The 1,153,433-nt window shown below is 45.1% G+C and overlaps 1 pseudogene; it reads left to right on the top strand.

The window, feature by feature from the left end:
* Positions 1-966,207: 966,207 nt before the first annotated feature.
* On the top strand, positions 966,208-977,597 carry LOC147679005 (zinc finger and BTB domain-containing protein 5-like; annotated as a pseudogene).
* The last annotated feature ends 175,836 nt before the right edge of the window (positions 977,598-1,153,433 follow it).

The following is a 1,153,433-nucleotide window of genomic DNA, read 5'->3' on the forward strand; positions in this document are numbered from 1 at the left end:
ATACATTAGGGGGTGTGGCCAAGATGGCTGGTAGCTAAGACGTGTTTTGTCTTTGCTCCTCCACCCGCCGACTTTCAGCACCGGCACACAGCCTTTATCAGCACAAGGAACAACTGTTGTGCTCCCTAATGCACCCAGGAAAACCAAACGACCTACCGGGTGATTCCCTCGTTCCAGCAGTAGCTTTTGCTACTGCCGGCCCGGCCATTCCCTAGGCCTCAGGAGTGGTGTTGACGGCAGCAGGCGTGCTGCGAGAGGTGAGACCGCGGCCCTGAGCACTCAGCCCTGCCCGAGACACCCGCGGAGGCCGTGATACTTCCTCTGCCCCAGTTAGCGGATCCGGTGGGCAGCTGAGGGCGCCCTTCGGTGAGCGTTAGTGACTTCTGCGCTCCCTTCGGGAGCTGTGACACCGCTGGTGAGTGAGACAGCGCCTCGAGAGCCCTTCGGAGCTCCGATGCTACGGGATGAATTATCGGAGCCTGGATGGTGAGCCCTGCGATCTCCCCGCACCTTGCCGAGCCTCCACTTTACGAACACAAAGAGCCGAATAACACGGGGAGCCCTCCTGATCCCTGACTCTCCATCTGACACCCAGGCCCCGGCAGGTCTGGGTGCCGGCCGACCCTCAACTCAACGCTTCGAGGGCAAGCGGATTGATCAAGCACTGGGCGCCATCTTGGAAGACTTCTCACCCCACCTGCTCTACAGTGACGCAAGTCCTTCCCCATGCAGAGGTGGAACCTGTGCACCGTGGTGCACCTGATTGGGAGGCATTTTGGCCTCCGGCCCTGAAGCCCATTTCAGCGGCCTACCCAGGTAAACTGTGCTGCTTCCTTGCGGGTCCCGGATCGGACTGGGCCTAGGGGCTGACAGCCACTCCACTCTGTGATCTTGGCCGCCCTTGTGGGACGCAGTTCAGGTTGGCCCCTGCTGCCATTACTGAGGGTGTCTCTTCCATAGTGGGCTCTCCAGGAGGTACGAGCCAGCCCGATTGGGGCACTGCAGTTTCGGAGTACATTCTTGGAGATCGCTGATAGCCTCATATAGTTTGGACACTGCCTGCCTCCCCATATGTCCTAGGCCCCGTATTCACATTTTTTTCTCCTTTTTTATTGGATTTTGTACAGAAAAAGGACAATACAACACATAAGACAACACCCCCCCCCTCTCTGATCGGGCAGATAAAATGTAAAACAAAAAGAATTTCAAAAGCTTATATGTTATAATAATACATAAAAGTAAATATTTGAATTAACACATGATTCTTCAAGATACAAATAAACAATGAGTTAGATAGGTACATATAGCAGCTAGACGATTGTAGCCATGTTATTGTTATATAAGTGACTAGTGCCCAGATGCATCAAGCATTTTTGGAGTCGCAAACGGTGCGATTCCTTAAAATCGGCCGTTTGCGACTCTAAAAATGCTTTTTGATATGCATCATTAGTTTTTGTACAAAATCGCTAATTTTGCGAATTTCTTAAATGCGATTGCATTTAAGGAATCACAATTGTGCGATTCCTTAAATGGAATGCATCATTGCTAAAAAATTAGCGAATTTTAAAATTGCAAGTGCAAATTACCACGAGTTTGAACCTCGTGGTAATTTGCAAAATTGTTTAAAAAAGCACAAAAATGCATTTTTTAAACTGTTAAGTTACAGACACACATGTCCTTAGGACATGTGTGTATGTAACTTACATGTAAACGTGCATTTCATGGGTGCAGGGGGGGTCCTTTGGACCCCCCTCTCCACCCTTGAAATGCTTTGTTGAATTCCGATTTTCAAATTGCGAATTCGCAATTCCCATTCATTCCTATGGGCATTTCAGCCCATAGGAATGAATGGGAATTGCGAATTCGCTATTTGAAACTCGCAATTTTATTGCGATTCGGTAAAAATTGCGATTTTTACCGGATCTCAATAAAATTGCGAAATAAATTATGCATTGCCATTTGCGATTCCTTATTTGCGATTCCTTATTTTTCGCAAATAAGGAATCGCAAATGACAACGTTGATGCATCTACCCATAGGATTCAGACCATTCTATTAAGGGAGACCAAATTTTTAAGCCTTTTATTCTATGTTTCCTACCTTTAGTTTTATATATTGCCATTTCTAAATTAAAAATTGCTAACAGTCTTGAAAACCACTGTTGATATGAGGGGGCAATAGGATCTAGCCAAGCCAATGCTATACAAATTCTTAATACGGCCATCGAAATAAAAATCAATTGATGACCAATATTCTGATTAGTACCGTTTGTTATGCCCAGTACAACGGTTTGATCAGATAGATTAACCACAGTTTTAAGGATCAAACAGAGGAAATGTTAAATTTTTGATTTAAGAGAAGTTAAAGAGGGACAAGATGAAAAAATGTGTAAGTTACATCGAAAGCAGCATGTTCCTCTCCCATTACCCCATTTAGTGATTCTATCTGGAGTATAGTACATAAAAAAACATATTTTATAAAATTGTGTTTGTAGTTTGGTTGACATGAGTGTAGTTTGTGATAGCCCATGTACATACTCAAATTCTTCTGTAGAGATTATAAATTTATTTTGCCATTTCTGAATAATCTTCTGCCTGTCATCCGATAAATGTGTCAGTAATAACTGGTAAAACCACCCGATCCATATTTTTTCCTGATAGTGGCTGAGAGTTTCAGCTAAGGTGCTTTTAATCATAGTGTCTTCTCTCCTCACACGTCGTGATAGAAAATCTCTTATTTGGAGATATTTAAAGAAATCTCTCCATTCCAAATGATACTAGGCCCCGTATTCTCACTGAGACAGCACCTTCGCCTCTCTCCCACTTCTGTCCCTGCACGCTGAGCTTCCACCTGGCCACAACTAGGCAGGGATTTGGATGGCCCTCAGGAACCCTTCCTGGCTGCCCCGGGACATCCCTAGCACCAGCTGGCGACGACCCTTGATGGCTTTCCAGGCCCCAGCACTGAGGGGACAAGTCTGATCTACCGGCCCGCTGGTCACGACACTGAATGGACCCTGTTCCATTTCTCCGGTGGCCAACACAGCTGGAGTAGGGGGGACTCTGACCATGACATCGGCCAGGGGAAGGAAGGACAAGTCTGCTACCAGAGAAAAGAACTCGCTGAAGGTTCTGTTCGCCAAAGCACAAAGTGGGGGATCTGGCGACCCAGATCGATTGAACCAAACATTACAGATGGCGGCCTTGACGGAGGCTCCTGTGATGCAGACCTTAAAGATGTCCGCTAGGATGTGGATGACATAGGGGAAAGAATGGTGACTCTAGAAGACAAAAGTGACTCTCGGGACACTGAGCTGGTGGCTTTACAGCAGGAGGTACTTCGCATTCACGAACAACAGGTGGGTGTGCAGTCTCATTTGAAGGATCTAGAGAACCGCTCCCAGCGCCATAACATCAGGATATGAGGGGTAGGCACCAATGAGGAAGCCGGGGACATTTTTGCTTACGTACGAGAACTATTCAACCACATTCTGGGTAACCCCCTGGAAACTCCGTTGAAGTTGGATCGTACACACAGGGTGGGCCCACCCAGGGTGGGCCCACCCAGAGCAGCGACAGCACCACCGCTGACATACTGGTTTGCGTCCAGGACTTCCATATTAAAGAAGAGATCTTGTGCAAAATTCGCTCCCTACAACAAATCTCCTTTTGCAACCAGATGCCCACCCTTTATCAGGATCTTGCAGCAATCACTCTCCAGAAACGCAGAACCTTTTGGGCAATCACAGAAGTCCTCTGTCAGTGCAACATCCCCTACTCCTGGGGGCATCCGTTTCGCCTCGTGTTCCAGCAGGATGGCAAACTATTCCAACTACGCTTGCTGTCTGAAGCTAGCAAGCTGCTTGGGATCACTCTCCCAGGAAAGCACAGACGATGGGGTTCGCTCTGAACAAGGGTCCAACGACGGCTGGCCACATTGGAGACAGCACAGGCGGCGGCGTTGTGCCCGCCGACCGGATCCTGCAGTGATCAAGATGGAACAACAAGCTGCTCTAGAGGCCTTGCGGGGGGCCCTGCCCAAGGCATCTACTGACTGACCAATCCTGATTATTTTGATGTATCCTTTCTTAGATATGCTTGGGGTGGAGGGGGGAGGTAGAAAAGCTGACAAAGGCCATGTGATTGCCCAATAGACTTCCTCTCTGTTCATCCCTGGATGACGGACACTGAACTATTTTATGGGGTTCTTTTTTCTTTATTTTTTCCTTTTCACATTTGGGGTTTCCTTTTATTCAATGCATTTTTCACCCTCTTTCCAGCTTGGGGTTTATTCTGGTCCACAGGGCGCTCCTGCCTTTTAGACCCCAAGGCCGCTGCTGTGTACAGCTTTTCCTCAGCTAGTCTGGGGTCCTGGCCATGCAAGGACTCCCACGAGGCCCCCAAACCCTTCTAAGGTCTGAATGCCGCCTTCCTCCATTAGGATTCTCACTCTCAATGTGAGGGGCCTAAATATTCCGATCAAGCGGAGGCCACTCCTGTCTTATCTTGAAAGCAAGGGGTGGATATTTGTCTCCTCCAGGAAACAAGTCTCCCCTCTAAGGACTGTCACAGACTCCGGTCTCGCTCCTTCCCAAACCAATTTCACTCCTTCAGACCCGAAAGAAAGCTGGGTTGGCCATATTAGTCTCGAAGAGGTTTTAGGGGAAGGTGGCACAAAAAGGGCCTGAAATAAAGGGTAGGCTCCTCACATACCAAGTCACTGCAGAGGGACGCACATTCACAGTGGGATCTGATTACGCACCCAAAGGCGGCCAGGAACGCTTCCTGGGTGAGGCATTGATAGAAGCGATGGCCACTCAAGACCGCCATATATTGATTGGGGGTGATCTCAATTCAGTATAACAACATGGACCGCGCTGCGCAATGCACTAGCCAGGTCGGTGCCCTTTCCCCGACCGGGCATGTTAATTACATGGGCATGTTAATTACATGACCAAGGACTTACAGACCTGTCGTGACACTTCCACCCCGGCTTAGGAGACTTCTCATTTTACTCCAATGCACATAAAACCTACGCCAGATTAGACTATTTTTTGGGCACAAAACCTATCCTAGACATCACGCTCTCAGCTGACATACTGGTGGCGACCCTTTCTGATTATTCCCCTGTGGTAATCACCTTAGTCTTCCCGCAGGTGCAGCCCCCGACTGGACACTGGCGATTCAGAGATACTCATTTACACCGACCAGACACGGTCACACGATTACAGTGAACACTAGACGATTATTTGCGACACAACAATAACTCAGACACAGTTCTCTCCACTAGGTGGGAAGCCCTCAAGGTGGTAATTAGGGGTAATAACTATATACACGCCTGACAGTATAGAGAGCAAGTGGAAGAGGGAGGAATTGACCCTTAAAGTGCAAGAACTGGAGCAGATGCATCAACGCACCGGGGCCAGGCGGGCTTGGAGACAACTAACAGTGGCCAGGGCGCAACTGGCTGCTCTGGATCGAGATAGGGCAGAATACGCTGCAATGCGCGTGCTACATTCCTTCTATGTGGGAGGAGATACGTGTGGGCGGCTACTTGCGGAAAAACAGTGGGAAGTCCATCAAAGAGAAGGGGTCCGGAAGATTAGGGGTTGCTCAGGAACACTTCACACAGATGATACGGCCATAGCTAAGATATTCCGCAAGTTTTACACACAGCTTCATGATGAACAACCCTTAGAGGCAGCAGACACTGATTCGTAACTAGCTCAGGTTCACATTCCCAGCTTAACGCCTGATCAGGCGGCCCACATATAGAGAGAGGTCAGAGTGGAAGAGGTCATAGCTGCTATAGCCCGCTTGAATTTGGATAAATTGCATGGCCTTGACGGTTACAAAGCAGCCTTTTACAAGCAATTCTGTGCTACACTGGCCCCCTTACTCACCCGACTCTTTAACTCATTTGCCGAGCCGAGCCTCTGCATCCATGCTAGAGTTGGCAGTTGCCATTATCCCGCAAGGGAGCCGGGTCCTGGGTGCTGGGCCCTTCCTCTTGCCCTTGTCGCCTCCCTTAGCCATGGTCTTGGGCACAAGAAGAAGGAAAGAAGAATAGGTGTGAAAAAAAATAACAGAGAGAGCGAAAGAAATAAAGTAGGTGAGAAAGTAACAAAAAGTAAAAAAAAACACAAAATATAGGTGTAGGAAATTGAAGAGAGAGATAATAAGCAGAAAAAAAACCAAAAAGTTCAGAAAAACATAGGATTACAAAGATGTAAGATGGATAGAAAGGTAGCATGCCCAAAACCATAGCAGTGAATGAAAAACAAAATGGCGGCGCCAATAGAGGACCGCGTGGGTAAGTTCGCGCGATATTTCCCCTGCGAGCACGCAAAAACGCCCACGAACACGTAATCGCGCGCCGCATACGACGCAAGCCTACAACTAGCGCCCGGAAACGGAAACACGTCACGCAAACAAGATGGCCGCGCCCATACACGACCGCATGGGCAACCTCGGGGTCGGTGCGCTGCAAGAGGTACGCGAATAAGCAAAAAAACACGCGAACGCGTAAAAAAAGAAATCAGCAAATTCGCACAAATTTGCGGATTGCAAGTTCGATTTCGCACGAATTCGCTCCCCGCGAACCTCGCAAAATGGCAGAAAAACAAATTTTGGAAAACTGAAAGCACTTAGCAGGTGCAAAAGTTCAAGCTAATTTGTAACCATTCCCTGTAGTGCTTCCTGAGGGGCCCCTCCAGAGCTCAGTTGCCTACTTGCAACTATTCTCTGACCCTGCTCTGACCCTCAAAGCAGGGTCAGAGAATAGTTACAAGTATGGCACAATGCTCCTGTAAAAAAAATAACTGCAACAGGAAGGTCTTACAGCTAAGGAAGCAGGTGCCAGACTTGAAGCACAAATTTAGTGACACGTTAACCAGCCCCAAATTAATTCATCTCAGTTGAGGCTGGGCAGGTGTGCTTTCCCCCAATAATCTACAGTGGTGAACAAGAGGGTGGTAGTGGTGAACCAGAGAGGGACAGTGGTGAACCAGAGGGTGGCAGTGGTGAACCAGAGGGTGACAGTGGTGAACCAGAGGGGGACAGTGATGATCCAGAGGGTGGCACTGGTGAACCAGAGGGTGATGTGATGAACCAGAGGGTGGCAGTGATGAACCAGAGGGTGGCAGTGATGAACCAGAGGGTGACAGTGGTGAACCAGAGGGGGGCAGTGATGATCCAGAGGGTGGCACTGGTGAACCAGAGGGTGCTGTGATGAACCAGAGGGTGGCAGTGATGAACCAGAGGGTGGCAGTGGCAAACCAGAGGGTGGCAGTGATGAAACAGAGGGTGGCAGTGGCGAACCAGAGGGTGCTGTGTGTGAGAAGTTGGCCTGGTATATGATGATCACTATTCTAGTGAGCACCTTGCACCAGTCCAAATGACCCTTATGGTGATTGGTTGTAAGTCAACCTTATAGACCAGCTATACTAGTGGTAGCATGGACAAAAGCAGTCTTAGGCTAAACTCAAGAGGGCATGTGAAGCCAGCTGTTTTACCATATGCAATCCTTTAAATACCAAATGAAAGGACACCACACAAATTATATGTTATAAAATATATGTATTTATTTCTAGAATAATCCCCTTGACTCTTTATGAGCACAGGAGCACAAGCGTTAAACAAAGAACACAGTATAACATACAATAAGATGCACAATTATGGATAGGCCGTGGTGGCCACTCAAACCATATATTAAGAAAGTGGTATAAGCACCACATCACGAACAATGAACACGCCTAGGGCCTAGGGAATCGCTGTGCCTACACTGGACTGAAAAAGGTTAGGACATAGGAGGCCCACAGGATGCGGGTGCAGTGTCTATAGGCAACCGCGTTTACCATACAAGTCAATGGTGCGTAAAAATCAGAAAGTTATAGGTTTAGGAGTCTTCCTGCTGGACTAGAACTTAGCCACTAAAAAGTAGGACACTAGAGGTGTAAACCACTATAGGAGCACCGGTGTAATCTCGTTACCTCACCCACAGGAAGCGGGTGCATAGGTGCCAAAGTACGTCGGGTTTCTTCGTGGAGTTCTATGGAGCCTGGAGGTAAAGATGTTGCAGGAGGCCAGGAGAGAAGAGTCCGGTTGGATCCAAGGGTGGATCGAAGATGTAGAGTACCTGAAAGCAGAGGGGACAGAGTCTAGGTCACTAGCCAGTGACCAGGATGGAACCAGGATGGAAGGAACCAGGCAGTGTCGGGTTGCGATCAGGTGCTGTCGAGTAGTTTGTCTCCGCTGCCACGTGGACCAGGAAGAATCGAAGATCAATCAATCAATCAATCAATCAATGACATTTGTAGAGCGCACTACATACCCGTGGGGTCTCAAGGCGCTGGGGGTGGGGGGGTGCCGCTACTGCTCGACCAGCTGGTGGACACGAGCTGTCCCACAAAGAGTCTTGCTGTCGGCGGTGTAGGTTCTTGAATTGGAGTCACTAAACCTTGGCAAATGCAACCCAAGCAGGACTCGATGATGTCTTCTGGATCGGACCGGGAAAATCAGATCCATGGCTCCTTTTCAGGGGAGCTAGGGCCAGTCTGGAGCAACCAGACCAGCAGTGTAGTTTTGATGGATCATTGTCACAGAGGCCACTAGCCAACGGGCAAGCGACCGGACAACGGGGCAAGCAGGAAAAGTGCAAAAAGGCCCCACGCAGCACTCGGTGAATGTGGAGGGGTGATCTTTGGAGCACAGGCTGCTCGGGGCTGGGGCTTCTCAAACCCCAAAGCACAGCATCGAGGGTGCCTCGGGAGCTGCACAGGAAGCACTTCGTCGACTCTTCAAGATGGCCGGTCCCACGTCTCTCGTCGCCTCCACGGGTCTCAGCTTTGCCAGGACTGTGGATCGGGCTGGGTCTTGTTGATCTCTGTCGTTCGAGCTCCGGCGGGAGCAACGTCAAAGAAAGTCTTGATGCGCTGATGGTGCCTGCTTGCACAGGGTGGCCACTCCTTGACCACAAAGGAGATTCTTCAGTCTTCCACATTGAGTGGGATGTCGAAGGGTCCAGAGTTTCATTTAAAAGTTTCAGTCAGGATGATCTGGTTTGCATTGGCACAGCTCCTACCTTTATTCCAAATCTAGGGGCTGAAGCTCCTGCTAGGTCCCTCCTATGGGTGGGACCCAGGAAGGGGGTGGTACGCCCCTTTCCGTTTGTCCAGTTTCGTGCCAGAGCTGGGGCTGGAGAGCCCCAGCACCGGTTTGAACTGGACTTTGCATGGGACACCTTGTGTGCCCCAGGCAGTGTCTAGTTTCATGCAGCCCTCCCTTCCCCAACCCACAGCCTTGAACCAGAGGGTGGCATGATGAACCAGAGGGGGGCAGTGATGAACCAGAGGGTGGCACTGTGAAGCAGAGGGTGGCAGTGATGATCAAGAGGGTGGCAGTGGCAAACCAGAGGGTGGCAGTGATGAACCAGAGGATGGCAGTGGCAAACCAGAGGGTGGCAGTGATGAACCAGAGGGTGGCAGGGATGAACCACAGGATGGCAGTGATCAACCAGAGGGTGGCAGTGATGATCCAGATGGTGGCAGTGGTGAACCAGAGGGTGGCAGTAATGAACCAGAGGGTGGCAGTGGCAAACCAGAGGGTGGCAGTGATGAACCAGAGGGTGGCAGGGATAAACCAGGGGATGGCAGTGATCAACCAGAGGGTGGCAGTGATGAACCAGAGGGTGCTGTGATAAACCAGAGGGGGACAGTGATGATCCAGAGGGTGGCATTGGTGCACCAGAGGGTGGCAGTGATGAACCAGAGGGTGGCCGCTATAAACCACAGGGTCGCAAACAGGCTGGACAGGTAGAAACAACATGGTCGCGACCGTTGCGACCACACAAGTAAGTTCGCGTTCCCGAACTTGTACAAAACCCTTGCGAACTGGCAAAAACAGCAAATTCGCGGATCGTGATTACGCAAATTTCGCCCATGCCTAATATGGACACTCTTTGCTACTTGTGGCTGGAAGTTACTGACTATTCTATGTACTTGTATACAATGTGGTCCTATGTTTTGCTATGTGCATCACTGCTTGTACACCTGCCAAAGGAAATACTGCAAATATAAAAGCACAACAAATGTTAAATAATGAAATTACTGAGATGATGAACATCAATGTACAGGATGCTTATCTAGATTACCCCAGATAAATGAATGTCTTCAGCTAATGCTGAAAGGGTCGCCTTTTGTAATTTAGCAGCGATTAGGTTAAGCATTAGCAGAAGACATCTTGTATTTAGAGACTATCTTGTCCGTTGTATGGAATCCATTTTGTATTTCTGGCAGCCATTTTTTTTGCCATGTGATCGCCATGTCCTACCTTCCTGTCAATTGGTCTTGAAATCTGCCTAGAGACGAGATATATTTAGCCTCTTCTGCTTCGCACATGCTCAGTTGAGCTTACAGCTGTCCCCAACTTGCAACTGTCAGGATGTGTCCACCAGAATTAACTAACTGTCAACCCTCCCACTTGTTGCCAGCACATTCTCTGTATGACCTTATATGTTTTTGAAATAGGCATGGGTGAATTTTGCGAATCTCGCGTTCGCGAATTTTGCGGATTTGCGAACTCGCAATCCGCAAAATCCGCGAATTCTCGCGAATTTGCGGAATTTTTTTTTTTTGTGTTCGCGCGGGTTTCTGCCAGGTCGCGAGGGTTTTTGTACAATTTCGCAAACGCGAACTTACCTGTCGGGTCGCAAGTTTTGCGAACTTGTTGTTTCTACGTGTCCAGCCTGTTTGGGACACTCTTCTTCATCACTGCCACCCTCTGTCACCACATGCCACCCTCTGGCTCACCCATGCCACCCTCTGTTTCATCACAGCACCCTCTGGTTGTCCAGTGTACATTATTGCGGCAAAGCAAAGCACACCTTTCCTGCCTCAAGTGACCTGAATTAATTTGGGGCTGATTAATGTGTCACAGAATATTTTTTTTCCTGGCACCTGCTTCCTTAGTGCTTCCTGATTAGTGATCTTTTGCACTTGCTAAGTGCTTTCATTGTTGCAAAATTAGTTACATTACCTGCCCTGCCTCAACTGACAATAATGAATTAGGGGCTGATTAATGTGTCACTGGATTTGAACTTCCAGCCTGGCTCCTGCTTGTCTCCCTTAGCTGTAATTCAGGACCTTTGTGGCATATGTGTAACTATTCTGAGGGTCAGAGCAGGGTCACATAATAGTTGCAAGTAGGCAACTGAACTCTGGAGGGGCCCCTCAGGAAGCACTACAGGAAATGGCTACTAATGATGAGCTTGAACTTTTGAACCTGGTAAGTAGTTTCAGTTTTGCTAAGATCGTATTTCTGCAATTTAGCGCTTATTCGCGGGGCGCGAAGTTGAACTGGGAAGCCGCGAACTCACGCGACCAGTGCGAGCAAGCCATAAAATCCGCTGCTCGCGGATTTGCGGATTTTGCGGGAAATTTGCGAATCTCGCGGATTGCGAATTTACCGAAAATCCGCAAAATCCGCTAGCGGAACGGATTTTCCACCCATACTTAATTTGAAACCAGCATTCTGTACTTGTACCACCTTCATTTGAGCCCCTGTGTGGGTATAAAAGGACCAAGCACCTTCCAGTCAGTGTGCTACTTCATGCATTACCGAAGGGTGCTGTGTGAAGGTAGTTCCACCTCATGAGGTTTAATAAACTCTGTCTTTTCTATTCCAGTTTCTGTGCCAACTTCTTCCTATTGGTCTGAGGACTCTGTGCAGAGAAGGGTGAATCCCTTGCACTGGTAGGCTTTGCTGAGGCTCACCACCACAACGGGCCTGAGGTGACTTGTGCAAACACACCCTGTGGTGTGTTTTAAGTTGGGGAATTAATTCCCCTTCAATCCTCAGGTCCCCTGGGGGCCAACTAGCCCACCAGGTGCTTCCAGTAAGTGACACTGCGCTAAGTGGCAGAGAGGTGATGCAGGATGTGCCCCTTTTTACACCTCTCTGCAACTGCGCTTACTGGAGGTATCTAGTGGGCTAGTTTGACCCTATGGACCCTCAGGATTCAAGGGGGCTTAATCTCCCAACTTAAAACGGCCACAGAGCGTGTTTACACAGTGAGAAGGGAGGGGACGGGGCCTGAGGTGACGTATGCAAACACGCTCTTTTGCACGTTTTAAGTTGGGGAAACAATTCCCCTTCAATCCTGAGGGCCCATAGGGGCTAACAAGCCCACCAGGTGCTAACTAGCCCACCAGGTGCTTCCAGTAAGTGCCACTGCGCTGCTTTGCAGAGAGGTGGTCCAGGCCGTGCTCGTTTTTACACCTCTCCGCAACGCAGCTCTGTGGCACTTACTGGATGTACCTAGTGGGCTAGTTGGACCATAGGGACCCTCAGGATTCAAGGGGACTTAATCTCCCAATTTAAAAAGGCCACAGGGCGCGTTTACACAGTGGTGAAGGGAGGGCAAGGGGCCTGAGGTGACGTGTGCAAACACACACTGTGTCGCGTTTTAAGTTGGGGAAATAATTCCCCTTCAATCCTGAGAGCCCCATGGGGACAACTAGCCCACCAGGTGCTTCCAGTATGCGCCACTGTGCTGCGTTGCAGAGAGGTGCTCTAGGCCGTGCTCCTTTTGACACCTCTCTGCAACGCAGCTCTGTGGTGCTTACTGGAGGTACCTAGTGGACTAGTTGGACCCTAGGGACTCTCAGAATTCAATGGGACTTAATCTCCCAACTTAAATCGGCCACAGAGCATCGTTACCCAGCGGTGAAGGGAGGGGACAGGCCCTGAGGTGACGTGTGCCAACACGCCCTGTGGCACGTTTTAAGTGGGGGAAATAATTCCCCTTCAATCTTGAGGGCCCCTGGGGGTCAAATAGCCCACCGGGTGCTTCCATTAATCGCCACTACACTGCGTTTCAGAGAGGTGGTCTAGGCTGTGCCCCTTTTTACACCTCTCTGCAACGCAGCTCTGTGGCGCTTACTGGAGGTACCTAGTGGGCTAGTTGGACCCTAGGAACCCTCAGGATTCAACGGGACTTAACCTCCCAACTTAAAACGGCCACAGACCGTGTTTACACAATAATGAAGGGAGGGGACGGGGCCTGAGGTGACATGTGCCAAAACGCCCTGTGGCGCGTTTTAAGTTGGGGAAATAATTCCCCTTCAATGCTGAGGGTCCCTGGGGGCCAACTAGCCCACTAGGTGCTTCTAGTAAGCGACTATCCCTGCGTTGCAGGGAGGTGGTCTAGGCCGTGCCCCTTTTTACACCTCTCTGCAATGCAGCTCTGTGGAGCTTACTGAAAGTACCTAGTGGACTAGAGGGACCCTATGGACCCTCAGAATTGAAGGGTACTTAATCTCCCAAATTAAGACGACCACAGGGCGTGTTTACACAGTGGTGAAGGGAGGGGACGAGGCCTGAGCTGACGTGTGTAAACACGCCCTGTGATGCGTTTTAAGTTGGGAAATGAAGTCCTCTTTAATCTTGAGAGTCCCTGGGTCCAATTAGTCCACCATGTACCTCCAGTAAGCACCACAGAGCTGCGTTGCAGAGAGGTGGTCCGAGGCCATGCCCCATTTTACACCTCTCTGCAATGCAACTCTGTGGCACTTACTGGACATACCTGGTGGGTTAATTGGCCCCCAGGGACCCTCAGGATTTAAGGGGACTTTATCCCCCAACTTACAACGGCCACAGGTTGTTTTTGCACACGTCATCTCAGGCCTCCCCTCCCTTCACCAGTGTGCAAAGGCCCCCCGTGGCACATTTTAATAGGTCGTTTTAATCCCCCTGCCCTATTATATACTAGGGGCTTACAGAGGAGGTCATGCTAATCACAGGGGGAACCCAACGCATAGAGTTCCCTTATGTACGTAATTGCTTTCCCTGTACTCTAAGTGTCTTTTAACATAGCACTGGCTCTAGGGCTGGTTAGTCAGACTCAGTTACCAGCAGTAGCCATTTGAAAAAGTTGAGGGTACAGGATGATTTTGCAACAAGGCTACTTTCTGCTCCTCTGTTTGTTCTTTCTGCACGTTTTCCTTCTTCCTGAACTTTTCTTCGTCTTTGAGGACTTCTGTTGCTTCATTCTGCATTTCTTTTTTTTCAGTGTGTTTTTTTTTCTTTCTTCCTCTGTAGGCATAGTTAGAATCTATCATTTAAAAAACATTTGAAATTCACTTAAAAAACCATAGTTTTTAGTCACGTTAAAGTTAGAAATTATCATTTAAAATACCTTTGAAATTCACTGAAAAAACCATAGGTTTCAGGCACGTTATAGTTAGGAATTTGCATTTAAAAAACCTTAGAAATTCACAGAAAAAAACATAGGTTTCAGGGACGTTATAGTTAGCTGGGCATTTCACTCATACAAAACGATTGAAATTCCCCCATTATAGTTAGTTCACCTAACTAAAACTCGCGCGCCCGCAATGCACCACTGATGACGTCACATATTACATTACTCATGACATGGTCAGTGACATCACTCATGACATCATCCTTATGATAGAGTGGCAGACCTCCTCTTACCCTAATATAACCTTAGATACACGAATACAAAAATAGAAACTAAAATGTTCAAATCAGTGGAGATACCAATACCAGTTACAACAACCTATTCAGTAATTCAAAGATCTACACACACATCCACTCATTCACCAACAGTCCTATAAAGTCACTCATACATGTACTCACTCATCGTATGTACTCATACACCTATACATCCTGTTACACACCACCACTCATCCATAGAGTTACCCACACACATAGTCACACATGCAAACAAAGTATAAAACATCCATATACTTACTTATACAGTTATATACACACTACCACACTTACTTCTACAGAAACGCACACATTCTTACTCTCTTAAACAATTACTTATAGAAACACATACTTATTTTTACAGAAACTCTTCCAATCTCTCAATCTCACATATACTCACTTATATACACCAATACACACATATACGAGTTTAAAACATATGTAGTTACTCATAAAGACAGAATTGAAACAGTCATTCACTCACTAACACACCCATACACACACTCATCCACCGATACAGTCCTGCGCACATGCTGTCTTCAACACATACAAACAGTGAGTCACTCATTCATGCATCTATGCACTAAGTAATACCCCCACCGAATCATACAGACACTCATAATGATACTAAAAAAAAAACTAATAACCCATATAGACACTCATGTAGCTACTCACTAACCCATGCAGCCACTTATACACAAAGTGAGAGACGGATACAGATATTTACATATTTAAACATTACTCACTAACCCATGTATACTATTCACTAAGATACATTTAATCAGTCAGTTACACAATCAATTTTTTTTTTAATCATCCATTTAGACACATATACCCATTTATTCTTCCATCGACCTTGAGATATAAATATATAAAACATATTTAATTTTCAGAAAAACACACATTCACTGGATGATGTCATCAATGATATCATCAGTTATGTAATTTGAGATGTCATCAGTGATGTCATGAGTGATGTCACTGACCATGCATGATTGATGTAATATGTGACGTCATCAGCAGGTCGAAATCCACTGCATGTGCTCTCCTTTGGGGATAGGCTCTTCACACCCTGGGAGGATGGACTCAGACTGTAACCTAACCCTGAAGACAGTGCATATAACTTTGACCTGTGTCCTGGCTTCCTCTGGTAGACAACATTAAGAGGATCTAATCTAATTAACATAACCGCCTATCTGAAGATCATAAAGTAGCCAATTATCCCAATTCTAAGCTTTATGAGTCTAGTCAGTATGTATGTATGTATGTATGTATAGGCATTTATATAGCGCACTACTTACCCGTAGGGTCCCAAGGCGCTTCGACCGCTGCGAAACCCTTCCTGGCTTCCCTGAGAGATGGTCCCTAATGGGTATCTCCAGGGTGAGACCAGGCATCCCCGGCGGTCTGGTGGGGCCGTTAGTGAAGATGAGGCAAGCTAATGCCCAGAGTTGCCGAGTGTGATCGCTGATCAGAGTGGGCACCGAGGCGAGAGAATTATCGAGTCCGCTGACCCTGGTCCAGAAACCTGCCGCGCCGGGAATCGAACCCTGGTCCCGGGCCGTCCTCTGCTCTCGGGTCTGCCGCCTCTAACCAGTGAGTCACACTACTTCACTGGTATGTATGTTCTGCGGAAATAATCAAACAAAGAGCATTGCTACAGAAAATCTAAGGGGCATACTATCAAGAACGGCTTTAAAATTATCGCCGGAAAACTGCTGCTAAATCGGCGATAATGGGCTTGATAATATGCCCTGGAGAAGCCCAGGTTCACACCAGAACATGGGCTTCTATTGGAATTCTCCAGGGCATATTATCAAGCCCATTATCGCTTCTTTAGCGGCAGTTTTCTGCCGCTAAAGCGGCGATAATTTATAAAGCCGTTCTTGAAATATGCCCCTAGGATTCCTCAGCACAACCTATAAGAATAGCTCTCATATTACCGTGAAGCATGTCCATTGTACTCATCAATATCAAACATTTTACCTGGTACAGGTAGATTGTGGACCATGTTACGAATTGCCCAGTTAGTTGCAATACACGCCATAACTCCTGTTACCACCACACATATCACAATTATGAATTTTGTGAGAATATTGGCAGGTTAAACCTGCCAATGTTTATTGGGGACATTGCCCGGTATTTATTGGAACATGGAAATGATGGTGTAGTAAGCACCAAAATCCGCATTTTATTCGTAATTCGGTGGTATTTATCTGAGAACTACAAGAAGTCGGATTTTATCAAGTGCTATAAATATGGCACCAGTTTTACCAGGCCACGCATGATGAAGGCCTTTGACATTGGACAGGAGTGTGGGAATATGTGTGCATTACGAAGGAGGAGTAACAACAGAGGCCTTGAGCAACTCCCAAGATATCCTAATTTTCCCATAATTGAACTCTATGGCCCTCATTATGAATTCTGATATGTGAGAGTTCTCCTATAACACCACATATCAGAGCCACCACTATAGGTGCCTGTGGTGGACCCTATGGTTGCTGCCCCGCGACGGTGCAAGTAAGAGCGGGGGTTGCTTGCGTTCCCTGTATTTGGCGCCCAATGACTGCTGCAGCTAAGTAAGGGGATGGAGGCCGCCACCCCCAAAACTCGTGCCGCCCGGGGCGGACCGCCCATCCTGCCGTCCCCATCTTGCTACACCACTTAAACCTGATGCTTGTTGTCAGGGAAAAATCTCTGGTTACCACTGGAACATGTCACTTGTGGTGCAGGAAGCACCAAAATCGCATGCTGTTCTCCAAAAACTCGAGATAGGCAATATTGATCCGCTGGATAAATATCGAACACCTGGAGGCAGCTTTACAAGCCCCTTGCGCCACTATTCCGTCACTTTTAACATGGGAAAAGTGATGCAAAAGTGGCGCAAGGGCCTTGTAAATCTGCCTCCTGGTATTTTGGTTTTTATCATGTGCAATACTTATTGCACTCAAGAATGGCCAACCACAATGAATGTCAAAGAGTCTACGTTTTCGGTACAATCCACAGCACTGGGATAATATATTTTATTTAAAATCAACATAAAATGCGAAAATGCAGGGATCTGCCCCCTTACCTCCAATGTCCGCTGTACACTTCGCTCCCATTTAAATCAGAGCCAAGCCAGGAGTGAATTGTCATAAAAATTTCGATTTTATTTTGCAGCCCTGATAATGAGTGCGAAAGGCTGGAAATTAGCGGGGCAATGCATTCTAATGAAGTCCTGGCTCTTGAAGCTAATTTGTAGTCGGCTGAAGAAGGAAGGGCTTCCGTTTCAGGTGGAGACTTACTCCAGGCCTGCTAAATACCTCGACCCCCTCCTCGACACAGCGAGCTCACCTGCCTCCGTTTATTAATGTCAAGGAGGCAGCCAGACTGCTTTATTAGCTGCCCCGGATTATTAATGCAATTCTGTCAGCCTGTTTATCCCTCCACTGCTGGCCCTTGTCAGACCTGCCTGATAAACATTTCATTCTAAGCTGTCCCTTTCCATATTTGGGCTGCCATCTCACCAGGCGGCCTGTTCCAACAAGCAGGTGCCTTTCGATGGCACCTGCGGCTGGCAGTGGCTGGCCCTTGAGTGGACGGTGCGCCTTGATTCGGTAAAGAAGCTTGTAGGCGCTAACAAAATAACCTTCATCACTGGTTGGGGGGAATAGGGTGGAGTATTGAGTCTTGTAACCCAATGACAGGAAGCACGGACAGGTGGTTGAGCACAGATTGATTTGGTTTTCCAGTATATAAAGTGAGTAAGCCCACAAAGCAGCCAATACACAGAAGGGCATATTTACAAGCCACTATCGCCACCACAACGTCACTTACAGGGACGTTGTGATGGCGATAGGGGACTCGCCTTATTTACAAGGCAGCGTTAAGCCACTTAAAAGGACGTAACGCTACCTTGTAAACAAGGCCCCCTTTCACTCTGTATTTAGCGTGGCAGGGGAAGGCATTGGGTGTTGTGGTGGGCGTTCCACTGTAACACCCATTGATTTTGATGCTGCCCCATATTTACAAGAGTGGCGTAAATAGGAGTCAGCGCCAAAATTAAGATGAGGGAAAACCTGGTCTTAAAAAGGCAGAATGAGGAGAAATGCTTTATTTTTCCTTGTTTTTGCTGTTTCCATGTGTGCTGCCTTGGACACCACACATAGAAACAGCAAAACGCCATTGATTGTTTATGTGCAGGAAGGTCCCCCTTTCTGCACATAAACAATAATTTTGGAAATAAAATGCTGTTTTGCAACTTCTATGTGTGCTGCATTAAGCAGCTCACATAAAAGTTACAAAACGGCATTTAAAGATCTTCCCCCAAAACAGACATCCTGGTGCAAGGGTGCCTGCGTTGGCGCTACGCAACTGAACTCAGGGTTAGTGCTAGGGGAAACGCAGGGGTGTGCTGCATTCTTGTGAATATGGCACATCCCTGCATTTTCAGAATGGAGAAGCTTGGCAATAGCAATGTTTGCTTAACACGACACTTCTATATTCTGCTGAAAATATGCCCTGAAGTTCCAAGGTAAACTGCCACCAGGGAGTCCTTCGAAGCCAGAATCACTCACTGGGCAACAGTAGAACCCTAAAGCAATCAGAAACAACGACATCAAAAAATGTCATGAAACACCACGTATTTAAGGAAAAACCAGCCCACAAATACAGCATTCCACTTTCCACAGAACGAAAGAAAAGAAAAGAAATTAATGCAATAAATGATTCTCATATAAATATCTAGATAGATAGATAGAAAGATAGATAGATAGATAGATAGATAGATAGATAGATAGATAGATAGATAGATAGATAGATAGATAGATAGATAGATAGATAGATAGATAGATAGATAGATTCACAGAACTAACTTAAGACAAAATCCTAAACTTACTACTTTTGGTATTCACAGAAGTTAGGATTTTGTCTTAAGATAAACTTGAACGACTTAAGACAGACTTAAGTTAGGATTCTGTCTTAAGTCTGTCTTAAGACAAACTTCTAACTTCTGTGAATACCAATAGTAGTAAGTTTAGGATTTTGTCCTAAGTTAATTCCGTGAATCGGGCCCGTGGATACATATTTATACATATATATATACACACACACACACACACACCACACACGCACACATATATGTGTATATATAACAAGCACAACTGAGTATAATGCTGATAAGACACTAGTACAATAAATAATCCTTATACTTGATGGGCATGAAGTTCTCTCCTTGAAAACAACATCATGGGATGGTCCTGTATCTTTCAACCCCAAAATACCGTTATGAGATTGGGAAACAGAAGTTGTAACATCTCCTTTCCAAACATCACCAACATCATCTCTGGTCTTACAATCATTCCTTCGACTTTCTACAAGTTCCTTTTGCTGAAGTTGCAATTTGTCAACGGCTCCTTTGTTCCACCACCCCCGATGTTTCAATAACAAGGCTGGGCGAGACACTCTTACAACCTGAACAGACGGGCGAACAAAAAACGAGAATCGTCTATTTTTTGTATGGTTTTTCAATCACAAACCTCTCTCCGGTTTCATTTTTTTAATCTTTCCCACAGTTAACTCATCAATCTTTAACTTATACCTGCTGTTGACATGCTCTCTCACGCTCTCATCAGCACTGGAGTGTTTCTTCATTACATTTTCAATGTGTGGCTCATCTCCATCATTGTCACACCATACCGGTGTGAGACACGTTTTTGCTTCTTGTAGTAGCAAAAACAGTGATAAACCAGTTACAGAATGTGCTGTGTTCAAGGTACTCTACATTTTCTCTCTTGAACATTTCCGAACATCCATTTTAGACACTAATGCTTTTGACTCACTTCTGACAGGCATCTGTGACAAGCAGTCAGCACGAAGATGTGTTCCTACTGGGGACGTGCTTAATATTAAAATTGCATTCCTGTATTTTTTATAACAAATGTACCAGACATGAACAAACCGTGTACCATTCCCAGACATGAGATACACAAGAGGTTTGTAGTCCATGATGGGTTCATAATGATTTCTCCACAACTATGTTTTGAACTTCTCAACAGTCCAAGTGGGAAAAAATGCCTCCCTCTCAAGAGAGGAGTGGCCTAACGGCTAGAGTGGTAGACCTCGAATCTGGTGAACCGGGTTCGAGTCTCGGCAATGTCGCTGAATATCCTGTGATTGTGGCCAAATCACATACATGTAGATGCATCAAGCATTTTTGCGAGTGCAAACGGTGCAAATCGCTAAATTTGGCCGTTTGCGCCCGCAAAAATGACATTTGAGATGCATCAAGGGTTCATGCACTCGCATTTTAAGAATTCGCAAATAATTGCAAGTTCTCAAATTGCGATTGCATTTAAGGAATCGTAATTTGCGATTCCATAAATGCAATGCATGAACCATTCAAAGATTGCGAAATCCTAGTCTGGGGTCGCTATTTACCGCAAATCCTAACTACGTGGTAAAAAGCAAAAACGTAGAAATATGCACTTTAGTGCATTAAGTTGTATATTACACACACACATGTCCTTGGGACATGTGTGTGCGCAACACCAGTGAACATTACCATTTCAGGGGTGCAACAGGATGTCCTTTGGACACCCTGGCACCCTAGAAATTGCGGCACATTTGCGATTCGCTAATTGCTAATCGCAAATAAGGTGTGATTAGCAATTAGCGAATCACAAATAATGAATCAGTAGGAATCGCAAATAACATTGCGATTCCTACATGCATCCCGTTTTGCGAGTCTTTAATAGCGATTCCTTAAAATTCGCTATTAAGGACTCGCAAAACATAACATTGATGCATCTGGGGGTTAATCTCCCTGTGCCTAAGAAAAATAAATTTGTCCTCAATGTTATGCAACTGGTGCTATGTAAAGCGTTCTGATACCCAATACCTTTGGGTCAAGTTTGCTCTTCACAAAACTCCCTAAAAATAATAAAAAAAATGCACTAATATGTTTCTGAGAATCTTTAAGGCTGTGTGAAATAAAGGTGATAGGGACTGCTTTACTCGAGTGCAACTCTGTGTCAAAAAAGCACCCAGTCCTGTTGGTCTCGCATGTTATGTTATGTTATGTTATCCTTTCTTGTATAGCGCACGGCTGCCCCAGCAAAGGGGCGTCCCGGCGCTGGATCAGAAGAGAGAAAGCAAACATAGCTAATAGCTGAACTTTTATCAGCACCACAGAAAGGTTGTAAGGAAGGTGAAACCTAATCATGTCCTTTGTCTTCATCCTGTTCTTTTGCCCACATAAATGCCTCACATTTCCATACAAGACGCCTTAAAGGTTCAACATTTATGCATAGCCATGCCAAAACTGGCATAATGTTCAGTCAGGCCTAAAAACAATGTTAATGAATCTTTATCAAGAGGAGATGGTGCATTGACACTGTCATTAATAAGATCATCTTTAGGACTGATACCCTCAACGGAAATTATGTGACCAAGATATTCAAGTTCTTTATTTAACAAGTAACTCTTCGCTTAGTCATGCTTCTTTTACAATGAATACTAAGAACCTGTCCCAGAATAAGATTATGTGATTGAATATCCTTAGCAAAGATCAAGATATCATATCATCTTGAAATGCTTGAATGCCTTTGATGTCTTTAAACAAAGAATCCATTTGCTTTTTAAAAAGGCTGGAAGGTGACATCAACCCAAATGGTAAACTCAGGTATTTAAAGGCGCCAATGGGTGTTAAAGCCCGTGAACGTTTGGACAATGAAACTTGGTGGTAGGCTGACTTGAGATCAATGGTGGACAAGCAAGTAGAGCCACCAACTGCCATTAACCTATGTTGAATCCTAGCTAGAGGATGACAATCTACCACAATTGTTCCTGTTCAAACAACATTGTCAGCACACAAACACAACTTTCCAGACTTCTTCTTAGCAAACACGATAGCTTCCACCCATTCAGAGTAGTCTGTAGATTTAAAGATACCATCTTTGCACATGTCATCCAACAATTGCTTCAAGTAATCTCTAACACTGAGTGGTACAGGCCTGATTTTATGTTTAACAGGAATGGCACCAGATTGTAAACTGAAGTCTTGTTCGACAGCTTTGACACACCCAACATTACAGTTGAAATCTTTCAAATATTTGTCCAAAATGGATTAATTTTCTTCCCAGTGCTATCACATTCCATTCCAATAGTAGAAATAAGCATGTCACCCAAAATAATAGGATTAGCACAGCTAGGTTTAAAAAATTATACCCAATCTACTCAGATCATGGCAATCTACTATATAAAGTCCTCTGAAAACTACATACATTATAGTGAGATTTATGCGGCCCTTGAAGTTTAAACTGTCCTGAAAGTATACCAACATTTCAAAATCTTGGCCACCGAAGGCCTTTGGATAATGATTAGATCTCATCAACTCCTTCTTAAATTTCTCCTTATGAAAGGTAATATCGAAAAGAAACGTCATGAAAGACCCAGAGTTCTCCATAATTTTCAATCCAATTGCGCCAAAAAGAACCATACCTAATGGTGGTCTAAAGAAAATAGATTCATTGACACACTTTAGTTATCAACTGTAAGAAACAAGGGCCACATGTATCAAAATTAGGAATAGCGATTACCTGATTGCGATTTTCTGCGAACCACAATTAGGTAGTCACTATTCCAAATGTATGAAACTCCATGAGTTTCATTTAGTGATTTTATAGGGGTCACAAATCGACCTACCTCATGAATATTGATGAGGGTCACAATTTTCTACCCATTAGGAATGGCTAAAATCATGGGGACAGTGTCCTGCTGGGGTCAGCGGACCACTATGTCAGTGATTGCTTTTAAATAAAGCAATAATTTTTTAAAAGGTGCAGCCCGTTTTCCTTGAAGGAAATAAATGGAAAGCTTTCTATGAAACTACTGCCTGCCCTTAAAAAAAGTTTCTGCCACCATTCACAGAGGGGTAAGTGTCCCCTGGTGACCCTTTCCCATTTGTGAATGGGTTGCCATCATATTGAGTCTGAAGGTAAACTGCAAATGTTTTGCGACCAGTATTTGGTAGCAAAACATTCATACATACCACTGCGATTCGGAATTTGGAAGGGACGCCCTAAGCACGCACCTTCCAAATACCAAATCATATCGGTTACCGAATCGCAAAATCGAGGTTGGTACATAGAAAAAGCCTTTTTTGCATTCACAAATGGGCCGATTATGCAAATCAGCCTGTTTGCAGATAATTCGCTTGATACATGTGGCCCCTAGTTGTTAACAAAATGATCTTCCAAATCCTTCACTGTATTAACACTTAAAATAGAAGTGCTCCTGCTATACCAAAAACTTTGAAAATGTCAATTTTGGGGCATTTGTTGCATATCTTCTCAATAGCAAAACTGTATAGGATTATGTTCAAGATGAGATTTTGACCCGCATCTGAAACACACAGACTTTTTTTGTTACATAGACATTTTTTCCCATGTCAAACACTGTATCTTTGGCTTCATCAGAAATGACACAAAGTGCCTCACTACTTAGTGAACCACCAACGATGGTTTCTCATAATGTCTAACACATCTGTCAATGTAGGATTCCTGCAAGCCAATAATTGTTCTTTAATTTATTTTTTACAAAAACAGTTGAAAACGAACTTGTCGCTCAGATATGTGTCAATGTTTTCACCTTTTGATGCTAAAATGCATAAATTGTAAGTATACTCCTCTATCCTCTCATCTGCAAATTGTTTCCTTTGATTAAAAACTAAGCCACTCGAACATAATGCTTGGTTGCTCAGTAAATCTTTACTCTAAGCATTTAATATCCTCTGTTATGCATCCCTTGGAATAAACTGATCAGCTGGTGGTGGAACTTTGGGCAAATTGTCAAAACTTTCTTGACCAGCCACACTTAACATGCTAAATAAAAGAGTTTTTTTTATTTCAGGAGGCAAATCTTTTCAATCGATAGGGGCAATATAGTTCTCAAAAGCTCTAAACCACGGTTGCCATTTTGCGTTAGTCTATTGGCATGAAGGGAAGACGAGACGCTCTGTAGCTTTAGATACAGTGCCTTTTATTAGATGCAACCATACAAGGCAGCAATGCATCAACTGCTAACCTCCAACCCCACCTCCGTAACTGGTGTGTCCCACGTCAAAGCCTTCCAGAATTCTAATGACCTCACTCACGTCATGGATACTGGAAGGTTGCGAAATTAAAATATTGACAGGATATAATACATCTCCCTCCTCATCAAAGTATTACTAACCAAATAAACAGTGAAAGAAGTAAACTAAATAAAACTAAAAAAAAAGTATAACAAAACAACACATACATTAAATAAAGCTAATGAGGCAAAATTAATAAATCAGTTTAATCCTGCTGTCAGATATAAGCAGCTAAATTGCACTGTTAAATTATTCAAGTGAAGACAAAAATCCGTAAACCTAATAGACATACCCTTTACACGTTGATGAGTCATCTTTCTAAATAATGTCCCAGAAGCCTTCTTGTGGTTGGATGACTTTTCTACACATTCTACAACTGATGTTAGAGAGCCCTGAACACTCCTCTCCTGATCATCCGCAGACTGGGCACAGACACCTGTCACATGATCTTTTATATACACATTCTCAGCACTTTAGCAATAAGTTCACAATTCCACCATTGACCATTCTTCAACTTCAGTGCACAACCATCACCGATCACTTGGACACTGTATGTATGGGGCCATATTTTGAATGTCCTTTCCTTAACAAAGCACCAGGAAATTTGACGTGCACCAAATCTCCAGTAGATCTAACACAACTCTTAACCCCTTTCATTACATCATATCTTTGTTTGCTTCTCTTTTGACTCAAAATATTCTCTCTGGCACCAGCTATCACCGCCTTATTATGTCCACTCTTCGACATGACTTTCAAATCTCTCCTGATCCACCACAACAATCTGGGACACACATATCACATCCAATTCTGCCCCTGAGAGCCATACAAGGTGTCAATCAAAAGAATGCCAAGAAACACCACATACTTAAAGAAAAAAGAACCCACAAATCCAACAATGAGGTAAGTACCATGATCACTGGTGGTACCACATAACAATACCAAGCAACAGATTGAAAAACTGAACTAGCCTTAAAAATGTTGTAAACCTGCCCCACGCTGCAGGTATCACAATTGGTTTGAGGCAATGGGACATGGTTGTGTCATGCCCAGTACTTAGTTTGTAACCAAACAAGTGTCAAGTCCCAAAGTTGTGTTCAGAAGTCTGTGGCTGTCACTATCGAAGATCAGTTGTAGGAAGGGGGAGGCTCTAGTTGGCGCAGTGTAACACTAGCGACAAGCAGGGACTCTCTCTTCCTCGTCAGGGCTGAGGGTTACCTTCCAGACAACCTCTGCTTACCCTCTAGGTAGTGTGGCTTAAGCAGTCGTAGGCTAATCTTTGGGGCACATAGGGTTAAACACTTGCAATATTACACCCTCACAACCAACCCACCACACAATGAGACCAAACTGTATTCTGTAAAAATATATATCTTTATATAGGTTTCAAGCAGGCTTATGAATACAGTTATCAATCTTTCAAATAGCGGTTCCAAGTTACTTAGTTCAAATTGCCACAGTTCTTCCTAGCAATAAGAGTTCTTTAGGGCCTTCTGGCCAGTTCAACAAAGTTTTTGTGGAGCAGGCGGCTTCCAGGGGGAGCTGTCCCACGTCGCGTTGCCTTCCCGGGGTCGCTGTTCGTTGCGGCTCTCAGCCGAGCAGGTCACGGGTTATCCGGGGCAGCGGTGCTCTGTGGCGGCAGGGTCCTTTCCTCGTCGTCCGCTCCGACCCTGGAGGCGGCGGCTGTTGTGGTGGCGGCCAGTGGCAGTACGGTCCCCAAGTGCAGGACGTACCCAGCCAAGGGCCGGTTGCAGCTGTGCGCTCACAGCTGAGCTGTCGGGCAGGATACCGACCAGATGGGAGTTCTCACAGGGCGGCTGTCCGTCTTTGCAGGTGGGCTGACGGCTCGAAGCACAGTCAGCTCGGGAGCTTGGACCGGACGGGTCCTCCTTTGCTTTGCTCTCGGTTCCCGGTGCAGATGCGGTCACGGTGTTCAGGCCAGCGGCGGCTGGACCTCACTTTGCTCTCGCTGTTTTCTTGGGTCCCGGTCACGGTGTTCGGGAGGATATCAATGCCTTGGATTACGGGAAGCGCGGCAGGCTTGCCCAGCGCTCCCAGACCCCTCTGCCAGTACTGCAGCGATAAGCAGCACACACAGTCGCTTTCTTCAGGGTGTAGCGCCCACTGGTCCTGGGGCGCTGGTCAGGGGGCAAGTTCAGCAGCAGCCCTTGGAGATCGTTTCAGCAGAGTTTGGCACAAAGTCTTGTCAAGTAAAAGTCTTCTCGCAGTCTTTCCTTTTTCCTCTCCTTCGGCAGCAAGGCACCAGACACAGGCAAGAGACAGCACTCTTCCTTGTCCTTCACGGTCCTTCTCGTCGGGCAGAGTTCCTTCTGTAGCCCAAACCGGATCTAATTTTCAAGGAGCAGGGCTCCTTATTTTATACGGTATTTCTTTTGTTCTCCCAGGCCAGGGGGGCCTTTGAATAGCCACTTTCAGTCCTTGAGTACCCTGGTGGGTGTACTCCGGCTTCTGCTTTCAGTGTGAGGGGCAGGCGCATCAGACGCCCCACAGGAGGTGGAGCCAGCATTGTGCGGACAGGGGCCGCCAGAGTACCTTGTTGATGGGGCTTCGCCCTTCCTGGGCCAGGTGTCGGCTGAGTCATCAGTCGCTCCCCAGGAGGGTGGAGCCAGCATTGTGGTGGCAGAGCACAGCAAGATCCAGAGTCAAGAGCCACTCCTACCTCCCACTAAGGTGTAATCTGCGCACTCACCACCTGTCATCCCCCAGCCCTGTCACTCACACATCCCAGACAGTCAGATACACATACCAGCAGAGGCGGGCTGAAATGGTTAGGCAAGCAAACGCTAACTTTCTAAAAGTAGCGTTTGCAAACACAGGATACTAAAATAAACTTGACTACAAGAAATATTTTATCATCCTGAGTTCAGGCATACTAGACATGACTCGCTACCATGCTCCTTGAGCCTGCTGGGATTATAGGGTGTAATAATTCCAGCAGCTCAGTCTGGCCTAATGGAAGCAGGTAGCCTTCAGTAGTGAAATACGAGTTTGGTTGTAAGTCACTACTAGGACATGCCACACACATCGGGGCCTGTCCTACCTTACACCTACAACGCACCCTGCCCGCAGGCCTACCATAGGGGTGACTAATATGTAGTCAAGGGAAGGTTCAGGGGCTGGCAAGTGGGTGCACTTGCCCAGCTAGCGTGACAGTACGAGACCGCACGCAGGTTCTGCGGTCGCAGTCCCCAGACACATCTTTACGGCTGCTTCGGTGGGTGGCGCAACCAGCGCTGCAGGCCCACCAGCAGTATTGGCATCTACAAGCCCCGGCACTCCTAGTGCACTTTACTAGGGACTAACAGTAAATCCAATGAACCAATCATGGATACCAATCGCATGTACAATTTACAGTAGGGAGCACTTGCACTGCGGCACGGGTCAGCCGTGGCGCAGTGCCCTGAGTATCGGAAAACCAGCAAAACATCGGAGGCACATCAGCAAAAAGTGGAAGGGAAACTCACGCCAAGGTGCCAGGTCTAACATCAGTGTGTTGAATATTAAGGCTGCATAGTCTTAATTCTACCTCATCCCTCTTACAATCAACCAACAGATACTCACTGACTCTTTATGTCATTCTTGTGGGTTTTTTCATTGTTGCATTCTTTCTTTGCCACTGTTTACCCTTTTTTTCTCTCTTCTTCTTTCCTTCTTACCACCTTTTTTTTTTATCTTTCTCTCTCTTGCTCTGGATCAAAGTTTTATTAGAAAAAATAGGTGTCCCTAAAAATAGGTCCTGGTGGTCCCCACAAGCAATCACTGGCTGAAATTAACCCTTTCTATATCCGTTTCCGGATAAACTGGCCAACTACAGGCCAATCTCACTTCTTCCCGCTTTTTCCAAATGCTTGGAAAGACATGTGCACTCAGCCCTGACTCTTTTCTCAGAGGAGAATGCCCTTCTTCACCCCACCCAGTCAGGTTTCCTAGCGGGTTTCTCTACGGAAACTGCCCTATTGGGTATTTCTGAAACCATTAGGAAACTCCTCGATGATGGACAGACGGTTGCGCTTATTTTACTTGATTTAAGCGCAGCCTTTGACACTGTGTCGCATAAAAGGCTACTCACCCTATTGGAAAAAAGCGGAATATGTGGAAATGCACTGCAATGGATTAGATCCTTTCTGAGCCAACGGACTTTTCAAATAGCTTCGGCTGCTGCATGCTCAGGAAATTTCAATTCCCCTCATGGAGTACCTCAGGGCTCCATCCTTAGCCCGCTCTTCTTCAATCTATATCTTAGACCCCTAGCGGATCTTGTGGAAAAAGCGGGTCTTACCTTCATGTCGGATGCAGACGATTCTCAGATTGTTTTTTCATTGTCTGAACCCCAAACATCATCTTCATCTCTCCTTAAAGATGGCCTGCTGTCCATTTTCAACTGGATGTCAACTAACCAGTTGAAATTAAATGGAGACAAGATGGAGATTCTCCTTCTGGGCAAGCAGCCAGAGCTCTGGAGTTCATTACATTGGCCTGCCCAGATGGGTAATCTCCCTATACCAGTGCCTCATGCTAGAAATTTGGGAGTAATCCTGGACAATTCATTGTCCATGAAACAACAGGTTAACAAAGTAGTGAGCCTCTGCTTTACTACCATGAGGTGGCTCAAGAAGATCCTTTGGATGCTGCCTAGTTCCATGCAGAAAATGGTGGTCAATGCCTAAATTACATCCCGGCTTGACTACGAGACCATCCTGTATCTAGGTGCTAATAAGGCAGTTACAAAGAGACTGCAGCTTGTACAAAATGCGGCTGCTCGACTCCTTTGTAGCATACCTAAAAACAGCAGCGTGTCCCCCTACCTGCGCGAGCTGCATTGGTTGAGGGTTGAGAATCGTATTAGGTTTAAGGCCTTAAACTACATGTTTAAAAACAAAGCAGGTATCGCTCCCAAATACCTGCAGGCACTAGCTTCTCCCTACATTCCTAAAAGGAACCTACGATCTAAATCAGCGGAAATATTCTGTGTACCCAGATTTAAGCTGGCCAGGATGGGAGGAAGATCTTTTGCCCACCTGGGTCCTGTCATCTGGAACACACTCCCAATCCACATACGAAAGGAGCAAAGTCTTCTCAGGTTCTGAAAGGAGATAAAGACCTGGTTGTTCGACCAGTAACCCTGAACGACCTCTGCTGTATACTCCATCTACTGTGCTGTGTTCTTAGGCACCGGGAAACCCTTTTTGGGTAGCTGTTTGCGCCATATAAGTTTATAAAATAAATACAAATAAAAATAATTCCATGCTCATGGCGGCTCCACGCCGTCATGAGCCACGGCCGCCGTGTGCTCATGACGGTGTGGAGCCGTCATGCAACTGCTGCTCGCCCACGCTCTGCCTACTGGGCACTTATTCCCCGCCTGTGCGGGTGAATTAGTGAGTGGGTGGGGTCATGACGGGTCCACGCCGTCATGAGCACACGCCACCCATGAGTCATGACGGCGTGGAGCCATCATGAGTAAGGAAGCGCCACGCCCACTCCCTAGCCCGGCCCGCACCGTGGCTGAATTCGCGCACCGCCGAAAGTGTTAAGCACTGGTCATGACAGCCTGCTCTTGTTATCTTGGGAAAAGGCAGCACAACCCACCACTAAGTAGTCACTGTCTGTCCAAGGACTGGGAATGGGTCTCATCTCTGCCTGTAGGTCCTCCAAAGCAAACTGTCCCCCAGGCCCTATCAGTTACATTCATTTGGGTTCTTCTCAAAGCAAGTCATTTTTACCTTCTTTAATGCTCAGCACTTGTATGCACTAGTTGACATGCACTTTCAAGCAAACAGCACACAGTAGAACACCGACTTTGCAGTTCTGAATACAGGTGTGGTGAAACAGAGGATGAACACTAAGCAGGCCATTCTTTCAGGGAAAACCAGGTCAACCAAAGCCAAAATTATCTATTTATTTTTAAATCCCAGCTAAACTACACCAGTGTTTTTCCACAGACGGACTCTTTGTTGGGCAAGCATTAAAAGGACAGTTTGTGGACAAACTGTCCTGGCTGTTTAGTCCAGTTTTGCCCATTGCAGGATGAAGCCCAGCATAAAGCAGGAGGATGAAGAAACTAGAAACTAGTGCTAGAAAGAGGTCGTTGCTTGGTAGGCAATGGATGCGCATTATACATATGACCAAAACATTGCCAATGATTTTTACAACAAAAGGGACAAATGATGGTTTGGGGCTATGTGGGAGTCTATTCTAGGCAAGATCCCAAATATCAGTCATAGAAATTCACCAAAACAAAAGAGAAATCCACTCCGGAAAACACACAGGAGACAGGATTCAAAGTACAAACCATGAAGGTGTATTACATTAAGAGTCAGTACAGAAGAAATAAAGCATTGATTTGTCAATTAATTAAAAATATGAAAAATGATAATAAATGTAAAATACCATGGGCAGCGGATTCTAAACCCTAATTTAATCAATAGCGAGAACAGAATATGGTTTAACACAAGGCAATTAAGGATCAAGGAGCATTTGTCAGAAAGACTGATCAGTGAGTCAGCAGAGAAGGAACAAGAAAATATTGTAAGTGCTGATTAATAAATAGACCAACATAAGCTCTGCTCTTTGTGAATTTGGAATGAAAACTTGACTCGAGCCCTTAATGGTGAGAGTTTATAATTTTCAGATTAAGAAACTGTACAGTCACTGTGGTGTGACACTGAAAGTTACATATCACACCCAATAGGTAAATAGAAAATACATCACATGGTAGTATTGACATTTGTCGTAAAGTTAATAAATATGCTGTACTATGTGTTACACGGAAAACAATACTGCATTCAAAATATAAATGGTGTGCTACAAAGCAAGAAAGACACTAGAACTAACTGAATGTCTCACAATTAACCCCTTGTAATTCCACCGCAGCGCTAGGGGATAGGGGGGGCCGCGCGGCGCCGACATGCTCATGACGGAACCACTCCGTCACGAGCCTCGGGCGCGCTGTGCTTGTGACGAAGTGGTTCCGTCACGGCCCCGCCCGCTCAATAGAACGCTCAGCGCAGGCGCAAAATGGCTGCCACGCAGGCGTGGCGGCCGGCCTGTGACGGAACCACTCTGTCATTAGCACAGGCCGTCTGTGGCTGGTGACGGAGTGGTTCCGTCACCAGCATGCAAAGGGTTAAACTAACAATGAAGGTCACAACTGAGCTCTGCGGTGCAAAAGGCAAGGAAGGGGGAGAAAGTTCGTGTGAAGGACTGAAACCACAGCTACTGAAAATGTGCTTTCCTGAAAAGACAAGTAGGTCAAAGCACACCACAGTCATGGTAACTTCCCTTCTTTTTCCAGTCCTGCAGTCTGCAGCATGTTACTTGCCATATAGTTTACGGGTCAATTCAGAGTTTGGTCGATGGCGTTTTACTTTCTCGCCCTGACGGAGTCCCTGTCTGTCAAATTCTGAGATGTCTGTCAGCCCAGTGGATGTCTCTAGCAGTGACAGGAACGCCGTCACAGGAGTGGCGGCTCCTCCGCTATAGCGCAGGAGCGTCGCCCCACTACTTTCTTGCAGTGTGAGAAGCAACAAGCATTAAAAATGCAATAGGTCTTGCCTTTCATTAAGTTAGAGTCATTTGTTTTGCTGTACAATACCATTAGCAAAGCCAATGGCTTTAACGTAATCAAAGGCGAGACCTATTGCATTTTCAATGCCTGTTTTTTTGTTGCAAAAATCGGAAGACAAATACTGTTTTGTGCAACAATTCATGTGTTCTCCACAGGAAACACACACAGTACATGCACTGGGGGCTAAAAAAGGGCCCGGTTATGGGGTAGTGACTGGGTTTTATCAAGGAGCGGGTACAGAGCTTCTCTCCTCCAGGGCACGTGGTAAACAGGCTTCTGCCCCATCCTGAAGCTAGACTCAAGCGTCACCAGTTGTCAGTCTGCTCATAGCCTGGTGTGCAGAGGCAGGAACCCCCCTCGACTATCAGTGGAGATGCATTAATGATGTGTGAAGCCACAGACAGGCACAGCGAGCTGTTCAGCTGAGGTACATCAGCAAAACATGGAGCACCTTCAGGTGTCTCAGAAACTGTCAAGTGCACTGGTGGAACATGACAGGACATGCCCGGAAGTCGAGCAGGGACTTGTCTGCACCGGTCCTGGCCCTGCAAGAACATTCCCCCCTTCCCTCTCCATCGCGAGGGAGACTTCAACCAGAGGACACAGGCCAGGGCTGTCGGACCAGAGGGGGTGGGGGTGGCTGGAGCAGGGTGAGGAGTGTCAGCGCTCCAGCACAAATAGCATTTTCCCTATGAAGGACTCCACATACAGTGATGCACAAGCGAGTGCTGCAGGCCTTTTTTTTGTACTTTGGTGCCACCACTAGAGGGTGTCTTATCTTGCCAGAAGGATACCCGGCCTAGAATGAGAAAAGACATCATGGAACAGAAGAGGAATGCCCCGCCCGCTTATCTCAACACCTGCCAACCTGTCTCAGACCAGGGAGGACCTTCTCTAGGGACCACGTCATGAACCATGTGACTTCCTTTCGAACTTGCTTTGCACACCTCCGTTTCCGTTTGCCCAGTTGCAACCCTGTTTTAGTGATGTATATAATTAATCATCAGTTTGCACCCAGGCCCGCTGTAGTGATTCGTGCGCATGCGCATATTAACATTTTCAGCAGTTATCATGCATTTTGTGAGGTTGTTTTCAATTCAAAATACTGAAAAAAATGCCTTACTGCGTTTTTTTCGCATATTACCAGTTAGGAAAAATTTCAGGATGTATGCACTTTCAAATGGAAGATGTAATATGAACATCTGAGTTAATCACCACAGGAGGCCGATGACGGGCACATAAATCAAACAACACTTGGCTGCACCTGTGGAAATGGAGGAACGGAAACTGTGGGCTCATTCACAGAAGTAACTTAAGACAAAATCCTAAACTTACTACCATTTTGGTATTCACAGAAGGCACTTACTCATTTCGGCATTCACAGAAGTTAGGACTTTTCTCAGTTTAGGAGTAGTAAAGTTAGGACTCCTAAACTGAGAAAAATCCTAACTTTAAGACTTTCGGTATTCACAGAAGGAATTTAGGAGTCCTAAAGTTAGGAGTCCTAACTTCTGTGAATACCGAAATGAGTAAGTGACTTCTGTGAATATCAAAATGGAAGTAAGTTTAGGATTTTGTCTTAAGTTAGTTCTGTGAATCGGGCCCCAAGTTCTGCAGAGGAACACACAGTTCATGATATAGCTCTATATGTATCACCTGTGCACCTCTTTCTCCTTTGAGATGTAGCTAATCTCGGTGCAAGGATTGAAGAGAGACACTTAGCACCAGTACAGTCCTTGCTAACATGGATTATCGACCTCTTGCTACCATTAAAGAATGAAGTGTAGCAGAAATGGCTGTCTCCTGGAATTAGCACAGTGACAAGTCACTTGTGTCAACGTGTATATGTGTAAGGAGTTTATATTTGTCATGTTATGTTTAAAGTTTCTAAAGCGCTCAAATACTCATGGTTGTCTTGGCGCTGGTTGATTATTTTTTCATTTAGACGATGATAGCCACAACAAAGGTCGTTGAATACAGACATCTGTTGTTGCATTAGCCATGTGTATAAATAAGTGTGTGCGTAAGTTTGTTGTCACCTGGTGGAAGATCTTCAAACAAAGCTAAGTCATATGGGAGAATACCTCTGGTAGGCGAAGACCAGAGGGCCGCGGATGTTGTGAACCTACATTTACTAGAAAGAACTAGGTTAGTTAATTAAGCTTCTTCCTACATTGGACAACCCTGAGCTAGAACCAACATTGAAGATGTGTGTGAGGAAGGGAACCTTTTGAATATGGGATGCATGACTTTTGGGAGGATGTATGCACATATGTAAGAGATTTGGTGTGTGTACTTCTACGTACAGTGCTGATTCATATTCAGAAAATGGTTTGGTTCCCAGCCAGCAGAGTGAAGGTTGCTCCCAGTGACTACAAACTCCAAACGGTGGAGAGAAGAGGCGCATATATAAAAAGTTGATGGAAAATCAGAGACGCCGACCATGGATCCTTAAACGCCCAACTTTGGACCGAACTATCTACTAGAGATATCTCACCCGCAAGAAATTACCTAAAAGAATCACTGGTGACGTTGGGATTATCTAACCTCTGGGAGTCATCAACAGACCCCAAAACCTTCAATAAAGTGGTAACGAAAGTAACAAAGATGATTTCATCTTTAGAGGACAAAGACACCCTGGCTAAGAGGGCCCATGGAGGGGCAGTGTTGAAAGATTACAACACTCTGAAGCCACAAGAATATTTAAAAATGGGCCTCACACAGACAACAAAAAACACGTTTTTAAACCTGTGCCTTGGCAACATACCTATACTACCCCATTTGGCACCCTGTAAAAGGGAAAGCTCAGTAAACTGCTGCAGACTCTGTTCATCTGGAAAAGAGGACCTTATATACATCATCTGAATCTGTACAAACCTCATGGACATAAGGCGATCCCTACTTCGTGCCCTATGGAACCAGAAGGGCATAACAAGTTGCAGGCAGGCTGTGATGTTGTGTTTTAAACCTGAAGAGACTCCGTTAAGCTGTAGACTAACAAAATTCTTCGACATAGTGGCTAAGAGACTTATGGAACAGTCACATGGCTCATCTAAAGCACCATCCAAGCCAAAGCTGTGCTGAGTCCTTCGGAGTACTTTGTTTCCTTAATCTTTATGGCCCCTACCAAAATATATCGTGACTTTTAATCTTAACAAGCGAGCCTAACACTCTTCACATTTTTTAATTGTAACTATGGTTTTCTTTTATATATTTGTAAGTTTTTATATTGTGAATTTTTATTAACTGTACAATAAACAAACCTCAAACCTCAGTGACTACAGTTGTCAGTGGAAAAGTCTGAACTGTGATGGAGTGTGCACTCTGCGGTTTGGGTTTAGATAGAACAGCATTGTGGGAATGGAATTTTTTTTTAACTGGTTCTGCACTCTGCCCCAGAGGTGATCCTGGGTAAGTATCTCTGTCGTGAGAACTAATCGCTCAACTGTATAATTTACAATAAGTAATCTACTGTTATATACACCATGTCTGCCTGTATGCATTTTTTAAGTTCTAGTCTAGAATCACAAGCTTTATGCAAACAAAATGTTAGGTCCAGATCGACCTGATGGCTAAATTGGTGAGGAATGCAGAGCATGGCAAGGACAATCTATCAGGAAACTGAAGAAGGCATAAAGAGAGAGCCTGGGACCACTGCCAAACTACAGAAAAGACTCCAGCGCATCCAGAACGCATCAGCACGACTCATCCTGGACATCCCCCGACACAGCCACATCTCCACCACCTGTGAGACCTGCAATGGCTTCCAGTCAGCATGAGGATCACGTTCAGACTCCTCACCCACGCACACAAGGCTCTCCACGACTTAGGCCCCGAATACCTCAACAACCACCTCTCGTATTACACGCCAACCTGCCAGCTCCGCTCCGTCAGCCTCGCCCTCGCCACCGTCCCACGGACCCGCAGAGCCACCACCGGAGGAAGATCCTTCTCCTCCCTGGCGGCAAAGACTTTTAACACCCTGCCTACCCACCTGCGACTCACCCAGGACCATCTCTCCTTCAGGAAGCACCTCAAGACCTGGCTTTTCGAGCAGTAGCGGCACCCCCCCTTCCCAGCGCCTTGAGACCCTGGCGGGTGAGTAGTGAGCTCTATAAATGTTCTTGATTGATTGATTGATTGATTGATTGATCCTTGTGGACTATGCAGATAAATTTGATGATGTATGTCACTTACAGCAAGGTAGTCCAACCAGATTGACTGACGGCATCTCAGCAGCCCACACTACATGACTGGTCCTTTTTGCAGTGCAGTAGATGTGCTTCTATTGTGGGACATCTGGAATGTAAGTTGGCCAAAATAAAGAGCTTTGCCATTATACGGGTGTGAAGAATTTGCAGCCTGGATTAGGGTAAAACCAGTCTTAAGCAGAAGAAACGAGTTGCAAGGTACTTTTTTGATCTAGAAACAAAACATAGGAAATCATCAAACATTATTCCTAATATCCAAACCTTGCTCATGTGAGAGAGATACAGACCCAAAATTGAGAACCATCTAGCATTGGAAAATGTAGAAAAATCTACCCCTAAAACCAGCATGTCCTTTGTATTGGAGTTTGACTCTAGGGTGTTGACTGATGTCCATGCTGCTACGGCAACCACACCGTTCTGGAAGTGGGTCTGATGTCCACTAACGTACAGTCAAATTGGATTATGAGTAGCATGGTGTCTGCGTAAGCCTCAAATGTTTACCTAAAATATTGGGCCCGATTCACAGAACTAACTTAAGACAAAATACTAAACTTACTACTTTTGGTATTCACAGAAGTTAGGATTTTGTCTTAAGTTTGTCTTAAGTTTGTCTTAAGACAAAATCCTAACTTCTGTGAATACCAAAAGTAGTAAGTTTAGGATTTTGTCTTAAGTTAGTTCTGTGAATCGGGCCCTCCGTGTCTAGGCAGCCAATGGTGCGATGTACACACTGAAGAGTGGGGAACTAAGAGTAGACCCCGGGGAGCTACACTAGGAGCTTGATAGGACGAGAGTAAGGAGGCAAAGTTACTGCTTCGATTCTATCAGTAAAAAAGAAGATGAGCCGCTCAACCGTCTGAAGCAGCACCTTGTGGAGCCTCTTGATTGGTCATGGCCAGTCAACGGTGTAGGGCGCCAACTTACATAATTGAATCTGCCCCCATCTAAGGTTACCCAGGACAATCAGAAGTATTAATAAAAATATCAAGGTCAAGGCGAAGTAAACAAACACACCACTTTATGCATTTCTACTGTGCAGGGGTCATAGACTTGAAAATGCATTGATTAGATGCATGGTAAGGGAGGCCAAAGTAAGCCCGAACACTCAGTCAGTGGATTTCTGCACCAACATAACTGTAGTGTCAGTCTTGCAAACCGATGTATCAATTCTCACATTGCATTTTTAGACTCCTCTGAAATGTAGATTATTGAGAGCGAACTCCAGCCAAAAATCAAGATTAGATGATATCTTCAGAATACAAGTCAGAATACAAGTCCTGGATATGTGGAGTAAACAGATCGCGTATGTGCCCTCAATAAAAGGATGAATTTGCTCGAGCAGCTAGTTTTCCACTAATGAGGAGTAGTCATGGTAGAAATACACTATTCAGAAGTCTGGTTGGATTAAATCATGAGTGACTGACTTTATGTATTGCACCTTAGCCGCCTCTGGTGCAGATCTCTGGGCCAGCTCTCTTACCATTTGTCCTACGATGGATCTTTTCTTCTCCGCCTGAGAGATTAAGGGAGTTAACATGAAATCCGTCAATTTCAATTAATGGTGTAACCCATTCGGCGACACAATAAGGACCAGGAATGAGTGAGTATAGTTAAGAAGGTTTCTTACAAGTTAGCAGTCAAGTTAACCCGTTGACCGCGGTGCGAATTCCGCCGCGGTGCGGGTGAATTAATCAGTGGGTGGGGTTTGAACGGCCCCGGGCTGTCCTCTGCACACGCCCACTGTGTCGTCGGATGACTGGGGGCTGTCCGACACATGGAACGGGTTAAGATAAACACATTTCTGCACCATGCTATAAAGGTACGGAATAACAACTGGAAAACCCAACCTCCTAGAGAAGATTAGGTGTACCAGTATAAGGAAAACAAGAAGTTCAGTCACAGCAGTACAAAAGCTCAGCAACAGGATTTGATGCTCAGGGAAGAAGAGTAATGCGTCGCTCTTCAATACATGAGAAAAATCAAAAATCCTCTAAGTTATAGTCCAAACTAAGAGGATTGTTCAATAGTTTAAAGAGTTCGCAAAAGTCAGGGAAATGCAGGAAAATAGGAAAATGCGGGAAAGTACAGGAAGGTGTCAGCATTACAGCAGCTCAGTCAAGAGTCTTCTTGGGACAGGGGAATGAGCGTTAGTCTAAGCCACACTCAGCAGAGAATTAAAGGGACAGCTTAGAGGTCCAAACCTCTCAAAGTTAAAAGAAAAGTTGCCGAAACCTCAAACAGTGTGAACTTCAGTTATTTGCACCTGAATCTCCAGAGCAACACCCCTCTGTTCGCATGATCAAGGGCTTCTTTTCCTTTCCATTTTGACATTGTTATCTGATACATAAGCAAAATATCTAAGGCTGAATATACGAATGACATTGTCCATGCCACGCTGCAGCAGTGCTGAATAGAACCTTTCAGATAACACTCCGGCTCTCCATGTTCCTTATCAAGGTCTTCTTCTCAGGCTGTCTCTCTCTCTCTCTCTCTCTCTCTCTCTCTCTCTCTCTCTCTCTCTCTCTCTCTCTGTATCACTGGTACATGTTGTATTTATTCTCAAATTAACAAACCATGTGAACATACCCGCAAAGAAAAGACTCACAAGCAGATAATGGAACTCCCTTTTAGAAAGAGATTGAAAAATTGAGGCCTGGATTACAGCGTTGGGACACTTTGCCTTGAAATAGCCATTAACTTTCTAAGTTTTAATATTATTATTATTTAAATGTAAAATAGTATTTTACGTGAAAGAAGTACAGCCTTAGTCAGGACAACCTAATATATTAAATTAATGGTGCACATTTAATATGCGTGCTTACTTTCAAACATAAATGAATAAAACTGTCAGTAGATTAGATATATATTTCACGTGGCATCCAGTTAGAATCTTGAATATATGTGTTTAGGTATGACTAAGAACTTTATTTAAATGCAAATATGAAACATTAGTGCACACATTACATGAATCATTCTCGTTTCTACAGTAAATAAAATTTCACAGTATGAGGTTGGTTTCTATTAAATCACCTAAAAAAGTAAACGTCATCCAATGAATTAAGGTACACCGTGTATTTATTGACCAAACAGCTGGTTCATGTTTTCATGTAATAGGCCTACTCCGCCGAGTTTTCCCCCTGCTTCCTTATTCTACTCGCAAAACTCTAGTCCAGGTATTGGTACTAAGCCGCCTGGACTATTGTAATGGCCTGTTGATCTCGGCTAATGATGCCTCGCTCAGCAGACTGCAGGTAGTTGAGAACATGGCAGCACGGTTGGTTCTTAATGTGCCACCCGGACCCCCTCCCACCCTCTCCTTGTAAAGATGCCCTAATAATTTCAAGTGCAGCACTTTACCTCAATATCGCTAGGGTTCACAGAAAACATGTGCTAAGAGCATGGTTATTTATGTTACGCATTTGTGACATGTAAGGGTGAAGCCAAAATTACGCTGCTACACCTCAAAAATGTTACCCGTGAAATGAGGTGACTAACACTGTGCAGCTAAGAGCAGTTCATACAGCAATTCTTGGCCATGCGTGCCGAGAACTGTATGACTACGTCACTTTCCAGGATTCACCGTTGTGCTGCGTAGAGGTTGGGTCAACCTGGGTTGCAAATAGTGACATCAGTATTGAAGATGGTAGGCCAGAACTTCAAGCAAGAGTCTCCTGTCTTGGGAGAATGCAAACCCAGAGTGGAAAGCCGCATTGGAAGGAAGGACTCTACCAAGTACTTTGTGGGTGTAAGTAATGGTGGGCGGAAAGAGTGAGGGATGTCGCAGGGCAGGTCACAGGTGGACCGGTGACACCAGTGATGTGAGGGAACATCATCTGGGCAGACAATGTCAAGATTAGTAGAGTCCAAGTGCCTCATAAATAGGCCTCAGGCATGCATCAATAATGCCACTGCCAATAGCTGCTCTACTGTTAACAGACAGAAACAACCTAACTTTTGCTTTCACTACATAACATATGCAAACACAATGATAGGCCCACTTTGGTGTGGATAGTCACATGCTGAAGTTGATTTTTAGTGTTGTCGCTGATCTGCAATCACAATGGACTTTGTCCGTCACTTCGCGTGCTGCGGACTGCTGCATGCCAGTCCTAGGCGAACCTTTTTAGTAGTTTGTTTAGTGAGTTACATAAGAACTTTCCAAGTCGACGGTCCGCAAATCAAGCAATACTAATAAAGTAGTAGACCACATGAGATCGGTCAATATATCCCGTGGAATAGTTGTCTATTTGCTATTTTGCCAAAATATTTTGTTATTGTTCTTTTGAAATGTTTGATTTGGTTGACAAATATCATCCATGTTTTCTGGTTTTCTTTCTTTCATGTTGTACATCAGCTACCCCCAGGGGCAACAGGGCATTGGAGGAGGCCGCTGCTGCTGCTGAACAGGATCGGTCAGGCGAGGGCTCCTTTGCTGGCCCCGGTAAGTTTTAATTTTAATATAGAGTACCTATTTTTTCCTAGCGTTCCTCATTCGATTTTTTCTAAATCGTCTTTGATCTTCTTGTAGACTGTATCTAAATTCTAATCCTGCCTCGACTATGACTCCCCATGGTATTACTAGATTATTCTTATTAGTCTGTCTGTGTAGCTAAGTAAGATTGCACATTTGGCAATTCCATTGGACTCCCATTCTAGTCAGCAATAGCTCTATGCACTGAGTGCAGTCCTCTGGGATTGTCCATAATGTCTTTTCAAGTCTTCTAAATGTTTATGCTTTGACAATTGCCAACAATAAAAAGGTGAATGACCACCAAGAAAGAATAAGATACTACTTTACTTTTGGTTTGGATAGGAGGACAATCCATTCCACTACAGTTGCAGGGACAAATCTGCACAAACAGAACTATGGACACTAAATAGTGCATTGTTTATCAATTATAATAGGCGCAGGTAGACTTTCCACATACCTCAGTGATATCAGACTTTGAAGAACCCCCAATCTCCTTACTGACTAGACAGTGTGGCAGAGTCATTTAGCTCCCGAATTCATCAATGATTGTTCCCCAATGATGATTATCCAACGCAGGACAAGAGTACGGAGTCAGAGCCCAGAAGTGTCAGAGGCACGGACTCATGCTTGCAAATTGCAAAACCTTTTGCTCATTCACTCATGACCAAAACAACAGAGTATATTTAAGTTTTAAAGCTTTATTAAAAGTAAAAATATTTATTAAAATCAAGCTTATCATAAAACAGAAACGGTTGATTAAAAATGGAAAAGTGCTAATAGTGATTTATTTCACACATTTATTGTGGGCGAGCCGAGCCCTCATCTGGTTTGAACTTTAATTTTTCTTTTTGGTGCTGAATCGTTGGTCCCTCTGTCCTAGTGGTGATGATGATGATTTTTTCTTAGAAGTGAAGCTTCTGTCTGTTATGAGAAAAATGGTGCGTGTTAAAAAGCAAGCATTCATCAGTTGTGCCAAAAAGTGCAGCAAGACAAGACCCTTCACTGGAAAATTTTACTTTAGAGTAGACAGTCACAAATTATTAGATTGGTTTCTGTATTCACATTTCTTCATTCCTAGACAAAATTCTAGTGAGTGGTGTATGTCTATGAAATCTAACAATCTTAAATGTACTTTGTAGGTGGAACATCTGGTGCTGGGCCCAGCACGGAGGTGGAGGAGGAATGCTCTGGGGAGGAGGCGGTGCAAGTGCCGGACCAAACTGCTGTGCGGGTTGCCACGGTAGTGGCGGGCAGTGGTAAGCTCTTATATTCCTTACTTATTAAGATTGCAGACTGCATAGTGTGCTCCCCATGAGAAAACGTAAGGTTTGTCCAGATGAGAGACATTAAGAAGAATGATTGACATTTAGGGGCCTATTATGATGGCGGACGGACCAGAGTCCGTCCGCCACCATAGAGTAGGAGGGACCGTCCGCAGGGGCAGCGGCGGTCCCTCCGTGGTAATATGGATGTGACCGCCACCCTGGCGGTCACATCCTGTATTTTTTTCATTGCGGCGGGTGCTGCTTGAAGCAGCACCCGCCGCAATGATAAAAATGTAAGTTGTGCATTTGCATGCACAAAGCGACAGGCACCGCGCGGTGACTGCCGCTTTGTGCAGGCAAATGCAGGGGGGTACCATAGGTACCCCCCCCATGTGCACCCCCCACCCCCCTTCACCTCTGGGGGCCCGCAATGGGCCCCCAAACAAAAATCTGTATGCCTTTGCACGTCAGAAATTCCGCCGGGTAAAGGCATGTTCCTCCAGACATCCTAATATGGCTGGCGGTGTCTGTTAGACAACGCCAGCCATGTTAGTGCTTTTCCGCCGCGGACGGGAGGCGACCACGGCGGAAAAGCTGCGGACTGAAAAACGATCCCCCAGCCATCCTAATCCGGGGGGGGTCTTTTTCAGTCCGCTGCGGATTTCCCGCATCCTCTGGGACGGCGGTGGATTCCGCCGGCCCGGAGGATGCGGGAAATCCGCAATCCTAATCTGCCCCATAGTTTGAATTGATGGATGCCTGGATCATGGTACTATCTGACTCTTAGATAGCATATGTGTATCTAGAGAGAGTAGACGGTCACTGGATGAACTAAGTGTTACTTTGAAGAGCATGTAACACCGCACCTGCACGTCCGTCCCAGTGTAGGAAAGGCAAGGAAAAGAAGTTGTAATTTTGTCCGAATACTACCATGAATAGTAGCAGTAGTTTGTATTGCAAGCACAGCATATATCCGGCTATTACGATGGCCACTCACTACCTCTGTTAATAAGTTTAGTAGAACTCGGTCATTCATGTGTGGATGTATCACTGTTCACTCAATACTCGGTCATTCATGTGTGGATGTATCACTGTTCACTCAATAAAAAGCAAAGCACCTAAAGTCATCCCATATGTAAGTAAATACATACCATTTGCAGTGATAGATAATCAGATTATTTATCTTCTTCATTCTCCTTTTCTAGTATTCATTGGCACTGTAGGGTGAAAGTTAAATTAATTAAGCAGTAGCCCTTGTAACAGAGTATTCTCAGTGCCACCCGTAATAGAAAAGTAAGAGCATCACCACCTGCATGTACTGGACTGGTACAGTAACGCAAGTCTGTCTCACTCATCATGGCGGGCGTCTGTTTTCCTCGGGTGCAAATTGACTGCGCTGGCATTATGCCGGCTTGTAGAAGTTAACAAACCAATTTTCCTAAACAAGAAAGAAGAAGAAGAATAAGACTGGTGTACTGTCATAGTCGACTCTAATGGAGTGAGTCCATAGTGCTCGTAGAATTGATTCCTTAAACTCCCACTAATGTTAGAGCAAGGGTGAAGAAGTGGGAGGTTAGATAGATACTGGCCACATTAGTTATGTACTGCACTTGCAAGTTGCTAATTCTACTGTGACACAACTTTCTGCTGAATCATTTTTTGTAAATCTTAAAGAGCATTGGTTACAGACTATGTCTTTCTTTATTCATATAGATGCTCCTTCCAAACCAACCCGGAAGGAGCTAGCTAGACGGGCCCGGCAACGGAGGCTGGAGGCCACTGTCGCTGAATATCGGCGGCTGGTGGCCCAGGAGGAGGGGGACACGCACTCTACCACAACATCTACAGGGACAGCTGCATCCTCCTCCGCACTCCCTGGGTCACCCAGACGGTGCAGGTCTCCAGCGGTACGGAGACGTGGTACCACAGCCACCCGCCACCGCCGAGCAAAGAAATCAGCTGCCCCCCACAGCAGTTGCAAGAAACGTATGCACCACCTTTCCCTGAGGGTTTCCTACCTCGAGCAGAAGCTGCTCAACACCAAAACCCTGCTCGAGACCCTCCGCAAGGAGCATTCCGACCTGGCCCGGAAATTCAACAGCAGCAGCCAGCAGTAGGAGGAGACTGTCCCTTGCCCCTTTTTTAAAGACTTCTGGGGGGTGGGAATTGGGAGTTGGATTTTTTCACTTTTTTGGACTTTTCACGGACATTCGTTGGGGTTAGGGAGTGGGAGTGGGTTGGGTCTTGTGGGAGATTATTTTTGTCAGGGATATAAATATACTTTAAACTTTATCTTAGAATACGTTTTTTTTACTGCTTTTGAGGCTTGTGGGTGGGGGTTTAACAGTAACTTTGTTTTTGTGACACTTAAGTGGCATCTTGATTCAAGTTGTGTAATTAATTGCCCAAATGTTTTCAAAACTAAGTGCCTCTCACAGAGTAAGTGAATTCAATAGTCCTAGGACTTTACTAGTACTAGCGTCAGTCTCTCGACTCTCCTAATACTCCATTATACTTCCTCCCCCCAAACGCTTATCTTACCTGTAATTTGTGTTTGGAAATAGGGCTAGGCACAGGACTGGCTGCAATTATTGATGGAAAAACAGGAAGTGATATTAGAACACCACTGACAAATAAATATAAGGTATGTACGCTGTGTAGTGCAAAAAGTCACACTTTGAGTTTCCTAATAGACAGTACAATATTTTTGAAAGTGCGTACTCTGTCTGAGTCTCCTTTTGAAGGATAAATAAGTATGGGCAAAATAATTTAGCGGATCTTTCCCCTCAAGCTAGGTGTACTGTAAACTGTGTTTTAGAACAAAATTAGACCTTCCCAGCAGTGCTCCCACCCAGACCCTTACTAAAGCCAGTCGCAAAAATGTAGAAGACCCCCAATCAGATCTCAAAAAACGAGGCCTAGTAGAAAACTGGTGACAAAACGTACTTTGAAAGCAAAAGTAGGCCCAAATCCCCCCTTACCCACCGTGGATTGTATTCAAACCACTTGCAAGCAAGCAAAAGTATCCATACCCAGCATCGCTCCAAGACTCGCAAACCCCCCCACAAACAGCCCCCCACCCAAACACATGCAATACAAATACTGCTAACCCTAACGAGCCCTAAGTTAAGAATAGTGGCAAACGCTTTCTTTAACTATGCCAAATCACCCCTTTCCCCCATGGATTTTCTTCAAATGACTTGCAACCACATTACACATTCCCACGAGTGCTCTAAGACCCCAGAACTCAGTTGCAAAAATCTAGAACACCCCGAAACACATGCAATCCTGTTGCTAGGGCTAACCCTAACGAACCCTAAGTTACAAAAAGTGCCAAAAGGCTTTTCCGCATGGATTTTCTCCAAACCAGTTTTATCCGGTATTAGACCTTCCCAGCAATGCCCCAAGACCCGCCAACCCACCCGCAAAAAAGCACTACACCCCCAAACAGCCAAAATACTTACAATATTTATCGGCCTTCGGTCCAAACGCGCTGTGCAGCTATATCATAACTCCCGTTTTCCATCACGGATTTCCTGAAAAGCAAGTGCAATCAAAACTAGACTGTCCCAGCAGTGCTCCCAGACTGCGAAACCCACCCACAAACACCCGGAACCCCCCCAAAGAGCACTCCAAAGACAAGCAAGTCAGCAAAAACGCAAAAATAATTTCGCCTCCGATTTGGTCCAAACCACCTTTATCCGGTATTAGAGCTTCCCAGCAATGGCCCCAGAGCCGTCAACCCAGGCGAAAACAAGTAGAAGACCCCCAAACAGCCAAAAAGCAAAAATACAAAAATGGGGAATCATTTTCATGGCAATTTCCAAAATCACTCCCTCGCGCTCTGCAGCTAGGCCCTAACTCCCATCTGCCACCATGGATTTGCTTCAAACCTCTTGCAATCAAGAGTATCAATAGCCAGCAGTGCTCCCAGACCCCGAAACCCACCCACAAACACCAGGAAGCCCCCCAAACAGGCCCCCGAAAACGCTACATTGAGCGAAATGTCAGAAATAGCAAAAACTTTTTCCTCATGGATTTTGTCCAAACCACTTCTATCCGGTATTAGACCTTCCCAGCAATGCCCTAAGACCCGCCAACCCACCCGCAAAAAAGCACAACACCCCCAAACAGCCAAAAAGGAAAATCTCATACTTACAATATTTATCGGCCTTCGGTCCAAACGCACTGTGCAGCTAGGTCATAACTCCCGTTTTCCACCACGGATTTCCTGAAAAGCAAATGCAATCAAAATTAGACTGTCCCAGCAGTGCTCCCAGACCCCGAAACTCACCCACAAACACCCGGAACCCCCCAAAGAGCACCTCAAAGACAAGCAAGTCAGCAAAAACGCAAAAATAATTTCGCCTCCGATTTGGTCCAAACCACTTTTATCCGGTATTAGAGCTTCCCAGCAATGGCCCCAGAGCCGTCAACCCAGGCGAAAACAAGTAGAAGAACCCCAAACAGCCAAAAAGCAAAAGTACAAAAATGGGGACTCAGTCATTTTCATGGCAATTTCCAAAATCACTCCGCGCGCTCTGCAGCTAGGCCCTAACTCCCCTCTGCCACCATGGATTTGCTTCAAACCTCTTGCAATCAAAAGTATCGATAGCCAGTGGTGCTCCCAGAGCCCGAAACCCACCCACAAACACAAGGAAGCCCCCCAAACAGGCCCCCGAAAACGCTACATTGAGCGAAATGTCAGAAATAGCAAAAACTTTTTCCTCATGGATTTTGTTCAAACCACTTCTATCCAGTATTAGACCTTCCCAGCAATGCCCCAAGACCCGCCAACTCACCCGCAAAGAAGTAGAACACCCCCACAAGTGCAGACTCTTTCTTCATTGGGCGTAATCCAGCCCTCTGCTTTGAGGGAAAGAGGAGTCTGGAGGAGGAGGATAGAGGAGCATGTTCTTGTGAACTCGTGAACCCAAGGAATGCAGACTGCGGCACCTTCAAATCAATAAGCAAATAAGTGAAGACAGTTCTGCTGATGGGCTTGTTTTTGTGATTAGGTGATTAAAGTTTTAATTATATTAACTGTGCAAAACAAAGAAAGACAGACACACAGGAATAAAAGTGAATAAGGACAAGAAAGAAAGTTATTGAATCATTGGCTCATTTTCAGGGCTCGTTGTCAGGGAATAAGAGTTCGTCCTCAAACTCTGCGAATTCAGGCAGGAGTAGGTCAGTGTCACCTAACAGAGAAGAAATTCCCTCATCTAGGTTGCTGTCCTCCTCGTCTTCTTCCGGCGTGTATTCTCGTACTTTGTAATCTGGTGGTATCAGGTGCTGATTCATCTTGATCATTGTTAACCTCTCCACATTTTTGGGCGAGAGGCGGGTCCGTTTGCAAGTTGCAATGCCACCAGCAGCACTTAAAACACAATCAGAAGACACGCTTGCGAGTGGGCAAGACAAGTAGTTTATAGCCAGGTTGGAGATCTGTGCCCACTATTCTTTTTTCCCATGCCAATACGCCAATGGGTCAGCATTAACATAGACCTCTGTTGAGTCATTCAGATAGTCCTGCACCATCGACTCAAGGTTCTCAAAGGTTCCTCCACTTTGCTTACTTTTTGCTGGGACCTTTTGAGAACCAAACCCAAGCCGCGTTAGCCAATCCTCTTCTTCACCCAATGTTACTGTTGTGTCTGGTGCAGATGATCCGGTTGCCGGTGTCTTTATCGGCTGAGAGGCCACTTGTGCCACAGCCACAGGTGCAGAAGTGGATTCTTTTGACTGGGGATGGCCTGCTGATGCTGATGTACTGCCTTTTCCTTCAATTTGCTGCCGTTCTCTTTCAAACCTGACAAGGCTAGCCAACGTTTGTACTTTGTAACATCTTCATCACCAAAAGGAAAGAATGCTCTGCCTGCCAGCGCCTTTTTGTAGCGTGGATCCAAAATAGTAGCACAAATGTAATGCTGTTCTGAGTGGATCATTTTAAGACGTTCATCGCCAAGTAGGCGCTCTAATAATTTCTCCGCCAAAACAAAAGCATCTTGCTTTTCTTTATCTTTCTGAAACATAGAACACACCGCCTTCAGTTGGTGCTCCAGCATGCGCAACAATGGGATAGCTTTTCCCAAATTACAGTCCTCCCTGCTGACTGCACGCGTGAAGACCTCAAAAGGACGAAGCATGTCTGTCAGGCTTTTAACTAGCTTCCATTGCGCCGCATCTAGCCTCAGGTCCTTCTGAGCTGTACTCAGTGTTAAGAAAAACTGATCGAGTACCGTAAACTGCTCATAAAGACGCTCAAGCATGTAGAAGGTTGAGTTCCAACGTGTTGGCACCTCCTGGATGAGTGCTTTCACTGGCATTCGACGTTCATGTAGCAGGCCCCTCAGATGCTTCTGGGCCTTAAAAGAATGGCTGAAATGGTTGCACATTCTTCGGCAGGTAGCCACTAACTCACAGGCTGGACTGTATTCTGCACTCAAGAATTTTTTAACAACCAGGTTTATACAGTGCGCCAAACACGGCACTCTGAATTAGTTACCCAGCTCCATGGCCTTAACTACATTGGCACCATTATCTGTGGAAACATAACCAATCTGGCACTTTTTTGGGGACAGCCAGTGAAAGACCTTTGTGTTAAACTCATTCAAAATGTTTTCTGCTGTATGACGTTTCTCCAAGCCAGACATGGCTAGTGTTGCATGTTTCCGAGCAGCTTTAAAAACTTGGTCCGGGTCAACACCTGCGTTTAGCTTTGCTTTAACCCCTGAAAAGAGGCCCAGTGTGCAGTGATGCACATGTAATCAGCGCCTGCGCCACTGGTCCACATGTCTGTTGTCAGATGTATAGTGTGAACAGCACTCTTCTGCAAAGCTGCCACAATCACCTCCAGCACATCTTCATGTAGTGCTGGAACCGCAACTCTGACAAAATAGAACCGGCTAGGAACCTTTCATTTAGGGCTGAGCGCTGCCACTAATTCTAGAAAACCAACCCCTTCTACAAAAGAAAAAGGGAGAAGGTCCAGAGCTAGCATTTTAGCAAGCTTAGTGTTATACAGACGCGTGAGTGGGTGGTTGCGTTCATATGGCGCGTCTGAAAACAACATGGTTCTAATGTTGGCCTGGACCATGATTTTACGGGATGATGATGATGACTTCTTCGACCCAGTTACGCTCGCTGATGAACTTTTTCGCATTGGTGTCTCACTCTCTCCCACACTCTTAGTGTGGCTCACAGGGGGTGTGCTGACAGGGGTACTGGGTGTAAGTGAAGTGTTTGACACTTCTTCCTCCTCGTCATCATCAGATGAAACATCAACGTTTTCTTGACTTCCAATTCGAGCTTCCTTGATCTCCTTTAGGTGCGCATGCCATTGGACAGTGTGCTGTCTCTCAAGATGACCTCTCTGGCCTCCGGTACCATAGTTGGTACCAAACTTACCACGACTAACTGCAAACTTACAAATGCTACAAATGGCTATGTTTTCCTTTTTTGGGCCAACACTAAAGAAGTCCCAAACTGCGGACTTGAAATGTCTGTGGCGGCCGGAGGAGGCGATACTGGTGGTGGTCATGCTGCAAATGCCAGATGAAGTGGAGGATGTGTATTGCCGATCTTTACTACGTTGTGCACTTTCACCACCACTAATTGAGGTCGAGGTGGATGGAGGTCCCTTCTGGCGAGGAAGAAATATGGAAGCGGTAGGTGGTGGTGTACTAGTTAACTCCAATGATTGTGCTATTGCCATTGCCTCCTCGTCGACAACATCATCACGCTCACCAGCTTTTCGGGCTAGGGTCAAAATGTCTGTTTGCTGCCTGCCTGCTGAGCCTGGAGTGACGTGTATGATGACTGCGTCGTCGTCGTGAGAGTCTTCATCAGCAGGAGTATACGCCACTTCTTGTTGAGCGTCATCATCACACCCCATAAGTACGAGACTTTTGGGGACCTTCCTTTTACGCTTAGCTACCTGTGTCAGATCATGGTGTGCCTCACTCTCAGACGGCAGTGGTGGTGGTTCGCAATTTTGATCCGTATCATCAGAAGGAGGTGGGCTTGAAGAAGATATAGACACCACCCTTGATCTTTTCCTTGCTAGGGATGTGAAGACAATGAATGATCATCAGGAGGAGTGGCTTCCTCAAATGATACCTCGGCTTGATTGTCGATTTCCTGATGCGCCCCTACTTCGGGAGGAACAACTATTGTGGGCACTTGTGACCCTCCATGCACCTCTGCTTGCGCATCTCCTTGCGCTGCCTCTCCTTCCACATGTTTCTAGAAAAAGGGGGTGGTCCAAAGGAGAATCCAAGGCTATATCAGTTTTCACGTGGTTTTTGTAGGAGAAACACACTCAAAAAAACTCTCGACCTCTTGAGTTTTGAACAATAAAGTCTTTAAGGGGATAGTGAGTGTGTTAGCAACAGTTCTTTATATCTTTAGGCTGAATCCTTGTTCATATAAAGTTCATTGTTGTGTAGAAAAAGGCTCTTTATTGATTTTAATAAAAAACATGAACAGCCGACACGTGTTTCGCCCCCTGTGGCGATTCGCGCCAGGGCTTTTTCAAGGCTATTTACATTTCAATTTGCTCATTGCAGTTCTTCATCATTCTTAGTATTGATTTCCAACAAAAGTCCGGTTTTTCAAAATATCGATTAAAAGTCAAAAACGAAACCCAACGATGAACTAAACTCCACTACCCTGTGCAGGGGTGGGTGATTCCTTAATGAAAACCCCAAAAGAGGCTCCACTCCAAATTGAACTCTTTAACTGTTAGCGCACAAATATTGTCGATCCTCTCCCTTCAAAACAACGCTCTCCTATTGCCAGGCTTCACGACGGATGCCAGTTGTAGTGCCGATGAGTTCAGCAATAGCGACCTCTCAGCTTCTACAGTAAAACAGTAAAACAAGTCTATCCTATCGCAGAACCCCGTAAACTCCTGTGGGTGCCAAGTGATTCCTTAATGGAAACCCCAAAAGAGGCTCCACTCCAAATTGAACTCTTTAACTGTTAGCACACAAATATTGTCGATCCTCTCCCTTCAAAACAACGCTCTCCTCATCTTGGCACCCACAGGAGTTTACGGGGTTCTGCGATGGGACAGACTTGTTTTACATTTTTACTGTAGAAGCTGAGAGGACGCTATTGCTGAACTCATCGGTACTACAACTGGCATCCGTCGTGAAGCCTGGCAATAGGAGAGCGTTGTTTTGAAGGGAGAGGATCGACAATATTTGTGCGCTAACAGTTAAAGAGTTCAATTTGGAGTGGAGCCTCTTTTGGGGTTTCCATTAAGGAATCACCCACCCCTGCACAGGGTAGTGGAGTTTAGTTCATCGTTGGGTTTCGTTTTTGACTTTTAATCGATATTTTGAAAAAACGGACTTTTGTTGGAAATCAATACTAATAATGATGAAGAACTGCAATGAGCAAATTGAAATGTAAATAGCCTTGAAAAAGCCCTGGCACGAATCGCCACAGGGGGCGAAACACGTGTCGGCTGTTCATGTTTTTTACTAAAATCAATAAAGAGCCATTTTCTACACAACAATGAACTTCTGACTCAATTTATATGAACAAGGATTCAGCCTAAAGATATAAAGAACTGTTGCTAACACACTCACTATCCCCTTAAAGTCTCCTTCCACATGTACTTGGGCTTGTACTTGCACATGTGGTTGTTGTTGCGGCTGTGGTTGTTCAACACTCGTCAGATGAGTTACAACAACCTATGTTGATTGAGGGACATTGCTGCTACTTTCTTGCGATGAGCCAACATCACTGGTCGATGGTGATAGAACAACTAGACTAAATGCCTCTGCAGCACTCAAGGGCTTGGAGTTAAGTTGGCGTGGTGGTGGTGGCACTGAGCCCAATGGTGCGGGGATGCTGCTCCCAGCTTGGTCCCCAGCAGATCCCGCTGCTGCTGCAGGCGTACTTTTTTTTTACTCCCAAAAAATGTGGCGGGCGGCACACCAGTCTCCTTGGTAACTTGCTTCTTCTGCTCCTTACTGGCAACTTTCTTGCTAGAGGAGCTACGGGGAACTTTTTTTGGGGCCATCTTCTTCAGAGGTCAGAACAGCAGGCCGCAGTTGCACGAGTTGCAGAGTTGTCTGTGGCCAGATGTGACGTCGCGTGACGTTATGCTGCACACACACACCGCTGCAGTACTTCTTCCTGGCACTGGTGGTTCTCTTGAGTCTTGAGCACCTGAAAGCAATGGAAGACAGAGGAACATCAGTTCAGTTATACACCCCAAAAACTCGAAAACCACATAAAAATCAGTACAATCCCATGCCATCCAAGCCCTCAATGATGTTTAAATTCAAGACACCCCACAGAAAGACTAGGCCCATGCACCACTCACTACCCCTGGGCCTAATGTATGAAAGCTAGGCAAAATGGGTGCAGGCCTGAGAACACTGCCTGCATTCAAAATGGCCCCTTGCCTCCCAGCACATGCCCAGGGCCTGCCTGTACCAGCACTCAAAATGGCCCCCACCCACATGGCCTGTCCCCATGAACACCCCAAAAAATCGAAAAACACAGAAAAATCAGCACAATCCCATGCCATCCATGCCCTCCATGATGTTTAAATTCAAGACACCCCACAGAAAGACAAGGCCCATGCAACACTCACTACCCCTGGTCAAAAGGCCCCAACAACAGCCCAAAAAATCGAAAAAAACTGAAAAATCAGCACAATCCCATGCCATCCATGCCCTCCATGATGTTTAAGTTCAAGACACCCCACAGAAAGACTAGGCCCATGCACCATTCACTACCCCTGGTCAAAAGGCCCCAACAACAGCCCAAAAAATCGAAAAACACAGAAAAATCAGCACAATCCCATGCCATCCATGCCCTCCATGATGTTTAAATTCAAGACACCCCACAGAAAGCCTAGGCCCATGCACCACTCACTACCCCTGGTCAAAAGGCCCCAACAACAGCCCAAAATATCAGAAAACACAGAAAAATCAGCACAATCCCATGCCATCCATGCCCTCCATGATGTTTGAATTCAAGACACCCCACAGAAGGACTAGGCCCATGCACTACTCACTATCCCTGGTCAAAAGGCCCCAACAACAGCCCAAAATATCAAAAACACAGAAAAATCAGCACAATCCCATGCCATCCATGCCCTCCATGATGTTTAAATTCAAGACAACCCACAGAAAGTCCAGGCCCATGCACCACTCACTACCCCTGGGCCTAATGTATGAAAGCTAAGCAAAATGGGTGCAGGCCTGAGAACACTGCCTGCATTCAAAATGACCCCTTCCATCCCAGCACATGCACAGGGCCTGCCTGTACCAGCACTCAAAATGGCCCCCACCCACATGGCCTGTCCCCATGAACAGCCCAAAAAATCGAAAAACACAGAAAAATCAGCACAATCCCATGCCATCCATGCCCTCCATGATGTTTAAATTCAAGACACCCTGCAGAAAGAATAGGTCCATGCACCACTCACTACCCCTGGTCAAAAGGCCCCAACAACAGCCCAAAAATCGAAAAACACAGAAAAATCAGCACAATCCCATGCCATCTATGCCCTCCATGATGTTTAAATTCAAGACACCCCACAGAAAGACTAGGCCCATGCACCACTCACTACCACTGGTCAAAAGGCCCCAACAACAGCCCAAAAATCGAAAATTCCAAAATTGTAGTTGCAGCAACTGTAATGCCCCAAACAAACTTACTTGTGAAATTTCTAATCCAAAAGTGATCCAAAGAAAGTCAAAAAGGCCTCAAATCCAAATATCCAGCAGCATCCACAAAAAGTAATCCTTCCAGGTCAAGATCCGAATGAAAGTGACCAGCACATGAAGAAAGCACTGGGAGGAGCCTGCTGGACAGGAACAGGAAGTTGGAGACTGTGGGGCACTCCCCCCCCCCCCAAAATAGACTCCTTGCAAAAAAAAGTGCAGGCAAATGTCAACCTGAGGAGTTATTCTGATAAAAAATCATCATTTTCAGAAGGTTTATGCTGCTTGCTGGTGGATTTCTTGTGCAGAATTGCAAATTCTGTATTTCCCGAGTGCGAGATTGTTGCTGCCCGCCGCATCTACGTGTTCGCAATTGCAAACTCTTGCGATGCGTGCTGTGCAAGGTGGCAAGCCGCGATTATGTAATCACGGTTGCCAAACTCCCGCGTAACCCGCAGCAAGATCCAAAATGGCGCAGCACTCGCAAAATATCGAGAAAAACAACTCGGCAAACGCTGAATGACGGTTAGTGAACGCTGCGCGCCACAATATTGTATCACCAAGCAAAAAAATCCGCTGTATGCGAATTTGCAGTTTTTCAGTAAATTCGCGAGAGTTCGCGGATTGCGAATTTACCAAAAATACTCAAAATCCGCGAGCGGAACGGATTTTACGCCCATGCTTAGAGCTGTCCATCATAGTGGCTAAAGGGCGGGAAGACGGTGCACACCGCTAGTGTGTGTGGGGGGGGGCAATGGGGTGGGGGGCTTCTATGCGAGTTCACATGCCTCGTGTGTATAAAAGGACAGGCACCGTTCAGAGCAGCAGATGGGGAGAAAGAAGCTCGTGGTCACAGGAACTGCCCAGCCTGGACAAAACGCAAATTAATGGGGGGCTGATTAACTTTGCCATCGCGCCGAAGGGTGCCGGGGTCCCTCCAGTGAGCTGTCCATCATAGTGGCTAAAGGGCGGGAAGACGGTGCACACCACTAGTGTGTGTGGGGGGGCAAACGGGGGGGCTTCTATGCAAGTTCACATGCCTCTTCTGTGTATAAAAGGACAGGCACCGATCAGAGCAGCAGATGAGGAAAAAGAAGCTTGTGGTCACAGGAACTGCACGGGGATAGAGCTTGTGAAAGTCAAGGATGCAAAGGCCTCCATTAAGCATCATTGCTAATTTTCGCAGCAGGTGCCCAAGTTGAAGTTAATTTCTTTGTAACCATTTTGTAAATGGTTGCAAAGAAATTAGCTTCAACCTGGGCACCTGCTGTAACCCTGTAAGTGCTTCCTGAGCAAAATTCATCCCGCTCGCGGATTTACGGATTTTGCTGCGATTTCGCGCAATTCGCGGATCGCGATATCGCAGAAAATCTGCATATTCCGCGAGCGGAACAAATTTTATGCCCATACTTAATTTTAGGAACACAGGGCCCGATTCACAAAAGTAATCTGAGACAAAATCCTAACTTTATGACTTTTGGTATTCACAAAAGGCATTTAGGAGTACTAAAGTTAGGAGTTTGTCTCATTTAAACTTAAGGTATGATCTTAAGTTAAACTTAAGACAACCTTAAGTTTAAATGAGACAAAATCCTTGCCGTTAAATTAGGATTTTGTCTCAGTTAAGTTCACATGCATAGATAGCCAGAAGCCAGTGGCAAGGTGCAGGCCCCTACGATTGCACTGCATGACGTTGAAGTGTGCATACAAACAGACTAAATATGTAAACAGGCTGAAAACCAAGGAGGCGTAGCACCACCAGCCTAAAAGTACAAGCAGCAATGGACAGTAACCTCGATCTGTCGTTGCTCTCTCTCTCTCTCTCTCTCTCTCACTCTTTCTCTCTCGCTCTCGGCTCTCCTCATTCCCAGCCGCGGCCGGTAGGGGGAGTAGCTGCCGGGCTGTGATATGGGGAGGGGGAGGGGCAGGGTGGGGGGTAGTAATGTATGGATTATGGAGCTTTACAGGTAAGTAAACATATAAATAAGTAAAACAAATGTTGTTGTGTGCACTGCATCAACAAATGCGATGCAGTGTGCGCAATGAAATTCCTTTTATTTATTTATATGTTTACTTACCTGTAAAGTTCTATAATCCATACATTACTACCCTGCCACTCCCCCTCCCCACGTCACCACCCGGCAGGTACTCCCACTACCCCCGCGGCTGCTCATTCCACCTCTCGCTCTCGTCATGGTGTACAGACCTCGCTGCCCAAAACAAATTTCTTAGCCAAACTATGTAAGCCTGGCCATGTACTGTGCCTTCTTCTCTTCACATACTTTTCCTTTTGCTTCTGCTCTGAAATTCCAGATTTTTTATCTTGATTGATACCACAGGTATCTCACCGTTGGTGTGGAAAGGTGACTATTTCTTTCAATTTCTATTAGTGTTTTCTTAACACCAACTAGGTTAACTATTCCTTCAGTTATAGTTTGCCTTCAGAACTAGGTCTGGGCGATATTTTTGTAAGGAGGGAGCAATCTGGCATAATTTCTGCCCTTTCACGTTAATATTGTTGAATGGAATTTCTGACATTACACCATAACACTATACCGTGTAATAAAATCCTATGACAGGACCAAAGGAGAAACACGAATTAAAAAAATGCGAACAACTGTTTTCCGATGTACTTTTTTTCTACTATATATATTTTAGCACACACTGTGTCCTTGTGCATAAAATTGACGTGAAAACGCATTTTATTTTCAAATATTTAGAGCTAAATGCTAAACTTTCATTTCGGGTAATTTTGCGAAATTTTTCCAAAATGTAGGGTAATTAGGCAAGAGGAAATTACACAAATTTTACAAAGCAAATCTTGACAAGGCAGCTATGTCCGCTGGCCTAGAGTAAGTCATAAGGCAAGCTCCAAGACTCATGCCTCTGGCCTACTTGCAGATTTCCTCAATGATCAGATTACATTCACCATCAATCACTTGGGGGCAGATGTATCAAGATTCCATTTTGCGAATCCTAAATAGCGATTTTTTGCGAATCGCTATTTAGAATTCGCAAAATGGAATGTATGTAAAAATTCGCAATTTTTTAGCAATTCCTTAATATTCTTTATTTGCGAATTTGCATTTTGCGAATTCGCAAATAATGAATAATTTCCCATGCATTCCTATGGGCCAGGAGGCCCATAGGTATGGTTGTGAAGTAATTCTCAAATTGTGAATTCGCAATTTGCTAATCGCAATTTGAGAATTATTTCAAGGGCGCAGGGGTGTCTCAAAGACAACCTGCTGCACCCCTGAAATGTACATGCGTGTGCATATGGCGCACATACATGCCCTATGGGCATGTGTGTGCGTCACATGCCACCTTAACAAATGACAAATTGTGCTTTTTTAAAAGAATTCGCAAATTACCATCAACAACAAGTTGGTGGTAATTTGCGATTTCTTAACCAAAATTCGCAAATTGAAATTGCTACATACATAGCATTTAAGGAATCGCAAAAATTGCGATTCCTTAAATGCTATGGCAAAATAAGGAATCGCATTTTTTTGCGATTCCTTAAATTGCAATTTTTTAATACATTCCAAAACATGCAAAAAGGCCGTTTGCGATTCGCAAAGGCCGAAATTTTGCGAATTTCGGCCTTTGCGACTCGCAAAAGGCTTGATACATCTGCCCCTTGGTTTCTTCCTATGGAATCAGGTAATATCAGGAGCGACTGGAAAAATGACCTCTCCCTGTCTCTGCATTGGAAGAGTCCTTATCAATGGGTTTGAGCTTTGATGGCGGCTCCTTCTGGGGTGAATCCCATGGAGCTTACAAACTCCAGCTTTGCAGGTGCAAAAAATATCTCAGTGTGGGACACAGCTGCCTTCTTTATCCCTATCATCAGGGCTGCTTCTGATTGTAAAAGTGAGCTGTCATAGGCCACATGTGAGCTGAGACCTGCAAAAGTGAACATTTTACAAAATCAAGCCAGCACAATGGCTGTGAGGCAACATCACCTGAACTCAAGCAGCAGAAACTCACTAAAATCTCGAAACTAGCAAAGTATTCCCCATTGTCACAGATGGTGTGTGTGCTCTCATTTGAAGATTTGGGGGCATATTACCGAGGTGTGCGTTGCAAAACGCACAACGCACATCCCTGTATCGCTGGATTTCATCGCCTAATTAGCGTGCAATTATCAATGCGCATCAGGCAGGCGATTAGAAATCCGGCGATAGGCACATTAGCGCATGAAAACAAATGTTGTTTTCATGCGCTAATGTGGGCCTTGATAATATGGGGGGTGGATTTAGTTTTATGATCCACACCCCCATGTTAACAATGCCTAACGCCTGGTCGGAGCAGGCATTGGGAGACCTGCAATAAATGAGTATATCACAGGTTTTTTTCTCCCAACGCCTGCCTTGGTAATAGGGTGTTCCCACCTCCAACCACATTTTACATGTGGTTGGACGTGGGAACGCCCACTTTGCATGTCATTAGCGATGTTTATCGCCGACATGCAAAGTGGGCTCGGCCCAGGCTTTAAAGTGCCCTTGGTAATAGGGCTCTAGCTGTATCGCCGCTTTCTCGGCACAATTCGCCGAGAAAGCGGCGATACTAGCCCTTGGTAATATGCCCCTCAGTTCTCCAGATAATTCCGCACCGTTTCTCTATTTAAGGCTTGTTCCCACTGTTAGTCATGTCATCACAAATACACTTAACCCTCCAGTCATGGCTACAAAAGACGTGTCTTTCTTGTTGTGCACACATTTTAACTCCACATCCCTGCTGAGCCGAATTTGAGGTGGCTTCAGGACGGCTCATCTGAAGGAGATGCAGCTGGCTGCTGAACTTGAGGCCTTGTGTTGGTCCTACCTAGACTCTACGGGCCTCATTTATGAAAAGAGACGCATCGCTGCGTGAAAACAGCGATGCGTCACTTTTCATTGCGCCCTACTTGTGACACCAATGATGTGTCATATTTACAGTATGACGAGTCATTGTGCAAGCAGTTACAGATACGTCAGTATTTCTGACATATCTATATGGCTCAAAAGTGACGCATTGCTAGGGTGTGTCACAAAAGTGGCGCAACTCTAGCAATGTGTCCTTTCACATAGGTCAAGCCCCATGTGAAAGGGCCTGCGTCAGACTTACGCCTGCTGTGAGGCAGGCGTAAGAAATTGATGCATTTACGTCCTAGAAGTGGTGCAGTGAAATCTTATAGATCTTATAGATTTCACTGTGTCACTTCTATGACCTTTTCTTACGTCAGAACGCCCGCCCTGCATACATTATACCTGGCGCAGGCATAATGTAGCGCAGGGGTTTACAAAGTGACACATCTACCTAGATGCGTCACTTTGTAAATATGGCGCCACAAGGCACATTTTTTACGCCACTGGTGCGGCGTAAAAGTGACGCACAGCCTCATAAATGAGGCCCTAGTATTGCAACTATTCCAGCTCTTTGCATCTGTCCTCTGTGGGTGATGTGCTCAACCAACACATCCTGAAGTACAGGCTAGCAGCTATGGGTCTCTCAAGGAAAAGTTTTAAACTGGAGAGGCTCTGTTCAGAGTAATTGGTCCCATGTTTCATCCGAACGGCTCTTGAAGTCTTGACTCTTTCCCGCCCATTGGGGGCTCTGCCCTGATTCTCATAGCGTTCAATGTCTACACGCAGCTGCTAACAAACCTTATCTGGCCCTACAGTTTCAGAGTAGTTAACAATGCATGCCATATGCCAAGCAGTGTCCATCGTGTTCCAGGTGTGAGCCACCCCCTTCACAGTGACCCTGAATGCCTCTTTGCACCTCCAGCCAGGGATGGGTTGAAAAAAGAGCACATGGTGGCTTCACCAGGACCAAGCTTTTGTCAGTCACCAATGAAAAGGTTGATAGTCATTGTTTTTGCCTCCAGTCACTCAGGGTCATATGTATCAACATACCCTTTTGCGATTCCTTAATAGCGATTTTTAAGGAATCGCTATTTAGAAATCGCAAAATGGCATGTATGAAGAAATTCGCTATTTTTAGGCGATTCGTTAAAATTCCTTAATTGCGATTAGCAAATTGCTAACCGTAATTAAGGAATAATTCCCCATTCATTTCTATAGGCCAGGAGGCCCATAGGAATGAATGGGAAATTATTCTCAATTTGCGAGTTGCAATCTGCTAATCGCAAATTGAGAATAATTTCAAGGGTGCAGGGGTGTCTCAAGAACACCCTGCTGCACCCCTGAAAATGACATGTGTGTGCATATGGCGCACATACCTGCCCTAAGGGCATGTATGAGCGTCACATGACACCATTGGATTTCAAAAAAATGCTTTTTTAAAAGAATTCGCAACTTACCACCAACTAGAAGTTGGTGGTAATTTGCGATTCCTTAAGGGCATTTTGGATTTTTTTTTTCCTTGATACATTGCATTTAAGGAATCGCTAAATTTGCGATTCCTTAAATGCAATCGCAAAATAAGGAATGGCAAACTTTGCGATTCCTTATTTTGCACCGAAATTGTTTTTACATACCATTTTGCGAAAATGGGTTCGCAAATGCCGAAATTCTGCAAATTTCGGGGTTTGCGAACCCACTTGACCTTGATACATATGGCCCTTAGTCCTTCTCCAAACTCAGTCACGGAACTGGTGAACACACGCTTAGTTCTGGATAACGATCTCTCAGTCCCTAATCCGATCCATGCACTTCCTCCCGCCTCCAGCATCTTTATCTGCTGAAAAAACTCCCAATACTTCTGCGTGAATTACAAGAGCGGTCTTTGTATTCTCATGACCGGATTATGGCACTGCATTTTGCCTGGGACTCCCACCACGCTCTCCTGGGAAACTCCAGTGTATACAGAACCTTGCAGTGAGATTCAGCGGCAGCTTTTGGGGATTTGATCAGGTCACCTAGGCCTAGTAAAGGCCAGAGTGCCTTCCCTTTCCACAGCACTCTGGGCCCGATTCAAAGAACTAACTTAAGACAAAATCCTAAACTTACTACTTTTTGTATTCACAGAAATTAGTATTTTGTCTTAAGTTTGTCTTAAAACAGACTTAAGTTAGGATTTTGCCTTAAGTCTGTCTTAAGTCAAACTTAAGACAAAATCCTAACTTCTGTGAATACCAAAAGTAGTACGTTTAGGATTTTGTCTTAAGTTAGTTCTGTGAATCGGGCCCTCTATGTTTAAATCTTTTCTAATTGTGTTTCATGCATTTTACCCTGTGTTCAATGCACAACAATGAAACTCTATCTGTCCATGTGTAACCTTTCCTCAAAGTCACCTGCCCTAATGACGCGATTACCCAGTATTAGTGAACTTTTATTGGTAGCCACACACTCTATCGCTTGCTTTTTACTTCCACTCACCTTCCTTCAGGAAAGTCTCTTACCATTCTTTTCCTTTGCTGAATTCTCCTAATATAACATAACATAACTAAAATAGCATAACATAACATGTTTATTTGTAAAGCCTATATTCACCCAAAAGAGAATGTTAGCACGGAATAACATATGTTTATTGTTGCCAGTGCTTAATTTGAGGCAGTCCTGGGCACCATCACTTATTTGTCAGCACCGGAGCTCTGACAAGCTGCCACAAGGTGGCGCTGTCTTGTTAATTTAGAGATGACCACATCAACAGTTAATTATTAATTCAGTATACCTTAAAAATTACCAATACCTGCCACGCAAGCCATTCTTAAAGCTTTGGTGGCTTGAAATAGTCTAAACTGTAACACTTGTAACAGTGTGTTGGTTAGTAGTTGTGTTGTTACTATCATTTGAAACATAGCATGGGCAATGTGTGGTGCAAGCTGCAATGCCCTCCTGACAAGATCCTTGGCAATACTTTTTTTTACAAATTAAGCACCGATTGTTACCCATCTTAATGGTACGCATTTTATCCACCTCAGAAGGATTAAAGGCTGAATGGACCCACCTGGATTTGAACTTGTGAACATGAGGTCAAACATAGACCCCTACAGTGATGCGTTAGTCGAATAAGCCAACAGACACAGCATTATTGCACCTCTAGTCTATTTCTTCAAGTTACATTGACATGGAGACAGCCGGCATAAGTGTGCCCTACACAGGGCTTTAAGTGGGCCGGGTCTCACCAGTGCTGAGCACCAACAGTTTTTTAAAGGGGGCCTTGAAACGGGTCTCTATCGGGCTCTGTTTTGTGCCCTGGCAGAGGCAGTCTGTTTTTTCCGTACCGCAGTGACAGCAGGCACATCCGTGTGCGTGTGCTCACACTGCTCACTTCTCACTAGTGGAGAAGTTACAGCATGACATCATGCCAGTTGACAGTGGTAGGGGAATGGAAATCCTTTAAAGAGAATGATTTTCTCTCTGAAACTCGGGAGCAGCAACATAGCCGTGGTGTCACCAGGGTTTTGAATGAAAGGTTTTTCAATATTATATTTAACAGGCCATAGTTGCTGCTTTTTTATCTTATGTAATTCACAACCATTGACAAAGCCAATAGTCCTGACTAGTTGTATTTATGATGTTACTTGTTGTATCATATATCTGGATGCAATGACAGAAACAGCAAAATACATGTTGGGCGGCGCACTATGCCCCTCCTCCTTCCTTCTACCCTTTGTTCTTGGGGAGGGGGAGGGCCTCGGGCGCTTTGCGCCAGGAGGCACTTCCTGGTGGCGCTAACCTGCGCCAACCGGTTTCGTTCCTTGTGGGCCCGGGTGGCCGTTAAGGCGCCGGCCCTTGAGACTCCCTTCGCGGGCGGCCTCTGCTATAACGGCCGCACTGCGCCCATTCCGGAACCGTACCATACCTGTGTACATGTATTACTATGCACAGCCAACAGACATTGTTTTTGTGGTGCTTGTTGGCCGCAGTTTTATTACTCATGACCTACGTCATATTTGTACAACTCCCCTAGATACCTTCTCAGGCCGGGGTCATAAATCATTATCATACATTATCACAATTGGTTATCGCTCAGTGCAATTCGGACATCATAAATCGTAGGTCATAAATCATTGGGTATCATAAACCCTTCTGTCACAAATCGTTCATCATCTTGTGGTCATAAATCGCTCTGCCTGATAGGCATAAATCAGCCGCCATAAATCATGGTCACAAATCATCGGGCTGTCATAAATCATTTGGTCACAAAGCTGACATCATTTTGTTATCACAAATCATTCTGCATGGGCATTATAAATCAACAGCAATAAAACATCGGCTGACCATAAATCACTGGTTTGTCTTTTGCGCATTTGCATATCCTTGGGTCGTAAATCACCCTGACAGCTTGTAGATTGTTCTTTGTTATTTTCCACGCCCCTTTGCGTGTGGGAGGTAGCCTTTTCCCGGAGCCAAGCCCAACTCGCTACCTTGCTAGTCTCTCCTGCGCCTTGCCGTCTGGCGGGGGCTGGGCTGCAAGTCCCGTCTCGGTTTGCTACCCCGATTTTTCATCAGGAGTACTCACCCAGTCGTGAGGCATCGGAGAGTGAGTGGCCCTCCTTCTACACACCGCCCTGTCGGTGTGTTTCCATACCCAAACCAATACACCTTTTGTTACCGCCCCTTTTGGTTGGATTTGTGCTCTCTTAGGGGTCTCATCGCATGCAGGTAGCCTCTTCCTGGAGTTAGGCCTCAGCTCGCTACCATGTTGGACTCTTTTGTGCCCAGCCGTCCGGCGGGGGCTGGGCTGCGAGTGCTGTCTCCATTTCCTACCCCCTCTTGCTAGATCGCTTCACTCAGCCGTGAGGCGTCCAAAAGTGAGTGGCCTTCCTTCCACACACTGCTCGGTGTGTCTCCATTGCCAATCGTTGTACCCTTAGTTCTTTTCGTCCCTGTCAGCACTGCAACGCTGCTGTTATAGGTGTGGGTGGGTGGGACTCAAAAATCGTTGGTGCCGCTCCCCCAGTTCCCTGATGACAAAGGTGAGCTGCCCAGGGGGAGCGTCGCCTTATATCCTCCTCCCCCTTCCTGCTTCCCTTTTTTCTTGGGGAGGGGGAGGGCCTCCGGTGCTTTGCGCCGCGCTGCAAATCCTGGTGGAGTTAACCTGTGTCAACCGGTTTTGTTCCTTGTGGGCTCGGGCGGCCGTTAAGGCGCCGGCCCTTGAGACCCCCTTCAGGGGCAGCCTCTGCTAAAACAGCAAAATACTATGCTAAGCACAGATTTTTAGGTTATGTGATTTTAAGCCACGCCCTGATTACAATGGCCACGCCCCTTTAGGAGACCCCCCAGTTTTTTCATTCCACTTAAAACCCTGGCCCTACAGATTTTGCTCTAACACTCAGACAATCAGTTCAAGTGTGTTGCTACAGGTGAACTAGGTTCAGTATGAAGTTTATACTCTGCGGTGATGCTGAAGTTGGCCCTGCAATAGGCGCTATGTTGGGAAATTCTGCAAAACTCTACCTTGCCAATATCTGTAAACTGCAGGATAAATTTGCTATCAGTTTGTTTATCAGCCTTAGCTGTTTCTAGTGCAATAAGTAAGGGTTGTCTTGACGTCACCTCCTCAGTGAAGGGTCACTGCCCACTTCAGAGCTCCTTGCTGTGTCACTGGGGATCCCCTTTGCCAAACTTGCATTCACAGATGTGACGGATGAACTTTGGTCAAAACGGAATGCAGACGAGGGAGTTATATTGTTATAGCCTCCCTTGCCTTCTTTTTGTGTTTTCAGTAACCAACTGCCAAAGTGGGTGTTTGTTTTTGCAAACAAAAAAAACATGGTCTCCAAATGCAAGGGGCTTTCTTCCCCGCACCTGTGAACCAATGGTTATTTCTCCTGCCGGGTTACACGCACCTTGCCTCTCACTGTCAACCCTGCAGGCTCCCCTGCAAGAAAGACGCCTCCTGATGCTCTGGTAGTGACAGCCTTCTAAAGAGCAGGCCGCCACCTGTGATTGGGTGCTGGTGGAGTGGATGAAAGCTCCTGTGATTGGTGCTGATGGAGTGGATGAAAGCTTCTGTGATTGGTGCTGATTGAGTGGATGAAAGCTCCTGTGATTGGGTGCTGGTGGAGTGGATGAAAGCTCCTGTGATTGGGTGCTGGTGGAGTGGATGAAAGATTCTGTGATTGGGTGCTGGTGGAGTGGATGAAAGTTCCACTGGTCCACAATCAGCAGTTCCTCTTCTTCCAAGGGCTGATTACAGTGCCTCTGTAAGTCTAAAAGGGTCGCTATTCTCTGAGTGAAACAGCAGGTAAGAAATGATGAGTGTCCAGAGAAATCTGAATATTGAAACTCCATTCTTGGGGGACACTATGGGTCCCACTTGTAATGTTTGTTAACTCGGTCCTCAGATGTAATGGCCGCCCCAGTATCGGTTACTCTGGGAGGTTGGTTTACTAGGTGCTACACCAGAGTACTCATAATGAGAATCTATTACACAAACTCAGATGCATGTTTTTTTTTAAAAGTAACAGGGAGACAGAGGTAAATTGCCCAGAATCACAGGTTGTTGAGCAGAAGCTGGGATTTGAACCTAGTTCCCAGTTCCAAAATCGGTGGAAGCACCTCCTCTGAGCTATTGGCCAGACCTCGGTTTGTTGATCACAGATTTGTGGTGTAAGAGGGTGGGACTTGTTCAGTGGGCCACAACCACAACCACAAGAACAGACACAGACCACACAATAGGTGTGTCTGAGCATGATGGATCTGGCCGGATAACATGGAGGCGATAATGAGGAATAATGCACAGGACCACACACAAGATTCCACAGTCCCTTTGCTGCCCTCCCAGGTCAGAGAAGCTGACTCTGATATTAGCCAGTCAGCAACGAGCCAAAGTGACCCTGGTCTTTCTAATATATTGTCACTCATGCCCCCACCCACTAATGACTGTTTCCTAAGGCACAAGATTTCTATTACTCAGAGACACCAGTAGGTTTCACAACTTTTTTCATCCTTTTTAGGTCAGGCGTAACAGCGCTTACACTTTCACTTAGCGACCTCTTGTAGATGGTTTGTGGACTTAAATTCCGCCCACTGCTTGCCACTGCTTTTTATATGTGTGTGCCACTGTCCTGGTAGAAATCCTTGCTTGCTGCTTGGCAATCGTTCCTCTTTTACCTCCTTTTTATGTCTGCTTTCCAGCCAGGCAGCACTGTCCGAGTACTGTCTCATTATGCTTTCAGTGTTTAGGTATTCCTCTGAGGACTACTTTGTTTTTTCTCGGACCAAGGGCCCGATGTAGGTGGCAAATACCGGTCGGAAACGGTCGAATTCGGCCGTTTCCGACCGGTATTTGGCATCTTGAGATGTAGGGGGCCAGATTTTACAGATTCTGTAAATTTACCGAATTGGTAAATTTACAGAATCTGTAAAATACCGAATCTGTATTTTTACCGATACGGTAATTCCCAGATGTAGGTGGGACTTTTCTGAGTCCCAAAGGTCCTACAAATTCGGTATTTTACCACCCAATCCAATTGGGTGTTAAAATTGCTATATGCAAATCAGTCTGTCCCTGGCCCAGTGCATCATGGGAACAGGGCAGACTAAACTACCAAGCCAATTCTTCACCAGAAAGGAGACAAGCTACCGGGGACCGGTTTCTGGCATTTCAGCCTTCTTCGGCCCGGCTTGCTTGAATCTTGATGGTGCAGTGAGAAAGGGACTCATGTCTGAGTATACCCTGCCACACCTATAGTGGCCAAAAACGATTCAGAAAAGGGGGTGGGGATGAGTCCCTAGCTCATTGCACCATCAGGATTCAAGCAAGCCGGGCCGAAGATGGATGAAATGCCAGAAACAGGTCCCCGGTAGCTTGTTTCCTTCCCAGTATAAGAATTGGCTTGGTAGTTTGGTTTGCCCTGTTCCCATGATGCACTGGGCCAGGGTCAGACTAATTTGCATATAGCCAAGTTCTGAGCTGGGATGGTGCAGTAAGCTGAAAAACGGTGATGGATCAAGCCCTGATCTTTGGACTGGGTAAGAGTGGTCTGCTTAATTCAGACACTCTGTTCATCACCACCCCCTTTTCTGAATCATTTTTGTCCACCATAAGCGTGGAAGGGTATACTCAAATGTGAGTCCCTAGCTCATTGCACCATCAGGATTCAAGCAAGCCGGGCCGAAGACGGCTGAAATGCCAGAAACCGGTCCCCGGTAGCTTGTTTCCTTCCCGGTATAAGAATTGGCTTGGTAGTTTGGTCTGCCCTGTTCCCATGATGCACTGGGCCAGGGTCAGACTAATTTGCATATAGCCAAGTTCTGAGCTGGGATGGTGCAGTGAGCTGAAAAACAGTGATGGATCAAGCCCTGATCTTTGGACTGGGTAAGAGTGGTCTGCTTAATTCAGACACTCTGTTCATCACCACCCCCTTTTCTGAATCATTTTTGTCCACCATAAGCGTGGAAGGGTATACTCAGATGTGAGTCCCTAGCTCATTGCACCATCAGGATTCAAGCAAGCCGGGCCGAAGACGGCTGAAATGCCAGAAACCGGTCCCCGGTAGCTTGTTTCCTTCCCAGTATAAGAATTGGCTTGGTAGTTTGGTCTGCCCTGTTCCCATGATGCACTGGGCCAGGGTCAGACTAATTTGCATATAGCCAAGTTCTGAGCTGGGATGGTGCAGTGAGCTGAAAAACGGTGATGGATCAAGCCCTGATCTTTGGACTGGGTAAGAGTGGTCTGCTTAATTCAGACACTCTGTTCATCACCACCCCCTTTTCTGAATCATTTTTGTCCACCATAAGCGTGGAAGGGTATACTCAGATGTGAGTCCCTAGCTCATTGCACCATCAGGATTCAAGCAAGCCGGGCCGAAGACGGCTGAAATGCCAGAAACCGGTCCCCGGTAGCTTGTTTCCTTCCCAGTGTAAGAATTGGCTTGGTAGTTTGGTCTGCCCTGTTCCCATGATGCACTGGGCCAGGGTCAGACTAATTTGCATATAGCCAAGTTCTGAGCTGGGATGGTGCAGTGAGCTGAAAAACAGTGATGGATCAAGCCCTGATCTTTGGACTGGGTAAGAGTGGTCTGCTTAATTCAGACACTCTGTTCATCACCACCCCCTTTTCTGAATCATTTTTGTCCACCATAAGCGTGGAAGGGTATACTCAGATGTGAGTCCCTAGCTCATTGCACCATCAGGATTCAAGCAAGCCGGGCCGAAGACGGCTGAAATGCCAGAAACCGGTCCCCGGTAGCTTGTTTCCTTCCCAGTATAAGAATTGGCTTGGTAGTTTGGTCTGCCCTGTTCCCATGATGCACTGGGCCAGGGTCAGACTAATTTGCATATAGCCAAGTTCTGAGCTGGGATGGTGCAGTGAGCTGAAAAACGGTGATGGATCAAGCCCTGATCTTTGGACTGGGTAAGAGTGGTCTGCTTAATTCAGACACTCTGTTCATCACCACCCCCTTTTCTGAATCAGATTCTCTAGCAGGCAGTGTTTCACTTCTCTTCTCTACTGGTTTCTCTAGTAGTATCTCCGTTCCTCTTCTCTACTGGTTTCTCTAGCAGGCAGTGTTTCCCCTCCTCTTCTCTGCTTGTTTCTCTAGTGGACAGTGTTTCCCTCCTCTTCTCTGTTGGTTTCTATGGCTGGCAGCGTGTCCCTTCCTCTTCTCTGTTGGTTTCTCTAGCGGACAGAGTTTCACTTCTCTTCTCTACTGGTTTCTCTAGTAGTATTTCCCTTCCTCTTCTCTGTTGGTTTCTCTGGTGGCCAGTGTGTCCCTTACTCTTCTCTGTTGGTTTCTCTAGCGGGCAGAGTTTCCATTCCTCTTCTCTGTTGGTTTCTCTGGCGGGCAGTGTGTCCCTTCCTCTTCTCTGTTGGTTTCTCTAACGGGCAGAGTTTCCATTCCTCTTCTCTGTTGATTTCTCTAGCGGGTAATGTTTCCCTTCCCCTTCTCTACTGGCTTCTCTAGTAAGCAGTGCTTCACTTTGTCTTCTCTACTGGTTTCTCTAGCAAGCAGTGTTTCCTTTCCTCTTACCTGCTTGTTTCTCTCGCGAGCAGTGTTACCCTTCCTCATCTCTACTGGTTTCTCTAGTGGTCAGTGTTTCACTTCCACTTCTCTACTGGTTTCTCTAGTGGGCAGTGTTTTCCTCCTCTTCTCTGTTGGTTTCTCTAGCGGGAAGAGTTTCCCTCCTCTTCTCTGTTGGTTTCTCTAGCGGGCAGTGTTTCCCTTCCTCTTCTCTGTTGGTTTCTCTAGCGGGCAGAGTTTCCATTCCTCTTCTCTATTGGTTTCTCTAGCAGGTAGTGCTTCCTTTCCTTTTCTCTGCTGGTTTCTCTAGCAGCGCTTCCCTTCCTCGTCTCTACTGGTCTCTCTAGCAGGCAGTGTTTCCCTTCTCTTCTCTAGTAGTATTTCCCTTCCTCTTCTCTACTGGTTTCTCTAGCAGGCAGTGTTTCCCCTCCTCTTCTCTGCTTGTTTCTCTAGTGGACAGTGTTTCACTTCTCTTCTCTACTGGTTTCTCTAGTAGTATTTCCCTTCCTCTTCTCTACTGGTTTCTCTAGTGGGCAGTGTTTCTCCTCCTCTTCTCTGCTTGTTTCTCTAGTGGACAGTGTTTCCCTTCCTCTTCTCTGTTGGTTTCTCTAGCGGGAAGAGTTTCCCTCCTCTTCTCTGTTGGTTTCTCTGGCGGGCAGTGTGTCCCTTCCTCTTCTCTGTTGGTTTCTCTAGCGGGCAGAGTTTCCATTCCTCTTCTCTGTTGGTTTCTCTAGCTGGCAGTGTTTCCCTTACTTTTCTCTACTGGTTTCTCTAGCAGCGCTTCCCTTCCTCGTCTCTACTGGTCTCTCTAGCAGGCAGTGTTTCCCTTCTCTTCTCTAGTAGTATTTCCCTTCCTCTTCCCTACTGGTTTCTCTAGCAGGCAGTGTTTCCCCTCCTCTTCTCTGCTTGTTTCTCTAGTGGACAGTGTTTCACTTCTCTTCTCTACTGGTTTCTCTAGTAGTATTTCCCTTCCTCTTCTCTACTGGTTTCTCTAGTGGGCAGTGTTTCCCTTCCTCTTCTCTGTTGGTTTCTCTAGCGGGAAGAGTTTCCCTCCTCTTCTCTGTTGGTTTCTCTGGCGGGCAGTGTGTCCCTTCCTCTTCTCTGTTGGTTTCTCTAGCGGGCAGAGTTTCCATTCCTCTTCTCTGTTAGTTTCTCTAGCGGGCAGTGTTTCCCTTACTTTTCTCTACTGGTTTCTCTAGCAGCGCTTCCCTTCCTCGTCTCTACTGGTCTCTCTAGCAGGCAGTGTTTCCCTTCTCTTCTCTAGTGGTATTTCCCTTCCTCTTCTCTACTGGTTTCTCTAGCAGGCAGTGTTTCCCCTCCTCTTCTCTGCTTGTTTCTCTAGTGGACAGTGTTTCACTTCTCTTCTCCACTGGTTTCTCTAGTAGTATTTCCCTTCTTCTTCTCTACTGGTTTCTCTAGTGGGCAGTGTTTCCCTTCCTCTTCTCTGTTGGTTTCTCTAGCGGGAAGAGTTTCCCTCCTCTTCTCTGTTGGTTTCTCCAGCGGGCAGTGTGTCCCTTCCTCTTCTCTGTTGGTTTCTCTTGCGGGTAGAGTTTCCATTCCTCTTCTCTGTTGGTTTCTCTAGCGGGTAATGTTTCCCTTCCCCTTCTCTACTGGCTTCTCTAGTAAGCAGTGCTTCACTTTGTCTTCACTACTGGTTTCTCTCGCGGGCAGTGTTTCATTTCCTCTTCTCTACTGGTTTCTCTAGCAGGCAGTGTGTCCCTTCCTCTTTGCTGCTGGTTTATCCAGCAGGCAATGTTACCCTTCCTCATCTCTACTGGTTTCTCTAGTGGCCAGTGTTTCACTTCCTCTTCTCTACTGGTTTCTGCAGCCGAGAGTGTTTCCCTTCCTCTTCTCTGCTGGTTTCTCCAGAAGGCAGTGTTTCCCTTGCCCTTCACTACTGGTGTCACTATTAGGCAGTGTTTGTCATCCTCATCACTACTCGTTTCTCCAGCAGGCAGTGTGTGCTTTCCTCTTTGCTGCTGGTTTCTCCAGCAGGCAGTGTTTCCCTTCCTCTTCTCTGCTGGTTTCTCCAGCAGGCAGTGTTTCCCTTCCTCTTCTCTACTAGTTTATCTAGCGGGCAATGTTTGCCTTAATCTTCTCTGCTGGTATCTCTAGTGGACAGTGTTTGCCTTCTGTCTTCTCTACTGGTTTCTCTAGTAGGCAGTGTTTCCTTTCCTCTTCACTGCTGGTTTCTCTAGCGGAATGTGTTTCCCTTCTCTACTAGTTTCTCCAATAGGCAGTGTTTCCTTTCCTCTTCTCTATTGGTTTCTCTAACAGGTAGTGTTTCCCTTCCTCTTCACTGCTGGTTTCTCTAGCAGGCAGTGTGTCCCTTCCTCTTTGCTGCTGGTTTCTCTAGCAGGCAGTCTGTCCCTTCCTCTTTGCTGCTGGTTTCTCTAACAGGCAATGTTTCCCCTCCTCTTCTCTTTTGGTTTCTCTAGCGGGCAGTGTTTCTCTTCCTCTTCTCTGTTGGTTTCCCTAACAGCCATTGTTTGCTTTCCTCTTCACTGCTGGCTTCTCTAGTGGGCAATGTTTGCCTTACTATTATCTGCTGGTTTCTATAGCAGGCAGTGTTTCCCTTCGTCTTCTCTGCTGGTTTCTCCAGTAGGCAGTGTTTCCCTTCCTCTTCTCTGCTGGTTTCTCCAGTAGGCAGTGTTTCCCCTCCTCTTCTCTTTTGGTTTCTCTAGCGGGCAGTGTTTCTCTTCCTCTTCTCTGTTGGTTTCCCTAACAGCCATTGTTTGCTTTCCTCTTCACTGCTGGCTTCTCTAGTGGGCAATGTTTGCCTTACTATTATCTGCTGGTTTCTATAGCAGGCAGTGTTTCCCTTCCTCTTCTCTGCTGGTTTCTCCAGTAGGCAGTGTTTCCCTTCCTCCAGTAGGTAGTGTTTCCCTTCCTCTTCTCTGCTGGTTTCTCTAGCGGGCAGTGTTTCATTTCCTCTTCTCTACTGGATTCTCTAGCGGGCAGTGTTTCATTTCCTCTTCACTACTAGTTTCTCTAGTATGTAGTATGTCCCTTCCTTTGGCACATCCTAAATGTGTGTCATATGTATTGGCAGTTTTCTGGCTGCTGTTTGCAGGCAGTAAACACTCTCTCTATGGTCCATATACACAGGCCTGTTCTTGTCACTCCTTGATGGGCCTTCGTAAGAACAACTAACCTGCAACGTCCATCAGACCCCGGAAAATCCTAATGGCATTCTGTGCACCTTTGTAGTGGGTCCACAACATGTCTGCCACAGTAGTAATTCCTTGCTCTTTTTCTATTCGCTTATTTAATTGTTTCTTTTGATACCTATTACATTATCCTGTTCTGCCAGGGCTTTCTCTCTTCCCTTTGCCTGGCTATTTACTCTGAACGTTAGGACTTTCTTTCCACCTGAGCCACTGAGACTGGTATTCGACATGTTGGTTGTTTACCTATGAAAGTGTGATTTGTATATTATTTTCTTTTTGGGCCCAGAAAAGGGGAGGGCGAAACTATTTTGCAGTAACAAATATGGGGCCTGATTACGAGAGGCCCGAGTCATCTCTTCTGATAAAAATCCGACAACTAGGTGTTCATTTGATTTGAGAATTATTGCATATTACAAGTTTTTGGGGAATATCATGTAGATATTGGTGCTTAGTGCAGAAAATCTACATGTTATGGTAAACACAGTACATTTTACCTCTTTTATATTCCATCGGGTTTGACATGCCAAAATGTAAGGAAGGGTGAGCTCTTTATCACACCCAGTAATTACCCGGTGCAATAAACAACACACGACTCACAATTCAGGCCCTTTTGCAAAAGGGGATATTTGCACAGGGGTCATAATCCCACGAATCACTCATAATCACGACCATTGCCAGCTTTGTTCCATATCCAGATATTAATTGCAGTGAATGACTGTGTGTAAGTATTGCATCATTAACCGTGTTATCCTCAACCCATCAAGAGCTCTTCTGAAGCATCCTCCTCAGCTCTCCACATTCATGGACCTGGGTGTTTGTCCTGTGATCAGAAATGTGTCCTGGAGCCACCACTCTGTGCCATGATGTAAAGTTAACAGGATATCTCAAGGAAAGCAAACCTCTTTCACAGAGGTACTGGTGGCCTCACTGCAACAAGAGGTGGGGTCAGCATCTCAATACATGTGACATTTGCACCCAAACGAGGCACAACTAATGAAGTCAGACAGTCTTCTTTACCACCTCCTGCTCCTCCTGGCCATTGACACACTGACATGTGAGAATGTGTAGGTGAACTTTCGATTGTCAGTCTTCTGATACAGCTTTGGTAGCCATTCATAGATATATTTAGTAAAGCGCTGCATTTCTTTTATTGGCAGAGGTTACCCTTTGCCTCTCACTTGGTTCCCCCGTTCGTGCACAGTATCTTCCTTCCAAGATTTTTGTAACACGTTAGCAGTTCTGCAAAACAAGTACACAGTGTTTTTAGTATTAAATCTTTTTTATTGAGCAAGAAACATAAGCATTGCACCTCGTACATACATCTGCGCCAGCCCGCGCACAAGGTGGTCACAGACAGCGCCAGTGTGTCATCATGACCATCAAGAGTATTGACCATTACAGTTAACACAGCAAGCCGCCTACAACCCAATCGGGCCGGCCGCGTTACAAGAGGTGCTACGATGGTGCAAGCAGGGCTGATATTGAAGCGAGAATGAATCAAGAAAAAAAAAAGAAAAGGAGAAAAAGAAAGGGGCAAAACAACCCCTGCCCTCCCACCGACCTCCCAAAACCACCCCTCTCCTTCAACGTGCAGCGAGAATAGAAAACCATAGTCCATTACTTCCTTACTGCGCACCATCTAGTGTAGTGCTTGCCAGGCTCATGTGTTTGCGTGGTCGAGATCTAGGCTCCGGGAGTGGGGTGTCTGCAAGGAGCAGCAGTCGCAGGTAGTGGGGACAGCTCAGCTCCCGGAAGTCTCCGGTCAACAGGGTCAGAAAAGGCCATCAGAAAGCTGCAAAATCTGCCCCCCTCACTGCCTTGGCCAGCGACAGCTTTTCCATTCCCAGGATCGCCCAGAGCCGATGCAGCCAACCCATCTGGTGCGGGGGCTGGACGGCCCTCCAATGAGCCACAATGTTTTGAACCGCTGCCCCCAGCTCTAGCGCAGTAAGCCTCCCCCTCTTGGATTTCAAGGGGTACATCAGGTCATTGGGCAGACCCAGCAATATATAAGTCGGGAATCTGGGCAGTTGCGTGTCTAGATGAGAATCAATCAGATCAAGGATTGGGGTCCATTAGGGCTGGAGTCTGTCGCAGCTCCAGAGCAAGTGCTCCAAAGTTCCGAGTTCCCCACATCCCCTCCAGCAACGGTCGCTAACTCGAGGGTCCCATCGATGTAACCTCTCCGGCGTGTGGTACCAATAGGTGGCAACTTTGGTCATTGTTTCGGTGAGGCCTGTGTGGTGCGCCGAGTGTCTAGCTCTATAATACACTCCCTCCCATTCTTTCCCCGAAAGTTGCCGCCCTAGGTCTTTCTCCCATCTAACCCTCCCTGCGTTATAGGTATGTATGTTGGTGAGCAGTAAGTGCTGGTAGAGGTCTGATATTAGCTTCTTGTCAGATGTGCGAGTTAGCAACCACTTCTCGTATGGGATGAGATGTCGTCGTGCTCCGGGTTGGATCGAAGGATGCAGCACCCAGTGGCGGATCTGCAGGTAAGGTAGGCGGTCCGTCTCGGGATAACCGTAATTCTCTTTCACTTTTGGGAAAGGGAGGATGCCCTTGAGGTCAAACATGTGTCCCACATCCCTGCAGGGGGTCGCCCTCCAGGCCCCGTGGGCTTGGGGTCTAGTCCCGGTGTGAAGTTCGGATTATCGAAGATTGGGGTCATCGGCGAGGGGAAGGAGGTGAGCCCTCGGGCTACGGCCACCCTGTCCCACACCCCGAGGACTGTGCTAGTGACCATTGAGGCATATAGGTTGGGGGGTCTATGCTCACGTGGCAAAAACGGGACACCAAGCAGTGTGCGACCCGCCACCGCCTGATCTTGAAAGAGCCAGTGTTTACCTGATTCTAGCTGGTGCCACTCCACTAATGTACGCAGTTGCGTCGCTTGGAAGTATAGCGTGAGGTCTGGCAGGCCTACCCCGCCATGCTCGGGTGGTGGCGTGGCAATAGTGTGTTTAAACCGCGGTCGTCGGCCGTTCCAGACAAAGCGTGCTAGTTCCGATTGTGTCTTCTGAAGCCACCCAGCTGGCGGACGCACGGGGAGGGTCTGGAAAATATAAAGAATCTGGGGCAGCAGGGTCATCTTGACGGCCGCAATCCGGCCCAGCCAGGATAGAGTGAGATGTTTCCATCTCCCGAGGTGGGCACGAAGTTTCTTGCTGAGGCCAGCGTAGTTGGCTTCCGTAGTGGCCGGTACTGTTGGCGCCAGACGAACTCCCAGGTAGGGGATGGTGGACTCAGACCATTGTATGTCAAATTCTGCCTTGGCTTCCTCTAGGACCTCTGATGGCAGTGATATATTCAGGGCCTCCGATTTCGCCACAATGATCTTGAAACCCGACGCCAGCGCAATGGTGTGGAGCTCTACAAATAAGACCCTTAGGGACTGCATCGGATTGGTTAGCGATAATAAGATGTCGTCGGCGTAAAGACTGATTTTTAGTGTGTCTCCGCCAAAGGGGATGCCAGAAATGAGGTCGTGTTGCCTCACTCGCTGCACTAGTGGCTCCATATAGAGCGCGAACAGGAGGAGAGAGAGAGGGCAATCCTGTCTGGTCCCTCTGCCAATTTCAAACCGCGGGGAGGTGTGGCCGTTGACTCAAACTGCCGCATTAGGTCGGCAGTAACAGTTAAATATGCGACTGCGGAGGACCTCTCCCATTCCAAAGCGTTGTAGCACCAGGTCGAGATAGGGCCAATGCACCTGAGGTTCCGTGACGATCGTAAGTGGTGTTTTCGACTCGCACGAATATGGTTGAGTCTGGTATCTATGAACCGCAAATGACGAGTTTAGTGGGTGTGCGCAGTTTTGCTGTGCTAACCTGAACCGTACGTTTGTTTCGTGGGTTTCTATCTGTACCCACGGGTTCCATCTTAGATACGGCATCCATTTTGTCTCTTGCCCTCAAGTAGCCAGCGAACGGACACTGTCCGCTTCGCGACCCTGGGATTCCCAAGACTTTTGCGGAAGACACGTTTCCTTTGAAAGTGTCTTTATGATGAGGGGGATGATACTGTAAGGCAGATGTCCGCGCTCGAGGCTCATCTTGCCGTGCCGGTCTATTGTCTTAGCCGTGCATCTCATTAGGCACGTCCCTTTGATGCCTGCAGCTCGTGTTTCCCGATGCCACCCCTTTTACACCCTTTCCGATCTCCCCACTGTTTCTGCCTTCCTCTGCACCTGTCCCTGTTCCTTCTTCGATCTGTTTATTGCCGATTGGAATGTACTAACGGTGGGAAGATGGGTTTTTACAGTTGGGAACCACCGAATGTTTCTGTACTTATGTTCCGGACCTTGAATACATCAAAGCGACCCCTCTCGGGGATAATTATGGGAACCAAGTTGTAAACCTTTGTGTACCATGTTAACCTATGAGAGAAAACTGTATAAAAAGGAGCGATCCACAGTAGCAAATTGAATCAGATCCCGCGAACATACCGGCTGTGTACTTCACGTGACTTCTGTGTTCCCTGCAGTAAATAAACCTTGAATCTTTGACGCCGAAGGAAGTGTCCCGTGTCTCTGTCATTTGTACGCCGGAACAGGTTACCCACGAATGTTTCAGGTGTTGTCCCCTGGCACCGCTGGGTCTTAAATAACCCAGTCCTTCAGTTGGCGCCCAATGTGGGGCTGCATCAGTGGTACCGGTCCAAGCCCGACGATCGTGAGGAACTTCGTGTGAAATCTCCGAGGGAAGGTGCACCCCGCTTCATCGATCCTGTTGTCGAAATAAGTGGCCCGACGACTTTTCCCGCGAAGATTCCCGCCTCCTGACGGCTGCCCTGACTGTAGACCTGTTTTGGCGCCTGGCGTAGACCTTGGTACAGCGAGACGATTGACGGGCCTTCCTGGTGACGCCATCGATCTTTGAGTTAAGTATTTGTGGGTCGCTCCCAGAGTCCTTGGTTGTGGTTGCTTAGTTGTTGCATGGTTCCATTGCATTTGTGGTTCTTCGTACTTGGTTCTTTGTTGTGATATTTGACGACTGCAGCCGCCAAAAACCGAGGGTTTTTGCTCTTTGCTGGGACTTGGTAAATCCCGTAACCCTTGAAGTTTGTGAAACTCGGCTAGTGTGCAAGATGCCTGGTTGTAGTACTTTGTTCAGTTGTTTCAGATGTTGTGGTACGGATTCCCGGCTGGAGGACTCGTGTCCGATACCTCCGGTTGGAACTCCCACTTATGAGCTGTACAGCAAGCATGGTTTAGGTCCGATTACCTTTAATGAATATTGGATTCGCTACACCAAAAAAGATGGTGTCCTTAGTTGGCCACCTCATGGTATTTTTGAGACCCCGATTTTAGATAACCTTGAGGCTAAATTGTTTAAGAAGAAGTCAAGGCCGGCCATGTTTGATGCCTTTCGGTTATGGCGCAAAGAAGCCAGACAGAATGAGATCAGACAGACAAAACGTAATCAGAGAGATGGTGTTGCTACCATTGTAAAGAAAGCAGAGCAGTTTCAGCGTGATAAGGAGGAAAAGGAAAAGGAAGTTTTTGACAGGCTTCAGCGTATGTCTATAGATTAATGTTATCCCGTTTTGCCAACGGAGTCGGATAAAAAGGAGGAATTAGTTGAGGATCCTTTAATGTCCTATCTTATGAAGTCACCACCTCAGTACGCACAGGATACCGCAGCTCCTGCGATTCCTCCTGTACCTGCTCCTGTACCTGCTCCTCAACCTGTTCTTCCGACTGTTCCTGCTCCCTTGCCTATTGCTGTCCCTACTGCTCCTCCGCTTGTACTTCCACATACTCCTGCTCCCGCTACTGCTCCTGTTCTACTTACTCCTACTGCTTCTTCTGTTCCTACTCCTTCTCTTGTTACTACTCTATCGTATACTTCTCCAACTACTTGACGTCGTACCCCTTCAATGGCTGCGAATTTTGCTAATTCTCTTGGACCTATTCTTGAGTCCGCTGATTCGGACGGTCCACAAAGACGTAGTCAGCTCCCTGGTAATAGGGAACGTGCCGCGTTGTACAACATGGCGATGTCATGGATGTTGCATCCCTATAGAAATCGTCCACGTTCGGTGTTGAATACGTTTAGTCAATTCAATATACCGACACAGAGGTATGTTTTTGAAGAAATGTGCAAGACTTTGCGCGATCAAATATCGGCAGATGCATCGGACGATGTATTAACTGCTTTGACTAACTTACAGCTTCAGTTTTCGAGCGGAATGGTGGTGGGTACTAATGTTCGACGTGCGGTCGAGCAATTATTAGCTCTTCGCCCCTCTATGATACCTCAAGCATTGTTCGTTGAGGATGTTGAAAGACAGTTAGATGCGTCTGGTCAGTATCCCATGCGCGAGGTTCCTCCAGTATGGATGCCAGCTAATCCTCAGGCTCAACCTCCGGTATTGGCACATTTCCAGAGAGTATGGATACATCTCCCATGGAAACGATCGGAAGTGTTACAGGTGAAGCAATCTTTGCCTGACCCTCGCAAAAATCCTGCAGGGTACTATAAGGAATTGTCGCAGCTCGTAGACGCTACGATAATGAATCTTGCCGATATCGATATGCTGTTTGGCAATGTCGTACCGCAACCGGTATGGGCCAAGATTTGTCAGGAAGATCATGCAAACGAATTAGGTGGTGATTGGGCTGCTCTCACTGCGGCAGATACACGACAAATTGGTGGGGCTAAGCCTGAACAGCTTATTACTGCTCTCCCTCAGAGAATATTACCCTCATGAAAACGCTTATGCCAGCTATGAGGGTGAACTGGGACAAGTTGTCAGCTTGCAGACAGAAGAAAGACGAGAGTGTCTCTGATTTCTTTACGAGATTTGAGGAGGCATTCATCGACCATAGTGGTCAGGATATGGGCACTGAGGGTGGTCAGCGGTTGTTTGTGGATAAATTTGTCTCAAACTTATTGCCCGACTTGAGCAACAAATTAAAAAATTCTGAGAGTGCGTGGGCTGTCTCTACATCTGCTCAAATATTGGCTACGGCACAATATTATGAGAATAGGGAGAAAGAAGAGAATGACCGCGCTGATAAAAAGACAAAAGAACTCAAAACTAAAGTGTTGTTGCAGCAGGCGTATCCTCCGCGTTCGAATCAGAATGATTCGCAACAACGTAATCGAATGCAGTCGCAATCTAATAGGTCGCAATCGCGGAATGACTCCTCTTCGCAGAGATCTTCGTTACGGTACAATCAGTGTGCCTATTGTAGACAGGAGGGTCATTTAAAATTCAACTGTCCGGTCCTGAATGAGCGTAACAGTGGTAACGTGTCTAGAGGAGGTCGTGGTGGTGCTCCGCAGACATCACGTGGTAGGGGTCGCGGTGCTCAAAATGATCGTTCAGACAATTCGTCAAATTCCAATAATTGTTTTGATCAACGTGGATCATCGCAAGGACGATCTGCGCAGTACAATGTAGATGACTATTACGTCGATCAGGGAACTGACGACGGTAATTACTAGGACAGCCATCGACGAAGAGAGGGAGTAGTATCAGTTCTGGTTGATCAGAGAGGGCCTTACGTCGCAGTTGCCACATCGGGCGTCGTTGAGCCTTTTCTGTTGGACACTGGTGCAGCGAAAAGTTCCATCATGCATTCGAAACTCCCTGGCGCACCTTTGTCTGGCTTAACAAATGTTTCCGTTGGATTCTCTGGCGCCCCTGTTAGCAATCCGGTTTCGTGCCCTTTGCCACTTACAATTGGGCCTTGTGAGCTGAAAGCTCCGTTGATTTTGACCACTGGTTGTGGTGAAAATCTTCTGGGCCTGGATTTGCTAAAACGTTTGTATGCGACTTTGTATTGTTCTCCTGCGGGAGTGAAGCTTACTTTAGGTGAGAGAGTTATCTCTCCAATGTACTTGTCTCTCGATAAGCTTCCACCGGAATTGAGTTCTCTTCCTGCATCTTTGTGGGCAACAGGTCCAAATGACGTGGGCCTGCTTGACATCTCCCCTTATGTTGTTCACGTGAAATCTAATGTGCGACTGCCACGCATTCCCCAGTATCGAATCTCTCTTGACGGTGAACGGGCGCTGTTGGCGATCATCTATGATTTGATCGAGAAAGATGTTATTGAGGAGACCCGGGGAAACGTGTGCAACAGCCCTGTATTGCCTATTTTGAAACGTACCAATCCTTCCAAACCACCTGTTTATCGTTTTGTTATTGATTTACGGGAAGTAAATAAAATTGTGATTCCTCAGTTCCCTGTTGTGCCTGACATCACGGCGTTACTGACTCTGATTCCAGCTTCGGCATCATGGTTTTCAGTGATCGATCTGAAGAATGCGTTCTTCAGTATTCCGATTGCTGAGGAAAGCAGAGACCTTTTCGGTTTCTCTCTTGGTGGTCGTAGCTTCCGGTTTAAACGTGCTCCTCAGGGCTACTGTGAGAGTCCATCGATATACAGTCAAGCCTTGAAGGGCCAACTAGATGCATTTGTGTTGCCGGCTGGTGCGGCCTTAATCCAATAGGTTGACGACTTATTGGTGGCTGCAGATACTCAGGACATTTGTAAAATTGCTACGGTGTCGTTGTTGCAACATCTCTGTGACTTACATCACAAGGTGTCACCTTCTAAACTTCAATATTGTTGTCAAGAAGTAACCTATCTAGGTCACTTATTGTCAAAGGAGGGGAGAAGGTTGACCCCAGAGAGAATTGCAGCCATTGCGCGAATATCTGTGCCAACAACCCAAAGAGATGTGCGTGCCCTTCTAGGTATCACGTCATACTGCAGACAGTGGATTCCAAATTTTTCATTGTTAGCGAAACCATTGGTGGCTCTTACGTGCTAGGATGTTTCAACTCCTTTACCATGGACGCAAGAATGTCAGAAAAGTTTTTCTGAACTGCGTGATGCATTGTGTTCGGCTCCTGTGTTAGGTACTCCTGACTACAGCAAGCCGTTTACACTATACGTTCACGAGAGGGAAGGTTGTGCGTTGAGTGTCTTAACGCAACCCTTCGGTGATAAGCAACGTCCGTGTGCATATTTTTCCTCGACCTTGGACCCGGTAGCTAGAGCATTACCGAGTTGTTTGAGAGCAACAGCGGCAGCTGCGGTGTCCATCCGACAATCAGCAGGACTGGTCATGGATAATATGCTTACGGTGATGGTGCCACATGCAGTTGACACTCTTTTGAATCGTACGAAAACTCAGCACTTGACGAGTGCGAGGTTGTCTGGGTACGAGTTGACGCTGTTGGCAAGTCATATTCAGATAAAACGTTGTAATGTTCTAAACCCGGCGACCTTATTGCCAATTAGTACAGAGTCAGATGAAGTAGCAGCGCATGACTGTTACTTAAGGACTGAGGAGGAAACAAAAGGTCGAGTGGACCTTAAAAACACTCCTTTGGAAGATCCCGATGGAACTTTGTATGTGGATGGTTCATGTTTTAAATTGCCAAATGGTGATGTGACTACTGCGTATGCTGTGGTAACGTTGAATACTGTTGTGGAAGCTGCGAGATTGAATCAGAACTCTGCCCAGGCTGCAGAGCTGATCGCTTTAACTAGAGCGTGTGTGTTGGCGAAAGGGAAACGAGTGAATGTGTTTACCGACAGCCAATACGCTTTTGGCGTCGCTCATAGCTTTGGACGATTGTGGAGAGAGAGAGGTTTTATGACGTCGCATGGTACAAAGATTCAGCATGGACAGCTTGTGAATGATCTTTTGGATGCACTTACGTTGCCTAAGCAGGTAGCGATTGTTAAATGTAGTGCGCATCGTAAGGTGACGGATGATGTTGGCCGTGGTAATGCGTTTGTGGATGAGACTGCTAAGGAGACTGCCCGGAACCTTAGCACTAGAATGTATGTGACGAGTTCGGTTAGGTGGCCTACAGAGACTAGTATGTGTGAGGATACTATCGAGAGTGTGAGAATGATTCAGAATGAGGCCACTGATACTGAAAAGACGAAGTGGAAGGAGAGTACGGGAAAGTTGGATGCGAATGGTTGTTGGGTCGATTTGTCGGAGCACAAGAGGTGGATGTTGCCAGATGCGTATGTGCTGGCTGTTGTGACAATGGCACACGGGTTAGCACATATTAGTGCGAAAGGTATTTGTAAGCTGTTGTCTCCTGTGTGGAAGAATGATGGTATTACGAAATGTGCTGAGAGATTGGTGAAGAATTGCATGATATGTATGCTGTACAATCCTGGTAAGGGGACCCCCACACCTCCTGGCCATTTTGCTCCTCCTTCATATCCCTTTGAAGTAATCCAGCTAGACTTCATCCATATGGAGCGATGCAATAATCTGAAATACGTTTTAGTTGTGGTTTGCGCATTCTCCCGATGGATTGAAGCCTATCCTCTTAAAGACAATACAGCCCTGTCTACTGCGAAAATCCTGCTGAAGGAATACTTTCCTCGGTATGGAATGCCCCGAATTGTATGGTCTGATAACGGAAGTGAGTTTGTAGGGAGTGTGATGAAGAGTGTGTGTAAGGGCCTTGGAATTAATCAAAAATTCCATAGCGCCAATCATCCCCAGTCAGCAGGTTTGGTTGAGGGGTATAATGGCACCCTTAAACTCAAACTGGCTAAGATTCAGGCTACGACTGGTCTCTCGTGGCCTGACGCTTTGCCCCTTGCCTTGTTGTCAACAAGGGCGACAGTACACTCCCGAGTAGGGCTCAGTCCCTATGAAATAGTGTTCGGCCGTCCTGCGAATGTTTGGGGGGTCCCTAGACCAAGTGTGTTTTCTGATCTTGAGTACCCAATGTTGATCGATTATCTTCATGATCTGACTGCTAAACTGAGGTTAATTCACCAACAGGTTTACGAAGCACTGCCGACGCAGACGGAGGGTCCAGGCCACCAGCTCCAACCAGGAGATTGGGTGGTTACTCGCAATTTTGCTCGCAAGAAGAATTTGGAACCCCGCTTTACTGGACCTTTCCAGGTCCTCCTTGCCACGAGAACTGCCGTTCGTTTGGAAGGGCGCAAAAATTGGGTGCACGCCACTCATACTAAGAAGGTTCCTATACCTTTACCGGCAGACTCGTGGGTGAGGAAGGGCATTGCTTCATCTGAAACCGAAGGATTACAGACCTTTGTACCCTTTAGCGACGCACAGCCTGTCGGAGAATCCTCAGTGCAGCAGAAAGACATTGTTGAACATTGGCCATCACAAGACTCAAGATCTGAACAATCGACTGATCAGCAGAACTCTGTACCCTCATTGGATTCTTTGTTTGATGAACAGACACGTCCTGGGAAAACTCGATACTTTTTGCGATCCAGCACCAGAGACTAATAAAGATTTCGTTTTGTCCCTTGACACCTACATTATCCCATTTGCCACGATCAGTCTAAAGCACCCGTATAACTGTGATTATTTTTGTAAATATTGAGTTTCGTTGCATCTATGTGCTTTTACTCCCACAGCTAAGAGACTTTGTATATATTTGTAAATAAGATACCTTGCATCCAGGTGTACCGTAGGGCCGCGCGTGTACTTCCTTCTGGTTAGTAGGTCTTGGCGCTAGGTCAAAGACCGTCAGTTCCTGGGAACTCCTAGGGATTGACTACTGCTACACAGAACGAAGTGCGTCAAGAAACGTTGCGGACGGTCTTAGGGGATGGCGTTTTCGAAGCTGATGGACTTGGAAGAAGCTCAGGCGCAAAGATTCAAACTACAGCAGATCATTCGTACCAAATGTTTTATGTTTCAAGTGTTCCTACTGTTTCTGACTGTTTCTTCTCTATTGGCGGGTGGGGTGTATTACATGATGTCGTACTTCTTACCTTCTGCCATACCTACTCCTACTTCTGAACCTAAAACTACCTCCACTGCATCCCCTCATTCTTTCCATATCTTACCCGAACACGAACAGGCTAGACGTGCGGAATTCAGAAATAATTCCTTTATTCAGCTCCTTCACCAGCATCAGTTAGTGGTTAATACTACAAATTGTTGGGTGTGTGGGTTAATGCCACATACCACGGATAAGGGAATTCCATATCTGGTTCTTCCTTATAGTTCCCAGGGTTCAGCTCGAGCATTCCAAACAATATTTCGAAGCGCACTAGATTCCTACCCCAATCGAGAGCCACGTTCTCCCTACTCTGGTCCTGGCTCGTATCAGAAGCCTTTGTCTATAGCGATAGAGGACTTAGATAGAGATATCTATGAACCGTCGCTCATTCCAGAAGAAGAGGTACAAGCCTATAGGGTCCTGAGTAAGGTCGAGTATAGTGCGCTTACTGGTGAAAAGCAGCTCAGGAGCTCGCCTCCGATATGGGTCGTACCCCACCTTGGTAATTTCTGTCTATTGGGTCGTGGCCGAAGATCAAAAGCTCGTCTTGGAGAGAGTGCTTGCTCCGAGACTTATATCTGCCGATGGTCTCGTCCCCTGTGTTTCTGGCTGCCAAGGGTACATACTTTGTTTGCCACGATCGTGCGTATACATGGTTGCCCTCCGACTTTGTGGGCTCATGTTTCATCGCAAATCTGTTGCCTCCGACGTTCACTGTAGATGCAGACTATCACAAGACGAGAGTTGTGAGAGGCGTGATTAGTGAAGAGGACACTGCCGGTCAAGAGGCAGGAGACTTTTTCAAGGGTTTCCTCTCGTTTTGGGGACCTATGGTCAATAGTAGGAACCTGAGACAATTGACTCGAGTGGTGGAATCGACAGCTAATATCACTGCCAGTGCCCTTGGTAATATCACCACAGAACTTCAGGCGGATGGGCTTATGATGTTACAAAACCGTATGGTTTTAGATGTGGTCTTAGCAGATCGAGGTGGAGTATGTAAGGTGATCCATTCGAGCTGCTGTATTTTCATTCCAGATAACGCTCCAACTGTCTATCAAGCCATCTCAAAGTTGCATAAGATCTCTGAGTCCATACACGTGGACGTAGGGGATTGGACGCTGCTTGGGTGGTTTTGGGGCCTGATGTCGACTTGGGGTTGGAAGATTCTGATGATCATCGGAGTTGTTGTAGCGTTTCTGTTCACGTGTTGCCTTTGTGTGCAGTGTGGTCCTGCCTTATGTGGCCTTTGTGCTACGACGTGTATAAGACAGCCGCCTGTTACCAAAGGAGCTCAGTTGGACAGAGTTATGTTGCAGCAACATCTAGACGGTCTGATGAATATCGAGTATGATTCTGACTAGTGCTTGCCTACATGAGGGCAAAAGGAGCGTCTGAGGTTCCGTGACGATCGTAAGTGGTGTTTTCGACTCGCACAAATATGGTCGAGTCTGGTATCTATGAACTGCAAATGACGAGTTTAGTGGGTGTGCGCAGTTTTGCTGTGCTAACCTGAACCGTACGTTTGTTTCGTGGGTTTCTATCTGTACCCACGGGTTCCATCTTAGATACGGCATCCATTTTGTCTCTTGCCCTCAAGTAGCCAGCGAACGGACACTGTCCGCTTCGCGACCCTGGGATTCCCAAGACTTTTGCGGAAGACACGTTTCCTTTGAAAGTGTCTTTATGATGAGGGGGATGATACTGTAAGGCAGATGTCCCCGCTCGAGGCTCATCTTGCCGTGCCGGTCTATTGTCTTAGCCGTGCATCTCATTAGGCACGTCCCTTTGATGCCTGCAGCTCGTGTTTCCCGATGCCACCCCTTTTACACCCTTTCCGATCTCCCCACTGTTTCTGCCTTCCTCTGCACCTGTCCCTGTTCCTTCTTCGATCTGTTTATTGCCGATTGGAATGTACTAACGGTGGGAAGATGGGTTTTTACAGTTGGGAACCACCGAATGTTTCTGTACTTATGTTCCGGACCTTGAATACATCAAAGCGACCCCTCTCGGGGATAATTATGGGAACCAAGTTGTAAACCTTTGTGTACCATGTTAACCTATGGGAGAAAACTGTATAAAAAGGAGCGATCCACAGTAGCAAATTGAATCAGATCCCGCGAACATACCGGCTGTGTACTTCACGTGACTTCTGTGTTCCCTGCAGTAAATAAACCTTGAATCTTTGACGCCGAAGGAAGTGTCCTGTGTCTCTGTCATTTGTACGCCGGAACAGGTTACCCACGAAGGTTTCAGGTGTTGTCCCCTGGCACCGCTGGGTCTTAAATAACCCAGTCCTTCACACCCGGTCGAATGCTTTTTCAGCATCGATGGTAAGGAGCATACAGCCCGGTCTCGTGCGTGACCCGGCCTCGATAAGGTGGAGGACTCGCCTGGTATTGTCGCTAGTCTGCCGTTGTGGGATGAAGCCCGCTTGATCAGGCTCCACCAGTTGCTGCATATACGGTGCTAGACGGCTTGCTAGGATGCTGGTGTAAAGCTTCAGGTCAATGTTCAACAGGGAGATCGGTCGATATGAGCCGCATTTGGCAGGGTCTCGCCCGGGTTTGGGGATTACTGAGATGGCCGCCTCCAGAAGATCAGGGGGAATGGCACCGGGCTGATCAAATGTGTTGAAAAGGTCACAAAGCAGGGGGGCCACTTGGGAAGAGAAGGTCTTGTAAAAGGCCGCGGTGTAGCCATCCGGGCCTGGGGACTTTCCCAATTTAAGACGGGAAATCGCTGAGACGACCTCCTCCAGGCCAATGGGCCGGTCGAGAAACGCCGCCTGCGCCTCGTTTAAGGATGGGAGTGCGGCGCCTTGCAGGCAGTCTATGCCGGTCTGCGGCTCAAGATGGTCCGCGTCGTAAAGGGCTGCGTAATAATTGCCGAAGGTCGCAGCGATAGCTGCGTCTTCAGTGATGGGGGCGCCTTGTGTAGGCTGAAGGGATCGTATATGGTGCCTCTGTTGTTGTTCTCGCAGCCTGCTCGCCAGCAGCTTCCCGCAACGGTCCCCCTGGTATAGTAGGCATGTTTGAGGCGCATGGCGGCATATTCCGCCACGTCCTGATCCAGAGCCGCCAGCATCTTCCTTTCAATGCAGAGTTGACGCCACGCCCGTGCTGCCCCGGTGCGCTGGTGCATCTGTTCCAGTTCCGCCACGCGTTGGGTGAGTTTGGCTCTCTTCTGCGCCCGTTCCTTATTATTAGCAGCAGCTAACGAGATGAATTCGCCGCGGATGACCGCCTTAAGGGCCGCCCATTGCATGGCCTTAGACGTGTCCTCGTTAGCATTATGTGTCAAAAACTGAGCGATCGCCGTAACGATCTGCTCCCGAGTGGGTTGGACCTGTAGGAGGCCATCCTGCAACCTCCAGTGTCTCTGGGGGCCCGGTGTGGCTGCAACACGGAAAGACGCTACTACGGGCGAGTGATCCGATAAAGAGGCTGGAAGTATCTCCACCTTCTGTGCGTGTAAGGTCAGTTGGGAGGAACACAAAAATTAATCAAGCTGCGCGTACGTTTTGTGGGCCGCCGAGTAGTATGTGTATGCCGTTGTGTGCGGGTGAGCGTGTCTCCACAGATCTACGAGGCCTAGCTCTGAGATGTGAGTGTGCCCTGATGCTGATAGTGCCCCCACCTGGCCGGACCTCTGGTTAGAGCGATCTGCTGTGTTGTGAAACACCAAGTTGAGGTCCCCCCCAAGTAGTAGGTGCGGTTGTGTGTTGGCCGTGGCTGCCTCTAAGGCTGTGTGCAAGAATTTCTCCTGACCCTCATTGGGAGCGTAAACAGTGCCTATCAACAGCGTTTGACCCACTATCTGAAATTGATGGGCGAGCAGTCTCCCTTGAACCTCAGCTTCCTTCTGTAAGACCCTCCCCCTAAAGGATTTGGCAACCAGGATTGCCACCCCTGCTACCTTTTTATGGGCGGACGAGAAAAACTGCCAGGGGAAGGCTCTAGACTTCAATCTATGGTGATCCTTGGGTACTAAATGAGTTTCCTGTAAGAGGCAGATGTCTGCTTTCGAGCGTTCTAGCAAGGACAACACCGCTGCGCGCTTGACCGGATTGTTAAGACCCCTCACGTTAAGCGTGAGCACTGTTAAGGGATGTGTCATTGCGCGCAGGTCATGGGGTTGGCTAGGCGCAGCATCTGGTCTGCAATGGTCTGTGGCAGGGTCCTCCCCTGTGTAATGTGGGGCAGCCTATGGAGCCTGCTCGCAGAGTCAAAAATCCCCGGACAAGGAGAGCCCTCCCCTCCCACACCCTTCCCAACACCCCTGGTGTCTGAACTCCCTCAACTCCCTCCCAACCTCCCCCCTCCCAAACCCTTACCCCAACTGTGAAAGAGTCAGAAGTGAACATTGTCCCAGGTCCAGTCGGTAGTCCCGCTGGTCCTGTGGTAAAGGTGAACGATGATGGGTAGGCAATGGCAACGGCAACCCGTCGGCTCCCCGCCCCTGCCCCACCCCGAATGGCGGCCATGCTCGTCGAGACCCAAACCACTATCTCTCAAGGTGTGCTGGCTGTGTCTTTTGACACCACTTGGACACCAGCCGCGTGTTCCAGGGCTACCGTTTCAGGGTCGGGTTTGTTGATCTTCTTCCTTGAGCGCCTGTGTCTCACTTTCTGCCAACCATCTCTGCCGCCGGAGAGGAGCGTCGACTGTGATGGGGGCGCACCAGAGTCCTCTCCTGAATCTACCTCCTCGTGCAGGATGCCTAGTAGGTCACAAGTGTCGTTCAGTGATCTGAGTTGTTGCAGGGACCCGTTCCATTTAAAAATGATGCGGAATGGGTGTCCCCAAGAATATGGGATCCCCTTCTCTCGCAAGAAAGTCGTGACCGTTTTGAAAGCCCGCCTCTTTTGCAGTGTGATTGCGGACAGGTCTTGGAAAAGTTCCACGATTTGGCCATGGTGAATGATGGGTTGTTTTTGTCGGGCCGCCTTTAGGATGCGTTCCTTGAGGGGGAAGTCAGGGAGGTAGGCGAGGATATCAGGTGGGTGGCTGGTTGCCCGCCGTAAAAGGCCTACTCTGTGCGCCCTGTCGATCCTGATCTCAAAGTCGTCCTACTCCCCCAGAATGTCCCTGAACCGGCCCTGCAGATAGGCCGTGATGTCTCCCCCTTTGGACTTCGAGGGCACATTCCGGACGCGAATGTTATTGCGTCTTGAGCGGTTTTCCAGGTCTTCAGTGTGGGTCTGCAGATACAGCTGTTGCTCCTGAAGTCTAATTATTTCTTGTTGCAGGATATGCACTTCCTCGCCTCTGGCGGTGTCCGCTGTCTCCACCTCCGCTACTCTTTCACCCAGTTCATCCATGTCCCTTCTCAATTCCTTATATCCCTTTGCCATCTCCTGCTTCAGAGTCTGGATATCTTCTTTGAGGGAAGCGAAAAGTGTCTCCATAGAGGACTTTGTGGCTGGAGCTTCACCATCCGTTTGATCACTATCCTTGGGGCGAGCTATCTGGGTCGGCTTGTCTGGACTCTTTTCCCCTTTGGTCGTGCCTTTCACCAGCATGTCGGTGATTGTGCGTCCAGCGCGGCGATTTGATGAGGACATGGTCCAGGTCGCTCTCTGAGTGAGGATTTCCTGTTATCTGGGCCGGTGGTCTCGTTGGAGGCGGCCGACAGCTGCGGCGTGCAGGCCTCCTCCCGGGCCCCCGGCGTCCAGGCCCGCCGCTCCAAGCACCGGGAGGTCGGTCTCCTCTGTCCGCCCTCTGTGCCGCCCGGGTGGGCTGGATATGAAGCCTTGGAGGCGGCTCAGTGAACTCTATGCTTCGGGGTGTACGGTGGTTGTTGCCGGCAGGACAGGTCCAGGCCGGTGGGCTGTTCCTCCAGGTGGGTTGGCGTCAGGCGGTCTGCGGGAGCCCAGGCCACGTGGGCGACCTCCGAGGGCGTGTGTGTGTGGCACCACCACCAATCCCGCCCGTGCCCGGGAGCCCAATGCACAGAAATAGGCAATGTTGGCCACCGGGGGCTCGAGTGTGCCCCTCGAGTCCCCGCCCGTCACTCCAAGGAGTGCTCCTGACCTCTAGCCCTCAGCTGACAGCGGCGCGGCGGGGATCTCCGTAGGCCGTTCAGACACCTCTCCCGGTGGGGCCCGCTTCGTCACTACCAGCGGCGCCGTTGAAGCCGCTCGGCTCCTTGGCCCGTCTCAGGCCGAGTTTGGTCCGCTGCTCATACCTCCGGGTCCCGCAGGCTGTGCCGGCTCCCACACTGCCCCGAACCTGGCTGCTGGGGTCCGCGGGGCCCGCGCTGTGGTGGGCCTCGGGGTCGGCCCTCAAGTCTCACGGCTCTGCGGGTGCCCCCTGTCTCTTTGGCCGGGACGCTGCTGTGGGAGGCGGAGGCCCGCCTCACGCCCCTCAGGTTTCCGCCTGCGGCACCGGCCGCTGCACTGCTCCGGCTTTCAGGGCCCGCGTTGGTTGTGGTGCGGTAGGCCCGGGAGCCGGGGCCTCGAGTTTCGCTGCCCCGCAGGCACCTCCTGCCGTCTCGGTTGGGCCGCCGCGGCGCGAGATGGGCATCCAGTTCTCGGCTGAGGGCTCTTGGCCGCGGGTCACAGGCAGTCAGACCCTCGGCACCCACCGGTGCAGCGCCGCCCGGTCCTCGCTCCGTGCTGCACGCCCTGGCTCATTAAGGCAGCGCTGGTGAGCTCACTGTGGCGCCCGCCATTTCCCACCGTTACGGGCTCGACTCTTCTCCGTTTCCGCTCCTGTCCAGGGCAGTCAGTCCCCAAAGTCGCGCCGGTGATGCGTGCAGTAACCACCAGCAGGCGAGGGTCAGCGCCGTGGTTTGGGGCCGGGATTTGCCGTGTAAATGTGCTTTAGGCGGGGACCGGGGCAGGGAGCCACAGAGACCTACGTCCTACCAGGTCGCCATCTTGGCCACGCCACACAGTGTTTTTAGATGAAACCTTTTGCAAACTGTGCTTCTGTTGATCTGGTCAATGGCGCTGAGGTCTCAACTTGGTGTGATGTTCCCATTAAGAGGAGTTAGCAGTTAAAATATTGATCTGGAGATTCAGAACTCTTTGTGAACATTCAATGATGGTTTATCAGCTCAGAATCAATGAAAGACAAGCTGGTGATTATTTTGTAGGAAGCGGCACACTATTTGCTCAGCTTCACAAAATGCCTTAGGGCTTTCTTAAGGGGTGGTAAAACCATATTGACTACTGTAACAAGGGGAGGTTTGTGTCCATTCAAATGTATTATCATAGTAGTCTAAGATCGCCTCTTATGGCAGTATATTCCGCGTCACCAGTGTGTGGTCCTTGGGCCTCATAAGTTTTGCAGTTTGTGAGCCTGAGCGAATCACATGACTTACTATTGGCAAAGAAATCCTCATCTTGTCTTGGATCAATTCTCTTTGGATAATCCGTGAACATTTAAGAGGAGTGCTGATACCCAAATTTTTAACATTGACAGTCTTCTTATTAAAAAAATATATATATCTGCATATCCTCCAAGGAAAGAGCTGAGGCCTCACTGGGGACTATTCAGAAGCACATTTATTGAAAAGACGGCACAATGCATTTCGGCCTGTCCGGCCTTCTTCAGATGCCTAGTTATCCGGAAGCCTTGGAGCACCTTGACTTTAACCATCCAGCAGCTTCCCCATTGGCGGGGACCCGCTCCGCCCCTTAGTTCCGATCTTGCTCACCAACTTGCAGTTTGTATAAACTACAGTTCCCAGAATGCAACATTCGCCCAGGTAGGTGCTGCGGGGGAAAACTTCTGCCCAAATGGGGTTGCAGGGTGCAGGATGGATGAAGGTCCCCCTATGTTGGCCAATATCCAGTGAATTATTTTTTTCTAGTGCTTCCTCGGGTCCCCAAACACCGCTTCAGCCCGCACTGCAGGCAACACTTATGGGGAGGCAGGAGTGACAATGCATCACCACTGTTGTATGTCCTGTATAGGGAGGTGGGCTGCAGACCTTCCAATACCTCAGAACCCACACAATGCTGTGGATGCAGCCACCAGCTTCTCCGCGGCCAATTTGCAAAGCGAGGCCTCAGTATCACGTCACCGGTTGACGTGAAAAATATCACCAACCCTCCTCAAAATTGCAGCTGACACACTGCTTTTCCTGTTGATATTTGTAAATGCCTTGATCAGTAGGATCATGAAAATATGTATGTCAAGTTCTGTGTTGGAGAAAGGATTCAAGAAAACAAAACTTGCTCGGAAGCAATCTCTCAGTAACAGTACTAATTGGTAAAATAGTATAGAAAACAAAATTAACCTACACACCACATTTATATATGAGGAGAAGAGCTTTACGCATGCTTTTAATAAAGAATAAATTGCAGCGCGATCAAAACTCGCTTTAAACCGAAAAACGCTTTTGCGCATGTGCGAACCAGAACTACGTAGATAACCACGTGACTAATCTGTTTGAAAGGGAAAACTCTCACGCATACGCATAAGTTACTAACATTTGGTCGTGAGGCACCACATGCCTGGCATATGCTGCTAATGCTTTTGCTTTACGAAAAATAAATTAACTTGGGATAGAGTAGAAGTGAAAAGAAAATATGTATGTTAAGTCCTGTTACTGAACGTATCGAATTCATGAGTCACGCAACAGACACATGACCCCTGCAATTTTCCCCAGGTAAATTTTGGCAGGTCAAACTGCCAATATTTACCAGAGGAAAAGCATCTGGGAAATACAAAGACATGAAGAGTTTAGTGTGAAAAGCATCGAAATCCCTATTTTACTGCCAAAATTTGGAGTAGACAGTAATTATGGTAGACAATAAATTCTGAACACCTCCAATAGGATTGTGTTGGGATGCCGATGCTTAGTTTTCTGTTTTACAAGCACGTATTTCAAATAAGTTTGCACTTTTTGTAATACTTTCGTTCCAACACAGGTGTCATCTGTGAAGGAGTTTCATGTTTACACTCATGATGCACTGCTCTGTTTGGGATGCCCCAACCAATCGAGTAAGAATTCTATCCAAGATGGCTGCCTTTGGTGATGCCATTGGGATCCAGATAAACAACAGAAAGCTCTGTCTGATTTAATTTTAAAACAGATTTTGACCCTCTATTTACCAAACAACCTGATTTATTTCGGAGTCGTCCCCCCGGGATTATTCTTTGTAGATACTGGCATTTTGGAATCTCATTAAGCTGAAAATACAATATTTGCCATTGATCGAATTGTTAACTAACCAATCACTCGCTCAGCCTAGTCCAAGCCTGGAACACATTTAGTAAGAAAAAGCAAATACGTTAGAAGTCACAGAACAAACCAATGTAGCTTCGCCTTTTACAAAGTTATTGACCATATATTGCTAGCGCAAAGCTACCAGAATTCTACCTTTCTTACTTATGATCGCCAAGATGAAAACGATGCTTCTGCTCTTGAAGGCGAGATGGTCTGCACATCAAGGTATAACATAGCACTATACTATAAATGTGGTTTAAAAGCAGCATTGGTGATATAAAAGTTGTAGTCGAATAGGTGTAAATGATGCATAAATGTATACATTTATCTGGGAAACATCCTTTACAACGGAACCGTTACAACGCAGGATTTACAACATTTTCGCTGGAGGGCGCTCTATGATAGGGAATAGTTTAATTTACTATCCAACACCTTCCCTACTATCCACGGGGACTGGAGTTGGAATAGTAAATTAAACTATTCACTATCCAGCGCCCCCCAATGCAAGTCGTTGTAACGACTTGCATTGTTAAACCTGCGTCGTAGAGGTACGCGTTGTAACGGTATGCGTTGTACCGTCATACATCCCATTTATCTCATGTAAGTCCTCTTTTTACCATAATCTCAGTTGAGTTTTTATTCGTTTTTAATAAATGCTGCAGCATTAGACAACGGCTGCCCGTCCATGGCCAACACCCGATATAAGACTGTGGTTCTGGTCTTTTAACCAATGCTTTGCTTGGCTCTGAAAGTGCAGCAAGATTTTATACCCTGCGGGTAGAGCCCTCCATTCTACAAAGTGTAATCTGTTGGGTGGCGCTATATGTGAATTTACTCTCTTTCAGTGGCCACTCCATTAGTGGCAAAGAGATTGGCCAGTTTGGAAACTTCAGCTTTCGGACAGTCATCTCTGTATTGTTTGTTGTTTTACCTGAAAACCAGGTTCTGATCGAAGGTTTGGGCGAGTGGCTGGTAAGTGGTGTCCACTGGGCACCCAACTCTATTTCTGATTGCTGTGTTGAGGTCACGCTACTTAAAAATATGTGAGTAGGCAGTGGAGGTTGGTACTTATGGCAGGGAGGGGGCGGGCAGACCACACATATAGACACACACACACCCATGCATTCATATACACGTGTGCACACACACCAATTCACAGCACTCACTAAAAATTCATACATTTATACACACACACATGCACCAAACATTTAAAAACATAAAACTTACTTGGCATGCAGCTCCCTTGAGGAAAGTCTCAGAGGTCCCAGGAGGGTTGGGACTGCTGCCTTGTCTCTAAGGCCAGTCAATGAGAGAGGGCAGCAGTCCCTCACTCGTCTAGTGTGGGATGGGGTCAGTGAGACTGCTGACTCAGCCCTGGGCTCTTCAGAGATTAAAACTGAAGCGCCGAGGTCCGAGGCAATCAGTTTTCCAAGGATGAGGAGGTCACACCCACAGGGCTGTGAAATCCTCAGCCTGGCAAAATTCAGTTCAGTCAGCCAGGGGCCTGTGCATTTAGCGCAGGTCTAACTCCTGCCTTGCTTGCGGCACTGGAAGAGTGTCTGTCAGACTGATTTTTGCTGCTCAGCTTGACAGACTCTTCTTCTCAGGAAAAAGGAGAGTGGCGGGGCCCGTTCACCCGTACGGGCTGCTGCTGTGAGTAGGTGTCTTAAACACTAAAAAGAACAAGAACTATAGGTTTCCTTGTCTTGCCTTGTCCTCTTTTGTAAATGTAAATTGATACTTGTATAGCGCACTACTCACCCGCAAGGGTCTCAAGGCGCTTGTACGAATACCGCTGTGGAACCCGTCCTGGCTTTCCCTGTGAGGCGTCCACTCCTGGGCACCCCCAAGGTGAAGGCCAGGCATCCTTAGCATTGTGGGGGCCGTTGTGGAGATTAGGCAAGCTATTGCCCAGAGTTGCAGAGTGGGACTCCATGATTGGAATAGGCACCGAGGCGAGAATTATCAGGTTCGTGGACTTTTGAGCCCAAGACCTGCCGAGGCAGGGAATTGAACCCTGATCCTGGGCTAGACCTCTGCATCAGGGCCTGCCGCTCTAACCATTGAGCCACACTTCTCCTTTTGAATAAATACTGTAAGTCGACGTAAAAGGGCAACCTGATGGGGTCAGAGCATCTCGTTTCAGACCCTGTTAACAGCTACTCAGGGCTCGAGTCGGGGGTACGAGCGGGTGGACGGCGTCCCCCCACTCTTTTCACAGCGTGGACGCCACCCCCCCTGCCAAGAAGCCTGGGCCCACAGAAATCAGCTGAAAATGTCCCGGTGTCATCTTCAGACACCGGAAAACGTTCAGCATGTGATGTCATGAAGTCATTTGAGTATGGTCAGTCCCCCCACTTCTTTTAATAGGAATTGTGCCCTGCACCTACTCCAACCTCTTCTCATTGGTCACCTCCATCCCGCGAGAGGAGAAATTTGGAAGAAAATGGACTTGTTAAAGCGCGTGTCTCTGGAGATGGCCTCCTTTGAGATCTGCGCTGGCTCTTAAGCCCTGGTGGAGGCAGTAATCCCGAATAGTAATCAGAAAGCAGAGAAGGCCATGAAATTAGTTTTTTGCTAAGCTCCTCTTTCCCACACCCCTTTCTTTCCCATCTCTTGGAGAAAACTGTGCAGAAAAAAAAATAATAATACACAGGAACACGCTGTTCCAATTTCACCCAGGAAAGCGGGCCTATTCATTCCCACCGGTCAGAGGGATTTTTATTTTTCTCTTTTGTGTTTCCAACTCCTCTAAATCCACGATAAACTAACCACTTGTCAGAGAGAGGCGGCGTTCCTGCCTGGCTGCAGCTCAGAGGTGGGCTTTGTTGTTGGGCATAAATCAGCACAGAGTTTGCGTAATGGCGGCCTCATTCCGTCTCCATTCCTAGAGTGAAATATGACGACGCTGCTTGAGCGGAGCTGCGCGTCCGCAGACTCCCCAGCTATTGGCCGAGCTCCATGTCACAGGCCACGAGCCATCTGGCGAAGCACCAGAGAGATGACGTTATCTCTGTCTTCAGTGTTTTAAATCCTGTCCGGTACTCAGTATTAGCACTTCTTTAATTGGAAGTGGAGAGCACCAGCACATGTGTGTGTCAGTGTCTCATACTATAACCCTCATAAGGTGGGACAGTCTCATGTAGCACATGTGTGTCGGGATCTCATGCTAACACCAGTTTGTGTGTGCTGGTGTCTCCCCATAGCCTCTGTGTGTGTGTTGGTGTCTCACACTATCACCCACGTTAGGTGGGGACTGAAGTCTCAACCTATCACTTGTATGTCTCAGTGCCTCACACTATAATCAGAATCTGATGGGACAAGTAGTCTCACCTATCACCTATTTTACTGGCACAGTGTACCAAGTCAAGTCAAGTCAAGTTAAAAATTTGTATAGCGTACTACTCACCCAGAGGGTCTCAAGGAGCTTGAGGGAGGAGGGTACTTTATTTATCAAATACCCAAGTTTTGAGTTGTTTTCTGAAGGATAGGTGGTTCTGTGTAAGGCGGAGGTGGGTGGGGAGAGAATTCCACGTTTTGGCCACTAAGTAGGAGAAAGATCTTCCTCCCATGGTGGATCTTTGGATGCGTGGAATTGTGACAAGGGCTTGATTGGACGATCGTAGTTGGCGGGTGGGGGTGTAGAAGGTCAGGCGCGTGTTGAGGTATTTGGGTCCTAGGTCGTAGAGGGCTTTGTGTCAGGGGCGGTGGGTTACATTTGAAAGTGGTGGGCGCAAAGTGATTTGCATACTGCACCGTAGCCAGCGAGCGTAGCGAGCGAGCCCAAACCCCAAAAGGGGGATTTGGGGGGATAACCCCCCCCCCCCAAGAAAATTTTGAAAAAAAGGAAGAAAAGTCGTGCATTTTCAAGCAAATTTGAGAAAGCAGAAAGGTTAATAAAGCAATTGTGAAAATGCAGTTATTACATTAATAGATGGCATAACATAGGTAGCTGCTTATTCAGTATAACCACAGAGCTTCTTACATTCCGTCCTATTATGCTCAGGTGCTGAATTCAGACTATGAGACTTTCATGGAAATCTCAGCTCTAAGAGTAGAAGAAGTTGCACAGCAGTTGGGAAACAGCCTTCACAAAGCATTGGGACCAACGCCTTACCTTTACCACGTTTACAGTATATAATGGAAATAATAAAGAATTAACATATTTGTGTTTGTTAGTCTCATGAAATGAGAAATGTTGCCCTGTCCAATGTATCAATACCAAAAACATGCACTTACCACCAACCTCATTTTCAGGCTACCAGACCTCTGTGTGATTTTGATAGCATTTAGAAGCTTAGCCCGGGATCTTAAATCTGGAAAAATATCCACTTTCTGCCAGTACTTTTGCCCAAGCCCAAGGTAGCCCTCTGTATTTGTCTACACCTTCTAAAATCAAATGCAAGGAGAATGTTCCTGTTTTTGTTCTCCTAACTGTTCTCAAAGCGGAACAGGTGATCTGAAATGCAAAATTTAGTGAGAGCCCTAGTTGACAATTTACCAAAAGGTATGTAGTGCTTCTGTTACGGCATTGGAGACCTTGGACATCTATTTATAAACTGGGCCTAGGTGGGTGGCAGGGAAAAACACAGAAAATGCTAACAGGTAAAGAAAAATACTAGCCAAAACTAAAACACACACAAACATCACTTCGCATCACAAACCGTCTCACTTTACTGCAAAATCCACCCCAGACCTTATTCCTCACTTAGTCGCATTGTGACTGTTAGGCAATCCTTGATACCCCCATGGTATCCCTGGGCCTTTTGAGGTGCATCCAGTATCCCAAGAAATTTCTCTAGATATCCACACAAGATTAATTACAACACCGACCATTGACAGTACATTTCAACACCACAGCATATTTACTGAACGGAAATAATGTGTTTTTTGTGCAAGAATCATGTATTTTTTCAAGTCAATTATCAGCCCTTTGCCCTGCCCTGGTATTTAAGGTGGTACTTTTTCGGAGACAGGTGACTGTTCAGGGGCCAAATGTGGTGAGGCGTAAACTGATTTGCATACTGCTCCATAGCAAGCGAGCGAGCCCAAAACCCATAAGGGGGTTTTGAAAAAAGAGAAGAAAAATCATGCATTTTCAAGCAAATTTGAAAAATTACAAACTGCAAGTAACAAAAGGATCTCTCTGACAAAAGCTGTGACTCACTGACCTATTTACATCATATGCATGATGTGATCTGCATCAGGTACTTGTTCTTTGCAGCAGGCACATTAACCTTCTGCGCTGCCGCCTGCTGCCCTGTTCACTACTGGGACAACAAACATAGGCTAGCTCTGCCAGACTGCCAACGTACCTCCATATATAGGCCAACAACTGATTTTTCTATTTTTTGTTTTATATAGCGAACTAGACCCGAGACATCGGGTATCAGAGCGCTTTACATGAGCACCAGTTTTGTTACATTACCATTATTGCCTAAATAAACCTCACTTTACATGAACGTGTCTGTCTTATAAAGAGTCTTGGATAAATAGGGTGAATGAGCACAACACATAAGCGGCAACTTGCTTATTCATCTCAACCCCTTGGAACCCTACATGCCTTGCCCTTTCTTCCACCCTGCCGTCCATGCTGCAGCAACAAATGTCATTGAACCACTGCCACATTGTCAACTTTGAATTACAAAATATGTTAGACTTTTTGATGTAACATTCTCAACAAGCAAGGCATTGTAAGCAGCTTGAAACAAGCATTTACAATGCAATGGTTTCGCATTTGGAAAAGTTAGAGCTATTGGCATTGTAAATGACAACATTTGTATTTATGTGTTGGTTTTGAAAACAGATAAATAAATGGCATTGTCATTTACATTGTCATTAGCTTAATCTCTGCAGTCACTCTGCAGTCCCTAGCACTCCATAGCACTCCCTAGTCACTCTGCACTCCCTAGCACTCCGTAGCCCTCCCTAGTCACTCTGCACTCCCTAGCACTCTGCACTCCCTAGCACTACCTAGTCACTCTGCACTCCCTAGTCACTCTGCACTCCCTAGTCACTCTGCACTCCCTCACACTCCCTAGCACTCTGCACTCCCTTGCACTCTGCACTCCCTTGCACTCCCTAGCAGTCCCTAGTCACTCTGCACTCCCTAGCACTCCCTTGTCACTCTGCACTCCCTAGCACTCCCTAGTCACTCTGCACTCCCTAGTACTCCCTAGTCACTCTGCACTCCCTAACACTCCCTAGCATTCTGCAGTCAGTATGGGCTCCCTAGCACTCCCTAGCAGTCACTCTGCAGTCCCTAGCACTCTGCAGTCACTCTCCACTCCCTAGTTACTCTGCACTCCCTAGACACTATGCACTCCCTAGTCACTATGCACTCCCTAGTCACTCCCTAGTCACTCCCTAGTCACTCTGCACTCCCTAGCCACTCTGCACTCCCTAGTCACTCTGCACTCGCTAGTTACTCTGCACTCCCTAGCACTCCCTAGCCCTCTACAGTCACTCTGCACTCCCTAGCACTCTGCAGTCACTCTGCAGTCACTCCGCACTATTTCTCACGACAGAGTATTCCCGAGACCGCTTTGGTAAATTCAACCAAGAACATAACCTAACACTAGTTGACTTAGGTTTTCAATTCTGTATGCGTTTCTACACAAACACTAAATTACTGAATCCAATAGTATTTTCTTCGCATGAAAAGTGCAATTCCATAGTAGTAATTTGTCCCCAAATCTCACAATTTTTGGGAGCAGCTTTATAACATAAGGAAATCTAAAATAATTCCCAAAACATTGTCCAATACTGTGCACATCACGCTACAAGTGACACAAGAGCAGTGCAACATGGTTTATGCTGTGCAAACCAAGTTTACAATAAGTAAGAAAGGTTTGCTTGTCATGTATGGATTAATCACAATACAAATTGATATTACCAACCACTGCTTACGAGTATTTTTGTGGGACTTCTTTTTTTTTTACTTGCCTCTACATACCCTACGTCATTCTGCTATATGTGATAACACGGTTTTAAACCCTTTTCCTCCACTGTCAATTCCACTCAACCTTTACATTTTAGATTATAGCCACTGACTATCACATTCTAGCTCCCTGTTCTAACTTTGCGACATAACCCTGACCCAAATGTGTACATTTATACAACTAACGCATAACAACGTACATATTATTTAACACCCATTTTAATTACTGAGAATAAATGTCACCTTCTACAATCTTTTAAGTTTTCTTCTATTCTTTAGTATGAGGTCCACTTTATAGGAAAACCGAAATAAACAAGATTTTTATTAGTGGACAGATAACGCAGTACCCAATGTCTGTAGGGCACAGTGTGTGTAAAACAGAGATGTAGCATCTAGAGAAAACTATGCTAATCAATATTCATACTGTCGGCTAACTACACAGAGATGCACTGGGTCGCAAATAGGGTGTAGTGGAAGAAAACAATACACAGTGGATAAACAATGTGAGCCAGCCATGCCACAATAATGGAAATTAACCCGTCAGTGCCGTTTTAAAAGAGGGCATTTGACCTTTACATTTGAACCACACTTAAAATCACCCAATTACACCATATGTTTAACAATGACTCAGATAAGAAACGCTTTAATGCAAGACACTGGTTTCTTAAATCACAGATAACGCTCACTTTACAAGCTCAAAAAGCAATGGGTATGCTGCTTTATTAATCTAAAATACTTGTGATTTTTCTCTGAAATGTGTATGCATCTCTCAATGCTTAATGTTATTTACAATTGTTTAGGATATTGGTGAGCAGATGAATTGCGTTGGTTCGGCCTTCACGTTGTCTTTGCTGGAGCCGGATACATGCTTCACACACAAACATTCCCTGTATTTCACAAAACACAAACGTTATGTTACAATCCTAAACCAGTACTCATTTCCAGTTAAAAGAAATTGAAAAGTAAAAAGACTATCAATGGGCGAAAATATGACACCAGTGTTTCTAAAACTAAAACTAAAACGCCCCCTCCCTTTTCCGATGTTTTCCTCCCCTGCCTTCACACATATTTCGAATGGCTTATCAGGCCTTACAAATTTAGCGACGCTTTTGTTTTCCAGAAAATGCCTCTTACCCCAGGTGGTGACAGCTAGACAAACGACTTTACTCTGCCTGTTGTTGCTTTGCAGAAGCAGTGCTGCACATTGTGGCTGAAGTAGCAGGGGCCAGTGATCTTTAAGCTAAGCACAACTGTGGTTGAAAGATAAGATGATTGTTGCCCTCTGACCCCCCCCTGTTTGACCCTCAAGCCCCAGCCGTAAATATAATGTATATGTTATAGACGTTAAAGGGTTAATAGGAGGGAGGGTGGGGTCGAATGACTGTGGCGAGTGGACTAAGGGTAGTGAAGATTATTGATCAGTAACTGAGCATTACACAACTCGGCCAAATATCCCTGAAATTATTTAGGAAGGGGAAATGCATTTTGGTTTGATTAAACCAGGCAATATACTAATAAAGTCCTCGGACCCGGTTTCAATTTCATGGTTTTAAATTAGGTTTTTGCATGACACTCTCCCATAAAAACACACTACAGCAGTCGCCGAAACAATCGATATAACACATCTATTATAATCTATTATAATGACGCCAGTATCCATTACTGCACCGTATCTTTACCTGATCTGTGTTCATTTCGTCATTAGGTGAGCTGTGGATTTCGACAATAAAGTTTACTTTGCACATTCTTTCTCTTATCGCTGGGATTCAATTGTTTGCCTTGGAAGCCGTGATTTGGAGGACTGCTTGGTCTACGCTCCAAGGTTAATCAGGCTTGCGAGGAGTCGAGGACGCACCTGAAATTCCTTTGCACGAGGTGAAGACAAGCTGCAGCATATTCCTGAGTACACAAGTTAAGTGCTTGGGAACTAACTCCCTGGGCACCCGCTCCCTCGCCTGGGCTTCAGTCTCTCCCCTCTCTGAATGCTGGGGGCCGGTGGTGTGATGCTGGAAGTCCCCTCCCTTGGATACCCAACTCCGCTGCTCGCTTACCGGTAAAAAGTTACAGCTGTTGTCACCCATTTGCCTAGCAACCCCTTGAAGCACAGAATGCCAGTGCTGGTCCCGCAAGCGGAAACAGGGTATCCACCTTTCCGGGACGGTCAGCAAGAATTCTTGGGCATGATTTATCTCCCCGCACGTAAACAAATATTTTTGAAGAGGCCGACGCGATTATCTTCCTTCCATGATAGGATCAGGATATCCCACCCCCACCACCACGCGCGGCATCCAATGATGGATGCTGCGCGATGGACCAGCCAATCCTGGCGCTGCATGCAGCGCCAGGATTGGCTAGCGGGTCACATTTGCTGCTCGCCCTGTTGCCCTTTGCAAACCCGGCTGTGGCAGCAAACGAGCACCCCTGGGTCCCGCTGGGGAACTTACAGTGCGCATGCTTGAGAAAATTGCCAACTTTCCCAAGCATGTGCACTGTAAGTTCCCCAGCGGGACTGTCACTGGTCACTACGGTCTGCTGCAGCCTGAGTGTGGACTGTCACTCAAGCTGCAGCAGGCCACCCCTCCTGCGCAATTCCCGCCGGCGGCTTTTATAATTAGAAGATATACGGGGGCCGCGATTCGGGTCCATGGTGGCTGGTGGGGCTACGCCCCTACGCCCCAATGGACGCACCGCGGCTGCTTTGTGTGCGTGGGTGAGGAGACGGAACGTTATTCTCTTGTTGATGGGGAGCCAGTGGAGGTCTCTTAGGTGACCGGATATGTGATTGTGGCGGGGGATGTCAAGGATGAGTCTGGTGGAGGCGTTCTCAATACGTTGGAGTTTATTCTGTAGTTTGGCTGTAGTTCCGGCGTAGAGGGTGTTTCTGTAGTCCAGTCGGCTTGTGACAAGTGCATGGGTGACCGTCTTTCTTGTTTCCGTGGGGATCCAACGGAAGATCTTTTTAAGCATACGTAGGATGTTAAAGCATGATGATTCGGCGTTGACTTGTTTGGTCATTGAGAGAGAGGAGTCCAGGATGAAGCCCAGGTTGCGTGCGTGGTCCGTGGGTTTGGGCGCGCTGCCCAGGGCCGGTGGTCACCATGAGTCGTCCCAGGAAGAGGGGGATGATCCTAGGATGAGGACTTCCGTCTTGTCTGAATTTAGTTTTAAACGGCTGTTCTTCATCCACTCGGCTACGTCTTTCATCCCTTCGTGTAGGTTGGTTTTGGCGGTGTTTAGGTCTTTGGTGAGGGAGAGGATCAGCTGTGTGTCATCAGCGTAGGAGATGATGTTGAGGTTGTGTTGGCGCGCGATGGATGCAAGGGGGCTCATGTAGACATTGAAGAGGGTGGGGCTGAGCGATGATCCTTGTGGTACGCCGCAAATGACTTCAGTGACCTCTGATCTGAAAGGGGGGAGGCGGACTCTCTGAGTTCTCCCAGTGAGGAACAAGATGATCCAGTCCAATGCTTTTCCTTGTATCCCGGCGTTGCTGAAGCGTTTTATGAGGGTGCTGTGACAGACCGTGTCGAACGCTGCGGAGAGGTCCAGTATGATGAGGGTAGCTGTTTCTCCGTTGTCAAGTAGTGTTCGAATGTCGTCTGTGGCTGCGATGAGGGCGGTCTCTGTGCTATGTTTGGTTCGGAAGCCGGACTGTGATTGGTCGAGGGAGCCATTCGACTCGAGGAAAGCGGCGAGCTGATTGTTGACGGTCTTCTCTGTGACCTTGGCAGGGAAAGGGAGGAGCGAGATGGGGCGGTAGTTCTTAAGTTCAGTCGGGTCTGCGGTGGGTTTCTTCAGTAGAGCACTGAGTTCGGCATGTTTCCAGCTTTCTGGGAAGATAGCGGTGTTGAGGGAGCAGTTGATGATGTCCCGGAGATGAGGTGCGATGATGGAGTCGGCCTTGTTGAAGATGTGGTGGGGGCATGGGTCGGTTGGTGATCCGGAGTGGATGGAGTTCATCAAGCGGATGGTGTCTTCTGTGCTGATTGGGTCCCAGGCGTCAAGGGTGGTGGTGGGGGGCTTCAGTTCGGTGGAGGTGAGGGGGGTGGACTGGTAGCCAAAGCTGTTATGTATGTCTGCGATTTTGCTGTGGAAGAATGAGGCTAGAGAGTCGCAGAGGTCTTGAGAGGGAGTGATGTCATTGGTGCCGGCGCTGGGATTGGTAAACTCTTTGACGATGTTGAAGAGTTCCTTGCAGTTGTGGGCATTGTTGTCGAGTCGATCCTTGAATGCCGATTTCTTGGTGGATCGGATCAGCTGATAGTGTTTGCGGGTGGCGTTCTTGAGGGCGGTCATGTTGTCTGTGGTTGGGTTTTTTCGCCAGGCTTTCTCGAAGGTGTGGCAGATCTTTTTGGATTTCTTAAGTTCGTCATTGAACCAAGGGGCTTTTTTGATACCTGGCTTGTTTTGATAGTTTTTCAAGTGTGCTAATTCGTTAGCGCTGTGTGTGATCCATTGTGTGAGGTTGATGGCTGCTTTATTTGGGTCCAGTGATTTGGCGGGAGGGTTTTGGTGAAGCGATGTGGTGAGCTGGTCGGTGGTAATTTTGTTCCAGTTTCTACGGGGGATTTGTTGTGGGTGGTGGTGGGTCGTGGTCTTACTGTAGTTGAAGTGGACGCAGCAGTGGTCCGTCCAATGGAGTTCCGTGGTGTGATTGAAGAAGATGTGCTTGCTGGAGGAGAAGATTGGGTCGAGCGTGTGACCGGCGAAGTTGGTGGGGGTGGTGGGGTTTCACCATTGTGCTACCAAAACCTTACTGAACCCCCTTGAATCACTGCACTGATCCCAGCATGCCTAAATTACCTTGCTCCAAAAAATCCATGCACAGACACGAATGGCCAGATTGATGATGAGGTGACGTAGCGCAACACAGCAAGACAACTTGCTGAACTGTGCTGCATCACATGGAGAGGGCAGGAATCCACCATATCTAGTAAGATATGGCACATTCCAGCTCTCCCTCTGCGCTGGCGCACACAGTGCAGTTTAGCTCCAATGCAGGCACCATTGCACCACGGTGCAAGGGTGCCTGTATTACAGCCAGGATTGCCTTTGTACAGGAAATGAGATCCTCCTGCACTTAAACACTCCTCAGAGGAGTTTTCCTCTTTCTAAGTGTCCTGCAGAATGCAGCACACTGAGTATGGGGAAAATATGAGAAGAAATAAAGTTATTGCTCCTCCTTGCGCCTCCACTTGTAAGGGGTACTTTTTTGACCCAATTCCAGGTTTTCTCCTGTTTTTAAATCTGAGAATGTACCAAAAACCATGGCTGGATGCATGGTAGAACCCATGCTCCACCCATGGAACGCCTTCCCAGGGCAGGGTCATACAAGGCAGTGAGTTGTGCTGCATTGCGTTACTTCGGGTTTACTATGCCCCGCAGAGCCAGGCAAGGTGGCTCTGTGTAGAACAGTACATCTCACTTAAGTCTTGCATTGCTTACTTCTGCCCCTGGATTTCCTTAATTTGCCCAAGATACCCTCCCCTATGACCAGACTCTTTGGGTTGCCCTCAGGGTCCTTGAAGGCCTCCGGATCCCTATGCTGCCTGAGACTCTTTGCCTTGCACCTAGACTCCTTCCGCTGTCCCCAGTGCTTTACGTGCAAAGAAAACAAGGAGGGGCTAAAAGGGGTGTGGCCAAACAAGAGTAACTCGGAATTCATCCCAAAGGCGTAACCTATGCAATGAAGGAAATGGCTTAAAAGATATGAGCTAAGGGCCCGATTCACAGAACTAACTTAAGACAAAATCCTAAACTTACTACTTTTGGTATTCACAGAAGTTAGGATTTTGTCTTAAGTTTGTCTTAAGACAGGCTTAAGGCAGACTTAAGACAAAATCCTAACTTAAGTCTGTCTTAAGTCTGTCTTAAGACAAACTTAAGACAAAATCCAAACTTCTGTGAATACCAAAGGTAGAAAGTTTAGGATTTTGTCTTAAGTTAGTTCTGTGAATCGGGCCCTAAAATATTTGCTTTGCACAGCGTCCCCCGACCGGTACTTGAGAGCCTCTCTGGGCTCTCTGTGAGTGTTCTGTTATTCCATAAAGGCATTTAACAAAACAGCAGATATTTGAGAGAGGATGTGGCGTAACAACCAGAGCTGCTGACTTTGGAGCTGGGGAACCAGGTTTGAGTTTGACGTCGGCTCAAAATCCTATGATTCTTGAGAAATCACTGACTCTCCCTGTGCCTCCCAAAAATGAAAGTGTTCTTGTGTATCATAACTTGTGCTCATGTAAGGCGCTCCAATACATTTAGGTTGAGTTTGCGTTATTTAAAACTGCAAAATAAACCTGCGTAAAACAAGTCAAAATATTGGCTTTGTCATTGATTATTGTCAGTATCAGAAGAATAGGTAACAACAATTATTTTGTTGTAAAGAATTAGAATGGAAAATGTTTGATTTTTGAGTATATGACTGTCAATTAAAGATTACTAGGGTCTGTGGAAAGAGAGGTGGTCTTGGAAGTGCCTCAGTTACTCCTGTTCACCCGTCTCACCACTTTCCTCTGCGGTTACTTAGTCACTTATGTTGTTATACTCCCCACATCATTCTGAAATCCTAAATATATCACATATCTCCTTTCCATTTTCACAGTCTTTTCCCTTTATTCTTCTGCATGTCCTTCCTCTGTGGCCAATCTGCAGAGAGGCCAACAATTGGATGAGCATTGAGCCAGAACACCTTTATGACTTACTGCCAGACATTTGAGAAACGTGTACTGCCTTTAGCCTCAACTCCAGACTCTCAGCCATGCCTCGTCATGCACACACACGCAACCTGAGCTCACCCAGACACCTAGAGGCGACTCGGTTCACAGCATGCACTGCATAAGAGTCACATCTTATATGACAAAAAACACACAACGTTGTAGAATTCAAATACTCTCAGTGAATGCAAGAGGAAGTGAAATGTGAAATGTAAACAGGGTCTGCATCTCTGACAAGGAACACTCTAAGTGTTTTCACAGTGATTGTTGCATAACCAATCAGTGGTTCTGTAAAGCTAAGGACATGTACATAGGACCCATTAGGGGCCAATTTCAAAGTCAGTTTTTAGTTACTGCTGGACCTCAGATCTGGAAGGACCCGCTACACTTAAAGCCCTGGGTGCCCCCAGACTCTGCCCTGCACCAAGGATCCTCTCACTGCCCCAGATTCCTTCTCTGCCCCACCATTAATGACTTGAGCTGTCCTAGATTCCTTACACTGCGTCAGACTCCTTGAACTGTCCTCACATTACTTGAACTGCCCCAGACTTCTTGCACAATCCCAGGGTCTTCGAGCTGCTACCAGGGTCCTTGCATTGGCCACTGGTCCCTGTGCTTCCCAGTATTCGTGCCCTGCCCCAGACTCATTAAGGTACTTTCGGATCCTTGCACGTGCGCAGACTCCTTGCACAGTGCCTAGAATCCTGAATTCAATCAATCAATCAATCAATCATAACACTTGTATAGCGCGCTTCTCACCCTAAGGGTCTCAAGGCGCTTGGGGGAGGGGGCCTGTTATTGCTCGAACAGCCAGGTCTTGAGTTGTCTCCTGAAGGCGAGGTGGTCCCGGGTCAGCCGAAGGTGGATGGGGAGGGAGTTCCATGTCTTGGCCGCCAGGTAGGAGAAGGATCTGCCTCCGGCGGTGGCTCTTCGGATGCGGGGTAGGGCGGCGAGGGCGAGGCTAGCAGACCGTAGCTGGTGGGTGGGCGTGTAGAAGGTCAGGCGGTCGTTGAGGTACTTGGGGCCCAGGTCATGGAGAGACTTGTGTGCGTGGGTGAGGAGCCTGAACGTGATCCTCTTGTTGACGGGGAGCCAGTGCAGGTCCCTCAGGTGGCCGGAGATGTGGCTGCGTCGGGGGATGTCCAGGATGAGACGGGCGGAGGCGTTCTGGATGCGTTGGAGTCTTTTCTGTAGCTTGGCTGTGGTTCCGGCGTAGAACTGAGGCCACACTCCCTGCGCTGCCTGCAGACTCCTTGAACAGTCCGAGACTCCTTGCACTGCCCCAGACTCCTTGTGCTGCCCCAGACTCCTTGTGCTGCCCCAGACTCCTTGCACTGCCCCAGACTCCTTGTGCAGCCCAGACTCCTTGCACTGCCTATTATCCTTGTACTGCCCCAGACTCCTTGCACTGCCCCTAGACTCCTTGCACTGCCCCAGACTCCTTGTGCTGCCCCAGACTCCTTGCACTGCCCCAGACTCCTTGTGCTGCCCCATGCTACTTGTGCTGCCCCAGACTCCTTGCACTGCCCCAGACTCCTTGCGCTGCCCCAAACTCCTTGCACTACCCCAGACTCCTTGCACTGCCCCAGACTCCTTGTGCCGCTCCCAGACTCCTTGTGCAGCCCAGACTCCTTGTGCTGCCCCGGAACTCTTGCATGCTCCCACCCACCCCTTTACTTCCCTCTGAACTCTTGAGCTGTCTGTAGACTCCTTCTGCAGGCTTAGAATCTTTCAGCTGCCCAGGGGCCTTGCACTGAATACATCTACTGTCGCCTCTCATTTCCTATCAAGACTCTTGCACATGTGATTAGGAGGACTCGTTTCACTGGAGCTTCTGCAACTGGGAGTTGCAGGTACAACACCTTGAAATACTCCGGTGGGCACGAGGACCTCAGCAGAGTGCAGCCCACCTTGCACAGATCAGGGGACCACGATCACTGAAACAGGAATGGTATCCTGGTCATTACCTTCTCAGGGGTGGGGGGCAAGGTGAGCTACTCCATGCACAGTGACAGATGGCATCAGCTCACTGGAGATGTGAGTACAGAAGCACTGCTGTCAGGATGACATGTGCACCTTCTTCAGATATGACCGACTGTCTTAGCATCCTCTACAGTCCTTAATGCATGTTAGGGTGGTCTGTGTTTGAGCTGTGGCTGCTGTTTAAAGTGTGTTCACTTAGCATAAGTGTGCTAGGCGTAAACATTTGCTCCCAAAATAAATATCAGTTTCTTGCATTATTTTCTGCAAAATGAGAGAAAGCTTTCTGTGTTAAAATAAAATTGCCTAATAGCTTTTTGTTCCATGTTGCTTCAAGCAAAGTGAAACTTTTAATGTTCTTGCTGAATGCTAAGAGGGGGGAGGGGCCATTGCTGTGGAGAAGGACTTCTCCTACCATTCGAAAGGTTTCAGCTCCATGGTAACGAGGTATAAAAGTACCCAAAGCTAATGATTTTGTGATGATGTTTCAAATGAAAGCGCTGTTTTCAGAATGAAATCTACAAACAATACATCCTAATGTAGAGAGGGAGAGAGAGCGGCGTCTAGGAGAAATGCAAGAATGCTCTTCTGCAGGACTTCAGGCTTCAGACCGTGCTGGAGCACTGAGGCAGCCACACCTCAGGTAGTTGACAATGGCGTCCTCCTTAATGAGGGAAATGACCCCTACCTACTGATCCTGCTTGACCTCTCCAAAGCCTTCTTCACAGGCGAACATCCATCTCTGATCAATATCCTGAAAAAACACATGGGAATTTCAGGCACTGTCTTGAGATGGCTCACGTGCTAGGTGCTTAATTTTATCTGGTGGTTACCAGTGCTCGGCACCCGCACCAATTGTCAACACCAGCACTTATAACAGTCTGCCACACAGTGGCACTGTTTTTCTAATTTAGAGATCAGCACAACAAGCTCCACTCTATGCGGTCTTTCAAAATACAAGCTAGCACCACTCAGGGCATCGCTTAACGCTGCAGCCAGGATGGTCTCCGGAATAAAAAGAAATAACCACATCACCCCAGCCCTGAAGGCTCTGAACTGGCTACTCTACGAGTTGAGAATACAACAAAAGATTGCCTGCATGACACATAAGGCCCTACATAGCAACACCCCGAGCTATTTAGCACAAAAGCTAGAGCGGTCGGGAGGTTGCAGACATACGCGAAGCTCGAGCTCATGTTGTAAATAAGATGGTAATTGATGACAGGATACTTCTAGTTGATTACATGTAGATTTATTGTAGGACACAGCTGAGTACATAAACCTCGCCAGCTGACCAGACCATCAACTGACTTAGGTACAACACTCTGGTCAAGGTTAGAACACTCACGGGTATTCAGGAAGGCTGAGAAGGTAAAAACAGTAAGGAAGGGCTAATGACTACTGTCAGCCATATTACAAGAAGAATCAATGTACAACAGCTCACTACTACTAAAACCTTAATCCTTGCACAAAAAGAGAACTGGGTGCAGAGATTTCTCAGGTATCGCACCGAAGATTTGGAACAACCTTCCCCCAGACGTACGCAAATCTCCTCCTTTACCGCCTTCAAAAAAGAAGCGAAAATGTTTCTTATGAACAAATTACCATCCTAAATCTTTAACTCTATGATGCCTATTTGCCACCGATTATATCCAAACACCAATGTCTGAAGTACTGGGTTTTTAGAACCCAGCGGAGCCAGGGAACACACCCAAAGACTTCGAGTCCTTCCTGTTTCAGACTACAGAAACACAGTGTCTTCTAGGTGAAGTCAAAGATCGAATTTATTGGCTGCAGCCAGTAACAGGTATCCTAGAAGTACAACACAGTGTATATTCTCAGGAGACTGCTCAATCTTACAAAGCCAGCCTTCTTCTTTTATACAGAATATTATGCTTCAGGCAAACATTCCTTATTTTACAGTTGACCATTCACATATTTTCACTACAAAAGAAAGCAGAGTCATGATGACAAGCCCATATTTCAGTTTGTCCAGCCCATAATCAATTATCCGGCAAGGCCCAGTATTTTCATCTGATATCAACGGACCTCCAATAAAAACGGGCACCTCCTCCTCGTAAAGAAAGTCATAAAGAAAGAAACAGGGACAGGTGTGCATAAGACTAGACATGGTTTGTGTGCGATGAAAGGGTTTATGATATGTTGCGCCTCGATACTAATCTCATTCGGCCACTGGGAAAGGAACTGGCCGAACAGGTTTGGCTTCAGGCGGTGGAGTCAGCTTGCCCAGGTCACAGAGTAGTCAGCAAAGGTATACGTGTCCTTCAGACTCGTTTTTAGCCTTAGTCATTTGCTTATGTGAGGGCAATTACAAAATGGCTGCTGTTCACAAAATGGAACCCGAGGGTTCAGGACAGAAATCCTTGAATACAGAGTGTTCCCATTGATCGATTCATGCCAAAACACTCAAACACACTACACTCGTCATTTGCGGTCTGCTGATACCAAAATCGTCATGATGCGATGATGTTTATAACATGGGTCCAGAATTCTCAGTACCACAGACCATCCTTTTGCCCTTACATAGGCAATAACCTATACTCATGCTAATCTGAGTCCAGGTCTATATTCATAAAGTCATTGAGATGTTGCTGTAGCATCAACCTATTACTTAGCTTGTTTCTTGATACAGGTTTTCTTACACATGATGTAGCACAGAGGCCACATATTGCAGGAGCACACTGTACACACAGACAGAACAGGAAAAGAATGGCTAAAATCATCCCAATGACTATCAAAATCTTCCATTCCCAGACGGATATCAGTTCCCAGAACCACCCCATCAATGACCAATCTCCTTTATCCACGTGAATAGATTCAGAGATCTTATGCAGTTTGGAAATGGCCTGGTAAACTGTCGGAGTGTTATCGGGGATGAAAACACAACAACTTGATTGGATCACTTTACATACCCCACCTCGGTCTGCAAGTATGACGTCTAATGCGACCCTATTCTGAAGAGTCATAAGGCGATCCGACTGGAAATCAGTAGTCAAATTACTAAGGGCACCGGCAGTTTCAACTACAGTGGATTCAACCACCCTTGTCAATTGCCTTATGTTCCTGCTGTTCACCATAGGCCCCCAAAATGGCAGAAAACCCTTTACGAAATCTCCAAATTCTTGTCCTGCAGTGTCTTCTTTACTGATGACACCTCTAACTATCCTTGTCTTATGGTAATCTACTGCGTCCGTGTAGGTGGGAGGCAACAGGAACGAAACAAAACATGTGCCTGAGAAGTCAGGGGGCAACCATGCATAGGCTCTATCATGGCAGATGAAATAGGTACCCTTAGCTGCTAGAAACGAAGGAGAATCCGAGATGCAAAAACATATGTTTTAGTGCAGATACTTCTCCCTAACTAAGCTCTGGGATTCTTGCCATTACCTTGCAGACATAGGTGACCCTGATGGGGTACAATCTAAATCGGGGAGGATCTCTTTGCTCGCTGGTTCTCACTCAGAGTAATTCCACATCCTGTTACATTCCATCCATCATAAGCTTGTAACTCATCTCTAGGAATCATTCTATACGAGTCAATGTTTCTGCTCATATTTTTGATTCCCACTACCAATGCCTTGTTGCTCGAGTTACTTCTCGTGGAACGTGGGGGATATGGTTCGATGGCATATATGAACATCGTCTGAAACGCCCACAAAGAACCATTGTAACTAAATGGTAAGACCAAATATGGGATACCCTTATCTGTTGTATGTGGCATTTGTATTTGTATTTGTATTTGTGTTTGTTTTTGTATCGCGCATAGCTCACCCATTAGGTCTCATAGCGCTGACAGATGGATAAAAACAGAATCAGTATGTATGGGAGGTGGATGACTAAGGTTTGAAGAGCAGAGTTTTTAGGTTCTTACGGAAAATAATCAGATTGGGTTCTGCTCTCAGATCTAGGGGGAGTGAGTTCCAGAAAGAAGGACCAATTTTTGAGAAGCATCTGTCCCCGTTCCTCACTGTGCGGACTCTAGGCGTCTTTAGCAGTAGTTGGTTGGAGGAGCGAAGATTTCTCGTTGGGCTGTATCGGTGCAGTTTGTCTCTGATATATGCCGGTCCACACACCCAACAATTAGTTGTGTTCACTACTAATTGGTGTTGGTGTAACAGCTGAACAAAGGAGTTATTAATGAACTCTAATCTTCTAGTGGATTCATGTTCAGGGAGAGGGTGAAAAGAATGCGAGGAAACAGTAGAAGGAGGTGTGGGCTGTGTAGTGGGTGCAAAGGTCACTTGAAAAGAGAATAAAACATATCCTATTAGAAACGTCATTATACTGAGCAACATGAAAATACATAATATCAAAAATCCTTTCTTTGTCATCAATATACACATTCTGACTTTAAAGTTCATCTGTTTAGGAGGTCTCTCCATCTCGAAAAACTCCATCCTCTCTAATTTGCTGCCCGCGGCGGTAGGGTGTTCTATGCTAAGGAATGCTTCTGTCAGTCCAGGGCAACTCCCTTAGACCGACCAGAACTGTCGACCTAACGTCTTCAGCTGCAGTCCAAAGACTTAGGCAACCGCGACCCTAGCAGCAGAACCCGGATGGCGGTTCGAAAAACAAAAATAAGAAAGTTTCTCAGATGAGAGAGCTGCTCTTTCAAAAATAGCAAAGAAAAATAATTTTTATTTGTCCATAGTTCTCGGCCTCAAATTATAACGGCGTTTTCCAGGTACTGTCTGGTTCTGGAACAAGAGTTCAGGCTCTGTAGTGTTCAATCGAATTGACGGTGGCACAGCTGCTTGCAAAATATTGTCACTTTCTCGTTCAGAAATTGTTCCTTTTACACGTACATCGCTAAAAGGCAGAAAACGAGGCACAGTCTCAGTCTCAGAGTCAGCGATCCCCTCCTGGACCCGCCGGTCATACGGTAGAGGTAAAGGGATCCTCTTGATGTGTACGCCGTGGATCCAGTTCTTCTTCCCTTCCACTCGAACAGCTGATCTTGTTGAGAGAAGGACTAGGTGGGGACCGGTCCAACGGGGCTGATCATTCTTTGTCCGCTGGAAGTTCTTGACCAGCACCTACGATCCAGGATCAATAGGATGTTCTGGAGCTTCAGAGACCTGAGGCAGAGTATTGTGAACCTGTTGATGTAAATACGCAATTTAGCCGTCAATTCATACAAATAATCAAGCAGTACAGGATGTTCGATCTCACTGAGTTTTGTCGGCCTTGGCACTCCCCATATTTTGGCCGGACGGCCAAACACAATTTCATAAGGACTAAGTCCCACTCGCGAATGGATAGTCATCTTTGTCGATAGGAGTGCCAAAGGCAGAGCGTCAGGCCATTTAGGACCAGAGCTCGCTTGTATCTTGGCCAATTTCAGTTTTAGCGTGCCATTATAGCACTCTACTAGTCCAGCTGATTGGGGGTGATTTGCAGCGTGAAACTTTTGCTGAATACCTAGACACTCACACACTCTCTTCATGACTCGACCCACAAATTCACTCCCATTATCACTCCAGACCATTCTCGGCATTCCAAACCTAGGGAAGAATTCTTTGACAAGGGCTTTAGCTATGGATAAGGCAGTATTGTCTTTCAGGGGATATGCTTCCATCCATCTCGAAAAGGCACAAACCACAACGAGTACGTATTTCAAATTGTTGCACCTTTCCATGTGGATGAAATATAGCTGCAAAACCTCGAACGGATACGTAGGAGGAGCAAAAGGACCATCTGGAGTATTGGGTTCCCCTACCGGGATTGTATTTCAGACACACCATGCAATTCTTGACCACATTCTCTGCATACTTAGGAATTCCAGCATTTTGCCATACTGGAGCCAGCAACTTACAAATCCCTTTCACGCTGATATGTGCCATCCCATGAGCCATTGTCACAACTGGAAGCACATTAGGCAACAACCATCTCTGATGCTCAGACAAAACAGTTCAACAACCATTCGAATCCAATCTACCTCTACTTTCTCTCCATTCATTCAACTCTCAGTAGCTTCAGCTTGAATAGATTTGACACTCTCAATCGTATCTTCACACATTCCAACGTCACCAACCCATCTTGCAGGCCCTGCAACATACATTCGGCTCATCACATTTCTCGCAGTTTCTTTCGCAACTTCATCCGCAAACGCATTTCCGCGACCAACATTATCAGTAACCTTTTTATGGGCACTGCATTTCACAATTGGTACTTGCAACGGCAAAGTAAGAGATTCAAGAAGTTCATTCACCAACTGTCCATGCTGGATCTTTGTCCCATGCGAAGTCAGGAACCCACGTTCACGCCACAAACGTCCAAAGCTATGAGCCACGCCAAATGCGTATTGGCTGTCAGTTTACACATTCACTCGTTTTCCTTTCGCCAAAGCACACGCTCTCGTTAATGCAATCAACTGTGCTGCTTGTGCTGAATTATGTGGAATACGTGCAGTTTCAACAATCGTATGCAAAGTCGTAACAGCATATGCTGCAGTCGTATCACCATTCGGCAACTTAAAACATGAACCATCAACCCAAAAAGTACCATCAAACTCAGGAAGAGGAGTGTCCCTAAGGTCTATTCTCCCTTTTGTCTCTTCTTCAGTTCTCAGAAAACAGTCATGCTGTTCTTCACTATCTGTCTCAGCTGTAATTGGCAACAACGTGGCTGGATTCAACGTGTTGCATCGTTTAATATGCACATGACTCGCTAACAACGTCAACTCATAACCCGACAACTGAGCACTAGTTAAATGCTGTGTCTTCGTATGGTTCAACAAGGTATCCACTGCATGTGGAACCATTACCACCAACGTGTTGTCCATAACCAAACGAGCAGACTGTCGAATCGAAACAGCCGCTGCCGCCGTAGCTCTCAAGCAACTCGGCAACGCTCTAGCTGCAGGATCTAAAGTCGATGAGATGTAAGCACACGGACGTTGCTTATCGCCAAACTGCTGAGTCAAGACTGACAATGCACATCCCTCTCTCTCGTGGACATACAATGTGAAAGGCTTACTGTAGTCGGGGGTACCCAACACAGGAGCCGAACATAATGCATTACGCAATTCGGAAAAACTTTTCTGACAATCTTCAGACCACGGAATGGGATTCGGTGTATCTTTACAGGTCAATGCTACTAAAGGCTTGGCTAACAAAGAAAAATTAGGAATCCACTGTCTACAGTACGATGTAATACCCAAAAACGCACGTACTTCTCTCTGTGTCGTAGGCACACTCATTTTCGCAATAGCTTGAATTCTTTCTGGGGTCAGTTTCCTTCCCTCCTTCGATAAGAGGTGACCTAAGTAGGTTACTTCTTGTCGACAATATTGTAACTTGGAGAGAGAAACTTTGTGATGAAAATCAGACAGGTGGCGTAACTACGACAAAGTGTCTTCCCTACAAATCTCCTCAGTATCAGCGGCAACTAACAAATCATCAACGTATTGAATAAGGGCTGCACCATCAGGTAAAACCAACAGATCAAGTTGTGTCTTTAAAGCTTGACTATAGATCGATGGACTCTCGCAATAACCTTGAGGAGCGCGTTTAAAGCGGAAACTTCGTCCTCCTAAAGAGAATCCAAAAATGTCCCTACTTTCCATGTCAATCGGGATGCTGAAGAAAGCATTCTTCAAGTCAATCACCGAAAACCATGTGGCAGTAGTCGGAATCAGAGTCAACAAAGCTGTAATATCAGGCACAACCGGAAACTGTGGAACAACAATCTTGTTCACTTCGCGAAGATCGATGACAAATCTATATACAGGAGACTGTGAAGAATCAGTTCTCTTCAAAACAGGCAAAACAGGACTATTGCACACGTTACCTCTCGTTTCCTCAATCACACCCTTTCCGATCAGATCATAAATGATCGCTAAAAGTGCTCTCTCACCATCACTCAAGATACGATATTGTGGAATGCGTGGTAATTTAGCATTCGCCTTCAGTGTCACAACGTATGGGGGAATCTCCAATAGGCCTACATCATTCGGATCAGTAGCCCACAATGAATCTGGTAAAGAAGACAATTCCGGTGGAAGTCTGTCTTTCGACAGGTACATTGGAGAGATCACTCTCTCACCTAAAGTAAGATGTACTCCTGACGGAGAACAATACAGTGTCGCATACAATCTCTTCAATAAGTCCAATCCCAACAAATTCTCATTATAACCTGTAGTCAAAATGAGGGGTGCTTCCAACTTACGAAATCCAACAGAAAGAGACAACGGAGCAGAGATCGGATTTGTAACGGGGGCGCCAGAAAAACCTACGGAAACATTATCTAAGCCAGACAAAGGTGCGCCAGGGAGTTTAGAATGCATAATAGAACTCTTTGTAGCACCAGTATCTAACAGAAAAGGTTCTGACACACCTGATGCAATCACTTCAACATAAGGTCCACTCTGATCTACTGGAACTGAAACAACTCCCTCTCTTTGTCCATGGCTGTCCGAACAATCATTACCATTCACTTCGTCACCTTCAACATAGTAATCATCTACATAGTACTGTGCTGTCCTAACAGACGAACTTTGCTGCTGATCAAAACTATTCATCGAATTCTGTGGAGGCAAAGGACGTACGTTTTGTCTGCGACCTCTACCTCTAGGCACTTGTTGAGCACCTCTACCACGTACACCAGAAGCACCATTTGTGCGCTGCAACAAAACTGGGCAACTATTCTTGTAGTGGCCCTCTGCTTTACAATACGCACACTGATTAGGCCCATACGGAAAACGCTGTTGAGAAGACTCCTTCCTTTGCGAGTTTCCCGAATATTGCTGAGGTTGTTGATAATCGCGCTGACTATTAGTACGGGGTGGATAAGCTTGTTGTAGAAGAACTTTAGTCTTCAATTCCTTAGTCTTCTTATCCTCTTTCTCTAACTCATCTTTGCGCCTATTTTCATAGTACTGAGCCGTAGCTAAAACCTGCACTGACGTAGAGACTGGCCAAGCACTCTCGGAATCCTTCAACTTAGTGCACAACTCAGGAAGTAAATTATGTACAAACTTGTCAACGAACAATCTCTGGCCACCCTCGTTAGCCATATCCTGACCACTATGATCTACAAAAGTCTCTTCAAACCGCGTAAAGAAATCAGACACCGTCTCATCTTTCTTCTGCTTACATGCTGACAATTTATCCCAATTAACACGCACTTCGGGCCTCAAAGTCTTCATAAAAGTAATTATTCTACCAGGAAGTTCAGCAACCACATCTTCAGGCTTAGCACCTCCAACTTGTCTGTCATTCGCAGCAACAATATTAAACCAGGTATCACCCAATTCATGATCATGATCCGTATGTCGAATCACATTCCAGATACGCTGTGGAACAACGTTGCCAAACAACATGTCTATGTCCGCTAAATTCATGACGCACGAACCCACAGTTTGAGTGAGCTCTTTCTAATATCCCGCAGGATTTTTGCGCGGATCAGGTAAAGACTGCTTAAGAGCTAAGACTTCAGCACGCTTCCAAGGAACATGTACGCACACTCACTGAAAGTGCGCAACAACAGGTGGAACAGCATTTGCATCAGCAGGTCTCCAAACTGGAGGAACCTCTCGCATCGGATATTGACACGCTTTTCTCCTAACTGACAAATCAGGCTCAAACAACCGCTCGGAAGGAGCATTATTACGAAATGACAACAACGTCGACACCGCTCTCTCGATGTCGAGGAGACTCACAATCATCCCTTTCGCAAACTCGGAACGCACTCGATACAATTCTTCAGGAGCTTTACCCACTTCGTCAATCCGTTGTTCATGAAGGAACACACATATCATTTCAAAAACGTATCGTTGCTTTGGTGCTTTCCATTGCCGGAAAACATCCATAATACCCTCAAGATCATACTGGGAGGTATACGTAACCCATCTACGTGCCATATGATCCAAAACTACACGCTCATCTGTATCAGGCAATTGACTACCCGATTGTCTACTCTCACTCACAGGAGACATACCCAACTGTCCCAACAAAGGAGTAAAGAAATCAGAAACCGCAGCAGTCATTCGCTGTCGAGTAGAAGGAGAAGACGGAACAACAGTAGAAGAATCCAAAGCCGGAACAGAAGAAGCATTAAGGACAGGTGTAGGAGTAGCAGGAAAGAAGGAGGCAAAGTTGGCGGCCCCTGAGGAGGCTGCGCCAAAGGAACAGTAGCCAACAGAAAAGGAGCTGGCTGTGGAGGAATCGCAGGTGGCACAAGAACTGGATGTTGCACAGCCACAACTGGTGGCGGTGGTGCCGTAACACTCTGTGCATAAGGTGGCGGTGAACTCAGTAGATGCGACATTAAAGGATCTTTCGAAAGATCTGTCTTGTCTTTCTGCTCTTTAAGCGGCAACACTGGATAGCATCTATCTACCGCTAACTTCTTCGCTCTAAGCGTCTGTTCGCTTTCTTGCTCTTCCTCATTATCCCTAAACGCAACAGCAGCTATTACCATTGACCTTCCTTGTTCTCTTTTATTTTTCTTCGCTAATTTCATTTCTCTCTGTTTGGCTTCTTTGCGCCATATGCAAAAAGAGTCAAACATTGCCGGCCGGGCTTTCTTCTTAAAAAGTTTAACCTCCAGATTATCCAAAATCTCCGTGTCAAAACTACCATATTGGGGCCATTTTAAAACACCATCTTTCCTGGTGTATCGGATCCATACGTCATTATATGCGATGGGGCCTACGCCATGCTTCACATAGAGTTCATAGGTTGGAGTTCCAATCGGAGGAACCGGACACGAGTCCTCCAATCGGGAATCCCTATTACAACCAAGACAAAACAAATTTCCAAGTCTGCTAAGACCAGGCATATTCGCTCTCTAGTCTAGCTTCAAACTTCAAAGGATTATCGAATACGATAGTCTCGTGAATACACGAGTCCCTCGGCTTTGGTACTTGCAAGTTCCAAATAAAAGCGATCCCAAGGGGATACCAAAAACTAAGAACCAAACTAAGGACTGGGAGACGCTCCACTTATACTTAACTGAGGTATCGATGATCGATGACGTCAGCAGAAGACTCGTCTATCGTTTCGCACTACCAATCATCAAGGGTCCAAAACAGGGTAATAGTCAGGGCAGCAGTCCTTCGCAGCCGTCGGGAAGCGGGGAACCTCGCAGCAAAGACTTTCGGACCACGTCGACATACAGGGGTCGATGAAGTGGCGGCCTTCCTCCAGAATTTTCACACAAAGCTCCTCACGAACCTCTGGCTTGGACCGGTACCGCTGAAATCGCCCCACGTGGGCGCCAACTGAAGTACTGGGTTTTTAGAACCCAGCGGTGCCAGGGAACACACCCAAAGACTTCAAGTCCTTCCTGTTTCAGACTACAGAAACACAGAGTCTTCTAGGTGAAGTCAAAGATCGAATTTATTGGCTGCAGCCAGTAACAGGTATCCTAGAAGTACAACACAGTGTATATTCTCAGGAGACTGCTCAATCTTACAAAGCCAGCCTTCTTCTTTTATACAGAATATTATGCTTCAGGCAAACAGTCCTTATTTTACAGCTGACCATTCACATATTTTCACTACAAAAGAAAAGCAGAGTCATGATGACAAGCCCATATTTCAGTTTGTCCAGCCCATAATCAATTATCCGGCAAGGCCCAGTATTTTCATCTGATATCAACGGACCTCCAATAAAAACGGGCACCTCCTCCTCATAAAGCAAGTCATAAAGAAAGAAACAGGGACAGGTGTGCATAAGACTAGACATGGTTTGTGTGCGATGAAAGGGTTTATGATATGTTGTGCCTTGATACTAATCTCATTCGGCCACTGGGAAAGAAACTGGCCGAACAGGTTTGGCTTCAGGCAGTGAAGTCAGCTTGCCCAGGTCACAGAGGAGTCAGCAAAGGTATACGTGTCCTTCAGACTCGTTTTTAGCCTTAGTCATTTGCTTATGTGAGGGCAATTACAAAATGGCTGCCGTTCACAAAATGGAACCCAAAGGTTCAGAACGGAAATCCTTGAATACAGAGTGTTCCCATTGATCGATTCATGCGAAAACACTCAAACTCTACACTCGTCATTTGCGGTCCGCTGATACCAAAATCGTCATGATGCGATGACGTTTATAACACGGGTCCAGAATTCTCAGTACCACATGTCTACCTCTTTTGTATTATATGTGATTTCCGATTGTATGTATAATATGTGATAACTATGTACTGTAAAGTGCTCTAATACCCCCGTGGGTCATGTTTGCTCTATATAAAACGTATAAAACTTTATAAATAAATAAACAGTTGTTTATTAATTCAATAGACTTTGAAAATGACTAAGGCCTGCTACCCAAGTCATTCTTAATGGATTGGGGCCCTAGTAAAGTTTAAAATACCAGACTTATTGCTGTATGATGGTTAGTAGCTGTGGTGTTACTGACACTGGCAATGCTGAAAGGGGCAATGGGTAGTGCAAGCTGCAGTGGTTACCAGACGACGGCAGTGACAAAATCAGCACTGCACATCCTACCCCACTAATCGCTGCCATCTTGTGCAAATACGTTTCACAAGCCTCCTTCAGAGTACCCCAGGGCTCCATCATTTATCCTATGCTCTTTGACCTCAAAATTGAGTCTTTCGGATCTATTGTTGTAGATATGCAACAAGGTCTATCAATTCGTAGATGACACCCAAGCGTAACTAAAAATATTGTTGCGCCCTCAAATCCAGCCACAATCTCATCCAATCTTAGATCTCAACTAACTTCCTGATGCTAAATCTCAGAAAGACCTCCTGTTTGCCAACAGTACCATACAACCCGAGATTCGAGCTGACTCCCCATCTCAAACCTACTAGGCTTCACTACCCCCCACCCGCAGTTGGCAGACCATGCACAATATCTGGACTTCCCCCTCAACACAGACCCCTCAATCAAGTAACACATTGCATCAAAGACCAAGATAGTTCAGTTCCAACTCTCCCTCTTGAAGAAAGTGAAGCGTTTTCTCACAGAAGACTTCGGAAAAACTGTACAAACCTCTCCCATCTGGATGGAGGCAATACCATACTCGGTGGTCTCACCGATACCACTCTGGAACCCCAGAAAGATATCCTAAATGCAAAACCATGGCTCATCAACAGCTGAATACATTTGAACACATTACGACCTTGTTAAAGACCTGCACTGGCTCCTCTCTACAGTTATATTAAAAAACAAGTCCCCAGCTTACCTGACAAACAAAGCAGACATATGTAGGAGATAACATCAGAGCAGAATCCTGAATACCACCTGATTGGAGACAGAATACTGCAAAGAAGAAAAAATCAGAAGGTAAACCTTCTCTGTTCATGTACCCATGAACTAGAACAGCATCCCTGTCCCTGTCTATGTTATGTTCTGTTATGTTATGTTATTAATGATTTTGTATAGCGCTCAGCTACTCCGAGGAGTGTCCCGGCGCTTTAAAAAACCTGATGCGATTGTTGGGAGCAGTGGAGGGACAGGAAACTATTGAACAAAGAGCCAGGACTTTAATTCTTTCCTAAAAGTCAACAAATTCGTGTTTTTCCTCAAAGGAGCTAGCAAGGAGTTCCATAGCTTGGGTGCCAGATAACGGAAGGAGCGACCCCCGATCCGGGCTCGACGTATGGATGGAACAAATGCCAAGGCCAGAGAGGCTGACCTCAGCGTTCTGGGCGGCATGTAGAAGGCCAGTCGATTTCTAATATATTTTGCTCCAGAGTCATGAAGTGCTTTAAAAGCTAGTGTAAGTGCCTTGAAGGCCACCCGTTTCTTAATTGGGAGCCAATGCAATTTTTCCAATAGCTCTTTTGCGCTGGTTCTACGATGAAGGCCATAAATGGCTCTAGCAGCCGAATTCTGCACTACCTGTAAGCGTGATAACAGGTATTCAGATTCAGGCATGCCCAGGTAGAGGACGTTGGAATAATCCAAGCGGGCGCCTATCAAGGCCTGTACAGTGACTTTTTGATGAGCAAGAGAGAGCATAGGAAGGAATTTCCTAAGCATTTTCAAAATGCCGAAACTCTTTCCAATAAGACCTAGGATCTGAGGTTTCAGAGTAAGACCCTCATCAATCTTCACTCCCAGATTCTTTGCCCTGGAGAAAGCAGCCGACGGAGGAAACATGGCCGGAGGCCACCAAGACTGCCATCTGAGATCGGTGGGACAGCCAAAAAACAGCAGCTCCGATTTATCGGAGTTGCATTTGAGGCTATGATGTTCAAACCATTCAAACACTGCCCCCAGGCAGCCTCTGATATACACACCGTCAAAGTCCAAGCCCTTCTTGCAGGTGAAGAGAAGCTGGGTGTCATCAGCGTAAGAAACGATTTGGGCACCGAAGGACTCTGCCAAGGCACACCTGAGGCACACCAACCTCCAATGGCGGCACTTCAGCAGAGAACGGGGGGGCCCAGACCATTTAGCGGCGGCCCGTTAAGAAGGACTTAAACCAGCTGAACACCGCTCCCCGTAGCCCGATCTCCCAGAGTCTTAAAAGAAGACCGCCATGGGGAACGGTGTCGAAGGCCGCCGACAAGTCCATCACCACCCCCTTTTCTGAATCGTTTTTGGCCACTATAGGTGTGGCAGGGTATACTCAGACATGAGTCCCTTTCTCACTGCACCATCAGGATTCAAGCAAGCCGGGCCGAAGACGGCTGAAATGCCAGAAACCAGTTCCCGGTAGCTTGTCTCCTTTCTGGTGAAGAATTGGCTTGGTAGTTTAGTCTGCCCTGTTCCCATGATGCACTGGGCCAGGGACAAACTGATTTGCATATAGCCAGGTTCTGAGCTGGGATGGTGCAGTGAGATAAATAACAGTGATGGATCAAGCCCTGATCTTTGGACTGGGTAAGAGTGGTCTGCTTAACCCCTTGGCTGCGGAAGTAATTCCGCCTCAGCGCTAGGGTGGAGGGGGGCTGCGAGGCGCCGCCATGCTCGTGATGGAACCACTCCGCACGAGCCTTGGGCGCGCTGTGCTTGTGACGAAGTGGTTCCGTCACGGCCCCGCCCGCTCAATAGAACGCTCAGCAAAGCCACAAAATCGCTGCCGCGCAGGCATGGCGGCCGGGCCGTGCCGGAACCACTCTGTCATTAGAATAGCCGGTCCGTGGCTGGTGACGGAGTGGTTCCGTCACCAGCATGCAAAGGGTTAATTCAGACACTCTGTTCATCACCACCCCCTTTCCTGAATCGTTTTTGGCCACTATAGGTGTGGCAGGGTATACTCAGACATGAGTCCCTTTCTCACTGCACCATCAGGATTCAAGCAAGCCGGGCCGAAGACGGCTGAAATGCCAGAAACCGGTCCCCGGTAGCTTGTCTCCTTTCTGGTGAAGAATTGGCTTGGTAGTTTAGTCTGCCCTGTTCCCATGATGCACTGGGCAAGGGACAGACTGATTTGCATATAGCCAGGTTCTGAGCTGGGATGGTGCAGTGAGATAAATAACAGTGATGAATCAAGCCCTGATCTTTGGACTGGGTAAGAGTGGTCTGCTTAATTCAGACACTCTGTTCATCACCACCCCCTTTTCTGAATCGTTTATGGCCATTATAGGTGTGGCAGGGTATACTCAGACATGAGTCCCTTTCTCACTGCACCATCAGGATTCAAGCAAGCCGGGCCGAAGACGGCTGAAATGCCAGAAACCGGTCCCCGGTAGCTTGTCTCCTTTCTGGTGAAGAATTGGCTTGGTAGTTTAGTCCTCCCTGTTCCCATGATGCACTGGGCCAGGGACAGACTGATTTGCATATAGCCAGGTTCTGAGCTGGGATGGTGCAGTGAGATAAATAACAGTGATGGATCAAGCCCTGATCTTTGGACTGGGTAAGAGTGGTCTGCTTAATTCAGAGGCTCTGTTCATCACCACCCCCTTTTCTGAAGTCCAGCATCACCAGCATGGCTTTTCCACCTTCGTCTAACACCTCACGGATGGCATCAGTGACTTCAAGGAGTGCGGTCTCCGTACTCATGTTGGCACGGAAACCCGACTGGGAGTCATGAAGGATGTTGTTACATTCCAAGAAGTTGGAGAGAGAGATGTGGACATGCTTCTCCACCACTTTTGCCAGTGACGGGAGGAGGGAGATGGGCCTGTAGTTGGCATAGGCCAAAGGATCAAGATTAGGCTTCTTTAACAACGGCAGAATCAGGGCGTGCTTCCAGGCCTGAGGGACCTCACCCATGCTCAAGGAGAGATTGAGCACCGGATTGATGAACAAATTGATCTATGTCTATGTAATGATTCTGTTGAGTGCATATTTCACCCATAGGTCTCATAGCGCTTTGCCGAGACTCAGAACAGACAAAGGAGGACCAGAGGAAAAGAGGTGGGTTAAAAAAGCCACGTCTTGACGGACTTACGGAGCTTCTGGTGTTCAGTCTCCAGCCGAAGGTGAAGTGGCAGGGAGTTCCAAAGAGTGGGAGCCAGTTTTGAAAATGATCTGCCACCGTTTCTGACTGTGCGAACCTTGGGAATTATTAAAAGATGTTTATTAGCGGAACGAAGAGTTCTAGCTGATTGATATATTTTCAATTTGTTTACAATATACTGAGGGCCCTGTCCGTTGACAGTTTTATGGACAAGACAACAGATTTTAAAATCAATCCACTTCTTAATAGGTAGCCAGGGGAGGACTTTTATTGATATTGATATTGAAATGTATTTGTAGAGCGCTCGTTCGCCCGGGGGCTTCATGGCGCTATAGACAGGGACACAACGCATCAGTCAGAGAAAGCAAAAAGGAGCTCATCGGAACGCTTGGGAGAAAAGCCATGTTTTGAGGGAGTGTCTGAAACTGAGAATGTTTTCACACGTTTTAAGGTGAAAAGGGAGGGAGTTCCAGAAGGCCGCCGCAAGATGGTCAAAGCAACAACCTCCAAGACGCTTCCTTTTGTAAGTAGGAACAGTCAGAAGATGTTTATGCATAGAGCGAAGATTCCTGGAGGGGTCATATTTTTTGAACAGATCTCTGATGAATATGGGGCCGGATTGGTGTAAGGACTTAAATAAAATACAACCAGTCTTGAAAGCCACCCGTTGCTCAACAGGCAGCCAGTGTAGTTGTTTTAGGCCCAGTCTGACAGACTGCCTCCTAGGTAGATTCAGAATGAGTCTGGCTGCCTGATTCTGAATCAGCTGGAGGCGTTTTAACTCGCCGACCTGGAGCCCAAGGTAAAGACTATTAGAGAAATCCAGTCTAGACAGAACCAGGGAGATGACAATCTGTGTGAGCGCTTCCAGAGAGAAGAAACGAGCAATTTTCTTAATTTTCTTCAGCTGAAAAAGGCTGGAAGACACCACTGCACTGACCTGCCTTTTCAGAGAGAGATCTTCGCTAAGAAAAATTCCTAGGCTCTTAACTGAGGGCGATTTAGAGGGTGGGGCTCCCATGCTGGCAGGCCAAAAGCCAGGGTTCCAACTGAGTGCACTCTGCCCAGGCAAGACCAACTCAGTCTTGCCTGGGTTGAGCTTCAGGTGACTGCAGCTCATCCAACTCAGGATGTGAGACATGGTGTTTTGAAACACTACCACTGAGTCCTCGGTGTTTAGGGGAAAGATGAGCTGCAGATCATCTGCGTAGTTGAAAATGGTGACTCTAGTGTCCCTAAGGGAATACAACAGGGGGCGTAAATATAAATTAAAAAGTAGCGGTGACAAGGACGAACCCTGAGGAACTCCGCAAGTAGTAGGGATAGTGGGGGCCGTGAAGGGGCCCAACCTCACGGATTGGGTACGGCCAGTAATGAAAGAGCGAATCCAGCTCAGCGCAGAGCCCCTGAGACCGGCCTGTTCGACACGGTTGACCAAGATGGTATAGTCAACCGTGTCGAATGCCGCAGATAGATCTAATAGTACCAGAGCCTGGTGGATCCCCTCATCGGCATTCCGCCTCAAGGTGTTCTGAACTGAGACGATGACAGCTTCAGTAGAATGAAGAGGGCGGAAGCCAGCCTGGTTGGGCGCAAGGTACTGTGATTCTTCCAAAAATTTGGACATGCTATCACAAACATGGGCCTCCAATATTTTGGCACAGTACGGCAGCAAGGAAATGGGCCTGTAATTGAGAGGATCCGATGGATTAGCCCCAGCCTTTTCCAGCAAAGGGATGAGAAGAGCTTTTTTAAAACTGGCAGGGACCAAACCCTGTGAGAGGGATCCATTCATCATGGAAAGCATGCTCTCAGGGATGGCGGCTCCCACTTCCCGCAAGATGTAGGGAGGGCATATGTCATCAGGGGAACCAGATTTAACTTTGAGGAGGAGTTTAGATAAAAAGGCAGCATCAATGGAGGGGAAAGATTCCAGAGTGGAAGGATTGTAAAAAATATCAGCCGGGGAAAAAGGGGATGAGGTGGTGACAATGCTTTGCTTTATGGTACAAATCTTATTGAAAAAGAAGGTATTTAGTGTGTTGCAGAGATCCTGAGTGGGAGCCGCAGCTAGGGAAGTTCTATTACTGCCACTAAGACTCTCCACAATGTTGAATAAATCTCTAGATTTATTGCGAGATTGAAGAATTTGCTCAGAGAAATAGTCGGTTTTGTGCTTCTGAATGAGTTTCTGGTACTCCTTTCGTGCCTTGCAATAATCAGCCTTGTCAGAATCTGAGTACGCCGACCGCCACTTACGCTCCTTCTGACGAACTAGTAGCTTTAAGGCTTTAAGATGAGATGTAAACCATCTGTGAGCGTCATGGGTGCGGGAGCGGGGAAAGTTGGAGCAGGGAGCGTGAACATTAGCAGCCTGAAGTAGCCAACTGGAAAAGGCTTCTTCATACCCCTCAATATCCTGATCAAATAAGGGGAGGGATAGAGTTAAGGTGTCAATGAAGGCAGGGAGGTCAGCGTGCTTCCAGAGTCTGACTTTCCCTCCTTGCTGAGGCGGCTGTTTCCTGTTCTCAATGATGGTAATGGAGAAATCAATCAGAAAATGGTCTGACCAGATACACGGGGTGATGGAGTTGATGGTAAGAGGGATATCCTGCGACCAAATCTGGTCGAGACTGTGTCCCTTTTTGTGGGTGGGGAGGTGTATCTGCTGGATGAGATTCATGTCCAAAAGAGTTTCCTTCAGTGCGGCTGCCTGCCCAACCAGCTCAGCAGAGTCCAGCCAGAGGTTGAAGTCACCCAGCAACACAATTTTCTTATGACTAATTATCAGAGGGACCAAAGATTCTGCCAAGGATGCCGCGAATGTAGGCATACTTTGGGGAGGGCGATAAATGAGGACCATAAGTAAGGATCCGCTATTAGTGTCCATCCTAAAAATCATATTGTCCGAACCTATAAGGTCGAAGGATGGAAGAGGGGAGAAGATGTGGTTTTTTAATATGATTGCAGCAACTCCTCCACCCCTTTTGTTGGCAGCTCTGTCCTCAGCTCTGTTTAGGCTATGAGCAGGGCGGGGAGGACAAGAGGGAAGGTTTAAAACCAGTCTAGCTGCGGTGTTCTGGAGAACCTGGAGCTTAGAAAGGTGTTCTTCATTAATGGATGCGAGTAGGGCATTGCCATAGTCTAATCGACTAATGATTAAACCCTGAATCAGTGGCATACGGGATGGTGATGGGACCCATTTAACAAATTTGTGGAGGGCACGCATTAGCCCATAGCAAGTGCGCCCAACTTGATTGACATGCTCCCGCATGGAGAGTTTATTGCCAATCATTACTCCAAGGTTGCGCGCTGTTTCCTTCGGAGAGGGGCAGGTACCCAAGGTAGTGGCCTGTCAACATCAGATCAACACCTAATCTCCTGTAATTCAGTATAAAAGCTGGAACACTTGTCTTCAAAGAGCACTGTCTTGGACTCGACTGTCTCCTCTTGACCTTTCCACAATAATGATATCTTCCTGGGGCCATGCCTCCTGTTCGGCACTCCAAAGATGTAACTCTAGGTTTGCCCTCTACGAATATCAACAAATACATGATTGTCTATCAGGTTATTTAGAATGAAACCCTTTGGTCTCCATCCTTTTCGGCAACTAAGGTGATGGGAAATGTCTGGGGCCCATATTTTATATTCAAAATTACTACTAAAAGGTGGGTTGTGGTGGAGGTTCATCATGACAAGAAATATATCAATACAGTTCACAATAATATTGCAAGACAGAAAGCCTGCTAGGTGAGTGACAGATTGGCACATTAGGGGAATAGAGGACTATGATGGACTGGCTGTCATATAACAGAAGTGTGATTTATGATGCAAAAGCTGGCATATAATGGGATCGCGGGCACATGATACTAACTGTGGCTCATGATGGGAAGCCTGGTACCTGAGAGAAAGATCTGAAAGGAAGGCTGGCACATGAAAGGAAGGCTGCCACATGATGGGAAGCCTGGTGGTACATTACCAAAAGCCGTGAAAGGAAGGCTGGCACATTATTAGGAGGCTGGCACACGATGGGAAGCCTGGCACATGACAGAAAGCCCTGAAAGGAAGAGTGGCACATGATGGGAAGCCCTGAAATGAAGACTGGCACATGAATGGGAGGCTGGCACATGACAGACAGCCCTGAAAGGAAGAGTGGCACATGAATAGGAAGCTGGCACATGATGGGAAGCCCTGAAAGGAAGGCTGACACATGATGGGAAGTGTGGCACATGCCAGAAAGCCCTGAAAGGAAGGTTGGCACATGAATGGGATGCTGGCACATGGATGGGAGGCTGGCACATGATGGGGCGCCTAGCATACGACAGAAATCCCTGAAATGAAGAGTGGCACATGATTGGGAGGCTGGCACATGATGGGAAGCCTGGCACATGACAGAAAGCCCTGAAAAGAATAGCGGCACATGAATGGGAAGCTGGCACATGAGAGGAAGCCCTGAAAGGAAGGCTGTCACATGAATGGGAGGCTGGTACATGATGGGAAGCCTGGCACATGACAGGAAGCCCTGAAAGGAAGGCTGTCACATAAATGGGAGGCTGGCACATGATGGGAAGCCTGACACATGACAGAAAGCCCTGAAAGGAAGGCTGGCATATGAATGGGAGGTGGCACATGATGGGAAGCCTGGCACATGACAGAAAGCCCTGAAAGGAAGAGTGGCACATGAATGGGAAGCTGGCACATGATGGGAAGCCCTGAAATGAAGGCTGGCACATGAATGGGAGGCTGGCACATGACAAAAAGCCCTGAAAGGAAGAGTAGTACATGAATGGGAAGCTGGCACATGATGGGAAGCCCTGAAAGGAAGGCTGACACATGATGGGAAGTGTGGCACTTGGCAGAAAGCCCTAAAAGGAAGGCTGTCAAATGAATGGGAGGCTGGCACATGATGGGAAGCCTGACTATGACAGAAAGCCCTGAAAGGAAGGCTGGCACATGATTGGGAGGCTGGCACATGATGGGAAGCCTGGCACATGACAGGAAGCCCTGAAAGGAAGAGTGGCACATGAATGGGAAGCTGGCACATGATGGGAAGCCCTGAAATGAAGGCTGGCACATGAATGGGAGGCTGGCACATGACAGAAAGCCCTCAAAAGGCTGATGGGAAGCCCTGAAAGGAAGGCTGACACATGAATGGGGTCTGGCACATGAATGGGAGGCTGGCACATGATGGGACGCCTCGCATATCACAGAAAGCCCTGAAAAGAATAGTAGAACAAGGAACAATATCCCAACAGGTAGTATTCAATAGGAGTCCGTACCTCTCTGGTACTAACTTTCTGATCTCATTCAATAGATCTTATCTGTGTATCACTCTTTAGGATACATAAGTTTCACGTTTCAAGTTTAACATTTGTATAGCGCACTACTCACCCAGGGGTCTCAAGGTGCTTGAGGGAGGAGGGGTAGTTTACTTATCGAATATCCAAGTTTTTAGTTGCTTTCTGAAGGAGAGGTGGTTCTGTGTAAGGCGGAGGTGGGGGGGGAGAGAGTTCCAGGTTTTGGCCGCTAAGTAGGAGAAGGATCTTCCCCCCATGGTGGATCTATGGATCCGCGGAATTGCGGCGAGGGCTTGATTGGACGATCGTAGTTGGCGGGTGGGGGTGTAAAAGGACAGGCGCGTGTTGAGGCATTCGGGTCCTAGGTCGTAGAGGGCTTTGTGTGCATGGGTGAGGAGACGGAACGTTATTCTCTTGTTGACGGGGAGCCAATGGAGGTCTTTCAGGTGACTGGAAATGTGAGCTTGGCGGGGGAGGTCTAGTATGAGTCTAGCTGAGGCGTTTTGGATGCGTTGGAGTTTTTTCTGTAGTTTGGCTGTGGTTCCGGCGTAGAGGGTGTTTCCGTAATCCAGTCTGCTTGTGACCAGTGCGCGGGTGACCGTTTTTCTTGTTTCGTTTTTCTTGTTTGTGTCTAAGGAGACCTTAACTTACTCAGAAGAATATATTCAGTCCTGTTTGGTTGGTCCCTCACTTCTCTCCCGACCACCCTCCTTACCCACTACCTCTAGCACCCCTAACACCTCCCGTGCCCTACTAGACAAACTAGAAAAACTTAAGAAGAAACAGATTTGAACAGAGCTCCATGCACGCATGTTGACGGACTATCTGAGATCAGGAGTGATCCCGGAAGGCCTACAAATCCGCAACACCCCAGCCATTTTCACGGCGGATCCTAAGTTTATAACCAGCTTCAGACATTTAGCAACTACCTGTTCCCGTCACTGGATGGTTCTTGGCATAGATACCGCCATAGAACGCAGCCGACTGGAATTAGAGGAGATCACAGAACTTGAAAAACTCATATTGGAGGACCCCTCTGTCACGGACGCCAAGAACCTCCTTGACAAAATCAATACGACTAATTCCACCTTCAATACGTTTGAACTCAACAAAAAAAACAACAAAATACAGAAAGACATCAAGTATTGCAAAGTCGAACAGACCTATCCCTACTTGAGTGACGAATTTTTCAACACCCCATACATCCCACCAAAAACACGGAATTGGGGACGCTTTCACAACAACCAGAGGGTAACTTTCTCGGATTCGTCCAATACCTCGGCAGAAGACTCAGACTCTGGCAATGCTCCGAGCACTTCGGGAACGGGCAACCGACCACAACCTCTACTTCCCCCCGGTTTTTAGGACGCGGCCAACCACCACTTCCAAATCGCCCAGTCAGGAACCGCCAATTTTAACCGCAACTTGCAGGCGAACGACAAACACGCAACCGGTATTACCAATGGGGACCACCACAGTGAACATACCTGACCCTAGAACAATGCCAGACCTCTCAATACCAATTTTCAATCTGTCTGACCATGTGTTAAGCCGTGATGAAACTACCCTGTTCGCACGAGGACTCACTTTTGTACCGACTGAGCGCACAAACTATCTTGAACTCCAGACAGACCTTTTGAAAATTTTCAGACGCATAAGATTAAAACAATTTTTCTCTGACAAACCCGACTCTCCCAGCACGCTGACATCACCATTCCATCCACCCTCAACCTTCAATCCTCCCTCGCTTGCTATGCCTCCCGAAATTTTAACATTCAAACGTCTGGTGATGAAAGATGTCTTGAATCTCAAGTCCCAATCTCACTACATTCCATACAATCTTCCCCTTTGTGAGAAACAAGCACTGCTTACACTGAAAAACATCCCCAGGATCATCATTAAACCAGCAGACAAAGGGGGAGGAATTGTAGTCATGGACATCAACAAATATGACCAAGAGATACAACGTCAATTGGCTGACCGTCGCTATTACCGACCCCTCACCAAGGATCCCTTGGATGACATAAGATCCCAAATACAAAGTTTCACCAGTCATGCAAGGGAACTAAACATTATCACCAAGAAAGAGTGCGACTTTTTGATCAACCCCAGCCCCCGCACCCCAGTCATATATGTCCTGCCTAAAATCCATAAGGACAGTACCAATCCCCCAGGACGCCCCATTGTCTCTGGTTGTGGGTCCATCCTTGAACCCCTGGGGAAATACATCAATGCTTGTGAGAAGTTGGCCTGGTATATAATGCTCACCAATTCTTAGTGATCACTTTGTACCATGCCAAGCAACCCTTATGATGATGGTTGTAATTCAACCTTGTAGACCAGTTATCCTAGTGGTAACGTGGACAAAGCAGTCTTAGGCTAAACTCTGAAAGGCATGTGAAGCCAGCTGTTATACCATACACAACCCCCTTGAATACCAAATGAAAGGGACACCACACAGATATATATTGAAAATATATATTGATTTATTAACTATAAAATCCCCTGGACTCTTTATGAGCACAGAAGCACAAGCGTTAAATCACAAGACAGTTTAAAATACACAAAAGTTGCACAATATGGATGAGCCCTAGGGGCCACCTAAACCATATACTAAGAAAGTGGTATAAGAGATACCAGGAGGAAAGTGAAGAGGCCTAGGGCCTTGGGAATCGCTGGAGCTATTCGAGACTGGCAATGACTAAGTCGGGAAAGGCCCACGGGACTCGGGTGCAGTGTTCAAAGTGCACGCACTTCTCAATACAAAGTCTATGGTGCGTAAAAAGCACAAAGTTAGAAAGTTAGGAACCTTCCGAGTGACCTACGGAGCTGAAACTTAAAACACAGGCCCTTGGGATGTGTACCAGTGCAGGAGCACCGGCGGAGCTGAGTTACCTCACCCACAGGAAGCGGGTGCACAGGGTCGAAGCTGTGTCGGGTTTCGTCACGCTGGTCGATGGTGCTTGGAGCTGAAGATGCTGCAGGCGGCTCGATGAGAAGAGTTCCGGTGGATCCAAGGGTGGATCTGAAGATGTGAAGACCTGAAAGCAGAGGGGACAGTGTTCAAAGTCACTAGCCAGTGACTACCGTGGAACCAGATTGGAACCAGGCGATGTCGGGTGCAAACAGGCGTTGTCTGGTAGCTTCTTTCTGCAGCCACGTGGATACCCGGGGTCGAGGACGTCCAGGAGTCGGTCACGAGCTGTCCCACGTAGACTTCTCGCTGTTGGCGGTGTCGGCGACCTGATCGGAGCAAACAGGCCTTGGCAAATGCAAGCCACGCAGAAGTTGAAAGATGCTGTTCACTCGGACCAGCAAGGTCAGAGCGGGTGCTCCTTTTCACAGGAGCTTGGGTAGGTCTGGAGCAACCAGACCTGCTGTGTAAATCTTCGGGTTCGTTGCCAAGATGGCCGCTGGCCGCGTGGCTAGTGGCCGGGATGGCGCATCGAGTGGCACAATGCAAAAGGGCCCCACGCAGATCGTGGAGATGCTGGAGGGCTGATCTTCGGTGCAAGGGCTGCTCGGTGGTGGGGGTTCTCAATCCCCAAAGCACAACGTCGAGGATGCCTCAGAAGCTGCGCAGTCAGCTTTTCGAGTGTCTTTCAAGAGGTCCGGTCCCACGTCACTCGGTGCCTCCACGGGTCCCTTCTTCGCAGGGACTGTGGATCAGGCTCTGAGAAGTCTGGGAGTCTGGTTCTTGTTGGGCTCTGGGCTCGGTCTCCGGCGGGAGGCGGCGGCAAAGCAGACGTCGAGTTGCTGGTTGGTACCTGTGTTCACAGGGTGGCCACTCCTAGGCCACAAGGGAGATTCTCTTCAGTCTTCTGTGCAGCAGAATGTCGAAGTCCAGTATTCTTCTTGTTTAAATTTGATTTCGGGATGATCTGCTGTGCAATGGCACTGCTCCCCCTCTTATTCCCAAACTGGGGGTGGATCACCTACTAGGTCCCTCCTCTGGGAGGAACCAGGAAGGGGGGCGGTTACACCCCCTTTCCTTTGTCCAGCTCCACGCCAGGACTGGGGCTGGAAGGCCCCAGAACCGGTTTGGACTGGCCTATGCACGGGGACACCTTGTGTGCCCCGGGCATGTCTGATTCTATTCAGCCCTGTCCTACCCAATACACAAAATCCTGTCTGGGGTGGTGCTCGCACCTCCCAAGGCAGGAAACCCTTTGTCCAGGCCACCATCTGCCGAGTTTCGGTCAGCAGCAGGAGGCCAGACTTGTGTCTGTGGTGGCAGCGTCCATTTTGTGAAGCTGAGGCTCTGTTTAACTTTAACCGGGGTTAAGGCTACACACATGTCGTGTCCCTCTAGAAGGGTGGAATGCTATCCCCGTCGCCAGAATTGGCGAGGGGATAGTATTCCAATTCGTATGACACCTTACTCGACATGTTTTGATAAAGCCAAACCAAAGATAGCATTTAACCGCGAGGATTATAATGCACTTAAGAGTATATGGTATGGCAATATCCCGGAACAGCTTAGGGAGTTGTTCCCGACAGCTGCAGACAGGCTCAGCTCATGCTAGAGCACCATCTCACATATTTCCAAGCACTCTGCCTCCAGGATTGATGAGGCCTTCCATAGGAGTGGCTGATAGGAACATATGTGTCCAGTTTAGGGTTAGGCACAGACATACTGTACCTAAGTAAGAGGTGACTACACCAACTTACCCCAGCTGAGTGATCAGCCAGTTGTGTCAAATATGGAGGCCAGGCCAGGGGTGGCACAATACATGCTGCAGCCCCTGGCAGGCCTTGGCTACACCTATGCCCTGGGTACCTATGGTACACTGTTACAGGGGCCTATAAGGTGAACCAATTCCAATTGTGTTATGCACCTAAGGTACATGGAGTCCATTTTAAGGAGAGAGCAATCAGCCTGGGGCCCTGAATAGCAGGATCCCAGGCCAACTAAGTCAAAAACCAGCTAAACACCAGGCAAAAAGTTTGGGGGCAACCATAGTCAGATATCCACCTTCCTACATAACCCCCCCCCCCCCCAAACGAAAGGAGATAAGGCTATCCTTGACCAGGTAAGCCTATATTGCCTAAGTGGCCATATAAGGAAGTGCCAGCTCTGGCTTGGTAACCCCCTGTCTCATGGTCCACTAAGAAATCCCTCACCCTAAGGGTATCTGAGGGTCTCCACCATAGGGAATCTCTACCTGTGGTGTGTCTTTGCAAAGTCAAAGGCTGGTGTTGAGATGGAGTACTGAAGTGAGTTTCCTCTGTAGGGCTCAGCTTCCTCCAATCACTCTCCACCATGTGTGCCTTTCTTTCTTTGACTGAGTTGCACTGTGCTCTCAGGGTCAACCTCTGGCTACCTAAAGCTGGAGGCTGAGTCCCTCTGTTTGGCTTACTGGAGGGACAGTTCAGGTTTGGGCCCTTAGGGTCCCAGGTTTGGCTGTGCCCAACAATATCCATCTGGGGGAGGTCCCTAACTACTTTTAAGGGGGATCCCTCAGGAGTTTTTAAAGTTTGCACCTCACTAGGGCTACTAGTTTTGGTGCCCCTAATCTGTTGATGGGGGTGCTTTATTTGACAGGGGGCCCTTTGGGTCTCACTGTCCTTCTTGTCCTCTGCAGCCCTGGGCTGAGTAAGGCAAGGTAGAGAGGGGCAGGTTACCTGCTCCAGACTGGGTCCCACCTGAGAAGGGTCCACTGCCATCAGAGGCTCTGTTAGGCCAGGCCTAACAACCTCTGGGACAGTTCCTTCATCAGGGGTAAGATCAGTTCCCTGAGGAGGCTGATCCTTTCCTAAAGTCTGGTGGGAGGGAGATTTCTCTTCCTCCTCAATGCTCTCTGTTTGGGTGGAGTGATCCATCATTTCAGGCTTCACTACCCATGTATCAGTTTGAGTTTGGGCTGTGGCCATCACAGCCCCACCAACCTTTTCAGGAGGAGACTCAGTTTGGGTATGGGCTGTTACTAGTACAGCCCTGCTACTCTTTCCAGGAGGGAAGTTATCTAAAGATGGGGCTGAGGTTTGCTCAGCCCTCCCAACCTTTTCAGGAAGGACATCTTGAATTGGGGCTGTAGCCATTACAGCCCCACTAACCTTTCCATGGAGATTTACCATTCTAGAATGGGTTTGCTGTTCAACCTCAGCCCAGGCTGAGATTTCCAAATCATTACCCAGTAGGCAATCTACAGGCAAGTTTGCTGACACTGCCACTCTCTTTGGGCCAGTGACACCTCCCCAGCTAAGATTGACTACTGCCATGGGATGATTGGATTCTATGCCATCAATGTTTGTCACCTGATATTTGGGATCAGGTAAAAGTTGCCTTGAGGGGACTAGACATTCAGCCACCATGGTGATGCTAGCCCCTGTGTCTCTGATGGCCTCAACTTTCAAGCCATTGATGAGGGGCTCCTGTCTATACTTGCTCAAAGTGTTTGGGCAAGCTGTGAAATTGGCAAACCCCATGCCAGTCTCATAGACAAGAGTATCTGAGTTAGGGGACCTGGATAGGCCAGAGTCCACCTGTCCTCCAAAAGTAAACCCACCCAAATTCTTGGGGGTGCTCCCACCACCTGGGGGACCACTGCTAACAGTGACAGGAGGTGTTGGAGCCTTACCTGGAGGTATATTCTCCTTATTGCCATTCTTGGGACAACAGCTATCTGTTTTGTAATGCCCCACCTGTTTAAAGGTATGACAATAAGGCTTTTTCTGGGATGTAGAAGTGTCTTGGGACCCACCCCCATTCTTGGAGTTTTGGGGCCCTGGGGAAGTCTTTTCCTTACTTTTATCCCCACCCTTCTCTTGAGGCTTGGTAGTCTCTTTCTTTTGGTCACCACCCTGGTTCTTAGGCCTGATCCTGGTTCTGACACATTTGTCTGCCCTCCTACCCAATTCTTGTGGGGAGGTCAGATCAGAGTCAACCAGGTGCTGATGTAGAAGCTGATTTTGACAATTACTTAAGATTTGCTCTCTCATAATTAAATTATACAATCCTGTATAGTCAGTAACCTTACTTCCCAGCAACCAGCCCTCCAGAGCCTTAGTGGCACACTCAACAAATTCAGACCAGTCCTGAGTCTGTGTCTTCTGGGTGTCTCTGAACATTAACCTGTACTGTTCAGTGGTTAAGCCTAACCCATCAATCAGAGCACTCTTCAGGACCAGGTAGTTTCTAGAATCCCCATCACTAACTGTGAGGAGTCTGTCTCGGCCTCTACCTTCAAAGGAGAGCCACAAGATTGCTGCCCACTGCTCCTGAGGGATCTGCTGTACTCTGCAGGCTCTCTCCATTGCAGTAATCCATTTATGGATATCATCCCCAGCTTTGTAGGGGGGCACAATCTTACTCAGGTTTCTATTATCAAAAGACCTGTCTTTATCCTTGTGGATATTGCTGCCACCAGTGGGTTCTATTACCCCACTCTCTCTAGGCTGTCTTGCTCTAGCAAGTTTCTCCTTAGCCAGGGCAACCTCTAACTCTTGCCTCTGGATCCTAAGCTCAGCCTCTCTCATCTTGGCCTCATGTTCCCTTCTCTGAGGGCTAGTCATCTCCTTTCTGGAGTGACCATGAGAGCCTCTAGAGACATGGGAGGTATTGGATTCACCTGAGTGATGCCTCCTCCTCCTATGGCCCTGGTTAAGTCCACCTGGGGTTCTGAATGGGTTGTTACCTGATTCATTCCCAAGTTGACTTAAGTTAGCCTGGTTCAGTCTACTGACCAGTACCTGACTATCTCTGTCATCATCTGACTCACTGCTTTCCACCTCCTCCTCCTCTTCTTCTTCCTCTACATCTACCTGAGGAGCTCCAGTGGTGGAGGCTTCCTCATCTACCAGGATGATAGGGGCAGGTGTGTCTACAGTGTCATCCTCTGAAGGATGGCCTCCTTCAGCATCCCCTGTGGGGTTTGCTTTAGAGGTCTTTAGAGCCTCAGACTGATCCAAGAGCTCTCTTAGGTGGTCTGTAGTAGGGGAAGGCCCTGTCTTCAGACCCCTTAAGACACAAAGCTGTCTTAATTCCTTAAAGGGAAAAATAGCAAACTGGGATGGTGCCCTTGGAGGGTCACTCTCAACAGGAGTAAGTCCACTGGACCCCTCTGTTCCAGACATTGCTCTAGTGTGGGTGGATGTGTTGCAATCTACCTACACTGGTGTTTACCTACTAAACCTATCTAGTAGTTGTAGCTAGGGTGTGCTACTCCCTTTGCTCTACAACAACTAAGTTCAGTAGAACTTAAGTATACTAGTCTTGTTTTATATGTACCTAGCAGGTACCTGTATGATCTTTCAAATGATAATCTCAAAGATTGTAATGGTAAAACAACAGCAAGCTCAGATCCCAATCCGCTGCTCACCAATGTGAGAAGTTGGCCTGGTATATAATGCTCACCAATTCTTAGTGATCACTTTGTACCATGCCAAGCAACCCTTATGATGATGGTTGTAATTCAACCTTGTAGACCAGTTATCCTAGTGGTAACGTGGACAAAGCAGTCTTAGGCTAAACTCTGAAAGGCATGTGAAGCCAGCTGTTATACCATACACAACCCCCTTGAATACCAAATGAAAGGGACACCACACAGATATATATTGAAAATATATATTGATTTATTAACTATAAAATCCCCTGGACTCTTTATGAGCACAGAAGCACAAGCGTTAAATCACAAGACAGTTTAAAATACACAAAAGTTGCACAATATGGATGAGCCCTAGGGGCCACCTAAACCATATACTAAGAAAGTGGTATAAGAGATACCAGGAGGAAAGTGAAGAGGCCTAGGGCCTTGGGAATCGCTGGAGCTATTCGAGACTGGCAATGACTAAGTCGGGAAAGGCCCACGGGACTCGGGTGCAGTGTTCAAAGTGCACGCACTTCTCAATACAAAGTCTAGGGTGCGTAAAAAGCACAAAGTTAGAAAGTTAGGAACCTTCCGAGTGACCTACGGAGCTGAAACTTAAAACACAGGCCCTTGGGATGTGTACCAGTGCAGGAGCACCGGCGGAGCTGAGTTACCTCACCCACAGGAAGCGGGTGCACAGGGTCGAAGCTGTGTCGGGTTTCGTCACGCTGGTCGATGGTGCTTGGAGCTGAAGATGCTGCAGGCGGCTCGATGAGAAGAGTTCCGGTGGATCCAAGGGTGGATCTGAAGATGTGAAGACCTGAAAGCAGAGGGGACAGTGTTCAAAGTCACTAGCCAGTGACTACCGTGGAACCAGATTGGAACCAGGCGATGTCGGGTGCAAACAGGCGTTGTCGGGTAGCTTCTTTCTGCAGCCACGTGGATACCCGGGGTCGAGGACGTCCAGGAGTCGGTCACGAGCTGTCCCACGTAGACTTCTCGCTGTTGGCAGTGTCGGCGACCTGATCGGAGCAAACAGGCCTTGGCAAATGCAAGCCACGCAGAAGTTGAAAGATGCTGTTCACTCGGACCAGCAAGGTCAGAGCGGGTGCTCCTTTTCACAGGAGCTTGGGTAGGTCTGGAGCAACCAGACCTGCTGTGTAAATCTTCGGGTTCGTCGCCAAGATGGCCGCTGGCCGCGTGGCTAGTGGCCGGGATGGCGCGTCGAGTGGCACAATGCAAAAGGGCCCCACGCAGATCGTGGAGATGCTGGAGGGCTGATCTTCGGTGCAAGGGCTGCTCGGTGGTGGGGGTTCTCAATCCCCAAAGCACAATGTCGAGGATGCCTCAGAAGCTGCGCAGTCAGCTTTTCGAGTGTCTTTCAAGAGGTCCGGTCCCACGTCACTCGGTGCCTCCACGGGTCCCTTCTTCACAGGGACTGTGGATCGGGCTCTGAGAGGTCTGGGAGTCTGGTTCTTGTCGGGCTCTGGGCTCGGTCTCCGGCGGGAGGCGGCGGCAAAGCAGACGTCGAGTTGCTGGTTGGTACCTGTGTTCACAGGGTGGCCACTCCTAGGCCACAAGGGAGATTCTCTTCAGTCTTCTGTGCAGCAGAATGTCGAAGTCCAGTCTTCTTCTTGTTTAAAGTTGATTTCGGGATGATCTGCTGTGCAATGGCACTGCTCCCCCTCTTATTCCCAAACTGGGGGTGGATCACCTACTAGGTCCCTCCTCTGGGAGGAACCAGGAAGGGGGGCGGTTACACCCCCTTTCCTTTGTCCAGCTCCGCGCCAGGACTGGGGCTGGAAGGCCCCAGAACCGGTTTGGACTGGCCTATGCACGGGGACACCTTGTGTGCCCCGGGCATGTCTGATTCTATTCAGCCCTGTCCTACCCAATACACAAAATCCTGTCTGGGGTGGTGCTCGCACCTCCCAAGGCAGGAAACCCTTTTTCCAGGCCACCATCTGCCGAGTTTCGGTCAGCAGCAGGAGGCCAGACTTGTGTCTGTGGTGGCAGCGTCCATTTTGTGAAGCTGAGGCTCTGTTTAACTTTAACCGGGGTTAAGGCTACACACATGTCGTGTCCCTCTAGAAGGGTGGAATGCTATCCCCGTCGCCAGAATTGGCGAGGGGATAGTATTCCAATTCGTATGACACCTTACTCGACATGTTTTGATAAAGCCAAACCAAAGATAGCATTTAACCGCGAGGATTATAATGCACTTAAGAGTATATGGTATGGCAATATCCCGGAACAGCTTAGAGAGTTGTTCCCGACAGCTGCAGACAGGCTCAGCTCATGCTAGAGCACCATCTCACATATTTCCAAGCACTCTGCCTCCAGGATTGATGAGGCCTTCCATAGGAGTGGCTGATAGGAACATATGTGTCCAGTTTAGGGTTAGGCACAGACATACTGTACCTAAGTAAGAGGTGACTACACCAACTTACCCCAGCTGAGTGATCAGCCAGTTGTGTCAAATATGGAGGCCAGGCCAGGGGTGGCACAATACATGCTGCAGCCCCTGGCAGGCCTTGGCTACACCTATGCCCTGGGTACCTATGGTACACTGTTACAGGGGCCTATAAGGTGAACCAATTCCAATTGTGTTATGCACCTAAGGTACATGGAGTCCATTTTAAGGAGAGAGCAATCAGCCTGGGGCCCTGAATAGCAGGATCCCAGGCCAACTAAGTCAAAAACCAGCTAAACACCAGGCAAAAAGTTTGGGGGCAACCATAGTCAGATATCCACCTTCCTACAATGCTATCATTAAGGAATTTGTTCCCTTGACTGATACTTATATTCGTGACACAATGGATATGATTAATACAATTGAAGACAAACCATTTGATATCACTTCTCAATTATTGGTCAGTATGGATATCGAATCCCTCTACACCAACATTCCCCATGATGAAGGATTGTTGGTTATCAAGGCTCTACTTCAAGCAAGACCACAACCCACACGGATACCAACATAATTTATCATGGACTTGTTACGAATAGCCTTACAAAATAACTACCTCCTCTATCATGACTGCTACTACCTCCAAATCAAGGGAGTATCGATGGGCGCTCGCTTCGCTCCGAACTTTGCAATACTATTAGTGCACAATCTGGAGAAAACATTGATTCTCAACCCTACAAATCCCCACTTCTTACATATAAACATCTGGCGTCAATATATTGATGATATCCTACTTGTTTGGAATGGCATCTCAACAACACTAGAACCTTTCATTACTTGGCTCAATCAAGCGCAAGAACATTTGAGATTTACCAGTGAGAGTACTACCAACGACCTCCCTTTTCTGGTTGTCACCATCCATGCAGATGATTGCAAGTTGGGAACCATCCTTATCGCAAACCTACGGAGAAAAACACCCTTCTGCGCTATTCCAGTCATCATCCACGGGGACTACGAGATGGACTTCCATACAGTGAATTCTTATGTATCAGACATAACTGTAAGTGGCGTAAGGACTATTTCCGAGAAGCTGAAGTCCTTACCAACAAATTAGTCCATCGAGGCTACCCCCGTCGAGTTGTCACAAAAGCAAGGAAAAGAGCGTGGTACTGCCACCGGGAAGACCTCCTTACACCTCAACCGAAGAAACCCTTGACAAGGATCCCATTTGTCTCTAAATTCAGTCCTGACAGCAACCAAATCAACAAAATTATCAAGAAAAATTGGACTATACTCCGACCACATGAGCAATTTCAACTTGATCCACTCTTCTCCTATCAACGCGGAAGAAACATTGCCAGCCACCTTGTACATGCCATCACCTGGCCCCAACCGCCCACTGCCAAACATACCATAACTGCAGCTTGGGGCCTTGATCCAGTAATCGGACACTACAGATGCCAAAACTGCAGTATGTGCGAACTAACATACAACGCCAAAGTGTTCACTGACAACGGCCGGACATACAAATTGACAAACCACACCAACTGCAGATCACAGAACGTAATCTATGCCATCAAATGCTCCTGTGACCTAACATACATAGGTCAAACAACTCAAATGATTAAACAGCGCATCATACAGCACAAGAGCCGAATCAATTGCAAAGTGCTGACAGCACCACTGGTCAGTCACTTCCTCGAAAAACAACACTTGGACTGTGATCTCAGATGGCAAATAATTGAGAAGTCAGGACTTCCTATTTGTGGTGGCGACATCAAGGCACTCCTTAACCGAGCTGAGTGCAAATGGATGACACTGTGTAACTTGGTCCACCATGGACTTAACACTATTGATGAATGGAACAGTACTGTCACCACCTAATATTCCAACTCTCTTGTAGCTCCTTCATTAAATGACTCTTCCACTGCCTTCATCGTGGGAGCTTCCTCCTGCCATGCCTTGCTCCCTCTGACCAATATCTTGGATTCCTACTGGGGTACCTGTCACCTGTACATCCTAACTTCCCAGTTCCCTGATTATCCTTAATGCATTAGAAATCTCTAGTTTTCTTGCATACATACAATCGAAATGTATTGTCTTTAAGTACGCTGTTGTTCCCGCAGCCATATACTGCCTGACAAACTGTCGTCATTTGTAACAAAATAATGTTGATGACACTACTGACAGATGCGTCTCCATTCTGTGCCAATATACAGTAATCTGCCTCCTTCATGTTTCACCGATTTAGGGTTCTCTCTGTATTCACCGGCATCACAAGGCCAGCCAAGTTTTCATTCTGCTCCCCACACCACTAGGTACGGTTTCCCCGCCCCCGTCTTCCCCTCACGCCCTCTGCCTCTCCCTCCCTTCTTTCCCCCGCCCTTTCCCGCCCCTTCCCCCCTGACATCACTGCCCGCGGCTACCTATCCCCTTCTGGGCTCTAACGCGGAAGTCTTCAACGTCCCGCCTCGCTGGCGCTAGCACCAACAGGATTCAATCCCACTAGGACCTCTATTCATGCAGGTAATCGCCCGGGCCCTTGTTCACCATAGGCGACTATACGGTTTTCGCCCCGGGCTGCCCACGGATCCTCGCTACCCTCCGCTTTTTTCCTTCAGGTCTCTTTCACACGGACGATCATCCCGATCGCCGAGACAACCTTGACGCCGGACCCCGGCATTCTTGTCTGCCATTCACCCATAAGTAAGTGCCTTCTTCGCGATCCCTCGCCATCTTCCTCGGACATATGATGGGACACCTAGCATAAGACAGAAATCCCTGAAAGGAAGAGTGGCACATGAATGGGAAGCTGGCACATGATGGGACACCCTGAAAGGAAGGCTGGCACATGAATGAGAAGCTGGTACATGACAGAAAGCTCTGAAAGGAAGAGTGGCACATACATGGGAAGTTAGCACATGATGGGAAGCCCTGAAAGGAAGGCTGGCACAATAATGGGAGGGTGGCACATGAAGGGAAGCCTGGCACATGACAGAAAGCCCTGAATGTGAATGGAAGGCTGGCACATGAATGAGAGGCTGGCATATGATCGGAAGCCTCGCACATGACAGGAAGCCCTGAAAGGAAGGCTAGCACATGAATGGGAGGCTGGCACATAATGGGATGGCAATCATGGTACATGATTGCAAATCTACGATATGAAAGGAGGTCTGCCACATAATTCAGAGCTTGAAAGTGAAAGGAACAAAGGAACATGGGGAAGAGAGTCATCTGATTGAAAGGCAAGTACATGAACAGGTGAGTGCCTGATGATACAAAGGCTGGCATAAGATGGGGTCTCTGGGTCGTGATATTAAGATTGAAAGTTGCTAGGAGAAATGGTATATGCTGGCAAGGCTGACAATGGGGTGGAAAGCCTTGCAAATGAAAGGAAGGACAGCGTATGGCAGCAAGGCTGTTTTGTAATGTGAAGGCTGGCATATGATGGATGGTGGCAAATGAGAGGAAGGTCCACAAATGATAGGAGGTGGACACATGATGGGAAGGCTGGAATGTAACGTGAAGATCCGCACGTGATAGGAGATGGACGCATGATGGAAAGGCTGGAACGTAACGTGAAGATCCGCACGTGATAGGAGATGGACGCATGATGGAAAGGCTGGAACGTAACGTGAAGATCCGCACGTGATAGGAGATGGACGCATGATGGAAAGGCTGGAACGTAACGTGAAGATCCGCACGTGATAGGAGATGGACGCATGATGGAAAGGCTGGAACGTAACGTGAAGATCCGCACGTGATAGGAGATGGACGCATGATGGAAAGGCTGGAAGGTAACGTGAAGGTCTGTTCATGATACTAGGTGGACTCAAGTAAGTGCCCTCTACTCAACGCAAGCGCTATTGGCTCTAAAACCCCTAAGAAAGCCCTGCCATCACACTTTCTGCCCTGAGGCACTCTTAGGTGCACTTAGTTGCAGATGCAATTTTAGTCGCCCTAGAACAACAAATGCCTTGAAGGTGCAGCCGGGCACTGGGGTGTCCAAGTCCCCCCCCTCAGGTTATTGAATGGGGCTTTCTTATTAATGCGAGATCTTTAATCAAAAATGCCATTGCCTTCAAAGACTTTGTCTCATCAAGGAAAACCTCCTGGGTATTTATTACCGAAACCTGGGCGTCGGAATCCTCAGGTCCGGATTTCGTAGATGCAATCCCTAAGGGCTATGTTCTGACTAGGATGGACAGATTTGGGCGAAGAGGAGGAGGGCTAGGAATACTACACAAAAGCTCCTCCATCTGTCAAACCGAATGCCTCTCTACTCCCTCAGACTCATTTCAGGCCATGTACTTTTCCATTAACTCTACTCCCTCAGTCTCTTTCTCCGGCCTCCTAGTCTACAGGCCTCCAGGTCCCAGATCTGCCTTTTGTCAAGACTTGATGAAGGTATTAGAATCTTTTATTGATAGATCCAACATCACCCTTTTAGGTGATTTTAATTTCCATCTGGAAAATATGAGTTTCAGAGACACCCTTTCCATGGTGGAAACCCTGGACTCCTGCGGCCTGACTCAACTTGTGGATAACCCCACTCATTTAGCGGGCCACACGCTTGATGAAGTTTTCTCCAATGATCCCAGACTGAAGGCAGGCACCCCAATCCCACTTGCCTGGTCATATCATTTGGCCGTTCCTCTGGAGTTTAAAGTCCATCATACTGTCTCTTCCCTCTAGGACCCTAGGAAATGGGAACCTAGAAGGAATTTTAAGGAGATTAATAATGAGACACTCGCTCCATTTATGAATAGACCTAGGCCTTCACAAAGAGGAATACTAACACTGCTGCTCTGGAATTCTCAAACACTATTTCGGGGGCCATGGACATCTTGGCCCCTGCCAAACAGCACTACTCTGCCAGAAAGAGCCCTTCAGCACCCTGGTTTTCAGATAGGCTCAGGTTGCTGAGGCAGGGATGCAGAAAACAGGAGAGGCTCTGGCTGGGTCATCTTGATCCCATGGAGAAGGAAAAATACAAACGTCTCCTAAAAGAATACAAGCTAGCAATAATTGAGGAAAAGAGGGCTCATTTTTTTAATCTGACTGTCTCCCTGAACTCTCCCAGAGACCTGTTTAAGATTATAGACTCCCTCTCCGCCCCTCAGGCTGTGGACCCCATAGTGGAAACCCAGGAGCTCTGCGATAGAATCTCGATTTTCTTCCATTCCAAAATTGCAGATATCTATAACTCCCTTGAATCCCTCAACCTAGAGCTGGGTTCCCCTTCCTCCCCTGCCCTTCCCACAGCTGGGTGTCGGGCGAATGGACCCTGCGCTAGCTTCCTTAATTTCCCTCTCCTTACCCTGGAGGGGATCAATCAGCTCCTTGACAACACCAAATCTGGCTCCCCTCTGGACCCTTGTCCGCTTAAGGTCTTGAAGGCCTGTATTGAAGTGGCTATTCCTCCCCTTCTAGAGGTGATGAATTTAGCAACCACGGAGGGAATCTTCTCTCTTTCATGGAAGATGGCGGCCGTTAAACCTTTCCTGAAGAAGGCCACTTTGGACCCTGGGGTTTTGAAAAACGTTCGACCTATTTCTCTACTACCTGCCCTTGTGCTTGGCGCCTATCCAAAGTGGGGGACCCCAGAAAATACCCCACCTTGTACCTGTGATAGTTTTTCTACACAGGACACGCTTCACTTAGTGATGTTTTGTGAACACTATCTGGTGGCCCGCAAAAAAATGTTATATCCAATTCTGAAGGATCTTAATTTTGTCCAGGTGAGGCCTGCCCTCTTACATCTGCAAATGCTTAACTCTGTGCAGGTCACATACAGTGTAGCCAGTTTTTTGGTAGCGGCAGCGCGAATAAATAAAATAAGACTCACCCAGACAAATAATCAATTAGGTTGATATTTTGCCAACTATGTTTTAGGACACAATCTATCAAGAACAGTGGGAAATAGGGATGGTCTCTCTGAATCATGACTGCTTAGTATCTACTCTTTGTATCAAAGATTTTAACTGTTTTATCCATAAACGAACTGTAATCATGTGTATATCTGTATATTTGTAAATTTTAACTTGTATAATGTATGTATGTATAATAATGAATTGTGAATTGCTTTTATGGTTTTTATTAACCGAAATAAAGATATTTGATTGACTGACTGACCTGCCCCTGAAAAAATACTGGAATCACATATTAACTGCCACCTAAGCTCCTTCTTGATGATTCCAGCTTGCTAGAAGCTTCACAACATGGCTTTCAAAGAGCCCATGGAGTTCTGGACTTTTTGGTTCCGTCCAGAGGTGTCAGGGTACAACACCCAAAGACCCCGGAGTTCCACCTGTCTTGGTGCACAAATGAACAGAAACACGGGCTTCTCGATGGTGGCGTCAAAGACCCAAGGTTTATTACTGCAGGGACACAGAAGTCACAGAATCTACACACGGGCAGAGACTAGGAGCCTGTTCGATTTGTACAAAGTGGGTTGCTCCTTATATATGATATTTTAAGCTGGGGGCGAATTCTTTACATGTAATACATTCCCAAAACCTTTGTGTCTAAAACAATAAATATTTGGCGTTACACAGGAACCGTCGATAATATCTGAGGCCAAACATTGCGAAGAGAGGGATTCCCACTAGTCTGTCACAATTCCCTGTCAATATTGCTTTCAGGACCCGGACCGCCTCATCGTAAAGTTCGTTACCTCCCCCTAATAAAGTTTCAGAAAGAAAGAAACAGAGCCAGGTGTGGAAGATAGAAAAGTGGGATAAGGGATGTTTGTGGGTTGTAAATGGGCAAGGCTACCGGCTTCGGCCGCCTAATCATGATCAGGTACAATGGACGCGAAGACCAGTTTGGCAGGACTGGCCTTGGGCAGAGGAGGTAGCCTTTGTCGAGTCATGCAGCTACAGCGTGATCTGGTTTAAGGTGCACGTGTCATGAAAGAGGTGAATCTCCGGCTAAGGTTACGTGTCCTTAATCGAAATGAAGTGATCAGAGGCTATTGCATATGTGAGGGCAAGAATCACAAAATGGCGGCCATGATCTAAGATGGATGCCATGGGTAGATCAGAAATGTGTTTATAAAAGGAGTGCTCTTGCTCGTAGCGTAGCGAAAACACCAGGATATACTAAATGGATCATTTGCGGTTCACTGATACCAATATTATGTATTTCCGACAAACTTGAAAACACGGGTTCAAGTCGTCACGGAACCGTCACGGAACCTCAGACCCTCCTTTTGCCCTTACATAGGCAATTACTCAGTCTATGTCAGAATCTAGTTCTATGCTCATCAGGTCAGTGACATGCTGTTGTATCATCATCCTTTCTCGTGTCTTTTCTCCAAACGCAGGTGGTTTTCTGAGACAAGTTGCAGCACAAAGACTACACAGAGCAGGACCACACTGGATAATCAGACAACATGAGAATAGGAATACTAAGATGACACCAATGACCGTTAGAATCTTCCATCCCCACGCTGATATCAGAGTCCAAAACCACTCCATGAAGGACCAGTTTCCCTTGTCTACATGTATGGAGTCTGAAATTTTGTGCAACTTAGAGATCGCCTCATAGACTGTTGGAGCATTATTAGGAATAAAGACACAGCAGCTCGATTGGATCATTCTGCATACCCCACCTCGATCTGCAAGTATAACATCTAGAACCATACGGTTCTGCAACGTCATGAGCCTATCCGCCTGAAGCTCAGCTGTCAGATTGCTAAGGGCACCAGCAGTTTCGGTAATAGTAGATTCAACTACCCGTGTTAGCTGACGTATGTTTCTACTATTGGCCATAGGACCCCAGAACGGAAGGAAGCCTTTGAAGAAGTCTCCAGCTTCCTGACCAGCGGTATCTTCCTTGCTGAAGACACCTCTTGCTACTCTTGTTCTGTGGTAATCAGGTGAAGCAGTGTATGTCGGAGGTAACAATCGAGCAATATAACATGATCCTGAGAAGTCGGCAGGCAACCATGTATAAGCTCTGTCTCGACAAATGAAGTAGGTACCCCTAGCAGTAAGAAAGGCAGGGGAAGAGTTAGCCGGAAACACATAAGTCTCTACGCACTCACTCCTCCCTAGCTGAGCTCTCGGATTTCTCCCATTACCTTGCAAACAGACCTGACCTCGGTGAGGTACGACCCAGATTGGAGTTGAGCTTTTACGCTTGCTTTCTCCTAAACTAAGGCGATACTCTGAAGTATTCCAACTTAAATATACTCGCAATTCGTCTCTAGGGTAAGATGGAGTATTATTGACGTCCTTGACCATGTCAATAATTCCCTGGACTAAGGCTTTGTTAGCAGAGTTATATTTAGTGGAACGAGGTGGACGTGGAGGATAGGTTTCAAGGGCATAAGCAAAGATGGTTTGGAAGGCCTGAAATGATCCATTATAGCTGTAAGGCAAAACCAGATATGGAATACCTTTATCCATGGTGTGAGGTATCAAGCCACACACCCAGCAGTCTGTAGTGTTAACTACCAGTTGGTGTTGGTGCAAGAGCTGTACAAAAGTGTTGTTGATGAACTCTGAGCGTCTGGCTTGCTCATGTTCAGGAAAAGAGTGAAAGGAGTGTATAGAAGAAACAGTAGAAATAGCAGGATCAAGGGGAGGTACTGTAGAAACTGGCACAAAAATCAAATTTATGCTAAAGACGATTCCACCCACCAATGTTGCTAAAACAATCAAAAATGTAATGGCACATTGCATCAGAAAACATTTGCTGTGAAGAATTCTATTAAGTCTGTTTCTGCGAACGTAAATCACATTTTTTCGTTGCAGCGCAGGAAGCTCCATCTTCTACAATCCGCTCGCGACCACTGATGATGTGTACGTAGATGAAAATGCCTCTATCAGCCCTGGGAGTTCCCAGAACCAACAGAAAGATCGACCTTGTGTCAGACCCCTGCAAATTCAAACTAGGCACACAGCCACGACCCTACGGCTACCCAGACGGCAAGGCAATTTTTTTTAAAAAAAATAAAACAAATAGCAAACTTCCTGGCTGAAGGCAAAAGTTCAATATATCAAAAATCACAATATGCAGTTGCCTGCTTTATTTGTCCTTTTTATGGCTTCTAAGGTTGTATCTCTGCTTCGCTGGTACTGTCTGATCGGAAAATAGTGTATCACTAGCAGCTGTTGCAGAGTTTAAGTTCGCAGATAACAAATTTTCTTCTGATGCTGGAGACAAATGTTCAATGTTCAAAGGAGTCTTTTCAGGAGGAGAGTCAGGTTTCAAAGTGTCAGTAATCAATTCGGCATCGCTGAAAGAGATGAACTTCGGTGTGATTTCAGATTCGGAGGCACCAATTCCCTTTTTCACCCAGTCGTCGTAAGGGAGCGGCAACGGAACACGCTTTACGTGAGAAGCGTGAATCCAGTGTTTTCGGCCAGCGACACGTACGGCTGTCCTCGTTGCCAGCAGGACCTGGAAGGGGCCGATGTAGCGAGGCTGAAGATTCTTTGTCCTCGCGAAGTTTCTGACCACCACGTGGTCGCCGGGTTTCAGTTGATGCCCTGGACTCTCCGGAGGTTTTGGCAAAGCATCGAAGACCTGTTGATGAATAAGACTCAATTTAGCAGTCAAGTCGTAAAGGTAGTCTATCAACATAGGATATTCAATGGAGCAAAATTGTTTAGGCCTTGGCACACCCCAGATATTTGCCGGGCGGCCAAACACAATCTCGTATGGACTAAGCCCTATTCTAGAATGTATTGTTGCTCTCGTTGATAACAAGGCCAAAGGAAGTGCGTCTGGCCAGGCTAAACCTGTGGATGCTTGTATTTTGGCTATTTTAAGCTTGAGGGTGCCATTATAACCCTCGACTAAACCAGCAGACTGGGGATGGTTTGCACTGTGAAATTTCTGTTTCAATCCTAGGCCGGCACACACACTCTGCATAACTTTCCCTATAAACTCACTTCCGTTATCTGACCATACAATCCGTGGCATTCCATACCTAGGAAAAAATTCCTTGAGAAGAATTTTGGCAGTAGATAGGGCAGTGTTGTCCTTTAGTGGGTATGCTTCTATCCACCTGGAAAAAGCACAAACTACCACCAGGACGTACTTTAGATTGTTGCAGCGTTCCATGTGAATGAAGTCTAACTGAATCACTTCAAAGGGGCAGGAAGGAGGAGCGAAATGACCAGCTGGAGTTGGAGTTCCCTTGCCAGGATTATGCATCAAGCACACCATACAATTTTTCACCACTCTCTCTGCACACTTACTGATTCCCTCATTTTTCCAGACCGGAGCCAACATCTTACATATCCCTTTAGAACTTATATGCGCTACTCCATGCGCCATCGTCACTACCGCAAGCACATACGCATCGGGCAACATCCAACGCTGCTGTTCTGTCAAATCAATCCAACATCCATTCGAGTCCAACTTGCCCGTACTTTCTTTCCATACACGTTTCTCTTCCTCAGTCGCTTCTTTCTGAATCTCTTTCACACTTTCCATAGTATCCTCACACATTCCAGACTCAGCAATCCACCTTGCAGACGTAGCAACATACATTCTGCTCATCGTATCTCTAGCTGTCTGTTTAGCTATTTCGTCAGCAAAAGCATTCCCACGACCAACATCATCCGTGATTGCTTTATGAGCACTGCACTTCACAATCGCAACTTCAGTCGGCAAGGTTAGAGATTCCAACAAGTCGTTAACCAGCTGACCATGTTGGATCTTAGTCCCATGGGACGTAATGAAACCTCTTTCTCTCCACAACCGGCCAAAACTATGGGCCACGCCAAATGCGTACTGACTATCTGTAAACACATTCACTCTCTTTCCCTCAGCTAAAACACACGCTCTCGTTAGAGCTATTAATTCTGCAGCTTGGGCAGAATTCTGACTTACTCTTGCAGTCTCCACAATCGTTTTCAAAGTCGTTACTGCGTAGGCAGCAGTCACATCACCATTCTCCAATTTAAAACATGACCCGTCCACGTACAGCGTACAATCCGGATCTGATAGCGGAGTATCCTTCAAATCGATACGTCCTTTTGTCTCTTCCTCCGTTTTGAAATAGCAGTCATGTGGCTCGGAATCACTCGACTCTTGATCAGTCGGCAACAATGTTGCTGGATTCAATACATTGCATCTTTTGATCTGAATATGACTTGCTAGTAATGTCAGCTCGTAACCAGATAATCTCGCACTAGTCAGGTGTTGAGTCTTTGTTCGGTTCATGAGTGTATCCACTGCATGAGGAACCATGACCACTAACATATTGTTCATCACCAAACCAGCAGATTGCCGAATGGAAGCTGCAGCTGCCGCTGTAGCTCTCAAACAACTAGGCAACGCTCTAGCTACCGGATCTAATGTTGATGAAAAATACGCACAAGGGCGTTGTTTATCACCAAACTTCTGTGTCAGAACACTCAACGCACAACCTTCTCTTTCGTGAACGTAGAGCGTGAATGGCTTACTGTAATCAGGTGTACCCAATACAGGAGCTGAACACAATGCTTTTCGTAATTCAGTAAAACTCTCTTGACATTCATCAGACCATGGCACCGGACTCGGAACATTTTTCCCAGTCAAAGCTACCAATGGTTTTGCTAAAAGAGAAAAATTTGGAATCCACTGCCTACAGTAAGAGGTAATACCTAGGAAGGCACGTACTTCTCTCTGTGTGCGTGGAACACTCATCTGCATAATGGCTTTTATTCTTTCTGGGGTCAACTTCCTTCCCTCCTTTGATAAGAGGTGACCTAGGTAGGTCACTTCTTGGCAGCAGTATTGCATTTTGGAAGGAGACACCTTATGATTCAAATTAGACAAATGATGCAATAGGGAAATTGTGGCTGCTTTGCAAGTTTCCTTGTCATCGGCAGCCACTAGAAGATCGTCTACGTACTGCACAAGGGCAGAACCTGGAGGAAGGACAAAAGAATCTAACTGACTTTTTAATGCTTGACTATAAATGGATGGACTTTCACAATAGCCTTGTGGAGCGCGTTTAAATCTGAAACTGCGACCTCCTAGACAGAAGCCGAAAATATCCCTACTTTCTTCGGCTATCGGAATGCTGAAAAAGGCATTCTTTAGGTCAATGACTGAGAACCATGTAGCTGTGGCGGGAATCAATGTTAACAAGGCAGTAATGTCTGGCACTACAGGAAACTGCGGGACTACGATTTTATTAACTTCTCTAAGGTCTATGACAAACCTATATACTGGAGGTTTTGTAGGATCAGTTTGTTTCAGAATCGGTAAGACAGGACTGTTACAGACATTTCCTCTAGTTTCCTCAACCACACCCTTCTTAATCAAGTCTTGCACAATCAATAAAAGTGCACGCTCACCTTCACTCGAGATTTTATATTGGGGAATTCTTGGAAATTTCACATTTGCTTTCAAAGTTACCACATACGGTGGAATTTCTAGGAGACCTACATCGTTAGGACCAGTCGCCCAAAGAGAATCAGGGAGTGAACGTAGCTCCGGCGGGAGTGCATCCATTGACAAGTACATCGGAGAGATGATATTTTTACCCAACGTAAGCTGTACTCCTTCCGGAGAACAGTACAATGTCGCATATAGTCGTTTTAACAAATCTAAACCAAGCAGATTTTCATTACAACCTGTCGTCAAAATCAGGGGTGCTTTCAATTGGCACGGTCCAACAGAAATAGACAAAGGACCAGATATCGGGTTGTAAACGGGGGCGCCTGAAAAACCTACGGAAACATTTGTTGAGCCAGACAAAGGTGCGCCAGGGAGTTTCGCATGAATGATAGAACTTTTTGCGGCACCAGTATCCAACAGAAACGGTTCGACTACACCTGATGTTGCTACTGCGACATAAGGCCCACTCTGATCCACTGGAACTGATACTACTCCCTCTCTCTGTCCATGGCTGTCCTAGTACCCATTTTGCTGAAAACCCTCATCTACTTCATTATAGTCTTCAACAAGATACTGTTGAGATCTATTTTGCTGAGCAGATTGTCCATTTCGCTGATCAAAGTGATTGGAGGGACGATCATTCGTTTGTGGAGGCATAGCACCTCGTCCTCGTCCTCTAGAATTCTGCACAAAACCACCACGACCTCTTTGAGCTACTGCTGCATTATTTTGCGCTAAGATCGGACATTCATTTTTATAGTGACCCTCTTTCTTGCAGTACGCACACTGATTCCACTGATATTGAGGTCTTGATGAACCATAATCTGTCCTTTGGTATGAACCTTGCTGCGTATTAGTCTGATTCGCACGAGGCGGATACGCCTGCTGCAAAAGAAATTTAGTTTTTAGATCTTTCGTTTTCTTCTCTGATTTCTCCTTTTCCTCTTTATCTCTATTTTCGTAGTACTGTGCAGTCGCAAGTATTTGCGCTGTCGTAGATACAGCCCACGCACTTTCTGAATCCTTTAGTTTATTGCATAATTCAGGTAACAGATTATGCACAAATTTATCGACAAACAATCTTTGTCCTCCTTCTGTACTCATGTCCTGACCACTATGATCCACAAAAGTCTCTTCGAACCTTGTGAAGAAGTCCGAGACACTTTCGTCTTTCTTCTGTCTACATGCTGACAACTTGTCCCAATTTACACGTAATGCTGGCATCAGAGTCTTCATTAGATCTATTATTCTACCTGGCAGATTAGCAATCAAAGGTTCGGGTTTTGCACCACCTATTTGTTGACCATCTGCTGCAGTGATAGCTGCCCAATCACCACCTAAAGCAGCCTGATGATCCTCTCTACGAATTTTAGCCCACACTGGTTGCGGAACTACGTTACCAAACAACATATCGATGTCAGCTAAGTTCATTATACAAGCCTCAACTGTCTGTGTTAATTCCTTGTAATATCCAGCTGGATTCTTACGTGGATCTGGCAAGGCCTGTTTCACCGCTAATACTTCAGCTCGCTTCCATGGAATGTGTATCCACACTCGTTGGAACTGCGCTGGAGCGGCCGCAATACCAGCAACCGCGTCAGCTTGAATAGCTTCGCGCCAAATCGGAGGAACTTCCCTCATCGGATATTGGCGACTTAGCTTCACTTTACCTTTTTCTAAATCTCTCGGTGAACGAAGAGATGGATCATTCCTGAAACTTAAAATGAGTTCCATCGCTTCCTTTATATTCTCACCCACTATCATTCCAGCAGCAAACTCCTTTTGAACCCTAATTAAATCTTCCAAATCTGATTCGACATCGTCTTCTTCTATCTCTTCACGTAACAACGAGCACATCTCATCAAAGACGTATCGTTGTGTTGGTTCCCCCCACTGCATAAATGTGTCTAACACATCTCTCGTACTATATCTTCTACTCTTCGAAATCCATCTGAGAGCCGTGGAATCTAAAACTCCCCGTTCCTCAGTACTTGGAAGCTGACTCCGTCTCTGAACAGAGTCAGTAGTAGGAGTCTTAATCAAAGTTTTATATATAGGAGACAGCATATTAGTAACAGAATCAGTGATTCTTCGACGAACAGAAAGTGGAGTTAGCACACTCGCAGACATAGAGAATGCAGTAGAGGTAGGAATAGATGACGAAACAGTAGGAGTATCGAGGAAAATAGTTTCTGGGGCAGTAGGTACAGGAGCTGGCAGTGTAGGAAGTGTAAGAAGAGGAGGAGCTGTAGGAACATTCACATTCATCACAGGAGGTACAGGAACTTGACTCTGAGGGATAGGAGCAGGAACACCAGGTTGTCCAGCAACCGGCAATTGAACATTCGGGACAGGCGGAGCCGTAGCACCTTGTGCATACGGTGGAGGTGACCTTAACAGATAAGATAGCAGAGGATCGTTTTCGGAATCCTCCAGTATCTTAGCCATTTTCGATGGCAAGGCAGGATAGCACTTGTCAATCGCTAAGTTATGCTCTCTAATGGCTACATCTATGGCCTTTTCACACTCGTTAGCCTGCAACTGTTTAGCCGCTTGCTCTAGAGTTAACTCTTCTTGTTCTTTCTGCTCTTTCTTCAACCTTTTCATTTCTCTCTGTTTGGATTCTTTTCGCCAGTAACGGAAAGAATCAAACATTGCCGGCCGGGCTTTCTTCCTGAACAATTTCGCTTCTAGGTTGTCGAGAATCTCTGGTTCAAAACTACCATGCAGTGGCCAACTAAGGACACCATCCTTCTTACAATAACGGACCCATATCTCATTATAAGATATAGGACCCACGCCATACTTGCAATATAAATCATATAGGGGAGTCCCAATCGGAGGAACCAGACAAGAGTCCTCCAATCGTGAGTCACTGTTGCAACTAAAACAAGACAGCATTTTCCGACTTACCATTTTCAGTCAGGGACACAAAACAAACAAACACGGAACAAATATGTGCACTCGAACCAAGAACTTAGGCCTACCAAAACGAACTGATGTATCGATACCCAAACTAAACCAAATAGATTATCGTAACTAGAACAACCAGTGATAATCTGACAAAACCAAACCAAACCAAGAACCGATCAAGGATTTTTAACAATCCTCACAAAGTAACCAGCTAGCTATCACTAAATACTTAACTGAGTCACTGAAGACGTCACCAAGGAGAAACCCGTCACGTTTCGCCGTACTAAGGACTGCACCACTTCGGGTCCAAGACAGGGCGACGGTCAAGGCAACGGCCCACTGCAGCCGTCCTGAACGGGAAACCCTCGTGGAAGAGAACTTCGGGCCACTTTTGCGATATGCCGGGATCGATGAAGTGGGGCGCCTCCCTCAGGAATCTTCACACGAAGCTTCTTGAACTCTTCAGGCTTTTGGACCGGTACCGAATGACGTCGCCCCACGTTGGGCGCCAATTGGAGTTCTGGACTTTTTGGTTCCGTCCAGAGGTGTCAGGGTACAACACCCAAAGACCCCGGAGTTCCACCTGTCTTGGTGCACAAATGAACAGAAACACGGGCTTCTCGATGGTGGCGTCAAAGACCCAAGGTTTATTACTGCAGGGACACAGAAGTCACAGAATCTACACACGGGCAGAGACTAGGAGCCTGTTCGATTTGTACAAAGTGGGTTGCTCCTTATATATGATATTTTAAGCTGGGGGCGAATTCTTTACATGTAATACATTCCCAAAACCTTTGTGTCTAAAACAATAAATATTTGGCGTTACACAGGAACCGTCGATAATATCTGAGGCCAAACATTGCGAAGAGAGGGATTCCCACTAGTCTGTCACAATTCCCTGTCAATATTGCTTTCAGGACCCGGACCGCCTCATCGTAAAGTTCGTTACCTCCCCCTAATAAAGTTTCAGAAAGAAAGAAACAGAGCCAGGTGTGGAAGATAGAAAAGTGGGATAAGGGATGTTTGTGGGTTGTAAATGGGCAAGGCTACCGGCTTCGGCCGCCTAATCATGATCAGGTACAATGGACGCGAAGACCAGTTTGGCAGGACTGGCCTTGGGCAGAGGAGGTAGCCTTTGTCGAGTCATGCAGCTACAGCGTGATCTGGTTTAAGGTGCACGTGTCATGAAAGAGGTGAATCTCCGGCTAAGGTTACGTGTCCTTAATCGAAATGAAGTGATCAGAGGCTATTGCATATGTGAGGGCAAGAATCACAAAATGGCGGCCATGATCTAAGATGGATGCCATGGGTAGATCAGAAATGTGTTTATAAAAGGAGTGCTCTTGCTCGTAGCGTAGCGAAAACACCAGGATATACTAAATGGATCATTTGCGGTTCACTGATACCAATATTATGTATTTCCGACAAACTTGAAAACACGGGTTCAAGTCGTCACGGAACCGTCACGGAACCTCACCCACAGTACCGAATATGCCCTTACCATGGTCATTAACAACATCCGCTCGAAGGTCGATAAGGGCCATACCACCCTTCTGGTCCTGTTCGACCTCACAGCGGCCTTCGACACCCTGTCTCCCTCTGTCCTGGTTTCTCGGCTCAGGGAGATAGGAGTCGGAGGCACAGCTCTGAGCCTCTTGGCCTCTTTCCTTAACCAAAGAGAACAAAGGGTGAAGTTGGGTGACTTTCTCTCTCTCTCTAAACCTGTGCAGTGTTGGGTCCCCCAGGGATCCTCCTTAAGTCCCACACTCTTTGACATCTATGTGTCCCCACTTGCCATGGTAGTGAGATCTTTTGGGCTTGAGGTGTTGTCATATGCCGACAACACCCAAATTATGGTCTCCCTCACACAGTCTGTTAGTGATTCTGCCCTGAACTTCAGGAACTGTATGGAGGCAGTATCCCAATGGATGATCCAGAACTTCCTAAAGATGAACGGAGAGAAGACAGAGGTCCTGATCTTTGGGGGCAATCAGGACGTCTGGTGGAACGACTGGTGGCCTGCCTCCCTTGGGGACTGTCCCCTTCCCTCTCAATCCGCCAAGAATCTGGGGGTACTGATAGATACCTCACTCTCTTTTGACCGTCAGGTCAGCAGGTCTGTTTCTACCTGCTGTGGTATCATCAGGATCCTTAGAAAGATCGCTCACTACCTATCCCCTGATGCCCGGAAGCAAGCCACCGTGGCACTTGTTTCCTTGAGACTGGATTACTGCAATGCGCTCTATGTGGGTATGGATATCCAGCGCTTGCAGATAGTGCAAAATGCAGCGGCCAAGAGGGTCCTCAATCTTCCTAGGCTTTCCTCAGCATCTTTGGCCAGAAAAAACCTACATTAGCTACCTATCCAGTCTAAGATTTCTTTCAAGATCCTTTGCCTCGCTCATGGGGCTATGTATGGTTCTGGCCCGGAGGGAATCAGGTCCCTCCTCCACTCTTACTCCCCCAGCAGAGCTCTCCACTCATCTAATAAAAATCTTCTTTCAGTTCAAAGATTTGTAAAAGCAAGGTGGGGAGGTAGAGCGTTTTCTACCTTGGTGCCTAGGCTCTGGAATTCCTTCCCCCCAGAATTGGCAGGACAACCCTCCCTTGTGCTTTTCCGTAAAGCATTAAAAACGTTTTTTTTTGTAGAGGCTTACCCGTAACTGTGCACTAGTAGAATTTTAGACTGTATGACCTGATTGGCGCCTTGATGCCCTTGGACTAAGTTGCGCGGTACAAGTCTCCCTTCATTCATTCATTTATTCACTCATGATGGGAAGGCTGGAACGTAACATGAAGGTCCACAAATAATAGGAGGTGGACACATTATGGGAAGGCTGGAATGTAATAGGAAGGCGGGTAAATGATAGTAAGATTGGAATGTAATGTGAAGGCCCGCACATGATAGGAGGTGGACACATGATAGGAAGGCTGGAATGTAATGTGAAGGTCCGCACATGATAGGAGGTGGACACATGATGGGAAGGCTGGAATGTAATGTGAAGGTCTGCACATGATAGGAGGCGGACACATGATCCGAAGGCTTGAACGTAATGTGAAGGTCCGCACATGATAGGAGGTGGACACATGATGGGAAGGCTGGAATGTAATGTGAAGGTCTGCACATGATTGGAGGTGCACACATGATGGGAAGGCTGGAATGTAATAAGAAGGCGGGTAAATGATAGTAAGGTTGGAATGTAATGTGAAGTTCTGCACATGATAGGAGGTGGACACATGATGGGAAGGCTGGAACGTAATGTGAAGGTCCGCACATGATAGGAGGTGGACACATGATGGGAAGGCTGGAATGTAATGTGAAGGTCCGCACATGATAGTAAGTCGACCCATGATGAGAAAGCTGGAATGTAATGGGAAGGTCCGCACATGATAGTAAGTCGACCCATGATGAGAAGGCTGGAATGTAATGTGAAGGTCGGCACATGATAGGAGGTGGACACCAGATGGGAAGGCTGGAATGTAATAAGAAGGCGGGTAAATGATAGTAAGGTTGGAATGTAATGTGAAGTTCTGCACATGATAGGAGGTGGACACATGATGGGAAGGCTGGAACGTAATGTGAAGGTCCGCACATGATAGGAGGTGGACACATGATGGGAAGGCTGGAATGTAATGTGAAGGTCCGCACATGATAGGAGGTGGACACATGATGGGAAGGCTGGAATGTAATGTGAAGGTCCGCACATGATAGGAGGTGGACACATGATGGGAAGGCTGGAACGTAATGTGAAGGTCCGCACATGATAGGAGGTGGACACATGATGGGAAGGCTGGAATGTAATGTGAAGGTCCGCACATGATAGGAGATGGACACATGATGGGAAGGCTGGAATGTAATGTGAAGGTCCGCACATGATAGGAGGTGGACACATGATGGGAAGGCTGGAAAGTAATAAGAAGGCGGATAAAGGATAGGAAGGTTGAAATCTAATGTGAAGACTGACAAATGATAGGAAGGTTGGAATGTAATGTTATATGATAGGCGGTGGACATTTGATTGTGGCTGGAATATAATATGACGACTGAAAAATTATCGAAAGGTTGGAAGGTAATGCAAAGGTTAGCATATGACAGGCGATGAGCTTTTGATGGGAAGGCTGGAATGTAATGTGTCAAGGCTGGCATTTCATAGGAGGTGGACAAATGATAATAAGGTTGGAATGTACTGTGAAGAGCGACATATGATAGGACGGTCGGAATGTAATGTGATGCATGAGATATGAAAGGAGGCAGGCAAATGCAGGGAACGTTGAAATATAATGTGAAGGCAGGCATATGATAGGGATGTTTGAATGGGATATGAAGGTAGATAATTTATTGGAAGGTTGGAATATAATTTGAAAGACGGCAAAGGATATAATAAGTTTAGAGTATACTGTGAAGGCTGACATATAATATGAAGGTTGGAATGTAATGTGAAGGATGGCATGCAAGTGGAAGGTTGGAATGTAATGTGAAGGATAGCATGCAAGTGGAAGGTTGGAATGTAATGTGAAGGATGGCATGCAAGTGGAAGGTTGGAATGTGATGTGAAGGATGGCATACAAGTGGAAGGTTGGAATGTAATGTGAAGGATGTGATTTAATAGGAAGATAGGAATGTAATCAGAAGTCCTAGCATATGATAGGAAGCTCGGAATGTAATGTAAAGGATGACATATGAAAGAAAGATTGTAATGTAATGTGAATGCTGGCATATGATAGGTCTGGAACTTTTGATCGTATGGCTGGAATGTAACGGCTGACAAATGAAAGGAAGTTTGGAATGAACTGTGAAGGGCGACATGTGATAGGGAGGTCGGAGTGTAATGTGAAGCGTGAGATATGAAAGAAGGCAGGCACACACCGGGAGTTTAAAATATCCTGTGAAGGCTGGCAGTCATAGAATAGGAAGCATGGAAGGTAATACGAACAATGGCATATAATATAACAGGAAGGTTGGAAGGCAATGTGAAGAATGGCATATAATTAGAAGATTGGAATATAATGTGAAAGATGGTATATAAAAGCAAGGTTGGAAAGTAATGTGAAGGGTGGCATAAATTACGAAGGTTGGAATGTAATGTGAAGGAAGGGTGGCATGAAATGTGAAGAATGGCATATATAGGTTGAAATGTAATGTGAAAGATGCCATGCAATAGCAAGGTTGGAATGTATATATTGTGAAGGATTACATATATTCGGAAGCTTTGAATGTATCGTGAAGGCTTGAATGTGATAAGATGGTTTAAATGTAATGCGAAGGCTGGCATGTGATAAGAGGGCTGGAATGTATTCTGCAGGATGGCATGTGATAAGTGGGCAGATATTGGAGAGGAAGCCATAGGATAGCAAGGATGGAATGTAACGTGAAGGCGACTGGCATGTGATAAGAGGGCTGGAATGGAAAGTGAAGGCTGGCACGTGGTAAGTGGGCAGATGCTGGAGAGGTTGTCATAGGATGTCCAGGATGGAGTGTAAAGTGAAGGCTGGCATGTGATAAGAGGGCCGGAATGTAAAGTGAAGGCTGGAATGTGATAAGAGGGCTGGAGTGTAAAGTGAAGGCTGGCATGTGATATGAGGGCTGGAGTGTAAAGTGAAGGTTGGCATGTGATAAGAGGGCTGGAATGGGAAGTGAAGGCTGGCATGTGATAAGCTGGCTGGAATGTGAAGTGAAGGCTGGCATGTGATACGAGGGCTGGAGTGTAAAGTGAAGGCTGGCATGTGATAAGAGGGCTGGAATGTGAAGTTAAGGCTGGCATGTGATAAGAGGGCTGGAATGTGAAGTGAAGGCTGGCATGTGATAAGAGGGCTGGAGTGTAGAGTGAAGGCTGGCATGTGATACGAGGGCTGGAGTGTAAAGTGAAGGCTGGCATGTGATATGAGGGCTGGAGTGTAAAGTGAAGGCTGGCATGTGATAAGAGGGCTGGAATGTGAAGTGAAGGCTGGCATGTGATAAGAGGGCTGGAATGTGAAGTGAAGGCTGGCATGTGATAAGATGGCTGGAATGTGAAGTGAAGGCTGGAATGTGATAAGAGGGCAGGAGTGTAAAGTGAAGGCTGGCATGTGATAAGAGGGCTGGAATGTGAAGTGAAGGCTGGCATGTGATAAGAGGGCTGGAATGGAAAGTGAAGACTGGCATGTGGGAGTGGGCAGATGTTGGAAAGGCTGTCATAGGATGTCAAGGATGGAATGTAAAGTGAAGGCTGGCATGTGATAAGAGGGCTGGAGTGTAAAGTGAAGGCTGGCATGTGATAAGAGGGTTGGAGTGTAAAGTGAAGGCGGGCATGTGATAAGAGGGCTGGAGTGTAAAGTGAAGGCTGGCATGTGATAAGAGGTCTGGAATGTGAAGTGAAGGCTGGCATGTGGAAAGAGGGCTAGAGTGTAAAGCGAAGGCTGGCATGTGATGAGAGGGCTGAAATGTGAAGTGAAGGCTGGCACGTGGTAGGTGGGCAGATGTTGGAGAGGCCGCTATAGATTAGCAAGGATGGAATGTAAAGTGAAGGCTGGCATGTGATAAGAGGGCTGGAATGTGAAGTGAAGGCTGGCATGTGATAAGAGGAATGGAATGCACAGTGAAGGCTGGCATGTGATAAGAGGGCTGGAATGTAACGTGAAGGTTGGCTTGTGATAAGAGGAATGTAATGTAATGTAAAGGCTGGCATGCGATAAGAGGGCTGGAATGTGAAGTGAAGGCTGGCATGTGATAAGAGGAATGGAATGCAATGTGAAGGCTGGCATGCGATAAGAGGGCTGGAATGTGAAGTGAAGGCTGGCATGTGATAAGAGGAATGGAATGCAATGTGAAGGCTAACATGTGATATGAGGGCTGGAATGGAATGTGAAGGCTGGCATGTGATAGGTGGGCAGATGTTGGAGAGGCTGTCATAGGATATCGAGGATGGAATGTAAAGTGAAGGCTGGCATGTGATAAGAGGGCTGGAATGTGAAATGAGGGCTGGCAAGTGAAAAGAGGGCTGGAGTGTGAAGTCAAGACTAGCAAGTGAAGTGAAGGCTGGCATGTGGTAGGTGGACAGATGTTGGAGAGGCTTTGATCGGACATTGAGGATGGAATGTAATCTGCAGGCTGGCATGCGGTAAGAGGGCATATGTTGGCGAGGCTGGGCTGTAACGGAGACGCTAAAGCGGTGCAGCTACAGAGGAAAGCTCTGATGAGGGAGACGGCGGAGGCAGCGAAGGGTAAAGACAGCGAAGAGACGTGAGAGACGAGATGAGAGCGCGTCTGGGGAGAGTCTGGAAGGAACCACAGGGAGCAAAGAGGAGAACATGAACTGACAGCCGCGCCGCAGCGCCCTGCGTGGCATGCAGATGAGCCCGGGAGGAGGGAGTGGGGGTGGGGGGGGGGCAGCCAGGTGGAAAGAGTCAGGGGTTACTGAGGCGGAGTGGGGTGGGGGAGGGGCGGTACCTGTCAAGGCAGCATACGCTGCAGCTGAGGGTGGAAAAGTGCAGAAGAGGCGCTGCAGAGGGCGGCTGGCACTGCCCGCAGAGGTGCCCAGGAGCCCCATATCTCCACGTCACCGACGCCATGCTTAAAGAAGAATTGTCCAAACTGTTTCCTTTTACTAAATGCAGATATTCAAGGCTGTTGGTAAGCTCAAATGTTAATAACGCTGCCTTTGATGATCAGTAAATCAGATGCCCCTGTGCCAGTAGGTACCAGGCTGGATTGGCACCTCACTTCATGACATTCCATACACTTTTTCCGATCCTGGGCTTTGGTGTGACAGTCGAATGCTGCATTCTGGGTATTGTAGTCTTCGTTCATTTCTGTTGAACTTAACAGACTTTATACCTGATAGCAATGATGTGTGAGCTGAACGGTCAAGATGTATCCACTGTTACATGGAGTCAGGTGGGCACTCCACGCAGGTTCTTTGTGGGAATGTCAATGTAAGAGTTGAAATGGAGTATCTGATGTAGTCAAATCCAACTGACTACAACACAAAACTGCTTGGATTCCAGCAGTCTTGGGTTTTCCAGAGTCAGTCCTCGAGGGCCGGATCCATGCCAGATTTTTAAGATAACTACATTTATCCAAATGAGGATATGCTAAAAATCCTGCAGGACCGTCTTTGGAGAACCCTGTAAATGGTAGAGGTTCTTTGCTGTGGAGACTGTTCCTGGTGAGAAGGCTGTACTCCTGTAGTCACTCAGCCCTGTAAACAGAAACACCGTATAGTACTCTTTTGTAATTTCACTCGTATGGCGCTTACAACACCTGCCGAGGCGTTGAGGAGCTTTATGGCAGGTAACACTCTACTGTGTGCCCCAAAGTTAGTGGTTAACATAAAAGCGCAGCTTTTTTTTGTTTGTGGTGCTTTTGCTTTTTTGCACTATTTTTTTAGTGTGAAATGATTCCTTGTGTCAAAAAGGGACACAATTACGCATTTCATGCTAAAATACAGCTTGAAATGATGGATTTGCATGTTACGTAATGATGCATAATGATGCACAATTTTGCCAAAATGTTATGCAATTAGGTAAAAATAAATGAATTTCACAAAACCCTCGTGGTCAACAGGTATTGTTGTATATCTTTTTGGGTATTGTCTTAGCTTTCTGCTCTGAGGAAACTGACACATTTTCTTCAGTTTATAGTGGTGGATTAGGTTAATTGGAGTTAGATGTGATTATTAGAGAGCCCTCGTGTAAGTGGAAAAATGGGATAAGTAAATAGGGTGGAGGAAGATTGATGTTAGACTGCAATGAGAAGTTGCAAAGAAGGAACATTTGAGGTTTATGAGAGTGGGATTAGTAGATGGGCTAGAAAAGTTAGATATTGCAGGCTATCCAGAAGGAGAGTTTGTGATTTGTAAGAAAGGATATGGTTAATTTACTGAAGTACAGCAGAGACTAAGATGGCAGGCTTGAGAAAGGGCTTGATACTTTCAGATGCACTAAGGCAGCCAGAGGATGGACTGTGAGAAGAGTATCATTCAAATAGGAAGTTAGGCGATGGAATAACCACATCTATGAATTATGGTCAATTTTCATGCTGAGGTTTTTAAATATTGAAAAAGAATACAAACTGTGGAAGAAGAAAGAGTAGGAGTAAAGGTTTAAGATTGATTAGCTATGACCGGGTGGAATATGTTGTTGCGTCTTTGGTTGTTCAGTTTGTCTGTTGATGCTCTTGATGCAGTCTCTTTGTCTTTTACATAGATATTGAACATTATTTAAATTGGAAGACTGTTCCTACTTTTTAATATGAGGCTCTGAGTTATGTGGTGTGTCTGGATAGCAGGTCCTTCAAGTTTGTCTGGTAAGATTTTGAGGAATGTACAATCCCTGGGATTTGAAATGATCATTCCATTCTGTGTTTGTTTGAGACAAATGCATGGTTGGTGTGTTTCTCCCTGATATTGGAGGTTGTTGATTAAGGGATTCTGGTGATTTAGAGCTTCCTTGATCTTAAAAAGTCCTAGAGGGCATCTGTAGCCAGGAATTGAGCTCCTGTGGATTCTTTGTTTCACATTGGTACTATCCAGGTTGTAGCCATCCTTCCAAACTCGAAGTGATTTTCAGTGGCTCTCATCTTTGAAGACTTAGGGGTAGATGTATCAAAATACCTATTTGCGATTCTCAAATAGCTATTTTTTGAGAATCGCTATTTGAGAATTGCAAAATGGTATTTATGTAAAAATGTGCTATTTTTTAGCGATTTCTTAAAATTCCTTAATTGAGATTAGCAAATTGCTAATCGCAATTAAGGAATAATTTCCCATTCATTTCTATGGGCCAGGAGGCCCATAGGAAGGAATGGGAAGTTATTCTCGATTTGCAGTTTACTAATCGCAAATTGAGAATAATTTCAAGGGTGTCTTAAGAACACCCTGCTGCACCCCTGAAATTTACATGTGTGCGCAAGTTGGTGGTAATTTGCTATTTATTAAGGGCAAATCGCTAAATTGAAATGCTTGATGCATAGCATTTAAGGAATCGCAATTTGCGATTCCTTAAATTGTTGTGCAAAATTAAGGAATCGCAAATTTTGCGATTCCTTAATTTTGCTATGCACTTTGCTTCATACATTCCAAATAGCAAATTTTTAGTCGCAAACGCTGCTTTTTTGCAAATCGTATCGTTTGCGACTAAAAAGGACCGTGATACATCTGTCCCCAGGAGTTCCATAGTTTCGCAACTTGAACGGAGAAAGTCGAACCATAAGCTGTTTCCCTCCTGTCAGCAGGAATCATTGAGCCTAGTGACAGTCTGGAATACAAGATCCGGTGGGGGGGAAATATTTGGTGATTTGTTTTTAATACATCAAGGGCCAGATGTAGGTAGGCCGTTACCGATCGGTAACGGCCGAAAATACCGATTTTGGGCCCTTACCGATCGGTATACAGCCATCGAGATGTAGGGAACAAAAAAAAGTCAAAATCGGAGTGAAAACCGAATCGGAATGAGTACCGAATGGAAAAGAATCCGATACGTACATACCGAAAATCGGATATGTAACGAATCGGTAACACACCGAATCGGATGCAAACACCGATTCGGTCAATGTACCGAATCGGTAGACACACCGAATCGGAAAATAACCGAATCGGTCCATGTACCGAATCGGTAGTGACACCGAATCGGAAATTATCCGAATCGGTCCATGTACCGATTCGGTACTGACACCGAATCGGAAATTATCCGATTCGGTCCATGTACCGAATCGGTAGACACACCGAATCGGAATAAAGCCGATTCGGTCCATGTACCGAATCGGTAGATACCCCGAATCGGACATGAGCCGAATCGGAGAACCTACCGATTCGTATGAATCACCGATCGGGAAATTCCCCGATTCCGACAGATGGGGAGATGTAGGGAGGCACAGAAACACCGAAATCGGCTCAAATTCGGTAGAATTCACTCGGTATTTACCATGGATTACAATCAGGTGGTAACCAACTCCAACCCATAAAAACAGCCCCAAAATGCATTGCAACTTGCAGGATGGCAGCTTTTTATGTCATTGCGAGGCGGCTACGGCTACAGCAGGAAGGACAGAGGGAATGGCAAAGAAATGAACAGGTCTACAGACAGAGGATAACGCTGTTCATGCTCACAGAGGCAGAGATCCTACAGAGATACAGGCTGGACTCTGACACCATACTTGAGCTCATCAGGGACCTCAAACCATTGTTGGACCACCACACCCCAAGGGCACACGCCATCCCAGCACACGTCCAGGTGCTATGCAGCCTACACCTGCTTGCGTCTGGCAGCTATCAAAGTGGAGTTGCAGCGGCAGGAGGGGTGACCCAGAGCAGCCTGTCAAGGTTCTTCCACACATTCCTTGACGCCATGATACACAGGATGGACCAATACATCTCTTTCCCTGCAACCCACGCAGAACTGCTACAAACTAAAGCTGACTTCTACCTGATGGCACAATTTCCCCAAATCATTGGCTGCATAGATGGCACGCACATTCCGATTTGCCCACCAGCGGACACAGAATACATATACCGCAATCGGAAGTCTACACACACCATCAACGTGCAGGTGATCTGCAATGCGAAGTGCACCATCACAGACCTGGTAGCAAAATTTCCAGGGAGTACCCACGACTCCTATATTTTCCAACAGAGCGGCATCTATGCACGGCTGATGGCTGGCGAATTTGGTGAAGGATACCTCCTAGGTGAGACACATCATCAGACCCCCATAACACAAAGTAGCTAGGTGGAATACATGTATGCATGTGTGTAATGTTACCCCTTTCTCTTCCAGGCGACAGTGCATATGCCCTCCGCTCATTCATACTCACCCCCTACCTCAACCCCTCCACACCCAGCCAAAGGAGGTATAACCGGGCCCACATACGCACAAGGAATGTCGTCGAACGGACCTTTGGCATCTGGAAAAGTAGATTCAGATGCCTGCACAAGAGTGGAGGTGCAAGGCAGTATACCCCCATCACCTGCTGCAAGATCATAGCTGTATGTGCAATGTTACACAACCTTGCGGTGAAGAAGGGCACTGAGGTGGAGTTGTCTGACTACGAGGACCATGACGACGACGAAGCTGTGCCACTGACACAGCCAGCTGGGGTGTGTACGCCAAGTGATGGCAGATACAGACGTGAGGAGATTACAGAAAACTATTTCTGAGTGAGTACAGATGCACAGACAGGTAAATGGTTGTGGTGAAAAAGCAATTTTTAATACTGTTGCAACACAGTTACTGCACTGATGTGCAACAAAAAAAAGGTGTAATAGCAAATAAAACAAAAGTCTAAGGTCCAGGTTTCCTCACCCGCCCTTGCAAGGCTATTTCTTTGAGCGCTTGGCAGCCCCACTGGGGTGTCCCTCACCCCCTTCAGAATGACCAGCGGCATCTGCGGAGCGCCTTGTGCTCCTGCGTGGCTCTGACGCAGCGCTGGCCGGGCTGCTGCGGCTGCTGCTGTCCCCAGCATCCCCCAGGTCCAGGGCAGGATTTGCGGCAGTGTTAGAGATAATCATGGCCTCCATTGCTGTCGTGATGCGGGCCATTCCCCTTGTTATCTCTGCGGTATTTTGGGTGAGACTAGACTCCATGTTGGCACCGCGCTGACAGAGTTGTGCCGTTGCAGCAGCAAGGCGGCTTATGGAGCGGTTCTGCACCCGGGCATCCCGCCTGCGCACCAGCTCATGCTCCTCCAGTCTGCCACATAACTGGGTAATGGCAGTGGTTAGCCTGCCTAAACCTGCTGCTACCTCCTTGTTGGAATCCACAAAGGCCTGAAAACCTTTCACCATTTCCCCCATCTGCAGGTTGTGCTGCAGGAGCTGGCGTTGGCAGGCCATGATGGACTTCGCCTGCTGCCTTTGGATCTTCACCATATTACCTTCGAGGCCCAGGAAGACACTGCCCTCCAGTGCTGGTGCTGCAGTGGTGGGAATCGATTTACAAAAGGGGGTGGTGATGAACAGAGTGTCTGAATTGAGCAGACCACTCTTACCCAGTCCAAAGATCAGGGCTTGATCCATCACCGTTATTTATCTCACTACCCCATCCCAGCTCAGAACCTGGCTATATGCAAATCAGTCTGTCCCTGGCCCAGTGCATCATGGGAACAGGGCAGACTAAACTGCCAAGCCAATTCTTTACCAGAAAGGAGACAAGCTACCAGGGACCGGTTTCTGGCATTTCAGCCTCTTCGGCCCGGCTTGCTTGAATCCTGATGGAGCAGTGAGAAAGGGACTCATGTCTGAGTATACCCTGCCACACCTATAGTGGCCAAAATCGATTTACAAAAGGGGGTGGTGATGAACAGAGTGTCTGAATTGAGCAGACCACTCTTACCCAGTCCAAAGATCAGGGCTTGATCCATCACCGTTATTTATCTCACTGCCCCATCCCAGCTCAGAACCTGGCTATATGCAAATCAGTCTGTCCCTGGCCCAGTGCATCATGGGAACAGGGCAGACTAAACTGCCAAGCCAATTCTTTACCAGAAAGGAGACAAGCTACCAGGGACCGGTTTCTGGCATTTCAGCCTCTTCGGCCCGGCTTGCTTGAATCCTGATGGAGCAGTGAGAAAGGGACTCATGTCTGAGTATACCCTGCCACACCTATAGTGGCCAAAATCGATTTACAAAAGGGGGTGGTGATGAACAGAGTGTCTGAATTGAGCAGACCACTCTTACCCAGTCCAAAGATCAGGGCTTGATCCATCACCGTTATTTATCTCACTGCCCCATCCCAGCTCAGAACCTGGCTATATGCAAATCAGTCTGTCCCTGGCCCAGTGCATCATGGGAACAGGGCAGACTAAACTGCCAAGCCAATTCTTTACCAGAAAGGAGACAAGCTACCAGGGACCGGTTTCTGGCATTTCAGCCTCTTCGGCCCGGCTTGCTTGAATCCTGATGGAGCAGTGAGAAAGGGACTCATGTCTGAGTATACCCTGCCACACCTATAGTGGCCAAAATCGATTTACAAAAGGGGGTGGTGATGAACAGAGTGTCTGAATTGAGCAGACCACTCTTACCCAGTCCAAAGATCAGGGCTTGATCCATCACCGTTATTTATCTCACTGCCCCATCCCAGCTCAGAACCTGGCTATATGCAAATCAGTCTGTCCCTGGCCCAGTGCATCATGGGAACAGGGCAGACTAAACTGCCAAGCCAATTCTTTACCAGAAAGGAGACAAGCTACCAGGGACCGGTTTCTGGCATTTCAGCCTCTTCGGCCCGGCTTGCTTGAATCCTGATGGAGCAGTGAGAAAGGGACTCATGTCTGAGTATACCCTGCCACACCTATAGTGGCCAAAATCGATTTACAAAAGGGGGTGGTGATGAACAGAGTGTCTGAATTGAGCAGACCACTCTTACCCAGTCCAAAGATCAGGGCTTGATCCATCACCGTTATTTATCTCACTGCCCCATCCCAGCTCAGAACCTGGCTATATGCAAATCAGTCTGTCCCTGGCCCAGTGCATCATGGGAACAGGGCAGACTAAACTGCCAAGCCAATTCTTTACCAGAAAGGAGACAAGCTACCAGGGACCGGTTTCTGGCATTTCAGCCTCTTCGGCCCGGCTTGCTTGAATCCTGATGGAGCAGTGAGAAAGGGACTCATGTCTGAGTATACCCTGCCACACCTATAGTGGCCAAAATCGATTTACAAAAGGGGGTGGTGATGAACAGAGTGTCTGAATTGAGCAGACCACTCTTACCCAGTCCAAAGATCAGGGCTTGATCCATCACCGTTATTTATCTCACTGCCCCATCCCAGCTCAGAACCTGGCTATATGCAAATCAGTCTGTCCCTGGCCCAGTGCATCATGGGAACAGGGCAGACTAAACTGCCAAGCCAATTCTTTACCAGAAAGGAGACAAGCTACCAGGGACCGGTTTCTGGCATTTCAGCCTCTTCGGCCCGGCTTGCTTGAATCCTGATGGAGCAGTGAGAAAGGGACTCATGTCTGAGTATACCCTGCCACACCTATAGTGGCCAAAATCGATTTACAAAAGGGGGTGGTGATGAACAGAGTGTCTGAATTGAGCAGACCACTCTTACCCAGTCCAAAGATCAGGGCTTGATCCATCACCGTTATTTATCTCACTGCCCCATCCCAGCTCAGAACCTGGCTATATGCAAATCAGTCTGTCCCTGGCCCAGTGCATCATGGGAACAGGGCAGACTAAACTGCCAAGCCAATTCTTTACCAGAAAGGAGACAAGCTACCAGGGACCGGTTTCTGGCATTTCAGCCTCTTCGGCCCGGCTTGCTTGAATCCTGATGGAGCAGTGAGAAAGGGACTCATGTCTGAGTATACCCTGCCACACCTATAGTGGCCAAAATCGATTTACAAAAGGGGGTGGTGATGAACAGAGTGTCTGAATTGAGCAGACCACTCTTACCCAGTCCAAAGATCAGGGCTTGATCCATCACCGTTATTTATCTCACTGCCCCATCCCAGCTCAGAACCTGGCTATATGCAAATCAGTCTGTCCCTGGCCCAGTGCATCATGGGAACAGGGCAGACTAAACTGCCAAGCCAATTCTTTACCAGAAAGGAGACAAGCTACCAGGGACCGGTTTCTGGCATTTCAGCCTCTTCGGCCCGGCTTGCTTGAATCCTGATGGAGCAGTGAGAAAGGGACTCATGTCTGAGTATACCCTGCCACACCTATAGTGGTGGGAATGGCACGGCGCCGGGTACTGCTGCTGCCGGCCTGCTGAGTGGGCTGGGGTGCCACTGGTGGGGGTGTGGTGCTGGCCGGGGCCTGAGCCCCTGCTCCCAGGACAGGGTGTACTGGAGCCACAGCCATGATCGTGGCAGGAGCCTGTGTGGGTGGAAGGAGGTCCCTTGTCGGGGAGTTCTCTGGGGAGAACAGCAAGGGGGGTGTGCTCGGCATTTGTGGGGAGTGAAGTGAATCGAAGTCAATTGCCAGGTCTCCCTCAATACCCAGCCCTATGGTGTTTTCCTCCTCCTCGGCTGCCTGACTCGTGCTCGGCCCTGCGAGTGCAGTGGTAGATGGTGCTGCTGCCTCTGTTGTCAGTGGTTGTCCGCCTGATGGTGCCCCTAGGTACAAAGAAGCATTTGTAAATTGAGTGCCGATGTATTACAGTCAGTACAATTAAAGCATTCCACATGTCCTTGCATCTCCTTAGAATGTGTTCCACTGTTTCCTGTCTTGTGATTCTGCACTGCCATATTTGGCTAACTTCTGCTGACTACATGTACCATGATGCTTGTCTCTTGTATGTTGGTTACAGTACTGTGCTGGGGTTTGGCTGTGCATTGTGTCTAATGGGGAGGTGTCTGGTAGGGTGTGTCATGATGCGCATGCTTCTTACCTGTAGCTGTAGCTCTGGCTGAGCTGTCCAGGGTCCCAATTCCGGTCACGCTCTCCCTCCCAATGGTGCTGGAGACCAGTTCCTCCAGCTCGGTGAGGGGTGGCGCCGGGTTCCTGCCTCCACCTGTGACTCCAGCCTGCCTGTGGATCTCATCCATCTTCCATTTGGTCAGGCTGCGGATACCATAGAAGCGCTTCTTCAGCTAGTCAAGGGACCTGGGGGTAACACCCACAGCATTGACCTTCTGGGCGATTTCGCTCCAGAGCCTCCTCTTGGTGCTGTCTGGCACATTGAGGGACAGCTTCCCGAATAGCTGCCGGTGCACCCTCACCACCTCCTCAACCAACACCTGCAGCTCGATGGTGCTGAACTTTGGCTTCCTCTTTTGGCTGGACTTCTGTCTCTCACTAGGGTTTGTAAAGGAGGAGGGACTTCATAGCCCCTAAACCAAATGCACAGCTTTGTGCCGCTATTTAGCGTGCACATTTAATTCAACTTCTTTGAAAGAATACGAGTAGTGCAAAAAGTCCATCACAAGCAGTCTTTTATTATTCAAGTTAAAAACCCAATGCATTTTAGGCCACTTCGAGCCCTTCTTCGGGGGTCAATTGGCGGCCTTTGATGGTGAGCCGGCCGGGGGTCCCGCCGCGGACCCGCACGGCGCAGGAAAGCATGGAAGCAGCATCTGAACTGGTTAGGGAAGCTACCTCCTCCACTGGTGCCTGTTGAAGCAACGGATTGCAAGGACACAGAGGTTGCAGTCCAGTGACCCCCGAAGAAGGGCTCGAAGTGGCCTAAAATGCATTGGGTTTTTAACTTGAATAATAAAAGACTGCTTGTGATGGACTTTTTGCACTACTCGTATTCTTTCAAAGAGGCCTGGATTGGCACTGTCTGAATGCAAGAAAGCTGAAAATTGGCACCACATCCCGATTGTTGGACCTTTTGATAAATTGGATTGAAATAATATTTGGAAAACACGAGTTAAAATACGGTTGATGAAAGTTGGATAACTAAAAAACAAAGGATAAAAGAAGTTGAATTAAATGTGCACGCTAAATAGCGGCACAAAGCTGTGCATTTGGTTTAGGGGCTATGAAGTCCCTCCTCCTTTACAAGTTTCTTAACTAGTGGCAGTAGGGCATGCCTAACAGCCAATCTGCACGCAACTGCGCCGAAGGAATGACAAAAATGAAAAATAAAACAACATGGTTTAAAACAGGTGTGCATCCCTCCATATCTGAAAATGTTCTCACTAGGGTTTGCCATCTTGATCAGAACAGTTCACTACCTCCTACTCCCACTGCTGCTAACTGTGAGTGTTCAGCTCAGGCTGGCTCTCCAGAAAGTTCTTAATTAGCTGCACCTGCCAGGGTTGCCACTCCCTGTTTGGGTGGGGGAGGGGGAGCCACCTCATTGGCTGAATCGGCTTTTACCGAATCGGATATAACCGATTCGGTAAAAACCGAATCGGTAAAATCCGAATCGGTAAAATCCGATTCGGATTTTACCGATTCGGTTTGTTCAATGCATTCCTATGGGCTTTTTGGCCATGGGTGTGTTTTCATACCTCCGAATCGGTAATTGCCGATTCGGATTTTACCGACTCGGCAATTTCCGATTCGGTGGTAGCCGATTCGGCTATTTCCGAATCGGTGGTAGCCGATTCGGTACTTTCCGATTCGGTCCGTGCCGATTCGGTACGTAGCGATTCACATTACCGATGCCGACCGATTCGCTATTTTTTCGCGGTTTGTTTGCTACATCTCGTTTTCCGATTTCAGAATACCGATTCGGCCCGCCTCGGTATTTTGAAATCGGAAAATCACTTTTACCTACATCGGGCCCCAAGTTCCTTTGCCATCAATAGTTTACCGAGTGATCCATAGTATTCTGAAAAAAGCTCTTACTTGCTACTGGGAGCCAATGTAGAGTCTCCTGGGCCGAAGCGAAGGCAACTTGTATTTAGAAGTTGTCTTGCTGCTGAGTTTTCAATTCGTTGTAGCCTTCTGCTAGTTGAGAGTGGAGCGCTGTAGTACAATCTATTAGCCTAGTGAAGAGAATGAGTGGGGCTTTTTTTTGTACGTTTTGAGAAAATCCAAGATATGGAAAGGTGGGTCTAAAAGTTTAATTGAGCAGAAAGTTGTGTATTCATGGAAACTGTAGAGTTCTCACATCTGTAGCTATTTTGGCAGGTGCCCTAGTTCATCTGTACAGAAAGATATAGTAGTACAATTTTTCCATTCTCCCCAGGTTGGTATTTACATGTTTCAAGCATTCAACTTGAGGTGATTCCGCGTCAACAATTGATCTCAGCTATGAGGCAGGTGTTGAGTTTTGATGCTCCTTTGTTCCGGGAGTTTTACAGTTTGAGAATTATTTGTACGCTGTCTGCATTTTTGTAGCAGATGAATTCAAAACTGTTGATAAGCTTTAGTGGTGGTTTCATCTATATGTTCAAAAGTGGAGGTAATACTATAGATCGTTGTGGAACTCGCAAAAAGAGAGGCAGGCCATACAAACTTTGGCGGAAAATAAAAACTTAACCATAAAACAGGCAGACAAGGGCGGAGCCCTTATAATCATGGACACTGACTTCTATGAAAAAAACGTGAACGAACACGTCAATGACGCCAATACTTACACGAAATTGAGAGCAGACCCCACGAATGAATACAAGAAAGTATTGATGACAATCATTGAGAAAGCAATTGATCAAGGAACCATTGGCAATAAAGAAAAACAATATTTAATTAAACAAAATCCAGCAATACCCTACATTTACATGATTCCTAAGATACATAAGCACCCGACAGTACCACCTTTCCGGCCCATTGTCTCCACCATCAATTCCATTCATGAACCTGTAGGCAAATTCATTGACAGACACTTACAACCACTAGTGCAACAGATTCCAACGTATCTCAAAGATACCACTCATTTTTTGAATACCCTGGAAGCACACAAGACTTCATTCACTACGGAGATGATTCTTACCAGTATTGATGTCAAATCATTATATACTTCGATACCCCATGAGCTAGGATTAACAGCACTAGAGAACATTTTACTCAACAGTGAACTAGATGAAGATTTGAAACTGCTAATTATGGAACTGATGCATTTTACATTATTTCACAGTTATTTTGAATGGAAGAATTAATTTTTTGCACAGAGCAACGGCACCTCAATGGGAAATTGTGCCGCTCCGGCATATGCCAACATCTTCATGTATCATTTTGAATCAGAGCACATTTTAACTAAACAGATTTGGAAAGAAAACCTCATACTGTACAAAAGGTACATAGACGATATTTTCCTACTATGGAGAGGATCAACAAATCAACTGTTGTCAGCCATCGAACAACTAAACAATGTGAATGACCGAATACAATTCACTCACAATATCAACAACAAACAGTTGTCATTTTTAGATGTACTCATCATCAAGGAACAAGACAAATTACTGACTACAGTATTCCAGAAATCAACGGATAAAAACAATTTATTGCACTACCAAAGTTTCCACCAGGCGTCTTTAAAAAAGCATCTTCCGTTTTCCCAACGACTGCGTGTAAAACGAATTGCCTCCTCTCAGGAACTGTATGAAGATCAAAAAGACCAAATGATTAAGAAATTCAAGGATCGAGGATATCCGGAAGCCACACTGGAACTAGCAGTGGATAGGATAAAACAAATGAATAGACAACAACTGTTGACACCATCCAGTCCAAAGGAAGAGCAGAGATCAGTGTTTATCTCTAAATACTCCACAAGAAGCTACAATGTCAAAAAAACAATCCTGAAACATTGGCCGTTACTGGCCCTAGAGGAAGATTTCAAGGGAATTTTCTCTGCAAACCCCAGATTTGCATACGAAAGAACAAAAAAAATTTAAAGGAACTTTTGAAACCCAAGCGCACAGAGTCCACAAAATCGTACAAAGGAACACTGCCTTGTCACAATTGCGGTAGCTGCAATTCGATAATAAAAGGGAATGAAATAAACCACCCATCGAGTGGTAGCAAAATTAAATTAAAAGTCAACGGCACTTGTGATAGTACCAACCTAATTTACATGCTTAAGTGCCCATGTGGACTTCCATACGTGGGCAAAACTTCGAGGAAAATTAAGACCAGGTTAACGGAACACCGAAGTAACATTAGACTTAAATCCACCAAATCTACTGTGGCCACACATTTCAATGACCATCAACATAACCCAAGTCAATTGAAGTTTTGTATTGTAGAGATGGTACCGCAACTTCCAGGAAGAGATAATGACCAACATTTACTAAGGCGCGAACTTTACTGGATTAATAGATTATCTTCGACAGCGCCGAGAGGACTCAATGAACGTTTAGAATACAGCTGTTACCTTTAGCTCAATACAATTAACACAGTGTATAGAGAATAACTATTATCAGTTTTAAAATGTTTTAGGTATAACACAGGATAATAATGTGGAGATTTACATGAAATGAACAATGTAAAAAATTGTTTTTGCTTTATATTACTGATTTTGTCAAACATATTAGATTGAAGTTTATTTTCTAAAAAATGTAGATAAATGTGTAATTAAGCGAATGCTTTTACATGCCACCACATCCTCATCTCGTTTACCAAGTTCCGTATACACTAGCTATACGTACTGATCATCTATCGCCTTGATATCACATCCACGACAACGGAACACATAGGTATCAACTCTTTTTTACTTTATTATCACCGTGAATAGTTTTCAATACATGAGGTTTTTCGACTTTTCGGTTGTTTACACACGTGTTGCCGCCGTAGCCTATCACACTCGTCCTAACATCTAAGGACACGTTCTGCGTGAGCTGAACCAATCAGCACAGAGCATATAGATTCAGAGTCTTCGAACTTTTGTTCGACAATCGAACGCTACCTACCGGCCGAATTCTCTCATCTCTACGACGGGCACAAACCACCCGGTAAGCTTTCAAGTCACAGCATATACCGTGAATGACTTTTTCAGTTTTATGCGGAGAACGGCATTTTGATCGTATTATCACTTTTTTCAGATTCACGCTATCTACTAAGAACGACGGGACATTCTTTGTCCCTATACAGGTCAGATTTAAACGCAGATTTTATGCACTTTTTGAGCACGCGTTCGTTTTAAAATTCCGCTCACCACACATCTTTCCACCTTTACTTTTGTGGCATGCAAATTACATCACTACTCCAGCATTTTTAATACACTTACCGCGTCTACACCAGTGCAATCACAGAAAATTAGTGATATTAACAAACACTGAGAATTCTCTTCCCTTGCATGCGTACTAAGGTAAAATGTAAAGGACATGTTGATGAACTTGCTTTGTGATACTGTATTCATATCATTTTGTACATAGGGCCCCCGAAGAAGGGCTATGCCCGAAATGCATTGGGCCAACGAGTTGAAATGCTAACACATGAGATGAATCATGTCAAGATAAAATGAACAACGTGTTAAAAGAAAATTAAAAGACATTATGAACCTATTATCAAACTTGTGAACATTGTTTTGAAAAAGTTGCTTTAGAGTGCTCTGGGGAGACACTTTTTTTGAGGAAAGAGTGCATCATTCTCAGTATTCTCCAACCCTTGTACAGAGGGTTCCACCCCACGGGCACCACCCACTTGCTAAGAACTTTGAAGAAAAACGGAGTGCGTATCCCAACCCCCGAGTTTGGATTTGACGTAGTAAGTTTTCCAACAGTCGAGCTAGCAGGGACAACTCCATTGGATACCTGACGGTCCACCTGACTTGCACTTCAGTAGGAGAACTCGGTAGTCCATCATGTTTGTGACAGAGTTTCCTGTCTGCCAAATTCTAAATCCTTCCCTATGTCTCTTATCTAATGTTTATCTTCCAGAAGTGGGACTCTGCCTAATATCGAAGCAAGTCTCCTTCTCGCTCATAATATTTCAAATCCCATTATTTGACATACTCTTACTTAAATGTCTGCGATATGTCATCACCTCTACCAATATTTTGACTATGTGGGACCATAATAGGTTCACCTTTGAACATTTTCATGCTGGGGTATAGGATCGGCCTCAGATGCAGGACACCTGCCATACTCCATATTTTCTTGTAATCCTACCACTTTTAGGTGTTTTGGGGTGTGATAGTCCCAATGAAGATACCCTTTGTGGGTTCATTTGTTGGCAGAAGAGTTACAACTGCAGCTTTAGAGGCCACAAATTCTAATCTTGGTAACATTGGTTACTGGGTTATGTGCCTGCTGCAAAAATGTGTAGGTAATCAGGAAGGGTAAAGAGACTAAGTTGCTTTTTGGGGTTCTTGGTGGGAGAAGGACTTCAAAGACCATCATCCCCAGGGCCTCAGGAGGCGGCCTCAGGGCACTGTGTTCACCTGTGCTTATTTAACTCAATAAAGCGCATCACTGATCCATGCAGCGTGGGAGACCAAGCTGCCATTTGCTGTTGTTGGTGGGAGATGGACTTCAAAGACCATTATCCTCAGGGACCCAAGAGGTGCTCCCTGGATACTGTGCCCAACTGTGCTTACTATACAGCACATTACTGCTCCATGCAGCCCTGGACGCGGGTGGGATCTGCCCAGGCGAAGCCTGGGCCAAGGGCAGGCACATCTGCACTCATCAGAGCCTGGAGAAAGCTGGGCTGGGACCCCCTCTTGGCCCTGCCATATAGGGCTCCTAAACCCGGGTTAGCCTTGAAGCAAGCATTGGAAAAAGGAAAGTAGGATCTGCTAAAGGTGTGCTTTCAAAACCTCTGCAAACAACTCTGTCCATCACATTATACTTTTGACAATTGATGAAAATAACACTAGGGCTGTTCCCCCAAAAATCACCAGGGCTATTTGCGTTTTTAATGGTATACAGCACGCAGAGCAAAAACCTTTTATCAGTTCTAGCCCACAGTTTAAAATAGTTGATTTGTGCCCTGGCCCTGTAAATATCCCTACCTTCCAAAAGAAAGCGAAAGGAGACTCATAGAGAGGGGTTCATTTTCGGCAGCAAACGGAGCACACCAGCTAAGGGAGGCTTACCTGCTGGACGCCACCTCGCTCCTGGGGCCCTGACGCTGTGGTCTTGCCGCTCTACTCCATCGCGGCGGCTGGAGACTACAGCTCCCAGAGGGCTGAGCGACCACCTCCGGCCACTTCCTGCCGCAGCGCGCCCGGAGGCGCTATTAAACCAGGGCTCTCCCTCGGTGGAACGGGGGTTCATTTTCGGCAGCAAATGGAGCACACCAGCTAAGGGAGACTTACCTGCTGTACGCCACCTCGCTCCTGGGGCCCTGACGCTGTGGTCTCGCCGCTCTACTCCATCGCGGCGGCTGGAGACTACAGCTCCCAGAGGGCTGAGCGACCACTTCCGGCCACTTCCTGCCGCAGCGCGCCCGGAGGCGCTATTAAACCAGGGCTCTCCCTCGGTGGAACGGGGGTTCATTTTCGGCAGCAAACGGAGCACACCAGCTAAGGGAGGCTTACCTGCTGGATGCCACCTTGCTCCTGGGGCCCTGACGCTGTGGTCTCGCCGCTCTACTCCATTGTGGCGGCTGGAGACTACAGCTCCCAGAGGGCTGAGCGACCACCTCCGGCCACTTCCTGCCGCAGCGCGCCCGGAGGCGCTATTAAACCAGGGCTCTCCCTCTGTGGAACGGGGGTTCATTTTCGGCAGCAAACGGAGCACACCAGCTAAGGGAGGCTTACCTGATGGACGCCACCTCGCTCCTGGGGCCCTGACGCTGTGGTCTCGCCGCTCTACTCCATCGCGGCGGCTGGAGACTACAGCTCCCAGAGGGCTGAGCGACCACCTCCGGCCACTTCCTGCCGCAGCGTGCCCGGAGGCGCTATTAAACCAGGGCTCTCCCTCGGTGGAACTGGGGTTCATTTTCGGCAGCAAACGGAGCACACCAGCTAAGGGAGGCTTACCTGATGGACGCCACCTTGCTCCTGGGGCCCTGACGCTGTGGTCTCGCCGCTCTACTCCATCGCGGCGGCTGGAGACTACAGCTCCCAGAGGGCTGAGCGACCACTTCCTGCCGCAGCACGCCCAGAGGCGCTATTAAACCAGGGCACTCCCTCCGCATCGCGGATGCGCGCGGGCGGTGCCGGGCGGAGCCCGGGCAGAGGGCGGGCCGTCTGTGGCCGTCCGGGGACGACGAGGGACGGGACGGGCCACCCCCCTTGGCCCCTGCGACCTTCCACCGAATCACCCAGGTACTGCATCTTGTGTATATGGAACTCACGAAATGTATTGAAGCCCTCCACAAAAGTACCTAGACAAACTCCCCGGCCGCACATAAGAGGATTATTAGAAAACCACGCGGGGCAGAATTAGAATTAGAGTGCTTTAGTGGGAGACTATAAGGGGAAAAAATTTCTAATCATCCCAACACACGCTCGGCTGGGAATAAATCCAACAAAAGAGTGACCCCCAAACAAACACGAGTGGAAACAAAGGAGGGTGCCCTCCCGAAGGGGAATAAACCAACAGCAATTGACTTAATGTTAAAGAAAGTCACGGGGGAAATAGAACGCATGGAACGGAGTTTATCCTCCTCACCCAACCTTAATGTCATCACCCAAACACCCACCAGAGATTTATCAATAGTTGATAGCCCAAATATCCAGGGCAATATAACTCAGCCAAACAATGATATAGAGGATGTCCCCTGCGCACAAACCCCGGGCCAAGAAAACTCTGAGCTCAACGAAACGACCCACCAGAAAAAAAGGAAGCGACAGGGGAGGATTAAGGGGCCCCTGAGACAGAGGAAAGCGTTAGTAAGAGGAAATCCTCCAACACGCACACAAGAGTATATAACAGTAAAAAATAACTCCCAAGCAGAAACCATTCCACCAGGGTGGATCGAGACATTAGTTGCAGATCTTAAAAAACAGCTAGAATCCTTCATTGCGGCACAATTAAAGCCTATTATAAGCAAGGTGGACAAAATCATGTGCGAGCTCTCTAAACAATCTAAGGCTCTAGAGCACACACTGGCAAAAACTGCTACTGACCCAACTCAGACAACTGAGGCAGCCACTAATGATAATGCAAACACAAAGAGAGTGCAAAATAACAACTGTGTCAGTCACACTCAACACGCAATTGTCCAGATACACGAGGCCCCAAAAACTGCCCAAAATCAAAAAGGGGGCACTAATGACAATTCTAGAGGGGGACACAATCAAAGTGCGAACAACATAAATATGGAAAAAAAACCTTTACAACCATTAATGCAATGGAGACAGGAAGACCGCCCTCAGAGGGAAGGGAATTACGACCACTGTTATACAGATTCCGACCCCTTTCATACTACCAACAATCACGTCACACATATAGATCTTCCCCCTGAGGCAAGCCCATTTGTAATAGTTTTTGCAGGGGTACCAGAAATCATGCCCAACGAGAGAGAATCACACTATAAATTACTCACCAAAATCTCCAACTGGTTGAACATCCACAGACCCTTAAATAACGGGGAAAGAGGAGAGATAGTACACGTAAAAAGGGTACACTGGATTGGGGGGAGAAATAATGACATAAGAGGGGACTGTATAGTTGCAAATTTCAGGGACACCAGTCTGGTTGATTACATCCTGAAGAATTCTAACAGGAATCAAACCAGCACTATTTGTGCACTCCCAATTGGGTAGTTTTACCCAAGGAGTCAGAATATTAACCGTGCGGGTGATGAGGGAGGGTGGACTCTTGGAAGACCACAACGTATACATAGACCAAGACCAGGAAGCCACCCCGAACAGTCCTTTCCCCCCCGAGATTACGCACAATGGAGAAATAGATTTGCTCCAATTCAATCACTTGAGGACATTGATTGACTCATCCCTACAGAAAATAACCCTGCAGCAAGTTTAACGACTAGTGGATGCTTGGGACCAGAAATAGGGGGTGAACGCGGGAGTGAGGAGAACACACAAACCGGGAGGCTAGACCCACATTTTAAACAGGGGGAAAACAAAGAAAATAACAAAGATACATCTATAATGGGGGAGGTTAGAACAAATGAAACTCACATAGCAAGAGGTAAAGAGAAGAGGGAGGGTCTGACGATCCTATCCTGGAATATTGCAGGGCTGAAAGCCAAATTAAAAAGTAAGGAGTGGTTAGAATTCATAAGGCGCTTTCATGTTATAGCACTCCAAGAAACATGGGCACGGGATTCAGACCCTTGTCAATTGGAGGGCTATAAGTGTTTCTTTAGACCTGCCCAAGGGACAAATTCTGGAAGAGCAAAAGGAGGCCTAGCAATATACGTTGATTTAAACCTGAACGGCACCTGGTCATCCCCAGACTGGATGTCAGACAACATACAAGTAGTCACACTACAACACCAGGGGGAGAGTCTACTGTTCCTAAATTTCTATAATTCGGGGCCGGTGGAGGGGAACTTTCCAATATTAGCAGAGTTGGAGAGCAGACTAAATGAGGAACTGGATCAAAGGACGAAGGGGCCAGAACCAACGGTCCTGTTGATGGGGGATTTTAATTGTCATCTATGCCCCAAGCTACTTCCTCTATCTGACGACTGGTCAGCATGCCCACTAGAAAAGGGTCTCCATTTCACACACAATAAAGAGGGCACAACTCTGATGAAGCTATTAGATAACTTTGCGCTCACTCACGTCATGGATCTAGCTGCACTTAAAGCAGGGGAATCCCCAACACCCACATTCAAGGGAAAAGGCGAGGGGTCCATAATAGATTATATAACGATCTCTGCATGTGCTAGAGAACAGATCCTAAATACCAGAATAGAGTGGAGTCCCTTTAGTGATCACAACCCCATTTTAATAGAAATCAAATGTAAAGATGTAATTAGAAAAGACCCAGGGGTGATCCATGAAACCGATATCCAACCAACAGACCAAGGGAGACGCATAAGGTGGTAACTGATTAATCCTCAAGAGTTTTACGTCAAATTAGTGGGCAAAGGGAAAGCCCATATAGAGACCTGCTTAGATCCAACAATAGAGGGTAGAGGAGTGGTAGAGGCTTTTGAATCTTTAACCAAAATTCTGGAAGGACTATTGAAAACTAAGAAGCCCGTAAAACAGTTATCCTCGCCAAGATGGTTTGACTCAAACTGTTCTAGAGCGCTAGGAGACCCAAAGCAGAGTTTAAAAAAGACTCCAAGGGACAAGATTGAAATTACCCGCTGCAGACAGAATTACAAAACCCAGGTAAAGATAAGGAAGTTGGCCCTTCAAAAAGAAGTCTGGGCTGACTTAAGGGAAGCTGGAGAAAACAAGGACTATGCACAGTTCTGGAAAATCATAAATAGACCATGCTTCCATGATTCAAGCTCCCCAGTCATCAGCTCTTATATTCTACCAGAACAATGGATTGCTCACTTCAAATCCTTATATAACCAACAGGAGGTAGACATTGGTGATCGAATATGGAGAGGGCCAAGGGCAGAACAACTGGAATTATCTCTGGAAGAAGTCCTTAAAGCAATTCTAGGGCTGACAAGAAACAAAGCCCCAGGCCCGGATGGTACCCCCCCTGATTTGTTCCTCAGTAACACTGAGTTATGGGCCCCAGTGGTAATGAGAGTACTGAATGCAGCAATCAAATTGGGCCTGCCGAGATCATGGTCCACTGCAGTGATTGTCCCGATATATAAGAAAGGCTGTAGGGACAGCCCGCAGTGCTACAGACCAATTTCGCTGATTGATGTTTCTGCCAAAGTACTCGGGAGGGCGCTCCTCAACCGCTTAATAGATTGGACTGACACCCACAACATCCTGGTGGATACCCAGTACGGGTTCAGAACAGGCAGGTCAACTAGTGACCAATGCCTCAACCTATACCTCCTCACGGCCAAGTACACCAAGACGGCTGATGGGACCATATACATGGGGTTCATGGACTTAGCAGCTGCTTTCGATAACGTCAATAGAGCCAAACTTTGGTCACTCATGTCTAACCTGGGAATTGACTCTGATCTTATTACCATACTGAGGGAGCTGCACTGGAACACCACTGCCAAGGTCCGCTATAGTGCGGGGGGTGAGTACCGATCCCTTCCCGTGCTCTGGCGGGGTGAGGCAGGGGTGTATCCTGGCGCCGTTCCTGTTCTCCCTTTACATAAATGGCCTGGAGAGCGCCCTGATAGCACTGGGAACTGACTGTCCTAAGGTGGGCTCGCGTCATCTGCCGGTACTTTTGTACGCTGATGACGCGGTCCTCCTAGCACGAACGGCAGTTGGTCTGCAGCTCTTAATTAAGGGTTTCTCTGACTTCATGAGGAATTTGGACCTTTCCGTCAACATGACAAAATCTTTCATCATGGTAGTGGGGAAGAAACCACAGAAGAAATTTGTCTTCAAACTTGGGGATCATGTATTGGACACTGTCAAATCATTTCCGTACCTGAGCCTTTTATTTGATGAAAAGTTCAAGTTCGCCCCTCTGATAGAGGAGAGGGCTAGGAGACTAGTCTCAGCTAATGGAGCTATACTAAACTTTGCCCGTCGAATGGGACGTTGGTCCCCAGAGCAGGTGATGACATTGTATAGGTCGGTCTGCATCTCAAAGACCATCTATGGAGCTGAAGTATGGGGCTTCAGGGATGCACAACCAATACAAAGTGAGGAAGACAAATTCCTAAAAAAACTGCTAAAGCTTCCGTTGAGCATCCCAGATGCAATAACACACGAAGAGTTGGGTAACCCATACATAGCCGACCTGATCAGACTGAGACCCATACTGGCCTGGCTTAAAATTTGGTCAAACCCCAATGCGGAATTGTCCAGACAGATCATCCAGGATTGCCTGCTGAAAGAGAGATGGCCCCAAATACCCTGGCTGAAATACGTCAAAGACACATTGAGGGATATTGACGAGCAAAAGCTATTTCTGGACCCCTCTTTGGTGGACATATATTCCAGACACCCTGTACAAAAGCAACTCCTGGAAAAATATGATGGTAGGAGGAGGGAGCTTGACTCTGCTAAACCCTCGGCAGTTGCTCATTCGCTTGTTTGCAATGAAGTGGGCATGGAACCGTATCTCTTTTTAATGTACAGTCAACACGAGAGGTTTTTAATGACTCGTTTTAGGCTCAATTTGTTGCACCACATTCTAGCTTATCCGTCTGGGTTCACTCAAACAATTGAGCAGAAGGGTGCCTGCGGCTGCGACAATGGGTCCCCGCAGGACACCCTTCATTTTGTATTACTGTGTTCTTTTTATAAAACCCCACGTCAAAGATTCTTAGTGGATGTTTTAAAGGACTCAAATATTATCCATGCGAAATCTGCTTTACTGTTTTTGCAAAGAGCCACTGAAATGCGTACTTTGTTTGCTACCATAAGCTTCCTTAAAATTGCTTTTAAACTAAGAAACACAAGGGGCTGATAAAGTTAGTGGGATTGGGAGGAAACTAAAAAGTCATATGGGGCCTTGTGTCATATTTGCACTCTATTTTGACTATCTACAAAAACCCCTTTTTAACTTGTCGCTCTTTTTTAAAAATGTCATGTTGTTCAGTATGGTTTTATGCGATCATGTATTACTATGTATTTTTATGATGGTTTTTTTACCTTCGAAATAAATAAAAGAACTGAACTGAACTGACTCATAGAGAGGTAATATCTGTAAAAGGGGGCCGCGCTGAACAGCATCCTCCATCAGACGAAGCCATCCATCAGCCCATGACATATTGGGGAGTGATGAACACAGTGATTTGGTCTCTGCTACGTTTAACAAGCTTTGTACCACATTTTCTCAAAAATCATGACACTATGGGCCCCATTAGGATGACGGGCGGACATTGTCCGCCCGCCACCCTATCGTAGAACGGGACCGCCCGCCATAAGGGCGGGGGTCCTGCGGGGGGAATTAGGATGTGCCCGCCACAGTGGCGGGCACATCCTGTAGTGTTTGCATTGTGGCGGGCGGTGCACTCTGCACCGCCCGCCACAATGTAAAAAATGCTCTTTTGCATTTGCATATGCAAAGCGGCAGGCCTGCCGCTTTGCATATGCAAATGTGGGGGGGGGTACCATAGGTACCCCCCAAGTGCCCCCAGACAGTAGCGGCAACCTGGGGGCCCTGCAGGGGGCCCCCGCAGCAATCACCGCATGCCTTTCCGTGGCGGCATTGCCGCCAAGGAAAGGCCTCTGCTTTTTGCAATTGTAATATGGCTGGCGGTGTCCATTGGACACCGCCACCATATTAATCTATTACCACCGCGGTCGCAAGCCGACCGCGGCAGTAAAGTGGCGGACGGTCTTTCCGTCCGCCGCTGTCCCCTCCGCCATCCTAATCAGGCGGAGGGGAACACGAGAGTGGTTGTCGGGCAGATTGCCTCCGCCTGGGTGGCGGTGGCCACCGCCACCCTGGCGGAGGCAATCCGCCCGATATCGTAATGGGGCCCTAAATTGCTGGAATTTTGTAATGCGACATGTGACCGTTCGAAACTAATAGAGGAAAAGCCCTCCCCTACAAAGGACCAGCCTCAGGTGAACCAGGTGGGTTAATACGACAAGAGCTCCACAAATTGGTTTGATAGAAATCCCCTATTTCTATCTATTTCTACCCAACGAAGAGCAATTTATATCAGCCTCGACAAACAAACAGACATGATGATATTGTCGGACCATCTACATCATGGGTACAAACTTTCTCTCGGGGGCCAAATTGACAGTGTGGTTTGTGTCCGAGGGCCGCACCGGTGGGGGCGGGATCAGTGGGGGAGGTCACGAGGCTAGAGCAACAAAAAAAAACTGGTACCATGAGGTTGATCACTAGTCCCTGCAGCGGACGCCTTCGTCCACTGAGCCAACAGACCCGGCATACACACACATCTATCTCTCTCTCTCTTGTTCTTTCTCTGTCTCTCTCTCTCTCTTTCTCTCTCTCTCTCTAACTCTCTCTCTCTCTCTGTCTCCTTCCCTTTCTCTCTCCTTCTCCCTCCCTCTCTCTACCTCTCTCTCCCTCTGTCTCTCTCTCTCCCTCTGTCTCACTCACTCTGACTATCTGCACCTCTCTCTGTCTCTTTCTCTCTCTCTGTTTCCCTCTCTCTCTCTCTGTTTCCCTCTCCCTCTCTCTGTTTCCCTCTCCCACACTCTGTTTCCCTCTCCCTCACTCTATTTCCCTCTCCCTCTCTCTCCCTCCTTCCCTCTGTCTCCCTTTCTCTCCTTCCCCCTCTCTCACTCTAAGGTCTCCCCCACTCTGAGGTCTCCCTCACTCGCTCTGTTTCCCTCCCTCGCTCTGTCTCGCTGCCTTGCTCTCCCTCCTTCCCTCTGTCTCCCTCCCTTGCTCTCCCTCTGTCTGCCTCTGTCTCCCACCCTCGCTCTCCCTCTATCTCCCTCTGGCTCCCTCTGGCTCCCTCTGTCTGCCTATGTCTCCCTCCCTCACTCTCCCTCGCTCTGCCTCACCCTCCCTCGCTCTCCCTTCTCTCCCTCACTCTGCCTCTGTCTCCCTTGCTCTCGTTCTGTCTGCCTCGCTCTCCCTCTGTCTGCCTCTGTCTCCCTCCCTCGCTCTCCCTCTGTCTGCCTCTGTCTCCCTCCCTCGCTCTCCCTCGCTCTGCCTCTGTCTGCCTCTGTCTCCCTCGCTCTCCCCCGCTCTGCCTCTGTCTGCCTCTGTCTCCCTCGCTCTTCCTCGTTCTCCCTCTGTCTGCCTCGCTTTCCCTCTGTCTGCCTCTGTTTCCTCCCTCGGCCTCTGTCTCCCTCCCTCGCTCTCCCTCTGTCTGCCTCTGTCTCCCTACCGACTCTCTCTCTGTTTGCCTCTCCCTCGCTCTCCCTCTGTTTGCCTCTGTCTCCCCCCTCACTCTCCCTCTGCCTGCCTCTGTCTCCCTCCCTCGCTCTCCCTCTGTCTGCCTCGGTCTCCCTCGCTCGCTCTCCCTCGGTCTCCCTCTGTCTCCCTACCTTTCCCTCCCTCTACCTCCCTCCCTCTGTCACCCTCTTCATCTCACCCTGACTGTGTGGCAGCCCGGGCTGAGACAGCTTCCGGGCACACACACACACAGCCGCACCCGAGCACTTCACAGGTCTTTAAAAGACCATTTGCATGTTAATGAGGCTTTGTTCACCTCTTAGGCCCCTGCAGCCCCACTCTGACTATGGCAGGAATCACCCGGCCCCCACAGAAAAGCAGAGTCTCTGAGTCGCGCTGCCGCAGGGGTGTTTGCTGATACTCTTTAAAAAAAATAAAAAAAACACGGGTATGATGTTTGCACGGTTCGCGGGCCACCAGGGAAGGCTTGCCGGCCGCTGGCGGCCCGCGGGCCGTACTATGAGTACACGTGACCCCCAGACAGATTGCGTAGTGGTGAATATCAAGGAATGTGTGATGTTACAACGCATACTTTTACAACATATACCTTTACAACGCATTTATTACAACGCAACATCCATTACAATGCATTCCATTACAACGCATGCCATTACAACGAATATTTAAAAACTACCTCTACAACGCATTCCATTACAACGCATACTACCTTTACAACGCATACCATTACACCGCATACCATTACATTGCATGTATGGTAAGTATTTGATAGTGTAGGGGTAAAAATTACTATTCTAACTCCAGGGGTGCAACAGTAGGGTAAGTGTTGGATAGTGTAGGGGTAAAAATTACTATTCTAACTCCAGGGGGTGCAACAGTAGGGTAAGTGTTGGATAGTGTAAGGGTACTATGCGTTTTAAGGGTATGCGTTGTAACGGTATGCGTTGTAATGACTGCGATGTAATGACATGAGCTGTAATTGTATGCGTTGTAGTGTCCTGCGTGGTAATGGTTGCGTTGTAATGGCATGCGTTGTAAGGGATGTTGCGTTGTAATGACTGCGCTGTAATGGGAGTGCGTTGTAAAAGTTGCATTGTAAAGGTTGTTTCCCATATCAAGGTACCAAAGCTTGTGGTGATACTTTTGAATTCCCTCACTCACGCACATACTTGTAACATGGGTATCCAGACCCTTCCCTTGGGGTTCTTTTACAATGCACCGAGAACAGCTCCCAGGCCCTTGGTACAAAATTGGGTTAGACTTGCGGGATATTCAAGGTCAACTAACATTGATACACGCAATCATTTTGCACCGCTCACAGATTTAGAGGATCTAGACAGACATGATCTGATGACAGGAAGTTCCAGATTAGGGCAGGGTTGCCCAGGGGTCATCATTAAAAAGCCATATAAATGAGAAGGGTAAACCAACGTTTGCTAATCGTAGAGGTTTGGACAATAAAATAGCTTTTAGTAAGCCCATCACATGCTTTCCTCTATTAGTATGCTTTTCTGGAACACGGCAGGAGTGCGGGGCAACCTTAACAACCCAGACTGGTTGGCTCTAATTAGGACATACGGTGTAGTTCTCAGGGCATATTATCTCCTTTTCATCTTGATGGTTTCCACACGTACTTCTCCCCTGAGGTCCCCAGTAGGTCGACCAAAAAGGGGGTTAGCAGTCTTGGTCTCAGAAAAATTCCCCCCAATTAAGATAAGGGAATTATATAATTTAGCAACCTGTTGTTAGAAAACTACTATTACAATATTTTCGACAACAGGCTCACTGAGGAGGTGGGGTGAGATCTAGACAGACTTCTCTCCAAGATGCTTTATGAAGCAAACCATCAGATTGAGGATATCTGGACAGGTGATTTCATCCTAAAGCTTTGTAATCTCAGTAATTATTTGGTCTGTGGCTTAACTGCCCCAAATGGTGATATGACTACTCATTTCCTGCATACCCCCTATGGAGAGGCCATAAATAAGATTATTACTAAACATCATTTGCTCTTTGCCGCCGATCTTTTTCTTAACTCATCCTCACTCCCACCTACCTTTCATGGAAAAGGCAGGACTCGCTCATTTGACTTTGTTTTAGTCACAAGTGATCTCACACCTTTTTATTTGAGACTAGCTTACCCGTCGCGCGTTGCTGCGATCTCAGAAGAAAGGAAATTTAAGGAAACTTGTTATGATAACATTCAATTTACATTGTGTCATTTTTATTGATACTTATTCTTTTTAATATGAAAAACATTTTAAAGTGTTGTTTTAATTCTGTTTATTTATTCGAGTGCTTGTGGATACACGGTATTTTTTGTTTTTCCGTCTGGTGCGTACACAAATAAAGCAGAAGGTTTTCCGACGTGTGAGCTGGCCACATACAGTTGTCCATGTAAGAAGCACGGATTCTCCAAATGTAGTCCACACACTTGCAGCAATTGTCCTTGTGGTTTGTTGATGGTCATTGTAAAAGCGAGTCGCACCGTAAACTGTAAACGTTCAGTATTGGAAAGATTATGAGGGCCCTGGGGGCCGATATTAAACACATTTTTATTTTTTATTTTTTTTTATCTGCCAGAAACCTTCGCGGGAGTGTACTCAACAACTTCCCAAAGTTTCATGGCGATCGGATGAATGGTGTAGTAATGCATAAAGGACAAACAGACATACTTTCGTTTTTATGTATATAGATTTCTCAATCGTGAATAATTGTGTGAGCGATCATAGGCCATTGATTTTAAAATTAAGAACAGACGAGGTGAACAGACGTTCTTGCTCATTTCTGGCTGCAGATTAAAATGGGACAAAGTAAATGTCAAACAGTTTCCGCAGGACCTACTACAGGGAGAGCAGTCTGCTATAATCTCTGCCTGTCCTCAGATGCTGAGCTAAAGGTGATTATGGTGGGGTTTGTGGCACTTTGTTTAAGGGTCTCCAGTTTAGTAATTGCTAAAAAATCTAGTTGAAATAAGCAGGCACGGGCTGGTTTAGCAAGGCAAATAGTGTTGCTTAGGGTAAATTGAAAAGAGCAATAAAAGCTTCGCCGCAGGTCAAGGCCCAAATTACGCCAGCCAGGAAATTATGTAAGGATATATGGTATATCAGCTGCTAGAAGAGCCGACATGCCAAAAAAAGCATGGGATGAACTAGAAGTAGCAATTCAAACTACAGACTATGTAGGTGAACCAAGGTGAACCAATGTCCATAGGTTCACCTATGGACATTGTCATGCTGGGGTATATGATAATAATAATAATAATCTGAGCTTATACAGCGCCTGGTTACACTAGCCAGTGTGTCCCCGCGCTAGTCATTGGCCTCAAACCAACCAAACAGTTAAAGCCTCCCCAACCCGCCCCAAGTGGACCTAACCCCTAGGGAATACATAGGTTTTTAGGGCCAGATGTAGGTAAAATAGATTTATCGATTTTTAATTACCGAATTTTACCGATTCGGTAATTAAAAATCAGTAAATCTAAGGGGTGGATATGTAGGTATTCCAGATGTGCTGGAATACTGATTCGGAAGAATTCGGTATTTACCGATTCGGTAAATACCTAATCGGTAATGCCCATTCATTTCTATGGGCTTCAAAGTCCATAGGAATGAATGGGCATTACCGATTCGGTATTTACAGAATCGGTAAATATCGATTTTCACAAGGGTGCAGGGGGTGTCACTTTGACACCCTCTTGCACCCCCAAAACAGGCTTGGGTGCCATGTGGCAGGCATACATGCCCTAAGGGCAGGTCTGCCTGTCACATGGCATAGGTGTGCATGCACATATGTGCATGCACACCGGAATCGGTATTTTACCATCAAATTGGATTTGATGGTAAAATACCGATTCGGTAAGGCCTTGTAGTGTAGTTCCTATTTTCCCTATAGGCCCTGTGCATTGGAATAACATAAACAGTAGTATAGACGTAGAAGTGCGGTCTTCCAGGTCTCCACTGACTATGCTAAACTTAATTGGGTTTGTACCAACTAGCTCAGAGGTCACTGGAAACTTTCTTGACTGAATAGGGAGTGATCAGCTCCCCTGGCTCAGACAAGAAGGGATTCAGTTTTCCAACAACCGCATAAACATGACAACTTTGCTCCTTAGAATAAGAGTCAATCTCTAGAGTCGTGTGAAACAATAGACAGTTATTTTACTCAGTCAGTTGTGCAGATTACTTTCACCAAGAGGCAGAGAATAGAGAGACGGGCATTTTCAATAAAAAGGTATTATTTATTGAACAGTCTTTCTTCTCATGCAAGAGAAATGAATTGCCACAATTGCAAGACTAGGTATTATAAAAAGTGCGTACAGTAAAATGAGGATTGCGAAATAGTACTGTAAAAGCATTGATATGGTTTCTTAGCCATACAATGGTTAAAATGAATAAAATATATACATTCATATATACATTTGACAAACGTACTCAACTGGTGCTTCTAACTACGCCTACCCCAGTGTACCTGACCTAAGCCTAATACTTGGGAGGGAGTAAGTAAGTAGCTTTAGTTAAGTTGGTTTTGCCAAGGTTTGCTTCAAGAATTCTCTCTAAGGGTTTAGTCAACACCATACCTCTGAAATAGAATGTTGGAAGTCTTGTATCTCCTTCCAGTACTCGATATCCCAGTCACTCGCAAGAGTAGGCTGGAAACGCCGGAGCTGGATTTTCTCGGCAAGAGAAAAGACAGCGTCTCTCTCAGCGCGTCAAGGAGGAGGAGGGGCAGCGTCCGTGGGCTACTTGCATCTGCTGGGCTCTGCAAGGGACAGCTGTTCTGCTCCTGTATTCACCACACCATCGCTATCATCGATGTCGTCGAGGCAGCGTTTGCTTAAGGCAACGTTGGTAATTTTTATACCTGAAAGGTGCCTTGTTTGACGTAAGTTTTTGGACATAAGACGTCAATAAAGATGTCACTAGGAAGTGATCGTCTCTCAGTGCTCATTAGAGTTCTATTACTAATCAAAACATAGCAAGTGGGGCTTTCCCAGGTTGCTGAATTTTATCTTGTTGAAGAACTCGGAGTGTAATCTAGGAATCTAAGATAGTGGCTTCTGTTGTGTCATCTGCTCTAATGAGCTGCAGAGGAAGAGATTCTGAAATGTGGCTCTGATCGTGTTAGGCCAGAGACGAGTTTCTGAAATAACGCTCTTGATCGTTTATGCCATTATAGGGGTATGAATGGATTATAGCCGCATAGGGGCATAAGGTCACAGTATTGATCGGGGTCCTAGATTAGAACACGACACCCACTCCACGAATTTATGTCCATCAAATTACTAAAAATAAAGCAATAAGATGCATGTGTAACATTGCCCACCCCAAAATACATATCTGCATTTGAAATGGCGTATTTGAAATACATGGAAATATTGGTACTGTACGCCTTTAAGCATAGAAATCATTCAAAATTATAGCATATGTAATCAGTGAACGATTTTGCGAAAAAAAATTACACATGAAATATCTCTTTATAAAGAAAAGAAGGGCGAGATAATTTCATCACATAGAAATGCAATTGCTGTAACATGTGCTAGCTAGAGGCTGAGGTAAAGTTATTATGTCTCTAGAAGTACCTAAAAATAGAAGTTCTGTTCTTTATGAATAGGTCTACTTTAAGCAAAGAATTTCGTGCCAGAAAAAAGTGAATATTTTCAAAAAGTGTTCAATTAAAAAAAAAAAAATTCTTGGCGAACGGGGGAATAGAGTTCCAATGTTTTTCAGTAGTTTTTGTTGATCAAAACTGAAGGCCGAATTCAGAGTTCATGGGAACGCTGTGTGTCGGAATGCTTTTCAAAAATTATTGTTTCTGTTCAGGGGAGAACATCATATCAGACAGGCTCTCAAAGAATTGGTCTACAAAATCAGGTGACAGTTCGACCAAGTTCGATAGTGCTGTAACTTGGCAGGTGTGAGAATGATTGCTATCATCAAAGTCTGGATCAGCAATGCTCACAGAAGGTCGTACCTGGGTGATGTTGCTTTTATTTCTCGCTCCACTGTCACCACCTAGTCGTAGCACAGGAGTCTCAACGAATGCCGTCATCAGGATTGGTAGCCGCTGGGGACAACACAATGCGTGAGCCGTTATAGGACTTAGCAAAGTATTGATATCCATTGGTACTGCTGATCGGAGTGCAAGACAGAAGTCCAACACGCATTCATCTCCGCATAGCATACATCGAAGCACAGGTAAGATGCAGGTCTGCCATATAGGTCTGAATGAAAGAAACCAGGTCATGTTCAGATCTCTCAGCCTGGCCAATCCAAGGACTCTAGTTATTCGGTCCCGGTAGCGTATTGCTAGGATCGTTTCTTCCGTCCTTGCTGGAGTCATGTCTGTGTTTTGGCTTGCCATATCGGAGCAGGAGGGTCAAAAATAAAATGCCTGCTACAAGTCCCAAAATCAGGGGTATGCCGCCAAGGACTGAATGGACAAAATTGGGAATAATTCCCAGAATTGCTTTGAATGGTGTTAACAGTCCCGTAAAAATGGTCTTAAATACGCCTGGGATGCCTGTGGCACTGGACATATTTAGAATTTCGCTAAGCATTTCTGTGAAATGCACGGGGCAATTTGTTGATAAAAGGTCATGAATCTCTGATGTTGTCCTTGCAACTTGGAGATCATACGTCTCTTTTGATGACGTGATGGGCACTGTTGTCTGCAAAAGCACAGACTTCATTCTGCTTAAAGTATCATTTCTTATAGAAGAGACATTCAAACAAGGCCATATGGGAGTCTCTGAGTCTTCAGGGCCGTTTGGAAACAATGCTTGCATACAGCATTTGACCATGGAAGTTACTTGGACGAGATATGCTTTCCCTGGCAAAAGGCCACAACAGCTGTGATCCATTATTAGAATGTAACTCCCGTTCGAGAGTTGCTTAAAGAAAGGCTCTATCTGCGTTGCAGGTGTGACATGTTGGTGGCATGAAAGGTTGTTTGAATTTCCTTCACAGGCTTCGTGTAAATTAATACCTTGGCACAAAAGTATACCGCTTAGTGAATGTTTGCAGTTCTCACCACTAAGAAATACATTTTTGTTGCTGTCACTATAGCATGTGTGTGTATATGGTAATTTCCATGCTGACTTAATATACCCTTTACCCAAACGTTCATACTGGCCAGTCGGTATGTATTCAAGGCAATTTTTAAATTGGAAAGTTGTTATCGGAATTGTGATAATCCCGTGTATTATCCATTCAATGACAGGACTTTCTGACATTGTCAAAGGTAATCTCTCAAGTTTTTCGATGCCCAGGATTGTATAGTCTGCTCCTTTCTGTGCCAAGCTGATTTGTTTATCAGTAAGGTTAAAGATGGAAAACAATGATTATGCAGCGTCCAGCCTAACTGTACAATAGAACGCAATTGCGACTGGCCATACTGTAACATTAGCAAGTCTTTGTCTATTATATCTATGGCAGATGATACAATACTGTCCAGTGAATATATTCTGGAGGACAGAGTCATTAACCCATTGTCCACAACAGAAAGTGATTTTTCCAAATTAATACGATCAATTTCTCGTATTTTTTCAGCTGTTTCAATTTGAGTGACTTTCCAAGCCTCGTTGTAAGCCGCATATATACTGGTCGCTATGAAACGCTTTTGACGCTGTTTGCGAGGTCCCAGAATGAAATCGCGCAAATCAGCACCATCTTTAAGTAAAGATAAGTGTTGCTTAATTTCTGCTAGTGTGGATGATTCTAGCCATTCAAGGCAAAGCTTCCCTACACTGTATGTTGTTACTATCCCTGGATGTTGTCTCTGGGAATATCTAGGGTCTGGTCTAGTCATTGTTAACCCCTGTGTTTTATTCAGGAATCTATCTTGACAGTTATTCGTGTCAATAGGCCAGATTAACCACTTTTTCCAATCAGGATGTGTTCTGTTTAGATGTAAAATTTTAGATATGTCTATTTCAATATCTATTGTTGCATTATCAGGTATTGGCTTTGGAATAGATGGTTTGTTAAGGTCTTTAATCTTAGCTAGGCCAAGACAGGTTGTTTGGTGAATTGTGTCATTTAAGAACATTATTTGTTCTGGGATCATGCAGGCTCGAAATAATGCTTCTAGGCCTTGTACCTGCCAATCTTTTGTACCCCAGATGGTTTTTGTTTCAATGTTATTTCTCCAAAAAATCAAAACCAAATATCATCATTTTTTCATAAAATGCTTCTGAATATATCAATTTAGTATTAGTCAGCATTGTTTTCAACCCTGTTTTATCTAACAGTTTGTAATAAAACGTTTCTGCATCACTGGTGTTAAACCCTGAGAAGTACTGAAATTTCTCATACAATGTTTTAGAACTGCTTTTAGGTGGAGTAGCACAATGTCCCATTGGTTATATTTAAAAACATTTCTAGGTTGTGCAGATTTATGTAAGTAATGATCTCCGTAATGTGAGAAGCAGTACATCTGTTCATAACTAGACGAACCTTGTAAATAATCATGTTCTGTAAATCTTGCTGACAACACTAAATCAGACATCATATTATTAATACTTTCAAAATCCCAATCATCAGAAAATGTACTTGGTTTTACAAAGTCACTTAAGGAAACCTTGAACTGGTGAGGATATTTCAGGATTTCAACCGGACCATATATTTCATAGTCAGTTTTGTCCCATACTAACCCGCCGGATATTGGAATGGCTGTGACATTTACTGTTGACAGTTCTCTTTTCTTCACGTGGGATGATCTGTGTGGTTTGAGGACTAGGTTGATGTTCTGACTTGCTGTGTCCATTGAACTGTATTTTCCCTCAATTAATTTTCCCAAACAAAGTACCATGATGAGCCAAAGCAGGAGAACAAATACACCTAGACCAAACCAGAACTCTAACCATGGTAAATAAGGTAAATTTCCTTGAGTTGATGAAAGAGTTCTGTTGCTTTTTCTTTAAAAGTCTTTGTTTCTGGCATCACTTCGGCGTCATTTTGATCTTCAGAAAAGTTATCGAAATTGATGAAGTAGCCAGAGGCAGTTCTGTCAATTGTTGGGATTGTTCTCTCAATTTGTCTTTCGGTAGCACATTCTGATGCCACGTCATTGTAGACTGGTGTTTCATGACGAACTGTTTCAATCTGTGTTTCAAGAGGCACGAGTTCCATGGCATTATTGCGTAGTCCCTCTCTGTGCACTGCAGGTTTATCAAATGTGATTAGTCTTTCAGTTTGAACCTCTTGAATTGTTGCAAGTTTGGGTATTCTGTTGTTTCTCGGGAGTCCACTGGGCCTACTGTTGATTATAGGCCACATGATTGTGGTTTTACCAGGTCGATTGATACAACTCTGTTCTCCTTTTTACCTTCAAGGGGCGGTAGTACTACTGATCTTGTTCTGTTGATTGCCAAGACAGGTACTGCTTTTCTGTAAGAAGGCCCAAATTCCTTCTTCACCGCTATTTTTTCTCTGACTAGATCCCCAATCTTTGGAATCCAGACAGGCCTTGCTGGGGCTGGTGGTGCCTCTTCAGTGGTAGCTGGCTGTTGCTTTAACTTTATGTTGCTGAAGGATTTTCTTGTTTCATTCAAGTCCTGTAAAACAGCCAAACGGTCTTTGATGTCAAAGTCTTTATTCTTATCTTCTACCACTGATACCTGACTATCTAAGTCCTGAATGTACATTCTAGTTCCGAACAATAGTTCGTATGGGCTGAAACCTTTTAGAGAATTTCTTGGCAAATTGTTAAGCCTGAGCTGGACACTTATTAAATGTTTGACCCACCCATCACCCGAATCTAATACCTTCGCTGTTATAGATTGCTTTATGTTCGTTTTTTTTTTTCCACTACACTGTTCCCTTCGGGGTGTGATGGACAAGAGTATCGCACGCCAACATCCATGCTGGCCATGGCCTCCTTATAAGCTCGAGAGCTGAAAGCAGGACCCTGGTCAGAATGGAACATGGCAATTGCGTATGTGCCGATAAAGACTCGTAGATCTTTTATAACAGTTTTGGCGTCAGCCGAGCGCTGGGGCCACATTTTTTTAAGTGAATTTTAGACTTAAATGATTAATAGGACGCGGGTTTGAATATAGGCAGCATTACGCTTCCTACATACCAGGCCATGGCATTACTGCGCTTGACTCACTGCTGCGATCTCTGTCGCAGTCCGGACAGTTCTTTACATATTTATAGTGGTGCAGGCTCATCCCTGGCCACCAGTACTCTGATTGTAATTCAGTCAGAGATTCCTTCATCTGTTTGTGCCTTGGACCTTCACCCATGGGTGTGTCTGCTATTAATAACTTTCTCCGGTTCGTGTTTTGAATTACCCTATCCCCCACTCCAGGGATTCGAGCAAAAGGAACAGAGTTTGCATCAATTACATATGCATAATTGAGTGGATAGTTCACGGGTAGTGCTGCACAGTCGCCTTTTACGGATGTTTTTACTGCCAGCATGGTTTCCCCATCTATATATTTTTCTGAACGCTTTTTTGTGGCTACGGAAGCCGGTTTAGTTGCTTCTGCTATGGCTGTATTAGCCAATGAATTCCCTGCAACGTGAACGCCATCACATTGATGACTCAGAGTGTGTATCACGGGAGTCTTTTGTAGTTCTTTTTGTAAAAGAACTACCTGTTTCCAAAGCATTTTATGCTTGATTGTGGCACCTGTGTCATCTTTGTAATCATTTTTAACCCAGCTCTGTAACTTATTATTGTAAGAGTTGACGCAAAAATACCAATCGCACACGATTAGTGTCGGGAATTCACGTTCTGCATTTTCAAGCATCATCTTTAAAGATCTTATTTCAGCCCGCTGAGCCGAACAGTTTCTTACTGATTCAGTTTTTGTTATTTTCGGTCTGAATTTACCGCACAGCCAGCGACCATTAACAATCGTGCAGGCTGCATCATAGGATTTGTTCTCTACGTTGAAATGCTGTACAAATCTATCTGTATAGATTTATACAGGAGTATTGTTGGAGAGGCAGAATTTCGATTGGCAGAGGATATTCCTGTTCATATGTCAAATCATTCAGTTTTTTCAGTTGCGGGGCGAAATAGTATTTCACATCTTCCGCGCCTAGAGAATTTACATACTGTATCCATTTTGGATCCAGTGACACTGTAGGCAGGTTTACTGGGCTGAATAGCGCCTCGAAGGCGGATTCCGCTCTGAGGACATTGATCCTTTTGCCATGTGCTAGTTCTCGTTCATTCGCTAATGCAGTTTCTACTGCTTTCACAGTATTTTCTGTTAGACTGAATGTTTTTTCTGCTTGTGTGTACCAATGAGATTTGTAAGCTATTGGTACCGTTTCTCCCTCATTAGAGGTTAGGTACGTGAATCCGCATCTTCCTGGGATGACTTTGATTACAAGATTGCGTGTATTGTCACATGTGTCTAATTTTGTTTTTGCTAACATGTCTGTTTGCAGTGATATCAAAATGTCTGTGTGTTTTTGAGTCCAGGTGATTGGTTTAAAATCAGGTTTAATTAGTTCGTAGAGAGGTTTAACCCTCTCCGCATAATTTAGAATGTAAGTTCTTCTGAAATTCAGAAAGCCTAGAATCGATTGTAAGTTCTTCAGCGTTTTTGGTGCTTGGAGTACAGCGCATTTCTCTAAGAAGTTGTCCGCTAGGCTTTTTCCTTCACTTGATAATTCGTATCCTAAAAATAATACTGTCAGATGGGCAATTCGGGGCTTTTTGAATTTGTAACCCTCTGCTGCGAACCCAAGTATTATGGTGTTCACTCTTTTCAAGTGAGTCTCCAAGTCGTCGTCTGTGAGATAGATATCATCTACATAAGATAATGCCTCATCATCATATATTTGTAGTAACTCTGTTACTCTGGCTGAAAATAGTCCTGGGCTGTTCTTGAATCCCTGGGGGAGCCTACAGAAATTTTTCTGTGACCCCATTACTGAGAAAGCGGTCAAGTATCTGCTTTCTGGTGCAATATTTTGACAAAAGAAACCATTTGATATGTCTAATGAATGTTTTATATTTTTTCCTAACTATGTTATTCATTAGTGCAGCACTATGCGAATTCTGAACTTCAAATGTTTTGCAACATGAGTTAAGGTGTCTGTAATCCAAAACTAGACGATATGAATCGTCTGGCTTGGAGACAGGAAACAAAGGATTATTCATTTGAGAGGTGCATGTTTCAATCACCCCCTGGTATTCAAGTTGATCTAAAATCTCCCTGCCTTGTTTTTTAGCTTCTTGCTTAATTGGATACTGCCTTTGTGCAGTCGGTTGACTTTTTAACTGGATTTTGTGAGGAGGAGAGTCCTCATCCCATCCTACATGATTTTTATATAGTGCTGGTGCCTGGGTTACTGCCCATTTCCTTGCATATATATATTTAGTGTGAATCGGAATGTGATTCGAGAAGGCAGGCATAATTATTTCTTCGCCACGAGGGCACTCCCTGACAAACTCTGGGGGCCAGTCTTTTTCAGCTAACAGAATGTCATAGCCTTTTGAGAGTTTATCCCAAAATAGACCCCTTATTTTTCTAGTCTTATCACCCTCTATACGCAGTGTTATTTCGTGTATCTTATGGGGCTCGCTTACTCTGGTGTCTGCAGTTTCTACTTGAATGTATTCATTCGTGTCCACTGTCTCCAGATGACTCATCAGGATCTTGCGAGCTATGGTGATTTCTGCTGCACTGTCTAACATTGTCTGTGCCCACTCCCCGTTTTTCAACTGTGTCCTCAGTATTCTCGGCATGTTCGATTACTCTAATACTGGCTACCTTCTTTCTTGGAAATTTAGATTTTTTACTCTGAGCAGGTTCCTTGTCTTTGGACTTGGTGTGCTCTCCTGGGTCTGACCGTCCTCTTCTTTCCGATTTCTGCAAAAAAGATCGAGAGGGACGTATATCAATACTTTGATATCTATCAGGCTTCTTCAAATTATCCCTATTTCTAAGGTTATATCTTTTCTCAGAGGGCTCCCTCTGGGGAGACTGGTGTTCTCGAGTCGGAGTTCTTTCCCTCCGTCGAGGAGACCTTCCTCTGGACTGGAAAACTTTTTCTTTGGGAGTGGATTGTTTATTTCCATCCCAGCTCTTTTTAGGAGTGTTTGAATTATTTTTAATAAATAATTTTTCAGGATTTTCGAGCAGTTGGGGCTTTCCTGGTTTTCCACCCAAGCTGTCTCTACCTAGTTCTTCATAACATTTTTCTATAATTCTGGCAAGCTCAATTGGTTGATCTGTTATATCTGTTTCTTTCAATTTCTGGCGGAATGCACAGATGCTGCTTCTCCTTTTATATTGGCTAGTAATATAGCCGAGACCTGCTTGAAGTCTTTCAGTAATTTCATACCAAGAGTTAAAGCAGGTTCTGGACCGTATTCATTCTGAATCTGTTTTAGCACTTCTGGTATTACCGCCATTGACGGAACACCATGTGTTTTTGTGTAAATGGACGAAAAGACTGTACCCCAAGTGTCACAGTCCTCCACGTGTGGTGCGACCCCCATCGGAAGGCAGATGGTCAGAATTCTGTGTTTCTCAATAGGGGTAGTATTCGGAAATACTGCCTCTATTTGAGTAATTTTCTGCGCTAACCAGAAAGGAATTTGTTCCCGTTTTATGGGTGTTTTACCAAGACATGATTGTATGTTCTGTGGTGTAATTTTATTTGTGTTCCCCTGATGAGGGGTCAGCTGTGGTACATTAACAGCTGTTTGGACTGTTGCAGTCCGCATTACATATTGGACTAATTGCCTATGTATTTTGAATAATGTTTTTAGCTGTGCTAACAGCTCTTCTCTAGACATTTTTATAATGTCCGGATGTGGTGTGTAGCTGGCTAGAACCGGTCACGTTGCTCCTGGTCTACCTAGTGGACCGAGCCTGGTAATATGATCATTATGTTTTAGGGCACCTTTAAACCAGAGCAGGTGCTCTTAGTATTTTAATGGGATTTCAATCTCCTCGAAAGGAGCGTACTCTTCCGGTGGGTCCCCTATTTTGTAATAGTGGAACTCGTTTGATGCAGCGTTTGCGGCTGGAAATTTTATCCAAGAATAGAATACCTCTGTCTGCCGATATTCGTGTGCCTCTATCACGAAGACGACTGTGCCACCCTGTGTGGTCAGTCCATTTTCTATACGTTTTGACGTTATAGTTTTTCTTATGTTGACCGGGATGATTATTGCACCCGGTTCAGTAGTCCCTGTACCATCGGGACCCTGCTGAGTCGCATTTACTGCGGCATCAACGGTTCCGTTTTCAGTGTCTGACATTTTTGTTGTCAGAAAGGTTTTGCAGAGCAGGTCTCCAAGGAGAAAAAGATTAGGTGCACAATATTTTGGAACACTGTATCCTTCAACGTTGAATAAACAAGAGCTTTACATAGGAATCTCTTCCTACTAAGTTCGGGCGGATTTTAACCTTTCACCCACTCCAGACGTCTATTGGAGTATTTACGGTAGAAAGGGGTCTGTGTGAAAAATGCACGACTGAGTTACTCTAACGTCTTGCGTTAGTTTTATCGCCTTACCAAACGTTGGGCGCCATGTAGTGTAGTTCCTATTTTCCCTATAGGGCCTGCGCATTGGAATAACATAAACAGCAGTATAGACGTAGAAGTGCGGTCTTCCAGGTCTCTACTGACTATGCTAAACTTAATTGGGTTTGTACCAACTAGCTCAGAGGTCACTGGAAACTTTCTTGACTGAATAGGGAGTGATCAGCTCCCCTGGCTCAGACAAGAAGGGATTCAGTTTTCCAACAACCGCATAAACATGACAACTTTGCTCCTTAGAATAAGAGTCAATCTCTAGAGTCGTGTGAAACAATAGACAGTTATTTTACTCAGTCAGTTGTGCAGATTACTTTCACCAAGAGGCAGAGAATAGAGAGACGGGCGTTTTCAATAAAAAGGTATTATTTATTGAACAGTCTTTCTTCTCATGCAAGAGAAATGAATTGCCACAATTGCAAGACTAGTTATTATAAAAAGTGCGTACAGTAAAATGAGGATTGCATAATAGTACTGTAAAAGCATTGATATGGTTTCTTAGCCATACAATGGTTAAAATGAATAAAATATATACATTCATATATACATTTGACAAACGTACTCAACTGGTGCTTCTAACTACGCCTACCCCAGTGTACCTGACCTAAGCCTAATACTTGGGAGGGAGTAAGTAAGTAGCTTTAGTTAAGTTGCTTTTTCCAAGGTTTGCTTCAAGAATTCTCTCTAAGGGTTTAGTCAACACCATACCTCTGAAATAGAATGTTGGAGGTCTTGTATCTCCTTCCAGGACTCGATATCCCAGTCACTCGCAAGAGTAGGCTGGAAACGCCGGAGCTGGATTTTCTCGGCAAGAGAAAAGACAGCGTCTCTCTCAGCGCGTCAAGGAGGAGGAGGGGCAGCGTCCGTGGGCTACTTGCATCTACTGGGCTCTGCAAGGGACAGCTGTTCTGCTCCTGTATTCACCACACCATCGCTATCATCGATGTCGTTGAGGCAGCGTTTGCTTAAGGCAACGTTGGTAATATTTATACCTGAAAGGTGCCTTGTTTGACGTAAGTTTTTGGACATAAGACGTCAATAAAGATGTCACTAGGAAGTGATCGTCTCTCAGTGCTCATTAGAGTTCTATTACTAATCAAAACATAGCATGCGGGGCTTTCCCAGGCTGCTGAGTTTTATCTTGTTGAAGAACTCGGAGTGTAATCTAGGAATCTAAGATAGTGGCTTCTGCTGTGTCATCTGCTCTAATGAGCTGCAGAGGAAGAGATTCTGAAATGTGGCTCTGATCGTGTTAGGCCAGAGATGAGTTTCTGAAATAACGCTCTTGATCGTTTATGCCATTATAGGGGTATGAATGGATTATAGCCGTATAGGGGCATATGGTCACAGTATTGATCGGGGTCCTAGATTAGAACACGACAGCCTCTGGGACTCTGAAGAGTACCACCTACATCTGGGTGCCTCAGAATCTGTAAAATCACCGAATTTTTATTTTACCGAATCGGTAATTTTACTGATTTGGTAAAATAATGCCCCTACATACCTCTCACCCATTTACCGATCGATAACGGCCAAAATCGGCTGTTACCGCTCAGTAAATGGCCTCAAACGGCCACCTACATCTGGCCCTTAGTTCTTTACGGAAAACCACCTATGAGGCATGATCGGCCTCAGATGCAGGACATCTGTCAAACCCAATATTTTCTTGCAATCCTACCTCCTTTAGGTGATTTGGGGTGTGATAGGCCCAATGAAGATACCCTTACATTTGTTGTCGGAAGAGTTACAAGGGCACTTTTGCAGGCCACAAGTTATAATCCTTATTAAATTGCTTAGTGGGTTATGTGCCTGCCTCAAAGATTTGTAGGCAATCAGAAAGGGCAAAGTTTAAATCCCTGGCTCTTTGCGGGATTAACTGAAACTTTAATTATTAAAATAAATACTATTGCTCAGAAAAAAATCTCTTTAATTAAACAACACAATATAAGATTGTATTACGTGCCACATAGATGGCCATTAATGTTATAATTGCATTTATATAGCGCTTACTACCCCTGACGAGGTGTCGAAACGCTTTTCGGTGAGAAGCACGGTACTCCAGAACTCATAAAGGATTAGTGGTGAACAGGTATAGTGGAAAATGAAATTAATTTGAGTGGTGCATATGTTAGTCAGTTATTTGGATTCAGGACAGTGGAGGGGTAGAAAAGGGCTGAAGCCCTCACGCTTTTCTCTTGCTCTTACATTATCTGCAGTCCCCTGGGATACAATAGCTCCTGTTTCATGTGCCCCTAGTGAAGCATGTGCCTGGCAGGTCAGGACATCACGTTTAAACCAATGAGGCTGCGATGCTCCCCACTGGTTGTATGTCACTACAACGCGGGCTATTACCACTCGTGCCATTACAACGCTGTTTTTACAACGCAAGTAGATACAACGACTTGCGCTGTAAAGGCTGGATAGTGGAATAGTTTAATTTTCTATTACAACTCCAGCCCACGTTACAGTAGGGAAGGTGTTGGTATCGAAAATTAAACTATTCCCTATCCAACAGCGCCCTCCAGCGCAAGTCGTTGTAACGACTTGCATTGTAAAAGCAGCGTAGTAATGGTAGTGCGTTGTAATACCCGCGTTGTAAAGGCTGCTCACCCTCCGCACTGCATCGGTCACTCTTTCACCCCTGATGTGACAGAGAGTGGATCTTCAGCCAGCTATCGCAGAGGCCGCACTTGGACCATCACATATATGTCACCCTAGTAATGCTTCAGGGGCCCCTGCTCTGAGATACAGAGAGCCCGGAGTGCCAGGAAGCACTTTCATTTGTCAGGAACCTAAACACCTGGGCTGGGTCTCTACACAGAGAAGCTTCCATGTGCTCCTGTCAACAGCAACAACGAGCAATTGTGCTGTTCCGCAAAGCGATCATGACTGGCACCTTTGCATATGTGGCTGACAAGTTCAGCAGCTCTGTTTGCTCTCGGCACAGCCACAGACAGGACTGCATCATTCTGGAGACTGCGGCCTAGATTCACAAACAAAAACTTTGCTTTGGGATTGTGGTACTTTTTGAAAACAGACCCAGCGCAAAGTGTACAAGTTAGCAATACAATGCAGTCCGTAATATGTGTTGTATTGTAACGCAAAATAACACAACATAGCACAATGCTCTGTCTTGCAATAATTTGTTTCAAGGAGTGTTGGATAGGTGGTGCATGGGCGTTCCCTTGCAACTAGTTGGGTCTTGATGCAAATGTCTTTCTACAAAGACTTGTAGACATGGATTTGTGCCGCAGTCCTGCTCCTCCCTAAGGCAGGTGTAAGGAGGAAAAATGTTTTAATTTCTGCTTGTTTTTTCCTCTTTGCACGTGCTTCACAAACACAAAGAGGAAAGTGCCTTAAAGCATAGTTTTTTTAATAGTAAGAGACCCCTTCCTGCACAAAAACGATGCTGACTGCAAGACACAGACATCTTTGCACTATGGCACAAGAGTGCCTGTGTTGATGCAAAGTATGTCAGCGCACTGAGAGAGTAGAAATGCACTTCTTAGTAGATGTGGGGCAGTTGTGCTCTCTCCAGTTCAAGCAGTGTACCACAGCAACTTTACTTGTTTCCCTTATTTGCGCAAACTCTTTGTAAATGGGCCCTAACTGTAAAATAGACAAAAATGGCAGTAGTCATTTTCCATCCATGCACCCAAGATCTGTAACAACATCCCTGTGACCATACATTAGTACCACCCCAGCGCTGCTCAAATTTAGGAAAGAGTTGAATATGCCCCTCCTCCAAGATCACTACGTCACAGTACACCAACAGTCAACAAACTAGCTGCCTCCCCTATCACTTGTTCACTATCAAACTAAAATCGGCTCGCAAAGGGGCAGATTCTGAGAATCTAGCCCTTTGCGAGCGCAATTTTTGCATTTGTGATTCATCATCCCAAATGCAAAAATCGCAATTCTAGAAATCGCTAAATTGCGACTAATTGCATTTAAGAAATCTCAATTTGAGATTCCTTAAACGCAATTCATGAACCATTTTAAAATTGCAAATTCCTAATCTGGGGCCCCTATTTACCGCGAAGTCCAACTACGTGGTAAATAGCAAAAACTTTGAAAAATGCACTAAAGTGCATTTTTCAAATTTTCAAGGGCATGTGTGTGCGCAACATATGTGCACACATCAATTTCAGGGGTGCACCAGGGTGTCCTTTGGACACCCTTCACCCTTGAAATCGCAATCTCAATTTGTGAATCGCTAATTGCGATTAGCAAATTGAGATGGTCTTCCCATTCCCAGGCACATAGGAATGAATGGGGAGATATTCCTTAATTGCGACTCGCAATTTGCGAGTCGCAATTAAGGAATTATTAGAAATCGCTATTTTATAAGTGATTTCTTTATGAATAGCATTTTGCTATTCCTTAATAGCGAATCGGTATTTATCGCTATTAAGGAAGCGCAAAATGTGTTCTTGATGAATCTGGGGGTAAATTCTTACCTTTGACATTGTACAGTCTAGGTTTGGCTATAAATTGCACATGCATGAATACATATATAATCTGTATATACATGGAGTATAGAGGCAGTTCTGAGAGTGTGCTTGCGCTGGTTTCTCTCCTGAGGCAAACATTAAGAATATGTTTTGTCAATGCTGTTCCTCATTAGGGCCCATGCCAGTGCATCTTTTCCCAAAGAATTGCTTCCACTGCCGGATAAGCGGTCACAATCTAAGGGGCCGATTCACAGAACTAACTTAAGACAAAATCCTAAACTTACTACTTTTGGTATTCACAGAAGTTAGGATTTTGTCTTAAGGCAGACAAGACAGATTTAAGACAAAATCCTAACTTAAGTCTGTCTTAAGTCTGTCTTAAGTCAGTCTTAAGTCTGTCTTAAGACAAACTTCAGACAAAATCCTAACTTCTGAGAACACCAAAAGTAGTAAGTTTAGGTTTTTGTCTTAAGTTAGTTCTGTGAATCGGGCCCTACATGTATCGGCTTGTATTTGCATTTGTATTTGTAATTGCATTTATATTACACTTACTACCCCTGAGGAGGTGTGAAGCACTTTTTTCGGCGAGTAGCACTCTACTCTGGAACCCAAAAAGGATTAATGGTGAATTATTATAGTGAAGTATGAAATTATTTTGAGCGTTGGACATGTTAGTCTGTTATTTGGATTGAAAACGATAGTGGAAGGAATGGAAGAGGGAAGGGTTTGCATTAATATAGTGCTTGCTACCCCTGATGAGTTGCTGAAACACTTTTCGGCGAGTAGCATGCTACTCTGGAACCCCAAAAGGATTAGTGGTCAATTAGTATAAGGAAATATGAACTTAATTTGAGCAGTGGACATGTTAGTCTGTTATTTGGATATAAAAGGATAGTGAGGTATAGCAGATGGAAGGTTTGCATGTATATAGTGCTTGCTACCCCTAATGAGGCATTGAAGCACTTTTTGGTGGGTAGCATGCTATTCCGGACCCCAAAAAGGATTTGCGATGAATTAGTATAATGAAATATGAAATTAATTTGACCGGTGGACATGTTAGTCTGTTATTTGGATTGAAAAGGATAGTGGAGGGATGGAAGAGGGAAGGGTCTGCATTAATATAGTGCTTGCTACCCCTGATGAGTTGCTGAAACACTTTTGGGCAAGTAGCATGCTACTCTGGCACCCCAAAAGGATTAGTGGTCAATTAGTATAAGGAAATATGAACTTAATTTGAGCAGTGGACATGTTAGTGTGTTATTTGGATTGAAAAGGATAGTGGAGGGATGGAAGAGGGAAGGGTTTGCATTTATGTAGAGTTTGCTGCCCCTGATGAGTTGTTGAAGCGATTGTAGGTGAGTAGCACGCTATTGTGGAACCCAAAAAGGATTAGTGGTGAATGAGTATAGGGAAGTAAATGTATTTGAGTGGTGTAGAGTCCCTCATTGTCATCTCATTTGAATTGGGCAAGGATCAAACAATCTACTGCAGCCCGGAGCCCCCACCTTCAAAAGCCAAAGAGATGTAGCTGGCTGCACTCCAAGAGGAAGGCATTCATTTATTTAGTTTTTTCCTATACCTCTGACATTACCTAAATACATTTAGAATGAGTTACAACAAAGGCATGATGGAGGGCAGTCTTGCATTACAGGAGGTTACAGCATGAATACATAACACATTTACATTACAAACCCTGCAATGAGGTAAACCTTTGTTAAACAGGGACATTTGTTTCAGCCTACATTCAGAATCTGAGTAAAAAAATCACTTTGCTTTCAGAATAGGATTATGGTGCCTCATGTTCAATATTATTTTGTGATAGCAAATCCTGTGATTCACAAAATCTCAGGTTTTGCAACAGCAAGATACCTTTTTACTTTTTTCAAAAGCAATTGTACAAGTAAGAAAAGTCCATCTGACTTGCCACATTATGTACACTGTGGAGAGCCCTGTGTCAAATGTGCAGCATGTAAAGTGGTACAAGCATGATGCAGGCCTCTCGTGAGGATTTATGAAGTCACGCAAAGTTGAATCACTGCGTCGCCTCACTCTACACCCGGGAGGTATTTCATGAGTATTAATGGTGGGTTTTCCAATGCAACACCCATGGAATTTAATGCCCTCAAAAGCATGTAAATCTGGGAAACTGCCAAATGTGTATGCCACCTGTGGTGTGGCATAAAGAGGGGAAATAACTTAATTTATCCTCTTTTTTTCTCTCTCCATGTGGGCTGCATTGTGTGAAAATGCCTCTCCAGATTTGCTTTGGGCAGGAAGGTGCCCTCTTTCTGCACACAAAGAGTCCGGCTTGCAATGGTGACACCCTTTTGTGGAAAAAGGTAGGACCGATGACCTTTTTCAGAGTTGCCCGGCGTTAACCGCCTCTATACCCACTCAAGTTACCAAACAAAGAGGCAGGCGCTGGAGACTGGAAGGCAGGAAACAGAAGTTTTATTCCGACGGAGCAGAACACATCAAATCAGACAACAGGGTATCTTCTCGAGGTGCTCTAACCGCATCTCTGAGGCCTGGCCTCTTATACGCAAGTTTATTGCTTTATTGTGTGAAACACATCTCTGTCAATACTTTGATGTACGGAAAGACATCCTCGGAATCCCCGCTTCAGGCCCGTTCCCACACACATTTACAGTTGGAGTCCCCACCCCGGTCACAACAGGTGATGATTATCTCGCAGCTGGACATTCCGCCGATTTACGGAATGTATGAGATTGATCGGATCTCATAGGGTGGGGGATTTGATCAACTCGTGGATCCTTTGATGGGGGAAGCTTCCTACTGTACAGGGGGGCAATAAACAGTATCCGCAGGGCCAGGTGGTGGCCTGGGAACGAGTAAGACAAACGGGCACACAGGAAAGGGGGTTTTATCAAAGGACCCGGGACCATGAAAGGAATGAAGGGAGGTGTCGCGCTGGGAACAGGATGGGGTTCCGAGGCAGAGCTGCGCTGAAGAGGGGTTTATGACCCAAGGCATGTGAGAGCAGGGGCTGTCAGCGTGCGGGGGGGGGTGCTTGCGAGGTCAGGAGAGGGAGAGAGAGAAGCGCTGGCTATCAGCGATGGGCAGAGAGGCCATGGTACTCAAAATGGCTGCCGCTTACGCACACGGATGGGCTCGGAAAGGGGGCAAGATGGCGCCGATAATGTTGACGCTGCAGCCTAAGTTTTAACAGTCCTCCCTTTTCAACATATCTAGCCAGCTTGTCTACTCAATGTCGATCTTCATTAAATTCCTAACCTCGGCATCATATAATGCTCCCATGCGTTCTTTTCCAAAGTCCACAGTCTTAGGGCAAATACAACTCATACATAATGAACACAGAGGCGGCAGGCATTGAATTCCTAAGCATAATCCACATATTACAACTACAGGAATCAGGATAATGGTAAACAGTCTCCAGCCCCAGTTCTTAACAGTACTCCAGAACGATCCACCAAGCGACCATTCTTCCTGCTCCTGGTGGACTTCTGAAGACAGTCTGTGGAGGTGTTCGATGGCCTTGTACACTGAGGGTGAGTTGTCCAGTATATATGTACAGCAGCTGGACCCAATAATGCGGCATGCTCCCCCACGGTCCGCAAGAACCACATCTAGAACAAGGCGGTTCTGGAGAGCCACCAGGCGGACCGCTTGAAGCTCGGCTGTGTTGTTAGCAAGGATACCAGCTGTGATGTTCATTGTTGTCTCGACTGCCTGAGTCAGATGTCGGATGGCACGGCTGTTTGCCATCGGGCCCCAGAGTGGAACAAGTCCCTTCATAGCATCTAGGAACTGTGCTCCTGTTGAGTCGGCTTGTTCAATGTCCTTGGCTCGCTTTTGTCTATGGTGATTTGCTGGGGCCACATAGGTCGGAGGAAGGATGAAGGAGATGAAACAAGTGCCCCCCCAGCCTTTGGGGAGCCAGGTGTAAGCCTTTGTGCCGCAAACGAAGTACATATTTGGAGAGGATACAAAGGAAGGTGGATCGGTAGAGTCCAAAGTTCTGGTGAAACGGCAAGCACTGCGGCCTACCAGCTGTGTCCCAAGCCCTTCTATGCACATGTGGCCTGTGACGTTGATGACAGATAGAGCCACAGTCAGAGTGGCAGCCGTTCGTTTCCGTAGGTAGGAGAAGGTGGGTCTGGTTGGATTGTTGAACACCTGCATTTCAATTCGTTCTTTAGCAGGGATGTCCATGTGGATAGAATCGTTGGAGGTCTGCGGGCAGAAGTGTGTCCTTGTTTTGTTTCGCCAGACCTCATGAAAGAAATGTGTCATGGTTTTGCTGGAGGTGGCATTGTCCTTATAGCTCTCTTGCAGGAGAATCAGCCAAGCAAGGCAGGAGCCGTGAATTGAAAAGGGTGAAGGGATAAAAGGTATCGAATGTCCAGTGGCGTGGTGTAGCAACCCACAGATCCAGCAGTTGGTGGCATTGGTGGCGAGATTGTGCTGGTGCAGTAGCTGTACAAAGGAGTTGTTCCAGAACTCCTTTCGCCTTTCTCTGAGTTGAGGAGAGAGCGAGATCAAATAATGTTCCTTCATGGTAGTAGGCTGCGCAGTGGTTGGCAATATCTGATGAGCAGGTGTGCTTTCCTCCAAGATCCAGAAGGAAGTCATGAGGAGGAGGCAAAAGAGGAAGACAATGAAGAAGGCGATTGTCTTTGATTTGTGCATATTGTCAGTCTTTGGGTTTCTGTAGTGGGTATTTCCAGTTGCTTCCATCATCTTCTTATTTGGCGCTTCCATCATATTCTTATCTGGCGCTTCCATCATCTTCAAGGTGCTCGGTAGCGGGCAGAACCACAGACTTCGTTTAGCTTCTCTCCGGGTAACCCTTGGTGGTGTTTAGGTCACCGTTCTGAGATTTAACTTAGTCCGTGGTCTACTTAGCCGAAGCTCCCTCCTTTCGACGCAGGAAATACCCTTCTCTGGATGGCACAGTGGGATCAGAGAATTTTGCAAGTTCAAGTGCCTCGGTATCGGGATAGCAGTTCAGTGATGGTCGATCCTTGTTCAGGAGCTCTTCCTGGTTGTCGATGTTTTCTGTTGTGGCCAGGGTCGAGGAGACCTTCTTGCAGTGGTGCGCGTGCGTGCAGCCAGTGCCGTTTCCCCTCCACTCGAAGAGCCATCCGGGTGGTGATCAGTACTTGCCAGGGGCCCGTCCACCGGGGTTCCAAACTCTTCGCCCGTTGAAAATTCCGAACTAACACATAGTCCCCCGGTTGGATGTCGTGGCCCGGACCCCTGGAAGCATCGGGGATGGCCTGCTGCACCTGCTGATGAATGACAGACAGAGTTTCAGTCAACTTATACAAATAATCAGACATTAGGACGTCCGGGACGTCGTGAATGGAAGTCGGTTTTGGTGCAGACCAGACGCTCATGGGTCGGCCGAAAACAACCTCATAAGGTGTCAAGTGGTGTTTGGTGGGGGTGGAACGCATCGATAGCAATGCCAGTGGGAGAGCGTCTGGCCATTTCAGTCCCGTGGTAGCCACTATTTTGGCCAGTTGAGCTTTAGTGTAGCATTGTGTCGCTCGACAAGTCCAGCAGACTGGGGGTGGAAGACTGTGTGGAACTTTTGCTTGATACCCAGCCCTTTTAAGATGAGCTGGATGACTTCAGCTACGAAGTGGGGGCCATTGTCACTCCATAAAATTCGACAAAGGCCGTAGCGAGGGAAGAATTCTTTTAGCAGTACTTTTGCAGTGGCCATAGCAGTGTTATCACGGGTTGGGTATGCTTCCACCCATTTGCTAAATGCACACACCACTACAAGCACATATTTCAGGCCTTGGCATCTGTCTAGTTGGATATAGTCCATCTGTAGGACTTCAAACGGGTGATTGGGAACCCCAAACCCTCCCCGGGGGACCACAATTCCTTTCCCAGGGTTATGTTGCAGGCATATCAGGCATTGTTGGACCAGACGTTTGGCGGAGTCTGTGATTTTATCATTGTGCCAAACTCTGGAGACAAGTTCAATCATGGGGGCCGATCCTATGTGAGCAGGGGAGTGTGCCATAGTCAGTATGGGAATCAGGTATGAGTCAGGTAGCAACCATTTGTTTGTGTCTTTTGTCCGCCAGCAGCCTTCGTCGTCTTTCAATCCCACCCGTGCCCATTCAGTCAATTCGTGTTGTGTGCTAGCCATTTGAATGTCTCTAATAGTGTCCCTAGCGCCGGTCCTTTTCTCTGCTTGTGACCTGGTCACGTACATGCATGTTGTTGTCCTATTTTCAGCTGTCGTTCGAGCAGTGAGGTCGGCTAGTGCATTTCCCTGTCCAATAATGTCTGTTACTTTCTTGTGTGCCTGGCATTTGATGACCGCAAGTCTTTTGGGAAGAAGGACAGCTTCGATCAAGGCGGAGACTAGATCTCCATGTAGGATGGGAGTGCCATGTGAGGTCAAGAATCCCCTTTCCTTCCAAAGGAGCCCAAAATGGTGAACCACCCCGAAGGCATACTGGCTGTCGGTGTAAATGTTCGCTGTGGTTCCTGCTGCTAGGATGCAGGCTCATGTCAGGGCAATCAGTTCCGCTGCAGATCGTTGTGTAATGCGGGCTGTCTCTACTACAGTTCGGGCTGTGGTGACTGCATAGGCAGCTGAAGTGGTGCCATCGGGGAGTTTGATGCAAGAGCCGTCCACCCACAGCTCTCCGTCGGGGTCAGGAAAAGCTGTGTCTCTGAGGTCAACTCTACTTCTAGTCTGTTCGTCCGTGAGGGTTACACAGTCGTGTACAGGGGGCATATCGGGATCATTCTCTGGTAGGGGTAACAGAGTTGCTGGGTTCAGTGTGGTGCATCTTTTCAGGGTGATGTGGGGTGCGAGCAGAGTTAGTTCGTATCCAGTCAGTCGTGCACTCGTCAGGTGTTGCGTCTTGGTTTGGTTCAGGAGGGTGTCAACTGCATGGGGTACTAATACCGTGAGGGAATTCGAGAGCACGATCCCCTCACTCTGTCGGATAGAGATCGCAGCGGCAGCTACAGCTCGAAGGCAGGCAGGTAAGGCTCTGGCTACGGGGTCAAGAGTGGCAGAGAAGTAAGCGCACGGTCGTTGCTTTGGGCCAATGGACTGGGTCAGAACAGATAAAGCGCACCCCTCCCTTTCGTGAGTGTAGAGGGAGAAGGGCTTTGTGTAATCGGGGGTACCTAGGATAGGGGCCGAACAAAGGGCATCTCGTAGTTCCGTGAAGGAGGATTGGCATTCAGTGGTCCAAGGGAGGGGGAAAGGGACATCTTTAGCTAGCAGAGAAAGCAGCAGTTTCACAATGAGGCTGAAGTTTGGTAACCACTGTCGGCAGAAGGAGGTGAGGCCTAGTAGGGAGCGGACCTGTTTCTGAGTCTTAGGGACAGGGGTGTCATCAATGGTTTGGATCCGGTCGGGAGTAAGTTTCCTTCCGTCTTTGGACAGGAGGTGGCCTAAGTAAGTGACCTGGGGTTGGCAGAATTGCAACTTCTTTTTGGAGACCTTGTGGCCATTTTCCGCAAGGAAGTGCAGGAGTTGAATGGTGGCTGTGACTGCTAGTGGAGTGGTGTCGGCCACCAAAAGGATGTCATCGACGTATTGTACTAACACCACTCCATCGGGTAACTGGACCTGATCCAGCTGTCTTTTGAGGGCCTGACTGTAGATGCTGGGGCTTTCTGTGTAGCCTTGGGGTTCTCGGCAGAACCTATATGAGCGGGCTTTTAGGGTAAAGCCGAAGAGATGTCGGCTGTCTGGGTGGATGGGGATAGAGAAAAATGCGTTTTTGAGGTCGATGACAGTGAAGGTGGTGGCAGTAGAAGGAATCAAAGTCAGGATAGTGGTGATGTCTGAGACCACGGGGTACTGGGGTACAACCACCTTGTTGATCTCTCGAAGGTCAATGATGAAGCGGTATGCTTTCTCATCTCCCTCTCCTTGTTTCTTGATGATGGGTAAGATAGGGCTGTTACAAACGTTGCTAACCACTTCCTCTACCACTCCTGCATCTATCAGTGACTGAATAATCTTTACCAATGCCTTCTCGCCCTCGGGCGATATCCGATATTGTGGAAGTTTTGGGAGTATTGCGTCCGGCCGGACAGTAATGTGCACTGGGTCAATCATCATGCGCCCTACGTCCGAATCTGTCTTGGCCCACAGATACGGAGGCAGAGTGTCAAGCAGGGACGTGTCAGCGTCATTGATAGAAAACATGCGTCGGGAAGAGCAATGTCTAAGCAGAATGGGGTTGTCGTACAGGAAGACTCGAACTCCGTCTTGGGAACATCTAATGGTCGCTCGGAAGTGCTTCAGTAAGTCAAGTCCCATAATGGCGTCAGGAGTATTGGAGGAAAGCAAAAACGTCGTGTCAGTGGTATTGTTCTCTAAGTCGAAGAGGATCGGAGTGGACAAAGGGTTAGTGGAGGGCGTTCCATCGAAACCTATCGATGTCACAAGTGAGCCAGACAAGGGTGCCCTTGGAATCAGTCGTTTAGATAACGCACTACGTGTTGCGCCAGTGTCTACCAGAAATGGAGACTTTGTACCCAGGACCTTAGCAGTGACATAAGGACCTTGCTGGTCAACATAGAGCTCGACTGGATCCCTCCCTTGCACTGGCAGTCCTATGCGAAGTCGCGGGCATCGTCGCAGTCAAATTGCTGGTACTGGTTCTGTCTGGGTCGGTCAAATGTATTTGGTCTGTTTGATCTATCGTTAGTCATGTCATTTGTGGGCCCCCGTTGCTGTCCTCTATTTCTTGGTCCACCCGCTACGTCCTTGGGGTCCCTATTTCTGTTCATTTCCAAAAGAACCAGGCACTGGGATTTCCAATGGCCGAATCCTTTACAGAAGGCGCACTGGTCCTCTCTAATGTCTGTACGTCCAATGTGAGGTGTCGAGGTGCGGTCTTTAGGAGGTGCGTTCTTAGGGACATTCGTCTGATAGTTTCCTTTGTATTGCTCTCGTCCTATAGTCACCCCTTGCAATTGTGCGATCATCACCCTCTCTTTTAAGTCCCTTTTCTTTTTCTCTGTTGCTCTATCGTTTTCATTTTTCTGGTGCTCGTAATATTGGGCCATCTGAAGGATAGCCGCAGGTTTGGAGCCCGCCCAACTACTCTCGCTGGCCTGTAGTTTCTGGGAGACCTCCGGTGACAAACCCTTAACATAATTCTGGACAAACAGATGGTGTCCGGTTGCAGTGGTCATGTCCTGGCCGCTGTAATCGGAGAACACCGTTTCAAATCGGGAGAAGTAGTCTGATACGTCCTCCTGGGGTTTCTGACGGCAAGCCGTTACTATCGACCAGTCCACTTTCTTTTCTGGAATCGGGGTTTTCAATTTCTGTACGATTTTATCTGGGAGGTCTAAAATGGATTTCAAAGGTTTCTGTCCAGGTTCTCGTTGCCTATCTATGCCATCGAGCTGTGACCAGGTATGTCCGAACAGCTCAAGGTGGTCGACTTTCCGGATTTGCTTCCACACATCAGCTGGTAGACACAACCCGAAAAACAAGTCGATGTCAGCCAGGGTTATAATCGTCGAACCTAGGGCTGTACCTAATTCAGTATAGAAGGCAGTGGGGTTTTTACGTAAATCGGGCAGAGATTTCCGGAACGTCAGAATATCTTGCCGATCCCATGGCTGGTAGACCCAGTTGTACACTACCCTCCCTCTTGCATCTTTGTGGTTGACGTCATCGTGAGTTCCTAGACCTCGTGGAGGAACCCAGTAAGGGGCAGCCTCTCTTATTGGCATCATGGCGCTAGCTCGCTCAGTTTGTGATTCGGTTGCTACAGGTGTCGTGGGTTTAGCTTCCGATTCCTGTTCAGTGAGGTGGCGGAAGACCTCAAGCGTGCGCGTAAGGAGGTCCGTCACATCACACTCGCCCTCATCCCCGATATCGACCTTCCTGTACAGAGTCGTTAGGCTCTCGGGACATTTGTCTCGATATCGGTCCTCGTGCGCATTCAAGACATGGTAACACAGTTGTACGGCAAAATGTCGTCTGTGGCTCCCTGTATACGTGTTGAACCTGTCCGTGACGTGTTCTTCCCTTTCCTTTCTTTCTACCAATGTCCTCACTACCTTGTCAATCCTTGCTCGCTCATCCTTGCTTAATCTGTTCGTTCTTGTGGAATCTGCCTTCCGAGTCTCTGGGTCATCTAACACTGTCGCTTGTGCTGTACCTAATACAAGGGGCTCGGCCGGCACAGAGGCCACGGGGGCCGAAGCTCTGGTACTACTCTCGTCTGTGCTTGGGGGTGGTGGGTGCTGTGCTAAAGGTTGGGAAGGGGCATATGGAGGGGGCATGTAGATGATCGGAGGACCTAACAAAAAGATCATCGTTGGCCCGCTGTTTCAAGGGCAATTCAGGATAGAGCGTAGAGGGCGTTCTAACCGGACACTGGCTTGATGTTTCTACCTCTGGTTTCTGTTTGGCTTCCTCTCTTTCCTTAATCTCTTCTTCTAGTTTCTTAGCAGCTAGGTGGGCTGCCTTTCGCAGCTCTTTTCCCAACCTAATCTCATTTCTCTTTTTACGCTGTTCGGTTTCTTTGCGCCACATGCCGAGACTATCAAGCATAGTGGGCGTTGTCTTGTGTTTCCCAAGGGCTGTTTCTAGCGCGCTTATTTTATCCTCGTCGAAGGATCCTATCAGTGGCCACTGACTTTCTCGATCCTTTTTCGTATATTTATGCCACAGCTTGCTATACGCTATAGCGATCAATCCATGCTTCATGAACATGTCCTTATTAGGGGTGCCTTCCAGTGGAGCCGGATGGTTCATCTCTAATAAGCGGTCCGGGCTAAACAGGCTACCAATCAGTGGGGAGAAGACAGGCATGACGGATTACAACGGGGACAAAAGTCTGCACTACCTATCTTATCACTGCGTGCAAAGACTAGACAGAATATTTCTATTCTTCGTTGTTTGCAGGCGGTGAATACCTAAAAAGAACCAATATCGAACAGTCAATGTTCGGTCAATCAAACAATCAATGGGGAGAATAAGTAGGCACGACGGGTTACAACGGGGACAAAAGTCTGCGTTACCTACCCTTTCACTACCTGCAAAGAGAGAACCTGTTCTTCCCTGTTTGCAGACAGAGAATCTCCAGAGAACAATCCGCGAACAACAGTTCGGGCCAAACAATCAATCAGTGGGGGAGGAATATAGGCACGACGGATTACAACGGGGACAAAGGTCTGCGTTACCTATCCTTCACTGCTTGCAAAGAGAGAGCCTGTTGTTTCTACGTTTGCAGACAGTGAATCTCCAAACAAATCAACAAAAGAGTAATACTAGTATTTTCCAAACAATCAAACAATCATTTCGCAATTCGTCGTGTTTACACGACCTTACCCGGACCGCATGGACAGTTTCTTGTCTTCCGAATCCAGCGCCCGATCGTCCTCTATTCTTCGTGATCCTCGCGGCACTCCTGATGGTACCCAGTCAGGACCGTAGATCACTCGAGAGAGGTCTGTTCGGAACCAGTGAAGTTCGGATGATCGGCTGTCAGACGAGGGTCTATCGGACAGGAGCTCTCCCGATCGTTGCAGTCGTTCACTCTGTCGTCGGGACCTCTCCCACTGGATCCACGAGTCGCTGATGGGCCCTACGTTGGGCGCCAATTGTGGAAAAAGGTAGGGCCGATGACCTTTTTCAGAGTAGCCCGGCGTTAACCGCCTCTATACCCACTCAAGTTACCAAACAAAGAGGCAGGCGCTGGAGACTGGAAGGCAGGAAACAGAAGTTTTATTCCGACGGAGCAGAACACATCAAATCAGACAACAGGGTATCTTCTCGAGGTGCTCTAACCGCATCTCTGAGGCCTGGCCTCTTATACGCAAGTTTATTGCTTTATTGTGTGAAACACATCTCTGTCAATACTTTGATGTACGGAAAGACTTCCTCGGAATCCCCGCTTCAGGCCCGTTCCCACACACATTTACAGTTGGAGTCCCCACCCCGGTCACAACAGGTGATGATTATCTCGCAGCTGGACATTCCGCCGATTTACGGAATGTATGAGATTGATCGGATCTCATAGGGTGGGGGCTTTGATCAACTCTTGGATCCTTTGATGGGGGAAGCTTCCTACTGTACAGGGGGGAAATAAACAGTATCCGCAGGGCCAGGTGGCGGCCTGGGAACTAGTAAGACAAACGGGCACACAGGAAAGGGGGTTTTATCAAAGGACCCGGGACCATGAAAGGAATGAAGGGAGGTGTCGCGCTGGGAACAGGATGGGGCTCCGAGGCAGAGCTGCGCTGAAGAGGGGTTTATGACCCAAGGCATGTGAGAGCGGGGGCTGTCAGCGTGCGGGGGGGGGTGCTTGCGAGGTCAGGAGAGGGAGAGAGAGACGCACTGGCTATCAGCGATGGGCAGAGAGGCCATGGCACTCAAAATGGCTGCCGCTTACGCGCACGAATGGGCTCGAAAAGGGGGCAAGATGGCGCCGATAATGTTGACGCTGCAGCCTAAGTTTTAACACTTTCACCATGGTGCTAGGGTGCCTACGTTGTTGCTAGGCTGCCGCAACGGCGCCAGTGGAGGCAGAAAGGACAGGATTGCTTAAATGCAGTGCATTCTGGCCCTTTCACTTTGGTCTAGGGCAGGAAAGTTAGCTGCCATGCTGCACTGCCTCACACCAAAACGACATCAATGAGAACCTGTTTCTATTTGCACCATGGAGCACCTTTAACTAGGTGCACAGGGCGCAAGCGGGGACAGTTACAGATAATCCACTACTCCCTGGGCAGCAAGAAAGTCCACGCTGTCCTGTGGATGCTAAATACTGGAAAGCTAAGCTGCTGTTTAAAGAAGTCACTCCATTTTCAAAGCGCATATGGCCTGCTCCTGCTTTTGAAAAGCGGATGACCGCTGGGTACATGGGTCTGCCTTCCCCTGCTTGCAGGGCACTGCATTGGAGGGCACAATGACTGTGCGCCACTTCTTTGTGACACACAGTCAGTGCACATTCTAGCAGGCTCTTTAACTTTCTACACGCATCCATAATATGGTGGGATGCAGAAGCAAAGTGTTTCTTCCATTACAAACTATGACACACTGCCTTCGGATCTCACAGCGCTATTTGTGCACTGTCATGATCTCTATTACAGAAGGGGATGCGCAAGTGCCTGCAGCCTCCAGTGTAACTCCAAGGTGCCCCAGGAATGCAGAAGTGGAGCAGACACACATTGCACTCCCAGAGCGTTATACAGCCCTAGGAACACTAAAGTGGTTAATCCCTTGCTAACACCGATTCTCTCTAAAGAGGGTTGGGCCCATGGTGGGTTTACCCTCATTACGTGCATCTCCCTAAATCCTCTTCTTTGTGTCACAATGAAGACTTGCTTTCTGTTTTTCTATTCGCTGACACATTTTGTTTGTCCCTCCATGAGGATAAGCAAACAGCGTGGCCTGCTGCCCTCTTGCCTCCTTGTCTGATCTCCCCAGTGATGGGCTTAAGTCTGAGCTCAGGTCTGGGTCAATGTCTTCTTCTCCACCTTAGACCTTCCTCTAATGCCTATTGATTTCAGGCTCATGACACAAATCCTCAGCGCGGCCTCCGTAGAGAGAGGATCTCTGGCTGTCCCTTCCATGAGAGGTGAGGCTACATCCCCTGGAGCTTCTTTTCTCTTCTGGCTTTGACCACCTTATCTGGAAATCAGGAGCTCAGTCAGCAAAGGATGATGGTCTTATGGATAAGGAACTCCAGAGCGGCTCCTTCTACAGATCACCGACTGATCTGAGGAACGACGGATGCACCGACACTTGTCACACCTGATGTGGAGGGATTACACAACCTTAGAAACCTTAGAAATGAGCCTGCAGTGTACCTGACTGTGTGGTTTCTGCTACTCCTCCCTCTACCACATCTTCATCGACTCAGCACACAAGACAATAGAGTAATTATTAGCACATATAATACAACCTTTACCTCATTGACTTTAACCTGCAGGACATTACCACACATGTCTTTGACAAGCAACTAAGTACCATGCAGGCATTTTTTGGTAACTTACCATGAGGTTCTTTTTCATTCAAATAAGATTTGTTTATGATATAATTATAATGTTATTTGGAAAAAAAGAGGATTTAAGGGTTATGGAATGGGTTAGGCTTAAGGGTGGTAAGGGTTGTATATGAGTTTTAAGGCATTTTTAAGTTTCAGGGATGGGTAAGGTTGCTGGGTAATAAGGTCTTTTCATGGTTAAGAGGTGGGTAAGGGTGCAGGGTAGTAAGGTTTTTTTGGGGGTTCATGGTTGAGTAAGAATTAACTCTTTTATAAGAGAGGCCTGTCCTATCTTTTTATGCTCCGAGTCTCTGCACTCATAAATTACTATTAGTAAAATTAAACTCATAGTTGGTGAACACATAAAAGTGTAACTTTACCTTTTTGAATCAGGCCCCATGATAATTTATGTCCTCAATTTGTGCCCTTTTTTTGACCGATACCCTTTGTTGTATCGCTTATCACTTCTGTTGTGCAGAAAGGTCACAACATTTAGGGGCGATTTGGATCACTGAGGCTTCTCTCAATAGTGCCACTCATTAACGTATCAGCAATCACTCATACGATCACTGTAGGAAAGTGCATCTATTTGTGCTGGCATCTCCAGTTTTTAGGTTTCGCCTAGCGATGCAGCGCATGCGCTGCCCGACTTAATGAGATCTATTGTTATCGGTTTCTTGGGAGAAGGGGGACAGGAAATGTGCACGTGTGCAGAGGTCAGGAGTTGTGCACGCGTACGCTCATCTCCTGTCCACGCTTGTGGCTTTTGAGCAGAACGCGCGCATGGTGCGCTTTCACTTTCACAGAAACAGCTTGTACTGGAGTTGTGCACACATGCGCACATCTCCTGCCCCACGTTTTCACTGTCACGGCAAAAACTTTTTTTTTACCTCCGGTCGCTGCTTGTTTTGTTTCCCTTTGCTTGCCTATCAGCATGGTACCCACTTCAGGACGCTGCGCTAAATGTTTGGACAGCATTTGTATTTTCCTGCTGATATTTAAACAACCTTTGTCTTTTTATTTTATCTTCACAGCGTCTGTGGACACCATCTCTGGCAGTACAATAGAGTTACATAAATGAACTGCATGCTTAAAATGTTTTGTTTTTTTTTAATTTGTTTTTATTGCAGAATTAGAAACCATTGCATATAATTGCTCAACCAGTACACTCATGGTGTCCCCCCGCATCAATCGTAAGAGCGTTGATCATACACAGCCATTCAGCCCGCATCCCGGAGGCCAGGCGGCACAGCGTCCCAGTTAGTTGCAAGACATCATGGTGAGCGTCCCTGAGGGACAATGGCCGAAATCTCTTTACGTATCTGCATTTTACCCCCCCAACCCCTAACCTGTCCCCAACATCAGCTATCCTAGTCTAGCATTCCAGTGCTATAGAGCCGCTGCAGTCCCTTTCCCCGCTCCTTACGAGGGCCTCATCATGTCCGTCCCACGCGCCCCTGCCGCCTCCCGCCATCCACCCACTCTCCACAGACCCAGTAAGCAGCCCCAATCCAGGATCGCTGCCGTATCCAATCTGCCTCCCGGCTCCTAGCCCACCCCTCAACAGCCCCTAAACAGCCCTTAGTCCCACCCCCCAGCAACCGCTAATGGTGTGTGCCATGTTCCTGACTCTTGCATGGGTCCCGCTACAGATCCGCTGATACCTCCGTACTCGTAAGCCTCGCGGTGTCCTCGAGTCCCATCCATTCAGTCCTCATCCACGACCAATGAATCACGCAGAGCCTGCACTATCAATTCCCATGCACGCGCTGATTCTAAGTTCTTTTCATTATCAAGCTTGACAGCCTGCCTCATTCGGAGCACACTCTCGCACTCGGACCACCTCAGCAAGTCATTCGTCCACCTCCTCACAGACGGTCCCTCCCTAGACTTCCAGTGCCAGGTAATCTCTCTCTGCGCCAGTATCAGCCCTAGGTCAATAAACTTACTTGTCACCCTAGTATGTTTGGTGTGTGGGAACCAGAGCAACAAGCACGCCACCATATCGAACTCCACCTCCCTGTCGGTCACTGCATTGAGAAGTTCCCCTACCTCCGCCCAGTAAGCCTCTAGCTTCGGACAGCCCCAGAACAGGTGATCCATGTCCGCCTCCGACGCCAAGCACCTCGGACACCGCGCTTCCTGCACCTGAAAGTACCGTTTGATCTTCTCCGGAGTCAAGTAGGCCCTATGTAGTACAAAGAAATGCACCTGCTGGAAGCGCGCGTTCCTCGTGCCCTTCCACGTACGCTTAAGAATATGGCTCCACACCGTGTCCGGAATGGGCCTACCTATGCTCGCCTCCCATTTCGCTTTCAGCCCCAGGAGCGGTTCCAGCCCCTCATGCAGCATCCTATTATGGAGGCAGGTCACCGCCTTAAAGGTGCCAGCGGCCATCACTACGTACTGGCATGCCATAGTCGTGTCCGGCTCAATGAGCCCCCCTCTCCAGTGCTTCTGAATGGCCGCCACCACGGCCGCATGCAAGAGGAAGCTCCCCTCCGGCAACCCAAACTGTTCCTGTAGTACCCCGAAGGGCACCAAGGTCCCATCAATATACAGGTCCCCTACCACTTGCAGTCCCGACTCCTCCCATTCCGACAGTGGGGACCAATCGCCCCCATGCGGCAGTGCCGTCAACATGCCTATCGGTATCTCCGGTGCATACGGTCGGGTCGCCTTCGCCCTCCTCAGACTCCTCTACCAGCATAACCTGAGTGTCCGCTCCTCCATAGTGAGGCCTCGCAACTCCAGTTTCTGCTGCATAACGATATAGGACAGGACGTGGCGCTGTATCCCCAACTCTCGGTAGCACTCCGGCCCTCTGAACACCCTAGCCACATGCTGTGTAAGAACCTGAAGCTGCGCCGCCAAGTAATACAACTCAAAGTCAGGGACGGCCATCCCCCCCTCCATCTTGGGGCGAAGCAACGTGTGCAGTGCCACTCTACGGCGGCCATGCCCCCAAAGGAAGTCAATAACCATCGTCCGCAAGTCCCTAAAGATCCTCTGAGGAATCCAAATGGGCAGCGTTCGAAAATAATACAGGAGTCGTGGAAGCGCTACCATTTTCAACAGAGCAATCCTACCTAACACGGTCAGGGGAAGGGATGCCCAAAAGGACATACAACCTCTCAGCGCCCGTACGCACCGTCCAATATTGCCCTCCAATAGGTCCGCGGCCTCGTGGTAGATACGGACTCCCAAATAAGTAAAGCAAGATGGCTCTCAGACCACCCCCAAGTCACGTGCGGGGCAGGGCGCGTCCGCTCGAAGCGGAAAGACACAGGTCTTCGCCCAGTTAACCCTGAGGCCCGACAACCGGCCAAACTCAGACAGCATTTCCATCGCCCCTTCCAGAGCCCGTTCCGTGTCCTCCATATATAGCAGCAGGTCATCCGCGTACAGTGAGATGTGGTGCATCTGCCCACCGCTTGCAATCCCTGCATACCCGTCTCCCGACCTGGCACGCACCGCCAAGGGTTCCATCGCCAGTGCGAACAAAAGAGGGGAAAGGGAGCACCCCTGTCGCATTCCCCTACCAACTGGATAAGCCGCGGACACCAAATTGCCCAGGCGTACTCGCGCCGTTGCCGAGGAATACAGCACCTTCGTCCACCTGCGGAACCCTTCGCCAATACCAAACCTCACTAGCACTTCATCCAGATAAACCCATTCCAAACTATCAAAAGCCTTCTCAATGTCTACAGACAACACCGCCTGGGCACCGTCCGTATCCACTGTACCATCCAGTATCCCAACCAGGCGACGAATATTTAACGCCGTGCTCCTCGTGGGGATAAACCCCGCCTGGTCCCTGTGCACCAGGCCAGTCATGTGTGGGGCCAACCTGGTGGCCAAGATCCGGCTCAATATCTTGTAGTCCACCGTCAGCATGGACAATGGCCTGTAGGACCTCACATCAGTCGCTTCCCTGCCGGGTTTAAGCAACGGCACTATCAGTGCTTTCCTCATTGATCCGGGCAGACCCCCTAACCTGTAAGCCTCCGTGTACACCTCCAGTAGTCTGGGCGCCAAGCTATCAACGTACTTCTGGTAGAACTCTATCGGTAGGCCATCCACACCGGGCGTTTTATTCCGCGCCATGTGTTTAATGGCCGTCCTGATCTCGGCCAGCGTGATAGGCCCACCTAAGTCTTTTGCATCGTCATCGTCAAGGACCGGAAGCTGCCCTAACTCCAGATACGCCGCGATTTCGTGGGCCTCTACTCCCAACTGACTCTCATACAGCTCCGCATAATAGGCCCGAAAGCACTCCAGCACCGCCGATTGGGAATACACCGTTTCCCCCAGTACATTTTTGATGCTTAGGACCGGGCAGCCTCTAAGTTCAGGATTAGCAAGCCTGGCCAGGAGCGTACCCACCTTATCCCTTTCGGCATGCGCTCTAATGGCGTATTGTCTGTAGTCATAGCTCTGTAACCGTTTCGTTTCGGTGGCCACCACCTCCTTTGCCTCCAGCAACCGGGCCTGCAATTCCGGTCGGTCCGGCCTACGCCGCTCCAGTTCCCTCAGTTTCTCCTCCGCACTGGCAAGCGCATTCAGCACCGACAATCGGGCATTCGAAAACCTACCCAAGCATACACCTCTCACCACCACTTTCATCGCATCCCATTCAGTGGACCTGCTTGTAGCAGTACCCTCATTCTCCCTAAAATACTGATCGATGCCCTGTTGGACTGCATCGCTGAACACCGAGTCCTCCAGCGTGTCGGGCCGGAGCCGCCATGTTGGAATCGCGGAACGCTCCCGCTGCCATTGGACATGCACCAGCAGAGGATTGTGATCCGAGATGGTTCTGGCCAGATACTCCGTATGAGAGACCAATGGGGCCAGGGACCCGCTACACAGTACCGAATCAATTCTCACATGTATAGCATGGAGTGCCGAGAAAAAGGAGTAGTCCCTAACATCCCTGTGTTGTTCCCGCCATATATCCAACAGCCCCACCTATCTTGCCAATCCTTCCTATGAATGGCCAGCTTACGTACCGGGGAGTCAACAAGGGGAGGGTGAGATCTATCTAAGGCCACATCCGTGATCGAATTAAAGTCCCCCCCCAGTATCACAGGACCCGCTAGGAAGGAGGCCAAGGACCCGGATAAACCATCGAAAAAGCGGGCCTGATCAACATTTGGAGCATATACACAGCTAAGAACCACATCCCGACCATATAACCTCCCCTCCACTGCCACATATCTGCCCTCGGGATCCACCAGTTGATTCAGCACCTGAAACGGTATCCCTGCTCTCACCCATATCAGCACCCCTCTAGCAAACGCTGAGTAAGTGGTGCCAAAAACCTGACCCCGCCATCTCTTCTGTAGTGCGGTGCATTCCTGTTTCGTTAAATGAGTCTCCTGCAACATGGCGACCTGAACCCCCCTCCTCACCAAATACGCATGCACTTTGTGGCGTTTGACCATAGTTTGCAGCCCTCGGACATTCCACGTCAGGCATTTCAAGTTAGGTAACGTCCCCATACCAGCATAGAGCGATCCAGTTCAAATGCAGCCAGTCAATACCCATACCATAGCAGTTGCCCCCCCCGAAACAAACTATTGAAAAGAAAACTCCCCGAACCCCACTCCCCAGGACAGAGCCCACAAACCCGGTGTCAGCCCTGATCCAAACCTTAAACCAGACACACATCCGACTAACCTGTGGTCGCCACCACAGAAGGCCTTAAGGGCCCTGGGGGGGTGAGTTATGCCGACCCTGGCAAGCGGAGCCCGCGCCCCGCGCTCTCCATCCCGCCATGCCAATGCGGCACCCAGCCCGGCGACCCACCCAGCTCCAACAGGATACCACCCTACCAAAAACCGTGTCCAAGTCCCAATGAAGAATCAGCCATGAAAAATCTCATCAGACGTCTGGGGGGTGACCACCGGCCCCTTCGAGCTCTCCGCCTCCGAAAGTTCCTCTCCGGTCCTGCCGCCGTCGTCGCCAGAGTCCGTCGCTGCCAGTTCACTCTCCGGCTGCGATCTCGTAATGGCCACCGTCGCTGCAAGCGCCTCTCTCTTGTCCGCAGCCATTTGGGCCTCCCGTTTCTCTCGCTGACGCCTAGTGCGGGAGCGGATCCTTTGGGATTGCCGGACCTGGGGTGGTTTAGGCCGATCTCGACGACTTTTGTGATTCCTGTCCGTGCCAGCTCGGTACGATTCCAACCACAGCCATGCTTCATCCGGGGTCTGAAAAAAGTGCGTGGCCCCATCCAGGATTATCCGCAGCTTGGCCGGGAAGAGCAAGGAGTACTGGATGCCCTCCTCCCTCAGTTCCTTTTTCACTGCCAGAAATGATGCCCTATTCTTCTGGACCGCCTGAGTGTAGTCCGGGAAGATCGTGACCCTGTTGTTTTCCACCTCATATGGGCCCGAAGCCCTGGCTCTCTGGATTAAGAGGTCCCGGTCCTTATAATGAAGGAGCCTCACCACCATCGGTCGGGGGGGGCGGCCTAGTGCTGGCGGGCGAGCCGGCACCCTGTGAGCTCGTTCCAATGTAAAGAAGGAAGTAAGCCCCTCCGGTGCCACCACAGTCCGGAACCAATCCTCCATGTAGGCCACCGCATCCTCCCCCTCAATTCGTTCCGGCAGGCCTACGACCCGCACGTTGTTCCTTCTGTTGCGGCTTTTGGCATCCTTTGCTTGTCGTTCCAACATGTCCAGCCGGGTCAGGATGTCCGTTATCTTGTGTTCCGCTGTCACCACCGCCGGTTTCAGGTCCAATAAGAGCTGTTCATGGTCCTTTACCTTATCCGCCAACTTGGCATGATCCGTTCGCAGGAGCCCCAGCCCCGTAGCGACCTGCGCAATGTCCTGCTGCAATGCCTCCTTGGTCGAGGTGATAGCATCCAGTATGGCATCCAAGCGCCGATGTAGCCTCTGCTCCTGGTCCATCATCGGCGGGGGGGCCTCGCCAACCTGGGATAGTGCGGCCAGGTCCTCCTGGCCCTGCTCCATGGTGGTCGCTCCCCCTGCAGCCGCAATCTTAGGTTGCTCCGTCGTCTCTACACGGGCAGAGGGCCTCGCCAAGTCCCAACAACCACTGTCCAATGGGACGTGCGTCCTGGCAATAACCGCGACAGAGTGCCACCACAATGCCCGCAACTCCAAGGATCAAAAGGACCAGCGCCGTCCACCTCACTGCCACCAGATCCGGGGGGAGGGGAGGGGGAGAAGGAGCAGAGACGCACAGTCGTCCCCAATGCCCGATCAAATGCTGGGCACCAAACTCCCCGCCTTCAGGACCGCACCTACAGCTCCCACAACTCCGATCTCGTAGAAGCGGGCCATCCCGCCAGTCGATGCCTATTTCGCTCAGTTTCGGTGTCCGAGGCCATCGACCCGCGCCGCCGCCATTTTCTTCACACTCCAGGCAACACCTCGGCCGTCGTCTTACGAGGTCTCCATGGGGCCAGCAAACCCCAAAGTGCTTTCCGCCGCTCCCCAGTGGCTCCCCAACTCTTCGTATGCCAGTCACACCGACCAGGGGTCGCTCCGGGTGCTGATTTCAGGAGAATTAGCGGGACCCTGCGCGGAGCTGCAAGCTCACGCCGCCATCCCGATCGGCGTCCAAGCCACGCCCCCTGCATGCTTAAAATGTTAATGTTAATTCAGCTACAGCGGTATAAAGGTCTGTTAATTACAGTAAGTAAGTAAGTAAGTAAGTAAGTAAGTAATGGTAAGATATGTGTGTGCTAGAAGTTTTAAGTAACCGCTTTTACTGTAATAAGAACGTCCAGTATCCAAGATGGCTGACAGAGGTGTGCTCATGGAGGCAGATAAGGACTGGCACGGCATGAACATGCAATTAGGCTTGTCCTACATTTAGATTTATAGTTTTTGATGCTGTTCCCAGCTAGGGCATCTGAGCGGCATCACCAGCAGGCTCTTCCCTGCAGCTGGTGTTGCAGTAAGTGGTGCAGCTATCAGCGCGAGTGCCAATGTAAGGTAAGAGATGTGCATACACAGAGCTGCACAAGTGCGTTTCTGCATTCTTCATCCACTGCAAGTTGCTTACCTGAAGTTTGCATTCAGTCTGGTCTGTGCTGCAACCATGTATAGTTGGCCAGTACCGCACAAACCTACTGTGCACGGATTGGAATTGTCTTGTGCATTTCCGCCTGTCATTAAAATGTACCTGCTTTACAGTGCGCCTGTCTATTATTTATCACGAATACACAATTTTGCTCTGACTGCGGTTTCTTGTCAAGCTCCGGAGTAAAAATCCTGTCGTGGATCACGCCTAGTGTGGTATCACTGACTGTTTTTTTAGCGGATAGAGACACTGGCGATGGACGCAGCTCTAGGGCATCTAGTGTGGATATAACGTTTTTGATGGAATGTGTTAGGTGTACTTTGTGTGCTGCGTACTTAAAAATGTAGCAGCAGATATTATCGTAGCCATGACAGAATGTCAAAGTGCGCAGAGAGGGAGTAATTACAGTGACAAGCTTCACTGTAAGATTCAGGCTCTGAGCTCCAGGACTTCTCGATCTCCCCGGGTTGCTTTGTCCATTATTTAGGAACATCAGTAATAGCATAGTGTTTCTCAGTTGCTTGTGATGGGTTATTTGAGTTCTGGACTGTATGCACAAAGGCGATAAAAATGTAATTTCTGAATTTGTTTAAATAAGTCACGGAAAAGTGGAGGTACAGTCTCATGATCTGTGTAATGTTTGTTACTTTCATTTTTTGCATTTAATATGTTTTCTGTTGTTTAATTTTTATGCTGCAACGTATTTGTGATAATATATTTTGATGATACATGTAATTATATGTTTTGATGAAACAGGGTGGTTGTGTTTATGAATTTTGTGACACACTTTATAGTGCTCATTAGTAATATGTGTGTTTAGAGACAATCGGTTTCGGTATTCTTTAGGGCAATAAATTATGGTGGCCCAGCCTACTGATTTAAGGGGCCCATCCCCTCTGGTGTGTTCAGTATTCAGGATATGGGCATAAAGCTGTGCAAAAAATGTGAATTTATTTTCTATTTCTTTACTTTTTAAGCAATCACGGCACCCATGCACACAGGTGCCGCCATTGTAACAAAAGTAAATAAATGAAAAGACAGCATGCAGCCGCCATTTTTTTTTTATTTCTTCACTTTTGACGCAATTGCGGCACCTGGTCTTTATCTTAAGATGTTTGAAGCTAAAGCTTGAGTGCCACGATTGATTCAATAGCTCTTGCATTACTAAAAGTTTGAGCTATTGCGCAACATTATTATTAGCAATGCCAATAGCTCAAACTTTCACTAATGCGAGACCTATTGCTTGATTTTTGGAAACAACACTGGGACACTACTGTTCAGTGCCCAGTGTATGTGGTCTGACCCCTAAAAAAACTAGCAAATTGGTTTGCACCTACTTGGCATATTTAACTTACCTCTAAGTTCCAGGTTTATGGTACAAAGTGTACCCAGAGCCTGAAATTTAAATACCACTAGTGGACTGCAGCACATATTGTGCCACCACTAAAGTGACAATGCGAAACACGACTGCAGCAGTAACCTGACTGTGCAGCTTTAAACTGCAACGAATAATACCTTTTGACAGGCCTAGACCCTCCTGTAAAATAATAATAAGCCACCCTTATGTGTGTCTTAAATACCGACAAAGAAGGCTGCATAATACTTCAAAGTAGGACATGTAAAAGTATATTGTTAACCGAGTCCTTATATTGACAATACCTTTAAGCTATTTTCACCATTGTGGGGTTAGCTGCTCCATAGGAAAGCATCGGAATACTTTATTAAAGTTATTGAGGTTATCTCCACCTAGGAACTAGGAACTTCATAATGAGGACCTACTGTTTTCTGTAATGTGCAGCTCACACAGATTTATCAGTGTTAAATAAGGATATCTGAGTCCCAAGTTGTTGCATGTCTTGATTTTCATATTGTTGTGGCAGCACAAAAAAAAATGCAGGTAGTGTAGGTTTTAATAGTCCCTTTTGAAGGATGTAAAATACTGCCATAATCAACTTTTAGTAGAAAATGGTCATGGAGACCTTTTCCTGTGGATAGTTCACCCATCGTTATTTATTTATTTATTTATTGAACAGTTTTCTATAGCGCAAACATGACCCATGGGTATCAGAGCGCTTAACAACATATGGAATAGGTTAAAAACAAACACACATATAATATACAATATGACATATAATATACAATATGACTGAAAGGAAATTAGTTAGGAATAATTCCATACCGGATGATTTAGGAAGATAATGTAAAATAAAGATAAATAAGGACCGGCATCTGTTTAAACACGAGTATATAATGCACGGAGGTAGGTTGGGGACTAATTATATTATATCAATGTACGCGATCTTTCCGTATATTAGTATTTTTAGTGATTTTTCTTTAGGTCTCTATCTTCTCCAGTCCCATGGTTGGCATCGTACTGAACGCCAGTGTTATCTTATTGTTGGTGATTTTCTATATTTTTCCCGAGTTGGTATCTAAAAGTCAGCTCAATGTCAGGTTTTAGCTGGTGGATTATCATGCCTGTGGCAGGAACTTACTCATAAGAAAGATCTTAGTTTCCCTCTTAAATGTTGCAGTGTTTGTAATTTTTCTGATGCTCGGCGGAAGAGAGTCCCAGATTCTGGGGGCCGCTCCTGAAAACGCTCTCTCATAGGTTTTTTTCTTTCTGAAGATAGGTGGTCTCAGCAACAGATCTTTGGCGCTCCGGGCAGGTCTGTTTCCTCCTGAAATTTCTATTTTCTGGGCGAGGTAGCTTGGTGTGTTGTGGTGCAAACTTCGGGCCTCCATGAATTGTAAAATTGTCAATTTTGATCAAGTTCACAGACGAAATTGTAATTCCACTTACCCATACTCCGGATAAATTCACATTGTACTTTAAGGAAACGAACCTCAATTGTTTTAGAATATGTTAAGCCAGATTAGTGAACCATAAGGGGCATAAGAACTGCACGCGACTCGTTTTTAGGTAAGGGCGTACAAAGTTACAAACTCTTCACAAGATTGCGTATTAAAAAAATAAATTAAAAAAAACTTCCACAACTTTATATAAAGGGATCTGCCAAACAACAAGAAAATGTTGTATGCTGCAGCCGAGCATCTGTAAGTAAGGTGTAGTTGCTCGAATTACATGCCCTGCCCATTCTCCACTGCACGAAGGATGTGACTTCTGGTATTGTGGCTTTTGGTAAGTTTAGTCTTCATTACACCAGTGAAGTGTAAGCAACAATTTAACTTTCGCTGCAAGTTACACGAAAAGTAGTAAGTGGAATGCAGCCATCAATAAGCACTGTTCAAGGCAGCATTGTGAAATACATATGGCAGGCCATTCACTTGATACTTGCCATCCAATGCCTCTCTAAATAAATAAAAGAACAGACTTTGAAATAGACCAGGCCAGACATTTACTTAAAAGCTGTGTGTGGGCCATGCAGACCTAAATAATTTCTGCCCTGTGTCCAACCTCCCATTCCTAGCAAAAGTTATAAAAAGTAGTATTGCAAAGTAAGTGAATCAATTTAATAAATCAATTTAATGAAGAAAACAACCTGTTTCTGACTTTCAATCGGACTTAAGGTTCTGATGCAGCAAAGAGCGCTGTGTTACAACCTGTGGACAATGTGCTCTGCAGCATAGACAATGACAAATGCTGTCTGCTTGTTCCCACTATCCTCTCCGAAGCATCTGACAGGGTCCATCTTCCCTCTCAGCTGAAAATCCCGGATGAGTGAATGGGGATCAGTGCTAACGGTCAACAATTGACATTTTGTTCCTGGCATATAAAGTTCTTCAACTTTCTCTCAAAGCTCAATTTACTCATACAGGGGCTGATTCACAGAACTAAATCCTAACTTAAGTCTGTCTTAAGTCTGTCTTAAGTCTTAAGACAAACTTAAGACAAAATCCTAACTTCTGTGAATACCAAAAGTAGTAAGTTTAGGATTTTGTCTTAAGTTAGTTCTGTTAATAGGGCCCAATGTAACTGAGGCACTATCTATTGTATTTTTCAGCCAGCACTCTATCTGTCCCCCATGCAAGACTCTGGGCCTCAAGCATGGCTGTCTAGCTCCATATGTTAACTTTTAACACTATGGGCCATACGTAAAGTGGAACGTCACCTTTTATGATGCTCCAGTGGTGCAATGCCCTGCACCATATTTACACTTTGCATGGCTCAACACCACTTTGTGCATATGGTACCCTTTCAAATAGGTGTCTGCGTGAAAGAGGCATGCAATGGGTGTTCCTGTGTGGCATTCCAGCGCAACACCCATTGCTTTTTTATGCTGCCCCAGATTTACAAGGATGTGTTAATCTGAGGCAGCACTAAAATCTGACGCCATACAAATGCAGGCATTGGTGCAACAAGGAGAGATAATGGAAAGGGGCGACCACTCGGTCCCCCCGCACGTATGGCAGAGTACCACGATCCCCCCGGGAAGCCATCTTGGGCGGGAAGCGAGTCTCGGCTGGTATGCCCGAAGCGGCGTAGCCGGGGCGCGCTTTTTCCCGCCCTAGAGTGGGCTGGCCTAGACACTGACGCGGCTGGCCACGCCCTCCGGGCAGGCAGGGGCGGGTTTACTCCCGCCCTGAAGACGGATAAAAGGGGACGCAAGACCAGAAGGCATCCTCTTGTTCCTGTGCTCTGAAGCTGCACCTCCTCGCTGCACGTGAGCTCGAGACGGAACGAAGAGCCAATTTTGAGCGTTGTAATCTTTCTTTTGTCTTACAGATACTCTGTCGGAGAAATGCCCAAGAAAGGCGGAAAGAGAATGACGACTGAACAGATGCTTCGGGTCCTCATGAAGGAGATGACCGAGCTGAAGAAGCGGGTGGCGGAGAGAGAGGGGGAAGGGGGGCCGGAACGTCCTTCGGCTGGAACAGCCCCAGGAGGGAGAGCCAAGAGGCCAAGGAGGGGACCAGCTGGGGGAGACGTCCCGGTTCCCTGTACCCCGCTCGAAGCGCCAACCCCAGTACCCGTGGAGGGGAATCCGATTCCCGTGGTGGTCACCCCGGTGTCCAATGAAGATATGCCGCCCGAGCTGGCAGCACAACTTGCAGCGTGGTTGGGCGAAAGTAGTGAGGGCGCCACGGCTGTCGACGCGCAGGCGCTGATGAAGCAACTGCGCGAGAAACGGGATGCAGCCAAGGTGTCCGCGCCGGCTGCAGTAGTTGACAAGCCACAAGGGACGATTACGACCGCAGAGGCAGCGTCCGGTGCAGGTATGCGGCCATTGCCGATTGCGAGGGACGAGTCAGCACCCTCTCGTAGAGAAAGGTTGGGTCAACATGTGCCTTTGGCAATTAAAGAGAAGATTTGGGCGGGGGAATATGTGAACATCTTCTCGTTGCTTGTTGATCATTATGAGGTGGAGCATGTTAAGGGCCAGAAAGACCTCATGCATCCGAGTGTTTGGCGCGCAAAAATGGCCGCCTTTAAAGTGCATGAGAATATTGGCAATTGGGGCAAAGCATGGGGGATTTTTACGTCAATCTTGGGGGAACGTAGGCCCGAGTTGCTTTCCGAGTTGCCGACCTATCAGTCGCGAATCATGGGGTACTCGACGTCACACCAGGGTAACCATTGGTTCTGCTACGATAATCTTTTTAGAAAGGCTAAAGAGCATAATAAAAGCTTAACCTGGGATTGTTATGATTCTTTGACATGGGATAAAATGAAGGAGACAGGAATGTTGAAGATACCATTGGTAGGGAGTAATGTTGGCGAATCCTCCCGCCAATATGCGGGGACGCCCTTTCGATCAGGTACGGGTACCGACGATTACTCGAGACCTGCCGGCAATACAGGGAAAAGGGGGTTCTGCTGGAATTTCAACAGTGGTAAATGTACTAGGCCCCAGGGATCGTGTAAATTTAAACACGAATGTAGTGGGTGCGGGTCGTCCCATCCTGAGTCCACGTGCAGAGCCAAAACGGGTGATAACGGGGGTAGAGGAGGCGCCAAACAGGTCTAACATAGTCCGAGGGGCGCCTTTACCTACCCCGATTGATACCTTGGCGATGATTCCCTGGCTCAGTGAATACCCGGATCGTACTTCTGCTGGGGTGCTGCGGAACGGGTTTTCGTATGGTTTCCGCATCCCGGTAGGGGACTTTCAGGGTGTGGAGAAGTGTAAAAATCAACTTTCGGTCCTGCAGCATGCGACCGTGGTACAGGATAAGATCCGGAAAGAGGTTACTCGAGGTCGGGTTGCCGCAGGTAAGACGGTGGGTCCTGCGACTTGCCTCGAGTTTCTGGGGATCGAGTTAGACTCCAATGAGGGTTGTTTTCGTTTACCAGCTGACAAAGTGTGGAAGTTCAGGGCAGCCCTGCAAATGTGTATAAATCAATCTAAAGTTACGCTGCATCAATTACAGCAGTTGGTGGGACAGTTGAATTTTGCCCTGAGGGTTATATCGATGGCCCGCCCTTTTTCCCGTTCAATTGCCCAAGCTATGGTCGGCCTAAAGGAGGGTCATCATCGCACGAGACTATCGGCTGAGGTCCGCCAGGACATGCGCATTTGGTTAGCATTTCTGGCGGATTTTAATGGTCGAGTCATCTGGAACAAACCGGCCGTGTCCTCTGAAGAACTGGGGCTATGGACAGATTCGGCAGGTAGCATAGGTTTTGGTGCCATCTTCGGCACAAAATGGTCGGCACAAAGGTGGCCGGCATGGTGGCATGACAATGGACTGACAAGTAATATTGCTTTCCTGGAACTTTTCCCCATTTTGGTGGCCCTGAGAACCTGGCCCGAAGGGTTCAAAGATCACTCTGTGGTATTTTGGTCTGACAATATGACCGTGGTCGAGTGCATCAATAGCCAGGCAGCACGATGTAAACTGATTTTAAGACTGCTCAAAGAAATTGTTTTACTGTGTATGCAACTGAATGTGCTATTCAGAGCAAAACATGTCCCGGGGGTAATGAATCAGGCGGCTGATGCACTGTCTCGTTTTCATATGCAGGCTTTCTCGGGTTTCCTTCCCACAGCGGACCCAGAGCCGGCACCCTTTCCCGAAGCTCTCTGGTCTCTCGGTGCCCCGAACTTCGTCACCTCGTGGGAGAGAGCCTAGCACCAAGGACGAGGAAGGCATATGAAGGGGCGTTTCGGTCCTATTTAGCCTTTTTGGGGACTGATAGAGAGGGGCTTTGGGGCCACGAGGAATGGGTAGTGAATTTTCTGATGTCCTTACGTAGGGCTGGGAAATCGGTGGCTACGACCCAGAGGCATCGTGCTGCCATTTCCTTTGTTGCCAGGGCTCATAGTATCCAGGACCCGACAGCGTCTTTCGTTGTACAGAAAGCGCTGCGTGGGTGGCAACGCCTTGAGGGTCGCAGAGTAGACGAGAGGCGCCCGATAGGTTTGGATAGGTTGGCCCAGTTGTTGGCCACACTCCCTGCCACATGTTCATCTCAGTTTGAGACGGTGTTGTTCCGAGCCGCTTTTACGCTGGCATTTCACGGAGCGATGCGGGTGAGCGAACTGGTGGCAAGGAACAAACAGGATGTGACAGGGGGTTTGTGCCAGGAACACGTTCAGATCAGAGGAGAGACAATGACTGTCTCCTTTGTCAGGTCCAAGACCGATCAAGGTGGGATGGGTGACTGCATAATCATACGCAGGATTCCCGGGTCCTCCATGTGTCCGGTACAGTGTTTAGAAGACTACCTAGCACGAAGGGTGGCATCATGGGGGGGGACCTTGTTGAGACACGCGGACGCCACCCCACTGACGAAATTTCAGTTTCAGCGGGTGCTTGCGATGTCAATTGCCGCTGCGGGCTTGAACCCGGGCGAGTTTGGGACCCATTCCTTTCGGATAGGGGCTGCTACGGAAGCTACAGCCAGGGGTCTTAATGTTGAACAAGTGAAACGAGTGGGGCGTTGGTCCTCCAAGTGTTATAAGAGGTATGTGCGGTTGCACATGTTGTGAAGCTGTAACGATGTACTCACGCTTCTTGTTTTTGTTTGGTTTTCAGTTGCGCAAGCCTACGAGGCGGGGCGGACTATGCAGTCGACCCAACACCGGGCCAGCGGTCAGACATCACCGGCTGTGAAAAAGGAGGTGTGGGTCGTGGGCCACTCATACGTGAGGTGTGCCGCGGACGTATTCAAAGCAGGTGACATGATTCACGTAGCTGGGGAATACGGGTACAGTGTGTCCTTCTACGGAAGAGGCGGTCTCTGTATTGACCAGTTTCAAGCATTTTTCGAGGGTTTGTTAGGGCGGACGAGGTCACCGCCGTCTATAGTCATAGTACATCTAGGGGGCAATGATTTGGTCACCACCGGTAGACGACTTCTCCTGGAGGCAATGCTTTCCACTGTAAGTTGGTTGGCGAGGAGAGTTCCGGGGTGCACAATTGCGTGGTCCCATATGATCCCACAAAAGGTGTGGCGAGGGGCTATTTCTGTTCCTGCTTTGAATCACTCTGTGAGAAAGCTTAATAACAAAGTGAGTAGGTTGTTCCGTTCCAGGACATTGCATTCTATTTCGCATGGCTGTATTAATGATGACAGTATGTATTTGGGGGATGGTGTGCATTTGTCTCGGGTGGGGAATGAGTTACTCATAGGAGACTTCTTAGCATGGTTAAAAACGTTAAAACATGACCTTTAGGTAGGAGCTTTGTGGGGGGTCCGGATAGCCGGTCAACTATCCGGCCTGTGGCGGTAAGGTCATGATCGGTGAGCACTAATTGGAAGATCCCTATGAGTGGGCGTCACCCAACACGGATGGGAGCGCTCGGGAGAGGTGGCCATTGGCCCCTCAACGGGGAGGCGGTCCCTTCTAAGGATGGGTCGCCGAAAGAAAAGGAAAGGCGGTCAAGGCCCCTTCCTGTGTAGGAGGGGTTACAGCCCCCTCCTGGGGAATTTCCCGGGGCCAGTGACGTCTGCGACGGCAGATGTGGTAAGTTGTGCGGGGTTTGGGGGGGGGTCTACGCTACCTTCTAGATACCTCACACGAGTCCTCGAACGACCTTTAAGTGGCGTCGAGTTTTATTGGTGCCCCCGTCAAGTCAAGGGAAATTGGTAGTTGCACTTGAGGTACGCCTCAGTGCTGTCGCCCCTCACAAGTGGGGGGGGTATTTCTGGTTAGGGATCTTGACACCGGTTACGACCTTGCCGTTGGCCCTTAAACGTTAGGATGTACAATTTCATAATTTCAAGTAAATGTTTGTAGGATGTTAGTTCGGCTAGGAGAACCTCTGTATTAGAGAATCTGTTAAGGTTAGCCAAACATCGCAATGTGGTAATGAAATTGTACATTAATATGAAACTGTTGATTTAATGTTTTAATTTTGTTTTAATAAATACGGCCGGGATTTCGTTTACAGGTTGTGGTATTATCATGTTGATTTTGAGTGTGTAATAAAGAATGATCTATTTCATTTATGTTTTGTGATTAAAGAAATTCGGCTTTAGTGTTCTTCCAAAAACTTCAAGAACTGTTTCCTGTTTCCCTCCTTTGGGGATTGTGTTGAGAGGGGGTGGCGGGTATCTCAGCCATATTGTATTTCCCCTCGTTTTTGCTTTTCTATGTGTACTGCTTCTGCAGCACACTTAGAAGTAGCAAATCACCATTATTGATTGTTTATGTGCAGTAAGGGCAACTTCCTGCACATAAACATTCATCCCTGCAATGCAGGCACCCTTGCACTATGGCACAATGGTGTCTGTGTTGGTGCTAGGCAGCTATTTTGAGCGCCAGTGCTAGGGAGAACAAAGGAGTGCGTCATAATCTTGTAAATACGGTGCATCCCTGCATTTTGGAAATGATGCAGTGGGGTGCTGCAAAATTACCCAACGCATTGCACCATTTCTGTATATTTTGTGTATTGCCTTGTGTTAACCTTTGAACTGCATATTACATATTTCCGTAAGTATTTTGTTTGACTTTCTATATCTATGCAGCCGAATCTGATGCTCTAATGGTTCTGGTTCCGGCTGTGCAATAAGCCAATAAATACATAAAATAAATGCAGTTTACCTTGTATATAAGTGACACACAGGAAGCAGTAAGTGGGGAAGAACTAACAATGCTGATTGACTCATCCTGTATATCTGAAGCAGTGAGGAGAATGCAATCCTCTATAAACTATGTATATTTCCTTGTGTCTAAGGGAAATCGCAGGCAGAAAGAGAAATAGAAGGACAAATGTAAAGACGCTCATTTATTACATCATAAGCAGCAAGTGCAATAAGATAGAAACAATATATGAAATCAAAAATTCATATCTGGCTAACAGTGAATAACAGGGATGTTTTCTTTAACTGAGAGTTTCTGAGTGAAATCAAATAGTCCATGATAACAAAGCTGTAGTTGTCTATGATGTCACTCAGAACCTCACGGTGAAAGACCTCTATTTTTTGTTTTACATTATCACAATTTTAAATTATGTATACATACCCTGCTTTTACATCTATAATGTGTTTAACCCCTTCGCTGCTAGGCCTTTTCCCCTTTACTAATCCTTTTTTTGGCTATTTGGGGTAATTTGCGCTTAGGCTCCAGTAACGTTTAGACCACATTAGGTATCCACGCTGAATTTGCATCCTTTTCTTCTAACATTATGGGGATTCTAAAGGTACCCAGGTATTGTGGATTCCCCTGGAGGGGAACCAGAAATTAGCCAAAATACAGCTAATTATTATTATTTTTTTTTTAAATGGGAAAAAAGTGCTGCAAATAAAAGCACCTGCTTTTTTCCCCTGCAAATGGTATCAACAAAAAGTTTATGGGGCTAGAATTACCATTTTCCCAACTTTTAGGGACAAGCAGATTTTTGTCAGAGAACCAACATTTTGTAACCCAGTTTTGGCATTTTACTGGGACATAGCCTATTTTTGCAATTTTTTGTGCTTTCAACCTTCTTCCAGTTAATGGTAGAAATGGATATGAAAGCAATAATGGATCCTGGAAAACTATATATTTTAAAAAAGTAGACAACATTTTGAATTCAGCAAGGGGTCATTTTTGTAGATCCTTCAAGGTTTCTTTATAGAAACTAACAATTGAATATAGGAAAAATTGAAAATTCGTTGAAAAAACCAGCCATTTGTGCCAACATTTTCACCTATAACTTCTTTTAATTATGACAGCTGTTTAAAAGCAATATACTGGTATATCCGCTGGACCTTTCTGGTTGTGGAGATATATAGTACTTGTAGGTTCACCAAGAACCCGACGAACCCAGAGTCAATAGCTGAGCAGCATCTTTCAATGGTTTTTTATTATGTAACAGGCATTTAGCAATTATTTTGGGAAAATATATACATGGAAAAATCGGTATGAAAGACACTTATGTATTTTTCAAATTGGAACAAAATATAGAGTTTAGAAACAGTAGATATTTGCACATTTCCAAAATTATGAGCACCCATACTAGCATGAGAATTATAGGACATTTTTCAAAGTGACTTCTTTTTTACACATTGTCTTTCATTTGGGAGGCAGAAATGCATCAAAGGTCAATAAATAACAGTTGCTCTACAATTTTGTGTTACCCAAGTCTTCCGATAAAAATGGTACTGCACTTGTGTGGGAAAGCCTAGTGCCCAACGACATGAAACAGCTCAAAACCCAACATGGACACACTTTATTTTTACAGTGAAAACTGACCCTTTTTTTGCAAAGTGCCTAGCTGTAGATTTTGAACCCTAGTTCTGCCAGCGCCTAGGGAAACCTAGCATTTTTTAAAACTAGACACCCAGGGAAATACAAGAGGGTGTGACTTGTTTGGCTCTCACCAGGTTCTGATACCCAGAATCCCTTGCAAACCTCAACATTTTTCAAAGAAAACACATTTTCCTCACATTTCTGTGGTGGAAGTTCTGGAATATGTGTGGATCCACGAAAGTCCACACACCCTGAATTCCCCAAAGACTTCCGAGAAAAATGGTACATCACTTGTGTGGCTAGACCTAGAGCCCACAACAGGAAATGGCCCAAATCGCAAGGTGGACACACCACATTTTCACAGTGAAAACGGACCCTTTTTCTGCAAAGTGCCTAGCTGTCGATTTTAAACCCTACCTCTGCTGGCACACAGGGAAACCTTGCAAACCTATGCATTTTTTTAAACTAGACACCCAGGGGAATTAAGGATGGGTGACTTGTTTGGCTCTCACCAGGTTCTGTTACCCAGAATCCCTTGCAAACCTCAAAATTTGTTAGAAAACCCCAATTTTTCTCACATTTCTGTGGTGCAAAGTTCTGGAATCAGCTTGGATCCACAAGATTTCACCCACCCTGCATTCCCCAACATCTTCAGAGAAAAATGGTACCTCACTTGTCTGGGTAGGACTAGTGCCCGCAACAGGAAATGGCCCAAACCGCGACGTGGACGCACCACATTTTCACAGTGGAAACTGACCCTTTTTTTGCAAAGTGTCTATCTGTAGATTTTGAACCCTAACTCTGCCTGCATCTAGGGAAACCTAGCAAACCTATACACTTTTGAGAACTAGACACCCAGGGAAATCCAGGATGGGGTGACTTGTCTGGCTCTCACCAGGTTCTGTTGCCCATAATCCCTTGCAAAACTCAAAATGTGTAATAAACAACAAATTTTCCTCACATTTCTGTGGTGGAAAGTTCTGGAATCTACATAAATCCACACATTTCCCCTGGTCTCTCGATAAAAATGGTACTTCAATCATGTGGGTGCCCCAAGTACCCACGATGGGCAAGGGCCCAAAATGTATTGAGGAGACATCAAAATGATCTATTAATAAATACCATGGTTTTGCAAGGGGAATCAACTGTGTTTTTGGTCCCATGCTCGGCGGCCCATCTGGGAAATCTACCAAAACCACACATTTCTGAAAAGTAGACACCCGGGGAAGTCCATCAAGGTATGGCTTGTATGTGTCTTCCAACATTTTCCAACCCAGAATCCCTTGCAAACCTAAAATGTAGCTAAAAAGATCACTTTTTTCCTCAGATTTCTGTGTGGGAAAGTTCTGGAACCTCTGTGGATCCTCAAATTTCCTATCACCTAGCATTCCCCCATGTCTCCCAATAAAAATGGTACCTCACTTGCGTAGGTATGTCAAGTACCCGCAACAGGCAAGGGCCCAAAACCTATTGAGGCGACATCAAAATTACGGGGAACATCACTTACAACGCATTTTTTACAACGCACTACCATTACATCGCAACCATTACAACGCATACTATTACAACGCATTGTGCTGGGGGGCGCTCTAGGATAGGGAATATATTTAATTTACTATCCAACACCTTCCCTGCTATCCACGGGGACTGGAGTTGGAATAGTAAATTAAATAATTCACTATCCAGCGCCTAAAAGCATTATGCGTTGTAATGGACTGCGTGGTAAAAACCACGTTGTAAAGGCATGCGATGTAAAAGCATGCGTTGTAGTGACACCAATCCCAAAATTACCTATCACAAAACTACCTGGTTTTGCAAGGGGGTCCCATGAGTTTAAGGTCCCGGGCTCGGCCGCCATCTATGGAAACCCACCAAATACATACATTTCTGAAAACTAGACACCTGAGGGAGTCTAGCAAGGTATGGCTTGCGTGGGTCCCCCACTTTTTTCCTACCAAGAATCCCCTGCAAACCTCCAATTTATCTGAAAAAGTCACTTTTTCTCAAATATCCGTTTGGGAAAGTTGTGGAATCTACGTAGATCCACAAATTTCCTATCACCCAGTGTTCCCCAAGGTCTACTGATGAAAATTATACCTCACTCGCATGGGTGGGTCAAGTACCCACAACAGGCAAGGGCCCAAAACGTATTGAGGAGATATCAAAATTACTTATCACAAAACAACCTGGTTTTGCAAGGGGGTCACCTGGGTTTTTGGCCCCGGGCTCGGCGGCCATCTAGGGACACTACCAAACCCACACATTTCTGAAAATAAGACACCCGGGAAAGTCCAGCGAGGTATGGCTTGCATGGATCCCACAATGTTATGTTGCTGAAACGTGTAGTTTCTAAAATTCACATTAAATTAAATTCAAAATATGGTGTGAACATTCAGATTATGCAACATGTAAATTGCTGTACCAAACTTTCTAGTCTAGAGACATTTTCTGCATCACCAATTTCCTGCACGCCTCGAAACCCTACTACACAAACTGTGTACACAGGAAAAGTCTTACAAGATACCTAAATTTAAGTAATTTCACATCATTTCAGAGGAATTTCACATTATTTTGCAAAAAAAATAAAAGGTTGCACAGATCTTTTTTTGTTAGGTGATGGCAGTGCATAACAAAATCTCGATACAGTTATTAATGCTAATGACTGCTCAGCATCTGTTTGCAGTGTGCCCCCAATTTTTGCCCCATTTGAGACTCCTAGATGTTGGTTTTCTGACCCTGAGAGTGCCTTGGGCGCCTCTGGGCAGACCCAGCACTATGCTAAACACACAGTGAAAAGACTTACATGAGGTTACACTATGTATTAGGGTACACTTATAATTGGCATGACCTACCCTATAAGTCCCTAGTATTTAATAGGGCTGGGGGATAAAAAGACTTCCTTTAAATCCCTAGTGTATAATAGGGCATGGCAGTTTAGAAGCCAGCAGCCCTTTCTGCACTTGAAGGTGTGCACTGCTGAGAGCTTGAGGACATTTGAACAGCACCCCTGTATTTCAGCACTGCGTGTAAATGTAAATGGTGCTGAAACTCGACGTTGGTGGTAATGGCACTTAAAAAGTGATAGACTACAATATTATGGCATATTAGGTACCTCCAGGGTCTCCCATAGGTGTCCCAGGGTTGAGGGTCAGGTACATATAAGGAGGACCCTTGTAAAAGAGGTGTTTATGCCGTGGGAATAGAGAAATTGTCCATTTGACTTACTCCATTGTATTAAAGTGCTTCCCCCATCGACTTTTGTTCTAGGAGCACTGTGGAGTTAGGATCTACAGTATTTTTGCAAATTCTGGGCCCCTAAAGTCTCCAATAGTTGTCTCGGGGGTGGTGGATCATGTAGCTAAAAGCAGGGTCCTTATAAAAGATGTTTTATAGACCCTTATGTTGGCAGAAATTTTACATTTAATTTTCCTCATTGTAGATCTCCGGCCTCATAGGTTAACATGGCAATAGTTTATTAACTAGTGCTAGGGATTAACTAAAAATATCATTCAGGGATTTAGGATAATAGTATTGATAAATCACACAATATGCTATTGTTAAATTTATTCTAAAACATATAGAAAATAAGTTCTAAGACTTTTTTGTCGATTAGCCAAAATTCAGCCTTCATTTGGTCCCCCTGATTGGTCAGTGTTAAGAGGACTATCCAGGCTGCTTTGATGAAGTGATAAGTGGCTTAACCCAGGTCCGTAGCCAATTATATATCTATGGAAGTATAGATTTACTATTCCTACATACCTTAAAGATGTAGATATTGCGTAGGTGCATATATGTGGAGTAATGTAGAGAAAAACAATACTTACCTGTCAATATTTCGGATTGAATATCCTGTCCTCACTATTCAGTGCCATTGATATTGTGGTTTCGATATTCAGGTGCACACTGTGTGAGTCTATGTTTAGGAATTTGTAGATTTTTTAAGACGTATATTAAAGCACACGCAATTGACCTTCTACAATCCAATTTTAAACCCTATCTATTACATGGGCTTTACAGTAGAAGAATCTAAAGTTGTAAAGTAGGCTGACTCTCAACGTTTGTATTTTCTCAGCTGTTCAAGTGCTGTGCAATGCACAGCCTATTAAGTTCTTTTTTTTAAAAAAAAAGCTGTTTTCAGCTCAGAGCCTTCCCTCCCACATCTATTACAAATAATACAAATGTGCATGGCAATATTTATCACTTGTGAATCACCAAAATGTGTTTTGATCCTATTAAAATATTTGAGGCAGATTTACGAGGCAGTGCCTCAGCGAGGCACCGCAAGCCCTTTGGCTGCTACACGCTGCAGCACTTTTAAAGCACAGGAATGCAACATATTTACAATAATATGTTGCATTCCTCTGCTCTCCCCTGCGCTGGTGCACAACCAGCTGCCATGCGCCGGCAGAGGCACCCTTGCACCCTTGCCCTTAATGCAAGGATGCCTGCGTCATGGGGAGATTGTTTTTGTGCAGGAAGGAGCACCTTCCTTCATAAAAACATTCAATAAAGGCATTTTCTTCTTCCAACCCGTGCTTTAGAATGCAGCACGCATTGAAAGAGGAAAAAACAAGGAGGAATGAAAACATTTCTCATCAGAACACCGACCCTATACCTCTACTCGGGAGGCGCAGCATTCAGACGCATTTCCAGATTCAGACGCATTTCCAGATTTACAAGTCCTTGTAAATCTGTAACACCTACAGCAACACCCATGGAACGCCCATTTCACGCAAGGTGCTGTGTGTAAAGGGGCCATATTTACAAGGACAGGAAAAGCCACACGGGGTGTCTTTTCCTGTCCTTGTAAATATGAAGCAGTAAAATACATCACCAGTGTGTCACAAAAAGTGAAGTACTGGTGGCGCAGGGGGCTTGTAAATCTGCCCCAATGTTTCCATCACAGAATTATAAAGCAAAAGTGCTTCATGTGTGCTTTCATAACAGCTGGTATATGCTGAAATATTTGTACAGTTCATTCATGGATATTTAATTTGTTTTGTAATTAGAAACAAATTCATATCCTGCAATATTTATTTTCTCGCACTCTGTACACAAGGCCAGTGCTGTGTTCTCCGCATAACTATACATTTACCATATTTGCTGCATAATGCATCAACTGCTGCATAATTTGTAGATTTTAGCAAAGAACACATTTAGTTTCTAGCTCAAGCAGATCAAAAGTCACAAAAAATGCTGCAACATATGCTACTTGTGCAATAAAAGGTCCTTCGCTAAGGTTGGATGGTCACCTTTCATTTGCTTGCAGCCGTATTTGGATGTGGAACTGGTACTAAGTAGTGAAACCTTTGTCCAGATAGTGATAAGGTGTAAACATGACAATGTAAGAAAGAGAGGAATTAAAACAAAAATGCCTCATTAAGCTGCATAATTTGTGCTTTCTTGCCCCATAATTGAGTAAACATTGCTGCAAAATGTAGGCCTCCCCTGCTGCCTAATCCCAGTGGTCCCGTCTGTACCACAGAAAGATTGTCACATAGTTCACTTTTCAAAATCCTCTCACTTTGCAGTCAAAGGAAGAAAGGTAAACAACATCTCCATAAGCAGCAATTTGTCAGAACATTAAGTCTGGGCAGTGAACTCAGCTCTGCTTGCGGAGTTTGCAGAGTTTTCCACACTCTGCGTTACGCGGAGCGAGTTTTTTTCCTCCCTCGCCTTCATCAACGTCAAGTTGGCGAGCGCAAGCGAGGAAAATCCACCTCTCTGCAAGATTTTTCCTTGTTCTTGATCATCAACATCAAGTTTTTGAGCGCAAAAGTGGAAAATCAACCTCCCAGTGAGATTTCTCAATGCAGGTGGTCAGATTTCTCATTGCGAGTGGCCACGTATGCTCGCGACCGCTCGCGTTGGGAAACTCTCCGTTCGCGTTGAGAAAGCTGCTGCTCGAGTAAAAATCTACTCGAGCAGCAGAAAGGAAGCAGCGCCCGCTTGTGCTTTGCATTGTGTCGTTCGTGAGGATTGCACACTCTCAACAAGTTCCCTGGCACCGAAAATCACTGCGAACGACATTTATCTAATGCTCTCCGCCGCTTGCGGAGCTCTGCGTAACGCAGAAGAGTTTTTTTTTTCACTTCGCTTAGCAGAACTCCGCGAACTCCGCCAGGTTTACATTCCCTTGCCTTGGAGCACACAGAAATGTAACAAGAAAAAACATACATTAAAATCATTTTTATTGCTCATTCACCTTCGGAACTCCTGCCCCTCTACGCTGTGTTAAATGTCTCGGTTGTTTGGGAGTGGGGGGAGCAAAGATTATTATGGGCTGGCCTGGCTCTCAAATGCACCCCCGTGTCTACGGACCTGAGCTCAATACTTTCTCTGTAGCTAAGTTGGCGCTACATAAAGCACGTTGGGAAAAGTCACACTGAGAAGAAAGTGTGAAGTTAACATTTCACTATTTGTTTGAATAAGTTCGGACTTCCAAGAACAAACTTCTGAATACTCTCTGTAGGGAGATTGGGTGTACTAGGAAAACGATGTTTACATTTCCCGATGAACCTAATATTTGAGAAAAAAAAGGCACAAGAAAGAAACTAATTTATGTGTAATTAATTTTTCCAGCCTCCTCTTGTAATTACATAGCAGACTCCATTCATGTTGGCAGAAATTATAACTTTGTTCCGCTAAGCGTCAATCAAAGACACACTCGATAAACCACAAAAATATGTCATGGGAAACGCATTAAGGGGGAGAAAAAAAATAGTGTCTATAGATGAAAGGCGAGAATGTTTCAGAAAGGTAGCAAAGAGAGGCAGGTCTTTGACGTACTGAAAAATCCAATTTATTTCACGTGTACCGAAAATGGAAAACTAAAAGAGCCCGCGGCGAGGCTCATGGAGCGTAAAATGTGTGAGCTCCATTTTCTCGGCGGTTGGCACTCTCTTAAAAAAGATTTCCTAAATGTGAGTGGACGTGAAATCTACCAAGGGTGGGTTATAAAAGCAGAGCAGGAATGTAGCAGGTATTTTTGTCACTGCAGAGGAAAGAGTATTTTGTCAGCTGCGGAGCTCCCGCCTACGGAGAAAAGGCTATTTTGGGGTACATTTTTCTACCAGGGCTATGTTTCTGAGAATCGAATTTGCAATGTCCCTGAGGCAGTGAGAGCTTTCTCCCTGGGTGGGGCCAGGCGAGGTGTTGGGGGAGGGGGTAGGCGTAGATTATATACCATGCCACAATGACACCCCCTCCGGTGCCCACCCACAATGGCTCCATCGTGTCGGGCGTCGGTCACACCAACCGCAGTGTTTGCCATCAGAACGTAGTCACTCGCTCCCTTCTAAGGGGTCGATTAGGATGGCGGTGAATCCGCATCCTCCGGGCCGGCGGAAGCCACCGCCGGCCCGGAGGATTCGGATTCACTGCTGCAGACCTCCAAAACACCACCAGCCACATTAGGATGGCGGCGGGATCAGCGGCATATGGCAAGTCCACCCGCCGCTGATCCGCGGGTTATTGTCCGCAATTTGGTGGCGGAGTCTGCAAGACACGGCCAGCCAAATTGCGAAGGGTGAGGAAACATTCTTTTCCGCAGCAGATTTACCGCCGTGGAAAAGCATGTGGACCAATGCTTCTGGGGGCCCGTTGCGGGCCCCCAGGGTGTTGTGGGGTGGGGTGTGCACATGGGGGGTACCTATGATACCCCCCTGCATATGTATGCACAAAGCGGCAGGCACCGCGTGGTGCCTGCCGCTTTGTGCATGCATATGCAAAGCATGCAATTTTAACCTTGCGGCGGGCGCTGCTTCAAGCAGCATCCGCCGCAAGGTTACAGATACGGGATGTGACTGCCAGGGTGGCGGTCACATCCTAATTTGCACAGAGGGACCTCCGCTGCCCCTGCGGACGGTCCCTCCACCTCGGGGGTGGCTGACGGACGCCATCCTAATGAGTCCCTATATGAGGACGTGAAACTACATGTGTGGCAAGGTCAGGGTCTGACAAATTTGGGTGGGAATCGCACCCCCCACTCTATAAATGACCCTTCACTCATTGGGGTGCAGGTGCACATAGAGTAGACGGTCCTTGGAGAGAGGCAGGTGATCAGAGCTGAGTTGGCATGTTGGGCACTCGGGCATTACACAGCTGTCTAAGAGGGCTTCATGGGGATCATGTGTCAAACAGGTGAATTGCGTCTTTATACCCTGAAGGATGCCTGGCCCAGCCTGTCATGTGGCGGTTTAATCACAGCAAGGGGCAGCTAGTCTTTGTACCTCCCTAAGGAACCAGGGCAAGTCGAGACAGCTTCCCTTCCACCCACTTCCTGCACAATGTTGACTTCTCACAGATAATGGAGCAGAGGTGAGAGATAGAATGATACAATGTCACTCCACGCCATGGTATCTCTCACCCTCTGTTTCAATGGATCTATAGCTTTGTGTGCAAAGGTTGGCAAATCGATAGGTTTGGGACCCTGTGGCTGCCTTTCCAGTAAAAGAATTGCACAAAAACACAGTAAGCCCAAAACCCACTGCCCAAATTGAAACACGATTGCTGCACATGCCAACAGTTATTTAAGGAAGACACATGAATCTTCAAATTCCTCTGGGTTCAGGGTATTTCGTTGCAGCCATTTGTACCCAAAGGCCTGAGCTAAAAAGAGGGCTGCTGCGTCCCTTCTGGGCTGGATGGGGTATACATGGACACCATAGGTAGTGTATGAGGGTCTCTGCGTCCCTCTTGGGCTGGATATGGTATACATGGGCACCATAGGTAGCGCATGAGGGCTTCTGTGTCCCTCTTGGGCTGGATGGGGTATACATGGGCACCCTAAGCCTTGCATGAGCGCTTCTGCATCCCTTTTGGGCTGGAAGGGGTATAAATGGCACCAAAGGCCACGCATAAGGGCTGCTGTGTCCCTCTTGGGCTAGATGGGGAATAAATGGCACCAAAGGCCACGCATAAGAGCTTCTATATCCCTCTTGGGCTGGATGGGGTATACATGGCTCCCTAGCCCACACACACGAAGGCTGCTGCATCCATCTGGTATATATGGACACCCTAGGCCGCGCATGAGGGCTTCTGTGTCCCTCTTGGGCTGGATGGGGTATACATGGGCACCAAAGGCCGTACAAGAGGGCTCCAGGTCCCGCTTGGGCTGGATGGGGTATAAATGGCACCAAAGGCCGCGCATGAGGGCTGCTGCGTCGCTCTTGGGCTGGATGGGGTATGAATGGCACCAAAGGCCGCGCATGAGGGCTGCTGCGTCCAACTTTGGCTGGATGGGGTATAAATGGCACTAAAGGCCGCCGCGCATGAGGACTGCTGCGTCCCTCTTGGGCTGGATGAGGTATAAATGGCACCAAAGGCCACGCATGAGGGCTGCTGTGTCCCTCTTGGGCTGGATGGGGTATAAATGGCACCAAAGGCTGCGCATGAGGGCTTCTGTGTCCCTCTTGGGCTGGATGGGGTATAAATGGCACCAAAGGCCGCGCATGAGGGCTGCTGCGTTCCTCTTGCCTGGATGGGGTATAAATGGCACTAAAGGCCGCCGCGCATGAGGGCTGCTGCATCCCTCTTGGGCTGGATGAGGTATAAATGGCACCAAAGGCCACGCATGAGGGCTTCTGTGTCCCACTTGGGCTGGATGGGGTATAAATGGCACCAAAGGCTGCGCATGAGGGCTGCTGTGTCCCTCTTGGGCTGAATGGGGTATAAATGGCACCAAAGGCCGCGCATGAGGGCTGCTGTGTCCCTCTTGGGCTGAATGGGATATAAATGGCACCAAAGGCCGCCCATGAGGGCTGCTGCGTCCCTCTTGGGCTGGATGGGGTATACATGGGCACCCTATGCTGCACATAAGGGCTTCTATATCCCTCTTGGGCTGGATGGGGTATACATGGACACCCTATGTTGCGCATAAGGGCTTCTATATCCCTCTTGGGCTGGATAGGGTATACATGGCTCCCTAGACCACACATACGAAGGCTGCTGCAACCATCTTGGGCTGGACGGGGTATATATGGACACCCTCGGCCGCGCATGAGGGCTTCTATATCCCTCTTGGGCTCGATGGGGTATACATGGACACTCCATGCTGCGCATAAGGGCTTCTATATCCCTCTTGGGCTGGATGGGGTATAGATGGCTCCCTAGCCCACACAAACGAAGGCTGCTGCATCCATCTTGGGCTGGACGGGGTATATATGGGCACCAAAGGCCGTACAAGAGGGCTCCAGGTCCCTCTTGGGCTGGGTGGGGTATACATGGGCACCAAAGGCCGTACAAGAGGGCTCCAGGTCCCTCTTGGGCTGGATGTGGTATAAATGGCACCAAAGGCCGCGCATGAGGGCTGCTGCATCCCTCTTGGGCTGGATGGGGTATAAATAGCACCAAAGGCCGCGCATGAGGGCTTCTGCGTCCCACTTCGGCTGGATGGGGTATACATGGGCACCAAAATCCGTACAAGAGGGCTCCAGGTCCCTCTTGGGCTGGATGTGGTATAAATGGCACCAAAGGCCGCGCATGAGGGCTGCTGTGTCCCTCTTGGGCTGGATGGGGTATAAATGGCACCAAAGGCCGCGCATGAGGGCTGCTGTATCCCTCTTGGGCTGGATGGGGTATAAATGGCACCAAAGGCTGCACATGAGGGCTTTTTCTTCCCTTCTTGGGCTGGATGGGGTATACATGGCTCCCTAGACCACGCACACGAGGGCTGCTGCATCCATCTTGGGCTGGACGGGGTATACATGGGCCCTTTATGCCGCACAAGAGAGCGTCTGCGTCCCTCTTAGCTGGATGGGGTGTAAATGGCACCAAAGGCTGCGCATGAGGGCTGCTGCGTCCCCCTTGGGCTGGATGGGTATATATGGCACCAAACGCCGCGCATGAGGGCTGCTGCATTCCTCTTGGTCTGGATGGGGTATAAATGGCACCAAAGGCCACGCATGACGGCTGCTGCGTCCCTCTTGGGCTGGATGAGGTATAAATGGCACCAAAGGCCGCACATGAGGGCTGCTGTGTCCCTCTTGGGATGGAAGGGGTATAAATGGCACCAAAGGCCGCGCATGAGGGCTGCTGTGTCCCTCTTGGGCTGGATGGGCTATACATGGGCACCCTATGCTGCGCATAAGGGCTTCTATATCCCTCGGGCTGGATAGGGTATACATGGACACCCTATGCTGTGCATAAGGGCTTCTATATCCCTCTTGGGCTGGGTGGGGTATACATGGCTCCCTAGACCACACACACTAGGGCTGCTGCATCCATCTTAGGCTGGACGGGGTATACATGGGCCCTTTATGCCGCACAAGAGAGCGTCTGGGTCCCTCTTAGCTGGATGGGGTATACGTGGGCCCCCTAGGACGCACATGAGGGCTTCTGCATCCCTCTTGAGCTGGATGGGGTATACATGGGCCCCTAGGCTGCCCATGAGGGCTTCTAGTTACTCTTTGCTGGATGGAGTAAACATGGGCACTCTATGTCACACATGAGGGCTTCTGCGTCCCTCTGGGGCTGGATGGGGTATACGTGGGTACTCTAGGCCACACATGAAGGCTTCTCCATCCCTCTCGGGCTGGATGGGGTATACATGGGTACTCTGGGCCACACATGAGGGCTTCTGCATCCCTCTCGGCTGGATGGGATATACGTGGGTACTCTAGGCCACACATGAGAGCTTCTGCATCCCTCTCGGGCTGGATGGGGTATACGTGGCTACTCTGGGCCACACATGAGGGCTTCTGCATCCCTCTCGGGCTGTATGGGGTATATGTGGGTACTCTAGGCCACACATGAAGGCTTCTGCATCCCTCTCGGGCTGGATGGGGTATAAATGGCACCAAAGGCTGCGCATGAGGGCTGCTGCGTCCCCCTTGGGCTGGATGGGGTATATATGGCACCAAAAGCTGCACATGAGGTCTGCTGTGCCCCTCTTGGGCTGGATGAGTTATAAATGGCACCAAAGGCCACGCATGAGGGCTGCTGCGTCCCTCTTGGGCTGGATGAGGTATAAATGGCACCAAAGGCCGCGCATGAGGGCTGCTGTGTCCCTCTTGGGCTGGATGGGGTATAAATGGCACCAAAGGCCGCGCATGAGGGCTGCTGTGTCCCTCTTGGGCTGGAAGGGGTATAAATGGCACCAAAGGCCGCCCATGAGGGCTGCTGTGTCCCTCTTGGGCTGGATGGGGTATACATGGGCACCCTACCTATGCTGCGCATAAGGGCTTCTATATCCCTCGGGCTGGATAGGGTATACATGGACACCCTATGCTGTGCATAAGGGCTTCTATATCCCTCTTGGGCTGGGTGGGGTATACATGGCTCCCTAGACCACACACACGAGGGCTGCTGCATCCATCTTGGGCTGGACGGGGTATACATGGGCCCTTTATGCCGCACAAGAGAGCGTCTGCGTCACTCTTAGCTGGATGGGGTATACGTGGGCCCCCTAGGACGCACATGAGGGCTTCTGCATCCCTCTTGAGCTGAATGGGGTATACATGGGCCCCTAGGCTGCCCATGAGGGCTTCTGTGTTACTCTTTGCTGTATGGAGTATACTTGGGCACTCTATGTCACACATGAGGGCTTCTGCATCCCTCTCGGGCTGGATGGGGTATACGTGGGTACTCTGGGCCACACATGAGGGCTTCTGCATCCCTCTCGGGCTGGATGGGGTATACATGGGCCCCCTAGGCTGTGCAAGAATTCTTCTGCGTCCTGGGCTGGATGGGGGACACTGGGTACCTAGGCCACGCGTGATGCTGACTCACTAATGTGGAAAGTATCTCAGTGGCTTCCAAGCCTTTGTGACATCTGGTAACGTCTTGAAAAGTATGGTCACCTGAGCCGCAAATATTTTGCTGCTCTGCACAAATCACTTTCCGGTGTTCACTTGACAGTTCAGCTTCATCATCTTCTCTTTTTTAGTGGGTCAGAACAGCGAAAAATTGTCGGGAATTCAAGGCTCATTACTGGTCTTTGAGGTTAACAGGCACCAGCAAAGGCCTTTCCCCAGGCAAATATCTTCTTTACAGTGATATGCAGATGAGGCCTGGCCGAAATGTAAATTATGAAGGTGAAATTCACAAAATTAACACAAATGTTGCACTATGAAATTTTGCATAATGTGTCCTGAATAAGACTTGTTTGCGCAGAATGTCTGCTGAAACCAGTCTGCTGATGGTATCACATGTTTCCTTTTTAAGTGAGCACCATTTTTCTGCAAAAATGTCATGAGAGACATCAGCAAATCACATTTCTTAATAAAAGCTGAGTTTCACATAATTTCCACAAAATGTAATTATGAAAATTATGCAATTTTGCATTGTCTTTCTTGAAGAGTTTCCTTGAAGACCATTTGAAATACAAAGCCCTTGGCTGAGAGAGGGCTCGTGTTCACCACTCTTGGTTGGGGACAGTGGTGGAAATCCAAAGCCAACCAAAGTGCAAGTGTTCTTTGAAATCTGAAATATTTTTCCAGTCATGAAGTCCACCATGCTTCTCTGTCTTGCTGCTTCCTGGAGTTTTCCAAGCAGGCTATATTGGTCAGTCTGGCTAGAACCAGTCTGGGGGTCTTGGAGATTTGAGCCCAATTGTTGTACAATGCCTGGCAAGCAACAACGTGCACAACACAATTAAGGGGTAGAGGTGCATTTCAGTGGAAATTAGAACATTTCTAAGGAGGAGCATGGGAATTCACCCTCAGCCTGCCGGACAGTTATAGTAATGCCAAGGGTGCCCTAAAACAAAGGGAAAGGAGGATGTTGTTGACGCCTTGGTGCATGTACGTAAACATGTGCATTAATAATAGTGATAGCACAGGGTTTCTTGAACCTTTATCACTTAGTAAAATCATCATAGATGTTCTCCCATTTGTCGTATAGACCATTTATTGTCAACTTGAAGTCTAAGAAAGGAATTAAAATCAGCAACAAATGTAATTAAAGTGAAACCAATGTGGCTGCACAACAACGACAAAGAGGATGGTGTGCAAACCTTAAGGGTTTGATTGATAACTTAGTTCGGATTACAAGTTAAGTCAATCAGCAAAACAAAAAACAAATCCGCCTACCACTGTAATGGCAAAAGGGACCGGCCGCCATATGTGCGGCGGTCCTGTGATGCATATGTATGTGTCTTGTAATGTATGTGTCTTGTAAAGCGCACTGCTGCCCTGAGGCGTCGTGGCGCTGTAGACCGCGGCGCTGGGGAACCCGTCCTGGCTATCCCTGTGAGATGGTCCCTACTGGGTATCTCCAAGGTGAAACCAGGCATCCCCGGCGAATGTGGGGGGCCGTTGTAGAGATGAGGCAAGCTAATGCCCAGAGTTGCCGAGTGTGATCCCTGGTTAGAGTAGGCACCGAGGCAAGAATTATCGAGTCCACTGACCCTGGTCCACGACCCTGCCGCGTCGGGAATTGAACCCTGGTCCCGGGCCGTTCTCTGCTTCCGGGTCTGCCGCCTCTAACCAGTGAGCCACACCACTCCACTCCACTCCATATTAGGATGCACGCGCCACACTGGCGGGCGCATCCAGCATTTTTTACATTGCAGCGGGCGGTGCTTTCAGCAGCACCCGCCGCAATGTAAAACAGGCATGTTGTGCATTTGCATGCACAACGTGGCAAGCACCCCACGGTGCCTGCCATGTTGTGCATGCAAATGTAGGGGGGTACCTATGTATCCCCCATGTGCACCCCCTCCCCCCAACACCCTGGGGCCCTCAACAGGCCCCCACATTCAGGAGCCACATGCCTTTTCATGGCAGCAACGTCGCTATGGAAAGGCACTTTCTTGCCTGTATTGTAATATGGATGGCGGTATCTTGTAGACACTGCCACCATATTCAGCCCCTTTTCCACCAAAACGACGGGCGGAAAACCGGCAGACAGTCTTTTCTTCCGTCGGGCTTACCCCGCCATCGTAATATGGCAGGGGTATTGGGAGGCGGGCGTTGGGTAATGGTGGCCAGATCGCCACCGCCATATGGGCTGTGGCGGTCCTCCCGCTATTGTAATAGACCTCTTAGTAAGAGCATAGATATTTAAATGACAATGCAGTCTGAATTTGTCTATTAAAAGGAAAAAGATACAAAATAGAATTACCTACAGCAAGCAAAATATCACCCAAGCAGGTTCCATAAAATAACTTCTCTATTCTAAATAAAGTATTGAAAGTAGCAATGGGGAAATTCTATGAGGAAGGTGCCAGTATCAGGTGAACCACGTTTAGGGTTCAAGGGAAAAGGTGTGAGTGCTTAAGCTTGAAGCTCATTACTCTAGTCAATGGAAATCAATAGAGTCAAGATTTTTCTTTCAGCAGTTCTAAAGAGCACACAACTAACGCATGAAAGAAGATTCTAGAAGGCTTCTCCGTGTCAGTTTCTACCAAATGAACCAATCCGAAGATAGTATTCTCCGGGAGCATGTAGACTCCCTAGTTTCCCTGCTCTCACTAAAGGAGCAATTGATCCAGCACTCCTACCAAAATTCTGCATAAATGATGTCACCATCTGCCACCATACTTACCATTCAATACCAGGCCCATAAAATAACAGAGCAGCTGAATCATGAGGCGAATGAATCTAATATGTTGTTTAAACTAACTACAACAAACAAGACCAGCTTGTCATTTAGTAAGTTTATTCAAACATATTCATGAAAACTTAGGCTTTGGAACTTTAATAAACAAGTATTAGAAAATGTCATTAAAGAAAGATTTATTCAGCATTTATAAAGAGAGCTTGTTTCAAGAAATATTAATCATTAACAGAAATAAGTGAGAAAGAGCATTTGTGAACCCTAACTAATTCCCTGTCTCTACCCTCATCGCCTGAAAACAAAGTCTTTTAAAAGTCTCCTTTCCTTACGTGCATTCATCGGTCAGCAGAACACGACCCTCTGGAATCAAGAAGCGTAGGCAAAAATCTGCTCCTTGAGCCAATTCTTATACCCTAAAACTAAGACTAAACTAACTATTTTCACATTCCAACAGCTGAATTCTTGCTCCCCATTGGCTGAACCACCTCATGCCACAGTAAATTGTGACATCTTCCACCTCAGGTCCGGGCTTTTTCACGAACCCATTTTTCATGCACAGAGTCCTGGCGGCACTTCCTTAGGCTGCTACATTTTGTAGCAAAGATGTTCATCTAGTGCACAAAAATGCCACGACTCACATCCTGGCCTTGAGCCTGTCCGTTCTGAGCTTCTCGTGGCACAATTACAAACCTCTCCACAGAGTCGCCTTTTGCAGTTCTTTTCAAAAACTTTTCACAATAAAAGTTTATAGGCTTCTCATCTTTTTCAAAATAAGTTTTTCTGTGTGGCTTTTCATCAGCAGGCCTCTTTTCAGAAAGCGTCAATTTTCTGCGCCACTTTAGCTTGCGTCACTGCGCCACTTTAGCTTGCGTCACTTTTTCAGAATGCATTATTTTTCTGCAGCCAACTCTATGCTTCTTTTGTAAAACTATTATTTAAACAAACACAAAACATCAATTAATGAAATAATTGACATTTGTTCTGTTACCCACCTCCTTTGCTAAATGTTAACCCATTAATTATGTTACTTAGCAAAAGCACATTTAAGCAGCATATATTACCTTTGATGTACCAATCCGATCTGGAACTGCATTTGTCACAGAAAAGACAAGACAGAAGCACATTTAAAAGCACATGCTATTATTTTTTAACAGCAGCAGTTAGTATATGACAAAGACAATATACAACAATTATTGTATTATTTCTTTTGCATTTTGCACAAATAAGCATAATGTTAGTTCCATATGTTCATGTTGCACAGTTTATTCTAGGTTGATTTAATAACATGCAGCAAACATATTAGTTTTATTAAAACATTATGGAAGACTGACTTCACAAGCCTGAACAAAATATAGTTCATTAACCCGCTCCATCAACTCCCTCATCTGGTGATTTAAAAATCACCAAACACCACCCAAAAATTTCACAAATTTTACCTATTGAACACGTTTCAGGTTTACTCAGGATTAGTATTTAAACTCTAATTTCATCTATATTCCTGCAACTCTCCTATTGAGTCCTACAAAATTCTTCTAATTCTATTTCCTTTTCCCTTTCTTTATTCAGCTAAGTTGGATCCTTTCCACCTTTGAATCCCCAACCCCCAATGAATTTACAGGTAACAACATTTTGAATTGCACCAACAAAACAAATATCAATCTGTGTATTATAAAACAAAACAAAAACAAAAATTAAATTTTTGAAAAATAAAATATATTACATTTTTGAAAAATTAATATATAGTATATACCCCCTCTTTTTTTTTTTAATTCTAAAACATGTTTTCTTCCACCTTACGTCTTACATAAAAGTGTTTCCAGCTAACACAATTTCTTCAACCTTGTGTCACCTAACACAATTTCTTCAGCCTTATGCCAAAAATAAACCTCAACCTAAAGAAAATTTAAACCTAGTCATTGTCACTATTTTTCCTCCAAATCTTCCTGACTGCTACTACTGACCTCAACTACTGGTGGGATAATTATGTAGGCCCAATATCTCACTAATCTGTTCTTTAGATTTTTTTTTACCAACTTGCACTTCAAGTCTTCTTTTGGCCAGACATCACCTTTTCTCAAGAGTTTCTTCTTAGGCTCGATTTCATTACATTCAGCTTTCCAAGCCCTTTTTCTGAATTTTCTTATTTCAGATTCTTCATCACTGTCATCTGAGTCAGTTTTAGAGATTTCAATACTGTATCTAGGAACTTCTTTACTCGGCAGCTTCACTCCGTTAGGAACAACATCTCTGTAGCTGGTACTTGGCAATTCGTCCTCTTCTTCTGGAATTACTTCTAACTTCCCAGTTCCATATTTCCCGTTCCTGCTTTCAGAGCTTCCAATCTGCTTTTCAATACCTTCCTGGTCTTGATTTTCTTCAGTCTCGGACTCTTTTTCTGCTTCTTTTTCTAGCAGATCTTCATCATTTTTTGAATCTAGAATCACAATCTCTAGATCTTTTTCATTCAATGTTTCATTCACATTGACATCATCATCCAGATGTCGACCCCCTTTGTCGATCTTCGAGATCTGGATTTTCTTCAGAACTTTCTTCTTCAGAATCTGAATCATCTGTGGTATCTTCTTCATTTGGATTTTCTGGCTGTGGTACACGCAAAGTATGTTTGATATGTATCCACCTTTTCATACCTTTGCACTTTACAGTATTTGTTGTGACTAGTATCACCTGTCTTGCTTTTTGCCTCCTTGGTACTAAACAGTTCTTCCTCCGATGAACCTTTTTTCTGACCCAGTCTCCTGGCAATAGATCATGAGCCTGCTCCTTTTCTTTTGAAATCACATCTGTTCCCACAGTAATTGTGTCATTTTTTCTTGTTGGAAAAGCTTCTACCCATTTTGAAAATAAACAAATGAAGACTAGGACATATCTCAGTTTGTTATGTTGGGGCATTTCAAAGAAATCTATTTGAATACTTATAAATGAACCACCCTCCCGGCCTATGGTTCCCAAACTCTCAATTGTCTTTTGACTTTGATTGTCCTTCTGGTATGTCAGACATCTTTGACAAAGTGACTCCGAAACTAATCTGAACTTTGGATTATACCATGTTTCCCTGAACAGTTGAATTTTTGTGTCTCTTTCTAAATAACGTGGACCATGATACATCCATGCCATGTCAGCAATCATGCAATTGGGCATAACAAGTCTGCCATCTTTGTAAACCCAAATTTCATCTTCCTCTCGCTTTCTGCAACCTTCTTTGAACCATGTGTTTTACTCCTCATCATTTGCCTCATCTTGTAATTGTTTTAATTTTAGCCATGTCTGAATTGCAAAGATTAATATGAGAATGCTTGAAACATGTTCATCAAATTTTTCCCGATTGATTACAACCCTCTCCTGAGCACAGAACTTAGCAATGGTACCTGCGTTCTCATTGCCTTTTGATACATAATTATTTTTCTCTCCATTTACAACATATTTTATCACTGCTATTTGGTCAAGAAGCTTATATTCTTTGTCGAAGTCTGGCATGCCCAGAACAGGAGCTTCACACAAACTCTTTTTAAATTGCTCAAAGGCTTCAAGTTTAATTTCTGTCAGGACAATTGGGTCTTTTCCATCTGCTTTTGTCAATCTTTGCAATGGCTTCGCAATTACCGAGAAACCACTAATCCATTGGCGACAGTAACCAACCATGCCTAGGAGCATTCTTACCTGTTTTTGTGTCTTTGGCAGTTCCATTGCCTGAATCATTTTATTTCTCTCAATAGTTACCTGTCTGGTTCCTTTTGCAATTCTATGTCCAAGGTATTTCTCTGCTGGGATATCTATCTCGTTAACCTTTCTCAGGTCCTTTACTATTCTGTACATTTCATCTGGCTTTCTAATACCCATAATTGGTGAATTACAAGGACTGCTCTCAATCTCTTTTAGGACACCCTGTTTAATGAATTTTTCAATAACAGGAATAACTCTTTCAATTGTTTCTGGTTTCATTTTGTACTGTAGAACATTAGGAAATTCTATTCCCTGCTTGATTGCAATTTTAACTGGATCTGGTCTGTTTTCCTGGTCTCCACTGAATCCTGTATCTGTATTGTATTTCTGCTCATTAACATAATTTGGAAATGGCGGCGGAGGTATCTCATTCTGCTGAATCACCACCTGTCGCTGTATTTGTAGCTGTTGATTCAGCTCATTTATCTCATTTTGCATCTGTGGACACCATGATTCATTCTCAATGATATTTCTGGGCTATTTTTACACTTCCTTACAAGAGCTACATTTGCTTTTTCCTTCTCCTTTTTCTTCGTCCATTTTGTTTTCCATTTATTCAGATTACCCCATTTTCTCAAAGTCCAAATTACATCTTTTATATGGGCAATTCTACCAATATTGTTCAAGCTTTCAATCTCCTTTTCAGAGAAATCCATTCTGTAATTTTTCTGAAACAGCTTTTGTTTTCTCAAATCAATTTCTAAATCAAAAGCCATTTCTTCAACAGCATCATGCAGTAATTTGTACTCATCAGGCTGTGTCAGGTCAATCAGGTCAACATCAGTGTCCTCACTTGCTGAAGCTAGAGTCATCACTCTCTCTTGTTGAGTTGGAATCATTACTAGCTGACTTTCAGATACATTAGAATAAAGTTTTTCAGCAAACTTTTGAATTTCAGAATTCAATGGTGTAGGAAGGTGGCTACCTGACTATGGTTACCCCAGATTTTTTGCCTTGTGTTTAGCTGGTTTTCGACTTAGTTGGCCTGGTTCCCTGCTAATCAGGGCCCCAGGCTATCTGCTCTCTCTGTAAAATGGATTCCATGTACCCTAGGTGCATAACTAGATTGGCTTGGGTCACCTTATCAGCCCCTGTACAGGGCACTATAGGTGCCCAGGGCATAGGTGCATCCAAGGCCTACCAGGGGCTGCAGCATATCTTTTGCCACCCCTGGCTGGCTATCTAAAATTGACACAACTGGCTGATCACTCAGCTGGGGCAAGGTGGTGTAATCACCCCTTGCTTAGATATAGTATGCCTATATCTAAACCTATCTGGACACATATATACCTATCAGTCACTCCTATGGCAGGCCTTAACAATCCTGGAGGCAGAGTGCTTTGTTTTATGTGAGATGGTGCTCTAGCCTGAGCTGAGCCTGTCTGCAGCTGTCGGGACCAATTCCCTAAGCTGTTCCGGGATAATGCCATACCATATACTCTTAAGTGCCTTATAATCCTCGCGGTTATATAGTAACTTTGGTTTGGCTTTATCAAAACATGTTGTGTAAGGTGTCATACGATTTGGAATACTACTCCCTCGCCAGTCCTGGCGACGGGGGTAGCATTCCACCCCTCTAGAGGGAGACGACATGTTACTTTACTAAACGCGGTTGATTTTAAAAGAGCCTCAGATCCACAAAATGGATGCTTCTGCCACAGACACGAGTCTGACCTCCTGCAGCTGACCGAAACTCAGCCAAGGAGGCCTGGACAAAGGGTTTCCTGTCACAGGGAGGTGTCAAACCACCCCAGACAGGAGATAGTGGATTGTAGCAGGGAGGTTTGAAAGAAACCAGACACTGTCTGGGGAGCACAAGGCTGCCCCTTGCATAATCCGGCCAAAACGGTTCTGGGGCACACCAGCCCCTGTCCCAGCGCAGCCTGGATCAAAGGAAAGGGGTGTATCCACCCCCTTCCTGGGTCCCACCCATAGGAGGGGACCTAGCAGGTAATCCAGCCCCCTAGATTGGTATAAGAATGGGAGCAGTGCCAACGCACTCAGATTATCCTGATGAAACATTTGAAACAAAACTCTGGACCCTTCGACATCCTACTCAACGTAGAAGACTGAAGAATCTCTCTTGTGGTCAAGGAGTGACCACCCTGTGCAAACAGGCACCATCCAGCACCTCGACGTCTGCTTTGTTGCAGTTCCCGCTAGAACTCGAGCGACAGAGATCGACGAGATTAAGCTTGCCTGCCTTCTTACAGCCCGATCCACAGTCCCTGCAGAGCTGAGACCCGTGGATGTGACCGGAAGCGTGGGGCACGCCATCTTGAAAAGACCACAAGATGCTGATCGTGCAGCCCACGAGTGACCCTCGAAGCTGTACACCGTTGTTTGAGAAGCCCCAACCCTGAGCTACTCTTGCATCGAAGCTCACCCCTCTACACTCGACAAGTGCTGCGTGGGGCCCTTCTGCTTGCTTTGGCTCGACGCGTTGGCCCGGTCACTTGCCAGCTGGCTTGTGGCCCCTGTGCCGACGAAATCCTAAAACTGACTTGCGATTCTGGTTGCTCCAGACTTGCACCAGCTCCTCTGAAAAGGAGCACCCGCTCTGACCCTCCTGGTTCGAGTGAGAAGCAATCTTCCGGTCCTGCATGGATTGCTCTTGCCAAGTGTTGTTTGCTCCAATCTTGAAGTCTACTGCGCCGACGGTGAGAGCCTGCGTAGGAAAGATCGTGACCCACTCCTGGACGTCGCAGATGCCCCAGAGCCCACGTGACAGCGGAGAGAAGCTCCTCGACGACCACCTGATTGCGCCCGACATTGCCTGGTTCCGTCCTGGTTCCACCCTGGTCACTGCTGAGTGACCCAGACTCTGTCCCCTCTGCTTCCAGGTACTTTTCTACTCTGATCCACCCTTGGATCACACCGGACACTTCTCCTTCACATCGCCTGCAGCATCTTCAGCTCCAAGCACCAAGAGCCTGCGTGTCAAACCCCGAGGCCACTTCGACCCTATGCACCCGCTTCCTGTGGGTGAGGTAACACTGCAACGCCGGTGTTCCCACACTGGTACACACCTCTAGGGTCTGTGTCTAAAGTTTAGTTCCTCTAGGTTCAGCGGAAGTGTCCTTAAACTCTATTTGTGTAACTTTTACGCACCATTGACATTGCATTGGTGCAAGCCGCACTTTAAGTGCTGCACCCGAATCCCGCGGGTTTTTCCCGACTTCAGCATTGCTTGTCCCGACTGCTCCCAGCGATTCCCTAGGCCCTAGGCTTAACCACTGTTCGATTGGTATCTCTTATACCACTTTTTTATATATGGTTTGAGTGGCCACCAGGCCTCATCCATAACTGTGCAACTTTGTATGTTATACTGTGTTTTTGATTTAACACTTGTGCCCCTTTGCTCATAAAGAGTACTGGGGATTAATTTAGAAATAAATACATATATTTTTATAATATATACTTGTGTGGTGTCCTTTCATTTGATAGTACAGGACTGTAATTGGTAAAACAGCTCGCTTAACACGACCTCTTGAGTTAAGCCTTTAAGGCTGCTTAGTCTATGCTACCCTTAAGATAGCTTGTCTAATAAGGTTGACTTACAACCAGACACCATAATGGATTGTTTGGACTGATACAAGGTGGTTCCAGAATTGGAAACATCATATATCAGGCCAACTTCTCACAAATAGGACCGTTAAAGCTGTGGGACTAATTTCATCTTTTCTAAGCACTGGGAGAACAGGTCCAATTATCACAGGAACTGTAACAACTTCCATGTTTCTGGTCAACTGCTCAATTAAATCATTTATTGAATTTACATAACCAGGAATATTAATTCCAGAAGTATTAGGCATCTCATCATACTTTTCTGTTGTGACACCTTGAGAAGGGGTCTGGGCTGGGACTCTATTAATCTGAACTGGGACTCTTGGCGTTACATTAATCTGTTCTGAGGCTCTTTTTGAATTTCTGTCCTGATCTGTATTTACAACATCATTTCTACACTGATCAATAAACTCCATTCAGACAGGTTTATTATTTAGATTTGCCAATTTTGGAATCGAATTTTCATTAAAAACTATTTCTTTTGGGGGAGGTGCCGTTCTTTCAAAATATATGTCTTTTAAAACTGCATCTTTATTTTCAGTACCTTCATTATGCTTATTAGTTACTTCATTTTTCGCTTGTTTATTCATTAATTTGCTCTCGCATATAGCAACAATCTTTTCAACATTTTTCAATACATTTTTCATTTCCTGATACCAGAAAAACATTTCCTCTTTCTTTAGATAATAATTATCCATTTTTTAAAAATAATCACCTTATTAAAATTGACCACTACTAAAAATTGTTTACTTTATTGACCACTAGCTAACTAACACACAAAAATCACTAATTAATTCACAAAGCCCTTCTCTTTTTCCTGTGTTCTCATATTAATTTGGGCAGCAGAAAAATGAACTAACTGAAAACACCAAATGGAAACTAATAAATCAAAACAGGGTCAGAACCACCTGAAAACAAAACAAGGACTGTTTTTTGTTTGTTTTTTTTAAATTAAATTATACTTCTGCGCCCGATCACCTTGAACATAACGCGACCTCCCTAATACACTCTGTCTATTTTAGTAATGGATTGCTGCTACGCTGTTGTCAATAAGTGATATGCAGCTTAAGATATTCATCCAGCGACAACACCTAACCACACACCAAAAGACACACAACAGGGTGCGGGCGTTTCATTGTCCTATTTGTGGGAGGGATTCCTTTGGCGATCTGAGCTACTCAAACATCAGAGCATTCATATGCAACAGCCTGCAACTACTGTCCCATTGCTTTATGGAGGAGGGGATGCACCTAAATGAAGGACAAGAGTGCTATTGAAACGACAAAGAAAAATGTTTAATCACTCCTCAGGAAATGGGGAAATGCTTTGAGGACTCGGGGACACCAGGCCCCTCTCAAAACAATTCAAACACAGTGCTCCCTTCACCACGAGGGGAGACAGGAACCAGAAAGACCACAGAATTCAGAAGACGCTCCAGAAATCACAGCACGCAACGCTCGCCAACGGCTATCACTAGCATCAGCTGTGACACATAGCGCGGCTGTAGCGAGGAAGGTAACCGGGAACAAATGTAAACAAACTCGGCAGGCATTAGCAACGCGCATCAGCCAATCACTGCGCGATATATGCCTCGGCCAATCACAGTACGGCTTTCACGGCGCTCAGCCAATCACAACGCGGCTGTTGCTGTGACGTATACTGCTGCTGCTGCAGTCTCTCTCCCCTCCCGCTCCAAGCAACCCCTCCTTTACAAAATGTGCTCTCAATACAACACGCAACACTCGCCACACGCATCAGCATTGACACGCTTCTTCTTTTAAAACAATAGCACGGCGAGTAAGGGAACCAAAGCGGGGACACGACCTCTTGTGTACACAACTTGGCTGGCAGTGGCAACGCGCATGAGCCAATCACTGCGCGACCACCTCTTAAAATACCTAAACGCTTTCAGCGAATCATAGCGCTGCTTTGCTATGACGCTACGGACGCCACAGCCAATCAGAGCGTGGCGGCTCTGACGTACACAGCCGCTGCAGCTTCAAGCTCTCCCCTCACACTCTCGCTCACAAAATAGCCCCTCCTTTACAATTTTCGATCGGGAACACTTCAAAATGCTTATAAAATAGCGCAGAATACTTTTAAATACATTAAAATAGCGCAGACTTTACTCGAAGGCTCCAAAGTGCTTTAAAATTAATTTTTGAACAATTTAGTGACTACACAAAACAAATCATTTGCCTGCTTCCCTAAAAAGGACAGTAGCTTTTCAGACACACAGATTTTTACTCATTCATTTGAAATAGACGACACTACTTCTCCAGAATATTTTCTACTACATTTACACATACATTCATACAAAAGAAATCCCTATTCATGCATACTTGTTTCTTCCTCAGGACCTTAACCTTAGAAGTAAACCTCTTTCGCCAGTAAGAAAACTACGCTTATCTTTCTTCCTTAGGACTCTAACCTTAGAAGAGAAAACAACGCTTACCCTTCACACAAGCTCAGATATGCCTTTTACTCGTTTCACAGAGAGTTTTAAAACAGGCGCCTAGTCCCTATACTCAATGTTCAAATTTCTTAGGCAACCCTCACTATCATACATACAATTTACTCAACACACCTAGAACCCTAAACTTGTGTTGTACGTCCACAACACAGTGATATGCGTCGATATCACCTGTTGAAGCAGAACAAATGAACTGTGTAACCTGATAACAGCGTCCTGATAACAGCGTCACACTACTCTTGCCATGGCAAACCAGGAATTTTTCTCACTGCTGGAAAAACCCTTACAACTACATATAACAGTATGACAAAATCAAAAACTCAACATATGTTAAACATTAATCCTATGACTTATACTGACATGTATGTAACATGCATATGTCATGTATGTCAAAAACAACATATAACCGTACTCATGCTACCAAAAACTTGATCCAGCGCTCCTACCAAAATTCAGCATAAATGATGTCACCATCTACCACCATACTTACCATTCAATACCAGGCCCTACTTCTGCAGAATATTTTCTACTACATTTACACATACATTCATACAAAAGAAATCCCTATTCATGCATACTTGTTTCTTCCTCAGGACTTTAACCTTAGAAGTAAACCTCTTTCGCCAGTAAGAAAACTACGCTTATCTTTCTTCCTTAGGACTCTAACCTTAGAAGAGAAATCAACACTTACCCTTCACACAAGCTCAGATATGCCTTTTACTCGTTTCACAGAGAGTTTTAAAACAGGCGCCTAGTCCCTATACTCAATGTTCAAATTTCTTAGACAATCCTCACTATCATACATACAATTTACTCAACACACCTAGAACCCTAAACTTGTGTTGTACGTCCACAACACAGTGATATGCGCCGATATCACCTGTTGAAGCAGAACAAATGAACTGTGTAACCTGATAACAGCGTCCTGATAACAGCGTCACACTACTCTTGCCATGGCAAACCTGGAATTTTTATCACTGCTGGAAAAACCCTTACAACTACATATAACAGTATGACAAAATCAAAAACTCAACATATGTTAAACATTAATCCTATGACTTATACTGACATGTATGTAACATGCATATGTCATGTATGTCAAAAACAACATATAACCGTACTCATGCTACCAAAAACTTGATCCAGCGCTCCTACTAAAATTCTGCATAAATGATGTCACCATCTACCACCATACTTACCATTCAATACCAGGCCCATAAAATAACAAAGCAGCTGAATCATGAGGCGAATGAATCTAATATGTTGTTTAAACTATCTACAATAAACAAGACCAGCTTGTCATTTAGTAAGTTTATTCAAACATATTCATGAAAACTTAGGCTTTGGATCTTTATTAAACAAGTATTAGAAAATGTCATTAAAGAAAGATTTATTCAGCATTTATAAAGAGAGCTTGTTTCAAGAAATATTAATCATTAACAGAAATAAGTGGGAAAGAGCATTTCCAAACCCTAACTAATTCCCTGTCTCTACCCTCATTGCCTGAAAACAAAGTTTTTTAAAAGTCTCCTTTCCTTACGTGCATTCATCGGTCAGCAGAACGCTACCCTCTGGAATCAAGAAGCGTAGGCAAAAATCTGCTCCTTGAGCCAATTCTTATACCCTAAAACTAAGACTAAACTAACTATTTTCACATTCCAACAGCTGAATTCTGGCTCCCCATTGGCTGAACCACCCTCATGCCACAGTAAATTGTGACATCTTCCACCTCAGGTCCGGGCTTTTTCACTAACCCATTGTTCATGCAGAGAGTCCTGGCGGCACTTCCTTAGGCTGCTACATTTTGTAGCAAAGATGTTCATGTAGTGCACAAAAATGCCACGACTCACATCCTGGCCTTGAGCCTGTCCGTTCTGAGCTTCTCGTGGCACAATTACAAACCTCTCCACAGAGTCGCCTTTTGCAGTTCTTTTCAAAAACCTTTCACAATAAAAGTTTATAGGCTTCTCATCTTTTTCAAAATAAGTTTTTCTCGTGTGGCTTTTCATCAGCAGGCCTCTTTTCAGAAAGCGTCAATTTTCTGCACCACTTTAGCTTGCGTCACTGCGCCACTTTAGCTTGCGTCACTTTTTCAGAATGCATTATTTTTCTGCAGCCAACTCTATGCTTCTTTTGTAAAACTATTATTTAAACAAACACAAAACATCAATTAATGAAAGAATTGACATTTGTTCTGTTACCCACCCCCTTTGCTAAATGTTAACCCATTAATTATGTTACCTAGCAAAAGCACATTTAAGCAGCATATATTACCTTTGATGTACCAATCCGATCTGGAACTGCATTTGTCACAGAAAAGACAAGACAGAAGCACATTTAAAAGCACATGCTATTATTTTTTAACAGCAGCAGTTAGTATATGACAAAGACAATAGACAACAATTATTGTATTATTTCTTTTGCATTTTGCACAAATAAGCATAATGTTAATTCCATATGTTCATGTTGCACAGTTTATTCTAGGTTGATTTAATAACAAGCAGCAAACATATAAGTTTTATTAAAACATTATGGAAGACTGACTTCATAAGCCTGAACAAAATATTGTTCATTAACCCGCTCCATCACAGTCATCGGGGACACCTTGGATGTGATATCAGTCTGGTCTGCCTAGTACTGGAGGATGTCTCCCACTGTCCCAGTCTCCATATCCGAGGCCAACAGCTAATTAAAGTTCAGTTGCCTACCAGTCTAACACAATAAACACAAAGCCTATTCTAACTTAACAAGCACAATTATAAGACACCTGCAAAGAAGAGGAAACACAACAGACTGGCACACATTTATGAAAATGCAACTTGTGCAACTCAGGTCTAGTTACGTGTTAGGCCAGTGTTAGATTCAGAATAGTTTCTCAACGAATAGAGTTAGCATAAGTTAATATATCAAAAATGTTTTAAAGGAAGGTATTTATTTTCTATTTATAGTCAATATGTTTATTATTATTCACCCAAATATTTGGGTGACTCTCATCAAAAAGGACATATATAGTCACTTATAACAACCGATTAATAAAATACACACATATTTTTATGATTAAACACACATTGAGTATGCACGTTGAACATAAAGATGAAGGGCATACATTACGTTCCACCAATGGTGTGCAGAATAATTATTTTATACCTGAATTCACACATATGTACTGACACAAAATTGTTACAATTGAAACAAATTTACTATGATCTGTCAAGGTATGTTTTCTTGGTTTGGGCTAAGTAGGCATCAGTTAGGCCTCAACACCAACTTGTTTAAAGTGGATGCTAAATAATGGATCAGGCTTATTCTGTTTTTATTTCTGACTAACAGCACATGCAGAAAGACGTAGATTTTGTTTATTTCCGAATGACATTTTTCTCAAAGAGCCTGCTGGAATCCTTTTGCAACATTTTTCAACAATCTTCCACTTGCATGCAGTACTGCATTCATTCACAATGGTCCATTGCTGTTTATCTAACATGTTTGATCTAACATTTCCAATCAGAAGGGAGAGAATCAATATTTTGTGGTGGGCTACAGCTTAGGTGGTAGGGCTATGTGAGGCATTTTAATAATAAATTATGACTCGATGGGATGTTGTTCACAACATGCTGACTTTGCAGTTTCGATCATTGTGTATGCAACAAAACGGTATATAAAGTAAACGCCTGTATTTTGAGGTGAGCCAGAAGACCTTTCCTATGCTACTAATGATGCTGCTCACTTTCTTACAGATTTTGCTGCACATTTCAAACTTACTAAATTTCTGACTTTGCTCATTATTCTTTATTTCTAAATACAGAGTGTCTTCATGGCATCAGATTCCTATATATTTAAAAACGTTTTTTTCTGCTTTTGCAATTTTCTGAAGCCTGTATTCAATTTTAAGTTTTTAATACATCCTAATGATTTTCCTTAAATTCCACTATAAAGCTCACTTTTGAGTCTGCCCTTTTCTTATTGATTGTATTTTGAAATTCTGTTTTGAATCTTGTTTCAGGTTAACACTGATCGACCCAACATTAGGGCACACCACTGAGGTGCTGATTTTAGGGGTGGAGAACATGTCCACAGTGTCATGTCCAACATGGGTGAGCCAAGACTAACGAAAAGTGTCATCTTCTGGCGCTTCCACACAGTATTCCAAATGGACACCGAACACCTGTGTGTGGGTACACCATCACACACAGAAAAAAACATGCTGATGGGGCTGGGTGAAATCACATTTTTTCTTGTGAAATTTCATGAAATTTCTTGAAGATTTTGCAAAATCAAATTTTCATGGTGAAATATGATTTCCCTGTATCTTGTGTCATTCACCTCAGATAAAATAATATTGTGAGATACCAGCATCTCATTCACTACACGACTTTGAGTAATTGTTTTACTCCATCACATATCTAGTGTTAAAATATCTTGCCAGATACCAGTGGAATACTGGTTCTCAAATAAATTGGCTTACTCAGAGACATTCTCTATTCGAAATGTGTTTGTGACGTAGTACCCTGTCCACCAAACTCTGAAGATGCCCCTAGGGGGAAGTGAGAGAAGATAGTAAGAGTGAAAGACAGCAATAGAATGTGAGAGAGGGAAAAGAGAAATGTCCGAGACACAGCACAGACACATTTACTGGGTGACTGATAGGGATGTGCAGGAGAGAAAAAGATATCCACTTAAAAGATGCATCCATGCAAGGGCAATATAATGTTCATTATTACTGCTCAGCTCACTGGAGCTCATTGCCCTGAATCACCTGTAAAGGATTGTAAAGGATTGTCCATTCACACTCACAATGCTAAAGAGTGTTAGGACTACTCCATATAGGGCAGTGGGATTGTCCAATTCGATAGATTGATACTTTGAATCAATCCTACACTAAACTCTCCTAATTTTCTTTTATCTTCACTCTGGGATTATCTTCTCACTCACCCACCAGGTTTTGAGCACCCTCTCTCTTTTGCACGTTCCCCCTTGGGAGCAACCTTATCTAACTTTTTTTCAAACATTGATGAATTGTAATAAAATTACCTTGTTTCATAACAAATACAGTTGCTTCACATCCTTTTTCCTTATGTGAAAGTATTGTTCTTTCCAAGAGCATGGAATTTATTTAAGCTCGTAATACAAAAGAAACTTTAATTAATTTTACTTTATTGATTGATTGATTGATTGAACCGTTCCCCCTAATACAGCCAACGCTGTCCGAAATCTAGGGATAAAATTCGATCCATCCCTGAGCTTTCAACAACAAGCAGTAGCCGTGGCAGGGACCTGCTTCGGCATAATAAAAGGGCTCAGGAAATTTTTTGATATAATCCCTTTCGCCGCAAGGAAGACAGTGGCAGGAGCCCTTATTACATCTCGCATAGATTACTGCAACTGGACATACGCAGGAACTAACAGGACAGTTTGGCATAAATTACAAATGGTGCAGCATGCAGCGGCCAGACTAGTGCTGGGATGGAAAAGAAGAACCTCAGCCACAACTGCCATGAACATCCTGCACTGGTTGCCTATACATAAAAGGGTGCTCTTTAAAATCCTGCTAATCACCTTCAGGGCAGTGAACAAAACAGGACCCAAATACATCGAAAGCATGTTCCAACGCTACGCTCCCTCCAGGTGTCTGAGGTCTCAAGGTGACAACCTTCTGACTATTCCCAAGTTTAGACTTAAAACCAGAGGAGGTAAAGCCCTGGCTGTCTTGGGGTCCAGAGCATGGAACTCATTACCATCACCTCTCCGACAAATCTCTACAGAAACAACTTTTAGAAAAACCCTTAAGACCTGGATTTACACCTTGCCCGATACAAAATGCAAAAATATGATCTAGCATTTTAATTAAGGGTCTCCCACCACAAGAACAATAAGCCACCATGTTCTCTCACACTCTGAAGCGCTCAGATGCTCCCTGGAGTGTAACCCGCGCTATACAAATACCAATTACATTACATTACATTACATTGTTTTGAAGACCATTGTTATTATATATCGAACTGTACCCAGGTCCACAAACTCATATTGGGTTAACCCCTTACCTGTAATGACTACTCTGAGCAGGTTTACCTGCAAGGGTTTTTTACGTTAAATGTTGCAAATTGTATGTTTGTTGTATGTTCTGAACTTGAAATTCACAAACACATTATTAATTTTTTGTGGGTTGCCTTTTCATGTCTGAAAAAGAAACTTTATCGTATAGCGAAGATTACATTGACCAATTACTACAAGCCCAGGGTGGTGGTAATCTACTAGGTATCAGCACAACCAACATTGACCTAACACTAAATGAGAAAGTGTCAAGGCTAGAACGGCTGGAAAAAAAGCTGATACGGACAAGGTTGCATGGCCACGTGTTGGCAAAATACCTCCAGGCTAATGTTATTCCAGTAGGGTTACAAGTAAGGAATGAGCCCACCATCTTCCTAGAGAACCCTAAATTCAAGAAGAATTTTAGTTTTGTCTCCAATAACTGTTCCAGGCACTGGATGGTGCTTGGAATTGAGACCGCTGTGGAGGAAGTACAGCACTTAATGAAGGAGATTGCGGATCTTAGAAAGGAGATCATTGATGACAAAGCACTAACTAACTTGAAGGAGGCACTAGAGAGACTCACAAAAACCATCCAGGAGTTTGACGTATACACTCAGTCATTTAAACTAGACAATCTGGCAAAGGACATTAGCCTATACGACAAAAAAGTGACATACCCATATCTCCAAGAAGGGTATCAATCAATCAATCAGGAGTTTGTTAAAGTGCGACTACTCACCCGTAAGGGTCTCAAGGCGCTAGGGGTGGGAGGGGTGCGGGGGTGCAGGTTCCATTCCATCAAGGAGGGGGTCTGTCGAAGAGCCAGGTTTTGAGGTTTCTTGCGAAGATGGGGAGCGATGTTGTCTGTCTGAGGTGGAGCAGAAGGGCGTTCCATGCTTTGGCCGCGAGAAAGGAGAAGGAGCGGCCTCCCGATCTGGTCTTTCTGGTGCGGGGGACCACGGCATAGGAAAGCTGGGCTGATCGTAGGGTCCTTTGGGGTGCGTGGAATTTGAGTCGGCTGTTCAGGTATGCTGGTCCGGTGCCGTGGAGGGCCTTGTGTGCGTGGGTGAGCATCTTAAAGGTGATTCTCGCCTCAACGGGGAGCCAGTGGAGTGTGCGCAGGTGCTGGGAGATGTGGCAGTGTTTTGGCAGGTTGAGGACCAGTCTTGCGGCGGCGTTCTGGATGTTCTGTAGCTTGCGGATGTGGTTTTTGTTTATTCCGGCGTAGAGTGCGTTGCCGTAGTCGAGTCTGCTGGTGACCAGGGCGTGAGTGACTGTCTTTCGGTGTTCGAGGGGGATCCATTTGAAGGTCTTACGAAGGAGGCGGAGGGTGTGGAAGCAGGAAGATGAGACAGAGTTGATCTGGCGGTCCATTTTGAGCTCGGAGTCCAGGATGATTCCCAGGTTGCGTGCGTGGTCTGTGGGGGTTGGCGGGTTTCCGAGGGCGGTGGGCCACCAGGTGTCGCTCCAGGCGTCGGGGTTTGGGCCCATGATGAGTACTTCTGTTTTGTTGGTGTTTAGTTGAAGGCAGCTGTTTTTCATCCATTTGGCGACGGCTTCCATGCCTTCTCGAAAGTTGCGTCTGGCGGTGTTGGGCTCGTTGGATAGGGAGAGGATGAGCTGGGTGTCGTCTGCATATGACACAATGTTGAGTCCGTAGGTTCTGACGATGGGGGCAAGTGGAGCCATGTAGACGTTGAAGAGCGTCGGGCTGAGGGAGGAGCCCTGGGGGACTCCGCAGGTGATCGGTGTGGGGTCCGAGAGGAAAGGGGGGAGTCTGACCCGCTGCGTCCTGCCGGAGAGGAAGGAGCAGATCCAGTTGAGGGCCTTGTCCTGGATTCCTGCATCGTAGAGTCTGCGTATTAGGGTGCGGTGGGAGACTGTGTCGAACGCCGCTGATAGGTCGAGGAGGATGAGGGCTACTGTTTCTCCTTTGTCCAGTAAGGTACGGATGTCGTCTGTTGCGGCGAGGAGGGCGGTTTCCGTACTGTGGTTTTTTCTGAAGCCGGATTGGGAGGAGTCGAGGATGTTGTGTTCTTCAATGAATGTGGCGAGTTGGCTGTTGATGGCTTTCTCGATGACTTTCGCTGGGAAGGGGAGCAGGGAGATGGGTCTGTAGTTTTTGAGGTCTGTGGGGTCCGCTGAGGGTTTCTTTAGGAGGGGGTTGACCTCGGCGTGTTTCCAGTCGTCGGGGAACGAGGCGGTCGCCAGGGAGCGGTTGATGGTTTGGCGGAGCATGGGAGCGATGGTGTTGGCGGCTCTGTTGAAGATGTGGTGGGGGCAGGGGTCCGTGGGGGCCCCTGAGTGGATTGACTTCATTGTCTTCAGTGTGTCTTCGGTGGTGAGGGCTGTCCAGTCATCAATCGCTGGTTTCTGGGTGTCGGGGTGGTTGGTGAGGGTTCAGTGTGTTGGTTGTCTTCGTCAAAGTTGTCGTAGATGCTCTTGATTTTGTGGTGGAAAAAGATGCTGAGTTTGTCGCAGAGGTCTTGTGAGGGAGGGATGTCGGTAGACTCGCTGGTGGGTTGGGCGAACTCCTTGATGATGCTGAAGAGTTCCTTGCTGTTGTGTGCGTGGGTGGAGATTCTGTCTTCAATCGCTTTTTTCCTCGTTTCTCTGATGAGTTGATGGTGGGAGTTGGTGGCGGCTCTGAAGTTGTTGTGGGCTTCTGTGGATTTGGTGTTTCTCCAGGCCTTTTCAAGGCGGCGGCATGTGCACCTGGACTCTCGAAGTTCGGTGGTAAACCATCTGGCTTTCTTGGCACGGGTATTGTTTTTCTTGAAGGGGGCTATGGTGTTGGTGCTGTCCGAGATCCATCTATGCAGGGTTCGGGCTGCGGTGTTGGGGTCGTCGTTTTCGGCGATGGTTGGGGTGGAGTTGTTGAGTGAGGAGGTGAGCTGGTCATCGGTGATTTTGGTCCAGTTTCTTTGTGGAAGCAGGTGCTGGTGTCTGTGGATGGTGGGTGTTCTGAAGGTGAAGTGGACGCAACGATGGTCGGTCCATGGGAGTTTGGTGGTGTGGCTGAAGGTGATGGAGTTTCCTGTAGTGAAGAGGGGGTCGAGGGTGTGTCCTGCTGAGTGCGTGGGCTCGGTCATGATCTGGCGGAGTCCAATGTTGTGGAGGTTGTCCAGGAGGGATGTGGTGTTGGGGTCCAGTTGATTGTCGAGGTGGAAGTTGAGGTCTCCCAGCAGGGTGTAGTTGGTGGATGCGATGGCCTGCGGGGAGATAATGTCTGTGATGGAGTTGGCGAAGGGTCCGCAGGGTCCAGGGGGTCGGTAGATGAGGGTTCCTCGGAGGGCGGCGGTGGGGCTGGCCAGTATCTTGAAGTGAAGGTGTTCCATCAGTTCTGTGGACTCGTCAGGGAGTGTGCTCAGGCGGAGGCTGGATTTGTGGACGATGGCGATTCCTCCTCCTGGGTGGATGGGGCGGTCCTTCCTGGAGATCTTGTATCCTTGGGGGATGGCGATGGCGATGTCCGGTCCCGAGGTGGTGTTGGTCCAGGTTTCGGTGAAGAATGCTACGTCTGGGGTGGTGCTGTCGAGGAGGTCCCAGATTTCTGTTGCGTGTTTGTGGAGGGATCGGACGTTGAGGAGGATGCATTGCAGGGTCTTCGGTTCGGTTGTGTTCTTGTGGGCGGGTTGTGCTGGATCCGTGTTCTTGGCGGTGCTGCAGGTGTGCCGGCAGCGGTGACAGCTGAAGGGTCCATGGGTGTCGGCTGGTGATGCTAGCTTACAGTTGTTGTTGCAGCCTGGGTTGAGTGCGTGGAGTGCTGCTGGGTCGTAGCGTTGGCGGGGCGGAGGTCCAGGGTTCCTGGTGCTGGTTGCAGACGGGTCGCAGACGGGCGCAGACGTGCTTGCCTTTGACGCGCCTTCGGTGCACCAGCGCCGGCATTAAGTAGGGGTCGGGGAGGGCTGGACAGCTGGGAGGCGGGGAGGGGAGCTGGATTGGGCCGGTCGTGCTGGGGGGGGAGGGGCCGCGGGGGCAGCAGCGGCGGGGAAAGGTAAAGGGAGGAAAGAAGGGATGAAGAAAAAAGGAAAAATAAGCAGAAATAAGGCACAAAAGAGCAGAGATGCAGAAAAGAGCAGAAAGGTGAAAGATAGAAAGGGTAAAAAAAACGAGTGAAAACGAGTGAAGGAGCAGAGGGAGAGAAAGGGAAAATGGGCAGAAATAAGGCACAAAAGAGCAGAGGTGCAGAAAGGTGAAAGATAGAAAGGGGAAAAAACGAGTGAAAACGAGTGAAGGAGCAGAGGGAGAGAAAGGGAGAATGGGCAGAAATAAGGCGCAAAAGAGCAGAGGTGCAGAAAGGTGAAAGATAGAAAGGGGAGAAAAACGAGTGAAGGAGCAGAAAGAAATAAAGGAGACAGAGGTCCACTGGACCACCAGGGATGAGGCGCAGGGAAACCTGCGGGTGGAGGAGGGCCTCGATCACCAACACTGAAGAGTGCAGGGGCAGGGGCACCTCACTTAATGGTGGAGCTGCGAGGGTGGGAGAGCAATTTCACTGACAATGAGTCAGTGGTCTTGGACTACAGTGGACTACACAAAGGAAACACTGGGAACCTTCTCTAGTAGAGGGAGGAGGGGTTCCAGGAAATACAGCACCTTCTTGAACTCTTCAGTGAGCAGTGGGTCTGAAAGGGACACAGATAGAGCAGGACCTAGCAACACCATGTCAAACGCAGGGAACACTTACCCGAACAGACTCCTTTTTTAACAGACGAACCATGGTGGGAACACCGTGGGCGAGGGCGCCCCTGGGGCTGATCCAGGGGAATGAGAGAATCTACTTGGAGCAGGGGGTCGGCAGGGAGGGGAAGACAGAGGAAATCCATCCACTTCCAACAGGACAGCCACGGGGACATACAGATCCGCCGCCAACATTACAGGTGGTAACACAGGCATCAGACAATCCAGTGGTAAATCTATCAAGCTACACTCTGACCGCGGGCTAACAAAAAATCCTAGAAAAAGGTCTTTCACCTACCCCGAACAGACTCCTTTTTTAACAGACGAACCATGGTGGGAACACCGTGGGCGAGGGCGCCCCTGGGGCAGATCCAGGGGAATGAGAGAATCTACTTGGAGCAGGGGGTCGGCAGGGAGGGGGAGACAGATGAAATCCATCCACTTCCAACAGTACAGCCACGGGGACATACAGACCTGCCGCCAACATTACAGGTGATAACACAGGCAGCAGACAATCCGGTGGTAAATCTATCAAGCTACACTCTGACCCCGGGCAAACAAAACATCCTAGAAAAAGGTCTTTCCTTCGTCCCCACAGCCATGCCCAATCATTTCAATCTCAAAGTAGAACTTCACCAGTTCTTCAGGAAAGTCAGGCTTAAACACTATTTCCAACACATCCCGGCACAGCGTATTTTTCCTGCTAGTGGCCTAAGACCACCGTCGAAATTCAACCCTCCCACACATATGATGACACATAAAATCCTGGCCTATGAGCAGGTGGTCATGCAGGGTATCAACCAGATCCTGGGCAAACATAAATATATACACTATAACACTTCTAAATCTGAGAAATTGGCACTGGATACCCTTAAAAACAACAGGGCGATATGCATCAAACCCGCCGATAAGGGTGGAGCTGTAGTCATACAGAACACGGAAGACTATGAGAAAGAGATTCTTTTACAGCTGGGCACTGAGGGTAACTAACTGAAGCTGAAGGGGGACCCCACAGGAGAGATCAGTGAGATAATCAAGGGAATCACACTTAGAGGACTAGAGAGTGGTTTTCTAAACAAACAGGAACATGATTACCTCAATATCTGTCACCCTAGAACACCTACGATATATAATTTACCAAAAATCCATAAGCGGATGCAGGACCCACCCGGAAGGCCCATCATTTCTGGGTGTGGATCTTTGATCGAACCACTCTGCAAATACATAGATGTTTTCCTCAGGCCCATTCCAGAGAGGACGGTTACGTATCTGAGGGACACTATGCAAACAATTCAGTTGGTTATATACTAACATCCCTCAGGACCATGTGCTCGCCTGTATATATACGGTGTTGAACAAAAGTCCAAGACCACATCTGGTGCCCACTGAATTTCTAATAGAACTCCTTGAGGTTGCCATGACCAGGAACTTTTTCTGTTTCCAGGGCACATACTCCTTGCAAACCAAAGGCGTGGCTATGGGGGCTAGTGTTGCACCTAATCTAGCCATTATATTCATGGATGAGTTTGAACAAACACATGTACTAAATGAGGACCACCCCTACAGGGGCAACATTGATCTTTGGCATCATTACATCGACAATGTCCTGATCATTTGGAAGGGCAATGAGGAACAGTTACAAGCCTTCCATGGTTGGCCTAATACTCGGTTTGTGGATATTCAGTTCACGTTGGAATTTAATACCTCATCCATAAATTTCCTGGACATAACCATAAAGAATGAACTAAATAGACGATATACCAGTCTCTACAGAAAGGCTAGTGATCGCAATACATTACTCAGCTACACTAGCCACCACCCCTGCAATTTCAGAAACAACCTATCTTTTGGGCAGTTCCTGAGATTGCGGGGGAATTGCTCAAAGAAGGAAGATTTCTTCCAGGATTCATCAGATTTATTGACTCGTTTGAAAGACAGGGGATATCCCATCAGGCTTCTCAAAAGGGCACGTAAACGTGCGTGGTTTAACCACAGAGAATGCCTCCTCATGCCACGACAAAAACAATCAGACGAGAAGGAACGCCTTGTTTGCGTTACCACTTTCTCCACCAAGAGTAACACCATCAAAAAAGCAATTAACCGACACTTGCACATGGTCCAAGATGAAACAGGGGGTCTACCTCCGCCCCTACATGCATTCAAGAAAGCTAAAAATGTCAGGGAACATATGGTGAAGTCTCTACTACCTCAAACTGAATCATCACAAGTGGCCACCTTGTGGGGGAAACCACCAGTGAAGGGACACCACAAGTTTGGGCAATGCAAGGCTTAACCTATGACAAAGGAATGCAAACACAACAATCGCACCCACCCACTACACAAACACAGTAATTGCAACATATCAGGAGTAATCTACGCCATCACATTTCCCTGCAACTTCATGTATGTTGGAGAAACGGTCCAGAAAGTTAAGAGTAGAATTCTGCAACACTGTAGTCGTATTCAGTGAAAGGTCCAAGGAGCTCCCCTCGTCGACCACTTTACTGCATTCAAACATACCCCAGAAAGCTTGAAGTGGTGGGTGATTGAGAGGGTCAAACCCAATCCAAGAGGTGGAGACTTTGCTAACATCCTGAATGTCAAAGAGAGCAGGTGGATACACATTTTGGACACTGTTGCGAGGGGACTTAATGAATCTGAGGAGATAGGTAGACAGGTAGCGGTACTTATCAATGGTTAGAAACTTATGTCCAATCCCCACTCGCGCAAGAGGGGTTGTTCCGTTAACACCTCAATAGTACATCAAACACAGAGGGGACCCCCGACCACATTGGTGTCAACTTAATTCTGATCATATTCTCTCTGTGACTTATATAGGAGCACACTACTGCTCAGTATAATCCGTGTGTACTATAGGCGGAATAAAAGTTATGCCTTCTTTCACTAAACTGTATATATCAGATTGCTCGATGTTTTTAAGTAACAACACATGCACTCACTGTAAATAAGTCACATGGTTTTTATTCATTGATTACAATGCTATGTTGCGGATATCATTACTGTCATGTTAAATGTTGTTTACAATCCAAATATATGTCATCACAACAATGGTTTACGGTTATGAAAACACTACAATGTTTAATATGTTATTTATTTGCTAAGTATATCCCGTCTACTATTGTTGGCTCCAATGATAAGACACCAGTGTAACCCCGAAAACCTTTGATGCACTGCTACAAAAGAGTGGCAGCGCTGAGTCTGTCTTCCATGTCCACGCTCTACGCGCGGCGCGGAAACATCACGCTGGGGCGTATAACAAGAGCAGCGCCAGTTGGACGCTGTATCTGTTTACCGCGAGGACGCTCCGCTACCACGCCTACGGACCACAGGTAAATCAATGCCCTTTAGCTGGATGGGTAGGTTTTGGTAATCATTTAAGCCCCATTAGGGGCGTTAGGGATAGCTTATGCCCAGATGCCTAAAATACCTTTTGGTTAAATTTAGTCTTACGAATTCACATGGTTTGGACTCCCTACGAAGTATTCTCGAATGCACGGATCTACTATCACCATCGTTTTTACAACCATGTAATCCGTCCTAGTCATTATGAGCACCCCCAGCACAGTCCCTTTGTAACATGGGCCAATTATGCCCGCATAGTTCACACCGCCCGGCCACGACTAATCCAATTAATATGGTCATTAATAATCCTTAGTGCACTCATAGCATTGACCAGATTTGGGCACCCCCGAGTAGCGCTTATTAGGCCCGGCGCTAAGCCCTTTTTCATTACCGTGGTTAACAATCAGGGCATTTTGAAACATTAGATTGCGGCCCCTAGACTAGGGCAGTTATCACTGGCCCGACATAATAATTAATAGGAGCCTTCTCCCCTTCAACAGAACTTGTGTAATTTGGTTGCTTCCGGACTGTCCGTGATGTGGCTTCCGATGTATATAACCTCAGGGCAGTGAAATGACCGTTCCTGCTCAACGTATTGAATTATCACTCCCACCAGCTATTATGTGCGGGTAAGCCTCAAATTAATGGACAGCTAATTTGTATCGGATGTGTCAGCTTGCATAGTGTACTGATAGCCACCCCTTTTTTTCCATCAGATGAGGTTTCAAACCATGTGTTGGTTGCCTCCTAGTTCCCCAAATCCCTGTCCTGTAGAAGACTCGCTGGCCAAGGCTCAACCTCCCTATGTGCCACAAACCGAGTCAAAACGTCAACGAATATATACACATACACCTGGACCCGTCCAACCTCTATTACGTGCCTCACATAATAACAATCTGTGATTGTAAGGAATTGATGTAAATAGACCATGTAAAATACTGTTGGGCCAGGATACTAAGATTGATACTTTGAATCAATCCTACACTGAACTCTCCTAATTTTCTTTTATCTTCACTCTGGGATTATCTTCTCACTCACCCACCAAGTTTTGAGCACCCTCTCTCTTTTGCACGTTCCCCCTTGGGAGCAACCTTATCTAACTTTTTTTGGAAAAATGTATGAATTGGAATAAAATTACCTTGTTTCATAACAAATACAGTTGCTGCACATCCTTTTTCCTTATGTGAAAGTATTGTTCTCTCCAAGAGCATGGAATTTATTTAAGCTCGTAATACAAAAGAAAGTGTAAATACTTTTACTTTAATGATTGATTGGTTTGAGGACCATTGTTATTCTATATTGAAATGTACCCAGGTCCAGAAACTCGTATTGGGTTAACCCCTTACCTGTAATGGCAACATCTGACTACGGCGTCCGGATTGCCGTCAGCTTGACGGAGTACTTGGTGTTGTGACAGGATGACAGTAATACCACTAAGATCTAAATCAGGCCCTTAGTCTTTTTCTTGGAGCTTTTCTCTCATCGGCGAGCTCGTCAGTGGCTCCTCGGACTTCTCAGATCCAAAGTTCAAATCCAAGATGGCTGCTGCTGTATTTCGATGCCTTGGGTAGCCTCTGAAAGTTTTTGTCCTTCATGTGGAGGGCGAGGAGCTCCACAGATTTCAGCAGGATAAACTAGCATAGTCAAGCTGATTCACAAGTCGAAGATGGTGGCATGACTCTCGATGTCGAGCAGGTCTACTCCTGTAACTTTTCTGCTAAACTTTTTTAAAGTTTTCAAACAATGAGATCTTGTTAGTTCTGAGTTCCTTTGGGGAAAATACATGTCCACTAGCTCAGACCAAGGGTTCAGAGATTCTGGATTGTCTCTTGGGGGCTAGGACTTGATCTCCCACAATGCATCTGCACATCCCAGGAAACATTCAGTTGCAACTGGTCAGCTAGTGTGATCCTCTTTTTGGATTGGCAGGTGACTTTCTCCAGCTCTGTTGTTCCTGTTGCTGATCGGAGAGTCCACACTTTTTCCTTTGAGTCAGGCACAGTCCTTTCTTTGTGGAGACTTGTTAGTGCAACAAGTGCCGTCCTTGTGAGTGCAAGCCTCTATGAAGCAGCCAAAGTGTCCATCAGGGCAGTCCTTTGTCTTCTGATGTTCAAGGCTGAGAAGCTCCAGCATCTCTCCCATATTTATCCTTCATTCTGGGCTGGCAGGAGGGGGGACACCCCAACCAAGAGGGCTAAAGCTACCACTAACTGCGTTGGCCACTTACTGTGAGGTGTGCTATATTTTTGGCCCACAATGCATTCTTGTTAGACCTGTCATCCTTGGCATGGATTCCCCTGACTTTTTTGCCTCTACCTCCTGTATTTTAGGACACTGTGCTGGATTTTGTTTTGCTGGTTTAGATGTTTTGGGCACTTTGCCACTGCTGATCAGTGTTAAAGTGCAAGTGCTCCTTGGTTAAATTATTACTGTGATTGGTTATCCATGATTGGCATATTTGTTTTACCTGTCAAGTCCCTAGTAAAGGGCACTAAGTGTGTTAGGGCTGGTGGTTCAAATACTACTAGTGGGCCTGCAGCACTGATTGTGCCACCCAACTGAGTATCCCTAGAATGGTGTCTCAGGCCTGGCACCGCAGTCAGTGCCTGTCGGTGAACTGCCATGTTGTCCTGGCCAGTGTACACACCGACCAGGCCTGACCCTTCCCTTTTCTTACACATTGAACACCCCTATGGTAGGCCCAAGGTACCCCTCTGGGCAGGGCGCAGTGTATGTGAAAGGTAGGATATGTACTAGTGTGGGTGACATGTCCTCATAGTGAAATACTGCCACATTCGTTTTTCACTATTGAAAGGCTATCTTGCCCGTAGGCTAACATGGGGAATGCTGTGTATCATATTTACCTTCCCATAGCGGCAAAATAGACACTTGGAGTCTAGTATCCCTGAACTCAGAATTTGATAACACATCTTTTAGGAAAGATGTTTTTTTAATTCTGTGTTTGAAAATAGCACTTTTAGAAGTGGCTATTTTCCTGTTCAACCTTTCTGTGTACCTTTGCCTGTTTGTGTATTGACTGTTCGGTTTGTGAGTGACAGGGGCTGGGGGTGGCTGCAGGAGGCTGGGGGAGTCAGCACTAGGCTGAATAGATCTAACTACACTTAGAGTGGTGAGAAGAGTTGCACCTGGGCCTGAATAGGACTGTGTCTGCATTCCACAATGCTGGCTCCACCTCCTGAGGTGTGTCTGATGGCCCTGGCCTCCCCTCACAAAGGAAGAAGACATGCCCTGGCAGAGGGCACCCAGAACTGGTTGGAACTGGATCCTGGACCCCTCATACACGGAGAAAGAACAAAGACCTTTGGGGTATACAAGAAAGACCTGAAACCCATGTAATTTAGACTACTTCTGCAATCAAGAGGAATCTCTGCCCAAGAAGATCAGCTGAAGAGACTGAGGTAGACTGCCCTTGCTGTGTGTTCCCGGGCTGACCTGCAGGTTGCAGTATCCACTGAAGGAGAGAAAAAGGGGACTTTGCTGTGTGCTGTGGTTCCCCTCAGCTGCTTGAGGAAAAGACTTTGCTGTGTGCTGTGTCTTACAAGAGTATCCAAGGGCCTGATAAGAGCTGGCCTCCGTTTGGGAACGCATGGATACCAAGGTTCCCAAAGAAACATTCTACAAGTAGCTGTGTGCTTGTCTCTGCGCACAGCCTGGACTCTCTGTGAAGATTGCCTTTGCCTGCCTGTGTGATCCTGGGGCTCAGTGTGCGATCGGCACACAGTAGGGCTGGTTGCGGTTTGCCGTGCCTGAATCTGGCTAACCTGGCGCTCGAGAGTGCATGTCTGTGCACTACCCGAGGCCATCAGCAAAGGGGGCCGGAATCACAGCCACTGGCCCAGGACACCCATTGGAAAAAGTGCTGGGCCTAGAAAGATCACCGCCACACCTTGAGCTGAGCGGCCGGGTTCGGCAAGAACCGCAAGAACGCTTCACCGCTGCTGGCCTAGGTTCCAGCTTCCAGGGATTCCTGCAGCATCATTGGCCTGCAGCGCTGGGATTGGTTCCAGCCTACAGGAATCCCTGCTGTGTCATTGTTGGGCCGCACTGGGATTGGTCCCAGCCACGAGGGCTTCCCCACGCTCATCCAGGAAGCGGAGCTGTGCCTGGGGCCAGGGACCGTCCCGAAGGAGAAAACGCCCGGGACCGAGACCGATGGAAAGCCTCGCCTGCCCCGAATATCCAAAGGTAACCGGCGCTGGGGGAACAGTGTGTGCTGACGAACTGTTGCTAGCCCCATCTCTTCGTAGGGGGTAACTTTCAGCACAAGCACGTCACGCGCTACGGAGGGAAAATTGATAGATCATATCCTTGGTGATAACTAGCACTCGCTGAGGGGAAAGTAGCCAGCCGTGGGGACACTCTTAAACCCTTCGCTGCGGCGGCTATTCCGCTCCAGCGCTAAGGGGGCAGGGGGGCCGCACGGCGGGCGCATGCTGGTGACGGAACCGCTCCGTCACCAGCCGCGGTTGAGCTGTGCTCATGACAGAGCGGTTCCGTCATGGCCCCACACCGCTCAATAGAACGTGCCGCGCAGGCGCGAAATCAGCGCCGCGCAGGCGCGGCGGCCGGGCCATGACGGAACCACTCCATCATCAGCACAGCGTCACCGCGGTTCCGATGGAGCGGTTCCGTCATCCGCAGGGAACGAGTTAAGAATAGCGCATCGCCTAACAGAACGGGGGCATTGCTGATCAGGAGACACCTTTTCAAGTGTGAGCTGTGGGAGCCCAAAAATGAAAAAGGTGAACTGGGTTAGAAGGATGTAATGCAAGTCCAAAGTTAAAAAGGGACAAAAGGGACAATACTGAAGTGAGCTTTTGCTAGAACCATAACCAAAAACCATTTTTAAGGACTGAGAAACTTTTTATTCATATGCATGTGTACCTGTGCTAAAGTTTCTGATCTTGCCTAAATTAGATACAGATCTTTATATTTTTATTAATACCTGTGCGGTGTCAATTTGTGGTGTTTCGCCGTGTTATTGTGGGTGTTGGTGCAAATACTCTACACATTGCCTTGGGGATAAGCCTGTCTGCTCGTGCCAAGCTACCAAGGGGGTGAGCAGGGGTTATCAACAGTGTGTGTTTCCCCTTTACCCTGACTAGAGTGGTGGTTTCTGCCTGGCTTTGGCGCAAGCCTCACCCAACCAGAAATCCTATTTTTAACAACTCTTTTTCCAAAAATCAAAATGTGTATGTATAACCCAACCCAGAGGTGTGGCTAACATATAACTACACTCTTCTTCCAGCTCCTCTCCTAATTTAATTGGGGGGGGGGCATCTGGCTGGGGGTAAAGGAACTGAGGGCTGGCTTGGGTCCTATGACATCTCTTGCCATTGAAGTCCAATTTATCTCCCCAGCTCCCTAACTCCCCCTAAATGTCCCCAGGAAGCAATTCTTCTTCCACCAAATTGCTTTATTGTTGCATCCCCAGGCCTCTTCATAGCTACTTAGGTAGCAGCTTGGCTCAGGCTGTTAAAGGCTGACCAATCAGAAGAGGCTGCTACAGGGCTGCTTAAGATAACTTCAAGATAGTAATGTCTAAAACAGCTTTCCTGTGATAATTATAATAAATCCAGCCTAGGCAAGTGGTTGGGTTTACTGTAACCATTATTTTGATACTTTTAATGCTCTCTCTAGCTAGCCCCAACCACAATTCAGACTTTATTATGTTTAATAAAGCCTTCCCATGTTAGCATATGGGGCTAGCAGAACTACATTAGGGAAAAGCAACTTTGGCTGTCTTCTTTACCAAGGCATTAAAACATTTTATATATTCTTCCTGCTTTTTATGATAATGCACCCTAGCCTTGGGGAAGCTAGGGCAGACCTTAGGGGTGGCTTATAAGTTATATAAAGTTCGTTTTAGTTTTTGGGAGTACTTTTAATTCCAAGGTCGAATGTGGACATAGCTTTATTTTAAAATCAACCTGCAAGGCAGGCCTGGTTTCAAAATGACACCAAACATTGCACCTGTGCAGACTTAAGTGCATTAAATCCACTGGGGTCTCTATTTCTATATGCCCTACCATATTCTAGGGACTTACAGATAAGTTGTCTTGATGAAATAGGATTATACCAATTACCATATAACTTTAGAGGACAGAGCACTGGCCCTGGGCACTTTCAGAGTCAGGAACTACCAGCCATAGTCACAAAATGGGGGTGATCAGGGCAAAAAGGATGATTTTCCTACACAGATCGAAGGATGAAAAGATCAGTGAAGAAAGAGAGATAGGTAAGGTTTTTGAGTGAAGTAAAGAAGTGATTAAGGTAGAGGTGAAGAGAAGTAAATGCAGAAAGAGGGGAGAGGAGCAAGGTACACAGGTAGGATTTCATAAGATGGCCGCCAGGTGAGGAACTCCGGTCGGGAGCTCCCTGGCCAGGGATTTCCTTTTAGGCCCTGGTCCCCTGGAATCTATCCCCCTTGGACCTTTTTTGGCTCACCTGAGGTTCTTATGGACTGTGGACATTCGGCTCTCCAGCTCCTGCGACTCAGTTTGAGATCTTCTGATGAACCTTGAGTAGTGAGCTGACCGCGGAGCCTCAATCAACCAGGCCGATGCCCGGTGGGGCTGTTTAGGCAGCTATCGAGGAGATTGGCCCCGGCTCTCCCCATCAGTCGTCACCTACACAGCCGGACATTGGTCATGGTTTGTCCTCGTCTCTCCTCTGTGTTTTCCTCTCCTCCCCGCCTTCTGATGAGTTGCCAAGAATCTGCTGGCGGCAGAGCCATTTCAGCGGCCGATGACCGATTGGGTATGCCTGGAGAGGGGATCGGCTGGGGATCTCCCCTCCGGCCCATCCCCTACCCTCTGGGTTTTGCTGTGGTTGCCTGTCCTCTTGCACCACCTCCCTAGAGATGACGGAGATGCATGATTCTTGCTTCTCCCGACGGGAGTTCAGCGGCTGTGAGTACTGCAGCACTTATTACGAGTGCCCCGAGCTTGTTTTGCTTCTTGAGTGTTGGGGAGGCGTACCCTCCTGGTCCCCGCTGCTGCCTCCACCTCTCCGGGGCTGTTGCCTGGTGCCTGAATCTGACTTTCCCCTGTCTTTACGGCATTCTGAATGGCGATGCTGCTGCCCCTGGAGCCCCGGGTGTGTGTACATCGATGACCCGCTTTGTGATCAGCGGTGTCCTGCCCTCCTCCCTCCGTGGTCATGTGGCTGCCTCCCCCATCCGACCCTGTGTGAAGCCTTCGAATCTGCTGCCTTGTAGTTTTCGTGTTGAATTTTTGTGTGTTTTCCGCCATTTTGGGTTGATGCTGTAGGTTCCCATGGCCGGGGTCCTCCATCTTGGCGGTTTTGACCGATCCTCATTGTTGCTGGACTGCTTCTTGTTCGCCTGTCTGTTCTTTTCCTCAAGTCGTTGCCCCCTCTTTTGGTTTGCTACTCCCCTCTCATCTTGTACTATCCCCGATTCACAGGATGTTTATGATTGTTGGTTCCCAGCCGGTTTGTATGTCTTTTACTGTGACTGTTTTGTAAGTACTTTTCCTCTTACCGGTCTGCCTGACCCAATTATGCATTCCTTACCCCTTTTTACCATTCCCCCTTACCTTCCATGCCCCATTTGACGTGTGACTTGGCTATGCTATACGCTAATAACCCATGTTATTGTGTATTCACTGTTTTTCTCCTATGTTATACTTGGCTCCTGTAACTGATGTAAATTTGTAACTTGTAACTCGCTCATCCTCATGTAAAATGCTCTGATACCTCCGGGTCTAGCCAGCGCTATATCAAATTCTGCAAATAACTAAAGGTCCGGTAAAGGAACCATAACGGTAGAAAGAAAGGTGCGTTAGAGAGAGGTGGGGCAGAAAAAGTTAGAGATAGACAGAGAGGTGTGGTGATTAGAGATATACATAGAGAGAGAGAGTGAGAGGAAAGGTATTGATAGAGTGGTGATATAGAGAAAGGTGCAAAATGAGAAGGTAGGCATAGAAAGAGAGGTGAACAGAAAAGAGTAGTGAGTAGTGAGGCGTATAAAGGTGGAGCCAAATCAGAGATGACTAGAATGAAAAATACGTTGTAGAGGGAAAAAAGTGAAATGTACAGGCAATACTTGGGAGTACCATCTGAGACATAGTGGTCCGGGTAGAATGAATTATAGACTTGCACATCAAGGTCATTCTTATTTCATTTTGCAAAAACAAATTCCTAATTTGAAAATGTGTTTTTGAAAAATAAAACTATTTTCAAGTGGGGCCAATACAACCTGGCACCTGCTCTGCAAAGTGCTCTGCCTTCAGAACAACTGAAGCACTCGTTTTGTTCTGAAGGCAGTGAGATCCCCAGGATGCTGGCGGTCTGCCCACCAGAGTCTAAATGACCCTGATATTTTCTGCTGAATGCCACATTGTGTATGATTTGTACAAACTATTCCACTCTGAGAGGTAGAAAGGCTTGTGTTGATAAAAGAAAAAGGTTTCCAGTGCCTATCCACAAAACATTATTTATTGTTGATGAATAACACTGCAGATGAGAGCTACTTCATGTGCACAGTTTACTTTCTTTGGGAAATAGCTCTTTTCTATGGCAGTGGGAGCTCTTTTGTATCAATGTTTGCTTAACCATCAAAATCGATGATGATTCAAAATATTCTGCAACATATTTGTCTTTATTAACATAAGCTGCTCAATAATGTGTCCTTCTGTGGCACATCATTTAATCATCCTAGATCATAATATGGTCATCGATACTGCATAATTCTAGGCTCCGGTCCATAAGGAACTGAGCCATGGTGTGATTGATTAATGATTGATAGGCTTTATTTCGATATAAAAATATCATAAAAGCTTGTACAGCAAGTATAACACACAACATTTGTAACAATCACTACCTATTTACTAAAAAAAAAGAATGGAAAGGAAATGTTTAAACAGTTAAAACAGAATTAAATTGACAAGGAAAGCCTTCTTGCACGAATCAACCATGACCACTTTAAAATTTTTGACACAGCACGGACAATCAAGGTGGATGTGTCGGACATTAAAATACGCAACGCCACAATATGTTGGTGGGTACCTAGAAGTCTACATAAGGGTTTTAGCCAGCGGCTCCTGGGAGCACAGTAATCCGGACATTCGAAGAGAATGTGGGCTACCGACTCAACTCGGGTGGGACAACGCGCGCAAAAAGGGCAAAGCTGAAAGGAGGATTTCCAACGAGCAACTAGTACGCCTACTGGAAGGGTCCCCACTCTAAACTTAAAATACAAGGCGCGGTCGAAAGGGATGGAAATCATGTCTAAGTAGGGTTCAGAGGCCACCACATCTTTGATCCTCACAAAGGCTACAGTGGAATTACAATGACATGAATCTGAATGTAGTTTAGAGGAGACCCAGTTCCAATACAGTTTCTTAATCATGGCTTTGGGTGGGGCGGTTCTCAATGCCCATGCATCACCTAGCCCTAACTCCACTAATTGCCATTTGACATCCCTCAACCATTTGATCCTAGACCAGCCTTCCATGGCCATAACCTCTGATAGTGCTTGATTAATGAAAGACTACACCACTGCTTGAATCTTGAGAGCAGTGGTAGCTACAACTATAAGAATATGGTGGGGGCTACGGCACCTAACTTACCATATACTGCTCCAAGGGTGCACACCTCTCTCCCCGATCAGCATCCACGAGCAGGAAAGGGAAGGACTTCCTTCCTGCTCATTTGACACCAATGCAACCAATCCTTGAACTGCTCTCATACTGAGAGCAGCTCTAGGATTGGTGGGAGCAGACTAAACCAGCACTAATTTTTGGCTTTGGGCCTCTGCCAGCAATCCCCGGTTGTTTCATAGCCAGGGAATTGCTGCGTTTACAGTGCTCATATCAGGATTTAAAAATAAAAGGGAGAGTTGACGAAACTAGGAGGCCTGAATTAAATACCACTAAAAATATCAAATTCCTCTCTTCACAGCAACACGTGAGAAGAAAGACAAAGAAACAAGGACTGTCTGGATCTCCACATGATTATTAGAGGGGAATGATTTTAGGGCCTCATATGATGGCGGTCCATCGCAGCAGGATCCCACCCACCATATTTTGCTAAGAGATTTTGCCAAAAAAGGGCAGCAGCACAAGCCGTAGGGAGAGGCATTTCTCAAACATCAAGTGGTGCCTGGCACGGATATATGATGTTAGCACGCATACTTTTAGCACGCATACCATTACCACTCATTTTTTTACAACGCAGGACCTTTTACAACGAATACCTTTACAACGCATTACACTACAACGCAGATACTATTACAACGCATACCATTACAACGTAAGTATAGGTAAGTTTATCATTTTTTAAAAACATTTATTAGGGGTATTGGGTTTGGGTTTTGGGGTACAGGGGTATTTTTAGGTTTCAGGGTTGGGTTTGGGTTTTGGGGTACAGGAGTATTTTTAGGTTTCAGGGTTGGGTTTGGGTTTTGGGGTACAGGGGTATTTTTAGGTTTCAGGGTTGGGTTTGGGTTTTGGGGTACAGGGGTATTTTTAGGTTTCAGGGCTGGGTTTGGGTTTTGGGGTACAGGGGTATTTTTAGGTTTCAGGGTTAAGTTTGGGTTTTGGGGTACAGGGGTATTTTTAGGTTTCAGGGTTGGGTTTGGGTTTTGGGGTACAGGGGTATTTTTAGGTTTCAGGGTTGGGTTTGGGTTTTGGGGTACAGGGGTATTTTTAGGCCACAACTGGATCAGTAGACCCGGTCAGAGAAGGCGGTCCGCCCGCGAGATTCAAGGGTCCGACCACCTGAATCGTAAAGCGGCGGTTGGCCCGAAGGGCGCTCTATCAGTGGGACTGCAACCTACGACCTGTCAGTGGCGGTCACACCCGCATCATAATGTGATTGATTGGTGTGCATGTTCATATTTTAGTTGACAAGTTCAGCTTGCTTGAGCACTTTTTAAATATTTGGGAAAAATCACTGGCATATTCTGTCAGAAGTCTTCCTAACAGTTTTTAGGCTGAATGAATTATACAGAAAACTTTCCTTTTTGTGATGGTTTGAACTGTAAAAAACAGGTTCGCTGCATCATACCTGCACCTAAATGAACCACTGAGTAATGTACAACAACAGACACACTCTCTGTGAGGACGCAGAGAAAATGTGAAGCTTAATGCTACTTTCTGCTCCAAGCTCAGCATAACAAAACTTTCAACACAGCGGTGCAAGAATGGCACAATGACAAATGTATGCAGCACTTTTGTAAGACTAATTGCAACGTTTTCCCTTAATATCATTAGAACATCACTGCTCCAAAAGCAAAAATGGGAAATTGTAATTGATCAAAATTATACAGTAGAAAGGGTAGCTGCAAATATGGCTAAAACAAGTTAAACGTGAAAAGCAAATGTCCGCTCGAGGTAATAAAACATTTATCAGATGGTAACACAAATGGATTTTATAAAATGTAGGAATTTGTGTATCTAATGAAAAAGCTTTAAGAGGAAGAGAAAGTAATCAGATTTATTTTAATAAAATTATGTTTATTCTGTCTCTGCCCTGTCCAGGGACAACCCAAGAGCAAGTGTAAAACCTGCATTTCCACTCCACTTTTAGGTTTAGATTAATTACTCCACTCTTTAACACTTACACTATCTCTCACACTGCTTGTGAATCATCTTTCTCACCTCCCTTAAATCTTCTTCAGCATGCAACAACACTCATATAGCACGTATCTCACTGATCTAGGTAAAGGTTTCACTCTGCCCTCTGAGACCAGGATTGCTTTGTATAAATATCCCAAATCAAATATAATCAACATTTTCTATTTCAAACCCTTCCAGACTGTGTTACACAATTAACTGCAGCTAAGACCCTTTAACTGCTGTTAGATACACAGTGAGAAGAATCCGAAAAGGGAATCACAGGCTTTGAACTATTTGAAGAGTGAGGGATTTTTAAAATGATTGCAAGAGCAGACAGAGTTTCTCATATTGAACCATTTGATACCATTGAGCATATGGTACAGGGGAGACTGTTGTGACATGTATGGAGTTCAGCTTAGAACAATAATCCAAAACTATCTAACATGGGGGCATATTACCAAGGGGGGCGATAGGCAATTATCGCCGGTTTAGCAGCCGTTTTCAGTCACTAAGCGGCGATAATTCTATCGCTATATTAGCAAGCTGTCGCTAACTGATGTTACCGACAGCTTTTAGGCCATAGCGAGCGGTTTGGGGCCCGCTTTGCATGGCAGCGATATTTATCGCTAATGACATGCAAAGTGGGCGTACCCAACCTGTTAGCGACTGAAAGCAGTCGCTAACGTCGCTATCGCCTATTAGCAAGGCGGGCGTAGCGATGGAAATATTCCTGCTATCGCCAAAAACTAACGCTTGCTCAGACAAGTTCTTAACTTATCCAATGGGAGGTGGATAACATGGCTAAGAGCATTTAGTCGCTAATGCGTGAATATCACTGTATACCCAGCGATATTTACGCTATCTCTGGAAAAATGATCGCTTTGGAGGTAAACGTTGCTAATAGCACGTTATCTCAGCAATAATTTCCGGCGATGCTTAGCGATAAAAAAATCGTTGCTAAGCCTACCTAGTTAGCGATAAATATTGCAACTCGTTGGAAATATGGCCCAAGGTTTTCAATGACACCAAAAATAATGCAGTGTGTGAAAGTGCCAGAGAGTTATTAGGCATCACTGATTTTTATTTAGTCTTTCCTTGGATATTCTTTAGAGGATGACATGTTGATTATTTTGTTCATGCTGATTTCTAATTGATTAACTAATTACTTTTTTCTTTGTGTAATAATTATAGTTTTATATAAACCCATGAGGGTTTAACCTGGAACTTATTGCCTCAAGCAAGTTTGTTTATTAGCCTTCCACTCACTAAGTCTTATAAAGACTCAAAAAGTCCTGATTCTGCATATCAACCCTCTTAATTAGTTAATTTGAGTGTCAACCAATTTTTAGTGGAGACTGTGGGCAGACAGTCTAATTAATTATGCTGAATAACACAAATTTAAATAATTAATGAAAATGTTTGGTTGGTGGTCAATTGGAGAATTTTGAGATTTATTGGCTGATAAGGGGGCTTGGCAGGATTTTTTCACTGTGTGAGATTTGATGTGATAAGTTATATTGATTTAGTGATTGCATTTGTGCCATGTTATGTGAGTGCAAGCAATGTTGTGATATGTTGTAATGTGATGTTCATTGTTGTAATGAGTTGCGAGTTCATATTTTGTTGAATAGATATCATGATTTTGTTTAGTTTATGTAAAGGGGACGGCGGGAAAGTCAATTTAGGGATAATGTTGTCTGCTGAATAAAGTGTGGCACTAAATTAAAAATAAGTTGAAGTTTCTAAGATCCTTATTAATCTAGCTGTGAATGAGTACTAGTTAGTAGAAATGGCATTTTATTCTGTGCATGAGGATAGGATACACAGATTACAGGTTGGGTTTGAATAGTAAAGAGAGGCAAAATATCCCTTTCAGTGTTGAGTTTCATTCCCTTGCCATGCTCTGGTAGGCAGACCCATGTTTATTTGCTTGGATTTGTTGACTTTGTGTTTAGGGTTTTTGTATTGTAACTATATTGTGATTCATTATGTGTATTGTGAAAGTTTGGTTGAAACAACAATGGTTGCGCTTATGGCAAAATCTAAGAAATCATTCTATGGTGGGGAAGTTACCCTTCCAGTTGGAAGTGCAGCTTATGAATGCTGCCGAATCATGGCTTACATACATCTCTGTGGCAAAAGAATGCATCAGACTACTAAAGGTGATAAAAAGTTGCAATTTCCTGAGAATGGTACATTTGATTTGAAGAAACGTGCTTGTTTGATGCATGTCATGTTTGATAAGAGACCTGCAAAGTTTAAGACTCTGAATAAATGAGATTGTGTGGCAAATAAGACAGACAAGATTGAGTTTACAGAAAAAGGAGTGGCATGAGAATGTGTTAGAAACTGCTGCTGTGCTTCCTGTGATTGCTACTGACAAAATCATTATAAAAGAGAGTAAGACAGAAAACAAGAATGAGTGGAGAGATGACAAAACAGGTGATAACAAAATTGATTTTTGAGGAAGAGAATTATTCTATGGATAATTTGATCTCCATGACAAGACCATCTCCCTCTACAAAGGTTCAGGCAGTGAGCTGAGTGAAAGGCATTCTAACTCCATCGTAGAAGCTGCACAGTCACGAGATCACAAGTTTTTGAAATGAAAACATCAAAACTTAAAGAGGATTTAGACCACATTGTATATATGGACATTTATAAGGATGCAATTCTAAAATTTAACAAGGAAGAATTTGTGTTTTGGAATTTAGAAGCAGAAAAGCATGCTACTTGTGCATATGAAAAAATAGAGAGGTTGGATGAAGAATTTGATGTAAATTTAAAGAAGAAACACATTTGTGAAACATACAGATAAGAATGACAGATTGTGAATTGGAAAAAAGAAAACACTGTGAACAAATTTCAGAGAATTAATTGACTTGATCAGACACTGTATGAATGTGAAAAAAGTACAAAGAGGATTGGGCTTAGTCTTTAGAAATGCCACAAAAGAGAATATCAAAAAGAGTCATGAATGTGAGTGATTCTGAATGTGAAGCAACATCTGAAAAACAGTTTACCTGGTGAGAAGTGCCTGGAGGAGCATATGCGCATGTTTCATTGACTCGACAATGGACCTTTACAAGAATTTTCTGAAGCTTAGAGAGGACCCAGAAAAGGGATATACTGAGGTAGAGAACTGTCATTATTTCAAAGATATTTTGGGAGGATCTGGATGAATTGTTTTCAAATATTGTGCCTAAACATGTGTGGCTTGAGTGCAAGATAATAGTACAATGGCCCAATAAAGAACCACAGAAAGAGGGTGCTAGATTTAAGTCTTCGTCAATTGTCATAAAAAAATATATGCACAGAATATAGTTAATTTGAAAGGAAAGGTCCCACAGAAACAAGTTAATTCATCAAAAAATATAACATTTACGCAAAATGCAGATGAGTCAATTCATGCGTATTATGAGATTAATGCAGATTTTCAGACAGCATAGGGTAGGTGATGATCTTTCAAATGAATGTGTGTCAGGATTTGTTTCTGCTTATGTGTAGGAGTGACATCCAGAGACATTTTGCCATTAAACATCTGATGCTGCTAAGCCCTAACCCCTTCACTATTTTTGCACATTTTGTTTACCAATTGCAGTTTGAAAAATTAGTTTCTCTTATTTACTCAAAATGTCCTTGAAGTGTTTTTAAAAATACATTATTTTTTAATGCTTTTTTAAACAGTTTGTTCACATTAAAGACATTTTTTCAGATAGAATTGCTAGGTTTTTCTTTCAACATCTCAGCCTACAAATCGGTCACTGGTATTGTGTGTTATCGCCCCCAATGTTCCAATATCAATTTTGTTCAAACTTTTCTCAAGCTCATCTCTCCTCTATTGTACGGGCAGGTGAAATATTCCATTTGGCCTACGGGATTGGTGGATTTTGGTGACAAATTCCACTAATTGCCACATAGAGGAATTTTTTCTTGTGCATGGCTCCGGAAAGGTAAGTTGGAAAGAGAGATTTGGTGTCCCGACAAGCGATTTCCAGTTTCTACGAAGATATCTGATGAGATCAGAAAGGTGCAGCTCTAGTAGAAAATCTACTTGAGCAGCAGATTCAAGTTGAGTAACTGTCCCCTCCTGGGCACCGTGTGGGGTCATGCGTGCTGATTTTTCAGAAAGGATTGTGCTACATGGCGTGAGCAGCGCAACATGCCTATTTCTACCCATTGTCCGGACTCCACATAATTTTGCAAAGTTTTTATGTAACTTCGTAGGATTCCGCTGAGTCAAACTCTGTGACTCCCACCTACCCCTACTCTACTACTATCACACACAACTTTATTCATACTTGGGAGCTTCAATATTTGGGTTGATGCCTCCACCAAGTCACATGCAGTTGATCTAATCAGTTCCATTTCTGCAATAGGCCTTGAACAACTGATCACTGATTCCACTCAGCAAGATGGTCACACAGATAGGCAATTTTAGCCCATTGATACGAAGTGACCACTTTCTCATTCTATTTTAAATACAGAGGGAAACTGATACTCTGTGAAAACTTAATGCCAAATCCAAGAGTCCCGGCATGTTCCGTCCCTCCCCTAAACATTCCCGCAAGTTGCTTTGTGATGCTCTTGGCATGCTTCCTCTCTCCCTCATCAGTAACTCATTGGAGAAAATGTACTTTCCCCACCAGATATGGACATAGCATGCTCTTGACTCAGTTGGCTCTGAAAAAGATCTCACAATTCAGTTTGACATTCAGCCACTTGGTACAATATAACTTTTAAAGTTGCTCAAGTAGAATGCAAAAAACTACAAAAACATTGGCTACCTAAGTGCTCCATTGAATCTAGACATAAATTAAATGGTGCATTGGGAACATACAAAAATTGTTTGTCTCTGCTAAATCTGAGTCCTGTGCAAGAGAACTTTTCGAGGCCTCCAATGTTTCAAAAAAGATCTTCTTGATTGCCCAAATGCTAGCTATCCTGGTATGTACATCTCAAACATTCACAGATCCCCAGACACTCCGTGATGGTTTTGCTGACTTCTTTGGAGACAGAATAAGGCTGCCATTGAGAGTGTGGGGTCAAATCCCATAGTTTCTCCAGTAGGCAGCACAACAGGTATTCTGCTTTCGGATTCCAGGTCGGACATGGATAATAAAGTTGATGCTCCCATACTAGAAGTCTTTAAGGACTTGGACATTGATACATTCCAGGGTTTGGAATGCAGTCTCTTAGGGGCTAGGCGGCCCTCTACCAACAAACGGCAACCTCTCCCCACCATAGGTGATGTTCCGCTGTCATGGAAGAAGGCTGTGGTAGTTCCATTGTTAAAAAAGCCCACACCAAATCTAGCTATCCTGTCTAACTTTAGGCCCATTAAAATATTGGGGAAATACATTAACAAAAATATCTCCATATTTGTGGATTTTCATCATCTGCTAGACATTGCCAAGCCAGGATTTTAGTCCACCCACTCCACTGAAACTGCCCTTGTATAAATCCTGGACAACCTATGAATAGCTGTAGACAAAGCTACTTTGTGACCCTGTTTTATTAGATCTATCTGCTGCCTTCTACATGATTAATCATACTATCCTAATCTTCAGGTTACTTGATATCTGGATTAGTGGAACAGCCTTGAGACGTTGTCAAACCTATCTGCAAAACAGAACCTAAGCTGTTCACCATTCCCCTTTTAGGTCTGAGTGTAAATGGGCTGACCAAGCAGTCTCCCAAGGAGACTCGAGTCCGAACCTGTTCAACATCTATCTTAGACCCTTAGCACAACTACGTATTGGTAAATAAACTTCATCTACCCTATTTGAAGCATCCCATCAATGCATTTTGGACATGGACATGTCGTGGATAGGTCAAAATTCCCTCAAATTTAACACAGATAGGAAGATGGCCACAGGCTAAAGTGGCTCTGGTGACAATAGCACATAATCCACAAACATCTGTACAAAAATCCCATACTCGCTGACATAATCGGTCCTGTGAGCCAAACTTCACCCAGCTGTGGCGTGGCCTGAAACGACAAGGATTCCGCTAAGAAGGGCCAAAACCCACAGAGAGGCCTGTGGAGGGAGTGGCATGGCCGAGGCCGGAGTGAGATGCTATATGGCACTGAGAGCACTCAGTAAGTACCGGATGGCATGGAAACTGATCATTATCTGGTGGGAAAGGTAGGGATGGGGCAGCTCCTGGAGCACAATGCAGCTGAAGCCATGCATAAGAAGAAGCCTGGCCATGGCAGCCATTGTAGTAGAGACATGCTGCAGTGCAGCCCATAGCCTTGGCCAGGGGCTCAGAGAAAACAGATATAAAAGCTGGGTGCCCACAGTGAGAAGGAGGCAGCGTAGCCAAGGCCGCCAGAGACCGTAGACGCCACTTTGGAGTCGGAATAGAATAGTTTATTGTGCATGGTTATTTAAAACCTTTACAATATAAATCAGGATTCAGTAAAACATAAATCAAATTTTAGCATGTTAAAACAGCGATTCCGTCCTTAAGACAAGACACAAGATTCCGTAGTGAGATAACTGCAGCAAAATTTAAAAGAAACTTAGCATCATGTTAGACAGCCTATTTATCCAGAGAACAGAAGAATAATAAAATAATTAAAAAAAAAAAAAAAAAGTTATGGAATGGATTGTCCATCCTTGCCTGCCAACGGAAGACAACGAGACAAAAGTAAAAGAACATGCCACGGAGGAGGCGAGGATACATAAATTGTGATAACAGTTCGGAGGAGCCCTATTACCAGTCAGTACTGCACAGACTTAGGAAGGGCAACGATGTCACTCTGGAGGACAGGCTTCTGGGGTGACATTTAGCTCCTTATTATGGCCCTTTACAGAACTACTTGAGTTGTTTGTTCTTTCAAAGAAAAAATTTTGAAGCGGGCCTCAGCTATTTCGAGAAATTTTACCATTCGACAGCTCAGTTGAATGTCATCTCCTTTGAAGCAGGCTAGCGCCGCTTGCCTGCAGGTCCGTATGTTACGAATGTTAAAAAGTGGTCGCAGGAGGAGGCGTCGATCTTTGGTGAGCTTAGTGCAGGTAGAGATCAGATGAACTATGTTTTCTTTACCAATCCCACAGAGTCGGCATGTTAAAGGTAGATTTGGCCGTAACCATGGAGGAAGGTGAGCCGCAGACGGCAGTAGACCTAGGCGATATTTCAAGAATTTCTCTTTTGTTTTTTTGGTGAATCCTATCTGCAGATAGGTTTGAGGCAAGAGCATATTGTATGATTGAACTGTAAGCCATCCATGAGCCCGCTCTGTTAGGGCAGCTTTGTCCTGCAGCAATGATTCCTTCCGTACTATTTTATTGACCACCTTTTTGAAGAGAGCTGTGGAGCTTGAAAGTTCCCAAAGTTGCTGTAAGCCAAGGTCCTCAATAGCTGCTTCTAGGTACCTCCTTGCCGGGCATGTTTCTTTATTTTGAATCTCCTTCCACAGGAGAGCGTTTAGGGTCTTCGGGTCTCCCCTGCTTATTTTGTGCCAGGTTTTTATGTAGGCTCCCTTGCGCGCCAGCTCTTCTTTTTGTAATCCGAACTCTAATCTCATTTGGGCAGGCGATGCATACCTCGGAAGGCTGTAGATCATGCGCAATGCTTTTGCTACTGTTCTATCTAGTGTGGGAGCGTCCCTTCCCCTCATGGCTTCGCTGCCATAAGTGATTGCTGGAAGTAATTTTGCCTGGATTACTTTTATGAGAGGAAGCAAGCTTGGCCCAGAAACTGTGTTTTTTAGTTTTCTAAGCCCCGCTGCAATGATTAGTCCTCTCCTTTTAATGGCTTCACATTGCGGCTTGAAGTTGCCCTTGTGGTCTATGATGACCCCCAAATATCGATATTCGCTGACCTTTTCTAGCTTTCTGGATGACAGGAGCCAGTTTCGTGTTACTTTCTTTTTAGAAAGATTAATACACATGATTTTGGATTTTTCTCGATTGATGGTAAGCCTGTTGGTAATGGAATATCTTGAGGTGATGTCCAATAGCCGCTGAAGGCCAACCGGAGTCCGGCTGATGAGTAACAGGTCGTCTGCGTAGAATAAGTTTGAAATCTGTGAGCCCCCTAACTTTGGAGCGTGCGAGTTGCATTCGTTTAGTAGTGTAGATAATTCTCCCATAAAAAGATTAAAAAGTATTGGGGCGAGTACACAGCCCTGTTTTACTCCTGTATATGTTGGAATCTTTTTTGTTAGAAAGTCACCGGTGCCGAGCCTAACTTGCACCCATGTCTCGCTGTGTAGGAGAATTAATTGGTTTAAAAGCACCGGGGGAATGTTCAGCTTGTCTAGTTTTTCCCACAAAAGATTTCTGTCCACATGGTCAAAAGCCGAGCTATAGTCAATATAGCACAAGTAGAGTGGGTGGTTCGCTTCTTGGGCCGCATCGATTAATAAAGAAAGAGCTAATATGTTAGAAGTAGTTCCCATACCTTTGCAGAAACCTGTTTGGTTGTACGGGATTGCTGAAACTTCAGTTGCCCAGGATGACAGTTCCTCTAGAAGCAGACCTGCGAAATATTTGGCTTCATTATCGAGCAGAGCCACTAGCCGATAATTTTTTGGGTCGTTTTTGTCACCCTTTTTAAAGATGGGGGAAATAATGGCTCCCCTCCATGATGGCGGGATTGAAGATGTCTGCAGAATCTTGACAAACATTGGTCTGAGGGCAGCTGCCCAGTAGTCGGGGTCTTGCTTAAATAATATGGGGGGATCCCGTTTGGTCCCGGGGCCCCCTCACGCCTTCCCTTTGATATTCGGTAACAGATCGAGGCGCTCTTAATTTCAAATGTCTGGTCTTGCTGCCAGGGATCATTATAGACACGGCTGAGTGTTAAACGTTCCTTGGTGTCTTTTGTGGATTTGGACATTCCTTGGATGTTAGTGTCGGTGCCCTTGAAGTGAGCGCTAAGAAATGTTATCCAATCGTCTTCACGGACGAAGGAATTAATGCCTTGATTCCCCCCCATAGGCAAATTGTTGATTTTTCTCCAGAATTGAGCGCTGTTGTTTGATTTGGCTTCATATAGGAGTTTTGCCCACAGATGCTCTTCAGATTCTCGCTTAAGCCGCCAAATCAGCCTCCGGCGATCACGCTTTAACAGCCTCAGTTCGTCCTTGACAGCAGGGTCTGTCCTTACCCTTCGTAACTTTTGGCCGATAAGAGTTTTTAGATGTTTTAGGTGGACATTATTTGTAAAAGCGTGATTCGGATGCCACGTCGGATTAACCGGCTTTCCCCCTCCATAACGCTGGTTTTTCCTCAGTGATTTTCCCATGTTTTTACGTAGTGTTTCTGTAAATTTCTCCCAGCTGGCAATTAGATCTGTTGTTTCATTTTGGGCTTCGCCAAGTGCTTGCTTTGCATAGAGCAGGAGGCCCGTAGGGTCATCTGTTCTGCATTTTAATCGCCTATCGTTTGCTGTATAAACTAGTTCGTGCCCAATGGCGCATGCTGGGGTTGAAGTTGCAGAAGCCTCTAAAGTCACTTCTTGTGGTAAGTGATCACTGTAGTCAAGTGAACCGATATGGAAGTCAGTTGTCACTTGAAAGAAACTACCAGAGAGGAAGGTGAAGTCAATTGTTGAGCTGGTTGTTGTACTATGGAATGTTGCTGCTTGGGGACGGTCCCCTGGGATTCTCCCATTAAGCGCTCGTAGACCAAGCTCTTCAAGAGTTGCTAAAAGTTGCTGTGCTGCTTTAGTCCTGCTACCCCCTGATGAGTTGTCTTGAGAGTAAAGTTCCAATGCAAATGGATCCTCAATGGTGCTGACTTCAGTGGCTGATTTATTAAGCATGTTCTGATTGAAATCGCCGGTAACCATCAGATTATTGGTATCCTCTGCAGTTATTAGCTTTATAAGCTCTTCTTTCAGTTGCAGGGCTCCTTGCTTCTTACCTCGGGGATGTAGGTAAAGGTTGATTAAAATTAAGTCCTCCTTCTTTCTCTGATCTCGGATGGAGATTCGTGAAACTTGCATTGCGTTGGGGGAGTCTAGATTGTATGGTAGCTGGACTACTGTACGCGTTCTTTTTAACGAACAATAAGTGACGAGGCCCCCTTTTTTGTGACCAAATCTTGCAGACTGGGTTGGAGGAATGAAGTGCAGGGTAAATCCTGGAAGTGGTGGGGGAGAGTCTGACCAAGTTTCTTGCAAGGCTATGATGTCGAAGCTTTGCAAGTAGAGATTTAAATCTGAGTCCATAAGCTTATCCCCAATACCGTTGATGTTCCAGGAACAGACTTTGAAGTTTTTAAGAGAATTCCCAATTTCAGACTTGTTATGTCAATGATTTTCCGGCTTATTATTTATGGTCCTGGATAGCCATGACCAGTCTGAGTTAGATCGCACATTCCCGGCATGTTGCCTTCTTGCGCCTGGTCCTTTTGGTTCTGAACTGGACGGGGAGTTGCTGCGAGCCCCACGCAGTACAGAGAGTGAATGGTGGTCCTGGTTTCCCTGGTTTTGTGCGTTCCGGTGTACAAAGTCACTTGCCAAGGGATCTGGGTATCTCGGTTTCACATATGGGCAAAGTATTATGCCCCAGCTGTTAAGTTTCACTTGTTCGTTGAGCACGCGCTCAGCCACCTCGGTTGAGGCCCATACTGTTTTAGTGACCTCCACCCCCGGATGTTCCGGTGAGACTGTGAATTCAACTGAGTCGAGATCCTTGGTGGATATGTTTGTTAGGGTATCAATGGAGTTTAGCAGACGTAAAATGTTACCCCTGTTTAAGATGTCAAAAGCGCCCCTTGACGTGTATTCCGGGATTAATAAAATTGTGGGGTTATCTAAGTGCTCCTTTATCCGTTTGGGGCTGCTCAGCTGACTTGTGGGGGTAATTTCAACCCTATTGGATTTCTCTGCTGGCATTCCATGATCAGGGGCCTTTGTTTCTTCTGCTTCATTTATGACCTGTTTTGAAGAACTTCCGGTTGGTATTGCCTCAGGGGAATGGTCTGATTGTTTCCCTTTGTCCATTTTGGGAGCTGTATTTTTGGTTCTTATAGCGCTCGTGCTAATGGTAATTATTTCTCCACAATCGATCAGGCCCTCGCTCGTGTTAGGTTTTATAATATTTGCGCTGCCCCTCGGGGCGGGGCCGTCAGATTTTGGTAGGGTCGTCATGTTAGGAATATTTATTTTTCGATTCTTTTTCCTTTGGCTCGTGTGCCACTGGTCCTGAGTAGGAGAGGAGCGTGAGTCTAATTCCGTGTCAGTCTCAGGCCTCGTTAAGGTCCACTTGTCAGGCATTGGGTCCGAGGGCAGAATGCTGAGTTTGCTATTTTTAGCTTTCCCTTCAGCCAAAATTCCTAGCTTTGATTTACGGCCCTTCCTCCTTTGCTTTCTGCCTCGTTTTGGGGAGCGTCCGTGGTCCCTTGGAACATCATTTTGGATTAGTTCCCGAGTCGGGAATGAGTCATTGTTCGCTGCTACCAGGGTTTCTCCGTCCCTGGATTGTCCTTGCGCTCTCGGTGGTGTTGCATTTTCCTCTTCCCTTGCCAGTTTGTCTTTTTGTATTAAGGGGGGCGAGTCCTCAGTGGGTGTTACCATTTCTCTGTTGTTTGTTTGCCGAGCTCTATTGGTACTCTCCAAATGAGCCGTTGGTAAACTATTTTTGACGGTCTCTCTGATACCTGTAAGGAGGTTGTCCATTGCTTCAGGTAGTGTAGCCAGCTTGACCACAATTGCGATGCCAGGACAGTTTGTTTGTATAAGTGCTGTCTCCTCTTGTGCTCTTTTGACCAGACTGTTCAGTTCAGCTAACTTATTGTCGATGTTAGAGACAAAAACTGATAGTGAGTGTAGAACTGTTAACTGAAGGTCCATTTTGTCCGATTGGTATTGGATGGCATTAACAGACAGTTGCATTGTGTGCAAGAGAGATTCCCATACGTCTACTTTGGTTTGCGGAGATGTGATCGTAGGGCCAAACTGTGGGGCTTTGCATCTTGGGCTTATTACAGCTTCTTTTGAGGCCACGTGAGGCTGAGAGGTGTAGCGGGCAACCAGTTCTTCCCACTCTTCTTGTGTGGGATACGAAGCCACTGGGTCCAAAGGTTTTGATGGAGTGGGGACTGTGGTTGCCTGCACCTGGAGGTGACCTCGAGGAGGGGTTAGAGGTTGCTCAACCTGTGCCGAATGGTGAACTTGTGCCTGAAACACGAGCGGCTCCAGTGCCGTGGAGAGGTCCCCCGACCAAGGCTGTTCCGATGGTATGTCAACATATTCCACGGTTACCCCTGTGCACCTCGTAAGTTCTGATTGCTCTTGCCCGAGGTCTTGTGGAGAGGGTATGTTTTTTTCTACCGTAAGATCCTGTATTGGTCCTGGGGGGCTTTGCCCTGCCTTTGTTGTGGGACTTAGGATCCTCATCTTCAAGTTGCTTGGTATGCTAGGAACTGGTGCCGGGGAAGGCGGGACTTCTGGTATGCCAGGGATGCTGGGCTCCTTAAGAGCCATTTGGATCCCTGGATTTTTCTCAGAGACTCTGGCGGTCTTGGACCAGACTTCTGGGGAGCATTTTTCTCCCGATGGTTTGGTGAGGACCTTCTGGGTTGATTTTATTATGGACCCCATACTAAGGGCACTCTGAATAGATTCCTGGTGTTTGCTCGTGAGTGCATTTGATTTTAATTCATGCACTTGGGCCTGAATTGAGTCTGAGTCTGGATCGAGGCCCCTCTTTCTGATGGTCATCGAAGAGATTCCCCCTCTGTGGGATTCGCTGTTGTTTTCACTGTGATTTTCGGTCTGTGAAGTGTCAGGGCAGTCCATCTCGACGCGGTCTTCTTCTCTGACATCTTCTTCTTCTCGTCCTCCTTCTCCGTCTTCGTCAACCAACTCCTCCGGAGGGGGCTTTCTTTTCAGCCCTCTCGTTGGCTCTTTCTTTTGCTCTATCTGAAACTCTTGTTCTGGTGCGTAGGAAACCGGTAGTATCGGTGTTGGCAGGTTGTTGGGCTGCCGAGTATTCAGGCAAAGAACCGAGCCTGCGTCCTTGATGAATGAGAATTTTGTATAGATTTTTGGTTGGTAGCTTAACCCTTTAAGGTTATGTGATAGCTCAAGGCTTGGAAGGTGTGGGAGGAAAGGGGTTAGGGGGATCAGCCGCTCATCCCCCCCTCCCTCGCCCCCAGCCGCGGCCCCCCTTCTTTAGATCATCTTCTTTGCCGACACTCGTAGAGTCTGTGTTGGAATTCTTGTTACCCTTATTTGCTCTCTTCGATCTTTTAGTAGGGTTCAGGGGTACATGTGAGTCCCTGGATCTTCCGGATCTCATTGTGATCTTCTTGTCTTCCTGCTTTTATTCCAGCCCTTTGTTCTCAACTACTTGTGTCTTTGACCTCTTCTTCGCGTGGTATTGCTTTTGCCTTAGCCCTTGCTGCGCTTACTCCCCCTTGAGCCCTTTAGAACCCAACACCCGTGGTTGAGTAATCTGATCTAATAGGGTCTGGGATAGGGTAGAATTGACTGCTGAGGCCTAGGGGTGGGGAGCCAGAAGACGGTGACCACGGGTTGGGAGGGGCTAGGTCCCAACCAGGTGCTGTGGCGTCTGAGGCGACTGTGGATGAGATGCTACTTCCTTCCTTCTGACAACTTGGCTTAAAATACTGGGGTGTCCTCCTGGATGTACCACTCGTGAGTTCTCTTCCTCTTGCTCTTGCTGGTTCTGTAACCCCGCCTCTGCCTTGGGGGTTTACTAGTAACTCTTTCCTTCCTTCCAACCGCCCAAGCAGCCGGTTCCAAGCCCGATTCCAGGCCCAGCCGCGGCAGCTGGGTAGTAGTGGGGTAGCTGCAACCTCTGTCACTCTCGCTTGCAGGAGGGGGGATGGAAGGGGGGGGAAAGGAGAGGGCAGGAAGGAGGGGGCAGGACAGCGGGGGGAAGCAGACAGCTCTCCCCCACTCACCCCCACTCACCCCCTCGTGGCCGAAGGGCGAGAAGAGTGCTTGGGATCCTGCTATTCGCTTGCTGATCAGTCTGCGCTAGCCCACTGCCACAGCTCACCTGCTCTCTATCCGGTCTTGGTCTGCCGGCCGCAGCGGAGGTTTAAAAAGTGGAGTTGCAAGGTTCCTTTTTCCTGCTGTAGCTGGCTGCTCCAGCTGTGGTTGCGCAGTGGCCCCCCTGGCTCCTGGCAGTCAGCTGGTCCGGGGGAGCAAGAGGGGGCAGCTGCGGACTGGGAACGCGGGGCTGGGTCACCTCCCCTGCAGCACCTATGCAGCGTGATGTGAAAGGCTCGTCAGCAGCTCCGGCCACGTAAAGTAAAGTTTTTTGTTTTGAGGTTTATTCCACTGGCATCAAGGAGAAATATGTTTGCTCCGGTTGCATTTGAGCAAAGGTTTGTGGCGTGTCAGACTGCTTAGCGGCCGAAAAGCGAAATCTTTGGTGGCTACAGCGGAGAGCAGAGTTTTTTTTTTTTTTTTTTGCTGTTCTCGCCCAGGCAGTTTGGCAGCCTCTGCACTGACCACCAAAAAATGCCCAGCGGCTCCGGCCCCAGCCTCGCCAAAACGTTGACCTCGCTGCTTCGCAGCCCCCAGCTGCCGAAAAATGCTTACAGACGCTGTCTCTGATCGCCAGGCTCTGGGTCAGTTCTTCTTCCCCCGTCCGAAGCACTTCTCACTTGCTCGCTCGCTCCGTCCGAGCTAGTGGCTGGGTACTGGCTGCTCTGCTGCCCGGCTAGGGGGTGGGGTGCTGTGGGGGTGCAGTAGACTGCAGACTGCTACGGGCTGCTACAAGCCGCTGTACTCCGCAGCCACTCTCTGCCCTCCCGCCTCTCCTCTCTCACACGGCGGTGTCAGCCTCAGCCTCAGGACAACTGCAAAAACACGGACCGGATCAATCCTCGACACCGCACCACGAAATGGTAGACGCCACTTGGCATCAGATGTGCTGAGAGCATGATGTGAGTGCTGGAGAGCATAGGAACCATAGGAATCTGGTGGGTGAAGCAGTCGACAGTCCCACTGCACGGCCAAAGCTGAGCATGCATGAAAGAACGGACAGCAGCAACCACTGAGCTGAGCCGTGATGGGAGCACTCAGCCAAGGCGCAGTGGCAAACAGGCATGGAAGCAGAGCCACACAAGGGGAAGAGGTGACTTCCCACAGGTTAAAATGCATGAGATGGCCAATCAATCAATCAATCAATCAATCAATCAATCAATCAATCAATCCATCAATCAGAATACTTGTATAGTGCGCTACTTACCCGTGAGGGTTTCAAGGCGCTGTGGGGGGTGGGAGGGGAGAGCTGCTACTGTTTGAAGAGCCAGGTCTTGAGGAGTCTTCTGAAGGCGAGTAGGTCTTGGGTCTGTCGTGTGCGGGTAGAGAGGTTGTTCCAGGTCTTTGCGGCGAGATAGGAGAAGGATCTGCCGCCACAGGTAGTACGTTGGATGCGGGGGACAGCGGCGAGGGCGAGGCTGGCGGAGCAGAGCTGGCGGGTGGAGGTGTGGAAGCTGAGTCTGCTGTTCAGGTAGGCTGGTCCGGCATTGTGGAGTGCTTTGTGTGCGTGTGTGAGGAGCTTGAAGGTGATCCTCTTGTCGATGGGGAGCCAGTGTAGGTTTCTCAGGTGGGGGGTGATGTGGTTGCTGCAAAGAAGTTGATGATCAGTCGGGCAGAGGACACGGGTAAGTGGCCTCCCAGCACTGGGCTGGGGACTGCAGGAGTGAAAGCCTCTGGTGATCAAGAAGGGGCTAAGAAGCTGAAACTCCATCGACACCATTGACTATACCTGGAGGGGAACCATAGAGTGTACATCAATCTCCTCCCATCACTGTGGTGGGTATGGATGTTGTCCAATGGTATCTGTGAAACCCACAGGGAGAGCAAAGTTTCTCTTCACTGACTCCTCTCTGGTAGGCGGAGGTGAGTAGCACCCCAGGGTTACCTACCATAGGTGAACAAAGGCTGATCGTCAGCGGCACCACCAAAAGTCTGGCCCCCTATCCACCTCTGGTAGGCAGACATGACTTTTGGTAGAGGAGGCAAACCGAACCACACATGCCAGGGGGAAGGAAGTGCACAACTTTGGTGGTAGAGATCATACTGAGGACGTGGCAGTGGTATGGGAGGGCAGCACACAGCAGATGGAGCATGCATAGGGCACACACATGGTCAGATATGGATGAGTAGCGGTCCTGTAATCAACACTAGCTAGCTTGGGAGGCTGCAAGAGTCATGCATGCCCAGGCTTGCAGAAGACTGCGGTAAAGGGAAACATCCAGTACAACACAGTCATTACAACGACCTACCTTTACAAGTCAACTGTTACAACGCAACTGCTTTTACATTGCATGCCATTACAATGCATGCCACTAACACACATGTCACTACAACGCTTGCCATTACAACGCACACCAGTACAACGCATGCCTTTACAACACAATATAAGTTAAGAAATGGAATTTTTTTTAGTATTAGGGTGGGTATGAGTTTTGGGGTACATGGGAATAGTCATTTTTACCCCTACACTATCCAACACTTTCCCTACTGTTGCATTCTCTGGAGTGGGAATAGTAATTTTTACCCCTACACTATCCAACACTTAGTCATTTTTTAATCTACACTATCCAACACTTACCCTACTGTTGCACTCACTGGAGTGGGAATAGTAATTTTTACCCCTATACTATCCAACATTTACCCTACTGTTGCCCTAAAAGTATTATGCTTTGTAATGATATGCGTTGTAACAGTATGCGTTGTAATGGAAAGCAGGAGGGGGAAGTGTATGGAAAAAGAACCCTCGGAAGCATCTGATGAGTCAGGGTTAAGGGGCAGTGCATAACTGTGCCTGCAGCATAACAAACAAAGTTTCTGACTTTGGCCTTTGGGAAGCGGGTTCTAGTCTCGGCGTGGACTGTATTTGAAACATGTGTATGGTAAAAAATAAATGTAAACTTTTAATAAATATTATTAAACAGTGTTTGAATATGTCAATTACACAATGTAAACAAAAGAAAACAAGCGGGGGAAGTGCACCATGCTCTCCGATTGCATCTGCTGAGATGCAAATGGTGTATGTGCCAAGCAGGAGGTGGAAGTGCATGGACCAGGTGCCCTCAGAAGCATCTGATGAGTCAGGGTTAGGGGTAGTGGTAGCTGTGCGTGCCACACCAGCTATGAAGAAACAGTGATTAATGTAAGAGTGCTTTGAAACTGTAAATAAAACGTACAGAGTAATGTTACATGTAACTGAGGCAGTCCTTATGGGAGGTTACAACAGTAGAAAAGGATGGACTAAAGAGGGAGTACTAAGGAAATTAACTAAAGAAAAAACAAACTATCCAAAAGGCAGTCAAAGGAGCCAATGAAAAACATGGGTGGAACATGGGCTGAGCTTAATGCCCATATCCTGAATACAGCATGTCTTGAAGAGACAGCACAAGCACTGCCTAGACGAGACCTTAAAAGGCAGCAATGCCCTATGTGGTACAAACTCAAAAGACAACATTGTGAATGCAATAAATGCAAACCCATCTTCTAGCAAAACAAACATCCCACCCCCTTTTTGCCCACAGAGGAGTCCCACTTGAGCCCACAATTGTAGGAAGAAACAGCGAGGCATCCAGGCTCCAGACGCAGGTCCTGCAAGGTATCCAGGCTCTCGTCCAGGTCATCCTGGATGTTGGGTGCCTTGAGGGGGCTGTTGATGTGTGCTGCACTTGGCCCTGGCTGCTTCATTCTGCATTTAATTGTTTTTCTTGCCTATTTCCTTATTGGAGGTCGACTGATAGGCTATTTGTTCCATTAGAGGCAGAAAAACTCACGTTTGGCAGACTAATGTGCGTTTTTTTGCCACTAATAGGCCTTTCATTAGTTTTTGCCCACTAACTCCGGAATTCCTATCGCCATCACGCTAATGTTAGCAGCGGTTTTCACTGCTGATCCCTGAAGCTATTGCGATGTAGCAACGTCTTGTACATACGTCGCTAACAAGGCGATAGTTTTCAGAGCTAAACAGCGGTAGGAAAACTGCTGCTAACTAGCATTAGCAGTAATTTTCGCCAGTCCCTGTACATATGCCCCCAAATGTTGGTGCAGGCTAAATATTGATCGCTGCGCTGTAAAGTATATAATGACAAGTAGTTGTATACACGAGGCATGGAGTGTCCTAATGGGAGATGCTAAGAGCGTCATCTCGTGTTCACTCATTATCCGGTTCGCAAGACTGATGGACCTGAATTGCAAAGGTTATCTTGCATAGTGCAATGAGAAAGGGACACAAATAGTGTGGAAATGATGAAAACAGCCATTATCATGAAGGCTTTAGAACGCGAAGCCTTTATTTTGCACGCATGGCATCATTATAATAAATAGCGTTGTAGATGTGCACACATGTCATTATAACAAAAAAAACAATGTAGATGTGCATCCATAGCATTATAAGAAAAAATAACATCGTAGATGTGCACACTTGGCGTTATAATGGAAATTAACAGGGAAATGTGGAAACCTTGCACTATTTAATAAAACCTGACATAAATTGATTACGCCGTAAAAAATGTTTATTTGTTTGGTAATTTAATAAATAGAAGATAGTTACATTCTAAGGTTAAAATTAACACATTCTAATTGACAAAACTCCTGGCAAAATTAAATATAAACAAGTTAATTAAAAAAAAAATTGGGGCTATGGAATGTCAACAAATATTAGGGGTTTTCGGTAGGAAAAAGCATTAATACTCAGGTAGTAAGTGTAATACCTGAGTACTAATGTACCCTCAGCATTGCTTTTTGGGAGAAAGAAACAAGCAATTGAACAAGTGCAATTCAAAAAGGCCTCTTGTAAGATCCACGTATACTCCTTAGGTTCCGGATGATGCACAAAGGGGTCCACCTCCCGACGTCCCCAACTCTGGATAATGTAACACAGAGTAATAAGGCAATCAGGTGAGGGAAAGGGATTAAGGAAGGAACAGAGGGGATGAGGATACCTGTAACAAAAGAATACAAGGTTAATACAAATCCTAGATCTCTCTGCTACTCTCATATGACCTCACTACGGCTCTCTATTACCTGTGGACTTGATAGGGAAGGTGTCTGTATTCCTGTATTTCAACATAGAGCCAATTGGAGAGATACTTCTCTCCAATACTCTTGCTGTATACCTATAACAAGAAAGCATCTCCAACACTCATACTCATACATACCCAAGGAAAGTATTTTCATGCTCCGAAGAAACATAAATAAAGTAGGATGCTCCCCCAATACTGTTCTTTGATATCAGAAAAAGGAAAACGATCAAAAACAAGTATTCCACTAGTATCCTTTCCCCTATGTGAGGTATGATGGTAGCAGACACAAGAACAAGGTTCCAATTGCGTATTCCCAGAGTCGGGTATATGTCCTCCCTCTGTACAATATTCGCCGAGTACTGTGAAGAAACCTCACTGAGGCTGAGAGCGGAAAAGCTGTCCTGCACCCTAATAATATCCAGAAACAATGCTGCTTAATAAAACAACCAAATAAAGAGTAGATCTGCGCTTACGTCAGCTCGTCTCCAGCAGGAGAAGAGTAGAAGTCAAGAAATCCCTGGATGCACAGCGCTTAACATCAGTGCGAGGTGGAAGAACAATCCAGCAAGGGAAACCCACAGAGCTTAACTCAGCGCAAAGTCGAAGAATAATCCAGCTTGTGTCGCTAACATCAGCGCGGTCCCTGGAAACACAGGCTCTGCAAGCAGCGCCTCGAGAACCCCGGAGTCAGGCAAGAATCCATTAAGGCACGGAACGAAGAACAAGGAAGCCGTGAATCCTCATGACAGATTAACCAGACAGAATTACGCACACCCACTGCTCGCGCACGCCGGTAATGATGAGAAGGCCCCGCCCACTGCACCGGCAGGAAACATGGGAATTTTAGTCTTCTTCTTAATGTAGGCACATTGGCTCAGCGCCTGACAGTACGCCCTCCTCCCAAGCGCCTCCCAGAACCAGGCTTGTCCGGATAGGGAGCATGGAACAAGCGCACTGCCCTGGGAGCATGGACATTGGAGGAAGGTTCCCATGAGTCGTCCTCTGCCGCATAGCCCTTCCATGCGATGAGATGCCACAGACAGCCACGACGGAACTTTGAGTCCAACACCTTCCGCTTCTTGTATTCCAGCTGACCAGCCAGAACCACCGGCGGAACAGCCACCCTCCTGGCCCCCATTGCAGGCTTCAACAAACTGCAGTGAAACACGGGATGCATGAGTAAAGAAGCAGGCAGCTTCAGTTTTTATTCCACAGGGCCGACTGGACAGACCACAACATAGGGACCAATGTACCTAGGATGGAAGATGCTGTGAAACCGGAACCGAATGTTCTTAATGGACAACCGCACATGATCACCAGGACAATAAGTGGGACCATCCTGGCAGCGACAATCCGCCCAAGTCTTTTAGCCAGATCCAGATTCTTTCACACCTTTGCTTGCATTACTTGAAGAACCTCCATCTAAGATGCCATGGTAGGTTGATTCACAACATCACGGGGAATGGACAACGGAAGGACTTTAGAATGGAATCCATGATTGGTCTTGAAAGGAGATTCCTTTATGGAGCTCTGCCAAGCGTTGTTATACGACAACTCTGTTAACCACAGCATGGACAACCAAGAGTCGCTTGCCTACTTCGAATAACAATGTAGATAGGTCTTAAGGGTTTGATTCAGCATTTCTGTTTGGCCATCCGTCTGAGGATGAAAGCTAGTCGACATGGCCACCTCAATCTGAAGAGCCTTACACCACATCTTCCAAAACCTGGCAATGAATTGCGGCCTTTGGTCTGACACAATCACTATCGGGAGTCCATGCAATCTGACTACATGGGATAGCAACAACCAAGCTATGTGGCCTGCTGTGGGTAGGTTTTTTCACAGGATGAAATGACCCATTTTAGTAAGACTGTCCACTACCACCATGATGGCATCACAACCCTGATATAAAGGTAAACCCAGAATGAAATCCATACTTATGGTGTGGCAAGGTTCAGAGGGTGTAGGCATGGTAACCAGCTTGCCCTTTGCTTTAGAATGCTCCCCTTTTGCACTAGCACACGTGTCACATTGTTTTACCCATTGATTGACATCTGGACCCATGCGTTCCCACCAAAACTGTCTTTGCAGTAGTTGTAGAGTCTTAGTACATCCTGAATGACCGGCTATCACAGAGTTGTGACACCAATTGAAAGCTTTTAGTCGGAGAACCAAGCAAGAGTAAGTATAGCCTGTTCTTGAAGAAAGGTAATCCATGCTTGAGCGTGCTCTGCGGATCCTGATTTGCCCATTTTTTCCACCACTCAGAGGTTTTGTGTGTCTATACTTCCTCCAAGAAGTTTTCCAATGTGATAGAACACAACAACTTTTCTTTAGAAATGATGGCTTCCGGAATGCTTTTTCTGGACTCAAGAACATCCTCTTATCTAGACAACGAATCTGCCTTTCTATTTTCAGAACGTGGCTGAAAGGTAACCACAAAGTCAAATTCTGCAAAAAACAGCATCCACCGCATTTGTCTTTGGGTGAGATGTCGGGCCGTTTTCATGTATTGTAAGTTTCTGTGGTCTGTGTATACCGTGACTGGATGTTTAGCACCCCGCAGGTAGTGCCTCCATTACTGGAAGGCTTTCATAATTGCCAGCAACTCCTTTTCTGCTACTGTGTAGTTGAGTTTGGCGGGATTCAATTTTCTAGACAAGAAGGCTATAGGAAGTTGCTGCCCCGTATGCCGTTTGCGTTGAGACAAAACAGCCCCCACTGCGATGTCTGATGCATGTTCCTCCACGATAAACGGCACATCTACTTGTGGATGTTGCAATATGGGTGCCGTTGGTAAATGCTCTCTTCCGATATTCAAATGCCTCCATGGCCTCTGTGGTCCAATAAAAAGAATTTCCTTTCCTTAACAGGTGTGTAAGGGGCGATACCCGCTGAGAAAAGTGAGAGATGAATCTCAGATAATAATTGGAGAAACCCAAAAAACACTGTACATCCCTCACATTCTGTGGAACAGGCTATTCTTGTACTGCCAATACCTTTCTTTCGGCCATGCATAATCCGGATGGACTCAACACCACCCCCAGAAATTCAACCTCTTGTACGTGAAACTCACATTTATTCAACTTGCAGAACAAACCATGTTCCAATAGTCTTTGCAATATCTGGGACACATGGCTAACGTGTATTTATCTGATCGTTGGAATAAATCATGATGTTGTCTATGTCGACAACCACAAACTTGTCCACATAGTCTTTTGACGCATCATTCTAGAAAAATTGGAATGCCGCTGGGGCATTACAAAGTTCGAACTGCATCACCAGGTACTCAAACAAACCATAGCGTGTCTTAAAAGCCATCTTCTACTCATCCCCCTCTCTAATCCGCACCAGATGATAGGCCCCTCTCTATCAAGTCTGTTGTAAATCACTGCCTCCCTCACCTGGTCCAGTAAGACAGATATGAGTGGAAGAGGGTATCGATTCCGGACAGGGTTTTTATTCAATTCCCTAAAGTCTACGAATGTCCTCAATTCCCCGTTGGCTTTCTTTATGAAAAATAAAGGTGAAGCAGCAGGTGAACAAGAGGGTTGGATAAATCCTACATCTACATAATGATCTAAATATGCACATAGATGTTGGGTTTCAGGATCTGACAACCCATAAACCCTACACGATAGTATTATTGTTCCAGGTATCACATCTATTTGACAATCATAGTCATAGTGTGGGGGTGGATCTCTGCTTTGAGTTCACTATAAGCTTCTCTGTACTTAACATACTCTATAGGTAGGACTGTCTCACTTTTCTGCGGCTGTCGCTATATGATACAACTGGGTCAGAGCCAATAAATGAGTACTGTGAGTGTGGATACATGACAATCCACATTGTTCTGATTCAAACTCCACAGTTTTATTTGTCCAATAAATCGTGGGATTATGACTCCACAACTAAGGCATACCCAATATTACCTCATACTGAGGTGCCTCGATTATGTTTAAAGATATCTTCTCAACATGATCCATGTCATTCCCCTTTCTGACTAATTCCAATTCCTCTGCTACTTCAGTGATGGGACCTGACTTTAAAGGCTTCCCATCTACTGCCAATACTCTTTAGGGTGTTCCTCTAGGAATGCACAAAAGTTCCAGACGCTGAACTAAACCACTGTCAATAAAGTTCCCTGTGGCTCCTGAATTCACCATTACTCCAATCTGATGAGTTCTTGACCTATCCTTAATAAACATGGTCAGTACTATGTGTGATTCAGAAGTAACCAACTCGGTCCCTGCCAAAGACGGCAACTGCAACCCCTGTGACTGTGTTTGTTCAACTCTACCTTCAATCTCGGTCTTGTTAGGGAGAACAAATGGAACCGTAGTAACAGCCACCTTTTTATTGGAATAATACATGCCTGATTTCTTGGGTTTGGTGGGACAGTCTCTCATAAAATTAACCTTCTTTCCACAATACATACATAGTCCCAACATCCTGCGATTCTGCCTTTCTGTTCTAGATAACGGAGCTCTAACAGCTCCTACTTCCATAGGTACAGAGTGTTGCTCAGAGGGAGACACGGTGGTTCTAGTCCCTCTCTCTGTTTTATCAGAATGGTTATACGTCCTCTCTACCCTCCTTTCTGCTAGTCTATGAACCAAACACAACGTAAGGTTCATTAAATCCGTATACGTGTTAGGCTGAGGCTCAATCTGGGCAATAACATATTTCATGGCGTCCCTCAAACCTTGGTAATAGAGAGACATTCTCTTTTCTTCTGGCCATGCTGTTTCTGCGATCAGGCGATTAAACGTAGATAAGTCACTAAATCCTGCTTCCCTTGTCTAAGTTACAACAACTCCCTATCTGCAAAGAAAGTTGTAGCTCGCCTATCAAATACTGTTATGTTTATATCTAGGACCCTAATTCGATATTCCTGATTCATGCCCTTATGAGGTTATAATCAATAATATCCTGATAAAGGCATAAGAATCAGATCAATATTCAGTAATAGCCCATGCAGTCCAAAGCACAGCACGGCTACTCCCATCGACTCCTAGAAAGCACAACGCGTTCTTTAAACAAACCAAGCCTCCAGCAGCCCGGGAAATCCCCCCTGCTTTTGTTTTGATTTGAGCAAGAACTCCTGGAGTCCAGAAAGAACTGTTATTTCTTAGTTGCGTCTTATGTCCAACCTTACGTCAAACCCGGCACCTTTCAGGTATAAATATACTAACGGTTGCCTCAAGCAAACACACGGTGGTTTGGAGCAGAGCGGCCATCTACTTGCCCGAGAGGCCGGCTGATGCGAGAGCCCATGGAAGCTGCCCCTCCCGTTTGACGCACTGAGAGAGACGCTGTATTTTTCTCCAGCTGAGAAAATCCAGCTCCGATGTTTCCAGCCTACTCTTGCGGGTGACTGGGATATCGAGTCCTGAGGAAAGAGATACCAGACCTCCCACATTCTATTACCAAGGTACGGAGCTGACTAAACACTTAAGAGAATTCTTGATGCAGATTCTTGGCAAAACTATCTTAACCAACTTAACTTAAACTGCTACTTACTTACTCCTTCCCAAGTATTAGGCTTAGGTCAGGTACACTGGGGTAGTCGTAGTAAGAAGCACCAGTTGAGTACGTTAGTCAATGTTTTTATGTATGTATATATTCTATCCATTTTAAAGTACCATATGGCTAAGAAACCATATCAGTGCTTTTACAGTATTATTTCGTAATATTACTTTTACTGTACGCACTTTACTTTATGATAAGTATTGCAATTGTGGCAATTAATTTCTCTTGCATGAGAAAGAAGACTGCTCAATAAATAACACCTTTTATTGAAAATGCCCGACTCTCTATTTCTCTGCACTCTGGTGAAACTAAGTATGCACGATTGACTGAGTGAAATAGCTGCCTATTGTTTTCACACGACTCTAGAGATACACTCTTATTCTGAGGGAGCAAAGTTGTCATGTTTATGCGGTTGTCAGAAACTGAATCCCTTCTTGTCTGAGTCAGGGAAGTTCACCCCTCCCTATTCATTCAAGAAAGTTTCTAGTGACCTCTGAGCTAGCTGGCGCAAACCTGAATTAAGTTTAACATAGTCAGAAGAGACCTAGATGACCTCAGTCCTACGTCTACACTGCTGTTTATGTTATTCCAATGCGCAGAGCCTATTGGGAAAATAGGAACTACACTACATGGCACCCAAAGTTTGATAAGGCGATAATCTAACGCAGGACACTAGAGTAACTCCGTCATGCTTTTTCACACAGACCCCTTTCTCCTGTAAAAACTCCAATAGACGTCTGGAGTGGGTGAAAGGTTAATATCCGCCGGAACTTAGTAGGATGAGAATCCTATATATTAGTTTTTGGTTTAGTTAACGTTGAAGGATACAGTGTTCCAAAAATATTGTGCACCTAATCTTTGTTTCCTTGGAAACTCGATCTGCAACAAAAATCTTTCAGTCAATAAAAATGTCCGAAAGTGAAGACGAAAAGGAAAGAGCTAGATTAGCAGCTCAACTAATAGAGGAAGACACAAGTCTCTGAGAAAATGACCCGAATGCTATACTCATTCCAGTCAACGTAAGAAGAGCTATAACTCTTAAACTTATAGAAAATGGACTGACATCACAAGGTGGTACAGTCATATTCGTGGTAGAGGCACATGAATTCCGGCAGACAGAGGTATTCTATACCTGGATACATTTTCCAGCAGCACACGCTGTGACAAAAGACTTCCACTATTACAAAATAGAGGAACCTCCGGGAGAATACACTCCTTTCGAGGAGATCGAAATCCCACTAAATTACCAAGAGCACCTGCTCTGGTTTAAAGGCGCCCTAAAACATAATGATCACATCACCAGGCTCGGTCCACTAGGTAGACCAGGAGCAACGTGGCCGGTTCTAGCCAGCTACACACCACACCCAGACATTGAAAAAATGTCGGACTGGGAACTTTTAGCTCAGCTAAAACTCTTAATTAAAATACATAGACAATTGGTCCAGTATGTCATGCGGAATTCAACAGTCCAACCCACAATTCAAATTCCACAGCTGACCCCTCATCAGGGGAACATAAACAAAATTACACCACAGAACATACAATCATGTCTTGGTAAAGTACCCACAAAACGGGAACAAATTGCATTCTGGTTAGCACAAAAAATTACTAAAATAGAGGCAGTATTTCCAGATACTACTCCTACTGAGAAACATAGAATTCTGACTATCTGCCTCCCAATGGGGATCGTACCACATGTGGAAGACTCTGACACTTGGGGCACAGTCTTTGCTTCTATCTACAGAAAAACACATGGTGTTCCGTCTATGGCGGTTATACCAGATGTCCTAAGACAGATTCAAAATGAATACGGTCCAGAACTTGCTTTAACTCTGGGTATGAAATTACTGAAGGACTATATTATTAGCCAACATAAAAGGAGAAGCAGCATGTGTGGCAATCCGCCAGAAATTGAAGGAGACAGATATAACAGACCAACCATTTGAGCTTGCTAAAATCATATAAAAATCCTATGAAGAATTAGGAAGAGATAGTTTGGGTGGTAAACCGGTAAAACCCCAACTAATTGAAAATCCTGAAAAAACCTATATTAAAAATAATCTAAACACTCCAAAAAAGAGCTGGGATGGTAATAAACAATCCAGTCCCAGAGAAAAACCTTTCCAGTCCAGAGGAAGGTCTCCTCAGCGGAGAGAAATATCTCCTACCCGAGGAAGCAAGTCTCCCCAAAGGGATGTAAAGCAGGAAGGCAATCGACGAATGAAATAACCTTAAGTATTGCCCGGCGATGTCGCCTCTAATCCCACAAAATATGAATCAATGAAGAGGCAGGCGCTGGAGACCGGAAGGCAGGAAACAAAGGTTTATTCTCTCCGGAGGAGAACACATCAGACCAACAGGGAATCTTCTCGAGGTGCTCTAACTGCATCTCTGAGGCCTGGCCTCTTATACACGCATTTATGACAGGAAGACATTCTTTATTGCAATAAAGGCACTTTGAAGTATGAAAGACATCCCCGGAATCTTCCGCTTCAGGCTCGGTCCCACACACCCTTGCAGTGAGAATCCCCTCCCCAATCACAATACAGGATCGTTATCAGATGGTAGGAACAGCAGGACATTCCGCCGATTCCTGGAATGCGTGTGGTGTGACGGACCTCATGGGGTGGGGGCCTTGATCTACTGTAACTCCTTTGAAGAGGGGTGATTCTTTACAGTTGGGGCCATAAACTGCATCCGCAGGGCTAGGTGATAGCCTGGGACCGGCCTGAACAATCGGACACGGAGGAAGAGGAGTGTCAGAGGGTGCGGTAGTGAATAGGATGGAAGGGAGGTGTCGGGCAGGCACGGGGTGTGATTCTCAGGGAAGAGCAGCGCAGATGGAGGGGGTTTATGGCCCATGCATGAGAGAGAGAGCGGGGGGGACCAGTGCGTGGGGGAGATGCTTGCGAGGGTGGGGAGCCGCGCTGGGGATCGGCGGCGTGTAGAGAGTGGGTCTGATCATGGCATTTAAAATGGCTGCCGTGCACGACAAAAGTGTGGCACTGGGAAAAAGGCAAGGTGGCGGAGACAATGTTTATCAATACGAATTAATTTTCCACAGTCCGCCCTTTTAACATTTCTCGCCAACTTGTTAATTCGGGTCGATCCCCATAATGCCACATATTTCTGCATCGTACAAAGCTTTCATGTGTTCGGTCTGTAAGTCCAATGTCTTTGGGCAAACGCAATTTGAGAATAATGAACACAGAGGAGGTAAACATTGGATACCCAAACAACACCCGCATAGCACCACAATCGGAATTAGAATGAATGTAAACAACCTCCACCCCCAGGCTTTCAGTGAGTCCCAGAACCAGCTCCCAAGCGACCATCCTTCTTGTTCTTGGTGTACTTCAGAGGACAGTCTATGGAGGTGTCGGATGGCCTTGTAAACAGAAGGTGAATTGTCTGGCACGTAGGTGCAACAGCTGGACCCAATGATGCGACATGCTCCTCCTCGGTCTGCAAGAACCACGTCTAGAACGAGGCGGTTCTGAAGAGCCACCAGGCGGACTGCCTGAAGCTCTGCGGTGTTATTGGTCAAGATGCCGGCTGTGATGTTCATAGTGGTTTCAACTGCCTGGGTCAAAAGTCGGATGGCACGACTGTTCGCCATCGGACCCCAGAATGGCACAAGTCCCTTCGCGGCATCCAAGAACTGTGCTCCGGTAGAGTTGGCCTGGTCGATGTCCCTTGCACGCTTTTGCCGGTGGTGGCTTGCCGGGGCCACATACGTAGGTGGAAGAATGAAGGTAATGTAGCATGTGCCCCCCCAACCTCTGGGGAGCCAGGTGTATGCTTTGGTGCCGCAAACAAAGTACATATTTGGAGAAGTAACAAAGGAGGGAGGGTCGGATGAATCCAGTGTTCTGATGATGGCGCAGGCGCTGTGGCTCACCAGTTGCGTTCCCAGGCCTGCGATGCATACAAGGCCCGAGACATTGACGACAGACAGGGCCACAGTCAGGGTGGCGGCTGTTCGTTTCCGGAGGTAGGAGAAAGTGGGTCTGGCTGGGTTATGGAACACCTGCATTTCCACTCGCTCTTTGGCAGGGATGTCCATGTGAATAGAGGCACCAGAGGTCAGGGGGCAAAAAGGAGTAGCGGTTCGCCCAGTCTTGTTCAGCCATACCCCGTGGTAGAAATGTGAGACAGTTCTTTCTGAAGTGGCATTGTCTTTAAAGCTTTCTTGCAGAAGGATCAGCCAGGCAAGACAGGAACCGTGGATGGAGAAAGGCGAAGGAATGAATGGGATGGAGCGTCCGGTTGCATGAGGCAGCAGCCCGCAGATCCAGCAGTTAGTGGCATTAGCAACAAGGTTGTGTTGGTGCAGGAGATGTACAAAGGAGTTATTCCAGAACTCCCTGCGCCTTTCTCGGAGCTGTGGTGAAAGTGTGCTTTCTTCGACGATCCAGAAGGTTGTCATGAGGAGGAGGCAAAAGAGAAGGGTAATGAAAATGGCTATAGTCTTTGAGCTGTGCAGCTTGTCAGTCTTTGGGTTTCGGTAGGTCATCTTCGGATATCCGGTTGCTTCCATCATTGGGGAATCGGGCGCTTCCATCATCTTCAGAGTGCTTGGTAGCGGGCAGAACAACCGACTTCCTCTGACTTCTCTTTCGGGCAACCTTGAGTGTGTTAGGCTACCGTTCTGAGATTTCACCTAGTCAGTGGTCTGCTTTGCTGAAGCTCCTCCCTTTTTACGTAGGTTGTACCCTTCTCTGGACGGCATGGGGGATCGGGAAACTTTGCCAGTTCGAGTGCTTCTGTGTCGGTGTAACAGCTCAATGATGGTTTGTCTTTCGTCAGGAGCTCTTCTTGAGTCGCGATGTCTTCTTCCGTCATCAGGGTTGATGGGACGCGTTTACAATGGTGCGCATGCACCCAGTGACGCTTGCCTTCCACTCGAAGGGCCGTCCGTTTAGTGATTAGGACTTGCCAGGGGCCCGTGCACCGAGGTTCCAAGCTTCTGGCACGCTGGAAGTTGCAGATCAAGACGTGATCCCCTGGGAGAATGTCGTGTCCTGGGCCCCTGGAAGCGTCTGGGATGGCTTGCAGCACCTGCTGATGAATGACAGTTAAGGTTTTAGTGAGGGTGTACAGATAGTCAGACATTAGGACGTCTGGGACGTCATGGATCGAAGCTGGCCTAGGCGCGGCCCAATGGTTCATTGGTCGCCCGAATACTACTTCGTAGGGGGTCAAGTGGTGCTTAGTGGGGGTGGAAGGCATTGATAGCAATGCTAATGGGAGGGCATCAGGCCACTTCAGTCCGGTGGAGGCAACAATCTTAGAGATTTTTAGCTTGAGTGTGGAGTTGTGTCGCTCGACCAGGCCTGCAGATTGGGGGTGGAAGACTGCGTGAAATTTATGTTTTACACCCAACCCTTTTAGGATAAGTTGGATAACTTCAGCTATGAAGTGGGGGCCGTTGTCACTCCATAGAATCCGACAAAGGCCATATCGGGGGAAAAACTCTTTTAACAGGATTTTGGCAGTGGTCATGGCCGTGTTGTCGCGTGTGGGATAGGCCTCCACCCATTTGCTGAAGGCGCACACGACAACAAGGACGTACTTCAAACCCAGGCAACGTTCTAGCTGAATGTAGTCCATCTGTAGGACTTCAAAGGGATGGTCGGGGACCCCGAACCCACCCCGAGGGACAACAGTTCCTTTCCCTGGGTTGTGTTGCAAGCAGATTAAGCATTGCTGAACTAGGAGTCTAGCAGAGTTGGGAATCTTGTCGTTGTGCCAGACCCGGGTGATGAGTTCAATCATGGGGGCAGGTCCTATGTGTGCTGGGGAGTGTGCCATAGTCAGTATGGGGATCAAATAGGAATTGGGTAGCAGCCATTTGTTCGTGTCCTTTGTCAGCCAGCAGCCTTCATCATCTTTCAGTCCCACCCGTGCCCATTCAGTCAGTTCTTGGGGGGAGCAGGCCATCTGTATGTCCCTAATGTGTTCTCTAGCGTCCTTCCATTTCTCCGTCTGTGGCCTAGTCACGTACATGCGTGTGGTCGTCCTATTCTCGGCTGTGGTCCGAGCTGTGATGTCAGCTAGTGCGCTCCCTTGTCCAATGAGATCTGTTACTTTCTTGTGCGCCTGGCATTTGATCACGGCTAACCGCCTGGGGAGGAGGACTGCTTAGGTTAGGGCAGAGACTAGATCTCCATGAAGGATGGGTGTGCCATGTGAAGTCAGGAATCCCCTTTCTTTCCATAAGAGTCCAAAATGATGAACCACCCCGAAGGCATACTGGCTGTCAGTGTAAATGTTTGTAACTGTGCCTGCTGCTAGGATGCATGCTCGTGTGAGGGCAATCAGCTCTGCTGCTTGTGCAGACCGTTGAGTGATGCGGGCCGTCTCAACTACCGTCCGGGCTGTGGTGACTGCATAGGCAGCCGAGTTCGTGCCGTCAGGGAGCTTAATGCACGAGCCGTCTACCCATAGCTCGCCATCAGGGTCTGGGATAGCAGTGTCACGGAGGTCAGCTCTACTTCTAGTTTGCTCGTCCGTGAGGGTCACACAGTCATGCATAGGGGACACATTGGGGTCGTCATCAGGGAGAGGCAACAGAGTGGCAGGGTTCAAAGTGGTACATCGTTTCAGCGTGATGTGGGGTGCAAGCAGAGTCAATTCGTAACCAGTCAGTCATGCGCTAGTCAGGTGCTGAGTCTTGGTCTGGTTCAGGAGGATGTCGACAGCATGGGGAACCAGCACAGTGAGGAAATTCGAAAGTACGATCCCCTCACTTTGTCGGATAGAGATGGCAGCGGCAGCTACCGCTCGAAGGCAGGCGGGCAGAGCTCTGGCTACGGGGTCAAGAGTGGCAGAGAAATAGGCACAAGGATGATGTTTGGGACCCATGGGTTGCATTAGGACAGACAAAGCGCACCCCTCCCTTTCGTGGGTGAAGAGGGAGAAGGGCTTGGTGTAGTCGGGGGTTCCTAGGACAGGGGCTGAGCAAAGGGCATCTTGTAGTTCATGAAAGGAGGACTGGCATTCAGGGGTCCAAGGGAGTGGGAAGGGAACATCTTTCGCTAACAGAGAGAGTAGAGGTTTGATTATGAGACTAAAGTTTGACAACCACTGCCGACAGAAGGACGTGAGGCCTACTAAGGAGCGAACTTGTTTCTGAGTTTTGGGGACAGGGGTCTCTAGGATGGTCCGGATCCGATCGGGTGTGAGTTTCCTCTCGTCTTTGGATAGAAGGTGGCCTAAGTATGTCACCTGGGGTTGGCAGAACTGCAACTTCTTCTTGGAGACCTTGTGACCGTTCTCCGCGAGGAAGTGCAGGAGTTGGATGGTGACTGTGATGGCAAGTGGAGTAGTGTCGGCAGCCAGGAGAATGTCGTCGACATACTGGATTATTACCACTCCGTCCGGGAGCTGGACTGCGTCCAGCTGTCTCTTGAGAGCCTGGCTGTAGATGCTGGGGCTCTCAGTGTAGCCCTGGGGTGCTCTACAGAATCTATATGAACGGGCATTTAGGGTGAAGCCGAAGAGGTATCGGCTGTCTGGGTGGATGGGGATGGAAAAGAAAGCATTTTTGAGATCTATGACAGGGAAGACAGTGGCAGTGGAGGGAATCAAGGTCAAGATAGTGGTGATGTCGGAGACTACTGGGTACTGAGGTACGACTACTTTGTTCACCTCTCGGAGGTCAATGATGAAGCGATAAGCCTTCTCATCTCCCTCGCCTTGTTTCTTAACAATGGGTAGGATAGGGCTGTTACAGACGTTACTGACTACTTCCTCTACCACTCCTGCATCGACTAAGGACTGAATGATTTCTACCAATGCCTTCTCACCCTCGGGCAATATCCGATACTGTGGGAGCTTTGGGAGCATAGCGTCTGACCGTACAGTGATGTGCACAGGGTCTATCATCATGCGTCCTACGTCTGAGTCGGTCTTGGCCCAAAGGTACGAGGGTAAAGTGTCTAGTAGGGACAGGTCAGCGTCAGTGATGGAAAACATGCGTCAGGTGGGACAAGGCCTGAACAGATTCTGGTTATCGTATAGTATGACTCGTACTCCGTCTGGGGAACATCGAATGGTGGCTCGAAAGTGCTTCAGGAGGTCAAGACCCATAATGGCGTCGGGGGTGTTGGAGGATAGCAGGAAGGTCGTGTCTGTGACGTTGTTCTCTAAGTCAAAGGGAATCGGTGCAGATAAGGGATTAGTAGAGGGCGATCCATCAAAGCCTATTGATGTCACGTGTGAGCCAGACAAGGGTGCCCTTGGAATCAGTCGTTTGGATAACGCACTACGTGTTGCCCCAGTGTCCACCAAAAATGGGGACTTTGTACCCAGGACCTTAGCAGTGACATAAGGACCTTGCTGGTCAACACAAAGCTCGACTGGATCCTTCCCTTGTCCCTGGCTGTCCTATGCGAAGTCGTGGGCGTTTTCGCAATCGGACTGCTGATACTGGTTCTGTCGTGGGGGATCAAATGTGTTAGGTCGGCTTGATCTGTCATAGTTAGCGTCATTGGTGTGTCCCCGTCCCTGGTCCCTGTTCTTTTGTCCCTGTGTCCCATCCCTAGCCTCTCGGTTCTTGTTCGTTTCATGAAGGACCGGGCACTGCGACTTCCAGTGACCGTATCCCTTACAAAACGCGCATTGGTTTTCATCTAAGTCCCTTCGGCCTGCATATGGAATGGACGTTCGTTCCCTGGAGGGTGTATTCTTAGGGGCTGTCGACTGGTAGTTTCCTTTGGAGGGTTCCCTACCTATCGTCACCCCCTGCAGTTGAGCTATCATGACCCTCTCTTTCAACTCCTTCTTTTTACGTTCGGATGCCCTGTCGTTCTCATTCTTCTGATTCTCATAGTATTGGGCCATCTGGAGGATAGCCGCGGGTTTAGAGGCTGCCCAGCTGCTTTCGCTCGCCTGCAGCTTCTGAGAACCTCCTGCACCAGACCCTTCACAAAGTTCTGGACGAACAAGTGGTGTCCGGTTGCAGTGGTCATATCTTGGCCGCTGTAGTCGGAGAACACCGTTTCGAACCTAGAAAAGTATTCCGAAGCGTCTTCTTGTGGTTTCTGTCTACAGGCCGTCACTATTGACCAGTCTATTTTCTTCTCGGGAATCAGGGTCTTGAGTTTCCGGACGATCTTGTCCAGGAGTTCAAGAATAGCCGTTACGGGTTTCTGTCCGGCTCCTCGTTGCTTGTCGATCTCATCGAGTTGTCTCCAGGTATATCCGAACAGCTCAAGGTGGTCGACCTTGCGGATCTGCTTCAACACATCCGCTGGCAGACATAGCCCGAAGAACAAATCGATGTCCGCTAGGGTCATGATAGTGGAACCTAAGGCTGTACCTAGTTCAGTGTAGAAGGCAGTGGGGTTTTTCCGTAAATCAGGCAGAGATTTTCGGAACGTCAGAATATCCTGCCGATCCCGTGGTTGGTAGACCCAGTTGTACACTACCCTCCCTCTTGCATCCTGGTGGTTAACATCATCGTGTGTTCCCTGACCTCGTGGGGGAACCCAGTAGGGGGCAGCCTCTCTTATTGGCATCATGGTGCTAGGTTGTTCTATTCATGGTTCGGTCGCTACAGGTGTCGTAGGTTTAGCTTCCAACTCTGATTCAGTGAGGTGGCGGAAAACCTCAAGCGTACGCGCAAGGAGTTCCGTCACGTCACACTCGCCCTCATCCTCGATATCGACCTTTCTATACAGAGTCGTTAGGCTCTCGGGACCTTTGTCTGGATATCGGTCCTCATAAGCATTTAGGACATGATAACACCTTCGTACGACAAAGTGTTGTCTGCGGCTTCCTGCATATGAGTTGGGCATATCCATGATGTGTTCCTCACTCTCCTTTCGTTCTATTAGTGTCCTGACTACTTTGTCAATCCCTGCTCGCTTATCTCTGCTCAACCTGTTCGTTCTCGTGAGATCTGTCTTTCGGGCCTCATGGTCATCTAACATTGCTGCTTTTTTTGTATCTGGTACAAGGGGTTCGGCCGGTGCAGAGGCCATGGGGGCCGAGGCCCTGGTGCTACTCTCGCCTGTGTTGGGGGCAGCGAGTGTTGCGCTAAAGGTTGGGAAGGGGCATATGGAGGGGGCATGTAGATGATAGAAGGACCTAATAAGAGATCATCGTTGGCTCGCTGTTTCGAGGGTAATTCAGGGTAGAGCGCAGAGGGTGTTCTAACAGGACACTGACTCGATGTTTCGGTTTCTCGTTTCCGCTTAGCTTCCTCTCTCTCCTTTATTTCTTCCTCTAGTTTCTTTGCGCCTAGGTGGGCTGCTTTACGTAGCTCCTTGTCTATCCTAGCTTCCTCTTTCTTTTTTCGCTGTACTGCTTCTTTGCGCCACAGGCCAACGCTGTCTAGCATGGTCGGTGTCGTTCTACGAGTTTTTAGAACTTCATCTAGTGCATCTAGTTTGCTTTCTTCAAAGGATCCTATCAGTGGCCACTGACTCTGGGGTTCCTTCTTCGTATACCTGTGCCATAATTTTCTATATGCTATAGCGACTAATCCATGCTTTGTGAACATGTCCTTGTTAGGGGTGCCTTCCAGTGGGACTGGATGATCCACCTCTAATAAGCGGTCCGGGCTGAACCAGCTACCACTCAGTGGGGAGAAGATAGGCATGACAGATTACAAAGGGGGACAAAGGTCCGCACTACCTATCCTTCACTACCTGCAAAGACTAGACAGAATATTGCTATTCTACGTTGTTTGCAAACAGTGAATGCTTCAAGAGAACTAGATCCAAATAAAAATCAGTGGAGAGAAGATAGGCACGGCAGATTACAAAGGGGGACAAAGGTCCGCGTTACCTATCCTTCACTATCTGCAAAGGGAGAGAGACTATTTCTATCCCTCACCGTTTGCAGACAGGAAATGCCTCAAAAAGGAACTATTCTGACAATCAAGGAAAAGGGAGCTACCCTGACAATCAATCAATCAAACAAACAGTGGGGAGAAAAGATAGGCACGACAGATTACAAAGGGGGACAAAAGTCTGCGTTACCCACCCTTCACTGTCCACAAAGGAAGATAGAGTATTTGTACTCTTCCTCGTTTGTAAGCAGCGAATGTCTCAAAGAACCATCATCGTTTCGCAATTTGTCGTTTTTACACGACCTTACCCGGACCGCATGGGCTGTTTCTCGTCTTCCGCGTCCAGCGCCCGATCGTCCTCCAATCTCCGATATTGCAGCGGCACTCCTGATGGTTCCCAGTCAGGACCGTAGATCACTCGAGAGAGGTGAGTTCGGAATCAGTGAAGTTCGGATGATCGGCTGTCAGACGAGGGTCTATCGGACAGGAGCTCTCCCGATCGTTGCAGTCGTTCACTCTGTCGTCAGGAAGCAGGAAGGCAATCGACGAACGAAATAACCTTAAGTATTGCCCGGCGATGTCGCCTCTAATCCCACAAAATATGAATCAATGAAGAGGCAGGCGCTGGAGACCGGAAGGCAGGAAACAAAGGTTTATTCTCTCCGGAGGAGAACACATCAGATCAGACCAACAGGGAATCTTCTCGAGGTGCTCTAACTGCATCTCTGAGGCCTGGCCTCTTATACACGCATTTATGACAGGAAGACATTCTTTATTGCAATAAAGGCACTTTGAAGTACGACAGACATTCCCGGAATCTTCCGCTTCAGGTTCGGTCCCACACACCCTTGCAGTGAGAATCCCCTCCCCAATCACAATACAGGATTGTTATCAGATGGTAGGAACAGCAGGACATTCTGCCGATTCCCGGAATGCGTGTGGTGTGACGGACCTCATGGGGTGGGGGCCTTGATCTACTGTAACTCCTTTGAAGAGGGGTGATTCTTTACAGTTGGGGCCATAAACTGCATCCGCAGGGCTAGGTGATAGCCTGGGACCGGCCTGAACAATTGGACACGGAGGAAGAGGAGTGTCAGAGGGTGCGGTAGTGAATAGGATGAAAGGGAGGTGTCGGGCAGGCACGGGGTGTGATTCTCAGGGAAGAGCAGCGCAGATGGAGGGGGTTTATGGCCCATGCATGAGAGAGAGAGCGGGGGGGACCAGCGCGTGGGGGAGATGCTTGCGAGGGTGGGGAGCCGCGCTGGGGATCGGCGGCGTGTAGAGAGTGGGTCTGATCATGGCATTTAAAATGGCTGCCGTGCACGACAAAAGTGTGGCACTGGGAAAAAGGCAAGGTGGCGCAGACAATGTTTATCAATACGAATTAATTTTCCACAGGGAGCCCTCTGAGAAAAGATATAACCTCAGAAATAGGGATAATTTTAAAAAACCTGATAGATATCAAGATGTTGATACACATCCCTCTCGATCTTTTCAGACTTCCTCACAGAAATTGGAAAGAAGATGATGGTCAGAACACAGAGAAGAGCACGTCAAGTCCAAAGACAAAGAACCTGCTCATCAAAGTAAGAAATCACAATTTCCCTGAAAGAAGGTAGCAAGTATTAAAATTAAACATGCCGAGAATTCTGAGGACACAACTGAAAAACGGAGAGTGGGCCCAGACAATGCTAGACAGCGCAGCCGAAGTGAGCATAGCTCGCAAGATCCTGATGAATCTTCTGGGGACAGTGGACACAAATGAATACATTCAGGTGGAAACTGCAGACACACGAGTTAGTGTGCCCCATAAACTGTATGAAATAACATTACGTATAGAGGGAGATAAAACTAGGAAAATAAAAGGTCTCTTTTGGGAAAAACTTTCTAAAGGCTATGCCATCCTGTTAGCTGAAAAAGACTGGCCACCAGAGTTTGTCATGGAGTGCACTCATGGCGAAGAAATGATTATGCCTGCCTTCTCAAAATCATATTCTGATTCATAAAAAATACACATTGGCAAGAAAATGGGCAGTGGCCCAAGCTCCTGCTTTATACAAAAATCGTGTAGGATAGGATGAGGACTCTCCTCACCACAAAAACCAGTTAAAAAATCATCCCACTGCACAAAGGCAGTACCCAGTCAAACAAGAAGCTAAAAAGCAAGTCAGGGAGATCTTAGATCTACTTGAATATCAAGGGGTGATTGAAACATGCACCTCTCAAATGAACAATCCTTTGTTTCCTGTCTCCAAGCCAGGCAATTCATATGGTCTAGTTTTGGACTACAGACATCTTAACTCCTGTTGTAAAACATTTGCAGTACAAAACTCACATAGTGCAGCACTATTGAATAACATTGTGCGCAAAAATTATAAAACAACATTAGACATCTCTAATGGATTCTTCTGTCAAAACATTGCACCTGAAAGGAGGTATTTGACCGCTTTCTCAATAATGGGATCGCAAAAACAATTTTGCCGACTCCCACAGGGATTCAAGAATAGCCCAGGATTATTCTCAGCAAGGGTAACAGAGTTACTACAAATATATGACGATGAGGCATTATCATATGTCGATGACATCTATCTTACAGATGATGACCTGGAGACTCACTTAAAAAGAGTGAACACCATAATTCTTGGGTTCGCATCAGAGGGTTACAAATTCAACTTTAAAAAGTCAAGAATTGCCCATCAAACAGTCCTATTTTTAGGATATGAATAATCAAGTGAAGGCAAAAGCCTGGCAGACAATTTCTTAGAGAAATGTGCTGTACTCCAAGCACCTAAAACAAAGAAGAATTTACAATCAATACTAGGTTTCCTGAATTTCGGAAGAACATACATTCTAAATTATGCAGAGAGGGTTAAACCTCTCTATGAATTAATAAGACCTGATTTTGAACCAATCAATTGGACTTAAAACACAGAGAGATTTTGAGATCATTGCAAACAGACATGTTAACTAAAACAGAATTACAAACTCGCGAAAGCATACGCAATCTTGTAATCCGAGTCATCCCAGGAAGATGCGGATTCACATACCTGACCTTTAATGAGGGAGAAACAGTACCTATAGCTTACAAATCACATTTGTACACTCAAGCTGAAATGAAATTCAGCTCTACAGAAAAGATTCTGACAGCGGTTCAAACTGCTGTAGCAAAAGAAAGAGCCCTAGCTGAAGGCAAGAGAATATCTGTTTTTACAGCGGAATCAGCCCTTGAAGCATTAACAAGTCCACGCAATCTGAATACAGTGGCATTAGATCCAAAATGGATACAATGGGAAAATTATTTTGCTACAGAAGACGTGAAATACTATTTTGACCCGAAACTGAAAAAATGAGATGATCTAGAGTATGAAAAAGAATTTCCTCTGCCAATCGAAATTCTGCCTCTGGAACAATATACCTGCGTAATCTATATGGACAGATTCGCACAACACTATGATGTAGATAAAAAACCCTACAATGCAGCATGCACAATTGTTAAAGGTCACTGGCGCTCTGGTAAATTCAAACCGATGATTACCAAAACTGAATCACTCAGAAACTGTTCAGCTCAGCGAGCTGAAATAATATCTTTAAAGATGGCGCTTGAAAATGCCGATCACAAATTCCCCTCACTAATAGTGTGTGATTTGTATTTTTGCGTCAAGTCATACAACAGTGACATGCAGACATGGAGTGAAAACGGTTACAAAGATGACACAGGTGCCACAATAAAGCATAAATTGCTTTGGGAACAAGTAGTTCTTTTGCAGAAAGATCTACAAAAGATTCACGTGATACACGCACTGAGTCATTAACGTGATGGCGTTCACGTTGCAGTGAATTCATTGGCTAACACAGCCACAGCGGCAGCGGTTCAACTGGCTTCCGTAGCTACAAAAAAGCGTTCAGAAAAACACATAGATGGAGAAACCATGCTGGCGGTAAAAGCGTCATTAAAAGGCGATTTTGCAGCATTACCTCTCAACTATCCACTAAGTAATACATACATAATTGATGCAAACTTCGTTCCGTTTGCCCGAATCCCTGGAGTGGGGGGATAGAGTAATTCCAAACATGAACCGGAGAGTCTTCTTACTTGAAGACGCACACATGGGATTGGGTCTGAGGCACCAAGAGATATTGAAATCTCTGATAGAATTACAATCACAATACTGGTGGCCGGGAATAAGCGTAGACATTTACAGTTTTGCAAAAAATTGTGAGGACTGCAACAGAGATCGAAGTTGTGAACCGGACCAGGCAACAGCCCAGATACCACTATTAGAGAGCATCAGGCTATCTATAGCGCAGAAATCCAGCCGGAAAAATGCGTCCCAGTAATTATTAAGACTTGATTCACTTAAAAATGTAGACACCAGCGCTCGGCTGACGCCTGAACTGTTATTAAAGATTTGCGAGTCTTTATCGGCACATACGCAATTGGCATGCTACATTCTGATCAGTAGCATTCCACAGCGGTTTAATTTTACAACCGGCACGGAACTCCAATAACGGTAAGGAGCTCACCGTAGAGATGCAGAAGTCATTTTCCCTAATTCTTCAATAAATGCCAGATGGCAAGCGCTAACATACGCTTTCCACTTCAATTGTTTTTGCAGATTTAAAAAACGACATTACACCTAAAGAACCAGACCCTCGGTATACTCTTCCCTGACAACTAACGTTTACAGTTCCAGTAGGCACATACACAGACACCGATGAATCATAACATGACGCGTGTGTATGCCTAAATGCAGTGCACTTATTGTCCGTTTTTCCAACTTGTTTCAGCACACCCCCCCAAACCACTTGCATTTTGGAATACGTTTGAATGTTGGAGCCATGACCCAACGTTAGAGGTAGGCTGTTGGTGGTTAGGTTGCGAACTAGGTGTTGATCTCTTGGAATAGTATAGTCATGATTGTTTTCCTTTTCCTTGTAGTTATTGTTTGGTCCTGAGGAGAACCCTACCAGTCACAGGGCTCGAAATGCGTCGACTGACCAGGTCCCGGGTCATTTCCCTGATTTGTCTGAAAATTCTTGGGGAACACATAGAAAGACTTTTTTGCTTTCATTATAATTATTACAATCAAGTGTCAAATAGGTCAAAGAACGGACTATTCATTTGTTGAACAAAAAAGTTTATTTTGACACTGGGACCAGTTTGTATGTGTTGCATGTGTTGGATGAATGGACGGCCAAGAATGTGTTGTATGTAAGTTGAGAATTCATTGTACATACCCTATTGTGTGTTTATTTGTATTCCTTGTTTGTATATAACATGTACATAGAATGTTTTGTATTCCCATGCACTAAAACAAAATGATGCAGAACTAAAAAGGTAACAAGAGAAAAAATAAAAAGTTGCAATTCATAAAGCAAGTGTTCATGCCATTGTCTTGTACACTACATATTCCAATAGTTTGTGAAAATAAGTTTCTCAGCACTGGCAAGTGTGTTGTTCGTTATACATTCTGATCAGGGTCCTGCGTTTAGCTCTCGAGCTTACAAAGAGGCCATGAACAGCATGGGCATTGCATTGCGGTATTCTTCTCCATTCCATCCTGAGGGAAATGCGGTAGTGGAAAGAAAAAACTGGGACATAAAGCAATCTATAACGGCGAGGGTATTAGGTTCAGGTGTTGGGTGGGTCAAACATTTAACAAGTGTCTAACGTAGTCTTAATAATCTGCCAAGAAATTCTCTAAAAGGTCTCACTCCATACGAACTATTGTTCGGAACTAGAATGCTCATTCAGGACCTTGATAGTCACACTTCAGTGGTAGAAGAAAATCCTTTGATATCAAAGACTGTTTGGCTGTTTTACAGGATTTAAATGAAATAAGAAAAAACCTGAGTAACATAGAGTTGAAACAACAGCCGACAGCCACTGAAGAAAAACCACCTGTCCCAGCAAGACCTGTTTGGATTCCAAAGATTGGGGATCTGGTCAGAGAGAAGATCGCGGTAAAGAAGGAATTTGGGCCTTCTTACAGAAAAGCAGTACCTGTCTTAGTTGTCAACGGAACAAGATCAGTTGTACTACCGCCCCTTGCTGGTAAAAGGGAGAACAGAGTTGTATCCATCGACCTGGTAAAACCGCAATCATGTGGCCAATAATAAGTAGTAGGCCCAGTGGACTCCCAAGAAATAGCAGAGTACCAAAATTTGCTCAATCCAAGAGGCTCATACTGAGAGACTAATCACATTTGAGAAACCAGCAGTGAATAACAAAGGACTATGCAATAATGCCATGGAACTAGTGCCTCTTGAAACCCAAATTGCAACAGTTCGTCAAGAAACACCAGTCTACAATGATGTAGCCTCTGAATACGCTGATGAAACAAATAAAAATGCAAAAGCAAGTAAAAATCCGGAAATAATTCCAAAAATTGACAGAACTGCATCTGGCTACTTCATCAACTTCGACGACTTTTCTGAAGATCCAAGCGAACATGAAGAAACGCCTGCAACAAAAACTTTCAAAGACAAAGTAATTGAACTTTCACACCAACTAAAAGAAACATATCTGATTTCACCATGGATTTTGTTAGGGGTACTTACTCTCCTGCTTTGGCTCATCTTGGTTCTATGTTTGGTAAAATTCATAGATGGAAAGTATAGTACAATGGACACCGCAAGTCAGAACATCAACTTGGTCCTAAAGCCTCACAAATCCTCCCACATCGTGAAAAGAGAACTGTCATCAGTAAACATCTCTGCAAATCCAATACCCGGTGGGGTAGCATGGGACAGAACTGATTATGACATTTTTGGCCCGGTAGAACTCTTGAAATATCCACACCAGTTGAAGGTTTCATTAAGTGACTTTGTGACACCAAGTACCTTCTCTGATGATTGGGACTTTGAAAACATTAATAATATGATGTCAGATTTAGTAATGTCAGCCAAATTTACAGAACATGATTACTTACAGGGTTCATCGAATTATGAAGAGTTATACTGGTATAATCATTATGGTGATCACTATTTGCATAAAACTGCTCAGCCTAGAAATGTTTTATCTTATAACCAATGGGAACACTGTCCAACTCCACCAAAAGGCAGTTCGAAAAGATTTTATGAGAAATGACAGTACTTCTCAGGGTTTAACAACAGTGATCCAGAAGCATTCTATTTTAAAATGTTAAGCAGGACAGGAATGAAAACAATGTTGACAAATACTAAATTGATTTATTCTGAAAAATATTATGACAAAATGTCTACATTTGGTTTCGAATTTTGGAAAAACACCATTGAAACAAAAACGATCTGGGGTTCCAAAGATTTGCAAGTACAAGGCCTAGAAGCATTATTTAGGGCCTGCATGATCCCAGAACAAATGATATTCTTAAATGACACAATTCAACAAACTACTTGTCTTGGCCTAGCTAAGATAAAAGACTTAAATACACCGTCTATTCCGAAACCCATGACTGATAGTGACAGCACTGCAGATGTGGAGATAGACGTATCCCATATTTTACACCAAAACAGAACTCATCCTGATTGGAAAAAGTGGTTGATCTGGCCAACAGACACAAATAACTGTCAAGATAGATTCCTGAACAAAACACAGGGGTTCAAAAAGACCAGACCAGACCCAAGATACTCCCAAAGACAACATCCACGGATAGTTACAACATACAGTGTAGGGAAGCTATGCCTAGAGTGGCTAGAGAAATCCACACTGGCTGAAATTAAGCAACATTTGACTTTACTTAAAGACGTTGCAGACTTGCATGATTTCATATTGGGACCACGCAAACAGCGTCAAAACGTTCCATAGCGGCCGGTATATATGCTGCATACAACGAAGCTTGGAAAGTAATGCAAATTGAAACTGCAGACAAAATACGAGAAATTGATTGTATACATTTGGAAAAATCACTTTCTGTTGTGGACAATGGGTTAACGACTCTGTCTTCCAGAATATATTCATTGGACAGTATTGTATCATCTGCCTTTGATATAATAGAGCAAGACTTGCTAATGTTACAACATGGCCAGTCTCAATTACATTCTATTGTACAGCTTGGTTGGACGTTGCAAAATCTGCATTCAGGGTATGTACCATGGCGTTTAATCAACACAACGTCATTATTCGGTATCTTTAACCTTGCTGATAAACAAATCAGTTTGACACAAAAAGGAGCAGATTATACGATTCTGAGCATTGAAAAACTTGAGAGATTACCATTGACAATGTCAGAGAGACCTGTCATTGAATGGATAATACACTGAACAATTACAATTCCAATAACAACTTTCCAGTTTAAATATTACCAAGAATATATACCAGCAGGCCAGTATGAAAGGTTGGGTAAAGGATACATCAAATCAACCTGGAATTTACCTTACACACACAGATGTTATAGTGAAGGAAAAAAGGAGGTATTCCTTAGTGGTAACAATTGTAAAAAATCACTAAGCGGTACACTGCTGTGTCAAGGTATTAATTTGCATGGTGCGTGCGAAGGGTCTTTAAATAACATTTCATGTCACCTGCATGGCACGACTGCAAAACAGATAGAGCCATTTTTCAGAGCACTTTCTAACGGCAGTTACATTTTAATAAGTGACCACAGCTGTTGTGGCATGCTGCCAGGAAAAGCCTATCTGACAACTGTAACTTCCAGGGCCGTTTGCTGTATGCAAGTATTGTATCCACACAGCAATCCAGATATGGGGGCTGCGTTATGGCCTTCCTTGAATATCTCTTCTATTCGAATTGATACTTTAAGCAGAATGAAGTCTATTCTTTTACAGACAACTGTGCCTTTAACGTCATCCAAAGAAACGTATGTTTTGCAAATGGCAAGGACATCGGCAGCGATACATTCCCTTTTATCAACAAATTGCCCCGTGCATTTCGTAGAAATTTTGAGTCAAATTTTAAACATGTCTGATACCAGTGGCATCGCACATGTATTTAAGACAATTTTTTGGGGACTGTTAGCACCCTTTGAAACAGTTCTAGGCACCTTCCCAAATTTTGTCCATTCTGTTTTTGGCAGCCTACCCTTGATCTTGGGACTCGTGGCAGGAATTTAATTTTTTCTCCTTCTGCACCGATATGGCAAGCCAATCCACAGACAAGACTCCAGCAACGATGGAAGAAACGATCCTAGCAATACGATACCGAGACCGTATCACTAAGGTCCTCGGATTGGCCCGGCTACGAGATCTGAGTGCAACCTGGTTTCTTTCATTCAGACCGATCTGGCAGGATTGCATCTTACCTGTGCTTCGATGTCTGCTATGCGGAGAAGAATGCGTGTTGGATGTCTGTCTTACACTATCATCAGCAAGACCAATGGATATCGATACTTTGCTAGGTCCTGTAACGACTCATGCATCGTGTTGTCCTCAGCGGCTACCCATTCTGATGACGGCATTCGTTGAGACTTCACCACTACAAGTAAGTGGCAGTGAGGTACGAGAAGAAAGCAGCACCAAACAGGTACAACCTTCTGTGAGCATTGCTGATCCTAACATCGATAATAGCCATCACGCAGAAAACTGCGCAGTTGCGGTATTTTCGAACTTGGTCGAACTTTCACCTGATGTGGTAGACCAATTCTTTGCGAGTCTGTCTGAAATGATGTTCTCCCCTGAGCAACGAGAATGAAAAACTTTTTTAATAAGCACACAGCGTTCCTTAAACTCTGAATTCAGCCTTCATTTTTTGATAAACAAAGCAACCGAAATTATTTGGAACTATTTTTTCCCCTGAAAGCGAAATTATTTTGTCCATTTTCCAAAATAGTTATATTTCCTTTTTGGCACATGGTACTCTGCTTAAAGTAGAACTATTCTTAGAGAACAGAGCTTCTATTTTTAAGATACTAGAGACAATATTTTACCTCAGCCTCTAGCACATATATTTTGTATAAATATGTGATGGAATGGTCTCGACCTTCTTTTCTGTATTCAGAGCCATTTCATGTGTAATTTTCGCAATTCATTCAGCTGATACATATATGCATTTAACTGAATGATGACACTGCTTGAAAACCGCACAGTACCGACACTAATTTTCGTGTATTTACCATATACCATTTCAACTACGAAATATTGTATTTTGGGGTGGGTTGGAAAAGACACATGCATCGTTATATGTTTACTATTGCTTAGTTTTTTAGTAATGATGGACATTATTCTGTGGAGTGGGTGTTATGTTTATATCTAGGACCCTAATTTGATATTCTCGATTCATGCCCTTATGAGGTTATAATCAATAATATGCTGATAAAGGCATAAGAATCAGATCAATATTCAGTAATAGCCCATGCAGTCCAAAGCAAAGCGCGGCTACTCCCATCGACTCCTAGAAAGCACAACACGTTCTTTAAACAAACCAAGCCTCCAGCAGCCCAGGAAATCCCCCCTGCTTTTGTTTTGATTTGAGCAAGAACTCCTGGAGTCCAGAAAGAACTGTTAGTTCTTAGTGACATCTTATGTCCAACCTTACGTCAAACCCGGAATCTTTCAGGTATAAATATACTAATGGTTGCCTTAAGCAAACACACGGTGGTTTGGAGCAGATTGGCCATCTACTTGCCCGAGAGCCCAGCTGATGCGAGAGCCCACGGAAGCCGCCCCTCCCGTTTGACGCACTGAGAGAGACACTGTCTTTTTCTCCAGCCGAGAAAATCCAGCTCCGGTGTTTCCAGCCTACTCTTGCGGGTGGCTGGAATATCGAGTCCTGAGGAAAGAGACACCAGACCTCCCACATTCTATTACCAAGGTACGGAGCTGACTAAACCCTTAAGAGAATTCTTGATGCAGATTCTTGGCAAAACTATCTTAACCAACTTAACTTAAACTGCTACTTACTTACTCCTTCCCAAGTATTAGGCTTAGGTCAGGTACACCGGGGTAGGCGTAGTTAGAAGCACCAGTTGAGTATGTAGGTCAATGTTTTTATGTATGTATATATTTTATCCATTTTAAAGTACCATATGGCTAAGAAACCATGTCAATGCTTTTACAGTATTATTTCGTAATACTACTTTTACTGTATGCACTTTACTTTATGATAAGTATTGCAATTGTGGCAATTCATTTCTCTTGCATGAGAAAGAAGACTCCTCAATAAATAACACCTTTTATTGAAAACGCCCGTCTCTCTATTTCTCTGCACTCTGATGAAACTAAGTATGCACGATTGACTGAGTGAAATAGCTGCCTATTGTTTTCACATGACTCTAGAGATACACTCTTATTCTGAGGGAGCAAAGTTGTCATGTTTATGTGGTTGTCAGAAACTGAATCCCTTCTTGTCTGAGTCAGGGAAGTTCACCCCTCCCTATTCATTCAAGAAAGTTTCTAGTGACCTCTGAGCTAGCTGGCGCAAACCTGAATTAAGTTTAACATAGTCAGTAGAGACCTAGATGACCTCAGTCCTATGTCTACACTGCTGTTTATGTTATTCCAATGCACAGAGCCTATTGGGAAAATAGGAACTACACTACAATACTCTTTCAAATTCTCTGCAAAAAGAAGCCCAGTCCGAAAGAAGAGAACCATCATATTTGACCAAAGGTACAGCCCAATTAGCCGCATCTCCTGTCATATATGAGATGGCAAAGGCAACCCTAGAATGATTGGTGGGGAGTGACGCTGGTTTACACAAAAAGCGTAACATAATTGCATTAAAAACGTTTGTATCTTTAGGGGGTCTCCTGAAAACCTCTCAGGACTAGCCAGTGGAATAGGAGGAGGCACTTTCACTTGTATTTGGGATGTTAACTGTTATCCATAGAACGGATTCCTAGCTTGTCGATCCACCCTTTCTCTAAGGGCAGCAGTTTCTACTTTAGATGCAGCCAATTCCTGTTGCACTAACACTAGCGCTTGTAAAACATCATGTAAGGACGCCTTGTTTTTGACTCGCCCGAATCGGAAGGAGTGATATGTCGTGGGCGCGTAATTCTGTAAGATCCACGTATACTCCTTAGGTTCTGGATGATGCACAAAGTGGTCCACCCCCGACATCCCCAACTTTGGATAATGTAACACAGAGTAATGAGGCTATCAGGTGAGGGAAAGGGATTAGGGAAGGAACAGTGGGAATGAGGATACCTGTAACAAAAGAATACAGGGTTAATACAAATCCTAGATCTCTCTGCTACGCTCATGTGATCTCACTACGACTGTCTATTACCTGTGGACTTGATAGGGAAGATGTCTATATTCCTGGATATCAACATAGAGCCAAGAGAGATACTTCTCTGCAATACTATTGCTGTATACCTACAACAGGAAGGCATGAAATGGATTAAACCCCAATCATACCTGTTGACAATTAAAACTCCAACACTCATACTCATACATACCCAAGGAAAGTATATTCATGCTCAGAAGAAACAAAAATAAAGTAGTCCAAGGATGCTCCCCCAATACTGTTCTTTGATATCATGAAAAAGGAAAACGATCAAAAACAAGTAATCCGGAAGACCTGGTAAAAACTAAACTACAACCTAAGGGACTCTCTCATTTATTCTCAGTGGAACGAGCCCACAGGGTGCCTGGAGGCAGGCCTAAGCCGGGGGCACCCCCAAGACCAGTACTCGCCAGGCTTTTTAACATCAGAGACAGAGACGCAATTTTGCAATCTGCAAGGGTCTCTCCTCCCATCCGAATATTGAATTCCACTGTCAACATCTTCCCTGATTACCCTGCAGCTGTATCCAGACGCAGGCGAAGTTTCTTTGAAATAAAAAAATTGCTTCGAGAGCAGGAGCTGCCTTACTCTATGCTCTTCCCTTCAAAACTCAGAGTGGTAGCTGGTGGCCGGACATGGTTCTTTGAAACGCCGGAGGCGGCGCATGACTGGCTGGAGGGATGGCGTCTGGTGAGCCATACCGGGGGAATGGATCTCGCCACCGCAGGGATGGTGAGGATGATCCAGGGAAGCAGAGTTCCAGAAGCCAGGGGTCAGATCAGGTGATACCGCTGGAGGAGGAATAGGCCAAACAGTGGTACCGGCGTTCCCCGACGCACTGAGCGGCTACATGGACTATTGTGATTGAGCCGTCTTGAGGTTTTGGACTGAGGCAAGCCTTGGAGATTAAGAAGGGCTGGTGCCTTGCTGAACTCGTTACCCCCGACAAGCAAGTATCGTAGTTATGGGTGGTAAGAAGCAATCTGCTAAGTTGGGGTGGCGGGCAGTTGTAGGCTTGCTAGGCAGGGAAGCAGGGAGGGCGGGTGGGTGCCTGGGTAGGGGAGTAACTGTTTTGTTTAATTTTTTTGAATTGGTTGAGAGTAATGTTGTTGGGGCATCAAACTGTTTCAATAGTGGATCCTTGCGGGACAAGTGTAACTTTGAATGTTTGACACCTTTTATTATCTTTGATGGCCGCCACGAGAGCTTAAGCATCCCCAGACAGCCTTAACTCTACTGACCTGGAATGTCCGAGGGTTGGGAGACAAAGTGAAGTGAGGCTTGGTGCTGCAATATTTAAAGCGTTGTGGCCCTGCGGTGGTTCTACTGCAAGCAACACATCTAGTGGGCTCCGCTGTCAAAGCTATGGATAGATGGGGGTATAAAATGGTGGCACATTTGGAATTTTCCTCAGGTTCTAGAGGCACGGGGATACTTATTAGAAAGAATTTCCCACTGGTGATACAACAGAAACGAGTTGATGACCACAGACCAAGGCCGTTTTGCGGCATTGACATGTCAATGGGAAGGGCGGTTGTTTAATTTTGTCTCTGTTTACATCCCACCTGCCCTTCACACACAGGCCCATTGCGCTCTCACAGCGTTCTTGCTGACACTACCTACTGCGACACTGTTGATAGAGGGTGATTTCAATGATATACTTGATGGCACAGTAGACAGATATCCTATTATATTGGAGGTACAGAGTGGGTGACATCTCCTTGGTCTTATAGACGCCCTAGGACTCACGGATAGCTGGAGATACAAACACCCCGACGAAAGACAATACACTTTCTACTCCGGGGTCCATAATTGTCTCACACGTATTGATTATTTTCTGGTATCCGCAGACAGCTTGCAGGGAATAGAGGAGGTGATTATTCATCCTAGGGGCATATCAGACCACTCCCCACTACTGCTAAAATATACACATCACCAGTCTCATAGAAGACGTATTTTCCCGGTTCATGCCGGTTTTCTACAGGTGACACCTCTTATGAAAAGCCTCACAACACTACCAGACAATTTTTCCAAGAAAATGCTGGCTCGGTGGACACCCCCAGTAAGCTCTGGGAGGCCTATAAAGTAGTCCTGCGTGGGCAAGCAATGGCTTCAATTACAGGTCACAAGCGAGCGCAGCGAGCTGATTTGGATAGACTTGAAGTAGATCTAGCAACTGAAATAACAGAACAGGCGGCACACCCGTCACCGAGGGCCGTCCGCGAGGTTCAACCTAAACAAACTGCGTTTGTAGCGTACCAGAGGGAAATGGCGAAAGGCAAACTCCAAACAACTCGGCATTGAGTATACGAGATGGGAGACAAAGTGGGCAAGATGCTAGCCTCGCTAGATAAAAAAGAAAGAGCGAGCAGAGTCATTGCAAAACTGGTGTCTCCCACAGGCTCCATGATCTCTGATCCTAATAGTATAGTTGACATCCTGGCCGATCATTATTTAAAAATATATGCTCCCCGGGCGTCATATATGGCTGAGGAAGCGTACAACTATATTAAGGATCTGGCGATCCCTCAACTTTCCCCTGAAGCAGCACTCCTGCTAAAGGCAGACATCACCACTGAGGAAATACAGACGGCAACCTTTTCACTTGCATCTGGTAAAACAATGGGACCCAATGAACTCCCAGTGCAACTGTATAAAAAAACAGTGTAAACAACGGCTCCCTTCTTATTGAATATGTTTTGCGATAGACTTAAAGCAGGGGAGTTACCGAGGGATCAGCGGCTTTCCACCATTGTCGCACTTCATATGCCTGGCAGGCCAGAGACGGACTGCGCTTCCTACCGCCCAATCTCCCTAATAAACGCGGAACCCAGGATCCTAGCCAAACTGCTGGTGTTGCGGTTGACTCCCCACCTCTCCACCTTGGTGAATCTGGACCAGTCTGGATTCATGCCACATCGTAGCACGGCACTCAACTTGCATCTGCTCTACGCGGTCCTGGCGCACACAGCATATATCCAGGAGCCAGCAGTCGTCCTCTCTCTGGATGCTACTATGGCGTTCGATACAGTGGAAAGGCCTTATTTGCTCGCAGTGCTCCAGCACATGGGATTCGGTCCTAAATTCTGCACCTGGATCCGTATGCTTTACAATAAACCCTAGGCGCACGTGGCTGCCAATGGGCATATCTCACGAGACTTCCCACTTGGCCGAGGAACGAGGCAGGGATGTCCGTTGTGCCCGTTACTTTTGCGCTGATTTTGGAACCGATAGCGGTCTGGATTAGATGGGAGCCCTCTACAAAAGGACTCCGCTGGACCGACGTGTGGGAGGACCGCATATCCCTATATGCGGATGATATCCTGTTATACCTCACTTCCCCAAAAAATCTATTTTGGAATTGCTGAACGTATGTGAGAAGTTCGGTAGAGTATCGAGTTATAGGATTAATTGGTCCAAGTCCATCCTCTATGTCCTGGCTGGCCCCCAACCTGTCCTGCCCGTGAGTTGCCCCCTGTGAACTACTGCAAATGCGTTCAAATACCTGGGTATACAAATTACGCCGGACCCAGATGAATTTCATGCTCTAAATCTAAGGCCCCACCTGGAGCGGTTTAAACGGTACCTAAGGTATGGTAAACTCTCCCTCTTACGCTTTTGGACAAAGCGGCACTATATAAAATAATGGCACTTCTGCGCTTCCTGTATGTACTTGAAAATACGCTGTTTCTGGTCCCGGCCTCATACTTCAAAGCTATAGCCGCGGCAGTTTCCAATCTATTGTGGGGTGGGACACCAGCGCGCATCGCACAAGATAAGTTAATGAGAAGCTGGTATGATGGGGGTATAGCGCTTCCAAATATTGAGCTATATTATTGGGCAGCCCATCTTAAGCAGATAAATTATTGGCTGCACACCCGCAGACCGAGCTGGCATACCTTGCTGACAGACAGTGCTTGGACTGTAAAGGTGTGATGAGAAATCTATATAGCCGTCGCATTCCAGTAGACCAAATTGGCCCTACGCAACACTCTGTTCAGCTTTGGTACAAAGCGAAAAGGCGTCCTAGATGCTCTGGGAGTATCACGCAAATGACACCGCTGTGGGACTCATACAGGTTGGGAACAATAATTGGTCCTCGAGCAGCAAAATACAGTGAAATAGAAAAGTATATATTTTCAGAATCTCAGTCCAAAGAAGTCCTCCAGATAAAGCCTTTACACAAAATGTTCTTTATTTTCTTTGTGCAGATCAATCATATCACAAATTCTACAGGATGATCCATTCGGCTTGATATCATCCAGTGTAGCCAAACAGCCAACACGTGTTTCGTCCTGGGCGAAGGGCACCCAATGACTTCCTCAGGGCTACAATCACAAAAATGGAGATACATATGTTGTTTTTACTGTCTTATTAACATCCACTAAGGAATGTTTAAAGCGAGAATAAAAGTATAGGCAAGTGGAGGAATAAGATCTATTTATCCCTAAAGGACACCCAATTGTGCACATTCAGAGTCAAATTAGAAAGGATGTGGAAAAATAAGTATTAATCATAACAAATTGAAAAGATACAGAAAACCTAAAGACATACCCAATAGATAAGATGTGCAGGAATCAGAAAACATAAGGGATTTTAAGGAATGAGTAGTCAAGTGAATTAATAGAAGATACTACAAGACAACCTAAGAGGCGAATTCCTAAACCATAGGAAGACCCATAACTAGATTGCCAAGAACAAAAGTCTGTCACAGTGATACATATGAGACTCACCAGAAATATTATAAGCAGCTCATCATCATATCATTTTCGAATCAGAGAAAGTTCTCATGGATTAGAATTCTGTGAAAAGGAAAAATACGCTAAAGAACAGATAGGATTAGAAATAAGATGAATTCTATAAAGGCACATGACAGGCAACAAAAAGGGCAAAACCTCATCAGTAATAGACAAAGAGTTCATTTCTCCTAATCATGCTCAGTGGTTGTTAAGATCTCAGCATATTCTATCTCAAATTGAGATGCTCCAATTGAGTAGTTTACCAAGATAAAATTAATTACAGTGAAAACTGGATCATGGTCAAAAAAGAAGAAGAATACCTAGTTTAGAGGATATATTCCGTCGTCTTAATATGATTTCCGATATGCGTCTAATTGAGCTTGTGCAAATTTCTGTATTAATATAACACATGAAAAAGACAAGTCATGAGAACAGGGGTCCATAAATATGTTCGAAAGGTGATATCAGGCCACTAGGCAGCATATTTAAAATACAAGGTTCTTTACCTTAAAAGGGACCTATAATATAAGTCCACAGTCGTTTCTCAAAATTGAAAATATTCATTCAATCTAAAACAAAAGAAAGTCATTAATTAAAAGGCCATAGTAACATGAAAAGATTTAAACACCGTCATAGGTCTATATACCTGACAGCCTTTATACTACTGTCAGCAAACCAATTGCTAATGATATGCTTAAGAAAGTATTATGTACCAAAGTATTACCTTTAACGGGCTGGTAAATCAGGTCCAGCAATTGAGTAGTATGGCTACTCACAGATCTAAATGAAGATAGTAATATGAATTAGAAAGTGGGGCCAATAATCAGCAAAAAAATCAGATAAAATTGCACTCACTGCCCAGGATATATATCTAAGGCTAGGCCAGATCGAACAGCCTCCAGTACCGTTCTCAATCACTAGAAGGTATCTCCGATACTTTAATGAAAAACCCCTATTAGCATTTGAAAGCACTGAGCACTACCGAGTCCCCCTACAAGCATTAACATTAAGTGCGGGTAATACCTATGAATGCTGATTCCATTCATAGCCTCCCAGCTTAAGAATGCAGCACTCATAAGGCTGTGGCAGTATGCATACGGAGTCAAGGGTTATAGAGCATTTTATGGTAAATTACAAATTAGTCTTACCTTGCAAGTAAAGGGACCACCAAGAGAGCGGGCCAGACCCAAATAGCATCCTTAGGTAAACCACAAAGAGTGCCGATCCTTACCATATCATGGAGAGAACTTCCGCCATACTTCAAAAGACGCCGTCAATCAGTAAGTCGTCCCTGTAATAGCGCCGGCATTTAATGGGCGATAATCCACCCTAACCAAACCGTGTCATGACAATAAAAAGAGGACTTCCGAATATGTATAAACAACGGAAGTCGGCGACATATTGGGATGGGTAACACTAAATATCGGTAAATACTTAAAAAGTTCGCATATGAATAAAAAAAGCAAAAACCAGTAATATTTATGGCTTACGGATGCAATAAAATCATCCTTAGTGTAGAAATCATTATATTTAAAATAAGGGCCAGTCTATTGTAAGACGGCTCAATCCTCCTCTCTAACGTTATGAAAGGGGAAGAAATACTGTCGGTACTGCTTATTAAAACGCACAATTTCCAATCGTTCTTTTATAGGTCGAAATGATAATTATTGCGAATATTCCAGGCTCTCAAAGTAAATACCAGAGACAAGAAAATAACTAATTAAGAATATTATAAAGTTAGAAAAGTATTTATATAATATCAGTACTTCTTGTTTAGATGCACAATTTCCAGACATAGTTATATGAATCGGAATGATCATTAATGTCAATATTCCAGGCTCCCAGCATCAATACCAAAAGACAAGAAATAACTGGTTAGAACTTGTGTCAAAGGCCTACCAGTCTAGCTACTCGTAAAGATTGATACATACCATCAAAAGGACACGTTAAAAAATAGATTGTCTTCAATAAATCAATAACCAAGAATCCAATACTATCTCGACATGCGAAGCAAACGTTACTTCAGAGTGAGTCAGGATGTGAAAGGATTGTTAGTCAAGTAAAGGAAATAACGAAAAGGAAAATTGAAATAAGCAGGGAAGCAAGTAGTAAAAATGATTAAGCTCTACATCAATAAACTGGTTAGCATAGATGTCGGATTGGTCATATTTCCAGAAGAACAACACACTAATGCTTATATCGATAAATATACAGAACACACTTTCTACAACATTTGATATGGTCTGTATCATCAGCCATTATCAGGGATACATAATTACTTTGTTAGACAGTCAGTAACATAGCGATCAACAATGCCATTTAGTAAAGCACAAGACATCCAACATATCTGACATTGATTCACAGCAGAGCCTATACAGATGAGCGTAATAGTTTATACATCAAGAAGGAAATGGAATTCATGATCTTCATTAATCCCACACTCAACTGCACGTAACCTCAAAATCCAACGTGCCTCACACTTTCTTAGTTTTAATAACCTGTCTCCGCCACGGGCATCATTATGTACAACCTCAATACCGTAGAACTAGAAACCAAGTGATTTCTTCTGATCTGGGCATGTCTTTTCATGACATCCAATAGGATATCTGAAATCCAAATTTTTAATAGCAGGGAAGTGTTCAGACATTCTGTCTTTTAAAGGGTGAATAGTGCTCCCCACATACATTTTCTTGCACTTACACTCAAGTATGTAGACCACATACTTGGTCAGGCAATCAATATGCTCAGCTATTTTATATTTACGTGAGTCATTGTATTCGAAATCTTTAACTCCCTTCTTTGCAAACCTACACATGCTGCAACTGCTGCAAGGATATGATCCAACATTTAGTTGTCTCAACCACATTGTTTTATCCTTTGGTTAAGTAGCATAACTGGGGCTAATAATACTCTGAATAGTCTTACCCCTTCTGTATGTAATACCAGGGGATGCAGGGATATACTTAGTTAAAGCCTTGTCTGCCGTCAGCAAATGCCAATTTCTTTTCAGAATCATAAATATTTTGTGTGACCATAGGTGGTAATTGTTCACCAAACGTACTTTATTTTTGTCATTTTTAGTTTGTTTATTGGAGATCTTCAAAGTCTCACTATGGTTAATTTTTAAAGTTCGGTTTTTAGCTTTGTTAATGGTTTCGAAGGAGTATCCTCGGTTCTTAAATCTCTTTTCGATATCTCCCAAGTTTTGTACAACGTCTTCATCTCTACTGCAATTTCTGCGTGCCCTAAGCATCTCCCCGTATGGAATGGCATTAATCTGGCTGGCAGGGTGGGCACTATTCGCATGCAGTATCGAATTGCAGGAGGAGGTCTTTCTATACATTTTGGTCTGAATTTTCCCATTGTTGTGGAAAATTTCAAGATCCAGAAAGACGATGTTTGTTCGGGTCTGATGTCATAGTAAATGTCATATTGAGTGTATTGCTGTTCATGTAGTTAAAAAAGTCTACAAGGTCTTCTTCTGTGCCGGTCCAGATGATCAGGCAGTCATCTATATAGCGATAATAGTACAGGATATATTCCTGCCACTTTGCACCCGAAGGGCCCGAGATATGCCCCGCCTCCAGCCATCCCATGAAGAGACAGGCGAAGGACGGCGCAAATCTAGAACCCATCGCCGTACCACAGATCTGTAAGTACCACTCGTTGTTAAATAAAAAGGCATTATTCTTCAGAATAAGCCATGCCATATCAATTAGCATTTCAGAGTGTTCTAGTAATTCTATTGGGCGGCGATACAGGAAGTCTTTAAATGCCTGTATACCATACTCATGCAAGATGTTAGTATACAATAAGCATACACCCATTGTCACAAAGATCATACCTTGGTTCCAATTGAGATCATTCAGTATATTCAAAATATGTTTGCTATCCCGTATATATGACGGGAGATTAGTCACATAATCCTGTAAGAAGGTATCTACAAACTCTGAAATTCTTTCGGTAGGCCACCGATCCCAGATATTATTGGTCTCCCCGGGGGGTCTTTTGTGTCTTTATGTACCTTAGGGAGCGTGTACAGACAGGGAGAGCGTGGTTTGTCCGTTTTGAGAAACAGAAATTCTTCTTTGGATATCAAACCCGAATCAAGCCACCGTTGTAAGTCCTTGTTGATAGTTTTTACGAAAGCTATCATAGGGTTATTGTCAAGCTTTCTGTACCAACTCTGGTTATTCAGTTGTGACATAATTTCAAGGTCATACTTGACTCTGTCCATTACAACCATATTTCCCCCCTTATCCGCTTCCCTTACTATAATGTCAGGGTCATTGGATAGATTTTTGAGGGCCTGCCGTTCATTAAATGTCAAATTACGAGATTTAGGTGTATAGCCATCTCTAATCATTAGTTTATCCCAGCTATCTAACTCCATGTTCACTTTTTGGTGAAAAAGATCAATGCTATTACCACCGGTAAGTTGTGGAGTCCAGCGGAACTTGTTTTTCAGACCACTGTTAACACTTTGATTGGTACATTGTTCCAAATCAGAAGCAACTTGAGACACAGTAACAGGTGCATCAACACTTTCATCCCAAGATAACAAAGTAGTGACATTATATACATCTTGAATAGACATATCCCCATAAAACACTCCATTTGAGTTAGATACAAGAGGTTTCGGATTGTTTTCAAAAAACTTCTTTAATTTTAGATGGCGTACAAACTTGAATATAACTTGAATATATCAATCTTTACATCAGAAATTTCATACATCCATGTAGGGAAAAATGTCAAACCTTTTTGAAGTGCTGTTATAGTGTGGTTAGAAAGTGGTTTACTAGACAGATTTAACACCTGTACTCCCTAAGCATCATCTAGAGTCAAGGTCTGTTCTTGTTCCAAGATCGTGTCTGTACTCTCTCCCTTCCTTTTGCTTTTCCTGCCTCCCCTTTGTCCTCTCCTTGTTTTCCCCTTGGGTCCTGTTTTGGTCTCATCTCTTTCCCTTTGTTGCCCATTCTGATGCGCTGCACTTCTTTTAAAAAAGAATTGTCGGGTAAATTTGCTAAAGGGCCACTGTTAAGCCCTTCATCCCGCTACTAGATAAGTTGCTGACAGATCCCACACTAGCACAGCTAGCCGAAGACGACTTCTTGTCAGATCTGGGTTGGTCTTTCCTAATGATTTCATCAAACTTTTAAGCAAAGGTAAATCATTAAGAAGTGTTTTATGGGGATATGGGGATATGACTATTCAAGATGTATATAATGTCACTACTTTGTTATCTTGGGATCAAAGGGTTGATGCACCTGTTACTGTGTCTCAAGTTGCTTCTGATTTGTACCAATCAAAGTGTTAACAGTGGTCTGAAAAACAAGTCCAGCTGGACTCCACAACTTACTGGTGGTAATAGCATTGATCTTTTTCACCAAAAAGTGAACATGGAGTTAGATAGCTGGGATAAACTAATGATTAGAGATGGCTATACACATAGTAAGGGAAGCGGATAAGGGGGGCACTATGGTCGTAATGGACAGAGTCAAGTATGACCTTGAAATTATGTCACAACTGAATAACCAGAGTTGGTACAGAAAGCTTGACAATAACCCTATGATAGCTTTCGTAAAAACTATCAGCAAGGACTTACAACAGTGGCTTGATTCGGGTTTGATATCCAAAGAAGAATTTCTGTTTCTCAAAACGGACAAACCACGTTCTCCCTGTCTGTACACGCTCCCTAAGGTACATAAACACACAAAAGACCCCCCGGGGAGACCAATAATATCTGGGATCGGGGGCCTACTGAAAGAATTTCAGAGTTTGTAGATACCTTCTTACAGGATTATGTGACTAATCTCCCGTCATATATACGGGATAGCAAACATATTTTGAATATACTGAATGATCCCAATTGGGACCAAGGCATGATCTTTGTGAAAATGGATGTATGCTCATTGTATACTAACATCTTGCATGAGCATGGTATACAGGCACTTAAACACTTTCTGTATCGCCGCCCGATAGAATTACTAGAACACTCTGAAATGCTTATTGATATGGCATGGCTTATTCTGAAGAAGAATGCCTTTTTATTTAACGAGTGATATTTACAGATCTGTGGTACGGCGATGGGTTCTAGATTTGCGCCGTCCTTTGTACACAACTTGGGAGATATTGAAAAGAGATTTAAGAACCGAGGATACTCTGTCGAAACCATTAACAAAGCTAAAAACCGAACCTTAAAAATTGACTGTAGTGAGACTTTGAAGATCTCCAATAAACAAACTAAAAATGACAAAAATAAAGTACGTTTGGTGACCAATTACCACCCATGGTCACACAAAATATTTATGATTCTGAAAAGAAATTGGCATTTGCTGACGGCAGACAAGGCTTTAACTAAGTATATCCCTGCGTCCCCTGGTATTACATGCAGAAGGGGTAAGACTATTAAGCATGAGCACAAAATCCATTCCGCTCGCGGATTTTGCGAATTTTTGGTAAATTTGCGATCCGCGAACTCCCGCAAATTTACAGAAAATCCGCAAATTCGCGAGCGGCGGATCCGGGGGGAAAAAGTTCAAGCCTTCAAGCTTGAAGTTGTTGCAACTATTTTAGGATGGCGCCGGCAAGCTGCCAGCGCCATCCTAAAATAGTTACAAAGTTATCTTCAACAGGAAGCACTAATAGATAAAATAAAGCAGGTGCTCGAGCACCTGCTTTATTTTATCTATTAGTGCTTCCTGATGAAGATAATTTAATAACTATTTTAGGATGGCGCTGGCAGCTTGCCGGCACCATTCTAAAATAAAACAGGAGTGGGGCAGAGGGCAGAAGGTCACAGAGTGGGGCACAGAGGGCATAAGGGCACAGCAACGAGTGGGGCAGAGGGCAGAAGGGCACAAAAAATGAGTGGGGCAAGGGGCACAAGGTCACAACAACGAGTGGGGCAGAGGGTAGAAGGGCACAAAAAATGAGTGGGGTAGAGGGCAGAAGGGCACAAAAACGAGAGGGTGGCAGTGATGAACCAGAGGGCGCATTGCGGGCTTGCACAAAAAAACCCAGCGAACACGCAAAGTGCCCCGCGAACACGCCAAGCTCCCTGCAAACTCGCAAAAATTGAAAAATCCGCAAATTCGCACGAATTCGCGAATTTTGCGAATCGCGAATTCGCAAATCCACAAATTCACGAATCGCGAATTCGCTACATTCGCCCATGCTTAAAGACTATTCAGAGTATTATTAGCCCCAGTTATCCTACACAACCAAAGTATAAAACAATGTGGTTGAGACAACTAAATGTTGGATCACATGCTTGCAGCATGTGTATGTTTGCAAAGAAGGGAGTTAAAGATTTTGAATACAATGACTCACGTAAATATAAAATAGCTGAGCATATTGATTGCCTGACCAAGTATGTGGTCTACATACTTGAGTGTAAGTGCAAGAAAATTTATGTGGGGAGCACTATTCGCCCTTTAAAAGACAGAATGTCTGAACACTTCCGTGCTATTAAAAATTTGGATTGCAGATATCCTATTGGATGTCATGTAAAGACATGCCCAGATCAGAAGAAATCACTTGGTTTCCAGTTCTATGGTATTGAGGTTGTACATAATGATGCCCGTGGCGGAGACAGGTTATTAAAACTAAGAAAGTGTGAGGCACGTTGGATTTTGAGGTTACGTGTAGTTGAGTTTCGGGATTAATGAAGATCATAAATTACATTTCCTTCTTGATGTATAAAATATCACTCTCATCTGTATAGTCTCTGCTGTGAATCAAAGTCAGATATGTTGGATGTCTTGTGCTTTACTAAATGGCATTGTTGATGGTTATGTTACTGACTGTCTAACAAAGTAATTATGTATCCCTGATAATGGCGGATGATACAGACTATATGTAATGTAATGTAAAGTTGATACTTGTAAAGCGCACTGTTACCCCATCTCGGGGTGTCCTGGTGCTGAAGACCGCTGGGGAACCCGTCCTGGCTTTCCCTGTGAGATGGTCCCTTCTGGGTATCTCCAAGGTGAAACCAGGCATCCCCAGCGTCTGTGGGGGTCCGTTGTAGAGATGAGGCAAGCTTTATGCCCAGAGTTGCCGAGTGTGATCCCTGGTTAGAGTAGGCACCGAGGCGAGAATTATCGAGTCTGTTGACCATGGTACACGACCCTGCCACGTTGGGAATTGAACCCTGGTCCCGGGCCGTTCTCTGCTTACGGGTCTGCCGCCTCTAACCAGCGAGTCACACTTTGTAGAAAGTGTATTCTGTATAGTTATCGATATAAGCATTGGTGTGTTGTTCTTCTGGAAGTATGACCAATCCGACATCTATGCTAACCAGTTTATTGATGTAGAGCTTAATAATTGTGACTACTTGCTTCCCTGCTATTTTCAATTTTCCTCTTCTGTATTTCCTTTACTTGACTAATAATCCTTTCACATCCTGACTCACTCTGAAGTAACGTTTGCTTCGCATGTCGAGATAGTATTGGATTCTTGGTTATTGATTTATTGAAGACAATCTATTTTTCATTGTCCTTTTGGATGGTATATATCAATCTTTACGAGTAGCTAGGCTGGTAGGCCTTTGACACAAGTTCCAACCAGTTATTTCTTGTCTTTTGGTATTGATGCCGGGAGCCTGGAATATTGCCATTAATGATCATTCCGATTCATATAACTATGTCTGGAAATTCTGCGTCTAAACAAGAAGTACTGATATTATATATATACTCTTCTAACTTCATAATATTCTTAATTAGTTATTTTCTTGTCTCTGGTATTTACTTTGAGAGCCTGGAATATTCGCCTTAATGATCATTTCGACCTATAAAATAACGATTGGAAATTGTGCGTTTTAATAAGCAGTACCGACAGTATTTCTTCCCCTTTCATGACGTTAGAGAGGAGGATTGAGCCGTCTTACAATAGACTGGCCCTTATTTTAAATATAATGATTTCTACACTCAGGGTGATTTTATTGCATCCGTAAACCATAAATATTACTGGTTTTTGCTTTTCTTATTCATATGCGAACTTTTTAAGTATTTACTGATATTTAGTGTTACCCATCCCAATATGTCGCCGACTTCCGTTGTTTATACAATTTCGGAAGTCCTCTTTTTATTGTCATGACACGGTTTGGTGAGGGTGGAGCATCGCCCTTTTAATGACTGCGCTATTTCAGGGACGACTTACTGATTGATGGCGTCTTTGGAAGTATGTCGGGAGTACTCTCCGTGATATGGTAAGGATTGGCGCTCTTTGTGGTTTACCTGAGGATGCTATATGGGTCTGGCCCGTTCTCTTGGTGGTCCCTTTACTTGCATCGTAAGACTAATTTGTAATTTACCATAAAAATGCTCTATAACCCTTTACTCCGTATGCATACTGCCGCAGCCTTATGAGTGCTGCATTCTTAAACTGGGAGGCTATGAATGGAATCAGCATTCATAGGTATTACCGGCACTTAATGTTAATGCTTGTAGGGGGACTCGGTAGTGCTAAGTGCTTTCAAATGCCAATAGGGGTTTTTCATTAAAGTATCCGAGATATCTTCTAGTGATTGGGAACGGTACTGGAGGCTGTTCGATCTGGCCTAGCCTTAGCTATATATCCTGGGCAGTGAGTGCAATTTTATCTGCTTTTTTTGCTGATTATTGGCCTCACTTTCTAATTCATATTACTATTTTCATTTAGATCTGTGAGTAGCGATACTACTCAATTGCTGGACCTGATTTACCAGCCTGTTAAAGGTAATACTTTGGTACATAATACTTTCTTAAGCATATCATTAGCAATTGGTTTGCTGACAGTAGCATAAAGACTGTCAGGTATATACACCTATGACAGTGTTTAAATCTTTCCATGTTACTATGGCCTTTTAATTAATGACCTTCTTTTATTTTAGACTGAATGAATATTTTCAATTTTGAGAAACTACTGTGGACTTATATTATGGGTCCCTTTTAAGGTAAAGAACCTTGTATTTTAAATATGCTGCCTAATGGCCTGATATCACTTTTCGAACATATTTATGGACCCCTGTGCTCATGACTTGTCTTTTTCATGTGTTATATTATTACAGAAATTTGCACAAGCTCAATTAGACGCATATCTGAAATCATATTAAGCGGATGGAATATATCCTCTAAGCTAGGAATTCTTCTTCTTTATTGACTATGAACCAGTTTTCACTGTAATTAATTTTATCTTGGTAAACTACTCAATTGGAGCATCTCAATTTGAGATAGAATATGCTGAGATCTTAACAACCACTAAACATGATTAGGAGAAATGAACTCTTTGTCTATTACTGATGAGGTTTTGCCCTTTTTGTTGCCTGTCATGTGCCTTGATAGATTTCATCTTATTTCTAATCCTATCTGTTCTTTCGCGTATATTTTTCTTTCCCCAGAATTCTAATCCATGAGAACTTTCTCTGATTCGAAAATTATATGATGATGACCTGCTTATAATATTTCTGGTGAGTCTCCTATGTATCACCATGACAGACCATTGTTCTTGGCAATCTGGTTATGGGTCTTCCTACGGTTTAGGAATTCGCCTCTTAGGTTGTCTTGTAGTATCTTCTATTAATTCACTTGACTACTCTTTCCTTAAAAATCACCTATGTTTTCTGATTCCTGCACATCTTATCTATTGGGTATGTCTTTAGGTTTTCTGTATCTTTTCAATTTGTTATGATTAATACTTATTTTTCCACATCCTTTCTAATTTGACTCTGAATGTGCACACTTGGGTGTCCTTTAGAGATAAATAGATCTTATTCCTCCACTTGCCTATACTTTTATTCTTGCTTTAAACATTTCTTAGTGGATGTTAATAAGACAGTAAAAACAACATATATATCTCCATTTTTGTGATTGTAGCTCTGAGGAAGTCATTGGGTGCCCTTCGCCCAGGACGAAACACGTGTTGGCTGTTTGACTACACTGGATGATATCAAGCCGAATGGATCATCCTGTAAAATTTGTGATATGATTGATCTGCACAAAGAAAATAAAGAACATTTTGTGTAAAGGCTTTATCTGGAGGACTTCTTTGGACTGAGATTCTGAAAATATATACTTTTCTATTGCACTGTATCTTGCTGCTCGGGGACCAATTATTGTTTATAATTCACTGTTTCCTGTGCTGCACATGAGATTGTTATGGGCACATTGGTGGCCGTTGCCTGTGAGTTCCCTGGAGCAACTGTCATTAGTAATACCTTTCTCTTTACTCACTTATTAGTTTTGCGCAAGACATTACCCAGCCACGCCTCTCTAGCTCATGTCATACAGGTTGGGCTTTCTTCGTAACAGTAAAGGGTTCCAGGTCTGGGACAATATAGGCATCCCTGTGGTAGGTGATATCTGGAAAAAGGGAAAGGTGGTAGATTTCTCCCACCTGCAAACACAATAAGAAATGGCACAGACAGAGAAGTTCAGATACTTTCAAATAAGACATGCACTTCGGTCGGCCATACCCGCAGGTACCGAATTGCAGGAATCTTCCCCTCTAGAAGACAGACTTCTGACAGAATATATGCCAGATAAAGCCACTTCTTTGACCTACCGGAAATTGATCAACAACCTTCCTGACATGACGTCCAAACTGAAACAGAATTGGTCCGGAGACGTGGGCTCCTTAGATGAGTCCGAGTGGCAGGAGGCCCTCTCCTCCCCCCGAGAAACAGCAATACCCTCCAGGTTAAAACTGGTCCAACTTAAAATACTACATCGTACATATTACACTAGAACAACGTTGTACAGGATGGGGAAGGCGTCACATAAATATTGTCTACGAAACTGTGGGGAGGACGGGACATTCTTTCATACTATTTGGGACTGTAGACACATGGCTTCGTAATGGACAGCGGTAATGCGTACAATTTCCCAAACCATAGATGTTTCCCAGGTGCTGGAGCCCCGACGCTGTTTCCTGAACGTATGGGAGCCCAATGATGGAAATCACCGGCAGCAAGTATGGTTAATGAATTGAATTGAATTGAAAGTTCACTTGTATAGCGCTATCTACCCGGAGGCCTCGTAGCGCTTATGACAGAAGACTAAATTAGCGTGGGCTCGGGTAGATCAGCAGGAGTTGGTGAACAAGTGAGTTTTCAGGGATTTCCTGAAGGAAAGATGATTAGTGGTCCCTCTCAAAGTTAGAGGAAGGGTGTTCCAGAGCTTAGCCGCGGTGTGTGAAAAGGAGCGGCCACCCCAGCGGGCTCTCCTAACTCTGGTAGAGGAGGCCAACTGGAGGGTCCCAGATCGAAGGGAACGTGACGGAACATAAGGAGTGACAAAAGGCTGTAGGATTGCAGGGCCCAGATGATGAAAGGCTTTGTGAAGAGTGCACATAGCCTTGAATTGCACTCTGGCCGCTATGGGAAGCCAGTGAAGTTCCCTTAGGGCATTCCTTGCTGACTGCCAGCGGGGAAGGTTGTAGAGCAGGCGAGCTGCACTGTTTTGGGTGACTTGGAGCTTCTGGATAACAAAGGAAGGGGCTCCCATATAGAGGACATTCCCATAGTCCAGGCGAGATAGTCTGAGAGCCTGGACTAGGATCCTCCTTGCCTGAAATGGAAGTAAGGGGAGCACCTTCCGCAGCATCCTCATCAGTCCAAAACAGGTGGCTGCAGTCTTTGTGGCTTGAGCTGAGAAATTCAGGGCAGTGTCAAGCCAGACTCCCAAGCTTTTTATTTGGTCCTTGGGAGCTGGGGGCGGGCCCAGACATGGTGGCCAGATGGAAGCAAAGACAGAGGGGGAGGGGTTACCCAATAAGATAACATCTGTCTTCTCCCCGTTGAGTTTTAAACAGGAAGATTGCATCCATCTGGCAACAGCCTCCAGACAGGGGCCTAGGGTGTTGGACGACACCTCCGTGTGGTCTAAAGAGACCACCAGTTGGGTGTCGTCCGCGTAGGTGATAATACGCACACCGAAGGGTTGGACAATCCTGTCGAGGGGTTCCATGTAGGTATTAAATAGGGTGGGGCTCAGGGATGAGCCCTGAGGAACCCCACACCTAAGGGGATGTTTAGGTGACACTGCCTCGCCCTCGAAGACCTGGAAGAAGCGGTCAGTCAGGAATGATGTTAGCCAGTCCAGAGCCGGGCCAGACACGCCCATGTCCGCCAGACGTTGTAATAGCGTGACATGGTTAACCGTGTCGAACGCGGCGCTGAGGTCTAATAAGATGATGGCAACTTTGCCACCCTGGTCTAACACTGATCTTGCTTCCTCTGTTACTGCCAGGAGGGCGGTTTCTGTCCCGTGTAGGGGACGAAACCCTGTCTGGGAGGCACGTAGAAGGCTGTTTGACTCCAGATAGTTCATCAGGATGTTATTTACATGCCTCTCCAGCAGTTTGCTCAGCCAAGGAAGCAAGGAAATAGGACGGTAATTCGCCAAATTGGATTGGTCGAGATTGGGCTTCTTCAACAGGGCCCTCACCATCGCGCACTTCCAGGAGGGAGGTACGGATTTAGAGGAGATGGAGGTGTTGAGAAGGTCCAATATGACCGGGCGAACTATGTCCATGGCCTTGATAAGGGTCTGAGGGGGTGCTGAATCGTTAGGGGAGCCTGAAGTGACTTTAGAGATAAGCTTATCCAAAGCCGACGAGTCTAAAGGTGGAATTGTGTCAAGCCTACACAGGACTGCGATATCAGAAGTAGAGGGAAGGGGGGGGGATCCAGGTCATTATTAGCATCCCCAAAAGAGGAGTATATGTTCTGTATTTTCCCAGAAAAGAACTCAGCCAGCTCGTTGCAGCGGTTTTGGGCGCCATCAGCAGAGGGGCATTCCGCAGGGGGTGAAATGAGTGACTTGACAATTTTAAAAATCTCCCTTGGGGCGTTAGCGGCTGTATTGATTTTGCTGCCGTAGAAGGCAGCTTGTGCCGTCTTTATCTCTTGTTTATAGAGCCTAATAGCGGCTCTATAATCGTCCTTCTTAGACTTGGAGTAATCCTGTCTCCAAGCTCTTTCATATTTACGACAGGCTAATTTCATGGTCTTAAGAGCGGGAGTGAACCATGGGGCGGCTCTGGGTCTTTTTATGAGGTTGGTGGCCTGTACAGGGAGGACTGTGTCAAGTGTGGTAGAAATCCACTCATCAAAATTGTTAGCTGCTGTAGTGGAATTCGACACTTTCCCGGGTAAATTTTTAATCAGGGCGGCTTCCCAGGCGGGGAGAGGAAGTGAGGACCATTTCCTGCCTCGATGTTTAACGGGGCCGCAGGTGGAGGGGAAAAGATTAGTGCGCCAAATGAAGGGAATTAAGAAATGATCCGTCCAGGATAATGGGACTGGGGATTCGACTAAGAGATCGCTAATATTGCTGTAAATGTGGTCCAGCAAGTGACCTCTATTGTGGGTTGGAAGAAATCCCTTTTGATGTAATTCTAGCGCGGAAAGATTGGAACAGAGGGTATTGGCTGCAGTATCGTGAGGGTCGTCTAAGTGCAAGTTAAAATCACCCAACAAGGTGAAGTTGGGTGAGGACAGGATGAGGCCTGCAGTAAGGTCCGTCATTTTAATTATAAAATTATTGAGAGCACCAGGAGGACGGTAGGCTAGAATGCCAGAAAAAGTAGTGGTGGGGGTAAGATCAAGTGAGAAATGAAAACTTTCGCAGGATGGCACAGTTATAGGGGTAATTCGGCATTTGTAACTGTCGCGATAGACAATAGCCACTCCTCCGCCTCTACCAATCAAGCGATCTAGTCTCTTTAGCGTAAAACCTTGAGGGATGGCCCAGACGATAGCTGGATCGTTGTCCATGTGGAGCCACGTTTCCGTTAGGAAAAGTGCATGAGGGTTAAGGTCTTCGATCAAAGAATATAGCTCAGTGTGGTGTTTAGAGACGGACCTACAATTCAGGAGGAACATTTTCCAGTCCTGAGTAGATGATGGTGGACGAATAGAGGGGATGGAGGGACGCCAGTTGCATTGTTTGCAAACGTAGTCAATCTGATAAGGAAGGTAGGTATGGGCACACGTAGGGTTATGAGAAGGACAAAGGGCATGAAGCGATAATGCATCGTAAGATAGCAAGGGGCCTACCATAATGAGAGAAGCTGGGCGCCAGGTAGCGGGAAGCGTCTGGACGCGGACTGGCGCAGACTGGCTTCTCTCTGGCACCTCTCCGGCGCGTCTACGGCGCTACCGCTGCGCGTCACCGCTGCGCGGACAACTGCGTATTAAAAAGGGATAGGCGGAGTGGGAGACTAGCGCGCCAACCCACCGAAAATGGCCGTCTCAGAAGGAGCAACCAGGAAGTGGTGCCGCTTGCCTCCCTCCACAACAAACAGCACTGGTTGCTGCGGTGGACCGGGGAGTAAGCGCGCCCAAATCAGGTAAATTAATACAGTGCAAACAATTTTAAAATAGGCTAAAAGCAAAGCACAAATAGGAATACAAGAGCGCTTGTAGCAGTCCTACTTGCTACCAAGCGCCAGCGCTACGATATTCTTAGGTCAATTAATGTTGGGTATGATGGTGGCAAAAAGTAATATCGCCATGTTATGGGGCTCGGAAGTGATGCCTACACTCCGAAAATGGTGCAGGGATATGGACAAAGCGATGGTGGCGGAGAAAGCAGTATTTGTCCACCGTGGGTGCCCCGGGAAGTGGGAGAAAATCTGGGGGGCCTGGAATAGGTTTCAGGGCTATATTTGTGAGCTACCAAGCATTGAAGAAGATGAGATTACCTCAGAGTGATGTAGATTGGGAATTCAGAGGTGATAATGTGTTGCTGTGTCAATATGATTGTTTTCCTATGTAACTCAAATACTGGACAAGGTTGCTTTGTGATTGCAATATCCACGCTACATATTGATTCAATTGTGTGTATCATTGCCCTGATTGTTCTCTTAATAAAAATATTTTAAAAAACAAACAAAAAAAATCCAAGTAATCCACTAATAGCCTTTCCCCTATGTGAGGGATGATGGTAGCAGACACAAGAACAAGGTTCCAAATGCGTATCCCCAGAGTCGGGTATATGTCCTCCATCTGTACAATACTTGCCGAGTACTGTGAAGAAACCTCACTGAGGCTGAGAGCGGAAAAGCTGTCCTGCACCCTAAGAATATCCAGAAATAATGCTGCTAAATAAAACAACCAAATAAAGAGTAGATCTGCGCTTATGTCAGCGGGTATCCAGCAGGAGAAGAGTAGAAGTCAAGAAATCTCTGGAAGCACAGTGCTTAACATCAGCGCGAGGTCAGAGAACAATCCAGCAAGGGAAACCCACAGAGCTTACCTCAGCGCAAAGTCGAAGAATAATCCAGCTCGTGTCTCTAACATCAGCGCAGTCCCTGGAAACACAGGCTCTGCGATGAGTGCCTAGAGAACCCCGGAGTCAGGCATGATCCCATTAAGGCACGGAACGAAGAACCAGGAAGCTGTGATGCCTCACAACAGATTAACCAGACTGAATTAAGTGCACCCATTGTTCGCGCACGCCGGTAATGATGAGAAGGCCCCGCCCACTGCACCGGCAGGAAACATGGGAATTGTAGTCTACTTCTTAATGTAGGCGCATTGGCACAGCGCCTGACACCTCTCACTATTAGGTACAGGGCAGCAGGAAAAACAATGATGCCAAGCAGAAATAGGAATTTTTGGGTGGTGAAGTGTATTAATGCACATTTACTGTTAATTGTATTTGACAAAAGAACAGGTATGTAAACGAGTTTGAAAGAAAGTCACTTACGTCTCTCGAGGGTGTAGGGGAGTGAGCTGTAATTTGTGACGTCAGAAATAATAGGACGATTAATTGAAAACATTGGAGACATTGAAAACTTCACATCATTTTCCGGCAATGTGAGTACCATGATCCAAACATAAACACACGTTTCACAAATCCTTTAGAGAATACAACCACTCACTAAGACTTCTTTTCCCACAAATTACAGCTCACTCCCCTACACCCTCGAGAGACCGACCACCAAACAGAGAAGCACAGGTATGATCTGTGGGTGTGAGACTGAGTGTTAAGTTGAGAGTTGCTGGATAGTATGACTGATAGACTGTCATTCATTTATTTTTCAGATTAAACCCACACGGTCCTGATGAGAATCCCACCACTTTCTGGGATTCGAAACGCGTCGACCTCTTAGTCCTCTCTTTGAGGAATTTAGACCAATCATTATATCATTGTACCTAAAATTCAACTTGGAGATGGTCTATTATGTTTGAAAATACATCAAAATATAATCTTCTTATTTAGTAGAGGTATCTGCACCTGTTTTCAAGAAAACCTGTATCAATATAGGTCAGTTACTCCTGGCTTAAGTTTATCCAATATTTACATTTTTCACTTTTTATCAAAACTGTCTAGTCTTGTCGTGTATATGTTCCCAAGTGCACTTAGTGTTGTCTATTCAATGTTATATGTATTCACTAAATGTTTGGAGTATAAAATGCAAATGTCATTTTCATCTTGTTGAATTATGTGACCCAGCCAGAGTTATTTTGTATATCACTGTTATAAATTTCCTTCAGTTCCTTCCCCCAAAAAACAATCTCAGTTAAAATTGTTCAAACTGGAAATAAAAAATACTTAAAAGAATAAAATTAAAATAAAATAAATTTTTGGTATAAAGTACACTGAAAGAGTGGTCTTTGGAATTGAGGATTTTTCACTCAATTCTTGTCATTGTTCATTCAATGCGCAGTACTGGCACCTTGTTTGTTGATTTGGTTCTACTGAGGCACAAGATGCCAGACAACACTTCCTGGTTTGGAGTGTTGACAGCCAATTAGGATGCAGCTCGTGATTGGGAGGGTTTGCGGATCGTGCGCGCCTCTAGATATATAAAAAATGTTTTTTTGATTTTCTCAGCAACTACTGGAAAGGGGCGACCACTAGGTCCCCCCGAACGTATGGTTGGGTGCCCCGATCCTCCCGGGAAACCATTTTGGGCGGGGGGCGTGTCTCGGCTGGTATGCCCGAAGCGGCGTAGCCGGGGCGCGCCTTTTCCCGCCCAAGAGGGGTTGTCCTAGACACCTACACCGATGGCCACGCCCAGTAGGTGTACCGGGGGGGGGGTACACGCCCTCCCGAAGAAGAATAAATAGAGCGGGAATCCGAAGAAGTGTCCTCTTGTTCCTGTGCTCTGAAGGCTGCACCCACTCGTTGCTCGTGAGTCCTCGACGGAACAAGGAGCAATTTTGAGAACTTGTAATTCTTGTGTTTCTCTTTCAGTGACTTTAAGGCGGAATCCAGGACCGTTTGATCGACTCGGAGCGGATAATTGAAACCATGTCTGGGAAAAAGGCAGGAAAGGGTTCCGAGACAGATAAGGTGCTACGCATGTTGGTGAACCGAATAGCGGGCATGGAACGAAAAGTCGGACAAGTCCCAGCACTCGGTCGAGATTTGGCGGACGTCAAAAAGCAACTGGCTGCAATGAACAAACCTGGTAACCCGAAAAAGGTAATAGGCCCGGCCTTGCCGGGAATCGTCCCCGAGGGTAGAGGGAAACGGGTCAAGAGGAGGGCAGTTGCAGGGGAGGTTACGGTTCCTGAGGTGCCCCCGGTCACCCCTGTCACACCGGCTAATGACCCGGTACCAAGCCCAGACGCGGGGCAACCGATCCCGGTTGTGATTACGCCCGCTAACGATGAGGATATGCCTCCTGAATTGGCCACCCAGTTGGCAGCGTGGCTCAATAAAAAGGCAGGGGGTGCCACGGCGCCCGGAGACACGGCCGTAGAGGCCAAGTTACTAATCGAGCAGTTGCGGCAGTCGCGAGATGCCGCGAAGGCGAATCTTCCTGTTGTTTCCCCACAGGTGACACCGGAAGGACCGGCAGCTGGTCTCGAGAAAGCGGCGGGAACAACGACTGAACCGGGTAAGCTCGCTTTGCCAATGGCGGGGGGGGGCTCATTACCCTCAAGGCGGGAGAAAGTGGCACAACATATCCCTATGGCCACAAAAGAATTGATATGGGCAGACAAGTATGTCAATATGTTTTCGTTATTAACTGACCATCGCGAGATGGAATATGCTAAAACACAGAAAGATTTGTGGCACCTGAGCGTCTGGCGCGCCAAGATGGCGGAGTTCAGAGTGGAGAAGACGATAACGAATTGGGCGAAGGCCTTTGCAATATTTACTGCAGTTATGGGTGAACGTAAGCCCTAGGTATTGACTGAACTGTCTTGTTATCAAACTCGTATAATGGATTTTTATGCAATGTATGAAGGGGAGGAATGGAACGGTTACGACATGAAATTCCGTAAAGCAAAAGAGTATGATGCCTCTCTGACATGGGACTGCCTCGACTCAGTTTCTTGGCATAAGCAGCTCCTGCCTGGGGCGGCAGGGACATCCTCGCCAGGCGGGAGTGGGTCGGGGGTTTCCCGCCAAAGGCCCGCGGTGCCCTTTCGAGCAGGCGCCGGTGGCAATCACCAGCCGAAAAACGGCGGGAATGGTGGAAAGCGGGGGGTCTGTTGGGGCTTCAATCGAGGCAACTGTAACAGACCACAAGGGACATGTAGGTTCAAGCATGTGTGTGCAGGCTATGGGAATTCCTCACACCCGGAGAGTTCATGTAGATCGAAAAATAACGGGGCGGGAGGAAAGGGAGGGTCCAAGCAGGAGTGAGGCTGATTGTTGTGACCATTTGCCTACACCCGTTGATCTCATGGCTATGACTCCTTGGTTAAACAAATACCCTAATCATGTCTCCGCTGGGGTGTTGAGGAAGGGATTCTTATACGGCTTCCACATCCCGGCGGGGGATTTTCGAGGGGAACTCTTTTGTAAAAACCAGTTATCAGCGCAACATAATCCAAGTGTGGTAGAGAGAAAAATTGCAAAAGAAGTGAGTTTAGGGTGGGTGGCGGGGCCTTTTCAGCGCCCGCCAGTAGCGGATTTCACCTGTTCCCCATTAGGGGTGGTCCAGAAGAAGGACCCGGGGGAGTTTAGGCTGATCCATAACCTGTCTGCTCCAAGGGGTTTTTCGGTAAACGATGCTATTGACCCAGAAGTTTGTTCGGTGCGGTACGCATCATTCGATGATGCCGTCGCCATGTTAAATCGCCTGGGCCCCGGTGCGCTGATGGCAAAATCAGATATCGAATCAGCGTTCCGGTTGCTCCCGGTACACCCACAGGTTCAGCGTTTACTAGGTTTTGCATTCCAAGGGAGTTATTACATGGATAAATGCATGCCGATGGGTTGCTCCATTTCTTGTGCTTATTTTGAAAAATTCAGCTGTTTTTTAGAGTGGGCATTCACCGAGGCCACAGGGCATAGGCATGTTATGCATTATCTAGATGACTTTCTGTTCTTGGGAGCAGCCGGCGACACGGAATGTGCGCAGGCGCTACAGGACTTTTGCATCCTCATAAGGGAGTTTGGAGTCCCATTGGCACCAGGTAAGACGGTTGGACCATCTACTTCACTGGAGTTTCTGGGAATTGAGCTCGATTCTGTGGAGGGATGTTTCCGTTTGCCGGTGGGAAAGGTAGCTAAGTTTAGGGCTTCTCTGGAGCTTTGCCTTAGTAAGGAGAAAGTGACCCTGCACCAGTTACAGCAAACAGTGGGTCAGCTTAACTTTGCCTTGAGAGTTATACCAATGGCCCGCCCCTTTTCACGCTCCATTGCACAAGCTATGGTTGGTCCCAAAGAAGGACACCACCGCACAAGACTGTCTGCAGAGGTTCGCCAGGATATGCACATTTATTTGGCATTTCTGGCGGACTTCAACGGTCGAGTTGTGTGGAACAAGCCGCCAGTGTCTTCGGACGAGCTAGGTTTGTGGACTGACTCGGTGGGGAGCGTGGGATTTGGCGCCATCTTTGGTAACCGATGGTCGGCGCAAACATGGCCAGCGTGGTGGCACTCCAGCGGTCTCACAAGTAACATTGGGTTCCTGGAGCTATTCCCTATTTTTGTTGCTCTGTTGACATGGCCAGACGATTTCAGAGACCGCTCTGTGGTATTTTGGTCTGATAATATGACCTGTTGTCGAATGCATTAACAAACAGGCAGCACGCTGCAAATGGATCTTAAGATTGTTGAAAGAAATGGTACTGCTTTGCATGAGACTGAATGTACAGTTCAGGGCCAAACATGTGCCAGGCGTACTGAATCATGCAGCTGATGCACTCTCTCCTTCACATATGCAGGCGTTCAGGGGTTATCTACCTACAGCGGACCTAGTGGCGGCACCATTCCCCAAAGCGCTTTGGCTAATCGGTGCCCCGGATTACAAGACCTCGTGGCAGCAAGCTTAGCCCCCAGGACGAGGAAAGCATACGAAGGAGCGTTTCGTTCCTATTGCATATTTTTGGGTCCGACAGGGAGTCAGAACTGGGGTCAGGAGGAGTCCTTCCTGGGGTTCTTGGTAGCTCTACACTGAGAGGGCCGATCAGCGGCAACGGCCAATAGGCACAGGGCGGCCATTTCATTTATGGCGCAGGTGCATGGCATAGAGGACCCAACAAGTTCCTTTTTGGTGAAAAAAGCCCTTCGCGGCTGGCAGCGCCTTGAGGGTCACAAGCAAGATGCGAGGCGCCCGATTGGATTAGAAAGGTTGTCCCTACTCTTGGCGAAACTAGTCGAGACATGCTCCTCCCAATTGGAGGCGGTTTTGTTCCGGGCAGCTTTCGCATTAGCGTTCCATGGGGCGATGCGGGTGAGCGAACTGGTCGCGAGGAATAAAAAAGATGTTGAGGGAGGCCTGTGCAGGAATCACGTCCTAATTAGGGGTGATTCGATGGTAGTCACGATAGCCAGGTCCAAGACCGACCAGGGGGCTACGGGAAACAGTGTTATTGTGCAGCGCATGCGAGGGTCCCCCACGTGCCCGATAATGTGTATAGAGGAATACTTGGCACTGAGGGCTGCTACGTGGGGGGGGAGTTTTGCTGAGGCACAGGGATGGCACCCCACTGACGAGGTTTCAGTTTCAGAGGGTGCTGGCACTGACAATCGCTGCCGCAGGCATGGACCTGAGCGATTTTGGGACCCACTCCTTTAGGATAGGGGCGGCTACTGAGGCGACAGCCAGGGGTCAGAGTGCGGATGAAGTGAAACAGTTGGGACGATGGTCCTCGAATTGCTTCAAAAGGTATGTGTGATTGCACATGATGTAAGTCAATTGACATGCACTCACACTTCTTGTCTTTTGTTTGAATTACAGTTTCGCGAGCATGTCATGCCGGCGGAATTTGCAGTCGACCCAGTACCAGGAGACCAGCGGTCATGGATCACCGTCTGAGGAGAGAATGGTGTGGGTCGTGGGCCACTCATACGTGAGGCGCGCCGGGGACGTATTCAAAGCAGGTGACGCGACTCGCGCAGCTGGGGAATACGGGTACAGAGTGGCCTTCCATGGGAAGGGCGGGCTCTGTATTGACCAATTCGAGTCTTTTGTTGAGGGTCTCTTAGGGCGGCAAAAGTCACCGCCATCCGTAGTCATAGTACACCTAGGGGGCAATGACCTGGTGACACTGGGTAGACGAGTATTGTTTGAGCAAGTTTTGTCTGCTGTTAGCTGGTTGGCAAAAAGAATCCCGGGGTGCACGATTGCCTGGTCCCACATGATTCCCAGAAAAGTATGGCGGGGGGGCCTTTCGGTGTCAGCACTGAACCATTCGGTGAAGAAGGTTAACAATAAAATTGGTAGATTGTTTCGCTCTGCGCAGTTGCATAGTATTCCTCATGGGTGTATTCGGGGTGATCACATGTATCTGAATGATGGGGTTCACCTGTCCCGGGAGGGGAATGTTTTACTCATAGGAGACTTCATAGTATGGCTAAGGGGTTTGAGGAAGCATGACCTTTAGGAGGAGTTTGGGGGGGCCGGATAGCCGGTCAATTATCCGGCCTGTGGCGGTAAGGTCATGATCGGTGAGCAGTAATTTCAAGGTCCCTAGAGGGGGGCGCCACCCACTATGGATGGGATCGCCCGGGGGGAGGCGGCCATTGGCCCCTCCCACGGGGAGGCAGCACCCACTAAGGATGGGTCGCCTAAGGGGAGACGGCTATATGCCCCTCCTACTAATTTCGAATGTTGCGGTTTTCCTACGGTAACTAGGTCCTAACTATAACTACCTACTGGTGACCGCCAGTAGGTAATGTAACACTATTATGTAAAAATGTTTGGAATTTAAAAAAAATTACTACTATAAAATATTACTACTGTAAAAACAGATATATATCCCAGTCTACAATTCTGTCACAATAGCCCTGGGTTCCAACAAACATAATTCACAGTTTTTTTTGGCTCAAGCAATAAAAAGAGATGACACGTGAAGATTTATTCCATTAGTTAATGAGGGAAAATACAATTCGCAATGTGTTTCGGCACACAAGATACATCTATCTATCTATCTATCTATCTATCTATCTATCTATCTATCTATCTATCTATCTATCTATCTATCTATCTATCTATCTATCTATCTATCTATCTATTCAATCTATCCATCTGCATATCTATGTATATATATATATATATATGTATATATATATATATATATATATATATATATATATATATATATATATATATATATATATATATATATATATATATACACCAACCTCCGTTCTCCTATCGCAATCGCCTTTACTCTCGATCGCACTGGAAACAGACACGGACCAAAGGTGAGATGCTGGTTTTCAGAGTTTATTGAGCTATCGCCATAACATTTCGGCACAAAGCCTTGATCACATATATATATATATATATATATATATATATATATATATATATATATATATATATATATATATATATATATATATATATATATATATATATATATATATATATATATATATATATATATATATATATATATATATACATAGATATATAGATAGATATATATATATATTCACTGAAAAAACCATAGGTTATAGACCATATATAGTTAGGGATTAGCATTTAAAAAACCTTATTTTATTTGCACAAAACCATTGAAATTCCATATATAGTTAGTTGCACTCACTATATATCGCGGACCTGCAATCCACTGCTAATGATGTCACATATTACATCATTCATGACATGGTCAGTGACATCACTGATGACATCACTGATGACATCTCAAATGACATCACTGATGACATCACTGATGACATCTCAAATGACATCACTGATGACATCACTGACATCTCATTTGACATTACTGATTACATCACTGATGATATCATTTATGTGATAATACATCTTCAGACTCTAATATAACCTTAGAAACACTCAGTGTAAACAGGCACTCACAGACTGTCACACATCCATGGAGTTACTCACACACCTAGTCAGTCATGCAAAAAATCAATCACATCTCCATTTCCTCAACTATACAGTTATACACACCTTACTTATTCAAACATACAGTAACACATATTTACTCTCTTATACAATCATTGATACAAGTTCACAATGATTCATACAGCCACTCACACATTCACTGGCTCTTATGTTCAGTTATTTATATATGTCAACTCTCACATGGAGTGTGTTTTACATATGTACTTACTTTGACATGTAGCACTGAGATATCCATTCACTCACCAATATACTCATGCACACAGTCAACTGTCCATACAGCTGTTTCTACATGCACTTTTGAACCCATACACCTAGGGAATCAACTGCTCACACATCTATGCACAGAGTTATACACCTCCCAGCCACCCACACACATACTCAGTCTGCCATACAAATACTTGGGCAACCATTCAATAACCCATATAGTTACTGATATAGCTACTGATTTAAACATGCAGCAGTTTACAGAACAACATAAATAATGATTGCCAAATTAAGACACTTTAATCACTAACCCATACACTCAGTGAGACACATTTAATCATTCTCTCATACAGTCAGTCATGCACCTACTAAATCCTTCATCCAGACACTTATACATCCACTCATTCTTCAATATGTAAGACATATTTTAACTTTACAGAAACATACAGTCACTGGGTGTTGTCATCAGTAATGTCATCAGTGATGTCATCAGTGATGTCATTTGAGATGTCATCAGTGATGTCATCAGTGATGTCACTGACCATGTCATGAATGATGTAATATGTGACATCATTAGAAGTGGATTGCGGGTCCGCGATATATAGTTAGTGCAACTAACTATATATGGAATTTCAATGGTTTTGTGCAAATAAAATAAGGTTTTTTAAATGCTAATCCCTAACTATATATGGTCTATAACCTATGGTTTTTTCAGTGAATTTTCAAGGTTTTGTAAATGCAAATTCCTAACTATATATGGTCTATAACCTATGGTTTTTTCTGTGAATTTCATTGGTTTTTTAAAAGCTAATATCTATAGCTGTAAAATATATTCTTTATTAAGTGACGTATCACGTAGCCCGTGAGACGCCTCATGATGCATCGCATAACCGTGACGTATCGTCTCTGCAGCGCAAACCAAACCCAAAACGTAAGCGCGCCAGAACACGCTTAAAGATATATATATATTTTTTTAACCTTAATTAGACAAAATCCACACGTGCACATATCACAAACGTTCAAAAAACACAATATGTCGGACTCCCGTTACGCTGCCGGTTAGCTGCCCGGTTAACGTAACAGGAAGCACCTTTACCGCGAAAAATCGCAATTTTTTTTTTCTTTTACCCCGCAGGGAACTTTAATAGCTCCCTCATCAATCCTAGGGGTTCAGGAGGGGTCTGCCTTACCCCTTTCATTCATTTACACCTTTTTTTTTTCCACCTCTTGTCTCTCGATCCTACCGAGAGACAAGATGGCGGCCGCTCCGGACTGTTTACAATGTTGACAGCCAATCAGATACTCCTCAGACTCCCGTTACACTGCCGGTTAGCTTCCCGGTTAGCTGCCCGGTTAGCTGCCCGGTTCGCGTACCAAGACGCGTCTCTACGGCGAAAAAATCGGATTTATTTTTTTTTTGGCCCCGCGTGGCTTTATAATATCCCCCTCATCAATCCTATGGGGTCAGAAGGGGTCTACCTTGCCCTCTTTCCTTCATTTCCCCCTTTGTTTTGGTCTCCTCTTGTCTCTCGATCCTACCGAGAGACAAGATGGCGGCCGCTCCGGACTGTTTACAATGTTGAAAGCCAATCAGCTACTCCTCAGACTCCCGTTACACTGCCGGTTAGCTTCCCGGTTAGCTGCCCGGTTAGCTGCCCGGTTCGCGTACCAAGACGCGTCTCTACGGCGAAAAAATCTGATTTTTTTTTTTGGGGCCCCGCGTGGCTCTATAATATCCCCCTCATCAATCCTAGGGGGTCAGAAGGGGTCTACCTTGCCCCCTTTCCTTCATTTCCCCCTTTGTTTTGGCCTCCTCTTGTCTCTCGATCCTACCGAGAGACAAGATGGCGGCCGCTCCGGACTGTTTAGAATGTTGACAGACACCGGAGAGCCAATCAGCTTCGCTTCGCAAAGTTCCGATACGCGAAAAGTTCGCTAAAGGGAGCGCTACCCGGAGCGCTGTTACAGATATATATCTTGTTTTAAACGTTAATTTCTCAAAATCCACTGAAGCACATATATTGAGACCTAGCAAAGGCACATCGGGCTAACAGTCCCTACAATTTTGCCAAGTTTTGTGGAAATCCATTCAGCCGTTCGGGCTAAAAGTGAGGCCAACCGCCCTATGGAAATTAACATGGGAAAAACGCGTTTTGGGACCCCCTTTTTTCTCGGCCCCCCCTTGACGAACCCCCCCCCAAATTTCCAGGAGCTGCTCAGAAACAAAATGTGCCATTTTCCTGAAAATGTCAGCCAATTCCGTCCACAAACGCCAAAGTTATTAGGCATAGAATTTTCAAAAGTTCCATAGAGAAAAAATCCTAACTATATATACCTACTGGCTATCGCCAGTAGGTAATATATATATATATATATATATATATATATATATATATATATATATATATATATATATATATATATATATATATATATATATCTCTCCACGGAATCCTCTCGTTTTGATCAAGGATGACAAGCCACACCATCAGGTACTTCAAAAGGTTGTTTATTTGGGCATAAACAAACGACGCGTTTCGAGCTCACGGGCTCTTGGTCATATAGATATATATATATAGATATATAGATATATATCCAAGAAGGTGCAATCTTCAACACATCCGCTCGCGCGAGTGAAGGAAAAGATCACGCAACTCCAATCTGTAGAATTGGCATAAGTTCTTTAATCCAACAGAGCCACTAGATCCGACGCGTTTCGGGCAGCCGCCCTTGCTCACAGATCGTCAGACAATGATTTCTCCACAGATTAAGTACACATTTGTTTCGATTTTTTTCACCATTTTTTTCTCTCAAAAACCCACACGTGATTAATGGACATAGAGAACACACTACAGGGTAATGGCATAGCGGTCTGCTGTTTCTTATAGTCAAACTGTCTTCCTCCATTAAAAATAATATACAAATGGTTATAATTGCAATAGTGCAATTAACACAGTATTAATTCATGAATTACAGTGATTTAAAATTTAAGATAAAACAATGTAAAATTCACATGAGTGCACATGTCAGGATATAATAGACAAATAAATACACGATGGACTGCGTGCCTGTTAAAGATAGGATATCGTCCTCATTCCTGCATAAATGCAATGGTCAACTACAATAAAACAAATTAATTACAGATTAAAAAACCTCATTATGGTTTCTTGTATAAAAATCTGATAAATAGAATACATATAGAAATTGATGACGGTATTGGAATGTGCAAAAATATGCTGTGCAAATGATTCGCTATAAACTGCATATTTTTAAATGTGCAAATACACATAATATGTAAACCAATAGTCATGGTGCAAATTAGACACAATACCAAACATTAGAAATAAATTCATAAAGACTCTACAAGATGATATAAAATGCATGAATGCATGATATATTGTTCGACCAATGATAGATGATATACGCTCATATGTTATAGGCAAGCGCAGTCAATACAAAAAAGTCGCAATAAACCAATATTGGAGACATATATATATATACATATATACGTATCAATATATATAATCTATCTATATATATGTGTATATATATATAATGTATATATGTATGTGTATATATATATACACACACATATATTTATGTATATATATATATATATATATATATATATATATATACATATATATATATATATACATATATGCATATATATGTCACCCCCCTCTGCACAAGGAAACACCACTTGGAGATACACCTACAAGAGGGGAGAGATGGAGGCAGTGTTTCGCTGCCTGATTGAGGGGGAGCAAGGAAAGACTTTTAATTTCTGCGCTGGCTGTTGTGTGGAAAAGTGGGACGCCGTCCACCACAGTGTGGAACCATCACTGGATGTTTAAGGAGCACCCCTCACTGTATGGGTCCCTGCGGTGGACCACAAGACCCATAATGCAGCATTGGGAGCAGGCGTGACTTTCAGAACTTTCCACCTGTGAGGCAGGTACAGGGTGTGGCCACAGAATGGGAGTGGTGTCAGCTTCAATATATCACCGAAGCAATGGCCCCTGTGCTTTTTAACGGACTGAAACAGGCACTGAAGATTCCTATGTGAAGGATGAAACGCGTCTGCCTAGCGTTTCAGAAGTCAACTTGTCTGTCAGCGCTTTTACACCACTAAAAGCTACTTTGTTCCCCCGGAGTTGTTCACACTTTCTTCGGTATGCTGGTTGGAGAGAGACTGGTATGGATACATAGCGTCGACTAGCAGGTGTTGGCGCACTGTGAACCCCTCTCGGTCTGGTGTGACACGGGCTTACCTGCTACTTCTTTTGGTGAATGCATGAAACTGCTACCGTGTCACCCCCCCTCTGCACAAGGAAACACCACTTGGAGATACACCTACAAGAGGGGAGAGATGGAGGCAGTGTTTCGCTGCCTGATTGAGGGGGAGCAAGGAAAGACTTTTAATTTCTGCACTGGCTGTTGTGTGGGAAAGTGGGACGCTGTCCACCACAGTGTGGAACCATCACTGGATGTTTAAGGAGCACCCCTCACTGTATGGGTCCCTGCGGTGGACCACAAGACCCATAATGCAGCATTGGGAGCAGGCGTGACTTTCAGAACTTTCCACCTGTGAGGCAGGTACAGGGTGTGGCCACAGAATGGGAGTGGTGTCAGCTTTAATAAATCACCGAAGCAATGGCCCCTGTGCTTTTTAACGGACTGAAACGGGCACTGAAGATTCCTATGTGAAGGATGAAACGCGTCTGCCTAGCGTTTCAGACGTCAACTTGTCTGTCAGCGCTTTTACACTATTAAAAGCTACTTTGTTCCCCCGGAGTTGGTCACACTTTCTTCGGTATGCTGGTTGGAGAGAGACTGGTATGGATACATAGCGCCGACTAGCAGGTGTTGGCGCACTGTGAACCCCTCTCGGTCTGGTGTGACACGGGCTTACCTGCTACTTCTTTTGGTGAATGCATGAAACTGCTACCGTGTCACCCCCCCTCTGCACAAGGAAACACCACTTGGAGATACACCTACAAGAGGGGAGGGATGGAGGCAGTGTTTCGCTGCCTGATTGAGGGGGAGCAAGGAAAGACTTTTAATTGGCTCCCGGTTAGGGAAAGAGTTGCTTTTAAGGCCCTCTGCCTGTCCCACAAGGTCCTGCACAACGCCGGCCCCCCAATTCTGAAAAACTGGATCACACCGTACAGACCGACGAGAGCGCTTCGGTCAGAACATGGAAACCTTATCATGGTCCCCAGGGTGAAAAAGGCCCGCACAGGTGGCCGCCGCTTCTCAGTCAACACGGCAAAAAAATGGAACGCTCTCCCCCCGAATCTCAGAGCTGAACCAAACCTCCTACGATTCAGGAAGTCCCTCAAAACCCTACTTTTCCCCTGATTCATCAACAGCTTCTTTTTGCTCCCTCCCTTAGGAATCCGAGGTTTTAGCGCTGGGATACTCGCGGGTGACTACGCGCTCTATAAAAACCTAAAATAAATAAATAAATAAAAATAATTTCTGCACTGGCTGTTGTGTGGGAAAGTGGGACGCCGTCCACCACAGTGTGGAACCATCACTGGATGTTTAAGGAGCACCCCTCACTGTATGGGTCCCTGCGGTGGACCACAAGACCCATAATGCAGCATTGGGAGCAGGCGTGACTTTCAGAACTTTCAACCTGTGAGGCAGGTACAGGGTGTGGCCACAGAATGGGAGTGGTGTCAGCTTCAATAAATCACCGAAGCAATGGCCCCTGTGCTTTTTAACGGACTGAAACGGGCACTGAAGATTCCTATGTGAAGGATGAAACGCGTCTGCCTAGAGTTTCAGAAGTCAACTTGTCTGTCAGCGCTTTTACACCATTAAAAGCTACTTTGTTCCCCCGGAGCTGTTCACACTTTCTTCGGTATGCTGGTTGGAGAGAGACTGGTATGGATACATAGCGCTGACTAGCAGGTGTTGGCGCACTGTGAACCCCTCTCGGTCTGGTGTGACACGGGCTTACCTGCTACTTCTTTTGGTGCATGCATGAAACTGCTACCGTGTCACCCCCCCTCTGCACAAGGAAACACCACTTGGAGATACACCTACAAGAGGGGAGAGATGGAGGCAGTGTTTCGCTGCCTGATTGAGGGGGAGCAAGGAAAGACTTTTAATTTCTGCACTGGCTGTTGTGTGGGAAAGTGGGACGCCGTCCACCACAGTGTGGAACCATCACTGGATGTTTAAGGAGCACCCCTCACTGTATGGGTCCCTGCGGTGGACCACAAGACCTATAATGCAGCATTGGGAGCAGGCGTGACTTTCAGAACTTTCCACCTGTGAGGCAGGTACAGGGTGTGGCCACAGAATGGGAGTGGTGTCAGCTTCAATAAATCACCAAAGCAATGGCCCCTGTGCTTTTTCACGGACTGAAACGGGCACTGAAGATTCCTATGTGAAGGATGAAACGCGTCTGCCTAGCGTTTCAGAAGTCAACTTGTCTGTCAGCACTTTTACACCATTAAAAGCTACTTTGTTCCCCCGGAGTTGTTCACACTTTCTTCGGTATGCTGGTTGGAGAGAGACTGGTATGGATATATATATATATATCCAGCTCGAGTCCCTGCATTGAGGAAGGCGGAGCGCCGAAACGCGTCTGTTGCAAACTTAAAATAAACTAACTGAAAACGACCCCCGGAGTGCGTGGTTTCTTTCCTCTGCGAAAGTCTGGTGGAAACCGTGAGCTGAATATATATATATATATATATATATATATATATATATATATATATATATATATATATATATTACCTACTGGCGGTCGCCAGTAGGTATATATAGTTAGGATTTTTTCTCTATGGGATTTTTGAAAATTCTATGTCTAATAACTTTGGCGTTTGTGGACGGAATTGGCTGAAATTTTCAGGAAAATGGAACATTTTGTTTCTGAGCAGCCCCTGACAATTTGGGGGGGTTTCATAAAGGGGGGGCCGAGAAAAAAGGGGGGTCCCAAAACGCATTTTTCCCATGTTAATTTCCATAGGGCGGTTGGCCTCACTTTTAGCTCGAACGGCTGAATGGATTTGCACGAAACTTGGCAAAATTGTAGGGACTGTTAGCCTGATGTGCCTTTGCTAGGTCTCAATATATGTGCTCCAGTGGATTTTGAGTAATTTAGGTTCAAAAAAATATATATATCTGGGCGGAGCCTAACCACACATCTGATCTGATTGGCTGTCAGCACTTCATCCAAGAAGTGTTGGCAGCCATCTTGGGACCAATATACATGATAGCACCTCATTAAAAAGCATTGTAGTTAATAGAGGGTTTTAGGACTTTAGTTACATTATAAATCATTTGTTGATGGTACCATACTCGTTTTAGGAATTGTGGTGGGTTCTAAGGTGATTTTACCATGTGAAAAAACCTTCTGCTGTGATATCATGAATATTGTTTGAAAGAAAACTAATATCTCATGATTTTCCCACAGTGGTTTGGAAGGGGATCTATAAGCTAAACTGAAAGCATATTTTCTGTAAATTCACATTATCTTTCTCAGTCATGTGAAAACGAAGTCTGACATTCTCAGTAAAACATGTACATCCAACAAGGACAGAGACTGTCAGTTGATTCCTTTGTGTTCTACTGCAGCCTCCTAGAGTGTTCTAAAGAACAACTAGAGCGCTAACAGTCCTACTTATTACAAAGGTATGGCACACCTGAAGCCATCTTGATTGGAATAAAGTGGTAACTCTTAAAACATTTAATTTAAAAAGAAACAACATGAGGGGGTATATTTTGCCATAGAAAGTATGATTAGTGCTGCAGAATGAAAAATTAGGGCACATTTTGAGTGACTTCTCAAATCCTTTTCTATTTCATTAAAACATTCTGACATGCAGTCTCCCAAAATGGCCACCAGAGACAAAAGAGCCCAAATGTAGCCCAAATATCACCCAGATGTAGCCCAAGTATAGCCCAATGACAGAATGTCCCAGAGTGTTCTAAAGAACAACTAGAGCGCTAACAGTCCTACTTATTACAAAGGTATGGCACACCTGAAGCCATCTTGATTGGAATAAAGTGGTAACTCTTAAAACATTTAATTTAAAAAGAAACAACATGAGGGGGTATATTTTGCCATAGAAAGTATGATTAGTGCTGCAGAATGAAAAATTAGGGCACATTTTGAGTGACTTCTCAAATCCTTTTCTATTTCATTAAAACATTCTGACATGCAGTCTCCCAAAATGGCCACCAGAGACAAAAGAGCCCAAATGTAGCCCAAATATCACCCAGATGTAGCCCAAGTATAGCCCAATGACAGAATGTCCCAGAGTGTTCTAAAGAACAACTAGAGCGCTAACAGTCCTACTTATTACAAAGGTATAGCACACCTGGAGCCATCGTGATGGGAATAAAGTGGTAACTCTTAAGACATTTAATTTAAAAAGGAACAAAATGAGGGGGTATATTATGCAATAGAAGGTATTATTAGTGCTGCAGAAAGAAAAATTAGGGCACATTTTGAGTGACTTTTCAAATCCTCTTCTATTTCATTAAAAAATTCTGACATGCAGTCTCCCAAAATGGCCACCAGAGACAAAAGAGCCCAAATGTAGCCCAAATATCACCCAGATGTAGCCCAAGTATAGCCCAATGACAGAATGTCCCAGAGTGTTCTAAAGAACAACTAGAGCGCTAACAGTCCTACTTATTACAAAGGTATGGCACACCTGAAGCCATCTTGATTGGAATAAAGTGGTAACTCTTAAAACATTTAATTTAAAAAGGAACAAAATGAGGGGGTATATTTTGCCATATGAATTATGATTAGTGCTGCAGAAAGAAAAATTAGGGCACATTTTGAGTGACTTCTCAAACCCTCTTCAATTTCATTAAAAAATTCTGACATAGTCTCGCAAGATGGCCACCAGAGACAAAAGAGCCTAAATGTAGCCCAAATATCACCCAGATGTACCCCAAGTATAGCCCAATGACAGAATGTCCCAGAGTGTTCTAAAGAACAACTAGAGCGCTAACAGTCTTACTTATGACAAAAGTATGGCACACCAGAAGCCATCTTGATTGGAATGAAGTGGTAAGTCTGAAGACACTCAATTTAAAAAGGAACAACATGAGGGGGTTAATTTTGCCATAGAAAGTATGATTAGTGCTTCAGAAAGAAAAATTAGGGATCATTTTGAGTGACTTCTCAAATCCTCTTCTATTTCATTAAAAAAATTCTGACATGCAGACTGAAACATGCACTTTGAATACCAGCAGCAGACGTCCCTGGTGAGCAGTAGCTTTACTACAGTGATCTAATGTGCAACTAGAGTGCTAACATTCAGAATTTATGGCAAATGTGTGACACATCTGAATGCCTTCTTGATGGAACCAAAGTAAACAAGCATTGAAAATGCAATAGATCTCGCCCTCGTTTAAGTTAAAGCCATTCTGTTTGTAATGAGGTGGCTTTTTAGCTTTGCTTTTATTAGTGTTTTTTCAACTTTCATGTAAATAACGCACCGTTTTCACCAAATCGACTTTGCCCAATCACACCCTTCCCTTCGGCCAACAAATCCCAAAAATTCGGCACACCTGCCGATCCACTCTCCCTACAGCTCACCCAAGCCCCGTCCCTCTAGCGCAACTGGAACACCCCAAATTCACCTTCTCTATGCGCACCAAAAACTCCCATTGAATAACATGACAATTCGCTACTCCGCACAAAAATTGCTCTTTAAAGCACTTCCACTGCTCCAATCCGCTTCAAACTTGGCTGGAAACTAGTTCCAGCGATTCCCTAACATCTCACCAAAAATCAGCCCAATCCATCCACTGGAACGGGGACGAATTTCAACCCGAATACGCGCCCCCCGCAAACACAAAAAAAGCCATAAAACGGCCAAATCTCGACCAAAAACCGCCAAAATCCCTCAAAACCTTGCCAACACCAATACGCACGAAACTGAACCGGCCCCTCAGCCCTAGGCTCCGGGAACCCTACTTAATTGACCCAAAAGCCCTAAAAAAGCAACATAATACACACGAAAACGCCCTAACAACCCTAAAATGCATATAAGTATATGTATGCATGCATTTATGTTTGTATTTATATAGATATACAGATGAAATATGTTTATATATCTATGTATATATATATATTCACTGAAAAAACCATAGGCTATAGACCATATATAGTTAGGAATTAGCATTTACAAAACCTTGAAAATTCACTGAAAAAACCATAGGTTATAGACCATATATAGTTAGGAATTAGCATTTACAAAACCTTGAAAATTCACTGAAAAAACCATAGGTTATAGACCATATATAGTTAGGAATTCGCATTTACAAAACCTTATTTTACTCACACAAAACCATTGAAATTCCATATATAGTTAGTTGCACTAACTATATATCGCGCACCCGCAATCCACTGCTGATGATGTCACATATTACATCATTCATGACATGGTCAGTGACATCACTGATGACATCACTGATGACATCTCAAATGACATCACTGATGACATCACTGATGACAACATCCAGTGACTGTATGTTTCTGTAAAGTTAAAATATGTCTTACATATTGAAGAATGAGTGGATGTATAAGTGTCTGGATGAAGGATTTAGTAGGTGCATGACTGACTGTATGAGTGAGTGATTAAATGTGTCTCACTGAGTGCATGGGTTAGTGACTAAACTGTCTTAATTTGTGCATCATTATGTCTGTTGTTCTGTAAACTGTTGCATGTGTTGATAAGTAGCTATATGAGTAACTATATGGGTTATTGATTGGTTGCCCAAGTATTTGTATGGGAGACTGAGTGTGTGTGTGGGTGGCTGGGAGGTGTATGACTCTGTGCATAGATGTGTGAGCAGTTGATTCACTAGATGTATGGTTTCAAAAGTGCATGTGGAAACAGCTGTATGGGCGGTTGACTGTGTGCATGAGTGTATTGGTGAGTGAATGGATATCTCAGTGCTACATGTCAAAGTAAGTACATATGTAAAACACAGTACATGTGAGAGTTGACATATATAAATAACTGTGCATAAGAGCCAGTGAATGTGTGAGTGGCTGTATGGATCATTGTGAACTTGTATCAGGGATTGTATAAGAGAGTTAATATGTGTTAGTATATGTTTGAATAAGTAAAGTTTGTATAACTGTATAGTTGAGGAAATGGAGGTGTGATTGATTCTTTGATTGACTGACTAGGTGTGTGAGTAACTCCATGGATGAGTGACAGTCTGTGAGTGTCTGTTTACACTGATTGTATCTAAGGTTATATTAGAGTCTGAAGAGGTTCATCGTATTATCACATGAATGATATCATCAGTGATGTGATCAGTAATGTCAAATGAGATGTCATCAGTGATGTCATTTGAGATGTCATCAGTGATGTCATTTGAGATGTCATCAGTGATGTCATCAGTGATGTCACTGACCATGTCATGAATGATGTAATATGTGACATCATCAGCAGTGGATTGCGGGTGCGCGATATATAGTTAGTGCAACTAACTATATATGGAATTTCAATGGTTTTGTGTGAGTAAAATAAGGTTTTGTAAATGCGAATTCCTAACTATATATGGTCTATAACCTATGGTTTTTTCAGTGAATATATATATATATGTGTATATATATATATTTGAAACATAAAAAATATGAGCAAAACAATAAGGGCCCAATTTGGATGTCAGGAAGACAGCCTCCGACCACTCTGCCCGACATTCAGAGTTTTCCCTCTGACTGTTGTATTTTGATCATGGCGGTTGGAGGGAAAACCTACCATGATGGTGTAGCCATGCTCAGCTCCGTCGTCATTTGATCTAAAATGTAAAAAAACACACAAATAAAATTAATGGGTATATTTAAATTATATTAGAAAAGGTACTGGAGTCTGAGAATAATAGATAAGAATAGGTAAGTTAGGATTTTGTCTTAAGACAGACTTAAGACAGACTTAAGTTAGGATTCTTTCTTAAGTCTCTCTTAAGTCTGTCTTAAGACAAACTTAAGACAAAATCCTAACTTCTGTAAATACTAAAAGTAGTAAGTTTAGGATTTTGTCTTAAGTTACTTCTGTGAATCGGGCCCAAAGTATTTGGTAGAGGGAGCACCGAGATTCCTGTTAGATAACAGGACACTCTACAGATCTAATTAGTAATGACTAATGAATAACAACAACAACACATTTTCAACAGAGTGTGATGTGCTGGCAAGCAAAATCATTAGATGAAATATTTTATGAAGTACTGTAGTGATAATTGTGACAAGAAAAAAATAAGTGGCAACAAAAAAGTTGATTGTGGCACAGACTCACCTTTTCCAGCAAGGGGGGGGGGGGGGGCAAGGTACTGTTCAAGGTGGTGTGCAAGATGAGGCTAATGCTGCTTCTCAAGGAAGAAGTAAAGGTGTTATTACAATGCTTACAATACTAATAATGTTAATAATTGTCATATGAAGTCAGGAGCGTGTCATATTTGTTTGTCACATTTGTGGTAGAGATGGACATTGCAAAAAGGAACAGCATTTTTAATGTGAATAGATTTCAGAATTAGACTGAAATGCCCCTCAAAGACAACCCATAGAGTAGAATAGGCATTGGAACCGAATTGCAATGGTACAGAATTGGATGATGCAATCAATGGTCCCAGCCCTTCCTGCGTCTGGGAACACTTGCAGAATACAAGGCAATTCAAGGGGGAAATGCCTTCCGTCCCAGACCTAAAAAAACCCATGTAGAATAATACATCAGGATTTAAAACCAAAGTTAAGTGTTCAACCCAAACATTCAATAATAATAAAAAATGTCCACAGTTTGCAGCTACACTCAGACCTACCCTTCGCCTTCGGGAAAAGAAGACTCAATTGTAGGTTTGTCAAATAAGCAAATGACTATTAAGTTGTCAGCAAATATCAATGTAAAAATAGGACCAGCTACAAATAATCAGGAGTTTATAATTGGTGAGACAAGTCTAGTAAATCTGATGGGTCGTGATCTTTTGTGGAAGTTAAACTGCATGATTTACAGCACACCACATGGTATTTGCATTTAGACAAAAGATAATAATGTTGCCTTAAATTACAGTTTCAAGAAACAAAAGTTGGCATGCATCCACTTTTCTAAACTAAGGACTTACCTCCAGCTTTAAGACACACTGCCAAAACAGAGGATTGGGATTTTTCAGAAAAAGAAATTAGGCTGATTAAATGTACAGACCAATGCAGATTACAATAAAACCGAATGCAGTATATCCCTGTACTCATCAATGCAAACATATTTGTGAAGCAAAGGAAGGGATCACACCTGCAACTGAAGATATGATTGAACAGAGAATTTTGAGAGAAGTCCTAGGGAGTCCGTGTAACTCATTCATAATGGCTTCCACAAATCAAACAGGATATGGCGAATAGTTCAGGATCTGCGCATATTAAATGTCCTTGTCTTAAAATGAACCCTCCTATGCAACAGAGAGAAGTGCTATTTCTAGGAATGATTGGCCACTGTTTTGAGTCCCTTTCCGAACTTATTGTTGATTGTGAAGCCTTTTCACAGACTGGCGCAGAAAGATGTTACTAATAGAGTACCCTGGGATGATGAATGCATGCAAGCCTTTCTAGAGCTGGGGCACTATATATATATATAAATATATATATACACTGTATATGACAAATGCACTAGGCACTCTTGCCAGGTCCTAGAGAAGAAAAGTATGATGTAGAGATTAATGATTTTTATCATGACTATATTGTTTCTGCAGAATTATGTACTAGGCCAAGACCAGACATTCAAGATGTACCACTTGAGTTCGCTGATTTGATATTATTAGTGGATGGCCCATGTTTGAGAGATCATCATGGAACCCATCAAGCAGCATATGCAGTTTACACATTGACCTATATTGTGGAGGCATCGTATTTGTGTAATGTAACCTTAGCACAATTAGGTGCATTGATTGCCATCACAAGAGCATGCTTCATAGACAATGAATTGAGTGTTCCAATTTACACAGATAGTCAGTATAGTTTTTGAAGGGTTTTTGGACTATTGTACCAGGGAGGATTCATTGCATCCCCTGGCTCCTCAATTCGAAATGTTCCAAGCATTTATGACTCTTTGAATGCTCTAAAATTGACAAAAATTTTTGCTTTTATTAAATGTGCTGCAGATAAGAGTGGTAGGGACATGGTTACATTGGTTATCATTTCATTGGGGGAGGAGTTGGCCAAATGGCTAGGGTGGCTGTCCTCGAATCCGGGGAACTGGGTTCTAGTCTCAACAGCGATGCTGCACATTCTGTGATTCTGGGCAAATCACTTAATCTCCCCGTGCCTAATAAAAATGAATGTGTCCTCATGTAACGCAACTGGAGTTATGTAAAGCGCTCTGATACCCAATACCTTTGGGTCAAGTTTGCGCTATATAAAACTCTGTAAAATAAATAAATAAATAACATTTCTCTGATGAGACTGCGAAATAATGTGCTCCTATGTCTACCACATTACCAAGTCAAGATGACAATTCAGTAGAAATGATTCAGATGTTGAAACTCTAAATGCATTTCTTTCCAAGACAATTCAAATAGTAGATGAGTTAAAGAATTTACAGAATCAAGCACCAGATGAGGAAAGATAGAGGAAAGAAAAAGTGGGAAAAATTAGATGTAAATAACATGAAAATGAATTGTGGAACTGCTTGTTTTCCCGTCTCCCTGCTACTGCAGATGGCGAGATACATACTGCTCCCAAAGTCATACGCTCACCAACTGCCAGATTAGGAGTTGCCTCCTGGTGGCGGGCGGTTCTTTGGTGGTACCACTGCAGTGCGGTGCTATGATTCATATGTAGTTTTTAGCGAGGCAGTGCCATGGGAGTGCCAAAGCCTGTTCCTGCATGCCATGGACTACACAGAGGGCACAACATGTGCCCCCCTGTATGCACCCCATGACCCTGGGCAACAGAGGCCCATAGGGGCTCCTTAGTTTCCATACCGCCACAGTTTTCATGGGGGGTTCACTGCCATGAAAACTGTGGCAGTGAGGAAGCTCAGAATATGCTTGGCAGTGTCGCAGCAGCGTCCCCACCATATTGCCGGTGCCAGGCAGCTGTGCCACCGCTGAGGGATCATGAATCCCCAACAGTTGTGGTGGGCCTGTGATGGTGGGACTGCCACACTCGTAATGCAGTGGTCGAATCACAAGTGTGGCGGTACCTGCCACGCCACAGTAAACTCGTAATCAGCCCCTTAGTCTTGGATAACTGCAAAAGTATGGCTGATATAGTACGATCTTTCTCTGACCAGGTGAAGTTTGCAACACCTATTGTAATTACTGAGCTCTGCAATGACCCAGAGCCTGAATACTAGGTCTTGGTGAAGAAACATTTGAGAAATCAAGGCTAGGCAGAACAGACCATATCAAATCATACTGGTAACATATACTGCTGTGAAATATGGAGGTCTGCAGTTTTTGACCATGTATCACACAAAAAGAGGGTGCACTGTTGATAAGGGAACAGTGACACAAACAATTTACTTACTAAGTCAAGATTGAGTTCACTTCATTGATTCAAGGCAGGAGAACAAAGTGTTCAAAAAGAAGAACAACAAGAAAATCAAGAAAGTCAAATTCTTAAAACCCCAGAATCAAAATTAAACTTGTAAACAGTTCAAACCAAGATGAAGAAGAAAATCAGGCAGATCTAGCAGATGAAACTAAAGCTAGCTTGACCCAGGCTAAATGGTCTATGAGTGTGAGAGAAAGAAACAGAGCTTTGCAAATCAAAGACAGTTTGAAAGAAAGTGATAGAAGAAGTCCATCTGATGCAGTAACAGAGCTGATTGGCAAAGAAACTAGTAAAGCATCAATCAGAAGATCATCAAGAGTAAGAGTTCAAAAAGAAGAAATACACACCTTCTGAATAGGCATATTTGACAACGATTAAGTTAGAAAAAAGAGACATTGAAGTGAAAGATTTTCAATTTTTGCTTGAAGAACCTACATGAAGTGAACTAAGAAATGAAATACCGAATGCTAAATTACTTTCCGATGAAGGCACCAACTCTGAACTTTCAAGTTTTTTCATATTGACGCCTAAGATCCGAATGCATTTAACAATTTTAGAAGACTGTCCTTGAAGTTTTCTCGATCTGTGCACAGTCTCTTGAATTATTGGAATCTTTGCATTTTAGATACTTACATAGTTGAATACTTACTAAGGGGCCGATTCCGATTCGGTAAAATACAGTCCGAATTGCCGTACGAATCGTATCCCGAACTGTCCCCGTACGTACAATGTAGTACGATGTGCACCCAATGCCGTTCTTCGTACGAATCGTACCAAAGACAGTACGATTCAATAATTCATATGATCGCACTCAGAACACGCAGTACGAGATGTTCGTATGGATCGCAGCAGCTTTTTACGACCCAGCAACTACGATTCGTCTTGACAAAACTCCGTATGACTCTTTTTGTATGTGAGCTTAAAACGTCCATGAAAGCTGATTTCACCTCGAAATGCTTACGATACGGACCCCCGGGTACGGAACATACACCCCATGATAGCAGGGGTACGGTGCGTCGGGGTACGGTGCATACCCCCCTGTATTTCAGGGGTACGGTGCATATGTCCGCGTGCTTACACCCCATGATCATATTTGTACGGACCGTAGGGGTACGGTTCGTACCCCCCAAGGTCATAGGCGTATGTGCGTACACCCCGTGTGTACACCTCTTGAGTTTAGGGTTATGGTGCGTATGTGAATGTGTAGCTCTCCCTACGAATTGCCTATACGCGACGTGTTCCGTACGAATCGCGTATTCATTACCCGATCCGGATCGTACTTGGCGGGTCGTACGGCATGTTTACGAATCGTATGGTTCACTTTGAGAGTCTAAGTCATACGGATTTAGCCTTGTTTTTCATATGGTTCGCACGGATTCGGACGTATTTCTAACCTACGGATCGTACTGCGCGATTCGGACGGATTTGTACGATTCCGACGGAAACGGCTACGAATACGAATCGTCGTACGGATTTGTTTCCCGAATCGGAATCAACCCCTAAACGTCCACAAGATTGCTTGACTGTATGAATTTTGAAGAAATTTGAATTATGTACTTTGCTTTTGAGATTGAAGATTTATTGAGACACTATTTTAAATGGAAGAAGATGTTTTCAATTAGAGAAGATTTTTGCTTGTCTTTCCAAATAATTTCATGCTGATAACCCTGTTTGGTATTCTGTTACATTTATGTTTCCCTTCTGGATATGCGCCAATTCAAAACAGCTGTTCATCATGTGTTAATAACACCAAGTTGTAGGTTAGATCATGGAGGTGGTTATAATGGAGATATTGGGTAAAATTCTCATACAAACTTACTGAAAGGCTATCAAGAAATAATTAATTTATCTGACTGCAATATATGTACTCAGCAACCCACTTCTCTTTCTGAAGGTGCAACATATTTAAAAGCGGAATGGCTATGGATTGTCCTGTGCAGTTTATTTTTCTGTTGTTAATCATCACAATTATCATCACAATTATTTAGAAGAAGGCAAAACTGTACATAAATATTTTACCTGGTATAAGCAGGCTCAAATCATCTGAACTATTGCTGAGTCTTTTTAATTTGCATGCTACTAATAATACAATATTTAAAAAGAAGTGTATCTAAGTTGACTGAAATGAGCATGTATTTATTGCAGAGCATAACAGAAAGAGATCAAATGAAAGATTGGAAAGAGATGAAGAAATGAAGTCTAATTTTAGAGAAGAGATAGTGATCTAGAACTCGAAGACACATCCTATTGTTATAATTTGGAAAGAGAGAGAAACAAACGTGTGTGTGACACAAATGTATGAAAAGAGTATCACAGAGCAGTTAAAGTTGAGTATAGTGAATGTGCTCATAGTTAAATAATACAGAAGTTCTATATGTTAGGAACAATTAACATTATGTCTAATGCCATATGCTATAGTTCCTATAAAACTGCTTATTTTACACGTCCACAAAGATGAGTAGGTTCCTGTTATCTAGCTTTAGTTTTCCCCAAAGTATATCACATGAACAGTCTGAATGAAGTGAGTGTAATGCATAAAGGAATGGTAAAAAGAGAGAATGTAGGAAAACATTGTTAAATGTGTTTAGTATGTTGATTCCTCCTCTTACTGGTGTGGCTCTGAATTATGCTAGTATTAGAAATGTGTCTACTTGGGGGGCGTGGCTTGCGCCCGGCGCGGATGACAGCTCGTCCGTAGCTCTCCGGAGACAGCAGGAGCGGAAACGGACTGACGATGCCCTTTCGCCTTACAAGCTGAGCCCAATTTGGAGTACTGCTCGTCGGAAACTGCAGGGAACACTCTCCCATCCTTTTCGGCTGAAGGTACTTAGCCGTTTTCGAGTTTATCACTCAAACGCGGCTCCGAACTTCATTCGGCCGCCATTTTGTGAATCCCGGAACGGCTCCCTTCGCACTTCCTTTCATATCAGCGCAATTGGTCTCCTCTCAGCTCAGTTGGCTTTACTTCTCGGATTGCCTCAATATTTTATTTGCTGCACTGTTGAACTCTCCTTTGAAGCTCTTTTTGACACGCACTGCTCAACTTCTGATGGTGTTTACAGTGTCCTCAACCCTCAACCCCCGGCCGCCATTTTGATATGCTGTTTTTTAACCTCCTTACAGTCAGCACTATCCTCACGCATATGCTGCGTTAATTCTTTATAATGCCTGCAAGTGGTTTTAATGTTTCTCTGGCTGCCGTATTTGAGAGAGACTGTTCACTGGCTTGAGGTGAATCTTTTATCGCTGTATTCATAATTCCTGACAGGACTATGTGTTTTCCATGTTTCCACTCAGAAGCCTTCAACTTGCTGACAGGATTGGTTTTTTCTAGACATTGATTCTCTTTATGCCTCTGTCTTCACGTCGTCTGCACCTATCTCTCCTGAGTGTGACTCTTTAAGCTGGCCTATACTTGCACAGTCTCCTGACGAGATTTTGAGCTACTGTTTTCGCCTTATGTCTATTGGCGTTGATAACTTAATTTTATTGACAAGCTGATGGTCGCCTGCTTTTGGATCTACTCCCTAAAAAGAGCCTAATTTCATTGTTGCTCTGGTATCTTTTCTCTTTGCATTTTTCCCTTCAGCTGATACCTTATATACGGCACTGGTTTCTTACTATTCCTCTGTATTGGGCCTTACATATGGGTAAACTGCTCAAGGAGGTTCCTCATACTAAAGCCACTGCCCGTAAGTTCCTGATCCACACAAGCTCACAGTATCAGTGTTTATCCATGGAAGAGTCGAATACCTCTTCACCTCAATCTGCTTCACCAAAGAAGACCTCTTCACCGGCAAGTACTTTGACTACTCTTAGTAGTAAAGCTTCCTCCAAGAGACTAAAGAAGGACCCACCTTCTCCTCCTGCGTCAACCTCTTCAGTCACCATGGACTTGCTCCTTGAGGAAATCAGGGCTCTACGCCCCTTTGTTGAAGAAAGTACTGCCACTCTCCAGGAAACCACTTCTACTCTTCAAGAACTCTCCAACAAATGGTTAACTGTGGAAAGTCGTGTCACAACGTTGGAACAAAATGTTGACTCCTTAAATTCCTCTGCCCCCAAGGTGGATTCCCTTTGTTCCCAAGTCTCCAGCCTACACAAACAAATTGAAAATTTGGAAAATAGAAATCGTCGTAACAACCTTCGTATTTATGAGTTGGTGGAAAATTCAGAGGGATCAGATCCAATTTCTTTCTTTAAGTCCTTCTTGCCCAAACTTTTGAAACTTCCAGAAAACCCTCCGCTAAACATCCAGAGAGCGCACCGACTGGGTTCTTTGCCACATCATACATCTGCTCCTTCAATGAGTAAGCCCAGAGGAATGATTCTTTACTTTCTTGAATATACTGACCTATTGAGAGTCCTGGCTGCCGCTAGGGCGTTGAAGAAAATTACCTGGTTCAAGACTATGCTAAATCAACTGCAGACCGTCTTAAAGATTTTTTGGCATTGAGACTCCAGTTACGCTTCATCGGTGCCAAATTTGGCCTTTATCACCCATGTCTCTTTAGGGTTACTGTCAACAATACGACTACTTCATACGAAGACCCACTGAAACCCAAGAGCTTTCTTTACTCCTTCAGTGTTGAATCCATGGATACTGCATCTTCATCTACTGCTCGATAATGTGTTTTAGCTTTTATTGCATTTTTGCCATCTGCATATGTGTTTTTTTGCTTTGTTTAGGATGTGCCTATCACTTCCTCCACGCTTCTTTATTGTTCTCGCAGTTTAATATTCTTGGTTATACCTCCCTCTCCTGTTTTCTATTTCTGCATTTCCTCTCTCTGAGATCTTCCTTTTTTCTATGCTTTCCAGTTATATTTTTTCCACCTACCTGTTTTCTTTTATATGATTAACATGTTTCTTCTTTTCACAGGTTGTCTACCCAATTCTCCTCCCTCTCCTAATGTTCATTAGTGGCTCGTTGGTGCTGTTTCCCTCCTCGTTTCTCCTCCGTAAGTTCGGATAAGCGTCATTCCCTCATATGGCCTCCCACCCTCCCTCCCTCCGTTTGATCTACAGTCTATGTAAGTTTTTACTTTTTTCTTTCTCTTTCCTCTTAATGTTCTGTCATGTTCTCTTCTATGGACCTTACTCTCTTCATTTTTCTTTTCCTGTTCTTCCTACATTTTTCTCCTTACTCTCTCTCTCTTTTTACTTAATTTTTTTCCTCTACCTCTTTGCTTTATTGCTTCGTTATCTTTTACTCGATCTACTGTTTGGTTTTATGGATGTTCTGTTACATTGTATTCTTTATGTATTATCGTGCTACTTTTATCTTGTTACATTCAGAGTTACCTCGTGGAATGTTAAAGGATTGAATAATCCTATTAAAAGACAGCGAGTGTTATCCCACCTGTCTAAACTAAAAACAGATATCGCTATGTTACAAGAGACCCATCTTTCTGATGTTGAAGATTCTAAACTGACGAGACTATGGGTTGGTAATGTTTTCTTCTCCCCAGCTCTAGGAAAAAAGAATGGGGTGGTTATCCTAGTTCACAAAAAGTTCACAGTTTCTGTTATTCATCAAGAATCAGACTCTGATGGTCGTTGGGTGCTTTTTAAATTACTAATTGACAATGTACCTTTGGTTATTTTTAATGTTTATGCCCCGGTAACTGTTGACAATACTTTTTGGCCACTTATTTCTGATAAGTTGGTTTCCCTTGACGATGATTATATCATTTTTGGTGGAGATTGTAATCAAATCCATGATCCCATTCTTGATAAAAAAATCCCCTGTTAAGTTTTTTCACTCTAAAATGCATAATCAATTTACCTCGGCCACCCGTTGTAAACCCTTAGTTGATCTATGGAGACTTTGCCATCCTGGCCTCCAAGAGTTTCGTTATTTCTCCCCTCCCCACAAGACACAATCCCGCATTGATTATCTTTTTCTCAGTAAATCCTTAGCCCAGTGTACCCTTGCTTCAGAAATAGGCTCTATCCTTATCTCTGACCATGCCCCAGTTTTTATGATTTTGATCTAATCCCATTCTCCCCCCCCCCACCCCTACCCCCTCTCGCAGATGGTGTTTTAATAACTCCCTCCTTGCGGACCGTAAATTCTCTGGTCAATTCAGCTCTTTTATTGATGACTTTTTTGCTGTAAACTCCGCCCCAGATTCTTCTCCACCCATGAGATGGGACTCTTTTAAAGCAACCGCTAGAGGTTTTATCATTAATTACATCTCCCAGAAGAAGAAGAGATTTGAGAAACAATCCTCCCAACTTTTGACCCAAATTAAACAATTAGAACATGCCTATTTTCATTCCTTCTCAGACACCTCTTTAAAAGAGCTCATCACTGCTAAGGTCGCCTTCAATAAATTGTCTACTGACGCTGCTGCTTCTTATCTTTTAAAAAGTAGTGCTCGTTATTATGGAGGCCAAAATAAAATGGGTAAGCTTTTAGCTAATTATTTGAAAATACGCCGAGATAGAACTTGAATTTCCTCCATAATTGATTCTCTTGGTACTTCCCATTTTAAGGATAATGACATTTTGCAGGAATGTGTCACTTTCTACAAAGATCTCTACACTCCCGAATCCTCTCCGCTTCCCTCTGATTTATCCTCCTACTTTCATTCCATTACTCCTCCTCCTTCTTCCCATGTTGATTTTGCTTCACATGAAGCGGATATAACCCTTCAAGAAATATCCCACGCAGTTTCAGTTTTAAAACACGGTAAAGCCCCCAGTCCTGATGGCTTTTCTATTGAGTTCTATGATCATTTTTCGAAACTTCTTCTTCTACGCATGCTCATTTTATTTAACTCATTCATTGCAAATGGCTTTTCTCAAGGTACTTTTCAAGATGCTATGATTTTCCTCATCCCCAAAGATAACAAAGACCCTTCCTTTTGTAAAAATTACTGCCCAATTTCCCTTGTTAATACGGATTATAAGATTTTTGCCAAATTACTTGCCCTGCGTATTGATCCCATTTTACCCGAACTTATAGGTCCTGAGCAATCAGGTTTTGTGAAGGGACGCTTGTCCTCTGACAATTCCAGAGTTTTCTTTAATGTCCCTAGTAAAGCTTCTTCCCTATCCTACCCACTTGCGGCCATCACATTAGATGCCAAAAATGCCTTTGACAGGATCAGTTGGGACTTTATGTTTCATGCCCTCACTTGGATTGGCTTTTCACCTAACTTAATCTCCCTCATCTCCCTTTTGTACTCCGGCCCTAGAGCTTCTATCTTTGCTAATAGGAAAATTTCTGATTATTTCTCCCTTTCCAGGGGTGTCCGGCAAGGTTGTCCCTTATCTCCCTTATTGTTTATTGTAGCATTGGAGCCTTTTCTCACCAAACTACGACTGGATGCCCAAATAACTGGTTTTAACCCTGGCCCCAGTCAAGTTAAATTATCTGTTTATGCAGACAACATTCTTTTCTATTGCTCTAATCCTGAGTCCACTGTTCCTGCCTTTTTGCTCCAAGTTGACGCCTTCTCACAGGTTTCGGGATATCGTCTCAATCGTGACAAATGTGAAGTTTTACCCCTTAATGTCTTATGTCAGCATCATTACTTTGATCATACTGGTTTCTCTTGGCAGTCGACTAAAGTAAAATATTTAGGATTGTGGCTTTCCCCTTCCATACCAGACACTTTGAAGGCTAATTTTGAATATATTACAAAGAAATTGAATGACTCTATTACTATATGGCATCCCCTCTTTCTTTCATGGTGGAGTCGCTTGGACTCCATCAAAATTATGTTAGCTCCTATCGTTTTATACTCACTATCCATGATTCCTGTTCGCATACCCTGTTATTATTTTAAACGGTTAGACTCACTCTTGGTGAAATTTCTTTGGAAAAATAAGCCTCCTCGGATCGCCTTGTCTTCCCTTAAAAAATATAAACAGTCTGGAGGTCTTAAATTTCCAGACTTTAAGGCATACCATTATTCCTTCATCCTTAAACAAGCCTCTCACTGGCTCTCCACAAATACTCACACTTATCCTCCTGTTTGGTTGTCTTTGGAGAAATCTCTCATTTCGCCGTTTGATTTTTTGGAGACCCTTGCCTTTTCAGCCAACGTTTCTGTCTTGAAATACCCTGTCATTGCTCATACCCGTCACCTCTTAAACCCCCTTTTACTCTCTTCTTATCCCTCCCTTATTTCTTTGTCCCACCAATTCATTTGGCATAATAAGTTACTTCGCATTAAGAATCGTTCTTTTTAATGGAAATATTTGAAATCCAAAGTTCTATCTTGGATCTCCTAACTTCTAGTTCATAACGTTCCTCTTTCTTTTACAGACCTTCAAACTCAATTTCTTCTCCCTGCAACCTATTACTTCCTGCTCTTCTTCTGTACCTTCAATCTCTTCCTTCTTCCTCTGAGATACTCTCCTCTTACTCTAATATTAGCCCACTTTTGGATTCATCTCCCCCCGCTTCTCACTTTTACAAATGTCTTATAACTTCGCCTCACCGACTCAAATCGAAGACTGAATTGGCCTGGGAACGGGATTTGTCAGTATCCTGGCCTATCTCTCTATGGGATAAGCTGTGGTTAAAATTACAGAAAACGTCCAGAGCTGCTAATACTACCCAAACTCTTTACTTTTTATATCACTGTTTACTGTTAACTCCATAGAAATTGGCCACATTTTCCCAGGATCTTTCGCCTAAGTGTTGGTCCTGTTCCTGTCAACCTGCAGATTTACTTCACATGTTGTTCCATTGCCCCAACATTGCTTACTTTTGGCAATTGGTTTGGTCCCGCTTACACAAAATATTTGGTTTTGCACTCCCTTTCTCCCTTCCCAACGTCCTTTTGAGTTCCTTATCTCATGATTTACCACTCTCCCCTTCTCACTATAAGTTGCTTGACTTATTTTTGGCCATTGCATTTCATCTCATTACCGCCAATTGGAAGGACTCCGCTAAAGTCAGTTATTCAGCTTGGTAGAATGCTATTTGTTTTCACCAAAGACTTGATACCAACTATGTTACCCCCGTTTCCTTAGCTGTTAAACGAGACCTATTATGGATTCCTCTTACTACCTACCTCTCCAAGACCTCTCCCTCTCCTCAAAATGTTATTGTTACCCACCAAAATCCATCTGATGATGTTCACAAACTGCCATGATTTTGCTTACTTATCTTTTTACTTCGATTTACAAAGTTTTACGCTTATTTATTACTTGCTGTCTATCACATACTCTTTATTTAAATTCATTATCTGCATACAATGTTATATTTTATGAATTGCCATACTTCATTTCCCTTTTGTTTTGTTTCCTTCTCCCTCCCTTGTTTTTCTTTCCCATGACTTAGCTATAGCAGTTTATTGATTCCGTTTTATTATACCTTCTAAAATTTTATTTGTGTATCTTTTATACCTCTCATTGATTGATCGTATCACATTTTGTATTTTATGCTATGTTTTTGGTTTCAATAAACTTGAACTTAAAAAAAAAATGTGTCTACTTAGAAAGAATGCTTGACTGATAACACTGCAGGTGTGTAAACCAAAATTAATTAAGAGATGTTTGCCATTAGCTCAATGGCGATACAAAATCACCTTGCTTTAATATATGATTTTTGCAAACAAATAGGGTGTATGTCGTAATTAAGGTGCATATGCAAAACAAACAATTGATGGACTGAATGCTTGGCAATGCAAATATTCACCCCCAGTCACAGGGATCCTGGTTAAATCCCTAATTCTTTTCCTCACCACACCACCCCAGTTTGGACTGAGCCATATGCAAATCAGTCTTGACCCAGTTCCTTGTGGGAACAGTCCAACCCGACTGCCAAGCCAGGTCCTCCCTGGACCGGAAACAAGTATTCTGGGACAGGTTTCAGGGCATCACGCTTCATCAGCCGGGCCAGCTTTAATCCAGTGGTGTAGTGAGCACGGTACCCACGTCTGGGCATACACTTCCACTTAGGGCGACATATACAAAAGAAACAACTGATGGACGGAATGCTTGGCAATGCAAACAATCACCCCAGTCACAAGGATATGGGTTAAATCCATCATTCTTTTGCTCACCACACCACCCCAGTTTAGACCCAGCCATACGCAAATCAGTGTTGACCCTGTTCCTTCTTGGAACAGTCCAGCCCGAACTGCCAAGCCAGGTCCTCCCTGGACTGGAAACAAGCATCCTGGGACCGGTTTCAGGGCATCACCTTCATCAGCCAGGCTGAAAGCCCAAAAGCGGCCCTAAGATGCTTGTTTTCAGTCCAGGGACGCGCTGGCTTGGCAGTTCGGGCTGGACTGTTCCCATTGGGCCCAGGGTCAAGACTGATTTGCATATGGCTGGGTCCAAACTGAAATGGCATGGTGAGCAAAACAATGATGGATTTAGGCCCAGATCTCTGTACTGGGGTGAATGTATGACATTCTTCTGCATTCTGTCCATCTATTGTTCTTTTGAATGTAATTAAGGTGCAGCAATGCAGATCAATTGTTCTTTTTGCATTTGTCACCCCGAGTGGGATGGGTATGCCCAGACATGGGGCCTGTGCTCCCCATGCCACTGGAGTCTAGCTATCCTGGCTGATGAGGTCTGAAATCCCGAAACCAGTCCTAGGATGCTTGTTTCCAGCCCAAGCAGGACCCGGCTTGGCAGTTTGGGCTGGACTTTTCCCATTGGGCACAGGGACAAGACTGATTTGCAAATGGCTGAGTCCAAACTGGAATAGCATGGTGAGAAAAAAAACAATGGATTTAGGCCCGGATCTCTGTACTGGGATGAATGTATGACAATTTTCTACATTATGTCCACCTATTGTTCTTTTGAATGTAATTAAGGTGCAGCAATGCTGCACTTATATCCCTGATAACAGATAAAGTATTATTAAATATATACTAACATAAATAAATTTGGCAATAAAATTAATCTTATGGATGAACCTAGTTTGAGGGAGAAGATTGAGGCATGGCTTGGTGATTTGGGAAAAAGCTTACTAATAAAGGTATTAACAATTCCAATTATAATAATATTAGTTATAATTGGCATTGTCTTAATTGTCCAGCTTTCAGAAACTATTTTGTATAAGTGGCTTAAGTTGTAATTGCAGAAAGGAGAAGACCTAAAGGAAGGAAGAAAGAGGAAATTGTGCTCGATGAGATGAAAGTAAGAGCCTAAGATGACCTGAAGTCTTTACAGAAGAAGCCAACATAATCAAGAATAAATTATGAAATGTTATAGTAGTTAGTGTGAAAATTGTTTTGATAAAATTATCAGACGTAGGAATCGTAGGCGAGATTTTATATGTTAGAAAATAATTCATTTAAACATGCTTCATTTGGCATCACTATGCCACCATGAGCTTGCACTTACAGCAATTCATATTTGCATCATAACAGTGCATGTTTATTTAATGTCAGTGAGCCTTTCTCTCTGCATGCTTGTTGGTTTTTCCACAGCAGGAAAATCAATGAAAGTGAAGCCTTAAATGTAATTTAAATACAAGAAATAACATTTAATATTTGCTTTCTCTTGAGGGAGCAATGCTCAAGATGTTCCTTTTTTGGTGTCTTTCCAAGGTAGCCTGTCTCAATTCAATCAATGTGAAACTTTATTTTGCATTAAAAATGCATAAACGTACATAGTAAAATTCAATAAATTTGAATAAAATACATAACACATAAAACAGTGCTGTACAGGAAATAAGATATCTTGCAGCATTACCAGCCCTCTTTAGAACCAGTTAATTCAGAACCAAATTATTAAGATTCTTTCAAAGCTTTATACCATTAAAAGCCATATAATCAATAGTGCTCCTCTATAGGTGGTCATCATTTATAATAACAGCCAAATCCTATTGTTCTGTAGATGGACACTCACCACAATCAAAAATGGTCAGCAAAAGAGAGTCCCAAAATATAAAAGAGCTGGTCTATGCTTTTGCACTTTATCTATCAATTGACTTTGTCCATGTTCCCTTAGTACACTAGAGAAATAGCAGCCTCAAGAGTTTTTGTTACCACCTGTAAAAAGGAGGCAGTCACAAAACATACATATGGGATTTCTGGTTGTTGGTGAAGTAGAATTGCTGCCATGCAATTTTGCATGATGAATTTTCTTAGTAATGGACCAATACATTTTCCTCTGCGTCGCATAGAACAAGCAAATAAATAACATATGTACAATCAACTGCTTTGATTTGGCATCACATGGACACACTGAAAGCTGATTATGAATTTGTGGGATAAACCAACATCAAAGGGGCAGAATTTAGACGGAATTGTGTCAAAATATAACGGGGATGTGAAATTTCTGCAAATGCAAGATAGAAGGAAGACCCATATAACACGTAATAGCGTGACATGCAATTATTGTACTTTTTTCTTTATTTCTGTCCATTCTGTCTTGTAAACCTTTGGCCATAAGGAGTTCTTTTAATCTTAATTTAGGAAAAGTTTCACAAGGGATTTGATTTTCATACAGATCTGCCAATCCCAAATAAATAGGTGTATATCATAAAATAGCCATGGAATTTGAAGGGCGTGATCTAGACTCATATTATTATAATATAATGAGCTGATTTAATTGCACTGTTTTCCTTTTCCAGATTCACAGCCATAATAATATTGGGGCCATTAGTGTGCTAATAAAAGGCAGACTTATTTCTTTATGGGGGAATGAGGTTGGAACATTGACCTGGGACGGACAATAACCTTTTAGCAAACCTATTCTCTATTGTTTGTAAAATCTCAACTTGTGCTATAACCCAGATTGCGGCCCCGTATGTGGCCACGGGTATTGTTTTTGCCAATATAATTTTAACAATTTCCTGTATAGGCTTGTTACCTACATTTTTGGCAAATCTGAAGACTGCAGATATACTTTTGGTCATATTGGTAGCACTAGATGCCACCATCTCATTCCATCTTAATTTAGAATAATAAAGAATACCTAAATACCATATTATCCACATGTTCAATTTTCCTAACTTCTATGTGAAAACTTGCTTTCTTTTTATTCTCACCTCCTACCGTCATGATAAAGGACTTTGTTTTATTAACATATAGATCCAAATCCACCTTGAGGGTCACGTAATTCCTTATACCGTTTTATAAGGACAGAGCAGTTCTCGCCAACAGGACCACGTCATCCGCGTACAACAGGATGGGGAGAGGAGTTGAATCTGCTAAAGGAATTTGTTTGCTCTTTCGAACCAGAGCCTCATTTAATCTATTAGTATACATTGAGAATATAAACGACACAGCCTTGTCTTACACCTTTTTCAATTTTAAAAGGTGTGGTACATTCCCTCTGGTTCCCATAGCAGACCATTGACGTTGCTCCTGGATATGGTTGGCTAATAAAACTGATTATTACGGCATCCACACCCATCGCCTCCATGATGGGCCACAATTTGTTATGAGCCATACAATCAAATGCTGCAGATAGGTCCATGAAGACCATACAAAGGGGCCCTTGTTTAGCTATAGAATATTTTACTGCCAGTAAGACTAGGTTAGGGCACTGATCTACCGTACCACTGCCCTTCTTAAATCCTAACTGACCTTCTGCAAGGATCTTATTTTCAACCACCCAGTCATTCCAGTCTATTTAAAAATAAATGCACCATTAATTTTGCTGTACGATCTATTAAAGCAATAGGACTGTAATTTGCTGGATCTGGTTCTTCCTTTTTCTTGAATACCGGGATACTTAAAGATTGCTTCCAGGAAGGGAAAGGGCCTGTTTTAATTATTACATTAAAATCTAATGTCAGTAGGGGAACCCACAGCAATTTATTAACTCCTTCAGTGCTCATTACAAGCTCAGCTCGTCATGAGGCACAGTGGAGCTGTGCTCATGACGAGCTGAGCTTGTCATAAGTGCTGCGGAACACCCACGCGGGGATAATTCCCCTCCTGTGCGGGGCGTTCCATTGAGTGGGCGGAGTCGTGACGAGCACAGCTCGTCATGAGCACAGCTCCACCGTGGTGCATGACGAGCTGAGCTCATGATGAGCACCGATCCGCTGCGCGCGGACCCCCTACCACGCGCCACGGGGGAATTAGCCCAGCGGCAAAGAGGTAAACAAGAAAAATTTTCACAGGAACCCTGTCTAGGCCTGCTGCCTTTAAACTCGATGATTGTGACAAGGCAAGGTCTATCTCTTCCATTTGAGGTATCTTTATCCTTCTTTTGAAAGATACTCTGGAAGTGATAAATTCATATTTCCTCATTTTTATCTACATACTGCGATGGGCCGCCCTCATCTTGCAGGAGGGGAGTGTTGATCACTTTTCAGAAAGCTTCGCTGTCATTGCTATGTGAGGCTATTCTCCCACACCTCATCTCTTAGCTATTTCATTCAATTTTCTGTTTTTTTTTAAATATGACCTTAAGAGATTTAATGCAATCCACATCCCAAGGCTTCATTTTTAAAGCTTTAGAGAGATTGGCAGAAGCCTCAGAACAGTTCTTCTCAAACCATCTATTTAGATGCTGATCCCTTACGGGCATTGAACGGGATAATTGAAGTTTAATACTTTCTGAGATCTTACCAAATGCTTAGGTTACCCAATGACTATTGGCAATAGGCTCTAAACACATCAAAACCTCATTATAAATTTTAGATAGGATCTTAATAAACAGATTCCTTTTGACTACTTTGTCCCATCTTAAGGAAAATCCACTTCTTCTTGCGATGGATGATAGGTTTAGGAGATATTGTACCAAATTATTAGGACATTGTTTAAAGCATTTCCATATGTTGAATGAGTGAAATGAATAATTAATTCCTCGTTACCCCACATATCCTGGAATCATCTCTCCGGCATCTGTTTATATTAAAATCGCCAACCCCGATAAGATACAATGGTTTTGGGTGTTGGAAGATAAAATCCTCCTAGATCCTTTCTAGGTCCTTTATCAATGAAGATGGATTCTCAAAATTATAATAATAAACATTTATTATCAGTAAATTAGAGCTAGTGTTACAATTCATCACTAAAATATGGAAGTAAGGCGAATTGTTCACAAAGGTCACCGATTTAAGCGTAGTTGTATTTGCTATACATTTTAATAAACCCCCTTAGCTCTCCCCTTTTTAGATGGAAGTGCTGGGGTTTGAAATGAGCGGTACCCATTTAGATAAATAGGATCCACCTCCCATGTTTCTTGGAGGCTTATGATCTGGGAATTTAGAAGTTCCTTATGCCAATTATTATTATGTTTTTTTTATTAATATACCCTGCTATATTCCACAAGAGCATTGTATAATTGTAATTTTTCACCAATCCTGCATTTCCTTTTAGCTCATTTAGAGTGGTGATAGGCATGGATATATCACTACTCTGTTCTCAGCATTCTGTTTGATTTTCCACTATTAGGACATTCATAGGGACAGGTCCTCTATGCACCGGGAAGGGGGGGAATTTTAGCTGTCGGCTTACTGGGTGGGGTACATAAGTCATTCACAAGTATCCATGTTTTATGTTTTCCAACGCAGAGAATCTATTTGAGGTAAGGATGCCTAAATGCTCCCTAACAATTGGCCAATTCCTCCCTGGGTTACTCTCTAGAGATAGCCTCTGGATATTATATCTTTGTATGTGAGGTGGCTTATAGAAGAAACAGAGGTACAGTACATATCTGTGAGCTTAGTGAAGGGGCTGAAGGAAGCTGAGATAGCAAATCGCCTGCCATATGTGAGTTATCAAAATTTAGTACAACACCATCATCATCAATGGGTTTTGATGATTAGCCTACCCAACATATTCATCTGACCATAATTATATGATAAAATTATGGAATAGCTCCCTCTGGTAAACTTTGTTAACCAATGCCTAGCTTTATCAATGAGCTGAGCGGTCGATTCTTGTTGGTCTAATCTTAGAACCGGTACATTTACCCTAATTCAAACGAAAGGACAGGCAGCTGGTGGGAGGTTCAGATATTGGGGGTTGTTTGATCTCCCCTGCGCATCTATCCTTGAATGGTCCTTCCTAGGCATCATTCTTCCACTCCCAGCAGCTCATTCATCAATATCCCCCCTCTGCGATTCTCTTCAAGTCACATTTTCAACCAGTGGGACTAGGGTTAGACTTAAGACCTTTGGAGTCCCCACTATAGTAGAAGTACCTTGGTGTTTAATGAACCCCTTCCATAGAATGAGAGTAGTGGCCATTCTTAACCCTTCGGACCCACTTGGACCCTTGAGCATGAACACTGGCGGTAGAAGTTCTAGAAGGCGTTGTGTAAAATTGGCTTCTGTTAATCCCCGCTCTCATTAACTGCCTTATTGTTTAACAACTCTTTCAGCATGGACTCTATTGCATCCAGATATGACATTATAGATTTTATTAATATTGTTAATGTGTCTCCTAAATCGTCCCAGCTCGAGGTAGGCTTAGGGATAGGCAATCTTTGTGGATGATTTAGGCAGTCTGCCGCAGGCTGAATGGGTGATGCCTTCCTAGTTCTTTTTGGGTTGATGGGCAAATCGTCTCTTGGGGCATCTCTTTTCCTCTAAACAAGAGATGTATATGCCTGCAAAGTTAGTACTTTTTTGCGCAGAGTGTGGAAAGGCCAGTAAGTCTATGGTGGTGGTTTTGGGATCTACAACTGACATTTCCACCACTGGCAACACATGTTCAGACACCATGTTGCCTGTCTGTACCATTCACTCGCTGAACAAGCTATGTTACACACGTGTATTGCTGTGTTACATAAAGTGTCAATTTGAGTCCTTAATTAGTTATGCCTAACCTAATCAATGAAATGTATTAGGAAGTGAGTGTCTAAGGAGTGCCATGTTTACCGGAATACTAATTGGTTTATATGTTTGCAACATTGCTAGTCTGACAATGTTATGTCATATCATACCATGAAATGCGTGTGCCTTCTTTAACCTGAAGAACAGACAGTTGTGTTGGGGCTTTCTAGCTCAGCAGACAGTGCACTAGTCTGTTTATTGATTTGTATTTAGATTTCCTTGAGATTTCTCAGGCAGACCTTATTTCAGTCCTCCTGCAGGATTTTACTTTGATTACTTTGTATATGCTGATTCCTAACTAAATAACTGATTACTTTTTCATTTCAGGAATGATCATATTTTGGAATAGGTACATGATGTGTTAACCTAGAATTGTCTGTCTCAAAACTATTTATTTAGTAACCTTACAAAGACTTACTAAGTCTTAAGAAGACTCTGACAGTCCTGATCTTTCATATTGACTAACCCTGGGCGAAGCACTACGCTCCGCTCGCGTAGTTTGCGAAGTTTGCGCAACTTCGCACTACGCAGCGGTCATTTTTTGCTTGTTCGCGGTCCTCAACCTCATGTTCGCGACCCCGAGCAAGCAAAATGAGATCGCAGCGAGATTCTCAATGCGGGGAGGTCAGGTTTCTCATTGCGAGTGGTTGCGCATGCTCGCGACCGCTCGGTGATGAGAAACTACCAGTTCGCGTTGAGAAAGCTGCTGCTCGAGTAAAAATCTACTCGAGCAGCAGAAAACTACAGCTTGCACTGTGCAAGATGCTGTTTTCAATGATTGCACAGTTCCGGAACATAGTTATTGAGCAGCACTCTTACACAATCGCAGGGCTCTGATTAGTGTATACTATGTATTGGATAGATGGTGGTTTTATACAGAGAGAATTTGAGTGAACGGCTCAGCAGTTGATGTCTTGACATAATTAATGAATAATTTTATTTTGAAGGTTTTATAGAGCGCGAACATGATCCTTGTGGGTATCAGAGCGCTTTACAAGGGTAGAAAGATGAAACAAAAGAACACTGTATGTCATAAATGTGTCTTGTTATACAAACAACCGTTATGAGAATTAGATACATTGATAATGACCAAAGTATATTTGAGGTGCATGTTTGTCATGTATTATGTAAATGGTGGTGCTATACTGCCAGGAGGCTATCACAGTTACTTCCAATTATTAACTATCACCCATTATGTAAATGCAGCTGATACCCGGCAGAGCTGGAAGGTCATTCATTGGTTGAGTACTGGGCAAAAAAGATTAGATATTTGCTGAACTACGATCTGACCTGCAGGAATATTTCAAATTAAGGATTATATTCCAGGTGCCAAATTACAAAGTCAGGTGTACAGTATGGGTTTATGCTTGTGTATACCTTTATTGGGTGCACCTGACAGAGACCATAATAGGCTCTCAATTAGATAAACAATGTCCTGTCTCTCCAGGTCATGTGCTAAATCTAAAAGTTTGTATTCAAGGATCTCTTTTCCCATGCACCTGTGCACAGGTGCACAGATGCACAGGTAAAGAGGTTCTGTTATTGCATTGGGCCACGCTCGTATACATATGATGGAACTGACCTTTCACATTCAGTGGTCAAGAAATGTGCCACTAAGCAATGGGTATTTCAAAAGGGGGCTTACACAAGCATTTACGACTCCTTCTGAGAGACTGAAATATGAGTGAAAATGCTCTGTGCACTCCTAGGTCATTTACATGGTCCCCAAATAAGATCTACATTGGGGACAAGACACCATGATCCTTAATGCATTAAGGGTGGTTGCCTATCCCCTAACCAGGTACCACCTGTCAATTGCTGCCACCCATTACATGTCATAATAGCAGGCCATGAGGTCTACCTGCTTCTACTTCTGGAATTTGGCATTGGACTGGTGGTGATGAAAGGAGTAGGATAACCCATAATAAGACTAGCTTTTGGCGTGTTTTAATCTTGGCAATAATATGGGAATGTAATTTGAGGCCTCCCGGTAATTCCCGTGATATTGCAGGGTTCAGTGCGGGCCCTTCTTTTCCCAGGTCGAGGGGCCAAAGGCCTCATCACTGGGAGTGGAGCATATTAAATTCCCTTCTTGAAATTGCATGAATACTGACTGATTGTATACTAAGACAGATGGGTGGTTAATAGCCAACACACAAATAACAAAGTGATTGAAGGAATGCCTGAATTAATCTCACAGTGGATTGCCAGGCACTATTTTAGTCCAACATTTTTCACCCACTGAACCACTCTAGACAGAGACCAGCCATATGCAAATCATCCTTGACGGTTCTCCTGTAGGATCTGACTATTGGGGAGTGATGATTCAGCTAGATAGTTAGTGAGTGTTAGACCTTGCACCATTGGCGTGGATCTCCTTTCAATTTTTGCTGTTGCCTCATGTGTTTTTGCTGGTGTTAGATGCTTTGGGCACTGTGCCACTGCTATCCAGTGCCACAGTGCAAGTGGTCCCTATTATAAATTGATGTATTAATCAGTGGTTCCATGTTTGGCTATTTGGTTTACTTGTCAGACCCTAGTCTAGTGCACTGAGTGTGCCCAGGGCGTGTAAATCCAAATGCTGCTGGTGGGCCTGCAGCACTGGTTGTGCCACCCACAGAAGCAGCCTTGTAAAATGTGTCTAAGGTCTGCCATTTCAGAGCCTGCCTTCAGTCTGGTACTGTCATGCTGACTGGGCAAATGCACCCACTTGCTAGTCCCTAAACCTTCCCTTGACTTCATATTAGTCACCCCTCTGTTAGGCCCAAGGGCAGGGTGCATTGTAAGTATAAGGTAGGACAAGCCCTGATGTGTGTGGCATGTCCTAATTGTGAATTACAGCCATTTTTGTTTTTCACTATTGCAAGGCTACCTGTTCTCCATAGGCCAGAATGGGCTGTTAGAGTTATTACATTTTATAATCCTAACAGGCTCAGAGAACATGGTGGAAATTCGAGTTTAGTATGCCTGAACTCAGAATAATAAAATACATCTTTTAGTGAAGTTTATTTTAATGTTCTGTGTTTGCAAATACCACTTTTAGAAAGTTGGTATTTGCTTGTCTATCCATTCAAACCTGCCTCTGCTAGTTTGTGTATTCCTATGACTGGTTTTTGTGAGTGACAGGGCTGGGGAATTCCAGGAGACAGGCTGAGTCACCCAGTGGGGAATAGAGAGATCTGCATCTAGATGGGAGGGTGGAGTGCACCTGAACTCTGAATAGCGCTGTGCCTGCCTTCCACAATGTTGGCCCCACCCCCTGGGGAGCTGCTGATGTCTCTGCCCTGCACACTGAAAGAAGAGAAGGAGTCCTGTAAACAGAGTGCTCCAGGACTGTACTTGCCTTCCACAATGCTGGCTCCACCTCCTTTGAGGCGTCTGATGTGCATGCCCTGCACTGTGAAAGGAAAGGAGAAGTCTGGTAAACAGAGTGCTTCAGAACTGGTTTGGACTGGGCAAAGGCCCCTCTCCCCTAAGAGAACAAAGGTTTTGGGGGTATACATATTGGGACCCTGCTCCCATGAAATGAGATCACTTAGACTACAAGAAGAAACCTTTAGTGAGGAGAGGAATCTGAAGAAACTGAGGAGAGACTATTGCCAAGCTGAAGTGCTGCTTGGGGGATTGGCCTGCAGTGGTTGCATTACTGCCAAAGTAAGGAGAGAAGAACGTTGTGGTGTACTTTGCTTTCAACTTGTGAAGGATCTCCAAGGGCTTGGAAAAGAGCTTGCCTACTGCTGAAATCTCAGGGACAACAGACTTCAACCCCCAGCTCCACAGATTTCTTGTGGAAGTGCCTGCTGCTGTTTGGGCCTTCTGAGGAACTGCGTGTCGCCAGGAGCTGGAAACGCGACTCAACGAGAAGAAGCGTGTTGCCGTCGCATCTCCGGAGAAGGAGGGTGTCGCCACTGGAACTGTCACACTGCACCGCATCGGAGAGAAGCATGCCACAATGAAGAGGAAGCATTTCGCCGTCGCTGCTGCTGCCGTTGCAACTCTGAAGAAGGAGGGTGCCGCCGCTGGAGCTGTCGCACTACACCGCATCAGGAGAAGAATCACGCAACGAGGTCAGAGAGTGTGTCGCCGTCGCTGTGCCTACTGTCGCAACTCGGAAGGAGGGTGTCGCAGCTGGAACTGTCGCATTGCACCTCAATGATCAAAAGCACCTCGCATCACCGAGAAGCGCGACGCCGTCGAAGCAGGTGCCATTGCATTTTGGATGTCGCCGCTGGAGTTGTCGCATCGAGCGGATGCTTCATGCATCGTGGGAAAAGAGCGTTGCCGCTGGATCTGTTGCCGGCGCATCGTAAGGATGTCACCACTGCAGTCCACTCATAGAACCGAGAGCTTCTCGCATCCCCAAGAAGCGTGCCGCATCTGGAAAATCTTCACGTCTTCATTTCTTTGCACCTGAACTTTGCCGCATTTTCCCTCGCTGCGACATTGCTTGTCGTGGAAGCGCAACGCAACTTAAGGTATATTGACGAAGAGTGATGCATCTAAGAACTGAACTAAGCTTAAATCTACCATCTTAAAGTAATCATAGTGTGTATTTTTTGTTTTTTATGGTCTTGTGGTAACTCTATATAAAGTCTACTTATTCTTTATATAAAACCTGTGTGGTGTCCATTTGTAGTGTTGTCACTGGGTTACTGTATGTGGTCACAACTGCTTAACTTACGCCTCGGAAATAAGCCTTGGCTGCTCGCGCCACACAACCTAGATTGAGAGCAGGGGTTATTTTAGGAGTGTAATCCTCCTTACCCTGACTAGAGGAGAGGGTCCCAATTTGTCACAAGTACCTACCTGTGGCAACTGGAGACCCCCAAATCTAACACTGAGACTTAGAGCATTCCATTTGGGGAATCCTTCTCCAACCTGGGTGATGAATGATGATCAGGCTTCTGTATTTATCAATGCTTTGAGGTGGGACTACACAATGTCTTCTAAAGTTAGCACTAAAAGTAAAACAGGGCTGCATAGACCTTCTGATTTAAGGGTGTTAATGCCACGCCTGGACAGGCCATTCTCTTACTCTGGCATTTGCCCAGTGGGATGCAGGCTAATGTTCTTTTCGTTGGCCATTACCAAGCCTAAAGCTCCCCCTCCCCGATCGCCATTGTAGTCAATGTCCAGCAGGGTGGAACTGGTTTGAACATATTTATCTGGGCTGATGTACACCATGGTTATCTTTAAAGTCTGAGAGAAAAATTGTGATAACTGTTTTTGGGGAATCTAGCTAAGCAATCCTTTAACCTAAAGGCTGAGACTTTTGTATGCTGTTCATTTATTCATCTCAGACCACATATTGCAACCATGAGGCGCTATTGTTCTTAGCCGTGGAATCCACATACCACATATACCCAATGTGACATCTTCCTAAACCTACAGACAAGGTCTATAGAGAAGGACAGGAAGATGAGCATAAAGACGAGATGCTGAGAAAGGCATCGCTGCTAACTGACCCTACACATGTGCAACACTTCTGATCATCCTGGGCTTCTTAGCAGATCACACATTAAGCTTTAGTACACATAGACTCCGTTAGAAGTGACTAGAAGAATTTTAAGCCCCAGGATCCAAATTGCTATTGAATAACAAGCAAGAACTCAGTGAAGGTGAGGTGGCTTATAGAAGAAACAGAGGTACAGTACATATCTGTGAGCTTAGTGAAGGGGCTGAAGGAAGCTGAGATAGCAAATCGCCTGCCATATGTGAGTTATCAAAATTTAGTACAACACCATCATCATCAATGGGTTTTGATGATTAGCCTACCCAACATATTCATCTGACCATAATTATATGATAAAATTATGGAATAGCTCCCTCTGGTAAACTTTGTTAACCAATGCCTAGCTTTATCAATGAGCTGAGCGGTCGATTCTTGTTGGTCTAATCTTAGAACCGGTACATTTACCCTAATTCAAACGAAAGGACAGGCAGCTGGTGGGAGGTTCAGATATTGGGGGTTGTTTGATCTCCCCTGCGCATCTATCCTTGAATGGTCCTTCCTAGGCATCATTCTTCCACTCCCAGCAGCTCATTCATCAATATCCCCCCTCTGCGATTCTCTTCAAGTCACATTTTCAACCAGTGGGACTAGGGTTAGACTTAAGACCTTTGGAGTCCCCACTATAGTAGAAGTACCTTGGTGTTTAATGAACCCCTTCCATAGAATGAGAGTAGTGGCCATTCTTAACCCTTCGGACCCACTTGGACCCTTGAGCATGAACACTGGCGGTAGAAGTTCTAGAAGGCGTTGTGTAAAATTGGCTTCTGTTAATCCCCGCTCTCATTAACTGCCTTATTGTTTAACAACTCTTTCAGCATGGACTCTATTGCATCCAGATATGACATTATAGATTTTATTAATATTGTTAATGTGTCTCCTAAATCGTCCCAGCTCGAGGTAGGCTTAGGGATAGGCAATCTTTGTGGATGATTTAGGCAGTCTGCCGCAGGCTGAATGGGTGATGCCTTCCTAGTTCTTTTTGGGTTGATGGGCAAATCGTCTCTTGGGGCATCTCTTTTCCTCTAAACAAGAGATGTATATGCCTGCAAAGTTAGTACTTTTTTGCGCAGAGTGTGGAAAGGCCAGTAAGTCTATGGTGGTGGTTTTGGGATCTACAACTGACATTTCCACCACTGGCAACACATGTTCAGACACCATGTTGCCTGTCTGTACCATTCACTCGCTGAACAAGCTATGTTACACACGTGTATTGCTGTGTTACATAAAGTGTCAATTTGAATCCTTAATTAGTTATGCCTAACCTAATCAATGAAATGTATTAGGAAGTGAGTGTCTAAGGAGTGCCATGTTTACCGGAATACTAATTGGTTTATATGTTTGCAACATTGCTAGTCTGACAATGTTATGTCATATCATACCATGAAATGCGTGTGCCTTCTTTAACCTGAAGAACAGACAGTTGTGTTGGGGCTTTCTAGCTCAGCAGACAGTGCACTAGTCTGTTTATTGATTTGTATTTAGATTTCCTTGAGATTTCTCAGGCAGACCTTATTTCAGTCCTCCTGCAGGATTTTACTTTGATTACTTTGTATATGCTGATTCCTAACTAAATAACTGATTACTTTTTCATTTCAGGAATGATCATATTTTGGAATAGGTACATGATGTGTTAACCTAGAATTGTCTGTCTCAAAACTATTTATTTAGTAACCTTACAAAGAATTACTAAGTCTTAAGAAGACTCTGACAGTCCTGATCTTTCATATTGACTAACCCTGGGCGAAGCACTACGCTCCGCTCGCGTAGTTTGCGAAGTTTGCGCAACTTCGCACTACGCAGCGGTCATTTTTTGCTTGTTCACGGTCCTCAACCTCATGTTCGCGACCCCGAGCAAGCAAAATGAGATCGCAGCGAGATTCTCAATGCAGGGAGGTCAGGTTTCTCATTGCGAGTGGTTGCGCATGCTCGCGACCGCTCGCGATGAGAAACTACCAGTTCGCGTTGAGAAAGCTGCTGCTCGAGTAAAAATCTACTCGAGCAGCAGAAAACTACAGCTTGCACTGTGCAAGATGCTGTTTTCAATGATTGCACAGTTCCGGAACATAGTTATTGAGCAGCACTCTTACACAATCGCAGGGCTCTGATTAGTGTATACTATGTATTGGATAGATGGTGGTTTTATACAGAGAGAATTTGAGTGAACGGCTCAGCAGTTGATGTCTTGACATAATTAATGAATTAATTTTATTTTGAAGGTTTTATAGAGCGCGAACATGATCCTTGTGGGTATCAGAGCGCTTTACAAGGGTAGAAAGATGAAACAAAAGAACACTGTATGTCATAAATGTGTCTTGTTATACAAACAACCGTTATGAGAATTAGATACATTGATAATGACCAAAGTATATTTGAGGTGCATGTTTGTCATGTATTATGTAAATGGTGGTGCTATACTGCCAGGAGGCTATCACAGTTACTTCCAATTATTAACTATCACCCATTATGTAAATGCAGCTGATACCCGGCAGAGCTGGAAGGTCATTCATTGGTTGAGTACTGGGCAAAAAAGATTAGATATTTGCTGAACTACGATCTGACCTGCAGGAATATTTCAAATTAAGGATTATATTCCAGGTGCCAAATTACAAAGTCAGGTGTACAGTATGGGTTTATGCTTGTGTATACCTTTATTGGGTGCACCTGACAGAGACCATAATAGGCTCTCAATTAGATAAACAATGTCCCGTCTCTCCAGGTCATGTGCTAAACCTAAAAGTTTGTATTCAAGAATCTCTTTTCCCATGCACCTGTGCACAGGTGCACAGATGCACAGGTAAAGAGGTTCTGTTATTGCATTGGGCCACGCTCGTATACATATGATGGAACTGACCTTTCACATTCAGTGGTCAAGAAATGTGCCACTAAGCAATGGGTATTTCAAAAGGGGGCTTACACAAGCATTTACGACTCCTTCTGAGAGACTGAAATATGAGTGAAAATGCTCTGTGCACTCCTAGGTCATTTACATGGTCCCCAAATAAGATCTACATTGGGGACAAGACACCATGATCCTTAATGCATTAAGGGTGGTTGCCTATCCCCTAACCAGGTACCACCTGTCAATTGCTGCCACCCATTACATGTCATAATAGCAGGCCATGAGGTCTACCTGCTTCTACTTCTGGAATTTGGCATTGGACTGGTGGTGATGAAAGGAGTAGGATAACCCATAATAAGACTAGCTTTTGGCGTGTTTTAATCTTGGCAATAATATGGGAATGTAATTTGAGGCCTCCCGGTAATTCCCGTGATATTGCAGGGTTCAGTGCGGGCCCTTCTTTTCCCAGGTCGAGGGGCCAAAGGCCTCATCACTGGGAGTGGAGCATATTAAATTCCCTTCTTGAAATTGCATGAATACTGACTGATTGTATACTAAGACAGATGGGTGGTTAATAGCCAACACACAAATAACAAAGTGATTGAAGGAATGCCTGAATTAATCTCACAGTGGATTGCCAGGCACTATTTTAGTCCAACATTTTTCACCCACTGAACCACTCTAGACAGAGACCAGCCATATGCAAATCATCCTTGACGGTTCTCCTGTAGGATCTGACTATTGGGGAGTGATGATTCAGCTAGATAGTTAGTGAGTGTTAGACCTTGCACCATTGGCGTGGATCTCTTTTCAATTTTTGCTGTTGCCTCATGTGTTTTTGCTGGTGTTAGATGCTTTGGGCACTGTGCCACTGCTATCCAGTGCCACAGTGCAAGTGGTCCCTATTATAAATTGATGTATTAATCAGTGGTTCCATGTTTGGCTATTTGGTTTACTTGTCAGACCCTAGTCTAGTGCACTGAGTGTGCCCAGGGCGTGTAAATCCAAATGCTGCTGGTGGGCCTGCAGCACTGGTTGTGCCACCCACAGAAGCAGCCTTGTAAAATGTGTCTAAGGTCTGCCATTTCAGAGCCTGCCTTCAGTCTGGTACTGTCATGCTGACTGGGCAAATGCACCCACTTGCTAGTCCCTAAACCTTCCCTTGACTTCATATTAGTCACCCCTCTGTTAGGCCCAAGGGCAGGGTGCATTGTAAGTATAAGGTAGGACAAGCCCTGATGTGTGTGGCATGTCCTAATTGTGAATTACAGCCATTTTTGTTTTTCACTATTGCAAGGCTACCTGTTCTCCATAGGCCAGAATGGGCTGTTAGAGTTATTACATTTTATAATCCTAACAGGCTCAGAGAACATGGTGGAAATTCGAGTTTAGTATGCCTGAACTCAGAATAATAAAATACATCTTTTAGTGAAGTTTATTTTAATGTTCTGTGTTTGCAAATACCACTTTTAGAAAGTTGGTATTTGCTTGTCTATCCATTCAAACCTGCCTCTGCTAGTTTGTGTATTCCTATGACTGGTTTTTGTGAGTGACAGGGCTGGGGAATTCCAGGAGACAGGCTGAGTCACCCAGTGGGGAATAGAGAGATCTGCATCTAGATGGGAGGGTGGAGTGCACCTGAACTCTGAATAGCGCTGTGCCTGCCTTCCACAATGTTGGCCCCACCCCCTGGGGAGCTGCTGATGTCTCTGCCCTGCACACTGAAAGAAGAGAAGGAGTCCTGTAAACAGAGTGCTCCAGGACTGTACTTGCCTTCCACAATGCTGGCTCCACCTCCTTTGAGGCGTCTGATGTGCATGCCCTGCACTGTGAAAGGAAAGGAGAAGTCTGGTAAACAGAGTGCTTCAGAACTGGTTTGGACTGGGCAAAGGCCCCTCTCCCCTAAGAGAACAAAGGTTTTGGGGGTATACATATTGGGACCCTGCTCCCATGAAATGAGATCACTTAGACTACAAGAAGAAACCTTTAGTGAGGAGAGGAATCTGAAGAAACTGAGGAGAGACTATTGCCAAGCTGAAGTGCTGCTTGGGGGATTGGCCTGCAGTGGTTGCATTACTGCCAAAGTAAGGAGAGAAGAACGTTGTGGTGTACTTTGCTTTCAACTTGTGAAGGATCTCCAAGGGCTTGGAAAAGAGCTTGCCTACTGCTGAAGTCTCAGGGACAACAGACTTCAACCCCCAGCTCCACAGATTTCTTGTGGAAGTGCCTGCTGCTGTTTGGGCCTTCTGAGGAACTGCGTGTCGCCAGGAGCTGGAAACGCGACTCAACGAGAAGAAGCGTGTTGCCGTCGCATCTCCGGAGAAGGAGGGTGTCGCCACTGGAACTGTCACACTGCACCGCATCGGAGAGAAGCATGCCACAATGAAGAGGACGATTCAGAAAAGGGGGTGGTGATGAACAGAGTGTCTGAATTAAGCAGACCACTCTTACCCAGTCCAAAGATCAGGGCTTGATCCATTACCGTTATTTATCTCACTGCACCATCCCAGTTCAGAACCTGGCTATATGCAAATCAGTCTGTCCCTGGCCCAGTGCATCATGGGAACAGGGCAGACTAAACTACCAAGCCAATTCTTCACCAGAAAGGAGACAAGCTAAGACAAGACAGAATTCTACCAAAAAGAGGTACTCTGGGCACTTTTCTGGGGGATTATCTGTCTCTGTGGCCCAGTTTGTTTTTTGATTTTTCTGACTTAAAACTCTCCTAAAGATGTCACTCCTGACTAAGGAACCCATTCTTTTTTTGCTGTAAGTATTTTTTAACAGACTGTTAGTGCAGTGGGGAATTGACAGTTATAATTTGAATAAATATTTTTTTGTATATGCAAATTGCAATTTGTATAGGCAGTTGAAGAGATATTTTCTCCATCTGTTTTAGTTGAAGAATAAAAATGGGTCGCTCCCAGTTTTTTTTTGGTTCTGAGTCCTTAGTTATTTATTGGTCGCGGAGATGTGACGCAGTCCTTGGTTATTTATTGGTCGCAGAAATGTGACGCAGTCCTTAGTTATTTATTGGTCGCAGAAATGTGACGCTTTGGTTTGGGTACCGGTACATTTGGTTCAGTTGGTAGGCCTTTGGTTGCTGTGGTTCAGATTATCGTTGGATAATCTTCCTCAGTATTGGTTCCTTAGTTTTATTTGAACACTGCAGTATTCAAAAACCATGGGTCACGTACATTTGCGTGTATATCGTTGGAGATAGCCCCATGAAGTTTGAAACCCGACTAGTGAGCGCAGATGCCTGGTCGCGGTATTTTGTTTTGTATTAGTATTGACTAGGTTGCAACAAAGGATTCCCGGTTGGAGGATTCGCGTCTGATACCTCCGGTTGGAACTCCAATTTATGAGCTCTCTGTTGAAGAATTTAAAAAAAAAACAAAAAAAATAGGAACTAAAACGTTTTTGTTGTAAATATGGTTTACAACTAGTTTTGGCAGGTTATTTTTGAACACAGTCTGTAGGCTGTTCCTTGTTCCTGTCCTAAGTGTTGACCTATGGGTTAAAATGAATGTTTAAATGTCTATGTTGTTTGTGGGTTTTGTTGTAAATTGCGACGGCGCTATGTACAAGAAATGGTTAGAGCGCGCTGTTTTGTGTGTCCTGAGTGTTTGACCCCCCTTTCTGTTTATGTCTGAAATGAGCTCAATGTGAGTGGTTCACATTTAATGGATATAAATGAAGCCCTAGACAAAAACGAAATTACATGTTTCTGCAAAAATAAATTAATGTACAGCATTTTCACTTAAATGCACTGTGTTAGATGTTCACAGCCAAGTCTTTTCAGCTGCAGTATATCTAATAAGAATGTTCATTCAGCCAGCACCTCTCTAGTTAAACACGGGTGGCGGAATTTTGCAAACAGTCCTTTTTAAAAAATTGTGGCGCAGTAATCTCACGCAGTCCCAGTTAGGCAGCTGCGCCTAGGCTTGTGTGTTAATATGTATCTAAATAATAGGCAAGGGATGTAGTGAGCATTTTATATGTAGAACAGTCACAAATAGCAATAATTAGGCTTCATTAGGAAAAAATAATTATTAATTATGAAAAATAATTATTAAAAAAAAAAAACAAGTGCTACAAAAATCTTTTTTTAATATTTGTGAAGCTTAACACTCATACTATGACCCCCTAGCATTAAAATGTTTGATTTAAGTTATGTTGTACCACGAAAATGACCAAACACCTCTGTGCGCAATTTCCCTTACCCTAGGCGCAAACAAGCTCATTTCTATAAGGTATAACTTAGTATTTTCAAAAGTATGGCTCATAAATTAGGTATTAGACATTCTAGTAATACCCAGTATGCACTAAAATTATAGAATATTTTTTCTTAGTATCCAGAATACAAAAGTCGATTTTCACATAAATAGACTGTTTTAAATGGTTTCAGGGCCCCTGTTTAAAGTGTCTCTTTACTAAATACATACATTTAGATCTTAATATATATATTTGCAGGTTGTGCCTTCTTAGGATTCAGCGAGGCAATGTGTCATAGAAATTGTTTTAAATATAGTGAAATATTGCAGGTTATGTGTAAATGGTTAAACCTACTGGCCTTGTCAGCTTCAGTTACCACGAGCAGGGGACTGGCAGAACCTGTATAACGTGTTCCAGCAGTAGCGGCTGAGATGTTATCTTGTAAGGCTGTCTTGTTGACATTTGTGACCTTTTAATTAGGGCCTCGCCTGTGGAATGCAGCATGCTTTGTATTTAAATCCCTGCCCCTGCCACGGTCCTGACCTGAGGTCATTTGAATAGCCTGACTTGCTCCGATAAATCTAATTCCTGCTCATGTTTATAATTTAAAAGCATCTTCTTAGAGCGTTACAAATCTGACATTAGCTGGGATGGGATTTTCGTTTTTGGGAACTAAAATGAGCAAAGAATGCAGGGCCATGTACAGCAATGATGATTGCATTTTAGCCAAAGAATAAATAATAGCTCCAGCATGTTCCTACAAAACGCTTGTTGTTCGGTAAATTATGTCATCAACACATTTATCTCAAATTAGAAATACGGCAGGGCTGACACAGCATTGCATCCCGCTAATGATAATAAAAGGAACACTATTTAATTTGTAAAACTACAGCCTCATTTGTCAATACACTGAAGGATTGTAGAGCCCACACGTGGTTTGCATAGCCCTCAATTGCTTTCAAAATGCTGCACACAAGTGCTTTATATGTGATGTAGTTGATTGTATATGATTTAAATCTGTAACCTTCATTCATTGCAGGCTGGCTTGTTCTCATTTGCCGCATTCACATTACATCTGCGTTAAAAGCGCACATCTGAGATAATAAACAAATAGGAAAGGTATTCCTCATGCAAAATTGTAGCACCTGCACTTCATGTCTTACAAATTAAGCACTGTGTAAAATGAGGAAACATGATTTCAAAAGGGCAAATGTAAAAGTGATTTCTTTGAAAAAAAAATTATCAAACATTCTGCTAAATGATCTGTAGAACTGGTATATGTGTGTCTCCATGCTAGGAACTAATTTCAACTTAAAGGCTTTAGGCCTGAGTGAGAATGGGCGTTTTTGCAAAGGTACATGGAAAAAGTTACAGGTAAGTAATGAAAAGTTTTTGTATGTTACGTTGTGCCATGTTTTGTAGTCTGATAAAAAGGGTTATAATTGATGTTGTGTTATGAAAAATGTGTGTGTTGTGTATCTTTTCTGCTTCTTCCTACAGATTATTCATGGATTAATTCACAAGACACGTGAGTTGGCTGGTTGAAGAGAAATGTTTTTTTTTTGCGTAATTTCTTTAAGGAAAAAATGTGTGTGTTTATGTTTCATTTATACATTTGGTCCACTGAAACGCGTTATTTGACACAGCGACACTATATTTTACAGCAGAGTATCAATTACCTGATGCTCTTCTGTCAAAAGTAGGGTATAGGATTTTAGACTTGACAATTAAGATTGAGCTGCAGGTTTATAGTGTAAAGTACATATGCCATAATATTGTGCATGACCGCTTATTCATATATGCTGTTTGTTTGTCTGGGCTGTTTTTCTTTCCTTGTGCTTCATATACAGCAAGTATATCTTATGGCTTGAGATGGCCTGATATGTGTATTTTTTTAAATTTTTGTGTGTATGTTCTGTTCTATGGTGCTACTTTGAATTACAAGTTCCCCTGTGTTGTGAAGGAACGCATATGACGATATGCATTGTTTCACAATAAATTGGATGAATTTGTATTAAGATAAATTTCACAGATATGGACCCCATACTGTGAGCGAGTAAGGCAGCTGTTTTTCCAGTGCATGCCTAATTTGGCTGTAATGATTTTTTTAAGAAAACTAAAATGATATACTAAATCAAAGATTGCCATCCGTTGTTAGTCACTTAACTGCCCTTTTTCCTTAAGGACAGGCAGCTCTGCATTTATGTATCCTTGATTGGGCCTAAGGATGGAATTATAGATCCGTGACTAAAGGTGGCCTAATTTCGATATCGCATTTTTTTGATCGCATTTTTTGATTCCTGAATAAGCCTATGGATTCATTTTTTTCCCTGAAGAGACAACTGAACATTAGTTAGAATTACCGTGTAGGGTATAGATTGTCAGCGGTAGAGTTAAAATTCTGTAACATTGGTCTTTTCATGTATCCCCGTGCTCTTGGTGCTGTGTCACATGCCTTAGGCCACCCAAGCAAACTCTTGTCCTTCCTATAGATTTTTCTTTTTGCTCCTTACCTGACCAATGTTGCATCATGTTTAGTTATTGAAGACTTTTGTTGTGTTCTACTTCCATTTTCCCTCCTCCATCTTCCTTTCACCTGTCAGCCCATTTATTATTATGGGTGTATTGTTCATGTTCACACTTTTAGGCAGTGATGTATTAGGAACCCCCCTTATGCTACACACCATTCCCCTTTTGTGTGACCAGACTGCTTCTCAAGAATTTTCTTTAGGCCTACTTCAAATGCCTTTTCAGACTGACTGTCAGGATAGTGATAGCCTGGTTAATTGACCCAATAGGACATTTTCCATCTCAATAGGAGATATCTCAAGTTTACATTCTTTTTAGTACGACATATTTTTAATGTCTATTTTTAATTTTTCAGTTCTCCTCTGTTTCTGCTGTTTCAATTTTTTATAAGATGTGTTCTAATCATGCAGATACCAGGACTCTCTAGTTCTTGTCCTCTTGTCTGCACAGTTGATCATTAGCCTTTGCATTACATAGCGCATTTGATGCACATTGTTTAAAGAAGGGACTTCTTCATGTCCTTGATAATGTGTATTATGTCATTTCTCTATTTGAGATGTTCCAGATAAGGAGTTTAGGAACACCTAGGCTTCATCATTAAGGAGAATATGTATTTACCCCATTAAATAATGTATCCCATTAGATAATGCCACTGTGTGAGGGCATCCATTTAGGTTCCCATGACGAATTGCCACTCCTTTGCAGATTGCAGGCCCCTTGCTTGCAGCTCTCTTGTCAAAAAGCCAACCCATGAACTGTTTTTATATCTGACTTGAAGGAAACTAACAATTGTGTTACACTTCCTATATCACTAGGTTCTGCGGGAATCTTCCAGAGTCAAAAAGGAAGAATGTTACCCTGCAGACCGGTGATCAAAAAAGCCTGGTCCCCATCAGTAAACATGGCAGACGACTACAGACTTCTTGGCCTTGCAATTCCTGACAGCAATCAGCAGCGTGAACAGCAATCAGCAGCGTGAACAGCAATCAGCAGCGTGGGCAGCGGTCATCAGCATGGACAGCGATCATCAGCATGCCTCCAGTGGTACCTCCTAAGCAAGCCATTTGTTTCATCAGAAGGCGTTGTAAAAAGAAAAGAAAAAAGGAGCTGATTTTCTGTTTTGCCTCAGAAGTTCAGTGCAAAGATGCGAAGGATCCCTGCTTTTGATGGCAGGACTGTCATCCACTTTGTTCAACTTGTTCAAACTGTCATGTGCTTGAACCTCTGGCAGCGCGCGGTCCCCTGACCCCCTTGGCCTGAGTTTTTGGCCTTTCCCCACACACACCTCTTTTCCCTTTGCTCCAGCAGAAAGGCAGTGCACCTGAGAATCCAAGTTTGGAAAAGGCACTACATTCCGGTGCCCATGAGAAGAGCAGCTTGATCGTCCTCTGACACTAAATGATGAGTGTTGGAGTCGGAAAGGAGCTACTGATCTTGAGAGGGTGTTTTTTTCAGTGGTGCTTGTTTCTGCACGAGATGTTTTGTGCCCTTGATCAATAAAGAGCACATTTCCTGAGGTGTCACAGAGAAGAGACACTGGTGCATTTGTTTTAAGACATTGAGACTTTGAATGAACTGTGGGTGTTCCAGGAGGGCACTCCTACTGAGCATGAAAAGGCCTGGATCGAGAGGCCCAACGCGGAAGAAGATGATGGAAGCGGATTTGATGGACAATAGAAGCCTTCCAAGAGGCTTATAACGGATTTTGGACACAGCTGCTAACATAGACTGAGTAATTGCCTATGTAAGGGCAAAAGGGGCGTCTGAGGTTCTGTGAAATCTGAACCTGTGTTTAAAATATCATTATTCTGCTATGATTTTGATATCAGAGAAACGAAAATGGCAAGTTTAATATGTGTGTGTATTTTCATCACAATACAATGATGCATGCAGGAGTTATTGGCAAATTCATTCTGAGCCCACAGGCTCCAAGGTTGTGAACAAGCGTCCATTTTAGTTGTTGCCCTTTACATAGGCATATACATGAGCCAATGATTCTTAAAGGACACGTATTCCTTAGCTTGAGTTCTTCCTGACTCCCATTTGACCTGAACAGGCTGAATCTGCCTACGTGATGTTGGCCTCACCAAACCAGTCCATGCCCTCTAGTCAATCTATATTAAAGATCTGAGCAACTTGTTGTGTACATTGGCCTGAGCAAGATTAGAAGGCCGAATACAGTAGCCATGCCTGTTTATGACCCACAAGCATCCCTTATCCTACATTTCTATCTTCCACACCTGGCTCTGTTTCTCTGCTTCTGGGCTTTTACAATGGGGAGGTGACTGTTTATATGATGGGGAGGAAACCAGTCTATTGTGAGCTTCTCCGGCCTGCACAGGAAAATATGTGAAGTTTGACATATGTTCATGATGGAACATGGGTTGGTCAGTTTGGGCAAGTAGAATGGAATTCATAATTATAGCCTGCTTTGTTATGGTACCATGGGAGCGACCTACAATGATGTGTTTCACAGCAAGAATGTGAGCCTAGGGCCAAACTTTTTGTATAAAAGGCCTGCCTGAGAAAGCTCAGGCAGGCTCCCTCTTTCAATTGTAAAACTACGGTTGGACGACGAAGCCTCATAATTAATTATAATAAAGATGTCTTTTGATTTTACAGATTGGCTGTCAATTCCTTACCTGCTTTATTATGCAAACTGCTGGATAGATCCCTGGTGGGGAGAGTGAGTCATTTTCCACTTTTCTTCACGTCGGCCCGGCTTGCTTGAATCCTGATGGTGCAGTGAGAAAGGGACTCATGTCTGAGTATACCCTGCCACACCTATAGTGGCCAAAAACGATTCAGAAAAGGGGGTGGTGATGAACAGAGTGTCTGAATTAAGCAGACCACTCTTACCCAGTCCAAAGATCAGGGCTTGATCCATCACCGTTATTTATCTCACTGCACCATCCCAGTTCAGAACCTGGCTATATGCAAATCAGTCTGTCCCTGGCCCAGTGCATCATGGGAACAGGGCAGACTAAACTACCAAGCCAATTCTTCACCAGAAAGGAGACAAGCTACCGGGGACCGGTTTCTGGCATTTCAGCCGTCGTCGGCCCGGCTTGCTTGAATCCTGATGGTGCAGTGAGAAAGGGACTCATGTCTGAGTATACCCTGCCACACCTATAGTGGCCAAAAACGATTCAGAAAAGGGGGAGCTAAAAAACTGTGTTGGATCTAGCCCTGATCTCTTGACTGGGTGAGAGCTTTCTGCTTAATTCAGAGACTCTGTCCCTCACCACCCCTTGTTGTAAATATTTTTGTCCACCCTAAGCGTGGAAGGGTATTCTCAGTTGTGAGACCCTTGCTCATTGCACCATCAGGATTCAAGCAAACCGGGCCGAAGACGGCTGTAATGCCAGAAACCGGTCCCCGGGAGCTTGTTTCTTCCCAGTGTAAGAATTGGCTTTTGTAGTTTGGTTTGCCCTGTTCCCATCATGCACTGGGACAGGAACAGACTAATTTGCATACAGCCAGGTTCTGAAACTGGGATGGTGCAGTGAGCTAAAAAACGGTGTTGGATCTAGCCCTGATCTCTTGACTGGGTGAGAGCTTTCTGCTTAATTCAGAGACTCTGTCCCTCACCACCCCTTGTTGTAAATATTTTTGTCCACCCTAAGCGTGGAAGGGTATTCTCAGATGTGAGACCCTTGCTCATTGCACCATCAGGATTCAAGCAAACCGGGCCGAAGACGGCTGTAATGCCAGAAACCGGTCCCCGGGAGCTTGTTTCCTTCCCAGTGTAAGAATTGGCTTTTGTAGTTTGGTTTGCCCTGTTCCCATCATGCACTGGGACAGGAACAGACTAATTTGCATACAGCCAGGTTCTGAAACTGGGATGGTGCAGTGAGCTAAAAAACGGTGTTGGATCTAGCCCTGATCTCTTGACTGGGTGAGAGCTTTCTGCTTAATTCAGAGACTCTGTCCCTCACCACCCCTTGTTGTAAATATTTTTGTCCACCCTAAGCGTGGAAGGGTATTCTCAGATGTGAGACCCTTGCTCATTGCACCATCAGGATTCAAGCAAACCGGGCCGAAGACGGCTGTAATGCCAGAAACCGGTCCCCGGGAGCTTGTTTCCTTCCCAGTGTAAGAATTGGCTTTTGTAGTTTGGTTTGCCCTGTTCCCATCATGCACTGGGACAGGAACAGACTAATTTGCATACAGCCAGGTTCTGAAACTGGGATGGTGCAGTGAGCTAAAAAACGGTGTTGGATCTAGCCCTGATCTCTTGACTGGTTGAGAGCTTTCTGCTTAATTCAGAGACTCTGTCCCTCACCACCCCTTGTTGTAAATATTTTTGTCCACCCTAAGCGTGGAAGGGTATTCTCAGATGTGAGACCCTTGCTCATTGCACCATCAGGATTCAAGCAAACCGGGCCGAAGACGGCTGTAATGCCAGAAACCGGTCCCCGGGAGCTTGTTTCCTTCCCAGTGTAAGAATTGGCTTTTGTAGTTTGGTTTGCCCTGTTCCCATCATGCACTGGGACAGGAACAGACTAATTTGCATACAGCCAGGTTCTGAAACTGGGATGGTGCAGTGAGCTAAAAAACGGTGTTGGATCTAGCCCTGATCTCTTGACTGGGTGAGCGCTTTCTGCTTAATTCAGAGACTCTGTCCCTCACCACCCCTTGTTGTAAATATTTTTGTCCACCCTAAGCGTGGAAGGGTATTCTCAGATGTGAGACCCTTGCTCATTGCACCATCAGGATTCAAGCAAACCGGGCCGAAGACGGCTGTAATGCCAGAAACCGGTCCCCGGGAGCTTGTTTCCTTCCCAGTGTAAGAATTGGCTTTTGTAGTTTGGTTTGCCCTGTTCCCATCATGCACTGGGACAGGAACAGACTAATTTGCATACAGCCAGGTTCTGAAACTGGGATGGTGCAGTGAGCTAAAAAACGGTGTTGGATCTAGCCCTGATCTCTTGACTGGGTGAGAGCTTTCTGCTTAATTCAGAGACTCTGTCCCTCACCACCCCTTGTTGTAAATATTTTTGTCCACCCTAAGCGTGGAAGGGTATTCTCAGATGTGAGACCCTTGCTCATTGCACCATCAGGATTCAAGCAAACCGGGCCGAAGACGGCTGTAATGCCAGAAACCGGTCCCCGGGAGCTTGTTTCCTTCCCAGTGTAAGAATTGGCTTTTGTAGTTTGGTTTGCCCTGTTCCCATCATGCACTGGGACAGGAACAGACTAATTTGCATACAGCCAGGTTCTGGAACTGGGATGGTGCAGTGAGCTAAAAAACGGTGTTGGATCTAGCCCTGATCTCTTGACTGGGTGAGAGCTTTCTGCTTAATTCAGAGACTCTGTCCCTCACCACCCCTTGTTGTAAATATTTTTGTCCACCCTAAGCGTGGAAGGGTATTCTCAGATGTGAGACCCTTGCTCATTGCACCATCAGGATTCAAGCAAACCGGGCCGAAGACGGCTGTAATGCCAGAAACCGGTCCCCGGGAGCTTGTTTCCTTCCCAGTGTAAGAATTGGCTTTTGTAGTTTGGTTTGCCCTGTTCCCATCATGCACTGGGACAGGAACAGACTAATTTGCATACAGCCAGGTTCTGAAACTGGGATGGTGCAGTGAGCTAAAAAACGGTGTTGGATCTAGCCCTGATCTCTTGACTGGGTGAGAGCTTTCTGCTTAATTCAGAGACTCTGTCCCTCACCACCCCTTGTTGTAAATATTTTTGTCCACCCTAAGCGTGGAAGGGTATTCTCAGATGTGAGACCCTTGCTCATTGCACCATCAGGATTCAAGCAAACCGGGCCGAAGACGGCTGTAATGCCAGAAACCGGTCCCCGGGAGCTTGTTTCCTTCCCAGTGTAAGAATTGGCTTTTGTAGTTTGGTTTGCCCTGTTCCCATCATGCACTGGGACAGGAACAGACTAATTTGCATACAGCCAGGTTCTGAAACTGGGATGGTGCAGTGAGCTAAAAAACGGTGTTGGATCTAGCCCTGATCTCTTGACTGGGTGAGAGCTTTCTGCTTAATTCAGAGACTCTGTCCCTCACCACCCCTTGTTGTAAATATTTTTGTCCACCCTAAGCGTGGAAGGGTATTCTCAGATGTGAGACCCTTGCTCATTGCACCATCAGGATTCAAGCAAACCGGGCCGAAGACGGCTGTAATGCCAGAAACCGGTCCCCGGGAGCTTGTTTCCTTCCCAGTGTAAGAATTGGCTTTTGTAGTTTGGTTTGCCCTGTTCCCATCATGCACTGGGACAGGAACAGACTAATTTGCATACAGCCAGGTTCTGAAACTGGGATGGTGCAGTGAGCTAAAAAACGGTGTTGGATCTAGCCCTGATCTCTTGACTGGGTGAGAGCTTTCTGCTTAATTCAGAGACTCTGTCCCTCACCACCCCTTGTTGTAAATATTTTTGTCCACCCTAAGCGTGGAAGGGTATTCTCAGATGTGAGACCCTTGCTCATTGCACCATCAGGATTCAAGCAAACCGGGCCGAAGACGGCTGTAATGCCAGAAACCGGTCCCCGGGAGCTTGTTTCCTTCCCAGTGTAAGAATTGGCTTTTGTAGTTTGGTTTGCCCTGTTCCCATCATGCACTGGGACAGGAACAGACTAATTTGCATACAGCCAGGTTCTGAAACTGGGATGGTGCAGTGAGCTAAAAAACGGTGTTGGATCTAGCCCTGATCTCTTGACTGGTTGAGAGCTTTCTGCTTAATTCAGAGACTCTGTCCCTCACCACCCCTTGTTGTAAATATTTTTGTCCACCCTAAGCGTGGAAGGGTATTCTCAGATGTGAGACCCTTGCTCATTGCACCATCAGGATTCAAGCAAACCGGGCCGAAGACGGCTGTAATGCCAGAAACCGGTCCCCGGGAGCTTGTTTCCTTCCCAGTGTAAGAATTGGCTTTTGTAGTTTGGTTTGCCCTGTTCCCATCATGCACTGGGACAGGAACAGACTAATTTGCATACAGCCAGGTTCTGAAACTGGGATGGTGCAGTGAGCTAAAAAACGGTGTTGGATCTAGCCCTGATCTCTTGACTGGGTGAGCGCTTTCTGCTTAATTCAGAGACTCTGTCCCTCACCACCCCTTGTTGTAAATATTTTTGTCCACCCTAAGCGTGGAAGGGTATTCTCAGATGTGAGACCCTTGCTCATTGCACCATCAGGATTCAAGCAAACCGGGCCGAAGACGGCTGTAATGCCAGAAACCGGTCCCCGGGAGCTTGTTTCCTTCCCAGTGTAAGAATTGGCTTTTGTAGTTTGGTTTGCCCTGTTCCCATCATGCACTGGGACAGGAACAGACTAATTTGCATACAGCCAGGTTCTGAAACTGGGATGGTGCAGTGAGCTAAAAAACGGTGTTGGATCTAGCCCTGATCTCTTGACTGGGTGAGAGCTTTCTGCTTAATTCAGAGACTCTGTCCCTCACCACCCCTTGTTGTAAATATTTTTGTCCACCCTAAGCGTGGAAGGGTATTCTCAGATGTGAGACCCTTGCTCATTGCACCATCAGGATTCAAGCAAACCGGGCCGAAGACGGCTGTAATGCCAGAAACCGGTCCCCGGGAGCTTGTTTCCTTCCCAGTGTAAGAATTGGCTTTTGTAGTTTGGTTTGCCCTGTTCCCATCATGCACTGGGACAGGAACAGACTAATTTGCATACAGCCAGGTTCTGGAACTGGGATGGTGCAGTGAGCTAAAAAACGGTGTTGGATCTAGCCCTGATCTCTTGACTGGGTGAGAGCTTTCTGCTTAATTCAGAGACTCTGTCCCTCACCACCCCTTGTTGTAAATATTTTTGTCCACCCTAAGCGTGGAAGGGTATTCTCAGATGTGAGACCCTTGCTCATTGCACCATCAGGATTCAAGCAAACCGGGCCGAAGACGGCTGTAATGCCAGAAACCGGTCCCCGGGAGCTTGTTTCCTTCCCAGTGTAAGAATTGGCTTTTGTAGTTTGGTTTGCCCTGTTCCCATCATGCACTGGGACAGGAACAGACTAATTTGCATACAGCCAGGTTCTGAAACTGGGATGGTGCAGTGAGCTAAAAAACGGTGTTGGATCTAGCCCTGATCTCTTGACTGGGTGAGAGCTTTCTGCTTAATTCAGAGACTCTGTCCCTCACCACCCCTTGTTGTAAATATTTTTGTCCACCCTAAGCGTGGAAGGGTATTCTCAGATGTGAGACCCTTGCTCATTGCACCATCAGGATTCAAGCAAACCGGGCCGAAGACGGCTGTAATGCCAGAAACCGGTCCCCGGGAGCTTGTTTCCTTCCCAGTGTAAGAATTGGCTTTTGTAGTTTGGTTTGCCCTGTTCCCATCATGCACTGGGACAGGAACAGACTAATTTGCATACAGCCAGGTTCTGAAACTGGGATGGTGCAGTGAGCTAAAAAACGGTGTTGGATCTAGCCCTGATCTCTTGACTGGGTGAGAGCTTTCTGCTTAATTCAGAGACTCTGTCCCTCACCACCCCTTGTTGTAAATACAATGAAGAGGAAGCATTTCGCCGTCGCTGCTGCTGCCGTTGCAACTCTGAAGAAGGAGGGTGCCGCCGCTGGAGCTGTCGCACTACACCGCATCAGGAGAAGAATCACGCAACGAGGTCAGAGAGTGTGTCGCCGTCGCTGTGCCTACTGTCGCAACTCGGAAGGAGGGTGTCGCAGCTGGAACTGTCGCATTGCACCTCAATGATCAAAAGCACCTCGCATCCCCGAGAAGCGCGACGCCGTCGAAGCAGGTGCCATTGCATTTTGGATGTCGCCGCTGGAGTTGTCGCATCGAGCGGATGCTTCATGCATCGTGGGAAAAGAGCGTCGCCGCTGGATCTGTTGCCGGCGCATCGTAAGGATGTCACCACTGCAGTCCACTCATAGAACCGAGAGCTTCTCGCATCCCCAAGAAGCGTGCCGCATCTGGAAAATCTTCACGTCTTCATTTCTTTGCACCTGAACTTTGCCGCATTTTCCCTCGCTGCGACATTGCTTGTCGTGGAAGCGCAACGCAACTTAAGGTATATTGACGAAGAGTGATGCATCTAAGAACTGAACTAAGCTTAAATCTACCATCTTAAAGTAATCATAGTGTGTATTTTTTGTTTTTTATGGTCTTGTGGTAACTCTATATAAAGTCTACTTATTCTTTATATAAAACCTGTGTGGTGTCCATTTGTAGTGTTGTCACTGGGTTACTGTATGTGGTCACAACTGCTTAACTTACGCCTCGGAAATAAGCCTTAGCTGCTCGCGCCACACAACCTAGATTGAGAGCAGGGGTTATTTTAGGAGTGTAATCCTCCTTACCCTGACTAGAGGAGAGGGTCCCAATTTGTCACAAGTACCTACCTGTGGCAACTGGAGACCCCCAAATCTAACACTGAGACTTAGAGCATTCCATTTGGGGAATCCTTCTCCAACCTGGGTGATGAATGATGATCAGGCTTCTGTATTTATCAATGCTTTGAGGTGGGACTACACAATGTCTTCTAAAGTTAGCACTAAAAGTAAAACAGGGCTGCATAGACCTTCTGATTTAAGGGTGTTAATGCCACGCCTGGACAGGCCATTCTCTTACTCTGGCATTTGCCCAGTGGGATGCAGGCTAATGTTCTTTTCGTTGGCCATTACCAAGCCTAAAGCTCCCCCTCCCCGATCGCCGTTGTAGTCAATGTCCAGCAGGGTGGAACTGGTTTGAACATATTTATCTGGGCTGATGTACACCATGGTTATCTTTAAAGTCTGAGAGAAAAATTGTGATAACTGTTTTTGGGGAATCTAGCTAAGCAATCCTTTAACTTAAAGGCTGAGACTTTTGTATGCTGTTCATTTATTCATCTCAGACCACATATTGCAACCATGAGGCGCTATTGTTCTTAGCCGTGGAATCCACATACCACATATACCCAATGTGACATCTTCCTAAACCTACAGACAAGGTCTATAGAGAAGGACAGGAAGATGAGCATAAAGACGAGATGCTGAGAAAGGCATCGCTGCTAACTGACCCTACACATGTGCAACACTTCTGATCATCCTGGGCTTCTTAGCAGATCACACATTAAGCTTTAGTACACATAGACTCCGTTAGAAGTGACTAGAAGAATTTTAAGCCCCAGGATCCAAATTGCTATTGAATAACAAGCAAGAACTCAGTGAAGGTGACCCTCAGGAAAGAGCCAAGTTGATAACTATGGAAACTTGATTATTAATTGTTCCATTCTCATTGATGAAAGTAACACCACTTTGAATGCTTTAATCTTAAAATTATCCCTCCAATTAACTAAAGATTTCTAACCAAAAAATGTAATTCCATAACAGAAAGCCCAGAAAAATATATTCTTTCAAAATAATAAATGGTGAAATTACCCAGCACGAAATGAACCCAATGAATATTGCAAATTGCAATATGGGTCTTACTGACAGTGTAAAAAGACTCCTAATTTAAGCTGAGGCAAGAGTGCGCTGTGCAGGAAAGGGAACCAATCGCTAATTGATTGCTATTTTTCAATGAGCTTATTGCGGGGTGAGTAATACAGGAGACAAAAGGCAATGGCTGCAGGCTTACAGCAGAGCATGATTTTCTTAATTATGCGCGGTTACAGGAATATATTGTGGTCTGCAAGATTTCCTGCGGGACTACTGAAAAGGCCTGCTCCATGAGATGAAATGCAAGGTTTGTTTGAAAGCGAACAGTGCTTTACATCTTTTCGACAGAATGTACTATAGGGAAGTCACGCTGCATACCGTAATGTATGTATTATGTACGTGGTACTTGTATCAATGCCTGGAAAAAAATTAAATTACCCCAGAGTAATTAGCATGATTTTGATTTATGCTTGTTATGAAAAATTCCTGCACTTCCGTCATTACACCACTTCATGAAATTATACACCATTCACTAAAAAAAAATCCCACAAATGTACAATTCGCTGTAAAAGTTTATGTGGATGCACGGAAACAACAGAACACAAATTGCTGTTGTTTGCAGTACTTTTTGTTTAAATGTGTTATTTGTCCAAGCATTGATGTGAGGACTTATTTCATGCTAAAACACAGCACAAAATGACAGCTATACATTTTGCATAATTACACACAATGGTGTGTAACTGCAAACATTTTGCATAATTAAGCAAATTTTGCACACCCCTTCTTGTATATAATGAACGAAATAAAAGAAGCAGAGCATTGTAATGGTCAATGGTAAGGCTGCAGTCAATCAGTAATTCAAGCCATAGCTGTTTAGCCCTTCGCCTGAATAGTAGGTTGGTTTATATATATATACCCAATAACATATTACAATTTAAAAACATTCCAATTTAATTACAATTAAAAACTCAACAACATAAACTAGCAATTTAATAAAAATATAGTAAGTATTAAACATATTACTAATTATAAATCATATTTTAACACACAGAAAAACATAATAATGCAATTTTAAATAAAGTAAACTAAACTATAAAATTCTATAAATAATGCATACACTATTCCCTCTCCAATATATAACAGTAAGAAAAACGTTGGACTCCATGCAGTTTAACAGTATGGAAAGTGTTTAATTGCCGAGGGGTAACATTTTCTATTCCCACTCCAGTCAGTGCAAGAGTAGGGAAATTGTTGAACTCATAAGGGGTAAATGTAACTATTTGCACTACAGGAAGTACAAAGGTAGGGAAAGTGTTAGATCGCAGACGGGTAAAATTTATAATTCCCACTTTGGTGTATGCAACAGAAGGGAAATTGTTGGATAGCGGAGGGGTAAAATGCAGAATTCCCACTCCAGTCAGTCCAACAGTAGGTAAAGTATCGGATTGTAGATTGGTAAAATGTATTATTATATGTAATCAAAGAGAGGACTAGCCTATTTGTGAATAATACTGGACTCAGGACTGTATGAGGAACGTGGAAATCATTAGGTTTCTTTATGAAGCCCTCACCCACCAACCTAGTTGGTGGCATGTTTCATCATGGGGCCCAACCAGTGACACTAAATGTGTCCCGGGTGTGCTTCTACGCCTGAGTTACAGCGGAGCTGGTGTGTTGCTGAGTGTGCAGTGTGAGTGGCGTGAAAGTGGTAATTTAAAAGCTACACAGCTGTCCCAGCTCCCGAGGGGGTAATTTTAATGTCTGGGCCTCTGTTAGCGTTAAAAACTGGTGACGTTCCTGCTATAATTTCCAAACTGGTGTTATATCTAGGCCTGGGTGGAACGCGCAGATTTTTGCTCTGCTGTATTCTGTAGCTAGCAAAAAAACTCTCTGAGATTCCACTGAAGTGCTCGTCCACAAATTTGTGCTGCTTTTTTGACATGTGAAGAGCGCGATTCATGCCGAAAAATCAGCACGAATGGCACCACATGGTACGCATGCGAACAACCGTTATGTTTTACCTGCTTTGTGTTCTGTGCATGGTTCTGGCCCTGATTTTTTCATCCATTCTGAAATTTTTCCAATCCTCCATTATCCCACTCATCCACTACTCATTTACCTTATTTTATCAGTGTGTGTCTTTGTGTAATTTATGGTTTTTTCTTGCTTTCTGTAACTCTTTTTACTATTTTTGGAGGTTTCCTTTACTTCCTATTTCTTTTTTTTCCACACCCAGCGCCATGGCAGAGCAAGGCGAAAGAGGAAGCAGCAGCACCAGTGCGGCTGATCGCTGCACACCTTGCCGTCACAGGTGCGGTCTGCCCTGTTTTTGTTTCTGTGAGAAGTCCCACAAAGAAAAAGAATTCAAATGGTCTGTTCTGTACACTATGAATTCCAGGTCAAAATGCCACGACGTCGAGCGCGTTCTGTTACAAAAAGAAGCGTATCTGATTTTAAAATTTAACAGTGCACAGACTGGTTTGAATACCCTGTCTGAGATAGCGCATATCTAATTACATCTGTCCTGATTTGCACCGGTTAGACATCCCTGGTTTGCCCGCTGGTCTTGGTCCTCTATCTCATGAAAATAGGTCCCTGGCCCCGAGAAGCCACCCAAAACGCTAGCACATCCTAGCAGAGCCATTCTTTGCTTTAAAACAAACAATACATCAAATATTTGGGAGTGATGTACCCATTACTTCCAAACTACGATAAGGTGTTGACGATAATATGCCCAGCACCCACTCATGATTTTTCTGACAATAACAATTTTTTTTTTAAGTAATTGCGATTTATGGGACTACATGCCCCATAATGCATCAGCACAGTTTCTGCATATAACAAACAGGAAATGGCGGCGGCCATCTTTATTGAGAGAAATTTGAATCCAGCAGCACAGAGCAGCAGCTCCAGCTACAGGTATTTGTCCCATCTGCACTAACACGCGCTCGCCTAGCACTGAACTAGCAAGAACATCCCACTAAGATCGCGCTTTGTTTTTCCCTTTAGAACGCTGAAATTAACAACCCCTTTCATGAGCAAACGAGAGATCAAATCAAGGTAGGCAACCTTTCTTTGAATTGTCCAAGCGAGCTTGAAAGACCATTTGCACGCCGCCAAGCCTCTGAATGTCAATCTCTCCCATATCTCAGAATCAAAATTGATGGTTACACCGCTCCTAATGGATCCTGCCAGCACTCGGCACTACCCAAAGTAAAAGGTATGCTTTCACTTCCCCAAACTGACTCAGCCACTAGCATATTGAATTAATCAATCATGTAATTAAAAAACATTCTTAAAATCTTTCTAGGCTTCTCTGTTTGGCCACGCTATTCATTTAAACGGACCTCCAAAAGACCCCCTCTGAAATTCTACATTGAGCAGCCTTGGTATGTAGCACACACCGTCATTATAGCTACTTCATGGTAATAAGGAGCCCACACACTAGATTAAGCAAAACATTGCTTTTGTATCCTACATATACAAGACACATACAGCCCTGATGACAGACCAGTGACTCCAGTCTGGTCTAGAAACGCGTCGGCAGTGTTGTTTGGGAGATACAAAGTATCATTCTTGTACAAAAGCTAGGACCGGCTGGTCCAGCATTAAAATATATATGTCATTTAATTACTTATATTCTATCCTCCCAACCCCTAGTTTCTCTCATTCAGTGTTTGCAATTTTTTTGTTGTTTGTGATAAAATGTTTGTATTATTTTTTCAATAATTGTTTTATTTAATGTCTGATGTGAGAATACTTTCTAATGTGTGACATAATGTTTTCTAAATGTGTAAATAATCTTTGCCTTTAATGTTTGTTAAAGTTTGTTTAGCCTTGTAAATAGTTGCAATCAATGTCTTTTTCTGTCAGCAATTCTTTGAAAATATAAAAAATACAAAATGATTGACACAAAATAATGGTGTCTAGGGAAGCGACAATAAATTGGTTTCTTACCCTGTATCAAAAAAAAGTATTGAGTCGCTGTGGTTTGGCTACTTTGTGTTGTTCACTATTGATATTAGGTCTAGCCCTCACCACATAAAGGACTTAACCCCTTTTGTTCCCAACTGTTTTTGTTTAAGGCAGAGGTGGCGGCTACCGCCAATCTAATGTGGTGAGGCAGGAGAGTGTTAGGGGTATAATCATTTTTTTAAAACTTACCTTGCTCTTTCACTGACGCTGCCACTGCCAGCTAAATCAATGCTCCTATCCTCAAGCCAGTCACTGGGACGCAAAGCGCAGGCTCCCCAAAGCCAAGGCAACCCAAAGGACCTCTAGAACTTCCAAGCCATCTCCCTGTTCCCTGTCCAGGCATTGAGAAGAACATCAACAGACAACTGACTCACTTCCTGGAGAAGAACAATGTCCTGAACTCCTCCCAATTCAACTTCTGCAGCAACCACAGCACTGAAACCGCCCTCATCACCGCCACAGATGACATCAGGACCATACTTGACAAAGGGGAAACCATGGTCCTCATCCTCATGGACCTCTTGGCCGCATTCAACGCCGCCTGCCACCACACCTTGCGCACACGCCTCCATGACGCAGGGATCCGAGGCAAAACCCTAGACTGGATCACCTCCTTCCTCACCGGCAGAACCCAGAGAGTCCGCCTCCCCCATTCTGATCCGAAGCAACCATGATCACCTGCGGCGTACGCCAAGGATCATCTCTGAGCCCGACGCTTTTTAACATCTACATGGCCCGCTCGCCAACATCGCCTGAGCACACCACCTCAACATCCTCTCGTATGCCAACGACACCCAGCTGATCCTCTCCCTCACCAAAGACCCGGCCACCGCCAAATCCAACCTCCACGAGGGAATGAAGGCCGTCGCCGATTGGATGAAGACCAGCCGACTGAAACTGAACTCCGAAAAGGCAAAGGTCCTTATCCTCGGCTCCACCCCCTCTGCATTGGACGACTGCTGGTAGCCGACCACGCTGGGAGCTGCGCCGACACCCACTAACCACGCACGCAATCTGGGGTTCATCCTAGACTCAACGCTCTCTATGACCCAGCAAGTCAACTCTGTTTCCTCCTCCTGCTTCAACATCCTTTGCATGCTCCGCAAGATCTACAGATGGATCCCCACCGAAACCAGGAGAACTGTCACCTAGGCACTCGTCAGCAGCAGGCTGGACTACGGCAACGCCCTCTACGCAGAAACCACGGCTACACTCCAGATGAGACTCCAATGCACACAAAACACCTCAGCACACCTCATCCTCGGACTCCCTCGCCACAGCCACATCACCACCCAACTAAGATATCTGCACTGGCTCCCGGTCAACAAGAGGATCACCTTCAAACTCCTCACCCACGCCCAGAAAGCACTCCACAATGCCGGACCAGCATGCCTCAACGAACGACTGTCTTTCTACACCCGAACCCCGGCTTCGCTCCGCCGACCTCACCCTTGCAATTATCCCATGCATTTGCCGAGCAACCACAGGCGGGCGATCATTCTCCCACCTTGCTGCAAAGACATGGAACCCACCTGCACCGGACCCAGGACCTGCTGGCCTTCAGGAGACTCCTCAAGACGTGGCTGTTTGACCAGTAGCTGCCTCCCCCGACTCCCCCTTAGTGCCTTTGAGACCCTCACGGGTGAGTAGTGCATTCTACAAATGCCTGATTGATTGATTGAAATATAAGCGCACATGTCGGTTTGGGCATCCGAAGATGGCCGGCCTAACCGACATACTCACTTACTGTGCCCATCACTCCCCCTCCCTGCCATGGCCCGCCTTAAATTACATGGCTCAGTCAGTCAATGGACAATAAAAGGATAATATTGTTTTATTATCATTTAATTTTTCAAAGACTGATTCTAAGCAGTAGGGTGACGCTTCACCACCATTACGGAGGAGCCGCCCGTGGTGCTGTCACTGATTTTTTTATGAGCAGTACCACTTCCCCTCCATACTGGCAGCAGGTGGCCACCTGTGAGTGGGCATAGGTTAAAGCGCACCCAGCAGCAGCCAATGCACCGCTAGCCCAACATACTCGACCTGGAGTAGGACCTGCTCGACCTGCATGGTAAATATTTATTTGTTATGTTCTACAATGCTAATATTTTTTTTCAAATACCATGCTGCTCACACTCAGAAGTAACTTAAGTTTACGTTATGGATATTACAGCGTTACGTTATGGATTTACAGCGCCGGGACACCCCCGTTGGGGGTAGTTGAGCGCTTAACAAATGTCAAAATAATAATAATAATAATGTGTTCCAGTTTGATCTAGCCAGGTGCTGGGCACTATCTACTCATCGATACTCACTGATAACTGTCCCTCATCAACGTCCGTAGATTAGGTTAAGGAAACGTTTCCTTAACCTAATCTTCTTCCTTGTCATGATGTCATTTTGTGGACTTTATTACTGAATAAGCTACATTGATACATTTGAGTGCTGAAACCTTTTTGCAGTTGAAGTTTGTGTGGGACTAGGTCCTACTGTGTGGGGAGTACAGAGGGAAGTACTCTCTGGTTTCTTGCAACTTTTTTGTTACCTTAGGACACTATTCAATTTGTTGTGTGCTGTCTTCTATAGCCTCTACCCTCTGTTTATGTATTTTTGAATTGCTGATGGATTTATTGACCCCAGTAAGTCCACCTGTTAATATTATTTCTCTGACTTTTATCTCTCCCCATTTTAAACAATTTTCCTTTTTTTTAATACTGTAACTGACTCCTCTACATTCTACCTAATGCTTGTTAAAATCTTCTTATCCCTCCGTTATCCTTTTTTCTGTATTTCATGTTTCTATAGCTGACATTTTCCTGTCTGTACTAGCCTGTAGCTTTCTTATGCTTTGTTAGTAAGCTTTCCCTCTCCCCTTATATATCGTCCTGATTCCTCAGAAGCGGTCGCTCCTCCTCACGCTGCTCCCTGACCTACATGCCAGACGGGTATCGTTACCACTAGACCACTGCATTGAACACACATAAAATATTTATTTATTAATCACCCTTGTGCGCCGATTGCTTAAACTAATTAGCATATTACCATAGCGCTAGTCTCCCATAGCGTGCTGCAACGCTCTTGCTATTTGTGCTGCCTGTATTGAATTGTATTGTGCCTGATATTGTATTGTGCCTGATTGTGTCTTTTTCACCGCGTTTTCACACTTTCTGTTCCCCAACCCGGTATCGCTTTTGGCTTACTGCCATTTTGTTTAGATTGTTGTTGTTGTTTTGCCTTCCCTCCCCGACTCTCCACCCCGCCTCCCAGCTGCTCCTCCCTCGCCCCTCCCCTCCACTTCCCGCATATGACAGATGCATTTGCGTGCAGCGTTCACGCGCAGCGGTCGCGCCCCATGCGCGCCGAAGGTGCGCCAAAGGTAAGCCCGTCTACGCCCGTCCGCGCCTGGACCGCGCCCAGTGCCAGACCCCCTGGTCCTCGCAAATCCCACTCCACCCGCATAACATATGACGCCGCTACTCTCCTTGCCCTTAACCCCGGACGCACCTCAAAATGCTGCGTAGCTACCCCAGGACACACCCACGAACCATTCGCCTGCCACTCCTGCAAGTTCGCCTGCATCAGGACCCATGCCAAATCCTCCTCCTCCAAACACAACTCCGACTCCAACCACCTGAAGTGTATCCTGCTGAACACCCGATCGATCCACAAACATGCCACTGAACTCTGGGACCTACTCGACACTACATCACCGGACGTCGCCTTCCTTACAGAAACCTGGATGAACACCTCATCAGCGCCCGACATCGCCATAGCCATCCCGGACACCTACAAGATCATCCGAAAAGACTGCATCAACCAAACAGGAGGAGGCATCGCCATCGTCCACAAGAACACCATCCGAATCTCGATCAACTCCGACGATAACCTGGCGACCGCCGAACACCTTCACTTCCAGATCCACACCGACCCCAGGACCACACTTAGAGGCACCCTCATCTACAGACCACCAGGTACCCGCACACAATTCAACGAAGACATCACTGACTTCATCAGCCCACATGCCCTCGCCTCCGAGAACTACATTTTACTGGGAGACCTCAACTTCCACCTGGAAAAGAATAACGACAGCAACACCACCACCCTTCTGGACAACCCGGCCAATCTCGGACTCAAACAACTTGTTGACACCCCCGCCCACCTTGCCGGACACACGCTCGACCCTATCTTCACCTCCACCAAACACATCTCCTTCGATCACACCACAGCTCTCCATTGGACTGACCACAGCTGCATTCACTTCAGCTACAAAAAGACCAAGACCCACATCCCACCACAACCTATTCCTCGAAGAAACTGGAACAAAATCACCACCGACCAGCTCCTCACATCGCTTAACCAAAACACCCCCACCTTATCATCGGACCCAAACCAAGCTGCCACCAAATTCACACAATGGATCACCACCAGCGCTGACGAATTAGCACCCTTGAAAAACCACCTGATCAAACAAGGTAACAAAAAGGCCCCCTGGTTTAACGATGACCTTAAAAAATCCAAGAAGTTATGTCGCACCCTCGAGAAAACCTGGAGAAAAAACCCAACCACTGACAACCTGACCACCTTCAAAGACGCAACCCGCAAACACCACCAATTGATCCGATCCACCAAGAAATCAGCACTCAAAGATCGTCTCGACAACAACGCCCAAAACAGCAAGGAACTTTTCAACATCGTCAAAGAATTCACCAACCCCACCGCCGGCACCAACGACATCACTCCCTCCCAAGACCTCTGCAACTCTCTATCCTCTTTCTTCCACAACAAAATCGCCGACATCCATAACAGCTTTAAAAACCTGTCCGAAGAACAACCCACTCCACCCTCCTCAGAACTAAAACAGCACTCTCACAACCTTTGCTTAAAGGGAAAGACAACAGTGGAAGATTCCCAAGAGAACAGCACCTAGTCAAAGATTCTCCAAGAAAATGTTTTTCTTTTGGGCCCACCCTCTGGTACATGGGGCAGTCTGTGTGCACACTCCACAACACCCACTGTTACAGTGTAGGTTCAAAACATGAACTATGAGAGGATTTGAAAAAAGGTCAAGGTGCACCACTTAAACGTTTTTAGAAACTGTTATCTCTAATAGGGTAAACAGTAATGATCACATCAACTATTTCTTGTATTCTTGAGGGTTCTTTATTCAATTCAGTTGAAAAAAGCTATACACAGGATCTACAGCCGACGCGTTTCGTCCTCAAGGGACTTCTTCAGGGCAAGATGGTAACTAACGGTGTTGTCCCTGGATCTTCTCCCGTCGTCGAGGGGTGCGTAAGTGTATCCGTGATGTTATATTATGGTACATATGGCATCACGTTTTTCAGACACCTATCCGTTTAGGATTCTGTTCCGGCAGATCAATTTTTCTGATTGGCAGTATAGGTCTATTCGAATTTGACTAAAACCGAATCACACTAGTAGTATAAGGTGTTTTAATATGGTACATTCAAGCCACATCCCAATAAGGATAATAATCCAATAGCAGTGGAACCAGGGTAGAAAGGTAGTGGGGACCTCCGTCTGTCGTCTACTAGTATCCTCTTTTTAGTAGAAGAGTGTGTAGTAGTTCTATTGCCAAAAAACTCTTGATAAACTAAGCTGCAGCATCCCCTGGTTCCGACGGAACTTGACGGAGGGGGACGTCTTTTTGTACGTTGTCTCATCGAGCCACGCACCCCTCAACGACGGGAGAAGATCCAGGGACAACACCGTTAGTTACCATCTTGCCCTGAAGAAGTTCCTTGAGGACGAAACGCGTCGGCTGTAGATCCTGTGTATAGCTTTTTTCAACTGAATTGAATAAAGAACCCTCAAGAATACAAGAAATAGTTGATGTGATCATTACTGTTTACCCTATTGGAGATAACAGTTTCTAAAAACGTTTAAGTGGTGCACCTTGACCTTATTTCAAATCCTCTCACAACCTTTGCGCCTGGAACCCAATCACCACTGAAGACACCATCCGACTGATGAACTCCATCCACTCAGGATCACCAACTGACCCATGCCCCCACCACATCTTCAACAAAGCATACTCCATCATCGCACCCCATCTCCGCGATGTCATCAACTGTTCCCTCAATTCCGCTACCTTCCCAGACAGCTGGAAACATGCCAAACTCTGCGCCCTTCTGAAGAAACCCACTGCGGACCCCTCTGAGCTTAAGAACTACCGCCCCATCTCTCTCCTCCCCTTCCCGGCCAAAGTCATCGAGAAAGCCGTCAATAGCCAGCTCGCCGCCTTCCTTGAATCCAACAATTCACTCGACCCCTCACAGTCCGGCTTCCGAGCCAAACACAGCACCGAGACCGCACTCATCGCTGCTACGGATGACATCCGAACGCTACTGGACTGCGGAGAATCAGTTGCCCTCATCCTACTTGACCTCTCCGCCGCCTTCAACACAGTCTGTCATAACACCCTCATACAACGCCTCAGCAACGTCGGAATACAAGGAAAAGCGTTGGACTGGATCATCTCGTTCCTCGCCGGAAGAACTCAGAGAGTCCGCCTCCCCCCATTCAAATCAGAGGCCACCGAAGTCATCTGCGGCGTACCACAAGGATCATCACTCAGTCCCACCCTCTTCAACATATACATGAATCCCCTCGCAACCATCGCGCGACAACACGAACTCAACATCATCTCCTACGCAGACGACACCCAACTAATCCTCTCCCTCACCAAAGACCCCAACACCGCCAAAACCAATCTACCCGAAGGAATGAAAGAAGTAGCCGAATGGATGAAGAACAGCCGTTTAAAACTAAATTCTGACAAAACAGAAGTCCTCATCTTAGGACCGTCCCCCTCTGCATGGGACGACTCATGGTGGCCACCGGCCCTGGGCACAGCACCCATACCAACGGACCACGCACGTAACCTGGGCTTCATCCTAGACTCCTCCCTCTCGATGACGAGACAAGTCAACGCCGTCTCATCATCATGCTTCAACATCCTACCCATGCTCAAAAAAATCTTCCGTTGGATCCCCACCGAAACAAGAAAAAAAGTCACCCACGCACTAGTCACTAGCCGACTAGATTATGGAAACACCCTTTACGCCGGAACCACAGCCAAACTACAGAAAAAACTCCAACGCATCCAAAACGCCTCAGCCAGACTCATACTGGACATCCCCCGTCAAGCCCACATTTCCAGTCACCTAAAAGACCTCCACTGGCTTCCCGTCAACAAGAGAGTAACGTTCCGTCTCTTCACCCACGCACACAAGGCCCTCTACGACCTAGGACCAGAATGCCTCAACAAACGACTGTCCTTCTACACACCCACCCGCCAACTACGCTCATCTAATCAGGCCCTCGCCGCAATTCCACGCATCAATAGATCCACCATGGGAGGAAGATCTTTCTCCTACTTAGCGGCCAAAACCTGGAATTCCCTCCCCAATCACCTCCGCCTTACACAGAACCACCTCTCCTTTAGAAAGCAGCTAAAAACCTGGCTATTCGATAAGTAATCCACCCACCCTCCCCAAGCGCCTTGAGACCCTCTGGGTGAGTAGTGCGCTATACAAATTACTGAACTTGAACTTGAACTTGAACTTGTGGTCTGGTACTGTAATACTAACAGAGCAGATTTTATGTACTCTACTGTGAAGATTGTGGTGCAGCATGGCAGGAAAGTAGTATGAGGATGGTCCCTTTGCATTTGTCAACCAAGATCTTATGTCCGTTATTGACCAATTCATTCCACTCCTTCATTGTGTTTCAGTGACTCAGAGTCGCCATAGCTCTTCCCCTCCATTACGAAAAGCTTTTGGTTGACTTGACTACTTGGCTTTTCTAAGATTGTCAACCAACAAAATGCCCACGTTATATTTTCGATAGAAGATACTATTAACCGAACTGTAGTGATGTATTGCAGTTGTGTTTTGTTCTAAAAAACAATAAGGGAAGGCATATCTGGGATCTAAAAAGTTAATGTTTTTTCTAGCCGCAGCAACCAGGGTTGGAAGCAGAGTCCCAATGGTGGCAGGGACGGGCAGTGATAAGTCACATTGCTCACTTATTGACAATTACTAGTATACTCACTATGGGCCAGATGTAGGTCAGCAAATACCGGTCGGTAACGGCCGATTTCGGCCGTTACCGACCGGTATTTGGTGATTGAGATGTAGGGGGCCAAAATTTTACAGAATTGGTAAATTTACCGATTCGGTAAATTTACCGATTCTGTAAAATACTGATTCGGTAAATTTACTGATTCGGTAAATCAATATCAAACTGTTTGCAGTGCCACAGGCCCCTAAGAATTCGTTATTTACCATGTAATACTATTGCATGGTAAATAACGAGTTCCTGTGTACATGCACATCTGTGCATGTACACCTGTGCCATGTGGCACACAGACATGCCCTAAGGGTATGTATGTCCGTCACATGGCACATAAGCCTGAATCAGGGGTGCAACAGGGTGTCAAAGTGACACCCTGTCCCCCTTGTCAATTCGGTAATTTTACAATTCGGTAATTGCCATAGGTTCCTATGGTCCTCAAGGCCCATAGGAATCAATGGCAATTACCAAATCGGTAAATACCGATTCGGTAATTACCAAATCATTCCGATTCAGTAAAAATTACCAAATAATTACCTACATCTTATTTACCGAACCTAAAATACCGAATCAGTAAAATTCGGTATTTTAGAGTCAGTAAATAAGATTTACCTACATCTGGCCCTATATTTGTTAAGTGAGGTAGATATGTATCCCATCTATCATCATTCATCACCTTCCTGCCCATGGCATTTCGCCACCCATGACCTAATTGTAGTATGGTTTAATTCAGCACTGCAGTACTGGCTGTGCATTGTACGCCTGCTTCCGTTAATGTGGGATTTACAACGTTTTCAAAGCATTGCACACCGAAAAAAAGGTGTGGTTCCCTTCTCAGACTCAGTCAACTCCTAGTTTTTCTCTCCTTTAATCTTTCCTAAGTTCTGTCACAGCCTACTCAAAACAATGAAAAATCCATTCTTAGCATGGGCCACGTTTTTCAGGCCAATGGATTCTGGTATTTCATGGTCTCGATAACCAATTTATGCTGGTTCTAATTTTTCCCTTTCAACATTCGTCAACTACATTGACTGACTAAGCCAAAGCTTAGGCACATGATGATGATCAGTGACACCCCACTATTCTATAACAAAACTTCTTACCTTCCCATCCTAATCTCTTTAACTTATCCTGCAGTAAAGTTACATTTTGTTTCCTAACAGCCAAGCAAATGTATTTGTTGGAAATAATTTGTGGTGGAGGGTGAGGCCAGGGAGTAAATTGGGACTGAGTGCCTGATTATGAGTTTTGCAGTTGGGATGCTCTGTGACGAGCCTGCAAGATAAAATCTATATATCCTGTTCCTTACCCTGAACTAAAGCACATAGTTTTTCCACCTTTCTACTAACGGCAGACAGGCTATCTGCATTTTATAAGGGATGTGTGTGACGTCGTACCATTATTATTCACTGGCAGGCAGAGGGTCCAAGGGAAAATGAGTGATGATTTGAAGTACAATCCTTTAAAACATTAATGCTAGTTGCGGCCGGCGTCTATGGCAGGTAAATGGTGGATGAAAGGAGGAAAAATTAAACAAATACAACAATTTTAAATACAAAAAACTAATATAAAAAATTAAATACAAACAAATTAAACTATTTTAAATAAAATAAAACAATAAAAACATTTTAATTGAATTACTGGAGCATGAGAGAACTATGTGAAACAAGGGGGCAAGGAGGTACAAGGGAAAAATGAAAAAAACAATTCATCCAGAATATACTTTTACTACAATGATCCTCAAGCATATTATCATCCTGATTTCAGGGAAAAGTTTTTTAAAAAACAACAAAAACGAAAAGACATAGCCATCTCTTATCAATCTTCCTAGAAGTAATACTGACACGGAATTCCCTACCACGCTGCTGAAGCCGCGGCTGGTACAACTGCCTAATTCTGCTTTTAAAAATCGCTGCTTTGTCTGTTGTTTGAATGAATAATATTCTGCACAGCATACTGTTTTAAACCTTTGAAATTTATGTTGTAGGCACATTATTGTAAAATTTAATTTTGGGGAACCTACTGCTTTTGGGCACCGCCTCTCTCCCCATTCCATCGCAGCTTGTGCTGTTTGTTGTGGAGGGAGCCAGGTAGCGCGGTATAGAGGGAGTGAAGCACACTCACTTCCAGGGGCCATTTTGGAGGAGGTGACGGTCTAGTGGTTACACTAGGACCCTTATCAGCCTCCTATTTAAAGATAGCATGGGGCCATCGCGCAGCAGACGCGCGCAGCGGGCGCACAGATGGCGCGCCAAAGGCGCGCCAAAGAAAAGCCCGTCTGTGCCCGTCCATGCCGCGGCCGGGTCGAGGGCTGAGCACGCTGCTCATTTACCTCCGAAACAAGGTCTGACCAAGGATTTTATATTATCCCTGAATAAACATGCAACTCAGTGACATGAGGCCCTAAAACCAGATAAGTGGGAAGGACTAGTTTGCTGTCGGCATTGTAAGGCAGGGTTTGCTGCCGACCAAGCCCTTAAAGGGAAGATGTGGCTTATCGTACTTCGAGGAGGGCTTATAAATGCCAGGTCAATGTGTAAGAATGCGTTACACATTTTTGACCTTATTACAGAAGGCGATCTGGACTGGCTCCTTATCACAGAGACCTGGTTAAAGGTCTGGTGTAATCCAGACATTGCATTGGCCCTCCCGCAAGGATATTTAATTCAAAGATTGGACAGGCAATAGCAAAGTGGGGGGGGGGGAGCTTGCAATCATCTATCGCGACACCTTGAAGTGCACCACCCATGAACTACCAGATATCAAAGGGTCAGAAAGTATGGCCTTTTGTCTACAGATTTATGAGTCCTTTACTTTTTCAGGTGCTTTGGTCTATCGCCCACCTGGTCAAACTAAAGAATTCTTGGAGAGCATTGGGGAGGTACTCAGCGATCTTACTCTTAGATTTGCCAACTTTACCCTGTTAGGTGATTCAAACCTTCACCTTGACTCCCGGACTGATCTAGGGGCGGCCTGTTTCATGGACTTAATCAACGTTCTTGGGCTAACTCTGTTAACCTGTGACTCTACGCATAAAGTGGGCCATATGCTCGATTGTATTTGTTCCAACTTAGGTACCTTGAAGGATAAACCCCCTTGCGTACAAACATGGACAGACCACAAATTCATTCCGTTTGACCTTGTGGTTGAAGGCAATGTTCTAGGGAAAGGCCTTGGTAAAGCAAGCGGGCGTGCCAAAACGGGCTGGAAATAGCTACTCACCAACACAGACCTTCCAGGGAGAGCTAAAGATAGCAAACCCATATTGACTAGCCATACCCTAACAGATAATAAACACTTCTGCGATTCGATCACTGAACTCAGTGGATCCATGGACCCCATAGGCCCAGAATACTTACACGGAGTCCAAAAAATATCTGCTCCTTGGTTTTCGCTCTCCTTAAAGGAGGAACTAGGTGAAGTTAGAGTGTTGGAACGGAGGTGGCGCCGAAACTATGAGGCTGATGACTGCAACATCTATAAAGTGGTTCGGAGGCGGTATCATGCCTCGATTAAACTTTCCAAAAAAGCATAATATTTGGAAGCTATCTCCTCCGCTAACAATAGACAGAAAGAGATCTTTAGGATTGTAAATAGTTTCAGGAACCCCAGAGTGCTCTTGCAGGACATCCCGCCCTCTTTGACTCTCTGCAATTCCATCGCCAACTATTTTGAGCAAAAAATTACAAGACATCATTAAAGATTTTCCCCAACCGGTGATTCCCTCCCTGGATGGGGTGAACAAGGAGGACATTAAGACTGTCTGTTTCAAAACGTTCTGCCCTATTAGTTTAGAAGAGTCTCGCCAGGCCATTCTATCGAGCAAGTCTGGCTCGCCTTTTGATCCTTGCCCCCGGGGCTTCTACGAGCTTTAGTTGACGAGGTGAATGCAATTAATAATGGCATCATCAATTCCTCACTGTTCTCCGCCGAGATAACCAGGGAATGGAAACTCGCAGCTGTAAAACCTTTACAGAAAAAACCGTTAGCTGACCTGGCAACCCTTTCGAATCTTCGTCCCATTTCATTTATTCCAGCATTATTCAAACTGACTGAAGCATTTGTAAATAAACAACTTACCAAGTTTTTAGAGGACAATGACATTTTGCATACCAATCAGTCATGGTTCAGGGCCAAGCACTCGACGGAATCCGCCCTCCTGTTCACGGTGGAGACCCTGCGGGTTGCCATTGACCAGGGGAAGAAAGCCGTCCTGATTTTACTTGATTTATCGGCGGCTTTCGATATGGTCTCGCACTCCATATTGATTGACCACCTAGTAAAATCAGGGATAGCAGGAGAGGTGTTGGCATGGCTGAAAAATGTTCTCAATCAAAGGCGGCAAGTCACCGTACTAGGAGAGTTTTTTGCCGTTTGGGCATCAAAACCTGTTCTCACCCAAACAGTGGTGGCCGGAAGATGCAGAAGCTCCCCCCAACACCATTTCCACTGCCAGCAATCTGGGCATTAAGTTTGATGACTCCCTGTCATTTCAACAACAGGTGGTGACCGTGGCCGGCACATGTTTTAACATCATTAGAGATCTTAGAACATTTTTTGACCTTCTTCCACTGGCAGCAAGGCAAACGGTGGCAGTTGCGCTTATAACATCAAGGCTTGATTACTGCAATAGCCTGTATGCGGGAGCAAATAAATCTGTGCTCCACAGGCTGCAGATGGTCCAGCCCGCAGCCGCCCGCCTGGTCCTTTGCTGGCCAAGGAAGTCGTCCGCCTCGGCCGCGCTTAACGCCCTTCATTGGCTGCCAATACACAAGCGCATCCTGTTTAAAATACTGATTATCACATTTAGGGCCTTCCATTTGCAAGGGCCTAAATACCTCTCAAAAGGGTTTAGACGCTATTTGCCATCACGGAGCCTTAGGTCCTCAAACCTGAATTTACTGGTGATCCCAAGATTCAAGCTTGTCACCAAGGGGGGAAAATCCCTTGTTGTGTTGGGATCTAGGGCGTGGAACAAGCTTCCACCACAGCTCCGCCAAATCCCTGCAGAGAGCCAGTTTAGGAAAGCCCTGAAAAGCTGGATCTACAACCTTACGGATACCGCTTGTAAAACTTTTGTGTAAGTGCGCAGGTCCTCTGAACTTCAGCAGTCAGCCGGCCCGGTCCATCTGGCTACGGTACTCAGCGCCAAGATGCTCCTTAGAGTGATAGCCGCGCTATAAAAATGTGCCTTTACATTACATTACATTACATTACAAAATGGCTTTGAAAAGTGAAAAAGGGCAGCTGCAAAAAGTAGCCACTAGCCACATGGTCAAACAACAACAGGCAAGGAGGCATGGCCACAACAAAGAACACATGCAGGCCTATGGCAAAAGCTCACTGGCTGTCTACACAAAATGGCCACTGGCCAGGTGGTTAAACAAAAACAGCAAGCAAGGAGGCATGGCCACAACTACGAACACGAGCCGCCCTATGGCAAAAATACACTGACTGGGTGGCTACACAAAATGGCCACCGACCACATGGTTAAACAACAACCGCGAGCATGGAGGCATGGCCACAACAAAGAACACAAGAAGGCCTATGGAAAAAGCAAACTCACTGGCTGGCTACAGAAAAGGCCACTGACCACATGGTCGAACAACAACAGCAAGCAAGGAGGCATGTCCATGACAAATAACACATGCAGGCCTATGAACACAGACTACACAAAAGACAAATGGTGGCCTGTGGCACACACACACACACATTGGCCAAACAAATGAAGCATGGTAATACTGAAGAAAACACTACCATTAATTCAGCAATGGCAAAATCTAAAATTAAGTGAGCTATAACATTTTAACAACACACATCTTTCAAATCCATCATATATTAGCCCCCACCGAAATACAATATTTGCAGCAAAAATATCAAATACTAAAAATAAACCCCACACTTTTAATTTAATACAACGCCAGACTTGCCCTAAATGATGTTTTAAAAACAACAGACACCATAGAAACAGTTGTATCATGTACCGAGTACTAGTACTGGGCCTACTGGCTGGATGGCCCATGAGCAGACTAGGTCACATAGTCAAATAAATTAATTGTGCAAGTTTAACAAAGATGGAGAAAATGTACTCAACTGTGCAGCCTTTTCGCGTTACAAAAGACAAAACAAATAAATGCAAATAAATAACTAGGCCCCCACTGATAAAACTCCAGGACACCCACCAAAATAAAATTTAAAAATAAACTAAAGTACAAATAAATACTGGTGCATGCCCTTTATCAAACAAACAACACCTTTGTACAAAAGTTTCTGAACTTACTTGTGATATCAGAAAAACAAAGGGGGCGATTACAAAATTTGGAGGTCTGACTTTTCAGCAGTCGGGAGAACAGTGCCAAGATCGCTGCATCCTGACTGTCGTACTACAATATCACTGCTGGGCTGGTGGTGTTCTTTCGGCGGAGCCACGGTTGCAGCATGCTTTTGCTCATAGAGCACCTAAAGCATATGCCACTGCCGTGTCAGTGCCACTTGCACATCGGTTGCATGGTGTATCATGCATCATGTTGTGCATGGCATTCAGTGCACGCACAACAGTGCAATTAGAGAGGGACACAACATGTGCCCCCATGCATTTTGCCAAATGGTTACGATCACCCTGTGGCCCTGTTTGGGGCCCCCTCTCTGCCTTTCTGCCAACCTTTTCATGGCAGGGTACCTTTCAAGAAATGGTCATCAGAAAGGCAGGCTGTGATTGGTATGATGGTGCCAGCATCAGTACTGCCTCTCATCCCTGCGGCTTTCCCCATTGCCACAGGATCAAGGATACTGGTGGTAGTGGTGGCAAACATGTAGTGATCCGACCACCATAGACATAATCAGGCAGTTGGACAGCTGAGCAGGCAGCAGTCAGACCGACACTGTGCAGACTGCTGCACTCATAATCTGGGCCCAAGTTCATCCACAGCTTCTACGGATGATACCTATTCCTGCACTCCTGGGCATCCCACCCAAGAGTTGATACTGCGTGCCTTCTTTTATAATGCATCTACCTGTTTTAATTTTTATCCCATGTGCAGCCGGGACCTTAGACTGCGTGCTTTTTTTCTTGTATAATGTATCCACCTATTTTACCCAAGTGGTCCCTCCCTTCCTAACGCTCTGTATACCACCTTTAATCCTGTAAAGCGCTCTGATACCCTTAGGGGTCTGGTTTGTGCTCTATAAAACTATAAAATAAATAAATCTAAAGGGATATATGCGGCAGACAAAGATAGTGATCCTTCCACCTCAAAATCCAAATGAAAAGTGACCTGGAGATGGACAAAGCACTGGGAGGAGCCTGATGAACAGGAACAGGAGTTTTTTGTCTCTGGGGCACGTTGTTCTTGTTGAAAAAAAAAGTTAAATAGAAAAAAGGCTTCTTGCTCTAAAAAACAACTGAAGCAGACCGTTGAAGTAGAATATTAACTGAAAAGTAAATGTAGCTGCTTCTCCAGTAAAGAATCTGCTTGACGTGCAGCCGCAGTTGCTCGTGCTCACAAGTGTCATAATAATTACACCAGAACGCACTGTCGCGACAAGAAGCAGCCCTAGTGGCTGGCAACTATCTCTCCAAAACAAGTCTTGCACAAGTCAACTAAACAAAATAACAGCCACATGCTGGGTGGTGCAATTTATTTCTCGTTACACACGTAGGGGCTAATTACGGTGTCGTGCAAAAAACCAACGACAGTCGGATTCTCCTAGACCGTGCTGGAACCCATATGCCTGGCTCAGTTGGAGACATTTCCGACTGATTGACTATGATGTTCGAGGTTGGATGGGTAACCGTTGGATTATTTAGTCTCTCAGAGAATCTATTTCAGTTCGAGCCGATTAATACAGCTCTAGGGACAGTGTTTCCGACTGACTGATTACGATGTCGGATTCCAGCAGCCTTTTCAACTCGGACTGTCTGACACAACAAGGCTGTCAGAAACTGACTTTGGGGCCCCTAGCAGATCCCCCTTCATCCTGAGGCCTCTGAATGGGTACCCAAGGGACCCCCTTGTAAAACCTTGTACTGTGTGGCAGGCACCATGGGGGCCCGCCATAGTGTGTAAGGTTTCCGCAGACCCCCCTGGGGTTCTGTGTTGTCTGACAGAACACAGGCTCCCATTGATGTCAATGGGAGTCCTTCTGATTGGTGTCCAGAAGCATCGTAATCGGTCGCGCAGAAGCGCTGATCGCGAGTCGGACAGAACCGAATCTGACAAGGAATCAGGCGATTTAGTATCCGCACTGCATTGTAATGAGCCACGTAGTGTGGTGTTCCCGAATTCCTCCAACTCTGTGAGCTAAGTGAATTTTTTCACCCAGGCCTAATTTTATGTTTTCCTCTTTGTTTTGGGACTCTGCTCCTAAGCTCTACCTTTTTATGGAGATGGTTTTATTCCTTTGTATAGAAGCTCTTTCTCTGTATTGTCTTTCTCTGTGTAACTGTAAACTTAACCACTCCTGTTCATTCTTGGAAGTTCCATGTCTTTTGTTGCTCTCTGGGCCTCCAGACACTGAAGCGGGTCTTCCTTAACTTCCGAGGGTGTGGAGTGGTCTGCATTTATAGTTCCTTTATCCTGCCTGTGAGGGTGTTAGTTGGCAGCGTCAACCAAACATTTTCATGGCAAGGTTTCTTTTTACATCACATGCTGGCACCTGCCAAGGTGGGGGTGACTAAAGTGTGGTGCCAGTAGGGAAATACGCGATACCAAAAGGGATGATGGACGGAGCGTTTGAGCAAATCAAACACTCACCCCCAGTCAACAGATCTGGGTACAGTCCATCATCATTCTTCAGCTCACTCCACCACTCCAGTTCAGACATGGCCATATGCAAATCAGTCTGACCCTGTGCCTCATGGGAACAATCCAGCCGAACTGCCAAGCCATGTCTTCCCAGGACCGGAAACAAGCATCCTGGCACTGGTTTCGGGTTCATAACCCTCATCAGTCAGGCTATCTTGAATCCAGTGGCAAAGTGAGCAAGGGACCCACGTCCTGGCATACCCTGCCAACTTAGGGCGAACAAAGCGATACCAAAGGCGATGATGGATGGAGCGTTTGAGCAAATGAAACACTCACCCCCAGTCAACAGATCTGGGTACAATCCATCATCATTCTTTAGCTCACTCCACCACCCCAGTGCAGACATGGCCATATGCAAATCTGTCTGACCCTGTGTCTCATTGGAACAGTCCAGCTTGGCAGTTCGGGCTGGACTGTTCCCATGAGGCACAGGGTCAAGACTGATTTGCATATGGCTGGGTTCAAACTGGAATGGCATGGTGGGCAAAGAAACAATGGATTTAGGCCCAGATCTCTGTACTTGGGTGAATGTATGACATTGTACTGCATTCTGTCCATCAAGTGTTTTTTTATTTGTCACCCCGAGTGGGACGGGTATGCCCAGACGTGGGTCCTGTGCTCTCCATGCCACAAGGATCAAGCTATCCTTGCTGAAGAGGGGTAAACCACAAAACTGGTCCTGGGATGCTTGTTTCCAGTCCAGGGAGGACCTGGCTTGGCGGTTCTGGCTGGACTGTTCCCATGAGGCACAGGGTCAAGACTGATTTGCATATGGCTGGGTTCAAACTGGAATGGCATGGTGGGCCCAGATCTCTGTACTGGGGTGAATGTATGACATTATTCTGCATTCTGTCCATCAAGCGTTGTTTTTGCTGTAGGGAAATACAACATTGGTGATGACACAAGGCCAATATACCCCTCTATGATGCCAAGGTTTAGAAATTGCTTGAAATATTTCTCTAATTTCTCTGTTCATTCCTCACTTTGTAAAATTGATTAACTTTTATGTTTATGAATTTTCATGAAAATGACACTTAAGAGAGTGATGCGCTTTGCTGGAATCCTGCAGCACCACGTATAAAAATGATTTGAAATATACCGGCATAAGATTGGTTTGAGGATTTTTTTTTCTCAGGAAGACATTTTGGGCCTGATTACAATGTCAGTCGGAGAGCCTCTGACTGCTGGTCGAAGGCTTTCTGACCAACATTGTAGGTTTACACTCCGCCATATTACAATGACGGCGGTCAGAGTGCAAACCGGCCCGGGGAACCAACTCGGTTCTGACGGGCTCAAGAGCCTGTCAGCCAGTAGGAATGGGCTCATATTTCCTTAGGGATGGCTTTTCCGCCATTGGAATTATGTTGATGTCTGACAGCTTTCCTTGCATGGCCCTGCGTTGCTTGGTAGATCTGATGCAGGGCAAGGCAGCCTGAGGAAGGCGTTCCATCGGTGGAGCGTGGGTGCCCCCACTCATCCACCAATAGATTTTGGTGATCTCCCAGATATACCAGCACAGGTAAACCTGGAAGAGAGTCAAAATACTTCACTCTCAGGGGAGATGCAAGGCGTTGTTTCCTCTTTCTAAGTGTGCTGCATCCAATGCTGCACACTCAAAAAGAGGAGAACGCCTCAGAGGCTTGTTTTCGTGTAGGAAGGTGCCCCTTCCTGCACAAAACCATTCCTGCCTGCAATGCAGGTACCCTTGAAGCCTGACGCAAGGTGCCTGCGTGGCCCTAGGCAGCAGATCGCGCTCCAGCGCAGACAGAGAGCAGGAATGCACCATAAATTGGTAAATATGGCATATTCCTGCCCGGTTCCTTTTAGCAAGTGCAGCGCAGCAGGTTGTCTTGCTGCGTTGCAGGAACTGTTGATGAATCTGATTCTTAATGTCCACCAAGTTTGAACGGACAAGTCCCAGGGTTAGACCCAGAGCAGCAACTGACCTCATCCGTATGATGCTTCCAGTCAAAGCTCCAGTCAGGACCCACAGCCACCATGCTCAATGCACAATGTGTGACACTTCCCTTTCATGTGACTAGTAATCACTGGACAGCAGGACAGCTCCCAATGCAGGGACTTCTTCTACAACATGGGGCAGATTTACAATTACTGGCGCATCCCTGCATATCAGCAGCGATGCGCCAGTAATTGTGCGCTGCAGCTCCGCCACCACATTGTAAATGCGGCGCACCATGGGGCAAAAACGGCACAGATGCATGACGCATCTGTGCTTTAAAGGCGGCGCATTGCTGAAGTTGCGTCACAAGCGAGACGCAGCTCCAGCAATGCTCTGGGTGGGGGAATATTCTTCCAATGCTGCGTCAAGCCTTATGCCTGCTTCAAGCAGGCGCAGGGTTTTGACGCAGCATTGGCCTAAAAGTGACTGAGTGAAATCTTGTAGATTTCACTCAGCCACTTTTAGGAGGCGATCCTGCACCGGAACGCCCTCCCCTGCGCAGGAACGCCTATATGAGGCGCAGGGCTTTACAACGTGACGCATCTCCCAGATGCGTCACGTTGTAAGTACCCTGCAGCATGGCGCAGGATTTGCGCCGCCGCTGCTTCACAAAAGTGACGCAACGGCAGCGTAAATGAGGTGCAAGGCGCTTGTAAATCTGCCCCCTTATGTTTCTATGGGACTGCGAATACAGAGTGTAGATGAGTTAAACCACCCCTCTGTTTCCAAAGCTCCCGTTCGCTTCCCCTTCACTCCTTCCAGACAGTCACTTCGAAGCAAGCTTTGGAAGTTGACTCAAATGTGACCTAGAGGCAAAATGACCAGCAGTGGTCAGCGTTGTCCAGAGTACAGGCTGGACTGCATGGATTGGTGTGAAGGATAAAAGGGCCAGAGGGCCAGGCTCACAGGCACTTTTAAACTGCATGCAAATCCTTGCCAAAGGGCACAATTGCATCCGCATCACACCTGGGGCAAGTTCTTTCTCCTCCGTTCCAGTGCCCAAAACCTCCCGACATGTGGATTCTCCAAATGGAAGCCATTTAAGGAGTCGCCACGGCTAGTATGTGCTACCCCTGCCCCCTGCCTAGCCCTCTGCTACCCCTAGCCTGCTCTTGAGGTGATCCCAGGCACATTGGTCAGGGGGTGGCATCTTCAGGAACAGACACTTACCAGCTTTTTAAGAGCCTTGTTTACATTCGCCTTTGTTAAGGTAGATCATGTGTAGATGCAATTGAGAGTAGCAGGGAGAACATTAAACATGCAGAACAAAGGAGAGCAAACTGGAAGTGGGTAGGGTGGGGTGATGGTAGTGGTTTAGAGAGGTGGGTGGTCTCAACTGTTATGTTTTTATTTTTGGAGTTTTATATAGCGCCAACCTGACCCGAGGGTATCTGAGCGCTTAACAACAGTGTTTCATGATTGTTATACTGTCACATTTCATACAAGAACGTTACCAGATGTTAGAGTCAGGAGGTTGAATTAACTCTTTATTTTATAGTGAGTTTTTGCACTAAAGATCTGCCTGTGTGAATTTGCCTACATAAATAATCCTCGAAGAATATGTGTAGAAATAATTCCGGATGGCTCAGTGAGCTTATCACCTCCTTCACAAATCTCAGTGCAGCATATAGTCACAGATTAAGGCTCAGCATTTCACCAGGGCATGCTATTGTCCCAAGACAGGTATATCACCAACTGCAAAGAACCAATGATTTTACTTCCTGTAACACCAACTGGGTATTAGGTCATGCTATGTCACTTCCTGTGATGTCAAGGACAAAGGGCAACGGATATAGTGTCCGGTACCCCTGGCATTTTGGTTAATTGGCATGCATGATTTTTCACTAGTGAATATACCGATCCAAATGTGAGAAGTTGTTGCTTGAGAGGGGCTCATTTTGGTGGAAGGGGGGGGGGGGGTCGCTTTCTAGAGCACTGATAGAAACAAAGAAACATGTCTCCAGGTAAATAAGATTCTTAAAGTCGTGGAGGGCTGGACAGGGAATGCTGCGTTACAGTGTTTGCTTTCAAATCAGCTTTTTTTCCCCACAGAGTGTTTGATGAAGTGAAGCATCTGGTTGTAGATGAAAGGCATGTTCTGCACAAAACATGGCAGAGGAAATTATATTATTTTCTCACTTACTGAAGTGCACCTGCTTTTCTTTTGTTCTAGATGAACATTGATGCTTCTCAGGTAGTGGAGGAGGGAGTCCATTAGAGGCAATCAGAGAAGCATCTGCTACCCCTGGCTTGACATGTGGTACCTCTGGAACTTGCTACCCCTGGAGACAGTGGCAGGAACAGAAGGTAGACAGGAGAGTACGTGTTTAGCTTTCTTTAAGTTCACTCTTTCCCCTTCCAATCACCAGAAATAGGAGCCTAAAGGTGAGGTTAGAGGTCAACCCGATGAAATTATTGGTTACCAAAAGCTGTAAGATGTCACTTCTAATACCGCAGGCATTATGGTAAACTGATGTCTTCAAATATTAGTATCTGGTTTAAATTTTGTGACATACAATTGTTACATTTTTTCAATAATTAGTAGCCTTTTGGGAGGGGATACAACCCCAGAAAAATGCAGACAATTGCAAACCAATCCCTCTTTGAAGACAAAGGATACATTTATGTTTAACCCCTTGCGTGCGGCCGCCATTCTGTGATTCTAAAGAGTGGGTGGGTTCATGACGGCCCCAGCCGTCATCAGCACACGCCCACCGTGCTGCATGACAGACAGGGGCCGTCATCAGCATGCAAGAGATTAAAAGTACCAACTCCACACCTGAGTAGAGTCCATGAACACAAGGTTTGCATACACTCGTTAGCAGGTGGTCACACACCAGCCAGGCTAGGAAGTGTCCAATCCAGTGCAGCTGCATCCCCTTCAGGAACATGGCTCTCAGCCCCGTACAGTGTCCCGCCAATAGTAGCCAATGCTCTGGGCCTGCGCCACAGCAATGGCATGTTGGTGCACGGCAAGCCGGCCATTGACTCCGCCCACCAATACGTTTCGATTGACCTGGAGTCCTAGCAGACAGGTCTGTTCCTGCAAGCAAGGGTGGGACTATGAGGATTGCTTCCTGATGGGTGTCTCTCACAAGCCCACCTGTCTTCACAAGAACCTGTGGCAAGAGGACTGAGTATAGCTTTGTTAGTGACAAAACGGGGTCTGTTAGGAGCAATTAGAGGTGGGTGTGAGTGTTTGGATGGGATATAGTTAAGTATGGTGTGGATTTGGATTGTGTTACTCATGGGTAGATTGTCTAGGATAGAGTTGTGTACTGTTTGTAGGTGATGGTGGAAAGTGCAGTAGCTGCGATAGAAGGTTGTATAGGTGTGATTCAGTAGTGGGTGCTGAGACATTAAATTGTGCATAGGGTTAGTTTGTAGTGAATGAGTGAAGTACATTTGGCGCTAGCATGTTAATCTGGTTGTGGATGTGGATGGGCTAGGGGTAGGGTGGGTGCTGGTGTATATGAATTTGGGCAGCATTTCTGGCCCTGGTTCCAACCAGTCTCTAACAGGCTCAACCAGGGACTTGCCATTGTCCTCTCTGAAGCCCTGGCCTTATATAGCCCTAGTAATCAGGTGACCCCTTCAGCTAATGGAGACACTAGCCCTAACCCTAACCAGCAACAACACTAGCCCTAGGACCTATGACCAATAGGAGACCCAGCCCTTACAACCAATCACAGCCCTATTCCAAGCACAAAACCCTAAGCCCCATGCCCAATACAAAGCCTAAACCCAACCCTGGTCTCTGCCCTCACCTAAGGCCTAGTCCCAGCAGACAATCATACAGGAAACCCTAAGCCCCACATCCAATAAAGACCCTAGCTCCAGCCCTAGTCTCTGCCCTCACTACAGTCCTAGTCCCAGAAGCCAATTAGACATGAAACCCTAACTCCTGCGTCTAATCAAAAACGCAAGCCTTAGTCCCAACCTAATCCCTACATCAATAGAATCACTTGCCCAGTAACCAATCAGTACCCTCAAATACCCAACCAATGAGATCACCAACCCTAATCCAATAGAAACACCAGATGCAACCACCAACTAGTGCACACATGTAGCATCCAATAGCAATGTTTTTTGCCCAGTGAGTGTGAAGCTGCTCGGCTCCTCAATTCAGAACCTCCTAAGAGACAGAAAAGCTCAATCCACACTTTGGAGTCCTATAGGTAGGGGCCTAACAAACTTTGCCCTCTACTAATACTGTTTGTACAAAACTCTACTCACTCTCCCAGCCAAAAAATGAGTGTATAAACTTACAGAACATAGCTTAAAACGCTAACAGCAGACTACTGCTGTCTCAGAGCACCCTCTGTCCGCTCTTTCATGTAGAATACCCCTGTTGCTAAGGGGAAAAGGGGGGAATCTGGTTTCACTCACTAACACAAAATGGGAGCTGGGGGTAGATTGCCCAACACACAGGTTTGAGCACAGAGCAAGAAGGAAATTAAGAGGGAAAAGCAGGTAGTCTAAGGCAATGTGAAAAAACAACAGATTTTGAAAAGCAAATCCCACAATTCAACAGCTAAATTGAAACAGTCATGGGCAAGTAAAAACCACAAATTTCTAGGCCAACCAAGTGACAAATGATGCAATCACAGGCAGGTAAAAATGTTCAAATTTTAAACTGTGACAACCACAAGCAAAATGGGTGTAAATGACGCAATCCTTGGTAGGGAAAATCGCTTTTTAAATTTCAGGAAAGAGACAGCACTAGTTTGCCTTCTCACCACCTTCTGGTCCTTGGATCACAGCAATCTTGGGCACAGGGAAACTGCAGCTCACAAAATGGCGGTGAATGTTTTGGGATTCGCCCAACAAACCCTTACGGCACCTGGGCAGGTGTGAGAGGAGGTCTCAAGGTTGCTGGGGAGCTACATAGCCAATCGGCAAGCACAGCCTGCTGCCCAGGGGGGCTAGAAAGCTGCTCATCAATTCAGAATCTCTTAGGAGACAGACAGGCTCAATCCACACTTTGAAGTCCTGCAGGTAGGGGTCTCTGTGACATCATGAGAAGTGAAGCAGTCGAGGATTGTGGGTGAACTGAAAGACATAATGGCTCAGGGGACTCTAAGAGAGCTGTATTGGAAGAGGTACAGGAAAGGATGGAATGGCTGTGGAAGGACATGGTAGGAGGGGGCTGAAGGTCACCAATGTCAGAGATGTTAAGGTTGAGAGGGGACCAGTAGTGAATAGTGATCTTTGGATGTGAAAGCATGTAATATCTGTTCCAGAATGCAGTAGGTGTGCAAGCAAAGCAAGCAGGACACACTGTATTCCAACAAGAAATCATCCACAAATGTGGTCTAATAATGCATTTAGCACATCTTTTTCAAATACATTTGCGATCAAGATAAAGGTAGTGATAAGTAACTCATGAAATATTTGAGCACTTTCAACTAAGGACTGTTGCAGGTTTGGACACCCTAAGAATCTTTTGAGAAAATGGAGGCAAAAGGTTCAAATGGTTCATAACAATTTCCCGTAAAATGCATTGAAAAGACTTAGGGGTCGATTACGATGTTGTTCAGAAGAACTCCGAATGGGATTCGGTTTTGCTGAATCCTATTTGGAACCCTTGATTCTGAACAAATTGTACACATTTCCCAACAACTAATAATGATGCCCGGAAACTATTTGAACAGTCCGAGTTTTTCAGAGCCTTTTTCGGACAGCTCTATGTACATGGTCTCCGGACGAGCGATTACGACGACCGATTTGGAAAACTGGTCCGATTTGGTCTGTCCGACTTGAAACAGCAGTTTCACCTGAAGGCATGTGAATGGGGCCTGTGGGGGTACCCAAGGGACCCCTCTTCCCAACCTTGTACAATGTGAGGGTGCAAGATTTTCCCCAACCATCCATTTTGTCAATGGAAGCCTGCGTCCTAGTTCTGAACACAGGCTCCCATTGAAATCAATGCGAGTCCGACCAAACGATGTTGGGAGGCATTGTGATTGGTCGTTCAAACTTGCAGGACCTGATTCGTACAGAAACGAGTCTGAGACTGAATCGTTTGGAACAGTTTCCTAACAACATCGTACTCGCCCATTAGGTGAGACTGGTGCTTCAAATACCGTAATTTTACATGGTCCACCTCATTTTACATGACCTACCTCGTTCAACTTCTACATTTACGCTGCTTTTCAGTTGCCCATACTGACAAATCCATCTATGAGATGATTGATATTCCCTTTGGAAGAGGCAGAATAAAAAAATACATAACTCTCATAATCTAGGGCAGTAAAAAGAACCAGACACCTTTTAATGGCTTTTGTTGCAGTTCTGTCAAATAGGGGTGGGCGGAAGTCACTTATAGGGACTTTCGCGGAGAGGCACGGAGATTGAACTAATCTCTGTGCCTCTCTGCATATTTCCGTTACGTGGCACCCGCCCGCCGCCCGCCAGCTGCCTGCCCGGCCCCCTCCTGCCTCCCGCTCACAATATTAAACAACATTAAAGCCTAAAATAACGATTTAAAAAACTTACCTTATCGCGGGGTTATCTTCGCCCGCCTCCAGCCCGCAATATTAAACAACATTAAACCCTAAAATAATGATTTAAAAAACTTACCTTATCACGGGGTCATCTTCCTTGTCTATCTAGCTTTCTTCTTGAAACTGTGCATGCGCGGGAGCCTACGCATGCACATTCCTGGCTAGGAATGTATATATTTTTTGAGGATTTTGTTCACCCAGGGTAGCAGAGAGATAGGGCGATAGTTGTTAAAATTGCTGGGATCTAAGTTTGGCTTCTTTAAAAGTGTGCACACCATCACTTGTTTCCAGTTGGACGGAACTATACCAGAAAACAGGGAGGCATTGAGCAGGCTCATAATGATGAAAAGAACAACATGGATGGCCGAAACCAGTATGTCCGGGGGAGCTGGGTCACATGGGGAGCTTGACTTTACTTTACGCATCAACGGTTCAAGAGTCTCCTTATCCAATAAAGGAAACTGATCCAAAGTGAATAAGGGCAGATGGACAGCTTCTAATGGCATTAGCCGTTCTTGGGCAGAGAAACCTGGATCGGCATCTGTGAATGATACATAAATTTGATGTACTTTTTGATAAAAGAATTCTGCTAAATCATTGCAGTGAACCACTGTATTGCAGTTGGAAACAGAAGGAGGAGAAAGCTTGGTAAGACTCTTTACTATTTGATAGATTTCTTTCGGTTTTGATTTGGCCAGCGTGATTTTTCCTGTGAAATAGACAGATTGCGCACTTTTTATCTCTTGTTTATATGCTCTTATCGCCTATCTGTATAAAATTTTATCTGGGGCAGCATATTCCAGGCACCACCTTCTTTCTAGTTTTTTACATTGTCGTTTCTTTTCCCTGAGCTCCACTGAATACCATGGAGCGGTTTTCTGCGACCGCTTTGGAGTAGTTGTACACAGGGGAAGAGTGGGATCAAGAGAGTTCAGAATCCATTCATTGTACTCCTTGTTGGCTAAAAGAGGTTCCGCATTAAATGGAGGTGTAGACCCATAAGAATATTGGTCCACTGTTCCACTGGGAGTCTGGACCAGTTCCTCGATTTCCGTGGAGTGGGAGTTAAAGAGGATGGTTTGTATATAGACCAAGTAAGAGGGATCAAAAAGTGATCAGTCTATGGGAGGCCGATAGTCGAGCCTACCTTAAGCTCGGTGCAGTTACTAAAAACTGGGTCCAAAAGATGACCCTTAATATGGGTAGAGGATACAACCAGTTGTTCCAGTTGTAATGCAGCTAGACTACCCGCCAGCTCCACGGCAGTGCGATCAGAGGCAGTGTCGAAATGAATGTTGAGATCGCCCAGCAACGTGAAGTTGGCGGGAGTGGTAACTAAATCAGCAACAATAGATGGTAAGGCCTTATGAAAGAGAAATCAATACAAAAAAAACATGCGTTCACAATGTGGGATAGAATTAAAGGTACATCGGCATAGGTACTGTTCTTTAAAAACAATTACCACGCCCCCTCCTTTCCCAAGGGCGCGATCTTTCCGCATAATCTGATAACCCGGCAGTAGTGCTTGTAGTACATCGGGTTCGGAGTCTGCGTCAGCCAGGTTTCCGTTAGAAAAACTGCGTCTGGCATATATTCATCCAGCAGGACTGCAATTTCTAGACTGTGTTTAGGTAAAGACCTACAATTTAAAAGCAGCATATTGATATCCAACTTTTCATCCTGGTACTGTGTGGCATTCAGCTTATATTTACAATAGGAACAAGTCGCAGGCAGATCTAGAGAGTAATAAGAGTGCCCGCAGCTAGCTTCCCCAGTAGGTCTCAGGCTAAGTAGAAGATCAGAGCTATAATACCTTTTTTGTCCAGCTGATGATGCAGGGATTGTGGCCCCTGGCCCCAGCCGGCCGCAGACGGGCGCAGACGGGCTTGCCTTAGGCGCGCCTTTGGCGCGATCACTGCGCACGTCCACTTTGCGGCCGGCGTAGGGTACTCATGATATACAGAAAAAAGAGGGAGGGAACAGCTAGAGCGGCAGCCGAGTCTAACCTAAATATGGCGGCGTCTTTTTCCCCGTCCCAGCGCCTAATCGGCTGTGGGGGTAATCTGTGTGTGACGAATAAGGAGAGGTAGGTCTGCGTGCTTTAAAATCTCAGCAAAATGAAAAGGAAAAGCAAAATAATAATGACAGTTTTTAAAAAAATATGACAACATAATTCTCCCGGCTTCCGCCTCAGGAGACAGCACCTAGTTCTGATTAACGCTCGAGGTTATCTGCGCGATTTAAATTCTGCGGGTAGGGGTCGGGAGGTCCCAACAGCTAGTGCGGCAACCGGGTCTACCCCCAATATGGCGACAATGAAAAATGTCTCCAGGCTGCTCCAATGACCACTGTTGGCGGAGCCGATATGAAGCCAACACAGAGCAGGTACAGTAGCTAGTGAAATGTGTGTTGTGCCACATGCCATGTTTATAGCATAGGAAGTATCTTGTTCACAGTAGTGCCTTTCTGCATGTTCCCCAATGGGCTGTAAAGATGCAGAGGAAGCAGTTTTGTGTAATAGTCTGGTGTAAATTGTTCTGCTCACCAAATGATTTCCATGCTTTCTGTGGCTGCACTAATGGATACAAGGTTGCATCAATATTTTGTGATAATTCGCAGTGCTGTATCATTCTCTCCACATTCTGGCACTGCATTTCAGTTCCTTCTTGAGAGCCCTTCCTCACCAGGCATGCCCTCAAAGAGCCATGACAGCGGCTTTGGATAGCCATCAGGTGGGTGCCCTGCAATAGCCCTAACATCAGTAGAGGCTAGCTTAAATAAAAAATGGTGGGCGTGAAGGCACATGACTCGCCACCAATTTGGAAGCGGGAACATGACAGTGCAGCACTTCTTTTTGCTGTCCACCTGCAGGAAAAAGAAGTACTCCCTTCCTGCTTCTGGAAAGCAACTCCAACCAATCCTGGAGCTGCTCTCATGCTGTTAAAGCAGCTCCAGGATTGGTGGGAATAGGCTCACCCAGTGCTCATTTGGAGCCTGGAAGTCTGTGTCAGCAATCCCCAGGCTGCTTCAAAGCCTTTGGATTGCTGGGTCTACAGTGTGCATGATGGCCAGCCAATCTGACATGCGCACTGTAGACCAGTGCTGTCATCCTGCATTTGCAGGATATCAGTTCGGCCCCCACCCTCACGCTGTACACAGCACAAGCCGGTGTGGTGGCAAATAAATATAATGGCTGCCGAGCTCGCAGCAGGTGGAGCGATGATCCTCAACTTCTGCCGCCCCTGCCTAACATCCTAAACAAGCTAAATATCTTACACAGAATAAGTATTGGGTGTATATGGTTTCAGTACTAAAAGCAAGACAGCTGCAATTCAGTTTCCATCTCAGACCAGCAGATGGCTATCTGGTCTAGACAGTTACATATGATTAGACGGTGAACTAACCATTAGTGCTGAATAATTCCGCAGGTGGAGCTGCGGAATTTATTAGTAATTCTGTGTTGAAAGAGTAACGCCGAATTACTAACTTCTTCCAATTCTGCCGGCAGGATTTAAAATTTCGTCCGCTTCTAATCAGCATGTGTCTAACTTTGGCGACAGGTGCGGTTCACCCTCTGAAACCCTTTCCACGTTAGGATTGGGGATTGCAATAATTTTCCATGAACAAGGAATCCCCAGTAAGTATGGGTCATGAACTTGCAATAATTAAGGGCCCGATGTAGGTAAAAGTCATTTACCGATTTTTAAATACCGATTTTTACCGAATCGGTATTCAGAAATCGGTAAATGAGATGTAGGGAAAAAAAATCGGTAAAATACAGAATCGGTAAAAATCGGTATCGGGTTTCGGTAGTTACCGAATCGGTAATGGCAATACAACCCTATGGGCCAAAAGGCCCATAGGAATGCATTGGAAATACCAAATCAGTATTTACCGAATCGGTAAATACTGATTTGGTAAATACCGAATCGGTAAATACGGAATCGGCAAGCAAGTAAAAGTGAAACTAATTAAAACAGCCAATGAGGTGGAACCATCCTCCCCCACCCTACCAGGGAGTGGCTACCCAGGCAGCTGCAACTCATTAGAACTTTCTGGAGAGGCAGTCAGAGCTGAGCAGTGAGACAGAACAGCAGGGAGAGTGTTAGGTGATTTTGCAGATTGTGGAAATGGAAAGCAGCACAGATAGCCAGAAGGCTGAAATGAAACGCAAACTGAAGTTTAGCAGCATGGAGCTGCAAGTACTGGTGGAGGAGGTGGTGAGGGTCCACAGACAGCTCTTTGGGAGGCTGTCCCTCACAGTCCCAGAGTCTGCCAAAAGGAAACTGTGGACTGCCATAAGTGAGAGGGTCAATGCTGTTGGTGTGACCCCCAGGAGCCTAGAGGACTTAAAGAAAAGGTTCTATGACACCTGGAGCCTCACAAAGAGAAAATTGGCAGAGCTCCACAAGCAGGCAGGTGTGACCAGTGGAGGCAGGAACCCCGCGCCCCCCCTGACTGACCTGGAGGAACTGGTGGCCACAACCATTGAGACGGACAGTGTCGTGGGAGTAGGGGACATGCATAGCTGCCAAGGTTTCAGAGTGCTGTGTGTGACATTTTCATAATTTCAGTGAAATTATGAGTGACATTCGAAAGACTTTGAGTGACACTTTCTTACGAGCCAAATCAAGCAGTGAAGATAAGATAAAATATATAAATATCAAAAACTACACCCGTCTGAGCAACAAGAAACTCTGAGACGTTAACTGCTGCAAAGTAACAGACATTGAAAGGCACTAACCTAATGCCCTCATAATCTGAAGTGGCATTTGAGTTTCCGTGGAACGGACTGGTGATTGCTTGCCTATGATGCAATTAGAGGAAGACTCCAAACAGCAGAAAGCTGTCATGTAGAGATGGGCTGAAAAATGTGAATTAAGTACTCACGTAGTTTGAGAGGTGAAGTCAAAGTTGGCCGCACGTAGCTGCAGGGTCAGCGGTACCAAGTCCTCGACGCTCCAATATGCAACTCAATAGCTTAAGTCTGAATGAGGACGTATTTAGTTTATTATCTAGAAATAATGAGGGCTGCTACAATAATTTGGCGGGGAGTAAATAAACAGCTGAGCAACAGGTAAGGCGACAGCCCGGGTCAGTGCGAGGTGCCTGCAGCGGCACTGTGAACGGCACCATTATTCAATTTGCGGCGCCACCAGCAAAATGGCCAGCACAGGGCACCTTCCTCAAAACTCTGCGCTCCAGCAGCAGGATGTGACGTCCCCCGCGGCGCTGCAAAGTACTAGCACAACCTGACTGGGCCCAGCATTCTAGTCGTTGGATCATGACGTCAGGCGTCAGAGCCGTGCCACGGGTGAATGTTCACAATAATAAATTGTGATACATTTGAAGCACTAGTGAAGCTGAGTGAGTTGAGGCTGCTATTACTCGGGACCTCATTGCGCACGAAGTCCACGACACTTTGTGCTTTCAGAGTCACAGTAGATATGCGTGACAATACATTTTAGTGTGGTAATGCGGATTACCACACTGAAATGCATTCGTGTCACGCCTGATGCGTGACACTTGATAGGACTGGACATGGACAGCTCAGCCAGAGCTACAGCAAAAGTCAAGAAGCATGCGCAGCATGACACACCCAACCAGACACCTCCCCTTTAGCCTCAGTGTACAGCCAAACCCCAGTCCAGTACTGCTAGCACCATACACGAGCAATGCATTATTGGAAATGTAGTCAGCTAATGTAGGACCATTTGTCAGTGCACATTAATCAGCAAGGCACTTGAAAAAATTCAGAGTAATGAAAGTGATATGTGCAATGCTTTTATTGTAGTGACTGTAAGACATTTGCACTCAGTTTACAAACGCTTCTTTATACCTAGGGGCAACATCAGACAGTGGAGCATCAGCTGCACAAGGGACAGCTCCAGCGACGGCGGAGAGTGTGGTGGCAGGACCAAGCACCATGGATGCCTCGCAGGAGGAGGAGGACAGCAGTGCCATGGTCAATGAGGACGACCCTGTACATGCCCTCTTTTTCCCCACTCCCCACAACTATCACAATCCCCCCCATTGCAGTTCTCACCTGAGAACTCCCCCTCACGGTCCCAGCCAGCACCTGCGACATCACCAGCCAGGAGGAGTATTGTGGCCCCAATGACTGTCATGGCGGGAGCTGAGGGTCAGGCACCAGCACCCACACCAGCGACTCCTGTAGCACAGCAGTCCACCCAGCAGGCCAGCACCAATCGCCGCCGCCCACGCACTCCCAGCAGTGCAGGTCCAACAGGAGAGGGCACAATGTTCCATGGCCTTGAGGGGAGCATGGTGCGCATCCAGCGCATGCAGGCAAAATCCATTCTGGCATGCCACCGCCAATTGCGGGCACACAATCTGCAGATGGGAGAAATGGGCAAGGGCATTGGTGAGTTGGTGGCAAGCAACAGTGAGGTAGCTCAAACAGAGACATTGCTACTGGAATGGCACGCATGACCACCGCCATCACACAGCTTTGTGCCAAGATGGAAACAACCTAGCACACAAGGCGCAGGGATGCCCGTGTCCAAAACAGGGCAATGAACCGGCTTGCCACCGCGACGTCCCAGCTATGCCGCCGAGGGGTAAACATGCAAGAGAGCCTGACACAAAACACTGCGGAGGTGACCAGGGGCATGGCCAGGATCACCAGTGCCATGGAGACCCTGATCATATCAAATACAGTAGTCAATCCTGCTCTGGACGTGGCTGAGGCTGAGGACAGCAGCAGCCGCAGCAGCCCGGCTAGCGCTGTATTAGAGCCGCGCAGGAGCACCAGGCGCTCCACAGAGGCTGCAGGCCATGCTGAAGGGGGTGAGCAGCATCCCAGTGGCACTGTGAAGCGCAGCAGAAAATGACTTTGCCAGTGTGGGTGAGCCAACCCGGGGCATTTCCAGTCCCCACCTTTAATTTCATATTTTCATTTGTTGCACATCAGTGCTTGAACGTTGTGGCAACATTAAAATATTTTTTTCACATCCATAACCTGTCTGTTCATCTGTACTCACTCAGAAATAGTTTTCAGTGATCTCCTCACGTCTGTATCTGCCATCACTTGGTGTAGACACTCCAGCAGGTTGTGGCACAGGTTTGTGGCACAGCAATGTCGTCGTCATGGTCCTCGTAGTCTGACAACTCCACCTCAGTGCCCTTCTTCACCGCAAGGTTGTGCAACATTGCACAGGCAGCAATTATCTTACAGCAGGTGATGGGGGTATACTGCCTTGCACCTCCACTCTTGTGCAAGCATCTGAACCTGCTTTTCCAGATGCCAAAGGTCCGTTCTACTACATTCCTTGTGCTTTTGTGGGCCCGGTTATACCTCCTTTGGCTGGGTGTAGAGGGGTTGAGGTAGGGGGTGAGTATGAATGAGCGGAGGGCATATGCACTGTCGCCTAGAAGGAAAAGGGGTAGAATTACTCACATGCATACATGTACTTCACAGTGCTATTTATGTTAAGGGGGTCTGACGATGTGTCTCACCTAGGAGGTATCCTTCGCCAAATTCCCCTGCCGTCAGCCGTGCATAGATGCCGCTGTTTTGAAATATGTAGGAGTCGTGGGTACTCCCAGGGAATTTTGCCACCAGGTCAGTGATGGCGCACTTTGCATTGCAAATCACCTGCACATTGATGGTGTGCGTAGACTTCCTATTGCGGTATATGTATTCTGTGTCAGCAGGGGGGCAAATCGGAATGTGCGTGCCATCAATGCAGCCAATGATGTGGGGGAATCGTGCCATCTGGTAAAAGTCTGCTTTTGTTTGTACCAGTTCCGCATGTGTTGCAGGGAAAGAAACGTATTGTTCCATGCTCTGTATCATGGCGTCAAGGAATTTGTGGAAAAACCTTGACAGGCTACTCTGGGTCACCCCTCCTACCGCAGCAACTACACTTTGATAGCTGCCAGACGCAAGCAGGTGTAGGCTGCATAGCACCTGCACGTGCGATGGGTTGGCGTGTGCCCTCGGGGTGGTGTGTTCCAACAGTGGTTGTAGGTCCCTGATGAGCTCCCAAATGGTGTCTGAGTCCAGCCTGTACCTCTGTAGGATCTCTGCCTCTGTGAGCATGAACAGGGTGATCCTCTGTCTGTAGACCTGCTCCTCTCTCTGCCATTCCCTCTCTCCTTCCTGCTGTAGCCGTAGCCGTCTTGCAATGACATAAAATGCCGCCATCCTGCAAGTTGCATTGCATTTTGGGTCTAATTTTATAGGTTACAGTTGGTTACCACCTGATTCCAATCCATGGTAAATACCGAATTTTAAATACCGATTTTGAGGCTAAATCGGTATTTCTGTGCTTCCCTACATCTCTATCAGAGTTTTTGCCTCATCTTATTGTCCGATTCGGTATTTTACTGATTCGGTAACTCTACCGAATCGGTAAATGGTCCGATTTGGTATTTTTACCGATTCGGTAACTCTACCAATTCGGTAAATGGTCCGATTCGGTATATTTACTGATTCGGTATGTTAGCGATTCGGTAATTTACCGATGCGGTGTTTTTTCCGATCCGTTATTTTACCGATTCGGTATCTTTACCGATTCGGTGAAATTACCGAATCGGCCGGATTTCGGGCTCCTACATCCCGAAGGCTCGATACCGCTCGGTAACGGCCGAACATAGGTATTTTCGGCCGTTACCGATCGGTATTGGGCCACCTACATCAACCCCTAATCCTTATCCATTTAGAAACTACCTGTTTCTACTACTGTATCGATGACTTAGTGAGGTCCTTAGAACATCCCCGCTGGGGTAGGCAAAGGCTGTAGTAAAGCTCCGAGAAGATCATCAAACTTGACTGTCTATAGGAAGTAAAAGTCATAAGAAGTTTTCCCTGGGCGAGTATGTCAAAAGATCATTAACCTTTTCGATGCTGATGACGGAACCGCTCCGTCATCAGCTGCGGTAGCGCTGTGCTGATGACGGAGCGGTTCCGTCATAACCCGCTCGCCGTCCCTGCCCGGCGCGGATTCCGCGCCTGCGCTGGGCGTTCCATTGAGCGGGCAGGGCCATGACGGAACCACTTTGTCATGAGCACAGCTCAACCGAGGCTGGTGACGGAGCAGTTCCGTCACCAGCATGGGTGCGCCGCACGGCCGCGCCGTCCCCTTAGCGTTGCGGCGGAATAGCCAAAGAAGCAAAGGTGTTAATGGCAGAGCGGCCTGAGGGATGGAGCAAGTCTGACCTCGACTGCCTCCCAGATGGAACATGAACTCAGACGTTTCCCTCCCCTGACATTCTGGTCAGTGGAGCTGCCCATGGCTGCTGATCACATGGGTGAGGCTAAGGCCACTCCATCAGGCACTGTATGGGTGAGATTTTTGGAAGAGCAGTATGCCGGCAGTGGTGAGCGGCTTGGACACCAGCCTCGGGGCTCAGGCCTGAGATGGGCCAGGTAAAATAGAAAGCCCTCCTAAGACATAACTCACACGCACCAAGCACAATTCATGGGAACCAACTTGCAGTGCTTTTCTAGGTCGGAGTCATTGATGCCCTACAGCATGGTCCCTCTTCCCCCAATCTCAGCTCGTTTGAATTTTAATTGACCAAGTAGCCAACCACCACGTGAGGTAGGGCATCCTGGATGTAATAGAATTAGGGTCTTTAAAGAATCCATTAGTGAATCCCGGCTCCTTTCAACAGAGATGCCATGCAGTGTGAAGCCCCTTGGTTCAGACCATAGCGGATGAATGCAATTGTTGCTTTGGGGGGTGGGAGGAAAGTTGCCCCTGGCTGCTTATGCTTCCAGGCGTACAATACAGAAGTCATCATGTGGACCACAATGTGGACCACTTTTTTAGCTCTGGATTACCTTGCTCTTCTCCACCAGCACTATCTCCAGGCTAAGAGGGTCAGCCCACTGGTATTGCTTGAGTCTGCTGCCTAGCCAGTTGACTCTTGATGTGTATGGGTCAGGCCCTGGGCATCTGTGAGCCGACCTGGGTGGACTGATGGCATAGCTGCCTACCTCTGCTGCATTGGGACCTGCTTGCCTTCCTATTGATACAAATTGGGCTCCCATTACTTTAAACTGCCCAGTTTGATTGCAAGAGCATGGGTTGGTGGACTGTCTCACTGTGTGAGTGGAAGACTGTCGGTATTGTCTAAGTCCCCCTTTCAAGTACATGCAGTAGGTGAACTTTTTTGAAAATTTCCAGCCTGCAGTTTACTTGAACAGAAATTATTCTGGGAGTCCCCTGCAGGTGGGGAAGTCATGGGGGACTTTGAGCCACAGTCAGACCCTGATTGCCTATTGTAGGATGCCTATTCCTGACATGGAGGTAAATCTCTTGCATGCCTGTGTTCCTTTTCAATTTGGAGGGAATATAGCCACCCCTTGGGTCTAAGAGCGGTACCTGGCTGTGTTTCACATTTGCCACCCTGTGTGGGACGGGTATGCCCAGATGTGGGCCCCGTGCTCTCTATTCCACTGGAGTCAAGCTAGCCTGGCTGTTATCCGAAAATGGTCTTAGACCCTTGTTTCTGGTCCAGGGATGTGAAATTGGCCTAAAATGACATAGCATTTCAGGCTGGACTGTTCCCATGGGGAACCAGGTCAAGACTGATTTGCATATGGCTGGGTTTTAAACTGAAATAGCATCGGGTGAATGGTTTATATTGTTCAGCATTCTGTCCATCAATTGGTTTTTTTTGCATTTGTCACCCCGCATGGGAAGGGTATGCCCAGACGTGGTTCCTGTGCCCTCCATGCCACTGGAGTCAAGCTAGCCTGGCTGATGAGGCCAGCTCCAGTATGCTTGTTTCCGGTCCAGGGAGGACCTGGCCTGGCAAGTTGGGCTGGACTTTTCCCTTGGGGTACAGGGTCAAGACTAATTTGCATATGGCTGGGTTTAAACTGGAATGGCATGGGGAGCAAAAAAAGATGGATTTAGGCCCAGAGCTCTGTACTGGGGTGAATGTTTGGCATTGTTCAGCATTTTCTCCATCAATTGTTCTTTTTGTATGTGTTTCATATGTGGCTGTCTGTTGTGTCCCACTGATGCATCTCACAGAGTGCCCTTTCCATGACTGGGTATGGGACGCTAAATTCTTACTCATGATGTGTGGGTTCTGACTGATACCCCTGGCCTTTAGTATCTGATCTAGGAAACTACACATTGTCATGGCCATTGCACTTAAGGCATCAACGGCAACAAGGCGATGGGTAGAATGTTTGAATTCATTTCATCCACTGGCAATCACTGGGGGCCGTATCCAATCCATCGTTTTTCACCCACCATGTTACCTCAGTTTGGACCCAGCCATATGCAAATCAGTCTGGACCCAGCTCCAGTGGGAGAAGTAAAGTCCAACCTGCCAATTTAGGTTCTCTTTGAACCGGAATACAACCAACCTAGGACCAGATTCATCCTGATAAGAGCTCATCATCCAGGTGTAGCTTGTTTCCAGTGCACAGTGAGCACCGAACCCATGTCTGGGCGTACCTGTTGCACTTAGGCCATCAACTGCAACACTGACAAGGTAATGGATGAAATGCTTGAATTAATCTTAGCCACTGGTAATCACTCGGGCCACATCCCAATCCATTGTTTTTCTTCCATCATGCCACCTCAGTTTGGACACAGCTATATGCAAATAAGTCTTGACCCTGCTCCTCTTGGGGACAGTCCTGATTGAACTGCCAACCCAGACCCTTCCTGAACCATAATACAAGCAACCTAGGACCAGTTTACCCTGATAATGGCTCATCAGTCAGGTGTAGCTTGATTCCAGTGGCACAGTGAGCATGGGACCCACATCTGGGCATATTCGTAAGAGTTAGGGCATCTCCTGCAACAAAAATGTGATGGAATGCTTGAAGTAATCACTGCCACTAGCAGTCGGTCAGGCTGCATCCCCAATCCATCACTTTTCACACACCGTGACACCTCAGTTTAGATCCAGCCATACAGACTAGCAATAGTCAGATTGTATAAGCAGGTATTGGCAAAGGCAAGCTGGTTGGTCAGTGGCTCTAGGTCATTGAGCTTTCTGATCAACAACTATGGTAGGTCTTGGACCTCTGGTTTGCATCTACAGTGGACCTGGGTTATCTGATCAGCAATAGGCCACGGCCATCGAGTCAGCAGCTGATCATGGTCATCAGGTCAGCAGAGCAGCTGACCATGGCCACCCTGTCATACACTGGTAGACCAGATTGTCAGAGGGTGGCTGGAGCAGTTATCTCCAACAAGTCACTCTTCCTGGGTTCCAAAAGCCACCATTTTCTTGAAGCTTATTAGTCGAGGAAACGTTACTTCCTGGATAGCCCCAAAGGTTGCACAGGCTTATAATAATTGGTCTACCCAGGAAGGAAGATAGCACTCCTGGGGTTCGAATGATGAAATGATGAACAATTTGGCTGGCAATGTCAGGTGGTAACAGGGTGTGACCCACTTGAACAAGTCTCAGTGAGAGGTGAGTAAAGCCAACATGGGTGTCCGGGGCCTGGTAAATTTTCATTACTTTATCCAAGTATGTCCAATACCTCTCAGCATCAACTAGACTCAGAGAAAACAAGGTATGAGGCAATAGTGATTGCACATGTCATTCAGTGGGGTTATGATCAGTCCTACTCTTTTGGGTGCTAAAGATTAGGGGTGGGCGGGAAATTCTGTTCCGCTCGCGTAACTTGCAACATTTCTGCACTTTCGCAGTCCGTGCGGAACGCAAAAATGTCAAAACTTCTGTGTCCGAGGCGGAACGGAATTCGGGGGGCATGAGGTATTTTTAAACCTCACCAGGAAGCACTTGGAGGAGCCCGAGTCGAAGCTTAAATTCAGTAACGCATTAATAAGCCCCAAAAAATCGTGAGCTCGGTCGAGGCTGGGCAGGTGTGCTTTCTTCACATATCTACAGTCGAAAATTTGCTGCAATCCTTGATGCAGGTCTTTGCATCCATGAGTTTCTCGAGCGCAATCCCCCTGTAGTTCCTGTGACCAGGAGGCTGCTTTCTCCTCATCTGCTGCTCTGATCGGCCTCTGACCCTTTATAAATAAGAGGCATGTGAACCTAGTGGCTGGCGAAGTGACCGATTGACTGAGCTCTTTATTAATATATCTATTGATTAGTTAGAGCACGAACATGATGTACATGCTGAACAAATGGGCTAGGGTTGTGTTAAAAAGGTGAGGTGAAGTCAACGGCTGCAGATATTACAAGCAGCAGGCCCCTCGTAATGCAGCCGAGGACTGACATGCAGCGGAAGAGCATCAGAGTCGATGCTGTCTCCGTTCGTTTGTAGTGTGCCACGGGTCTGCTGAAATCACAACTATTTGACTACAGCTGTGAGGACGTGATTACACCCTCCACTAGGCCTTCAGCATATAAATCGACCGAAGAGAGACAAAACTAAGATGAAATGAGACAACAGGGGGCACAGTGAATCCTACTGGTCTGCGCAGCATTTTCTCACAGTCGAACAATGACACAAAGATAATAAACATAGGCACAGGAAAGGCAATCGGTCTGTCCTTTATGATCTACGTTGCCAATGCGTACTGTGTTTGTAGGTTGTTTTTGGTTTTCTATGATGGCACTCGTAGGAAAACAAGCATAGTCTAAAAACCTCCGCACGCATGCACGCACACTTACTTACCACTGTGTCGTAACAGTTACGCCCTAGTAGGGTCACTTGAGACACCTCTTCTGTCCCTTCACGCAGCTGTAGTGTAGGAAATGCACTATACATTTACCCAACGACGTAGCACTTACTGATTAGCCAGTAGAAAGTACTGCAGTTGAGTAGAGGTATTGCACAAAACTGTGGCATCTTCGTGGATAAATTTGCGAGGCAGGATTCATTCTGGCTGGTACGATGCTCGTCTGGCCCTGAGAGTGACCCTGCATAGATTATAACGGGGGCAGCAAAATCTCCACGAACACGCAAAATTTCTCGTGCTCGCGGAGCTTTCTTGCCGTTTCGCGGAATTTTGCTCAAGGCAACTCCGCAAATTCCGCCCATCCCTAGGGATCTGAGGCTCAATACGCCTAAAGCCCCTAGGATATGGGATCCTACAAATCATAAACAAAACACTATGATCCAGCACTCCACACAATGTTTATCAGATACAATATTAAAAGAAGATATTGAATCCATTCAGCAGGTCCGGTTTCAGGTTTCTTCATTTAACTTCTTCTTTTAAACAATCATAGCCAACGCGTTTCGTCCCTAAGGACGTCTTCAGGCTACAAATAATTACACATAATATACATTACATTTATAATAATATTTACCATTTAAAAAGCTGTTTATATAAATACAGTCATTTTGAAAACATCCTATACAAAATATACCTTAAATAAACCAACCCATACACAACACCTTCTATGTACAGTGTTCTCTCCTTACCAATATGTTCACTTCATAATCTCTCTTATTATATAGACATTTAGGTAATTTGAAAGATAAACACCATTTCATATGGACCTGCTGAAAAAGTCGCTTTTAAGTACCATATAATTTACGGATATATTTTGAAGATCATTCCCTTAATTGAAGACTCATTTATGGGTCTATGAATTTTCAAAATTTCTTCTCAAATAGATGAGCAGATGGGGCAGATATTTTCCATATTTATACAATTGTAATGAAATAAACATGTATCAAAATGTATTATGGGTGTACCCATTTATAACAAGAGGAGAATTAGGTATATTTTGATGAGTACAGAGAAACATCTTACCAATAATGCAATATAGAGACCTTTTCTTTGTGTTTCTCAGATAGTAGAGCATGCGGTAATCGCTCCCTTTAAAAACAGTCTCTTATGTGGCCTAAGCATGTAATAGAGCAGAAAGAGAAGACATAAATAGTGGTTTGAAATGGGATATGCTGGCTGTTAATAGTCATACCTTACATCACAAAACGTAAATTGGGTTTAGATAGAGCAAACCTTAAATGCTTTTGCGGATCTATAGTAATAATCTTGCATGGTCTATCCCTGTAAGGTTCTTTAGGTTGACCTATCGCAATCTGAAATATAAACAAGAAATTTTGAAAATTCATAGACCCATAAATGAGTATTCAATTGAGGGAAAGATGTATGGATGTGGGAGCTGACTGAAGAGCTCACAAATGACATGATGAATTGGGAGCCCTATTACCCCTTCTAGTTAATGCATAGTCTATTGATAGGGCACATTCAGTTTTAGTCCTGACATTTTTGTTGTCGTCAAAACTTTGTCAGAGCTTCTCTTGTTGGTATCTTGTAAATGTGTGGAAAGACTCAAACATATTTATTTTAGGAGTTTATATAGCGCACAGCTACCCTCAATGGGGGTGTCCCGGTGCTGAAACAGACGGCAGATTAAAAGATACAGAGTGGGGGACTAGAGACAGGTGAACAACCAGGTCTTTAAGGCACGTCCAAAGATAGGTTCTGACTCAGGGCAATGAAGGGAAAGTGGCATGGTGTTCAAAATTTTTGAGGTGATCACCGTAAAAGCTCTGCCACCCATTCTAGACCTGTGAAAGTGGGGGGTAGCAAGGAGACGGAGATGGTTGTATCCGAGGGTCCGGCTGTGTTGATAGTGCTTGAGTCACACTCTCAGATAGGCAGGGCCATGTCCTTGGAAAGCCCTAAAAGCCAAGGTGAGAGCCTTGAATTGAATCTGTTTAATCACCGAAAGCCAGTGGATCTTCCTTAGATGCGGGTAATCGAATGGCGAAAAGGAATTTTACACAATACTCTGGCCACCGCGTTTTGAACAATCTGTAGACGCCTAATCAGGTAGGCTGGTGCCCCAAGATAGAAGTTGTTGGTGTAGTCTAGATGAGAGGTAATTAAATCATGGATTATGGTCCGGCGGGACTCCAAGGGGAGGAAGTGAAGAAATTTACGAAGCATGTGAAGCTTCTCAAAACAGGAGGAGGACACCTATCTAATTTGGGTTTTGCAGGACAGATCATTATCAAACCAGAAGCCAAGGTTCCTGACCAAGTCCACAGGCTTGGGAGGAGGGTTCATCTTGGGTGACAAGGGGGGGGGGGGGGGATTTTTGGGTTGAAGAAAAGTACCTCTGTTTTGTCCGAGTTTAGCTTAAGAGTATTCAGTGACATCCCTGACGAGATTTTGCTCAGGCATTGTAAAAAATTAGAGAATGCTGCCTCAGAGTGTTCTTCAATGGAAAAACACCAGTTGGGTGTAATTGGCGTAGGAGATCACCCTCACCCCACAAGATTCAACCATAGCCGCAAGGTGGGAGAGGTAGCCATTGAAAACTAGAGGACTCAAGGCAGAGCCTTGGGGGACGGCGCATAGGAAGGGTTTTTCGTCAGAGACAAAAGGAGGGAGGGAAACTTGTTGGGTCCGACTGCCCATATAGGACTGGATCCAAGACAGGGGTGTGCCTTGAATCCCCAGATGGTTTAATCTATCTAGAATGATAGGATGGGAGACCATATCAAACGCCGCGGACAGGTCGAGGAGCACTAGCATGGCAGCTTTGCCTGAATCCACGCATTCACAGGTGGTCTTGAGGTGCCGGGTTTTTAGAGACCCGGTGGTGCCAGGGGACCACACCCGAAGACCTCTAGGTTCTCCCTGTTCTGGACTACAGAAACACAGAGTCTTCTAGGTGAAGTCAGAGATCGAGGTTTATTGGTTGCAACCAAGTAACAGGTGTCCTAGAATTACAACATCACGGGTCATAAGTTCTCAGGAGACTGTTCGTTTTTACAGAACCAGCCTTCTCCTTATATACATAAATAACAGCTGCGGGCAAGAATTCTTGAGTTTATGATATGGTTATGCACATATTTTCACAACAATACAATGAGCAAAGTCATGCTGGTCAGCACATATTTTAGATGTCCGGATCGTGATGGATTACCCCACCAGACCCAGAATTCCCATCAGATATCGATGAAACACCAATAAGGTCGGGCACCCTCCCATCGTAAAACTGGTCATAAACAAGAATCATGGACAGGTGTATGTGTATGGAAAACATGGTCTGTATGTAGTGAATGGTTTATGGCATGTTGAGCCTTGATAATATCTTACTCGGCCACTGGGCGAGGAGCTTCCCAAACAGGTTTGGCTGGAGGCAGTGGAGTCAGCTCGGCCAGGTCATGGGGAAGTCAGCTACGGTGGACGTGTCCTTTCAGATCAAACTCGGCCTTAATCAATTGACTATATGAGGGCAAGCCATAAGATGGATGCCGTTCACAAAATGGCGTCTGAGGGTTCGAGACGGAAACCACAATTTAAGGGTGTCAGCATCACTCGATCATGACGCAAATGCATAGGGAGGTTGTCCTAATCATTACCGGTCCGTCGATACCAAATTCGTCATGGTACGACGACATTTTGTGATACGAGTGTGTGGACCCCGAGGCGGGTGAAACGGCAGGGTCCGGAATTGCAGTACCACAGACCCTCCTTTTGCCCTCATATTAGGCAATAACTCTAATCTGAATCCAGATCTGTATTGATGAATTTGTGGAGATGCTGCTGGTGCATCATTCTGTTGCTCAATTCGTCCCTTGACACAGGCTTCCTTACACATGAAGTAGCACAGAGGCCACATAATGCAGGAGCGCACTGTACAAACAGGCAGAACATAAACAGAACGGCTAGGATCATCCCAATGAAGATCAGAGTTTTCCATCCCCAGGCAGAGATCAGTTCCCACAACCATCCTAGCAGGGACCAATCCCCTTTCTCCACGTGAAGGGAATCAGAGATCTTGTGTAATTTGGAGATGGCCTGGTACACTGTCGGGGCATTATCGGGGATGAAAATGCAGCAACTAGATTGGATCACTCTGCACACACCACCACGGTCTGCAAGTATGACGTCTAGGGCAACCCTGTTCTGAAGTGTCATAAGTCGATCCGACTGAAGCTCAGCTGTTAAGTTGCTAAGGGCACCGGCCGTTTCAGTCACGGCGGACTCAACTATCCTCGTCAATTGTCGGATGTTCCTGCTGTTCACCATAGGCCCCCAAAATGGCAGAAAACCCTTTGCGAAGTCTCCAAATTCTTGACCCGCGGTGTCGTCTTGACTCACGACACCCCTAACTGTCCTTGTCCGATGGTAATCCGCCCCGGCCGTGTAGGTGGGTGGCAGCAGAAACGAGATGAAGCATCTGCCCGAGAAGTCAGCGGGCAACCATGTGTATGCCTTGTCGTGGCAGATAAAGTATGTACCCTTAGCCGCCAAGAATGGAGGGGAAGTTCGGGATGCAAACACATATGTTTCTGTGCAGATGCTCTTCCCCAACTGTGCTTTGGGATCCCTGCCAATACCTTGCAGACATAGATGACCACGGTGGGGTACTACCCAAACTGAGGAGGATTTCTTTGTTTTCTGGCTCTTACTTAAGGAAATCCCATACTTGGTGATGTTCCACCTACTGTATGGGGTAAACTCATCCTTGGGAGTTGCTCTGATCGTGTCAATATCTCTACTCATATTCTTGATTCCTGCCACTAGTGCCTTGTTGTTTGAGTTTTCCCCTCAAATGTATGGTTCAAGGGAGAACAGGAACATGGTCTGGAAAGCCCACAAGAAACCGAAATAACTGAAGGGCAGGACGAAGTAAGGGATACCCTTGTCGGTTGTGTGTGGCACGAGTCCACATATCCAACAGTTCGTAGTATTCATAACATATTGGTGCTGGTGTAGGAGTAAGACAAATGAATTATTTACACATTCTAGTCTTCTGGCAGACTCGTGTTCAGGTAGTGGATGGAAGGAGGGTGTGGGAACGGTAGGAGGAGGTGTGAGCTGGGTGTTGTGTATGAATGGAACTCGAAAGATGGACAGAGCATAGCCAGTTAAAAACATTATTATACTACACAACATTGAGATGCTCAATACTAGAAATCGTCTCTTTGCCATTATAGTGCATATTCTCTTTTCAAAGTTCATGCGTCTAGCAGGTCTCTCTACCCTCGGAAACTCCATCCTCTGGTTGCTGCCCGCGGTGGGAGGTTGCTTCTGCCAAGATGTGCGCTCTGTCCAGTCCGGGGTGATTCCCTCAGACTGACCAGAACCGTTGACCTAGGCGTCCCCGGCTGCACTCCTCAGACTTCAACCGCGGCCTTAGCAGCAGAACCGAATTGCGGTTCGAAAATCAAAAATGAGCTAGTTCCCTGGGCGAGAGAGCTGTGGAATCAAAAATAGTTCATGGGAAAAAGGGGGAAAATTGCACTAATTCGCTTCTGTCAGTTCTTTGGTCTTGACCTCAGATTGTATCGTTCATTCCCTGGCACGGTGTGATTTTCGAACAATGTTTCAGGCTCGGTAGTGTCCAACTGCTTTGCCGGTGGTACAGATCCTTGCAGAATGCAATCGCTCTCTTTGTCGGTATCAGTTCCTTTTAATTGTGCATCGCTGAAAGGGACAAAACAAGGTATGAACTCTGTTTCGGAGTCAGCGACTCCTTGCTGGACCCACCGGTCATATGGAAGGGGCAGCGGGACCCTTTTGCAGTGGGCGCCGTGCACCCAGTGTTTTTTCCCGTGGACACGTACTGCAGAGCGGGTCGACAGCAAGACCTGGAAAGGTCCGGTCCAGCAAGGCTCCTCGTTCTTTGTTCTCCTGAAGTTCCGAACTAGGATCCACGAGCCAGGTTCGATGGCATGGCCTGGATCGTCAGATGCCGGTGGAGAGGAGCTGTGGACCTGTTGATGTAAAGCATGCAGTTTAGTTGTCAATTCGTGCAAATAGTCAAACAGTGCAGGGTACTCGATCTCACTGAGCTTTCTGGGCCTCGGTACTCCCCATATATTTGCTGGGCGCCCGAACACGATCTCGTGTGGGCTAAGTCCCAGTCTAGAATGGACAATCATCCTGGTAGACAGGAGTGCTAAAGGCAGGGCGTCTGGCCACTTGAGACCTGTGCTGGCTTGGATCTTGGCCAGTTTCAATTTTAATGTGCCATTATAGCACTCTACCAATCCCGCTGATTGGGGGTGGTTTGCAGCGTGGAACTTCTGGTGGATGCCTAGACACTCACACACTCTCCTCATCACTCGTCCCACGAATTCACTTCCGTTATCACTCCAGACAATCCTAGGCATGCCAAATCTAGGGAAGAATTCTTTGACAAGGGCTTTGGCAGTTGACAATGCAGTGTTGTCCTTAAGGGGGTACGCTTCTACCCACCTGGAGAAGGCGCAAACGACAACAAGCACATATTTCAGGTTGTTGCACCTCTCCATGTGGATGAAATCGAGCTGCAAGACCTCGAATGGATACGTTGGAGGTGCAAAACGACCAGCTGGGGTTGGGGTCCCTCTACCGGGATTGTGCTTCAAACACACCATACAATTTCTGACCAGATTCTCTGCACATTTTGGGATACCACTATTCTGCCATACTGGGGCCAACAACTTACATATTCCTTTCACACTGATGTGTGCCACTCCATGGGCCATCGTCACCACTGCGAGCACATAAGCGTTAGGTAACATCCATCGCTGATGTTCTGACAGTTCGACCCAACAACCATTCGCATCTAATCTACCCTTGCTTTCTCTCCATTCATTCACCTCTTTCTCGGTTGCATCAGCTTGTATAGACTTCACGCTTTCGATGGTGTCCTCACACATACCCACATCAGGGGTCCATCTAGCAGGACCTACAACATACATCCGACTCATTGTGTTCCTTGCAGTCTCTTTCGCGACCTCGTCTGCAAATGCATTCCCTCGACCAACATCTTCTTGAATCTTTCTATGTGCACTGCATTTCACGATCGCAACTTGTAGGGGCAAGGTCAGTGACTCGAGAAGGTCGTGTACTAGCTGGCCGTGTTGGATTTCTGCACCATGTGACGTCAGGAACCCACGTTCACGCCACAATCTTCCAAAACTGTGGGCTACGCCGAAGGCGTACTGACTATCAGTGTACACATTCACTAGTTTTCCTTTCGCCAACACGCACGCTCTTGTGAGTGCGACTAACTCTGCTGCTTGCGCGGAATTGTGGGGGATGCGAGCTGTCTCTACAATCGTGTGTAATGTTGTCACGGCATATGCTGCAGTCGTATCACCATTTGGCAACTTGAAACATGAACCATCAACCCATAAATTATCATTACATTCAGGGAGGGGAGTGTCCTGCAAATCTACTCTCCCTTTTGTCTCTTCCTCTGTCCTAAAGCAGCAATCATGTTTTTCGACCTCATCTGTCTCTGCTGGAACAGGTAATAACGTAGCAGGGTTGAGTGTATCACACCTCTTTATGTGAATGTGACTTGCTAACAGTGTCAATTCATAGCTGGATAGTCGAGCACTAGTCAGGTGTTGTGTCTTCGTTCTGTTTAGTAAGATATCTACTGCATGTGGGACCATAACGGTCAGGGTATTATTCATGACTAACCCAGCAGACTGTCGAATACAGACAGCTGCTGCAGCAGTGGCCCTCAAGCAACTTGGTAATGCCTTAGCTACAGGATCTAGAGTCGCGGAGAGAAATACGCACATGGGCGTTGTTTGTCCCCAAAGTGTTGTGTCAAGACTGATAATGCGCAACCTTCCTTCTCATGGACATATAATGTAAAAGGCTTGCTGTAGTCGGGGTTGCCCAACACAGGGGCCGAACACAATGCCTCACGCAACTCATGGAAACTCGCCTGACAATCTTCAGACCAAGGCAAAGGATTGGGTGTATCTTTACGGATTAGTGCCAGCAAAGGTTTGGCCAACAGTGAGAAGTTCGGTATCATTTGTCTACAGTACGATGTGATGCCCAAGAAGGCACGCACTTCTCTTTGTGTCCCTGGGACACTCAGTTCTGCAATCACCTGTATTCTTTCTGGGGTCAGTCTCCTTCCCTCCTTCGATAAGATGTGACCTAAGTAGGTTACTTCTTGTCGGCAAAATTGTAGTTTGGAAAGCAAGACTTTGTGTTTCATGTCGCACAAATGACACAATAATGACAACGTGGCTTGCTTGCAAATCTCTTCAGTATCTGCAGCGATCAGTAAATCGTCTACATACTGGATCAGAGTCGCGCCACCAGGTAGAACAATCGTATCGAGTTGTGTTTTCAGAGCCTGACTGAATATTGATGGACTCTCACAGTAGCCCTGAGGAGCGCGTTTAAAGCGGAAGCTTCGTCCTCCTAGATTGAAGCCGAAGATATCTCTGCTTTCCTCGGCAATCGGGATGCTGAAGAAAGCGTTCTTCAGGTCAATCACTGAAAACCAATTGGCTGAAGCTGGAACCATTGTCAATAAGGCAGTAATGTCGGGGACGACTGGAAACTGCTGTACAACGATCTTATTCACTTCCCTGAGATCAATCACAAATCGGTACACAGGGGGCTGTGAAGGATCAGTACGCCTCAAGACAGGCAAAACAGGACTGTTACAAATGTTGCCTGTTATCTCTTCGATGACATCTTTCTCGATCAGGTCGTAAATGATCGCTAACAAAGCCTTTTCACATTCGTTCGATATTCTATATTGGGGAATGCGTGGTAACCTAACATTAGCTTTCAAAGTTATGACATAGGGCGCTATCTCCAAACGACCCACATCATTGGAACCATTCGCCCAAAGTTCGTCCGGAAGAGATGACAATTCGGTTGTAATATTCTCCTTTGCCAAATACATTGGAGAAGTAACTTTTCTTCCTAGGGTAAGCTGTACTCCCGAAAGGGAGCAGTACAAAGTTGCATATAATCTTTTTAACAAATCCAAACCTAACAAGTTTTCGCCACAACCTGTTGTAAGAATGAGGGGTGCTTCTAATTCGCATGGGCCAACAGAAAGGGGCATGGGATTGGAGATCGGGTTTCTAACAGGGGCGCCAGAAAAACCTACTGAAACATTCATTTCGCCAGACAAAGGTGCGCCAGGAAGCTTTGAGTGCATAATAGAACTTTTTGTAGCACCAGTATCCAGCAGAAATGGCTCCGACACTCCTGATGTGGTCACCTCGACATAAGGTCCATTCTGATCTACTGGAACTGAAACAACTCCCTCTCTTTGTCCATGGCTGTCCTAGCAATTATTACCCTCATTCTCGTTTTTGGCGTAATAATCATCAGCATAGTACTGAGCTGACCTGGAAGACGCATTATTCTGTTGGTCAAAGCTATTCATGGAATTTTGAGGCGGAAAAGAAGTGGTGTTCTGGGGGAAATTTCCACGGCCCCTTCCTCTAGGAGCCTGTTGAACACCTTTACCTCTTGCACCGGAAACACCGTTCAAGCGTCGCGCAAGAGCTGGACAATTACTTTTGAAATGACCCTCTTCTTTGTAATAGGCACATTGATTCGGGCCATACGGAGAACGCTGATGGGAAAACTCGTTTCCTTGCGCGTTTCTCGAATACTGCTGTGGCTGTTGATAACTGGGCTGACTAGCAGTGCGAGGCGGATAGGCTTGCTTGAGAAGAGCTTTAGTTTTTAACTCCTTAGTCTTTTTGTCTGCCTTATCTAGCTCGTCTTTGCGCCTATTTTCGTAGTACTGGGCTGTGGCTAAAATCTGCGCTGACGTGGAAACAGCCCAAGCACTCTCTGAATCTTTCAATTTATTGCACAGTTCAGGAAGCAGATTATGTACAAATTTGTCTACAAACAGTCTTTGGCCACCCTCGGTAGCCATATCCTGACCACTGTGATCGGTGAAAGTCTCCTCAAATCTCGTGAAAAAGTCAGACACATTCTCATCTTTCTTCTGCTTGCATGCGGACAGCTTGTCCCAATTTACGCGCAATTCAGGCATTAATGTTTTCATGTACGCAATAATCCTACCGGGAAGTTCTGCTATTAAAGGCTCGGGTTTAGAACCACCGGCCTGTCTAGCATCAGTAGCAGTAATATTAGCCCATGAGTCACCTAGTTCTTGATCATGATCTGCATGACGAATCTTACTCCATAAAGGATGCGGAACAACGTTCCCAAACAGCATGTCTATATCTGCTAAATTCATTATACAAGAGCTGGCAGTCTGTGATAATTCCTTGTAATATCCAGCTGGGTTTTTACGCGGGTCGGGTAGTGTCTGTTTGAGTGCTAAAACTTCAGATCTTTTCCAGGGGACATGTACCCACACACGCTGGAAATGCGGCAGAATTGGTGGATTTACGGTTGCATCACCTTCCCTCCATACTGGAGGAACCTCTCTCATGGGGTACTGTCGCACCTTTTTCCTATCTGACACATCATCTTCATATAATGATCTAGAGACATTTCCCTTACTCCTATAGGATAACAATAAATCTATTGCTTTTTCAACATCGGCACCTACAATCATACCTTCATAGAACTTAAAACGCATGCGGAATAATTACTTCATTTTGCGCTTGGGATCGTTTGTCTCTAAATCCTCACATAGATATACACACATCTCTTCAAATACGTATCGGTGGGTGGGTGCATCCCATTGACGGAAAACTTCCATAACGGACTGAACATCATATTTAGCAGTGTCAGTAACCCATTTGCGTGCTAACTCATTTAGTACCTCTCTTTCTTCGTAATCGGGCAGTTGACTACGCAACTGTCTACGTCCTGTTTTAGGGATCGTTTTCGGCGACCCAAAGAATGGTGAGAATAGACCAGTGACAGTATTTGCCACTCTCTGTCTAACAGAAGGAGAAGCTTGCGGCGAGGCAGATGCGCCAGAGAAGACAGGCTGATGTAAAGAGGAAGTCGAGGCAATAGCAGAGGAAGTGGAAGCAATAGCAGAAGTAGTATCATAGTGAACAGTTGGAGCAGAAGGCAAAGTTGTAGAAGTAGATGGAGTATGTAGCAAAGGCGGCGGCCCTTGAGAAGGCTGCGCCAGAGAAGTAGGAACCAGCTGAAGAGGAGCTGGTGCTTGTGCAAGGGCTGCATTTCGTGCGCCAGGGCGCGGTATAACAAAACGCTTTGGGGGTGCAGTAGCGTCTAACACATATGGAGGTGGTGAGCTTAATAAATGGGACATTAATGGATCTTTCTCGGATGTTCCCTTTGAGCCTTGTCCTTCACGGGGCAACATCGGGTAGCATTTATCTACTGCTAGCTTCCTGCTCCTAAGCATTCGTTCACTTTCTTGCTCTTCCTCATTATCCCTGTATGCAACGGCGGCTTGCACCATTGACATAGCTCTTTTGTTTTTCTTCGCTAATTTTATTTCTTTCTGTTTGGCTTCTTTGCGCCATAAGCGAAAAGAGTCAAACATCGCCGGCCGGGCTTTCTTCTTGAACAATTTGACCTCGAGGTTATCTAAAATTTCTGAGTCAAAACTACTATATTGGGGCCATTTTAAAACACCATCCTTGCGGGTGTATTTTATCCACACTTCGTTATACGTGATAGGACCTACTCCATGTTTTATATATAACTCGTATGTTGGAGTTCCAATCAGAGGAACCGGACACGAATCCTCTAATCGGGAGTCCCTATTACAACCAAGACAAAACAAGTTTCCAAGTCTGCTAAGACCAGGCATCTTTGCTCACTAGTCTAGCTTCAAACTTCAAGGGATTATCTAATTACGATATTTTCGTGAATACACGAATCCCTCGGTTTTGGTGCTTGCAAGTACCAATACAAACCGTATCTCTGGGATACCAAAACTAAGAACCAAACTAAGAACTGGGAGACGCTCCACTTATACTTAACTGAGTATTGAAGATCGGTGACGTCACTAGAAGACTCGTCTATCGTTTCGCTCTACCAAGGATCACTGGGTCCAAAACAGGGCGATAGTCAGGGCAGCAGTCCTTCGTAGCCGTCGGGATGCGGGGAACCTCGCAGCAAAGACCTTCGGAACCACGTCGACATGCAGGGGTCGCTGAAGTGGCTGGCCTTCCTCCGGAATTTTCACACGAAGCTCCTCACGAACATCTGGCTTGGACCGTCACCGCTTGATATCGCCTCGAGTTGGGCGCCAACTGAGGTGCCGGGTTTTTAGAGACCCAGTGGTGCCAGGGGACCACACCCGAAGACCTCTAGGTTATCCCTGTTCTGGACTACAGAAACACAGAGTCTTCTAGGTGAAGTCAGAGATCGAGGTTTATTGGTTGCAACCAAGTAACAGGTGTCCTAGAATTACAACGTCACGGGTCATAAGTTCTCAGGAGACTGTTCGTTTTTACAGAACCAGCCTTCTCCTTATATACATAAATAACAGCTGCGGGCAAGAATTCTTGAGTTTATGATATGGTTATACACATATTTTCACAACAATACAATGAGCAAAGTCATGCTGGTCAGCACATATTTTAGATGTCCGGATCGTGATGGATTACCCCACCAGACCCAGAATTCCCCTCAGATATCGATGAAACACCAATAAGGTCGGGCACCCTCCCATCGTAAAACTGGTCATAAACAAGAATCATGGACAGGTGTATGTGTATGGAAAACATGGTCTGTATGTAGTGAATGGTTTATGGCATGTTGAGCCTTGATGATATCTTACTCGGCCACTGGGCGAGGAGCTGCCCAAACAGGTTTGGCTGGAGGCAGTGGAGTCAGCTCGGCCAGGTCATGGGGAAGTCAGCTACGGTGGACGTGTCCTTTCAGATCAAACTCGGCCTTAATCAATTGACTATATGAGGGCAAGCCATAAGATGGATGCCGTTCACAAAATGGCGTCTGAGGGTTCGAGACGGAAACCACGATTTAAGGGTGTCAGCATCACTCGATCATGACGCAAATGCATAGGGATGATGTCCTAATCATTACCGGTCCGTCGATACCAAATTCGTCATGGTACGACGACATTTTGTGATACGAGTGTGTGGACCCCGAGGCGGGTGAAATGGCAGGGTCCGGAATTGCAGTACCACAGTCTCAGAGACTTCGAGGAGGGTGGTCTCAGTGCTGTAGCTGGATCTGTAGCCGGACTGAGAGTCATGGAAAAGGTTACGGGATACGAAATGGCTGCAGAGTTGTTCCTGAACTAATTTTTTGAGAATTTTAACTGGTTCAGGTAGAAGTGAGAGATGTCTATAATTTTTGTAAACAGTAGGGTCGGCATCTGTTTTTTTTAAGAATGGGCACTACGAGGGCCTGCTTCCACACTGAGGGAAAGGTACCAGAGCAGAAGGACTACTCAAAAACAAGGGGACCCCTGAAAGGAATTAGAGGTAGAGGGGCAGGGGGATATAGGTTCAAAATGAAGAAAACGAAACCTCTACCTATGCAATTGGGCTGTGCTGTGCTTCAATTGATATTTAAACCCACTCAAAACGTGCTAGAATTACCATGTTCTTGCAACCAGAAGGTTGATGTAAACATTACTTTTTTTTTGGTTTTCTGTATGCAGTTTTCTAAATATATTCAGTGAAAAAGAAAGACATATCATACTAAAATATCATATGTTGACAATTGTAAACATAAGGAATAAAGAAAGAAAAGCAGGTCCCATTTATTCTTTCATCACTCACAAACATACATCCAATATCATACTCAAAAACACATACACTTATAGATAAAGCGAGCAACAAAATAGAAATGTTGGGAATGTGCTAAGAAACATTCGGGCTCCCACTCATGGAGATTGAATAGAATAAAACAGGTTTTAGAGGGAACTTGTATCCAGGCCATCACTTGGTTCGGGGCCAACGTAATGCAAAAGTACATGGCTTCTAAGGGCCCTACATTAGGAAGTTCCCAATGCGAGATTTCCCAATTGAGCGAAAGACCAATGCTACTCCTCCTCCAGGTTTGAGATCGGCCCTATTGACCCCCACCATCCAGTAGCCAGTTGGCATGGCTAGGGTGAGGTCGGGATAAGAATGGTCCTTGGTCCAGGTTGCGGTCAGGAACATAGTTTTAACCCCTTCCGTGCGGGGGTATTTCCCCCGCTGTGCTGGGGGGTGGGGGCGCAGCGCCCCCATGCTCATGACGAGCTCAGCTCGTCATGAGGCACGGCGCTCTTGTGCTCATGACGAGCTGAGCTCGTCATGACCACACCCGTTCCCGTGGAATATTCAGCACAGCAGGGGAATTATCCCCGCGTGTGAGCGTTCCACGGCTCATGACGAGCTGAGCTCGTCATGAGCACTGGGAGCGCCGTGCCTCATGACGAGCTCAGCTTAATGAGCATGGATAAGATTAAAAATGCGTGTGAGCCTAGAAGAGCTTCTTAAATCAGACCCAAATGGGTCATGCATGATATAGATAATGCATTCATGTGAAAGTGCATGTGAATATGGCAACAATGAGGGAGCGGATGGAAAGCAGCAGCCACAGTCCCTCCGTAGTGAGAGCTACAGGAGAAGCAACCAGCAAAAGGGTAGGAGTTGCATGGCGCCGTTCAGAAATGAAGGCGCGTGTATTGAAGCGCAGTGCTGCTCGGCTCTTCTCCCTAAATTTAAAGTGAAAGCGGCGCAGTTGATAAATAAATAAAGGTGCATTTAAAGCCAAAAAGGTGCAGTTCATAAATAAATAAAGGTGCGTGGCCATGCTGTGTTGGGATGTGGGATGGGTCTGCTTTCGAGGAAAGCCAACAACCAACATTCCAAGCTAACTTTCATAGTTTTATTCAGGCCTCTGATGTTCCATGACAACATGTTTAGTTCCAGGTTACCTTTAATGTTTATTGTTTGTATGATCTCGCATCTAGTGACGTAGTCATGCTTGCTCTCCAGTACCTATCGGATACCAGTGTTCTTTCCATTGTGTAATGCACAAAATGAAAACATAACAAGTGCCATTTATTACTGCTTGCTTTCCTAAATAATGGACCTTCCCACACCCACTATGCACCTGCAACTGAGCAATGCCATCCCACTTCACTATTATCAAAACATGTAATTGCCCAAACTTAAGTGTAGGTTGCGCATAAAAGGTACATGCCAGCATCGTGCATCCCCACAGACGTCCCAGCACAACTAAATCGATGTTCTCAGAGATGTATACTATACCTTGGAACTCCGTGTCATCCAAAATCAAGCAAATCTTTTTTCAGATTTAAAATATGTCATTGTTTAAAACTCAGTGATTCAGCAGTCTAATGGCCACCTAGTCAACATAAGATTGCTTGGGGTATAAAATGCATATTGTGGATATTCAGTCTCAAGTTTTACTCAATGTCAGTTAAATGGGGCACTCTGCTCCACTGATTGGGTATATTCTTCTAAGTTCTCTCATCGCCTTTGCTTGATTTTAAATTGTTTAATCGCGTACTTTAACACTTTTTGTGATTCATGTAGAATCCTGATGTTACCTTTAGAGTATTCTGTAGTTTTCAGATAAGCTCAGCGCATACCTCTATATTGTCTATTCATAGAATTTATATCATAAGTTAGGTAATCACATGTTCAATCTTATTCACAGACATAAACAAATTCCCCAAAGAAAGTTATAAAGCTTCAAATTTGTGCATGAAAATATTTATCTTCTTCTTTATTCAATTTTTTTGACAGACGGTCATTCAATTAAAACGCAATACAAAATCATAGCCATCATTGCCGAGGCGCGTTTTGTCTCCAGGAACCTTCTTCAAGGTTTTTTGTAATTAAATCTGCTTCCTGATCAAATCCACAAAAAAAGGGTAGACAAACGGGGAGAAGAGCTTCGGTGGAGAAATATAGTGTTCCAGTTATGATTTAAATCGTTATATTTTATAAAAGCCAAAATATTGCCTGTTGATAGTTTTGCGAAACTCCTCCCAATGGGGTACAATAACCCCTACTTTCTTATTCAAAGCAGCGTTCAGTATCACATCCGAATCTATTATAAAATATAACGATTTAAATCATTAAAAAGGTGGGGGCTCAATGCGCACGATGGTAAAGTAATCCCAATATCAGTGGGCACCTGTAACAACAAATAAATAAACAGGCTAAATATCTCCAACCAACACTTAATGTTGTGTCTGAGAGGTTTTTAAACAGTCAAAGAAAGAGGGCACTCACCCTTCACTGGTGTGCCACTTGTGCGACCTTAATCTGCACCCAAAGAGGTTTTCCAATGTGCTGGACTAGCACTAGAAAAGAGACAAGGTAGCCGTTAGTGCTACTAATTGTCACATGTGTGTGTTATTGCATGTATAATATATAAACAACCCCAGTCATTAACAGGGCATTAGGAAACACATATACACTGGGTTTGTAACCATGTTCGATATAGATTGCTAAAATAGGTAATATCCACCAGGCAATGAATGCTCTCAAAATTATTCCCAATTGTTAACATTGAATAGTAAAAATTTCTAAAACAGTTATACATAGTCAATAAATCAAGCTGTGATTGCTCTCAATAGTAGTCCTAAACGTTATCGATGAGTCCCAACATATGTAGCATATAACATGAACCACATCATGTGTGGTGGTAAATAAAACGCGGGTAGCACTCACCCACGGGACGTCTCGTGGGTGAGTGCTACCGGCGTTTTATTATTATATTTTATACTACCTTAGCACCCCCCACCATAATGTGCAAAAGTGCCCTTCACCTCTCCATAACCCCTCTCTCATACATTTCATTTGTTTTAAAGTGCTGGTAAAGACTGACTTTACTGATCCACTCAGCTAGGCGCATAAGATACAGATCTGTTGTTTGCAGCAGGCATATTAACTCGCTGTGCTACTTTATGGCAAGGCAAAACTGGCACCAGATGAAACTCCAATCTCTCTCTCTAGCAGGACCATTAATCTCAAGAGTTACCTGTCATTTTTATTGCTGCCTGAAAAAGCTGGATGCACAAGGAATTCTACAGCAGTTGCTTTTAATCGTAAGGTATCGCTAAAGACAGTGCCCCCTTTTGAGGTCTTGCCCCTCCTCCAGGTCAGCGCCCAGTGAGACCGCACAAACCTAAAGCCGGCCCTGGGTAGAAGACAGTTTACTGGGTAGAATGGGAAAAATAGTAAAGGGCAGGAATGGAAGAGAACATGAAGGCAGTGTAAAGTAAGGGTAGAATGCATGCACAGAAGAGGGCAGAAAGCATAGACAGCAGGCAGAATGACCGGGTAACAGAAGGACAGGGTACCAACTAGGGAGAGTATGGCAGTTAGCAAGCATGAAGGGGAGAAGCCAGAGTAGAAGGCAGGGAGTGTAAACATCACGGAAAATCACATCATGTGATATCCCATAGCTTCTGATGATATCCAGGTTATATCATGAAAAGTAAGTAATGGCATAACATAGTGACTTTTTCACTCTCTCAATCCTTACACTCACAAATCCATCTCTTTTGACTCCAGTCTATATTTGTTGTCCCTATCCTTACACTGAGGTTGAGTCTAACCTTGGAGCCAGATAAGTACTTTGCTACTCCTGAAAATATCTATGAATTTTAGTTTGCCCCACAGTTATATAAGGACTCTCCACACATTCAAATCCTGTTATTTTAGTCTCCATCCAGAAATGATTTGTTTCTTTCTAATCTGCTTATTAGCTGTGAGTTTCTGAGGTGTTTTCTGATTATTACTGTCCTTCAGCAAACAGGAAGGATGTACCTCAACCTGTGGCTTGGCTTTAGCTGGTGCAGAGTTCTTCTGCTGTGCCTTACATGCCAACATTTGGTGTTAGATAAGGAGAAATTTAGAACACAAGTTTGAGGATCTGTAATTTTATATAGACTAACATTAAAATGCAGAAGAAGTTTTTGCTGAAAAAATCGAGAGTCGATTGCCTGAATTGGGAGTTCGTCATGTAGGACTATATTGGCAATAGAGCGATCCTTCTCCAGTGGGTGCACTCTATCCCTTTGTTTTTCAGGATGCTAGTGTAAGGCCCTCTCTGGATGGATGATGGCAAACTCTCTCTGGATTCTTTGGCATATCCAGGGCTTCTCTTGTTGATACTAAGATGACTTTCTTTTTGCTTAGGGCCTGGTCTTTGCGGTCTTCCTTACCTGCTGTCCCCTTTAGGTTCTCCTGCACATGACCACTCAGCTGTTTGAAGTGGTGTTTTGGGTCGATGGGGACACTTTTGCTTTTGTCCCTGCCACAGCAACCTGGGTGTGTTTGATATGGATATGTTTCTCTATTTTCTTGTCTGCAATCCTTTCTGGGATTCACATTTTTCTCTGGGAGTGCCTCCTTTGACTTCTTACTTCAGTTCCCTGGGATCTCTTTATGAGCCAGGCCTTACTTCCTTTTCCTGGGGCTTCTGCTTCATCCCTCTCCCTAGAGGGAGAAAAGTGCTTTGCTTGGCTGACTCTCTTTACAAACTATGGGGCCGATTATGATGGCGGACGGACCTGAGTCCGTCCGCCACCATAGAGTAGGAGGGACCGTCCGCAGGGGCTACGGAGGTCCCTCCGTGCAGATTAGGATGTGACCGCCAGGGTGGCGGTCACATCCTCAATCTTTAACATTGCGGCGGGTGCAGCTTTAAGCTGCACCCGCCGCAATGTTAAAAAAGCATGCACAGCATTTGCGTGCACAAAGCGGCAGGCACCGCGCGGTGCCTGCTGCTTTGTGCACGCAAATGCAGGGGGGTACCATAGGTACCCCCAATGTGCACCCGCCACCCCCCCTTCACCTAGGGGGCCCGCAACGGGCCCCCGCAGTGAAGTTCCGTATGCTTTTCCACGGCGGAAAACCCGCCGCGGAAAAGCATATTGTACTGCCCATCCTAATATGGTGGACGGTGTCTGGAAGACACCGTCACCATATTAAAGCTTTTCCGCCGCGGTTGTAAGCCGACCGCGGCGGAAAAGCTGCGGACGGAAACCAGGACCCACCAGCCATCCTAATGTGGCGGTGGGTCCTTGGTCAGTCCGCTGTGGTTTTTCCGCATCCTCGGGCCGGCGGTGGTTTCCGCCAGCCCCGAGGATGCGGAAAAACCGCAATCCTAATGACCCCCTAAGTGCTGTTAATTTTGCAGTTGTTATAGCTGATGTTTGCTATATGTGTCAGTTCTCATGGCTGCAACTTTGTGAACTTGGCCTCTCCTGTACTTTTTTCCAGCACGCTGTGTTGGTCTGCAGCGCCTACATTTGTGTGAATTTCGAGCTGCCTAGTTGTGTCCCGCTGAAACGTTTACTTCCTTTCACTTCTGCTTGTATGATTTCTTCCTTTTGGTGTTAGAAAAATCATTTGCCAATTACTTAAGGCTTGGCTGTTGTGGGCTATTCTGCATCAACTACTCTTTGGAGCGTGGTACCTGCTGTCACCATTTTCAGCCATTCCTATCCTACCAGGGCTCTGTACTGGCAGGGTAGGGTCCTTGTAAGCTGTTTAAATGTTCACTTCCTGCTTCTGTTCCTGGCTTTCAATTCTGGGTTTGTACCATTCCCGAGGTCTATCTAAAAACCTCTCTCTGCCTTGGTTTGCTATGGTCTAGGCTCTCCTTGCTGGTATTTGTGTGCATTGCGTTGCTTATTGGGCTTGTTTGATTGCTATGGCAGGACTGTTGCTGGACTTTGCCTTGACAGATACCCTCTATTGATTTGATGTCCCTTGGCCAGAATGCTGGTGTCTGACTCTATGGAAGACAAATCACTGTCATCCCTCCCACAGTGGCTTCTGCATTCCCACCTTGTTGTTAACTCTTCATTTGTGTTTTCTATATCTCCAGCATCTTGGTCTGGCATTTGTGTCCCACTTTTCAGAGGATTTGGTCTTGCTTTTGCTCATCTCAAGCTTATATTTCATAGTGGGTGGCGCAGTGTCCGCACACCCTACACATTTTTGGCGTATGTCCCCTGCATTGGTTACAGTTGAAATTTTGCAAGTGTGCTGTTCTCCTGTTCTGTATTCTATTCCATCTGTTTGTTCAAGGTTTGCAGATTTTCCCCAGATTTAGCTGGTTATCTTCTTGCTTGAGCTTCCTTCTGTTTGGTAGCCATGCTGTGGTGTCTGCTTTCAGTGTCATGCTCTGGTATTTGTTGGTATTCTTAGGTCATTGGGCTTGGTTGTCTTGGCGTCCTGTCCTTCATAGGTGGTCATTGTTATGAGTTGTATGATGTTTCCCTTTTCTTCTTGGTCTGTGATTCTGCTCAATGGGTTGTGATGTTCTATCAATTGCATTGTGACTTTCTTACTAAGGATCTCTCATGTACTCTCTTTTTTGCTTGGTCACATTGTGGATGTGTCCCTGTTTAGATGTTCAATCTTGGGGGTCAGCTGTGCTTGATCATAACCTGTTCTTTCTAGGCGAGGGGATTCTTGATTCAGCTCTTTCTCTTATGTGTCAGAAAGTCTTTCTACTCCATGATGTAGAGTTGTGGGTCTCTGTTCAGTCTGTTCTTATTGGTCATTTCCCTTGTGGCTTTAGTTTTGCAGTTTATTTTGGGCCCTTGGATCATGTGGTGCTGCCAGCAGCGGCTCATGTCCTTTTATGTGTCTGTACTTCTTTTTGATAAGCTAGTGGCTTTTCCTGGTACTGAACATGGATCTGCCTGCAACTGATTTGTGTCCTTCATTGAATTTTCTGGTGGTGCCTGTCTGATAAATAATGCTGTGTCCTGTCCATTGGAGAATCATACATGGTATTATGAGTTGTTTAGTCTCTGTGGCTTTTTTGGACCTGTAGCTTTCTGATTTGGCCTCTTAGCCCTCCTGGTCCATGTCTTTTCCTGTTGCTGTTCTGATCCCGTTTTTCCTGGCCTGTGTGGTTTGCTTATGTTATGTTATGCAGATTTGTAAAGCACAGTATCACCCGGGAGTGTTTTCGTTGTGGATACATTTGTATATTATTTTTGAACTCATGTATATTGTGTTGAAAATTTGTTAGACACTCAGATGAGTGAGAAAGGTAGTGCACGTTCTGTCTAAGACTATTTTTCCTAGTCCTTTTCTTCACATCCATGTCTGTGGCATTTATCATGGCCAGGCCTGATCATGGCATTGATTTGTGGCAGTTGTGGGTGCAGGCAGGTGATATGAATAAGGTGCACTGCCCACTGCCGGTGCGCTGAGGGTTAATGCTTTTGCCACAGAGATGTTTTTGTAACCAGCAGCTCCTAAATTACAATACTAATATAGTGCAATGACCAATAAACTGTCATCAAAGGTCGTAAGGCAAACTGCATGCTATATGTTAGAATTACAATCCTAATATAGCCCAATGACCAATAAACTGTCATCAAAGAGTGGAAGGCAAACTGCATGCTATATGTTAGAACTTTATTTTTCCCCCAGTTTTTCAATATCCAAATGCTGCAAAAAAAGGTTTGTTTGAGTAGAAATATATTCCTAATAGTAAAGCCAACCCCAACCACTGAGGTACATTTTAAATCCTGCGTTTGTGCTTCTCCAGAACACATATTCTTAAAATGTAATGCCTACCAATATGGATGATATGTGATTCCTACACCTTGCAATTCACATTGTCTTATGTATTATTTCCTATAGACTGATTTACACACGTATAATTCATTGTCTCCATATATAATGTGTGTGTGTTGTATAGTGTTCACACATCCTGAGTAGTGCTAGTGTTCTCTGTAGGAATGTCTGTGAGTTATGACTGGGTATCCTGCTGCTCCATAAGGTAATCATTTACTATGCTTTAAAAGTTAATACGATCTAATATGTAATAAAAAAATGTGTTGAAAAATGCATTGTCTTGGCCTTTCTGTCTCCAAAATTTTCTTGGGGCAAGAACCACCCAAACTCCCCCTAGTAGTGGTTGCTCACTGCGCTTGCTCTCTACACACCATATGGGGGCTGGTCTCACTTTTACTTTGTTCTCTCTGATTCACTATTTGTGTCTATTTTGGGTGCTCTCTGAAAGAATGTCTATGGGTACATATGACTGGGTGGGTAACCTGGTGCTCATTAAGGTCATCATCTACTATTTACTGTGCTTTGAAAGTTGATATAATTAAATATGTAATGAAAAATGTGCTGTAAAATGCACCATTTTGGTCTGTTTTTTCCCAATTTTTCTTGGGGGGGAGAACACCCCCAAACCCCCCTAGTAGGTCAGGCTTGCTCACTTGCGACACACCGGACGGGGGCTGGTCTGGCAACATTTGCCAGGGCTGCTTTCAGTTCTCAGTCCAGCTCTGAGCACTGGGGTAGTACTTAGGTGCAGGGGAAAGTTGTTCCAAGCTTTGGACATCAGGTGTGAGAACGAGCTTCCTCCGCTGCTGGCTCAGCAGATTCGAGGGGTGCCTGTGAGGAAGAGGGAAGCAGTGAAAGGTGTCTGGTTGGTTGGTGGAAGGTCATGCATTTGTTGAAGTAAGCTGGCTCCTCATTGTGTAGGGTTTTGTATGTGTGAGTCAAAATATTGAACTGGTATCTCTTCTGGATCGGGAGCCAGTGTTGCTTCTTGAGGTGGGGAGTGATGTGAGTTCATCTGGTGAGTTCAAGGATGAGTCTTGCAGCTTAGTTTTGTATTGCTTGTAGTCTCTTGTCTGTAGGAGGTGTGTGGTAATTCCTACATAGAGTGTATTCCCTTAGTCCAGCCTGCTGATGATGAGGGCCTGCATGACTGTCCTTCTGTTGTTGACTGGGAGCCACCTGAAGATCTTTCAGAGCATGTGTATTGTGTGGAAGCAGGAGGGTGAGACTGCATTTACCGTTTTCTTCATGGAGAGCTTGCTGTCCATAAAGGTGCAAAAGTTGCCGGCATAGTCTGTTAGTGCGGGGGAAGGGCCAAGTTTAGCAGGCCTCAATGCGTTGCTCCATGGTGAGGTGTTGTTGCCAAAGATGAGTACTTCTGTCTTGTCCATGTTGAGTTTGAGACAGTTGTCCTTCATCCACACGGCGACGTTCTGTGGAAGTTGGCTGTCATGGTAGAGGGGTCTTCTAACAGCGAGAGGATGAGTTAGGTGTCGTCGGCATAGGAGATGATGTGCAGTCCATGTGTACTGACGGTGTTGGCCAGGGGGGGTCATGTACATGTTTAAGACTGTGGGGCTGAGGGACGATCCCTGGGGAACACTGCAGTTGATCGTCTTGAGTTCCGAGGTGAATGGAGAGAGACGGATTCTCTGGGTTCCTTGGGTGAGGTATGAGGTGATCCATTTGAGGGTGTCTCCCTGTATCCTGAAGAAGTGAAGTCTGCTTGGATAAGATGTGATGGGAGATGGTGTAGAAGGCAACTGACAGGTCTAGGAGGATGAGGGCTGCTGTTTTGCCGTGGTCGAGGAGGGCTCTGATGTCATCAGTGGCTGCAATCAGGAATCGGTGCTTAGGATTGCTCTGACTCCAGATTAAGAGGGGTCCAGGAGGTTATTGTGTTTCAGGTGCTCTGTAAGTTGCTGGTTGATTACATTCTCGAAAACCTTTGCTGGAAATAGAAGTAAGGAAATGGGCCGGTAGTTCTTAGGTTTTGCCGGGTCGGCAGAAGGTTTATTCAGGAAGGGCCTTACTTCAAAGTGTTTCCAGTCCACAGGGAAGAAGGCAGAGGAGATGGAGGTGTTCAAGACTAAGCCCAGGTGGAGACCTCTGCTCCGCCCACGGATTGTGCAGAGATTTGCCTCCTCTGCGTCCTGCGGAAAGCGCGGAGAAGGCAAATCTCTGCACACTCCGCAGTGGAGCGGAGTTGGCCAGCCCTCACCTCTTCCCCCCCATATTAACAAGTAATTTTACATTACTTAAAGTAAATTAAACCACTTAACTGCACTAGGGCATCTCCGGGCTGCCCTCTTCCTCTTCCTCGTCGTCTGGATGAACCTTGAGAAAACTGCGCATGTGCACGTGCCCTCCAAAACCAAGCCAAATAAATCCTAAATGCTCAGTATAGATGTGCTGAGTCTGAGCAAGTAGAGTAGCAAGGCAGTCAGACAGGCAGGAGGCAAGCGGGCGGGAAGGCCGAATGAGCAGCAGCAAGGGGAGCTGGAATGAGGACCTGAAATCGGCCAGAGCCTGGCTAAATATTTTACTTTGTGATTGTCGCTCTTGCTCCTCCTGCAGTCTCTGCAGTCTAGTTGTACTTTCCTGCTTCCAGCCTGGCGAGGCACATGCTACAGGGGTGTATTCGAGCGACATTGGGTCTATTCCCCGAGTCACCTCTAGCTCTCCGGGTAGGTTAAGGCTATGTGTGGGTGTTCATGAGGGAGCACAACAGAGAGACTTGGAAAAGAGGTTTGAGGCTGTGAGAACTTCTCACAGTGCAGGCGGTCAACTAGAGACAAATTTCAGGGAGCTGTAAAATATTTCGGGGGGGGCTAATTCTTCCAACTATAGACAGAGTGATTGAAAGAAGGGGTAAAAACACAACAAAAGCCTAATTTACAAGTACATGGTCTTTTAAAGACCTGTTAAGTACTCGGGTGCCGCTGCAATTAGATGGTCGCCAGCCCGCAAAGCTGTGTCAGCCCGTGCAGGCACACACGGCGGGCGGCTGAAGCCCTGTGAGCCCAATGGGTGTTGTGCGCCTGTCACAGTGCCTGCTGTTGGCTCATAAAGGTGTTCGGAGAACCTGCTCATCCATTCATTGGCCTCTCAACAGAGTGCACAAATGATAGTCTCATATGCCTGGGACTTGTGTCTGAAGCTATCCGATTATGTATAGTCAAGGCTGCTGAGGAAACTGTCTGGGGAGGCTTCTTGGAGGGGAATGAAAACTTATACATTTGCAATTTTTTTCTGTTTGTATCTCCTATGTAACTCATGTAATCCAAAGTCCTTATGCAACGCAACTGGTTCTTTCGTAAAGCGCTCTGACACCTCCGGGTGATGTTCGCCCTATATAAAAATTGCATTAAATAAATAAATTAAAAAATTAAATTAAAAAATAAAACTTACCAGACAGCAGACACCACATGTTACATCGCCTGCTTCTCCCTGAAGGCGCGAGGAGCGCTGGCAGCACCTTTATTAATACTAGCACAACGCTACTCGTGCTTTCTGCACTCTGCACGCCGTCTGCAGGGGTAATGTGGAAGAGTGGAGGAAGTCACCCCTGCATCTCCTCAGCAGATAGTCCAATGAGTCCCCTAAGAAGGTAGCCTAGTACGTTTATGCGGTTGCTGCTGAAGTACATAAAATTGTTGAACAAAGGTTCGAAAATCTGACTATGGTTTGCAGGTTTTCTGAGGAAGAGAGGAGGAAGTCGATCCTGTGTCTCCTCGATAGATAGCCGAGAGGGTTTATGCACATACTGTAAAGGTGTGTAAACGTCTGACCACAAATTTGAATCTCTACACTGTGATATAGAGGGATACAGGGGGAAGAAGCGACGAATGCGAGCCAGCACCCCTTCAGCTGATAGGCCAGTGGGTTTATGCATCAGCCTGCTGCAGAGGGGCATAAACTGCTGCCAATGGGTTCAAATGTCACCAGGGTCCTCTCAACACTTTATTATCAGTGTGTCTACGTACTTGTCTACCTATATAAAATAGTGTTAACAATGAAAAATTTCTGCTATTTTGGTCTGATTTTTAGGTCTCGTAGCGAACGCAGCGCGTCAGCGCTGTGTCTCCGCTAGAGATCTTTTGTTAGCGAGTGCGCTTCCCAGGAGACAGTTTCGGCCACGCGCATCCTTCGAGCCGATTTGAAACGGGAACGCACGCTGTGGCCAGGCGCTGTCTCCTGGGAAGCGCAAGCACCACACACGCATGCGCATACACACACACAAGCGCCCATGCACGCACGCACATACATACATACATACAGAGACACCCCCCTGACACATACACACACACGCGCACACACACACAAGTGCACCGAGGCCCCCCTTCCCCTCCCCCTCCCCCGCCGTCACCGTCGCATACACACATGAGCATACACGCACACACACACACACACACACAAGTGCACCAAGCCCCTCCAGCCTTTTGAAACTTACCTGGGCAATGTCGGGGACTCTTCTCTCAGCACGCGGCGCCCAACCTCCTGATAGCGCGGCCCCGGGTCTCCACACCGCTCACAGGAGCCCCGGGCCGCGAGACGCATCGACTCCGCCTGCCTCCTCTTCCGGTCTGGACGTGGCCCCGCCCCCGTCACAGGCGACTGTGCCTGACTTCCGGGGCGGCCTCTGTGTATTCCGTCCGTGGATTCTTTCCGTCTTCTGTTTTTCTTGTTTTTATATCCCGTGAATATGACTTGGATGTGTACAGAAAAGTATAGGGATAGAAGTTGTAAGGCACGCGACTCCTACAGAATAATATTAAATTGTGGTATGGCATAGGAATATTTCGTAAGTTGATTACTGCGCTACCTTTGTTCGTTAGTCATGGAATATTGAATAAAATATACATGCAGGTGTTTTGGGTGCAGGCAGCTGATACAAGTTTGATCATGGATAAGGAAATCTTCTAAGGCCAACTAACCGAGGCAGTTCTGCTGCTTCAGCCGAGTGCTTTTCTCAAGATATTGGCCCGCGTTGAAACATGAGTGTTTAACCTGACCTGGGGCACTGGACTACGGTAAACGTACAAGGTACATAGGAAAAGAAAAAAATAAGAAAACTGAACGGAAATGATACTTTCAGAATAAAAAAAAAAAAAAACACCTCGCCTTCCAGAACCATCAGCTGCTATCACAAAGTCGAAAGGAAGAGCAAACATATGGGAATGATTACGTGCACGCGATATCTGCGTCAGAGAACGTGGGGTTTCTATTTTGGGATGAGTCTCAATAAGAATCAGAGCTCGTGCTTTATTTGACGTTGCTGTGAATTTCTGTGAACATCGGTCACAGTCTATTGTCCTCGTTATTTGATGGCACGTTCCACACAACCCGTGGGCTCCAGCAGCACACCGTGAAATAACACAACTTTACTGGCAGTGAGTGTTGGGCTCCTTTGGACTGGCTCCTGGTCTGAAACGAATACAATAAACTCTTATTATGTGATTTACTTCTATTCCAGCTCACATTTAAAGCATCTGTCTAATTGCAAGATTATACAGGAAGGGAGTTGGATGTAAGAGATGAAGCAGGCTAGTTAATGTCGATGTGCTGCAGGATTTTCTGCCTTTCTTCAATGAATAAGGGGTTGATGCCACAAAGGTGTCCGTTCAGGTATTTACAAAAACAAAAATAAAGTTTCAAATACAAATCAAAACGTTTACATCAATATTTACCAGGAAAAATGTACTTTGTATTGTAAATAAAAATTGTATTAATAACTAGCAAAACCAGTTGAAGGTATTCCTACTACATATTGCCTACAAAAATATACTATATAGCCTTATCACTAACAGCCTACACGGAAAAATTATTTAGAAGTACTACAATAGATTGTGAAAAACAATATCAAAAGCAATACCAAAAGCTCTAACTTAAATACTACGAGACCTATTGCATTGCAAATGCTTGTTTTTAATTGATATAAAGGAAAAACACTACCCCTTCCACAGACTTAGTAAAGCCAAATTCACAGGCTAATATTATCAGAATTTAAACATTTTTAATTCTAACCAATCACAACAAAATTATTGATATTGCTCATTGATCTGATACAGCTGGAAAGCGCTAGCATCAGCTTTAGGACTGGTTTGTTTTAGGCATATGTTAGTTGTTGTGTGATGTCTGGATAATGTAGCATAAAACTCAATACAAGTCATTGTCTTTATTTACTCATAAGAAAGTGTCACTGGCAGTGCCACACATTTGACAGTAGAATGTCAACTGAAATCATAGACATGTCAATCATAAGCAATCTGTGAACTTGACAGCGATGTCATGTCTACTGCATGCTCTTCTCCAGACCGCTCAGCAGCAGACCAGAGCTGCGGAGCAGGTAAAGGCAGGCAGTGGGTTAATGCTGGTGTGTTATTGTGGCCAATGAACGCGTGAGCTCACAATTATTTCCCATGCCATTTTATAGCAAAATCCGCAACTTCCGGGTATGTCCCACATGATGCAAAATAGAACGGCTCCTGACACTCTGATAAAGGCAACGCGAGCTTCTCACAGTACATGTCAGTGGGCCAAAACATTAAAAATATTTAAAAAAACATACTTACCTAGGTTTCCTCAGCAGTCAGCTCGAATCTTCTTGGAGTGTCAGGCAACCATCTACAAATCCCAAAGCGCTCCCATGCTGCAGATGAGTATCATGAGAGCATCCTGAGGATTGGCTGGAGAGGGCTGTCTCAGAGCACCAGCTGGCACAGGGGGCCTGTGCCTGCTCTCCACCCAGCTGTCTGAAACCGCTAGGTGGAGAGGGTAGCACTGCGCATGTCAGGCTGGCTGTGGCAAGACAGCCGGCCAAAGAGACACGAGCAGTGTAAACTGGTGGAGTGAGCAGTGGTAATTCATCTTATTACCATTTTATTTTTCACTTTTTCTGCACTGACAGCAGGGGGTGATGCTCCTCTGCCCTAAAAGGCGGTGGTGGTGGGGGGGTGACGCTGCTTTAAAGCCAGTACAGGGACCCTAACTTTGCCATCCGTTTTTCAGGTGTAATCAGGGGCAGAAGAAGTAGCTTTGACACAAACCAATGCCTTGAAAGTTGAGCCAATCATACGGTGTCTCCAAAGAAACTATGAAGATAGCAACCGGTGGCTACCTGGCCATCCCAGAAGAGTCACCTACATAGATTGAGGTGATGGAGCTCTATCCTCACCACCAGATGAGCTTGGCACCCTTCTCCAGCCACCTCTCATGGACCCTGAAGTTTAAGAGCACCCCTGCCTCTTGGTTCAATGGTCCAAGGCGAGGGAATGATGCAATCACAGAAAACACATCCGACATTTGACAACGATGTGTGTTGACTCTCCGTGTGAGACTCAAGAAAAAAGAGACCATGTTCCAGCTACATAAGACTTATAACCACTAGTCCCGGAACCACTGGACATCACTTTCACTTCACCACCACCAGTGAAGAGGAAAAGGCAATGCTAGGACAGTGAGGTGCATAAGACAGAGTCCATCCTGAGACCCTGGGGTTCCTTCAACCCACTGTCTCCAGGAAGGCCACCCCATGTTCTTCTCCTGAACCTCAATCCCACCAAGACAGGCAGCCCAAAGTGGGCTTATGCCTGCTAACATTAACTAACTAGCAACTAACTCTTGCTAACGCTCCCAGATTTGTGCAGGTCAACTCTGCTGTCCACAAAGGAGAAAGCCCCAGGGCAGCAGATAAAATACTGCTGCAGCTAAACCAAGTATAGCCATTGGTGAAGCACTATAGCGCTTGGTGGCAGAAAACTGAGGGAAGATGTCTGGGCGCAACGGTGTGTGTCAACGGGGCATGGTGTGATGGGAGCATGCGCCAGTCCCACAGTCCACTTTTTTTTAGTCTGGGGAGATGGCAATCCCCTTCCTGGGTGAGCCTGGCTTTATTAAGAAGCTTCCAGACTAGAGTAATTCACCTGTATCGAGTTCCTTGGAACTGTAACTACAAGTGTAATGTAATGACCAGGGGCCTCATTTATGAAAAGTGACGCATCGCTGCGTGAAAACAGCGATGCCTCACTTTTCATTGCGCCCTCCTTGCGACACCAATGATGCGTCATATTTACAGTATGACGCATCATGTCGCAAGGAGTTACAAATACGTCAGTATTTCTGACGTATCTGTATGGCGCAAAAGTGACGCATTGCTGGAGTGTGTCACAAAAGTGACGCAACTCCAGCAATGTGTCCTTTCACATGGGGCACGCCCCATGTGAAAGGGCCTGCTTCAGTCTTACGCCTGCTGTGAGGCAGGCATAAGATTTTGACGCATTTGAATCTTAGAAATGGCGCAGATTTCACTGCGTCACTTCCATGACCCTTTCTTGCGTCAATACGCCCCTTTGCATACCTTATACCTGGCGCAGGTATAATGTGGTGCAGGGGTTTACAAAGTGACGCATCTACCTAGATGCGTCACTTTATAAATATGGCGCGACAAGGCACATTTTTTACGCCACTGGTGCGTCACAAAAAGTGACGCACCGGCGGCGTAAAAGTGACGCATAGTCTCATAAATGAGGCCCCAGGTTTTTTAGGGATACATCGAGCGTCCTTTGTCCTCAGATGTCTCCAGTAATATTTCGCGTGTGCTGCATTCTTGAATCGGGTAAACAGAACAGAGCGGGACAGAGAAGCCACGGGAGATAAACTCGGCCGGCCCCACGGGAAATGGAAAATGCAAAGATAAAAGTCCCCGGTGATAGCGCCGGCAGCACAATCATTCATGCCGGGAGAGAGGCGCGTGCTATCTCCCCGCGCATCCAGGGGTCTGGCGAGGGCGCGAGGACGCGCTTCCATGCATATTAAGGACTGTTCCACCTGCCCGGGGGGAGGGGACGGCACCACGGCCGGAGATAGCAAGGGAACACTTATGTATTTAATTGTTATTATAGCGCTGGCTCGTGACCGAAAACTCTTTGTGCTTCCGCTAAGACCAGCATCTGTTTTTTGGGGTCTAAACCTCTTCCTGTCGCGCTCTCAATGTGCTACATGACAAATCAGTCACCTCATCTTTTCATAATATATCACAACATATAATAGTAGTTTACAGCCTGTGTCTTCCATACTTTATGCAGTCTTTTATATACTATACCATGTGCCTTTGAGCCCATTGTTTGTCACATCATTAACTTCTCTCTGCCACTTCCCATCTCTCCCCCCCATTACATCACCTCACCGGTTTTGTGGTACTGCTCCCTCTTTCAGGGAGGTCTTGTTTTTCTTCGCTCTTTTCCACCTGGAGCCTGTTTATTTCATTTGTTCCCCCTCAGTGACCTCCTTCCGTATTCCCTAGTAGATCTGAACAAGCTCTCTGACTTGGTTTATCGCTTCTTTCATTGAAACCACATCTTCCCACCAACCCATTTGTGAACCATTGTTGTTTTGTGTCCCCTCCTCCCCTGACTTCTCTTTTTTTCTATTGTGTAGGTGCTGCATTTAAACCCCTTTCCATAGCTTGTTTTTTGAGCCTCCCCTCCTTCCGTGATTCCTCTGTCTCCTACTTCCTTAGGGGCATATTATCAAGGGCCTTATCTCCGCTTTTTTGATTAAAAAACCAAAAAAGCAGAGATAATGTTTTCGCCCTATTAACAAGAGGGTGATAACATGCAATAGCGCATGTTAGCACCCTTTTACCCAACGCCTCCCTTTGCATCTCTAATGAGATGCAAAGTGGGCGTCACTGGACAGAACAACCTTGTAAATATCGCTGATGTGCACATCGCAATATTTACAAGGAGGCCCAGGCATTTTTGCAGACGTTAGTTTTAACGTCTGCAAAAATGCTGACTTACCTATACTTTATATTGGAGGTGGATTATGCTGATACGACCACAGAGTCGCATCAGCAAGGTTATCGCCGTTTTCCATGGAACATTGCTGGAAAACCAGCGATGTTCCATGGAAAACATTGCTATCGCTGGAATAATTATCGCCATTGCAGTATGCGTTGTTAATACAGCGCTAGCATGGGGTTAATTATCAGCAATAGCCGGCGATAACAGTTCTAACGCTATGAACGGCCAGCGATAATTATCGCTGGCCGTTGATAATGTGCCCCTTGATTCCTTATTCTTGCCTATTTCACCTATCTTTTTTCTGTTCTGCCTTCTATTGATCTGGCTCCTACCCACTCCCTACGTGGCCCTCTTATCTGCCTCTTGGTTTATTTGGGGACCCCCTTTGTTGCAAGTGATCTATATTCTATGTTTAATAGGCTGTCAAGAAAGAAATCTATAATCATCTGATACATCACATTTTTTGTTGTTGAAATTTTTACCCAGTTATATATTGCGCAAACTTGACCTGAATCGGGTATCAGAGCGCTTTACATAGCACCAATTGCATTACATGAGGACAAATTTTTTATTTTTTTTGCTAGGCTCGGGGAGAAGTGATTTGTCCAAAATCACAGGATGTTCAGCGTCATTGCCGAGACTCGAACCCAGTTTCCCAGCTGTGCGATCGACCGCCCTAGCCGTTAGGCCAACTCCTCTTCCCATTTATTTACCATAAATTACTAATTTTATCTTGCCTATCAGAGGAACACCATTTTTTTTACAATTCCCATACCATGACGCAAGGGTGCCTGCGTTGGCTCTGGGCAGCCACTTATACCCCAGCGCAGAGAGAGAGCAGGAATGCACCATATGTTAGTAAATATGGGGCATTCCAGCCTTTTCCATTTGATGCAGCACCGCACTTTGTCTTGCTGCGTTGCGCTGCATGAAATATTGAAGTATCTGGCTTAAACTATACACCGTTATTGTAATAATTGAAATGCACAGTTTTGTGCATTGCAGTTGTTTTAAAACGTTTTGTAAATGTTTAGATTTAGTTTGTGTTCACTCTACATATTTTCTGAAAGAATACCTTTCCCTTAAGGAACAGTATAGTACATGTGTTTTAATAGGAAGCACTTTAAGATGTAAGTCAGCTGACCTAAAAAACAGAATTAAAAATGTTTGGCATTCTTCAAAACTCTAGAAATAACTACTATATTGCAAACAATTTTCTATGATGTACACATGAATTAAAAAAAATCTGTTTTTGTTTTACAAAAAACTTAGATATTCACCGAAAATCGCCGAAGGTTAAAGTAACAATATAGTTAGAGGAATTTGTCAGTGCTAACATTAACATTTTCAACTGAAAAGTGAATATATATACACATAAGTGTAATCTTAAATTAGAAAACTATATATAAACATAATTTTTATATTTTGTATGATAACAATAAGATTTCACTTTATTTTTTCGATACATAATTAAATTACTATAATTTACGTATATACATAATACACTTTTTAGATTTTCCCTACACTTTACCAAAGGCAGACTGCTCCCATTAGGGAGAACCCTGTCTACATGTGAAAAGTTACTAGTAGTAACATTATGCCATTAACCTAATTTTGAATTAAATACTTAATTAATATAAATATATTAAATTAATTTTAAATTATTTTTTAAAGATTTATTTAAAACTCACCCCACCATAAGTAGAAGGGCTGTATTTACCTATCATGTATTACAAATCTCAAAAAGGTATGATTAGAATTAATTTAATTGAATGTTTCTTTAATTATTTTTTTCAAAAGGTTATTTAAAGGAGGAGCTTCGCGGGCAACCAAGATGGCCGCGTGAGCTGGGAGCTCTGAAGACCCTCCGATCCTCCGCACTGATCCTGTCACATATCCTGATCCACGTTTGTGGAATATTGACCGTGAACCGCCGCTGACACGGGACCCGTTATCCGAATTAAAATCCGACGTTTCTTGGTGCAGCTACACCGTGTGGAAGTTTGAAGGCTGTGGTGGGACCAGGGCTCGTGCTGGGGCTGGCGTAGGCGACACCGCCGGACAGGGGTGACGAGGTGCACTATTGGCATAACGGAGCTAGCGGAGTTGCGGAGTGACCGGGTACCAGACGGAGTGTCGCGGCTGAGGTAGCAGCTTCTCGGCATCGGTGGGCCGGTGAGGTCCGGTGTGTGGACGGAAGAGGTGGCCTGGTGCTAACCATGGCTGGCAAAGGAGACCCTGATAGATCGAAGTCTCGGATCAGCAAAAAGTCGACTTATTCACAGTCCAACAATATGGAGCGGTACGCTCAGCCGAAGGGCTCGCATGGAGTCTCCGCGAGACCCAAAGACCCACATCGGGAGGTGTCGCCTGAGGCTCAGGACCCTACGCTTCGCGACGTAATGGGCGCCATTGAAGGCATGAAGGCCGAGATGCACCAACAACATGAGGTGATGGCGCTCAAGGTGGACACCCTGGCAATTGAAGTGAATTTGATTAGAGCGGACTTGGCAAAACAAATTAGCGAGTCAAGTCGCTAGACATCAAGACCTCGAGCCTCACCACGGACGTCTCGGACCTGCACACCGGGGTCCGGAACTTGAAGTCGGCTAACAACCTTTTCGCAAGGAGGCTTGAGGACTTTGAGGGTCGGGCTAGGCGGCAAAACGTCCGCATTATTGGTGTGCCGGAAGGAGCCGAGGAGTCGGCCACTGACCTTTTCGTCGAGGATTTGGTCCTTAACCATCTAGCCCCCAAGGGACTTAGCAAGTTCTTCTCTGTGGAACGTGCGCACAGGCTGCCCGGGGGCCGGCCGAAGGAAGGGGCCCCTCCGCGGCCCATCATCGCCCGGGTGTTCAATTTCAGGGACCGGGATTCCATTTTGCAGGCCTCGAGGAGCGGTGGGCCGTTGAAGTTCCAGAACGCTGACATTAACTTTTACCCGGACTTCGCTCAGTCCGTGCAGAGACGGAGACAAAGCTTCATGGGAGTGAAACGGCGTTTGCGGGACATGGGTGTGAAATATGCTATGCTGTTTCCTGCAAAACTGAGAATCGAACATGACGGTCGGGCACTGTTCTTTGACCTGGCGGAGGTGGCGGGGGACTGACTCGACACCTTGCCCCAACGGCGTGACGAAAACGAGGAGCGGTCCGAAGGGGCTACAGGCGGCCACGACCAGCAGGAGTGATGGATGACTGCAGAACTCTTCGGACAATGGGTCTACCCTTAGCAGTTCGGTTTGGTAATCCTGTGACTTGTAGGGGCTTTTCCTATAATTATTCTATTTGGAGGATGGGGGAGGGATAGGGTCACCTCCTTTCTCCTCAGGGGCTTTTTGTAGGTTAGTTTTTTCTTCTAGGGGCGACAGGCACACTGCGAGTTGGGGGCTCTCTAGTCTAATGCAGGGGTGCAGGGTGGGGGGTGGGTGGCTTCTTTGGTTTCGTTTCCCGTTGGATCCCTTTTTCTCTTTTTTCCCTTTTTGGCAAGGCAATAGGTGGTTTGACACTTGTAAATAGCAACTGTGCCCGCTGGGGGTGGAATGGGCTTGGATTTTGATGATGGGGGGGTAGGAAACTGAATGTTTTAAGCTGGAATGTCAATGGGCTGGGGGATCGTATTAAGAGGGGTATTGTATTACAAATGTTCAAGAGGTGTGTGCCTGATGTGGTATTGCTGCATGAAACGCATTTGGTCGGAAACACGTGTCACACACTCAATAGAAAGGGCTTCAAAATGGTGGCACACTCGGGGTTCTCTTCGGGATCCCGGGGGGTGGGGATTATGGTACGTTCAGCCCTCCCCTTGGAGATAGAATCAAGAGTGGTCGATGAGAGAGGACGCTACGTCGCCGTCACGGGGAGGTGGGAGGGGCGTACCCTGGTCTTAGTTTCGATCTATGTCCCCTCTGGGCTGCAGACGGCCACTTTTGAGGACCTTGGGGGCACCATTTTAGGTCTTCCTGAGGGGCTGCTTATCATGGGAGGAGACTTCAACACTGTAGGCTCAGGGATGTTAGATAGGTACCCACCCAGAGATCTTCGAGGTGCGCAGACCTGGCTTCCCGACTTTTTGGACACAATGGGACTTATTGACTGCTGGAGGCTTTTGCATCCTGCCCAGCGTCAATAGTCATTCCACTCAGGGGCCCACGGTAGCCTCTCTAGAATTGATTATGTACTGGCTCTAGCGGCCCATGCATCGGCGGTCTCTGAGGCCAGACTGCTGGCGAGGGGCATCTCGGACCATTCTCCGGTCTGGGTGTCCTTTGACTTTGATATTGGGGTAGCCGAGAGGGTGGCGCCGATTAACCCATGGTACTTCCATGATCCCGACACTCGTGGACTCCTGGCCAAAGCCATTGAGCTCTACTTTTCCGAAAACACGGGTTCGGTCACTTCCGCTGTCTCCTTATGGGAGGCCTTTAAAACTGTCCTGAGGGGGGAGGCGTTCTCCTTAATCGCTGAGGTGTGGAGACGCAGGGACGCGGATGTGGTGACGATTGAGTCAGACATAGCGGAGATAGACTCTCAGTTGGAGGTCGACCCGATGCCGGACCTATTACATGCTCTCTCACTTGAACAGTCGGAGTACCGGGCCATTGTCACGGATGCGGCGAGGGCCATGGGTAGAGAGCAGCAAGGGCGAATCTACGACGTCGGGGACAAGGCTGGCAAGCTTATTGCCTGTCTCGATAAGAAGGAGAGAGCCAGCCGCGTGGTCCCGGAGGTGCTGGGGGAAGACGGCGTGGCTGTTACCAACCCCAGTGCTATAGTCATGGTCTTCGCTGAATACTTTGAGTCCGTATATGCCTCGGTTTCCGAGATGTCGGAGGCAGACTCTGGCGTCTTGCTGCGAGACATAGAGGCACCGTGCTGGTCGGAGACCGAAAGAGAGGACATGGATAGAGACATCACGGTGGACGAAATCGCTATGGCTATAGGCTCCCTGCGATTTGGCAAGGCTCCAGGCCCCAACGGCATCCCGGTGGAGTTGTACAAGATTAAGCTGGACGTCGTTGCCCCGCCCTTGCGGGATATGTTCCTTGAGGCGCGGGAGACGGTTACACTTCCCCCAGACCAGAGTCTGGCCACCATTGTGGTCATTCACAAGGAAGGGAAGCCCGGAGATTTGTGTCGGTCGTATCGTCCTATCTCTCTGCTGAACGCTGAGCCCAAGATCTTGGCTAAATTGCTCGCTAACCGGCTGGTTGGAGCGATAAGCGACTTGGTGCACTCGGATCAATCTGGCTTTATCCCGCACCATAATACCGCCCTCAATCTGAGAAGACTTCACGGGGCCCTCGCGAGGGTTCACACCCTCCAGGAGCCGGCCATCTTGGCTTCTTTGGATGCCACGATGGCCTTTGATTCCCTTGAGTGGTCATACTTGTGGGCGGTGCTGGTGAAGTTTGGATTTGGTCCGGGTTTCATAGGGTGGGTCAAGCTCCTATATGCCAGCCCACTTGCCAATGTGGCGGTTAACGGCCGCACATCGGATTCGTTTACTCTCGGTAGGGGTACCAGGCAGGGATGCCCCCTGTCGCCCCTATTGTTTGCACTGGCATTGGAACCTCTGGCGGCATGGCTAAGAGGGCATCCAGACATCAGTGGGATCAAATGGTCCCCGGGTTTTGAGGACAGAGTGTCTCTGTACGCGGATGACATTCTCCTCTACCTCACCTCGCCTTGTAAGTCCCTTATTGTTGTTTGTGATGTACTGCGCACTTTCGGTAGACATTCAGGTCTTGTCATTAATTGGTCGAAGTCCCACCTGTACGTCCTGAGGGGTGAGGTCCCGAGGCTCCCGCGGGACTGTAATATACAGGTTGCGAGGCAGGGGTTTAAATACCTGGGAATCTACATTTCTGTTGATCCCAAAATACGATATGCGAACATTTTGCTTCCCCCTCTTGCGTGCCTTCGGCGTGACGTGGAGGGGTGGCGAAAGCTGCCGCTTTCCCTGCTCGGACGTGCGGCTTTGTTCAAAATTATGTCCCTGCCCCGGTTTCTATACGCGCTTCAGAATACCCAGGACCTGGTCCCGTTTGGGTACTTTATTTATTTATTTATTTTAAATTTCTAAAGCGCGAACAAATACCACGAATGGTGTCTCGGCGCTGGGCAGACAAAGTGGCACTTCCTGTGCATTATTGAGTGAATAGCCATGTCTTCACTTGCTTTCTGAAGAGCAGCAGTGAGGGGCTGGTTTTTATGTGATGGGGCAGGGAGTTCCAGAGCCTCGAGGCGGCCACCAAGAAGCGTCTGTCTCCCCAGGTGACTGTTCTCACTCGTTGAATGCATAGTGATGCGGAAGAGGCAGATCTTAGCGCTCTTTTGGGAGCATACAACTGCAGTGATTCCCCCAAAAAGTCGGGTCCTTGGCTATTCAGTGCCCTGTATATAATACACAAAGCCTTGAATTTTGTTCTCTTTTTTACTGGGAGCCAGTGCAGTTGGTAAATGACTGATGAGATCGGTGCGAACTTGGGAGTTTTGGTCAGAATTCGCGCCGCAGCGTTCTGCACCATTTGTAGCTTTTTAAAAACCTGCTCCTGGGCATTCAGCAGAAGCCCAGAGAGCTTTAGAGAGGTCGAGGGCCTACAGCGGACCCTACTCTGGGATGGCAGGCCGCGCATTGCCATCACTAAACTGACCCTCCCGTGGTATGACGGAGGGATTGCGCTGCCTGACATCCGGAGGTATTATTGGGTGTCTCAGCTGGCTGCCCTTAATCACGGCTTCTATGGTCCAGCCATAAGTCCGGGTTATGCCATGGATCGGTGGCTCCTGGGCTCTGGATTCGAGGTCTCTGGATGGAGGAATGACAGGTCCCACTAAGACAGCGGAGAGCAGTGACGAAGGCACAGGGGTGGAAAGGCAGACTCACGATGGCGACTCCACTTTATGATTCTGAGTTGTTGGGCAAACTGTGGCATACCAAGGGATTTGACCGCTGGGACTTGATAGGCATCTCTAAGGTGGAAGACATGATAGCTCGGGGGCAGGTCAAATCCTTTGAAGTGTTGCGAAGGGAGTTTCAGTTGGGGGAAACAGAATTTTTCAGATATGCCTATTTGAAACATGCCCTTCTGGCAGTAATGCCGGAAGGTGAAAAGATCCCTGAATCTTCCCCGCTGGAGGATAGGTTGCTGGATGGCCATCTGCCCGACAGTGCTATCTCACTGACCTACAAAAAATTGATTAATGTCCGCATGGATCTTCTTCTGGGGGTGCCAGACCTGTGGATCCGGGATGGAGTTGAGTTGGATGACGAGGACTGGCAGAATGCGGTCTCGTCTCCGAAGGAGGTGGCAATTCCGGCCAGACTGAGGCTAGTGCAATTGAAAATCCTGCAGGGTGTATGTCACTGGCCCTCGACTGATACACATGGGCCATTCGGTGGATGGCCTCTGTAGATGAGGGTGCGGCTCCTTAGCGACCTTTATGCACATTATATGGGAGTGTAGGGCGGTGGCTACATATTGGAGGCGAATACACGTAGTGATGGGCGAAGTAACTGGGGTTGACCTGTTGGCCGAAGCCTGGCGCTGCCTGCTTAATGTGTGGGGCCCCACGGATTATAACAGTTCACAGACTCACTGGGTCACTCTAGGCTACATGGTGGCAAAAACGGACATTGCTCAGAAATGGGGAGCGGCTTTGCCCCCCACAGTAGAGATGTGGAAGACTAACATGGACTGGTGCATGTTCCGGGAGAAGACGGTGTATGTTGCCAGGGGTAGGCCCAAGAAATGGAACAAGATTTGGGGGCCGTGGAATGAGTATAGGGGTGACATCTGCCTTCCGCCAGACACAGTTCCCTTGGAGGAGCGATTATCCCCTTAGCTCTTGACTCCGGCCGAATGACTGCAGTACAATTGTCCTTCCTTCCTTCCCCCCCGTTATCTACACACATGTTTTGGTCGTATGGTCTACCATTCCGTATACTGACCCAGCCTTCTCCTGGAACGGGGAGATCTCGCATTCATGTCCCTTTGTCTTGCCTTCTTGCACTATTTAGGTGCCTTCTTATTTACTGTTTTGTTTTTCTTTTTTACATAAAATAAAATAAACCTTGTACGATTTTGCATTTTATTCTATGTGCACCATTCAAGCTGCATAAGGCCTTGATGCCTAGCCTCCGGGATGTATGGCTGAATAGCTGTGTACTACTGTGGTGTAAATAAAGGTTTTCCAAAAAAAAAAAAAGGTTATTTAAAAATAGTCATTGTTTTTTATTATATATGATTTCTATGAACATTAAATTACATTTAATTTTACTTTTAATTGTCAAAATAAATTAATGTATTTTAACATTATTTGTCAAAGGCCTCTATTTCAAGTCACTGACTATAAAATTTTCTATGGAAGAGTATTGCAGTACCAGGGTTTATGCATGTGTGATGCTGGACTCTCAACTCTGAGAAGGCTGAGGTCCTCATCCTCGGACCCTGCACCTCTGCCTGGGACAACACCTGGTGGCCCACTGCCTTCAGGACCCCGCCCACCCCCACAGACCACGTACAAAACCTCAGCATCATCCTCAACTCCTCCCTCTCCATGAACCGCCAGATCAACGCTGTCGCCTCCACCAGTTTCAAGTGCCTCCGCATCCGCCGCAAGACCTTCAAATGGATCTCCCCGGACTGCAGAAGAATCGTCACCCACAAACTCATAACCAGCAGACTGGACAATGGCAACAGCCTATATGCCGGTATCAACAGAACCCTTCTACCCAAATTCCAAACCATCCGGAATCCTGCAGCCAGACTGATCCTTGGAACACCGCGTCACAAACACATGACCCAATACCTACGAGACCTCCACTGGCTCCCCGTTGATAAGAGTGTCACCTTCAAACTCCTCACCCACGCCTACAATCACTCAACAACATCGGATCCAAATACCTCAATGAGAGATTAACCTTCCACGCACCCAAGAGGAACCTCCGATCCGCTGACCTCATCCTGGCAGAGGTCCCCCGCATCCGTAGAAATAGAACAGGCTGGAGAGCCTTCTCCCACATCGCAACCAAGCCCTGGAACGAGCTCTCTGTGAACATCAGACGCTCCCCAAACCTGCACGCGTTCAGGAAGGACCTCAGACCTGGCTCTTCAACTGATCAGAATCTGCCCCCCCTAGCGCCTTGAGACCCTCACAGGTGAGTAGCGCGCTATATAAAACCCTGATTGATTGATTGATTGACTTACTTCAGATCTGAGCTGATATATATCTACTACTGTTTTGGGACAAATTTGGTTGTACTAACTTTACACTCTTAAATTTGGCTTCATTACGTGTAACTCTACACTTTGCAGGTAAATGTACACTCGGAAATGGTGAATTATTATTATATCACATTTATTACAAAGTCTTAGAGTTAATGTACATGTGTAGATTTACTCATTTACAAATTTATGTTTGTTAATAGACCCCCAAGTTTGCTATCTATCTTGCCCTCTCACTCTGCTTTTTTGTTCCCCTCTCCCTTTTGTTATCTCTTCTCTCTCTCATTTCTCTCTCTTCTCTCATACTCTCTACCTTATTCTATTTGTTTCTCTTATCTCTCTTGCCCCTCTTCTCTCTCTCTTTCTTCTTCACGCTCTCTACCTTGTGCTCTCTTTTGCTCTCTCTCCCCTTGCTCTTTCTTTTTGTCTCTCTTTCCCTGTTCTCTTGCTCCCTTTCCTCTTGTCTCTATTTCTTGCCGGACTTCTTTCTTTCTCTCTCTCTCTCCTCACTTACTCTCCCCCCTTTTCTCTCTCTCATTGTTTTCTCTTTTTCTATCTCCATTTCTGTCCCTCTCACTCTCATTGCACAACGATCCTAGGTCCTTCTGCCATACCCTGCCTTGATTAATGCATAGCTTTTTTGCAGAGAACATCCTGCCCCACTACAGCATAGATTTATAGATGCTCAGTAGGCCTCAGTGCCCCTTGTAGTCGGCTTTTGCAAATGAGTGCATTTTGCCCGGATCAGAAGATCTCTTCTTTGGCTCCCAAAGACTGTGATCCAATCAGAATGTCAGGCTTGTCTCTCAGTGTTGGAAACTGCCTTGGACCACTTAAAATCTTTATTCATCATGTCCAACTCTGTGGGTATGTGTTCCTTCTTTCCCCTTGTGTCAGATTGAAGTCTGAGAGGGAAGGATGCTTCGCAAGTCAGACCCCCAGAGCTTGAAAAGAGCTTCAATCGATTTCTGCACATTGACATTTGCTAGGTTTCAAAACAACTCAGAAGGGTCTGAATTTCTAATTTACGCTGCAGGTTGGAAGCGATGTAGACCCTGCTCCATAAACGCAGTCAGTAGCGGTCCACAGAAGTAAAGGGCACCTTGTACCTATTTTATGAGGCCCTTACGCTGCAGGTGCATCACTTTTTGTGATGCGGTGGCGTAGAAAATGTGCCACACTGTGCTATATTTACAAAGTGATGCATCTAGGCACATGCGTCACTTTGTAAACCCCTGTGCTACATTATACCTGCATCAGGTATAATACATGGCGGGTGGGCCCTCCGATGCAGAAAACCCGTTTAAGTCTTATCTCAGCACTACAAGTTGCAGTGATCTTCACTTTTGCTTTTTCACTGTTTTAGCTACCCTACTGTGACTAACCATAAATAAATACCTATTTATTTTAAAAACAAAAAAATGGGGTGTCAATTTACGAGCTGCATTTTGTAGGATGTTTATTAATACTACGATAATACTACTAACATACTAAAAAAATGTATTCACTAACTGACATGCCAAGCTCTAGGCCTCCACCTCTGCTATGTTTTATGAGCGTAAACTGCGCAGATCTCCATACACATAGGTGTAGGTTTTGGTTGTAAATATGGGCAGGACAGGGGAGTGACTGCAAAATGGGGAATGCATACTACTAAATGTTAGGGGATCAATAAGGATGGATTTAGGGAGGCCCAAGGTGGGCAATATGGAGCGACATATACTAACCCACATTAGTGTAAACCAATTGCTATTCACAAACTGGGGGGCATATTTGCAAGCAATTGATGTAGGGTAGCGCCGCAAGTCTTTTTGCTGCACTGCCCTCCACCAATTTAAAAGGGCTGGAATGCATCGTATTTACGAGATACGGTGCATTCCTGTCCTTTCATCTGGTGTACAATTTGGTGCCTAGTGCCAATGCAGGCACCTTTGCACCATGGTGCACGGGTGTCTACGTTGCTGGCAGGAATATGTTTGTGCAGAAAGGAATACCTTCCAGTACAAAAACAATCCATGGAGGTGTTTTCCTCATTCTTTGCATGCTACAGACTGCAGCAAACATGGAAAGAGAAAAAAATGAGGATAAATGAAAACATTTCTCCTTGTTACGCCTGCTCTGGGGAGGCATAAGGTTTTGGCACTGCCCCAGGTTTATGTCATTTTGTAAATATGGAGCAGCGTCAAAATCCATGGGTGCTGCATGGGAACACCCACTGCAACACTCATTGAACACCTTCTTGATGCTGAGTAAGGCTACGCAGTGCTTTGCGCTACCTGGCCTTACTCCATATCTGTGAGGCCATGCAAAGCCATGCAGGGTGGCTGTGCGTCACCTCATAGATATCAATGAGAGGCCTGCGCCACCAGACCATCAAAGAAAGTGACGCTCCGGTGGCACAGGCCTCTTCTAAATAAGCTGCTGGGTTTCTATCATTACTAGAGCTAAAAAGGACCGAAACCATTAGTAAATGTACTCCGGCTCAAAGCTGGAGTAATTATAGCACCTTATATGGCCAACCATTGGTACATAGCAACACCCTCCCATAAAAATTAACGGAGGCAGTGACTTAAAATATAACCCATAGAACCTAATGTTAAATTAAATTAACTCTTTTAACTTTTTAAAAATACAAACATAGAAAGTGTAATATTAAACAACTATGTATAAATTAAACATATTTATTATTTTAATATAAGATATGTTAATAACCATTTTCAAATGAAAATGACCATAGCTTATATTTAAAAAAAAAAAACAATAATTTGAATTAATTCTACAAATAACTTAAAATAATTATTACTACATAATAAATAAATATATATTTAATGCTTTAGGGGAAATGTTATCTAATTTAAATCTTTATTTTTTTAATGTAGTTTAATATATTCAAAATAATGCATATTTAATAAAAAATTTATTTACTAAAGCTGTAGCATTCTTTTATTTTGATCTACATTTAAAACACAGGTTTAATTTGATTTACATGAATATTTATTTTATTAATATTTATTTTTAAATATTTTAACTATTTATTTAAATTTTAATAAACTTTTAAACATTTCCCTATTCTTTACCATAAGGAGATCTGTGCTCCGGTGGCAGATATATCTGCCTACGTGTGGAAAGTTGCAAGTAGTACAAGTAGTAACTCTACACTTATAAATTAGACTATTCTGGTTTCAGGGGTGGAAACATGTACGCCTACACTATGCAGTAAATTTACACTCGTAAATGGTAAATAGCCTAAAGTAGTAAATGTACTGCAAACTGTAAGTATATACCTATATGTGTAGATTTACTCATTTGTTATTGTACCTTTGTAAATATTATTGAGTGTGATCACTGTCTAAAATTGTACCTGAGTTCCAAAGCTGCTATCCCTCTTGGACTAAGCTTTGGCTGCTTAGCAAAACTACCCCAGGAGAGTAAACTGTAAGATGCAATAACTTGGTTATTCCATTAGAAGCTATAGAACACATTGATAACCACCATGGAGCCTACCTAGTAATCCCCAAATTACCCATGAACCCAGAAAAAGGTCTCCCTAACACTATCCAATATCATACGATGCACTGTCAAACCAACCCATCCCATACCAAACAAATTCCATAAAATATCATCCTTTCCTGTACCATACCATACCATGCCATGCCATACCATACCATAATGTACCATTCCATACCATACCATATCATACTGTACCATGCCATACTGTACTATGTCATACTGTACCATGCCATACCGTACAATTCAATACTGTACCATATCACAGCTTAGTGTAGCAAACCAACTTAAACCACAAATTGAGCTATCTTAGCCTTCCAGACAATCCCTCGCAATAGCATACCATATAATAGTTTAACGTAAATTAGGATAATATTCGAAAACCAGCCAAGAATACGTATTTCCTACCAGAACCTCATGATACTGTCACACCCTTTTTGCCCCTACAAAGGCTTATTAAAACATACATATATATACCCCCTGGTTACCTCTTAAGGGAGGTAACCAGGGGGCTCTGTCTTGCCACCTAGTGTCCTGCTGACTTGACTAGCGGACACGAGACCTAGCAGAGCGCTCCACGGCTTTGCGCTGAGTTGTGGCGCTTATTTACAGAAATATTGCGGCGCTTTTTAAACCTCCTGTTTGTGTATCTTATGTAAATTTTATTTTCTTATCCCTTGTTTTTAAGGGTTATTTGCACTCACTTGCACCATAATTGGCATTGTCACCGCGCTTGACGGGTCCCGGTTCCCGTGGGCTTGTAGCACGAGCAGCAGCGCTTTGTAGCAGCCATATTGGGTGAGCGGTGCACGCTCTAGCATTTCAGGCGACTGACCTCCTCTTAAGGGAGGTAACCAGGGGGCTCTGTCTTGCCACCTATTGTCCTGCTGACTTGACTAGCGGACACGAGACCTAGCAGAGCGCTCCACGGCTTTGCGCTGAGTTGTGGCGCTTATTTACAGAAATATCGCGGCGCTTTTTAAACCTCCTGTTTGTGTATCTTATTTAAATTTTATTTTCTTATCCCCTGTTTTTAAGGGTTATTTCCACTCACTTGCACCATAATTGGCATAGTCACCGCGCTTGGCGGGTCCCGGTTCCCGTGGGCTTGTAGCACGAGCAGCAGCGCTTTGTAGCGGCCATATTGGGTGAGGGGTGCACGCTCTAGCGTTTCAGGCGACCGACCTCCTATTAAAGGAAGTCATGATTACGCACAGCGGTCACGAGCAGCGGGAACGCCGGATCACCGCCAGAGTCACGCCAGAGTCCAGCCCGTCTGCGCCCGTCAGCGTCCCGGAGGCGAGCGGGGCGGCGGGTAGGGCTCTATCATCGCGCTCTTTTGCTGCTGCTCCCATTATGCTGCGGTATACATCGCATGAGTTACGATCACTGCAAAATACTTTTGGCGGCTGCCACACAGTCTTCCCCGGTTGTTACAAGGGTAAGATGCGATGTCCTGGTTGTGGATGGCGCCCCAGCTCTGCCTCGCCCTCGCTCCTAAATAGAGAGACTGACTGTGGTAAGTATCTCTGCCTGTTGTCAAACACTAGATCAGCATGTAGGCATGCGCAGGATATCTATGACCTCTTGGTTTTGGAAAATCCACTCTGTCTGATGCTGACTGAGACTTGGTTGGGGGAATTTTCCAATCCTGATATAGCTATAGCTATCCCCCCTGATTACAATGTTTTCAGGCAGGATAGATTGAAGGGGAGGGGTGGTGGAGTGGCAATGGTGGTGAACAAATGCGTCACATGCTCTATTTTGCCCATGGATGACATTCAAGGATCTGAATCCCTTGCCTTTTCCATTACACTGGCGCCACATCAGCTTTTAAAAGCCTTTTAGTCTATAGGCCACCTGGATCGCCTGGAACCTTCTTTGAAGAGCTCCAGTCGGCTATTTCGGTGTTGGCCTTGAAAGCGGAACATTGTCTTCTGGCCGGGGACTTCAACTTTCATATGGATGAGCCATCGGACCCGGATACAATTAAACTGCTCGATGTCACGGCCCATTTCGGCCTGGTCCCGTATCTCCTGGGGCCAACGCACGATAAGGGTCATACCCTTGACCAGGTCTTCTCTACATCTGCTTTGGAGGTGAAGGCTATTATACCAGTGCTTTGGTCAGACCACAGACTGGCCAAATTCTATATTCAGGGCACGATGAAACCTAGCACCGCTTTTAAGCAGCAGGGCCGTGCTCCTAGGGCTTATCATCGAGTGACCCCAGACATGCTGGCTCAGGCTGCACTGGATCACCCTTGCCCTCTTACAGGAGATCTGGAGAGGGACTTGGATTCCTTGCAAGTGTGGCTACTAGATAGGCTAAATGATCTTGCCCCTGTGACGACCCCCCGATTAACACCTAAGCGGGTTTCTGCTCCTTGGTTTACTGAGGCGCTGTCGGCCTCTCGTCGGCAGTGTAAGGTAGCTGAAAAAGCCTGGCGCTCACAATATGACCCTGTGGCAAGGCTGGCCTATAGGATTGTGTTTAAGGCTTATCATCGGGACATTCGCCTAGAGAAAAAAGTCTATTTTGCGAGGAGGATAGATGCCGCTTCTAATTCTTGTAAAGAGATTTTTACAATTGTCAGAGAATTCATGGCCCCCCAATCTAACGCGACCCAAGCTGTCCTTTCAGAGTCCTGGGCTTCCGATCTTGCAAATTTCTTCACCAACAAGATAAAACTGATCAAGATTCTTTCCCTCTGGTGGCGACTGTTGTTTCGGCCAGCCCCGAGGATGGATCAGTTTTATTGGCCCCTTTGGGCCCAGTTTTGGCCGCTTTTCCATCGATTTCAGCTCCTGCTTCTTTGACACTTATGGGCAATCTTAAATCTGGGTCGCCTCTTGACCCTTGCCCGGCCAAATTTTTGGCAAAAATGGCGAAAGTTATAAATCCGCTGGCGAATCCACTCTTGAATCTCTCCTTGCTGAAGAAGCCTGGTCTCGATCCGGAGGTTCTGGCCAACTACAGGCCTATTTCTCTCCTCCCTGCTCTTACGAAAATCTTAGAGAAGCATGTGCATATGGTGCTTTCTAATTTCTTGGAAACTCATGATGTACTGCATGCCACTCAATCTGGCTTCCGCCCCAATCTAAGCACCGAGACGTCGCTTTTGGAGGTGTCTGAAGCCATTAAAGAGGTACTTTACTCCGGGGGCAAAGCCATGCTTGTCATGTTAGATTTGTCGGCGGCTTTTGACACCGTCCCCCACGAGGGTCTCCTCGCCAGACTCTATGAGATCGGTCTGAGGGGGACGGTGCTCAGCTGGTTTAGATCTTTTTTAGCTGGCCATCGACAAACGGTCTGGGCCTCTCCTAACTCGGCCGTGATGCCGCCTCTGGGAGTCGGAGTTCCGCAGGGTTCTGTGTTGAGCCCGACTCTTTTTAACATCTTTATGACCCCTCTGGCGGCATTGGCGGAGTCTTTCGGGGCCCAGATCGTATCCTATGCCGATGACAACCAGCTCCTCTTTTCATGTAAGAAAGGAGGAGATTTTGATGGAGAGAGTATCCAGGAGTGCCTTGGGGCTGTTTTTAAATGGTTCCAACTTAACAGCCTCAAGTGCAACTCAGATAAGTCTGAGGTACTCTTCTTCGGATGTTCATCGGATCCAGACTGGCAGGCATGGTGGCCTATTAATATGTTCCCCCCGTCCTGTTCGTCCCAGCTGGCTAAGAACCTGGGGGTCAAGATGGACAAGGGTCTGACGTTAAGATCTCAGATCCTTGGTTTAGCGGGAACATGTTTTGATCTCCTCAAGATGCTCCGGAAGTTTTTGCCTCTTCTCTCAGTGCAGTGAGCTAAATAACGGTGATGGATCAAGCCCTTATCTTTGGACTAGGTAAGAGTGGTCTGCTTAATTCAGACACTCTGTTCATCACCACTCCCTTTTCTGAATCGTTTTTGGCCACTATAGGTGTGGCAGGGAATACTCAGACATGAGTCCCTTGCTCACTGCACCATCAGGATTCAAGCAAGCCGGGCCGACGACGGCTGAAATGCCAGAAACCGGTCCCCGGAAGCTTGTCTCCTTTCTGGTTAAGAATTGGCTTGGTAGTTTGGTCTGCCCTGTTCCCATGATGCACTGGGCCAGGGACAGACTAATTTGCATATAGCCAGGTTCTGAGCTGGGATGGTGCAGTGAGCTAAATAACGGTGATGGATCAAGCCCTTATCTTTGGACTAGGTAAGAGTGGTCTGCTTAATTCAGACACTCTGTTCATCACCACCCCCTTTTCTGAATCGTTTTTGGCCACTATAGGTGTGGCAGGGTATACTCAGACATGAGTCCCTTGCTCACTGCACCATCAGGATTCAAGCAAGCCGGGCCGACGACGGCTGAAATGCCAGAAACCGGTCCCCGGAAGCTTGTCTCCTTTCTGGTTAAGAATTGGCTTGGTAGTTTGGTCTGCCCTGTTCCCATGATGCACTGGGCCAGGGACAGACTAATTTGCATATAGCCAGGTTCTGAGCTGGGATGGTGCAGTGAGCTAAATAACGGTGATGGATCAAGCCCTTATCTTTGGACTAGGTAAGAGTGGTCTGCTTAATTCAGACACTCTGTTCATCACCACCCCCTTTTCTGAATCGTTTTTGGCCACTATAGGTGTGGCAGGGTATACTCAGACATGAGTCCCTTGCTCACTGCACCATCAGGATTCAAGCAAGCCGGGCCGACGACGGCTAAAATGCCAGAAACCGGTCCCCGGAAGCTTGTCTCCTTTCTGGTTAAGAATTGGCTTGGTAGTTTGGTCTGCCCTGTTCCCATGATGCACTGGGCCAGGGACAGACTAATTTGCATATAGCCAGGTTCTGAGCTGGGATGGTGCAGTGAGCTAAATAACGGTGATGGATCAAGCCCTTATCTTTGGACTAGGTAAGAGTGGTCTGCTTAATTCAGACACTCTGTTCATCACCACCCTCTTTTCTGAATCTTCTCTCAGAGGAGCATAGGAAGTTGACAGTGCAGGCCCTGATTGGCTCAAGACTGGATTATTCCAACGTCCTTTATCTGGGTCTGCCAGAATATCTATTGCAGCGGCTGCAAGTTGTTCAGAACGCGGCCGCGAGGGCCATCTTTGGTCTAAATAGGCGAGCCAGTGCTGCTGGCCTTTTGCAGTCACTTCATTGGCTGCCTATCCGGAAGCGGATTGCCTTTAAGGCTTTGACCCTGGCCTATAAGGCCCTTCATGCTGTGGGAGCAAAGTATCTCCCAAGGATACTTGCCTTTTACCACCCGGCTCACTCTCTAAGATCAGAATCTCTGTTTCTTGCGGTGGTTCCGCGAGTAAAAAGAGCCCGCATTGGAGGCCGCTCCTTTGGGTTGTTGGCGCCACAGCTGTGGAACACTCTGCCGTTGACATTGCGCGGTGCCACTAATTTGCTTGCCTTTAGGAAGGGCCTTAAAACCTGGCTTTTTGCCCTTTAGGCTATCACCCCTCTGTTTTGTTTTTATATTCTGATTTTACATCACTGTGTTGTGTTATTCTGCTCTAGGTCTCAATAAAAGCGCCGGGACACTCTTTTTGAGTAGCCGTGCGCTATACAAAACCAAACATAACATAACATAACATAACATAACATAACATAACATAACATATATATATATATATATATATAGATATATATCTATATATATATATATATAGATATATATATATATATATATGCATGGAAATTCGCCAACAACTGAAGCAGCCGCCTCAGAACAACAATCCAGAAATGACAAAAGAACAGACCCAATTTTAGGTGCTTAATCGAGGTGATTTATTCTTGCCAGCAAGCCTGCCGCCGCCATTACGCGTTTCGCCTTTACAAAGCTTGATCACATGGCGAGTTGCTGAGAGCCAATGCCGATCTTTTAAAGTGACAGTGCGCGCGCAATTTCACAAATGGGTTCAATCAACATGAAAGAAATACTGCATTTTCATGTGCCAACATTTGTATACATTTTACAAAAATACAATGTTATATGTACAAGTGGCTTAATTAATAAAATATATAAATATATATTTACACATTTAAAAAAAACACTATTCTTAATAACTGTATAAATACAGGTTAATCAGCGCGTGAACTTGATCAAATGGCTTATCCTATTTAATCGCAAAATATTACTGTTCACATTGCTCATATCTCTTCCCAAATGTACAAAGCACTGTGCAGAGGAAATCAAGCCCAAGTCACATGCTCACCAGCCCACATGGGTTTTAATCGTACTTTTATTAACTGCCACAATGATGAACTCACACGAGGTAAATGGTGTATGCACTACAAGACCGAGAAGGCCATTTCATCTGACCACACCCTTGAAGGCAGTCTTTAATATCACGAGTGCATACTGCATCAACATTGCCAAACAGGAGCCATTGAAGAAGGGATAGACTCCCGAAACCGGTCTGGCTGTACACGAACAGATGGTGACTGTTCTCTCTGCGTCTCCTGTTGCAGCTGCTCCTTAAAGAAATGGATCCAAATTTTAACATTCTTGTGGCTTCTTCCACTGAGGGCTAAACTCTTTGTTTGAATATATATATATATATATATATATATATATATATATATATATATATATATATATATATATATATATATATATATATATATATGTCTTATGTACCCTACAATTGCACTGTTGTTCTCTATATATATTTAGTTACTGCTAACTAAACAGGTGTATATCTATTAAATTACCTAGGATTATACCAATACCACCACATAAGTATATAGATTTCACTTGCACCACTGATGCATGGTTTAGATACTTTCTCTTCTATTTGCAGATACTGTGCATAACCTATTACTCTTTGATGAAATGCATCTTGTCACTTTAGGGGGGTCTACCAGTGCTATACCAAAACCTCTAACATGAACAAATACAAATAAACCAAACTGCTGTATTTAGAGATCCCTCTTTGGCAGACTCCACAGTTTCTAACATCATTACCTCCATGGTTCACAGGTAACATCTTTATACAGGGTAAGGCATCATCAGTCCTACCTAGAGTGGCTAGTCTGCACCTTTTATGGCTAGCCTAATCTTTTTAAAGACAATAACTGATAATTGCGCAAGCTTTCAATAAACAGCCGTCGTCAAAGCCAAAAAGGTCTGATGCTGGTTGCAGACTTTGGGTGCTACCAATGCTTGTTTTTGTTCAAAATGGTTTCTGTAAAAGTTTATTAAAAAAAGAAAACAGTCATATTTGGTCACCCATTCATTCACACACATGGAACACATGGACAATTATCTAGGAAATTGTTTCTGTAATAAACTTTTACAAAATCCATTGAAAGATGACTGCCTGTATAGCCGTACAAATGTGAATGCATGGGGGCCCATCTTTGAATATTTGTTGTTCTGGAGTACAAGAAATATGGATTTGCCACATTTGCCACAAAATCCTTCCCCGCTGCAAATTCTGCAGGTTCTAACAAAAAAAATATTTCTTGATCAAAGTTACTAAAAACTCAACAAGTGATGCCACACAGTGAAAGGAACTTTGCAAAAGTTGACTGGTCTCCTTTCTTTTGCTTATTGTGTATTTGGGTGTACAAATGAGCTCAAACCATTGCCCTGACAGTGTTTGCCTGCTTAAAAATGACAACATAAAGAAGTAATACCATCACAAAATGTGCCGCCTTACGCCCCATAATGTATTTCTTTCATGCCACATAATTTTGTCAAATCTGCCACATAATTTGGTCCTCTCCTGCCACATACTTCCAGTGGCCCTGGTTATAGTTTTGTAGAGACCATTCAAAGATGACTGCCTATGCATCAGCACATGTGGGTGTTGAACAGCCGTTTCTCAATGGTTTGTACAAAAGCATAAGAAAAAAAAACATTAAAAAATGGCACCTGTACATTCTTGTGTGCAGGAACACATGACTATTTTTAAATGAGGAAAAGTATAAAAAAGTACATTCAAACTTGGCTCCTGCTGCATTGACATGTGTGCGCATGTACCTGCATAGATATTCCTCTTTGAATGGCTTTAAAACTCATTTGGAGATGGCCACCAGTGCGAGTGCGTGCGAGTGCGTGCGTGCGCATATGCAGGCATCATTCTGCATGCATAAGGGAGCACCCATTAGCAGTGTCGGGGGAGATGCTAGGCCCTCACAAAATAATGTATAATGTTAAAATAAAAAAATATATTTTTTTAAATGGTCACATTAACCATTCCACTTTTTCTTCTGATAGGGATTGCTTCTCTGTAGGAGACAACATTGCGCTGGGACAGAATGCCATCACTCACAGTAAAGGGAACCAATGACAGAAGTGGGCTGACCCATTGTCACATTCTGTATTCTATGACTGGAGGAACAAAAATGCCAATGACACTACAAAAGAGGAATGGATGAGGCAGACTGGCTGAAAGCCCTTGTGTGTAAGTATAGGTAGATATTGTTTTTACTGATTTGTCTGTGTAGCTCAATCAATCAATCAGTCATTATTTATAAAGTACAACAAATCATCTGATAGGGTAGCCAGATGCTTGCAGGTCATTTCCACTTTCCTGTGCCCCATCCCTTGAGGGATGTGCACAAAGTATACAACCTCTGTGTGCTGTATGGCGATACATTTTCCTATGTTCTCACATTCATGCAATGCCTTAGAGGACCTTTCAGTAGTTTCAGCTTCCTCAAGGAGGTCTTCCCATTTTGCAACTCTATATGATAGTGCCTTGATGTTTGCTAATGCCACCTCCCTGCAATAAAGGGAGGGCTACAGAAAAAGGACTTCTTCAGGGCCACAAAATTCAGAACCAGGGTCCTTCACTTATGTTTAAACTAGCACAGAATGACCACATCATTCCAGTCCTGTGAAGGCACTTTGCTTATCCTTTAACAGGGTTGTATGAAATACACATTATTTTCTATTGGTAAATCAGGTGAAATGTTGGGAAATTTACACATAAATATGCATATTTGTGTACCATACAAATCTATCAATTAGCACTTTAGGTTATTATAGCCACATACTGGCATCGACATTTACTATAGGACATGTTTTGCGCTAACAAAATAGCAACAAAAGTGCAAATAACAGCCACTCGCATTCTGGTTTGGATTGTTCCTGTGTTCTTGTGCTATCATTTTGCCATGAACTGCATTGTAATTGTGTGACAAGACATAATGGTGTAATTTTAGGAATTTTGCATAACAAGTATAACATTAAATTCCTGAAATTAATTGAATAGAAAGAGCAAAAGTCAATACCATTTAGCTCATGCCAGCTTATATTTAAAACATCTTTAGGCAAACTACTCACAAAGGCACCTGCTCCTCAAGGGCCAAAGTGAATGCAATATATCCAGTGGGAGTACCCTGCATGCTTGTCGCTCTACAATATGAAAGATCCTTGCAAAAAAGCTCCTATTAAGGCTTTGCAAGGAGCTAAAGACCCACCCCTAGTATTGCATATTTGATTGAACAATGCACTGGACCCATTGAAGTCTGGATGAAAGGCATTACCTGCAGGTGGCTCAGCCTTTTGCCCACCCTTTTCACCCGCTAAGAGAAGCTTTGATTCAGCAATTTGCTTTTGAAGGTTTTTTAATAGGTTCTTACAAAAGCATTTCCATCATCTGAACAAGTAGGTTTTCAGTTCCGACTCTGAGCTGAACTAAAAATGCTGTAAATTAGGTCTAATTGAGTAAAATAAAAAAAAAGTCTTTCTTTAACAGTCAAAATAAGCACCATTCAAAAAATGTTAAAAAAATTATTGCATAGCCCACCGTAGAAATTGAATTTGTCAAGGAAAAATTATCAAAATCGACGGAAGTCTCATGACAACCTTTAGTTTCTAGCCCAAAAATGTATTTAAATAAACAAACCTAAATAAAATATATGTGCACAGCCCACAAATGTTCTCGTCTTCAAAAGCAATTTAAAGCAGGTTATTGACCCTTGACAAGCAGAGTGGCATTTTTCCAACAGTGATGCCCTGCAAAAATCCCTCCAGAGAAGAAATAATAGGTTGGAAATTAAAGCAACATTGGAACACCATGTGCAGATTTAAATGTGAAAAATACAAAGAAAGAAAGAGTCCTGAATCTACCAAATGCAACCTCATAAACCTCCCCAAAAGAAATAGAAAGATCATTGACAAAGCCAATAGGTCTTGCCTTTTTGAGAGTTGACTTTGCCAATGCTTTTTGCTGGCCATGTGCTTAATCAGCAAAAAAAAAGCATAATGCGTACGTTGGAGTACACGTCATGATATTGTTGGTAGCTGTGTCCAAATGGAAACGCGTGCATACGTGAAGACATCCACATACATGGGGCATCACTCATGCATGCGTATAGGGAATGATGCATGCTCAATTTAATTTACTTTATGCATGAATCCAAGATACTAGATGCTATTTGGAGCAGTAAATAAAAATTGCATGGTTTACTTGTATGAAAGACCTTTTTGAAATCAGGGCAGCCTAGTAGCAAATGGCATTTGTTGGGCACCTGAAAAAAATTGTAAAATAAATTGCTTCGCGACAGTTGATGGGGCAACCGAGGAATGGGTGGGGAAGAAGTCAAAGCGGGGGTGGGAGCAATGTAAAATAAGAGGTGACAAAGGAGGAGCTTGATGGGGGTTTAGTGTTGTGTAGTTTCCACTCTACAGTAGGAACTGCACGATTGTTGACAGCATAACTGTTGGGATGGTTCCATGCACCCCCTCGGGATATGTCTTCCTATAGACCAGCTAGCTCACAGTGCCACCGTAGGCACCTCTAAACCCAGACGGGTACCAATGGTTCTGGAAACCATTAAACATGGCAACCCTTTTCCCTCAAGAATCTTGGTAACAGATCCTGAACCCTTTTGCTCAGTAACTCGTGCTCTCTTTCTCTCAGGGATTTATACATGGAATGCACAGCAAGACGTTTTCAATATTAATTGAACCAGTGTGATGTGTTTATAAAATATACAGGTAACCTTCTCCATGGGCAAGAAGAAGAGGCCACAGCAGGGGAGACAGCGGAGGTTCCTTTATTGCCAATAAAACCAAATGTAGGGCGGATGCATTTCGGCTTGTAGTTTAGCCTTTTATAGCAGGTAAATACCGAATCTTACCGATTCAGTAATTTTTACCGATTTATTTGCTACATAGCATTTACTGATTCTAAAATACGTAGGGGCATATTATCAAGGGGGTTTATCTCCGCTTTTTTGGCTTTAAAAGCCAAGAAAGCGGAGATAAAATTATCTCCCTATTACCTAGCTGCCGCTAACACCAGTTAGCAACAGCTAGTAGGAGATAGCGACCATCTTGGGCCCCACTTTGCATGTCAGTGATAATTATCACTAATGAGATGCAAAGTGGGCGTGCCAAGATGTTAGGGACTGAAAACAGTCGCTAACATCGCTATCTCCTATTACCAACTTTTGGAGATATTCGCGCTAAGCGGGAATATCTCCAAAAGCTAACACCTGCCCTGAGCAGTTCTTAGCCATGTTATCCAATGGGAGGTGGATAACATGGCTAAGAGCATTAGCTCGCTAATGCATGAATATCGCTGACTTTACAGCGATATTCATGCTTTGCGGCAATTTTTACCACATTTGCGTTAAACCTTGGTAATACCAAGGTTTATTTGCGGCAAAAATCGCCGCAGCGCTGCGGTAAATTTTTGTCTCTAACCAAGCAATAGCGATAATTATCGCTATTGCTTGGTAATATGCCCCCAAATCCGTAAAATTCGGTATTTTAAAATCGGTAAATGTACTTTACCTACATCTGGCCCTTGATGTCTGAAAAAGTAGTGCTAAACTTTGCTGTTCACTTCCTAGAAGGAGATGACAAATGAAAAAATGGAAGTGGAACATCATTACAAATAGGTACCATCGAATCAACATTTAGGTAGCATAGTGCATAACCTGATTTTCTTACGCCCTCATGTACACAGGAATTGCTGCTTTAATCGCGATTAACACTTTAAGTTCGAGGTGATTCTATTACTTCCCAATAATGCAGAGTGTATGCTGGTTCACTCTGTAATGACTACATGGGGGATGCAGCTGACACATGGGGTATCTGAGCTGCATTCCCAGGTCAGGGCAGATGTTACCCTCTAAATCAAAATATGAAGTTGGGTGTTTAAGTGTTTCTCATTAGCAGGCTATGGTAAGCACCAAAAGACGCATTTTCGGATGTGCGTTATCACTATATAAGAGAATGGGTGAGAAAAATGAAGAGTGGGTGGATATGAGCAAAGGAAAAAGCATACATGAGAGAGCAAGAAAAACACATGCACTCTGCTGGCGTGCTGGAACAAAACAAAGAAAGAAGTTCCCTAAAAGAGGGAAGTGGAAGGATACAAGTCAGTTACTCAAAAGGAAAATAAAGAGGCTATGCCTCTGAGAAAGTGACAAACATGAAAAGGGAAGGTATGCCATTCAGTATGAAGGAAGTAAATTATAAGTTATGGGGGAGGGCTGTGAGCCCACTGTATGTTTCCAATAGTTCTTTGGCAACCAGAAAACCTGCGCTGTCTGGTTTGCTACACCTAAACTTGACATGGGTACTCACCCACAGCATGAATAAGTGCCCATAAAACAGATAAAGGACTCTACAATCCCCTACCTACTGTGCCATGAAGATAGAGTGATGGAAAAAAAGGCCCCACATCCTCTGGCCCAGTAAATATCCACCTGCCAACGCTCCTTGGCGACATGGCCAAAAGTACTCCTGGCAACATGGCTGGACCACTGTTAGGGAATTTTAATTACTTCTGTTTCACAGAGGCAAAAACTCAAATTAGGGGTCTGGTTCAATGCAACAGAATAGCAACAGCCCTGACTGACTCAACAGAAGATATCTGCAAGGGCTTTGGGGCTACAGGGTGACTGTTTCCTGCCCAAAACTGCCATGTCTCACATTGTAGACGTGAGCAGTAAAAATCAGCATAGAAAGGTCACCGTTGGAGTGGCATGCCACCTAATATTCTCAAGGCAGCAGCCGTTGGACTGATGGACCACTCAAAAGATGATTGGAGGATATTTGCTATAAGTCTAACCCCTGGAAATCACTCTGTAGCATTCCAACCTATCATTCTTTTGCCCACCATGCCATCTCAGTTTAGACCCAGCCATATGCAAATCATCCTTGACCATGCTCCAGTAGGAACAGTCCAGTCCAAGCTGCCAGGCCAAGTCCTACCAGCAACCCAACCCAGCACTTTTTTATCTACTAAAATGTGTCTCCATAAGTGGGATGGGTATGCCAAAATGTGACTCCCAAGCACACTGTGCCGTTGGAACTGTTATATGCTTGGCTGATGTGCCCCAATAAGAGCAAAACTAGTCCTGGGCTACTTGTGATCCGGTTCCTTGAGAGCCTGTCAGGACAGATCGGGCTGGACTGTTCCTATTGGAGCCGGGTCAAGACTCATTTGCATATGGCTGCATCCAAACCAAAGTGGGATGGATATGCCCAGACATGGGTCCTGCACACATTGTGCCACTAGAATCAAACTATACCTGGCTGATGAACCTTAACAAGAGCAAAACTAGTCCTGGTCCGCTTGTGTCCCAGGTCAGTAAAGACCTGGTATGGCAGTTCGGGTTGGACTGTTCCCATGGGAGCAGGGTCAAGACTGATTTGCATGTGGTTGGGTCCAAACTGAGTTGGCATGGTGGGCTAAAAACAATGGAGTAGGATGCGGTCAGAGTAAATACCAGTTACTAATATTAATTCGAGCATTCCATCCATCACTTTTTTGTATACATTTTCGTATACTTCACTGTGACGGATGGGACATCAGTGGGTAATTTCCTGCTGAGGCACAGTAGATAGACACAAAACAGCTCCCTCACATCCACACTAGTTTCAAAAACTATTAATATGTGAGAAGTGGACAACTGTTGGTTTACAGCAGTTGTCCCACATTCCCCACCCTGTACATGAAGCCTAAGTTTCACAAATATGTTTTTGCATTTAAAAAAAATAAAAAATACTTGGTATAGTATCTGTGTTGCTTCTACGCTCATCAGTAGGGGAGTTCACACCAAAATCATTGAGAACAACAATAATCTGTTGAATACCATGTAACAATAGTCTTGTTTACAGTAGGGTGACCATCTTCTTCCAGGTCATTACGGACACTTTAACATATGCTTTTCACCCAAAAATAAAATCAGGTCTTCTGCCCTTGGCAACATTTTATAAGAATTAGATCAGACCTTTGGCATCTGGTGAACAAATCATACCAAATGTCGTCATCATTAGCATTCCATTGATCAAGTCAGGTCTACTGTACTGAGCAGAAGCTCTACCGAAAGGCAAACACTAAGCACAATGTCATAAATTTAGAAATATATACAAAGTTAACTTGGCAAATCAATAAATAACTCCTCTCAAAGAGCCCAACATGGATTTTCACACTGCAAATCTTCTAACCAAAGGTTTAGTCACAGGGGTTTGCTATCACCAAAACCCTTGCCAACTGCAGTAATCTGCAGCTATCAACATAGTGTAATAACTCAGAATTTGTAAAAAGAGAGAACTCGTCACTTGTAGGGATCTCATGGCACTGGGGGCCATCAGGGAGATTAACCCCTTCCATGCTCATGACAGCCCCCGGCCGTCATGAGTCACGGTGGGCGTGTCCACACAATGGCCGGGTCCGTCCGAGCCACGCCCGCGATTGGAATGTCCAGCACCGCGGTGGAATTTGCACCGTAGCCAAGGTGTTAAGAGAGTTATTGCCCAGAGTGACATGATGCTGAGCTGATCTCCCTCCGGTGCTGGAGAGCGAACCGTGAGCCCTGCACTCCGAGTCAGCTGCCCTGGCCGCTGTCCCACACCTCTCCCATAAAACAACCAACCTTTAAAGGTCTATTGGCTTTATTAAAAGATTTTCACAACATACTTTAACAATAACTTAAAAAAATAAATAACGCAGGCTGATAGCTTGGATCATTAGCTTCTCACTATAACCAATTCTGTCCTGCTTCATTGAACAGAAGCTTTCCCAGGAGACAAAATGTGCAATGTAAGCAGTGGACACACACTTCTGCCCAGTCAACTGCTGTTCTCACGGGAACTAACCTGAGAGAGATTAATCTACTATTTTTTTCTCATTAATGCTTCTTAAAGCTCTTTTGTTGTCCATCACATGAGGTTCGCAGACAGCCGTGCTGCCAAGCTAGACTTAACAATGGATATCTCTGCAGCTGCAATTGTAGACCCCCTGAGTCACTACCTCAACTTTACCATCCTTTTTAATTGTATTTTATGTACCTTGATTGTGTTATTATTGGTTATCAAAAACATACATATGTTTTTTATATGTTTTAATATATATGTATTTGAAATGTATTAAATATTTTGACTGTTATTAAAAATTTTCATCTCAGTTCAGTGTTTTTTCTCATGTGCTGGTCTACATTACATTGTCGCAGTTTGGTTTTGCCTGGGTGGTTATTTGTCATTGTATCTCTGCAGCTGCTCCACGTTTCTGGAATTTTCTCCCATTAGATATTCACCCTGTTCCTGGGCCTTCTGTTCTTCCATTGGGATTTGTTGGGCTCTGGCGCCATATTATTGTGAAATATTTATTAATTAATTATTCTGGTTTCTTTTAAATGTACTACAAATAGTATATTTTATTTTTTCCTTACTTTTTTATATTTATTAATTTACTCTTGTTTGTTTCTTCGTTTTTGTACTATAATCCATCACATATTTATTTGATATGTGTCCAAATAAATAAGGTAAACGGGAGCTAGACCACCACTAGGTTGTACCCAGCAGAAAGGACCTGAACAGAGCAGTGAGGGGGGCATGGGTTGACTTCTACCCCTTTATTATCCAGTTCACAAAGGATCATAGCATAGGACAGTCATTGAAATTGGCTAATTTATTCTCCGCCCCCGCGCTAAAGCCTCGTCAAAATCAAATTTCTTACCTTATCTGGCTGTCCAGGGTGGAATTCAAAAAGCTCCAATAATTTTAAATGAAGCACCACTGTTCTCCTCTTTTCTCATTTCTTGAGGGTTTATCCATTATGTGGCAGGAAAGAAAGGAATATGAGGAACTGCTGATACATGTTTAATCCCTAGCTTCTCAAGTTAAAGGCAGAGATAATCTTCACAATATGATTGTCCATCATCGGCGGCCGGCACTGGTATGCGCGGTGGGGCGGGGCTGGTGAGGCCCGATTGGTATAATGAAATATATAAATAATACCTATTCTGTCATCTGTCAACTCCCCCCTGAGCCCCACCCCACCCAGAGCCCCACCCCACCGGCTCACCGTGCTTACCTGTGCCAGCCGCCACTGCTGTCCATTGGGAGGTCAGGCTTGCTTCAGGGGAGTGTTGTAATGAACACAGCCACCAACTCAGGGACTAATTATCAAAGCTAAACTTGCACTTTTTTGTAAGTTTACATTTGTTTGGAATTCACAAAACTGAATTTTAATTGTAAGTTTACGAGTGTAAAGACTCCACAGTCTGGGCGGAGAATTCCGGAGATAAAAAGATAAGCATGTAGTATTTTTTTGGTGTGGAGCTCTCCACCTCCACTGCGGAGTCTGGGCAGTTGTAAACGTATCATTAAAAGCAGTTTTCTGAATTCTAAACAAATGTGAAAGTACTCAAAAGTGTGATAAACTCACACAAAAGTGTAAGTTTACCTTTGTGAATCAGGCTCTGAGTGTATTGAATACTCAACTGCTCCATCTGAACAAAACAGTACAGTGGCGGATGGAATGTTGAATTTTTGCAGCCAGTGGTAATAACTGAGGGCTACATTTATGCCCATTGTTTTTTGCTCACTGTGCCACTACAGACAAGAGGCAACCCTATGAAAATCAGTATGGGCTCTCCCTACTCCCAGAGGCACAGTCCAGCTCAAGCTAGACCATATCCTCTCTGCACCGGCACAAATGAAACCCCTAACCTGATTGGCCATTTTTTATCTTCATCAGTGAGGTACAGCCTGACTCCTGTGGCACAGGGAAGTAGACCACTCACACCTGGGCATACCAGTCGCACATAGAGCATTTCAATGGTGAGAACTAAAAGGTGAATCTTAAGTTAATCTCAGCCACTGGAAGTGACTCCAGGCTATATTGCAGGCTTCTGCTGTTTTGCATGTTGTTCTACTACAGACATGGATGAACCACAGGAGTATTACACTAAAATGTGTGCGTCAGGAATGAGGGTTATGGTGCCCATCCTGCCCTGGTTCTACCCCTCTCACCACCATCACAAACAACCACAAGGCCTGGTTACAGTCCTACAAAGAGGTACAGCCACAAGAGAAGGGCATTGCAGCAACGTGTTTGGTACAAGAGGCGACTGGTTAAGGTTGTTTCTGTTGACTGGACTTACGCCTGCATTCCTGCCTGAGGCGACTGGCTAAGGCTGTTCCTGTTGACTGGACGTACTCCTACATTCCAGCTTGTGGGGAATGGCTAAGGCTGTTTCTATTTACTGGACGTACTCCTACATTCCTGCCTGAGGCCACTGGCTAAGGCTGTTCCTATTTATTGGACTTACTGCTACTATCCTGCACCGAGGCCACTAGCTAAGGCTGTTCCTGTTCACTGCAAAAAACACAGTTGATGGACAGAATGCAGAACAATGTCATACATTCACCCCAGTACAAAGATATGGGCCTAAATCCAATGTTGTTTTGCACTCCACACCACCCTAGGTCAGACACTGGCTATATGCAAATCAGCCTTGACCCTGTGCCTCATGGGAACAGTCCAGCCCGAACTACCAAGCCACGTCTTTCCTAGACCGGAATCAAGCATCCAAGGACCGGTTTCTGGCTATCAGCCTTCTTCAGCCAGGATAGCTTGACTCCAGTGATGTGGAGAGCCTGGGACTCACGTCTGAGCATACCCAGCCCACGCGGGGTGAAAATTGCAAAAAACACTGGACTTACTGCTACATTCCTGCCTGAGGGGACTGGCTAAGGCATTCCCGCCCTAATTGCTGTACTTCACACTGACCTTGTTGCAGTTCCTGGTTTATTTTCCCTTGATTCTTGTTCCTCCCTGCTTTGGAACCCTCTCTTACCACTGATTTTCTTTTTACTAATTCCCACTCTTGATCGAATGAAGCTGTTCTTGGGGCCTTCCTCTGATTAATTACACTGACTTGCAATTGTGTCAGCTAACAACCATGCTTCAAATGGATCTATCTCAATTTCTGTAAAGTTGTTAGTGGGGAAACAGATTGCCACTAGTAGTGGATTCTGTATCAGACAGCTCCTTCCAGAAGTCTGGCACTTGGGGAGAGGGTGTCAATTACCAACAGCATAGACTCAGATTGTGCTATGAGGACATTTTTCTGACTCACTTTATCTTGTTTCAGCTCTCAGGGCATCAAAGTGACTTAGTGATCTATTTTCTACCTGTAGAGGGGGAGTTATTTCTGCTCAGTCACATATTCTGCCAACTGATGGTCCTTTGAGGGGCTATCAAGCTTTGGCTAAAAAAAAGCTATATCTGCAGAATCAAAGGACACACAGTGGCCTGCACTGACCACCTTTAAGTGTCCTAAACACAAACTTCTCCCAGAATGGATCTGTACGTTCGCCGTTTCTGAAATGTACTCCACCATTTTACTGAGAATGCCTCTAACATTCTTAGTAGTTTTTTAATGTTCTGTTTTATTTAGCAGTGTACTAACACTCTTCATATGCAGATTCTTCTCGCTTATACTTCATATAATGATAACATGATCATGACACAGCCTTTTACTTTAAAAATATAATAACCTTTGATATGTTGCTTTCTATTAACCACTATTCATTGATATCTGTAGTATGGTTGCACAATTCATCTTTTTCATGATCCCTTGCAGGAACCATCCAATATTTACAAGATAAGGAACCACCTGTCTGACAAATGTAAATTTAAATTGATACTTGTATAGCGCACTACTCACCCGCAAGGGTCTCAAGGCGCTTGTACGAATACCGCTGTGGAACACATCCTGGCTTTCCCTGTGAGGCGTCCCCTCCTGGGCACCCCAAAGGTGGAGGCCAGGCATCCTTAGCGTTGTGGGGGCCATTGTGGAGATTAAGCAAGCTATTGCCCAGAGTTGCAGAGTGGGACTCCATGATTGGAATAGGCACCGAGGCGAGAAATATCAGGTCCGTGGAATTTTGAGCCAAAGACCCGCCGAGGCAGGGAATTGAACCCTGGTCCCGGGCTAGACCTTTGCATCAGGGTCTGCCGCTCTAATCACTGAGCCACACTTCTCCACGATAACACAGTGGCTTAACATTAGCCCTACATCCTCAGCGGGGTGGGCCCGAGCTCTAGGCGGGCCCCCTTAGGCACTATGCATGGTGACGGGCTCCTGGCATGAGAGCTTCTGACTGGGGAGCCCCTCCATTTACTTTGCAATTTTAAATCTCGCTGATGAGTTCTTTTACTATGTAGAAGATTGAGGTCTAAGGATTAGTGCTTTGTTATGCAAGAGAACACCAAATCTTAAACTGGCAGTCATTTCTAAAGGATTGGCAGGAACCACCGTCATGTGTACATTTTGTTCACCTCACACTGCATCCGTGAATTGCTTCTGGGTGTTAGTAAGAGTTTGATTAGAATAGGAAGGCTTTAAGTTGTTTTCTTTTTTTTTTAAGTTTGAAGTTTATTAAGGCATAAAGAAGAAAAGACAGTACATGAAGAAACAGTCATAAGTTATAAAAAACAAGAAATCTCTCTTACATTACAATGGAATTGCTCATAGAAATAACGTAAAATAGAACAATATGTATTAAGAAAGTCAGGAATATTGAGGATAAGGGAAAATCATTAGAATCATATATCTTAGAAGTGGCAAAAAGAAAACATAGTTTGCACCAATAAACTCATATATACTAAGATAAAACAATCACTGTAGTTTTTGAACTTCGACATTACGTAATGGAGAAATGGGAGATTGTCTGGAGATCCTGGATAGGTATTCGGTAAGGGGGATCCATAGAAGGTCACGTTTAATTGCTAGGGAAATAGGAGAGACAAAATTGGTGTCTAGACGATGGTTAAAACACACTGCGTTCCACCATGCAGTGAAGGAAACGTCTTTAGCCTGTTTCCAATGCGATGTAATATGATGAAAGGCTATGGCTATCAGGAGATCGAGTAGTTTGTGTTTATGGTGGGTCCAGAAAGATCAGGGGAAAGGGAACCTAGAAAAATGTGAAGGATTGAAAAGGGAAGAGTGATGTTGAAAATTCTTTAAATTTGGGACCAAACTAAATGCCAGAAATGGAGAATGGGAGGGCAGTCAAAGAGCATGTGTTTCAAATCAGCTATAGGACAAGAACAGGACCAACAGGTGGAAGGAGTGTCCAAGGAGAAAGAAGACAGAATTAAGGGAGTATATAATGTACGATTATAAATAAAAAATAACGTTTGGGTAGTATTGGCAGCTCTAGATGTACTATGAATTTTAGACCAAATTTTATCCCAAAAAATAGGGGGCCAGTTTTGAGATAAGTCTTCCTCCCAAGCCAACTCAACCTTAGATTTAGTGCGTTCAGTCGATGATTGTAGAGCTTTATATAGAAAAGAAGCAGAGGGGGACTGGTCAAGGGCATTAGAGATGGAAAGGTGAGGTATAGGAATAGAGTTGGTAGTAGGAAGGGAGGAGAGATATTGGACAAGGGAGGGGATCAGCGATAAATATTGTTTACGAGAAGAGGAAGGTAATGAAAATTGGTTTTGAAGAAGGTGAAAAGGGAGAGGACAAGTATCAGAAATAAGTTGAGAAATCCATTTTAAACCACGAGAGTGCCAAGATTTCCAATAAAGTGAGCGATTACGAATTTGAAGGTGCTTATTATGCCAAATAGGTTGGGTGTGAATAGAAGAAGCAGAAGGGTAGGAGGATAACAAGTAAGGCTGAAGAAGAGAACGTGTGTGAGAAATGATAGGAGATCGGAGAGAGGAGACATTAGAGGAAAAAGAAAGAACTTCGTTAAAGTCATAGGGATGGAGGAAGGATGATTCTAGTGTCAGCCAGAGTGGAGGATAATACGGAAGATCTGAAGAGAGCCAACGTAAGGCTTGTTTTAAAGAAAAAGCAGTATGATACGATTTAAAATTGGGAAATTTGACCCCACCCAAAGATTTATCCCTCTTTAAAACAGAAAGAGCTATTCGAGATTTTTTACCTTTCCATAAAAACTTCAGCAGAATAGAATCTATTGACTTGAAGTAATGATTAGGAATGTGAATAGGAGTCATAGAAATAGTGTAGAGGACCAAAGGAGCTAGCATCATTTTTATGGAATCCAAGCGTCCCCACCAAGAAAGAAAGAGAGGGTTCCAACGGTTGGTAGAAGTAGTGATCTTAGTAGAGAGAGATTCGAAATTAAATTTGAGGGTATCAGAGAGACGAGGGGCGAACCAGACACCTAAATATTTAATCTTAGAGGGTTGCCAGGAAAAGCCAGAGGTGTCAAATAGATGCTTGAGGCATAACGGATTCAAGGGGAGGATTTCACATTTGTCCGTATTAAGTTTATATCCAGATACATTAGAGAAAGCAGATACTTGATTAAGGAAGGAAGGTAAAGTTGTTTGAGGATCTGAGCAGTAAAATAAAATATCATCAGCGTAGACCGATAACTTAACTTGTTGTTGGGGACCATATTGAAAACCAGAAATTTTCTCGTCTCGTCTAATTTTGGTTAAGAAGGGTTCTAAAGCTAGAATAAACAGAAGAGGAGATAGAGGACATCCTTGACGGACTCCTCTGCGAAGGGGAAAATAATCAGAAGTGAGACCGTTAGCAAAAATGGAGGCATGGGGACTGGAATAAAGTAAAGAAATAAGGGAAAAGAATTTGGGTGGAAAACCAAACCAACGAAGAGCTTGAAACATAAAATCCCAGCCTATTCTATCAAAGGCCTTTTCGGCATCGAGAGAAATGGCAGCTAATGGAGAGGGAAGAGAGGCGGCTCTACTCAAAATGTTAAAGAAAACACGAGAATTATCTGATGACAAGCGACCTTTAACGAATCCGGATTGCTCCGGACCGATGAGTTCTGGTAGCAGAGGGTCTAATCTAAGGGCTATAATTTTGGGAAAATTTTATAATCAGTATTTACCAGGGAAATTGGGCGATAATTTTTACATAACGTATGATCTTTATCTGGTTTGGGTATGAGACAAATTAATGCTTCTTGAAAAGTTCCCTGAGAAGAGCCGGATTGGACAAAGGACTGAAACAATAATAAATGCCTAGGGAGTAGAAGAGAGGAGAAGTGATTGTAAAACTCAATAGTAAAACCGTCCGGTCCTGGGGCTTTGCCTCTACGGAGGATTGAAACAGCATGTGAAATTTCAGAGAGGGAAATGTCTAAATCTAATGAGTGAAAATCAACATGAGAAGAGTGAGGGGAAGGGATATTCTGGAAATAGGATAGAAGGTCATCAGGATCAGGGCTAGACTCGGGAGTGTATAAAGTTTGGTAAAAAGAGACAAATTGAGCTAATATGTCTTTGTCTTTGAACAAAGAAACACCAGCAGAATCTAGTAAGGACTCAATCTTTGTTTTTTCTTTGCGTATTTTAAGGTAATTAGCTAGAAGTTTGCCCATTTTGTTTTGGCCTCCATAATAGCGGGAGTTACATTTAAGGAGAGAGTTTGAAGCCGCATTAGTAGTAAACTTATTAAACTCAATTTTGGCAGAAATAAGTTCACGAAGTGAAGATTCAGAGGTAGAGTTATAATATGTATATTCTAGTTTCTTAATTTTATCCAAAAGTTGAGTTGACTTGGTAATCGACTGTTTTTTCTTTTGAGAAACAAAATTGATGATAAAACCTCTAGCAGCTGCTTTGAAAGAGTCCCAAACTGTGACAAAGGAAGACTCAGGGAGGTGGTTTAGTGTAAAGAACTCAGAGGCAAAAGCTATAAATTTAGTGGAGAAAATGGGATCTAGGAGTAAAGAATTATTAAATCTCCAGCGTCCCGAATGAGGGGAAAAGGGAATAAGGTCGATATCGACAAAAACGGGGGCATGGTCTGAGATTAAAATGGAACCAATATCTGAATGGGTGGCTAGTTGTGCTAGGGATTTGCTGAGGAAAAGGTAATCAATACGAGATTGAGAGTGATGGGTGGGGGAATAAAACGTGTATTCTTTAAGGTCAGGGTTACATAATCTCCATATGTCAACTAGAGCATAGTTTTGAATTGAAGTAATAAATTGGGAATGCATCTTGGAGGGGATAAACTTAACTTTGGAATTTCTGTCAAGAAAAGGGTCTAGAACTAGGTTGCAATCACCACCAAAAATAACATATTGTTCATTAAGAGTAACCAATTTGTCAGAAATAGCAGGCCAAAATAACTTATCAACACCTGTAGGAGCATAAACATTAAAGATAACGATAGGTATTTTATCAATGAGGAGATTAGTAATAACCCAACGGCCATTATCATCATTTTCATGAGTTACAACTGAAACATTTAACGTTTTATGACATAAAATAACAGTACCATTTTTCTTACCTAAAGCAGGAGAGTGAAAAACATGTCCCACCCAGCAACGTTTAAGTTTAGTAGCTTCTTTGTCCGAAAGATGGGATTCTTGTGAAAGAGCTACATCGGCTTTAAGCCGTGCCAAGTGAGTTAGGACACGTTGACGTTTAATGGGGTTATTTAACCCCTTAACATTCAAAGTAACTACTCGGAATTTGTAACTTCAGTAAAATGATATGAGATAAGATACATTAAGAGATGAGTGAGGAAATGAAGAGAATCGCAATGAAAATGCGAAAAATAGTAAATGTAAGAGAAAGAGATCAAAAGAGAATGGAGATGATATAGTAGAGGAAGAAAAGAGAAAGAATTGAATAAGGGAAGAGAAAAAGAGAAACAATAGAAAAAATAGAGCAAAGAGTACAGAAAGGAGTAACATCTCAACTAATAGCGAACAAGTCAAGAGAACTGAGGGATGACGACGTCAGAAGAGGACGACATCAACAACGGAGACTCACATCGTCGAACACCTGGGGAACCAGCGAAGGAACAAAATGAAGGGAAATACGGATACACCGGGATGAAGAGACACGAGGTTGGGATCTGTAAAAAGATCAAAATTAGAAGAAACATTAGAGATACATACGAAGAGTAAGATAAGAAGAGAGCACAAGAACAATTGCACAACAGAGGTAGGATATATAAAGGTAGGAGGTATTCATTGAAATACAGGCATTAGAAACAAGTAACGGCAGGAAAACATAGAGGTAGACAAATGAGAAAACATGGTAAAACAAAGATGGTTAAACAGGTCTTGCAGTGTCCATGTTTACGGTTTCGTGATGACGAAGGAACTCTTCAAGGACGAGTGGGTCTTCAAAAGTAGTTGTTCTTTCCTTGTAGGTCACCTTGAAGAGGCATGGATGTAGCAGTCCATATCGGGCACCAAGGGCTCTCAAACGTGGTCTTAAATCAAGGAACTGTTTTCGACGATCAGCTGTGACTTTAGCAACGTCTTGAGAAAGGTATAGCCTATGACCTTCCCATATAATTTGTTTTTTAGTCTTTGCTGCTGATAACACTTGAAGAAGATCAGTATACTGGAGGAACAGCATGATGACTCCGCGGGGCTTAGTGGAGACTTTAGGACCAAGTCTGTGCGCACGTTGGATATTAAGAGAGGTGGAAGGAGGAAGATCCCAAATTTTTGGCAAAAATGTTTGGAAGAAAGCTGTTGGATTGGATCCCTCTGTAAGTTCCGGAAGATTATAAAGGCGAAGGTTATTCCTCCGGTTGCGATTTTCCAACTCTTCCGACTGTCGCTTCAAGAGAAAGATATCCTTTTCTAAGAGTTTAATTTTTGCGCAGGAAGATTGAAGAGTCTCTGTAGATTGTTCCACCAATAGAACCCTCGACTCCAAAGTAGACCATTTGTCGTGTAGAAATTGTAAAGTTTTAGTTGTCTCAGCCATGAAGGGTTTGAGTGCACGAAGCTCCTCCAGAATAAGATCCATTGACGCAGAATGCGCTGAAGAATCTGGAGAGGGAGGGTCTTTTTTCAGACGTTTTGTTGAAACAGGTTGTAGAAGCTTACTGGGTGGAGTAGCTTTAGGAATTGCGCCGTGAGCAGCATTTGGTTTGATGGGAACAGAATCATCCATAGTGTGTGGCGCAGAGTCAGAGTCTGAGGAAAGTTGTGGTTTGGTCTTTGAAGGTGTAAGCTTGAGGTTACGGAGCTTCCCCATAAATAACGGGGGAAGGAAGCGCAGTGACACCACAACTTGCAGAGGAGAAAAATGTTGTAAATATGATGCAGGAAATATGCCTTATGGTGAAAAAAGCACAACGAGGAATGATGAGATGCAGCAAAATGGTCGTCACTAAAACATATACTGTCTCCTCAGAGAAACCAGGAAAATTGTTGAGAGATAGTATCACCTCATGTCAGGGAGAAAACAAACTGAAGCGCTAATATGACATAGGAAGGTCAATAGAGTCAATGCGGAGCAGCGTGACAGTTTGTTGTGTAAAGAAGGATAGCAGACATGAGGAAGTAGCGCTGAGTTAGGCTGAGAGAAAATGGCGTTGTTTCCTGCAAAAGAGCCAATAAACATGCATCACGAGTGAAGCGATATGGTGTCGGAGAGGAGACTGTTATGCCAAGAGGTCGGTGTTTGAAACATCCGCATTCCGCGCGCTGAAGTGAAAAAGCGGCGTTTGGTGAATGAGGGAGTTTCGCGGTAAAAACTGGAGAAAATGGCGGCCGCTGAAGAGCGAAGCGCGTCTCTGGTGAGAATATCGCACACCGCCGGTGTAGAGGAGAGCAGCTTAGTTCTCCCTGCTCATCTCATGTTCCGGCGGTGGAATCTGGCATCAGCGCTCACATTCGTCTGGTGAATGCGGAGAAAATCGCCGGCTCCGGTGAACGGCTGACGGAGCTCCGAGGTCAAGCCGCCATCTTGTACGGCGTTCAAGCCACGCCCCCTTTAAGTTGTTTTCTGGAAGCCAGGAAGTTGCTGGAATGACATAAAGTGTTGAGTCGGGATTAAATGTTGAGTCGCGATGCTCCACCCCTGAGAATCACATTTCTCCTCAGAACTTTGTAATGCAAGGAAGTTGATCCTATAAGAGTGGAGTGGCTTGGATTGGTGCATTTCTTGAGTTTGTTTTGTTGGCATTTTGTTACTGAAAGCTTTTAACCCGTTGACCGCAGTGCAAATTCTGCCGCGGTGCAGGCGTTTTAATGAGTGGGCGAGGTTTGGACAGCCCCCGGCCATTCTCCGCATACGCCCACTGTCACGTGGTACGGTCGGGGGCCGTTCGCAGCATCGAACGGGTTAAACCTCAAGCAAGATGTTTTGAAGGTCACCCTTTACTGTAACGTCGCCCACTGTAGGTTTCTGGTGTGCTGGATGATGTTTTGATTTTGAATATTTGAGTGCCCACTTCTAGTCCTCATTAAAGGTAAATACAGCCTGTTTACCCCAAGCTATGGTGATCTTGCAAGCTGTGAGTATTGCACCAAACTATGCAAAGGTTGCAAGATGTGAGTACTGCTCATTACTGCTCATTTACACCAAGCTATGAATAGGTTTCAAGCTGTGAGTACTGCTCATTTACTGTATACACAAATAATAACTGGGGGCCAAAGAAAACTCAGAACTCTGTGTTCAGACAATGTTGTGTCCACTACTTGATACGCTTAGACCTGTCACTCAGTGGTACAAAATCCCATCAGTTACACAATCTGGACCGCCCTGTATGTCATCATTTGGGTCAGTCTCAGCAAGTGGTATGTCCACAGCGTACAGACAGTACACTCAAATACAGGTAACTGAAAAGCAGTGCACAAAAAATCAGTGAGAGTGAGTGATTAAAAATGGATAGTGGGTGCAAAAATGACTTTAATGAAGAGCAAACCACTTCCAAGATTAAAAACGTGGAGTGCAAAATACCAGTAGTTCAAACAAATATCTACTGCTCATTTACTCCATGGTGATATTGCAAGCTGTGAGTACTGTACTGAGACATGGAAAGATTACAAGCTGTGAGTACTGCTTATTTACATTAAGCTATGGAGAGGTTGCAAGCTGTGAGTATTGCTCCCATACAACAACCTATTGGGAGGTTGTAAGCTGCGAGTACTACTCATTTACACCAAGCTATGGAGAGGTTGCATGCTCTGAGCACTGCACCCTTACACCAAGATATAGGGAGGTTGCAAGCTGTGAGTACGTCTTTCATACACCAACCTATAGGGAGGTTGCATGCTTGGGTACTACTCCCTACGCCAAGCAAAGGGGACGTTGCAAGCTCCAAATACTGACTCCCATACTCCAAGCTATGGGGGAGGCTGAAAGCTGCAAGTACTGCCCGCTTACACCAAGCTATGGAGAGGTTTCGAATTGTGAGTACTGCTCATTTGCACCAAGCTATGGGGAGGTTTCAAGTTGTGAGTATTGCTCACTTACACCCAGCTATGGGGAGGTTCAAGAGGTGAGTACTGTGCATTTACAGCAAGCTATAGATAGGGTTAAAGATGTGAGTACTGCTCCCTTTTTTTTTTTTTTTTTTTTTTAATGTTTTGGTAAAGCGCTATAGCTGCCCCGGCAATGAGGCGTCCCGGCGCTGGAACCCAGATCAGATCCTGAGCGTGGAAAGTCCATGGACAGAGGAAGGTTTACAGGCAAGGGAATAGAAAAGTTTTCACTGCTTTTCGGAAAGCAGATAGGTTGTCTATCGAGCGAATATGATGTGGTAGTTCATTCCACATCTTGGCTCCCAGGAACCTAAAGGAGCGTCCGCCCATGCGGCAGAGTTTTATGCGTGGGACGCAAAGAAGGTTTTGGTTGGAAGATCTTAGGTTCCGTGACGGCGCATAGGGAGTGAGAAGGGGTTGAAGCAGAGGGGGGTGTTAAGTTTGAGAATTTTGAAGGTCATGATGAGGGTCTTGAACTTGATTCTGGAGTCAACCGGGAGCCAGTGCAGTTTTCTGATGGTTGCTCTGGCTGAGCATCTGCGGGGAAGGCCGACCAAAGTTCTAGCGGCCGAGTTCTGCACGCGTTGGAGTCGTGCTAGCTCACATTTGTTGGCGCCAATGCACCAGGCAAAGGGGATGTTGCAAGCAGTGAGTATTGCTCACTTACACCAGTTATGCATAGGTTTCAAGCTGTGAGTACTGCTCCAATACACCAAGCTAAGGGGGTGTTGAAAGCTGAGAATACTGCTTATTTACACTAAAATATGGATAGGTTTAAATCTGTGAGTACTGCTCATTTACACCAGCTAAGGGGAGGTTTCAAGATGTGAGTATTGCTCATTTAGACCAAGCAAAGGGATGGTTTCAAGCTTTGAATACTGCTCATTTACACTAAGCTATGCAGAGGTTTAAATCTCTGAGTACTGCTCATTTACACCAGCTATGGACATGCTTCAAGCTGAGAGTACTGCTCATTTACACAAAGCTATAGGGAGGTTTCAAGATGTGTGTACTGCTCATTTACACTGAGCGACGGATAGGTTTCAAGCTTTGAATACTGCTCGTTTGCACCAAGCTATGCAGAGGTTTAAATCTCTAAGTACTGCTCATTTACACCAGCTATGGACAGGTTTCAAGCTGAGAGTACTGCTCATTTACACAAAGCTATGGGGAGGTTTCAAGATGTGAGTATTGCTCATTTAGACCAAGCAAAGGGATGGTTTCAAGCTTTGAATACTGCTCATTTACACTAAACTATGCAGAGGTTTAAATCTCTGAGTACTGCTCATTTACACCAGCTATGGACATGTTTCAAGCTGAGAGTACTGCTCATTTACACAAAGCTATAGGGAGGTTTCAAGATGTGTGTACTGCTCATTTACACTGAGCAACGGATAGGTTTCAAGCTTTGAATACTGCTCGTTTGCAGCAAGCTATGCAGAGGTTTAAATCTCTGAGTGCTGCTCATTTACACCAGCTATGGACAGGTTTCAAGCTGAGAGTACTGCTCATTTACACAAACCTATGGGATGGTTTCAAGATGTGAGTACTGCTCATTTACACCAATGGATGGATAGGTTTCAAGCTGTGAGTACTGCTCCCATACAAAAAGCTAAGGATGGATAGTGGGTGCAAAAATGACTTTAATGAAGAGCAAACCACTTCCAAGATTAAAAACGTGGAGTGCAAAATACCAGTAGTTCAAACAAATATCTACTGCTCATTTACTCCATGGTGATATTGCAAGCTGTGAGTACTGTACTGAGACATGGAAAGATTACAAGCTGTGAGTACTGCTTATTTACATTAAGCTATGGAGAGGTGGCAAGCTGTGAGTATTGTTCCCATACAACAACCTATTGGGAGGTTGTAAGCTGCGAGTACTACTCATTTACACCAAGCTATGGAGAGGTTGCATGCTCTGAGCACTGCACCCTTACACCAAGATATAGGGAGGTTGCAAGCTGTGAGTACGTCTTTCATACACCAACCTATAGGGAGGTTGCATGCTTGAGTACTACTCCCTACGCCAAGCAAAGGGGACGTTGCAAGCTGCAAATACTGACTCCCATACTCCAAGCTATGGGGGAGGCTGAAAGCTGCAAGTACTGCCCTCTTACACCAAGCTATGGAGAGGTTTCGAATTGTGAGTACTGCTCATTTGCACCAAGCTATGGGGAGGTTTCAAGTTGTGAGTATTGCTCACTTACACCCAGCTATGGGGAGGTTTCAAGAGGTGAGTACTGTGCATTTACAGCAAGCTATAGATAGGGTTCAAGATGTGAGTACTGCTCCCATGCACCAGGCAAAGGGGATGTTGCAAGCAGTGAGTATTGCTCACTTACACCAGTTATGCATAGGTTTCAAGCTGTGAGTACTGCTCCAATACACCAAGCTAAGGGGGTGTTGAAAGCTGAGAATACTGCTTATTTACACTAAAATATGGATAGGTTTAAATCTGTGAGTACTGCTCATTTACACCAGCTAAGGGGAGGTTTCAAGATGTGAGTATTGCTCATTTAGACCAAGCAAAGGGATGGTTTCAAGCTTTGAATACTGCTCATTTACACTAAGCTATGCAGAGGTTTAAATCTCTGAGTACTGCTCATTTACACCAGCTATGGACATGTTTCAAGCTGAGAGTACTGCTCATTTACACAAAGCTATAGGGAGGTTTCAAGATGTGTGTACTGCTCATTTACACTGAGCGACGGATAGGTTTCAAGCTTTGAATACTGCTCGTTTGCACCAAGCTATGCAGAGGTTTAAATCTCTCAGTACTGCTCATTTACACCAGCTATGGACAGGTTTCAAGCTGAGAGTACTGCTCATTTACACAAAGCTATGGGGAGGTTTCAAGATGTGAGTATTGCTCATTTAGACCAAGCAAAGGGATGGTTTCAAGCTTTGAATACTGCTCATTTACACTAAACTATGCAGAGGTTTAAATCTCTGAGTACTGCTCATTTACACCAGCTATGGACATGTTTCAAGCTGAGAGTACTGCTCATTTACACAAAGCTATAGGGAGGTTTCAAGATGTGTGTACTGCTCATTTACACTGAGCGACGGATAGGTTTCAAGCTTTGAATACTGCTCGTTTGCACCAAGCTATGCAGAGGTTTAAATCTCTGAGTACTGCTCATTTACACCAGCTATGGACAGGTTTCAAGCTGAGAGTACTGCTCATTTACACAAAGCTATGGGATGGTTTCAAGATGTGAGTACTGCTCATTTACACCAATGGATGGATAGGTTTCAAGCTGTGAGTACTGCTCCCATACAAAAAGCTAAGGGGATGTTGCAAGCTGTGAGCACTGCTCATTTACACAAAGCTATGCAGATGTTTACATCAGTGAGTACTGCTCATTTACACAAAGCTATGGGGATGTTTTCAGATGTGAGTATTGCTCATTTACACCAAGCTATGGATCTGTTTCAAGCTGTGAGTACTGCTTATTTACACTCAAGGTATTTGGAGGTTTCAAGCTCTGAGTACGGCTCATTTACATCAAGCCATGGATAGGTAGCAAGCTGTGAGTACTGCTCATTTACACCAAGCTATGGATAGATTGCAAGATGTGAGTACTGCGCTTTTAAACCGAGCTATGGGAAGGATTCAAGATGGGAGTACTGCTCATTTACACCAGCTATGGGTAGGTTTCAAGCTGTGAGTACTGCTAATTTAAACCAAGCTATGGATAGGTTGCAAGATGTGAGTACTGCTCATTTACACAAGCTATGGGTAGGTTTCAAGCTGTGAGTACTGCTCATTTAAACCAAGCTATGGGTAGGTTTCAAGCTGTGAGTACTGCTCATTTACACAAAGCTATGGATAGGTTTCAAGCTGTGAGTACTGCTCATTTACACAAAGCTATGAATAGGTTACAAGCTGTGAGTACTGCACAATTACACCAAGCAATTGGATAGGTTGCAAGCTGCGAGTACTGCTCATTTACACAAAGTGTAGAGGTTTCAAGATGTGATGACTGCTCATTTACACCAAGCTATGGATAGGTTGCAAGCTATGAGTACTGCTTCCTTGCACCAATCAAAGGGGATGTTGCAATCAGTGAGTAGTGCTCACTTGCACCAGATATGGATAGGTTTCACTCTGTGAGTACTGCTCATTTACACCAAGCTATGGATAGGTTGCAAGCTATGAGTACTGCTTCCATGCACCAATCAAAGGGGATGTTGCAAGCAGTGAGTAGTGCTCACCTACACCAGCTATGGATAGGTTTCAAGCTGTGATTACTGCTCATTTACACCAAGCTATGTGAAGGTTTCAAGATGGGAGTACTGCATATTTAAACCAAGCTATGGATAGGTTGCAAGATGTGAGTACTGCTCATTTACAGCAAGCTATAGATAGGTTTCAAGCTGTGATTACAGCTCATTTACATCAAGCTACGGATAGGTTTCAAGCTGTGATTACAGCTCATTTACATCAAGCTATGGATAGGTTTCAAGCTGTGAGTACTGCTCATTTACACAAAGCTATGTATAGGTTTCAAGCTGTGAGTACTGCTCATTTACACGAAGCTATGGATAGGTTACAAGCTGTGAGTGCTGCACATTTACACAAAGTGTAGAGGTTTCAAGATGTGATGACTGCTCATTTACACCAAGCTATGTGAAGGTTTCATGATGGGAGTACTGCACATTTACACCAAGCTATGTGAAGTTTTCAAGATGGGAGTACTGCACATTTACACCAAGCTATGGATAGGTTGCAAGCTATGAGTACTGCTTCCTTGCACCAATCAAAGGGGATGTTGCAATCAGTGAGTAGTGCTCACTTGAACCAGATATGGATAGGTTTCACTCTGTGAGTACTGCACATTTACACCAAGCTATGGATAGGTTGCAAGCTGTGAGTACTGCTTCCTTGCACCAATCAAAGGGGATGTTGCAATCAGTGAGTAGTGCTCACTTGAACCAGATATGGATAGGTTTCACTCTGTGAGTACTGCTCATTTACACCAAGGTATGGATGGGTTGCAAGCTGTGAGTACTGCTCATTTACACCAAGCTATGGATAGGTTTCAAGCTGTGTGTACTGCTCATTTACACCAAGCTATGTGAAGGTTTCATGATGGGAGTACTGCACATTTACACCAAGCTATGGATAGGTTTCAAGCTGTGATTACTGCTCATTTACACCAAGCTATGGATAGGTTGCAAGCTGTGAGTTCTGCTCATTTACATCCAGCTATGGGGAGGTTTCAAGATGTGAGTACTGCTCATTTACACCAAGCTATGGATAGGTGGCAAGCTGTGAGTACTGCTCATTTACATCCAGCTATGGGGAGGTTTCAAGATGTGAGTACTGCTCATTTACACCAAGCTATGGATAGGTGGCAAGCTGTGAGTACTGCTCATTTACATCCAGCTATGGGGAGGTTTCAAGATGTGAGTACTGCTCATTTACACCAAGCTATGGATAGGTGGCAAGCTGTGAGTACTGCTCATTTACACAAAGTGTAGAGGTTTCAAGATGTGATGACTGCTCATTTACACCAAGCTATGTGAAGGTTTCATGATGGGAGTACTGCACATTTACACCAAGCTATGTGAAGTTTTCAAGATGGGAGTACTGCACATTTACACCAAGCTATGGATAGGTTGCAAGCTATGAGTACTGCTTCCTTGCACCAATCAAAGGGGATGTTGCAATCAGTGAGTAGTGCTCACTTGAACCAGATATGGATAGGTTTCACTCTGTGAGTACTGCACATTTACACCAAGCTATGGATAGGTTGCAAGCTGTGAGTACTGCTTCCTTGCACCAATCAAAGGGGATGTTGCAATCAGTGAGTAGTGCTCACTTGAACCAGATATGGATAGGTTTCACTCTGTGAGTACTGCTCATTTACACCAAGGTATGGATGGGTTGCAAGCTGTGAGTACTGCTCATTTACACCAAGCTATGGACAGGTTTCAAGCTGTGTGTACTGCTCATTTACACCAAGCTATGTGAAGGTTTCATGATGGGAGTACTGCACATTTACATCAAGCTATGGATAGGTTTCAAGCTGTGATTACTGCTAATTTACACCAAGCTATGGATAGGTTGCAAGCTGTGAGTACTGCTCATTTACACCAAGCTATGTGAAGGTTTCAAGATGGGAGTACTGCACATTTACACCAAGCTATGGATAGGTTGCAAGCTATGAGTACTGCTTCCTTGCACCAATCAAAGGGGATGTTGCAATCAGTGAGTAGTGCTCACTTGAACCAGATATGGATAGGTTTCACTCTGTGAGTACTGCTAATTTACACCAATCTATTGATAGGTTTCAAGCTATAAGTACTGCTCATTTACACCAGCTATTGATAGGTTTCAAGCTGTGATTACTGCTCATTTACACCAATCTATGTGAAGGTTTTAAGATGGGAGTACTACACATTTACACCAAGCTATGTGAAGGTCTCAAGATGGGAGTACTGTGTTTTTTCCACCAAGCTATGGTTAGGTTTCAAGCTGTGATTACTGCTCATTTACACCAAGCTATGGATAGGTTGCAAGCTATGAGTACTGCTTCCTTGCACCAATCAAAGGGGATGTTGCAATCAGTGAGTAGTGCTCACTTGCACCAGATATGGATAGGTTTCACTCTGTGAGTACTGCTCATTTACACCAAGCTATGGATAGGTTTCAAGCTGTGATTACTGTTCATTTACACCGAGCTATGGGGAGGTTTCAAGATGTGGGTACTGCTCATTTAGACCAAGCTATGGATAGCCTGGCTGATGAGGATTATGAATCCGAAACCAGTCCCAGGATGCTTCTTTCCGGTCCAGGGAAGACATTTCTTGGCAGTTCGGGCTGGACTGTTCCCATGAGGCACAGAGTCAGACTGATTTGCAAATGGCCATGTCTGAACTGGGGTGGCAGAGTGAGCTAAAGAATGGTGATGGATTAAACCCAGATCAGTTGACTGGGGGTGAGTGTTTGATTTGCTCAAACGCTCCGTCCATCATCCCCTTTTGTATCGCTAAAACTCTTCATATGCAGTTTCTTCTCTCTGTTTTAAGCTTATACTTCATATAATGATAACCTGATCATGACACAGCCTTTTACTTTGAAAATATAATAACCTTTGATATGTTGCTTTCTATTAACCACTATTCATTGATATCTGAAGTATGGTTGCACAATTCATCTTTTTCATGATCCGTTGCAGAGTACCATCCAATATTAACAGGAAAAGGAATAACCTGTCATACACATGTAAATGTAAATTGATACTTGTATAGCGCACTACTCACCCGCAAGGGTCTCAAGGCACTTGTACGAATACCGCTGTGGAATCCATCCTGGCTTTTCCCTGTGAGGCGTCCACTACTGGGCACCCCCAAGGTGGAGGCCAGGCATCCTTAGCGTTGTGTGGACCGTTGTGGAGATTAAGCAAGCTATTGCCCAGAGTTGCAGGGTGGGACTCCATGATTGGAATAGGCACCAAGGCGAGAATTATCAGGTCCGTGGAATTTTTAGCCCAAGACCCTCCGAGGCAGGGAATTGAACCCTGGTCCCGGGCTAGACCTCTGCATCAGGGTCTGCGGCTCTAACCATTGAGCCACACTTCTCCACGATAACACAGTGGCTTAACATTAGCCCCCCACACCCAGGGGGGGATGGGCCCGAGCTCTAGGCGGGCCCCCTTAGGCACTATGCATGGTGACAGGCTCCTGGCATGAGAGCTTCTGACTGGGGAGCCCTTCATTTACTTTGCAATTTTAAATCTCGCTGATGAGTTCTTTTACTATGTAGAAGATTGAGGTCTAAGGATTAGTGCTTTGTTATGCAAGAGAACACCAAATCTTAAACTGGCAGTCATTTCTACAGGATTGGCAGGAACCACCGTCATGTGTACATTTTGTTCACCTCACACTGCATCCGTGAATTGCTTCTGGGTGTTAGTAAGAGTGTGATTAGAATAGGAAGGCTTTAAGTTGGTGTCTGGAAGCAGGAAGTTGCTGGATTGACATAAAGTGTTGAGTCGGGATTAAATGTTGAGTCGCGATGCTCCACCCCTGAGAATCACATTTCTCCTCAGAACTTCATTTTCGGAATGCAAGGAAGTTGATCCTATAAGAGTGGAGTGGCTTCGATTGGTGCATTTCTTGAGTTTGTTTTGTTGGCATTTTGTTACTGAAAGCTTTTGACCCGTTGACCGCAGTGCGAATTCTGCCGTGGTGCAGGCGTTTTAATGAGTGGGCGAGGTTTGGACAGCCCTCGGCCATTCTCCGCATACGCCCACTGTCATGTGGGACGGTTGGGGGCCGTTCACAGCACCGAACGGGTTAAACATGAAGCAAGATGTTTTGAAGGTCACCCTGTACTGTACCGTCGCCCACTGTAGGTTTCTGGTGTGCTGGATGATGTTTTGATTTTGAATATTTGAGTGCCCACTTCTAGTCCTCATTAAAGGTAAATACTGCCTGTTTACCCCAAGATATGGTGAGCTTGCAAGCTGTGAGTATTGCTCTTTTACACCAAGCTATGGATAGGTTGCAAGCTGTGAGTACTGCTCTTTTACACCAAGCTATAGCGAGGTTTAGGGTAAGAATTCTGCTCATTTACACCAAGCTATGGACAGGTTTCATGCTGTGAGTACTGCTCATTTACACCAAGCTATGGGAAGGTTTCAAGATGTGAGTGCTGCTCATTTACACCAAAATATGGATACGTTTCAAAATTAAAGTACTGCTCATTTACACCAAGCTATGGATAGAGTTTTAAGCTGTGAGTACTGCTCATTTACACCAAGCTATTGATAGGTTTCAAGCTGTGAGTACTGCCCATTTACACCAAGGTATGGATGGGTTGCATGCTGAGAGTACTCCTCATTTACACCAAGCTATGGATAGGTTGAAAGCTGTGAGTACTGCTCATTTACACCGAGCTATGGATAGGTTTCCAGCTGTGAGCACTGCTCCCATACACCAAGCTAAGGGGATGTTGCAAGCTGTGAGTACTGCTCGTTTACACTAAGCTATGCAGAGGTTTAAATCTGTGAGTACTGCTCATTTACACTAGCTATGGATAGGTGTCAATCTGAGAGTACTGCTCATTTACACAAATCTATGGGGAGATTTCAAGATGGGAGTACTGCTCATTTGCACCAAGATATGGGGAGGTTTTAAGATGTTAGCACTGCTCTTTTACACCAAACTATGGATAAGTTGTAAGCTGTGAGTTCTTCTTCTTTACACCAAGTTATGGGAAGGTTTCAAGATGGGAGTACTGCACATTTACACCAAGCTATGGGGAGGTTTTTAAGCTGTGCGTACTGCTCATTTACACCAAGCTCGTTGGCTAGAGACATTTCCTATCCATCAAGCAATTCTCTCAGGTGTATAGTATATTTGACTTACAGTTTTATAAAGTTGCAACCTTAGGTTAGAGAATTGAACTACCTGATTGATTTGTCGAAGTGATGCTGAAATCTGGTTCGGACTGATATTAATTCCTAATCGGTTAGACCATTTATCCTCCATTTTCCCACAGTCGCCTATCCTACCTGAGCTTAAACACCCATAACTCTCACTTATGAGTGATTTAGTTCGTCCCGAATAGAGACATTTTAAAGTATCTGAATGATCAGCTCTCTAAATTTTCATTTTATTAACTAAAAAGTCCATGATCTATATGTATTTAAAGTACATACCTTCATTTAGTTTATACATAAGCTTTAATGTAGTAAAGTTTAGGAGGCCGTTTGAGCTATATAAGTCCCCTAAAGTAATTATGCCATGTCTTATCCACAAAAGCCCAGCTCCGTCAGAGAAGATACCTGGCATTTCGGGTTCCCCCAAAGGTGAAGCTCAGCGTTAAAGAAGGGAATCTTGTCCAAGATCATGATTTGGTCCCAAATATTTTTGATGTGTCTAGCGGTCTTAAATTTGACTCTTTTAAAGTAATTTGGATCATGCACACGAAACAATAATTGATTACTATCTGGTCCCAACATAAATTGATGAAAAAAAGGGAGTTTTTGTTTTTCAGGAGACTACGTACACGGCGAAAGAAAGTTGCAAAAAAATATAGTTTAAAATCCGGAGAGTTTAGACCTCCTTTTTCAATTGGAAGCTTCAAGAGCGCAATAGACCTACAAGCTTTTTTATATCCCCAGATGAAGCTGCTACAAATGCCCTCTAATTTTTTTAAAAAAAGGTTATTAAGTTGCAGTGGAATGGATCTAGATAAATACAAGATTTTAGGTACGATCTTCATTTTTATTAAATTTATACGTCCTACCAAACTAAGGGGTATCTTGTGCCAATTTTTAAGAGATGTAGTTGTTTCCTTAAGCAATGTCTCATAATTCAATGATAGTATTTTATCTACTTCGGCCGTTAACCTTATTCCTAAATAAATAGCATTTGGACAAAGCCCTGGTATCGGTTGGGCGGGTTTGTAGTTAGCGATAACTTGAGTTTTACTCATGTTTAGTTTGTAACCTGACACCTCTCCAAATTTTATCGCTTCCTCAAATATCTCTGGAATAGCCTTAACTAAATCTGTGGTGAATAAAGCTATATTATCCGCAAAAGCAGTTATTTTTAAGCTCTTCCCACCATGTTGTACAGGAGTGATATTATCCTGAGCCACCAGAGCATTTAAAAACGGCTCTAAGGATACGGCGAAAAGCAGGGGGAACAGCGGGCAGCCCTGCCTAGTTCCCCTCTTAATTGGGAAGTTTGCCATATTATTTTCTGCGTAACTTACTATCGCCGTTGGATGTTCATGTAGGGAACAGACCCATCCAAGATATTGTCCCTGTATACCAAAAGCCCTCAGTACCGCCCACAAGTACTCCCACCCCACTCGGTCAAATGCTTTTTCTGCATCCAACATAACCATTCCGAGTGGGGTGAGAGTAGTTGAAGCCACATCAAATGCAGTGATAGCCGTATTGATGTGGGTAGTGGTGTCTCTCCCCATCACAAACCCATGTTGCTGAGAATGACCTAATTCGGGCATAGTAGGTGCTAGACGATTTGCCAAAATTGTGGCAAAGACTTTAGCGTCTGTATTATCAATGAAATGGGTCTGTATGACCCACGTTCTTCTGGAGGTTTCGCCTTTTTTTAGAAAAAACACTATATTTGCGGTTTTCCAAGATGGAGGGGCACTTCCTGTTTCCCCAATAGAGTCTATTACTAGTTGTAAAAGCAGATGGAGTTCATTATAACATATTTTGTAGAGCTCTATGGGTAGACAATCTTCACCCGCAGCCTTACCTGAGGGTAGTGCTTGTATAGCAGTTTTTATTTCAGTAACTGTAACTTTGGAGCTAGGATGTTTAGTAGCTTCAATGTCTTGTTGAATTGGCATATATTTCTCTAAGTATTGTATGATATTAGCTTGGGGGGGTGTATTTTCTGGGGTATATAGATTACAGTAATATTTAGCAAACTGATCTAAGATCTGATCCGGTTTATCATACTGGGTAGAATCTGAACCTTTTATTGATTTAATGGTTGTTTTGGCGTTCTTATCTGCTACTTTGTAAGTGAGAACTTTGCCGATTCTGTCACCCCCTTCGTATTGTGTCAGATTGTATTTATGGATTTTAGCGCTATATTTCTCCCTGAGCGTCTTTTTCAATGCTGACTGTAATGTCACTAATTCAATTCTTAATGTTTCCACATTTTTTTGCCCTGTGTGAGGGCCTCTACCAGATGTTGTTCAGCTAGTAAAATACTAGAGGTGGTTGATTTAATTTCCCTCCGATTTTCTGCTTACAAAATTGATCGTAGAAGAATTAATATTGAATGCTATAAATTCTCTTATATGTTCTTTTAAATTTGATATAAATACAGCGTCCATAAATAAGTATCTAGGTAATGTAAACCGTTCCCTATCAAGAATATTAAATTATAACAATATTGGATTATGGTCTGATGATACGCTTGGGCAAAGTTCTATATTGCAATTCTCCATGATATTATCCGTTGCCCACACCATGTCTATCCGGGAGCATACTTTGTGGGGTGCCGAATAATACGTGAACCCTACAATGGTAGGGTGTTTAGTACGCCAAACATCTTTCAAGTTGTGCAATCTACCCAGTTCCACGATTGCAGCCCTGACTTTGCGCATCCTTAATATAGTACCTTTTTCTTGAAGAATCAATCTTATAATTCATGACACAATTAAAATCCCCCATTATTAGCAGTTCACCCTCCCATTCCAATAGCTCTAAGTTTAACTGTTCATAAAGCTTCGGTTCATCAATATTAGGCCCATAGACCAAACAAAACACATACCACTTATGTTCTAGTTGCACCTGGGCGATTGTCCACCTCCCCCTTGTATCAGCTGCTGTTTTAATCATTTTCATCCTTAAGTGCCTCTGTTTCAAAATTGCTACCCCCCGAATTGATGCCCCTAAGGTTGAACAAACAACAAGCTCATACCTCATTTGTGACAAAAGTTTGCGATCTTGAAAGCTAATATGAGTTTCCGAAACAAATGCTATGTGCGGTTTATACAAATTTAATTCCTCTTGTACAAGTCTCCTCTTATATTTCCTATTGAGACCAGCAACATTCCAAGCCAGACATCTAAAGAAATTTAAATTTCCTCTGCATTTCAGATTGATTGAAAGAAAAAAGAAATAAAGAATATCTAGCTCTACAATTCTCGATCATTCTTTCTTGCAATAAGGTTTTTCCCTCATACACCCACCCCTAACCCAGACCCATCCCACCCTAGAGTTCCCTGAGGGAGAGCACCCCTCTATAACCTGCTGCAGTTGGAGTGGCAGCATCGCGAAGTAGCGTGTGGAGAGACTTGGATCGACCACCTCTGAATAAAAAATTCAAACAGTATTATCTTTATGAGGGCAAAGAGCACAAGTAAGCAGCTAATAAAGCCCATTCCTACATCATTCCTACATAATTCCTACATCATATAAGATCCTTTCTTTCTATTTTTCCTCCCTTCTTTCCTCCCCCATTTGCAATACACATTTGACTGCTTAGTGTGTATTTTAGCATTTATTCTAATAATCCCTCATCCAAAAAAAAAAAGGAAGAGAAAAGGAAAGAAAAAAAAAAAGGTGAAAGAAAGGATTCAAGGGAGCGATATCGTGTCTTATATAGTCAATAGTCGATTTTGACATGTCCCACTCCAATTTGCTTTTTCATTTTAAGTACTTAGTTTTGTCAGTGCTTGTTCAGCCTCTTTTTCTTCTGTAAAGAAGTATACCTGACCATTTTTAATCACCTTTAGCCTAGCAGGCTCTTGTAAGTATACTGTACATCCGATCGCTTTAAATGAGTCAATCATCTTGCGCTGCAGCCATCTTTTATCCGTCGTTTCCTTGCTCAGGTCGGATCGAATAAAAAAGGTGATATTGTCCACTGTTACAGGATTGTTTGGCCTTGCTTTTAAAGACACCGCTTGTCTTAACGGAAAGTTCCCAACATTTATCAAGAGGGGTCGTGGATATTTACTATCTTTATTTCTTTGAAAGAGTGACAATCGGTGTACTCGTTGCAATTGGGAGTCCCAAACCCTGTCTGATAAGTCAACAAAAGCTTTCTGAAATAATTTCACGACATAGGACCGGGGATCTGCACCTTCTGACCCTTCAGGGACCCCAAATAATCTAAGGTTGTGTCTTCTTGCCCTATTCTCCAAATCCTCAACCTTTGCCTCTAGCTTGGCTATTCGTCCAGTGTGTAGTTGTGATATAGATTCATATCTAGAGGCCCCTTCTTCCACCTCCACGACTCTTTGTTTTAACTCTTATATTTCCTGCGTAACCCCACCTAACTTGCTGGATACTTCCAACATAAAGGTCTGAGGTTTTGTATTATCCTCGCGTAATTGCAGGAAGTGTAGCTGTCCCTCTTGTCATTGAGTCTGCATGATCAAATCCATAGAGGATATATAGAGGATATATTTAACTTACCAGCCTCAATATTTTCATCACTATGTATTTGTTCACTTATCGCCCAGGTTTGTTCGGTCGGTATGTTAAGATCAGTGTCTAAATCAGAAGTGGGTAAAGAAATACCCCCTGAAACATTTTTAGCAGTGCTCTTACTACTAATGATTGATCCTGAGGGGATTTCAGATGTTTTATTAATTGTACCTGTGTCCACAGAACTTTGATCTGAAGCCAGTTTATTAGGCGTTTTGATAATATGTACAATAGCTGCATCATTGAAACGGATAGGTTCAGAACCATTAGGTATAGTAATAGGGCTTGTGTCTGAGGTTGTTGCACTAGCAGTTGATTCACTTATTGCAACAGCAGGGATATTAGAGACGATTGTATTTAACTCCAGCACGGGTGAACATAAATTACCAGGTCTCATAAAAATAATTGCACCAGTCCTGGAGTTAGAGTCGTCCTCAGGGCTCGCTCCTGAAAGTCTCAGGGCCATACTCTTGACCCCCCCCCCCCCTCGCCTGCATCCATTTTCTTAAGGGGCTCTCGTCTCTATTCGATTTTTTCCCTGTATTGTTTGTAGACAAGTCCCTGACCAAAGGACTGCTAATAATTTTCTTGAGTTTAGTCTTAGCTTTCATTTTCCCCTTTTTTAAGCCTTGGAGCTTAGAACAATTTATCCTGTTTCCTGTAATTCCTTTCCCCTCTTCGTCTGGAATTTCTTCATATTCCATATTTATTCCCTCCTAGGCTATCTCTATTTCTTCAACGGGGCATGCCTCATTATCACACGTCTCGACTATTTCAGATCCAGGTATATCGTTCTCTGTATTACTTAAGTCTACTATTAGACAGTCCATTGATATATCTTCTAGCGTGCATGGAGGACCCTCTTTCTCATCCTTTATACTTAGGGAAGCAAGGTCTGTTGAGTTTACTGGCAAGTCAATATCCTTGCTATTTCCATCTTTGTCCTTGTGTTTGTAGCAAACTCTCCTTCATTTGTATCAGCTTTTGCATTTTTTTGCCTTAAATTAGCCATAGTAACATCCGTTTGTGAGCTCAACTCTATTGCTCTTTCACCCGTGATATCTTTGGGGTGGGCTTTTGAGCTAATAATAGCTGATTCAGCCCCTTCACTAGCCAGGGCTAGAACGGATGGTGCATCTTGGTCTCTTTCCTTGCTAGGAGGATCCTCTACTGGTGCCAGAACAGCCTTGTCTCGCCCGCTCTGGGTTAATTGGGTAATTCCGGCATCAATCATATCCTTGCCACTAAGTCCCCCTGTTATATTATTACTGGCTTGTAAGTTATTAATTCTTAGGTCCGTTACAAAAACAAGAGGTCTAATCAATTGTTTAAGAGCTGGTTGTGAAGTCTATAAAGTCACTGTTGAGGCCCCCGCTATTTTTTGCCCGGCACCTACTCCAAACAAATCTCCCGTTACCTTTGAAGCTGTAGAAATGCTTTCCGCAGGGGAGTCTATCTTTGCAGCTTTTCCACCCCGGATTGATCGAGTGTTTAGCTTAGGGGCCATCCTCCTGTTAGCCTGCCCGGCTTCCAAGCGTTCCTCACGCTCCTCGCTCCCTGGGAGTAGCACCAGAACCGCCCACCCGGTCCACCTGGTCCAGCGACCTGTAACCAGCTGGTTCAAGGCAAATCTCCAAGTCGGTAGCGTCTGCCACCCCCAGCGGCAATACAGCAGCCGCATCGGCGTCAGCCTTTGGCGTCCGCAGCAGTGTTTTCAGTCCGCCGATGCAAGGTAAAGCAACGTGCTGTGTCCGCCGATGCAAGGTAAAGCAACGCGCTGTGTCTACGGTGGGAGCAGGCGCCACACAGATACTCCGTTCTGCTGCTTGATAGCTCCGAGCAGAGAGACGGCTTGTGTCTACCGTAGTTTAGAGTTCACTCGTTAGCTTTGCTTCGCACAGAATTCCATACTCGAACAATAATTAGTTCAGCGTTCCTCGTTCATAAAAGGGCTCTTTTCCCCGGGTTACAAAATCAAAGGGGTCTGGGGCCTCTCAACACTGCTTCTTTCGCTTGGCGGCGTCTATCCGCCATCTTGGCTCTCCCCTCCCGGTAACCGGAACTTGAGAATAGGTTTCAAGCTGTGATTACTGCTCATTTACACCAAGCTATGGATAGGTTGCAAGCTGCGAGTACTGCTCATCTACACTAAGCTATGGAGAGGTTTAAATCTGTGATTACTGTTCAATTTACAACAGCTATGTATAGGTTTCCAGCTGAGAGTACTGCTCATTTACACAAAGCTGGGGAGGTTTTAAGATGTGAGTACTGCTCATTTACACCAAGCTATGGATAGGTTTCAAGATGTGAGTACTGCTCATTTACATCAAGTTATGAACAGAGTTAAAGATGTGATTCCTTCCTTTTTTCACCAAGCTATGGTTAGGTTTCAAGCTGTGAGTACTGCTCATTTACACCAAGCTGTGGATAGGTTGCAAATGAGAGTACTGCTCATTTACACCAAGCTATGGATAGGTTGCAAGCTGTGAGTACTGCTTCCATGCACCAAGCAAAGGGGATGTTGCAAGCAGTGAGTAGTGCTCACTTACACCAGCTATGGATAGGTTTCAAGCTGTGAGTACTGCTCATTTACACCAAGCTGTTGATAGGTTTCAAGATGTGAGTACTGCTTATCTACACCAAGCTATGGAGAGGTTTAAATCCGTGAGTACTTTTCATTTACACAAACCTGGGGAGGTTTCAAGATGTGAGTACTGCTCAGTTACATCAAGTTATGAACAGAGCTAAAGATGTGATTCCTTCATTTTTTCACCAAGTTATGGTTAGGTTTCAAGCTGTGAGTACTGCTCATTTACTCCAAACTTTTTCAATATGTGAGTACTCCTCATTTACACCAAGCTCTGGATAGGTTTCAAGATGAAAGTACTGCTCATTTACACCAAGCTATGGATAGGTTGCAAGCTGTGAGTAATGCTTCCATGCACCAAGCACAGGGGATGTTACAAGCAGTGAGTACTGCTCCCATACACCAAGCTATGGGGAGGTTTAAAGCTGTGAGTACTACTCCCATATACCAAGCTAAGGGGATGTTGCAAGCTGAGAATGCTGCCTATTTACACCAGATATGGATAGTTTTCAAGCTGTGAGTACTGCTCTTTTAAACCAAGCTATGGATAGGTTGCAAGCTGTGAGTTCTGCTCTTTTACACCAAGCTATGGATAGGTTGCAAGCTGTGATTTCTGCTCTTTTACACCAAGCTATGGATAGGTTGCAAGCTGTGAGTTCTGCTCTTTTACACCAAGCTATGGATAGGTTGCAAGCTGTGAGCACTGCTCTTTTACACCAAGCTATGGATAGAGTTTTAAGCTGGGAGTACTGCTCTCGTACACCAAGATATGGGAAGGTTTCAAGATGGGAGTACTGCTCATTTACACCAAACTATTTGGAGGTTCAAGATATGAGGACTGCTCATTTACACCAAGCTATGGATAGGTTACAAGCTGTGAGTACTGCTCTCGTACACCAAGCTATGGGGAGGTTTTAAGATGGGAGTGCTGCTCATATACATCAAGCAATGGATAGGTTGCAAGCTGTGAGTTCTTCTTCTTTACGCCAAGCTTTGGATAGGTTTCAAGATGGGAGTACTGCTCATTGACACCAAACTATTGATAGGTTGAAAGCTGTGAGTACTGCTCTTTTACACCAACCTATGTGGAGGTTTTAGGATGTGAGTACTGCTCACTTATACCAAGCAATGGACAGATTTCAAGCTGTTAGTCCTGCTCACCTACACCAAGCTATGTATAGAGTTTTAAGCTGTTAGTCCTGCTCACCTACACCAAGCTATGTATAGAGTTTTAAGCTGTGAGTAATGCTCATTTACACCAAACTATTTGGAGGTTCAAGCTGTGAGTACGGCTCATTTACACCAAGCCATGGATAGGTTGCAAGCTGTGAGTACTGCTCTTTTACACCAAGCTATGGATAGAATTTTAAGCTGTGAGCACTGCTCATTTACACCAAGCTATGGGAAGGTTTCAAGATGGGAGTAAAAAGAGCAATTCCCGTACGTGCATACATGGCATAACAATGGCCGAATACTTACGTGGCAATTGTGCCCCGAGTGGGCCTATTGTCACTAATGCTCCCAGGTTGTTCTTAGATGACAATGACTTCTTGAAGGACTGGTCACTAATCACCTTGAGATGTACCCGTCACTGGCTCGTGCTCAAAATTAAAACAGCTGAAAAGGTAGCCAACAAGATCTTGGTCGAAATTCATATTTTTGAGGGCCAGATCAAAACCACCATTTCAGGCAAGCTTTTCACTAAAAATCAAGACAAAAGCAATAAAAGTAATAAGGAATTTAAAGATTTTATCCTTGTTTCTAAATTGGAAAAGGTCAAAAAAGATTTGGCCAGGTTCTCATCAGAGAGAGTTTACCCTTACACTAGCGACAGCTATGTTTCGGTCCCTTTTAATAAGAACAGCCACAGAGGAGGGTCCACATATGGCACATCAAGTTCAGAGGATGTGTCAAGTGACTCTGACTCATCGAACCCGGGCACTTCCACCTTCAAGAACCGTGGGAGGGGGAATCGTAGAAACTAGAGGGGTTCTAATTACAATTACAACCAACCACAATTCCCCCCTTGGTGGCAACCCAATCCTTGGGTACAGGGAGGTCCGCCCTTTCCTCCACATACTCTATATACATCCATTCCACAAAATGAGACTTTGGATGTTACAGAGAATCTCTTGTTAGCAAGAGATCTGAATTCCATCACCCCAGTATTTCTGATTATGAGTCTTGCTAGTCTGGCAATGAAAAAAAATTTCTTTCAATTTGAGGACACCATATTTTTGCAAACATCTTGGACCAGCATGTGCAGTGTTTTTGCCCCCAGTTTTGTGAATCTTTATGTGCATAAATTCGAACAGGATCACGTACTCACACCCACCAACCTGTACTACAGCTCTTTACATCTTTGGAAACGCAACATTGACGATATTTTGGTGGTGTGGTGGGGGTCGGAGGAATATCTTGTCAAGTTCCATGAGTGGTAAATGGCAGAAATTACTTTTTACGATTCACAGTTGAATCTAACAAACACCATCTGGGGTTTCTCGATCTATTCATCTCAGCTACCCCTGAGGGCTTACAATCAGAACTTTACCGCAAACCCATGGCCCAGAACTCTTTACTGAGTTATGACAGTTGTCATCCCAAGGCATTGAGAGACAATCTGCCCTACGGCCAGTTTTTGAGGCTACAATTAACTAAAGATACTTTCCATAACCATGCAAAAACTCTGGAGAAACACCTAGTGGCCAGAAGATATCCTAAACATCTGGTACGTCGGTCTAAGAAGAGAGCCTCGAATAACAACCGGGAAGGTTTGTTAGAGCCAGCTATCCCAAAAGAGAAGCAGAATCGCATTACATGCGTTAACACGTTTTGTACACGTTCAAACAGCATACAAAAATTTTTGAAAAAACATTGGGCTATCCTCAATACTGGCATTGACAATCTGCCGATGCCATTGTTTACCTTTAAGCGTGGTCAGAACCTGAAAGACCAATTAGTACATACTAGACCTAAGACCAGCCTTCCCCGTGCAGTGGGTACCTTGTGGAATCTGCCAGCTATAGAGGGACATCATCCCTGTGGAAGTTGTGCAGGTTGCACACAAACCTCTCGGTCCACCAGCATTGATGTGGGCAGTGACCGCCCTTGGCAGCAGAGACGCTTTACAAATTGTAATAGCCACAACTTGATATATTTAATAACTTGTCCATGTCACCTAAAATATGTGGGTATGACAACTAGAAAAATCAAGACTCATTTTTCCAAGCATAAGAGTACCATCAGATGCCGGAAACATGCCACACGCTTGACTAACCATTTTCTGGAGGTGGGCCATGCACCCACTGATTTTGTATGGACAGTTATTGAGCAGCCCTTGATTCCACAACAGGTCACTGATGTGAGCAAATTTCTTTAATAAAAAAACAAAAGTGGATATACAAGTTGAAATCTGATAAAGCAGGACTGAACGAAGACATCCCCTGGATGTCTCTATAAGTTTTACAGATTGGGGATTCCCATCAATAGAACATCACGGTATATGAGGATGGATCTAGAAATGAGATTGTGTCTGTATTCTTAAAACTAGATTTATCTCACTTCGGCCTGCACCACAACTCTGTACATTGCGATGATTGATCAGTCTTTAGTCATTACGTCACTGAGCCTGTCCAGTACTATAGCTCTGTACATGGCCATTATTGATCATATTCACATCATTAAGGCAAATGGCCGACTGGACACTAATCGATCTAGAGTGTACCAGTCTTTAAATTCCATTCAACTCAGATAACATTTGCCTCGGAGTGCCCGTTATCAACAACTAAGGTGAAATTTATGTGACAAGGATAAAAGGTTTTTGTCCATTTGGAATGTACATAGTTCGACCTTTAACAACCAATCAATGTTAAAATCTGTTGATCAGCCAATGATTGACAGCGTTTATTCACAGCCCATATGGTTGTCTTTAGATTACCCGTCAAACTCTGTTATTATGGGTCTGTTTATGTAACACAACGGGGCTTTTGTTAAGATCGCACATGCCCTAAAACAAACTTCGGACTGATTCACTGATTCGACTACATGTCCCACGATCCTCGGGAATGGGTCGCGCTTTTGACGCTCTTGACACAATTAGAAATGCCCACTAGCATCTATTTTGCTTAAATTTAGGGGTCAGAGACAGTTACTTGATTACTGGGGTCTTCCACATGTGGGCCACTCAGCGTGAAGCAATGTTTAATTTCCTTATGAATAAGCAAATGATTTTTAACATTGTAATTATAAGCCTCAGGGCTGTCACTAGTTTAACCGCCTACCATGGGATGAAGGTTGTATGTACATCGTGGCACTGGGCACCGCTGATGATTACATATGCTTTCTAGTAAGTATTTGACTAATAATCAGCCAAAACAACGACATGTCCCATGATCCTTCGGGACGGGTCGCGCTACTGGGGCTGTTGACGTCATCATGCTGCACCAAAAACACGGAACTAAACAGGGAGCTTGCGGTGGACCCGGTACCTCCCTGAGACGGCCCAGAGGGACGCCCGGTGTACCGACGGTCAGGTGAGCAAACTGACGGGAACATTATTACTTACGCTGCAATATCAGGTTTGACGGGTCAGTCTATAATGTATCACAAGTGATGCTTAATGGTGTCGACACAAGATAGACCTAGCGCTCCTGACATCATTTTGAAGGCCAGCACGACGCTAGTATACAACTTCCTCTATGATACCGCCTGTGCTTGTAGTTCTGCTCTTTTACGCCAAGCTATGGGAAGGTTTCAAGATGGGAGTACTGCACATTTACACCAAACTTAGGGGAGGTTTTATGCTGTGAGTACTGCTAAGCTATGGATAGGTTGTAAGCTGTGAGTACTGCTACTTTACACTAAGCTATGGATAGGTTGCAAGCTGTGAGTACTGCTCATTTACACCAAGCTATGGGGAGGTTTTAAGATGTGAGTGCTGCTCATTTAAAACAAGCTATGGATAGTTTTCAAAATGAAAGTACTGCTCATTTACACCAAGCTATGGATCGGTTGCAAGCTGTGAGTACTGCTCATTTACACCAAGCTATGGATCGGTTGTAAGCTGTGAGTACTGCTGATTTACACCAAACTATTTGGAGGTTCAAGATCAGAGTACTGCTTATTGACACTAAGCTATGGATCGGTTGCAAGCTGTGAGTTTTTCTCCTTTACACCAAGCTATGGGAGGTTTTAAGATGTGAGTACTGCTCATTTACACCAAGCTATAGATAGGGTTCAAGATGTGAGTACTGCTCATTTACACCAAGCTATAGATAGGGTTCAAGATGTGAGTACTGCTCATTTGCACCAAGCTATAGATAGGGTTCAAGATGTGAGTACTGCTCCCATGCACCAAGGAAAGGGAATGTTGCAAGCAGTGAGTATTGCTCACTTACACCAGCTATAGATAGGTTTCAAGCTGTGAGTACTACTCCCATATACCAAGCTAAGGGGATGTTGCAAGCTGAGAATGCTGCTCATTTACACCAAGCTATGGATAGGTTGCAAGCTGTGAGTACTGGTCTTTTACACCAAGCTATGGGAAGGTTTCAAACTGTAGTTACTGCCCGCTTACCCTAACCTATGGAGAGGTAGCAAACTGCAGGTACTGTCCGCTTACACCAACCTATGGAGAAGTATTAAGCTGTAGTTATTGCCCGCTTATGCTCAGCTTTGGAGAGGTTGTAAGCTGTAGTTACTGCCCGCTTACACTAAGCTATGGAGAGGTCGTAAGCTTTAGTTACAGCCCGCTTACACTAAGCTTTGGAGATGCTGTAAGATGTAGGTACTGCCCACTTACCCCAAGCTGTGGAGAAGTGGTAAGCTATAGTTACTGCCTGCTGACACTCAGCTATGGAGAGGTTGTAAACTGTAATTACTGCCCGCTCGTGCTTAGCTATGAAGAGGTTACAAGCTGTCTATAGTTCTTGGGCACATTTATGTCTGTGCCCATGGAGAGGAGTTATCCCACTGGTCCTCATCTGGACAATGTAAGCGGCACCCCAGGGCAAATGTCATCTGAGTTAGAGTTGGGGTTGCTTTGAAAATCATCTTATAGCGCAGTGATCTGAAACTTCCAGACTAGAAGAGTAGAACAAACCAATACCCTCAATGCAGCTACAGAAAGACCAACAAACTGTACAGAAAGAGTTCAAACCTCGAAAATCTGCAATCAGGAAAAGTTGTTACATAGTCATCTTAAGAACCTGAAGCTGGGTGAATACATATTGCTGCTGCAAACCTCCATTTCCCTTACTTTCTCCCTTTTCCTCCCATTATTGCAGAACTGTATTGCCTGGGGATATGGGCAACACAAAATGAAAAGCTTCTTATACAACATCTACACAATTTGGAATTTTGTAGTAATTTTCACCCTAAGAAATTTGTCACCAACTGTTTTTTTTACCCTAGTCATCATATCTCCCCCTTTCCATCTAAAAAAGTCTTATGTGTTGCTCCAAGCGATTTTCTGTGATTTTGATTAATTTGTTTTTAGATAAATCCCTTACAGACAACAACTAACTGATGAACATTGCTTCATTCGTAAAATAATAAATGCCGGGCCCAAACTTTTACTCAGAAGTCCATGACCTGGCTACTGAATGCTAATGTGCTGAATACCAAGGCTGCTAGTCTTGAATCCACCTCATGCCTCTTTAATCCAACCACCAGAGTCTATGACCCCTTTATCTCTCTCTGCCAGCTTCCTGCTGTCTCTCTTTGTTACTCTTTTTCCATCTTTCTTTTCCTTTTCCTTTTTGTGTTTTTCAATTCTCTTGCTCGGATCAAAGTTGTTTGAGATAAAATAAGTTCTGCTCCACCCAAAAACTTAATTAGACATAATATTGAGTTTTAATTATCGTTGTGCAATATTATCGAGTATTAAATGTTGGAGGCCAAAAATAAGGTTGTTTATAATATCGATGTCAATAATTTCGACTTAGTGTGTTGAACAAAATATCATTGTTAAAAATATCGATTTTGAAAATATCGGTATTGAAAAAATATTGATTTTGTAAATGTGAAATTTTTATTCTAGTATATATTTGTAATTGTATTGATAATATTTAATAAATCAGATATGTTTTATAGAAAAAAAATAGTAGCGGGACAGCAGGTTTATTGGGGATATGGGTGGGGAGTGTTTAAAAAAAATCGCATTTTAAAAGTTTAAAAGTAATTTAAAGAAATGTAAAAATGTTTTTTAGGAGCTGCATGTTGCGGGTATAGGAGATAAGGTTGGAGAGTGTTTTAAAACAAACAAAATGGAATTTCAACATTTTGTAATTAATATTAAAGAAATTAAAATTGTGTTTTAGGACCCGGATGTTGGGGTTATAGGGGATAAGGGTAAGGAGTGTTTTAAAATAAAAAAATTGCAAATTTAATGTTTTTTTATTTTATAATAAATACATTTCAATTTTGATTTTAGGAACGAGATGTTGGGGCTATAGAGGATAAGGGTGGGGAGTGTTTTAAAAAACAATATTTTAATTTCAAATAAAAAATGTAAGTAATAAACAATTTTAAAATAGTTTTTTGGTATTGGGATGTTGGGTTTATAGGGGATGAGTGGGTAGTTTTTAAATTAAAATAATTAAAATTTAAGATAAAAAAGTAAAATATTAATGAAAGTGTTTTATTAGTTTTGAAAATAATTGAAATTTGCAGATAATTTTGTGCAGTAATGTTTACATTTAAAAACATTTTTAAAAAGTGAAAAAATAAAATTAACAAAATATTATTATTTGTTGTTTATATATGGTATTACTATAGGGAAAAATACAAATTCAAAATAATTAAATACATATTTAAATGTTTTGTGTTGAGATGGCATTATTGCGCTTTTTTCATAAAAAATGTGTAATTATATTTTACACATTTTGGGAAACTTAATAGAAAAAGTAATACATTGTAAATTTTGAAGGTGTTTAATGTTTGAGTTTGAAATTGTTAATATTATAAAAATGAAAATGTAAATTGTTGTATGTTTAATATTTCTATATACAATTATTAATTGTATACCTTTTTTCCAAATTACTTATTTGTATTAAATGGAATTTATAAATACAATAAAATGTATAAAAATTGTTTAAAAAGTCGCATAATTGTATTCTGGATATGGTATTATAATTGGGGATAGGTTAATATATATGTATAATGTGTATTTTATGTGTTTATGTAATTATTTGGGGAACATTACATTTCATGAGTATATTGTTTTGCACTTTCCTTGAGATAATATAGTTTGGGGTGGGAATAGTAAATTATATATGAAGAAGAAAGAAGAAGAAAGTAGATTTATAAAGCGCATGGATGCCCGAGAGCGTCTCAGCGCTATAGAACAAGAACAGCTAAGGAGGGCGCTAGAATTTTGGAGTCCAGAGGAAACAAAAAAGTTTTGAGGAGCTTCCGAAACCTCAGATAGGAAGGTTCAGCTCAAATCCTGACCGGGAGAGCATTCCATAGGGTGGCCGCATTCACTGAGAATCGGCGCCCCCCTGTACGAGCTTTCTTGACTCTCTGAACTATGGCCAAATTTCCGTGGTCTGAGCGAAGGGACCTAGTGGCCTTATATGGGCAGACCAGACTCCCTAAAGTAGGGGTCCCTTCCCCTGTAAGGACTTATGGGCAATGCATAGGGACTTGAATTTAATCCTTTCACGTATTGGCAGCCAGTGAAGGGCTCTGAGTGCAGGTTTGGCTGAAGATCTACGAGAAGTGCCAGTAAGCCGCCTGGCCGCCGAGTTCTGAACACGTTGGAGGGTGTTAATGGTAGATTCAGGGGCGGCCAAATAAAGGGCATTGCTATAGTCTAATCTAGACAGAATTAACCCTTGAATAAGCAGTTTCCTTGACTGCACTGGTAAGAGGGGAAGAATCTTACGGACAGAGCGCAGAAGGCCTACGTATATGCCAGCTGTCTTTTTCGCTTGCATCCTGAATGAGAGGTCCTGCTCGAGCCATACCCCCAGACTTTTTAGTTTGTTCTTTGGGGTGGGAGGGCCCCCCAGGCAGTAGGGCCAAGTGGAAATAGGTAAGGATGTTATATGATGGCCTAAGAGCATGAGCTCTGTCTTGGCTCCATTCAGTTTGAGTAGGGATCTGTTCATCCATGAGTGGATTTCAGAGAGGCAAGAATGAAGGTTTTCGGTGCAATGCTTCTCTTGGGAGAGCAAGACGACTAGTTGGGTTTCGTCTGTGTAGGTGATTACCTTAATCCCGAAGGGACTAACCACAGCCTCCAGTGGGGCCATATACACATTGAACAAGGTAGGGCTCAACGAAGAGCTCTGAGGGACCCCACACTGGAGGGGGTTAGTTTGGAGCATGCATTGCCCACCCAAACATGAATGGTTCGGTCCCTCAAAAAAGATGAGAGCCACAGCAAGGCCATGCCCGATACTCCCAGGTTAGTCAGGCGCTGGTTTAAGGTCTTATGGTCCACCGTGTCAACGGCTGCACTTAGATCCAGGAGGATCACAACCGCTGATCCTCCCGAATCCAAGATACACCTTGCCTCTTCAGTCACTGCTATCAGGGCGGACTCTGTACCCTGACCTGGGTTCAAGCCCGTTTGGGAGTTGCGTAGTGGCCTGCTACTTTCCAAGAAGGAAGAAAGCTGCTGGTTTACAATTTTCTCCGCAACTTGCAGATACCCGGTAGCAGCGAGATTGTTTAATGTCAAGCACCTTCCCTGAGCTAATGCAGTTTGTAGTGGGAATAGTAAATTATATATGTTTAGTGTCGAGCACCTTCCTTGAGTTAATACAGTTTAAAGTGGGAATAGTAAATTTATGCTTAGTGTCCACCACTTTCCCTGAGTTAATACAGTTGGGAGTGGGAATAGTAAATTCTATGGGGTCTACTACAATGTCGGCTGGATCGCCACCGCCCGCATGGTAGAGGCAATCTGCCCAACATTAACTCCCGCCCGCCTCCTATTTCCCCCGCCATATTATGATGCTGGGGATACCTCGGCGGACGGGAAGACCGTCCGCCGCTTTTCTGCCTGGTCGATGAGTCAGGACGGCATGCAGATTTGGCAGTTGGAGGCCCGTTCCGGGCCCCCAGGATGTTGGGGGGAATAGGTAGGGCACATGGGGTTAATGTGTTAATACATTTTGGAGTGGGAATAGTAAATGGGGTTAATGTGTTAATACATTTTGGAGTGGGAATAGTAAATTATATATGTTTAGTCCAACACCTTCCCTGACTTTTTCTAGTTTGGAGTGGGAATAGTAAATTATATATGTTTAGTGTCCAGAACCTTCCGTGACTTTTCTAGTTTGGAGTGGGGCTAGTAAATTATATATGTTTAGTGTCCAGCACCTTCCCTGACTTTTTCTAGTTTGGAGTGGGAATAGTAAATTATATATGTTTAGTGTCCAGCACCTTCCCATCTTTTTTGTAGTTTGGAGTGGGAATAGTAAATTATATATGTTTAGTGTCCAGCACCTTCCCTGACTTTTTCTAGATGTGGGTGGGAATAGTGAATTATATATGTTTAGTGTCCAACACCTTCCCTGACTTTTTCTAGTTTGGAGTGGGAATAGTAAATTATATATGTTTAGTGTCCAGAACCTTCCCTGACTTTTTCTAGTTTGGAGTGGGAATAGTAAATTATATATGTTTAGTGACACAGCACCTTCCCTGACTTTTTCTAGTTTGGAGTGGGAATAGTAAATTATATATGTTTAGTGTCCAGCACCTTCCCTGACTTTTTCTAGTTTGGAGTGGGAATAGTAAATTATAGATGTTTAGTGTCCAGCACCTTCCCTGATTTCTTGAAGTTTGGAGTGGGAATAGTAAATTATATATGTTTAGTGTCTAGAACCTTCCCTGACTTTTTCAAGTTTGGAGTGGGAATAGTACATTATATATGTTTAGTGTCCAGCACCTTCCCTGACTTTTTCTAGTATGGAGTGGGAATAGTAAATTATATATGTTTAGTGTCCAGAACCTTCCGTGACTTATCTAGTTTGGAGTGGGGCTAGTAAACTATATATGTTTAGTGTCCAGCACCTTCCCATCTTTTTTGTAGTTTGGAGTGGGAATAGTAAATTATATATGTTTAGTGTCCAGCACCTTCCCTGACTTTTTCTAGATATGAGTGGGAATAGTGAATTATATATGTTTAGTGTCCAACACCTTCCCTGACTTTTTCTAGTTTGGAGTGGGAATAGTAAATTATATATGTTTAGTGTCCAGAACCTTCCCTGACTTTTTCTAGTTTGGAGTGGGAATAGTAAATTATATATGTTTAGTGTCCAGCACCTTCCCTGACTTTTTCTAGTTTGGAGGGGGAATAGTAAATTATAGATGTTTAGTGTCCAGCACCTTCCCTGATTTCTTGAAGTTTGGAGTGGGAATAGTAAATTATATATGTTTAGTGTCCAGCACCTTCCCTGACTTGGGAATAGTAAATTATATATGTTTAGTGTCCAGCACCTTCCCTTACTTTTTCTAGTTAGGAGTGGGAATAGTAAATTATATATGTTTAGTGTCCCGAACCTTCCGTGACTTTTCTAGTTTGAAGTGGGGCTAGTAAATTATATATGTTTAGTGTCCAGCACCTTCCCTGACTTTTTCTAGTTTGGAGTGGGAATAGTAAATTATATATGTTTAGTGTCCAGCACCTTCCCATCTTTTTTGTAGTTTGGAGTGGGAATAGTAAATTATATATGTTTAGTGTCCAGCACCTTCCCTGACTTTTTCTAGATGTGAGTGGGAATAGTGAATTATATATGTTTAGTGTCCAACACCTTCCCTGACTTTTTCTAATTTGGAGTGGGAATAGTAAATTATATATGTTTAGTGTCCAGAATGTTATATATGTTTAGTGTCCAGAACCTTCCCTGACTTTTTCTAGTTTGGAGTGGGAATAGTAAATTATATATGTTTAGTGTCCAGCACCTTCCCTGACTTTTTCTAGTTTGGAGTGGGAATAGTAAATTATATATGTTTAGTGTCCAGCACCTTCCCTGACTTTTTCTAGTTTGGAGTGGGAATAGTAAATTATAGATGTTTAGTGTCCAGCACCTTGACTGATTTCTTGAAGTTTGGAGTGGGAATAGTAAATTATATATGTTTAGTGTCCGGAACCTTCCCTGACTTGGGAATAGTAAATTATATATGTTTAGTGTCCAGCACCTTCCCTTACTTTTTCTAGTTAGGAGTGGGAATAGTAAATTATATATGTTTAGTGTCCAGAACCTTCCGTGACTTTTCTAGTTTGGAGTGGGGCTAGTAAATTATATATGTTTAGTGTCCAGCACCTTCCCATCTTTTTTGTAGTTTGGAGTGGGAATAGTAAATTATATATGTTTAGTGTCCAGCACCTTCCCTGACTTTTTCTAGATGTGAGTGGGAATAGTGAATTATATATGTTTAGTGTCCAACACCTTCCCTGACTTTTTCTAATTTGGAGTGGGAATAGTAAATTATATATGTTTAGTGTCCAGAACCTTCCCTGACTTTTTCTAGTTTGGAGTGGGAATAGTAAATTATATATGTTTAGTGTCCAGCACCTTCCCTGACTTTTTCTAGTTTGGAGTGGGAATAGTAAATTATAAATGTTTAGTGCCCAGCACCTTCCCTGATTTCTTGTAGTTTGGAGTGGGAATAGTAAATATGTATTTTTAGTGCCCAGCACCTTCCCTGAGTTAATATAGTTTGGAGTGGAATTAGTAAAGTATATGTTTAATGTACAGCACCTTCCCTGAGTTAATATAGGGGCTCAATACGATGGCGGGTGGACCTGAGGAGGTTGAGGCTGCCCACCAGTCATGCAGCGGTCCCACCACTCAAATTACGCGTCGCACGTCATTATGGAACGCATAACCCGGGGCTTTAACATTGTGGACGGTGCTGCTGGCTGCAGCACCGTTTGCAATGTTAAAATGTCATGCAGTGCTTTTCCCTGCACTACGTGGCAAGTCCCCCTGCGTGCCTGCCACGTAGTGCAGGGAAATGCAGGGGGGTACCATGAGTACCCCCCCAGTGCAGCAATACCTCCCCTCAAGACAAGGGGGGCCGCAACGGGCATCCAAACCCTATCCCTGCCAGCCTTTTCATGGTGGTTTCCCCTCCATGGAAAGTCTGGCTTAGGCCAGCTATGTGATCTGGCGGACAGTGCCTGGTAGGCACCGCCACCATTCACCTCCATCTGTCTGCTCCGCCAAGCAATCATAATGATTGCCTGCGGCAGAAGCGTGGTGGGCGGTCTTTGCACCCACCACGCTTGCAGAACGATTCCCCCGCCATTGTAATGTGGCGGGAGGACCCTGCCAGTCAGATGGCGGAGGGTCCGCCACTCCACGACTGGCGGTGATGGGCCTTCCGCCATCCTAATGAGCCCCATAGTTTGTAGTGGGAATAGTAAGTTATATTTGTTTAGTGTCCAGCAGTTTCCCTGAGTTGATATAGTGTAGAGTGCAAATAGTAAAAAGTTAGTTCTTTATTTTGGAGTAAGGTTACTGATACAAATGTATGTTTAAGTGGTAATAGTATGTTATATATGTGTATAAAAATATATTTATGTCTGACAATTAATTTAAGATAATTATTTTATTGGTAATATAAAAAAACAAAATTAATATAGGAATTAAATACAGAACAATATTTATATTTTATTTATGTCTTTATTTTTATTTAAAGACTCAAGCGAAGAAATAATATGCATTTTTTTTATTAACATTGTTTGATATATATATTGCTATACAGAGAAATAATAATACATTTCTTTTTAGATACATTGCATATTTTTTACATATTTAAATATAAACCTTGAGGGGTCTATTAGGATGGCGGGTGGTGTTCAGTCCGCCCACCACCCTAGCGGTACTGGGACCGGTCGGCAGTGGTGCGGCGGTCCCGCACCGGCAATTAGGATGCCACTGCCACGGTGGCATCCCGCATATATTGCCTTGTGGCGGGCAGTGCTGTGAGCAGCACCCGCTACAATGCAATATATGCATGTTGTGCATTGGCATGCACAACGTAACAGGCACCATGCCGTGCCTGCCACCTTGTGCATGCCAGTGTTGGGGGGTACCATGGGTACTCCCCAAGTGCAGCACCCCAACCCCAGGAGGCCCACAACAGGCCCCCAAAGAGAACTCTGCATGCCTTTCCATGGCGGAGTCTCCGCCATGGAAAGGCATGAAACCGCCACCATCCTAATATGGATTTGGGCCATTTCTGCCCGGTAGACAATCGTGACAATTACCTACTGGTGGAAAAGCGGCAGACGGTCTTTCCGTCCGCTGTGGTACCCCCCGCCATGCTAATGTGGCGGGGGTAAAAGGCGGACCGGTGGGATGTTTTGACACGCGGGTTGCAGTATAGTCAGCATGAAACATTTTTATGTTTTATATAACAGAGAAGTTGGTAAATCTGTAAATTTTTTATCCATTTTTGAATACATATTTTTTGTGAAAGTTATAGAATGTTTATTTTTTATTGTAAATATGCATTACATATTTACAGATAGGGGCCGATTCCGATTCGGTAAACCAATCGTACGACGAATCGATTCTGTAGCCCTTTCCGTACGACTCGTACAATTCCGTCTGAATCGCGTAGTACGATTTGTTTGAAAAATATACGACCTAATTGTTGCGAACCATACGAAAATCAAGGGAAAATCCATACGACACGGACCCTCACTGTGAACCGTACGAATTGTAAACATGCTGTACGACCCGACAAGTACGATCCGGACCAGGGAATGAGAACGCATATCGTATGGAAAACGTTGCCTATGAGTGATTCGCACGGAGAGCCACAATCACATACTCACCATACCCCTGCAATCATGGGGTGTACGCACCGTACCCCTACGTACCGTACCCCTGCAATCATGGGGTGTATTCACCGTACCCATGCAATTATCGGGTGTACACTCCATACCAATACGCACCATACCCCTGCAATCATGGGGTGTCGAAATCTGTTTTTCCAGACGTTTTGAGCTCACGTAGAAAAAGAGTCATACGGAGTGTTGACGAGACGAATCGTACTTGCTGGGTCAGAAAATGCTGCTTCAATCCGTACGGACGTAGCATATTGCGTGTTACGAATGCGATTCGTACGGATTTTTAAGTTGTATGGTCTTTTGTACGATTCGTATGGAGATCTGCTTTGGGTCCGAATCGTACTTCATCGTACGTACAGGGACGGAAAATATGCTCCGTACGGCTATTTGTAAGGGATGTCGTGTTCTATCTAGGACCCCGATCAATATTGTGATCTTATGCCCCTAATACGGCTATAATCAATCCATACCCCTATAATGGCATAAACGATCAGAGCCATATTTCAGAAACTCGCCTCTGCAGCTCATTACAGTATATGACACAGCAGAAGCTTCTATCTAAGATTCCTAGATTACACACCAAGTTCTTTCAACAGATAAAACCCCCAGCAACCTGGGAAAGCCCCGCTTGCTATGTTTTGATTAGTAATAGAACTCTAATGAGTACTGTAAGAACGACCGTTTCTTAGTGACATCTTTATTGACGTCTTATGTCCAAAAACGTACGTCAAACAAGGCACCTTCCAGGTATAAATAATACCAACGTTGCCTTAAGCAAACACAGCGGTGGTGATAGAGAATACAGGAGCAGAACAGCTGTCCCTTGCAGAGACCAGCAGATGCGAGAAGCCCACGGACGCTGCCCCTCCTCCTCCTTAACGCGCTGAGAAAGACGCTGTCTTTTCTCCTGCCAAGAAAATCCAGCCCCTTTTCTCCTGCCGAGAAAATCCAGCCCCGGCGTTTCCAGCCCACCCTTGCGGGTGACTGGGATATCGAGTCCTGAGAGGAGATACAAGACCTCCAACATCCAATTCCAGAGGTACAGTGTTGACTAAACCCTTAGAGAGAATTCTTGAAGCAAACTTTTGGCAAAACCAACTTAACTTAAACTGCTACTTACTTCCTTCCACGTATTAGGCTTAGGTCAGGTACACTGGGGTAGGCGTAGTTAGAAGCACCAGTTGAGTACGTTAGCTAACTGTATATATGAATGTATATATTTTACTCATTTTAAACCATTGTATGGCTAAGAAACCATATCAATGCTTTTACAGTATTATTTCGCAATCCTCCTTTTACTGTACGCACTTTTTATAATAATAAGTCTTGCAATTGTGGCAATTCATTTCTCTTGCATGAGAAGAAAGACTGTTCAATAAATAATACCATTTTATTGAAAACACCCATCTCTCTATTCTCTGCATCCTGGTGAAAGTAATTCTTGAAATGAAATGAAACTTATATAGCGCACGACTTACCCTGGGGCATCTCCGCGCTTGCTTAGGGAACCCGTCCTGGTATTCCCCTGTGAGATAACCCTGGCAGGGTATCCACAAGGTGAAAGCCAGGCATCCCACCGCGAGGGGCCGTTGTGGAGATTAAGCAAGCTATTGCCCAGAGTCGCAGAGTGTGAACCCCTGAGTCGAGAAGGCACCGGAGCGAGAATTAACGAGTCCGTGGAATTTTTGAGCCCAAGACCCGCCGAGGCGGGGAATTGAACCCTGGTCCCGGGCCGAACTCAAGCTCCAGGTCTGCCGCCTCTAACCCCTGAGCCACACTTCTCCACAACTCACTGAGTGAAATAGCTGTCTATTGTTTCGCACGACTCTAGAGATTGACTCCTATTCTAAGGAGCAAAGTTGTCATGTTTATGCGGTTGTTGGAAAACTGAATCCCTTCTTGTCTGAGCCAGGGGAGCTGATCACTTCCTATTCAGTCAAGACAGTTTCCAGTGACCTCTGAGCTAGTTGGTACAAACCCAATTAGGTTTAGCATAGTCAGTAGTGGCCTGGAAGACCGCACTTCTACTTCTGTTTATGTTATTCCAATGCGCAGGGCCTATAGGGAAAATAGGAACTACACTACATTTTTAATAGCATACATTTTATTTCACTTTTTTCATTGTATAACATTTTTATATTATTTGCATATTTTCCAATAAATAATATATTTTGTATAATAATATTTAAATTGTAAATGCCAATAAAATCATAAAGGTAAGAAAGCATTTTCAAAAAGAAAAATATTATTTAACATAAATACATTTTTTAATATTTTTAGTAAGCAGTACCATTTTTTCATTACATTGGTGAGTTAACATATTTATTTTAATGTATAATAATAAATATTATTTTTTTTATTTACTATTATAATGTAACATTTTTAAACAGCAAAGAAAAAACATGTTGTACATTAGTAATAGTAATTAGTATTTTTTAAACATTTTTTGTATTATATTTCTAATGTACATTGAGTTTAATATAAAAAAAGTATTTATATTATTTCAATTAGGTAGCCATGTTCTAAACTATGTTATATTTTGTAGCTATCTGTGTTGGTGTAGGTCATTTCTGAGAGATGAATCTTGTGGCTGGAAGCTGCGTCCCGTTGGTTAAGGTAAGTTTAATTTAATAACTTTTAGGCTTAATGTAGGTGTAGGGTGAATGTAGTTAGGTAGTCTATAGTGTATGTAATGTTTTTATTTTGTGTTTTTTGTGAGGTTTTGTTTGTAGTTTTGCGTATGTAAAATGTGGGTAGTCCGTTGATAGGTAGGTGTTAGGGTTTGCTATATATGTTTAATTATGTTTAGAGTATGGTGTTTTTAGTATGTGCATGTGTGTTTTGCAATGTTTTTATTGTATACTTGTGCGGAAGGGATTGTCTTCTTTTTTCCACAGGTTTTTGTCGTTTGAATGTTGCCGTTGGGAGAAGTATGCTTTTCTTTTTTTAAGGAACTTTTTATTACTTTCTAGTAAACTAATAATTATTTTGCAGTTCCTTTAAGTTTTGGGTCTTCCTGGATCGTTTCTTTTTTTTAATTGCATTTTTCGGGTTTTTAATGGATTCAAGTCGATGGATATATTGCCGGTGGATTATATTTTACATAGTTGTATTTTTCCTGTTTTTGGGGGACTTTTAACTTAGTTTGGGGATTTTTTCACGTTTGGATTTATTTATGGCAGTTTGGATTCAATTCTTCAGCTACAAAAAAGTAAGTTATTTTAAATTATTTACAATGGGAGGGAAATGTATTTTTTGTAATTGTTATTGTTATTTTTTAATCTATCAAATATATTTATTATGTCAAATACATTTTTTTTAATATTCAATTATTTAACATTATATTCATAGTTTAGATGTTTTTAAAGAAATGTTTATTTAAGAATTCTGTTCACAAATACGATTTTTCTATGTTTATATATTACTGTTTTAAAGTAGGGATTTAGCTATTGTTTCTAGATATTCTAGCACTGTAGTGTTTGGGTAGACTCTTACTTTGTATTGTAAGTGCTCAAACATTGTTTTTGTTTGTTTAGTTAGTTTTGGACCTAGCTGTGTTACAGACTGTTCAAGTCTTAGGGGCCCATTAGCATGGCGGCAGATCACCACCACCCGACCGGCGGTGGCGATCCGCCTGCTAAAGCACCCCGCCGGACGGCCTTTTACCCCCTCCACATTAGCATAACGGGGGTACCGCAGTGGACAGAAAGACCGTTCGCCACTTTTCTGCCAGTAGGCAATCGTCACGATTGCCTACCAGTTGGAAAAAGCCTATAATATGGTGGCGGTGCCTCCATATAATGGTGTGGGCGGTGTTATGCCTTTCCATGGTGGAGACTCTGCCATGGAAAGGCTTTGGGGGCCTGTTGTGGTCCCTGGGGGAGTTGGGGGGCTGCACTTAGGGGGGTACCCATTCTACTCCCCTACATTGGCATACACAAGGTGACAGGCATCTCCCGGTGCCTGTCACGTTGCGCATGCCAATGCATGACATGCATTTTCTACATTGTGGCGGGTGCTGCTCACTGCACCGCATGCCACAATATTGAATATGCGGGATGCGACCGCCAGACTAGTTATTGCATCCTAATTGGCGATGGGGGACAAACGCACCACTGGCGGCCAGTCCCAGCACTGCTAGGGTGGTGGCCTAATGGACCCCGATGTTACTCCCAGCAAGCATGGTGTGACCATGATGAATGTGGCAAGCTGACAAACGCAAAGTGCGAGGCCCACCCAATCGTCATGAGTGACCCTTGGAACTCCTGAAGGCAATTGGCGCCAATGCCAAGCCCCGAAGTTACAGAGCGCGCACACCCCAATATAAAAAAATGTACGCCGCCGAAAGCTTATATTATCTGATGGCTCATTCGCATAGTGTGTGCCACACTACGACATCCTGGAAGCTGCGACCGCAATCCTGCAACCTACAATTGGGGCCAATGCGTGTCATCCCTGTGGATGCCAGCTAACATGCATTCAAACACATTCTGCATTTACATTGTCGCCATGCGAATTACATCACACATCACAACTCATTCACCTAAAGTGATTGGTGTACCCCATGTGTGATGTTGTGGTGCACGAGGCCCCTACGCATTTAAAGTAACCACACAGACACTGTACTTGTATCGGAGAACCCGCCCTTTTTGTTGGCAGAGTCACATGTCCAGTGACGCCTGTGCTGGATGGCTATGGGGTGGGGGTTAAGTCAGCCCTCTGGGAGTGGCTGGTACATCAGAACGCCTAGAACAGTACCGACAATGACCAACATCATCGGTCACTGGCAGCCATGAGGGCATGTACACACAATCCATGTTCAATTGTGCCTCATTCAGGTGAACATTGCAATGTCTGTTACGCAAAATTTCCACACACTCAAGCAGGAGGGACCCCATAATGTCCACATGTGTTCGTCCCCAGTGCTGTATGTCCATGTTGCGTTGTCCAGATGACACTCCCTGCCTCGTTCCGTAATGTTGTTGTGAATAGGGGGACTAACGCTTGCAGTCATGCAGTGACAGCAGCTACATGCAACTCAGCACTGGTGCTGAGAAACACAAGAGCTGTGCCATCTAACCACAGGGCAGCTAATCCTTGATGTAGCAGTGTACTAAATGTCATATACATCGACTTTTTTGGATGTTGTAGTGTCAGTAAGTCAGGTGAGTGAAAGAAAACAATGTCTGAATGCAGGTCACTTGTGCATTTGACATGACCATGAGTCCTGTCAATGTTGTGGTTGTGTGAGTCTCTGGGTAAGCTGTCAACCACTTCTCATCTATAACTAAACTCTTGCTTTTGTACCCTGACGTAGGAGGAGACCACCCATCTTTTGACCTGCCCTGACCTGGCGACGATGGAGGACATCAAAATTATCCAGAAATTCTGTTTGGATCGCCGCACACAGTCCCCAGCACCCGTGACTGCCTGGTAGTATTGACTACAACTGGCACAGGGACTGTGTTGGAGGCAGCAGTGTGGTGATGGTGGAGGTGGCTGGTACACAAGCTGATGCTGCAGGGGTCAGCATTGTTGTTGCCGCTGTTGTGGGAGTGGTGGTGGTGGTGGGAACAGTGAGAGCCAGAGACTGCACTTGCCTTGGCACGCCGAAGGGGCCAGGTCGGTCCTACTCATCCCTAAAAACCAGGCAGTCTGCATCTAAGGGTTCAGCTTCTTGGGTGGGAGACTGGCTGGACTCATCCAGGGAACGGAAGCCTGCTGTTGCTGGTGAGTTACCTGTTGAACAGAGGTTGGATTGTCAGCATGTTCAGTACACTAGACAACTTTGATGTTCATATTTGGCACATTTTGATTGAGACAACATGACTTTACATCTTGGCATTACTTGTCATTCATGACAGTTTGTCAGTAGTGGGACATGATGTGGAGATAAATACATTGCTTGTCAGCGATGTGACATGGCTGTAGCAATAATTTCATATGTACAGATATTGTATTTCCAAGTACATGTCCTCTTGGACAAACTTGTTGATCATCCACTTCTGTTCATGCTAGGATATTTGTGACTTTACTATGACTGTTTGTCTACTATGCCACAATTTCCAGTTTTCTACTGTGCTTTTTGTGCTGTCTCCGCGTGGTTTGTGATGCTTGACTGAGTCTACATGCATATGTTGTGTTGATGTGAACCTTTATGCTTTGGGATAATGGTATTTGCACATTGGGTTTTGGCCACTGCGTTCTTGGGTTTTGCTTTGCAGTTACATGTGACTTCATCAATGACACTGTGATTCATGTGAACTCTCAATGGTATTTTCTGTGTGTGCACTGGCTGCAACTTATGCTGCTTGACAGAATTGGCTCACAAGTGCGGGATGTGGTGGTCAGATAGGTCGCTGCTGTTTGTGAGGGAGACAGAGGGAGTTGTGGTCTTGCTGTCAGGTCCCGACAACCCCCTCCTGAGTAAGATGGATACCTACCTGTTAAGTGAAGCAGAGGAGGGTGATGACTGCAACATGGCTGTGGGGTGTGGAGAGTGCTCCATGCTGTTTGGGAGGGAAGACAGAGGGCCTTGTGGGAGTTGTGGTCTTGCTGTCAAGTCCCGACTACCCCCTTCCGAGTATGATGGCTACCTACCTGTTAAGTGAAGCAGAGGAATGAAATGCTAGCCTTATGATACATTCATGTTGACAGCGTGAATTGTACATTAGTTAGATTTTGTCTGCCAATTGAGGCTCACTTGTTGTGCCCAACAGAATATTACAGTGAGATGTGATCATTTTGTGCTTATCAGCCTCCACTCCCCCTTCGATACCTGTGAAACTCTCTGGATGTAGTATGGCAAGCACCTTCTTGTCCCATTCAGTGAAGGTTAGTGGTGGTATGGGAGGGCCGCCACCAGTTCTTTGGGCAGCCTCATGGTTTCTATGGGCCCGATGCTTGACCTTGAGGTCGACCCACAACCTATTGATGTCACGCAGTGTGCGTAGGGTGGTTCCTACAGCATTGACCTTGTTGTAGATACTTGTCCACATCTGGGTTTTGCGCACAAGTGGGTTGTGTTGGACCAGGCTTCCATACAAATGTGGTTCTACCCTTATTATTTTGTCTATCATCACTTTCAACTCAGTGTCGGTTAATTTGGGCATTATCTATTTGGCCATGGTGGAAAGGTGAGAATATTGCAGGGTGCAGAGGGTGGTGGAGTTATGTGAAGTGTGTCAGGTGTGTGGGTGGGAAGTGGTGTTGTGTGGAGATGGGTATATGTGATGTTGTGCTGTGCCTGTAAATGGTGTCCGGTCTCTCTGTGTCTCTCTGTGTCAGCTTCTGTTGTGCAAAGGATGCTGGTCAAGGAAGGGGTTGGTTTTAAGCAGTGGTATGTGTATTTGTCCACATGTGTCATGTCCCTCAGGTGTTTCTTCCATGCTGGGTATGGCTTATATTTCCAATCGACATTTGGGGTGTATCATGGTGGCGTGTGTGGTGTGATTGAGGGCAGCGATGAGTGCAGGCACACTTTGTGCATAGCTGTTCAGTTTGTTACTACCGCCATTTGTTTGGTCAATGCGCTAGCAAGGAAATCGGAACCAAATGCTCCCTCCTCCAGCTCCATGGTTTCATCGTAATTGGCCATGCAGTCATTCCGCAGCAGGAGCAGCCTTTTTAGTTTTTCGAGCATGGCGGACGGTAATGGGTGAGTTCTGTCAGCTGTGGTAGGATTTTCTGTGCATTGCATCATATTTGACCGACGGAGATGCCGAGGGTCATGCAGGTGGATTTTTGCCACGAGCTCGGTGGATGGAAGCTTTTCCTGTCCAGCATTGTAATGTACCCCTAGGCGCAGTTTTTTGAAGGTGTCTCTATGTGCATTGATTAAAGTGGTAACATCAACCTTGTATTGCTGTATGAGGGTGGTTTTTCAGGATGACTTGTATCATTGACTGTTCAAAGTCTATGATAATCTTTTGAGGATAGTAATTATCAATTTCTTGCCTTACTTTTGTAAAGAGTTCTACATGGGCAGTAGTTTGTTTATTTAGTAACAGGGCATATATAAAGGGATGTTGCTATTGTGATACAGTCCATGGATTGTGTTTAATTCGTAAAATGGTTTGGGACATTTTTTATCATCATCCATGTCTCACAATTCTGTACTTTAAGTAAGTTTGTGGGAGTTGCATATATTATAATCCTTTTATTGTCATAAGTCGAAATCGCTCTTCATTATGAGTTACAGTGAGTACAGGTGGTATTTGAATTTCACTGAAAGTTTTGGGGGTAGGTGGGGTGGTAGCAGTTGTTTTTTTTGTTCTTGCTATTAGCCTTTTTAATGTTGAGACAGAGGGTAATTGTCCAGGTACATGTTCTGGAACTTGGGGGAGTATATCTTTTAGTATTTCAGTAGTATGTTTTTTAGAGCTAGTGGTAGCTTCTTTCACAGTGTTTAAAGTGGTCCCCAATTCTATTCCAGCTATATTAAGGGGTGGTTATGTTCCGAACAAGCATTACAGTAGTTTATTTTGTTGTAGCCCTCCCATAACATGCATTTGATTAATATTTGCTGCAGTTATAATAAATGTTATCGCCTGTCTTTTTTTCTTGGGTGTAGACATATCCCATATAGCATAACACAAATTTTCCTTTCTGGGAAGTTATGAATTTTGCACCTTAAGTCATTCTGATGTTTCAAATACTATGAGAAATGTATATATACAAATATTAAATATATTGTAATTTTTGTATTGTAATACAGATTTGTATATAGAAAATTATACTTACATGCTTGAATATGTTGAACTTTTTTGACTCTTAGGTGTTTCTGTTGGTCCTTGGATTAGTGTTTCATTTTTATTTCCTGGAGAAAAAAAATATAATTTTAATATATGTGTTTAACAGTATTTTCTGTATTTTGGGGTTTGTGTGGTTAGTGGGCACTTTGGGTTAGGATTTTTAGTTGTTTTATTAGTTTAATTTAGATTTATACTTATTTTTTTGGCAAGGTGGTTTTTTGATGAAGTTTGTAAATAGTTGAGTGTCTTTTGGAGTTTCTGTAGAGGAGATATAATTTAAAACAAAAAAACATTAATGATTAAATTGTTGTAAAACGTGCTTTACAAATATTTTATGCAGTTATAACATTAAATGTATGTTTTACTTACTTTGTGGAGTTGAAATCATAGCTTTCAATGAGGAAGTCCAATGCTGTAGAAGCAATCCGGTAGAGCTTCCCCTTATTCTTGGTTTTGTTATTGGAGTGTGATCTAATGTTATCTATTTTTAGGTTAATTGTGCTTGTTCTTATTCTTAGTTTTGTTGTTGGAGTATAAACAAATGGTATTTTTTTTTGTTTAATTGTGCTTTCAATGTTATTGAGTTATTTAAGTTGTAGGTGTTTTTCATTGGTTGTTACTAATATTTTCAATTAATTTGGCAGTTGTTTCCTTATATGGGAAATGCTAATTAATGTTTGGTTAAGATTTTTTTTTATTCTAACTTTATTTAAAAGTATACTAGTATATAATTTGTAATTTATATTGCATTGCATGTATAATAACATTTATTTATTTTATATATCCTGTTTGTAAGGAGTAATTCATTTGGTGAATTTAATTATGTTAAAGGTTTTTTAAATTATAATTTATTCAACTTTAATTTTATTTATTTAATATGTTGTGTATGTTTGTGATATTGTTTATATTTTCTTGTTATAAATTGTGTTATTAAACATATTTTTAAGATGTCAATATTTTGTTTTTGGCAATAATTGTGTGGTCTATATTTTTGTTATTGATATTTGTGTCATTTGGTATCTTTATTTAATGTTTATGATATTAGTTAGAACGATAATTTTTTGCTCGATTAGTGATATCAATGTTAATGTTTGACGATATTTTCCGTCAATATGTGTGTATTTTTTTAATAAGTAGAATATTGATATTTATGTTATCAATATCTGTGTGTCGATAATTTTGTAGGTCAATATTATGAGTGTTGGTGTAATGCCAGTGATCCAAAAACCTTTTCATTTTTATTTTTGGAATACATTCAATTTTCCTTAAAGGAAAACGGGCTGAATTAACAAAAAAATAGCTTTATAGAAAAGCAATCACAGACCTGGTGGTCTGCTGACCCAAGCAAGCCACCATCTCTGTGATTTTTGCAATTCCCAATGGGTCGCAACCCGAGGGCTACCTCATGAATACTAATGAGTTATGTTAATAGGCAACCCACTGGGAATCACAAACTGTGTTAAACACACGTTTGTATATAGCTGTCGGAGATTACCAAATAGTAAATCGCAAAGGTTTGATATTTAGTAATGGCAAAAACGTACCTTTGTACTTCTAGCCCATTATTCCTACTACAGAGTCCATAAGTGTGAGAGGTGTGGTGCAGCAGTCAGAGTGACTGAGTCCGGGGTGCAGGGCTCACGGTTCGATCACCGGCCGCAGCTCTGCTCAGCATCATGTGACTCTGGGCAATAGCTCACTTAGGGGCTCATTACGATGGCTTAACGATCGCCACCGCCGGCCCGTCGGTGGCGATTGTTACGCCATCGTCATGAGATTTCCCCCACCACATTATGATGGCGGTGAGTATCCCAGCGGACGGAAAGTCCGTCCACCGCTTTCCAACTGGTGGCAATCGTCATGACTGCCTGCCGGGCGGTGCAGGGTCACTATTATGGTGGCGGTGCCTAGCAGGCACTGTTCGCCGTATTAGCATGTCGAGTTTGAAAGGCTTTTCAAGGATGACGACGCTGCCATAGAAAGGCTGGCGGGGATTGGGTCCAGGGGACCGTTGCGGGTCCCCCTTGTGTCTGGGGGAGGTGGGGTGCACTTGGGGGGGTACCTATGGTACCCCCTTACATTTCTCTGCACCAAGTGGCAGGTATGGTGTGGTGCCTGCCATGTGGTGCAGTGAAATGCCTGGCATGCGATTTTAACATCGTGGTGGGTGCTGCCGTCAGCAGCCCCTGCCTCAATGTTAAATTGCAGAATGCAACAGACATGTTGGGGTTCGCATCCTAATTCGTGGTGCGGGACCTCAGCATGTCTGGCGGCAGGTCCCAACACCGCAGGGGTGGCAGACGGACTCAGGTCCCCAGCCATCCTAATGAACCCCTTAATCTCCCCGACTGCCCCCAACGCCTTGAAACCCTTAAGGGTGTTATGTTTGCGCTTTATAAATACGGATTTTGATTATATTTATATGCTGTCACCGAATGCTCATCTGTCAGACCAGCTACAGATCATTGCCCTATCTGACCCCACTCTTCTACCTCACCAAGATGTCTAAGGGCATCACCAAGTCTGCAACAACAGTGTCATCTTAAGGATTTTGGGGGCCCAAGGTAAGGTATATTTTGGGGACACCTGTACAGAACAAATTTGAATGTTATCACCCATTTACTGCTAATTCAAGCCTGTATGATGCCAAACAATTCTAAATTATATCAGGTGTTACAGAATACACTATAAGCAGACACTCTTCCCACCTATCAACAACAGAGAGGCAGTCTCTTAACTGCCTGCTCAGGGCAGCACATTGAAGACAATACAGCGGTATGAAGTGCTATGAAAATTCTACCATCCTATTTTTGAGAAAAGGGAGAATAGAAGCCTCTGGCTTGAGATTTTGCATCCTGCGCGCTGTGCGCCTTGTGCCATGGTCAACGCAGGCATTACTTAGAGAACAATATATCCCCATATGGTGGCGGGGGACTGGATATTTTTCCGGGCAGCCGAAGGTTCCGCCAGAAGGAGTTGAGGTGCACGCGGACACAGTTAATTGCCTCATAACCGAGAGCGTATTGAAATATGAAAACAATCGTCCCTTCTTAGAACTGCCCCATGTCCACGTACTCAGATTTGATTACTTTTTTTATCACTAAATTAAATTCCCACAATTGCCTGTCACCTTGCATTACATCTCTTTAAATCTTCGCCATTGCAGCTTGGACCGCACGTGTGGGAAAGAGCAGATAAACTCCCTTTGGGCAGGCCATTTACTGCTGGGGGAAGTGGGGGCAGCTGGCAGTAAGAGGCAGCAGCAGATTGGGTCTGGCTATCGGAGGCTGCAGAAGCTTGGCAGACAGTGCGGCTTAGGGCTGAGAATTGGATGAGTTATGTTATAAAAATCAATTGCCCTGTGTGAAGGATAGCTATTTAAAGGATGGCTCAGTTGTGTTAGGAGAAGCATTTTGGAGAATAACTGCGCAAAAAAATATAATAGGTTTTGAGTATTTAACAGGCCTTGCTTGAGGGCCCTGCTTTGCAATATTCTGGTTGATTCTGTTAACACTCTTCACTCATCACATTGGTTTGCAACTGCATTGTTGGTGAAAGATCACAAAGGGATCCTGTAAGGTAGCTGAGTGGGTTAATGCAACTGCTACAGAGATCAGCATACAGTCTGAAGGTTAAAATCCCACTGAATTGACTCTAAGAGCCTGATTATTACTGCCGGATTACCATGCATGCCTCCTGACTCCGACTGACCACTGACATACCACCGATTCCAACAGCCTTTCTCCGAGAGCCTTTCTTCGACTTCTGAGATTGTGGTTGCAGAAAAACAGCATACATAGGTGTAGCAAATAAAGTTCTTGAATCCAGTATGTAAAGTAAATATAATTTATTGTAGATTAATCCAAGTTAGATGATGGATAGATATAATGATAAAAGTCCCACCAGGAGCAGATCTTCTCTCGCTCAGCCTGTCTGCCATCAACTGTCTCTACCTAGAGCAGTCAGGTTCTTAACATTCTAGTATGACATCAAACATTCTATTACATGCAGTGGCTAAGCAATGGGGAAATCTAAGTAAGGGAAATGTAAAGCATGAGCAAGATGTAACACATCCCCCTTCCTTATAAAACAACAAATAAAGATAATAGAGTAAATTGCATTGCATTCATAAAAATATAATAATTGAACAATAAGGTGGATTGCATTTTCATTTTAAAATATAATGACTAAAGGAATACATAGCATTCTTAACTAACAGTTGAAATGCAAGAAGGATTCCATTTTCATATTTAATGACCTTTCAAATCTAAAGGCCACATCCCCTTTCCAAAGAGAAAAAAAAAAAAATTATCCACTAGAATGAAAATATGGATCACAAGTATAACTAAATAAAATCCACTAGAATGGAAAATATGGATTAAATACAAAATAACATCCATAGGAATGAGAATGGATTTGTCAAATAAATAAATAAATATAAGCCAGACGGAGTAACCTGCGGCTTCTCAAAACAAAATAAGTACAATATGAACACCTCTAAACATAGAGCACTTGCGTGGTTCATAATAGCCAATAGAATAACTTGTGGCTTTTAACAACATTGCAAAATGGAACTCCTCAGAGTCCATAACCAGAAAATTTAGCAACTACGGCTCTTCTAAACATCAGCAACTGAACCCCTCAGAGTCCATACAAGCAAATTGAGCAACTTATTGCTCTCCAACACAATAGAATGATTGAACTCCTCAGAATTCATATCAAACAAATGGAGCACCTCAAAATGAGCACTGATGTGGCTCCTCAACTACACATCTAATAAATCCCAACTCCTCAGAGTTCATAAAAGAAAATGGAGCGCCTCAAAATGAGCACAGATGTGACTCCGCAAAATACATATTTAATAAATCCAACACTAGGACAACTAATCCTCTGAAAAGAAAACCTCAAAATAATTTGAGCACACAGTGGTTCACAACAATAAAAGAAAATGCAAGACTCTACTCAATAACGCATGTGAACTCCTCTAATATTTTAGAGCACTAATTAACCTGGTACATCAAAAACAAGAAAGAACAATATTGAACACCTCAATGGAAATTGAGCACCTAAATGGTGGTTCAAAACAGCATATCGATATCAAACATGTCAGAAAATGAGCACGAGAATTAACAAAGTAAACACATAACTCTATACGAAATAAGAAGCAATAATACATTAAAATAATATAACATCAATACACTGTGAGTTATGTTAAACAGAATGAAATAGGCAAGTTGGTAAATATGAATGGTAAAGCATATTGAAAATTTTCCAAAATAATAAATCAAAATAACAAAAGTAGTCACCGAAGTCTGACTGTTGAAGTACTGACAGGGTGATCTCTCACCCAAACTCCGAAGTCTTATTGTTGAGATGCTGCCGATAGTGTGATCCCTCACTCGAACTCATCATCAAGGAGCAGAAAAAACAAATTCCTCACTAGCAAAAACTTCGAAAACTGAATATTTGTAGATCGTAATGCCACAATATTTGAAGTCCGTCGGTGCACGTTGTTATGGCAACCTAAATAACAAATTAAAATGGCCGCCGCGCTGTCACGTATCTGCCGGATGGTTCACGGTGAAAGCGTGCTGAAAACAAACCAGGGACAGTGGCAACATCGGCAAATTTGACATCACAGCAGGAAGAGAACGTAAGGCAGAACGTGAGGTGAAAGAATCACCAACTCCCTGATGCTCTCCAAATACGTCATCAAATGCACAGCAGCAGGGACCGAGAGAAGATCGCCGTTGTCCACTCGACGACCAACCGTCATCTCCACACAAGACGGTGAGTGTACAATATTAAGTAAAGAGAGTTACTCTGCACAAGGCACAATAATCTTTGTAAGCGCTCAAGCCATTGCTCACACAAGTCATTGTTAATCATATTTAAAAACAAGAATAAATGAAAAGGAAGAAACGTGTAAAAATCAGCACAGAGCCTTAAAACAGTATACAGGCTTGAAACGTTTGAAGAACACTTGCCGAAGTCAGAGTAGACACTGTACACAGTGCTCTGCTTAAAGATGCCAATCCAGCATTTTCTGTGGCCAAAACAAAACATTAAGTCCATTTTCACGCTGCTCAACTTCTTAAAACGTTTAATACAACGGAATGTTGGACTTGCATTCACATAGTAGCTGGCAAAGACGTATTTTCAAAACTTGGCACACAAGTTCCTTTTAAAAGTTTTTGGCAAATCAGGGCAAAATGAATTAAATATTAATAATTTTCTTCAGGTTTTCCAAATTCAGGTCACGTAACGCAGTCAGAAATCAAACACCCTGGGATGGGAGGCTGTCCAGATGACTGGGGACACTGGTGGGGCTAACCAGGGCGTTTCAATTAATTTACCTTTTCTTTTCAGCTTTGAAAAGTTCCTTAGTTGCAGTAGTAGTACATTAAATCCGTCTTCCTTCCACGCATAAGTTCAGTTCCGTACCTCGTCGCCAATTTGTAGCAAATAAAGTTCTTGAATCCAGTATGTAAAGTAAATATAATTTATTGTAGATTAATCCAAGTTAGATGATGGATAGATATAATGATAAAAGTCCCACCAGGAGCAGATCTTCTCTCGCTCAGCCTGTCTGGCATCAACTGTCTCTACCTAGAGCAGTCAGGTTCTTAACATTCTAGTATGACATCAAACATTCTATTACATGCAGTGGCTAAGCAATGGGGAAATCTAAGTAAGGGAAATGTAAAGCATGAGCAAGATGTAACAATAGGGCAGTACAGGGATTTCCGACCAGTGTCTAAAGGCAAGCCCATCTGCGCCTGTCCGTGACCCGCCCGCAGCCAGCACCAGGAACCCTTGATCTCTGACCATCCATCTCTACACCACCACCCTTCTCACACTCAACCCCTGAAGACTTAAGGAATGCCAACAGGCCTCACCGAACCCCACCCACGGCCAGTTCACCTGCCTCCACTGCCGCCAGACCCTCACCACCACCCTGGCCTCCAACACCACCGACACCAGCAACCGGTGATATCCTAAAATGCATCCCCCTCAAAAATACGCTCAGTACACAAACATGCCATGGAAACCTGGAACCTCTCGACTCCCTCTCGCCCGACATCGCCTTCTTCACAAAGACCTGGACCAACACATCCTCCGCCCCGACATCAACACCACCATCCCAGATGGATACAAGATCCAGATGAAAGACGGCCCCAATCACCCAGGAGGGGCCCTCGCCATTGCCCACAAAAACACCCTCAGCCCCAACACCTCCAGTAATACCTTCACCTCCGCCGAACACCTGCACTTCCAGATCCAGATCACCCCCAAAGCCACACTATGAGGAACCCTGGTCTACAGAACCCCCGGCCCCCAGACACCCTTCACTACCACTATCACTGACTTCATCGCACCCCACGTTATCGCCTCAACGAACTACATACTCATTGGAGACCTGAACTTCCACATCAACAACCCCAGCAACCCGAAATCCACCATCATTTGTGATAACCTCGCCAGCATCGGACTTAAAAACTCATGAACACATCGACCCACTGAGCAGGACGCACCCTCAACCCCATTTTCGCGGCAGGAAACAGCATCCAATTCAGCCACACAACACAGGCGCCATGGACCAACCACCACAATGTACATTTCATCTTCAACAAACCCAAGGCTCCCAAACCAGCCCTATGCCCACCACGAAGGAACTGGAGCAAGGTTACCAATGAACAACTTAACTCCACCCTCACCCGAGACAACCACACCTGGGCATCCGATGCAAACGACGCAGTCAGTGAACTAAACATCTGGATCTCCAACTGCGCAGACAAACTTGCCCTGTTACGCAACCCTGACATACAACGCCCCAGGAAAGGCTTCAGGTTCACCACCGTGCCCCAAGACACCAGGCGCACCGTCAGACACCTGGAGAAGAACTGGAGAAACACCAAGACTGCCAAAAACCACACCACCTACAAGGACGCCATGACAGACTACCACAACCAAATCAGAGCCACCAAGAGGAACTTCATCCCCAACAAAATCATGGCCAACTCCACCAACTCCAAAGAACTTCTCAGTGTCATTCAAGAGTTTACCAACCCACGCAGCGAAGCCACAGACATCACCCCATCTCAAGACCTCTGCGACAAGCTTGGAACCGATTTCCACCTAAAGATCAAAAACCTCTAAGACAAGTTAATCAACCATCCAACATGCACCACAGATGCCCCCCCTGAGACACCAGCCAGCCCAGCATCTCCAGCTGGACACCAATCATGGTGGAAGACACTGCCTCAACTATGAAAGGCATCTACTTGCGGACCCCCACCGACCCTTGCCCCCTCACATCTACCACATCACACCTGAATTACAATGCACCATCAACACCACCTTAAAAACAGGCACCTTCCCAGACGACTGGAAGCACGCAGAAGTCAGACCCCTGCTCAAGAAGCCCATAGCTGACCCCACCGGCCTCAAGAACTATCGGCCCATCTCACTCCTCCCCTTCACAGCCAAAGTTGCAGAGAAAACAGTCAAAGGGGAACTGACACGATTTATTGAAGAGAACGCCATTCTCGACCTGTCCCAATCCAGATTCCGAAGCAACCACAACACACGGGCAACATCCGCACCTTCCTGGACCAAGGTCACTCCACCGCCCTCATCCTACTCGATCTATCAGCAGCCTTCAACACATTCTCCCCCCGCACACTTGTCACCAGACTACACGACGTAGGCATACAAGGAACAGCCCTGGACTGGATCCGATCATTCCTAACCGGAAGAAGCTAAATGATCAGACTGCCACCTTTCCTCTTTGACCCCATGAAAGTCACCTGCGGAGTCCCACAGGGTTCATCACTGAGCCCCACCCTCTTCAATATCTACATGGTCCCTCGCATAGCTATCATCCGACAACACTGCCTCAACACCTTATCCTACGCGGACGATAACCAGCTCATCCTCTCCCTCACCAAAGACCCCATCACCGCCAAACTCAACTTCCAGAAAGGAATGCAAGACATTGCAGTCTGTATGTCCAACAACTGCCTGAAGCTCAACACCGAGAAGACAGAAGTCCTCAGTAGCAGCCCTTCAGCATGGGACAGCACCTGGTGGCCGACCGTCCTCGGAAGCCCACCTACCCATCTCAGACCACGCCAAGTATCTCAGCAATGTACTTGACTTATGACTCACCATGAACCGACAGGTCAACGCCAAAACTTCCAGCTGCTTCAACACCCTCCGCAAGACCTTCAAGTGGATTGCCCCTGAGTCAAGGAAGACAGTCACACACGCACTCATGACCAGCAGACTGGACTTTGGAAATGCACTCCACGCCAGCATCAACAACTCTGCACACTTGAGACAATACAGAACACCGCCGCTAGCAGTAGAGGCTCGTGGAGAGAGTGCCACGGGCAGTGAGTCAGGGTGGGGGGTAGTAAACTCCGGCTCACGGCCGACCGTAGTAATGTAAGGAAATAAATGAATAAAATGAATGTCATTGCGCGTGCTGAAACACATTTGGCATTTCAGCACGCGCAATGAAATTCATTTTATTTATTTATTTCATTACATTAATCCGGTTGGCCATGAGCCGGAGTTCACTACCCCCCACCATGCCCCTCGCCTGCCCCGCCCCATCACCCTGCGGCACTTCCTCCACGAGCTGCTACTGGCCACCAGACTCGTCCTCGGCATCCCCCGACACAAACACATCAGCCAACACCTACAAAGACTTCACTGGCTCCCCATGGAGAAAAGAGTCACCTTCAAAATCCTCACTCACGCCTACAAATGCCTACACAACAACAGACCCAAATACCTCAATACCAGAATCAACTTCCACATGCCCATAAGAAACCTTTGATTCTTCAACCTTGCACTGGCTGAAATCCCGTGCATCCACAGAACAAGAGCAGGCGGAAGATCCTTCTGTCATATTACAGCCAAGGCCTGGAACGAGCTACCGGCAGACATCCAACTTACCCCCTCCCTGAACACCTCCAGGAAGACCCTCAAGACCTGGCTCTTCAGCTGAGCGGATCTGCGGCCCCCTGCCCCCTCAGCACCTTGAGACCCTCACGGGTGAGTAGCATGCTTACAATTCTCTGATTGATTGATTACAATGTGTGTTTCCAATGACCCAGCGTGGCGGACCGATTGCCTCACTCGAGGCATCACAACTGATGGAGTTGGGGTGCATACTCACCCAAAATTAGCTATTTCCCAGTAGTCACAGGCATGAATTTCTTTTCCAGGTCCCCCCTACACCACAGCAGCTGAACCCCGAAGACTTTGAACCTGTGGGCACCTGAATGCAGGTAGGTCCATAGCTAGCATGCATCCCCATTGACTGGACTGCACACAGATCACCACACTCCAGCAATGGGGGTCCATGGTGCACAAGTCATATTGCCACATATGTCATGCATGTTCGCACATATCACATGTTTACTGCGATTTTGCATGCATTTGCAGTTCCATATTCGGGGGTATGTGCACCGCCGTAGATGAGACTGCCGTAGAAGCATCGGTTGCATTGTAAGGCAGTGGGCAGAACTTTCCTGGCCTCAGTGATTGAAACTGGACTGCAGTGCGCAAGTTGAACAGTTGGTCTGACCGGCATCGGTAATCAGGCTCTAAGTTTCATATTTTCAAGGTGGATGAGAGGGTTCCATGGCAGTTGAATTTTAGTGATTTTGTTACAAACTTTGTGAAATTGGAATGCTATGTGAGTAACTTACATAATATGTACAGTATGGTAAAGTAATATTGAGTTTTAAATATTGTGCTATAAAAATACTGTAACAAAAAATAAAGGCAACTAAATTAGTAGTAAAATACCTATATATATGTACATGTAGGTTTACTGTACTCAACTCCACATACATGTACCTTGACATGTATGACTTCAAAGTTCTTAGATGCACGAAATTTCGATGGACCAGAAAAGGAAAAAGGGATGTTCATTTCAGAAAGACGTTTCCGAAGATTAAGAAAGCCTTTTCTCCTTATCACTGTATCCCTGGCGAAGTCCTGAGAGATTGAGATTCGATGACCTTCCCAGATAACAGCTTTAACCTTTCTCATGTGGGCAAGAATCTGCTGTGTGTGTTGGTGACGCAGTGGTTTAAAAATGATCGCTCTTGGCTGTGTGGCAGATTTAGAACAAAAGGTAGGGACACGATGAGCCCTTTCTAATTCAAAGCCTCTCTGGAAGGATATTTGTAGAGTAGAAGGAATCCATTGGTATAAAAAGTCAATCATAGAAGAGGATGATTTCTCCTCATCTTCCGGCAGCCCAAAAATGAGCAGATTGGATCTGCGATTACGATCCTCCTGCTCCGTGAGATCCCTTCGCAATGCCGCCATTGAGCGCTTCATGCGGGAGAGAGACCTAGATTGCTTCTGCATATTATCCTCTGCACCACTAATACGTGATTCTGTGGCCGAAACACGAATAGAAAGAGCCTTAAAGTCATTCCTGATAGCAGACACCTCCACTTGCAGTAAATCTGTATTAGTCTTTGTTGACTGCGCAATATCATGAACCTCATTAAGTCTGGTCGAAATTGCATCAAGAGTGGTATTGGTATCTGATTGAGAAGACTCAGGCGTAGGGGACAGTGATTTGAGTCTTTTAAGAGAGGTACCAGGATCCTTAGCATCTTTAGTAGTTGATGACCGTCCCATATTTGAAGCCATGGAACACCAGCCACAGAAAAAATGAAAGGCCACGTGAGGTATAATAGAGGCAGGCAAGGAAGGTCAATGGTAAAATATTTCCAACAAAAAGTAAGGAATATAATGCATTGGAAGCAAGCAGGCAGAATAAACCAAAAAGGCAAACTTATAATGCATTCAGTCACAGGAGATAATAACAAAGATTTCCAGAAACTAGTAGGCGAAAGCAGAGAAACAGAAGAAACGAAATGCAGCTGCAGTTTGAAACTAATGCACCAGGGTAATCCAATACGTCAGTAAGCATAAATCGCCACAAAATATCAGCCAAGCAGCGCAGAGAAAAAAAGAGAAAATAATGGATAGTCACAAAGTAACCAAATATGGGTAATAGCACCTGAGAACTCGTTGACCCGGCAAGAATGTGTCCATGTCGTAATTTCTGAGAGGAAATTGCGAGCTCCGTCACCAGCAGCTAAAATGGCGGTCGCAGACAGAGATAATGAGCGTCACCGCCGTCTGTCAGAAGTCACACACGCAGGGCTGGAAACGACGGGAATGTAAACAAACAGCTCTCTGCATGTTTAGCAGACCAGGAGAGGTTCTTCACCGCATATGGGCAGCTGGAAACGGATGAAAGAGCCTCCAACGGACCTCGTCGCCCTGAAGCTCAAGCGCGACCCGCCATCATGCAGTGGCGTGCAAGCCACGCCCCCCAAAGTACTTAGAAGTGATGTTCAGAAGAGTCTTTCTGGCAGATGCATCAACGTAGCCTTTTGCTATTCCTAAATAGAGATTATTAAGGAATCGCTATTTAGGAATAGCAAAAGCCTATGCATGTAGGAATCGCTATTAAAATAGCAATTCCTTAACATTCCTTAATTGATACTCGCAAATTGCTAGTCGCAATTAAGGAATGCTGTCCCATTCATTCCTATAGGCCTACAGGCCCATAGGAATGTATTGGAGATTGCATGAGCAATTAGTGAGTACCAGTAGGAATTCGCAAATTGCTCATGCAATTTCAAGGGTGCAAGGGTGTCAAAATGACACCCTGTTGCACCCCTTAAATTAATATATGCACATATGTTGCACACACACATGCTCTAAGGGCACGTGTGTGCGCAACATGAAACTTTGAAAAATGCACAAAAGTGCTTTTCTTCAAAGTTTTAGCAAATTACCATGAAGTCCACCTTCATGGTAATTTGGTCCCCCTATTAGCGAATTCGCTATTTTTTTTACTTTCATGCATTGCATTTAAGGAATCTCAATTTGCGATTCCTTAAATGCAATCGCAATTTAAGGAATCTCAATTTAGAGATTCCTTAAATTGCAATTTTTGCATTTGGGATGATGCCTCCCAAATGCAAAAATACATGGAGCAAAGGTGCAGATTCTGAGAATCTGCCCATTTGCTCCCGGTATTTACTTTGATGCATCTTTCTCTATTAACCGCTGGATACTTACCTCCATTATATATTGGTTGTCCCTATATTTGCAACAATATTCTTGTAGTGCGCTATTTTTGTAGGCAATAATCATCCATCCATCCATGATAAGGCCACAATATGCAGCTATTCCCATTGTGCTGGGGTATTGTACACACTGTGATTTTGCCCATATTGCATAGGGTACTTGATTTAAATGTTGTGCCACTGGTACCCATAGAAGTTCTAGTCAGGGATTAGTAATGGACAATGATAATCAGCAAGTGTCCAAGTGTTGAGCTCTGTATGCAACAGGTGTACAATCAGTTGAGTTCCCTAGCTAGGTTTACACTAGTTTGTCTGTCTACCCACTCGTTGTATTTCTAGCTGTCTGTCTACCTCTATCTTAAGGAACCACTGAACAGACAGCCTAAAGGATATGGGGCCTTGATGGATAGAGACCACAGGAACAGGGAGCCTTGTGGAAAGCAAACCTCAGAGACAGCAATCCAATGGAATAAGGAAAACAAGAGGGGCGGTAGATGTGAATACAGAAGACAAGAGGACAGATGTAGACGCACAAATAAAGTTATCAGGCTGTTAAATACCAGACATAAGTGTGCAGGAACAGTAGAATTGAGAACCACAGAAACAGACACAAGTAGGAGCAGATTTGCCCCAACATGGAGTACTCAGGGCAACACTGCATTCATTAAATCCTACATCAGTAACAACACACCCCAGACAGGAAACATAAGAGTCACAAACACAGCCCTACAACAGCTCTGACACACAGCTACTCAGATTATAATGCCCATCACCAATGCAGGACAACAGTACCAGAGCTATCACAGACGAGAAGGAAGACACAAGACCCAGGCTAGCCCACACAATGTTAGGGCATTTTTATTCATTCGAAATATTGCCATATTTATATGAGGTTTAGTTAGCATGACTAGACCTCAGCCAGCTCATATTGACATCCAATCATATTTTCAGAAACGAATGTGCACTTTTGTGTGAACAAGCTTTTCCATGCATGTCTGCTCTCTGCTTTTCCGTTTCAGAAAATAAGTGAAATAGAAGATTAGTCCATGGTCTCTGCATTCTAATTGCATGAATTTGTGTTCCTCTCAAGTAAGCCATGTTTAGGATGTTCTTGACTTTGTAACTTTCAAGGTTCTGCTCTAGCCTTTCATAAGGACCATTAATTAGTTGAACTGCCTATTGCATTTCTGTATTACATAAACATCATGTAATTGCCTTCATTTACTATTTATCCCTTGTTCATTAATATGCAGTAAAGTAGGTGTTTCTAGATGGAGGGGCGTGGCCTGTCTGACTCCAAAATGGCTGTATTGTACGCGAGCTCCGATCTCCACCTTACTGGAGCAGTGGGTTAACACCAGACATCTGGGGAGACCTAAATCTGGTGATTTCATGAGTGCTGCATTGAAAGTGAGCAAAATGAAAATTGTGGCCTAGCAGCATGGCTGCAAGGCGAGTGGTGTAGCGGAGGCGCCACAGCTCCATATCCTACCTTCACACCTACACCGGTGCAAACCAGCCTACCTCAACTCATCTCATGGTGCGCGCTGAGATCGTTGTCTGTGGCGACAATGCAGCTGGGAGCTTTGTGCCACCTGAGTCTCCCGACTGGTGAGGCCCATTGCGGAGTAAAGTGCAGTGATGGCGGCCTGCTGAGTGCCCCGGCCAGAGCCACTGCGGTGCAGAGCGTGCTGTAACCAAAAGCCACAAGGCTTGGAGTCGGTCTGAGACCGGTCCAATTGGTCGTGACAGTGAGGTGCGACGGCAGCCGCCACTGCTTGAGGCTGCGAGGCAGTGAGTCTGGTGTTCCTCGCCGCACGGCCTGGCCCCTGCTGGCAGTTGTGGGCGGACGGATGGAAGCACACGCATGCTGAAGGGCAGTGAGCGCTGTGCTGTGGACTTTGCGAAGAGTTCCTGAGGCCCACAAGGGGCGCGCTGCGCGTGGCACTTGTGCTAGACCTGAGCGGTGACCTTGCGTGAGGTAGGAGCTGCCAGGGGTAACGCGCCATTTGCAAGCACAACCCCAGTGCCATTCCCCATAATTTGCCTGTGGTTCTATATGCCTGCACGAGGGACACAAATACCTTGTACTTCCGTAAGCAGCACCATAAGCAAGATGGGAAAGGCTGACAAGACTCAGACCAACATACAGTTTGAGCACTGCAAATCGTCAAAGCACAGGGAGGAAACAGATGCCACGGCACAAACAGAGAAGGGGGCTTCAGGTTCTGATAAAGAAGACGACATTCACCACATCCTCTCAGTCATGCAGAAAAGCCTAGCTACATTGATGGTAAGCTCGACTCACTTTCCTACAGGATGGATCGCATGTCTGAGACAGCGGCCACGTAGGAACAGTTGGGGAAGTAGATGATCCTATTTCGCGACATAGATGAGGACTTAGAGGCGTGCTCCAGGCGCAACAATGTACGTATTTTGGGCCTACCAAAGACGAAGATGATGGGCAACATGGGATTGTTCACTGAACAATTGCTAGCATCTTTACTTGGGTTTGCTTGAATCCAGACGGCTGGAATACTAGAAACCGGTCCTCAGAAGCTTGTTTCCGGTCCAGGGATGGCATGGCTTGGCAGTTCGGGCTGGACTGTTCCCATGAGGCACAGGGTCAGACTGATTTGCATATAGCCAAGTCTGAACTGGGGTGGCAGAGTGGGCTAAAGAACGGTGATGGATTAAACCCAGATCTTTTGACTGGGTGTGAGTGTTTGATTGGTTCAGATGCTCCGTCCATTACCACCCCCTTTTGTACCGCTTTTGGCCACCATAAGTGTGGCAGGGTATGCTCAGACGTGAGTCCCTTGCTCACTTTGCCACTGGATTCAAGCAAGCCGGGCTGAAGACGGCTGGAATGCCAGAAACCGGTCCTCGGAAGCTTTGTTCCGGTCCAGGGAAGGCATGGCTTGGCAGTTCGGGCTGGACTGTTCCCATGAGGCACAGGGTCAGACTGATTTGCATATAGCCATGTCTGAACTGGGGTGGCAGAGTGGGCTAAAGAACGGTGATGGATTAAACCCAGATCTTTTGACTGGGTGTGAGTGTTTGATTGGTTCAGATGCTCCGTCCATTACCACCCCCTTTTGTACCGTTACATTTTTTCAGACAGCATTTTACTCTTGTCCAATGCATAATTTGAATTGAGTATCAGCACAATTGGGTTGTAGCTGAATGTAGTGCCAGTTTCTCCCAGTGGGGCAGTATGGTGTTCAGTGGGGGAGAGGATGTGGCACTCTGGCCAGAGCTGCCGAATTTGGAACTGGAGCACCATTTTCAGCCTTCATGACCAGTCCACCAGACCACACTCCTAACAGAGCTCAGTCCAATGCTACACCTTAGAAGGCCCGATAGTCCTTAAAAGCCCTGTTGTCTTAGCACCAGCAGGTGGACCCTAACGGTGGCAAGTGTGAGTTAACCTTGAAGGCCGGTCCACCACAATCCATGCAGTTCACCTCCAGTCTTGCGAGCAGGCATACGAAGAAGCACACACTAGAGCGACAGTGACACTGTCACTGAGGTCACAAGACCCTTGAGGCCAGTCCACCTCGTCCATTGGTACCTCCATTGGACTTTTTCAACACTAGTAGTGCAACTTACCAGGGGTTGATAAAGTTGGATTTGCATGCACATTAAACTTAAGGGGTGATTATAATGGTGGTGGGACTGCCACATCACCGCGTTGTTGACAGTCCCACCACCATTGATGACTGCATTACTGCCCGCCATATTACAATGGCGGGCGGTTCCCTGGCAGTCGGAGAGACCGATTGCCACACACACTTCTCCCTTCCATAGGGAACGGAGAAGGCTGGGATCCTTGTGTCTTGAAGAAAGGAGAGAAAAGGGTGTATCTGCTCTTTAGGAAGGATATACAATTCAGAAAGGTCCAGAAAGCCCCTCTGGCAATTCCTTTGTGGCTGCAAGCTAATGATGCTTAATTTAAGTTGGTTTCTGCAGGCGAGGCGTAACTGTATTATTTGAATAGAGACCGGTACATTATTTAAACCATCAGACTGTAAAACCGAACAAGAGAAAGGCATCAAGAGTTGTTGGCAGAAGGAGGAAGGGAAATATGGAAAACAGAGAAAAAGGAGAAATCAAAGATGAGAAAGAAACTGGAAGAGTGAGAGAATGTGGAGGGAGAGTATGTTGGTGGATAAAGGAGGCAGGATATGAAATCAGATAGACAGCCTTGGTATTCAACAACCCAGCTCTGCCACGGATTCCCTCACTACCACCCTTTAATAGCTCTGCTCAAGTCTCCATAACCACTCTCTCAGATGCATTTAATTAGTTATATAGTGCCACTCATACCAGTGCAGGGTATCAGCACTTTACATCATTCACACTACACAGAGGCAGCCAATCATAGGTGTGTAAATCTGTGTAAAGGAAATGTTAAATAAAACTACAGGGTGTAGGAGTCACATCTCATCCATACTTGTAGACAGTATTGTTTAAGAGTGCTTGGTCTGGATGTTGGAAAGTGGGTTAATATTAGGGGCAAATGTATATCTGTCCCTGGCAATATGGACACTACCTCAATATATAGCTCCGTACCAGTCTTTGAAAATTATTCTCATGCTCAACCCTTGGTAGCTCGGCTGTGAGCAGGTATGTAAAGCATTTAAAAACACCAATTCAGTAAATAATTAATACACAACACACAAAAAAAAATCCAACACCAATTTATAAAAATACAAAATATTTTTCTCTTTAAAATGAAAAAAATCCAATGTAGGGAACCGGGAATATGACTTTTTAATAATTTCGCACAATATAGCACATAGAAATGTATATCCCCTTTGGTACATCTGGTCAAGCTGGACCTGCTCAAAGTCAAAGTTTTAGGCCTACCACGATGAAGCCCTGCAGGGGCTACTCCTTGCGGTAGGTCTCGGTCAAAGTTTTTACCTTCTGACTTAGAAACTTTTCCTGAGCTTTTCTTCACGGGGTACGTCGAAGCTCTCATCCAGCCCTGATTTGGTAAGGGTTTGCCGGCTTGCCTTGCAACGAACTCCCCGGTCAAACTTATGGAAGTCCAACCTCCGGAGCTTTCCAGCGATACGAGCTAGGGATGCAGGCTGGCACACCGTTGATGGTGGGTGGCTTGGCTCTCATGGTTGGCCTCGGTCACCTTTTCTAAGTTCGGAATTAGAAATGTTTGCAGAGCTTTTTCTTGCAAGGTCCCTCAATGCTTTTCACTAGGCCGGATTTGGTTTGCAAGCTTGGGTTTATACCTATGCCCGATCAAACTCTGGAAGTCGGACCCCTGGAGCTTTTCAGCGGGAGGAACCTGGGCGGCAGGTCAACTCATGGTTGATGATTGTCAGCTGGCTGGCCAGAGTGAGTCAGTCCACTTATGGATCTTTTTACCAAAGTTGCTCCAAACTTCTCCAAACCTCTGGAACTTCTGCCTGAAGTTTTCCAAAGGGTCTCAAAGTGTCCAAAACTTACTCCAAGTGTCTGGAATCTCCAAGGTGGTCCTTAAAATGGACTTCAGTTACTACAATCCACTTGGACAAAACCCCTTCAAATTCACTGGTAGTTCTCCAGGCTGGGGATTCTTGGTGTTCCAGGTGTGCTCTGTTAACCTTCAGCTTGCAGGGACTCCACTCTTTAGTCCTTTTGAAGCAAGGTAGTCTATAGGACTGTAATTCCAGACTGTGCAACAGGCACAATCTTCAGTCCAGGGCCTGGTTGGTTCAAATCAAACTCCTCAGCAGGGACCCTTCTTCTCCCAAGTTTGAAGCAGCATCATCTGAGAGGCTTTGTCCCTTTCAGATACGTATTCCAAGTTCTCTGGGTCAAGAAGGAGGACACTCCTGTCCAATGAGGTGCAGGGCAATGCTCCAGGGTATAACCACATCCTCTAAAGTGTGGCATTATTTTCCCACATAGAGCACAATTTCTCTAAAATTCATCATGGCTGGTTTTCCAGCAGAGGGAACAGAACTAACTTACCCAGCCTACAGGATGGCTTCATCTACCTAGGTCCACTCAGTTTACATCTGGGAATTCCTCCTTAATCCCCCCATCCGGCTGTGGGAGAGGTGTAAATGAAAGTGATTTTTCCAGTTTGTCTCCTTCTCTTGAAGAGCATTGTTTACTACCCCTCCCCCTGGCTCTGGCATTCCTATGCCCAGCAACCTCGGCTCCCAGAAAGGCCTCCTAATTATAGGCGTCATTTATCAACTCTTCAAACAGCCAGTCCAATCCACTTACCTCTGACAAATCAAGGCAGGGCACTAGAGGGCTGAATCGTGGCTTGCAGACAAGAAAGTCTTATAACTTCTTGTCTGTATATTTTAGAATAAATTCAACAATACCACATTGTTGAATGTATCATCAACATTCTTCTGAGTGCTTTAATACTAGTTGTATGGCTCTCCTTTCTCCAGTTATTAATTAATAACCTCTTGCAATGTTAACCTATGGGCTGGGGATCTGCAATGGAAAAATTAACTGGACAATTTTTCCAATACCATTGACTATATAAGGATCCCAGGGCATATAACACTCATTTTATAAGGGCCCTCCTTTTGTATACTTGACCTCTAACCCCTGGGAAACCTAGGGGAACTCCTGGGGATACCTAATATGCCCCAACATTGTAGGTTATCAATTTGTAAGTGCCCCAAACCCAAAAGTCAAGATTGGGCACAATTTGTATTTTAAAAGCAGTCCTCCAACACGGGCCTGCTTTTAAACTGACTTCAGGCTACAGCAGTGCACACCTGCAAGTACAGGAAGGGATGCTGGCCTCCAAACCACTATGCCCTAAAATATACTAGGGACTTAAAGGTAGTTTAAATTCCCATGCCTTATTATGTACTAGGGCCGTACAGGAGAGGTCATGTCAATCATGGAGGTACCCTACCCATAGTGCACCCTATTGTATGTAGGTGTTTTTACTGTATTTGTAAGTGTCTCTTTCATCATAGCACTGGCCCTGGGCCTGGTTAGTCAGAGGCCAGGGTCAGTCAGTCAGGTACCACCAGTACAAGTCAGCAAAAAGTTAGGGAGTGCCCAGGGCACAGATGGCTTTGCAACACTAGAGAAGCACAAACCCAGCATTTAAAACATAACACCATGGTTGGGGGTTCTCTTTAATAATCAGAATTGATTTCCATCCTAATGAACCCATTTTCCAACCTTAGGATAATGAAAGAGTGGGTAAAAATCATAACGTTCTAATCTATACCTTGCAGTTTTCATGCAGCTCTTTGATGACGGTTAATAGCTCACTGTTCAATGTTAGGATTTTAACTTATAAACTGCAAATAGCAAAAGAATCTCTCAGACAAAAGCAGTAACTCACTGACCTATTTACATTATATGCATTTTGTTATCTACCTGGTACACGTTCTTTGCAGCAGGCATATCACCCCACTGTGGCTACCTTACCATGAGTCAAAACTTCCAGTACTCAGACCTCTGATCTCTCTCAATAAAGATCATTAATCACGAAAGTTATCTTCACATTTTATTGTTGCCTGAAAATTGCTGGAGGCCAGGAATGCAGCAGCAGGTACTTTTCAAACCATAATGCAACATGACGCCCTCGCCCGAAGTCAGCGACCTTTTTTGCTTAGTGCATGAAGATGCAAGATTCATATACATGTTTTTTTAACATTTGGTCTGATTACTATGTGAATGTAAATAACAATAAAGCATACATGCAAACTGTGACTACATGCCTGCTTTTCTCAATATTTCACTTCAAAACTATGCAACTGTATTTGTTTAACGGGGGGTTATTTGTATAGCATCAATGGAAAGTCCACAAGGTAGTACCTGTCCCCCCCCAGAATTTTAGTGTGTCCTACGCCCCTGGGCCGCATTGTGTTAATGAAAATGATCATACTCCCATGGTTTCTCTTTCTATTTATACATATTCCCATCCTTTTAGCTAGGTCATTCTTCTGCACCCTGCGCACACTGATGATATGACTTGTGTGGGCCGGGAAGCAACCCCAGATTAAATGGGAGGTACTCATGGAGGTACTGACCAGAACATATCCAGAGGGGAGTCTCAACGCGCTAGACCAAAAAAAGTACTACACAGCCGTGCAGCTACTGCATGCCCAATATTGGATCCACGGGCCCCAGGATCTCCCACAGCTCTTCATAGAAAGAGCCTAAGTCAGCGCCAGTGCTTTGGCAGCAACAATATTGGGCGGGCCCCGGCAGGGGCGGCTCTAGGCTCACGGCGGCCCTGGGCAGGGAGCGTAGGTAGGGGGCCCCGGAAGAGGGGGTCCGGGTGGGGCGGAGCGTGGAGGCCAGTGAAGAGGGGGTGGGGCGGAGCGCGGAGGCCAGTGAAGGGGGTGGGGTGTCAGGGTGCCAAATCCCTGCCAGGGGCCGCCACGCAAATATGTATCCATCCTCAGAGGGTTATTATATTAAGGATATATATTGGTGTGGTGGCCCCTGGGGTTTGGTGGCCCTGCTTGCACATGCATAAGGCCGCCCCTGGCCCCGGGGGAGAACAGGAGTAATAAACCCGACCAGCTGTACAAGAGCACATCTACACAAAGCAGCATCGACACAACGACTCACATTAAAATACTCCCCATAGCTGCCGATAGAGTGGTGCAACTGGGCTCCGTTCAGGCAAGACAGGGCGGTAAAACAAACACTGCACAAGCTGAAGATAACACTGATAGGAGATTTCTTTGCAGATGGCAAAGTTTAAACGTGGGCTCGAGCAACAGGGCACGTCCCTCATATGACCATTCTAAATGCAAACCAATCCCACAGGATGCGGCTGGCGCTTAGGGACAAACTGGGTGATGACTTGTCGGAGCCACAGGAAATGCGCTCCCTTAGTTATCTCCCTCAGGCCAACACCCCAAGACGTGGCATTACAGCACTATACACACTTATCAAAAGACACGACCTGCAAGCCCTTGGCAAGACACAGGACGAGTGGCAGAAAGAGCTGGAGGTCACTATCACAGAGGCACAATGGGCACATCGCTATGCCAACACAAAGTTGATCTCACAGAATGGGAAGCACAGGCTGGTGCATTACAAATACCTTCATAGGGTCTTTTACACCCCAGTCCGTCTGTATAAATATGGCCCAAGCAAAGACAATAGGTGCCTGCCCTGCAGTTCTGATGGGGCCGGATTTACTCACCTAGCTTGGGACTGCCTGGGCATCCGCGCATTCTGAAGGGAAGTGTTTCATACAATAACAGCGATGCTGGAGATTCAGATCCCGGAGACCGCCCTGGTAGCACTGCTGGGCTATGATAAGGATATTCCAAAATCATCCCGTAAATTGGCGGCCATCAGTTTATTATTAGCAAAGCGTAGAATAGCCATGCGCTGGATGCCTGGGGCAATACCTAAAGTAACTAAGTGGCACATGGACTTAGCTTATTGCTCCACACAATCTGACCATTATAATGCTCTAGTCCCATCCCACTGTAGACCCAAGAATTTCTGGGAGCCATTCCAAGAATACCTAATTCAGCAGTCAACCTTGGAGAGTGAACTGGGTGGGCAAAATTATCAGGACCAGAACACCCCAGAGGATCAGTAGGCGGACAACGCCTTGTGGTGGGCACATGAAGCGGAGTGGCCACCAAGCACCAGGCCTCTTGATGGGCCTTGGACCCCACCACTTGCAGGATAAAAGTATCGCTTACAGACATTGTGTTGTAACATATTTTGGTGTGCTCTACGCGCATTTTGATCCTTCATGCATACTTGAATATTTACACTGTATTGCTTGTTTGACTGCAACAGAAAATTTTGAATAAAGTTTTTTTTAAAGTAGGTGTTTCTAGATGTATCTTATTGAATGTATCTTATATATTACAATGTTAATTGGCTTCCTAGAATGATGCATTGCTAGCTCAAACCTATTATGTCACATCTCACCAGTGAATGTGAGTGGCTTTTCTGTCTGGCTAAAACCCTATAAAAGATGTTGTTATTGGGATATGTGCCAGACTTCCTTTGCCTTTCTAACTATGCAAACTATATGCTATCATTTCAACTATATTTACATTTGGCTGATTTCTTTAGAGGTTGATCCTATTTTGATCGTCTCACATTTTTCGATTTTGAATTACTATTGATATATTCAATGCTTATGATTAACTAACCATTGTTTACGTTTAGTATTGATTTAAAGTCAAATAAACCTATAAGGTTTAATTTGGAACTCTATATCCCAGTTGTTTATTTTATTTGGCCTGGACTCAATCTTATAAAGTCTCAGATAGTGCCAACCCTATGTATCTACCCTATTTTAATTAGAGCATTGACATTCTCATAAGTTAGGTTGGAGGATTGTAAGATCAGTTTCCTGCTACAAAACACCAATGTAAAGAAAACCTACACTCAATAAACCACTTCAGGTGCACTTTGTCATACAAGGCAAAGGCTGAATGCCCCCGTAGGAGATTCTCCAACAGGTATATCCACAACTGCAGATATGAGTCTTCCGACAAGAACTCAATATGGCAATAGGCCAAAAAGTAGGCGAAAGCTGTACTGTACAAAAATAAAGCTATATGACACAACATAACATATCCCTGGAACAGCATTTGCCACAATCTCCTGAAATTGACTCACTTGCCGCCAAACACTGAAGCTTGTCAGTGTGTGGGCATATACACTTCACTGTCTTGAAAAGCCAGAAAAGGGGCCCACCAGTTAATGATACATAATAAAGTATTTTTTTTTAGGCTGATACCTCAGTTTACTTTAGCCAAAGATAGACAACATCAATGTTATTGAATCTTGTATTTGTAAAATACTTTCTCTTCCCACGAAGTAGTATATTGAATTAAAACTCTCATTGCAAGGTTTTGTTATCAGAATATCGAATTTTAAATATTACGCAACAAAAATATGGTAGCAAAAATTGACATGATAAGTATACACAAGTAGGTGACGTTTTGCTGTACCTTGAATAAATACATATCTTTTAGTTACTTAGATAAGGAGCTAAGAATAGAAATGTTATATTTACCAATATATACTCACCTCCAAAATATTTAGGCTGGTAATATTTTTTTTTCTGTGAAATGCTTGTAGCGCACTAGTTCTGTGGTTGATAATGTGACTTTCAGCCCATTTACAAGGCAATCGCCTGGCAAAACCCCTAGAGATGGCGAGCCACTCTTCACGATTCTAAGGTCAGTATCTGGTCACAATGGTTCTTTGATGCAGTCTTCACATTATGTCAGTGTAGCCAAGAAACACAATTTCACTTAATTGCATGTCTCTGTATACACCAAATTTAAACTCATAAAATGATTTAACTACCCACACTTTACCGCTATAATGCCCACAGCTACAATTAAACTGTAAAAAAATAATTGCCCAATTAAAACGTATTTTCAAATAAAAAGAACTAATAGTATTTAACAACTAATTGTAAATTAAGTAACATTCAGTTACTACCCACACCGTACCCCTGTGACAATAAACCCGCACACTAAAAAATGATCGACACACACCCTGAATAATTAGAATTATAAATGAATTCATTGTTATTAATGATCAACTATGTTTTAATTAATAAAAAAAATAACTTCCCAGCCTTTACCCCTACAAACCCCACACCTAAAGTTATTTACACAAATTCCATATTTAATTTTCAATTAATAAATGAATATTAATTAATAAATAATTATAATTAATTAAACATAAATTACTTCCCACCCTTTACCCCATAAACCCCACAACCCACACCTAAATAAAATCACATTATTACCATAATTAATTATTAACTAATTTGTTATTATAAATTAACTATAAATTGTTAATTAATTAAACATAAATGACTTCTCACCCTTTACCCCCATAAACCCCACAACCCACTCCTAAAATTAATTACACCATTTCCATAATTAATTTTTGATCAATTCATTATTATAAATTAACAACTAATTATTAATTAATCAAAAATAAATTACTTCCCACCTATTTCCCTTATAAATCCTACAACCCACACCTACAAAATTACACAATTACCATAATTAATTATCAATTAATATTAATTAGCAACCAATTAACACTTATTTACAAATAAATAACTTTCCAAAATTAACACTATAAAATCTACATTAAATAAATAAAAAGTAATCATTAATGTATTACAATTAAATTACTTCTCACCCTATTCCTTTGAAAGGCTGGCTGACGCCAGATTGTGATCGAGCGGGCGGTGCCTTCGAGGCACTGTCCCCATATCCCTGACCTTATCCGCTCTGCCAGGCAATTATTACGATTGCCTGTGGCGGAAGCATGGCGGGCTATCTTTGCGCCCGCCATCCTTGTGGCATGATTCCCCCTGCCATCCTAATGAGGCGGGGGAAATGGGAGCGCGATGGCGGAGGGACTGCCACCGCTGGCCCGGAGATGGCGGTCTCTCCGCCCTCGTAATGAACCCCTTAATTAGCAAGGTCCAGAACCCAGAAATAAAGTTTAATGTAATTGACAGTGAAGGCACAGAGTTTTATAATTTGTTTCAGGATCTGTATACTGAAGACTCACTCTTAGATTATGAGAAGCTAGAAAGTTGGCTAGTAGGTAAGCAACTGCCTGGGCTTACCTTAGAACAGCAGCAATTTCTAAACAATGAAATTACAGGGAATGAGATCTTGAAAGCTTTTGGGAAACTAAGAAGAAGTAAAGTGACGGGCCCAGATGGGATTCCTATTGGATCATACACTTTAATGGTACAGAAGCTGACTGCGGTCTGGATAAGACTGTTTAACCCCATCATATTAGGAAGTTCACCCATTCTCAAGTTACGGAATGAAGAAACAAGCTCCCTGACCTTGAAGCCCAATAAAAACCAGTCAGAGTACTAGTCCTATCAACCCATTCGCCTTGCTGAACTGAGACTATAAGGCCTCTGCTGGTATTTTGGCTGCATGGCTGAGCAAGATGGTGGGAGGTGTGATACATCAGGATCAAAAGAGCCTCCTACCTGGAAGACATCTGGGGAGCTGTCAAATACACTAATAGGTTTAATAGATGTAGCAATAGCATCTAAAATCCTGCTAACTATTATAAAAGTCGACGTAGCTAAAGCATTTGACCGAGTCAACTGGGAATACTTAATGACTACCGTAAAGTGCTTTGTGGTAGGGGACCTGTTTTTTAAGGGTATGCAGCAGATCTATAACTTTCGTAGGGCTTGTGTGATGGTGAATGACAACCTACCCACATCAGTATATAAAGAAAGGGAGATGTGGCAGGAATGTCCCCTTTTTTTTGGATTTATATATTAAACTCCTGGCCCAAAGCTTAAGAATGAATAAGGAAATCAAGCCGTATGTAGTTGGTGAATTTTCAATGAAAATTGCACTATATATGCAGGCAACTTAATAATTCATACTTAGAGGTAGAGAGTGCTGTCCCACAAATTACATTAGAAGTGAGGCAATTTGGGGAGTTTTCAGGGTATAAAGTTAATGAATCAAAGCCAGAAGTAATGACCTGGAACTTGGCCTGGGAGGGTATTTAGTATAAAGAAGAAATAGGATACTTAGGAATATGAGTTGGGCAAAACCTGGAGGATATTACGAGAACTAACCTAGAGAGAGTCAGAAATGAGGTGGAGAAGGTATTGAAAAGATGGCAGAACTTACCACTCACTATCTATGGTTGAGTAAACTGGGTGAAAATGTCCATTCCACCCTGATTTGCTTACTTGTCTGGCAATATCCTGTTGACAGAAAAGAGCTTTTTAAAATGTAAGGCAGAATTACCTCGTTCATTGGGCTGGTAGGGGCTTACTACTGTCCTGGAAAAAGCTGAGGGATACGTTGGGAAAGAGGAGTCTAGCACTACCCGACATTCAGGTGCACTGCTGGACATTTCAGCCAAAAAACTGCAGGATGCGTCTTCTCCACCCAGATGAGTCATTAGTCATAATCATGTGCAGGCAAATGATAGTAGGCTTACCAATGGAAAGCTTCTCCTATAAATACGGTACGCTAAAAATGTTTAAGAAGCTGCGATTGAAGAGCCTTCCTTGGCTTTAGATCTGTAATACAAGATAAGAACACTACTGGAAATAACATACTATAGTAAGCTGTCACCAATATGTGATTCTCTGGGGTGCCAGAATGTACTGTAGAGCGCTTAGCGATTTCCTTGAGAGAAAGTGGTATAAACAAGGAGGGGATGTAGAGGAAGGAGGTAAAGGCCTGTCATGGGACTCTTGAGAGAAGATCACCAAAGTATTACCAGATGACTGCTTGGCTCGAAGCCGGAGGGTGGATACATCAAGTGACAAGTACACTGGAGAAAAAACTTCAAGACCCCCAAGCCAGGAAGAAGGAAGTATCTCCCTGGCTTTACCACCTCTTGAATGTAACAGAGGAAAGCATGAAGCCACCTCATGACGTTTGGGATGGATACTTGCCAAATGTGGAGCTGTGGCAAGTATTGATGAATTTACTTTAGTTAGTGGTCAAATTTCCTGCGCTAAAGAGTAACTACTTTTTTAATCTCCACTGAGCAGAGTCTTCTGGTCCCTCTGGGTCCACTCGAAGCTGACTAATCTTAGAAAGACCGATAATACCAGGTTGTAACGGCCGGATTCTCGGACCAGATAGGATCAGCTCCTCAGAGCACCTCCAACCCAGCCGGAACGTAACCACCTCCCTCCTCAGGACCCATCTGTCCAGGCACCTGGGTACCTACCTGAGGATGGGGAACTCGCCATATACAAGCTCATATCATCAGAAACACCACTAAATCTATAGGGATTACTAGGAATACTCACTGATTACTAAGGACGTCCATGCCCTACACCACACTCATACCTCATAGTCTCGCGACCACATGGGTCCAGACTAATCTACCCTGGGGCAGTTCTGATTATTTACCATTACACACTGACCACAGTCAGTGCTCGCTCGGCAAGTCGCAATCCTGCGTGCCTACACACTAGTCTCCTCCCTAGTGTTCTCTCCCTCACAGCCCGGTCCACAATCCGGCAGACTTACACACTAGTCTCCTCCCTAGTGTTCTCTCACTCACAGCCCGATCCGCAATCCGGCGGATCTACACACCAGTTTCCCGCCTGGTGTTCTCATTAACGCCGCTTACCAACGACGATCACTTTCCTATGAATACCGTCAGCTCTCTCTCTCTCTATGTTGGTAAGTTTCTCTCACTATTCACTAAAGGTTCACTACTACAATAATATTATGGAATGGCCAAATTACTTAGTGTATAACTTATTCTCCTAGCTCAAGGGCTCCTCTCTCTCCCCAATTATTCAGTGGCTACTTACCTGATCAGGGGCAGCATCTGTTCTGGCTGTAACACCTGACTAGAAGGAAAGGTTACCTCCGCTTTAAGAACAAGAGACACACACTGTATGCAAAAGTTATTCCCTGATTTAAGCGCTCCTACTCCCTTTTGATCCATCAGTTGCTACATATAGCATCTGGTTAGAAGAAAGGTTAGCTCTATCATAAGAACAACACATGCACACTGGTTCACTAAGAACTGGGGTATCTCTATTACAATAACAATAAAATGGGAATAGACACATACACAGATCTGCGGGGTCTCTGTAACTAACAGGAACTGTAAATAGACTGCACACCGCTCAAAGAAAAAGGATTAGACATACAATAGCCTAGGAAATAAAAGACAAGATTAAGGTGTAAGTGTAAAGCAAACTAGTTCAGACTACCTCACCTATTAGAAGGAATGTTTCTCTCTCTCTCTGGTGGAATCAGGGCTCTCTCTCTCTCCCTCCGTCACCACAGCTTCACTCCTCTGGCTCAACTGCTCCAGCTGGCAGCTTCAGCTCCTTTATCTGACTGAATGCATCCTGATAAGCTGGCAGCTCCAGCTGACAGTTCCAACTTTGTTCATATGACTGCTCTCTCCAGCTTCAGCAATTATCTGCCTTCTCTCTCCATTCCAGAAAACCAATTGAACTGAACTGTACTCTTCACCTCCAGCAACCATCCTACTCCTCACTCTTCAAGAACCAAACTGACCACCCCTCCTCTCCTGCACTTCGCTGATATGGAAATCCTCTCCTCTAGTGGAAAGTTCCAGCCAGTAGCCTCCTCCCACCAGGTCCATGCACCAGGCTCCTTGCTCTAGACGCTCCCACAGTGATCAGCTGCTTGTTTCGTCTAGAGACCTGAGCCCAGGGACACTTCTTGATTAGATTCAGCTCTGGCCGGTTCTCTCCGGTTCGCTTAGGACGAACAACAGCTCAAAACAAAAATATTACCTTTGCCCTGCAAGCTCCTCAGTCAGCAGAGGCAGAAAGCAAAATGGAGTCTCTCTAGTTCTGGGCCTTGTAGGCCTGAGAAGGATGTTATAACACTTAACTCTGTCAGAGTACCTACACAAACCATACCAATATGTAATATAAAGTCAGGGCTACAGGATCCACCCTCTACTATAGGCAGGATGATGAAAGGACACATAATTATGTCAAAGCCAATAGGCAATAGATGGATTAGAGTCAAGAATAAGGGATCTATCATCATATAAAGCAGCCATCCTCTAGTTTATGCTTCTAGGTCTGGGAAAAGGCTTTAAAAGGGCCAACACAAGGTAAGAATACAGATTATAGATGTTAGCAAGCTTAAAGTCATCATCACTCCGAAATAGAGCCAAAAACCATGTCAGAACACAGGTGCAACAGGTGTGGAGCCCAGGGTGCGGATGATATCCAGTTGTGCTGTCCTGAGAGGTTTATAGCCAAAAGTGGGTAAGACCATATCAGAAATCTTGGGAGTACCTGTGGAGGTAAGGCCTACCATGATTATTTTTGGTACAACGATGAAGTATGGGGGAGATAAATTAACACTGAACCAATCTAAACTAATCATTTTTCTGACCCTACTTGCCGGAAGAAGGCGTGCCAGCAAAACCCACATCCTGGCACAAGTGATGAAGATCTGTTAGATACTTCCGTGAGTTGGATAAGAAAAATGAAGGAGTGAGTAGAATGCATTATTTTGGGGTCTAGCTGAGAGATGGATGAGGGCACAAGATGAGTCCAATCATTATACCTCTCAAGTCAGTAATGCTGGGGAGGTGTCACTAAGGAGACCTAATGCCTTTTACTGACTGTGTCTGACCCATTGACAGAGCACAAGGAATAGTTACAACTGCAAGAGTGTGCTTTTCGAAAGTGAAATTAGGACAATTCAAATTAAAAAAAGCAATAAGTGTTCTCTAGAAACTTTTATGATGGGTGCTAGAAATGGAGTATCTGGTTGGATATTGTATACACCTAAGCCAAGCAGTACCCACCACTCTAGTCAGGGTAAAGGATTTACACCCCCAAGATAACTCCTGTTCTCCCCCTTGGTAGCTTGGCAGAGCAGTCAGGCTTTTCCCAGAGGCACCGTGTAAAGTGTTTGCACAACACACACATACACACACACACACCAATGATACACTAGGCACACCATGAAAGAGACTCCACACAAGAATATATAAAAATATTCTTTGTATTATACATAAAACACATTGGACCACAAGCACATACATTACTTTGCCAAATAGGCAATTGTCAAACAATGTGTAGATTATAAATCACTTTGCCAACTAGCCAATTTTCATAAAATTACATTTGGTGTAATAAAGCAAGTACATAAGATGCCATTGCAGCTCCTCCGCTAAGGCCACCTGCCAGGTCAACATGGCAGTTAACAACTGCACATGCAGACTCTACAGAGGTAGTCTGAGACACATTTACTGGGCTACTCATGTGGGTGGCACAATCAGTGCTGCAAGCCCACTAGCAGCAGTTGATTTAGAAGCCCTGGCAAGCACCCTGCACTTTACTAGGTACTTACCAGTAAATCAAATATGCCAATCATGGATAACAAATTATATTCACAATACATAGAACATATGCACTTTGGCACTGATCAGCAGTGGTAAAGTGTCCAGAAACCTATAGACAACAAAAACAGGATTAAAGAAATAGGAGGCAAAAGGCAAAAAGTTTGGGGAAAAACCTGCAAAAAGGGCCAGCTCTAACAATGGGTGAGTGACAAAATATTAAAAGTTACAATGGAGAGTAGAAAATGGGAGAAGAATTACAACTATCACTTGTACAAAAAGCCTCAAGACTGCTAAATAGTTCAAAGTGCTATTCATATGCAAGACTAGTACTATTGAACATGATTTGACACAAAAAAGGGACCAGTTAAATGCCTTACATCTTCCTGTAATGGACCTATTACCTTTGATCATGCACTCTAGTCACAGGGTCACAGGATCACGGAGGCTGGCACAGATCTTCCATTATGTTATGTTATGTTAAGCCATCTTATATAGCGCAACAGCTGTCCCCGCAAAGACGCGTCCCGGCGCTGCGAGCAGCAAGACACAAGGAGAGAGACCTAAGCTGAAGGGAAGAGATAGGTTTTTATCACCTTACAAAACATCAAATAGTTGTTCAAAGCATCGGACCTGGGAAGGGAGGGAATTCCAGAGTTTAGCCGCTAGGCTACAGAACGACCACGTTTTACCCGAGGAACGATGACCGTACATTGCTCCATAGAGCGCAGGGGGTGCTGAGGGGTATAAGGCACTAATAGATTGGCCACGATCCTCTGGGACGCGGACTTCAGAATTTTAAAGGCCAAACAGAGGGCCTTGAACCCAATGCGCTTGGCCATAGGTAGCCAGTGTAGTCGACGAATGGCGCCAGTTGTAGGGCAGCTTCTGGGGAGCCCAAGCAGGGTTCTGGCAGTTGCATTATGGACTCTCTGCAGACGTGTGATCTCAGCCTTATTAGCCCCTAAATAGAGAGAGCTGGCATAGCCCAGCCTTGACAAAGTAACCACTTGAACAATCGCTTGTCGTGTGGACAGGTCAAAATACCCCAGCAGGGGTTTCAGACCCCAAAGTATTCCAAAATAGGTACCAGCCACTTTCTTGGTGTGATCCTGAGAGCTGAGGGTGGAATCCATCCACACTCCCAGAGTTTTTTTCACCAACTTAGGGGTGGGTGGACACCCAAGACTAGCCGGCCACTAATGCTCACTCCAGAGCTCCGGGTCTCTCCCTACCAATAACACCTCTGATTTATTTACATTGAGCTGGAGGCAGTTGGCGGCCATCCACTCCCCAACTGCTGCCAGACTGTTCTTAAACATGGGAGCATCTTGCGTAGTGTCGTTGGAGAGGGCCACCACCAACTGCGTGTCATCAGCATAGAGGACAATGGAAAAACCCCATTCTCAAGCCACTGCAGCCAAAGGTTGAACATACAGATTGAACAGAACAGGACTCAAGGCAGAGCCCTGCGGCACACCCTGACCAATGGAATGGACACGAGAGAGAAACGGTGGAGCAGTCACTTGAAATGTTCTCTCAGAGAGGAAAGATCTAAACCACTCTAAAGCTGGACCGACGATCTCGGCCTCTTCCAGACGCAATAACAGAATCTGGTGGGAGACCGTATCGAATGCAGCACTGAGATCCAACAGAATCCGTGCTGCGGTCTTCCCCACATCCAAGACGGTCCGCAGATGTTCGGACACAGCAAGGAGAGCAGTCTCAGTGCTGTAACCTGGGCGGAAACCGTTCTGTGAGAGATCCAGGATGCTGTGCCTGTCCAGAAATGTTGTTAGAGTGGAACTGATATGTGCCTCTGTAATCTTCGCTGCCCAAGGTAGAAGAGAGATCGGACGGAAGTTTTCCAATTTGGCTGGATCCAATGAGGGTTTTTTGAGAAGGGGGCCACCATAGCCTGTTTCCATAGCCTGGGGACCACAGCGGTCGAAAGCGAGGCATTCACCACCTGTCACAGAGGTATCAAGAGCACTGGCAGTGCATTCAAGAACTGGTTAGGCTTAAGAGGGTCTACTGGGGAGCCCGATTTGACTTTGCAGCAAAGCATACAAAGCTCATCCTGAGGGACTGAGGGACAAGCCGCAAGAGTGTAGGTGGTAGGGAGTAAGTGTGCAGGCCTAGGATGGGCCGTACCCATAGGGAAGGAGCTGTATATAGTTTCCACTTTACTAACGAAAAAGGTAGTGAGATCCTCACAATGCTGTTTAGAGGCAATTACGGGTGCCACAGGAGTTTTCCTTTGTTTAAGATCGTTAAGTATTTTAAAAATGCACTTGGCCGGGTTAATGCTGGACTTAATTTAATTGGCATTATAAGCAGCCCGCTCCGATTGTATGGCCTGATGGTAGCTCTTAATAGCGGACTGGTACGGCTTTAGCTGCCAGATCGTAATCCCTCCACCAATCTCGCTCCAGTTTTTTACAAATTTTATCTTGTGTAGCTAAACTGTCCGAAAACAAAGGGTTGGAATTAGAGTTGTGGCATTTTTACCAGGTGGCCGGGATAAGAGAGTCCAAAACTGGAACAATCCAGTCACAGAGTGTTTTGTATGCCACATCTGGATCATTGGGCAGTTTAGGGGTTTCTAAAGAGAGCAAGGCGTGGAATTACTCAAGATTCGGTGTTCGCCAGGGGCGCCTGCAACATGGCTTAGGAGTGATTCTGAGCAAAGGTTCAGAGATGGGGAGGGACACAGACATCAGAAAATGGTCAGTCCAGCATACCGGGCTAGGTATATTCACTGTAAGGGTAGGAACGTTGGATAAAACAGGGTCAAGCAGATGACCTGCAGTGGGCGGGGGCCCTGCAACTAGTTGACTCAGTTCGCAGGCTGCTAGATCTGCCAAGAAGCTACTGACTTCTGTGTCAGTATGGCTGTCAAAATGTAGATTTAGGCCGCCAAGAATAGTAAAATTGGCAGTGCTCATTGCCAGGGCACTGTCGACTTCAGTGAGTGAGGATTTAAACTCCTTACCAGGACCAGGAGGTCAATAAACCAGCAGCCCCGACATGGTGTGATTGGCACTGAAGGAGATTGCGAAGCGAGCGCATTTAAATGTACAGCCATACTGGGACTTAAAAATCACCACAATACCACCACCTCTCAATAGCCTATTTAGAGTCAGGATGCTATACCCGGGAGGGGGCGCTAAGCCTGGCTCTGTGACCATATCATCAGAGAGCCAGGTTTCAGTAAGGAAAAATACATCAGGACCTTTGTCCTGGACGAAATCATAAACATCTTAATAGTGTTTAGCCAGTGAACGGCAGTTAAGGCTTAAGATTTTGATAAATGACCTGGGCGGGGGCAAAGGGGGTGGTGGAATCACTACAGTTGGTTTAAAATCAGAATCAAAGCCACAATGAAAGCAGCAGAATGGCCCTTCCAGGCACACAGTTCCTAGCTGGCCACAAGGTGTATGATGTTTGTTAATAGCCCATAGATCCTCTCTGGAGCAATGTAGCGCACCCCGTTCACGCCAACGGCATGTCTGACGTCTGGTGTCATCCAGGCGCGGACGGGCGCAGACGGGCTTGCCTTTGGTGCGCCGCCGGCGTGCCCGCTGCGCGTTGGCGCCATGTGTCTTAAAATAGGCAGGCAATACAAGGAGCACGGGAGACTAGAATGTCACCCGGCAAAGATGGCGGAGAGAAATGAGCCACAGGAAGTGAGGGATTCAGGAGAGCTCCCTCTGACCAGCCAAGCCCCTTCCACGCAATCAGCGCAACCAGCTGCGGTGGACCGGGGGGCAGGCGTCGGAAAAGCAAAGCAAGGGAAGGTAGGTTGGTACACAATAAAACAATTACATTTTTTAATAACACATCCAAAACGTATAAAAACAGCACAAGCTAATAGCAAAGAAGATAAAGGCTAGCAACACACACTAATTAGCATGTAGTTAGAGGCTGATGACAGGTGCTGCAAAAGTGGACAAGTCATTGGTAAAAATATGCCACAGCACTACTTGCACGCAAGTTAGACTAAGACCTGATGTCATTAAGTAGCCTATTACCTTAGAGCACATACTCTAGTCGAAGGGATCACTAAAGAACCAAGGGCCTGATGTAGGTGGCCCAAATACTGGTAGGTAAGGCTGAAATTAGGTAAAATTCACCGTTACCGACCGGTATTTAGGCATGCCTGATGTAGGGAAGGATTCGGTATTAAGGAATCGGTAAATACTGATTCCTTAATACCGATTCCTAATTGGCCTCGCATTTAAGGAGTCAATAATACTGATTCCTCAAATGCAATGTAGGAAGCACTAAAGAGTGCTTTTGGGCCTTAGGAATTCGTTAATTACCACCAACTTCAAGTTGGTGGTAATTACCGAACTCCTTTAGAAAAGCAAATTTTTAAAAGTGCCATGTGGCACGCATCCATGCCCTTAGGGCATGCATATGTGCCACATGAGCACACATGCACATTTCAGGGGTGCCAGAGGGTGTCCTTTAGACACCCTGGAACACTTGAAATGTCTCACACGATTACCGAATCGGTAATACCGATTCAGTAATACCGAATTTCTTCGCATTTATTCCTACAGGCCTCCAAGTCCATAGGAATTAATGGGTAGGTGATTCCTTATTACCGAATCGGTATTATCGACTCGGTAATAAGGAAGATTAACAATTCGGTATTTTTTACCGAATTATTCCCTACATATGAAATACCGATTCCTAAATACCGAATCGGTAAAATTCGGTATTTAGGAATCGGTATTTCCAACTTACCTACATATGGCCCCAAGTTATGCTGTTCGTAATGTACTTGATCATATTTTGTATGAGTATTTTCCCACTCTCCCCTATCATGAATAATTGAGGTGAGTTCCAAGCTTCCATACTTCTAGGAGGAAACATGGAATCATGCTATTAACATCCTTGTCTTTGAACCCCAATAGCAAAAATATGATATCTTTAGCAATTCTAATGCCCAAGTCTTTAATCACTTGCTTTATTCTTCTGTTCCTTGTATCACTGTGGGATGGGTTAGCTCACTAGTTTGTCCATTGTAAGAATCAAACTAATCCAGCTGCAGGACAGTGGTCTCACTGATAGATGAAAAGTATGGATCCCTCTCTTGAGAGAGGTGAAGAGGAAGACCAATCAACGAATGACAGAATGAAAGTAGTGGCAAGACTTTACCTCAAAATGGCAGTCAGACTGGAAACCCATGAAGACAGAACAGAATCAGAAGCATATGTGGGAGACACAAAGGAGATGACAGAGTGCATAGTCCAATGAATGAACATGAGGAGAAAGATACTGCGAGGAAGAAGGGTCAAAGGCAAAATCGATGGCTTGACTTCAGTCTAGTCAATAACTGATTGAGTCTGTCCACTCTTCATACTAGTGCTATTGTAAATAAAACCTGTAAACTTTGGGGTGAAATTCACAGACGTATTTATTAGATCATGTGCTTTTTCATGGTGGAAGGTAATATAAAGCAAACTTGTTTGTTTTTTTCTGGTGATAATTCCCTGCCATTTTTCTGTAATTTAAATGTACTGCAGTGAAAGGCTAGTTTTGCGAGTCACAAAAAAAACACTTATAGAAAAGCTTCCAACATAGTTTAGTCAAAATATAAATCATTCTTTTGCTGGTGCCATGCTACGTTTAGTTCAACTTCATCACAGAGATTTAATGAACAACTAGAGTGATAATATTTTACTTTTATGACAAAACTAGGGCTCTCCTGAATGCCATGTTGCTGGAAAAAGAACTGTTGAATTTAATGTCTCCCCTGTCGAGAACATGCAGTAAATTCACATTGAGGTGTTAATGAACATAATAAAGCCAGCTCTTTCAAAATGTGAACAGAAGTATGGATTTTTGTAATATGAGGCATATGAGGTGTTTTTTATTGGGCTAACAATTAATAAGAGATATACTTACCCCAGTCCGGCATCCTTTCCTACAAATACTTCCTCAATTTTCTATGTTGCTTAATGTTTACTTAATATTAAAATAGTAACATTTTGAAAGAATCAATTTCAGCCACACCACAGAGCTCACTTGGACTAACCACACTTCACCATCGCCGACGCCCAGCAAACCATCACTAGGCATCGGATCTCCTCGAACCGCTCCTGGAGCAAGGTCACCAGAACTCAGTGGTCACATGCCCTCACCACCTCCCAAACTGAGGCCTCAACAGACCTCAGCCAGGCCATCCAGAACTTCGCCACCTGGATCACTGACCGCGCCCACAGAGTAGCCCAACTGGAACCTACAAAATCCAACAAAAGCTCCAAACATGCCAGCTGGTACACTCAGGACCACAAAACGCAACTACCTCAACTGGAGAAGCAATTGTGTGCCACCAAGAACCCTGCAGACAGAGCAGCTCACAAAACAGCCCTTAGCAACTATTATCAGCAAATCAAAGAAGCCAAAAAACAGCCATTGCCCCCTGCATCAACTTTGCAGCCAACCACACAATGGAAATCTTTAAAATAGTCAAAGAATTCTTCAACCTGACAGCCATAGAGTACATCATCCACCCCTCCCAAGTACTCCTCGACACAGTTTTCCACAACACCCTCAACCGACTCTACAATTTAGGCATATATCAAGACACCCTCAAGTGGATTGCCTCCTTCCTTCCAGGACGCACACAGAGCATCCGACTGCCTCCCTTCACCTCTTCAGCTGAAGATAACATATGCAACATGTTACATGGATCATCCCTCAGCCCCATCCCGTTCAACATTTACTTGACCCTTCCAGGAAGATGTCATCAGATCAAATGGACTCAACATAATCCGCTACACATCTGACACTCAACTGATACTCTCGCTCACTGAGGACCCCTCCAACTCTAAAACCAACTTCTGCAATGCCATTACCAATGTAGCCTAATGGTTGAGAGACAACTGCCTCCAACTCAACACCTACAAAATGGAGGTACTGATCTTTTGGAACAACACCTCCACCTGGGACCACTGCTGTTGGCCTGCAGAACTCAGACCCATGCCCACACCAACTGACTATTCACGCAACCTCGGCATCATCCTCAACAGCCAACTGACCATGAAATGACAAGTCAACACAGTCGTCTCCTGCTGCCTCCACACACTTTGCATGCTCTGCAGAGTTTTCAAATGGATCCCAACCAACAACAGAAATACCATCACCCAGGCCCTCATCACCAGCTGCTTTGACTATGGCAAAGACCTCTATGTTGGAATCTCCACCCAGCTTCTCATTAGACTCCAGACCATATAGAATGCTGCAACCAGACTCACCTTGGACCTCCAGAAAAGAACTAAAATCGCCCCTCAACTCAGAAACATCCATTGGCTCCCCATCCAGAAAAGGTCAAGATCCTCACGCACGCCTACAAAACTATCCATGGCCTAGGATCTACCTACCTCATCCATCGATTGAACCTCCTCCAACCCACTAGACACCAGCGCTCTTTTTCACTCGCCCTCACACACACACACACCCTGCATCCATCACAGCCGCAGTGGGGGCCATTACTTCTCCTACATCACCGCAATGACCCGGAATGACCTTCCCCCAGCTCTGTAGGACCAACTCTCTGACAGACTTCAGAAAGAGACTTGAGACCTGGCTCTAACGGAGACACAGCACCCAGATACCCATTTGCAAATGCTGTTTGATTGATTGATTATGTTATTTTTTTAATCGTACTTCTAAATGCATGGCTATAGACCTTTAGTGATGCAGAACACTGTTTGAAGAGAGATTTTCTCTTACATGAACATGAAGTCAGCTTTGTTCCATGGGTAGTGAGACCTTGGTAATGAGTTGCTATTTGTATATTTCCTTGTTCTTTCTACTTAATAAACTTCCTTCCATTAGTTGCACCCCCTGTGATGAATATGCACTGATGGTAAACTTGTTTTGTGAGACAAATATAAAAAAATTGTAAAACACATTTAAACATATCTATTTATTGTTTATAAAAAGTCTCTCTTCGCTTTTTACATGATTAAATTCAAATCTAACTCTGAAAAAGGTATTTTTGAGAAATGCAACATTGTATATAAGGCAGAACATGGAAGCAACTATTTGATAACATTAAACTGTACAATGTTCATAGACTGGTTACGCCCACAAACATAATACAAACACATGGAAAGTAATGTTTTGAGATGTCATTTATTTCAAAAACGTATTGCAGCAGAGATGTGAACCATTTTCATATAAACATTTGGCCTTATGAACAGGAAAGTGTATGACTCTAAAGGTGTCTCTCAGTGCAGGAACATTCTGTGAGCTAGGTAAACATTTTTTTTCTTTATTACAACTCTGTGACCATCACAGGCAGCTGTCAGGGGAAGATGGTACAGTGATATGTGGGTTGATACTGTAATGAGGCTTGTCTCAGGTACTCGCTATGAATCTTCTGCGTAGATATCGACCGGCTACAAGTCAATAAAAATGCAGCATTTTTGAAGTGTAGAGCTGTCTGATTTACAGCTGAAGGTAGAACTTAGAACTCTAATGTTTTATCTTTTATTCAATTATAGGTACATTGTGTTTACAGCTAATGTGAAGATCAATATAAAAAGATAACAAAGAATTGATAAAAAAGACATATTGTTTTGTGGAGCTCTGTGGCACGGTGCTTTTATGTGTTCCAATAAACATTGCCTACACCCCTATAAAGTTCTCAAAATTAAAATAAACTAATGTTGGCGGTACCACAATCATACAATCACAAATTAAAAATAAAACAGTTATTATTAATATAAATATTTGCATTTCAAAATGGATATTCATATAAAATACCTACCAGTTAATTAAGTAAAGATTCACTAAGTGGTTCTGAAAATTTGAAAACTTTTGTCACAAATGAGCTTTTATTTGTCATTGAATCAATTTGCTGAAAGTTCAATCAAAACAACACAATTTTATTTATTACATAGTTCTACAATGAATGCAAATTGATTCAAAGTAATCACTCTTACATTTCAAAATATCATGATAGTACAATCAGAATACTATTTATTTGTTCAATCCATTAGAAACACTTTCATGTGTATGTCCTATACTTACTTTTGCATAATTGTATACTTGTGCACCTCGTTTCTCTACCTCTTGCAACACTATTATATTTATATGCATTTAAATAAATTTATTTTTCTGTATGCATATTTTTTATGTCAAATTTAGGGCCAGGTGTACTAGCCTATGTTGTTGTTGCAAATGCTCTAATTCGAAACATAGGAGCATTTGGTACTGCAAAATAGTTTTTTTAATGTATGAATCCTATTTTCACAATCGGTAAACTTTTCCCAACTCCTAAAATGTGGTTGCGAGTAATTACCTATTTTCAATATGGAAGAGGCATGTTGTGAATGTTCTTTCCAAATTATGAATTGGTGCCATATGTATCAATGGTTTGCGACTCCCAAGTTAGAGGTAGTACATTTGCAAAAGGGGGATAGAGGACATGCTTTTGGAATTCTGAAAAACATTTCTTGGGGAGTGGGCAGTGATCCAGAGGTAACACCACAAACTCTCTGATAAACTATTTTTGAAAATAACACTTTTTTTCTTTTAGATGCTGCAAAGTCTTTCAAGGAAAACAGGCTTCTTTGAAAAAAGACTTTATTTAAAAACAGTCACAGACATAGTGGTTTGCTATTCCTTGCAGGGCATTATCCCTTTGATTGTGGCCAACCTGATTGAATCGCAATTTGTGATCTACTTAATGAATATTAATTAGGTGGATTGCAACTCAATCTGAATTAGAATTTTGTAACTGACCTAATAGGTCTGTTTTGCAACCATTGTAAAAGTACATCTGGCTCTTAATTATCAACTATTCATTGATGAAAATGTGTAAAAATGGATTTAACAGCATAAATTAGCCCCATATTGTACATTATCTGAAACACCTATCATTGGTTCTTAGAATTGTAGGCCTGGGACCTCTTAGTATACCCTCAACAGTGAGACAGGATAATCAGTAAACTGCATACTATCACCCCACTTCTAAGCAACTTTCTATGCACAACTTTTAGAACTAAAACTGCTTATCCCTTACCTTACATGCAGTGTTCATACTTGTGTGCCATGAACACAAGAATGATCTTTATTGAATATTAATTTACACAACATGATAATTCCCAGACAGCCAATTTCTAAAGTAGGGGGCGATGAGTTAAAATTATAGGCAGAATACACATTTGCAAATGCACTGCACTCCTCCGATTGGCAGAGATGTTCCACCCAAAAAAATGTTGTGGGAGAAATTTGCTGCTAAACCGTTTTTCACAAACATTCTCTGTCAAAAAGTGTTTTTTCTTTAAAAAAGACCCTCACTTTGCATTTTTTTAAACTGTTTTAGCAAACGTCATGATGTTCACACCTTTCCAACTCCTAATTTCAATACTCATAAAAAATTTAACATAAATAGTTATTAACCAGGTTTGGGTTTCTGTTGACATATTAAATTAATCACATTATTTATTTATATTTTTCCCCAAATACACTGCAAAATGTAATTGATGGTAGGCACTAGTGAGAGGAGAGCAACCAGATGATTTCCAGAGTCAAGAAGAGTAGATGTGAAAGGTGGGCAATACAGTTTTTATCAGGGTGACTAAGGTTCAGAATACGTGCCTTTGCAGGTTTTTTCTGGTTCACATGAGGGTTGGAGAGGCTTCGATATGGAGTGGGAGACAACGACCCTGTCTGCGACTCCGTGCACTGACATCACTCGTTCTGTCTTTACTTGAATAGTAGATCTGCATCCTATGCTTCTTACTGCAATGCTAACAGTAATCTCAAGAGCTGTCATAGATCCCTTGTGTCTCATTAGGAGATTTTTTTATATGCTATACAAATAAATATCCGCAGAATGAGAAAGCGTGAATGCTTTATAAATATGACCCAATCTGACAAGACAGACAGGACCATTGACAAACACTTCAACTCATTAACAATTCACCTTAATAATTGCCCCTGTGTGTTCACTGCTTAGAAGGGTGCGACAGGGTAGGAGAGTGAATACCTCTTTATTGAACTAGTGGCCATTGGTCATCCACCTCAGCAAGAGATGCCTAAGTGATGTGTCATTCAAATCATCTATTGGCTCACAATCTAGAAGGGAAAGCCTCATAAGTGGGTTCAATAATGGAATAGGATCCAGCCAAATGTCAATTGGATCAATAATGAAATGGGATCCAACAAAATATCATTGATAGGATCAATAATGGAAGGGATCCTTCCAAATATCTTCAATTGGATAAATAATGAATTGGGATCTGGAAATTATCATTGCTAGGATCGATAATGGAAATGGGACCCAACCGAGTCTCATCAATTAGATCAATAATGGAATGGGATCTGACCAAATCAATTATGAAATGAGATCTAACTAAGTTTCATTGAATCCGGTCTGCTTTGGAAAAGGAGCATCAAGAGTTGGAGGGTAGAATATTTTACTCCACCGAGGTCTTTTCCAAACTGCCGGACCATATTGATAGCCTGGGAACTGAAATATTATTGAGAAAGGGAGAAGATATACCAAAGGGATCTTGCCTTGCTAAAGTACCATTGAAAATGCATGTGTAACCAATTAGTTGATCAATAAATCCATTATTGCTCACTAAATTACCATGAACTTCATCTCCAATAACTGCAGGGTTTTTTTTTTGTTTTTATTAAGCGTTTTGTAAAATGCCTGGTTACTTCAATCCAAAATATCCCTGTCCGGGCCAAATTCAAACTGTTAATTTGGTAATGGAGGTCCCTGCGTTGTTAATGAACAAAGACATTTCTAAAAAGACAGGTTTTAAAGTGTTTCCGAAAAAGGACTTCAGCAGGTTCTAGTCTAAGATTGAGCAGAAGTCAGTTCCACTGTTTGACTGCAAAGAACCTAAAAGAGCGGTCAGCAAGACGTGTTCTATGAAATTTAGGAAATCTGGTGAAGCCAGTTCCAGATGATCTCAAATACCGATTCCGAAAATAAGGTTTAATCAAAGAAGATAGAGAACTGGGGCCTTTTTCAGTGATGTGTTTATGTAGAAAGCACATGGCTTTAAAGGAGATCCTCTCCTCAATGGGAAGCCAATGATGTTTTGCCATGGCTGGCCCCATTAGAGTGTGTCTGGGAATATTCAAAAGCATTATATTCAGGTGTGGGTCACGCACTCCTCTGTGTACATAGGTTGAATAGTCTGTGGTGTGCCTCAAAGATATCACCCCCTGACGAGAAGGTGTGGTAATCAGAAACGTGGTTGGTGGCACCTAGGATAAGCGCCAACTCTCTGAGCACAACCTCTGTGAAACGAGATTCGTTTCTGTATCAAATGCTTTGAATGCCAAAATAAAGTTAAATCAACATTGTAGCCAGTTCCTTCATGTTTTATTCACATGAGTTTCTCATCATAATTCATGGAATTTAATTTCAATAGCTCATATCTGAAATCCACTTTAGTGTATATAGTATGACATCATTTCCCAATGCATTTCGGACTAGATAGTCCTTCATCAGGGGAATCCTGAAAAACAATATTCCAATCTAAGTACGATCCACCGAGATGAAATCAAACAAATAAATACATGTCGTCACATCCATTAGTAAGTCAAAAGATTAATCAGTTAAAGTTGAAAATGTAACAGAGATAAATAGTACCCGAAAATGTATTTCCCCAAAGATATATAAATGAGCGATAGAATTGCAGATTGCCTGACAAGTAAAACGTGTTCAGTATCGTAACAAAAAGAGTGCCAAGGAATTAAATGGTGAACAATCGTGTCCAAACCACGTGTAAAGCGTAACCACATATAAAAACCCAAATCAAACTAAGTCATGCGAGTTTCGCAGTGCATGGAACTTACAGAAAAAGTGGAGCAAGATCACGCGTCTCACTCGTGCGCCCTTCGCCACTGAATGCAAGCAATGTGTTCCGTGTATACGGAAGTGAATAAAATCAGGCAGAAAGCATAGAAAGAGGACTTTCCAAATGGCGGCCATCTTGTAGTGGTAACAAAACATAGTAAAGAGGGACCCAAAAGCAGACACGTAGCCGCCTTGTGTAACCTCTGGAGCATTTGAAGCCTACCCTTTGTGGCCACCACATAGAGTACATTACAGTAATCCATCCATGATAACAAAAGGGCCTGGACTACTGTTCTTTTCGCAGGGTCAGGTAGAAGACCCAAAATCTTCTGAATCATTTTCAGGGTTCCAAAGCAAGTACCAAGAAGGGTTGAGATTTGAGCTACAAAAGATAGGGTGGAACTAAACCAGATTACTAGAATTTTCACCTTAGTTTTAGAAATCAGCATAGGGCCTAGCTCGTTTGGCTACCACAGAGTGGACCAGATTTATGGTTGTTTCCCTTCTACCAGGATGTCTGTTTTATTTGCATTCTGCCTCAAACCACTGTCCTTCATCCCTTCTGTCTCATTAGGGATGCTTTCATTATATGATTTACAGATACATTTCTTCAGCATGATAAAGCGCAAATCCTTTATAAATATGACCCAATCTGACAAGACAGACAGGACCATTGACAAACACTTCAAATCATTAACATTGCACCTTAATTGGGGGGCGTGGCTAGCCAGCCATAATGGCGGTCTGCTGCCGATAGAGCTCCGGCTTCACCCGGGGAATTGATCCTGTTGCTGGGCTTCCGATGGGGCCCTGACATACCCACAGGTGTCGGAAGTGGTGCTGATGCTGGGGGGGCCACCACTCTGGGTAGTTTGCAGACGATTTGGTCAGTGGAGCGCACAAAATGCGGCCTGCTGCGGCCTGTGAAAGGGCCAGCCGGGGACTCCAGTACGGGCGGAAGTGTGAGGTGAGGCTGCCTGCCTGATGGTACCTGGTCGCAGAGACTGCCGTCTCGAGACGGCAAAAATAAGATTGGAACTGACTCGGAGGACAGTACGATTCAGTCTGACTCCGATCAAAGCGTTGTTTTATTCCCCACCATCACGCCCAGAGCGGCAGACGAGAATATGGACAACTAGGAACAGTGGCGAGTGTATCCAGAAGGGAAGCCTAGTGACGACATCAGTGGTATCCTTTGTAAGCTTATAATTGATGTGATGTATCCTATGTTTGTGCTTTATCGATATAATATGCTGAGGATTGACTGCCCGGTAGGAGATGGGTGAAACTGCTACCTTAGAATACACCCCTTAGAGATTTGGAGGGCTAAGGGCGCAGAGTTGGGTGGAGATCCGTTCTTCAGAGGATCAGTTATGTTTGCCGAGAACCCTCCCTTCCCTTCCATAACCGCTTGTGGCCATGTATCCCTACTTCCCCGGGATGATATGCCGTTGAGCAATCGGAGCTAGACACGAACAATGACCTGTTGGTGCTAATGGTCATCCATCCCCCCATTGGCGTATGCACCAAGAGTTGGATCGTTATATTGATCGTAATGTTGTTGGGCCCAGCAATGTTTAGATGCTGTGCCGAGTTTGGTTGGGTGTGTTGTTTGGTTATGGGGTGCAGGGACTCCTGGTCGCTACACGTAGAGGTCACCATATTAGGGTCACGTTAAGTGGGGACTCTGACATGGAGGCTCCCAGGTTCCGTGACGGACTACGGGCAGTGGCCAACTGGATGAACACCAACTGTCTCCAGTTAAACGCCAAAAAGACCGAGGTTATGGTGGTCGGCAAGCAGGCGGAGCTATGGGGTGACTTGTGGTGGCCTCCTGAATTGGGTGTGACCCCTACTCCAGCATCGGAGATAAAAAATCTAGGGGTTTGGCTGGATCCGACCCTTAGTTTCATCTGCCACACTAAGAAGGTGGCGGCTACTTGCTACAGCATTATCCGAGGTCTAAGACCTATCCTGAAATTTTTCGACGCGCCCACCAGGCAGCTAGTGGTTCAGGTGTCGGTGTTATCTCGGCTTGATTATGCTAGTTCGCTTTTGGTGGGGATCAATCAGTTGGAAGTCATCCGGCTGCAGCGAGTTCAAAATGCTGCAGCCAGAGTGGTGATTGGTCTGCCAAGGCAGTGTTCTGTTTAAAACACGCTGCGCTCTCTCCATTGGCTTCCTGTGAACCAGAGGATAAAATTCAAGGTACTATGCCTTGCCTTTAAAATCCTCAAGGGTTCATCTCCTCAAATTCTTGAGAATCTGCTGATGCCATATGTACCCTCGCGAACCCTCAGATCCCTGGGCCAAAACCTGGCAGTTGTCCCGCGCTTTAGGCTGAGAAGAGTCGGTGATCGCTCTTTTCGGGTGCTGGCAGCGAAGTTGTGGAACTCTCTCCCCCCTCACACCCGGGCCCTTGAAGACCTCTTGCTGTTCAGACGCCCAATCAAGACTATTCTATTCGTTTAGCCTATATTATTCTGCTTCACTGTTGTTCCATTTTTTGGCCTTTTAACTGAGTTGTGTTTTGTGTACCTTGCAATACGCCGGGACGCCCCTTTGCTGGGGCAGCTGAGCGCGGTATAAGTGCAGATAACATAACATAACATAACAGTTGTTCATACACGAAATAGAAGACAAACATGGCTGAGACTGCAGAAACGTATCAATTTCTCACCTGGAACGTGCGTGGGCTGGTGGCAATTCAAAAGCGTCGCCGAATTCACTCATTCCTCCTTAGACACCGCACACAGATTGCATTCCTCCAAGAGTCCCATCTTACGGCAACGGATCGCAGAAATTGAGAAAGAAATGGAGGGGCACGATCTACTCCACGACTTACTCTGCTTTCTCCAGAGGAGCAACCATATGGGTACATCATGGGGTACCGTTTGTAGAGATGGAGAGAAGGGTGGATGAACAGGGCAGGTACATCTTGGTAAAAGGCACATTAGATGGGAAACTGGTAGTCTTGGGAAGCGCGTACACGCCAAATTATGACCAGGACAAGTTTCTACACAAATTGGGTGTGGCATTGTCGGACTGGGCTGGGATACCCTGGGTGCTGGGAGGAGATTGAAATGCGGTCCTAGATTTACATATGGACAGGTCACATCCCCCCTTCAGGCGGCTGGAGCTACCAAACTGACTGACCTATTTGCTTCTTGGGTTGTGGGATGGAGGTTAGTGGATGCATGGAGGGAATTGTACCCCACCCAAAAAGAATATTCGTTTTATTCTCTCATACATAATTTGCACACTAGAATGCATTGCTTCCTTTGTTCAAGCTAGATAATTACCTCGGTGGGGAAATCAGAATATTTCGCTAAAACATTCTCCGATCATCGACCCCTCACTATCACGCTTCGGTGGGGCAGGGTACTGACCCTGGTGCCCACGTGGAGGCTTAATCCCTCTCTCTTAGAAGATCCCCCCTTTCGTGAATCGTTATCTGTAGCACTCACAGACTATTTTAGATTGAATTGGGACTCTGCTTCTTCGAACCTGGTGGTTTGGGATGCCATGAAAGTTGTGCTTAGGGGTGCAGCGACAGGAAAATTGGTAGGAGTTCGGCAGGAGATACATAAGAAACTGTGCAATGTGGAGGATAGGTTGAGGGACCTGGAGCGAGAGGCTGGTCTTGACCCGGAGAAGAAAGGAGACCTACAGAAGGGATACATAGATCATGCGGAGGTTTTAGAAACATTGCGAGTAGTCAGGGGACCTTTGTACATCATTGTCTAAATGTAATACTTTTTTAACATGGTTTTAAAATGTAACGTATTTATTATCTTATATGTAAAAATGTATGAACTGTTCTTTTTTATGTATTTTGTCTTTTATGATGCAAATCGAATGAAGACCTCTTGACTGGTACTGATTATAAAGAATATCTGCGTTGCCAGCATAAGGAGGCAGATAAGTCTGGCACACTGTTGGCTATGCTGGTACGGGACCAGACCCACCGACTATAACTCAAATACGCGACCTGCAGGGTACCTTGATTTGTACGCAGATGGGGATCAATCTGGTCTTTCATGCCCATCTGAGCGGCCTTTATGCGCCTGTGGACTGAGACGACAGAGTGCTTATTACTGAATTCCTGACTGATCTTCCCTTTCCGGTATTGTCAGATGACACGCGTGAGACACTTGAGAGCCCTCTTATGCAACATGAGATACGCGCTGCGATCAAAAGCCTTAATCGCAATAAGATCCCCGGTATTGATGGGCTACCGGTAGAATTTTATTCAACGTACTTAGATATTCTAGTCCTGGTATTAGAGAAGATGTATAAAACGGCGTTTGACGAAGGGCGCTTGCCAGACTCCACTATGCAGGCATTGGTTACTTCTATTCCTAAACCGGGCAGCGATGTACTGGACATGACTAACTATAGACCTCTCTCTCTGCTCTCGACGGAATATAAGATCCTTAGTAAGTTCGTATCCAATCACATCTCACCGCACTTATACATCCAGACCAATGTGGTTTCCTTCCGGGCAATAGTATCTCATTGAACATGCGTAGATTACATGCTTTGATGTCGGCCTCGCCTCCGGATCTGCCGCGAGCAGGCTGTATAGCACTTGATCTGAAGCAAGCAATCGTTTCCATGTCCTGGGCGTTTACGTTTGAATCGCTGAAATGCTTCAGGTTTCTGGACATCTTCCTGCGTTGGATACGCTTATTATACACCGATCCCACGGCGACGGCGCGCATGGGCAGGTACGTCTCAGAACAGTACACAATATATAGAGGCACCCGGCAGGGTTGCCCCTCATCCCCGATCTTATTCGTCTTGGCGTTGGAACCGCTGGCGTTGGTGCTGCAAGGCACCTTTGCACAGAGGGGCATCCCAGTAGGAGGGCACAACACTTGATATCTATTTATGCAGATGATATCATGCTGTACTTCCGTGACCTAGAGGCTGATCACACAGAGATCTTCGATCTTTTTCGGAAATTTGAAAGAGTGTCGGGCCTGGCAGTTAATCCGGGGAAATCGGTGAGATTCTTCTTTAGAGATGACATGCAACCCTCTCATATTTGATTTGGAACGTGTCTGATACCGGTATCCCTGGACTCTTTTAAGTATTTGGGCATAAATGTTTACAGGTAACCGGCTGATCAAATTGATCGGAACATCAAAAGTGCCATTGCACGACTCCGTTTCAGCATGGGCTTTTGGACGTCGCTGCCACTGTGCTTCCCCGCCTGCTGTATTATTTTGTGAATATACATGTACCTCTGCCCCAACATATTTTTAATTCTATTAACACTCTATTGATTACCCTTATCTGGGGCACTGGTCGGAGACACATTAGTTTGCGTAAGTGCCAACTGGGAACCAAGCTGGGGGGACTTGGAGTGCCAGATTTCAAAGGCTATTTTTATGCCAGCCAACTACAGTGGGTGTCGTACTGGATTGCGGGCAGGAATCTTCAGGAGATTGCCTACACGAAAGAACGCATTGAACGTGGGGAGCTTCACTCTCTGTTACTACCAAAGGCCCGGATACCCCCGGATTGCCCTCCCCTTTACATACAGCACTAATGTGCTGGAAGAAAGCCTTGTCCTATACGTCCTCACTACCTTCCTATGCGATGAATATTCCACTATTAGGTATTCCGACGCCACAGGGTGTTCTTATGCACAATGCGTTACGGACCTGGACGGATCACGGGGTTGACGAGGTGGGAGTCTTTTTTGGCGATGAGAGTCTGCTAGACTTTGACTCTTTCATGCAGATCACAGGAGCCCCCCCACGCACATATTTATTAAACGCAATGACCTCCCATTATAGCAGGAACACGTGGGCACCCTTACGATTCAAACCTACACAACATGAGCTGGTATACTTGATGTACTATATGGGTAAAGGAAGACATCTGGTTCATTGGCTATACACCGGGATTAGGAAACACGCAGCAATTCCGCTCACGATACTCAAGGCGTCCTGGGCTCAGGACTCGGGGTTAGACCTAACGGACAAAACCTGGCAGTTCATACTAGAACACCCTAAAAGGGTATCATGAATGCTAAATTTAGGTATATCCAGACAATGGTACATCATAGAGCATATCTCACACCCAAGAGAATCCACTGTATGTTCCCCGACTCCCCCCATTGTTGTCCTCGCTGCTAGGGCGATGAAGCTGACTTCATTCACATGTTGTGGTCCTGCCCATGGTTACTGACCTATTGGGCTGAATTATGCAAGATCCTTCATACGGTAACACAATTACCCGTCCCGCTGGAACCTTTATATTGTTTGGTGGGGATGCGTAAGAGATCTAAGGCGTGGAAGGTTAAACTACGACTCATTGACCTGGCCATGCTTTTGGCGATCAGATGCATAACAATGAGATGGAAATCCCCAAGGCCCCGTAGGGTGGATACGTGGCAATCAGACCTGCTGCAGTGGGGTCGAGCAGAAGGGGCAGACTTACGGAGGGAGGAAGAGAGAGGTCATAGGAAACAACCCATGGCGATGGAATGGGACGTGCTGGGGCTGAACTTGGAGGGATTGGATGATGCGATGCCTAATGTGGCTGTTTCCCAATAGTTGGCCAGGAGACAAAAGAAGGGTTTAACAAGATGCCTTCTCCCCTCCCCATAAGAGGAGGTACAGGTTTCCTTTGCCATGAAACTGCAAGATTATATGAATTTACTTTTGGCCCTAGTAGAACTACTGGTACTTAGTATGCAGCAACCGGGAGTGGGGGGGTTAGAGGGTCGGTACAGGGTGGGTAGAATGTTGAGGGTGGGAGGGTATGGTTGGACGAATATTTTTGATCCTGTCAATGACAAAGTTTAGGATTTGTTGGTAGTGCAGACAACTTTTGACGACTGATGTTAGAATTATATTTTCATTCTCCTTCTGTTCTAAGAAACCATTATGTGACTGAAGTGTTATATCATGGATTAGGAATGGTTGAATAGTATGGTCATGTTAAAAGAAAAAAAGGAAAATACGACTGGGATATGTATCTGTTCTGAAACATTGTACTCTGCCTGTACAGTCTGTAATAAAGAGTTAAAAAAAACAATGCACCTTAATTAATTGGGCGAAATCCTTGGTGTTCACCCTCACCCCTACCACAGTGGAATTCGAAATTGAATATCCGCTGCAATGGTCTACGGACTCCATTAGATATTTAGGTATAAAGTTGCATACCGACTCTGAGATCGTATTCAGGGAAAACTTCGGCACAGCTATGGCCAACCTCGAAGACGATGTGGAGACATGGTCCCGTCTTCCCTTGTCACTGATGGAACGAATATCGATCATGAAGATGGTAGTTCTGCCCAGGCTATTATTTTTATTTATAAAAATACCAATCATCTTGCCACGCTCCTTCTTTCAAAGACTCAAGCAGTCCATGATTAAGCTGTTATGGGCGGGTAAGCAGGCGAAAAAAAAACAAAAAAAACAATGCACCCTAATAATTGTCCCTATGTTATTAGTGCTTATAAGGGTTTGACAGGGTAGGAGAGTGAATACCTCTTTATTGATCTAGTGGTCATTGGTCATCCACCTCAGTAAGAGATGCCTATGTTATGTCTCATACAAATCATCTGATGGCATACAATCGGGATCCAGCAAAATATCACTGATAGGAACAATAATGGATGGGATCCTTCCAAATGTCCTCAATTGGATCAATAATGAAATGAGATCTGCGAAGCATCAGTTCTAGGATCAATAATGGAAATGGGAGCCAACCGAGTCTCATGAATTAGATCAATAATGGAATGGGATCTGACCAGATCATTTATGAGATGAGATCTAACAAAGCTCCATTGAATCCGGTCTGCTTTGGAAAATGGCTCTCCAATTTACCTATGGACAATCCAGAAAAAAACAGCAGCAATGGGAATGTCCAGTCCTGGATTCTAGTAGAAAGTGCTTTGAGCCTGTCGTCGCTGAGGTGGAAAGGAATTTAACTGAGATATCATTGAGAAAGGGGGAGGAAATACCAAAGGGATCTTGCCTTGTTAATGAACCATGGAAAATGCATGTGTAACCAATTAGTTTATAAAAACAGTTGATCAATAAATCCATTATTGCTCACTAAATTACCATGAACTTTATCTACAATAAATGCAGGGTTTATTTATTTATTTATTTTTTTGTGATTTGTAAAGCGCCTGGTTACTCCAATCCGAAGTATCCCCGTCCGTGCCAAATTCAAACCGTCAATTTGGTAATGGATGTCCCGGCATTGTTGATGAACGAAGCCATTTCTAAAAAGCCAGGTTTTAAGATGTTTCCGAAAAAGGACTTTGGAAGGTTCTAGTCTAACATTTAGCAGGAGTCGGTTCCACTGTTTGGCTGCAAAGAACCTAAAAGAGTGGCCAGCAAGACGTGTTCTGTGAAATTTAGGAACTCTGGTCAAGCCAGTTCCAGATGATCTCAAACACAGACGCAGAAGATAAAGTTTATTCATAGAAGATAGAGAACCGGGCCTTTTTCATTAATGAGTCTATGTGCAAACCACGTGGCGTTAAAGGAGATGCTCTCCTCAATGGGAAGCCAATGAAGTTTTGCCAGGGCTTGCCCCATCAGAGAGCATCTGGGAATATTCAAAAGCAGTCACACTGCTGCCTTTTGCACGTTTGGAGCATTTGAAGCCTACCCTTAGAGGCTCCCAAACAGAGTACATTACAGTAATCCATCCATAACAACACAAGGTCCTGAACTACCGTTCTTTTTGCAGGTTCAGGTAGAAGACCCAAAATCTTCTGACTCATTTTCAGGCTTCCAAAGCAACAAGAGTTGAGATTTGAGCTACAAAAGATAGGGTGGAACTAAACCAGATCAGCATAGGGCCTAGCTCCTTTGGCCACCACAGAGTGGACCAGATTTATGGTTGTTTCCCTACCACCAGGATGTCTGTTTTATTTGCATTCAGCCTCAAACCACTGCCCTTCATCCAATTGGCCAGGTCTACCAGACACAGTTTGAAATCGTCCGCTGCTTTTGAGTTATCCTGAGCCATTGTTAAATTCAGTTGGGTGTCATCAGCATAAGATACTTTCTGAACAACATGGCCCTTAAAAAGTTCTGTAGCCTTTCTAATAGCAGTCCTTGGGAAACTGCATCGAAGGCTGCACTTAAGTCAATCATGGCTAGTGCAGTTGTCTTGCCTTCATCCGCCACAAGACGGAGTGACTCTGATGCAAATAAGAGAGCCGATTCTGTTGTGTAGAGTGGCCTTAGCCCAGATTGAGACTAATGTAGAAGTGCTTTGTCTTCTACAACATTAATCAGCAGTTGTTTTACAAGCACACACAATCTGTTTGGAATGTGTTAGATCCATTGATTGTCCTTGTTGATTATGAACGTTGAGTGCCATCAAAAAGGTTGTAAAAATACTGTGATATCATGCAGCCATTGTGCCCCAAGCAAAAGGCCAGTGTTTTGCAGAGTAACCTCATGCAGCAATACATCCATGGTAGAGGGGTATCTTGCAAGTGATCTTGGGAAAACATCACCTGAGAGACAGATCTTGATGGGCACGCCATACTCCAGGTGCAACACCGAGCATGCCATGCGGCAGTTAATGCGCTGCTCAGGCAGCAGACAATACACAGCAGCCCTGTGTTCAATCTCACCTACAGGGTGGGTGGTTGGGCAGGTATAGGGGAGGTCGGAAGTCCATATTGGGGGTGCAAGATGCACCATTCCTTCAGGCAGTGCCATCTTGGGTTTACTAATGCCCAATCCCAGATGGCGCTTTCCCCATTACTTTCTATGGGCAAATCCTCAAGCCAAGATGGCAGCCATTTGATTACTGTGGTGTGTTTCCTGTTCCTGGTCATTTTCACAGTATATAAGGCAGTAAGACCTTGTCAAGACTGCATCACAAACGTCCTCGTTCTGAGTTCATGCTCCTAGTTAATTTCATTGAGATTCTGACTCGTTTTTTGGTTGTGTCCTTGTTCCAGGTTGGTACTCTCAGTGTCTCCAGCATTTCTGAATTCTTCTTGGAGGTTTTTGCACCTTTGGATTTTCCTACTACAGAAGTGGTTCTTTTTTCTGGTGATCAGCTAGCTAGGGAGTTTGGGCAGGGTGACTTCCAGAAGGGATCGACCTTTCTTCAAAGCCAAGGTCTCCAGGATCCGAAGCCGACCATCACGCCCAGCTAACAGATCTATTTTTTAATTTGTAAATCTTTTGTTTAAATTAAGGATCTGCTACTTAGAACCCTTATGAAAGTTTGAATAAATTCACAAGCTGTGCAATTAAAAATGTTTCCAAAGTTTGTCAATTTCAAAAAACATTTTTTTTGCATTGGAATTTCCGCAAAAAAAAAAGAAATTCAACTGCATTCTTCCACTAAAAGTGGGAGTTTGCAAGAATGTCTTTGGCAAAACATACTTTTGTAGGAATTTCTTTCACGCGAGCAAAACTGCAACCTTCTCAATAAGTCACGAAGTTTAAACGTTTTGGACAAAAAATCAACAACATTTCTGGAGACAAACCTTCACAACTACACCAACTTGTAGGGGCATATTATCAAGGCGGGCGATATGAGATTATCGCAGCTTTTGCGGCCGTTTTCGGCCGAAAAGCAGCGATAATTTTATCGCCCTTTTAGCAAGCTGTAGCTAACAGCAGTTAGCGACAGCTTGTAGGCGATAGCGAGCGGTTTGGGGCCTGCTTTGCATGTCAGCGATATTTATCGCTATTGACATGCAAAGTGGGCGTACCCAACCTGTTAGCGACTGAAAGCTGTCGCTAACATCGCTATCGCCCATTATCAACGCAGGCGTAGCAATGAAAAAAATTGCGCTAATCGCAAATATCGCCAAAACCTGATGCCTGCTCACACTACTTCTTAGCCATTATATCCAATGGGAGGTGGATATTCAGGCTAAGTCCCTATTAGCGATAATGCCTGAATATCGCTGGATTTCCAGCGATATTCACGCATTGAGCCGTTATCGCCGGATATTTTATCGCTTTGGAGACAAACGTTGCTAATAGGATGTTATCTCTGCGAATCCGGCGATGCGCGGCGATAAAAAAAATATCGCTTAGCTCATTTAGCGATAAATATCGCTAGTGGTTGATAATATGCCCCGTAGTTTGGATCTTAAAGCACCTGGATCAGTTTGAACCCCTAGAAAGAGAGAGAGGCAGCAAAACAAGTTAGACCGACTGTAAAATGGGTGCTCTTTTGCCTTACTAAGAGAAAAGTGAAAAAGACTACAGCATCCCCGCATCTTCAGTATGCATTAATGGGAAGCCGCTCCTTTGAAGATTTAAAAGAAATAATTTGCAAACCCTCTCCAGCTGCTGCATGTGATCCTTGGAGGTTTGGAGGCACCTGACGCCCGTGTGATAAAGAGTATTAATCTCCCACGGATACTGTCTCTGAGCTCTCAACAGTGGCCAATAGAAAGGGCTGGCGATACTCTGCGGAGGTTTGCCGAATTAATTACCCTTCAGATTTGCAGGACTTAGGAGAATCTTCAAGAGACATTGTAAGCAGATGAAAGACAGAAGAAAAGAAAGTTTTTAGAGCAAATCTTTATTTAGCAGACAGAGGGCATTTTAGGACATCTTTCTCAGGGTGTACTGGTTGTAAATTGCATAACTCATGGAGCAGGTCTTTAACGACCAATAAAGCCCTGGGAGGCGAGCATTAACCCCATATAAGACATACTATAAAGCAGACTAGTAATGAAGAAAAATGCTCTTTTGAAATGCGGATGAAAGTGAATCTCTTCTAGCAGTCAACAGCGAGATCGAATAAAACCCACGTAGGTGATGACGGATGTGGGCAGTTGAGCCCTTTTGGTTCACTGGAATCATATCCTTGAATGAACAAACTTGGAAAAATGAAATTGACTACCCTAGTTTTGTGCCTAGACTCAAGGAAACTTGAGCTAGTTTATTTTTCACAAAAAAAGCCCACCTGATATCTGGCTGAGAGTAACTGATAGGGTGAATGACTACGGGGCATATTTACAAGGGCTTTATCTCCGTTTTTTTGGCTTACAAAGCCAATAAAGCAGAGATAAAACCAGTGCTCTATTTACAAGAGGGTGCTAACATGCATAATCGTATGTTGGCACCCTTTTCCCCAACGCCTCCCTTTGCATCTCTAATGAGATGCAAAGTGGGCATTACTGGGTGTACCCAAGATGGACTACCTTGCAAATATCGCTGATATTTACATCGCGATATTTACAAGGCAGCCCACATGATTTTAGTACACATTAGATTTTGGCGTCTGCTAAAATCCTGACTTAGCCATCCCTAACATAGGGGTTGGATTATGCTGATACGACCCTGTGGGTTTTCAAGAGAACATCGCTGGAAAACCAGCGATGTTCCCTGCAAAATGGCGAAAACCTCGCTATCTATGGAAGTTTTATTGCCCTGGAGTAACGTGTTGTTTATTAAGTGCTACCAGGGTGATAAATACCAGAGATAGCCTGCGATAACAAAATTATCGCTCAGCCGTTGTTAATATGCCTCTACATATTCAGGGCCTTTTTGCAAGTAGAGAATGGCAGGCTTGGTTATTGGCTACAATAAAATAGTGCACAACATTTCCATATCCAGAGCACATGGGCGCCTTGGTGTAGGCTCTTGGGAGCTTAAACACCTGTTAGCTAATTGCTCTCATGATTCATGAGCTCTCAGCCAAAAGTAACAATTCGTGGGGTGCTGTCACCTGATCCCTTCCACTTTGATTTTTTGAAAGATCTATGTTGATATTCAGCAAATTTAGAGCCTGAAAAGCTAGTTCTGATACCTCAGTAGACTAATGCATCCACTGCATGGGCCTGTGTTTAACATCATGGTCACAGGTTCAAATCGACGGCCTTTCATCAATCTGAGGAGGATACAATAAGTCCCATTCAGCCAAGTAACGATAAACAGCTCTTATTCAGCACCAAGATACCTACTTTACAAATTCAGCTAAGAGTGAGTTGAGTCTCCAAATGGATTCAGCTTGCTCTGCCTCAATGTTCAAACCTGCTTTTCCTATCCTCTTCCCTGCCATCCTCCTGCAGAGGGCCTGCCTTTGCCCACGCCGAAGTGGAGAACTAAAATGCATAAAGCATTCACAGTGCAAGCACTGTCATGAAAGACTAATGGCTGAATTGCGCATTAATCCTGGCTTCCTCACCTATATTGAACAAGCTCTGTGATCCTAGGCAATTATTTATTTTACTGTGCCTTCTTTTAGATCATCAGTGCATTTGATAGCACCTTGAACTCTATCTGTTCAGTGTATGTGCTGTATGCAATCTTCTCTTGTATGTGAGCTACATGCAGGAGACGGATGGCACTTGACTTGACACTTGGAGCCAGTTTTATCAAGGTTTTGTGTCACACTTGTGCCACACAAGGGGGGCAAGGGTGGCATAAACCCTAAGTGAGATTTATCAAGCCATACAAGGCCACCTTGTGAGCCAGCATGGCATGTAGAAAGAGGGAATTGCCTCTGAGGATTGTTTTTGTGCAGAAAGTTGTCCCTACAATGCAGGCACCCTGGCACTATGACACAAGGGTGCCTGCGATGGCGCAAGGTAACACATTGTGCAGCAGCACTAGGAAAGGGCAGGATTGTGCCGTATAATGATGAGGAGCATTCCTATTTTGTTTCTTTCACGCAGCTAAGCAAGGCGTCGTAGTGCGTGGCATGAAAGTTTCATAAATCTGGGGTTGGGTTCGTACTGTCATCATCCCCAGAGTGGGACAGGCAGAGGCATGAATTTTTCTAACTTAATTTTCAGAAATTATCGCTTACAGCATATGTCTCTAAGAAACTAATGTACAAATGAATGTACTAAAGAAAAATGCTCCTACGTCCTTATTCTGTGTTTACATTATTTTTTTGCATGATTTACTTGTCAATTATTGTGCTGGCCCTGCTCGTGCTTGGGCTCTTAGAGCCCAGATCAAACCCTAGCTCGGCTCTCCTTGTTAATTGGCTGACCCTATGCAAACATTTCACCCTTTTCCCCACTACATAAATGAGGCACAGCCAAGGGTTGGCCTACCATCTTGATTGGTGTTGCTTACATAATTGAGGCACAGCCAAGGGTTGGCCTACCATCTTGATTGGTGTTGCTACGGATCATCACGTGAGAGCAGATTCTGGTTCCGGGTGCAGCCTTGTGTTTCATCCTTGCATATAGAGAAGCCCACTTGCTTCCAACACAGAGGTTACTTGGAAACAGTTTCTGCCCCTCCTTCTCCCTAAAGCATCTCTTCTTTATCGTGAGCAGGATGGGGAACTGAGGTACTGGCCAGGACATCAAAATGTAAGACTGCCCCTAATGAACTTAGGGTGGTGGCCATTTAAATACAGTTTGCAGGTGAGAGGCTACATAATAGACTGTGCAAAGCATTCTACTTACGTAACACTTCCAGCCAGGCACATGCTTGTCACCTTGGAGAAGGTGTTGTAGATGTGATGTGCAGACCTCAGAAGGAGATGTCTGCCCTCGGCCCTCCCATAGCTAAATATATGCACAGTGGCGGCTACTATGGAACAGAAGTGGTGAGACAGCGCAGGGGAGAAAAAAAAGAAAAGATGACTTGCTTGCCACCTACTGCCTCTCCTCTGTCCTCATCTGTTCCTGTTGACTTCCGGCAACACACAGGCTTCTAGGCTCCCTTAAGCCAATCAAGATGCTGCTCTCATGCTGGTAATAGTATTACCAGCATGAAAGCAGCACCGCAAATGGTCTTAGTAGCCTGGTTTGCCACCCAAACAGTGCCTGGGAGTCTGGGACTGTTCTCCACCAGGTTGTGTAATACAGCCTGGGTTGGAGAAATGCTAAGTGTGCATGTCGGTTTGGTCGTCCTAAGATGGCCGCCAAACTACCATGCACACTTATGGTGCCCACTCCTCCTCCTCTATGCTCGGCCTTGATAGCCCAGCCTCTCCCTGCCCTAGACTGGCTCGTACTGAAAAATAAAATGATAACATTGTGGTATTATCATTTTATTTTTCCTTTTGAACTGCTCAGAGAGCAGTGGGGCGACGCTCCTCCACCTAAACGGAGTAGCCGCTGCTGTATATGGAGCCACCCTGGATCAAAATGTAGGAGGACCCAGAACTTTTCTCTAACCCAGAGCTTGGGGAGGGTTTTGACGAAGCCCAACTCAGATCTCTGTTTATAGATTACCGTTTTAATGAACATCATGTTGATGCCCAATGATTGCAGTCTTTAGTATCATACTTTTCTTTCGTCCCTGCATACAATTTGGAATTTTATCTAACATTTACCCAAAATTTTCAACATAGATCACATCTAACTTGTTTGCATCTTGGCACTTTACATTATTAGAAGCAATCCCCCAGCAAGGAGCATGGTTTCCATCTCTTCCAATTTGTCCCTGGGACAATCAGTCTCATCAAAGGACCGCTCACTTTATGCTTTTTTGTACATTATATTCTACATGGTGATTATGTCTATTTGCGCCTATCCTTTGAACTGCTAACCTTAGAACTTGTAAGATGAGATTGATCTATTTGCAACAACTAAGATTTCTCTTTTTTTTTTTTTTTTTTTTTTATTGTTGGCAAATTCAAACCATAAAACAAAAATATACAGGATAAGTAATATGAAATGATGTGGTATACATGGGTTACAAGGTACATACATAACTATATATAAACAAAGCTCTACCACAAGGAAAGATATAACTATTGAGAAAAAGAATACTAAAAAGAGAGAGAAAGTGGGATCAAAATCACTTAGAGGCCCTATATCTGGTTTCCCCTTTCTTGATTATACCACCTAGTAATGGGTTCCCAAATCTGTGTTCCTATTGCTCTCATTTTTCTACCTCTTGTGGCATATATTGAAATTTCTTGTTTATATATTGCTATAAAACGACTAAGCCACATATTAAAGGTAGGGGGCTCTGTATCTTTCCACCTAGCTGCTAGAATTATCCGTAACACGGCGTATCCCAGAAATAGTACAGCCTGTTCTTCTCTATTGTGTTTCAAAGAGTCATCATGACCCAAAAGGAGCAATGTTATAGAATCATGTATTCGGTGCCCAAAAATTTGGGTCCAAAATTCCAACATCATAGTTTTGATTGTGACCAATGTGGGGCATTCAGCAAACATGTGTAGGAGATTTGCTAGTGGTTGTTTGCATCTAGGACAGTTATCGTCATTCCTAAGCCCCCATGCAAACAATTTAGCTGGCGTATAATATAAATTATAAATGATTCTATAATATTGAGCCTTTAAGTTAGAGGCTATAAAATATCTTGTTGAGAGAGCTAATGAGAAATCTATATCTACATTAGGATTAGCTAATTTTAAGGCCCAAGATTGTTCCGTGCGCTCTAGATCATCTGGGCTATTGGCCAAAAGTAACTGATATAGGACTCCAATTCTGGTAGATTTTTTCCCTATAATGTCAAATAATGGGATATTATCTGGAAGAATTTTTGGTTTGGTATTGTAGATACTAGCTGAAATTTGATAGAATTTTAAAAAGTCGTTCGCGGGGACATTATATCTCGCTTGAAAGAGCTCAAAAGAAAGTGGGAGATTATTACTAAAGAAATCTCCAATTGTTTTAATACCTAGGAGCTCCCACCTCTGAGATCTACTATCATTAAGGATATTAGGAAAAATTTTACATTGCCATAGCGGTGTATATTTTGTATATGCGGGAAGCCCTAGATGTTTGCCAATAGCTTTCCAGACTGAAAGAGCATCTAAAACAGTCTTTAATTTAATTTTTTTGTAATAAGATGTTTCAACCTGCCTTAAAAAAAGTCCCTTATGTTTTTTACCTAGGCTGAGCTCATATATTGATGGTATATAGGGAATTATAAAGGTTGGGCCTCCTGGTTTTGCGGTCAAAAGAGGATCCATATATTGCAATAATGATGCCCAAAAATATAATCTTAAATTTGGTAAAGCTAAGCCGCCTCTTCTTTGGGGAAGTGATAGAAGGGGGAGGGCCCGCCTTATTTTTCCGTAACTCCACATGAACTTTGCTATGAGGGAGTCTATAATCTTTATAGAGTGTGCTGCAGGTAACAGAGGGATTGCTCTAAACAAGTATAGAACACGCGGAGATACATTCATTTTAATGTAGTTGGCCCTACCTATAATGGAGAGGTGTAGACTGTCTACCCTTCTTAGATCGCTTTTAATTTTATCAATAAGGGGAGAATAATTAATATCGCTAATGTTACTTATCTCTGTCGAAAGTATTACACCTAAATAAGTGGCCTGATTAACCCTGAGAGTACTTTCATACTGAGTGTTACTAGTAGCCAATACCATAGTCTTATCTCTATTCAAAGAGTACCCTGAGTACTTCCCAAAAGCTTGGGTAATTGTCTCAATTTCATAGACTGCTTCAGACGGTTTAGTGGTTATTACGGCAATGCCATCCGCATATGCCATAACTTTGGTAGAAAAGGACCCTGTAAGTAATGGATGTATGGATGTTGAGGTTAGTAATTTTTGAATAAGGGGATCTATATAGAGTGGAAATAGAACCGGAGAGCATGGGCAGCCCTGCCTTGTACCCCTCTGAATCGTAATGACCTCCGACTCATTTCCTGCTATACAAATTTTTGCGGTGGGGTTGGCATAAATGGCTTTAATGGCACTGATAAAAGCATTTCCGAAATTTTTACTTTCCAGGATGTTCCAGAGAAATTGCCAAGATACTCGATCGAATGCCTTTTCGGCGTCGAGGAAGATCATCGACATCTCGCCCCCCGTGGTGCCCATGATGTCAAGTAGGGTTATGGCTCTACGAGTATGGTCTGTAGTGCCTTTACCGGGTATAAAGCCGTGTTGCCACGGGGATACAAGCCGTTCGATGACTCCACTCAGACGGTTTGCAAATATTTTAGCGTATAGCTTTGAGTCGGAGTTGATCAGAGATATAGGCCTATATGAGGAAGGCAGGTGGAGTGGTTTACCCTTCTTATGGAAAATTATTATATTTGTTTGTTTCCAAGATTCAGGGGGAAGTGTGTGATATTGGACTCCTAGAAACAAATCAAGCAGAAAGGGAGTTATCTGGTTACCAAGGATTTTATATAAATCCAGTGGAATTTTATCTGGTCCAGCCGCCTTGCCGTTGGCCATCTCGGCTAATGCAATCTCCACCTCAATGATCGTAATCTCTCTGTCCAAATGAATCTTATTTTCTTCATCGATATTTTGATGATTAATATGGTCTGGGAGCCAATTATTTAGGAATGTTGTAATTTCATTATCAGGATGTGAGATATCACTACTATAGAGTTTTTGATAGTATTTTTGAAATGCTTTAACAATATCTTTGGAGGTAGTATACTCGTTTCCCTCAAATTCAATCTTTTTAATATTACTCAATGATTGCTTTTGTCGTGCGCGTAGTGCTAACTGCTTCCCCACATTTTCCCCTGATTCATATAATCTATCCTTATTGGCTTGATAGGTTTCCGCGGCTTTTTGAATTAACGTACTATTAATCTCATTTTTTAAGATCATTATTTTTTTTAAGATTTTCCCAGGATCGGCGGTAGGATCGGCTTGGCCTCTACGAGACAAATTTAGCTGGGAAGCGTGATGGGCCTCAAGATTGGACAACTCCTGCATCATTTCCAAATTGGATTGTTTTTCTAGCTTTCGCTTATTAGCAACAAATGAAATGGTCTCTCCTCTCAATGCTGCTTTAAAACAGTCCCATACTACAATACGGGGAGCACTAAACTGATTACAGTCAAAAAAAGACTGGGTCCATGATTTAATATACGCTATGTATTCTGGATTAACCAGTAGCCTCCTATCAAAAGTCCATTGTGTTATTGGTTTAACTAAATTAACCGTATCAAAGGTAAAGTTCAATGCATTGTGATCAGATAAAGTTTTCGGTGATTTAATTACTTCTATAATATCCTTACGGTTAATGCTTGACATAATATAATCGATTCTAACATATTTGTTATGGGGGAAAGAGAAATATGTATAGCCATCCAAATTTAGCCCCCGGAGTAAACCCCAGACGTCAACCAGGTTGTGACTTTTCATCATCTGATCCAATGCTGTATATACCTTTGGTTTGCGCCCTTTATAATTTTGAGATAAAGAGTTCCCAGAAGACAACCCTATGTCAATGTTAAAATCTCCACAAAAGATCAGGGGACCTGACCAAGAGGCCAATTCAATTTCGAGCTCTCGAAAAACAGCAGGGTCATCTAAATTTGGACCATAGATTGCACAGATGGTGATATCCAGCTGAAGCTGAATTATAACCCATCTGCCATATTTATCAGCTGATTTACGAATTGGGGGGCCTATTATAGGTTTAGCGAAAATGGCTACCCCTCTAGTTTTGGATGTTTGAGATGTAGCTGCCATTAGGTTATAACCAGGTAGTTTAAGTAAATTCCTATCAGAATATGCAATATGTGTCTCTTGGAGACATAGTATATCAACAGGGGTTTGTTGTATTAATTGAAATAACTGGGCCCTTTTATCTTTATGATTGAGGCCTGCCACATTCCACGTACAGAGACTTATTCTCCCCATAAATTAATTTGAAAGGCTAGCCTGAAGAGCTTTAAACACCCATTCTCCTTAAAATATATAATACGGTTTTGCTTTTCTTTAACATTTCTGTAGCTTTTACTCTTAATACAACATAGTCTATGACCGAATTTGCCAATTTTTCTTTTTTGGTTTCCCCCCTTCCCCCCCCCCTCCTCAACCCCCTCCCCAAGGCCTTCCCCGAGGCCTTACCCCCCCACCTCCCCACGAACTCCACCCTATGAGGCATAACAGACTCTCACTAGAGTCTATAATGATGGAGAGACACCCTGTGACCGTGCCTTATCATTAATTCTGTATACTTCAAATAACACATGTGTAGGCTAGTGAAAGGGTATGTAAAAAAAAAGGAAAACATGCAAAGCTATGAAAGAATAAACATCCTAGAGCCACGCAATTCCCAATGAGCCATGCGAAAAAACCCTTAAATGCTAGGAGAGAAATTCATTATACCGATAATAGATTATACAGCATATTCTAGTCCTATTCTAAGCGATTTATCCGAAAAGCATTGGAGTTGGTGTTAACTTAGGAATTGCAAAACAAAGCTCACCATCCGGTGGCTTTACTGTAATCAAGATGACCGATGCATTTTAGGGCTCTTAAAGGAAAAACATATTTACTCAAGAAAAAACTAGGTCAAGCTATCTAAAAAGGCCTTTGCTTTGATCTCGGAAGAAAAAAATTGTACCTGACCATTATACAACACCTTGAGTATGGCGGGATTGTTCAAATAGACCTTAGCTTTTTTGTCCAAAAAAGGTTTGATTAGCTGACGGAGGCGCCATCTCCGCTCCACAGTTGTGTGGCAGAAGTCTGGCCTGACAAAGTATGAGATGTCGCCTCGGATCCGATGGGCCTCAGGTCTCGCTTTCTCTGCAATGATTTGGCGTAGCAAAAAGTTACCAAAGTAGACGAGGATCGCCCTAGGATATTTGCTTTGCGAGTTGGTAGGCCGCAATGTAGAAGGGGTTCTGTGGACCCGTTGAACTTCCAGTTCCCAGTTCCATGAAGATAGCTCAGGAAAGGTGTCTTTAAAGAGTTGAATCATAAAGACGCGTATATCATCTCCTTCACTTTTTTCCGGTATTCCCAGTACTCGAAGATTGTTGCGACGCATACGATTTTCCATCTGTTCAAGCTTCCACCTTACGTCAGTCATCTCGGCGTCGTGGGCATCAACCTGCTCTTTCACCACAGTTGCTTCCGCCTCAATAACCACAATTCGATCTTCCATGTCCGACATTCTTGCATTGGATGCTGCCACTGTTTTTGAAAGTTTGCGTACCACTCCTTGTACCTTTTGTAGAGCTTGTTGTGCTTTCCGTCCATCCTTTGATGTTTGCTCTCTGTGTGATGCGATTGCCTGCAACACAGTGTCCATTACCGCAGTTAAGGTTGTGTTTTGTTCCTTTGAAGAAGAAGAAGCTCCATGAGAGCTAGAAGCTAGTGCGGGGGTGCCTTCTCGGTGAGGGCCTGCTGGGATATGGTGGCTTCTCTTTTTTTTGATCACTGTGTGCTTTCCGGCTGTGGCTTCTCCCAATAGCTCATCCACATCGCTATCTTGGGTGCTGGAACTGGAGCCGGTATGCAGGTCGGATAGAGAATCTAAATCAGAGTCTAAGTCATGGTGCCACCCTAGGTCCTCACGGCCTTCAGAAATAGTGTAAAATTCAAGAGGTTCCACATCTGTATCAGACGTGATTCCTGCTCCACCTTCGTAGTCAGGCCCAGGCAGTGTTAGGTCTTCAACATTTCCTTCCCCAACTGGTGCAGAGATGCCTTGGGTTTCAGCAAATATCTGCGTTGATGAGGGTGATATTAATTTATCCTCCTCACTGACAGGATTTAGCAATGTCAATTGTATTTCAGGCTGAGGAGCAGTGGATATGTTTGTTGCGCCACTTACATCGCTTATAACATTTACAGATGCTGCTGTGTTAGAGGTAGTTGCTGTAGGCTCAGCTGTAGCACGTATTGTTTCTGGTGCTTGAGGTTGTGGTTGCGCAATAATTATTGTGTTTTTTTTTGTTGTAGCTACCTCTACCATGGCACCCCCTGACGTATCTGCTGTTACATTTGAGCACTGCAGCGGGAGTGACGGTGAAGGCGGTGATAGCGGGTCAGCTGTAGCTACGGGAGTAGCTAACTGTGTAGAGCTTGCTAAAGAATTTAGATCCGCTGGTAATTCAGACGCTGCTGCCACATACACTATTGCCACCATTGACGAATCCGAGCCGGGGAGCGCTGTTGGAGTTACTGGCGGAGCTGCAATCAGCGTTCCGCTTGTTGCGTGTTGTTTGGAGGGGGAGGGAGCAGCTCCGGCCGGCGTTTTACGAAGCAAGTCTACCACTGAAGGACCCGGCCCTGGAGTATTAGTATTCTTTACGGTTCTCTGCTGTTTTGGATGAAGTTGAAGCTGGGCTTGTCCCCCATCCGATCCGGCAGCTTCGTCCGTTAGTGACCCGGCGCGTCTGGCAGCAAATTTCTGGTCTCGAAGTGCTTGTTTGGCTGCACGGGTCTTCGAGGCAGCTGTTGCTGCGGCCGCTGCATTTTTCGGAGCAATCAGCGTCTTCGTATGGGAGTAGTCGATGCCAGAAGTGCAGCAAGACTGTTGGTGGAGCCGAAAATAGAGTCTGAGCACCGTGAGACCGATCGCTGACGCGATGAAATGAAGTTGTGAGCGCGGCTGCTCAGGTAAGTGCGGTGAGTCTCCGGGTGGTTTAAGACAGGCGCCACTCATTATTCATCTTGCAGGGTAAGAAATTATTGCTAGCTTGTCCTCTACTGCTCCAGTTGTTCATCGCAGTTCATCGCAGTTGTACATCGCATTTCACACGGTGTCTTCATGGGTATCACGGGATTCTAGCCCCTCCACTAGCCCATTCATTGACTCAGGCACGGGAGAGTGTCTCACAGCGGACTAGTGAGCCGCCGCCATCTTGCCTCTCAACTAAGATTTCTCAAAGTTTGTAGCGCTGTGATGAGATTCATTGAAAGGCTCAGAGCTCCAATAAAACAATGGAGTGCTCCAGGGTTCTAATGGTCGATAATTGCCCGGAGCTCCAACATTAGAATGTTTGCGCTCAAAGCGGTTTCTGTGAGCAAAGGCCTCAGGGAACCTGAGAGATTTGAATCCCCTCGGTCTCCCTGAGGCCTTTGTTTTATTTGTTAGACCATTATGCCCTCTAGTGGTGGAAGGTTATAATAGCCTTATAGCCCGCCATAGCTGGGCTATACCAGCCATTAAAGGCCTGCTCCCTTGTTAAATGCTGGAGCGGGCCTTTAATGGTTCTTATAGCCTGGTACGTTGGGCTATAAGACTATTTTAGATGTTCCCTAAAAGTGAGGAAAAGGTATGGCATTACTTAAGAAATTGTAGTCCTAGGACTTTTAATGTATAAGAATATAGTTTTAAGTTGTATTATTGCATGGTTGCTTTTTTGTTGACCACTCTATCAGTGTAAGTTTGAGGATGGATTCATATCATTGCAACAGGAATTTTTAACCAATACTTATTGAATTCTTAATGTTTTGTTCTATGCACTGAGCTATCTATAGTATGACATGCTGAACTTTTATTGCGATTTTACCGAATAAAACTCACTTGCCAGACTGACTGTGTGGACCCTCTGCCACCCTACATCAAAATATGGAAGAGCCCTTTGCCACACTGCATCAAAATGTGGGCCTCCGTCTAGCTAATACAGTTCCTCAGCACATCCTGGGAAAACAGACCAAGGCCAGTAGAGGTATGACATGATAAAGTGCCCCACAATTCAGAAAAAGTAAAAATCCATCCAAGGTGACCTCACACACTTGTCAGAATCAGGGACACAGACACAGAGGGTGCTTGAATCAGGGACACTAAAATAGAGAGTGCTTCAAATAGGGGCACAAAACCAAGAGGGCTTCAATTAGGGACAGAAAAACAGAGGGTGCTTAAATCAGAGACACTAAAACAGAGAGTGCTAGAATCAAGGACAAAAAATCAAGAGGGCTTGAATCAGGGACACAAAAACAGAGTGCTTGAATCAGGGGCAAAAAAACAGAGTGCTTGAATCAGGGACACAAAAACAGAGTGTTTGACTTTGCAGGAAACAGAAAATAATGGATGGTCTAAATGATTACTCGGTACTGGTCCTATGCAATATGTATTCGCGTTGTCATGTAGCAACAGTTTTGCCTGTCTTACGGTTGGGTATTCTATTGTTATTGGGGTGAGGAAAATTAGAACCTTAATGGCTCTGTCTCTTGTCTCCAAAGCAGCCATTTTAAGCAAGAGCGCTGCTGATGACATGAAGGTTTGAGTAGACACTAGCACAGAGACCTCTGAAAACCTCCAGCAAGCACACACTGTGTTTCTTTCAAAAGTTGTAGTATCTTCAAGGGCTGTACTGGAAAAGAAAATAGATCCTTGCACAAAATAAAAGTTGTCCCAATTAGTGAATTCAGTAGCTAAAAAAAGTGGCCCATGTTTGCACAATGGGGCTCTTCTTTACTTGTAATGACATGCTGTATATGTGTTTCACGAGGTATGGAAGACTACATGCATTAGTGCTTGCTGGATGCAATGTTTCTGGCAGTATGAGGGAGATCAAAGGTACAAAAGAGGCCCACCAGATGATAAAGCTGTCCCACAAACAGCCACACATCCCGGCCACACGCCTGCCATTTAAGACCAGCCATAAGACAATGCTAGATTGCCCTATAGGCCAGTCCAACCCTGGTATCTGCCCACTTTTGAAAACTTATTTTTAAAGAACTGATTAAGTAACTGACTGCGTGAAGGTGTCAAGTTTGCCTTACTCTTCATTTCTTTGCCAAACTTGTTTTTGTTGGACGTAGGACTCTGCACTTTTTACCAGTGCTAACCAGTGCCAAAGTGCTTGTGCTCCCTCCTGTAAATATGGTGGAATTGGTTTACACCAGATTGGCAGTTTTTAATTCATTTTTAAGTGCCTAGTACAGTGGTAAAATATGTACCCAGTGCGTGTAAATGAAATGCTACTAGTGGGCCTGCAGAGTGACACTCACTTAAGCAGCCTTTTAAACATGTCTCAGGCCTGCCATTGCAGCCTGTGTGTGCAGTTTTAAACTGATGCTTCAACTTTTCAAAGTAAACCTTTTCCCAGGAATAAACCTTTCTTTTTAATACATATAAGCTACACTTAGGGTCGGCTATAAACAGGCTATAGGGAAAGGTGCATTGTATTTAAATAGTTGGAACTGTACTCTTATGATATCCATGTCCTGGTAGTGTAAAACTCCCAAATTCGTTTTTCAGAACTGCAAGGTCTACCTCTCCCATGTGATAAGATTGGGTAACATTACTACATTTAATGAGTGATAACTTTTGATTGGGAGCCAGTAGAAAAATCCTGTTTGGTATCTAGGTCACAATTCTGATTCTGAAAATACCAATTTTTGAACATTGGCATTCTCTTGTCCTAACCAATTGCTGCCTGCAGTCTTTTTCCTTGGTCACATAACTGGGTGGATTTGGCCTTTATGTTTCCTGCAATTGAAAATCTGGGTGTTGGCAGGTTGTGCCATCTCTGGCAGGATGGGGGGGTGGAGCTGTAACCTACCACACTTGCACTTCAAAGACACTGGCCCAGCTCACACACAGAACATTTTACACTAGTCTACTGTGACCCCAGGCAATCTTGGGCCAGGGCAGAGATGAAGGAATTCTAGACATATCTGTGGAGGGTAAACTCTAGAAGAGTATGCTACTTTAGAGTGGGCACCAGGTATAGCTATTGGACCCTCAGACTCAACTCTTCAGACCACATCTGGAACTGTGGAAGATTCAGAAGAAGGACTACTCTACTACCCTGCTGCAGGAAGGACTGCCCGCTGCTCTGCTGCCCTACTGCCCTGCCTGCAAGAAGGATGTTCCACTGCTCTGCTACTTGAGGGAGAAGGCCAAGACCTGCACCTTGAATCCAGGACTACCAAAGAGACTCCATGGGCTAGTTGACTGGCCTCCTGTTCTGAGTTATAGAGACACAACAAGCTCCAACACACCCACCACAAGTGGTACCTCCCAGTGCTGGACCACTAGAAGTAGGGATAAAAGTGCTCTGCCAGGCCAGCTATAGTCTCCAGCAGAACTAAGGCAGCTTGATGCAACCTGATCCAGCCCTCCCAGCTCCTTGGAACAGATGCAGCGTGATGTGACTCGATGCGAATCTCTGATTGCAACTCATTGGAACTGACACAGCACCACACACCTTGAAGTGGACCTCAACCAGCAACCCTTGCAGCTCCTCATCAGAACTGATGCAGCGTGACGCAGGACCCGCATTCAATCTAGGAATCGCTACAGTGCCGAGCAAGACCCCGTATCAAGGACATAAGGTACAATTCTCAGCTGGCCTAACCTGGACCCTGTATTCGGCCAGCATTCCATCGGGGTCATCCTGAACTTGTGACTTTGTCCCAGTGTGGCGCAGCCAGATATCGACAGTTGGCACTTTGTGCTTTTAAGCACTATTTTTGTATACACTTTTGAAATTGCATATCTCCGGTTCTACAATTGGATTTTTGTCATGTTGGTGTCAAATAATTGATAAACAATATACTACATTTTTCCCAAATTGTTTTTTTCCCCTAGTGTTGTGTTTTCTCATTATTGCTGTTTGTGTGATGCATAAATTCATTACGCATTACCTCTAAGTAAAGCCTAACTGCGTTTCTACTACGCTACCAGAAGGGTAGGCACTGGTTAATTTAGTGACTTTTGTGGTTCACCCAGACAAGATTTGTGGAAGTTGCTCTAGAAAAAGGCTCTCAAACAATAACCAAATTTCTCACAGAGTTGATGAAGTTCAATTTTTGTTTGCATTGTGGCATTTGTAGTCTTGAATAGTAGATAAAATGAACTAAACACATGTCCCAGAATTCAAAGGAAAAAAACCCAGAAGAGCTGAGAATGAGATGTTCGCACTTAACATGGTGTAATTTTCAATGTTGTAGGAAATAAATAAGTTATCATCCTTGATTGGAAATCAACCTGTGCCTAGTAATTCCATTCCATGTGTCAAGCCTTCAGCTAATAAGAGTTTTTCCTAAACAGCACTGTACATGGCAGGACTTGTAGTTGCATTTTTACTGGTTTGGTGGGGGCTTACATCTCTTAGCATTAGAAGTGCTGTTGGGTAAGATTGCAGTGTTTGCTGAATATGTCGTACATGGCATGTGTGCTCTTGCCAGCTGTAAGTGCTCAGATTTATAAACCTGCACTTATAGAGACTTAAAGGTTACTAAAGTCCCAGAATGCAACATGCTGTTGTCTATACTGTGAGAAGTGGCTGAAGTTGTCACGCATGAGCCACTTGGCAGCTATGAAAAGAAGATAATGAGTTTGTCCTCAAACATTAGTCTGGCTATGGTGATATTATTTAGGCTTGCCAAGATTCCCAGGTCCATACGTGATGTGCTGTGCCAGTCCAGGCTTTCTTTTATTTCTAAAAAAGGAATACCAGTTGTCGATTATAAGGAAACAAAATGGGAATGGAGCAGCATGAAAATCCAGTGGCGGCCAGTACATTTAGCAGGGATGGGGTGGATATTACACAAATGTACACATAAATTCTGACTCACACCCATGCGTTCGCACACACAGCTACACACAAACATCCATTCACAACCCTCACTCCCAAATATTCATGCATGCACTAAACATTAAAAATAAAATAACACTAACCTGGGCAGCTCTGCCTTGAATGTCTCAGGAGGGATGGGCCTGCTGCCTTCCTTAATTGGCTGACCTAAGGTCAGGCAGTGAGGAAAGGCAGCAACAGTGGCGTAACACAGGCCCCACAGCCTCCGTGGTGTGGGGGAGGGGGGCTCGGAGCTCCTGGGGACCCCTTTATTTATTTATTTATTTTATTTGAAAAGTTTTATAGAGCGCGAACAAGACCCAAATGGATATCAGAGCGCTGTACAGAGTAGTCTTCAGCCCATTATACAAAACAAAATAAAAAGGAGGTAAGTGAGAGTACAAACTGTGGGAGAACATTCGACAGTAACGAGTAGGGAAACAACACTTACAATGCAACTTTTACAACGCACTACCTTTACAACGAAACTTTTACAACGCAACATCCATTACAAGGCATACCATTACAACGCAACCATTACAACGCATGTCACTACAACACATACCACTACAACGCATGTCATTACAACACAGTCATTACAACGCATACCTACACTATCCAACACTTACCCTACTGTTGCACCCCCTGGAGTTAGAATAGTAATTTTTACCCCTACACCATCCAATACTTACCATACATGCAATGTAATGGTATGCGTTGTAATAGTATGCGTTGTAAATGTAGTATGCGTTGTAGTGGAATGCATTGTAAAGGTAGTTTAAAAGAATTCGTTGTAATGGCATGCGTTGTAATGGAATGCGTTGTAATGGATGTTGCGGTGTAAAAAATGCATTGTAAAGGTATGCGTTGTAAAAGTATGCGTTGTAACGACATACATTCAACGAGTAGGGTGTATTAGAGGCACCATGTATCGCTCAGAGTAAAACATCATACAGCACAGTACCTTACAGTGCCACCCGACACCTACCTGATGAATGAGCATAGGGGTCAGGCAGCTTGGGGACCAGAGCCTCTGTCCGTGCCGTTCCTGTGCTGCGCCCTCGGGAGTCTGCGGTCTGTGTTTGTTCTGTTTGTTGAACGCAGCCGTTCACTAGTGGAAGCAAAATGGCTTTGGTGTCGTTTGTGGCTCAGGGAGCCAATAAATGTCTGGATGTACAAATTGAGACCTATCCTTGCTGGGCTTGAATTGCAGCCTAGAAAGGCCAATGTAAAAGACTGTTTTCTCATTGCAGAGAGCACACCTGACTTTATGGGCTTAAGGAGATGTAGATGCTTTAATGGATCACTGACACATACGCCTCCATATTGTGGCATGGTTTTGCGTCTGGAAAACCACAGACCCCTGTCACTTTTCAAACATGTAAAAAAAACAGGTTTATGGTGCAATGTTTGACAACTTACCTTTGCAGACTAAAGTTATTGGGCAGCCACAGTTTCAAAGGTAAAGTAACAGGCTATTTCAGGGCCAGTTTTAGCTCGCAAGGCACTGAAATGTGCCTCACTGCATGGATTTAATCCATTCTACTTACATCTGTGGTTAATGACTACTAAGCAGCCCTGGATGTGCATACTTTTTTTTAATTCTACCTGCAGCCAGCCACATATTTGCCGGTCAACTTTAGGTATCCAGTCAATGGAGTCCATTATAGACATCCAGACTGACATGGTTCTTCTAAAGCATGGAAATCACCCCTCTTGTTAGCAGTACAGAAGCACTAATTATTAATTAATTCATTGCGGGTTTCTAACGCGCTAGAATCGATTCCCGAAGGAGTATCTCTGCGCAATAGACCGCTGGGGAACCCGTCCTGGCTTTTCCTGTGAGATGGTCCCTACTGGGTATCTCCAAGGTGAAACCAGGCATCCCCGGTGCATGTGGGGGGCTGTTGTGGAGATGAGGCAAGCTAATGCCCAGAGTTGCCGAGTGTGATCCCTGGTTAGAGTAGGCATCGAGGTGAGAATTATCGAGTCCGCTGACCGTGGTCCACGACCCTGCTGCGTCGGGAATTGAACCCTGGTCCCGGGCTGTCCTCTGCTCCCAGGTCTGCCGCCTCTAACCAGTGAGCCACACCACTCCAGAGGCGGAGAAACTTTCTATCCTCAAATCACCCGCTCCTAAAAGTGTGATGCTTATTTTGTGATCTGACCTAAGTGCTAATATATTATCTATTTGCATGATAAAGAATCAGAGGGGGTCACAGAATGACCTGCTTCATTGTCAGTAGGCAGATTGCAAATGATGATTCCTTCGGTTTGGCTACCTTCACAGTGATGGTGGTCTGCGAGGCAAAGCAGACTGTTAGAGGTGTCAAAATGCACTTCATTTGCTTACGAAATTTAGGAAAGATTACTCGAAATGCAAAACTGGCATTTATTTTATTATGAAATATGTCTTAATTTTCATTTTGGGCAAAAGGACATATTTGGTGCTAAAAATAGTGCAAAAATGCAAGTGCTGCAAACATCAGTGATTCACATTCTTGCTGCTCTCGTCATTCCCACGTGCTTGCACTAAATGTTTCTCATAAACTGTATGTAATGATGTACCATGGACTAATAGCATAATTTTGGGAATTTTGTGTAACAAGAATAAAATAAAATTAATGAAATTTTATGATACTACACCCGCATAACAAATTGTAATCACCACCCCTGGGAAAGAAGTTCAAAATGGATTTCTTTTTTCAAAGCAGCCCAAGTTTCTTAAAGAAATGGGTCTGCTTTAAGAAAATATGTTATCCAATTTTGAGAAGCTTCTGTGAGAGTGGGCCTGGACCTCTGCCTACAGCTCCTGAAACTGCCACAATGATTCTCAAAGGGGGGAAGGATCCAAAGAAGACGACCCATTTGCTTTGCAAGTCAGCTACTATGCCTTGGGAGTCAGTAACTTGTCAGTGGTTTTCGACCAGAATTCGTGTTGCAAACTATTGATACCTAGGTTATTGAGCACAGTTGGGAATAGATGCTGCAGACCCACCCCATCAAAACTGAAATCTGTAATCATTCTTAAAAACATTTCTGAAACGCTAAATGGGTTTAGCATATTAGAAAAATGTTTTTGCCATTCACAAGCTCTCTGATTTACTGAAATGGTGTGTTTTCAACCGGCAAAAACCTTTATATATCTGGCCATAAAGCCTTTAAAAATATGGATACCAAATATGTGATTTTAAAAGCTAAAGTTGTTACAAAAACAGGGGTTGACCCAGTACAGTCAAACGCTATGGGTGAGTACACATACTAATGAGCTTAAGACTTGACAATAGGATTATATATACAGCCATATTGATCTGAATAATTTTAACCTACAGTTATGGACTTATTACATGCCCACTTGGGCTTTCTTCAAAACACTAATAAAGGGGTAATCAGCCATAGGATACACAATGTGATGCTACAATTTAGAAGTGAGAATGTTACTCTTATTCAATGATATAATATTCTCTCATACATGCAAAGTAAATGGAACAGGGATAACACGAGTAGCACTAATGGCTACCTTTCCTTGTCTTTTTTCACAGTAACTATTTGTGAACTACCAAATCTATTGTGCGGACCAAACGTCGCACCGATATTGATGCACCACAAAAGGGTGAGTGCTTTTTTATGATCCTCATAAATGGACCCAGTGTATAAAATTCTAGTGATACTTAGCCCCGTCTTTCATTTACCATTACAGGTGCCTTATGAAATTAATTTTTAACCGACGTGCACTTGGAAAGTATACCCCTTCCCCCATCACCACGTCCTGATGAAGACCCGTTGTTGAGGATTCAAACCACCCTTTATATGTTTGGGTCGAAACGTCGACAACATCCCCCCTTGGGAGCCTGCACCTATTGACCCCTGTCCCATGCCCCACTTCCAAAAATCCCTTTGCCATCTGTGCAAACTAAGGACTGCGGAATTATTTTGTATATAGTGTACAAGCGAGTAAAAAAGAAGTATATTTTTTACAAGCGCAATCTAGGGCAGGCTCGTTCTCTTTGTATATAAACGACTCACACTATGTTCTTCTGATCATCCTGATCATTCATTTGAGCACACACTTTACTCTTTCTCTGTGCACGGTCTTCTTTGAATACAGAACATATCTCTTGTTTTATTGCTATTGTAAATATATGTATAAAGATGTGTTAAATTTCGAAATCTTTGGTATATTGTATATTAAACAGATTGACCTGTTTGGATTGAATTTTTCTCATTTCTGAAGTTGTTTGGCACTTACTGTAAGATATCCTGTATACGTGGGCTAGTATTATCTATTGATTTAACGACATAGATTCAGTCTTTTCCCAAGGAAGAATAATTTAATCAAGTGTTAGAAATACCTCATATGTCATAATTATGTCAAGGACCAACTGTTGTCTATACTATTTAAAAGCTAAAGAGCAGCTTCAAATCCTCCATTTCAGACATTGATTCCAACAACCCTTTTCCATGTGACATGTATGGTGTTATTGATATTTTTTATAGAATATGAAACATATATTTTATATATTGTGGTTGTTACGGCCATCTTGCGCTTTGAAAGTATTTTTCCCAACTAAGGGATCTAAGGGAGAATGCTGGTTTAAGGGATTTTCCCAGATCGCAGCAATTCGTCCATAACCTGCTTCCCTTAATAGGCACATAGACTTCAGGATAATGTCCTATCTCAATTTCCAGTTGTGTGTAATCTTTTTTTTTTAAACTCTTTTTTATTAATACATCTAAAGAAATTGGTCATTGTGTACAGGAAATCATTGCTTATATGCTTGTTACAGAGTCATAATCATGCAGAGATGTCATACAGTATGATAATAGACAGTATGGGGTGGTTGCTTTCACATACATTAAAGCGACAGTGGTTCGTCAAGTGAGGGGACAGTTGGGGGTTCACACACATTTCCACGGTAAACATTCCACTTAGTCCAGATCACTATCCACTTTCGGGGACAGCAACGAGCTACATAGACTGTTTTCTCCCGTATCATGCACCAGTTCATATCTTTTTTCCATGAGGTGAGCGTGGGTGGCGCCACTGCTCCCCAAAGGCGGGCGATGTTACGCTTGGCTACCATCTGCCCAAGCGTTACCCATGTTTTACTCTTTGCATTCAGGTCAGTGGGCTCCAAAATATTTAGAAGACACCTTTTGGCTTTGATCCAGCACCACTAAAGAAATTCTGTCTCAACTACACCACTTAACACCACCATAATTACCATTTATAATAAACTCTTACAAGGCCCATAGCAACCGAGACAGATATTTGGCGACTGAATCATGTGGCCTAATTAATCTGAATCTACTCTAAAACTATTTACACTTATATACAACTGCAGTTTATCATCATCATATCCACGGGAATATTAACAAAACATTTAATTAAGCCACTTAGGCCAATGAATCAACTGATGATAACGAATCTAAGAACTGACAAAACCAGCTTGTCATTTCAAAATCTATTTTATTAAAATGTATTTATTCAAAGCAAAGCATCTTTATTAGAATTTCATTTATTAGCAAATCAAATTTGTCATTTAAAGATAGGCACAATAGACTGGATTTTCAAAGCATTTCAGAAAGCAAGAATTAAAGCAAAATAATTTCATTCCCTATTTCCCTAACATAAGCTTTCTACCCTGAAAAGGAAAAGACATTTAAAGTGAATTCCCTTACGTGCACCAAGAAATCGGACAGCACTTCGCCCTCAGGAACAAGCCAGCCCAGTTCCTCTCAAGGGGCCAAGTTTTTATACCTTTCTGACTCACTAATCTAAACTAAATGTAATTTTTCAGAGTCTTTCAGCAATCCCATTGGTTGACAACCGTCAGACCACGTTAGGTCATACATTTTTGACCAAGTCCGGGGCACATCATAAGCCCCCATTGTTCATAATTTCACCAACTTCCAGCTTCCTCAGAAGTGCAACATTATATAACAGTTCATTGCTGCTTCCTCAGCTTGGCAGAAATCACAACATCCTGTCCTTGATAGAGACCATCAGAGCTCGACTTTGCTTGACTTCGCACAGTTACATTTTTTCTCGATGAACACATTAACGTGGCAGAACTTTTCCACTTTACTTTTCTCTGTGCTCAGCTCTTTCGCGACAGGATTCAGACACCCTCCAAAAGCATTAGGCCTCAAGCCTTTTTTCACGGGCTAGTATTTAAACAAACACAAAACAATAATTAATTCAGGTAAAGGAAATCTTTCTGTTACCCACCCACCATTGCTAATGTTAACCCATTAGTTTATGTTACCTAGCATAAAGCACAAAGAAAGCAGCGTTTGTATTTTACCATTCTTCATATAATCCAGCAGAATTCTCCACATGCCTGTAAAAGATAAAAAGACACGACATAGACAAAAGCACATATAAAATAAGCACATGCCATTAATTTAACCGCCGCATTAATGTTTGACAAGAACAGACAAATAAAACAACGTTAGTTAATTATTTCCAAAACATACTTGCAGATGAAACATAGAGCACATAACATTAGTCCCACGTGTATATGAAAGCAATTTAACTCTAGGTTGGTTTAGTAATACAGATCATGCAAAAAAACCTATTAATATGATTAATCAAATTATGGAAGATTAACTTCACGAGTCAGAATAAAATCATTTCTGAAACTCGCTCCATCAACTCCCTCATCTGGTGATTTAAAAATCACCAAATAAAAGCCAAAATGTAGCAAATTTTAAACCCAAATTAGAAGACGTCACATTTTGAATTTCTCTCTGTGTTAGTTTTCCCTAAACACCTGTTTCAACAGTTTGTCAATTGCTCTCATATTGAGCTCTCCGGAACTCCTCTAATTCTATCTCTTTTTCCTGTTCCTTTCTGAGTTTATATATTCTTCTTTTCTCCCTAACATGCTTCTTTCTTTTGTGAATCATGCAACTAATTTTCAACAGAAGTATCGCCATGACTGTGATTATTACAGGAAAAAGTATTTTGCCAACGATTGAGCTGCCAATCTCATGAAACAATTCACTAATTGCTGTAATCCTTTTGCCCAAAGGTTCAGTGAAATTTTCATCTTCCATGGGTTCCATCTCTGTATGAAATTCTGTAATGTTTTTAATTAGTGTTTCTATATTCTGACTCTTATCTGGGATATAAGTACAGCAGTGCTGGACATGTAAAATCCCACAGACTCCTCCCTCTTTTGCAAGCAGAATGTCTAAAGCAAGACGATTCTGCATAACCATGCTCCTTGTGGCAACAAGTTCCGTGTTGACTAATTGGAAACCACTTGCAGTGTCTGTTGACAATCTGTCTACAATTGTGGAAACCTTTCTAATTTTGATTGAATTCAGGGTTATTCCTACCATAGGAATAATTGCACCAAAAATGTCTCCCATGATTTCTGAGAAACTTTCCCTTTTGTGCCTATTCAGGTGTTCACAAAATTCAAAGGAACCCTTAGCATTTCTGTCAACATGAAAAATCTTTGGAAAAACTAATCCAAGATAGCATGTCCCATACCAATGGTCTGGGAGACTAAAGTATGCCTTATTACCACAAACAAAATAAATTTCAGGAAAAATTGGGTCTTTAGCACCTTTAAATCCCCATCCCCCTATGATACGGTATGTATCCTCACATTGACTAGCACCAACAAAAAAGTTAGCACAAAGTGTGTTATCTCTTCTAATGCAACATTTTCCACTAACCGGTTCATCTATGTGTATAGCAGCATTTGTGTTAACACCATTAAGCTACTCATCCTCAAGCTGCCAAAATTTGGATTTAGCATGTTTCAGCATCTCATTCCTTTTATAAATCGCTCTCCTCTCCTCAACCATGTTTAAGAAAGTTTTCTCTTCAGCCCTCATCTTGCATGTTAAATTGTTTCTGTATGCATATTCATAGGTAAGCTCATTAGTCACCAAAAAGATTTCCCTCATCTGCTTTGCAGGTTTAACTTTCTTTAAGCTATTTACAACTTTCAGGTTAGCAAAGATCTCATCATAATCTGAGTAAAAATACTCTAGACGACCCATTTGATAGAACAGGCTAGCTATTACACTACATGTGATGCCATAAGTAAGAGGTAGCATATTGTATGTAACCCCCTCTGAAACAGAAGCAGGTAGCTTCACACAAACGTAACAGTCCTTTACATTCATGACTCTCATGTATTCTGACAAGAGTCTGGAAAAAGAATTGCTGGAAAAATCACCAACAGATCTATCTTGATGGATTTCTGGTTTGTGCTCAATAACTCTGTTAGTTTTGCCAACATATTTATCCTGTTTAGTCTCTACTCTACTTGTCATGTTTGCCTTGAATTTCTCCTTATCAATACCAAAGGGTAAAATGACAGCTAAGATTAACCAAGCCAAGATTAACAGAATCACACAAATAGAAGACATTTTGCAGCATCTCCTAAGGATTGAGCACCTTGAAGTATCAGAACTAGGCATTTTAGAAAAATGTAAAATTCAAAAACAAAAATTTTAAAATTATAAATAATGTAAATATAAGTAATTAAGTAATAATAACTCCCCTTTTAATTTTTTTTTTTTTAGTAACCCTCTAACAGCTTTTCTTCGAACTTGAATGTGTATCTTCAGCTAACACAATTTCTTCGACCTGGTGTCACCTAACACATTTTCTTCAGTCTTATGCCAAAAATAGAACCTCAACTTAAAAGAAAACAACTTTAATCATTGTCACTTGGTTCTTCTAAATCCTCCTGACTACTACTACCAACATCCACTACTGGTGGAATGATGATATAAGTCCACTCTGGGGACTTGTATTTTTGATTGGGCATAATCACTCTTTTTGCTTTACTGCTAATCACTTCAATTTTCTTTCCTGCCTGATTTTTATTTTCAGAATCACCTTTTTGGCTTGATATTTCGTTGATCTGTTCTTTAGATTTCTTCACTAATTTGAATTTCAGGTTCTCTTTTAGCCAAATATGTCCCTTTCTTAAGATCTTTTTCTTTGGCACAGATTCGTTACATTCAGCTTTCCAAGCTCTTTTTCTGAATTTTCTTATTTCAGATTCTTCATCACTCTCGTCTGAATCAGTTTCTGAGACTTCAAATCTGCATCTAGGAACTTCTTTACTCGGCAGCTTCACTCTGTTAGGAACAACATTCTTGTAGCTGGTACTTGATAATTCTTCCTCTTCTTCAGGAATTACTTTTAACTTCCCAGTTTCTGATCTCTTGTTCCTGCTTTCAGAGCTTTTAATCTGCTTTTCAATACTCTCCTGGACTTGATTATTTCTTCGCTCAGATTCTTTTTCTGCTTTAGATTTTTCTTTTTCTGCTTCTTTTTCTAGCAGATTTTCATCATCTTCTTGATCTAGAGTCACAATTTCCAGATCTTTTTCACCCAATGCCTGATTCTCATCCGAATCTTCCAGATGTCGACTAGAAGGCCGATCTTCAGAATCTGGATCTTCAGGTTCTCCTTTAGAGTCTGAATCTGTTGTTGTGTTGCTTTCCTCGTCAGGATTATCAGGAGGTGGTACGCGAATGGTGTGACTTGCATGCACCCACCTTTTCAGACCTCTACATTTGACAGCATTCGTTGTTACTAAAATTACTTGCCTTGCTTTTTGCCACCTGGGTACTAAACAATTTCTCCTTCGGTGAATTTTTGTTCTGGCCCAGTCTCCTGGTAACATATCATGAGCTTGCTCCTTTTCTTTTGATATCACATCTGTTCCCAACTGATGGAATACAGAATTTACTACATCAGAAAGGTTTTGGTAGTACTCGATAATTGCACTTTCATTAATACTCAATAGCTTGCCAACTGGAACAAATGCTTGCCTCATAACTCTGCCCATAAGAATTTCATGAGGACTGAGGCCTGTCTTTTTGTCAGGAGTACTTCTCAAAGACATTAGAACAAGTGGAAGAGCATCTGTCCACTTTACTCCTGTAGCTAGACAAATTTTTGAAATTCCGTTTTTGATTGTGCCATTAATCTGTTCTACAACACCTGATGCTTCTGGTCTGTATGCACAGTGTAACTTCTGTTTAATATTCAAGGCGTCACAAATCAATTGTAACAATCTGTTTTCAAAATGCGTTCCGCGGTCACTTTCAATAGTAACTGGAAAACCATATCTGGGTATGATCTCCCTCAAAAGTAATTTTGCCACAGTAACTGAGTCATTGTGACGAGTTGGGAATGCTTCCACCCATCTTTAAAACAGACAAACAATCACAAGTATGTATCTAAGCCTATTGTGTGGCGGCATGTCAATGAAATCCATTTGCAACCTAGTAAAAGGACCACCCTACCGTCCTATGGTTCCCAAGCTCACAACAGTTTTCCTGTTTGGGTTCATTTGTTGGCAGGTCAAACATCTTTGGCAAAGCGACTCTGCAATAATCCTGAATTTTGTATTAAACCATGTCTCTCTAAATAACCTAACCATGGAGTCTCTTCCGTGCCATGTCAGCAATTTTGGAATTAGGCATTACTGGTCTGTCATCTTTGTGAACCCAAATCCCATCTTCTTCTCTCTGTCTACACTCTGCCTTTAGCCACATATTCTTTTCTTCATCATCTGCTTCATCTTGTAGGTCTTTTACTCCCTGCCATGTTTCAACTACAGATATTAGCATGAGAGAGTTCAAAATGTGACCATTGTCTATTTCCCGATTGAGTGAATAATTGTTTCTTGCGCAGTACTTTGCAATCTCATCTGCATAAGCATTACCTTTGGTAATATAGTCTTCGCCCTTTTTATGTGCTGCACATTTCACGACAGCAATTTTTTCTGGTAACTGAATGTCATCAATCAGTCTTTTGATCGACTTTGCATTCCTGATTGGTGTTCCCGCAGAAGTTAGATAACCTCTTTGAAACCAGAGCTGGCCATAGTCATGGACTACACCATAACCATACTGACTATCAGTCACTATGGTAATCTTTTTTCCTTTTGCTCTCTCACAAGCACGAATTAAAGCAATTAATTCTGCTACTTGAGCTGAACGAATTACTTCAAGAGGGGAACCCTCAACAACATTCAAGACTGTACAGACAGAATATGCTGCTCTCAAAATACCCTCCTCTGTTCTCAGACAGGAACCATCGACAAAGTAAACAAAATCAGATTCTGGCAAGGGTACATCTTTTATGTCCTGCCTTGGCTTGGTGCAATAATCTAAAACATCTAAGCACTCATGATCAATATCTGCCTCATTTTTTACTTCAGTAACAACACCAACAGGCAACAATGTGGAAGGGTTTAAATTCACACATCTTGCATTTGAAACATTATCTGATCCCAGAATTGTTTTCTCATATTTCGTTAACCTGTTACTTGTTAAATGTTGAGTCTTGCTTCTGGTAAGAAGGATTTCAACAGAATGAGGTACATATACTTTTACAGAAAACCCCATTATGATTCCTTCACTCTGCTCAAGACTTACACTTGTTGCAGCCACTGCTTTTAAGCAACCTGGCAAAGCTTTTGCAACAGGATCCAAAACAGCTGAGAAGTAAGCAATTGGCTTTCTCAGTTTTCCATGTCTTTGAATTAGAACTGATAATGCACAGCCATCCCTTTCACTGCAGTACAGCTTGAATTCTTTGTCATAGTCTGGCATTCCCAAAGCTGGAGCTTCACACAGACTTCTTTTTAGCTGCTCAAAAGCCTCTAACTCAGTTTTTGTCAATGTAATCGGATCTTTTATGTCTGCTTTTGTCAGTCTTTGTAGTGGCTTCGCAATTACCGAAAATCCACTAATCCACTGACGACAATAACCAAGCATTCCCAGAAACATTCTGACCTGTCTTTGTGTTGTTGGAGGTTGCATTGCTCGGATCATTTCAATTCTCTCAATTGTCACTTGTCTGATTCCCTTTGCAATTCTGTGACCAAGATATTTTACTTCTTGTTTGCAAAACTGTAATTTTGCAGGTGACACTTTATGTCCCTCTTCTGCCAAATGATTCAAAAGTGTAATGGTGTCAGTCACACAATGCTCTTGTGTTTTTGCAGCAACGAGAAGGTCATCAATATATTGAACCAATGTTGACTTACCAGGTAACTCCAGATCTTCCAAGGATTTCTTTAACATCTGATTGAAAATAGATGGACTTTCAGTATACCCCTGTGGGATACGACACCATGCTAAAATACGATCTTGAAACCTGAACGCAAAAATTTGTTGGCTTTCTGGATGCAGTGGAACTGTAAAGAAGGCATTACATAGGTCTATGACCGTATACCATTCTGCATCATGCGGAATCTGATAAAGAATTACCGCAGGGTTTGGAACAACTGGACAACATGCAACAACAATCTGGTTAATTTTTCTCAGGTCCTGAACAATCCTGTAAATTCCATTTGACTTTTTGATACCCATAATCGGCGAATTACAGGGGCTGCTGTCAATTTCTTTTAAAACACCTTGCTTTATTAATTTCTCAATCACAGGAATGACTCCCTCAATGGTTTCAGCTTTCATTTTATACTGAGGAATGTTTGGGAAATCTACTCCTTGTTTCACAGTAATTTGCACAGGATCCACATGTTTCATCAAACCCATTTCATCTCCAGGTAAATCCCAAATTTTTGGATTGACTGTTTTGTCAAAAGCAGGAAATAATTTACTTTCCTCTTCAACCATCAACATTGTTAATTTGTAAAGGCCATCTTCTTCAAAAGTTTGAAGCTCAATACCATCCGGTGAGCAATATATTCTGCAATTCATCTTACACAATATATCTCTCCCCAACAGGTTCACAGGACTGCTGTTACAAACTACAAATCTGTGTTTGTCTTTGAAATTTCCAATTTCCATTATTACTGGTTCAGTCAGATCTGTTTTAATCTGCTGATTTGCAACACCAACTACTTGGATGGTTTCACCAGAGAGAGGAAGATTTTCTATTTCCACTGATCTAACAGTGGAACGGGTAGCACCTGTGTCCACAAGGAAAGTGACATCTACATCATTCACTTTACCATTAACAAATGGACCAGCTTGATCTACCTCACGAGTGGCTCCAAGCACACACTCTTCTTCCTCTCTCAGGCACCGTCATGAGTAGTCCTCAGAGAAATCACTTGCTTCATTATCTTTCAACCAAAATTGTTGAGAAACATTTGACACATTCGTTTTTGGCAATCTGTTTACCTGATCTCCTCCGTAGAAACCTGTTTCAGGAGTAAATCTCTGAGTATTCACACAGTTGGGAAAAGGTGCTTGTGGAATCTGGCTCTGCTGATTCACTACCTGTCACTGTAGCTGTCGCTGCTGACTTAACTCCTTTAACTGCTGCTGTAGTAGCTGCTGCTGCTGATGTATCTCATTCTGCATCTGTGGATTCAACGATTAATTTTTAAAATTTCTGGGCGGATATTTACACTCTCGCTTCCAGTGTCCAATTTCGCCGCAATTAAAACATGGGAGCTTTTGTTTAAGCTCTTCAATATTGACATTAAATTTTGGTTTGTTTACAAAGTTATTTCTAAATTTGCCTTGATTCTGTTGAACATTTTTATTTTCTAAATTTGCTGTTCAGCTACCTTCACTTGTGCCCACATTGCCTTTTCCTTCAACTTTTTCTGTTTGGAATCTATCTCATCACTGCAGTATTTTGCCTTTCTCAGGATGTCATCAACTGTAAGTGATTGCCAACCTACAATCCCATTTTTGATCATTTCACTAATTTGAGGTTTCAGGCCATAAACAAACATGTAAATAAAATGGCTCATGTCTCCTTCACATAATTTTTCATAGCCACTGTATTGTTTAAATGCCAGCAGTAACCTTTCATAAAATGAATGTACTGACTCTTTTGGCTCTTGGTTTGTTCTGTCAATTTTAGCCCAATCTACTTCTTTTGGGGGAATTTTGTTTTTCAACCGATAAATTACTTTGTTATATAATTCCATAACATCTTTTGATGGGGCACCTGTTATTGTATCTCAAGCAGGTTCTTCTTTGAGCCAACTCACAGAAATTTTGCATTCTGTCCAGAGATCTGATGGGACAACAATATCAAAGAATCCATCCAGATCAATCCACAGAACTTTTGAGACTTTAATGAATCGGTCCATCTGGCGATACCATTCCACCGGCTTTTCTCTTAGCCGAGGAAAATCATTTGTGAACAACAGAATATCCTGTCTTTTCCAAGGAACATGCACATACCCTCCGCCAGCTATCTCCCTCATTGGAAATTCTGAAACTGTCTCTCCTCTGTCTTTCTTATCCTGCTCTTTATTCTTTGACCATCTCATTCTCCATTTGCCTAATTTACTTAATCTTTTCAGGAAAACTATTAATTCTTTAATGTGAGTTATCCTTCCTGAAGTATTCAGGTTATCTATATCTTTTTCTGAAAAATCCACTCTATAATGTTTCTGGAAATGTTTCTGTTTGCTTAAATCAATTTCTAATTCAGCAGCAATTTCTTCCAATTGATCATACCTGTTTTTCGTTTTCCATTGTAAGGTCTTGGAAATAAACAGCAATTCCTCATCCTGATACTTCCCCAAACTGTCAGCACCAATTGTGCCAATAATTAATTCCTCCAAATCAGCTTTTAACTTTGCAACATCAAGTTTTTTAAATTCAGGAGCTTGGGGGGGCAATGCATTTTGTGTTAACTCTATTTTACTCAAGCTTTTTTCTGCAGAACCAGAATCAGAATCTGCAACAGATGGTGTATGACAACCTGACGAACTTTGATTAAAAGTTAAATCCGGCATCATTGATTTTTCTCTGTGAATTTCTGTTAATTCTGAATAAAAATTTTCAGCCACTTTCTGAATCTCTGCATTTAATGGAACAGTCAGAGCTGAGTGTCTATTTTCTCTCTGATCAAAAACTGGTACAACAGGACCGATTGTTACTGGTACTGTCACTGCTTCCATGTTTTTAGTTAATTGCTGAATTAATTCTTCTTTTGCTCTATTATAATTGAAAAATTTCTGTTACATCATCTAATTTTTCTGGGTTTCTCGGAAAATCATTTCTCTGTTCTGGAATTTGAGGATAATTTCTATTTTCTCTTGGTGTATTATTTCTTGACCCTACTCTTTCAGGTAATTTTAAAAATCTGGGTGAACCTTCATCAATTTCTCTAGGAGGTGCACTTGGAGAAGTTCCTGAAGAAATTCTCGGGGTAGATTGTGAATCTGCTTGATAAGGTTGCGGTTTGCGTTTAGTTGAATACATTTCTTCTAAAACTGCATCATCTAATTCTTCATCAATATTATTTTTCTTTTGGGTATTCTTTTGACCTGATGTTTCAGTAGTCATTATTCTCACTGGGTACAGACCATCATACATATCTGCTTTTCTCCAGCGACGCACTTTATCTTCATGAGTTTCCCTATATATGTCTAATTTTGGGCTCTCTTGCTATTCCTCTGGTTTCTCGCTCAAGCTCCATCATTTCAACCTCCCATTCAACTAAAGCTTCAAATTGTGTAGGTCTAGGCTTTGGCATAAGAGCCATCATTTTTTCTCTCAAGTTTCTCAAATAACCCATCTTCTGGCCATGCTAATACACCATCATTTTTGGTATATTGCATCCAATTTTTAAACCAAATAACAGTATGATAACCAAATTCACCTTCCATATAGGCTGCGGGTGTTTTGTATTTATGAAGTAATTTTCCACCACGCGATTCGATTTTCTTATCTCGGCTAAATATATTTTTCACTTTCTGAAACCATGAAGGCTTCGTTTCCTCTTTTCCGCACCAATAACTCATGTTTTTAAACAAATCCGCTAATTTCAAAAGATCGTAAGTATTTCCTTGATGTTCCGCTACTCTAACCAATCCGTGCGCGAAAGTCGCCAACAAGCCAATCAGGTTGAACCACATCACTACCTTGTTCAACCAATGGAAACACTGTTTTCAGAACGGACCAATCAGCTATCAGCTCGTCACTGTCACGTGAGCCAATCAGCGCGCTAGCTGTGACGTATGCTAACCAATCACAGTGCGAACCTAGTGACGTACACTGCCGCTGCAGCTTCACTAAGCGTGTCACTCCGTAAACTCACCCCTCCTTTACAAAAAATGTTCACAGCGCCATTTTAACAATACTTTTCAATGGATTTCAATTAGTAACTAAATAAAAACAAGCCATTTGTCTGTTTCGCTAAGTAAAGTGATAGTTTTTACAGTCATTCAGAATTCCTTTCGCATGAAATAGACAACTCTATTTTCACAAAATCATTTACGTTTTCAAAACGGAAAACCTGATCACACATACATGAAATCTCGGCAGGACTTTAACCAACCATATAAATCCTCAGACGCCAGTAAGAATAGACGACGCTTCCTTACCCTTCACTCAAGTTTGGATAAATCTACTATTCTTTTCACAATAAGTTTTAGAACGGGCAGCAAGTCCCTATACTCCCTTATATATAAGTCCCTATAGACAATCCTCACTATGCATTTAACCAAACACACCTATGGTCCCTAAACGTGTGTTGTACGTCCGCAACACTAGCAATATATTCAATACCACCGTTTAGAAACAGAACAAATGCACTGTGTAACTTCACCCAGTCACACTACTCTTTCACCGGCTAAACCAGGAATTTTCACACTGCAGGAAAAAACCTTTCGACTACATGTAACAAGTGAACAATCTTAACAACATGTTTTAGACATGAATCCTATGTAACTACCATGTAGCATGTCCGTTACCATAGAAACCGTAACTCTGCTACCAGAGAAATTGATCCAGCGCCACTAAAGAAATTCTGTCTCAACTACACCACTTAACACCACCATACTTACCATTTATAATAAACTCTTACAAGGCCCATAGCAACCGAGACAGATATTTGGCGACTGAATCATGTGGCCTAATTAAACCGAATCTACTCTAAAACTATTTACACTTATATACAACTGCAGTTTATCATCATCATATCCACGGAAATATTAACAAAACATTTAATTAAGCCACTTAGGCCAATGATTCAACTGATGGTAACGAATCTAAGAACTGACAAAACCAGCTTGTCATTTCAAAATCTATTTTACTAAAATGTATTTATTCAAAGCAAAGCATCTTTATTAGAATTTCTTTCATTAGCAAACCAAATTTGTCATTTAAAGATAGGCACAATAGACTGGCTTTTCAAAGCTGTTCAGAAAGCAAGAATTAAAGCAAAATAATTTCATTCCCTATTTCCCCAACATAAGCTCTCTACCCTGAAAAGGAAAAGACATTTAAAATGAATTCCCTTACGTGCGCCAAGAAATCGGACAGCACTTCGCCCTCAGGAACAAGCCAGCCCAGTTCCTCTCAAGGGGCCAAGCTTTTATACCTTTCTAACTCACTAATCTAAACTAAATGTAATTTTTCAGAGTCTTTCAGCAATCCCATTGGTTGACAACCGTCAGACCACGTTAGGTCATACATTTTTGAACTAGTCCGGGGCACATCATAAGCCCCCATTGTTCATAGTTTCACCAACTTCCAGCTTCCTCAGAAGTGCAACATTATATAACAGTTCATTGCTGCTTCCTCAGCTTGGCAGAATCATAACATCCTGTCCTTGAGAGCTCGACTTTGCTTGACTTCGCACAGTTACATTTTTTCTCAATGAACACATTAACGTGGGAGAACTTTTCCACTTTACTTTTCTCTGTGCTCAGCTCTTTCGCGACAGGGTTCAGACACCCTCCAAAAGCATTAGGCCTCAAGCCTTTTTTCACGGGCTAGTATTTAAACAAACACAAAACAATAATTAATTCAGGTAAAGGAAATCTTTCTGTTACCCACCCACCATTGCTAATGTTAACCCATTAGTTTATGTTGCCTAGCATAAAGCACAAAGAAAGCAGCGTTTGTATTTTACCATTCTTCATATAATCCAGCAGAATTCTCCACATGCCTGTAAAAGATAAAAAGACACGACATAGACAAAAGCACATATAAAATAAGCACATGCCATTAATTAAACCGCCGCATTAATGTTTGACAAGAACAGACAAACAAAACAACGTTAGTTAATTATTTCCAAAACATACTTGCAGATGCAACATAGAGCACATAACATTAGTCCCACGTGTACATGAAAGCAATTTAACTCTAGGTTGGTTTAGTAATACAGATCATGCAAAAAAACCTATTAATTTGATTAATCAAATTATGGAAGATTAATTTCACGAGTCAGAATAAAATCATTTCTGAAACTCGCTCCATCAGCTTTAAGTCAGATTTCCACCCCCATTACTGTGCTCATACACTCATGCACCTTTTTCCAATAGGTTTGGATTAGCGGACACTCCCAGAGTATATGCAGAAAGGACCCCTCTAGCCCACAGTGTCTCTTGCATGTCCCCTCTGCGCTTCTGCCCATCAGCACCAGTCTGTGACCAGAGAGATATACTCAATGTAAAATCGTTAATTGGATCAGATTGAGTTTTGCTGAGATGGCCACTTCCTTGGGGAAGAGAGCGCTTCCTGCCAGTTGTATGCAATCTTGGCCAAATATGTTCTGTATCCCGTCCTAGTATTCTTACAGTACAAATCTGGGCCTTCTGGACACCAACACATCTCTATTCAGAATCCCTGCTCTTGTAAGCTTTTTATATTTTCTAACACTACAAATAATCCCACTGCACTTGTCATGATGTGTCAAAACAAAACAACATGGATGTTAATGGGGAGCGCCTCCTTTTAGAACATCTGCGACCCTGGTGATTGGTAGCACATCAAACAGGTTCAGATGTACATATTTTCAATTGCTAGTTGTGTTTTTCTTTAGTATTAAGATTGTGTAATTTTTATTTATTTTTATTTATTTTTCCACTTATAGAGCGCACTGATACCAGTCGGCGTCCTGGCGCTGAAGTGATAATTCCAGAGAAGCGAGAATCTAGGTACTTATTGGGAGAAGAGCCATGTCTTTAGATCCTTCCTGAATGCCAGGAGATTTGTATTGAGTTTGAGGGAGAGAGGGAGGGAGTTCCACGCCGTCGCAGCTCCCCTGACAAAACTCCGTCCACCCCAGCGTGCCTTCTTGATTCGGGTGGTTTTGACCAGCCCCAAACTGGCCGACCTCAGTTGTCTACCTGGTCTATACCACTGAAAAAGATCTTGAAGGAACACTGGGCCAAGGCCATGCAGTGCCTTAAAGACAATACAGAGGGCCTTGAACCTAATTCGCTTCCGTACCGGAAGCCAGTGCAGTTTATCCAACTCCTTGGAGACTGAGGAAAACTTGGGCAAACCCCCAATCAAGCGGGCAGCCGCATTTTGTAAAACTTGAAGCTTGTTGAGCACTCCCTGTTGTGCCTCGAGAAAAAGGCTATTACAATAGTCAATGCGTGATAGAACGAGGGCTGTCACCACCGTCTTTCTACTGCCCTCAGGAAGGTAAGGTAGAACCTTTCTGATAATTCTCAGAATGTAGTGTACTGAGGAACTCAGCGCATTGACTTGGGGTTTGAAGGTGAGAAGGTTATCAATAACGACCCCCAAATTCTTCACCTTTGTAACAGGGATAGGAGGAGACCCCATATCAGTGGGCCACCTGAAGTGCTATGTAAGAGTGTAATTTCAGTGTGGATAACAAAATCCATTATTCCTCTGATATCACAGGTCCAGAAGTCGAGTGTAGCTGGCCTGCGAGGAAACATAAATATTTATACCCTTTAAATGAAACTTTCCCCTTCCTAATCTGTTTAGGTGCTCTTTGACCCACTCATGAGTTAAAATTTGTGATTTTAACTAATCCTGTAGATATTTTTGTTATCTCAGTGCAGTTGATGTCGGGGAGTACAGTGCAGGTAGGTATTTTGAATAAAAATATGTCTAATCTTAGTAGCACTTTTGATACACTAGGCTTTTCCAATCAGTCTAGACACTGGTGCAGCAAATTATGTTGCCATCGAAGGAGACAACTGAGATTCCGGGTCTGTCCTTTTCTTGCCACGAGATGCAGAACCTAACTCTTGGCCAGAAACCAGAAAACTAGCCGCCAGACTCAATACGGATATTTTTCCAATGAAAGAAAGACCCAATTGTTTGGGAAAAGCATTCTAGTGCATTACACTGCCATCAAGATGATGGCAACTTGTGGGTGAACAAAAAGGGAAAGGGTAGCTAGGGGTTCAGTTAGTGATGGAAACACTCCTCTCTGAACTTCTCAGACACTCTCTCATCCCCACTTCACACCTTCAGGCTGAATCACCTGAAAATGGCTGTTGTTAGGCACGGCCAGTTTCTGTCCTTTCTCTGGGTTCGGTGAGTGACCTTAAAGGGTGCTACTTTTGTAAAGCTGTCTCAGGGCATTACAGCACCTGATATCACCTCATACTACACAATGACAAAATTCATGATAATAAATAAGTGATGGCATGGTACCGGAGAACTCGGCTTATGCATACTAAAATGGGCCACACAGGGAACACCGCTGCGGCATCTCCGATATGGAGCGATTTCTTCTACTTCTCTTCCAACTACTACTTGAGTGGTCTTCCGACATGGTACAATACAACCATAACCCTGGGGTGAAAACATAAACTAACCAAAGAAGCACCTTTATGGCCCGGAGTTTGGCTCCGACAAGTGGCGGAACTTTGGGGAATCTTACAATGGGACCATGGGGATCTCCAAACAGGTGATACCATGGCCAGGACAGTAATAAGGTCCTTTGCAACACTACAGTAAGAATTTACATTCGTGACATGCCCTGTGGTTCTAGATTAGGAGCATGGACGTCATTTAGGGATCACCAGGGGTCGCTGCTCCGACCACTGGCTTGCCTCTTGTGACCCCGGACCCTGCCTTTGTGCACCCCAGGCCTCAGAGGTAGCTAAATCAGTGCCAGGAACGCTGGGGCAGCTCGTCTTTATGGATGTCGGTTGGGTCTCCCCTCCTTGTGTCTATCAGTTTTTTTATTGTACTAATGTTGAATAATATAGCAATATTATAGCATAATTCACTATTAGGGTTATAGAAAATGAAATACAAATAGCAGTTATATGACAACTGAGGTAAGTAAAAATACATTCTTTTAAATGTATGTTGTGTGCGTGCTTATGTGAGAGAGAGTGTGTATTATTGAATGTGTGTGTGTAAGCAGAGCATGTTTATTTGGGCATGTGTGTGTGTGTGTTTGTGAGTGAAACTGAAGGTCAAAGAGCATGTGATGTCACTTCCGCTACCCCTGGCATGTTGGAGAATTGGTGTCCATGATTAGGGGCGACATCAAGACCTCCATAACTTTGGCCCTTTAGAAGCTAAATTCCTGATTGAAGAGTTCCAGATGCATACATTCTTGCAAATCTTTAGAACAGTGTTGAATAACTTTGACACTTTTCCTCACCCCCATGAGGGGAGGGAGAGAGGGAGAGAGATCTAGTTCACTCTTTGCAGGCAATTGGAGGGTAGCATGTGCTTCCCTTGGAACCTGCCTTCACATCACATTTTAGGATCATCCAACTAAATTACTTTCATTGTACATACCTTACCCAACGGAAAATGCGGGAAATGGGTCTAATGTCTACATAGGGTCTGGGGTTGTGGGGTGGGTGCTGCTTTTTGGAAAGGGCTCCTTTTGATACTTGAAGAGGTGTCGGGCTGGTCGCATCCCAAGTACCGTAATTTCTATTGATCTAGATAGAAACCATTAAAAACTCAGACTGTTACACATTGGTCTTTTGGTTGCAATGTTGGCCCTCCTTCATTGGAACATTGGAAGAGGGGTGTTCATTATTCCATTAATCTGGAAAGGCCAGTCTATATGGCCCACACCCCCACAGGAGTTGTGACTTCCTCAGCCCAGCAAAATTCAGCTCAGGCAGCCAGGAGCCTGCACATTTAGCACATGTCTAGTTCCTGGCTGCCTGACCTGCAAATAAAGAGTGTCTTTCAGGCTGACCTTTTCTCAGCCTGACAGACACTCTGCTTTTTGGGCAAACAGTAAGGTGGGCTTTCATTTAACACCCTTATGCATTATGGGATTTGTAGTGTTGTTCAGCAAAGTAGGAAACAGAAGTCTGGAACAACAAAGGCAGGTTCCTACAGTATGAGACAGGAGATGCATGAACTGTCCTTTCATCCTGTTGTCTCTTCCAAATGGCCAAAGTGTTACATTTGAATCAAACAGACCTGACGGGCAGGATTTGACACTCTGGTGTCAAAGGGATGCCCACAGCTCAACCCCTGAGCACAGAGGAGTAATTTCTAACCATTCAGGTCAACCTATTTGTTTAGCTCTTGGGAGGAGTTTCACACCTCTTTTACACCTCAGCCAGACCAAGTATTGTGCTGGGCAGTTGCTGTAGGGCTAATGGACATTATCCTCCAGCAGCTTCGGGTAGGGTAAAAGTAAGTTTCTAAAAGTTAAATTTCCCAGATAATAGATAATATTCGACTTCGCCATTATATGGGATTTTTATTAAATATCAAAATAAGTCTCTGAATTGAGTCTGTAGCTAGTAAAAGTCAAAAATTGTAGTTAAAGTGACTTTTTCTATTTGCCAGCTACAGCCTGATCAGTGACAATATCGCTTTGAGCCTAGTCACTAGGGAAACATGTATTTCTCATGTCACACGTTTCACTCTTAAATATTATGTACGCCACTCTATCTTGTGGCAGCAAGGTGTGCTTAGGCATGACATATTTCAAATTTAAATTCTGGATTTCCCACTAGTCAAAGGGTGATTTTGACAGGTCAGTGCAGCAGAGCTCAAACTACTGCTGTGAGGCTACAGAGGGAAGCCATGCTTTCCCTGCCAATGTAGTAGGTAGCACAATTGGTGCTGCAGTCTGCATATTTGTAGTAAAATTATTTAATTTTTATTAAAGTCATCCATTGTTTGCTTCACTTGAATATGTGTATATATGTATTAATGTGTGTGCATTGTATGCTCCTGGCAATCTAGTAGCCTACTTCTGCACCATATAATATAGCCTTAAAGGCAAGTTAACTGTGCCAATAAGGTTTTTAGGAAATGTTGACATGTTTTAGGGGTCAGAGAACCTACACTGCGCATTGGATAGTTAAAGATTTCAGCAGATGAGCCCCAAAAGAAATGAAAAACTGAGGAGACCACCCAAAAAGGGATAATTTTGCAACAGCTATTTATATGTTTCTTATGCAGACTCTTGCCTCAAACGATGACTGGCAATGATCTAGCCATTCCCCAGGGGACATATAACATGAGTGAAATGGAAAACAGACCATTTCAAAATTTCTTAGCATATAGAAGCATTTTGTTTATAATATCTTTTTAGCGAAGTCACCAGAATTCTTGACCTCACCAACTAATCAGATCTCGTGTCAATTCCCACGGTCAGTCACTTCATGAAGCCTAGCCACCTCTGGCATTCCACAAAACCAGGGACTGAAGTAAAACTGTGGGACATATTAACAAGATGTGCATTAATAAAAGCACATCGCACATTTCCATATCGCCGGCTATCGCCGGATTTAATCGCTGTGATAGCGCGTAATTATCAATGCGCAACACGTAGGCGAAAGTAAATCCGGCGATAGTCGGCAATAGGGAACATTAGCGCATGAAAAAAAGCGTTGTTTTCACGCTCTAATGTGTGCCTTGATAATATGGGGGGTGGATTCAGCTTTATGATCCACACCCCCATGTTATCAATGCCTAACACCTGATCAAAGCAGGCGTTGGGAGACCTGCGATTAACGAGTTGATCGCAGGTCTCCTCCTCCCAATGCCTACCTTGATAATAGGGTGTCAACACCTCCAACCACATTTTACATGTGATTGGACGTGGGAATGCCCACCCTGCATCCCATTAGCGTTATCTATCGCCACCAGCGCGGGGCAATAGATGTCGTCAAGAATACGTCTCTAACTCAGGTTAGAGACGTATTGGGAATAGTGCGATAAAAAAAATGCATTAGCGACTTTAAAAAGTCGCTAACGCATTTATCGCGGGCTTGGTAATATGCCCCTGTAATCTGCCCTTGAAGTCACCTGGTATGTACCAACAACAGACATGAGCATAGATGCTAACATTTTAGACCATAAAAGATTTTGAGAAAAAAAATAGAGCAGTAATTGTTTTCTAATTGACTTCAATTGAAGCCGGATCAATTTCAGGCCTCGGAGAGCTAACTTAAATCCATTATTAGTTTAAAAAATGTGGAGACGCCCTCCTGGATCGGGTCTGTTGGCATGCATGCACGAGAATACATTGTACAGCAGCCTGCATGTTCAGCATACTCATCACAGCAATGTAATGTGTAACCCTGGGCGTAGTACTACGCTACGCTCGCAGAGCATGCATAATTTGCACTACTACACGCTACGCGAATTGCACATAGCACAGTGCAAAAACGCATAGCAGTCATTTTTTGCTTGCTCGCTGTCCTCCGCATCAAGTTGGCGACCACAAGTGAGCAAAATCAACATCCCGGCGAGACTTTTTCCATGTTCGCGATCAGCAACATTAAGTTGCCGATCGCGAGCATGTAAAATAAACCTCCTGGCAAGATTCTCAACGCGGGGAGGTCAGGTTTTTTATTACGAGTGGTCCTGTATGCTCGTGACTGCTCGCGATGAGAAAGCCATTTTTAATTTTTAATGCCACTGATGACATCATCGCCAGGTGACTTTAATGTCCCCAATTTAGTGTCCTTCACACAACAGAGCACTATGAAAAATAGCTGTGCTGTCTGGTGTGAACAATAGAAAAAATTGCTGCACTATATTGCACAGTGTGAATATGACAACTATCCCCCAGATTCATCAAAGTAACGTTTTGCGAGTCCTTATTAGCAAATTTTAAGGAATCGCTAATAAAGACTCGCAAAACGGGATGCATGTAGAAATCGCAATATTTTATGCGATTTCTACTGCTTCCTTATTTGCGATTTGCTAATTGCTAATCGCAAATAAGGAATGGCTTTCCCATTCATTCCTATGGGCCAAAAGGCCCATAGGAATGAATGGGGAGTCATTCCTTATTTGCAATTAGCAATTAGCGAATCGCAAACAAGGAAGCAATTTCAAGGGTGCCAGGGTGTCAGAAGGACACCCTGTAGCACCCCTGAAATGGTAATGTACACTGGTGTTGTGCACACACATATCCAAAGGACATGTGTGTGTGTAACACAAGTTTTCAATATTTACCACTAGTTAGACTTCGCGGTAAATAGCGGCCCGAATTCGCAATTTTTTAACGGTTCATGAATTGCATTTAAGGAATCTCAAATTGAGATTCCTCAAATGCAATTAATCGCAATTTAGCGATTTCAAGAATTGCGATTTTTGCATTTGGGATAATGAATCCCAAATGCAAAAATAGCGCTCGCAAAGGGCCAGATTCTCAGAATCTGGCCCTTTGCGAGCCGATTTCGGCTTAATGAATCTACCTGTGAATCACTACTGACCTGTTCACAGTGTTCAGTTCACCACTAGAAATATAGGGGCATATTTTCAAAGAATTGGCACATGGAAGCACCGCAAGTCATTTTGCTGCGCTCCCCTACACCAATTCAAAAGGGCAGGAATGCACTGTATTTACAGGATGCAGTGCATTCCTGTCCTTTCAGCAAGCGCAGGTGCACAATTGCAGCCGAGCACCAACACAGGTACCTTTGCACCATGGTGCAAGGGTGTCTGTGGTTGGCATCATTTTGTTTGTGGCGGAAAGGGCACCTTCCTGCACAAAAACAATCCTGAGAGGTGTTTTCCTCATTCTATGTGTACTGCAGAATGCAACACTCGTTGAAAGAGGAAAATATTATGCAAAATGTAAACCTTTCTCCTGGTTACGCCCGCTCTGAGGAGGTGTACATTTTTGGCACTGCCTAAGGTTTACGTGATGTTGTAAATCTGGGGCAGTGTCAAAATCCATGGGTGTTGAGTGAGAACACCCACCCCAAAGCGCATGGCACCCCTCCCTGACTCAGAGTAAGGCAATGCAGCGACTTGCACTGCTTTATCTTACTTCATACCTAGGAGGTCATGCTAAGCCATGCAGGGTAGTTTTGTGTTGCCTCGTAGATATGATTGAGAGCCCTGCGCCACCGGATCATAACAAAAAGTGATGCTCCGGCGGTGCAGGCCCCTTGTAAATGAGGGCCATAGTATCCAATCACATGTTTAGGGAAGGTGGCTACCACAGTGATACCGTTCCTGACAAAGCTTCTGTAGGTCAGGAACTTCTATAGCGACTCAGGTACTGTCATAATATGCATCTGACTACAGAGATGCAACTTCAGATAACTGAGTTACTGAGCACATAACTTCCTGAAGTGCACCAGTTACACAGGGGTACATCAGACCCTAGAATGATTTGTTTTCTCTTTTTAACCAATGAGGAAAGTTTTAGCAAATGGCTACTTGTTCTTTGGCTAGCCAATTATGAAGGTGCATTGGGCATAGACATTGTCCCTGTTCGTTAGCTGATAATTGGGAAGCTGGCAATTAGGCAAATTTTTAGCTGTAGAATGGGTTGAATAAAAGGCAGGACACTTTTATATAGCTCTTTGTCACCGGACAGGCATTAAGGCGCTTTCCATAGATCCAGAACATCCTCACATGCTCCTTGCATGCGACAGCCATTCGACACTCCTTGTTATGTCACTCAACTGTGCATGTTTTAATGTGTGTTCTTATTCCATTCTGAAACTTAGATAGTTGGACAGCCGAAGAGTCCGTTGCACTGGATCAGCCTGCTGTCCAGCCATGTTGCTGTGCTGCTGAATAAATCTACAGGAAAATTCACTGTGAAGAGTGTCAGACCTGGCACCATTTGCGTGGCTCTCCCTTCCATTTTTTATGTTGCCTCATGTGTTTTTGCCGGTGTTAGATCCTTTGGGTACTGTGCCACTGCCAACCAGTGCCACAGTGCAAGTGTTACCTAATGTAAATTGATGTATTGATTAGTGGTTCCATGATTGGCTTATTTGGTTTACTGTCAGACCCTATTACAGTGCAACAGGACTGCCCAGGGCTTGTAGATCCAAATGCTGCTGGTGGGCTTGCAGCACTGGTTGTGCCACCCACCAAAGCAGCCTTGTAAAATGTGTCTAAGGTCTGCCATTGCAGAACCTGCATGTAGTCTGGTACTGTCATGCTGACTGGGCAAGTGCACCCACTTGCCAGTCCCTAAACTTTCCCTTAGCTTCATGTTAGTCACCCCTATGGTAGGCCCAAGGGCAGGGTGCATTGTAAGTATAAGGTAGGACACGCCCTAATGTGTGTGGCATGTCCTAAAAGTGAATTACAGCCATTTTCGTTTTTCACTATTGCAAGGCTACCTGTTCTCCATAGGCCAGAATGGGCTGTTGGAATTAGTACATTCTATAATCCTAACAGGCTCAGAGAACATGGTAGAAAGTCGAGTTTAGTATGCCTGAATTCAGAATAATAACATACATATTTTAGTAAAGTTTATTTTAATCTTCTGTGTTTGCAAATACCACTTTTAGAAAGTAGGTATTTGCTTGACTAAACTTTCCAGCCCGCCCCTGCTAGGATGTGTATCTGCTGTCTGGTTTATGTGAGTGGCAGGGCTGGGGAATTCCAAGGGCAGGGCTAGGTAGCCCAGTGGTTAATAGAGAGATTTACATCCAGATGGGTAGGATGAGTGCACCTGGGCTCTGAATAGGACTGTGCCTTTCCACCACAATGCTGGCTCCACCTCCTGTGAAGTGTCTGTTGTCTCTAGCCTGCTCCCTAAATAGAAAGTCAGAGTCATGTCCACAGAGTGCTCCAGAACTGGTTTAGACTGGGCCAAGGCCCCTCAGCCCCAGAGGAACAAAGGATTTAGGGGTATAAGTATTTGGACCCTGCTCCCAAGAAATTAGGTCCAGATCAGAAAACGATACTTCAGAAACCTCTGAAGTTACAAGAAGAAACCTCTGCCTGAATAGAAGGAACTGGGAAAGCTGAAGGAGGAATACTGTCCCTGACCTGGGGGATTGGACTGCAGTGGTTGCCTTGCTGCTGAAGGAGAGGAGAAAGACTTAAAAGACTTTATTTTCCACTTGTGCAAAAGATCTCCAAGGGCTTGTAGTGAGCTTCCACCTGAACGAAGTCTCAGGACCAGTGGACTTCACCCGCCTCGAGGAGAGCTGCTGGAAACACTGTTTTCCGTAGCGCCGAGGCAGGGAGTTGTGTGCGCCTCGTACAATCGACTTGTGTCTTGAGAAGCACCGTTCTAAGCCCGTCCGCCTCAATCAAAGCCGCTCTGCGCCCAATGACTTGTACCAACGAAGTCAACGAGCCGTAGCTCACACCGTGACAGGGGGACAACGCACCGTACATTGCTTCGCCTCATCGAGTCGCCCTGGTCAGTACGACGCATACCCTGCCGCTGAGTCTACATATCGCACCAGGAGTTGGGTACATTTCGCACTGCCGCCTTGCACCGCGTTCAAGGACTGAACAACGCAGCTCCCGCAGTATTGCTCGTACGCCGCAACGTAATCGGAACTCACCGCACCAAGAATCATCCACCTCAATCATCGCAGCTCTGGGCTTAATGACTCGCACTGTCAACATCAACAAGCCGCAGCTCACACCGTGGCAGGAGGACAACGCACTGTGCAATGCTTTCTTTTTGCAACGCCCGTCCGTGCCGGACGCATCACAAATAAGGTACTGTGTATGACTCGCACAACACTCTGATCGCATCGGACCGAAGCGTCCGCTGCGCTTGTTAGACTCTTTCTGCTCTTTTTCATCACAGTGAGAGCCGGACAAAGTGTACGAATCGCACAGAACTCTAAAAATAAGCATTTTAACAAGAACTTTTTATTGCTAATAGTATTGTGGATTATTTATGTTGTTATTTGGTCTTGTGCTAAGTCTTTATATAAAAGCAAACTATTTTTGATATACTACCAGTGTGGTGTCCATTTGTAGTGTTGTTACTTGATTACTGTATGTGTTCACAAATGCTTTACACACTGCCTCTGAAATAGGCCTTACTGCTCATGCCAAGCTACCAAGGGGGTGAGCAGGGTTTTTTTTGGGAGTATACCCCCTTACCCTGACTAGAGGAGAGGGTCCCTATTTGCCACAAGTACCTACCTGTGCCAACTAGAGACCCCCAATTCTAACATTGGTGGCAGCAGTGGGATTCTGGACTTGCATTTGTGATTCATGTACAGTGATTGGTGAACATTACTTAGTGAGTGCAGACCATAACGCAACCACGCACTTTTTTGATTCTTGCTTGCTAGAGATCTCCATTTTTACAAAGTCATGAAATTCACTGTGAAGAGCATTTACAATAATTGGCGACGAGTGGAGGAACACGCCTGTCAACCATTTAGAACAACAGCACAGGTTGCTGAACCCAGAAAGAGAGATTTGATTGCGTCGGAGCAACTAAAAGGAGTTAAGAGAAGAAAAAAAATGCAGAGAGATATCCGGCGCTGTTTAAGGAAGCGGTTGCGGTGAAATGCTCATTTCTGCCAGCTTCAGTTACAGTGGGCAGATTTATGCACATTGGAGGACATTGAGCTTCAAGCCTAAAGGTAAGCGGAAGAGAGAGTGGATTTATTTCAAAGGAAAATACCTGGGAAGGTGAGCTCTTTGTCTCCACGCGTTCTTAGAAGCTGAGAACGCCATCTTCACTGGAGTTCCCCCCGTACAGATGAAGGCACGCAAGGCATTGACACGTCTGCCACGCAACGCGGTGACATCAGACGCGATGAGGCAGCCCTCTTTAATTTGTGCATAACAATTCTTGTCTCCATGGCAACATTGATTTCTTACAATCGGTAACCGGATTAAGAGTTACTGCTAGAAGACTGCAGCGAGGAGTGTAAGAATACCTACTAGGCTTCACAAGTGTGTTTTTATCAGCGAAGTACACATTGTTGGACAAATTTCTGGACACTTTAGCGTGTTTAGTGCACAATATTTGACTAATAGCAATTTAACAACATAGTACACCAGTGCCTTGCACAGGTCAGTTAACAAGATGCAGTTTGAACCACCTGCAAAAATTTTTCAAAATAAAGGAGAACACTCAGTTCCTTGGATGAGGTGGAAGGAAGAATTTCTTACCAACATGAGGGCTATTGATGGAGAGTATATGGGGCAGAACAGAAAAAAGTATAATTTTGCATTGTTTGGGATCAGAAGGTCAGGTTATTTACCACAAAGCGCAACTATAGACGGTGATGTGGATGACAATGTATACAAGAAGGCCCTATTAACCTCATAAGAGCGTCGAATGTTCAGCGCCCAGTGCTGAACGTTCGAAGAACGAATGCTGGCCCGTCGGCCAACGGTCGTGGCATAACTGGCAAGGAAGTGCTCGCGACGACCGTTGGCTTAAGGGGTTAAGAATGGAACAAAGATTTAAACCAACCACAAATATTGTACTCAATAGATTCAAATTCTACACCAGAGCACAAAATGATAATGAATTCTTTGATTACTTTTTAACCACATAGGGTCTCTAAGCATTCAGTGCAATATTGGTAATATGTGTGATGAGATGATCATGAAAGAAACAAAACAGATCCAAGAAAAACTTTGGGTGATGGAAGATACAAAACATTCAGAAGTTATTTCTACTGCAAAGGCGTTGTGACAGTCTGAGAAGCGGATGCACACTGTGAGGAACATGAACAATAAGACAGAGAAAGTGGAAGAAGTGTGTGCAGTCAAACATTTGGAAGAACAATGCACTGAACCTTTGAATTCAGGATCTAACATCTCTCGCATGAGTAACAATGGGGGGTTTCGAAAATTTGACAGAGCTGATAAGGGTAGAGCATGTTATAATTGTGGTAGTAGAACACACCTGGCTTCTTATGAGGGATGTCCAGCGTTTAATAGGAAATGTTTTTGCCAGTGTGTGCAAAGATCAAAGGAGATTTGTGGTGCTAACATCTGGTAAAGTATCTTGCACATCAGAAAAATGTGACAACATACATAAGTGTGAGTGTGGTGCTGTGGGTGAGTACAACAACGGTTTTGTTGTGTCCATTGTAGAGAATGTGTCAAATTTAAGTGACACAGAAGGAGAGGTGATAAAGAAAGCACCCATCTGTACAGTGGAATTGTTGGTGTGGAGTTGAAATTTATGGCAGACTCAGGATCTCCATGGAGCATAATTTCTAGCAATATTATAGAGAAAAACTTAGTGGGCCATGTAAAAATGATGAGATTTTACCACTCAATATCATAGCCGAGAGTTTTGATGGCTCTAAAAGCGACATGGATGGCTACTTCAATGTTTCACTACATTTTCAGGGCAGAATTTACCCAAGTCAAACTATACATTGCTTTTAAAGGAATGAATGTGTTGGGATAGAGAGACCAATGGGAATTGGGAATCATTCTAAATCCCTGTTCTAAAGAACTGGTACTATGAGATGAAGGTGACTGGTTCAAGAAGATGGCAGTTGCGGGGTATGGTGACAAGGAGTACTTCATCAAGGAAAAGTTTAAGGACGTTTTTATAGAGACACTAGGTAGATTGAAAAATTACTCACATAAGATCAAGCTTAAAAGTAACATCATCTTAGTCAAGCAGAAACTAAGAGATGTACCTATGAATGTCAGAGAGGAACTTAGAGGTATGCTCAATGAATTAGTTAGTAAAGGCATCATAGAACCTATTTATTTGGATGAGTGGGTTTCACCCATTGTTTTGGTTCCCAAACCGGGCCAAAGGTTGAGAGTGTGTGTGGACTAGAGCGTTGAATTCAGGTATTGTGGTTGATTGTCATCATCTACCAAACATAAACAAAGTAGTGCCGATGTTGGAAGGAGCTAAAATATTTTCTATACTCGATTTAAGATCAGCCTTTCACCAGATTGAGTTGTCTGAAGACTCTAAGATGTTAACGACGATCATTACACCACAGGGTTTGAGCCAGTACACCAGAATGCCGTTTAGGTTAGCGTTGGCTGCCTCGGTGTTCCAAAGGGGAGTGTTTCTTATTTTTTTATGGTGATAAGCGTGGCTCAAATCCACCCGAGTGACTTACCGCACTCACCTATAGTCACTGTATAGGAAGTCAGCCGGACAGTGGAGAAGAATAAACAAAAGTCTTTATTAGGCCAAACAACACTCATATGAGAGGGCCCTGTCCGACCTCACTCCTAGGAGTGCGAACGAGAGGACTGACTCTCTGCATCACAGCAATACATTATAATGCAACATGGTACATTGGGGTACGCCCCTTCTGGAAAATTACTGAAACCCAGACCAGCGAACAATGCCATCATACAGCAGGCATCTGCACCTGCAAGAGATACATCGCTATCTTTACTCAAGGCCATGGAGCTAGGCTTCAGCGTCTCCGGTGCATGAGAACATTACTGATAAAGAGACTTGTTAGTTTCGGCCACAGTAAGCCGAGAAACGAAAACTGCTGTCTTAGGGAAATTCTCTATTCCTGCGGGAGGGGTAGATGAGCGAGTAAAGCTTGTGGTCACAAAGGAATACACAAAATGGTGGCACACAGGCTAAGCTAAGGAACTAATATGGTCACACGTACATTCGAATAATGAAGTAGCAAGCAGAATAATTCAACACAGGTGCATATACGAACTTCATTAGTTAGCCATATGATGCTAACTTACATATGAGAAGGGGCAGTTGGGGCATCGAAAAGTGAATTCTATCAGACCCTCCTTTTAGCATCATTGGCTAACTGCGGCCACATTTATTTGCCAAAAGGTAGTGCCGGCATATCCATTCTAGGGGCAGAACACATTATTATTTCTTCTTTTACTCTAAAACATCCTCTGAAATAAACATCAACCAACTTGCATCAGCAGGAATTTCAGTAATCATTGAAGTAGCATATTGACCCGACACCTTCTTTTGTGGACGCAAATTCGTAGCACACATTGAGCAACATGGAGGGAGGCAATATACACAAAGGCAACATGTCAGTATGACGCTCACCACGCCCACCAAGCCCATCAATATTTTCCAACCCCAAGAGGAGAAGGCACCCCAGAGCCACCCCTGTAAGGACCATGTCCCGTTATCTTGATGTAGTTCAGTCGCTAATCTATGTAATTTCTGTACTGCCAAATTAACAGTCGGAGCTGAATCAGGAATATACACACAGCAAGACGTCCCGATGACGCGACAGGCCCCGCCCCTATCTGCCAGGATGACGTCAAGCACCATCCTATTTTGGATCGTAAATAATCTCATAGCCTGAATCTCAACGGACATGTTAGTCGCAATGTGAAAAAAGGTTAAACATTTGATAACACAACTAGGGGCGAGACCAATATGTAAAGCACACAAATCAAATTAAAATATAACAAGTACCAATTTATTAATAAAAATACATTCTCCAAAGTTAATACAGGAACATACTCATTACAATGGTAAAAATACACAAAAATATGTATGGCTAAAATCAATTTTACACAATATCACAAGAAATTAGTTAGAACAACGGTGGCAAACAATGTAATCAGTCGACGCGCGTTTCGGCGTTGTCAAAACGCCTTCATCAGGAGCCACATACAGTCTAGTGAACACAGTATAGGTAATCTCTAATAAATCTGGATACGGTCCAACATCTGATTTTTTCTTCGTAATTGACACTTGGATTAGTCTAGTACGGCTATTTTGGTCGTATGTATTAAAGGGAGTTGCTGACAACGTAATTAAAGCATCTGTTGCCGCTGTAATATCGATATGTATACAGCATGTTAAAAAGTCCGGGAGAAATGCCGGATCGTCAACCTGTCAAGAGCCGTTACAGTCACAATGAGTACTGATTCCCATGCGTCTTGCAGCCGTTGGTATAGTATGTAATCTTCCCGAGCTAAAAAGGAAATATCAGCCGGCAATGCAGCTTTTAGGGTTCCGGAAAGGTTTCCGTTGCTAGCAGACTCCAGCGGCGTCCCGCAGCCGTTGGAAAAAGTTAGACTAACTTTTTCCAACGGCTGCGGGACGCCGGTTGAGGACGTGTGCGCCGCGCCCGCAGGTTGATGATACGGACCGATTCATATCCTTTTCGGACGTAATATATACCAAACAACGGCTGCGATACGCTGCTGGAGTCTGCTAGCAACGGAAACCTTTCCGGAACCCTAAAAGCTGCATTGCCGGCTGATATTTCCTTTTTAGCTCGGGAAGATTACATACTATACCAACGGCTGCAAGACGCATGGGAATCAGTACTCATTGTGACTGTAACGGCTCTTGACAGGTTGACGATCCGGCATTTCTCCCGGACTTTTTAACATGCTGTATACATATCGATATTACAGCGGCAACAGATGCTTTAATTACGTTGTCAGCAACTCCCTTTAATACATACGACCAAAATAGCCGTACTAGACTAATCCAAGTGTCAATTACGAAGAAAAAATCAGATGTTGGACCGTATCCAGATTTATTAGAGATTACCTATACTGTGTTCACTAGACTGTATGTGGCTCCTGATGAAGGCGTTTTGACAACGCCGAAACGCGCGTCGACTGATTACATTGTTTGCCACCGTTGTTCTAACTAATTTCTTGTGATATTGTGTAAAATTGATTTTAGCCATACATATTTTTGTGTATTTTTACCATTGTAATGAGTATGTTCCTGTATTAACTTTGGAGAATGTATTTTTATTAATAAATTGGTACTTGTTATATTTTAATTTGATTTGTGTGCTTTACATATTGGTCTCGCCCCTAGTTGTGTTATCAAATGTTTAACCTTTTTTCACACTGTTATTTCCCTGCATTACATACCCAGTAATTAAACAGGGGGTCCTTGTTGTTCACATCATGTTAGTCGCAATGTCAGCTTCAGTAAGGACTACCTTTTCCATTACCCTGGACAGTCGTCGAATGGCTCTACTGTTAAATATCGGACCCCAGAAAGGTAGCAGGCCCTTAGAAAAATCAGTCCATTGCTGGTACGAAGTGTCTGTCTGGTCAACGTCATCTACCTGAAGCTCCCTCCTTTTACGCTGCTCTTGTGGACTGGGAAATCTACGATGAGTTCTGTGGTAGTCAGAAGGGGCCACATATACAGGAGGAATCATATAGGCTAAATAGCACACCCCACCCCAACCCTCGGGCAACCATAAGTATCCATTATCTCCACATACAAAATAGATACTGGGGGGTGCAACCAAAGAGGGGCTAAGGGGCAAACGTATCAATGCAGTCACATTACAGGAGCTATTACCAACCTTTATGGGGCCCCTTCCCTCTATACAGAAAAATGGTGAAGGACCTACCACAGCCAGGGGTATCAGAGACTTGACACTGCTATTTCCCTATGGGGTGTCTGTAAGACAGTGAAGAATTCAATTTCAGGAAACTGTCTCTAACCTTGTCAGTATCATTTGGTATCAGAAACCGGCCCAACTTTTTCTCACACGTCTCTATAAATGTCTGGTCAAAACCCCTGTCAGTATATACACGTCCAAGAGAAGATGGAGGCAGAGGTCGCACTCGCATTGTCATTGTTGACCCCCTATTCTGCAGTCTAGGAGTCAGGAAATCTGGCTGCTGAAAATATTTAACAAGACCTATGAGAGTATACCACCCCACACAACTATTCACCGGAGTCAAAGGAAGTGCTAGGAACCTATCTTTCTTGTAGGCAGCAGAAGGGAGAAGCCCACAGACCCAGCAGTCAGTCAAATTGGTGGTGGCATGTGCATGGTGCAAGGTCTTAATAAAAACATTTTCTTTGTAACCCTTCCTCAACATTCGTTCACCATAATCCACAGTAATCATGTTATGTTCAGGAACAGCAGTAGGTGTGGGTGCAAACACATGAACGGGGTAGGCTTTATCCAGGAAAAACAATATACCAAGAGTCACTATAAAAGCAATTAAAACAACAATGATGACCACTATTTTTCCTTTCCGGGAAAGGGCCAACCAAGGGGAATCAGGCACGGGTCTCGGAGGAGCCGCAAAGGGCTGCTCCTCATCAGGGATGGGGCGGCCAAAAGGGTACATTCTCAAGAGCGTTCAAAAATATATCAAAAATGTAAAAAGAAAAAAACACTTCTACTAAAAAAATAGTCCCGGACAGTACGCAAAACCGGCCAGAGGGGTTCTTCAACCCTAAAAAGGGATCTTCTCCCTGTGTCCTTCAAAGCCTCACAGGCAGGCTTTTACTGTCCATACCTTATTCCAACATCGCTTAACACACAGTAATTGAAAACAGAGGAGCACTTAATCTGGGCCCCGCACCACTCTATAGTCTCATAGAACACAATCTTCGGCTAAACACCAGGGCTCTTACAAGTCTATCCCTACCACTAAATTTTCATATTTAGAAAGTTCACTAAGCCCTTCTTCCAGTGTTTAGTCCATCACATTTGTCACGTTCACTTTTTTTCTTCGGGCCGCAGATTATAGCGAGTGCTCCCTGGCACTTCGGGATCAATGAACAAACCAGGTGTATCAATGGCAGATGCTGGACTCTCTGATGTCTCTTCACTAGTAGCAACGGGAGTAGTAGAGCTCACTGAATTCTCAATTCCGCTTTGCTCTTCTCCAATCAGTGAAGCATCCGAGAAGGGAACATATCTGGGTATTTGCTCGTGTTCCTCGTCAGCAATGCCTTCCTTTACCCATTGATCATAGGGTAGCGGCAGCGGGACCTTCTTCACGTGCGAGGCGTGGGTCCACGCCTTCCTTCCTTCCACCCGAAGCGCCGTACGCGTCGTGAGGAGCACCTGACGCGGCTCCGACCATCTGGGCTCCAGACAAGACTTCCGTTGATATCTTCGGACGACAACCCAATCGCCTGGGTTGATGGAGTGTCCGGGCCCCTCCGGCAACGGCTTCAGGGTGTCTGCTACCTGCTGATGAATAGAACGAAGATCTTTAGTCAAAGCATACAAGTAGTCTGTCAACAAAGGGTACTGAATTTCGGAGAAGCACTTAGGCCTGGGCACTCCCCAGATATTGGCCGGGCGGCCAAATATCACTTCATACGGGGAGACGCCCGTTTTCGAATTCACTGTTACTCTCGTAGAAAGCAAGGCTAAAGGAAGGGCATCTGGCCAGCGGAGACCTGTACTCTCCTGTATTTTGGCCATTTTCAGTTTGAGCGTTCCATTAAACCGCTCCACAAGACCCGCTGCCTGAGGGTGTAGGGCTGAGTGGAATTTTTTGGAAATCTGTAAGCCTTTACATATTTGTTTTACTAATTCTGCATTAAAGGGCGTACCGTTATCACTCCACATCACCCTAGGTAATCCAAAGCGAGAAAAATACTCCTTTATCAACATTTTTGCAGTAGAAATGGCCGTGCAGTCTTTAGTTGGAAAAGCCTCCACCCACCTGCTAAAAGCACATACAACCACAAGAACATATTTCAAGTTGTTGACCCTCTCCATTTCAATATAGTCCATCTGAATCACCTCAAAAGGGAAAGAGGGAGGTGCAAAATTTCCAGCTGGGACAGGGGTACCCTTCCCAGGATTGTGCCTCAAACACACCATGCACTATCGGACCAGGTGGGTCGCCACTTTGGAGATATTTTTATTGCTCCACACTGGGTCCAACAATTTGCATATGCCTTTCGCGCTAATATGACTGGGGGAATGTGTGACATTGATCCACATTCGGTCCATCACTTGTTGTTTTTGCAATTGCCGCCCTAAGTGCGCTGGGGATGCCAGACGTGGGTCCCAGGCACTCCACACCATTTGGAGTCAAGGTAGCCGGGCTGATGAGAGGTGTTACCTCGAAACCGGTCCGGTCCTCGGATGCTTGAGTCCGTTCTGGGAAGGACATGGCTTTTGTATTTCGGACTGGACTGTTCCCATGGGGCAACAGGGTCAGAGCTGATTTGCATATCGCCATTGTCTAACCCAGGGTGGTGTGGAGTGCAAAAAAACGATGGATTTGGGCCCAGATCTTTTGACTGGGGGAATGTGTGACATTGATCCACATTCGGTCCATCACTTGTTGTTTTTGCAATTTCGCGCTAATATGTGCAGGCCCGTGAGCCATCGTAACTACTGGGAGGACATATGCATTTGGGAGTAACCATCGTCTCTTATCGGTCACATCTGTCCAACATTCATCCGCATCCAATCGCCCCTGCCCATCCTTCCATGCCCTCAATTCATCTTCTGTCACTTTTTTTTGTATATTTTTTACACTCTGTACAGTATCTGAGAACATATTAACATCTGGGACCCATCTAGCTGGTCCTGCCACAAACATCCGTGGTAATTTTGTCCGAGCAGTCTCTTTTGCAGTTTCGTCTGCAAAGGCATTGCCTCGCCCTACATCATCTACTATTGTCTTGTGTGCACTACACTTTATTACAGCCAATCTTTTGGGTAACGTCAGTGCCGCTAACAGTCGTAGTATCAGTGGGCCATGTTGTATGCGTTGGCCGTGTGAAGTCAGAAATCCCCGTTCCGCCCAGAGTCGCCCATAATTATGAGCCACGCCAAAGGCGTATTGGCTGTCAGTGTAAATATTCACGTCCAGTCCCTCACTCAATTCACATGCTCTCAATACGGCAATTATCTCAGCAGCTTGGGCCGAATTGTAAGGAATCCTAGATGTCTCTACTACTGTCTGTAACGTTGTTATTGCATATGCTGCTGTCGATGTACCATCTGGCAATTTGAAACAAGACCCATCCACATACAACTCCCCGTCCGGTTCGTCTAAGGGCTTGTCTGTCAGATCCACCCTCCCCTTTGTCTCTTCTTCAGTCCTAAACAGACAGTCATGTATGTCATTGGGCTTTATATCTGTGGGAATGGGTAAGAATGTGGCAGGATTCAATGTAGCACACCTTTTGATCGTCACATGAGGTGCAAAGAGAGTCATCTCATAACCGGTAAGACGAGCACTAGTTAAGTGCTGCGTCTGTGTTCTGTTTAGCAAAATGTCCACAGCATGCGGTACCATTACTGTGAGATCTGACCCCAATACGAGCCCTGCCGATTGTCTTATAGAGACCGCAGCAGCCGCCGTGGCTCTCAGACAACTCGGCAGTGCTCTCGCCACATTATCAAGCATTGCGGAAAAATAAGCGCAGGGTCTCTGTTTCCCCCCAAAACACTGAGTTAGAACAGACAACGCGCAACCTTCCGCCTCATGTATGTAAAGAACAAAAGGCTTCTGGTAATCAGGTGTTCCAAGAACAGGCGCAGAACATAAAGCATCCTTTAGTAACTCAAACGCTTCTTGACATGCAGGGGTCCAGGGTAGGGGTTCGCGCACTTCTTTGGTAGTCAGATACAGTAGGGGTTTCGTTAGTAACGCATAGTTAGGTATCCACTGGCGACAGTACGATGTTATGCCCAGAAACGCGCGCACCTCTCGCTGCGTGTTAGGTACCTTCATGTTAGTGATAGCTTTTATGCGTTCTGGCGTCAATCTCCTCCCCACTTTCAAAAGGAGGTGACCGAGGTAGGTGACCTCCGTTCGACAGTATTGAAACTTTGGAAGAGACACTTTATGCCCCCTTTTTGCCAAATGGTGCAGTAATTTAACAGTAGCATCTCGACAACCCGTCTCGTCGTCCGACGCTATCAGGATATCATCCACATACTGCAACATGACGTTGCCAGGTGGAAGTTCCAGTTCATCCAATTGTGCCTTCAGAGCCTGACTATATATACTCGGACTTTCAGTGTACCCTTGGGGAATTCTCTTAAACCTGAAGCTTCGGCCAGCCAATGAGAATCCGAATAGATAACGGCTGTCCTCGTGGACTGGAATACTGAAGAAAGCATTCTTCAGATCCAGAACTGAGAAATATTTGGCAGAAGGGGGAATCATTGTCAATATCGTAGTGATGTCTGAGACCACCGGGTATTGTGGCTCCACTACTCTATTCACGTGGCGCAAATCAATCACGAACCTATATACATCAGGAGTATTATCTGTAGCATCTGGCGATCGTCTTTTAAGGATAGGTAGAATAGGGCTGTGACATATGTTCGAGTCCGTCTCTTCCACTTCACCAGACCGAATCAAATCTTGTATTATTTGTAACAGGGCCTTTTCTCCCTCCCTAGGAATCCTGTACTGTGGAACCCGGGGCAATTTCGCTCCCACCTTCACTCTTATTGTCACTGGGGCTATATCCATTTTTCCTACATCTGTGTCATTTACAGCCCAGAGACTGTCAGGTATTCCTTGGAATTCAGGTGGTAATGGGTCATCTTTGGAAAAACACTGTAGTGGGCGAGCGACATTTGGGCCTAACGTAAGATACACACCATCCGGGGAACAATAGATAGTGGCGTGCAACCTCTTCAAAAGATCTAAGCCCAACAAATTTTCTCCACAATTCGAAGTCAATAGGAACGGTGAATCAACCGTAAAAGGACCAATCGTTAATGTGAGGGGTTTAGAAATGGGGCTAATCACCGGGGTACCTGCAAAACCCACAGAGATGTTATTCTTGCCAGACAGAGCCGCCCCAGGGACCCGAGAATGAGCCACTGAACTTTTCATTGCACCCGTATCCACTAGAAATTTTTGTTGAGACCCCAATAAGTCTGCCTCGACATAGGGTCCCCTTTGATCAACTTCCACAGGCACTGGTCCCTCGCTCTGTCCTACGCTGTCCTAGTTGTGGGAGAACCCTGTCAGATCGTCTACTGAGTAATCATCATTGTAGTACTGACCGCCGCCCCTCTGCAACTGTTGCCTGCCCGCACTGTTATCAAAGTAATTGCCTCCCGGTCTCCCGCCTCCTTCTGACCGTGCAGCCTGTCTCCCAAAATCACCACTACCTCTTCCTCGTCCTCGCCCTGGATCAGCATTCGACTGAAGCAGTGGGCAATCCCTCCACCAATGCCCCTCCTGCTTGCACTTCGCGCACTGATTCGGTCCCAGCCTTTCCCTACTCTCACCTCTCCCAAAACCGCCACCACGACTCGGCGCCGCACCTATTCCTCTGCCTCTAGCCACTTGCTGCAACAAAACCCTTGTCTTCAAATCCTTAGCCTTCTTTTCCTGCTTGTCCTTACTCTCATTTTCTCTGTGCTCATAATACTGTGCCATACTGAGGATACCTGAAGGAGAGGACGTTGTCCACGTGCTCTCCGACGCTTGCAATCTCGCTGAAATTTCGGGCAATAAGTTCATGACAAACCTATTGACAAAAAGCTGCAACCCTCCATCCTGTGACACATCTTGCCCACTAAAATCCATAAACGTTTCTTCAAACCTCGTAAAGAAGTCCGAGACTGCCTCATCCTTTTTCTGCTTACAAGCCGTCAACTTGTCCCAATCTACCTTCTTCGGGGGAATGAGAGAATGCATGTATTTTATTATGCGCCCCGGCAAGGCCAGAATCTCAGCTTTCGGCTTTTCTCCTGGCTTACGTTCCTTATCCCAGTCCTGTAATTCCTGCCACATACCTCCTAACTCTTCCGAATGATCTGTACCTTTTACCTGCCGCCACACATCAACTGGGACCAAAAGCCCAAAGAACAATTCAACATCAGCCAAAGTCATTACAGTGGAAGACGCAGCTTCCGTTAGCTCTTTGTAGTAGGCAGTCGGATTCTTCCTAGAATCTGGGAGCTGAGCCTTCAATGATAATACCTCACTTCTCTTCCATGGCGTATACACCCATTGTTCTTGGAAGTGTGCATCTATCCTGTCCCTGGTGACAGCCCTCGTAACGGGATCTACCATTTCTGGGATCTCGGGATGAAAGATAGGGTGCACTTCACGCATTGGGTGTATACCTGGAAAATGGGGCGTACCTGCAAAGGGCAATTCATTTCTATACTGTAGTAGAGCCTTTAAACTACGCATCACCTCCTTCACGCCAGTATTCGTTCTAAAAGCTCCACTCTGTATGTCTCGCAAAGTCGCCGGAGCCACACCTCCATACCCCTGTTCCCATAGCGGTATCAATACATTCGACATATGCCACAAAGCGTGTTGTTGCATCAAGGGCTCAAAATCTTTCATTGTGGACCAAATATCTTCAAACGAGTAAATATTATTCCTCGCCCACTGGCATGCCTGATTAGCCACTATACTCTTCTCATCTAAACCAACTGTAGAATGCGTAAGCAACTTCCGTACCTGTGTGAATAGTCCGCTCCATGCGCCTCGGCTCGGCGTTAACATCTCCTGACTGGGGGTGGTACTAGCTGAGACAGTAGGGAGTGCTAAAGAGAATTGGGAGGGTGCAGGTGAAGTGGTCTGGAGCAAAGAAACAAGAGGTGTCGGGGGCAAGGAAACTGCGCTAAGTTGAGGGGCACTCGCTGATGGACCTGGGACCCCACTTGTGGGGGCCGGAGCTGGCAAGGAGGGATACAAAGACTGCGGGCGTAAGGGGGAGGGGGTTGGGTATTCAAAATGTCTTCCATCTCATCTGGGTCATCCTCTTGTACTACATAACTTTTATTTTCTTTCAACCTGCAAAGCCTATCTGCGCGCTCCAAACGCAGCGCGTTCTCATTCCCAACCTGTTCTCTCGCTTTCTGTGCCATAGTCTGCGCGGACTTTTTAAAAGCCTCTTTCTCGTCTTTCAACTTTCGCTGCCTGTCTTCCTTCTGCCACACCCTTAAAGAATCAAACATGCTTTGACGGCTACGCCTAGCAAACAATTTGTCCTGTATATAATCCAACTTAGCTTCATCAAAAGAACCCGTCAAGGGCCATTGTAAATCCACATTGTCAGCGGTGTACCGGTGCCACAAAGTACCGAACAAAAGCGGGACCAATCCATGCTTGACGTACATATCAAAGCTTGGAGTGCCCTCAGGGGGTGCAGGTTGACTCTCGGCCAGTCTAGTATCTGAGGGTCGACAACAACATCCAAAACATCGTAACTTGCTAAAACACGGCATTTTTAAAACACTTCTCTGTCAACAAACTTCGTTACCTTGAATCACTTAGCTCGAACTCGTTCACACACACATGTAATTATGCACTGGGAAATCACACACACACATATACTATACCTCCAAACACGTGTTACCAAATGGGACAAGGCCCGTCGACCAAGTCCTGGGGAACCTGGACCCTACCGCAGACCGAACAGTACACTAACTGTTCTGAGGTTGGGGAAACAAATCCGCTCCCGCGCGGCACTATGGATCACTGCACACTTTACCACGGGAGACCCAGGTCTCACCTCCACTGAACCACCACTCGAGGAGTTCAGGGTAAGCACCGGAGTCCACCCGCAATGAGCCACGCCTTCACCACAGTACCACCCGGTCGGATCACTACAAACAATATATCTAGACGTCCACCCCCCAACCTCATCAAGTCTGTCAGAGTGCCAGCTCGCACTCTGAGTTCCCTGGAGCACACTAGCCCCAGGAGCACACCGGCTCCTCAAACCACTGGAGACAACCTTGTCTCCCGGAACACTCCAGTTCCTTGAACAATCACAGGTGGACCACTCACCTTCCGTAGGCGGCACCGACCTCTACCGTTCTCCACCTCCGGCTGTCAGGACCAACACGGTCAGCTTCGAGTTCCGCCTTCTGGACCCCGGCGTAAGATCCGAACCGGGACCTCTCCCGATCAGCAGGGTGGGGCAGCGCTGCGAGAACCAAGCTCGGCATCAGATGGGTACCCGGGCCCACCGTGCCGACCAGCGGGTCCCCGGTCTTCTGCTACCCCCTTACGGGTGAGAAAGATCCTTATCGCGGGGTCCCTATTCGGGCGCCATCTGATAAGCGTGGCTCAAATCCACCCGAGTGACATACCGCACTCACCTATAGTCACTGTATAGGAAGTCAGCCGGACAGTGGAGAAGAATAAACAAAAGTCTTTATTAGGCCAAACAACACTCATATGAGAGGGCCCTGTCCGACCTCACTCCTAGGAGTGCGAACGAGAGGACTGACTCTCTGCATCACAGCAATACATTATAATGCAACATGGTGCATTGGGGTACGCCCCTTCTGGAAAATTACTGAAACCCAGACCAGCGAACAATGCCATCATACAGCAGGCATCTGCACCTGCAAGAGATACATCGCTATCTTTACTCAAGGCCATGGAGCTAGGCTTCAGCGTCTCCGGTGCATGAGAACATTACTGATAAAGAGACTTGTTAGTTTCGGCCACAGTAAGCCGAGAAACGAAAACTGCTGTCTTAGGGAAATTCTCTATTCCTGCGGGAGGGGTAGATGAGCGAGTAAAGCTCGTGGTCACAAAGGAATACACAAAATGGTGGCACACAGGCTAAGCTAAGGAACTAATATGGTCACACGTACATTCGAATAATGAAGTAGCAAGCAGAATAATTCAACACAGGTGCATATACGAACTTCATTAGTTAGCCATATGATGCTAACTTACATATGAGAAGGGGCAGTTGGGGCATCGAAAAGGGAATTCTATCAATGGATGTTGACATATTGGTAAAATGTTTCCAGAAAAACACTTAGATTTTTTCACCCAATGAGGAAGAACACGTGAGGCATTTTCTGGAAATGTGAGACAGGTTGGAAAAGAATAGGTTGACCCTTAAGGCTCACAAAACCAAAATGTTCAAGCATAGAGTGGAATATTTAGGGCACACTGTTGGATAATGGAGTTGTTCAGAAAAAATCCAATGTAGAGGCTATTGTCAATGCCCCTGCTCCCACCAACAAGGAACAACTGTTGTGATTTGCTGGTATGTGTGAATATTACAGTAAGTTTGTTAGCAATTTTGCAACCAAAATGGAACCTTTGAGGCAGTTGTTTAGACATAAGGCATTATTTGAGTGCAGGAGGAACAGCAGAAAGCATTTGAGTCTATCAAAGATTACATTATCAAGGCTCCTACTTTAAAACCGTTCTGCATGAAAAAAATAGTGTGTGATTACATTAGATGCAAGTCTGTATGGCATTGGTGGAGTGTTTATTTATTTATTTTTATTTTTATTTATTTAGAAAGTTTTGTATAGCGCGAACATGACCCTAGATGGTATCAGAGTGCTTTAAAGAGGGATGCAGCACATATGAGGGGGGCAATTTTGGCACAATCATAGCAATAGACAAAAATAATAATAGTTACCTGATGACATGATAGACAAAAAATAGCAATAGTTGCATAACAACATTAATAGTTGGCAAAATAATTATTCAGTAGAGCGAGAGAGTCATCAGTGCGAAAGTAGATGAGGTGACTCAGGACCCCCACTGGACTTCAAGACAAGCAGGTATTCATCAGTAGCGCTTTAATTTTCTTTTTGAAGGACACTGTTGATGGAATCAATGTCATTTCCGTTTGAAGGGAGTTCCAGATACTTGGGGCAATTCCTGAGAAGGAACAGTTGTAGGTTTTTGTTTTTTTAAATTTCTTTGGATGAAGTAGGAGGGCGCTGAGGCACCTGAAGGTACGGGCAGCACCCGACAGCTCTGGTTTTCTTGCGAGGTAGAGAGGTGTGTTGAAATGAAGGGCTTTGTGGGTCATGCAGACAAGTTTCAGATGTATCCTTGCTTCAAAAGGTAGCCAGTTGAGAGTTTTCAGGTCCGGGTAGATAATAGTACTTTTTGGAGCCTTTGACAAGCCTGGAAGCCACATTCAATGAGGCTCTGAGGGGGGCCAGTCTGCACTTAGGCAGACCTTAAAGTGTTGCACTGACATATTCCAATCGTGAGATGACTAATGCGTGTACTGTGGACTTGAGTAATTAGGGGGAGGTAAAGGTTTTAGTTTCCTTGAGATGCTCAGTTTGAAGTTCGCTTTTTTGTTAGAAGCACTAAAGGGATCTTGCATGCTCAAGTTCCTGTCCAACACTATACCCAGGGATTTCGTAGAGTCTGTGATATGTGGTGTGTAGTTGAGAGCAGACACATTTTTCATGTATTCCTCAATGATGTGTTGTCGCAGAGATGTGGCTAGGAGGAATGGAATGTAGCTTTTGCCTCCCACACTTTAAATGAGTCTGAATGCAGGTATGCAGTAATTGAAAAAGAGTTGCTAGCTTTTGTTTGGGCTATTGAACAATACCAGAATTATGTGTGGGGAAGCAAATTTATTCTTAGAACAGACCACAAACCCCTGGTAAATATGATAACCCAAGGTGGAGGATGGATCTCCACTGTACGAATTGCAAGACTTACATCCAAACTCAAAGAATACTGTTTCAAAACTGAGTTTGTGTCTAGCAAAAATAATGTTATGCTGACTTTATGTCATGCCATCCATGTTAACAAAATGAGTGCAAGGTTTTAGATGAGTCTGCTGTGGGTACTAGAATTGAAGATGTTATTTCCTGTGATTTTCAAGGCATCTCAGAGGAAAAGTGGAGATTGTGTGAGAAGGAAGGGCTGTTATGGCAAACTATCAAACAGTACATCATGAGTGGGTGGCCCAGGAAAAGGGAGTTAAGTGCTGAAGTCATGCCCATGTTCAAGGTTGAAGATGAGTTAGAGTTAGAAGGAGAACTTATGTACAAAAGTGCAAAGTGTGTGCCACCCACTGGGGTGCAAGAGTTGACCTTGAAGCTAGCACATAAGTCTCAACCAGGCATGTCTTCCATGAAACCGTTAGTGAGGATTTTTTTCTGGTGGCCGGGAATGGCCCTCATGGTTGATGGCACGGTCAGAGAATGTGAAGTATGCATGTCAAGTGAGAAGATGTTGAGAGTCAAAATGCCCCCCTTGAAAATTCCTGACTGGCCCGATGAACCATGGATAAAATTAGCATTTTACATTTCAGGTCCGTTCAAGTATTTGCCTTATGACTCAAGGTATGCATTGGCTGGAAGTGAAATTTGTGTCACACACTACAACCAATATTGTGATGGAATTTTTCAAGGAGGTGTTTGCTAGAGAGGGTTGTCCGTCCATTATGGTTACAGATAATGGAGTGCAGCTCACTTTCAACGGAGATGGAAGAATTTCTTAAGTGTATGACATTAAACATGTTACTACATCATTGTATGAACCACATGAGAATGGTCAAGACGAGCATTTCAACCGTGTGTTGAAGGGATATGTTTCTGATGTTATCAAGTTGGGGGGAGATTGGAAAAATCTACTTAGAGAAAGGTTGTGGTTGTATCGCATCACACCACACACAGTTACTGAGGTCCGTCCTATCGAACTTCTCAAAGGGAGAGATCCAGCATCCAAATTGTATCAATGGTGGTTCAAGGAGAAGAGTAGAAAGGAACGAGAGAATGAGAGGTTGGTAGATGGTGCAGCAGTGAAGGTGAGAACTAAACAGCGTACGACCAAGGTGTGGTACGATAATAAGTGCAACACTAAAACACAGATTTTAAGGTGGGAGACTGGCAGAAAATTAAGAAACCAGGGCCTAGATGTATCAAGCCGTTTGTGAATTGCAATGCGAATCGCAAACGGTCTATTTGCATGTTTTGGCATGCATCAAAAATTCGCAAATTAAGGAATTGCAAAAATTTGCGATTCCTTATTCTGCCATAGCATTTAAGGAATCGCAATTTTGCAATTTCTAAAATGCTATGTATGTAGCATTTTTCAATTGCGAATTTTGGTTAAGAAATTGCAAATTAACACCAACTTGTACTTGATGTTAATTTGCGAATTTTTTTAAAAATGCATAATTTGGCATTTTTGAAGGTGGCATGTGACGCACACACATGCCCATAGTGCATGTATGTGCGCCATATGCACATACATGTACATTTCAGGGGTGCAGTAGGGTGTCCTTGAGACACCCCTGCACCCTTGAAATTATTCTCAATTTGCGATTTGCAAATTGCGAATCGCAAATTGAGATTAATTTCACAATCATTCCTATGGGCCTCCTGGCCCATAGGAATGAATGGGAAATTATTCCTTAATTGCAAATTCGCAAATTGCGAATTCGCAAATAAGGAAGATTAAGAAATCGCAAAAACATTGCGATTTTTTACATACATCCCATTTTGCGATTTCTAAATAGCGATTCCTTAAAAATCGCTATTTAGAAATCGCAAAACCGAATCTTGATACATCTGCCCCCAGGTTTGGTTAATAAGTTCTCTGGAAAATTTAGTAAGGCCATGAAAATCCCTAGTGTGTCGTCACCTAAGATGGCAGTTTGTGGAATGTTAAACATATTGCAAGATGTTCTAATGGTACCTGTACCTTTGATATTTATGATATAGCTACTGAGAACTCTTTGTTAAGGATTGCAGATTCAGTTCACAGGTATGATCATGAAATTGCCACCAGTGGCCGCACAGAAGCTAACAATGGTAGTGAGGATGATAGAGCGCGCGGGTCACCCGGCTCACCAAACTTTTCCACGCACTGGGCCCTGGCGTGATTATTTTCAATGTTAACGTTTTACTGGGGTGAACCAGGTGATTTCACGCACGCTCCTATGAGTAATCGGTTGGGTGACTCTTACACCACATACTATTCATGTACCTGACTTACCACAGGCACATTACTCCTGACAGATCAGGAGCTAGCAGTGGACAGGTGATAAGGGTTTTCCTAAAAGGGAGAAAATTCTGATTTACACATTTAATACCTTTAATATTACTTTAATGTATAATGACCACAGACACCTTGATGGTTTTAAGGATTTTATATAGTATAAGTTTAGGACGAAAATGCCATTACAAGGAGGCAAATGCAAAGTAATACATCAATGATCAGTATTAAGACTAGAATGTAGCTCTGGATCAAAGTGAGTATCATAGAGTAAAAGGGAACACTATAGGGCATGAATCAAAATGAATATTTATCTAATACAGTTTAATCTAGGGCAAGGACGTGAGGAAAACCTAGTGTGTGACCTAATAATCTTATACTATTTCCTAAACCTTATGCTATCTTTCTAACTTCACGGCAATCATACTAAGGGAAAGGGAATAAGTGGAACAAGCTAGATAAACAGTCGGGTTTAACAATGTCCTATAGGAAGGGTAAAAGTGGAACATTTATTAATAATCAATTTGCATAGAATTACATTCAAAGGAGATATGGAGAATATCACAGGCAAGATTGCTTTAATCAGAGGAGGAAAAGTTGAGAGTAAGTACAGACAGACACCTATGTCAATAGTTACCTAGGTGAGAATGAGGACTAACCCTGGCCATGGGTCAGTTGGGAAAGAACGGGACAAGGACCCTCAAGGATTCAGGGAATACCAGAAGGCGAGCAGGTACAGCTCATGGACAGTCAGGACAGGATACCCCTCAGGTCTGGGTCAGGACTGGGTTCACCAAGGCACGACCAACCCCTTACAGCATCGGATGCAACGCCAGCGTTACCCCCTCTTCTGCACGGAATCCGCCAATAACCCCGATTGGGTTTTCGAATCTCCCAGCAAAGTGCTTCGCTTAGCACTTAGGACTAATTTCCACCCCTTGGAGTTTGTGGAAAGTTTCAGGCAGAATGCTCCGCAGCACTCTGTATCAGGCACCTATAGAGTTCGTAGGGTCAGTGACAGGTCTGCTAGTCGGATAAGTCGGACAATTTCTCTAAGCTAAGCTAGGCTATTTATACAAGTTTAGATCCCCAAGACCACCCATAAATGTTGCAAAATGACAAAGTCCCATCTTCTGATTGGTCAAGGGAGGTGGTTTGGTCATAGGTACCACCTATACTGCACGTGACATTACCCCTCCCCCTAACACCTGGTTCCCAGGCCTACGTGTGGGAAAGTACAATAGTGAAGAAAAGGTTTGCAACATTGTTGCGCATTTCAGAATACAAATAGCACATCTTCAAGGGCAAAGGTGCGCCTGGAAAGGTCAGTCCCCTTTTCAATGGCCAACTGGCCAGGTTCCATTGCTGCACGTCCCAGATCTTTGATCACGTGATGTGGGATACGTCAGCGTCAAAATGGATTCCATCCTCAATTCAAGGCCCTCATTTACGCGGTACATGAAAAGTAAGCGAAAACAAATTAATAACACAGAAGAAAATGAATACACTGTACACCATGACCAACTACTCTTAATCCCTTATTTTATAATACTTATAGCATTAAGAGTTAGTGCAGAAAAGATGCATAGACAAAAGCGGCTTAAGATAGCATGAAGCATGATTAGTGACAAGCGGCCATTTTACCACCACTGCGCATGAGCGAACTTTTCCCTCCAGATTGCGAGTGCGTCACGTCACATGGGTATGACCGACGCATGCGCAGACTGGATTTCTGCAAAGCGGCCATTTTATTAATGTGCAAGCTTGATTATGATGAAAAACACATAGACAAGCCTCCTAGGGACACCCGTGTGTTGGGGAAATACAAATAAATAACAAACAATCAGAGTTAGTACAGTTATGATTTAAGCCGAGGTTCATGAAGAGAGCAAGTCGCTTTACGTGCGAATCCTTGCTCCATCAATCCCCTCTTTGATGATATTTACTATCATCACTACACATGAAAACAGATGCCAACTTCATTCATCCAATTCATCCATCTCAACCTCAATGAACTTATTGTTGAGCTTTCTCTCCGCCTCTCTGTGTGTATGATTGTTCTTTATTTTCTTATATATCTGGTTTCTTAATTCTTCTAATTCTAAGTCTTCAGCTTTTCGCTTTCCTCTTTTATTCACTACATATTTTCTGCATTTCTGGCATTTGCAACAGATGAATATGATCAGAACAATCACACCTATTCCAACTATTGGCATCAGTATTTTCCATAAAAGGCTTTTTCCTAAGTTAGAGAACCAACTACCTACAGAGGAGAGACCATCAGTCAGTCTCTTCCAGGCACTGTCAACCTCTAATGGTTTGAGCTCTTTTTCCAAATTAGTAATGTTCCTTATATACTTCTTAATTTCGACACTTTTATCAGGAATGTAAGTGCAACAATGTTGTGCCCTCAGCATCCTGCAGACTCCGCCCTCTTTTGCCAATAAGGTATCAAGAGCAAGGCGATTCTGTAAAACCATTGATCTGATCGCAACCATTTCGGTATTGATCATCAGAAATCCAGCAGCAGTGTCAGTTGATAACCGATCCACTACTGTAGATAATTTGCAGATTCTATGAGTATTCAGAGCTACCCCCATTCCAGGTATCAGTGCGCTAAAAATATCACCTATAATTTCTCCTACACTTTCACGTTTTCTACGCACTAAGCCATTAGTAATCTCATTGCTTCCAGCTGTATTGTTCACATGGTATATTTTCGGAAAGACAATGCCAAAGTAGCAGCTTCCATACCAGTGATCCGGCAATTTGAAATAAGCCTTGTTTCCACATATATAATAAATTCCTGGAAACACAGGTTCTGACCCATTTTTGAAACCCCAACCTCCAATTACCTTGTAATTATGTTCACACTCGCTGGAACCAATGAATACATTGTTATAATAACTAGTCTTTTCTCTATGAAGACAGAGTTTCCCTTTCCGTTCAAAATCCAGCAACAGAGCAGGAGTAACTTCGCTTTGTGAGGTGTTATCCATGTTTTCTGCCCATCTAGGGGTTCTGTTCTGTTCGTCATTTGCCTTTTTCTGAAACTTTTCCCTTCTCTTCTCTGCCATTTTCAAGAACATTTTCTCTTGAGCATGTAAGGAACACGTCAAGTTGTCTCTACGAGCTTCATTCAGATCTATGTCACCTATAGTCAAGAAATATTCCCCCATGTAGCGAGTCACTCCACCAAGGGTATGTACAAGGTTCAGATTCCCTCTAATAGGAAGTTCTGAAAAGATAACGTCAGTGTTGGAGTAATAGTACTGTAAAGTGCTTCTATAGAACAAGCTAGCTAGAATACTACAGGAGATTCCATAAGTCAGGGGTAAATGGTGGTATGTCACGCCTTCAGCTACTGAAGTAGGTAGCATCATGCAGACATAGCAATCTTCTATTTCCATAGCTTCTACATAGTGCACTAAAAGGTTTGCGAAAACATTTAAGTGTGTCCTGTTCTTCATTTGGGGATAATGCAGTTCTCCCTCATCTGATGCTTCTAAGTCGGGTCGTGTATGTCTCAGACTCATTGCATTGTCACGTCTTTCTACTCTTCGTGGTGTTTCTTCAGTATGTACAACTTCTGCGTCTTGTGTCGTCAAGTCTGTAGGATACATGTTAGGGTCTTTGCTTATCATAAAAGGTATAAACACTGTTAATCCTATCCATATCATTACTAACACCACTACACTACAGATGCATATTTTGCAGCATGTCTTGCAACAACTAAATCTGGACCTTCCAGTGACATTTGAATCAGACATTTTATCTTACAGGTGGCGTTTTCCAACCCCTCTTCGTTTCTTCTCAGCTGAGGTTTTACTTCGCTTCACCTCAAGGAGGGTCTTCGTCAGAACTCCGACCAGCAATGGACCCTTCGTCGCTTTTGCCACAAGCTTCGGGCTCATCAATTTCTTCCAACACCAGATAGGTCCACTCAGGGCTCCGATACAGTTTGTTCTGTTTCTTTACTCTGCCGCCCTTTCGGATGGACTTTCCTCGGGCTTCTTTTCTTTCACTTTCAGCCCTTTTTCGGTCCTTTAGTTTTTCTTCGACTGTTTTTATTCTTATTCTTAGTCTTTTTACATATCGGGGTTCATCCTTCTTTTCGATCCGGTTTGAAGTCGAGGAAACTTGCTCTTCCTCGTGAACCCTTTTGCTTTTTCTTCTTTGTCGCACTATTGCTTCAGCAGTGTCCTTTTCCCTACCTGTCTGACTAGTTCCAGGTCTTTTATCTATTTCTTCTGCCTGGTCCTTAATCTGACCTAGTTCAGGGGTAGACTGTATTTGATCTTCGTTTGTCAGTGATTCACTGGACTCTTCTTCCTGAACACGTTCATCTATTACTAACTGGCCTGGTTCATGCTCTTCGATCTCTTGATTTTCTTCCGCATGAACTTCTGCTTTGACTACTATCTGTCCCTTTCCAGTCTCCTCTGGCTCAGGAGGAGGAGTGTCGATGACTTGTTCTGTCCCTACTTGCCCTATTCCCTGATCAGATGTTATGATGGCTTTGATGATCTGACCTTCTCCTTCTTGTTCTGACTCACCTGCACTGTCCCACTCACTACCTAGGTAAGAGTATTTTCTGGTTCTTATTGGATCAAGAACCTGGTCATCAGCAGGAAACCATTCAATTTCTTGACTTGTGCCTGGTAGTTCGATGTCAGCGGGATCCGGACCCTCTTCTGGAGTCTCCTCAGCTGGACTACCTTCGGCTTCAGTCGCGTTTTCTCCAGTCACCTTCTTCGTGTGACTTGCATGGATCCACTTTGGTACACCAGCACACTTCACAGCAGTTGTGGTGACAAGGATCACTTGTCGAGGCTTGCCCCACTTCGGTTTAAGGCAACTCTTCCGGGTATGTTTCTTCAACACTACCCAATCACCTGGTCTCAGATTGTGTGCTGGAGTTGTAGGCCATTCGACAGCAGTCTCTCCAATCTGGTGAGAGATAGAACGCACTTGGTCACCCAACTGCCTGCAGTATTCTAGCACCATATCATCAGAAATACTTAGCAGTTTGTGTCCAGGTACCCATGCCTGTCGCATCATTCTTCCCATCAGCACTTCATGGGGGCTCAAGCCTGTCTTTCTGTTTGGAATACTTCTCAAGCTCATCAGCACCATGGGCAAAGCTTCTATCCAGTTCATTTTTGTGGTGTCACACAGTTTTGCCAACCTGGACTTGAGAGTGCCGTTTATCTGCTCGACTATTCCAGAAGCCTCTGGATGATAGGCACAGTGCAGCCTTTGCTCCATTTTGAATGCTTTGCAGAGTTCTTTTAGGACTTCGTTTGAAAAATGTCCACCTTGGTCTGTTTCAATTGTCTCTGGAATTCCAAAGCGTGGTATCAGTTCCCTAAGTAATAATTTAGCTACAGTCAGGGCATCATTCTTCTTTGTTGGATAAGCCTCCACCCACCGGGAAAACAAGCAAACTATGACCAGGACATATTGATATCCTTTGCACAGGGGCAGTTTTATGAAGTCTGCCTGCATCCTTATGAAGGGACCTTCTGCTCTCCCAATGGTACTTTGTTCCACTACTGTCTTCTTTCCTGCATTGAACTGTTGACACACTAAACACCTCTGACAAAGTTTGTCTGCTGTGCTCCTGAATTTTGGACTGTAGAACACCTTTTCAAACATTCAGCACATGGCATCCCTCCCAATATGTGTTGGTTCATGTATTATCCGTGCCATTGCGGTAACCAGTCGTTCAGGTAGTACAGGCCTACCAGTCACGTGGACCACACCACCATCTCCTTTCCTGGGTTGACATTCATCCTGCCTCCACATGTCCCTTTCTTTCTTGTCTGATGTCTGTTGTAATTCTCTCAATTCATCCCATGTTCCCAATCTTTCAAACAACATCAGTTGGCAGCTGCTTTCACCTCCCCATAATTTAATTAGGAGGGACATTTTGTGTCGGGCGCAGTACTGGGCAATTTGGTCAGCATATCTGTTTCCGGCTGTCACCTCGTCATTTCCAGATCGGTGAGCCGCACACTTGACCACAGCCAATTCTTTGGGCAATTGGATGGCTTCTAGTAAGTTTTGTACTGGTTTTCCATTACGGATAGGAGAACCTGAGGAAGTCATGAATTCTCTTTGCAACCAGAGCTGGCCGAAGTCATGAACAACCCCGTAACAGTACTGACTGTCAGTATAAACGGTTACCCTTTTGTTTTTCCCAATTTTACAAGCTCTTGTCAGGGCAATGAGCTCCGCTACTTGAGCAGATTTAACTTCCCAAAGATAGGAAGCTTCCAGGGTCTTTTCCAATGTGACTACAGCATAGGCAGCACTCAAACCTCCATTCTCATGTCTCAAGCATGAACCATCCACAAACATTTTGAGGTCTTCCTCAACCAAGGCCACTTCTCTGATATCAGGACGGGGTTTTGTGCTAAATTCAGTCAAGTCTAGGCAGTTATGGTCAATTTCACCTCCTGCCTCTACATCAATGGGGAGGGGCAATAGAGTGGCAGGGTTCAGAACGTTACATCGGGAAATTATTACATTTTCTGCACCAATGAGAATCCTCTCATACTTAGTCAGCCGACTAGGGGTGAGATACTGTGTCTTGGTTCGGGTGAGCAGGATCACAACTGAATGTGGAACAAGTACAGTGACAGGATGTCCCATCACAATGTTCTCACTCTGCTCTAGGCTTGTACAGGTAGCAGCTACTGCTTTCAGGCACCCGGGTAATCCAGCAGCCACTGGATCTAGGGCGGCCGAAAAGTAGGCCACGGGACGTCTAATCAGACCATGTTCCTGGGTTAGGACCGAGAGCGCACAATTGTCTCTCGTGTCGCAGAACAGTTCAAAGTTCTTAGAATAGTCAGGCATTCCTAAGGCTGGAGCTGTGCACAGACAATTTCGCAATGTTACCCAAGCAGTCATGCATTCATCATTCCAGCAAACTGGGTCTTCCGCTCCTTTCTTTGTCATGTTAATCAAGGGTTTAGCTATAGCCGCGAAACCCACGATCCATTGTCTGCAGTACCCAACAACTCCTAGGAACATTCTTACTTCTTTCTGAGTTACTGGTAGTGACATTTCTTGAATTATTTTAATTCTTTCTGTAGTGACTTTCCTGATCCCTTTCTCTATCTGGTGCCCCAGATATTTTACTGAAGTTTTGCAGAACTGTAATTTGTCTGGTGAGACCTTATGTCCTCCTTTTCCTAGGTGATTCAGCAAGGCAATGGTATCAGTGACACAGTCGTATTGACTTCTAGATGCTACCAGCAGGTCATCTATGTACTGCACCAGGACAGACTCTTTAGGCAGTACTAAGGATTCAAGACATTTCTTTAGAATCTGGTTGAAAATCGATGGACTTTCGGTGTACCCCTGGGGGACACGATTCCAGACATAGACCTGGCTGTTGAATTCAAAACTGAAAAGGAATTTGCTTTCTGGATGCAATGGGATGGAAAAGAACGCATGGCACAAGTCTATGACAGTGAACCATTCCGCCTCCCAAGGAATTTGATACAGTATTACTGCGGGGTTAGGCACTATGGGACAGCAAGGTACTACAATTTGGTTTAACTTGCGCAGGTCCTGCACTACCCTATACTTTCCGCTAGGTTTCTTAATTCCAAGTATGGGTGAATTACAGGGACTACTCATCACTTCCTGAATGATGTTTGCTTTGAGCAATCTGTTTAACTCTTTAGCGACTCCTTCTTTCACTTCTGCACTCATTTTATACTGTTTGGTATTAGGGTATACAGCATTTGCTTTTATAGTTATTTTAACTGGGTCTACATTTGCCATTAAGCCTACATCTTTCCCAGTGAAATCCCAAACTTCAGGTATTACGCTTGATTGCAGTTCTTCAGGTAGACTTTCAATGGACATGGGCTTAATGTCGGTGTCAGGCCTTAACAACATTAATTTATACAGGCCATCTTCATCTGGGGTCTGAATTTCAACACCATTTGGTGAGCAAAAGATGGTGCAACGCATTTTGCACAACAAATCTCGTCCTAATAGGTTTACGGGACTAGAATCACAGACCACAAATCTGTGCATTTCCTTGAAATTCCCTATGGAAATTTCCATAGGTTCTGTTACCGTAGTACTGATTATCTGATTTGAAACTCCCACTACTTGGATAGCTTCTCCCGAGAGGGTAGGTTAGGAACGTCCGCTGTTCTCACAGTGGAACGGGTAGCACCAGTGTCCAACAGAAAGGTGACATCTGTCCCTTCAACCTTTCCTTCAATGTATGGTCCAGTCTGGTCTACCGGTAAGGAGGCACCAAGCACGCACTCCTTGTCCTCCCCTCTCAGGCCCCGTCAGTATTGATCATCGCAGAGAAAAGTATCATTTAACAGGTACTGTGGAATGGGTGCATTTCTTTCATTCTCTCCTTCCCACACTTCGACCCTTTCATTCTGTTGACCCTGATTCCTAAAATTCTGTCTAGGTGCGCGTGGCACCGGGGGTTGATTTACCTGCTGTTGGGTCTTTCGGATCCCCTCTTTCTGCACCTGTGGATTTAAACCATTTACGGGGGCATTACCAGCCTGCAAGTGCGGACATTTATCTCTCCAATGTCCCATGTGACCACATCCGTGACAGGGGAATTTTTCCATAGCCTCTTCCCTACTCATCTTTACCCGGGGCCTGCCTCCACCCCCAGCATTCGGATTTGGAGCATTATTACTGTTAGTCATTTTACTTAACTGTTTTTCTTGTTGTTCAGCTAATTTCACCTGAGCCCACATAACTTTCTCCTTTAGGGCTTTCTTTTTGTTCTCGATCTCATCTTCGCAGTATTTGGCATATTTGAGAACATCATCAATGGGTTTCCCTTGCCAACTGATTTTGTTATCCCTAAACCACTGGGATATTTCAGGTCTCAATCCTAACACGAATCGATAACAGAAATGTGTCATATCCTTCAAGTCCACATTTTCGATTCCACTGTAAGTTTTGAAGACCTGCAGTAACCTTTCATAATAAGAGTGGACTGATTCATCACGCTCTTGGGTAGTTCTATCTATGCGGGTCCAATCAGTTTCTTTTGCGGGCACCTTCTTCTTGAGGTACTGTATGACTTGCTCATACTTCCTCATTACTTCAGGTGCGGGAGCTCCTGTTATCTCGTCTCTCGCATATTCTTCGCTAGGCCAATCAATTTCAATTTTGCAGTCGGTCCACAAATCTACAGGGACCACAATGTCGAACAACCCATCCAGGTCTTTCAGAAGACATTTCTGAACTTTTATGAAGCGTTCGACCTGTCGGTACCAATCGACTGGTTTCTCCCGTAATTTTGGAAAGTCATTGGTAAATGATACTATATCTTGTCTGGACCAAGGGACATGGACATATTTTCCCCCTGGGACTTCTCTCATGGGACATAACTTTTCTGGTTTGTCAGCTTCTTGTAAGACGTACTCAGCAGTCCGTGGTCTCTCCTTGCTATCCTCCTTTTTCTTTGCCCACCTGGCTTTCCACTTGTCTAGATCTCCCCATTTCTGTGCTAAGTTTATCAGTTCTTTAATCTGCGTCTTCTTCCCTGCGGTATTCAGGTTTTCTAGATCTTTGTCCGAAAATTCCACTCTGTAGGATTTCTGTAGTACTTTGGATCTGCTGATATCTATTCCCATGCATACTGCTGTGTCCATTAATTTGTCATAGTATATTTTTGCGTTCCGAGTAAGGTGTTTGCACATGAACAACAACTCATCTTCCTCCCGGACATTCAATCGTTCTAAACCCACATTCCCTGCACTCAGTTCCTCTAGCTCTATTCTTAGCTTATAAATATCTAGTGGTTTCGGATGAGGGGTTCCCTTTTCTAATTCTCGGGTCCATCTTTCTATTTCCTCGGGAGTTACCACTGTCGCACTTTGAGTTCCTGATGAAGACTCTATTAGTACATCTTTGTTCCCAGTCTGAGTTCTCATTCGAGACATACTAGGTCCCTGCTCCCTATTGGGCAGATCCATCAAGGAAGCCATGGACTCACATTCACTTGCTTGGTCATCAATAATGAGTGGTTCCCTTCTGGGCGGGGGCATCATCGGGGTTATGACTGGAGTTTTAGGAGTATTCATTCTGTCCCCATATAGAGGAAAAACTGGACCAATAGTTACTGGAATCGTCAGGGCTTCAGGATTTGGATTTATCTGAGCTATGGCATGTATGAGATCATTCCGCTGTCCTCTCAGGGCATCCCTTTCCTGCTCGTGTAATACTCGATTCATGGGGGGATCCTGTATCATTTGGGGTACTAGAGAAGGATATAAATTCGGAGCAGATGGAGTGGATAAAACTGATCTTTCCTCACCAAAGGGGTTGTAATTCGGGACCACGGGGTCGGGTCTACCAAATCCCTCTCCTCCCGCTCTTTTCTGTTCTATCCCTGTGGAATCGACTTCACTAGTACTTCTTCTTCCTGAAGGTCTCAATGGAGTAGTTAAGCTTTGAGATCTGGTTTCTTCATTATAAGGCGGGGGACCTTTCATAAATAAGTCCTCTAAAAATTCATCTTCCGATTCACCCAGGGGCATCATGTGTCGGGTTTTCTCAGTACATTTCTTCCCTCCCACCATTTCATTAGCTCCGAACATGGGGAATAACCCTTCTACCATCATATTTTGTCTCCATTGTTTCAATTTCTGCTCCTTGGTTTCTTTTACCATTTTTGGATACCATCGGGTCACTCCTTTGTCCATCCGGGGTCTGTCTCGCTCTAGAGCCTCAATTTCCCATTCCTCTAAAGCTTCATACTGGGTTAATCTAGGTCTGGGATGTAATTCATTCATTCGGGTCCTTAGATTAAATAGGATTCTCCCGTTAAAAGTACCATCAATGGGAAAGGCTAAAATTCCATCCTCCGCAGTGTACTTTACCCAGTTCTCTAACCATACACAGGTATGATACCCTTTTTCTAACATCATGAAAGAGGCTGGAGTATTTGGCGGAGGAATGATCACACCTTCCCTAGTCCGTACGGGTTTGTCAGTTTTGAAGAAATTCTTTATTTTGCTGACAAATGACATTTTTCTCTTTCCTCCGTACATGTTGTGAGGTCTGCCTTTGCTCATCAACTCTTTATGACACCCTAGATTTCGTGGATCAGGCAGAAAATCAGGGTACCACATACACCGCTCGTAACAATCTATAAGCTCGGTGCGGAAAATTTTTACTTCGTTTGTGCTTCCAATGCTAGCGCGACTCCAATTTCTCAGCAACCAATTAGTGCAGAGGTTGCAAAAGTTCTTGACCAATGGGTGTGCGGCCTTTTCGCGAGACGCGTTCTCACGCTCAGGCACTCACCCCTCCCTTACAATTTTGGCTTCACTACACACCCGCTGGTTTAACCAATACCAGCGCGGCACGGAGTGACGTCAGAGCAGCCCTTCGGCTGACTCCCTCCTTCACAAGGTAACGGAAACTTTGTATTTTCTCTAAGGTACTATGGTTAATTTTAGTCAACAACGTATAACATTCGCCATTGTGTAGGAGTGTTCTAAAGAGATAGAAAGTTCTTCTTTTACTGCAAGTAAACCACTTCTGTCTACTTTTCATACACTTCGGATAGACTTCTCTTGCCTACCCTCACGCAAGCATTAGAAAACCTGCTATTACCCAGTCTCATCCACTTCTTTCCGGGATATATACTAAGCCTGGGGTTCGTCAGCGTTTCCCTTTGCTATCATACAAGCTCCGATGACTCTATTACTCCCTTAGTGTGACCCTTACTAGGTGATATCAGACCAAGGTTTCTATCAGCAGTCCGTCACTTTCATTCATACAGTTTTCTGAAAAAGACCTAATTAGCGCTTCCAGTTCCACTTGAACCATGCACTAACCTTTCCTCCCTACAAATGACCTCAGAACGCGATGGATTCTACTCACCATCCGTTATACAATTCCCCGGGGATTTCAGACAACACTCAACAATCACACACAATTGGTTAACAAAACATATAATATTTAGCAGCAATACATATATAAATCATTTAAAACAGTTTTGAAATCGATTTCTTTTGCAAAAAAATATTAAGTAACATAATCAATATTAAAAAAACAATTTTAGCAGCACATTTATTTTTCACGGTTTATTTTCTAACTATCTTATCTACCTATCTTACTAGTCCTAACCATTCCTCTGCTTACCAGAAATTACTGATAGAGCGCGCGGGTCACCCGGCTCACCAAACTTTTCCACGCACTGGGCCCTGGCGTGATTATTTTCAATGTTAACGTTTTACTGGGGTGAACCAGGTGATTTCACGCACGCTCCTATGAGTAATCGGTTGGGTGACTCTTACACCACATACTATTCATGTACCTGACTTACCACAGGCACATTACTCCTGACAGATCAGGAGCTAGCAGTGGACAGGTGATAAGGGTTTTCCTAAAAGGGAGAAAATTCTGATTTACACATTTAATACCTTTAATATTACTTTAATGTATAATGACCACAGACACCTTGATGGTTTTAAGGATTTTATATAGTATAAGTTTAGGACGAAAATGCCATTACAAGGAGGCAAATGCAAAGTAATACATCAATGATCAGTATTAAGACTAGAATGTAGCTCTGGATCAAAGTGAGTATCATAGAGTAAAAGGGAACACTATAGGGCATGAATCAAAATGAATATTTATCTAATACAGTTTAATCTAGGGCAAGGACGTGAGGAAAACCTAGTGTGTGACCTAATAATCTTATACTATTTCCTAAACCTTATGCTATCTTTCTAACTTCACGGCAATCATACTAAGGGAAAGGGAATAAGTGGAACAAGCTAGATAAACAGTCGGGTTTAACAATGTCCTATAGGAAGGGTAAAAGTGGAACATTTATTAATAATCAATTTGCATAGAATTACATTCAAAGGAGATATGGAGAATATCACAGGCAAGATTGCTTTAATCAGAGGAGGAAAAGTTGAGAGTAAGTACAGACAGACACCTATGTCAATAGTTACCTAGGTGAGAATGAGGACTAACCCTGGCCACGGGTCAGTTGGGAAAGAACGGGACAAGGACCCTCAAGGATTCAGGGAATACCAGAAGGCGAGCAGGTACAGCTCATGGACAGTCAGGACAGGATACCCCTCAGGTCTGGGTCAGGACTGGGTTCACCAAGGCACGACCAACCCCTTACAGCATCGGATGCAACGCCAGCGTTACCCCCTCTTCTGCACGGAATCCGCCAATAACCCCGATTGGGTTTTCGAATCTCCCAGCAAAGTGCTTCGCTTAGCACTTAGGACTAATTTCCACCCCTTGGAGTTTGTGGAAAGTTTCAGGCAGAATGCTCCGCAGCACTCTGTATCAGGCACCTATAGAGTTCGTAGGGTCAGTGACAGGTCTGCTAGTCGGACAAGTCGGACAATTTCTCTAAGCTAAGCTAGGCTATTTATACAAGTTTAGATCCCCAAGACCACCCATAAATGTTGCATAATGACAAAGTCCCATCTTCTGATTGGTCAAGGGAGGTGGTTTGGTCATAGGTACCACCTATACTGCACGTGACATTACCCCTCCCCCTAACACCTGGTTCCCAGGCCTACGTGTGGGAAAGTACAATAGTGAAGAAAAGGTTTGCAACATTGTTGCGCATTTCAGAATACAAATAGCACATCTTCAAGGGCAAAGGTGCGCCTGGAAAGGTCAGTCCCCTTTTCAATGGCCAACTGGCCAGGTTCCATTGCTGCACGTCCCAGATCTTTGATCACGTGATGTGGGATACGTCAGCGTCAAAATGGATTCCATCCTCAATTCAAGGCCCTCATTTACGCGGTACATGAAAAGTAAGCGAAAACAAATTAATAACACAGAATAAAATGAATACACTGTACACCATGACCAACTACTCTTAATCCCTTATTTTATAATACTTATAGCATTAAGAGTTAGTGCAGAAAAGATGCATAGACAAAAGCGGCTTAAGATAGCATGAAGCATGATTAGTGACAAGCGGCCATTTTAACACCACTGCGCATGAGCGAACTTTTCCCTCCAGATTGCGAGTGCGTCACGTCACATGGGTATGACCGACGCATGCGCAGACTGGATTTCTGCAAAGCGGCCATTTTATTAATGTGCAAGCTTGATTATGATGAAAAACACATAGGCAAGCCTCCTAGGGACACCCGTGTGTTGGGGAAATACAAATAAATAACAAACAATCAGAGTTAGTACAGTTATGATTTAAGCCGAGGTTCATGAAGAGAGCAAGTCGCGTTACGTGCGAATCCTTGCTCCATCAAGGACACTGTCGCTTCTAGAGCCAAAAGTTCATGCCGTATTAGACTACCTCCCAGAAGGTTGTCAGATTTTGTAATTTAAGCTTGTTTCTCTCTGCTTGTTCCTCCTTTTTCCCCTTTCTGCTTGTTCTTCTTTTGCATGTTTTTTTTCTTCTTTTTATTATATAAGGGAGGTCTGTAACATCCTCGCATGTTCCTGGCAGGCGACAGCCATTCAGCACTCCTTGTTATGTCACTCAGCTGTGCATGTTTTAATGTGTGTTCTTATTCCATTCTGGAATTTAGATGGTTGGACAGCCCAGGAGTCAGTTACACTGGACCATCCTGCTGCCCAGTCATGTTGCTGTGCTGCTGGATAAATCTACATGGAAATGTATAAACAATACCAGTTAACATGAATCTGTGAAGGAACAGCAAGAAACTGTTTTGACTCTGAGACAAATGCAGACCGGAACACAAATGTGCTCTGAGACAAATGCTGTTGTGGCTGTCAGTCACGTTCTCCTTCTAGAACCGACTTTTAGATTGGCCCATTTTTTAAATTATTTTCAAGATGGAGCAGTAATTTCGGAAGAGGAAAGTACATTGAAATAACACATTACATTGCCAGGCTCTTACAAAATATATCTTATTGCAGGGATGAAGCCTGTGCAGGAAACATGCTGGAGCCATCATCTGGAAAGGGGCGACCATTCGGTCCCCCCGAACGTATGGTGGAGTACCACGATCTCCCCGGGAAGCCATCTTGGGCGGGAGGCGAGTCTCGGCTGGTATGCCCGAAGCGGCGTAGCCGGGGCGCGCCTTTTCCCGCCCTGGAGTGGGTTGTCCTAGACACTGACGCGGCCGGCCACGCCCTCGGAGGCAGGCGGGGGCGGGTTTACGCCCGCCCGAAGACGGATAAAAGGAGCAACAAGCCAAGAAAGCATCCTCTTGTTCCTGTGCTCTGAAGCTGCACCTCCCCGCTGCACGTGAGCTCGAGACGGAACGAAGAGCCAATTTTGAGCGTTGTAATCTTTCTTTTGTCTTACAGATATTCCGTTTGAGAATGCCCAAGAAAGTCGGAAAGCGGGTCGGTACCGATCAGATGCTCCGCATGCTCATGAAGGAGGTAGCCGATTTGAAGAAGCAGATGGCAGCTAAGAACGGGGAGGGAGGACCGAAACGAGCTTTGCCAGGAGTAGTCCCTGGTGGGAGAGGCAAGAGGTTCAGAAGGAGGGCACTTTGGGGGGAAACCCCGGTTCCCGATACCCCACTTGAGGAGCCAACCCCGGTGCCGAAGGGGGGGAATCCGATCCCCGTGGTGGTCACCCCCGTGACCGGGGAAGATATGCCGCCCGAGTTAGCGGCACAATTGGCAGCGTGGTTGGGAAAAGATAGCGAGGGCACCACGGCTGACGACGCCCGGGCAGTAATGAGACAACTGCGGGAATCTAGAGAGGCTGCGAAGGCACCATCGTCTGTTACCCCGCCGGTTCCGGCGGCCGAAAACGCAACAGGCCCAGGTTCGGCGGCAAATGCAGCTTCTGGTTCAGGTAAGCGGCCATTGCCGATCGCGGGGGAGGGGTCTGTACCTTCTCGAAGGGAGAAGGTGGCTCAGCATGTTCCACTGGAAATTAAGGAAAAGATTTGGGCAAATAAGTATGTGAACATTTTTTCTTTGCTTACCGACCATTACGAGATGGAGCATGTTAAGAGCCAAAAGGAGCTCATGCATCCGAGTGTTTGGCGCGCAAAAATGGCCGCCTTTAAGGTTGACGAAAACATTGGTACTTGGGGCAGAGCGTGGGGCATTTTTACCTCCATCATGGGCGAGCGCAGGCCCGAGTTGCTGACCGAGTTGCCTATTTATCAATCACGTATCATGGAGTATTCCGTATCGTACGGGGGCAATCAGTGGTTCTGCTATGACAATATTTTTAGAAAAGCTAAGGAACACGACCCAGTTCTGACTTGGGATTGTTTCGACTCCGTTTCATGGCAAAAAATGGAGAGTTCAGGAATGTTAAAAGTGCCATTGTCAGGGAGTAACGGGGGTGAATCTTCCCGCCAATACTCTGGGACACCCTTTCGGGCGGGTGCAGGTAACGAGTGCCATTCGAAGCCGAGTGGCAACGCAGGTAAAAGGGGGATTTGTTGGAATTTTAACAGAGGGAAATGTACGAGGCCCCAGGGGTCATGCAAGTTCAGACATGAATGTGGGGGGTGTGGGCAGCCATCCCATCCTGAGTCCATGTGCAGAGCCAAAACAGGTGATAACGGTGGTAGGGGATGCGCCAAACAGGTCTAAAATGGTCCGAGGGGCGCCTTTACCTACTCCGATTGATACCATGGCAATGATTCCTTGGCTCAACGAATACCCGGATCATGCTTCCGCTGGGGTGTTGCGAAATGGGTTTTCATATGGTTTCCGCATCCCAGTGGGGGATTTTCAGGGTGTAGCAAACTGTAAGAATCAACTGTCGGTCTTGCAGCATACGGCGGTGGTTCAGGTAAAGATTGGGAAGGAGGTGACTCGAGGTCGTGTCGCCGGTCCATTTGATTTGCCACCGGTTGCTAACTTTGTTTGTTCCCCTCTAGGGGTGGTCCCCAAGAAGGACCCGGGTGAGTTTCGGCTGATACATAACTTGTCAGCCCCACGTGGTCTTTCCGTGAATGACGCGATAGACCCGGAAGTGTGTTCGGTGCGGTACGCATCCTTCGATGAGGCCGTTGCCATGTTGAATCGCCTGGGGCCCGGGGCGCTGATGGCAAAATCAGACATCAAGTCAGCGTTCCGGTTGCTCCCGGTGCACCCAGACGATCAGCGCCTCCTTGGTTTTATGTTTCAGGGTCGCTATTACATGGATAGATGTATGCCAATGGGGTGCTCGATATCCTGTGCCTATTTCGAAAAGTTCAGTTGTTTTCTGCAATGGGTATTCACAAGGAAGACAGGTTTTCAGCATGTTATGCACTATCTAGATGACTTTCTGTTTTTGGGGGCAGCCGGGGATCCTGAGTGTGGACAGGCTTTACATGAATTTTGTGTCTTAATGAATCAATTCGGTGTGCCATTGGCGCCAGGTAAGACTGTGGGTCCCTCGACTTTGCTCGAGTTTCTGGGGATCGAGCTCGACTCGGAAGAAGGTTGTTTTAGATTACCCAAGGAAAAAGTGTTAAAATTCAGGTTATCCCTTGAAACATGTATTCGTGCAACGAAAGTAAACCTGCATCAATTGCAACAGGTGGTGGGTCAGTTGAATTTTGCCCTGAAAGTGATGCCAATGGCGCGCCCCTTTTCCCGCTCGATTGCACAAGCCATGGTCGGCCTGAAGGAAGGTCATCATCGCACGAGGTTCAAGGCAGAGGTTCGCCAGGACATGCGCATTTGGTTGGCATTTCTGGCGGATTTCAATGGTCGAATCGTCTGGAACAAACCGGCGGTGTCCTCCGAGGAGCTGGGGCTTTGGACAGACTCGGCGGGGAGTATAGGTTTTGGTGCCATATTTGGTACACAATGGTCGGCTCAAAAATGGCCGTCATGGTGGCACGAGTGCGGGCTGACGAGTAACATTGCTTTTCTCGAACTTTTCCCTATTTTGGTGGCCCTGAAAACTTGGCCTGAGGGGTTCCGGGATCACTCTGTGGTGTTCTGGTCTGATAACATGACCGTGGTTGAGTGTATCAATAGTCAGGCAGCACGATGCAAATGGATTCTGAGGCTGCTCAAAGAAATTGTGTTATTGTGTATGCAATTGAATGTGCTATTTCGGGCAAAGCATGTGCCGGGGGTACTGAACCAAGCGGCTGATGCGCTTTCTCGTTTCCGTATGCAGGCCTTCTGGGGTTTTCTGCCCACAGCGGACCCGGTGGCGGCACCCTTTCCCGAAGCTCTCTGGTCTCTCGGTGCCCCGAACTACAAAACCTCGTGGGAGAGAGTTTAGCACCCAGGACGAGGAAGGCATATGAAGGGGCGTTCCGTTCTTATTGGTCCTTTTTGGGTGCTGGTAGGGGGGAGCTTTGGGGCCAGGAAGAGTTTGTAGTAAAATTTTTGCTGTCTTTACATCAGGCAGGCAAATCAGTAGCTACGGCCCAGAGGCATCGGGCCGCCATTTCCTTTATGGCAAGGGCTCATGGGATCCAGGACCCGACAGCGTCTTTCGTGGTGCAGAAAGCGCTACGTGGGTGGCAACGCCTTGAGGGTCGCAGAGTAGATGAGAGGCACCCGATAGGTCTGGATAGGCTGACCCTGTTATTGTCCGTACTCCCGGCAACGTGTTCATCCCAGTACGAAGCAGTGTTATTCCGAGCTGCATTTGCGCTAGCATTCCATGGGGCTATGCGGGTAAGCGAATTAGTGGCGAAGAACAAGCAGGATACGATGGGGGGACTGTGCCGGGAGCACATTCAGGTCAGGGAGGAGACGATGACGGTCTCGTTTGTTAGGTCCAAAACCGATCAGGGTGCAATTGGGGACTGCATAATCATTCAGAGGATCCCCGGGTCTTCCATGTGCCCTGTGGTGTGCGTAGAGGAATATTTAGCGCAGAGGGTGGCAGCATGGGGGGGGACCTTGTTGAGACATGCTGACGCCACCCCACTGACGAGGTTTCAGTTCCAGCGGGTGCTTGCGATGTCGATTTCGGCCGCGGGCTTGAACCCCGGCGTGTTCGGGACCCATTCCTTTCGGATAGGGGCTGCTACGGAGGCTACAGCCAGGGGTCTGAGTGTGGAAAAAGTAAAACGTTTGGGGCGTTGGTCCTCGAACTGTTATAAAAGGTATGTGCGGTTGCACATGTTGTGAAGCTGTAATATTGTACTCCCGCTTCTTGTTTTTGTTTGGTTTTCAGTTGCGCAAGCTTACGAGGCGGGGCGGACTGTGCAGTCGACCCGACACCTGGGGAACAGCGGTCAGACATCACCGGCTGCGAGAAAGGAGGTGTGGGTCGTAGGCCACTCATACGTGAGGCGTGCCGCGGACGTATTCAAAGCAGGTGACATGATTCACGTGGCTGGGGAATACGGGTACAGGGTGTCCTTCTACGGAAGGGGCGGGCTCTGTATTGACCAGTTTCAATCCTTTTTCGAGGGTGTGTTAGGGCGGACAAGGTCACCGCCGTCTATAATCATAGTCCATCTTGGGGGCAACGATTTGGTGGCCACTGGTAGACGACTTCTTCTTGAGGCAATGCTTTCCACAGTAAGTTGGTTGGCAAGAAGAGTTCCAGGGTGCACAATTGCATGGTCCCATATGATCCCACGGAAAGTGTGGCGGGGGGCTATTTCGGTTTCTGCTCTGAATCATTCAGTGAAGAAAATAAATAACAAGTTGAGTAGATTGTTTCGTTCAAATACACTGCATTCTGTTTCGCATGGTTGTATCAAAGGGGACAGTATGTATTTGGGGGATGGGGTTCATTTGTCCCGGGTGGGGAATGAGTTACTCATAGGAGACCTCATAGCTTGGCTAAAGAGTTTAAAACATGACCTTTAGGCAGGAGTTGTTGTGGGGGGTCCGGATAGCCGGTCAACTATCCGGCCTGTGGCGGTAAGGTCATGATCGGTGAGCAGTAATTGGAAGATCCCTATGGGGGGGCGTCACCCATTATGGATGGGAGCGCTCGGGGGAGGTGGCCATTGGCCCCTCAACGGAGAGGCGGTCCCTTCTAAGGATAGGCCGCCGGAAGGAAAGGAAAGGTGGTCAAGGCCCCTTCCTGGATAGGAGGGGCTACGGGCCCTCCTGGGGAATTTCCCGGGGCCAGGACATCTGCGACGGCAGATGGGGTAAGTTGTGTGGGGTTCGGGAGGGGGTTTACGCTACCTTTTAGACACCTCACACAAGTCCTCGGACGACCGTTAAATGGCGTCGAGTTCATTGGGGCCCCCGTCAAGTCCAAGGGAAACTGGTAGATGCACTTGAGGTACGCCTCTGTGCGGTCGCTCCCCTCACAAGTGAGGGGGGTATTTCTGGTTTAGGGATCTGACACCGGTTACGACCTTGCCGTTGGCCCTTAACGTTAGGATGTACAATTTCAAGTCAAATGTTTTGTAGGATGATAGTTCGGCTAGGAGAACCTTTGTATTAGAGATCTGTTAAGGTTAGCCAAACATCGTAATGTGGAAATGAAATTGTACATAATATGAAACTGTTATTTTAATGTTTTGATTTTGTTTCATATTTTAATAAATACGGCCGGGAGGGTCACTCCCTCCCGCCTTCCAAAAGTTCAGAACCGTTTCCGGTTTCCCATCCTTGGGGTTTGTGTTGAGAGGGGGTGGCGGGTATCTCAGCCATATGGAAAGGGGCGACCATTCGGTCCCCCCGAACGTATGGTGGAGTACCACGATCCCCCCGGCAAGCCATCTTGGGCGGGAGGCGAGTCTCGGCTGGTATGCCCGAAGCGGCGTAGCCGGGGCGCGCCTTTTCCCGCCCTGGAGTGGGTTGTCCTAGACACTGACGCGGCCGGCCACGCCCTCGGAGGCAGGCGGGGGCGGGTTTACGCCCGCCCGAAGACGGATAAAAGGAGCAACAAGCCAAGAAAGCATCCTCTTGTTCCTGTGCTCTGAAGCTGCACCTCCCCGCTGCACGTGAGCTCGAGACGGAACAAAGAGCCAATTTTGACCCACCCACCAGCCACTGAGGACAGCTAGTTGTTTTGAATAAAGTTTTGATGTGGTAACTCTATTTCTTGCAGGTTGTGATGATTGTCGTGATATTTTGAGTGTGCAATAAAGAATGGTCGTTGTCAGTATGTTTTTCTTTTGCAAATAAAGTAATTCTGCACTAGTGTTGATCAGTAATCATGCTTGTAATAGTTATGGTTGTTTTGTAATTCAGTAAATTAGGTAAATTGTCGTATTTATTTTGGTCGGGCGGTAAGGTCATGATCGGTGAGCAGTAATTGGAAGATCCCTATGGGGGGGCGTCACCCATTACAGATGGGAGCGCTCGGGGGAGGTGGCCATTGGCCCCTCAACGGAGAGGCGGTCCCTTCTAAGGATAGGCCGCCGGAAGGAAAGGAAAGGTGGTCAAGGCCCCTTCCTGGATAGGAGGGGCTACGGGCCCTCCTGGGGAATTTCCCGGGGCCAGGACATCTGCGACGGCAGATGGGGTAAGTTGTGTGGGGTTCGGGAGGGGGTTTACGCTACCTTTTAGACACCTCACACGAGTCCTCGGACGACCGTTAAATGGCGTCGAGTTCATTGGGGCCCCCGTCAAGTCCAAGGGAAATTGGTAGATGCACTTGCGGTACGCCTCTGTGCGGTCGCTCCCCTCACAAGTGAGGGGGGTATTTCTGGTTTAGGGATCTGACACCGGTTACGACCTTGCCGTTGGCCCTTAACGTTAGGATGTACAATTTAGAGATCTGTTAAGGTTAGCCAAACATCGTAACGTGGAAATGAAATTGTACATAATATGAAACTGTTATTTTAATGTTTTGATTTTGTTTCATATTTTAATAAATACGGCCGGGAGGGTCACTCCCTCCCGCCTTCCAAAAGTTCAGAACCGTTCCGGTTTCCCATCCTTGGGGTTTGTGTTGAGAGGGGGTGGCGGGTATCTCAGCCATAAGGCGCCGGAAAGCACAGGAGCTGAGAGCGGAGGCGGAACCGAAGAGTCTCTCTCCTGGCTGGAGCCTGTCGGCTGCTCACTCAGCCGTGAAACTGCTTATTGTAGGTTTCATTCTGTCAGTTGTGCACATTTCTGGTTTTGAGGCGATTCACAAAAACATCTATCAGTACTCAGGGTTATGTACACGTTTATTATATGTCTAGTTAGCAATCCTGCTGGGCCGTGCTTTTTTCTTATTCAGAATGGCCGCAATCTAGTGTAGAGGAAAGTGCTTCGAATGGAATTTTAGAATTCAAATGGAACTCTTTGCATACAGTGTGAAAATATATCCCATCAAAACTTTCCTTCATTTTTTTCATACACCACTGTCAAATATGTGTTTGGATTTCACATATATCCACACGCTGTTCCACTGAAAATAAGTAGAGGTTGGGCAAAAAATGGAGGGGCATATTAGCAAGAACCTCGTTAAAATTATCGCCATTATAAACGGCGATAATGGGCTTGCTAACATGCGTTATAGAATTCCAATAGAAGCCCAGGTTAGATGTCCGGCACATCTAACATGGGCTTCTATTGTAATTCTATAACGCATATTAGCAAGCCCATTATCGCCGTTTTATAGGCAGTTTCCTGCCGCTAAAACGGCAATAATTTTAACGAGGTTCATGCTAATATGCCCCGTAGTTCCGCTGATGAAGTTGGCGGAGTTTAGGAAAATCCGTGTTATGCTTGCAACGCAGAGTTCCAGCCAAATCTTACCAACTGCCACGTGTCGGAGTTTTTCATCATGCAAGGCTCGCCAACAGTAAGTTGCCAAGAGCAAGCTAGAATTAGCATCCCCTAGTGCGGTTTTTGGATGCTAGGGGCACCCTGCAAGATTTTCCTACCTTGGGTGGTTGTGACTTGCGACCCTTCGCAAACACAAATCTGCCACTCAAGTAGAAAATCAACTCCAGCAGCAGCGCCCTCTAGTGTGCCGAAAGATGCAGCTCGTGCTGATCTTTTAGTGTAGTATGAGCTCCCCGCACTAAAAATCTGCACGCGCAGCAAGACGTGATATTTCAATCTATACGCGGGACTCTGCAGAATCTAGTGGAGTTTTCATGTAACTGCAGAATTTCGCAGAGTAAAACTCTGCGATTTTCACCTACTCCTATGTAATTAGGCCAAAACCCGTCCAGGGTTGCTTATGTTCTTGTTTGGATGGGGCATGGGGTAGCAGTTTTGGTTATAGTGTTGGTATTAGAGCAGGACCATGTCTGATATATGTATGGTCTCTTTCTAGAGTAGCATAGTGATGAAAAAACGACGGATTGGAAGGCAGCACAAGTAATTACTGATGTCTAACAATTCATCAATTCCCTACTTCTTTTCTCTGGACAATATTCACATCTAGCTTGCATTCACACCGCCCGTTTTGTTACGCAGAGGTTCAATCCATGTTCAGCACACTTCTGAGTGGTAATTGCAGACTGGATAAAAACCAATAGTGTTGGGTATATTTCATTTAAAGGGGTGCAATTTGAGAATCATTCCAATTTCAGACCTTGAAATAATGAGGTGATAGCTCATATTTTCCTCCATTCTGAGGCACAGGAACTCAACACTTACACAGTGTGCCTGCGCAATGTGTTCCCGGCTTTACCTAATGATTATTCTGCAGTGTAAAATGGGTCATACGTGTTATTAATGCACAATACATATTCTCACTTTTAGCCAAATGGGAGTTTGCACCCGGATTATGATTTGGGGGCCACTTCGAAGGAACGCCCTAATGTAGGCATACAGATTGGGTGTGTACAGCTATTGTGTAGGGTCATGTAGGTGTTATTTATTTATTTCCCAAAGTCCTTTACGTGATTCTACCCAAGGAACACCCATGTTTTCACCAATATATATAAAGTTTGTATTGCGGTAAATTTGCTGCGCTGGAGAACATTCTAGGATAGTACATTCCATCTGCAAATGTACATTTCAGGAGATCAAGTAATACCATTTGCTATTTTTTGTGACACAAAATTCAGTTCAGGTGCCCAGAAAAAGTTGTGACTCAGTGTCTCAATTCTTGCATAGGGCAGTCCCTGTCCACTGATGTAGAAACAAGTATTAGCCCACTACCCCAAAGATATTGCAATTGATTCAAATAGTTCATTATCTTATAATTGTTTAATAAAGCATGTAATTAGGCCTTTTTTAAATAATTCTTAGGGGTTCATCACCCTTTTATATTGTCATGTACATGAACTATTTGAAAAGTGGATCAGATCTTTGTTATGATGACTTGCATTGTTTCTTGAGACCCTCACGGGTGAATAGTGCGCTTTACAAATTCCTTGATTGATTTGATTGATTTATTGATTGATTTTGTCAAATTGATTGTAATTGATGGGAGACATGCAACCCATTTAGGTTTTATAGTGTAAAGATTTTTTTTATTCTATTATATTGCAAGTGCACAACTTTTGTTTTTCTTTTAGCCATCCGCGGGAGTTGTTGAGCTGCCCTTACCTGAATACAACTCAGATAATTCCGGGTGTCATGGCGTACCCCTTAGAAGCACCTCTACAAGGTTTCACTTGTTGAGGTTTTTGTCTCCCTGGTTTTGATTTTAGTTGTGGGGGTAGCATTTGTGTTATTTGATGTATTATGACTGGAGTTTTCCTTTAATATTTGTATACTGCTATTGGCATGTGTTTTATATCTATGAATATTTTATGTATTGAAAACTTTTTTTGCACTGTGCATTTTTTTGGTTCACTGAACCAAAATAAAGTTAATATGACTGACTAAAAGGGTGATCAAAGCTGACCATATGTATCCAGGAGACTTAGGGCCACATTAGGATGGCGGGCATGCTTTGCCCGCCAGCCATCCTAGCTGTAAACGGGACTGTCTGCCTTAAGGGCGGGGGTTCCGGGGGTGGCATTAGGATGTGCCAGCCACAGTGGCGGGCACATCCTGCACTTTTAGCATTGTGGCGGGCGCTGCTCTCTGCACCGCCCGCCACAATGCTAAAAATGCATTGCAGCATTTGCATAATGAAAGTGGCAGGCACTGCGCAGTACCTGCCGCTTTCATTATGCAAATGCAGGGGTGTACCATAGGTACCCCCCGTGTGCACCCCCCTACTGTGCTTCACTCTGGGGCCCGCAGGGGGCCCCCAGAGTGAAATCCGCCTGCCTTTCTGTGGCGGTAATTGTAAAATGCCCATGATAATATGGTTGGCGGTGTCTGATAGACACCGCCACAATATTTTTCCTTTTCCGCCCCGGCCGCAAGGCGAGGGGGGCGGAAAAGCGGCGGACGGTCTTTCCATCCGCCGAGGTCCCCCCGCCATACTAATATGGCGGGGGGGGAACGAGGGATGATGGCGGGCAGATTGCCCCCGCCAGGCTGGCGGTGGCCACCACCAGCCTGGCGGGGGCAATCTGCCCGCCATCATAATGGACCCCTTTATGTTGAAAAGGTGGCATTTTTGTCATCTGTATTCTAGTCAAAGGAAGACCTACTTGAGGCTGATTTTCAGAAAGCGTGAAACGGGTAAACAATGTCATGCAACCCATCCGCATTGCTTCATTTCAGATGGTACAAAAGTACCTCTGCAGAACCTAGTAGAATGCGCCAACACAACGGAGCAAGGAAAACCATGTTTTTCATCAAGATTATGCAACTGAATAAAAACTGGGTGGAAATGGACGATCAACTGAATTCTGGAAAAAGGTGCAAAGTTTCACGGCTAGACTTACTTACAGATCCTATATGGCTGAGATACCCGCCACCCCCTCTCAACACAATCCCCAAGAATGGGAAACCGGAAACGGTTCTGAACTTTTGGAAGACGGGAGGGAGTGACCCTCCCGGCCGTATTTATTAAAATATGAAACAAAATTAAAACATTAAAATAACAGTTTCATATTAATGTACAATTTCATTTCCACATTGCGATGTTTGGCTAACCTTAACATATTCTCTAATACAAAGGTTCTCCTAGCCGAACTAACATCCTACAAAACGTTTAACTTGAAATTGTACATCCTAACGTTTAAGGGCCAACGGCAAGGTCGTAACCGGTGTCAAGATCCCTAAACCAGACATATCCCCCTCACTTGTGAGGGGCGACCGCACAGAGGTGTACCTCAAGTGCATTTACCAATTTCCCTTGACTTGACGGGGGCCCCAATAAACTCGACGCCATTTAAAGGTCGTCCGAGGACTCGTGTGAGGTATCTAGAAGGTAGCGTAGACCCCCTCCCAAACCCCACACAACTTACCACATCTGCCGTCGCAGATGTCCAGGCCCCGGGAAATTCCCCAGGAGGGGGCGGTAGCCCCTCCTACCCAGGAAGGGGCCTTGACCGCCTTTCCTTTCCTTTCGGCGGCCCATCCTTAGAAGGGACCGCCTCCCCGTTGAGGGGCCAATGGCCACCTCCCTCGAGCGCTCCCATCCGTAATGGGTGACGCCCACCCATAGGGATCTTCCAATTACTGCTCACCGATCATGACCTTACCGCCCGACCAAAATAAATACGACAATTCTAACTAAATTACTAAATGACTAAATTACTAAAAGACAGTAACAATTTACAACTTTATTAGAAGGCATGATTACTGATCAACACTAGTGCATAATTACTTTATTTGCAAAACATATTATAATTCGACCATTCTTTATTGCATATTCAAAGTTATCACGATAGTCATCACCACCTGCAAAAAATTAGTGTTACCACATCAAACTTTATTCAAAACCACTTGCTGTCCTCAGGGGCTGGTGGGTGGGTCAAAATTGGCTCTTCGTTCCGTCTCGAGCTCACGTGTAGCGAGGAGGTGCAGCTTCAGAGCACAGGAACAAGAGGATGCTTTCTTGGCTTGTTGCTCCTTTTATCCGTCTTCAGGGCGGGCGTCAACCCGCCCCTGCCTGCCTCAAAGTGCGTGGCCGGCCGCGTCAGTGTCTAGGCCAGCCCACTCCAGGGCGGGAAAAAGCGCGCCCCGGCTACGCCGCTTCGGGCATACCAGCCGAGACTCGCCTCCCGCCCAAGATGGCTTCCCGGGGGGATCGTGGTACTCCGCCATACGTTCGGGGGGACCGAATGGTCGCCCCTTTCCATATGGCTGAGATACCCACCACCCCCTCTCAACACAATCCCCAAGAATGGGGAACCGGAAACGGTTCTGAACTTTTGGAAGACGGGAGGGAGTGACCCTCCCGGCCGTATTTATTAAAATATGAAACAAAATTAAAACATTAAAATAACAGTTTCATATTAATGTACAATTTCATTTCCACATTGCGATGTTTGGCTAACCTTAACATATTCTCTAATACAAAGGTTCTCCTAGCCGAACTAACATCCTACAAAACGTTTAACTTGAAATTGTACATCCTAACGTTTAAGGGCCAACGGCAAGGTCGTAACCGGTGTCAAGATCCCTAAACCAGACATATCCCCCTCACTTGTGAGGGGCGACCGCACAGAGGTGTACCTCAAGTGCATTTACCAATTTCCCTTGACTTGACGGGGGCCCCAATAAACTCGACGCCATTTAAAGGTCGTCCGAGGACTCGTGTGAGGTATCTAGAAGGTAGCGTAGACCCCCTCCCAAACCCCACACAACTTACCACATCTGCCGTCGCAGATGTCCAGGCCCCGGGAAATTCCCCAGGAGGGGGCTGTAGCCCCTCCTACCCAGGAAGGGGCCTTCACCGCCTTTCCTTTCCTTTCGGCGGCCCATCCTTAGAAGGGACCGCCTCCCCGTTGAGGGGCCAATGGCCACCTCCCTCGAGCGCTCCCATCCGTAATGGGTGACGCCCACCCATAGGGATCTTCCAATTACTGCTCACCGATCATGACCTTACCGCCACAGGCCGGATAGTTGACCGGCTATCCGGACCCCCCACAACACTCCTGCCTAAAGGTCATGTCATAAAGTCTTAAGCCAAGCTATCAGGTCTCCTATGAGCAATTCGTTCCCCACCCGGGACAAATGAACACCATCCCCCAAATACATACTGTCCCCTGTAATACAACCATGCGAAATACAATGCAGTGTACTTGAACGGAACAATCTACTCATTTTATTATTAATTTTCCTTACTGAATGATTTAGAGCAGGAACCGAAATAGCCCCCCGCCACACTTTCCGTGGGATCATATGGGACCATGCAATTGTGCACCCTGGAACTCTTCTCGCCAACCAACTTACCGTGGAAAGCATTGCCTCAAGAAGAAGTCGTCTACCAGTGGTCACCAAATCATTGCCCCCAAGATGTACTATGACTACAGACGGCGGTGACCTCGTCCGCCCTAACAAACCCTCAAAAAATGATCGAAACTGGTCAATACAGAGCCCGCCCTTTCCGTAGAAGGACACACTGTACCCGTATTCCCCAGCCACGTGAATCATGTCACCTGCTTTGAATACGTCCGCGGCACGCCTCACGTATGAGTGGCCCACGACCCACACCTCCTTTTTCACAGTCGGTGATGTCTGACCGCTGGCCCCCTGGTGTCGGGTCGACTGCACAGTCCGTCCCGCCTCGTAGGCTTGCGCAACTGAAAACCAAACAAAAACAAGAAGCGTGAGTACATCATTACAGCTTCACAACATGTGCAACCGCACATACCTCTTATAACAATTCGAGGACCAACGCCCCACACGTTTTACTTGTTCAACATTCAGACCCATGGCTGTAGCCTCTGTAGCAGCCCCTATCCGAAAGGAATGGGTCCCAAACTCGCCGGGGTTCAAGCCCGCGGCCGAAACTGACATCGCAAGCACCCGCTGAAACTGAAACCTCGTCAGTGGGGTGGCGTCAGCGTGTCTCAACAAGGTCCCCCCCCATGATGCCACCCTTTGTGCTAAATATTCCTCCACGCACCCCACAGGACACATGGGAGACCCGGGAATCCTTCGTATGATTATGCAGTCCCCAATCGCACCCTGATCGGTCTTGGACCTGACAAACGAGACAGTCATTGTCTCCCCCCTGACCTGGACGTGCTCTCGGCACAGTCCCCCCACGGTATCCCGCTTGTTCCTTGCTACTAATTCGCTTACTCGCATAGCCCCATGGAATGCTAGCACAAAAGCGGCTCGGAATAACACTGATTCATACTGGGTTGAACACGTTGCAGGAAGTACCGATAACAACAAAGCCAACCTATCCAAACCTATCGGGCGCCTTTCGTCTACTCTGCGACCCTCAAGGCGTTGCCACCCACGTAGCGCTTTTTGCACCATGAAAGACGCAGTCGGGTCTTGGATCCCATGAGCCCTTGCCATAAAGGAGATGGCGGCCCGATGCCTCTGGGCCGTAGCCACTGATTTGCCTGCCTGATGTAAGGACAGCAGAAATTTTACCACTAGCTCTTCCTGACCCCAAAGCTCTCCCCTAGCAGTCCCCAAAAAGGCCCAATAGGATCGGAACGCCCCTTCATATGCCTTCCTCGTCCTGGGTGCTAAACTCTCTCCCACGAGGTTCTGTAGTTCGGGGCACCGAGAGACCAGAGAGCTTCGGGAAAGGGTGCCGCCACCGGGTCCGCTGTGGGCAGAAAACCCCAGAAGGCCTGCATACGAAAACGAGAAAGCGCATCAGCCGCTTGATTCATTACCCCCGGCACATGTCTTGCCCTAAATAGCACGTTCAATTGCATACACAATAACACAATTTCCTTGAGCAATCTCAGAATCCATTTGCATCGTGCTGCCTGGCTATTGATACACTCAACCACGGTCATGTTATCAGACCAAAAAACCACAGAGTGATCTCTGAGTCCCTCAGGCCAAGTTTTTAGGGCCACCAGAATGGGAAAAAGTTCAAGAAAGGCAATGTTACTTGTCAGCCCACACTCATGCCACCATAACGGCCATTTTTGGGCCGACCATTGTGTGCCGAATATGGCACCAAAACCAATGCTCCCGGCCGAATCTGTCCACAGCCCCAGCTCTTTTGAGGACACTGCCGGTTTATTCCAGACAATTCGACCATTGAACTCCGCCAGAAATGCCAACCAAATGCGCATGTCCTGGCGAACCTCTGCCGATAGTCTCGTGCGATGATGACCCTCCTTCAGGCCGACCATGGCCTGAGCGATCGAGCGGGAAAAAGGCCGGGCCATCGGCATTACTCCCAGGGCAAAATTCAGCTGGCCCACTAATTGTTGTAATTGATGCAGTCTGACTTTAGACTCACTAATACACTTTTCCAGGGTAGCCCTGAATCTTAACACCTTTGCACTCGGTAATCGAAAACAACCTTCCTCTGAATCGAGCTCGATCCCCAGGAACTCGAGGCAAGTCGAGGGACCCACAGTCTTACCTGGTGCCAGTGGCACACCAAAATGCTTCATTAAGACACAAAATTCATTCAAAGCCTGTCCACATTCTGGATCCCCAGCCGCCCCCAGAAACAAAAAGTCATCGAGATAATGCATGACATGCTGGAAACCCGTCCTCTTTGTGAAGACCCATTGCAGAAAACAACTGAACTTTTCAAAATAGGCACAAGATATAGAGCATCCCATCGGCATACATCTATCCATGTAATAGTGACCCTGAAACATGAAACCAAGGAGACGCTGATCGTCTGGGTGTACCGGGAGCAACCGGAACGCTGACTCAATGTCTGATTTAGCCATCAGCGCCCCGGGCCCTAGGCGATTCAACATGGCGACGGCCTCATCGAAGGACGCGTACCGCACCGAACACACATCCGGGTCTATCGCATCATTCACGGATAGACCACGTGGGGCTGATAAATTATGTATCAACCTAAACTCACCCGGGTCCTTCTTAGGGACCACCCCCAGAGGGGAACAAACAAAGTTAGCACATGGTGGCTCATCAAATGGACCGGCGACTCGACCTCGACTAACCTCTTTCCCAATTTTCTCCTGTACCACGGTTGTATGTTGCAAGACCGACAGTTGGTTTTTACATTTTGCTAAACCCTGAAAATCCCCCACTGGGATGCGGAAACCATATGAAAACCCGTTCCGCAACACCCCAGCGGAAACATGATCCGGGTACTCGCTGAGCCAAGGAATCATTGCCATGGTATCAATCGGAGTAGGTAAAGGCGCCCCTCGGACTATTTCAGACCTGCTTGGCGCCTCCCCTACCACTGTTATCACCTGTTTTGGCTCTGCACATGGACTCAGGATGGGATGGTTGCCCACACCCCCCGCATTCATGTCTAAACTTGCATGACCCCTGGGGCCTCGTACATTTACCCCTGTTAAAGTTCCAACAAATCCCCCGTTTACCTGTGTTGCCGTTCGGCTTCGAGTGGTAGTCATTACCTGTACTTGATCGAAAGGGTGTCCCACCATATTGGCGGGAGGATTCACCCCCGCTGCTCCCTACCAATGGTAACTTCAACATACCAGTACTCTCCATTTTCGACCATGAAACAGAATCATAACAATCCCAAGTCAAGTTTTTGTCGTGTTCTTTTGCTTTTCTAAAAATATTGTCGTAACAAAACCACTGATTGCCCCCATACGATACAGAATATTCCATGATTCGTGACTGATAAATAGGCAATTCAGACAGTAACTCGGGCCTACGTTCACCCATAATGGCGGTAAAAATTCCCCATGCCCTGCCCCAATTGCCAATGTTTTCGTCAACCTTAAAGGCGGCCATCTTTGCGCGCCAAACACTCGGATGCATGAGCTCCTTTTGGCTCTTAACATGCTCCATCTCATAATGATCAGAAAGCAACGAGAACATGTTTACATACTCATCTGCACCATCTTTTCTTTAATAGCCAACGGAACATGCTGGCCCAACTTTTCCCTTCGTGAGGGTGCAGACTCGTCCCTCGCAATCGGCAATGGCCGCTTACCTGAACCGGAAGCTGCGTCTGCCGCTGGACCTGCTCCTGTCGATTTCCCACCCGCCGGAGACGGCGTGATAACTGGCGATGGTGCTTTCACCGCCTCCCTATTTTCACGCAGTTGCTTCATCAACACCCGTGCGTCGTCAGCCGTGGCGCCCTCGCCATCTTTCCCCAACCACGCTGCCAATTGTGCTGCCAACTCGGGCGGCATATCCTCCCCGGACACGGGGATGACCACCACGGGAATCGGATTCCCTTCCGTCGGCACCGGAGTCGGCCTCTCGAGTGGGGCACAGGGAACCGGGATGTCCCCCCCAGCTGCTCCCCTTCTGGGCCTCTTGCCTTTTCCTCCCGGAGCATCTCCTGCCAAGGGTCGTTTCGGTCCCCCTTCCCCGTCTCTATCCGCCATCCGTTTCTTCAGATCGGTCACTTCTTTCATGAGTACACGCAGCATCTGGTCGGTAGTCATTCGCTTTCCGACTTTCTTAGGCATTCTCAAAAGAAAGACAAAAGAAAGATTACCACGCTCAAAATTGGCTCTTCGTTCCGTCTCGAGCTCACGTGTAGCGAGGAGGTGCAGCTTCAGAGCACAGGAACAAGAGGATGCTTTCTTGGCTTGTTGCTCCTTTTATCCGTCTTCAGGGCGGGCGTCAACCCGGCCCTGCCTGCCTCAAAGGGCGTGGCCGGCCGCGTCAGTGTCTAGGCCAGCCCACTCCAGGGCGGGAAAAAGCGCGCCCCGGCTACGCCGCTTCGGGCATACCAGCCGAGACTCGCCTCCCGCCCAAGATGGCTTCCCGGGGGGATCGTGGTACTCCGCCATACGTTCGGGGGGACCGAATGGTCGCCCCTTTCCATTCTTAAGGTGGAGGAAATTTCACTATCCCATTTTCCTGTGGACTTTGCTCTTCCTACAGAAATCAGAATATGTCCACAATTACCAAACTCTAGTTAGGCCAATCTCTATTTTATTAATGCCCTAAAAGCTCAACTTATTAATTCGATAAGAAAATGCATAGATTTCACTTTTCCAAATAATAATTAATTGTAAAATGTTTAGTTTTTTTACCGCTGCTAATTGGCCACAATTACATTCTTTCACAAATAATTTTGTGTTGGGCCCTTGAACGAGAAATATTTTGAGGGCCCTTGTTTGAATTCCATTACATTTTACTTGGCTAATTCGAGCCCTATGTTGGTTGCCAATAATAAATTATAAAGGTCAATATACAAAAATACACAAAAGTGAGCTACGGAAAAAGTTAAATCCCCCCCTTGTAGTCAAAAGTCTGAATTATGAGTATTGGGATAAAATCACTTCCCCCAGATACATTTCAGCAGGTCAGCGAGCACCAAAATCCACATGCCAAGGAAAAACTTGTCATAGAGAGGTGTTTATTGCACCTGAATTCTGACCCATTTGAGTTGGTTGTATCGGGTGCAATAAATATCGCACCAATTACCAACCCACATGTCATTATGGGACTATAAATAAAAATATGAACTTTGATGCACCTCTGATCCCTTGATTCAGTCCCAGATCTTTTGTTTTTTATAACTACTTATAAAAAGATGGTATTTAAGCAATGTGCAATGGAGTTAATTACTAAAGGAGATACAGGGAACAAACCAATTTCCATGAGGGTTTAAATATTTTCTTGAACAGAGAACAGCACTATCTATACAACCAGGAAATAGTCAACTTACAATTTGTTTTTTCTTCGTGTACTCCAGTTGAATTAATTCAGCTCTGGTGTTCTATAGATTTGTCAGGTTATTGAGCTTCAGAACACAAGGTGGACACCATCGACTTCTCCCATGGAATAAAATGGTTGTGCACTTGATAAAAATGGAAGTATTTATTACACACGTCTTTAAAAAAAAAAGAAAAACGTTGTTATTAGAGCAGGAATAAGAACAGCTTTACAGAATAAATAAAAAGATGAAAGTAGAAGATAAAAAATATCAAATCATGAAAAATACATTATACTATGTATCGGAAAAGACCAGGGTTATCATCCATTGCTGAATACTTCATAAAAACCAGTTCCAAAATATATGACTAGAATACACTATATAAAATATGTTAATCTCTGCCCCACATTATACCGTATTTTCATAGTCTATCAAACATTTCTTTCCCGTCATAATAAATTTTAAAAAAAGATTTCTTTCTCCCTGGCAGCATTCAGGGGAAATCAATAAAGTGTACTTACTAGTAGCAACCAATGCCTAATAAATATACTGAAACTGATACAAACACTACTTCTCTCTGTCATATTAGTATCAAAATTATTTAACGTGCCTACAGAACTATCAGCAAATGTTTTAGTAAAATGCGAAAGTTGAATGCCTAAAGACATTGCTATTCAATTGGAATATAATCATCTAAGTAAAACAAATAAGAAGAGAAACTTGCCCTGCCAGCCCTAAATCTTACAGTGGCTCCTACACGCTTTGCATAGCCGCCTCAAATCTATAAGTCCTGCACATTTTTTTTACCCAATGTCCAATCATTGGTTGTTTATTTGTTCTCCAGTTTTGCAAAATAAGTAACCTTGGGACTGCTATAGATATTACTATGAAATACTGTTGGTATTTTTCTGACATTTTACCTCCTCTGACGAATCCACATAAAACCAACATACAAGATGGACCAATTGTCATAGACAAACAATGAGTAATAGAAATGAAAACATCCTTCCAAAATTGCTGTAAGTTAATACACTCAAAAAATATATGAACCCAACCTCCTTCACCCTGTTTTTGCATCTAAAACATTGGCTGAGGTTTGTTGGAAACATCTTATGCAACCTCAATGGGGTGTAATATGCCATCCAACTGGATAGAAAATTAATTCTTTTGAAATTAGCACCTCGCAGTGCTTTATTACTTGTCTCACTAAGCGGCTGCCATTCTCTAGTGTTGAATTTACACCCTGTTTCAGAATGAATTTCTGAAGCCATTTCATAATAATCTCAGCTCTATTAGCCTTCTGATGTAAGAAATGGTACAAAATTCCAGCACCCAGGGGCAGATTTACATTACAAGCCCCTTGCGCCTCTTTTACGCCGCTGTTGCGTCAGTTTTGTGACGCAGCAGCGGCGCAAAACCAGCGCCATGCTGCGGGGTAATTACAACGTGACGCATCTGGGAGATGTGTCACGTTGTAAAGCCCTGCACCAGAAGTAGGAGAACCTACTCTATATCTTGTGCTTTGGGAAGTTTTGCTGACCGTAAAAACGCTTGCAACTTAATGGCACTTTCTTTCAACATATTACTCAAAAGGAAATGATCAAAAACTGAATTTACCTCCCCTAATTGCGATGACAAGTTGATCAGAGAGGCCTGGTAGTATGTTGCAAAATGTGGGCGTGCCAATCCCAGACATGCTACATCTAATTGTAATGTCGCTAGTTTTACCCGAGGTTGGTTATTATTCCAAACAAACTTCTGAATCATTTCATCCAATTCTTTAAAATAAGAATTAATAACTCTTATGGGGAGATTACTAAAAAGGAATGAAAACAATGGGAGCTCTGACATTTTGACCATCAAGATCCGTTCTATCAGTGATAAATGCAAAAGAGTACATTTATCTAATAATTTTTTCACTTTCGCAAGCATATTACCATAGTTCCATGAAAACAGTTGGGCATATTTATTTGTAACAAAGATACCAAGGGATCTAATTGGGTGTGGTGAGCCATGTTGTAAACAAACCGGGATCTCACAAATCCCCAAATTGAATGTGAGGATTTCCGTTTTTGGTATTTTCACGTTATATCCCCCAACATGCGTAAAATTCTGGAATTTGGCCAACGCATCCTGTTTATTTGATCCTTCGGCTTTCAGATATAAAATGATGTCATCTGCACATAATTATATTTTTGCCATCCCATCAAATGGGAGGCGAAACGATAAATTATTATTATGAATTTTTCCCGCTAGGGGTTCAATAAAAAGGGAAAACAAAAGGGGGGGAACAGCAGGCATCCCGTTCAAGTTCCACGATTAATTTTTGCCATCCCAGCTTCTGCCCCATTAGTAATAATTTTGGCCTCCTCCTGGCTATATACTTCTTTCAACATACATATCAACTGATGTGGAAAACCAAACTTATTCACACCAATCTACCAAGTCATAAGCCTTTTTGGCATCCATCATAAGAATTGCTGCTTTGACCTTATTAGCCAACAAATAGTCAATAGCTTCAATTAAAAAATATGTAGTAGTGGCCATTAGATGTCCTGGAAGAAAAGCATTTTGATCTGCATGAACCACCTGTTGGGCACATGGAGCAATTCTTATCACCCAGATTTTCATAAATATTTAATAATTTGTGTTTAACAGACCAATAGGGCGGTAAGAATTAGGATCTCGCGGATCTATATCCCTTTTAAGGAATATTACCACCGATTCCTTAAAACGTTTTGGGATATATATCTTTTATCAGATTAAGCACATTGGTCAAAAAAGGATGTAATTCATCTTAAAACATTTTATACACTTTAGAGCCACTGGCCTTGGCATTTGCCAAATTTTGCAATACTGCCAACATTTCTAATACTACTATAGAACTATTAAGCTTCTTAGTGTACTGCTGAGACAACTGAGGCAGGTCTAATAATTCAAAATATGATGTCAATTCTGACAAATCTATAACCTGTTTTCCATATACATTTTTTTTAAATGAGTGAGAAAGACATCTGCAATCATGTGTTTATCTTCTTCTAATTGACCAGACATTGAATGTTGTACTTGACTTCTTATTTGTCCAGCTTTCTGACTTTTCACAGTCCAAGTCAAAAATCTACCAATATGCTGACTCTCTTCATAAAGTATTTGTTGATATGCTTCCCTTCCCAAAATCTCTTCTAACAAAAAGAAATCCTTCAATTGTTCCCTAGCTGTTAAATATTATTGCTGTGGTACACATGTCTAATGTTAATGTTAGGTAAGATTGCAATAAGGGTTGTATATTTGTGGCAGTTAGGTGTTGTCTTTGAGGTAGTTCCTTTAAGCCGGACAAGCAGAATGGAAATGATTACTCCCAAAATCATGTAGTAAAAGAGGTGCAGTTACTGCTAGACTTGCTTTTCATAAGCAATAACTATAAGTACAAAGTGCATGTTTACGCACCGTTTGCAGGGTCTCAAAGCACAGAAATGAAAGGCATTGTCATTTACAATGCCAATAGCTCTAAGTCTCACAAATGCGAGACCTATTGCCTTGCAAATGCCTGTAATTTTATTCCCACACCCACTCCCTCTGCCAACTCCTCCATTGCCTTCCTGAACCCATGCTGTCCTATTTCTTAAAGTATTTTATTTTTTTGAGAGAGCCAGTCATCAATTTCCTACTAACCTTCTGACTTAAAAATACAGGTTTTTTTTCCTTCACTTTCTTTTTCTTATTTAGTTATCCATCTCAGCTCGATATAACACAATGGCACCAGCATCCTTTCATAGGGGTGTGCATGCATGGTGAAGCATGCACATACCTACAAAGGTGTTTTTTCCTTTTGGCCATGCTTCAAAGTATTGCCCAAATACCTTTTTGCAGATGCTGTAGAGGATCACCAAGAGGCATTTGCAAACCAAATAGGCTTCAAAAGCATGACATATTGGCTTTTCTAAGGCTCAATCATCTTTGCTGTTTGAAAAAATAAGCACCAACCATCAGGATGAAGGGCTATGTTATATTTGTGGGTGAAATCAGTAATTCCTCCTCTCCTGATCCCAGTATGTATTGACAGGGAAGGTAAGTCATAAGTAACCCTGGGCGAAGCACTACGCTACCCCCGCTTAGTTTGCGCAACTTCGCACTACGTGAACTGCACGTAGCACAGTGCGAACACACGTAGCTTAGTGCAGCGGTCATTGTTTGCTTGCTCGTGGTTCTCAACGTCAAGTTGGCGACCGCGAGCAAGCAAAATGACATCCTGGCGAGACTTTTTTCCTCGTTCGTGATCAGCAACATCAAGTTGCCGACCGCGAGCGTGGAAAATAAATCTCCCAGCGAGATTCTCAATGCGGGGAGGTCAGGTTTCTCATTGCGAGTGGTTGCGCATGCTCGCAACCGCACGCGAATACCAGTCCGCGTTGAGAAAGTTGCCGCCCGAGTAAAAATCTACAGCTCGCACTGTGCAAGATGCTGTTTTCAATGATTGCACAGTGCCAGATGCTTGTCCACACGGTGCAATCATTGAAAACGGCATCTTGCACAGTGCGAACATGCTACTATGCAGTTCACGGAGTGCTACCCGTAGCTCACGTAGTGCTACGTGTAGCTCACGTAGTGCGATGTGCACTTCGCGTAGCTACGCGTAGTGTTACTTCGCAAACTACGCCCAGCCCTAGTCATAAGGGCTTGCTCCCAATTTGTGAACGGAGCGGTACAAAGTTAGTGCTAATTCATCAAAGAACCAGAGATGCCCTTTACCCATTTAAAAAACAATAACTCACATTCACGCTATTTCACACTAGGCAAAGTGCAAATTGTGGTTTTTAAAATATATATATGGTCGTTCTAGCGGCGGCTCCTCTGCTAAGGCAGAAGAGCATCGCCCCACAAGAAAAATAAAATGGTAAAACACCATATTATTATCATTTTATTTTTCCCTAGTGGCCCTGTAGGTGCGGGGCAAGGCGTGGCTGCCCAGAGAGCAGGCGATGAGTGGTAGGCACTTTCCAAGTGCACATGATGGTTCGGCCGGTTTTCTAGGGCCAGCCAAACAATCATGCGCACTTTGCATGTTCTCTACTGGATGTTATGCGCAGCCTGGGTGTCTGAGCACCAAACCAGACAAATCACGAAGCTGCTCAGCAGCGTTGTGATTGGCTAAGGGAGTCTAGAAGCCTGTGCGCTTCCTGTTTCCTGTATTGTGGTAAGAAGGACGAAGGAGAGACGGCCGCCGATAAGGTAGGTTTAATTATTTTTTTTTCTCCTCCCCCACCACTGCTGCCCCGTAGCAGCTGCTACTTGGTTGCTCTAGTATGATTTCTGCTCTTTAGTTTTACTTACATTTTTACAGACATTGCTTTGGTTCAGCGAATATTACAACTGACTCATCTTTAAAAGGTTACAGATGCACAGGTGGATGAGATAAAGTGATTTTACAGCAATTGTAATTAGCACTTACCAGGCTTTAATATGTTGGCTCACAGCCACCAGGTCATCAGAGGAAGAGCAGAGAAAAGGCTTAACATTTGTAGAGAATAATTGAGTCAGATTCTCTGGTATCATAGTTACCATTTGTGAAAAAACTTAAAAAAGAACTCTTGTCTTATTCTTTTCTCTGTTTCTCTTCTGATGCCTTAGCTCAGAACCTTCCTCGTGAAACAGAGGTGGGGACAGCGCTCTTTACATGCAGGGGTATGAGCGCTTTTGTGTTTAGGGTGGCAGATACATTGTGCATGGATAAACTATATCTTAAAACCAGGCTCTCTTGTACCACCATCCCTCTTGTCGTAAGGTTGTAGTCCTGCAAATCTGTCTCCTTTATATAGTCCCACCAATCCAGTAGTGCAAATGGCAGAGGTTTGCACCCTCCATCACCCATGCATCCATAAATCTGTCTTAAATTCAACAACCTGGGAGAGGCTGTAAGAAAGCTGTAACTGCAAATTCTAGGCACCATTATTATAGCCAAGTCACACAGTGCAGCCCAGCAAGTCACGTTGTTTCGCTGCAACGCGTGATAGGGAAAGGGCAGGAATACGGCATACTTAGGGCAATACGGTGCATTTCTGCCTCTTCTCCCATGCTGATGCCCTTTTGGCTGCATAGTGCCAACGCAGGCCTTCTTGCACCATGGTGCGAGGCTGCCTGCATTGTAAGGAGTATTGCTTTTGTGCTGGAAGGGTGCCCTTCCTGCACAAAAACAATCCCCTGAGGCTTTGGCAGAATTCAGCACACATGGAAAGAGGAAACAATAAGAAATATTCCCCTCATCTGCGCAGGCTTAGGTGTTTGGCACTTTCCCAGGTCTACCATGTCTGGTACATCTGGGAGTGTGTCAAAATCCATAAATATTGCTTGGGAACACCCCTGCAACACCCATGGAAATCCCTCCCTGGCGCAGTGTAATTCAAGGGAGCGATTTGCGCTGCGTTGGTTTACTCAACATTTATAAAGCTACTCAGACCCAGGCTAAGTGGCCTTGCGTGGCTTCATAAATCTCATTTTTCATTTGTGCCGCTCTTGTGTGGTGCAAGAGCTACGCAAAGAGGCTTGTAAATGTGCACCATGGTTCGCAGAGAAGCCTTCTGCTTCTACAAAGGTCTCTCCCTGGCTTCCACAGGTAACTAACCACCATGAGTTCAGGGGCGTAACACAGGCCCCCGCAGCCCATGCGGTGCGGGGGGGCCCTAGCTCCAAGGGGCCCCTTCGGCACTGAACTCTGGCTGGAAGAGCTCCTGATTGAGTCTGGAGGGCCCCCCCCTAAGTACCGTGCAGGGAGGCCCCCTCACTTTTCATTACGCCAGTGCATGAGTTGTGTCTCTCACTCATGCCTCAACTCATCATGTACACTGCTTTCTCTTACACCGACCTCTGCCCTCCTTACCTCTAATCCTCCCACTTTTCCGACATGCTGGCCAGTTTCCTAGGGTCCGATAGCCACAAGCATTGTCCAAATATTTACATTCATACGTTTTAGGACAATCATTCCATTCGTAAGGATTCACCTACCTTTCCACTAGATTGTTCCCTCCTTCTGCCTCTTGGTTCCTCCTTTCCATCCATCCTGTTCACTCCTTAATATTTCAAAGTAACCTGAGAAAACCTTTACGCTATTTATATGAAAACAACAAAGTGGAGGCCATGCATCCTTAGCGTTGTGGGGACCGTTGTGGAGATTAAGCAAGCTATTGCCCAGAGCTGCAGAGTGGGACTCCATGATTGGAATAGGCACCGAGGCGAGAAATATCAGGTCCGTGGAATTTTGAGCCCAAGACCCTCTGAGGCCGGGAATTGAACCCTGGTCCCGGGCCAGACCTCTGCATCAGGGTCTGCCGCTCTAACCATTGAGCCACACTTCTCATGACCAATCACTTACACTGAAATCAGAGGGCATATTTGCAAATAAATGGGGGAGCGAGGTGCTGTGCCAAATTCAGCAGTGCCACGCTCTGACACTATTAAAAGACAGGGATGTGCTGTTTTCACAAGAATGCGGAGCACCCCTGTGCTTACCCCGTTGCTGGCGCTAAAAAAGGTACCCTGCCACCATGTTGCGAGGCTGCCTGAACTGTTTATGTGCAGGAAGGGACACCTTCAATTGTTTATGTGCAGGAAGGGACACCTTCAATTGTTTATATGCAGGAAGGGACACCTTTCTGCACATAAGCAATCATTCATGGTGATTTGCTCTTTCAATGTTTGCTGCAAAATGCAGCACACATGGAAAGAGCACATAACAAGATAAATAAATAATTTCTCCTCGTATCACCATTCTAATGCCTGGTAATCCATGTTGTTAGAATTGCTTTGTTGTTGGTGCTGCCTCAGCCTTGTAATTCTAGGAAGCATCAAAAAGCAAGTGGTGGGGGGGACTGGAATGCCCACAGCAACACCCATTGCACCCCCCTTTGCTGCAGAGGACTGTGGTGGAAAGGAGCATATTTACAAAGTGATGTTAGGCCACGTTAAGTGGCTTAGCACCACCTGTAAATATGGGAAATGGCGCTACGCCACGGAGAATCAAATAAAGTGATGCTCTGGTGGTAAATGAGACTTGTAAATATGCTCCCTGGTTCCTTAGTAGCAACTGACATTATTTTACACTCATTATTGATGTAACTAGCTTGAACTGGCTGTCCCTTTAAATCTGCATCAGCCACAGCATTGTGGGAAATCAGATGCCAACACCTCTTCCAGGTGGAGGCCATTGTTTTGTTGTTTGCAGCACTCGAATGAAAACCTGCCTCTTTCAAGCTCAGCTAATACAATTGCAGACTAGCAGCTCTCCTACCCCCTGGGAAATCTGTAAAGATTTCCTATAGCCACAAAGCACGGCCAACAACAATGACCAATCTCCTGTGATACCATATTTTTGGAACGCTGCCTCAGCGTAATATCATACGACACAATCAATGGCCGCGCGGCCAGGAGAAGGAGGCAATTAAAGAGAGCCACACCTGGCTGGCCGCGCAGTAATACGCTATTGTTTGATAGGCAGTTCAGGCTCCACGTGGCAGAACTAGTAGGACTCAATATAATGAAATTTACTGGTAAATAGTCAGAACATTATTGCTTTATCCCTTTTCCATCTCATTGTACTGACTTCAATGAGAATATATCACAGTCAGGGCCTCGGCCAAGGGATTTAAAAACTACATACTGCATGGTGAAGCTGCACAGCTGGCATTTAAATATTCAAGATGCCAACTCATCTAACTATCCAATGGAAGATGCCCTCTCAAAGTGATACAAAAGCTCCACTATCACTTTGTATAATGCTGGACCAAACTGGGCATGGACATCCTGGACCCTGTAATTCAGCCCAATAAGCAACCATGTTCCATTTTCAGCAACCTTGTGTCCTTGCAGGAGAATTCAGTGAAGCCAAGTCATATGCATCTGAAGTGAACGTGGTCCACTCAGTCGATAGGGAATGGAAAAGGTTTAAGGAGAGGTGAGCAAATTGTCTCAAATCTAATTGAGACCCACTGTCAGCAGGCATGACTTGAAGTTTATGACTTAGCAGGGGCAAGGGATAGCTACCATTGGTGCAGCAGGTGCAGTGCACTGGGCTAAGAGCCCTGAGGGGTCCATAGAGCCCTGATAGCAGCTGTATTTTACTACCCCAACAATAGATAAATGGGCCATTTTCCCTGCTTGCATCAGGGCCTGTGGCGTCATTGCTGCGGTACTGCTCGGTGGTGTAATGTTTCAACCCTACTCACTCCAAGTTCATTTCAAGGGAGGAAAAGGTGATGGTGGTCACAGAGTGTTGGCCTCCCAGAGGACAGGAGTGACTCCAACACTGCCAGACTCCTTGAGAGCCTTGCCAACCTGGGACTGACACAATAGGCCACTGGAGTGACACACTGCGCCAGACACACCCTTGTCCCTTTCTTCACCACCTATGACAAAATTTAAATCACCACAACCGCGCCACACCTTTGGACTGACCACATCATCATGCAATTCCATATCAGAAACCCCCACCTAATGAGACATAAAAATGGCCAAATGAAGCTGAAGCAGGAAACAGGACCCTAACTGGGTAGACACCCTGCACCTCAATCAACAAACCTCTACCAATGACCTAGACAGCAACATCAAAGACCTGGATGAGTGAATCACAAAATGCGGTGACTCAAACACAATGAACAGAGAAGAGTCTGGAAGCAAGCCAGCTGGTACACTGAAGAAATCCATGCAAAAAAACAACACTGCAATCAACTAGACAGAAAATGGAGAACAACCCACCTAGAAAATAAGACAGCCCTGAGACGCTACCACCAACAAATCAAAAAAATAAAGAAGGCCCTTGCAAAGCGCATAGACAACAGCTCTAACAGTGGAAAGGAAACCTTTGTGATCATCAAAGATTTTACTTCGCCAGCGGTCACCACTGATAACATCACCCCCTCACAAGAATTAAGTGAACCTCTCAGAATTCTTCAGCAACAAAATAAAGCCATGTACAACAACTTCGACCCGAATCCCTGCACCCTCACCTCCACCTTACCCTCAAACACCAACAGAAAAACCTAACAGCCTGGGAAACACTCAAAGTTCTGGATGAGTGAATCACAAAATACGGTGACCCCCTAGAACCCCTCAAGCACAACAAACAGAGAAGAATATGGAAGCAAGCCAGCTGGTACACTGAAGAACTCCATGCGGGGAGAGGGGGGATCTCGAGGGACGATGCAGAGGGAAAATGAAATAATTAAATAAATTTCCCTCTGCATCGTCCCTCGAAATCCCCCATCACCCGGCCCCACCGATATTACCTGCACGGACCGCGGCTGTGTGCATGGTAGTGCGATGGGGGCGAAAGAAGAGCGCATCACTCCCATTGAATCCAGAGTACAAGGTTAGTGCTTTGTGAAACGTGTCTAAACAATGGAGGTTAGTATCAATCTAAAGGGTTGCCATTATTCAGAGCAGCAAGTGGATTGGCTGAAAATTCAAACCTTATTTTTAGCAACTCGAATGTGTCAGAGTACTTATTTTATCAAAAAAAATTCTATCCAGGCTCACATTACAGGTTCTTAATAAAGAGATAGATTGGTAATGTACCCAACAGAGTGAGCCCACAGGGTGTCAAGTTTCTGGATGAAGCACATTTAAAATGTGCACCTATAAATGCAGCAGGAAAAATCTGTTAGTAAGAAATGGCTTTGGAGTTGCATACAAAGTTTTCTTATGTTAAAATGTTTTCATTATATTGTACTGCATTTTATCTTGCATCAGTAAACCTAAACTAAAAAAATGGCTTTTGAGATGCAGCCAAGAGAAGGATGAATAGAAATATTCTGCATTCTATTATAAGTTAGTAATGAAAATTCAAATTGTGTTTTTAAAGTCTGAAAACTATGTTAATCTTCTGCATACATAGAAGTTCATTTGAATGTGCTTTGTGCTGGAATATAAAGGTCACATTGTTCCACAGATACACACTGGTATGATTTTCTTTTAAGCACACAAAGGAACAGGCAGTGCTTTTAAGATATTGATAATATATTGTTGATGATATTAAACCTAACTTATCGCTGCAAACTTGATGGCATTACAAACTGTGAGAGGACTACAAAAGTTACCCAAAACATACTTGATCATTCTTTTTTCATATTCATACACCAGAAAATACAAACCCACACTGTGTACAGTACACAACTATGACATTACAATGAGCCCCCAAAAAGTATATCTTTCTGTGAAATAATTTGCTGCACTTCCAAGGTAGCCAGTGTGACCAGAGTGCCTATGGTTAATTTCAGCTACATTACTTTAATTTTGAATGTTGAAATGTATTAGGCATACAGACACATTCCCTTTTTAAGATGTTTATATTAAAAACAATATACTGTAGATGTCGTATGCTTTAACATTGACCATGATAAAGATAGTCTTCATTGCTAAATTGAACTCTTCCTATCTCTGAGTGATGTTTCCATAATATCTCTCTTTCGTTCTCTCTCTCTCTCTCTCTCTCTCTCTCTCTCTCTCTCTCTCTCTCTTGCTCTCTCTCACTTCCTCCATCACTCTCTGGTTGTTCTCCCTCTCACTCTATGTCTCCCTCTTTGATTGTTCTATCTCTCACACTTCCTACATCATTCGCATACGCTTCTCTCTCTCTCTCTCTCTCTCGCTTTCATTCTCTCTCTGACTCTTTTTTTCATATTGCCTTTTTTTCTTTACAAAGTTAAAATAAAGAAACCATAGAAAATATATCATTATGGGGTTTGAACTGTCTCAAACCTTTTCAAGATAGTTGGAAAGATATGTGTGTATGGTTCGATCCAGTTAGAAGTGATCGAGGTACTGGACACCCTGGGTCAAGTTAGGTATTTTAGTCTCAGATCGAAACAATTCTCAACCCAAGAGTAGTTCAGATTCTGACTTGTTTGATCTGATTAGAACCGATTTTAATTATCCACATGTGATTCGGTTCAAGCACAACGAGGTTTACCATCTCCTAGTTGTTGAAAATGACCCTTTTTGCAATGTTATCCCCAAACGTTTTGCTTCTTCCTCCTTTGATTTTCCTGACCTGTGGTTGTAGGCTATAGGACTCTGGGCACTTTACCACTGCTAATCCGTACTAAAGTGCATATGCTCTCTGTTAAAATGATATGATGATTGGTTATCCATGATTGGCATATTTGTTTTACCAGTAGGTCCCTAGTAAAGTGCACAGAGTATGCCAGGGCTGGTGATTATGTCACTCACAGGAATAGCCCTAAAATGGTGTCTCAGGCCTGCCATTGCAGTGCCTGCACAGTCTGTGAAATGCCATGTTGTCCTGGCCAGTGTACACACTTATACATGGAATTTCTATGCTACCTGTAATGTATTGTCATGCTTTATTGATTTTGTTCTGACTCACTTTTTGCATCACGCTCTTCAGCTATGTTTTCCATAACGATGTGTCTTTCTTTGAATGATTCCCTCCTTTCCAATATGGCCACTTCCTTCCACCTTCTTGGGAAGCGGTTTCTTTTTTTCTATGTTGAACTCTCAGTCCTCTTTTCATGTCTTTACTCCCACACGCTTTACTTCAGTCCGGCCCTTCGGCTTCGCTGACTGATCACTGACTCCGCGGCACTCGCGAAGTTTTTCCAACTTCGTCTTGATGTAAGTACCCAGCTTGGGACAACTCCCGACCCCGTTTATATTTCTCCACTTGGGTTCCGTTGGTTTTGCCTTTATCGGTTATACTGCAAGCTCTTATTAACTCTTTTCTACTACTTTTATCTTTCTCTCTTATACGAGTGCTCACACATGTTAGATTTTTCCCTACACGGTGTGAAATCTTTTCAGCCTCTCTCTACGTTTAACACCAATCATTTTTTTATATTTCTGTGTACACCCTTAGAGTGGCGTCTATCTTTCTCCTGCACTCTTCTGTTCAATCACACTGTTTATTCGAATGCACTTTGTTTTTTAATGACACACAGATACATTATTGAATTGTGCTTTTTGGATTGTTTTGTAGAGTAACCCCCTGAAGAAGGGCGTGGCCCGAAATGCATCGGGATTTGTGATAATCTGCTTTGAAAAAACTTATCTTATGATGGAAATTTACTTTTGGATATCTTACGTTGATTGAATCATGAAGCAGTAATTTCAACAACTGTTGAATAAACAGTGAATACCGAATGAACAATTTGTCGTTTAATCATCATTACCCTCTTATGTTTTGAATGAACTAGACCCACGGGTCCTTCTTGTTGTGCACAGAGGTGCTCTCTCTCAACAGAGTGAGCTTTGTATGAGTTCCTTGGATTTCACACTGCTTGGCCAGACAGTGTTTCCTCTTGTAGCACACTACATTGTACAAAACGCATCACTTTGAAAAACCTAAGCTGTGCGAGCTCCTCCTTCACTTCAGTGTACACATTTGCCAGACCTGACCCTTCCATTTTCTTACACAGTGGACACCCCTATAGTAGGCCCATGGTACCCCCCTGGGCAGGGTGCAGTGTATGTGGAAAGTAGGACATGTACTAGTGTAGGTAACAGGAGATCTGGACATTGCTTGCTGCCTCTTGCTGCCTCTTGTGCCTCCTGTGCTGGACACCGCGCCACACCTCGTGGCCCCCGCTTCGCGGGTGCCGCTCGTGCCGCCACCTGAAGGGGACTTTGCATTGAGGTTGCCATTGTTGTCACAGGCGCTACCAGCCCCGTCTTCTACACCCGCAAGAGCCAGGCGGGACTGCGAGGACCAGGATTCCGTGCGGCGCTGATCGCCTGCACCTGCTCATCTTCCCGCCTCCTCCTGATTTAGTCCTGAGAGGAGGGTGAGCCTTGCTGGATTGTTCTTTGTCTGCCCGGACTGTTGCTGTGCTTATCGGCAGATCTGGACTTTGCTTGCTGCCTCTTGCTGCCTCTTGTGCCTCCTGTGCCGGACACCGCGCCACACCTCGCGGCCCCCGCTTCGCGGGAGCCGCTCATGCCGCCACCTGAAGGGGACTTTGCATTGAGGTTGCCATTAGTGTCACAGGCGCTACCAGCCCCGTCTTCTACACCCGCAAGAGCCAGGCGGGACTGCGAGGACCAGGATTCCGTGCGGCACTGATCGCCTGCATCTGCTCATCTTCCCGCCTCCTCCTGAATTAGTCCTGAGAGGAGGGTGAGCCTTGCTGGATTGTTCTTTGTCTGCCCGGACTGTTGCTGAGCTTATCGGCAGATCTGGACTTTGCTTGCTGCCTCTTGCTGCCTCTTGTGCCTCCTGTGCCGGACACCGCGCCACACCTCGCGGCCCCCGCTTCGCGGGAGCCGCTCGTGCCACCACCTGAAGGGTACTTTGCATTGAGGTTGCCATTGTTGTCACAGGCGCTACCAGCCCCGTCTTCTACACCCGCAAGAGCCAGGCGGGACTACGAGGACCAGGATTCTGTGCGGCGCTGATCGCCTGCACCTGGTCATCTTCCAGCCTCCTCCTGACTTAGTCCTGAGAGAAGGGTGAGCCTTGCTGGATTGTTCTTTGTCTGCCCGGACTGTTGCTGTGCTTATCGGCAGATCTGGACTTTGCTTGCTGCCTCTTGCTGCCTCTTGTGCCTCCTGTGCCAGACACCGCGCCACACCTCGCGGCCCCCGCTTTGCGGGCGCCGCTCGTGCCGCCACCTGAAGGGGACTTTGCATTGAGTTTGCTATTGTTGTCACAGGTGCTACCAGCCCCGTCTTCTACACCCGCAAGAGCCAGGCGGGACTGCGAGGACCAGGATTCCGTGCGGCGCTGATCGCCTGCACCTGGTCATCTTCCCGCCTCCTCCTTATCTGTGTATTTAATCTGGGTATAGAAATCCCGCGTCAGCGGGACGCGTGCGTGATGAGGGCGGGACGAGGGCCGGACGAAACCTGGACAAAGGGCGGACCCTCTGAGACCCTCAGAGACCAAAGTAGGCCGGGCTGGGCCCACTTATATTTATTTTTTACAAATTTATAATTTGTCCCTACATATTTGTTTGGTACTTAGCTCTCTATTTGCACAATATTGCTGTGTCATTGTTTGCAATTGCATAGACTTTATTATCAGCTTTTTATTTTCCTCTATATGTGTCATATGTTTTACTAGTACCTTTTGCATTTTGTCAATACCATTTCCCCGCGTACATACTGTTCCTCTCCTTAAATTTACCTATATTAACTTCCATATCACGCTATGACTGCTAGAAAACTACGGTCAGGGAGAGTGTTGGTAGGAAGGACCTGTACCAAAACTAAATCCAACCCTCTCCGCAACAAGAATACTCATGCATCACAGCTGAAGGGAAAATGCCAGCTATTCAATTTTTTCGGAAAGGGCTAAGGAAAAAAAACCCGCAGTAGAGGTGTGCTTGGAATTTCCTTTGGGGAAAGGCAATACCGATGCACGCAAATCGCTTATAATGGTCGATGATAATTTAAGAGAGGGATCTGCAGGGGAAACTGGGGTTGTTTAGAATTTGTTATCAACTAAGATCCCAAGTAAATCTGTATCGCTTACTACTGATGTTACTGTAGAGTTGTGTCCTAAAATAGTGAGTCCTGAATTGCATAAATCTATTCTGACCTCCAGGGATACATGTTTATATGATGTTAACGGTTCTACTCAGATGAAGGTAGTAAGGAGTGGGGATACTATACTGACAGACTCTGATATGGAGTTATGTAGGAGATATATGACGGAGGAATCTAGGCAGATCTGTTAGCCTCCTAAGACTCCACTGGCTGCTGTCCCCTCTGGGCTTCATTTGTTTAGCAGCACACCCTGTATTCAATCTCAATGCATGACTTCTCATTCAAACATCTCTATGAGCCCTGAGATGAACTTTATCGGTATTACTCCCATTCCCTTAACCAAACCAGATAAACCTGTCTCTGACACTCTACTCTCCTTAGAACGGCTACTTTTTTCAATTTTATCTCTATTAGAAAAATTTGGAGGGGGATCGGACTTTGTCTTAGAAACGGTCAACGAGATATTGAAGGTTTTACTGAATAAAGCCTCTGTCAAGCAAACTGGAGGGACTGTTGATTTATTTAGGGCTGTTTAGGGCCGGAATGAATGTAGATTTGGTAGAGGGAAAAATGTCCCCTGTTACTCCTATAACTTCAGATCAAATTAATCCTGGTGGAAAAACTCTCTCCAGTGTTGGAAAGGTGAAATCTTTGTTATTGAGCCCCCCTTTAGGAAACTGTGTAGCAATTCTTGACTTGGAAATAAAAGTAGTGGAGGTGCCTATGCTCAAGACAAATGAAGTTTCTTCCTCTGTTCTGGTACCCTTGGTCCCAGATAAGGAAACTGTAATTCGTCCCCATTCAAGGGTAGATAAAGAATTCTTTCCTATTTTTACCTTGGAGGCAGAGGATAAGGAAAGAAATGGTAAATTGGGTGTCCGAAAAAAGATTAAAGGTAAAAAGAGGAAACCCATCGCAGATTTGGAAGAAAGAGGCAGAGAAGGATTCATTTTGAGAAGCAGGATGTTAGAGGTGATATCTCCTTGTCCAATCCGGAAGGGAACCATGAAGAAATTCTTTCACTTGAGGAAAAAATTCCCTCGGTGTTGGATAGGGAGATACCGGTAGGGCATGGCGATTTTTCACCTAGATCTGTGGTCTCCAATCTGGGAGTCCCTAATGCTGATGAGGGGAAGCATTGTAAGTCGGCCCCTGTCCTAGAATCAATTAAACTGGTATCTGGTGCTCCTACTGATTTTATCCTTAGAATAAAAAAATGTTTTGGTATGGCGGGAAGGGAAGAGGTTTCTAAAAGTTCCCAAGTTGTCATTGAAGAGAAAAGCGTTGACACAGTTACTTTGGATTTCCTCCTGTTGTTTGACACTGATTTGATTTTAAATAGGGCCCTTCTCCTTAAAAGTTTTGAAGAGTTGGAATGCCTGAAACTGATTAATTCAAATGACATTGACCTGGTAACAATCCGGAGATTGGAAACTGGAATATTGACTAGGGTGAAATTTTATTCTAAGCTCATTGCTAATCTCGTTGTGAAGCAGTCTGAGTTCTTTCAAAGTCGAGGGATTGATGTTATTCCCTTCTTGGGGGGCTCACGGAATGTCACATTAGCAGGGGGAAGCTTTTTGTCTCCCCTTAGTCGACCGGGTGGTCTGGATGGTTTTGACGACCTAAAAATTGGTGTCTCTAAAAATACACGTCTTGTGTCCAGTGTAAATCCCCCTCCTGGTATTTCCCTCAGAAATATAGTTGAGGAGAGCGCTCAATTGAATTGGTTACCTGGTGTCCTTTCCAGTAGGACAACAGACAACATGATTTCCCTTTCTCATCTTTAGTTGTGACTTAAAGATATTATCGTGGAATGCCGCAGGTGTAGAAAATAGCCCAGATAAACTTCAGTTCCTTCACTCTTATGATGCTAGCGTGATTTGTCTCCAAGAGACTTGGTGTGTGGATAGAAATCCTGTTGGTGGGGGCGATATTTCTTTGGAAGGTGGAGCCATTCCTTCCAGGAGAGGTCATGCTGAAGGGGCATTGCTTGTCTCTTGTCTAATCGGATTAAGTGGAACTTCACCCACTATTTGGATTTAAGTAACCTTTTCCAGGTGGTAACATTGCTTGGTCATGCTGAGGTTGAGGCGGCCAAATCTATTACGCTGATAAATGTTTACATCCCCCCAGATGCTTGCTATAATGTAATTGTGAAACAGGTCTTTTCTTACATAAAGAGTATCAAGGCCAAAGTACCTGCAACCCACATAATCTTAGTGGGCGACTTTAATTGTAAGGTCTCTAATTCCAGTCTAGCTCTGTTCAGAAACAAATATAAAGAGGAATCATTACAGATTCCACAGGCTCTTTTCCCTGGTAACATCAAAACAGATAAGAGAGGGAAATTGTTTCTGGAAGAACTGGCTGAACTGGAGGGGATCATCGTAAATGGTAGGCTTCCCTTTGACATTCCAGCAAGTTTCACTCACAAAGCAAATCAGAGTGAGTCCATTCTGGACTATGTGGCTGTGGATAATGATTATTTTTATCTTCCAAAAGATCTGATAGTCACCAAAACCCTAAACAGCGATCACAATGTGATAACCCTAATTGTTAATATAAATCCACCTAAAACGGATCCATGGTCGCTTGATGGTGACCTGGTTAGTTTCGGTGGTAAAACAGGGAGATGTTTCTGGAACACAAGGGCCCTAAGGAGCTTGTCTATTGTACTGGATAAAATTGTAAAAGAACTCCCTAGTTGGAAAGGGTCGGAAATATTGTATTTTGAGGGGTTTATGAGGGAGGTAGTCTTGGTCGCAAGAAAATCTAATTCGCACAGAAATACGAGTCCTGTCCCCAGTTCCCTACGCTTGCTTAATAAAGAAATAAACACACTGGTTAGGGAACAATACTGGAATAGGTCCACTAAAAGGTCTCGTAAAATAACCTTACTAAGGAGAAGGAGAAGTAGAGTAAAGTTAAAAATTAAAAAAGAGAGGGAAGATTCCTTATGGATAAAGTTAAGGGAGGCTGTAAATAGAGGGAATGTAAGACTATTTTGGTCTCTCATTGGTGAGGGTTGTGGAACAAGAACCAGGTCCCTTCCTCCTCCTATTTCCGAGAAAGTTTGGGTGGGTTATTTTGTGCAATTATATGCTGGTAATGGGCCTGTTGAGGATGACAGAAGGTTGGGCGATGTCGGACCGTTGTTTGAGCCGCCCTCTGAAAAGATCATTGAATCAGCCATAAAGGATTTGCGCTCTTCCGGCGCCATGGGCCCTGATGAGCTCCCGGTTTCGGTGTTAAAACAGGATGCCGAATCATGGAGCAAAATCCTATTTCCAGCATATAGATTTTGCTTCCTACATAGAACTGTTCTCCCCTCTTGGAGGGGGAGTATACTGGTACCCCTGTTCAAGAAGGGGGATAGGAATGTGCCCCCAAATTATCGACAAATAGCTTTGCTTGACGCTATAGGGAAAGTATTTGCGAAATGTCTTTTAACACTAATTTCTGACTGGGTAGATGGGGGTCAGTTGCTGCCATTGGAGCAGACGGGTTTCCGTAAGGGACACAGCACAATGGATAATTTATCCGCCCTGTAGATAATTTCGGATAAATACATAGGGGCCCGAGGCGGAAGAGTTTATGCTGCGTTTATAGATTTCTCCACAGCATTCGACAAAGTCGATCGCCCCCTGCTGTGGAGGAAGCTATCCTCCCTCGGAATGCCCTCACTGCTCTTGGATTTCGTTAGGGATCTCCATTCTGATACCTGGTGCAGAGTTTTATTGGGTGGCGAAAGAGGGCTATCCCAGGCGATACCCACTGCAAATGGATTGAAACAAGGATGTCTATTAGCACCATTACTATTCTCCCTATACATTTCTGACTTACCTTCGTTTTTGTCTTCAAGTGATGGTAATGCCCCAGTACTAGGGAGCTCTCCGATTGTCTGTATGTTATATGCGGACGATATCCTGATATTGGATTTAACACCGAAAGGTTTGAACAATCGTCTACAAGCACTTCACGCATATGCAGAACATCATCACCTGAAAATAAACGTAGCAAAACGTAAAATCATGTGTATGGCTGGTAGGAGAAAGACGAAATATGAGAACTTTTGGTGGACGGTGGGAGGACATAGGCTGGAGGTGGTGAATTCCTATGTGTTCCTAGGGAAGATAATATCTGCCAATTCGAGCGATAAGGATCATGTTGCTAACAATTCTCGAAAGGCTCTGGCTCAGGGTAAAAGTCTGAGTGCTTTTTATTGCGCGACGGGGAAAAGACATTTCCCTTATTTGCTAGAGGTTTTTCGTGCAAAGATTTCAGCATCCCTGCTCTATGGTGTTGAACTAATTGATTTGGGGCAATGGAGTTTTCTGCATACTGTAGAGGGAAAAATCCTCCGACAATTAGCCTCAGTTAATACTGCCTGCACAGCGGCTACCCTTAGATTAGAGTTTGGAATCCGCAGTAGTTGGGTGCAGGCTTTAGCAGGGATCGTTCGCTGGGTGTCGTGCCTGGCCCGGGGGGACTCAGGGACCATGCGAAGTCTTATGAAAAAAGAATTGTTGGGATCCTTAAAAGAACACTCTAGAATTGTGAGGAATTTTAGAAAGGCGGTTGAATATCTGCAATTAGACGAACTAACTTTATTCACATTGTCCCCTGGCCAGTTGAAGGCTGTTTTAAAACTGTCCACTTGGAAATTAAGTTTTAGCCTAGACAGGGAGGCAATTATTGCAAAAAAAGCCCCCTCTCCATTTATTGACTCCTGCCTATATAAGAAAATGCAACCGTACGTTTCTTGGAATATACCTCACGGTATACAGCGTTTTTGGTTCCTCTTGAGGCAGGACCTCCTCCCTCTAAATATTTTAACATCTAGATGGTATGGGTCCCCTGCAATTTGTCACCTTTGTAAAATGTCCACCCAGGATATTGTACATGTCCTCTTTATATGCCCAGCCTTGCGGATATCACGTAGAAAGTGGTTTAGACATATATGTTTAAAATTGGGTCTCTTGACGGCGAGCTCTTTTTTAAATGCTTTGTACAATCCGCCCAATGAAATGTTCTGCTTTAATATATTTAACTTTTTTAAATGTTTTTTAGATATTTATTAGAGGGTTTGGGAATCAAATGCTTGTCAATATTTGCTTTTTTTATCTCGTTTTATGCAAAGTTTGTGTATGCACAAATATATGTTGTATTTCTTTTATGTGGATCTCTTATGAGTTCCAAAACATAAATAAAGAATTGAATTGAATTGAATAGTGTAGGTAACATGTCCAGATAGTGAAATACTGCCAATTTCGTTTTTCACTATTGAAAGGCTATCTTGCCTATAGGCTAACACAGGGAATGCTGTGTAACATGTTTACCTGCATATCTTCCCATAAAGGCAAGATAGACATATTGAAATCTGGTATCCCTGAACTCAGAATTTAGTAATACATCTTTTAGGGAGGATGTTTTTTAAATTCTGTGTTTGAAAATAGCACTTTTAGAAAGTGGCTATTTTCTTGTTCAACCTTTCTGTGTGCCTCTGCCTGTTTGTGTATTGACTGTCTCATTTGTGAGTGACAGGGGCTGGGGGTGGCTGCAGGAGGCTGGGTGAGTCAGCACTAGGCTGAATAGACCTATCTTCATTTGGAGTGGTGGGAGGAGTTGCACCTGGGTCGGAATAGGGTTGTGCCTGCCTTCAACAATCGTGGCTCCACCTCTTGCGGTAGGTCTGATGGCCCCGCCCCACACTCACAAAGGAAAGAGAGGTGCACTGTCAGAATGCACCCTGAACTGGTTTGGACTGGGTCCAGGACCCCTCACACATGGAGAAAAAAGACTTCTGAGGTATAAATACTAGAGCTGAAACCCCTGAACTTTAGACTACTTTTGCCAACAAGAGGAATCCCTGCCAAAGAAGATCAGCTGAAGAGACTGGAAAGGAAGACTGCCCTTGCTGTGTATTCTGGGGCTGACCTACAGTTTGCTGCTGCTACTAAGGAAGGGGACAGGGGACTTTGCTGTGTGCTGTGTTCCCCCCACCCGCTTGAAGTAAGGACTTTGCTGTGTGCAGTGTCCAGGAATAAGGGTCTGCAAGGGCCTGAGAAGAGCTGGCCTGCTGTTAAAACTCAGGAACACAAAAGCTTACCCAAGACTACTTCTACAATCCAGAGGGACCTCTGCCCAAGAAGAGCGCCTGAAGAAACTGCGGAGGAGTACTGCCCTTGCTGTGTGTGTCTCCGGCTGGCCTGCAGTTGGCTGCTGTTGCTGAGGGTGAGGATAAAGGACTTTGCTTTGTGCTGTGTTCCCCCTCCTAGAAGAAAAAGGACTCTGATGTGTGTGGTATCCTGAGAGTCTCCAAGGGCCGGAGGAGAGCTGGCCTCCTGTTTGTAACTCAGGGACACAAAAGTCGCAGAAGAAATGTGATGGTGAAGTCCCGGTGCATGTGGCTGCGCACTGATTGTGGCCCGTGAACTGTGCCCGGCCTGCCCGTGTTTTCCATCCCTCAGTGTGCTTGTCGGCACACTTCATGGCTCAGGGCGAAGTCCGCCATGCCCCCCATAGGGGATCGCTGCTGGGCGGTCTCGGTGAGAGAGAGTAACTGCCAGGGCACCTCCCGAGACGTAGCATTAGGGGTTAATATCACCACCGCCGGCCCGGTTCCCGAAAGGAGAGAGAAGCGCTGGGCGCTGTGCGTGCCCTAGCAGCCGAGGGGCTTGACTGAGCAGACCTGCGCAGGGCCTGGAGGAGGCACGGGCATCTCCTAGCAATGAGGCCTCCACGCTCCACTGATGTCGACGGGACGGCGTCGGAAGTCGGGAGAGCCGCGTAAGAGGAGGCTGCATCTTCGAGAGGCTGCGCGGACTGCCGAGCCCTCTTCACTCCGCCATAACAAAGGTAACTCCAGCCTGTGATTTCATCGTCTCAAGATGGCAATATCGACGCACTCACAGATGGGTGACACAGGGTGATTTGGTTCTTGAGCTGGCAGTATCAACGTGCACTTGTGCATTTGTGACATGGGTGGTGAGTTGGTGATTTCCTTATTGTTTACCCCTGAGTCAACCAGCAGCGCACATCTCACGCTACAGAAGGCGGCATTACGGTTTTGTTGAGAAGAGCACCAGTTTCATTATTGCCGAAGGGAATTGGGCTGATAGCAAAGAGTGTTGCTGAAGTGAATTGTGCATTCCTGAGGTGAACCTTTGATAACAGAAACCTACCAGTTTGTTTTTGCTAAAAAACATAACAAGGGACCATTTTTCAAAGACAGAAAAACTTGATTTATATGTATGTGCATTTTTTTTTTACCGTTTTGATCTGACCTAAAGCTATATAAAGATATTGATATTTTTATAACAACCTGTGTGGTGTACATTTGTGGTACTTCACTGTGTTACTGTGAGGATTGGTGCAAATACTTTACACATTACCTTGGGGATAAGCCTGTCTGCTCGTGCCAAGCTACCAAGAGGGTGAGCAGGGGTTATCTACAGTGTGTTTTCCCCTTACCCTGACTAGAGTGGTGGTTTCTGCCTGGCTTTGGCGCATGCCTCAGCCAACCAGAAATCCCATTTCTAACACTAGTTGTATCTCTTGTGAAGGTCCATGAACATTGAATCCAAACACCAAAACTGTGTCTCCCACTCTACATCCAGCACCAAAACCAATTTCAGGTATAACAAGAACTTGTTGGACCAGGGGAAAACAAATGCTGAGAGAAAATCAGACCTGGCAACTTCTTGATTTCACTGACTTCTTAAATCAAGGATGTAGTATCCTGCCTTGGGCAACTATGAGAATCCTTGGGGACCAATTTCAGGACTTTAACCCTCATAAGCCAGCCTAGCTTGACTCCAGTGGCCCCAAGAGCACAGGACCCAGGTCTGGGCATACCCATCCCACTCAGGCTGACAAAAGCAAAAAGAACAATTGATGGACAGAATGCTGCACAATGTCAAACATTCACTCCAGTACAGAGATCTGGGCCTAAATCCATCGTTTTTTTGCTCTCCATGCCTTTCTAGTTCAGACCCAGCCATATGCAAATAAGTCTTGACTCTGTTTCCCATGGGAACAGTCAAGCCTGAACTGCCAGGCCCGGTCCTCCTTGGACTAGAAACAAGTATCCTAGGACCGGTTTTGGGGCATTACCCCTCATTAGCCAGGCTAGCTTGAATCCAGTGGCATGGAGAGCAGGGACCCATGTCTTGGTATACCCGTCCCACTCAGGGTGACAAAAGCAAAAAGACCAATTGATGGACCCATTGCATGGGTCCTATGCTCACTGTGCCACTGGATTTAAGCTAACCTGGCTGATTAAGGGTGATGCCCCGAAATCACTCCAAGAATGCTTGTTTCTGGTCCAGGGAAGACCTGGCTTGGCAGTTCGGGCTGGACTGTTCCAATGAGGCACAAGGTCAAGACTGATTTGTATATGGCTGGGTCCAAACTGGGGTGGCGTGGGGAGCAAAAGAACTATAGATTAAACCCAGATCTTTATGACTGGGGAGAATGTTTGCATTGTTCAGCATTCCGTCCATCATTTGCTCCTTTTGCTTTTGTCGCTCTAAGTGGGAAGGGTATGCCCAGACATGGGTCTTGTGCTCACTGCGCCACTGTATTCAAGCTAGGCTGGCTGATGAGTGATGCCCCAAAACCAGTCCCAGGATGCTTGTTTCTGAGCCAGGAAGGAACTGTCTTGGAAGTTCGGGCTGGGCCGTTCCTATGTGGCACAGGGTCAAGACTGATTTGTATATAGCCAGGTCCAAACTGGGGTGGTGTGGTGAGGTAAAGAACTATGAATTAAACCCAGATATTTGTGACTGGGGAGAATGTTTGCATTGTTCAGCAGTCTGTCCATCATTTGTTACTTTTGCTTTTGTATTTCATGGAGGCAAATTTGTATTTGCTTTCAAATTTTTCCCAGCCAGACATTAGAATTTGAATAGGTGTGAAAAAGGTGTGAAATGCTTGACAGTAGAAAACAGGCTGATCCGAATGGGCAGATATGATTCCTCTCTACGTCACCAAAAACACAGGGTGTGGACTATATACATCCTTTATGATATTAGTGTCAAATCCTGCTCAAGAAATAATTGTTGCTTGAAAGGTCTGCTGAGCATATATATAACACTTTGGAGAGCACTTAAAAGAGCACTTGAAAGGATGGCAATTCAATTCTTGAATATCCACTGTCTGGTCACTGATGAACCCTGCTTTGTGCTACCAAACGTCTTTCTCGGAGTTCTACATGTAACACTGGGAACACACTTAAAAGGAAGAGAAACAGAATGACAAAACAGTTCTTGTGTATCCACTCCTTGGTTGGTGGAACACTCTGCTTCTGTTTTATCCGACTTCTGTCTCTAGGTTTATTGTTTGTACAGTGGCTGCCACAAACTGGATTTTACTATTAGGTGTGGTAGGACACCGGGATTACCATAGTACACATCCAGCCCTTAGACTCCAAGTTGTGTCTGGCTAAGGACTTTTGCCATCTTGAAAATGTCCCTAATGGGGTATGATTGGAGCATTAGTTAGAGCATCCCCAGGAGTCATTTCCAACCACTAGCTTGTGCCATTCATAAATGTTTCATCTCCAGGCACCCACTTGGGAATACTCTTGGGCTTGAGGAAGAACAGAAGAGGACTGGACCCGCTGTCGGTGATCTGAGGGGAGCCCAGAAGAACTGGACCTGCTCCATATTGTATCCAGTACAAAAATGTGAACTAAAAGGTCCACAAGTCTGACCTCCTGCTAAAGCTCTAGAGGTACAACAAGCTACAAGAGGTCTTCTGGCATCCTGGCCAATGGTGAATTGTGGAACTATTTGTCAGGGTTCTACATGACTCATATTCCATTGAGAGTCAGTTGGCCCTGGCTCTTTTAACAAATGGTTTGTTGTATTTATTTCTAATAAATACATATTAAATATACCTTGTGTTATCATCTTTTAAAATGTAACACTGGCGACAATTGGTACCACCCACTGAAGAGCCTGGAGCGCTGCCTGAAGATAATTCTGTGGCAGATCAAGAATTTAATATCTCATCTCGACATTCAGAAGCATAGTGAAAAAGCGGATTTCTATATGATATGTCTATTGCTCAATTAGACGTATTATATATACAGAAAACAAATGAAGTAGTTGCTAGGTATATATTTTTAAGTAGAGCTCAATTACCCAATGAATCTGTTGATTCATTTTTAAATCGTTAAAGAATTCTAGCTGCAAAATGTATGTATGGGAATTTTCAAGATCAGATGCTACAGGATCAATTAGTACATAAGATTGGTGATAGTAAATTACAAGAAAAGTTATTAGCTGCTAAAGATCTTACGTTAGAGAAAGCAATTGACATTAGTCATAGATTCGAAGAGATGAAGTTAGGTATGCAAGAATTAGCTGCAAAACCTACTTCTGAGGTACAAGTTGTAAAAAAAAAAAGAGTGATAATAAAGTAGAAGATAAATCTTCAAAGGAGGTTGTTAGCAGTAAAGAGAACACAAGGTTTAATACGCCGAATACAAAAAGGAACAATTATATTTGTTTTAAATGTATTATTCTGGGTCATCTTTCTAATGACAAATCCTGTCCTGCTATTGGTCAGATATAAGTATGGGTGAATTTTGCGAATTCACAAAAAAATCTGCGAATTTGCGGATGGATATTTTGGCAATGGCACTATACTCCACTGGCGTACTTTCTACTGGCTAATCAGTAAGTGCTACCTCGTTGGGCAAATGTGTCGTGCTTTTCCTGCACTACAGCTGCGTAAAGGCCCGGAAGAGTTGTCTTCAGTGACCACGTGTGTCTGTAACTTTGCCACCTCCCCCATAGGCGCCGAGGTCCCTCGAGTGAGCTGTCCATCACAGTGGGGGAAAGGGCAGGAAGAGGTTTCATAGCCTAGTGTGTGTGGGGCCGGGCTTCTTTGCGAGTTCACATGCCTCTTGTTTATAAAGGGTCAGAGACCGATCAGAGCAGCAAATGAGGAGAAAGCAGTAAGTGCTACCTCATTGGGTAAATGTATCGTGCTTTTCCTACCCTACAGCTGCGTAAAGGCCCAGAAGAGTTGTCTTCAGTGACCCAGTGTGTCTGTAACTTTGCCACCGCGCCCATAGGCGCGGAGGTCCCTCGAGTAAGCTGTCCATCACAGTGGGGGAAAGGGCGGGAAGAAGTTGCATAGCCTAGTGTGTGTGGGGCCAGGCTTCTGTGCGACTTCACATGCCTCTTGTTTATAAAGGGTCAAGACCGATCAGAGCAGTAAATGAGGAGAAAGCAGTAAGTGCTACCTCGTTGCGTAAATGTATTGTGCTTTTCCTACACTACAGCTGCGTACAGGCCCAGAATAGTTGTCTTCAGTGACCCTGTGTGTCTGTAACTTTGCCACCGCGCCCATAGGCGCTGAGGTCCCTCGAGTGAGCTGTCCATCACAGTGGGAGAAAGGGCGGGAAGAGGTTGCATAGCCTAGTGTGTGTAGGGCCAGGCTTCTCTGCGAGTTCATATGCCTCTTGTTTATAAAGGGTCAAGACCGATCAGAGTAGCAAATGAGGAGAAAGCAGTAAGTGCTACCTCGTTGGGTAAAGCTGCGTAAAGGCCCAGAAGAGTTTTCTTCAGTGACCGCGTGTGTCTGCAACTTTGCCACCGCGCCCATAGGCGCTGAGGTCCCTCGAGTGAGCTGCCCATCACAGTGGGGAAAAGGGCGGGAAGAGGTTGCATAGCCTAGTGTGTGTGGGGCCGGGCTTCTGTGCGAGTTGACATGCCTCTTGTTTATAAAGGGTCAAGACCGATCAGAGCAGCAAATGAGGAGAAAGCATTAAGTTCTACCTCGTTGGGTAAATTATTTATAAAAAGGGAGACAGGTCAGACCCTGCGAATTATTGCCCTATCTCCCTTCTGGATAACACTCTAAAGGTTTTGGGCCGTATAATCTATAATAGAGTATTGGAATGGGCGGTTGACATTGACTTTTTAGACCCCTGTCAGATGGGATTCCGGAGTGGGGTAGGAACAGTGGAGCAATGTTTGAATTTGAAATTAATAATTGACAAATATAGCGTTGCTCGCTCATCTCCTACCTACCTTGCTTTTATGGATCTTTCATCCGCTTTCGATCTTGTGAATAGATCTAAACTCTGGTTAATCCTTTCATCTAACGGCCTTGATGATACTCTTGTAAGATTCTTAGCCTATCTCCATACTGACCTGAAAGCACGGGTACGTATTGGGATGGGTGGAGAGGTCTCAGGAGCCATTGATATTGGGAGAGGGGTGAGACAGGGGTGCGTTTTAGCACCCCTGCTGTTCATCATCTATATCAACGGTTTATCAAACTGTCTGAAAAAAGTCACCACAGATGTCCCAACAATCTCAGGGAAACCCCTACTTGTGCTTTTATATGAAGACGCACCCCTAATGCTCTTCGCCTGCTTGTATATAGTTTTGTTAGTTTCATGGAGGGTCTGGATTTGAGGGTACATTTTAAAAAATCTTTTATTATGTCCTGTGGCCCTGGCAAAAGGAAACTGAACACTATTCAGATAGGCACAGACAAATTAGATTCTGTTACTAAATTTCCTTATTTAGGGTTGGTTTTCGCTGCGAACGGCTCGTGGTGTGGGCATCTAGCCCACGCCACGAGCAAGTTCTCGAAAGCCAACAATTCTGTTCTGAGTCTCCCTCGCCGAAAGAAAATTGGTGCCACTAAGGCTATTTTAAAGATTTTTAAACTGCAGTGCTCACCTGTCGCCACGTATGGGGCGGAGGTTTGGGGGTCGAGAAGCAGCCTTTGTATTCAAAGGGAGGAAAATCGCTTTTGCAGAAAAGTGTTGGGTGCACCGATTTCCTCATCTGATTTTATTTGTCATAGTGAATTAAATCTTCCTTATATAAGTGATTTTATTAGAGCCAGACCAGCACTTTTCTGGATTAAAATCTGGAGGAATGATGCTGCTGTCCTTACACAAAATATTATAAAGGACTGTTTAAATTGTGATCACGGAATGAAGATCCCATGGCTCGTAGACGTTTTTAAATCACTTAATGAAATTGATAGAGGGACTTTGTTTAACAATCCTATGACAATTGAAACAAAGGATAAAGCTGAGGTTCAAAATGCACTTTATGCACTTTACAGTAATGAACGGATAGGTAGAGAATCCCAGAAATCAAGTGTTACGAAATACATAGGAAATTAATAGTGTAAACAAACTTTGCCGCCCTACCTCTCCCTTCCTATGTCCAGTTGGGATCGATCATTATTGTTTCGTTTAAGGGCGGGTACTGTAAAATTTTTGTTATCCTTTCCTCTGGGGTATCGCCATAGTGCTGATTTCTCTCCATGCCCTTGTGACGATATGAGTATACAGGATGATTTGCACTTTTTATTTTTCTGAAAATTTTATCTTAGATTTATTAAATGGTTTTTAACACCTTATTTTAAAAAACACAGACCACTCACACTGAAAGAATCATATACAATGTTGATCACTTTGGACAAGGATGAACTAACTTTTCGCACTAGCACTTTTTTAAGATCAGCCATACGGGGGCGTAAGACGATGGAAAATCCTTGAACACAGAAACTAGTCTCAATGGTGCCATTATGATAGTAATATAATGAAATGAAAACTTATTGTACAGTTTTTGTATATTTTTTATGCTATTATGAAATGTTTTTCTGTATAACATTCTTTTTAATTGTTTGTATATATATCTAAATGAATTGTTGCTGTTATCGGTACTTTTATGAATTTTATGAAATTCGAATAAAGGTCTTTTGAACTTGAACTTTGGGTAAATGTATTGTGCTTTTCCTGCACTACAGTTGCGTAAAGGCCCAGAAGAGTTGTCTTCAGTGACCCCGTGTGTCTGTAACTTTGCCACCGCGCCCATAGGCACTGAGGTCCCTCGAGTAAGCTGTCCATCACAGTGGGGGAAAGGGCGGGAAGAGGTTGCATAGCCTAGTGTGTGTGGGGCCAGGCTTCTGTGCGATTTCACATGCCTCTTGTTTATAAAGGGTCAAGGCCGATCAGAGCAGCAAATGAGGAGAAAGCAGTAAGTGCTGGTCACTGGAAGTACAGGGGGATTGCGCTCGACAAACTTGTGGATGCCTAGACCCCCATCAAGGATTACAGTTAATTGTAGACGGTAGATCTGGGGAGAAAGCACACCTGCCTAGCATCGACCGTGCTCACTAGATTCCTGGGTTAATTAATAATGCGTTACTGAATTTGAGCTTCAACTCGGGCACCTGCTTTATTTATATCTGTAAGTGCTTCCTGCTGAGGTTTAATTTTTGTGACAGGAGCCTCGTTGCCTAATTGTAACTATTCTCTGACCCTGCTTCGAGGGTCAGAGCAGGGTCAGAGGATAGTTGCAAGTAGGCAATGAGGCGCCGCTCAGGAAGCACTTACAGGGTTACAGCAGGTGCCCAAGCTGCAGTTAATTTCTTTGTAACCATTTTGTAAATGGTTACAAAGAAATTAGCTTCAACTTGGGCACCTGCTGTAACCCTGTAAGTGCTTCCTGAGCAAAATTTGCCCTGCTCGCGAATTCGTGGATTTTGCTGTGATTTCGTGCAATTCGCGGATCGCGAAATCGTGGAAAATCCGCAAATTGCGCGAGCGGAATGAATTTCCCGCCCATACTTTGTCAGATGTGCAGATTCTGTAGGAATAAAGGTCACTATTCCAGAATGTGTAGGAACAGGAATAGATTTTCCAATAAACCAGCTCAGATCAGAGAGATATCTCAAGAATCAGAAGTTTTAGATGAGGAACTTATGCTGTGTATTTATGAAGTTAATGAGAAAAAAAAAGATTCCCCATTTTGTGTTATCAATGTGGATGGTATAGACATTGAAGTAATGGCTGACTCTGGTGCCAGCCACACTTTAATTGGTGATAATTATCTTAAGAAATTTCCCAATATTGAATTCTTGCCTTCTGATATAAAACTGGTTGGTTATGGCAACAGACCCATTGATGTTTTGGGATATCTTTTTGCGAAAATCAATTTTAAAGGCATTACCATTTCAGCCAATGTGTATGTTGCCAAAGAAGGTTCTTGCTTATTAGGATAGCCACAACAAAGAGATTTGCTTATCGCCTTATATCCCAACCATCCTAAACAAGTATTAGGATACACTGATTGTTTTGCTCAAGTTGATAATGATAAGATAACTGAGTGGGAGACATTGTTTCCTGATGTCTTTGCATCTAAACTGGGTTTATTGAAGGATTTTGTTCATAAGATAATTCTGAAGCAAAACAGTACACTTAAGGTCCATAAGGTAAGGAATGTTCTTTAATCCATGAGACAAACAGTAAAAAAAGAATTGGATAGATTATGTAATTTAGACATAATTGAAGAGATCGAGTCTTCTGAATGGGGTTGTCTCCAGTGGTTGTCGTTCACAAATCAAACAAAAAAATTAGATTATGTGTGGATTTAAGTGATTTAAACGAGTGTGTGTGGGTAGATCGACACCCGTTACCTAATATAAATGAGATGTTTTCAGCTTTAAAAGGAGCTTCTGTATTTTCGACATTGGATTTATCTAATGCTTACCACCAGATTGCTTTACATGAGGATAGCAAACCCTACACCTCTTTTATAACATCTGAAGGTGCCTTTAGATACCAAAGGATGCCTTTTGGTCTAATATCAGCCTCTGCAGTATTTCATAGAGTAATGCACAAATTGTTTAAAGATGTCAAAAATACATTGTATTTTCTAGATGATATATTGGTTTTCGGAAACAATAAGCAAAACCATACTGAAACTTTATGTAAAGTACTTAATATTTTGCAAAATTGTGGAATGACTCTTACCAAATAAAAATGCTAATTTTAAAGAAGTTCAGTTGACTATTTAGGACATAACATAAGTGGTAAAGGTATATCACCCAAACAGAATTTAGTTAAATCAATTGAAGAAGCTCCTGAACCCCAAACTAAAGATCAGCTCAGATCCTTTCTGGGTCTGGCTGAATAATATGCCAAATTTATTCCTCTATTTTCAGATAAAACTAATCACATGAGAAGTTTAATGAAAAAAAATCAAAAATTTGTTTGGTGTCAAAATTGTGCTACAGAATTTGCAAATCTTAAAAAAGAATTATCTTCAATGTCTGCATTAGCCACATTTGATACGCATTGTAGAACTGATGCTATTAATATTGGTATTGGTGCAGTTTTGATGCAAAATCAGAGTGGCAAATTGGTTACTATTGCTTTTGCATCTAGACCTCTACAAAATGCTGAAGGTAAATATTCAACACTTGAAAAGGAAACACTGGCATGCTGGTGGGGAATAGAGCATTTCCAGAAATATGTATATGGTACTGCATTTAAAGTTAGAACAGATCATAGTCCACTGCTGGAATTGTTTACCACTAAGGGTTCTGGAAAAGCTACACCAAGGATTGCCAGATGGCAGTATAAACTGCAAGATTTCCACTTTAATGTGGAGTATATTCCAACTGTTAAGAATATTTTGGCAGACTGTTTATCTCGTTTACCATCAAGGAAGATTGTGGCTCATTTATTCCTGATGAAAACACAGAAAGAATTATATCTGTTTCTATGGTATCTAAAGGGTGTATCAAACAAGATGAATGGAAAAATGCTAATGGAACTGATGAAGAAATTCAAGAGGTTATCAAATATACCTGTACTCAATGGCCATTGAAAAAAGATTTAGATAGCGAATCATTGCCTTATTTTTATGTGGCTAATGAATTGTCAGTTATTGATGACATGTTATTTTGTGGTGTACAATTAGTGGTACCCAAGGATCTGCAAGAACATGTACTGTGCTTCGCTCATGTAGGACATCCTGGGATGTCTAGTATGAAGAACAGATTACGATCTGAATTTTGGTGGCCAACCATTGACAGGTCTATTGAGTCGAAAGTTAGGTCTTGTATGGAATGTGCTATGAGTGATAAATCACAAAAGGTTATTAAGTATGAAAAAGCTCCTGTATCTAGACCAGAAAGCGTTTGGGAAAGAGTTTCTCTTGACATTGCTGGTCCGATTTGTTTGTCCAAAAGTCAGATGTATGTAATTGTTCTTATAGATCAATTTTCTCAGTGGCCAGGAATTAAGTTAGTTCATCATGTTGATTCACAATCAATCATTCAATTTTTAAATGAAGAGTTTGATAAAGAGGGATTTCCTAAGTGTTTGGTTACCGACAATGATACACAGTTAAGATCTACGCAAATGGAAGATTACCTGGTTAAACATGGTATTTCTCATATAAGAACATCAGTATATTATCCACAAAGTAATGGTATTGTTGAAAGATGTATAAGAGTTCTGAAAGAAGGTGTACAATTAGCTTTATCTAATGGTAAGAATTGTTCTCAAGTTCTCAAGGATTTGGTGTGGAATTATAGGATTACTCCTAGAGTGGCAGGTGATGTGTCTCCTTTTGAGAAAATGAGGGGAAGGAAGGCTGTTTGTGACTTAAACCAGTCATTAATGTTAGAGATGAGAAACAAAATTGACCAATCCAAAGTGATTAAAAGTTCCAGTGATATGTGTCAGTGGCCATACAATGAAAGACAAATTTCATCTAAAAAATTTGCAGATCCTTTGTCTCAAATCAATATTGGTGATTGGGTTCGAGTAAAGAAGGGAAGATTAATAAAGGCTGGAGAGTCTAAATTTTCTGTGCCTATGAAAATAGTTAGAGTAGGACACCAAGTTGTTGAACTAACTGATGGAAATGTGTGGAGCATGAGCAAGGTTGTTAAAGTGCCTAGGTTTTTATGGCCTAATTTGTCTGGTTCATTCAATACCTCATTTGGACAACAAAGCTTTAATGTTACAAGGAATACCGCTACTTCAAGGTTAAAATTCAAACCAGCTTGGAGTGAAGATTATGTCATGATATAATGTATTCAACTAAAATTTATATTATTATTTGGTGAATACACGTTCACAAGGATAACATTTGTATATGTTTTATATTTATTTTATTGTTTGTAAAAAAATGTGTATCTTTGTTTTGTTTACTTACCAATTTATGCTTAGGATTCAATTATAAGAGTATGTTATTTATTTCTTTTGATAACAATGTATTTTGTAATTTGTGTTGACGTAAGGGGATGTGTGGTATCCTGGCTAATAGTGACTTGTGGAACTATTGGCCAGGGTTCTACATGACTCATATTCCATTGAGAGTCAGTTGGCCCTGGCTCTTTTACCAAATTGTTTGTTGTATTTATTTTTAATAAATACATATTAAATATACCTCGTGTTATCTTTTAAAATGTAACAGGTCTTTTCTTCCAACTGCCCAGCTGACCAGTGGCAACTGAACCTGGACTGAGCCATACTCTTGGCATATTCCTGAGGTCCTAGGGGAAAATCTGAAGTTTCCTCCTATGGTGGATATCGGACTGAAAGATTTAAGTCAGAAGTTAAAATATTTGACCTGGATGGCCTTAGTTAGTGAAACTGAGCCATGCTCCACCGTATTTGGTCTCAAATGGCTCCTAGGTCCTAGTCAAACCACGACTATTTACTGTCAATGGCACTTTGTGATTCTTGGCGATATTCTTGAAAGTTTAACAATGCATATCTCTGGTTACCCTTATTCATTTTTGTGTAATTTTGTTTATAAGATTTTGCTCAGTGTTTCTAAATCGTTTTGCATTTTATATTGCTTTTTCTTTTGAATTTATAACTGTTTTTCTAGCATATAAATAATTACTCTCAGCTCTAAATTAAGACTGGCTAATCTGTGACATTGCTACCAGGGGTTGAGCTCAGGTTCATTTAGGGATTTTGAGGGTTTACCTACATGGGTTGTAACTATTCCTTGAGGTGGGTAGACCCCCAGCCCAAATAACAATAATAATATTTCTCACAATTACCATCATGAGTTGTAGTCTGGAATATTGAGTTACTAAAACATCCTAGCCAAATAATGATAGATTAACTATTCTTACCTCTGCATATACATACTAAGAAGATGTGAATATCCAACAGGGTGTATGAATGAATGAATGAATGAACGTATATGTGGGATTAAGTATAGTAATCCTATTTACTTACCAGTCGATATTTCGGTTCTTGATATTTTGGCCACAATATTTTTGTATCTCAATATTCCCTATTCAGTATTCAGCACCTCCACCACAACACTGTGGCTTTGGTCATCTTCCTACTGGGAACTGTAGCCCTAGGCACAGCTGACTTACTGTGCAGTGCTGGGCAGAGAAGGAGAAAAAATAGCAAAGCAAGGTCTTGAGATCGCAGCAAGATGTAGGTGGGCCTAACTTCAAGATTGCCACAAAAAACAAAAGTCAATATGGTGCCCATCTTAAAGTGAAGCTCACACTTGAATCCATTAAAAATATTTAAAAAAACACTTTCTGCAGTAAAATTAGGCAATTTTGGATTGATTTTTGTTAATAAAAAATGCATGAGATGCAGAGTTGAATGTTTGAATATTGTATATTTCATAGGAAATATAGTCCCTGTTGCATTACAATGTAAGCACTTACTAGGAGGCAGAATTGTACATCCAGACACCCAATCGGATAAGATGAGAGAGTAATAATTCAATGGTGAAGAACAAGTTCCCACTCTACAAATATTTTTATGTACTAATAACAAAATGCATGGCATAGAGGTATGCTGTCAAGCCAGACCTAATGTCCTTTTATTTGGATTCTAATATATTGGTACTTGCTCAATACCCTTTTCCACAATAACAAGATCTGAAGGTTGAATCTCTTGGTTTAAAAGTGCCATAAAATGCACACTGGTGCGCACAGTGATCCCCAAAAAGCTGCCCCAGATCACCAGGTATCACATAGCCCAGTTGTCAACTTTCATCTAACAACTCGATGCATTCTGGAAGTTCTAGTCTTGGTTCACTTCCATTGAAGCATTTGGACTAACTATGTTTCTCCTATTCCATAAAAGTGGTAGAGGGAAAGATTTAGTACACATAGCAAATATCCTCCCTGTAAAATCTTTATATACACAAATATGTGGCAGCTTTGAAGATTTATAGCACTTACCTGAGTTGTCTCAAACTTGTTTGTTAGAATCTATTTTCCTGTCATATGCCATCTTCCCCATACAGATGGTAGATCCTTCTCCCATTCAGTGTGGAGTGCTTCCTCATGCGATCTTCACAACAAATACCGAAGAAGTGTCAGACCTTTTTCAGGATTCCCATGTCAGATGGATTACTGGTCTCAGACTGTAACAATCAGAGCACTTTACAACGGTGTCCTGGGACCTTACTCTACTAATGAGCCTTTAACTGATCACCAAGTACACCCCTTAAGCACTTGACATTCAGGGTAGCAAAGTCAAGCATTCCAAGGCATGCTTAGGGAAGTGGTGTGGGAAAAATATCAGAATGCAATGAATCATACCTCTAAGAAAAAGTAATAAGTACTTTACTTCTTCTTAAGGTAAATCATCAGAAACATCTTATATAATGACCTGTGGCCCCAAAAACACGAAGACGAAACACTTTAATATTGCCGGAACCCCAATAGAAAAGGTATCCACTTTTAATTATTTAGGCCTCCTGATTGATACTAATGGGTAATGGGATAGTTTGATTAGTCCGAGATCGCAAAAGATGAAGGTAGCTGGTGAATGGATCTTGAGGTTTGCTAAAAAACTGGGGCAAAAACCGATTAGAGAGATGATCCAGCTGTATAAAAAGCAAGTGTTTATCTCTTTGCTGCTATGGGGCAGGAGTGTAGGGTTATTCTGTTGCACATAGTTACAGTTAGTAGAAAATAACTTTTTATGTAGACTTTTAGCATTACCTTAAATGACCCCAAATTTTATCACTCATGCAGAAGTAGGAATAGGATGTTTGGAATATTTTATTGGTATAGCTCCTTTATTAATATGGGTTAAATTATGGAGCAATACAAAAAGGTGCTCTGTGCACACTGTGTCAATTTTGTTATGTTCAATACTCTGTTTTAAACAATATTGTCAGTGCTGCTCCCTTCGTTGCACTTGGTCAGAGTGCCTATAGAATACAATAAATTGGTCTGGATGGGAAACCTCCCGACCTGTTGAAAGTGCGCACTTATATCCAACGAAACAAAAGTTCCTTATCAGTTTCTCAAGAAATAATATATCCTCGTAAAAATGAATTTCAAACTTCTTTTATTTCATTTCATGCTTTTCAAATTTCTTCATAATTTCAGGATTTATACACCTGTCTCATGAATTACACCCAATGCATTTCGGGTCTCTTATTAGGACCCTTCCTCATGGGTCTGAAAAATGATAGAAAACAGGAAACTACTTAATCTCAAATCTCAGAAATGGTTGAAATCAAGAAAATGTCAATTTTCCCAAAAATCATAATATAATAACATTGTTGCAACCAATCAATAATGTCATCAACATTTAGTTATGTCGCTTCATAATACTGCGCAAAACTTATGTTTATCTGAAAAACCTAAATCTGTTAATGATGAACTAGATTTCATAGGGCAGTCAAAATGACAAAACTCGAGATCACGTTACTGCAAAACTAAAATGTGTAACTCTATGTACGACCTGACGTATGCTGTACAAACCCTCCAATAACCCCCTAAACTAGTATTTCCTAAACTCATCTAAGAATTCAACCACAAACCAGTCGCAACCCAGCTTCAGGGTCAAAGCTTATTTGGAATTCACGAGTATCAGCTCTCGCGTACAAGCTGCAAATCATACTGCGCGGATAGTAACAAACGCACTACTTTTCTTACACTGAAGGAGTAGCGTCTTGGTCTAATCACCTGTCTCGAGAGAAGCGGCTCAGTGCTCTAAACTTCCTGATTGTAAAAACAAGAGCGTCAATGCGTGATCACGTGTTGGATGTGTAGCGTCCTAAAGACGTTAGTCTTCATGAATCTTAAAGCGATAACACCCAATATACATGAGGTAGCATATAAAAACAAGATTTTCATGTCATGATGAAACAGAGTCATACTAGTAAAATACTAAGTTCATCGGGCTAAAAAACACGTACATAATGTTACATCACTAGAATTTCAGTCGATTGTTGGGATCAGTTAGATGTGTGTAGATAATATATGGAAAATGAACATGTCACGACACTTTACACAAAATAAGATAATTCAATCCGGTCATTTAACCCAAACGGCTGCAAGGTATTCAGTTTTATAATCCAGAGGAATTCTGCCTTCAATAATTATTTATGTGGGTCAGTCCCCGGATCGGATGTAAATGCATTGCATACTAACAACGTTGTAATAGTAGCACGATGTAATGACAGCGTTGTAAGCGCTTTTTCCCGTCTGAATGCCATCCATGGTTTGCATATGTAAAGAAGGGTTTTCACAATGTAGGTATGGGTGTTCTCTTTAACTCCCCGGAAGACATAGGCCCGCGGACTAAAGGAAGGGTCCAAGTGATTTTTGCTTCCAATAGAGAAGAAATCAGAATTGTAAAGTCTCTTACCTCCAGTGATATCATTAATTATATGCAAATTATTCCTGTTCCTGGAACTGGTTCCTACTTATCTTGGATAAGCAACCCGCAGCATAGATTTTATTTGACATGGCTAAGACTAAATCTAATTCATCATTTAGTTGCCTTCCCTATGGCTAGCTACTGGGTTGACATGCGCATGGAGTAGTCAAGTGACGCCAGTTCCACTCAGTTTACTGCGCACTTTATGCTGCTTTGCACATTGTACAGCTCGAAAAGAGCTTGATTTTTGCGCCCAGTTCTTTTGCGCAATCACTTTACCTTAGAGGGATTAAGATCTTTACAATCCTTGGCCACTCCAGAAATCTGTCATGCAACATTTATTTATATTCTAGCTGCTATGAAAAGTAAGAAATCTTATTCAAATTGAGCATTGATTTTGTGATTTTTAAATTTTAGAAAAAACTTTTTTTGCTAATGAATGTACCTGTCACTTTCTTTTGTAACTGATTATAAATTTGGACATTTTTCTTATGTACTTTTATGATTAGTAAATGGTTGAATAATGATTTTCTTGAACTACTTCTAGTCCGCAGCACAATATTGTACATATTAGAGGGTCAAATTCTAGTACATAGGTTAATGGGTGTCAATGACTATGCAGAGGAAAAACTAGCTGTTGCGTAATCATTTACTTTCTCTGTTAAAATATTGGATCACAATACAAATAGAGTGAGTGCCGATGAGGGCCTATTGTGAAGAAAACTATGCATGATCTGTTTCTGAATATGCCCCTCCAGAATTATCCCTTCCCGAAGTCACTTCTAGGTTAAACTAGGCAGCAGATAACACTGGTTTCCATGTTTGCAGTTAATTAATTAATTAATTAATTAAGTGTTTGTAATGCGCTATAATCGACTCCCGAAGGAGTATCTCTGCGCAGTAGACCGCTGGGGAACCCGTCCTGGCTTTTCCTGCGAGATGGTCCCTACTGAGTATCTCCAAGGTAAAAACCAGGCATCCCCTGAGTATGTGGGGGGCCGTTGTGGAGATGAGGCAAGCTAATGCCCAGAGTTGCCGAGTGTGATCCCTGGTTAGAGTAGGCACCGAGCTGAGAATTATCGAGTCCGCTGACCCTGGTCCACGACCCTGCCGCGTCAGGAATTGAACCCTGGTCCCGGCCGTCCTCTGCTCCCGAGTCTGCCGCCTCTAACCAGTGAGCCACACCACTCCAGTTCTCTATGTTTGCAGTTCTCTTCACACTGCAAGCTTACATACTGGATGTTTGGTTTGGTCCTGTAATGGTGGGTCCACATTTACCAGCTGAGAGCAGAAGCAGCACAACTCCCGGTGGTGTGTGGCTCTGTACAACCCACCTGGACCAGTCACGCTGACTTGACCCAGGCAGACATTGCTGGTGTCTCTGACTCACCCTGACAAGCAGCTGTGTGGTCCTGCTGGACAGAAACTGATGACTTTGAGATGCTCGACATGTTTCATTAGTTGGTGTCCAGCACAAATCCAGGTCAATGTCAGACGTTGCATTGTTTTTTTACAGGCCTGGCAACAAAAATCAAAATAGACCTATGTCATGTTCACGCAGGCATTTGCAATTACTTGCAGTACCAATGAGCCATATATGATATACATATAGAAATGCTTTCATACATTTATGTAAGTGATATACTGGATGTTTTTGAATTAGTATACATTATTCAAATAAATTGCTTTGAAGCATCAGATGATATCAAGTGTAAGTGAACTACAGCTCGCAGTTTGCTAATGGAAAACGCCCATTTACAAATCTTGCTGAAATAAGCAGGACTCTGCTAAGTTGCACAGTAAGTTAGACCCAGTGAAAGCTGTCTAGGACATTTTTCAATACAGACATGAATGATCTTTCTGTATTCACATTTGGCCTCTGATGCAAAAGCAGATTGAAACATCCTACTCATCACTAAAGGGACAGACTTCCCATCCATCATATTACAAGTGCATTATATCCGATGGCACTTATAATACCGCAGATCAGATATCCGTCACGTTTGTGACAGAGAAACCCGCCCAATGAACTCTGAATTATTATTTTTTCCCCCCAATCGTTTATGTTCCAAGTGGTTCCTTTAGAGGAAAGCCTTACAAGAAGTGAATAGTCTCTATAATTTTATCAAATTTCTAAACCTATTCTGCCCCCAGTGAGCAGAAAAATTGTTACGTCATTGTATCCCAACATAGCCCATCTGTGGAAGAGCAGACTATGTGCCTGATTATCAGTTTGGCGGACTGACTGCCCAAAGACTGCAGCGCCAGCGGTCCATAGACCGCCGAATTATGAGTTTACCTCGCTGGTTGCGCTGTAGCTGCAGAGATTTTGCAACAGAGGTGATTATTTTTCCATATGTGTTTATGCCTGTGCTTGCATTTCAACAGCATATGTGTTGGATGCACACATATAAGTGATACATGTGGAAAATGACCACCTACCCATTGCCAGAGTCCGGCCCATATGTGGCCAGTCCAGTCAGTGGGTATATGGTACTTAACGGACTCACCTGTATATTGCCGCAAACAGGGTCATAATCCTATGGGTGAAGATGCTGCTGTACAGGGAGGACCTGAAGATAGGCATCCATGTCAAACTCTGCCTGGATGAACAAGGAAGGGGTGAGTATGCACCCCAAATCCTTTGTTTCCGCAGACTTGAATCTGGAGATCGGACCAATGCAGTCAACTTGTGGAAAAGGCAACTCTTAATAGGACAGGGCTGAAACGCCCCTGTACCGCAGCTGCCTTTCCCATACCGCAAACCCGGCAGTCGGCGGTCTGCTGGCGGTCTCAGCTGTTCAGCTGCGGTCTTCCGAAGCCTATCCGCACAGCTTGTAAAACAGCGGTTGGACCATCGAGCTCACGGAGGTCGGACCATGAATGCGGGTGCCACCCCCCACCCCCACGGACCACCAAACTAGTAATTAGGCCCTATAACTTGGAGTGAGAATAAGGCTCAGGGAAAGTCTTTCGCCAGTGTCTGGAGTTTGCGGGGACCCCCTGTGATGCTCTTCCTGTGAATCTTGTCCCGGCTGTGCTAGTGATTCCAACTGCATGTATGTTATAAACAGAAGGTCCTCCCTATAGCTCCTGCGCCCAGAACCTGTAAGAACAATCCTCACAGAAAGATAACTATCAAAATAAGAAAGGAGGTGTTTCTGGTTTTATTGTTTGTCAACTGAACTTTTTAGCAAAGCCTTTTATTAAAAGTTTTCATCATTCTGGTAGTTAGTTGATAATTTGTGAATATGTGCTAATCAAAAAGAAACGTCCTAACTGTCACTATTTTATTTTAAAGAGCACATTTAAAATCATATACATCACTTCCATATAAATATTTATCTGAGCGTGTTGTCTGCTAAGAATTCATTAACTCTATACCAGGCAGAAGAGATCTCAGGACTCTACCAGACTGTTCATTCTTTACATAAATGCTGTTCTTTCAGCACACACACTTCAACGGATACCAATTAAGTATCAAATGGTTTCAGTTTTCCTCCAATGAAGTGCTTTTGTGTTTTACAAGCACAGTACAAGGTCATGTTAAGATCTGAGTCAATGGCGCATAACAAAAAATGTTCTGTACAATTTACAGAAGATGAAAGGTACTGGTGAATTGGTTCTCATAAATAAATATTTCATGCATACTTGAATATATCTATTTAAAAAAAAATACATATACAATTGATGTTATTTCACTGTGTACAATTGGCAGGCTTGGAATTCCTTTCTTTGAAGAAGCCATGGCCTTAAACTGCCAGCAATGTAAATGCTGAACTTGTCTTTTTTTCTGCTGGTTCAGGATAAAAAGAATGATCGCAGTTTGTTTGTTATTAGCTTTTTCTGAGGAATAGTGCATGGTGGGTATTATGAGAGAACATGATGCAGTTTAGCATGCGTCTATATGCTCTAGATTGCTGGGAAGGTGAAGAGACATATGTTTTAATTAGGTTGATTCATAAATGTAGCATTTTTTTGTTTTGGCTTACTTGATGTGTTTTTTATTTTATTTTGTTGTCTTTGCAAAGTCAAACATTCTTGAATTGCTACTTGCACATGGGAGATTTGCGATATGATGTAAGACATGTGTGTGCATGATTTGGTGGGTAAATGAACTCACTCGTACAATATTTAGGTAGAAGTTGTTGAATACCCCTAGCTTTAGCAAACAGAGCCTAAAAGGAACATTTACACATTATCTATACTACTATTATAAAGAGAGAACTTGCACCTTTTGGCAGGTAAACTCGGGAACCACAGCGCCAATCTACACACCCGATACATCTATGAAAATGTCAGGGTGTGTAGATGGACATAGGCTATAAATATTTTTAAAAAAGTAAATTAAAAAAATTAAGTTTGTAAAGAAAGTAGTCCCCTGAAAGTAGCGCCGGCCGGGAAATAGCGCTGGCCGCGACGCGACGTGCGTGATGACCGCGACGTGCGTGATGACGACGAAGGAGGAGCGGCGGTGCAGTGACGAGCTGCTGTGCAGTGAGGAGCGGCGGCACAGGTAAGGAAAGGGAAAGTTCAGTGCGAGACTGTGTGATGCAGTGGGAGGCAAGAAGGAGGCAGCAGTAAAGGAAAATGTCGGAGCGCGAGTGAGTCAGGTGGGAGGGGAGCGCGAGTGAGTCGGGGCGGGAGGGAGTCGGTAGATGGACATAGGCTACATAAATTTAAAAAAAAAAGTAAATTAAAAAAATTAAGTTTGTAAAGAAAGTAGTCCCCTGAAAGTAGCGCCGGCCGGGACCTAGCGCTGGCCGCGACGCGACGTGCGTGATGACCGCGACGCGACGTGCGTGATGACGACGAAGGAGGAGCGGCGGTGCAGTGACGAGCGGCGGCACAGGTAAGGAAAGGGAAAGTTCAGTGCGAGACTGTGTGATGCAGGGGGAGGCAAGAAGGAGGCAGCAGTAAAGGAAAATGTCGGAGCGCGAGTGAGTCGGGCGGGAGGGGGACGCGAGTGAGTCGGGGCGGGAGTGAGTCGGTGCGGGAGGGGGTCGGGGCGGGAGCAGGTGTACTGCCCCCAGCCCCTTTCTGCCCCAGGCAACGCCGGGGCGGGCTGCTAGTTCACAATAAAGATCCTAATAAGCACAATGCTCTGTAGAGCGAATTAGAAGGTTTTTCCAAATGTTTGTGTGATATATCAGGTAATTTTAATAAAGGACGTACCTTCCAAGGAGGCGTGGTGTTCCAAATTTTTATATAACCTGGAGTGTGTGAAGTTTGTGTAATTTACTTTTGCACAAGTAAGTGATATTTCCGAAATACTGTGTAATTACATAAAATGCACAACTGACACTTGGAACTATGTTTAAGCACGAAATGCACCCTCTATGCCGTTTTAAAAGCAAGAATTCATTTCACATTTAAGAAAGTGTAAAAAACACAAAAGCACCAAGAACAACAGCTGCTTTTATTTAGTGCATGTTGTCCCTATGTGTTCATGATCATTTTTTGGTACTAACAGTGAGTTTGCAGTACATTTTTACTGCAAACAGCACATAGTTACACAACATGGCATAGTACAGAAATATTGGGACTAGCGGGTCACAAAATTAATGTACAAATTACCAAAATGATGCTATATTATACCAGCATAAATGTCATTCAGGTTGTGGATCTGGTGGCTCAGTGAACAATACATCCACTGAAGGAGCCTGTGTTTGACCTCATAGTCACAGGTTAAAATCCTGAAAGGTCCACTCAGCCTTTCATCCATCTGAGGTCAATAAAATGAGTACCGTTGGGTAACAATAAACATCTGTTATTCAGCGCTAAGATACCCTTCTGGGTGAATGTGTGCTTTACAAATGCATATGATATTATCTGGGGGAAATCATTACAGGTCATCTGTAAAATAGAACCCATACATTCTCTCACAAGGAGGGACTCAGGGCCCGATTCACAGAACTAACTTAAGACAAAATCCTAAACTTACTACTTTTGGTATTCACAGAAGTTAGGATTTTGTGTTAAGTTTGTTTTAAAATAGACTTAAGACAGACTTAAGGTGGAGAAGTGTGGCTCACTGGTTAGAGCAGGCAGACCCTGAAGCAGAGGTCAGACCCGGGACCAGGGTTCAATTCCCAACGCGGCAGGGTCTTGAGCTCAAATGTCCACGGACTCGATAATTCTCGCTTCGGTGCCTGAACTAATCATGGGTTCACACTCTGCAACTTTGGGCATTAAGCTTGCTTAATCTCCACAACGGCCCCCCGCGGCGGGATGCCTGGCTTTCACCTTGGGGATGCCCTGTAGGGGCTATTTCACAGGGAAAAGCCAGGACGGGTTCCCAAGGCAAGCGCTTAGAGACCCCTGGGTGATAAGCGCTATATAAATCCAATATACAATACAATACAATACAATACTTAAGTTAGGATTTTGTCTTAAGTTTGTCTTAAGTCTGTCAGAAGTCTGTCTTAAGTTTGTCTTAAAACAAACTTAAGACAAAATCCTAACTTCTGTGAATACCAAAAGTAGTAAGTATAGGATTTTGTCTTAAGTTAGTTCTGTGAATCGGACCCTATGTGAGCACAGACCGCTCTCCACTAGGCTCAATGCAAACAAAAAAAAAACACCCAGAGATGTGACGTGCCCACCATTGTAAATGGTGATGAATCACCTCTGGCCAAGGTGATCCATTGATGTAGAATACACTTTTATAGACGTGCCCAACTCTTCTAGGTGCTTTAAGCTTTTCGAATGTGGCTGTCAACTTAAGGCCTTGGTGCTTTGGGTGCAAGACAATCATAGAAGGGTCATCTTGATGAGGGAAAAGGCAGCAGGGATTTGATCCCCACGTGCACCAGACCATTACAGGTGCTTCACCTTCCGCTGGAGGGGCCATGCAGCCCCCAGGTCTCACATTTCATATTGACAGTGCAAATCTTGCCCCTGATTGCAGCAGCTTCTGTTCCACATCTTCTAGCAGTTCTCCTTTTACATATAGCTTCTTATTCATGTAAAGGCATCTCACGCACCCCTTTTCCGTAGTCAGGCAGCTCAATTATTCAGGACAAGTAAGAGGCAAATCTTACTTCTCTTGCAGAACTTCCCAGGTTCCTGGTCCTGAACCTGGAAAATGGAAGTTGGAAGTCATCCACCACAACCCTGGCACAAAAAAGAGCTTCTAGATCACTACTGGTGCAGGACCACAGGATTCTCAACCTGGCTAGCATTTTCTGCCCTGTGGTTAAACTATGTTTGCTGACACAGTTTATGATCTGCCCCACTGGTCCAGCCATACTCTTAAGGCCTTAGTAAATGTACGGCGGTGCTAGGACTGCTGTACTCAAGGTGGTGGTCTGACCACCGCCACCACTGCTGGTCTACTGACAGAATTTTGACTGTGGCTGTCAGATCTCCACAGGACTGCTGTGTCTGCAAGGTCCCATGCAGGAACATGCTGTAGACGCTGACACGGCGGCCGCCTGCTGTTAAGGCTCTCCTATAAGCCTGACACAGCCACTACCATGAGACCACCACAGCACTGCCTGCGCGCAGTGGGCAAAACTCTGTGAACCCCACAGGCAGACGGGAATTGTTTGCCCTCCCCTCATGTCAACAATAAACAGAGTATATCTTGGAATACACAATCAAATGTGTTTGTTCTTCTTATGTTTTTACAGCCTATTCAGTGTAAAATACAATTAAAAATCCTTAGCTGGAGATTAAATGCCTGATAGTAAACTCTAATTTGAATTTAAAAAGTTAACAACATTAGCCTTTGCACCTCTTCAACATGTAGATGGCTTCTACACAGCAATTATTCAATTACTGTATTATGTCTAAAATGAAGAAAAATTGCCACTTTCACTAAATTATTTTCAACAAACATGGTCGGATTGAAGACATCTTCCACAATACAAAATTGTTTGAAGTGGGGTGCAAAAACGAATACTGTTACAGACGGATGGCACAATTCTTTCTCTTATCACATTTGCAAATGCCACGCTACCTTCAAACGTTTGATGGAAAAAATTGAAAAAGGAGCAAAATTCAAGGAAATTACACAAGCACAACCACTTGCAAATAATCTGCAGCCCTGAGTCACAAAATCAAAACAAATGAATGAACAACTCCTTTTTAAAATGCAGCAATTTGCTATGTTTGTTTGGGAAAGCCTGGCTACATTTTACATTATTAACCATTTGACACAATTATCAAAACTAACAATGCACTCCCATGTACTCTCCTGTCTTAACATCATCCTTAATTTTCTTAGAAAGATACATTTTCTAAACTATTCCTGTAATTGCTATAAAATGACAATAAATAATTTCTAATTTCTTTTTCTTACTGTACATATTATCAGGGAAAATAAATTATCGTAGTCCTTTGTTGTAATGTACTAGTTACCCAATGCACTCTCCCTACAGTGGTTCTCCTCCTTGCTGCTCAGCCTATGATGAGGTCATATAGAATGTTCAGTGGGTTTGTATGTAAGAGAGAATCAGTTGGTGTGGAAGGGCTGAGCAGCGAGGAGGTTGCTCCTGGTGGGGCACTTTTATGGATCCGAACTTCTTCCTGTAACCTAGAACCTGTGATGTAACTACAAGAATAAATCTACTACTTTTAACTACAAGACATGACTGCGCATCATTCTTCGTTTTAACACTGGCGACGATCTAAAGAACCTACGTGAGCTACCTTGAATGGACTGGTACCTAAGAAACAGAAGAAACACATTCATAAGAAGCAAGCTGGCAGTCCTGAAGCCCCACCAGTGACCAAAGACCGGTCGGCCCCATCGTGGATGTGCCAGTGCTTGCTGAACTTGGGTCAGTGTTCCCCACATGAGACTAACAGACGTTCCTGACATTCCTCTCCAGCTGTGAACGGTCAGCCCTAGCCTGGGCCTGCCAGTGCCTGCTGTTTGCCTGCCTTGCTACCTACCTATTTCTGCTGTAAGCTGTTCCCAATCCTGATGACTTGTTTGCGCAGTGGACTACTGTGATTGTCACGACATGTACAAGGAATGATTACAGATTGTGGCAACTTGGATGAGTGTTCCCCAATTGAGTAACTAGACTAACAGAAGTTCCTGACAACCTCTTGATGGTGTTCCTGTTTTGCTGCATTTGACAAATGCCCCGGTAAAGGAAGTTTTCCAGAGCTGTATCGTATTCCAACCTATTTATGTGTTGCACTACCAGTGCCCCTGCTGCCTTGGAGGATGGAGAAGGACTAAGGAGACCCTTTTGTGTGCCTTATGGAGAAGCGTTCATTCTGAGGAGTTCCTTTTGAGTAGCACATCAGGGAACGTTGGTAGTGTTTGCCATTTTCCTATCACGTTGAGTTATTTTGGGACAAGTTGGTCTGATAAGTCAGATTTCCCTCACTCCCTGGATGAAGGGCATCGTGTGAGCTGCAGAGTTTTTCCTGCAAATCTTCAAATTTCCGACTGTACTTTGCAGAGTGTGCAGTGTTTGGTGCAACAGTCCCATTATTAGACATATCTGCTGAGGTACTGTGTATAAAATTACTTTTCACACTGCGCAGTTCAACTGTCACGCTATCTTTCAAATATAATGCGCGAGCCGAGTAACGCCCTTACCTGCTTCGATCGTCAGGAGGTGCAGCTCCGTGGCCATTCTGACGTTCTTGGGAGTTTAGCTGCTTCTGTGGCGCTCAGAGACATTTGTCCAGCACTGGCGTACTGTGAACCACCGGGTGCAGCTTGCGCTGCCTGCCTCCATTTTGTGATTGGCTTTCCAGATCTTCTTTGTTTCCTGCTGTTTCAGGCATGTATTTCACTCGCGTTGCCAACCATGTTTTCCCCGCTTTGCCAACCACGCATCGGCTTGTCAGTTCCAATAAAGTTATTGGATATGTCGTGGTTCGAAAGCAGCATGAAGTCATAGGTACTGTCAAAATCTGCGGTTTTCCTCCTTGGTTTGGGTGTTTCTTGAGGTGGCATTTTCCTTTCATGGGGTGTGTGGAAGCTTTGTTTCAACCATCGATGATTCATGGTAAAGGATCTCGGGTGAGAGATCGCTCACCGGAGTAAGAGACTTTCTTTTTTGGTTCATTTTAGTACTGTAATACTGTTTTGTGGGGGGTGGTTGCAGTGTCTCTCACCTGTGTCCTTTCTATGTGTAGGGTGTGGGGTAGTGAGTGAAGGGTGTGGGGTGGTGAGGGCCCCAGTTTTGGGTTCTTTAGAAGATGTGTTCTTTGTTGCGGCGAGGTTGTGACCTGTGCCTGTTGGCTGTAATTCACTGCCCTGGATGGAAGTGAAGACACTCTCCATTGCCCCACTTGCAGCAATTAGTTCTAGGAGGTGCTCAGTAGGACCCGTATGACGGACTTTCGTTCCCTTTGTTCCATCTCCTGAGAGTGTGTTGGGTTAAAAGGATATTGAGAGTGTTTTGGGTTTAAGAACCCTGCTTTTGTCTTAGGTTTTACGGATACCCTGGATTTGCCTTGGGTTAAAATATACCCATAGAGTGTCTTGAGTGTGTTTCGGGTTCAAAGTAACCTTGTATTTTCTTTGGGTTTAAAGATACCCTGGATTTGCTTTAGGTTAAATTATACCCTGGATTTGCCTTGAGTTCAATGATACCCTGAATTGCTTTGGGTTTATAGATACCCATAGAATATTTTGAGTGTGTTTCGGGTTAAAGGATACCCTGGATTTACTTTGGGTTTAAAGATACCCATATTAGTTTTTAGGGGGTTTTGGGGATTATAATTACCCTGTCTTGGTATGGGTGGAGTCGTATTCCTCTTCTTTGAGGTAGACCTGTTCTGCTATTAGTATGTGTAGTTAAGGGTTATAGATCCCTGTTCTGCTGCAGTCTTGTCCCTTAGTTTGTGGCTCAATGGGTACTCCGTGTAGTGTGGTAGTGTAGTATCCGCACTTTGTAGTGTGAGTTATGGTGGATAGCATCCACTGTCTTTAAGAATGTATCTCTTTTTCTTGCATTCTTTGTTGTCTAATGATTATTATCAGGGAGAAGGATGTGTTGTAATGTTTTGTGGTAATGCATCCTCCTTTTCTGACAAAGGTGTGTTTTACTATCTCTATGCATTTTTGTGTTTTTGATCATTATCAGGGGGACGGATGTGTTATATGTTTTGGTATAAGTGCATCTTCCTTTACTGACATATGTATCTTATCATTTTCAGTCCTTTTTAATTTTTTTCGATCATTATAAGGGGGAGATGTGTTGTAAAGACTAATTACCCAATGCACTCTCCCTACAGTGGTTCTCTGCCTTGCTGCTCAGCCTATGATGAGGTCATATAGAATGTTCAGTGGGTTTGTATGTAAGAGAAAATCAGTTGGTGTGGAAGGGCTGAGCAGCGAGGAGGTTGCTCCTGGTGGGGCACTTTTATGGATCCGAACTTCTTCCTGTAACCTAGAACCTGTGATGTAACTACAAGAATAAATCTACTACTTTTACCTACAAGACATGACTGCGCATCATTCTTCGTTTTAACATCCTTCCTACGAAGTCTATTATTTTTGAGTGTTGGAAATGTTTTAAAAGCCTCTCGCCAAAACTCATAAAGCAATCTGCATATAATGTAAAGGACAAGGAGTGAAATGGCTGAACCAGAAAATACTTAGGGGCCGATTACCAGTCGATTACCAACATGTGCCCTCCTGTTTGCATGAACCCCAAGTTCCAGCCCTGCATGGACTTCACAATACATGCCATTGAGGATCTTCTTTTGAGGTCCCATTGCGGTGCCCATTTTCAGGGAACCACCATGGGAACGGCAAAAGAAAGGCCAGCCAGACGTGAGTTGTACTAGTAATCTGGCAGGCAGACCATGCACGGCTTTGGCGGTACAATACCGCCGCAGGATCACCAAAGTCGTAATCAGCCCCATAATCATTTCTTGAAATGAAAAATGTAAATAGGTGGGAGTAGATAACAATCTCACAACACACCTGTATCCGAACTGTACAAACATTTAGAAATAGAAATATCCACGTCAAATCTACAATGATGAACCATAAAACTAGAAAAAAATTCAATCTTTTGTATAATTATATTTTTTTTAAGAATGCACGCTTAAAAAGTAAAAGAAATAAAAATAGGCAGGAAATTTTAGTAGGGTTACATATTCTACACCTTCTTACATATAAATAAACCAATCATTTGGGAAAAGTCATGCACAGAAATCCAAAGAAGAAACCCTAGTCTAAAATGAATGTCCCTTAAAAAAGTATGTGTTTGTGATTATTTTTTTTTATTTTTAACATATTTAATGACTAAATTTAAAATAAGTAAATGTTATTTCGAAATTGTAATTACTGAGCTGTATTATTATCTAGATGTATGTCCAATTAAAAATTAAATTAAAAATATTACCTCTAATAATACATTCTCCTCTTATATCCCCAATAAACTTAACCTCCCCCTCATATTTTTTAAAGGATTGTATTCATCAAAAAAACATTTTTTGTATGACTTTGGAGTATTACATTTATTAAATTATTTTTATCCTTCTTCTATTCTTTTAACTGAGTATTAATTATAATCCTCAGGTGTAAAATAATTTTTTTGTTCAACACAAAAGTTATTACATTCACCAGCCACTAACATCCTGCTTGTACATTTTTGTTTTCTAAATTGGTTGAGTATTAATTTTAATATTTAAGTATTAAATCATTAAAAAAATAATGGGCCTCATTACGATGTCAGTCAGAAAGGCTCCGAAAGGCATTCAGATTTTCCTAACCCATGTCAGAACCCATGTATCCGACAGACTCAGAAAGATTTCCGACTGACCGATTACGATGGAAGCTAACCATTTGCTCATTCTAAATCGGTTCCGACCGGCATTCGGAAACTCCTAGTCGGTCAGAGCCGAATCGTACAGCTCTATGGACCACTTTTCCAACCGACATGTTGCGATGTCGGATTCTGACAGCCTTTCTGACTCTGCCTGTCAGACATGAAAAGGCTTTTGGAAAACTACTTTGGGGGCCCCTAGTAGGCCCCCCTTTATCCTGAGGCCTCCGGTTGGGGACCGTAGGGATACCCAAGGGACCTCCCCTGTAAAACCATGCACAGTGTGGTGGGCACCATGGGGTGCCTGCAACAGGGTGCAAGGTTTTCCACAACCACCCCTTTTTTCAATTGGAGCCTTTGCTGTCGGTCGGAACACAGACTTCCATTGAAGACAATAGGAGTCCGACTGAATTGTGTTTGGAAACATCCAAAATGGATGGCCATACTCCCCAAACCACAGTCGGTCGGACCTGATTCTGACAAGGAGTCAATCGGATTACTTTCTGGCCAACATCCTAATGAGGCCGTAAGTTTACATCCCCTAACATCAGACACTTTAGATTTTTTTTCTAATGAAATATTAGGTATTACCTTTAATATTTAGTTATCAATGTATTAAGTAAGTTAAAAAAATATCACAAAAATCTAAAAACTTCCCACTCTTTTCCCTTAAATCCCTAACATCTTGCTCCTATTTATTTAAAACCAAATTATAATTACATAATCATAAATTTAATAATTTTAATTAATATATTTATTTTCTTTAAAGAGAAATGCATTAAAATATTGCAATAATAATTATATCTACAGTTATGTTTTAACTTTGAAAATGTTTTAACTTTTAAAATCATTTTATTAATATACTCCTCTGCGAAATGTAGTTCTTTTTTGGGAGGTAAACTGTTTTCATTTCAATATAAGTCTACTGCTGGTTACCTTCTGTTAGGTTCTGGCTCTAGAACTGTGTAGAGTTGGTATTTGAACCCATGCTTTAATATTTGTGAATTACTCTATTTGTCTTGGATTTGGAATTACGAAGGATTGGATGTGGAATGGCTGTGGAACAGCTTTCATCTGAAATGTTTATTGTGCCTCTAACTTTGAAAATACCTTGGATCATTACCACAAATTGCAGGTCACATTTTTCATACCTTGCGTGTGAGCAGGCCGCAAATCCTCTGCTAAGGGACCAGTCTACCAACATTCTTCATCTGTGTAATGCTTTGAGTCGAGCGGTGCTTGCAGTGACTGGAGAACCTTGCTTATCAATGGCTGACGTGCAGCTTTAGCAGTCAGAGAGCGTGGATGACGTGCTGATGCAAAAATGCAGGCATGCAGACGATGCAGGATACCATCACTGGTACCATTTTGGAAAGAGGCATCTAGTACTTCTGACAAACGTACATACTGACAATGCAGCATACCGTCCGCAGCTTGATTGTGAATCAGGATTTTGTTTCTCCAGCTCCGATGCCCACGGCTGATTGCCATTGTTTGATCTTGACGTGTTTGACTTCTGTGCCAAGACACACGACTGGTGACAATTATTTATTAATCTGCCACATCATTTTGCACGGTATCGGGATTGTGATCTTCAGAGTACTTCACGCCAATGCACATGGTAGACCAAGGGGTTGCAAATATGTTCACTGTATTGTTTACTTAACTCATTGTTTTGAAGTATATTTTACTGTTTAATACTTTACAATTTATTTGATCGCTATTATCCATGCATACTCCTAAATATTGTATATGATGTTTAGGGGTGTCATCCACATTTCTTTCATATCAATGAAATTTGGACCTCCTACTAAATTCTTACCACACATGGGGACCCTCCCATACCATGGGGAAGATGGAAAGAGGAGTTCCTCCCAAATAATAAAGCAATTGACGACATTAGGATGGAGCAGAGAGAAAAAAGAAAATGTTACTCCACTGCTTAGTCTCGTAGGGCCAATTGACACTTTAAGCTTTGCCCAAGTTCCTCCATGGGAATGTGTTTGCAGAGGCCTTGCTGCTAATGAAACTTATGTTTAAACCTTCCTCTGGTGTGGCATTGAACAGGTTCAAGTTTCCACCAGGGCTCAGCGTGAAGGAGAGTTGTTTGATGCGTTTCTTACAGCGTTGTGGGGGCTCTCAACACAGTGTAACTATCAGGCTATTACAGATGAAATGATAAGGGACCGGATTATTGTGAATATTAAAAGACAAAATTATGGGTAATGGGAAATTAATGAAGTCTGTGCAAGATAGTGCTGCAAGGCGTGTGAAGATAACTGATGAAGGGTGTGTAGTTGGATATAGTTCTATACGCATATGTGGACAAGCAGGAAGGAAGTATGATAACATGCTTACTTGTAATAGATGTGGAGGTTTTAGTCACTTGGCCTCATCACCTCACTGTCCAGACACTGGAAAGGAATGCCTTAAATGTGGACAGATGGGAAATTTTCTGTGGGTGTGCAAGGGTAAAAAGAAGAAAGGTGCTGTCCCGTCCAATGGTAGGGCAGCATTTATGGGGGAAGTATATTTTGTAAAATGCACTTGTGGTTGAGACAGTGATAGGAAAAAGGTTATAGTTTTATTGTTGAAAGCTCAGGATGGGGAGATTGAAAGGTTAGCAAACCTGACAAGTGCAGAATTTAGATTCTTAATAGAGATCTGGAACTCATGGCAGATTCGGAGTCTCCTAGGGCTATAAACACTGAGCAATGTTTTGTGCAAAATTTTGGTGACGTGATGACTCGAAGACTTGAAGGAGTCAGACGTTGTGGATCAAAGTTTTGATGGGTCAGCCACTGAAATGAAAGACTATACTGAGGTAGCTGTAACATCCAAGGAATGAGAAGTGCACATTGAGTTGTATCTAGGGGTGAGAGTTGTAAAGGTTTTGGGATGGAAAGATAAGTAGAAGCTGGGCATCATATTTTTTCCACGTAGCAAGGAGCTGGTATTAGTAGTCAGTGATCCTGAAGATATTGCCTGGTTAAATGCTTATTTTTCTGACATGTTTACCAGAAAGTTGGACAAGTTACAGGGTTAATCTCACCATATTGAGCGCAAAAATAGGGCATTACCAGTGAAACAGAAGCTGAGAGGTGAATGTGAGAGATGAACTCAAGAGTATTCTGGATGACATGTTGAGAGGTGTAATCTTCTGAATGGGTGTCTCCCATAGTTTTGGCATGCAGGGTGGATACAACTTTGAGGCTATTTATTGACCTTAGAGTTTGATTGTTCAATGCTAATTAATGGTTGATTGTCACAACTTACCAAACAATTAACGAAGTAGTTAGTCTGTTGGAAGGTGCCGCTGTGTTTTCTACACTTGACGTATGATCTGCCTACCACCAGATCAAGCTGAGTGAGGATCCCAAGTGTTTGACTGCTTCCATTTCTCCACAAGACTTGTTCCAGTTTAAGAGGATGCCATTTGGCCTTGCATCAGTGGCATCTGTGTTTCACAGGGCTATGTTTCACTTCTTCAAGGACATGGAAGCCTGCCTCAAGTGCTTCCAAGCTGACATTTTGATCTTCTAAAGAACAAGCAAGAACACTTACAGAACTTGAAAGAAGCATGTGAAGTGTTGGGAACACAAGGAATAACATTAAGAGAGGGCAAGTGTAAGTTATTTCAATATTCTGTGGAATATCTAGGACATACGTTGTCTAAGGAAGGGGTTGTGCCTAAGAAGTCATAAGTGGAAGGAAGTTTCTGCTGAGTTATTCCCTTACTTGAAAGTGTCTGGGTAATTGGAAGTAGAAGGAGGCATGTTGTTTAAGGATGGAAGGCGCCTACCACCTGATGGGTTGTAGGATCGCAATCTGGGCCTCATTATGATGTCGGTCGGAAAGCAATCCGACGACTCCTTGTCGGAATAGGTTCCGACTGATTTAGGTTCAGAGTGTCCGACCGACCGATTACGATGTTTCTGAACACCTTTCGGTTGGACTCCCATCGACTTCTATGGGAGCCTGTGTTCCGACCGACAACACAGGTTCCCATTTAAAAAAGGGGTGGTTGCATAAAACATTGCACCCTGTGTCAGGAACCCCATGATACCTGCCACACTGTGCATGGTTGGAAAGAGGGGTCCCATGGGTACCCCGACAGGCCACAACCGGAGGCCTCCGGTAGAAGGGGGGCCTGCTATGGAGACCCAAAGTCAGTTTCCGTCAGCCGTTCCATGTCGGACAGACCGATTCAGAAAGCCTGTCCGAATCCGACATCATAATACGTTGGTCGAAACAAGGTCCATATTGCTGAATGATTCGGCTCTGACCAACTCGGAGTCTCTAAATGCCGGTTATTAACGATTCAGAATGACCGAACAGTTCCCTTCCATCATAATTGGTTGCTCGGAAATGTTTCAGAGTCGGTCGGAAACATGGTTTCCAACACAGGTTAGGAAAATCCAAGTGCCGTTTGGAGCCTTTCCAACCGACATTGTAAGGAGGTCCTCTGTCTTTAGCCCATGAGGGATATTAAGGAATGTCATCCATGAGAAGGTTGTGAGGACAACATTTTGGTTGACAGACTGGTATATAGGATTGTATGAGACTGTGAAGTATATGCAAACAGTGAAAATAGGCTTAGAGTGGTTCCAGCACCTTTGTGTCCTTTTTAGTGGCTGGACTTTCCATGACGGAGGAAGGTTTTGACATTTCTGATACTTTTAATTTCTTACCCCATGAATGTAGATATGCATTGGTTCTGGTGGGTTACCACTCTAAGTGGCTGGAAGTAAAATGTGTTTCGCAAGTTACAACTGTGGCAGTAACTGAGTTCTTCAAGGAGCTGTTTGCTCGGGAAGGCTACCTGGAGGTTCTTATCACTGTCAATGACGTGAAGTTGAGGTCATATGAGATGGAACGTTTTCGGAGGTATTGTAACATCCGCCAAGTCACCACCGCATTGAACCTTTAGAAAATGAACAGGTGAAACGGTTCAACCATGTGTTGAAGGAGAGTATTTTGTGGGCATGTGATTTTGGTTGGGAATGGAAGGACAAACTGCAGGAGAATTTGTGGTCATACCGGATTGTAAAGGTATCTGTGGAGTAAAGACAAGACTGCATGGTAAAGGCAATGTGGAGTATAAATTGTTGTGTAAATGTAACATAACTTTTAGAAATGCTGGAATCAAATTGCTTGATTACATTTTCTTTTGCAAAAATGTACACATTGGCAGATAGTTCATTCCAAAAGCAAACAAGTTAAAAATAAACAGTTTCTACAGTTTGTAATTCAATAAGTTACCTTGTGTGCTTTAGTTTCTAAAATAGCTTTAATGCAATGCCTAAGGCCTAACCTAGGCAGCACAGCAATAGTGTCTTCTTTACAGACGTTTATGACAAGCTTAAAACAACACACACAGAGGATGTTTGTACGAAGTTGTAAGTAAGGAATGAGGACTTGAGCAGAACTTAGAGTTAAACGTTACTGCTACCTTGATGTACTTGTAGGCAATTCATTGAGAAACTGTAACATAAATAGCATTGCCTAAAAATGATTAGGCTGAGCCTTACTTCACTTCCATGAGTCTAACATGCATCACTTTGCTGATTGTAGCATGCAAAAACCAAATGAAACATCCATGCAGGCATTCAAGATTGTGACCATATATGCGTCCATCCCAACCAATATTCTTGGCTGAAACTGAAGTAGAATATGCATCAGATGGCTATATCTGAGGATTCATGTGACACTGTAGGGTAGCAGTTAAGGACATACACTAGACAGGGGAGTCCCATTGTAAGAGATTCGTGAATGTAGTGTTTACATACAATTCCCTTCCTGCAACCCCTATACTGACATTACCCTCTCCAAAAGGACACTTATCAAAGCCTGGTTTGTAGAGAAACCTATGGTTAAATATTCTAAGTAAACAAGGAACACGAACTGGTGAAATAGTTCCCAAAACTGTTCCATCATAAAATAACCATTTCAATCTGTTTTGTATTGTACTGTACTACTTATCCTTTGAGAATCTAAAAAACATGTGAATCTCATTTTCGAACACAGAGTTCATACTCATTTGTGGTACAATGGGTTTTAAAAGAGAAACATGGACCATATACTGCACCTTTATAGAAGAAGAGAGAATTAGCCTTATCACCACAGGATTTATACATGTTTGTGTATTTTCTAACGGTCTACATTTTCCCCTAAATGAAGATGTTTTGTAGAACAAGAACAAGGGGTATACTGATATGATACCTGTTTGTTTCTGTCAGCTTGAGTTTTATGAGCACTGCACACTTTGCTTTTTATACATGAGTTTCTGGGTTCCTTCCATTCACATTTTAAGAATTTGACTCCTTCTACATTTGTTTGCATTGGCAGAGACTCCAGGAACAGTACTTGTTTGCAAAGATGGATAATAAACCTGTGAACTAAAGAATGATGATGCCTTGATTGAAGAATGAAACTTGTTTTTGTAATAAACATCTATTAGCCGAAGAATGTTCAACCCAGGTATATTCATCAGTAAAATAACAATTCAAATCTTTTTTTCTACTCTTGATTGACATTGACATTGTTTGAAGTTAATATGCGGAAGATAATGCCATTTAGATACATAGATTTGTACAAAAGGTCAAACAGAACTAAAATACATGTGGAGGTCTTCGGTCACACATCACTTTCTGTGACAAAGTAGGAAAATTGTGATTTTTACAGTTAGAAAACCATTTTCTGGAAGTGTGCCATCTCAATTAAAGTATCAGGTACTGCAAAATCAACATTAACACTATGACCACCCCTCTCTTCCTGCATAGCAGCAATACAATTCCAAGAAACTATTGTGCATTGTATTATCAGTGTTTTTCTGACCAGTAAAATACACCTGCTTTTCAGCTCAGCCACCTTGCAGAGACTGAACAGGTTTCCAGAAAGTTAGTGACATCTGTGTGCATCTTTTTCCCATCAATACTTGTGCAAACCAGTTGTAGTGCCTCCTGTACTCCATAGTAGCCTGCTAAACATGCGCTATGGGCTAGAACAGGATGGACATATAAATGGATTTATCATATAGTAAGCCAATAATGAGCTTCCAATCTGAACTTTCCTATACCCATGATTGTTTCCTTGCAAAGACGCACTACATCTACAAATATCATTATGATTTGTAAGAGCTATGCTCTTGCTTGAAGGAGTGAAAGGAACAACAGGGATTACTCTATATTTTTCAAACAACTTAGGACATCAGCTTTACCATTCATCTTCACAGACTGTAGATTGCAGCAAAGTCATAATCAGGAAAAAAATGCACTTGTCTCTCTGTCATTACTTCTCCTGATATAAAAAAAGGTGAGATTCTTATGAATTTCGTAGACAGTAACTGAATTATGTGATCTTGGAAGATAATGCCAACATTATTCAAATGCCATCCTAATAGTTAGCTATTCTACTGAGTAAATATATAGTTTGCTTTTGCTGGACTTTCTTGGGGAAATAACCAATAGGATTTAATTGGCCTGTGGCAAACTGTCTTTGGGACAAAATTGCTCCCACTGTCAGACCCGATGCAAATAAGTAGGAGAAATGTCAAGATGACACAGAATATGAGTGGTCATGTACCATTTCTCTTTAAGGTCTGGATATCTTTCTTCACTTCGGATGTCCATATAAAATGTTGAACTTTTTGTAGGGATTTTGGTGGTTGTATTGCAACACTGGAAAAGCCTACAATAAATTGCTGATGAAAATTGACAAATTACATAAAAGTCTGTTCGGCTTTTACCGATTCGGGTGATGGCCTTGACAGCATGGTTTCTACTTTCCTTCCATCCACATGAATGCCTTGTCCTCATAATATAAACCCATGAAATTCTATTGAGTCTTTGTGTAAAGAACACTTTTTAGCTTTAGCATTCAGCCCCTGTTTTCTCAGTAATGGCAGACGTGTTTGAAACGGTTGCTGAATATAATAAAATATCACCTAAGTAGACAATGTCAAATATCACATGAAATGCTTTCTTTGTAAAAGAAAAACCGGAAAAGTGGGTGGAGCATTATAGAGTCAAATGGCATTACCTGGTATTTACATAAAACACATTTGGTCAGAAAGACAGTCTAACAATCATCACCCAGTCGAATTCTGAATAAAAGATAAGCTTCATCAGGTCTAGCTTAGCGAACACTGTCACCTTTTAAATGGTCTATCAGTACTTGAATTAGTGGAAAAGGACATCTATTAATTTTTGTAATGACATTCAACGTACAGAAATCTATCCATGCTCTGATTCCTTCATCTTTTTTTGGGGATAAAGAAAAGAGATAAGTATAGTGGAGTATTAAATGGTTTGATGGTTCCATTTACCAAGGTCGCCTGATTATGGAATAAGGGACCAGAGAGACATTGAAAGGATGGTGATTGGGATATGGAGAATATGGGATTACATCAGAAGACCTACAATATGATTGAAGAGTGAAACACAATAGAGACATTCCTCAAAGATACATTTCTGGTTTGTTATAGCAGACAAAGTATACAAGACTATGTATGTAAAAGGGCAAGATGTCTGGCAAAATAAGCTGCTGTGACTCTCTTGAAATTTTCCATAGTTCGTATTTGGCTATACCGCTTTCCCGCTCTTATTGTTTCCTCCCAATTCAGTTCCCTCTGTTCCCCTATGTTTACCTAATTTTTGACTTACCTTCATCCATCAGTGTCTTCTCTCTGCCAAGCTCCTTCCTTCCTTCCTAGTATTGCAGTGACATTCCATCCATGCTCATGGGATAGTTACAACTTATCTCTTGCTCATTCCTGGTGGAGACTTGGTCCATTCATGCTTGTAATCTGAGAATGTCAGCAGTGTGTAATGCAGCCTGGATAGTCCAACAACCAACATGCATGAGCATGTCTCTTCTTCACCCTTTTCTCTTAAGCCTGGGTTCTCTTTAACACCTTTCATACCTTACCAAAGGGTAGTTTGACTCCTATGGGGAGGAGTGATTGGCTTGACCATAACACATCAGAGCTTTGAGATCATGAGAGTATTTGTCTATGTACATACACAGATGTGCTGTTTCCTTTTCAGTCAAAGCATAGATTCTACATCAAGGTAAATGGGCTTCAGGTACTAGATCTCTCTGGTCATAGTGACCGTTTAGTGTTAAGGTCTCTGCCCACTCTTTACTAAAGACATCAATATAATCCTGAGATTGTGATGGAATACAAACCAATAATGCTTCTGCTTGTAACTTTACTTTTTCAATGAATATATCTAGAATTCCTTTGACTGTACACTACACTTGTCTGATATGCAACACTTTTTTAAAATGACAGTAAGGAAAAAAATCTCTCCTTTTATTTGAATTGATACTGGGATTGTGTTTTTTCAACTTTGGAAACTCCAATATCGTTTCATACCGAGGTGCAGCAATTAAGTAAAACACAATAGTATCTTCATTGTTTCAGTCTCACGTCATGGAAAGAGGAAGCATGCAGGGTGTTACTGATCATGAAATCATTGTGGTTCTGTCTAACACCCATATAAGATGCTCATTGTCTTGCTTCAGTATCGAACAACCACATTTTCTGGTTACTCTTTGTAGGAGAGTAGGGTCTGCTATCCTATGGTCACCCCAATTTTTGCTTTTTGCTTCACTGGTTTTCGACTTACTGAGGCTGTGGGCCTGCCAATCAGACCCCCAGCCTGCTGTTCTCTCTCTAAATTTATAATACATGTGCTATAGGTACATACCACAATTGGAAATGGACTCCTTGTCAGCCCCTGTACCATGCACTATAGGTGCCCAGGGCATAGGTGCCACCAAGGCCTACCAGGGGCTGAAGCATAGCTTTTGCCACCCCTGGCTGGTTCTTAAATTGACACAACTGGCTGATCACTCAGCTGGGGCAAGTGGGTGTAATCACCCCTTGCTTAGATATAGTATACCTATATCTAAACCTATATCTGGACACATATATAGCCTGTAAGCCACTCCTATGGAAGGCCTCATCAATCCTGGAGGCAGAGTGCGTGGTTTTATGTAAGATGGTGCTCTGGCATGAGCTGAGCCTGTCTGCAGCTGTCGGGAACAACTCCCTAAGCTGATCCGGGATAACGCCATACCATATACTCTTAAGCGCATTATAATCCTCGCGGTTATATAGCAACTTTGGTTTGGCTTTATCAAAACATGTCGTGTAAGGTGTCATACGAATTGGAATACTACCCCCTCGCCAGTTCTGGCGACGGGGGTAGCATTCCACCCTTCTAGAGGGAGAAGACATGTTACTTTACTGAAACGCGGTTGATTTAAAATGAGCCTCAGATCCACAAAATGGATGCCCCTGCCACAGACACGGGTCTGACCTCCTGCTGCTGACCGAAACCCGGCAGAGGAGGCCTGGACAAAGAGTTTCCTGTCACAGGGCGGTGTCAAACCACCCCAGACAGGAGATAGTGGATTGGAGTAGGGAGGTTTCAAAGAAACCAGACACTGCCTGGGGAGCACAAGGCTGCCCCTTGCAGGATCCGGCCAAACCGGTTCTGGGGCCTCCCAGCCCCTGTCCCAGCGCGGCCAGGATCAAAGGAGAGGGGTGTAACCACCCCCTTCCTGGGTCCCACCCATAGGAGGGGACCTAGCAGGATGTCCAACCCCCGAGATTCGAATAAGAGGGGGAGCAGTCCCAACGGACCTCAGATCATCCTGAAGAAACATAAGAAACGAAATCTGGACCCTTCGACTTTCTACACGACGTGAGAAGACTGAAGAATCTCCCTTGTGGTCAAGGAGTGACCACCCTGTGCAAACAGGCACCATCCAGCCCTCGACCCTTGCTTTGTTGCAGTTCCCGCCGGAACTCGAGCGACAGAGATCGACGAGATCAAGCTTGCCTGCCTTCTACCTGCCCGATCCACAGTCCCTGCAGAGCTGAGACCCGTGGAGGCGACCGGAAGCGTGGGGCACGCCATCTTGAAAAGGCCACGAGACGCTGACCGTGCGGCCCACGAGTGACCCTCGAAGCTGTACACCGGGGTTTGAGAAGCCCCAGCCCCGAGCTCCACTTGCACCAAAGCTCACCCCTCCACACTCGACGAGTGCTGCGTGGGGCCCTTCTGCTTGTGTGCGCTCGACGCGTTGGCCCGGTCACTTGCCAGCTGGCTTGTGGCCCCTGTGCCGACGAACTTTGAAATACGACTTGCTTTTCTGGTTGCTCCAGATCTGCACCAGCTCCTGTGAAAAGGAGCACCCACTCTGACCCTCCTGGTTCGAGTGATAAGCAATCTCCCGGTTCCGCGTGGATTGCTTTTGCCAAGTGCTGTTTGCTGCAATCTTGAAGCCGACGGTGCTGACGGCGAGAGCCTACGTGGGACAGATCGTGACCTGCTCCTGGACGTCACAGATGCCCCAGAGCCCACGTGACAGCGGAGAGAAGCCTATCGACAACCGCCTGATTGCGCCCGACATTGCCTGGTTCCGTCCTGGTTCCACCCTGGTCACTGCTGAGTGACCCAGACTCTGTCCCCTCCGCTTTCAGGTACTTTTCTACTTCGATCCACCCTTGGATCGCACCGGACACTTCTGCTTCACAGCGCCTGCAGCTGCAACAGCTTCAAGCACCAAGAACCTGCGTGACAGAACCCGACGCCACTTCGACCCTGTGCACCCACGGCCTGTGGGTGAGGTAACTTTGCAACGCCGGTGTCTTTACACTGGTACACACCTCTAGGGTCTGTGTCTAAAGTTTTGTGTTCCTAGGTTCAGCGGAAGTATCTTTTAATTCACTTTAACTGACTTTTACGCACCATTGACAGTGCATTGGTGCGCGCCGCACTTTCCGTGCTGCACCCGTCTCCTGTGGGCTACTCCCGACTTCTTCATTGCTTGTCCTGACTGCTCCCAGCGAATCTCTAGGCCCTAGGCCTAACCATTGTTCGATAAGTGTTACTTATACCACTTTTTTAACATATGGTCTGAGTGGCCACCCGCCCTCATCCATAAACGTGCAACTTTATATGTGTAACAGTGCTTTTGATTTAACGCTTGTGCCCCTTTCCTCATAAAGAGTACTGGGGAGTAATTTAGAAATAAATACATATATTTTTATAATATATACTTGTGTGGTGTCCTTTCATTTGATTACAGGATTGTATGTGGTAAAACAGCTCGCTTAACACGACCTCTTAAGTTAAGCCTTTAAGGCTGCTTAGTCCATGCTACCACTAGGATAGCTTGTCTACAAGGTTGACTTACAACCTGACATCTTTGGGGTTTGTTTGGACTGATACCCAGTGGTTCCAGAATTGGAAACACTACATATCAGGCCAACTTCGCACATTGGTGTGCAGCGGTGCGGATTTGAGCTTGCTGTTTGTTTTACCATTGCAATCTTTATCAAATTGAAAGATCACATCAAGTACCTCTAGGTACATATAAATCAAAAGCTTAGCATATTAAGTTCTACTGAACTTAGTAGTTGTAGATTAAAGGGATTAGCACACCCTGACTACAACTCACTAGCAAGGTACAGTAGGAAACCACTTAGTGTAGGTAAGTGCACCACTTACACCTCACTAGCAGTCATGTCTGATACAGATAGAGCTTCAGGCTCTGCTCCTGTAATAGTTGATCCTATAGGGACAACATCCAGATATGACAACCTTAGCCACAAAGACCTGAGTGCCTTGTGCACAGCCAGGGGGCTAAAAAAGGGCAGAGGCCCTACCATTCCTTCCCTAGTAGCTCTCCTAGAAAAGGATGACCTAGATAAGGTGAGTCAGACTCCCTTAGAAACAGAGGAAGGGATAAACTCCCCTGAGAATGAGGATCTTCAAGATGATGTAGTGGAGGAAGAAGAAGAAGAAGGCTCTGATTTAGATGAGCCTGAAGATCAGGATCAGGGGGGAAACCAGGTACAGGTTGCCAGGCTTAACCAGGCCAACTTGGACCTACATGGGAATGGAGAGGGCCAGCACCACTCCAGATCTCATAACCAAATTCTCCCAGGTAATAGAAGGGAGAGATCTCTGTCAAGGGACTCTCACCTTTCTAGTGCCTCAAGAGAATCTCAAAGAGGAATGACTTCCTCCCAGAGAAAAGAGCATAGGGCCAGGATGAGGGCTGTCCAACTCCAGATAGAGAGGGAGGAGGTAGCTCTGGCTCAAGCTAAACTGACCTTGGCTCAAGCTAAACTTACCTTGGCTAGGGAACAGAAAATAAGTGGCTTAGATGCCACTGGTGGCAGCAAAGTTCCTAAAGAAAAAGACAGGGCCTATGATAATAGAAACCTGACAAAAATTGTGCCCCCCTACAAGGAAGGGGATGATATCCACAAATGGATGACTGCTCTTGAGAGGGCCTGCATGGTACAGCAGGTCCCTGAGGATCAGTGGGCAGCAATTTTATGGTACTCCTTTTCTGAGAAAGGGAGGGACAGGCTCCTCACTGTTAGACCTGAGGATGCCAAAAACTACTCTGTTCTGAAGAGTGCTCTTATTGAAGGGTTTGGCCTAACCACTGAGCAATACAGGTTGTTGTTCAGAGACACCCAAAAAGCACAGACTCAGGACTGGACTGATTTTGTAGATTGTGCCACTAAGGCTCTGGAGGGTTGGCTGCAGGGAAGTAAAGTTTCAGACTATACAGGATTGTACAATCTTATGATGAGAGAACAGATCCTTAATAACTGTCAGAACCAGCTGTTGCATCAATACCTTGTTGACTCTGATTTGACCTCTCCCCAAGAATTGGGAAAGAAGGCAGACAAATGGGTCAGAACAAGGATTAAGCAGAAAAACCAGAACCAAGGTGACCAGAAGAAAACAGACCAGAAGGGTGGGAATCAGAAAGATAAAGAAAAGGACCAGAAGTCTTCAGGCCCCCAAACTAGCAATAAGGAGGGGGGTTCCCAAAATGGAAACAAGAAAAAGAAGAATGATGGCCCAAAGAAACCTTGGTGTAATACCTGCAAATCAGTTTCACACTGGGGCAGTGAATGCACCAAGAAAAATCCAGTCCCCAGTCCCCACCACTGCAGCTCCTAAAGCAACTGCACCCCCTAGTACAGTCAGCAGTGGTGGTACACAGCCAAAGGGTTTAGTAGGGTTGACCCTGGGTACTGAGGTGGAATCTGGCCTAGTCAGAATCCCCACACAGGCAGTTCTCCTATATGATGTGGACTTATCTTTGCCCACTGCAGTAAGCCCCAGTAACCTGGGCAAATATAGGCAGACTCCCTTAATTAATGAGAAACTGGCTCAGGCCTACAGGGACACTTGTGCCAGTGTCACAATGGTGGCACCTGGCTTTGTGGACCCTGGACAAATTGTACTAGGTGAAAGTTACCTAGTGACCAATGCAAGCAACTCCACTACTTCCCATAGTGTGGCTGTTGTGAACTTCTCCTGGGGAGGGGTAGATGGCCTAAAGAAAGTTGTTGTGAGTGCAGACCTCCCAGTAGACTGTCTGTTAGGCAATGATCTTGAAAGCTCAGTTTGGTCAGAAGTGGAGTACAGGACTCATGCAGAAATGCTAGGGATTTCAGCTCATGTCCTTGCAGTAACAAGGTCTCAGGCTAATAAGTGCCTTCCTGAACCAGTGGTGGATCTTGAAACAATAGACCAACCACAACCCAAGAGAAGGAGCAAGAGGGTTAAGGCTGTGCCTTCCCACTTGCCCCAGGTTGAGGATCAGGTTTCACAGGAAACTGATTCTGCAGTCCAAGAGGAGACTGTCTCAGAGGAGCTTGAACCTGATCAGGTTGAGTTTCTGGGGACAGGGGGACCCTCAAGGGCAGACCTGGGGCAGGCCCAATTAGATTGCCCTTCACTTGAACCCCTCAGACAGCAAGCTGCTGCTGAGGCTGCAGGGAATGCTCAAGGTACCCATAGAGTGTATTGGGATGAAGGACTCCTTTATTCAGAGGCTAGAGACCCCAAGCCTGGCACAACCAGGAGGTTGGTTATACCTTTGAAGTTTAGGGGCTTCCTTCTTACCTTGGCCCATGATATTCCCCTTGCAGGACACTTAGGCCAGAATAAGACTTGGGACAGGCTTGTTCCACACTTTCACTGGCCTCACATGTCAGAAAATGTCAAGGAGTTTTGTCGCTCCTGTGTCACTTGCCAAGCCAGTGGTAAGTCAGGTGGCACAACAAAGGCCCCCCTGATACCACTACCTGTGGTGGGGGTACCCTTTGAAAGAGTTGGAATAGACATTGTGGGTCCCATGGATCCTCAAACAGCATCTGGGCACAGATTTATACTGGTGGTAGTGGATCATGCCACCAGGTACCCAGAAGCAATTCCCCTGAGGACCACCACAGCTCCTGTGGTGGCAAAAGCCCTCATTGCAGTTTTCTCAAGAGTGGGCTTTCCAAAGGAGGTTCTTTCAGACAGAGGTACTAACTTCATGTCTGGATACTTAAAAGCAATGTGGAAAGAGTGTGGAGTAAACTATAAGTTTACCACACCCTACCATCCACAGTGCAATGGGCTTGTGGAAAGGTTCAACAAGACCCTAAAGGGAATGATAAAAGGTTTACCAGAGAAGCTTAGGCGGAAATGGGACATCCTTTTACCCTGCTTGCTCTTTGCTTACAGAGAGGTCCCACAGAAGGGGGTTGGCTACAGCCCTTTTGAACTTTTGTTTGGCCACCCTGTAAGAGGTCCATTGAGTTTGGTGAGGGAAGGATGGGAGTTACCTCTCAAAAAGCCTAAACTAGACATTGTGGACTATGTACTTGGTCTCCGCTCCAGGATGGCTGAATACATGGAGAGAGCATCCAAAAACCTTGAGGCAAGTCAGGAATTGCAGAAAGCCTGGCATGACCAAAAGGCTGTTCTGGTTGAGTACCAGCCAGGGCAGAAGGTGTGGGTGTTGGACCCAGTGGGGCCAGCAGCTCTCCAGGACCAATGGACTGGACCCTACCCTATCATTGAAAAGAAGGGAGAAGTCACCTACTTGGTTGACTTTGGCACCCCTAGGAGCCCCCACAGGGTGCTCCATGTAAATCGTTTGAAAGCATTTGTTGACAGGGAGGACATGAGTCTCCTCATGGCCACAGATGGGGAACAGGAGGAAGAGAGTGACCCTCTCCCAGACCTGCTTTCCCAGAACCCTGATGATGGTTCAGTTGATGGAGTAGCCTTGGCAGGCAGCCTCACTGAGCAGCAACAGGTGGACTGCAGACAGGTGTTGCAGGCCCACAGACATTTGTTTTCACTCACACCCAGTCAGACTAACTGGTGCACCCATGAGGTGGATACTGGTGACAATCTGCCTGTGAAGAATAAGATCTACAGGCAACCTGACCATGTCAGGGATTGTATAAAGGCTGAGGTGCAAAAGATGTTGGAGCTTGGAGTGATTGAGCCATCAGAGAGCCCATGGGCTAGCCCAGTGGTCCTTGTGCCAAAACCTCATACCAAAGATGGGAAGAGAGAAATGAGGTTTTGTGTGGACTACAGAGGTCTCAATGCTGTCACTAGGACAGCTGCTCATCCCATTCCAAGAGCAGATGAGCTCATTGATAAATTGGCTTCTGCCAAGTTTCTGAGCACATTTGATTTGACAGCTGGCTACTGGCAAATCAGACTAGCTGAAGAGTCAAAAGCCAAAACAGCATTCTCTACCCCTAGTGGACATTATCAGTTTGTGGTAATGCCCTTTGGTTTGAAGAATGCACCTGCCACTTTCCAAAGGTTGGTGAACCAAGTCCTTGCTGGGTTGGATGACTTTTGTGCAGCATATCTAGATGATATTGCTGTCTTTAGCTCCACCTGGGAGGATCACCTGATCCACCTGAAGAAGGTTCTGGAGGCCCTGCAAAAGGCAGGCCTGACTATCAAGGCTACTAAGTGCCAGATAGGGCAGAGCAAGGTTGTGTACTTGGGCCACCTAGTAGGTGGGGGTCAAGTTCAACCACTGGAGAGCAAGATCCAGACCATACAGGACTGGACTCCTCCAACTACCCAGACACAAGTCAGAGCCTTCTTGGGCCTGACTGGGTATTACAGAAAATTTGTAAAGAACTATGGGTCCATTGTGACACCATTGAATGACTTGACATCCAAGAAGATGCCCAAAAAGGTTCAGTGGACAGTTAGCTGTCAAAAGGCATTTGATGACCTGAAGAAGGCCATGTGCTCTGCACCTATCCTGAAGAGTCCTGACTACTCCAAACAGTTCATTGTACAGACAGATGCTTCTGAGTTGGGGGTGGGAGCTGTGCTTTCACAACTTAATCAAGATGGTCAAGACCAGCCCATTGCTTTTATTAGCAGAAGGCTGACCCCCAGGGAGAAACGTTGGTCAGCTATTGAGAGGGAGGCCTTTGCTGTGGTTTGGGCCCTGAAGAAGTTGAGGCCATACTTGTTTGGTACTCACTTCCTAATTCAGACAGACCATAAGCCCCTCTTGTGGCTAAATCAGATGAAGGGTGAAAATCCCAAACTGCTCAGGTGGTCCATTTCCCTACAGGGGATGGACTTTACAGTGGAGCACCGCCCAGGGACTGACCATGGTAATGCAGATGGTCTCTCCCGGTACTTCCACTTAGAACATGAAGACTTATCTGGTCAAGGTTAAGTTTAATGTCCCTGCGTTTGGGGGGGGTTATGTAGGAGAGTAGGGTCTGCTATCCTATGGTCACCCCAATTTTTGCTTTTTGCTTCACTGGTTTTCGACTTACTGAGGCTGTGGGCCTGCCAATCAGACCCCCAGCCTGCTGTTCTCTCTCTAAATTTATAATACATGTGCTATAGGTACATACCACAATTGGAAATGGACTCCTTGTCAGCCCCTGTACCATGCACTATAGGTGCCCAGGGCATAGGTGCCACCAAGGCCTACCAGGGGCTGAAGCATAGCTTTTGCCACCCCTGGCTGGTTCTTAAATTGACACAACTGGCTGATCACTCAGCTGGGGCAAGTGGGTGTAATCACCCCTTGCTTAGATATAGTATACCTATATCTAAACCTATATCTGGACACATATATAGCCTGTAAGCCACTCCTATGGAAGGCCTCATCAATCCTGGAGGCAGAGTGCGTGGTTTTATGTAAGATGGTGCTCTGGCATGAGCTGAGCCTGTCTGCAGCTGTCGGGAACAACTCCCTAAGCTGATCCGGGATAACGCCATACCATATACTCTTAAGCGCATTATAATCCTCGCGGTTATATAGCAACTTTGGTTTGGCTTTATCAAAACATGTCGTGTAAGGTGTCATACGAATTGGAATACTACCCCCTCGCCAGTTCTGGCGACGGGGGTAGCATTCCACCCTTCTAGAGGGAGAAGACATGTTACTTTACTGAAACGCGGTTGATTTAAAATGAGCCTCAGATCCACAAAATGGATGCCCCTGCCACAGACACGGGTCTGACCTCCTGCTGCTGACCGAAACCCGGCAGAGGAGGCCTGGACAAAGAGTTTCCTGTCACAGGGCGGTGTCAAACCACCCCAGACAGGAGATAGTGGATTGGAGTAGGGAGGTTTCAAAGAAACCAGACACTGCCTGGGGAGCACAAGGCTGCCCCTTGCAGGATCCGGCCAAACCGGTTCTGGGGCCTCCCAGCCCCTGTCCCAGCGCGGCCAGGATCAAAGGAGAGGGGTGTAACCACCCCCTTCCTGGGCCCCACCCATAGGAGGGGACCTAGCAGGATGTCCAACCCCCGAGATTCGAATAAGAGGGGGAGCAGTCCCAACGGACCTCAGATCATCCTGAAGAAACATAAGAAACGAAATCTGGACCCTTCGACTTTCTACACGACGTGAGAAGACTGAAGAATCTCCCTTGTGGTCAAGGAGTGACCACCCTGTGCAAACAGGCACCCTCCAGCCCTCGACCCTTGCTTTGTTGCAGTTCCCGCCGGAACTCGAGCGACAGAGATCGACGAGATCAAGCTTGCCTGCCTTCTACCTGCCCGATCCACAGTCCCTGCAGAGCTGAGACCCGTGGAGGCGACCGGAAGCGTGGGGCACGCCATCTTGAAAAGGCCACGAGACGCTGACCGTGCGGCCCACGAGTGACCCTCGAAGCTGTACACCGGGGTTTGAGAAGCCCCAGCCCCGAGCTCCACTTGCACCAAAGCTCACCCCTCCACACTCGACGAGTGCTGCGTGGGGCCCTTCTGCTTGTGTGCGCTCGACGCGTTGGCCCGGTCACTTGCCAGCTGGCTTGTGGCCCCTGTGCCGACGAACTTTGAAATACGACTTGCTTTTCTGGTTGCTCCAGATCTGCACCAGCTCCTGTGAAAAGGAGCACCCACTCTGACCCTCCTGGTTTGAGTGATAAGCAATCTCCCGGTTCCGCGTGGATTGCTTTTGCCAAGTGCTGTTTGCTGCAATCTTGAAGCCGACGGTGCTGACGGCGAGAGCCTACGTGGGACAGATCGTGACCTGCTCCTGGACGTCACAGATGCCCCAGAGCCCACGTGACAGCGGAGAGAAGCCTATCGACAACCGCCTGATTGCGCCCGACATTGCCTGGTTCCGTCCTGGTTCCACCCTGGTCACTGCTGAGTGACCCAGACTCTGTCCCCTCTGCTTTCAGGTACTTTTCTACTTCGATCCACCCTTGGATCGCACCGGACACTTCTGCTTCACAGCGCCTGCAGCTGCAACAGCTTCAAGCACCAAGAACCTGCGTGACAGAACCCGACGCCACTTCGACCCTGTGCACCCACGGCCTGTGGGTGAGGTAACTTTGCAACGCCGGTGTCTTTACACTGGTACACACCTCTAGGGTCTGTGTCTAAAGTTTTGTGTTCCTAGGTTCAGCGGAAGTATCTTTTAATTCACTTTAACTGACTTTTACGCACCATTGACAGTGCATTGGTGCGCGCCGCACTTTCCGTGCTGCACCCGTCTCCTGTGGGCTACTCCCGACTTCTTCATTGCTTGTCCTGACTGCTCCCAGCGAATCTCTAGGCCCTAGGCCTAACCATTGTTCGATAAGTGTTACTTATACCACTTTTTTAATATATGGTCTGAGTGGCCACCCGCCCTCATCCATAAACGTGCAACTTTATATGTGTAACAGTGCTTTTGATTTAACGCTTGTGCCCCTTTCCTCATAAAGAGTACTGGGGAGTAATTTAGAAATAAATACATATATTTTTATAATATATACTTGTGTGGTGTCCTTTCATTTGATTACAGGATTGTATGTGGTAAAACAGCTCGCTTAACACGACCTCTTAAGTTAAGCCTTTAAGGCTGCTTAGTCCATGCTACCACTAGGATAGCTTGTCTACAAGGTTGACTTACAACCTGACATCTTTGGGGTTTGTTTGGACTGATACCCAGTGGTTCCAGAATTGGAAACACTACATATCAGGCCAACTTCTCACACTCTTCGACTCCCCAAATCAAAAAATGCACCTCTATCACCATGTTCTATTCAAATTACTGCTACTTTGAATATACACACAATTATGGGATATATCCATGCAGCGTTACAGAAGAAATAAGGACTGGAATAGAACTCAGAGAACAACAATTCTAACACTAATGAGTCTCTAGTATTAGTAAGCAGTCGCTGGGAAACTGCAACATGAATGGTGCCTCTACAGGAGGCTTATATTTTTAATCATGACTGTACTTTGCACTCAATCAATCAGGGAATTGTGAAGTGCGCTACTCACCTGTGAGGGTCTCAAGATGCTGAGGGGGAGGGGGTGCAGCTCCAGTCAACCAAAGAGACCAGTCTTGAGGGTCTTCCTGAAATTGTGCATAGTAGGAGTGTGTCTGATGTTGATAGGAAGCTCGTTTCAGGTCTTTGCAGCGATGTGGGAGAAGGTTCTTTCACCCGTTCGACTTTACATCGACTGTCCAGCATTGTGGGTGTTCAAGGTGGCTTTCGCTTCTGCACATCGCCCACCACAGTACTCCTTCTTCATTTCTGGGCTAAGGTTTAAGTAGCGTGTACATCTGCTGTATATGTCTGAGGATCACTGTACCTCTGCAGGATATCACTTAAGGACATGCTAAATTGTAAAAAAATTGTAAATTCATACTTGTATAGCCCACTACTCACCCGCAAGGGTCTCAAGGCGCTTGTACGAATACCGCTGTGGAACCCATCCTGGCTTTCCCTGTGAGGCGCCCACTCCTGAGCACCCCCAAGGTGGAGGCCAGGCATCCTTAGCATTGTGGGGGCCGTTGTGGAGATTAAGCAAGCTATTGCCCAGAGTTGCAGAGTGGGACTCCATGATTGGAATAGGCACCGAGGCGAGGATTATCAGGTCCGTGGAATTTTGAGCCCAAGACCTGCCGAGGCGGGGAATTGAACCATGGTCCCGGGCTAGACCTCTGTATCAGGGTCTGCCGCTCTAATCATTGAGCCACACTTCTCCACCATCCTGAAAGACTGTTAATGAATTTAATGTGTCGCATACCATTACCCCCCTGCGGCCCCAATATCTATCAACAAGATAGGGACAGTAGGGAAAGGCTGTCCCACTTTACTATCTGCTACCCTGTGGGTATAGTACTTCTAGAGAACAATGGAGAACAGAAGGACAGGAGAGTTTTCCTACACTATGAAAAGACCCTTAGTCTCCTATCCTCCCCAATTTAGAGCTCGGTTCACTACAAACAGCCTCAAGAATGCTAAGGAGAGACTTGCAATTCATACTGCTCTCTGGGGAACTCTACAACCTCTATCCTACGTACTAATTTAGTTAGGGAAATCAAACTGGTTTCCTGTGTGGCCCCAGCAACTTCTAACAGGCCCATTCTTTTGCACACACAAGATTTACACCTGGTATCCATCTCCAATACGGATGGAGGGAAGACCTCAAATTTAGCAGGGGGGGCTGACATACCAATGTAAAATCACAACAGAGGCCACAAATTGACTCTACTTGAGGTATAAAGTCATGTGTTGTCACTAAATTATGTTCCTGCTATCACAGTTAGTTTTTAACAGCCTGAAGAGCTAACAACAGCCATGCTCAGAAATAGCGAGGTTCACCCACTGTACCTCTTCAAAGTGCAGATTCCTGCTATAGGAAAATGCTCCTTATTTTTTTTAATAGTGTTTATTGATTTTCAGTGAAGCTTATACAACTCTGAGAGTAATGGGAGTCATACATAATACATTTTGACATCATACTACAATATCAAATACATTTGTCACGATCAGAGATTTAGTATCAGTGTTGCTACAATTTCTTACAGTTTCATATAGGAAAATTCCTTTTGTTGCACCTTTTTACATGAGAATCCCCACATTTTGCTAGATTTTACTGCTGGCAGTCTGCTAACCAGACCACAGTGCATGTGCTCTGACCTCTAAAACACATCAAAATGGCTTTAATCATTATTGGCAATTAGCCCCTAGTGTATGGTTCAAAATGTACCCAGAGCTTGTCAGTTAAATGTCACTAGTGAACTGCAGCACATACTGTGCCACCACTAAAGTGACATTACAAAATTGGACTGCAGGCCTGCCATCAGTAACCATCAGTAACCTGGCAGTGCAGGTTTAACATACAAACTCAGACTGTCAAAATAACTTCCTCTGACAACCCTAAAACTCCTTTTAAATATTGATGTCACCCCTAAGTAGGGTTAATAACCAAAGGGAAAGTTTAACATAAAACATGTCCTTAAAGTGACACGGCCCAGGTGCGATCTGCACTAAAGCAGACTCAGTAGAAAACATTCAGAGTTAATATTAAAATAAATAAAGTTATCTATACCAAGGAACAAGTTAAAAAGTTAATTATTACACTTTAAAAAAATATTTATTACAAATCTAGGGGCTTATTTACAAGTCCCATGGGCCGCCGGTATGTCACTTTTTGTGACGCATCGGCAGCGCATTTTGCTGCCCCATATTCACAAAGACACGTAAATCCACCCTGCGTGGCTTTTCGTGGCTTTGTAAATATGGCCCCTTTTCATGCAGCACTTTGCGTGAAAGGGGCATGCCATGGGTGTTGCTGTGGGTGTACTCGCGTAACACCCATGATTTCTGCCGCATTCCAGAAATTTACAACCTTTCGTAGACCTGGGAATGTGTCAGAATGCTATGCCTCCACAGGGGAACCATAGGGAGGCACAACAAGGAGAAATTTCTCCTCTTTTTTCATGTTTCTATGTGTGCTGCATTCTGCAGCACAGATAGAAATCGGAAATCACCTTTTGTGCTGGAAGGTGTCCCTTCCTGCGCAAACACAATCTCCCCTGAAACGCAGACACCCTTGCACCATCCTGCGTTGTTGCATGACAGGCAATTGTGCACCAGAGCAGGAGAAAGCACAGGGATGCAAAATATTATTGTAAATTTGTTGCATCCCTGTGCTTTTAAAGGGACTCAGTGAGGCACTGACAGGATGAAGATAACACCTGGTCCTGCTCCACATTTGTCCAGTTTGCCAGCCAGGCACCAATACTACAGAGGAGGGGGCTGCTCATTCCTTGATGACACCTCTATGGTGCGTTTAGGAGCTCTTTACTAGCGAAGAAAGGTTCTGCCATTTTGGTTTTATGTAGAGAAGGGAACTGTAGTATTGTTTGCAGGAGGCAACACAGAAATAGCTACACATTTGGGCAGAGTTACCCCAGGGAATTTTTTACTATTGGTAAGGAGGGGCCAGATATCGCACTCATCCACAGGCTAGTGCCAGGTAACCCTGGGTGGAGTATGTGGAGTTCCACCAAGCGGAACTCCACGAAGTGCACAAAAAACTCTGTCACGCTACGCGGAGCTCCGCGAGAGGCAATGTTTCTTTAGATAAATGCAGCTTGCAGTGATTGTCAGTGCCAGATGCTTGTCCGCATTGTGCAATCATCGTGAACAGCATCATACACAGCGCAAGTGGGCGCTGCTTCTTTTCTGCCACCCGGGTTGAGAAATCTCACCAGGAGGTTGATTTTCCATACTCACGCTCGCCAACTTGACAAAAAACTCCTCTCCACAACCCGAAGCAGGGTTTTTCGGAACTCTGCGAGCTTCGCATAATGCGGAATGCGGAAAACTCTGCAAACTTCGCGAGCAGAGCAGAGTTCACCACCCAGACTTAGTGCAAGGCAGATATGTGGTGCCCCTGGGCATCCATTTCAGATCTCTACAGGACCTATGGAAGACAGAAGAAGGTATGCACCTGCCTCCACTACTACCCAGGAATAAAAAGTGAAACTCTAAGGGTCAAGAAGCCCACTTCTGGCCTACTGAACAGTTTCAACTGGATCTGCCCTGGACCCTGCTGGTGGCTTCTTTTCAAGTAAGTTAAAGTCCTGTAACTGAGGGCCTGAAAACCTTGGCTGGTGTTGGAGTGTGCTCCTCCTGCCTAACCATACAAGGTGAGACTTAGAAAAATGTTGCAAAATTTCTGCCTTGATAATCATTGTGGAACAGTGACAAATCTCCCAGCTGCTTTACTAAGGTTGCATCGCCAGTAGGCCTGACTTCGCCTCCATTCCTGCTGCGTTCTCTTTCACAGCAGCAAATCTGATTCAACAGGCCTAACAGTGACCAAGCAAAGTCGAACTCTTTTCAGCCACAGCTTACAGCATATCCCGTTGAGGGAAATCCAAGAAAAAGAGAAGGCCTGGGCAAAATTTAAATCATGCTGGCATAATTGGCATCATTTTGACAATTTGATATACCAATATTTATGTGAAATTCCCAAGGTTTTGCTATTCCACCACACTGCCTAATTTTGGGTAGAAATATTTATGCAAGAAGTACCAGATAATTTTTTAGCAGAAGCGACATTTCAGGTAGAAAGTTTTAACCAAGCGGACCATTCAAACACTTTTTTAAGTTGGAAACTACAAATCCTAATACAAGGGGCAGTGTTCTGGACGAGGCAGTTTCTTTAAAATGGGTGGTCAACATACATTTCAGGTTGATTTTTACTCGACTAGAACAGTTTTTTAATTTGTTTGCACAAACACAACAAATCTGAATGCTACTGGCAGTGCTTTCAATAGTAGTAACCAGAATTGAACTTGAAATAATATTTTTGAGCTGAATTTCTACCTTAATAGTTTATAAATTGCAGTGAGATTTTTACTGTTATAGTACGTCTAAATGCTTTGCACATTTTCTTAAGTTAAGCCTGTCTCCTCTGTGCTATACCTACCAGGAGTTAAACTACGGTTTAAACTTCTTAAACATTTATAGGACCTAACAAGAAGAGTGACATTATTACTTGTGGTGGACTACCATCAGACCAACATTGATATATTAGTTTTAGTTAGGGGTGGGGGTAACTTGTGTAATTCCATGTAGCATAATCATGTGTAATTACCAAAAACGACATATGATTGTACAGAATTATGTTAGAAGAGTAATTCTGCAATTAGCTCTATTTTCTTAGTGCAAAAATGTCCCTTTGCCCCCAAAATGGATTCAATAATACCCTTTTTTGCTAAGACATAGCCCTAAATGTGCACCTGGGGTAGGATGTTTCCCCAACTAACACCAGGAATTTAGCTATACTTCCTTAGTGCAAATGCATCCTCGCATCCAAAATAGACATGAGAATGCATTTCTCACTAAGAGAATAGTGCTAAATGCAACAGAACATAAACAAAAGAGGGAGCAGCTGCTCGCTAAACGTGCTCTTGTGGTAGGTTGCATTTTTCTCTGTGTTATTCTTAATTTTGTGAGCGGTGTAGAGTAATGCAGAATTACTGAAATTATTCCCATTACTCTGGCAGAATTGAAATTTTGCCCAGGCCTTATTTTAATCCAGTTTAGGCACAGTAAATTAACAGAGATTTATTTTTATTTTTGTATTTTCCGATTCGAACTACGGAATTAAAAATCTCAGGATGCTCAGTCTCTGATTCACTGTTGTTGCAAATCAGCCGATTTATTTGCACACAGACTGACCTCACCTTCATTTTTCCTGCTACTGATGAACTAATCAGCCTCAGCCACAAATGCCCATTTACAAAGAGTTGCAAAACCTCCTGTCTCATAAATATTGATGAGACAGTAGTATTTTTGCAACTCTCTGAAAATGGTTGTGAATACAGCAATCTAGTCAGACTCTCTGCCCGCATTCACTGAAAGCCAACATCTTTTTTCGGTCGAAGTCTACCATGCAGCATAGCATAGCATAGCTGTCTGGTTTGCTAAATACATCTTAAGGATCCTCGGAAGGTTTCCCTTGAAATGCATTCTACCCATTGCACTGTGGTTTGTAACTCACATTTGGTTGCTTTCTATTGGCAGGGTTCGGTTATTTTAGGTTGTTCAGCTTGTGTTCGCTGCTCTCATGGAGCATAGCTTATTTACTGTATTCGTCCTTTCTGTAAGCAGGCCTTGAAATCTTGTTCTTATCTTATCACATTAGATGGGCTTTCAAAGACAGAGGTCAAATGTCAGGCTCTCTCTTCCATGGGAGCTTAGTGTTGACTTTTTTTTCTCTGACTTCACAATTTTGCTGTGAGTGGAAAGGCTTTTTCTAGCACACAGCATTTAAATGTCTTTAAATTAACTGTGCAGATATTCCAGAATATGTTAGAGTTAGGAAAGCACAAATGAAGAAAATGTTTGTAATTCTGAAGAGTGCTGGAAGCATATATTTTAATACAATCAAACAAATCAATTTACTAGATGATGACATTTTCACACAATATTGTTTTTGCACTGTTCAGTTTTATAAGTAAAACTGTACATTTGTGCAAATGTAATGGTCATTTCAATTGCAAATGTATTGTCTGTAATTGCAGCGCGCTACCACACCATGCATACTCCACTCTGCTCTGCACCACTCCACACCACTGCACTCTACTCTTCACCACTTCAATCTACACATCTCGACTCTATGCCACTCAACTCTAGGCCACTCGACTCTACTCCACCTGACTCTATGTCACTGCACTCTACTCTACTCTACTCTGAGCCACTCCACTCTACACCATGGCACTCTAAGCCACTTTGGGCCAGATGTAGGTGGCCATTTACCGGCCGGTAACGGCCGATTTCGGCCGTTACCGACCGGTAAATGGGTGTTTGGGATGTAGGGGGCCAATTTTACCGATTCAGTAAATTTACCGAATCGGTAAATTTACTGAATCGGTAAAATACCGAATCGGTAATGCCCAATGATTCCTATGGGCTTCAATGCCCATAGGAATCAATGGGCATTACCGAATCAGTATTTACAGAATCGGTAAATACCGAATCTTAACGATTCGGTATTTACCGATTCTGTAATACCTACATCCCCCCTCCTCTATTTTACCACTTCTTAAATACTGAATCGGTAAAATTCGGTATTTAAAAAGTGGTAAAATAAAATTACCTAAAACTATGACTTTGTTCTTTCTACTCTGCACCACTATGCTCAATGCTAATGCAGTCTATCCCACTCTACTCTGGTCTGCACCACTGCACTCTTTCCCACTACATTCTACACCATTCCAGTCTAGTCAACTTCACTCTACTCTGTACCAATCCACTCTATACCACTTTACTTTGCACCACGCTCACTGAACTCTATGCCAATACACTCTACTCTGTACCACTTTAATTTACACCACTGCACTCTATGCCAATCCAAACTAAACTGCTCTGCACCACTGAACTCTATGACACTCTACTCTGACACCACTCTACCTTGCAGCACTCTGCTGTATGTCAATTAACTGTACTCTGAAACAATCTACTCTATGCCATTGCACTATACACCACTGCACTCCACTCTGCGCCACGCCACTCCACTCTACTCCACTCCACTCTACACCACTGCACTCTATGCCACTGTGATCTGCGCTGCACGACTCCACTCTATGCTATTGCACTCTACACCACTCTACTCAAAACAAATGCACTCTCTGCCACTGCACTCTATGCCAATCTACCCTGTACTACTGCACTTTAAACTACAGCATAGTGGTGAAGTGTGGCTCAATGGTTAGTGCTTATGCAAATCAACAAAAGAGTGACTAGAAAGGTCAAAATACAAAAAAAGGAACAGGTAAGAGGCAGTGAAATCATGAATTAAAGAGATTACTACCAGCTAGGCCCAAGTGACAGACCCAAAAGGACAGTACTGGAGTGGGTTATATATGCGTAGTGTAGAAAAAAGAACCCTCAGGCACCAACTGAAATTCGGTTGCCAGTTGTCTTCATTGGGTTCTTATTTGGAAAAGAGTATCCAACAGTAATAAGAAAGTGATATAAAAGGAGTGCGGGCTACTCCCCAAACCCTTTTAATGAAGGGGTAGGTCTGACTCTGTTAAAAACAGTGAAGAAAGACGGACATGAAGGAAATTAGTTTGAACCAAAATGTCCTATACAAATAAATATACAAAAATAGGTCAACATGTTTCTGCTATCTTGAGCCAAAATTCAGCTCAGCATTCATCAGGACCAAGACAGACCTCACCTTATCGGTGACGCACGCTAAGGCGTCACTAGCAAAAAAGGAGGGAAAATAATAACAATTACAAACTTGTATGTAATTGGTGCATCTGGACTTCTTCATGTGTTCCCTGCACTGGGTGAATGATCAATGGTTAGTGCGGCAGACCCTGATGCAGAGGTCTGGCCCGGGACCAGGGTTCAATTCCCTCCATGGCTGGTCTTGGGCTGAATTTCCTCAGACCTGATAATTCTCACCTCGTGCCTATTCTAATCATGGGTTACACTCTGCAACTCTGGGCAATAGCTTGCTTAATCTCCACAACGGCCCCAACAGTGCTGGGATGCCTGGCTTCACCTTGGGGGTGCCCAGGAGTGGACATTTCACAGGGAAAAGCCAGGAAGCGTTCCACAGCGGTATGCGTTACAGCGCCAGGACACCACAGTTGGGGTATTAGTGCACTTTACAAGTACAAATTACATTTACATTGTGCTGTACATCACAGAATACATGCCACTCTATCCTACTCTGCACCATTGTACTATATGGCACTACTCTATATGCCACTCTACTCTATTTCACTGCACTCTACACCACTGTTATCAATGCAAGTGTACTCTACGCCACTCTAGTTCACACCACTGCACTCTAAAACACTCTACTTTGCAACGCTATACTCTGCCACTGAACTCTATGTCACTCTATTCTGCACCACTGTACTCTATGCCACTGCACTTTGTCACACGACTCTACTCTGCACCACTCCACTGTACACCACTCCCCTCTATGCCATCCCACCCTGCACCACTGCACTCTATGCCAATCTACTCTATTCTACACCACTCTACTCTACTTTACGCCATTCTACCCTGCAACACTACACTCTGTGACTCTGCTCTACTCTGCACCACTCTACTCTATGTCACTGCACTCTATGCCACCATACTCTAAACCACTGCACGCTACATATTTGGACTCTATGCCAAAGCATTAGACACCACTCTACTCACAAGCAATGCCCTCTAAGCCACAGCACTCTGCGCCAATTCTCCCAGCACAATTGCACTCTACACCACTATAATGTACTCAGCAACACTCTACGCCACTTCACTCTGTGTGGAGAAGTGTGGCTCAATGGTTAGAGCAGCAGACCCTGATGCAGAGGTCTGGCCCGGGACCAGGGTTCAATTCCCCCGCCTCGGCAGGTCTTGAGCTCAAAATTCCACGGACCTGATAATTCTCGCCTCGTGCCTATCCCAATCATGGAGTCCCACTCTGCAACTCTGGGCAATAGCTTGCTTAATCTCCACAACGGCCCCCACAAAGCAAAGGATGCCTGGCCTCCACCTTGGGGGCGTTCCACTCTACATCACTCAACTCTATCCTACTCTGCATGACTGTACTCTACACCACTGCTCTCTACATCACTTGACTCCACACCACTGCACTATATGCCAATGCGCTCTATGCCACTGCCCTCTACGGGACTCTACCCTGCAACACTACACTCTCCATCACTCTGCTCCACTTCACGCCATGCCACTGTACCACACTCTACACCAATGCAATGTATGCCACTGCACTCTACACTGCTCTACTCTGCACCATTCTACCCTAAGTCATTGCACTCTGATCTAAAACACTGCACTATATGCCAATGCACTCTATGCCAATCTACTCTGCAGCACTGCACTCTACACCACTGCACTCTGCTCTTAACCATTTCACCCTGCATCACTGAACTCTATGCCACTCTATCTTATTCTGCAACACTGTTCTCTACTCCACTGCTGTCTATGCCACTGCACTCTATGCCACTGCACTCTATAAAACTCTACTCTGCAACACTGCACTGCCTGCCACTGCACTCACTGCCACTCCGCTGTACTCTGCACCATTATACTCTATTCCACTCTACTGTACTCTAAGCCAATGCACTTCACTACACTACACTTTACACCACTCTACTCTACAACACTGCACTCTACTCAGTAGTCTGCACCATTATACTCTATTCCACTCTACTGTACTCTAAGCCAATGCACTTTACTACACTACACTTTACACCACTCTACTCTACAACACTGCACTCTACTCAGTAGTCTGCACCATTATACTCTATTCCACTCTACTGTACTCTAAGCCAATGCACTTTAGTACACTACACTTTACACCACTCTACTCTACAACACTGCACTCTACTCAGTAGTCTGCACCATTATACTCTATTCCACTCTACTGTACTCTAAGCCAATGCACTTTACTACACTACACTTTACACCACTCTACTCTACAACACTGCACTCTACTCAGTAGTCTGCACCATTATACTCTATTCCACTCTACTGTACTCTACGCCAATGCACTTTACTACACTACACTTTACACCACTCTACTCTACAACACTACACTCTACTCAGTAGTCTGCACCATTATACTCTATTCCACTCTACTGTACTCTAAGCCAATGCACTTTACTACACTACACTTTACACCACTCTACTCTACAACACTGCACTCTACTCAGTGGTCTGCACCATTATAGTCTAGGGCATTGCACACTATGAAACACCAGTCTATTCTACTCCACTCTAGTCTGCACCACTGCACTCTATTTCACTATATTCTGCACCAGTAATCTCTATGCCACTACACTCTATGACACTCCACGCTACTCTGCACAATGTCACTCTGCACACTGTACTCTATGCCACTGCACTCTATGCCACTGCACTCCAGGCCAATCTGGTCTACTCTACACCCATCTAATCTAAGCAACAACATTCACTCCACTGCATTCTCTGATGCTGCAGTCTATAAAGCTACATTATACGGAGCTGCACTCTACACCACTGCCTTCTGTGACACTGCACTCTTTGCCACTCTACTCTGCACCACTCCACTCTACGCCAATGCAATTGATGCCACTCTGCTCTACAAGACTCTGCTCTGAACCACTCTACACGACTTCTCTATGCCACTTCACTACATGACCACCTATATCACTACACTCTATGCCACTCCACTCCACTTTACAACACTCTACTTGACTCTATCTCACTCAACTCTACTCCACTCTATGCCCCTTCCCTCTACCCTCCTCCACCCTGATCCACTCTTTGCCACTCTGCTCTACCCTACTCCACTCTATGATACTCTTCTTCATTCTATAATATTCTACTCCACTCTACAACACTCCACTCCAGTCTCTGCCGCTCTATACCACTGCACTCTAAGCTTCTCCACTCTACTCTACTCTTTACTACTCTACACCACTCAACTCTATGCCACTCCAGTTTATGACACTCTACTTCACTCTTCTCCACTCTACAAAACTCTCTCTATTCCACTTCACTCTACTCCACTCCACTATACAACACACTACTCCACTCTGCTTCAGTACTCTACTTTGCAGCACTCCACTCTATGGCACTCAATGACACTCTATGGCCCTCCACTCTATGCATTTCCACTCTATGCCAATCTACATCACTCAACTCTACAGCACTCTACTCTACTCCTTGATATTCCACTCTTCTCCACCACAGTCTACTCTGGTCTACCCTACTCCACAACACTTCACTCCACTCTACACAACTCAACAACTCTCCACTCTACACCAACCCATGGCAGTCTACTCCACTCCACTCTACACCACTCCACTCTACGACACTCTGCAATCCTCCACTACGTGCCCCTCTCCTCTACGCCACTAACATTTAAGTATGCAGAACATCAGCCACGCTGGTGTACAACACGGCTAAAAGACATGGGGAAAGCCAACAGCAGTTGCATAGGCGAGACCTATTGGCTTTCCCAATGCTTGTTTACCAAAACCTCTGTCCTGTGTAGAGACAGGTGATTCTTTATAAAATATACAAAAGTATTCAGTGAAAGGGGTCGGGAGAGCATGCAATGGAAGTTGTCTGTTAGGGCTGCTTCCATCTTGTGAATGCCTTACCTCACCCCTTTGCGTGTCGGCAGCAGATACATGGCTTGCAATTACAAAGGATAGATAGAAAACCACTGGATTAAATTTGCAATTCATCAAGGGTTGCAAAGTGCACTTTGTGAGTCGAAAGACACTTCTCCCTAACATTGTGTCCTGGATTTTTGCGGTTGCAAAGCCTGGGATTTTGTGAATGACTGGCTTGTCTGAAGAACCAGGGCTGGATGGAAGTTACCCTCATGACGTTGTACACGCTGGCAGTTCGCAATCGAAACTCATCCATTGTATTAATTTTTTCCGCTACACATCTAAACCCACTTTGAACTGGTATTAGCCGCAGAGATTTGTAAACACTTCAATTAGCGCTCCATATTTTGGAAATGTAATTTACTGTCAGACGAATACAGATGTATTTTGGCAATAAAAATAATGTTCCTGTTATTTGGCAAGTTTTTTTTTGGCACCGGATTTATGATTAAAGGTGTTTATTGGCCTCGGATGCATATTCATCTTGGCATTCACACTGTCGGAGAACATTCTCGTTGCAAATTTATCTCAGCACACTACTTTGTTGGCACATTTATCTTGGCAAATGCCTTATTCTGCACATATATTTATCCTGGCAGAGCGAGGCAGTGTATTTTTATACCCGCACAGCGACCAAACAATGGGGCGCAAGGATTTAGCATACTGGTGGAATTATATGCATTTCAAAGACATTCGAGGTAATAAGTCTGAAAAGCAATCAAACATTTAGGACTTTCGCTGTAAATGCGCCAATACTTTGAGGGACCCCAGACTGGAGTAATTCATTTTTGTGAGATGTTTAAGGGATGTCACAAATTCACTGGGATTTTGGCGGCTTACCATCCACGTCACATAGAACTTGGATACATCTAGGTAGACATTTAAAGTTGTTTTTTGAAATTATTTTGAAATGTATTGATATTGTTGGTGTTGCCAGTTCTTGTAAAGAACAGTGGCCAAAGGGGGCATGTTGCTACTTCCAGATTCAGTTCCACTCGAGAGGGTCAAGGAGTTCGATTACCTCGGTATTCGTCTCTGCGATTATATGAGCTGGAAATCCCACCATCAAAAGATGCTGTTGACCCACAAGAGGGTGGTGGGGGCCCTCCTCAAGGAACAACGTGCCTCCGCCCTCAAACCAATTGCTCCGGTTCTCGACATCTATAGGGCACGTGGTGTCAGTGCGGCTCTCTATGGGGCAGAACTTTGGGGTGTACAGAACGTGGACCAGTTGGCCCGCTCAGAAAGTAAATTCCATAAGGTCTTATTGGGCCTCCCGTACAGCACACCAACCCTTCCTCTTCTTTTAGACATGGGCACCCGTCCTATTAGTGATCAGTCGAGGCTGCGCCCACTCCTTTTGTGGGCACGCATCTGGAGAGTCCCGGAAATGTCCAGCTATGCAGAAGGTTTAAGAGATCCTCCTGATGCCTGGATGGGCAAAGGTCCCTTGGCTAAGGGAAGTCAAGTGCCTCCTCTTTGACCTGGGCCTTGGAGACGCCTGGATTACTAGAACCGCCCGCCCAAGTCAATTCTGAAGAAACTATTCCTGAGTTGGGTGACTGATGGTAGGAATAGCAATGCCAACTTGTGCAAGTCCACAGTGGAATTTCTCTTGGTTAAGGAGGTGCATTTCTGTGAACCATATCTTGATACCATCTTAACTACTTGGGACCGGGCTCTATATTTTAAATTTAGGGTGGGCATACTCCTAGTGGGGAAACGCACTGCCAGCTGGAAGGTCCCGGTGCAGACAACTCCATTTTGCCCTTGTTGCTTGATCAGTATAGAATCAGTCCCGCACCTATTGTTTGAATGCCCGGCCTATGCAGCCCCTCGCCGCAGATGGCTGAAGCCACTCTGCAAAGAACTTGGGACTAGATCTCACAAGGAAGCCTTAAGAATTCTAAAAACGGACCCTCGGCCCCTGTTTGCAAGTGGACTGGCGAAATTCTTAGGCTGGGCATGGCGCATTAGATCTAATAGGCTCTCATGCATTGTCTGATATGTATTCAAGATTGTTTTTATGCAACTCTTATGAAACTTGCTGTCTGTAATCTATGGTACCACTTATGCACTGGTTTTACTGTTTTTTAACGTACATGTTTTGCCTTGTACTGGTTTTAATTGTTTTTTAATCTGCATGTATTGCTTTTTATGATATGAACTATATCGAAATAAAGCTATTATTTCCAGTGATGTCACAGAACTTGTTGGGTTGGTGCTCACAGACACCTGCTGGCTGGAGACCAGACCTGGGATAACAAGCACTCTATTGCACTGTATTCTGCACCAATGTACTCTGTGCCACTACACTCTATGCCACTCCACTCTACACAATGCCACTCTGCGCTACTGTACTCTATGCCACTGCACTCTATGCCACTGCACTCCAGGCCAATCTAGTCTACTCTGCATCACTCTAATTTAAACCACTGCATTCTATGATCCTGCAGTCTATACTGCTACATTCGACGGAGCTGCACTCTATTCCACTCCCTTCCCTTGTTGTCTCCGGAACCCTAGAAGACTTACGGAAACACTCACTTGTTGACAAACATCACTATGCCCCATTAAGCCAGTCCACCTCTTTTGGGGCCACGCCCCAAGAGTTCCAGAAGTTTGTGAGAGCAGCAGGGCGCTTCACACTACCTCACTATTGACCGAAAAGACATTGATTAAAATAGCAGAAGCAACAGAAAAAAAACTGGAACTGTGGCAAATGTCATCTGCCCCATCCCTCAGTGCCACCTGCCAGATCAGGGACACCTGCAGAACTTTCCTGTCAGTGCTTCAAGTAAGCATGTCTTGGATGTTTTTTAATTTAATAAAACAAAAAAAAACCTCAAACAAAATGATCAAGAAACAAAATACTATCGAGTTCTGCCAATAGGCAGAAAATATGCATGTTGAACTGTGATTTAGCACCAATGTAAAAATGCAAATGTAAATTGATACTTGTATAGCGCACTACTCACCCGCAAGGGTCTCAAGGCGCTTGTACAAATACAGCTGTGGAACCCATCCTGGCTTTCCCTGTGAGGCGTCCACTCCTGGACACCCCCAAGGTGGAGGCCAGGCATCCTTAGCATTGTGGGGGCCGTTGTGGAGATTAAGCCAGCTATTTTGCCCAGAGTTGAAGAGTGGGACTCTATGATTGGAATAGGCACCGAGGCGAGAATTATCAGGTCCGTGGAATTTTGAGCCCAAGACCCGCCGAGGCGGGGAATTGAACCCTGGTCCTGGGCTAAACCTCTGCATCAGGGTCTGCCTCTCTAACCATTGAGCCTCACTTCTCCGCCAATAACAAGAGCAGGGATATAAAATCCATGTGAACAGCACTGTGCGCACAGCGGCTATTCAGGGTGATTTTGCTGCCACTTGAAGAGACCCAGCCCTTTGGCCCCGACCGCTTACCACCGCCTGCGTTTGAAAAGGACACTAGGCAGTGCCAAATGTCACTTGCATATCTGAACGCTCCCGGGAAAAATTCCGCCATGTGGCGATTGGCAGGGTCCCTTGCTCACTTTGTCACTGGATTCAAGATAGCCTGGCTGATCAGGGTTATGAACCCGAAACCGGTCCCAGGATGCTTGTTTCCGGTCCAGGAAAGACATGGCTTGGCAGTTTCGGCTGGGCTGTTCCCATGAGGCACAGGGTCAGACTGATTTGCATATGGACATGTCTGAACTGGGGTGGTGGAGTGAGCTAAAGAATGATGATGGATTAAACCCAGATCAGTTGACTGGGGGTGAGTGTTTGATTTTCCTCTAACGCTCCGTCCATCATCCCCTTTGGTATCGCTTTGTTCGCCCTAAGTTGGCAGGGTATGCCCAGACATGGGTCCCTTACTCACTTTGCCACTGGATTCAAGATAGCCTGGCTGATGAAGGTTATGAACCCAAAACCGGTCCCAGGATGCTTGTTTCTGGTCCAGGGAAGACATGGCTTGGCAGTTTGGGCTGGGCTGTTCCCATGAGGCACAGGGCCAGACTGATTTGCATATGGCCATGTCTGAACTATGGTGGTGGAGTGAGCTTAAGAATGATGATGGATTAAACCCAGATCAGTTGACTGGGGGTGAGTGTTTGATTTGCTCTAACGCTCCAGCCTCATTCCAATTGGTATTGCTAAGAATTTGATGGGTGGCAGAATTTGGGGGGAACTCTGTGTTACAAGAGTAACGCGGAGATGTCAATCAATGTCCTCAATTTAACTTTATTTCGGTCTATTTAGACCATAAAAGTGCATAAAAATGTATAACATACATAAATACCAGGGTCATAGGGATTGCACTGCTAAATATATATGCTGGAAGGGGGCATCACGGTACACACAAATTCATCATCTATTTACAATTTTAAAAATAATCAATTAATTAATTACATAAAACAATAAATGCCATTTAAAAAAGATCTTCCTCTTTTTTTAAATGTGGGAAACTGGATCTCACTGGCATAGGATATTCCATCACAAACCACTGCTCATTCTTAATAATAAGCCATGTCGCTGGTTTCTAATAACATCAGCGATTGGTGGGAGGTTACACCACACTTCCTTAAACTATGAAAAAGACTAACAGTTCCAATCGATTATTAAAATATTTGTTAATGCTTCTAGAGTCTCAGTCCATTTTTTACTCTAATGTACAACACATTGCAAAGAAATTTGGATATACAAAAAACCACCATTTGCCTGGTATCAGATCTTGGTATACGCTCGGCTTGACGACAATTTTGTAATATTACGTTGTTACATAGTGGTTTAATTCATCTCTTCCTTGCACTTTCATAAGAGGGGCAGAAAAATAAAATATGCATATCATTTTCCTTAACATTATACAGGTCTTTACAAAAAGTGCACTTGTCAAAATCTTTGACCTTTACATTGTTACCCCATTTGGATTCATTCTCGTTCATAAGCAGGACCCCATATCTGAATTTTAAGTACAGCGATTTGGCAATTTTTGGACTTATTTCATCTAGCAATGGCTCAAACTGTGAAATATCTTTAAACGTAAGAAAGGCTGTGGTTAAAGATCCTAGGCTGGTGACATGTAGGGTATCAGTATTTATGTAATTCCAGAATTAAGTTTTTACAACCTTGCCACAAGCCCTCAATCAATCAATCAATCAATCAAGGCATTTGTATAGCGCACTACTCACCCGAAGGGTCTCAAGGCGCTAGGGGAGGGGGGTCCGCTACTGCTCGAACAGCCAGGTCTTGAGCTGCTTCCTGAAGGCGAGGTGGTCCTGGGTCAGGCGGAGGTGGGTCGGGAGGGAGTTCCAAGTCTTGGCGGTGAGGTAGGAGAAGGACCTTCCCCCTGTGGTGGCTCTTCGGATGCGGGGGACCGCGGCGAGGGCATGGCCGGTCGATCGAAGCTGGCGTTTGGGAGCGTAGAAGTTGAGGCAGCTGTTGAGGTATCCTGGGCCTTGGTTGTGTAGGGCTTTATGTGCGTGGGTGAGGAGACAGAAGGTGATTATCTTGTTGATCGGGAGCCAGTGCAGGTCTCTCAGGTGTCCGGAGATGTGGTTGCGACGGGGGATGTCCAGGATGAGTTGTGCCGAGGCGTTCTGGATCCGCTGGAGCCTCTTCTGGAGTTTGGCGGTGGTTCCGGCGTAGAGGGAGTTGCCGTAGTCCAGACCGCTGGTGACGAGGGCCTGGGTGACCGTCTTCCTGGTCTCGGTGGGGATCCACCGGAAGATCTTTCGTAGCATGCGCAGGATGTTGAAGCACGACGAGGAGACGGCGTTGACTTGTCTGGTCATGGAGAGGGAGGAGTCCAGGATGAAGCCCAGGTTGCATGCGTGGTCTGTTGGTTTGGGTGGGCTGCCTAGGACAGGGGGCCACCAGGAGTCGTCCCAGGCGGAGGGTGAAGATCCCAGGATGAGGACTACCGTCTTGTCCGAGTTCAGTTTCAGGCGGCTGTTCTTCATCCATTCGGCTACCTCTTTCATCCCTTCGTGTAGGTTGGCTCTGGCAGTGGCGGGGTCGTTGGTGAGGGAGAGGATCAGCTGGGTATCGTCGGCATAGGAGATGATGTTGAGGTTGTGCTGGCGTGCGGTGGCTGCGAGGGGGCTCATGTAGACGTTGAAGAGGGTTGGGCTGAGCGAGGAGGCTTGAGGAACGCCGCAGATGACTTCGGTGGCTTCTGATCTGAACGGGGGGAGGCGGACTCTCTGTGTCCTTCCGGCGAGGAAGGAGATGATCCACTCCAGTGCCTTCTCCTGGATTCCGAGGCGCTGTACTAGGGTACGGTGGCAGACAGTGTCGAAGGCCGCGGAGAGGTCTAGGAGGATGAGGGCCGCTGTTTCTCCGTTGTCGAGCAGGGCTCGGATGTCATCGGTGGCTGCGATCAGGGCGGTCTCAGTGCTGTGGTTGGCCCAGAAGCCAGACTGCGAGAGGTCGAGGGATCCGTTCGTCTCGAGGAAGGCGGGCAGCTGCTTGTTGACAGTCTTCTCGATGACTTTTGCAGGAAACGGGAGCAGCGAGATGGGGCGGTAGTTCTTGAGGTCGGTGGGGTCGGCTGACGGTTTCTTAAGTAGAGCGCTGAGTTCGGCGTGCTTCCGGCTCTCCGGGAAGGTAGCGGTGTCGAAGGAGGTGTTGATGATGTCCCGCAGGTGGGGTGCGATGACAGTGTCGGCCTTGTTGAAGACGTGGTGAGGGCAGGGGTTGGTCTGAGATCCGGAGTGGATGGAGTTCATCGTGCGGACGGTGTCTTCGGTGCTGATCGGGGTCCAGGCACGGAGGGTGGTGGTGGGGGGTGGTGGTTCGGTCGTGGCATGCGTCGGTTGAGTGCTGAAGCTGTTGTGTATGTCCGCGATCTTGTTGTGGAAGTAGGAGGTGAGGGAGTTGCAGAGGTCTTGCGAAGGGGTGATGTCGTTGTTTCCGGCGTTGGGGTTGGAGAGCTCTTTAACGATGTTGAAGAGTTCCTTGCTGTCGTGTGTGTTTTTGTCCAATCGTTCCTTGAATGCAGTTTTCTTGGTGGCGTGGATCAGTTGGTGGTGTTTTCGGGTGGCGAACTTGAGGGCAGCCATGTTGTCCAGTGTTGGATCTTTGCGCCAGGCTTCCTCGAGGGCTCTGCAGTTCCTCTTGGAGCTCTTGAGTTCGTCGGTGAACCATGGGGCTTTCTTGCTGCCGGGTCTGCTAGGCGGGGTCCTCAGAGGGGCGAGGTCGTCTGCGCAGTCGCTGATCCACTTCGTGTGGTTGGAGGCCGCTTCGCTGGGGTTCGTTGCGCTGGTGGGTGGGTTCTTGCTCAGGGAAGTTGCGAGCTGGTCGGCTGTGATCTTGTTCCAGGTTCTGCGTGCAGCCTGTTGCTGGTGGTGGTGGATCGTGGTCCTTCTGAAGCTGAAGTGGACGCAGCTGTGGTCCGTCCAGTGGAGTCCGGTGGCGTGGCTCAAGGCGATGTCCTTGCTGGTTGAGAAGACGGGGTCGAGTGTGTGTCCGGCGTAATGGGTGGGGGTGGTCACCAGCTGCTTGAGTCCGAGGTTTGCGAGGTTGTCCAGCAGGGTGGTGGTGTTGCAGTCGTTGTTGTTCTCCAGGTGGAAGTTGAGGTCCCCGAGGAGGATGTAGTCAGTGGAGAGGAGGGCGTGCGGGCTGACGAAGTCAGCGATGTCCTCGCTGAATTGTGTGCATGGTCCCGGGGGTCTGTAGATGAGGGTGCCTCTGAGGGTCGTCTTTGGGTCAGTGTGGATCTGAAAGTGGAGGTGCTCGACGGGTGCGAGGGTGTCGTCGGTGTTGGTCGTGATGCGGATGGTGTTCCTGTGGATGATGGCGATGCCTCCTCCAGTCTGGTTGACGCGGTCCCTCCAGATGATCTTGTAGCCGTCTGGGATGGCGATGGCGATGTCGGGCGCTGAGGAGGCGTTCATCCAGGTTTCCGTGAGGAAGGCCACGTCTGGGGCTGTAGTGTCGAGCAGGTTCCAGAGCTCGATGGCTTGTCTGTGGACGGAGCGGGTGTTGAGCAGGATGCACTTGAGGTGGCTGCTGCTGTTGCTCGTCGTGGTCTTGGTCAGTGCTGGAGTCGTGCAGGCTCGGATGCAGGTGAACTTGCAGGAGTGGCAGCAGAAGGGTCCGTGGGTGCGTCTCGGGGTGGCTCGGTAGCAACCCGGGGTTCGGCCGGCGTTGAGTGCGTTGAGTTCGGTGTCGTTGTAGGTCCGGCGGGTGGGCTGGTGACTGCGGGGGCCAGGGGTCCTGACACTGGGCACGGTCCAGGCGCGGACGGGCGCAGACGGGCTTACCTTTGGTGCACCTTCGGCGCTCATTCGGTGCTTCCGCTGTGCGCGTCCGCTGTGCAGTCGCTGAGGAACGTCATAAGAAGGGAGCCGAGAGGGCGGGTCAGCTGGGAGGCAGGAGCGTGGGATCCAATCGGCTGGCGGGGGGCGGGGCCGCAGGCAGGCAGCGGCGGGAAAAATGAGTGCGGGCTTGGCGGGCGGCCTTGCTAGTTATCTCTGACGGGTTGTCCCAATAATGGGACAAGCCTATTTTTCTAAACCAGCTCGAGATATGTCTGAACCACGATATGCCCTTTGAGAGCCCGAAGGGCATAACCTCTTGTAGACCCCTTCTGTAATGTACCAGTTCTTCCGTTGACCAGATTCTTACCCAATATAAAAGGGAGAGTAGTGCGGCAAGACTATCCATGCGCTTTAAGTCAATATCCAGGAATACCGAAAGCATCGGGGTTCTATTCGGCAGAGACAGTAGCTTACGTATACATTTATTTTCTCCTATTTCGAAGCTACGTTTGCAAAAGGGACCCCAGAGTTCCGCCCCATACAAGGCAGATGACTGAGCCTTGTATTTAAAAACCTCAATAGCGGGGGAGACTGACTTAGAAATACTCCCTCCATGTTTCTTTGCGATTGGAATACAATTTTGTAGCAGAATTAATCTATTTTTCTCCAACTGTGGTTTCCAAGTTAGTTTAGAATCCAGTGTGATTCCTAAATAATTAAAACTGCTCACATATTCTAGTCTTTGACCATTCAGCTACAGATTCATTCTAAAAGCCTGTTTCGGATTAATAGACATGTATTTTGTCTTTGATGGATTAATCTCAAGCCCTTTTTTAAAACAGTAGTAATGGAAGGAATTTAGCAGGTTTTGGAGACCGCTGGGTGTCACCTCCCCACCCATCTTGGGTGAGTCATTCATGCATCCTCCCAAAAAACTGGGGATGTCATTTACATATAGTGTAAATAAGGTAGGTGCCAATACGCAACATTGCCTTACGCCTCTTTTCACAGGTATTTCTCTAGTCAGTTCACCCCTCGGTCCCCATCTGACTTTGGCATAATTCCCTTCATGCAATCTAATTATCTGTACTAATAATTCAATAGGGACCCCGATGTCCTTCAAGTGACACCATAATTTACTCCTGGGGACCAAATCGAATGCGGCTCGTAAGTCCACAAAGGCTATATATAAAGTGCCCCGCCTAAGCGTGATGTATTTCCAGCAGAGGCATAAGAATCTAAAGACTTGGTCAATAGTACTGGTCTTCTTTCTAAATCCAGCTTGGAATTTTGTCAGTATATCAACCTCTTCCAACCATAACGATAAGCGAGCCAATATGTGTCTAGCAAATACTTTCTGGGGAATATCTATAAAGCTGATAGGGCGATAATTGTGGCGAAGTGTGGCTCAATGATTAGAGTGGCAGACCCTGATGCAGAGGTCTAGCCCGGGACCATGGTTCAATTCCCTGCATCGGCTCAAAATTCCACGGACCTAATAATTCTTGCCTCGGTGCCTATTCCAATCATGGAGTCCCACTCTGCAACTCTGGGCAATAGCTTGCTTAATCTCCACAATAGCCCCCACAACACTAAGGGTGCCTGGCCTCCACCTTGGGGGTGCCCAGAAGTGGACACCTCACAGGGAAAGCCAGGATGGGTTCCACAGCGGTATTCGTACAAGCGCCTTGAGACCCTTGTGGGTGAGTTGTGCGCTATAGAAGTATCAATTTACATTTACATAATTCACGGGGTCCAGTCTGTTTCCCTTTTTAAAAATTGTGACTATTTCAGCCCCCTTCCAGGATTTGGGTATACAGTCGAATTTAGCAATCGCATTACAGAGTTGGTTTATGTAAGGACCCCAGATACTAACATCATGTTTTAAAAGATCACCAGGGATTTTATCTGGGCCTGGTGCTTTGCCCAGTTTAACTGCTTCTAAAACCAAAATTGTTTCCTTTAATGTGAAGGTCAGATTTGCTGCCTTCGCTGTAGTGATCATGTCCTCAGATATATTAAAACTACTGCTGCCATCACATTCAGAATAGAAAGCCGAGAAGTGGTTCACCCAAGTGTCTTCATCTAGGAAGAGATCCCTTTGGACTCTACCTGACCAGGCAATCAGGTTCCAGAATCCCGCCTGGTCCTTTGTCTTAGCTGCCTGCAATAGATCCGCCCATACCTCCTCATCCCATAATCTTTTTGCATGATCTAGTATCTGTTTATATATACGCCTTTTCACCCTTGTATGTTCTACATCTTTATCCTTAATGGCTTGGATTAGCTCATACTTTGCTAGTCTGCAGTCCTTGTTATACCAAGGTTCACCATTTTTAGCCTTCTTTCGATTTTCTAAACTCATTTATTTGGGGACTTTACTCAATACATGGCCTAGAGCCTCTACCACTCTGTCATGCAGGTCTGACACCCTTGCTTGTCCTAGATCATCCTCTTTTCCTAAATACGAGGAAATTAGCTCTGAGAAAATTAAATAGATGCGGGCCATTGCTCTATTGTCCCCAAGAATAAATGGCCATTTAACAACTGGTATTCTTCTTTAATATGATTTCATCATCTAATCTGCCAGTGTCACCACCAACAGGTAAAGTTAGAGAAAATATTTCTGGTGAAGCTGACAAGCATAAAGGTCGATGATCACTCTCCGTTCTAGGGTCTATCCTAAAATCGCACAAATGACTCCAGCATTTCAAGGATACTAGTATGTAGTCTATGTGACTGCTCGAATTGCCTCTATTAAAGATGTGGGCTTTGGGTCTATCCGATGGGAGTCTCCCATTGCAGGCCCTAAGGCTATGGGCCATTGTAAATCTCAAAAGTTGGGTAGTAGATACTGTACATTTTGCTACTTGTTCACTAACCAATTCTGGGCAGTTATATGCTTAATCTTCAGCTTCCAATAGTTCCCCGAAGCCCACTACAGGCTCGAAGTTGGAGTTGAAGTCACCACCTACTAGGATGTTTGGGATATGCCCCAATAGCTCGATGGCAGAATCCAACTGACTAATCACAGCCGATTCCCTGCTTACAGAGCAGGGTCTGTTGTAGGCGTTATCAAGGTATACGATCCTGCCATCATTAGCCATTAGTTTTAGGCCCAATATATCTGGGGAAGAAGCATCGAGAGGGCCAATAGCTAATTGTAAGGATACTCGTATCCAGGTCACCAGTCCGCATGAAGGCCTGCATTTTATATATATTTTATGCCCAGTATGTTTTGTAGCCCACTCTATGAGGAGTATCTAGTAGCCAAGTCTCTTGCAGGAGAATAATATCATACGCCTCTATATATTCATGCCAGGTAGGTTCCAACATGTTCCTTTTTAGACCAGCGATATTCCAAGATATAATATTTATAACTGGTGTAGGCCACGATAGTTTATTTCCCAGCCTAAGAACATTGGAGTTTGAATCAGGTACTATTTGTGCTAGTGTTGGGCAAGAAGAGGGAGCCTCAATATTTGGAACCGAAGAGGCACTAGGATCTTTTGATTTTACCGTGTGCAACACCTCAATAGTCAGTTCTTCCTGCCCTTTGGGGTAGTGGGCTAACCCAGTCTGCTGGTCCAACGTAACTCTCTTGTCCACACGTTTTGCCCTTCCATGCGCTGTTAATATATCCAACCCAACAATCCTGTCCTTTACAAGTCAATCTAGATCATGCAAGGTGGATAGGGGCTCTTAGCACCGCTGCACCGCCGGATTCGGGTTTGTTACAAGACCTCTCTCTTTCGGTCTATAAAAGTATTCCAGTGGTAGGGTGCTGATGATTGTGTGCCCCCGGTCAGACATGTCTTTGCTATCCAAAATTGCCCTGACCATTTGTGGACGCCTAAAATTTACAACCACACAATCTCCACTTATATTCTCCCTGGATTCGCCTACCCAGCCTACCCTGCGAACCATCAGAATATCCGCTTCTTTCAATGGATTGAATTGTCTGAATTTTGCTAGCCAATAAATCACTTTGTTTTTTAAGATTAACCAATTTTCTTTCTGTCCTCTCCTAAGCATGGGGACCCCTGTTAATATTAGGGTATATATAACGCTAATGGCCCTTCTACGCAGTAATTTACCTTTATTTCCTTTTATACTCATTGATTATTCATTATTGGTGGTTATAAATCTCAACACATTGTATTTATGCCGTCCTGAGCACAGAAGAGGTTATGTACTATTTGTTGTTGTTTTTAATAGCTATTCACCAGAACTTTTACATGTAATTCTATATCTTTTAATATGAATATTTATACATGTGTGTCTCTGCTTACACTTACATTCTCCACGATATACCTATTGTTTTCATTTATTGTTCGTACATTTCTCTATATTATCCATTTCACTCTCTTTTTCCATCTTCATCTCGTATTTCATTTTTCTACCTCATCTCCCTTGGTTCCGTAACAAAATAGTCATATACCTGTAATATAATGTAATTTATTTAATTTTGTTTAAGTCACAGAATATTATTATATATTTTTTTCTCTTTCTTTGAATCAGCATGATTAATCTATGTTATCGTAAGTAGTTATTGTATCGTATCGTATTTTATCTTACTTTATCTTATCTTATCTATCTTTTAGAATGTCCTCTCATACATTTATATATATATACCTTAAATGAAATTACTTAACCCATATATTCACCTCCTACCTATTCGCATTGTCTTTTGTCTATTGTCTTTTCTCCTTGGAACATAGTCATATTGTATTGTGCTTCATATTTGTACATTTTTCACTTACCGATTTCTTTTGTGATCCCTCCTTTCCTTACGTCTCTCTTCCCCCCTTCCATTAATTCCATTTTTTATGGCCTCAATATAAATCCAAATATTTGTCGTTGCGCTTATATGTTTATGTATTTATTACATTATATATTATGATTAATTATTCCATTTTTTTTACTATATGCTTCTATATTACAATGTTCTTATATATTTATTGTTTGATAATACATACAGTTACATAATATATGTTTTTTTTCTATTTATAAATTTCAATAAAAAATTGAAACAAAAAAAAATATTAGGGTATATGGACTTGATGCTAGTGGGAGCCTAAGAACATCTTCATTGGGAATTACATCTGTATCTTTTGGGCTATATAAGTGCGGTGTATTCACCTGAGGCTCTGTGTTTCACTTCATATATTTTTGGGAAGATAGCCTTCCGATATCTGCTGTGCATTATCTCCTTGTCCGCCCCCCATTGCTAATCTATTCCCTGCTGTGTGCTTATTCTTTACACTCGGGCTACTTCCAATCTGTTTACGGCAGATAATTATTTAAGGTTCAAGTGGAATGGACCCGAGTTCTGGTGGGTTTCCCTTATCCTTGACAAGGAAATAAGGGAGGTCTCCTTATAGACCCAATCAGGGACAAGGAGTGGTGTCAGAAGAACAAAGAGGGGGAGTCCCTATTCTCCATAAATTAGAAATGATTGTGATAATGCCACCCTTAATGAGCAATCAAGCCTGTCAATATCTGAACCACAATATTATCAAACACATTCAATTCATTAAGATACTCAAAATCACAATAAACAATGATAATTATTTTTGTAAAAAAATTGTACAATTTATTCAATGTAAAACGAATATATTCTATAACAGTTTTATGGGCACATGCATCATTCATACATTTTGCATTTCCTAATTTGCGAAAAATACCGAATTGCAAATTAGGAATTGCAAAATGGTATGCATCATTTTTTTGGCTTTTCATTTGGGATTCGGTAAAAATCGCAATTTTTACCGAATTCCAAATAAGTAGCGAATTCCTAAGTGCATTTTCGCAATTCCCATTGATTCCTAAGGCCCATAGGAGTCAATGGGAAGGCATTTCCAAATTCGCAATTTGTTGATGCATTCCAAGGGTGCAGGGGGGGGTCCAAAGGACCCCCCCCCCTGCACCACTGAAATGCATTTGAAAGTGCATGTTTCACACACACATGCCCTAAGGACATGTGTGTCTGTAACATGACAGTGTAAAAAATGATTTTTTTTACATTTTTAAACATTTTCGCAAATTACCACGAGGGTCAACCTCGTGTTAATTTGCACTTCCAATTTCAGAATTCGCATTTTTTTTAAAATTGATGCATTGCATTTAAGGAATCGCACAAATGCGATTCCTTAAATGCAGTCGCATTTTTTAGAAATGCAAAAAAATGTGAATTCTGAAAAATATTTTGATGCATCCCAAAAACGTATTTAGGAAGTGCAAACGGCCGAATTTACCGATTCGCACCGTTTGCACTTCCTAAATAAGTTGATGCATGTGCCCATTAGTGCCTTAAAATACAGTGTTAAAAAATCACATGAAGAGCTGGTTAAAAAAACTTTTGTTAAAAGTTGCCTAAAAAGTTAACCTGCTCTCCATGTGATTTTTTAACACTGTATTTTAAGGCACTAAAACTGTTATAGAATGTCTTAGTTTTACATTGAATAAATTGTACAATTTTTTTACAAAAATAATTATCATTGTTTATTGTGTTTTTGAGTATCTTAATGAATTGAATGTGTTTGATAATATTGTGGTTCAGATATTGACAGGCTTGATTGCTCATTAAGGGTGGCATTATCACAATCATTTCTAATTTATGGAGAATAGGGACTCCCCCTCTTTGTTCTTCTTTCCCTTATCCTTGCCACGGTCCCCATTAATACAGCTTGTAATATACTGCTGTTCCCATGAGTTTTGGAGATGAACTAGCCTCTCCTCTAAGGGTTTTAACGAATCATTAATATGCACAGCAAGGGAGGATAAAAGATATTCTTTTGCAGCATCTAGGGATCTTTTTAGAATAGACTCAAGGTCCCTATTGTAATCTTCAGTGTCGATATTATTCTCATTAATGTTGTGCTCTGTTTGGGTGGAGCGATACAAAAGGGGGAGGATGGACGGAGCGCTTGAGCAAATCAAACACTCACCCCCAGTCAACTGATCTGGGTTTAATCCATCACCATTCTTTAGCTCACTCAGCCACCCCAGTTCAGACATGGCCATATGCAAATCAGTCTGACCCTGTGCCTCATGGGAACAGTCCAGCCCGAACTGCCAAGCCATGTCTTCCCTGGACTGGAAAGAAGCATCCTGGGACCGGTTTCGGATTCATAATCCTCACCAGCCAGGCTAACTTGAATCCAGTGGCCAAGTGAGCAAGGGACTCACGTCTGAGCATACCCTGCCAAGTTGGGGCGAACAAAGCTATACAAAAGGTATGGCTTGGCAGTTTGGGCTGGACTGTTCCCATGAGGCACAGGGTCAGACTGATTTGCATATGGCTATGTCTGAACTGGGGTGGCAGAGTGGGCTAAAGAACGGTGATGGATTAAACCCAGATCTGTTGACTGGGTGTGGATGTTTGATTGGTTCAGATGCTCCGCCCATCACCACCCCCTTTTGTACCACTTTGTTCACCATAAATTGGCAGGGTATGCTCAGACATGAGTCCCTTGCTCACTTTGCCACTGAATTCAAGCAAGCCGGACTGAAGTTGGCTGGCATGCCAGAAACAAGTCCTCGGAAGCTTGTTTACGGGCCAGGGAAGGCATGGCTTGGCAGTTCGGGCTGGACTGTTCCCATGAGGCACAGGGTCAGACTGATTTGCATATGGCCATGTCTTAACTGGGGTGGCAGAGGGGGCTAAAGAACGGTAATGGATTAAACCAAGATCTGTTGACTGGGTGTGAGTGTTTGATTGGTTCAGATGCTCCGTCCATCACCACCCCCTTTTGTACCACTCTGTTTGGGTGGACACACTCTTCCCAGCAGTTCTAGTTGGGACAGTGCTAGTTTTTGGTTTCCCTCTTTGTGTTACAACCCCAACCGCCTTAGTCCTTGACTTCCTAGGGAGTACTGGTTTCTTTTTTGTATTTTTTGTATCCTGTTCTTTTACCTGCTGCTGTTTCTGGTTCCTTAGTCTAGTCCCTATTGGTAAACTAGAAGTGTCGATTGATTCTATTGAAGTGGACAGATCAAAAGCGAAGTCATCCTCTATTTCTGTTTCTCTCGACAACTGCAGTGGCATTACTGGGGTCCCTGAGAGTCTTGGTGGGTTACTCCGCAAAAAAATTGGATCTAGGGACAAGCTCTTTTCAGCAATCTCAATCTCCTGATTTATGAGAGTTTCTGCCCTAAGAAAGAAAGCATCCAGAGCACGTACTCATATTTTCCTCTACTTGATCCAATTAGTATGGGGATAATATTAAAAGAGGAACACAAAATTTAACAATGAAGCCAGACATAGAAATAAAAAGACAAATTAAAATGGAGAGCAGAACCGGCTACTTCTTCAAGTTCTGTTTTACCGGTCTATCAAGTCTTTGTCAGGGTAAAAATGTTAGGGGAGTGGCCCAGTCCAGTCTCTGTCGGGCTATGACGGGCGTGGACAGGCCCGCCCTTGGCCCGGGCTTCGCCTGCGCGCGTCCCGCGCTGCGGTAGCCCCTTCTTGCTTTTAAGCACCTCCTGGTGCACGTGACCCCTTGATTGGCTAGCACGTTGGATGCTGGGAGTAGTCCATTCTCGGCAACAGCAATGGTGGCTCTCAGCGGCGCTCGCGGGGGTTTTCGAGCGCGGCGGCCCCCTCAGTATTCGACCTCTTCTCCAGTGGCTGCAGGTAAGTTACAGGAAAACTGAGTTTATCCACAGTTAGTTCGGGTTCCCGCGTTGTGGTAGCCCCTTCTTGCTTTTAAGCACCTCCTGGTGCACGTGACCCCTTGATTGGCTAGCGCGTGGGACGCTGGGAGTTGTAGTCCCTTCTCGCCAACAGCAATGGTGGCTCTCAGCAGCGCTTGTGGGTGTTTTCGAGTGCGGCAGCCCCCTCAGTATTCGACCTCTTCTCCAGTGGCTCCAGGTAAGGTACAGGAAAACTGAGAATTCCACAGTTAGTTCGGAGATGTCAAATTCCTCTAATTTCGATGGTGGAATGAAACATTCCACCCACACCTAGTCTTAAACTGTCGGGCACCGGCTTTTTTAATCTATAATTTCTCTCAAAGTCCACTCTCCACTGCTGGTGCCAATATTGTGGCATGAAATCACTAGAGTGAAAAAGGATAATTAATTACTGTCTACAGTCGCTCTACCTGTTTGGTGTCATATGAAAATCATCAATGGATCCTAGTGCACAGCTGTCAACATCACTAAAGTCCTGAGTAGAACTTTGTTGCTAATTCCATTCTAGGTTGGGGTTAGTTGTTAGTTTTCTCAAGTATTTGGAGGTCTGTTCCTACCAAGATAGGTACTCATACAAAAACAGGTGTAAACCACTTTCCAGGCTGGGAAAGATGTACTATTTACTGGCCGCAAAATACAGGTTGCTATTGAATAAGAAGTTAAAAAAATTACAAGAAAGCCAACCAAAGGCAAGCCCACTGTAAAGTTTTGGTATGGTCCACAAGAGATTTCACCTGCCTAGAAGTCATCTCTAAACGAGTCCTAATGACCTTATAGATCTCACTGTGTTGAGAGGAAACCCAGCTAATGGATTCAAGAGGGGCTGACCATGTACTCTGAGTATAGCGCCAGAACAGAGCTGTGTACGTGTCTTGAACAAAAATGGAGGGCCATATTTATGAGCCCCTTGTGCAACTGGAGCCCCACTTTTTGTGATCCTCTGTTGAGGCAAACCACAAAATCATATTTATAAGTTCACACAAATCCACTTTGCATGGCTTTAAATGGCCTTATAGGTATGGATTAAGGCAAGGCAGTGCAAATAGCTGCATTGGCTTAGTCTGCACTAAAAAGGCTTCCACGGGCATTGGAGTGGATGTTCCCACGCAACATCCATGAATTGTGATGCTTCCTTAGACTTACAAAACCATTCAAACCTGGGGATGAGCCAAAACCTTACGCCTCCCCAAGTGAAGCGCAAGAAGGAGAAATAACTTTATTTCTCCTCGTTCTCCAGCACACGTAGAAAGAGGAAAAGGCCTCCCAGGATTGTTTCTGTGCAGGAAGGTGCCCCTTCCAGCACAAAAGCAACCATGCCAACAGCACAGACACCCTTGCACCATGGTGCAAAGGTGCCTGCATTGACGCTAGCTGCCAAAATGACACCAGCACAGAGGGGTAAGGACAGGAATGCACCGTATTGGATAAATACGGTGCATTCGTGCCCTTTCGCTTCGGTGTAAGACAGCGCAACAAGGTGACTAACTGTGCTGCCCTGTGCCAAAATACCATACATGAGGCCCTGACTGTCTAAAAGCACAAACACCAACTCTGACTGCACTGAGGAGTCTCTGACCTGCAGACAGCACCGGTCAGAACTGAGAATCACAGTCCAGAATCGAAGAATTGTGATTCCTTGTTGCTGCTCTGTGTTTTCGAGGAGAGTAAATGTATGCAGTGTGGACAGTGCAGCGCAGTGACCTCCAGAAACAGATGCTTATCTGCAGCTGTGCCCGCGCATACATTCATGTTGGGGCCACAAATGAGAATTGGCACTCATAATCGGATTTACTCACACAGAAAAAACCACTAGTCTGACTTAATTTTTTGAGTTAGTATTTTTGTTCACAGGCGAGGGGTGATAATATATTTCAAAACGGGAACACCTGTCAAGGCAGGAGAACACATGTAGTCTTGGAATCTTGTGGGCAGTCTCAGACTTTTAGCAGGCACATTCAAACACAAGAGAAAAACCCCTTTCGAAACAGTAGCGTTTCTCGAAACTTGGCAAACCACAGTTCAAACATTCTGACTTACTTTTGTGCCCTCTGAGCCCTGCTTACTTTCTGTTTTTCCCCCCTCTTGTCCTTCATCCAGTCCTTCAACAGTAAATTGGATGATGGAGCTAGGGGTCGGACAGGAAGTGACGAGAGTCGGACAGGAAGTGACGTTATGTCACTGGGCATGATCAAAGGATGTGTGGGATGGGATTTCCACTTTTGATATTTGAATGAATCAACTTTCATCCCACGAACACAGATTCAATTCATAGTTTATTATTTAAAAGCCATAACAAAAGGAACATTAATTAATTCATTAGTATTCTGTTGAGCTACTGACAAAGCTTTTCACCAAGATTAATAAATGTTCTTCCCGCCCACGTTTCATTATCACTGAGATCAAAAACACCATTTATTCCATCTCAGTACCTAGTGAACCTGTCAGCGATCCTTGTAAGAATAAATGAGGCCTGGTAAAATTAAATCTGTCAAGATAAAACAGTTTCCGGAAGGTGGGCGGTTTGAAACTCTCTCATGTTAACCTGAAGCGGAACATTTGTTTTACTGGTCCCTTTCACCCATATGCCTCATTACTCCCTCAAAGACCTCCTCGTCCCAGTCCTTACATAAGTGAAGTGGTCCCTCGTCCTCCCCCAACAAGCCTTTACAATGCTAGTCTTTTCTCTATTTTTCATATATAAACCCCTCCCACCCCACGCCATTCCTGTTTTTTCTCCTGTCCCAGACGGGCTTTCATAAAGCGACGTGCTGTTTCTGAAGTAAATGTGGATGTTCTGTTTTTACTGTGCTTTCAGGAGCTACAGTCACTGTTATTTTTCATATATATATATATTTTTTTTTAGAGTTTTATATAGTGCGAACTAGACCCGAGACATCGGATATCAGAGCGGTTTACATGAGCACAAGTTTCATTACAGATGGAAACATTCATTTTTGGTAGGCACGGGGAGATTAAGTGATTTGCCCACAATCACAGAATGTTGAGCGTCATTGCCGAGACTCAAACCTGGTTCTCCAACTTCGAGGTCCACCGCTCTGGCCATAAGGCTACATCCTCTCCCCAGTATTTGTTCCAGGGCAGAATCTCACCTCACCTCAGGGCCCTGAGGGCAGGGGTGCGCTGAGGGTCTCCTGTCCTTTCAGGGGAACAGCCTGAGCCGCACCTTGGCATCTTCATTCTTGTTTCATCTGTCATTTCCCCTGTACAGGGACATTTGATTATAGTTGCGGTAGTCATGGGTGGGCCTGTTTGCCTCTCCTCACATTGCCTTCCTTCTACGGATCTGTTCCGTGGTGATTTGTCCTCAAGCGTGGGCAGTGGGTGCTGTGCCGATCTTCTGGCTTTCTGTATGCCTTCCCTTCGATTCCCATCCTCCCGGGAGTTCCGGTGGAGATGGTGTCTGTCAGCCTGTTTGCCCTTTTTGGCCTTGCTGCCTTTGGTTCCTGCTGTTGATGGCTTGTCTGGGGCTGGTTTATCCGACCTCCTAGTTGCCAGTCTCCTCTTCAGTTTCCCTTTCTTTCGTTGTCTCATCTCTGTCACTTAACCCTGATGGTTTGGCTTGTGAACGTTTCACATTTGGGTCTTTTGGATTGTTCTGTTTTGGTGGTAGGGGTATTCGATTTTCCCACTGGGCTGTAATGTTCGAGACTGCGGGTTAGCAGTCTAGTTAGCCGCGCACACTGGCGTGCGCATACGCGGGCGTAGTACATCACGCGTATGACTATAAAATAAAGAGGGCGTGGCTGGTGAGTCAGTCCCGACCACGCGGAAAGTTAAACTGGTGTCTCGAGTCTCTGTGCTGCCGCAGTGTTTTCCCCACCATGCGCATGCGGCCGCAAGACTTGATAATGGCGACGAGGGTCTAAAGACCCATGCTGTGGCCAGTTCGCCACACCCAGTCTGCCCTCCGGAGGTGCGACAACGCTCGACCGGCAGCCCGGCCCCTATGCGCAGCAGGCCCGGACCGAGCAACCCGCCCCGAGCCTGGAGCTGGCTGACGACAGCGATCGCGGACAGTGGATGTTACCGTGGGACGAGAAGGCCGCCGACAGGCGTGGTGTGTCCCGAGTGGCGGAGCTAGCGCCCGGACCCGACGAGATGTGGTAAGAGCGCCACCCCCAGGTCTTACGAACAGCAGCTGAAGCTCTCGGTCATATCTCGACCACAGGAGCAGGTCATTGCCACGGCGTGGGCCCTAGAATCGCAGGCCCGATTGCACGCACACAGCAAGGTTGCCCATCAGCGAGGCTGAGCCACGGTGGATCCACGACAAGAAGGAACTGCGGCAATATCGCCCCTGGCCATACGCTAGGCCGCTCCACGTGCCAACATGGCAGCCATTCCCCCCATAGAGCCATTTTTAGTGGATGGCGCTCCTGCATCCCTGGCGCCGCGCTGGAAGGACTGGACGGAACGCCTACAATTCTACTTTGAAGGTGCAGGCACGGCGAGGAAACGCCGAAGGGTGCTACTCCTTCATCTGGGAGGGAAAGATATCCACAGGATTTACAAGACCCTAGTGGAAGCCACACCACACATCTACGTCACGCTCCTCAATGCGCTCAACGCACATTTCGAACCAATGGCCAGCACAGATTATGAACGGTTCATATTCAGGCAAGCCAGAGAGGAGGCAGAAGAATCGCTTGATGCGTTTCATGGCAGGCTTAAAGAACTCGCCAGCACCTGTGGGTTTCGTGATGAGCAAGAGGAGATACGAGGTCAAATAATACAAGGGTGCTACTGGGCAAACCTGAGAGTGAAGATCCTCCAAGAAGACGGAAAACCGCTGGCAGAAATCCTGAAGTTAGGACGCTCCAAAGAACTGTCGCAAGCGAGGGCGTCACACATGGAGGCAGCCCTCCATAGGCCAGTTAAAGCAGACCAAGTCAACAAGGTCGAACAGGTCAATGTCGTCAGGCCGAAATCACACCAGTTCGGAGGAAGGAAGCCGCAGGAAAAGCGCAAAGAATGTGGATACTGCGGAGGCATGCCCCACCGCGCTCAAGATTGCCCAGTGCGCGGGAAAAGATGCAGCTTGTGTGGACGGATGAACCACTTCTCAGCAGTATGCCGATCCACGAAGTCGAAGAATGAGGCAGCCCACTCCATCAGAGAGAGCCCAGACAGTGAAGACATGGACGATGATTCCAACGACTACCCAGTCCACTATGTGTTCGCCATTGACCAACCGCAGAGGAGGAAGAGGCGTCTCCCAAAGTGTCGCATAAGAATACACCAACAGAAAGTAAGAGCCACGATAGACACTGGAGCCTCGATTGAGCTCATGGCGGCAAACGTATATAACCAGCTGTGGGAAAAACCAACCTTAACAACAGCAAAGATCCGGGTGTTCGCATACGGACAGAAGACCCCAATTCCGCTAATCGGGTGCTTCCAAACGGAACTACAACACCAGGACCAGAAAGTCCCGACAATGGTCTACGTCACCAAAGAGGGCAGCGGCATGCTCATCAGCGGGCAGGCAGCAGAAGAACTCCAACTAATATCATTCGCAATGGCGGTATTAGAAGAGGAGCTTGACACGATACTAGAAGAGTTCGAAGACACGTTCCGAGGCATCGGATGCCTCAAAGGAAGGGAGGTGTCACTCCACATTGACCAATCCATTCAACCTGTAGCTCTCAGGCATCGAAGGATAGCATTCCACCTAAGGAAGAAAGTGGGGGAAGAACTAGAAGCCCTCGAATGACAAGGCCTCATTGAAAAAGTCAGTGGGCCCACCCCGTGGGTGTCTCCAATCGTGGTGGCGTGCAAGCCCAAGCAACCAGGCCAGGTCCGCATCTATGTGGACATGTGCCTACCCAACGCGGCGGTCAAGCGGGAACGGCATCTAACCCCCACATTGATGACATTCTAGGAGAATTGAACGGAGCGAAGTGGTTCTTCAAGATGGATCTCCGATCGGGGTATCACCAGCTGCCCCTTCACCCGGACTACCGCTACATAACCACTTTCTCCACCCACGTAGGCCTCAGACGGTATCGACGACTCAACTTCGGCATCTCCAGCGCAGCAGAAGTTTTCCAGAACACCATCCGAGAGGTTCTAAGCGGACTCCCAGGAGTCCTGAACGTCAGCGATGATCTACTCATATATGCGAACTCCGTCGAAGAACACCACCAAAGGCTGAGAGGCGTGCTGCGGAGAATCAAAGACTCAGGCCTGACCCTGCACCGCGAGAAGTGCCAATTCCTCCAAAACAAGATCAGTTTTTTTGGCTACACCTTCTCGGACCAAGGGATCGCCCCCGATCCAGAAAAGGTGAGGGATGTGCAAGCAGCCCCGGCCCCTTCCAACATGTCGGAGGTACGAAGCTTCCTGGGCATGGTAAATTTCTGCGGGAGATTCATCCTGGACTTATCCAACCTCACCAGGCCTCTCTGGGAACTCACCAAGTCCACCACCCCCTGGCGTTGGGGGAAGAACAGGCCGCCGCCTTCCGGAACACCAAGGCCGCGCTGTCGGCAGACAAGACCCTATCATACTTTGATCCGGCAAAGCCTACCAACATAGCCGTGGATGCCAGCCCTTATGGCCTAGGAGCCGTGCTGACACAACGCCAAGGAGAAGATGACTGGGCACCCATTGCCTACGCCAGTCGGTCCTTAACCGAAACAGAACAACGATACTCTCAGATAGAGAGAGAGGCGATTGCGATCCATTGGGCCTGCAGACATTTCCATGTCTACGTATACGGACACCTGTTTACTGTTTCCACAGACCACAAGCCTTTGATCCCACTATTTCGAGGGTCAGTATCCAAACCACCACCCCGAATAGAGAAATGGATCCTACAGCTACAAGAATATGACTACCAATTAGAATACAAGCCAGGAGCGACAAACCCAGCGGATTACCTCTCGAGGCATCCCTTAGCTGCAACCAGCGGAGAAAAGGAGGATGCAGAAGAAACTGAGGAATATGTGAAAGTTGTGCTGGAAAGATCAAGACCCCTACCAATGAGCATGGAGATGATCATCGAAGCAACTTGCAGCGATGAAGTCCTCCAACTGGTGGTGAGCGCCTTACAAGCCAACGACTGGAGGGCCATTCAAGCGTCACTAAGCAAAAGGACGCCGCAGGCAAGAAGCTCGTTGGAAACCTTTCTGAAGGTGAAAGAAGAACTGTCTGTCGACAGCCAAGGGTGCCTGTTGAGAGGACCACGGATCATGATGCCTCAAAGCCTAACCCAGCAAGCAATCGAGCTAGCTCACCACGGACACCAGGGGATAGTGAAGACCAAGAGCAGGCTCCGCGCAAAAGTGTGGTTCCCGGACATGGACACCAGAGTGGAACTAGCAGTCAAAGAGTGCCGATGGTGCCAAGCTGCGGGGCAACCCGAACGCCCACCCCCGGTCATCACCGAAGACAACCCGCAGAGACCATGGGAACGCGTCAGTGCAGACTTCGGACACCTTCCAGATGAAAGATACATGCTCGTCATCATAGATGACTTCACCAAGTACCCGGAGGTAGAAATCGTGACAACTCTCACTGCCAAGGAAGTCATTGCAAAGTTTGAGAAAGCAATCGCCACGCATGGCATCTTCGAGTGGGTCAAGACGGACAACGGACCACCATTTCAGGGACAAGAATTTGCAGAATACCTCAAGGAGTGGGGAATCCATCATCGGAAAGTGACCCCCGCTGGCCTCAAGCCAACGGGGAGGTAGAGAGATTCATGCGCACACTGAACAAAGTCATCCGAATCGCCCATGCAGAGGAGGCCCCCTTGGAGAGAGCAATTTACACGTTCCTGAGGGAATATCAGCTCACACCACATCGCACCACAGAAGCAGCCCCAGGCCCCTCTGCGATGGGGAGGATAGTCAGAGACACAATTCCCAATCACCATACCTGGACCCCGAACAGTGCAGACCCACAAAAGACTCTATCCAATCGAAGACGGTCAAATGACTATGCCAGCTTCCGACGCAGGGCCAAAGAACCGTCAATCCGAGAAAAAGACCAGGTATACGTAAAGGACAGACATCCAGGGAGCAAATTCAGACTCCCATTTGAACCTCGACCATGGACAGTCATGCCCCGCACAGGCACCATGGTGACAGCTCAACGGGGGACGGAAACGGTCACACGAAACATCTCTTTCTTCAAGAAAGCTTCCCCAAATTCCCCGGGTCCCCAAGGCCGAGAACCAGAGCAAGAAACACCAAGTCAGCCTGAGGGAACAAGCAGTCCAAGAGGAGGTGAGAATGAAACCCGGTACGAGGACTCGGCGGCGAGCCCTCTTGCCACTGAGACGCGGAGAGTCAGCAGACCCCAGTCCCCAGATGACCCCTGGGGTGCAAGAGAACCACCTCAAACTGGTGTCCCGAGTCTCTGCCCTGCCACAGGTCTTTCCCCACCATGCGTATGCAGCCGCGAGACTTGATATGGGCTTCCACCCTTATGTTTTACAATCAGCATTGAGTTTCTATTGTCCGTGTGGTGCTCATGGAGTGGCTCCTGTAGCTGGGGTACCTCCCTTTATTCTTGAATTTTTCAGGGATTATTTACTGTAGAATTTTTGCCCTGTCCTTTGGCTACTCTGTGGACAGTGGCACGTGCCTGTTGTGGTTCTGTGGTGACTCTGGTGAGTGATGCTCCTTTGATGGTAGGGTTGCTGAGGAATCATAGTATTCATTGCCCAATCAGTCCTGTGCTTGTACCCTCTTGGGAATTGCATTTAGTTGTCCCCTTTTGAGCATTGGCGTGAAGCCACTCTTCTCCTGCTAGCGGCATCATTAGCCTTCTTGTTTGTCATTCCATCGGCTCAGGTTTGGGTGTATTGGGGGTCTTCTTTGCTTCTTTCCCTATTTGCTGTTCCTGCCCGACTGGGTGGTGTTGCAGTTGGATCCAGCCTTTCTCCCTATGGTCTCCTCTCAATTCCATTTACAGCTGGAGGTTGTTCTTCCTGTTTTGCCAGGGGTGGATGGTGTTCTAGTTCCATCTGATTTAAGTGTTTGGTGGGCCCTTCAGATTTATCTTCAGCATACTCAGAGTTTTCGTCTTTCCACTGCTATGTTTGTGGCCTTTGGGGGTGTTGCTAAGGGGAAGAAGGTGTCTACTTTCACCACCAGTTGGTGGGTGAGCGTGGTGGTTTGCCAGTGTTATATGTCTGTGGGGTTAGCCCCTCCTTCTCATGTTTATGGATGCTCCACTCAGTCTGTGCCCGTTTACAGGGTTGGTGACACGTGTCTCTCGCTTGGAATTTTGTTGGGTGGCTGCCTGGCAGCCTCATTATACTTTTGTCAAGCATTGTCGTCTTGATGTGTTACATGCTTCTGTAGGTTACTACTTATTTTATAATATGCTTTTATCTATTATTTCTAAGTAATCTACTCCTTTCTTGTTTATGAAGAGTTTGACTGTAAATTGTGGCATGTCATACATTCTTTTGGTTTGTTTGCTTTGTCTAGGTTAAATTTGGCTAACAGATTGCTCCTTTCACAGTTGTTGGTAGCTTTGCTCATTTTGTAATGCTTCCATAAAATTATAAAGTGTAGGTTGGGTTCTGCCTAGTTTGTCTTTGGAATAATCAGGTGGGTTAGTTTCTCTTTTTTTGTTGTTGGAAAGGCCCACTGTTGGACCCGGCCCTTTAGGCAGGTTCACCCCGAGACTTTTTGCTTTTTCCTAGCCTGTTTCTGGAACCTGGTGGTGGTGATTTTAGGCCTCTGCGCACTTTTTCACTGTGTTACAGTGTAAAGTGCTTGAGCTCTCTGTGTATGTGTAGTGAGTGACCTGCCCTCCCATAGGAATGAATGGGGAATATGTATGCCCATGGTAGTTCCTGATGTGTGGGGAATGCAGGGGCGAGTATGGTATGAGAGAACTCGTGAGACTGAATGCTGGGAAATGGTATATGCGGCATGAGTGTGTCTAGTCTAGAAGTGCCACTTTTAGAAGTTGGCATATTTGTGTAATTTGTGTCTGGCGTGTGATTGGCTGGTGAGCCTGGGTCAGGAGTGCCTGGGCCTGCTTGTGGATTGACTGTCTGGTTTGAGGGTGACAGGGGCTGGAGAGCCAGGAGGTTGTCTGAGTCAGCCCATGGATAAAAGGCAGCATCTGCTGGCTCCACCCCCCGCTGGGCGACTGTCACCTCTGTCCCTGATACTGACAGGACTTCCCTATAACCAGTTCTAGCTGGTTCTCCCACTGCCTACACAAAGACTTCAAAGACTTTTCTGTGTATAAGAAGCGGCTGTGTCCCCTTCCAACTTGTTCTTGTTTCTGACTTGAATCTACCAGGGGCGGGCGCTGCCCAGCCCCTGGATGCCTGGAGGACTTCTGGGGGACCCCTCTGCCTTGCCTGGGCTGATGGGGGGACTTTGCTTTGCCCTGGATACCTGATGGACTGCTGATGTCCTGGACTCCTTGAGGACTTTGCTGGACTTGTCCCTGAAGCACTGAGGGAGCGCTTCATTTGCATCTAGCGCTGAGAGAGCGCTTTATTGTCCCTCTAGCGCTGGGAGCGCTCTGCCTGTCCTCTAGCACTTTGGAGCGCTTTATTTCCCCCAAGCGCTTGAGAGCGCTTTTTATTGCCAAGCCGGTGCCCACCCGGCATTTGCTGAATTGGCTGTGTGGTTTTATGGATTAGCGAGTGCCCACCTCGCTTATTTGCTAGGTTTATATTTTAAAACTCGAGGGAGCCCACTCCTCGGTTAAGTCAGCCCCCGCCTATGAGTGCCTGAAGCGGGCCGCCACGCTGCCTGCGATGACCTGGAAGTGCTTGGCCGGCTGGCCAATCATAGCGCGGCTGGCCGGAAGTCCCGCCCCCGCAGGTCGGGGGAAGGAAGAAGCATGTCGAGCTGGTGCGGAGCTCCCGTGGCCTGGAGGGAGCCCCAAGGAGAGAGAGGAGTCCAGGAGCGGCATGAGGAGACGAGCGGAGGGGGCGTGAGGCACATAACCGGTGCCTGCCCCCACCGCGATCACAGAGGAGCCCCGGAGAGAGAGGGAAACGTGTGGTGAGAGCCCCCAAGGAGTGGGAGCTCTCGGTAGGAGCCGTCCCAGAGAGAGGAGCCGCCGCCGCAGGACCGGGTGAGTGAAGCAGTCTTGCCCAGAGAAGGGGGAGGCGTCGGGGCACATTGCCGGTGCCCGCCCCCCCAGTGCTCTCACCCAGAGTGCGGGACAGTTTCCGCTTTGTGCGCAGAGCGGCCCCGGTTGCGAGGGGACCGCTCTAACCAGTGGGGCATTTTCGTTTGCTAAGAGCCCAACGAGGCTGGGGGCATATTTGTTTTTAGAGCCCTGAGAGGCGCCTTGCCCCATGATTGTTTTAAAGAGCCTGTGTGGCTATCCCCCTGGCCCCATTTCTACGCACTAGTGTTTGGGGACATGTTGATTGGTTAAGGAGCCAGTGTGCTCCCTGGGGGTAATGTTATTTGTAGAGCCTGTGGGCTCCAACGATGGGCATGTTTTGTTCCAGAGCCTGTGTGGCTCCAACAGATGGCGCAGATGTGTCCAAGGGCCAGTGAGGGCCCTGTTGCAGTTTTGTCTCCAGCTGCCCAGCAATTAGTGGGCAGCTGCACCGTTTAGGCGCAATTGGAGAGAGAGTCCCTGTGTGGGACAGAGGTGGCACAGTGGTGCCAGGCCTGCTACAGCTGCACAGCACTTAGTGCCAGCTGCAACGTTTAGGCCCTTGTGATTGTTTCCAGGTGCCCAGCAAGTAGTGGGCACCTGCTACGTTTAGGCTTGTGCTTGGACTGGCACTGCATGGCAGCGCGCCCTGACATTGGACACAGGGCGTCTGAGCCCCAACAAGGCCGGTTGGCCTAGGGACTGCCACAGGTGGTGGCTTATGTAAGTTGTGCGCAATGTGGTTATCTGCTATGTCTAGGATGGTAACTGCCTACTGTGTGTTTTTGCGCTATTGTATTGTTCTGGCACCTCTGAATGTTTTTAGGCATCATGTGTCTTCCTCTTTCCTGCGCTGCACCTCTGAATGTTTTAGGCATCATGTGTCTTCTTTCGCTGCACCTCTGAATGTATTTTATTGCATCATGTGCTTTATTCTTAACACCGCTGAATGTGTAGGTTTATGCATCATGTGTTTCCCTTGTCTTACACCTCTGAATGTTTTTAAGCATCATGTGTCTTTCTTTCCTGCGCTGCACCTCTGAATGTTTTAGGCATCATGTGCCCCTAGCGCTGCACCTCTGAATGTGTTTGTGATGCATCATGTGCCTTATTCTCAACACCGCTGAATGTGTAGGTTTATGCATCATGTGTTTCCCTTTGCTACTCCTCTGAATGTATATTTATGCATCATGGGTAATGTGTTCTTTCCTAGATCCCTAAATGCTGTGTGATATTTAGGTGGTTGCTCTTTTAGTACAGGTGGTCCTAGTGAGGTCCTGGTACCTGTTCCCAGTAGTTACTGGATGTATTTTTTAACTATTATCTGGTGCTTTACTTATTCTAAGTTCTAAAAGTACTATTTCTGATTATGCACAATGTATATGTGTGATTTTATCTGATGTGTTTTTTACAATACAAAAGTTATTTTTATAATAACCTTGTGTGGAGTCTCTTTTGTGGTGTGCCTAGTATGTTGTTGCTGTTGTTTGCTGGCGCAAATGCTTTACACATTGCCTCCGAGTTTAGCCTTACTGCTTGTGCCAAGCTACCAAGGGGGTGAGCAGGGGTTATCTTGGCGTGTGACTCCCTTGCCCTGACTAGAATGGTGGTTTCTGCCTGGCTTTGGCGTCAGCCTTAGCCTACCAGAAATAGCCAGTTCTAACACCCACCTATTAGTAAATTGTAGTGATTAGCTACCTCTGTGACAGTGGAATAGGATAATGCCAGCATTTTTTTTTATTACAGAGGCAAATTGGCTGTTTGTTGAAAATTCTACACTTTGGGCCTGATTATGAGTTTGGTAGTGAGACCAACAGTCTACCTCAGCGGCAGGACCGAGTACTCCGCTGAGCAACCGGCCTTGCCGCCGGCCTCACCACCTGCCTCACCGCCTGCCATATTAGGAGTTTATCACACGGCTGGTGGTTTCAAGGTGGCAGTGAAATGATGGCGGCACATTTCACCTCTGTGTTGGTTCACTGAATGGACTTGCAAGTCCAAGACCATTAATGCAGACAGTCGGGTGAAATGTTTTGTAAAAACATTATTTAGCATTTTTATCAAGAGTGAACCCAACCGAAGGCATTGGAGACCTTTACATGTTAAACAGCAGCAATACACATGGGCACATTCACCCATGACTCAATATTTGGCTTCATTTACTGCCTTTCTGCCTAATCATGCATTCTGGTGTTCTGCCAGGAAAATGTCCATGGAAAGGTAGGTCATGATTACCTCGACGGGAAGCTTGTTGGGTACTCCTCCATGGGCCACCTCTACCTCGCCCACCACTGCCGCGGGAGCAGAAGAACCGCAAAGGCGGAAGTCTTGTTGCCATTTCACCACACAGATCTTAATCGGGCGGTCGGACCAAAGAGGAGGTGGCAGCCGGACTGCTGAAAACTCGATGGCAGAAAACAATCAGGCCCTTAGTGCAGATTGTTGGAGGTGTTTCCATATGCTTTGATTGAAATTATATTAACAACGTTGTATGGCTGTGTGGTATGCATCTCATGAGTCTTAGCTTGCGGATCAGATCCCCTCCCCTCTCATCTCTCAGGATTAGGTCTATGCAAAAAAATTGTAAAGTATTCCTGTCTCTGTTATGGTCTGGTTGAAAAAGTCTAGCCACTGGGTATGATGGATCTTGGTTAGTAATGGTAGTTATCCAGGGAGGGTATAGGATCTGTGAGCTAATACAATTGTTTTATCTCAGTGGAGCACAATATTGCTAGGGAAGGGACAACATTTGAGGGAAATGGTGGATATAAGTATATGTAGGACTGATGGTGGTAAATGCCAACTAATAAGAATGACTAAAAGGATCTGAGTGTGGTATTATCTAATGCAGCAAAATATAGCATTTTTATTAGCATTGGTCCTAGCAACAATAAGGCACAGCACCAGTGTATGCAACGCATATCGGCCCGATCAAGACCAGAAGGGCCGAAACATGTTGCATACACTGGCGTCGGATGATTAAACACTCTATGAATACAGTCCTGAGTGAACGACTTTGTCTTTTTTATTTGGAACTTTTTCACATACATATATGTTTTCAGTTGCACTTTCTCTGGTTGTATTGTTATGATTTTAGTTATATATTTCATTGGGGTGATTTGTAAACATTTTGGTGATGTAATATTTTTATATTTAACAATTTGGGAATATTATTGTAGTCAATATTGTGTTAATCAGTATTTTTGACATGTTTATGTAACAGTGACAATATTTTTGTTTCTAATATTGTGTCTTCGACATTAAAAAAATCAATATTTTTTACAATTATATGTGTGTGCTTGATTAAGTATAGAAAGCCAATATTTTTGTATGTAACAGTGACAATATTTTTGTTTCTAATATTGTGTCTTCGACATTAAAAAAATCAATATTTTTTACAATTATATGTGTGTGCTTGATTAAGTATAGAAAGTCAATATTTTTGTGAATTATTTTACATTTTTGGTATTTTTTTGTTTCAATATTGCATTCATCAATAATACGTCAAAGGTCCATTTTACAGTTCAGAGCTCTGAATGACTTAATCTGGGTTGCATTGTGAGCAGACATCACTGTGAGAATTTCCCAGATTAGTAGCAAACACTGAGTTTGTCTGGGTATTATAAAGATTTGTGAGTGAGTTTTTGCAGTATTGAGATAAACATCTGTGCATCTGCCTATTATTGGGAGCAAGGCCCTTAATGACTATGTAATTAAGAGAGGTTCTAGTATTGGTATATCTGGGACAGGGCTCGGAGGAACCCGTGTTTTCAGAGTAGAGTTGTGCGTTTGGCTGACTACTATGAATGTGACTGGGTTATGACACTATTAGGGAAAGAAAACAACATGTTATTAGAAGAATAATAGAAGCACACAGAGAATGTACATCTTAGTTGAACGTACATAAGAAAAACAAGGGTATTCCTGCTTTTAGTTTTCCTGCAAATGCTTTCAGGTAACAAAAGTGGCGTTTTCAGGTTTCTGTTGAGTAAAGAGTGATAGTGCATGCCGGCCAAGCTTGTCAGTTCTGTTTCCTGAATGATATAGCTATGCTGTTGGTTGCTGTTACATTTGATATATTGCTAATGTCTATTGATTCAGACTGTCAGTTTTGTGTTAGCAAGAGAGAGAGATCTACTGAAGTGTGGCTCAATGGTTAGAGCGGCAGACCCTGATGCAGAGGTCTAGCCCGGGACCAGGGTTCAATTCCCCGCCTCGGCGGGTCTTGGGCTCAAAACTCCACGGACCTGATAATTCTCGCCTCGGTGCCTATTCCAATCATGGAGTCCCACTCTGCAACTCTGGGCAATAGCTTGCTTAATCTCCACAACGGCCCCCACAACGCTAAGGATGCCTGGCTGCCACCTTGGGGGTGCCCAGGAGTGGACGCCTCACAGGGAAAGCCAGGATGGGTTCCACAGCGGTATTTGTACAAGCGCCTGGAGACCCTTGCCGGTGAGTAGTGCGCTATACAAGTATCAATTTACAATTTACTGAGTGAGGGCTAAACTTCTGAGATAGCTCTGCTATGTACACTCTGAGTAGGTAACTTGCATATGAGCTAAGGGATAGCTCAGTGATCCTTGTCATCAAAGGGGAAGCCCTGGTACGTGAGACTAGGGGAGGTAAGGTCAATGGGCTGTATTCAGTGTTTGGCAGATGGGATACTCAGTCACAAACATGGCTGATGCCCTGTTCACCTTATTATAAGTGCATTATTGCTTAGGGCACCTGTAATACTGTGGACAGCATATTAACTATATCTTGAATGATCTACCCATTTGCTAAACTCTAAATGGAGCCCTTTGTCTCCTGAGGGATAGCTCTGCTGTGAAAAACCAGTGTTTGTGCATGTTTGTGATCTATTTCATAGTCCTGTCTGGTAAGAAGTGAGCATAGTTTTTTTGTTCCTTTAGTCAATCAATTATTTTTTTTTTGGGGGGGGGCGGGGCACTGAGAAGGATAATAATTTAGAATGGTGGGACCCACTTTTTAAATCTGATCTCAAAAAAATCATTCCTTTCAAATACGAAATCTCCTGGAAAATCTCATAACGGTCCCTGGAGGTCTCATACACGAAGGGCCTAATTTAAAGGGAATTATATGACATAATACTTCCAATAAAGTGGGCGGGATGTCTGTCATGTTTGTGACTGAGTAGCCCGTCAGCAAAAACTTTAAATCAGGCAGTAAGGCTCCACTTTACTAAGGGCTTACATAGCCGTCGCATCACACAACTCGACAAACGGCAACAGAAGCTCTTAATTCGGATTTACTAAGCCACGCAAAGCCATCTTGTGTGGCTCTGTATGGCTTCATGAATCGGGAGCAACAGAAGGCTGAGTATGTTGGTGACTTGCCTCACTCTGCATTGGGAAGGCGTTCCATGGGTGGAGCGTGGGTGCTCCCACGTATTCACCCATTGTTTTTGGCACATTCCCAGGCTTATTAAGACTTGTAAACCTGGGAATGGGTAAAAATGCTATGCCATTTCAACAGAGGCATAATAAGGAGAAATATCTTTATTTCTCCTCGTTATTTCCTCTGTCTACGTGCACTGCATTCTGCAGGACACAAAGAAAGAAGAAAATGCCTCAGAATTATTTTTGTGCAGGAATGTGTCTTTTTAAACTCTAAATAAAAAAAATAAAAAAAATACATCTTTATTAAAAAACCTAAAAACAGTTAATCAATTTACATAATTACTATTTCTAAAACAATTAGTTATCAATTAATAAACAATTGTTATTCAGTTATCTTAAAATTACCTTCCCACCCAGTAACCTTACAAACCTAGCAGCCACGCCTAAAATATAATTAAAAAAATAACAATTTAATTTCTTGCATATTTAAAATAAATTAAATAATTAATGAACAATTATTTATTATTTTTTTATTAAGTATTACTTAATTAAATTCCCACCCAGGCACCTACAACCCTAACATCGAGCAACTAATTTAAAATGAAAAGTAATACGTTTTCTACAATTTAAATATTTACAATTCAATTGAAAAAATAATTTGTTTACAAATGATAATTAATAGTTAATTCATTATTACTTAATTAACTTCCCTCCCTATGCCCTTACAAATCTAGCAACCTGCAGCTAAAATATGAGTAAAATAAATCAGTATTCCATATTTACATAATTAAAAATCAAATAAATAATGAATTAACAATTAATAAAACATTGTCAATTAATTATTACTTAATTAACCTCTTAAGTGCTGCGTCGGGGCGTTGGCCGACGGCAGCACTACCTCCCCAGTGCTGCGCACGACCATTGGACGTCCATTCAGCACTAGTTCCAATGGACAGCGCAGCACTGGGGAGGGATATTTGCGCCGCATCTAAGGTGTTAACTTCCGGATCGATATCCCTACAAATTTAACAGCCTGCAAATAACAAATAGCAGAAATAAATCAGTATTTGACATAATTTATATAATAAGTGTCCCTGGGAGTGATGCCTAGTGGCTTTCGAAACTAGAACCCTCACCCACACCAACAGACCATGCCCTCAACCATGGCATCATCTTGGACAGCAAGCTCCTCATACAAAAGCAGATCAACCCTGTCTCCTCTGCCTGCTTTCTCACTCTTCTCATACTTCGTAAGATCTTCAAATGACTCCCTGTAAACACCAGACGAAACCTCACTCAAGCCCTAGTCACCTGCAAGCTGCACCACGGCAATCGAATCTACGTAGAAGTTACCTCGCACCTCCTGAAGAGTCAGAATATAGCAGCCAGACTCAACCTCTATCACCCAAAGTTAACCCACATCACCACCCACCTCAAGAAGCTCCACTGGCTCCCCATTCAGAAGATGCAAGATGCTGATCCACACGTACAAAGCCCTACACAACCAAGGACCTGCAAACATCAACCATCTGAACTTCCATCAATCCTCCTGACACGTGCACTCCACCTCCCACTTCCTCACTCACATCCCCACATCCGCTAAAGCAACATGGATGATGCTCCCTTTTCTACCTTGCTGCAAAGTCATGGAACGACCTCCCTCTTCACCTCCGGACCTCATCCTCTCTGTTAGAATTCATAAAGGGACTCAATTCTTGGCTGTTTAACTGAACCCTTCCTAAGCAGTAGTTTCTCACTGCCTGGATATCCACCTGGGTGATTAGCCATGGTTTTTAAGTCTTATTTGATTGATTGATCAATCATATTTTTTGTTTTTAAATGTATTGAATAATTCTTAATTAATTATAACTTGATTACATTCCCATCCTAACCCTACAAACCCAACAACCCACTACAACAGTATAAATTACTATTAAAAATGTATTAAAAATAGGGGTGGGCGGAATTTGCGTATTTGCGTCACGCAAAGCTCTGCAAAACGGTCAAAAATCTCCCTAAGCACGCAAAAGTTCTACAAACAATCGGAATTGCTTGTTCCGCCCATTTGCGTTGCTTTTTTCCTGTTCGCGAACTCTATTTGCAAGCGCGAACAAGCAAAAAATCATCCGAAGCCACGGATCGTGAAATTTTTGGCAATTCTGTGTTCTACGCGGAACACAAAATTACCCTAATTACCCAAATACCGTGAGTGGAATAGAATTTACCACCCAGGCCTAATTAAAAGGTCATTTAAAATTACAATCTTTAAAAAAAAAATGTTATAAGATTTACGACAACAATAGTAACACAAAAAATAATATATCAACTAAAACACATTAAAGTATATAAAAAACAATATTTGTAACCACTATATTAGCAAAAACAATATTAAAAACATCACTATTATTCACAGCGATATTACTTTCCTCAAAAAAAGATATTCTTATCAATTATATCTGTGCATCACGATATGTGTGTGTCACGATATTTAATTTCTGATAATTTTGCCTCCCTATATTTTTTTTATCAATATTTTGTCCATACACCACACCAAGGCAGTAGTCCAGCAGGGCAGCAATCTAGCAGAGTGTAGTTCTTTCGCCAGCATTGCAGGCCTTCTTTCTGGGGGAGTCTCCACAGGTCCAGATGTGTACTGAAGAGTTGGTGTCTGAGTATATATTCATACCTGGTCCTACCTTTGAAATGGAGGAAGCTTCTAGAGGTTTGCCTTTGAAATACACAGGCTTCCGGCTTTCCCTGCCCTGGCTCCAGACTAACTAAATGGGGTATACAGCCCTTGGTTTGGAGGTAGGACACAGGCTATGCTAGTGTAAGTAGGGCTGCTCCAGGCACACTTAAATTCTCTATTGTGTGAAGCAGTCCAGGAGGAATACACAAATCCCAACTGTCAGCTACACCCATTCATGTGACCCAAGGACAGGCTGCAGGCACTAAATGCCTAGGCAGGAACATACCAACTGTCTTAAAGTGGCATTTTCAAAATGCTCATTTAAAATCAGATTCAGCTACAAGAGAGGATCTTTCATGACAATACCAAAGACACCAAACATGAACTAGTGGCCTGGTCCCATTTGGAAATGATCACTTTTTAAATGTAATGAGGTGTTTTTCTATGGAAGAGGTGGGCATTGCAGTAGTGAAAAACAATATTTAGAGTTTTTCACTAACAGGACATGTAAATATACTGCACACTGCTCTCTGGAAAGTCCAAGAGGAAGGTTTTAGCCTGGCAAAAAGTGTATTTTGCTAGGTCGATATAGAAGTTTAGAACTGCACACACAGTCTGATACAGCTTGTCTGAGACAAGTTTAAATGGCTACTTAAGTGGGTGGCACAATCAGTGCTGCAGGCCGACTAATAGCATTTTACAGGACCTGGGCACCGCTGGTGCCATTTTATTAGGAATTCAATAGTGAATTAAATATGCCAATTGGGTATAAGCCATTTCTACCATGTTTTAAGCAGAGAGCACAAACAGTTTAGCACTTGTCAGTGGTGGGAAAATGCGCTAACCCCTAAAAACCAATGAAAACGGGTTGAGAAAATTGGAGGGTGAACGCAAAAAGATTGGTGATGACCCTGCAGAAAGGGGCAAATCTAACAAGTCACTTAGGGGTACTTTATGAAATTACATGTGATTGTTACTAATATCGAATGAGTTTCAAGAAGCTTAATTGAAAAATTTGAAAAGAAACAACCTCAGAGGTCTGCATCAGGAGCCAGGTATGAGCAACAGAATGAAAGCTTTGAGTAAGTCATGACAAAGATATATCGGGCCTGCTTTATGTATGGCACAATGTATTATGCAAAGACTTGACAAGGAGCCATTGAAGTATTCTGAAGGACTTGGGAGTGCCCCAGTCAAGGCATGCAGATCTGACAGCTTGGATGACATCCCTATGTGCCTTGAAGAATAGAAAAAGAAAATTGTTCTAAAGTATTCTCAAAGATGGAAGGAAGTGAAAGTTACTCTGTTATTACCAGATAGAGACAGAAGCACAGAGTTAGACCGTATTACCGAATTCCTGTGTAACTTTTAGATGTGCACATAAGTAGGAGAAATGGACAGAGGGTGTGGCTTAAGAGAGAGTGTGTCACTTAACTGGTACGGCAGCGACTTTGAAGCTGTGGAACTGGGTTCGAGTCTCCGCAGGGAGCTTAAACATCCTGTGATCATGGGAAAATCACGTAATCTGTCGGTGCCCAAAAATAAGTGGGTCCGCTTGTAATGCAACTGGTGCTCATGTAAAGCGCTCTGATACCTTCGGGTAGAGTTTGCACTATATAAAACTGCAAAAAAAGACAAAAAACAAATGCAAATGTTTGTGCACATCCGCACAGATATGTCTGTGTGAGAGTCCACCTATTTTTCACTGCATTTACCTGGCTACTCCTCTGACACCCGCTGCAGCATCGACTTCCACACCTAAGCGCCATTTAGCGGTCATTCCGTATGACACTTCTCAATTCATGAATTACATGTTTCTGCCTTTGTAAATCAACAGAAAGTTACACAGGTACCAGTCATGGTCATCCCCATTCGTAAGTCAACCCTATATATGGAAGGAAGCTCTGCATGTTTTATTAAGGTTCAGCTGGAGGTGAGGAAGATGTGAGTTTTTATCTTAGTAAATTTATAGAATCCCGATCATATTACAAGTCTTATATTGAGATGTAAGAGGGTGGAAGTAGAGCTTCAAGTGAAGTCAACAAACACTAAATTGACTGGTTGGTGAAATCCGCTCTTTTCCCGGAGTTTGAAGAGTATTTCACACTCTGCGCTCACAGAGTTCTGAAAAAACTCTGCTCCGCATGGCGGAGATTTTTCCTCAACATAGGCGGTCGCAGATGCCGCTACTGCTCATGTTGAGAAACCTTCTGTTTGTGTGAGAAGACTGTTGCTTGGGTAGAACTTCTACTCGAGTGGCAGAAAGAAGCAGCACCCTCTTGCACTGTGCGAGATGCCATTCTTGCTGATTTTACCGCATGGGACAAACATCAGGGACTAAAATTCAGTGCAACAAGCGCCAGGTAACCCACTCCACCGCTCACGGACTCAGCGTAGCTTGGTGGAGTTTTTTTGTCACTTCGTACGTAGGAGTCTAAAAACTCCGCCCAGGCATACTTTTGTTACATAGATGATATGTGTGAAATCGTACAACAAATAGTTAATTTTAGAGAATATATTCTGGGTACAAGCTTTCTGCTATCCTTCTACATCTCTCAGCTGCCCACAGATCGATATCTTGGTACGACTGATAAAGAATACAAGAAAGGCCTCTATTGAAATACCTTTTTTACAAACAGAAGCTCTGGGGTTTAACGCATTGAAATAGGGAGAAGTTCCTCTAAAGCAGTTCTGGCAGGGAACGTCAGATCAGAACTTGTGAAATGTCATGTCAGAAGGCACTGAAAGACCATTGTGGACCCGATAGAGAACAGGCATCTCTGAAATAAAAGTATGCAAATAAAACCCTAAATATGTACCTCAGTTCCCAAAAGGGCGCCAGCAGACACAGATGGTCCTTAATGCAAAGATGTGCGTCATTCTTCTTTCTTCTTCCAATCTGTCTCAATGACATGACCACAAACTAATGTTTTCAGAAGCAGGCACTGTGCCATTAATTGCAAAAGCAAGGTAGTTACATTCGGATTTGTGAATTCAAAGGAGTAAGCAGACAAGAGAACATTTCCTTCAAACTCTGAAAAACACACACACACCTTTGGCCCCTTTCTCTCCAGATCTCATCTCAGCAGAATCTTAGCACAGGCAGGACCCTGGAAGCAATTTATCTGCAAAAACCTTTGCAAGACGACGTCCCAGTGTATTGTCAAATTTGAAGCAGAGATTACATAGGTTTTATGACAGGGACTCACAGGGAGCCAATTCTCGCCAAGATGATTCAGAAGGTAGCTCTCTCTCTCGCTATTAAAGCAGACGGGGCCTTTGACAGTGATGGCGGCGGGTGGGGGCGGGATCTTCTAAAGTTCTGTACCCAGGAACGTATTGCGTCGAATATTCACTCATTCAGTGAAGGTTCTTTAGAGCGCCAAAAGCGTAGGACCCCTGAAGTTGGAATAACTGTGGAGACTTTGCTTCAGTTTTTTTTCATTCCTGCCTTTATGTTTATTTTTAGGTATCGCCTGGCGATAGCAGCGGGCATGCGCTGCACTCGCCATGCGAGGGCTTCTTGGAATCGATACGGTTCCAGAAGTCATGGGCTGTAGGTAAGGGATAAGAAACCCAGCAATCACGTCGCTGGAATCTCCCCTCACCTCGGGGACTATCCACTCCAGAAGTTTCCACACTGCCCGTGCAGTATACACGTGGACAGATACGCACCACTGAAGTATTCACGCTAACGATCCAAATGCGCAATAATACTACCGATTAAAGAGTCTCCGCACACCCGCTGGAGAATTTCCCTTCTGGACAAGTCAACTCGTATCCCGACAGTTACTTTTACCCGGTCTCGAGCGGAGCCGGGTCGGAATTATCACCGGCACCGCGACCTGTGCTTTTCTTATCCATTACCTACAGCCCTTAGGAGTCGCGGAAACTGTGTTTTCTGGTGACGAAACACGTGTCGGTTGGCTTATTTTGAATAATAAAAGAGGAACCGAAATACTGATGTTCCACATCTTCGCTCATGGATTTTGAACTTTATGTCCATTGTGACATCTATTTTGCTTGAACTTATACATAAGTGTGCAGCAGGTCTTGTTTTCATTGTATTCAGTGTGTCTTTCTAAGCACATTTTGAGGGGTTTCAGGGACTTGCCCCTTACCTGCATGCACTTTTTACATTACAGCATCTCTTCTACGTGTAACCTAAGCAGTGCGCCCAGTATTTCCCTCAAACCTAAAACCCTGTCTTTTGCTATACAATACCACTGCTGACACACCACTGCTGACATGCCGCTGCTGACACGCCACTGCTGACACACCACTGCTGCTACACCACTGCTGACACACCGCTGCTGACAAACCGCTGCTGACACACCACTGCTGACACGCCACTACAGACATGATGCTGCTGACACATCACTGCTGACCCACCACTGCTGACACGCCGCTGCTGACATGCCGCTGCTGACACCACTGCTGACATACCACTGCTGGCACACCACTGCTGACACATCAGTGCTGACACACCGCTGCTAACACACCACTGCTGACACACCACTACTGACACGAAGCTGCTGATACAATGCTGCTGACACACCACTGCTGACACGCTGCTGCTGACACCACTGCTGACACACCGCTGCTGACACACCGCTGCAGACACCACTGCTGACACACCACTGCTGACACTCCGCTGCTGACATACCGCGGCTGACACTAGTGCTGACACACCACTGCTGACACACCACTCTTGACACGCCACTGCTGACACGCTGCTCCAGACACGCTGCTGCAGACACCACTGCTGACACACCACTGCCAACTCACCAGTCCTGACACATCGCTGCTGACATGCCGCTGCTGACACACTGCTTATGACACACCACTGCTGACACGCCGCTGCGAACACTCTGCTGCTGATATCACTGCTGACACGCTGCTGTTGACAAATCACTGCTGACACATCACTGCTGACACATTGCTGCTGACACACCACTGCTGACACATTGCTACTGACATGCCGCTGCTGACACGCCGCTGCTGGCACACTGCTGCTGACACACCGCTGCTAACATGCCTCTGCTGACACCACTGCTGACACACCACTGCTGACACATCGCTGCTGACACACCGCTGCTGATACCACTGCTGACACAGCTGCTAACACACCACTACTGACACGCCACTGCTGACATGCCACTGCTGACACACCACAGCGGACACATCGCTGCTGATACATCGCTTCTGACACACCGCTGCTGACACATCGCTGCTGACACACCACTGCTGATACATCACTGCTCACCCCTTCTGTGCACCCCACTGCTGACACGCCACTGTTGTGCACCTCACTGCTGACACACCACTGCTGTGTGCCTTACTGCTGACACACCACTGCTGTGCACTTCACTGCTGATACACCACTGCTGACACACCACTGCTGACATACCACTGCTGCTGACACACCACTGCTGACACACCACAGCTGTGCGCCCCAGTGATGAAGGCAGAATTTAATGCAGCCAAATTTGGAAGAGGTGGACATGCACAGCACATACCCATGTCAATTTGTAGGAGTCAGGGCAAGGAGTAAGGGTGCAAAAAGCTGCTAGCACAGCTATCAGAGGAGGAACATTAGACAGGTGCATGAAAGACAAGGACGAAATTCATTTGATCCCAAAAAGGAGTCACGCAGGTGGAGGATAAGAAGGTGGGTGCAACTAAAAGAAGTGGAGTAGGAGGAGGCAAGAGCTCTGATGTAAAGCAAGGGGAACATCGTTTACGACGCGGTTTTTACACCGCAGTGCCTTTACCACGCAGCTATTACAACGCAAGTCGTTACTACGACTTGCGCTGGATGGCGCTGTGGGATAAGGAATCTTGTAATTTTATATTCCAACACCTTCCCTACTGTTACGGGGACTGGTGTTGGGATATAAAATTATAAGATTCCTAAATCCATGCCCTACAATGCAAGTCTTTGTAACGACTTGCGCTGTAAGACTTGCGTGGTAAAGGCATGCGTTGTTACAACATGCGTTGTAACAACGTACATCCGTAAAGCAACAACTAGATCCGTAAAGCAGATGGACGACAAGGGGTGCTAACAGGTGGATGAGGCTTAACAGAGCAGATTATGGCCGCTCGGCCCTCACTAAGGATAGTCGCAAGTGCAGGTAGAAGTGATGTTTGGCAAGGATAGTAGGGGGAGAGGACATGGAAGAGTTACACGAATAGAACAAGCATTGAAAATTCAATAGGTCTCGCCTTTGATTAAGTTAAAGCCATTTGCTTTGCTAATGGTATTGTATAGCAAAGCAAATGGCTTTAACTTAATGAAAGGCGAGACTGATTGCATTTTTAATGCTTGTTTAAATATGTGTCTTACCTCATAAACCTGTGTAAGAAACGTAGCGCTTAAGAAGCATGCACAATATTGACTCCAAGGCGGGGACAAACGATCCAGACCCAAATGAACAAAAAACTGTATCAAAACATACAATATCATACAGATTTCTTTACTAATTCAACTAATGTTCTTCTAGCCTATAATCTGCCCTCACCTTCACCACTATTGTTTTTGCTATAAACCATACATATATGCTGAAAACCTTTTGCCTCAAATGTTCCCCAGGAACCCAGCATTTTGGCTATGCCTCTCTTCCAGATATTCAAATTTATTGCCACACTGCTGCCCATTGCTCACAGACCATTCATTTTTCTTTCATTGATAAACCTTTTCAGACTCTAAATGTGTAGGGAAATTTCTTCTAGATGAAAGAAACTGGCTATGTACGCTGGGGTCAGTATGGCAAGGGATGATTTGAAATCCTATACATTAAACCTGTGAGAAGTGTGAAAAGGTGCGTACGTTTCAGTTTTGAGTCAGCATGGGCAGTGGGGCCGGGAGGCTCCTTATTGCTGGTGGATCAAGGCCTCTGTTGGTTGTGCACTTTATCCCAGCTACCCAGAAGTAAAGTGCCTTTGCTTCCATTTTCAACATGATGAAATTAGTATACCCCTAATTGACATATTCAACTTACCTATAAACCCATACTGCCAAGTGTACCCTGGACCTGTATGTTAAATGTCACTTTTTGCGCTAGAACAACAATTGCACCATCCACTCTAATGACAAGACAAACATGACTGCAGGCCTACCATGTTTAGCCTAGCTGTTGCAGTATTAAAACTGCAAACTTGAACTGTCAAAATAACCCGCTTTGACAGGTCAAAACATTCCTTTTAATTATTTATAAGTCACCCTTAAGTAGCCTAAGTGCCATAAGGGATTGCGCATGGTACATAAAAGTAGGACATGTAGGAATTTAATGTTAAACATTTCCATTACAGTAAAAAGGCCCAAAAGACTAATCTCACTGTAGCAAGGATGGCTGTTCCACAGGAAAACATAGGGTTATACATTTAATCGTTCTAATTTTGGTTTGGAGGCTTTTAGAAACATACTTCAAAAGCCCTTTTTATTAGTTAATCAAAATCCAATTTAATGGTAAAATTGAAGGTATACAGTCAAAATATCAAGTTTTTAATATCGAGTTACAATATTATCAAGTTAAAAATATAGAATGGACACAATATTGAATGGACAGAATATAGACTACAAAAATATTGAATAGAATAGCATAAATATCAAATCGAAAAATATAGAATGGACAAAATATCGAGTGGACAGAATATAGACAGCAAAAATATAGAATGACAGAATATAGACAACAAAAATATAGAATGACAGAATATAGACAACAAAAATATAGAATGACAGAATATAGACAACAAAAATATAGAATGACAGAATATCGAGTGGACAGAATATAGACAGCAAAAATATAGAATGACAGAATATAGACAACAAAAATATTGAATGACAGAATATAGACAACAAAAATATAGAATGACAGAATATAGACAACAAAAATATAGAATGACAGAATATTGACAAAAAAATATCGAATTTGAGGTAAGTTAATATTAATTTTTTAAAGTATTTTTTATTTTAGTATATGTGTGAAAAGTGTATATTTATTTTATAATTTATTATAATTAATTAATTTTATGGTATTTAATTTTTGCGTACTATAATTCTGTAGCGGGTTGTGGGTTTATAGGGGAATAGGGTAGGAAGTAACATAATTATAATTAATTAAATATGTTAATATATGTATTGGTATTTATTTAGAATTAATAGTTAATTGATAATTAATTGGTAATTAATTAAAATATAACTTTAATTATTTTATTTAATTGATAAATTGATAATTATGTTAATTTTATTAATGTATTTTCTTTAGCGGGTTGTGGGTTTATAGGGGAATAGGGTGGGAAGTAATTTAATTAGTATTAATATTTAAATATGTTAATTTATTTATTGGTATTTATTTAGAATTAGTTGTTAATTGATAATTAATTGGTAATTATTTAAAATATAATTGGTAAATATTTTATTTAATTAATTAATTGATACTTATGTTAATTTTATTAATGTATTTTCTGTAGCGGGTGCTGGGTTTATAGGGGAATAGGGTGGGAAGTAATGTAATTATAATTTACTAAATATGTTAATTTATTTATTGGTATTTATTTAGAATTAGTTGTTAATTGATAATTAATTGGTAATTAATTAAAATATAATTGTTAATTATTTTAATTAATTGATTAATTGATAATTATGTTAATTTTATTAATGTATTTTCTGTAGCGGGTGCAGGGTTTATAGGGGAATAGGGTGGGAAGTAATTTAATTATAATTAATTAAATATGTTAATTTATTTATTGGTATTTATTTAGAATTAGTTGTTAATTGATAATTAATTGGTAAATAATTAAAGTATAATTGTTAATTATTTTAATTAATTGATTAACTGATAATTACATTATTTTATTATTGTATTTTTTGTAGCGGGTTGTGGGTTTATAGGGGAATAGGGTGGGAAGTAATTTAAATTTAATTATTTAAATGTTTAAATGTATTTATTGGTATTTATTTTGAAATAATTGACATTTACATTTTTAATTGGTGATTAATTAAAATATAATTGGTAATTCATTTTAATTAATTGATTAATTGATAATTATTTAAATTGTATTAATGTATTTTCTGTAGCGGGTTGTGGGTTTATAGGGGAATAGGGTGGGAAGTAAATTAATTATTATTAACCCGTTAACCGCGGCGGTAATTCCGCCGCGGTGTGGGCGTTTCCGTGCACGGCGGGGCCGCGTCGGCCATTGGCCGACGGCAGCACTGGGGAGGTAGTGCTGCCGTCGGCCAATGGTCGACAGCATCAAGGAAAGGGTTAATTACATTTTTTAAAGTATTTTTGGGTATTTATTTGGAATTAATTGATACATACATTTTTAATTGGTAATTAATTAAAAGATAATTGATAATTATTTTTAATTAATAGTTTAATTGTTAATTACATTAATTTATTTTCTGTAGTGGGTTGTGGGTTCATAGGGGAATAGGGTGGGAAGTAATTTAATTGTGAATAAATAAATATTGTTATTTATTTATTCGTTTTGTTTTGTTGTAATTATTAATACATTTTTAATTGTTAATTAATTAATTGTTAATTGGTAAATAATTTGTATTAATAGGTAATTATTTGTAATAATATTTTTTTATATATTTTTAATTGATTAATTATTATATTATATAAAATTGTAAATTATTGGTAATTAATTTGTATTTGCTATTAATATTTAATTTATTTTTATTCATTGAAACAAAGGAGGCGGCACAATCAGGAATCGATTTAAAGCCTTATTTATTGTAAGACTTCACCCCACCAACGCGTTTCGGCCTCACTCGGCCTTGTTCACGGTTTGTTTTTATTCATATATGAAGTATTTACTTTCTCTACTGTTGCACTCTCTGGAGTGTGAATAGTAATTTTTACCCCTATGCTGTCCAACGCTTTCCCTACTGTTGCTCTCTATGGAGTGGAAATAGTAATTTTAATTCTCCCGCTACCCAATGCTTTCCCTACTGTTGCACTCATTGGAGTTGAAATAGTAATTTTTACCCCTATGCTATCCAACCCTTTCCCTACTGTTGCACTCTCTGGAGTGGGAATAGTAATTATTACCCCTACGCTATCCAACGCTTTCCCTAATGTTGCACTCTCTGGAGTGTGAATAGTAATTTTTACTCCAACGCTATCCAACGCTTTCACTACTGTTGCACTCTCTGGAGTGGGAATAGTAATTTTAACCCTCCCGCTATCCAACCCTTCGCCTACTGTTGCAGTCTTTGGAGTGGGAATAGTAATTTTTACCCCTACGCTATCCAACGCTTTCCCTACTGTTGCACTCACTGGAGTGGGAATAGTAATTTTTACCCTTATGCTATTTAACACTTTCCCTACTGTTGCACTCTCTGGAGTGGGAATAGTAATTTTAACCCTCCCGCTATCCAACTCTTCCCCTACTGTTGCACTCTCTGGAGTGGGAATAGTAATTTTAACCCTCCCGCTATCCGACTCTTTCCCTACTGTTGCACTTTCTGGAGTGGGAATAGTAATTTTAACCCCTACGCTATCCAACGTTTTCCCTACTGTTGCACTCTCTGGAGTGGGAATAGTAATTTTTATTCCTACGCTATCCAACACTTTCCCTACTGTTGCACTCTCTGGAGTGGGAATAGTAATTTTAACACTCCCGCTATACAACTCTTCCCCTACTGTTGCACTTTCTGGAGTGGGAATAGTAATTTTTACCCCTACGCTATCCAAAACTTTCCCTACTGTTGCACACTTTGGAGTGGGAAAAGTAATTTTTACCCCTATGCTATCCAGCACTTTCCCTACTGTTGCACTCACTGGAGTGGGATTAGTATTTTTTTACTCCAACGCTATCCAACGCTTTCCCTTCTGTTGCACTCTCTGGAGTGGGACTAGTAATTTTAACCCTCCCGCTATTCAACGCTTTCCCTACTGTTGCATTTTCTGAAGTAGGAATAGTAATTTTTACCTCTACGCTATCCAATGCTTTCCCTACTGTTGTACTCTTTGGAGTGGGAATAGTAAGTTTTTACCCCTATGCTATCCAACGCTTTGTCTACTGTTGCACTCTGTGGAGTGGGAATAATAATTTTTACCCCTCCGCTATCCAAAGCTTTCCCTACTGTTGCACTCTCTGGAGTGGGAATAGAAATGTTTACCCCTACGCTATCCAACACTTTCTATACTGTTGCAGTCTCTGGAGTGGGAATATTAGCTTTTACCCCTACGCTATCCAACACTTTCCCTACTGTTGCACTCTCTGGAGTGGGAATAGTAATTTTAACACTCCCGCTATCCAATGCTTTCCCTACTGTTGCACTCACTGGAGTGGGAATAGTAATTTTAACCCTCCCGCTATCCAACTCTTCCCCTACTGTTGCACTTTCTGGAGTGGGAATAGTAATTTTTACCCCCACGCTATCCAAAACTTTCCCTACTGTTGCACACTTTGGAGTGGGAAAAGTAATTTTTACCCCTATGCTATCCAGCACTTTCCCTACTGTTGCACTCACTGGAGTGGGATTAGTATTTTTTTACTCCAACGCTATCCAACGCTTTCCCTTCTGTTGCACTCTCTGGAGTGGGACTAGTAATTTTAACCCTCCCGCTATTCAACGCTTTCCCTACTGTTGCATTTTCTGAAGTAGGAATAGTAATTTTTACCTCTACGCTATCCAATGCTTTCCCTACTGTTGTACTCTTTGGAGTGGGAATAGTAAGTTTTTACCCCTATGCTATCCAACGCTTTGTCTACTGTTGCACTCTGTGGAGTGGGAATAATAATTTTTACCCATCCGCTATCCAAAGCTTTCCCTACTGTTGCACTCTCTGGAGTGGGAATAGAAATGTTTACCCCTACGCTATCCAACACTTTCTATACTGTTGCAGTCTCTGGAGTGGGAATATTAATTTTTATCCCTACGCTATCCAACACTTTCCCTACTGTTGCACTCTCTGGAGTGGGAATAGTAATTTTAACACTCCCGCTATCCAATACTTTCCCTACTGTTGCACTCTCTGGAGTGGGAATAGTAATTTTAACCCTCCCGCTATCCAACTCTTCCCCTACTGTTGCACTTTCTGGAGTGGGAATAGTAATTTTTACCCTCACGCTATCCAAAACTTTCCCTACTGTTGTACTCTTTGGAGTGGGAATAGTAATTTTTACCCCTATGCTATCCAACACTTTGTCTACTGTTACACTCTGTGGAGTGAGAATAGTAATTTTTACCCCTCCGCTATCCAACGCTTTCCCTACTGCTGCACTCTCTGGAGTGGGAATAGAAATTTTTACCCCTACGCTATCCAACACTTTCTATACTGTTGCAATCTCTGGAGTGGGAATATTAATTTTTACCCGTACGCTATCCAACCCTTTCCCTACTGTTACACTCTCTGGAGTGGGAATATTAATTTTAATACTCCCGCTATCCAACGCTCTCCCTACTGTTGCACTCACTGGAGTGTGAATAGTAATTTTTACCCCTACGCTATCCAACACTTTCCCTACTGTACCACTCTCTGGAGTAGGAGTAGTAATTTTTACCCCTATGCTATCCAACGCTTTCTATACTGATGCACTCTCTGGAGTGGGAATAGTAATTTTTACCACTATGCTATCAAACGTTTTCCCTACTGTTGCACTCTCTGGAGTGTGAATAGTAATTTTAACCCTCCCGCTATCCAACGCTTTCCCTACTGTTGCACTTTTTGGAGTGGGAATAGTAATTTTTACCGCTACGCTATCCAATGCTTTCCCTACTGTTGCACTGTTTGGAGTGGGAATAGCAATTTTTACCCCTACGCTATCCAACACTTTCCCTACTGTTGCACACTTTGGAGTGGGAAAAGTAATTTTTACCCCTATGCTATCCAACGTTTTCCCTACTGTTGCACTCTCTTGAGTGGGAATAGTAATATTAACCCTCCCGCTATCCAACACTTTCCCTACTGTTGCACTTTTTGGAGTGGGAATAGTAATTTATACCCCTCCGCTATCCAACGCTTTCCCTACTGTTGCACTCTCTGGAGTGGGAATAGTAATTTTTACCCCTACGCTATCCAATACTTTCTATACTGTTGCAATCTTTGGAGTGTGAATAGTAATTTTTACTCCAACGCTATCCAACACTTTCCCTACTGTTGCACTCTCTGGAGTGGGAATAGTAATTTTAACACTCCCGCTATCCAATGCTTTCCCTACTGTTGCACTCACTGGAGTGGGAATAGTAATTTTTACCCCTACGCTATCCAATGCTTTCCCTACTGTTGCACTCTTTGTAGTGGGAATAGTCATTTTTACCCCTAAGCTATCCAACACTTTCCCTACTGTTGCACTCTCTGGAAAGGGAATAGTAATTTTTATCACTATGCTATCCAACGTTTTCCCTACTGTTGCACTCTCTGGAGTGGGAATAGTAACTTTAACCCTCCCGCCGTCCAATACTTTCCCTACTGTTGCAATCTCTGGAGTTGGAATATTAATTTTTACCCCTACGCTATCCAACACTTTCCCTACTGTTGCACTCTCTGGAGTGGGAATAGTAATTTTAACACTCCCGCTATCCAATGCTTTCCCTACTGTTGCACTCTTTGTAGTGGGAATAGTAATTTTTACCCCTAAGCTATCCAACACTTTCCCTACTGTTGCACTCTCTGGAGTGGGAATAGTAATTTTTATCACTATGCTATCCAACGTTTTCCCTACTGTTGCACTCTCTGGAGTGGGAATAGTAATTTTAACCCTCCCGCCGTCCAACACTTTCCAACTGTTGCACTTTTTGGAGTGGGAATAGTAACTTTTTACCCCTCCGCTATCCAACGCTTTCCCTACTGTTGCACTCTCTTTAGTCGGAATAGTAATTTTTACCCCTATGCTATCCAACACTTTCTATACTGCTGCAATCTTTGGAGTGGGAATAGTAATTTTTACTCCAACGCTATCCAATGCTTTCCCTACTGTTGCACTCTCTGAAGTGGGAATAGTAATTTTAACCCTCCCGCTATCCAACGCTTTGCCTACTGTTGCAGTCTTTGGAGTGGAAATAGTAATTTTTACCCCTACGCTATCCAACGCTTTCCCTACTGTTGCACTCACTGGAGTGGGAATAGTAATTTTTACCCCTACGCTATTCAACACTTTCCCTACTGTTGCACTCTCTGGAGTGGGAATAGTAATTTTAACCCTCCCACTATCCAACTCTTTCCCACCTGTTGCACTCTCTGGAGTGGGAATAGTAAGTTTTTACCCTCCTGCTATCCAACTCTTTCCCTACTGTTGCACTTTCTGGAGTGGGAATAGTAATTTTTACCCCTACGCTATCCAACACTTCCCCTACTGTTGCAGTCTTTAGAGTGGGAATAGTAATTTTTACCCCTACGCTATCCAACGTTTTCCCTACTGTTGCACTCTCTGAAGTGGGAATAGTAATTTTTCTTCCTAAGCTATCCAACACTTTCCCTACTGTTGCACTCTCTGGAGTGGGAATAGTAATTTTAACCCTCCCGCTATTCAACTCTTCCCCTACTGTTGCACTTTCTGGAGTGGGAATAGTAATTTTTACCCCCACGCTATCCAAAACTTTCCCTACTGTTGTACTCTTTGGAGTGGGAATAGTAATTTTTACCCCTATGCTATCCAACACTTTGTCTACTGTTACACTCTGTGGAGTGAGAATAGTAATTTTTACCCCTCCGCTATCCAACGCTTTCCCTACTGCTGCACTCTCTGGAGTGGGAATAGAAATTTTTACCCCTACGCTATCCAACACTTTCTATACTGTTGCAATCTCTGGAGTGGGAATATTAATTTTTACCCGTACGCTATCCAACCCTTTCCCTACTGTTACACTCTCTGGAGTGGGAATATTAATTTTAATACTCCCGCTATCCAACGCTCTCCCTACTGTTGCACTCACTGGAGTGTGAATAGTAATTTTTACCCCTACGCTATCCAACACTTTCCCTACTGTACCACTCTCTGGAGTAGGAGTAGTAATTTTTACCCCTATGCTATCCAACGCTTTCTATACTGATGCACTCTCTGGAGTGGGAATAGTAATTTTTACCACTATGCTATCAAACGTTTTCCCTACTGTTGCACTCTCTGGAGTGTGAATAGTAATTTTAACCCTCCCGCTATCCAACGCTTTCCCTACTGTTGCACTTTTTGGAGTGGGAATAGTAATTTTTACCGCTACGCTATCCAATGCTTTCCCTACTGTTGCACTGTTTGGAGTGGGAATAGCAATTTTTACCCCTACGCTATCCAACACTTTCCCTACTGTTGCACTCTTTGGAGTGGGAAAAGTAATTTTTACCCCTATGCTATCCAACGTTTTCCCTACTGTTGCACTCTCTTGAGTGGGAATAGTAATATTAACCCTCCCGCTATCCAACACTTTCCCTACTGTTGCACTTTTTGGAGTGGGAATAGTAATTTATACCCCTCCGCTATCCAACGCTTTCCCTACTGTTGCACTCTCTGGAGTGGGAATAGTAATTTTTACCCCTACGCTATCCAATACTTTCTATACTGTTGCAATCTTTGGAGTGTGAATAGTAATTTTTACTCCAACGCTATCCAACACTTTCCCTACTGTTGCACTCTCTGGAGTGGGAATAGTAATTTTAACACTCCCGCTATCCAATGCTTTCCCTACTGTTGCACTCACTGGAGTGGGAATAGTAATTTTTACCCCTACGCTATCCAATGCTTTCCCTACTGTTGCACTCTTTGTAGTGGGAATAGTCATTTTTACCCCTAAGCTATCCAACACTTTCCCTACTGTTGCACTCTCTGGAAAGGGAATAGTAATTTTTATCACTATGCTATCCAACGTTTTCCCTACTGTTGCACTCTCTGGAGTGGGAATAGTAACTTTAACCCTCCCGCCGTCCAATACTTTCCCTACTGTTGCACTTTTTGGAGTGGGAATAGTAATTTTTACCCCTACGCTATTCAACACTTTCCCTACTGTTGCACTCTCTGGAGTGGGAATAGTAATTTTAACCCTCCCACTATCCAACTCTTTCCCACCTGTTGCACTCTCTGGAGTGGGAATAGTAAGTTTTTACCCTCCTGCTATCCAACTCTTTCCCTACTGTTGCACTCTCTGGAGTGGGAATAGAAATGTTTACCCCTACGCTATCCAACACTTTCTATACTGTTGCAATCTCTGGAGTTGGAATATTAATTTTGACCCCTACGCTATCCAACACTTTCCCTACTGTTGCACTCTCTGGAGTGGGAATAGTAATTTTAACACTCCCGCTATCCAATGCTTTCCCTACTGTTGCACTCACTGGAGTGGGAATAGTAATTTTTACCCCTACGCTATCCAACGCTTTCCCTACTGTTGCACTCACTGGAGTGGGAATAGTAATTTTTACCCCTACGCTATTCAACACTTTCCCTACTGTTGCACTCTCTGGAGTGGGAATAGTAATTTTAACCCTCCCACTATCCAACTCTTTCCCACCTGTTGCACTCTCTGGAGTGGAAATAGTAAGTTTTTACCCTCCTGCTATCCAACTCTTTCCCTACTGTTGCACTTTCTGGAGTGGGAATAGTAATTTTTACCCCTACGCTATCCAACACTTCCCCTACTGTTGCAGTCTTTGGAGTGGGAATAGTAATTTTTACCCCTACGCTATCCAACGTTTTCCCTACTGTTGCACTCTCTGAAGTGGGAATAGTAATTTTTCTTCCTACGCTATCCAACACTTTCCCTACTGTTGCACTCTCTGGAGTGGGAATAGTAATTTTAACCCTCCCGCTATCCAACTCTTCCCCTACTGTTGCACTTTCTGGAGTGGGAATAGTAATTTTTACCCCCACGCTATCCAAAACTTTCCCTACTGTTGTACTCTTTGGAGTGGGAATAGTAATTTTTACCCCTATGCTATCCAACACTTTGTCTACTGTTACACTCTGTGGAGTGAGAATAGTAATTTTTACCCCTCCGCTATCCAACGCTTTCCCTACTGCTGCACTCTCTGGAGTGGGAATAGAAATTTTTACCCCTACGCTATCCAACACTTTCTATACTGTTGCAATCTCTGGAGTGGGAATATTAATTTTTACCCGTACGCTATCCAACCCTTTCCCTACTGTTACACTCTCTGGAGTGGGAATATTAATTTTAATACTCCCGCTATCCAACGCTCTCCCTACTGTTGCACTCACTGGAGTGTGAATAGTAATTTTTACCCCTACGCTATCCAACACTTTCCCTACTGTACCACTCTCTGGAGTAGGAGTAGTAATTTTTACCCCTATGCTATCCAACGCTTTCTATACTGAAGCACTCTCCGGAGTGGGAATAGTAATTTTTACCACTATGCTATCAAACGTTTTCCCTACTGTTGCACTCTCTGGAGTGTGAATAGTAATTTTAGTCCTCCCGCTATCCAACGCTTTCCCTACTGTTGCACTTTTTGGAGTGGGAATAGTAATTTTTACTGCTACGCTATCCAATGCTTTCCCTACTGTTGCACTGTTTGGAGTGGGAATAGCAATTTTTACCCCTACGCTATCCAACACTTTCCCTACTGTTGCACTCTTTGGAGTGGGAAAAGTAATTTTTACCCCTATGCTATCCAACGTTTTCCCTACTGTTGCACTCTCTTGAGTGGGAATAGTAATATTAACCCTCCCGCTATCCAACACTTTCCCTACTGTTGCACTTTTTGGAGCGGGAATAGTAATTTATACCCCTCCGCTATCCAATGCTTTCCCTACTGTTGCACTCTCTGGAGTGGGAATAGTAATTTTTACCCCTACGCTATCCAACACTTTCTATACTGTTGCAATCTTTGGAGTGTGAATAGTAATTTTTACTCCAACGCTATCCAACGCTTTCCCTAATGTTGCACTCTCTGGAGTGGGAATAGTAATTTTAACCCTCCCGCTATCCAACGCTTCGCCTACTGTTGCAGTCTTTGGAGTGGGACTAGTAATTTTTACCCCTACGCTATCCAACGCTTTCCCTACTGTTGCACTCACTGGAGTGGGAATAGTAATTTTTACCCTTACGCTATTCAACACTTTCCCTACTGTTGCACTCTCTGGAGTTGGAATAGTAATTTTAGCCCTCCCGCTATCCAACTCTTCCCCTACTGTTGCACTCTCTGGAGTGGGAATAGTAATTTTAACCCTCCCGCTATCCAACTCTTTCCCTACTGTTGCACTTTCTGGAGTGGGAATAGTAATTTTTACCCCTACGCTATCCAACTCTTCCCCTACTGTTGCAGTCTTTGGAGTGGGAATAGTAATTTTTCCCCCTACGCTATCCAACGTTTTCCCTACTGTTGCACTCTCTGGAGTGGGAATAGTAATTTTTATTCCTACGCTATCCAACACTTTCCCTACTGTTGCACTCTCTGGAGTGGGAATAGTAATTTTAACACTCCCGCTATACAACTCATCCCCTACTGTTGCACCTTCTTGAGTGGGAATAGGAATTTTTACCCCTACGCTATCCAAAACTTTCCCTACTGTTGCACACTTTGGAGTGGGAAAAGTAATTTTTACCCCTATGCTATCCAACACTTTCCCTACTGTTGCACTCACTGGAATGGGAATAGTAATCTTTTACTCCAACGCTATCCAACGCTTTCCCTTCTGTTGCACTCTCAGGAGTGGGACTAGTAATTTCAACCCTCCCACTATTCAACGCTTTCCCTACTGTTGCACTTTCTGAAGTAGGAATATTAATTTTTACCTCTACGCTATCCAATGCTTTCCCTACTGTTGTACTCTTTGGAGTGGGAATAGTAAGTTTTTACCCCTACGCTATCCAATGCTTTGTCTACTGTTGCACTCTGTGGAGTGGGAATAGTAATTTTTACCCTTCCGCTATCCAAAGCTTTCCCTACTGTTGCACTCTCTGGAGTGGGAATAGAAATGTTTACCCCTACGCTATCCAACACTTTCTATACTGTTGCAATCTCTGGAGTTGGAATATTAATTTTTACCCCTACGCTATCCAACACTTTCCCTACTGTTGCACTCTCTGGAGTGGGAATAGTAATTTTAACACTCCCGCTATCCAATGCTTTCCCTACTGTTGCACTCACTGGAGTGGGAATAGTAATTTTTACCCCTACGCTATCCAATGCTTTCCCTACTGTTGCACTCTTTGTAGTAGGAATAGTCATTTTTACCCCTAAGCTATCCAACACTTTCCCTACTGTTGCACTCTCTGGAAAGGGAATAGTAATTTTTATCACTATGCTATCCAACGTTTTCCCTACTGTTGCACTCTCTGGAGTGGGAATAGTAATTTTAACCCGCCCGCCGTCCAATACTTTCCCTACTGTTGCACTTTTTGGAGTGGAAATAGTAATTTTTACCCCTCCGCTATCCAACGCTTTCCCTACTGTTGCACTCTCTGGATTGGGAATAGTAATTTTTACCCCTACGCTATCCAACACTTTCTATACTGTTGCAATCTTTGGAGTGGGAATAGTAATTTTTACTCCAACGCTATCCAACGCTTTCCCTACTGTTGCACTCTCTGAAGTGGGAATAGTAATTTTAACCCTCCCGCTATCCAACGCTTTGCCTACTGTTGCAGTCTTTGGAGTGGAAATAGTAATTTTTACCCCTACGCTATCCAATGCTTTCCCTACTGTTGCACTCACTGGAGTGGGAATAGTAATTTTTACCCCTATGCTATTCAACACTTTCCCTACTGTTGCACTCTCTGGAGTGGGAATAGTAATTTTAACCCTCCCACTATACAACTCTTCCCCTACTGTTGCACTCTCTGGAGTGGGAATAGTAATTTTTACTCTCCCGCTATCCAACTCTTTCCCTACTGTTGCACTTTCTGGAGTGGGAATAGTCATTTTTACCCCTACGTTATCCAACGCTTTCTATACTGATGCACTCTCTGGAGTGGGAATAGTAATTTTTACCACTATGCTATCAAACGTTTTCCCTACTGTTGCACTCTCTGGAGTGTGAATAGTAATTTTAACCCTCCCGCTATCCAACGCTTTCCCTACTGTTGCACTTTTTGGAGTGGGAATAGTAATTTTTACCGCTACGCTATCCAATGCTTTCCCTACTGTTGCACTGTTTGGAGTGGGAATAGCAATTTCTACCCCTACGCTATCCAACACTTTCCCTACTGTTGCACTCTTTGGAGTGGGAAAAGTAATTTTTACCCCTATGCTATCCAACGTTTTCCCTACTGTTGCACTCTCTTGAGTGGGAATAGTAATATTAACCCTCCCGCTATCCAACACTTTCCCTACTGTTGCACTTTTTGGAGTGGGAATAGTAATTTTTACCCCTCCGCTATCCAACGCTTTCCCTACTGTTGCACTCTCTGGAGTGGGAATAGTAATTTTTACCCCTACGCTATACAACACTTTCTATACTGTTGCAATCTTTGGAGTGTGAATAGTAATTTTTACTCCAACGCTTTCCAACGCTTTCCCTACTGTTGCACTCTCTGGAGTGGGAATAGTAATTTTAACCCTCCCGCTATCCAATGCTTCGCCTACTGTTGCAGTCTTTGGAGTGGGAATAGTAATTTTTACCCCTACGCTATCCAACGCTTTCCCTACTGTTGCACTCACTGGAGTGGGAATAGTAATTTTTACCCTCCCGCTATCCAACTCTTCCCCTACTGTTGCACTCTCTGGAGTGGGAATAGTAATTTTAACCCTCCCGCTATCCAACTCTTTCCCTACTGTTGCACTTTCTGGAGTGGGAATAGTAATTTTTACCCCTACGCTATCCAACTCTTCCCCTACTGTTGCAGTCTTTGGAGTGGGAATAGTAATTTTTACCCCTACGCTATCCAACGTTTTCCCTACTGTTGCACTCTCTGGAGTGGGAATAGTAATTTTTATTCCTACGCTATCCAACACTTTCCCTACTGTTGCACTCTCTGGAGTGGGAATAGTAATTTTAACACTCCCGCTATACAACTCATCCCCTACTGTTGCACCTTCCTGAGTGGGAATAGGAATTTTTACCCCTATGCTATCCAAAACTTTCCCTACTGTTGCACACTTTGGAGTGGGAAAAGTAATTTTTACCCCTGTGCTATCCAACACTTTCCCTACTGTTGCACTCACTTGAATGGGAATAGTAATCTTTTACTCCAACGCTATCCAACGCTTTCCCTTCTGTTGCACTCTCAGGAGTGGGACTAGTAATTTCAACCCTCCCACTATTCAACGCTTTCCCTACTGTTGCACTTTCTGAAGTAGGAATATTAATTTTTACCTCTACGCTATCCAATGCTTTCCCTACTGTTGTACTCTTTGGAGTGGGAATAGTAAGTTTTTACCCCTACGCTATCCAATGCTTTGTCTACTGTTGCACTCTGTGGAGTGGGAATAGTAATTTTTACCCTTCCGCTATCCAAAGCTTTCCCTACTGTTGCACTCTCTTGAGTGGGAATAGAAATGTTTACCCCTACGCTATCCAACACTTTCTATACTGTTGCAATCTCTGGAGCTGGAATATTAATTTTTACCCCTACGCTATCCAACACTTTCCCTACTGTTGCACTCTCTGGAATGGGAATAGTAATTTTAACACTCCCGCTATCCAATGCTTTCCCTACTGTTGCACTCACTGGAGTGGGAATAGTAATTTTTACCCCTACGCTATCCAATGCTTTCCCTACTGTTGCACTCTTTGTAGTGGGAATAGTCATTTTTACCCCTAAGCTATCCAACACTTTCCCTACTGTTGCACTCTCTGGAAAGGGAATAGTAATTTTTTATCACTATGCTATCCAACGTTTTCCCTACTGTTGCACTCTCTGGAGTGGGAATAGTAATTTTAACCCTCCCGCCGTCCAATACTTTCCCTACTGTTGCACTTTTTGGAGTGGGAATAGTAATTTTTACCCCTCCGCTATCCAACGCTTTCCCTACTGTTGCACTCTCTGGAGTGGGAATAGTAATTCTTACCCCTACGCTATCCAACACTTTCTATACGGTTGCAATCTTTGGAGTGGGAATAGTAATTTTTACTCCAACGCTATCCAACGCTTTCCCTACTGTTGCACTCTCTGAAGTGGGAATAGTAATTTTAACCCTCCCGCTATCCAACGCTTTGCCTACTGTTGCAGTCTTTGGAGTGGAAATAGTAATTTTTACCCCTACGCTATCCAATGCTTTCCCTACTGTTGCACTCACTGGAGTGGGAATAGTAATTTTTACCCCTACGCTATTCAACACTTTCCCTACTGTTGCACTCTCTGGAGTGGGAATAGTAATTTTAACCCTCCCACTATACAACTCTTCCCCTACTGTTGCACTCTCTGGAGTGGGAATAGTAATTTTTACTCTCCCGCTATCCAACTCTTTCCCTACTGTTGCACTTTCTGGAGTGGGAATAGTCATTTTTACCCCTACGCTATCCAACTCTTCCCCTACTGTTGCAGTCTTTGGAGTGGGAATAGTAATTTTTACCCCTACGCTATCCAACGTTTTCCCTACTGTTGCACTCTCTGGAGTGGGAATAGTAATTTTTATTCCTACGCTATCCAACACTTTCCCTACTGTTGCAATCTCTGGAGTGGGAATAGTAATTTTAACCCTCCTGCTATCCAACTCTTCCCCTACTGTTGCACTTTCTGGAGTGGGAATAGTAATTTTTACCCCTACGCTATCCAAAACTTTCCCTACTGTTGCACTCTTTGGAGTGGGAATAGTAATTTTTACCCCTATGCTATCCAACTCTTTCCCTACTGTTGCACTCACTGGAGTGGGAATAGTAATTTTAACCCCTACGCTATCCAATCTTTTCCCTACTGTTGCACTCACTGGAGTGGGAATAGTAATTGTTACGCCTATGGTATCTAACGCATTCCCTACTGTTGCACTCATTGGAGTGGGAATAGTAATTTTTACCCCTACGCTATCCAACGTTTTCCCTACTGTTGCACTCACTGGAGTGGGAATAGTAATTTTTACCTGTACGCTATCCAATGTTTTCCCTACTGTTGCACTCTCTCGAGTGGGAATAGTAAGTTTTTACCCCTAGGCTATCTAACGTTTTCCCTACTGTTGCACTCACTGGAGTGGGAATAGTAATGTTTACCCCTACGCTATCCAACGATTTCCCTACTGTTGCACTCACTGGAGTGGGAATAGTAATTTTTAACCTGACGATATCCAATGCTTTCCCTACTGATGCACTCACTGGAGTTGGACTAGTAATTTTAACCCCCACACTATCCAGCACTTTCTCTACTGTTGCACTCACTGGAGTGGGAATAGTAATTTTTACGCCTACGCTATCCAACACTTTCCCTACTGTTGCACTCTGTCGAGTGGGAATAGTAATTTTTACCCCTCCGATATCCAACGCTTTCCCTACTGTTGCACTCTCTGGAGTGGGAATAGTAATTGTAATCCCTACGCTATCCAACGCTTTCTCTACTGTTACACTTAATGGAGTGGTTATAGTAAATGTACACTTTCCGCTATCCTACGGTAAAAATATTGTAAATATTTTATTAATATTATGTTTATATATATATATATATTAACAAATTAATTTGTAAAACATTTTTTAATTATATTAATTAATTATTAATTTTAAGGTTTTTTAAGTAGTTTAAGTATGTTTAAGTTAATTATGTTTATTATTTACTTAATTTTTAATTAATTTAAAGCATTTTAAAAAATTCGATATTTTGACTAACTATATTTTTTACATCGATATTTTTGATTCGATATTTTTGTACTTACCTGTTTGGAGATAGGAGGTCGATGTTTTGGTATTCTATATTTTTACCTCGATATTTTTGTAACTCGATATTTTTAACATTGATATTGTTTCATTGATCCAAAATTTAATTTTGGATACCTATTAAGGAAAATATACTTTAAGAAAGTTACCTTTTCTCTGCCTACAGCCCCTCTAGGCCCATTTTTATGAGCTTCAGCTGTCACTTGAGCTAAATATACACTCTGATGAGGTGTGAAGTGGCTCCGAGGACAGTGACAAAAGACCTTAGGTATGGAAAAGTGGTGTGCTCCCTGTGGGCTAGGCCAAGGAATTTGATTAACTTCAAAGAAGCCTAACGGTTCACAAGCATATGTAGCTAACGCTCCGGCTTTACCCCTTCTTTTGTCCCCCCTCCTCTCTCAGACAGGCAGGCTCCAATCACAGATGGCTTCTTTTTGACATTTGTGTCAAATCCTGCTATAGTGTCAAAACTAGGGGTGGGCAGAATTGGTGAAGTATGATTTTGTAGAATTCTGCAGAATTACATTCAATTTCTGCGATATTCGGTTAGATTCTGTCAAATTCTGTGGCAGAGAGGAGTGGGCATTTGGTGCTCTTTTCTTAGTGCAAAATGCCCCCTCATGTCCAAAAATGGATGTGAGAATGCATTTTAAGCTAATAAGATAATGCATCCAAAGACCACTCAGCACCCAGTGATTATACTGCAGAGTATGTTATGAAGCCACTGCCCAGTGGTATACAGAAGTTTTCAAACATTAGAAACCACTGCATATCACTCTGTAGTGCATACCCCTTGGTGCCCTTATATACTCAGCAGTGATTACAGCCAGGAAAATAATTATCTTTAAAATCTGTTGCCTCATGCACAATTCCTTAATTGGGAAAGGTCCCATGTATTTACATCAGACGCTCAGTTACTACTGACTTGAGATTCATGAACAAAGCCTTACTTACCGTCCCGTATCCAACTGTCAAGATTAGGGGACAGGTCTTTTTCTTACAAGACCTCTTTCCATTGGAATAACTTACCCTACCGGATCCATACTTGTATAACAAATTCAGGAAACTTTTCTAGACAGTTTTGTTTGAACTCAGTTATATAATTTTGCCTGCATCTGTCCACAGTGCCGAGATACCCCTACTGGGGTGATTTGTGTGCTATATTAAATTAAATTAACATAAATTAACATAACATAAGGGGGCCGAGGTGGTATGCACTGCAGTGATCTCTAAACAGGTCGAGAAGAAGGAGAAGTTCCTGTATGTTTAACTCACTGCAGGGCCAATAAGGGCACTGAGGGGTAAGTACTTCAGTGGTTTGGTTTCGAAACAGGACCGCAAGAAAGAACAGTCCCTCTATATGTAGAAACCATGGCATGATACATTTTAATCTGCAGTGATTTTTAAACATGAGGGGCTACTCCTTCTTCCTGCCCTGTTTCAGAAACAAATACCACTGTAGATGAATTCAGCCTGAGGAGTGGCAGAATGTATCATTAATTTGGCATTACAATAATAACGCTTTATTACCAAATTCCTCCTATTCCGCCTGCAGAATTAAAAATGACGCTCAGGCCTAGTCAAAGACTGCTTGACAAGTCTGATTGGTTTTTACATATCACAGATGGGGCGCACTTCAAAGAGCGGGAAGCAGATGACAAAACAATTCTTGGTTGATGATAAACTCAGCTTTTGTGCTACCAGACTTCTGTCTATGATTTTCTCGGGGGTACAGAGACTGCCTCAAACTGGATTCTAGTGTTAGATTTGGGGGGACGTTAGGATTATTATAGTATACTCACCACACACATACCCAGCTATAAAAGCCCAAAGGTTAGCCCCGGGAACCTTTACTCCATTGGTTAGGGAGTGTCTGAATTATTCCAACCAACTAGCTATTAGAAGGCATAAACGTGACATCTCCAACACCCACTTTAGAACTCTCCTGCATCTGTGGAAGATCAGAGGAGGACTGAACCTGCTGTTTGAGACCGAAGAAGAACCTAAAAGACTGGACCTGCTCTCCCTCCTGTCCCAAGGATAAAGAAGTGGGACCCAAGGTTTAAATGCCTGCCTCCTGTTAAAACTACAGCAATAAAAGGGACAACAAGCTACAAGCGGTCTCTTCATGTACCTGCCCAGCATCCCAGTGGCACCTGACTTGTACTGGGCTCTCCTGTTGGCCTCTTACCTGTGAGTCTCCAAGACACACAGCTGAGGTCCTCTGGGGCTTTATAAGTGTGGATTGGGACTTAAAAGACTAAAGTCAGAAGGTAAACTCTTTGACCAGGATGAACAAAGTTATTGTATCCGGCATGAGGTCCATCGCAGACAGCGTCAAATTGTGCCTAGGTCCTGTTCTACCTCAACCATTGACTATCATTGGCACTTTGTACTTCTTGGTGTTATTTCAACTTAGAACTTCAAAAATGTACATCTCCTGCCCCCTTATTGTTTTATTGGCATTTTGGTGTCATTTTATTTATTAAATTCGAATCTATTTTTCTAATTTGTGTTGGGATTTATATTATTTTGCATTTTTACCTTATTACTGTTTTAGTACTACCTAAATACTTTACACATTTCCCGAAAGTCACACCTGTCTGCTCTGTGCCTTAGCTACTGGGGAGTTGAGCTTAGGTTTACTTACTGACGTTAGTGGATCACCATGTCAAGGACTGTGAATACTACTTGAGATGGGTACTTACCGCCCTGAACTCATAACACAATTTCCCACAGACTCTTTGAAGATATGTGTCTTCGCCTCTTTCCTGAACTGCAGGCAGAAGGAGCAAGGCTGGGGCGCTGAGAGATGCTGTTCCAGATGTTGAAGAAGCCTCGCATCTGGTTTTCCCCCATTTTCTCTTCTTGACATCAGTCTGGAAATATCCTGGCTGCTTCTGTTGCAGTTGACTCATTTTATGAGTCTTTTGGTGATGAAATGGCCCTGAAAATGGATAAATGTGTTCATTTTTCTGTGAGACACTCATCTCAAGTACTAGGAAGCGGTACATTTTCTTTCAGTCTCCTGCACAGAATACGAGAAAAACTGTAATGGAGTGCTCGGCTGAAAGGCCAGCCGCTCCGATAATGAACACAATGCAGTTAACCATCCAGGAGCCGAGCCACGTCAGCAGCCTGCCTTTAATAATGGCAGCAACTTTGCACCATCAGTGGACCGTGCGCAGGGCGCTAATGCACCGTCAGCACTTGTATTGTGATAAATGGCACATATGCGCCGGGCTGCACAGCCCATGCTGTATGACGTCTTGGATAAAATCACAGCAAACTCTGCTTAGTGAGATGGAGGGAGCCTGCTTTGTACCATCGCGTCGCACTATAGTATGCAAACAATTTACAGAAATGCACCAGATGTGCACTATTTTGCACAGTACCGAGATACTGTGCAAACAATGCCTAATGCACAAAATTCGTATGCATTCATGTAGAAAAAGCAACTAACAACAACATGCATGCAAGCCACTTTTGATCTTGCTTACACCTATGCAGACTGGATTCATTGCTATTCTTACCTCCACTTCGATGTACCTTGAAGATATATATATATCTGAAGTTAAGTGTAGTTATAGTTTGCTTACTTAATAAACTTTGACGATATTTTGTTCACACAATGGGGCATATTGTCAATGAGTTGGCGGTGAGAGGCGTCAACCTCCTTGGCTTAACGCCTCTCATCGCCACTTTGGAAACGTGAGGCTGCACCCTATTCTCAAGAAGGTGGTGCAGCCTGGCGTTTCCCCCTTCGATGGCGCGAAGTTTCACGACTTAGCGCCAACGCAGGCACCCTTGCACCTGAGTGCAAAGGTGTCTGGATGCAGGGGAGGGTTGTTCATATACAGGAAGTTGCCCCTTCCTGGATATGAACATTCCTGAAATACCATTTTGCTTTTCCCATGTGTGCTGCAAAAGGCAGCACACATGGAAAAGCAAAAACGAGGAGAAAAAAAGCATTTCTCCTCGTTTCTCCTACTTATGACCAGGATTTTCCTGTTCTTAAGTTCGGCGATGCCACCAATTAACGCCGCCTTTGAAAATAGGTGGCAGCGTTGTGTACAATGGGTGTTGCGGTGGAACGCCCACCGCAACACACACTGCACGCCCTTTTGCGCTAAGTTTAGCATGAAAGAGGCCTTATTCACAAGGCAGCGTTAAGCCACTTAACGTGGCTTAAAGCCACATTAAGTGGCTTTAATGCTGCCTTGAAGGCGCTGACCCCCCTATCGCCCGTGGTGAAAGGGGCTTGAGAATAGGCCCCCATATTTTTTCTTCATATTGTGTGCAGACACCCCTCTGCCTATACGCACTTTCCCTACTTTCTGGAATTCACAAACATTCTGAAAGATATGTCGTGAAAGCAACACCCGATGCAGTTTAACCGCATCGCTGCGGCGGCTTTTCCCGCTGTGCACGGCGGTTTTGTAAATACTGCGTTACATGACAAGCTCAGCTCGTCATGAGCGCACGGCAGGTAAGCCTCATGAGGAGCTGAGCTTGTCATCAGCGCGGAAGGGGTTAATAGGCCTCCTCCTAGGATGATCATGCGACATTTCTAGTGGGTTCCTAAGACCTGTGTGGAGTTTTCCATAGCAGAGAAGTTCACGTGGGAGAATTGTGCAGAAGCACACTTATTTCTTTTTGTTTTCTCTGTGAAGAAAATATTGTTACTCTGGAGAAAGTTCTTCCCCTGAACTCCCGCCAAGTATTGGGGTGATCCTTTCCCAGCCATGCCTAGAAGGGTGCAAAATCCAACCCTTTCCAGGGTGGAAAGGGCGAAGGAGAGCAGGGTGGGCCAAATGCCCATGTTTGTGAGCGTTCACAAACTTCCAAGGGAAACTACTGCTTCAGAGGGGTTTAAAGGTGGGAGAACTCTGTACTCATGGCAATGATCTCCGTATACCTAATGCGCTATGCAAGAGAGGAACCCCTTTCAGTTAATTCCTGGCAAGTTTGAGCAGTGCTTAATTTGAGCAGGTGGTTTCTGAGTCTCGGCACCAGCCTCTAATTGCCAGCACTGAGGACTATGGTAGTCTGCCACATGGTGGCGCTGTCAGGCTAATTTAGGTATGAGCACAACAACAGCTGTTTATTAGTTTAATTTACATTTACAATGACTAATACCTGCCTCCCAAGCCATTCTTATCGCTCTGGGGACCTGGAATAGTATGAATTGTCACACTTGTGGGAGTGTGATGGTTAGTAGCTGTGTTTGTAATGTTAATGGCAGCTGGTAGTGGCACTGTGTGGTGCAAGCTGCTGTGACCCCTGACGAGAGCCCCCTACTCTTATTCTTATACAAATTAAGCACTGGAAGGTACATTTGATCTCAAACATACATTTACAATCACATTTGCCTTTGTGAATTCGCCCCATGGCGTCACAGAGGCATTATGAAGTACCACGAGTGTAGCACAAATGTGACATTTGTACGTCATCAGAGGGTTATTCGAACCTCCTGGGGCAACTTCCCCGAATGGTCCCAATGTTTCCATCTCAGACGGGAGTCTGGTGGTTTGATTTGCGGAGAAGTGTGGTCAGTACAGGGAGTGAGGTCCAGTTCAGGTGACTGGGTCAGCGTTTAAAGAGCATCGACTTTGCAGGATGACTTGAGTGCAGCTTCCAGATCGCCTACTAATCGTCTTGGGTGTGGACGCACGCTTGTGTGGCACAGCAGGTGCGGCTGGGAGCCTCCATAACCAAGAAATTGCACACTAGGACTGTGTTGGACCTGTGTTTAGACTTTTGTGTTAAAGTAAAGTGCTCCGTTGCAGGATGGTGTGGGCGTGTTTGGTTATGCTAGTAAAGTGCCAGAACGGTGTTAAAGTGCGCACACCACACTGTGGTGCACAGATACGCCCTGTGCACGCTGCTGACACAAACGCCCATTGTAGTGACGCTCGCAGCGTGTACTCGAGGCACTTACCTGGCAGGCAGTTGGGGGAAGCGCTGGACCGACAACAAATTAATGTAACACCCATCAAACCTGACTGCAAAGAGCAAACGACAGCTCATTTGTCTGTCCAAATCAACGGGCGCGCGCCAATTACCAGGGTTCCCGCGGCTGTTAATTAGGGAGCCGCGTTCGGCGAATTAATCATTTTCTGAACGCAAATTATCTTGGTCTTCACCAAAGCCGACCGGGGATTTTCTCTATTCTCGTTTGCTTTTCAGGCCACGCAAATCTTTGCAGTCTGTAGGGTTTATTATATCGCACAAATACATTTACGTGTTTAGAGGGTTTGTATAGCGCTCCAGTCCTTAAGTATTCGCTTCAAAGAGCTTAGCAGGAAAGGGAGAAAGCACCAGTGCGTGGTGAAGATTCTAGGATTTCAAGTCTCAATTCACTTTGGCTACGAGAAGTTAAGGGTTAACGGTCTTGGAAAATAAAGCAGGAAAAGCAGTGCAAAAAAGAGAAGAAAATAGGATTGATGCCATCACATTGTGGTATGAGTTTGTTATCGTTGAAACAACTTCCTGAACGTGAGACTAATGCTGGCTTATACAACAATATATTCAGATGAGCAAAAAAAATCCGTGTGCAATGCCTAATCCATAACGCCATTGTTGTTTTCAAGACGTCTATTAAATCAGCTGTTCGGATTGGTCACTGAAGGGCCTCGTGCGTAGCTGTGACGTCACAGTAGGAACTTGCACGCTGCTGTGAGGTAACAAAACGGCCTTGTGCGCTGCTGTGAGGTCACAGTAGGGACTTCTGCGCTGCTTTGAGGTCGAGTATGGGCCTTGTGCACTGCTTTGGGGGTAACAGAAAGGCCTTGTGCACTTTTGTGAGATCACAGAAGGGCTTTGTGTGCAGCTATGATGTCACAAAAGGGGCTTGTGCACAGCTATGAGCGCACAAGGCGCTTTTGCGACCTCATAGCTGTGCATAAGGCCCTTTTAGATCTTGTGCGTTGCTGTGAGGTCACACAATGTTGGACACAAGCAGCTCTCCAGACTGGAGGACCCCCCCAAAGCCCTCCATCCATGGACAGTCCTATTTTCTCTGACTTCTGGCCTGTTACTTCTAATCAAGTAGGCGTCCTAATAAGAACAACTAAATCAGGCTCCCCTATGAACCTGTGTCCTCCATCACTTACAATATTGCTGCGGAAACGGTAGCTGACGGCCTGACTATAATCTTCCATTCAATGTTGCCTCCATTTTTCCTCTGCTAAAAAAGCTAACCTCATTCCTGGTGATCCAAATAACTATGAAGCAATCTCCTGTCTACCATTAACCGTTGACAATTCTTGAAAAAAGCCTTGTATCAGCAACGAGCTTGAGAGAGCGCAATTTGAAAATAGAGTATATCGTAGCCATATTTAGACGTATATGTTATAAACGTAGGAATGAAACGCATATCGTAATGTAAAGTTGGCAATTATAGCATAAAAGCCAACTAACGTGACAATATGGTATAGGAAATGTAAATGTATTCACATGTTAAAAATGCATTAGATTTAGAAGGCCCGTATATGTGATGGGTAAACATAGGAATGTGTAGAAGTGTTTACGAAATGTAGAACGTGCACAGTAGAATTCGTATACGTGTGTAACTTTAAATTGGAGAAGCGGCGAGAAATATAACGTGGAAAGACATAGACGTGGAGGAATATAATGTGGAGTAATGTAGAGAACGTACGTGACAATGTAACCAAGGAAAATGCATAAGTTATATTCTATGCAGTCGTATTCTATGTATTACATATATTTGATGTGGAACGTATTCAAGTATAACTAGGGCTTTTGCTAAAATACGAAAAAATAAATGTATGCCAAAGGTTATACTGTGTAGAGGGTTTCTGTAGGAATGCTGGAAGAGCTTAGGTCATTTGTGATTGTAACCTAACTGACCAAGAGTTCGCAGGAGCATAGTCAAATGTATGAAATTTAGTGGGCTTGTAAAAGTCGTAAATAGCTTGATGTGGACGTGAGAGCCAAGAAGTCTAGCACTTGTTAGATTTAAGGTGACAATGCCGGACGGAGCTTATTGCTCGAACGTGAGGAGAGACACTTTTGAGGTGGACTATGTTTTGACAAGACCATTCACAGGATCTAGAAGGTTAGAAAGTTGTACAGATAAGTTAAAGCCTTGTCTAAGTTCATATGATATTCGATCTGAAAGAGTCAATAAAAGTCGACGATGAGATGATGAAGATGACATCTAAAGGAGAAGGGTGAACTTAACGGACGACGCAAGGAGTGGACCAATGGAAGAAGCAGGAAGTTGACATCATCGGGGAAAGTCCGTGGTGGGCGTCAAGGGGCGTTCCACCCACACTGTGATTGTGTATTTTAGGGACAGCACCCCGGGGAGGAAGTAGCAATTGGGAGATTAGGAACAGCGAGACGAATTGCTCAGAGCAAGGGCGAAGGGTAGATGCCTTGAGCAGATGCGCTGAGAGATCAGAGCGCAAGGGAGCAGTAGGCCGAGGACCCTTAGAGAGAACGGATGGGTAGGCAGATAGGGTACTGCTTCTGAAACTTAAGATTTCCTTTAGAGGCTAAGAGAGTTTGAACTTCTTTGGGAGTCAAACTGCTGACACCTTTTTAGGGAAGAAACTTGCGAAGTAGGGTTATCACGTAGTATAGAGTAGGGACAGTTTTAACTTGATTATTTTATCTTACTGCAGATGACGCAGAAGGAACCACTTCACACCGAAGCTTAAGTGGCTGATATTGTACTGATTTTGTATTTTGTATACTTTGAGATTTTATCCTGAGTGGATTGTATCGCATTCACATTAACTTTATATAAAACTCTTAAAACTTTATCAGTTGTAAGTGGTTCTTCAGAGTGGCGTCAGTTAATGGGGTTTGTCTAACCTATGTGGGGTTGTCTTTTACTCAATGACAGATAAAAACGGTCCAAAAATGACGAATGAGATAAATTATTAAATTGATCATAATCATAATTTGATATCAAAATCTCATTCCCCGCAGTTGGTAGCAGAGAAATGATGGTTATCTTCTTGAGGAAGACGACCTAGGCCAGGTTTAGTTTACCCCAAGGTCCCTAGTCATCGTCGACCAGAAGAAGAATTGCAGCCGAAGACGGTGCTGACGGTGCATCGAGAGAAAAGCAGCAGAATCGGTCGAGAGTGAGTATAAGGGTCATGCGTTGTAAGATTGCGGTGTTTTATGTTGTTCCTGTGTTGTAATGTCAAGCGGAGTTGAATGCCTGTAGTGTGATTGGGGGAAGGTTGTGAGCGCGCGCAACCGGATGAAATCTTATGTCCAGAGGACTTAAGTGGTTCGGGTGTATCGAACACCCAGAGTAATTTGTCTACCATTGAAAGGGGGTCATGAGGTACCATTGATTTCCCGACAGACCGATGATAGGGGGAGCGTGTGTGTGAGTGAATGAGTAGCGGACGCTGGTCGTACGTTTACTGTGTGTAAGTAACCTATCAGTTGAGGCAAGTGTCCGACCGTAGGAGGAAAGACGCTGTGCCAGTTGAGGTAGCAATTACAGTTAGACTGTGGCCGTACAGTCAGAGAAAAGTGATCGCTTGGACGGAAGTAGTCATTTTTCGATGTATGAATGAAAATGCATGTGAGATCGTGAAACGAGTTGAGAAACGAGGGAAGCTGCTGAAGAAAGAAGTGACGTCAGCGTAGAGCCGCGCTGAGATTGGTCGGTTGGCGTAGAACCGTGCTGAGATAGGCTGACTAGCGAGAGTCGTACAGGGATTGGTGGTTGTTATCAAGACGCAAATAAGTAAGAAATATCGTACGTGAACAAAATGAAGTGTTTCAAGGGTTTAGGAAAAATCTTTAAAAGAAAAAGGAGAAATTTATATGTCGGAGAAGAAGCTCCACCAGAAGGCACACCAGCATATCATATGGCAGTCAATGTAGGCTTACACTCGATACTTTGGATTTCCGAGTGGCACAGGCTAACTGAAGGGCATAAAGAACTGGCGTTTCCGAGATTTGGAACGTTTAAATTAGAGGTGTTGAACCAACTAAAGGCGACGATGCTTTCAATGAGACCTCTACCGAGGCCAACACAATTTGAAGCTCTTGGTGTGTGGTTTAGAACAGCACACGAAAGGGGCGTAAAGAGGCGCCAAGAAAGAGTGAGAAGATCGGTAAAGGCAGTGCAGGATGCTAAATGGGACGAGGAAGCTAAGAAATGGAGGGTGCAGAAGATAGAAGCGGACAAACTGTTCACCATGATAGAGGCTACGGGAGAAAGGAAACCTCTAGAACAAGAAGATGAGGAAAGCGAGCAGGAGGAGGATTTAATAGAAAGGTTGTTAACAGATAGACCGCCTCCATACAGTGGTGAACTTGCGAGTCCCATATTACCGCAAACGGACGGACCTAGGTGGGGGGAATATAAGTCGATCCCAGTAACCGAGTGGGACGCTAATAAGACTGAGGAGATACCCCAAACTAGTCCTGAACAGAGAGTAGTGGGAAGATTTGTGGTCCAGAAGGTGCCAGAGACGCAATGCGCTAGGTCGTACCAAATGCCGGACGCCTTGCAGGTTCCGGTCACCATAGGCCCTATTGTGTCCATCTATAACCCGGAAGGGGTCCAGCAGGAGGAACAGGCACGATGGGACAGTGAAAGAGCAGAAGTGGAGAATAGGAATGCCACAATGAATCCCCACAGGCAAATACGAGCACCAATAAGTCGAAGTACCCCATTAGATTCTGCAACGGGTCCCAGGGTAGAACAGGGAGGTCGAAGAGGACCAATGGATTTGAGGGGTCCTAAACCGAAAACCGATAAGGAATTAAGGGAATACCTGAGAGAATGGGACGCTGCCGAAGAAGCTCGGAATAGAAGTTTAGAAACGGGATCCGAGTGGAGAGAGCAGGATAACAGGATTCTCTCTCATTGTGGAGCTGGCGAAAGCAGTCCCGAGTGGGAGAGAGGAAGCCAAGAGAGCAGAAGAGATACTTATCCTACTGATAACAGCAATAGGCCAATGTGCGAAGACAGAAGTGCAGGGTGTGGCGAAGTGCCTCACGTCACCTTCAGTGAAGGGGAACGTAGGACACAGGAGTACCGGAATACCTTTAGGTGCACACACCATGCCCCAGGTGAGGATGTGAGACATTGGAATCGCGGAAACATGGAGAGTCGCGAAGCGTCTCGACATGCATCCGGTGATAGTGGAAGGAGTCATGAGAACCTAGGGAGTCGCGAAACGTCTCGCCATGCATCCGGTGATCACGAAAGAGATCACGGAAGACCGGCGAGGGCCTTTCATTTTATTAAGCGACACCAGACAACAAGCAAGTTATAATGGGTTAGAACAGAACGGCGGATCCTATCTCACATCTGGAGAAACCGAGCCTAAAAATCGGAACCTAGGGTTGGGGGACGGAGCATTATTCCACCATACCCCGCGCGAAGATGGAAAGGCTTGGGATCTAGAGGGGTGGGAACGAAGAGAAGAGAGGAAGACTCCTCATAACTCACCTGTGCTCAGGCGTAGGGCGCATAGTGGAGGTGAGAGGGATATGAGAAAAGAACACAGAACTGAAATGCTGAAAGCTGAAATAAAAGCAAAACGGCTTGACGTAATGAGTTTGAAGGCAGATCTGGATGAATTGATTGATGGTACAGTGTCATTAGAGAGATTAGCCTCGTATACACCAGATGAGATACTGTTCCTGTCCAAAGATATTACTCGAAGAGCGAGGTCAGCTCATGAGAACTTATCTAATTTGGCAAACAGGTACATGGTAGACCTGTCACGAACTAAGGCTTTACAGAGTAACCATAGGCTAACTTGCACGGATCAGGATTTGGATGATCGCAGAACGATCGCGCTGAAGGTACACATAAGGGAACTGATCCTAAGTATCAGAATATGGAAAGATCTGGATAGATGGGAGGAAAGATGGTCCAGAAAGGGCTCCGTTAGACGGAGTGTGCTTGAGGAGTCCCAGGACGCAGTGTTGATGTGAATGGAAGCCTTCCCTTTGCGAGAAATCGCGAATGGAAGCTACGTTCATGTGCCCTGGAGTAGGGGGGATTTGGCGGCATTTACCAATTCCTTCCCAAAGCTTAGAGATAATCCCGTCGAGTGGTATAAGCAGGTAGAAAGATTCGTGAAGATCTCGAAGGTACTGTGGATCGATTTGAACACACTGTTCGATATCGTAGTACCCGGAGACTTGTGGACGGCATGCAAGCTCAGTGTTGAATGGCCTACTTGCGAGCCGCCGAGAAATATTCGGACAAATGGTCCATCAGTTAGAGTCATGGAAAAGTACGAGAGGGTAATAACATGGCTAAAGGAGAAAGTGCCGGTGCAAGACATAGACTGGGTAAAGATAGATCGAACTACTCAGGAGCCGAAAGAGACAGTTCATGAGTTTTACGAGCGATTGCTGAAAGCATTCAAGCAATACAGCGGGTTAGATGTGATGGATCCCAAGGATATAGGACAGTTTGTTTCAAAGTTTGTCCTCGGATTGAGACCAGAAATATGCCTAATGATCCAGCAGCATCTGATCTGTTGGCAGAACAAACCGTTAGACGAGATTCTGAGATACGCAAGGTACTGTAGTGACGAGATAGACTCTAAGGCAAAGAAGCTTAAAGAAAAGTTAATGCTAGTGCAAATGCAAGCTGCTGGAAAGGATAAACAGCGGCAACAGGGAACAGGAACGCAAGCAAAGAAACAGAATAATCAGAGCAGAGATGAGGAAGAAAGACCGAGACCGAGAATGGATATCGCGACACTGAAAAAGACGACGAGATGCCATCAGTGTAATGAGGTGGGACACTGGCGACGCGAGTGTCCTTACAATGTTGAGTCAGGAGAATTAGAACAGGAGGAGGAAGAGGTTCAGAACAACGTGGTTAAGGGAGCCACAGTCCCGAAGGGCAGGTTTGTCAAAGGGGGGACTCAGACTCCTCGAGCCCCGTTTCCTCAACCACCTCGCATCTCAAACGGAGGGAAAACCTACAGACAGATGCCATTGTTTGTAGGAGGAGAGGAATGCTACTATGTTGATCCTCTTACAGGGCAGCGGGCGAATAGGGAGGAAGATTGTACTCTAGGAGCCGCTTTGGAGGTAGATCAGAGAGGACCATACGTAGAGGCTGAAATAGCGGGATGTCCTACAACCTTTTTGGTGGATACGGGGGCCACTCGATCCACGTTGAGATCTGCGGTCGTCCCGGGTCTGCCAATATCAGGAGAAACAGTTCAGGTGGTAGGAGTCGCGAACAAAAGGATGACGAATCCTTTGACCGAACCAGTGTCAGTAAGGATAGGGAATTACAGTGACGAACATCAGTTTGTGATCTGCGATTCTAGTCCTGTGTGCTTACTAGGGAGAGATTTGCTGTGCAAACTGAATTGTACGATACATTGCACACCAGAAGGAGTAGAAGTGCAGACCAATGATGAGGATGCAGATTTTAAAGTCGTAAACTCAAGGGAGTGTGTGGAACTATATCCTACCTTAACAGTGGAGGAGCTTCCGCAGGACTTGAGGGAGAAAGTCTCAGCTGAGGTATGGGATTTTACTGGGGAAGAAATAGGATTGATCAAAGGAGTAGAACCGGTAAAAATCTTGGTAAGACCCCATGCTGAGTATCCAAGAACACCACAGTATAAGCTAACGCCAGAGACGATTGCAGGAATAAAGCCTGTGATTGAATCCATGATTAAGCAGGGAATACTGAAAGAGATCGTGGGTAGTCCATGTAACTCCCCGATCATGGGTTTGCAGAAACCTAGTGGAAAATACAGAATAGTGCAGGATCTTCGAAAGATTAATAACATTGTTGTCTCATGTTGTCCAGTGGTACCGAATCCATCAGTGATATTGTTTCAGATACCGTTCCAAGCTGAATGGTTTACCGTGATAGATTTGTGCCAGGCTTTCTTTTCGATACCGTTAGACGAAGAGAGCCAGTATCTTTTCGCTTTCAAGCTGGAAGATCGCGTCTTAACATGGTGTCGTATCCCTCAGGGGTATACAGAAAGCCCGTCGATCTTTAACCAGTTATTGAAACGAAATCTTGAGAGTCTAGTACTGCCCAAGAAGTCAGTTCTGGTCCAGTACATAGACGACCTCCTAGTTGCATCAGAAACTGAGGAAGCTTGCAGAGAAGACACCATCACCTTGTTGAATCACTTGGCCGAGAACGGACACAAGGTGTCTCCAAGTAAATTGCAATATTGTAAGACTGAGGTGCAATACTTGGGCCATAGGATTGAAAAGGGAAAGCGGAAGGTGTCTCCAGACAGAATAGAGGCGATTATGAAAATGAACGCGCCTACGACACAAAGAGAAGTCAGGATGTTTCTAGGCATGGTTGGTTATTGTCGACAGTGGATAGCAAACTTTTCACTGAAGGCCAAACCGTTGTTACAACTGACGCACAAAGGAGTAAGTGATCCGGTACCATGGGACAAAGAGTGTTTGATGGCGTTTTTGCAGCTGAGGGAGGACTTATGTCGTGCCCCGGCTTTAGGAATGCCAGATTACACCAAACCATTTTTGCTTTACTGCTGCGAAAGAGAGGGATGCGCTTTAGCAGTTTTAGCTCAGGTCCATGGAGATGCGCGCAGGCCAGTGGCGTACTTTTCGGCTACATTAGATCCAGTAGCCGCAGCGTTGCCCGGATGTCTCAAATCCGTAGCTGCAACGGGTGTCAGCATTGAACGATCTGAAAGCGTAGTTATGGGTCATCAGTTAGAAGTGTATGTACCACATTCTGTAGAACTGTTAATGACCAGGACGAAGACTCAGCATCTGACGAATAGCAGGCTCACACGCTACGAGCAAGTCATACTGGCTGCCGAGAATGTGACCCTAAAGAGATGCTCTGTCTTGAATCCTGCAACTTTGATGCCACTTCCGAATGAAGTGGACGATGAAAATTGTACAGATCATGACTGCCTCGATGTGACTGAACTATGTACCAAACCAAGACCTGATATCGTAGATGAGCCATTGACAGACCCAGACGAAATTTTCTTCGTCGATGGTTCATGCGTAAGAAGCAATGTCGGTCAGCTGAGAGCAGCTTATGCAGTATGCACGATTACCAGAGTTATAGAAGCCGCTTGCCTGGAAGGAGTACACTCCGCACAGGTAGCTGAAATTGTGGCTTTGACTCGCGCTTGCTTAGCGGGTGACAGACTTCGAGTCACCATATACACCGATAGCCAGTATGGTTTCGGGGTAGTTCACGATTATGGGCAGTTATGGTCTCAAAGAGGTTACATGACCTCCTCGGGTTCTCCTATTAGGAATGGAGAATTCGTGAAACTACTGTTAGAGGCTTTGCAAAAACCTATGGCCATAGCCGTGGTCAAATGTGTAGCGCATACAAAAAATGTGGATTTTGTATCACTTGGAAACAGATACGCAGATGAAGTAGCGCGTTACTGCGCAGAGCAGGGATATTCTCACACTGATGCAAAAGTGGGGGGAATCCAGGAAAGAACTGAATTGACTATGTTACTAGATACTGTAGATACATGGGATGAATTGAGAGCAGTACAGGAAAATGCACCAGATGAGGAGAAAAGGAGCTGGGAAACAGCAGGTTGCGGGAAAAGTGAGATGAACTTTTGGGTTTCTGCCGACGGAAGGGCAGTTTTACCAAATGAACTCATTAGTCCAATGGCAAGGAAATTGCATGGATCAGCACACATAGGAAGAGATGCTATGGTGAGAGTATTCAGACAAACGTGGTTCAATCCTAAGTTTAGAGTAGCGGCAGAAGCAGTGTGTCAGCGATGTACGATCTGTCAGCAACTAAATGTGGGAAAGAGAACACCAGTTACCTTGAGTCACATAGGAAGGTCTGGGGGGCCTTTCAATAGGATGCAGATTGACTTCATAGAAATGCCTCCATGCAACAGACTCAGATACGTGTTAGTGATTGTCTGCATATTTTCTAGATGGGTTGAGGCTTACCCTACACGTAGGTGCAATACACTTACAGTAGCAAAATTATTACTTAGGGAGTTGATACCGAGGTTTGGGGTGCCATCCTCTTTGGAATCGGACAGAGGAACTCATTTTAATAGCGAAGTGGTGAAGATGCTGTGTTCAGCTTTGAATATCGATCAGAAGTTACACTGCAGCTATCGACCAGAAGCTTCAGGGATTGTAGAGCAAATTAACAGTACTATCAAGTCCAGACTGGCTAAAGTTTGTTCATCGACATCCCTGAGTTGGCCAGACGCACTTCCAGTAGTTCTTATGAGCATACGTAGCACACCTGATAGAAGAACAGGCCTCTCTCCACACGAAGTGCTAATGGGGAGAGCTATGAGATTGCCATCGGTTCCGACTGCAGCGCTAGTGAACATCACAGACGATTTGATCTTGGACTACTGCAAGGGACTATCTGATGCCGTTAATTCTGTGTCCCTCCAGGTCCAGGCTGCAGAGGTTCCATCAGTACAAGACTTGTGCCATGACCTGAGTCCAGGAGACTGGGTCCTGGTGAAGAAGCATGTCAGGAAGAACTGCTTAGACGTGCGTTGGCGAGGACCGTTTCAAGTCATACTTGTAACGAATACCGCAGTGAAGTGTGGAGGTCTGCCAAACTGGATACATGCCTCACACACCCGAAGAGTGCCAACACCTCCAGAAGGAACAGCTCCTCTCTCGGACGGAAATCCGACAGGAAGCGGAGAAGCCATAGAGGGGGAAAGCCAAGCTGTGGAGGTGATCGAAGAAACTGAAACTGTGTTGGAACAGGACGACGAAGGTCAGGACACTAGTGGGACCGAAGTCGCCTCAGGAGAAGAAAGTAATTGGGAGTCCGACACAGATATCGAGCAAACTGAGAGTGACCAAGAGACAGGTCCTAGAACAAGGAGCGGAAAGAAAAAGAGTGAAGAAGCCAGTTGGCCGGAGAGAAGGAAAAGGCCAAGTTCGGAAAGGAAGAAGGAAAGAACTCTTGCCCCGATCGCTGAAGGATCGGATCAGGAGGAAGAGACGACAGATTCAGGAACTGAGAGTCCACGAAGATCAAGAAGGGTACGTGTGCCCTGCAGAAGGTACGCCACCCCAGAGTGGACTTATCTAGCAGATGTATTGGGGACAGAAATCTGGGAGAGTGAAGAGTGTGAAAGTAATCGATCTCGATCCATTTGTGGCAGTGGAGATATGGATGTTGGCGCCTGGACTCGAGACTGAGGGGTTACTGACTTTCACACTTCCCATACCCCCACGTTTGAGTAAAATTCAAGATCTAGTGCTAAAAAGATTACAATTTCCAACATTGGGTCAGCAAATGTCAGAAGAAGAAGAAAAGGTTATTCGCTTTGAACTGTTAATAATTGTTGTGAAAGCTGCAGGTCCGAAAATAATTGTTGATGCATAAAAGACTTTTGTACGTATGCTATAAAGAAGAAGATAACCTAGCGCCGAGTGGAAAGAAGAATAAACTTAGGGATTACATTTAGAGGACGGAGAAGGGCTAGGGTTGTCTGTTGCTAAGAAGAGAAAAGACATTGTGGTGAAAAAGATACCTGTTGATAAAAAGCACTTTAAAGACTGTGAAAGCAAACAAGCAACCAAAAGACTGGAAAGAGAATTTTCGCTAGAGAACGAGGTACGCTGTTTTGATGACATGGAGAACGGCAACCCAAACAGAAAAGCTAGATGTATAGTAGGTACACTTATAGCAATAGTGATATTCCTCATAATCATAGTAGTAACGATATCTTACCTGACAGGAGATGAGAATGATAAAAGAATAGCGAATGTAAAAATTGTAACGACCTTGAAACCTGCTCTTGTGGGAAAGAAGGAGGAGAGCACTGTTATACGTGAAAAGGCGTTACTTACAGATGAAGCTCGTAGATTACATATAGACGAGTCACAGGGAAACTTTAGGTCAAATGCATATGCCAAATTATTGTATGAGTATATCGATGCCATGGAGGCCAAAGATTGCTACGTTTGTATGCAATTGCCGGCTTCTGTAGACGAAGGCATTAGATATCATCATCTCCCATTAACTTATGGGATAACATGTAGTTTACTGCTTAGTATATTTTATGGTAGAGAAGGATTTGAGTACTACTTTTCAAATTATGATTCGGTACTGCCTGAAGTTCCGAATTATAAGCAAATGAATAAGTGGGACTATTACAAAAAGGAGGATAGACTGGCTAAATTCTTTCTTCCTTGGGACACATTAGATACATCATATGCACGTAGAAATAATCTGACTTGCAAAGTATCAGAAGTAGAGAAAAGGTTTATAGCACAAGTAGATGACCGATGCAGACGGCAGAAGATTCTAAAAATGTCAGGACAATGGAAAATAGACTGGACAGAAGAAGAGAAGGCACATAAAAAGAAAGGTAGCAATGGTCCAATAGCATTGGATAGAACGCAGAAAGGAAAGTTATGTTTAGCTCGAAGCAAAACGTATTATGAGAGTGAATTTGTAGGTGAAGTTAGTTGCGAGCACTCTTTTAAACTAGAGTACTACACGAAAGATTTTATGAAAGGGATGCAAGCTATTCCGAATGTGTATTTTGTATGTGGGAGAAATGCCTATGTAAAACTTCCAGACAATTGGTATGGTTCGTGTTACTTGGCAATTGTCTTCCCCAAAATATATCATGCAAAAGATTTAGCGATCATAGAAGGAAAGGCTTCGAGGAGAACGAAAAGGGAAGTAGGAGATGCAGAAGTAGTAGGAGATGTATTTGGAGCGATGTTTCCGTTGTTAGGTTTGATTCTTAACGATGTTAAGATTAGAAGGTTGGCGACAGTCGTGGATAGATTGTCTGCTAGTACTGCAAGATCATTAATGTTAGTAGAAGGGGAAATGCAGTCGATTAGAGCAATGGTTTTACAGAACAGACTTGCTTTAGATGTGATATTAGCAAAGGAAGGCGGAGTCTGTAAAGCTTTGAAAGTTCAGGAATGTTGTACTTATATTCCTGATAATTCAAAACCACTTGAGAAAGTCATACGGAACATTACACAGATTCATCAAGAAATTGAAGATTTATCAAAAGTAAATGTTTGGGAAAAAGTAGGAAATGGAGTGGGAAAGGTTGGAAGTTGGTTTGCTAATCTTGGCAAAAGTATAGTTTGGTATATATTAAAGCCTGTATTAATAGTATTAATTTGTATAATTACATTATTAGGATTAGTAAAATTGTTTAAGTGGTATAGGTCGAACAAGTTACAGAGATCGATGAGAGACCAGGAAAGGAGACTAGCTGTTCTACAAGATCAACAGTATAAAAGTCTGAGAACACTTGAATCGATGAAAAGAGGAGCTGATGTAACGAGTTCCGTATAAAAAGATGTATTCAAATTGCTTTTAGTGATGACTCCTAAAAGTCATCAAAGGGGGGAACTGAGAGAGCGCAATTTGAAAATAGAGTATATCGTAGCCATATTTAGACGTATATGTTATAAACGTAGGAATGAAACGCATATCGTAATGTAAAGTTGGCAATTATAGCATAAAAGCCAACTAACGTGACAATATGGTATAGGAAATGTAAATGTATTCACATGTTAAAAATGCATTAGATTTAGAAGGCCCGTATATGTGATGGGTAAACATAGGAATGTGTAGAAGTGTTTACGAAATGTAGAACGTGCACAGTAGAATTCGTATACGTGTGTAACTTTAAATTGGAGAAGCGGCGAGAAATATAACGTGGAAAGACATAGACGTGGAGGAATATAATGTGGAGTAATGTAGAGAACGTACGTGACAATGTAACCAAGGAAAATGCATAAGTTATATTCTATGCAGTCGTATTCTATGTATTACATATATTTGATGTGGAACGTATTCAAGTATAACTAGGGCTTTTGCTAAAATACGAAAAAATAAATGTATGCCAAAGGTTATACTGTGTAGAGGGTTTCTGTAGGAATGCTGGAAGAGCTTAGGTCATTTGTGATTGTAACCTAACTGACCAAGAGTTCGCAGGAGCATAGTCAAATGTATGAAATTTAGTGGGCTTGTAAAAGTCGTAAATAGCTTGATGTGGACGTGAGAGCCAAGAAGTCTAGCACTTGTTAGATTTAAGGTGACAATGCCGGACGGAGCTTATTGCTCGAACGTGAGGAGAGACACTTTTGAGGTGGACTATGTTTTGACAAGACCATTCACAGGATCTAGAAGGTTAGAAAGTTGTACAGATAAGTTAAAGCCTTGTCTAAGTTCATATGATATTCGATCTGAAAGAGTCAATAAAAGTCGACGATGAGATGATGAAGATGACATCTAAAGGAGAAGGGTCAACTTAACGGACGACGCAAGGAGTGGACCAATGGAAGAAGCAGGAAGTTGACATCATCGGGGAAAGTCCGTGGTGGGCGTCAAGGGGCGTTCCACCCACACTGTGATTGTGTATTTTAGGGACAGCACCCCGGGGAGGAAGTAGCAATTGGGAGATTAGGAACAGCGAGACGAATTGCTCAGAGCAAGGGCGAAGGGTAGATGCCTTGAGCAGATGCGCTGAGAGATCAGAGCGCAAGGGAGCAGTAGGCCGAGGACCCTTAGAGAGAACGGATGGGTAGGCAGATAGGGTACTGCTTCTGAAACTTAAGATTTCCTTTAGAGGCTAAGAGAGTTTGAACTTCTTTGGGAGTCAAACTGCTGACACCTTTTTAGGGAAGAAACTTGCGAAGTAGGGTTATCACGTAGTATAGAGTAGGGACAGTTTTAACTTGATTATTTTATCTTACTGCAGATGACGCAGAAGGAACCACTTCACACCGAAGCTTAAGTGGCTGATATTGTACTGATTTTGTATTTTGTATACTTTGAGATTTTATCCTGAGTGGATTGTATCGCATTCACATTAACTTTATATAAAACTCTTAAAACTTTATCAGTTGTAAGTGGTTCTTCAGAGTGGCGTCAGTTAATGGGGTTTGTCTAACCTATGTGGGGTTGTCTTTTACTCAATGACAGATAAAAACGGTCCAAAAATGACGAATGAGATAAATTATTAAATTGATCATAATCATAATTTGATATCAAAATCTCATTCCCCGCAAGCTCAAATATTATCCGACCATCAGTTGCTAGACACCAGTGAATTCTAATTTAGAAGCGGTCATAGTACCGAAACACCCTTAATTACAACTGCAGATGAGAACAGATCGATAGAAGATAGTGGGGATAGTACTGCTTTAGTGCTCCTTGATTTATCGGCAGCCTTTGATAAAGTCGATAACAAGATTCTGATCAAGCAGCTCCAGGCTGTCAGTATCAAGGGGTCAGTCCTCAAGCTACTGGGATCCTTTCTATCGGAAAGGAAACAGGTGGTGGCACTTGATTCCTTTGTTTCAGGACCGTTTAGTCTACCTTGTGGGGTTCCGCAGGGGTCTGCCCTCAGCCCCACTCTGTTTAACATATACGCAAAACCTCTGGCGGCCCTTATCAGATCCTTTGGTCTTGATGTGACAGCTTACACCAATGGCACTCAAATTGTGATAGCTATGTCCTCAGCCAATAATCACAGCAACTTACATTTCCATAACTGCATTTTAGCAATTGGTCATTGGATGAGCCAAAATTGTTTAAAACTCAACTCAGGAAAAAATGAATTCATCTTGCTTGGGAACAACCCAACTCTCTGGTCCCAATTTTGATGGCCACAAGAAAGGGGAATGTGAGAAGCTGGCCTGGTATATGAAGTCCACTTATGTAAGTGGGCACCTTGTACCAGTTCAAAGAACCCTTATGGTGATTTAAGAGGTCTTAGACAATCTTAAAAAGCTCTCTAAGTGGCAGCTGTGGAGGGCAGCCTTCAGGCTTAGTCCAGAGGGAGTGTAAAGCAGCTTGTTTTTCCAGAATCCAATCTTATAGTATAGATTAAGTGAAAAGAACCAAACTAAGTATTTATAACAATATGTATTTATTATATAATACTCTCTAGTATGTTCCAATGTATCCAACACAGAGATAAACACAATCCACACAATACTTTAGCAAAGAAACACAGTAAATAGCACAGACTACACAGTGGACCCCAGGGGTGGGCCAAACCATATACTAAGAAAGTGGTATAAGAACCACAACTCGGGTCAAGACAATGTCGAGAGGATGTAAAAGTGCTGGAGACCCACAGAACCACCCAAGGTAAGTAGATAGGAACCCCACAGAAAGCGTGTGCAATGTGGAAACATGACTGTGTGCTCTGTGCAACTCTACGTATACATCGCAGTTGGATTTTTAAAGATTAAGGACCCTTTCTAGTGAACCCTGAAGAAAACCCATGGAAGACAGAAGGTTGGAGAGCCACCCCACCCGTGGATACTCTAGTACCCACGTTACTTACACTAGGGAAGCCGGGTGCATATGTGTCGGAAACCGCAGTTGGCGATGGAGGACTTCAGGAAAGTGCAGTTGTTGCAGAAGTTGAACGTGTCCAGTGGAATCTGAAGGTGGATTCTAGATGAGAGGTACCTGCAAGCAGAGCGGCAGAGTCTATGTCACTCAGGAGTGACCTGGAGACTTGGAAGACAAATGTCCTCCGATGTCAGGTGTTGCAGGATGGGTGACGATTACCTTGACTCTGCAGCTGTGAGGACCAGGCGACGCTGAGGAGGACCAGGAGCTGTGCACGAGCTGTCCCATGAAGGATATCAAGTTCTGAGGGGTCGGTGTCCAGCGTAAATACCTACAAGCCTTGGCAAATGCAACCAACACAGGAAGTAAAGAAGGAGCTACGTCGGGGCCAGCAAGGTCCAGGGGATTCACCATAAGCAGGGGAGTCAAGGCAGGCCCGAGCAATCATTGGAGCCCAAAAGAAACAAGTGTGACCCTCAAGTTGGCCCACAGGCTGGAGGCAATGGAGTCACAGGAGGACCTCAAGCAGCTCACCATAAGTTGCAGGCCTCAATGCACACAATGCGGTGTGGCTGAAGATTCTGGTCACTGGAGGTGCTCAAGGTTGGGGCTACTTGGAGCCCAAAGATCTTCTTGGAAGGAAGCCAACAAGCCTGTGCCACTGCAAGTAGACGCGGTGCACAGGGGTTCAGTTATTGCAACCCCCACAAGGGCTACTGGCCTCAAACTTGGTGAGAGGGCAGGACAGGCCTCAGGAGCTGTGGAGAACTACCACATGTGTTACAGACGTGCATTCAACAAATTTGGGCAGATGCAGATAAAGTGGACAATGGATTCCTCGTATAGGTGACTCAGTCTGCAGGTGCTGTTGTTTGCCAGAGATTTCCAGCAGGCATTTGTATCCTATATTGGTAAAACCAAGAGTCTGGCGAGCAAGATCGGCTTTAGAATTGGTTTATTCAGTGCACAGTTTAAGTAAGGCTGGCATAGTTTATCCCGGTAAGAGCTTACAATAACCTGGATGTTACTGGCAGAGGTTTCAATGGAGCTGAGATCTTCCTGCCTGGATAGGAGCCATACTTGTGTTTTTCAGTACAGTTTAAATGCCTGATAATAATGTATACAAATCTCCCAATTCGTCATGTCCAGGTTCAGTTTAGAGCCAGCAGCCACGAAGTAGTCTGACCAAGTTTTTTGCCATTGATAATAATGTCCCTCAAAATGTCTTTCATGGTTTTGGAAGAGGCTGCCTGATTCCACTGTAGTACTCTGTGTCTAGAGCTCTGACAAACTTCTGGATGGCCTCAGTAGTTGGACTATACAGATTAGTGTGCAGTTTGCACATGGTATAAGTCACGGCCATTGCCTTTACTCCTATAGAAGAGATGTGTGCATTATCCTTGCCATTACTCATAAACTATACCTCCAAGTAATTGTATTTGGAGGCAGTAGTTATTTTCAGGTTGCCCAGTCTCCAGTGATGTTTAAATTTATTGTATAAAGGCCAAAAAGGAGAACCTTGTTTTTTTAACAACTTGCCACATATTTATTGGCTTTGTTGTAGGTATTTCATGCATCCAATATGTTTAGTATACCCACTTTTGTGTTATCCATTAGGATCATAACATCAGGATACTGCATCAAAAACAATCAGTTCTGCCCAATCTTTGGAACTAGCAGGTCATCATTTATTGGGAAGTTTCCAAGATCAGCGGTTTATAAATTAAGGGGCAGATTTGCAAGCCCCTTGTGCTGCCAGTACGTCACTTTTTGTGATGTACTGGCAGTGCATTTCTCTGCCCCATATTCACAAAGACAGCGAAAGCCACCCTGCGTGGCTTTTCCTGACCTTGTAAATATAGCCCCTTTACACGCAGCACCTTGCGTGAAAGCGGCATTCCATGGGTGTTGCTGTGGGTGTTCCCAAGGAACGCCCATGGAATCTGACATTTCCAGATTGATGAGAAATTGTAAACCTGGAAATGCGTCAGTATTGAGGTGCAGCAAGGAGAAGGGGAATATTCTCAAGAACGTGTGATACCATCGCATAAGTTACTTAACGCAACTTCCAACATCGCAGTCTATCGCAGGAAAATTACGCTGTGTTAGCCAAGCATTCTCAACACAGCGGTACCATGCAATAGTCTCCAGATAACGCATCAAATGACTGCGTTAAAATCAACGCCACGCCGCAAAAATGCAAAACGCAAATGCAAAAAAAGCTGCGATGAGGCCAATTGCGATACTGAAATCAGTTGAAAACAGCTACAGGCCTGCAAATCCCACAAGTCTGGCAGGAAAATGCACTATAACAGCTACAAATACAACACACCAGAAACAATTCAAAGTGCGTAGCAACATGGATGCACCCTGGCCAAGCGCAGAGGCCGACGCGAACCCCAATACCCCCACAGACCATCAGCAAGGAACAACGGGGTCGGGGAAGGCCAGGGAGAAGAGGGAGAGGAAGACGGGGGTGCGGTCTGCAGGAAAACCAGATCTGTGTCACAGAGGTGACCAAGCACTACCATCAACTGGCCCACAATTAGACTACCGGAATGCAGTCGGAGTGTAGAGGAGGTCAATGAAGGAGGCCATGAGGGGCTGGCATGATGTGAAAATCTAAACCAGGCACAAAGCCGCTGCCAACAGGAAGGCAGCAAAGGCGACAGGAGGCGGGAGTCCTGAGCCTCAGAAGGAAACGGAGGCCACAGTCATCAGTGTGGAGACGGTGCAAGGAGTCATGAGTGCGGACACAGCTTGGTAGGACCTGACACAACATCCACAGGGTGAGTAACGACCAGGGACTGGGGGGACGGGGGAGATGGGCACAATTGCACACATGCACAACGAAGTCTAACACACTGCACACCCACAATGACCTAGGATTATGTCCATGTTCCCCGTAGCACACTGCAGCACACACACATAGCATGAACATCACATCCACATTGACAACAATGTGGTACAATGCGCAAACATGAATCTGCATAACAGAGGACACAACTGGATCCGCACACACACAGATACAGGCCTACTACATCTGACAGAGCTGGAAACTGTGAAATGGAAATGTACGCGTATAACCTCACATCCATCATGTAGTCCAACTGTACATGGTCCCGCATCCAAACCCTGCACCTCCCAAACAGTCACAATGTACATTGTCATACAGTCTGTATGTAAACAAGAACAATGAGCCAACATACATGTCAACACAATGTGAACATGCATCTCCCCTTCACATTGCAGAGAAACACATAACACCTCCAACAGAGCACAAAAGACCACACACCAGTGATGCCGGAGAGGACCACCACACCTTCGACACTGATGTCCTACAACAGCCCATGGAGATCCCATGCAACCTACCACCAGGACCAGGGCAGCCAAGCTACTGAGAGGACAACACAGACCCTGCAACAGACCACACAGCAGGAAGCACCCGCAAGCACTGCTGGCTCACAAAACTTCACCGAGCCACACATGGCACCCCAATGCCAGGTGTCAGAACGCCAAAAGGAGGTGGCCGAACAGGTGTGGATGGGGTCCGAACCCATTGAAGGCGAACCAGATCACATAAGTGTGTGTCTAATATCCTTCAGGGATCACCTACACCCCACAAAGGAGTCCCACATTGCCATAGAGACACATGCAGATGCACATTCCCAGTACAGAACCACACCCAAGGGCACGCAAATATCAGTCACCCACGTTGGCTCTGCATACGACGGCCCAGTCCACTCCCTTTATGTATTGAGTGGGTGACGACAAAGCTACATGTCCAAGCCAGAATCCGCTGCCTGCGGTGACATCTCAGCGTACGCTGTACACAGCGCAATGTAATGTTGTAGGGCCCAGGGCCCTCATGCATACAACAAAACGCAGGTATTATGTTGAACTGGCTACAGGCACGTGCACCCGGCCCCTTTAATGTCACGGCCACATGTACATTGATGCCTGTGCTGGATGTGTGTGCAGTGAGTGCAAGCCAGCCTGCACTGAGTGCTTGGTGCTGGCAACAACCTGAACAGTGGACACCAGTGCAAAGGAAACATAGAAAACTGCATAACAGAGTCAACTACTGAGCAACATGGAGGGAGCCGGAGCAAGTACAGAGGTCACCCAACACACAAACAGAAGTGTCTGTGAGTTGCAGTGCACTGAGGTTGGGGCACTAGAGCTGAGCGCACTCATGTGATGAAAATGACTAGGGCTTTGTCCCCGATATTCCTGATGCAGACGCAGTGAGGAGTGTTGGACCTGCATCATCTTCCACATCAACGTCCCAGGTCTCCCACACTGCCTGAGGTGACATTGCTGCGCAACCTCTCCAAAGCACAAAACTCAATCAGTGATGGTCCAGGTGGTGTGGTGCTCCGAGTTAGTGGCACCTGGAGTGCTGAGCATTGTTATATGCAGATGATGGCATCTACGACAGGTGTAAGCAATTCCGTTAGTCTAACATACCCTATGCACACACTTGACAGGTTCAATAATGGATACAATATGTCCAAACGCAAATGTTCAATATAGTGCAGAGAAACAACAATAATACGCAAATAGATATGAATAAATAAACAGGTGTCAATAAAGAAATCTTGGTCTCCTTGTTTTAATCAAGGTGTCCGCACTTCGAACACAGAGACCCGGGAGAACAAGAAAGAGACAAGACGTTCGCAAGACATCAAGTCCGGACGAGGCCACTGAGCAATCCTTATCGATCACGACATAGAAAAATCACACATACAGAGTGATTGACATCTATACCTTCTCCCGGGCGACCCACAACAAGCGCATTACGCTTGCAAGCCAGTGTAATTTACTTCGAAATAGAGATTGGATGGTCTTGGGCCCTTCCGGGTCGGAAGTATCACCGGAAGAGCGACCGCTTAGTCCAAACACAACCATTGGAGCCCTGAAGATTCGCGAGATGCGATGAAACACGTGTCGGCTGGTTGTTCACAAGCTGTGATTGATTAAAACAAGGAGACCAAGATTTCTTTATTGACACCTGTTTATTTATTCATATCTATTTGCATATTATTGTTGTTTCTCTGCACTATATTGAACATTTGCGTTTGGACATATTGTATCCATTATTGAACCTGTCAAGTGTGTGCATAGGGTATGTTTCCTTTTGTCACGTTGGATTAGTACAGCTTGCTGACTTCTCCTTTGAGTGGTTATATGGTTGTCCACTCACCCAGTTGCACCACATCCCACTTGGTCCTACAGTGCTTCCATACTGGCAGTGCGCCCTTTCTCTGACATCTAAAAACCATTCTTCCTTCCAATTCCGTTAGTCTGTCAGGACCACTATTTCAACTCTGGCAGATGCCGGTTGGAGGTGGTCCTGGCGATGGTGGTGTGTGCTTCTTGCGGTGATGCTACGTTTGGGCCGGTCAGGACTCGATTGGATGTCTGAGCCCTGGTGGACTACAGATGAGGCTGGAGGCAGCAGACAGCACAGGGCCACAAACACAAGGCATTTATGACCCCAAGACCATCTTCTCAGAGGCCATAAAATATTGGATCAAACGGGGTCGCTGACTTGAGCTGCACAGAGTTAATGGCCCCTGGTGCACAGCCGCCGGCACAGGCACCCTGCCACGGGACGGTGACTTGCAGTGCACTTTGGTACGGCCACGTGGACTGGGGGGGTCCTCATTTATGTCGAAGGTGAATGTGGTGGAGGGTTGCGGTGGACAGGGAAGGTGTCCTCCAGGGCATGATGCGGAAGGTTTGATTTTATCCGGAAGCAGCAAATAGTGGGGTGCAAAGCGACAACCTCGTTGCCAGTCCATATTTGGTATCAGCTACATGAGGATGAAACTACCCTCTAGTCCATAGACTCAGACGCCACCAATGTATGACCAGTGTGTGTCCAGGAATGTATGGGAACAGACTTATTGGCACTATGGCTGAGAGGGGATGCAGTCTGCTATGATGCCAGTACACTGATTTGAACTCAGCCATTGCCAAATCAAGACTCAGTCCCAAATGTGTGACCTACTGGACCACAGTGTAGACCGAAGGCAACAGTCAGCAGTGGCCCACAGCGATGTGTTGTTGGCTCGCGATGCACAGAGTTAGTGACACCAGGGCAGTTGTCAGTAGTGTTCGATCACCTCCGAAATGATGATCCTTTTTCCCTCCTGACTGCAACGTGTCATCCTCTTACACCTCTCCTTGCATGCAATATATACTCTGTCATTGGAAAATCGATGCCCAGCTCCAATTGTGCAACCAACTCAACCGCAGTCTAGGCACCAGGCGATTCCAGCAAGGGGCCACAGAAACGTGTGGATGTGATGCTATACATGGACTTGGTGTCACCACATCGAAGGGGGTATAGTGATGTGAAGTCTGCATTGCCATGTGTACCTGGCCATTGCATGATCAAAACTCAGTTCCAAATGTGTGACCTACTTGAGCTTAGTGTGGCCTGGGCCCACAGACACGTGTGATTGTCTTGCTATGCACAGACTTAGTAGCACCGCGTCAGGGGAGTATAGTGACTTAATCTCAGCCTTAAAAGATGTTTCCTGCCATGGTGTAATCAAGACTCAGTTTCAATTGTGTTTCCTACTTGTGGCCTGTGTTGCGGAGGCCGTGATGGTCTGAGGAGGCTGCCAAGGTTGTGTGCCTCAGGCCTGGAGCTTGTACCGGCAGGTGGTGGGCCCTCTTCGACACACGTCAGTGTCGGCAGGTGGGCATTGAGGCCTGGATACACAGGGGCAGGCAACAAGAAGGTTTCAGGGAGGAGTGGCCTGGGGTGCAGCAGGCGCACAGGATCACAGGCACCAGCGCTCACGGCGTTGGCCTCGTGGCAGGATGGGAGGCGCCACCCTGGCAGAGACGATGACCATTCCGGAAGAGGACCACGCCCAGAGTTATGTGCCTTTTATTCACACCTCTACACTGGCCATGCATACGCCAGCCAGCCCACTCTGCTCAAGTTTACGAGAGGAACATAACAAGCTAGTTTTCCTTGATCTCCCCCACTGGCTGGGGTGACATGGTTGCATCCACTGTTCACTGCACTCCATACACCAGCGGGGTCTGTCGACATGGATATGTGTGTGGTCTGCATACTGCAGTCTGTCCAGCACAACCATTCCACACTTGGCATTGTGTACATTCTTATTTAACGGTCATTTGCCTCCTTCACACATGTCTGGTCCCCACCTCTTCCCACATCCTGCTATTGTGTGGCTGAGGTGCCATGCCTTTGGTGCCTGAAGTACATGGCTGGCCCAGGTTCCAAAAGTAAGTTGTGCTGTCGTGTCTGGGGGGTGTGCATGTTGTATGTGAGCTTATGAGATGTGCATCCCCAGAGTTGTGAATTGTATGATTGTGGAGTTGAGGTGTGTGGTGTGTTCATTTGGTATTGGCCAACGAGCAGTGCATTTCCGTGGGTGCCATCCTGGCAACGCAGGTTGATGATGGACTGCCGGAAGGTGTAGGAATCATGCACACCGCCTGGGGTGTTGGCTGTGACGTTGGCGGGGATTCCTCTGTGGTCCAATATTGCTTTGACATTAGTGGGATACGTGCGCTTTCTGTTGCACTTATCGTGTGCAGTGTTGCCAGGGGGCACATGTAGGAAATGTGTACAGTCAATTTCCGCCTGACACGTGCGGAAAGCCAGCTGTGGCAAATATGCCTTGCTTGGTCTCCGGCTGTTCCTGCGCAGTGTGTGGGAAGTATAGATAGTGGGGTACCAAGCTGATGGTGTCATCCATGACTGTTGTGAGGGAATTGGATTGGGCTGGCTGTGTGACTCCTCCGACTCTGGCAGTTGTTGGTTGGAAGGTACCAGTGGCCAGCAGCTTGGCCTGAGGGGGGATGTTGGTTGTTCGCTGTGTTGGTATCATCAGCCTGTGAACAATGGTGGTCTGGATGGGGAGGAGGGTTGTCCTTTTGAGCCTTTAGTGGGCACTGACATTCTCTTTTGCTGGGTCAGTGAGGTTGATGCACTTTCGGAGGGTCGCTGTCTTTATCTGCGCTGCCTCTGTGTTGGTCCGTGGGGTGGGCGGTGAGAGTACGAGGGTGGGGGGTGGTCCTGGGGGTGGTGGAGGTGGGTGTTGTGGCCGCATGTTCAGTGGCTCAATGGCATCTGTTGTTCTTCAGGTGTGGCTCTGGCCTTGTCTTTCGTTTGTGGTGCAGGGTGTGATCCGACTTTACACCAGGTCAGAGCAGGTGTTAGTTTGCTGCTGCTAACGCACCTTATCGCCTGTTTTGTGGTCTTATCGCCGATGCGGCTGGTCATTGAGAATGTTGCGGAGTGGTGTTGTGGCGGCTTTTTGCTCAGGAATGCCTACTCTGCATCTCATTAGCGATAGTTGCGGGGGTCATCTGTACCTATGTTTTTGGCCGCTGCTATCGCTGGTAAACTGGTGCTATGGGCTGTTAGCACCAGCTTGTGAATGGGGTGATATATTTATGACGGCTTTGGCTGTGATAAAGTGCTTTTAAATCGGCAATAGCTCCTTGAGAATACGGCTCGAAATGTTTTAATTTTGCCTAGTTTTTTCCGCTCAATATTTGCTGCATTCCACAGCATGCATTGAAAGAGGAAATTGCCTGTAGTGATGGTCTTTGTTTGTTTTACCCCTGCTGTCTAACGGAGGTCCTGCTGAGGCATATCACCTGTCTGCACTGAGGCCGGGCTTTGCTCCGCCAACCCCCAGCTGAAACCGACCGGCCGGGCTTGGCTCCGCCGGCCGGACTCCATCCCCCAGCATCCTTAGGGGGCCAGCGACGGCGCAAACAACCAGCGCGCCAGGAGGCGCATAAAGCTCCGGCAGGGGCCGAGTTCCCTGTCTTTGTTTGTTTTACCCCTGCTGCCTAACGTAGGTCCTGCTGAGGCATATCACCTGTCTGCACTGAGGCCGGGCTTTGCTCCGCCAACCCCCAGCTGAAACCGACCGTCCGGGCTTGGCTCCGCCGGCCGGACTCCGTCCCCCAGCATCCTTAGGGGGCCAGCGACAACGCGAACAACCAGCGCGCCAGGAGGCGCATAAAGCTCCGGCAGGGGCCGAGTTCCCTGTCTTTGTTTGTTTTACCCCTGCAGCCTAACAGAGGTCCTGCTGAGGCATATCACCTGTCTGCACTGAGGCCGGGCTTTGCTCCGCCAACCCCCAGCTGAAACCGACCGGCCGGGCTTGGCTCCGCCGGCCGGACTCCATCCCCCAGCATCCTTAGGGGGCCAGCGATGACGCGAACAACCAGCGCGCCAGGAGGCGCATAAAGCTCCGGCAGGGGCCGAGTTCCCTGTCTTTGTTTGTTTTACCCCTGCTGCCTAACGGAGGTCCTGCTGAGGCATATCTCCTGTCTGCACTGAGGCCGGGCTTTGCTCCGCCAACCCCCAGCTGAAACCGACCGGCCGGGCTTGGCTCCGCTGGCCGGACTCCATCCCCCAGCATCCTTAGGGGGCCAGCGACGGCGCAAACAACCAGGGCGCCAGGAGGCGCATAAAGCTCCGGCAGGTCCCTCGTCCCGCGAGGACGCACGCGGGACGCGCCGGACGAAGCCCGGACGAAGCCCGGACTAAGGGCGGACAGTCTAAGACAGTCAGAGACTGGCAGAGACTGGACTGGGACTGTTACTCTGCCCAAAAAACTTTGAGGTGAGACTTTGATATTGCCGGTGGTTATTCAGGCCATTGTCATTACTGCTCTTGTTCTATTGTGTTCGAGTTGTACTGAGGGCCTGTGATTTCTCCTGTTGACGCACCCACTAAAGGCTTTTGGATAAGCATCGCCTATTGGTTTAGGGTGCGCTATGGCTTGTAAAAAGATATCAATTTTGGAAAAGGTGATGGACAGAGTTTCTGAATGATGCAGAATACTCCTACCCAGTCAAGAGATCAGGGCTTGATCCATCACCGTTTTTTTAGCTCACTGCACCATCCCAGCTTCAGAACCTGGCTTTATGCAAATTAGTCTGTTCCTGTCCCAGTGCATGATAGGAACAGGGCAAACCAAACTACCAAGCCAATTCTTATACTGGGAAGGAGACAAGCTACCGGGGACCGGTTTCTGGCATTTCAGCCTCCTCGGCCCGGCTTGCTTGAATCCTGATGGTGCAATGAGCTAGGGACTCACGTCTGAGTATACCCTCCCACACATAGTGTGGATAAAATCAATTTTGGAAAAGGTGATGGACAGAGTTTCTGAATGATGCAGCATACTCCTACCCAGTCAAGAGATCAGGGCTTGATCCATCACCGTTTTTTAGCTCACTGCACCATCCCAGCTTCAGAACCTGGCTTTATGCAAATTAGTCTGTTCCTGTCCCAGTGCATGATAGGAACAGGGCAAACCAAACTACCAAGTCAATTCTTATACTGGGAAGGAGACAAGCTACCGGGGACCGGTTTCTGGCATTTCAGCCTCGTCGGCCCGGCTTGCTTGAATCCTGATGGTGCAATGAGCTAGGGACTCACGTCTGAGTATACCCTCCCACACATAGTGTGGATAAAATCAATTTTGGAAAAGGTGATGGACAGAGTTTCTGAATGATGCAGAATACTCCTACCCAGTCAAGAGATCAGGGCTTGATCCATCACCGTTTTTTAGCTCACTGCACCATCCCAGCTTCAGAACCTGGCTTTATGCAAATTAGTCTGTTCCTGTCCCAGTGCATGATAGGAACAGGGCAAACCAAACTACCAAGCCAATCACCACCCCCTTTTCCAAAATCGATTTTGTCCACACTAAGTGTGGGAGGGTATACTCAGACGTGAGTCCCTTGCTCATTGCACCATCAGGATTCAAGCAAGCCGGGCCGACGACGGCTGAAATGCCAGAAACCGGTCCCTGGAAGCTTGTTTCCTTCCCAGTATAAGAATTGGCTTGGTAGTTTGGTTTGCCCTGTTCCCATCAAGCACTGGGACAGGAACAGACTGATTTGCATGTAGCCAGATTCTGAGCTGGGATGGTGCAGTGAGCTAAAAAACGGTGATGGATCAAGCCCTGATCTCTTGACTGGGTAGGAGTATTCTGCATCATTCAGAAACTCTGTCCATCACCTTTTCCAAAATTGATTTTATCCACACTATGTGTGGGAGGGTATACTCAGACGTGAGTCCCTAGCTCATTGCACCATCAGGATTCAAGCAAGCCGGGCCGACGAGGCTGAAATGCCAGAAACCGGTCCCCAGTAGCTTGTCTCCTTCCCAGCATTCTGCATCATTCAGAAACTCTGTCCATCACCACCCCCTTTTCCAAAATTGTAAAAAGATATCTCCCTTTAAAAACACCATGGACAACTATCTATTTCAGGTAGTTGCCAAAATCAATAGTGATAGGAGATCCTCACTTGGGCTGGGTGTTTCACCTACATCAATTACACCGTCCGTGCCGATAACGGACCTGGCCCAATTTCCTGAGCCAGACAACACTAGTAGCAGTCTAGTTGTTATACCTGACCAGGCGGATAACGCCTCAACGATTCAGTTAGACTGTGTGGCACTAGACAGCGATATTGAGGAGGAGGCTGAACATCACTTATCTGAGGATTAAGCCCCCACTCCAGTGCCCGCGCCACGCACCACCAGAGGTGCCAGAAAGGACCTGCCCAAGCGTGGAGGGTTAAGATCAAGTCGGAAAAAGCTTGCTTCCCCTCTCAGTAAGACTATGGTGGAGGATGACGGATCAATTGATGATGTTTGTATGTCTATAACTAACGAACAATTTAAGAATCTGTTGGACATGATAGACACAAAGGTACAGGGAATTGTAAAGCCTTTGGTAGGTAGAATAGAGAAACTCACTAAAGAGGTTAATCGTTTAGGGGTCTTATTGAATAATACTTTAGCTGAAGTAAGTAAATTGCCTGATGAAGTCATAAGCAGGGTTGAGCAAAGGAAGGGCCCCTCCATTCCTGTGGGCAGTGGGGTCTTCCCTATATCCGAACACCCAGTGGCAGCCCTGGAATCCCCATTTGTCGGTGTGCAAGAGATAGTTGCCCCCCCAGTTGTTGCTTTTGTTACAGAACCCGTGAAGGGTTCGTTTGAGCTGATAGTGGAGGCTTCTCCTCTGGTCTTGGTCCTAGCTAATGTCCCCATATTGGACCCGGGGCAGGAAGAAACTACTTCATTACTGTTGTCTAAAGCCTTACATTGGCTGACAAATAATATGGTAATAACTCCCTGGGTAAGCAACAGTTGGCAGATGAACTAGTCAAAGCCAGGAGGGTCGAGTGGATAGGAAATAGTGTAAAAAGATTCCGGGGCGGTTGTGTTGTCTTACACTTCTCAGATCCAGAGGTACTATCCAACATACTGCCCAATCTCCTACCCCCCCAGCGAAGATCCACTGAGATCATCCCACTCACCTTAGATTTCTTTGACCATCGTAGTGGGAGGTTTTCTAATAAGAATATGTTGAGGACGAAGTGGAATGTTGTTACAACGAATGGGAGGAGGGTAGCACAGCCCACAGAGTGGGGACTAAATTTGGGAAGCAGGTTCTCAGCTCTTTCTAACTTAAATGACTGTGATTGACTCCCCATGGGCAAAAGTGTAGCACCTCTAGCCATTGTTGATCAAAGCTTATCTAGCTTGCCTGCCCAGAATGCCAACTGCCACAGTAATGGGATGACGAATAACACAGTGGAGATAGTAGCAGGCGAGACTTGTACAATGAACCTTATACCTAAAGCGCCAGTTGGATGTGTGTATGGGGTAGCTAACCTAATCTCCTGGAATTTGGCTGGGATGTCCTCTAAACTAGATTGTGGGGACTGGCTTGGTTTTGTTACTCTATTTGATATTTGCATATTCCAGGAGACTTGGGCATGTGAACCCGTCTTTGTGTTAGGATACCTGAACTTCTCTGTGCCAGCTGTAAAGGGCCCGAAAGGTAGACCAATGGGGGGGCTTACCATTTGGATTCGACAGTCCCTAAACCTTAGAATTAAAAGTATGGGTACTAGTCATAATGATATTCAATTAATCAGGATAACTACTGATCTCTTGGGTCACTTGATATCTATAACATATACGTTAGGAGTGCTAAGGGTGGCCGATCCGAAGTGCTAACAGCTTTGGATAACTTCCTTGATGATCACTCACACGAGAACAACATTGTTATAGCAGGTGATCTTAATCGGATGTTTGAGCCCTTGATTGCAGGAGAGGCCTCCGCTGGAGCTGAAGAGGACTCTCTCTGGGGCATTCCTGAGTTACAACTGAAGCCAGTTACTCGCTGGACTGAGGATATAATAGCCATCAATGCAATGTGTCTCGAAAAAGGCCTGAGAGCTATGAATGGAAGAACATTGCGGGATAAAAATGGCTCCATGACCTTTGAAAATGGGAGGCACAAAAGTCGAATTGACTATGTAATCTGTAGTTTGTCATTGTGGCCAACTCTCTGTGATATGGAGGTTGTCGTGATACCAGAGAGTGACCACAACCCCTTATGTGTGACACACAAATGGTGGTCTGCTGAGTCAAATTCTACCTGTATGAACGCTCTTGTTGCACCACTGATTATCCCAGAGAACAACATGCGCAGGCTCAGATGGGCTACTGTAGTTAATAATCAATTGGCCATTGATACTATCAATAATGAAACTGACCAAGCTATTTCAGCTATGGAATCGATTAGTGACTCTTCTTCTGGCCTGGAGGATGTGGCCAATATTCACAACACCCTCTTCGCCAAGATCAAGGCGCACTTTCTAAAACCTGCCAAGCGAAATGGGACAATGGTCCGCAAAGACGCAAGATGGTATAACACCTATTGTAGGAAGGCACGACTTGCTCTTGGTCATGCCATCAAGAGGAGAGAGCCCGTATCTATCTGCCTTTCTAGAAAGGCTTACAAAGCATGCATAGCAAAAGCCAAGAGAGAATGGGACGAGCAACATTGGTGCAAATTGAAAAAGGCTAGCGATAGGAAGGATTCCAGAGCATTCTGGAACATTGTTAAATGGGGCAGTGAGAGAGCTGAAGAGTCTCCAAATAATAATGTACCACAAGAAGCCTGGGTAGAATTTTTTAGTTCACAATATACTCTTAACAGCCAGGCTACAGATGAGGATAGTTTTATTATGACTTTTTCCCAAAAAAGCCTCTTTACTCATAAAGAGATTATATCTACTATTACTGTAGTAAACAGAGGGCGCGCTCCTGGTTTAGATGGAGTACCCACTGATATTTTTTTAAATGACAGAGAGCGTTGGTGCAAATATATCTATTTGCTTGTCAATTTTATTGCTAAGGGAGCTGAGGTCCCTGTTTCATGGAGAGATGCAGTGATCATCCCTGTGTTCAAAAAGGGAGACCATGCTCAGCCATGTAACTACAGGCCTATCAGCCTCATCGACACTGTACAAAAAATTGTCGGCCGTGTGGTTGTAAATCGGCTCCTCGAATGGGCAGAGGATAATAACATCTTATCACCCTTCCAAGCGGGTTTCCGAAGGGCAACAAGCACAGTGGACCAAGTGTTTCACTTCCAATTACTACAGTGGAAGACCGTGGTGCTGGGGGGAGGCAGCCTGTATGCGGCTTTTGTCGATTTGCGGGCTGCCTTCGACCTGGTTCCGCGGGCCAAACTGTGGCAAGTTTTGCACAGTTTGGGGGTCCCGAAGGAACTACTAACCCTTATATTACGCCTCCACGAGTTTAATTTTGCTAAAATCCAGTGGGGCGGCCACGCGATGGTCACAGCTGATTTTCCCGTTGAGCGAGGAGTTAGACAAGGGTGTTCAATGGCTCCAACCCTGTTCACTTTGTTCATAAATGGTGTCGTCTCCCGTTTGGTACCTGCGTCAGTTGACGCTCCTTCTCTTTCAGGCCTAAAAATCCCCATAATAATGTTTGCGGATGACACGCTAATTTTATCTAAAACCCCCAGTGGTTTGCAGCGTGCTCTGTCGATCTTTGAGAACTTTTGTGGGGAGCACGGACTTGAGGTGAACACTACTAAAACTAAACTCATGATCTTCAAGCCGCATCGCAGCTTTAAGTCCAAAATTATGATGAGCGGTCGGCCTCTAGAGTTAGTCAACTCATTTACATACTTGGGTATCCAAATCGCTGACAACAATAGGTGGAGTCAGCACTTAAATATTGCTACACTGCGACATAAGCAACTAGCGGGCACCATCAACTCAGAACATAGGAAGTCCCAGACTAAACCAGTGAAACCAGCCTTGTTAGTTTATGAAGCTAAGGCGATTCGGTCCGCACTTTATGGTGCAGAAATGTGGGGCTTTGAAAATCTGAATTCCTTGCAAGCCTCAGAAAATAATTTTTTAAGGGCACTTACTGGTACACCTAAAAGGACTCCGTTGTTACCTCTCCGATATGACCTCGGAAGAAAACAAATTAAGGATCTGGCCAGCCTACAACCGATTTTGTACTGGCGTAGACTCTGGACTACTCCCGAGCTCTCACATTATGCCGCAAGTTTTATGGATGTCATCAAGGCTGACGGCTTCCATAAGATTAGCTGGCTTAATTCACTGAAAGCTATTTTGTTTGAGCTTGGGTTGAGCTCTTTATGGCTGGACTCTGCTGGTGCATCATTCCCCTCAAAGATTGTCCTAAAAAACATCTTCTGGGAAAATGTTGCTAATAAGAGTTTAAGCATTTTTAGCATTGGGTCTATGACCATGTGCTGTCTCGAGGCCAAACTGTATCCTGCTTTGGAGTCATAATGGGATATCATCTCAAAGCCGGATGATAGGAAGCTCTTATTTCAACTAAGAGCTTGAGCACTCCCCATAAGAGCATTGACTGTTAATTGGGGTACAGGGGAAGTGACATTTGCCCAGCTTGTGGAACGGGGAAGGAAACATTGGGCCATTTCTTGTTTTCCTGTAAATGCTATTGTGTACCAACGCGTGTCTGGTTAGCACCTATGTGCAGGAACCTTGGGACCACATGTAGTTCTGTAGCTTTGCGCATCATTTGTACGAGCTCCCTTACTTGGATTTTGATAGCCACAGCAAAATATGTTGGTTGGGCGTGGGCGATCAGACAGAGACTGCTAGTTAAATAACTATTCTCTGTCTGAAAAAAATAAGGTCCCCAGGAATTTGATATCACTGCTTTTTTAACCATTAATGATTATATATCCAGCCAGAGACTGCTAGTTAGATAACTATTCTCTGTCTGTAATATTTGTCTTTCTGAATTTCTTACTACTGTTTTTTAGATCACCAACGTCCTATATCTTTAAAAAAATTTAACAAATGAATTAATCTCCTTTTAACCATTTAATAAGTGTTGTAATGTAAATTTGTAACTGAATTTACTTTTATAAATCCAATAGTGCTGTGTCATTGTGATTGACTGTAAAATTTAATTCAATTTTACATTTTTGTGTGTATTTTGCTTTTATGAGTAATTACTCGAATAAAGCACTATTTGACTTGACTTGATTGTTTTTGCGTAGGAAGGTGCCCCTTCCCGCACTAAAACAATCTCACCATGAAGCAGGAATCCATGCTCCCTGGTGCCTGCGCCGACACATGGCAGCTGTTTGTGCACCAGCGTAGGGGAGATCACATAAATGCGACATATCATTGTAGATATGTCGTATTCCTGTGCTCTGAAAGTGCTGCAGTGTGGCCCAGCCAAAGGACCTGCAGTGCCGCGCTGTGGCACTTTCTTTTAGATCTGCCCCTAAAAGTATAGGCGCCAGGACGTATCCTTCTTTGTGCCCTTGATCCGTATACACTTTGGCTGTAGCTGTATTCTGAGTAAGCTTGACCCCTACCCAGGTTTGAGAGTAAAGTGCTATGATGGCACCCTGCAGAGTGTTCGGGATTCCGCATGTTTGCAGTTTCTTCCAAAGAATGTTCCTATTACCACAGTCAAAAGCTGCATAATAGTTCACAAAGCAGATTAAAAGTGGATGCTGTTTAGGGAGAGTAGCATGCTCAACTAGATAGGCCATGGTCAGAATGATGCCCATTGTTGAGGCCCCGTTCCTGAAGCCGGATTGGTACACTGGGAGGATACCCCTGTCTCTGGCCCAGATTTAAGGTAATCTAATAGGAGACTTGCATAGGCCTTGGCTTCGACATCTAGCAATGCGATCATTCTTTCATTTTTAGGATCCAATGTGTCCCCCTTTTTGTGTATCGATTGTAGTATCGAGCCCTTCCAGAATTCAGTTAGTGTCCATAGTGCAGAACTGGCAGAGAGGTGTAAGGTTAGCGGCCGTAGTCCATTTTGAATAGGTGACCAGGGAGCCCAGTTGGGCCTGGAGCCCCATTACTTCTTATATTCTTCAGGTTTTTTAACATGCGTCTGTGTTCTCCTGTAGGTATAGATGAAGCAGGACTAGTTGGTTGCGCTGGCCCATTTCTAACATAAACAGTCATATATAATACACTGTCTCCTGAAAGTGGTTGATTATTTGAGCAGGTTCTAATGCAGGACGTACAATATAGTGTACATGCTTGATTTATGCAGCCGCTGGAGCTTCTTTTCGTCTACCATGCCGTGACCTTCAAGGGTATGGATGTAATGCCAGTATTCGGCCTGTCTGCTTTGTTTTAAAAGAGTGTGAACTTGCAGCCATTGTGATTCTTCCTGTTGGTGAGTGGCATTATGTAGACATTGAGCAGCGTAGGGCTGAGTGAGGATCCCTGGGGGACTCCACAGATAAGTTTGGCAGAGACAGAGGTGTACGCGGTCAGGCTGACCGACTGGGTGCACCCAAGGAAGAAGAAGCTGATCTTTTGGAGATCGATTCCACGTATGCCTGCTTCACGGAGGCGATGGACGAGAATCGGATGTGAGACGGTGTCCAATGCGGCCGAGAGGTCGAGCAGGATGAGTGTTGCGGTATCAGAACACAATATAGAAAAATCACATTATGTGTGCCTAGAAGGTGGTATTGAGTAACTGCGTGCTTTTTGATTAGACAGTGGAAAGTGTTTCACTCTATTTGTGTATTGATCTCTACATGGCCAGCTATGGTGATGGTGGGTGTGAGTGAACTCTACTGCTGATTCCTTAGTTCATCTTTCAGAGGTGTAGGTGATTGGACCAAAGTCCTATGGACTACACCTGACGTCATGAGATTGACTTGAGAAAAATAGTGTAACACCCCCATGCCTTGCCTTAGTTTGTAAGTAGCTGGTAGGAATAACATCTAAAAAAATAAAGCTAACATATTTAACACTCATGTGCTGTATGCAAGCACTTTTCTGGAACACCAGAAGAACAGTGGTTTTGTTGTGCTAGGAATGGCTTTAGCAACAGAGTGGCAGCTGTCCATTGTGGATTGGGATTGAATAAAGTGCCCGGCATTAAATTAATGTTTGTTTACATTTCCATGTTCTTGCTCATGAGTATTCATCCACAAGTGAATTTACTCTACACATCATCACATAAAATAATATTTCCTTCACAATGGAGAAGAGAAGTGGTGGTTTTAAAAGAAAACGAATCAAATCAAATCAAAATCATCTTTATTCGGTTTTTAAAGAAGACCATAAAAGAACAGTAAAAGACGTTTTCTCCAATAAAATACATTAAAAACCAGCTAAAATATTTACATGTTCATTACATTCATTAGTACGTAGTATTCATTCAGTGTTAAGGTTGGGACTGTTATTAATACAACATTTTAAAAAAGAGACAACCGATTTGGCATACAGTTCATTTTCCAGCATTTGCAAAGCTAAAAAAGCTGGACGACATGTTCGCAGGCCCATGATCTTTACTATTGGTTTTATCCAATGGATACAGGGGCCTTAATAAATTTACAAAAAAAATACTGTATGAATGTTACTTTGAGTGGACACAGAGTCAAAGGAACAGGGTAAAAGGTGAGTAGACCAGTCTTTTTGCTTTGGAAACGAGATTAGCCGATAAAAATTATCCAGTCTAAATCTGGTCAATAGAAATTTTCCATAATGGTTAAGCTCATATTTTAAATAAGGTTCTAGTGAAAGAGAGGTTTGAATAGAGATTAGGTGCTGAACTGAATTTTTTCCGACTGCTTGGGCCAGTCTAAGATCTCTCATGTGTGATAAACATGTCCTTTTAAGATCTTTTTTTGAGATTTTAGAGATCGAAGTAGGGTCAGAAAAGTACGTTTGGGTACCCAGATCATTGAAAAACACTTTTACGTATTCCAGCCATCTTATTTTGTGTGATTTGTCTAATGACATACAGTCCTCAATAAGGGTTCTTGTTAGTTGGCACTGATCGTTCGTCCAAATGCGCCTCCACAACATTATAGGTTGAATTTTTAGGATGTCTGAAATGTAGTCCATACCTAATTCCAAATGGGACCCATATGTCGTGGTGCTTCTGGGGACTGAAAGGAGGTAGCGAAAGAATGAATTCTCCACTTTCTGAAGGATGTCAGTATTTGAGTATCCCCATACACCCGCGCCGTAACTGGCAACGCTGATACACTTGGCCTGGAATATTGTTAGAATTTCCTCGGGGGCTCTTTTCCCAAGTTTTTGGACAAATGCGGTTAACGCTGCTGTAGCCCTAAGGAAGGAAAATTTCCTTGAGTCAATAGCTTTTGTCCATGTTAGTTTATTATCAACTAAGATTCCTAGGTAAGGGTAGGAGTCGTCGTGTCCAAGGCGATGTTTTTTTTAATTAAAGACCTTTATTCACAGAACACAGAGCAAGCAGTACATGGCACATAACAACGTATGGTGGATCAGAGCAACACATCCTGTTCGTCTAGCTTAAAGATGTTGAACACAGCCATTCAGCCGGCATCCCTGGGGCCCGGCGGCACATATTGCAGCAAGTAGCCAGTATCAACAGTGCTTAGGCTTGACACAATTACAAAGTGCATATAACCATGAGTGTTGCAAGTGACAAAGTGTGACATGTGCCCAAAATCCATATTGACGTGTGAACGGTCTAGGAACTATTGAACAACCCCAACCTAGCCCAACCCTCCCCCGTGTGCCAGCAAATATGTACCTAGTGAGGCACACCAACCAGTGTTGTCAACATGTTCATTCTGCACTGCCTACAGGAATCACCCCTGGAGACTAGGATGTGACCTAGATGACCTAAAGGGGATCATACTAGTGCCATTATTAAACCCCCTCTCCCCCCTCGGTCGCAGCCCCCCCCCCTGAGAAATCTACATCAACTGTTCAACCTGGCCCCCCGGGGAATCAAGGATGTCCATCGTGTCGTCTTCGTCTGAGTTCGCTTCCTCAGTCTGTTGCGCGTGTGCCTGGAAGAGGCCCCAGAAATTTTTGGGCCTGCTCCTAGGAGGGAGTAACTCACTGTAGAGTTCCGACTGGGTGCAGCAGTAGAGCAAGTCGCCCGCCCATCTCTTCTTGGTGGGGAGTGGCCCCTTCATCCAGCACAGGGCAACTACCCTTCTGGCCACTAGCAGTGCCATGTCCACAGGCCGGCGTTGAGTAGTCGGAAGCGGCTTAGAGTATCCCAGTAGTGCCAACGCTTGCCCGATGGCCAATGCCGAGCCCAGGATCGTGCGGAACTCTGAGAAGATGTGTGCCCAAAATCTCTGAATTCCAGGGCAGTACCATGCCACATGCATGGATGAAGTCTGCTATCGGCGCATGACAACGATCACACTCTGCGGACTGTCTGAGGCCATAACGATGCAGCCTCTCCGGTGTGTAGTACACCCGCTGAAGAAACTTAAAGTGCACCAGTCTATGCCTACCATTAAGGGAGAGCTTTCTCGTGTTAGAGCAGCACTGTCTCCACATGTCGTCATCAATCTGCATTTGCAGATCACTTTGCCACTCCTCTCTGGCTTTGGAGTGCTGGAATTGCTGATGTGCGACTCCCAGTTTGTTCATATTGGAGATCAGTTTACGAGACGACGCAGATTTAATGACATAAGTGAGCTCCGGAACCTCAGGGTGTTCCTCCATGTCCGGACCCAGCACATCCTTTAGTGCGCTTCAGACTCTATGAAACTGAAACCGCTGCAAGAGCGAAGGTCCCGTTGGAGCAGGGGGGAGTTGCTCCCAGGTCTTTGCGACCCCTGCAGTGAAAAGATCTTCCATTTTCGAGAGACCCAGTGCGTGCAGCGCCTCCGTAACTCCCTTTTCCCTAAGTGGACCCAGCCACAGAGCCCAGTCGATCTGCATTTGCGGTGAGTACAAGAGACAATTGCCTCGTGCTCGGGACAGAGCATGCCATGCATGATTAGTTGATTTAAGAGAGTCTAATTGGCCAATAGTGCGGTCTTCCGGGAGGCAGACAGTGGCCGGTAGAGGAAGGGGTTCCGCAAACAAGCGTTCCAAAGCCACGTGAGGTATACGCGGGTCCCCGTGTATCCACGAGTGCAGATGGGCAGCCTGTGCGATACGATAGTATCGTTCCATATCGGGAGCCCCCACCCCCCCTTTTCGCAAGGAAGCATCAGTGTTGTCCACTTGACTCTAGGTTGTTTACCACCCCCCGCCAGCCTGGTAAGCACCTGCGTGAGCTGTTTGAAGAAGGCCTTTGACAGGACCACCGGTATGTTGTTAAAGAGGAAGAGAAACCTAGGCAGCACTATCATTTTCATGAGAGCTATCCTGCCCATCAGGGAGAGTGGCAGTTTACACCAAGCATCCACATCCTCCACCAGCCTAGCGAACGCCACGCCGTAATTTTCCATGACTAAAACATCGGGGTCAGTATGTAGTTGTATGCCGAGATATCTACAGAATCAGTAGTCCATTTCAGGGGGTGCTCCATGTCGAAGGGCTGAGTCACGGGCGTCAGTGGGAAGGCGATAGACTTATCCCAGTTCACTTTCAGCCCAGCCTCACGTAGGACAGATGAGAGATTTGTCTCCGGGTTACGGACATATAGGAGAGTATCATCAGCATACGTTGATATGCCTATTTTGTACGTCGGAAAGCTAATGCCTTCCAAGCTATGATATTCCCTGATTGCGCAAGCCAGGGGCTCCGCTACCAGCGCGTATAGAAGGGGCGAAAGGGGGCATCCCTGTCTTGTACCTCTGCTAATAGCAAACAAGTCCGTTACTCTATCCCCTATCTTCAGTCTCGCTGTGGGCTGGTAATACAAAGCCCCTAACATCTGCAAGAAAGGCTCTCCCAGACCCAGCTTCCTTAGGACTCTGATCATGAAAGGCCACTCCACAGAGTCAAAGGCCTTTTCCCTATCTAGAAAAACTGTCAGTGCAGTATTTTCTTGGCGCACGTGCTGCATTGTCCCAAGCACTGTGCGTATGTTGTATGTCAGGTTCCTGTTGGGAACGAAGCCCGCCTGCTCTGGGGCCACTAGATCCGGTACGAGGAGCGCCAACCGCGTGGCCAACACTTTGGCAAAGATTTTCGCGTCAACGTTTAACAGCGAAAGCGGCCTGTAAGAACTGCAACATTCCGGAGGTTTCCCGGGCTTTAAGATGGTGACAAATAGTGCCTCCCTCATCGAGGGGGGCATACTCCCCTCTTCACAGATATCATCAAAGAGGGTAATTAGGTGTGGGATCAGCTTGTCCTTAAATGACTTATAAAAGCCAACCGTCAGACCGTCCGCTCCCGGGACACTACCCGATCTCATGCTTGCCAGCGCTTCTAGAATCTCGCCCTCCTGTATGGGAGATCTCAGGAACTCCCTGTCTGAGTCAGGCAAGAACGGCATGGCTATGTGCTCAAGGTAGTCATCTATCTCCTCCTCGACGTGCAGTGATCTGGACTTGTACAGCTCCGCATAGTACCGCTGAAACGTTTGGAGGATCTCCTCCTCTTCGGAGATTACCTCACCCTCTGGCGTAAGCAGTTCATCCACAACTAGAGGTTTCCTGGTACTACGTACCATTCTGGCTAGCAACACACCCGGCCTTTCAACTTCCCCGTACGTACGCGCCGTAGCGTATTTGCGCATATGCTGCACTTCCCTGTCAGCTAGCTCATGATATTCCGTCAGTAGGAGTTTAATTTGGGAGTCAGCGTTAGTGTCGGGCCCATCTGAAAGATGACCCTCCATCTCGGACAGTCGGGATTCAAGCAGTTTCAAATCACGCCTAATGGATTTAAGCACACTCGAGTGCTTAGACATCTCCATGCCTCTGATGTAGGCCTTAAAAGTGTCCCACACAGTCTGAAAACTGTCGACAGAGCCCGCGCTTGTTTAAAAAAACGAGTCTATATCGGGAGCCAGCTCTCCGCGGAAAGCCTCATCCAGTAGGGAGTAGGGGGGAAATCTCCAGGTGAAAGGGGGAATTACTTTCTTCGGGATCACCAGATGGAGCAGTACGGGGGAGTGGTCCGACAGTGTACGGGGGAGCACCTCACATCTCCTAACTCTACCCAGTAAAGCTTGAGACACTAGCCAGTAGTCAATTCTGGTGTGGGTATTATGGAAAGCAGAGTAGTGTGTAAAACCACCTTTCGTGGGGTGCTTGTGCCTCCAAACGTCCCCCAGGTCCAATTTAATAATTTCATCCTTCATGTGTAGTGCCAAGGCCACCGGCCTCCGAACCGGACCCCTCGATCTATCCAGATCAGGGTCAAATATAAAGTTGAAATCGCCCCCCCCATAGCATTCTCGTGGGAGTATATGTTCTGCACTGTGTCGACAGTTTTGTGCAGAAGTCAGGGCAATGATAGTTTGGTCCATACACATTAACCACAAGCACATCAAGACCTCTGCCCATGCACCTAGTGATGACAAAACGACCCTCCGGGTCCGACACCAGCAGCACCAATTTTAGTTGAGAGGTAGGGTTGGCCCAAGTAAGTACGCCCCTGGAGTGTGTCGTAAACCCCGCTGCCACCATGTGTCCCCCAAGACCCCTGGCCTGCAGCATCCTGCTATTGAGCGGAAGGTGTGTCTCCTGTAGGAGAGCTAGATCTACTCGGTGTCTATGCAAGTAACTAAGTACCTTCCGCAATTTTTGATGATCGTTGAGCCCCCTCACATTCCATGTCAACATTTTCAATTCCTGCAGTGTGCGCGGGGCATAATAGTCCCCATTTTCAAGAAGGGTCAGAGGGGGGATGCAAGATGTTATAGGCCGATATCATTGTTGGATTCGTCTTTTAAAATATTAGGGAAGGTGATTCTAAATAAGATTGTATCATGGGAAACAAATAATGACATCTTGTGCGATGCACAGTATGGTTTCAGATCTGGCAGAGGCACTGAGGACCAGTGCCTAAATTTACAACTAATAGTCAGTAAATACACTGTGGCTGCAGAGGGGTCAATCTATCTAGCGTTCATGGACTTGTCCACAGCTTTTGACCTAGTGAATAGGTCAAAGCTGTGGACTATGCTCCTGGATATGGGCCTAGACCAGGCATTGGTGTACTTCATGGCCGATCTGCATAGGGACCTGAAAGCGGCTATACGCATGTCACAAGATGGGAAGTGCACGGCTGACTTTAAATCCGGGAGGGGAGTACGACAGGGGTGTATTTTGGCCCCAATATTATTTTCTTTATACATTAATGCATTAAGTGTAAATTTGGCGGCGGCATCTGCAGACGTCCCATGTATGGGGGGTACTAAATTACCAGTATTATTATATGCTGATGATACAGTTCTGCTGTCAAGGACTCCCGTAGGTTTGCAACGCCTCTTAAACTCCTTTGGGAATTTTATGCAAAACCTGGAACTCGTAATTAATGTGGAGAAATCGCATGTGATGTTTGTGGGGAAAGGGAAGAATAATACCAAGACGCTCTTGTGCAATGGCTCAGTAATATCAAAAGTAAAAATTTTCACATATCTGGGTGTAGTGTTTGATGACCTGGGCAGCTGGGCCCCCCAAGTGGCAAATAAAAGAGTAGCAGTGAAAAAGTCATCGGCTGCAATACTTGGCTTCGCAAAAAGATTGGGTGGGAAACCTCCTGAGGCCATTTTGGCGATTTACAGAGCTAAAACTATGGCCATAGCCAGGTATGGGGCAGCAATTTGGGGTTATAAAGACCTAACTTTGATCCAGAGAGAGGAAAACAAATTTTTGCGAGCCCTCCTAGGCCTTCCCCAATCCACTTCCTCATTTGCGGTCCATGTAGAGCTGGGTATGGGCTATATTGCGGACATGTTAAACATGGCACCGCTTTTATTATGGATCAGAACTTGGCTTAACCCCAAACTAACACAGAACCATAAAATTATTAAGGACTGTTTGGGGCGGGATAGAGTGGCTGATATCAAGTGGCTGGCATACATTAAAACATCTACCGCACTCCTGGGTCGCCCGGAATTATACTTACATCCGGAAAATTTGAATGAAGATGACATAAACTGGGTAAAACAGAATTTCATTAGGTGCCGTGAAATGGAGCGAGAGTCGATTGAAATTTCTAAATCGACAGTAAGATCACATTTTTTGTTGATCAGTTCAATGTCAATGCAACCATATCTGACTATTGTCACACGTCCTTATCACCGTTGGTTGCTAACCAAATTTAGATTCAACCAGGCACATTTTCTGTTGGGTAAATATGAAAATTGGTGCACGCCAATGGAAAATGCTCCATGTGAATGCGATAATTTTTCCGACCAGGATTTGTTACATTTTATCTTTTTTTGCCCCTTCTTCTCGGAAGGTAGGGTAAAGTACATCAAGCCTCTTCTGAGGGAAATGGGGTTCTTACAGGTGAAACCTGCATTGCTGTTCCTACAATTAATGGAAAACCATCGAGTGATGTTCTGTGTAGCCAATTTTTTGATTGCTTCTATTCGTGCTAGACGGAAGAGATCTCATATGAGCCTAGATGGAGTTAATGTAAATGTATGTCCATACCTGGTAGTATGAATTAACTTCCAAGCTCTGCTCCATCTTTCATATACTCTTAAAAACGGGTTCATGAATTATTTAAATATAACAATGAAATTCCTGTGCACTGGGTCATTTTATATGCACTGTTAATGAATTTTAAAATGTACAGTATTTTTAAAGTTTTGTATGATGTTTTATGTACTTGTATAGCATACTTTTATGATTTTTATTTAATCGAATAAAGTGATCTTTGACTTGACTACTCGGTGTCTATGCAAGTAACTAAGTACCTTCCGCAATTTTTGATGATCGTTGAGCCCCCTCACATTCCATGTCAACATTTTCAATTCCTGCAGTGTGCGCGGGGCATTCCCGCCATACGTATCACTTTGCTTGGCATTAGGTTCAGGATCCAGCTGTTGCGACAGCAAAAACAACCCCCAACACAGTACCCCTACACCCCAAAACACTGGTTCCATAGGTAAAGGAACCACTACAGTTCCCAGCATTGTCCCCCCCTCCCACAGCAGACCTCCCCCAACCTGGCCTGACAGGACCTACTCCCACCCAGTGGCATCAGAACTCCCTACAGCTCCCCAACACCCCCATCAACCCACGAACCCAGATCAGCTCTCTCCAGAGCCTGTGAGCCAGAAGCGCAGGGGCAGACGTCGCTGGCGTAACAGAAATCTAACAAACCAAATCCGCACCGCTACTGCACCCCGGCCCTTAGCCCCTTACTAACGTTCCGTGCCAAAAACAAAAACCATGCACAAGTAACATAGTGTGGCTCCCCTCCACCCTCAATGGCGCCGCCCCACTGTAAGGCCCAGCATCAGCACAGTCCCACTGCACAGCTAATAATTACTGTCTCAGTTCGCTGCCTGTTTAGTGTAGGAACACACCCGGCACACCGCACCCCCAAAGTCAAACCAGTAAGATCTCACCCAGCTGGAGGTCCAGAAAGCAGTGTTCGGGCTCAAACTATGCAGAGGTTTTGGAGCACCATCTCCGCACCGTGTATGCCACGGCGACAAGCGACGTCCCACAGGTGGCAGCGCGCAGGCCGTTGCAGGGTAGAGAGCGGGTCGGACGGGTGTAAGATCCTCAGTCTTGCTCCTCCAACAGTGAGGAGGAATCATGGTCCCCCTGGTGTCTCCTCGGGCTGGTTCTGTGCTCTTTGGACCACTCCTTCAGTGATTTCTGCAGTTCCCTGGGGTCAGTGAAAAAATGTGAAGGCCCTTGTCTGTTAATACGGAGCTTGGCTGGGTACAGCATCGCATAGTCCAACTCCAGCTCGCGCAACTGCTTCTTGTAAGGCGCAAATTGTTTCCTCTCCTCTTGGACCTTTGCCGTAAAGTCCGGGTAGAGTGAGATATCCATCCCCTCGTATTGCAGCTTACCCTTGTCCCTAGCTAGACGAAGCGCAGTGTCTCTGTTCCTGTAGTTCAGGAGCTTCGCTATGATGGGCCTCGGGTTTGCCCCTGTTTTAGGTCTGGGTCCCAGCGTGCGGTGCGCTCTCTCCACAATAAACATCGGGGAGAACACCTCATCCCCAAGCAGTGTTTTCAGCAATTTCTCCACAAAAAGCTCCATCTTACCAGTCTGTGTAGTCTCCGCAACGCCGGTAATGCGAATGTTGGATCTTCACGACCTCGCCTCCAGGTCCTTCGACTTATCTTGGATCACCTGTAAGAGCCTGCCAAATTGCTTGCGGTCCTTATACCACTCCATTTGGGCTTCCTCCGCCTCGGTGAGCCGTCGCTCCGCCATGTCAAGGCGCTCAGCGTGTTTGTCCACGCATTCCGAAGTGCGGTCCATGCTATAGGACAGGGCGTCGATTTTGGACCCGACTGTCTCGATGCTGTCCTGTATCCCCTTCTCCATTGCGACCAGCAGTTCGCGAATATCCGTGCTGATGGAGCTCTCAGGTGTTGCCCCCTTCGGGGAAGCCGCCGGGGCCGGCATCTCAGACCCCTTGGTCCGGCGCTGCTCAAAGGTAATTTTAGGTTATGACCTGTCATTTTTTTGCCCATGGCCAGTCTGGTGGACATGTAAGAGACCCTTACCACAGGTGGCCGCAAGTCGCCGTGACGGGCCCGAGTACTTCTCGGCCTCCACGTGCACCCCAAGTTCCAGGCGGTAGCACACAGTTGACACACTATGTCAGGGTGGCAGGGGAGGCACACGCAGCGACGGTCACCATACAGTTCAAGCGGATAACAGTACCTCCCAATGCCCTAGCACATGGACAGACTTGTTAGACTTAGGCGATGCGTCCCCCACCTGCACAGCCCGGCGTGTAGAGGGCCCATACGGCATGCCGGGCAAGGGATCCACGACGTCACACAGCGTCTCTGCGGTCAGACATTGGCCAAAGTACCTCAAATGCAGGAGACGGGCCTTACTCCAGCTGCCAGCGACCTCCTCGTACTTCCCACTTGCCTTATCATGGCAGCGCTGTCACAGACGGTTCCAAGTAGAGGGCAAATGGCCGCCGCAGCACCAGGTCTGACTGCAAAATGGCGTCGTGCGTGTGTGCAGGGGTGCGCCAGCAGGACAGCACCACAGGTCCGAGTCCAGTATCACTTGCACTCACAATAGGGCTGTCAATGCGTATGTCGCAGCAGTAGCCCTGGCTCGGGAGGTGCGGGTACTCCCCTAGCGCCACTCATCTGCCCGGGCCTCCTGGGTCCAAGCACCAATTGTCAGCTGCACGAGGTCCGGCCTCCGCTCTCCAAGGGCCACCGGGACCCACTCAGTGCGACTACCACCCAGAGAGACGCGACGTCTGCCCAGCGGCCTACACAGCACAGGTAGGTCGAGAGGACGGTGCGTGCACAGGGGACAAGGCGGGGTACCAGGGGGAATGTCCCCGTGAAGTAGGCAGAAGCACCGGCAGCTTCACACACCCAGGTCCAGAGCTGCCAAGCAACAGATCGCCTCCACCGATACGGTCTCCAGCAGTGGCGCCAGCGGGCGCAGGGGTCAGGCCTTCTATCCTCCTCCGACTGGTCCGAGTCTCCGGGCCGCACTGGACCCCAAAGGCCGCACGTCGAGCGACGTCGGTGGGCCTCACCGCCAGGAAAGCCCGCGGCTGCAGGCCTAGTCCGCTACTCCAATCGGCCTCCAATGGGGGACTCCACGCGGCGGCTGCACAGCTCAAGTCCGGATCGTCCGGGTTCACCAGGTACAGCCGGGGAGCACCCCACCTCCGCAGCAGCTATTTAGGCACCGTGAGGATAGTTTAAAGGATAATGCCGGGGCTTTAGCCGGGAGCTCCGCACTTACACGTCCGGCATGGACACCAGCAAGCTCCGCCCCCTCGTGTCCAAGGCGATGTTATTGATATATATGTCCTTTTTTTTACTCTTTTTCCTTGATCCCACTAATCATTTTCTCCATGTTCCTAAATGTGAGTTTTTGACCTACAGCTTTACCCTCTTCGTGTGGACTTCAGTCTCCAAAAACTAGTATTGCCTTTCTTCAGGGGCAAGAGATGTGGCGGCGGACACTGATTTCCAGAACTTAAAATAACTCTGGAATCGCCATAGCTGCCAAGTGCCCCCATGTTAGATGCCGCACGTTCGGGCAGTCTTTACAGTTTTAGCCAACAATACTTTTCCTTATAAAACATTTAATTTTCTCCTCCTCAGAATGCCTCTTGACTTGGCATGCGGAAGGCTGTGGGACAAAAAGCGAAGATGCTCTCAGGATGTTAAACACAAGAAACGGAGCCATTGGCTACTATTTCCGTGGAGGGAAGGGGATGTCTTCGTACCACCAAGACTCATAAATGTAGAGGATTGTGGAAATTCAGATGACATCACAAATGGTTATGACGTCATAGCAGATCTTGACGAGATTGGTATACAATGTGTGATGAAGTGACATGTGGGGTACCCAGCTTTAAAGGTTCAATTATAATACTTAACAACATGTCCGTGACACATACCTCAATATATGATGCTTCGCCTTAAGGTTTTGATAGGCAACTCTGTTATTAATATTTTTAAACACACATACAATACACACTAAGGACACTGACAAGCAGCAGGTCTGTCCTTGCTGTCTATGACTGGGTATGTATGTAGACTTGCGGAGCGAATGCCGCTTTTTATTCACTTAATTTCTGTTTTTCATGTCAAATTGCTGAATCTCTGAGTGTACAACACGCCTGCTGATTGTACCTATGACTGCTGGATCTGAGGCACGTTTCAAGCCGAGCCGAAGTGAGTCACAGGAATAGTACAGCTTCAGTGGATGGAGAATCTGCAGTGTTGCATGGGCAGTGGATGATCTGACTTCTTGCCTGACTCTGCAATGGCAGCTCTCATGAGACATATCCTGCTGAAGAGTGCCATGGACACTAGGACCTACAAATCGGCCTGCATTAGCTGCTAGTACTGGGTCCTGGCATTCCTCGCAGGCATGTTGGACCCAAGTACCTATCCAGAAGCCTTAATGTGAAGGGGGCTAGTTCTATTCAGCCAAGCTTTTGGTCCTGTTCACATGAAGAACTGCGAGAGATGATAGACTGGCAGTTGCTTCACTTTCTTTATGGACTCAAACAAATTTACTCATCTGGAGACTCAGCAAGAGGCAGCTGACAGAGAGGTTTAGTAACCTCTTCCACAGGAAATCTTTTTTTTTGTGTTCAAATCTTTTTTATTAAACAATAACAAAATTGAGAGCGGCAGTAAAGCATCAGTTTTCATACAAACATATTGGAGTGATGCCGAACTCAGTCATAGGTCAATACATATAAAATGATACAGGAAATAAGAAAGAAAGGTATATAAAACAAGACAATAATCATCATTCCACAGGAAATCTTAACAACATCAGAGAACACTTGGGTTTCTGGCCTTTGTATTCTGAAACAGAAGGAAGAGGTTTCTTGACCACTCAAACTTACTACCATTTCTTAAGATGATATTGGGCCCGATTCACAGAACTAACATAAGACAAAATCCTAAACTTACTACTTTTGGTATTCACAGAAGTTAGGATTTTGTCTTAAGACAAATTTAAGACAGACTTAAGACAGACTTAAGTTAGGATTCTGTCTTAAGTCTGTCTTAAGACAAACTTAAGACAAAATCCTAACTTCTGTGAAAACCAAAAGTAGAAAATTAAGGATTTTGTCTTAAGTTAGTTCTGTGAATCGGACCCATTGTGCTTTAATCTCAATCAGTCAATCAATTGATTTATATAGTGCAAGTAATCACCCATGAGGGTATCCAGGTACTTAAGGAATGGAAGCCTTGGAAAGTCAGGGTTCCATTGTATTTTTATCTCAACAATACCAATTAGAAGATTTTGAGCCTTAGTTTCCCTACTTTCGCGAAAGGTAACTGCATCCTGGCCAGCATGGGTGCTCAGCAGCTTTGGCTTTGAACGTTTGACCTTGTGAACTAGAAGGTTGAACGAAATCTCAAGCATTCGTTTCTTATATGGCTGGAAGCATGTTATGTGCAGGCTTGTATGCTTCTCATGGGGCTCATTGTCTCATGAAAGACTTCCGAGCTCACATTGCAGCTTCGTAGTAAAGAGAAGGTCTCAGGCTTCCTGTGAGATGCTCCTGGGCAGAGTCCAAGGTGGAACTCACTTTGAGATTTAATGTCTGGAAACTTGTAGATCCCCAGAGGGCTTGCTATTTTATGTAATGTGTATTTGCTGAGCCTGAGATTTATCTGGGAGGGTATCTTGGCAAACACGCAGGTATCTGCCTTGGCTGGATCTATGTTGTGTCTAGGGTGAAGGGCCAGGTCTCCAGCTTTTATTGGAACTTAAGAACTGTAAGGGCCACTCCGACTTGAAGGGGCAGGTTGTTCCAAGCTTTGGGAACTAGATAGGTGACGGCACATCCTCTGGCCCTTATTCTGCATCACCAATGAGTGTGTGTGAGAAGGAGTACAGCTGGGTATAGGCGTCTGGTGGGTGTGTGGAAGTTTATGCAGTTGTTGATGTAGGTAATACCAAGGTTGCGCAGGTCTTTGTATGTGCATGTGAAGAGTTTGAAGAATGCACATTTGTGGATGGTGTCAGCGGAGGTCTTTGAGTTCTCAGGTGATGTAGGCGTGTAAAGGAAGCCTGAGCGTGATTCTGGCTGCTGTGTTTTGAGTGATCTAAAGTCTTCTGACTAGTTGGATGTTGACTCCAACGTAGAGCATATTGCTGTAGTTGAGCTTGCTATTGACGAGGGCCTGGGTGAGAATCCTACATGTGTTGGCTTTGAGCCATTTGAAGATTTTCTTGAGCATTTTGACGGTGTAGAAGAAGGAGGTGGAGAATGCATTCTCTTAGCTAGCCATAGATCATTATGCCAAGGTTCTTTACTTGTTTTGCCAGGAAAGAGGTGAGTCAAGTTCTGCTAACCGCCAGGGTGGAGTTTCATATTGTTGTGTCTCTGCCGAACAGTACAACTTCTGTTTTGTTTGTGTTTAATTTGAGACAGCTGTTTTTCATCCATCTGGAGACTTCAGATATGTGGAGGTGAAATTGTTCCGGGTGCTTGGCGTTTTGCCAGAGAGGGAGAGAATTAGTTCAGTGTCATCCATGTAGGAGATGGTGCTGATTCCATGGGAGTGGTAAATGCTGGCAAGTAGAGTCATGTAGCCATTGTAGAGTGTGGCCCTGAGCGATGACCCTTGGGGAACTCTGCAGATGAGGTTGGCGGCAAGCAAGGTGAAGGGAGTCAGGTTGACTTGTTGCAATCTGATAAGAATTAGCTGATCCAGCAGAGTGCATGACCTTGTATGCCGGCTTCGTGAGGCGTTGATTGAGGATAGGTGGGAGACGAAGGATCATAGACAAAATATCGACTTGACAAAATATTGAGGTAAAAATATAGAATGCCAGAATATCGACTTCCTATCTACAAACAGGTAAGTACAAAAATATCGACTCCAAAATATTGATAGGAAAAAATATAGACAGTCAAAATATGGAATTTTTTAAATATCTTAAGAAAAATTTAAAAGTAATATAAGAATAAATATAATTAATTTAAACATACTTAAAATACTTAAATAAACTTAAAATTAATAAATAATTAATGTAACTTAAAAAAAAACAATTTTAAAACTTATATATATATATATATATATATATATACAGATGTAGTGAACAATGTGGACTTGTCCGCCGAAACGCTGTCATGTTCTATCTAGGACCCCGATCAATATTGTGACCTTATGCCCCTATACGGCTATAATCAATCCATACCCCTATAATGGCATGAATGATCAGAGCCATATTTCAGAAACTCGTCTCTGCAGCTCATTACAGTATATGACACAGCAGAAGCCACTATCTTAGATTCCTAGATTACACACCGAGTTCTTTCAACAGATAAAACCCCCAGCAACCTGGGGAAGCCCCGCTTGCTCTGTTTTCATTAGTAATAGAACTCTAATGAGCACTGTAAGAACGACCAGTTCTTAGTGACATCTTTATTGACGTCTTATGTCCAAAAACTTACGTCAAACTCGGCACCTTTTAGGTATAAATAATACCAACGTTGCCTTAGGCAATTACAACGGTGGTGGTGAATACAGGAGCAGAACAGCTGTCCCTTGCAGAGCCCAGCAGATGCGAGAAGCCCACGGACGATGCCCCTCCTCCTTGACGCGCTGAGAAAGACGCTGTCTTTTCTCCTGCCGAGAAAATCCAGCTCCGGCGTTTCCAGCCTACCCTTGCGGGTAACTGGAATATCGAGTCCTGAGGGGAGATACCAGACCTCCAACATTCTATTCCAGAGGTACAGTGTTGACTAAACCCTTAGAGAGAATTCTTGAAGCAAACCCTTGTCAAAACCAACTTAACTTAAATTGCTACTCACTTACTCCCTCCCAAGTATTAGGCTTAGGTCAGGTACACTGGGGTAGGCGTAGTTAGAAGCACCAGTTGGGGACGTTAGCTAAATGTATATATGAATGTATATATTTTACTCATTTTAACTATCGTATGGCTAAGAATCCATATCAATGCTTTTACAGTATTATTTCGCAATACTCCTTTTACTGTACGCACTTTTTATAATAACAAGTCTTGCAATCGTGGAAATTCATTTCTCTTGCATGAGAAGAAAGACTGTTCAATAAATAATACCTTTTATTGAAAACACCTGTCTCTCTATTCTCTGCATCCTGGTGAAAGTAATTCTTGCACAACTGACTGAGTGAAATAGCTGTCTATTGTTTCACACGACTCTAGAGATTGACTCTTATTCTAACGAGCAAAGATGTCATGTTTATGCGGTTGTTGGAAAACTGAATCCCTTCTTGTCTGAGCCAGGGAAGCTGATCACTTTCTATTCAGTCAAGAAAGTTTCCAGTGACCTCTGAGCTAGTTGGTACAAACCCAATTAAGTCTAACATAGTCAGTAGAGACCTGGAAGACCGCACTTCTACGTCTACACTGCTGTTTATGTTATTCCAATGCGCAGGGCCTATTGGGAAAATAGGAACTACACTACATGGCGCCCAACGTTTGGTAAGGCGATAAAACTAATGCAAGACGTTAGAGTAACTCAGTCGTGCTTTTTCACACAGACCCTTTCTACTGTAAATACTCCAATAGACATCTGGAGTGGGTGAAAGGTTAAAATCCGCCTGAACTTAGTAGGAAGAGATTCCTATGTAAAGCTCTGGTTTATTCAACGTTGAAGGATACAGTGTTCCAAAATATTGTGCACCTAATCTTTCTCCTCCTTGAAACCTGATCTGCAACAAAAGACCTTCCTGACAGTAAAATGCCAGGAGAAGGCGGAAACAACGGAACCACTGATGCCGCAGTAAATGCGACTCAGCGGGACTCCGATGAAACAGGAATTTACCCACTGGGTGCAATAATCATCCCGGTCAACATAATAAAAACTATAACGTTCAAACTTATAGAAAATGGACTGACCACACAAGGTGGCACAGTCGTCTTCGTGATAGAGGCACACGAATATCGGCAGACAGAGGTATTCTATTCTTGGATAAAATTTCCAGCGGCAAACGCTGCAACACATGAGTTTCACTATTACAAAATAGAGGATCCACCGGATGAATACGCTCCTTTCGAGGAGATTGAAATCCCATTAAAATACCAAGAGCATCTGCTCTGGTTTAAAGGCGCCCTGAAACACAATGATCATATTACCAGGCTCGGTCCTCTAGGTAGACCAGGAGCAAAGTGGCCGGTTCTAGCCAGCTACACACCATATCCGGACATTGATAAAATGTCTAAAGAAGAACTTTTAGCACAGCTAAAAACCTTAGTTAAAATACATAGACAATTAGTCCAATATGTAATGTGGACTGCAACAGTCCAAACAGCTGTTAATGTCCCACAGCTGACCCCTCATCAGGGGAACACAAATAAAATTACACCACAGAACATACAATCATGTCTTGGTAAAACACCCATAAAACGGGAACAAATTCCTTTCTGGTTAGCGTAGAAAATTACTCAAATAGAGGCAGTATTTCCGAATACTACCCCTATTGAGAAACACAGAATTCTGACCATCTGCCTTCCAATGGGGGTCGCACCACATGTGGAGGACTGTGACACTTGGGGTACAGTTTTTGCTTCCATTTACACAAAAACACATGGTGTTCGGTCAATGGCGGTAATACCAGATGTGCTAAAACAGATTCAGAATAAATACGGTCCAGAACCTGCTTTAACTCTTGGTATGAAATTACTGAAAGACTTCAAGCAGGTCTCGGCTATATTACTTGCCAATATAAAAGGAAAAGCAGCATCTGTGGCGATCCACCAGAAATTTAAGGAAACAGATATACCAGATCAACCAATTGAGCTTGCCAGAATTATAGAAAAATGTTATGAAGAATTAGGTAGAGATAGTTTGGGTGGGAAACCAGTAAAACCCCAACTACTCGAAAATCCTGAAAAATTATTTATTAAAAATAATTCAAACACTCCTAAAAAGAACTGGGATGGAAATAAACAATCCACTCCCAAGGAAAAAGTTTTCCAGTCCAGAGGAAGTTCTCCTCGACGGAGGGAAAGAACTCCGACTCGAGAACAACAAGCTCCCCAGAGGGAGCCCTCTGAGAAAAGATATATCCTTAGAAATAGGGATAACTTGAAGAAGCCTGATAGATATCAAAGTATTGATACACGTCCCTCTCAATCTTTTTCGCAGATATCGGAAAGAAGAGGACGGTCAGACCCAGGAGAGCACACCAAGTCCAAAGACAAGGAACCTGCTCAAAGTAAAAAATCACAATTTCCAAGAAAGAAGGTAGCCAGTATTAGAGTAATCAAACATGCCGAGAATACTGAAGACACAGCTGAAAAACGGGGAGTGGGCACAGACAATGCTAGACAGTGCAGTAGAAATCACCATAGCTCGCAAGATCCTGATGAATCATCTGGAGACAGTGGACACGAATGAATACATTCAAGTAGAAACTGCTGACACCAGAGTTAGCGAACCTCATAAGATATACGAAATAACACTGCGTATAGAGGGAGATAAGACTAGGAAAATAAGGGGTCTATTTTGGGATAAACTCTCAAAAGGCTATGACATCCTGTTAGCTGAAAAAGATTGGCCCCCGGAGTTTGTCATAGAGTGCCCTCGTGGCGAAGAAATGATTATGCCTGCCTTCTCGAATCACATTCCTATTCACACTAAATGTATATATGCAAGGAAATGGGCAATAGCCCAGGCACCAGCATTATATAAAAATCATGTAGGATGGGATGAGGACTCTCTTCCTCACAAAATCCAGTTAAAAAGTCTCGAATTGCCCATCTGACAATCTTATTTTTAGGATACGAATTATCAAGTGAAGGAAAAAGCCTAGCGGACAACTTCTTAGAGAAGTGCGCTGTACTCCAAGCACCAAAAACGCTGAAGAACTTACAATCGATTCTAGGCTTCCTGAATTTCGGAAGAACTTACATTCTAAATTATGCGGAGAGGGTTAAACCTCTCTACGAACGATTTAAACCTGATTTTAAACCAATCAACTGGACTCAAAAACACACAGAAATTTTGAGATCATTGCAAACAGACATGTTAGCAAAAACAAAATTAGATACACGTGACAATACACAAATGCTTGTAATCCGAGTCATCCCAGGAAGATGCGGATTCACGTACCTGACCTCTAATGAGGGAGAAACGGTACCAATAGCTTACAAATCACATTTGTACACAAAGGCTGAAATAAAATTCAGTTCAACGGAAAAAATTCTAACTGCGGTTCAGACTGCTGTAGTAAAAGAAAGGGCTCTAGCACAAGGTAAACGAATAATAATCGTTACACCTATACCTGCTTCAGAAGCGGTAACTAAAGCGAGCATTCCAAATGCTAAAGCTCTGCATCCAAGATGGATCCAAAGGGTTAATTCTCTTGCAGCAACAGACGTAGTGTATGAATTTGATCCTAACCTAAAGACACATTAATTTTTACAATATGAATATGAATGTCCTATACCAATTGAAATCCTGACTCTAGAAAAATACGGAAGTATCATATATACAGATGGATCAGCACAACCCGCAGTTGGGGGTAAACATGCTTACAGTGCTGCGTGCGCAATGGTTAAAGGTCGTTGGCACAAAGGAAAATTTAGACCACTGGTCACTAAGACGTAATCTCTAGGAGATTGTACAGCTCAGCGAGCTGAACTACTAGCATTTAAGATGGCGCTAGAAAATACCGATCGCGAATTCCCCACACTTATAGTGTGCGATTCATATTATTGCGTACAATCTTATAATGAATACTTGCAGAATTGGGTGGAAAATGGGTTCAAAGATGCAAAAGGTGGCACAATTAAGCATAAAATGCTTTGGGAACAAGTAGTTCTTTTACAAAAGGAACTACAAAAGACTCACGTGATACACACTCTGAGTCATCAACGTGATGGCGTTCACGTTGCAGGGAATTCATTGGCTGATGAAGCAGCGAAGGAAGCTGTGCAAACGGCTTCCGTAGCTGCGATTACTCAGTCACAAACAAAAATAGACAGCGATATTCTACAAGCTGTCAGTGCGTCAGTAAAAGATGATAGAAAAACACTCCCAAAAGGCTTTCCAAAAAAGTACTTATATTTAACAGATACGAATAATGTTCCTTTTGCTCGAATCCCTGGAGTGGGGGATAGAGTAATTCCAAACATGGAACATAGATTAAGACTAATTACAGCGGCACATGAAGGGCTTGCTTCTGCACACGCTGGCGTTTCCGCAACAATATCCTTATTAAAACAGAGATATTGGTGGCCCCGCAAGAGAATACAAACTAAGAAATATGTATTAGAATGCGAAATATGCCAAAGAATAAAAGTATCAACAGTAAAACGACCAGCGCAGACACCCCTTCTCATCTCAGATAAACCATTAGCATGTGTTTACCTGGACCACTGTGGTCCCCTACAAAGGGACGGCAACTATAAATATATCATGGTCGCAGTGGATTCCTGTACGAGATTCATATGGATGTGGCCCCAGCGCTCGGCTGACGCCAAAACTGTTATAAAAGATCTGCGAGTCTTTATCGGCACATACGCAATTGCCATGTTCCATTCTGACCAGGGTCCTGCTTTCAGCTCTCGAGCTTATAAGGAGGCCATGGCCAGTATGGGCGTTGGGTTGTGATTCTCTTGTCCATTTCACCCTGAGGGGAACAGTGTAGTGGAAAGAAAAAAACGGGACATAAAGCAATCTATAACGGCGAAGGTATTAGGTTCGGGTGATGGGTGGGTCAAACATTTAATAAGTGTCCAACTTAGTCTAAATAATTTGCCAAGAAATTCTCTAAAAGGTTTCAGCCCGTACGAACTATTGTTCGGAACTAGAATGCATATTCAGGATCTTGATAGTCAGGCTTCAGTGGTAAAAGATAAGAATAAAGACTTTGACATCAAAGATCGTTTGGCTGTTTTACAGGACTTGAATGAAACAAGAAATTCCTTAAGCAACATAAAAATAAAACAACAGCCAACTACCACTGAAGACACACCACCAGTCCCAGCAAGACCTGTCTGGATTCCAAAGATTGGGGATCTAGTCAGAGAGAAAATAGCGGTGAAGAAGGAATTTGGGCCTTCTTACAGAAAAGCAGTACCTGTCTTGGATCAGTAGATCAGTAGTACTACCGCCTCATGCTGATAAAAAGGAGAACCGAGTTGTATCAATCGACCTGGTAAAACCACAAGCATGTGGCCTATAATCAACAGTAGGCCAAGTGGACTCCCAAGTAATAACAGAATACCCAAATTTGCAACAATCCAAGAGGTTCAAACTGAAAGATTAATCACAGTTGATAAACCTGCAGTGCACAGAGAGGGACTATGCAATAATACCATGGAACTCGTGCCTCTTGAAACACAGATTGAAACAGTTCATCATGAAACACCAGTCTACCATGATGTGGCATCAGAATGTGCTACCGAAAGACAAATTGAGAAAACAATTCCAACTATTGACAGAACTGCCTCTGGCTACTTCATCAACTTCGATACCTTTTCTGAAAATCAAAACGACCCTGAAGTGACGCCAGAAACAAAGACTTTTAAAGAAAAGGCAACAGAACTCTTTCATCAACTCGAGAAAACGTATCTTATTTCTCCATGGTTAGAGTTTTGGTTTGGGCTAGGTGTATTTTTCCTCCTGCTTTGGCTCATCATGATACTTTGTTTGGGAAAATTCATTGAAGGGAAATACAGTTCAATGGACACAGCAAGTCAGAACATCAACTTAGTCCTGAAACCACACAAATCATCTCACGTCAAATAAAGAGGACTAACATCAGTAAATGTCACAGCCATTCCAATACCCGGCGGGGTAGTGTGGGACAAGACTGACTATAAAGTATATGGCCCGGTCGAGATCTTGAAATATCCTCACCAGTTCAAGGTTTCATTAAGTGACTTTGTAAAACCGAGTACATTCTCTGATGATTGGGATTTTGAAAGTATAAATAATATGATGTCGGATTTAGTGTTGTCAGCAAGATTTACAGAACATGATTATTTACAAGGTTCGTCTAATTATGAACAGATGTACTGCTTTTCACATTATGCAGACCACTACTTACATAAATCTGCACAACCTAGAAATGTTTTTAAATATAACCAATGGGAACATTGTGCTACTCCACCTAAAAGTAGTTCGAAAACATTCTATGAGAAATTCCAGCACTTCTCAGGGTTTAACACAAGTGATGCAGAAGCTTTTTATTATAAACTGTTGGATAAAACAGGGTTGAAGACAATGCTGACAAATACTAAATTGATATATTCAGAAAATTTTTTTGAAAAAATGATGACATTTGGTTTTGATTTCTGGAAAAACAACATTGAAACAAAAACTATCTGGCGTACAAAAGATTGGCAGGTACAAGGCCTAGAAGCATTATTTCGAGCCTGCATGATCCCAGAACAAATAATGTTCTTAAATGACACAATTCGCCAAACAACATGTCTTGGCCTAGCTAAGATTAAAGACCTTAACAAACCGTCTATTCCAAAGCCAATACCTGATAATGCAACAACAGAAGTTGAAATAGACGTATCAAAAATTTTACATCTAAACAGAACACATCCTGATTGGAAAACGTGGTTAATCTGGCCTACTGACACGAATAACTGCCAAGATAGATTCCTGAACAAAACACAGGGGTTAAAAATGACCAGACCAGACCCTAGATACTCCCAGAGACAATATCCAGGGATAGTAACAACATACAGTGTAAAGAAGCTGTGCCTTGAATGGCTAGAATCATCCACACTGGCTGAAATTAAGCAACACTTATCTTTACTTAAAGATGGTGCTGACTTGCGTGATTTCATTATGGGACCACGCAACCAGCGTCAAAAACGTTTCATAGCGGCCAGCATATATGCGGCATACAACGAGGCTTGGAAAGAAACTCAAATTGAAACAGCTGAAAAAATACGAGAAATTGATCGTATTAATTTGGAAAAATCACTTTCTGTTGTGGACAATGGGTTAAAGACTCTGTCCTCCAGAATATATTCACTGGACAGTATTATAACATCTGCCATCGATATAATAGATAAAGACTTGCTAATGTTACAACATGGCCAGTCGCAATTGCGTTCTATTGTACAGCTAGGCTGGACGCTACAAAATCTTCGTTCAGGCTATGTGCCATGGCGTTTAATCAACACAACGTCATTGTTTTCCATCTTTAACCTTACTGATAAACAAATCAGCTTGGCACAGAAAGGAGAAAACTATACAATCCTGAGCATCGAAAAACTTGAGAGATTACCATTGACAATATCAAAAAGACCTGTCATTGAATGGATAATACACAGGATTATCACAATTCCGATAACAACTTTCCAGGCCAGTATGAACGATTGGATAAAGGGTACATTAAGTCAGCATGGAAATTACCATATACACACTAGGCATGGGCGGAAAATCCGTTCCGCTCGCGGATTTTGCGGATTTTCGGGAAATCCGCAATCCGCGAGATTTGCGAATTTCCTGCAAAATCCGCAAATCCGCGAGCAGCGGATTTTGCTCGCACTGCTCGCACTGTTCGCGTGAGTTCGCGCCCCGCGAATAAGTGCGAAATTGCAGAAATATGATCTAAGCAAAACTGAAAGTAACTACTTACCAGGTTCAAAAGTTCAGGCACATCATTAGTAGCCATTTCCTGTAGTGCTTCCTGAGGGGCCCCTCCAGAGTTCAGTTGCCAGTTGAAACTATTATGTGACCCTGCTCTGAACCTCAGAATAGTTACACATATGCCACAAAGGTCATGAATTACAGCTAAGGGAGACAAGCAGGAGCCAGGCTGGAAGTTAAAATCCATTAATCAGCCCCTAATTCATTATTGTCAGTTGGGGCAGGGCAGGTGTTGTAACTAATTTTGCAACAATGAAAGCACTTAGCAAGTGCAAAAGATCACTAATCAGGGCGCACTAAGGAAGCAGGTGCCAGCTAAAAAAATATTCTGTGACACATTAATCAGCCCCAAATTAATTCAGGTCACTTGAGGCAGGGAAGGTGTGCTTTGCTTTGCCGAAAATAATGTACACTGGACAACCAGAGGGTGTGGTGATGAAACAGAGGGTGGCATGGGTGGGCCAGAGGGTGGCATGAGTAGTCAGAGAGTGGCAGTGGTGACAGAGAGTGGCAGTGATGAAGAAGAGTGTCCCAAACAGGTTGGACACGTAGAAACAACAAGTTCGCAAAACTTGCGACCCGACAGGTAAGTTCGCAAATTGCGAAATTGTAAAAACCCTCGCGAACTGGCAGAAACACGGGCGAACACAAAAAAAAAAAAAATCCGCAAATTCGCGGGAATTCGCGGATTTTGCGGATTGCGAGTTCGCAAATCCGCAAATTCGCGGATTGCCAATCCGCAAAATCCGCTCATGCCTAATACACACACATGCAATAGTGACAGCAACAAAAATATATTTCTTAGTGGTGAAAATTGCAAACATTCACTAAGCGGTATACTTTTGTGCCAGGGTATTAATTTACACGGCGCCTGTGAAGGAACTTCAAACAACCTTTCATGCCACCAACATGTCACACCTGCAACGCAGATAGAGCCCTTCTTTAGGCAGCTTTCTAATGGGAGTTACATTCTAATAACGGATCACAGCTGTTGAGGCTTGGTGCCAGGGAGAGCATATCTCGTAAGCGTAACTTCCATGGTCACTTGCTGTATGCAAGCATTGTTTCCAAACGGCCCTGGATATTCCGAGACGCCGATTTGGCCTCCTTTGATTGTCTCTTCTATACGAATTTATACTTTAAGCAGAATGAAGTCTGTGCTTTTACAGACAACAGTGCCCATAACGTCATCTAAAGAGACGTATGATCTCCAAGTTGCAAGGACAACATCGGAGATACAGGACCTTTTATCAACAAATTGCCCCGTGCATTTCCCAGAAATGCTTAGCCAAATTCTAAATATGTCGGATGCCGTAGGTATCTCAAACGTATTTAAGACGATTTTTTCGGGACTGTTAACACCATTCAAAGCAATTCTGGACATTATTCCCAATTTTGTCCATTCAGTCTTTGGCCGCATACCCCTAACTTTGGGACTTGTAGCAGGCATTTTATTTTTGACCCTCCTGCTCCGATATGGCAAGCCAAAACACAGACATGACTCCGGCAAGGATGGAAGAAACGATCCTAGCAGTACGCTACCGGGACCGCATGGCTAGAGTCCTTGGATTGGCCAGGCTGAGAGATCTGAACATGACCTGGTTTCTTTCATTCAGACCTATATGGCAGACCTGCATCTTACCTGTGCTTTGATGTATGCTATGCAGAGAAGAATGCATGTTAGACACCTGTCTTGCACTACCATCAGCAGTACCAATGGATATCGATACTTTGCTAAGTCCTGTAACGGCTCATGCATCGTGTTGTCCCTAGCGGCTACCAATCCTGATGACGGCATTCGTTGAGACTCCTGTGCTACGACTAGGTGGCGGCAGTGAAGCGATACATGAAAGCAACATCACCCAGGTACGGCCTTCTGTGAGCATTGCTGATCCAAACATCGATGATAGCAATCATTCTGACAACTGCCAGGTTACTGCACTATCGAACCTGGTCGAACTGTCACCTGAATATGTAGAACTATTCTTTAAGAGCCTGTCTGATATGATGTTCTCCCCTGAACAGCAACAATGATTTTTTGGAAAAACATTCCGGCGCACAGCGTTCCCATGACTCTGAATTTGGCCTTCAGTTTTGATCAACAAAAACTACTGAAAAGCGTTTGGAACTCTATTCCCCCGTTCACCATGATTTTTTTTTTTTAAATTGAACATTTTTCAAAATACTTACCTTTTTTCCTGGCACGAATACCTTTGCTTAAAGTAGAACTATTTATAAAGAACAGAACTTCTATTTTTAGTAAATCTAGAGACAAAATAACTTTACCTCAGCCTCTAGCACATTTTACAGCAAATGTATTTATATGTGATGAAATAGTCTCGCCCTTCTTTTCTGTATTTAGAGACTTTTCATGTGTAATTTTTCACATAATCGTTCAAACTGATTACATATGCTATAATTTTGAATGATTTCTATGCTTAAAGACGTACAGTACCTATATTTTCATGTATTTCAAATACGCCATTTCAAATGCAATATGTATTTTGGGGTGGGAATTATTACACGCACATCTTATTGCTTTAGTTTTTAGTAATTTGAAGGACATAAATTCGTGGAGTGGGTGTCGTGTTCTATCTAGGACGCCGATCAATATTGTGACCTTATGCCCCTATACGGCTATAATCAATCCATACCCCTATAATGGCATGAACGATCAGAGCTATATTTCAGAAACTCGTCTCTGCAGCTCATTACAGTATATGACACAGCAGAAGCCAGTATCTTAGATTCCTAGATTACACACCGAGTTCTTTCAACAGATAAAACCCCCAGCAACCTGGGAAAGCCCCGCTTGCTTTGTTTTCATTAGTAATAGAACTCTAATGAGCACTGTAAGAATGACCAGTTCTTAGTGACATCTTTATTGACGTCTTATGTCCAAAAACTTACGTCAAACTCGGCACCTTTCAGGTATAACTAATACCAACGTTGCCTTAAGCAATTACAGCGGTGGTGGTGAATACAGGAGCAGAACAGCTGTCCCTTGCAGAGCCCAGCAGATGCAAGAAGCCCACGGACGTTGCCCCTCCTCCTCCTTGACGCGCTGAGAAAGACGCTGTCTTTTCTCCTGCCGAGAAAATCCAGCTCCGGCGTTTCCAGCCTACCCTTGCAGGTAACTGGAATATCAAGTCCTGAGGGGAGATACCAGACCTCCAACATTCTATTCCAGAGGTACAGTGTTGACTAAACCCTTAGAGAGAATTCTTGAAGCAAACCCTTGGCAAAAACAACTTAACTTAAATTGCTACTCACTTACTCCCTCCCAAGTATTAGGCTTAGGTCAGGTACACTGGGGTAGGCGTAGTTAGAAGCACCAGTTGAGGACGTTAGCTAAGTGTATATATGAATGTATATATTTTACTAATTTTAACTATCGTATGGCTAAGAAACCATATCAATGCTTTTACAGTATTATTCCACAATACTCCTTTTACTGTACGCACATTTTTTATAATAACAAGTCTTGCAATTGTGGAAATTTATTTCTCTTGCATGAGAAGAAAGACTGTTCAATAAATAATACCTTTTATTGAAAACGCCTGTCTCTCTATTCTCTGCATCCTGGTGGAAGTAATTCTTGCACAACTGACTGAGTGAAATAGCTGTCTATTGTTTCAGACGACTCTAAAGATTGACTCTTATTCTAAGGAGCAAAGTTGTCACGTCTATGCGGTTGTTGGAATACTGAATCCCTTCTTGTCTGAGCCAGGGAAGCTGATCACTTCCTATTCAGTCAAGAAAGTTTCCAGTGACCTCTGAGCTAGTTGGTACAAACCCAATTAAGACTAACATAGTCAGTAGAGACCTGGAAGACCGCACTTCTATGTCTACACTGCTGTTTATGTTATTCCAATGCGCAGGGCCTCTATGGAAAATATGAACTACACTATAACGCGTCTGATCTTGTGTATTGGTTAATTAAAACCTTTGATTTTCATCCACGGAGTCGGTGCCTGTTCTTTTGGAAGTCAAGCCAGGATTGGATTAATATATATGTACATATATATATATATATATATATATACATACTATTAACAAAACACATACAATATTTTTTTCCGTAGGATAGCGAGAGGGTTAAATTTACTATTCACACTCAAGAGAGTGCAAGAGTAGGCAAAGCTTTGGATAGCCTAGGGGTAAAAATTACTATTCCCACTCCAGAGAGTGCAACAGTAGGAAAAGCGTTGGATAGCATACGATTAAAAATTACTATTCCCACTTCAGTAAGCGCAACAGTAGGGAAAGCGTTGGATAGCATGGGGGTAAAAATTACTATTCCCACTCCAGTGAGTGCAACAGTAGGGAAAGCTGTGGATAGTGTAGGGGTAACAATTACTATTCCAACTCCAGAGAGTGCAACAGTAGGGCAAGCGTTGGATAGTGAGAGGGTAAAAATTACTATTACCACTCCAGAGAGAGCAACAGTAGGGAAAGCGTTGGATAGCGTATGGGTGAAAAATACTATTCCCACTCCAGAGAGCACAACAGTAGAGAAGGCATTGGATAGCGTAGGGGTAAAAATAACTAGTCCCACTCCAGAGAGTGCAACAGTAGGTAAAGTATTGGATAGCGTAGGAGTAAAAATTACTATTCCCAAACCAGTGAGTGCAACAGTAGGGAAAGCGTTGGATAGCGTAGGGATAAAAATTACTATTCCTACTCCAGAGAGTACAACAGTAGGGAAAGCATTGGATAGCGTAGGGATAAAAATTACTATTCTCACTCCAGTGAGTGCAACAGTAGGGAAAGCGTTGGATAGTGTAGGGGTAAAAATTACTATTCCAAATCCAGAGAGTGCATCAGTAGGGAAAGCGTTGGATAGCGTAGGGGTAAAAATTACTATTCCCACTCCAGTGAGTGCAACAGTAGGGAAAGTGTTGGATAGCATAGGAGTAAAAATTACTATTCCAACTCCAGTGAGTGCAACAGTAGGGAAAGCGTTGGATAGCGTAGGGGTAAAAATTACTATTCCCACTCCAGTGAGTGCAACAGTAGGGAAAGTGTTGGAAAACGTAGGAGTAAAAATTACTATTCCCACTCCAGTGAGTGCAACAGTAGGAAAAGCGTCGGATAGCGTAGAGTAAAAATTACTATTTCCACTCCAGTGAGTGCAACAGTGGGGAAAGCTTTGGATAGCGTAGCGGTAAAAATTACTATTCCAACTCCAGAGAGTGCAACAGTAGGGCAAGCGTTGGATAGTGAGAGGGTAAAAATTACTATTACCACTCCAGAGAGAGCAACAGTAGAGAAAGCGTAGGGGCAAAAATGACTATTCCCACTCCAGAGAGCGCAACAGTAGGGAAAGCATTGGATAGCGTAGGGGTAAAAATTACTATTCCCACTCCAGAGAGTGCAACAGTAGGGAAAGTGTTGGATAGCGTAGGAATAAAAATTACTATTCCCACTCCAGTGAGTGCAACAGTAGGGAAAGCGTTGGATAGCGTAGGGATAAAAATTACTATTCCTACTCCAGAGAGTACAACAGTAGGGAAAGAGTTGGATACCATAGGGATAAAAATTACTATTCCCACTCCAGTGAGTGCAACAGTAGGGAAAGCATTGGATAGTGTAGGGGTAAAATTTACTATTCCAAATCCAGAGAGTGCATCAGTAGGGAAAGCGTTGGATAGCGTAAGGGTAAAAATTACTATTCCCACTCCAGTGAGTGCAACAGTAGGGAAAGTGTTGGATAGCGTAGGAGTAAAAATTACTATTTCCACTCCAGTGAGTGCAACAGTGGGGAAAGCTTTGGATAGCGTAGGGGTATAAATTACTATTCCAACTCCAGAGAGTGCAACAGTAGGGCAAGCGTTGGATAGTGAGAGGGTAAAAATTACTATTACCACTCCAGAGAGAGCAACAGTAGAGAAAGCGTTGGATAGCATAGGGGCAAAAATGACTATTCCCACTCCAGAGAGCGCAACAGTAGGGAAAGCATTGGATAGCGTAGGGGTAAAAATTACTATTCCCACTCCAGAGAGTGCAACAGTAGGGAAAGTGTTGGATAGCGTAGGAATAAAAATTACTATTCCCACTCCAGTGAGTGCAACAGTAGGGAAAGCGTTGGATAGCGTAGGGATAAAAATTACTATTCCTACTCCAGAGAACACAACAGTAGGGAAAGAGTTGGATACCGTAGGGATAAAAATTACTATTCCCACTCCAGTGAGTGCAACAGTAGGGAAAGCATTGGATAGTGTAGGAGTAAAAATTACTATTCCAAATCCAGAGAGTGCATCAGTAGGGAAAGCGTTGGATAGCGTAAGGGTAAAAATTACTATTCCCACTCCAGTGAGTGCAACAGTAGGGAAAGTGTTGGATAGCGTAGGAGTAAAAATTACTATTCCCCCTCCAGTGAGTGGAACAGTAGGGAAAGCGTTGGATAGCGTAGGGATAAAAATTACTATTCCTACTCCAGAGAGTACAACAGCAGGGAAAGCATTGGATAGCGTAGGGATAAAAATTACTATTCCAAATCCAGTGAGTGCAACAGTAGGGAAAGCGTTGGATAGCGTAGGGGTAAAAATTACTATTCCCACTCCAGTGAGTGCAACAGTAGGGAAAGTGTTGGAAAACGTAGGAGTAAAAATTACTATTCCCACTCCAGTGAGCGCAACAGTAGGAAAAGCGTCGGATAGCGTAGAGTAAAAATTACTATTTCCACTCCAGTGAGTGCAACAGTGGGGAAAGCTTTGGATAGCGTAGGGGTAAAAATTACTATTCCAACTCCAGAGAGTGCAACAGTAGGGCAAGCGTTGGATAGTGAGAGGGTAAAAATTACTCTTACCACTCCAGAGAGAGCAACAGTAGGGAAAGCATTGGATAGCGTAGGGGTAAAAATTACTATTCCCACTCCAGAGAGTGCAACAGTAGGGAAAGTGTTGGATAGTGTAGGAATAAAAATTACTATTCCCACTCCAGTGAGTGCAACAGTAGGGAAAGCGTTGGATAGCGTAGGGATACAAATTACTATTCCTACTCTAGAGAGTACAACAGTAGGGAAAGAGTTGGATACCGTAGGGATAAAAATTACTATTCCCACTCCAGTGAGTGCAACTGTAGGGAAAGCATTGGATAGTGTAGGGGTAAAAATTACTATTCCAAATCCAGAGAGTGCATCAGTAGGGAAAGCGTTGGATAGCGTAAGGGTAAAAATTACTATTCCCACTCCAGTGAGTGCAACAGTAGGGAAAGTGTTGGATAGCGTAGGAGTAAAATTTACTATTCCCCCTCCAGTGAGTGGAACAGTAGGAAAAGCGTTGGATAGCGTAGGGATAAAAATTACTATTCCTACTCCAGAGAGTACAACAGTAGGGAAAGCATTGGATAGCGTAGGGATAAAAATTACTATTCCCACTCCAGTGAGTGCAACAGTAGGGAAAGCGTTGGATAGTGTAGGGGTAAAAATTACTATTCCAAATCCAGAGAGTGCATCAGTAGGGAAAGCGTTGGATAGCGTATGGGTAAAAATTACTATTCCCACTCCAGTGAGTGCAACAGTAGGGAAAGCGTTGGATAGCGTAGAGTAAAAATTACTATTTCCACTCCAGTGAGTGCAACAGTGGGGAAAGCTTTGGATAGCGTAGGGGAAAAAAATTACTATTCCAACTCCAGAGAGTGCAACAGTAGGGCAAGCGTTGGATAGTGAGAGGGTAAAAATTACTATTACCACTCCAGAGAGAGCAACAGTAGAGAAAGCGTTGGATAGCGTAGGGGCAAAAATGACTATTCCCACTCCAGAGAGCACAACAGTAGGGAAAGCATTGGATAGCGTAGGGGTAAAAATTACTATTCCCACTCCAGAGAGTGCAACAGTAGGGAAAGTGTTGGATAGCGTATGAATAAAAATTACTATTCCCACTCCAGTGAGTGCAACAGTAGGGAAAGCGTTGGATAGCGTAGGGATAAAAATTACTATTCCTACTCCAGAGAGTACAACAGTAGGGAAAGAGTTGGATACCGTAGCGATAAAAATTACTATTCCCACTCCAGTGAGTGCAACAGTAGGGAAAGCATTGGATAGTGTAGGGGTAAAAATTACTATTCCAAATCCAGAGAGTGCATCAGTAGGGAAAGCGTTGGATAGCGTAAGGGTAAAAATTACTATTCCCACTCCAGTGAGTGCAACAGTAGGGAAAGTGTTGGATAGCGTAGGAGTAAAAATTACTATTCCCCCTCCAGTGAGTGGAACAGTAGGGAAAGCGTTGGATAGCATAGGGATAAAAATTACTATTCCTACTCCAGAGAGTGCATCAGTAGGGAAAGCATTGGATAGCGTAGGGGTGAAAATTACTATTCCCACTCCAGTGAGTGCATCAGTAGGGAAAGCATTCGGTAGCGTAGGGGTAAAAATTACTATTCCCACTCCAGTGAGTGCAACAGTGGGGAAAGGGTTGGATAGCGTAGGGATAAAAATACTATTCCCACTCCAGTGAGTGCAACAGTAGAGAAAGCGTTGGATAGCGTAGGGGTAAAAATTACTATTCCTACTCCAGAGAGTGCAACAGTAGGGAAAGAGTTGGATAGCTTATGGGTAAAAATGACTATTCCAACTCCAGAGAGTGCAACAGTAGGGAAAGCGTTGGATAGCGTAGGGGTAAACATTTTTAATACCATTCTAGTGAGTGCAATAGTAGGGAAAGTAAATACTTCATGAATAAAGATAAATAACATAAATATTAATACCAAATACAAAATAAATAAAATATTTTACAATTTTATAAAACATAATAATTAATCAATTAAAATTACAAATAAAAATTAACTAATAATACAAATTACCTACTAATACTAATTAATTACCAATTACCAATAAATTAATTTACAATATAAAAATAAATAAAAATTAGACACAAAAAAATATAAATAAAATGTAATTACTTACAATTAAATTACTTCTCAAGCTATTCCCCTATAAACACACAACCCACTACAGAGAATAATGTAATAAAAGTAACATATTTATCAATTAATCAATTACAATAAATTACAAATTATATTTTAATTAATTACCAATTAATAAATAATTAACACATAATTCTAAATAAATACCAATAAATAAAATAACATATTTAATTAATTATAATTGAATTACTTCCCACCCTATTCCCCTATAAACCCACAACCCGCTACAGAAAATAAATTACTAAAAATAACATATTTATCAATTAATCAATTAAAATTAATCGCCAATTATATTTTAATTAAATACCAATTAATAATTAACTAGCAATTAATTCTTAATAAATACCAATAAATAAATTAACATATTTAATTAATTATAATTAAATTACTTCCCACCCTATTCCCCTATAAACCCACAACCCGCTACAGAATTATATTACACAAAAAATAAAAATTAATATTAACTTACCTTAAATTTAAGCATGGGCGCAAAATCCGTTCCACTTGCGGATTTTGCGGATTTTCGGAAAATTCGCAATCCGCGAACTCCCACGAATTTGACGAAAGTCCGCGAATCCGCGAGTGGAACGGATCCGGGGGGCAAAAGTTCAAGCTTCAAGCTTGTAACTATTTTAGAATGGCGCCAGCAAGCTGCCAGCGCCATTCTAAAATAGTTACTAAGTTAGCTTCAACAGGAAGCACTAATTGAAGCAGGTGCTCGAGTTTAACTGAATTCGAGCACCTGCTTTATTTTATCTATTAGTGCTTCCTGATGAAGCTAACTTAGTAACTATTTTAGAATGGCGCTGGCAGCTTGCAGGCTCCATTCTAAAATAAAACAGGAGAGGGGCAGAGGGCAGAAGGGCACAACGACGAGTGTGGCAGAGGGCAGAAGGGCACAAAGACGAGTGGGGCAGAGGGCAGAATGGCACAAAAACAAGTGGGGCAGAGGGCAGAAGGGCCCAAAAACGAGTGGGGCAGAGGGCAGAATGGCACAAAAACGAGTGGGGCAAAGGGCAGAAGGGCACAACAACGAGCGGTCTCACAAAGAAAAAACCCACGAACACGCAAAGCGCCCCGCGAACACGCAAAGCGCCCCGCGAACACGCAAATCACCCCGCGAACACGCCAAAAAAGAAAAATCCACAAATTCGCACAAATTCGCGAATTTTGCTGATTGCATATTCGCAAATCCGCAAATTCGGGAATTGCGAATTCGCAAAATTTGTCCATGCTTACTTAAATTCGATATTTTTGTTGTCTATATTATGTCTAGTCGATATTATGTCCATTCTATATTTTTGATTCGATATTATGTCCATTCTATTCGATATTAAAATTTTCTAGTTGATATTTTGGTAGTCTATATTATATCTAGTCGATATTTTGTCTATTCTATATTTTTAACTCGCTATTATGTCTAGTCGATAATAAAAACTCGATATTTTGTCTCTATACCGGAGACAAAGTTGAAGGCGGCGGATAGGTCCAGGGGATTGAGGACATTTGGTTACCTCTGCCCATGACCAGTCAGTCAGATGTCGTCAGTGGTGGCAATGAGGCCAGTCTCAATGCTATGGTTGGGGCTGAATCCAGTTTGGGTGGTGTTGAGGAGGTTGTTGTTGTTGTTGAGGTGGTCGGAGAGACACATTTTGATGATTTTCTTCTAGACTTTTGCCAGGATTGGTAGTAGGGAGATCAGTCAGAAATAGTCTATCATCTTTGGGTCTGCTGAAGGTTTCTTTAGGAGGGGGGAGTACTGTGGCAAGCTTCCAAGTGACCGAGAAGGTGGCTGTGTTGATCTAGTTGTTCAGTATTCGATAAGGGTGGGCGGCCAGCTACGCTCCGTGCACGGAGTGCGCGTAGTGCCGTCTCCTACGCATTTTGCGTAGCGGGCGTAGCCAGGCGGCACTACGCGCGCTCCGCAGACGGTGCGTAGCCGGCCGCCACCCGCCTCCCTCCCGCCCTCCCTAAATACTTAAATAAAAGGATAGAAAGCTTTTAAAAACACTTACCTTGTCCGCCGCGTCCCCGGGGCTCCCTCTCGCCGTCCCTGGATTCGCGCCGCCATTTCGGATACTAATGCGCATTCGCGGGCGGCCGCGCATGCGCATTTCTCACGAGAAATGCGCATGCGCGGGCGCCCGCGCATGCGCATTAGTATCTGAATCGGTGGCGGCGCGAATCGCGGGACGACGAGAGGGAGACCCGGGGACGCGGCGGACAAGGTAAGTGTTTTTAAAAGCTTTCTATCCTTTTATTTAAGTATTTAGGGAGGGCGGGAGGGAGGCGGGCGGCGCGTAGTGGGGCTACGCGAAGTGCGCGGGTGGGCGTAGTTTTGTGCCCACTACGCGTAGCTCCGCATAGCTCCGCGTAGCCCCACTCTGCACACTACGCCCAGGGTTAGTATTCAAGTATGGCTGGTCTGATGGTGTTCAGTCCTTAGGTAAAGATGTGGAATGGGCAGTAAGCATGGGCGAATTTTGCGAATCTGGCGTTCGCGAATTTGCGTATTTGCGAACTCGCAATCCGCAAAATCCGCGAATTCTCGCAAATTTGCAGATTTTTTTTTGTGTTCGCAAGGGTTTCTGCCAGTTCGTGAGGGTTTTGTAACAGTTCGCAATTGCGAACTTACTTGTCGGCTCGCAACGGTCGCGACTATGTTGTTTCTACGTCTGGTTCATCATCACAGGTTCACAGCACCCTCTGTTTCACCACTGCCACCCTGTTTCACCCATGCCACACTCTGGTACATCAATGCCACCCTCTGGTTCATCACTGTAGATTATGGGGGGGAAAGCAAGCACACCTGCCCTGCTTCAACTGACATGAATTAATTTGGGGTTGATTTATTAATGTGTCACTGTTTTAAAATTCCAGTCTGGCACCTGCTTCCTTATCTGTAATTTGCTTTCTGTTGCAGTGCAATTTTCTTTTCCAGGACCTTTGTGGCCTACTTGTAGCTATTCTATGAGCCTGCTGTGAGGGTCAGAGCAGGGTCATAGAATTGTTGCAACTAGCAACTGAACTCTGGAGGGGCCCCAGTCAGGAAGCACTACAGGGAATGGTTACTAATGATGAGTTTGAACTTTTGCACCTGCTGAGTGCTTTCAGTTTTGCAAAACTCGTTTTTCTGCAGAACAGCAACTGTAATGCCCCAAACAAACATAGGCAACTGAACTCTGGAGGGGCCCCTCAGGAAGTACTACAGGGAATGGTTACTAATGATGAGTGAACTTTTGCACCTGCTGAGTGCTTTCAGTTTTGCAAAACACGTTTTTCTGCAGAACAGCAACTGTAATGCCCCAAACAAACTTACTTGTGAAAGTTGTTTTATAATCCAAAAGTGATCCAAAGAAAGTCAAAAGGCCTCAAATCCAAAAAAGTGCAGGCAAATGTCAACCTGAGGAGTTATTCTGATAAAAATCATCATTTTCAGAAGGTCTATGCTGCTTGCTAGTGGATTTCTTGTGCAGAATTGCAAATTTTGTAATTTCGCCAGTGCGAGATTGTTGCTGCCCGCCGCACCTACATGTTCGCAATTGCGAACTCTCGTGATGCATCGCCAAACTCCCGCGGGATCCCGCAGCTAGATCCAAAATGGCGCAGCACTCGCAAAATATCGAGAAAAAACAACTCGGCAAACGCTGAATGACGGTAGGTGAACGCCGCACGCCGCAATATTGTATCACCAAGAAAAAAAATCCGCTGCGTGCGAATTTGCGGATTTTCGGTAAATTCGCGAGAGTTCGCGGATTGCGAATTTACCGAAAATCCGCAAAATCGAGCGGAACGGATTTTCCGCCCATGCTTAGTTTGCGGTTCAACGCCAGCGCCGCAGAGGGTCGAGCTAGTAAAACTCGACGTGACGCCATGGGCAGATGGCGCTCCATGGGCGTCAGTCGTTTGGAGATGGGGCGGTAAAGGGGCAAGGGGAGCATGCCTGCTGACGTCTGCACCGCCTGGCTTCCACTGTAAACAACTGTGAGCGTCATAGAAGTTTCTAGGTACCTTGAGCTCCGCCATTGCAGCTTGCCCATGAGGCATGCAGACTGCCTCTAAAAAAAAAGATGGATGGATGGATGGATCACCAAACCTAGCCTCCAAAAAAAGCTTCCTGAGGTGGTTGTCAATATCTTGGGGTGCTTTCACACCCCTTAATGGACATCTGCTGTTCAAAGTCGGGAAAGAGAGTTGGAAATCCCCAATGCAGGCCATTTTGCCTGCCATGTGTGATCCTCAGCAGGTGACTGGGGAAGGAGCTGATGTTTTGTGACACACTGTGGTGCGGTGTGAGTTGGCAGGTGTGGGTGCGGCAAGATAGGGGACACACTGAAGAAACGCACACTTGGAAGGGAAGGCTGGGTGGTACTGATGCAAAATCCAGCTCTTCTCGCTACTAGTTTTCCCTCTATTAAGAAATAGCAGTCGGAGGAAGATCGGTGTCCCACTAATAGTTCGGGATTTGTAATATGTGCACCTGTATTCTAGTTCTTAGAACCTGTTTTAACATCTGCACTAAGGTTCTGTTTTCTTTTTCTATATTTAAGTGAATCACTATATAGTACTTTATCCCTTCCCTTTTACCCTTCAGATGTCTCCATTGCAACAAAAGGGAATACGTATTACCCTACTCATATCGTATTGCTGTATATATCTTGATTGCATTTTTAGAGCATCCTGTTGCATGCAGTTCAGCTTGAACTATTACTTCTAACAAATTTAAGAGTAGACCATAAGGCACACGACTAATTCTCGCGCAATAGATTTCCTTTACCCTGGCGGTGTATCTATCATAAGAAGAATCTGACGTCTCCCGTTACGAAAACCATTCAGCCAGGGTTTATCTACTCGGATTGTTCGAAACTAGAACGCTCTTTTCGTACCAACCTTTTCTAACTAGTATTCCTGGTAGCGGACCACATAGGAAACGTAACAGCCTCGCGGGCGACACTTCCACTCTCTCAGCGTCCCAACCAATATCAAGACGCCACTCTTTATGCTAATAATATAGCTACGAGAATCTGAATTCCAATAGGTCCTTATTTCAACCAATCCTAACCCGGCATTTGGGTATTTAAACCGGGCAGTGTTTCACCAAGATTTGGGAAACGCTATGAAGACAGAATTGTTTTGGCGCCAAGATTTTATGCAATAGGTAAGCCCCATTTGACACAACGTATGGCTCGTATTTTTCTAGACCTTTCCGGCTTTTACAAGCACGAACCTCGTGAACTGATACCATTTATATATCATTTCAGTTTTTACAGCGATTTACTCTCGTAACTGAGAAACACAGACTCGACTGGGCTGTGCCCTCGCTGATTGTGATAAGGAGCAGAAAATATAGCGTGGCTCCACACTGCTTTCAACCCGTGAATAAACCTCATACAGGTATGCCTGCTTGCACTCTTTTTCAGGTAGTAGAGACCACAAGTCTAGCTGCAAAATTATAGTAATTCATTGAGTCCTAAACTGCTTTTCGTGTTTCTTTAGGTCTTACTCCAAATAAAGAGAAGATTTTAATCATTTCACATCAGGTGTGGCCTTTTCACTCGTTTCAAGGGCACAAAAGAAATAACTGCGTACTCACACCATAAGGTATATCCTGATTTTTCAGGTCCATAACAGAATAGTGGATAGATGTCCTTACAATATTCATAGTTTAGTTCTGTATATCTGTTCCCTATCTGTTGTACCCTAGGCCAGAGGCTTCTACCGAGTGCATTGTGCTATTCTTCAACAATTTAAGAAACACGTTCCGGGGAACTGTTCTCCTTCCTTTTTTTTAAACATCTTTGGTAAGATACGTTCCCTTAATTATAGGGGCAGCTCTTTGAAAAATAGATCTTAAGACACCAACAGAGTCCAATTTCAAAAAAGTTGGAATACTGCGAAACCTTGATTAAAATGCTCATCATTTCTACTCATAGCAGGCCCATATGGCTTTCGGCCCACTGCCAATAGTATAGTATGTAATTTTATATAGGCCCAATTGGTTCGAACATGACATTTCCTGTTTATTAATCACACAGCAGTTCTCTGTTCAGGACATGGAGGGTAAATATTATCTTTGTTAGCCACAGTATGGTACAATAGTTTAGAGATTAAACATAGGACATTGTTCCAAACTTAGGTTATTAACCTTTAATAAAATATGATATGGTAAATAATTTCTGTCAATCGCTCCTTCAAACCATTACAAAACTATGACCATCCTGCCTTTTATTTCCTCCTGTAGTAGGCTTTTATGTATTTTGGTACATAGCCAATAGTATTAAAGAATACATAGGCCGATATAGTTTAAACAGGACATTTTCTAATTTTAAACCATCCAGTAGTTTTTCTATTAGAAAATGGAGGAGAGCCATTCTTCTTGTAAACCCTAAGCGGTTCAAGAGTGTCCAGACCATATGTAGCAGGTTATCCTAACAATTTTGGTTATTGATCATGAATTGAATGTGACATGTCAAATAGCTTTTGTCAATCTCTCCTAATATGTTGTATATTTATTTTAGGGAAACTATATGACTTTCTGGTTACAGACATCGTGTTAGTCTTGAAAAAGGAGGATAAAATCAAGAAAAACCACCGAAACGCATCAACGCTTTCTAAAGTTGTATAATTCAAGACTCCCTCATCGTTGTAGATATACTGATGATCTATACATACGACATCGATGTGATTAACTAGGAGTCCGAATATACCAGTAGTATTGTACAATTTCTATGTCTAACTGTCTCTGTCTTCTAGTTACCAATTATGCGGGTCATAATTGAATGCTATGTATTCCATGTGTTGTATTGAATTGTTTTTTATTTAAAATCCCCTATATGTTTTTAGCTCAAGAATCTATTGTATTTTAGTGCATTTTTTATTGTATGTATACATAATAAATTGTGATTCCCTATTTTATTCAGTGTGTCAACTTATATATGATTTTCTGTGATTTAGGTTTTGATTGTTCTTACCAAATACTGTATAGTTCTGTTCAAGGGAATTTTACTCCTTTCTGGCAAAATCCACTTCGACGCCCTGATTTATTTGCTAACTCTTGCACTGTTTGTCATGTTGCCTGACAGCGCACCTTATGCCAGGTGGCACACTGCATCCCTTTCCACCCTTATACCAAAGACAACCAAAACAATAAACAAACAGGTGAACAAACAATCCTTCAGTACAAAACAAAGTCCCTAATGGTTTGGAAAGGCCTTAGATTCTCCTAAAGATTGTGCTTGATCCGCTGGCTTGGGTAATCCAGTGCTTATTTTGAGCCGGTGATCTCCAGAACTAATTTTGTCACAAAGTACGCACTTCCGGCATGCTTCCTCTTGCAATGCCAGGGAATTCTAGACATCTCAGGACCCTGCCTTTTTTGGGCATCAGTGAGATTGGGTGCTCTTTTGGCAGACACATGGTCTTCACTCTCCAGCCCCGGCCCTCCAACTGTTTTTTTCAAATCCCTTGCACTTTCCATCAACAGTATTTTTTTAAACATGGATACCTTCCAAGTGATTTATTCCTAGTTCCCTTCATGTCCGTCGCCACCCACGGGGCCAACTCATACGGCAACTTGAACTTTCTACCTCAGTTTCTGTTTTTGACCAACACATTGTCCCCAACTAGGAAGTTGGGGTCCACATGCATCCGGCTGCCTCATCACCATTGCTCTTTTAACCCTGCTGGTAGAAGATCATGGCCAGTTGGGGATAGAACCCCCCACCACACCCCCCAACCCTGGAGGGAGTAGGAATGGTGTTTCTGGGGGCTTTCTGAACTAATTTGTGGTGGAATGTAGAATAGAATATTCCTGCATGCTGATAGGAAATTGTGAAGTGGCCATTAAGCATGGGCGAATTTTGCGAATCTGGCGTTCGCGAATTTGCGTATTTGCGAACTCGCAATCCGCAAAATCCGCGAATTCTCGCGAATTTGCGGATTTTTTTTTGTGTTCGCAAGGGTTTCTGCCAGTTTGCGAGGGTTTTGTACCAGTTCGCAATTGCGAGCTTACTTGTCGGCTCGCAACGGTCGCGACTATGTTGTTTCTACGTCTGGTTCATCATCACAGGTTCACAGCACCCTCTGTTTCACCACTGCCACCCTGTTTCACCCATGCCACCCTCTGGTACATCAATGCCACCCTCTGGTTCAGCACTGTAGATTATGGGAGGGAAAAGCAAGCACACCTGCCCTGCTTCAACTGACATAAATTAATTTAGGGTTGATTTATTAATGTGTCACTGTTTTAAAATTCCAGTCTGGCACCTGCTTCCTTATCTGTAATTTGCTTTCTGTTGCAGTGCAATTTTCTTTTCCAGGACCTTTGTGGCCTACTTGTAGCTATTCTATGAGCCTGCTGTGAGGGTCAGAGCAGGGTCATAGAATTGTTGCAACTAGCAACTAAACTCTGGAGGGGCCCCAGTCAGGAAGCACGACAGGGAATGGTTACTAATGATGAGTTTGAACTTTTGCACCTGCTGAGTGCTTTCAGTTTTGCAAAACTCGTTTTTCTGCAGAACAGCAACTGTAATGCCCCAAACAAACATAGGAAACTGAACTCTGGAGGGGCCCCTTAGGAAGTACTACATGGAATGGTTACTAATGATGAGTGAACTTTTGTACCTGCTGAGTGCTTTCAGTTTTGCAAAACTCGTTTTTCTGCAGAACAGCAACCATAATGCCCCAAACAAACTTACTTGTGAAAGTTGATTTCTAATCCAAAAGTGATCCAAAGAAAGTCAAAAGGCCTCAAATCCAAAAAAGTGCAGGCAAATGTCAACCTGAGGAGTTATTCTGATAAAAATCATCATTTTCAGAAGGTCTATGCTGCTTGCTAGTGGATTTCTTGTGCAGAATTGCAAATTTTGTAATTTCGCGAGTGCGAGATTGTTGCTGCCCGCCGCACCTACATGTTCGCAATTGCAAACTCTCGTGATGCGTCGCCAAACTCCCGCGGGATCCCGCAGCAAGATCCAAAATGGCGCAGCACTCGCAAAATATCAAGAAAAACAACTCGGCAAACGCTGAATGATGGTAAGTGAACGCCGCACGCCGCAATATTGTATCACCAAGAAAAAAAATCCGCTGCGTGCGAATTTGCGGATTTTCGGTAAATTTGCGAGAGTTCGCGGATTGCGAATTTACCGAAAATCCGCAAAATCCACGAGCAGAACGGATTTTCCGCCCATGCTTAATGGGCAGAGTTCGTAGGGTACTCCAGAATGTATGGACTGAATGATTGATGAGGTTTCTTCTGTGAAAAGTGTGTGCCAGAAATTCAAGGTGTTTTTGTGTGAGTTGGTTTCAATTTGCAGTAGGGTGCTAGATTGGTAGGGTCTTGCGGATGTTGCTGATCTTACTGCTGAAAAAGTGGAACAGCTGTGTACAGAGGTCCTGTGAGGTGGTGACACCAAGGGTGCAACTGCAGGGGAAAAGTGCTTCACAATGGTGAACATTTCCCTGGTGCTGTTGGTGCTGTTTACAATACGGTCGGTAACATTGTTTCTTTTGGTGGCTCTGATGTGTTGATGATATTGCTTGAAGGCTGGCCTATCTGTGCTCTCGGCTGTCGGCATGGCTCAGCTCCCATCTGTGTTTGAGCTGCTTGTAGTGGCATCTTTTGGCTCTCAGTTCTTCTGTATACCAATTTGTTTGTGTCCTTGTCTTGCTATTCGAGACAGGGTATCTGTGCAGGAGGTAATCCAGGTGCTGAAATCATCAATGGATCAAGCAAAGTTTTTGTGGTGAAGCAGGAGGTGGTTTTGAAAATTCCACAGGTGCGGTTCCACAGGGGTGCAGGATGGGGTTTTTGAAGTGGACAAGGCTGTGATTGGTCCAGCTAAGGATAGTGGGCTTGTTCACTATGATTTCATAGAAGTTGGTGTCCAGTAGGTGTCTGCCAGAGTGGGTGGGTGTATCAACTTTTTGGCGTGAGCCAGAGGGAAGCCATGTCTTCCAGGAAATCAGTTTTATTGAAGTCGGTGTGGTCCGTCAAGTGGTAGTTGCGGTTATCAAAGGGGGATGAACGTGTTGGGGTAAAGTGCCAGGGTGTAGTTATTGGTAATATATAGTTTGAAGGTCAGAGGTTCCTTACTGTTATTGTTGTTTGTGGTGGTGGTGGCACAGTGGATGACGTGCTCTATAGAAATGACGCAATTCATCCTCTGGCTCTGTGTCCCTGCCCTTTCTTTCGGTTGCAATCATTTTTATTGGTGTCAAGAACTCTAGAAAATAACAATGGTGACAATGTGTTGAATATCTATCATGGGTACAGAAGAGATGGATGATCATCAGTAGCAAGACATGCATACCCAACAGCAGGAAGTGCAAAAAATCATGTGGGGAAGAGATGGGTATAGGAGATAACAGAATCAGTGAAGACGAGAAAGAGGGAGAAGAGAGGAAGGACAAAGGAGAGAGAAGATAATAAAATGGTATGATAACATTGGAGAGAGGGGGGAGAAGGAAGGTTGGGGACAAAGGACGGTGAGCTGTGCAAGCTGGTAGCATCTGGCTTGGTGGTGAGGAGAGTACCAGGGGGGGAGAGGGCCCGGGGGCGGGGGATGAAGAGGGGAAGGATGGCACCTAAAGTAACCAGGTGTAGTGCTCGGTCAGTCCTCCCTCAGGAAAGAGGACCATATAAGGAGAAACAAGCCAGCTTTGTCCATCAAGTTGTAGATTATTCTTTCATAGGAGGCAGTTTTATACAGGGCCCTGAGCCATTCCTCGTGCATTGTCAGCTGCGGGGGACACCAATGTCGCAGGGTGCATATCTTGGCAACGGCAAGGGCAGCAGCCCTTTCATCCTACCCATTCTTAAGATCTTCTATCATGTTGGTTTTTCTGTAGAGATGAAGGGGCCTGACGATGTAGGGCCAGGAAGGGTTTGACGCAGGAATATCAGGTCTGGTGAGAGGTCGTGAAGGAGATCCTAGATTTGAGCCGTGAGTCTAGCAAGGTGACAAGTATTGAGGAAGAGGCCGGATAGGTGTGTGGAGTGGGATATAGGGGGTAAGGCCTTCAGTGTAGTGTGCGTCAGGTAGAAAGGGTTTGGGGGGACATGGAGGGTGTGGGGTGAGAGCACAAGGTATGTGACTTTTGATGCAGGAAAACACCCCTTGAAAGTCAATAGGCGAGGCTAGGCGACAACCCCTGGAGATGTGCTTGGGATTCAGGGTGAGGAGGTTTGTGGCTGAGTAGGGACGGAGAGGGCAGAGTGGTGGCTGGGGTGAAGACCAGGGATCCTGGTGCTGGGTTACAAGTGGGCTTGTATTTGGTGCACCTTCAGTGTGCCTGCGGCTCACCCACAGCCATGCCCACACTGCAGCCGCCATTAGGAATGGGATGGGGAGGGGCTACAGGGCAATGGGTGGGTCTGGAGCGAGGGGCTGGGTGAAGGAAGGGAGCCTGGGAGGAGAGGCAAGAATGGCTGCTGCGGGTGGAAACGGGTGCAAAGGAGAGCAAAGAGCGTGAAAAAGGAGGTTGGAGCAGCAGAAGCGCTTAAGACAGGGGCGTAACAAACGCCCCCGCAGCCCACGCGGTGCATGGGAGGGCCCCACTCTCTTCAGTAAATGAAGGGGGCCGGGCCCCTCAGCTCTTCCATGAGAGCTGTGAGAGAGGCTTGCTGAAGCAAGCCTCTCTCCCTCTAAAGCAGGTGCAGGCTGTCTGCAGCCTGCTCTGAGCCCCCTCCCTCTGACGGAAGAGAAACAAAGTAACAAGTTACAATGTTTCTCTTCAGTCAGAGGGAGGAGGCCCAGAAAGAATATGGGGTGGGGGCCCCAGAGAGCAGGAGGCAGCACAGAAGAGCACTGCTCGGGACCCTGACAAGGGTGGGAGTGGGGGCCCCCAGAGAGCATTCTCCAGGGCAAAGCTCATATGAGAAGGGATGAGGCAGCAAAATGGTGCCCTCAGGTAAGCACTCTTGTTAGAATGCACCATGTGGGAGTCACATGGGGTGGCCAGGGGAGGCAGAGAAGGGTGCAAGGCAGAGGGGAGATGTGTGCAAAGCGGAGGGGAGAAGGGTGCAAGGCAGAGGGGAGAAGGGTGCAAGGCGGAGGGGAGAAGGGTGAAAGGCAGAGAGGAGAAGGGTGCAAGGCGGAGGGGAGAAGGGTGCAAGGAGGAGGACAGAAGGGTGCAAGGCAGAGGGGAGAAGGGTGCAAGGCAGAAAAGGGTGCAAGGCGGAGGTGGAGTCGGGTACAAGGGGGAGGGGGAGAAGGGTGCAAGAGGGGAAGGGTGCAAGGGGGGATGTGAGAATGGTGCAAGGTAGAGAGGAGAAGGGTGCAAGGGGGATGGTGATGAAGTTAAAAATGTGCCCCCCCTGGAAACATTTCTGTAGACGCCCAAGGAACGCACACTACTTTGTGAGAGAGAGTGGGAGAGAGTGGAGAGAGAGTGGAGAGAGAGAGAGAGAGAGAGAGAGTAGAGAGGGTGGAGGAGAGAGTGGAGAGAGTGGAGAGAGAGAGAGTGGAGAGAGAGAGTGGAGAGAGAGTGGAGAGAGTGGAGAGTGGAGAAGAGAGAGTGCAGAGAGACAGTGGAGAGAGAGAGAGAGAGAGAGAGAGAGAGTAGAGAGAGAGGTTGGAGGAGAGAGTGGAGAGAGATTGGAGAGAGAGAGTGGATGGAGACAGTGGAGAGAGTGGAGAGAGAGAGATTGAAGAGAGAGAGAGAGAGAGAGTAGAGAGAGAGACAGTGGAGAGAGAGTGGAGAGAGAGTAGAGAGAGTGGAGGGAGACAGTGGAGAGAGAGTGGAGAGAGAGTGGAGAGAGAGGGGAGAGAGAGAAAGTGGAGAGAGTGGAGAGAGAGACAGCGGAGAGAGAGTAGAGAGAGAGAGTGGAGAGAGAGTGGAGAGAGAGAGTAGAGAGAGAGAGTGGAGAGAGAGAGAGAGAGTGGAGAGAGAGAGTGGAAAGAGAGAGTGGAGAGAGAGTGGAGAATGAGAGAGAGAGAGCGTGGAGTGAGAGTGGAGAGAGACAGTGGAGAGAGAGTAGAGAGAGAGAGTGGAGAGAGAGTGGCGATAGACTGGAGAGAGAGAGTGGAGAGAGCGTGGAGAGACAGTGGAGAGAGTGGAGAGAGCGAGTGGAGAGAGAGAGAGTGGAGTGGCTATAGTAATCTGTCATTAACCATTGTTGTTTCTGAGCCCCTCACCACATTACCCTGTCACCTAGACTAATGATCAGGTCAACCGATATCCAGCACTCTGGTGTGAATATTCAGGTTGTCTGTGACTGCCAAACAAAATACAGAACAGCGGAGAAGGGCCAACGTGGGTGATAGTTATTGACAGAGATTGAATCTCATATCAGTTCGCATATTTCAGCTGAGAGTGAGAAAACATTCAGAAATCGTTTTACATTATAATGAATACAATTTGAGGCTGCCAGCTCAACTATGGAGGGAAACACTGTTCCATAAACAAGCTCTTAATGGTTCTTTGATTGACACCAAATAGTGTTCAGTGCAAACATAGACAGTCAGGCAGAAAATGTGGCACAATAGTGCCCTGTGCCCCTTCCCTTCTATGCTTGCAGCTGGTGTTGTGTTACTTGTCTGTGCTTGGTGCTCTAAAGCTCTATAGTAGTATAAGTGCTGGCAAGCCAAAGCTCAGGGGCAGGGCGTGCTTCCACACCAAGACCCGATCAGAAGGTTCATGTAGTATGCCCAGTGGCAAACAGTAGGGTTTGTGCTGCCAGCCCAAGGCTCAGTGGTAGGGTCTGTGATATCAGTACAAGGCTCAGCGGTAGTGTCTGTGCGCTCAACCCAAGGTTCAGTGGTAGGGTCTGTGGTATCAGTACAAGGCTCAGTGGTAGGGTCTGGGCTATCATCCTAGAGCTCAGTGGTAGGGCCCAAGGTTCAGTGGTAGAGTCTGTGGTATCATTCTAAAGCTCAGTGGAAGGGTCTGTGCTGTCAGCCCATGACTTAGTTGTAGGGTCTGGGCTATCATTCTAAAGCTCACTGGTAGTGTCCATGGTATATGCCCAACTTTCAGTGGTAGGGTATGGGCTTTCATTCTAAACCTCAGTGGTAGGGTCTGTGGTATCATCCGAAGGCTCAGTGGTAGGGTCTGGGCAATCATTCTAAAGCTCAGTGGTAGGGTCTGCCATATCAATCCAAGGTTCAGTGGTAGGGTCTGGGCGATCATACAAAAGTTCAGTGGTAGGGTCTGTGGTATCATATATATATATATATATATATATATATATATATATATATATATATATATATATATATATATATATATATATATATATATATATATATATGCAAATCCACTTCTCCTTCCCAGACAATAAAAGAAATCAAAGGACACAGCGGGATGTTTCAGAGGCTGCTTTTAATGGATTTCGCATAAACGGTTTCGGCGTGTACCTTCCTCAGATGCTCCTTTCCAATTGCGTGCTCCCCATCACGCGTTGTTAAGTGGGCTCCTCCTCCCAGCGGTTTAGGAGCCTCACCTGCTTCTGATTCCGCCTGCTTGCGCCGATTTCGGGGACTACCAGTCCCACAGTGCAGCATTCAGACAGTCCGGTGCTCAGGGAAACGGCTGTGTTATTCTGGCAATGTCCTCCTCTGATCCCATTCTTTCTGCCACGGTCGGTGGTATCATCTGAAGGCTCAGTGGTAGGGTCTGGGCTATCATTCTAAAGCTCAGTGGTAGGGTAGTCTGTGGTATCAGCCCATGACTTAGTTGTAGGGTCTGGGCTATCATTTTAAAATTCAGTGGTAATGTCCATGGTATATGCCTAACTTTCAGTGGTAGGGTATGGGCTTTCATTCTAAACCTCAGTGGTAGGGTCTGTGGTATCATCAGAAGGCTCAGTGATAGGGTCTGTGGTATAAACCTAATGCTCAGTGGTAAGGTTTGTGGTATCAGCCCAATGTTCAGTGGTAGGGTCTGTGCTGTCAGCCACAGGCTCAGTGGTAGGGTCTGGGCTATCATCCTAGAGCTCAGTGGTAGGGCCCAAGGTTCAGTGGTAGAGTCTGTGGTATCATTCTAAAGCTCAGTGGTAGGGTCTGTGCTGTCAGCCACAGGCTCAGTGGTAGGGTCTGGGCTATAATTCTAAAGCTCAGTGGTAGGGTCTGTGCTGTCAGCCACAGGCTCAGTGGTAGGGTCTGGGCTATAATTCTAAAGCTCAGTGGTAGGGTCTGTGGTATCAGCCCATGACTTAGTTGTAGGGTCTGGGCTATCATTCTAAAGCTAAGGGGTAGGGTCCATGGTATATGCCCAACGCTCAGTGGTAGGGTAGTCTGTGGTATCAGCCCATGACTTAGTTGTAGGGTCTGGGCTATTATTCTAAAATTCAGTGGTAGTGCCTATGGTTTATGCCCAAATTTCAGTGGTAGGGTATGGGCTTTCATTCAAAATCTCAGTGGTAGGGTCTGTGGTATCATCCGAAGGCTCAGTGGTAGGGTCTGTCACATCAATCCAAGGCTCAGTGGTAGAGTCTGGGCTATCATTCTTAAGCTCAGTGGTAGGGTCTGTCATATCAATCCAAGGCTCAGTGGTAGAGTCTGGGCTATCATTCTTAAGCTCAGTGGTAGGGTCTGTCATATCAATCCAAAGTTCAGTGGTAGGGTCTGGGCGATCATAAAAAAGTTTAGTGGTAGGGTCTGTGGTATCATATATATATATATATATATATATATATATATATATATATATATATATATATATATATATATATATATATATATATATATATATATTATTTATATATATATATTATTTTCTTTCACTGAAAAACCAAAGGTTATTCGTAAATTATAGTTAGCACATAGAACAAAAATAACCTTAGAAATTCACAGAAAAAAAACATAGGTTGCAGGAATGTTATAGTTAGGCTCAGATTTCCCTTGTACAAAACCAGTGAAATTCATAGTTATAATTACCGGAGCCAACTATAACATATGCCCTCGCAATGCAATGCATATGACCCCACAAATTATATCACTCATGACATGGTTAGTGGCATCACTCATGACATCTCAAATTACTCCATTGAGTGAGTGTAATCATTGTATAGGTGTTTTTGACTGTTAAACATATATGCTCTGGTACTACAAAAGTTAAAGGAGGATACTAGGGGCCAGATGAAGGTGGCCGTTTCAGGCCATTTACCGACCAGTAACGGCCGATTTTGGCCGTTAACGATCGGTAAATGGGTGACAGGTATGTAGGGGGCCTTTTTTTACCGATTCGGTAATTTTACTGAATCGGTAAAATAACAATTCGGTAAATTTACCGAATCTGAGGCACCCAGATGTAGGTGGGACTCTTCTGAGTCCCAGAGGCCTTACCAAATCGGTATTTTACCATCAAATCCAATTTGATGGTAAATTACCGATTCCGGTGTGCATGCACATGTGTGCATGCACACCTATGCCATGTGACAGGCAGACCTGCCCCTAGGGCAGGTATGCCTGCCACATGGCACCCAAGCCTGTTTTGGGGGTACCAGAGGGTGTCAAAGTGACACCCCCTGCACCCTTGTGAAAATTGGTATTTACCGATTCGGTAAATACCGAATCGGTAATGCCCATTCATTCCTATGGGCTTCGAAGCCCATAGGAATGAATGGGCATTACCGATTCGGTATTTACCGAATCAGTAAATATCGGATTTTTACAATTCGTTATTCCAGCACATCTGGAATACCTACATATCCACCCCTCAGATTTACTGATTCTCAATTACCGAATCGGAAAAATTCGGTAATTTTCGGTAATTAAGAATCGGTAAATCTATTTTACCTACATCTGGCCCCAGGTGTACTACTAATGAGTAATACTCCATTTAAGATATATCATATGAGTGGTTGTGTGACTGTATGTATCCTTGTTTGAATGGGTGCATGAGTGGCTGTATGGATGTACAAGTGGTTGTGTGAGTAAGTGTGTGGGAGAGTGTGATGCTGTGTGAGTGGCTGTATTTGTGAGTGAGTTGGTGTGTCGGGGGCTCTATGGGTGAGTGAGTGACAGTGTAAGTGGCTCTATGTGTGTGTAATTGGGTGTATAGTAACAATATGGGTGACTGAGTGGGTGTCTTAATGGCTGTATAAATGAGTGACTGGGTGTGTAAGTGGCTGTAAGGGTCAGAGACAGGGACGGGCCTGAGTGAAAACGAGGCGTGAAACGCATCTGCCCCCTCAGCGCCTGTATTCCTCGTTCTTTTCTGTATTGTTGATGATGGCTGTAGATCAGTTTGCTGCGCTACAGTGGCTCCTGGGGCGAGGCAGTCCTCAAGGCCTTCCGCCTTGGTCTCAGCAGTAGCCCCCTCCCACCCCTATTGTCCGTTTATTGTAAATTGGAGACTCGTCTGGCACCGACGTCACTTCCGGCCGTCTTGGCGGCGCAGGAGGGAGGCCGCTGTCTGGTGGTACAAATGGGAGTAAGACTCGCGCCCGGAGCAGATTGCCATGGTGAATCGTCAACTCAGGCTCCATAGCAAAGATGCAGCCATCAAAAGAGCCATACCAGAGGATGTGAAACGTTGGCATAGTCTTCAGTGAATTGTGGAAAATCGCACAAACTTCAGAAAGCACACATCTTGGATTATGGATTTCCCAGGACATTTTGACCAGATTTTCCAGCAGCTTAACTATCAGAAAAAATTCATGGGCAGCTATGTGACTGTGTCATCGTTGTGGGCAACAGACATTTCAAAGCTCATCGGTCGGTGCTGGCAGCATGCAGCACACATTTCCGGGCCTTGTTTAGTGTAGCAGAAGGCGATCAGTCAATGAACATGATCCAACTGGACAGTGAGGTGGTGACTGCTGAAGCTTTTGCTGCCTTGATTGACATGATGTACACCTCAACACTCATGCTTGGGGAGAGCAATCTGATGGATGTCTTGCTGTCTGCCTCTCACTTGCATTTGAATTCTGTTGTAAAGGCCTGTAAGCACTATCTTACCACAAGAACATAGCCTCTGTCTCCTCCCTGTGACAGAGTTCAGGAGCAAAATGCCCGCATGCAGGGGGGCGTGGCTAGCAGCCAACGATGGCGGCCGCAGCTTAGAGAGGCTCCCGAGTAACGGCGGCTTCCCACGACTATCCGTCGCATTAATCCTGAACTTTATAGTGCTGGCAGGGGAGGATCGGACCCGGAGTCCGTGCGGCACTCAGCGCTGCAAAATTGGAATCGGTGGCAGCCTGGACGAGCTTCAACACACCGAGCGGAGACCGGAGGTGAAGAGGGTCTCCTGCCAGCCTGGAAGCAGCAGTGTTGCGGAGAGAGGGTGACCGGCCGGAAGTGGCCTCGAAGCGGCGGGGTGCGGCAGGAAGTGTCGGTCACCGGACGCATTGTCCGGAAAACCCGCAATCGCACCCCCAGCAGTCCCGAAGTAAGTGCGGCTCCCCGCGACGCCTGGAACAGCCCTACAACACCGTTTGCTCTGACCGGGGGCGCATTCTGGACCTCTGGCTACGGCAGTGACGCCGCCATTAGATCGCGCCTCACGCGAGCGGCACCCCGGCACCTAACAGCGGCTCTCCCCACGGAACTGTAATTGCCCCAGCTCACCGGATTAATACGCGGGGGACAGCGGATCCCTGGAGATCCCATTCTTTAACGTGTTCGACCTCCTGCAACGCGCTCCGCGTGGAAGACACCGGAAGGAGCAGTGGAACTCCCGGCGATTCGCGCTCAGAAGGGGCGCTGTGACTCTGTGAGGTACTGTGTCCCGGCGCAAGCAGTACTCACGGCACGCCACCAGGCTTTTTGGCAGACCCAGCGAAGGTATGGGGGTCGACAAACCGCCGAACTTCTAGTGCCACAGAAGGAGGCACTGCATAGATTGCCATAACCCTTACCAACGCTCGGCAAAACATAACCGAGGTGCCCTCTAGCTGCTGTAAACCTGCGGGGGGGACTCTTCACCCCCTCATTGCGAACTCGACTCTGCGCCCACGACAGGGGTGTTTTACTGGTGCGGCCGTGGACGGCACAACCGCTGGCATATCGTGGCATTCAGTGCCGCCAACACCACACATCACCATGTCAAACAGGGGCCCCAAACATAACTCTACCCAAGCCAAACTGGATAAATTCGGGTACGAGAGGCAGACACCGCCCCAGGAACAACGCAAGAACGCAGGGAAAGTGGCGGACGCGGATGGGGCTAAGAAGGCCACACTTGAAGATGTCCTGGCGGCGTTGGCCCAGGTGCAGACAACGGTCGGAGCAACCGCCACTGAAGTCACCCTGATACGGGCGGACCTCCAAAAAATGAACGAGAGGGTCAAGCAGGTAGAAGTCGTCACTAAATCTTTGGTAGAGGACGTGTCTGAACTGCAAACGGCAATGGAGCGACTTCAAGCCGACAACAAACTACTAAGGGACAAACTGGATGATCAGGAAGGTCGCTCCCGACGCAACAACGTCCGAATTTTAGGCGTGCCGGAATCGGAAGACACGGGGGCGATGGATCTCTACGTGGAGGACTTGATAAAAACCCGACTTCAGCCCAAGGGACTCTCACACTTCTTTTCGGTAGAAAGGGCCCACCGCATTCCGGGGGGAAAACCGAAGACAGGAGGCCCACCGTGGCCGATACTAGCAAGACTATTTAACTTCAGGGACCGAGACGCCATTCTGCAGGCCGCCAGGGTGGCACCAGCCATTCAAATCCAAAACTCGAGACTTGCATTTTTCCCTGACTACACGGCTGAGGTATCCAGGAAGAGAAAGACGTTCCTGGAAGTTAAAAGAACGTTGAGGGAGAAAGAATTACCGTACTCGATGATCTTTCCAGCACGACTGAGAGTAGTTGCGGACAAAAAGGTGTGGTTTTTCGACTCCCCCGAGACTGCCCGGGACTGGCTGGAGGGTTGGCACTCGGTGGGCCGGCAACGCAAGAATCACAGACCGGATCACGAACGCAGAGACGACAGCAGACATGGTTCGCAAACGTCTGGTCGAGGAGGGGGGGCAGAGGACTCTCCCTTCCGCGGAACAGGAGGGGCAGATGGAGAGGGGTGACCCTTCCCCCGGGATCTGTGCTGATCACAATTGCTGACCATCGACTTCACATTTCATTTGCTGCACGAAGACACTGGCATGACCTCCCCTGAGGCACGCAGGGGTGCCGCCTGCTCGGGGAGACACTCTCCCCCTTACACGCAAGTACTCTGGTTGTGGGATGGGTTAAGCACTCTGCTCAGTTGGGGGGGCGGGCAGTTGAAAGTCCGTTAGGCAGGAGTGCAGGGAGGGGGGAAAGGGGGAAGGGTTGTTTTTTTACAGTTAGGAAATTGTATGTTAGGAACACATATGTACGGCCAAGTACTGCACCACACCACACCACTCAAGGGACGTATCGGACCGTTTGACCCAGTTAGGCACGAGAACGGGGGGGAGGAATAGTTTTGTAATGTTCATGTTGGAACTGTACACACATGGTCATGAACGATGTTTCCATTGTTATAGGACTCAATGCGCGCAGGCAGGGACAGACAGCGATTTGATGCCCCCATGAAATCTTTAGGCTCTTCACTGCGCGGTGTCGCAGCTACTGGACCACTTGTGTCTCCTGGGTACCCCATTGTGCACCTCATAATCCCCAATGGCTAACAACACAGCACCATTAGGGGGAGCAGAACCCACCGATACACAATGCCCGACTCTGTCCTTGATGTCATGGAATGTACGGGGTTTGGGGGACAAGGTTAAACGGGGGTTGGTATTGGCTGCTATTAAGCGACTGCGACCTACTGTGGCCCTGCTGCAGGAAACTCACCTGGTAGGGGGGGCTAGAAAAGCTCTGGATAGACGAGGTTACAAAATGTGGGCTCACTCTGAATTCACGTCCGGTTCCAGGGGGTCCGGCATTCTAATACAAAAAAACTCACGATTCATGCCCCTATCGTCTCAAACTGATGACCAGGGCTGCTTCGCAGCTGTGCATGGGCAATGGGAGGGGACACTCTTCAATTTTGTGTCGGTATATATTCCGCCGGCATTACATTCGGTACACCTCCCGAGACTAGGGGACTTTCTTCTGACTCTCCCGGAGGGTGAGATTATTCTAGGGGGAGACTTCAATGCAGTCATGGACACGCAACTAGATAAACACCCCACACCGGCCCTGACGGGGGGAGACACGTACTTACGGCGGTTCGCAATGGCCATGGGAATGACTGACGTCTGGAGACACTTGCACCCGGGCGTAAAACAATACACCTTTCTCTCCGCAGTGCATGGAAGCCTATCCCGCATCGACTACTTTTTGTCGATGGGTGACGGCCTTCACCACGTAGATACCCTAGTGATCCACCCTCGGGGTATCTCAGACCATTCACCCCTCACACTGAAACTTTCCATGCAGACGAGAGCACGCAAACCCATCTACCCCATTCATGCATCCTACTTTAAAGTTCCACAGGTCCGCAAGGCCCTTAAACGTGCCACGAAACAATACTTTCTTGAAAATGTACACTCAGTACGCTCCTCAGCGACACTCTGGGAAGCCTATAAAGTGGTCCTGCAAGGACAAGCCATTAACACTATAACCGGGTACAAAAGGCAGCAGTCCCAGGCACTGGCCGATTTAGAGACGGCATTGAGGGAACGGACCACGGCTCATGAGCTACACCCCTCTCCCTCCACCCTACACGCACTCACTCTCCAACAGCAGTTATATAATGATCACCTGCGCTTGGTTGTTAAAGGACACATAACTGATACTCAAAATAGAATTTATGACGTGGGGGACAAAGCAGGGAAAATGTTAGCATGGCCGGATAAGCGTGAGACCAATTCCAGGGGGATACAACGGCTGAAAGATGTGCATGGAGTGCCACATTCAGATCCTAGGCGCATCACAGAGATACTGGCGGCCCATTTTAAACAAGTATATTCCCCGGAGCAGGTAATCACATCCGAAACCGCAAAGGCTCTCTTAGCTCCGATTGTGGTCCGAACATTGTCACCAGAGGCATCAAGTGACTTAGAGGCAGATATAACTGCGGAGGAAATCCAACTGGCCATTCAGGCTCTGAACCCGGGCAAGGCGATGGGGCCGAATGGAATACCCATAGAATGGTACCAGGCGATGCCGGAGACCCTCAGCGTACATTTGTTAGGGATGTTCAGGGACTGTCTAGAGAAGGGTTCCCTTCCGCTGGACCAGCGAGTGGTGACTATCATAACTATCCCCAAGCCAGGTAAACCGCCGGAGGAATGTTCCTCCTATCGACCCATTTCCTTACTAAACGCGGAAGTGAAAATTCTAGCTAAACTCCTAGCACAAAGGATTCTGCCCCATCTGTCATCAATCATACATCCAGATCAGTCCGGATTTATGCCACACAGAAGCACAGCGTTGAACCTGCGGCGACTACACGGCGTACTGGCTAGAACGGAAACCATTAAATCGCCGGCAGTGATTTTAGCGCTTGACGCCAAAATGGCATTTGACCTGGTGGAGTGGGAATACTTGTTCGAAACGCTGACACATATGGGATTTGGCCCTCGCTTTCTCGCATGGGTCAAGCTGCTATACACGGACCCAATGGCTCACGTGGTGGCTAATGGCCATATTTCACATGCATTCCCGTTGGGAAGAGGCACGCGGCAGGGATGCCCTCTGTCACCCTTGCTGTTTGCCATCTCTCTAGAACCTCTTGCAACCCTCATACGAGCTTCACCCCTCGTTAAAGGTATAACATGGCCTGGGGGCTGGGAAGATCGGCTGTCCTTGTACGCGGATGATATGTTAATATATCTAACTGACCCCGATGAAGGCATACCAGCGTTGTTACACATCTGCGACACGTACGGCAGTATCTCAGGCTATACACTGAACTGGGCCAAGTCGGAAGTATACATTCTGCAGGGTCCAACCCCGAACCTCGACGGTGCGTGCCCGCTGAAGTTGGCGGGAACGTCCTTTAAATACCTAGGCATACATATCACTAGGGACCCGGCAGAATTCATAGATAAGAACCTGAAACCACACCTGGTCCGGCTTAAACGTGATGTAGAATTTTGGTCGGGCCTGCCGTTAACGCTCCTGGGCAGGGCGGCACTCTACAAGATGATGGCATTGCCACGTTTTTTATACGTCCTTGAGAACTCACCATATCCTGTGCCCCCTACGTTCTTCCAGAAAGTGGCGGCTCTGGTCTCCAACCTTCTATGGGGCAATCTCCCGGCACGAGTGGCACAGTCCAAGCTGCACAGAGACTGGTACAGCGGGGGTCTCGCACTACCAAATCTGAAATTGTATTACTGGGCTGCACATCTCAAGCCAATTAATCAGTGGGTCCACGCGCCACATACTGACCCGGCATTCCATTCAGATAGGGCACAACTGGGCACAAATAGTTTGTTAGGTCCGTTATACGATCGCCGCAAGGTGCGGGCACTACTGGGCCCCACAAAACTAACAGTTCAAATATGGCACACGGCAACGGCAGCTCTGGGTTGGAAGGGGAAGATAACCAAGATGACTCCGCTGTGGGACTCTCGAGCATTGGGCAATCTCAGAAACACCAAGGGGTTCGCACAATGGGACACGATTGGCATTACCACAGTGGGTGATCTGTGGGAGAGGGAGGAGGTAATCCCCTTTGCCCGACTAAAAGAGCTATATGATTTCGGGGACAGGGAACTTTACAGATACATTCAAATCCGCCACGCACTGCTCACAGCCCTGCCACCTGGCACACCACTACCGGAGTCTTCTCCTCTGGAAGACCGCCTCCTCACTGATTGTATGCTAGAAAAAGCGACGTCCCTCACATATCGTAAATTGCTTAATAATACCCCAGATCCTACACTCCACCTGAAGGAGAAATGGGAGGGGGACATTCACGATATGGATGAACATGAATGGAATGCGGCACTTGGGTCCCCTAGGGAAGTGGGCATCTCTGCACGCATGAGACTAGTACAATTTAAGATCCTCCACAGGGTTTACTACATGAGGACTGTGCTACACCGCATACAGCGGGCGCCCCATCCTTACTGTTTACGTGGGTGCGGAGAGGAGGGCACATTCTTCCACACCATATGGGACTGTCCCAAAATCCAGGAGTACTGGAGACAAATACTCTGCACACTCTCACAAACACTAGACCAATCCCTACTGCCTGACCCGAGGAGGTGCTTACTGAATATATGGGAACCTACTGACCTGTCCAGGTATGAACAACTCTGGATCACAGCGGGGGTAATGGTGGCGAAACGCGACATAGCACAGCGCTGGGGGGCAGCAGACCTACCGACTAAGTCCCAATGGTGCCTGAACATGGACAGAGTAATGTTGAACGAGAGAGCAGTATATTCCAGCCGAGCCTGCCCGGGGAAATGGAACAAGATTTGGTTAAAATGGAATGAATATAGAGGGGATATTTGTGAACCCTTGCCCGAGGATGACCAGGAAGATTCCGACGACGAAAGTGATGAGGGTTGAGAATAGGTGGGGTGGAGGGTTAGAGATACGTGAGGATGTCCTGCAGTGAGTACCAGGGTGGGTCGGGCAGTGAGGGTGAATGTATTGAATATGGGCAAATTTAGGTACTAGGAAATGAGGCTCGACTTACTGTCCTCCAAAAAGACGCTTACAGCTTGAACTGCATTGTTTTGTAGCAGACCGTAATGTCATTCCTAACAGGTTAATGTTACTAGTTTGTTGTTTTTCAAAAAGAAAAAGTGAAAAATACCATCAAAACCGCATTTTCCGAATGTTTTACTTGCTAGTACTGCACTTTTCTTACGCAGCATGTTTCAATGAACAACTATTATGATTATTGCTTAACTGACCTTTTCGCTGTCTTACGCTGTGAGTAACGATCTTACAATAGCGGCCGGCCCGCAGGGTTGTGGGCATTCCGCTGTGTAATATGCAAAGTGCAATAAAGGTTTTGGAAAAAAAAAAATGCCCGCATGCAGAGATCGTTCATGCTACAGCAGCTCGGCCTAAGTATAGTAAGCTCTGCTCTAAATTCCAGCCAGAGCACAGAGGAACAATCCAATCCAATGAGTTTATCCATGCAGAGCAGTGGCGTGGAGCAGCGAACTACTTTTCCCATACGTCGATTTCACAAACGTAAACAATCCTCTGAAGAGAGGGCCAGGCAGTGCATGAGGGCCTCCATTGAGGACTCCATCATTTCAGATGTAACACAAGAGATTAGTCAGTCTTTAGTTCATTCCCGCAATGATTTTTTTTCAAAAGATGCTCTAAAAATTGTGGAGAGTTCAAAATCTGATACCATAGCAGACACTCATGAGGATAACACTATCATGTTTGACCAGTCTTTCAACACACAAGAGGACTCCCAAGTGGCCAGCCAGTCAGATAATGTCAGGGCGAACTTGTCTTAGTTGACAATGGCAACCCAAACAGCTCAAGCAGAAACCAGCTACGACCAGGACTCAGCCTGTGAAAAAAATGTCTTCCAGAATGAAAATGCAGTGATCGGTCTAAATGAGAAAGAACAAATCTCCTCCTTTCTTGCGGATCTTGCTGCCCTCCAGCTTAATCAACTTGTGAGTGGCCCCACCCACAGAGCGGGACACCTCCTTGATCCCATCTTTTCCAACATCGAGAATGGGACTGCTGGTACACCTATTCCTATGGCGTGGACAGACCACCATTTGGTGATCATGACAGTCCCTTGCAAACCCGCCCCGCATCTGCACCTACCCCTCAAGTTCAGAAGCGTCCGTGGAGAAAACTCCGCTTGGAGGAGCTTCATAATCTCCTAAGGACTAACCCCCCTCCCCTGAGTGATGACATTGACCTAGGATATGACCAGTTCTGCCACTGGATAACCCAAGCATTGGACTCCCTGATCCCAGCTAAATGGGTCAAGGCTCGTGCCCATGTGGCTAGCCCCTGGTACAATTCAGAATTAGCCACTCTGAAAAAAGAATGTAAAAAAGCAGAAAGAGGATGGAGGAAAAATTATGACACCAACCTTAAGCATAATTATGTTCAACTACAAAAAACCTATCATCGTCATGTCTGTAGAACAAGGGCGGCGTATTATGCCACTGAAATCAACAGTAGCACCAATGCCGCTAAAACTGTTTTTAAAATTCTAAAAGACCTCACTGCAAAAAAAAACACCATTACTGCCGTCACCTCTCCAGACTTATGTAATAACATGGCCAATTTCTTTACCAACAAAATAAAGAAAATCTACGAGACCTTCCCCTATTCCCCACAGATTTCCGTTACTTTAGACCCCAGTAGGCCCTGTCTTTCCTCCCTCCCCACACTAGAACGTGAGAGTTTCCACAAAATCTGTAAAAAAATAAAATCTGGCTCCCCGGCTGACCCCCTAAAACCCGAGACCTTTTGTGCAGCCAATGAGCTTGTCACTGAACCGATACGGAACATCATTAACCTATCTCTCTCTACGGCCAAAATTCCCTCTAAATGGAAGCAGGCATGGGTATCCCCCATCTTGAAAAAGCCCACCCTGGACCCCACCCTTCCTGAAAATTTTCGGCCCATCTCACTTCTCCGCTGGCCAGCTAAAATCATAGAGGCACACGTCAACACCACCCTCACCAACTTCCTCATAACCAATAACATTCTGGATGACTCCCAACACGGGTTTAGAGCTGGTCACAGCACCGAGACAGCCTTGCTTAGTGTTACAGAGGACCTCCGTACCATTCTTGACACCGGCGGAATGGCAGCACTGATCCTGTTGGATCTCAGTGCTGCCTTCGACACGGTGTCACACGAGGCCCTCTTGATGAGATTGGAGGAAGCTGGAATCACAGGTACGGCCCTGGGATGGTTTAAAGACTTTCTTGCCAACAGATCCTTCAAAGTCTCCACCCCCCCTTACATCTCTAAAGAGCACAACATTGGACAGGGGGTGCCTCAAGGGTCATCACTGAGCCCCACCCTGTTCAATGTTTACGTCCAACCACTAGCAAAAGTGGTTAAACAGAGTGGTCTGACGTTAGTATCTTACGCAGATGATACCCAGTTGGTGGTAGCTCTCAATGGTAACAACGGTCTGGAGGCCCATCACTTCAAGCAGACCCTTACTGACATCACCAACTGGATGACGGCCAATTTCCTCCAGCTCAATGCGGGGAAAACGGAGATACTGCTCTTGGGGAAAAACACCGCATCCTGGGGCGAAAATTGGTGGCCTGATACTTTAGGCCAACCTCTTGAGCCCAAGGAATGTGTAAAAAACTTGGGAGTCTGGGTCGACTCAGCATTGAAATTCACTCACCGCACCAAAAAAGTCGCAGCCACCTGCTTCGGCATCCTGCGCAATCTAAGACCTATTCTGAAGTTCTTCAACTGTCATACCCGCCAGGTAATTGTCCAAGCTACCATCCTCTCTAGGCTGGATTATGCCAGCTCCCTCCTATTGGGCGCTAACCTGGCGGAAACTACCAGACTTCAGAGAGTGCAGAATGCTGCCGCCAGAGCGTTAGTAGGTCTCCCCCGCCACTCCTCAGTGGCTGGAGCTCTGAAAAAACTACACTGGCTCCCGGTGGGAAAAAGGATTCAGTTTAAGGCACTCTGCCTTGCCTTCAAAATCCTTAAAACCGCCTCCCCCCCGATGTTGCGCCCCCTCCTGACGGAATATATTCCTGGGAGGTCACTTCGTTCAGAAGGACAACATCTGGTGGTCATTCCCCGCACCAATCTAGCCAGAATGGGCGGTCGATCCTTTAGCCTGCTCGCTGCCAAGCTCTGGAACAGCCTCCCGGAAACTATCCGTGGCATGCAGGACCTTCTGGCTTTCAGGAAAGCCATCAAAACCCACCTCTTTCAGTAACCGCACCTCTTCCCTTCTGGTGCTTTCTTCTTTTCTGTCTTTAGCTTTGCTCGCAGCGCCGGGACGCCCCTTTGCTGGGGCAGCCGAGCGCTATACAAATCCCAATAACATTAACATTAACATATGAGAGTCATTGTCAAATCGGAGCCCTTGGGCTCTCTGGAGCCTCAGGATGAAGTTAGTGATGTAACATCCCAAGCAGATGGAAGTGAACCTGTTGAAGTTGAAGGAGGAGTGGCAAGCACAGAAAAGATTGAACTGAGCCCTGAAAGCAGTGACCGTAGTTTTTCTGACCCACAGTCTAGTACGGACCGGGTGGGGGACATTCATATGTTGGAGGTATCCAAGAATCTAGAACATAAGTCACCATGCAGCATCTCCAACTTTCTAAGCAAAAGTAGAAGTGTCAACTATAGCACTAATCAAAACAATGATGACAACATTCCGAACACAACTAGCGATTGCAGATTTGATACAGATGCGCCATACTTGATGAGCTCAGAATCTGGGCCCAATAGTGGACATTCAGCGTCTGCAATGTCTCAAATGGACAGCCCCTTCAACGACTTCTCTGACTCTCATTTTGTTCGACCAATGCAGGATATAATGGGCCTTCCATGTGCACAGTCTTTGGGTTACTGAGCAGCAGAACAGTTTGGAATGGACTATCCAAGATCTGGCTTGGGACTCCACTCTTTGTCTAGGTCAATGATGATGGGCTCTGGTAGGGTGGGAGGCAACAATTTTCCTGGATATCGCCCGTTGTGACATCTGTTAGAGGTGGTCAAATATAGGACAGTGAATCTAACATGAATGGGACATCTTCCTTTGAATATGCACTCTTGTCACAGCAAGGCCCCCCACAGTTGACTAGGGCGTCTGCGGATGTTCTAAATGCAAAAAGGCCTTATTTGAGGACAATGTCTTAGTTGTGGAAGGCGCTCGTAAATATGCATGTAAAATATGTTGCAAAACTTTCTTGACCTTAACAGACTGCAAGAAGTACATCCGTGTGCACACCGGGGAGAAACCCTATGCCTGCCTGAAATGTGGGAAACGGTTCAGCCAGTTCAGCCATTTGTACAAACATTCCAAAACAACGTGTCTCAGGTGGCAGAGCAATAACCTTCCCAGCACTTTGCTTTAATTTTGTCTGCCTTCCCGAGAACAAAAAGTGATGCCAAGGCCATTTAATTGAACATTGACACAAAAAAATTATTTTTGAATGTGGTCTACGTTTAAAATGTAATCAATGGAATTGACCTGGTGAATAGTAAAAGAGTATGTTTCTTTGATCAAGCTGTTAGTTCTTTTAGGGTTCAAACACCAGCTGAACACGCCTACCGGTGGACCCACTTTTTCTTTCCCCTTCCAGGGTAACTGTTTTCAAAGCAGGGTTTATTATTTTCAGAGAGTAGATACATTGATGGGAATGAACTTCGCTTGTCAATCATGGATTGCTAGAATAATGTTCAACACTGCCTGCAAAAGACCTTGGTTCTATTTAACCAAACTAAGTTTGCTGCAGAATTTCCATCGGTTTGGAGGGAGTGGAGGGTGAGGAGAGAGCAGAGGGTTGGGCTACCCGTACAGGGGTAGTAAAACACTTACATTTCCAATTATAAGGGGAAAAAACTATCATTCCTAAAGTTTCAGGTGAAACTGTGGGTCATTTTGTAAGTGGTGTGACAAAAGTGGAAGAGCCAGCACTTTTTTGATAACCAAGTTTATTGATTTCAAAATTGTATATAAAGTAATCAATAACAATGACATTGTCAATACCCTTGCTCACAGTTAGACATCCTGCAGAGGAATACATGCAGGATAATTTATGTAAATGCCCGCAGTCCATAGTGGTCCAGCCATTTACCCCATATTTGTTCATGTGTACGAGGGGGTATGCAACGGTTACCACGCATTTTTTACAACGCGGTACCGTTAGCACGCTACTTTTACCACGCAGGTCGTTACAACGAAATGCGCTGGGGGGCACTCCAGGATAGTAAATACTTTAATTTACTATCCAACTCCTTTCCCTAGAGTCCACGGGGACTGGAGTTGGAATAGTAAATTAAATAATTTACTATCCAGCACCCCTCCACACAAGTCGTTGTAACGACTTGCGTGGTAAAATTAGCGTGGTAACGGTACGCGTTGTAAAAGTACGCGTGGTACCGTCATACCAGCCTCATGCAATGTAGATGGGTTCCTCTTGTGCTGCACTCCAGTCCATTCCTTTTCTCCATTCAGCCATCGCCGGTGTGAGAACCCCTACTGTGGCACTAGCAAATGGCACATCTGATGTGTACACAGGGGGCAAATCCCTCTTTGTTGTTAGTATACATAACTTGAAAAAGACAAACTGTCTACCTTAAACTACTTAAAAGTGCAATAAATATTACAACTGTTTTAAGGGTTCAAATTATTTTTTGACTGATCTGCAGAAATAGACTGTAATAATGGTGCCTACGGCAAGTTTAGGATGTGTTGGGATTGCACTGTTAGGTGTAAATAATTTGCATTGTTGGAAACGCCAGGATTTTATGTGTGGTGGTGACATTGTTTTTTTCTGTAAAGGTTGTTTTGTATGACCAGTCAAGTTATGTTTTTGTATTTGTTTTTCTTATTAGTATTTTAACGACATTGTGTTTGAGAATATATATATATATATATATATATATATATATATATATATATATATATATATATATATATATATATATATATATAAAAGTACCTTTAAAAAAAAACGGTGAGTGATTAGCTATTTGAGTAGGTGTTTTGTTAAAGGAGTTTGTGTGAGTGACTGTATTGGACAGTGAGTGTCTCTGTGAATGGCTGTGTGGATGAGTACAAGGATGTGTGAGTGCTTACATGGATGCGTGAATGGGTATGAAAGTGGTTGTGTGGGTAAGTATATGAGGGCTTGTATGTTGAGTGAGTGGCTGTGTTGAGAGGCTGATTGGTTGAGTGAGTGGGTGTGTGAGTGACTTTTTAGGTAAATAAGTGGATGTGTGAGTAGCTGTATGGGTGAGTGTGTGGTTATGTGACTGGCTTTGTGAGTGAGTAACTGATTGTATGAGTGGCTGTATAGCTGAATGAATGGTTGGGTGAGTGGCTGTATGAGCGAGTAAGTGGGTGTGTGAGTGGCTCTATGGAGGATTGAGAGGGTGTGTGAGTACTGGTATAGGTCTGTGAATGAGTATGTCAGTGGTTGTGCGGGTGAGTTAGTGGGAGCACAAGAGGTTGTATGGGAGTGATAGAAGGTGTGTGAGCAGTTCTGTGGATGATATAATTAGGGATGTCATCAGTGATGTCATTTGAGCTGTCATTAGTGATTTCATCTGTGATGTCACTGGCCATGTCATGAGTGATATATGTGAGGTCATAAGCGGTGAATTGAGGGAGTGTAAGTTTCTAGTTAGCTCAGGTAGCTATAACTGCTAAATGTCACTGGTTTTGTAGAAGTGAAATCTGAGCCTAACTATAACATCCCAGTAACCTTTAATTTTTCAGTGAATTTCTAAAGTTTTTCCAATTCTATTTGCTAATTTTAAAGTCCCTGTAACCTTTGTTTTTTAAGTGAATTTCAAAGATTATTTTTTTGTCTTCCTGAGTAGAACATCCCTGTAACCTGTATTTTTTTTTGTGAATTTCTAAGGTTTTTTTAACTAGTAGTCGCGTTTGCAGAGTGGTGGAAAAATGGGTCAGGAGTAAAGTGATCTTCATCCCCCAACCAGTAGTGCACGAGGAGGTGCATTTGCAGAGTGGTGAATCCAGTGCAACTCCCGCTCATTTAAAAAATATATGTTTTTTAGGCCCTGGGTGTTCCCTGGGGGATTTCCCCAAGAGGCCTAGGGGGGGGTCAGTTTTTACCCTGCCCCCTTTCCTTTTTTTAATGTTTTTCTGTGACTCGGATGAACGGCGCACAAGATGGCTGCCAACACTTCCTGGTTAGAAGTATTGGCAGCCAATCATATCTCAGCAAGAGATCGAAAGAGGTTGCAGATCCTCCACGTCCCTAGATGTACAACTGGAAATTTCTTGAAATAGCTGCAGAACTGCAGTACAGATTTACACCTTTTACCAAAAAGGGTTCTTTCTGGACCAACAGCAGCTTTTTTGCAAATTGGTGTAATTCCATTCAGCAGTTAAGGCTGTAACTGTGGCTAAAGCTTCCTATGGAAATTAGCATCTGGAAAATTTGTTTTGGAACCCCCCTTTTTCTTGGCACCCGCTTGATGGATTACTCCAAAAGTTTCAACACAGCAGTTATAGTTAGTGGTTCATTAGTTCTGAAAATCTTGAGAAGATTCATCAAATGATACCAAAGTTATTGGCAAATGAAAAAATGCTCTTTCTATGGAAACTGCATCCTAATTATAACTACCTACATCAGCATTGTGTTGTGAGGGCATAAGTTATAGTTAGCTCAGGTAATTATAACTGTTGAATTGCATTGGTTTTGTACAAGTGAAATCTGAGACTTAGTATAACTTCCCTGTAACCTCTGATTTTTTTTTTTTTTGAAAACCTTTATTGACATTTCAACCAAATACAAGAATGGGCCTACAACCCCCGGGGCTGGCCGCTAAGCAGTTAGATTGACAAAGAACACATTTTAAATCACATGCAGCACCTCGGGGAGCAGAATCACCATGTTAACGTACTCTTGGTCACTGAGCAGCACAATTAGAAAAACAGGATATAAAAGGTTTTCATTTTATAATATAAGATGGAAGGATCAGGTGCCGAACAATTTCCCAGCAGCGAAAAATGGCAGGCAGAATAGTAAACGTGTCAACAGTAAACTGCAATCGGTCAAATCAATGGCGCTGATACAAACGGTTCAGGATATGAAGGAGTATTGCGATCAATTCGCGCCTGCTAGTCACCTGCCCTAAGACCCAGAGAACACCACGAAAATTGAGGCACAGATGAAAAAGCAGAGGTCGATACCAAAGGAAACCCACTGCACTGACCCAGAAAAAGAAAAAGACAAAGAAAGGTAAGAGAAGAGAACAAAGGCCATAGAAACAAAATAAAAACGAAAAATCCCCTCCCCCAACCCCCCACCCTGCACCCCTGCATATGACTACGGCCCCCCCCCCCAGCAGTGTGCCTGTCGCCCGAGAACCAAACCCGAAATATAGAAGAAACAGAGAAAAAGAAGAATGAAAGGAAACCCCACCCAACGGGGAAGTGGAGGAGGGCGATAGTCTCTGCACTCCCGGTCTCTCCCCCCGCCCTAACAAAGGGGCCCCCCAAAGCCAGCACAAATAAAGTTGACCACCCCACGAAAATACCCCAGGGGGAACCACCAACCCCCCGCCCCGGAATCCGTCTGTTAATGAAGCAGCCTCGTTACCAATAGATCCATCGCAAACAATTTAACCCACATTTTCAGCCTTGGCCCTGTCTATCAAAGTTGCCGAGTCCCTCGGATAAGTAAAGCCCCTTCTCCGGAAAGTCAAGAGTCACACAGTAGCAGTCAAAGCTTAGGCCAGCAAATGGGAGAGGAATAGCAGATCCCAACGCACACGGCTTGCACAAATGATGTCCCTCCCCGTTTCCGACGCCAAGCATCGTTACATCCGCCATGTCGGGAGACTGATTGGGGAGGGGGTGCGACTCGTTCCGATACAGATTGTAGTGTAGGCCAACAGTGTCCAGGATGGGGGAAGCAGTGAAATGTTCCTATAACTGTAGGACCGATGTTTCCAAGAACTTAAAAGAGTCATCAATCTCAGCACCCACGATGAGTTCCATTTCTTTGGGGGCAGGCACAGCTTCCAGCACCGGGTCCAGACGCGCCACTAGGGCATCCAACAGGAGGCAAGTCGGCTGCCGGGTCTCAAAAAGCAAATCGGGGCTTGCTCCCAGTCCTATGATCCCATCCATTGCCGACAGCAAACGGTTGACCTGGGCCCTCATCATCGCGCGAAGCGCCGCCAGTTCCACCATTACCATCCGCAAGGAAGGGCCACATTGAGCCCGTTCCGCCAAGTTAAACACGTCCACAGGCATAACGATCCCCACGGAGAGACACCTCCTCCGGGGCAGGATACACCAGGGCAGAATCAAGCCGTGAGGGACGGGCCAGCAATACTCACCAACGCGCGGTAGGACCCCCACCTCGGGGCACCAGCGGTGCTAGTGCCGGGCCACCGGGCCGTGGCCCCCCGCGACGCAGCACCGCGCGCCACCCGTCACCTCACCTCAGGCACAGCACCAGGCAGCGGATGGTTGTGAAATAGTCCAGTGAAATCTTCAAAAGTTCCAAGGACCGGACCCAACCACTCTCCCTAGTCCATTGTTGTTCACTTTGGACCCGGGTAGACCAGCAATCGAGACCCCGGCTTCCAGTCTGAGTTAGGCCTCAAACCATTTTCGATGTTACTTCACCCCAGAACATCCGAAAAATTCCGTGGTCACACCATCGGGGTGCAGACTAGTTCACCCACATGAATCCGGGGCAGGAGATCAGGATAGTCGACAGGATAAGCGAGCATAGGACGGAGGTCAGCGGAGCTGGGTGACTATGCAGCCATCTTGGTTGGTGTCGTAGCTCCTCCTCCAAGCTTTGATTTTTTAAGTGAATTTCTAAGGTTTTTCAAATTCTATTTCCTAACTATAATGTCCCTGTAACCTTAGATTTTTTCAGTGAATTCCTATGTTTTTTAACTAGAAGTTGCTTTGGCAGAGTGGTGGAGAAAGCGGGCGGGGCCTCTGACCATCTCTCATGAATCATGCTGTGTTAGAGTTACTGGACATAGCAGGAGGGCTCCCGGGCCCCCAGGAGCCCTCAACATCCAAGAGGACTTCATCCCCCAAACAGCGGTGCACCAGGAGGTATGTTTGCAGAGGGGTGGAGGTAGGGGTCTTGGTCTCTGAAGACTTCTCAGCAATGCCACTGTGTGGGACTTCCTGGAGGTAACAGGAGGGCTTGTTGGCCCCTAAGGGCACCTAAGAGCCAAGGGGACATCGTCCCCCATTCAGCAGTGTGCCAGGAGGTGCGTTTGCAGAGTGGTGGAGAAAGGGGTCATGGGGGACTGCGAAGTCCTCTCAGCAGTTTCACTCTGTGAGACTTATTGGCGGTAACAGGAGGGTTTGTTGGCACCACTGGCCCTCAGCATCCAAAGGGACTTCATCCCCAACCAGCATTGAGCCAGGAGGTTGCAGAGTGATGAAGAAAGAGGGCATGGCCTCCGAAGACCTCTCAGCATTCGTGCTGTGTGGGACTTACTGGAGACAACAGGAGGGCTAGTTTGCCCCCATGGACCCTCTAGAGCCAAGGGGACTTTCATCCCAGAACCACTTGTGCACAAGGAAGCAATTTTTCTGAGTGCTGGGGAAAGGGGGCATGGCCTCCTACCTCCTCTCAGCAATCCTGTTGTTCGGGACTTACTGAAAGTAATAGGAGGCCTTGTTGCCCCCCCCCAAGTACCGGCTGCAGTCCAGGGGACTTCATTCCCCAAACAGTTGTGGGCCAGGAGACATTTTAGCAGAGTGGTGGTAAAAGAGGGCAGAGACCCCGATGACTTGCTGTTCTTTTCTTTTCATTTTTTATGGGGGGGACATGTCACCCCTTTCCTGGGGCAATTTCTTTCCAAGGACCCCATCCCTCCACGTCAAGCCCATTTTGAGTGGGGGAGGACACAGCACAATTACCCTCCGCTGGCTAATTTCAGCCCCAGGGACCACATCCCCCATCCTTTAAATGAAATGAAATGAAATGAAATGAAAAAAGGGACTTGCTAAAGCGCACTGTGGCCAAGCGGCTTCCTGGCGCTGAGAACTAGTGCCTGACTCTACAGAGCATCCGAAAGGGCTAACAAGGGAAGGCCTGGGCAAAAAGAAAAGTTTTCAGGGCTTTACGAAAAGAGGGGTAGGTGGGAATGGAACGAATAGAGAGAGGAAGACTGTTCCAGAACTGGGGGACAAGAACCGAGAAGCGGGTGCCCCCTGTTCTGGATTTACTGAAGCGGGGGACTTGGAGAAGAGAGAGAGATGAAGAACGGAGAGTGCGAGCAGGAGTGTAGGGAGTGATCAAGGAAGCAATAAAAAGGGGGGCGGAGTGGGTATAAGCCCGGAAGGCTAAACAGGCCAATTTAAAAAAAGATCTAAAGTTCACAGGGAGCCAATGAAGGGACTTAAGTACAGGCGTGATGTGGAAGGATTTGGGAAGGTGGAAGATAAGACGGGCTGCCTGATTTTGAATGGCCTGTAACCGCCGAATTTCGAAGGCAGGTATGCCCACGTAGAGGCCATTCCCATAGTCCAGGCGGGAGGTGATAAGGGCCATGACTATGGATTTAAGGGCGTCAGTGGAGAAATACCGGGATACTTTCCGGATAAGACGGAGGGATAGGAAACAAGAGGGTACGACGGAACTAACTTGGGCATGCATGGTAAGGTCATTACTGACCTTGATGCCCAAGGTACGAACAGAGGAAACCGTTAAGGGAGGGGAGCAAAAGGAAGGGGGCCAGTGAGTCGGGGACCAAGGATTGGAGGGGCCACCCGTGAGGACAAGCTCCGTCTTATCCGGGTTGAGCTTGAGATGGTTAGTGCTCATCCATTCCGAGATAAAGACTAAAGTGGAGCTAAGAAAAAGAGGGGAATCCGAAGAGGTGGAGAGATCAAAAACGAGCTGGAGGTCGTCCGCGTAGTTGTACACGGAGACCCCCTGCTCGCGGAGAGAAAGAATAAGAGGATAGATGAGGAGATTGAAAAGAAGGGGGGAAAGGGAAGAGCCTTGGGGCACCCGCACTTGACTGGGCGGGGGGGAGCGGAGAAGCCTGAAAGATGGACGGCTTGTGACCTGCCTTGAAGGAAGGACGCTAACCAGGAGAGTGCTGTTCCCCTGATGCCCGCTGCGCTGACACGGTCGAGAAGAATGGCATGGTCGACTGTGTCAAACGCAGCTGACAAGTCGAGAAGCACCAGGGCTTGGGGAAGGTTGATGTCCGCTTTCCCCTTAAGTTCGTCCAGAACAGCAGTGATCACAGTCTCCGTAGAGTTACCCGGACGAAAGCCCGCCTGATTTTCCTCGATATACGAGGACAGGCAAGATGTTACGTGACTTTCCAAGATCTTCTCCAAGTAAGGAAGAAGGGAGATAGGCCTGAAATTGATGGGAAGAGAAGGGTCCAGACCAGGTTTTTTAATAATCGGGAGAACCATAGCGGTTTTAAAAGAAACGGGGACAGAGCTAAGAGCCAACGAAGTGTTGAGCAAAGTAAGAGGGGGGGCAGGGAAGCTAGTAAAAAGAGCTTTAAGAATCCGGGCCGGAGCACAGTCAGCCGGAGAACCGGACTTGACTTTCGAGAGCAAGTGAAGAAATCTGTCAATGGAGATAGAAGGAAAGTGATCCAGAGAAGAAGAGGGCAAAGGAAGGGGAGGAATGGCACAGGGTTGACAGACTGTGGGGATGTTAGCTTTAATGTTGGCAATCGTGTCGATAAAGTAATCATTAAGTGCAAGGCCCTCTGCATTGCATTTTAGAAAATCACCAGGGCGGTGGAGGTACCCAGGGCTGTGGGGGTCCATGTTGCCCCTGCATTACTTCAAATTAAACCCCCAGGGAGGTGGCGGTCTCCAGGGCTGTGGGAGTCCATGTTGCCCGGCACTCTTTAAACATAAATCCCCGGGGAGGTGGTGGTCCCCGGCGCAGTGGTAGAAGCTATATGGGCCCCTCCCCGCATTTTTTGTTCTTGAAGCCCCAGGGAGGTTGTGGTCCACGGGGCATCAATGAGACCCAGGAGGGGGAGGCAATGTGCCACCCTTTCTTTATTATAATGTGCCCGGGGACCTGGCCCACCGGGAAGTCGATTAGAAATGAAGAGTGGGAGCCTGTGCTTCATTTTTTTTATTTTCAGCAGGATCCGCGGATCCTGGCAAAAAGTTTTACAAAAAAGCTTTTTTGACCCAGCAGGATCCCTGTGAGTCTGCTCCAGGAGGCCTAGGGGTCAGGGTGAGTCCCAAGATGACTGCCAACACTTCCTGGTTGAAGTCTTGGCAGCCAATCAAATTACAGTAGGATCCACAAGTCCACTGTAAGGACACGCGTCCCTATATATCTATATATTTTAAACTTACATTTCTCTGAAACTACTGAACGGATTTACACCAAATCACAAAAAGAGCACTTTCTAGACCAACATATGGGTTTCTGCCAAATTTGGTGTAATTCCGTTCAGCTGTTCGGTCTGTAGTCAGTTTAAAAAAAAATGATGATATCACTCCCCCCTACACTGGGCTGACATTATTCCCTCCAACACTGGGCTGACATTACTCCCTCCAACACTGGGCTGACATTACTCCCTCCAACACTGGGCTAACATTACTCCCTCCAACACTGGGCTGACATTACTCCCTCCAACACTGGGCTGACATTACTCCCTCCAACACTGGGCTGACATTACTCCCTCCAACACTGGGCTGACATTACTCCCTCCAAAACTGGGCTGAAATTACTCCCTCCAACACTGGGCTGACATTACTCCCTCCAACACTGGGCTGATATTACTCCCTCCAACACTGGGCTGACATTACTCCCTCCAACACTGGGCTGATTACTCCCTCCAACACTGGGCTGATATTACTCCCTCCAAAACTGGGCTGATATCACTCCCTCTAACACAGGGCTGACATTACTCCCTCCAACACTGGGCTGATATTACTCCCTCCAACACTGGGCTGACATTACTCCCTCCAACACTGGTCTGACATTACTCCCTCCAACACTGGGCTGACATTACTCCCTCCAACACTGGGCTGACATTACTTCCTCCAACACTGGGCTGATATTACTGGCTCCAACACTGGGCTGACATTACTCCCTCCAACACTGGGCTGACATTACTTCCTCCAACACTGGGCTGATATTACTGGCTCCAACACTGGGCTGATATTACTCCCTCCAACACTGGGCTGATATTACTGGCTCTAGCATCTTCTGCCTCACGAGTGAGATGGATCTCCAGATACTTAATACTAATTGTGACCACTTGGATCCTGTGGTTTGCAGCCCATTCCTCAGCTGCTCCCTCTGATGGGCGGAGTATAACATTGACTTGGACTAATTTACCTTCAGTTGTGACTTGCAACCAAAGACGTCAAGTCTCTCCGTTGCGGCAGATCTTGTGGTCCAGGGATTGCTGTTTATATAAGGAGATTTTCTGCATATAATGCTATCTAATTAACTAGTTTTCTGACCAGTGAAACCCTGAGAGAGTCTCCACCTTCATCAGCGTCAATGGTTCAGTTCCTATTGCAAAAACAACAATTGATGGACAGAATTCAGAACAATGTCATACATTCACCCCAGTACAGAGATCTGGGCCTAAATCCATTTTTTGCACTCCACACCACCCCAGGTCAGACATGGACATATGCAAATCAGCCTTGACCCTGTGCCTCATGGGAACAGTCTAGCCCGAACTGTCAAGCCATGTCTTTCCTGTACCGGCATCAGGCATCCTAGGACCGGTTTCTGGCTATCAACCGTCTTCAGCCAGGATAGCTTGACTCCAGTGGTGTGGAGAACATGGGACTCACGTCTGAGCATACCCATCCCACTCGGGATGACAAATGCAAAAACAACAATTGATGGACAGAATGCAGAACAATGTCATACATTCACCCCAGTTCAGCGATCTGGCCCTAAATCCATCGTTTTTTTGCCCTCCACACCACCCCAGTTCAGACATGGCCATATACAAATCAGCCTTGACCCTGTGCCTCATGGGAACAGTCCAGCCCGAACTGCCAAGCCATGTCTTTCCTGGACCGGCATCAGGCATCCTAGGACCGGTTTCTGGCTATCAGCTGTCTTCAGCCAGGATAGCTTGACTCCAGTTCCTATTGCAAACACAAGGTGAGAGAGAGGGGACATGCCTGCTTGTCTCCCCCCCCCCCTTTTTTTGTCTGGAAATCTCTTAGCTTGAAAACCTGCATTCTCAAACCTGCAAACCTTTGTTCCATTTTCCTGACAGCTCTTTAAATTCACAGATGACCTTTCTCAGGTTTACCCCATAAATACCTCCCAGGCTGTAGACAGCGCACGGCCAGAATTAAAGAGTCTGCGTGCAGTGTGACAAAGTGCCTTTTAGATTAAAATCTGAAATATTGATGTTATGTTTTCATTCTTGCAGAGAGAGCCTTATCTCACTGTAGGAGTGAGGTTTGTCCCTGCTGTGTCTGACATTGCAGTTGTCCTTAGCCCAGTCGCCATCTTGGTGGGCTGGAGTAAGATGCATCCCTTCCTCCTTCTAAAGACTGATGCTGGCCCCGCTGACCGCCACATACAGTGTGGATTTCGGGCTTCAGTACAGGATGCTTTTTTAAAGGATTATGATCTGCGCCTCTCTGCAAGAAGAGCCAGATTAGGTTTAAATTTCACAGCACTGCGTGAAGAAACAACGCCTTCTGGAAAAAATAAAGTAAAAAGTCTAAACCTGCTGAAAATCACAACCTCCAAATATTCAAACAAGGAGAAGAAACAGGGGTAGTTCAGTGTAGTCTAGCTCTATTTCAGCATCTAACTGAGGGGTAAATTCAGTATTTATTTGGGAAATGGATGCATTATTATTGAAACTGTGGAGAACAAGGTGCGGTCAAGCAACTCTGCTTGTAGGAATAGAAACCTACATTTTAATTTTAACTTCTCCACTTGACCACACTGTGTGATCTTGTGCAAAACACTATGGGCCCGATTCACAGAACTAACTTAAGACAAAATCCTAAACTTACTACTTTTGGTATTCACAGAAGTTAGGATTTGTCTTAAGTTTGTCTTAAGACAAACTTGAGACAGACTTAAGTTAGGATTTTGTCTTAAGTCTGTCTTAAGTTTGACTTAAGTTTGTATTAAGACAAACTTGAGTTACAAAAACCTAACTGCTGTGAATACCAAAAGTAGTAAGTTTAGGATTTTGTCTTAAGATAGTTCTGTGAATCGGGCCCTATGGCCTTAAAGCATGGTATCTCTTCTCACCTTCCAACCAGAAATTAAAAGTGGGGGAGGGAGGGTCAGATGTGGTGACCCTGCCCCAGACCCAGAAAAACTCGACATCTAAGACTTAAGTTATGGCACCTGTTGACCCAATTTTTGCCTGGTAGGGGAGAAATCAAGGGCGACTGTGGGTGCGGTCAGCTCAGATATGGAGCCCACACCCTTTTTCCAGGTAATCTCTAGATAATACCTCCTGCTGTCGTGCATGAATCCAGTGCTTTATTTGTGCCGGTACTCAGTGCCGTCTTAATGCATGGCCACGCTGGCAGTTGCCCGGGGGCCCCACAGGCATAGGGGCTCCATGCAGACCAGAATTTAACACAAATATTTCGTCAAACATTTTTATTCCTGTGAGTGGTTGTGTAGGCAGGGCCCAGTGAACTGCTGTGCCCAGGGGCCTATAATGCTGTTAAGATGGCCCCGCCGATACTTGCAGGTGGTGAACGTAGGTGGTGACACTGCCATCTAATTTTGGGCACCAGGGGTTATCGTTCATAATCAGACATTAATTCAGAGCTGGAGAGGAAAGGGTAGAAAAGGGCCAAAAAAGCAGACATAGCAATAAGTGACAACTAGAGAAAGCAGCTATGAAAATAAACTTACAAGGCTGAGATGAAGAGTCAGGAAGGGTAAGGTAGGGTGTAAAAGAGGCATGAGGTGGACTCCTGGTTGTGCCACCACTGGTGATGGGCTCTTAAGGAGACCTTTTGGCTTCTTTTCAGACAGGTGGCTAAATACCGAGCAGTACGTTACCGACCAGTATTTGGCCGAGAGCAATGTAGGTGAGTTTTAACCTATTAGCAAAATAAGGAATCTCAAAATTTGCGATACCTTATTTTGCTCTTGTATATAAGGAATCGCTAATTGCGATTCCTTAATTGCTATGTAGGTAGCACAAAAGAAAGTGCTCTTTAGGCTTAAGGAATCGCTAATTATCACCAACTTCAAGTTGGTGGTAATTAGCGATTCCCTGTAAAAAAAAACTTTTTTGTTTTTTATAAAGTGCAATGTGGCATACATTCATGCTCTTAGGGCATGTATGTGCGCCACATGTGGACACATGCACATTTCAGGGGTGCAACAGGATGTCCTTTTTTTGACACCCTGGCACCCTTGAAATAGCTCCCGCTATTTGCGATTCTTTATTACCGAATCGCAAATTGTGAATATCTTCCCATTCATTCCTATGGGCCTCCTAGCCCATAGGAATGAATGGGTAGGTATTCCTTATGAACAAATCTCAATTTGCAACTCGTTATTAAGGAATTTTAAGGAATTGCTAACATTTTAGTGATTCCTAACTATATTCAATTTAGCGAGTCCTTAATAGTGATTCGGTAAAAATTGCTATTAAGGACTCGCTAAATTGAATTGACCTACATCTGGCCCTTAATGTCTCTCCATCCACCTGTAAATGTATTCTCTTCCCTATGCTATGACTCACTGTTGTGTCTCCAGTGTCGGGGCATTTCTCTGTGCCAGTATCTCCCCAGTCTTTTCATGACAGTCTACGTGCCCTAATGCCAGTGCAACGCTTGCTCCATTTCGCAGTGTAAAGTGATTCCAAGGTTTGGGCATTCTTTGTCCCAATGCCAGGGAGTGCCCTGCTCAGGTGAAGGCTTCTTTCTATTGTTGTGGTCGTACAGTACAGTGGCATAGCAAGGGTGCAGTGGACTCAAAAGCAAGCACAAAATGGCCTCCTGACCCTCAGTTTTCGTGGGAAAAAAGAGTCATATTAGCTTGCACAGGCTCCCGAAGCCTTTGGGGCTGGACTGTTCCCATGGGGAGCAGAGACAAGACTGATTTGCATATGGATGGGTCCCAGGTGGAATGGCATGGTGAGCAACAAACAATGGATTTAGGCCCAGATCTCTGTACTGGGGGTGAATGTTTGACATTGTTCTGCATTCCGTCCATCAATTGTTCTTCTTGCATTTGCCCATGCCTTGGACCTTGGACGTGGTCTCTTCCCACGATCTAGAGCTAATGATTTTTAGAGGGAAGCAAGCAAACATTACTGAATTGACAGGGGCACTAGTCTACCATCCTCCGGGAGGTAATAAAAGAGAATTTTGCATATCTCTTTTTGAAAGGTTGGCCCCTTTCACACTACAGGCAACTACATTTTTATTAGTAGGGGATTTTAACCACCTTTTGGAGGCTCATACAAATAACGAATTGGCAAGTCTGCTTGCAGCCATGGAATCCTTGGAGCTTTTCTCCAGAGTAACCAGCCCAACCCACTGGGCAGGTCATGTATTGGATGCTATCTTTTCTAATATGTCAGACCTAAGAGTAGACCCCCAATTAGAGGTAGATTGGACAGACCATATAGCACTACGTTTCTACTAGACTCCGCTGAAGTCATCTGTACATCCGCAACCTCTCATAGAACCACGTAGAGCCTGGAAAGAGGTAACAGCCTCAGCGTTCAGTAGGCTATATACCCATCCTGGATCGCTGAGCAAGTACGACTGTAATGTGGGGTTAGAGCTATTTGAGGCCTCAATCACAGAGGCTCTTGATGTGATCGCACCTGTGAAGATGGTGAGAACCCAGGCCAGAGTAGCCCCTGCCCCATGGTACACAGCCACACTAAAAAGCGGAGAAGGCCTTATGTAGATCACTAGTAATAGATGGATAAAGTCCAAATCTGTAGCTGATGAACGCTGTTATCGTGAGGCCCAGATAACTTATCTAAACAGCTGCAATGTAGCCAGGAGAGCTCATCAAGGTACCCGGATCATGGAGGCCAAAGACACATCACAGGAGATTTTTACAATTCGAAAGAGAGTTTACAAGTCCACGGGCAAACAACCCGCACCTCCGGCAACACAGGAATTCTGTGATCATTTAGCGTCTCACTTTACTAATAAGATTGACACCATATATTGCTCCTTTGGGCAGTAGAGGATTCTAATGAAAGTCAGACCCTTAAGACAATCCCTGGTGCACCGAGCCAAGAAGAATTTCCCATTATCATGGGAGAACAGGTGAGTGCCTTATTGGCCCAGGCTAAATCAGCATTGATTTTAGACCCTTTACCACCAAAGGTCATGAATGAGCTTGACCCTATCCTGGTAGATACTTTGGCAGACATATGTAACATCTCCTTAACTACAGCCACTTTCCACGTAACTAGAAAGTAGCGCGTATTAAACCTCAGTTGAAAAAGGCACTAGCAGATCCTACAGATGCACACAATTACAGACCCATCTCTCTCCACCCGTGTTGCTCCAAAATCATGGAATCAATAATAAATCAACATCTCTCAAATTACTTAGAACAGAATAAGATTCTGGACCACTCTCAGTCAGGCTTTCGGGCATCCTATAGCACGGAGGCCGCTTTCCTCGAAGTTATGGATACTCTTAGGATGTCGCTCGACCGGGATGCACCAGTTATGCTAGTGCTGCTGGACCTGTCGGCAGCCTTCGACACCATCTCCCACCGCATTCTGTTGAGCAGGCTGCAAGAGATTGGTGTCGGAGGCTTAGGCCTTTAAATGGATTCAGAGTTATCTCTCTGACAGAACTCAATCTGTTTAGCTCAATGCCTATGTGTCATCTACAGCTGCGGTGGACAAGGGGGTACCGCAGGGCTCTATATTCAGTCCCACGCTATTCAATCTGTATGTTTCCCCCTTGGCCTCAATCCTCAGAAACTGTGGGTTTGAAACCATATCCTACGCTGATGATATGCAGCTGATTGCTACGCTGATGATACGCAGCTGATGGTAGATGTAGAGAAGGATCCGGCCGAAACGAAAGCTAAGTTTTTAAAGTGCATGATCAATATAGCAGATTGGATGAGGAGGAACTATTTACAACTAAACTCTTCTAAATGAGAGTTTGGCAAGGCTGCTGACCTGTGGTCCTCAGACTGGTGGCCATCAGAATTGGGAGAGGCCCCCTCCCCGAGAAGTTGGGCGAAGAACCTAGAGATAAAGATCGATAATCAGCTTTCAATGGAGGAGCAGGTGAAGAAGCTTGCAGGCTCCTGCTTCGGGACCATGTGGATGTTGAGAAAGATCTTCCCATGGATCACGCTCAGCGCCAGGAAGCCTCATATTAAGGCGCTATTAATTATTCATCTTGACTATGGGAATTCCTTGCTGGTAGGGATAAGGGAGGACCTATTATCCAAACTACAGGTCAGGCAAAATACAGCTGCCCGCCTTGCCCTTGATAAACCAGCACAAACACCCTCTTTGCCTCTCCTATGCCAATTACATTGGCTTCCAGTCAAGAAACGGGCCACCTTTAAGATGTTGTGCTTGGTCTTTAGGTCCTTGCACGGATTGGGACCGGCTTATCTGACTAATAAACTTAAATGGTATCACCCTGCACGACACCTTAGATCCAGTAATCGTAAGCTGCTATGTAGCCATAGAATTAGGAATGTAAAAATTGGAGGTCGTGCCTTCTCCTATATGGCACCTAAACTTTGGAACGACCTCTCTGAACAAATTCGGGAATGTCCGAATCTGTCCCAATTCAAAAAAATGCTCTAAACCTGGCTTTTTTTAATTCGCACCTCACAGATGGCCTGTCTTTCTCAGGCGCCGAGAGATCCCCTTGGCGATGATTCGTGCGCACTACAAATGACCTAAATAAATAAATGACTTTGCCTCTGCTGTATTCACCTGCTCCATTTGGGCCTATTCTGAGAGCTATTGCCCATGTATGCACTGCCACCCTGTTAGTCTAATTACTGTCTAGAGTGGACGTCCGCTTGTCTCACTGGCTATGTATTCCTATGCCAGTGGTGGTTTGTGTGCAGTTAGGGCAGTTCCCACTCATGTTCCGTGCACACCCATCCCACCTTTTGTGTCTCCTGACCCCCATTGGTCCCATTTGTTTAAAATTTTGCACGCTTCGCAAAATATGATGTCTGCACAGTTTAAGCGATTCGCATTGAGCTTTCGCAGTTTCTGTTCTTGTTCTGCTGGTGCTGACTGCAGCTTTCTTTTTCTTTTTCCCATGGATTTTGCTGAGAGCCTCGGAGGAGATCCATTCTTTATGCTGGTGTTTCTTGGGACTCAATTTAAACGAGAATTAGCAAAGTAAAAAAGCCATGCTTGCATTTTGAGTCCTGTCTTGAACATTAAAATGCCTGCTACATTCGGTATACAATTCAGATTTCACTCAGGCAAACTGTGAATAAAGAGAATTCATGTCTATGACATTTAGAGCCTCTCTTTCACATCTTGGCTCTCAAGACGAAACGAGAAAGTATTGATTAGCTTGCTCAGCTGAAAAACTTTACATTCTTGTGACAACTGAAGGTCATCTTCCTTTCTCATGGCTTCAGTCTCTGGCAGCTGTACACTTTCTTTTTTCCTGAAACCATTTGATTCTCATAAGAAATCCTGGGCTTCATTTATAATAAAATGACACAGCACAGCAAGCCATTTTGCTGTGCCGAGCAGCGTCATTTTAAAAGCACAGGGATGAGTCATATTTACAACATGACGCATCCCTGTGCGTTCCCCCTGCTGTAGAGCACTATTGGCTGCCAAGTCCCAGAGCAGGAACCCTTGCAAGGATGATTGTTTTTGTGCAGGAAGGTACAAAAAGAATAGATGATGGTTTTTTCCTCTTTCTATGCATGCCGCAGAATGCAGCACATATAAAAAGAGGAAACAATTAGGAGAAATATAAGTACTTATGAGGCATAGGATTCTGACGCATTCCCATATTTATGAAATGTTGTTTATCTGGGAATGTGCCAGAATCCATGGGAGTTATGCGGGAACACCAACACCCATGGCATGCACCATACATGCTAAAGGATGCGTGAAAAGCGACCCTAATAACAACGGCATGAAAAGCCATGTAGGGTGGCTTTGCGTTGCCTTGTAAATATGGGCCCAAAAGACACACAATTGATGGACGGAATGCAGACCAAATCAAAACATTCACCCCCAATCAAGAGATCTAGGTTAAATCCATCATTTTTTTGCTCACCATGCCACCCCAGTTTAGACCTGGCCATATGCAAAACAGTCTTGACCCTGTGCATCATGGGAACAGTCCCGCCCGAACTGCCAAGCCAGGTCCTCCCTGGACCGCAAACAAACATCCTAGGACCGGTTTCGGAGTTTCACCCCTCATCAGCCAGGATAACTTGATTCCAGTGGCACAGTGAGCCCGGGGCCCACGTCTGGGCTTACCTGGCACACTTAGGGTGAGGAAGCAAATGACACACAATTAATGGACGGAATGCAGAACAAATCAAAACATTCACCCCCAGTCAAGAAATCTGGATTAAATCCATCTTTCTTTTGCTCACCATCCCACCCTAGTTTAGACCCAGCCATATGCAAATCAGTCTTTACCCTGTGCCTCATGGGAACAGTCCAGGCCAAACTGCCAAGCCAGGTCCTCCCTGGACCAGAAAAAAGCATCCTAGGACCGGTTTCGGAGTGTTACCCCCATCAGCCAGGATGGCTTGATTCCAGTGGCACAGTGAGCCCAGGACCCGGCGCACTGGCCTGGCAGTTCGGGCTGGAGTGTTCCCCTTGGGCACAGGGTCACGACTGATTTGCATACGGCTGGGTTCAATCTGGAATGCCATGGTGAGCAAAAAAACAATGGATTTAGGCCCAGATCTCTGTACTGGGGTGAATGTATGACATTGTTCTGCATTCTGTCCATCAATTGCTGTTTTTGCATTTGTCACCGCGAGTGGGACAGGTATGCCCAGACGTGGGTCTCGTGCTCTCCATGGCTGAAGAGGGGTGAAACCTCAAAACCGGTCCTAGGACACTTGTTTCTTGTCCGGAGAGGACCTGGCCTGGGAGTTCGAGCTGGACTGTTCCTATTGGGCACAGGGTCAAGACTGATTTTCATACGGCTGGGTTCAAAGGGAATGGCATGGTGAGCAAAAAAACAATGCATTTAGATGCAGATCTCTGTACTGGGGTGAAGGTATGACATTGTTCTGCATTCTGTCCATCAATTGTTGTTTTTGCATTTGTAAATAAAGGCCAGCACACTGCACTGCCAGTGCATCAAAAAGCAGTGATGTACCAGCAGTGCAAGTGACTTGTAAATAAGCCCCCTTGTTTGTAGAATACAATATATTTGAATTTTGCCATTTCTCATCACCACTTACTATTTAGCAGTTTCTACGGGACCTCCTTGTCCAACAATTGTGTGATTCAAATATAATTTTTCTTTTGTTACTAAACATTTCATGACTTCAATTGCCCTGAGCACAGAGTTGCTTTGACACATCTGTAAGGTACAGAATTTAATTTGTGATTATTCAGTGTACTGTCACTCATGAATGATAATGAAAGTACTTCATAAAGTGAGAGGCAAATTCTCCTATGGACAGAGCCAAGCCTACTTTATTTATATTTTATGTGTATCGGTTACAGTAGGTCTTGCACCATGAGGAAATACCTCAAAAATGGGATATAATGTTATCTTCCTTTCGTGAGAGCAGGAAATTAATATCCAAATCCAAGAGTCAGGTAGTGGATCACCACCTGTCTACAACTGCATTCTGCTATTTTTGTCAGGATGGACCACCTTTTTGGGCAAATGATAGCCAGACACCACTCAGATGTGAATTGTTGACCTCTTTGTTAATTTGTATGATCTTACCAGGCAGCTCCAGAACTGGCCTTCAAGCTTGCTGTTTGACTGTCGCTGTTCACCTAAATACTTTAGTGTGATTGAAAACCGATATCCCAGCGTGGACGCGCACGCCCAGCCCCCGGAGCCGTGCACATCTCTGATCTCAGTCAGCCATGCCTCTCTCAGTTCTCAGTTGCGCGCACACACACACACTCTGCATACACACACGCAGGCACACACACACTGCATACACACACGCAGGCACACACACAGCATACACACACCCTCACCCCCCCACCTACTCACGGGCTCACGCACACACACACACAATCAATCAATCAATCAATCACAGACATTTATATAGCGCGCTACCTACCCAGAGGGTCTCAAGGCGCTAGGGGGGGGGGGAGTGCCGCTACTGCTCGAATAGCCAGGTCTTGAGCTTCTTCCTGAAGGAGAGGTGGTCTTGGGTCAGGCGCAGGTCGGTCGGGAGGGAGTTCCAAGTCTTGGCGGCCAGGTAGGAGAAGGATCTTCCTCCTGTTGTCGTTCTTCGGATACGGGGGACGGCGGCGAGGGCGTGGCTGGTTGATCGGAGATGTCGTTTGGGAGCGTAGAAGTTGATGCGGTTGTTGAGGTAGCTCGGGCCTTGATCGTGTAGGGCTTTGTGTGCGTGGGTGAGGAGGCGGAGGGTGATTCTTTTGTTGACGGGGAGCCAATGCAGGTCTTTCAGATGTCTGGAGATGTGGCTGTGACGTGGGATGTCGAGGATGAGTCTGGCTGAGGCGTTCTGGATCCGCTGGAGTCTCTTCTGGAGCTTGGCGGTGGTTCCGGCGTAGAGGGTGTTGCCGTAGTCCAGTCGGCTGGTGACGAGGGCCTGGGTCACCGTCTTCCTGGTCTCGGTGGGGATCCACCGGAAGATCTTCCTTAGCATGCGCAGGATGTAGAAGCATGATGAGGAGACGGCGTTGACTTGTCTGGTCATGGAGAGGGAGGAGTCCAGGATGAAGCCCAGGTTGCGTGCGTGGTCTGTCGGTTTGGGTGCGCAGCCCAGGGCGGGGGGCCACCAGGAGTCGTCCCAGGCGGAGGGCGAAGAGCCCAGGATGAGGACCTCCGTCTTATCTGAGTTCAGTTTCAGGCGGCTGGTCGTCATCCACTCGGCTACATCTTTCATCCCTTCGTGAAGGTTGGCTCTGGCGGCGGCGGGTCGTTGGTCAGGGAGAGGATCAGCTGGGTGTCGTCGGCGTAAGAGATGATGTTGAGGTTGTGTTGGCGTGCGATGGCCGCGAGGGGACTCATGTAGACGTTGAAGAGGGTGGAGCTCAGCGAGGATCCTTGAGGGACGCCGCAGATGACTTCGGTGGCCTCTGACTTGTACGGTGGTAGACGGACTCTCTGTGTTCTTCCGTCGAGGAAGGAGATGATCCATTCCAGTGCCTTCTCCTGGATTCCGACGTTGCTGAGGCGCTGCACTAGGGTGCGGTGGCAGACAGTGTCGAATGCCGCGGAGAGGTCTAGGAGGATGAGGGCCGCTGTTTCTCCGTTGTCCATCAGGGCTCGGATGTCATCGGTGGCAGCGATGAGGGCGGTTTCGGTGCTGTGGTTGGCTCGGAAGCCAGACTAGGAGGGGTCGAGGGATCCATTCGTCTCGAGGAAAGCGGCCAGCTGCTTGTTGACGGTCTTCTCTATGACTTTGGCTGGGAACGGCAGGAGCGAGATGGGGCGGTAATTCTTGAGTTCGGTGGGGTCCGCTGTAGGTTTCTTTAGAAGAGCGCTGAGTTCGGCGTGCTTCCAGCTCTCCGGGAAGGTGGCGGTGTAGAAGGAGGTATTGATGATGTCCCGTAGGTGGGGTGCGATGACCGCGTCGGCCTTGTTGAAGACGTGGTGAGGGCAGGGGTCGGTCGGAGATCCGGAGTGGATGGAGTTCATCATGCGAATGGTGTCTTCGGTGCTGATCGGAGTCCAGGCGCGGAGGGTGGTGGTGGGGGGCGGTGGTTCGGTTGTGGCGTGCGTCGGTTGAGTGCTGAAGCTGTTGTGTATGTCCGCGATCTTGTTGTGGAAGTAGGAGGCGAGGGAATTGCAGAGGTCTTGCGATGGGGTGATGTCGTTGTTTCCGGCGTTGGGGTTGGAGAGCTCTTTGCCGATGTTGAAGAGTTCCTTGCAATTGTGTGCGTTGTTGTCCAGCCGGTCCTTGAATGCAGTTTTCTTCGTGGCGCGGATCAGTTGGTGGTGCTTCCGGGTGGCCAGCTTGAGGGCGGTTGTGTTGTCTGGTGTTGGTTCTCTTCTCCAGGCTTTCTCGAGGGCTCGGCAGTTCTTCTTGGAGCTCTTGAGTTCGTCGGTGAACCATGGGGCCTTCTTGCTGCCGGTTCTGCTAGGCAAGGTCCTCAGTGGGGCGAGTTCGTCCGCGCAGTTGTTGATCCACTTCGTGAGGTTGTCGGCGGCCTGGCTGGGGTTCGCTGAGCTGGCGGGGGGGTGCTGGCTCAGGGGAGCGGCGAGCTGGTCGGCTGAGATCTTGTTCCAGCTTCTTCGAGCAACCGGCTGCTGGTGGTGGTGGATCGTCGTTTTTCTGAAGGTGAAATGGACGCAGCTGTGGTCCGTCCAGTGGAGTCCAGTGGCGTGGCTGAAGGCGATGTCTTTGCTGGATGAGAAGACGGCGTCGAGTGTGTGTCCGGCGAGGTGGGTGGGGGTGGACACCAGCTGCTTGAGTCCGAGGTTGGCGAGGTTGTCGAGCAGGGTGATGGTGTTGCGGTCGTTGTTGTTCTCCAGGTGGAAGTTGAGGTCCCCCAGGAGGATGTAGTCAGCGGAGGGGAGGGCATGCGGGCTGACGAAGTCGGCGATGTCCTCGCTGAATTGTGTGCGTGGTCCCGGGGGTCGGTAGATCAGGGTCCCCCTGAGGGTGGTCTCCGGGTCGGTGTGGATCTGGAAGTGCAGGTGTTCGGCGGTTTTCAGGGTGTCGTCGGTGTTGGTCGAGATGTGGATGGTGTCCCTGTGGATGATGGCGATGCCTCCTCCAGTCTGTTTGACGCGGTCTCTTCGGGTGATCTTGTATCCCTCTGGGATGGCGATGGCGATGTCGGGTGCTCAGGAGTCGTTCATCCAGGTTTCCGTGAGGAAGGCAACATCAGGAGCTGTGGTGTCGAGGAGGTTCCAGAGTTCGATGGCGTGCCTGTGGACGGAGCAGGTGTTGAGCAGGATGGACTTGAGGTGGTTGCTGCTGGAGTTCGGCTTGGCGGGTGCTGGTGTGGGGCAGGTCTGGATGCAGGTGAGCTTGCAGGCGTGGCAGCTGAAGGGTCCTTGGGTGTGCTTCGGGGTGGCTCGGTAACATCCAGGGATGCCGCCGGTGTTGAGTGTGATGAGTTCGGTGGCGTTGTAGGACAGTCGGGTCGTCTTCCGTCTGTGGGGGCCGGGGGTCCTGGCACTGGGCGCAGTCCAGGCGTGGACGGGCGCAGACGGGCTTACCTTTGGCGCACCTTCGGCGCACAATCGGCGAGCCCGCTGCGCGTGACCGCTGCGCGTTCGCACGGTCGCCATATATGGCGAAGTGCGAGGGGGGGCGGAGCAGCTGGGAGGCGGGAGCGGGGAGGGTACAGAAGGAGAAAAGGGGCGTGGTTAGCAGCGGTGGCGGGAAGCGGGGAGCGGGGAGGGAAGAGACGGGGCAACAAGAAAACAGGCAAACAGTCACTACAGAAATACCAATTTACAATACAATACAATAAATACAGGGGCACAGGGCAAGAAAGCGGGGCCCAGGAGCCTGCAGGTCAGGCGAGCACGGACCACGCCGCTCGGTGGCAGGGGGCGTGGTCACGCGGCGGCAGCCGGGGCAGCGAGGCAGGCAGGCGGGAGGCACACGCAGCAGCTGGTGCCCGTGCGGCGCAGGGGGTGTCCTGAACTAGGTCACACTCACCTGCGTCGCACGGTCGCCATATATGGCCAAGTGTGAGGGGGGGCGGAGCAGCTGGGAGGCGGGAGCGGGGAGGGTACAGAAGGAGAAAAGGGGCGTGGTTAGCGGCGGTGGCGGGAAGCGGGGAGCGGGGAGGGAAGAGACGGGGGCAACAAGAAAACAGGCAAACAGTCACTAAAGAAATACCAATTTACAATACAATACAATAAATACAGGGGCACGGGGCAAGAAAGCGGGGCCCAGGAGCCTGCAGGTCAGGAGAGCACGGACCACGCCGCTCGGTGGCAGGGGGCGTGGTCACGCGGCGGCAGCCGGGGCAGCGAGGCAGGCACACACGCGCATCCACACACTCGAAGTGCCCATCTCCTGTCTCGCTAGCCTGATGCACCAAAAACACAGTATTTACACGTTCCCCATGTAGGAGAGTAGGGTCTGCAATCCTATGATCACCCAGATTTTTTGCTTTTGTTTCACTGGTTTACGACTTTCTCTGGCTGTGGGCCTGCCAATCAGACCCACAGCCTGGCTGTTCTCTCTCTAAATTACAACATGTACCCTAGGTGCATTTACCAATTGGTACTGGGCCACCTTATCAGACCCTGTAACTCAGGGCATAGGTGTACCCAGGGCCTACCAGGGGCTGAAGCATGTATTATGCCACCCCTGGCTGGCCTCCTAAATTTGACACAACTGGCTGCATGACAGCTGGGGCAAAGTCGTGTAACCCCCCTTTGCTGTAGATATAGTATACCTATATCTAACCCTAAAAATGGACACACAGATCCCTATCAGTCACTCCTATGGCAGGCCTTGACAATCCTGAAGGCAGAGTGCTTGGAATCATGTGAGATGGTGCTCTGGCATGAGCTGAGCCTGTCTGCAGCTTGTGGAACCAAGTCCTAATAGCTGTTCCATGATAACGCATACCATATACTCTTAAGTGCATTATAATCCTCGCGGGTAAATGCTATCTTTGGTATTGCTTTATCAAAACATGTCGAGTAAGGTGTCATACGAATTGGAATACTAACCCCTCACCAATTCTGGCGACGGGGTTAGCATTCCACCCTTCTAGAGGGACACGCAATGTATGTAACTGTGAACCCCGGTTAAAGTTAAACGAAGCCTCAGCTCCACAAAATGGATGCTGCCACCACAGACACGAGTCTGACCCCCTGCAGCTGGGAGTCCTTCCAGCGAGGGGAGCCTGGACAAAGGGTTTCCTGTCGAGGGCGGTGCTAGCACCGTCCCAGACAGGGTTTTGTGTATCCTGGGTAGGCAGGGCTTTACAGGAAGGTGACTGCTGAGTGGCACCCCGGTGCTCACTACGCATAGGCCGGTCAGAACCAGTTCCAGGGGCACACCAGCCCCTGGCCTGGGGAAAGTCCAGCATGGGAGAGGGGTGTAACCACCCCCCTCCTAGTCCCACCCATAGGCAGGACCTAGTCACCGGGTCAGCCCCTTTTCTTAGTATAAAGATGGGAGCGGGCCCCTGTTCAAATTAGATCATCTTTGGAATCAAGACACGACTTTCTGCGAAAGGACATCAAGATTTCTTGTTCAAGATTCTCCCTTGTGGCTAAGGAGTAGTCACCCTGCATCTGCAGGCACCATCAAGAACACTGCGGTCTGCTGCAAGTCCTTCCTCAGGAATCCGACGACCCAGCACGACGAGATTCGGCTTCTCTGGCACCTCTGACCTCTACTCACCTCTACAGCCTAGCTGAGAACCGTGAGTGCGACGAGACCTCGAGGGACCGACGATCGCCAAGATTGCACGACTTCTTCACAACAAGCCCGCCGAGTGTCCCTCTGGTGAGTGCTTTGGGGTCCGAGAAGCCCCAACCCTGAGCAGCTCCAGCACCGAAGATCAGCCCTCCAGCATCTCCACGATCTGCGTGGGGCCCTTCTGCTTTTTGCTGCTCACCGCGTTGTTTGGCTACTAGCCCGCTGGCTTGTGGCCTTCTGAACGATGCCCGACGAGATCACTGCTGCTGGTCTGGTTGCTCCAGACTGGCCCTTGCTTCCTTCTTCAAGAGAAGCACCCCGGACCCTCCTGGTCCACTACAGACGCCATTTTGAGTCCACCGCGTGGGCTTGAATTTGCCAAGGCTTTGTTGCCCAATCCTGGGTCCAGCGACGCCGACAGCTTCATCCATCGTGGGACAGCTCGCTCCTCCATCCTGGTCACCGACAACGCCTCCTGGTCCGTGAGATCTGCAGAGCACAGCGTCACCCACTCCCCTAGTCGAGGTGACTACCATCTGGTGCCCTCCTGGTGCCACCTGACTACTGGCTAGTAGTCACGAACTTGGTCCCCTCTGCTTTCAGGTGTCATCTATCTTCAAGATCCAGGCTTGGATCACTTCGAACTCTCTTCACTGGTCGCCTGCCAGCATCTTTCTTCCAGGCTCCTGGTCCGTCTACGAGGATTCCCGACGTCTTTTGAGACATATGCAGCTGCAGCCCCTGGGCTAGGTAACTTCGGCATTTCGGTGCCCCAGCATAGCCTCACTATCCAAGGGTCAGAATCCACTTTCGTTTTCCTCCTACCAGGTCGGGTTCGCCCGAGAACACTAACTCTGTGAAATCTAGCTACCATAGACTTTGTCCCGCATCACGCGTGAGAGTGCACACTCTGCACCCGAGTCCCCTGGGTCTCCTAGAAGTAATCTAATGATTCTATAGTCAAGTCCTAGTGATTCCAAAGCCTATTAGTACTGTACTTACCTGCTAGTAATTTCGCATTCCACTTTCAGAGTATATGGTTTTCCGTGCCCCTCGGGCATTTGTATATACTGTGCTAACTTAAGTATTTTCGTAAGAGTTTTGTTTTGTGCTTAGTACCCTGTCCTCATAAAGAGTACAGGGCTGTTGTGATTTTAATAAATACATTGTTTATTTTCATAACACTTGTGTGGTGTCCTTTCACTTGGTGTTCAAGGGGTATATGTGTGGTATAACAGCTGGCTTAACAAGCCCTCTCGAGTCTTTAGCCTTAGACTGCTCGTATCCATGCTACTAGGATAGCTGGTCTATAAGGTTGACTTACAACCAATCATCAATAAGGGTTGCTGGACTGATACATAGTGTTCACTAGAATAGTGAGCACTGCATATCAGGCCACCTTCTCACACCCCCCTACTCACCGGGCTGACTCAGGAGTCCCCCGCTGCTCTCGCCGGTCTTTCATCCTCAGGTGTGCAGGGTTAGCGGCTCAGGCTCGGCAACAGCAGGCGACGCAGAAAGTGATGACGAGCTCCCTAGACGTCCGATGTGCATGCTCACAGCACATGGAAACGCGCACAGCGTGACTTGCTCCCGTACAGCTGAGGTGCATGCTCACGTACAGCTGAGGTGCATGCTCACGTCGTTATCCTTCGCTTGTTTCTGCTTGTATTTATTTCATTTTGCGGCTGCCAATGCTTGTGCGGCCGCCAATGCTTGTTACCTGAAATGAGGAGAGAACCCGCCGCAGCAGAGCCGTCCCGCTGAAAGCTCCAGCCAGCGTAGGACGCTCCCTCCGCAGCTGCGTGTCTCAGGCATTTCGAGCAGCAGGTGAATCCAGCTCTGATTTAATCACCCTTGTTTGTTAAAAGAGAGACAGCTTAGACAGAGCAAAGAGGTTAACACTTGGGTAATGTGATAGATTAAACAATCTGAAGGTTAAGAGTAACTTTTTCTCCATATCTTAATTTAAGTATAACTATATACACCCGATTTATGCTCGTGAGACGGGGAACCTTGAACGCATAAGTTAAGAGATAAATATGCAGTTCGTTTTTAAACAGTTGTCGTACTTTTTTGTTGGCATCTGCTGTTGTATGACGTGATGTTATTCGTGTGTATATACTGGTCTAAAACAGACGTAGAAGATTTTCTCCAGATATGAATAAGAATAAAAATCCAGCAAAAAAACATAATTCCACTCAACAGTCATCAAATAAATGTCAAACCATTGTATTTAAACTACAGCTCCCAGCAAGCCTAGGGTTCAACTTCCTCTCTGATTGGCTAGTTGGCTGATTCTATTTGGAACTCTGAATGTGGGGTGGAAGAAAGCCTTCCACAGCGAAAGCTAGCATGAAAAAAGGTAAGTGAATTGAATTATAAAAGGATTGAGGGGAGGGAGTGGAGAAAATATCAACACGCATTGTGTTGGGTGCTCTCGCGTATTTCCGTTGCAGTTCCAGCTCTAAACGTTTTGTTTAATTTGTGTGAAATGTGTTTACACACGAACAGTATAAAATAAAGCTTAGGACTTGCATAATTCTGCTGCAAAGGGGTCTGCGCCTATATATGGACCTCCACAAAAACGATTTTCTGACGGCGGATAGCTGAGAAAATGTAATGACAGAATGTACCGCTGACTGTTGGCTACACGGTCTGTGCAGCAGAAAAACGAAAGCAGAAATGTAAAACCCAACGCAAACCTTCACCTTTGTTTGTGAAGTACCCTGGCTACAGTAAGCGCAGCTTTTTAATGGGTGTTTCAGATTGCAGTTCATGAATACTTTCCCCTCTAATGTTTGTATGCGGTCTCCAGAATACTTACGGACCATTGTTTATTCAGTCACCGATGGCACTTAGCAGGCTGCTTCCTTTTGTTGTTGTTGCTTTTTTTAAATCATGGGATTGATAACGTGCGAGGTGTTGCACTCGTTTCTGGGGTGTAAAATGCACTGAGTCTGTTCACAGACACTGCAGTGGAATTTAGAGATCTACAAATTATTTTATTATCGCGCAGGGCTATATATCCTGAGCATTGCAAGAAAAACACGTTGCAAAAACGCAGAACAGCCTTTTTCGTCCTTCTTTTCCCGTGTTCTTTTTTCCGTGCTCAAATCTTGCAACTATACTTTGCCAGATAAGTAAGCTCTTTAAGCTGAATGCACGCTGCCGATTTACACGTACATTCGCGGTATACATATGCTGACGGTGTGTGCTTTCACTTTTTTTTTAAGCTGGAAGGCATATTTGACAGGAAGCACTCGTCTTTTATTTTAACCACCACTGACTGGTGTGAATTTAAGAGGGCACCGATTCTTGTTTCAGTTCTCTAATTGTGTCTCACTTGTGCAGCTTGTGAAATCACAGCAGGTCATGGAGACGGAAGCAGCACCAGATGTGCGTCACTTACCAACCACCCTGTTCCTCTGCTGGTTAGTGGCTTCATGCACTTTTCGTTTACTGGCCTTCTTCATCCCTACTTCTGTGGGCTGGAATAGACAAACACATTTTTTTTCCCCTTGGCTTCATTACGTTCACTGTGCTCTTTACACAGCTCGCCAGTTTACAAAGCAAGTTATAGTCTTTGTGGGAAGTTTGAGGTCCTGGTGTTTATGGCAACTGTGTGTTCCACACAACTCAAATTACCTGCTTATCTTGATTGACACCTGGCTGACTCACACATCAGCTCCCATCATCGTCATAGCTATCACCCAAGGTATAAGATCAGAAGGCAAGACAATTACAATAACTTTTATTTAAGTATTAATTATTTAAAAAAATTAAAAGCCATTGTTATTTGTAATATCAATACATCTAAGTCACGCAAATACAACACATATTGCATTGCAATTGCTATAGGTGTCACATTTGCAAAAGTTATAACTATTGGCATTGTCATACACAATGCCAATAACTCAAACTTTAATGCTGCGAGACCTATTGCATTGTAAATGCTTGTTTAGTTACTGGGGGCTTGTTTTGCAGCACTGCTACAATATCTATCTCCAGTAACATAATCAGCAGTGTTTCACACTTGCACCCCCACTCCAGGGGTCTGGCTGTTACTACAAAATTGCCAGGGCTAGTCTGGGTTCCCAGTCTGGCCCTAGCCTGGTGCCTGCATGCTTGTCTCCTTCAGGCTTGTGCATAGAGCATCTGTAGGAACCAAACATTTAACACTGAACTAATCCAGTGTCAAGGTGTGTAGTATGGGCCCGATTCACAGAACTAACTTAAGACAAAATCCTAAACGTACTACTTTTGGTATACACAGAAGGCATTTAGTAGTAGTAAAGTTAGGATTTTGTCTTAAGTTTGACTTAAGACAAACTTAAGACAAACTTAAGACTGACTTAAGACGGACTTAAGACAAACTTAAGACTGACTTAAGACAGACTTGAGACAGACTTAAGACTGACTTAAGACAGACTTAAGACAGACTTAAGACAGACTTAAGACAGACTTAAGACAGACTTACAACAGACTTACAACAGACTTACGACAAACTTAAGACAGACTTAAGACTGACTTAAGACAGGATTTTGTCTTAAGTTTGTCTTAAGTCAAACTTAAGACAAAATGCTAACTTTACTACTACTAAATGCCTTCTGTGAATACCAAAAGTAGTACGTTTAGGATTTTGTCTTAAGTTAGTTCTGTGAATCGGCCCCACAGTTTTTGAGAAACCTTTAAATTGCCAAAAAAGGTACTCCATGCTTGTTACTCAATCTTAATCTGTGGAGGCAACCAACACTTATTTGTGAGAACCAGCACTTATTTTTCCACAAACGATATTTTCCAAGCACAAGAGAGGGAAAAGCACATAGATCTGAAACACAGAGGAAGAAAAAGACGGAAAAACTGTCACAAAGTGAAACAGCTGGAACGCGAAGTAAGATAAAGGGGCAGGGAGTGTCTGGTAGTGTAATAAAGAGGCATAAGGTGGATTCAAGACTATCAACCTTGGCATTCAGCATGCTGAGATTTAGTTGCAGCAGTCATGGGCTTTTGAGCAGAGATTCGGTCACCAGCACTCTTTCTTTTACAAATTAATCATTGCATCAGACATTGTCATTCTTCTAAAAGCAAGAAGTGAGGCCCAATGTCTGAGGCTGTGTAAATCGGGGCCAATAAGTCACCAATGCTAATGCAGGTTGAAGGACTAGGGCATGCAAATTGTGCAATTTTGTCACAAGATTTCACAATGTTCTATGTCAAACTCAAATTGGGCTTTTTACAGCAAAATGCATTTGCTGGTATCTCGCATGACTTTTTTAAAGTGACTGTGCACTGTGCATACACCTTATGAGTCACCAGCAGAAGACTGGTTCGTACAGAAAATGACTCTCTGGCAGACATTTTCTGCGTGAACTAGTTTCTCATTGTTATGTCTCAAGATTTTTTGTTGGAGTGAAGACCACCTCTACCTTAACAACCTTAAGGAAAATTGTGAAATGTGACATTTTGTGAAATGTCATAAATTTCCCATACAAACACTCTCTTTAAGACACCGTGGCTCCCTACCGTCAGATCAGTGGCAAAGCCCCTCCCTAACATTCATTGTCATATTATATCTCGGGGGCGCTCAATAGAAACATGAAAAATACTATGAAGGCCTTCTCCTAGAGGAACTTGAGCCCTAGGTGTCGGAGAACAATATTGTGCCAATAAATTAGACATGATTTGAAAAGGTGTGGGCACCATCACCGAATTGAGGACCATTCCCCTCATGATTGAAAAGACTAGCACTCATCTCTATCTCTGCTTTGTGGACTTTAAGTCAGCTTTTGACTCATTCCCAGGACGACTCCAATGTGCATAATTGGAAGCACTTGAGATGACACAACAACTACTCAGAGCAATTATGGAGCTGCATACACACACACATGGGTGTGTATAAAGGTGGGGGATGGGAGTACAGTCTCTATACAACTACCAAACAACACCAGATTGAAGCAGGGATGTGTGCTAGCCTCCTCCTTTTCAACCTCTTTTTGGCTAATCTGGCAACCTCTTTAAACAATCTCTCGGCCCATCCCCCAAAATAGGCGGAAAGCATCCGGGCTGTTTGTTTTATGCAGATGAAGCACTCCCCATGAGCCGGAAGAAAATAGGTCTCAAACGACTGCTGAACACCCTCCAAATAAACTTCATAAGAACCACCTTGGGGTGAATTTACAAAAGACCAAAACAATGATTATAGGGATCAAAATCAAAAAAAGATGAATGGTTTTTAAATGGCAGCAAGATTTCCAAAGATAACGGGCCCGATTCACAGAACTAACTTAAGACAAAATCCTAAACTTAGTACTTTTGGTATTCACAGAAGTTAGGATTTTGTCTTAAGTTTGTCTTAAGACAAACTTAAGATGGACTTAAGACAGACTTAAGAAAGACTTAAGTTAGGATTTTGTGTTAAGTCTGTCTTAAGACAAACTTAAGACAAAATCCTAACTTCTTTGAATACTAAAAGTAGTAAGTTTAGGATTTTGTCTTAAGTTAGTTCTGTGAATCAGCCCCAGCATCTACAAGTATTTGGGCATTTTAATTGACAGCCACAGCTCTTTCCTGCCCCAAAAGAAATACATCCAGAATAGGGCAGGAGCTCTTGAAAACACTTTTGGAAAACTGGCAAAGCTTATGTCTGGACCATAATTAAGGCCACTTTTAGATGCAATCAGGGAAAAATTGATCCCTACCGTTCCATATGGGCCTGAAGCCCTGGGTGGCAGGTACGTTGACAGCCTGTCTCAAGCACATATCGGAAGGCCTTTAGATTACCAAACGGTGCCTCTTCATCCCAAATATGGCTGGAGTTTGGGCTCAACAGCCAAAATGAAATGTGCCAGGGACCATATGTAATACTCTGTCATAAAAATCTGCCACTTTAAACCAGCTCCTATGGTCAGAAATCCAGATTCAAGGACCATCATACCCGGCCCGAGTTTATCTTGACCAGGCAATCACATCTTTAGAACTAAGGTAACGCTGGCCCTCATCGACTTCCTTATCAATCCTCATAACTGCAGTTAATAAAGCCATGCGTCCTCTTTTCTCCTACATCGACAAGAGTATGTTAGAAGGTTGATCCTATGTCCACCTTGTTATTAACATCTACAAGGTCCTGTACCACAACCTTATTTGGTAGCTGTGCTGCTATCTCAGTTAAACAAGTCAAGTCAAGTCATAGGATTTGTATAGCGCACTACATACCCAGAGGGTTTCAAGGCGCTAGGAAGGGGAGGATGATTACTTGTCAAATATCCACGTTTTAAGTTGCTTTCTGAACGCTAGGTGGTTCTGGGTAAGGCGAAGGTAAGCGGGGAGTGAGTTCCATGTTTTAGCAGCCAGGTATGAAAAGGATCTGCCTCCCATGGTGGTCTTGTTGATGCGAGGTACAATGGCGAGGGCTTGGTTGGAAGAACGTAGTTGGCGGGAGGGGGTGTAGAAGGATAGCCGTGAGTTGAGGGAGTCTGGTCCGATGTCGTAGAGTGATTTGTGTGCGTGGGTAAGCAGTCGGAAAGTGATCCTCTTGTTGACGGGTAGCCAGTGGAGGTCTTTAAGGTGACCAGAGATGTGTTTGTTGCGTGGGAGGTCTAATATGAGCCTGGCTGAGGCGTTTTGGATTCGTTGGAGTTTCTTCTGGAGTTTTGCGGTAGTACCCGCGTAGAGGGTGTTTCCGTAGTCCAGTCGGCTCGTGACCAGAGCGTGGGTGACTGTTTTCCTAGTATCGGAGGGGATCCAGCGAAATGTTTTTCTGAGCATGCGACTCATCATGTATCGACTTGGCAAACTAGCGACTTTAGACTTGGCTTCGTGCTCGCGCAAATCGGACAGGTGAAAACAATGCAGGTTATGCAATTATCGACTGGAGACAAATCCAGGGGCGGCTCCTCCATGTGGGCGGAGGAGCATCGCCCCACTGCTTTCTCACAGTGCAAGAAGCAGAAACATAAAATCGTATAAATATCATTTTATGCTTCTCCGTCTCTCACTGCAAGAAGGCAATTATCGACTGGAGACAAATCCAGGGGCGGCTCCTCCATGTGGGCGGAGGAGCATCGCCCCACTGCTTTCTCACAGTGCAGAAGCAGAAACATAAAATCGTATAAATATCATTTTATGCTTTTCCGTCTCTCACTGCAAGAAGGCAAAAGTGTTTGGTTGGGGCCGGGCGGGTTGGTGTGCCTGCTCCAGGGCAGGGGAGAAGTGACTTGCCCACTGTTGTGGGCACTGACTGTTTGGTCGACCCCAGGGCTGACCAAACCAGACATACACACTCTCCTTTTTCTCCATGTATTCTGCCTTCAGCCTACATGGAGAAAATGACCTCCCCATGGACCCCATAGACACCTGTGTGGGAGGCGTCTCAGCCAATCACAAGGCTGGCATTGCAGCATTTTGATTGGCTTAGGAGAGGGGAGGATAGGTGTGTACTTCCTGGGACTCAGAGCTGTGACAACTTGACGTGAAGGTAAGTTTGAATTGTATTTTTTATTAAACCCCTGGCGTGAACTCCTCCCTGCGCACCCCTGCTCCCCCACCTGTGAGTCATGTCGGTCGAGAGTGAAATGAACATATAACATATACCTGCCCTGCCCTGCAGATGAAACGCAGTTATTGGCTAAAACCATATTTTTAACAAGAGGAGAGATGTGATCGAGTCCCTGCAAGTCACTAATTACAGACTGAACTGCTCTTTTGTCAAATTTTCGACTTGTACAGAAAAGAATCTTAACGCTTACCTGGGTGAGCTCCCTTAGAACATCTCGTGTAAGAACGACAGCCAATCAAAGCCAGCAATTGGATAATGCTCTGCCAAATTTATAGGATATATAGTTTGATCATTTAGCTATCGGATTTGAACTCATGAGATACTGGCAAAACATGAAGTTTTATATGATTAGAATTGACATGAATTCCTTATTTTAGTGCTTTGTGTATGCAATGGTTTTTAATAAGTGAGGGGCATATTATCAAGCAGGGCGTTAAAAATTATCGCTGTTTGAGTGGCAGAAAACTGTTGCTAAAGCGGCGATAATGGGCTTGATAATACGGCTCTACAAAATGAACTAATAGAACCATGTGTCGCCTTGGCATTTTGACTTATTTACAAACTGTTAAATGCTTTAAATGGCATCCCGACTATGCTTTCTCAATCCTCCACTGTCTTAAATTATATTAATTAAAGGCTCATTTGCATGGTGGACCCATCCCACCCTCTCCCTTGTAGCCCATCTCCGTCAGAGGCGTGGCAAAATTAGACTAAAATGCCAAACATCGGAGAAAAACCTGTGCATTTTCTTCTTTTGTGTTCAGTATTCCCAATATAAGGACCACTACTGCCCTTTAATTCAGGTTTTACTCCCAAGCATCGCCCTGAGTGTTGTTAAAGTCATGAAGTGAGAAGTCTATTCTACTGGGAGCAGTACACAGAGTCTACTCGCTCCAAGCAGAGTTGGGCTCAGGGGCCAAGAGTCTCTGCATGTGTACTACCTACAAAGGCTGCAGATTTACAACTTTTTAGAATTCTCCAAACTTTTCTCTCTGTGAGCTTGGAAAACTGTACCAATCCCAAGTTTCCAGAAATGACCATGGGAAGGCCACCAGAATTCCTTTATTTTTCAAATGAATGTGTAGGCACATACAGGGGCGTGGCTACAATGGCCAAGTACAGCCGGCGAGGCTACTAATGCCAGCTCTGGTGGCTCAGTGGACTAATGCATCCACTGCAGGGGCCTGTGTTTGACTTCATGGTTACAGGTTTAAATCCCAGCGGGTCCACTCAGCCTTTCATCCATCTGAGGTCAATAAAATGAGTACCTTTGGGTAACAATAAACATTTGTTATTCAGCACCAAGAGACCTATGGGTGAATGTGCGCTTTACAAATACACATGTTATGTGATTGATGCAGCAGGTGCAGTGGCACCGCAACCCAGAGGATTTAGGTACCCGCGCTGAACCCTTACGCTTGCTGTACTTTACTATCAAATGGGAATGTTCCTTTTGCTTGCACCAGGGTCCATGGCATTCTTGCTATGCTACCGTGCACATATGTTTTCGTGTGAGAAAAAAAGAAAGCTCATGCTGACGCACTTTCTCTCTAAGCAGTAATATTTTTCCTATAAAGAAACTGAATTCCCAATACCTTCATCAATTACCGAGGTGTTTGTCTTCCTCTCCTGGAGAAAGATGTATTGCTTCCCTTGACAGAAGTAAATCCAGTACTTAATGTATAACGAAATAAGTGCAAGGCCCTTGTCAGGAGAATACAGCAGCTTGCACCGCCCCTTGCGCTACTAATGACAATTCAGACTTTTTATACATTAAAAATGACCAATACATGCCTTTCAAGCTATTTTTGTGACTTTTGTTGGCAGGCATTAGTAATTTTTAATGTTCATCGAATTATTAGACAACTGTTGTGTTCCTCACAAAATTGGACAAGCAGCGATGTCATGTGGCTGGCTGTCATAAGTCCCAGTGTTGACAATTAAGTGCGGATGCCGAGTACCGGAAAGCACTGGTTCATATTAAGTACTAAGTAAATCTCCAACCATTCCTGGGGTTGAAGTTTTCAGAAAGATGAAACATATATGTTTGTGGGTGTTCACTAGCTTCTATGGTTTTCCTGCCCTGGAGGGCCAACTCATGGTGTTCTGACCTGAAATACCCTATACAGGTTTATGAAACCCTCTGCTATGTATGACCCTGTGTGCACCCAAGAACTCTAAAACTGCAAATGCAGTAATTCCGCCGGCCTGGCAGACTTCTCAGATGTGTAAGCACTTTTTGCAAATGTAAACTTCCTCCAGCAGTGGTTCTCGTATCAAGACTTTTAATTTCCATTTGTAAATTGCTGTTTTCGCATATCTAAGTGGAAACTAAAAGCAGAATAAATTTTGTAGATCGAAACTTTAATTTCTAAACCTTTTACGCCCATTTCTCAAAGAGCGGCATTAGTTTGTTTGCGTTCTGCCAGCAGTCAGATGCAGAAAGCCCGGGAAATTAACTGTTTTCCAAGTATAAATCATGTGCTTAATGCTCCGAGCTGCATTTTACATCACATATGGAAGCTCATTAAAACAAATGCTTTGAGTCGGGGAGCATGTGTCGAGCTCAACCTTAAATTCATCTAGAACATTCCAACGCTTGCTTTTTCTCCAGAGCACCTTCATCACAAGAGAAGCATATGGTAGGCTCTGTTCTGTCTTTCAGTAGAGATTAAAAACCTGTGTAATGGGCGCCAGGAGACGCCAGCGATGGGCTAGCCTCTTTCCGGGTTTGGATGGGGGGGGGGGGGGGGGGGGGGATTTGAAGGTCATTGGAAGGGTGAGTGGAGTGACAGAGCAATAAATCAGAGGGCCTGGATGACAAACTGCAGAGAGTGCCGCAAATCACCTCCATCCAAGGTGAAAGTGCTTTGGGTTAACTGGCTAATGATTCGCTTAGGATTGGGGGATACTCAGTGGCGGCTGGCTACTACGGGGAGGAGTGGACAGGCTCACGTGAAAATAAAATAAAACATTTCAAAAATGTCCTCACCGAAGGACAGGACCTCCTCACACCTGGACCTTGTCGCGACTGCAAAGCAGCCCCCAGCAAACTTCCTTGACTAATCCTGGCGCTGCTCACAGCATGACAGCCGTGTCTTGATTGGAGGAAGTGGCCTGTTTCGGCACTCCACAGCACTTTGGAGGCTTGCACTTACTCTAAACCCATTGTCTTAAGACAGCTGGGTGGAGAGGTTTTTTAAAGTGTGCAAGTCTGGCTGGCCGTAGCAAGACGGCAGGCCAAAGAGAAATGCGCACTTTAAATAGTGCATTGGCAGTCCATCCTCCTCTCTACTGCTGGTGCCACTCAACAGGCCCCGATTAAGTTACTCAAGGTCAGATTCATATATTTTCTCTAGGTACAGGTGGATTAAGTGGTTTGCCCAGAATCACAGGATGCTGAACTGGCGCCGGGACTCAAACCTGGTTCACCATATACAAAGTCAGCAGTTCTAGCCTAAGGTAATATATCTATATGCAGTTGAATCACATAGGAAACCGCACCCCCTATGTGCTATCGGGGTTCCATACATCAGGATATTTCCGCTCTCGTATATCCTTGTATTTAAAGGGCCAGAACAGAAGGCAGGTCCTTCCCCTTTTTGGCAACTAAGCCCCCATTAGGATTGCGGGTGGACTTTGCCTGCCACAGTGGCGGGCGCATCACTCATTTTTAACATTGTGTCGGGCGGTGCTCCCTGCACCTCCCGCCACAATGTCAAAAATGCATGCATGCATTTGCATACACGAGGCGGCAGGCACCATGCGGTGCCTGCTGCCTCATGTAGGCAAATGCTGGGGGGTACCACAGGTACCCCCGTGTGCACCCCCACCCCTCCTTCACTCTGGGGGCACGCAGGGGGCCCCCAGGGTACAGACCTCATGCCCGCCACGGAAAGGTATCAGATTGCGCCCATCATAACATTGCTGGCGGTGTCTGATAGACACCGCCACCATATTATTCTTTTTCCGCCCCGGCCGCAAGGCGACCGGGCGGAAACGCGGCAAAAGGTCTTTCCGTCCGCCTAGGTCCCCCCCACCATACTATTATGGCGGGGGAAACCGCCAGGCTGGCGGGGGCAATCCGCCTGACATCGTAATGGGCCCCTAAGTGTGAAACGCTATCCCTCTCAATCTGAGACACAACCTGTCTGAAGCTTTCTATAGAGAGTCTTTAAAAACTGGTCTTTTTGCTTCCTGCTAAGGCAGCTGTCATCCCTTTCTCTGCTCCCCTCTCTGGGCGTTCATTTCTGCCATCGCCAGAATGCCTCTTTGGAGGTAGCTGTGCGCTCTCTGGGCCCGATTCACAGAACTAACGTAAGACAAAATCCTTATTTCTGTGAATACCAAAAGTAGTAAGTTTAGGATTTTGTCTTAAGTTAGTTCTGTGAATCGGGCCCTACAAATTGGATTGTATTGTACTGTCTGCCGGGCCCTCCTCATCACTGCTCCAGTTTTGGAAAGAGTTGAAGTGTATCTCTTTAAAGAACTCTGCATTACTATACAGTAACAGACCACTTTTGCCTCCAGAACCCAGTGCTCTCCCCAATCACCTGTATATATCTTTGTCTTTGACTCTGTGTAGCCCTCTGCAGCCTTTTCACTAGGTTCGGTCCTATACAAATGCCACATACATACACACATGTGCAGGGGGCCCTGGACAGACTTGGGAGGGTAGTCCACACATTATGCATTTCCTCTTGTCAAAGGGTGAGCCAGGCAATAATACTCAGGGCCTCATTTATGAAAAGTGACGCATCGCTGCGTGAAAACAGCGATGCGTCACTTTTCACTGCGCACTCCTTGCGACACCAATGATGCGTCATATTTAATGTATGGCGCATCATGTCGCAAGGACTTACAGATACGTCAGTATTTCTGACGTATCTGTAAGCGCAAAAGTGACGCATTGCTGGAGTGTGATCGTGGGTGGACAGCGGACTGGAAAATCAGGCGAGGAGGCCGGATATAGTGAGCGATAGTGTTTTATTAAGTCTGTACACAGTGGGCTGCGGTGACCAAGGAAGGGGTCGGATCCAATGTTGGGGCCGGCGGCGTGTCTTCTTCTCTCTTCTTCCGAAGGTTCCCGAGGGGTAGATGGGCGTCCTGGTCTTTCGTGTAGCCATCTCTGGGTGGTCGGAGAGTACCTCGGAGGGCAATAAGAGAAGAAATGGGAGCCGTTAGTAAACTGGACTCGTGGTCCGATCCCGTCACCGATACCCGGGTCGTGTGGGGAAACGAAAGGGGAGTGAGGGAGGTACGGATGGAGGGAGGTACGGGCAAGAGTCGAGGATGGGAGAGTAAAAGAAGTGCACAGGGTGGTGGGGAGAGGGGTGCTCTTTATACAGTGCTAGGTGGATAGCTATATACAAACTGCCTAGTGCCTAATGGTGACGTGCCTAGGATAGCGGGGAACAATTTACAGCGAGAGGGGATTCCTACTATATACACAGTGCACCTAATGTGCTCTTAAGTGGAGCTGGTACTCACGCGCTCCGCCGTAACTCTCGTCCGAGTTACGGCCGCTCTTCAGCCACCTCCGTGGGACTCCACCACTCTTCGGTCCACTCCTCGCTGTCGCCGTTCCCGTCTTTTCCGTCCGTCACCGCTCCAGCCGAAAGCTCCTGCCACGATCCTTCGACGCCGTCAGTCTCTCTCCTTCCGTCTTTTCTATCTCCGGCTGGCTGTAGGGAGGCGGGACTTCCGGGGTCGTAGGATTGTCCTTCCGGTTCCTCGTTCCACTGGATTGGATCCTGCAGGGGAGAGAGGGGCGGGATTTCGGTCGTCATGGACGCTGTTGTTGGGGACCCTTTGCGTCTACGCGGGCATGATGCGGGGTGAGGTGGCAACAGAGGTGAGGGGTCGGCTCGGGGTCGGGTGTCCCGAGGAGCGGGATCACATTCCCTTCCCCTAGCTGTCTTTCTTGTACCCGGTGAGGAAACAGGGTATCGAGACAGATAATCAGCGTTACCTTGTTCTAAGCCCTTCCTATGTATTGTTGTGAAGTGGTAAGGTTGGAGGGACAAGAACCAGCGAAGGACTCGATCATTGTGCCCTTTATTCCGAGCCATCCATTCGAGGGGATCATGATCGGTGTAGATGGTGAACTGTCTCCCTTCTAAGTAATAGCGAAGGCTTTCCACGGCCCACTTGATGGCGAGTGCTTCCTTCTCTACCACGGCATAGTTTTTTTCTCGTGGGAACAGTTTCCTACTCAGGAAGAGAATAGGTTTCTCGTCTCCCTGAGGGTTTTTCTGGGAAAGGACCGCCCCGAGTCCTTGTTCGGAGGCATCCGTTTGTAGTATGAAGGGCAGGGTGTAGTCAGGGCTTACCAACACAGGATGGGAGGTCAGAGCGTTTTTCAGATCGGAAAACGCATGTAGCAAGACCGCTGTGGGCGTTTTAAGAAGGGCATCTGTTTTTACTGATTTCTTTAAAAGGTCCGTGAGGGGCGCTGCTCTTTGGGAAAAGTTGGGGACGAAGCGTCGGTAGTACCCCAATAGCCCCAGGAAAGCACGGAGGTCTCTTTTGGTCTGAGGAAAAGGGAGGGATTGAATGGCATCAATTTTACTCTCCTGTGGTCTTATTAACCCTTCACCCAGGAGAAAGCCCAGATATTTAACGGTCTGTGCGGCTAGAGTGGTTTTCGCAGGGTTTATGGTGAAACCGTAATTTCCCAGGGAGGTGATGACCTGTTGAAGGTGCTCTAGATGTTGGGACCAGTGATCACTATAAATGACAATATCATCAAGATACGCGCCTGCGTATAGGGAATGAGGCCTTAGGATGGTATTCATGGCCCGTTGGAACGTGGCTGGGGCGCCATGAAGACCGAAAGGGAGGACTAGAAATTGATACAGGCCATCAGGGGTGGAGAAGGCCGTCTTTTTTCTGTCCTCTTCTCTAAGGGGGATCTGCCAATACCCCTTACAGAGGTCTAGCGTGGAGATATATTGTGCCTTCCCTATACGTTCGACCATTTCGTCGACACGGGGCAATGGGTAGGTATCGAAAGTGGATATTTTGTTGACCTCCCTGAAGTCTATACAGAAACGGACAGATCCGTCCGGTTTGGGTACCAGAACTATCGGGGAGTTCCACTCGCTGGTGGATGGTTCGATGATTCCCATCTTTACCATCTGTTCGGTCTCTTTTCGTATCACCTCTCTGCGGGCCTCAGGGATTCTATACGGCCTTTGTCTGATTACCTTCCCGGGTATTGTTTGTATACTGTGTTCGGTGATGGTCGTGTGTCCCGGGGAAGAGGAAAACACATGTCGCAACGGAAAAAGGACTGTCTCTAGTTCCTGTCTCTGTTGTGACGTGATATCTCGGTCAATACAGGGGTTGAAGGAAAGGGGGTCTGGGTAGTGTGCTCCTGATAAAACCGGACGTGGGCCTTCCCATTTTTTTAGAAGATTGACATGATATATTTGTGTCACCCCACGGACATGATCAATGTCTATCTCGTAGGTGACCGGGGTCACCTGACGCAGGATGGGGTAAGGGCCCTGCCACTGTCCCAGGAGTTTTTGATCAGAAGAGGGTAGCATTAATAATACTAGATCGCCTGCTACGAAAGTTCTGGGTTTGGTGCCTTTGTCATATTGTCCCTTTTGTTTGTTCTGGGCGTTCTCAAGGTTCTGGCGTACTATGTCTCTGATGACTGATAGGTGGGTTTTTAGATTCTCCATGTACTCTGGCAGAGGCCGAGTACGGTCTGGTTCGGCTTCCCATGCTTCTTGAGCCATATCTAGCAGGGTACGAGGGGGTCGTCCATATAACAACTCGTAGGGCGAGTATCCGGTGCTACTCTGGGTAGCGCAACGGATGGCAAACAGGGCCAGGGGTAGCATATCCTCCCACCGTTTGGCTTCCAACCCCATCAGTTTCTTAAGGGTCTGTTTCAGGGTGGCATTGTACCTCTCGACGAGTCCGTCGGTCTGGGGGTGGTATGCAGAAGTACGGATTTGTTTGATTCCTAGGTGGGAGCAGACCTGTTTCATCAAGGCAGAGACAAAAGGGGTACCCTGATCGGTTAGGATTTCTCTGGGAAACTCTACCCGAGTAAAGACTGAAATGAGGGCCTTTGCAATGTTCTGGGTGGTGGGCTGTCGCAAGGGGAGAGCTTCAGGGAATCGGGTTGCATAGTCCACAATGACCAGGGCATAGCGACATCCGCTGCGGGAGGGTAACAGGGGTCCAATTATGTCCATCCCTACTCTACTGAAGGGGACATCAATCACGGGAAGGGGTTGTAGAGGTGCCCTAGGGGGTTTGTATCTGCTATGTCTCTGGCATACTGGACATTCTTTACAAAACCTTTTGATGTGTTGGAAAATCCCAGGCCGGTAGAATTTATCCAAGATTGTCTGACTAGTCTTTTCCTCTCCGAAGTGGCCTCCCAGAAGGTGACTATGGGCCAGGAAGAGTACCTTCTCCTGAAAGGGGCCGGGGACCAGGAGTTGGGGGTTCTGTTGGTTCCCACCCTTGCGATATAACAGCCCGTTTTTCTTGAAAAAGTAGGGACCTACGATAAGGGGATCCTCTTGTTCCACAGCCCTTCCCCAGGCTTCCTGTAATAGAGGGTCTTCCTGTTGGGCTGCCCTGAATTCCCGGTCCGTGTGCCAAGGATGGTCATCCGGGATCACTGGATAGGCGCCTGTATATTCTCTTCTTTCCTTTCTTTTCTGTGCTTTGGTTTTAATCGGTTTGCGTGTCTGTACAGGGGAGGATAGTCCATTCGGAAAGGGTGCTTCTTCCCACCAATGGGTCAAGGATTCGGTGGTGTCTCGCAACAGTGCAGGTAATCCTGGATAATCGCTCCCCAGAATCGCCTGTTCCGGTAGGGTGGGGATCAATCCCACAGTGAGAGTGGTACCGGGATCCTTGTCATGTCGGACCTTTACCTGGGTGGTCGGATACGTCTTGGTATCCCCGTGAACACACTGAATGGCTACCGTGTTGAAAGTAGGTTGAACAGGGTGTGATAAGGCCTGGGGCCTTAGGACGCTCTGTCGACACCCGGTGTCGGTTAGGGCCATGAGGGTTTGTCCATCAAAATTCACTGGACATCGGAACGGAGGAGGGGTGGTCCCTGGTACGGAACACACATAGTTACGTGCCAGACCAACTTCCATCGGCTCTTCTTTGTGTGGACAAACTCTGGCGATGTGGCCAAATCCTCCACAGCTGTAGCATTGTGGTCCAGGATTGACAGGACGGGGTGCCATTGGAACGGGGAACACAAGTGGTGGGTCAGGCCTTCTGGGAACAGAGAGACGAGGAGGTCGAGGACCGGTAGGAGGGTGTGATCGGTGGGAGTGATCTTCTCTTCCCCTCTGAACTTCCTGGGCCCGGCTGTAGGCGCTTGCAATTTCAATTGCCGTGTCCAAGGTCAGATGGGCATGCTGGCGTACCCATCTTTGGGTGTTCGGGAGCAGGGATGATAGAAATTGTTCCAAGTATATCTTTTCGAGAATGTTCTCTTTAGTGGAGGTATCGGGTTTTAGCCAGCGATTGGCTAAGTCTTTTATACGAAAGGAGAGGGCTCGAGGAGTCTCTTGGGGACCTTCCTTTACCTGTCGTAGTCGTACTCGGTACGTTTCCTCGTCAATACCCAGCCGTTCAAGGATGCACTTCTTAACATCTGCATATGTCGTGTTGCCCTGAATGTTCGCTTGTTGGTAGGCGGCCTGTAGATCCCCTGTTAGCAGAGGTCCGAGATAATGAGCCCATCGATCGGCAGGCCAGGTGGCCGCCTGTGCTAACCTTTCAAAGTTGGTAAAAAAAAAGTCAGGGTCTTCCCCCGGCACATATTTCTGAAGAACCACCGACGGGAGGGAGGACATTGGTCTCGGTTGTCCTAAGACGTCGGTCAATTTCCCCATGGCTTCTACATGGGTGGTACCCTGTCCCTTTAAGACATCATGGAGTTGTCCACGGTCATCCTCCGCTGTTTTTAGGAACTGCTCCATGAGTTTGCCCAGCTGCTCCTGGGACTCCGCCATCCTTTTCACCACGGCCTCCATACCTCCAGTTAATCCCACTTCTGACACCAGATGTGATCGTGGGTGGACAGCGGACTGGAAAATCAGGCGAGGAGGCCGGATATAGTGAGCGATAGTGTTTTATTAAGTCTGTACACAGTGGGCTGCGGTGACCAAGGAAGGGGTCGGATCCAATGTTGGGGCCGGCGGCGTGTCTTCTTCTCTCTTCTTCCGAAGGTTCCCGAGGGGTAGATGGGCGTCCTGGTCTTTCGTGTAGCCGTCTCTGGGTGGTCGGAGAGTTCCTCGGAGGGCAATAAGAGAAGAAATGGGAGCCGTTAGTAAACTGGACTCGTGGTCCGATCCCGTCACCGATACCCGGGTCGTGTGGGGAAACGAAAGGGGAGTGAGGGAGGTACGGATGGAGGGAGGTACGGGCAAGAGTCGAGGATGGGAGAGTAAAAGAAGTGCACAGGGTGGTGGGGAGAGGGGTGCTCTTTATACAGTGCTAGGTGGATAGCTATATACAAACTGCCTAGTGCCTAATGGTGACGTGCCTAGGATAGCGGGGAACAATTTACAGCGAGAGGGGATTCCTACTATATACACAGTGCACCTAATGTGCTCTTAAGTGGAGCTGGTACTCACGCGCTCCGCCGTAACTCTCGTCCGAGTTACGGCCGCTCTTCAGCCACCTCCGTGGGACTCCACCACTCTTCGGTCCACTCCTCGCTGTCGCCGTTCCCGTCTTTTCCGTCCGTCACCGCTCCAGCCGAAAGCTCCTGCCACGATCCTTCGACGCCGTCAGTCTCTCTCCTTCCGTCTTTTCTATCTCCGGCTGGCTGTAGGGAGGCGGGACTTCCGGGGTCGTAGGATTGTCCTTCCGGTTCCTCGTTCCACTGGATTGGATCCTGCAGGGGAGAGAGGGGCGGGATTTCGGTCGTCATGGACGCTGTTGTTGGGGACCCTTTGCGTCTACGCGGGCATGATGCGGGGTGAGGTGGCAACAGAGGTGAGGGGTCGGCTCGGGGTCGGGTGTCCCGAGGAGCTGGATCACATGGAGTGTGTCACAAAAGTGACGCAACTCCAGCAATGCGTCCTTTCACAGGGGGAAAGCCTCATGTGAAAGGGCTTGCGTCAGTCTTACGCCTGCTGTGAGGCAGGCGCAAGATTTTGACGCAACAGCATCCTAAAAGTGACGCAGTGAAATCTCATAGATTTCACTGCGTCACTATTACAAGGCTTTTTGCGGGGGAACGCCCTTTCTGCATACATTATACCTGACGCAGGTATAATGTTGCGCATGGGTTTAAAAAGTGACGCATCTACCTAGATGCGCCACTTTTTAAATATGGCGCAATAAGGCGCATATTTTATGCCGCTGGTGCGTCACAAAAAGTGACGCACCGGCAGCGCAAAACTGACGCAAGGCCTCATAAATAAGGGCCTCAGTGTCCAGGTAAATGAAGTATTCCTCTCCGGGAATTTTTATCTGCTGCCTCTTTTGTCATCAGAGGATTTTTGTTTAGTTTAGATTTGAAGAATAGATGATGCTGAAAGAGCTTGAGAAGATGTAGGCATGTCACTATTGAGGGGGCATTAGTTGCTGCCGATGGCATATATGGAGTGCATCTCGCCTCAATTACTGGGCTCTTAATATACCCTTGCATGCTGCAGGTCAAATGCCAGAAACCGGTCCCCGGGAGCTTGTTTCCTTCCCAGTGTAAGAATTGGCTTTTGTAGTTTGGTTTGCCCTGTTCCCATCATGCACTGGGACAGGAACAGACTAATTTGCATACAGCCAGGTTCTGAAACTGGGATGGTGCAGTGAGCTAAAAAACGGTGTTGGATGTAGCCCTGATCTCTTGACGGGGTGAGAGCTTTCTGCTTAATTCAGAGACTCTGTCCCTCACCACCCCTTGTTGTAAATATTTTTGTCCACCCTAAGCGTGGAAGGGTATTCTCAGATGTGAGACCCTTGCTCATTGCACCATCAGGATTCAAGCAAACCGGGCCGAAGACGGCTGTAATGCCAGAAACCGGTCCCCGGGAGCTTGTTTCCTTCCCAGTGTAAGAATTGGCTTTTGTAGTTTGGTTTGCCCTGTTCCCATCATGCACTGGGACAGGAACAGACTAATTTGCATACAGCCAGGTTCTGAAACTGGGATGGTGCAGTGAGCTAAAAAACGGTGTTGGATCTAGCCCTGATCTCTTGACGGGGTGAGAGCTTTCTGCTTAATTCAGAGACTCTGTCCCTCACCACCCCTTGTTGTAAATATGCAGGTCAGTAGGACAGCGGTTTCTGCCCCTCCATGCAGTTATATGCTACCCTGCCAAGGCAGGGATAACAGGCCATGAGGAGGATGTCCACTTTACTGGAGAAGGATCCATGCACTTCAGTACTCCATGCACTAATATGATTCACTTCTGCAGCACCCTGAGCAAGATTGAGTAGGCTGCTCTGCACACAACACATCTGTAGTGCTTCTACTTTACTGTACATAGGATCGGGCAGAATTTATAATTATGCTTGTGGAATTGAAGAAATTTGGCACTCTGCGTTACTCTTGTAACGCAGAATATCGCCAAATTCTGCGAATCGCTGTGTGGTGGAACTTTTTTACCTGTTTGAGCTAACAACACAAGGAGTGCGACTGGGAGCTGGTGAGCACGAGCGAGATTTGGCATTCCCTAGCATGATTTCCGATCACTAGGAGGCCTTCCTGCATGATTTTCTCCCACCAGTGGTTGCAAGTAGTCATGGTCAGAGGGTTGCTTCTCAAATAGAATTTCTAGTCGAGAAGCAACAAATTCAACTGGCCACATGCTTGCGTACCACGTGGAGCTGTTTTTGATGATTCTTCAGTGTAAAACACGCCTCTGGCACTAAAAGGCAGCATGACATGCATTTTACCAGTTGTTGGCAGAACTCTATGGATTTCTCTCAATGGGGCAGCCTTACAAGCTCCTTGCAACACTTTTGCACCGACGTTGTGTCACTTTTGTAACGCAGCGGCGGCGTAAACAATGCAGACAATTTACAACATGACACATCTAGGGAGATGCCGCACATTATAAAGCCCTGCGTCCCATTACACCTGTGTTAGGTAGAATGTATGTAGGGTGGGCGTTCCCAAACAAGAAAGTCTTGTAGAAGTGAAGCAATGAAATCTGCAAGATTTTACTGCGTCACTTCCAGGATGCCACTGCGTGAAAACCTTACGCCTGCTTGGAGAAGGCATAAACAGTGACGCAGTACAATAAGTATAGGCCTCAACATGCATTCCTGGCGTTGCATTGTGCTTGTGACACAACTCCAGCAATGCATGACTTTTGGGCCAACAAATGCGTCAGAGTTTCGGACGCATCTGACATGTGGTAAAAAACTGTTGATGATAAACACGTCAGTGCCTACAAATAGATGTATCGAGGTACACAGTCTGCTATAAATAAAAAGAAGCCTTTAAATAATTGAGACCAGGTAATTGTCTTTTAAATTGATTGAGCTGTCCTACCTGGTCACGTAAGGACAAGACCCCCCTTTGGGTACTGCCAAAATAATATTGCGGGCAGAAAGTGGCCTCGCAATGGCAGTGAGCCCTCCACCGACAGCCTGTCAGTGGCGGGTTCACCGCCATCGTAATCACCCCCTAAGGGCTTTGGCACACAAGGCACTTTACACGAACAGTGTTTCGAATATGGTCCTTGGTTCCATTGGGACATGGTGTAGTGATTTCAGAGCTGGTTTCACATGGTCAGAGTTTCATTGCTTTTGCTTTTTAATTAGTGCAGAATCACTTATAAACAGGAATTGATACATGTGCAATATAAGAATTTATATTCAACCAATTACAAACCTGCTCTGCTACTCGGGGTCTGAAGAGCAGCATTAAGAGCTAAATGTTAATTAGATGTATTTAAGCAAAATATGAGGAAATGTTTAACACATGTATAGCTACAAGGACCACAGTGCAATGAGTGACCAGTAAGAGAACTAGGGGCCCGATTCACAGAACTAACTTAAGACAAACTCCTAAACTTACTAATTTTGGTATTCACAGAAGTTAGAATTTTGTCTTAAGTTTGTCTTTAGACAGACTTAAGACAGACTTAAGTTAGGATTTTGTCTTAAGTCTGTGTTAAGTCTGTCTTAAGCCTGTCTTAAAACAAAATCCTAACTTCTGTGAATACCAGAAGTAATAAGTTTAGGATTTTGTCTTAAGTTAGTTCTGTGAATCGCCCCCAAAGGTTATTAAAGCTGAGGAATACATCTGACACACATTGACTCTATTTGTTTATTGGTTATAAGCAGGGCAACTATAACTGTGCAATTTTGTGTCTGCAATGTTTTCTACATAATTAAGGATTTGCTGCATTTGCCAAAGAATCCATTATCTGCTGCATAATCTGCAGATTTAAACATGAATCATTTTGTTTCCAGCTCAAAAAAAATCAAAAGTCACAAAACATATGCGTGTGTATTGGGATAGAATGGGTTAGAGGGGCTTGTTAGGAGACTTGAGACGCAAGGTTACATAAAGGAGAGTTATTTTCCTAATAGAAGTTAGACGAGGGCCCTGGAATCACAGGTGGTGGGTTGGGCAGGGGTAAGTGGCATGGGTTAGGCACAGTTGTATGACATTACAATGCGGGCTTTTACCCAGCGTGCCATTACGACGCTGTTTTTACAACGCAAGTCGTTACAACGACTTGCGCTGTAAGCGTTGGATAGTGGAATAGTTAAATTTTCTATTCCAACTCCAGCCCACGTTACAGTAGGGAAGTTGTTGGAATAGAAAATTAAACTATTCCTTTTACGACAGTGCCCTCCAGCACACGTCATTGAAACGACTTGCGTTGTAAAAGCAGCTTCGTAATGACAGCGCGTGGTAATGCCCGCGTTGAGATGGCTGCTCACCGTTAGGCACAAACTATCGCAGAAACATTAGATACACGTGACGGGTGAGGGGGAATACGCAGTTCCTAATGTGGAACTTCAATGAACTTGTAAACAAAATCAATAGAGGGCTGGTAGCCATATACTTCAGGAGACTAAAAAATTATATAATCCTCCTTCAGGAAACACACCTGCAGAATACACACTGTGCCTTTCTAGGGGTCCAGGGAATTCACTATAGCAATCCAAAGAATGCCCCCATTATACACCAACAAAACCTAGGTAGACCCTAATGCTAGATTTGTCGCGGTCCGGGGGATAAAGTGCCTGGAGGAACTCACTTTGATTACTGTTTATGCACCCCCACGGTTGCAAAAGCAAACGCTGACAAGGTGGCAAAGATACTCCTGGATTCCCAACCTTTGAGACACATAGTCGTGGGGGGGACTTTAATGATTTGATAGACCCACATATAGAATGCACACACACAAGACTGGAACCGAAAGATACCACCCCCTTTGCTGTGATCCTGAACACACTGGGCCTGGTTGACCTTTGGCGCCGACACCACCCTACCGATCGTAAATACTCACTCTTCTCCGGTGCCCACAGGGTATTCTCTGGGCTCAACTACCTCCTTGCCCCTGAGGGTTAGATAGGGATGGTGGAGAAGGCAGAATACTTGGCAAGGGGCCTATTGGAACACTCACCTCTCTGGCTGATGGTGGGGGACTGTTGGGGGACTGCTTGGATTGTAGTAAGGTTGAAGACTAAAGCATGAGACTTATGGGAGAGAGTGGTTGCCTGCGAGATTCAAATTGACTTGGAGATGTATTTCAAAGAAAATGAGGGCTCAGTTACCTCAGCGGTTGCTTTGTGGAAGGCCTACAAGACAGTACTTTGGGATAGGGCACAAAACATTATAGCCACAAGAAAATGAAATGAATTTGTACTTGTAAAGCGCACTTATACCCCATCCAGGGTTTCCTGGCACTGTACTCATACAGCTGTGGAACCTTTCCTGGCTTTTCCCTGTGAAATGTCCACTCCTGGGCACCCCCAAGGTGAAGCCAGGCATCCCAGCACAGTTGGGGCCGTTGTGGAGATTAAGCAAGCTATTGCCCAGAGTTGCAGAGTTGGACCCATTATTAGAATAGGCACAAGGCGAGAATTATCAGGTCTAAGGAAATTGAGCCCAAGACCCGCCGAGGCAGGAATTGAACCCAGGTCCCAGGCCAGACCTCGAACCATTGAGCCACACTTCTCCACAGGAAGGAGGCCCGGTGATCGAGGCATTGGAACATAATCTTCCACTCTTGACACTTTATGGGGTCTGTCCCCCATTGTAGGTCATTCCAAATGCGGTGGGTGCAATAACTGTAATTCCACAATGGAAGGAAAAAGTTTCACCCTCAATAACATTACTGTGCATAGCAATTCCTTCTCAAATTGTAATACATCGAATGTTGTATACCTGATTCTATGCCCTTGCCAAAAGGTTTACATAGGACAAACCACCCAGAAAGTGAAGATCCGAATTGGACAGCACCGTAGCAGAATACACTGTGGAACGCCAAATGCGTCCTTGTTAGACCACTTCACAGCATCAAAACATTTCAGAGAATGACATCAGATGGACAGTACTAAAGGTCTTGAAACTCCCACCCAGAGGAGGTGACATTGGCCAGCTGCTGAACAAGGAGGAATTGAAGTCCATTATTCAATTAAATTCTATACAGGATGGTCTAAACAGAGCTGAGGATTGAACTGAACTACTTTAATTTCCTCAAAACTGTTGAACTTTTTGCAATAATGAAAAGATATACCCTGACCTCTCACTTCAAACACCAATGGTCTGGAAACCCTTGTTTGGTGACTCAAATGTGACAATTGCGCCCAGCCTTGCAGTGCGCTACTGTGATTTTCAAGTACTTTCAATTGTTATCTTCAATTGCCCAAAAAAAATTTTTAAGTCAAAAATTGCATTTTCCAAAAATGTCTCGTTTTCTAAATGTGTCCAAGTAGTGAGCACCTAACCGTCCACCCCACTCTTCACTTCGTGAAATTTTCACCACTCTAAGATGGCGGCTGCCTTTCACCCTCGGTCCACCTAATAGTCCTTCTGCGCTTTTCACCACCCTTGCGCTGTTGATTTACAGACCGGGTTCCCTTAGCTGTACAGATCCGCCATCCGGCATTCCAGACGGGACCCATTCGCTGCCCGCCAGTGCTCCTATTACGGTAAGCCCCCATGGGTCCTTGCACCACATCCCCCACTCTCCGTTTGCCTACTGAGCTTGCGGTTTTTCATTTACAGGAACTCTCTCCCCATTGCACGGGACCATACAACGCCAGGTGTCCAAGTACGCCAGCAGTTTCTACCATCAAGGTAATCTCAAGCCCATCGTGGTGAGCACGGCTCAACAGACCCTTAACTAATTAACGCTACTACTTTTATTTTAGATCACTTGCCAGTGTCTTATCAGAACTCCAATACCCCAGAAGCACCGGGAGGCTGCCCTTATTTACTCGATAGCGCCTCAGGTATACCAATCTTCTTATCAACTCCAATCCAGCTATATTAGCTGACACTCACGCTAATTGTCACATTTTAACCCCCCCTGATGGACTGTTGCGTCCCGTCGCCTGGTTCCCCTACGCCGTGAATGCACCTTCATTAAGTGCACCGGTCAGTTTGCCGTCATCACCGGCCTTCTTTTGACACGGTTTCCCCGCACCAACCGTTCGCAAATACTTCGATCACAGCGCACTTATGTTCACTGCGGGATCGGTCCTCACCCACAACCGCGCTGCACCAAATTACGCCTCACTAGTTCTACTAGTCACTTCGCCGCATGTACTATCCAAAACGTAATTCTGCACCGTAATTACGCATCCCTAGTTCCTCTAGTCACCTCGCCGATTATCACAAGCGTCCTTCTCCCGTTTTTTCACCCACGCCAATAGTGCATTTTCACTGTATCTGAGACGCATGTTAAGTCATAACGAATCACAAAAAATTAGCACATCGCCACCCGTGCCCTTTTGTGACAGTTTGCACTACGTCCGTTGCACTTTTTAATGTTTTAATAAGCAGCACAGTAGAGATTTGTAAATGACATGTTGTAAATATGAGTATTTCCCTCTGAGATAACTTGTCTCTTTTTCCCTCTCCCTCTTTATCCTCTTATGTTTAATATTACAGGCTTGTTTTAAAAGACACTCAGGCAAAATGTTCACTGTAGTCATGAAGATGATCCCAATTACATTTTTGGAGACAGGGATAGAAACGTAACGTCGACAGTTTGTGCAGTTCTGCTTCCCTTTTCAATTTTGTAATACGTGTTGCAGTTACTGTCGGTTTTGAGCTTATGTAATAATTCATTGTACTATAAGCCACCGTTTTTCTCCACCTTGTTTGCCTGCTACTCTATCCTCTTCCCCCATGTATTGTCTCTCCCTTTTTCCTCTGACTCGGTACAGGCTTGTGCCCAGTTAATTGTGGCTTGTTCCACTTCCCAAATCTTGTATATATTCACTAATCTTCAAAATAAAAATCTCCCTGTCCGGCTGGACGTTGGAGAAAAAGATACATAGTCTTCATCTTAAGTCTGTGCTTATCATTATATGTCATATCGATCAAAAGCTTAGGACCTTTGTTAGCTTTAAAACATAATCTTTCAGGGGCACATGGGTCCCAGTGCTGCCCCAAGTATACTCCATCAGATCGCTGTTACCTGCTAGGAATATCCGGAATATCCGGCACGTGCTGGCCAGGAAGTGAAGGCCCAGCTCCAGGCCACGCAACACCGCCTGTATGAGACGGGAGGCAGAGCTGGGAAAATGTTAGCTCAGTAGGGGAGGAAAGAGAGGGAAGTGAGATGGGTAGCCCCCATACATGAAAATTAGTTGACGCACATGACAGCTCAAACCATAGAAGATGCTTTTGCATGCTATTATGCAGACTTTTACAAAGCCAGAACAGTAGCAGAAGACCCCCAAAATGTGCAGTTACCTAAGCGCGATTGACATCCCCACTCTTTTGACAGAAGACCGAGTTGCTCTCGACAATGACCTTACCCGGGTGGAGGTCACAGGTGCCATTGGCAGGCAGAAAACTGGGAAAACTCTGCTTCTCAATGGAGGCTATTGGGGAAAGACTCACTGGGGGATGTGTGGAGGGACCGAGCACTGATCACATTTCAACAGGTGCAAGATGAATACAGTATGGTGAATATTGAAAGGTAACTGGAACATGCACTCAGGACGCACATCCGAAAAGGGGATAGGGTACCAGAATACACGCTGACGGAGTATAGATTCCTGCTGGACCCCATGGTGTCCAAAGCAGCTTTCTATGTGGTGTACACGTAGAGTCTTCCAAAAAATGTCCCCCAAAGATGATGATTAAATCTTTGTACATCCTTTTTAAACTGAAGGAATATTATATGAATTGTATGTGCATTTTAGTATTATTTTAACAATGTATTATTATCATGATGTACATAACTTGGGTGGGTAGGACTATTAAGAAGTAGAATTGCTGTCTTAGGTTCTACAACAATGTTATTAACCTTCTTTCGATTGTAGTACATTTGTAAACACATACACCCTTCATTGATTAAATAAGGTAGTGTAATAGTTCATTATATATTGCACAAGCGCTTTAATGTAACCAGTGATGATGCTAATTATCTCCTCATTGACTGTTAGAAGCACTTTATGCAGACAGATTTTTTTTATTTTTCTTGAATAGTGGATCTGAAAGATAGAGCAAGACCAGAAAAAACAATTATACTTATACACTGCATACACACTTAAATGCAGATTACGGTCACAGAACTGTTTGCAACATAGATTTCATTAGGTTATAATATGTATTTAGTGTACAATGCCAAACGATGATGGTATTTTTTTTTAAATTAGTTTTGTTATAAGTGAAATGTAAGATATTGTTCAAATGCTTTTATGGTCAAATTGACCGAAATAAAGTTTAGTGAAGTGAAGTTTTGTTGATATATAGGAAGATCCTAAATAATTTGCCGGACCCACTGGTACAACTGCAAGAGGCATGGAAAAAGGAAGTAGGTATAAAAGAGGACGATAATTGGGCAGAGGTGCTGCAGAGACCGAGGGAGGTGGCCATAAGATCGCGTTTCAGGTGGGGAACAGCCATGACAACGCAGGGATTGCCCCGCAATGCCATTACAATGCAAGGATTACAACGAAAGTCGTTACAACGACTTTCGCTGGAGGGCGCTGTTGGATAGGGAATAGTTTCATTTTCTATCCAACACCTTCCCTACTGTCAACGTGGGCTGGAGGTGGAATAGAAAATTAAACTATTCCACTATCCAGCGCCCTCCAGCGCTAGACCCATGCAGAGAAGGTCATCTATCAGACTAGGGGCTGCCCAGTGAAAGGGATGAAGATCTGGGGTGGGTGGGGAGGCATCAGGGGACACAGTAGATACTCTCCAGTATCCACAGCATGATGTGTGAGATGAGGTAGGGCTCGATCAGGTAGACTACAAGGGGCGATATGAGATGCCAGCGGTCATTTGCTATTCAGCGAACAGGGGGAGGGTGAAATAATGGTGTTGTAATACCTGTGTTTAACTGACTGTAATGAATAAGTGTAATATATCTAAGCAAAAACCTGTGTAATGGGCGCCAGGAGACGCCAGCGATGGGTTAGCCTCTTTCCGGGTTTGGGTGGGGGGTGGGAGGGGGGGGATTTGAAGGTCATTGGAAGGGTGAGTGGAGTGACGGAGCAATAAATCAGTATGCCTGGATGACAAACTGCAGAGAGTGCCGCAAATCACCTCCATTTCAAGGTGAAAGTGGTTTGAGTTAACTGGATAATGATTCGCTTAGGATTGGGGGCTACTCAGTGGCGGCTGACTACTACGGGGAGGAGTGGACGGGCTCATGTGAAAATAAAATAAAAAATTTCAAAAATGTCCTCACCGAAGGACAGGACCTCCTCACACCTGGACCTTGTCGCGACTGTAAAGCAGCCCCCAGCAAACACCCTTGACCAATCCTGGCGCTGCTTACAGCATGACAGCCATGTCCTGATTGGAGGGAGTGGCCTGTTTCGGCACTCCACAGCACTTTGGAGGCTTGCACTTCCTCTCAACACATTGTCTTAAGACAGCTGGGTTGAGAGGTTTTTTAAAGTGTGCAAGTCTGGCTGGCCGTAGCAAGACGTCTGGCCAAAGAGACATGCGCACTTTAAACACTGCATTGGCAGTTCATCCTCCTCTCTGCTGGTGGTGCCACTCAACAGGCCCACCCCATCCTGACGCTCGGGATAGGGTTATCGAAAATAAAGTGGTAATGAATTACCATTTTATTTTGACTGTCAGGGGCATTTAAGTGGGGTAACGCTCCTCCGCTCCAATGGAGGTGTCACCCCTGGAGCTATACCTCCTGTCGATCACTCAGCTCTTGCAAGCTAAAGGCAGGGGTGCACCTGGGGCCCGGCAGCCCATGAGGGGCACTCACCACTCAAGGGTCCTCCTCACAGTCTCTTTTTGTAGTTTTATCTAGTGCACTCTAGGGTCAAGGGCATTAAAGCGCTTTACAAAGGCACCCGATTAAGTTACACAAGGTCAGATTCATATATTTTCTCTAGGCACAGGTGGATTAAGTGGTTTGCCCAGAATCACAGGATGCTGAACTGGCGCCGGGACTCAAACCTGGTTCACCATATACAAAGTCATCAGTTCTAGCCTAAGGTAATATATCTATATGCAGTTGAATCACATAGGAAACCGCACCCCCTATGTGCTATCGGGGTTCCATAAATCAGGATATTTCGGCTTTCGAATATCCCTTGTATATAAAGGGCCAGATCAGAAGGCAGGTCCTTCCCCTTTTTGGCAACTAAGCCCCCATTAGGATTGCGGGCGGACTTTGCCTGCCCGCCATCCCATCGGAAAGAGGGACCGCCCGCCTTGAGGGCGGGGGTCCCGATGTTGGCATTAGGATGCGCCCGCCACAGTTGCGGGCGCATCACTAATTTTTAACATTGTGTCGGGCGGTGCTCCCTGCACCGCCCGCCACAATGTCAAAAATGCATGCATGCATTTGCATACACGAGGCGGCAGGCACCGCGCGGTACCTGCTGCCTCATGTAGGCAAATGGTGGGGGGTACCACAGGTACCCCCGTGTGCACCCCCCACCCCTCCTTCACTCTGGGGGCACGCAGGGGGCCCCCAGGGCAAAGACCGCATGCCCGCCACGGAAAGGCATCAGATTGCGCCCATCATAATATGGCTGGCGGTGTCTGAGAGACACCGCCACCATATTATTCTTTTTCCGCCCCGGCCGCAAGGCGACCGGGCGGAAATACAGCAAACGGTCTTTCTGTCCACCTAGGTGCCCCCACCATACTAATATAGCGGGGGGAAAACGAGTGTGGAGGTCGGGCGGATTGCCCCCGCCAGGCTGGCGGTGGCTACTGCCAGCCTGGCGGGGGCAATCCGCCCGACATCGTAATGGGCCCCTAAGTGTGAAAGGCTAACCCTCTCAATCTGAGACACAACCTGTCTGAAGCTTTCTATAGAGAGTCTTTAACAACTGGTCTTTTTGCTTCCTGCTAAGGCAGCTGTCATCCCTTTCTCTGCTCCCCTCTCTGGGCGTTCCTTTCTGCTAGCGCGGGATGCCTCTTTGGAGGTAGCTGTGCACTCTATGGGCCCGATTCACAGAGCTAACTTAAGACAAAATCCTAAACTATCTACTTTTGGTATTCACAGAAGTTAGGATTTTGTCTTAAGACAGATTTAAGACAGACGTAAGACAAACTTAAGACAAAATCCTTACTTCTGTGAATACCAAAAGTAGTAAGTTTAGGATTTTGTCTTAAGTTAGTTCTGTGAATCGGGCCCTACAAATGGGATTGTATTGTATTGTCTGCCGGGACCTCCTCATCACTCCTCCAGTTTTGGAAAGAGTTGAAGATGTATCTCTTTAAAGGACTCTGCATTACTATACAGTAACAGACAACGTTTGCCTCCACAACCCAGTGCTCTCCCCAATCACCTGTATATATCTTTGTCTTTGACTCTGTGTAGCCCTCCGCAGCCTTTTCACTAGGTTCGGTCCTATACAAATGCCATGTGAATTATACAAATGCCATGTGCAGGGGGCCCTCGACAGACTTGAGAGGGTAGTCCACACATTATGCATTTCCTCTTGTCAAAGGGTGAGCCAGGTAATAATGCTCAGTGTTCAGGTAAATGAAGTATTCATCTTTGGGAATTGTTTATCTGCTGCCTCTGTTGTCAGCAGATGATTTTTGTTTAGTTTAGATTTGAAGAATAGATGATGCTGAAAAAGCTTGAGAAGATGTAGGCATGTCACTATTGAGGGGGCATTAGTTGCTGCTGATGGCATATATGGACTGCATCTCTCCTCAATTACTGGGCTCTCAATATACCCTTGCATACTACAGGTCAGTAGGACAGCGGTGTCTGCCCCTCCATGCAGTATATGCTGCCCTGCCAAGGCAGGGATAACAGGCCATGAGGAGGATGTCCACTTTACTGGAGAAGGATCCATGCACTTCAGTTCTCCTTGCACTAATACTAATATGATTTACGTCTGCAGCACCCTGAGCAAGATTGAGTAGGTTGCTCTGCACACAACACATCTGTAGTGCTTCTACTCTACTCCGAATGTGTACATAGGATCGGGCAGAATTTGTAATTATGCTTGTGGAATTGGAGAAATTTGGCACTCTGCGTTACTCTTGTAACTCAGAATATCGCCAAATTCTGCCATTCGCTGTGTGGTGGAACTTTTTTCCTGTTTGAGCAAACAACAGAAGGAGTGGGACTGGGAGCTGGTGAGCACGAGCGAGATTTGGCATTCCCTAGCATGATTTCCGATCACTAGGAGGCCTTCCTGCATGATTTTCTCCCACCGGTGGTTGCAAGTAGTCATGGTCAGAGGGCTGCTTCTCAAATAGATTTTCTAGTCGAGAAGCAACAAATTCAACTGGCCACATGCTTGCGTACCACGTGGAGCTGTTTTTGACGATTCTTCAGTGTAAAACACGCCGCTGGCACTAAAAGGCAGCATGACGTGCATTTTACCAGTTGTTGGCATAACTATGGATTTCTCACAAAGGGGCAGCCTTACAAGCCCCTTGCGACACTTTTGCCCCAACGTTGTGTCACTTTTGTAACGCAGCGGCGGCGTAAACAATGCAGATAATTTACAGCATGACACATCTAGGGAGATGCCGCACGTTATAAAGCCCTGCGTCCCATTGCACCTGTGTTAGGTAGAATGTATGTAGGGTGGGCGTTCCCTCACAGGAAAGTCTTACACCTGTTTGGAGGAGGCATAAGCAGTGACGCAGTACAATAAGTATAGGCCTCAACATGCATTCCTGGAGTTGCATTGTGCGTGTGACACAACTCCAGCAATACATGACTTTTGGGCCAACAAATGCGTCAGAATTTCGGACGCATCTGTCAATCCTTGCGCCATGGTGCGCCGTGTTGTAAATAAGGCGCATCCACGGTGGCGAAAGGGTATCGCAGGCTGGCGCAGGGAAACTGACGCATCTCTACAGATGTGTCAGTTTCTTGTAAATCTACCCCAAAGTGTTTATGTAACTCCGCAGAATTCCAAGGAGTGAAATTCCAAATGTTCCACTATGACCTTTGCGTATAGCTCCTCTCTAGACTGCTTCAACCGCCCTTCCTTGCTGAAGCTCGGTAACCTCCAGTCTCTATCCCTTCTCAGTCCTGGTGTCTTTTAGAGAACGGTTATAAGGGGACAAGTAAGCAATACTAACCTGCCCAGTCCTGCTCGTAGATGTCGCACCACACAAGTTGTAATCTCCTTACTTTTTGATACTGCAATACCTCGCACCTCCACAGTACTTCTTGGTACCACATTATCTTCCCCCTTTAGTCATACACATATGATCAGATTTACCAAAAAGTAGCAAATTTACACTAGCAGATTTTTACCTATGGGTGACTATAGAATTACTACTTTCTGGAATAGGTAACAAATTTGCCGGACTTTGCATGAAAAGTTGAGCAGGCATCCTTATCCTTATGCCTCTATGCAGGGCTCCCCATAGAGGGAAGTCATCACAGGGGGAATAGGATCTTCTGTACAAACACAATTTTTTTAGATTTTGAGGAAAACAATTTTCACTTTGGAGTATCCACTTCCCCTACACCCCCACCAAATCTGGGAGTGATTCATTTCCCCTTCCATATTCGAAAGGAATTCAGGCCAACCCGAGGCTGGAGTAAAAATGTAACCCTTTCCAGGTTGGAAATAGTAAGGAAAGGACATGGTGAATGCCAACAAATGTCCATGTTTTTTGGTGTTCCCTTTTTAGCATTTGCCTAGGACTCTGTTGGCCGCTGGTTCTTTCATTTAGGGCCAACACAAATGTCCAACAGGTTGTTAAAGAAAATGTTAGCTGGTTCAGTCTGGAGCAACATTTGTTTTTGTGTGAACAAAACCATGACAGGTTTAATTTATATTTCATAACTTTCTTCGTTTTTTACAGGTCCTCATGTGATTTCAAAGTGGTGACTGCCCAATATATTTCAAGGAGTAAAGGCGGTTCCAATTCAATGAATGTGCATCAATTGCAATGTTTAAAGGGGAATGCCAATATTAATGTGTTCGTAGGGCAAGGAATACATTGTACAACTATACATTGAAAAATGCCTTTAAGCCAAGGGTGGACGGTAAACTCCACTCCTCTGGCAGAGTTCACATAGCTTTGCCCACTCCGCACTTTGCTTGGAGTGTGGAGTTTCAGAAAAACTCTGCCAACTGCCGCATGGTGGAGTTTTTTCTCTTGTGCAGCTCGTTAACATTAAATTAGCGAGTGAGGAAACTGAGCGGTAGATTTCTCAATGGGGCAGTCGCAGCAGGTCGCTACTATTCGCGTTGAGAAAGCTGCTGCTCGCGTTGAGACAGCTGCAGCTCGAGTAGAAAACCTACTTGAATGACAGAACGAAGCAGCAACCCTGGCGAGCTGTGTGGTGCCATTCACGCTGATTATACAGTGCAGGACAAGCTCCTGGAACTAAATATCAGCGCAAGCAGCGTGACGTACCAAACTCCACCTATTGTGGAACTCCGCAGAATCTCACTGAGTTTTTAGTAACTCAGCGGAATTCCAAGGAGTGAAACTCTGAGTTCCGCCCAACCCTACTGTAGGCCACACAGCAGGAATATAATTTTTACAATCTGCTGTGTATGGAATAGGACATTCTTATGTCTAAATATGTTTTCAAATTAAATTAAGACAATATTTTAAAAGAAATCTATATTTTATGATGGAAATTCATCTTATTTTATTTGCAGTAAAGAGATATGTGCTTAAATCCATAGGGGCAGGTTTATGAGGCCGCTGCGCCTCTTTGCGCCGCAATTGCATCATTTTATTTGACGCAACTGCGGTGCAAACAATGCACCCTATTTACAACGTGATGCATCTAGGAGATGCGTCACGTTGTAAAGCACTGCGCCATAAGGAGGCGTTCCTGCGCAGGGGGGGGCGTTCCTGCGCAGGAACGCCTCCTGAAAGTGGCTGAGTGAAATCTATGAGATTTCACTCATTCACTTTCAGGGCAATGCTGCGTCAAAACCCTGCGCCTGCTTGAAGCAGGCGTAGGTCTTGACGCAGCATTGTGCAGATGGTGTACCCCCGAGCCTTGCTGGAGCTGCGTCGCGCTTGCGACGCAACTCCAACAATGCGCCACATTTCCGGCACAGATGCGTCATGCATCTGTGCCGTTTTTGCACCATGGTGCGCCGCATTATAAATGCGGCGCACCATGGGTGGCGGAGCTATGGCGCACTGTGGCGCACGTTAACTGGCACATTCCTGGGGATGCGCCAGTTAACATAAATCTGCCCCCTAGTTTATTGCTCACCACTCCATTCCAGTTTGGACCCAGCCATATGCAATTCGGTCTTGACCCTGCACCCCTTGGGAGCAGTCAAGCCCGAACTGGCCCTAGGATGCTTATTTCCAATCCAGGGAGATATGGACCGGTGGTTCGGGCTGAACTGCTTTAGTGGATACCCATGATCACAAGTCTTTGTAAATATGGTTTGCATCAAAATTCTTACGTGTACTCATGGAAATGTCTATGCATCACCGATGTAATGCCTACCTAAAGCAAGGTGGCTTAAGGCACGCTATGCGCTTAATTATTCTTTAATTTTTTTACAAAGTCATGCAAAGCCACATAAATCATAATTTCTGTGGCTTTGTGAATCCCAAAATGGATTTTACCTCAGGGCATCACAAAATATGTGACAAAACCCCAATGCAAAGTCTTAGTATGCCTGGGCGTAAAAGCATTTCATCCTACTGGGCCTTTAGAGGGACTATAAAAACCCAGTGGGTCAGTTGATCCTACTGGCAGGATGCTTCTGTTGCTGCACAAGTGCTAGAATACTAATAATAATATTAACAATAATAATAATAATCTATCTATACTACTATTATAAAGAGAGAACTGTGTCCTTTGAGCCAGGTGAACTCGAAAAGTACACCACCAATCCAAACACCCAAGACATCTTTGGAAACCTCAGGGCAAGCAGAAGGACATAGGCCATATAAAAAAAATATATATACGTTCTTTAAAAAATTTAGGAATAAAAAAAAATTTAGGAATAAAAAAAAAGTAGTCCCTTGCAAGTAGCGCCGGCCGCGACGTGCGTGATGACATCAGGAGCGCGGGGAGGAGCGGTGGTCAGGAGCTCATTCTGTCTCCCCGTGAAGAGCTGAGCGGATCCACTTATAAATCCATACCTTCATTTTGTGTTGCGGTGGGTGGGGGGCCTCTGACTGGGCTGGATTTGGTTGTGTGTGGCTGCAACAGGTGGGGCAGTAGCATGCGTGTGTAACCTTTTTTTAAATTCCACCGCCACGTCGCCAGCCGCCTTATCATCAGGAAGCACACACGCACCGGAAACGGCAGTCCAGCACTATTATTTAAAGCCGGAGCATGTCATGAAGTGCGCTGCACCAGATATCGGGAAGGTATTCCTGCAATCAATGTCCCATTTAATTAGTATAGACAACAATTGGTCCTCGACATAATTTTATCATTGAAAATAATCATAACATTTGGTCAAATTGATTCACTCCACACCAAGACTGAATCTATCATCTTAATAACATAGGTAATACTAGCCCACATCAACAAAAAAATTCCACAGTAAGTGCCAATAACCAATGAAACTGAAAAAAAGGTCCAATCAGGACAGTCAATTTAATATACAATATAACAACGTTTGGAAATCAATGTATCTATGTACATATATTTACATGAATCATAAGGCAAAATACACTTTTCTAAAAAGAGAACGTGCACAGAGAAAGAGGTAAAGTATGTGCTCAAGTGAATGATCAAGAGGATCAGAAAAACAGTGTAGGTTATTTATATACAAAGAAAACCGAGCCTGTCCTGGGTAATGCTTGTAAAAAATACTTCTTTTTTATAAGCTTAATACTATATACAATTCCTTGGTCCTTAAATTGCACTAATGGCAATAGGATTGCCAGGAAGAAGGAGGGGGGGGGGGACTAGGGACACGGGTCAGTAGGTACAGGCTCCCAAGGGGGAATGTCGTCGACGTTTCGACCCAACCATATAACGGGTGGTTCAAGTCCTCAACAACGGGTCTTCATCAGGACGGAGTGATAGGGGGATGTCTCTCAGAGTGCACGTCAATGAAAAACTACTATCATTGGGCACCCTTCCGTGGTGCCTGGACAAGAAAAACGTGCGACGATTGGTCCGCACTCAAAATACGCTAATATCCAAAGTTATACCAACGCGTGCGTTCGCGAGTGTTTCCAAGATTGTTATCCAAACGAATCTGACGTCGAGTGCCCGTGTCTTTGGTGAAAACGTAGAGTATTTGTTCTTTTCAGCTCCGCTCAGTGGCGCACAGCTTCCCACTTCAAATCGCGTTCCATTTAATTGGCAGACACAACTTTTCGGAATAAAAAAGCAGACACTTTTCATGTACCAGAGATACTTTCTCCGCATCAGTGTTTAGTTACAGCAGTTCACTTCACAAATTTTAGAGTGACCCCAACTTTCACGCCTCGACGGTTGAGCTTTACCCGGAATCCCAGCAGGTCCCACATGCTGCAGACCTCACCCTTCAACCCCTCCACATTGCCTGCTGTGCCCCGGAAACTTGCTCGGTTCAGAACTTCTGTCTCTGTGAGGGCGCACTCTATCCCTCACATACATTGTCTCTGCTGCTGTGTCTCCCTTAATGAGGAGAGACCGCTTGACCAGATAGGATGTTTAGAGTTTTAAGGCAGCCAGGGAGCAGCTAACAGATTTGCAGCCATTGCCATGCCTTCTGGCCAAGCCCTTTTTACTTTGCATTGTAGGGGTTTTATTCCTTTAACCCTTAGACATTGTTAAATGTATTCCGTGTGCGTGCTCTCTCCTCCCTCCCCCGCTATTAAACTCAGGTACGGGCCGGCTCATTAACTATCATTTCGCAGACCAGGCCCAGTAATATTTACCGAGTACACTGCGCTGTGGTATCTATGTCTGTTCACAGATGATTATCTGTTGATCTCTATGCCCTGGTGGGGTGCTTGGAGGTGTGCTGGTTCTGGGTGCACGGATGCATATGTGTTTCATTGTAGTCCTGCATTGGTGCCTGTTTGACTGTTTGCACGCACATCAGGCAGCACGTCTATGTGTAGATGTGGGCATTTTTGTTGTTGGTCTGTGTTCATGCATTAAATGCTTTGAACCATCTTGCTTCTCTTCCTGCTCCTCGCACAGGGTTATTATCCTCTTACACTTTATTCTGCCCTCACTTGCCCCTTCTATGTTTCACACAGGACGATCCCTCCACTTCTCTCTGCCCGCCGCCTCCCTGCATTGACGTGGGCATTAGCATCGAGGGCACAGATGATAGGGTGCCTGTGCATGGCGCGCTAACAGAGCAGATATGAAACGATGACAGCACAGTCTACACAATAAGACGGAGCCAGCATAGCAGGGAGCAACCATTACAGGGGCCAGAGCTCGGAGCTTTGCTGAGTAACAGCAGCGCACATAGACATCACTCTTAGAGAGGATCTGTACATTACAGGCAGCAGTTGAGCATGACGGGCAAAAAACATTACCGTAGGAAAGTAAAGTCACATACAGCATGCATGCAGAACTAAATGCACTAAGACCACTGCGTGTACACAGGACATACATGAAAAGAAGCATAGACTCCCATGGACTCACAAATGAAATGGAGCTGTGTCTGTACACCTAGACAGCAAAGCGGCTGTAAATGCCACTTGCACCAATTCAACTCACATGCAGGCACAAATTGGCAGCACATGCAGGCCCACATACATTCTGCACCCGTAGAAATACTGCATACAAGCGCACATACATACACAAAAAGCGCCACCGACATTAGGGTGTTGTGGTGGGGGGAGAAAAAAACGATGGGTGAAACAATTTATTTTTTGCATTGTTGAGAGGAAGGGGTAAACTGCTAGAGACAGTAGAGAGAAATCAAGAGACAGACACAGAGAGTGAAAGAGGGTGCAAAGAAGAGAAAGGCAGACCTAAAGACATAGGGATATAGCTAGAGATAAAACGACAGAATACAGGCCTAGAAAGAGAGAAATACAGATACTTGGAGATAAAGTCAATGGAAAGCAAAGAGAAAAGAGACACAGAACGTGCCTGTAGACCAAAATGTCATGCCTGGTGTGTAGTGGAACTAAACTGGGTGTAATTGATAACATAAGAGAGAGAATAGATAGATAAATAATGCAAGAGAGATGAAGCAAAATTTAAAGAAAGATGTAGAGCCAGAATGAGAGAGAGGAGAGAGAGAGAGAGTGTGGGAGACAGAAGTAATGGATTGTTAGAGAGAACGAGAGAGGGGGGACGAAACAGAGGGAGATGGAGCTAAGCAGAGCCAGAATGAGAGAGTGTGGCAGAAAGAAAGAGGGGTATAACAATTTGTTGAGCTAGAGCGAGAAGAAGAGGGTCATGGGAAGTAAGACAGATAAAGGTCTGAGCATACATACAGTTATCTATACTACTATTATAAAGAGAGAACTGTGTCCTTTGAGCCAGGTAAACTCGAAAAGTACACCACCAATCCAAACACCCAAGATATCTTTGGAAACCTCAGGGCAAGCAGAAGGACATAGGCTATATAAAAATAAAAAATATACGTTCTTTAAAAAATGTAGGAATAAAAAAAAAGTAGTCCCTTGCAAGTAGCGCCGGCCGCGGCGTGCGTGATGACATCAGGAGCGCGGGGAGGAGCGGCGTTCAGGAGCAAGAGGAGCTGCGGGGAGGAGCGGCGATCTGCGGACAAGCAGTGAGGAGCGGCGGAGCAGTGGAGCGGTAAACTCAGCAGCGTGGGGAGGAGCGGCGGCTGAGGTAAGTGAAGCAGCCGCGGGTGCGCACCGAGGGACGGGCGTGGGCCATGAGTGCTCGCAAGCCTTTTACTCAAAGTCAGGACGTCGGGGGAAACAGCGGACAAGAGCCGCGGGTGCGCACCGAGGGACGGGCGGGGGCCATGAGTGCTCGGAAGCCTTTTCCTCAAAGTCGGGACGTCGGGGGGAACAGCGGACACGAGCGTGGGCAGAAGCAGCCAGGACCAACTAAACCGGAGCAAGGAAACACTGTAAGTACGCTCTGCTGCTCCCAGCCACTCTGCTGCGCCTCTCCTGCTGCGATGCTGCCCCCAGCCACCTTCTGCCCTGGGCAACGCCGGGGCGGGCTGCTAGTAATAATAATAAAGCTCATTGATGGATCAGGTGAAAGGGGTGGCTGTAGGCTTGATGCCAGAATCCTGTGGCATGCCCATCTCTGCATTATGGGGGTGATAACGATGGCAGACAGACTTCAGTCCATCAGCCATCATCTTGGGGAGTGGGACCGCCCACCTACAAGGTGGTCCCATAGGGGGTTTTAGGATCTGACCAGCACTGTGGCAGTCACACGTGCCATACTTTACATTGTGGTGGGTACTGCTGGCTGCAGCACCCGCCGCAATGTGAAAAAAGGCACTGTTTACATTTCCCTGCACTACGCAGCAGGTACCATGCGTTGCCTGCCACATGGTGCAGGGAAATGTAGGGGGCACAACCCTCAAAGGAAAGTGCTCGGGATGAAGGGGGGCCGACTTCGGGCACCAAAAGTCCATTTTGCCAGCCTTTCCATTATTGGTGAATCGCTATGGAATTACTCGAGGGGATGGGCCCTAGTTATCACAACGCGGGGCCTGGTAGGCACCCCTGGCATTTGTCGGAATGCGAGGGCCTGCGATGCACCGCCGGGCTCAATGAGCCAGTCGGCTACAAAGCGGTCAGAGTTTCCGACCACCACGGTACTGTCTGCCAAAATAATATTGCTTTTTATTTATAGCAGACTGTGTACCTCGATACATCTATTCGTAGGCACTGACGTGTTTATCATCAACAGTTTTTTAGCACATGTCAATTTAAACAATTGTTGCTTTCAAAATGTCCAAGTTTTTGACACCATACAAAACATATCAACATTATACATAATTTTACATTATACATCATTTTTCACAAAAATAATCTATACACCAAAACAGTGCGACAAATTAATTATAAACAATTCCTTGCAATTAAAATGAACATTGCAGCTGTACACCAGTTCTATTTAACCAAACAGTCCACTCTCTAGAATTTAGGGCATTTAGGGACTGTTCTCACAAGGGACTATCTTTTCTTTAAGGAAGAATTATAGCTGTGTTATACGTGTCCACCACTACCTTTTACGCTGTTGTTCTATAGGCCCTTTGTGGATATATGTGAAAGTTCATAGAAAAGCCGACGCGTTTCCAAACCCCGTTAGTAATTTCCCGGGTTTTTCATCAGGGCTGGACTGGGTACCTTTGTCTAACATGGACACATTGTGTCTTGATTCTCGTTTTGAGTTCTATTCCTCGTACCAGTGGCGGTGGCGCTTATTTAGTGTGGATTGTGGCGTGACGCTCGCCAGGGTACCAGAATATACGCCGATGGAGCATAGATTCCTGCTGGACTCCATGGTGTCCAAAGCAGCTTTCTATGTGGTGTACACGTAGAGTCTTCCAAAAAATGTCCCCCAAAGATGATGATTTAATCCGTGTACATCCTTTTTAAACTGAAGGAATTTTATATGAATTGTATGTGCATTTTAGTATTATTTTAACAATGTATTATTATCATGATGTACATTACTTCGGTGGGTAGGACTATTAAGAAGTAGAATTGCTGTCTTAGCTTCTACAACAATGTTATTAACCTTCTTTTGATTGTAGTACATTTTTAACACATAAACCCTTCATTGATTAAATAAGGTAGTGCAAATAGTTCATTATATATTGCACAAGCGCTTTAATGTAACCAGTGATGATGCTAATTATCTCCTCATTGACTGTTATAAGCACTTCATACAGACAGATTTTTTTTTATTTTTCTTGAATAGTGGATCTGAAAGATAGAGCAAGACCAGAAAAAACAATTATACTTATACACTGCATACGCACTTAAATGCAGATTACGGTCACAGAACTGTTTGCAACATAGATTTCATTAGGTTATAATATGTATTTAGTGTACAATGCCAAACGATGATGGTATTTTTTTTAATTAGTTTTGTTATAAGTGAAATGTAAGATATTGTTCAAATGCTTTTATGGTCAAATTGACCGAAATAAAGTTTAGTGAAGTGAAGTTTTGTTGACATATAGGAAGATACTAAATAGTTTGCCGGACCCACTGGTACAACTGCAAGAGGCATGGAAAAAAGGTAGTAGGTATCAAAGAGGACGATAATTGGGCAGAGGCGCTGCAGAGACCGAGGGAGGTGGCCATAAGATCGCGTTTCAGGTGGGGAACAGCCATGACAACGCGGGGATTGCCCCGCAATGCCATTACAACGCAGGGATTACAACGAAAGTCGTTACAACGACTTTCGCTGGAGGGCGCTGTTGGACAGGGAATAGTTTAATTTTCTATCCAACACCTTCCCGACTGTCAACGTGGGCTGGAGTTGGAATAGAAAATTAAACTATTCCACTATCCAGCGCCCTCCAGCACTAGACCCATGCAGTCAGGCAGAGAAGGTCATCTATCAGAGTAGGGGCTGCCCAGGGAAATGGATGAAGATCTGGGGTGGGTGGGAAGGCTACAGGGGACACAGTAGATACTCTCCAGTATCCACAGCATGATGTGTGAGATGAGGTAGGGCTCGATCAGGTAGACTACAAGGGGCGATATGAGATGCCAGCGGTCATTCGCTATTCCACGAATATGGGGAGGATGAAATAATGGTGGTGTAATACCTGTGTTTAACTGACTGTAATGAATAAGTGTAATATATCTGAGCAAATGTTTAAATAAACAGATCTTTTAAAAAAAATGAAGTCATATCACGAGATGTGTTTGAACCACACAATTTGCCTTTTCTTGCTGTATAATTTAGTCCACTCTGCACAATAATTTGGTCCCCTCCAACCACAGAATTTCATTGACTCTGGTTATGAGAGCCTGTGCTATGTTCAGACTACTGCTTACAGCTGTCTTGCAGGGCCATAACAAATCACCACAAGAAGGTGCTGTATTTGTTGCAAATGACTGTGTAATGTTGTAAACACACCGGATGTAAAAGAAAAATGTGGGGGGGGGGGAAATTTTGTCTGAATAAAGATATTTAAAAAAAAAAAAAAAGGAAAAACAGAAGGTGCTAAATTGCAACAAATGGACTAAAATAGCTTTCTACACATATGGCAAAATGTCATTTTACCTGGGACTCTGGAATATCTTGCTCTAAACTGTTAGTTACACTCTGGGTATATTTTGAAAATGTAAACTCCCCTATTGCCAGTCAGGCTTGAACAGTTTTAAAATCTTTGAGGATTTAAGGTTCTAATTAAGTACATATCCTAGCTCCCAATGTCCCTGAAGACCCCATGCTGCGACAGCTCTGCTGCTTATAATATTCAGACGGCTCCTGTAGGTTTGCAAAGATTTCCCAGAAGTTACCATGAATGGCCCTGTTTCATTAAGAGGTATTTAAAATGTGATGGCTTTCCATTAAGGGATAATTCACGTGCAACGTTGTAAGTTTTCTTGAAATTAGTTTATGGCTGTCTGGAGATTCGCAGGCTCTGCTGCCAAATTAAAATGTTGTCCTCTGGGATGGTCGCCAGTGGTGTGTTAGCATCAAGATTCTTTCTAGGCTGCAGTCTGTTTTTCTAAAGATCAAACTGTGAATGATAAGAAAAGCATTGGGAATGTGCAGCAAAGACGAATATTGGACCATTAGGTGAGGTCTCAGTGCTAAGTTGCTGCCCTTAGACATCTGAAATGTGGTTGCAACCCTGGCTTCAGCAATTGACCATCAATCAATCAGAGAGGTTGTTGAAGACGTTTTATGTAGAGCTGATGGTTTGTGTGACTGTTGGGTTGGTGAATTCCTTGATGATGTCAAAATGTTCCTTGCCATTGTTGGAGCTAGATTCTATTCTCAGGGTCAGGGTCTTTTTCTCAGGGTCAGGGTATTTTTCTTGGTTACTTTTACTTGATGATGATAGTGTCTAAGTGCAGCCTTGTCAGTGTGTCTTCTTGTGGTTCCTCGGGTGGTTCTTAATTTCCTTTTGAGTTGATTGCAAACGCTCTTGGATTCTCTATAGTCATCCCTGACCCAGGTGGCTTCCTTGTTGAATATTTTGCTTTTGGTGTTTTTCAGGGGTGCCAGGGTATTGGCGCAGGTGGTGATCCAGTTGATGAAGTTGTTTGTGTCTTTGATGAGGTTGTTGGTTAGGTCTGGGTAGTTTAGTTGGAGGGCATTGAGCCATTCCATTTCTGTAACCTTCTTCCAGCAGCAGCTTGGGATGGTGCTCGAATCTGTAAGGGTGGATGGCGGTCCTTTTATGTGGAAGTGGACAAAGGAGTGGTTCGTCCATGTGAGTGGAGTGATGTAGCTGACTTTGATCTTGTCGCTGGAGCAGAAGATGAGTTCAGGCATGTCTGGTGATGTGGGTAGAGTTCCTAAACCTAGATTTACTATGTGTAGCATAGGACCTCATGTGGCACTTTGCAATCTTGCCCTGCACCTGTGTTCCTTATTATGGTAAGTTAATTGATGTAATGCTTAGCCTCAGTTTGTGCCATGTGTAGCTCTTGTTGTGGTAAAATTATTTTCTGTAAACACACCTCTGCTCCTCAGACCTAGAGACACAATATGGGCCAGATGAACGTACAAAAAGTCGCAAAATACTGTTCACAATTGATGACCAATATTTTTCAGGGGTTGGATTGGCCAGGGCTTGTGGGTCATACTTGGTTAAATTTATTTACTATTTGGGGAGGGTGTGTTCAGTACTGACCCGGGTACTTCATCTCCTGATGCGCTGAAGGCGTGCCAAAGGCAAGCCCTTCTGTGCCCGTCCGAGCCCACACGAGCCCAGAGGCCACGGACCCTGCTCAAAATTAGGTAGAATCCATTCTCCCCAACCACTTATCATTTTCCTCTGATTTTCTGCATAACATTAGAGCTGTAGAACTAGCCAACCAATGCCCAATCATAAGTTGCCTAAAGAAGTTCCCTAATTTATTGGAAGGCCCGGTAGCTTGCAGGCATTGCTCTTTTCAGAGCGACCTGCATTTATCTCACGCGCTGCCAGCTCAACCCCAAAGAGCTTTCCCATCTGAGGGTCTGTCGTACATTCTTTGCAATGTTCGCTCTCTAGCTAAACACCCCTTCGAAATCTGGGATATGATTACTTCTCATTCCCCAGAGATCTGCTTCCTTACAGAAACATGGCTGCACCCTTCAAACCATCCCATCATTAACATTGCCATCCCAGAGAATTATAAATTCATTCATCTCGACCGGGTGAGGAGGTGGAATAGCCCTTGCTTTCAAAAACGATCTTAGCATATCTTGGCTATCCACGCTAACAGACGAGAGCTTAGAATTAGGCATTTTTAGAGTTACTATATTCCCCACGGAAAGCTGTATAGGAGCCCTGATTTACCGGCCCCCTGGCCCTAGAGCCGATTTTTTGGACAAACTAGTAGACTATATATCCTTTCATGTCCTCGCGTCAAATACATTTCTGATGTTGGGCGATTTTAACCTCCACTGCGAATCACACACAACACAGGAAGTAAACAAACTCCTCGCAGATCTGGAGCAACTAGGCCTCTCCCAAAGAGTAAATGGTCCAACTCACCTGGCGGGTCACACCCTGGACTTAATCTTTTCCAATATTGACCATCTCATGTGTGACCTCCCAAGGTCCCTAACCTGGACCGACCACTCTATGATTAAGTTCTTCACCCCAACATTGGCTCCAAATCTATCAGACAAATTGCAGCCAGGAAACAATCAACCCGCAGACCCTGGTGTAAGCTTACGCTAGAGGCCTTCAATAAAGTGTTCCTTGTGGAACAACTAACATACGATCAAGACGTATCTACTATGCTGGCTTCCTTTAACAAGGCATTTGTGAAAGCCTTATACATGACTATCCCGATAAGCAACAATCCCAGATCAGTCCCTAAGCGAAGCTCAGCACAATGGTACTCCACAGAATTAAGGCAGGAAAAATCATCCTGCAAACAACTAGAGAAACTCTGGCGAGCGAGCAAGTCTTCTCAGAACAGACAGATGTATAAACTAGCTCTGGCCGTTTACCACCGGAAACTAAAGTCGGCAAGACGCCTGTATATTCTGAGCCAAAACGAGAGTGCCAGTAATTCCTCTAAAGCCCTCTTCAACATCGTCAGGGACTTTGTATCACCCGAAGTATGCAAACAAACGCCCGTGGAATCCCAAGAACTTTGTGACTCCCTAGCTGCCTTTTTTTCAGGAAAAAATTTCAATCATCTACTCCAATTACCTGACACGATACCTCTGCGAGCTCTGCCCAACCTTGAAAGATCTATAAACAGGACAGATTGCTCTCTTGATTGTTTTGCCCCTGCCTCACTTGAAGAGATAACCAAAGCTCTAAGCGTGGCTAAATCAGGCTCCCCCATAGACCCTTGAACTCCCAAAATTATGACTCTCCTGACCAACAGTTGTGCCCCGGCCATCCAAAAAATATTTAACTATTCGATCCAATCGGGGATAATTCCCATATCCTGGAAGGAAGCGTTTGTTCGTCCCATCCTAAAAAAAACCCTGGCAAACCCACCAGATCTTGGCAATTACCAGCCTATTTCCCTGCTCCCATTACTGGCAAAAACGCTAGAAAGCATTATATACAGGCAGCTAAGCAGCTATCTGGAAACCAATACCATCTTGGACCCCTCGCAATCAGGGTTCCGTCCGGGCTTCAGCACGGAGACCGCCCTGTTAGCCGTGACGGACTCCCTGAGGATGACTGTAGATGCGGGAGGATCAGCTATACTGATTCTTCTTGACCTCTCCGCGGCCTTTGATACCATCTCCCACACCAGGCTCGCGGAGAGGTTAACATCCTATGGCATCCAGGGTGTAGCCCTCAAATGGCTTCAGAACTTTTTGGCGGACAGATCCCAAACAATCATCATGGGCCCTTTTCATTCGGAGAAAATATCATTGGACAAGGGTGTCTCTCAGGGCTCCTGCCTTAGCCTGACCCTTTTTAACATTTATATGGCGCCATTGGCTAAGGCAGTAGAAGCATTGGGTTTTGAAACTATCTCCTAAGCTGAGGACACCCAGCTGCTGTTTAAGATCGGCCCAAATCCTGAATCTGATAAACTCCGTTTTGCCAAAGGTATACTGGCAATATCTAACTGGATGACAAACAACTGCCTCCAGCTGAACCTGGGCAAAACGGAAGTCATGTTACTAGGAAAGGCCTCGGCAGTATGGTCCAATGAATGGTGGCCTGCGCAGCTGGGTGTTCCCCCTGTCCCTAAGCAGAGTGTTAAGAATTTGGGCACAAAGCTTGATCGATCACTATCAATGCAGGACCACGTAGCAGCCACCACAGGTTCTTGCTATTATAGTTTTCGATTACTCCGAAAAATCCTCCTGTACATACCAACTGACCATCACAGAATGTTGGTCCAAGCGAAGGTGATCAGCCGTTTGGACTATGGGAACGCCTTTTTGGCCGAGGTGGGGGTGACACTACTAAATAAACTACAGGTCATTCAAAATACAGCCGCCAGAATGATCCTAAATATGCCTGCAGGCTCACGGTCGCTGCCTTTGTTAAAAGACCTACATTGGCTACCGATAAAAAAAAGATCCATCTTTAAAATTTGCTGTCTGTCATTTAATGCATTAAACGGCCGAGGCCCACAATATCTACAAACGAAACTGAATGAATACACAGGGATATCCCGTCGAATGGAACCTTCAGAAAAAACTAAAAGCCTTCCTGTACTAATTACCACCTCAGCTTAGCTCCGTTAACAGTGTTGTTTCTCTAGGCAGCGCCGAGATGCCCCAGGGTGATTCGAGCGCTATATAAGAGTAAATAACATAACATAACAATTGTATTTATAGAAGAGAGGGGCGTGCAGTCCCCTCTCTAAGCAAAATAAAAGTTCTAGGACCCTCTCTCCCAACGTCTCATATTTGTTTAATAGGGGTGGGGGCATACATCCCACCTCTCTGTGCCTTTTCGAGCCTTGGGGACCCCATACCCTGAGGGCATTAACTTCGTACAGTGTTCTGGGTGGCCTTCAACAGATACACTGTTTGCACCCAGCCTGCTGGGAGCAACGCCCTGGATATTGCACTGTTTCCACCTGGCGGGAACGGAAAACCTGCCACAAGGCATGGAGGAAGCAGGTTTGCTCCCCGGCGAGAGCTGAAACAAAAGATGTTCCCATCTGGGTGCTGCCACTTCAGTACCTTCAGTAATTCCCACACAGTGGGTTCGCTAAGAGGTCTTAGGTACCCACGTCCCCTTTCTGCACCACTTTGCAGACGTGATTACGTCTGGATTACTGCAATAGCTTCTATATTAACATCCAGAAGAGACATTTGGTCAGACTCCAGATCGTACAGAATGCTGCAGCCAGGCTGCTAATAGGTGCACCCAGGTTTGCCTCAGTGAGGATGGGACTTAGAATTCTCCTCTGGATCCCCGTCAAGCAACAGGCACAGTTTAAGTTTTTGTGTACCGTTTTAAAGGCCCTTAAGGGTGTTGGTCCTGACTTTCTGAAGCACGCAATACAATGATATGTTACTGGAAGAGTCTTGCGCTCCATGCAAGCTAAACAAGTGATCGTTCCTCACTTTAAAAAGGCCAGTTGGGGTGGTAGGAGGTTTCGTCACTGCGCCACAAAGGCATGGAACAGGCTGCCTTTCCATCTTAGAAGCTCAACTGAGCTCCTCCCCTTCAGGAAATAATTGAAAACATGGCTATTTACATGAATATTTCCATCTGATTTATCTCCAGGTAGGTAGCGCACAGTGCCAGGACACCCCAGGGTAACAGAGCTCTTTAGAAGTCTCAGTAACATATCATAACATAACATTACTAGTCAAAAAACCATAGAAATTAACTTTAAAAAACAAAGGTTACAGGGACGTTACAGTACGGAAAAAGATTTGAAAAATCTTAAGAAAGTCATTGAAAAAAACAAAGGTTACAGGGACGTTATAATTAGGCTCGGGTTTCACTTGTTTAAAAACAGTGACATTCTGCAGTTATAGTTACCTGAGCTAACTTACGCCCTTGCAATTCACTGCTTATGATTTCACATATTATACCACTTGTGACATGAACATGATCAGTGATAGCACTTGATATCTCAAATGACATTACAGATGACATCATCCACAGAACCACTCACATACCCACTCACACTCCATACAACCTCTCGCACGCATGCCCACTCACACCGACAAACAACCACTCACATACCCATTCACAGAACCATACCATTACTCACATACCCACTCATTCTTCCATAGACCCACTCCCACTCCCACTTACTCACTTGTACAGCCACTCATACAACCATTTAGTCACTCAAACAGGCCAGCATACAAGTCACTCACACATCCATACACTCACCCATACAGCTACTCACATACCCTCTTATTTACCTACAGTCACTCACACAGTCACTCACTCATACAGCCATTCAGATACCCACTCACTCACCCATACCGTCGCTACATGCCCGCTTAGCCACCCATAGATCCACTGACACTGACAATCACTCACCCACACAGCTACTCACACACCCACTTATACATCCATACAGCCACTTACACACCCATACACACAAGGATACAACAAAACAGCCACTCATATAATATATTTTAGAAGTAGAGTCACACAGTAGTAATGCACCTAGTATACACATTTAACTTGTAATAGGTTAGTATATATGTTTAACACCAAAACACTTACTCTCACTTGATGATGTCATCAGTGATGTCATTTGAGATGTCATCATTGATGTCATCAGCGATGTCACTGCGCATGTCATGAGTAATATGTGAGGTCATAAGCAGTGCTTTGTGGGAGTGTAAGTTATACTTAGCTCAGGTAACTATAACCGCTGAACTTCACTAGTTTTGTACAAGTGAAATCTTAGCTAGGTCTGGGCAGAGTTCATGGAGTTTCGCTATGCAGAATTTCGTGCAGTGGTAACTCTGCGGCTATGCAGAGTGCTGTGAGCAGGCAGAATTGTTTGCCGCACCCATTTGCGTTACGTTTTTCATCAAATGTAACGCGACTTTCATTCTCACACTGGAAATCTCACGCAACTCTTCTGAAACCTATCTTCCCCTCATTTATTATTACAACCTTACCCTGTGTCCTTGTGTTTTTTGTTATGTTTATTCCCCCCAAAATGGTTTTTTGAATGACTTTTGTACTTTTTTATTTTTTACTTTACCCTTTTTCCTTCCTTCCATCTTTCGCCTTTTTCTACTTTCTTCTCTTCCCCTGCCCCCACCAGCGCCATGGAAGAGCAGGGGAGTGGCAGCGCAATGCCACCCCAAACCAACATCTCCATTAGTTGCAGCCACCTACCTTGGGGGTACATCCATGTGCATTATTCACTGAGGTGGAGGTTGGCAGCATTAGTTTTCTATGTGCAGCGCCACATCCCCTACACCCTGGCAGCAGATGACAGGCCTGGTAGCGGGTACGCCCTCTGGGAGTGGAAGCATTGGTGAGAGCGGGTGGGCTGGGCTGTGTGCTGCTGATCTGGGATCCAACAATTAAACAAGTAGGGTCTGGCGTCTAACACAGTAAGGCTGCGCCTATCATACAATGAACAAAACAATTTGCCAGTACTGTGTACCAATGAGGCAGATCACAATTGAAGAGCTCTCAATCGCTCTCTCAAGCTGACCACTTTTTCAGTCACATGAATTAGAAACACAAGAACTTTCAAAGATAGTTATTTATCAAATTTAGCTTTTAATTTTTTTGGTTATTTTTTATTATTATACTTTTGATTATTTGTTTTTTGTTTTCTCAATGCCTTTTTCAAAGGAACAAACAAAATATACAAAATATATACAACAATATACAAACAATTGAGAGGAGAAACTAGTGAATGGGCCAGGTGGGGGACGGGGGTTTTTTTAACACATTCCGAACAACATTTAGACACTAGACGTACGATTAGACACTAGACAACAACAACCATAGATAGTACATTAGGATTGGGGTTGGTAGAGGAAGATGGTGTTATTTACAACTATACACAACAGAGCAACTGTATTTCTATACTCCTAAATGCAAGTTATTTCAAAAATGAAGTAAAAGAAAAGCATTAAATGTCTTCTTGTCACTCAAATGAAATGAGCCATGTTGAAATAAAGCTAGACAAAAGATCAAAATCTTTAAACGCCTATAATTGGCCTAAATTTTCACAAAACCGCTACTACAGTGGCACCACCATTCGACTACCACCTCAATAGTTCATAAGTCAAGGTCGACGCGTTTCGAATCCTATATGATTCTGTAGGATTCTCTTCAGGACCAAACCAACTCAATCTGTGAACAACAAATAAGTGAAAGCTCTGTCAGTGAAAACTAAAGAAAGACTCTCAACTCACACTCCGCATCCATCCACTCACAATATATTACCTGTCACTCTTGTGACTTTGTTTTTGCACGGTGAATTGCTGTAAAGAATCCAAATGATATGTTTCAGATATTATGTACATAAATGACACGTTTCTAGAAGGCACTCCATCGCAATCGGGTTGGCACTTACAGGTTAATGAGATTAATCCTCCCTTTCCAATGTGTATCCAAGTGGTTCGCTGTTTGGCTCTAATTGGGCGGCGGACTCGCCTCGTCGAGTCAATCTGTGATAGAAAACCAACGGAAGGGAATTAGTCCGTTGCTGGGTTTGTACTACCTAAAAATCGAGCAGGAGGGAACCCGCCTTGCGTGCGGCTCCGCTCGGGGGGACTAACAAAATCTCGGATCCTGTTTACCTGAGGCTCCGTCTTCCACCTCCAAGCAGGGTCGCGGTCAGTGTTGCGTGCGGAGCCGCACGCAAGGCGGGTTCCCTCCTGCTCGATTTTTAGGTAGTACAAACCCAGCAACGGACTAATTCCCTTCCGTTGGTTTTCTATCACAGATTGACTCGACGAGGCGAGTCCGCCGCCCAATTAGAGCCAAACAGCGAACCACTTGGATACACATTGGAAAGGGAGGATTAATCTCATTAACCTGTAAGTGCCAACCCGATTGCGATGGAGTGCCTTCTAGAAACGTGTCATTTATGTACATAATATCTGAAACATATCATTTGGATTCTTTACAGCAATTCACCGTGCAAAAACAAAGTCACAAGAGTGACAGGTAATATATTGTGAGTGGATGGATGCGGAGTGTGAGTTGAGAGTCTTTCTTTAGTTTTCACTGACAGAGCTTTCACTTATTTGTTGTTCACAGATTGAGTTGGTTTGGTCCTGAAGAGAATCCTACAGAATCATATAGGATTCGAAACGCGTCGACCTTGACTTATGAACTATTGAGGTGGTAGTCGAATGGTGGTGCCACTGTAGTAGCGGTTTTGTGAAAATTTAGGCCAATTATAGGCGTTTAAAGATTTTGATCTTTTGTCTAGCTTTATTTCAACATGGCTCATTTCATTTGAGTGACAAGAAGACATTTAATGCTTTTCTTTTACTTCATTTTTGAAATAACTTGCATTTAGGAGTATAGAAATACAGTTGCTCTGTTGTGTATAGTTGTAAATAACACCATCTTCCTCTACCAACCCCAATCCTAATGTACTATCTATGGTTGTTGTTGTCTAGTGTCTAATCGTACGTCTAGTGTCTAAAAGTTGTTCGGAATGTGTTAAAAAAACCCCCGTCCCCCACCTGGCCCATTCACTAGTTTCTCCTCTCAATTGTTTGTATATTGTTGTATATATTTTGTATATTTTGTTTGTTCCTTTGAAAAAGGCATTGAGAAAACAAAAAACAAATAATCAAAAGTATAATAATAAAAAATACCCAAAAAAATTAAAAGCTAAATTTGATAAATAACTATCTTTGAAAGTTCTTGTGTTTCTAATTCATGGGTCTGTTTTGCTGATCTGGGATCCGGCTCACCCAACAACAGCGGATGCATCAATGGGCGGACATCCTGGAAAGGGACCAGGATCTGCTAAACCTGCTGGGCATGGAGGTTGTTGGGCTTAGTGAATAATAATTATTTATTTGTTGTGTTCTTTCAATGCTAATAATTTTTCCGAAATAGCAAGCATGCTGATCAAACTCAAGTAAGTTACATTTATGTTACAAATGTTATGTTATCATCCTAGAGTAGACAGGTGCGTGGTAGCATTTCCTAATCCTACTCGTAGGTGGTCGCACGGACTGTTTATTTAAGAAGTCATGAAGAGACTCCTCTGTCCTGTTACCGAGACAGTGGTAGTTATTAGTAAGCTAGCGTGTTCCCTCACCTCTCTGTGCCTTTATTTTTTGTAGCTTGTACAATCCCAACTCCCAACCCCAAGTAATTTCCCAGTGATGTGAAGTAAGTAAGTAGTAACTATGACTGCATCAGCAGGACTGCATTGAAAATCATGTAGACTGAGGGGATCCGTCAAAGGTTGAAAGATCGAGAATGAGATGAGAGACAAAGATCATTTGTTGCCCTTTATTAGGAGTTCCAGAATGTAGTTTAGGAAATTTGGAATATGGTTAGGAAATTAAGGAATAGGCCCACAATACTAATAGGAGAGGATATCTGATTTGCCTCACTCAGTCAAATATTTTTGGGGAGATTAACTGTACCACTCATCTTTTTTTAATTAAATTTTGTTTATTTAAATATTCTTTCTTTATACAATCAAATGGAGATCATTCACATAATTTATCAACAACAATCTTCCTAATAAAAAATTACATTAAACAGTAATTAATAAAAGACCGTGGCATAAAAATATTAAAAAATTTAAAAATGATTAAAAAAGAGATTAAGAACATGTGACCATTACAATTAAAACAAGCATTGTCAACAGCTTCGTAATGATGTTTGCACATTATACCTTAACCTATGAAGTACCAGGCGTTACCTTGTCAGTAGCAACTTTGACCTAATGCGCCAGGTGTATTTCAAGTGCCGTGATATGGCAAATACTAGTCACTTTGTGGAATCTGATCTAAGTACTTGCAGTGCCTCTACTGGTTGTTTAAACAATAGAAGCCTACATACAAGTATTAGCCACTTTTAACTAGTCTGTGGATAACATGGACAAAAAACATGTAGTGATCTAATGATTCTGGACTGAGTGAGCATACAGGTCATGTCAAGGTTACAGTAGCCTGGGTCCATCTACTTCTAAAGTAATTCAGCTGTAAGGTTCCATTTCTGAATTGTAAATAAAGTGAAGGTGCATGTGGTGGTTCAATTTCATCCATATTAGCCTCAAGTAAAAAAAGTACATTTAAACTCTAAAAATCTATCTGTTAGAGTGCCCTGGATATAAGCACAGTACTTCGCTTTTAAAATGTTGTTTATTTTTTACATCAGCATCCTTATCCATATATTATCCTATTTATTTCATACTTTCTCCATATTTCAAGTTATTGTACTTGACTTCAAAACTATCTGTACTAGTCTGTAGCTTGCTTTTTCTTATGCATTCTCAGTAAGCTTTCCCTTTCCCCTTATAGACTGATGGTACAGCAAGACTCAGAGAACCCACTTTTTGTCAGATACTTACTGTGAAGATTGCATGCTCAGTTAAACTATTCTACGTATGTTTGGTGAAAAGGCTTTCTTTTTTTTGCTCATGCTCAAATGGTTCTTAAACGAGTGGGTGGCCATGGTGGACTCCCCAGTGTTGTGCATGTATAATGTATGATCTTAGTATGCCAGCAGTTCATCACCGTGCAGCATGGCTGGAAGTAGGATGAGTAGGCTGGCCCTATTGCATTTGCCGACGAAGACCATATGTCATTCGTTGACCAATTATTGCACCACTTCATTGCTCTTCAATAACTCAGATTCATTATAGCTCAGCCCCTCCATTAAAAAAAGTTTTTGTTTGGCTTGGCTACCTGGCATTTCAATGACTGCCAACCAACAACATGCCAAACATGATGTTTTGAATTCTTTGATAGAAGATTAAGATACTGTGACCAAACTGTAGTGATGTTTTGTGGATGCATTTTGCTTAAAAAAACAGGGGGTGGGGGCATAGCTGGCATCTAAAATTATAAAAGTGTAACGTTTTTTCTAGCAACACAGACCACCAGTGCCGGGGATAGCACCAGTGGAGGGGACGTGGCTGCAGCGATCACCAGTGAGGGGGAAGCTTCAGCGGCAGCAGGGGCGGGAAGTGGTAAGTCACATTGCTTACTTATTGACAGATAGTAATATATTCACTGAGAGGGTTTGACTGACTCGTGAACAGCACCCCACTTTAGCTGATACAGTGGGAGTAGTTAATTGTGTCAGCTTCTATCTGCAACTCAGCAGAGAAAGGTACATCAATAAACTTTAACTCCTTCGGTGCTCATGAGGAGACCAGCTCGTCATGAGTCACGGTGGAGCATTGCTTATGATGGGCCGGTCTCGTCATAATGGCGCCGCTCCGCCCACGCACGGTTAAATTCCCCGCCTGTGCGGGTGAATAAATCAGTGGGCGGGGTCGTGACGAGACCAGCTCGTCATGAGCACAGCTCCACCGTGACTCATGACAAGCTAGTCTCGTCACGAGCACCACGGCGCCACGCTCACCCCTAGCCCCTCCGCACTGTGGGGGAATTACCCCCACAGGGAAGGAGTTAAGAATGATGGGTTGATGGTAAAGGCAAAACTGGATGGAAGGCAAAAGGATGGGTGACATGTATGTAATATATGATTGAAAAGATATGTGGGTGAAAGGATGCATATTGGTGGCTGATGATGATAGGAATCAACCTGCATGGGTGGGTGAATGATGGTTGAAAGGTTATAAATGGGTAAAACTGGAACGAAGCCTGCCTTGGTCGGTGTGTGGTTGAAAGAAATGCTTTGGTGTGTTAAGGCAAAGCAGGAGGGGTGAATGGAACGGGTGAAAGCAAGGATGCATGGGTGGGTAAATGGATGTTGGTGAAATGTTTGTTGGAAGCTATGTTTGGGTGGTTAGATTGATTGGGAAATGATGACTAGTTTTCTATGGCCAAAGAGTGGATGAGAGAATTTAAAGACTAAATGGTGCATATCAAAGCCAAAGGTTAAGATTAAGAATACTAGAAGAACAATGCAATGCTGAATGGATAATGTAATTTGCTTGACTTCTGTGGATGGGATAGTCTGTGCCGAACGTGCCAAAGCTATATCCTGGTCATTAATCCTTACACAGACTGAACTGCAGTACATCGCTTTTCCCACCATCTACTTGCTCAAAACGATGTAGGTTTAAGCTCAGGGAGTAAAAGGTAATTAGGCCTGAAGTTATAACAAAATACACATGCACATAGCAGCACAAGGATTCTTGTTTGGCAATCCCTATTGACAGCTTGCTATTTAAGAGAAAAGAAAAATTCCTTGACCCAAGATCCAATAGGCTTCTCAAACCACAAAGAGACAAAGTTTTGATCACTTCGGACAGTTTTAGGGAACTGATCTCCTATAAAAAATATGAAAATAAAAAGCTCAGACTAGATATGCTAAAATTCAAGGTGTCTGATTACACCAGAATCATTGTTGCAGCTAAAAACCATTCATTAGTAAATGGACCTAATACGTGAAGCCCTAAACCATCTAAGCACTTTACTAGGAAATCCTCTAAAAGAAAAAAACACTGGTCTGTTGCTGTGTTTCTTCTGCCTTAATTACTTCCGGACAGTTAGAGCTTTTGCCATTTGCCTTTAGTTTGAGAGTGGATAATGGTGGCTGTGACTCTGATCACATGACTCTGATCACATCGATTCAAATGGCCCTAGGGGATTATCAATATTCTGCTACTGTCCCACCCACTGCATAGTTTTAAACACATTACTGACACAGAGTGACAGAGCATTGTTTACAAGTTGTCTTTGTTTTCTTTCTAGCTACTCCTGGTCATTAGGGCCCATCTTGCCAGGATGCAGCAGCCTGGGTGCGACAGAGGAAGCTGGAGGCAATACGGGCTGAATACCAGTTGCTGATGGCCCAGGAGCAGGAGAAGGAAAAGGAAGTGACCTAGGGCCCCTAGCACTAGCACTTTTATATTCTCAATCACAACATTGGTGCTGACGTCTACAGGCAGATGAATTTTGGTGAGTGGGACTTGGTTTTTGTTGTGAGTGGGGAAGGTGGGGATTTGGAAGTTGGTATTGGGGTTCCTTTACTTTTTACAGTTTTGACTTAGGAGTTTTTCAGGGACAATGATTGGGGAAGGGAAAATAGTATTTGTTTGGGGAGAGGTGTGAGCCAGTTGAAAGTGGGTGAAGGGGGTGGTTCTTTTGTTTCAGTCGATGAATACATATTTACATTTCTTTATTCATGCCTATGGTTTTTGGAGGTGTTTTACTTTTTAATGCTGCCTTTTAGCGAAACGCATTTTAAAAATGTGCTGATAGTGTGTAACAACAATTAGGTTTTTACTATGCCAGGTGGTACCCTTGGCCTACTACTCTTCTACTCTCTGCAGTCTGCAACTATATTGACCACTAATGGCGGGGGTTGCCATTGCCTTGCCTACAATAACTTAGCAGAACAACGAACAATAGTTTTCTTACTAAATAGAAGAAACGAGGGCTGCAGGGTTTCCCAAGGTGCTATTGTGGTGGTAGTGGTAGCAGGCTAGTGCACTAACAATAGTGCAAGAAGCAGAAGTCAGGCACACTCCTACCAAGGTGAACTCCAACTGTACGATTTTAATCAGAAGGATTATTCATAGCAGGCAACAAAATGGAAATTTTAAAAAACTGAGTTAGTAGTGGGTTAAATATTATTATTATATCATAGCTTTATAAACCCTTGAGACCAGACTAGTACACAACAAAGAATACCTGATGCAGTATAACAAACAAAAAACAATGCTAAATTATTCAGATCAATGGTTGCTAAGCTAGTATTTTTCGAGGAAACAAAAGTGACTCTTAGTTTTGCATTGTGATTCGTTAGGAGGAGGACTTAAAGTCTGGAGTGGCATAGTTATTGGTTAAGTGTTTAACACAACACACAATGCCTGAATGATGATACTGCTGAATTATGTACATCCTTAAATAAAATATTGACCACTTTTATGCGTGGATGGACAAATGGGGCCAAGATGGACTATAGTTTTAGTAATAGGAGTAAGACTGAAAATCACGCACTGAGTTGGTGTTGCTTTCACCACATCTGTCCCACCAAGTGTGTGATCCATTGATGGTGTAAATTAAGTAAGCCTGGGCCTGAGGTGATAACAAACTCTGTGGTGCTCTGCATAGCTCCGCTACACCACCCGCCTTCCACCCACCCACAAAGTTTAAAAAAATAACTTTAAAGCACCTTACCTTATCTGTGGCATCTGCGGGCATCATACACAGTTTTCACCGCGACTGAGATGAAGAGAGGCAGCCAGCCGAGGCCGCCGCAGCCGCCACAAATAAGGTAAGGTGCCTTGAAGTTATTTTTTAAAACTTTAGCAATTGTTAAAAATAGGGCGGGTGGTAGGCGGGAGCAGGCCAACTCTGCTCCGCCGCAGAGTGTGCGGGGTTTTGCTTACTCCGACCACGGTTAAAATTAAGCCACACCTCAATAAATCAAACAGCCAGGGGTAAGAGGGTTAGTGGTTTGATGAATGGATGGGAAAGGAGTTTTTAGGAAAGGTGTGACAAAGACAAAAAATACACAAAGAAAATATTTATCTGGGCAATGAGCAGCCAATCATCATAAATCAGTTATGGGAGAAAGAGGAAATGAAGGAATGAGTACAGGTAACTTAATGCAAACCAAACAGTCCGTCGGCCCCAGAGTCACCCAAGTTACATTATCTAAATGTTCTGTCACCTAGCTTTGAAAAATAGCAAATACATTACAAATTATGTAGGAGTGAAGTGAACAACAAGCAATCCTAAAAAATGATTAAAAATTATAACCCAAGAACTCGCACTAGTGCCTGGGAATCAAGCGACGGCGGCAAGGAAAGCTCTGCCCCGTATCGGCAGCGGGAAACACGAGCTAACGTAGCTTAGATTATGGCGGCTCACAAACCTTGGTGAAGCCGGGGACTCGAGTTGCGGAGAACGCCCACCGGAGGTGACTGAAGCGACGGGAACGCAGAGATTGGCGATATGCGGCCCTTAGAGTAGTAGACCCGGATCGGCTCCCTAGATTCGTGTGGTGCCAGGCATTGCCTCCGCTCCCCCCTTGGCCTCTCACCCCCTGGGAGATCAAGTACTCGCGCATCTGGAGGCCGTGATCCTGATCGGTGCCAAGAAGGCCCGATTTTGAGGGTCTCCACAGCGGATGCCAGTGTGGGCACGGAGGCGATCTACAAGGGCCCATAGTGATTACTGGGAGTCGGAACACAGACCGGGTGCCCCGAGAGTAATGTGAACAAGGTGAGGACAATCCACGAGGGCACAGCTGGATACCCGTTCATACTGAGGGCCGGATTATGGGTCAGTGCTAGAGAAGGGAGGCCCTCGCCAGAATAAAACCAACAACCGATGGGGGAAATTGCAGAGAAGGTGAATAGAGCAGATAAAGGCATCAACAAGATCCCTTCCCCGGTATAGCTGATTACGCACTTGATGAGGATACAACGGTGGTGCTACCTGGGCCCACGCGCAAAGCTACTACGCAGTTCGGCCGCCTAATCAACCCGTAATAAAATTTGACGGCGTACCCGGGGCATCAGCTACAGAGACGAAAGGTTGCAGAGGAGCTGGCTGGACGGTGGCCCTTCCTCCCCCCCCCCCCCAGTTGATCCTCTGGTGGCAGCATAACGCGAGAAAGGGGACAGGCCACGTGGAACGTGGGTCTTCAAGGCAGGCAGCGGCTAGTAGCAGGAGCCCCCAATAGTTGGGGGGAGAGATGGTGGGCAGGGGCGTCGACCACCCAGTCTAAATTAGACAAATACACCTACAGCAAAGACTTCCCTCTGCTGCCTGAGCGAAAGGATCTGTGAGACAAGGCCGAAGGGGGAGAGGGCACACAAAGTAACCCTGGAGGACATAATGGTTGCCCCTACCAATGTTCAATCCACAGTGGGGACAATATCCACAGATGTTTCGTTCCTAAGAGCAGACTTTCAAAAAATGACGACTAGAGTCCCGGAAGTTGAACAAGTCACTAAAACTCTTGTAAAGGACACAACAGCACTACAAAAGACAGTAACCTGGCTGGAAGTGGAGAACAAAATGATGGCAGCAAATCTGGAGGACCAAGAAGGGTGCTCCCGCCGGAATAACGTCCGAATTACCGGAATTCCCGAAAGCGAAGGGAGACCCGCAATGGACCTATATGTGGAGGATCTCATTAAAACAAGACTCCAGCCTAGGGGTCTGTCAGCCTTCTTTTGTGCTGAAAGGGCGCAAAGAGTTCCTAGAGGGAAGCCTAAACCTGGGACCCCCCTGACCAGTGCTGGCCCGCATTTTCAACTTCCGAGATAGAGACACTATATTGCAAACTGACAGAGTGGCTCCACTGCTCCGAATCCGAAACTCCATGGTGTCCTTCTTTCCAGACTATACAATGGCGGTCTCTAGATGTTGCAGGAGCTTTATGAAGGTTAAAAAGGAACTGAGAGCCAGAGACCTGCCTTACTCGATGCTATTCCCGGCAAAACTACGGGTTGTGGCAAGTGGTTCTTTGACACGCCAGAGGAGGCACATGACTGGATCGAGGGCTGGCAGCAGGTAAGCTGTTAAAAACGCAAGGAGAGGAGCCAGAGACGCCGTGACATGACAGAGGAGACTAAGGACCAGTGCGGCAACGGGATGGAGGAGACCGACTACAGCGGAATGAAGCTGCGGAATAAAGCTGGGCAACGCCCTTGAACTCACAGTACGGAAACAGGAATATAGGCATGGACTAAGAATAGCCTGCTGTGGATCTTGACTCGGGCATTTAGCTGAAGTAGTCTTTGGGGGAAGCGGAGGACTGCGCCCGTCCTTGGACTTCTTCTTACCCCTGACACATAAGTACTTTTTGGGTTTGGGACTGAGCACTCTGCTAAGTTGGGGAGGCGGGCAGTTATGAGTCCGTTGGGCAGGGAGGCAGGGAGGGGGAGGGGGAATTGGTTGCTACGTATTGGTCTAAAGGTTCTTGGTTTTAGTTTACAAAGGCAGTCGCAGGTTGGCATCATTCCCAAGAATTGCACTACACGAGCAGTCTGTACACAACTCAATGTTTGCTCCACACAGTTATTGCAGAGATGGCGTGACAAGTACTAGTTGAATACGCTCCAGAGCTGCTCCCAAATACCCTGGACATTACTCACATGGAATGTACACGGGCTGGGGGACAAGATCAAGAGGGGCCTGGTACTGCAGGCTTTAAAGCGCTACGCCCCAACGCTAGCTCTACTGCATGAGACACACCTCACTGGAACTGCATGTAATCCACTTGATAGGTGGGGTTATTAGATGGTGGTTCATTTGGAGTTCTCATCAGCCTCCAGAGGTGTAGGCATCCTTATGCGGAAACAATCCACATTCATAGTACAACAAATAAAAAAGGACGATCAGGGAAGATTCGCAACCCTCCTGGGCCAATGGGAAGGTAGGCCGGTTTACGTGGTATCCGTATACATCCCCCCCGCTCTGCATGTGATAGTCCTCCCAGCGCTTAGTGAATTTTTGCTGACTCCGCCGGAGGGGGAACCCCTGATAGGGGGGTACTTTAATGCCACTATGGATAATGTCCTCAACAGGTATCCAATGAGGCCACTGACATCCTGAGTCTCTCGCCTACAGACCTTTGTCGAGGCATTAGGGCTCACTGACGTCAGGAGGCACCGTTACCCCACGACACAGCAGTATACCTTTCACTCAGGAGCACACAACAGTTTATCCAGAATAGATTACTTCCTGACACCAGTGGGCAGTCTCCAGAGAAGTGATGAGATAATGAGAAAGCCTAGGGGAATTTCAGATCACTCCCCAATATTGTTAAACTTCACATATCGTCATGAGACCCACAGGCGGGTCTATCCCATTCACCCCGGTTACCTGCAGGTACCAAAAGTCAGGAAAGATAATATTAAAGTGACAAAACACTACTTTGCAGAAAATGCTTTATCGGTTGACTCTCCTTCAGTTTTGTGGGAGGCTAATAAGACCTTCCTTAGAGGGCAAGCGATAGCCTCCATTGTTGGGCATAAGCGAGAGAAGCAGAAGGAAATATACGACCTCGAGCTAGAATTACACGTAACTGAGACACAACACTCTATTGACCCCACACCAACATTGTCCCACGCACTTCATCTTAAGCAACAAGAGTAGAGAAAACTTCTGAGGGAAGAGACGAAATCGAAATTTACAGCCACTAGACATAAAATATATGATAAAGGAGACAAAGCTGGAAAGCTTCTGGCAAGACAAGAGGGACCAGGGCTCTAAGGGGATAGCACAGATACATACGGAGGAGGGACAGTTGACAGCAGATCCACGGGTAATAGTCCGGATGTTGGCGGGACATTTTCAGGAGGTATACACCTCAGCATTTGTGATGACAGAGGAGGAGGCGTTTGCCTCCATCAAAGACATACCAATGCCCAAACTCACCCAGGAGAAAGCCCTCGAGCTTGAGGCGGATCTTACGGTAGAAGAGCTACAAACCGCGATCAGGTCACAACAATCAGCGAAGGCAATGGGGCCGAATGGAGTTCCGATTGAGCTATACAAAAAAACGGCGGGAATTATCAGTCCACATTTACTGCAAATGTATACTGATAGCCTGGGGAAGGGAGAATTACCGCTTGACTAATGGCTGGCTACCATAATAGCTATCCCTAAACCCGGGAAACCCACGACGGACTGTAACTCATACCGTCCAATATCACTGATTAATGCAAAAGCAAAAATATTAGCGAAAGTACGAGCGATTAGGCTGAGACCACACCTCACGACTCTAATCCATCCAGATCAATCTGGCTTTATGCCGGGCAGAAGTACAGCGCTAAATCTCAGGCGCTTGCACGGAGTAATGGTGAGGATTTCGTCCCTACAGGAGCCAGCAGTCGTGATCATCTTTGACACGCGAATGGCATTTGATATGGTAGAGTGGAACCTGTTCGCAGTCCTTAACCTCATGCGCGCTAGCGGAATTCCGCTCGTATGCTGAGATTTTTAAGAGCGCATGTTACGTTACTAGCTGGGCTCGTCATCAGCGTGCGAGGAGGCTACGCCATGACAAGCCCAGCTCGTCATCAGCGTGGAAGGGGTTAAGCACCTGGGTTTTGGCCCCAAGTTTTGTGCGTGGGTTCGCCTTCTGTACACCAGGCCACTGGCGTACATCACAGCTAACAGGCATATCTCTGACACTATCCCACTGGCAAGGGGGGCGTGCCAGGGCTGTCCCCTATCACCACTACTTTTTGCTCTGGCGTTGGAGCCCTTGGCAGCTTGGGTTAGATGGGAGCCGATGATACAGGGCTTTCAGTGGATGCAAGGGTGGGAAGACCGAATCTCCCTCTACGCAGACGATATTTTGGTATAGTTGACTAACCGGAGACTCTCCAAACTAGTCCTCCTTAATTTAATGTCTGTGAAAACTTTGGGAAGATTTCCGGGTACACTATCAACTGGTCCAAATCGGTTCTGTATGTACTACATGGTCCCCCACGGCGACTCCCCGCCGGTTGCCCGCTCCAAATCACACATGACTCGTTTAAGTATCTGTTTATCACCAAACACAATTGCCCCTGACACCATCGATCACAAAATTCTTTTTGTAACAGTAGTCCCTTTTATTGACTCTGTATGTATTCAATGATTTAACTTTTCTTTTCTATTCATTTATCACATTTCCAATTATCCTCTTTACTTTACACATAGTTCATTTACAATATTTACAATATTCATACTGTACATTCCTATACGTAGACTTTCAATCTCTTATTGTAGTAATGTATATTTACAAAACACAACTGATTACTATACACAGTGTCCTACTGATTTTGAAGTGTCAAGGTATAACTTTTTCTTGATCTTAACCACATTAACTGGTGCTGGTCCTAGCTCATATGATCAAAGCAATATGTCTTTCACTTTGGCTTTTCGTGTATGTGGCACAAAATGTAACTCTTTTGTATACCATGCAGTAGTCACAATATCTGACTTTTATCAACACATTTATTTAACTTTATAACCAATAGATATCGCTGACGAGTTTCGACCTTGTCGTGGTGGGACCTGCACGTTTGTTTTATCAAGGTCTTCCTCAGGGCTGTAATTATACTGTTTGTAGGACAATCTTCCAATCTATGGGATTAACAATAAATTTGCTTGTTTTAGTAATGGCCATTATTGATTCAAGGAGTACCTAACAACATCTCTCTATGTTTGCTTCGAGTTGATTAAAGAACTAGAAGAAGCCCTGCTGAACAACACAGCTATTGAGAACGCACAAGCACTACTTCTTAAAATACAAAAAGAAAACAAAGTTTTTAAGAAAAACACAGAAGAAGCTAAAAAATTAAAACTTCAGAAGGATATCAGTAATTTCTCAGAAAAAAAGACGTACCCTTATTTGGATAAAGATTATTTCAAGCAACCTCAAAACACAGGAGTGCTACGTACATACGGAGGAAGAAGTAGACGACAATTTTTTACTTTCTCAGACGCATCATCTTCATCAGACAGTTCAAGTGATAACACCCCCTCGACAAGTACATCCACAAACCAACAGGGGCAAATATACCAGCCGGCACCTTTTTTAGACAGGGGAAATCGCCGAGCAAGAGGCAGAGCAAGAGGTTTGAGATGGTACAACCCGCAATCCAACCAATTTCAGGGACAAATAACCACGAGAAGGAACGTCTACCGTTGGTAAGAGGAGAGAATAACCCTAAATACAACTTATCCAATCATGAACTTACACCAGAAGAAACAAGCGTGCTACAAAAAGGGCTCTCATTTATTCCTACAGTTAAACCAGATATAGGACTTAACAAATTGGAAATTATACAACTGTTTAGAAAAATGAGATTAAAAACTTTCTTTGCAGATCGACCAGAATATACAGAAAGGAACTACTCTGGATTAAAAAATCAGTCCACCTTCTTCCCAAACACCACAAATATGCCAATAGAATTGTTGACATTTGAAAAAAATGTGCTGCGAGATCTGTCCAATCTTGAAAATAAGAGAGTCTACACAAAATGGAATATGCCCAGACAAGAAAAAGTGGCGCTAGAAAATCTGAAAAAGAATGATAAAATTATTGTGAAACCTGCTGATAAAGGTGGTGGATTAGTGATACTCCAACGAGAACACTATGAAGCAGAAGTGATAAGACAATTGAGTGATGAACAATACTATCGGAAGACTGATGAAGACTGGAACAATAAAATCAAATCTCAACTAGAGATACTCAAAAATAGAGGAGAAGAAGGAGGGTGGCTATCTAAAAAAGAAGCCAAATTCATGATTAATGAAAATCCTCGGACACCATTAATGTATATATTACCAATAATACACAAGGATCAAAGGAATCCTCCAGGAAGGCCCATAATATCAGGTGTGAATTCCATATTAGAACGTCCAGCGAAATATGTCGACACCTTCCTGAAACTTCTAGTGGCAGAGACAACAAGCTATATTAAAGATACGATGCAGGCAATTGTAATCTTGGAAGATCATCCATTCGAAGAAGAACAAGAATTCCTAGTCACACTAGATCTCGTAAGCCTGTACTCAAACATCCAACAAGAAGCAGGCTTGGAAGTAATGGAAATTTTTCTGGATAAAAGAGAACGCCCTCAGAATGTACCGACAGACTATCTACTGAAGCTGGCTGAGATATGTCTGAAAAGTAATTTCTTTACATTTAATGGCACCAAATACATCCAAGTGAAGGGCACCGCGATGGGGTGTCCTTTTGCTCCAGAAATGGCCATAATGTTTATGGCAATGTTTGAAGAAAGATGGATCTTCTACAACAATCCATATGACAGCCACATCAAAATGTGGCACCGTTATATTGATGACGTGTTCATGTTGTGGCGTGGCAGTGAAGAACAATTTACAAACTTCACAAGATGGTTAAACGACAGAAACCAAGACATCCAATTCACCATAAATAAGAGCAAAATAGAGATGAATTTTTTGGACCTCCTAATACGACATGAAGAAGGCCATATATACACAACCTTATACACCAAGGATACAGACAGAAATACATTCCTTCATTTCAAAAGCTTCCATCAGAGAAACCTGAGAGAAAATTTACCTCTAAGCCAATTTATAAGAATACGCCGCAACTGTACCAAAAAAGAAGACTACTTTGCCAATGCGTAGGAAACTGGAGAACGTCCCACAGGTTTACCGCAAAATGGGTAGGAAATGGAGTAGTAATCTGTAATGCGTTTTGCAATACTTAGCAATACCAGTAATATACTTCTATTGGTTACCAAGACATAGAATACAAATTATACACTCAAACTTATACTCATTATACCACCAGCAACTATAACTGTAATTGCAATAAAGCACACAAAGCATCAAATGTAAAAAACAAATCAGAGAATAATGTTTTAGAAAAATATATATATATTTATCAATTTATTCAAAGGGGCACATTATCAACACAATTATAACAAATCATTAAAAAACATACACATAGCATGTTATAACATTTTATAATTTTTTTTTTTTAAAACAACACATAAGCATCAGGTTAAAAAGTTCAAAGGAACAGCGGTCGACGCGGCGTTTCGGTTACAGTGAAATAGACAACCTTCTTCAGGACCAAGTTCTAGAAGGAAACATATAATTACTAATCTTATCAAACCCAAATTTTTACAGAATCATTTTCTAAAACAGCATATTTTCTTAAGCTATAACATTTGACAAAAGGTGCTGTTGTTATACTTAAAAATTGATGGAAGAGGTGGTTTAATACGGTATTGCTAAAGTACATAGCGCATTTATACTGCTACCATTTCGCGGGTCACTATGTTAATTATCATAGTGATAAAGGAAATCACTTATGTGGGTAGATGATACTCGTATTGCCCACTAAAAGGTTACTTTGCATAAGTAGTATTAATGGGAGCGCCTAAGTACTTGTCTAGGTCACTTACTGGTGGGTCGCGGTTTGTATTTATGCGAAGTGATAGCTTTTTTGATTGTTATACCCACATCTGAAATTACCTTAATGGTTTAAGTAACCTCCAAATAAATCCAGGAGAGCACTTTGCCGGTTGTGTGATCCGGTAGGGAACTGGAAATAGTTCCTACTGTGATTCTATAATTCCTCAGGGTATCTGTAAATGGCAGTGAGATTATGTTTTAAGTTTGAGCTATATGTATAAAGGAACTGTTAGCATTGTAAATTGAACAAAACTACCTTGAGATTATATGGGGATAAATCTTGTTCTGGTAGTAGGAGCCACCGATATATATTTCCTGTGTTGCTGTAAATAGAAGCTCCTATTAGTTTATTGCAAATAAGGAGTAATAGCCAACGGTCTACTAGTCTATCTTGATACATTGATTAGGCATTTGTACTTACCCAGGTTTAAATTACTGGCAGTTGTGTATGATACACTTGTTTTTCGCTATGCTGGTGTAGCAGCTATTTAGCATTCAATTCGTGGTGGGCATTGTCCTGCCACTGATTCTTTGGATAAAAGATAAAATAAAATATCTTTTTTAGGGTTCCAGTCTAGATTAATATATGTAAAACAGCCTTATCCAATAGAATTCAATAGTCAGACTTCGAGTATCTAGTTATATTAGTGATGCGTTATTAATAGTCTGATTTCGCTAATTTTCTTGAGTTACGATTTTATTATCTATTTTATACATAAACCATTTACTACATGTACCTCTCTGGTGAATGTGATCTTACAATATTTATTAATCTCGCCACTGTGTATATGAGGCAAACGGAGCAGGCTCCCTCTGATGTTAAAGGCCTTACACCATTATCCAACATTTATTATCAATTGTTGTGATATTGTCTAATAAGTGAAAAATTTGCCGAGTTCCAAAAATAATGGAGCGAAATACTGGGCATGCAATCAACCCATTGGCTTTACTGACACAAACTCCTAGTTGAAAATATTTCAGAGTTAGACTAGCGCAGTGTCATAATTAACACCTGACTGCACCCAGCGTATAATAAGGAGAATCTAGCAGAGAGAAAACCGGTTGCAGGTGTTCGAGCTTGATCGTCTTACCTTGGGTTTTTAATTCGGCCTCCCTGCTCCCACTACCGTCGCCGTTAATCTTCTGTTTTCCGAGTAAGCGAAAGTATCAAACAAATCAGTATGGACCCCTAACATCACCATGATTCCGAAAGATATTGAAGCGTTCGAGCGGAGCATAGACAAGAGTGTTGATGACTTACTCAAAAAGAAACATTGGATCAATCACAACCTCAGTAAGGATGAGAACCTAGCACTACATGAACTACAGAATAATATTGAATTGACCATCAAGTCGGCAGATAAAGGGGGCGGAATTGTCGTAATGGACACTACCGATTATAACACCAAAATGCTGACCCTGTTAGCTAACAGAGAGCACTATAAACTAGCTCACATGGATGAATGGACATCCCTAAAGCTATCTATCTCGGCCTTATTAAAGCATGCAAGGGATGACAATGTTATCTGTGATGAGGAATATTCATTCCTCCTGAACCAAGATCCTATCATCCCAGCTCTCTATGGACTCCCGAAAGTCCATAAGGACATCCAGAACCCACCCATGAGACCGATCGTCTCCAGTATTGAGTCCTTGACTGAGCCACTTAGCAAGTACGCCGATGTTTTCCTTCAACCTTTAGTTACATCTCAAAAAGCGTACACAAAGGACACCACTGACATTATTCAAAAAATAGAAGGCATTGCCTTTGACTCCCATTCTCAATTTCTAGTCACACTAGATATTGAATCGTTATACACGAACATCCCCCAAAATGCCACAATAGAAGTTATTACTACTATGCTTAACCAAGAAGCTAGGGACCTCAACACCCACGAACAATTCATTATTGACTGCATCTCCATAGTGCTAAAGAATAACCTTTTTTTATTCAATAAACAACTATACAGACAGACCAAGGGGACGAGCATGGGGGCCACATGTGCCCCCAGTCTGGCATGTCTGTATGTCTCTAATTTTGAAGATCATCACATTTTCAATATGGTATCCCCATTTTATGAAAATGTCTCAATGTGGTCCCGTTATATAGATGATGTCTTCTTTAACTGGACGGGGCCCATTGAGACACTTAGAGAATTCATCACATGGCTCAACCTAGGAGATAACAACTTGAGGTTCACTTCCCATATAGACAATGACAGGTGCGAATTCCTCGACCTGATCATCAAGAACACCAATGGATTACTGAGCGTAGAACTATTCACCAAACCAACCGACAAAAATACAATGCTCCACCATAAAAGTAATCACCCACCCAGCCAGGTCAACAACATACCGTTTGGACAATTCTTGAGACTCAAGAGAAACTGCACAACATCTCAAGATTTTGAGAAACATGCCAGTATCCTCAAAACAAAATTTCTAGAACGAGGTTACCCTAAACGCCTAATCAGACACTCATACAAACGTGCTAAATATTATAATAGGGAGAATTTTTTCCAACCAAAAGCAAAGAATGAGCAAACCAACCAACCTATCATCTTTGTAACAAACTACAACCCCATTAGCAATAAACTTAAGAATATAATTAATAGGAATTGGCACCTTGTGACAGATAAACAAAATAATAAATTGCCCAAACCTATGTTTTCCTACAGAAGGAACAGAACCATTAAAAACAGCCTGGTTCACACCTATAGGGAACCTAACACAACCAAGCAACTATGTATTGATAGTGCCCCGATGCCAACGGGTACTTTCCCCTGTTCGGGCTGTACCAACTGTAAAAACATAATCCGTGGTAATACAATCACAATAAAAGATACTGTACTCAAACCAACGAGCTTTATGAACTGCAGAACGACCAGCGTTATCTACCTAATAAGTTGTCCCTGCGATTTAATTTATATAGGAGAAACCTCAAGAGAAGTTCGTACCAGGCTAAATGAGCATAGATCTGCCTTGCGTACGAATAAGACAGGTGCCCCCCTAACAGAACACTGGAAATCAGCGAAACATGATATAAAAGATCTGCGCTGGTGTTGCCTGGAACATGTCACTCTTGGCACTAGAGGTGGTAACCTTACACAAAAGAGGAAAAGACGAGAGCAATTCTTGATGTCTAGGTGCAACAGTGTTCGTGCCGGTCTTAACAGCAGAGAAGACTGGGAGAAAATAATATAACAATATAACAAACCAGTAATATCAATAGATTTCTTAATTTTTTTAATTGACCTTCAGATTTATAGTGATCACTGTACCTATTTAGATCTGCCCCTTCGGTATGCGGCTAATTTTATTATTCACCTTTTTCATCATTATTATTCCAATGCTCTCCTCATTTCTTTGACACATATTTGTGTCTCAGTTATATATTTTTTAATTCAGTTCATTCCCCGCTAGAACGTCCAAGGAACGACTAAAGTTTGCTATTTTGCCCAACAACATAATAAATTATACCCTCCTAGGCGGGTACGTTTGTAATGCGGAACTTTGTTTCCATGTTATTACCCCGAGGCTACAATATCCGAGCACTCTTGCTCTACATTGCCTAAATAATAAACATCTGACGTAATTAAATCACGTGATATTACGCCAACCAATGGATACGTGAATTGGACTGAGCCAAATCCTCGCTACTTAGACTATGGCGCGATAATATTTTATTTATTTTTTTGTTGCCCGTATGACATTATGACCTTTTTATTTTAAGAACATTCTTAAATATTAGCCAAAATTCACATGAAATCGAATGCAGAGAACGATATTGCAGCACTTTCACAGATAGTGTCTCAAAGTAAACAAACGACGCTACCATATCACGTGACATTACGTGACAGTACGTCGACCAATTGGGACGGTCAGTTCTTACCGCCCAATAAGCTTGTACTTAGCATAAATAGGGATTTCCCTTTACATGCAAAGATACTTTCGCTTACTCGGAAAACAGAAGATTAACGGCGACGGTAGTGGGAGCAGGGAGGCCGAATTAAAAACCCAAGGTAAGACGATCAAGCTCGAACACCTGCAACCGGTTTTCTCTCTGCTAGATTCTCCTTATTATACGCTGGGTGCAGTCAGGTGTTAATTATGACACTGCGCTAGTCTAACTCTGAAATATTTTCAACTAGGAGTTTGTGTCAGTAAAGCCAATGGGTTGATTGCATGCCCAGTATTTCGCTCCATTATTTTTGGAACTCTGCAAATTTTTCACTTATTAGACAATATCACAACAATTGATAATAAATGTTGGATAATGGTGTAAGGCCTTTAACATCAGAGGGAGCCTGCTCCGTTTGCCTCATATACACAGTGGCGAGATTAATAAATATTGTAAGATCACATTCACCAGAGAGGTACATGTAGTAAATGGTTTATGTATAAAATAGATAATAAAATCGTAACTCAAGAAAATTAGCGAAATCAGACTATTAATAACGCATCACTAATATAACTAGATACTCGAAGTCTGACTATTGAATTCTATTGGATAAGGCTGTTTTACATATATTAATCTAGACTGGAACCCTAAAAAAGATATTTTATCTTATCTTTTATCCAAAGAATCAGTGGCAGGACAATGCCCACCACGAATTGAATGCTAAATAGCTGCTACACCAGCATAGCGAAAAACAAGTGTATCATACACAACTGCCAGTAATTTAAACCTGGGTAAGTACAAATGCCTAATCAATGTATCAAGATAGACTAGTAGACCGTTGGCTATTACTCCTTATTTGCAATAAACTAATAGGAGCTTCTATTTACAGCAACACAGGAAATATATATCGGTGGCTCCTACTACCAGAACAAGATTTATCCCCATATAATCTCAAGGTAGTTTTGTTCAATTTACAATGCTAACAGTTCCTTTATACATATAGCTCAAACTTAAAACATAATCTCACTGCCATTTACAGATACCCTGAGGAATTATAGAATCACAGTAGGAACTATTTCCAGTTCCCTACCGGATCACACAACCGGCAAAGTGCTCTCCTGGATTTATTTGGAGGTTACTTAAACCATTAAGGTAATTTCAGATGTGGGTATAACAATCAAAAAAGCTATCACTTCGCATAAATACAAACCGCAACCCACCAGTAAGTGACCTAGACAAGTACTTAGGCGCTCCCATTAATACTACTTATGCAAAGTAACCTTTTAGTGGGCAATACGAGTATCATCTTCCCACATAAGTGATTTCCTTTATCACTATGATAATTAACATAGTGACCCACGAAATGGTAGCAGTATAAATGCGCTATGTACTTTAGCAATACCGTATTAAACCACCTCTTCCATCAATTTTTAAGTATAACAACAGCACCTTTTGTCAAATGTTATAGCTTAAGAAAATATGCTGTTTTAGAAAATGATTCTGTAAAAATTTGGGTTTGATAAGATTAGTAATTATATGTTTCCTTCTAGAACTTGGTCCTGAAGAAGGTTGTCTATTTCACTGTAACCGAAACGCCGCGTCGACCGCTGTTCCTTTGAACTTTTTAACCTGATGTTTATGTGTTGTTTTTTAAAAAAAATTTTTATAAAATGTTATAACATGCTATGTGTATGTTTTTTAATGATTTGTTATAATTGTGTTGATAATGTGCCCCTTTGAATAAATTGATAAATATATATATATTTTTCTAAAACATTATTCTCTGATTTGTTTTTTACATTTGATGCTTTGTGTGCTTTATTGCAATTACAGTTATAGTTGCTGGTGGTATAATGAGTATAAGTTTGAGTGTATAATTTGTATTCTATGTCTTGGTAACCAATAGAAGTATATTACTGGTATTGCTAAGTATTGCAAAACGCATTACAGATTACTACTCCATTTCCTACCCATTTTGCGGTAAACCTGTGGGACGTTCTCCAGTTTCCTACGCTATCTCCCCTGTCCCAAAGTTGACAGTTAAGGGGGCCTCCTTTACTTTATTACTTTGCCAATGCCACATTACTTCTCGAAAAACTGCTAGAGAGAAGCTACCCAAGGAAGCTCCTACAAAAAGCTATGAAAAGAGCATGGTACACTCCAAGAGAGACCCTTCTGACTCCGAGAAGCAAAGACACCAACACACCGCTGGTATGTGTTACTACTTTCCCTGGCGTGACAAAAGAAATACAGAAAATAATCAGAAAGAATTGGAACACAGTAAAAAGTCTAGATCAATTCAGTAATCTGCCTATTTTTGCGTTAAAAAAGAACTCAAGCATCAAAGACAAACTTGTGAGGGCAAACACTTCCGTAAAAAAACAAATTTATCATTGAGGTCTATGCTGGCTTTGCCACCTGTGAAGGGACATAAGAAATGTGGAAACTGCGTCTCATGTGCCAACACCATAGAAGGAACAAAATTTCAATAGGGGAAAAAACACATCTACCACGAAGAATTTACCAACTGCAACACGCAGAATGTTATATACTGTGTAGTATGCCCATGCTCCAAAGCGTATATAGGAAAGATCAGCCAACAAATAAAGAAAAGAATAACACAACACCGGTCGCGGATCAAATGTAAAACACCGAATGCACCAATGGTTTCCCACTACATCGAGATGGGACACTTAGAAAAAGAGATAAAATGGACAGTACTGAAGCATATTGTAGGGAACAATGTGGAAAACATTATGTCCAAATTTGAAGCTAAAATTATTCTATATTTGGGGACAACAGAAAATGGTCTTAACGAGATGTCAGAATTGACTAAATGTATTTAAAACATAAGATCTTCATACGATAAACAACTGGGAGAGGCATCCACAAAAAAGAACTGAAAGCGCAAGTCTATGCATGAATAATGATAAGAAATAAACAGAACAACATACAGTGGAGGACTTATACCACACCGATATGAATTAAGAGTGCTATTCAAGAAGATATCCAGGCGAAAAGTGGTATGTGTAATTCAAAACTACAAATCCCAGAAACCCAGAACATCACGTGACACGGAACTGAAATCAAAAAGATACGTCAAACGCCAAGCGTGGTCTCAAGTAAGCATGGGCGAATTTTGCGAATCTCGCGTTCGCGAATTTTGCGGATTTGCGAACTCGCAATCCGCAAAATCCGCGAATTCCTGCGAATTTGCGGATGGTTTTTTTTTTGTGTTCGCCCGTGTTTCTGCCAGTTCGCGAGGGTTTTTACAATTTCGCAATTTGCGAACTTACCTGTCGGGTCGCAAGTTTTGCGAACTTGTTGTTTCTACGTGTCCAGCCTGTTTGGGACACTCTTCTTCATCACTGCCACTCTCTGTCACCACTGCCACTCTCTGACTACTCATGCCACCCTCTGGCCCACCCATGCCACCCTCTGTTTCATCACCACACCCTCTGGTTGTCCAGTGTACATTATTTTCGGCAAAGCAAAGCACACCTTCCCTGCCTCAAGTGACCTGAATTAATTTGGAGCTGATTAATGTGTCACAGAATATTTTTTTAGCTGGCACCTGCTTCCTTAGTGCGCCCTGATTAGTGATCTTTTGCACTTGCTAAGTGCTTTCATTGTTGCAAAATTAGTTACAACACCTGCCCTGCCCCAACTGACAATAATGAATTAGGGGCTGATTAATGGATTTTAACTTCCAGCCTGGCTCCTGCTTGTCTCCCTTAGCTGTAATTCAGGACCTTTGTGGCATATGTGTAACTATTCTGAGGTTCAGAGCAGGGTCACATAATAGTTGCAACTGGCAACTGAACTCTGGAGGGGCCCCTCAGGAAGCACTACAGGAAATGGCTACTAATGATGAGCCTGAACTTTTGAACCTGGTAAGTAGTTTCAGTTTTGCTAAGATCGTATTTCTGCAATTTAGCACTTATTCGCGGGGCGCGAAGTTGTACTGGGAAGCCGCGAACTCACGCGAACAGTGCGAGCAGTGCGAACAAAATCCGCTGCTCGCGGATTTGCGGATTTTGCGGGAGATTCGCGAATCTCGCGGATTGCGAATTTCCCGAAAATTCGCAAAATCCTCGAGCGAAACGGATTTTCCGCCCATGCTTAGTCTCAAGACGCCAAAACATGGAAGTCGGACACAGACGCTGGAAGAGAAGGAAATCGGAAGAACTATCAAGTCATGGTCAAGCAGAGAAAGCACAATTAAAAAGGTACGAAGATACACATTTAACAAAAGACTGCACAGCGAGACCGAACAGGCGCATGGAGAAATGCATACACGAATTATTGAGGAAGGCTAAGATCCACGGAAAACAGCTAGAACAAAATGCTTGCATCCCCGCAAACATAAAACAGCTCATTTAGAAATACAAACGCGGGTTACAAGTGACCATGAAAAATAGATCATCAGCGCTTGTAACGATCCTCTATAAGCAGATTAAGCAAAATGCTCGTACTCCGTCAAGATTGAAACAGCACACCCTTAAATATAAATGAGGGTTACCTGTGTTTGTTACAGACCTTAGAAAACAGTTTAACTAAACCGCATGCATGGTTTCCTTTACAGAACTCCAGAAAGAGAACGTGGCTACACACCACTGAGAGTCCACTCCACGATTCCCTCGAGGCAAACAGTCAAAAGATACCGAGGGTAGGTAGCAATGAACTTAAAGAACTTAAATTTTATACACAACACTGACCCCTACTTACAAAACCCATTACCCTAAAGACTAAACAAATACTTCTTGCCACACAGGTGAGAACAGATACAGTACCCAGCGTCTACAACAAGGCGGGTATGTACAACCTAAAGGCAAACATAGAGAGATGTTGTTAGGTACTCCTTGAATCAATAATGCCCATTACTAAAACAAGCAAATGTATTGTTAATCCCATAGATTGGAAGATTGTCCTACAAACAGTGTAATTACAGCCCTGAGGAAGACCTTGACAAAACAAACGTGCAGGTCCCACCATGACAAGGTCGAAACGCGTCGGCAATATCTATTGGTTATAAAGTTAAATAAATGTGTTGATAAAAGTCAGATATTGTGACTACTGCATGGTATACAAAAGAGTTACATTTTGTGCCACATACACGAAAAGCCAAAGTGAAAGACATATTGCTTTCATCATATGAGCTAGGACCAACACCAGTTAATGTGGTTAAGATCAAGAAAAAGTTATACCTTGACACTTCAAAATCAGTAGGACACTGTGTATAGTAATCAGTTGTGTTTTGTAAATATACATTACTACAATAAGAGATTGAAAGTCTACGTATAGTAATGTACAGTGTAAATATTGTAAATATTGTAAATGAACTATGTGTAAAGTTAAGAGGATAATTGGAAATGTGATAAATGAATAGAAAAGAAAAGTTAAATCATTGAATACATACAGAGTCAATAAAAGGGACTACTGTTACAAAAAGAATTTTGTGATCGATGGTGTCAGGGGCAATTGTGTTTGGTGATAAATATATTTTTGATTTAAGCCCCTGTTCCCCAAAAGGAAACATCCCCATTTATATAAACCTCATTTAAGTATCTGGGCATACACGTCACATCTAACCCGGAGGTTTTTTTTTCTAAGAACCTGGCGCCCCCAATGGAGCGTTTGAAAAGAGATGTGATCCACTGGGAATCCCTTCCATTAACCTTGTTGGGAAAAGCGGCGCTGTATAAGATGATGGCGCTGCCCAGGTTCCTTTATACTCTGGAGAACAAGCCATTCCCTGTACCTCCGAAATCCTTTAAGCAGATCGCGGCTCAGGTGTCCACACTGCTATGGGTTGCCAAGCCGGCACGTATAGCGCAGGTAAAATTGAACCAAGGATAGTATGATGGCGGAATAGCACTCCCAAATATCCAGCTGTACTACTGTGCAGCACAACTTAGAGTCATCAATCAGTGGATACACGCCTCACAGGCAGACCCAGCATACAAGGCGGACAGGCTTCAGCTGGGAACAGGAAATATGCTGTCGGCACTTTATAATAAAGGACAAATTCCAAAACTGACAGGTCCCACGAAACACACAGTAGCGGTATGGCATACAGCGCCAACATGGTTGGGATGTCAGGGAGTCATCACCCAGCTCACCCCGCTCTGGGCCATTAAACGATTGGTAAACCTTAGAAACAGCAAGGGCTTTGAACAGTGGGATGCTATTGGTATCTCCACAGTGGGGGACATGTGGGACAAGGGGACGGTGCTCCCGTTTGAACGGCTTCAACAGCAGTACGAGCTAGCACCGACTGAAATTTTCCGATACACGCAGATTTGACATGTGCTGCTTGCAACTTTGCCAGAAGGCACGGAAGTGCCTGAGGCCTCCCCACTGGAGGTTAGGCTGCTAACGGACTATATCCAAAAACGAGCCACATCGTTCACATACCGTAAATGAATTAATAATCTGCCAGACACCACAGTCTCATGGCTGAAGGAAAAGTGGGCACGTGAGGTGGGGGACCTTGATGAAATGGAGTGGCAGGAGGCGTTGGCCTCACCGAAGGAGGTGGGAATATCCTCAAGACTCGGACTAGTACAGCTCAAAATACTGCACCGCATATACCACACTAGACACACCCTATGCAGGATGGGCAGAGCATCCCATCCCTATTGCCTTAGAGGGTGTGGTGAAGAAGGGACATTCTGTCAAACAGTGTGGCAGTGCCCCAAGATAGCTGACTACTGGAAAAAAATTATGAGAACGGTGTCACAGATGGAGAGGGTGTCACTAATCCCAGAACCACGAAGGTGCCTACTAAATATCTGGGAGCCGAATGACCTCATGCTTCAGGCGCAAACATGGGTAACCATGGGGCTAATGGTGGCTAAGCGAAACATAGCACAGGCATGGGGGTGGCAGAGGTACCATCTTTAGCAGCGTGGTGTAAAGACATGGACATGGCCATGATGGCGGAGAGGACGGTGTTTATTATTCGGGGCTACCCCCAGAAATGGAGCAAGGTATGGGGGGCTTGGAATACATTCCGGAGAGGTATTTGTGAGCCACCGCCTTATCATGAGGGAGAGAGTTCGGAGGGGGAGCAATAAAGTATGTGTTTGAATGAACCTAGACGACCTGTTTGGAGCAATGCATAATATCAGAAAGATATGTAACGACGACGGTATGTAAATGTAAATTGATAGTGCTATGTGAACATGTACAACCTGTAATTTATGCCACAGTTTGCTTTGAAAACAATAAAACAGATTTCCCAAAAAAAAGAAATAGAAAGAAATTATACTGTATTTCCAAACTGGGAGTTGCATCTGGATTCTTCTTGGACTGTTTGTCAATCTTGGGTGCTTGGCTGATGTGGTACGGTCAGGTAAGTGTGAGCGTTATCGTGCTTTCTCCGTTTGGTGCAGAAGAAGAGAAGGCCTGCGGATTGTAAAACATAAATGATATTGCAGAATCAAGGAGAAGGGCAGAAGGTAAACTTCATAAGGAGTGCACCAAGAAAACTCAGAGGCAACGCAACAGAGACGAAGAATAGTCCTTTTTGAAATCATCTATTTTATTACTGATGTGTGATCAAATAGGCGAGAGCAATTTTACCGCAACCAACAATCACACCAAGGGGGTCATTAGGATCGCGGACGGACATGAGTCCGTCCGCGACCCCAGAGCATGAGGGAACGTCCGCATGGGCTGCGGCGTTCCCTCGGTGCAGATTAGGATGTGACCGCCAGGGTGGCGGTCACATCCTCTATTTTTAACATTGCTGCGGGTGGAGCTTCAAGCTGCACCCGCAGCAATGTTAAAAATGCATGCACAGCATTTGCGTGCACAAAGCGGCAGGCACCGTGCGGTGGCTGCTGCATTGTGCACGCAAATGCAGGGGGGTACCATAGGTACCCCCCATGTGCACCCCCCACCCCCACTACACCTAGGGGGCCCGCAACGGGCCCCTGCAGTGCAGTTACACATGCTTTTCCACGGCGGAAAAGCCGCCGCGGAAAAGCATGTTCCCAAGCACATCCTAATCTGGCTGACGGTGTCTAAGAGACACCTTCACCATTTTAGTGCTTTTCCGCCGCGGTTGTAAGCCAGCCGCGGCGGAAAAGCTGCGGACCTAAACCATGACCCACCAGCCATCCTAATGTGGCGGTGGGTCCTGGTGGGTCCGCAGAGGATTTCCTGCATCCTCCGGGCCAGCGGTGGCTTCCGCCGGCCCGGAGGATGCGGAAAATCCTCAATCCTAATGACCCCCCAAGTGTCCGCATGTATCGAGCTGATCAAACTTGCAACTGTCTGGACCATCAATTCATCATCAAAAATAAAAACAATACTATGTAGCCTAACAGCATGTGCATAATGTGATGATCATTCATGACCCCATGCCTCTCACCAGTTACCTACAACAGGCCCCCCACCCAACCATTACATAGTTTCAAATTTGAGCCAGACAGCACACACACTCAGCAACATTGCATTTTCTAAATCAAGTAAAATCAACTCAGCTCTCTCACCACCACTCCACAGAGTTGGGTAGGCCACTTTAAAGAAATGGTTTCAGTGAAGTGTATAACTTCCTTCTCCTGGTGGCAGTGGTGTGTTGGCACCTCCTGAATGAGTGCTTTAACTGGCATTCTATTATCATTCGGAATGACCCTCATTTGCTTACGAGTTTTAAATTAATGGCTGAAATGAGTGCTGATTCAAAAACAACACTGAGTAAGAAAGCATTGGGATCAAAGAGAAGACAAGCCACCCTATGGATAAAGCACGCTGGATGCCCACGCAAAATGGCTGCCAGCCACATGGTCACAACAGCAAGCAGAAGGCCTGGAAGACAACAAACACATGCAGGCCTATGGACACTGAGTATACAAAATGGCTCTTGGCCACATGGCATGGGGAACAAAGCCAAATGGTGACCTATGGCAAACACACACACACACACACACACACTGGCCAGTCGAAGGAGGCATGCTAACACAGAGAACACAGCAGTAATTTAGCAATGCCAAAAATGAAAATTGACAGGGCTAAAATGTTTACAACAACACACATCCCCTAAAGGAATTACCCTACCTAGACACTGTTTGCAGGGGAAAACAACATAAAAATCCACACAAAAAAACATTTTTATTTTATTTTAATCCAGTGCCATCCATGGCCTAAATGATCTTTAAATTCAACAGACACCACAGAAACAAGTGGTCCATGCACCCATGACCAGTACTGGCCCTACTGGCTGGAAGGCCAATTGGCAGACTATGCCACATAGTGAATTAAATCAATATTGTAAATTTATTAAAAACATTCAAAAAATGTAGTGAACTGTGCAACATTTTTCCCTTATAGAAGAAGAAAACTGACATGCAAAAAAATAACTAGGCCCCTACCTAAACGTCAGGCCACCAACCACAATACATTTTAAAAAGCAATTAAAAGTACACATAAATCCAGGTGCAAATCCCCAGTCAAACAAACAACACCCTTATACACCAGTTTTTTAACTTTCTTGTGAAGTCTCTAATACAAAGTCCTTAAATCCAATGGTATAAATACAGCAGACAAGGAGAGTCATCCTTCCTGCTCCAAATCCCAATGAAAAGTGACCAGGAGAGGGACAAATCGCTGGGAGGAGCCTGCTGGACAGGAACAGGAAGTTGGAGACTCTGGGGCACTTCCTTCCTGTTGGAAAAAAAGTTTATAAAAAAAGTGACTACTCTAAAAAAAAAACATGCCAACCGTCTATTTGAGGAAGTTTTTTACTCCAAATCATCATTCAAGGCAGATTTTGATGCTTCTTGACGAGAATCTGTCCCAGATTGCAGTCACAATACATCCTGCGCATTCTGAATCATGTACGGTACAAAACATCCGCCGGAAGTTGCTGGCATGCCCGAAAAACATGTTGGCGACTGCAAAATCAAGTGGGAGCTTGCTGCCGGCTAGAAAATCTCATGGAGCTCCCAAACAGCTAGGAAATCTCGTGGGCGATCACGAACGCCTAGCAAGTCAGTCTCACATGCGCGAAATACATTTTGAGCGGGCCAACAAAAAACTCCACTCCATTCTGGAGTGCTGAGTTTATCAGTAGCTCTGCATTCTATGCAGAGCGCAGAGTTGCCGAACTCAGCAAACTCTGCGAGCGGAGCAGAGTGTTACCCCCAGGCCTTATCTTAACCTTACTATAAGGTCCCTGAAACCTTGTTTTTTTCAGTGGATTTCTAAGGTTTTTTTAATTCTTTTTCCTAACTATAACATCCCTTCAACATTAGTTTTTTCAGTGAATTTTGACTTATTTTGAATTTTATTTCGTAACTGTAACCTGTAATATTTGAGAGTGGGTGTGTGAGTGGCTGTATAGGTAGGTGAGTGGGTGTGAGAGCCTCTGGGCTGGTGAGTGAGTGGGTGCATGAGTGTCTGAGTGGGTCTGTGAGTGGTTGTGTAACAGAGTGGGTCTGTGAGTGGGTCTGTAATTGAGTAGATTTGTGAGTGGGTGATGAGGTTCTGAGTGGGTCTGTGAATGGTAACATATAAGGCACCTAGTGACAGACCTCTTTTGACACATGCTGTGTCCCTGGCTGTTGGAAGGAAGCTGTGGTCCTGCCACTCCCGAAGAAACCGCACCTGGGGCTAGAGCGCTTAGACAACTTGCACCCTATCTCCCTTTTACCATACTTTGCTAAGGTGGCGGAAAAAGTGGTCAATATACAACTAACGGCCCACATTGAAAAACAAGAGCTTTTGCACTCGACCCAGTCTGGCTTTCGTGCCAGATACTCGACAGAATCGTCTCTGCTCTTTGCCAATGAGTCCATCCGACAACTGGTGGATGCAGGTCATACGGCGGCCTTAATCTTGTTAGATTTGAGTGCCGCCTTTGACACTGTAGCCCACCGCACCCTGGTGCAATGCTTGCGGAAGGGTGGGGTGTCGGTCAGGGCTTTGGGCTGGTTAAAATCTTTTCTGTCAGGGCGGTGCTTCCAGGTGAGACATGGTGAACATTACTCCCAGGTCATCAAGCTGTGCCAAGGAGTGCCGCAGGGATCGACCCTGAGCCCTACCTTGTTTAATATCTATGTTGCCCCTGTGGCAGAGATTGCGGAGAGGTTTGGGGTCAGGGTCGTATCCTATGCGGACGATACACAGCTGGTGGTCGCCCTAACCCAGGTGCCGGAGTCGGCCGCCGTCAGCTTCAGAACATGTATGCAAGAACTTGCTGACTGGATGGCTGATAACTGCCTGAGGCTGAACGGCAACAAGACGGAGGTACTGGTGGCGGGGCGGGCCCCGACTGTGTGGTCGTCGGCATGGTGGCCTCAGGATCTGGGGGCGACACCTACACGATGTGCACAGGCAAAAAACCTGGGAGTTTGGTTAGATCCTGGCCTGTCTTTTGACTACCAAACCAGGCGGGTAGCAGGTTTGTGCTTTGGAATTCTGAAGGTCCTGCGTAAAACCCTAGATCTTCTGCCTGTGGCAGCTAGAAAGACACTGGTGCATGCGCTGGTGACATCCCACCTGGATTACAGTAACATCCTGTATCTGGGTGCACCTGCGAGATGTGTGCAGCGCCTACAGAGAGTGCAGAATGCTGCAGCCCGTCTCATTCTGAGACGCCCGAAAAGATCCTCTGCAAGGGCAGCACGGGCAACGCTTCACTGGCTTCCAATTAAAGAAGAGTTGCCTTTAAAGCGCTGTGCGTCTGCCATCAAATCCTGCAGGGTAGGGCCCCGGCGTACCTAGCAGAACTTGTGTCCCCATATATTCCTTCACGTCAGCTGAGATCGGGTGGGGTTGGTTTGGTATGTGTACCAGCGATAAAAAGGGCCAGGATGGGTGGCAGCCAAACAGTGGAATGCCCTCCCGGTGGAGCTCCAGATGGAGATCCAAGAGAGGTGCTTTAGGAAAAAACTGAAAACATTTATTTTTCCTTAAGGTTGAGTTAGGCTCAGTCTGGGTCGAGATTACTGGCTGATTTTACCGCAGCGCGGGGACACACTGGTATTAGTGTAACCACTGCGCTTTATAAGTGGACATATTATTATTATTATTATATATCACACACAAACTTTATAGGGAGGGGCAGTGGCTACCAAGAGACAAAGCCTGAAGTGGCTCAAATAGTCCTCTCTCTTCTATATAATGCTAATAAAGAACATATATTATGCTACACATCTGCATATATAGTTTGTGTCTTGGCATTTGTTTCTTTTGTATCTTCTTTACCAAAATACATTTAACCTAAACTGTGATACATGATGCAAAGTTCGTGCTATAAGATAAAATCATATTGAAGAGGACATGTGGCTAATATGAGAGTTGTTTCCTTGTGTAACTCAATTGTTAAATACAATCTCTGTGGCAGTAAAAAGTGTTTCTAATGTCAATGTCCATGTTGCTCTACTGTGGTAATAAACCAAATACATTTGACCTTTGTACTGTACTAATGAATGTGTAAATGTGTGCGTATTAGTATAGATGTCCTAAATTACGTGTTATTGTTGGTTCACATTTATTTTCACTGCCATGGGATACATTTATTTTTGTACATTGCTAGCAGCTCTCAGTTTGTTCGCCTGACCTCTATGTTGAAGGGCACAGCGCCCCACCCCCTCTGCCCATGAACACAGCCCTTGGCTTTCCTGACTGAGTGCATTGTTCCTCTGCCAGGAATTCATCACTTTATCATCAGCTGGGTCAGCTTTCAAGTAATTGTACAATTCACTCTGGTGTGATGGCTTATGTTCACTTTCCAACCTTATTTAGGTGAAATACTGTTCCTGCGGTGAGAAGGAGCCCTCGCTTGTGCCCCCCCCCCCTTGTTTGTAGATGGACTGCCTGGGCTGGGTACATTACATCAGGGGAGGGGCAGGACCATCTGCGCCCCATCCTTAACAAGGTTCCAGAACTGAATCTTGCCAGCGATCAATAACTAATCTGTGAATGGAGCAGATACCTGGCATCGATGAGGTCTGGGCTTTGGCGGGAGGACTCTGAGCTTCACAGAAGGACTCTGTGCAGGCTTCTAATCTGCACTATGCGTTGTGGTGTGAGATGGGAGGGGCTGGAGGAGGGCTCAGTACAGGCAGAGATGAAGAGCAGAGAGAGGACATGCTCTTCAGACAGGGACCGGAGGAGGGCGCAATAGAGGCAGAGATGAAGAGCAGAGAGAGGACATGCTCTTCAGACGGGGACAGGAGGAGGGTGCAGTAGAGGCAGAGATGAAGAGGATAGATAAGACCTGAGCTTCAGAGAGGGACCGGAGGAGGGCTCAGTAGAGGCAGAGATGAAGAGGATAGATAGGACCTGAGCTTCAGAGAGGGACAGGAGGAGGCTGCAGAAGAGGTAGAGATGAAGAGGTGAGAGAGGACCTGAGCTTCAGAGAGGGACAGGAGGAGGGCGCAGAAGAGGTAGAGATGAAGAGGATAGATAGGACCTGAGCTTCAGAGAGGGGCTGGAGGAGGGCGCAGTAGAGGCAGAGATGAAGAGCAGAGAGAGGACATGCTCTTCAGACAGGGACAGGAGGAGGGCGCAGTAGAGGTAGAGATGAAGAGGAGAGATAGACCTGTGCTTCAGAGAGGGACTGGAGGAGGGCTCAGTAGAGGCAGAGATGAAGAGGAGAGATAGGACCTGAGCTTCAGAGAGGGACAGGAGGAGGGTGCAGAAGAGGTAGAGATGAAGAGGAGAGATAGGACCTGAGCTTCAGAGAGGGACTGGAGGAGGGGTCAGTAGAGGCAGAGATGAAGAGGTGAGATAGGACCTGAGCTACAGACAGGGACAGGAGGAGGGCGCAGTAGAGGTAGAGATGAAGAGGAGAGATAGACCTGTGCTTCAGAGAGGGACAGGAGGAGGGCGCAGAAGAGATAGAGATGAAGAGGAGAGATAGGACCTGAGCTTCAGAGAGGGACTGGAGGAGGGTGCAGTAGAGGTAGTGATGAAGAGGTGAGATAGGACCTGAGTTTCAGTAGGGACAGGAGGAGGGTGCAGTACAAGTAGAGATGAAGAGGTGAGATGGGATTTGAGCTTCAGAGAGGGAAGGAGGAGGGTGCAGTAGAGATGAACAGGTGAAATAGGAGCTGAGCTTTAGAGAGGGAGAGCAGGGGGGCTCAATGGAGATAGAGATGAAGAGGTGAGATAGGACCCGAGATTCAATTTGGGACAGGGGTTGGGTGCAGCAGAGATGTAGAAGAGAGATAGGACCTGAGCTACAAAGAGGGAACACCAGAGGGTGCAATAGAGATGAAGAGGTGAGATAGGACCTGAGCTTCAGAGTGGAACTCTGTCCAGGCTTCTAACTCACACTATGCATTATGGTATGAGATTGGAGGGACTGAGGGAGGGTACAGTAAAGATAGAGATGAAGAGGAGAGATAGGACCTGAGCTTCAGAGAGGGACAGGAGGAGAGCGCAGTAGAGATGAAAGGTGATATAGGAACTGAGCTTCAGACAGGGCCGGACTGGACATTGCGGACAGCGTTTTTGCAGCATAGCTGCAAAATCGTCCCTGTAACAAAATCGGCCAAAAAACGGCCCTGCACCTGTAGTAAAGCTCAGAATTCTCTCTAAAAGTAAATATTTTCCCTTTCTCGTACACATGACAGGCTTCCAAGAATCCTACATTTGCAACTCATAAACGTGCAAGCTCGTTCAAGCAATGTTCAGCATATTAAAGGTGCCACCTTGATGGTTCTATGCAAGGAGCCTAATGCATGTGAAAGACACAATAATGTTCATAATTTCAGAAGTGGACGACTCTGAGGCATCCAAATGGAGGTTCCCTGTAAGCAATCACAAAGAGATGGTGGACGGAGTGCTGAAACTTTTCAGACACTCACCCCCAGTCACAGATCTGGGTTGAACCCATCATTGTTCTTTACCTCACTTTGCCACTTCAGTTCAGATCCAGCTATATGCAAATCAGTCTTGACCCTGTGCCTCATGGGTACAGTCCAGCCCGAACTGCCAAACCAGTTCTTCCCTGAACTGGAAACAAGCATCCTTGGGCCGGTTTCGGGGTAACACCCCTCATCAGCCATACTCACTTGAACCCAGTGGCAAAGTGAGCAAAGTACCCACATCTGGGCATACCCTGCCAACTTAGGGCAAACAAAGCAAACACAAGGAGATGATGTACGGAGCGCTGAAACTTTTCAGACACTTACCCCCAGTCACAGATCTGGGTTGAATCCATCATCGTTTTTAGCTCACTTCACCACCTCAGTTCCGACCCAGCCATATGCAAATCACTCTTGACCCTGTGCCTATGAGAAGAGTCCAGCCCAAACTGCCAAGCCAGGTCTTCCATAAACCGGAAACAAGCATCCTGGGACCGGTTTCAGGATAACTCCCCTCCTCAGCTAGGCTAGCTTGAATCGTGTGGCAAAGTGAGCAAGGGACCCACGTCTAGGCATACCCTGCCAACTTGGGCATACAAGCAAGCACAAGGAGATGATGGACAGAGCATCAAAAAGAGACATCATCACAGAGCAGGATCCTAGATGCAAATCGTGAAACCATCAATCCAAGCCTTTGAGGCAGTGCTGCTCTCTGGCAATCTATTACTCCTTCAGTTGGAGATGGAACTAGTGACCATAGCCAGGCTGCAGACCTCAAATGGATCCATTCCAGGCTCACACATCTCTTATAGTTTACCATGCCTATCTACCTATCTTGCTGGTCGATATCTGACAAAGATCTCCTTTTGTATAGCACTTTTTTGAAAAAGCTGTCTGCTTCAAGTCCATGTAGTTTTGACTGGTGCTTTTGACCAACTGTCACTGAACTACCCATCTTTTGTCCCAACCTTATAGTGAACATCATTGTGGGACTTTCCCTGCAAAATGACATTTAAATTATATTTAGTGTCCACATTGTTGCATCCCTAAAATGTTTCAAGCGCACTGTTTACCACTAATTTCCAAAAATATTCTTGATGCATATGCTCCAAGCTCTCTGTAAAGTTATTTTAAATTAGTAGTGGGTGAAATTTGAATTTAATTTACAAAGTTGGGTGGAATTCAGAAGCTCCCCACTTTATAAAACAGATTAAGTTTCCTAACATTACTTGAGATAAGATTTATCCCTTCGAGCCTTCCAGGTGTGATGATTCCCTTATGCAGAATGTCCCAGGTAGAGCATCCTCCTTCAAAATAAATGTTAAGCATGGTGTCTCAACATTCATCACCTCAGGTAAGCGATATGGGAGGGAAGGCTCTGAGCCGAGGCCTACTTATGTTTTTGAAAAAAGAATTTCATAAGCTTTGCTTTTCACAGAGTTCGAACAGTTTGGAAAATACTCAAAGTTGCACGTCAGCTGACTTTACAACTTTGTGCTCCTCTACTTTAAGTTCCATCTAATTGATAGGATTTAAAGTTGGATTGCGTAATGTTGATTGAGTGTGCTTTAATATGTACCTCCAAAACAATCTACATTCTCCTTCACATTGAATCACATGGTGTGCATGTTGATTATCGAAGCCAGAATAACAATGGTACAGGATATTGAGGACAACATTTTGAATTGAAAATATTGACAGGTAAGTAAGTATAGATTTTCAATACTTTACTCCACATATATGTAAGTATGAGACATATATCTTCAAGGTACCTAAATGTGGAGTTAGAAATAGCACATCTATTCTTTCCTCTATGCCCTCAACTTTCGATATTCAATCCTCAATACTCTTGTAACACTGTATTCTGGGGGCCAATATTTAGTAGTACAACCAATCGCACCAACAATAAAAAAAGCACCACACAGAATTGAGCTTTAAACCCTTGCACACTGTACGGTTTTTCCTACAAGTAATTGGGAATTAATGCATCTAGAGTACACAGCGTTATTGTTTGTTCATAGTTGAGGGCAATGCTGTCTAGAAATATACTTCTGTCCACAGGCCTGCATTTGAGATTTGCTATTGACAGCTAAAGAAAGTGTAGTCATAGGAGAAACAATTATTCTCCTACCTAGAAAAAGGCTTTGGTCAACAGAAGAGGGGGAGGGGCAGCACAAGAGAGAGGGATTCTGGAATGGAGTGCTTCTGGCATGACTTTGAGCCACAGAATAGATAAAAGGAAATTACAGAAAAGCATAATTTTTTTTTGGGGGGGGGGAAGCAGGTGATTAATGATTGAATTAAATATGCTTGAACTGCCCTGCACTGGACTCAAACACAAGGAGAAGCTCTGGATTCTGTACTATTTTTAACTCTTGCTGTCCTCATATGCAGTGGCATACCGAAGCCTTGGGGCCTCCCCTAAAATGTACGATGATGGGGCACCCAATATGTCCTTCCTAGCCTATTTTCGTAAAGCCTCAAAGGGTCTAGTGTAACTGGAGGGAAAGTGCCAGTAATTAGAAGATGTGTGTTATTCCTCATCTGTGGGAAAAGCTCTGAGTAAGTGCTACCTACTACACTTGATAAATACCAAACTCAGAGTTGTTGGACTTTATCAGGTGCAATAATACTGAATACGCCTCTGCGACACTCCTCATCAGGGTCTAAGAGGCGATCCCAAATGACACCCTGTTGTCTTTTTTTGTACACCAATGACAGCATTCGTGTTATGTTTTTGTACACATGTGATACGCTGATGAGTGGGATTACGTACTACATTTGACACCCTGAAATGGAATTTTGAATACATAACACCCTAAACAGCCTCTCTGTACAGAGGTGACATACCCACCATATATTTTCTATTTGTGAGATTGTTAGCACTTAATGTTGCACTTACACTTGCCAGAGTGATGTGTTAATGCAGAGGACTGACATGCACACAGGAATTGTGTGTTGCAGTGAATTTATTTGCACATGCTGTTCATGTGGTCTTATTGTACTGTTCCATGATTGCTAAGGACAGTCACAATGTGACGTGCTTATGCGAAGAAATTGTTAATGATTGTGTATCTTTGGGCTATTCCTACTGCAGATGCAGTGGGGTGTGGTCCACCTGCCTCATCTTCCTCATCATCGTCTGGTGCATTTGGCACCTGCATCCATGGGGCATTGGTGTGTACACATATGTTGTGCAATACACAAAATGCAATGATCATCTTGCACACTATTTCTGATCTGTACTGAATTCTTCCACCTGTGATGTCCAGGCACCTGAAACGTGACTTTAACACTCCAAACGTGCGCTCAACAATGCCCCTGGTGTGTTTGTGGCCCACATTGTACTGCCTCTGGGTTAAGGTGTTCATGGCTCGGAGGGATGTCATTATCCACGGGCAGAGTGCCTATCCTTGATCACCTGTGATAGGTAAGTGAGATTTGTGTGAATTGGTGGTTCTGCCTGCTGTGTTGTCAGACTTACAAGTTTTGTGGTGTGGGTATTGTTTAACTTTGTGAGCAGGATCAATGTGTATTACGTAGCTTCACAGCTGGTCCTCCCTCCCCCGAGCCTATTTAGTGCATCACTTGCACGCCTATGGCACACCATTGTCACGCCTGTCTTCGCATGTCCGTAAGCCTGACAACAACAAGTTGCCTGCTTTGAACCGCTTAGTAGCGCTTTTCTGCATGAATTAGGGAGCTGTCCTTTGCTTATTGGTGTCTGAGGGAGGATAAAGAAGTTTTTCTTACAGGGGAGGAGTACGATTCGACAGTGGGTCACTCTCCTGTTTGCAAACATGTTAAATTGCACTGCGAGTTTGACGTGCCAGACCCGAATCTAGCATTCTTTTTAAAGGGGACCCCCAGTACCAGCCTGTCTTTACATTGCTGACTAACGGCAGCTATCTTATTTTAAAAATTCAAGACTGCTGTGGTTTGCGGGCGGGAGTCCCATACATGGTAACCGTTTCCCAGCGCGTAACTTGCTGTAGCAATGTCCTTTTCCCACCACTGCAAGGGAATTTAGATTCTTCACTGTGGCCTTCCATTCCAATTTAGAAAGCGGAGTTCAACAAGTTGAGCAGGCTCAAAGCCGTTTTATTCCAACAGGAGGTGGCCCTCACTTCCCTCAGAGAAACATTCAGATTGCAGGTGTCCCTGACCTCGAGTGAGATACAGTTGCTTCTTAAAACTAACCTCACACTTCATTTTGGGGAACTTATTTACCTGATATTTAATGCATCTGAGATGACAGGCCTGGCACATTTTTTAAATTTGTGGGATCTGGCCTTTTCAAACTATATTCGGGGTAATACCAGATTTTATTCATTCTATATTTTTGAGCGTGTTCGGAGGGTTACCCTTAATATTGGCGCTAGTAGCTGGTGTCCTGCTTCTCCTCTTTGTCCTTCGTAATGGCTGCTCACTTTGTGGTTCTGCACAGGCCGGTCCAGCTACAACTGTACCGCAATCGCCTGTATGAGGCTTTTGGATGCTTGCCCTTAGCAAAGATTGATGTCAGTTACGACTTGACCTTTCTCTTTGCCTACTATACTTGCATGCAGCCTGTGCAACATTGCAAAAGATGTAATTTCTCCTGGGCGATGGAAATTTTCTTATCGAACACGTGGTGTCCAATCCCTGATTTCAGCCGGTTGATGGGTCCCTTAGAGGCGCATGACGAGGCTCGTTCTGTGGATGGTCAAATGACGCGTGTAGCTTTACTTGGATTCTTGGCTCAATGTGATATCTGTGCGCCTGCACAGACTTTCCTACAACATAGTTTCATTGAATATCACACAAGGTTCCCATTTCTGGTTTTGGATGGTCCTGCTTATGAGGAACATGATTGTTCCTTTGACTTACCTATTTGGATGTCATCGCTTTTTTTCAACCAATGACAAGGATGAACTGTTAGAGGGAATTGCATATTTTTGCACATGTACCTTCATGGATGAACTGCTTAGGTTGTCACAACTCCGCTATCTGCATTATTGACTCTTTTTTCAAAAGCTCGATGTGCCTTTAGCTTTTTCTACGAACTTTCCATTTTTTCTCCGATTTTTTTTTTTTTGGGAGGGGGGGTTAGGGGGGGGGGGGAGTTCTTCACCGATATTTTGAACACTGCCTAACTTTTAAACTCTGTTTTTGTTCTTCTGTCTATGTCCTACTGGTTTACTAGGGGGAGGCTGTTATATGGAGTTATGAGGCCCTTTGGATACATTGTCAACATTGCTAAGTTAGCATGAGTTTGCCTGCACTGTGATGATGCTTTTGCACATGCCTCTGCTAGAGGTTTTTTTCGCGACACTTTGCCTCTGCCCTGTACATGATAACAGATTGTTTTTCACATTCTCAGCTTTCCCTTCAAATTCTGTCTGAACATAATGTGTAAGGTCGATCAACAATGTCTCTTGTTATTCTGTTCTGGTCAGTCCCTATTACCTAGACAGAACATGTTAGCAACAGCTGCAGTCCGGAAGAATCGTGCTTTGATGTAACGTTGTTGCATGTTTTTGAAACACACTAAAATAAAGCTATTCCATGGAGCGGAGCTCAGCTGTTCCTATGATGTGAACCTTTGCGTTTAGGCTTTCAGGTAGGGGGCCTGCTAATAACGCCTAGAGATCTTCTGTTATTTAAAATAACTTCTTCCTGCCAAGGCCTAGTTATTTAGCCTTTTTCACAGTCTTTATGAAATGACCACTCCTTTTGTGTTCTATGGTATTGTAACAATGCGGATGATGCTAGTTTATGCATTTTGCTGGTGGTCGCGGTTTACATACTGTTTCATGAATCACCATAGCCAAAATAAACATTTTGAACTTATTTAGTGACTCTGAGTTACTTTGATGGCCATCCCGGAAGTGAACCACGCCCAGAGCCCCGGGCTATTTATTTACACTCCTACACTGGACTGGCGTATGCCACCCAGCCCACTACGCTTTTGCTTACAGGAGAGGGTGACATAGCTGCATGTCCAAGGTCTTCCCCACTGCCTGAGGTAACATGGTGGTGTCCACTGTCAACAACACTACAAACACCAGCAGTATATGTCCACATGGACATGTCTGTGCTCTGCATACTCAGGACTGTTCAGCACATCACTGCCACACTGATTACATTCTTATTCTTGGGTTCCTTGCCTCCTTTGCACATTCTTGGTTCCCATCTTTCCCCACATTCTGCAATTGTGTGGTTGAGGGGCTGTGCCTTGGTGGATGGTTTGCCTACATGTCTGGCCCCTGTTACCACAGTTACTTGTGTTGTCATGTCTGGTAGGTGGGCAGGTTGTTTGGCATGTTGTATGTGATTTTGTTATGTGTGCATTCCCATAGTTGTGAGTTCTATGATTGTGGAGTTGAGGTGTGTGGTGTGTTCCGTTGGTACTTAACAACGAGCAGTGCATTTCCGTAGGTGCCATCCTGAAAGCACAGGTTGATGATGGACTGTCGGAAGATGTAGGAATCATACACACTGCCTGGGAAGTTGGCAACAACATTGGTGAACAGTCCCCGTGGTCCTCTATTGCCTGCACATTGATGGAATGCGTGTGTTTTCTGTTGCGGTAATTGTGTGCAGCGTTGGCAGGGGGCACAAGTAGGACATGTGTGCAGTCAATTGACCCCCACACGCTCGGGAAGCCAGCTATGGCCTGAAAGCCTGCTTGGTCTCCAGGTGTTCCTGCGCAGTGTGGGGGAAGAGAAGGTACTGGGGTATCAAGCTGATGATGGCATCCAAGACAGGTGTGAAGAACTTTGATTGGGCTGTTTATGAGACTCCTCCGACTCTGGCAGTTTTTGATTGGAAGGTACCAGAGGCCAACAAGTGCAGCACAGCCAGCAGCTTTGTCTGCAAAGGGGTGTTGGTTGGTTGGTTTTCCACTGTGTTGGTACTGTCAGCCTATGGGCAATGTGGGTCAGGATGCGGAGGATGGTTGTCCTTTTGAGCCTGTAGTGGGCAATGACATCCTCTGGTGTTAAGTCTCTGAGGCTGGTGTCTTGTTCCGCGCTGCCTCGGTGGTAGTCCAGGGGGGGTGGTCCTGGGGGTGGGGGTGGTCTTGGGGGTGGTGGCAGTGGGTTTTGTGGCCCTCTTGGTATTCGAGCTGCATGAATAGTAGCTCCATGGCATTTGTTGGTCGTCAGATGTGGCTCTGGGCTGGGCTTCCTTTATACGGCTGCTTTTCGACCTACTTAAGACTAGAAAAAAGCAGTTCTTAAGACCCTGCTTGTTTTTGGCTCGCGTCGGTGATCTGGCTGGTCATTGAGAATATCGCGAAGTTGTGTTATCATGAGTTTTTGGACGGAAACGCCTAATCTGCATTTGATTAGCGTTAGTTGTCGCTGTCAGCCTTGGTGATGTTTTTAGCTGCAGATATCGCAGGTGAACTGGCGATGTCAGCTGTTAGCGAAGGCCTGTGAATAGGGCGACAAATCTATTGCTACTTTCGTGGCGGAAAAGTGCCACTAAATCAGCAATGAGTCCTTGAGAATATGCCCCTAAGTGTTGTACTTCCCCTTTCAATTCCTCCTCTTTCACTACTTCTCTCGCGGTGCTTTTTCCAATATGTGTCTTTAGAACCTCTAACTCTCGCAGGATCTGTGGCTCTGTTGGGTGTCTGTTATTCAACTTTGTTTTTATAACCTGCATGTCTCTCTCTCCCTAACTGGTGATCTCTTCTCTCTTTGGTGTCTCTCTCTTTTCTCTCCGTTCTCTTTCCTCACATTCAGCTACTTTTTTATCATCTCTCTCTCTCTCTTTTACTCAGCTGTTTCATGCTCGCTTAGCTCAGTGCCAGGGCCCTCGTCAGGATGCCACTGCAGCTTGCACAACCCATTGCCCTGCCAGCGCTGCCAATGACCTGCAAAACTAACCATCACACTGCTACAAGTGTGACAATGCAGACTATTTGAGATCCCCTAAGCGATAATAATGGCTTGGGTGGAAGGTATTAGCTGGCTTTAATGTATAATGAATTATTAAACAACATTGTTCTGCACATCTTAAAATTACCCAAACAGCGCCACCATGTGGCAGCTGTCATAAATGCTGGTGCTGACAATTTAGTCCCGGTGCTTATTGCCAGAAACCACCGGCTCAAGTTAAGCACTGATTTAGCTCTTTATGGTGTGTGTCTCTTTTACTCTGTCCAGACTCTAAGAGGACTCTCTCCTCATTGTGTCTCTTTCCCAGGTGGTTAAATCTCTCTGTCCCTCAGTGTTGTGCTTTTCTTAGGCTTTCTGTGTGAAATGACACACAGTCACTTGGGTGCCTTTTCCCTGGGATTTTCTATATGTTATGTTATGCTGTTATGTTATGCGGTTTTATATAGTGCACAGCTGTAACTGAGAAGTACAATTAACAATTATTTATGTAGGCAAATTCCAGTTACATTGTGTGTTTAATGATCGAGTACCCCTGAGTATTTCCTTTTAATACAATAAAATCTATTTTTTCCTTATATACCCATGTTTTGAAACACTATTCATTTGTTTCATGTATTCTTCTGACATATGCTGATATTCTCATATTCAGAGAGAACTAATAACTATACGAGTTGTTAAAATAATTCAAATTAATTGTACAAACAAATCCCTTGTTGACACACTTACCTGTTTATTTTATACTACCCAAGTGGGTAACCCAATCATTGTGGTTCACTTATCCAAGTGGTTTTTCTTTGATTGTAAAGTATATCTTGAAGATAGCTGGTGGTCCATCACTCCCAGGCAAAGGGGCATCCGAAATCAACTCAGGTAGCAACTGTGTAACTTTCAGCAAATTGCCAAGCACATCTCACAGACCAGGCTTTTGACAGGAAGCAGCAGTGGGTTTTCTTTGTTTTTCAAGATCATGCTGACATTTAATCTGTGCTTGAGGTGCCCTCTCAAGTCACTGCCCCCCTCCCCTGCTCAAACTTTGGCGAGTATACATGTGTGTAAGAGTCGTTTTTGTGGTCAAATCCAGGTTAGGAGTAACTCGGCAAACTGAGGAAGCATTCTAGAATGTTTACAGTGAGAATGGGGAAGGGTAGGACCCAGCAAATAAGATGATCATTTCTAAGTGCAGGAGGGTCAGAGCAGTTCTAATGTTGATGAAGATGTTATTCCACATCCAGAGAGTTACACAGTCAAAAACAAACTTTGTGCCTCTTCGATGGATCCTATCTCAGGCCTGGTATAAAGCTATCAAGAAGCACCTCTGGATTTAAATTCTCAACTCTAGCCTACTGACAAGCAGTGGCAGCGGGCAGAGAATGGGGGTGGCAGGGCGGTGGGGTGGCAGGCGGGGGAGGTGGGATAAAAAACCAACAAAAAAACACTTACCTCTTCGGTTGGCCGCGTCTCTCCTCTGCTGAAGTTCCAAAGTGGAAGCAGGAACTGGAAGCACACATAGGCTTCCTCCCCTAAACCAATTACAATGCTGCAGTGTTGTGATTGGTGGGAGCATCGTCGTTTGGCGTTCAGGCAGGGAATGGGAGCCTCTGCACATTCCTCACCAGGCTATGTAATGCAGCTTGGTGGGAAACATGCAAAGTGCTCATGACTGGCTAGCCCAAGACGGCAGGCCAAATAGTCATGGACACATAGAGTGTGCCCACCACTTGTCCCCCTGTGACCCCAACCCCGCCCTACCCCACCCTAATCCAGCGCTCGTAAAAATAAAATGATAATAATTACGTTATTTTCATTTTCTTTTTTCACTGCTTTGAAAGCAGTGGGGTGACACTCCTCGGCCTTAGTGGAGGAGCCACCCCTACCGACAAGTCCAAAGTGTAGTAACTAAGGACCTGATCACAAGTTTGGCGGTGTGAGAGCAGGTCGCCGTGATGCTGCCCCGTTCCCACACAGCCAAGCTTGTTCGCAGACCGCCAGCTGACTTAAGAGTTTTCTCCTGGTCTGTCCGGCAGTGCTTTGGCGCTCCCAGGCGGTGAGCCTTAGAAAGGTACTGATAAAAGCTCTTAAGCAGGTTAAGTTGGAAGAGCAGGTTTATTGATACAACCATCAACAGCAGGTTACAGCAACTGACTCTCTAATCAGAAACATATTATTCTAACAATGATGTAAGGTACACAGAGCTCCATTAAAGAGACAGTAACCATAACACATCCCCTAACCATAATAAAAAGAAAAGAAAAGGATAATTAGGACAGAACAGCATCAAAAGAAACGTTCTAAAGCAAATTAAAATAGAACATAATCCTTAAACCTCCTAGGAACCTGTCTTGTCCTAGGAACTGATCTTTATCTACCAAGAACATTTCCTTGGCCAAAATTAGGAGAAGTGCAGGTATGACTGGAATTATCAATAGACCCAGAACCACTATTGGAATGACTTTTAGACTTGCTACACTTGGCCAATCTAGACATGTTCCAAGTGCACCTATTGTCCAAAGTCACAACATTTTTCCTAATAGCAGTGATGATGAAAGGACCACTGAATTTGGAAGTACCCTTGTGTCCATATTTTGGCTTCTTCACAAGAACGCAATCCCCAACATCCCATTTCCTAAACTTGACAGCCATCCTATCATCATAACGTTGTTTATACTTCCACTGATATTCAGCCAGCGCATTCCTACTTCTCAACTCATTTTCAACACTATCATTACAAACCCTCTCTGGAAGCCATGCAGGATTAAGCTTGGGATTAGCCAATCTCCCCCTCAATGCTTCAAAAGGAGACTTTTGCATGATAGCATTGGGAACCGTGCGATGTGCCCACCAGGTCTCCCTCAACACACTACTGAAAGAAACCTTGGACTGCAAAGCCCTCTGCGCACAACTCTTTACAACCCTATTCATTCGCTCAGTAAGACCGTTCGCCTGAGGTGAATAAAGAGCTGTCTTCTGGTGAACAATCCCAAGATCTTTGAGAAAACAGTCCATCTCATTGGAGGTAAATTGTACCCTATTGTCAGTAAGTACATACTTAGGCACCCCTTCTGACACAAATACATCCTTAAGTAATTCAATAATGGCTCTAGAATTCACCATGCCCATGCATTTAGAAATCACCCACTTTGAAGTGTAATCCACCAGCAATACTAAAAACCTCTCATGTGAAGGCATGAGCTCAAAAGGACCCGCTATGTCTAGCCCCACCTTTGTCCACACCATAGCAGGAACTTCAACTGGAGAAAGAGGAGAATGACTAGTGGTATGTGATTTGTCATTAGCAGCAGATAAATGGCAATCCTTAACAACAACTTCCACCATCCGATCCATACTAGGCCACCAGTATCTCTCTCTGATGCGAGCCTTGGTGAGATTCCTCCCCAGATGGCCCTCATGAGCCAAATTGACAACTTTCTCACGCAAATCACCTGGAGGTACTAATCTGTCCCCTCTTAACAAGTTTCCTTGGCAAAACGTCAAATCATCTCTAACCGTCCAATAAGGCTTTAATTCATTATCCAGTTGATCATACCTAGGCCAACCACTTCTGATGATATCCTTCAAAGATTGAAAAACAAAATTATTTGCAACACAGCTTGACCATTCATCCTTAGACAAGGAAGATTCCAGTACCCAATTTACACACTCAGAAGTTCCAGAAAAAACATCCCCTTCAATCGGCAATCTGAGGGGCTTGTTGTTTTGGCCAGAAATATACTGTACAATAAAATTAAACTTCTGTAAACCTTCACTCCATCTCTTCAATCTAGGTGTCCTATGATCACTCTGATGACAAGAAAATATCTGAACAAGAGGACGATGGTCTACTTTGCTGGCATGGTCCTTTTACCTTTTAAATGTATATGGTGGCTGTCTGCCTAGCCTATGTCCTTCTGCTGCAACTGCCTTTTCCAACGCTATATTGGGTGTTGTGATTGGTGCTGTGGTTACTGAGATTACCTGCCTCAAAGGTTTGGGCTCTCTCTTTATAATATTAGTATGGATAAACAATTAATTTTTGTTTTTCCCAACTCTGCAGGCTTTTAAATGTTTTGTCAATACCCAAAATGCAAGTCATATTGGGATAACTTCAGTGTCAAACTGTAATTTACTTCAAATGAAAAAAGTTTGCCATGTTGGTATTGAACAGTGAGATTTAGTAAAGGCGAGTATTTCACCAATTTGAGCCAAGGGTTCACTTTTTAGTTAAATCTATGGAAGCAAATACCACAGGGTATAAACATGAATAGCTTTTAATGTGAAGAGCAGAGGTTTATGAAAAGGAACATTCATCCAAATGAAGCCAATATATATATAAAAAATATGTATAATTACAATTGCCATAGGATGTACTGCTACCTGTAATACTGCTAATATCCATCATGTTTGTGACAGAGTATCCCATCAGGCAAACTATAAATCAGGCTCCTGATTAAAAAAAAACTAATTAAAAAAAACCTTCTATTTAAAAATTAAAACAAATCTAAATTAATCAAATGTTTATTTTTTTTACCAAATATGCTACATATGAAATAAAAAATGTTTTTTTAAATATAGTGCCCCAACATTTTTCTATATCACCAACTGCCACTGGATGCTAGCTCTAGTAGTGGATGCCTCAGGTACAAATCTCCACCGTACCATTTTGAACACCAGCACCTGGACAGCTGGGGACCTGGCCTTGAGTCTAGCCTTGGCACCTACATGACAATTGTGCAGTTCTGGGCAAATCCCTTAATCTCTCTGTGGCCTAAACTTTAAATATGTGAGATGCTTGTGTAAATGTGTGTAATTCAAAGATTTAAGACCTCACTTGAGACCGCATCCCATAATATACAGTGCTCAGCTGCTAGCCAGCTAGGTCCATGCTATACAAATATCAACAAATGCTTGTTTTCACATTGCGATCAGGTATTCCACTCATTCCGCTTTGTGAATGCCACCACCGTTTGAGCTCTTGGTGACCCACCCTCAGTTTGTGACTGCCAGATGGAAGCCGCCTATAATTTTTTTTAAACCCGGCACAAGCTCCACTTCATTAATGGGATTTACATTTACTTCTCTGTGGGAGCATATTCATGTGCTCATTGGGAGATCCTCCCACAAATATCTGCTTGTTCCTTGGAACCATTTATTTAATATGCAGCATTTACTAAGAAAAGGCACCTTCCAATGTGACTTCAGTGCTTTCTTTTCTGTGTGTCAGACATGAAGACTACATCAAGTATAATGGGGTGGCCCAGTGACCCTCAGAACCTGGGCGACATGAAGACTAGACACCGGACTCTCTTGGTACCGTCTTGCAGACATTTGATGCTCACAGGTCTGGTGGACACTCTTGAAGCTCCAGTGGTGCTAAATGTCTCAGGGAAAGCACTGGCAAAGACAACAGAACTGGCTTGAAATTACAAGTAACAATAAATGCTGGTTGCTTACGTTAGCACATTAAAGACTCACCTGCTGGCTGTGTTCTCATATTGGCTGAGAGGATGCCTCCGCCCCATTGCGTGGAGTAGTAGCCCCGCCTCTGAGGTTTAAAACGACTATCCTCCGCCCCCGAAGTTCAAGCCTAGTGGCTTCCAATCATACCTCTTAAATTAAATTTAGCACCTTCATCACTAGACATGGGGTGGGGGGAATTGGTGGAGTTTTATTTTGTGGAATGACATTAAACTTCCGTGAGATTCCACTGAATAAATCCAAATTGAGAGAACCTGAGCCTGGGAGCCTGGCGAGCTGGTCGTGCATGTGCAGAGCTCACCATTGCTCCATGTGTTTGAACAGGAAGGCACGCGTGTTTGTCAGTTGGTGAGGGGCGGGGCACCTCCGTTTGCCTACAGGACATTGGACTGTGTAGACCTGTTTCCAATTGCGCGTGCAAAGGCCAATAGGGTACACTTCTTTCTGTGATGCACTTTGCATTTTCTTAGTTTGCTGCTGCTTGATGGAGGTTTGTTTTGTGCAGCTCAATGTCCTTGTCTACTCTTACATTTGTGAGTTTCATTGCAGGCTCTGAAGGCAGCTAGCCGCATATTTGTTATTAAGCAGGATCAGATGCATAGTTTCGCTTCTCTTCTGTTGTACACGTGTGCATGCTTATATGTGCTGGTGCGTCACCTATCTTTGTGAGGGCTAACATTTGGTTTAATTTCATTGAGAAAACTGTCAAATTACTGCACAAGAAATCAATTGAAAGAGAAGTGTCTTCAGGGGTGGCATATTTTGCTCTATAGGGTTTTAAATTTCCTGCCCGGCTTGCTTATTACTGTTATTTTTTTATTTTTGCTAGTTTCGTGACTGCACAGTAATCACTACTTCTGAAATAGTGATTATGTTGCTTGCCCAGATGGGACTATATTGCGTTATATACCTGTATACTTGAGAAATCGACAGGTCACCTGCATTCTTTCGCAATTGCCTTGAGAAATCTTGAAAATGCTACAAATTGAAGGGTAAGACATACATTCACTACTTATTTTTGCACACAGTTTGACAAATTATAAGCAATCTCTGTAGGGTGACCTTGTCGGAAAGTATTTGACATTTGGTAAGTCTGTACCACTACACTACAAAAAACCAACCAAAGTGAAAAGCAACAACTTTGAAAATATGTTTTTCCATTTCTTGAGGGAAATCTAGTTCCACGAAGCTCCTGCATCCATTCCTTTCTTTATCCCACTAGGCCATTCATAGTAAAGCAACTGCAGAGGAGGTAGCCCCAGTTATGCCTTTTGGTTTTTAAGCGTATTCAATTTATTTTTCTTCTTTGCTTTCTGAAACAGTGGTTAAAGCTTTGGCAAAACCTTGCAATTGATGAGTCACCATATGACTGACTGACTGACTGACTGACTGAGAGACTTATAAAGCGCTCTTATGCCGAGGAGTCTTGGCGCTCGGTGAATATGATGCAGACAACAACAGATCTTAAAGCCTCGAGAAGAGCCAGGTCTTTATCATTTTTCTAAAAACCGTCCTATTGGATTCTAACCTAATTGTCACGGGGAAGGAGTACCACAAGATGGTTGCTTGGTAGGAGAAACCTGTTTCTCCCCATCTAACTCTTTTTGTTCTAGGGACTCAAACCAATCCTGTATTGGCTGACCTGAGAGGGCGTTGAGGCTGGTATACCGAGAACAAAGTTTGAATGTACCCAGCCCCTCCTCCACATATAGGCTTGTGCAGTAGGCATATGGCTTTAAAGGTCACTCTCTGATGGACTGGGAGCTAATGTAACTCCTTAATCACTGCTGATGTTGGGTGATATTTGGGGAGACCAAGTAGAACCCGAGCCGCTGCATTCTGGAGCGATTGAAGTTTTTTGGTCTGTCCCTTGCCAACTCCTAAGTATAGGGCATTACAATAATCCATTCTTGACAGAACCAGGGCTCCGACCATTGTTTTTCGAAGTGACAGAGGAATGAAGGGCAGAATTTTCCTTAACATTTTTAAGGTGAAAAAGTATGATGAGGAAACTTGATTTATTTTTGAGGCAAGTTTGAGGTCCTTGTCAAACACAAATCCCAAGTTCCTAACCTTGAGCACAGGGACTGCACAGGTGCTTGCTTCAGGAGGCCACCAGTTTTGGCTCCATAAAGAGGGTAGTTGCCCAAACTCTAGGACCTCAGTTTTTTCTGTGTTTATCTTTAAAAAGTTTGAATTCATCCATGTCATTACATCTGTGAGGCAATTACAAAATCTCTCAGCTGTAAGCCTCACAATTTGTGTCACAGAGACCACTAGTTGAGCATCGTTGCTGCGGGTTTTTTTGCGCTGTATATCCAATTCTAGTGGTACTCTAATAAAGATTGAAGTTGTCCTCGTGTTCACTGTGGAGCCATGATAAGTTCCAGCTTGAATTTCAAAACACCGTCTTCTACCGAAATCGCTTTCCAAACTCAGTCTTTCACCAACTTTTGGTGTTGATCTCTTCTTAGTTTATGATCACAGAGGAGTTGGGGACTTCAGTCCTTTTGACCTTAACCCCTTGCTATCCTATACTCTTACTGGGAACAAGATTCTAGATAGCAACTTAGGGGTCTTTTTGCCAAATTAAATTTTTCATCATCTATGGTGCAGATCATTCTACGCCATCAGCCACCTCCTTGTAGACATTCAGCCACCATGATCACAGAGGGGGTGTCTTCATTTAACAACTAGGTTTCATTTATACTAAAGATGATATAGCAACTAGGCTGGACACAACAAATAAGTTATTGACTGTACCCTTATTTCATTTTTACATAATAGAGCGGGCCTCATATTCCCAAGCAGTTGCCGGGCGAGGTGAGGTTATCTCCCACATAATGCTGGGTGAGTAAGACATCTAACAATTTAATTAAATTGAAAAGATTTAAAAAAACAGAAGTATAATATACTTTTGTTCCTCTTCGTTTTGTGTGTTTTTTGTACTCTTTCTTTATGATTTTGGGGATACTTGTGTGCAACCTTACTATGTATTTGTGCACTGTCTCTTTTTTTCCCTTTTAGGAAAGGACAACAAATTCATTTCCACCAGATTACATTGGGGATCCAAGTTCCTGGTAGGATGAAATGAACTTTACTATATACACAGTAACACCTTTCTCACTTTCACTTTTGCAGTAGCTTTTCATCTTTGGTCCTGAAGAAAGCCATTGGCTGGTTGTCCTCACTGGATGTGTGGGCAGTGCCAGCCCCATGGCACCTGCTGCTCTTCCGTGTGTCAGGAACAGGGGGGGTAGTCATGCTGCTCCTACTAGTGGTGTCCTCGCTCTCCCCCACATCCAGAGCAACAGTATTAACCGACTGAGCAGTCAGCAGCAACTCAACTGCACTTGTCACCCTCACAAGGCCCCTGAAGACTTCACTGCTGCTGTGTGCCAGTCCCTCTTGCATTTCAACGCAGCGCCTGCAAAGCAGAAAAGTGGCAGTGGCTAGGCGGTTTACTGCCCTTGTGTGTTGTTCTGACCCCTGCCTCTCCTTGCGCCTTGTTGCCCTGTTTTCGTCCAGCTTGCTGCACAGCAGCAGCACTGATTGTGACATGTCCCGCATGCCTGCAGCCATCTCTCTTATCCCCTCCGCCATTGAGCAGATGCCCTTATCAATGTTTTTTACATTGTCATTTAGGTGCTTCATCTGACGTTGGACAGACTGGATGGCCTTCCCCTGCATGCGTTGCACCTTGACCATATTGGCCTCCAGTCCGCTGAAAACACCAGGACCCTCGCCATGTTGAACCTGACTGCTGTCTCTGGCCCTGCGCAATCTGGCACCTGTGTGGAACCCCTCGGTGGTGGACTGCTGATTGGCGTTGCTGTCCTCAACTGCCACGGTTGAAGTGTCATCCCCCACTGTGTCTCCTGCGGAAGACTCCATTTCCCTGAGTCTGGGCTCGACAAGCCTCTTGCTTTTTTGGACTGCAGGTGTTGTTGCAGCCGGTGACGCTACCAGTTCAGGTAAGGACAGGAGTAGTAGTGAGTCCAAACGCTCGACGAATCACCCCAAGACTTTTAGGATAGGAGTGAACTGGAGCTGGCCATTAGTTTTGAAAATTTCGCGAAGATTCGTCAACCAGGGCCAAAGTTATTCCAAATAGAATGGTGCAGATTTTCTATGGAAAATAGGTGCTAACTTTAACTACCTACTGGCGACCGTCAGTTGGTGATATATATATATATATATATATATATATATATATATATATATATATATATGTCCAATTACCGCTCCGGCGCTTGAAACCACCAAACGGAGAAAGACACGGACTCCAGAAATAGTTTACACACTGCTGGCTGCAGTGACTTTTATTCAACGATGGTGCGAGATGTCAGACGGGATGAAGCGTTTTGGCTAGCGTGTAGCCTTGCTCACACAACCCCGCTGCTCAAACAACTTGATTTAAATACATTCGTGACAGTGCTCACGTGATTGCTTGGACTACACAAGTCATAGACAGTGAAAACATACTGCGATAAAGAACTACAAAACTGTTTTCCAATTTATCGTTCTTGACTAAATGCATTTCTGTTGAGCATTCAACAATTGTTATGTCAACTGTATATCAATTCAACTAATTCGAAGATATAATCTGTACAAATACATTTGTTTTGAAAATTGGAACCAAAGAATTTATCAAATATTCGAAGAAAGGCACAATTACTTGTACTAATAAAATTATGATATAATCATGACAAAGGCCACATAAATTCATTGGTGTCTTAAGGTCTAATTATAGCCATAAAATTAGAAGAAATGCTATGCTCAAATGCATACAATTTATACTCAACTAAAAAACACATTTTGTCAAATAGTTGTAGCATTACTCTAATTTAATGCCCAATTTATCTAACCAGACCTGAATAGCCTATTGTTGCCCATTGTTTAATGTCGCCTTAACTGCACAATGTGGTCGCAGTAATGAAAAAACAATATGTGCAAAGTGATCATAATGTGCAAACGAAGTGTAGTGTAATTACAAACATGAGTTGTCATACTCAACCAGCTGGTGTATCCAGTACACTGTATATAGCTGGTTTGAGAAGGAAAGGCATGATTAAATCTTCCATAGACTGTAAATATTACTCCCTTGACCTGTACAGGGTCACTTTCTGTGGGCCAATGTTTAGTGATCTAATTGGAAGACAGTTAAATTCATCAAACTGGAGGGATTCTTATTTGGACAAAAGCTAAAGATATATACAGAAAAAATGGTAAAAGAAAGTTGGTATCTAGAAGTATAGATGTATATACTTCGAAGTAAAGCGGATCTAGATCAGGCAACAGGAAAGCCATAATAAATCTTTCTCCCTAACTGGAAAGAGTGGAACTTATGTGGACTTACTGTAATGTACTGAAACAGTTATTTATTCATAAGGGGTTCACCAGAATTCATGAAGTTCAAACCAATTACCTCACAGAAAATGGTGAATATCTTCGCAGATATTTAACCCATTTGGCGTTTTACAGTTAAATTTAAGAATATATTTAGTCTCCAGTTGTCGCAACCTTTTCTCATGATCACCACCTTGTTTACTCAGGGGCACACAGTCAATGACGAAATATTGTAGCATGTTAAGATTGCCACTGTGTTCTTCATTGATGTGGCGAGCCACTGGATTGTACTGTCCGAATTTACAGTAGCCTGAAGGTGCTGTAAAATTTGTTGGTGGACTGGGACTTTAGTGCTCCCAACGTAGCGGAGTCCGCAGCCACATTGTAACACATAAACCGCATGATCTGTGCGGCATGTATAGTGTCCTTTTAATTTGATTGGCACGTTGGAAAAGCCATCAATGTAGGTCTTGGTGTTTGCACCAAACTTGCAGGCACGACAAATGTTACATTTGAAAAAACCCAGACTGGCCGTGAGCAATTTTTGTTGATCTCCAATTACGGGCTAGTTCTAACCAAATCACTTCGCATTGATCTAGCTTTGCGATAGGTGTGATTAGGTCTTGAAGGTAACGTTTGTGCCAGGACTGTGTCGGTCAGAATAATTGGCCATTGGGAATTGATAATACTTTTTATGGCTTTTGCCTGTCTGCTATATGTAGATATAAATCTACATGGTGCCACAACATTGGTTCTCGACTCTGCAGCAGGAGTATTGCCCTCAACAGTCGCTGTTTGTGACAGGCTCATGTCTGATTGTGTGGAGAGCAGTTCTTTTCTGTCTCTAGCGTTGGCCTTGGCCAATGCAGAGTCCAACAACTTGGCTGAATAGCCACGTTGTAGCAATCTGCTTTTGGCTGCCTGTTGTGTTACTGTCATAGCTGTGGTGGTACTACACGCTCTGCGTATTCTTAAAAATTCTCCATATGGCAGACTGGTGATTGTATGTTGCGGGTGAAAGCTAGATGCATGTAGCAAGGGGTTTCCTGCTGTGGGTTTGCGATACAACTGTGTGGTGATCTGATTATTCTCAATAGTCACTGCAATGTCCAGAAAGTTCACTCGTTGTTGATGTATATGTGCGGTAAACTGCAAATTCAATTCATTGTCATTGATGGTATAAACAAATGCTTGTGCTTCAACTTCACTCCCGTTCCAAACAATAAATATGTCATCTATGTATCTCCAGATATACATCAAATGTTTGTCAGCCAAATTCTTGTGTCTGCCCCTGAGTACATGCTCCTCCCACCAGCCCACGTGTAAACACGCGCAGCTGGGGGAGAAGCATGCACCCATGGCGACACCTTGTAGCTGTTTGAACACTTTCCCATCAAACAAGAATAAGTTGTTGTGCAGACACAGACGAATCATGCTTAGTAACATTTTGTTATGATTATAGAATCTTATATTTCTATTTTGTAAAAAATGTTCAGTTGCATTTAAGCCATCTTCATGTCTGATGCTTGTGTATAGGGAACAAATGTCAAGAGTCATAAGGAGATAATTTTCTGACCAAGTAATGGAATTCAATTTACAAAGAAAGTCCTTGGTATCTCTGAGCAGAGAGATCACGTGTTCCTGGAGATAATGATCCACATATTTCGATGTGTTCTCAAAAACACTGTCTCTGGCAGAAATAATGGGACGTCCAGGTACTGGGGTGGTTAGTTTATGGACTTTTGGAATCAGATAGAAGGTAGGTAAGGTGGGGAACTCCTTATTTAAAAAACAAAATTCGTCTTTCATATTTAATCCTTCTCTTTTCCAAGCCATTAATTGTATTTTATATTCTTTGTTGATCTTATTCACTGCCATACCATTTGATTGTTCATAGCACTCAACATTGTTCAGGTGCCGGTATGCCTCTGTTTTATATTCAGTCTTGTCCCAGAGTACCAAATTTCCCCCCTTGTCAGAGTTCTTTACTACCAAGGAATTGTTGTTTTTTAATTTTTCTATTAGTTGAAAAGATTGTTTGGATGTTGAGTCTTTATGTTTTTGTTCAGCCCTAATTGTCTTGATATGCAATTTCTTCAGTTCTTCCGTGACGCGATCATGAAAAATGTCTAAAGTGTCACGCGGCATTATCGTGACAAAAGTGGAAGGTGCCTTGAAAGGGCTCCCACCAGTTGCGGAAATTACTATTCCTTCCTCATCGGCTATTCGTTGGGTACTAGTAGTTCCTTGTGACTGTTCGGTGGTATCTCGACCCAGGGAGAACAAAGTTTAAAAGGGGAATTTGTGTAGCATTGAGTCTCGTGGGAGCAGGGACATCAGCAGAGTTGGCCATTGAGGTTGTTTGGTTTTTGATTCTATAAAATTTGGTTAATTTTAGCTTGCGTATAAATTTATATACATCAACTCTTGTGCCCACAAAATTAAAATTGCTCTCTGGGTAATAACTAAGCCCCAGACTTAATAATTACAGTTCCACAGTGTTTAATTTAATATCGGTAAGATTAATGATAGTGTTTTGGGCATTTACGTCTACTTCTTCTGCGCCTTCTTTTTGTAGAATCGCCCTCGTCCTTTGTTTTGCGCATTTGCGTCGTTGCCGCCTTTTGAAGTTCCTGCATTTGTTGTAGGGGGGTTGGCATTCCTTGATCGCAGGGTTGATTTTCTCTGCTGGTGGATGTAATTCATTTCTTCAGCATACGTCAGGGGCCCCAAAGCAGAGTTGCTGTGGTTTCCGAACCACTGCCTTCTGTTTCTGTGTCGGAGATCGTAATGCTAGCGTCAGATGACGAGGCAGCTACATTGCTTGCACTGGCCAATGGTTCTTTTCTTGGTTTTGTTTGCGCCCCCGCACCTCCTTGTTTCTTGATGAGATCATACTTGCGGGCGAAGGTGAAGACTTGGCCTCGCTCGTAATCATTTTTATCAAGAGTAAATTTATACGCTTTTCTGGCCTTAATCGTATATATATATATGTATGTATGTATATATATTTTGTTACCTAAATTACCTTGGACATACCCAGCCTGTCCTTAGGTAGTAGCAGTGAATTTGAGAATATTTAGGATGAGCTCGGAACTGTTCTTATTTCGGTAATTCTATTATTTTTTTAAACCATGTCATACTGAATAATGAGTAAAGGAAAAAATGTAAAAGCCACTTTCTTCTAGCTACATTTGTCATTGTATAGAAAGATGGCTGTGTGCCCACTACTAATATCCGATTTTTCTTCCTTCCAGCGATATTTACCATTTGCCATTTTTCTGCAAATGACCACATTTTGTCTGGACTGCTGGCCTGGCCTTTGGCTGCCCCTACAGTTCATCTCTTTTGTCTGGAGCTGTGTATTCATCAGATTACTGCAGCTTTGTGCTCGCGACAGAAAAACCACACGGAAGCAGCCAGCAGTCCCCGCTGCGCCAGAGACCCAAAGCTAATTACGCAGATCCTCTGACGTCAGCTTATTTGCCGGTGAGCTGGACCACGAGGGACAGAGGACGCGAAGACGTAAATGAACACAGCCCGAGCACTGCTTCAGCACTCTGGCTCCCTAGGGAGTACCCCGTTCATTTACTTCTCTGACGGTGAGTAATATACCCCTGCCTCCGGGGCATTGCAGCTCCTCGGGAGAACTCGCAGGACACTGAATTTTCTGCCCAAGTTGTTTCCATTGATTGAGTGATGGAGAGAGTACTTCCGGGTCTGAGCTTCCAAGGGTGTTCTAAAGAACAAATCACATAGACAGAAGCTCACTGGCTTCTCAGCGCCATTCACATGTAGCGCCTACGTTCGTTCTTTCTTGAGGGTAGCTTCAACACGTCTCACTTTGAGTCTATCCACAGCTTCAAGACTCTTTTCGCTGCTCCCTCACTCTCACTACAAAGCAGAGAAAGGTGGGGCCGGCATCGGCCCGCCGCAAGTATGGAGGGGCACTGTCCCCCGCACCCGCTCTCTGCAGTGGGGCGCACCCCGCCTGTCACAATGACGCGGTGGGTGTGCCTGATCGTTGAGAGGACCCAGGGCTCCACAGTGACCTGTACGTGATTGAATCACTTCCGGGTCGCAGGGGAGCAAAGGCCAGGCCGGTTAGAACTGGCCTGGCCAGTGAGGGGGTTTAAAAGGCCGTGGAGCGCGGAAGTCTGCCTCTTTGACTCCGCGCTCCACGGTGTGCCCTCCGAGCCTTTAGGAGGCTGTTTTCTTTTCCCCCCACTCACCATCCTCTAAAGCAGATATTGGTATTGTGTTTATGAAGGTTGTTTCCTATGTTTTTCACAATGTATATGGATGACAGGTGTGTCATACTATTATGTTTTGTTCCTTAGAACTTTAACCCATTTACAGGTCTTCAATCGTTGTATTTATTGCTATTCCTTGGTCAGGCGGTAAGGTCATGATTGGTGAGCAGTAAATTTAAGGTCCTTGGAGGGCGGCGCCATTCTTGAATGGGGTCGCCCAAGGGGAGGGACAAGTGGTCTCTCCTAGATCTACAGGGGCAGTAGAGCCGGTTGGCTCAATGGGTGCTGAGGAGGGGGGAGTCACGCTTTCTCTAGGCTGGTTGGCCACCCCGCACGTGCACAATGACATCAGTAAACAGTGCAGAGTTGCAAGGGCCCCCTTTAATGGATTTAATAGAGCATAAGGGGGTAACCGGGGGGGGAGTACCCTCACAGTAACGGGCCCTCTGCGCATGCGCACTCTGACTGGAGGGCGTGGTTAATTGATAAGGATCTGACACCAGTTAGTGACCTTGCCATAGGCCCAATTAGGATATGCAGAAAGTAATTAATGTATGATTATGGTAATTATGTTAGATTCGGATAGGAAATAACTTGTACTAGAATTATGTTAAGGTTAGCCAACTGATATTTGTATGAATCAATTGTAATCAAATGTCATGAACCGTTTTCTGCGTAAATGTGTAAATATTGTTTATTTCAATTTTTATTTGATTTTATGTTTTAATAAATACGGCCGGGGGCTGTACGACCCCCACCTCCAAAGAAATCTCTCTCATGTCCTTTTTTAATAAATGTTGGTTAAAACAAGGTGGGGGGTAATTCCGGTAGTCCCTGGCCATACCCCTGTAGCCTCCTATCTCTTTTCTTGATGCTCTGTCTTTTCACTGCTATGTACCTTCATCCCTGACATATTCTTTCTGACACCACAGCACACATTCACAATCAGCAGAAAAGGCCAAGGGATAAATGGGCATGGAGAAGTAACATTCTTCACACACCCCCACACGAGGTATCCGTTGTGCTCCAGAGGAGAGTGTGAAACTCACGAGCAGTCTGTAAAGCACACTGGTCCGCAGTGTGAGAAGCTTCATAACACTGGTGCAAGTTTGAGTGCTACCGCTAGTGGGCAGGTGAAGAAACCATACTAGTGAATATTATGTGAACAATGCACCGGTGGTGCCTGGGAGAAGAGGCACCAGAGGGCATTTTGAAAAGCACACATTTGTAAAAAGTAATTGTGTAAGATGATTTTACCGGTTATCAGTGTTAAAGCGTGCCCTTGTGGGCAGATTGAAATTCCAACATTGGTGGTAAGTGTAAGGTGCTTGCACCTTCAGACAATATGAGACGTTCAAACTGGTGGGAAGCTTACATTGCTGAGCAACAGGAGATTGTGCATACTGGTGGTGGGAAGTTGGAAAAGCTTGCACTGGTATGTTGTGTGACAAGCTTGCACTGGTGGGAAGCTTGCATTACTGGCAGAGACAAACACTTGTACTGGTGGGCAGTGTGAGAAGCTTGCATTGCTGAGCAATTAGAGATTGCCTATACTGGTGGTGGGAAGTTGGAAAAGCTTGCACTGGTGTGTAGTATGACAAGCTAGCACTGGCGAGCAGTGTGACAAGCTTGCACTGGTGGGAAGCTGGCAATAGTGGCAGAGTCAAACGCTTGCACTGGTGTGTAGTGTGACAAGCTTGCACTGGTGAGCAGTGTGACAAGCTTGCACTGGTGGCAAGCTTGTATTAGTGGCAGAATGAAATGCTTGTACAGGTGTGCAGTGTGAGATGTTTGTTCCAGTTGGCAGTGTGACAAACTTCCACTTTTGTTACATCAAACGCACAAAAGGTGATGGGAGGATATTTGCAACAAGCCTAACCACTGGCTATCACTCCAAAACATCATTCTTTTGCCAGTCATGCCACCTCAATTTGGACCCAACAATGTTAAAATCAGTGTTGACCCTTCTCTAATAGGAAGAGTCCAGCCCGAACTGCAAGGCCAGGTTCCTCCTGACCTAGAACACAAGTAACCCAAGATTGGTGTTGCTCTGATTGGGGCTAGTCAGTCGGGTGTAGCTTGGTTTTAGTAGCCCAGTGAGCAAAGGACAAGTTTCTGGTCAAACCCTTGGACACTTAGGGCTTGATTAGGAGCTTGGCGGTCCGACCGCCAGACCGCTGTGTGGCAGCCAGGAGAACGCCGCCAAGCCGGCAGCATCCTGACCACCGAATTACGAACTTACCGCCGGGCTGGTGTTTTTGCGGCCACCAGCAGCATGCTTTGACTAATAGAAAGATCCTGAATCACATGCCACCACAGTGCAGTGCCACTTGCATATTGAGTGAACTGTGTAGCATGCACCATGTTGTGCATGGCACACAGTGCATGCACAGCGATGAAAACAGAGGGTGTTGTGCGTTGTGCCCCCATGCACAGTCCCCAATGGGCAAAATCACCCTGGGGCCCCTTCCCTGCCTTTCGCTGATGTTTTCATGGCCGGGTCCCTGGCATGAAAAGTTTACAGAAAGGCAGGCCATGATCAGTTCAGTGGTGGTGGCATTGCCACCGCAACCATAGAGGGCTACTTTCCCCACTGCCACAGGATCCAAGATCCTGGTGGCTGCAGTGGTCTTGTGGTGATCCGAACTTTCTCCTCGTAATCAGGAGGTCTGACCACTGAGGAAGTGGCAGTCAGACCACCACCGATGGTATGGAGGTCTCAAGACCGACATGCTCGTAATCAGCCCCTTAGAGTGTTGCATTTAACACACATAGGATAATGGAGGAATGCTTGAAATTAGTCTAGCCACTGGCAATCACTTGGGGTAGCATTACGTCTTTTGCCCACCATGCCAATTCAGTACTGCCAGCATTCCTTGCATCAACTTTTTTTGTTCAAATAGCAAAGAAAGTAACTAATAACATTACATTTTAAAACAGTTAATCAAAGACAATCCTTTTGTATTAATGAATGAATGATGTGACTTATAAAGCGCACAAATGCCCGGAGGTGTCTTGGCGCTATAGTGACCAGAGTAGAGCTGATGAAAAGTAATTAAAAGAAATCACTGATTAAAAAGCCAAGTTTTGAGATTCCTTCCAAAAGCAGTGAGAGAGGATGCTGCTTTCAACTCCAAAGGGAGAAGATCACATTTAAGGCCAGAGACTCTAAAAACACTTCTTCCCGGGGGGGGGCTTGTTTAAAAGGGGCAATCTTCAAAAGTCTGGCTGAGCTGGAGAGTACTGTCCTACCTGGTAAGAACCAAACAAAATTGTCCTTAAAATAGGCAGGTGCTTTTGCTTCAAGTGAATTATAGGCAAAATAGAGAGCCTTAAAGGTGATACGATGTTTAACCGGTGGCCGATGCAGTTCTCTGATGCTTGCCCTAACTGAATGTGAGTTAGGAATTTGTAAAAGAAAACGTTCACCCACATTTTAAGTCGTTTGCAGCCATTTTTTAATGCGGGCCATTCAGAAGCCCCACATTAAGACTATTACAATAATCCAGTATAGACAGGACCAGAGCAATAACCACGGCCTTCAGTAGTTCGGCCGAAATCAGTCAGTGAAAGGCGGAGGATGTAACCGCATTGAATTGATCTTTATATTTTAGCTCCCTATCCAATAGGAACCCCAAGTTTTTTACTTTGGACGTGGGTGTTGGTGCCGTGCCCAAATCTGAGTGCCACCAGCTGGGTGACCAGATGGATGGATTATTGCCGAACTGGATGACTTCTGTTTTTGTAGAATTAGGCTTCAGACAATTACTTGTCATTCATCTGCTTACGGCACTCATACAGTTGTTGACTGTACTTCCGGAGTAAATTTCATTTTTTGCCAGAGAGAATATTATTTGTGTGTCATCAGCATAATATGCCAGAGACAGACCAAAGGATTTAAATAGAGGAGAAAGGAGTGTATCATAAAGATCAAACTGAGTAGGAGACAGAAGCCTGAGCGACCCTGCAAGGCAAGGAATAGGAAGCTGAATTAAATGAGCCAAGTGATACCACTTGTTGGCACCAGAGAGAAAAGAGTTTAATAAGTCTAGTGCTAGGTCTTCAATCCCCATGTCCAGCAAGCGGTCAACCAGTATCTTGTGGTTGACCGTATCGAAAGCTGCTGACAGGTCCAGCAGAATCAGAATCGCATTACCCCCTCCATCAAGGAACTTTCTGATTTCTACCATTGCTGTGACCAGGGTGGTTTTGGTACTATGATTTTCCCTAAAACCGGATTTTGAATGATCTAAAAGATGATTAGTCTCAATAAAAGAGGAAAGTTGGAGATTCATAATCTTTTCCACTAACTTAACGGGTAGGGGAGTCCAGCTATAGGTCGATAATTGTCGGGAACTTGAATGTTAAAATTAGGTTTCTTTAGAAGAGGCAGCACTGAATTTGCTTTCCAGGAGATACGAAACACCCCTGTGATGAACATGGTGGAGAAGATAGATAAATGGCATGCTATGATTTCTGGGAGAAGAAGAACAATCTTAGGAGGGCAAGGGTAGAGAGGAGAACCTAATTTAGTCTTCGGGATTAGTTCAGCAATCTGTGCCTCTTAGAAAGTCACAATTTGTCTGAACCTGGCTGACTTAGAATTTGGTCCTATATACGTATTCATGGAGCAATTGCTAATAAAGTTAAAAAAAAAATCAAAACTTTTTCCTGAGAGGAAAATGCAAGAGAATCACAAAATTCTTATGTTTAAAATTGCTAGAATATACCCCAATGAAGTGATAAAAAATGTTATCATTTGAAATAGGGTTTCAGGAACATTGGTAGCTAAATTTATTTGTGATGTATAATATTTTGCCTTGGCCGCAAAATTGATGTCTTATAGTTGCCTAGACAGGATTTGTACTTGTCCCGCTCCTCTCTCTTATATCCTGAGTGCCACTTGCATTTTTGTCTCCAACATTCCTGTTTGATGGCTCTAAGAGAGTCATCAAACCAAGGTATTTAAAAAAGAATATAAAAAAGCCACAGAAATATTCAATAAATTGTTTCACAAAAAATCTGCACCAAAAGAAGCTGAAGTGCTACTGGATTGCTGAGACACACAATAAAAAAGGACAGCTCCAAATAAAACAAACAACATAAATGAAAGTAAGTTAAATAAATTATATGTAAGGCAAAATAAATAAAGAAAAACTAAAAATGCTTAGTTCAACCACCCACTGACTATATCTATTTCTTTTCATGTTGCCTAAATACAGAAAAATAAAATCAATCCAAACTGAAAAGAAAACAGCATTGAAAATAAAGTTAGACTCACATTTTCAAAGCAAGCACCACAATGACAAATCAAAAGTAAGTAATATAAAATAAATTAATACAAATATTTAACTAACAATTTCCCTTTTAAAACTAAATTAAAACTAAAATAAAAAAATTACAAATGAAAATAAATTAAATGTAGAGAAATGTTTTACAAATGTAAAAATAATTATCTAGTAAAACATATTATTAGTGTTTAATGAATACTTTAATACTGTATAACCCACAGATATAATGCTTGACAAAGTCATATACACAAGATCACAGAAAGGAAAATTATTATTAAATCACATAGGGTGTACGTACAACAAGAACATACAAGTAGTGAGCGATTGCACTGAAAATGTATAAAGTATTACTCTAATTCCTGATATGGCGCTGCTACAAAAATACAGTTTTTGAAAAGTTACAGGTCATAATCATCCTCCCAACATAACAGAAATGGCAGTAAAAAATATATTGCAGGACCTCAGGGAAGGTAGCACGAGCTCACAAGAGCCTACTGTGGCAGTTTGAAAAAATATAACACCCAGTGCTCCAGATAATACTACAGGTCAGCTCCTGATTTAATAATAATAATAATAATACAGAATTTTGTATAGCGCGAACAGCTACCTCACAAGGAGGTGTCCCGGCGCTGAGAGAACAAGTGTATCAGACCATGGAGGCTGGAGAGGGTAGCATTTAGCGAGACTGGGTAAACAGACAGGTTTTCAGCAGGTGTTTAAAACAGGCTTCAGATGGGGCCTGTTGGAGGGTGATGGGTAGTGAGTTCCATAGATTGGCCACATTGGCCGAGAAGGTTCGTCCGCCCAGCCGGGCTCTTTTTACTCTAGGGGCTGTCAGACGCACATGGTTGTTGGATCTGAGCGAACGAGATTGGGAATACCTTGGAAGTCGAACTTTCAGGTAATTTGGGCAGTTTCCATATAAGGATCTGAAGGCCAGAGTAAGTGCTTTGAATTTTATTCTACTAGCAACTGGTAACCAGTGAAGGGAGAGGAGGTACGGAGAGACTGAGTGCTTGAACGGAATCCTCATTAAAAGTCTCTCAGCCGCATTTTGAACCAGTTGTAGTTGCTGTATAAGGTACTTTGGTAGGCCCAAATACAGACCGTTGGCGTAATCCAGCCTGGATGTGACTGTGGCGTGGACTACGGTTTTTCGGCAGCTGAATGGTAGAAGTCGAAGAATCTTACGTAGATTCCTCAACTTGCTCATACAGCAGCCAGCAACTTGCTGTATGTGTGAAACAAAGGACAACTTATCATCCCACCGCACACCTAGATTTCTTGCAGAATGGCTAGGCGAGGGAGCTATACCCATCTCTGCCGGCCACCATAAATCAGATGCTGGGGGGGGGGTCTCTGCCAAAGAAGATCACCTCAGTTTTACTAGTGTTGAGTTTTAATTTATTGGTGTTCATCCAGCAGGCTACGTCTTGTAGGCACCCCTTAAAATTTGAGAAGGATGCCTCTGACACTTCTGAGTATGGGAACACCAATTGGGTATCGTCGGCGTATGAGATTGCCTTGATCCCCCAATTGGCGATCAGCGTAAAGAGTGGAGCCAGGTAGACATTAAATAAAAGTGGGCTCAAAGCCGAGCCCTGTGGAACGCCACAGTTCAGCGCTTTAGGTGTAGAAAAGACGTCCCTTAATGCCACCTTCTGAGTTCTTTGAGTCATATAGGACTGTAACCACTTCAGTGCCTGACCCTGGATGCCTATCTCCGCTAGTCGAGACAGTAGTATAGCGTGGTCGACCGTGTCAAAGGCGGCCGACAGATCCAGGAGCACCAGCATCGCTGAGTCTCCCGAGTCCATCGACCACCTTACTGACTCTGCCACCTCAATTAAAGCTGTTTCGGTGCTAAAACCAGGTCGGAAGCCTGATTGCGTCTCATGTAGAGTTTTGTTGTATTCAATGAATTGATTTAATTGCCGCTGGATAACTTTTTCAAGCATTTTGCCTGGTGCTGCAAGGAGGGAGATTGGACGGAGATTATTGAGATCCTTAGGGTCCCCATTAGAGAAGGGTGGCATGTTTCCAAATATCCGGGAACACCCCCGATGAGATGGACAAATTCCAAATGCGTTGAATAGCATAAAAAAGACTTTTAGATAGAACTAGAAAAACAACCAGAGAAACACCTCCTGCTCCAAACAGATTTAAGGATATAAATATCCCAGAAAGCATAATCTAATGAAAATGTTCTTTTACACGACAATGGTAACAATGAGAAAGGAATAATTATACATGATACTAATAAGACCCTATTAAAACATGCCCAGAGCAACACATGGATGATGGATGGCAAGTTTGAATCATGCCCACTCACCATTCACACATTCACACATTCACACATGAAAACACCAGCATCCTCTTAGTCTACGGACCTTTACCAAATAACAAGAATTATTACATAAAATAAACTCTAAAACAATTACAATCCACAAAAAATAAACATTTACCTTGAGCAAGGAATGATAGCTGCCATCTAAACAAGCATTGACAAAGCCAATAGGGCTCGACTTTGCAAGAGCTAGTGTCAATATGTTTTATCCTTGTTGCACACGTTGCTGCTGTTCAACATTGCTAAAGGTTACTGGGGTAAAGGAGAGTGTCGTGGAGTGCCACAAGGTGGAGTAGAGTGGAGCATTATGGAGTGGGGTGAAGTGGTATTGATTGGTGTGGAGTAGAGTGAAGTGGAGTTTTTTATGGAGTGCCCCGGAGTGTCATGGAGGAAGTAGAGTGGCATAGAGTGTCAGAGTGGAGTAAAGAGTTGTGGAGTGACATAGAGTGTTGTGGAGTGGTGTAGAGCAAAGTGAAAGTGGCGTAGAGGGAGTGGAATATAGTGTTGTGGATTACAATGGTGTACAGCAGAGGGAATTGTCGTAGAGTGGAGTAGCATACGGTGCAGTAGTGTAGGAGAGTGAAATGGCATAAAAGGGAGTAAAGTGTTGTAGACTAGAGTGGATTGGTATTAAGTGTAGTAGCATAAAATGGATTGGAGTAGAGTGGAGTAGTCGTTGAAGAATAGAGTGGAGTAAAATGCCATAGAGTGTCATAGAGGGAGATGAGTAGAACATCATAGAGTAGATTAGAGTGTTGTAGAGTGGAGTAGAGCATCATAGAGTGGAGTATCGTAGAGTGGAGTGTTATAGAATGGCCTAGAGTAAAGTGGTGTAAAGTACAGTGGTTTTGGGTAAAGTGGTGTAGAGTTCATTGATGTAGAGTGCAGTGAAGTAGAGTAGAGTGGTGTGGAGGAGATTGTTTTAGAGTCCAGTGGCATAGAGTGGAGTGGTTCAGGGCAGAGGGTAGTGGTGCAGGGTAGAGTGCAGAGTTGTAGAATAGAGTGACATAGAGTGCAGTGGCATAGACTACACTGGTGTGGAGTGCAGTGGTGCAGAATAGATTAACGTTGCATGGAGTGATGCAGAGAGTAGTTACATGGAGTTCAGTACAGTGCCATAGAGTTGAGTGGTGCTGAGTAGAGTGCTGTGGAATAGAGCAGAGAGATGCTGAGAAGAGTGGTGCAGAGAGCAGTGGTGTATAGTACAGAGGTGCAGAGTAGAATAGAGTGGCATAGAGTGCAGTGATGTTGAGTGCAATGGTGTAGTGTGCAGTGGCGCCGGTGGGAGGTTAGCCCAGCACTTTGTGACTCTGGGCAATAGCTCACTTAATCTTCCCGATGGCCCCCAGCGCGGGGACACCTCTCCGGAGGTAGCTGTGCGCTTTACAAATGCTGGTTTCATTTATTTTGTGGTGCTGAGTTCAGTGGCGGAGATTGCAGTCTTGCAGAGTAGAGTATTGCAGAGTGCAGTGGCACAAAGTAGAGTGGCAGGGAGTAGAGTGGCTCAGAGTAGAGTGGAGTAGAGTACAGTACAGTGGTACAGAGTAGAACAGATTGGCATAGAGTGGAGTGACATAGAGTGACATGGCTTTCCGTTGCATAACATTCAGTAGTATAGAGTTCAGAGTAGGGTGGCATTGATACCAGTGCCTGATAGAGCAGTCTTGCAGAGTAGGGTATTGTAGAGTGCAGTGGCACAAATTAGAGTGGCATAAATTGCAGTGGCATAGACTGTAGGGGTGCGTGGAAGTCGCGTAATGGACTTTTGCAGTTATGTGACGCCCGCCCGCCTCCCCCGCCCGCCTCCCGCCTTCAATATCACATCATTTAAAAGCCCAAAAATAAGTTTAAAAACACTTACCTTAGCACGGGGGCATCTTCCTGTTCTATGTCGGCTTCTTCTTCAAACTGCGCATGTGCGGGAGGCTGCGCATGCACATTCCTGGCGAGGAATGCGCATGCGGGCGGCCAACTTCCGTCCCGCCCCCCGAGTATGTGGAAATGTGCCCCTCTTTCCGCCTTTTTTGCGGAAGGCGGAAAGGGAAAATTTCCGCACATTCCGTGGGCGGAATGGAAATGTCCGCCCACCCTTAGCATAGAGTAGAGTGGTGCAGAGTAGAGTGTAGTGGCGTAGTGTGCAATGGCATCTAGTAGGTTGTTTCAGAGTAAAGTGGCAAAAAGTGGAGTGGTTCAGAATAGATTGGATTGGTACAGGGTAGCCCACAGGAGTGCAGTAGTGTATAGTAGAGTGCTTAAGTGAAAAGATGTTTTTGCCGATGGGACTGAAAGCCTGTAGTTCCACCATGTCTAAGTGGGTAGATTAGCGTTACCTGGGCATAACGGAGGAAAAGAGCGAGATGGCCCCAAGAACTGCGAGCTGAGTACTACCCTAACAGGGAAAGCACCTGGTGCGTGTGTGCAACAAAGAGAGGAGAAGGACCCTTGCAGCCGCTGCCACTGCGCCAGACGAGAGGCGACGCAATGGGGAAACCGGACACGAGACAGCCCAAGATCACATTTGACAAGAAAGGTAGCAAAGCGGCAGAATATGATGCCGCACAGTCGGACCATTATGAGGAGCCCGCCGTGACACAGACACCGGAGGAGGATATCCGGGCAATGTTTAAAGATCTGAAATCTAAGCCTCCAAGGTATCGATACGAAAATTGACTCCCTCGCAGAACGCATGGACAGAATAACACAGCGAGTAGAAAAACAGGAGGGCCGCCTTAGCAGTCTAGAAACAAGTGTAACAGAGACAGAAGAGGGACAAATGGATATGGACAAGAAGTTGCGTGAGATGGATGTAGTGCTATATGCCATCAAGCAAAAGAACGAGGATTTAAGAGGAGGAATAACGGGGGTGGAAGAGACAACGGACATCCAAAACATGAAAAATATGTAGAAATTATGTTGATGGATTTACTTGGGCAAGACCTCTCTGCAATGTTCCTAGTGGAACGAGTGCACCGCACTCTGGGACCAAGGCCGGGGGCTTAGGCACGGCCTATACTTGCCAGAATGCTTAAGTACAGAGATCGGGACACGATACTCCGGCTGGCTAGGGACAGGAGTGAGATACAATACAAAGGTAACAATATCGCATTATACCCTGATTACACGCAGCAAGTTCAGGTGGCTCGAAGGGAATTTCTTCCTGCGAAACAGATTTTTCAACAGATTGGAACCAAATATGCTCTGATATATCCTGCGAAATTGAGGGTTCAATGTCCTGGCAAGCCGAACTTTTTTACGGACGCGAAAGCCTCCATGTCTTATGCAAAACAGCTGGCAAAAGACCAAAAGCAACGGGAGAAGACCAGCGCTTCACAAATGGACAATAACCTGAGCGATAATGATTGACACTTTCGGACCGGGCCGCAGGAGGATCAGATAAGTATTGCATGCAGTCCGCCCTATGGCTGTACGCTATTACACTTTTGCTGTGCTTGAACATTTTAAGCCTTGTAAAAATCCTATTGTCGCTTATATCATGTTTACCTGACATATTAGATTGGAAACTAGTGTCTATTATTGAGAGGAAGGGTTACCTATTCATTGGTGGTATGTTATTAGGTCGGCCACCCTGCCAAGAGTGCAGGGGAGTAATACCGGCAACCTCACGTGCCTCCATGGGATGAATCCCACAGGTTCACTACTGTGGACCGATAGGTTATGGTTTTGGGGGATTGGGAGGGTAATGCCAAAACCTGATTGGGGGTTTGGTGTGGGTGGGGGGAAGGGGAGTTATGTTTTGCTTGTTTGATCTGCCACATACTGCATCGAAATGCATGAATCTACTGAGAATTAGTACTGCTAAAGTGGACATATGGTTACGTAGGTCCAGTAGACAGGACTGTATGCACAAGCAAACTACCTGGTACTATGGGCTCTAGTGCACGGAATGCACACACGACTTCCCTCAAATGTATTTCACGGAATATAAGGGGTCTGAATGATCGTAGAAAAATGAGGCTGGTCCAATCCTATCTCTTGAGACGTGCGGTTGACATCTGCTTACTCCAAGAAATACATTTGGCGGCAACGGCAGCAGGTACCCTTAGGAACGCTAGGTGGGGTGAGATAGCAATAGCGGGCTACTGGACATACTCTAGGTGGGTGGCCATTCTTATAAACTGAGGCCTCCAGTGGAAAACGCACCATACTGTCACAGATCGAGAAGGGAGATTCAAACTTCTACAGGGCACGTTATGCAATACCCCGATGACGATAGTGAATATATATGGTCCAAATACAGACAGTCCAAAATTCTTCCAGCATATCTGTCAGAGGATACAGGCATTAGGAAAGATGGCAATCCTTTGGGGTGGGGATTTCAATGTAGTGTTGTCCACCACACTTGATCGACAGGGAGTGTCCCGAGATGATCATCCTAGAGCTGCCCAGACATTTACGGACATTATACTAGATCTCCATTTGATTGATTCATGGAGGGCACTGCATCCAACAGTGCTGGAAGGCACATGTGTTACACATCACCGGGGTTCATGCTTTAGATTAGATTATTGGCTGGTGTCGAAGGATATCCATTCCTGGATCACAGATGCAACACATTACCCTCGCCCTTTCTCTGATTATACACCTACTGTACTGACACTGCGAATTCCCGAGCCATATATACAGCCATTTGCTTGAAGGTTTCCGTTGGGTGCACTACTAGACCAGGTTTTCACGGAAGAACTAAGGGGAAAAATAGAAGAATACTTCACACTAAATTAGGGATTGGTAGATTCGCCTGGGGTACTCTGGGAGGCATTTAAGGTGGTCATCAGAGGAAATTGCATAGCGTTAAAACAGGTGTTCTTAAAGATGTTCGTCATACCCTGGGACAGCTGGAGAAAGAAATGTAAAAAGATATAAAATTAGCATTACATATCAAAGTTAATAGCAGAGTTAAAACATTTAAGAACCATGCTAATCAAAACCACTCTATAAAATGAGCATCGTATCCAAGTTGGCGTCCCACCATTGAGGATAAATTATCAGATTTTCTAATACAAATGTCTCGGGGATGAAAATAAAACAACAACATATTACAAAACATTCCCGTATAATGCTTTACTCTCACAGCCCTAAAATTAGATACTATTTGTTTGGACATACTTCCTTATTTGTATATTCTTTTGTACGGATAATCCACGCACAACCCAAGTACTTAGCAACACCCCAACAAACAATGGATGAATCTGTTCTCAGGATATGTAAGGCCACAAGGTGGTTTCTGGTGCCCAGTTGAAGGCATACAGGCTTGAGCCATTTTGCCCAAGCTTGTTTGTATGCTGGACAAACAAAAAATAGATGGGCTATGGTTTCTTGCTGAGCATCGCAGCAAGGGCAGTTAGCTAGAGTGGAGTTTATGCCAGCGTGGTGTTTAGCATCAGGGACCCGAATCTAAACTGCATATAAAGAGCCCTATCTCTGGGTGTCCTGATGAAATCTAAGTAAGGTTCTTGGGAACCAACTAGTTTATGCTGGAGAAATTCATCAGTAAGTCTCCCAAGCCTGAAATTGAGTAAGAGCTGGTGGTTAGCCCAGTTCCAATAGGTCTTTTTTATCTCACTCTTGGTCGGAGGGACCTGAGTGGCCCAGGATTCAGCTAAACCCATTTTAGCCAACAGGTCTTTCAAGTCCCTAAGCCATTTGACACTTTTGTTAGTGTTCAGGGTAATCAACTCGAAGAGACCAGTTGCATAACTAGATAGTTCTGGGGTGCGTCTTAGTCTTACCCAATACAAGAGGGGACGAAGTCTGGCCACCTCACTAAAAGGGCATCTGCCCATATCCAAGAATAAAGGCTTAAGTGGGGTATTAATGGGGACAGATACCAGTTCTCTGAGGAATTTGTTCTCAGATCTTCCAATCTCTTCAGTTTTTTCAAAACCCCAGAGTTCCGCACCGTACATTGCTGAACTCACTGCTTTTCCTTCATAAACTACGTTGATCTCTAGCCATGGTGCCTGCCACCCGGTTGTGATTCAGTAACATCTTGTTCAAATGTGAGCACCAATGCATTTTGTCTGAAAGTCTAATGCCGAGGTAGTCGAAGGAATGGACTCTTTCTAAAGGGGAACCATTAAGAGTACGTTTATTTCTAAAATAATTCCCAGAATTAAAAGCCATAAATTTAGTCTTGGAAATATTTATTGTTAGGCCCCTTAATGTGCAAAATGATTGGAAGCGGGTGAGGAGATCCTGAAGACCCATCGGGGTTTTCGAAATTAGAAGGGTATCGTCAACAAACAGGAGGGTAGCAATTTTTTCCCCCGCCAGGTTGTGGCATCAGATGGAACTTGGCTCGGGAAACTAACCACTCCATTCACATAAAGTGAAAAGAGGGTAGGAGACAGCACACAACCCTGGCGGACCCCCCTGTTGACCAGTATCTTCTCAGTAGTTTGCCCTTGGTCCCCCATCTAACTCGGGCATAAGTATCCTCATGAAGGCGTATTAGAAGATTTAAAATATAGGGGGGAATGCCCATTTCCTGGAGTACTGCCCATATCTTTTCGCGCGGCACTAAATCTAAAGCGGTCTTGAGATCAATAAACACAAGGTAGAGGCTTCCCTTGCCAATAATAACTACTTTCCAGTAAAGAAGGAGTAGTCGGAATACTTGATCTACTGTGCTTGTTGCTTTCCTAAAGCTTGCTTGGTAATTGGAAAGTATATCTTCCTCCTCCATCCAAATCTGAATCCTATTTAAGAGGGCTCTGCCAACCACTTTCTGCATGGAGTCTAATAAACTAATGGGCCTGTAATTGGCAGGGTCCTGGCGGTCTCCCTTTTTGAATATGGGTATAACCTCTGCCTCTTTCCAGGAATTCGGGACATCCACTCCTTCCATAATGTTATTAGTTAAGAATAAAATATATTGGGCCCACTTCTGTGGTTCCATTAAAAACAATTCACCCGGAATACCATCTGGCCCTGCCGCCTTTGCTGGAATGATACAATTAATTGTGCTCACAATCTCATTCAATTGGAAGGGATTGGTGGCATCCGATAGAGGTTGGGCCTGGTTTCGATGTAAGCGTGTTCTAGGTAACCCCTCATCTTCCTCAGTGTACAATTGGGCAAAGTGATCCCACCAGGCCTGATTACCAATATGGTTCGGGATGGGGGTGTAATCGCTCCTTTCACCCTTCTTAATTAGGGCCCAAAAGGAAGCGGAGTCTCTCTTATTACTTGCCTCTTTTAAATCATCCCAATGGGCCTCATCCCAGTCGCTCCTAGCTTGTTTCAAAGATAAGTTATACTCCATCCTTGCTTTTTGACCAAAGTAGGATTTTTCCCCTTTACCGCTGCAATTAATACTTTCCTTTTCTCCTTGCAGAACTCTGAATACCATGGGTTGGGGCTTTTTGTTTGCCTCTTTCTAAGGCCACGATGTGGTCCTCCGAGGAAGTGGGCACCGATCTGGTCAATTGTTTCTTGATGAATTAAGGGAATCAACTCCCGCCTCTGTGCTACAACAGAGGCTACCTCAAGTTCGGCTGTCTTTGACGCCAGGACTGAGGAGATAGATGTTAGTTTTAAATCCTCCCCTACCACCTTAGACCACTTTAGGCGCCTACCACAGTTACAAAGGATTACCTCCTTGGTAAGGAGGGAGGCGTTTGGGATGATATTGCTTCTTATGTTGGGTGATGCCCATCGGTTCTTTAGTTTTAACATTAGAGGATTATGCTCACTATCGATAATATGACCCACTTCCATGTCAATAACGACCGCCCAAAGGTGTAAATCCACCAGAAAATAATCAATACAGGATGGGCATGCAAGTTTATTATATGTATTTTCCCCCCATAAATCAGATAGGGTTCTGCCATTTGCAGCTCTGAGGCCGTGTTCAAGGGTCAGGGCATTTACTTGTATTGTATTAGGAGAATTAGAGCGAGACTTCCAAAAGAATCCCTCCCCTTCCACTGCTGCATTGATCAGGTCAAAATTGACGAAGTTTCAGGAGGAGGCAGAGAGGGAAATGGCCTATTTATGTAAATACACATAGGCTAGACATTACGGTGAGGGAGACAGGGCAGGGGAGACACTGGCGGGTCTACTGCGTACTCCGAGATGTGCGGAGTACATCACGGAACTGAAGGCAGCTGATGGAGCGGTAGTCAGGACACCACAGGATATTCTGAACACCATGTCCCATTACTATCGGCGCCTGTACACGTCCTGCACGGACCCGTCGGAGGAATACATAACGGATTATCTAGACACGGTAGCGCTAGCGTGGTTTAATAATGGGGCCTGTGAGTACATGGACTTGCCAATCACAGTGGAAGATATACGATAAGTCATTAGTAGCATGCCGTCTAATAAGGCCCCCGGAGCAGATGGGTTGACAGCTGCCTTTTATAAGGAATACGCTGATATACTCGCCCCCCGATTATTACATATGTACCTGAAAGCAATGGACACGGGTACACTCCCCCCTACCCTAAGAGAAGCCATGATTATAGCTTTGCTCAAAGATCCCACTTCCCCTGATTCCTATAGACCGCTGACACTCATAAATCTCGACTCTAAAATATATGCTAAGCTCCTGGCAAATAAGCTGCAGCCAATGCTACCACAGTTCGCACTCCAAGACCAATCCGAATTCATACCGGGGAGGTCGATTGCTCATAATCTGCGCACGTTGTTTGGACTCCTACATTACTTGGTCCCTAACATACAGGCCGTGGCGGCATTGTTAGATGCCATCAAGGCCTTCGATTCACTGGAATGGAAATTCATCTTCATACTGCTGGCCCGCATGGGACTTAGCCCCGTATTCCTCAAACAAATTCAAATTCTCTATGTGACCCCGATGGCTTGAGTGCAGATAAATGGACAGGTGTCGGTCTCCTTTATCATTACACGTAGCACGAGGCAGGGCTGTCCTTTGTCTCCATTGCTCTTCGCCATTGCTACCAAACCCTTGGCGGCTAGACTTCGCCAACATCACACGCATAGGAGCTTAGGCTTCACGCCCAGAGGACTTTTGATCTTGATATATGTGGACGACATGACAATCTATGTGACTAACCCCAAAGACAATCTTAACATTGTAAAGAGGGAATTGATTAGATACGGCGGCCTTACAGGGATCCGAATCAAATGGACAAAATCCACGATACTAGCACTCACGGACGAGACTGTCCCATGTGAAACGGAATATCCCATACAGTGGGCGGAGGCTGAGATACGGTACCTGGACATTATTATAAGTAGGTCTATGCAGGAATTGTGGTCGGCAAATTACGGTAGGGTTATAGATTGGATTGAAACCAAGGTGCAGAGATGGAAACACCTCTCGCTGCTGGGTCGTATAGCAATTACAAAAATGATCCTGTTACCTAAGCTATTATATCTATTCGTAAATATTCCAATGCCGCTCACTGTACATTTCTTTAGGCGCCTCAGGACAGTCGTACTTTTTTTTTTTAATCAAACTTTTATTGAGCAGTAAGTGATCATACAATAGGCATGTAGCATTGCTTGACACATTATCACAATGTCTCGCTCAGTAATTGACAACTCAAACAAAACATAAGAGACAGAAAAAACAAACATTGCCAATTGTCAGAATTCACAGCATCACTAAATCATCAATATAATCCATGCTATCTACACACGTCAGTGTGTCCTGCTGGGCACTTCCTCCTTTGTAGCACCCCTGTACAGTCGCTCTCAACCCACATACAAATGTGTCTTATATCAATAGTTCATTGGTATGGACACATTTAGTCAGTGTCTGTCTCTGCTTGGGCCATTAAGTATTCCCGCGGTGGGGCCCATATGTCTCTCGGCCGTGAGGTATTTGGCAGTTCTTCAGCATATGCCTCCAGCTGATCTCGACAGTACACCATATCTTTTAGCCAATTGTCTGACTTTGGATACAATTTGCTATCCCATGTGAACAGAATATGTCTCTTCGCCAGGAGTAATGCCAGTTGAACAAATCTTCCCATAATCCCCTTCAGATGGGAGCCATGGCCCAGCAAGCACAGCGCTGGAGTGTTGCTTAAAGTCAGCCCTGTCATAACAGTAAGTAGACCTATCACCGCCTCCCAATACTGAAAGACTTGTTGGCATTGCCATGCCATAAGTATAAAACCTGCCTCTCCCGCCCGCACCTTCTGCAGGCGCAAGTCGCCCGCAACCCGATTTTCCACAGTCTGTGAGGGGTGTAATAAGTTTGATGTAAGAATTTGAGGTGTATAATGCGTAGGTTACTGTTAGGCGACAGCCGTCCCGTCGTTGAGCAAATTTTCGTCCAGTCCTCCTCTGTTATGTGAGGGTCAACGACGGCATTCCACTGTGTCAAGCAGGGTGTAGAGCTATGTGACGTGTCTTTCTGCACCGCCTTATATAATTTGGTGACCAGCTTGCGTTTCGTGGGTGCAGTGATGGTCAATTGCAGAGCTGACAATGTCTCGGGTTCTCTAGGAAAGCTAGTGTAGTGCTCCTTTATGGCGCGCCTCAATCTATAGCACATAAATTGGAATAACAGCGTAGGATTTGTGATGTACTCCAGGTCTTCCCCCGTGATGTAGGTGCCCCCTGGGAATATATCGCTCATGAGAGTGATGCCCACTTCCGTTAGTGCTTTGCCTGTCCTGGGGTCACTAGCAACCGAAAGCGCTGCGTGCCCCTCTATAGGTAAAGCAGAAGCGTACAGCGGAAGCTTATGTGTTCTACGGCCTATCACCTGCCATGCCGCCACTGTGGTATTAAGTGTACTGATCTCTGCCCTTGGAGTGCGTCGATGAATGTGCGTCAAGATACCGCGCAGGGGGACAGGGTGAGCATCCCCCTCTTCAACCGCAAACATGTGGAATGAACCTGTGTGGTTTATACCAATAAAAGGCGTATTGAGCCTGACAACACTAGTAATATACATAGAAATCCGGTGCGTTGAAACCTCCCTTGTTATAGGTTAAAGACAATGTTTTCCAGCTAAGTCTTGGCGGCTTGGCGCCCCATACAAGCCTTAACAGTTGAGTTTGCAGCGTTTTAAAAAAGTGCAACGTAAGCGGGATCGGGACGTTACAAAAGAGATACAGAAATTTAGGCAGTATAACCATTTTTATGATGGAAATGCGATCCGCAAGAGACAGCGGTAAGCTCTTCCATCTGTCAATCTGTGCAACCAAGGCCGTATAAGCAGCCCCGTAGTTCTCCGCTATCACTGTCTGGGGGTCTCTCCGTATCCACACCCCTAGGTACCTGACAGGGTCTGTAGACCATATCAGCGGGTATTCAACTGTGGGGGGGGGGGCAGTTATTTCCGTCAAGGAGAGGATTACGGATTTGTCCCAATTTATGTGTAAGCCTGAAAATAGTCCGAATTTCACATATTCCCTCAGAATGGGGGCCAGGTATGTACTCGGTTCACGAATATATTGGACCATATTGTCCGCGTACATCGAAATGCCCACCGGGCGGTTATTAAATTACAGGGCCGCCGCTTTATGTAACTGCCGTACTTTACAAGCCAAGGGCTCCAACACGATAGCAAATAGCAGCGGGGAGAGAGGGCACCCCTGTCTAGTGCCCCTGCTCACCTCGAATTGTTCAGATGTGACCATGTAACCCCACCCGCTCGGACTCTCGCGGATGGTTCCGTATAGAGGATCTGAATCCATCGTATAAACACTGTAGGGAAACCCATTTGTCACAGGATATGTAGCATGTACCGCCATTCTATAGAATCAAACGCCTTAGCGTCGTCCAGTAGGACCGCAACAGCAGGTAGGGCAGGATCAAGGACATGCAGCATGGCGAAGATTGTGCGAAGATTCAGTGAAGTGGATCTATCAGGGATAAACCCGGTGTTGAATTCCCATAAAGAGGCATAAAATCGAGGATAGATGAATGAAGCTTTAATCTCATGGAGCACAGTACTTCTTACAGCCAGGACCCCAATCAGAATGATCCCAATACAGTTCCAAGTGATGTCATACGCAACAGTAAGGCATGTGCTAAATCTTGCATCATCCTTGAGTAATACTCCAGGCTTACGTATTCTAACATAATCCCCAACATGAAAATCAGGTGTCTTGACTTTCATGCGAGAGTCATAATAAATTTTGCTTCTAGCTTGTTTGTCCACCACCGTACGAGCAACATCATCCTTACTCAGCTGTAAACACCTGTCCTTAACAACCTTCTTAAACCACCAAGGACACAGTTTAGAGACAGGATCTCTGCCTTTAAGTAAACGGAAAGGCGAGACTTCAGTGGTGGTATGGGGAGGTATGCGATACAACCACAACTTCTCCCTTAATTTGTCTTTCCAATCAGCACCAAAGTTACGCGCCCAAAGTATATCTTGCTTAAGAACTCTATTAAACCTTTCTACTTGGCCATTTCCTTGAGGTTCATACAAGGATGTGGTTATGTGACGAATATTTTGTGACTTAAGGAATTCTTGCATCTCATATGACTTCAACTGCACACCGTTGTCGGAAATAATCACTTCAGGATTACCTTCCCTTGCAAAAACTTCCTTCAAAAACAAAATAACACTACTGGTTGTGACCCCCGGAACTAGCTTGACTTCCGGCCACTTTGAATGGTAATCCACCATTACAATGGCGAACCTACAGTCTTGTGGCAAAAAAGTAAAAGGCCCTGCAATATCTATACCAACTTTCTGCCATGGAAATTCAGGCCACTTAACAGGAACAAGTGGATCAGGACTGCAATTGAGAGATTTCTCGCTACTAACACACTCCAGGCACTCCCTAACTAACCTGTCAACAAACCTGTCTAATCCTGGCCACCAGAAAAATGACATAATAAGTCTTTTCATTGAGGACATGCCAACATGGCTCTCATGATTCAAATTCAAAATAGTATTCCGTAAAGAAACAAGCGGAATGCACTTCCCTTGTCTGTAAATGAAATCACCCTCTATAAAAATCTCATCGGAGACCTTCCAAAATGGGAATACCTCATCTGGAATTTCACTCTTAGAAGGCCACCCTGCCCGACAGTACTCCATAATCATCTGTAAAACTTTGTCTTCTTCCATACTCTTTCTCCACAATTCCTCCGAGATATTCCCAAACTTACCAGACAAAGCATCGGCAAAACTAGCTACAATCTCAACTTTATCCAAATCTTCACTACTCTCACAAGGAAGACGCGATAAACAATCAGCAGTAACATTGACTTTTCCAGGTACATATTCTACAGTAAACGTGTATTCTTGTAACCGCGACATTAAACTGGCAATTCTTGCTGTGGCATTCAGACCACCCCCAGGAGACAAAATGGAAACCAAAGGCTTATGATCAGCCTTGATAACAAATCTCACTCCTCAGATGTAATTTCTAAAGTGTTCCACACCCCACACACACGCCAACAACTCTTTTTCAATCACTGCATAGCGTCTCTCTGTCGAATTTAACGTGCGTGAGGCAAATGCCACATTCCACTCCTCCTTTCCAGTGAACTGTGAGAGAACACATACTAGACCATAAAGACTAGCATCAACAGTAAGAACACATGTCTTTTGAACACAAAATTCTTTAAGAGACACGCTCTGTAACCATCTCTGCCTTAATGTTTTCAAATGCTTTTTGTTGACTATCTCCCCACTCAAATACAACATTCTTCCTTATTAACTCCCTCAAGGGCTCCATTTTTGATACAAAATCCTTAATAAACTTACTATAATATTCACAAAGCCCAGAAAAGGAAAGAAGTTTCTCTTTAGAATCAGGCGCTGGCGTTTTGAGAATGGCATCAACCAGCGATTTTTTGGGAACCACTCCATTTTTTGAAAGAGTATGTCCTAGGTATTCAACAGACTCTTGGAAAAAATTACATTTGTTTTTTTTCAAAGTGAGACCATAGTCCTTGAGGATCCCACAGACACTTTCAAGATGTTTTGAATGACTAGCTACATCAGGTAAAAAGATCAAAATATCGTCCTGAAAACACTGCACACATGACTCCATTCGTCTGAAAAGGTTACACATTGATCTTCGAAAAACTGACGCCACAGAGGCAAGTCCAAATGGTATTCTCTTAAATTGGAACAACCCCTGCGGCGTTATGAAGGCAGTCAGATGGCGAGATTCCTTGGCCAATTCTATTTGATGATAGACCGACCTTAGGTCCAAAGTAGAAAAAATCGTGGCCCCACCCAGCGTACTCACAACCTCATTAATGTTAGGTAGAGGATGGCAATCAATAAGAATGTTTGCATTTAGAGCACGAAGATCCACACACAGCCTCAGGGAATTATCCGATTTTCGTGCTAAAAGAATTGGTGAAACCCACTCTGACGATTCCACTTCGCTCAACATTCCATCCAACAATTTTCCTAACTATTCTCTCACATTAATGGGTACATTTCTAAGTCGTTGTTTGACAGGAGAAACTCCTGTTTTAAGTTTCATCTCGTGGCAAAAACCTTTAAGCTTCCCTAAAGTGTCAGTGAATACTTCAGGAAACAATTTCTCAACTACAACAGGATTAGCATTCACCACTCCACAAAAGTCCACGTCCTCCACTAAGATAACAGGCTCTTTACTATGTGGATTGAGCTTAATTCCCAGTTTCCACTGATCTTTCCAACCCAACACGTTGATACCTTTCCTAGCAACATACACTCTTATGTGTGCCGATCTCCCTTTAAACTCCAATTCTGATGCAACAAATCCAACAAAATCAATAAAAGATTCATTAAAACTCTGAGCAACAATATCTGGACTAGATAAATCATTAACAGACAAGGTATCTCTAAACTTTTCCTGAAAATATTCTAAGGTTATAATGGTCCAGGGTGAACCTGAGTCAGCCATAAGAACTAAAACTTCACCTAGAAATTTGACACAACATTTAGGTGAAGATAGATTCTCCTCAACAGAACACACATCCTGAATAGAAACAACCATAACCCTTGCTACACAAGAATCCTCATCAGAAGAATTTAAATTCCTCACAACCGAAACATCTCTACTTCTGGCCCCTACACTCCTTTGAGGTTCAATAACTCTCTTGCGATCATCCTTACATGCTTTGGCAAAATGCCCAATCCTACCACATTTAACACACTCTCTCCAAATAGCAGGACAAAACTTGAATGAAGCTACATGATTTGTACTTCCACACCTGAAACAGACAATATTCCTTGTATCCTTCAAATATTGTGGAGCAGGTTTTTTTTTATGCTACACACTTCATCAATACTTTTACTATTGTCCCCCTTGGCATTGACATCATCAATAGTTTTCCTCCATTTGTCTGATTTCTCAAAAGCTTTCGCTGTGGAGATAGTGTCATTAAGATTCGGATTTCCTAAAATCCACAACTGCTCCTGCGTTTTTTTACTCTTCACATTAACAATAATCTGATCCCTTATCATCTCATCTGCTAAATTAGCACAATTGCACGAAATCACAAGACTCCTGAGAGCAGTCAGAAAATCGTCAAACGTCTCTGACTCTCTCTGAGCTCTTGTGTAAAACTTGTACCTGTTGAGGGCAATACTAGTTGAAGGTTTGAAACGCGTTTGTATGCGCATGAGTGCTTCATTAAATGTTCCCAAATCACCACTAGCAACAGGCAGAGTTCTGAAAATAGCTTGACACTTCGAGCCAAGACAATGCAAGAAGATATTTTTTTTCCTTTCATTAACCATCCTTTCCCCATCAATAGCTTTTAAGTAAGTAAGAAATTCTTCTTTCCACCTAGACCAAGGAATAGGAGGTTCCCCTTTAGTGTGCAAAAACTTAGTAGGTGGATCGAATTGCATTATGATGAGTACCACAAATGGGAATGTGAAGAAAGAACTCAAAAGTACAAGTACCTCTATAAAGTCAGTAACACCTTGTAACGTACATAAATAACAAATAATGCGTACCAATCCTAAATAACAACACAATTAAAATATAATGCAGCAAAAATGAGAAGGAAAGAAAAAAATCAGATTCAATTAGTACGTTGATACAATGTTGAAAACACACTGCAACTCACTGCATAGCGTCTTTATCCAGATAAATTAAATGTTGCCATACTCATCGTAAGACAGAGCAGTTAACAATATGCTGTCGTGCCTATCAGCGAACAAAAACTAGAAATGTTGAATCGCCGAAGAAATCCAGGATAGATAATTGAAGTTTTAATCTCATGGAGCACAGTACTTCTTACAGCCAGGACCACAATCAAAATGATCCCAATACAGTTTCAAGTGATGTCATACACAACAGTAAGGCATGTGCCATAATTAAAGATATACAAGATGCATACAAGGGAAATACACATTTAAAAAGGGGAATACAAAGAATGAAGAATATAACACCCAGCTTGATCAGGCAGCACAAGGAGTGGCATTAGGGGTTGTAGGTTGGTGGCGAGAATTTTGGCTAAGATTTTAGCATTTAAATTAATAAGGGACAAGGGGCGGTAGGAATCACAACGGTCGGGGGGGTTGATCTTTTTTTAGTAGGGTAATGATAATCGCCTGACGTAACGTGGGGGGTAATCGGCCCAAGTCATACGCCTCGGCGTACATCTTTAAAAGGTGGGGAGCCAGAATATCTGCATGCCCTTTATAAAATTCTGCGGTTAGGCCATCCGACCTGGAGCTTTTCCATTAGGAAGTATCTTAATGGCATCCGTGACATCCTCCACATCTATTGGAAGGCTGAGGTACTTGCGGTGTATGTCCGATAGCCACGCACAAGCAATATCGTCAAGATAACTATCCATGGCTGGCTCATCCATTCCTCCCGTGGATGTATATAATGTGGAATAAAAAGTGTGGAATTGTTCTATTATAGTTGTGGGAGAGTAGTGAGAGTGGCCATCCAAGTCTATGATGTGGTCTATCGGAGGTTGGCAGGCCCTATTCTTTAACCGACCCGCTAGTGTTCTGCCTGGTCTCCCCCCCTCGCCATATCGCCGAGCTACATGTCTCCTGGAAAGGTATTTCACCTCTGTTTCTGCTAGTGTATTATATTCATCTGTGTGTTCACGTATTTCAGCAAGTAGGGAAAGCGATGGGAGGGATCATATTGTGTTTCTAATTCACGCAATTTAGTCTCTATGGTGGAGAGGCGTAATGTATTTTAGTATCCCTGCAGTTGTACTGATGCATGCACCCCGAATCGTGGCTTTGAAGGCTTCCCACAGTATTTGCTGGCTGTCTACTGTCCCCATATTGTCCTCAAAGTATTGCACTATTGCCTTCTTGATGGTGTCAGCGTATATTGGATCAAGGAGTGATTCCGCCCTAAACCGCCATGTGAACGGTTTGTGTGGATTATGTGGGATGAGCAGAGTCAAGACCACCGAGTTATGATCAGATAACGTTCTGGGTAGGTTATGTGCAGCCGTGACCCAGTTTTGTGCCCTTTCACTCAGCAGCCAGTAATGTAGACGAGACCATCCCTTAGTAGCCGGTGTTATATGTGTCCCCGCAAGTACACCCGCATTTCTATGTCTCCATGCATCAATCAGCCGAAATTCAAGCATGCCATTTTGAACACATTGTGCAACCCGGACAATCCTAATGTTCTGTGGGTTAGATTTGTCAGTAATGGGATCTAAATATGTATTAAGGTCTCCGTCTAATATAATTTCCGCCTCGGACCAGTCACGTAGTGTTCTGAACATGTTTAGGTAGGCTGATGTGTCATCCACTACTGGCCCATAAATGTTCACAAGTGTCACTAGTACATTCCCCAGTTTTCCCAGCACCATCGCCCAGCGCCCCTCTTGATCTGTGTGTGTACGAAGAGCAGTAAAGGCCGCTCCCTTTTTCACCAATATCATGACCCCCCTGGCATATGAGGAATATGACGAGGCCAACCGATAAGACGCCCAGCGGTTAGCAATCCTATTCTCTGATGCTTTAGTTAGGTGTGTTTCCTGCAGCAGAGCAAGGTGTACGTGGTGTCTGTCCAGCTGTGCCAAAACCTGCCTTATTTTCTGCGGTGTGTTGAGCCCCCTTACGTTCCAGGTAATACAATTATAAGTGATCCAGCCATGTGCCCCATACTTTAAATTGACACCAGCAGTGTGACTGCCACCCTTGGAGTGCGCCCATATCTCACAAGAACGGAACATGATGATCATAGCTGCAAATGACTTTGGCAAACAATAAACATCCGTAATCCCCCCACCCGCCTTCCACTTCAGCATTCCCAACCTGCTAAAGACATGGACCCCATAAAACTCCCTCAACAGCCCCAACAGTAGCAAACATTGGTTCCATCGGGGGTCACCCATTGGGGGGTATGCTGGCTATACCCACTTCCCGGTGTATTAGGGGAATGGCGCCACCATTGACATATTATTTCCCCCCAGCTCGAATAACAGTGTGATAGATACATAGCATAAGTAGAGTGACACGGGAACAGTAGACATGACATGCATAATGTTACCGCCGATATATCTTTCCCCATCTAGAGCAAGGCGGACCTGTCTACAGGTCACGCTATACCCCTCTTACTGTTCATTCATCAGCGTCCGATGTCTGGGAAGTCGGAGATTGCTGTTTTTGGCGCCAAAAAGCCCGCGCATGATCCATTGCATGCTTGGGATTGATGAAGATCTTGCCGTTGTCCATAGTACCAACCCGCAACCGCGCCGGGTATAGCATCGCATACGGAATCTGTTCTTTCTGTAGGAGTTTCTTAACAGCTTGGAATTCCTTGCGGGCAGCCTGCACGGTCGCCGTGAAGTCAGGGTAGAAGGATAGAGCATTTCCTTGGTAGGTGATTGATCCTTTTAACCTGGTTGTGCGGAGTACTGTATCACAATCACGGAAGTTGAGAAGCCGCGTGATTATAGGCCTCAGGGAGGTTTCAGGCGGTGGCCGCGCCGCTAGCGAATGGTGAGCACGCTCGATCGCGAATAGGGGAGATAATTCATCCTTTGTGAAGCATCTCCTCCACATAATCTTCGAGGCGCCCCACATTGGTGGATTCCGGCAGGCCTAAAATACATATGTTATTACGGCGCGATCTCGCTTCAATGTTCTCGTTCTTGGCCTGAATGACTTCTAGCAGCTTTGTTATGTCCGAGGTCTTTTCTGCCACCTGTTGGAGCCCCTCCTCTGCATCCGAGATGCGCTGCTCAGCCTCCCCAATTCGTGTTGCCTGTTTATCCAGCTTAGTAGAGAACTGGTCCAGTCTTCCGTTCAACGCCTCTATTTTACCAACTATAGCTTGTAAACTCGCTTGAATGGCCGCCAGCGATTTCTCAAGTGCCGTGGGGGGGTTCTCTGACTCCAATTCAGAGTCTGATTTCGCAGACTGACCCGGCTTGGACCCTTTTCACAGATCAAACGTCAGTTGAGGCTGATTTCTATCTGGCTTACCCATGATCTCAGCAAGGTGTTGTCGCCGGTAGATGACACCTGTCGAATCTCCCACGGCCTGTAGTTGTTTGCGCTAGGACCCTGAGTATAGGGTCAGGCTTGAATAACTGAATACTCCGCCCTATGGGATCCCAGTATCAACTTAATATTATCCAGGACTCCAGCATGTGGCAAGGTGGTCACCGATCAATCAATCAATCAATCAATCATAGCATTTGTATAGCGCACTACTCACCCGGAAGGGTCTCAAGGCGCTTGGGGAAGGGGTCTGCTATTGCTCGAACAGCCAGGTCTTGAGTTGTCTCCTGAAGGCGAGAAGGTCCTGGGTCAGCCGAAGGTGGATGGGGAGGGAGTTCCATGTCTTGGCCGCCAGGAAGGAGAAGGATCTGCCTCCGGCGGTGGCTCTTCGGATGCGTGGTACGGCAGCGAGGGCGAGGCTAGTGGAGCGTAGCTGACAGATGGGTGTGTAGAAGGTCAGGCGGTCGTTGAGGTACTTGGGGCCCAGGTCGTGGAGAGACTTGTGTGCGTGGGTGAGGAGCCTGAACGTGATCCTCTTGCTGACGGGTAGCCAGTGCAGGTCCCTCAGGTGGCCGGAGATGTGGTTGCGTCGGGGGATGTCCAGGATGAGTCGGGCGGAGGCGTTCTGGATGCGTTGGAGTCTTTTCTGTAGCTTGGCTGTGGTTCCGGCATAGAGGGTGTTTCCGTAATCCAGTCGGCTGGTGACGAGTGCCTGGGTGACCGTCTTCCTGGTTTCGGTCGGGATCCAGCGGAAGATCTTGCGGAGCATGCGGAGGATGTTGAAGCACGATGAGGAGACGGCGTTGACTTGTCTGGTCATCGAGAGGGAGGAGTCCAGGATGAAGCCCAGGTTGCGTGCGTGATCTGTTGGTTTGGGAGTGGTGCCCAGGGCGGGGGGCCACCAGGAGTCGTCCCAGGCGGAGGGCGAAGATCCGAGGATGAGGACTTCCGTCTTGTCTGAGTTCCGTTTCAGGCGGCTGTTCTTCATCCATTCGGCGACGTCTTTCATCCCTTCGTGTAGGCTAGTTCTGGCGGTGTCGGGGTCTCTGGTGAGGGAGAGGATCAACTGTGTGTCGTCGGCGTAGGAGATGATGTTGAGGTTGTGCTGGCGTGCGATGGCTGCAAGAGGTCTCATGTAGACGTTGAAGAGGGTGGGGCTGAGTGATGTTCCTTGCGGGACGCCGCAGATGACTTCGGTGGCCCCGGATCTGAACGGGGGGAGGCGGACTCTCTGTGTTCTTCCGGTGAGGAACGAGGTGATCCACTCCAGTGCCTTCTCTTGGATACCGATGTTGCTTAGGCGTTGAGCTAGGGTGCGGTGGCAGACAGTGTTGAACGCTGCAGAGAGGTCCAGGAGGATGAGTGCCGCTGTCTCCCCGTTGTCGAGCAGTGCTCGGATGTCGTCGGTGGCTGCAATGAGGGCGGTCTCGGTGCTGTGGTTGGCTCTGAACCAGGACTGCGAGGGGTCGAGGGATCCGTTCGTCTCGAGGAAGGCGGCAAGCTGTCTGTTGACGGTCTTCTCGATAACTTTGGCCGGAAAAGGGAGGAGCGAGATGGGGCGTAAGTTCTTGAGGTCGGTGGGGTCCGCCGTTGGTTTCTTTAGAAGGGCGCTGAGCTCAGCATGCTTCCAGCTCTCTGGGAAGGTGGCGGTGGTGAAGGAGGTGTTGATGATGTTCCGGAGTTGGGGTGCGATGGTGGATTCGGCCTTGTTGAAGACGTGGTAGGGGCAGGGGTCCATTGGAGATCCGGAGTGGATGGTGCTCATTGTGCGGGCTGTGTCTTCGGTGGTCACCGTGGTCCAGGTGCGGAGGGTGGCGGTGGGGGGCGTAGGTTTGACGGTGGTGTGCGTGGATGGTGCGTTGAAGCTGTTGTGGATGTCGGCGATCTTGCGGTGGAAGAACGAGGCGAGAGAGTCGCAGAGTTCTTGTGAAGGAGTGATGTTGTTGTTGCCGGTGCTGGGGTTGGAGAACTCCTTGACGATGTTGAAGAGTTCTTGCTGTCGTGGGTGTTGTTGTCCAGTCGTTCCTTCAGTGATTTCTTCCTGGTGGTGCGGATGAGCTGGTGGTGCTTGCGGGTGGCGTGTTTGAGGGCGGTCATGTTGTCTGGGGTCTGGTCGCGGAGCCAGGCTTTCTCGAGGGTGCGGCAGTTCTTCTTGGAGTCTTTGAGTTCGTCGGTGAACCAGGAGGCCTTCTTGCATCTGGGTCTGCTGGGAGGGTTCTTTAGTGGCGCGAGGTCGTCGGCGCAGGTGGTCAGCCACTGCGTGAAGTTGCGGGACCTATTCTCAGCTCTGCAGCGATGGAAAATGGCACCCCAGCCACTAAGCGGCAAATCGGTGTCAGTTGCGCGGGAGAGTCAACACCGCGATGTAAGGTCATATTCCTGGCTTAGTTGTATTGGTGCAAGCGGTGGTATCAGTATCCCAAACCCCGCAGTGTAGCACTGATGACTCTATGTGCCGTGGTTGTTGTTTCAGGAGACACATAGGCCGTTCAATGCCAGTCCCCGTGGACCTCATCAGCCGTTCAAAATGGCGGTCCGTGCATCCCCAGTCCGTTCTACACCTGAATGGCGCTGCACCAATCACAGTCTTGCAGCTTGCTCCCACTTCAAGCCTTACAGAACCTATCAGTGCTTGTGGGCTGTTGGATCGCGAACCCCCTCGCGCTACCAGATGGGGGGGGGGGAAACAGGCGGGCTCGTCAAGATCGTTTAGCAGTTCTGAGCCTCTGTGAGCTGGGTCTTCCCCTCCCGCCGAGCAGTGTTTAAGTGCAGCGTCCCTTGTTACGCTCTCGCGGGCAGTTTGAGTGCAGTTGGTGGGGGGGTGGTGGATCGTATATCACCACAGCAGGAGGGTGGGGCAGGCCCATATGGCCAATTGCTCACCTCGGCGCCGGGCACTAACGTAGTGTTGCGTGCCCGGCGAGTCAATGCCGCTGAAGTTCACTCCGCCTCGGGCCACCGCAGTGACCGGCTTCTTCGTCAGTGTCGCCGCCAGTCGTCTTCTCGCCCGCTCTGTGCCCAGGCGATACAGTCGCCTGTCCCGCGCTGTGTGGCAGGATGAATCAGCGTCGCAGTCTTCGTTACCTCTGGGCACTGTCCACCATGAGCTGGGCCTGCACGGCAGTCACAAGGTCTCCAGCGGTCCGCTGCACAGCTCCGTTGTAGCAGTGTCGCACATCTATCAGTAGCTCTGAATGTCCGGAGCACAGTCCCGTCTTGAAATTACTGATTATCCCAAACCAGGCAAAGGATACCTGTAGGATAGCTTATGGTGGCCGGCAGAGCTACACTACAGTGCGGCCATTTTGATAGAGGTTGGGCCTGGTTTCGATGTAAGCGTGTTCTAGGTAACCCCTCATCTTCCTCGGTGTACAATTGGGCGAAGTGATCCCACCAGGCCTGATTACCAATATGGTTCGGGATGGGGGTGTAATCGGTCCTTTCACCCTTCTTAATTAGGGCCCAAAAGGAAGCGGAGTCTCTCTTATTACTTACCTCTTTTGAATTCTCCCAATGGGCCTCATCCCAGTGGCGCCTAGCTTGTTTCAAAGATAAGTTATACTCCATCCTCGCTTTTTTGACCAAAGTAGGATTTTTCCCCTTTACCGCTGCAATTAATAATTTCCTTTTCTCCTTGCAGAACTCTGAATACCATGGGTTGGGGCTTTTTGTTTGCCTCTTTCTAAGGCCACGATGTGGTCCTCCGAGGAAGTGGGCACCGATCTGGTCAATTGTTTCTTGATAAATTAAGGGAATCAACTCCCGCCTCTGTGCTACAACAGAGGCTACTTCAAGTTCGGCTGTCTTTGACGCCAGGACTGAGGAGATAGATGTAAGTTTTAAATCCTCCCCTACCACCTTAGACCACTTTAGGCGCCTACCACAGTTACAAAGGATTACCTCCTTGGTAAGGAGGGAGGCGTTTGGGATGATATTGGTTTTTATGTTGGGTGATGCCCATCGGTTCTTTAGTTTTAACATTAGAAGATTGTGGTCACTATCGATAGTATGACCCACTTCCATGTCAATAACGTCCGCCCAAAGGCGTAAATCCACCAGAAAATAATCAATACAGGATGGGCATGCAAGTTTATTATAGGTATTTTCCCCACGTAAATCAGATAGGGTTCGGCCATTTGTAGCTCTGAGGCCGTGTTCAAGGGTCAGGGCATTTACTTGTATTGTATTAGGAGAATTAGAGCGAGACTTCCAAAAGAATCCCTCCCCTTCCACTGCTGCATTGATCAGGTCAAAATTGACGAAGTTTCAGGAGGAGGCAGAGAGGGAAACGGCCTATTTATGTAAATACACATAGGCTAGACATTACGGTGAGGGAGACAGGGCAGGGGGGACACTGGCGGGTCTACTGCATACTCTGAGATGTGCTGAGTACATAACGGAACTGAAGACAGCTGATGGAGCAGTAGTCAGGACACCACAGGATATTCTGACCACCATGTCCCATTAATATTGGCGCCTGTACACGTCCTGCACGGACCCGTCGGAGGAAGACATAACGGATTATCTAGACACGGTAGCGCTAGCGTGGTTTAATAATGGGGCCCGTGAGTACATGGACTTGCCAATCACGGTGGAAGATATACGACAAGTCATTAGTATCATGCCATCTAATAAGGCCCCCGGAGCGGATGGGTTGACAGCTGCCTTTTATAAGGAATACGCTGATATACTCGCCCCCCGATTATTACATATGTACCTGGAAGCAATGGACACGGGTACACTCCCCCCTACCCTAAGAGAAGCAATGATTATAGCTTTGCTCAAGCCTGATAAAGATCCCACTTCCCCTTATTCCTATAGACCGCTGTTATTCATAAATCTTGACTCTAAAGTATATGCTAAGCTCCTGGCAAATAAGCTGCAGCCAATGCTACCACAGATCGCACTACCAGACCAATCTGGATTCATACCGGGGAGGTTGACTGCTCATAATCTGCGCACGTTGTTTGGACTCCTACATTATTTGGCCCCTCACATACAGGCTGTGGTGGCATTGTTAGATGCCACCAAGGCCTTCGATTCACTGGAATGGAAATTCCTCTTCATACTGCTGCTGGCCCGCATGGGACTTAGCCCCGTATTCATCAAACAAATTCAAATTCTCTATGTGACCCCGATGGCTAGAGTGCGGATAAATGGGCAGGTGTCGGACTCCTTTATCATTACACGTAGCACGAGGAAGGGCTGTCCTTTGTCGCCATTGCTCTTCGCCATTGCTACCAAACCCTTGGTGGCTAGACTTCGCCAACATCACACGCATAGAAGCATAGGCTTCACGCCCAGAGGACTTTTGATCTTGATATATGCGGACGACATGACGATCTATGTGACTAACCCCAAAGACAACTTTAAAATTTTAATGAGGGAATTGATTAGATACGGCGGCCTAACAGGGATCTGAATCAAATGGACAAAATCCACGATACTAGCACTCACGGACGAGACTGTCCCATGTGAAACGGAATATCCCATACAGTGGGCGGAGGCTGAGATACGGTACCTGGGCATTATTATAAGTAGGTCTATTCAGGAATTGTGGACGGCAAATTACGGTAGAGTTATAGATTGGATTGAAACCAAGGTGCAGAGATGGAAACATCTCTTGCTGCTGGGTCATATTGCAATTACAAAAATGGTCCTGTTACCTAAGCTATTATATCTATTCGTAAATATTCCAATGCCACTTACTGTACATTTCTTTAGGCGCCTCAGGACAGTCGCACTTGAACTTGTATGGGCGGGTAAGCAACCTCGCGTCTCCTGGAATTTGCTGATGCTGCCTTTTAGCCAAAGGGGGCTGGGTGCCCCTGATTTTGAACTTTATGCATATGGTGCGCAGGTGCAGTATATATACTTCTGGCAATACCGATTCCGTATCAGCCGCATGTAGCGATAGAAATAGACAAGGTCGCTCTGATTCCACTAAACGCGGTGGTGTACAAGCACTACAAGCAACCTCATCAGGAAATCAATATGGTTGAGGCGACGCGGTGGACATGGCGGGGAATAGCAAAAAGGGCAGGAGTAAAGGAATTGTATGCTCCATCTATGCCCATAGGAGATAATCCAGTGCTGACACCGCTGACGGACAAGGCAACCACCTTGCTGGCGAAGGCATAGGACCTGATGACAGGCAGCGATATGTACCCGGATGCTACATTCTTAACATTACAGCACATGTGCAAAGAGCAGACACCTTCGGTTTCAGACACACTCCTATATTACCAGCTTAGGGCAGCCTGCAAAGCACGTTACACTGAATAGCCTCAGGCACCACAGGCCCTGCCTGCACTGGGAATATTTTGTCTAACCCCTCTCCAAAGAAACTGATCGCACGCATATACAGTATCACACAAATTACATCTCCCATAACGTCGTACACTTCAAAGGCAGACTGGGAATGTGATTCTGAAATATCAATTACAGACAAACAATGGGAATATTGTTCCTCGCAGCTGGAGCATCTATCGCCAAACTACAGGCTAAGGTTGATACACTTCAACTTTCTACATAGGGTGTATTGCACGCCTGTGCAGTTGCACCGTATGAGACTATACCCAGACACTGCATGCTGGAGATGTGGACACCAGGATGTGACATTCATACATCTGGCGTGGTCTTGTGTGATTGATAGCGCAGTTTTGGCTAGAGGTAATCAGACACATTGGAGACATTACTACTGTACAGATACCACTCCCACCACTGGTTACGTTATAGGGATTTGTCTTGGAAGTACCAAAAGGATCTCGTGAATTGGTGTCCATGCTGCTACTACTGGCCAAACGCCAAATGGCAATATACTGGAAGAGATCACAGCCACCGCGGTTGCTGGTTGGCTACATACTGCCACCTACTGTAAGGATCAATTGACCCGATATTGGGAGTTGATGCCAAGCAGGTCTAGGCCAGTAGATATATGGAAACCATACGTGACTTGGTGGGAGTAGGGGGGTGCTGATCATTGTTTAGACGTGTGGCTCAGGGGTTAGAGGAGGCAGACCTGGAAGCTGAGATCGGCCCTGGACCAGGGTTCAATTCCTCGCCTCAGCGGGTCTTGGGCTAAAAATTCCACGGACTCGATAATTCTTGCTCCGGTGCCTTCTCAACTCACGGGTTCACACTCTGCGACTCTGGGCAATAGCTTGCTTAATCTCCACAATGGCCCCTCGCGGCGGGATGCCTGGCTTTCACCTTGTGGATACCCTGCCGGGGCTATCTCACAGGGGAATACCAGGACGGGTTCCCTAAGCAAGCGCCGGGAAACCCACTGCGGGTAGCTGTGCGCTATATAAGCTCAAATACATTTACATTTACATTTAGACACTGTTACGTAATATGTATGATTTGGAGATAGATTGGGTACGGGTGATGTTGGGATGGTGGACAACAGGGATATTTGGATGCCGCCCCTACATGCAGGATGGGGGATAGTATTTTGGGTACCAGATTTAAGGACCAGCTATCACGCGTAGCCAGGCCCACAATGCGGAACTGGGAATGGACAGATTGGGCAGATGCTGGCAGATGGGGGGGTTTGGATATGTGTAAGATTTCTCGTTTATTGGCGGATAATATCTACAGGACTGAACAGGATGTTATTATTGTTGTCACTATTGCTATAGATGTTTTCACATAGATTTTTTGTTCGAGCTACATCCGCTGCCGGATGTTGGTATTTAAGCTGTGTACTTGATTCTAGATTGTTGATATTCCACGCTGCCGGCCCCAGGGTTGTAGGCACGACGAAGCTGTGTACATTCGACAAAACACAATAAATCTTTTTTTTTAAAAAGTGAAGAGATGTTTCAGTGGAACATGTTCATCTATTTCACTAGCACAACAGGCATCTACTAAACTATGTGTTTACATATGCAGAATGTTTAAGGTTGTAGTGAAACACATTAAGCTGTTTCTGGGCTCCAGATTGTAGTTTTCTGGAAAGGAGCAATCTGTGTTGTCTAGGTTTTAATGGCACGGTGTTACTACTCATGTTGCACATTGTGAGGTTATTGCTCATTATGTGAATTTGTGTAGGCTACACCTTTAGGCTTGCCAATGCATGTTATTATTAAAAGGGTTTGGTATGCTGACTCTCTGACTGTATACAGAAAGATCATTAGACATTCACTAGAGTCACTGTAAATCCCTGCACCTCATGGTGACCGCCACACAGTGCAGGGCTTTATTGAGGGGCACCATAGGTGCCGCCTTGGCCCTCAAATGGAGGTCACTGAAGAAGGGGGGCCCTCTAGGGGCTCCAAAGTCACTTTCTGACCGATTTGTCATGTCAGAAAGCCTGAAATGGAAAGCCTCACTGAAGCCGACATCATAATCCCAATGGCGGAAACGTCATCCGTATGGTATTATGGTAGGCTCCTTGAACCCACCGAAAGCAATTCCATAATCGTAATACGGAGGTTGGAATTCAAACCAAGGATGTCAGTCAGAAAGACTTCGACCTGCGGTCGGAGGCTTTCCGACCGACATCCTAAATAGGGCCTAAATGTATAATGCCACATTTGCTCATGAAATAAAAGATTAAGGGCACTAGCATACGTCCCAGTAACTGAGGTAGCAAAACAATACAACTTATTAATAGAATCACGTTACAAAGACAGACATGAGTAATAGTATAAATTAACCCCCCTAGTGGCCGACTTCGAAAATACTCGGGTTGGCAGACTACACCATTCTAGTCCAGATGCCAACTCAAATATCATCATCATCTTTATTCAACCATATTAAAAAATTACCATAAAAGCACACATAAATACATCAGTAAAAAAAAATATTATTATTACAAAATGTTATTAAAATTCCAAATTTTTTCTACACAATCCTAGAATAAGATGAGAGTGCATAAAAGGTATAAAAGAAAAGCAATTCATGTCTCGGATCTGGGTACCTTATGATTGCTGTTCGAACTCAGCGGACTACTTATCATCCCCTTCCTCTTCCTCATACAGGCCCATAAGAATGTTGCTACTGAGTAGCAAACCAAAGGGTCGGCAGTATTTTTTAAAAAGAACAGTGACACTCGACATGGCTTTAATCCCATTTTCTTTAAAGCTGGTTTCAAATGGGCTTTACTTTCACTCTTGTAGAGGCCGCAGAATTAAACTAAATGCAGTTCAGTTTGGGGTGATAAGTTATCACATGGGCACATGCTTAGATTGGAATGGTTATACGTTTTTCCTGGATAACCAAGCATCAGGGGAATCAAATTTGTGCGGAATCTTAACAATATAAATCTGTGCTGCGTGCTAATTATGTTGGCTAAATAGGAAAAAACTCCTTCCAATAATGGTGGGTTGAGGTGATAAACCTGTGCTGCACATTACCCTTTATAATATTCCCTGCACTTGTATTCAGCCATCAACATAAACATACCGGTAACTTTCTGCTTAGACACCTTCTTACAAACCAGGGGATCTTTAAAAAGTTTTTGGAGACCTATCTCTTTTAAAACTGACTCCACGTAGCTTAGCCACTTAGACCTTTTCCAGTTATCCATCACTATGCAGCTCCTTATAACCATTTGGGACAAAGGTACTGTGTCTCTCCTCCAAATAGAATGCCATAGGAGGAGTGGGGCTAGTTGTATATGATCTAATATATAAGGAAGGGCCAATTCCGTGTGTAAGATCCCATTCGTGAAGGAGGAAGGAAGACCCACTGCAGATTTAAAGAACTTGTTTTTGATAATTTGTAGTGGTGTAGGTACAACCATACCCCAGCCCCAGACCCCGGCTCCATAGGTCACTGCTTCTTTTACTCTAGCCTGGTATATTTTTTTTATTGGCAATAAGTGTTCAACAGCCAATTTCTTTGCAAAAGATTTTACGGCAGTGATGCCCCTCTCCATCACCAACCTTCTTTCCATCAGTTTTGCCCATGACAAATCTTTGTCAAAAAGTATACCCAAATAGGGGAAAAGAGTCGACGACCTCAATTTTTCATGCATCTGTGCTAAAGTACGGAACTTTGTCTCTTTTTGTACCCCCTGCTATAATTATAAAATACTTTGATTGATTTACTTTTAGATCTAATGAGTCCATAAAAGAGACGTACGCTGTTATGAGCCTTTGTAGCCCAATCCACATTCTTGCAATTAAAACAGCGTCATCTGCATAGGAAAATATTGGTAGCATTTGGTTTTCAAAAAGGGTGAACGTCCCTGGTAGCCACTGTAAACGCCCTCTCAACTCCATTTGTATATAAGGAGAAGTGAAATGGGGCCAGTACACAGCCCTGTCTTACTCCTTTGGAAATTTTAAGAAACACGTGTGTAATCTCCCGATTTACTATAGTGCACTGAAGCCATTGCGTTTGCATACGATTGCCTACTACAATTTAAAATAACAGGTTCAACCCCCATCTTCTGCATTATATCCTACAATTTATCATGGACCACGCAGTCAAGTGCTGCACTCAGGTCCATGAATGCCCTCTTTCATACAGGTATATTTTTCAATGGTCAATGCTAAATTCAAGCATTGATCCACGATGCCCCTTCCCTGCTGGAAGCCATACTGGGCCTGGATCAAGATCTTATTTTCTCTAGCCCAGCTCTCTAACCTAGAGAGAAGGAGGCGGCTCATAAGCTTTGATGTTGTGTCCAGCAGGGATATTGGTCTATAATTTTTTGGGATGGACCTATCCCCTTTTTTATGAATGGGTACAATGACCCCCGAGGACTATGAGGGGGCTGTCAAAGCTATGTTATTTAGGACATTGGTTAGAAGTGGGATCCGCAAGTCGGGTTGGTTTGGAAGAAGTTAATTGGAACCCCATCCAGTCCTGGGGCCTTTCTAGAGCTACATAAGTTCAATGACACCTTTACTTCATTGAGTGAAAATTATATTGGTGCATAAGGCATTTCCTGGATTGGCACATGATGGTTATTTGCATCAGCGTTTAAAGTGAAAATGTTCTCAGAGTGAGTGACCCAGGACTCCTCATCGGCATTTACATCCATTGTAGGGTCATTAGGGGTTTTAAAATGTGGAGCATTGACTATATTCCAAAATTCAAGACTATTGCCACAGCAGGCTGCCTTTTCCAGGTTGACCCATACGTCCGCCCTGATTTCTTTTTCTCTTGTTTTCCTTACAAATTTATATGAAGCCTGGAGTGTTCTTATTTGATCATAATTCCTAGGCTTAGCTTTAAGGGCAGACAGTAAAGTCTTTCTAGCTTTTGGACATGGGGAAACAAACCATCCCCTGCCATTCCCACTGTTTAAGATTTTTGTTTTTGTTAAGGCCAGTTTTATTTTTAGTAGGGTGTTACAAAAGGCTCGCACCACTATCCCTCTCTCTTCTTCCGGGTGTAGGCATAATTGAAATGCCATCTTGTGTATTTGATATAAGATCGGGGACCAGCTTTGTTGCATCAATATGGGCCCATTTAAGCTGGATCCCATTTTTCCTAGACACGATTGGCATTTCAACATTTCTAAGAGGTTGTTCCCCAGATGTTGGTACCTTCAGCTCCATCAAGACCATAGCATGGTCACTATGTATCGTGAAAGAATTACATTTCCTTACGGCCCTCTCGGCTAGGGGAGCAGTCATGAGTATGTAGTCTAATGTAGACTCCACCCCATTTCATAAAAAGGAACCCTGCAGGGTATCTGTTTTAAGATCTGGATCAGTGATTATTTCTAGGTTTAATGAGCCCATTAACTTATTTAATCAGTTACCGTATTTACTATGTAAGAAGTGGTATATAGGGTTTCCCCTCATATCCTCTAGCCGGCACACTGGCAAATTTTTATAATTACAAGGGTGAATATTGAAGTCACCTAGCCATATGATATCAAGATTAGGGGTCTTGGTTTTACATACAATCTCTGAGATGGCTTTCTCGACTTCCCCCACAATTGTGTGCATCTTTGGGCCAAATCTGTTATTGTATATAACCCATACCCCTTTCTGGTATATCTACAATTTCAAAATGTTAAAAGTTTGGTTGGAATATGGTTTCATATTTACCTTTATTAGTACATTATTCCTGATTAAAGTCAGGATTCTCCCCTTTGCCCTACCTGAGGTAGATGGACTTGCCTGGGTCTGAAAGGACGATAGTCATTTATGAATACTGGTTCCATGGGGTCCATGTTTCCTGTAAACATACTATTCCCTGATCCTGCCATATCTTTACACAGTTGGTATGGTAAACTACCTTTACAACGCAATTTTTACAACGCAGTGCCTTTACAACGCGGTATTTACAACGCAAACCATTACAACTCATTGCGCTGGGGGCGCTCTAGAATAGGGAATAAGTTTAATTTACTATCCAACACCTTCCCTAGTGTCCACGGGGACTGGTGTTGGAATAGTAAATTAAACTTTTCACTATCCAGCACCCCAAAGCGCTATGTGTTGTAATGGATTGCAATGTAAAAAACGCGTTGTAAAGGCATGGGTGGTAAAAGCATGCGTTGTAATGTCATACATCTAGTTAGTATCACTCAATTTATGTGCGATACCAGACACATTCCATGAGTCTACTATATTCAAAGCATTTATTTTTCTCTCCTGTTGTGTAGAGGGTGATTGTAGGCTCACACTATTTACCTGAATGGAGGGGTGTCGCCTTTCGTTACTCAGCTGTGAGCTTGTATGTGCTGGGTGTAGTCAGTCTCAAGCATCAAGGTCAGTCAGAACAGCATATCTAGTCTTAAACCTTCAATCCATAGTGTTGCTGTTTCCCCATTGTCCTTCCCTGGGCTGTAAGTGACCCATTGGTCTTGAAAAATGGGAGGTTTATAAAAAAAAGCCCAAAGGTAGAGCAATGATGCGTGAGTTATTAATATAATCATTGCCCAATTGCTCCAGGAGAAAACCAACAACAGATTCACTTTTAAAATGTAAAACCACACAGTCTCCTGATAATTCTTTCCTGGCTGAACCCACCCAGGGTACTCTTCTCGCCATAATCCCCTGGCTTGCGATGTTCCTGCCTATACCCCCGCCATCTCCAGATTTTGGGTTAGCCAATGAAGCGCTTTAGACATTAGTAGGGGTGTTGAGTCTATCAGCCCCTTCTGCAGCAATGGCACATTCCCCAAAATTATCAGCAAGAGGGCAGCTGCTGGAGGTAGGTATAAATTCTGTACATCATTCGGCTGGCTACTCGGGGCGAAACTAATTTCTTTGTGACTGCCCAGGCCTATTCATGTGCTATTTTGCCCCCTAGGTACTGTGTTATAGTTTGCCACTTCCTGACGTCTGTTTTCACCTGGCTCTATCGATTTATTAGGAATTAAAAACCTGGTGTTACTGCAAGCCTTATGGGTAGATGTACCTTGTGCTGTATTTGGGAATAATCTCTCCTGATTTTCTGTTTTCTGTTGATCCCTATTTATCATTGCGGGGTTAAGGTGTAATGATGTTGGACTAGGATCAGTTCTAGCCCTCTCCTGGTATGTTGAGGGCTGTCTGTCCGTTATTTGTCTGAACTCTGTCAATACTGCCTCCAATGCACAAGGATAATCTGTGGCTTGGTGTTCTAATACAGTTAATTTTTCCTCCATCTGGGTCAATTTTAATAAGATAGGGTTTATCATAGTACAGACGAGTGTTTCAAGTCTCCGCCACATTGTTTCAGACCTCTCGGGCCTGGAGCTAAGTCCATTATTTCCGTACCAGTTATGACTTGCTGAGTTATTTCTGGAGTTATCTCCCCCTCATGTTTGTTTGTCCTCAGGGCTTTTGCTGGTTTCAGTCTCTGCGGGCCCCGCCCCTCTTTCTCTTTTGACCGATACCCATATTAATCTTCGCAGGTTTTTTTGTCGCTTAACGAAACTCTTTGTTGAATGCCACCCGCTGCCGAGTCGTGGGGTATTGATCTCGTACCTGCAGTATCTTCTGTACCCATGTCTAGATGCAGGGTTTCACGTAGGCTTCTATTAGGCTCTGACCCTCCCAATGATAGTCTTTTATGGTTGGGGGGCTCCATCGATAGTCGGCGTTCCGTTAGTTCGATTTCATGTGCCAAAACTGATGTTGCCCGGGTCAGAAAATAGTCCAAAGTACCTACTATGCTTTTATCCTCTTGTTTACTCATCCCTGCTTGCTACTATAATCTGATGGATAATCCCAGTGTACAGAGTCAATGGCAAGAGGGCAGTATTAAGAAAGCTGTTATTAGAATATGTTATCAGGTAGGTACTATCTAAAACTCAAATGGGCACTTTACCCTGTATGTTTTACTGGATGTTAGAGGGGGGCCCAGCCCAGCCTCATCCGGGTTCCGCCCGGGTGTGTCCCCACGTGTGTCCTGCGCCGCGGGTCAGCGCCTCCCTTATCAGCGCGACCTGCACACTACTGGTGCTAGGAGTTGGCGGTCCCGGTTGCCGCTTCTCCCAATCCACCGGTCCTCCAAACGGTAGCCCTTTGTCTCCGCAATAAGGGCAAATCAGTATATCAGCAATGTCCCGGCGATTATTGCAATGCACCGCGCCATGGGTCAGCGCCTCACTTATAAGCATGATCTGCGCGCTACTGGTGCTGGGAGTTGTAGTCCCTGGTGCGTTGGCGGTCTTGGTTGCCGCTTCCCCAATCCTCCTGTTCTCCAAACGTTAGCCCTTGGTCTCCGCAATAAGAGCAAATCAGTATCTCAGCAATGCCCTGGTGATTGTGTCATATGTATCATGTTGCATGTTGAATGTTTATAACACAACAATGTCACAACAGGCAAAAAACCAACTGTGTAGTGGATGGGTGGCAAAAATCCTTGCAAGGGAATTTAAGATGAAGCCACCCTTCACTATACCGATTTTTAGAAGTTCTAAAAACAGAATAGAGGTATCTAGAGCTATAAGGGGCTGATTACAAGTTAGGCTTAGTTTAGCCAACTCTCAGCCGCCACAGCTGATCCAAACCTGCGCAAGGGCCACCCACCATATTGCGAGT

The sequence above is a fragment of the Lissotriton vulgaris genome, chromosome 11, assembly GCF_964263255.1.
Source record: "Lissotriton vulgaris chromosome 11, aLisVul1.2, whole genome shotgun sequence".
Classification (NCBI taxonomy): domain Eukaryota; kingdom Metazoa; phylum Chordata; class Amphibia; order Caudata; family Salamandridae; genus Lissotriton; species Lissotriton vulgaris.